A 1,153,433-nucleotide genomic window follows, 5' to 3' on the forward strand; every position below is an offset into this window, starting at 1 on the left:
AGCAACAGTTCAAAATGTCTCTTGGCTGGCAGTTGGAAGGTTTAATATGGCAGGCTGTGCTATGCACGGGGAGGGGGGAAGATTCAATTCAGTTCACATTTAAAAGCAAATCAAGAAGTTACTGGCCTCATTTAAAAACAACAGCCAATATGTACATTTCTTGAGCTTTTTTGATGGCTTTATAATCTGCTCTAGAATTTTCCCAGGGATTGATGTCAGGGTGACTGGTCTATAGTTCTCAGGTTCCTCCTTTTTGTATTTTATGAAGATAGGGACAACAATGTCCAGAGAGGCACTGATCACTTCCTGATTTTCCTGCACCCAGGCTTGGCCCTTGACATAATGCTTTCTTGAGGACCCCCTCCTATGTTGGTGAGACCTCCACATACGACCTGGCAGGCTTACCTGGAGGTAGAAATTGTGCTCCAGTGACTGCTAGGGTGGCTTGGAGCTGCCATGTTAATGCCCTGCATCCCCCCAACATAGCATGGCTCTATAACATTTGAATACCATCATTTTAATTTTCCACAAAGTCCTATAATGTTGGCCCAGTCATCAGTACCAATGTTATCTGAGGACTGGGCAGGTAGATGGTAGACAGAGTACCCATTTAGTAAAGGAGAGTGTTTGAACCAGGTCTCTTGTATGCTAATTATATCGTGTGAATTAAGGAAGGCTAGAAATTCTGGATCGCTTGATTTAGCATTCCATCCTGAAATATTCCAGGAAAGTAGACGTAATGCCTTGTTGTTGGAGGGATAGCTTTTTGGATGTACCGGAGCTGAAATCAGAGAGGTAGTCACGTTGCCATGATTATAGTTTACGTGAGTAGTATGATATCAGTTGGCTCACATGCTGAGGACTGCACTGTCCTCCAGCAGTTCTCCGTTTGTGGTGGAACTTTGCAAAAATTTGCTCTTCTGACTTGTATCGCTTAGTCGAGAGGGGGAACCTAGTTCTTCTGGATATAAGAATCTCACATTGTCCCATTTGTCTCCCACCAAAATAGGCTTAAGAAGTGTGCTAGTTTTGGACATGCTGGCGGAATATTGGAGAGCATCCAGTGCTAAAGGAGACATACACAAAGGCTCACCTCCAGCGGTTTTAGACGCTGTCACTTTTTTTTGTGAGTCCACCTCTGATGCTGTTGTTTTGCAGTGCTCAATCAGTCGATGGAACTTGCTGATAAGAATTGGCCGCTCAGTAGCGGGAAGCTGGGTATACAATTCTGTGAGTAAGGTCTCCTCAGGTTCAAGTTCATTCATACAACCCCACATCGATTTGGTCTCCTTGCCATTCCTTAAGTATTGTGATATTGTCTCTGAGGATGTGCGAATAGAATGGTGACAGGTGGTGTTAAAGTCAGAGTCTATTTGAGACTGTTTATCCCCATGATGCACAGGTTCATATAGAGCAACCAATGGTCCAGGTGGGGCCATATTAAGGTAGTATCTCTGAAGCGTGATGCCATTTCTCTTTAAGAGGGCATCTCTTGCACGGTAGATTAGATTGGCGAGATATTGCGAGTGAACAGTCACTATCAAACGCCACTTGTGGGAGTTGGTGGAGATATCCTTCATGGATTTGATGTAATTTGATCGGGTACCTAGTTGTAAAGCTTTTCCAATACTTCTGTCCAAGAAAGGAATACTTGGATAGTCTAAAATAGCCCCACGTTTGGACCGGTTGTAGGAGAATACCAATTTTGTAGGTTGAAGAACCAGGTTCCACGAGAAGGAATGAGTTTTGCAGTTATCTAAGGGTGAACTCGATCTAGTGTCTGCTGACAATGACGATGTTGTAGAATTATCAATAGCATCAACAGTGAGAAGATCGCTGGCATCTCCGGTACCAGTAACACAGTCTTTACTTTTGGTGTCAGGGCTTGTTTTGGAGTACATAGAAACAGGTTTCCTCTGGTTGTCTTTTCGATTATGTTTAGAGTTATTTGTTTTTGATTGCGAGTCAAGTAAGTTGAATAATGGTTTGAAGTTAAACTTCTTACATTTGGTGGGCTTGGGATTCTTGATGTTTTTAGATTTCTTAGTCAGCTTGGTGCCTGCATGAACCGAAGGGGTCCTCTTTGCCAGATTATCAATGCTTTTGCACCCAGCGTTAGGAGGGCCGTCAGGATTACGTGCTTCCTGCTGTTTAGTTAAGAAGGGGCCGATCGCCTGTACCAAAGTGGTAAGTAGTTTGTTAGTTTCTAGGATATAAGTCTTAACCTGTTTTACTTCCTCTAGTAATGCCAGATGTCTTTTTAAATGCAAATCTTCCACAGGCAAAATGGGCTGCTTTATATTTCCACCAGGGGGCGAATGTTGATCCTCCAATGTTTGATAGAAATCAATAGTTAACACTTCCGAAGGAGGGCCTTCACAAATTGAATATAATGAATTCATATTGGAGTGAAAGCCAGCATCTATTAATTCCTCAGCGAGGCATTTGGCAGCATTAACTACTGGGTTAGGTTTGATAAAAATCCCGTGATCAAGTGTCCATTCGTGGGTCGTTTCCGGTATTATAGGTGCTCTCTGAGCTGTCGGAGAATGAAACAGCATTTGATGGGGATTGCAATCACTCGAGAAAAAAATTGTTATTTTTGTTTGAACGCCAGCTGGAGGTATATGCCCCCAACATAGCATGGCTCTATAACATTTGAATACCATCATTTTAATTTTCCACAAAGTCCTATAATGTTGGCCCAGTCATCAGTACCAATGTTGAAAGCCTACTGCCAGTACAACACTTACCAACTGTTGCACCATTGTTGTGTGCCAGACCAGTGTGGTGTTACATTTTAGCTACCATTGATTCATCTTGTTCTCCTTATGTATTTGAACTGATCTCAGTGAAGTGGGTTAAGCATAAAGGGGAGAGAACATGGGGTCTCGCTGGGAAAAGGCCTTCTCTTCCCCCGCAGCTGCTTCCCAGCCATTTTTCACCCCAAAGGGGCTTCAGTACCATGATACAAACCTGGATCTGGTACCATGATACAAATCTGCTGGAAGCAAAGCAAAGGAAGACTAAGACTCCTCTTCCACCTGCAATTTGCAGCAAATTATCCTCTAATGCTGCTTCTTTGCGGTGGAAAAAGTAGCATACACAGGTTTGGGTCTTACTTCCCTCACATAGAGAGTGGATATAGTCCGGTGCTAGAGCACCTGGTCTGCATGCAAATTCTATCCATGGTATCTCCAGAAAGGGCTGGGGGAGACTCCTGTCCAAAACTCTGAAGAGCTGCTGCCAGTACTGAACTAGATGGACCAATGGTCTGACTCAATATAAGGCTGCCATATATGTTCATACATTGGTGGTGGAACAAAGCCTCAGTCCAGCTAGCGTGCAACATTCATGTAGTGTTCCAGTTTTGCTGGCAATTGCTTTGAACTAGACAATATGTTTTCTGACAATGCCTATGCATATTTTCCCTACACTGCAGCAGAGAATGCTAAGGATCCAATGCAAGACACCGTGTTTCTTAGCATTAACCACTTCTGAGATGTGCATAACTGAGACAGAGATGATGGATGTAAAGGAGAATTGTTTGTGTGGGAGCCACAGCTAGAAGCTGCTGTTATCTAGTTTTGTCTTCTGACCAATGACCCAGTCTGTTTCTGCAGAAGAAAAACAACGTAGCTTCTTGCAACCGAAGTTAAGCAGTACTGAAAATTTGTCATTGTATTGTCACAAAACCCATTTTAGGAAAGCAGTTGCCATTATGCTTTGTGTATTGGCTGACTTTATTTCCAGTAAAAGTCAGCCAATGGCCTGCAATTATGCTGAACAGTTTCCTGGAACCTTACTGCCATAAATGGTGCCATATTTTGAGTAATATATCATCAGCGTGCCTTGCTCAGATTATTACACTAATATATCATTAGAGCAACAGCTAACTGTAGTGATGGATTAGTCTAATACAACTTTAGAGCAACAGCTCCCTCTGATAAATCTAGGATGCTCACCATACTCTCATGCATAAAGTACAGTGCAACATTGTATTGTAAGAGACTGTTCTGAGGTGTCAGCCTTCACAAGGCACAAAAGCCCTAGATTTTGCAGTAGTACATTTAGGCAGACAAGAAACCACTGGCTAATACTGACTAAAAATGTATTTGTAGTCCATAATACATGAATGTAAGCAATAAAACCTGAAGTAGACAATAATGGGTGTGGCCTAGAATTTTTCCATACAATGGGGAGATGTGTCTCTGTTTCATTGTTTGGCATGTTCATACTCAGAAGTATGGAGCCTGGGCTTCGTCTCTTCCAGGTGTGATGTTGGATGAAATGTCTCTCTTTGGTTCAGAAACTTTATAGGTTCCAACCTGTATTCACCCTGGCAATACCATCGCAAGACATCAGCCACAATATTAGGGTCTCATTCCCCTGCTCATCTTCTAACATGATAAATGCTGCCACCTGCCAGAAGTGCTCCTCTGCTTTCTGTAAAGGCCAGACTCAATGCAAAAGAATAAATGGAAACAAATTTGATATCAAAAAGGGCAGTGTCTAAAAACCAGGTGGTGAACATTTCAGTCTCCCATAAGAACATTCTGCAGCTAAACTGAAATTTACAGTTCTCTGAGAAATTTCAAAAGGAGGCCTCAGGCCAGAATTAGAAATTACATAGTTTGATTCTGTTTATTTGGGTTGGAATTGAAACAATGTTTTTGTGTCCTACTGCTGGTATCAGTTTTCTTAGCAAAATGATTGTGTTATTATCACCAGCTGGTGCATTTATGAAAGTCACAATGTTTCTTTTGCATACATTTAAGCTCAAGTCCATGAAAACTTATGCAACAATAAATTTGTTAGTTTTCAAGGTGCCGCAAGACTCTTGGTTGTTTTTATACTTAAGAATCAGTTTTGAGTTTTTCAATGAAAACATAGCAGAAAGCCAATCTTATCAGCCCTACTCCATTCAGCTACCTTTTTGCACACACTAGATGGTTTTTGTGGATTTTGCTGTTATTAGTTCACTCACTTATAACATAGCATGACATCAAATTCTTATTCTGCTGTTTTCCCCATGGTTATTCCATCTCCAAACTTCAGAAAATCCTATGTTTTTTGGAATGAAACAGTAGTTGTCTCTGTAGGAATAGATTGCCTTTACGTCACTCTTCTGTCTTTGAAAAAGTGCTGTGTTGATGTTTTACATATTGCCACCAGAGCATCGAAGCTCAGAGTGATGGTTCAGAGTGACTTCTTGCAAGTAAATATTTTTCCTTCTTTGGTGAGAGAGGTCCACCAAGAAATGGATGTTAGGGTGGATCACTTTAGCTAAAGAAGTGCTTCCAAAGTCCATGCATATCATGACAATTTTGCTTATGATATCTCAGCCGTCATTGTAAGAATTAAGAGTGTTTTGTAAAAAACATAAATGTTGTATTTTGTAAATGTTTATTTTTACAATGCAACACCATTCAAAATAAAATTCTAAAAAGACTGGATTTGTAGCCAAGAATTTGCACCTGCTCCATTGTGTTATTCTAGTTTTTCTTTTCCCATTGTTTGTTTGTTGCTTTGAGTCCAATGTGCAGTAATCTTATAAAATGGGTGAGGAACCTGTGGCCCTCCAGATGTTGTTGGACTACACTCCCATCACACCTGACCTAGCTGGGGCTGATGTGTGTTAGAGTTCAATGACATCTGGAGGGTCACATGTTCCCTACCCTCGTGATAAAAAGATACTTTGATAGGTCTCCTGTAGTACAATCCTGTGTCTACTCACAGGTAAGACACATTGAGTTTACTGAGGCTTACTTTCAAATAGGTATAAGAATACATCCTTAACTATGAAGTGACACATTCTTTTTCATTTCCAAACACAAATGGATAGATTCACTCCACTGCAGCAGCAGCAGCCTTTATATTTGGCTCTGATACTACATGTGTGTGATTTGTAAAATAGCCCCAAGAAATTTTACTCTGTAGCCTGTCACTACAGCATAGAGCTAAGGTTCATCTCTCTCTCTCTCTTTCTCTCTCTCATGTGTGTGTGTGTGTGAGAGAGAGAGAGAGAGGGAGGAAGAGAGAGAGGGAGAGAGAGAATTCTGGCAGCCTGGTTTCAAAGGACATGTTGCATCCTGCTAAAACACTGACAACTTAAAAATCAGTAAAAATCGCTTGAGAGCTGAGTTTCTGCAGGCTATGAACTAATCATCTGGCTCCAAATCTAACTGCTGATATTTTGTCATGTGTAGCGCCTCTACAAATTACCTATGGACTAAATTGTCACCATCATCCTGAGTTTCCTAATGCTTCATTAAGGTTGCATTCAGACAGCAGTTTATTCCATTTTCCCAACATTTCCTTACCTGATAATTTCTGCATTTTATCTGATATTTCCCATGATATAAAAGCCACTCCTGAAATCTAGTGAAATCTAGTAGAAGTTTAGTGATAATTTGTGTATTGATTGCTTCCAGAAAAAAATCCATTTGCAACTCATTAATTCATTAATCATGGAGTAAAGTGACAAAATTTGGGGTGGTATACCACATATAGTTCTTTCCCACCATTTCATGTAGGAGTCATGGGGAAACAGAAGTGTGCATGTACAGCAAGGGAGGGGGAGAGGTGATATGTCCAATGACATTCATTGTTGTGTCACACCATGACCACTGATGTGAATGAAATTTAGCATGACATGGTAGTATATCAGTCAAAAAGCTACAGTTCCACAAGGCAACAGGTACTACTGTGTGAAAGGAATGTTAGAAATCAGGACAGAAGCACTACCATTATAATTAGTAAAACGAACACAATAAATTCTATCTCTGAATGCAGCCTAATACTGTCTCAACATCACATGCTTATATATTACATTGCTACCTCAAAGATAATATTTTGCAAGTTTAAATAACATCTTGGTCAAAAGGCACAAGACACATTTTGTGACTAAAAAGTCTACTGCTATGTAGCATCACTTTCTGCATCCGTTTGGGGTGAATTAAAACTTCAGAATCCCACCACAACATCATGAACACAACATCACATCTCCAATGTTGAACCCTGCTCTCTTAATGTTTAAAAGAAGAGGTATCTAGGAGTTGTATTCTAATAGAAAGTTCTTTCCCCTGATCTGGTTGTGGTTACTTTTAGAGGCCAGGGCTGCTTTATATGTTACACCATGAAAAGCTGATACATATGGAGAAGACAAGAACACTTCCTTCATGGGTGTAACAATATAAAGTGGAAATCTGCCTGCATTCATAACTATCCTTCTTGCCATGTTAGCAGTGATGGACAATCACTCTGTTCTCTATTAGCACTTCACATTTTTCAATTGTATATGAGCCCTGCCCTGCCCTTAATAACAAGTTTTGTGGTCACAGTTGGCCTGGTTTGAACTACCAAATGAAGCCTTGGATTCCCCTGGGGATGGAGGAGAAGTTCTATTCAGATTTTAATGTGTATCTTAGCTAATTCTCACTTCATGAAACAACATGTGAACCGAAGCACAGCTATCATTTGAAATTCACACCACTCTGAATTTTGTGATGCAGTTCTTCGGCCAAATAATGTGAACCAAAAATGTGTATATCAGGGGGAAGTGTGCATAATAATGCATTTATTCATGACAATAACTTATAATGCATCATATTTGGGAAAATTGCTTGCAAAAATGTATATATCAGGCAGAAGTGCATGAAAATGGTACATATTAAGAGAAATTTGCACTGAAATGCTGACGAATTTCCACAAGGACTTTAAAAAATAATAAATCACGAACGAATGCTGAAATGCAGAGAACTGAATTTAAGTTTGAAAATATAAGAAAACATGAGAAACTGAAATTGACCGATTCATCTGTCTGTAGATTCCATACAAATGAAAGTCATGCTCAGAGATCCTAACCATTATTTCTGTGATGCCCTTTTATTTTTCTGCCTCTTTGTTGCCTGCCATTCTTCAGTTACATTGGTGCTGCTTGCTAGTCCCTGAGTGGCTGTGATTTCATCAGCACAGCTTGCCTTCTGCTTGGTTAGCTGCGGTGCCTGAGGCTGCCACTTAAATTACATTCTCCTCTTATGCTGCAACTGATGCGAACACACCTCTTCTATTCCTGGGCTTGATTCTGTGGTTAAGTTTAAAATAACTTTAATCCCATATCTTCTTCCAGAAATTTTCTTCCACAGGCAACGATACAATGAGCTGTTACCGTTCGATGTCTGCCGGGGGGGGGGGGAAGAGGCCATACTACTCTGACCTAAAATGACCTTCTCCTGCCACCTTTTGGCTAGAGGGGATAGAAAAAGTGCTACACTCTTCTGCTAAGAATGGGAGGGGATACAAATGGGCATTTGGTGCATCTTTTAACCATGATCTGATTTTACAATAAGTTATTTTTCATGCTACATTTCCCCAAAGTGCCCCAAATCCTAATTTTATAGCACCCCTGTGCAGTAGGTTAGGTTGAGGGGTAGTGACTGGGCCAAGGTGCCCAATGAGCTTCATGGCTGAGTGGGGATCTGAACCAAGTCCTTGTCCTATATTCTGGCCTCTACACCTCACTGGCTCACATGGTACATCACAAATGTACTTTTATAGCTGTTAATATATTGACACAGAACCTCTGTGCACACTATGTTTTAGGCGCACACATATAATTTTCCAGAGCATACATCCAAAAATGTAACATGTGAATGAGATGCACACCAGCACATCTTTGAGAATGCATTTACCACACAGATGCACACATCAGAGAGCTGCAGTTGGCTGTCAAACCTCCAATCAGCTGTCAACACAGGTTTACAGCCAGGTAATGTATGAAATGGAACATGAAAAGGAAAGTGAATTGGAATGAGCTAGATTCTAGCAGAACATTTTGACTGCAGTAGAAAAGAATTAGAGGTCAATTAAAGAACAAGTGATAGTATTGAACCGCTCTATGCTATAATTAAAAAAGGAAATAAGATAAAATATCTATAAGATATGCATTTCAGCAGTCAGCAAACCCCTCTGTAGATTTCATGTAGGCCTGAACTTTATTCCCTGCAAGGCAGGGTTAGTATTGATTCGCACAACAGACTCTTCTTGAACAATTACACGATGCCCCCCTGCCCCCAAAAGATAAATAGATGTGAATTTAATACCTGTGTAAAAGTTGAGGGGTTGGATTCAACCTTAGCCATACTTAGAGTAGACCCACTGAAATCAATGGGGATTTAAATTAGTCATTACTAAGTCTGGATCCAATTCGATCCCAGAGGAATAACCAATAATCAAATAAGAAACTAATATTTCAAAATGCTGTTTGTTCTTTGAATGTACGTGGGAATGACTAAACCCAAACACAAGGCGTTTGTTTTTAGTTGTTTGTTGAAAATCAGCTGATTCTCACAAATTTGACTATAATTTTCAGGATACAATATTCATCCTTGAACAGCACAGTCCTATGCATGTTTACCCAGAAGCAAGTCTCCCTCTGTGTTTAGTGGGGCATACTCCCAGGTAATCATGCATAGGATTGGGTGCTACCATAATCGCACTTAGTTGGGAGTAGAGAAACGGAGGCCTGGAAAAAAAAACTGGAATATTTTGGGAGGAAAACATTTTTTTAATTTTTCAATTTTATTCCCTGGGCCTACAGATCTCTAGGTGGAAGTCAGCTCTCTTGAACACAGTTAAACTTACTTCTGAGTATACATACATACCATTGTGCTGTAAGTAAGTTGGGAGTCTTATAAAGAGCTCCACATTTCTCATATCTCTTAACAATGTGACCTTTGTCACAATGTGACCTGACGGCTTGCTACTTACTTAATTTACTTATTTGCTTTGGTGATGTGCTGTGGCAATTCAAATTCATTTTATGCCAATATAATTGAAGCTGAGCTAGATAATTTGTGTTAGATTTCATGAGGACTCCCTCCCCTTTCCTTATTCCATGCTCATAAATTATTTCTTAACAGTGATTAGAAGTTTGTATAGTGCTATTATTTTTGCATAATGATGCTTCATATGCAATACCTGATAGAAAAGAAATTGATTGCATATTTGGGTATTAAAAAGTAGGAAATTTATTAATGTTATGAATTATGAATCCAACTAATATAGAATGATACGTGTGTGATGTATTGTAGAAGTGTTTGAGTGATCACTACCCTGTTTTCTGTTTTTTAATATTCTGTAGTTATTAGGAAACATAGGGCTACATAAATCTTCTCTGGCCTTCTTCCACAACTTCACATTGCTTTAAAATAACTTGCAGAGAATCTTAATGCAACAACCAAAAATCCATCAGCAATTAGAAATTGCAATCAATAAAACAAACATTATACTGAGACAATAATCCTTCTCTTCTCACTGTGAAAGAACCTTCAGGCTAGGGGGAAGAAAATTCATCCAGAGCAATATAAATATCTACAAAGTCAATTTATTCCTGTTGAAAATTCTAAATGCCACTGCTTAGTGCTATGCAAGGGATTTCACATCCAAATGATTATTAATAACAATAAACTTACCTTTTTATAACACATTTTATGGGAAGGCTTGAAAGTACATTCAAGAGAACGCTTCATCATGTCAGAGAAAATAGATGTGAAGCAGCATCCCCCATTATGTGCCAGGGATGCTAGTGTGCCTCAAGAGAATGACTTATGCACCACAATAAATAAAGAGTGCCTGGCTATCAGTGGAAGTTGAAAACTTGTTATCCTGGTGATGTGTGCTAGTGAGGACAATGTGGTCCTTTTGTGACTTTCTGGTGGTGCATTTCATGTGTGGTAAGATATGGTGATATCATGGTGGTGTTCCATCATTGCTATATGTAGACTGGCTTCTTCTTTACATGGCTAATATAGGAGCATTGCTGGTGTGTAAGGCCATGATTGGTAGGCTGTGGTGGTGTTAAAATGGTACAGATGCTATGAGAGTATTTGTCAGCTTTGCTACATTATCTCTTGTTTCTAGTGGTATCATTTTGCTGTCAGTGTTTCTGCTAGGAGTGGACAGGATCACAATAGCTTTATGCTTGCGTAAGTGGTCATCTGGTATAGTAAAACCATTAGATTATGCTACCCAAGTGATATCCCCATTGATATCAACAAAAAAGCTACTGATTTTAATAGAAATTGATTCAACCATGTGTTGAAAGCTTGCTCTCAAATCACAATACAGTGATCTCACCCTTAAATCAAAGTAATAGACTTAATGTTTCATAAGGCACCATTTCTAAACATAATTCTAAAGAAGATTTGTTACATTTTAAATGCAAATATATGCTTTTCTTTACAAAAAATATTTGGAAGGAAAGTTGGCTATATACTGGATGAGAGAGATTCAGAAATGTTCATTTTATTCTGTTCTTCTAAATTAATGCTCAATAAAATATTTCAGGTCCCTAAAAAGTAGTATGAGCTAAGTACAATGGGATTTAAATAGCTAAATAGCTAATATTATTAACCTTTAAAATGGACAACTGTGCATGTAAACCAACTTCCTGAAATATCATCATCATCATCATCTGGTGCTATACAGCAATGTTTCAATCATACTCTCAAAATTCTAATTACTAGTCTCAAATGTTCTTTCTAAATCCATATCGGACAATATCAGCTGACACTCTCTTTCCATCCTGATTGTGGTGGGGTATGAGATATAAGCAATGCATTCAGGTTTTTTAAATATTCCAACTAAGCTGCCCTGTAGTTTGATTACTTCTCTGTGCTGGTGGCAATGTAGAATAGAACTCACAGCAGACCATGGTAACTGCTGGAATGGGGGAAGCAGAACTTATATCAAGATAGTCTCAGTGACCCAGAAGAATCTGATGAAGTGGGCAGTAGACCATTGAAGCTTATGCCATAATACATTTGCTACTCTTTAAGGTGCCACAAGACTCTGTTAATTTTGCTGCAACAAACAAACAGGGCTACTTTTCTCTAAAAGGAAGAATCTCTGTCACTGATAATTATGAACCAAGATAAAATGTCTCTTAAGTAGCCCACTATTTTAATGGTTGTTTTGTATTTCTGTCAAATGTTTTTATGTTGCTCTACACTGCCCTGATGTTTTGTGAGAGGGTAGCATATAAATACTTTTATAAATACCTAAATAAGAAAATCCTTGCACTGACCAATCGTTCACTCAGCACTACATTGGATTCCATCTATAGTCTTCATTGTGTGTGTCCCCCCCCCACAACCAGCTCCCACATTTCTTGGTTGTATGAGTCCCTCAGGAAAGAGTGCCAGGAATTAATTTAATTTCTCATGGATGTTTGTGTCTTTTTATAGTTTATTAAACAGGATTCTCTCATGAGCTGCTAACTACAGAAAGTCTTGAGTCCAACTTTCTGTGCATGGTGTGACTCAGGATTGTTGCGATCAGATCAAGGTATTTTGTTGTGTTTGTCAGCGTCTACATACCTTCCCAGAGGGATCCTAGAGAGCCTGCAGCAAGATTATGTGTAGTCATGATCTCTGTCTTCTAAAGTCAGCATTACTTTATGTTAGGGGCAATTCTTCACACCAACTGCTGAGTTTTTTTGTTTAATTTTTTCTTTGTTTTATTTAGGGATTCCTGTTTTTTTTCACCCGCTCCCCATTTTTTCTCCTCACCTTGACTTCAGGAAACTCAATAATACACTGTCTGATATCCTCTGAATTAATCTGTTCAAAGTTGAGGATCTCTCACAGCACAAATGAGGAATGACAGTCATACCTCTGAAAGCCCCCCCCCCCGGCTTTCAGTTATGAGCAATAAAAAAGAAAATGAAGAATCAATCCTTTTGTGGTTGTAGATGGAACAACATAAGCCTTGTGTGATGATCTAAGCACCACAATGAATTCAACATTCTGATTCAGGGTCTTTAGAAGTGTAATTCACAGATTGCTAAAATTCATTCTGAAAATGATGTATTCAGAAAAATTTCTTGTCAGCAGGCAGCTAACAGACAGTTCCAGACATGTGGAACAAAAGCTTTTAAGCACTAGTGTAATTATTTTTCTTCTACATAAGAAAACATCCTGTCTTTCATCATCTTCTTCACATGCTTTATTTGAATGCCAGGAGTTATGTAAGACACAAAAGGAGGGAAAACTTATGGAGAGTAGAAAAAACGGTTATTGAATGGGCACTGAGTATGGACTGTGGTTTGATGGACAATAGACCCCTGCTGTTTAACACTGAGTCTTTTTAAAAAATATTTTTATTTTGAGATTTTAAAAAACAATATTGAACCAACAAAAGGCTATTTAGGGTGGGTGTTTCTGTAAATGTATAACCCAAATGTAAAAACTCAGCACTGTGGTCAGGATTCTACAAACAAGAGGGGAGGTCTAGCTGATGACACATGCCAGTCCCAGTGACAAAGCAACAAGGTAGGAAATGCCTTAGGTGATATAAAACACCAGGATAAGGCACTGTAAAAAAAACCCCACCAAAACACCTCAGTGTTTTCAGGCAAGGGGTGTTCATTGCAAACAGGTCATGAGATATCACAAACAGATCATTGGCAACAAGTTTTTTTTAACTTGTTGGGTTTCCCATGGAAATCCAGATTAAATGGGGAAGGGGGAATACAGGCAGGCATTTTAATGGCAATGTCCTTGGGTGGATGCTACAAAAAGCTTACACTCACGAGGAGCACCAATCACACAATAAACATCCATCTGGAAGTACCCATGGAAAAGTTATACTTGTTGAGGAATGAATTCCAAATATGGGGACTTCATACATCTTAGCACCAGGGTAACACAAACTCTTCCCCTTTGCATAGTACCCAGACACATGAGAAGAGGTGGCACACTTGTACCTGTCTTTTACTGCTTCTCATAAGGTGAGTGACAGTGTTCAAGTCTTTTCTGATGAATCATTCATCTGTCATGCAGCTATTTAATATAAGAAGAGATCTCTACATTAAAAATATTTTGCTAACTATGGTGTATGACTGTTCCAATATGAGCATATTAAGCTGTCTGATGCTAAAGCGGAACATTGGTCCATCTATCTGTTTTTCCTACCAATGGTTGACGCCTCTGCCTCTGTCATGAAGAGATCCTTTCCAGCCTTCGTACATGGGATCTTTTAAAGGAAAAAGCCTGAAAATAAGACACGTGTAGAAAATAAATGAATAGGCAAGACCAAGGTGTGGGTTTAAACTAGGGTGACTTTATTAATTACAAATTTGAATTTATAATCTGCATAGAGGAAAGAACCCAACTGTAGGAAGCAATCCAAAATAACTATCAGCCTTCTAAGCCTGTCACAATTGGGCAAGTCTAACCTGCAGGGAGGACAAGTGGCCTTAATTCCACCTTTCTCTCCATACCACACACCTTCAGGTGAGGGTTGAGGACTTCCTGATGGAGTCCCCAACTCAGAGTGAGTGACACAAGTTAGTCACAAAGGTGATTCATAACTTGCCCCATGGATCCCGCAGCCTTGTATGCAAGTCTCCGGAATCTCCATTCACCTGAAAAGTGCCTCAGGGTACTCACCACTTGTGCCAGTCTATGCCCTTTCCCACACATACCAGTCAAGTGACCAAACCAATTAGACTATTTAATGAGCTTCCAATCCTAACTGCTCCTGCCCTGATCTACAGTATGGAGTAAGTGAAAAAAATCCCTTCTACAGGTCAATTGTATAAGAAGACAAGAAATTCCCACTCTTACCCTTCATAGTCCCATACAGGGAGAAAGTCCAGGTACTATCTGGAAGCAGAAGTGAGAAGACGGGCAGGGCCACACACAGAGAGAGACATGCACACATATATCCTGCCCCTCCCAAGAACTGGCATACACACTGGCGGTATGCCTGAAGTGGCTTTTTGCCCTTCTTCTAGTCCCACTACAAATAGGCCCCTGTCCAGACATCTTTAGTTATACATATATGTATAACTTGTAATTAATATTGGAAGCTATTTTGGTTCAGTCAAATTACACTTCTCTTTCCTGATACAATAGACAGATTATAATTCTGAGGTTCAGGTGGTGGTGGTGGTACAGAGAGAGAAGTGATTTTGTTTGTAATTTATTTGGTAAGTTTATCCTGGGGTCACCATAGCTCCCCTGCCCTTTTCTCTCCCCCTACCGCACAGGTCACCAGAGCTCCCTTGCTCTTTTCTCTTCCCACCCCAAACCACCCCAGGGTTGCCAGAGTTCCCCTGCCCTTTTCTGCCTACAAAAAAACCACCCCAGGAGTCACCAAGCTCCCCTGCACTTCTCTCCTCCCCACACCAGAACCACCATGGGGCTACCAGGGTTCCCCTGCCCTTTTATCTCCCTCCCAAAACCACCCCTTGGATCACCAGAGCTTCCCTCCCCATTTCTCTCCTCCCACCTAAGAGGTCACCAGAGCCCCTTTGCCCTTTTCTCTTCACCCCCAAACCACCCCAGGAGTCAACAGGGCTTCCCTGCCCTTTTCTCTCTCTCCACCAAAACCATCCCAGGGGTCACCAGAGCTCCCCTCCCCTTCTCCCACACCACCCCAGGATTCATCAAGGCCAGCTTCCCACCCACCTTGTGAGGCCCACCTAGGCCACAGCCACTGAGCTCTGGGCATTCTCTTGCATGTGGGCAGGCCTGACAAGCTCCAGGCCTTCTCACACGGCCCAGCAAGCCTACAAAGCTCAGGGCCTTCTTGCAGACATGTGGATGGGCAACCCCATCACTGCTGCTGTCCTCCAGGCCTGCTGCCACCACTACTGACACCCCCCTCCAGGACTGCTGCCACCACTATGTGACACCACCATCTGGGCCTCCTACTGCCACCGCCTTCCAAGCCTCCTACTGCTGCTGCCACCACCGCCACCACCACCTTCTGGTGCCACCACCACCATCACTGCTGCTGCCTTCCAGGCCTGCTGCTGTCACCACAACCTCCACCACCTTCCAGGCCTGCTACCACCACTGCACTCGGGCCCAATTTATTTGTTTTTTTGTAAGAAGCTTTGCCAAAGTGCATGCACGTCATGGGATGACAACATGACAGCGTTATGACTTACAAAAATAAGTTTAACAGGTTAAAATTGTTACAAAAACAACAGTTTCCTATGAGGAAAGTTAAAACATTTGGGGCTTTTTATCTTAGAGAAAAAGCAAGTAAGAGATGACATAAGTGTATAAAAATATGCATGGCATGGAGAGAGTGGATAGAGAGAAGTTTTTCTCCCTCTCTTACAACACTAGAACTCCTGGACATCCAAAAAAGCTGAATGCTGGAAAATTCAGGACAGACAAAAGAAAGTACTTCTTCACCAGCACATAGTTAAACTATGGAATTCACTCCCATAAGAGGCAGTGATGGGCACCAACCCAGATGGCTTTAACAAAGAATTAGACAAATACTGGGAAGATAAGGCTATCAATGGCTACTAGCCATGATGGCTATGCTCTGGCCCCATGATCGGAAGCTCTATGCTTCTGAATACCAGTTGCTGGAAACTGCTGGAGGGGAGAGTGCTCCTACTCTCAGGTCCTGCTTGCAGGCTTCCCATACTTGGCAACTGTGAGAACAGGATGTTGGACTAGATGTACCATTGGCCTGATCCAGAAGGCTTTTCTTATGTCCTTATGCTCTCCATAGTTCACATAATGATGCCCGTCCTGTAATTAAAATGTACAAGTGACCCTCAAATCTGAATGAATGCTCATTACATAGTCAACATTGTCTAATCTCTGTGCAAACAAATCATAATTACTCAATAAACCAGTTGTTCTGCCTCACCTGCAATTTCTTGATTTATGCTTTGTTTTTTAAACTGAAATGTAGCTTCATCAGGCTGAAAATCTGACAAGAAAATCAAGAAGGGCTTTCGTTCTGGATCAAAACAATTTGCTTGTATCTCTTCCCACCTTCACGGAAAAGCAGATGAGAGAAATTTTTGTTAGAATAAATAGTCCAAAGGGTTAAGCATGCACCCACACACAGGCTACTGCTCCAATAAGTTTCATAACCCCTTCCTAACTTGTCTGCATTTCAGCATTTAAAAAAAGCTGTTCTAAGGATGACCAGAAATCTGGCCTAGTTTGTCCCTCCCAGCAAAGCCAGACAAAAATTGTTCCAGACGCAGTCCAATGATGTCAACCATTTATATTAATAACTGTTCAGTTGTGCATAACACCTACTAATAAATTATGTTGTTTTAACAGTGAAAATATTTCATGTTCAGGCTAGGAATAAAATTAGGAAACTGTGTGTATATAAAATATGGAATGTGTGACCGTCGTACTGATTTTTGTTGGAATGGGAGACAACAATACTTGTAGTTAGTTACCTGAACCAGTGGAGGTGATAGACAGAAAAAGTAATCCTTGTGTTCCTCTCACTGACTCTGGTAACTTGTTCATTTGTTTTTAAGCGTCTCCCTTCTTAGACTGCCTCTCTGTTCTCCGTCCATGTGTCATCCTGAGCTCCCACTCAGAGATGACTTTGTATGCTAGAAGTAAGCAAAACATTAACTCTCACCTTTACCACTGGTCTTGTTGTGTTGCAACTATTGTGTAACTTTGCCTACTTCCAGTAGGTTATGGGCCCAGACAGCAAAAGACAACTTAAGAACATAAGAACATAAGAAGAGCCTGCTGAATCAGGCCAGTGGCCCATCTAGTCCAGCATCCTGTTCTCACAGTGGCCAACCAGGTGCCTGGGGGAAGTCCGCAAGCAGGACCCGAGTGCAAGAACACTCTCCCCTCCTGAGGCTTCTGGCAACTGGTTTTCAGAAGCATGCTGCCTCTGACTAGGGTGGCACAGCACAGCCATCACGGCTAGTAGCCATTGATAGCCCTGTCCTCCATGAATTTGTCTAATCTTCTTTTAAAGCCGTCCAAGCTGGCGGCCATTACTGCATCTTGTGGGAGCAAATTCCATAGTTTAACTATGCGCTGAGTAAAGAAGTACTTCCTTTTGTCTGTCCTGAATCTTCCAACATTCAGCTTCTTTGAATGTCCACGAGTTCTAGTATTATGAGAGAGGGAGAAGAACTTTTCTCTATCCACTTTCTCAATGCCATGCATAATTTTATACACTTCTATCATGTCTCCTCTGACCCGCCTTTTCTCTAAACTAAAAAGCCCCAAATGCTGCAACCTTTCCTCGTAAGGGAGTCGCTCCATCCCCTTGATCATTCTGGTTGCCCTCTTCTGAACCTTTTCCAACTCTAGAATATCCTTTTTGAGATGAAGCGACCAGAACTGTACACAGTATTCCAAATGCGGCCGCACCATAGATTTATACAACGGCATGATGATATTGGCTGTTTTATTTTCAATACCTTTCCTAATTATTGCTAGCATGGAATTTGCCTTTTTCACAGCTGCCACACACTGGGTCGACATTTTCATCGTGCTGTCCACTACAACCCCAAGGTCTCTCTCCTGGTCGGTCACTGCCAGTTCAGACCCCATGAGCGTATATGTGAAATTCAGATTTTTTGCTCCAATAAGCATAATTTTACACTTGTTTATATTGAATTGCATTTGCCATTTTTCCGCCCATTCACTCAGTTTGGAGAGATCTTTTTGGAGCTCTTCACAATCCCTTTTTGTTTTAACAACCCTGAGCAATTTAGTGTCGTCAGCAAACTTGGCCACTTCACTGCTCACTCCTAATTCTAGGTCATTAATGAACAAGTTGAAAAGTACAGGTCCCAATACCAATCCTTGAGGGACTCCACTTTCTACAGCCCTCCATTGGGAGAACTGTCCGTTTATTCCTACTCTCTGCTTTCTGCTTCTTTAAAAGGTACAGATATGTGTGTGTGTGTTTATGTGTATCTGTACTTCTAGAATGGCTTCACAAGCAGGTGGCATTAACATGCACAGCCTGGTGACTAGATAAGAGCCAGATAATTTCCACATGTGGCTGTACTGAAAAACTGCTGGAAGCAGTAAAACAACAACAGCTGGAGTAAAGAGCCACAGATATCACTAGATGGGAATCTAAGAACAAGAGAACAAGACCCTTTTAATTCATTGTTTGAATGACTCCAATATAGTACACAAGAGAAATGAAAAGACAGCAAACAGAATGCTAGAAGCCTTAAAGAATATGTACAGGAAACAGGGCATATAAGACCAAATTCAACCTTATAAACAACTGTTTACTGCCCATTTGAGACGAGGATATTCTCCTCTCTCTCATTTAACTAAATTGCTAGGTATAATGCAAAAAGCTTCTGAAATTGGAGGAGCTGTAAATGATCAGTGTAAAATTGCAATTCTGTTAGGCTCCCTATTAGATGAATATTCTGCTTTTATTTCTGGAATTAATACACAAAGGAATCCAGAATTTGACCAGGTAGGAAACAGAACAGTACTTGTACAGAGAAAAGCAAGCTACTGGAACAAATTACACTGCAGAGGAGAGACAAAGAGTTAGGAGATTTGCATACAGCAAATCAGAAAGGAGAACTCAGGGATTTGCATGTGACCAATCAGAAAAGGAAAGCCCAAGCTGAATGTTTCCAGTGTGGAAAGAGAGGACATTCCAGATAGAAGTTCCACTCCTTTGAAAAGGCAGCCTGACAAGCCCAAACCAGAAACACAGACAGTAAATTATTTTTAAAAGCACAACAAGCCCAGAGGAACCCCTGGGAAACATAGATACTTTGCAATAACACAGAATAACCCTCCATCTCCCTCTGCAAGCACCCTGTCCATGTGACTACTGGTCTGGAGTATTTGCACCTTATGTTGGGTCAGCAGGACAGACTGGGGATGCTGTTGGTGTACTGCCCACCCCGCTGCCCAATAGACTCCCTAGCTGAGCTGACGAAGGTGGTCTCGGGTATGCTGTTAAGATCCCCCAGACTGTTGGTTCTGGGGGATGTCAACATCCATGCCGAGGCCACCTTATCTGGGGCGGCTCAGGATTTCATGGTCTCCATGACAACCATGGGACTGTCCCAATATGCCAGACCTCCCCTCCATAGGACTCAATTTGTTGATTGTATGTACTGGAGGTTGGGCCCGAAGGGCAGTTTAGGGATCTTGCTGGTGTACCGCCCACCCCGCTGCACGGCAGATTCCCTGGCCGAGGTGCTGGAGGTGGTCTCGGCTGTACAGGCATTGTCCCCAGAGATGCTGGTTCTGGGTGACTTTAACGTGCATGCCGAGGCCGCTCTCATAGGAGCCCCTCGGGATTTCCTGGAAACCATGGCTTCCTGGGAACTGTACCTAAGTAATACTGGGCCCACCGATGTAGCCGGTCATGCTCTCGACCTAATATTTCTCCTGGGAGAGGAGAGAAGTGGTTTGAAGTTGGGAGTGATTCTTGCCACTCCTGTGTCATGGTCAGACCACTACCTGGTAAATATGGACTTCTCGTTGCCATGCCCCCTCCGCAGGGGTGAAGGACCTATTAAAATGGTCCGCCCCAGACGCCTGATGGATCCGGATGGATTCCTGACTGCGCTTGGGGAATTGGAACCTGCTGAAGGTCGCCCGGTCGAAACCCTGGTGAAGGAGTGGAACGTGGGGATCACCAGGGCATTAGACCGGGTGGCTCCGAAACGTCCTCTCCCCCTGAATAGAACTCAGCTAGCACCATGGTATACACCACGGTTGTGTAGTCTGAGACAGGAGGTGAGACGACTAGAGCACCGGTGGCGGAAATCCCGCTCCGAAGATGTCCGGACACAGGTTAGAGCAGCAGTAGCTGCCTACCAAGTGGCAATAAAGGTAGGAAAGAAGGCCTTCTTTGCTGCCTCTATTGCGTCTGCGGAGTGCTGTCCCAGGAGGCTGTTCCAGGTGGTCCGAAGCCTGGTCGGTCCAGTTGCTCAGGAACCCTTGGAACAGTCAAAGGCCTCCTGTGACTTATTAGCAAAACACTTCACCAATAAAATCGAACACTTACGGAGCTCGATCCCGTGCACCGTGGACACAGTGGATGAACCAGAGTTGGCCAGTTGCATGCCGGTAGATTGGGATCGGTTTCGGCTTCTCCCTTCTGAGGAAGTGGACAAGGTGCTTTCATCTGTGAAGCCAACCACTTGTCTTACTGATCCTTGCCCTTCGTGGCTCCTTGTGAGCTGCAGAGAGAAATTGGGCGAGGGGATCAAAGCGGTGGTAAACGCATCCTTGAAAGAGGGTGTGATGCCATCAGCCTTCAAGGAGGCAATTGTAAAGCCCATCTTAAAGAAGCCCTCCTTGGATCCCCAAGTATTCGATAACTTCCGCCCAATTTCGAATCTGCCATTTCTGGGCAAGATCATTGAGCGAGTGGTGGCCAACCAGTTGTCAGCACACTTGGATGAAACAGATTATTTGGATCCATACCAATCGGGTTTCAGGACTGGTCACGGAACTGAAACAGCCTTGGTCGCTCTGGTAGATGACATGAGGAGGGCATTAGATAGGGGAGAATCCACCTTTCTTGTCCTCCTCGATCTCTAAGCGGCTTTTGATACTGTCGACCACAGTATCCTTCTGCTTCGCCTGGAGGGATTGGGAATTGGAGGCACTGTATTACAGTGGTTCCATTCCTTTCTCTCCGATAGGTACCAACAGGTAGCGTTGGGGGAGGAGGTATCAGACCCTTGGCCTCTCAATTGTGGTGTGCCACAGGGCTCTATCCTCTCTCCCATGCTATTTAACATCTATATGAAGCCGCTGGGGGCAATCATCAGGAGATTTGGGCTGCAGTGTCATCAATATGCGGATGACACTCAGCTCTATCTCTCGTTTAAATCTTCACCAGAGTTGGCTGTGGAGACCTTGTCCAAGTGCCTGGAATCCATGAGTGGATGGATGGGAAGGAACAAGCTGAAGTTGAACCCTGATAAGACCGAGGTACTACTTGTGGGGGACAAGAGAAGGTTGGGCGACATTGACCTGAAGTTCAACGGGGTGAGTCTACCCTTAAAGGACCAGGTCCGCAGCCTTGGGGTTGTGCTTGATTCCAGGCTGTCCATGGAGGCTCAGATTTCGGCAGTGAGCCGGGCAGCCTGGTACCAACTACACCTCATACGAAGGCTGCAACCCTACCTTCCTGTTCATCAGCTCCCACTAGTGGTACACGCCCTGGTCACCTCTTGTTTGGACTACTGTAATGCGCTTACGTGGGGTTACCCTTGAAAACTGTCCGGAAATTACAACTGATACAAAATGTGGCGGCTCGACTACTTACGAATAGTCGCCGCCGAGATCACATCACACCAGTGTTGTTCGACCTACACTGGCTACCAGTTGTTTTCCGAGCCCAATTCAAGGTGTTGGTATTGACCTTTAAATCCCTACATGGTTCCGGCCCAGTTTATCTCACGGAGTGCCTTCAACGCCACCAATTATGCCACCCGACAAGATCAGCCACACAGGGCCTTCTCTCAATCCCGCCAACAAAAACAGCCAGATTGGCGGGTACAAGAGAGAGGGCATTCTCAGTGGCGGCCCCCACTCTTTGGAACTCCCTCCCACAAGATCTCCAGCACGCCTCTTCTTTAAATGTGTTTCGGAAAGCCTTAAAGACCTGGCTCTTTCAGCAGGCCTTCGGGGTATCCGGGGAGGGTTAATTGTTATAACTGAAATGCCTCCTGCCCAGTTTTAATATTGTTGCTGCAGATGTGTTGTTTTTATATTGTATTACTGTATTTTATCAAATGTATTTTAACAATTTTGTAAGTCGCCTAGAGTGGCCATTGGCCAGATAGGCGATGAAGAAATTAAATTTATTATTATTATTATTATTATTATTATTATTATTATTATTATTATTATTATTATTATTATGCCATTGGCCCAACACATGTAGCAGGACATACTCTAGATTTGGTTTTTGCATCTGGACATGGAGTTGGTGATCTGAATGTGGGGGGCCTTGCATCAGTCCCTCTGTATGGACAGATCACTGCTTGCTGAAGTTTAGACTTACAGCGGCTTTTCACCTCTGCAAGGGTGGGGGACCTATTAAGTTGGTCCACCCCCAGAGACTAATGGATCCGGATGGTTTCCAAAGGGCTCTGGGGAGTTTTCCGGCTGATAGGGCTGGCGCTCCTGTCAAAACCCTGGTTGAACTGTGGAATACAGAAATGACCCGCGCGGTTGACATGATTGCTCCTGAGCGCCCTCACCTGTGTAGAGCTCGTACGGCTCTATGGTATACCCCAGAGCTGAGAGCGATGGAACAATGTAGGAGACGGCTTGAGTGCAGATGGAGATGAACTCCTGGTGGATGCAATTATATACTGGTAAGTGCCTATGGTAAGCTGTATTTAGGGGCAGTGAGGGCAGCAAAAAACCCATATTTTGCTGCCACTATCAAATCATCAATTTGCCGCCCAGCGGAGCTCTTCAGAATTGTCCGGGGGCTATTACACTCTGGCCCCAGGGACATGGTAGAACCATCTGAGGCCCACTGTAATGAATTTGCTAGGCACTTCCAGGATAAAATCTTTAGCATCCGCCAGGACTTAGACTCCAGTGTTATAGCAGGTGAATCAAGCGAGGTATCCAGAGCACAGCCTTGTCCTGATTTCTTGGATGAGTTTCAGTTGGTACATCTTGAGGACGTTGATAAGGTGCTTGGACAGGTTCATGTAACCACTTCTGTGCTGGATCCTTGCCCTTCTTGGCTAATAAAAGCTAGCAGGGATGGAACAGCCGGCTGGCCCAGGGAAGTGATTAATGCCTCTCTGCGAGAGGGGGTGGTCCCTGGCTGCCTGAAAGAGGCAGTAGTGAGACCACTCTTGAAGAGACCCTCCCTGGACCCAGAAAATCTTAATAACTATAGGCCGGTAGCAAATGTTCCATTCCTGGGGAAGGTCCTTGAACAAGTGGTTGCAGGCCAGCTCCAGACACTCTTGGATGAGACCGATTATCTGGATCCATTTCAGTCGGGTTTCAGGCCTGGATTTGGCACGGAAACAGCCTTGGTCGCCCGTACGATGACCTTTGTCGGGAGAGAGACAGGGGGAGTGTGACTCTGTTGATTCTTCTTGATCTCTCAGTGGCTTTCAATACCATCGACCATGGTATCCTTCTGGGAAGACTGGCTGAGTTGGGAGTGGGAGGGATTGCATGGTGATGGTTCCGCTCTGACTTGGCAGGTCAGCTCCAGAAAGTGGTGCTTGGGGAACATTGCTCGGCACCCTGGATTCTCCAGTATGGGATTCCACAGGGGTCAGTTCTATCCCCCATGCTGTTCAACATCTACATGAAACTGTTGGGTTCAGTCATCCGGAGCTTTGGAGTGCATTGCCATCAGTATGCTGATGACACAAAGCTCTATTTCTCCTTTTCATTTTCTCAGGTGAGGCTGTCAATGTGCTGAACCAGTGCCTGGCTGCGAGAATGGACTGGATGAGGGCTAATAAACTGAGGCTCAATCCAGACAAGACTGAGATGCTGCTAGTGGGTGGTTCTTCTCACCAGATGGTGGATGTCCAACCTGTCCTGAATGGGGTTGCACTCCCCCTGAAGGAGCAGGTTCGTAGCTTGGGGGTTCTCCTAGAACCATCTCTGTCACTTGAGGCTCAGGTAGCCTCGGTGGCACGGAGTGCCTTCTACCAACTTTGGTTGGTGGCCCAGCTGCGCCCCTATCTGGACAGGGATAACCTGGCTTCAGTTGTCCATGCTCTGGTAACCTCCAAGTTAGATTACTGCAATGCACTCTATGTGGGGCTGCCTTTGAAGACGGTTCAGAAACTGCAGCTTGTGCAAAATGCAGCGGCCAGATTGGTAACAGGGACCAGACGGTCCGAACATATAAAACCAATTCTGGCCAGCTTGCATTGGCTGCCTGTATGTTTCTGAGCTCGATTCAAGGTGCTGGTTTTAACCTATAAAGCCTTACACAGATTGGGACCACAATACCTGATGGAACGCCTCTCCCGATACGAACCCACCTGTACACTATGCTCAACATCTAAGGCCCTCCTCCGGGTGCCTACTCTGAGGGAAGCTCGGAGGGTGGCAACAAGGGCCTTCTCAGTGGTGGCCCCCAAATTATGGAATGATGTCCCTGATGAGGTGCTCCTGGCACCATCACTGTTATCTTTTCCGTGCCAGGTCAAGACTTTCCTCTTCTCCCAGGCATTTTAGCATGTGTTTTTTAAAATTGTATTAAATTTTTAAACTGTGTTTTAAATTGTTTTTAAAAGATGTGTTTTAAATTTGTATGTTTGTTTTTGATGTTTTTAGTTGCTGTAAACTGCCCAGAGAGCTTCGGCTATGGGGCGGTATACAAATACAATAAATAAATAAATAACCACACAAAGAACAAATGGTTGTAGATGCAGGTGCTTCCTCACACATGAGTTGCAATGAATTTTTTTTTCAATCAACACAAATGAAAGAGCATGTTTTTGTAGCTGATGGATCCTCTGTCAAAATTTGAGGATCATGCAGTTAGTGTAACAAATGTGATGTATATCCCGTAACTGAATGAAAGTGCACTTAGTGCCTCAAAACTAAACAAATAAGGTTTTGATGATAAGACATTGTACAACCAAACTTTGTCTTGTTTTATGGCACCAACACCTCAGTCATTGCGATACAAATGCCACCCTTGATCTGGAAAGGAAGGACCTACCCAGAAACATTGCAATAAAGGTGTGCAACAGTTGCACAGGCAAGTGTGCAAGCTGTATAAAGGGGAAAGGTACACGGACTTCTATTCTAAAGCAAAGTGAAAGACACATCAAAAGACCATTAGAACTGGTACACTCAGATTCAAGTAGACCAATCCAGACATCAACTAAGGCTGGCAATTTTTTCACTTTAATCTTTGTAGATGATTTTTCACCTACTTGCTCAAGGAAAAAATCCAGACCCTGTGGCTGCTGAAGAAATGTGTTGCTATCATCAGCAACAAAACCCGAGGCTCTCCAGACAAACAATGGGAGTGAGTTCATGTTGCACCACATCCAGGCATGCCTGAGAGAGTAGGGCACAGCACACAAACCCACATTGCTATATACATTTGAACAGAATGGCATCACAGAGAGAAATAACAGAAGCCTGATGCAGGTGCTTGTTGCTGGACTCTAATCTTCTTCCAATAACTATTAGGAAGTTGTGATGACAGAACAGGCTGCCAATCAAAAAAACAGGCGGGACTCCTTTTGAATTGTAGCGCTCAAGAAAGCCAAGTATGGGGCATATCAGAGTATTTGGATCCAAGGCCTATGCCCATGTACCAAAGGAGAAGAAGGCATAATGGTCGGCTATGAACCAGGGAGCAGAGACTATAGGATAATGGACCCAACTATGTGGAAAGTAAGAGGGAGCAGTGTCATTTACTTTAATGAAATCCAGAGAACCAGCACAATCCAAGTTGCTGCTGAGCACCCAACACAAGAGTTAGAACTCACCTACCAACCAGCAGACAGAGAAGTCAAAGATGAAAAGCTAGAATGCTACACATGGGCAGAAGGGGATGCACAGCAAGCAGAGAAAAATCCACAGCGGGAAGTCACTACACCAGCAGACAGGGCTTCTGAACAAGACCCTAGATGTTCATTCCAACCCAACAGAGGCATACCACCCACATGACCATCCTACCTCACAAGAGCAGCAACAATACATGAGCCCTCAACATGGGAAGGAATTGAGAGAATGCTCACAGCAGATGCAAGTTAGTGGGGAAAGGCTAGATAAGAGGAAATAGACACGCCACACCAGAACCAAACTTGGACTCTCACAGAACTGCCAGCAAGCAAGAAGCCTTAGAGGATGCAAATGGGTCTTCAAAGCCAAGCTGGATGCAGAAGGGGAGACCCGGAGATACAAAGCAAGGCTAATTGCAAAAGGCTTCTCATAGAGACATGAGGAGGATTACGATGAAACATTTGCTCCTGTAGTAAATACACCACAATAAGGACATTCTTAAGTATTGCAGCATCATGCAAAATGCACGTTGAACATCTAGATGTAAAGACTGCTTTCCTACATGGAGAAATTGAGGAAATCTATATGGAACAGCCTCCTGGATGTAGAGAATCAGGAGACAAGGAACTTGTATGCAAACTTCAGAAAAGCCTGTATGATCTAAAGCAAGCTGCCAGAGCATGGAATGAAAGGCTGAACCAGTTACTTATCAGAGAAGGTTTCAAGGAAAGCAAACTTGATCCTGTCTCTACACACAATACAAAAATGGAAATTGTACTTATCTAGTAATTTATGTCGATGACCTACTCTTGGATTGTGAAAACAAGACTGACTATGAGAAAATTGTACACCACTTAAATCAAGAGATAGACTGGGAGAAGATGCCCACTATCTAGTTATTTTGCAGATAGAAAGAGAGGAAGATGGGAGCTATCTCCTCAACCAAAAACAAAAGATTCACGAGACTCTTGAATCCCTAGGGCTTACAGAAAGCCATCCAATGGGAACTCCCATGGACACAAACTACCCGAAAGTGGGACGAGACAATGAGTTCCTTCCATAGAATAATTACTACAGGAGAGCTGTAGGAAAGTTGTACCTGGCCACCACAACCCGAGCAGACATAGTCATACCAGTAGGAATATTCTACAGAAGCACCAATTTGCCTACAAAGAGAGCCTGGAGTGCTGTGAAGAGAGTGATCAGATATCTAAAGGGGACTGAAACTAAAGCTGCAGGCCACCAAAAATCCCACACTAGACATTTACACAGATGCAGACTGGGCTGGGAACACAATAAGTCACAAATCTACTAGTGGGAATCTGTTCTTCTATGGAAATTCAGTAATTGGCTGGATTAGCAAGAAGCAAACCAATACACTCCCAGCAGCAAAGTCATGTTTAGTTTGGCCCATTGAGGATCCAAATCTTGGATGAATGAATGAATGAATGAATTTATTGTTACAGTCAAAAGACCATTTTACACAAAAAATCATTTCACAGAATATACAAAATCATTAAATGAATGCTAAAAAATTTTTAAAATTTAAATTTAAATTTGACCCTGAAGGGATTAATTAAAATCATTTGAAACAGTAATACAAGTTATTTAGCAGAAGGATAATTCATCATTGTTTTCCTATAGTGGATGGCTGTCGCACTAAATTTAGCAACTGCGAATGTCACCTCCGGTGAATGATCACCTAATAGGTAATCCAGATAAAAGGATTGGGACCGACCAGGGAAGGGCAATAAAATAGGTAAGATTAATTGTGTTCTTAGATCACGATAATATATACATCGGAGGAGAACATGGTCATTTGATTCAATATCTCCCTCAGCACATGGACAGAGTCTCTCTGAATAGGGAATTTTGTTATATCTACCATAGAGAACCGCAGATGGCAGGATATTTAATCTCATTAACATGAAAGCTCTACGATAGTTAGGCAGCTCCAAAGTCGAAAGGTAAGACATTAGGGTACCAAATTTAGGGTTGTATCTTTGATTCCTAACCAGAAGTAAATGGTGCTGAAAATCAATATCTTTTAGTCGTTGTTTGACTAATTCACGAGCCGATTCAAAACCCAAGTGTAAGATATATGGTAAAGAGAGACCTAAACTTGATAACTTATCAAAGATTGATTTCTCCCAAGAGGGAGTAATGGTTATCTGAGAGAACATGGGGGACCAAACCTAGAGGATTAAATACAATTTCAGCCAGAAAAATATTCTCAGCTGCCATACACGGGACTCTATGGATTGGAGACCACACTCTAATCTCAAGATATGATTTGGAACACAGGTGGGAGTACCTAACATAGATCTTAGGAAAGAGTTTTGAATGGATTCTAGCTTTGTAAAATTCGTGTATGTAGTAATTTGAGCACCATATAAAAGTTGCAGAATGATTTTGGCAACAAAAACTTTCCTAGCCGCGGGAATAAGTTGGGCTCCTTTAGTATAAAAGAAGGATAGCAGAGTCTTTATTGTATGCCTGGCATTTAAAAGACAGGAGATAATGTGCTGCTGTTGGGAGCCAGATGATTGGAAGATAATACCAAGATATCTGAAGGTTTTAACCTCTTCTATTGGAAGTTTATCGATTCTCCAGACATGTTTTATCTTCTTTTTTGTGAACACTACTACTTTGGTTTTCTGGTGGTTAATTATTAGCTCTTCCTCTAGGCAGAAAGAGGTAGGGACGCCATCAATCTTTTAAGCCCAATAGGAGTCTGAGAAAGCAGAACTATATCGTCAGCATATAGTAGACAAAATCTCGGAGTATGAGACAACATCGGAGGATGGGATGAAATAGGTGCAAGAGTGGTCACTAGGGCGTTTATATATATATTGAATAGTAAGGGTGCAAGAATGCACCCTTGTTTGACACCCTTAAAAGTGGAGATTTGTTTCGTTAGGTGGCCTTTATTGTTGCAACGAATTTGCAAAGATGTGTTTTGATAGAGACCTTGAATCAAAGCTAATAGGCACCCATCTATTCCCAATTTTTTAAATTTCAACCAAAGTCTTGTTCTAGATATTGAATCAAAGGCCGCTTTTAGATCCACGAAGGCGGAAAATAAAGCGTTGCCCTTGGAATTGCTATATTTGGAAATTAAATGCTGTAAAACCAGGGCATGATCGCAGGGAGAACGTCCAGCACGAAAGCCTGCTTGTTCTGAAGCTAAAAGGTCCATTTGGTTAACCCAATCTAATAGTTTCCTATACAGATAGGTGGCATATAGCTTACTTATTATATTGAGCAAGCTTATAGGTCTGTAGTTTGCTGGGTCCAAATGGGAGCCTTTTTTAAAAATGGGAATTATTATTGCAGCCCCCCAACCTTCAGGAATAACCATGGAGGAGTTGATGTCAGTAAACAAGGCAGCTAAAAGGGGGGGGCACCAATTTGCGTTTGACTTGAAAATCTCCGAAGGTATATTGTCCGGCCCTGGTGCCTTATTTGATTTAAGGGAAGTTATAAGGTCAAGAGCTTCGGCGATGGAAACAGGTGGCCATGTGGGAAAATCCATAGAGGAATCTGATAGGACCTCGGCCTTGGGTATATTGCTTTGATACAGGTTGGTATAGTACCTTTCCCAGATGACTGGGGCAATGGCACATTCCAATTTAGAGTTAGATTTGGGCCACTGTTGGGCTATTATGTGCCCAAAAGTAGTAGAATTCCTCAGTTTAGAGGCCTCAATAAGCCTTTCCCATGTTTGTCTCAGGGCCAGATGCTTTTTTATTTTTATTAACTGCTTGAAATTTTTCCTAGCCTCTCTAAATTTTTCTAGATAATCCGAGGTCCCATGCAGTTTAAATGCTTGATGGATACATTTTACGTGTTTTTTAAGTTCAAGGCACTCATAGTCAAACCAGAGTTTCTATTAGTGGGTCTACGTGATGTATCAAGTGGAGCTCTCTTAAGCAGGCCTTGAATATTATATAAAAGTTGGTAAAAGTACTGATAGGAAGCGGTATCGCCAGAGGCTGATATGAGTTGGTTTTTAATAGTCTCAAATTCTAAAGAATTTAATCTATCTGCGATCTTCTTCTGAAGTTTAGGAGCCCATTTTATTCGAGATGGGTGAATTTCTACTTCATTTGCCTCAAAAGTAAATTGGTCTAAGAAAGGAGATTCATTGGTACCCTGAATTTGAAAGATCACTGGAAAGTGGTCACTTTCAGGTCCAGCTAGAACTCTACAAAAGTCAATTAAGGTGAAGAGTTCCTGGGCAACAAATATCAGATCTATGGTGGATGCTCCTCTGGACATTAAATAAGTTAGCTCACCCTCTAAATCACCCCTTGTACGACCATTCAACAGTAATAAATTTAACTTCAGTGAGAGATGCATTAAATACATTCCCGCATAATTTATGCCCTTGTCCTTAGATTTTCTCGTGGGGAAATTTATTGGGCCATCAAACACTAAAGGTTCTAAACAAAATTTAGTGTAAAGATCTTTATCTGAAGGGTCCATTCTGGCATTAAAATCTCCCACTAAAATTAATATAGCTTCTGGAAAGGAGTTAATCAAGTTGAAAATATAAGTTTCCAAATTTTTAAATTGTTTTTTGGTCAGGTTTTTATCTTTACTAGGAGGAACATAGACATTTACAATTAAGTAAGTGAAAGATGAAAATTTTAGGAGTATTGCGGTTGCTAAAGCACACAGAGGGCGCAGGGCAAGAGCATCAGCTTCTAGTCTGGTAGTGACTAAAATACTTACTCCACCTTTAGCTCTTCCTCCTCTAGTGCTAGGCAGAGCATCTAGCGAAAAGGCAGTAAATCCATCCAAATATATTTCACCTATTGACCAAGATTCCTGAATTAAAATGATATCATAGTTAGATAAAAAGTCCTTAACAGATGGCAGTTGTATCTTGCTATGCCAGCCGGCTATATTCCAGGAGACCATTTTCAAGTTCCAGTTTGAGACAGGTGTTCTGGGTCAATTTACCAAGGTAGAATGAGGACTAGAATTAGTTAAGTGCCTTGGCTGAGATTTGTCGTCCAAGGAATGTTTAGGGAGACGGATATTAGTGGATTTCCGAGTAGTAGACCTATCTTTGGTTTGACTAATAGGGTCCAAATTGATCTCCCGGTTTCTTAAATCACTGTCAGCTTTGTTTAGTGGTTGGGACTTTAAAGTCGATAATAATATTTCAAGTTTTGTAATTATCTCTATTTTGGCATCCACCGACAGGGAAGAGAATGAGTCAAGTAATAATCGCTCTTCTGGGATGAAATTCTCATTGTTTAAAGTATCTATATCTTGTGTTTTACACAAGGATGATAGAGTCAGAAGATTTTGATCAGACAGTTTTTGATTTAGCACCAGATTGTGCCTTTTGGCAGTCCGTAATTGCAGGGTTGTTCAGCAAGGCGTGGCAAGTTTTGGCCGAAGCAACTGATATCAATCGTTGAGGGGGGGCGCAGTTTGCGAAAACCCTGGAAATTAATAAGTTGTAATTTAAAAGGGTCTGTCTATTGCTATAGAGACGTTTCATTAAGTTCTCATCCTGGAGTGTTATCAAAGCTCTGGCAGATATATAATTATGAAAAAGATATTCTACCAAAGTGATCTGATGTATTTTTAGAATCCCGGGGATTATATTTCCCAGGGTGTCGCATAAATGTTGTTTCCGTGCAGATTGGTTTAGTAAACCCCCAGGTTTAGGGTAATTTGTTATTGCTATCATATTTCTTTTCCAAATCAAATTCCATCCATTTTGATTAATTTTAGGATCGTAACGTTGTTTCTCTTCAGAGCCAGAAGGGAGAGGTATCTTTGTGTTGACACTATCTGTATTGACCAGGGAGATAGGTTCTGATGAAGTTCTTTGCAATGTCATCTTAGTTTCCAGGGTTGTTTCATTAAATTTTTTAATATTCTTCTTCTTCTTCCTCTTTTGTTTTTTGGTCTTTGGCCTCGGTGGATCCAAAATTTTGTATAGTTTATTAAAGTTCAAAGTGTTATTGCGGTGCATTTTGGGAGTTTTTTTATTTTTAGATTTCTTGATATGTTGACAATTCTGGAACTTTTTTGATCTCTTGGAGTTCTTGTTTGGAGTCACTAGATGGCGACAAGGAGCTTCCGTGGTTTGCATTGATCTGGTAGCTGTAGTTAATGTAACGTTAGTATTTTTTGTTGTGGCAGCTTTGTTCCGTAACAAGTCTGTTAAGGTGGTAAGTAGTGAGTTTGATTCAGCCACAAAATCTGCATTCTGAATTAACATTTGTGTGGTTGTGTGGAACCAATTTTCATTTAAGGAGGAAGACTTCCCATAAGATTCCTGAAGGATCTCTTTCCCATGTTGGTATTTGGGTTCAGGTGAAAAACTTAGTTTGCCTGAGTCGTCATAGTGTGAGGATTCAAGAGAAGGCATTGATAGCGAAACATCACAGATAGAATCATCCTGCACATCCTGCACATTTCTTGAAATCAATGAAACATCCTGAGAGGCAAAGCCGACGGCTTGGGCTAGTTCTTGGGCTAAATTTAAGGGGCCCTCTTCCTCTTTCAGCAGCAGATACGGAGAATTAGAAATTGTCCAGTCATGTCCAGAAGGAGGAGCTATCAGCTCAGAGTTTGGAGTCGTAGCAGAATTTGAATCCACCTTGGGACGGCAGAAGTTTGTTATTTTCATCTGCCTTGTCGACCTCGTTGAAGTTGTAGTTAGATTTACGTCACTAACTGGTATAAGACCCAAGTCTCTGTAGCTCTTTCTGGTAAGGACCATATTTGTATAATATTTATAAGGTCTTTATAGAGTCTTTATAGGGTCTTATTCAGTCTTATTGGGATCTTTGCACAGGGTTCCAATGACTCTAGATAATAATGGACGTTGCTCAAAGGAAGTTTTCCAGAATGATATCTGGGAATAAGGTTTCCCTGGTTTTCATCTTATCTAGGGTTTAAAGACTCCAGTAAAAGTCCCCAACAGTCCCCAATTAGCAATAGTAGAGGTAGGAATATTATTTCCGTATAGACAGTTTTAATCCTTAGGTCTGCCCAATCTTGACATGCATTAGAGCATGCAAGAGACCAGTCATAGCTCCAGAATCTTATGAGAATGTCTATTTTTTTGTGACCGACTTTTATACATTTTTTAAATGACGGTGAGACTATATCTTTACAATTTTCCCCACCACCTCCTGCAAGCAAACCTCTCCCTTAGTGCAGTCATAAATACGTCTGAGTACATTTGTGCTGCAGTTCCTTGTTACAGCATGGCCCTTTTCTTATGCTAAGACAGGCCTACCGTGACTTCCCAATGAGTAATGCTAATTTGGCACACTGTGTCCTCCCATGGAAGTTCAAAAAAGTAATAAAAATGAATGTTATGCTGATCTCAGCAGTTGAATGCATTCATACTAGTTCTTATAAAGAATTGTCCAAATAGCATAGAATCAGCATGAGCATTTTTACTGAAAGGTTGCATTTTGGATATATGCCAGGGCAGTTGGAACGAATCCAAAATGCTAACGCACATCACAAGCAGTAGGATCCTCTGGTGAGGCTTCAGCTACTATGGCAACCTCTGACAGGCAAGGAGGTCAGAGCTGTGTCATTTTTACTGCTCCAAAGCTCTCTCCACCTCTCTTACTTTCCAGATTGTCAGTAGGGTCACTAACTGACCAAAAAGAAAAAAAAAATAGCCTGGCTGCCTTCCTTCTCAACTGCTAGACAACAAAGGGTTTTCCCACCCCAGCCAGCTGAGCTGTATTCATTGCTTGATGTATGTTTTTAAGTTTTCAAAAACCTTGTTTTACACTTACAGGGATCTCTCCCAGCCCTCCCTGAAAATGCTGGGTGTTGAACCCGGGATTTTCTGCATGCAAAGTATATGCTCTACCCAGTGGAGACTGGTCTATTAAGGCAACCAGGGCTCAGCCCTACCAAGTGAAACACCCAGCAATTTTTAAAAACAGTTTGCCCCAAAAATCTCAGAGACACACTCTTTCTTTCCCCACACATTCTTCCATAATCCATTTCAATGTAAAGAGAGTCTTGGATACTTTTCTGCCAATCTCCTGTTCTCTGGCCAAACAGCTCTCTGCACCACTTGGCCAATATCAATCCAAAAGGGTTGCTATACCCAGGAGGTCCCACCCATCTGTCTTCAGGCAGAAAAACTATGTGATAGGGTTTTTTTAATCTTACCAGTGATAGGTTTTTTAAAAAAAAATCTTACCAGTGCTACTTGTTTATTTGCCCCAGTTATGCAGTTTTTCCATCCCTCCTGTTGTCAGTAGCTAAGCTTAACTGGGCTACTTTTTGAGTTGACCTAAGAGTTGTTCTGAGCATGCTCAGAGTTGTTTCTTTCAAGGCCACACCTCTAAACAGCTCAAAGCAGGCTGTTTGTAGACAGGTAAAAGAAGGGAGTGGCTGTTAGTTTGAGCAGTTTGGAATTTGTTTTTTAAAAGTATTTGTTAACAGAGACAGAGCAACAGTGGACAGTGTGAGTCTCTTTATATAATAAACATTTGTCTGTTTTTATACCTTTAGAACTATTTGCATTTATTTTTATCAGGGCCAGTTCCAAAGGGCGGCCAGGTTGGGCACTGGCCCGAGGGCCCCACAGCTACAGGAGCCCCTGGGGTGGTCCCTGGGGTGGCCCCTGAGGGGCCCTCCACTGTTGGCATTAGGCCGTACTGCCTAAGGATGTTTTCATCAGGTCTGAATGAATTACAAGCATGTGTCTGGAGAAGCAGTCTTATCTGCTGTGCCTGGCCTGAGAGCAGACTTTCAAGGCCAGACAGGTTGTCATGGTAACGGGAGATAACAGCTGGGAAAGTTGTGACAGCATGCTGTTAGTTCTTCCTTCTTCTTCTGTGTGTGTCTTTGAAGCAAGCAGGTCAATCCTTGATGGGGGGGGAGAATTCTACTTGTATCTATCCTCTTAAGCCTTTGGCCGTAATGTCTTAGTAAAGACTCTTAAACCTTTCTCAAGCCTCTGTGAAGTTTCTTGCTCAACTTAACTCCAACGTAACGTATGCTGTTCACGCAACAACGCTCACACATCAACATCCGCTCCCCTTCTGAGATCTGTGGCACGAGCCGCGCCGCGGATAGCAAGACAAGAGCTTCCAAGCCACCCGCCGCCGCCACCCACCACCATCTCCCCACTTCACCTACTTTTCTCTGCTGTTCTTTGCGGCTGCGCGCACTGCACGTGCAGGGTTGCCATCAATCAAGATGGCAGCCGAGGTTTCCGTAAGGGACTGAAACCTCTGCCACCATCTTGGTTGATGGCAGCAGTGTAAAAATGGCTCATGCAATCCAATGAAAATCAATCAGCTGTCAGAGTATTCTAGAATTCACAGATATTTATTGTAAAATTAATGCTGATGCCTTGTTTGCTGCAGGCTTTGTACTGCAGTTGTTGCTGAGCACTCTGGAGCTGCCTTCATCTAACAGAAATCTTCTTGCTGGCATTCATGTTTGCTAATTCCTAAGCAATAACTTGGCTTACAGTTTTAAAACATTCTACTAGTATCTCAGCAAGTAGAGTGTGGCCCTGTGTGTAGTATCCTGTTATCCAGTTCTATAACTACTGACTTTCACTTCAGTCTTTCACAAATCTGCTAACAAAGCTATAAACATGCCAATTATATGTTTCACATAGCTAACCTTGACAAAGACTTCATAACACTGTGATGATGTATGTAAATATTTTTTTAAGAGACTGGTTCATCTTTTATTCCATTAATTCATTTCTCAAAGGGGAATGAGAAATGTAGGCTTATTTACATCAGCTCATAAAAAGGATCCCTGTTTATTACAGCCCTCCTTAGCAGAAATCTGCCAGATACATTACAGTTAGTAACAGTCATTCTGGAAAGTGTTAGTATGATGACTGTGTTGTCAAGGGAGAGGGACTTTAACCCGTTGCTACTGCCACCTGTTATTTATTTATTTATTTATTTATTATTTGATTTATATCCCACCCTTCTTCCCAGCAGGAGCCTGTTATTTACTTGCAATGGGAGAAAAGCAGATTTGTCCAAAGATGCTTTCAAACATTTAAAAGCATTTTTAGAAGGCATGAAAATAATCATATTTAAATAAGTCCTTTTGTGCAAGTTAGATAATGGATTTCTTCAAAAGATTGATTGGGGAAAATAATTTAAAATGCCTGCTCAAGTGAAGTGTACCTTTACCATTTACTAATCTAATTACTCGAGTCATACCCATCAGTGTGGTTTGTTTTTTCTTTTGAGCTGCTCATTATAGGAAAATATATTCATTAAGTTGTTCTATTCAATATGTAATTTAATATCTTATTCACTAATAGGCAAAAAACCTTGTGGTTTAAGAATGTACCCATAGCCAACAGGTATTTCTATCAAACTTTAATAAGCAGGGAAATTGGGCAGCTACAGTGAATGCACCAGGGGAGCAGGAGACCTGACATCCTCTCTGAGATATTGGACAGCCCTACACATTTGTCAAAATGCAAGCACAATTTGGGTTGGTCTTTCAGAGTCCAATCCACTTCCTGTGTAGCTTGGAAGAATTTGGTTATGTGCCTCTGAGCATATGGCGAGTGGTGGCAACGCCTGCCATCTCCAAAGATGGAGAATTACATTTTTGTATGTTTGTTGATCTTCTTACTTTGCTTCTTTTCTGTGTTACTACTGTTTCTACAGACAATCTAACCTAGAAAATTATATTTCTGTCATTATTCATCCTAGAAATCTGTGTCAAATTTATTTTTATTTATTTTTATTAATTTCAAAGCCTTTTTACTGGTCGATATCATATGAAGATAACCGTTTTTGTTGCAAACTGGAGGTTATGCTCTATTTCTATTTTGGGTGCATTAATAGTTGAATCTGAAACTGTAGTTTGATGTAGAATGTGATGGATTACAACATGTTGCTACTTAAGCAATGACTCTAGCTGTTGGAAAAAACAAATGTGACCTGCCCAAGATGCATATTTTCAGCCTGCTATGCTTAAACCACTCCACTTAAGAAAAGGTGGGCACAATCAATTAAAAACATAGAGCACACCTAGAATTTTGCTAGAATATATTTCACCTCTTACTGTTTTTTATATTGTGCAAACTGAGACACTCCCCATGTCTATTGGAAACTATTCTGCAGAACAGTCAGTGCCATTATTCCACAATTGTTTTTTAGTGTTGCAAAGTGTTGCTGTAGTTCACATATTCACAAACAGAAACAAAAGAGAATGATTTCCTATAGGAAACTTCACTAAAATGCAAAGTAAATCAAACATATTTATTCTGAACGATATCAACTGTTTTAATATAGTTACTTCCTCCCTGCTAAAACAAGATCATCATCGCATATGTCTTGTTTCTGTTCTTTGGGCTGATTGCAGTGTTGCCACCACTCACCATATCCTCAGAAGCACATGTTACCAAATTCTTCCAAGCTACAAAGGATTGGACTATGAAAGACCAACCCAAATTGAGTTTGCATTTTTACAAATTTGTAGGGCAGTACAATGTCTCAGAGAGGTCAGGTCTCCTGCTCCCCTGGTGTATTCACGATAGCTGCCCGATTTCCCTGTTTTTTAAATTTTGATAGAATTATCTGTTGGCTATAGTACATTCTTAAACACAAGGTTTTTTGCCTATTAGTGAATTTCCCTGCTTTTTAATCTGGGAGGTAAGAAATGGGATCCTGTGCAAGCTTGCTGAAAATGGATTGATCTTTTGCATGCTTAATGAGTTCAGTGGAATATACCCCCCTGCAATCATGCTTAGGATAGGTGAAACTGACCACGGGATGGGGAGGGCAGGAAGAGGAGGAGGGAGGGGAGGAAAGACAGAGGGGAGGACTGGGATGGGAGCAGGCAGGAGGGGGAGGAGGAGGGCAGGTTTGATCATTTGCATGTTTATTGATTTCAGTGGGATTTACTCCCGTGCAATCATGCTTAGGATAGATAAAACTGACCATGGGGAGGGAAGCTTGGAGTGGGCAGAGGAGGAGGAAGAAGAAAGGAAGAGGAAGGGAGAGGAGAGGGAAAGGAGGGTAAAGGCAAGTCTGATCATTTGCATGCCTATTGAGTTCAATGGGATTTACTCCTGTGTAGGGGGAGAGGGGAGCAGAAGGAGTGGGAGGGGAAAGGAGGGGATTGGAAGGGCAGGGGGAGGGGCAAAAGGGAGATGATGGGAGGGAGGAGGAGGGGAGGGCAGGTTTGATCATTTACATACTTATTGAATTCAATGGGATATACTCCCGTGTAATCATGCTTGAAAATGAAATGGACTGCCTTCAAGTCGATTTTGACTTATGGCGACTCTATGAATAGGGTTTTCCTGCTAAGTGGTATTCAGAGGTGGTTTACCATTGCCTCACTCTGATGCTGAGAGGCAGTGACTGGCCCAGTGTGCTTCATGGCTGTGTGGGGATTTGAACCCAGGTCTCCCAGGTCGTAGTCCTCGGATAGGTAAAACTGACCATGGGGGAGGAGAAGGGGAGGGTGGAAGGGAAGGGGAGAAGTAGGAGGGGAAAGGAGTGGATTGGAATGGGATGGGAAAGGGGAAGAGAGATTTGAAGAAAGGTTGAGGGAAGGGGCAAGAGGGACAAGATAGGAGAGAGGAGGAGGGGAGGGCAGGTTTGATCATTTGCATGCTTTTTGACTTCAGTGGGATTTACTCCTGTGCAATCATACCTAGGATAGGTGAAACTGGGGGAGGGCAGGGCAGGGAGGGGAGGGGAGGGGAGGGGAGAAGATTAGGTGGGTGGGTGGACACTGGGCAGTGGGGAAGACCCTTTACTTTCCAAAAGGAAAACATTGTGAACAGTACAACTTTTTCTCAGGGTTTCCCCTACCTTTTTATTCTACAGCAGGCACTTGTAGCCTCCCACCCAAATTTAAACCAAAGCTGTCCCTGGCCACATCCGCACCAGACTGTTATTTCACTTTAGGAAGTCATGGCTTCTCCCAAATAATCCTGGGAAGTGTAGTTAGTGAAGGGTGCTGAGAGTTGCTAGGAGATGCCCTGTTCCCCTCACAGAGCTTCAATCAGAGCAGCTGACTGTTAAACCACTCTGGTCACTGGCACTCTGTCATGGGAATAGGAGTCTCCTCTCAGCACCCTTCACAAACTACATTTCCCAGGATTCTTTATGGGAAGCCATGACTGTCTCTTGTGAAAGCAAAATCTGGTGTGGGTGTGGCCCCCTGAATGGGCAAGCCCAGCAGCTGGGAGTCTGGCTTTTACAACACTGACAGTTGGTTCTTACTGAGCATGCCTGACATTATCATTGAGTTCAAGCCAACATTTCTTAAATTAATTAAAAATCAGCCAGGCATTTTTAAAACTACAGAAGATGAAAGTCAGAGTATGGGGCAAGGTCAGTAATAGGATTACAGGTACTCCATGAACATGGCTGATTTTTAATTAATTTTAACAGACCCCAAAGGGGGTCTGTTTTTTCTCTCTCTCTTTTTACGCTTTGAACTCTCAATTCTTTTTGACTGTTTTGTGTATCACCATGAAAATTTAGAGGGTTGTTAAGCAAGTGTTTCTGAGTTCAGGACTATAAGGTTTTGTTTTGAAATGAGCTTATGGGAAGCATCAGAATGGCATGGGGGGTATTTTCAATTTAACATTGCGGAATGCGAAAAATCCACGCTGGCTATAGTATACAGCTACTCTCATGGCTGTATAATATAGTACATCACATTGTACATTGTGGTCAGTATTTTATATTTTTATATTATATTTTTGTTCTTCATTGTAAGCTGCTTTGAATATTTCTGTAACTGAAAAGCAGGATGCAATTTTAAATCTAAATCTACATGCCTGTGCCATGCCCACCACTAGTGTATATGGAACATAGCAGGATGTACGCAGCAAAAAGCATTCTCCTCCTTCCCGAAGTTTGGAAAGCCAATTGCAATTCTATTTGTAGTTTAGAAAAGAAAAGCAATGTTTTGCTAGCACTAAGCACCACCCATCTGAAAGCACTTTGAGATCGAAAACAAGCTGGGGTGGGGTGACCAATTATGCTTTGTTTAATCAACTTCTTATTGCTTATCAGCTTCTGAATTTCAAAAATCAGACTTTTGCAAAGATTTTGCACAAGTTATCTACACTGGCAAGTACGCTTTGTTAGATTGTTCATTTAAGTACCAAGCAATGTTTTTCCAGAATAGAAATGAGGTAATTAAAGCTCCTGTGCCTAGCACACTTGCTTGCATTAAAATCAGTATAGTAGGACTTGCTGCCAAGGACACACAAACACAGAGAGATCAGTTGGTAGTCCTAGAATCACACCATTGTCAGTTGCTTCTAGTATAATCAGAGTCAATTACTTTCAGGGATAGAATTACTTCCACATGTGAATCCATCCTAGGTTTCCTCTTACAAAATCAACAAAGAAAATATGTTACCAACTTACTTGGGAGACAACTACAACCTGTAACAAACTGCATGGTCTCAAGGTTTCATAAAAATGTAAAAAGCTTACACCAAAAGGGGGCAGCACCTTAATACTATAAGAACCATCTGTGTCTGTAATACAGAGTTCAATAGGATATTTATGTAGCGGCCTGGCTTAGCCATGCACTCAGAGATGTACAATATTATGTCTGCTAATGCACACATTTAACACTTCCCCCCCACTTTATCACTCAGTATTTGAAAAGACAAGAGCAGGGGGACATCAAACTCTTCAGAATCATGCCAGAGGGGATAATGCATACATTTTTCTGCCAGCCACACTTGTGAATATCAACACTTTGGGAAGGGATCAGCAGCTCACAGACCTAACTTTGGACCACATGTATGTATTATTCATTCTGACAAAACATTTGCATGTGCTGGTTCAGTCCTTTAAATTGCAATGCAAGAAGCAGCCCTTAAATCTGTGTTGTATCTGAAGTTTCAAACTAGTAGCTAAGGGATGGATGCTGGTTTCTGAAAGTTTCTGGTGAACACGTTTGGAAGATAGTCCCACTGATTTCAGGAGTTACTTGTAAGAAATGCTTAGCAGTTTCCTGGTCAATCCTTAGCGACTCTTCTGAGTATTTTCCAGGGGGGGGGTCCAATATATTCATTACTGAACAGGTACCAATATTTCTGAATGTAGCAATATCTCTTAGACATTCAATGACTATTAGCTCTGAACCTTCACCTTTGCTCGTTGATTTTGTGACTATGTATTTATACAGTTGCTTATTCTTTAATGGTTGGTTGACTGCAATGAAAATGTTGTTGCTGCTGCATTTCAGCCACCAAGGCTGCACTGAGATGTACTGCTGAGATTTCTTGGGTCTTAGTAAGTTCAAAATACATGTCATGCAAGAAATCCGCAACCAGCTTCCAATGTCTTTCTGAAGGCATAAAAGTAGTGGAAGAGGAGGTGTTTAACCCTTTCCTTCTGCACCATTTCCCAGGTCAAATTAAGCACTGTCCAAGCTGCTATAAACTGTGGGGTGGTGGTGAGGGAAGTACCTAACATTCAAATATTGTGCCATTTAATTTCCCCTAGTAAGGCTAATGGTAACCTTGGGAAGGAGATTTAGACTGGAGAAATGCTTTATCTTGGGAAAGGATTAAAGACCTCTTTTCTCTAGCAATGCTTCCTCAATCAAGTTAGGAGTTGTCACACCTACCCACCCTGTCAGTCATGTTCCAGTGCTAATACAGATCAAAGAAAATTTGGAAGATCTTATTACAGTTCTTCTCGCTCAGGTGTAGGATGGAAAATGAATAAATCAGGAAGGAAGTACTTACAATCAAGCAAGCGAACAGCCTGAATCATTGCATACCCAAAGTTTCAGCTTGGAGCGACAATTATACCACAGAGTTATACGTATGGATTTTAATATCAACACTGAACAGCAAAACCCTACTGCAACAGATAAGAACAAAAACATGCTAGGAGCCTGTAAGATCAATGAAAGAAATGGTTTTAATTTTCTCATTGTAAGCTCCTGTGTCCAACGTCGTTTTGTGAAAAATTAGTTTCCAAAAAGGTACCATGCTGGGCAAAGTGCTCTTTGGGGAAAAACAGTATTTTAGTGTTCCTTAATGAGCTGTGTGGCTATTAGGATTGTTAGGATTCCAGGTACAACAAGAGCAATTGATTTCATGTTCAATGATATACAGATTTCTGTAGTGCAATAGGAACAATTTTTCTACTGGCTACTGAAGCCCAAAGACTGATCCAGCAATCATGGCTTTGGGAGCCTTTGGGAGGGACTGAAGGTAGAGCCTGACACTGAGTTTATGCCTTCTATGTTAAATTTTACCTTTGTAGTCCCTTTAGTACCACCCCCTATATATATGTATATATGTGTGGAGATATATATATTGTATTTTATGTATTTTAATTGTATTTTAATTTATTTTAATGTTTTTGTGATTTTACTGTTTACAAATTTATTATATACGTGTTTGATTTTATTTTTGTAAGCTGCCCTGAGTGCCCTATTATAGGGTAGAAGGGCGGGATAGAAATATTTTAAATAAATAAATCCTTCATAATCCATGCACTGGTATGCACTCTACTGTATGTGGTGCTACCCTTGAGGTTGGTTCTGAAGCTGGTTCTAGTTTGTACATAGCCCTATACATCTTGGGACCAGGATACCTGATTGTCTTATCCCTTATATACCCAGTGGATCACTGTGCTCTGCAAGTGAGGGCCTCCTGCAGATACCATCTTATCAGGAGGTCCGTTCTGCACACATACCTTTAGTGCAGTGGCAGGTATCCTTTAGAATTCCCTCCCCTTAAATATTAGACAGTTGCCATCTCTGTTATCTTTCCGGTGCCTACTGAAGACCTTCCTCGTACAACAAGCCTTTTAAGTTGAGACCTGATCCCAGTCTGTGTCTGTGCTGGAATTGCTTTTAATATGTTTTGAAACCTTCTTTTTAAAAAAACATATGTTTTTAAACCTTTTTTAAAATATGTTTTTAAAGGTTTTTTTAAAAATAGTATTTTATTTTATTTATTTATTTATTTGTTAGATTTTTATACCGCCCGACTAGCATAGCTCTCTGGGCGGTGTACAACAAAGTGCAAAAATATACAATAAAATTCCATAGTAAAATACAACAACAATGTAAAAGAATAAGAAAACTAAAAGCAATTACAGCCCATGTTAAAACTAAATTAAGTTAGATTAAAATGCCTTAGTAAAGAGGAAGGTTTTGACTTGGTGCTGGAAAGACAGTAACGTCGGCGCCAAGCGCACCTCATCAGGGGAACTGTTCCAAAGTTTGGGGGCCACCACTGAGAAGGCCCTAGTTCTAGTTACCACCCTCCGAGCTTCTCTATGAGTCGGAACTCGGAGGAGGGCCTTCGATGTAGAACGTAGTGTACGGGCAGGTTCATATCGGGAGAGGTGTTCCAGCAGGTATTGTGGTCCCGCACCGTATAAGGCTTTATAGGTTAAAACCAGCACTTTGAATCTGGCCTGGAAGCATATTGGAAGCCAGTGCAAGCGGGCCAGAACAGGTGTTATGTGTTCGGACCGCTTGGTCCACGTTATCAGTCTGGCCGCCGCGTTTTGCACAAGCTGTAGCTTCCGAACTGTCTTCAGAGGCAGCCCTACGTAGAACACGTTGCAGTAATCCAATCGTAAGGTTACCAGAGCATGTACCACTGATGTGAGGTCCTCCCTGCTCAGGTAGGGACGTAGTTGGGCTACCAACCGAAGTTGGTAGAACGCATTCCGTGCCACCGAGGCTACTTGAGCCTCAAGTGACAGGGAAGGATCTAAAAAGACTCCCAGACTACGAACCCGCTCCTTTAGGGGGAGTGTAACCCCGTCCAGGACAGGGTGTATATCCACCACCTGATCAGAGAAACCACGCACCAACAGTATCTCAGTCTTGTCTGGATTGAGCCTCAGTTTGTTAGCTCTCATCCAGTCCATTATCGCGGCCAGGCAACGGTTCAGCACATTGACAGCCTCACCTGAAGAAGATGAAAAGGAGAAGTAGAGTTGTGTGTCATCAGCATACTGATGACAACGCACTCCAAAACTCCTGATGACCGCACCCAACGGCTTCATGTAGATGTTGAAAAGCATGGGAGACAGAACTGACCCCTGTGGGACTCCACATTGGAGAACCCACGGTGTCGAGCAGTGTTCCCCAAGCACTACCTTCTGGAGACGACCCACCAAGTAGGAGCGGAACCACTGCCAAGCAGTACCACCAACTCCCAACTCCGCGAGCCTCTCCAGAAGGATACCATGGTCGATGGTATCAAAAGCCGCTGAGAGATCAAGGAGAATCAATAGAGTTACACTCCCTCCGTCCCTCTCCCGACATAGGTCATCATACAGGGCAACCAAGGCTGTCTTGGTGCCAAAACCGGGCCTAAAACCCGATTGAAATGGGTCTAGATAATCGGTTTCATCCAACAGCGCCTGGAGCTGGCCAGCAACCACTCGTTCCAAGATCTTGCCCAGGAATGGAACATTCGCTACTGGTCTGTAGCTGTTGAAATTTTCTGGGTCCAAGGAAGGTTTTTTCAGAAGTGGTCTCACTGCCACCTCTTTTAGACAGCCAGGGACCACTCCCTCTTGTAAAGAGGCATTTATCACTTCCCTGGCTCAACCAGCTGTTCCATCCCTGCTAGTTTTTATAAGCCAAGAGGAGCAAGGATCTAGTACCGAAGTGGTTGCACGCACCTGTCCAAGCACATTGTCCACGTCCTCGAGCTGAACCAACTGAAACTCATCCAATAAAACATGACAAGACTGTGCTCCGGACACCTCATTAGGATCAACTGCTATAAACTGGGAGTCTAAGTCCCGGCGGATGCATAAGATCTTATTCTGGAAGTGTCCAGCAAACTCATCACAGCGGGTCACCGATGACTCTACTATGTCCTGAGGGCCAGAATGCAGTAGCCCTCGGACAACTCTAAAAAGCTCCGCTGGTCGGCAAAGAGATGACTTGATAGTGGCAGCAAAATGTTGTTTTTTTGCCACCCTCACCGCTCTTGAGTACAGCTTAGTGGAAGCACTTACCAGCTCATAACTGCATCCATCGGGAGTTCGTCTCCACTTCCGCTCAAGCCGCCTCCTATCTTGTTTCATCGCTCTCAGCTCCGGAGTATACCATGGAGCTGTATGAGCTCTACACAGGAGAGGGCGCGCAGGAGCAATCGTGTCAACAGCCCGGGTCATCTCTGCATTCCACAGTTCGACCAGGGCTTCGACAGGAGCACCAGTCTTATCAGCCGGAAAATCCCCCAGAGCCCTTTGAAAACCTTCAGGATCCATTAGTCTCCGGGGGCGGACCAATTTAGTAGGTCCCCCACCCTTGCAGAGTGGAAAAGCCATTGAAAGTCTAAACTTCAGCAAGCGGTGATCTGTCCATGACAAAGGGAGAGATGTAAAACTCCCCACATCCAGATCACCATCCCCATGTCCAGTAGCAAAAATAAGATCTAGAGTGTGCCCCGACATATGTGTTGGGCCACTAACATATTGGGACAGCCCCATGGTTGTCATGGAAGCCATGAAGTCCTGAGCCGCCCCAGATAAAGTAGCCTCGGCATGGATGTTGAGATCCCCCAGTACCAATAGTCTGGGGGATCTCAGCAATACCTCCGAGACCACTTCCGTCAGCTCAGTTAGGGAGGCTGTTGGGCAGCAAGGTGGGCAGTACACCAACAGGATTCCCAGTCTGTCCCTCTGACCCAAGACAAGGTGCAAACACTCCAGACCGGTAACTACATGGACATGGTGCTTGATGAGTGAGATGGAACTCCTATAGACCACAGCGACCCCATCTCCCCAACTTTTAAAATTGTTATAACATGACCTGGGACATCTGGGTGAAGCGTGGATAATCATCATCATCATCATCATCATCCATGGTTCACCCAGATGTCCCAGGTCACGTTACAACAATTTTAAAATACATCATTAAAACAACCTAAAATCTCAACATCACAAAAAATAAGGTGGGCCTTAAAAATATACATTTCAGGTGTCAAAGGCCAGGGTAAAGAGGTGCGTCTTCAGCATTCACCTAAAACAGTGCAGTGAAGTTGCCAGACCCACCTCAGTGGAAAGGGAGTTCCACAACTTAGGGACCACCACAGAGAATGCCCTCTCCTAGGCCACCCCCTCAGCTTCTGAGGGTGGCGTAACTACCAAAAGAGCCTCCACTGCTGATCTCAACACCTGAGAGTGTCTGTAGGAAAGGAGGTGGTCTTTCTGATAGTTTGGCCCTAAGTCATTTAGGGCTTTAAGCACTAGCGTGAGCACCTTCAATTACACCCAGAAACAAACTGACAACTAATGCAGCAGTTTTAAAACAGGGGTTATATGAGACCTAATGGGAACCTCAGCCAGTAATCTATCTGTTTGTTTTGGACCAGCTGAAATTTCCAAATTTTCTTCAAGGGCAACCCCTTGTAGTATGCATTGCAATAATTCATTCTGGAAGTTGCCAGAGCGTGGAGTACTGTGGCCAAGTCATCTCTGTCCAAAAGGGACCGAAGCTGGCAAAGCTGTCAGAGCTGGAAAAAGGCACCCCTAACCATTAAGGCCACCTGAGCTGCCAGTGAGAATGTTGGATCCAGGAGTAGCCCGAAGCTGCATACTTGCTCCATCCAGAGGAATGCAACCCCATCCAGAACAGGCCGTCTCTCCACCTCCTGGACATAGGAACTCTGGACACATAACACCCATCTTTTCAGGATTTAGCCTCAATTTATTGGCCCACATGCAGCTCATCACTGCTTCCAAGCACTGATCCAGCACCTCAACTGTCTCTTCTGATTCAGATGGAACAGAGAGATAGAGTTGGATGTCATCTGCATATTGATGACACCTCACTCCAAATGTCTTGATGACAGTGGCTTCATATAGATGTTAAATAGCATGGGGGATAAGATGGAACCCTGAGGAACACCACAGGACAGCTCTCACGGTGAACAGTAGCATCCCATAACTATTATTTGGAAATGACCCTGGAGGTATGAGCTAAACAACTGAAGTACAGTGCCCCAACCCCCACCTCCTTGAGACTATCCAAAAGGATACCGTGGTCAACAGTATCAAAAGCCACCGAGAGATGAAGTTGAATGAGCAGGATCACACTCCCTTTATGTCTCTCCTGACAGATATCATCAACCAGGGCGACCAAGGCAGTTTCAGTGCCATGACCAGGCCTGAAGCCAGAGTGGAATGGATCCAAGCAATCAGTTTCCTCCAACCATGCGTGAAACTGGACCACCACCACCTTCTTGAACACCTTGCCCCAAAAAGGAATATATGCCACTGGATGATATTTAACACTTCTAGGTCCAGGGATGTCATCTCAAGGAGAGGCATACCACCACCTCCATCAAGGCAGATGGTTTAGGGCAAATGCAAGAGTTAATTGGTCCTGCTGGGGTACTGATACCTTGGTAGCTACCCTAGGATGTCAGGTGCTGGCACTGGACCTGCTGGTCTAGGTAGACATGCAACAGGAGCAAGTGGGACTGAGGTGGTAAAGTTGTCTGGTGGTAGAAACAACTACACTACTACAGGCATGTGTGAACAATCACACTTTTTCAATGCTCTCCTATAACTCTCTTCATGGTTGCTCTACAACCTTTCTCCATCACATGTTAATTTTGAAGTATTCAGATGTTGTATATCCTTCCTGCAGCCTGAAGTTGGGCAGTCCACTCTACCATCTCAGCATTCTACAGTCTCATTCTACTGCATGTATAGACCAGATCTTGGAGTTCCAGAAGTGGCAGAGGCAGGGAGACTCAGATGCCATTATTAGGAGAGTGGTGAACCTCCAAAGTGGACCTCATAGAATTTCAGCATTGTGTTCTTGATCAGATGTAAGTAAAAGAGACAGCTTCATAGCCTTGCTTTCCACAGACATCTCGTCTTATCACTTCCACAGCACTTTCATTCTGAAAAGGAGCACTTCATTCATATCTCATTAATTCTTATAAAACATTCTATGATTATGGGTTACTGTAGCAGATTTGGAACAGTTATAGCATTCCTTGTCTGGGAGATGAGGGGGGGGGCTAACATTCGTTCTGTGTGTGCTACCACTCCAGCTTCTCTGAAGCAAGTAAATGTCGATTATACTTGTTTTCCCTATTATGTAAATTTAATGCAGCATTGCTGGATCACTTTATACATTGTGGAAGGAATCTCTCCAGTCAATTGTTTGTGCTCCAAAGGACAGAGTTTATTGGAAATACAAAGACCAATGATCATTGGGAGAGGAGCCATCAAGACCTTCTCTGCCCAAAACATGCCAAGCAGAGCTTCATAAATGGGTTATTTATTTATTTATTAGATTTATTAGTCGCCCATCTGGCTGGTTGTCCAGCCACTCTGGGCGACGTACAGAATAAAAACATACAAATACATTAAAACATTAAAATCTCAAACAGTAGTAATAAAACCTAACCCACCCCAAAAGCCTAACTGAAGGGCCAGGTCTTCAAGGCCCGGCGGACGTTCATCATACATATGTCATAGTCAAAAAGCACACCTTACAACCAAGCATAGCAATATCTTACACATTCTGGGTGGTCACTTTACACATTTTCGCCCTGCCCATCCATGTGCCAGTAAGGAGAGCACCGGTTCAAAAGCGGCTATCCACAGACAGCTGCCAACTTGTTTACCTAAACTGACTTTCCTGATGTGAAATCTTTCTGCTGACCGCAACTTCCCTGTTCCCGTCTTTCAAGGCATTTCCATATTACTTTCACTTTTAGGCAGAGCTGTGCTGCATCTTAATATTTCAGGCTTCTGATTTATAATAGAAGCACAAGCAGAGACTTTTGCTAGGCCTGATAGGCCTTATTGACCTGATGAGTTTATAAATCATTCCCCAACACCTTTGCCAAAATACACCTTAATATCAAATAAACTCTTTTCCTTTAACATTTTAAACTGCTCTCTCTTTCTCTTTCTCTCTCTCTCTCTCTCTCTCTCTCTCGTAATCTAATGTTATAAGCAGGAAAATACACTAAAAGCTAGAGGCAGCACCAAGTGGCCTTTTAAGCAATTTGAAAGATTAAAGGTACCTATGAGGAAAGAAAACTTCAGCATAACTAAAGTAAATGGAATCATGCCAGTTTGCATCAATTCAGGCTATCTCTTGAGCTTTGTCTATCACCAGAATTTATTAGCTAGCAGAACTAACTATACTTTCCCCACAACAAACAAAGAGGGGCAGGGGGTGTTTGAGAGCTCACAAGGAAGACAACAATTATGAGAAAATAGAATGTATGATTTAAAAGAATATCCCCCCACACCCCAATCCAAGCATTCTCTACTTTTGCTCATAATTGGCAGCTTCAGTCTGAATCAAGTTTGGGGGAGCTTGCTCATCTCTATCTGAAATTGCTCCAGATCATTTACGAACAATTTCAGTAACTCCCAAATGAGATCCTTATAGAATACTGCTACCTACCTACCTCCAGTGTGAAAACTATCCATTTATTCCTGATTCAACTTCCTGTTCTTTAACCAGCTACTAATCCATAAAAAAGTCTCTCCTCTGCTCCCATGACTGATAACTATGACCATGACTTAGAATTTTTTAGGAACTTTGTTGAAAGCTTTTTGGAAGTTGAAGCCTATCAAGTCTAGCAGAGATTGGCCCTGTCTTCTATAAGCTGCTTCTTTCTTAGCAAGGCTTGTTCTTCTATATGTGTAATAATTTCAGCTGTAATAATACTTTCCATTAGTTTAATGGAACAGATGCTTGATGGTCTGTGATATCTTTAATCCCCCCCAAAAAGCCCTTTAAATTTTTTCATATTGAGTACCTTCCAGTTCTCTAGTAGGGAGGCTGATTTTAGTGACAAGCCCCATATTTTTGTTAGAAGATCAACACTATCACATTTGTGTTCTTTATGCCTTCCTGAGCATCAAACAACATGTTGAATATTGCACAGTCTCTTTTTCAAATATGAAGCTGCTAAGTTCTTGTCACATTGCTATGTGTCAGTTGTCTTCCTGATTAATTAGCTCAATTACCTACACTAAGTGGCTTTGCCTCCTCAGGATCAGACAGAAATAATATACATATGGCCTCTGAGGTGGGATCAGGAACCTTAGCAGACATGGCCTTCAAATGTGTTTCAAAACTAATTTGTTGGGGTTTAAAACATGATTAATTAAACAGTACATACATTATAGTGCTATTATTTGGATAATTTCTGTCATTGTGTTAAATTCAACCAGTTTATATCACCATTCTCACAAACAGCTCTACAGGCATGAAATCCAACAATATCATGTGATCCATAGCTTTTCTTCAGGTTTCCAGGATACTTAAGCTGTAATCCTCACCCTCATACCTGGGAACTGAATTTAAATAGGACCTACTTCTGAACAAACATGGTTAGAATTGATCTGTAAAGCACCTCAACAGAAAATACCTGTATGTGATGAAGTGTGAAATATGCTTATTTTGTTGTTAATAACCATTGAATAGAATGGAACTTACTTCTGAGAAAATATGCATTGGGCAAGGCTGCAGGTCACTCAACTCTTGTGAGACAAATGGCGACATTTGAGTAATATTGAAGTGTCTTCCTATGAATTCTTTCCTATAGAACGGGGTGGCCACTCTGTAGCTCTCCAAATGCCACTGGACTACAGCTCCCATCATCCCTGACCATGAGCTGTGTTGGCTGAGACTGATGGGAGCTGTAGTTCAGCAGCATCTGGAGAGCCACAGAGTGGCCACCCCTGCTATAGAAGATCAACATCCCTTATACAGTAGTCACTCATGTGTGAGAAGTAACCTGTACATGGAAACACTTGTGGAAGAACGAAGCTTCTTCATTCTATCACTCATTTTCTGTCTGACTCATTCATGCTAGGAATTCCAATAGATCAGGTGTGGGGAACCTTTAACCCACCAGATGTTGCTAAATTACAACTCCCATGTTCCCTAGCTATTGGCCATACTTGCTGGGGCTGATGGGAATTGTAGTTCAGTAACATCTGAAGGGCCAAAGTTTCACCAACCCTGACATAGGTGATGTAATTCGTCCAGGGATCTATATGAACTTCAAAGTTCAGCCCTAGTAAGATCTAAACTCAGAAGCATTGATGTTTCTGTCAGTTTCCCACATCTTTTAGTCTTCCTGTTACAGTCATGAGTTGTCCTTGAACTTTTCAGCACAAAGTAAATTGATCCCAGACAAAGAACAACTTGTTTCTCTCCTCTAAACTCAAGCTAAGAGTGTAGTGCAAGGGTGGGAAACCTCTGGCCCATGGGTCAAAAATTTTAATTTGGCCCGTGAGGCCATTGTCCTTAAATCATGCCCACCTGACCTACACCTGACATCATATGAGACATCAGGTATGGGGCATGTAGATATGTGGCTGCCGATGCACAATCAAGAGTCTTGAAGTGTGCTCCCAGTTGTGCATCGGCAAGAGAAAACAGGCATTGGCTGTACCAATGGGCAGTAGAGCTGAAGCCTGCTGGATTGTCTGTACAAGCAAGTTCTATGTGCAGCCAATGCCTGCAGAAATTAGGCTTTGTCTCTATCACCCATCAGTTGATCAAGTATCTATCATGAATTGTTCTGGAAATCATTGTGAGCACAGACCATTTACCATTCAGCCATTTACCTGTCAGCTTGATGTTTGCACCATATTATACTAACCCCAGAGCCAGGCAAATATGTCCAGAACTGGCCTTGCTTTTGACTGCTTTGGAAGTTGTGTTGAGGTTTTTCCTTCCCCCAGTTTCCAACAAGGAGAGGGAAAGCTCCTCCAGTTAGGAAGTTTTAAGTTCCAGAGGCCTCATCACAAGGTTTTAAAAATGGATTTAACATAAAAAAACATGATTTTAAGTGACTATGTTACAGTCCTGATTCACTTTCCTTGGTAATTATTTAGACCCTCTGAGGTCGCTTGGCTGTTACAGAGGCCAGGTACTGTGGTGCAAAGGAGGTTGGAACCATTATCTGCATGCACTCCAACTGCCTACACTTGGTGGTATCACAAAGTGATTGTTAAAACTAAGTGCTTTCCCCTCTGCATGTTTTGGTTGAGAAAACCAATAAATGACAAATACAAATGTGTATTGCAATGTGCCGGTTACTCATGAAACAAATTCATATCCCCTAAGGAAAAAAAGATTTCTCACAGCCAAGCAGCCATTCATAAAATGTAACTTTGCTTCTGCTGAAACAAAGAGTCCTGTGGCACCTTGAACACTAACACATTTATTATCGGATAAGCTTTCATGTATCTGATGAAGTGGATTCTAATCCATGAAAGCTTATGCTGTAATAAATGTGTACATCTTTCACGTGCCCAAAGGCTCCTTGTTGTTTTTACTGTTAGTGACTAACACGGCTGCCTCTCTGGAATTTTGTTCCACTTATTTCCATGTGAACGTCCGGTCAAAACTGTTTAGTAACCAGCTGGTGGCAGTGTTTTCTTTAGGAAAAGATTGTTTAAAAATTGCTTTCATTTCCCTGTAACCGCTTTTGAACATTTTAAAGTGAGAGAATCTCAGCTGCTTGATTTCTCCTCACTGAAATTCCAGGCAAATTCTTATAAACAGCAAACACATTTGTTCATTTCTAAAACAGCTACTATTCTGAGGAGTTATATAACATGGAGAAAGAAAAGAGAAAAGAGGTGATTTCTTCCAAGTTGAGATGTCGTTGCTTTTGTGGTTTGTACTGACAGGATGCTGCTTGGTTGGAAGGATCCATGGTCTGCCTGTGTAGCTAGTTTAGATTTTGAACAGAGATGTTAAAAGCAAGATAAAAGCACGACAGATTTAATATTGTTTTCCATTCAGTACAATGCACTGGATTTTAAGGGAGAAAAAAACACTCTGGAACACTTACTTCTCATTCCCACACATTCACAAATAATGAAAAAAATATCAAAGGCAGAGGGAAAGATAGAGAGGGGGTGCTTTATTTATTGCATTGATTAAGGAAGACTGGCAGTTCTAGGCATCACAAATTATTAAAAGAGCCAACCCAAAATACATTAATAAAACTGACTCATAATGTACTATTTACTCATTTCCCCCTTACTGCATGACATCACACATCTCTCTCAACATGCTACAGAAGGACAAACATTTTGACCTCTTTATTGGAGATCATCCTACTCCTGTTATGAAGCAACAAACACTCCTGTCCTTAGCCTTAGCATCTGTATAATATCCATTTGGTAACAGGCTCCACTGCTTAGACATAGGATTCAGCATTAATTCCCATGATCTTGAAATATACCTGCCCCTACTCATCATCATAGAAATGTCACCACAGCTAAAGAGAACAAAGTGCTACAACTGAATTAGTCCAGTCCAGATTGAAAGCCTCAGTTGCCTAGATGGGTTCCTCTATGGTGTAACAAAACACCCTATAGCAGCCTTCTCCAGCCTGATGCCCTCCAGATGTTGCTGGACTATAGTTCCCATCATCCCTGACTATTGGCCCACGAGGCTGATGGAAGCTGGAATCCAAAACATCTGGAGACCACCAGTTTGGGAAAGGTTATCTTCTTTTCCCAGCAAAGACTAGATCTTCCTTAGTCTCTTTTCACCTTCAGCCAGTATGAGATAACATAACATAAAGGACCTGTGAATCTGAGAACAATTTCTGGACATTAATTGCCCTCATACAACCCATTGCATTTTCTAATCTTTCTACCTTCCCTTCTTGTATCTTGATACTTTGATTGTAAATCTTCAAGAAGGGTATTTTTATTGTTGTTGTTCTCCCTCAGATACTTGAAGTAAATTGACTGCTACATAAATGCATAATAATCTCTTTCATACAAACACTGATATTATGCAGACATTGGTGCTGCTCATAAGCATTCACCCTGTCTTTTAAAAAAGAGTCACAGGTTGGATTAAAAGAATCTTCAAATCAATGTAAGGCAAGAAACTCAGCCCTCCCTTTCAAATGTGGGGTCAGGACAGAGTCAGCTAAAGACATTTTGCTGCCTGAAGCCAAGGGCAAATGGCACCTTTCCATTTCATGCACAGAAACCAATCAGACTGGCAGCTGAATCTTATTTCAACACTGATGATGGGACAATGGACATGACACACACAGCTGCATCCTTCAACACCTTATCCACAGCCCCCTGCCTCCCAGCAACCATCTAATGGCAAGGCTAGCCCTCGGTCAGGACAATATTAACAACTATGTTTCCTGGTCATGAACATCACATCTGGTTTGTGCAAAACTCACCCACCTGTGGTACCTTGAGGAGGAATAGCTTTTGTTCTGAGGTATGTGACCTGGTTTCTCCCACTTCAGTGCTATATTAATGAAGTCTTTTCAAAGCCATTTGATTCTTGATGACCCTGATGAGAAACTGATCTGATTTCTGCCTTGCTGGGTTGAAGTACACAAGAGATGCCACACAAATTGAGGTATGGGCCACTGTCTTTGATGCCAGCAGCAACAACACATTCACAGAACATAAATCCATCAGCAGCTATTTCCCATAATAGATAGGCTCAGTTTCCATGTTCAGGGAACATAAGACCAGGTCAGACTATTGGTTCATCTAGCCCAGCACTGTCTGCTCTCACTGGCAGCAATTCTCCAGTGTCATAGGCAAAGGTCTCTCCCATCCCTTGTCACTGGAACCTTTGTAAAGTGGAAATACCAAGGACTGAACCTGGGATTAGTTTCATCTGCAACTGACTTTGGTCCCTTCCTTATGGAGCAGTGTATACCAGATGCTGGGGACAACATAGAGAAACGCTGTTGCCTTCATGCCGTGCTTCTAAGCCTTCCAGAAGGTTCCGACTGGTTACTGCTGAAAATTACACTGGATTTGATGGACATTAAGTCTGGTCTAGATCAGCAAAGGTCATCACATGTTCTTAAAAAGCCCATCTCAGTATCTGCTTTTCTAATGTATTTATTTATATATTATTACGTTTCTATCCCAGTTTTCCTCCAAAGAGATCAAGGAAGTATATATGGGTTTTGCTCCTTCCCACTTTATTTGCAAAACAACCCTTTGAGGTAGGTTAGGCGAAGAGACAATGACTGGCCCACCATCAACCAGTGAGTTTAGTGGCTGGGTGGGGATTTGAACCCTGGTCTCCCAGGTTATAGACCAACACCCTTAACAACTACACCACACTGGTTCTACTGAAGTATTTTTTCACACTCGCCCTTACTTTCCTAATACTTCTGTTCAGGTACTCCTGTTCTCTGTCCTGTCACTTCTTTGTAGAGAGTGACAGGCCTCCCTCTTGTTCACCTGTATTCCCACTCTTTGTCTGCTCTGTACATGTAAATTAGAAACTTTGTCTTTCACTGTTATGCAACTCCCACTACAAGTGATTGTTGATCTCTGTCAGAACCTGTAGATTATTAGACACCCTGAAGAAAATAAATACTCAGGAAATGTAAAGTCAGTGCATTTTCTTGGCATGTTTGGCAACAGTTTCTGAACATGATCATTATGCATTCAAAAACCCCATATCACTTGCTTTATGGACTCAGCATGTTTGGTTGCTGTTGATCTAGATACAATGCTGCCAACTTGTGCTGGACTTCTCTCTGATTCAGCCCAAGAAAAACCTATTTATTGAGGAGACACCATAATTATGAAGAGATTATTTCTTTCCCTTTAAGTCCCACTTATTAAAGAATATTTACTTGGAGGTCAGAAACAGGTTAATAATTCTGGCATCCTGCTAACCTCACTCTTCCTGTGAAAATTCATCCACTGGATTCAAGAGTGTTTCATCCAGCAATGACCTTGAAACAGCAGCACATGCAATTATCATGCCATGAAGCTTGATTACTGTAATTCCTCTTTAGCACTGCCTTTCCATCTAGTGCGGTAGCAGCAGCATCCAAAAAGTTTTGTATTCAGGCTTGAGCTGACATTATAATCTTGATCCTGCTCGTCAGGGTGCCCATATTATAAAAATCCAGGTCCTGTTGTGTTCCTACAGGACAGATTATTATCACTTTTCCTGTCACCACTTGCCTCAAATCCCCTCAGAGGAAAAAAAATCGCTCCCCAGTCCACTCCTTCAGAATGAGAAACAGGATTATCTATGGAAATTCCAAGCCAGTGTTGAATCTAATTAGAAACAATTTGGAGGACTAAAATCAGAAAAACTGAAGTGTGTGTGTGCATATAGCAGGTTACAGAATCATAAAGTTGAAAGGGACCTCTAACGTCATCTAGTCCAATGCAGGAAATCTGATGCTATCTCTGATAGGTAGCCATAGATTTGGTGAAAACCTTGCAGGATTCAGTATTACCAGTTATAATTTTACAGTTTTAAAATGTGTAAATTATGGAGCAAAATGTGTAAATTATGGAGCAAAATGTGTAAACTATGGAGCAAAAATGTTATGTAAGCTATGGTATCACTGATAACATTTATTTTAGAATGAATCATGTCAACATCTGATTCTTTGTTAATTTGCTATACATTTCTGTTAAGTTTGAATGGTGTATATGCATTTTTTCCCTAAACACCCTTGCATATTTGCACAGCTGGTATAATATTCAAAAAACTGATTTGCATCTGTAACAAGAGCAATATTTCCACCCTTGCTTGATGTAAAAAAAAAATCAAACTGACTTACAAATGCTGGGGGTGGGAAGGAATTAATCAATAAAAGATATATGCAACCTGAAAAAGCAAGAAAAGTTAAGAACATTAAATCTGTTCACAATCTTCACAACTTCAGAAAATAGTCTTCTGTGAAGCAAAGAAGAAACCATATTCTTGCTTTGTTAATTTCTTTAGTGCAAGTTGCTATAATTGTCATTCTTCAGGGTTCAAAGCCTTCCCCAGAGTCTCTAGAACAGCAAAATCCTATGCATGCCTACTCAAAAATATATACCACTGAATACAATTGAACTTACTCCCAAGTAAGTGTATACAGCAGGTGTAGCCAATGTGATGCCTCCAGATGTTGAGTGCCCCAACTCCCATAACCTCCAGCCAGTATGGCTAACAGTCAGGGATGATGGGAGCTGTAGTCCAACCAGGACTGGCCCAACAGTTAGGCAGTCATCACAGGCAGCAGTTGCCAGGGGCAGCAGCCCTCCAACTATTCTTCCTGAGCCCCCCAGGCTTTCCACTTCATTGGAGATCTCGGTCTGTCATACACCCTCATGCCATTCTGCTGCCTTTAGGTGCTCTAGAGGATGCTATCCCATTGCCAGTGTTGAAGTATGACTCAGCTGCCAGTCCAATATATGGAATGGGGTGGGGATGGGTGACCATCTTCTTCTTTGTCTCAGGCAACAAAATGTCTTGGGCTGGCCCTGAGTCTAACAACATCTGGAGGGCACGAGATTGGTTCTCATGGTTCTCATTCTATTCCTGGGCAAGGTCTTGGAACGAGTGGTTGCTGGCCAGCTCCAGGCGTTATTGGATGAAACCGATTATCTAGATCCATTTCAATCGGGTTTTCGGCCTGGTTTTGGCACTGAGACGGCCTTGGTCGCCCTGTTTGATGACCTATGTCGGGAGAGAGACAGAGGGAGTGTAACTCTGTTGATTCTCCTTGATCTCTCAGCGGCTTTTGATACCATCGACCATGGTATCCTTCTGGAGAGGCTCGCGGAGTTGGGAGTTGGAGGCATTGCTTGGCAGTGGTTCCGCTCCTACTTGGCGGGCCGTCTCCAGAAGGTAGTGCTTGGGGAACATTGCTCGACACCGTGGGTTCTCCAATGTGGGGTCCCACAGGGGTCGGTTTTGTCTCCCATGCTTTTTAACATCTATATGAAGCCGTTGGGTGCGGTCATCAGGAGTTTTGGAGTGCGTTGTCATCAGTACGCTGATGACACGCAGCTCTACTTCTCCTTTTCATCATACTCAGGTGAGGCTGTCGATGTGCTGAACCGTTGCCTGGCCGCGACAATGGACTGGATGAGAACTAACAAACTGAGGCTCAATCCTGACAAGACTGAGATGCTGCTGGTAGATGGTTTCTCTGATTGGATGGTGGATACATACCCTGTCCTGGATGGGGTTACACTCCCCCTAAAGGAGCAGGTCCGTAGTTTGGGAGTCCTCTTAGACTCTTCCCTCTCACTTGAGGCTCATGTAGCCTCGGTGGCACGGAATGCGTTCTACCAGCTTCGGTTGGTAGCCCAGCTACGTCCCTATTTGAGTAAGGAGGACCTCACATCAGTTGTACACGCTCTGGTAACCTCGCGTTTGGACTACTGCAACACGCTCTACGTAGAGCTACCTTTGAAGACAATTCGGAAGCTACAGCTAGTGCAAAATCCGGCGGCCAGATTGCTAACAAGGACCAAGCGGTCTGAGCATATAACACCTGTTCTGGCTCGCCTGCACTGGCTCCCAATATGCTTCCGGGCCAGATTCAAAGTATTGGTATTGACCTATAAAGCCTTATATGGCACGGGACCACGATATCTGTCGGAACGCCTCTCTCGATATGAACCGGCCCGTACACTACGGTCTACTACGAAGGCCCTCCTCCGGGTTCCGTCTCATAAGGAGGCCCGGAGGGCGGTGACAAGATCTAGGGCCTTCTCAGTGGTGGCCCCCGAATTGTGGAACAGTCTCCCCGAGGAGGTGCGCTTGGCGCCGACACTATTATCCTTTCGGCGCCAAGATAAAACCTTCCTCTTTTCCGAGGCATTTTAATTTAAGTTAACTTAATTTTAAATGTGTTGTAATTGATTTTAGATTATGTTGTTTTTATATGCTCTATTGTATTATATTGTGTGATTTTATTGTACTCTTGTGTTCACCGCCCAGAGAGCTATTGCTAGTCGGGCGGTATAAAAGTGTAATAAATAATAATAATAATAAATAATAATAATATATAGTACTGTAGCCTTTTTCTGAAATTCTAAACACACTTAAGTTACTAAGGAGTACTCTAAGGACACTTGCATAGGGTTGTGGTGTAAATGTGGGATAGCAGAGGTGGTGATGGATGCAGCCGGTCTGCAGTGCACATGCAGGGAAGGCTCCACGTTTGTGGGGGCCCTTGGGGAAAGGGTATCACTGGGCCCTTGTCCCCTCCCTTTCCTCAAACCACATTCCTCCTGCCCAGGTCCAGCGCCAGGCATGCCAGAGCCCTTGGGCACCAGCCTGCCCCAGGCCCCAGCACCCGCATGCACACCCCACCTACCTACCTTTCCCCTGAAGGGCCCCTCCATAGGGTGGGTGGGTAGTGCTCCCTTCTGCGATCTGCGGCAGTGTTGGCTCCTGACCCTGCAGCGGATCACAGAGAGGGAGCTCCCAGGCACCCCCTAATACCACGCAGGCCTACGATGCCTGCCTGCATGCCCCACCTACGTCTCCCTTGAAGTAAATACTGGCTGAGCTATGCGTGCATGCCTGCCATCAACCAAGATGGTGGCCGAGTCTTCCCTAAGGGGCTGATGCCTCTGCTGCCATCTTGGTTGATGGCATGAATGCATGCTATGCGTGCACATATCTGCCATCAACCAAGATGGCAGCAGAGGCATCAGCCCCTTAGGGAAACCTCAGCCATCATCTTGGTTGATGGCAGGCTTGCGCCTGCAGCATTCCCAGCATTTACGTCAAGGAAGAGGTAGGTGGGACATGCAGGCGGGCATTGCAGGCCTGCAAGCTTGTAGGGTGGTCTCTGGGATCTCCCTCTCTGTGATCCATGGCAGGGTTGGGAACTGATGCTGCCACAGATCCCAGAAGGGAGTGCTACCCACCCACCCTAAGGAGGGACCCTTCAGGGGCCACTTAGGCTCCAGGGGCCGTCAGCCATGGCCTGACCTGGCCGCCCTCTGGTACCGGCCCTGCTCTTGCCTTGTGGCCCCACTCCTTACAAAGAAAACAAATCTTCACCAGTATTGCAACCCCCTCTTATAAAATAAAAATACAAAATTTTGATTTATTTTAATTTGGGGGGGGGTAAATTTACTTATTGTTTTAGGTCTCAGTTCCTAAGAATTTGTTCTGGTTTACCATGTTAATGATAGGCAGATTATATGAATAGTGGGATCTTCCACAAAATGTACTGAGAAATAATTCTCATTTTCTGCTGGATCTGTTGGCTTCTCTACTTTAATGATTTCACAGACAAAAAAGTGGGGGGGGTTGAATCCATCCTTTCCTGTAATTTGCAGAGATCTTTGGCAAAAGCACTTCAAATAAACATGTCAATTCTCCATACTAGTTTCTACTCACATAGGAAGCTGCCTTATACTGAGTCAGATCATTGGTCCATCTAGCCCAGTACTGTCTACACTGACTGGCAGCAGCTTTCCAGGGTTTCAGGCAGGAGTCTCTCCCAGAAGATCTGTCAGGTTCTACCCCTAATGGCATCTCTCTTACCTGGAGAGACTGAACCTGTGGGTCCTTCTGCATGCAAGGCAGATGCTGCAATGGCCCTTTCCCTGCACTCACAACTTATTCAATTCTGCTGAGCTATTAGGAGGCATTCTAGAATTAATCTTAGAACTCCTTATTGACTTCCGGGAAGGGTTGCTTTGCCTGTGCTGCCTCTGAGCCGAGTTCTTGTCTCAGAAGAAGCTTTTTCAGCTTTAAAATCAGTCAGAACGTCTTTTTTGACTGGTAAAGATTTTCTCCCGGTCAGGGAGAAAAGTGAGATTAACCACAAAGCCTGTTTTGGTGGGGAGGACTGGATTTCATTTATTTATGAGAAAAGGTTCAAACTGCAATGTCGGATGGACTTTCATCAAGCTCTAGCTGATTATAGCGACACGTTTATCTTTTCTTCAAAGAAAAAACGGATTTTAACAGGCAAACAAGCATCCTTCTTTCTATTTTCTTTTTTCACTTGGTTTAAATTGGTGCAGTTAAAAAAGAGATTTGTCAATGAATCAGCTGTGAAGAATTCCTAGGTGAGTTATGGCTTTTCTCATTCACTTACGAAATTAAGGAGGAAAGAAATCGAAAAAGCTTATATTTGCTTTTATCGCAAAAAGCTGTCCTGGAGGTGCATTCTAAAGATACCAACGGAAGAGGGATTTCTATTTCGAGGAGGGGGAAAAAACTTTTTTTGGTCTATTTCATTTTGACGAATCTGCTTGTTCACAACGCCACTAATTGTCTTGATGTTGGGAACTAAGTTTGTTTTGTATTCCTGAACACATAGAGATAAGGCAGGCTGTACTGTCTACACTGATATCAGCAGCCTGGAATATTAACCCAATTGTGGCTGAAATAATTTTTGTTTCTGTGGTTTTAAGAATGGCAACCAGGAAAGTGATTGAGACCATGGAAGAAATTATGTTTCAGAAAATAATGGATGAGATTGAGATAACAAAACAAACCCTGAGACAGGGTAGACAGGAGATGAAAATTGAATTTAACAAAATGACACAGGAGCTTAAAGAAATAGGGGATTCTGTAAAAGAGGTGTTTGATGGGATTAGAGATGAAAAAAGAAAAATTAAAGGGAAGCCACAAGCCCTGGAGATTGGAACAAGTGTGAAATTGGAAAAAGATTTGGAGTTCATGGATCTTAGAAATAAAGTTTACTGTTTGGAATTCAAAGTTGTCTCTGAAGAAATTAATGAAGATTTTGGTGGTAAAGTTATCAAAGCCTTGGATAATTTTCTGGACTGGAATGATGTGATGGAGTTTGACATTGAAAAAATCTATGGAGTTGGCTACAGATATGTGACAGTGGAGAAACTCTTAAGAGATGAACCAGTGCATTTTGTAAAAAAGAAGAACAGAGATATGACTTTGCAGCAATATTTCAGTAACATATTCAGAATTCTTGACTGGAATGATGTGATGGGGCTTGTCATAGAAAAAATCTATGGAATTAACTACAAATATGTGACAGAGCAGAGATGTACCCAGAACAGAGATGTGGCTTTACAACAATATTTCAGTAACATATTCAGAATTGATGGCAAGGACATATTTGTGATGGGGGAAATTCCCATCAGACTCTTGCTATATGACTATGGCTATGACAGTAAGAACTGATAATGGATGAATGGATACTGAAACCACTGGATTTAACAGGACTATTGAAGATGGAAGATGGAATTAATATTGAAAATGGAAGAATGGTTATGGAAATTATTGGACTTAACAGATTTGACGAGATGGATTAATCGATATGTTTATTTGGACTATGGTTATGACAACAAGATTATTATGGGATACTGATAATGGAAGAATGGCTACTGAAATTACTGGACTTAACAGGATTATTGAAGATGGAAGATGGAATTAATATAGATAATGGAAGAATGGCTATTGAAATTATTGGGCCTAACAGATTTGAATCAGATGGATTAAGCGACATGTTTATTTGGAGAAAAATTGAAAGATATATCTCTCAAGGAATTGAAACCTCTCTTTGACTTTTTGTAGAAAGAATAAAATAATGTTTATGAGATTTGATGATTAATTAAGATAACTACTGGAGGAAAGTGATTCTATAATATAATTTTAGAGATAGGATTGTTATATATTGTAGACTTATAATTGATCTGTGACAAATCGGAAGTCAACATTTTATTTTGTTGTTTGATTGTTTTTGTTTTGTTTTGTTTTTTGTTTTTGAAAATTTGAATAAAAATTAATAAAAAAAAAGAACTCCTTATTGCCATGTGGCACTGTTATATCAGAGCACCAGAGCAAGCCAAGGACAGAACAGTAGATTAAAGGCTGCCCTTTTAAGCAAATACTATTTTTTAAAAGTTAAAATTCCTTTTAAAAAAAGGCATTCACAATAATTCAGCTACAATTAACCTATACATTAAGAAGTGTGTATAGTGGACAAAAATGACACTAAAGGAAACTTCCACATCACAGGGCTTACATGCAGAGAAACCTTCAGACACTGTAGACACATCAAGTTACTTTTTTGAACTACAACTCCCATCAGCCCCAGCCAGTGCCATGCTGGCTGGGGCTGATGGGAGTTGTAGTTCAAAAAAGTAACTTTTCCAAGCTCTTATGAACACAGAAACAACAGCATGCACAATACTCCAGCATGCCTCAGTCCATCAGAAACCCTCATAAAAATGTCTAATAAGAGGAATCACCTTTGATGTCTAGTGCAGAATAAACAAACCCAATTGGGGCTCAGCCATTGTGCATCGGTCCAGTGGCTGGGTAGATGTGGCATGCTGTGGGAACACCTCCTGCCAACGCTGTTTGATGCTTCATTGGTGCAGCACCCTCCACAGGTATACATTTATACATTTGGGCGGCAATGACCTGGGAATGCTGAAGGAGAAAGCCCTTGTCATTCAGGCTTGCCTGGACTTCGAGGCCATACACAGCAGGTGGCCCAGGACTGTGATTGTTTGGTCCGACATTCTCCCGAGGAGAATTTGGAGGGGTGGGACTGATCCCAGAGGCCTGAATAAGGCTAGCCATAAAGTAAATAGGGAAGCCCGGCTCACCCTTGCTTATCAGCAGGGCGAGGTAATACATCATCCAGAGGTGAGGTGTGAGCGGGCTGATCTTTACCGGCCAGATGGTGTACATATGTCTGACCTAGGTAACGATCTGTTTCTCTCTCATCTGCAGAGTGCCCTGCGTGTCATAATTTGGTGCAGGTGGGGGAAGAGGGACTAAGCAGAGGCTTGTCCTCTTCTGTGGCGGATTGTGGTGGAAGTTAATAAGGTATGGTTTGGTGACCACCCTTAGGCACCCTTTAAGGTGATTGGTGGGTTCTGAGGTCTGCCTTCCAGGTTGTGCGGCCGGTTGGCAGGATAAGTCTCACCTTTGAGGCTAACCTGTACCACCCACTCAGAGGTTGTGCAGCCCTGAGGGGGGTGGATAAGGAAGGCCTCCCTAACCACCCTGCGGGGATGGGGCCTGGAAGAAGGGCTTGGGCTTGGCTCACCCCCCCTTTTCCCATGGCAGGATGCCCTCGCCCAATGGGAAGAGATAAGTTCCGCAATGGCTCTGCAGATCATTCTATCATGCAATAAAGCATGTAATTGGCTTCATTCAATAAACGTGGCCCTTGATTTACCCACACCTCACCTTGTCTTGCCTCTTCATTTCCCGGCTATGTGCTGCAATTCCAGGTTTTCTGTTTGTTGAATAGCTATTGGTGCTGTTTATTTCATCGCATGTCTTGTCTTCCTTCACTAGTTTTGCAAAAGCTTCATTTGACTGCTTTCATATGATTACAAATTGTGACATGATAGAAGTATATAAAAGTATGCATAGTGTGGAGAAAGTGGATAGACACCTTCATAACAGTAGAACTTGTGGACATCCAATGAAGCTGAATGTTGGAAGAATCGGGACAGACAAAAGAATATGCTTCACACAGTGCATAGTTTATACTGTGGAATTCATTTCCACAGGAGGCAATGATGGTCACCAAATTGGATGGCCTTAAAAACTATTAGAAAAATTCATGAAGGATAAGGCTACTAACCCTGATGGCTGTGTTCTGCCTCCATAACCTGAGGCAGTATGCATCTGAATGCCCGTTGCTGGAATCTGCAGGAGGGGAGAGTACTCTTGCATTCAGGTCCTGCTTCTGGGCTTCCCATAGGCATCTGGTTAGTCACTGTGAGAATAGGGTGCTGGACTAGATAGAGCATTGGCCTGATCTGCAGGCTGTTATGCTCATTTATACAAAACTCTTTCCAGGAAATGTGAAACTCCCTTCCATTGCATTCCATTCTGCCCTGCCTTGCCATCTTAAATTTCTGCCTAGTTCTCATTGGCTTGTTCTGGGGTCCCCCATTTGGTTTTTTCCAAAACATTTTTTGTACTTCTGCAATTATTGGAGTGCCAAGCATTTTGATACCTGCTTTCTTGTGAGTGGATGGTGATGCTTTGGTCACCTAAAAATTCACACTCAGAGACTAAATCAGTATATAGGATTTGGAGTGCAGTCTTATTGTTGATGTAGTTTGTTGTAATGCAGATGTGATGTTACCTAAGACAGGTGGGACACACAGTACAAATAAATCTTTGTAATGTTATTTTAAAGATGTTATGCAGATATATATTCTACAAATGTTTCCTAGACCATTTTCCTCACAAAGCATATTGGATTATTTAATGTTTCCGATAAAATGCGGTGAATTAGTGCAATGTGGATTGTTTGTTCCATTGCAAAATATTAAGCTAGACGTGTCTCTAAAAGTGAGTAGCTTGTGTTTAGCTGTGTGATGAATAGCCCAAAAACTTACTTTCAAAAATGTTTTTGAATCTAGGAAGAGAGAGAAAGTGAATCCCAAAACAGAAATCTGTCTTCAAAAATGTACAAGTTAAAAAAAAGTGTTCCTGAGTCAGAGACTATCTCATAGCCATAAAAGACATAAACCATCTATAATCCCATTCCAACATTCAAAGGGGTAATATTCATATATCAAGGTGCTGAGATGCTTTTAGCATTCCACTTTTTAAAAAAGGATGGCATTCACCTTTATGACAAAAATAATTGTGGAATACTAAGCTGCAATGGCTTCAACCTTGTTCAAAAAAATGCACCAAAATTTAAAGAGTGATAGTCTTATTCTTGAACATCAAGGAAGTGTAAAAAAATGTATGCTATATTATATCCTGTGAGCTCTGCCTGTTAGCAACAGAAAATTGCACTACTGATAACCTTGTCTCATGCCTGAAGCTTTCACTCACCCTCTGTTGAACATTTTAATAAATACTGCCCAGCCTAAACCAGTTCCCCAAACTGTGCAAGACATTGTACAAACCCATAGTGATCAATAGGACTTAAGCAGTTCAGCTGTGTCTAGAGACTGTGGCTAGGTTGGGATAACAAAAGCCCAAAGAATGGGTCACCAACCCATGAAGCCACATTCATTTTAAGGAACCTGGGATTTTCAGTGAGATCCTGTTCTTCTGCACCAAGGTGTTGTTAAAAAAGAAACTCAATATGAGACAAATTAATAAGTTGAAGAATGAGCTTATATCCCAACATATATTTCAAGAAGCATCTGGAAAGACAGACTATTTGTTTTTTTTTTTTCAATAATTTTTATTCAGATTTTCATAAAACATACAAGACAAAATCATAAAACACTCAAAGACAAAAAACAAAATCAAAAATAGTTAAACAAAAAGAAAAAAAGAAAAAAAAAAAACAAAAATAAAAGATAAAGAGTAAAATATTGACTTCCCATTTGTCAAAGATCAAATCAGTTATAAGTCTATAATATATAACAATCCTGTCTCTTAAGTCATATTATAAAATCACTTTCCTCCAGTAGTTATCTTACTTAATCATCAAATCTCATAAACATTACTTTATTCTTTCCACAAAAAGTCAAAGAGAGGTTTCAATTCTTTAAGAAATATATCTATCAATTTTTTTTTCCAGATAAGCATATCGATTAATCCATCTCATTACTAATTATGATAATCTTATTGTCATAACCATAGTCAAAATAAACATTTCAATTAATCCATCACATCAGAATCTGTTAGGTTCAGTAACTTCAATAGCCATTGTTCTATTATCTCTATTAGTTCCATTTTCCATCTTCCATCTTCAGTAGTCTTGTTAAGTCCAGTAATTTCAATATCCAATCTTCCATTATCAATATTCCATAATAATCTTGCTGTCAAAGCCATAGTCATATAGTAAGAGTCTGATGGGAATTACCTCTATCCCAAATATTTTCTTGCCATCCATTCTGAATAGGTTGCTGAAATACTGCTGTAAAATCATATCTCTGTTCTTTTTTTCAAAATACACTGGGTCATCTCTTAAAAGTTTTTCCATTGTCACATGGCTGCAGTTAATTCCATAGATTTTCTCTATATTGGGCTCCATCACATCATTCCAGTCCAGAAGATTATCCATGCCATTGATAACTTTATCTCTAGAATCTTCATTGATTTCTTCAGAGATAACATTGAGTTCCAAACAATAGATTTTATTTCTAAAGTCCATAGACTCCAAATCTTGTTCCTGTTCCACGTTTGTTCCAATCTCCGGGATCTCCTCTCTCACAGGGACCCCTATTCCAGTCTCCAGGGTCTCCTCTCTCACAGGGACCCCTGTTCCAATCTCCGGGGTCTCCTCTCTCACAGGGACCCCTTCCAGGGTCACCTCTCTCACAGGGACCCTTATATCTTTAATCTCCTGCTTCATTTTACTCAATTCAATTTTCGTTATCTCAATCTCATCCATTATTTTCTGAAACATAGTTATTTCCAGATTCTCAGCCACTTTCTTAATTGCCATTTTAAAAGAAAAATATAGGAAAACCACTTCTTATTTCAGCAACAATTGGGTTAATACTCCAAACTTAGTGACATCACAGTATAAACAAAGCAGACAGCCTTATCTCTCCAATAGTTAAGTAAACAAAATGCAGTTCCCAGGATCGAAACAATTAATGGCAATCGTCAAGAAACAGATTCGTCAAAATAAAATAGACCAAAAAGAGAGTAGTCTCAAAACAGTATAATATTTTTCAAAATAAAAATCTGGAATAGAAATCCCTCTTCTGTGTATATCTTTAGAATGCAAATCCAGGACAGCTTTTTGCAACAAAAACAGAGATAAGCTATTAATTAGTGCGTAGCAGAGAGAAGTTATGGCTCCCCAGTGAGATGTCAAAAACCGATCAATCTGGCAAATCTCTTTTAAACAGCAACAATTTAAGTCAAGTAAAAGAAAAATATAGAAAGAAGGGTGCTTGCCTGTTAGTGCGTTCTCTCTTAGAAGATAAGATGAACGTTCGCTTTAACAGATAGAGCTTGCTGTTGAAAATCCGTCCCACCTTCGTCGGCTGGACCTCGTCCCATAAATTAATGAGATCTGGTCGTCCCAACAAAAATAGGCTTTGAGGTTAATCTCTTCGTTTCTCCCTACCCGGGAGAAGTTTAATCAGTCAAAAAAAAAAGAAAAAACTGACTGATATATCTGAATAAGCTTCTTTTGAGGCAGGAGCCCGTCTCAAAAGCAGGCACAGGCTAAGTCACCCTTCCCGGAAGTCCGGAAAGACAGACTATTTGGAAGATAATGCATCTACTGAACATTTGGACTGCCATACTTAGCCAAACTGTATAGTACCTTTAAAATATTCTCACTGATATCTGCAGGACAGATTTAATAGTGTTGCAGCAAATGCAGGGAATCTATAAATCAGCAGTCCAAGTAGTGTGGGGTTTTTTTTTAACATCTCTCTACATACTAAAGTTCATTCACTTCCTAGGTCAGTATATCAGTAAAATTCATAGTATCTGCAGTTATCATGTCTAGAGAGGCATCTCACCCCATCATAAAATTCAACACATGCTGCACTGTTTCCATAACTTTGAATTCAGAAGTGGGCTTTTCCTAAAATCATTTGAGCAAGAATGAAAACTGAGTAGAAAAAAATATTCAAGTAAGTAGGAGAGGGAACATTCTGTGTTCCTCCTTCCTTATGGAGTTTAATCTCATAAGACCATTGTCCATTGATTGGTTCTGTGCGCTGGAAAGCAATACAGTATTTGAAGACTGCTCCCTGAGGAAAAGAGATAGCAACCTGTACCGTGTTATATACTTGATTTCATTCTGACATCTTAGTGAAGATAAATGTAGTTTCCCAAGTAAAGTATATAAATAACGCCTTAATTACTGATCATATGAAGTGATTCGCAAGGGCTAGAATGCCCACATGTCTCATCTGTTACAAAACATTGCAAAGGAAGAGAAGGAAACAATTTTTTCTTTAGTGAAGTTGAGCCATCCTCAACCTGCAGTAAACCTCAGCTTTCCATGTATCTCTTTTCTTGGCTTTGAATAATACAGTGATCTGACAATAGTGCATCACTCAGCACTCTAATGCAAAAACAGCAATTTTGCAGCACTTGGGCTTGCTGGTGTTTTTCTAAAGGAATCTTGAAAAGAAATACATACAATTAAAGACACTGCAAAAAGAAATTGAACAATTCATTTTTAATTAAAAAAATTGCCGAGAATTAGGAATACATTATTATATCGACAGTCCAGAAAGGGGGGATGGGGAATTCCACATTTAAAACGTTATTGTGATGCTAATCAATTGTACCATCTTATTTTTATGATTTCACATAGTAAGGTAAAAAAGAAGGATCCAACTAGAAAACATCTCTCTGAATGTCGTTCCTTTTAAAGGGGCGTTTTTGCCTCCACCAGAAATGTAAGGGAAGGCTTGTGAATGATCTCGAAGCTTCTCTAGTGTGCCACATGAGATCAAAGGGGCCAATCAGGTTCGGGATTGAGCGGAGTATTTAAAGCCGCTCCGTCCCTCAGCGTTTGCCTTTTTTGCCTCGCGGCACCCGCCCTCCCACCCTCGTCAGTATGGGCTTTGCTAGTCGCCGTCTGGGGCTGAGTAGGAATTTTGGGGGGGGGATCCTGATTTCAGAATCCCTTTGGTTTTGCCTACTCCATACTGCTTGGGTTTAATTCAATTGGCTTGTTGGGATGGGTTGTGGTGTTTTAGCTTGGCCGGCATGGAATTCGGGCAGGTGAGGTATATTGGGTTATTTGGAGGCAGTTAAGGTATACAGGTAAGGGGCACTCCCCAGGGAACCATCAAAGCTTAATGCCTGGTGGCGAACTGAGGAGTGTCCTTGTGGGACCTGCTTGCGCATCATGGTGAACGCCCGTACGGCGGGGCCATGGTGCGGAGGTTGGAACCACAGCTGACTTCAGCAGCAAGGAGGGAGGTTTTCCCCCACGTCCTTGACTATGGAGTTAAGGTCTGAAGAGAATTATTTGCCTTTAGAAGGCGTGGGAATATTCCCACATATGTAGGAGGCCTCACCTGCCCGAAGCAATTTAATCTGATGAATTGGCTTATCTGCATTTGATGTAGAATGTTATATTTAATAAATATAACATTATTCCAACTTGTGTCACGAGTCTTCTTAGGTGTGGGGGCAAAGGTATCCCCCTTGGGCAATGTTCTTTAGGAGACTTTCAAAGCCTTTGATACAACAAATGGGAAGAAATCCCTTTACTGATACTCTTTTTCAAAGTTGGCAAAGATGGGGAAAACATCTTTTATCTAATTCATCACCTATGACACCACTCTTTTTCCACCCAGAATTCTATAATAGTAATAGACACTTACCATGGCAACAGTGGAGAGAGAAGGGGTTTTACTGCTTCTGTGACTTTTACGTAAATGGATCTCCAATAACACAACAGGCCTTCACAGAAGCGCTGGAGGGTCAACGAATCCAATGGTTACATTGGAGGCAGCTTTCACACTTTATCCACTTCTCCAAAATCAAAGAAGCAGGGACAGCAAACCTGTCATACTAGCAGCAAGAGATAGAGACAGAGGACTTGTTTCACGGCTCTTTCTAGACAAACAAGGGGGAAAGTTGCTGGGACTAAAACAAGTTTGGGAGGGAGATTGGAGAGCAGAAGTTGAGGAGGAGAACTGGGACAAGTATTGGAAAAAAACCCTTCCAACCAAATAAGAGAACCCATGTTAAAAATAGTGCATAAATGGTACCTAACACCAGTACATCTATCCCAAATAAACTGGGTGCATTCTCCCAGATGTTGCAAAGGATGTGCAATGGCCAGCATCTATCACCACATGTGGTGGGAATGCACCCAGGTACAAAAGGTCTGGGCCTCAATATTTAATGAAATTGAAGCAATAACCTCCAAAAGTATAGATAGAACACCACAATTGGCGGAATTTAATTTATTTGAAGGTACAACATAATATACAAAACATTAATAGGTCATCTATTAATGGCTGTCAGAATGACCATAGTGACATACTGGAAAACATTACAGGGAGCCAGTGGATTATTGGTATCGAAAATATGGTACCCTGCCTTTATAGAAAAATTAATGGTCAAATTGAGCGTATCCCAAGGCATCACTAAATAAGATAATTTTTATGAAACTTGGTACCCATTAATAATCCATGTGAATCAGAAGGAACACAGCAGGGAGCCTCCAACATATATTGCTCAAGTTTTGAATGCCTAAATTTTTGTATGTCTTGTTTTGAAGGTACAAATTGATTCTCAAAATATCAATTATCAGTTTATTATTATTATTTTTAAAATGCATGTCCAATATCTATGTTAAGAATTTTTTTATCAGTAAACATTTATTAATTACAATTTTCTGCGGCAAGAACAGGGGAGTTAGGTTTCATATTTTATTTTTATGTCATACAGTACTCATGTTGGAGACTGCAATTGATGTATATTTTTTGTTTGTTAAAATTAATAAAAAACAAATTTATAAAAAAAGAAAAGAAATACATACACACAAGATACAGTAAGAAATCATCTTCACTAAAAGGAATGAGCTCAATTCATGTCTATACTCAAGGACAGTAGCTGAACCATCTATTTCTAGGCATAGGTAAGCCCATCTGGGGATCATAGTGGGTATGAAGAAACCATACAATCAAAAGTAAAGCTTCTCTCTCTTTTTTAAAAAAAATCTCATCTCACACTAAGCCAAATAAATAGAGCCGCAGACCTCCTTCCTAATTACTTCAGTCTCAATGTAAAAAAAAAAACTCTTGCAAGGCACCCATCCCACCACCACCACTTTCATGTTCAGACCACATGTATTATTCTTCAGGAGCACCTATATTTATCATTCAATTAACAAACCAACAAACCAAACCTTTCAGTTTAACATGTGTTAAGGGCTTTCCATGTTCACTCAAGCTCCAAAGTGCCAGGATATTATAGCTGTTAAGGGCCATGCTCTTAACAGACATGATATTCAGGGCATGTGGATGGAGTATTGTATCCTATCCTGTGGTTAGTTTCAGCCTTACTACTGCCTTGGAACTGGATGGCTGTTAGTGTGGCAAAATGGTGGGCCTAAGCCCCAGATCAGCCTGTTCACTGAAATAGACTCATGGAGTCTGTGGAACTAAAGCTATCGTGCATCTGAAGCTACCATTCAATTATACTAATACCCAATTGACAACCAGTACCATCCACAAAGAACTACAGTGTTGGAAGGGACCAATAACGACAGGATGCAGTTCAGCCAAGTGATTCTTAACAGTGCCACAAATTATTATAAACTATAAAAGTTAAAGTCAACAAATATTCTTAAAATGCACTTGTACTTTGGGATGTAATGGAAAGATTAATCTTGAATAAAGTTTAGAACAGACTTTTGAACCTTGCTGTTAATGTTGCCACAATTAATTTAATTCATTTTTTTTGTCCTGGTGCCCAGTGCTGAAAGCTGAACTTCATACTATCTCCTTGTTTGCCCACTCCTTCCATATTCCTTACAAGCATACCTTGAGGTTGGTATGGTGTATTTGCTGTAGAGGTCAGACCAAGGTATTACACCAAAACAGTCCCCTGATCATCCTTGTTGCTCTCTTCTGAACCTGTTCCAGTTTGTCTGCATCCTTCTTCAAGTGCAGAGACCAGAACAGGACGCAGTATTCAAGATGAGGCCTAACCAGTGCTGAATAGAGGGGAACCAGAGCTTGGAAAAGTTACTTTTTTGAACTACAACTCCCATCAGCCCAATCCAGTGGTCATGCTAGCTGGGGCTGATGGGAGTTATAGTTCAAAAAAGTAACTTTTCCAAGCTCTGAGGGGAACTAATACTTCATGCAATTTGGAAACTATACTTCTGTTAATACAGCCTAATATAGTGCTTGCCTTTTTTGCAGCCATATCACACTGTTGACTCATATTCAGCTTGTGATCAACAACAATTCCAAGATCCTTCTCACATGTCGTATTGCTGAGCCAAGTATCCCCCATCTTATAACTGTGCATTTGGTTTCTTTTTCCTAAGTGTAGAACTTTGCATTCATCCCTGTTGAATTTCATTCTGTTGTTTTCAGCCCAATGCTCCAGCCTATCAAGGTCCCTTTGAATTTTGTTTCTGTCTTCCATGGTATTAGCTATGCCCCCCAATTTTGTGTCATCTGCAAATTTGATAATCATGCTCTGTACCTTCTCATCCAAGTCATTAATAAAAATGTTGAAGAGCACTGGGCCCAGGACCGAGCCCTGTGGTACCCCACTCATTACTTCCACCCAGTTTGAGAAGGAACCATTGATAAGCACTCTTTGAGTACGATTCTGGAGCCAGCTGTGGATCCACCTGATAGTTGTTCTATCTAGCCCACATTTAGCTACCTTGCTAATCGGAATATCATGGGGCACTTTGTCAAAAGCTTTGCTGAAGTCAAGATATATTATGTCCACAGCATTCCCACAGTCTACAAGGGAGATTACCCGATCAAAAAATGAGATAAGATTAGCTTGGCAGGATTTGTTCTTCATAAATCTGTGTTGGCTCCTAGTAATCCCTGCATTGTTTTCAAGGTGCTTACAGATTGAATGCTTTATAATCTGCTCCAGAGTTTTTCCAGGGATTGATGTTAGGCTGACTGGTCTGTAGTTCCCCGGTTCCTCCTTTTTGCCCTTTTTGAAGATAGGGACATTAGCTCTCCTCCAGTCATCTGGCACTTCACCAGTCCTCCACGATTTCACAAAGATAATAGACAGCGGTTCTGAGAGTTCTTCAGCCAGTTCCTTCAACACTCTAGGATGCAGCTTATCGGGCTCTGCCGACTTGAACTCATTCAAAGTGATTAGGTATTCCTTGACCGTTTGTCTGTCAAGCTCAAGCTCCAATCCTTCCCCTTCTACTTCATATTTCCCAGGAGGGTCATAGACCCTTTTTTGGGAGAAGACTGAGCCAAAGTAGGAATTGAGCACTTCTGCCTTTTCTTTGTCATCTGTTATCATTTTGCCTTCCTCACTGAGTAGCTGTACCACCATTTCTTTTCTCTGTCTTTTACTATGAATGTACCTGAAGAAAGCTTTTTTGTTGCTTTTAGCATCCCTCGCTAACCTCAGCTCATTCTCAGCTTTAGCCTTCCTGACACTATCCCTGCAATTCCGTGATACCTGCCTGTACTCTTCCTTTGTGGCCTGGCCTTCTTTCCACTGCCTGTATGTGTCTTTTTTTGTTTTCAGGTAATCTCTAAGCTTTTTGTGAAGCCACATTGGCTTCTTCTGCTGTTTCCCCCTTTTTTCCTTGTTGGAATTGCTTGCCATTGGGCTTTTAGAATTTCCTTTTTTAGAAACTCCCACCCATCTTGGACTCCTTTTCTCATTAGGGTCGCTTGCCATGGAACCATACTTACAATTGTTCTGAGTTTATTGAAATCAGCTTTCCTTAAATCCAGGGGGCGCATATGGCTACTCTCAGCTTTTGCTTCTGTTAAAATCATGAATTTAAATATGTTGTGGTCACTTTCCCACAGGCAATGGTCAAATTCACCTCACTGTGAACTCCTGTTTCTTGCAAAAAGGCCTGTGTGTGATTATCTTAATGAGCATATTGTCCAAAGCAAATGAGCATGTAATGTATGATTGATAGTTTAAACAGTTTGATCCTGGAACACTGATTTTTAGTGAAATAGATGACAATCACATATATTCTATTCTTGATTCTTGTGTAGAGCAATGATGCCAACTAGGGGATAAACTTTGTAACAAGTATCAAAATTAGGAATGAGATAAACCTTGAGTTTTAATATTGATTTCTAAAACAACCCGGTGTGTTTAATTTTAGTTTGATATATAGAATACAAACTCTGCAAGTGGAATCTAATGGTAAAAAGGTATTCTGAGACGGGTTGCCTTTTCCATTCCTCTGAGGCTGAGAGATAGTGGCTGGCTCAGAATCCACCCACCGTTTTCCCTAACTATGTGGTCTCCAGCTATAATCCAGTACCTATAGTTATGTAGTTTATAAGTTAGGAATGGGGTTTTAAGAAAATATAAGGAATAAGAACCCCTATAGCAACAAGTTAAGGCAAACCCCAACCTGGTAGCATAGTATTGCTTAAGGAACATGTTGTAATATCTCCAGGTGTACCTGGGTCAGCTTGGCTGATCAGGAACCATGAAAGTATGCATGAAGGCCCACTCACAATAGTAGAATGAAGTGTATGGTAGAAACTGCTTTCAACCGGCCCAAAAACCATTAGTAAAGTGAGACAGCAGAATAGTGGTAACATCGGTCAAGGAGACAAGGGGAATATTGAAAATATTAGTCAAGGGGACAGACTGACATTAGTCAAGAAGACAGTAGAACAATGGAATGGGAGGTGGTTTCCAATCATGAATATACATGTGTTCATTTTAATAAAGTTATCTGATTGGTTGGAAATATTGCAGAGAGGAGGAACGGTTGTGTTATGTGGGAAGGAACTTGTGGGATTGGTGAACTAATGTCACATGTGTATTTAGTACTGTATAAAAGAGCCTGCAAACAGTGTCTCATTGCAGTCCTCACCAGACACTCTGGAAGGCTGACCCTGCGTACGCTTGTAACAAACAAAGGCCTACCTTTTTGCTTCAAGCCTGTCTCCTCAAGTTTCTTCAAGGACCCCCAGTCCAAGATCCCAAAAGGAGAAAATTCTCCATCACTATAGACCACAGAAAACCCCCCTCCCTGACCCTCAGGTCTACCCTGATGCTGAACCAGGTACCCTGGCAGACATAGCTGGGAGAGACTGACTCCTCCCTGCTCATCCACCCAGGTCTCAGTTATACATGCCAGATCAGCTGCCTCATCCACAATTAAATAATGAATGAGGAAGATCTTATTATGCACTGATCTGGCATTTAGCAGCAGCATCCGGAGGCCTGAGAGCTGGCTGATAGGGCAACCAACCAACCTGGGGGTGTGGGGAGGATCAGAGCAAGGCACAGTCGTTAACTCCTGGGGCCATGTTCCCCTTACCTGGCAAGTCCTCCTCACAATGCCATATCTCCCTCTACCCATCACTATACTAATTGGGGGGCCCTCAAGTCTCCCCACTTGGCTCTGAGTCCTCTGTCCCAAGCACATGACTCAAGACCTGCAAAAAGCCAGGCAATATGCAAAGCAGGAGCCACCTCAGCCAGCCAGTTTATGTATCCCCTCCAGGGAAGGGGCAGGTGGATGATACCAACAACAGCTGGCTGAGTACCCTGGGGGCCTGATTCTGCAAGGTGTGACACCTGCAGAGAAGAAGTCCAACAGGGAGAGGGCGGTGGTGGTAGCCCAGCAGCAGCAGCAAGCAGGCAGGCAGGCAGGCGGCAGCAGCAAATGGCTCTCCTTCCCTGGGCGTTGGTGGTCCCCTTCCTCCTGCAGGCACTGAGTCTTTTGAGATTCATCAATGCAGTTAGGCCCAACTAGTGACATGCAGTGTGTTTTATGCTTGTTTACACACATATAGACTAGTATCCAGTATTACCCATACTCAGAGTACACCCATTGAAATTAACGGACTTGGCAAACAAGTCTTTTGTTTCAATGGGCATATTCTGATGGAGCAGGGACCCCACTACCAGGAAACGGAGGGTGCCACCAAGGCTACAGCCACACATTGTTACCTCTATCACTGTCACCACATCTGCTGTTGCCATCTTTTCTGTTATGCTGTACTGCAGGGGTGGGGAACTTTTTTCAGTCCAAGGGCTGCAATCTTCTGGGGTGGGGTACATGCCAGTGCCCAGCAAGGTCAGAGGCAAAAGTGGGCAGAGCAATCACAGTTAATTTTAATTGTTGTATAGTAGGCTAGTTTCTGTAAACAGTCATATACCCTTCTCCCTCCAGACAAGCAAGCAGCATTATCAGAGTTCAAAGACACATTCCAGCCAAGCAAAACCATTCAAGGAACATGAAAAGCAGGGCTGTTGAGAGTTTTTCTGTCATCTCGTGGCAACCAGGGGAAGGGTCTTTTATGCTGTGGCACCCAGCCTTTGGAATCACCTCCATTGTGAAGTACAACAGGCACTAATCTTAGTTGTGTTTTGACACTTATACTGTGAACACACTAGTCGCCTACAGCAAAGCGTTTACATTGGCCAACCTCAACAACAGGTTGATCTGCTGATCAGTTTCAAAATCTCTTTGAAGCTGATTTTTAAAAAAACCACTCAAGCTGCTCCTACCAGGTTTTACGTTAAAAAGGGGTGGGGTTTGACTTGTGTTGTGTGCCCCCATTTTCAGAAGAGAGAGATGGAGACGCAGTGGAACTGGCAGAACAGTAAGTGTGTCTCTACCCTTATTTATTCAGCTAAGCATTTGCTGATTTTTAATACCTATCATTATATGATTTTTTTTTAAAAAAATGATATGTTTTCTGCTGTGGATTGTTGTGTTTATTATTTGAATTATTGTTGTTTTAATGCATCTTGTAGGCCACCCTGGAATTGTATAATGAACGGTGGTGTATAAATATTTTAAATAAATATATGCTCTTCACACAGACCTTGATATTCTGCAGCAGAGATTCCTGCCACATATTCCACGAATAGAGCAGAAGACAGAGCATTAAATCTGGTGAGTGAAAAAGCCATAATCAAGTTTAGTACCTAAGGTCTGGTCACAAGAAAGATAAAAAATGAGAGCATGTATATAGAGGAGAACTTCTCTGTCCCTCTCCCCCCCCCAATATATATACACCCCTATCACATCAAGGAGAAGAATGGGCCAGATCCTTTGTCCCTGGCTTGCTATTTTTTTTTATTGCATGACGTTCCCACACCCTGCATGGGGAAGCAAGGGGGGAAAAGAGTAGTACAGCCCACTCTTATCACCCCTTCCTGCTGCATCTGTAGGCAAGGCCTCGTGCACAGATAAAACAGCTGTGCCTATAGGTCAGCCTCACTGACTTCTGTAATAGATTTATTTCTTGGATCATATCCATAGGATCAGGTTGCATGTGACTTGGAAACCAATTCTGGGGATTAAATAAAATTTACTTTTAGTAACTGTCCTTAGGACTGAAGTCCCAACAGTTTATCCATCATCTAATTCCCACATGATCCTTTACATTTTCCTTTAAGAAGTTTGTTCTGATGCTAATACTTTTAGGTCCTGGGATACACAGGGTATGGCAGTGTGGGGTGTGTGTGTGTGTGGGAGGGTAATTGCTTTGTAACACATGCGCCAGTTTCTCTCTGTTCAGTGAGTTTTGTTTCTATTTTATTATGCTAACTAATATACCCTTTTCACATCTGCTTGATTCTTTCCTGCAATCAAAATGATATTTAGATCTAAAAGTGCCAAGAGACTCTTTTCTATTATGCATACACTGATTTGTGGTACTAAATCACCCATATATATGCAAATAAAAGCAAATTAGCAAATAACATATTTCTAAAGATATGCATGGTAATAATCAAACTTGCTGTATGCCATTACAATAACTAAGTTTCAATCTTGTAAGTAAATAATGTGCTTTTATATCTAGTTATCTAATTGCCTTAATTTTTTTTGCCTAGAATCTGCAAACAGTAAAATGTTCCTTCTCCCCATTTCTCATGTTGATTTATTCCTTTCTATACTCTTTTTTTTAATACTTAGGCCTGGTTGTCTTTCTCACCCCCACACACATGTACACAAAGCAGTGTAGCTGCAGAGTGAAATACTATTGCATGTACAGCTACTTAGATCAAGGCATTGATGCAGGTAAGGTCATTCATTATTGGGCAATACTATGATTTGTATCATTATTGGTAAGAAAGTCGTTAGAGGAGTGGCTGACAAGAAGCCAACCTCCAAAGTCTGAACCGGAGGGAACTGCTAAGTGTAGGAGATCAATCACTTGCAGTAGCAATCTCATGCTCCAGAGGAAGATACCAGATCTCAGATTATCCCAGAGCGCAGGACACAGAATAATGGGCTCAAGTTAGAGGAAGCCAGATTTCAACGGAACATCAGGAAAAACTTCCTAACTGTTAGAGTGGTATGACAATTGAACCAATTACCTAGAAAGGTGGTGGGCTCTCCAACACTGGAGGCATTCAAGAGGCAGCTGGACAGCCACCTGTCAAGTATGCTTTAAGTTGGATTCCTGCATTGAGCAGGTGGTTGTAGTCAATGGCCTTATGGGCCCCTTCCAACTTTACTATTCTGTGATTCTGTGATTCTATGTATGATTATCCTCTCTTAGATTATTCACAAACCTTGACTGCATATTAGCTTCTCTATCCTATCCTATCATGCTTCCTATCACGGTGGTAAAACAGTAGTAAAAACAGGTGGGACATTTCCCCACCCTATCACTGTATGTTTATGGGTAAACTAGAATTTTTCTAATCTAGGTTAGGGCCAGTTCTTAAAATATAGAAGTAGGAGGATTGCTACTCCCACATGGATACGTCCTATGCTGATCCAAAACATTAGAATTGCAAATCGCATGGGAGCAGTCAACAATTTAGCCCCTACCCAACACACAATAGAGAAGGGCAACACTGGCATACTAAGCTATCCTGGTCATCTCCCATGCGATCTCACTGTTCTAAAATTACAGGAATGAATATGGGGAAGAAGGAATTAGCACCAGAGTTGAACACTGGCAGAACTGAACTGTAACAGGATCCCTGCTGAAGGAGCACACTACCCTGGATACTATCACACAGACTCTGGCTTTAAGAAAACAATAAACTGGCATTTATTGAAGAAAATACTTGTTTGAGGAAAAAACCCTGGTTCTAGCTAACTATGGTGAAGATGCAACAAAATATGCTTGTTCCTGCATCTCAGGAGAAGAGAGATCCAAATGCTCTCCTCCCTGAGAGAGGAGGGGAAGAGATACAGAGGGAAGTGAGGTCAGCAAGAGTATTAGACTAGCACTGGAAGGTAGATCAAAACATGTTAGAAGGGAAAGGACATTCTAGGAAGTATGGATGTTCCTCTGTCTATTTTTTCCCATGCAGACACATCATTCTTTAGTACAAGCTGAGTTGCACCCCAACATTTCCAACAGTAGGACTTATAGATGGTAAGAATTCATGATTGTGAGTACAGAACCATGGACTGTAATTATTCACTCATGCATCTAAATATTCATCTGGTCTCAATATAGATGGATGAAATGATGACAGCTCTTTCTGGCACAGTGGAATTTGGCCTGACCACAAATATATGTGTTAAATGAGCCACCTGAGTTGCTCACTATCAACTGCAATTTAGCCCTTAACAAGGGAGGAATATGAAAAGATTATTAAAGGTGGATGGCTCTTGGAATTATAGTAAACTATCTATAGTGTCAAAGTCTTCTTCAGCTGACATGAGGAAATAAAGGTAACCCAGCAATCTTCTAGGATTTCATTTGAAAAATTATCAACCACTCCTAACAGATATCTGTGTCTGATATTTGTGTAAGAAAGCCACTCTGAAGACAGATTTACAAACTGATGTGGGAATGGAGTCCATTGGCAACTATCTAGATGACAATGCTGTGATTAGTAGGAGCCAGCATGGGTTTGTCAAGAAAAAATCCTGTCAAACTAATCTCATCTCTTTTTTTGATCGGGTCACTAGCCTAGTAGATGGTGGAAATGCTGTAGATGTTATCTATCTAGATTTCAGCAAAGCGTTTGACAAAGTCCCCCACGACCTTTTGATTAGCAAACTCGTCAAATGCAGACTAGATGGAAATACTGTCAGGTGGATTCACAACTGGTTGGAAAACCGTACTCAAAGAGTGGTCGTCGGTGGCTCTGCTTCGGACTGGAAGGAGGTTTCGAGTGGAGTGCCACAGGGTTCTGTCCTGGGGCCGATACTCTTCAACATTTTTATCAATGACTTAGATGATGGGGTGGAGGGAAGCCTTAGGAAGTTTGCGGATGATACGAAACTGGGAGGCATAGCTAACACAATGGAAGACAGGAATAAAATCCAAAGGGACCTGGATAGAGTAGAAAATTGGGCTGAAATTAATAAAATGACATTCAATAAAGACAAATGCAGGATTCTGCATTTAGGCCACAAAAACAAAATGCATGGGTACAGGATGGGAAATACCTGGCTTAGCAGTAGTGCGTGTGAGAAGGACCTTGGAATTGTAGTGGATCGCAAGTTGAACATGACCCAGCAGTGTCATGCTGCGGCAAAAAAGGCAAACGCGGTTTTGGGCTGCATAAACAGAGCTATAGTTTCCAGGTCGAGGGAAGTAATAGTAATAATAATAATAAATTTAATTTTTGTGTCGCCTATCTGGCCGAAGCCACTCTAGGCGAGATACACGTTAAAATACAATAAAATACAATATAAATACAGTATAAAATACAATGCAGTCAACAATAACCATTTTAAATAGCAGCAGTATAAACAATGTAGGGCAATCAATAGACAATTTTAACAATTTTAGCCCATCCCGGAGATCCCAAAGGCCTGTCCAAAGAGCCAAGTTTTTAAGGCTCGGCGAAATATATCCAGGGAAGGGGCATGGCGAAGATTGAACGGGAGGGAGTTCCACAGAGTGGGAGCCGCCACTGAAAATGCCCTCTCTCTAGTCCCCACCAACCTAGCTGTTTTCGTTGGTGGGACTGAGAGAAGGCCCTGCGTGGCTGATCTAGTCAGGAGGCTTAATTGGTGGTACTGGAGGTGCTCCTTCAGATAAACTGGGCCGAGACCGTATAGGGATTTAAAGGTTAACACCAACACCTTGAATTGGGTCTGGAAAACAACTGGGAGCCAATGTAGATGAAATAATACTGGCGTAATATGATCACGGCGGCGGCTGTTTGTAAGTAGACGAGCCGCCGCATTCTGCACCAGTTGTAATTTCCAGACCGTTTTCAAGGGTAACCCCACGTAGAGCGCATTGCAGTAGTCTAATTGAGAGGTGACCAGAGCATGTACTACCAGTGGGAGCTGATGAATAGGAAGGTAGGGTTGCAGCCTCCGTATAAGGTGTAGCTGATACCAAGCTGCCCGGCTCACTGCCGAAATCTGAGCCTCCATGGACAGCTTGGAATCAAGAACAACCCCGAGGCTGCAGACCTGATCCTTCAGGGATAGACTCACCCCATTAAGCTTCAGGTCAACAACACCTAACCTTCCCCTGTCACCCACAAGCAGCACCTCGGTCTTATCAGGATTGAGCTTCAGCCTGTTCCTTCCCATCCACCCACTCATGGATTCCAGGCACTTGGACAAGGTTTCCACAGCCAACTCCAGTGAGGATTTAAAAGAGAGATAGAGCTGCGTGTCATCAGCATATTGGTGACACCGCAGCCCAAAACTTCTGATGATGGCTCCCAGCGGTTTTACATAGATGTTAAATAGCATGGGAGAGAGGATAGAGCCCTGTGGCACTCCACAAATGAGGGGCCAAGGGTCTGAAACCTCATCCCCCAATGCTACCTGTTGATGCCTGTCAGAGAGAAAGGATCGGAACCACTGTAAAACAGTGCCTCCTATTCCCAATCCCTCCAGGCGATCTAACAGGATACCGTGGTCAACGGTATCAAAAGCCGCTGAGAGATCCAGGAGGACAAGAAAGGTGAATTCTCCCCTATCTAATGCCCTCCTCATATCATCCACCAGAGCGACCAAGGCTGTTTCAGTACCATGTCCAGTCCTGAAACCCGATTGGTATGGATCCAAATAATCCATTTCATCCAAGTGTGCTGACAACTGGTTAGCCACCACTCTCTCAATGATCTTGCCCAAAAATGGCAAATTCGAAATCCCACTATATTCTGCATTAGTCAGGCCTCATCTGGAATACTGCATTCAGTTCTGGGCGCCTCATTTTAAGAAAGATATAGACAAGTTAGAGCGGGTTCAGAAGAGGGCGACGAGGATGATAGCCGGTATGGAGAACAAGTCTTATGAGGAAGGTTGAAGGAACTTGGCATGTTCAGTCGGGTGAAGAGAAGGCTGAGGGGCGACATGATTACACAAAGAGTACCTGAAGGGCTGTCACATAGAGGAGGGTACAGATTTGTTCACTGCTGTCCCAGAGGGTAGGACTAGGTCTAATGGTTTTAAGTTGCAGGAGCGTAGATTCAGATTGGACATTAGAAGGAACTTCTTGACAGTAAGGGCAGTTCGGCAATGGAACTGACTGCCTAGGGAGGTGGTGGTATCGCCTTCGCTGGAAGTCTTCAGAGGCTGGACAGCTATCTGTAGGAGATGCTCTAGCTGTGGATTTCCTGCTGTGAGCAGGGGGTTGGACTCGATGGCCTATAAGGCCCCTTCCAACTCTATGATTCTATGATTCTATGGTTGGGATTGGTTTCCTGAGTGCCTAGTTTCTAATGTAAAAAAATGAGTAGAAGTTCATAATCTTTCCTTTCTATATTATACAGCCACAAGACTGGCTGTATACTATAGCCAGCATGCTTTTTTCGCATTCCGTAACGTTAAATTGAAAATACCCCCATGACATTCTGATGCTTCCTATAAGCACATTTCAAAACAAAACCTTACAAAACATATAGACCTGAACTCAGAAATGCTTGCTTAACAACCCTCTAGATTTCATGGTGATACACACAACTGTCAGAGAGAATCGGGAGTTCAAATTGTAAAACAAGAGGAAAAAAATCCAGACCCGTTGGACTTTTTTCTGTCAGTGGTATCATAATTTGTTGAAATTAATTAAAACTCAGCCATGTTCACAGAGCACATGTAATCCTATTACTTACCTTGCCCCATCCTCTGACCTTCATTTGCTGTAGTTTAAAAGTTTTAAAAAGTGCATTGCTGATTTTTGATTAATTTAAGAAATTTAACATTGAAGTCGATTGTAACATTGGGTATGTTCAGGAAGAACCAACAGTCTCACAGCTGTTTGGCATGGCTAATTAGGTGGCCACACCCACACCAGAACTTTATTTCACTTTAGACAGTCATGGCTTCCCTCAAAGAATCCTCGGAAGTGTCGTTTGTGAAGGGTACTGAGAGTTGTTTAATAGTCTGCCCCTCTTCGGGGGATTGTAGCTCTGTGAGGGGAATAGGACCTCTCCTAGCAACTCACAGCACCCTTCACTAACTACACTTCCCAGGATTCCTTGGGAGAAGCCATGACTGTCTAAAGTGGAATATTATGTATCTGGTGTGGATGTGGCCAGTGACAGCTTTGGCATAAATACAGGTGGGAGACTGCAAGTGCCTGCTGTAGAATAAAAAGTTGGGGGGGACCCTGAAAAACCATGATACTGTTCACAATGTTTTCCTTTCTTTCCTCTGCCCAGGAATGTCCTTCCTTTCCTCTGCCCAGTGCCCACCCACCCAATCTCTTCCCCTCCCCCTCCCTGCCTCTTCCCTCTCCTCCCCCCCCTGCCTCTGCTTGTGGTCATTTTCACCTATGCTAAGCATGATTGTACAGGAGTAAATTCCACTGAACTCAAAAAGCATGCAAATGATCAAACCTGCCCTTCCCTGCTCCTCCCTTCTATTCCATCCCTTTTGCCCCTTCCCTCCCCCTTCCTTTGTCCCTCCCTCCCCCTCCCTTTCCAATCCTTCCCCTCCATTCTTCTTTCCCTCTCCTGTCCCCTCCCCCTACTCCTCCATGGTCAGTTTTACCTGTTCAGTTACATGATTGCATGGGAGTAAATCCCATTGAACTCAATAAGCAGGCAAATGATCAATCCATTCTTAGCAAACTTGCACAGGATCCCATTTCTTATCTCCCAGATTAAAAAGCAGAGAAATTCACTAAGCAGTCCAATTTCCCTGCTTTTCAAAGTTTTATAGAAATATCTGTTGGCTATAGGTACGTTCTTAAACTGCAAGTTTTTTTGCCTATTAGTAAATATTGCAAGGGTCCACACACCACTCTGGCCCACAAAGTTGCTTCATGCTTACATCACAACTGGCCCCAGGAGCTCCCCTGCAGAGACAACATCAGAGGTTGGCAACATTGGGTGCATGTCAAGGCCCATATCCAATTTCTGCATCCCACTCCAGGCCTTTCTGCTTGCCCTCACTCATACTGTCTGTTCACTTGCCTTCTCCAAGCAAGCAGCAAGAGAAGTGACCTCAGCACACCTTGTCTGTCTTGGGAGGTAGCGCTGATTGACACGAGAGGGAGAGGCAAATGGATGAGCAATAATAGCCGCAGTAAGAAGAGAAAGTGTGTGCACTGAGGAAAGGAGATCCACTGGGAGCATTTTTCCTAACCCTTCCCCCTCCCCAAAAAAGATTGAACTGGCACTGCAAAAACTCCCATATGGGGATTCTTAATGCTTGAAAACATTCATATTTACTTGTAAGCTACCAGTGGATTGTACATCCCAATCACTGGTTGTCCAAATACCTGGGAGTCAAAAAGAACAAGACACTGTGTATTTTGGCATGTTGTATATTTTTTTGAAGTTTCACTGACCCAGAGCAGATAATGCCAGCCAACATATACTAGAGGAAAGCTGAATTATACCAAAATTTCTGTCAAGCTGGCTCCAGATAATTCAGAAAACTCCAACTCTTATTGATAATTTCTGTCACACACAAAAATGTCCGCACCTTAACATGTACACAGTTTTTATTCACATGAAAACAATAGTTGATTATGCTGTTCCTTTTCTTGCACTTTAGACAACTTAAATTTATAATGTAGATTCCACATCTGCTTTTACTAATAAAATTACTTTTGTTGTAATGCTTAAATGAGACTTTTGAAACAACCCCATGCAATGGTTAATATTTTTGCTTTGTTTTCAAAATGCATCTGATTGAATGCTTTCATAACATCATTATGCCAGCATGCAGAATTTCTTACATCACTTCTCTGAGGAAATGGCCACAAGGTACAAGTCACACAAATAATGTAACTCAGCAGATGACCTTTTCTTGCTGACAATGTCTACAATGTTTTGAGACTGCACAACTAATCAGGTCTATTTTCGTACAGCAAAGAAATAAATGGAAAGACCTGAAGAGGAAAAGAGACTAGTTTCCATTGTAGGACACCAATTAAAAAAAGGCAAGCAAAGCTCATTAGATTAATATTTGGCTCATCTCAATATATGTTTCTGTATATAGAAGGTGATCTGTAAAATGTATTGATGCATTTTCCTTGATGTCAGTAGGACTGCAGACTTGACTTGTCCAAAACATACTTCAAAATACTTTCTTGTAGAACCTACACTGAGAAAAGCCTAGTTTCTTGACACCCCTGCAAACTGAATTTGGCTTTCTCTTCCATGGACCTCCCATTTACCCAAATACCCAGTTCTGTCTGTGAATGAGATTGTACAAAAAGTGTATCATGTAAATGAGAATTGTGTTAGCAGAACTGCAAACGGGGGGGGGGGGCTAGAGACAAGCACTTCCAGATTATTTAGTTGATTTCTTCACAACAGCTTCCAAATGGTTCAAAATAAAACACAGTTTTGTGTTTTTGTGTTATATTTGTGTTAACGTATCTGTTAATAGGTGGAATTAAACTGAAAACACTTTTTATATCAATGCAAAAATGTGTGCTGTTAAAATTCTGAAAGAAATTCTTGCTTTGAACAATAATATTTGCTTCACTTGGCTTGTACCATTTCAAATAAACATCTGTTTACATTATGAACATACTGATACATTGTCTCTATAAGTTTCCTACCTCGTCTAAATTGTACTACAAACAATTTTAAGCACATCCAGTTAAACTACAGATTCTGATGTGTGGGCATTTCCTTCGCCACTTGGTTATGACTTGGCTCTTCGAAAGGAAGTTTTTTTAATTCCCGAGCCAACCCCATTCCGAAATGACCTTTTAATAGAAGACTTCTCCAGAAAAGGCTTGAACAATGCCAATTCTTCGGACCCATCCAGCTTGGCTAGGCAACTATTCAGCAGGAGGAGACAGTAATCAGATTTCCCAGACAGCTGGCAATTCAAATAAAAAGGATTATTGCTCTGAAGATTGGGGGGGGGGGAATCACAGATAAGGAAAAGCCATGTTATGGATTTATACACTTACGACAGGTGCGTATACACAAAACCATTTAGACTTAAAAAAGCATGGATGAATTTGTCTTAGCTCTAGATTAGAGATATAGAATGTCAGGTTTCTATAAGGTCCATGGATATGAAAGCACACAGCTTACCTGGAAAGATTTTTGCTATTGTAGAAATTGTGCTCAAAAGCAAGCCGTTTTTTACTGTATCATTAACAGTGCTCTATTGTTCTGGCTTTCCTTTTAAGATAGCATTCCTTTTTCCATTTTCCGTTGCTGCTGTTTGTGTATGACGAATCATTTAACCATTCTTTCTGACAGGAAAACCTTTATATAGCTAAAGCTTCAGAGTATTCTACTGATGCTTTTTAATGAGGCTTGAGGTGTTATCTTTTCATATCTTGTCTTAAGAGCTTAGATAGACTCACAATATATATCCTTTTGACACCTCATTCTTACAACACCCTTTGAATTCAGGTAGGCTGGTATATAGCAACTTACCATAGCCTATAAAAGAGCTGGCTAGAGATTGGAATCTGGGTCTCCCAATTTATATATAAAAATACCTATGCCACACTGGCACAGGTAGGACCCCAAGGTGTGTTGAGAGTTGCTCACCGTCTTTATTGAGGCCAGGTGGATGATGAGCTAGTGCCAGACAGTGCCAGAATTTAGGAGTCCTTTGCCTCCCGATACCCAACCAAGGCAGTGCTGAACCCTGTTCTATGACAGCCATGGCCACCACATGCTTTTTCTGCCACTGCATTGAGGTGTGTGGTGCCATTCACCTTCATCCACCGGACATGTTACAGCACGGAGTGGGTGGAAGCACCTTTGAATGGGAGCTAAACTTCCATTCAACAGCAGCACAGCCACCCACTGCTGGCTTCACCATGAGCAATGAATGATAGCACAGCCAGATAAGGCTGATAAGTGGCCTTTCCAAGTCCTGGGGTCCTTGGACAGTGCCTGACCTAGCAGACTGCTGGTGCCAGGCCTGAACCATTGCCCTAGGACATAGCTCCAACAATGTGACCTCTCCTCAAACACAGTGTATGGCAAAGGAAACCATGACTCTCCTTGCGAGGAAGGAAGTAGAAGATTTGTGGCAATGCTGCTGCCAGCATCAGATTCTGAGGGGACTTCTTAATGCCAAATACGATGAACCCAAAAGTAGCACAATTCAGCAAAGGGTTGAGCTGTTCATAGGGGAGGAAATGAAAGTACTCTGACCAGCAAACTTTACAATTTTGTGTCTGATAGTAGGTCTTACCACCATTTAAATTTCCTGTAATGCCCCAGAGCAACACAATGTTGGGGGCCTTGTTGGAAATGGCAGTTACGAGAACTCTAGGGGAGAGTGACCACACCATACTTGAATTCTTGATTTTAACAGAAGCAAAGGCTGAGAGTAGCCATACGCACACCCCAGACCTCAGGAAAGCTGATTTTAATAAACTCGGAACAATTGTAAGTACGGTTCCATGGCAAGCCACCCGAATAAGAAAAGGAGTCCAAGATGGGTGGGAGTTTCTAAAAAAGGAAATTCTAAAAGCACAATGGCAAGCAATTCCATCAAGGAAAAAAGGGGGAAACAGCAGAAGAAGCCAATGTGGCTTCACAAAAAGCTTAGAGAGGACCTGAAAACAAAAAAGGACACATACAGGAAGTGGAAAGAAGGCAAGACCACAAAGGAAGAGTACAGGCAGGTATCACGGAATTGCAGGGATGGTCAGGAAGGCTAAAGCTGAGAATGAGCTGAGGTTAGCGAGAGATGCTAAAAGCAACAAAAAAGCTTTCTTCAGGTACATTCATAGTAAAAGACAGAGAAAAGAAATGGTGGCAAAGGTACTCAATGAGGATGGCAAAATGATAACAGATGACAAAGAAAAGGTAGAAGTGCCCAATTCCTACTTTGGCTCAGTCTTCTCCCAAAAAAGGGCCTATGACCTCCCGGGAAACATGAAGTAGAAGGGGCAGGATTACAGCTTGAGACTGATAGACAAACAGTCAAGGAATATCTAATCAGTTTGAATGAGTTCAAATCAGCAGGGCCTGATAAACTACATCCTAGAGTATTGAAGGAACTGGCTGAAGAACTCTCAGAATCGCTGTCTACTATCTTTGCGAAATCATGGGGGACTGGTGAAGTGCTGGATGACTGGAGGAGAGCTAATGTTGTCCCTATCTTCAAAAAGGGCAAGAAAGAGGAACTAGGGAACTACAGACCAGTCAGGTTAACACCAATCCCTGGAAAAAATCTGGAACAGATTATAAAGCAGTTAATCTATAAACACCTTGAAAACAATGCAGTGATTACTAGGATCTAACATGGATTTATGAAGAACAAATCCTGCCAAGCTAATCTTATCTTGTTTTTTGATCAGGTGACCTCCCTTGTAGACTGTGGGGATGCTGTGGACATAATATATCTCGACTTCAGCAAAGCTTTTGACAAAGTGCCCCATGATATTCTGATTAACAAACTAGCTAAATGTGGGCTGGCTGGAACAACTATCAGGTGGATCCACAGTTGGTTCCAGAATCATAATCAAAGAGTGCTTATCAATGGTTCTTTCTCAAACTGGGTGGAAGTAAAGAGTGGGGTACCACAGGGGTCGGTCCTGGGCCCAGTGCTCTTCAACATTTTTATTAATGACTTGGATGTGGAGGTACAGAGCATGCTTATCAAATTTGCAGATGATGTCCCAGCTAATACCGTGGAAGACAGAAACAAAATTCAAAGGGACCTTGATAGGCTGGAGCATTGGGCTGAAAACGACAGAATGAAATTTAACAGGAATAAATGCAAAGTTCTACACTTAGGAAAAAGAAACCAAATGCACAGTTATAAGATGGGGGGTACTTGGCTCAGCAATACGACATGTGAGAAGGATCTTGGAATTGTTGTTGATCACAAGCTGAATATGAGCCAACAATGTGATGTGGCTGCAAAAAAGGCAAACGCTATATTAGGCTGCATTAACAGAAGTATAGTTTCCAAATCGTGTGAAGTACTAGTATTAGTTCGCGCTTTTCAGCACTGATTAGTCCTCATCTTGAGTACTGTGTCCAGTTCAAGAAGGATGCAGACCAACTGGAACAGGTTCCGAGGAGGGCAACAAGGATAATCAGGGGACTGGAAACAAAGCCCTATGAGGAGAGATTGAAAGAACTGGGCATGTTTAGCCTGGAGTAGGGAAGACTGAGGGGACATATGATAGCACTCTTCAAGTACGTGAAAGGTTGTCACACGGGAGGGCCGGGATCTCTTCTCGATTGTCCCAGAGTGCAGGACACAGAATAATGGGCTCAAGTTGCAGGAAGCCAGATTTCAACTGCACATCAGGAAAAACTTCCTACCTGTTAGAGCCATACGACAATGGAACCAATTACCTAGAGAGGTAGTGGGCTCTCCAACACTGGAGGCATTCAAGAGGCAACTGGACAGCCATCTGTCAGGAATGCTTTGATTTGGATTCCTGCATTGAGCAGGGGGTTGACCTGATGGCCTTATAGGCCCCTTCCAACTCTACTATTCTATGATTCTATGAAATTCAAATGGTGGCTAGGTTCAGCCACCCAGTGCTGTCAGAGATTATGATGATGATGATGATTTATTAGTTGCTTGCTACTCAACTTTATTAAAAACAGAAGTAAATATACCATAAAACAAAATAATAATTCACTAATAGGCAAAAAACCTTGCAGTTTAAGAACGTACCTATAGCCAACAGATATTTCTATCAAATTTTAAAAAGCAGGGAAATTGAGCAGCTTTAGTGAATGCACCAGGGGAGCAGGAGACCTCCTCTCTGAACTGCCCTACAAATTTGTAAAATGCAAACACAATTTGGATTGGTCTTTCACAGTCCAATCCATTTCCTGTGTAGCTTGGAAGAATTTGGTAACATGTGCCTCTGAGCATATGGTGAGTGGTGGCAACACCTGCCATCTCCAAAGATGGAGAATTACATTTTTGTATGTTTGTTGGTGTTCTTACTTTGCTCTTTCCTGTGTTACTAATGTTTCTACAGAGAATCTAACCTAGAAAATTATATTTCTCTCATTATTCTTCCTAGAAATCTGTGTCAAATTCATTTTTATTAATTTCAAAGCCTTTTTATTGGTCAATGTCATATGATGGCGAAGAGAGCCTTTTGTGTTTCAAATTGGAGGTTATGTTCTATTTCTATTTTGGGTGCATAAACAGTTGAATTTGAAATTGCAGTTTGATGGAAAATCAGACTGATTACAATATGTTGCTACTTAAGCAATGACTCTAGCTGTTGGAAAAAACAAACGTGGCCTGCCCAAGACTCATGTGCTCAACCTGCTATGCTTAAACCACTCAATTTGGTCAATTAAAACATAGAGCATACCTAGAATTTTGCTAGAATATATTTCACATCCCACTGTTTTAACTTGTGCAGACTGAGACAATTCCCCATGTTGTTAGTTGCTAGGAGGCCCCTTTCTCCTCACAGAGCTTCAGTCAGAGCAGCTGACTATTAAACCATGCTGGCCATCGGTGCCCAGTCAGGCGAACAGGAGTTTCCTAACAACTCTCAGCACCCTTCACAAACTACACTTCCTAGGATTCTTTGGGGGAAGCCATGACTGTCTAAAGTGAAATAAAGATCTGGTGTAGGTGTGGCCTCCTGATCAGCCAAGCCAAGCAGCTGTGAATCTGGCTTTTAGAACACTAACAGTTGGTTCTTACTGAGCAAGCCCGCACTTAACATTGACTCCAATGCTAAATTTCTTAAATTAATTAAAAATCAGCCGGGCATTTTTTTTTAACTTTTCGATTGCAGAAGATGAAGGTCAGAGTATGGAGCAAGGTCAGTAATAGGATTACAGGTACTCTGTGAACATGGCTGCGTTTTAATTAATTTCAACAGATTATGAGAACACAGACAGATAAAAGTCCAACAGGAGTCTGTTTTTTCTCTCTCTCTCTTTTTACACTTTGAACTTTTGATTCTCTCTGACTGTTTTGCGTATCGCCATGAAAATTTAGATAGTTGTTAAGCAAGTGTTTCTGAGTTCAGGACTATAAGTTATGTAATGTTTTGTTCTGAAATGTGTTTATGGGAGCATCAGAATGACATGAAGGTTATTTTCAATTTAACATTGTGGAATGCGAAAAATCCATGCTGGCTATAGTATACAGCCACTCTTGTGGCTGTATAATAAAACAACAACCACACCCATACAGCCACAGAAAGCTTTGGCAGCACACTAACACAAACAACATATTAGACTGCAATCCGATACATGTCTACTTGGAAGTAAGCTCCATGGGGTTCAGTGGGACTTACTCCCAGGTAAGTGTGTACTGGATTGTAGCCTTAGTCTATCAAATGCCTGGGGAAGAAGATAAGTCTTTACCTGGTGATGAAAAGATGTAAATGAAAATGCCAGGTGGACCTCACTAGAGATCATATTCCATAGATGGGGAGCCACAACTGAAGAGACCCTCTCCCTTGTCACCACCCTCTGAGCCCCCTCAGAGGAAGGACCTGGAGAAGGGCCTCAGAAGAAGACTGAAGGGTCCAGGTAGGTTTTAAGGTCTGAGTACAGAGCCAGTAAACAATCTAAAGGGGGGCAGGGGAGGCATCATTGGTGAGCTGAGGAACTGGCAGTTGCCCAAGAATTCTGTGTGCCAAAGCCTGCTATCTCATTGCTCCTGAAAATCATGTGCTACCTGCACCATTTAGCTAAATAGTAGCTGCAGGAGCCCTGGAAGCAACTGCAGCATTGAGACTCTTCTTGCTTAGGGGTAAGGATGCACTGGCTGGGTAGATCACTTATAATCAATGATCCCAGAACTAAGTACCACCCTCTCCAGTATATCTGATCACAGAGCTAGAAACCTCACAGCATACTGGTCAAACTATCTGTGTGCCTCCACCTTACTTTCTTTCCAGTGATCCATAACACTTGCACCATGCTTAATGCAAACAATCCTAGATCTACAGAGGTGTAATAATAACCAAACAGGGTTTGTAAATATTTTATAACAGAACCTTTAAAAATGTATTTTAAAGGCAAATAGACAGTGAATTGGGGGGGGGCAGAGACAATGAATGCATTAAACGTTTCATATGTTTGCAGTGAGATCCATAAAAACAAATAGCTATTAAAAATAGATGACAACTAATCAATATCCTGGCCAAAAAAATAAAGTTCATAATTATTGCATACAAACAGAAGATGGTTGTTATTTAAATGAAAGTCAATACAAGGGGAAGACTAATAGGTTCCACTTATACAGACAATGCATTTTATTAATTAAAATGTCCTTGCATAATTGTGATGATGAAACATCTTCTACATTACAATCTTATAAATACCTACCTCAGAGTAACAGAGCAATCCTAACTTCCAATCCATGCTGCTGAGGGTGAATGGTTAGGATGTGCTGGAGGGGTTTGTCCACCTGTCTCTGCCAGGCTCCTCTGTAAGAGGCCCCTGCTGTGCCCTCTGACAGAGTGGGCTGTTATCAGGCTATCACCAGCAGTGTTCCTGCTGGCAGTAGTTGGTATAAGGCCCTAAAATGGGGCAGAAGAGGGGTGGGGAAGTGGTGGAGCTGGGCTGGCCCAGCAGCCAGAGAGAACCCCAATCTGGCCCACCTGCTGTCCAAGGCTCAAGCTGGCACAGCAAAATTTGTGAAAATACTCCCCCGATCTTCTGCCCTGGCAGGCAAGAGTAGCAGCCCTTTGAATGTACCTGTGTTCCACCACTCCATTCAGTACCACTGCCCACCCCCCACCCCCAGCTGGGGATTAGGATTGCTACCTAAATCCCCTTGAACTCGCTGGGTCTTATTTTTAAGTGGGCATGTAGAGGATTGCGCTCTTAGATCTGTTTTGATCTCAAAAATGACCCTGAGTTTTCCATAAGAGGAAGCGAATGAGATACTTTTCAAAAAACAGCAGGTTCTCTACCTTGGGAAGGGGGAGCATTTCATTTTATATTGTTTTAAATTTTTAATTTTTTTTAAATTGTTTTTTAAAAAGATGTATTTTAAACTGTATTTGTTTTTAGTTACTGTAAACCGCCCAGAGAGCTTCGGCTATGGGGCGGTATACAAGTATAATAAATAAATAAACCCCTTCTCTTTTCAAGTGTATAAGCATCCTACCAATCTGATAAATGCTCCGTTAACTGCCAATAGTAAAGAATATTTCTTTGTCGACATTCATTTCCTGCTCCAGATGCCTTTAAATTAATAACTAACCCTACCACTTGGAAGGGCCCACATCAAAGCTAACTCCCCCACTGGTGTGTCTTAAATTTGTAAGTGACCCTAAGCTCAGCCCCTGGGCCCTTATTGGCTGAGAGGCCAAAGGAAAATTCTGCTATCAGCCCCAAGTTTGATCCATTTGAAATGAGGCATTCTTTTACCCTAGCACTTAGCTGTTAGTCCTAGCTTTGTAAAACCAACATCAATGCAGAGCCAGATGATGATGATGTTGATCCAAGGTGCTCAAAGTGGTATACAAACATGGTTTGAAAATTCAGACATAGTTTTATTCATTTTATTTTCTATAAAGATTGTCTTAATTTGTTTTAGCAATAAAACTACCTTTTCTAGTTAAATGCTCTAGACTCAAGCTCTGTAATGCCCACGTGTATAAAAGCCCATATATTACTTGTCTGAAGAGGAGTAAGTCCATGCGACTTTGGAAAGAATATTCCAAGAGCAGAGGGAATCGTAAAATTGTCTTTAAAGTACTCTCAAAGTATATTCTCATAGGAACTGCCTTAGACTCAGCTTTTTAAACTTAAAAATAATGAGGGGTTTTTGGTTAAAAAAATGTGGTGCTTGCTAAAAGTGCTGTGGGTGCCAGCACAAAATGGTTGCCCTGGGCTAGAAATGGAAAGATCCGTCACTTTCGGTTCTCTCAGTTTCTCATTTTTCCAATCTTAAATTCAGTTCACATTTCTGCAGCAATCTGCATTTTTTACAAAAACAAAATCCTAATGAAAATTCTCTAGAATTTTAGAGCGATTTTCTCCTGATAGACCCATTTTTGTAGGCAGCTTTGATTAATGTACACATTTTTGCAAGCAATTTTTGTCATATAATGCATTTTGTATGTTATTTTCACTCATATATTCATTTTTATGCACATTTTCCTCCTAACATATCCACTTTTATAAACATTGGTAGGTTGGATAACTGCACTGCAAATTCAGATAAGTGCAAATTTCAAAGAATGGCTGCATTCCAGTTCTCATATTGTTTTGAAAAGTGTGAATTTGATAGATTCAGCTTGAAATACAAACTGAATAAAATTTCTTGCTAATCCTTATCCTGGGCAGCCAAACAAGAGGTGCCAGTACTCCGTACCAGTGAGTACCATCACAAAAAGCACTGCTAATACTGTATTTGGCCATTTGTACATCTTGCCCAGCATTGTCTACTGCATTGACTGGCAATGGGTTTCAGGGCCAAACTAGATATGAAGTTAAATGTGCCTTTGCATTGGAAGATAGCGGCTTCAAAGGATGGATTTTATTCAAGACTGAAGATGGGGAGGAAAGGGTTAAATTGCCTGTCCACACCTGTGGAGAGCCTGATAATTATCAGAGAGCACCCCCCCCTGCCAGGGCTATTTCCATTTTTAAAAACATGTTCATGTTAAATGCACAACATCATGTCTAGTTTAGCCCTCAGACAGGAGTCTTTCCCAGCTCTTACTGGAGATGGCAGCAATTCAACATGGGACCTTTTGCATGCAAAACATGTGCAGGACCACTGAGGTATGGTCCTTCCTCTCTCTTAAGCACTCTTCCAGGGGTATGCCCTATCTTGCAAGGAGAAACAGTCTATAGGATGCTGCCTGGAAGCACTACCATAATTTCATGGTAAATTCCAGAGGAGGAAGCTGCAATCAGATTACCTATGAACCTGTGTAAAAGGAGTGACCAAGCTCCATTCTGTGACTGCTTCATGACAATGTTATACATGGCTGGAAGAAGAAAAGTGAAGAATAAAGACTTCTACAAGATATTTTCTAGCAGTGGGAAATACAGAAACACAGGACTTAATTATTGCAATAAAACTACCTTCTAATTGAATATTACAAAGCATCGATGATTATCCTGGACGATATACCTGCTTTTTCAGTGCTAATTTCTTTTGATTCACAGAAAATTAATTTATTTCACTAGTCATTTGGCTTTGGTCCAAAGAAACTCCAGAGCAGCTGGATATTTCTGTAGACTGTGTGCTTGGAGATAACTGTGCCTAGTATGTGAAGGAACCTTACCATCTTAATGAATGCTCATACCATTATTCTACTGCTGGTTGTGATGCTATTTCCTCCTACTTGGTACTCCAAATCCACACTAGAAATCTGTTTCAATCCATGAATTCACTTTTGGATATTGATGATGATAACTACTGCAACAACCAAAGGAAGCCAACCTTTTGGTTGTGCCACATGCTGTAGACAGTCATCTTATGACCACTTGAAATGGGCTGTGGTGACACCAACCTTGTGGAACAGTCTCTGCCTAGAAATCTGTCAGGTACCAACAATGCCAATATTTTGTGGGCCATCAAAAGTGTATCTGCTTTAGGGTTAGGCAAGAATTTCGATTCGGTTCTCATTTGAAGCTGAATCTATCAAAGTCACACTTTCTGAAACAATATGAGAACCAAAACACACTCATTATATTATGAGAAATAGCTTGCAAAAATGTGTACATTAGTCAAAACCGCCTACAAAAATGTGTTTTATTAGGAGAAATTTGCACTAAAATGTGGAGAACTGAATTTAAGATTGGAAAAACGAGAAACTGAGAGAACAGAAATTGACAGATCTTTCTATCCCTAAACTGCTTACACAGGACTTCCTGGACATCTGATATTTTAACGCCAGTTTCTATTGATCCCAGATGGCAGATGAAAAACTTTATAGTGTATGGCGTTTAGGATATTTTAAAGAGAGTTATGTTGTACATTGTCTTAGTAATTTCTCATTTAAGTATGGCATATAAATGTTTTAATAAATAAATAAAACAATACTATTACTGATGATGATGATGATGATTTTAAAAGGAGTATGTAGAACGCCACTGAAATATTCCGACATATATTTCCTATTCCACCCCACTTCTAGTCATTCTTTAAAAAGACATGACAAGTTGCAGCTTTGGTCACATTCACACTGTACATTTAAATCACTCTTATACCACTTTAACTGTCATGGCTACCACAAAAGAATCCTGGGAACTGTAGTTTGTTAAGGGTGCTGAGAGAAGTTAGGAGAGTTGTTGGCTACAATTCCCAGCACCCTTAACAAACAACAATTCCCAGCATTCTTTGGGGGAATAAATCATGATTGCTATAGTGGTATAAGAGAGCTTTCGATGACTGGTGTGGATGTGACCACAGTATGGAAGCATATGCTCATGTGCATCCCATTTAAAAGCAATGTGGATAGAAGGCATCAATACCTTCACTTGAAAGTAAGTCTCATTAGTTTCATGGCCAAACTATGTGTGATATGGGAGGATCTGTGACTGAACCTACCAGTCTTTTTCTAAATGCACTTGTGTATGGGGCAATTTGGATAGGATAGGAGCAAAGAGCCAAATTCCTTCACCAGGCTAATTCCCTGATACAACTCACTTTCTAGAGCTGCTCTTAGCCCCGTAGGGAAAACATGCAGGCACAACAGAAATGTATGTATGTTTTCCTCTATGCAGCTGCTGGGTGGTGGTGATTTGTACCAGGAAATCAGCAGCAGCAAAAACGCCCTCAGTTGTAGGGAGATGGATGCAATGGGTTGCATCCAAACGTTATCTTCCTCCAATAGATGAATCATTCTCAGGGAAAATGAATTCTTCCATCTGTATTAAGTTCTCACTTCTGCAGAACGGAACATATAATGGATGCAATCCATTTTATCCCTCTATTTAGCATGGGAACCCCAGATTGAAATCCTTCCTCAGCCCCAGGAAAGTCTCTCTTTGTCCCTTCAGAGAGTTGTAAATATAAAATATAAATTGCAAAACACTGAGTGCAACATGAAGTACACTGTTTCCCCAAATTCATTAATAATCCCAGTGAAACTTTTGAGTGTTCATTCCTGGAATTAAGCAAGTGGTGAAATATAATCTTCCTATAGGAATGTTGTGATGTTGTCCATAGGGTAGCTTTAATGTGATAAAAATGGCCCAGATGGATAAATGAATTTCATACTGCAAATAACAGCTGTCTACATATTTGTAAGCTATGTTATTTCCCCACCCCAAGAACAGATTGTCTAATGCTAAGGTTGTGCTGCTAGCTTTCCATCCAATAAGACTGTGGTACAAAGCATAGTGTGATATAGAACAACTGTTTCAAGTTAATAAAGGCATATGTGGTGCGATCCTATACAGGTCCTACACATGCTTACCTGGGACCCACTGAATCTAGCAGAACTAATTTCAGTTCTAAGTAAAATACAAATAAGATTGCACTGCTAGATATATTGAAGAAGAGCGATGAAAAGAAGAAGAATCCATACTAAATCAAGTTTATAGCACTGAACATCTTAATTCTCAGTTTCATGCTTCGATCACTGGAACAGCATCCCTCGTATAAAGTGACTACAGTCTGGATTCATGGAAATCAATAAGTGGAAAGTGGTTATAATTTTTCTAGATGCACAAAATGCATAACAGAACGAATCTTATGTAAAGCTAAAGTTAAAACATCCATAAAGAGCATTTGATCAAATAAAATTGATCATACTGGTACTTAAAGGAGTGTTATATGATATTTTAAAAGTTAATCACATAGTATATCTCTTGCTAAGTAAGGTTTATTACTTACCATAGATGGGGCAAGAGGGTAACACCTCCACATCTGCATTGCCGAGAACCACAGAATTAATATAACATTTAGTCTGAAGAGACTGCAACAAAACAAAACCCACAGATTGATTCAATAGTCATTCGGAAGACAAAAAGTGATTCATGTACAATGCTATTATTTCCCAAAAAAAGTGTAGTTACCTGATCATTTTTTTGTTTTGTTTTATAAAATGTTCAGCTGCAAGTGGAAATTCACAGCTGTAATATGCACATCTCTTATCTTTCTCGCTAGTAATTTCCTAAACAACCATTTTATACTGAGAGTTCAGAAGCAAAAATGTCACCAAATCACATTTAAGTCTGACTAATTGGTCACTGGTTGGCCTTTATTCTTGCTAAATGGAGGTGGGGGGAAGGCAAGGTGCATCTTCATTTCCAGGATGAAGATACCAAGTGACCAGACTGACAACGTTGCCATTCAGAGGCCTTTAGAATCATTCACATCTAGCTTGTATCTGTGTGGGACAAATTGTCAAAAGTTACCATATTTTATACAGATACACACTGTATGCTAAATTGCCACTACCTACTTGGGGGGGGGGGGAGAAAATCCTTGGCCAATTTATTTTGTCTGAAGCAAGGATATTTTAAAGAGTTTTATTTCACTGTTGATAGGTATTTTTAGTTGATATTTGCACAGTACTTTGCCTACCTCCCTGGGACGCAATTATTAATATGAATGAAACTAAATCTGCTCAAATCCTAGATATTCAGTTTAGCAGGTCTGTCATGAAGCAACCTGAGCCAGCCCTAAAGTAGTGCCACTCCCACAGATCTGGGCAGGAACAGATCTGTCCCAACACCTTGGTGAAGGAGGCGTGTTGGGGATGGAGAAAGAGGCAAGTGGCCTTGTGCACATTGGAAACTGGGGAAATGTTGCATTGTGCCTTGGTAAGGTGGCCCCACTTGCACCATCCATGGCACTTCTAATCAGCCACAGTGTTCCAGTGCAGTAAAGAAAGAGGCAGTTGAGCATGTGTCCTTGGGCACAGAGTGACAATCCAACACAGGACTTGAACTGTATGTTTTTGTGTAAATTGCCTGTTCAGCCATCAGTCCTGAGCTACGTGTAAAGCTGCAGTCTCTTAAAAAGCATGTGATAGAATCCATTAAAAATGCAAAAGCCCTTCTGAATAGAAGAAGTGGAATTAATCCAAATTGACAGGAACAGTTTGGGATCAGCTTGAGTGACACAATGTGAACTCACATCTCCACCCCCACCCCAAGAGATGTGCACTATGATTCATAAAGTTCTTGGCATCTGTATGTAAATGGCCCACTTTCCCTTTTAGAAGGACTTCCATATTTTAGAAGTATTTGTTATTTTCTGGTTTTTGTTTGTAATATTTTATGATACTCATAAACCACTTTTGATATTTTTTTCATCCTAGAAATGTCAAGTGGTAGATAAATTATCTAAATAAATAAAAGCAAAACTCTTGTGGGAGGGGAGAAAAACAAAAGTTGAACACTGAAGTCACCAGTACAGGGCCAGCTGTTGTGCAGGCAGAAGTCTGTTGTGTGACTGGAATAGCACTGTTGGATACAACCTATGTAGCTATATGCAGTTCTGCTTCATTGACATTGTACTTTGCAACCAGAATCAGGAAATAAGAGGCAAGAACTAGGGTCACATTTATTTGTGACATCTGCAGGCAACTAAACTAATTCAATGCTTTGGGTGAGTGAAAAGGTGCACAAAGCAACAGGCATGACAGGGTCACAGCCCCTCTACTTGGACCGCACCATTAAGGTAAATAGGGAGGTCTTCCTGACCCCACCTCCACTCAGGGTTGGACCCTCCATATCTAGGCAAAGGGCACCACAGCTTCTAGCACCTGGGTTCCAAAGATATCCATAAACCTTAAAGGGTGCCTAGGGGTGCTTCCCAGTTCTCCTAATTCTCTCTTAATTCCCACACCTTCCTGACAAATGTGACCAATTAACCTATTTAAAATCACTGGCTTTCTAGGCCCTTAAATGCAGAATAGATGAGAAAACATAAGAGGCAAAGCCAATCTACAGACAGGCAAAAAATTCCTACTTGGTCCCAAAGCAACTGGAATACTGCTGTACTGCCATCAAGAGGTCTGGGTGGGTGCCAGAAAGTCCAAAAAGCCCAAGAAGGGCCTGGCTGGGGCTTAAATAGCCCCATATGGCCCTTCCCAGCATTGGTGTGTGTGTGTGTGTGTACATGAAACCTATATCTTTCCTCTCCCTGGCCTCCCACAACAGATGCTCACCAGCCACCATGTTACATGGGCCAAGGGAGTGTCATATTGGGCAGTATTGAACTAAATTATTGCACTAGCACAAGGAGATTTTCCACCTCTCCTCTCCCAGTGCACACCCCACGCCATGCCCAAATCTGCTCTGGAAGCTTGGGGGAAAACCCAGAATAGTTTTAGGGTATAGAGGGAGGAGAATGTTGCATTACTGAAGGAAAAATCCTTGCACGGACAGAACATTTGACTTAGCACTATGTTAAATACAATCATTTGATTATGAAATTTGGACTTTATTGGTACAGAGTGTACTGTTATTTTTTTGTTGCCACAGAATACACACACAGCCACATAAATAAGATATTGGTTCACAAAAATTTAAATGATTTGCCATGTTCCTACTATAAAACTCTGCAATCTCCTCTGCTAATACTGAGCATTTGGCAAGCTCTTGAGTGGAATGAAGCTTCTCTGTCTGTTTCTCAAATTGTCTTTCTCTGTTGTTTTTGTATCTTGCTAGGATTTCCATTATCACAAAGTCAAAATCAGAACTGCAACCTGTCAGTGATTGCTTATTTTCCATTTTGCACCCTGTGATGGTCCAAACCCAAACAATTGTCTCTTCCATTTTCTGAAAAGCAAATTCCAGAAAACTAGGAAGCAAATTTGTGTTTATGTCCTGTAAAACGCAATGCAATGTTTATATTGAGATACCCTGCAATTCCAATAATATAGTTCCGTGAGGCCCAAATTCATGATGAAGATGAAAGTCACTATGAGGTGACATGACCCACAGAATTTTGTTTGTCATTTTTTAAGGAACAAAGAGGAAATATCCATTTGCTAAATGTTTGGACACTAAATACATACAAACAGCCCTGCTAGATCAGACCAAAGGCCCATCTAGTCCAACATCCTGTTCTCACAGTGGCCAACCAGGTACCTATGGAAAGCCTGCAAGCAGGACCTGAGTGCAAAAGTACTCTCTCCATTTGTGAATCCCAGCAACTGGTATTCATACTGCCTTCCACAGTGGAAGGAGAACATAGCCACTGACAATAAAGATAGCTGCACAAGACATATGGTGCACATAGCTTGGGAGCTTACCTGTTCCACACCTGACACTGTATGTGATATCAGCTGTGGGGCAAATAAAGACATGGCTGGAAAGGAACCATCAGGAGTCTCCCAATTTTTCCTTGGCATGCAGGGGTTGCATTTGGCATCTTTTACATTTGGCACCAAATACAGCCCCTCTCAGGATCAGTTGCACTCTAGAATTCCCAAGTGGGAATTGCCCAAGTGCAGCCAATCCCTGTCAAAATCAGGAGTTGCAACCAGCCCTGTAAGCAAATCAGACTTGATTGCAACACCCACTGAGATTGACTGCATTGATTTTCCTTTGCAGCCTGGTTTGAGTTCAAGCCCATCTTCAAAGGGAAGGGCTTTCTTTGCCCATGAGGTTTGAAAATGTACAGTGTGGGCAAAGGAACCATTTTTCCTTGGCAACCTAGCAAAGGAGAATGCTTTTTTTGCCCATGAGTCTTGATTTTTTTTCTTTACAGACCTGCTTGAATTCAGTGTTGGTCTGCAAAGGGAAAGGCTTCACCTGAGGTCAGGTCACCTGTCAAAGTGGTCCATGGGGGAATGTTACGATCCAGCCCATTGACTGGATCCAGTTACCCATCCCTGCTTTACACATTTATGCCCTACACATACCATATTGAATGGGCTAATTACAAACTAACAGCTGGTATAGCACAGTGGGGAGGAAAGCCTGGCTGGGAGTCCAGAGTCTGTGAGTTCAAATCCCTGCTCGTGTCTCCTGGGTGTTAAGAGCCAGCTAAAGATCACCCCCACAGTGAGTGGCTCAGGGGTTACATGCCCTGCCACCTGTGCAGCCGTGGGCAAGCTGCATAGTCCCAAGGAGCCCAGTTGCCCCCCAGCTGACAATTGCGGACAAGGAAGGGGCTGGCTTGTGCAGCTGTGGCAAGCTGAGCAGGCCCTAGCCAGCAGGAGAGGACTAGCCTCAGAGGGAGGCAATGGTAAACTCCCTCTGAATACCGCTTACCATGAAATCCCTATTCATAGGGTAGCCATAAGTCGTGATCGATTTGAAGGCAGTCCATTTCCAATTTCAATTACAAACTGCTGGGCTCCTGCTGGGAGTAAGGGTGGGATATAAATAAATAAACCAGACCCTGGGTACTCCCCCCATCACTACGTTATAGGTACAAAGTTCAATAAAAACTGAAGTTGCTGGAAAGCAGATACCAAGAAAATATCATCCTTTGATACCAAAATAAATCTCACGGATAGTAATCCAGTGCTTTTTCCTGTTATACAAGTGGGACCTGCAACAAAATATTGTAGTTTGAAGTGCTCCTGTAAAGGTTTCCAACCAGCCATGCCCTCTTCCAATTTATTACACGAACACCCCAGTTTTCCTCCCTTGCAATAGTTGGTAATCTGTACCCACTGAGCATGCTCAGTCCTCATTGTATCTCTTCCCCACCACAATAAGGTTCCCCCCCGCCAAGAACTTTTGTACTTTTGCAAAACATGAAGTTATTCCAAGCCTGCTGATAAGGATAGGTAATTGGGGAATGAGTTTGCTGTTAGTATATGCAGGTGTGGGGAACCTGTGGCAATTCTGATGTTGTTAGACTAAGTTCTCATCATGCCTTACCATTGGCCATGTTGGCTGGGACACATGGGAGCTGGAGTGCAAGAATTTCTGGAGGATCACAGATTCCCCTCCCCCTGAATATAGAACAGACTGTTCCCAAACTGATGCCCTCCAACAGTTTTGGATTACAGCTCCCATCAGCCCCCACTGGAGGACACTAGGGTCACATCCACACCATATATTTAAAGCATATGGGAACTGTAGTTTACCTCACACAGCTACAGTTCCCAGCACCCTTGACAAGCTACAGTTCTCAGGATTCTTTGGGAGGAAACCATCTGCTTTAAATATGCTTCAAATGTATGGCGTGCATGTGATATACAGGTTAAGGAAGGCTGATACAGAACAACAACTGAAGAGAAGATTTTCTTGTTGTTTATTTCAGAGACAATGTGGGAGCAATAGAGGATTTCACAATGTGCAGTTAAGGTCACTCCCTGTTAATGCTTTCCTTTGCTCTTTAACTGCCTGTTAGATTCAGAATGCTAGCTAGGTGTTAATTTTGTGACCAGCAATTAAAAACAGATATCTTTAGGAGACAATTAGCTTAAACCACTTTAGTGGAAGTCTCCCAGCTTTTAGTAGCTGATGGGTTAGAAACTTCTCCTTGATAATGTTTCAAGCACCATCTGTTTATTTTCCATGAATAAGGCCTAATAAAAGAAGTAAAGCTTAAATGGGTACACAGTATGAAAGAAAGGCAATGACAGGTCTTTAAAAAGATGAGAGTAATTTGCTTTAGAGGAAAACGAAGAAATAAAAAAAACCATTGACAAATACATATACTAGCATGAATGTTAGAGCATTAGAAAATATAGATGCTGTGATAACAGTTTGTCCTTGAGATCTCACTGCTGATACATTTTTTTAAAAAGACTTTCCTTCCACTCGTAATTCCAGGGTTTGTCCTTGAGTGTCTTAGATCATTACATTTTGAGAGTTCTACACACACTTCATAGCCATGGACGTTTTGACAGTGTATGAATGAAACCAACCAGGATTTGGACTGATTTCATATTGGGAATCCTACTCTCGCTATATATAGACAGGCAGAAAATTATAAGTCAACAACAGGTTCTGGCCCTGTGAGAGAAGAACAATAAGAGATGATATGGAATCAGGAGACAATGGAAAAAAAGAATGTGATGGGTCTATTTAGGCATGCAGCAACCTAAGGCCGTTTTTAAACATGACACAGAGGCAAATCAGGGATTGCTACAGAGCGTACTCATAGCTGCCTGATAAGATATGATACATGTTTGATATATTCACACTTCGCATTTCTAGGTGTATACTTAAAACATTTCAGGGCCTGCCCCTGCTTTGTAGAAAATCACTGATGACCCATCATGTCTAATTTGTACAACAACAAGAACGTAGTATGTGAACTGGCCCAAAGTTTCATAGCACTGTCTCCAAGGGTGCATTCATATAAAGATGCTCATGCAAGGAGAATTTCCAACAGCTCCTCCCCACTGTGACTCCCTGCACCCCAAAATTCCTCTCCTGAAGGTCCGAGAATGCTCAGGAAAGGCTTGGAATGTGGGCTGGGTTCTACAAGGGAGAGAAGATTCAGTAAAAATAGATGGACAATGCTTGCTTCATAGGTCTCCAGTCCTAAGGAGTACTTTTTGGAGGATGCAGGGAGCCACAGTGGGGAGAAGGTGTGGGGAACTACCCTTGCATGTGCAACCTTGCACTTACACTGCATGGGATGCAATCAAGTTTGAGAAGCTACGCCCAGGTCTTGTAGGCAGAAGGATTCATCTCAAGAATAGGGATCAAGTCTGAAGGTTATTCTCATAACCGGTTAGAAACAGAGAGGCTGTGCCCATCTTGTCTCCCAGCTTCTTCAAATTGTGGCAAGCTGGCTGTGTCCTTTTTACATGGCAAGTTTTCAAAAAGCAATGGGTAGAATTCAATTTTAGTCCTACTCAGAGTAGACCCACTAACTTTGGTTCATTAATTTCTACTCTGCGTTGAATACAAAGCAATGTTTTCAACAATGTGCCAAAAGCCAAGTTTTGCACATGGTATTGCAGTAACCCTTCCCAATGTTTCTAGACCTGGAATCTCCCTACACCTTTTTAAATCTTTTAACCATATATGATCACCTTCCTCCTTCTCTTTTCTCTCGTACTTCAGCTCTATCCTCCACTTTCTCCTTCCTCCAGTTTTCTTCATCCAAAACAAACTAAAGAGAAAATGGTGGTCCTGCTAATGTGGCACACAAAGGTCAAGGTGATCCAGCTGTTGAAGAGCAGTGTAGTAGCAGGTGCACACAACAAGCATTGTGGGCCAAAGTGGACACTGCTGTGAAATCTAACACGATGATGGGTGATGCATACAGAAATAAGTGGCTGGGAGCCAATGCAAACAAGGCTTGAACAGAGCCCCTGGTAATATGCAAACTGCCCATATGTGCAGAAGTTAGGCCAGAGATGGGAACCCTTTTCCAGCGCTATGCCTGCATTCCTTTCTGGCCAACCTCCAAAAGGCCAAATGTTGGTGGTGAGTATGGCTACAGGCAAAAGTGGGTGGAAGAATGATCTTTGTATAGTAGGCTACACTCCTCTCTATCCTCCATCTAGGCAGGCAAGAGACATTATCAGAGTTCAAGAACAGTTCCAGCCTGGCAAAAACATTCATAGTGTGAAGCAGGGCCAGTGAAAAATGTGGCCTGGAGAGATAGAGGGCTCATCCAGACGACTGTAAAACATGTGACACGATCGCTTTGTGTTTTCATTATTTTTCGGTCATCCATATGACGCAGTGCGCTTTTGCGCATTTTCGCACGGTTAAATCCGCTCCTGCAATACCGCAAATCATGCGATTTGCTTTTTTAAACCAGGAATCATCCACTGTACCTTCAGGCACTCGGATGTAATACTGCGGACTTTACAGCTATGGGCGTTTGATGGGCTGTTCTTGGGCGGTTCCTCATATCCCTTCCCTCATTCTCAGCCAATCACGTATTTCCACTGTTGCGCATGTGCGCGAATGTCCGGGGAAAGCCCGGGAAAAAGGAAACTATCAGAGCAATGGTGTGGTGTTGGGGGGGGGCCTGCAACTTCTACTGCGCAGATGCAAAAAAGTGCATTTGCACAGAAGCAGCAACAGCGGTTAATTTTTAGCCAGCCTGCAAACTGGGCAGCCGCTCAGGGTGAGATCTGCAATTGAGGTTGTTTGTAAACTATTTTATATTATTTATTTATTAATTACATTTCTAAACCGCCCTATAGCAACAGCTCTCAGGGCGGTGTACAACAAGATAAAACCACATATTTAAAATACGAGCAGGTGTGGATTGCGCCATACAATAAAAAACATATTTAAAACAAACTAAAATAAAAATAAAATAAAAATTACAAATTACAATTAAATTTAAATTTAAATTAAAATAGCTTAAAATGCCTGGGCAAAGAGGTGAGTTTTTACCTGGCACCGAAAGGATGACAAAGGAGGCGCCAGGCGTATCTCATCTGGTAGGGCATTCCATAGTTCGGGGGCCATCACTGAAAAGGCCCTAGATCTAATTACTGTTCTCCGGGCCTCCCTATGAGTTGGGACCCGGAGAAGGGCCCTAGACGTCGAGCGGAGTGAACGGGTAGGTACATAGCGAGAGAGGCGTTCCATCAGATATTGCGGTCCAATGCCGTTAAGGGCTTTATAGGTAAGAACCAACACTTTGAATCTGGCCCGGAAACATATTGGAAGCCAGTGCAGTTGGGCCAGAATAGGTGTTATGTGGTCAAATTTCTTCGTCCCAGTAAGAACTCTGGCCGCAGCATTCTGCACTAGCTGAAGTTTCCGAATCGTCTTCAAAGGTAACCCTACATAGAGAGCATTACAGTAGTCCAATCTAGAGGTTACCAGAGCGTGAATAACTGAGGCGAGGTTCTCCCTGTCCAGATAGGGTCGTAGTTGGGCTACCAGCCGGAGCTGGTAGAACGCATTCCATGCCACCGAGGCTACCTGGGCCTCAAGTGACAGGACCAGATCTAATAAGACCCCAAACTACGGACCTGCTCCTTTAGGGGGAGTGTAACCCCATCTAGGGCAGGTCTGACATCAACCATCTGGGCAGAGGGCCCCTCTACCAACAGCATCTCAGTCTTGTCAGGATTGAGTTTCAGTTTGTTAGCTCTCATCCAGTCCATTATCGCGGCCAGGCAGCGGTTTAGTACATTAACAGCCTCACCTGAAGAAGATGAAAAGGAGAAATAGAGCTGCGTATCATCAGCATATTGCTGGAAACACACTCCAAAACTCCTGATGACCTCACCCAGCGGCTTCATATAGATATTAAAGAGCATGGGGGACAGAACTGAGCCCTGCGGGACCTCATATTGGAGCACCCAGGGACTCGAGTAATGCTCCCCAAGCATCACCTTCTGGAGACGATTCCCAAGATAGGAACGCAGCCACCGCCAAGCAGTGCCTCCAACTCCTAAATCCATGAGTCGCCCCAGAAGGATACCATGGTCGATGGTATCAAAAGCCGCTGAGAGATCAAGGAGAACCAACAGAGTTACACTCCCTCTGTCTTTCTCCCGACAGAGGTCATCATACAGGGCGACCAAGGCCGTTTCTGTACCAAACCCCGGCCGAAAGCCAGATTGAAATGGATCCAGATAATCAGTTTCATCCAAAAGGGCCTGGAGTTGGTGAGCGACCACGCGCTCTAGAACCTTGCCCAGAAATGGAACATTTGCTACCGGCCTATAGTTGTTAAAATTGTCAGGGTCCAAGGAGGGCTTTTTTAGGAGCGGTCTCACCACCGCCTGTTTCAGGCAGAGTGGGACCACTCCCTCTCGTAAGGAGGCATTAATCACCTCCTTGGCCCAGCCAGCTGTTCCATTTCTGCTAGCTTTTATTAGCCACGAGGGCCAAGGGTCCAGAGCAGAAGTGGTCGCCTGCACCTGTCCAAGCACCTTGTCCACATCCTCGAGCTGTACCAACTGAAACTCATCCAATAAAACAGGACAAGACTGTGCTCCGGACACCTCATTAGGTTCAACTGTTACAATATTGGAGTCAAGGTCCCGACGGATGTTCATGATCTTATCTTATTTTATCTTATCTTATTTCAAGGGAGAAAATATTTATCTTTGCCTAACCTCCACCTCCCACCCCTCACCCCCGCATCAAATGCCCTTCTTGTACGTATTGGTCTTTGCTTCCAGGCATCCAGAGTCGAGGGGGGGGGAGAAGAGAAATAGAGGCTTTCCTCTTGGATTACAGACACTCACACACCCTTAGTCAATTTCGCTTTCCTGCCTGCAAGGCTACTCTCTTCGAGTCTTGTCAATTTCAACCACAGCCTGCAGGTTCTGGAAGCCCAGCTGAGCTGAAAAACATACAGTCGCTTTTGCCAAATATTGCAAATACAAGCAAAAAACCCACAGGAATTATTGGCATATAAGTGGTTTGCTAGAGCGTCTCAGCCACCCGCAACCATAGAGACTGGTGGTCTACCTTCCTAGACATGACACATCGTTACTTGCTGTTCTGGAGAAATAAGTGGAATTGCAATCATGTGTATCTCCAGAAAAGTTAATATGCGTAAAGGTAGAAAAGCATACAGTTGGTTTTGCGAAATATCGCAAATACAAACAAACAAAAATACAGGAATTATAGGCATATAAGTGGTTTGCATGTTTCTTTTATCAGAGGGGACACCACAAAGCCTGTGCTGGTCACTTCAGCGCAGATTGACACAGAAGCACGCAGGGCTGTTTGCCCGCATTCCCTGCCCGAGCCAAGAATGGCCACCGGTGGGGGGGGCTGTTTGCTTCCCTCAGGGGCAGCATTCCTGCCACCAAGCCGCACGGTCTGGAGCTGAACCCTGCAGTGAATGAGCCCAACGGTTATGGGGGGATTCACCCGGTGATTACAAGAGCTGATCCCTTGCACTGCCCACAACCCCCCTGGATGGTCAGGGGCACCTGGAGACATCCCCTCGGCCGTCACTGCTCCAGAGTGGTGAGCGACAAGGAACTCCATTACAGCCACTACTACCAAACCATTAGGAAATTCAAACTTTCACGCTCGTACGTTCAAGCGCATGCGTCTTGTGCTTTGTTGCAAAGGGGGAGAGGAGCATACGTCATATTTTTGTGGACCAATTGGCTGATAGGGGGGAGTGTTATGGGCGGAGCTGGGAAAAAGTGAGAAGAAGTACGGGTCCTCTCGCTGCGTGTGTGGGCGCAAAAAAAGCGGGTTTTTTATTGGGAAAGAGCGAACAAACAGGCAAAGTGAGGACTGTCAGATGATGAACCGGATATGGAAAACGTGGATTATCCCACTCCATTTGGATGAGCCCGGAGTGTGGCTTGGGAAGAGTTCTGAGAGCCAGAGAGAAAGGCCTGGAGGACCATATTCAGTTTCCAGGCCTGTAGTTCCCCACTCCTGTGTTAACTTGTTAAGATAGAAAAGGGTGGCAAAGAAAAGCGTGGAGAGAAGGACAACAGGTCTCATGGCCACCTGCTTGTTCAGATCAGAGAACAGTTATTGGCCCAGGAAGGGATGTAGTGCAAGCTAGAGCCAATTGGATAAGGGTCTGAATTTGACCTATCAAGAACAGTTTCTGAATAGCTGCAGTGCCAGCAGAGTTTTGACAGCTGGCCAACACAGAGCTGTGTCAGGAGGATTGTGCTGTCTGTTTCATAAATTTACAGGTCCTTGCTCAGGACTTTTGGAGGACATGGATCATGAGATGCAAGGGATTCATAGATGAATCCTCTTACAGAAGAGAAAAAGGAATGACAGCAAAGTGCATGCAGCGAGCCTGTGCTGTTTGATCCCACAAGTCCTTGCTAGCTGAGGTGGGCTCCTTGCTTTCACCAAGGGGATATCAACCTTAATTTGCATGAAAATGGAGCTCAGTAAATGCAGATACAATTAAAATCAAGGCTAAACTTTATTAAAGAAGACTCAAACCTATACAACTTTTCACTGTACCAGAACCATCCAGTTAATCCGCTTATCTCTTACGGCTGAACATAGTCTACCTGTCCAGACTTCAAATGACAGGATTTTCTCTCTGAATAAGGCTTGATTTGCTGAATATGTAAACAGTCAAATATTCTCCTGACAGTTTGCATGACTGAAGTTACTTGTCAGTGCCTGTAAGAGGCAAGACATTAAAAATGTATATATTCAATTGCATTTATTTTTGATCTCAGGTACCATGCAAATGGATACAACTCTTGAGGCCCAATCCTATGCATGCTTCCTCAGAAATAACTCACTAGAATCATTGGGATGTGCTTCTGTGTAAAAGGGCACAGGATTGCAACCTCCACTTGCACAAGAACCACTTTAGACTAAGTCAGATACACATTTCAGGGGCAGGATTTCAAAATATCTGGAATTGCCCAAGGATAAGAGAAAATGCATTTCTGTCCTAACACTGGTGTTAGGTGTGGTGTAGTGGTTAAGGTGCTGGACTATGACCTAGGAGACCAGAGTTCGAATCCCCACACAGCCATGAAATGCACTGGGTGACCTTGGGCCAGTCACTGCCTCTCAGCCTCATAAAAACCCTATTCATACGGTCGCCATAAATCAGAATTGACTGGAAGGCAATACATGCAATACAATACTAATAGTAATCTCTAGCGAATTCCATATATCCCTTTTTAGACTGTCAATTATTTTTTATAAATATCAGCTTAAAATAAGTCTATTAGGATCGGCCTCCTACACATCAGAAAAGACCTGATTGGGTTTTCAACAGATGTTTAAAACATCCAAACGATGAAGCTCCCCAAACCTCTTTTAGAAGAGTATTTCAGATAGTTGGTGCTACAACTGGAAAGGCCCCCTTCTGTGAAGTCTCCAAATAACAACCCATTGGCTGTGGTATGGCCAGCAGAGTCTCTCCAAGGAACACAAAGATCAATGTGACCTATATAGTACAGGAGGTAGTCTGTATCCTAGTCCCAAGCTGTTTAGGGCTTTATATGTCAATAATAAAACCTTGAACTTGGCTTCTTAGCAAATAGGCAGCCAGTGCAGATCCCCCATGTGTAATATGTGCATAGCCAGACACATCACTCAGTACTCTGGCTGCAGCATTCTGCACTAGATGCAGCTTTCAAACCAAGTGCAAGGGCAGCTGCACACAGAGTGCATTACAGTATATCTAGACAGGAGGTTAGCCAATGCATGGACTACAGAAGAGAGACTGTATCCTTGGGCTATTTTCCCAAGCAGGGCAACAGGTATCTTAGGGAGCATGCATCAACTCCTCTAACACCAGGTATATTTGGAATTGTTCTTTTAACAAAGAAAATACATTTTTTACTTTTCAGTTTTAAAAATATATCAAACAGCACAACTGTATGTGCAAAGTTATAGTCAATATATTTCATGTTCTTAAAAGAAAGTATGTTTTAGGCTTCAAAGCAAAGTATTGCATGCTTATCAATTTTCCCACAAATTAAGAAAAACGGATGACCCACTTCCACCCTCACTTCAAAACTGCAAAAAAAATCCCTAGGTAGAAGATGCTGTGATGACATCTGCTTTTATAGGTGCAGATCAACCAATCTCTGAGTTACAGTCTGGCAACCCACACAGCAGGATGCTAGTCCTCTTGGCTTTTGAAATCCCTTCCAGCTCTCTGTTCCCCATCCACATCCAGTGCTACCTATAAATGCTATAATCTAGGCCAGATGTCCCTAAACTAGTGTCCTTCAGATGTTTTGGAATATAACTCCCATAATTTGGACATACACAGCCATGGTGGCTGGCGCTAATAGGAGCTGTAGTCCAAAACATCTGGAGGGCACTAGGTTGGAGAAGGCTAATCTCGACATTTTCTGTGGTGTTCAGCCTTGCCCTTTGGGTGTTTTATCATCTCTGGGGTATAAATATAATTGCCTGTAGTCAGATGTTGCATTGTCAACAATTAACAGCAAAACTAGAAATAATTCTTGCTCTTACAGTATAACCAGGCAAATTATATAGTTGGATTCCCCACCCATGACACACCTAGTCATGATCATTTTAACCAAAGTATCTGCTATAAGAATGAGAGAAATGGAAATTACCTGTGCAGTTACATTTTGTGGATCCTGCCTTAAGCAGATGCAAAAGTACTGTTTGCTGTGCCAGAGTCACAGTTCTCTATTTATAAAACTTAATTCCTAATATGTAATTATATTCTTCCTTCCTTCTACTTCCTCATCCCATTATAGTTTAAATATTCAGGAAGAGCGTGGGAAGACTATGTGTTAAGTTCCTTTGCATAATTCTGACAATACTTGTCAAGTCTGCCTCGCTCTGTCTCAGGGCAGAAACTGCCAATTATGTCGATTATGCTGAGTTTGGGGCCCAATCCATTGACATGATGAACAAAAACATCCACTGACATGTCTCTTGCAGCTTCCGTTCCTTCAGTTCCTCTTTTTGCAAAAGAGACAATTTCCACAGGGACTTCCATGGAAGCAACCAATTCCACATCCATATTGTCTGGCACATGGCAAAAATAATCTGTTTTCTAAAAATATCTAAACCACATCCAAGCATTTCAACCTCAAAATGCTATCAATAATTTCAACATTCCAACTGATAAGTAAAGTTTCTACCAGATTTGAACACTGCAGAACCTAACGACCATCAAGGGGTTTTGGTGGGTTTTCATTTTTCATTTTTTTTGTTTTTTTGTTTTTAGAACTCCAAAAATGCTGGTACACTGATACAATAAGGTATCATTTTAATATGAAGGACAACACAGGGAGCAAATTCCACATAACAAATTTGAGAGCCATAGAAAAAAGCCATGAAGAAGGACCAGTGATTAGTGATCAGCATATCGTCTTGTTCTTTTTTCTTCTTCTGTGTGTCAATATAAATTAGACTTGTTGGAGCCTCTCAAATGGATTGCTAAGAAGACTACCACCTTGGAAGGCGATAGTCTCTAGCTGCAGAGACCTGCCTATACTGAAACTTAATTTTGGATCAGACAGGAATAATGTCCCATTGGTCATCTGTGAAAGGAGGGCAAACAGTTCTGAATGGGACAGCAAAGATGATTCCCAGTACAATGAAGGAAAAATTTGGCATAGCACAACCATGAAAATCAATGTTTCAAGCATTGCAGAAAATGGCAGAAGGAAGGAAAATGAGATCCCAGTTCAGTAGCCAAATCTACAACCTAGTTAAGCCAAAATGCTAAGGCTGAAGCCAATACTGTTCCTACCAAAGGAATGGGTGTTAAATCAACTTAAATCCAAGTACTTCCACTAAACAGGGCTGGACTACAAAGAAAGCAATAAAAAGCATCTATAAAAACTGTACTGGGAGACAGCCTAAATAGCAACTTGGGTAAATATGTTCAAAGTAAAGCTTATTATCAACACGACCATGGCTACATGCTAGATTACTTGCTGTTCCCATCTGTTCCAAGGCAAATGCAAAGTAACTCCTTGCCTCTGGACAGATTGATACTGACAATGAAAGAGAAAAATTAAGTCTCAATCCAGTGGGAAATTAGTCTAGCATCAGTCCCATTAAAATGAAGGGGAGCTGCAAATCAGTATTATAGTATCAGGCCCTTCTTCCTAACCTCTATCCTAGGAAGAAAATAGAAGATCTAGGACAAAAAACCCGATTCTTCTGGCTGCCCAGCATAATGGAATCTTAGTCCCCCTTCTCACTCTGCCCACTGGAAGAGAAAGATCCATTCTGATTAGTCCCTATGGGACAGCAGCTCCGCCCCTGTCCTCCTCTTGTACCTGTTCATTTATTTGTAAAATGATCACAGAGCAGGTCACAATATATGAAGTTACATTAAAAACAGCCACAAAATATTAAAAACATATAAAATACAGAATCCAGTTGTGTATATAACATCCTTCTATCTGTTGCTCTTAATACAAGCCCAATACAGAGTTCAAAAGGCCCAGTGGTGTGGGGTGGACTGAATGAACAGCATACGTTGGCAAACCACGCTGCTGTTCTCAGTACACTATCTCTCAAGACATTGCGATCTGACCAGTGGAAAAACAGGATGTGGTTAACTTTATGGCTGTAAACGATACTGACATCTGTAGTGGTTAAATAACTGCCTGCATATTGCCACGTAGATAATGCTGTTGTACTATGTATGTACGTGATGTTATACAATAGTTAAAGGTCATAGGCTGTTTATGGAGAGAAAATAATCCACGCCTCCAGGCGGAGGTAAAAAAAAAAGCGGAGACCAGAATTACGAGGGGGGCTCCGAAATTGAACTCTGGTCTCACCGTGTCTCACTGTGTCGTGATATCTACATCTGGTGACCTCGACGTGATTCAGAACAAACACCCTCGTACCCACTGGCAGGATCAGCCAACGGTGCACCTCAGCGTACAGCTCCCATTCGTGAGTATGGGGGGGGAATTGTCAGCTCAGCAGAAGGTTCATGCACAAGAGCTACAAAAAATTTTAAAACAGGATACCTCAGCTTTTGTAAGTCGTTCTCACATTGAATCATTGTTAAAAACAATTCAATGTCAATGTCCATGGTATCCAGAGCAAGGATCACTACGTCAGTCAGATTGGATAAAGATAGGGAGAAAATTACATGAAGAACCAAGAGCACCTATTCACCATCTCTTATTATGGCAAAAGTGTGCTGAGGCCATTAGTCATTTAGGGATAAAAGAGACATCGCTGTTTGCCAATTCTGACCAGAAAACTCCTCTTTATCCCCAACTTTCTTTACCTACACCTGAAAAGGATATTGAGAAATTTGTAAATGCTCCTCCATATAGCCCTCCAGTCCAACAAGAACAGGTTACTGGGAAGGTTAAAGCAGCCATAGCTCAGGCTGCAGCCTCAGGATTATTATCTATGGAAGAAATGGGAGACTGGGAGGGTACAATTTCAGCTTTTCCCGTTACATATCAGCCAGATCCTAATAATGCTAATAATCGCATAGCAACTTGGACAGCTCTTCCGTTTTCTGTTATTAGAGAAATAAATAAGGCAGTAAGAGAATATGGGATTACGGCTAATTATGTACAAGGGATGTTGGAAGGAGTAGCTACTGGATATAACATGATCCCTCAAGATTGGAAGGATCTCTTTAGGATGATTTTGACTCCTTCGCAATATGTAGTTTGGGACCAAGAATTTAGACATGCTGCTATAGCAGCTGGGGATGCTAATATCATTCCCGAGCAAATTTATGGGTCAGGTAATTTTGCTACCATAGCACAACAAGGGGTATTGCCTGAAGCCGCATTTCATCGAACTGCTGAGTGTATACAGAAAGCATTTAAAAAGGTGCCTGCTGGGAAAGAACCCTTACGTTCTTTTACGAATGTACGGCAGCAAGCAACAGAGCCCTATTTTCAGTTTGTTGACCGTTTGAAAGAGGCTCTGACACGGCAGGTTGATAACCCTCAGGCACAAGGGGAATTATTGTTAAAATTAGCTTACGAGAATTCTAACACAGACTGTAAAAAGATTTTGAAAAACATTATTCATAGACCGCAATATGAATTGGGAGACATGATTCAAGCTTGTGCAGAGGTAGGTACACATGTTCATGCCATGACATTGTTAGCTGGGGCATTAAGACAGGGTAACAAACCTACAGGCAATTGTTTTAATTGTCAAAAGCCTGGTCATTTCAGAAGGGAATGTCGGGCTCCTGGCGGAGGAGCATTTAAAGGTGGGGGCACTGTTACAAACCGGCCAAAGAAGATCTGTCCGAAATGTAAAAAGGGTTATCATTGGGCTAATCAGTGTCGTTCAGCTCCCACTACCAATACCAATGTGTCTTCCCGTCCTATTGAGGGAAACTGAACTTGGGGCAGGCTTCCAGCCCCGAATCTCAAGGAAGTGTACCCACCCCTGCTACTCAAGGAAGCGCTGGAATTGATTTAATACATGCAGAGTCAAAAGATGTTCCTTTGCCTGGAGCAGTTCTTTTAATGCCTACCACACTCACTGGCCCTTTACCAGAAGGCACCGTAGGCCTTGTACTACCGCGATCCTCTGCTTCCAAGAATAATATAATGGTGGTACCTGGTGTTATTGATTCTGATTATCAGGGAATTATTTATATTCAGTATTGGAGTCACCTTCCCCTTCAGTTGAAGAAGGGAGATTCTTTTGCGCAACTATTGTTATTGCCATATCGTCTTTTCACATCGAACACTTCCTCCCAAAAACGTACTGGTGGATTCGGATCTACAAGGACGAAATCGCCGAGTGTGAGTATTTCAGGTAATCCTTTCCATCCACAGGTAGCTGCAGTACTGGCAGAAGTGACCAGGGAGAAACCGGTTCGTAAGTATTGTTTAAACAATGTTATTTTTGAAGGTATTATAGATTCTGGGGCAGATGTCACAGTAATTGCTGAACATAACTGGCCATCCTCTTGGCCAGTAGAAGTGGCCCCTTCTGTGTGGGGAGTGGGCGGAGCTCAGGATTCAAAACGGAGTAAGGATTGGATACAAGTTGTTGCTCTTGATGGTGATCGTATAGCCCACATTCGCCCTTGTATTTTGGACATTTCAGTAAATCTGTGGGGAAGGGATTTACTGGAGCAATTCCAGACCACCATTGTTATTAATGATTAGCCAACAAAAGGCAGCTCTTCCTTTACAATGGAAGACAGACATACCCATTTGGGTAGAACAATGGCCCTTACCCAAAGAAAAATTAGAAGCTCTGCACCAACTGGTAAAGGAGCAACTGGAAGCTGATCATATAGCAGAAAGTAATAGCCCTTATAACACCCCAGTGTTTGTGATTAAAAAGAAATCTGGAAAGTGGAGGCTCTTACATGATTTACGAGAAATAAATAAATTAATTGTGCCCATGGGTCCGCTACAATGTGGGACGCCTAATCCAAATTTAATTCCATATGACTATTCCTTAGCTATTATAGACCTGAAAGATTGCTTTTTCACAATACCGTTACAAGCGCAAGACGCACCGAAATTTGCGTTTACTGTTCCCGTATATAATAACTCTGGCCCTGCGCAACGATATCAATGGAAAGTGCTACCTCAGGGCATGTTAAATAGTCCAACCCTATGTCAACAGTTTGTAGACATGGCCCTGCGACCCTTTCGGGCTCAATACCCTACATTATTGGTCTACCATTATATGGATGACATCTTGGTGGCTGGGAGAACCCTCCCATCTATGTGGCAACAACACCTTACTGATCATTTGTCACAGTCAGGGTTGCAGATTGCCCCTGAAAAGGTACAACTCAAAGAACCATTTCTGTATTTAGGACATAAATTAATGCAATCCTACTCCACTCCTGTATTGCCCTGTCTTACTTTGTCAATGAAGCCAACTTATGTAGAACTACAACAATTCTTGGGTTCTATTAATTGGATTCGACCATATTGTAAACTTACCACTCAAGACATGGGGCCTTTATTTGAATGTTTAAAACAAGGACGTCAACCTGCAGATATTATTACTTTAACGGAACAGGCAAGGCAATCCCTAGAATTAGTTTCTACAACGTTAAAAGCTATTTGGGTGGATCGACAAATATTGAATAAACCACTGATTTTATTTGTTTTATTTGATGGAAGCCAACTTTTTGCTGCACTCACTCAGGAGTCAGGCTCCAATGCTACACATATAATAGAGTGGCTTTACTTAGCCCATACACCAAAGTCATCTATCACAACTTTGCCAATGCAAGCAGCAGAAATAATCCAAAAAGCACGATTACGATCAAGGCAATTATTAGGTATCGATCCGGTTGAAATTTCGTTGCCTCTTAAACTTTACACATGGGAAAATGCTGTTGCACTTTCTGATGACCTTCAATGGGCTTTAGTCTCTTATTTGGGCACAATTTCATGTCGTTCCTCATCAGATCCACGGCTTCAAATTACACAAAAAATTCCTATCCAGTTTCAATCTGTAATCAGTTTACAACCCTTACCTGCGGTCACGGTCTATACTGATGGCAGTCCAACTAGAGGGGTTGTTGCATGGCACGAGCAGGGGGTTTGGAAGACAATTTTCACCTTACCCCAAACTTCCGCTCAGAGATCTGAGTTGGCCGCTGTTAGTATGGCGCTGTTGACTTTTGCAGATCAGGAGGTTAACATTATTACCGATAGTCTTTATGTTAAGAATGTTGTACTTGCATTACCCGGTAGTTATGTCTCTCCCATGCTGGACACTAATCTACTTGCTCTTATGCTTACACTTCAAAAACTCATACATACTCGGTCTTGTCGATTTGCTATATTTCATATTCGCAGTCATCAACCTTTCCCAGGATTGTTAACAGAAGGTAATCAATATGCTGATCAGGCTCTTCGTGCCCTCCTTTGCACACCCATAGAAAGTCATGCCCTTCATCATCAAAATGCTAAAGCACTCCAGAAGCAATTCCATCTTACTGCCCAGGAAGCCTCTGCCATTATTCAACAATGTCCCCAATGCACACAGTTAACTCTATCCCCAGAACCAGGAGTGAACCCACGAGGTCTCATAGTTAACCAGTTGTGGCAAATGGATGTTACACATTTTCCTACTTTCTCCCCATGGAAGTATTTGCATGTTACAGTAGATACATATTCCGGATACATATGGGTAACTCCTCAGAAAGGGGAAAAAACTAAGAATGTTATTAATCATGTCATTCGTTCTATTGCCATCATGGGCCAACCTCAGACGATAAAAACTGATAATGGCCCTGCATATGTTTCACAGCAATTTGCACAGTTTTGCACTAAGTGGTCCATTACACATTTGTTTGGTATTCCTTATAATTCTACAGGTCAAGCTGTCGTCGAACGTACCAATCGTACCCTTAAAGAGCATTTGCTTAAACAAAAACAAAAAGGAGGAGTACCACTGGGATTGGCCACCAAAGAGGAGTGGCTGGCACAAGTGTTGTTTACCATTAATCATTTAAATTTGTCTCAATCTCCCAATACTCATTTTTCCTTTTCTACTCGAGCGCAGCGGCATTTTCAGCAGTCGGAGTCTCTACCTGCCCCGCGGGTGCAGTTTCGGCAACTACCAAATCCAGAGTGGAAAGGCCCAGTTCCGCTTATAACGTGGGGTCGAGGTTACGCGGCTGTGTCTACGCCTGACGGTCCTGTGTGGGTACCTGCTAGGTGTATCCGGCCCTGGAAAGACGATGTCCTGGCACGATAATCTTAAGAATCCCATCCCTAATTTTTCTCTGCAACTTCAGGATACTGGGATGTCTTCCAGGAAGCGTGGTCGGAATGTTCCGCAACCTCCCGTGACTTGGGGCCAAATAAAGAACTTAGCAACACAAGCAGAAAAAGCAATGGAACAAGCCGGGGTGGACAAGACAACTGAGAATACCATTCTTGCTTTAATTGCGTCTTTAAATACAAATTCTATTTTTGTACTTTGCATTTGTTGGATTTTAGGAAGCGCCGGGGCTGACAGGTTGGGGCAGGAGTTGGGGATGCGGTTTCAACACAATATCTGGGTTCAGTTAGCAAGAATGACAAATGTGAGTGACTTTTGCATGACTGAACATGTACAGGAAATGGGTATGTTGGGAACATGTTTAATACCCGTATGCAAAGCACCTGGGGATATTGGGAACATTACAGGACTTGGGCGGTTCATGAATACTTCAGAGATTAAATATCATACTGTTTCGAATTGGGGAACTCCAACCTTCCAGCTGCCTGTTAATGCTTTTCAATTATTTACATCACATGTTGCAAATTCCATTAATAATACGTGTGCTCGGATGGTTAATTGTAGTCGACATAAGGTGCAGAAGGGATGTCTAAAGGTTGGGAGACCCACATGGAATTGTACACAGCACATTAACATATCCAGTATGTACGGACACATTCCTTTACCAGGTGGATGGTTTTGGACATGTGGAGAAACCACTTTTAATTATGTTCCCGCTAATATTTCTGATACCATCTGTTGCCTGAGTCGACTGGTTCCCATTTTCCTTCATAAAAGGGAGTTGCTAGCTCAACGTAGGAAAAGAGAAGCTGTTGCCATACCGGCTGATTGTAATGACAAGGTGGAATTGCTTAATAAAGCAGAAAGTGTATCACTAGCCATCTCCCTTGTTGGACTTCCTGCATTGGCAGTAAGTAACAGCAATCAATTACATAAATTAGCCTGTAATTATGTTAAGATGATAAATGCCACCTCTCGAGCCATTGCTTTGTTAAATGAAGAGCAGGGTATATTAAGACAAGCTATCTTGGATAATCGTGCAGCTATAGATTACCTGCTATTACAACATCAGTTGGGGTGCGAAACTATAAAGAATATGTGCTGTTTTAATTTAACTGACAACAGTTTTGAAATCAGAACACAGGTAAAAAACTTGAAGGATCTAGCTAATAACATTTTGCAGGACGCCCCTACAACTTGGTGGCAGTGGCTTTGGAGTTGGCTGCCCACTGGATGGCTAAGTCAGATTCTTAGATATGCTATTCTTTTACTCATTTTAAGTATAGGCTTATGCTGTTTTTTACAATACCTTTTCCAGACGTGTACACCTGTTGCTCCGCGACCATTACGTAGTAATTACTTTTTGCTAAAAAATAAAAAAGGGGGAGATGTGGGGTGGACTGAATGAACAGCATACGTTGGCAAACCACGCTGCTGTTCTCAGTACACTATCTCTCAAGACATTGCGATCTGACCAGTGGAAAAACAGGATGTGGTTAACTTTATGGCTGTAAACGATACTGACATCTGTAGTGGTTAAATAACTGCCTGCATATTGCCACGTAGATAATGCTGTTGTACTATGTATGTACGTGATGTTATACAATAGTTAAAGGTCATAGGCTGTTTATGGAGAGAAAATAATCCACGCCTCCAGGCGGAGGTAAAAAAAAAAGCGGAGACCAGAATTACGAGGGGGGCTCCGAAATTGAACTCTGGTCTCACCGTGTCTCACTGTGTCGTGATATCTACACAGTGGAAGATGAATACTTTTACCTGACTGCTGCAGGGGTGAGACTGTGCTGAGACCATCAAGGGGCAAGCTTTCCCACCAAGCATTTTCCACCTGCCTTGCCCCACCCCTCTGCCTGGACCTTTATAAGGAGGAGCTGTTAGTGACATTTTTCTGCGGACTGTCCTTTACCAGGAAGATGAATGCTTTTGAGTTTTGGCTGTTGTTGCTTTTTAGAAATGCTAGGATTTTGTTGGCTTTAATTTTTGTAAATTGTGTTTTTATTTATGTTTTGTATTGGTGTTTTACTATTTGTGTGTAAGCTGCCTTGGGGGCCTTTTTGGCCAAAAGGCAGCCTAGAAATGAACCATAACATAACATAACATAACATAACATAACATAACATAACATAACATAACATAACATAACATAACATAACATAACATAACATAACATAACCATTGCTGGTGCTAGATAACCACAGGAAAAGAGTATTCACAAGTGAGGTGCCGCCACCAAGAAGATCCTATTTATCTCCTCACAGGAAAGAACAGGATGGGCAGAAGGAGAATGTTATCAAAAGTATCTAGTTGCTTTACATCCACAGTTGGGCAACCTTTATTGGGACCAATCAAAATGTCACAAAAGTGTGGCACGTTTCAAGTTCTCCAGAACTCTGCCATGAGGCAAGATGTTATACAAAGCAGGAGATGAGGGGGATGAGGAATTTTTTTAAAAAAAGTACAGATATTAGGCTGATCTGTAATGACAAGGCCAGCTTTTAGACTCAGTTTCAAGATGGAAATTGCAGACTGAATAAGTCCTTCTCAGGTGCTACAGATATCACCTTACACATTTAGGTGGGGCCTGGGATAAAAAGCAATGCCTGCTTCCCATTTTGGAAAAACTGAAGTATGGCTTTTGAATGTTTTTTTTCCCTTGGGGACCAACATGGTTATCTTTGCTTTTTAGCTACCCTTAATTTGCTGTGAGCCCCTGAATGAGGCTTGGAGATCATGAACAATGGCTGGGGAAACAAATTAAGAAATAAATAGTAGAATTCATTAGCACTTTTCATGGATGTGATCCATTTAAATATCATCCTATAGATGTTCTCACACTACTACCATTTGAACTATAGCCCAAATTATTTTTGTAGAAAACAATAGGTGAAACAGGTTTTTGATATCAGCCTTGATAAGTTTGACTGATTCTCCAAGGAAACATATACTATTTTGGGAGTCCAGAAATATTGGCATCTACCTAGACATGTGTTATCAACCACCATGGGTTCAAGGTAGGTGCCAGTAGGCCAAGCACCCATTCCTTGTTCCTTGTACCACAAGCATTAACCAGGGAGCCAAAGGACTGTGGTTTCCTATCACACTACAGATGTGAATTAACTCATCATTGCTAAGTCGATTGTGTCATCATCTTATTTCTGCTGTTGTGAAAGTTCACTGTGCTTATTTTGCATACATTCAACCACTAATCAAATTGCCACTGCCTGTATTTTTTGCATTTCATTTCCCTCTGACCTGACTGCTTACAATTCCCTCTCCTACACCTGTCCTCAATGTGTACCTATCCCACCACTGAGGATAACATTTTATGTGTGTGATAAAGTGGACTTTGGTCCACAAAAGTTGCCATAACACTTTTGATTATGTTTTGTATAACTGCCACAAGTGTTTCAAGACTTTATTATTTCAGCCAAAACAGGTGTGGGGACTTTTGGCCCTCCAGATGTTGCTGAACAGCAACTCCCATCACCCTCAGCAAGCATGGCCAATGGCTAGGGATGATGGGAATTGTACTTTAGCAACATCTGAGCTAAAAGAAGGAACTGCAAACATTTCGGCCTAGACAATATACATCACTAACCAGAAACTTCCTGAACCTGGGAGTCAGGTGATTGAGGAGATCCAAGTCCTCTCTGCTTCCTGCTAGAAACTTCATCGTTTCCCAACAGTATTCTTTTTTCTGCTTTACACCTGCACTGTTATCTAAATATTTATCATACTACAGGCTTCTTTGTTCCCTTGCCTCTCCAGCACAACTATACCCTGCCTTTCACTCAGTAGAATGACCTGCGTGAATGTAGATTTGGCTTCCATCTGGGCTGCAAACTCCACCTCTGCCCACTTCCTGAGTTTCAAGTCCTCTGTAGCTTTTCCATTCATAGGAAATGGCCATAGCCCTGCCCCTACAAGGGCTCAGGTGGTGATGAAACACTCTGGGGAAGGAGCATAGGAAGCTGCCTCATACTGAGTCAGACCACTGGTCTACGTGGTTCTGTATTGTCTACATGCAGTTAATGTGACTGCTTCTGTTTGAGGCAAAATGGAGAGTTCAACAGATTTCCTTATTTACAAAGTAGGATGACAAAGAAATGGAACAGCTTTGTTGAGCCTTGAAAACCTAGCTAGTGGCATCTCTTTAAACCGGCATGGATCCTGTCAGCCTCTCCCTTAACACAGCAGGCAAGCTGAGAGACAACTGTGTGGCTTAGAGACCACACACCCAAGTCAGTGGAAAACACCCAGAGCTGTTTTCCCCTCACAGAAATGGAAAGGGTGCAGAAGGCGTGAGGGGTTCAGAATGCTTCTGAGGAGTTTCAAGGGGCCACTTAACATAAAGGAAACTTTCATGGTGAGCAGAGGGAAGGCATTTTAAAATATATTTTTCTGCTGAAAAGATGAAAATCAGACCCTTCATTGGCCTTGTCACGCAGGTTTGAAGCTGGAGAGAGAACTCCGAAAAGCAGAGAGCTAGGAAGGAGAGGGTGAACACAGGTAACACAAAACCTACACATTGCCAGTTATCACTTATCAGATGATACCCATTGTTAAATTGATGAGTGACAGCCAGGAGCTTTACTACAGCTGAAAATGTCAGCACCAGATCATTATTTGATGACTATCAGTGCTAGCATAAAGGGTCCTGGTGTAGAATAAAGCTAATGTTGCTGTCGTACAATTCAGGGCCCAGCCTGACATGCCTTTTGTCTGAATGGAAGCTACAGAGCCTCCTCTAATGAAAAGGCTCAGCCAAGAATATCGCATTCCAACAGATGTAAGATTTTCTCATTTCTCCTTTACACTTGTCAAAGGTGATGGAATGCTATCTTGTTTGTACACATATTTCAGCAAATAACTAATGGGGGGGAAACTCAGTGGCAGAGCACAGAATTTGCTCGTGGAAGTTCCAAATTTCTGGCATCTCCAGGTAGGTTTAGGAAAGCCTTCTCTGCGGAACCCTGGAGGACCCCTGCTCATGTGTGTAAGCCAAGAATGGGCAGAAGGTAGACTGGGAACTACCCAAGATGCCCAGGTGATTGGCAGTGATCAGCAAAGGTTTCTTGCTTTTGTTTAACAATAGCAACAACAAAACTACTCTCCCCACCTAAATTAGGCTGCTGAAGTGAAGCGAGCTAATCAGGAAGAGTAGGCTTCATTGTGAAAAGATTGTTAGCTCAGTTCTGTTCTGGTGCTGAAAACAAATCTCTGGGTTCAGAATATGCTCTGTTCTTTATTTTTTTCCCCTGTTTTGCATGGAGATGTAGTTAGTAAATTTGAGGTCCTATTAAAAAACACAGTAAGATCTGAAAAGCCATCCCACCACTGAAAGGTCTGCCCAGCACTGATGTAGACATTACAAAGCTAGCTGGACCAACAGTCTGAGTTAATATCTTGGGGGAGGGGCTTTTTGTTCTCCTCCCCATTAATTGTCCTTGTTCTCTGTTAATTTTTTTATTCCTGTTAATGCTAATGTAAAGCTTAAGGATATTTTGATGATGCCTTGAAGATTTCCCCACGAGCACACACATGTTGTAATTCAAGGAGTTCTAAAGAACCATGGGGTGGCATTCATACATATGTGCTGGGACTTTTGGAGGCTGTCCTCTCACACTAGCCCCTTAGGGTAACATGAGAAGCTGCCGTCAAACACAAAAATAATTCAAGTCCTGTGCACGCGCTTCAGAAGCTCATCAGAATTCTATACATAAAACTCAAAGTGATAAGTCAAGCAAGATAATACATCTATGTATTGTAATGAGAATGCCTTGGGATGGTGCCCAGTGAAGAGAGAGAACTGTGACTAGGTTTGTGCAAAAGATATCTGACACTTGATTGGTTTTGATGGCTGGTGGCTCTTTGCTATGTCACTATGTCCAGTGCTATGGCACTGGAGAGAAAAGCTTGTTGGAATATAGCCAGCAAATAATTTTGAGTTTTGCTGGCTAGCATTCTCTGTCAGGGAGCTTGCTGGGTCCCTGCCCAATTTCCAACATTCAGATTTATGGACAGATGTTACAAAAAGTCACTAGTCTCCAGTACTCTCAAGGAAAGTGACTTTGTAAAGCAGGGATATGGAAACTGTGGCCCTCCAGAAGTTGCAGGACTACATCTTCATTTAGCCCTGACCATTGGCCATACTGGCTGAGACTGATGGGAGATGTAGTTCAACAACATTTGGAGGACCACAGGTTCTATGACCCTCTTATAAAATGGCCCTCTGAAACTTTCTACCACTTGGAAAAGTAGAGAGCCATGAAACAATATTTTAAAAAGCACTTTAAGGTTCAACGTTTCCAGCGTTTTGCTGGAGTAAGTTCATTTATTACACCCTGACAGAATTATGTGAGGATCAGGATTCCTGTCACAGTTTTAAAGGTAGTTTTATTGTAGAGATTAATCTACAAAGAAGAAATGCATTTTACCATTTATTTCAACTCACTTATGGATGTGTGTGTGTATGGAAGGAGGGGGAGGACTTATGTTTGAGAGCATCTGTTAATATAAGGAGAATTTTCAAAAGGAAATGATAACTGGAGAGTGACAACATAGTGCATAATGTAAATTTAGGTTGGTGCAATTAAAGTGGATTTAAGTACTCTGTCACCTTGGCACAACAAATCCAGTTTAAAAACAGAAACGGGATTTTGGCATTTGGAAAGTGACAGGGAAATGCATTGAAAAATGAGTGATGAATGAATAACTAACAGGAAGGTATATAAACACCACACAAGCAAATCAGGATGAATGAAGAATAAATGCTCATTGTTGTATAACTGCCCCACAAACAAACGCAGAACAAATGTTCAAAAAAGTCCTGACATAATCTAACCTCTCTGAAGCTTTCTGCAAACAAATCAGGATGAATGCTAAGCAGGCCGTCGGGAGCAGCCCCGAGTTTGTTATTAAGAGGGAGTGGTTATAACATTGTCTGGATCATGACATTTTTTTTTCCAGATATATGGATTACTAATACTCCACTTATACATATTTGGACTACCATATCTTTCTGCGAAACCAAAATATAAAATCACTGCAATCTCTGTATAATGTTAATATTTTGTGATGTTGCACTGGTGCAATGACTGAAATGCCACGTACTAACCACTTTGATGCTGGTGTAGCAAATCTTCAAACCAGGCTGCTATTCAGGAAAGGGAAACATCATTATATGGCTTATTTATGCAAGATAATATAAATGGGATACAGCCAATATAAAATGTCACATTCATTTCAGACACAAATATAGATAAGAACTCTGTAATTTGTTCAGAAGCATTTTGTCGACAAAGATAAAGGTATTATTTGACAAATCATTTGTTTGGTCTTAATTATTCCCATGCTCTACACTCATTTTTTTCTACAACTCTCTAGGATGAAATCACCTGTAAATCTTACATTTAACTTTGGAAGTACCAGAGTCACAACACATGGTTTCATAAATTAAAGCGAATTGAAATAAGGACAAAAACAAATGACCCTGATGTGTTGCTCATCCTGTTGTGAAGGGTCACAGCAGAACCAAGGTACATGTAAAACTACTTCTGAAACCCACATCTTATCAAGGTAATCATATTATGGTTGATAACAGTGGTTTGTTTGTTTTGACATTCAATCAGCATTAGTGCTGGTGGCACACCACTTCTTTAAGTTGAAGCAGATGGCAAATTTTGTAAGAAAGAATCTCCCGGCCAGGTAGCTAACTTTGAAAAGAATCATAGCTGGAAGACACAACCCCACCCCTTTAAAATACAGAACAAATATTTCTTTACATTCACAATTTTAAAAAGTGATTATAACGAGTGCTTGGCTGAATATCCCCCTCCCTGCTACCACAATACTGCGGGGATGTTCAGTGACAGTCAGAGGGAAAGATGAACTTAAAAAAATGAGGAGGGAGCTTACATTTACAGAGTAGGTATGCATCTGTATTTCAAGTGCAGAGAATGCTGTTACACTCAGGTCCTGCTTGTGGGATTCACATAAGCATCTGGTTGGCCACTGCAAGAAAAGGATGCTGGACTAGGTGGGCCTGTGGCCTGATCCAGCAGGGTTCCTCTTATGTTCTTAGTGTCTCCCTTTTAACCAAAACAAAAAGCTCTGTCAGTGCTTCACGTGGCAGTGTGGCTTCTGAGGCAGCCTCTTAATTTCAGTCAGAATGCACCAACAGGAACAACACTGTGCATTCTTCTCACAATTCAGTATCATATTTCAATTGCATTCAAAGGCACAGATGTGATACCCACCCATCCAAGAGCTACGTACCTCATGCTTCAATGAAGTACTGATGAAAGCCATCTATTCAAAAAACAACATCAGGGTAACATGTCTCCTATGTTATTTGAATTTAATGACTCTATTTCTAGGTGATATAATTAGCACAACAAATGGCTGTTTCTAACATTATATGCTTTATCAACCATACTCATGTAAAATAGTGACATATAGGTATTCTTAAGGATGCTTCATGTGCAATATTTTTAATACAACATAATGGGAGCACAAATGTATACACTATGGTTTGCCATGCAGCACAAATGTGTATTTTGCACCAAGCACATGGGGTCAGAAAGGCCTTGTACATGCTGGCCCATGTCATCATGCCAAATTAATTCACATGACACTTCAGATGTGATGGTGTGTGGTTATGGTGGTGATGGTGTGTGGTTATGACAGACGTCATGGAGGGAGAAAAGATTCCACATATGAAATGGAGTATGCAGTCAGTCCTATGCCTTATTACGCAGAAATAAGTCCTACTGAGTTCGGTAGAACTTACATGAGTGTGTAGGATTCAGCATCATTTTTAAAAGTGAAGTCTAGGTAGGAGCTATTTACCTGCATTGTAGGTCTGCCCACATCAGTAGTTACATATTTATTTATTTCAAGGAATTTGTATACCACTTAATTGTAAAAACCTCAGTGGTGCAATGCCTGGTTTGCTTTCTCTTTCCAGCCCCCTTAGCTCAGCGTTCTATTGCAACAAACCAAGATTTCCTTAGACATCAGCAGAGAAATGTCAGAGTGATGTGATCAGGCAACCTTCTCAATCACCAATAAGAGTAAGACATTGATCTCTATATCGTACCAGCAAGAAGGCAGCAGTCCCATAAATATGAAGATGCTTCTGTTGCCTGGGAAACTTCCCCCTTTTGTCTGCAGTATCACAACTGGCATGTTGTGATTATCACCTTGTCTTTATGTTGCATCTGCAGGAGGAACCCATCTAGAATGCTTACACTGCAATCTGCTCAGATATGTAGCATAATACATATAATAAAATAAAAATAAAGTTCTTAAACCAGCAATGTTCAAAAGTTGAGGCAAAGCAGTAGATATGCAATCAAAAGGACTGGCTAATTTGAAAGCAAACATTAATTCTACTTACTTACTTATTTAGACTGACCATAAGTTAAATGTTCACTGAATAGGCTTCACTAAAAGTGTTCTGTGGAGATTACAAGGACTAGAAAAAAAGACAGAAGCAGGAAAAGTGCACTGTGATGTCCACTCCCGTGCCTCTCTGGGATTCTACCTCCTGACACCCCATGCTTGCATCAGGAAATCCACCATGTTGTTGCAAAAATTCTTGCTAGTTCATTTACCTGGTGGGATGCCCAAATTCCCAACAAGACGAGAGGCGAGTCGGTCAGAAGTTCAAAAGCTTTATTATACTTTGCAAAGCAGAGGCACTGACCCACACGCAAAGAGCGCCGAGAGTGGGCTGCCTGCTTACGTCAGGACAGACTTACATTTTTATACCTTATCAGAGCTAAAGCATGTGATCAGTGGAAAAGTACAGAACTCTTGCAGTTTTGCCCCAAAGAAACAGCCAATGCCTTTTGGAAATATGCCAGCAACATCTGTCTCAAACCGGTAAAACAGGAAACCCCAGTCCCCTCCCCTGATCTGCACCATGCTTCTCTGAGGCCCAGGTCAGGGTTATAGATGTGCATAACAGCAAGCTTTGCAGCAAGATCCCTGGTCATTCCAATTCAACATAATATTTCTTAATTTTCATAACACTGTGACATGTGCCTCAGCCTGTGTCAGATATACCCTCTGAACCACAAGCTTCAGCCCATCGCCTTTCTCCTCAAAATGTGTCCACTGGTGTCCACTGAGAGTAGGATTGGTATAGGTATGGTATGGAATTGGACCCTGTTGTGGTAGCGTATGTGACCAAGCTGACATCCAGGATTTGAACAAACAAAATAAACTTTATTGATTACAAGATGTTAAATATTATAAATAAATAGTATTGTTACAGTCACTATCCACCCTACCTACTCTACCTCTCTAATTCTAATAAAATCCTTCCTCAACACCCTCCCAATCCTATCCCTCCAAAAAACACACCCAGACTTTAAGATCTAATCCCTGTCTTCCCAACTGACAAAACAAACCGCTTTTATATTCAAAACTCACTCAGCACACACACACACACCCCAACAGCCTTACATCATACCTCCTCACATTCTATTAACTATTTCATAACAGAACACATTTTAAAACAGGTTTAAACAGATGGTTTCATCACAACTTCCCCCCTTCAAATAAATCCGAGGGATGGAGCTTGATCCCGCCAAGATTGATCTTGAGGATGTGTGGAGAGTCCCATTTCTCAATGAGTTCAGTCTTGAGAAAAAGTCCTTGAGGCACGCTTATCTTCTTTACAAGAAAACCAAATCCACCCCAAACCAAAACAATACCTTAGTCCAAGTTACCAGTCCATAGTCCCATGTTGCTTGAAGCGTCCTACCTGAGTGCAGAACTCGGGATCTCTCTTCTCGACAACCCATCTGCAATGACATTCTCCTTTCCGGCCACATTCTGAATGTCTGCGTGGTATTCCTGCAACTTCCAAGACCATCATTGCAACATTACTTAAAGACTAATATTCAGAATGGTTCGCGCTTGGCATTTCTTGAGCGTATGGACAGGGAAGGAAGGCTCTTCTGACTACTTACTATAGTAGCTATGAGCAGGGTGTTCCAAAATATTATCCTCTTTGAGTGTTTGAGATTTTGAGGACAGCAACTTCCTCTGATTGGCCCCAAATGACATAATCCTGGGATATATAAAGCAAAAGGTGGCAAACCATATCCCCACTTTCCTCCCAATTACAGGGAAGAACATCATTTAACGTTGCTACACTTCCTGGCTAAATCAAAAAGTACACAAAAAATGAGGACTGGAAGGGGTAAGGAAGGATTTTGATTTTCCCACAGCAAACTATCTGGACTCTTTTAGGGAAGCCTGCCTTACACTTTGGGAACCATGCCACTAGGTGGATCAAGCATCATTATTAAAAGAGAAATAAATGGAGATGCTCCATTAAAGCACTTCTCATCCTTCCTGCATTTTATTCTGCACAACAATTATGTACTCTGTACAGCTTCTGTACTCTGATAAATGCTGTCACCAGCAAGTTAGCATTTTCTGAGCTGTAATGAGTGTCTTTTAAATAGTCTGGACATTGTGGATGCAGGCATGGAACAGCTTAGCTCCAGACACACATATTTTGACGACAAGGAATGAAAGAAAATGCAATAAAAGGTAGATAGAATTTTATTCAGCAACTGACGCCAGGTTCTGCCTTTGGCATTCATTGGCAGTTTCAGCTGGCTGCAGTGGGAATTGCGTATTCTCATCCTGAGAACAAAGATCAGATGTGCGTCTTATGCACTACACATAATGAGCATAAGGCTAGGGAAGCAGAAGCAGCTTGTGGAGGAAAAATATATTTTGCAAGTAAAGAAGGGAGATCATCTTGCTTCAACCAAAATACAACACAGGATTGTAAAATGTTTCAGTGTATCATTGGACTCCTTACAAATAAGATATATGTCTCTGTTTTCTCTCCAGCACAAAATTTAGGGAGAGGAAAAAAAGAATGAGATCAGACAAATCTCAACTTACGACATTATGTCTGCATCCCGGCCCACCTGGAATGTTGCATTGGTGTGGAGGTGTGCAACTGGACCAGCAGGGGAAACAGTGGTATTATAGGAAGCCAAAATCATGGTTTGACAGATGCAGGATAGAAGATTACTCACATGGCTTTTCAGCTACTCGAGCTGGTTAATTTTCTGAAATCCAACAAGTCTGCTGTACTTTACTAAGCTGCTTTAAGTGGGATGCAACAAACAGGCAGTGTAGCAGGATTGATTTCCCTTCATGCCACACACAAGGCCACGTTAATCGTCATTAAAGACTATTATATTGGATGTTGCTAGCATTGCCTTGGTTTGCTGTACAAAATTTGGTAACTCAAATGCTTAAACTTAAACTTAAATATGAGGTAAGCAACAGCATCACAAACTCAGAGGTCTTTCACCAGCTAAGATTTTAATCCAAATCAAAGGAGATCTCTGCTTGAGCATCCCAGAACGCAGGACATGGTATGTAGGCTCAAGTTATAGAAAGCCAGGTTTCAACTGTACCTCAGGGAAAACATCCTAACTGTTAGAGCAGGACGACAATGGAACCAATTAACTAGGGAGGTGGTGGACTCTCCAACACTGGAGACATTCAAGAGGCAGCTGGACAGCCACCAGCCTTTAAACTGGATTCCTGCACTCAGTAAGGAGTTGGACTCAATGGCTTATAGGCCCCATCCAACTCCACTAGTCTATGATTCTAAGAACTTAACTCTTTTTCTCCCCCCTCCCACCTGTTCACTTTGGCCAGAGCAGTAAGAAGGGAGATCTCTCTCTCCCCTCTGCCCCAATAATCTACTTTTGCTTAGAATAAGAGAATCTTAGGTCCCAGGATAGGGAATATAATTTTCCCAGGGCTACTGATGTTCATTGGATGTTCTGTGAACTTCAGCAGCTCTGGAGAAATTATACTTCTGAGAACAACTGGTGCCTGTGTTGTTGTCATAGATGTGTTACAGGTGCCCACGGGGAAAGGGTATAAGCGGTCTTCTCTCCCTTATGCCACTGTTGGAGCTGCAGCCAGATAAGCAGGTGGAAGATTGGGAAGGAAATTTGGAGGCTGACAACTGGATGGCAGAGAAGGATAAGGAAACTCTTAGGTGGGTTGCAAAAGCGGTCAGAACTGGGCACATTCCCAGTTATGTCAGCTGGGATGTGAAGGGATGTGATGTCACTAGCTATTTCCAACAGGCAGGGAAGAATAGTTATTTTCTGAGACCAATAAAATAAAATTGGGGAAGTAGTAACCATCACTAAGTAGAACACAAAAAAACCTAGACACAGACTATCTTTTCCTGCATTGTGTTTCCAACAGCAGCCAGGGCATAAAGGCCACAGATCTCCCCAGCTATTTATCCCTAGTAACTGATAATAAGAGATATACTATATCTGTACATGGAGGTTCCAATGATCCTTTTTAGCAGAGGGAGAATCTTTTCCAATCAGAGGGCCACATTCTGTTCTGGGCAACCTTTCAGGGAGCACCCAGCAGTGGTAGGCAGAGCCAGACACAAACGTGGGTGGAGCAATGAACTTAAATGTTCCCTTTGTATGGTACACACATTCTCTCATACCCTTCTCTCTCCTCCATCTAGGCAAGCAAGAGATTCTCAGAGTTCCAGGACACGTTCCAGCCGGGCAAACACTCGAAGAGGGTGTGATGCAAGACTGGTGAAGGCTTTGGCCTGGAAAGAGGCTGTGTGGCTGGAGAGGAGGTATGGCCTGGAAATACTTACCTGGCAGGGGAGATACCTCCATCATGAAAGAGGTCTTCCCAGGGTGAGGCTCATCCATTGGACTCCGGGTGTGCTGCCCCCTGCGATTTTCCCAAATGCGAGACACATGACTGCACAGGAAGGCTTCAGGGGCCTTATTCGGTTCCCAAGCATGAGGCTCCTCATACTTGATTTATAGCAACGTCTGTCCACAGGACCAGGATGCAGGCTACTGTCTGGCAATCTGCAAGCCTTACGCTTGTTTCCGTAACAGTGATCGTGTTGGAACACACTGAAGGTCACATCTTCCATCAGATTCCCATCAGAGCTACATATGCCTGGCCCAGCAGCATATCTATCTACTGTTACCAAAGTTCTTTGTATCTGGACCTTGCACCTGTCACAGCCAGCTATAATTACAAAGGGGGGGAGGAGAGATCTTAGGAATAAGACTATAAAACCAGGACCTCCTGTGCAATAGCTCTGTCATTAATTTGAAGGGTTTCTCTGCTAGCACAGGTCACTTAAAAATCTATTAGGCTTAGCACAGAAAACTTCACACCCTGTAGGCAGCTTAACTGCAGGATAAAGGAGTGCATATTCCTTCAGAGTTGATTGGCAGGAGTCATGAGTGCTCCTCTAGCCCATTCCCCCCCTTCCTGTTGCAAAGACGTCTCAACAGAACTGTTACAGGAATTATTGGGATCATGCCGCTAGCACTGCTGAAATATGGAGAATAAGGTGCTTAAAAGTGTAACACTGATAGGCAATTTGTTTGCCTGTTTGAGGTGCTTGTGATGCGTCCTTCCCTGGCTCTCCCTGTCAGGTTCCTACCTGCTCGTGGTTACTGCCTGTCTCTAGGCACCACCAGGGACTCCACCAGTCCGGACCGCACTCTCTTATGGTTTACCTATCTGCTCTAGCACAGATCTCAACAGATCCCCCTGCTAGGCAACCAGCAGTAACGTCCCAATACTAGTATTCCCAGAGACTCTGAATACTGGTATTGTTATTCTCTTCACCGCTGCCACCATTTGTTACAGTTCCCCTTCAGCCTTGGTCATTACCTTACCCTCCCTTCTGGTCTGTGAAACCCCAGCCAAGGATCAGGCCTTTGGTAAACCAAATTAAGTATTTATTAAAGATAACAAAGCTAACAAGATTAACAAGATTTCTTCTTAAGGCACATAAGCATATGGTTTTACTCAATACTAATCTGAACTCCACCTCCCTCTTGGTAAACAACTCTCTAAACCCCACCAAGCAATCCACTCTTTCTCTTCTCCCCCCCGATTCCACAATTCACCACCTCACATTCACCCAGATTTACCTGTCATCCTTTCATTTATACTGTCAGCCATTTTAAACATTCAGCCAATCATCAAGCATTCTATTGCCCATTCACTCCCCCTCCTCTTTCACTACTTACCATGTATACTCTAAACAACCAGCACTTACCATATATACACTAATATATAGGAACATCACAGTGCTCTTAGTCCATTTTGAGGGATTTGCACAAGCCCTTCAACCATCTGGCATGCTGTAAACCACAAGATATACTTGTAATGCAGGATATATACTTCGGTAAATATACTGCCTACCTACATGCTTCATCAGATAACAGTCACTTCTGCTTAAGATACGTCAATTTCTCTTGCTTATCCTTATATAATTACATGTGGCTAAGAAAGAACTGACAAAGGAGAGACAAGCAAAAGCATATGAAAATGTGTGCACAGTTTTGCTTAACCTGCTCCATCACTGTTACTGATCTTGACTATGGAAGGGCCAGCTGCCTTTGCTTCTTTTCTCCAGGAGCCCCCAGTTTGCACCTTTAGCTATGTTATGAGCCTTGGAGCTTGATTCCTGGGCCATGACCTTCTGACAAAATGATAGTTTCGCTGCTGCTGTAGGTGGGCTCAGAACACCAGGACAGGGACCCAGGACAATTCACAAGAGATCCTACAAGGCAGGTGTAATGGGGGAAGCTGGGGGATAGCTGGTGTGTTGGCATATCCAGACAATGGAGTCTGTATCTCAAGGAAGCTTAGTTATTAGCGCATCCCACTTGCCCTTTGCATGGTTGGGATCCTTTTGGGGCCAAAGGCATATAACTGGTTAATGCCTGCCTATAATATTTATTATTTTGTAAAATATTCTCTGACTAGTATATTTCAGGCAGCACATGGGAATGCTGACCATTTGACTCTTTCCCATATATAAACACCGGCTACCAAAATCACTAGTCAGTTATCTATCTTGGTGGCTTGCCACAAGTTACAGTGCAGTTGTGGCCTTGAGAAAAGTATAACATGGTCACAAGCAAGAAAAAATAGCTCAAATCGCAGGTGTAGTTCATTCTCATTTGAGGGTATATAATTTCCTGCAAAACTCTCCACTATGGAACTTCACCATAGGTCAGAAGATACTATGCGCCAGACCTCACAGGAGCTTGTCCATCATCATTCTGAGGGGTTCCCGGTGGTTGAAAGGACATCTCCTTGGAAAGGGGAAACTCAGAACTGATCACTGTGCTACGTGCTGGTCAGTTCCTACAGGAGTCCATCTACTGTCATCCTGAGGGTTCCCAGGCAACAGGAAGGATGGAAGATTGACTGCTTTGCTTTCTGTTTGTGCATGCTTTGCTTAGTAAATAATAAAGCCTGTAACGTTCACCCCATTTGTGTTGTTATTGTCTCCAGATCCATAGAGAACTTTGCCCTTTGACATGACAAATTGGCTTGGGCAATACAGCTGGCAAGTGGGGGAAATCTGTGCCACAGCTGCACAGCCAATCCAATCACAGAAGATAGAACCACCTTCCAGTCCTCTCAATGAGGAAGAGCCATATCATAGTGGTACAGCACATGTTTTACATGCAAAAGATTCCAGGTTCACTCTCCAGGACTAAGAAAGACTCCTGTCTGAAACCCTGGAGATCTGCTACCAGTCAGTGTAGGCAATGCTGGACTAGATGGACCAAAGCTGCTTCATGTTGGGATTTTTTTACCTCAGTTCATAGCCATAGAGTTTTATGCCCCACTGCCTGTACTCTGGTTCTTATAAGAAACCCCATAGCATCTTTCTTTCCAAGCCATCTTGCTCCTACTGGCCTGGTTATGACATGTTTTTGTTACATTTGCACACATCATTCTCATCTACATGGGTACTTCTTTATAACCAGAACTCTTTCCTCATGATTGTCGTGCCCGGGTTGGGACTCAAGAACAGAATCACTTGATGAAAGCAAATCAGTTTTTATTATCTCTACCCTTCTCTGCAGCCGAACGACCTTGGTCCTGCTCCTCCCTCTCTGTCTGTACCTGCAGCACATTTCTAGGGGGGGAGTGCGTGGGAAACGAGTCTGTTGTCTGTTCAAGATTTCCCCCCTCTATCTGAGAAGCTTCCCCCTCCCCTTCAGACGCCTCAGCCCAGCTGCCCCCCTCTCCTAGCTCATTCTCAGAAACATCAGAACTCCAACCATACATCCTGACATCATCCCCTTCTCCATGCTGTGCTCCCTCCCACCCTGTTGGTTTGGGGCGATGAGGGAATTTATCATGAAAGTCTCTCACTAAAATGGGGGCGTGAACGTCTTCTGCTTTTTCCCAGGATCTGTCGGCTGGCCCATAATTCTTCCAATGAATTAGATACTGCAGCTGGTTTCTCCTTCTCCTGGAGTCCAGGATCTGCTCCACTTCAAACTCTGTTTGTCCCCCCACCAACATCGGTGCCCCTGGAGATTCTATTGGCCTCAACTCACTGGGGGGGGGCGGCCTTCGTTAGCAAGGAACGATGGAATACTGGGTGCATTTTAAAAGTCTCTGGCAACTTTAAACGAAAAGCCACTGGGTTTATTTGAGCCTGGATCTCGAAGGGTCCCACTCTCCTATCCTGCAACTTTCTGCACTTACCCGGCATGTTAAGAAAGCGGGTCGACAGCCATACTTGATCGCCCACCTTGAGGGGGGCCCCCTCACACCGACGTTGATCAGCAACTCTTTTGTATTCCCTTTTGGCTTCATCTAATTGTTGTTTCAACACTTGCTGGGCTGCCTGTAATTCCTGGAGAAACTCCTCGGCCGCGGGTACCGGCCCACTGCCTGAGCGGCTGGGAAAAGCTTTGGGATGAAATCCATAATTAGCAAAGAAGGGTGTTTGCCCAGTGCTGGTGTGCACGGAATTATTGTAGGAGAATTCTGCAACATGTAAATAGGAAATCCAGTCAGTTTGCTGGTAAGATACGTAACAACGCAGGTATCTCTCCAAAACTGCGTTAAGTTTCTCAGTTTGCCCATCAGTCTGGGGGTGGTGAGAGGAGGAGAGCCTTAACTCAGTTTTCAACTGCTTCCAAACAGCCTTCCAAAACTTAGCTGTGAACTGGGTGCCTCGATCCAAGACGAGGCTGTCTGGCAACCCATGCAATCTGTAAATCTCTTTTATGAACACCTTTGCCGTCTCCTTGGCGTCCAAGGCCCCAGAGCAAGGGAGGAAGTGGGCCATTTTAGTCAATGAATCCACGATCACCAAAATAGCCGTCATTCCTTGTGACCTTGGTAGATCGGTTATAAAATCCATGGAGAGGTCCTGCGAGGGCCCCTTTGGAGTGGCTAGAGGTTCCAACAGCCCTGCAGGCCTTCCCGTGCTTGTCTTCGCCCTCAAACACACGGCGCAGGATTTTACATAGTTCTCAACATCTCTGCGCATTTGAGGCCACCAAAAATCCTTAGCTACATTTTGAATGGTTTTAAAAATGCTGAAGTGCCCAGCTGTGACATTGTCATGGCATTGACGCAATACTCTGAGTCTGAAGTCCCCTTTTGGCACATATCTGGCAGTTTTAAACCACAACAACCCATCCCTCCAGTGGAAACTTACTTCTGAGTCCGTGCTCTGCTCCATTTCCTGGATGTAATGTTGTATGTCTGGATCCCCCTGCTGGGTCCTCTTGAGCTCTTCTTCCCAAGACGGCTGACAGGCTCCTAACGTGAGTTTTTCCGGTGGGATGATGTGTTGGAGGGGGATGTCAGCCTTTTCGTCTTTGTATTGGGGTTGTCTGGATAGGGCATCCGCCCTCTGATTTTTTGTATGGGAGTGGTACTTTATTTTGAAGTTAAACCTGGCGAAAAACTGCGACCAGCATATCTGTCTCTGGTTCAATTTCCGAGCTGTCTGTAGGCTCTCAAGGTTCTTATGATCAGATCGTACTTCTATCTGATGTTGAGCCCCCTCTAAATATTGCCTCCAGTTTTTGAATGCGTCTTTGATAGCTAAAAGTTCCTTGTCCCACACAGTGTAGTTTTTCTCAGCATCCTTGAGCTTTCGAGAGTAGTATGCACACGGGTGCAGTTCCTTCCCACCCCTGTCAGGCTGCAAGAGAACCCCCCCCCGATCACCCGGTCCAAGGCGTCAGCTTCCATGACGAAAGGCCGGGTCGGGTCAGCAAAGCGTAGGATAGGTTCGGAGGCGAATTTCTCTTTCAGGTCTTCAAACGCTCTTGTTGCCTGATCTGTCCATTGAAACTTCCCTTTTCCCCTTAAACAGTCTGTGAGGGGGGCGGTTAGTTTGGAGAAGCCCGGGATGAATTTTCTGTAGAAGTTGGCGAAGCCCAAGAAACGTTGCACGTCTTTCTTGGTGGTTGGTTGTCCCCAATCCAACACACAGCTCACCTTTCCGGGATCCATCTCCACTCCCCCTGCTGAAATTCGGTATCCCAGGAAGTCCAGGGAAGACAGGTCAAAGCCACACTTTTCCAGCTTGGCATATAGGTGATTCTCTCTCAGCCTTCCCAGCACATTTCTCACGTGTTGGTCATGCTCTGACTGGCTCCTTGAAAATATCAGGATGTCATCCAGATAACAAACCACGTACTGGTCCAAGAGGTCCCTAAACACTTCGTTCATGAACTTCTGGAACGCTCCTGGACTGTTACTTAACCCGAACGGAATGACCAGGTACTCAAATTGACCATAAGAGGTGTTGAAACTCGTCTTCCATTCATGTCCCTTCTTCATTCTGACCAAATTATATGCCCCCCTCAGATCCAACTTTGTGAAAATTGTGGTAGAACGCAGTCGATCTAATAACTCTGGAATCAGGAGCAGGGGGTAGCTGTTCGGGATGGTAATTTGGTTGAGGGCACGATAATCATTGCAAGGTCGTGATTCACCCCCCTTCTTTTTCACAAAGAGTAGGGGGGTTCCTGCAGGCGACTGCAAGGGACGAATAAATCCTTGCTTCAAGTTTTTTTCCAAAAATTCTTTCAGAGCTACTCTCTCTTGTTCTGTGAGGGAGTAGATTTTGCCTGCAGGAATGCTCGCTCCTGGCACCAAATCGATAGCGCAGTCATACGGCCGATTGGGGGGTAAAGTCTCAGCTTCAGCTTCACTAAACACATCCTCAAAGTCCAGGTATTTTGAGGGGAGGGTCACCTCCTTGACCTCCTGCACAGCTCCTGCTAGGGCTTTTATTGCTTTCTCTGGCTGACAATTTTCGTGGCAATACTGGGACGTAAACCACACAACTGCTTCTCTCCAGGCTATTTTTGGGTCATGCTTTATCAACCATGGCATTCCCAGAATCACCTCAAAGTTAGACAGGTCTGATACACACAAGGAAATGAACTCTTTGTGCCCCGGGATTTCTAGCTTCAAATCCTCAGTGGCTCTAGTGACCCCCCCGGACTTTAGTGGTCTGCCATCTATCGTCTCCACTGATAAGGGGGCTTCTAGTTTCCAATATGGGATATGATGGCGTTTGACTAGGGCGGTATTGATGAAGTTTGTAGAGGCTCCACTGTCGATCAACGCTGTTGAGTTGAACTGCACTCCTGTGGAAGTTGTAATCCTAATGGGTAATACCAGAACTCCTTTTAGGGGGGGATGGGTTAACGGAGGCCCTTTGCACAGCGCTGCCCTCAGTCCTCTGGCCTGTACTAGGACTGGGTGCTTCCGTTTCCTGACGGCCCTGTTCGGTCTCCTTTCAGTTCACAGTCCCTGGCTAGATGGCCTGGCTTGGAACAAATAAAGCAGAGATGTTCTCTGCGACGTCTGTCTCTTTCCTCCTCCGACAGCTTCGTCTGCACCCCTCCCGAGCCGTCCCCCGCATTGCCTGACGTCCAGGGGGTCGAAGGGATTTTACTGCGGGATACTGAGGCTGAATATTTTTGCACCTCTTGTTTTCTCTCTAACCGTCTTCCTTCCAGTCGGTGATCAATTTGTAGGCACAGCTGGATTAGTCCAGACAAATCAGTTGGAGGTGCGACTCTGGCCAGCTCATCCAATATCTCAGCATTCAGTCCACTTCGGTACATAAACATCAGTGCTGAGTCATTGTATCCAGTCTCTTGGGATAAGATCTTAAAGGCATTGGTGTATTCCAGCACAGTTCCTTCTCCCTGCTTCAGGGCACTCAATTGCCTAGCCACCGTCTCGGCTCTTTGGGGATCCTGAAACATTTCGGTTAGGGCTTGTATAAATGCTCCATACCTGCCCAGGATGGCATCCTTTCTGATCAGATAGGGGGTGACCCACTTGGCAGCTTTCCCTTCCAATAGACTGATCACAAATGCCACTTTGGCAGCATCATTGGGGAATTCTGCATCCTTAATGTCCAGGTACATCTCACATTGGGCCACGAAAGTGGAGATCTGGTCGCTCTGGCCCGCATATTTGGGTGGTAATCCAATTGGGATCTTGGCCATGGCGGCTGCAGGGGCTGTCTGCATTCAATCTATTGTGGATTTCAGGCTCTGGTTGTCCAATTTCAAGGTTCTCACAGTTGCTAACAGGCTTTGAATGTCCGACTGTAGGTCTGCCACACTCGACCTCAGTAGCTTCACTTCTTCCGTCTCAGAAGTGGGGTTTACCCCCCCAGCAGCTCCCTTTTCCATCTTGTCACGTTCAAGTGGTGGGAGTAAGGTGGGTTGAGTAGTTGGTTCTATCAAACTGTCATGCCCGGGTTGGGACTCAAGAACAGAATCACTTGATGAAAGCAAATCAGTTTTTATTAGAGTAATTTCCAGACATAGGCTTCTCCGCCTCATGAACTCTTAACATGAACCAAAACCTGCGGCATGGAAGAGAGTTGATAGAACAGAGTTCCAAGCATTCCCCGTCTCTTATCAAGGGGGCTTTCGGGCCCGGATCCTCTCACTCCACCTCAAACTGCCCACATCTACGCCCCTTCCCTCCTCTTTTCTTTGGCGCCTTTTTAACTGTCTTCGGGTGCGGGGCGATGGGGGGGCGGCTGCCTCCTCCCCTTCTGATTCGGAAGGGATGGTAGGAAGTGGGGGGGGTTGGCCCAACACTTCAGGCGATTTCTCTCTACCCTTCTCTGCAGCCGAACGACCTTGGTCCTGCTCCTCCCTCTCTGTCTGTAACTGCAGCACATTCCTAGGGGGGGAGTGCGTGGGAAACGAGTCTGTTGTCTGTTCAAGATTTCCCCCCTCTATCTGAGAAGCTTTCCCCTCCCCTTCAGACGCCTCAGCCCAGCTGCCCCCCTCTCCTAGCTCATTCTCAGAACCATCAGAACTCCAACCATACATCCTGACAATGATTCACTGACTTTTCTGTAACAATGCCAAGACTGTATACCTGGAGACAAAATTTAATTCTGATTTTGATTTTGTCTAGAATTAAGTAAATGTAAAGCCCTTTAGGAAAAAACCCAATTATTATGGTATTCATGATAACAATAATAGGAGCAGCATGTTATTGTGAAGTTTCTGTGTAATGTTTGAATATTCTGGGGCAAATCTGCAAATATATACTATACATAAATATATATTTTTTCAAAAAAATACCCATACAATTCCAATAAGCACCCTAACATCAAATATGCACAAACATTTTTTTTAAACATAAAAGCATGTTGGCCCCAACAATTGTTTTCTGCCCTTTTTCATGATAGTCTCATTACCAGTATGGTGTAGTGGTTAGAATGCTGGACTAGGACCTGAGAAACATGGATCCAAATCCCCACTCAGCCACAATGGTGACCTTGAGCTAGTCTCCATCTCTTGGTCTGACTTTGCTACCTCACAAGGTTGTTGTGAAGATAATATGGAGAGGAGCAGACCAATGTACATCACCTTGAGCTCCATGAAGGAAAAGGTAGATATAATTGTAATAAATAAATAAACTTAAGAAAAATGTGGATTTGAATGGTAAGATGAGATCTGCTTGGAAGGTATTATCCAAGAGAGTAGTATGAGTTAATTGACTGGTTGAGCAGGCTGGGAGATGGGAAGCGCTCATGTTCAGAAGCGGCATGTTCTAGCTACAGTGATCATTTTTATTGTATTCAAAAATGTCAAAGAATTGCTTGGACAAAGACATGGATCAAATCTGGATACTAAACTGGGAAGAACTGCAAACATTATCAAGGATGTGATCAAAACTACCATGATATATTGTTTGTATATACATATACCTACATAAAATGAAGGGAAGCTAGCGAAGCTGCTGGTAATGCCATATTTATGGAGGATAATATGACAGGCTATAATGTGATTATATTATAAAGGGCTGAGGGCAAGATACACTTGCTGCAAATGGCAGGGTTTTAACACTGCATTTTGGGAAGGTTGTGTATGTGTGGGGAAACAACCAGGATCCACCCTTATGTCCTAGATGGTTAAATGCTGGTGCAGTTATTATTATGGTTTATTTCTATCCCGCCTTTTGGCCAAAAGGCCCTCAAGGCAGCTTACAAAAAATAAACACAAATATAGAAATACATATCAATAACAAGAGTACAATTTACAAAAATTAAATAACAAGGTAATAACATTATTGAAATGCAACAAGAACAACTTTCAGTTTGGCTTGTCTGTGTAGCAAGATTCTGTAGGGCAGAGATGGGGAACCTCAAGCCTGGGGGCAAGATGTCCAGCTCTCAGGTCTCTTCCCAAACCATGCCCCTCCCCAGACCATATCCCTCACTGGCCTTGCTCCATGCCCTTCTTCAGTGCTTACGCCTGGCTGGAATGAATCCTTGAACTGTGATAAGGTTTCTTGTTCAGTTGGATGATGTTTGTGTGTATATACTGTACGTATATGTGCATGCAAGAATCTCTGACTTTTACCTGACTGGAATGTAGGTAAGAGTCACTTCAGTTGCTGTGCTGCCTTTTGCCTCTAGTGCCACTCACCACTGGCATGCAGGCCCCAAAAGGTTGTCTATGAGGGAATGTGGCCCTTGGGCTAAAATAGGTTCTTCACCCCTAGCACAGGAAGAATTGAGGGCCAGCATGGCAAATTCAGGAACTGCCCAGTCCTGGTTTATTCAGGACTGGACTTTTTGAACAAATCATGCTCTCACTTTTTTAATTTCTGGGAGAGTTATAATTATAGGACCCTAAATATCTCTTCTCAGCTCTCAGAGGGAACTCTAAATGAAAATTAAGGTAACCAGTGTGAACTATTGGAACACATATATATCCTATGCCATAAAAGGACAAATTAGACACTGTGGTATGTGGGTTTTGCTATATTAAATTTAGTCCCACGTTAGTGATCATACAAACTTTATTCTCATTTAAATGAGATCTTTTAAGTGGAGCACTAAAGCTTTTTTTAAAAAAAGCATTTACCATGGTACATTGATTCTGGGTTTTCAATATTTCATCTATGGTTCTTTTTCTTCTTCTTTTTTGTCCTTCCTTGATTTAATTGGAATCCTAACACTGGATTGAGTGAAGTGCTCAGAATATAAAGGAGGCCTGAGAAATAAAAATATGATTATTTCAGATAACAAGCCAATGCTATATCAAGAGAGGGGATTTTGGAAAGAACAAGCTTTTTTATTATCCAAAGAAAGTTCTCATTTTAAAAACTAGAATGGAAGGCCAGACAAACAACATGTATGTGGCACTCAGTTGCTGCAGCTCAGTGTGGGACAGCACAGGTTTATATGGACAAGTTCCCAGGTTCCAGCCTTGACATGTCTGGACAGGGCTGGGAAAGATCCCTGCCAGAGGAGAGCTACTGCTATCAGTGCAGGGGCCTGACATGGTCTAAAGCAGATCCTATGCTTGTAAGTTGATGATTACTATAATGTTGCACTCTTGGATCCAGCTAATATTATTTGGATTCTCCAAATAAGTCTCTTCTTGAGTTCTACTTTGGAACAGTAGTAGCCTGTGCCATCCCCGAGTAGTTTTGTGGCCTGACACAAAGGACAAGATGGTATGTCCCTGCTCATTTCATGCACAAAAGCCAACTGGACTAGTAAATGACTCTTACTTCAGCACTAGCAATGGGACAAGGCCGGTTGCATGCACACACAATTCTATCTACTCCTCACTTTTCGGCGGTGGCTGCCTGAGGTGGCTGCCTCACTTTGCCTAATGGTAGGGCCACAGAAATCTACAGTTCCATTAAGAAAGGGCCCAGTAAAAATATGGAGTTGTATCCAATGCTGCCATTCCTCTTGTGTACCAGAACAGCCCTCCTCCTTTCCCGTGCAGCCCCCCGCCTCCTCTCGAAATCTGCTTCAGGGGTTGGGGGACCCTCTGGAGCAGATTTTGGGGGCATGCAGGGAGAGAAGAGGAAGGGGAAGTCCTATTGCACAAGTGGAAAGCGTCTTGGGCAGCACTGAAGAAAATCTGTGGTAACAGCTGAAATGGTCAAGCTGAGCAAACTACTTCAGTTTGCAGTTGTGAAGAATACAGCAAATGAATTTTTTGGAGAAATCATACTCTCACTTTCATTAATTTCTAGAAGAGTTATGATTACAGAACTCATCGTCTTAACTGCTTCACATTTTTGTTCACACTATATTGTAATTCACTAATAGGCAAAAAACCTTGCGGTTTAAGACCGTACCTATAGCCCACAGATATTTCTATCAAACTTTAAAAAGCAGGGAAACCGGGCAGCTATAGAGAATGCACCAGGGGAGCAGGAGACCTGACCTCCTCTCTGAGATATTGTACTAACCTACAAATTTCTCAAAATACAAACACAATTTGGATGGTCTTTCACAGTTCAAACCACTTCCTGTGTAGCTTGGAAGAATTTGGTAACATGTGCAGGAGGGGATTGGAGGGGGAGGGGAGGGAAGAGGCAAGAGGGAGGGGATAGAAGGGAGGAGAAGAGAGGGTGGATTTGATCAGTTGCATACTTTTTGAGTTCAATGGGATTTATTTCTGTGCAATCAGATTTAAAAATGGAAATGGACTGCCTTCAAGTCAATTCCGACTTAGGGCGACCCTATGAATAGGGTTTTCATGGTAAACAGTAATTTCAGAGGTGGTTTACCATTGCCTTCCTCTGAGGCTGAGAAGCAGTGACTGGCCCAAGGTCACCCACTGAGCTTCATGACTGTGTGGGGATTCAAACCCCGGTCTCCCAGGTCGTAGTCCAACACTGACCTGGGGGAGGGGGAGGGAGGGTAGGAGAAGGGGGAGGGGAAGAGATTGGGTGGGTGGGCACTGGTCAGAGGGGAAGCCCCTTTGCTTTCCAAAAGGAAAACATTGTGAACAGTATCATTGCTTTTCAGGGTTTCCCCCACCTTTTTATTCTACAGCAACCTCCCACCCAAATTCAAACCAAAGCTGTCCCTGGCCACACCCACACCAGATCTTTATTTCACTTTGGACAGTCATGGCTTCTCTCAAAGAGTCCTGGGAAGTGTAATTAGTGAAGGGTGCTGAGAGTGGCCAGGAGATGCCCTGTTCCCCTCACAGAGCTTCAGTCAGAGCAGCTGACTCTTAAACCAGTCTGGCCACTGGAGCTCTCTCAGGGGAATAAGAGTCTCCCCTCAGCACCCTTCACAAACTACACTTCCCAGGATTCTCTGAGGGAAGGCATGACTATCTCACATGAAATCAAAGTCTGGTGTGGGTGTGGCCCCCTGATTGGGCAAGCCAAGCAGCTGGGAGTCTGGCTTTTAGAACACTGACAGTTGGTTCTTACTGAGCATTCCTGACACTATCATTTAGTTCAACTAAGGAAGATGGTGGCGGAGTAGGAGGAAGTGGATTCGGAGCTCCTCCGCCGCTTATCATTTAACATCTTATAACATCTGTAAAACATTCTTAGACATTTTTTAAACCATCTTGAACCATCCCTGGACTCATGTAGAGGGGTGAGCTTTCCCCCTCTTTTGATACCATCCCGTGGAGGTCTCCCCGAGCCCTTACCTTTTCCAGCGGTGGGGTTGATGTGGCCGGCGTTCCTGCTTTGGGGCCGGGCGGCGTTTGTCATTGCGGCCGGTGCCGGCTCGTCGCCGTTGCGGCTGTGCTTTCTGCCTCTCATCTTGGCTGGCACTGGCTCTTCTGGCGTCGCAGCTGCTGCGGCCCGGGGCTGCCATCTCCTGCTGCTGTTGCTGCTCCTCGGGTCGCTTTGTCGTCGTTGCTGCGGTGGCTGGTGCTCTCTGGGTGGCCTCCTCCGCTGTCGCGGCTGTGTTGTTCTGCCACGTGCCGCTGCTGCTGTGCCTGATCCGGTCGGTCTGGGTGGCTGGTGTTTTCCACCGCCTTCGGGGCCAGCGCTTGGGGCCACGGTCTGGGCTGGCTTGCTGCCCGCCGCCGCTGCTGGTTGCCGGGGCGGGTGCGTTCTTGTCGCCACAGCTGCGGCCTGCGCCTGTTGCTGTGGCCCATTGGGGCATGTGTACTTCCGTTGCCGCTGTTGCGGCCTATGCCCGTTGCCGCCTCGTCGCCGCTGCCGCCATCGGCTGATTAGCTCTAAGGGCGGCTTTTTGGTGCTTGATGCTTGGGATGCCTGCACGGGCAAGAGAGGGGCTGGCACGGGCAAGAGAGTGGCTGGCAGCAGGTGTGGCATGACGGGGCATTCGAACTACGTGCTGTGTTCTCGGCGCTACGGGCACAGCTCTTCATTGAGATCGAGACCAAGGAGAATAACAGGGCATTTGATTCCTTTGCCCATGACAGGAGAGAAGAAGAGGAAGTGCCAGCGAGTGGAGTCGAGTTGATCCAACGTCATCGGGATCAAGGAAGACAGAGGCCATTTTTAGATTTTAATTTAATTTAATTTTAGGGGTGGGGGCCTGCCTGATCGGCAGACAGGGAGGGGGACATGTGTAAGTCGGAGGGGAATAGTGTGGGGAGCCACGGCATTATGAGGCTTGGCGGCAGATACTGGAAGGGCGCAGGTGGCAGGCCACGCCAGGTTAGGGGAACAAGGGATAGATGTATTGTACCCATCCCTTGTTCCGGGCCTGCCCAAAACCAGAAGATAACTGGGGGATGTAAGACTCCATCCAACCTTCGACTGCTGTTGTGTAACGCCAGGTCTGTAGTTCAGAAAACATCGCTCATCCACGATCTTATCCTGGATGAGAACGCAGACTTGGTGTGCATTACGGAGACCTGGCTGGATGAGGCCTCGGCTCCTATACTTGAGGCCATGTGTCCAGAGGGTTTCCAATATGCACAGCAGCTGAGGATTGGTAGGCGGGGAGTGGGAGTGGCAATTATCTATCGGGAGTCCTTGGTTTTTGCCAGACCTCCTCTCCACGAGACCAAGTTTGTTGATTGTATGTACTGGAGGTTGGGACCAAAGGGCAGTTTAGGAATTCTGCTTGTGTACCGCCCACCCCGCTGCACAACAGACTCCCTGACCGAGGTACTCGAGGTGGTCTCAGCTGTGCGGTTGTTTACCCCGAACTTATTGGTTTGGGGGGATTTCAACGTGCATGCTGAGGCCGCTCTCACTGGAGCCCCTCGGGATTTCATTGAAACCATGACTTCATGGGAACTGCCCCTAAGTAATATGGGTCCCACCCATGTAGCCGGCCATACCATTGACCTTGTGTTTGTCTTGGGAGAGGTGGGAAGTGATCTGAAAATGGGGACTGTTTCTTCTAGCCCTGTGTCATGGTCAGACCACTACCTGGTGAAACTGGATCTCTCATTGCCGCATACCCTCCGCAGGGGACAAGGACCTATTAGGATGGTCCGCCCCAGACACCTGATGGAGCCAAAAGGATTCCTGAATGCGCTGGGTGATTTGGAGCTAACTGAAGGATACCTGGTCGAAACCCTGGTGATGGAGTGGAACAGGGAGATCACTAGGGCAATAGACCGGGTGGCCCCGAAACATCCTCTCCCCCTGAATAGAACTCAGACTGCACCCTGGTATACACCATGGCTACGCAGTCTGAGACAGGAAGTGAGATGACTAGAGCGCCGATGGCGGAAGTCGTGCGCTGAAGGCGATCGAACACTGGTTAGAGCAGCAATAGCGGCCTACCAGCAGGCAACAAAGGCAGCAAAGAGGCAATTCTTTGCTGCCTCTATTGCGTCAGCGGAGTGTTGTCCCAGGAGGTTGTTCCAGGTGGTCCGAAGCCTGGTCAGTCCAGTTGCGCAGGAACCTATGGAACACTCAAAAGCCTCCTGTGACACATTTGTAAAACACTTTGCTGATAAAATCGAGTGCCTAAAGGGCAAGATTCCGTACGTCGTGGCTACAAGTAGTGGTCCAGAGGCGGCCAGTTGCAGGCCGGTTTGCTGGGATCAGTTTCAGCCTCTTCTTTCTGATGAAGTGGACAAGGTGTTCTCTACTGTGAAACCAACCACTTGTTTACTTGATCCTTGCCCTTCATGGCTCGTTATGAGCTGTCAAGAGAGACTGGGCAAAGGGATTAAGGCAATGGTAAATGCATCCTTGGAGGAGGGTGCAATGCCATTAGCCTTCAAGGAGGCAGTGATAAGACCTATTCTGAAAAATCCCTCCTTGGATCCCCAAGACTTAAACAACTTCCGCCCAGTCTCCAATTCACCATTCTTGGGCAAGGTGATTGAACGAGTGGTGGCTAAACAGCTACAGACACACTTGGAGGAAGCAGATTATTTAGATCCTTTCCAATTGGGCTTCAGGACTGGACATGGAACTGAAACAGCCTTGGTCGCTCTGGTGGATGATATGAGGAGGGCGTTGGATAGGGGAGAACATACTTTCCTCGTCCTCCTGGACCTCTCAGCGGCTTTCGATACCATCGACCACGGTATCTTGTTGAGTCGCCTGGAGGGATTGGGAATAGGAGGCACTGTTTTACGGTGGTTCCGTTCCTATCTCTCCAGTAGATATCAACGGGTAGCATTGGGGGATGATGTTTCAGACCCTTGGCCCCTCAACTGTGGTGTGCCACAGGGTTCTATCCTCTCCCCCATGCTATTCAACATTTATATGAAACCGCTGGGAGCTATCATCAGGAGTTTTGGGCTGCAGTGTCACCAATATGCGGATGACACGCAGCTCTATCTCTCATTTAAATCCTCACCAGAGTTGGCTGTGGATACCTTGTCCAATTGCCTGGAGTCCGTAAGTGGATGGATGGGAGAGAACAGGCTGAAGCTGAACCCCGACAAAACGGAGGTGTTGCTGGTGGGGGATAAGAGAAGGGGTGAGATTGCCCCTGAAGGACCAGGTCCGCAGTCTCGGGGTCATTTTGGACTCCCAGCTGTCTATGGAGGTGCAGATTTCTGCAGTGAGCCGGGCAGCCTGGTACCAACTTCATCTGGTACAGGGGCTGTGACCCTATCTTCCTATACATCTGCTCCCACGAGTAATACATGCCCTGGTCTCCTCTCGTTTAGACTACTGTAATGCGCTCTACGTGGCGTTACCCTTGAAGACGGTCCGGAAACTCCAGCTGGTACAAAATGCGGCGGCACGCTTAATAAAGCAGACCCGTCACCGGGACCATATCACCCCAGTGCTGATTGAGTTACACTGGTTGCCAGTTGTATACCGGGCCCAATTCAAGGTGTTGGTATTAACCTTTAAAACCCTATACGGTTCCGGCCCAGTTTATCTGAAGGAACGCCTCCAGTATCACCAAATATGCCGCCAAACGAGATCAGCCTCACAAGACCTTCTCTCGGTCCCACCGGTGAAAACAGCTAGGTTGGTGCAGACCAGGGAGAGGGCTTTTTCAATCGTGGCCCCCACCCTCTGGAACTTGCTTCCCTTTGACCTTCGGCATGCCCCCTCCCTGATGACCTTTCGCCGTGCCTTAAAAACCTGGCTTTTCAGGCAGGCCTATGGGATCTCTGGGGTGGGTTAGGTTTTATACTGTATCAGTGTAGGATGGTTTTTTAGATGATATGATATTAATACTGTGATTGTTATGAATATGTTGATATTGTATTTTATATTGTGTATGTCACCCAGAGTGTCCGTTAAGTCGGACAGATGGGCGACTAATAAATAAAATTTTATTATTATTATTATTAATGCAAAATTTATTAAATTAATTAAAAATCAGCCAGGCACTTTTAACTTTTAAACTGCAGAAGATGAAGGTCAGAGTATGGGGCAAGGTCAGTAATAGAATTCCAGGTACTCTGTGAACATGGCTGATTTTTAATGAATTGTGAGAACTCTGAGAGAAAAAAGTCCAACAGGGGTCTGGGGTTTTCCCCTCTCTCTTTAGATTTTGAACTCTCAATTCTTTCTGACTGTTTTGTGTATCGCCATGAAAATTGAGAGGGTTGTTAAGCAAGTGTCTCTGAGTTCAGGACTATACATTTTGTAAGGTTTTGTTTTGAAATGAGCTTATGGGAAGCATCAGAATGTCATGGGGGTATTTTCAATTTAACATTGCGGAATGTGAAAAATCCATGCTATAGTATATAGCTACTCTCATGGCTGTATAACTTTAAATATTCAAATTAATTAATATAATGTTTTAGATATACACAGGACGGATGGATTCATTAAGTCTATTGTGGCTACTAACTATGTTTAAAAACAGAGGTTAGCTTGGTTTATTCATTGCATTTTATACTCAAAACCCAAAATAGAGCATAATATCTGAACCACATTCCCATATATACCAAATTTGTGTATATATATATATATAAAAAACGAAACCAAATCTTGTTATTTTATATGCACTTTAAAACTAGCCTCTCTGGTCTGTCTGTTGCTATAGCTTGTGTCATGTATGATATTGTATGTGTATGTATTTTCCACTTAGGAATTTTTGCCTTAATATTGCCCTATGGTCTAACAGAATTCTGAACTGGATGGAATATTGGCCTGAACCGCAAGGCAGTCCTTATGTGCTTCCACTCCCTTTGTGAATATGTTCATGATTAAACAGTAAGTTCTAATTAAACATGATACTAGTCAGTACAGAATACTGAAGTTGCCCCTCACAGCCCTTTCTGTATGCCTCATTTGTGACTGAGAATGATGGCCTCTATGGGTTGGATAGTAAGTCAGACTCAGATTCTTTCTACCTGGAGAGACAGACATTGAATTTCTAATTAGTGCTGTCTTTTGTGGTATGTTACGACATGAATGCTGCTCCACAAGTCCAGCAAGTGACCTTGTATCACAAAACGTCTCCGTTTCATGTAGGCAGGATTCAAACTAGCAATCAAGAAGTGCCTGAATCAATATCCAATTACTAATTTCACAGTGTATCCAGCTTCTCTCAGCTAGCTTTGCTTTAGATAGGAGCTCAGTTTCATATGACAACCCCTGAGGCAAGGATAAACACACATCCTCAAAAGGGTTTTGCATTTTGTGAATAGGCTGCTTCAGTTCAGGTGTGCTTTATTTTTAATTTTAAGGATAGCCTGCTGCTTTGTTACAGGGGAAACCTCCGGCATAAAAACAATTGTTTTTAAAGTACAAATTTTCTGTGACAGTGACCAAAACTGCCACTTAGCGCTAAATATGCATTTCATTCAGTATGTTCTAGTGTCAAAAGTAAGAGAACACCCTTCATTTCTTCAACCTTCCTTTGAGATCTCTCTATCCTGTACTATGGTTACACAGAAAAAGTCTTCACCATTTCTCAGCACACATAGGGATGGATTTGAAATAGGGAGAGTTGAGGAACTAAACTTTTCCAATCCAGAAACACTTTCCCCAATGTGAGCTGAGCCCCACCCCTATTTAAGTCCAGGTCTGGTTCATATTGAATTGATCACCAGTCATCTCACCCTGCCAGTCTCTGGGCCTTTGTAAGTGCATTACCTATGCAAAGTGACAGAGGAAATAGTGACAAGGAGTGCTTGTTGCACACAGGTGAGATCTTCTCGGCTGGGATGTGCATGTTTAGGACCAGCATTATCTGCTAGGGTACATGGAAGTTGTAGTTTCCTATGCTTCCCAATTGGGCTGGGAATGAGAGGAAACTACAAATCACATGCACACTGCCAAGACATGACATTTCTTTTTCTTTTTTTTAAATACTTTTTATTGAAAATGTTTGCATACAATTTGCCACTGGTACAACATGCAGGTGGTGTGGCAAACAAAATATGATACATGTCTATTTTGTGAGCATGGGATAATATAATTGAATTCTTTCAACAAAAGCTTACGTTGTACTGAACTGTCTATCATAATCCTAGTAACAACCCCCTACCTAAACCCCCTTCACCTCTGCAGTGGTGTGCATCTCAGGTGATTAAAATGTTTTTTAAAGGATTTATTAGATATATCATTTCCTTCTAAAAGAGATTGTTATAGGTTAAGAGTTCCAGCTGGCAGCATAATGGGTCAGTGAGGCCCAGCCGTAATCTGCTTGACTAACATAGGTTATGAATGGGTACCAAGAGTCAACAAAATTTTATTTCTTTGTGACTCCTCTTGCTTGTCTAAGTTTGGAAGTTAGCTTCCATAAAAGCTATGTACCAGTCTTTCTGGGACCAGTAAGAGAGAAAGGCCCCCTGTAGATCTTGCCAATGTTTTGTGATTGTGACTCATGTTGCCATGAGCAGATGATCCAGAAGTGTTTTACATTGCATGTCCCTGTTGGAATCTATGAAGAAGTTTCGGATAGCCAGTTGTGGTGTTTGGTCAACACTCTGTTTGGTTATTCATCTAATTTCTTCAAAAAATAAGGTCCAAAAATGTACACTTGTGGTGGTACATGCTGATCGAATCATATCCTCTCTAGCACTTAGGTGAAAGGGTACAGTTCATTCATGAGAGGTGCATTCATTCACTGGCGATCACTCGTGGCCAAGCAAGATTGTCTTCCAAGATAAGGTCTTTAACAGTGGGTCCGTAAGTGACTGTGGAGGCCAATTCTGGATCCACACAGCCTCCCACAGATGGAAGATGGTCACAATGAGGATTTGTTTGACGTGCCTTCCGCTTAGCTTGTTTGTCCCATTCACCCTGTATTCATGCTTCTTCAAAGTCCACAGCACCTTTGATAATAGCCGACCTCCATTTGGGACGTTCATGGGCCAAGACTTCCCAGTTTTCGATGTTCATGTTACATTTTTTTAGAATCACTTTAAGAACATCTTTAAACCTCTTTTGCTGTCCATCGATGTTCCATTTTCCATCCTTAACTTGGGAGTAAAGTAGCTGCTTTGGAAGATGGTGATTAGGCATTCGAACAACATGGCCGGTCCAGCAAAGTTGATGTTGAAGGATCATTGTTTCAACACTGGTAGTCTTTGCTTCTTCCAAAATGCTAACTGGAGTGGCGAACCAACAATGGGTTATTTTTAACATGGTTTCCTGAACTTGATTAGGGGAAGTGGGTACCAATCATGCATTCCATAACTGCTTCCAGTCCCCATCATTAAGCTTCGTTGACCAGTCCCCTTCCCACTGGTGTTTGAATCCTGGTAGATGTTCTGACCTGATTTTCAAAAGGAAGATATATAATCTCAAGGTAATCCCTCTTTCTCTATCGTAGGCCGCTCTGATTATTTTTTCAAAAATAGATAAATTCAAGATTGCTTGAGTTTTGATTTTGGGATGGGAAAGAAAATCATGTATTTGATTCCAAAGGAGTCACTGAAAACCTGATTGGCCTACTGCTTGATGGAAATTTCTTTCCAGTGCTAAAGTTTTATTGGGGTAAAAATTGTGTAGACAGGAAAAATCCCTGTTCTCTCCAGTGTTGCCAGGGTTATTCCTATTCCTGTTATAAAAATCCTGGCAGAAGAGTAAGGGGGTTGGGGATGAGGGGTTGGGTAGGAGTTGTTGTGCCCATAACCTCCAAGTTTTAAGAAGAGCTGCAGTAAATGGGTTCTTTTCAGCTTGTGCTAATATTTGCTTCACTTTTGGCCTAAGAAGCCATGCTCCTAACAGGATTCCTTGAGTATCTATGTTTTCCAATTGGGTCCATCATTTAGATTTACTATCTGGGATCAGGTATATTACATGAAACAATTGATTGGTCTCAGAATAGGAAATGACATTCCTGAATGTCCTGAGGAATATCCAGGCCTTAATAAGGGGGTCTGGAGTAATCCTTCCCTGTCACCAGTAAATTTCCTGAGGCTTGAGGTCTCTAAGTTCTTTTGAAATAAAGCTCAGAAAGATCCAGCTTCCCCTGAGAATTCTTCAAGAAAGCTTGGAAAAACCAAAGCAATAACAAGGAAAGAGCTTAACTACTGCTAATAAATGGTGTATGTGCTATTTGAATGTACACACATCTAGAAAAACTGATTGAGCCAGATGTACATGTATGTTTAAAGATGCATGCATCCAGAAACGTACAACATCTAAACATTATGCATTTGCTGCAGGAAAAGCCAGTGCAACATAGCTGGGCCCCAGCAGCACTCATAATAAGCTGCCTTTATTTCAATAGAGCATTGAGCACTGAAATGTAATTTGCCTTAGAATCATAGAATAGTAGAGTTGGAAGGGGCCTATAAGGCCATCAAGTCCACCCCCCTGTGCAATGCAGGAATCCAAATCAAAGCATTCCCGACAGATGGCTGTCCAGCTGCCTCTTGAATGCCTCCAGTGTCGGAGGGCCCACTACCTCTCTAGGTAATTGGTTCCATTGTCGTATGGTTCTAACAGTTAGGAAGTTTTTCTTGATGTCCAGTCGAAATCTGGCTTCCTGCAACTTGAGCCCATTATTCCGTGTCCTGCACTCTGGGATGACAGAGAAGAGATCCTGGCCCTCCTCTATGTGACAACCTTTCATGTACTTGAAGAGTGCTATCATATGTCCCCTCAGTCTTCTCTTCTCCAGGCTAAACATGCCCAGTTCTTTCAGTCTCTCCTCATAGGGCTTGGTTTCCAGTCCCCTGATCATCCTTGTTGCCCTCCTCTGAACCTATTCCAGTTTGTCTGCATCCTTCTTGAAGTGCGGAGACCAGAACTGGATGCGGTATTCAAGATGAGGCCTAATCAGTGCTGAATCGAGGGGTTCTAATACTTCACGCGATTTGGAAACTATACTTCTGTTAATGCAGCCTAATATAGCATTTGCCTTTTTTGCAGCCACATCACACTGTTGACTCATATTCAGCTTGTGATCAATGACAATTCCAAGATCCTTCTCACATGTCGTATTGCTGAGCCAAGTATCCCCCATCTTATAACTGTGCATTTGGTTTCTTTTTCCTAAGTGTAGAACTTTGCATTTATCCCTGTTGAATTTCATTCTGTTGCTTTCAGCCCAATGCTCTTCTACAACAATGGACAAGCTCAACCCTCAAACTCACTTTGGACTACATTCCAAACCTGGGGATATATTTGGAATGCATTCCTGACTTCCTAGAATTCTCAGGGGGAAAATAAGGGTTTTGCAGGGTTTTCTGGAAAAGCTCTGCATAAGTAATCATGAGATAAATCACCTCTACAACCTGTAATGCGGCATGTGGTTCTATGGACTGGAAAGTTGATATCCTAAACTCTCCAGTTCTGAAGTTTGTCTTTTCAGTGGTGGCCCCCACTCTCTGGAACTCCCTCCCGTACGATCTTCGGCATGCCCCTTCCCTGAATGTATTCCGCAAAGCCTTGAAGACCTGGCTTTTCAGACAGGCCTTCGGGACTTCCGGGGAGGGTTAATTTTCAGGACTAATTGCCTATTACTCTGAACTGTTATCATTCCTATTTATAGTTTCCTTGTTATATTGTATTTTATGTGTATTTTATTGTGCTGCATTTACTGCAACTGATTTGTACGTCGCCTAGAGTGGCCGTTGGCCAGATAGGCGACACATAAATTAAATTATTATTATTATTATTATTATTATTATTATTATTATTCATTCCTGATCTTGGGGGGGGGAAGGTCCAGGACTGTTATGTATTAGCAGTATATACTTTTATGCTAGATTCAGAGCTTGGAAAAGTTACTTTTTTGAACTACAACTCCCATCAGCCCCAGCCAGCATGGCCACTGGATTGGGCTGATGGGAGTTGTAGTTCAAAAAAGTAACTTTTCCAAGCTCTGGCTAGATTATAGTTTAAAAGGATTAATTACATCCTTGCCACTAGACAACTCCTTATTGGGTAGTCCTGCTGTAGTAAAACCATTTATCTGGAAGAGATCCACTAAAGTCAGATAACTGAATTAAAGGAAATAAATTCAAATGAATTTCAAACAGATAGGAAGGAACCAAAGGGTCCAAGAGTCACTTCAGTTTATCAGGAAGCTTGCATAACCAGGGTTCTTATAATGGATTTCAAATGGATTTCAGATTGATAGCAAGGAGCCTAAGGAACCAAGAGTCAAGACAAATAGCTAGGAAACTTGCATAACCAAGTTTCTCATTATGGGGCTTTTGCAGTGTAGGCTCTTCTGCCCTTCCAAATGACATTTCTTTTTTTTCTATAGGTAGTGTGGACCTTTCCATGTGTAGCACCAAAGTGTGTCATCTAACTCATTTTCCTGTGAGCCGCTGCAGGGACTTTGATTTCATCAAGGTATGGCTTTGATCCAGAGATATGAATGGACAAAATTGTGCTACTATGTGCAATTTCTACTATGCTTATTACTTTGAATACAGGCATACATTCTCCCTTGTATTAAGATGTGGCTATATACTCTGGGGAGAGGAAATCAGATACCTGCACTGCCTCATTATTTTGCTCATATCTGTACACAGAAATGTCTCTGGAAATTGCCTTTGTCAATCCACATGGGTTTCGTTCATTACCCATGTATGACAGGATCTCATGTAGATTTCTGTACACCAGGGATGGGACAGCTGTGACCCTCCAGATGTTGATGGTCACCAGCTCCCATCAGCCCAAGACAGCATGGTCAATGGTGATAGATTTTAGGAGTTATAATCCAAAACACCTCCTGGGCCACGGGTTTCCTATCACTGCTGTACAGAGAAGAGAGAGCAGTGGATCTGATCTCATTATCCACGTGTGGAATCCCATTGGGACTGCATACATGAAATTCTTATATGAATGCAATATGCCTGCTACACATGTGAAAGAATATACTGGATTGGGAGCTTATATTTAAATATTTCTGCCCCCGCCCCGTTCTTGCTTCAGGCTACTGACCTGTAATGTGTTGGGTTACTTAGAGTGGAGTTCAGAGATCAGCAGCCTGAAAATGGATGATGTACAATGAGACTTTACATTCACCTGAGTCTTCAGAATTATCATTGAAAATGTTATGAACAGCAGTTTGTTCTGAGACACATCAGGAAAATAAAGAATATTTTGACCACGTGGAAACTCCATAATAAGATACACCTGCTGGACTGAGTAAGTGTGAGAAATCCCAAAATATTGGCAGGAAGTAGCACAAAGACCTTCTATAGCATCACCAGCAACCCCCAACTATGGAAGAAGAACATTCTTCCTGTCTCAAAGGTTCTTCATTTTCTTATAAGAGAGGAAACTAGTAAGAACTGGCAGGGTAATAAAACGGGGATTTTAACTTTGCATATCAACTTTTATAATATTAATTGGAAAGGTCTAGAGACGTATAGCATAATGATGGTGGAAATGACAGATGCAATTAATGATAGTGTTGCAGAGGCATCATTGGAAACAGTTAATGCTAAGATCTTGTTCCAGCTAATGACCAAGACAGTGCAAGGAAATTAGAAAGAGTTGAGATCCAGGGGTCATGAAACCACACTGTGATGAATATGATGCAGCACAACAACCATAAACAGAGAGTGCCAGAACTCAAAAAGCGTGACTTTGAAACAGACAGACCTGCAATGAATGGAACATTAGCGAATTGATGAAAAGCACCAGCAGATAAGGGGGGGGGATGTACTTCATTTGGAGGAGAGATGGCACTAAGCTCTGAACAGGCAATAGTTTCTATTTTGTGGCATTTTGGTTGGTCCAAATAAAGGTAATGTCCAACTGTGGATTTGTTCCTATGGACCAATGCAGCTGCCCTTGATTTTTATATGCCTCTGTATACAGTACACATTGACTTCCTATGCAGTTTTCTCAAGACTGCTTTTCTCAAGACTGCTCGTTAGAAAAACAAAAGCTTAAGATGCTGCAGGTTAAATGTATATCTGAAGGAGAATGTAAGTTGAATGGTTACTCTGCATAACAACCAGCCATTGGGCACATTCACCAGGCCTCATGGAGGATGTATACATGATCCTTCCACCAGAGGGAATTGTGCATATTTCCCAGTCAATACATAATCTCCAACAGGTTTTCACAAAAGTGAGGAAGAAATCAAGTAGGGGTAGGTTGTTGTTGTTTTGCCATTAATGCATTGCACACAAAGAAACAAACAACCTTGAAACAGATTAGCAGATAGGGATTGAATTATGGGGCAAATGTGGAGTACTGGGCAAAGGAAGAATACTGTAGGCTTCTTTCAAGTTTCCACTGTGGCTACTTACATTGCTGAAGAGGCAGGATCCTTTTCCATTTTAATAAACTGAAAATAGGCTTTCCTCTTCAACAGCGCAAGTGGTTGAAGTGGGACTTCTAAAGTGTTCCCAGCTGTGCTCACAATGCTTGCTGTGTTGCTTCTGCTGTCTCACATCACATTCTTCCACTTCCAACCCATAAGAGTTAGCTATGAATACTTTCAAAAGCCCATTATATTTGCCATTGGTTGTTACTGGATCTGTGTTCTTTTATCTTTTATTTAGAGCAATATGCAAGGAGCATAAAAGTAACTAGCAGAGCATCCCACAAAGCATGTAAACCAGCGTAAACACTTAAAAGTAAAGTCAATTTCATTGGGTTAAGTACACCTAATAAATAGTTTGTTGTTCGCACCCTACTGGTCCAAGCCTGGTTCCTTTTTAGCAGGGGCATAACAATTAATTGGGTTGCCTGCTGCCTAATGCAATTGAAGGGTTCTGATGACATCACCTAAAAGGATCTCAGCTGAAGCTCATTTTTTTTCCTTTTGGTATACTGTGTTTCTATTACCCATTCTCAGAAGCATCAGTAGTAAAACTTTTATAATAGAAGTGTATAGAATAAGAGAAGCCTGTCATATTATTTATTAGTTTTATACATTCATTTGGGACCACGAGTGAAGAAGGAACTGTACAGAAAGCAGAACTTTTTTTTTTTTTGCAGGGGTGGAGGGAGATAAATAAAAATGCAATGTAGGAAATCATGAACATCTTTAAGCAGAAGGAAAATATGAAGTCAGATTCTAGAGATCAGTGTGGAGACATCCGTGCTCACTTTATCCACTGAACAGATCTAACCAGAGAGTTTACGGTTGCAAAAATTGTCAGCACAGACCATTTGTTTAACTCCATATTAATTGCACCAAACCATTAGCAGGACTTGTGTGTTGTTTCCACAGGTAGCTTCCTAGATGTGTGGCTCTAGCCAGGACTTTGCACTCAGAAGATTATTTCCTTCTACATAGACCCCAGCTAGATTAGGGTCTATATGTTTAATTTTAAAAAAAAATCTTCTGAACTAATCTCATTAATTCTTTTCTTGTCTTTTTCTACTGTGGTATAAAGCAATACCAGAGCTTCACATTGCTCTGTTTCAACACCCTGCAAAACCTTTCCAAAACAAAATGCCACAAACTCCAACTTTGTCATGATGTGCTACAATTTCATTACAGCATTTTGGAGAGTTGGCTATTTTACTCAAAACAAAGGAGAAATTGTTACTTTGGCTCTTTCTTTGCTCAGGATATTATAGCAAAATCACATCATGGCCACCAGCCATGTCACAATGGCTATCATCTGATATCATCACAAGGCATGGTCTGAAGGCACATGATGCAGTCACCTTCCTGAAGCTAAGCAGATCTGGTTCTGCTCAGTCCCTGGAATCTGCCCATGATGGGAACTTTACATGACAGAAGAAAGGCAGGATATAAATGTACCAAATAAACAGATAATTAAATAATAGAACTCATCCCCAAGCACATATAAATCAGCAGATGCAAAGGAGCTGTGCTCCTCTCTTCTATAATAATGTTTCCATGGAAGCCCTTGATACAGCATAAGTTGCCCACCCCTAAAAAAATACATTCCTTTTTTTGTAATGTACATGAAAGGCAAGTAAGGATGGTGCACAACGCACAGGTTTGTAAGGCCCTATGATCCAGCTGTAGTTTATGCAATGATATTATAAAGTCCTTCAAAGGTTAATATTTTTGTGCTTGGCAAGACTGGGGCAAGGTATTTCTCCCCTTCAAATCAGCCAGAGAATCTTGATGGATTCCAGTACTGCAGCAGAATGATACTGCAGAAAACTATGCAGGTGGTGTTTTGTCAGTATATAAATGAGAGATTACAGATGCATATTTACTAACTGTGTGCAAAATTGTGTGCTAAATTATGCCAGAAATTTTTACAGGCCCCAACAGCTTGCTAGGCTCCGATATTAAAAACAATGCAAACACTATCAGGAAAGCAAAATGAGAATAGTTCATGTATACTAAAACTCCAGAAGGTTATGATCAGCATGGAGAAACTAGCTAATGGCCTTGAATTCCTTAAGAGGATTTAAGACAGTGATAATGACAGTGCATACATAATCGTCTATTTTGATTTGCAAAAAAAAATGATAGACTGTTCCTTCCGACAGGATCTTACTTAAAAAGAGAGTTTTTGGAATGACGCTCCGGAACACAGAAAACTGATAAAGCGCTGGGTCATATGATAAAGCAGATGTTATTTATCTGTGGCAAGCCCTAAACGAAAACTTTGTCATAGATGCACATCAGAGGAATTGCAAGCATAAAGTATGAATCAAGTGCTATTCAACAGGTTTCAGAGCTCATTAATAAATGGAACAAGTGGCACTAATAAATGTGAAGTGTGGCAGAGGCAGAGTATAAAACTAATCAAATGAAGCTCCAGTGGAGGGAAAGCACAGAAAAATCTTGGAGGATTGTTCTTGCAGTGGGAATAGAGAGGAAACGAACAGGACAACACACATAGCTGGGATGAAAGCAAGCATCAACCTTTAGTAGTTTGGTAGATGAAATGCAGTGACTTGAGCATGATGGTACCCAATATGGTATTGAACTGGGAGAAAAATCAAGTAAGGCAAATGCCAGATAGGTCCTTCCACAGCCCATAGCCAACTTCCTGGGCATGGCTACTTGCTGTTCATCACACATAAGACTCACTGAGATGTAGAAGCCACCCAGAGAGCAGTGCCCTAAGATGCCCAAAACACACTGTCCACTAACTATGGGGGATTTTCACACTAGAGCAGTCTTTCCCAGCTTTTGCAGCCCCAGATGTTGCTGGACTACAATTCCCATCATTCTGACCATTGGCCATGCTGGCTGGGGCTGATCGGCGTTGCAGTCCAACAACACCTGGGAACCCCAAAGTTGGGAAAGGCCGGATTAGAGGAAACAAGATATCAAGTTGAAGTGTACTGTCTGCATTCCTGTATTTGCATATAACCTTTTTGCAAGTTGATGGTATCTTTGTACCCCCTGGAGCACCCCAAAGCTTTGTGCTTGAAACAGGTATTGACCCTGATTTTGAAATATTAAGAGACAACAGTACTGCAGTTTCTTGTCATGTTCTTTTTAAACTTTCAGATGAAAACCACTAGGGCTTGGATATCTATTTCTCCTTAAACTATCAGTTTATTCTCGGCCCTCTTCTGAACTCAATAAGTGAAAATTCTGTAGATTTGACACTAAGGAGTAGTTCAGGCATTGGCATGGTTTTATACCCCCCCCACACACACACACAAATGGAAGATGAAGAATTATAAGTAGAACCACCATGGTGTTTTCAGTCTAGTGACTAGGGTATTCTTGTTCATGGGCAAACATTAATCTAAATGGATGGTTGGATTAATGGTGATAAGGTTTGCATAGGGCTAAATTTATGTATCTTTCAAGGGTCGCACACACTTGGTTCAAACAGGAAATCAGGATAGCTGAGGTATGGATAATGAGATTCTACAGTATAATCAGTAATCTGTACTACTGTAAACATATTAATTGAATTACTTATTTAGAGGCCATTACATGCATCAGGAAACATATCACGCCTTGACATGGCAAATTTGCCTTATAATAGTTTACAATGAAAATAATTGTTTTAATATTATACAGAAGGTTGCTGAGATAGTAAATTAAATTACCTTTCATTTCTGCCTTCACATGATAATTTGCATGGTCTTATACGATTTTTTTAAAAAAAAATAACATAGGATTTTCAAATACGTATGTAATACGTATTTGAAAAGTATTGAGAAACTCCATTAAAGCACAGCCTCCCAACAGGAATGAGAAATAGCAGAGAATGCTTCAGCAGCAGCTAGAATCAAACAGAATAATTTTTTTCTGAAGCAATATAATGTGAAGGCATGAGAATGTGTGAGACATAATTGTCTCTCTTGGATGATAAATTCAAAAACCTTGCAGGAATAACAAGGTCAAATGATTCAGGGTGTACAGCTCATTCATAATGATCTACCCAACAATGAGCAGCCATAGAGCATAATGACTTGAAAAAGCATAAACATTTAGAACAGTACTGTGGCAAAGTTATTTATTTTATTTTATTTATTATTTGATTTATATCCCGCCCTTCCTCCCAGCAGGAGCCCAGGGCGGCAAACAAAAGCACTAAAAACAGTTTAAAACATCATAAAAACAGACATTAAAATACATTAAAACAAAACAACTTTAACAATGTTTTTTTTAAAAAAGCTTTGAAGACTTTTTTAAAAAATATATTAAAAACATATTTTTTTTAAAGATATAAAAGGATCTTAAAAAGCAATTCCAACACAGAAGCAGACTAGGATAAGGTCTCAGCTTAAAAGGCTTGTTGAAAGAGGAAGGTCTTCAATAGGCACTGAAAACATAACAGAGATGGCGCCTGTCTAATATTTAAGGGTAGGGAGTTCCACAGGGTAGGTGCCTCCACACTAAAGGTCCATTTCCTATGTTGTGCAGAATGGACCTCCTGATAAGATGATATCTGCAGGAGGCCGTCATCTGCAGAGCGCAGTCATCGACTGGGTATATTAGAGGTAAGATGGTCTTCCAAGTATTCTGGTCCCAAGCTGTATAGGGCTTTGTACACCAAAACTTGAACCTTGAACTTGGCCTGGGAGCAAATGGGCAGCCATTTTATAGTCAAGTTAGTTGTCATCCAGATTGAGCTTAAGGCATTGACACACATGGCTTCTGTCAGAATCACCTAAGAATTGCAGAAGATCTCTAGCTTCACCCTACCTTCATTTAAAATTACCTTACAAAGATCCTGTTCCTAGCCACATTTGCTTAGAATCAAGCTCTATTCAAATATATGGGACTGGTATGACTTCCCACAAGTATGTTCATCATGTCTTAACTGCAGCACTGAGTGATGACTGCCATGTTTCAAACAACTACCCGAAACAAACCAGGCACAGCACTTTCTCACCACCCAGTGTTACTTCAGACATAATACTGGTTCCTTCCACCATTATCATCTGTCTCACCTACCATTGCTGAACGTTGCCATTTTTATTTAATGTGCATGTGTAACAATGGGCTGGTGGTCCTTCTTAAACATGTTTGCATACATTGTTAGAAACAACAGCAAGGGCCAGTGACCGTGTTCAGCTGCAGCAGCAGATGGAAGGATGAAGAAGGGGAGAGATAACCAAGTCTTTTCATGAGCTTTATGAAGCTTAGCAACTTTTGCAACCTCCAGGAAAAGAGAAATGCAGACCTACCAAGAATGACTCTGGAAGAAAGATCAGAGGCAATTTGTGGCAAATGTTTCCCCAGGCAAAATATGGGTATGTGAGAGATTTTGTCTATGATTAAGTCACATTCCTTGTGGTTAAAACAGAGAATCACAATTGGCAATGCCATGTATGAACAATAAAATAATAAATCTGAACAATAAAGTAATTAATCTGAACCCAATAAAAATGTAAATGTTGCATTATGCTTCTCCCTTGGCCTCACCTAAAATGTAGGTGAATTTCACCTCAAGCTAAGCATTAGGAACCTTGATTCATTTAGCCTGTAACTGGAAAAAGCCACTTCTAAGATTCAGCAGAGGGCAAAGCTGCCTCAATTACAAGCTGCTAAAAGTGAATGTCTCAGTGAACTGCAAACTGATTACTTTGTTCCCTTTGGGCATAGCGACTGTCACGGAATTACAAAAGGCACAAGGATCTAGTCCAGCTACATTGTTGCCACATTGTCCTTCCAGTGTTGCTGTCAAATAGATTCTAACATCCACTACGATCAGCTCACCTTGTACTGTCTATAATGGGTTACTTAACCCAACACAAAATCTTAGTTTTGGAATAGGAGGTACAAATGCTGAACAGGGTGGTTTAAAACAGATGCTATTGGTGGTTGCTGATTCATAGGTTTGCCATAAGTCAAAACCGACTTGAAGGCACATAACAACAACAAATCTTTGAATTAAAATTGTGGAGAAGAAGTCTCCATAGCTTGTATTCATTGTCTATGTGATGGCAGAACACACCAAACAATTTCCAAAAGGTATATTCAATATTTGTTCAACTATGACCTGGATACCTGATGAAGTGCCTGCTCAGTTAAGATGTAGTGGGGTGCCCTCTTGCCCTCTTGACAGTGCTGCCCTTGCCAGGGATTCGATATATGCTCAAGAGTGGGCATTCTTGATACAGGTGGCCTGATTGTGGAACTGTCTCCCCTCTCAGATGCCTCCCAACCAAAGACCTATTTATTCACCTAGACTTGGAGTTAAATTTGTGTCATTCCACTGTGTAAATCATTATTTAACTGTCTGTTTGTGCTTGCCTGTTTTATTGTTTTTTGATATATTGATTGTATGGCTTTAATTGTTTAACTAGTACAGTATCCTGCTTTGGGATTATCATATAATAAAAAGTTGGCAACAAATTTTACCAATAAATACATAAAATATTTAAGAAGTACAATTTGAATAATTCCATCATTGTACAAAAGAGAAGATATTTGCTGCAATCATTCAACTAATTTTGCTAATGAATAATAAGATGCCTTAACAATAAACGCAAGTCTCATAACCATGCCTGAATCTGTTCATTAGAAAGTGCTATACATTGCTAGATTCCCACTCCCCACGATAAAACTGCTATGCACAATGAACTTACAATGTCAGCAGAAATTCAGTTAATCCTATAGCAGAGAGAGGGCAGTTTCAAAAGGTAATTGATGTCTTTTTAACCTAGAAATGTCAGATTGAATTGAGAATAATGGGGCCTGACAACTCTAAAGTTAAAAGAGAAATTGCAAAATTGATCCACTTTCGGTTCTGAATTTTTAAACTAAGTTAGCATTGTAAGCCTGCCAACAGTGCTTTCTTGGGTAAAAAATGAGGTGCCGGTACTCATACCTTGGTAAAAGTGCTGTGGGCGCCAGCACCCAAGGGTTGCCATAGCCAGCCAAAAAAGAAGTGCCGGTACTCCATACTGGTGAGTACCATCACAAACAAAACCTTGCCTATTATTACAGGAATATTTCCCTCTAGGTGTTAAGGCTATCTCCAGAATGGCATGTGGCCTTTCTTTCTTGCCAAGCTCTGTAAGATTGGAAGATTGACTAAAGGCCCTGTTTTGAAGGGTAGAGCCACATGACTTGCTTTTCTGCCACCTTGATGGAGAATCTTATATTGAAATTCATGGAGAAATTGGCCTTTTAAAAATGTTTTAAAATATTTTCCGTTCTGGACTGCTATGGATTTGTCATGGTTCCAGACAAAACTCCTCAGAACAGAATCCTTCAGAAACTGCAGCTCTGAGGAAATGGTGGATCCACTCCTTGGTTTGTCCTGTGTAGTTCCATGGGCCCTGAAGCCCATCTCCCCTCCCTTGAGCCCCAAGGAGCCACCTCAACTGCCAGACTCTAATGACTGGTCCACACACTCCCCAGAGTATCAAGAGAGCTCTGAGGAGAGATCCCATAAGTGGAACCTCATTACCCTATCGAAGGTGGCAGTGGTTTTTAAGTGGCTGGTGCTTCCAATAAAAAATTATCCAGTCCTGCTACAGTACTCAGCCAGTTGCTCCAGGACCTTACTGAGACATTGTTGGATGTTTAGTCTAAGTGGCAGGATCACTAGCTATGGTCCTGAATCCCCACCGTGATCTGCTTCCAATGTGGTGACTTCAACTATCCTTGCTTTGCCTCACTGTCCTGCCTGCCTGGGGAACTGGGAACTACTGACGTCTCCTTGCTTAGGCTATCATCCCTCCATGGTGATGGGCATCCCCGCAGATCATGACAGGGATAGCAAATGTGCTTTTTTAAAAACTTGGCATTTGTGTAATGGCACAGGGGCTGACTATGTGTTATACCCCTTCACAAGTCTTGATACCATAAAATGTATCAAGACTTGGACTATTAACATCAGCATGTACCCTATAGGATTTTTAATGCTTGATCTTTGAACAGCAGACCCTATGTCATATCACAATGTGCTTTTGAAACTTAATTCACTCTTTTTTTTTTTTTTTTAATGGTTGACAACTGTTGGAGAAACCCAACCCCATTCCATTTGAGTGCATGGAATCAATTGCTCCATTATTTGCATACTAGACTTAGTATTTATGTAGGATTTTGCTTACAACCATTCTTATATGTAGGACTGAAATATCCGCATAATACAGTTACACTTCACACCTCAAATGCTGAGAATTATTTTGTGGTCCAGCATAAAAGGAGCTAATCCTCCTAGAAGATAATTTCTAGAATTTCTAGAATGTGGTATCACATACTTATCCTCTGTATCTTTCAGAGGACAGCACATGCAAACTGTATTCCCAGATGGTATTCCCTCTTGCCAGGGAATTCTGGAGATTGTACCTTTGTGAGGGCAATTGGGGTCTCCTAACAGCTCTCAGCACCCTTAACAAACTACAGTTCCCAGAATTCTTTGGGGGAAGCCATGACTGTTTAAAGTGGTAGAATACTGTTTTATATGCTTAGTGCAGATGGGGCCTAAGATGCTGTCTGAACCATTATCCACTAATATATGCAGTAATATAAATGTCAATTTCTCATCCTAAATTACAATCTTATAGTAGACACTATGACCATAGTACACCTTGAGTTAATAAATAAGTTAATTACGAACAAAATATATATTAAGGACATTCAATCAGATCTTGCTTTTGTTTTGGTGTAAATCTTCCACAGACGTATTTCCAACACTTAATGTAATATTCACTGAAAAGAGCATTTACACATCTATAGTTTCATACAATGCCATCAGCTTATATGCATGGTAAATATTCATTAAAAGGCAAAAAAAAAACCCTTGCAGTTTAAGAATGTACCTATAGCCAACAGATACTTCTATCAAACTTTAAAAACCAGGGAAATTGGGCAACTATAGTGAATGTACCAGGGGAGCAGGAGACCTGACCTCCTCTCTGAGATATTGTACTGCCCTACAAAGTTGTCAAAATGCAAACACCATTTGGGTTGGTCTTTCACAGTCCAGTCCACTTCCTGTGTAGCTTGGAAGAATTTAGTAACATGTGCCTCTGAGCATATGGTGAGTGGTGGCAACACCTGCCATCGCCAAAGATGGAGAATTACACTTTTGTATATTTGTTGGTGTTCTTCTTACTTTGCTTTTTTCCTGTGCTACTACAGTGAATCTGACCTAGAAAATTATATTTATTTCATTATTCACCCTAGAAATCTGTGTCAAATTTATTTTTATTAGTTTCAAAGTATTTTTATTGGTCAATGTCACATGATGGTGAAGACAGCCTTTTGTGTTTCAAACTGGAGGTTATGTCAAATATTTTGGATGCATTAACAGTTAAATCTATCTGAACTATATTAACTGTCTTAATAATGTTGCTTCCTCCTTGCTAAAACAAGATTAGCACAGCACATGTCTTGTTTCTGTTATTTGAGCTGATTTCAAATGTAACCACCACTCACCATATGCTCCAAGGCACATGGTACCAAATTCTTCCAATCTACAGGAAGTGGATTGGACTGTGAAAGATCAACCCAAATTGTGTTTGTATTTTTACAGATTTGTCGGGCAATACAATATCTCAGAGAGGAGGTCAGGTCTCCTGCTCCCTGGTGCATTCACTATAACTGGCCAATTTCCCTACTTTTTAAAGTTTGATAGAAATATCTTTTGACTATAGGTATGTTCTTAAACCACAAGAGGTCCCCCCCCATTAGTTCTATTATTCTCTGCTTTTTAATCCGGGAGGTAAGAAACAAGCATATAGATTTTAAGAGCTTTTATTAACCCTTGTCCATTCAGGACAAATTTGTTACTTATAAGTCATCTTTGCCTGCAGTGGCTGCCCATAAAATTAGAAGTGATTATTGACAATCAATTGCAGTGTCATGCTATGGAGATAATTTCCTATAATATTTAATGGTGTCTATACAGGATTTTGGTGTTCTGACTGAATGATTAAAAACAGCTGCTTGGGCCGTTGTATGTAAAGTTATTTTCAGAGGTATATAACTGTGACTTATTTTGCTCTGAAACCCATTTTGTATTTTTATTATTATTTATTAATTTTATCCCACCCTTCCTCCCAAAAGGAGACCAGGGTGGCAAACAACAAGTGATAAAACAATAAAAATATATTTAAAATATCTTAAGATGTTATTGCAAATTATCCATGGTCCCAGGGTATGGTCTGAAGGCACATGAGGCCAGTAAGCAGGGTCAGATCTGGTCAGTGCCTGGATGGGAGACTGCCTGGGGACCATATGTAAGCTGCCTTGGGTTTCTATCATGAAAAGAAAGGCAGGGAAATAAATAAATAAATAAATAAATAAATAAATAGTCCATATTGCAGAGCTTGAAAATGCCCCATCCAAATAAACTATTACATTTTTATAACCACCAAATTAACTATTAGGTGTTTTTATCACCATAATTTTTACATGTATGATTCTGTCCCTCTCTCTTCTCAATGAAAAGGGCGTGTTTGACAGTTTACTCATGTCAGTTATTTAGTTACTACTGAAGAACAAGTGGAAGAAGAACTGAGATTGTTTTTGTTTTTTGGCAGGAACTGCACTAAATTCTTACCAAAACTTCTGCTGTTGTCAGTTGGTTAGGAACAGCAGGAAACTCCAGCAGGGACAAAAAGGTAGCCACAGGGGATCAGGAAACTAATCTGTCGCCCTTCTCATCAAAGCTGAGCCATATGACACAAAACTAGTGAGGTTTGCAGTGATGCTGATAAACCACCATTTCTGTCATGTGGGAAAATATGCAGTAAAACTAATTAAAGCAGCCTACCTCTCAGTGGGAATTCAGCTCTACATCAAACATTTGCATAAGCCTTCCTAGATGGAGATGTTCTATAAATAATTATTTGTATGACTGAAGACAAACCCACATCCAGTGCACTTTTCAGTGGTGCTATATTAGCTGGCCATGTAGATAACATCTGCTGGTGAACGCAGAGGAAGAAACATAGGAAGAAAGTGAGCATATTGATTTATTTATTTGTATTCATTTATTATTTGATTTATATCCTGCCCTTCCTCCCAGTAGGAGCCCAGGGTGGCAATATGAAGATCTCATCCCAAATATATCAGCTATGTGCTATACATTATGATGGCGTCAGGTCCTTCCTTCCTTCCATACCCAACTCATATAATCTGACAAGGAAAGGAAAGCTGGATTTATAAGTCTCTATACGGAAGGCCCCCATTGAGAGCACTGCAGTGTGCTCTTCAGGTGCTTAAACCTCATGCAATGAGAAGAAAGAATGGTTTGGCTCCCTCCATCACTTTCTCACTTCCCATGTATTAGGAAGGCAAACTTCTTTAGCAGGGAGCTTTCTCTATTTATATCAGGCCAGGAAGATGGAGAAGGGTGTGTGTGTGTGTATGTAAAGTGTAGAAGCTTCTGACTTGTGCAGCTGGAATGGAGCCCACTGTACAAAGGAAAAACACCTGTAGTTCTACCCATTCTTACCTTTCTCTGCCCTTCCCCCCCAAACTGGCATACAGTCCCTGGAAGTCTGCCCATGAGGGAATGAGGCCCTTAGGCTGAAAAGATTTTCCATTCCCGAATTAGCTTTTTGTCCTAAAACAAAATTTATACAGCACTTCCCCAAGAAGAAATGAAACTCCTATAACAGCAAGTGCTCAGTGTGATGCACTATCCCTTTAAATCTTACCCTACTTTATCATTTTATTTCCTGTTTGGCTTTTATTTTACTAAAGATGAAGCTGAGCTTACCATGGCCATTGAGCTCATGTGAGTTGCTTTATGACAACAATTTATTTATTTATTTATTTTATTTTATTTTATTTTATTTATATACCGCCCTAAGCCCAAGGGCTCTCTGGGCGGTGTACATAAAATAAAGCAATCAGGAATATATAAATACAATAATACAATAGAATCAACCAACAAAGGTAAACAAAAATAATCAAACAGTAACAAAATACATATAAAAATACGCATTAAAATGCCTGGGAATATAAAAAGGTTTTCACCTGGCACCGAAAAGATAGCAGTGTCGGCGCCAGGTGCACCTCATCGGGGAGACCATTCCATAGTTCGGGAGCCACAACCGAAAAGGCCCTATTTCTAGTCACCACCCTCCGAGCTTCTCGATGGGATGGTACTCGGAGGAGGGCCTTAGATGTTGAGCGCAGTGTACGGGTAGTTTCATATTGGGAGAGGCGCTCCACCAGGTATTGCGGTCCCATGCCGTGTAAGGCTTTATAGGTCAAAACCAGCACTTTGAATTTAGCCCGGAAACAAATAGGAAGCCAGTGCAGACGAGCCAGAACGGGTGTAATATGAGCGGACCTTCTTGTCCGCGTCAACAATCTGGCCGCTGCATTCTGGACTAACTGTAGTTTCCGAACTGTCTTCAAGGGCAGCCCAACGTAGAGCGCATTGCAGTAGTCCAATCTAGAAGTTACCAGAGCATGAACGACTGAAGCGAGGTCGTCACTGTCCAGATAGGGACGTAGCTGGGCTACCAATCGGAGATGGTAGAAAGCACTCCTTGCCACTGAGGCTACCTTACATGCATAAGCCTTTTCTCTGGAATGATTTGCAAGCTAACTATATGGATCTGTACTGGAAGCACCACATGTGATTACTGCTTTATGTTTATTTGATTTGTAGCTTACTTTATTGAAAATAAAAATATTAAAGGGGGGAAAAGACACTAGCAAGAAGGCTAGGACTGGGAGGGCAGCTATGAGAGAACTAGAAAAGGTCCTCAAAGGCAAAGATGTATCACTGAACACTAAAGTCAGGATCATTCAGACCATGGTATTCCCGATCTCTATATATGGATGTGAAAAAAGTGGATAAGAGAAAAATCAACTCATTTGAAATGTGGTGTTGGAGGAGAGCTTTGCGCATACCATGGACTGCAAAAACGACAAATAATTAGGTGTTAGAACAAATTAAACCAGAACTGTCTCTAGAAGCTAAAATGATAAAACTGAGGTTATCATACTTTGGACACATCATGAGAAGACATGATTCACTAGAAAAGATAATAATGCTGGGGAAAACAGCAGGGAGTAGAAAAAGAGGAAGGCCAAACAAGAGATGGATTGATTCTCTAAAGGAAGCCACAGACCTGAACTTAAAAGATCTGGACAGGGTGGTTCATGACAGATGCTCTTGGAGGTCACTGATTCATAGGGTTGCCATAAGTCATAATCGACTTGAAGGCACATAACAATAACAACAAGCCATTCTAAGCTCAGCTTCACCTTTAATAAAATGAAAGTCAAACAGGAAATAAATGATTAAACTTCTAAAATTAAGGATTTTAGAAGTTTAATCATTGCAACACTTGTCTACCACCACACACAAAGCCATTGTAAAAGGGGTCAGATTTTTTTTTAGCCTTTTTGGCTTTCTTTTCCAATGAGCACCCAGGAAGAAATTTATTCAAAAATGCTCCAATAAAGAACCTCATAAACTAAGAGAGTAATTAGAGATCTGCCTCTCAACCTGAAAATAATTGAGATGGTCATCAAGGATGGCTGCATGACTGTGTGCTCTGGGGCAGTTATGCACCTTTATATGTTGCTCTTTTCGAAACATGACTGTCAAAGTCGTTTACTGCAAGCGGCAAGCTGCCTGCACATAATTTCCTCCAAATAACACTGCTATCATGTGTTTTATATTCTTCTCAGCCAGTTTTCTTCATCCCTGAAGATGCTTTCCTTCCTCCATAATTTCTTTTAAAATGAAAGGAAAACAGAAAGGGGTGTAATTCAACTAATAGGTAAATTATCATATTATAGGTAGGTGCCCACTCCTTCCTTCTCAATTGTCCTTATCATAGAAATGAAATACACACTGGACAATATTGAGTAATTACTTTTACAATGCAGACACTTGCTGAAGCCATAGCTTTAGCTATTAAAAACATTTTCTCCTGATGAACTCACCTTGCAATCAATTTAAATAGTGCAAAAATGTTTGAGACAGAAAGGCAGTGCTGGACTAGGACTTTTTCCCTATATAGTACATTACAGTTCTTTTTAGAGTTTTTTAAACAGCTTCTAAATAATATCCTTTTTCAGTTAGGAGAGATATGGCTCATGCAGCTCAGTATGTTCTTCTGTTGGCCTGTGACACAGATCAGAACCAAATTATATAGACAGAATTATAATCAAATACCGTTAGCAGTTTTGGGGGTTGTTATGTATGCAGTCTTCTATACACGGCTTAGAGATTTTTAAAATATCAAGCAGTTTATAAATGCTTTGAAATAAAAATAAATAAATAAAACAAGCATGACTATATGTTCATGAAAGCCAGACAGGATGTGGGCGGATTGGTGTCAGTCCCAACCTCAGCCTTGGAGGGAGAGGGATCAAACTGGAAGAGACATTAGAGGGGTCTCCTCATTCAAAATCCAACATCAAGAAAGTCTGTTATGCTACTGAAAGCCCCTTTAAAAAAAATCTTCTACCCCCATTGTCACAGCATATCTCTATAGATTCCCTACAGAGTTGTATTAATGACACCCCCAGCATCGTGACACTCACACCCCAGCAGCCATGTGACATGCTTGTAGAAAAGCACCCACATTTTGGTTTCCTTAAAGACACAATAAAGTAGTGAATTGATTCCCTCGTGGATGACTGCATACAGCAGCCTTCTCCTGACCTGGTACCCTCTGGATGTTTTGGATTACAGATCCCATCAGGTCCAGCAAGCACAGATATGCAGTCTCGGGGAGATGGGAGTTGGGTTTCAAAACAGCTCACTGAGGAAAGTGAGCATACGGAGACCCACAAGCTATTCTTTACATGTTTTATATGTTTTTGCTCATTGTTTTCTTACATTATATTTTATTATTTTGCAATTGTGATTAGTTGTCGTGGGTGCAAAACTGCAGAAAGGTGGGTTAAAACATTAAATAAATAAATAAACCTCATAGAAATTTCCAGATTTTGTTTCATAATTTAGAAACGTGGTGGCTTTGAAATACATTTCTGAGGGAATTAGGCCCATTGAACACAGTGAAACGTACTTCCTAGTAACTGTGTGTAGGATTGCACTGTTAAGTCCACCCTACCCCAATCTAATCTGGAAACAAATTCACGATAGCTGGACTGATATCCACTTTTTTCTGACATTTGAATCTGAACTCCAAATGTAATTAAGATGTGGCCTGTGAGTAGTTCTGGGTCTGTCCAGAGGCCTCTTGGTCTTGGCCGTGACATATGGGCTGCAAAGCCTGGATGCCTCAAACCATGTGACAACCTTTTCACCATCAATTAGAAATGGACTGCCTTCAAGTCAATCCTGACTTATGGCGACCCTATGAATAGGGTTTTCACACCCTTTGCAGGATTTACCCATGGCCTAGGGTGGGTGAATTAATGGTATACTGTAGTCTCCAGATCTTGGAAGAACAAGAAGATCAATCAACCTGAAAAAAAAATTTTTTTTAATGTTATAGAGAAGATGGTGACCACTACCAATGTATGTGTACCGCCAGAATAATTGCACTGGCCCCAAAGCTTCCAGGGAAGGTGAAGTAGTAGTAGTCCAGCAAAAGACTTGCATGCTGCCTTTGTCTGGATGATGGCCCACCTCAGCATTCCATCTCCTTTTGATATGTGATCTTGAACATACACCATTAAATAAAGATCTCATGCTCCAATGCCATATTTATAGGTAGCTGTGTGTTCCTATTGTACAGTAATGTCAGAGTTGTTATGAATGTAGCTGTTCCACAGTGGACAGTTGGAGGAGGTGGGAATTACAGAGACAGAGAGGGAAGCATCCTCCTTGCAAACATAATTTGAAAAAGAAAGAAACTCCCTCCCACACAGATTTGTGTGTGTGTGTGGTCACTGCTCACTTCCAATTATGTTGTACCATCGGCTAATGTGCCTGTTGTCAGCCAGAAACAAAGAGCACCAGAGGAGGGGGAAAAAAAAAAACAAGTTCTGGGCAGGGAAATTGTTCTTTCTGGTTCTACAATGGCCTACAGAAAAAGAAAACATTCTGGCTGAAGTTACATAATTATGTGTTAGATAACCCTGTCAGAATCCTAGGGGAGGCCCAGAAATGCTGCTTTATTCCCATTAAAGATCAGTGCTCACCTGTCAATTACCTGCCAACCTGAGGTCACCCTGCTCTGGGGGCATTCCTTTCCTGAACTAAAAGCAAGCCAATATGTGTACTGAAGCTCCTTCTAAATAACAGCCTATAGACAGTGGGAACAGAAGTAGTAAAATCCCCTTTACAAAATGCAGCTCAATATCCAGAGAGACAAGCAGGCCGGAGAATCTGTTGCTTGTGACCTACAAAGGCATCTTCCACTCAACACAACAAAACAGCATGCTATTATTGCCTGTAATTCCAAATATCATGCAAAAGGGAAGCATCAGAAATTGGTTTTAAAACAAATTTCCCAGGGTTCTAATCTGTCAGAATCCTGAAGAGTTCAAGGCATATTATGAAATTATAAATTAAATTGTTTTTCTGGCTGAAAGACACCTTCTGGCTGAAAGACATCTGGAGCAGAAAATAGGGGCTAGCAGTCTGAATGTCTAAGCTCTTGTAGTAATGCCTTTACTGAGTATATTGGTGCTCTAACTATCCTCTGGGTGGGTGGAAGGTCATGGATAAACCCAGAGTGAATCTAACAACCCCCAATCCAGCTCCCTCTATGCTTTGAATATATGAACACAACTATAATCTTACTGTTGTGGGTATTATACTCTGGCCACACAATAATTGGGCTTCACTGAAGTAATACCATTATATGCTGCTATCTGCTTTCCTTAAACAGTGCAGGCACAAGGTTTGCTGGAAAGACAGACTCAAACTGGCAACCATACAAGCATCAGAAGAGCCTGCTGTAAAAATTTCCAAATAAATTAATAATAATAATAATAATAACAACAACAATAATAATAATAATAATAAAAGAAGAGCTTGGTGGATTGGACCGTGGCCTATCCAGTCCAGCATCCTGTTCTCACAGTGGCCAACCAGATGCCCATGGGAAGCTCACAAGTAGGACCTGAGCACAGAAGCGCTCTCCCCTCCTGCAGCTTCTGGCAACTGGTATTCAGAAGCATACTGCCTCCAACCATGAAGACAGAGCATAGCTGTCATGGCTAGTAGCCTTTGATAGCCTTCTCCTCCCTTAATTTTTCTAATCCTCTTTTAAAGCCATCCAAGTGGTTGGCCATCATTGCCTCCTCCGGGAGTGAATTCCATAGTTGAACTATGCCCTGTGTGAAGGAGTACTTTTTAAAATCTGTCCTGAATCTTCCAGAATTCAGCTTCATTAGATGTCCATGAGTTCTAGTGCTATGAGAGAGGGAGACTATTTCTCTCTATCCACTTTCTCCATGCCATCCATAATTTTATAAACTTCTGTCATGTCACCACTTACTCGCCTTTTCTCTAAACTAAAAAAGCCTCAAATGCTGCAGCCTTTCCTCATAGGGGAATCACTCCATCCCCTTGATCATCTTGGTTGCTCTTTTTGGAACCTTTTCTAACTGTACAATATCCTTTTTGAGGTGAGATAACCAGAACTGTACGCAGTATTCCAAATGCCACCACACCATAGATTTGTACAACAGCGATAATTCATATGAAATCTATTGGTTCTCTGTTGGTGGTATTTTGTTTTTTATGAACCATCAAAATAGGTATAAACCCCATCCATAGTATGCTTTCTATATTTATTATAGATCGCCCAGGCTGATTTCATGCTGAAGTCAAGTCAGAACCCTGGACAGGAGCAAGGGTAAGAAGTTCAGGATCATGGCTAGCAATCCTGCCACCAACAGCAGAACTTTATCTCTGGCTTGCTGTAGTTGCCTGAGGTTTATGTTCTACTTTGAGGGCTAAAGGCTGAAGATCCACCTTCTGAGTGATATGCCAGTTACAGGGCTAGTGTCCTTTGGTGTAGCTGTTGACTCCTAAGTGGTGAGGTCTGGGGCCGTGGAAGCTCAGTCAGTAGTACATTCCTCAAAATCCATAGGTAAATGTGTGTTCTCAGAATTCTGAGGCTAGGTATGGAATCTGGTGCCAGCAGGTCTACTTTGGGATGGTCCATGGAGCAGGTCCATCTCCTCTTTGGAATTACTACTGCTAGGGACTCAGAGTTAGGGGCCACAATAGTATCTCTAGGTGGTTCACTTCTCAATATTCTTGGCACATTCAACAGCCACAAGATTTTGTGACATGATCAGAACAAAGCTATACCTTTTCACACATCCAGATATTCAGGCTAATCTTATGAAATGGCCTTTTCTGTAAAAGGAAAACCTGCAGCCTCAAAATTTCCATGATAGCCACGGGCAAAACAACCACAGGAATAAAAAAAGATACAGCCATTTCACCTGCATATTGAGTAGTAGTAAGTTTATTGTTCATAGCCATTGGCCGCCACAATACATATAAAATAATTACACTTGTCAAAAAGATAAAACATACATCGACAAAGAGTATGATATAGATATCTAAAATGAATTTAAAAAAATTAAAAAACAGATAATAATTAAGGTTGAACAATTCAAATGTTCATTCTAGAACCATTTACAGATTTGAAATAAGCAAGTTAAGGTGATTGGTTTTGGGATCTCGCTCTAATTTTAGCTGTTGCTAAGGCAAATTTGGCTACTTGTGTGGTTATATACAGATCCAAGCCAGTTAGAAGTATGCAGATTTGCTCCATAATAGATCTATCTGAGAGGGTTAAAAGAATAGGCTGGAGAAATTTAAGCCTTGGGGTGGCATACAGCAAGCAGGTTAATAAATAATGGCCAATATCCTCAACTTCCCCTGACTTGCATGGACATAGTCTTTGATGCATTGGAGTATTTGTGTATCTTCCTTCCAGAAAGGCCGTAGGCATTGTCTGAAAGCGAAGAGCTATGAACAATTTTCTTAAAGACCTAGTAGTTAAAAAAACAAAATAACGTTCCATCCCAAAACTTGTTTTGAACAGAGGATACCATAGGGAGAAGGCTGAATGAGTAACAGCATGCAAGTCCCATCTTTTAGAGTAAAGATATATTCTTTCCCTAAGAAGGGACTTCGCTCGCTGAGATGGAATAGTAGGTAATATGTCTATGCTTATCCCATACATCACGAGTATTATCTTGGTCCTTTTGAACCATGAAAGCGGAGATGGATTTTGCATTTGCTCAAGTAAGCATTTCTTGGGGAGGCGCGATTCGCTCATGCAAGCCAGCTTGAGCCAGTACAGGGCAAGGGCAAAGTGTGCCATTGATTGTAGCAAGTAAAGTCCGGTTTCGGTCCTCATTAGTGCTATTGGAGTGCCTTGGGGTACAGCCAAGATGGATCTTAGAAAGGAGTTCTGAATGAACTCCAAAGAAGAAAGATTTACATACCCCCAAATCTCTGCTCCATACAGGAGCTGGGGGACTATTTTTTTCTTATAGACTTCTAAAACCGGAGCAACCAGGCCCCCTCCTTTGATGTTATAAAAGCGAAGGAGCGAATGAGTGGAAAGGGAGGCCTTCAATTTAACTGCTGAAAAATGGGGTTTCCAAATGAGATTAGCAGAAAATCTCAAACCCAGGTATCTGATACTATACTGTTCTATCTTTTTGTCATTTAAATTCCAAATATGAGTTTTCCTCTTCCTGCCAAAAACTACCACCTTCGTTTTGTCATAATTAATCACTAGGTGTTCCTTAGCACAGAAGTTACCTAAACTTCTAATTAGCCTTCTCATCCCAATTTGTGTAGTTGAAATTAAAACTAGATCGTCTGCATATAACAGGACTGAAAGTTTGGTGTCTAAAATTGTGGGAGGGAAGTAATCAGGGCCATGCAGGTGTTGAACAATATTGTTAATATAAAAGTTAAAAAGAAAGGGAGCTAAGAGACAGCCCTGACGAACCCCTCTAGAAAAAGGGATGAGTTCGGATAACTGAACATTCGCTCCCAATCTAACCCTAAGTGAGGTATTAGAATATAGCAACTGAATTAAATAAAGTAATCTCCTATCAATATTGGTATTTAAGAGCTTTTGCCACAATCGCTCATGATCTATAAGGTCAAAAGCAGAGGAGGAGTCAACAAAAGTGGCAAATAGTTCTTTCCTGCCACTGAAGGCATATTTCTGTACTAAATGCAGGAGGGTGAAGCATTGATCTATCATGGATTTTCCTTTGCAAAATACTGCTTGTTCTTCAGCGAGGACAGAGTTTTCCCCGGCCCATTTTTCCAGTTTGCCCAAAAGATATTTAGCATACAGTTTGGCAGCCACATCTAAGAGACTGATTGGTCTAAAGTTGTAATGAAGTTGTGCTTTCAGAGATACACCTTCTTTATGATTTCAAGTATTTTCATGTTTCAGAGTGGAGATGTGTTAATGTTTTGCCATTCTTTCAAATGTTAATGCTAGCTTTTCTCTTCTATGGGTTTCGCTTTGGAACAGTTATTAAGTGTGAGAATCAGGGCTGGCTCTAAAGGGTAGCAAGGTTGGGCCCTGACCGAGGGCATCATGGGCCAGAGGGGCCCCTGAAGGGCCCCTCTTTAGGGTAGGGGAGTAGCGCTCCCCTTCTGCGATCCTCGGCAGAATTCCCACAGATAGTATCGCCACCCGTTCCCTCGATCCGCCTACCTTTCCTGTGTTTTGTGGCTGTGTGTGCAGCGCTGCCCTTAACCAAGATGGCGGTCGAGGTTTCCCTAAGAGCCTGAAGCGTCTGCCGCCATGTTGGTTGATGGCAGCCCTGCATGTGTGTAGCATGCATGCATGCCATCAACTAAAATGGCGGTGGAGGCTTCAACCCCTTAGGGAAACCTCAGCCGCCATCTTGGTTAAGGGCAGCACTGCACATGCAGACACAAAACACAGGACAGAAAGATAGGCAGAGTGAGGGAACAGGCGGGCAGTGTGATCCGTGGCAGTGTGTGCCAGGGCCCGGGGCAGGCTGGAGCCCAAGGGCACCGGCATGCCTGGAGCCAGCCCTGGTGAGAATGTGTGTCCTTTTGGATTATAGAGACCATCTTGGTTGTAAGACCCTCTCCCTGCTTGGTGGCCTGTTTCCACCTGGCCTGGAAGGGTGGGGCCTTGACTGACTGCAGCTGTAAAAGGGATCACTACCTGAAGATGCCAGAGACCACCTTAACTGTGGGGTGTTGTTTAGGGGCTTCTGTTTGGGTAAAAGTTTAATTTCTGATGCTTGGTTTTTTGTTTTGCTGTTATTGGGATTATGCTCCTGTATTTTATTGTTGGATTTTATTAGGAATTTTTATTTTATTGTTGAATTTTATAAGGATGTATCAATTTATTGTATGTTTTTATGATGTTTTTGTTAGTTTATTGACCATTTGAATTTATTTCGTACAGTGAGTTGTGTAACTTTTTTTCTGTTCATGTTGTGAGCTGCCTTGTGCATAAATTGTTATGGAAAGGCGGCATACAAATAAACACTGACGATGGTGGTGATGATATTCACTAATAGGCAAAAACACCTTGCAGTTTAAGGAAGTACCTATAGCCAACAGATATTTCTATCAAACTTTAAAAAGCAGGAAAATTGGCCAGCTATAGTGAAAGCACCAGGGGAGCAGGAGACCTGACCTCCTCTTTGAGATATTGGACTGCCCTACAAATTTATCAAAATGCAAACACCATTTGGGTTGGTCTTTCACAGTCCAATCCACTTCCTGTGTAGCTTGGAAGAATTTGGTAAGATGTGCCTCTGAGCATATGGTGAGTGGTGGCAAAAGTGGAGAGGGCAGGGATGAGTGGGAGGGGAAAAGAAAGGGGGAGGTGTAAGGGGTAAGAGGGAGGAGATAGGAGGGAGGAGCAGGGAAGGGTACATTTGATCATTTGCATGCTTTTTGAGTTCAGTGGGATTTACTCCTGTACAATCATGCTTAGGATAGGTGAAACTGACTTGAGGGAGGGGCAGAGAGGGGGAAGGGGAGATGGAGGGGGAGGGGAAGAGATTGGGCGGGTGGGCACTGGACAGAGGGAAAGCCCCTTTCCTTTCCAAAAGAAAAACATTGTGAACAGTGTCATTGCTTTTCAGGGTTTCCCCCACCGTTTTATTCTACAGCAAGCATATGTAGCCTCCCACCCAAATTTAAACCAAAGCTGTCCCTTGCCACATCCACACCAGACCTTTATTTCACTTTAGACATTCATGGCTTACCCCCAAGAATCCAGGGAAGTATAGTTTGTGAAGGGTGCTGAGAGTTGCTAGGAGATGCCCTATTTAGGACTATACATTTTGTAAGGTTTTGTTTTGAAATGAGCTTATGGGAAGCATCAGAATGGCATGGTGGCTATTTCCAATTTAACATTGCAGAATGTGAAAAATCCATGTTGGATATAGTACACAGTCACTCTCATGGGTGTATAATAAAACTACCTTTAGAACTCTGACAGGAATCCTGATCGTCGATTAATTCTGTCAGGTGTAATGAATGAACTTGCTCCAGTAAAACTCTGGAAACGTTGAACCTTAAAGTGCTTTTTAAAATATTGTTTCATGGCTCTCTACTTTTCCAAGTGGTAGAAAGTTTCAGAGGGCCATTTTATAAGAGGGTCATGGAACCTGTGGTCCTCCAAATGTTGTTGAACTCCAACTCCCATCAGTCTCAGACAGCATGGCCAATGGTCAGGGTTAATTAGAGATGTAGTCCTGCAACATCTGAACTGCCCCAGTTTCCATATCCCTGCTTTACAAAGTCAGACTGTAGTATACCTCACTATCAGGGCCAGCTCCAAAGGGCAGCCAGGTGAGGACTTGGCCGAGGGCCCTTGGGGCTACAGGGGCCCCTGAGGGGCCCCTCCACTCCCCTTCCACAATTCAAGGCAGGATTGCTGCCATGGATTGCACTCCAAGAGCTCCGGAGCCACCACCATTCCCTTGCTGCAACCTACCTTTCTCAGCTGTTCTGTGGTTGCACGTGCAGCAGTGCCCTTAACCAAGATGTTAGCTGAGGTTTCCCTAAGGGGCTGAAGTCTCTGCCACCATTTTGGCTCATGGCAGGGATGCACACGCATAGTACACATGTGTGCCATGAGCCAAGATGGTGGCAGAGGATTCAGCCCCTTAAGGAAACCTTGGCCACCATCTTGGTTAAGTGCAGCACTGTGTGCACAACCACACAACAGACGAGAAAGGTAGGTTACAGCAAGGGAATGGCGGGGACTCAATGCAATCTGCTGCAGCAATCCTGCCACGAATTGTGGAAGGGGGCTTGTGCCCAAGGGCCCCGGCATGTCTGGGGCTGGCCCTGCTAGCTATAGTATACAGCTACTCTCATGCCTGTATAATTTGTTGTTATCTAAGGTTCAAAACTGGTTCCTTTCTAACACCTATTTAAAGTTTTCCCAACATAATGCAGCCCCATGCCCTCGAATGAGCCAGACATATATTCTAGAAACACCAAATGTTAAAGGCCTTAAAATATCCCCTGCAAAGCTCTCTTTCATGTCTGGAAGGCCAATGAAGTTATTTATGAAAAAAAATGACCTTTGGATCTCCTATTTACATTTTCTGAGCATTCCCCTCTGGACACATATATCAATAGCAGACAAATGACAGCCCACAAATCACTGCTTAGTAATAAAATGTGTGACTAATTTAATAAACAACTGTTTTAAAACTTCAGTGGAAAGAAATAATCTCTGTAAGATCCACATAGGCTCAAAGACAGATCAGTGTAAGCTGTTTCTGAATGGCAGTTGCATTAGCAACACAATCTCCAAGCACTTGCTGCTATTTTTCGAAGATGTCCATTAATTTCACATAGCTAGTCACCTCCAAGCAAGCTGCATGCGTTACTGTTCTGGATAGGGCCCCATACATTCAAAAAGGGTCCTGAAACAAAATCTTGCATTCAGCTCCTGGGGGTTCATGGTATTCTAGGAGAGAGAGCATTCAGGATCTACTGGTAGATCACTGGATGATTTGCAATTAGAGATGGGGAAGAAATTACTTAAGCTGTATTTCCCCAAATGCAGCTGTCTTGTGAAATTTGAACTTCTCTGAATTTTGTGCTGTACTTCAACAACCAACATGTACAGAAATGTGTACATTATAGGAAATGTGTAGGAAAAGGCATATGTTAGTGAAAATAACATATAAGAATGCATAATATCATGATTTATTTTAAATAATTTTTTTCTGTCAGATACTTGACTTGCCCTGTTGACCTGCCCTCACATCTCATGATGCTGTTAATTAATGCTAGATCAGTCCACAATAAAACAACTCTCATCTATGCTGGATGAGGTGGCTGATCTGGTGTGTATTTCATAGAACTGGGTGGGTGAATTGGGGGATCCTGAACTTATTCATCTTTGCCTGCCTGGATATTCTGTTCAGCATCAATCAAGGTCAGAGGGATGGGTAAGGGGTGTGGCAATGATCCATAAAAATTCCATCATTCTCTCCAGGAGGCCTGTCCATTTGGGAGGTGTATGAAAAGGTGTGTACCTGGTTCTGGAAGAACCATCTTGTTGGTGTACCATCCACTCCTCTGCCCAACCACCTCCCTCAATGAGCTGGTGGAGGCAATCTCTGCTGTGGTGATGAAGACTCTCAGGACATTAGTTCTGGGGGACTTCAATATCCATGTTGATGCTGCCTTGACTGGGCCAGTTTAGGACTTTATGGCTGCCATGACAACCATGGGGTTCTCACAATACATCATGCACCCAACGCATACTGCAGGTCATACCTTAGATCTGGTTTACTATAGATGGAACTGAGAAGGATCCAGTGATTGCGGATGTGTGAATATTTACCTATTTTGTCATGGATGGATCATGCCCTGGTGAGGTTTGGATTGGCTGTGACTGACACCCCCCCCCCTTTGCTGGGATGGAGGACCAGTTAGATGAGTCCACACCCAGAGACTGTTGAAATCTGAGGAATTTCTGAATGCTTTGGGGGATTTTCCAGGCAGCATGGCTGGTGCTCCTGTGAAGACCCTTGTTTCACAGTGGAATGGTGAGATGGAAAGGGCCCGTGACACAATCACTCCTAAGTTCCCTCTACAGCCATGGGGAGACCAGGAGACTCTTTGATTTACTGAGAAGTTCCAGGTGATGAAGCCGTTGGGAAGAACCCAGGTGGCACAAGTCCCGGTGTGAATCTGACCAAATAAAGATAATAGTATATAGCCGCTCCTACCACATGACAGTGGTGGTAGTGAAAAGAGCATATCTCTCAGCTTCTATTGCAACCTCATGAATCACTCGGCAGAGCTGTTTACAGTGGTAAACTGGCTGGTTCAGACCAGTGTGACATCATTAACAACAAACCACTCAACAGCCAGTTGTGAGAGATTTGTGAGTCACTTTGAGAAGAAAAGTTTTCAGATTCATACTGAACTTGATACCGCAGTTGGTTCAGGCTAGATGGAGGTCCCTAGAGCACCATAAAATCACTGCTTGTGGGATCAGTTTCCATTGTTGCAGCTTGAAAATGTAGTCAGGACTCTTGAGGTCATCTACATGCCCTCTCAATCCCTGCCCATCATGGTTGGTAAAATCTAGTAGGAGGGGTTGACTGAATGCATCCAGGCAGTCGTTAATGCCTTGCTATCAGAGAGTTATGCCCACTTTCTTGAAAGACGTGGTGGTGTGGCCCCTCTTGAAGAGGTCCTCCTTGGATCCCGAGGTTTTAGAAGCTTACCATCAAGTTGCAAACATTCCCTTCCTGGGCATATGATTGAGAGGGCAGTGGCTGACCAGCTGCAGGTATGCCTGGAGGAAGATTATGTAGATCCATTCCAGTATGGTTTCCAGCCTGGTTTTGGCACTGAAACAGCCTTGGTGGCCCTGATTGATAACTATTGGGGAGAGATGGGGGCAATGCAACCCTGTTGGTTCTCGTTAATCTCTCAGCAGCTTTTGACACCACTGACCATTATGTCCTTCTGGAGCTACTGAAGGAGATGGGAGTTGGAGCTACTGTATTACAGTGGTTCTGCTCCTACCTGTAGGGCAGCTACCAGAATGTAATACTAGGCTCGGCTCCATGGCTTTTGGGCTGTGGGGTCCCACTAAGGGTCCATTCTGTCTCCTGTGCTATGTTATATCTATATGAAACCATTGGGAGCTGTCATCCATGGATTTGGAGTGGTATATCTCCATTCCATCTAAATCAGGAAAGGCTGTGAAGGTATTGGACTGGTGTCTGGAGGCAGTGATGGACTGGGTGGTTGACATGTCTGTGAATTAGGTGTACAACCTGTTCTGAGAGTGGTTGCATCCCACCTGAAGTAACAGTTTTGTAGTCTGGAAGTATGCCTGGATTCCAACTTGTCACTAGAATCCCGAGTGGCTTCTATGGCTAGAATGTCCAACTGATTCACCAGCTACAGCACTTTGTGAACTGGGGTAGCCTGGCCTCAGTTGCCAATGTTCTGATGTCTTCCTGTCTGGACTACTATAATGAACTTATAATGAACTTATGTGGGGCTGCCCTTGAAGATGGTCTGGAGATTGCAGCTAGTGCAGAATGTGACTGCTAGACTGGTAAGTGGAACAGTTCAAAGGAACTATGTGTCACCTGTCCTGAAAGCTAATACTGTGGAAGACAGAAAGAAAATTCAAAGGGACCTCGATAGGCTGGAGCATTGGGCTGAAAACAACAGAATGAAATTCAACAGGGATAAATGCAAAGTTCTACACTTAGGAAAAAGAAACCAAATGCACAGTTATAAGATGGGGGATACTTGGCTCAGCAGTATAACATGTGAGAAGGATCTTGGAATTGTCATTGATCACAAGCTGAATATGAGCCATATGAATATGAGACTATGGCTGCAAAAAAGGCAAATGCTATATTAGGCTGCATTAACAGAAGTATAGTTTCCAAATCGCATGAAGTATTAGCTCCCCTCTATTCAGCATTGGTTAGGCCTCATCTTGAATACTGAATCCAGTTCTGGTCTCCGCACTTCAAGAAGGATGCAGGCAAACTGGAACGGGTTCAGAGGAGGGCAACAAAGATGATCAGGGGACTGGAAGCAAAGCCCTATGAGGAGAGACTGAAAGAACTGGGCATGTTTAGCCTGGAGAAGAGAAGCCTGAGGGGAGATATGATAACACTCTTCAAGTACATGAAAGGTTGTCACATAGAGGAGGGCCGGGATCTCTTCTTGATTGTCTCAGAGTGCAGGACACGGAATAATGGGCTCAAGTTGCAGGAAGCCAGATTTTGACTGGACATCAGGAAAACCTTCCTAACTGTTAGAGCCACACACCAATGGAACCGATAACCTAGAGAGGTAGTGGGCTCTCCGACACTGGAGGCATTCAAGAGGCAGCTGGACAGCCATCTGTCAGGAATGCTTTAATTTGGATTCCTGCATTGAGCAGGGGGGTGCTTGATGGCCTTGTAGGCCCCTTCCAACTCTACTATTCTATGGTTCTAAGCACTGTACTGGCTGTCAGTGAGCTGCTAGGGCCAATTCAAGGTGTGCGTACTAGCATATAAAGCCCTACATGGCATGGGACTCAAGTGCAAACCATCTTGGGCCCTACAATCAGCAAGTGAGGCCTTGTTGGTGATGCCACCACTGGCGGCTACCCTGATGGCACTGACCCATGACAAGGCCTTTTCTGTGATGGCTCCCCATTTGTGGAATGCCCTTTCAGTGAGGTGCATCTGTCTCCAGAATTACTGACTTTTAGGAGGAATTTGAAAATATTCCTGTTTACCCAGGCATATTATGGATGAAGACTATTCCTGGCAACACAGATATCACTAAACAGAAGAATGTGTTTTATTTGCAATTTTTTTCAGAATGTTTTAACTGCAACTGTTTTTAGAAGGCTTTTAGTTGTTTTGGAATACGTTTTGGGGGCGGGGTTGGGCTCCTTTGAGAGGAAGGGCAGGATATACATATAAAAATGAATAAATAAAATATATGAGAATAAATATGCATTAAAATAATGAAGAATTTTCATGAGGAGTCATTTGAAAATTCACAAACTGATGTGGAAATATGGTGAACTGAAGACTGGGGGGGAGAGAAATGGGAGAAAAACCAAACTGATAGGTTCATCCATCCCTATTTGCAGTTGAGTAGCAAAGGCTTTTACAACTGCAACTCCCCCTCCCCAAATCAGACTGTTAGAATTAATGATCTGTGGTAATGCATATTGAAATGTAGATTTGTATTTGTAGATGCAAGTTAACCCAGTGTATGACTGATGGGAGGGGGGAGGAAATAATTGCATTTCTTTTTCATCTGGCTTCTTGGTGTTGTACTAAAATAAAAAAAAAGTAGATCCAAGAAGTCTGCCCCCTCCTAAATTCTAGCTGCCATAATCCACCATATCCTATTACTCTTTTAGTGTAAGTGAAGGATGGAGAAGAAGTGAAGAGGGAAAAGGCCTGCCAGTACTGTTAAGGTGGCAGGTAGGGTAGAGAAGAGGAAGTATGTTTGGAAGGTGAATGGGGAAAACCAGCTATTTCTTTGCCACAGATTTTGATCTGAGCAGGTAAGAAAGTTCAGGGCATGGGCATTTCACCTTACCTTTTGAGGTGGGTTTTTGGGGCACCAGAAATTCATTTTCTGAGCAGGGCCCACCAGAGTAGTGATCTCACAAGATATAGTGATGACCACCAACTTGGATGGCTTTAAAAGAAGATTAGACAAATTCATGGAGGATAAGGCTATTAATGGATACTAGCCATGAGGATCATGTTCTGTCTTTGCAATGTGCCTCTGAGTATACCAGTTGCTGAAAACCACAGGAGCGGAAAGTGCTTTTGTGCTCAGGTCCTGCCTGTGGGCTTCCCATAGACATCTGGTTGGCCGCTGTGAGAACAGGATGCTGGACTAGATGGTCCTTTGGTCTGATCTAGCAGGATTCTTCTTATGATCTTATAGAACATACTGTCTCTAGCATTTGAATCTGCCTGTAGATTCAAGCACATGCATGTACTCAGTAGAAGGTCAGACTGCTCTGGTGCCATGTCATCTTTCTGAAAGCTTACAGAGTACTTCAGCCTGAGGAAATTGAGGAATGAATTTCAATCTGATCAGCGGAGTAGCAGGAGAACTGGCGGTTACTGCTGTAGTATCACCAAATGCAGGTCACTATACAGAAAGCCACAGAGACCTGTATTAGGAAAGTATTCCTTAGTCCCCTATCATAAGCCAGGTTCCTCTTCTAGATTCAAAATCATACGGGAAAGATATGATAGAACAGAAGCATTACAGGAATAGCTGCCCCTGACTGTCAGAAAGGATGCACAGTGCCCTCTACTGGAGAAGCATGGCAACTGGAAGACCACTGAGCCTGCAAGGGATCCTGCCCTTCAGCCAATGCTCTGCACAGCCATGGACGAAGCATCTTTCAGATTCTTGAGAACTCAACCCTTCTACATGAGGAAAAGTCCTTTGGTGGACAACCACTTAAAGCACCCTCAGCTACAGTATTCTATCCACCCCACAGAAACCAAGACAGAGCAAAATTAAACTTCTGAGGCAATTTCAAGGCAGGGTGATAAGCTCCATGTTTCCTAATCTGTAGCAGGGTGTCTGTCAGAGTCATTAGAGGGAACAGGTGAAAAAGCAGACTACAAGAGAGGGGCCAAGTCACAAGGGCAGCAGAAGTGGAGTAGTTGTTTCTAGTGTCTCCTCCTCCTCTGTGGCGCAGAGTGGTAAGCGGCAGTAACACTGCCGAAAGCTCTGCTCACGGCAAGAGTTCGATTCCAATGGAAGGAGGAAGTCAAATCTCTGGTAAAAGGGGTCGAGGTTCACTCAGCCTTCCATCCATCCGCGGTTGGTAAAATGAGTACCCGGCATATGCTGGGGGGTAAAGAAAGGCCGGGGAAGGAACTGGCAATCCCACCCCATATACACGGTCTGCCTAGTAAACATCGCAAGACGTCACCCTAAGAGTTGGAAACGACTCGCACTTTAAGTGCGGGGACACCTTTACCTTTTTAGTGTCTCCAAACTAGATTCAGAGTCACCAGAAGGAAGGAAGCAGCAATTCAAAAGACATGAAGGCCCTATATACTCCCCTATGAAGACAGCTGCAACCTCTAGATGTAGAAATGCATCCTGGATTTGAGTATTGTGTATGTCAGAATTGTAATTCTCTAATTGCTGCCAAACCTTCCTGCAGCTGCATGGGGTGGTGGTATTGCTATTGTTTTGTTGTTGTTTATTGATATGTTTTTATAGTGTGTTTTATTTGTTTTTATTCTAACGTTGTGTAAGTCACTCGGGGACCTTCGGGTATCAAGAGACTAATAAATCTAACTACTACTACTTTGGTGGCATCACTATCTAGTAGAAAACAAAGGAGACCCTGTAAACTTGAAACATGCCTATGTCCGTTCTAGGGCTTCAAGTAATACCATCCAGTTAAGGACTGATAGTCATCTCAGCAGCATTATTTTAGGGAGGGATTAAATCTTCTTTCCTGTAGTCATCAGTGATGTCAAATGACAACAGTGCCAATCACAGCGTTTTATGGCTGGGTGGGAAGATCTTTGCAAGCTGTGTATAGAATGATCTGTGGACCAGAACCAAGATGATGCAGCGGTGTTCTTGGGATATACATCAAATTCTATCAACCCAATGCTATAAAATGTGACATCATGCCAGCACAGAGGAGAAGTGTGAGCATATGAATTTACAAGACTTGTGTGTTCAGCCTGATCCTAAGACCAATTGCTCCAGCAAATGGCCAAGAATGTCAGATCAAATTTATTGTCAAAGCCATATGTCACACCATAAGACTTGCAATGTCACAAAACAGGATGCAATGCAAGTGTCATCAATCTGTTTTCCTTTATCTTAGATTTCAGGTATGCTGCCAAAATATTTAGGATAGGGGATGCCAGGTTGTTTTTTATAATGATTTTACAAGTGAAAACTGATAAATTTCAATTCTCTTTTTGAAATTTAGTATACTGTTAAAATTCAGTTATATCTATCCATCCATCCCTATATCAACATATATACACAAACTCTCAGGAAAAAAATACTCAGTATTAGCTGCCCATAAACAATTCTGCAGTGGGTTTTTCCTAATACTTTTCATTTGAGGTGTTCATAATATCAAATTGTTTAGGAATACATTCTGAAGCATTCAAATAGAACTCAGAAATATCACAAAATGGTTATACTTTTTTATTTACAAGGTTTGATTTAATACAACAATGCATATAAAAATGCCTCAGCATGGTTTTGGATAGCTATAATTTCCAGTCACTGTTTTTCAGTCCCATGATTTGGCGTGTTTTTAAGTTTGAACAGATTTTGTTGTTCCATTTTGCTAAGTTCTACACCATTGCTAGTATGATCCGTCAGTGTTTGCCAAAATGACGGAAATGGAAAACTTAAATTAAATTGTGATTACAGTGCTCAGTACATAACTGAGAATAGTCATCAAGAAGAGGAATTGCTTTGAAATCAGAGTAATACCCAGGGTGGGAGCCCTGCTGACAGACCAAATATATTCATTAACAAAAAGATAGCTAACAGAGGGAGCCAGATAAGCTCAATTTTTTTTATAATAGGTGTGTGTCAGGAACCCCCCAGTGCTTTACAAGACCCTTTCTTGCCTGTAACAACCAGGCTTTGGTAATCACCACATATACACTGTAGAGTTTGGAGCTGTTCTAGTGGGGCACAGCTAGCTAACTCTTTTTATTAGCCAGAAGCTGGATTAGCAAAGGCAAATCATGAACCCAGAAGCCAGCAGAGGGGAGGATCTGGCCAAATGCCCCCCCCCGCTGTCCAAAATGTGCTTGGTTGCCAGCCAGCCATTGCTGAATCAACAATATCAACTCCTGCTCTGTCCTGTTTCTCAAGCCAAGCAGCTGTAAATTTAATCCAGTCCTGGCCCAGGTTGGCCAGCGATTCCTGGTTCTGCAGTTCCGTTAGATGTGGTTGCTATACTCTCATTCTTTAGTTTCTCCCCAAATTGGGAAGCATTGCAATCTGTACTCTGTCTAAATTGAAGTCGAGATGCAACAGCTGCCCTTCCAGTTCAGCAATGTTATCCTAGAAGTACCTGGGTGAAATCCACCTTCTAGAAACTGCATCTATAGATATTTGTGTATCCGCCAGGATAACTAGAACATGACACTGTGGCTAAAATGGTTCAGTCTTTTAAATTGCATACACAAATCTTTTGGAAGACAAATGGAAATATACATATAAGATCTGGTCCCAATTTGTGCTATTGGTTGGGAAGCAGGAGAGAATGAAGAGAAGCCTTCTCCCATGCACGTCGGGCAGCATGTCACCAAGCCACATCATAGATGATGCCCCAGTCTGAGAGCCAATCAAGTGTGCCAGCAGGCTCCTGAGGAGCAGGACCTGGGAGCAAATGTGAGGGGGAACCTTCTCTTCTGGCCTGCTCCTAAGGCATAAATTAGAGGCCCATGTGTGGCTTCAATCACCAGCTTCCTTGCCCACCCTCCTTATATCTTGAGTGTCTGCAATGACTGTTGGTTAGCCACTGATTGATGGAGGTTGGAAGAAATTTTACCTGATGTGGTGATTGTGCGTGTGCACATCTGCACATCCTTCATAGTAGTACTGTTGGTTAGTCACTGCTTGCATGAGCATATGATTTTATTTAGTGCTACTGTCACAATGTTTTCCTTGGCAGAGAAGGCGTTGAGCCAGATCCATATCAGAGGTTGGCACCTCACTTCCCAAAGGTTGATCCCTAAAGGGATTTTGGTGTGTTCTTGACCTCAGCCTAGCTCTGAGGCTAGCATGCCTACCACACTTCCGGGTCACAGGTTGGACCCATGGTATAGATCTGAGCCAATATGCCTGCCATTCCCATTACCCTGGCAAACAGACTGGGAGCTGCATTGGTCAGCAGGCAGGCTGCTCGATATCTGAACCCTGGTCCTATGCACTGTCAAACTCCACTCCACTCCACACTGCTGGCACAAACTCTTGAAACTACGCCCATTATAGGCAGGTATACTCCATCAAGTTTCTATAAAACCCTGTAATTTCTAGTGGGATTAGTCCAGCAGAATTCTAGATTCCTGGTGGATTTCAACCTCTGTATCATTTCAGCATGTAGACTCTCGTGTATAGAGCACAACAAACTTTTTTTTTCCAACAGCAAATGCTTAGTCCTTATCATACTCCAGTCTCTTCCCTTACAGAGTTGCTTCATGGCAGCCTCAAGACCTTAATTTCATGAAGACTATGCTAGCTTGGTTGATCATGGGTGAATTCTATCAGTGCAATACTAATCAGGCCTAGGCCACCTGAGTCCTGTTATGCAGCGGCCAGATTGGTAACAGGGACCAGACGGTTTGAACATATTAAATTGATTCTGGTCTGCTTGCATTGGCTGCTTGTATGTTTCCGAGCTCGATTCAAAGTTCTGGTTTTAACCTATAAAGCCTTACACGGCTTGGGACCACAATACCTGATGGAACTCCTCTCCCGACATGAACCCACCCGTACACTACGATCAACATCAAAGGCCCTCCTCCGGGTGCCTACTCCGAGGGAAGCTGGGAGTCTGGCAACAAGGGAGAGGGCCTTCTCAGTGGTGGCCCCCAAATTATGGAATGATCTTTGTGATGAGGTGCGCCTGGCGCCAACACTGTTATCTTTTCAGTGCCAGGTCGAGACTTTCCTCTTCTCCCAGGCATTTTAGCATGTGTTTTTAAATTGTTTTTTTTAAAATGTGTTTTTAAATTTGTATATTTGTTTTTAATGTTGTTAATTGTTGTAAACCGCCCAGAGAGCTTCGGCTGTGGGGCGGTATACAGATGCAAATAATAACAATAACAACAACAATAACAATAATCTGACGGTACATTAAACGCAAAGAAAGCCAGATGTGCGCTGTTCATATTTACTCAAGTATAAACTTCCAGAAGGCTGTTTATGGTGATGGGAATAGTTAATTCAGCCAGGCTGCATAGATTAAAAAAAAAAAAAGACTCTGAAAGAACAAATTTCACAATGACTAAAGTCTGTTCATGGGTGTAAAAAAGGCCTGGGGCCCTGCCTCTGAGGTCACATAGATCCTTGGGTATGATGCCTATGTATTGTGGAAATTGTACAGAAGCTGGAATACTGTAGAACTGAGGTTCCATGCGTGTGGAAGACTACATTCATAAGCTTTCCCCAGGATGTCCAAGGTGGCTTGAATCACAATTTTAAATGGTCACATGTAAGTGTATGATCCAGATGGCTTGGCTTCTTGAAAGTTCTATGCAGCAAGCCACCAATTGTCTCTTTATATAATTCACAATAGGTTATAGCCCTGGCCCTCTAGCTCTCTGCAGCAGCTTACCCCATGTGCTTCAGTGTAGATTTTCTTGTGCTACTTTAGAACTATACCGGGCATATTCCCATCAGCACCACCCCCATGCTCTCCTACCTATTCCATCTGTTCTATAACACCACCACCCTAGTTTATTCCTGTGCATTCAAGAGTACTCACTGATATTGCTACACTCCATTTGTCTGAAGAAAGTAGGACCAATGATATTGGGTACATCAGATTTTCAAAAAGCATCACAGCTGGAACTTCTCATATTCTTGTTTGCATTTGTAGGTGGAAGAACATTCACTTGGACTAGCATCATCATACAGCAGTGTTTCTCATGCTGATCAAAATACTATATAGGGCCAACTCAATTTTGCCCTTATTTGGCAGTGGTGGCTATTTTCCGAATGGTCACCTTCAACTGCATATTGCTTGCAAATTAACATCTACCCTCTAAGATGGTCATCCTCTAAGATGACCACTAGAAGTACATGCAATTAAACTAATGTAGGATAACTTCACACATAAAATCAACTGTGTTACACTTCCAAAAGTCAATTTGTGTGGGTATAGGAAAAAGTACTGTATGTGACTGTCTCATGCATGTTGAGAATGGAGGTTAGTTTGTAACCAGCAAAGGTTATAAAAGTTTGGCTGCAACGTAATTTTGCCTGCTGGCAACATATCGACAAAGTTCCCATTCTAATTTTGAACAGCTTTGGTAATAACATTTAGTGCATACTAATCATAGGTCAGAATGAACAGTCCATAACCTATGATTCAGAATGAAGTGCTTGGTTTTCAAGCATTTGTTTATTAATTCCATTAATTCTTTACAATGTCAGGTTTGCAATTAAATAAGTGGCTTTAATGAACAGGTAACATTATTCTCACATCAACTTGTCATCTATAACAAAGAAAATCAAGCTTGTTGATCACACAGTGGAGCAACCACGCAGGGATAATAGTATTCCAATTTTGTGTGGACAAAGTGCATGATTTGTCATTGTAAAAGAAAAACTTCCAGCAAGATATGAATAAGGTGATCCAACTGATGGTGCTTGTTATACATGTATTTCTCAACATGTGTTGGAGCTCTAAAGCTTGGTGCTTTGCTGTTTCCTGGTCCAGAAATTGAAGCATATTTAGCATCCCATTCAGCATTGTAAAATAAATCATGCAGAGATTTCATTGGCAATACTTACATGTCACAATACTGAGGAACAGTGTGGATTGCCAACATGATCAGCAAGCCTTGTTGATGCTATAACATCAGTAGGCTCCACTGCAAATGAACAAGTCCACCCTCAGTGTCTTTATTGTGATAGATGTGAAGAAGGTCAACTGACAAAAGCATCAGCATTCAACCTCAACACTTGAGCAATAAACGTTGTGAGAAAGTTCAGGGAAACAAAAGTTCTCACAAAACTGCCACCAGATAGCAATGTATTGGCAATCAATGCAGGTTATTCTCTCAATTGCCTTACAAAGTTCTACAGTTGTGCTGGCCCTAAGGTCAAAATTTCAGAAAAAGGAACATAGTAATAGCACATTATGTGGTATTCGTCTATTTGTATATAAAGCAATGGTTCCCAATCTTTACGGGACCCCTTTTGTAAGCTCAAAATATTTTGTGACCTTGCCCATGCTAATTGTAATTTTAGTTTCTGTTAATTGAAAAAAAATGCATGGCAAAATTACATCTCCAAATATCCCTTTCTAGATAGGGAGGTGTTGCTTTCTCTTCTTAATACAAGGTCCAAACAAAATTGGTATCCCCCTCCCACACACAGTCTGAAGATGTACAGTCCTGTCTCCCCACACCAGTGGGTTACAGTGTTGGACTAAGAACCAGGTTCAAATCCCCACCTAGCCATGAAACCCACTGGGTGACCTTGAGCCAGACATAGTCTCTCAGCCTGACCTATCTCACAGGGTTGGAGTAAGGATAAAATGGAAAGGGAGGGGGACCATGTGCACCACCTTGAGCAACTTGGAGGAAAGGTGGGATATAAATGCAATAATTAAACAAATACATTCATTTCTGCTGCAATATCAGGATCCCAGCCTCAGCCAACCAGCTGAGATTTAAAAAAAAATAATAATAAAGAAGCAGCAGCAATGTGGTGGTGATGGGGATGCTAGATTGTGCACTGCAACTACAGGGTGGATAGATTGAGGAGGGGGGTTAGTGCTTTTAGAACTTGGGATGATAATCAGAACTGATGACATGGATAGTGTGCACTTGGGGAATAAGAGTGGAGCAGAAGACAGATCAGCACACACACACACACATACAAACACCTGCCCCTCCTGCAAGCATCTGCAGGTGTGCATGAATTTGGGCACATGAGAGGCGGGAAGCCCTCAACTGCTGCAGAGAGACGGGGGAGTAGAGTGTAGGTGGAAGGAAGGAGGGACACTGACACACACACTTAGCCTCAGAAATGGGGGGGGGGCAAGCAAGTCTTGAGCTTCCTCATTCCTTCTTGGCTCTGTCTGACCTGAAGGTGAGATCTGGGCAGCCTTGCAAATAAGAATATTTTTTAAAAGGAGGTGGCAGTGAAGAAGGAGCCAAGAAAGGCAGGCAGGCTGGCTGCCAAGAAGGAAGGGGGAAAGCAGCTTTTCTTTGCAGCCTTGCTTCTTTTTGCTTCACGAAAAGCCCTCTCCGCTCGTTGTGAGCAAGGGCATCAGCAGCAGCGGCAGTACGAGGAGACAGGAGTCAGTGATAGTAATCCCCTTTTTTTTCCTGATAGCTCTGCCCTCAGCCTCCTTTGGTGCCTGCCTTGTATTTTATAGGCAGATGCCTGTCCTCAGTGCACCTGAAATATGCTCTGCCACTTCAGCAAAAGTCCTTCCCTCTTGTCTAGAGCAAGGGGGAGGTGTTGTCTGCAGCGGCAGTGGGGAACAGACAGCATCCAGGCAGTGAAGACTTTTTAAAAATAATAATAAATAATTCATTTCTTTACTGTTCACGCCCCCTTGGATTGCTTCACACCTCCCTTTGGGGGTCACAGACCCCAGGCTGAGAACCACTGATATAAATAAAATATGCAGGTAGGTCTGTTTTTAAGTTGGCCAAACTTGGTAAAATGTACATAACTTAGTTCAAAAAACTATGTGCCAACATGTTGAATCCTGGGACTGAAATACCTAGGATTCTCAAAAACCCTGAACATCCTGATGCATCCATTGTGGAGGACCTCAGTCACCATGAGGATAATGGACTCGGAACAGAATTTTCTCACTTGTCTGAAAATGATAATGACTTTATTTGAAGAGCTGGGTAACCCTTTTCTAGAAAACACTGAAGAGATAGATCTTCAGGATGGCAAATAGTAAAGTTATTTTACTGTGGATATGTTAAATGGGCACAATTCAGGAAGTTCTGGCAATCAAGACTTCTTCACTGAGTGAAATAAATTACCAATATACTCTCAAAAAAGTATTTTCTGCTATTTGGAAAATAAAAAAGAATGTTGCATCCAAACAGAAGGAAGAGTGTGCTGCTATGGCAAGTGACTCAAACTCAAGACTGTTCATCACTTGCTGGTCACTCTCAGACTGCAAATACTTTTTCAGACATGGAAACCACCCATAGCTGCCATCTATTTCAGCAGTTGGCGAACTGAGGTCTGAAATAAAGCACCAGTTTTTGCAAACACATATATAGTAATCATTCCAGGGTCAATGCATTGCTTATTGATGATTTGGCCTTGTGAGTATGCTCAACACTGGTATTTCACAGACATTTATTTATTTATTATTAAATTTATACCCCGCCTTATGGCCAAAAGGCCCTTAAGGTGGCTTACAAAAAACACGAACATAATAATACATCAATATAACATAATACATCAATAAATTAATACAATTCTCAAAATTAAATAGCAGTTCTCAAAATTAAATAACAAATAACATTATTAAAAGCAAATTATTGAGCAAGTGTTACTTTAAATACTTGTATATACATGTCCACAAGCCAAGAACAAGAATAACGCTGGCAACTGTTATCTTCGTTATCAGTCAAATTACTCGTCATTTTCACAGTCAGCTGGGTTCTTTCTTTTCAGACATTCAAATTCTTCGGTCCCCCAGGAATAAACGAGATAGGTTATGATGGAGGGTGGGGCCACCCAGAAGACCTGGGAATTAAACTGCCTCCAAACATTGAGAAACTCAATATCGATGGCGAACCGCTTGGCGTTCTCCAGGTTGCGGAAGATCTCGTCCGGTGGGAGGAGGATGTTCTTATCCAGGCTGCTGCCAACGACAACGCCGCCGCCACTGCTGGTGCTCCAACCACCACCTCGGCTGCCCCGCTCCACCATTTTTAGGTTTGGAAAGTGCAGAGTTCTACACCAATGCACGCATGCGAGCCCAGCAAGGAGGAGGAAGAGGCGTCAGCGCCGCACTCCACAGCGCCATGCCTCCCATCCAGGCAGGCAGGCAGCAGGCAGGCAAGCAGACAGGTTATCGATTCTGAAGAGGCTGTTGCTGAAGCCATCCCACACGCAGCCGGCGGCATCCCAAACCCAGCGGTTCCGGAGGCAGGAGAGGAAGGTGAAGCTAGTTTGTCCATAGCAAATGGGGGGAAGAGAGGTTGTTAAGCACAGCTTGCATTGTTCTCCCAAGGCTTCCTTGAACCACCTTTTAAAAAACCTTTCATTTCAGGAATCTGTTGAGTTGGTTTTCTTGCCAAGTACATAAAATCAGTCTCAACAAACCTAGTGCTGTACAGTGCATGTACAACAAACACAGGCTAAATATAATTGTGCGAGAGAAGAGAGGCACAGGTGTGAGTCACAGATCAACTGCTGCATATCAACCGACACCACTTCTAAAAACTGATGAAACTAAAGCGATCTATTCATGTTTGTTACAGAGATTATTTCAAAAGGAAGCTGCAGCAGCTTCTGATAATACATATGGAGAGCACATGGATATCTAGTTATCTCCAATGTAAAATCATTTTGACACTAGTAACGTTGCTCCTTGCAACCATAAACAAGCAGATTATAGAATTACACTCAGTTTGCTTGAGAACATTGATCAGTACTGTTAATTCTGATAGTATAGCCCTTGCCGTTTCATTTTTTCTGCATTTTCCTTTGGAACTGGGAATAACTTTACATAATTGCTTATGATACTTCCATACTTGGTGAGAAGACACCTTTCATATATTTATTGGTGAAATACTTTGTTGTTATTGCCAAAAAAGAAAATCACAGAATAGGATATCTGGACAGATTTCTGATGTAACAGGGAGCTCTAGTGCTTAGGCAACATGAAAAATGGAAATTTTACTTACCGTGAATTTCTATTTGTGGATAGGGCTGGAGGACATTCCTGATTAGGGATGGCTCCTCCTACTGGTCATGACAGGCAGGGTCTAGAAACTTCTTAGTCTCCTCTCCTGGGGGAGGAGTCATCCTGCTCTCCAGACCAAGCTGACAGAGCAAGAACTCCTCAACCCCATCAACGCCAACCATGCAGACGTTTATTAAACAGACATCTGTACAAAGTAGTAACTAGGAAAAGGTAATAACCAGAGACAAAACAGACAACTGGAGAAAAACTTCACACAAAATGAGATACCCGCAGTACTAGACATCGTGTGAAGATATAAGACGCTAGCAGAATGCTTCAAGCCCCCAACCCTCGCTCCAGAAGGCCGCAGCAGAGGAAGGAGAGGTGGGTGGAATGTCCTCCAGCCCTATCTACAAATAGAAATTCACTGTAAGTAAAATTTCCATTTTTGCTAGATAGGGCTGGAGGACATTCCTGATTAGGGATATAACATAGCAGTACCCACATCCCCAGGGTGGGCTTCCTCTGTGTGAAACTAGTGATTTAGCCCCTTCTGGAATGCCTTGTTACCAAACACGGCAGCAGCTGGGGAATAGAAATCTCTTTTATCATGTCTGATGAGGGTGTGTGGAGAGGCCCACTCATCCCCCAACAATGTCCATGATTGGGAAACCGCCCTTGCACAGTGCTGAGGCAGCCGCCCCTCTAACGGAATGTGCCCTCTAACAGAATGTGCTGCAGGGTCCTTACCCAATGCCTCATAGGCCTGAGCTATGGCTGCCCTGAACCAGTGAGAGATGGAAGAGGTAAAAGGAAGTTCTGAGCAAAGAGAAGAAAAGACCCAACCTTCACAGGCCGCAGGCAGGGCCAGTCTGGAGAACAGGATGACTCCTCCCCCTGGAGAGGAGACTAAGAAGTTTCTAGACCCTGCCTGTCATGACCAGTAGGAGGAGCTATCCCTAATCAGGAATGTCCTCCAGCCCTATCTAGCAAATATTACGCTGTGCTGATGTATAACTACAACAGTGAATGGATATCAGTTAATTAAGAGAAGGTAGTGTCATTTTCAAGGCATAGATCAAACACATTCCACACCTTGAGACAGCATATGATATAAATAATAATTTATATACCACTTAATGGAAAAAATAGGCTTCTAAGCAGTTTACAAAGTATAAAAACCAATTACACAAACATTAAAATATAAACATCCAAAATTAAAATACACAATAGAACAATCCCATTGAAATAACACAGCAATTAAGAGGAGACTTGCGTCAAGAGATCAGGGGTATGCAGGAGTGCATTCCGTAACACTGATGTTACCAATGAAAAAGCCTATCTCTGAGTAACCACAAACTGAGAATCAAGTTGTGGCAACACTAACTGGGTTCCATTTACAAGTTGTTCATGTGTGAGGAGAATCACTAGTGAAGGAACCAAAACATAAGATCAGCTCTGCAGGTTCAGACCAGAGGCTTATCCAGTCCAGCATCCTGTTTTTCACAGTGGCCACCTTGATGCCTAGAGGGCAATAGCCTTCTCCCACTTTTGTTTCCTAGCAACCAGTATTCAGAGACATAGTGCTTCTGTTCCTGGATGACTGGTAGCCTTATCCTTCAAGAAGGGTAGCCTTAGATTCCAACCCCATGATGGAGTATGAATACCATGGGATGGAGATAACTGTGGATTACTCTTCTACAGGTTCAGAATTCTTGCCATGAACTAATTCACTATAAAATAAGGAAGATAAGACAATTTTGGAAATTGTTTGTGTCAGAAAAATGAATTACAATGTACACATCTACGTTCATGTAATTATCATCATCCTCACCATCATCTTCAGATTTCTATTGTGTCCATGGCCACATGAGGTTTAATGAAAAAAATGGCTTATGCCAAGTCAGTCTAAACTTACATTATCTACCAATTTCATATGTTCAGTACTATAGGACATATAGAGTATACAAGAAAAAAGTCATGTTAGAATTAATACCAAGAGTTACTTCAGTTATGCATTATTTCTCTCCTTTGTGGGCAAACGTCATTAACCACAATTATTTGAGTCCACCTATTGAGGTTTTCATTCCATCAAGCTTTTTGCAAAACTGGGAAAAAGTGAAAAGCCACCATCAATGCTATCTCAAGTAGAATAGCTACTCTATCATTGTAGCTACCATTTATGAACAGGGTATTTATCCCTAAAGTCACACACTCAGGTATCACAAGAGAAATGACAATTGTAAGCCCAAACTTTAGTTTAAATCCACAAAAATATAAAATTGGAAAGAAAGGAAATTGAAATGTCAGGGCAACTGGACCTTGTAGATAAAATGCAGCGTATTAACACTGAAAGTTGAAGATGGGGGGGACACCTTTAGTGTGCTGCCTCTTTCTTCTATATCATGTAGCAAGTTCTCTCTCTTGTATATGCATCATAATTTACAGCCTGGTAGAATGCAACGAGAGAGCCAGTGTGGTGTAGTGGTTAAGGTGTTGAACTACGACCTGGGAGACCAGAGTTCAAATCCCCACACATCCATGAAGCTCACTGGGTGACCTTGGGCTAGTCACTGCCTCTTAGCCTTGGAGGGAGGCAATGGTAACCCCCCTCTGAATACCGCTTACCATGAAAACCCTATTCATAGGGTTGCCCTTAAGTCAGAATCGACTTGAAGGCAGTCCATTTTATTTTCTTCAGAATGCAACAGTGAGTGAAAAATGCTTTGCTTTTCAAATTATATAAACATGGGGTTGGATTGTACCTTGCTACTATCATGGACAGAAAAATAGCAAGAGTTGTCTAGTGTTAATTTTTCACCGTACAATACATGGGACAAGAAAAGAACTGGAAAATAATTTATTTAGAGTAGAAAGAAAAAGAAAAGAACCCAAGAATTGCCTTGCTGGAGCAGATCTACAAGTATACTTAAAAGAAATGTTGGAAAACACTCAGAAAAAAATCCTCTTCTCAAGGGTACTAAATTTGCTTGTGACTGTTCCATCAGTGATGGCTGCTCCTCCTCTGCAAACAGGAAAAGGGAAATCATTTTCCCTCTCTTCTTTTCTGATACTTGGAGCACTCCTAGCATAAAAATACCAGGGTCTATAGCGCCTGCCTCATATTGAAGGCAAGCATTACAAGTTGCTGAAGTTTCATATTGGACCAAGGAATTATGAACTTTGGTGAGTTTGCGTTCTGTTTCCAACAAGTACCTCTGTGAAGCTGGCAAATAGGACATAGATGATGGCCAGCCTTTATTGTGTGCTGTAGCATTGGCTATGCAGAAGTGTCATTTCTTAACATGGAGGTTCTGTTTACTCATCGTAATAACTATAGACAGATTATCTCTATGAATCTGTCCAACCCTTTTTGAAAAGAGAAGTAAATTCGCAAGTTGCTTTTATGTTGACTCCTCTCAGTGAAAGAGAGAGACAATGTCTCCTCTTGGAGATGCTGATCCTGCTGTTAATTTAATGGCTCTTCCTGCTGTTTTTAATTGGTTTCATCTGCTGCAGTTGTCTCATTTATTGTTATTTTGTAAGATGATATACTGTATTGTTGTTTAGTTTTTAAATTATGTAAGCTGCCCTGAGCATTGTATGAATTTCCAAAAATGAAGAAATGCTGCTTGTGTGTCTTGTAAAACTTTATTCCTGGAACTTCTAAAAATATAATAATGTGAACATATGGAAACTCAAAAAAAGAAAAAGTAGCCTGGGATATTTCAAGAAATGCTGCTGTTCAAAGGATAGAAAAATTCAAAAATCCCATTCACTATGCACAAGCACTTGGACTCATCTGAAGGAGATCTTTGGATCCCAGCCTTTGCCTTTAGGATGACAATGTTATTTAACTGAAGAAATCACTGTAATATATTAACTGATCTTTAGCTCTGCTTTTTCTATTTGCCTACTGTGAGATTTGACACTTGTCTAATTTTCCACTAAGATATATTTATGTATTTATTTCCTGCATTTATAGAGCTATCCAGTAACAAGAGTTCTCAGGGTGGCTCAATAAAACATTCTGGCTTGGATCCTGAAGGCCACTGCTGGAAGACCATTCCTTCCCTTCCCCCTGAAGCATCAGAATCCAGTGAAAAGCCTGGGAACTCCTGAATGGGCTGGGCTGTGGCAATGGGACTTGAGAAGGATGGAGGGGATTAACACAAAATCTGCTGCAGTCACCTTCCACAAGCAGAGCCAACTTCAAAGCCAGCCCCCTTTTTAGTGCTTCTTGGGATACAAGCCTTAACAGGTAGTGATTTTACAACTACAAAATCAGTATTGATGTGGTTGATGGGACCCCAAAATACTCCACAGCTGATGACCATAAGTGATGAAATGCATGTTAGTTTACACTAACAAGAACTCTTATTTTCTTAGCGAAAATATTTTAAAATAATTCTTTATTTTTGGAGACAGTGAAATATGAAAACTATTGTTAAGATTATGTTTGTTGATGGTAAAAAAAAAGGAAACGTACAGTGACAGTTTTAAAAAGTTAGTTTCTTTTCTGGTTTTCCTTATAATTGCCCAATAATTTCAGAGTTTGGTTACTGGGAATAACATACAAGTTAGCCCTTTATACATGTTCAGCAGTTATCAACATTTAAAATGCTGCAACGTATTTGAAGGTACATAATACCAACATTACTTTAAAAGCAGGCACAGTGAAATGAAACAACTTGTAAGTCCCATCATATATACAAAATGGCTGTACAGAATGGCACAACTGTAAATCAAGTACAAATGTTGGGTTTGAATTTTTGTTCCCAAAAGGTCTTCCACTTCCTATACTGTTAGGATGATCAAGATTTCTTCATTTGCACACATGATGTTATTCTCCATAAATTAACCCTTGCCCAGGTGCTTAAAACATATTCTACACTACAATACAGACAAGATCAGACTCAGCCAAAGGTTGGTTCTTATTCAGTTATAATGGAACTTTAAAATGTAATCAGCTTATGACAGACCAACATTAATGGCAGCTCAGAGTAATTATAAATACATGAATACTCTTGTTTTCCTAGTTCGTTGCCATCAAAGATTACAGACCTATGATACTAAGCTACACTGCTAACATTAGGCCAGTTCTTTTGAAAAGGCTTGTGTGTGCCAGTGCAATGACAGAGTGGAATGTTCCTCTTATTAGTCCCAATGCAACTTCTAACTACTTTTGGGATAAAGATTTCAGAAGCCAGTTGAAACAATTTTTACATTTAAAAAAATGGCTGGAATAATATATCATCTCTTAACAATACACTTCTGCTTTGGAATATGGTTTGGGTTCATAATCCTATGACTTTACCTGGAGATATCAATATTGGTCTGAAACCGAGAACTATTGCACTCAATGTTAGATGCTCTGGTGCTGGATGGTGTTAAAACACTGTGTACATCTTAAAGGAAAATAAATTTTACAGCTTAGTCTTTGGAAGTATCTTTTCTTGTTCATTGGACAATCCCAGAATCCACAGAGGTTTGCTTCCGAGTAGTCTTTGGAGGAGGCGGAGGAGGCGTTTTGCTTGGTAATGGAGGTGGCAATTGCTAGAAGACAAATTTGGAACAAAATATCTTACTGAGGAACCAATTTTACAGAAACTGGTCAATTTAGATGCAATTTCCTACACACAGCTCTGACATGCTGGATAAAGAGGTGTAGTCATTTAATTCTGCTCCATTTTTGGTCTTACGAACAGTGTTTTGCTGCTGGATGTTGAGTCTGGTGTTTAATACTGACACTAACTTCTCAAGATTGATTAACTAACCCTGTTTCTAAAAGATCTGTTAAATAAGCAGGTAACTTCTGACTTTATTGGTCTTTATTAACCATCTTAGCCCTAAGCATTATCGAGATGAGAGACTAATGCTAGAATACTTTCCCTTCTTTTCTTTTGTAACTAACTTCCAATACTCTTTTAGAAAGGTACAAAAAGAGTGAAATATCTTATAAACAGCCATCTATTTGCCACCATATAGAAATTAAAGCTTACTGCTACTCTTAATGTTAAAATATTTAGCTACTAAATGACATTAAGTTCTGAGTTCTAGGAAATGACAGGAGCCATCAGTTGGCTTAATCAAATTCATGACAGCAGCTCAGACTAGATATGTGATAAATTACTTACTCCCATAAAGACCAAGCTGTATGGCCAATGACAAAAATCCATATTGTAAGGATACTGTCAAGCTATCATATAATTGCTCACATGTTACTTTCAGGGTGATTTTTCAACAGCTTCATTGAGAATGCACACTGAAGTGATACTGCAGCATTGTACCCGACAGAGTTATCTTTCACGCAATCGTAGCCCATCAAGTGAACATAAACTCTTCCTTTCCATTTTGCTGCTCCACATCTTAATATCTCCTTTATTACTTCACTCCTCACCCCTATTTTTGATGTTTTCTTATTCACCCTTTCTGCATTTCACTTTTCATATGGTAAATCTATTCAATACATTTGTCAGATCGCTAGTAGACCTGCTTCTAAACAGAAGGTTATAAAGATGTTATCCATGCAACACAACCTCAGTGACTATAATGCGCACATACAGGGATGAATCCAGACTTAGTCATGTTTAGAGTAGACCTGCTGAAATCTACTCTTTTGTCCCACTGATTTCAGGGAGTCTGCTCTAAGCACGACTAGGTCTGGATATAATCCACAATGTTTGCCAAGTTTAGTCATTGATGTCATAAAAATGGCACAAAATGTTTGAGGTAGCTGGAAAATATTACTGTACTTATTTCTTTTGTCTTAGTCCTGATTTTGTCTTTTCAAGTCAGAATTCAAGTTTTTTAAATTCTGAATTCAATATACAAACATAGAACTATTTAGAAACAAAAAATCACTGGTTATGAACACCTTCACTCCCATGCAGTGGATGAGGGGGTGCGCCTGAGAGGAGGAAATATTAGAGCAGGAATGTGTTCACTGTTGGGGAATGTTCTGTATGTACATTATGCTGTATGTTCAGATCATTTCCCAGGGCTAAAGAGGATGAGGCAGATCCGACTTAAGGCAAATCACTGTGTATGTATTGGAGCCCTGTTGAAGACCATAGAAGACCATAGACCTTGACTTTAAATGCATAGTGCAGATGGGGCTTTGTACTCTAAGTCCAAATCTGAACTGGTTCTGGTTATTACTCAAGATATGTTATCAGTGTGATAAAAGGCCCCAACAAAAAAGCACCATGGACACCTCAAAAATCAATTCAAATAGTCACAGCTGTTGTTGCGTAATATTCTGGTGCATAGAACAATACACAAACTCAGAGATGAGAGTCTGCTTCAGCCTCACAGTTTGTTTTCTACAATAAGGTATGTGTCAGGTAGGGAATAAGATAGTATGAGGATTTAGGTCACGAAGGGAGCTCATGTGCATTGCTCCATGCTAACAAATTTGAACTGTAGTAAAACATGCTGCCTTCTAAAATGTCAATATGGTTGTTTTGAGCCAGAAAAGGTCAAATATACATATTTGAAAGGAGATCTTGTTTCCTAATAACAAACTGAAATCACTTCAGCATACTTGAGACCCCTAATAAGTAGCTCCACACCTACTATCTTGTTTGTTGGTACCCCTGGAACTGAAAGTGAAAAATGACACGTTGTGAGATTGAAGTGATGGGTGGTTAGCTATTTGCTACACTTGTTTTCATTTTTATTGCATTTTGCATTATGAACAATTCTCTGGTTTCTTTCCTTTTCTTTAAAATTAAATTGGCAAAAGGACTATTTGGAATCTCAAGAACAATATCACATACGCCCAAACATTTCCATTTACAACGCAGCTGAAATATAAAATCGAATTTTCCTTACCTTTACATTAATTAAATGTCTGGGTTTATGTTTCAGAAGTTTCTAGGGTGCTTTTTCGGGTTTTAAGAGATTGCTTTCTCTCTAAAATAATGATAGAGCTTGCCAGTTCAACTTAAACCCTGTTGTAGGCAGATTTCCCTCACTCACGTGTACCTCAGGGGAAATGGGAACCTTATGTAAAAGGCACATCTGCAACATACAAGCAATCTGTCCCTTCCATTTCAAATACCAAATTGCTCTCATTTGTTTGGTTCTCTTTTGTATTAAAAGAAGCAATTGTGCTTAAAAATGACTTGTTTGTCTTCACAGTCTTGATGGAATACAGCACAATGTACAGTCATGGCAAAATGTTACATATAAAAGCAATAAGGATTTCTCCTTCGGAATAATCCATGGATTAGAATAAAATCTAAATTGCACACTGAATCGTGGATATTTAAGAGAAGTTCATTTTGATTTTATTAGCCTACTGAAACGCTCTCTACAGGAACAAAAACTTATTCAGTGTTACTTGCTTTTCTATAGTCAGCTATAACATTTATTAGATCCTCAAAAGACACACATAGATATGCATCTCTTTATTCTTATCTACATTTATTTTACTTTATAATTTCCTTTTGAAGTTTGATGTAGAGCAGAGTTTCTACATTATAAAGTATCTTGAATGTATACTGCTTACCCTGAATAATGTCCTAACAGGGGTAGCCAATGTGGTACCCTTCAGATGTTGTTGGTCAACAAATTCCATCATTCCTGATCATTGGCCCTGTTGGCTGGGAGTTAAAAGTCCAACAACATCTGGAGGGCATGACATTGGCTACTACATAGTAGATTTTGATGACATTATATAATAATACTGTCAGTAATTGTCAAGGCAATACAGATCCTGTAAACATTTGGACTAATGCAGCTGGGTCCATAAAGCAATGCATAGCCTTCATTTGAATTCTACATTTCGTAATTCATACAAATGCCTTTAGTTTTATAAACTTTCCCCAGACTTTCACCTGCAGACTGGATTTGTTCACAAAATACTTTTCAAAACCTCTATACATAGTGAGATCAGGAGAGGCCTCCTACCTAACATCTTTCCCTTAACAAGGAAATAACTCCTATTCTCTCTGATGTAGTGCATAATTGACAATTGCTGTAGGGCTGAAGAGCAGCACATTTTGGCCTTTGCATTCACCAGGAAATCAAGGGCTACACAGAGACTTTCCCTGCCCCACCAAAAGAATATCATGGCAAGGGCGAGCCTAAACTGGCCCCATACATCAGCCAAAGAAGGAGCAGCTGCAGGGAGATTGAATCCATCCTTCTTTCCAGAAAGAACTTTGTAACTAAGGACTAAAGCGCAAGTTTGCTTTTTTCTTCTTCCATCCAAATCCTTTTTCCTTTGTCTTTTAGATTATAAGTTAGATTGTAAGTGACCAACTTATTACTGACTATTGCAAGCTGGGGTCCTTTTTTGGCTGATGAGCAGGGTAAAAATACCTTAAATAAATAAAATTGTGTACAGACTGTTACTAATCCGGTAATCCACTTGCAATGTTGTGTCCTCATAGTAGTAACACTGTATATGGAGATAATGGAAAGCAACAACAGGCACATTTTCATGCAATCTAGATCATAGAAATCTTTGAATTATATATCTGAATTAAAAAAAGAGTCTTCAAGGCTTTGTTATATGAAATCTGCCTGTTAGAAGGTCTCATAAAAGTAACTTACTGTTATTTCAATGAAATAATTATGCCACAGTTTCCCGTTCCGCGCCTGGGACCTACCGGGCAGAGGGACGAGCTTGCGGCCGCTGTCGATGTCCCGGCCGCCATCTTGGATGGGATGCGTGCACACACGGCGCGCTGGCGCGCCGTCGTGTGACGCGGCAGGGAGGCGGGGCGGCTGAAGGCTATTTAAGGCCGCCCCGCCTGCTTCCCGCCATCCAGTTTGAATTTCGGCGGCAATCGGGGCAGCCGCAGCAGCAGCAGCTTCGGCTCGGCGCGGCTTCCTTCAGCGGCTGCTTCGGCCGGGCTCCTTTGGCGGCAGCTTCGGCGGGGTTCCTTTGGCAGCGATCGCGGCAGCAGCAGCTTCGCAATTTCGGCAGCAGCAGCTTCAGCGGCGGCTTCTCTGCCGGCGCACGTGGGCCTCCGGAGGCTTCCTGTGGCCAGGGTGGCTGGGCGGCATCGAGCGCCCCCCCCCAACCTCATTGAGAGACAGGGAGGCAGTGGCGGCGGGCAACAAGGCCTAGGCGGCGAGGATCCTGGGGCAGTCACGACGAGGCGGCAGCGCAGGATCGGATCCAGCACGGCGAGGACCACAGGCTAGGCGGCCTTTGGCCGGCAACTTTTAAATTTAATTGTTAATTTTAGTTAACGCGGGGGAGGTGGGGCACGACCCCAACCATCAACCCTTGCCACGTGCAGGGCAATTAGGCTACCCTCCAGGATAATTGGGTGCCGGGTGGGGGTATTGAATAAGCAGGCGGGCTCCTTCACAACGCTTTGTAATCACGTCCTTTTTTTTTTTTTTTTTGCAAGCGGGGCCCCCTATCTCCCTCTAGTATGCCCAAGAAAGGACAAGGGGGGCCAAAAGGGAAGGGAAAGGCCCCCAGAGCAGGGGGGAGATGCCCACCCCCAGCGGCGGAGGGGGCAAGGAGTGGGGAGGGGCCACCATGGGCGGCCATATTAGCCAGGTTGGAAGCCCTAGAACATGGCTCAAGCCACCCTAATGCACCCCGGGACCAACCTGTGACAGGGAAGAAGAAGGACCCACCACCCAAACGGTCTCGGGGGAAAACACAGCGGCCAGTGAACAGTGCTGATGCAGGGGCTGTTGCTTCCATCTTAGCGCGACTGGATGTGCTGGAGGCCGGGCTCAGGGCTGAGGCGAGGACGCCCAGCATAGAGCCAGGCGCAAATCCCACCCTGCAAGCAGCCCCAACAATGCAGCCCGCACAAGGACCTTCGGCGGAAAGCACACAGGGTGAGTCCTCTATCATGCCACAACAACAAGGACAGCAGCAGTGGAGCTGGGCCCCCTGGGGGTACCCCTACTGGCCCTTTTCCCCACCAGCGGTAACCGAGGGATATGGGCAGGCAGGGACCTCCGCCTGCGGGGGGGAGGTTACGCCACAGCAGCAGCATCCCCTAAGGGAGGCCTGCGAGCAGGTCTGGCACCTCGCTGCTGGGACGGCGACGGAAGGAGGACAGCAGCCCGCCCTGTCTGCCAACCCCCCTGCAGAGATATCCGACCCCCTGGGATCAGTCAGAGAGGGGGCCATACCTTTTGGGGAAACGTCTGCCCCACTGGGTTTTCATCTTCTGCCTGCTACGAAGGACAGAATATGGAGGGGAGAGTATGTGGACCTATTCTCGCTCCTGTACAGGGAGCCGGTTGGGAAGGATAAGGATAAAGGAGAACATGCAGAGCCCGATAGGCCCAAGCGCCGACGGGTAGAGCGCTCTTGGGCTAACTGGCTGCCTGCATTCCTTACCTACATGGGGGTGGTAATACAGAGGCAGCCTCACAGGGCCTCGGTACTAATCAAATACCTCGATATCATATACCGGGGCTACTCGGAGTTTCAAGGGACGGCATGGCTAGACTACGACCAGGCGTTCCGTATGAGGGCGGCTTTTGATACATCCCTCCCCTGGGACAAGAAGGAGGCTGACCTGTGGCTGCAATTTATGGCGCATTCTAGACCCATGGCAGGCGATAGGGCGGACAGCGGCCATCTCTTGGCGCGCCAGGCATCAGCAACTGCTTCCCGCGGGCCTGCGGGGCAGGGGGTTCAACCCCGCCTGCTTTGCTGGGAGTTCAGCTCGCGTGGCCTTTGCGGTCGGAGCCCGTGCAGGTTCAGACATGAATGTGCCATATGTGGGGGCCCCCACGCCTGCACTAGCTGCCCCAGGGGCCGCCCCTTCAGGGGTGGAAACAGGGATTCGGCTGGCGCAAGGAGGACAGGGGCTGCAGGCGCAGCTCAGGGAAAGGGGCCCCAGCCCAATTAAAATTGCCGTGCTCCGACACTTACTCCACCTTTACCCCCTAGTCCTAGATGCCCAGTTTTTATTAGAAGGCTTCACAGTGGGTTTTCGGATCCCCTATTTAGGTCCCAGGCGACCTTTCATGTCCTGCAACCTTAAGTCAGTGGAAGGCATGGAATCAGTTCTGAGAGAAAAAATTAAGAAGGAAGTAGTAGCCGGCCGGGTTCTGGGCCCCTTTGCTGCACCACCCATCCCCTCACTCAGAGTTTCCCCGTTGGGCCTCGTTCCCAAGAGGGCACCAGGTGAATTTCGCCTGATACACCACCTGTCCTTTCCACAGGGTGAGTCAGTCAATGACTTTATCCCAGCGGAGCTGTGCTCAGTCCGCTACACATCATTCGACTGTGCTGTGCGAATGGTCAGGGACTGCGGGGTTGGGGCCCTTATGGGAAAGTGTGACATCAAGTCTGCTTTCCGCCTCCTCCCGGTCCACCCACAGGACTTCGAGCTGTTGGGCTTGGCTTTTGATGGGGAATATTACGTGGACAGGGCATTGCCTATGGGCTGCTCTATATCATGCTCTGTTTTCGAGCGCTTCAGCTCCTTCTTGGAGTGGGCGGTCAAGAGGCGCGCAGGCTTGCAATCAGTGGTACACTATTTAGATGACTACCTGTTTGCGGGCCCTGCGGACTCAGGCACCTGCAGGGCGTTCATGGCACATTTCGCGGGGCTGGCTGGGGAGCTGGGCGTCCCCCTCGCGGCCGAAAAAACTGAGGGCCCATCCACTGCTATCACGTTTCTGGGCATCGAGATAGATACGGTGGCCCAATGCTGCAGGCTTCCTCAGGACAAGTTGGGGGCCCTCAGGGAGAAGATCTCAGAGGTGGTCAGTTCTAACAAGGTGACATTAGCCACTCTCCAATGGCTGGCAGGCCAGCTGAACTTTGCCTGCAGGGTTGTAGCGCCCGGCCGCGCCTTCCTGCGGCGCGTATATGATGCCATGGCTGGCCTATCACGATCCTACCACCGCACACGGGTGACAGCCGCTCTTAGGGCTGACCTGACAGTGTGGTCCACCTTCCTGCGGGACTTTAATGGGGTCTCCCTATGGAGAAGGGATCGCCTGTTGGAGGCAGAACTACAGGTGCACTCCGATGCCTCGGGTGCCTTCGGTTTTGGGGTCATTCTGCATGACTCATGGTGCCACGGCAGCTGGCCACAGGGCTGGACACTGGCGGGCCTGACCAGAGACCTGACGTTCTTGGAGTTCTTCCCCATCGTCGTGGCCGTACACCTCTGGCCCGACAAGCTGTGTAATTCCGCAGTCCACTTTTGGTGCGACAACCTCCCCACAGTGCACGTTATTAACACCCTGTCCTCTAGAAACCCCAACGTTATGCTTCTGGTGCGAGCATTCGTGCTCCAATGTCTTCACTATAATATTCAGTTCCTGGCGCGCCACGTTCCGGGTATTGACAATAGTATTGCTGATGCTCTATCACGGAACCAGATGGAGAAGTTTCGCCAGCTGGCACCGTGGGCAAGGGCTCTGCCGGAGGTGTTCCCCCCAGCGCTATGGGAGATTGGAGGATTGAATCAGAAAGGGCCATAAGCCTTTCTGTGGCGCCCAGCACTTTGGCCAGCTACCAGGGGGCAGGTAGGGATCTATCTAACTTCAGAGAGTCCAGGGGTTACGTCCAGGAGTGGCCCATCCCGGTCGAGCAGCTTATGGAGTTCTGCGTGGAGGGGAAACGGAGAGGCCTTTCAGTCAGGACCATCAAAGGTAAGCTCTCAGGCCTCGCTTTCCTAGCGAAGGCACGGGGCTTTCAGGACTACACGGGTGACTTTAGGGTGCGCCGGATGCTGGAGGGTTGGTCCCGCGAGCGCCCTTGCCCCCCGGATGCCCGCCTCCCCTTTTCCCCAGAGCTATTGTTTGGCCTGCAGGGACAGTGGAAGCACTTGTGTTCTTCCCCTTTCGAGGCCCTGCTATATCATGCTGCGGCCCTCACTCTGTTTTTTGGGGCCTTCCGAATCGGGGAGGTGGTGGCAGCTTCCAAGAGGGATAACTCCCTCCGAGCCCTGCTAGTCTCCGACCTCAGCTGGAGGGCAGAGCGGGCCATCCTGCGGCTCAGGCGGTCTAAAACGGACCAGCATGGTAAGGGGCGCCTGGTGGTATTAGCCCCATGCCGGCAGCAAGAACTCTGCCCAGTAACAGCCCTGCGCGGTTTTGTGGCAGCGAGGGGGTCGCAGTCAGGGTACCTATTTATACATAGGAACTCCCAGCCCCTTACCAGATACCAGTTCTGGTCCGTGGCGAAGGCCGCACTGGGGAACTTAGGCGTGGACCCCAGTAAGTTCGGGACACACTCCTTCCGGATAGGCGCGGCCTCCACGGCGGCCCTATTGGGCTTTACTAAAGACAGGCTTCAGGCCGTGGGCGGGTGGTCCTCGGACGCGTACAAGGCCTACGTTAGACCACTTGCTGACACACACGGCGCCAGCGGCTAGATTTTGCCCCCCCCCAGGGCCCCCCCCCATTGTTACCCAATGTCGTTGTTGTTTCAACAGATCGCCGGACAAGATCGGAGCTGCCACGCATCCTCCTATGTGGCCACAGTATGATGTTCTGGGCAGGCCGCAGGGCGGCGAAGTCTCGCTTCGGCACGCAGCTGGGGCTCAGTCAATGGGCCGCAGTGCGGTGGCTGGGACGTCGGGGGATGCGTTGGGATGGGCTCCTGCCAGCCTTGTTTCAACCGGCTGTGGAAGTGGCAGCGCCCCAGGTGCTGGTGATCCACCTCGGGGGCAACGACTTGGGTCTGTTAAAGGGCAAGGCCCTAATTGAACAGGCATGCGGTGACCTCCGGGCCATTGCACGTCGCTGGCCGGGGGTGCACTTAGTGTGGTCAGACATCCTGCCGCGCAGGAGGTGGAATTGTGCTGGTGACCCACGAGGGATGGACAGGGCACGGAAAAAGGTGAACAGGCAAATTCAGAGGGCCCTTAGGGACTTAGGAGGTTCTGTCATCCACCACCCAGAGGTGGGCCACAACAAGCTTGAGCTGTTTCGGCCTGACGGCGTCCATTTGACGGACAAGGGCAACGACATCTTTCTAAGGGACCTGCAGAAGGGTTTACACCAGATTCTTATCGGGTGTGGGGTAAAGGGGGACTAAGCAGAGGCTTGTCCCCCTTCTGTGGCGAAGAAGTGCGGGGAAAGGTTAAAGGGAAAGGGCAGCTAGGTGACACCTTTAGGCACCTTTGGGGGTGACAGGCGGTCCGGAGGCCTGCAGCTCAGGGCTACACGGCCCGGGGACAGGGTACGGGCCGCCTTTGGGGCCAACGTGCCTCATCCGCTCAGAGTTTCAGGGCTCCGAGGGGCGGTGATGCGGGTTGGACCCCCTACACATCTTCAGGGTGTGGCTGGAGCTGGGGGGGCTGGCACAGGGCAGCCCCCAGGCTCAGGCAGGGCATGATCGCCCGATAGCTGCTAACAGGCTTTGCCTGGATCTCCAGAACGCCCCGCCCTTAATCTCCCTTCTGCAGGTTCATTATTCAATTGATTCTGTTTAAATAAAGTGGCCCATCATTTACCCAAGCAATGGTGTCTGTGTTTTATTTCGGCAATAGGCCGCAATCCCGTTCCGCGCCTGGGACCTACCGGGCAGAGGAACGAGCTTGCGGCCGCTGTCGATGTCCCGGCCGCCATCTTGGATGGGATGCGTGCACACACGGCGCGCTGGCGCGCCGTCGTGTGACGCGGCAGGGAGGCGGGGCGGCTGAAGGCTATTTAAGGCCGCCCCGCCTGCTTCCCGCCATCCAGTTTGAATTTCGGCGGCACCCGCCCGACCCTCCCTCTGCTGCAGTGTGATCCATTTGGTCGCTACGGGGCCGACTAGGAATTTTTGGCCTGCCTGCCTCGCTTTGCTGGCAGGTTTCTTTTGCCTACTCCACACTGTGGTTGGGGGGAGGGGTCAAGGGTTAGCACGGGTGCCCCTGGGGGTCAATAGGCTGATTGGGCTGTTTAGTTTGTATTGTTAACGGTCACTTTTGGATGCAAGCGAAGAAGTGCGGGGAAAGGTTAAAGGGAAAGGGCAGCTAGGTGACACCTTTAGGCACCTTTGGGGGTGACAGGCGGTCCGGAGGCCTGCAGCTCAGGGCTACACGGCCCGGGGACAGGGTACGGGCCGCCTTTGGGGCCAACGTGCCTCATCCGCTCAGAGTTTCAGGGCTCCGAGGGGCGGTGATGCGGGTTGGACCCCCTACACATCTTCAGGGTGTGGCTGGAGCTGGGGGGGCTGGCACAGGGCAGCCCCCAGGCTCAGGCAGGGCATGATCGCCCGATAGCTGCTAACAGGCTTTGCCTGGATCTCCAGAACGCCCCGCCCTTAATCTCCCTTCTGCAGGTTCATTATTCAATTGATTCTGTTTAAATAAAGTGGCCCATCATTTACCCAAGCAATGGTGTCTGTGTTTTATTTCGGCAATAGGCCGCAATCATTAAACTATTTTTTAAAGGGGACTCAGCTAGGGAAACTGATTACCTTCACCCTTCCATAAACATCAGATTTGCTCCCTCCGCATTATCCTTATCTCCCTACCAGAGGTCTACTCACAAACTCCTGGAGACCTATCCTTTGGGGATCATTCCCCCAAATCTAAATGTTTGCAGAGCTTTCTATTTTCTTGTACGAAAAAGAAAACCCTCGGTGTGCAGGAACAAAACCCTATTGTGCACACTACAGATCTCTCCAACAGAATAAACAGGTAGAGCCTATTCATACAGCTCTAGAATGAGATTATTTAATTATTTTACCCTCAATGAAGCAATTGGCATGAAATAGATTAGATACAGCCTTGAAATCAGCAGCATTTTGCTTGTACTGGAGGAAGGGGCCAAGGAGTTTATTTTTGTCAGTTCCTCCTTCCTCTTGTAGCCCTCTGTGTCCTCTGAAAAAACTGCTCCAGAGGGTTTACGGCAGCATGGGAGGCAGCGGAGGGAAAGAGAAATTGGTGAAAATCACCTCACCTCACCACTTCCTCTAGCAAGGAGTCTCCACTGCTACCCATGAACAGATGGAGCACTTCCATTCCTGAATAGGACATGATGGGCTGAGGTCCACAGTTGGCCCTCTGCTTCCATTGGAAGGAGGTGGAAAGGCTCTCTTTCTCAATTCATCATTCCCCCTGCTGCACCCAGTGCTCCCTGGAAAACTGCTCTGGAGAACTGGGAGACCCTCTGGATCAGCATGAAAGGTGGGGGCTGCAGGGGGAAGGAGGATTCACCAGAGACAGCTTCCTCCAATGAGGATCCTCCACTGGAGCTCATTGCCCTCCACAGAGTAATTAATCAAGTAGCACTGTAATGAAATTAGATACCTTGTATCCCTTTAATCTAGAGATGTAACAGTGTTCACAGAATACCAAAGGGATGGGCACTCAAGGGGTATGTGTGACAAACTTTTCCAACTTACTGTACACAGATGTATATGTTTATTCACCTATAATGTTTGCTATGAGCAGATTTCTCTGGCATAGAAAAAAGCATCAGAGAAAGCGATCACATGCTATTTTTGCCTGTATTAGTTCTCTTATTATGCATTGGGCATTGCTTCCTCTCTATGCCACATTCATCATCAAGCTTTGTATCTACTTTTGGATTGATGGGATTCAAGCCATTATTTGTGTGCTTAGTAAGCTTTAGAGCCAATGTTATAAATGTTAGTGTTCCATTGTCTATTTTTTTCTGTTCTTGATTTTGAATGCTAAGTATGCAGCTGATTTTATATGCAATGATGTGTGTAAGCCTCTGAAAGACAGAAAAAGTCTTCATGCAGAACATCTTTGCAAGAAACCAAATATGCTATTTTATGTTCAGATATATTTATTAAGAAAACCTTTCAAAAAAAGAAGTTATAATACCAAATTATATAAGGCTGCATGTGTGTGCATGTGCATGCATATGTGCATATCTCATAGTAAATGTTTCAAAATGACAATGGGTAAGACACAGTTTTAAAAAAATGTGTGAATAAATCATCATGATAAAATGATTTTTCTTCCAGTGCATTCAAAATTGGCTAAAATGATATTCTCATCCAATGGGCTGCAATTGCAATCCAAATACTTTGTGATATACAACTTGTTTGCTTAGGTCAAAAATTCCAGAAATGTTGAAAAGTTGAATGTATGTGAATAGCTTAATATGATGTTAGAAACAGAAATCTAAGAATTTCTTATCACCAGCAGCGACAATTTTTGCTCAAGTATTTCAGCAATCCATTACGTAGAGTAGCAAAATTGCCTTTAGGAAACTGGTGAGTGAATGCCAGTGAAGTAAAACTCATGTATTAAACTTGCCTGAAATATAGTTTATTTTCTCCTCTGAAATAAGATTGGAAAAACAAAATCTGTGTTGCTGCTGGGACTCTCCTCTGTCTTTTTAACAGCCTCCATCAGCCTGTCTTACAATACTTAGTTTTTATGCATAGGTTTCACTACCCAATTAATCTGTGTTCACATACAAATCATATAGAATGAGTTTCAGCATTCTTTTCTGCCCTAACAAAAACCTGTTCTATAGCAGTTCACTAGAGATCAGGAAGAGGAGACCCAAGGTCTAGAAGAACACCAGCTGGTTTCCTGTTTTACAACCCAGAAGCAAGTGGGGGGGCAGGGCTTTTTATTAATGGGGAGCCAGATCCAAAACAGGCAGGTGCAGGAAAAAAATGGGTAGTTTGGAAAGAACATTTGTGGGACAAGTTGTAGAACTTCTTCTCCACCAAAGTGCATCTGGCAACTTTATTGTACAGTTTTAGGTGAATGCTGAAGATACTCCTCTTTACCCTAGTCTTTGACACCTGAGATGTATACTTTTGGAACCTACCCTATTTGTGATTTTAGGTAGAATTAATTGTTTTTAATGCTGTATTTTAAAATTGTTGCAACCTGCCCTGGGACCTTTGGGTGAAGGGCAGGTAATAAAGGTTAACAACAACAACGTTTGGGAAAAATGCAAACGTTGTATTATGTTAGGTGACTTCTAACTATGTGAAAAGTAAATTAGATGGTCAAGGCTCTTGTAGGACCCCAAACCCTGACCAAGCATACCATTTTTCCTCCATGTGCCAAAGACAAAACCCGAAGGCTCCACTGCTACTCTCCATAAAATTCACCATTAATTCCAGAACATGGAGACCCCTTCCTGACAAGTCATGTGAAGTTGCCAGTGGAAGAGTGGTGGTGCCAGAAATATTCAATATGACATTCTTAGCAGGGACCTCCTGATTTTTATATCTCTGCTTGATCACTGAGGTCTTCAGGAGTCACTGTTAGTGGTCCTCCATGGCTCCAAGGTGTGGCTCGTATCCACCAGAAGATGTGTGTTTAGTATTGCGGCCCCAATTCTATGGACCTCCCTCCCAGGTGAGATCAGACAGGACCCTTTCCTCTTGAACATCTGGCACCTACTGAAGACTCTTTTTTTATTTCAGCAGGTATTTTTCTGATTTTAAAGTTGATTTTAACTGATTTTATTTGTACTGTATTTTTTTTAACCTTAGTGTACACAGCTTAGAAACTATGGTGCATAAAATAAAATAATCTCCATTATGTGGACTTCTCCATAAAAATACTTGTTGCCTATAGTAATACACGTTATGTAGACTTGCTTTGAAAGACGTCACTTCTAGTTACAAAACTTACTCTCTGAGGTACAGGTGGTGATGTGGCAGGGCTAATAGATTCATGACTCTCCGTGAGATTTCCATAATCTGCCATGCTGCCTTTCAGAGGCAAGGGAGGAGGAATGTCTGTCATTTCCAAACTATTCATGCCATTTAGTTCCAGATCTGAAAGCAAAACACGTATCTCACAATCACTACATCCAATCTTCAAATTTACAGTAATTGTTCAATACTAATTGTTTTAAAGTTGAAAATAGTTGGTGGCTCTTTCTGGGAAGAAAGGCAACTCAGTTTTTTAAAAAAAATTATCTACTCTTCCATGCAAAGCTTGCAGGAATTAAATGCACATATTAGCCACATATCTTTATTAAAATGTTAGGGAATTACTTTAATTACATGAAATGAGAAGTCATTCATTGTTTAAATAGTTCAAAAGAGTTACCAAGAGAAAAATGCAAAACAATATTTTTCTAAATTAACCACAAAATAAGTTGACACCTCAGTATCTTTCAAACGTTTAAGACTCTGTGCCCCACTGAAGGCAGAGGAACTACTAAGAGGGCCCCGTCTGCAGATCTTAATACCTAAGAGAGTCTCTAGGGAAGGAGGCTGTCTTTCAGATATTTGGGGCCTAAGTCTTTTAGGGGTTTAAGCACTAACATGATCACCTTGAATGGAACCTGGGAAGGAACTGGCAACCAAGGGAACTCTTTTAGAATGGGGGTTATCCAAGTTATAAATGGAACCCCAGCCAGTAATCTGACCACTGAGTTTGGACCAGTTGAAGTTTCTGAGTCGTCTTCAAAGGTGCCTTGCAATAATCCAGTCTGGAAGTTACCAGCAGAGCTTGGAAAAGTTACTTTTTTGAACTACAACTCCCATCAGCCCAACCCAGTGGCCATGCTGGCTGGAGCTGATGGGAGATGTAGTTTAAAAAAGTAACTTTTCCAAGCTCTGGTTACCAGAGTATGGAATACAGTGGCCAAGTAATTTCTGTCCCCAAGGGTCCATAACTGACAAACTAGCCAGAGCAGGAAAAAGGCACTCCTAGGTACTGAAGCCACCTGACAGTGTTGCATCTAGTACCATCCCCAAGCTAAGGATCTGCTTCTTCCAGGGGAGTAACACCTCCGCCTTTTCAGCTTCAGTTTATTGGCCCACATCCAGCCCATTACCACCTCCAAGCACCAGTCCAATCCTTCAACCATCTCTCCTGATTCAGATGGAACAGAGAGATAGGGCTGGGTGTCATCTGCATATTGGTGACACCTCACTCCAAATTTCCTGATGACAGCTCCCAGTGACTTCATATAGTGACAGCTTCTGTTTTTTTTTCTTTTTACACAGCTGTTGTATACTATTATGTGACTTTATTTCAGCTTTATGTTAAAAAAAGTCATTTGAAACTTCAAAGTAAATACAGTAATGGATTATACTTCCCAAATGGAAGCATCATTTTGCTTACCTCAGGTTCTTCAAGATGCCCTTATTTCAGATATAACTTTTACTAAGGTATGCCCCTTGTCAATCACAAAACAATTGGGAAGGATGTTTGCTGCCACAGTGCATATTAACAGGGAATTGTTCCAAGCTGTATGGAGTTTTTGTTTTTTACAGTGGAGTTTCTGATGGCAGTAGCGAGTAAAATATAACTTCATTTAGAGATGGCACATGCTAATCACTTTCTTCAAAACTTGTAAAAGACTTTATTCATTGTTCTGCAGTACAGACTTTGATTGTAGCCAGAGGCTTTTCCTACAGCCTTTGTAGTATAAAACATCACATCACTGGTGTAGTGAAATGAATCACTGAACGCTTATGCAAAACAGCAGCAATTCCATTTTCAAGAATTATGTGTAAAAGAATCAGCTTCAGTGTGAAACAATTGCAAATGTCCACTCATGAAGTCAAAACACACAGGCCCTGATGTGCAGCCGCAAGCTGAATGCATGCTGGTGTGTGTGATCACAGCCTGGTTCCTCAAACAAGGAAAGGATCCCCCAAGTGGAGGAGAGAGTGTGTGAGTCTTTAGCACATTCCTGGTCCACCATACTGGACTGGAGGGTTGGGAGTGATACCTTGGGCTGATCTTGTGTGCACAGCCTTGTGTGCTTTTTTAATATTTAATCTCTGTACAGTGTGATTTCCAAGGACACAGATTGGTCATGTTTGTGCACCACACTAAACTAAATGTGAGCAGACAGAAGCCACAGTAAGCCTCAGTCTTGCACCCTCCCCACTCCCCTCTTCTCCTCCATGGCTGAGAGGAGTAATTTCTGCTTCCACTTTTGCTTAAGTATGGTTTGTCATTTCATCTGGAATGACAAACAAGTTTGTTTGAGACAAGCAAACTTGAAACCATGGTTAGCATGAATTCCAGTTTGTTTGGATAAAAAAAAAATGAAAGTGAAAGCTTCTGAACTGTTCCCAGCTGTGCAGGTAAAGGAAAAGGTTTAGTTTGTTGGCTTGGACAAAACCACCATGTAGAAAAACTGAAGTAAAAGTTTCTGAACACCGTCTCTCAGCAGTGGGAGAGAAGAAGGGAAAGGTATGAGCGCGCAGCCTGAGGCTCACTTTGGCTTGTTCCAGCTTGTTCACATCACACTATGTTTTAGCATGATGTGTGAATGCTACTATTACATCTGAAAGGCAATTTGCATGTGGGAGCAAGCTGGTTCAGGTGTACATTTGTCCCAACGTTCAGATGTATGTTTGAATTAGAAAAGGAAATTGCAATACATCTAAAATGATAGCTTGACTGTTATTAAGAAAAACAAAACAATAAAATGATTGATGGACTATTTGACAAAAAATAATATTAACCATTTCCCTTTCCATATAAAAATTAATTTAAATATATCTATGGATTTCAAGACCTACATTCTATTACCAGAATACCAATGACAGATCACATTTAAAGCAAGGACTACACATGCAGTATACATACATTTTGCTAAAATCTTTTTCTTTTATGTATGTAACAGAATGGAATGAATGGTTAATTAAAGGCTATTGTTTTCATGCCTTTATTTTATGATGTGGCAAAATGTACTGAAGAATATTTTAGGTAAAAATGTTTAATAATATAGGAAGTTCATATAAGGCATGTTGTAATACATATAAAAATCACTGAAACCTCCTTCGGAACAGATCACCCAATTATTCTTCATTTAAGCCAGAAGTGGGAAACCTGTGGCTCTCCAGAGGATGCTATACTCCAGATACCATCATTGGCCATGCTGGCTAGAGATGATGGAAATAAAAGTATAGCAATATTTGGGAAAGCTACAGGTTTTGCAGTCATGACTTAAGCAACAATTGGAAAATGAAAGCAATCTTGATGGGCATAATTACTCCTTCATTAAGCTAATTAGTCAACATAAAGCATTGCAGAGATATCAAGTTCCTGCTATAACTTTGATGGTTAAAGTGTATCAGAAATAGTTCTGTACATTACTATTGATTTTGATGATGATGATGATGATGATTAAGAATTCTTATCCACCCTTCACCATAAGGTCCCAAGGTAGGTTAAGGCAGTGTAAAAATACATTATTAAAATTAGTTAAAACAATCACTTAAATAGACTTACTGGTCTGTAAACTGAATGAAAGCTTGGTCCTTGGTGTGATTGGTGGAGGTATGGTTTGAGAAGGTGGTGATGGGGAAACAGAAAAACGTTTTTCACTTCCCATGACATTAATAACTTGGCTCCTTGGTCTTTGTGGTCTCAGTGGACTGATCTACATTGGGTTGGGGAAAAAAAGCAAATTAGACTGATTTGAAGTTTAACTTCCACATATTTACTACAAAGTACAAGGATATATAATTTGTTCTTACAGCACAGCTGCTGGATACAAAGGAGGAAACATTTCTTAGTGAGCTGTTGACCTTGCGATAAATATATTCTTAATACAACATCACACGATAAGGGGGAAAATAGTTTTTGTTTCAATGCAATATTCTTCAAAAAGATAACCTTGTCTTGTCTTTTCTTAAATTCATTTTTGTGGCCTTGAAAGTAGTCAATTTTTAAAAATATTTTTTGAGGTATTTCCTAGTTGTCTTTCACAAAATGGCAGAAGGTTATTTCTATCATAGAAAGAAAAATGGAGAGATACATCACTATCTTTTTGTTTTATACACTCCAGATTGTTTTTATAAGAATTCTTGTTTTATCTGCTATAAACATATTACTGCATTTAGTGCTGAATTCTCTCAAACCACAGGGTCATTAGAGTACAGACTATACTTGATAGAAGCAAATGTCAGGTTACCATAATAAAACATCTTTATTTATTTTTTGTTCTTGAAATACTGACCAATATATTTTGTGTTTGATGGGATTTCTTTATTCTTATAGATACTGAAATAATTTCCTGTGCCAAGTGAACCATAAAACTCCTCAAAAGTAACAGCAGAGGGGTAATGATCCATACACAATCGAAATGTCCTTTGCAGACTCTCTTGGCTTTTATATCACTGCATATTGTTGCACAAGATCTTGTCTTCTGCCACTGAAAGCCAAGTCATTTTGAACAGGGAGAATAGACTTTTACTGTCTATAGCAGAGATTCTCACACTTTATATCCCCAAAGCCCACTTGAAACACTGAAGAGACAGCCCACTGAAAATTACTGAGGCCCACCAGTCACAGTATGGTGGCAGAGTTTGGCATAATTCACTGAGTACTACTGACATCACTTCCTAGTGATATCTAATCCAACTTTGGAAATTGCTAAATTCTTTGCCACAGCATTTTCCTTGTTCTATAACTTAGCTTTACTCAAGCTAAGTGCACATATTTGCTCTGGAGGGATTGATACTCAGCATACCTATTTTAGGAAGAATTTGCTGATCTAGAACTTGTCACAAGAGAAGTCTTTTTCTTTTAAGTTTTTCCTTTCCCACCCCCACAACTCTCAAAGTTGTTTTACCCATCTCCTGTAATCTCCCATTCTCCTTTCACACTCAACTTATTACCTACCCTCAAACTGCCAGTTTCTTTCATTTCTCTGTTACTCCATCACATTCCTGTCTTTCCTTCCTTCCATAACAGCATTCCTTTCTTATCCCCGTTCCTTTCTATTCCCAGTTAATCAATCAATTAATTAATTATTACATTTATTTCACTGTCTAATTTTCTCCAACACCTCTTGCCCTTTCCTCTCAGAACTTCCTTCCCTCCTCCCCACCTGAACCTCCCTGTCTTGCGGCCACCTTTACTTAGCGTGCAAGGAATTGGCAATGATCCATTCAAAATGCCATGGCATGGCTAGAGGTTGGGGTAGGCAATTGAGGAAGCACTGATCAGCCTCTGGCACTGAAGCCTACTGAAAGTAGCGCTAAACCCATTGGTGGGCCCTGGCCCACTGTTTGAGAAACAGTTCCCTACAGGAAATCATCTCTTCTCTTCTCTTGGCTAATAATTTCAGCAACTTTTCCTTTTCATATACTTAGGTCTCCAGGCTTGCCTACTCTGTCTGCTTTGTTTAAACAAAATGCAGGAAACTGCTGTTAACATATGAAATTGGGAATATGCCTTATACCGGGTCAAACCACTGGTCCATTTAGCAGAGCTTAAGTGCTAGTAGGAGTTGCATTGATCTTTTATCCATGATATTTTTAGTGCTGCCTCTCAAAGTCCATGACAGCCATGAAATTACATATTAAGAAAAAGCACAATGTCCTGCTATGTGGTGAAAGAATCCAGTTTTCCTAGCAACGATGGTCAGCTTGAAGACACTGCCCAACTATGATGTACTAGATGCCTGTCTTAGAATAGCAAATTGTTTTAGTGAGTCTTTGAGCTAAACTAATTCTTTAGACTCTTGGTTGACAGCTAATATGAATCAGTCATCAAGCAATCTTGCTCTGTTGCTATCTTACTACCCGTGTATTCCAACATAGGCAAAGCACCCATTAATCCACACTTCCCAGGGCAAACAAAAGTTTTGGGAAAGCAGATCCTTTAGACTCTTCAGTAACTTACTCTTATTTGCTTTAATTATGGTTCATGCAGAGTGAGTAGCTGAGGTTCACATTAAGTGGAGAACTCTGCAAAAACTTTTGTTGCTGTTTATACTAGAGAGGAGGGAAGGGTTAAATAGTCCTTTGCCTGTGTCTCAACTAGGAAGGAAGCAGCTTGGGATGTGTTGCTTGGGATAAGAAGCCATACTGAGAACATGTGAGCCCCTTGGATTCCCTGGCTTCTACTTGGTTAACTATCCAAAACCCCATGTGGTGTATACTATGTAAATAAATACCCAAGATCAGGTATTTACCAAAGACAAACAAAGCCCAAGAACAGTAAAATGTTGACCATTTGTCAGGCCCAGGATGTGACTCAGGAACCAGACCAACGATTGTAGTTAATTCGTGTTTTATTAGGGTAATGTCCAAACAAAGACTGCATTTTCTCATGAAGCAATACAGGGATACAGGTCCTGCGGCATTGGGAGAAAGTTGACAGAGCAAGGGACTTCTTCCCGCCTGTTCTTTAAGAAGGGGCCAAACGGGCGCGCAATCTTTCGCTCCTCCTTAACTGCCCCTCAGGTACTGCCCGCCTTCCCCCCCTTCTCTCCTGTCTTTTCAGCTGTCTGCGTGTGCGCGGTGAGGGGGGAAGCATCACCCCCTCCTCTTCTGAAGTTTCCGATTCCAGGATGGGGGATAGGGGAGGGGCTGATGGTAAACTGCCTCCCCGCTTTTCGGCTGTGAGCAGCCCTCCCTCTTCCCCCTCTTGCTCTGAGCCTGAAAGAGGGGGAGGCGTGAGAATGTCCAGGGAGGGCTCAGGCTCCCCGTTGCTAAGCGACCTTATCACTGGCAGTTCCTCTGTTTCTTCTTCGCTCCAAAGGGGGGAAGTTCCTCCCCCTTCCCTCTGCCATCCATCCGAATACTCTTCTCCCAACTCTCCGGGATCCAGCTCCCCGGGATTGGGACCCCAGCTCTGCCTTCCGACACCATTGAACCACACTGTCACTGAGTGTTTTTCCATCAAGTCTGAAAGTGTGGAAATTTGTAGCTAAGAGAAGTTATGTCTTTGCCCAGTCTGGGAACGGATAGCCAAGGCCGTTGTCATGGCAGCATCAAGACAGACTGGGAGAGTTCTAGCAGTTATCTGTGTTGAGCTGTGTCTTCTGTGTAATGTCTTTGAACTGAGAACTTCTCTCCTAGAGGGGGGGATCTTAAAGCCTTAAGCCATAATGTCTTAATAAAAGACTCTTAACCTGATCTAATGCATCTGAGAAGTTTCTTGAGCAACTTAACTCCAACGTAATGTATGCTGTTTCACGCAACAACGCACACACGTCAACATAAAATGAATCTTGCATTGTCCTCTAAGACTATACAGGGTAACCAAACACTCTGTCCCTTTAGTTAAAAAGTCCCAAGTTCCTTTGTACCTTACATTATCTTCCCTTTGCCACTTAGGGAAGGAGGTTATTCCAATTTAGATCCTTTCAGCACACCAGATTAATAAAAGAATTTATAAATTAATACAGCACACCATGACCATGCAACTACATTTTCCAAATGCAATCACTTCACGGCACAGATCCATATGGAACCTGTTCTTGTGATGGCTTCACCCCAACACTTCACTGTTTCACCAACACATGGCCAGTGAGGCTAAAAATTAACACTTGCAGAGCACAAGGTGATTACTGCAGAGTAGTAATCTAGTTTAGAGATTGCAGAACAGAAAAAGGAAAATGGAGAACAAGACTTAAGGGAGAAATATAGCCTAACAGCTTTTGGTGAGCATCTTGAAGGAAACGAGGGTTGGGGGAATGGGTACCATGAGGTGAAAAACTCCCCTCCCTCTTGCTATAGGGTAACATTTTTGGAGAGACGGGCACACATTTCCTTCTTCACTCTCCAGGGCTATATTAGGGGAAGGTCTCAAGGAGGGGAAGAAAGCTCTCTTATTTCCTCCCTGCCTCTGCCTCCTCCAACCCAGAGGCCTGAAGAGCATGGAACACTTTTGTGAAGGGCAGAATAAACAAAAAACAGGAGGTGTAGATACACTGTAACATTTTGTTAACATTTGTTACATTAGACACAATTGTTACACTGTGTGTCTAAAACAATGGCAAAGCATCTGACTCCAAACCTATAATATGCAAAAATATGTAACACAATATATTTCCTTTCAACATTAGTCTTCTTCTTCCAAGTAAAACAATTTAACGCAAGCTGAATTTTATCCCTATACCTCTTGGTATCATATTGCTTATGTCCCCAAAGACATTAGTGAATATCTGTAAAAGCAGATTAATTAACCTTTTTGGAACACTTTCTTTCTGCTACATGTCAGAATAAATCTGCTACCTTTTAACTCCAAAGCATTTAAAGTTAACCTGGACATTATGTAGTTTGCCAAACAGACTGCAAGTACTGGAAGGTGGAATTTGTTCTCTGAAACCAGATATCCCTTTCCTCACAGAGAGGAAATAATATGCCTGAAGGGCTTCATGGCCCTTTAACTTGATCAAAGAGTGGATGTTATAGGAAATAGAGGGAAAAGAGTTTGTTCTTCTACAGTTTCAAAGTATTCTTCAAGAATACTGGTACGTTTAAAGTTAAAAGGACCGGGCTTTTGCCAGATGTCTAACAGAAAACAGTGTGGATGCCAGACAAGCCCCCTTGGGAAGAACGTTCCATAGTTGGAGCACCACCGCCAAAAACTTCTCACCTTTTCATTGCAGCCCATGTGTTGCAGGAGAGCCATCCTCCTGACACTGGCATCACTGCACCTTACCTGGATGGGGTGAGGCAGGGCAGCAGTGAGGTTTGGGCTGGGTGGGTGCACCTGTAGATGTGTATCTACTAGCTTTTGCATGCAGCCCTGACCTCACCACCATCTTGCCCTGTCCAAGTAAGGTGCAGCAATTCTGGTGTTCGGGGGTAGTTCTGCCTCACCACACGGGCTGCTACTGCTCTTTCTCAATGCCACCCATTTCACAGCTGACAAGGTTGGCTCTCAGAGAAGGGTCTCAGCAGATGACCTAAGACCACAAAGAGGTTGATATGGGAGAAGACAGTCCTTAAGGTACCTGCGCTCCAAGGCCATTTACCACATGGGCTTTTGTTTCAGGGCCCAATTCCTCAATTTGATGCTTTTTACCCTTAATGGCTTTTTGAACTGTTCCAACTGGAATGACTGAGAAAAAAAACCCGATGCACATAAGGCGCTACAGGTCAAAATGACTGGAAAATGCTCTTTAAAGTTATTAGTTACCCATATGACTACAAATGCTTAGCCTGGAATTGTTCTGTCCATTTTATGCGGTAAAGGACTGTAGAGGGTGAAAACACAATACTCTTGTCTACTTTCACAATAGCCAATTCATTCACTTCCCTTAACATCACTACAAACAATCCTCAGGTGTCAAGAGTACCCCCACAGGTTTACAAAACACCTTCACAAACCTGAATTGTTTTAACAGTTTCCCCAGTTTTTCCAGTGAAGAACATAAATAAGTGAATCACCTTAAGGCAACATGAAGCCAATATGGCCCTATTAACAGCATGGGATTGGACGTAAGTTAGTCAGTTTGACAACATTATATCAATTGAATCTAATAACAGTATCCCTTTTATTATCTCAAATCCTCATTTTGGATACATGAGCAACTTGATCCTATGGATAGCTGAAATGGCAAATGTGGTACATAGGGGCCCGCTTCTCGGCATTCTGCTAATACGGCGCCAGCGGGCGATCAGCTGGAGGGGGGGCTGGAGCTCCCTGCACTCCAGCTGATCATGACGGAGGAGGGGAAGATCAGCTGTAGTGCAGTACAGCTGATCTTCTCCTCTTCTGGTGCGATCAGACTCCCCCGCTTGAGCCGATCGCGCCCAAGGAGGGGAAGATCAGCTTCTCCTCTTCTGGCGTGATCAGACTCCCACTCGAGCTGATTGCGCCTGAGGGGGGGAACATCTGATCTTCTCTTCCTCTGGTGCAATCAGTGGGTTATGTTCCAGACCCCCGCGCTACAGCTGATCTGCTTTTCGGCGGTTTTCGCTTTTCGGTGGGGGTTTGGAACCTAACCTGCCGTATGAGTGGGGCCCTACTGTACAATGTGCCTAGCTTTGCTCCATGGTAAGGTTACACCACCTCTGGACTTTGACCTCCACTTTAGGCTGCTACAGGGCAGGGCACATCTTCACTCTGGCAGGCTTGAGAGGCCCACAGGAAACTGAATAACTCACACCTGCTTCTAGCATATGTGTCTTTAGTGTAGCACCACTGTGGATGGATACAGGTGTCCATTTTACCAAACATAGGCATCTGAAGTAAGGTCAGCTCATCAGTTCATCCTTGCCACTTGGCAAGATGATACAGACAAATGGCTGATTAAGTGGTTACATGAACATTGTGAAAAGTTACCACTTGGTAAATGGCTGTCTGCAGTCATTCAACATCATATGGTGGGCAGACAGTGCTTATGTTCTTAAACCAGTTTTGGGTGATGCTTCAGCAATAGTGTGTCAAGCACACTACGGTTTCTTTCAGTGTTCATTGTTCTTAAATGTGCAAAAGCTATTATTTATCATTTTAACTATAGCTCAGGTATCATTACCGTTTCTGAAAGTATCACTGCTTCAGACTGTTGCAAAGAAATATCTGTTGACTTGAATTCTTTTTCAAATATCTCTTGGTGCTTGCTGTTCCTCTTTTCTTTCTTCTTATCCTTCTTTTCTTTATCTGGATCATCCTTATCCAACTTATCTTGTGATCTAGAATGCATCTTCTTTGGCAGAAGAGGCTCAAGCACAAACCTAAAGGGTATTAACATTTACCAAGGCCATTAATGTATCATTATCAATCACTACATCTCTATGTGAAACAACAGCATAACTTCAGTCCATCATCCCTCTATTAACCAAGCAAACTTAAAGGTATTATAACGGAGTGATGGAATAGCTAACAAGTCTTGGCTCTTACGTATCAACATTCACAGCAGACTCTGTTATGGAACAGCCCTAATTCATGTAGTAGATTAACAGCACAATCCTAGGAATGTCTACTCAGAAGTAGGTCTCATTGTGTTCTCTGAGACTTACTCCCAGGTAACTACAGGATAGCAGCTTTGTTGCTCCACTCGAGTTCAATACACTTTTTGAACGGAAAAATATCTGTTTGATTTATTTGATACAACAATAAGGGAAAAGTATATGTTACTTTATTCATGCTTTTTTAAAAAAAGCATGCTGAAACCGACATTTTTTTTGGGGGGGGAATGTAGTTGTATCATTTCAATCTGGAAAGTGATTGTGATCCAGATCAGGGATCCATGCTAATTCCCCATCAAAAATCATCCTCCTGCTGCTGTTTGCCACCTGTGATGCTGTTACTTTCAGGAACAAATGGCAGCTGGGTTTGGGGGAGGGGAGTGATTTCCAGCAGGAAATGGGCCTGAGGCCTCACGTTGGAAGCATGTTCCAAATCAGGGTCAGTTTAAACATAATTTTTCAAAGTTTGACTAATGTAATGTTAAGTTGGGCTGTTAGAAATGTAAGTCGATGAAACTCTGTATGTGTAAATGTTGAAATAAAGAACTTCTGGAAACATCATTGTATAGCTACTATATGTGTTTGCTTATGTATATATATATAATGTAATGTACCAATAGTAGCAGACATGTATATATATGATTGAGGCAGAGCTCAATTGTCCCCCAAACATGCAAGTTTCTCTGCATAACCAATTGTCCTTCCTCCCTGCACATGACTATTGGCTGTTGGGTGAACAAAATGAAAAAGGAGGGTCATGTGGAACATAATGGAGAAATGTTGGTACAGAATTATTTGGGCATCTGATCTACTTCTAAGTGCTGTCTCCAGTCATAAGATATATTAGCTCTTTGGAGCGTCCTCTCTCAATTTTGAAGACCAGCAACAAAGAATATGATACCTGACTTCACAGGTCAGAAACATCTGCATTCTGATGCGTTTTTAAAAAAATAACATTGTCATTATCACATGTCAAGAACTGCAAGAATTCAGTACAACTATCTGAATCTGTTTCAGAACAGAGCTGAAATTAATAAATTGGCCTCAGTGAAGCCTTCAAAAAGAGGAGAGAAATTATCAGAATTTTAATGCCAAAATCTAGACATGCCTGCAAATTTTAATATATTTATCAAAAAGCGCAAAGACCATGCAGAACAGGCATATTTATGTACCTTAGGAATATAACTTAATAATAGTCTCTCATAGCCTGGATTTGATTGTCATAAAAATCTAACAAGAGAGTAGAGAGAAGATGCTAGAGTATGTATGCATTAGACCACACCTACCCATCAGAGCCTGGTCTCGAAGGTGCACTATCAGATGAAATTGAGGAAACTGAAGCAATAGACAGTGGCCTCGAAGATGAAGGCATTGTGAATGATCTAACCATGGACCTTGGCCGACTACCTCGTCTATCATCCACAATTGAGGGCTACAAAAACAGCAAACATAATTCTTCTGTTACACGAGAACAACCAAATATGTGAATGTAATATATCATAGCTTTATGAGATGATAATTATATTAAAAAATTCAGGGTTATTTAGGTCTCATTCACCTGCGTAGGCAGAAGAATACTTTTCCAATAGGTTTTCCTTGAAGAAAGGCATTTTGAATTAAAGTTATGTTAATCAAGGCCACAACGATTACCATGCTCTCTCTCCCTCATACATGTATGTATGCTTTAAAATAGGCATGGCTAGTGTGCCTAACTTGTGGCCCTCTAGATGTTGCTGAACTACAGCTCCAATCAGCCCCAGCCAGTGTGGCCACAGGTCAGGGATGATGGGAGTTGTAGTTCAGCGGCAGAAGTTAATCATACCTGCTTACTCAAACACCAAATATAATTCAAATGAACAAAAATGTTACATTTATTTATTTAGTTAATTTATATACCACTTTATATTTCAGAAATCTCTAAGTGGTTTACATATTCTAACAAAAAGGAATCAGTATAAGAAATGCAATACAAATCCACATTCAGAACCAAACAATACTACTATTTCTACTACTACTATTAATTAATTAATTTTATTTATTACATTTATATACCACCCCATAGCCGAAGCTCTCTGGGCGGTTTACAGCTATTAAAAACAATAAAAACAAATATACAAATTTTAAAACACAAAAAACAATTTAAAAACACAAGCCCCCCAAAAATTAAAAAATAATTTAAAAACACATGGTAAAATGCCTGGGAGAAGATGAAAGTCTTGACCTGGCACTGAAAAGATAACAGTGTGGGCACCAGGCGCACCTCATCAGAGAGTTCATTCCATAATTTGGGGGCCACCACTGAGAAGGCCCTCTTCCTTGTTGCCATCCTCCCAGCTTCCCTTGGAGTAGGCACCGGGAGGAGGGCCTTAGATGTTGAGCGTAATGTACGGGTGGGTTCATGTCAGGAGACATGAATTAATATTAATAGAATATTAATATTAATAGAATATTAATATTAATAGAATATTAATTCTATATTTTAAGTAACATAATTAAGCATTAGATATCTCTAAATGTAAGTACATAAGTAAAATAACTCGGAACCACAAAAGCAAATCATATAAAAACCATCAAAATACATCAAGATACAACATCAACATGTAACACAATTACAGTATACTGTATATCATCAGGCAAAACTCATTACAAAAAGAAGCACACATCATAATAGAATCATCAAAATCATTCACATTCACATTACATAAAATTAATCTAAACATAAAACCCCGCCCCCCTTTCCATACACAATCACTCAACAGTCACACTGTCCTTATACCCAACAACATGACTTCATCCACTCAATTCTTTCTTCACTAAAACATTCAAATGTTCATCTAGCCAATGGTCGGGTACAGGGAAATAAATCTACGAAATAAAACAATCCAATAGCAGCGGGGGGGGGGGGGAAATGGAACAGCACTCATTTCCACCCCATCTCTTACCAGGGGCAATGCAGACACCCTCTCCCCACCTCTCATCTAGGGAGATTAAGCCCTTCCCCACCAACAGATTCTCACCCTATAGGGAGTATGGCGCAGCCACCAGCATGCCTGGCACTCACTACCTCACAGGGAGACAAAAATAAAGTATCCCTTATACAAACACACATTAGTACTGAGATACATAAATCTGGTTTCACAGAGAAAGATGGATGGAGCAAAAAAGAAGTTCCTTTTTTTAATGAAGGCAGAATTTACAGTTCTGAATATTTATTCAAGGTTTGTTAGCCATTAATAACTAATATATGCACAAAATAATTGAATTCTGACAACAAAAATAGGAATCTCATGCTGCTTGATCACAGGTAGATTTTCCACCCTGTCGAGTAGTAGTAGGCTGGTGCTGCATGAGACAGACAGAAATGATAAAACACCATGCATTCTGACAGTTATTAGCTGCAGATCTGAGGGAGGGTGAAAGGATAATATCTGTGTATAAGCATACCAGTCAGTTCCTGGAGTATGTTAATATGAAACAAGTGACATATAAGCAGAGTTTATGTCAATATCTCTCTTCTTATGGGAAGCACATTATTGTTTAGGGCAGGCATGGCTAACTGGTGATCCCTAATGTAATTTTATCTGCCCTCTCATGGCCTCATCAACAATGTTTTTGAGATGTAAGAAACAGAGACACTTTAATGTAGTATCCTTCTTTTGAATGTGGCATGTATCATAGAGAGTTTGAATTACAGGAGACAGAAATAACATGACTTTGTTTCCTTTTTTGACAATTCCCTTAGTTTATGGGGATCAATGATTTGGCTAAAATGGGGAGGGCAAGAGCAAGACTTGTAGAACCTTCCTACAAGCTTCACCTTTCTCCCATAATTTGAGCGCTAGTGATATCTCAACTTTATTATAACGCTGTCTATTCCTGTATCCAGACTAGTCTGGAGAACAGAGGCCCACAGAAAATACAGATTTGTCCATTACTGAGAGGTTCAGTGTATCAAATAGGCAAGGTAAGAACTGTATACGCAAAACAAGAGTACTGAATTGTACACTGTTCAGGTTGCTGGATGTAAAGATTTCTCTTTCTCTGTTGCTTGATACTAGTTTAAAAGCATGTAATCCTCTTGGCAAAAAAGAAATCAACATGGATTGTGGACGTCAAGTTCAGGGTTCACAATGATTTTCTTAAAAGAATGTTTGTGTTTTAGTCTTCTCAGATGCCAGTTTTTTGCTCCAAGCAGTTCTGAATTTTACCCTTTTGCTCTCTATAATGAAAGAGTTTGGGACAAGGGACACCTGACAAGTGTACTGTGTTTGCTCATTCCAATACACCATGCTTATCCAAAGTGAATTTTACACATGACAATAGGGTCCATGCACTCATATACATACACACCACCCTCAGAAGTATACATGGCTAACTTGCAGACTTCTAGAGAAGACACATGGTCATGGAAGCATCATTTTTGCGAACAGGCAACTCCATGAAAGTCAAACACATGTGCCTGTGAAGATTTCTATGATGGCAGAAGCCCTGCCATCATTGCAGAAACACTTCTCTAACATGGATGTGATTTACCACAACTGTACCTTGGTGATAAGCCCAGAGGGTGCTTTGGGCATCCCAGTGATGATCATGAGGAAACAGCTATAATATGCAAACCTCCCTCAGTCTTGTTGGAACAAATTAATGCTGGGGGTGACAGAACTCAATCAGCACTAACAAATGTTGTGTGGTGTTAACAGACAGGCTTTCCTCTTCCAATACATTCCAAGCAATTAGTAGGTTATACGAAGGAAAAATCGTTGACTGCTGTACTTATTATACAGCCACAAGATCGGCTGTATACTATAGCCAGCATGGATTTTTCGCATTCTGTAATGCTAAATTGAAAATACCCCACTACCATTCTGATGCTTCCCATAAGCTCATTTCAAAACAAAACCTTACAAAACTTATAGTCCTGAACTCAGAAACGCTTGCTTAACAACCTTCTCAATTTTCATGGCGATACACAAAACGGTCAGAGAGAACAGAGAGTTCAAAGTGTAACAAGAGAGACAGAAAAACTAGAGCCCTTTTGGACTTTTTTCTGTCAGAGTTCTCATAATTTGTTAAAATTAATTAAAAATCACCCATGTTCACAGAGTACCTGTAATCCAATTACTGATCTTGCCCCATACTCTGACCTTCATCTTCTGCAGTTTAAAAGTTAAAAAAAAATGCCTGGCTGATTTTTAATTAATTTGGACTACGACCTGGGAGACCAGGGTTCAAATCCCCACATAGCCATGAAGCTCACTGGGTGACCTTGGGCCAGTCACTGCCTCTCATCCTCAGAGGAAGGCAATGATTGCTGTAAACCGCCTAGATAGCTTTGGCTATTGGGAGGTATACAAGTGCAATAAATATATAAATAAATGGTATACCCCCTCTGAATACCGTTTACCATGAAAACCCTATTCATGGGGTCGTCATAAGTCAGGATCGACCTGAATGCAGTTCATTTCATTCTCAGCATTGGAGTGAATGATAAGGCGAGGCATGCTCAGTAAGAACCAACTGTCAGTGTTCTAAAAGCCAGACTCACAGCAGCTGGGTTTGGCTAATCAGGGGGCTACACCCGCACCAGACTTTATTCCACTTGAGACAGTAATGGCTTCCGAAAAAGAATCCTGTGAAGTGTAGTTTGTGAAGGATGCTGAGATGAGACTCCTATTCCCCTGACAGAACTCCAGAGTGGTTTAACAGTCAGCCACTCTGATTGAAGCTCTGTGAGGGGAACAGAGCATCTCCTAGCAACTCTCAGCACCCTTCACTAACTACACTTCCCAGGATTCTTTGGGAGAAGCCATGACTGTCTAAAGAGAAATAAAGGTCTGGTGTGGGATGTGGTCAGTGACAGCTTTGGTTTAAATATGGGTGGGAGTCTACATGTGCCTGCTGTAGAATAAAAAGGTGGGGGAAATGCTGAAAAGCGATACTGTTCACAATGTTTTCTTTTTGGAAAGGAAAGGGGCTTCCTCTCTGCCCAGTGCCCACCCATCCAATCTCTTCCCCTTCCCCTCCTCTTCTTCCCTTCCCCTTTCCCAGGTCAGGTTCACCTATCCTAAGCATGATTGTACAGGAGTAAATCCCATTAAAAAGCATGCAAATAATCAAACTTGCCCTCCCCTCCTGCTCCTTCCTATCCCCTCACTCTTGCCCCTCCCCTCCCCTCCTCCTCCTCCCTCTCCCTTCCCCCATGGTCAGTTTTACCTATCTTAAGCATGATTGCACGGGACTAAATCCCACTGAACTCAATAAGCATGCAAATGATCAAACCTGCCCTCCTTCTCCCTTCCATAATCTCCCTTTTGCCCCTCCCCTCCCTCTTCCTTCACCTCTCCCCCTACTTTTCCAATCCCGTACTTCAGCTTCCCCTCCCCTCCCTTTCTTCTTCCCTCTCCTGTCCCCTCCCCCTTCTCTTCCCCCTCCACCATGGTCAGTTTTACTTATCCTAAATATGACTGCATGGGAGTAAATCCCATTGAACTCAATAAGTACGCAAATGATCAGACTTGCTTTTTCCCTCCTTACCCTCTCCTCTCCCTTCTTCCTCCCCTCTCCTCTTCCTTCTTCCTCCTCCTCTGACGCCTCCCTCCCTCCCTCTTCTCACCCACATGCTCAGGTTTACCTATCCTAAGCATGGTTACATGGGAGTAAATCCCACTGAAATCACTAAATATGCAAATGATCAATCCATTATCAGCCAACTTGATCCCATTTCTTACCTCCCGGCAAAGAAAATTGCAGTTTAATAATGTACCTATAGCCAGCATTGAAATAACAAAAACAAGACATGTGCTGTGCTGATCTTGTTTTAGCAGGGAGGAAACAAAGATATTAAGATAGTTGATAGAGTTCAGATAGGTCCTTTAAATATGTTTGCAATTTTAGTGAAGATTCCTGTAGTAAATCATTTTATTTTGCTTCTGTTTCTGTGAATATGTGAAGTACAGCAACACTTTGCAACACTAAAAAAAAACTCCAAAACAATTGTGGAATAATGGCAATGACTATTCTGCAGAATAGTTTCCAATGGACATGAGGAGGGTCTTAGTTTGCACAAGATAAAACAGTGGGAGGTGAAATATATTCTAGCAAAATTATAGGTGTGCTCTATGTTTTTAATTGGCCTTGCCCACCTTGCCTTAAATGAAGTGGTTTAAGCACAGCAGGCTGAAAACATGCATCTTGGGCAGGCCATGTTTGTTTTTTCCAACAGCTAGAGTCATTGCTTAACTAGCAACATATTGTAATCTGTCTGATTTCACATCAAACTGCAGTTTCGCATTCAACTGTTAATGCACCCAAAATAGAAATAGAACATAACCTCCAATTTGAAACACAAAAGGCTGCCTTCACCATTATATGACACTGACCAATAAAAAGGCTTTGAAATTAATAAAAAGATTGACACAGATTTCTAGAATAAATAATGAGACAAATATAATTTTCTAGGTTAGATTCTCTGTAGAAACAGTAGTAACACAGGAAAGAAGCAAAGAAAGAAAAACACCAACAAACATATAAAAATGTAATTCTCCATCTTTGAAGATGGCAGGTGTGGCCACCACTCACCATATGGTCAGAGGCACATGTTACCAAATCCTTCCAAGCTACACAGGAAGTAGATTGGACTGTGAAAGACCAATCCAAATTGTGTTTGCATTTTTACAAATGTGTAGGGTAGTACAATATTTCAGAGAGGAGGTCAGGTCTCCTGCTACCCTGGTGCATTCGCTATAGCTACCCAATTTCCCTGCTATTTAAAGTTTGATAGAAATATCTGTGGGCTATAGGTACATTCTTAAATCACAAGTTTTTTTTGCCTATTAGTGAATTATGAATTACGCACAGTAAAGAAGTATGCTATGTATTTAAAGAAGTAGCCCATCCAATGTGGTTTTAAAACATCAGTATAAGGGATGCTATTTTTGATTGTATACTTGTGTTTATTTTATTTTCTGAAAATCAGAGATGTGTAGGAACACACATGTGTAGGATGATAGCTCTCCTGCTATCATGGAGAACGATGGTCTCGGGGAAGGAGAGCATCCAGCTGAGGAAGAGGGAAACGATCCCTTAGAAGGGACCCATTCCTTGGGGGATGAGCAGCTATCCTCTCGTGCCGAGGATATATCTCCAGGGGGTGGAGGGATCCTTGTAGTGGGTGATTCGATCATTAGGAACATAGACAGTGGGGTGTGTGATGGGCGTGTAGACCGCAAGGTGTTTTGCCTGCCTGGTGCGAAGGTTGCGGATATCGCCTGTCGTTTAGATAGTTTGGTAGACAGTGCTGGGAAGGAGTCAGTGGTCGTGGTGCATGTTGGCACCAACGACATGGGGAAATGCAGCCGTGAGGTCCTGCAAGCAAAATTTAGGTTGCTAGGTAGGATGCTGAAAGCCAGGACCTCCAAGGTGGCTTTCTCTGAAATGCTACCGGTTCCACGCGCAGGACCAGCCAGACAGGCCCAGCTTCGCAGTCTCAATGCGTGGATGAGACGATGGTGTCGGGTGGAAGGGTTCGGATTTGTTAGGCACTGGGGAACATTTTGGGACAAGCCGGGCCTGTACAAAAGGGACGGGCTCCACTTGAACCAGAATGGAACCAGACTGCTGGCACTTAAAATTAAAAAGGTAGCAGAGCAGCTTTTAAACTGACTGAGGGGGGAAACCCGACAGGAGCTGAGAAAGGTCCGGTTCGGAATAAACCTCCCCCCTGGGATAAAAACCAAAGAAATGATGAAATTTTAAAAGGGGTAGGCCTAGAAGTAGGCATTGTGAGAGCAGGGGCACAGGATATAAATTCAGAAGAGCAAAATTACCACAGGCCTAACCACAAGTGCCAAAGACACTTGAAGAGAGACACTGCTTACAAGTGCCTGTACGCTAATGCTAGGAGCCTCCGAACCAAGATGGGAGAACTGGAGTGCTTGGTCTTAGAGAAGAGCATTGATATAGTGAGCATAACAGAGACCTGGTGGAATGGAGAAAACCAGTGGGATACGGTTATCCCTGGATATAAACTATATCGGAAGGACAGGGAAGGACGTATTGGTGGCGGAGTCGCTCTATACGTGAAAGAAGGCATTGAATCCAGCAAGCTCGAAACCCCAAAAGAGGCAGACTCCTCCACAGAATCGTTGTGGGTGGTGATACCGTGCCCCAGGAGGGACTTAATACTGGGAACGATCTATCGTCCCCCTGATCAAAATGCTCAGGGAGACCTTGAGATGAGATATGAAATTGAGGAAGCATCCAAACTAGGAAAGGTGGTAGTAATGGGTGACTTCAACTACCCGGACATAGACTGGCTGCATATGTGTTCCAGTCATGACAAAGAAGCAAAGTTTCTAGATATTCTAAATGACTATTCCCTAGACCAGTTGGTCATGGAACCGACCAGAGGGACGGCAACCCTGGACTTAATCCTCAGTGGGGACCAGGACCTGGTGCGAGATGTAAGTGTTGTTGAACCGATTGGGAGCAGTGACCACAGTGCTATTAAATTAAACATACATGTAACTGGCCAATTGCCAAGAAAATCCAACACGGTCACATCTGACTTCAAAAGAGGAAACTTCACAAAAATGAGGGGATTGGTAAAAAGAAAACTGAAAAACAAAGTCCAGAGGGTCACATCACTCGAAAATGCTTGGAAGTTGAACTGGAGTGCATACCAAAGATCAGAAAAGGTACCGGCAGGGCCAAGAAGATGCCAGCATGGTTAACAAGCAAAGTCAAGGAAGCTCTTAGAGGTAAAAAGTCTTCCTTCAGAAAATGGAAGTCTTGTCCGAATGAAGAAAATAAAAAAGAACACAAACTCTGGCAAAAGAAATGCAAGAAGACAATAAGGGATGCTAAAAAAGAATTTGAGGAGCACATTGCTAAGAACATAAAAAACAACAACAAAAAAATCTATAAATACATTCAAAGCAGGAGACCATCTAGGGAGACAATTGGACCCTTGGATGATAAGGGAGTCAAAGGTGTACTAAAGAACGATAAGGAGATTGCAGAGAAGCTAAATGAATCCTTTGCATCTGTCTTCACAGTGGAAGATATAGGGCAGATCCCTGAACCTGAACTAACATTTGCAGGAAGGGATTCTGAGGAACTGAGACAAATAGTGGTAACGAGAGAGGAAGTTCTAAGCTTAATGGACAATATAAAAACTGACAAATCACCGGGCCCGGATGGCATCCACCCGAGAGTTCTCAAAGAACTCAAAGGTGAAATTGCTGATCTGCTAACTAAAATATGTAACTTGTCCCTCGGGTCCTCCTCTGTGCCTGAGGACTGGAAAGTGGCAAATGTAACACCAATCTTCAAAAAGGGATCCAGAGGGGATCCCGGAAATTACAGGCCAGTTAGCTTAACTTCTGTCCCTGGAAAACTGGTAGAAAGTATTATTAAAGCTAGATTAACCAAGCACATAGAAGAACAAGCCTTGCTGAAGCAGAGCCAGCATGGCTTCTGCAAGGGAAAGTCCTGTCTCAGTAACCTATTAGAATTCTTTGAGAGTGTCAACAAGCATATAGATAGAGGTGATCCAGTGGACATAGTGTACTTAGACTTTCAAAAAGCGTTTGACAAGGTACCTCACCAAAGGCTTCTGAGCAAGCTTAGCAGTCATGGAATAAGAGGAGAGGTCCTCTTGTGGATAAGGAATTGGTTAAGAAGCAGAAAGCAGAGAGTAGGAATAAACGGACAGTTCTCCCAATGGAGGGCTGTAGAAAGTGGAGTCCCTCAACGATCGGTATTGGGATCTGTACTTTTCAACTTGTTCATTAATGACCTAGAATTAGGAGTGAGCAGTGAAGTGGCCAAGTTTGCTGACGACACTAAATTGTTCAGGGTTGTTAAAACAAAAAGGGATTGCGAAGAGCTCCAAAAAGACCTCTCCAAACTGAGTGAATGGGCGGAAAAATGGCAAATGCAATTCAATATAAACAAGTGTAAAATTATGCATATTGGAGCAAAAAATCTGAATTTCACATATACGCTCATGGGGTCTGAACTGGCGGTGACCGACCAGGAGAGAGACCTCGGGGTTGTAGTGGACAGCACGATGAAAATGTCGACCCAGTGTGCGGCAGCTGTGAAAAAGGCAAATTCCATGCTAGCAATAATTAGGAAAGGTATTGAAAATGAAACAGCCGATATCATAATGCCGTTGTATAAATCTATGGTGCGGCCGCATTTGGAATACTGTGTACAGTTCTGGTTGCCTCATCTCAAAAAGGATATTATAGAGTTGGAAAAGGTTCAGAAGAGGGCAACCAGAATGATCAAGGGGATGGAGCGACTCCCTTACGAGGAAAGGTTGCAGCATTGGGGGCTTTTTAGTTTAGAGAAAAGGCAGGTCAGAGGAGACATGATAGAAGTGTATAAAATTATGCATGGCATTGAGAAAGTGGATAGAGAAAAGTTCTTCTCCCTCTCTCATAATACTAGAACTCGTGGACATTCAAAGAAGCTGAATGTTGGAAGATTCAGGACAGACAAAAGGAAGTACTTCTTTACTCAGCGCATAGTTAAACTATGGAATTTGCTCCCACAAGATGCAGTAATGGCCACCAGCTTGGATGGCTTTAAAAGAAGATTAGACAAATTCATGGAGGACAGGGCTATCAATGGCTACTAGCTGTGATGGCTGTGCTCTGCCACCCTAGTCAGAGGCAGCATGCTTCTGAAAACCAGTTGCCGGAAGCCTCAGGAGGGGAGAGTGTTCTTGCACTCGGGTCCTGCTTGCGGGCTTCCCCCAGGCACCTGGTTGGCCACTGTGAGAACAGGATGCTGGACTAGATGGGCCACCGGCCTGATCCAGCAGGCTCTTCTTATGTTCTTAGTGATCCTTAAGCAATTTCTAATTATTTATATGGACAATGTATTTAAAGAAGTAGCCCATCCAATGTGGTTTTAAAACATCAGTATAAGGGATGCTATTTTTGATTGTATACTTGTGTTTATTTTATTTTCTGAAAATCAGAGATGTGTAGGAACACATTAGTGATCCTTAAGCAATTTCTAATTATTTATATGGACAATTTTTTGTGTGAAGATAAGGTATCTCTGAAATGACAAGAGGGTCTCATTATTTTGCCTAGCTTCAGTGTTCATACATGATTTGTGTAGTTAATAAACCTTGAAAAATCTGCTCCTCTGTGTGGGGCCAAATACGCAACATATGTCACCATGACAAAAGCAGAGAGAGTAATATTGAGTTTGTGCACCCAAGATTTACAATTATATATTTTCTGAGAAATTTTGGAGTGTGTATATATTTGTTTCATCATAATCTGTGGAAGGATAAATAAATTACACATCGGTACTTCCATGCTTTTTTAATTCATTTTTTTTCTATTTCAAGTATGCAGTGATTCTAAAGAAAACATCCAAGACCAATACAAGGGGGCTTATTTGGTTTACTCTGTTAACACCCAAATCATAAAAGCAACAAAGCCATCCAAGTAGCCCTATTCAGATACAATGCTAGCTCCCTGTAAATGATAGTTTGCAAATTAGGAACTTGCCAGGGGCATGTGTTTCGTTTTCTTCCTCCCTCCCTGTAGCAATTTCTCCCTTCCTCCTCAGCAAATCATGGATGATGCAAATCAGGTTTCCTTGTAAGCATGGTTGGTTCCACACTTGTTAAAGTTCTTCTTTAACCAGAGACTTAATCAGGGATCAGGTTTATTCTGATTCAGGAATCAGCAGCAACTGATCATGGATCATCTGAAGTTGCATAATCTTGATTCCCCCCCCCCCGTAAAGGAATTAAAGCAAACTTAGAGCTTCAGGTTAACTTTGGAAGACATATCGCGTATTATTCCTTGACATCTACTCATGACTTTAAAGGATGGATGCTTCAAAAAAAGTAAAAATTGCATACTATCTTGATTTTAAAGGAAACAGGTCTTTCACAATGAACACAGTATACTTGAACATCTGATGTTCTTATCTTTTTTGGCTGCCTCTTAGGCACAGCTTGGAAAAGTTACTTTTTTGAACTACAACTCCCATCAGCCCAATCCAGTGGCCATGCTGGCTAGGGCTGATGGGAGTTGTAGTTCAAAAAAGTAACTTTTCCAAGCTCTGCTCTTAAGGTTATATTTTATTTTATTTAACAAAATTTATATACTACTTCATTGCAGAAAACCTCTATGCAATTTACAGACGTCACTGTAAAGTACAGAGCTGAAACACTTGAAAAACATATTGAAATGACCTTTAAGAGGCCTTTAAGTTTCTATGCAATCATTCCTGGTGACTTCAAACCAGAGCTTGGAAAAGTTACTTTTTTTAAACTACAACTCCCATCAGCCCCAGCCAGCATGGCCACTGGATCAGGCTGATGGGAGTTGTAGTTCAAAAAAGTAACTTTTCCAAGCTCTGCTTCAAACTAACTGTACTTCAACAAAGAGACTTCAGAGAGAGATTCCAATATGAAACTGCTTAACTAATATTTATTAAAATGTTTTTGGGCCCAGTTGAAATTTATATATTTTTAATAAAAACATTTGTGTACTGCTATTCACCAAACAAGAAATCAAAGTGGTTTCCAATAGTCTTTCTCTCTCTGTGTGTGTGTGTGTCTGTCTGACTCTCACACACTAAAACCACTGAAAATTCAAAATCAGAAATCATTGACTTAACAACCACAGATAGATATCAGGGTTATCTTTCTTACTACAGAACATAACCATCCATTTGTCAAAGTTAAATAAGCACAGTAAATAAGGCAGTACAAGCACTAGTGACTTCTGTAGTGAATGGGTCAGTCTGAACCAGAAGCCGCTTGCTGGGTGATGTGGAGCCACCATGCTAACTCGCCAGGAGATGGGGTGCTGTTGCTTACCAGAAGGGTGAGGGGTGAGGCAGCAGGGAGGATGGTCCAGTCCTGCTGCTGCATTTGCACTGCCTTGCCCCTCCTCCTTTCCCTCCCAGTGAGCAACAGCGACCCATCATCTGGAAAGCTAGAGTAGGGGCTCTGCCCCACCCACTGAGCTGCTTCTGCTCTGAACCTATCCAGGAACGGTGAGCCAGTGGCGCTTCAGATGTTGCTGGACTACAACTCCCATAGTCTCTGATTACTGGCCATGCTGCCTGGGTCCGATGGGAGTTGGAGCGCAACAAACTCTAGAGGGCACAGGTTGCCCACCTCATTGCACAGATTTGGCTCAGTAAATCTTTTGTGTTTCAAGGCCTTTTTGGCCCCACTGTTTATATTTTCTGTGTGTTTTTCTCTTTTGACCTATGTAAATATTGTGATGGTATTCACTGGTACTGTACAGAGTATTGGGACCTCTTTTTTTGCTGCCCATGACAGCTATTTTATGCTGGCACCTATAGCACTTTTATCAAGATATTAGTACTGGCACCTCATTTTTTACCAAATAAGCACTACACACACCTGCCAACTAAAGTTTAAGACTGAGAATGGGTGTTCTAGACCATGAAAATTTATGTTACAATAACCTTATTATAATCCCCTATTGATTTAGATGCGTTAAGCATGGCTATCCCTAATTTTTTGTTTAATTATGTTGTTTGAAACTCTCAAAATACTAGAACTTAGGTCATCCAATGAAGCTAAATGTTGGAAGATTCAGGACACACAAAAGAAAGTACTTCTTCACAAAATTAAATTGTGGAATTCGCTAACTAATAGGTTTAGGCTGCAATCCAATACATAGCTACTCAGAAGTAAGCCCCACTGGATTCAGTGGGACTTACTCCCAGGTGTGTGTATTTACTTGCAGCCTTGGACAAATTCATGGAGGCTATCAGTAGCAAATAGCCATAGTGGCCGTGTATTACCGCCAGTATCAGAGGCAGTGTGTGTAAATGAGAAGCGGGCGGTTACACTCATGCCCTATGTGCGGGCTCAGATCCGGCAGAGCTCTTGTTATGTTAAGAACATCCATGTGTGAGCTAGTTTACAATTTGTACCTTATTTTTATTGATGCTTTTATTCAGCATCAAACTTTGCTTGTCTGGCTTGTTTGCAACAGTGAATTTCTCCTATAAACTATAAATGAAATTGGAGTACAGAGGATACTCTGAGAGGACACTCACCCCTCTGTCCTATCCTCCCTCTGAGCCCCTATAATAATTCAGAATTTACTGTGAATCAAAAGGGTTAACATTATTTACATTTCCCATGCATTCTAAAATTGACACTTTGATTTATTGTGTTTTTTACACAGATGGCACATGAAGAGCACTACTTACAAGAGTTCTGATACCATATTGCTTTTCAACTTTTTCTTTCAGTTGCTTAAAGCAGGCTTCCATCCTCTCATGAAATGGCCTAAGTGCTTCTGTGACTTTATCTCCATGAATTCGGATACCTTCGGTCAGGAATGGAATCTGAAACAGGCAATTATATTTAATTTTCTGGTTTTCTGTCAGCAAGAATGAAAAAGAGTAAAATGGGAATTTCATTTTAACTGTACATGTGAGGCTTTCTGGAATAATAATTCAAGAAAATGCACAAACTCACTTTTGCTCTAAGTGACTCTTAGGGGAAAAATGAATTTGTGCAAATCCTAGTGCAGTTACTTATGTTGTTAGCCCACAAAACCTGATAATTACAGTTTGTGCGTGTTCATGTGTAGTTAGTCTTTTAAAATAAATGGAGTCATCATGTTCTAAGGTATATAGCTAAATTCATCAGGATGAATAAATATTTCACTTACATTATGCTCAAAAGAATACCAAGGCATACTTCACATTAAATTAGCATGCTGTTGGATGCGGATTCTCAAGCTACACTATTAATGTCAACCCCAACAGATTTCAAGAGAATAACAGTAAAGAAACAAAGCCTGCTACCAGTAACAAATGGTATTTATGACCCTTTGCACCACACTGAAAAAAATTACAAAATACTTTGTTGGATTTTGTGTACATCAGTATTTGTTAATAAAATGTAGAAAACTACATGTTAAATGCTAAATCCGTATTTCTAATCAGAAATTGGTTTTCAAAGATTTTAGAAGGGAGAGAGAGAGGGATGAGAGAAGGCAAAATTAATTCGCTTTTATAATTGAAAATAATCATTTATGTGCAGGGCTGCTGTCACAAAACATCCATGCCAAGTTAAGATTGCATAATTAGTTCATAGTGTGGAGATGTAGCTGACCTTTCAAATGTTTTAAGACAGATATTTCATTCCCAAAGATACCGACCTCCTATGAGTCTCCTTTCCCTCAACCTTAGGGAGATAGTGGTGAAATCGTTTCCCAAACTACATGATTTTGGAGTTTGATATGCTTCACAGCAATGAAACTAAGAGGCTTCTGCTTAATAATTCATAATTAAACCATAATGCTGATTAAAAACAGATTTTTTCTCCGTAACATCACTGAACATCCATCTAAATTAGCAGATTTACAAGTATTGAAGATAATACAACCGCATTTTAAACATATCCAAGGAACATTGGCAAGGTGTCCTGAGCAAAATGTGTTTTGTTGACATTTAGCAACATACAGCTGCTGCGCCTTCTCTTGGCATATTTGAAGGAAAAGAGCAAAACTAAAAACAAAAAACAATAACAACCCCCCACAATATTTCTACTGTAACCACAGATATTTATAGCCTGTATGGATTTGTCCTTGGCAACAGAAAAAATAAACATTAACATTGCCTCTTTTCTGCTGCTTTGATTAGAACTAATGAAAGACAATTTCCTTAATCACCAAAGAGCAACTTCTAGCTATCTTCCATATGGCAGTTAAATACAGGGAGCCACAGTTGTGTTATTTTTGACCAAGGAAGGATAAGCCACAAGGGAGGCGAGCTTTCCTAATTATACATTTGCTGCAGGTCATTCCTGATTTTTTAGCGGTTATAAGTAAATAAATAATGGAATAGAAGTGATGCATTCCACAGCAGAAAATTAACACGGAAAATATCTGCTGAAACAAGATGAAAAGTGGAATGAAGTGAACATTCATGAGAAATGTTGCGCCATTGTCATTTACATTGCAAAGTACATTGTTTAGGGACTTGTACTTTTGCTTATGTTACTGTGGAAAGTGCCAGGTACACTAATCAGGAAAAGGCAATTCCATTATCCAACGTATGTTTGTGATATGATCTCTGGTGCCTCTTCCTTTTCTAAATCCAGCTTGGATGTCTGGCATTTCTTGCTCCATATATGGTAAGAGCCTTTGCTGTAGAATCTTGAGCATTTCTTTACTTGCATGGCAATAGTTAAGGCAATATTAAGGCAATAGTTTGATCATTACTGCATTCCCTGGGATCCCCTTTCTTAGGAATTGGGATGTATATGGAATGCTTCCAGTCTGTGGGCCATTGTTTAGTTTTCCATATTTCTTGACAGATTTTTGTCAAAATTTGGACAGATTCAGTCTCAGTAGCTTGTAGCAACTCTATTGGTATGCCATCTATTCCTGGTGATTTGTTTCTTCCAAGTATTTTAAGAGCAGCTTTCACGTCACATTCTAAGATTTCTGCTTCTTCATCATATGGTTCCTCCGTGAATGAATCTGTCATCTCTTTTATAGAGTTCTTCCGTGTATTACTTCCATCTTCCTTTTATTTCATCTCGGTCAGTCAGTGTGTTCCCCTGTTGATTATTCAACATCCCTACTCGTGGTTTAAATTTCCGTTCTATTTCTCCAATCTTTTGGAATAGGGCTCTTGTTCTTGGATTAAAGGCCTTTCCATCCCCATAAATACTCTCCAAATAGGGGGAAATATATGCCAGCCCTGGAGCATGTATGTACCGTATTATTTTCCCTCCTATTGGAAAGAAAGGGAAGGAAAGCAGGGGGGAAGTAAAACATTTCCCCCCTCCAAATTCCCTCCCTTCTACTTCACTGCTGCATGCCTGGCAAGGTTCTGAATTTTGCAGCTTGCAAAAGTATTTTAAGTGCAGCTTTCACCCATTCTAAAATTTCTGGTTCTTCATCATACGGTTCCTCTGTGAATGAATCTGTCATCCTGGCATCTCTTTTATAGAGTTCTTCAGTGTATTGCTTCCATCTTCTTTTTATTTCATCTCAGTCAGTTAGTGTGTTCCCCTGTTGATTATTCAACATCCCTACTCTTGGTTTAAATTTCCTTTTCATTTCTCTAATCTTTTGGAATAGGGCTCTTGTTCTTCCCTTTTTGTTGTCCTCTTCTATTTCTATACAGTAACTATTGTAATAGTTCTCTTTGTCCCTACGTACTAGTCGCTGTATTGTTGCATTTAGGGTTCTGACTGTGTTTCTATCTCCTTTTTTGTTTGCTTTCCTTCTCTCTTTAACCATTTTAAGAGTTTCTTCAGCCATCCATTGAGGTCTTTCTCTCTTTTTAACTAGAGGTATTGTCTTTTTGCATTCTTCCCTGATAACATCTCTGACTTCATTCCATAATTCTTCTGGTTCTCTGTCAGCTAAGTTTAAAGCCTCAAACCTGTTCCTTATTTGATCTTTATATTCTTCTGGGATGTTCCTCATACTCAGTTGTGACACATAAATGGTTCGTCATGTGAACCACTCTCCATGCAGCTGGAGTTGGAAATGGTCATTATGACACTGCCTGGTTGATTACATTTCCTTTGTTTTCAGTTGAACCATGTGCATGGTAATGTTGGGAAGGAAAGTACTGTAGTCATATCTTTAGGGGGGGAAAGCCATAGCATTTCTTCATATTTTCATGAAGTCAATTAGCAAATTAAACTCATTAAATTACAATTTTTGCCTTCTAGAACACATGAAATAATTTTCAGAAAGGTTTAATTCTGGGCAAACTGACTTAGTATTTTAAAAAAGACATTGCTGTGTCTTCCCAAATGCAGCAGTTTCAGAAAAAAAATGTTTCTATTAATCTGGTTGGTTTATGTTTCTTAGCTTTACACAAGCAAACCTGGAAATACACAAGAGGCATGGAAATGATGTGCATCTGTATTAAAATGAATTTATATTGTTAAATATGCAGTGTTGCAATAATATATAAGTTTTGCTAGCATGCTAATTCTCTTTTGGGTTAATAGTGTGTCCATGAGCACCATTAAAATTCATTTCTAACATGGTTATTAGGGGCAATGACACAGTGCTGACATTAAGTTACTCTCCTGAGAACAAATTATTTTTCTCTGTAGGACTGAAAACTCCTAAAATCCAATCTGTTGTAAAAGCTTACAGGAAAGAAAAAAATCAATAGAATTTCAGGGGATCACACTAGTTTTTGTTCAGCAATACTTTTATGGTCCATGGGGGATTTCTGACTATTATACCCTAGCTTTCTTCAATATCTAAAATATAGAGGCCTCTGGAAATTTAAATTATTCCTCTTATAATAAGGACAGAATTGAATATAAAACAACAGGAATGTAGCAGCATTTTTTTAAAAAAGCAGTAAGTCACATCTGTGAAATGCATCATAAAATTATCCTGAGGCCAAACACACAATATTTGCATATAACTATACAACAGATGCTAGAGTGAGCTTTCCAGTTCTCCTCCCGAATACATTTGCCATTTGACAGAAATAAATTAGTGCCTAACAAAAAGACTACTGTACTCCAGCTTCATGATTTTTTTAACCCCCCCCACCGTAAAGATCCACTAAGGTAGCACTGCATAATTTTCTATAATTAATACAAATTTTCTCAGTAATTTTGCAAAATGAACAGTGAATGAGGAAAACATTTTAGAGAATCCCCTCCTTTCCACAATTAAGCTGATTCATACATGACTTTCAGAGCCACCTGTCTGCCACACCCTATTGTTATCACCATTACAAATGCTTCAGACTCATTTTTACTCACTATCTTGCAAATCCTAGGCTTAATCTAGGCAGGTAAGAAGCTATGCTTTTCCATTTCCTTTTTTGGTAGGGTCAGTTACGATTACTAATTCCACCACAGGAAGTGACACACATAGCTCCAAAGATACAGTGGTATGAAGCAAATATTGACTGATGGGGCATCCACGGTTCCAAACTCTGCTTCCTGGCACTGATTTGGGCTGAAAATACAATTGCTGTGCTTATCAGAATTACTATCAGGCAGCAGATTATGTTAATGGGGATGCACCTAATCAGAAGTTACTTCATCCACACATGGCTGCATCCTCAGGAATGCTTGGACTGCTTCTTATGGAGCAAACTAGCAAAAGTCTCATACAATCATTACTTTTCCTGCATCTATGCCAGCAATAACCAGCAACAAGAATATACAGATTTATGGAATTTATATTGGCCACCCAACTGTATAGTTCTCTGGGTAGCTCACAGATATAAAAATCCAAGGAAAAATTGTCAATCAATTGCATCTAGTTCTAGTACTGCTTTTGTCTCATTTTCCTCTGCCTATGAAGGAACACTGAGAGGAAATGTCCAAGATGTCACTTTTTGTAGCGCAATCAAATGCGAGTCTGACACATAGAGCCAGTAAAGCAAATTTAGGCTTCCACCACCAGCTTTTCACTCCAGGTCCCACTCTGCTCAATACATCAGAGGATCTCTTTAAAATCATAAGGACTTTCCCCACTATAGGTTCACTCTCTCCTCCAACTTTGGTCTCTTAGAACAATTTTTTTCTCTTCCGTTGCTTACAACTTCTACATATCTTTAAAAAGTTTGATTCAGTCCACTAAAGAACCTAATGAGGACCGAGCACTCTCAGTAGTCACATAAAGCTGAAAGGCAACTGGGAAAAAAACCAGGGTTGTGGGGCTGAAAACCTGATCCGCAGAACTCCTGTTAGGAGTTGCCCCTAGAGGTAAATCATTCTGGGGGTGGGTGGGAATGCCATACTGAACTAAAATATACTATGACAGTTTCTTAGCTGACAGTTCCAGTATTCCAGTGTTCTCAGAACTTTAAATTGTGAACTTAACAGCATGAGATAAAAGCATGGGCTAATAGTGCTAGTCACATTTGGGAGTATAAAATGACAAACTATGTCAGACAGAAAAATATGAACTTTAACTCCTGTTTCAAGGCATTTGAAATGCCATAGAAACATATACACTAGAGTAAATTCTTTGACGCCTGAATTTTGTCAAAAATGACAGCAGGCCTGCCTTTGAATGCCACTTGGCTCCTTGACAACATGATTTACCTGCCATGCAATTAGGTCCTTCAGTTTTTCAATTTTTTCATGATCTTCCGGATGATCATATATATATTTCTCAGTAAAAAAAGCCTAAGGAAAACAAAAAATGTAAGAGTTATTTACATTCCAAATAATAGCTGTTACAATGTAGAAGACACACTAGAAAATGAAAATATGTATTTAGCCATTTTTATTAGCATATAAGCTTTTTAAACTTAGAAATGAGAATGGTAAGATCTAGCTGGAACTTTAATTAAAAAAACCCCTAACATTGTTAACTGAGGCACATAGTTACTTCCAAAAAAGCTCCATAACAAGTACTTTACTTTCACAAATGTATTTTCCATGCTGGGTTATATTTACTGGCTGTCACTACTGAGTGGCAACCAGGGACAGCAGGAAGGCCTGGCTAAACTGATGCCACATGAAGTGATTCTGAGCAATAGAGAATTCTATAGTGGTACTGACATGCCAACAAAGGCACTGTTTTACACCTGTACAGGCTCCTGGAGGTTTCTGTGTAGGCCTGGTTCAGATATAACAGTCTTGATCTGATAGACTTTGTATTTTACTGAGTATTTCTCATTATAATTGCTTTAATTTTTTTATATTGTATAGATATTACACTAAGTATTGATATGTATTGTTTCTTCTGTTCTGTGTTGTAAACCACCCTGGGGTCTCTTGATGAAGGGTGGTATATAAATGGAATAAAATAAATAAATAAATAATGTTTAGCATTTATTGTATTTATTACATTTATTTCCCACTTTCCCTCCAAGCTGAGAATACAGTGATTCGCCAAGGATCACCCAGTGAGCTTCATGTCTGACTGGGGACTTGAAGTAGGTTTTCCTAGCTGTAGTATGGCATTCAAATTGTTACATCAAGGCGCAGTGGATAAGGGAGTAGGGAAGGGAATAATGACGGCACAGCACTTGATTGTTACATCTCAAATGCTCCATAGTGTCTGTCTTCCTACCATCACTTCAGCAGGTAAGTTCAGGTAACTGGCTTCATATCTTTATATTGTCCTAGAAAAACAAGATCTGTTTCATGAAATAAAGACCCAGCTGGCCATTTGTTGGCTGAACTTCTGGGTATCCTTGTTAGTATCAACTGATAGGCCTTCACTTATTTAACTCTTTACAGGAGCTATAAATGGTCACCTCCCTTGTTAATGAGCTCCATGAAGGTGCCTCTTGTTTTTCTTATCCATTTCTATGAATTTTGTATTTCGAACAAGAATTAGCTACTAAGGGTTAAAGGGTAACTAATCTCCCTATATGTAATACTGGTGAGACTAAACATATAGCACAGGCTCCTTCAATAATCTTATTTGTTCTGGATAATCATCCATTCCAGTCATTTATAGTTGGGATGTACAATTCTGAGATTTCCCTTTTTGAGAGTTCAGGTTGCATTGGCATGGATTTTATGAATGATGAAATGGCAGCCTTGTGTCATATTAAGCCTCCTAGAAGCAACTATCAAACCCTTTCAAAATATAAGGGATAGACAATGTGGTGCCCTCCAGATGTTGCTGTACCCCATCAGACCCAACCAGCATGCCCAATTGTCAGGATGATGGCTGTAGTCCAAAACATCCAAAGGGCATCACGTTGGCTACGTCTGGTATAAAGGTGGTTGCCTGATAGCATGCAATCTTATCCTTGGCTGAGGGGCAAACAGTTCAGGAAAAAGCATGCTCTAATGCAGCAAAAAAGAAATACCAGAAAGCTTAAAGAACAAAATCAAACCACAGATGGTGCCCCTTTGATCCATAACATTTATACTCAACTTGAGCAGTTGCCAGTCCCCAGTTTTAGTCATTGTGAGAGGGGTTGGTTGGTATTCTGCCCCTTGCCTCAAGAATATTGTTACAAGAGGGCTATTTTCAAACGTTTTTGCATTAATGAAGATTCAGAAAAGTTCCCCAAATGAACAAATATCCTGTGGATCATCAATTAATTTTATAATTAGATATACTAATAAGTTCTATGTTTTTGGAGAGCCAATATGGTTACTCACGAACATACTGACTGAATATACCTTTTCATAGTTGGTGAAGCCACCCATAACTGCAGGATCTACAATGCCATTTAGCAGCATAGACAGAGGATTAATTGGCAGGTTTGGATCATTCAAATGTTGCTGAACCATATTGTTGATTTTATCATTTGTTAACTGCATGGTTTCAATTGCATTTTCAAGAGGGCTGATTTCAACCTGAGACAAAAGCACAAAAATCATTTTTAAAACATCAACAAGCTAGCCATGTTGGCTTAAACTCAACTATCAAGTGAAAACAGTAAATTTCAAACTTGAAGAATGTTAGTATAGTTTCATTTTAGCAGAGTGAATCCACACTGATGCCCATATCAATTCGGGAAGATCTGTTCTTTACATGTATTCTTAAAATACACAAACACACACTTAAGACTTGATTCACATTTGCTTTTGTTTACACTTTTATTCACTCAAATCTAAAGAAACAGCAACCCCACTCAGTTATTAGGATTTATAGCCCAGCCCACCTAAGACTCATGACAGCTAATAACTGAAAGCACTACATCAATCTATTGAAATTTGAATCCCATTAAGACCTTGTTATCTTGTAGAGTCCCGTCCCCCTTCCATATAAGCCTCCCCCACCTAGTGGGCCCCCTCTCTTCCACCACTCTAGCTCTCCCCTAGAGGGCTATTACAGCCTAAGCCTATATTGTCCACTTGGTCTGACACAGTTGAATGTATTTATAATGTAATGTATATCTTATGACTTATGACTACATTCACCTGTTGGTATGTGACTCTTGTATTTAGAACGTTTGCCATCTCATTATAGTTTATGGAGTTTGGCAGCTACATGGACCTATTTAAGTTAAACCCAGGGTGGGTCCATCCCCTCCCACATCAGCACAGCAACAATTTGGTGGTGTTCTAGACAGCCACATAGCTGTATTCACATGGACATTAAGGAGGCTTTGCATGGTCATTTTCTATTGAAAACCATTGTGTCACATGCCAGGTCATCTTTGAAATGATAAACAGTTTCTAAAGTGATTTGCAATGCAGCGGGAAAGGTCAAAAGAATCAAATGGGCCTTTCTGCCCGTGCCACCAATGCTTTTTATTAAACAAATAGTATGGCAGAATTTAAAAGCTAAGGGGTTAATGGAATGTGTTAAAAATGAAGTCTGCATTTTATTAGTTATTTGCATAAACTTTACATAAGAACACTTCTGTCTAGCTATCAGTAGCTTAACACATTTCTGAAAGGCACTTATAATCAAATCTTTCTAATTGTCACTCCTACACCTGCTCTCTGATTACATGTAACTTGCCTTAATTATCATTTTTAAGAGTGTGTTTTGTGTATTATTTTGGAATGCAAAGTAATATGACAAGCAGCTCTTTTGTATTTGCCAATCATATCTCTGCTCTTCAGTATTGCATCTGATCCCTTTGAACTTTAAGTGTGGTCAGTAAGGGGGATAAATTGAGTTACAGAAGGAATAAAAACTTGCATAGGAACATTGCCTTTCTAAACATTGCCCAGTAGTGCAATCAAACAAAGCTACAAGTATTGATTTAATTTGTGTGCTGCAACTTCATGTATAAAAAAGAAATCTGTTATTATACAGATATATATGCTGTGGTTAAATATGTTGACTAGACACTATACATAAATACTGGCTGTTGTGCATATTCAGTTGGCTTTGTGGAGAGTGACCACTAATAAAGAGCAACATCATATTTCACATATTGCCTAGTCAATGTCCATTGTTTCTAATAATGTGCTCAATTAGAATCTGACATCTGTCCTACTAATTACCACCCAGAGCCTGATTGTCTCTCCTGTCATGCTGATTACAATGTCCAGTCTCACTAACTGTAAAATGTAAATGTACTGCCTTCAAGTTGATTCCGATGTATGGCGCCTCTATGATTAGGGTTTTCATGAGGCTGAGAGGCAGTGACTGGCCCAAGGTCACCCAGTGAGCTTCATGGCTATGTGGGGATTCGAACCCTGGTCTCCCAGGTCGTTGTCCAACACCTTAACCACTACACCACACTAACTGTACCTTCATGTAATTAAATAACCTAATATGGTCTCTTCATCAGGCTCTTAGGAAGACCTATACCGGCAAACCAAAGAGAAAGGAAGACACTAACAAAAAAGCTGTTCAAACAAAAGGTTTAATGAGTTCAATGAATGGGTGAGAGGTCAGCAAGATTAAGCTTGCTGGCCACAACCTCTATACTGCTGGCATCTTGCTGGCCACACTCCACAACAGTCATGAATTTGGCATTAATCTAAAAGGGGCCTACACATGTATAGATGTACAAAGGTCTCTTCCAGATGACCAGGAACCTAGATTGGCCAGACATCCAGTGAAGGAGCTGTGCATATACACGTGTAGCCCCTTTTCAATGTAATGTTGAACATGTGGCTGTGAGTGTGTCAGTAGGGACATGGCTAGTGCATGTGATCCTGCCCCTGCTTCATAAATTCACTGAACAAATGAGGTCTTTTATCTGGTGTTTCATAAAATTGATCCTTTTGTGGGCAAGGTCAGTATGCTGTTCCATGGTTCAACTTGGCCATGAGTGGAACAGCCACTAAGCATGTAACTCTCAGAGAGTTCAAGTGTATCCATCAACCTAAATGATTTACATCCTGATCATAACATAAGAAGAAAATAACCAGTGGTCTCAGAAGGTCATAGAGTGCTAATGTGCTTGTAGCTTCCCATAGACATTTGTTTGGCCAATAACAGTTTCCTGATGAGATGGGCCTTTGGAATAATCCCACAGGACACATTTTATATTCTTAAATCCCATAAATCCTGAGCCTGTGATCTTGTAAATGTAAATGTACTGCCTTCAAGTCGATTACAACTTATGGCGACCCTATGAATAGGGTTTTCATGAGGCTGAGAGGCAGTGACTGGCCCAAGGTCACCCAGTGAGCTTCATGGCTATGTGGGGATTCGAACCCCGGTCTCTCAGGTTGTAGTCCAACACCTTAACCACTACACCACACTGGCTCTCTAGTGATCTTATAGTTGGTGACTATCTCCATTAAATTTCCAAGACATCCTGGGTTTAGAAGATCTACTGAATATCCTCTTCTTATACTTACTATTAAGCTATAAACCTCTTGTGGAGCACCAGCTCAGTCTCTGCTTATTGGCTTCTGATGATTTCCTAATGTCTTTGAGGTCACCTTCCAGTTCTTCTTTATTGCTCTTGGTTCCCTCTCCTGTGATTTTCCTTGCTGTGATTCTGCTTGGTTTTTCCTGGCTATTTTTTTTTAATTTTCTTCTAGCACTCACTGAAATACTTGCCTTAACCACTCGCCTCCTAACGCCTGATTCTGTCAGCACTTCCTGCCCTCCTTCTCATGACTAAGAGTAATAGATACCTTCTGAAACAGGACAACCTTTTCCAGGCTAGTGAAAAATATTTAAAATGTCTAAACTCACATAGTTGCTGAATCACTGTGATAAATCACAATACCGTGAATAATAAAAAAAATGAATCTGATCCACCAATGTGCTCTAAACACTTTGTTATTTTAAAATCCACAGACTTTGTTTAACTGTAGTATCATAACATTAGAGGGATGCATTTGGCATTACCAACATAGATTTCTAGGAATTAAATGCTCTTATTTGATCCTTTAACACATATTATAACAGAACACACATTTTCAGCCAACTGAAGCTATACTGTCTTTTACTTCCTTCTTAAACAACACATTTCTGAAATAAGGGTTTGGTATCAGGGAGGGGTAAACACCCATCTCTAGACCAGACAGTGCGGTCCATGAAAAATCTGGCTACAGATTTAGAAGGACCGTGGGTTATTCCAAAGTAAGCAGAACGCTGTAAAGCACAATTGTAACTGGTCAACAGTAAAGACTTATCATGTCTATTATTTGATTTACTTCCTCCAAGCAGAGCAAAATAAAAGTTCCTTCTACTGTTTGCTTATATCTTGACCTATTACAATGCAAATCTGACTGTGCTTAAATTCAAAATCTTAAGCCAATATTTATTTGAACCCTTACCTGTCTTCTTTGCAACTTCAAAAATTAATCTGGACAGCATAAGGTGCATGTAGTCATATCAAATTCATATGCTAAAACTTTTTCCCCTTCACTGAGTCACAAAGAAACATAGACAGGAGGCTGGGATCAGGTTGGAATTAGCAGTTTAAAAAATATAACCTACTTATAATAATTGACTGTTCAAGATTCTTCCCCCCTCTACTGCCACCAACCTATTCCTTCCAACGTATATTTAAAAATAATTTCTTTCATCTTATTTTCAATTGTATTCTCAGTATTTGTTTCAAGAATTAAGCCATTTAGAATTACATAATTCAGGACTACCAAAATTTGCTACTAGCTTTTCATTTGATCATACAGTCTGTGAACAGCTAATCTGTCTTTTGGCACAGCTGTATCACACAAATGAGATCAAAGGCATCCTTGCTGTCTTCTTGCAGTATGATGTTGGGTGGAAGTGATGTGTTCCTTTCAGCTACGCAACCATTATAAAAGACTTACAAAAGGCTTATGCAAAGAGTACTATAGGAAAATTTATGCAGAGTTCTATAAGATGGGTAAGACTGCAACATTCCCATGTGGAAACTGCATGCCGAAAGGAGTTGGCTTTCTTAAGTAGCAAAATGAAAGAGCTTAAATCAGATAGGATGGGACTGGGAGAAAATGTAGTAAGGTAAGCACTATCAATAACATAAAGATGCTAAAAATTCAGCATAAGCTGAAAATTCAGCTTTTATTGTGATTAAAGCTGCAGTACTACACTCTCTCATAGGTGCCTGCAGGATTTTTTTGAGGTGCGGGGGCGGCAGTGGCAATGTAAGCACTCCAAACAAACATAACTGGCATCAGGTAACATTTCTGGGAAGACCTGGCCTCTGAAAAACCTGTATTCTGATTCTATCCCAGTCTGTTTCCCAATGGGTAGACCTGCTGTCCAACTATGACTGGACGTGGCATCCAGACAATGTCTTTTCCACCCACCAACAAAACCTTCAGCACTTTCCCAGGCTCCCTTCACCCCCAGTAACCCTTAATTAATTTCAGTGCTGCTGTAATCAACTTCAGAGCCCTCCCCTGAACTGCATTTCCCTAAAAAAGCTAACGCAGTAGGATAAAAACACTGGACTACATGTCAGGATTATCATACACTACTCCCCCAGCAAAATGGACACAATAGCACAGGGCTACCTTGCAGGCACAACTCACACTCTAAGTCAACCCTGCACCCTTCAAAATGAATATAATGATGAACTTTATCTGCGTTGGCTATATAGTTTTTAAAATGGTTACAAACTTGGGGTGTGTGTGTGGAATTTTTTTTTTTATGAAATAAGACCTGAGCTAGAAAGATCATGAACTTCTATATTTGTTGCTGCCTTTTGTTTTCATGGCTACCATAAAATCCTGGATACCTGATTTTCTTCACTGAGGCTGGCAGGAGTGAGACCCACTCAGCATATAACACCTCTGCCCAGAGATTTGCACTGGTTGCAGATTTGTTACCAGGCCAAGTTCAAGGTGTTACTATTGGTACATAAAGATCTTAACAGCTTGGGACCAGTTTACTTGTGGGACCATCTTATCCTACATGTGCCCACACAACCACTTCGATCTGCAGAACTTGCATTGTTTCAGGTGCCACATAATACTAGTTCTGCACTTGTAAAAAATCATTCTTCCAGTGTGGCAGCACCTGCGCTTTGGAAGTACCTGCCTATTAACATAAGGCAGGCGCTTTCGCTATATTCTTTTCACTGCTTGCTTAAAGAATGTTTGTTTAGGAAAGCCTATCCAGACACATAGATGATGATGTGTTCTAATCTCTTCTTTATTTATCGCTGTTTTAATTGCTTTTGAAATGTTTTCTATTACTTGTTAACTGTTTTTAGTGATCATTTTAATGTTTCTTGCAAACTGCAAGGTTTTCTACAATCAAGTGGCACATATATTTTGTTAAACAAATAAAATGTTTTCATATAAAAATTCTACAGAAAAGAAGGCACTAACAAGTCATGTTCTAACTATATAAAACTGTTGCCATTTAAACCAAATCAATAAAAAATTGATTTTTTATAAAGCCAGTTGATGCCACCGAAACAGGTGGAATTAAAATTAAACAGGCAAATGGATGACTTATTGCTGTAAAGGTAAGATGCTGGTGCTGAATTTTTAATACTGACCACGTAACACTAATTTAAGAACATAAGAACATAAGAAGAGCCTGCTGGATCAGGCCAGTGGCCCATCTAGTCCAGCATCCTGTTCTCACAGTGGCCAACCAGGTGCCTGGGGGAAGCCCGCAAGTAAGACCTGAGTGCAGGAACACTCTCCCTTCCTGAGGCTTCCGGCAACTGGTTTTCAGAAGCATGCTGCCTTTGACTAGGGTGGCAGAGCACAGCCATCATGGCTAGTAGCCATTGATAGCCCTGTCCTTCATGAATTTGTCTAATCTTCTTTTAAAGCCATCCAAGCTGGTGGCCATTACTGCATCTTGTGGGAGCAAATTCCATAGTTTAACTATGTGCTGAGTAAAGTACTTCCTTTTGTCTGTCCTGAATTTGCTTTTCTAATCAACAAATTTCCTAATTAAGGAGACTGTGTATTAATCACACATAATACAATAAAATATTTATGACTTATCTGAAGATCATTGTTGAACCCAGTACAATGAGATAGGATTTGCTATTAAAAGGAACTAAGAAATTAAACAGTCAACCATGTTATAATGAGCAGGAAGACCAAGATGCCAGAGGTTCCCACAACAGAAGGACAGGATCTTCAACATTAGAGACATTTCACTGAATGTGAGATCAGCAAACTGTACAGAATTTTTTTAAAAAATAGCAGCCATGTGATTAAGCAATCTCAGTAAAAATCTTCGGAATTGACCTTACCATAAAAACTGTTTTGACTTCAAACCATCTTAAAATCCCTGGTAATTTATATCCTGTCACGTAAATGGTTCTCTCAATCCACATATTCTGCAAATGTAAGAGAAAAGATTGGAAGCAGAATGTTAGCAGACTGATAGATAGGCTTTAGTCTAACCCATCATTTATATCTCCATTATCACAAAAACTCTAGCAGCAAGTGTACAGATACCATAAAGTTTTAAAAAATACACCAAAAGAAATTGTAGTGAATTGCCAGTAGGCGCCAGAGAAGTACTTTTGCATCTAGCTTACAGGATCAGCTTTATGGTTCTTTGCTGTGAGTCTCCTTATGCACACATGGGCTTGCATATATGTGCTAAAATTGTCTTTTTTACCTCACCTCAGGTACAATCGGTTGCAATCTGTTTTTGCAACTCCTATTATCCTGTTATTTTTTATTACTTTAGGTAAATAGCTGTGTAGTCTGATTTACAGTACACTAACCAAGATGGGACAGCACAGTATATTCTGCTTTCCTAATATGGATGCTGATAACTGCAGTAAGTTTACACAGCTCCTGTGTACTTCACAGAAGGTCGACTCCTTAAGTCTCCTTTGGACTCATTAAAGGCATAGTCCAAAATCAGGAGTGGGTAACCTGTGGCCCTCCAGAGGTTGCTAGACTACAACTCCCATTTTCCCTGACCATTAGCCAATGCTGGCTGAGAATGATGGAGTCCAGCAACATCTGGAGGATCAAGGGTCCCCATCCCTGTCCTAAACAAACGTAAAAGGCAGTAAGCTCCACTGAACACAGTGGTACTGACTTTTGAACAAACATACAAAGTAATGTGCTATATGTTCCCTTAAAAGAGCCTTTACCCTCTTCATGCACTTGGTAACAAATTTTCCTTATCTACTGCTTTTGCTACAGGAAGAGGACTATGGAGAAATTTTTTTATTTATTATTTTCTTACATTCATATCCATCAAGGAACTCAAGGCGGCATGCATGTGGTTTCCGGGTGGTCTCCCATCCAGGCACTGACCAGACCCAGACTTGCTTAGCTTCAGCAAGGTGGTGGCCCCATATGCTTTCAGACCATACCCTAGTTAAGCACTCTGGTGAGCATGAATGTTAAATGGGTCCTAGCATCGAATGTGTAGGTTTTTTAAAATGCAAATTACATCAGGTGAGGAGGGGTGATAATTAATTGGAGCAGAGCTGACATGAAAAGGGAATTTGACCCTCAAATTTCCTCCCATACTACAGTCATGAGAAAAATCCCTCCTCTGAAGGGAGAAAAATCCCACATTAATTCGAATGAGAATTTCTCCCATAATCAAATACAAGCTTCAGAAAATGGATTTTCCTCAGGACCAGCACAAGGTAGGAAAGGGTTAAATTCCCTTTCCATGACAGCACTGATCTTACTAATTTTCAGGAACCTCCCCCAATGCAATCTGCAGTTTTTTAAAAAAACAAAACCCTATATGTTAGATGCAAAGATGCATATAAGGTCACTTGTAATTTGGCCCTAAGAAAGCATGCCATCCTGGGTCTGCATGCAATGCATTTTAAGATCTGCATATAATAGGGAAGAGGCACAGTAGAGACACTTTCAATAGATCTGGCCTTTAGAAAAATGACATTTGAAAGTTTAGTGATAGTTTCATGGCATCATTTAGTGATAGTTTTTGTGCCAAAACAAATGAAAACATTGAAGATACTGATTTATACATTTCAGTGTAAAGACTGACTTTTACTGATTAGAAGATCAGACATACGGTTTTGTCAAAACATTATTGCTGCCTTAAAGGCAGAAGTTAAATCTGCATAGCTATAATCCTGACATTAATAGAATCAACTTTCACTAATCAAAAATAGCATTTTCTAAGCAGGCACATTCTATGTTTCTTACACTGAGGATTTAACAATTATTGACATCCTCCAGTATAATGAATAAAATTTTGGATGCTAATAAAAATCTGTGTAAATTTATTTCAAGATTAGTGAGAAGAATAAAAATAGCTATTATGGAACTCAGTAGAACATGCAAAAATTACCGCAAATTCGTTGTCTGGGTTTTTCTCTCCTTTTCGAACAGGTCGTGAATACTCAAATCGCTGAACCTCATTCACTCTATAGAAACTAAAAAAAAAAGAAGATACACAATTGCAAACATATTTTCTTATAACAAACAAAGCAAACAAATCACCAGCCACTGTATGAAAATTGCTCTCCACACAGTGACAGCTATAGAGTGATTTAAAGTGACCTCTATGCATACTTCATTCCTAACTGAATAAAAGGTTATTAAAGTAACTTTGATTAAAAGGTTGGCTACAAATGATAAAGACTCAGAATAGCCTTGCAAATAATATAAGAAAGGTTATAGGGCCCAAAATATTTACCAGCCTATCTGGTTCATACTTATTTGTCTTTTGGTACATTTTCTTATAATTCTGTTTACACACTTGGCTTACACTTATTTTACAAAGACAAGAGTGGCATGTATAGTTCCCATCTTCTAACCCACGCACCCCCACTACAAGCAATCTGTGAGGCAGATTATATAAAGTGGGTGTGGTTCACCCAAGGTCACTTAGCAAGCTTCATGGCCGAGTGGGAATGTGGAGCCTACTACACTGACTCTTTTAAATAGGTAATAAATAAATTAGTGAAATGCTGCTTTTAAAATAATTTGAGGAATGGGATGAAGTACAGTAGCTATGTCTGTCTCCTGGTCTCTCAACAGGAGCCATAACTATAACAATGATCTGCAACAGTTTTCTTCAGTTTGGACCCTGGTGGCATTTAATTAATTCTTTGGGAGGCTGTCCTTCACAACACTTGGGAAGCTTTTGGAACTTCAGACTGCAATGTCAATCCAGAGGGTAGATAAAAGGTTAAGAGATATCCCACATACACATGCACTCAGCTTGGGCCAGACATTACTTTTAAAAGGGAAAGGGGGAACACAGAGAGGGTGCCCTTGAGCCCAACACTCATTTCCTCTAGAACCAAGTTGAAAGATGTAATGTCTGTCTAAGTCCTTTGTGTATATTTCATCTTTCTTGTGGTGGATTGACTCAAAGTATGGGTGCAGTTCTTTAGGCTATTTATCAGGTGATCCATCTGACCAAGTCCACCTTACTAAAGCCATTAAGAGTAATTATTTTGCAGCAGATAACATGCAAATTTTGCATGTTATTATTTTGCAGCCAAAACAAGACTATCAAATCTTATTATGGCATAAGCTTTTATGGATTACAGTCTACTTCATAAGATGCGTGAAGTGCAATAAAGAGTAATTAACATTTTAGACATTTGTACCTTAAAATTTGCTCTGATACCGGCTTATGAAATTTTGGTGGTAAATCCAGTTTTGGCTTTACGGTGAAGCACTGAATATCTGAATTGTAGGGTTAAGAATTATAATGATAAACTGCTAAAATTGCATCTGTAAAACTTCATCTGAAGTGGACATACATACAGTACAAAAGAACTTAAGAAGAGCCTCCTGGATCAGGTCTGTGGCCCATCCAGTCCAGCATCTGGTTCTCACAGTGGCCAACCAGATGTCTATGGGAAGCAGGATGTGAGCATAAGAGCATTCTTCCCTCCTACTGTTTCCAGCAATTGGTATTAAGAAGCATACTGCCTCCGAACATGAAGACAGGCGGTAGGAATGGATCGTAGTTCAGTGGTAGAGCATCTGATTTGCATGTAGAAGGTCCTAGGGTCAATCCCTGACATCTCCAGGTAAGGCTGGGAATGTTCCCTGTCTGAAACCCTGGAGAGCAGCTCCCAGTCAGTGTAGACAATCTGAACTAAATTGACTACTGTATGACTCAGTATAAGGCAGTTTCCTATGTTCCTATGAAGAGCATAGCCATCGTGACTAGTAGCTATTGATAGCGTTGAAAAAATGGAAATGTACTGCCTTCAAGTTGATTCCAACTTATGGCGACTCTATGAATAGGGTTTTCATGGTAAGCAGTATTCAGAGGGGGTTTACCATTGCCTTTCTCTGAGGCTGAGAGGCAGTGACTGGCCCAAGGTCACCCAGTGAGCTTCATGGCTGTGTGGGGATTTGAGCCCTGGTCTCCCAGGTCATAGTCCAACACCTTAACCACTACACCACCCTGGCTCTGATTGATAGCCTTATCCTCCATGAATTTGTGTAGCCATCTTTTAGAGCCTTCCACTGCTACTGTGGATTCTTTGAAGGGTCCTGGCCACACAGATACAGCACTTCTGAAGGATACATTGCCCTGGAGAGTTTTTAATGTCTTCGCCTGGAGGAGAAGTTGTCTTCATTTTTTCAGCATTAGGAAACTGAGTTAATAACCTTGCTTCAAAATCTTCACGACGCTCATATTCTTTTCCTCGGTAAATAAAAACTTTGTTCTAACAATAAATATATAATGAAATTTGGGTTCACCATAGAATCCATTAAAAAAGCATACATGCATCCTGCTTAAGCATATCTGGTAATTTTTAAAGAAAAAGCTATTTCTACAAATGTTGCACCTGGAAAACAACTGAAAACAAAAATCAGTTTTATTTATTTATAAATGTATTAATCAATTTATTAAGAGATTAATAAAATAAAATCTGCACCAACAGCATATTCAAATTAGCATAATTAATTCTTTCTTAAGTTTTAGGTTTTTAAAGACTTTGTGTTTGGGAACATTGACTTTAATCCAACGCATATGTTACATTTGTGATGGAATAGTGAAAAAAGAGCCCTTGTGGGAGTAATTCCATGTGGGAAGCTATTTGTGAGAAGCAGTTCCCCATGTGATTGCAACCATTTCAACCAAGACAGTGAATTTCCTTGAAAAATGGGGAATGGTATCTGTGTAACACATGAATCATGACAGTAGGGTATATCAGGATTGGATGGTATAGAAGTACAAAATTGCACAGACACAGGAAATATTTAGCTATTGTGGATGAGGAGACAGGCAAGAATTGTCATGGCAACAAGAAAAAAATTGGGATACCACTGAAGGCCCACATCTGACTAGAGAAGCTTACTATGACCCTCTTTGGCTTCAGCTTTATAGTTCTTGCGACAGGATGGGCTGTGAATGCACTGTTTCAAAAAATTGCAAAACTAGAGCACTGTAAAGAAACCACCAGTGAAGAGTTCAGTTCCGTATCAACACCAATGATTAGAACTGTACTATCCCTTTGTCAACACAGATTATACAGAAAATGGAGTATGCCAATTCAGATTCATTTTATTAAAATATCCAGGATAGCTTTGTCACTTCTCTTGTGATTCCTAATGATTCTCCACTGAGTTGTAGTTAGCATATTTAAATCACTAGCATGCAACTCTGCCCATAGAGACAAATGTGTACTGTAATTATGTGCAGTTTAATTATTACATTTATATCCTAGCTTTTCTTCAAAGAGCTCAAGGTGGTGTACAAACATGGTTCTCTTTCTCTTGCTTTTATCTTCACAAGAACCCTGTGAGGTAGGTTAGGCTGAGAGACAGCAACTGGCCCAAGATCACCAATGAGCTTCATGGCTAAGTGGGGATTTGAACCCTGGTCTCCCAGGTTCCAGTCTGACACTTGAACCACTACACCACACGTGCTCTCAAAATGTGTCAAAATGCTCAATGTCGTAGGCTTACTTTTGTGAAGATGGCAAAGAAGTTGATTGATTTTCAGTGTCTTATTTTTAGTTCAAATGTGTGCCAAGCTTTTGGATGGAATCCAATGTAAACTTCCACTTGCAAGATGAGACTTCACCTTCCTCTCCTTCCCCCTGCAGCTTCCTGAACATACGTCACCCCCCAGCCAAATATGTTTTGAAAGGTCCCAAAGAGCGCAAAGAAAGGTGAAGTCCTGTTGCACGAACAGAAGCCCATTCCACACGTGCATGGACAGCATTGGATACAATCCTTACACAAAACCATGTTGCTTTCTTCTGGTGCTGGTGTAGCCTTGCTCAGGCCAGGAGATTTCCCTTTGCCTTTAGCAGGAAGTGGGGATGAGTTATTAAACTCTATCCCAAATAATATGGGAATGCTTTAATACTGAAAAAGCTATGTATTCTCACTACATGAATGAGCCTGCCCGAGACTCATGTTTCATGCTCTCCCTTCCTCTTGAGGAGCCATTATGAGGAGATTGGATGCTTTCACTTTAAACAAAACACAGTTCCCCACTGCATCCAAACTCAGAGAATTTTGGTTTGTTTACACCATGGTTTGTTAGAATAAGCCAGGATGAGAGGGGAAGTGTGCAAGCCTGGGGCCCAGGCAGATTTATTTGCATGCTTTCCATTTATGTCCTGGGGCTATCTTACTCAGTAGGATCCCATTATTCATTTTTTTGGCATAAAAAGTAGTGAATGATGATAATCTGACTTGATGGATAAATTCACTAAGGAAAAAATTAAGAGTAAATTAACCACTCAGTTGTTATATTTTGTTTACTATTATGTCTAATATGTCACAAATCAGATCTGGGAGCTTCAGTCTGTATGAACAACCTTCACTATGTATTTTTCATTGTTACTATTATTGTCACATCTTTAAAATCAGTAATTTAGATTTAAATTATTGGTTCCATAGGATCCTTTTCAATTATTTGAAAATTATATGATTGATAAGGATGGATCTAGAGTAAAACCAGTTTCTTCTAAATAAAATAACAGAGCTAAAAATAGATATAAAAATAATACATCATGGTGAGAAAAGGTTTTAAAATGTATTGGATATTTCATCAACGTACTGCACTGAAAATCATTTTGAGAATAAAGAGGATGACATTTTCAAGTATAACATCTATCAGTTACCCATCAAAAGTTGAAATAATTTACCCGTAGAAATGTTGGAAATCCTTGCCCATAGTATCCAACAGCAAAATAATCTGGTTTAGGTCTGATTACTTTCACAATATTTTCATAGAACTGTGCTTGCTTTTTCTGTGTAGAAAAAAATGTAATTTTAAAAATTTCTCTCAACAGGGGTTGATAGCATTTTCTTGTTAAAATTGCATTTTCCATTTCTTTATCATCCTAACATGCAGACGCTTCCCAGTTACATGCAAGTGAAAATACTGAAGTTTTTCAATCTGATTCGGCAAGGTGCTAGTGCATGTATGTTAACAGAGGTTTGAATGATAGTACACCCCTCCCCCTCAAGGTACTTAGTAAAAACACTTCAGTCTTGTGACTGGAAGTCTGTCCCTGGCTGATAGGTCAAAGGTCTCAAATTCCTTTCTGGAATCAATAATATAATAAAATATAATATTTATTATGTGTATGTCACTTCAACCCAAGTAGGGCACAGATAGCAATATCCAACTCAATCATACTCAGAGTAGACCCAATGAAATAGAATTAAACTTCTTAAGTCCATCGATTTCAATTTACACGTCTGAGTATTAACACTGCCCGATTGGGAAAAGCAGGAAGGACGCAGGTTAGATGTTATAAATACAAATATTGTTAAAAGCAAGAGGAATATATCAGAGAAATGCTTAGGAGGGAAAGGAGTAAGACCATGAGACTTTTAGAGGAAGAAAGCAAACAGTAGGAGAAAGAATGTGATGTACAGGGAGAAATGAAAGCAAAGAAAAATAAACAAGGATGAAAAGCAACTCCCCCTCAAAAACAGTTAAGCTTCCTTTGTCTATTGTCAGCTTTCAGAGCCCCTGTTTAGATGGAAAAGCAGCTTATAATTTTTGAATGTATCTATAAATAAATAAGTGGTGGAAAGCAGACTGTCAATTTTTGTCAAGTACCTGCACGACTCTCTAGCAAACTGACAAGGCAGCTTCAAACGGTACCAGGCAGTAAGACCTGCCTTTCGCCTCCTTCCCCATACAGTCCCATGTGTCCCCAAAATCAGCTCTGCAGAGTTGGGAGACCCTCTGAACTAGATTTGGGGGGGTGTTGCAGGGGACCTTGGGGGGAGGAGAGAAAGAGGAAGTCCACTCTCTGGATGTCAGCCATAAATTGTAGGTGCAATACGCTTTACGTATAACAGCCAAAGTGTTATTTCAATAATGCATTTCTTCGCTATTTGTCAGATTCAGTGAGGTGTAATTCACTGGTGAGAATGTACACAAGGACATGTGCTGTAATTTTTTTTATGACCCAGCTGTTCTACAAAAACAATTTACATATTTCTATGTGTTGCATATGCTACTCTTGAAACCAACATGACCCACCAATGTAACTGCAGAAGTCTTTAATACAAACACAAATTGTGTTCAGATTCATATTAGCCTCTGCAGTTTCTAAATATCTTGGCAAGTATTATAACACATGCTCTCAAGCTGCAGGGCATATACAACCTAGTTGCAAAGAAAATGATAAAAGAGAAGCTGAACCTGAATTCAGTCAATGGGAGCAATACTTGCTCGCTTGTCAGCAGAAGAACCATGCAAATATAGAAGGAAGTTATGACTAAAGGAAAAGCAGTTTAGAAATTCTCTGAATACCATTTCAACAAAGGCAGAATAGTTTCTGTTTTAAATGGGCAGTGCTAGGTTTCATTCAACCATTTCCTGTATTACAGGAGTGCATGACAAAAGCTGTTTTCTATTATATGAAAAGTGGAAATGTTGGAGTAATGCATGAGGTTTAGGGGAGACCAGTGACTTTGGTCTACCAGCCTTATTTTAGGGCACAGTCTCGTGGTATTATATCCTGGAATGTGTGTATATAGGACCACAGGGCAAGAGGCTAGACAGGATTCAGAAAAAAAAATAAGCAAAGCACAGCAGCTAAACATAAGCTGAAAAGGCACTACAGATACCAGCTGGAAACAGTGGGATTGTGGCATATTACATAGGCAAAGGGGTCAATAGATGAACGGAAAATAAACAAGACCTGGGTCTTCCTTCACTAAATAGTTGTAATTAGGCAACAAAGTCTTCCTTATTACAGAGTAGGATGTGCACATTTACCTGAGACTAAACTCCACTGAATATAGTGTGACATACTTTTGCACCACAGACAGAAATCCTGTGCCCCCCCACCAGATGTTGCTGTCGTACAATCTCCCCACTATCCCTGATCATCGGCCTTGCTGCTTGGGGCTGATAAGAACTGGAGTCTAGCAATATTAACAGAGCCACATGATTATACTTTGAAATACAAATTCCCTTTATAAAAGGTTTGGGGCTACAGTTTGCTCATGGTTTTTTTTGTTGAAGAATCATGATTACTTTTAATAGAAGCACATTTCTTTTTTAATTCATTGTGAAATCAAACCAGTTAAGTCAATCAGCAACTTTTCTAGGAGCCCCACACAATTTATTTGCTTACTGAAGTATTTAACACTTAAAAAGAGAAATTCCAGAAAAAAATATGATTAATTTACAATGAACTGAACAGAACCTACCAGCAGTTCACTGAGTTGTTCATAATCAAACATTTCATTTTCATACTGCTCTGCAAGTTCTTTGCCCAAGGCAATGGCTTCTTCCCACATCTGTTAAAAAAAAAAGATCACAACTGAGCCTCAGTTGAAGAGTTACATTTTAGTAAGACAACCCTTTTTAAAACAAACAAACAAAAAAAAAACCCAGTAACATTTGTTGCAATTCATTGGAAATATATTGCCCCCAAATATAGCAACAAACATTTTAATAACAAACAACAACTTTGTAACAGATAACTTTGATTACACTTTTCATATACCTATATTCCATGTGGCCTTCGTTTGTTAAATGGGTTTTGGAGATAGATAAGCCCCCCAAAAAAGGAAAATTATATTTGGTATTTTGCACATGAGGGTCAATACAGAAGAAAGGCTAATTGTTTGGCAATGGGCCTAAACATGTATGTGCATAATGGACTCTATCCTCCAAAACATGCATCACACACATACTTATGAAGAGATATGCATCACATGGTTAAAAATATCCACTAATTTTACTGGAAGCAGAGCTGATTTCCTTAGAAGTAATAACTAATTCAGTGCCATAAAATGCCTTTGAGGCTAGGAATTTAGCAAGTCTCTAACTACAGGCCTTTATAACTTTACAGGGCGAGTATGATATTGTGATTCGGCCCCAAGGATCTAAAATTAGGTTGTATGATTGCAGTATGGATTGCTGATCTAGACCTTTGACTTTCCTTTTCGGTAGCTCCATGTGGATACTTTTCATGCTGTTTGAGCAAGTAGGCATTCAGAGACAACTATGTTCAGAGGTGGTATCTTCTGAATAACAGGTGCTGAGGACAAACAACCAGGAAAGATCTGCTGCCTTCATGCCTTGCTTGTGGGCTTCTCAGAAGCTTCTGCTTGCCCAGTGTTGGAAGCAGGATTCCTGACTAGATGAGTCCTTGGTCTGATATCTATCAAGGCTCTTATATTTATGAACCTCCTAATGTATTATCATTAAGTAAACAGGAGTTATTTATTTATTTCAGCATATACAAACTGCCAATTCACAAAAAATATCATTGTGGTGTACACTAAAATCATTACAACATAAAATTATAATATAAAATAAAGAAAAATGACTGTGAATTAAATTAATTCTATAAAAACACATTTTCAGCAGGCAACACAGTATCAAAATTGTAGGTGCATGTCTTATAATGAACAAAGCCCCCAAATTCGGTATGCTATGCTTTCAATACAGTCAACCACAGTATCCTTCTAGGCCGTCTCTAGAGTGGTACTTAGAAGGATGGCATACACTCTGCAGGTGAGGGCCTCCTGCAGATACCATCTTATCAGGAGGTCCATTCCACACAACATAAGAAGAGGACCTTTAATATAGTGCCACCTATCTTTTGGAATTCCCTCCCCTTAAATATTAGACAGGCGCCATCTCTGTTATCTTTTTGGCGCCTACTGAAGACCTTCCTCTTTCAACAAGCCTTTTAACTAGAGACCTTATTCCAGTCTGTGTTGGAATTGCTTTTTAAGATGTTTTTAAAGCTTTTTTTAAAAAAATGTTTTGTTTTAAGATGTTTTTAAAGATGTTTTGTTTTAATGTATTTTAAAATCTGTTTTTATTTTTTTTAATTCTTTTTATTGATCTTTTATTGTTATACAAATATTTAACATAATTAATATAACAATATGAAAGTAACCCTAATTCCCTCCTCCCCTCCCCAGAGCCATTATTTATCACATTGATTTAGTGTATATGCATAGCTGTAGAAATAAGAAGGTAAGTATTAATATACAAGTGAGTGTTTTGAAGCTTGGATATTCAGTATAACATAATCATAATTAAGAGATATAAAATTATAAGGAACTAATTAATTGCTCAGGAAAACCAAATAGCTTTTGCTGATGGGGAAAGTTGTTTGTGTAGATCTTGTTGTGAAGTGAAGTCGATAAATCTCCATCATATTGCCATAAATGTTTCTGGTTTAGTAGCACCTCTCATAAATCGAAGGTGTAGTGTGATTTTGTTCAGTATTGCCATTGTCCAGATTTTGCTGTACCAGATCTGCAAGTTCAGTTCATCTAGATGCTTCCAATGTTGTAATATCGTTATTCTTGCTGTCAATAATAATTTGGAAATTAGATGTTTTGATTTTAGTGTATTATTTTCACCTTTGAATAAAGATAATAAGAATAATTCCGGTGTTAAATGTATTGTTTCTTTCATAATTTTGTTGAGTTCATCTTGAATAAGTCCACCATAGATGAAAGTATGTTCCTTTTTGGTTACAACCCCTCCAACATAGGGGGGATACTGAAGAAGAAATATGTGAGAGTTGAACTGGTGTGGAGTACCATCTATGCAGCGTTTTCAAAGTAGTCTCTTTGTGCATGGCTGAAACAGTTTTATTGTATTTAGATACAAATATTGAGGACCAATCAGATATCTCCAATTGATAACCCACATCTCTTTATTGATTTTTTTAATCCTGTAAGATTTCCCATGTCATTTTCCAGTAATATTTTATACATTTTAGATACCAATCCTTTTCCATTACTCCCATTTTCCAACAAAATTTTTTCAAATTGTGTAATATCTTTAGTAGCCTATGTTTTAATTTGAGGGTCTTTTAGTATAGAATTCAATTGGTGTGTATGTAGCCAGTCTAAATTCCATGAAGGAATATCTATTTTCAGTTGTTGGATAGTGATTGGTTTGCCTTGTGGAAAGAAATCTCTAAGTCTAAAGTATTTTTTCCTTCCCCCTATTTCCATATATTTTTTCAGAAAATCATCTCCTGTATTTGGATAGGTTTGCAGGGGAGTCAAAGGGGAATATATTGGGGATAATTTCATTTGCCAATGTTTCCATATAGTGAATGTAGATTTTGTGAACGGGTTATTAATATTTTTAAGCCAGGTATGACGAATTGGTAGGAAAGGTAAATTCCATAGCTTACTATTAGATAACATAGATTCCTCCAGTCTAATCCAAGTCTTTTTTGATCTCATTATCATGAAGCTAAATTGACGTATTTGAAATGCTATGTAATATAAATACAAATTTGGAAGTCCCCATCCCCCTGAATTTGTCTTAGTGTAAAAAGAGGTTAGTGCTAGTCTTGGTCTTTCGTTTTGAAATATGAAGTTATTTATTATATTCTGACATTTACGAATAGTGTTATGAGTAATAAGAAGGGGAAGAACCTGAAACAAATAAAGGAATCTGGGTATTATTTTCATTCGTACGGCTGCTATCCGACCTAATGTGGTAAAATTATTTTTTTCCCATTTATTTAAGTCTATCTTCATTTTCTTTATTAGAGGGTGATAATTAATATGAAATAATTTTGAGATATTTTTAGGGACTAAAATCCCCAAATATCTAAAAGCAGAATTACATATGTTAACTCCTAATGTTTTACGAATCATCAAATGGTCCTATGGACCAACATGCAAAAACATTATGGAAGATTTGTTAAAGTTAACCTTAAGTCTAGATATTTCTGAAAATGTTTCCAGCATTAGTTTAAGTAATGGGGTTGATTGTGATGGATTCCCAAGCATTAGTGTCATATCATCTGCATATAAATTTAGTAAATGTTCTTCCTCATTTATATTAGTTTGATAACCTTTTAATTGAACATGTGAGTGTAGTTTCATGGCTAGCGGATCTAAGGAAAGGGCAGATAATAGTGGGGATAAAGGACATCCTTGTTTTGTGCCCTTTTGTATTGGTATAGAGTTTGAATCCAAGTTATTAGTGTGTATCACTGCAGTAGTTGTGTCATATAGACGGTTTATCATATTTAATACTCTTTCTCCCAGATGATATTTATCTAGTACCGTTTTTAAATAATTCCAATTCAGACAATCGAAGGCCTTATCTAATGATAAAATACCTAGCGATTTTTTAATGATATTTAGCATGAAATATGATGTTGAGTAGTCTTCTGATGGGATCTGAGATGTATCTACCTGTAATGAATCCTGTTTGATCTATGTGAACCAAATCAGCTATCATCGAATTAAGTCTATTTGCAATTATGGATGTGAATAGTTTTTGATCCTGGTTGAGAAGATTTATTGGTCGATACGATTCTACTTTCAATTTGTCTTTATTTGGTTTGGGAATGACAATTATATGGGAAGTCTTCCAAGTGTCTGGAATGTTTCCTCCTATCCAGATGTAATTAAATAATTGGGTTAAATGTGGGATTAGTATTTCTTTAAAAGCTTTATAGAATGTGCTATTAAATCCATCTGGTCCGGATGCTGTATTGTGTTTGAGTCTTGTAATTGCAGCGGATACTTCCTCTATTGTTATGTCTTGATTTAAGGATTTTTCCTGAGCATTTGAGAGGGTGGGGGGAGAAAAATCAAAAAGATACTCTTGGATTTTTTTCTGTTTTGGTAGGTATATTATTATATAATTCCTTATAAAAATCCATAAAGCATTTATTGATTTCTTTAGTATCATATGTTGTTTTTTCTTGATGTGATATTGCCATGATTTTAGTAGCTGTATACCATGATTTTAGGGCATGAGCTAGTAATTTAGAATTTTTATTTCCCCATTCATAATATTTTTGTTTTGTGTACCAGATGGATTTAGCTATTTTTGCAGAATCTATAGCTTCTATTTCTTGTTTTTTCTTTTGCAATTCCTGTAGTGTGGTTTCAGAGTTATTTTGTTTGTGTTGAGATTCTAGTTTTTTCACTTCTAATACTAGCTGAGTTTTAATAGGTTCAATATTACATTTCTTTTTGGCCATTTCATTTATACAGTGACCCATAGTGTCCCATATAATGTTAGCCATAAGTTCAGGTGTATTATTTATATCAAAATATTCTTTCAAATTTTCCTATAATGTTAATCGATTGATCTGTAAGAAGAAATGAGTCAAATCTCCATATTGGAGTATATGGAGTATGTGAAAGAGTGATTAAAAATACTCCAACTACAGCATGATCTGAAACCAGTCTGGGATATATATCCACCCTAGTAATGTTTGTTATTAAAGTCTGAAAGACCAGAATGTAATCTAACCTGGAGAAAGTTTTGAATCTGGGTGAATATGTATAATCTTTGATTCCAGTGTTCATATGACGCCATGCATCTACTAACCCATGTTTCTGTAACAGATAATGCATGGGAGATTGTTGTTTTAAGGACGATGCTGGTATTCCTATATTTCTGTCTAACTTGGGGTCACAAGTCATATTTACGTCTCCACCAATAAGGAGTTCTCCTGATGCAAACTTCTCAAGTTTTTTTTAGTATTCTGGATAAAAAATTAAATTGATTAGTATTAGGAGAATAAATTGATGCAAGTGTAAAATTACGATTTTGTAATAGTCCTGAAATAAAGATGTATCTACCTTCTGAATCTATTTGTTGTTTTTGAACCTGGAAATTGATTTAGCAAAAATGATTCCCACTCCCCTTTAATGATTACTTGCTACCGCTAAAAATTGTTTACCGAAATAGTTATGTGGAAGAAGATGACAGTTGAGTTTTGGCTTGTATATTTCTTGTAAAAATATAATCGAAGGTTGCTGAGTCTTGATGTAATCCAAAACCCTTCGTCTTTTGATGACATCTCCCATGCCCCTCGCATTTAATGATAACACTTTAATTTCAGCCATATGTTATACTTAATTGATCTGTTTTGATCACCTGTATATTCCAATGCTCTCTATAATGACTCCAATCTCTCCCTATTATTTCTATATAAAACCATTTATATTGACAAAATTTTAAGATGCGGCTCTGTAAATCCCAGGTAACATGTAACTCCCCTACAACATTAACCCCCTGTACCTAACTAACTAAAGACAGAAAAAATTCCCTGCTTACAGGTATTGTCTGAGACAGCCCTGTTAGTTGGTCGAATTTCTGAGGCTTATTGCCTCTTGTGAATATATTGTAAACCCCAACAATAATAATTAGAATAACTTTTAACCAAATAAATCTATATGTGTCCGCTAACCCCAATATATTGCAGATGACACAGACATAGCCTTTTTGCGTGATATTATCTTGTTCCCTTGAAATTTTTTCCTTGTGCTGATTCATCTAATAACCAACCATTTGATCATTATTTTTTTCTTGTGGATGTTGATCTCATTGATCTCTGAGGGTTTATTAAGACCTGGGTGATATCTTTATTATCTGTCCATTCTTTAACCCCACACACTCTCAGGTTACATCGATGGCCCCGATTCTCCTGGTCATCCACACGATTTAATATCTCTCTCTGATTGAGTATAATATGTTTGATTACATCTGTGTGTTGAATGCCTATTTCTAGTGCTTCATTTGCAGTTTTAGCAGTATCCTCCATTTTGTTTGTTAAAGATGATATTTTTTCATCCAAGATTTTAAAACTGTCAACCCATTTTTGAAGCAGAGAGGTTTGAAGAGATGCAAATTGTGAAGATAGTTGTGCTGTGATTAAGTCTTGGTCTAATTCGGAAGTTAATATTTGTATTGACTCACTTTTTGACATTTTGGAAGTTTTCGCTGCCATTTTGAAAATGCCATTTCCCGGGTATTTCTTTTATTCACGATGTCCTCAGTAAAAGTATTTGTGTGGTGAGGGAGTATTTCCCCCCCGTTCTATCGCTGCAGGTAACGTTCCTCTATCTTGTAGATATTTTTAATGGAATTTTCTTCCGTTTTCGAGCCAAGGCTTTTTTAAAAATAGCATCAGGGTTAGAGGAATGTGCGGTTTACCCTGTTGCTCCGGCGATCGTGCACATCCGCCCCCCAAAAATCTGTTTTTATGATGTTTTAGAGTGCTTTTAGTGTTTTTATTTGCCGCCCTGGGCTCCTTCTGCGAGGAAGGGTGGGATATTAATTTAATAAATAAATAAATGAATAAAATGGTTTAATGGTGGCTCTAGTCCTTTCTAGAGGAATGAACTGACGACACACAGATCTCTCTCTCTCTCTTTTCCATGCATTAGTCCCAGGGAGGTTTTCTTTTAAATATTTTGATTAATTATTTGATTAATAATTTTAAAATGCACTAATCAACTTTTGAGGATTTTACCTAGAGGATGGGATAAAAATATACTGAGTTGTTCACTCCATTAGTAAATGTACAAGGGACATGTTTATATATAACTGCCAAAGTTGTCTCATATTCATGCAGAATTCTCTCATGCCCGGGCGTATGCTCCCCACCACTATCTTTAGAATAGCTGATTTCATCTGAGAAAATATTAATGATACAGTATTTTCCCTCTCATATGACAGGATTTGTTTAATAAATATAGCTGTGTCTGAAACTGTACTTTTATGTACTTTATTACAAAAGAAAACTACAGGAAGTGTTTACCTTCATTGTACATTTATAAGCATTATAGTTTAAAACCCTAGGGCAGCTTTTCCTAAACTGCTGACCTCCAGTGTTGCCATGCTGGCCAGGACTGATGACAGTTGTAGTCCTAAAGCATCTGCAGGGCATCTGGTTCAGGAAAACTGCTGGTAATGCTATTTCTATGTGACTTCAGAAGGACAGTATCACATTAAATCTAGTCACATTACCTGTTTAGCTTAAGGCATGTGTAAAATCAACACTTTCTTGGATGTTTCTCATGTATCTTGCAAAAACCATTTTGGAAATCAATTTTGCAGATATGATCTGATTGCTATCCTGCAGCTAATGACCTTTATCTGTATACTTCCTCGAAATCCATTTCTGGATGATGGGCAGTTTATAAATTATTAAAAACAAAGGCACCTATCTAATTTTTTTAAAAATAAGTCCTCATGAAAATTCATCAGCATTTTAGTGTGAATTCCTAATACACATGTTTGTATGCAGTTTTGCTTAATATACACATTTTTGCAAACAATGTCCCCTAATATAAAGCATTAATATGTTATTTTCATTTTTATGCACACCATGTTATTTGGCTGGAGAACTGCACTGCAAAATTTGGAGAAGTATGAGTTTCAAAGAATAACTGCATTTTGGCAGATTCTTTTGGAAAGCACGAATTAGACAGATTGGCCTTTACATGGAAACTGAATCAAATTTCTCCCCCATTCTTACTACAGATTGATCAGTTTGTTTAAGGTCTGTGTCAGTTTCATAAGCATTCAATCATAAGTCCAACCTAGCATTTTTTAAAATAAAAAAATTCATAGGAAAATTTGTGTTTATATATGCATTTAAATATGTGCTTTTATCACAAAATATGCATTTCTAAACATAATTTATTTCAAAGTGCACATTTTTCAAATGTATTTTATCCTAAAATATGTATTTTTATATGAATTTTGGTTGCTGTTTTTGAGATGTTAACTTTGTTGTTGTTATGTGCCTTCAAGTTGATCACGACTTAAGGCCACACTATGAATCAGTGACCTCCAAGAACATCTGTCGTAAACCACCCTGTTCAGATCTTGTAAGTTCAGGTCTGTGACTTCCTTTATGGAATCAACCCAACTTTTGTTTGGCCTTCCTCTTTTTCTACTCCCTGCTGTTTTTCCCAGCATTATTGTCTTTTCTAGTGAATCATGTCTTCTCATGATGTGTCCAAAGTATGATAACCTCATTTCATCATTTTAGATTCTAGTGATAGTTCTGGTTTAATTTGTTCTAACACCCAATTATTTGTCTTTTTTGCAGTCCATCGTATGCACAAAGCTCTCCTCCAACACCACATTTCAAATGAGTTGATTTTTCTCTAATCCACTTTTTTCACTGTCCAACTTTCACTTCCATACATAGAGATCGGGAATACCATGGTCTGAATGATCCTGACATTTTTGCATTTGAGGACCTTTTTTAGTTCTCTCATAGCTGCCCTCCCCAGTCCTAACCTTCTTCTGATTTCTTTACTATTATCTCCATTTTGCTTAATGACTGTGCTGCGGGTATTGATAATCCTTGAAAAGTACAATGTCCTCATTGTCAACTTTAAAGTTACATAACTCTTCTGTTGTCATGACTTTAGTCTTCTTGACGTTCAGCTGTAGTCCTGCTTTTGTGCTTTCTTTCCTCTTTAACTTTCATTAGCATTCATTTCAAATCATCACTGGTTTCTGCTAGTAGTATGGTATCATCTACATATCTTAAATTATTGATATTTCTCCCTCCAATTTTCACACCTCCTTCATCTTGGTCCAATCCTGCTTTTCGTATGATATGTTCTGCACATAGATTAAATAAATAGGGTGATAAAATATACCCGTCTCACACCCTTTCCAACTGGGTATGAATCAGTTTCTCCATATTCTGTCCTTACAGTAGCCTCTTGTCCAAAATATGGATTGCGCATCAGAACAATCAGATGCTGTGGCATTCCCATTTCTTTTAAAGCATTCCATAGTTTTTTATGATCTACACAATCAAAGGTTTGCTGTAATCTATAAAGCACAGGGTGATTTTCTTCTGAAATTCATTGGTCCATTCCATTATCCAATGTATGTTTGCGATATGATCTCTGGTACCTCTTCCCTTTCTGAATCTAGCTTGGACGTCTGGCATTTCTTGCTCCATATATGGTAAGAGCCTTTGTTGTAGAATCTTGAGCATTACTTTACTTGCATGGGATATTAAGGCAATAGTTCGAAAATTACAGCATTTCCTGGGATCTCTTTTCATTGGAATTGGGATGTATGTTGAACGCTTCCAGTCTGTGGGCCATTGTTTAATTTTCCATATTTGTTGACAACTTTTTGTCAAAATGTGGACAGATTCAGTCTCAGTAGCTTGTAGCAACTCTATTGGTATGCCATTTGTTCCTGGTTATTTGTTTCTTCCAAGTATTTTAAGAGCAGCTTCCACCTCACATTCTAAAATTTCTGGTTCTTCATCATACGGTTCTTCCGTGAATGAAGCTGTCATCCTTGCATCTCTTTTATAGAGTTCTTCATTGTTCTATCTTCCTTTTATTTCAACTCGCTCAGTCAGTGTGTTCCCCTGTTGATTATTCAACATCCCTACTTGTGGTTTAAATTTCCCTTTAATTTCTCTAATCTTTTGGAATAGGGCTCTTGTTCTACCCTTTTTGTTGTCCTTTTCTATTTCTATACAATAACCATTGTAATAGTTCTCACGGTTCCTACGTACTAGTCGCTGTATTGTTGCATTTAGGGTTCTAACCATGTTTCTATCTCCTTTTGGTTTTGCTTTCCTTCTCTCTTTAACCATTTTAAGAGTTTCTTCAGTCATCCATTCAGGTCTTTCTCTCTTTTTAACGAGAGGTATTGTCTTTTTGCATTGTTCCCTGATCATGTCACTGACTTCATTCCATAGTTCTTCTGGTTCTCTCTCAACTAAGTTTAAATCCTCAAATCTGTTCCTTATTTGATCTTTATATTCTTCTGGGATGTTATTTAAATTGTATTTTGGCATTATGATTGCTTTGTTGTTCTTCTTTAGCTTTACTCTGATTTTCAATATGACCAGTTCATGATCTGTACAGCAGTCTGCTCCTGATCTTATTTTCGCAGAAAGTATGGAACTTCTCCATCTTCTGCTATTATTTATTTATTTATTTATTCAATTTGTTAGATGCTCATCTGGCTGACTTCACAGCCACTCTGAGCGACGTACAATACAGCATATAACACATCAAAATATCAGAAACATCACAAAACTATAACAGTATAACAATAACAATAAACAATATAATTAGACAATGTCATAGAACCAAGTTCAGAATACAGTATCAAGGCGCCTCACTTGTGTCAATCCCGACGGTGCGCCTTCAGATAAAAAGTTCACAATGTGAGTCTTCCTTCACCAAGCATAAGAGCAACATAAGTGGTACTCCATTCATGAGGCCAAAAGTGGCACCCCCTCTTGGTCTTAGCATCCAGCATCCGACAGCTCCAGCGGGAGCAGGGGGGGCAGATGAACAGCCTCTTGAGGTTGTAGACCAACCGAGATGCTCTCCCCAAAAAAGCAGAAGCTGAAAGCAGAAGCCGAAACCGGAGGCGCTGGGGTGTGGGCGCAGCTGATACTGGGACGAAGCGAGTGCAAGTCGAGTGGCAAAGCAACAGCAGCGGCAGCTGCAAGGATGCTCCCCAGCCTTCAGAGGCATCCAACAGGTCGCCAAAGCAGAACAACGACGTCTCCACATCTGGGGCCCACGGGAATGCAGCCGGGACCCAGCGATCAACCCACAGGGGAAGGAGGCACCCCTCCACTCAACTCCAAGACAGGGCTGCAGCATCAGACCCACCAAGCGACCGCGGTCCCTCCTCGACTCCGGCCCCGGCACAACATCCTCCACCAACAAAAGAGGCCTGACGTGGGAGAGGTCTCTGGGTGGCATCTCCGAATCACGCCGATAGCTTACAACAGCGGTGTCCAGGTCGAGTATGAAAAGGGCAGCGCACGTCATAACAGGGGGGGACTCCCCCGTACCTCCATTCCGATGTAGCCTCTAACAGAGGGGGAATTTCCCAGGAAAACCCCCATAAAGGCCGTTGTTAATGGGACTGCATATAGAAAAAAGCTACCAATTATATAATCAATTTGATTCCTATATTGACCATTTGGTGATGTCCACATGTACAGTCGTCCTTTCGGTTGTTCAAAAAATGTGTTTGCGAGAAACAAATTATTGTCTTCACATAATTCAATAAGTTTTTCTCCTGCTTCATTTTTATCTCCTAAGCCCCATTTTCCCACAATTCCTAGTTCTTCTCTGTTCCCTACTTTTGCATTCCAGTCTCCCATGATTATCAGCACATCATGCTTAGGTGTGTGATCAATTTCCTCCTGTACTTCTGCGTAAAATCTCTCCAATTCCTCTTCTTCTGCATTTGCTGTTGGAACGTAGACTTGAATGATGGTTATGTTAATAGGTTTCCCATTAAATCTCATTGATATCACTTGCTCAGACCTTGCATTATACCTCTTCATTGTTTTTGCTACAACACTTCTCACTATTAAAGCAACCCCATTTCTTCTTAATTTCTCATTTCCTGCATAAAATATTTTGTAGCCTGATTGAAAATGTCCCATTGCTGTCCATTTTAATTTACTCACGCCAAGTATTGTAATGTTGATACGTTCCATTTCTTGCTTGACAATTTCTAACTTTCCCTGGTTCATGCTTCTCACATTCCATCTTCCTATTGTGTGCGTCGTACAACTCCGGACTCTCCTTTTGCATCTGTGTGCATCAACCTCTGGGCTTCCTTTTGGCTTTGACCCAGCTGCATCATTAGTCACAGTGCTACTCGTACTTGTCCTTTGTCCTTCCCCAATAGCTCGGTGAGTGCCTTCTGACCTGGGGATATCATCTTCCAGCACTATCTTGTGTTGCCTTGGGATAATCTATTCATAGGGGTTTCATGGTAAGAGGTATTCAGAGGTGGTTTACCATTGCCTTCCTCTGAGTTTGGATGCATCTTAGTCTGGTGTCTCAGCTTTGTCCATTCCGCCTTGGGTGCCCCTGCTAGGAGTCTAGCCTCTTGGTCTAGACTCCTGACGGCTTTGCTCTCAGCTTCTTCAACACTCTCAAACCCCCTCACCACATTAAGATGTGCATCCTAGAAGGGGAGATGTGAACTACATCAAAGAATTCAGAGAAGACAAAATTTGAAGGATAACCGATCCACATATTAACCTGGGAGGTACAGTTCAGTCCAGTTCATATCAGAAGCTACAAAAATTAATTCCTCAGACATCCCTACATGTTTTCCAACATATCCCCATGTTTTATTATTTATTATCATTATTTTTACCCTGCCCTTTTTCCAAAAATTGAACTCACTGCGGCTTCCAGATAAAAGAACACATATAATTAAAAACATACAAAGGTCTAGACTAAAATAGAATTAAATTATTTACAGTATTAAAACCATTCATACGTACAGTTAAAATAATTCAAACTCAGTTTAAAATAATACAATTAGACAATAGCAATTACTATGTTAAAAAACAATGGTCTAATTACAGATCTACTGCCATCTTATCCAATTGTGATCTGAGATATTGCAGTGCACAAAGCACATTACCAGAGGCTCCACAGCTCCCACATTAGAAACAGCTGAAAGTCAGCAATGTCCAGAACAATAAGCCACAGTAGCAAAGAACAAACACTGGCCATTCTCTTCCTCATTCAGAAGAAAGAAGAGTCTTTATAGTTTCTAGACCTTTGTTCTGCACAAAGGGCCAAAACCTGCTAGTTCTCTAAGTTATAGCACCAACTGAATAACAAATACAATTCTTGAGAGACATACTAAAACGGGGCCTACAGCATCTTTAAAGTAGCAATTTATCAGCAATATGAAGCATATTTCCTAATGCTGCATAGAATGCCATTATGTATCTTTTAGAGAGATTGCAGTCACTTTTCTGAAATATTCTGCTTTCCTGTTAAAGTTAATTGTGAAGTTTCCCTTTCTTGACCATGCCTGCAACAGAGTTTTCACAATAAAATAATGTACATACAAGGACATATTATTTTGTGTGCATGAAATGCACAAAGTCTGTGACCAGGAAAAAATGTTCTTCTTACTCTAAGGAAGGTGGTGTGTTGCTGGCACAAGAGAATGGTCTGTAGTCATGTGACACAGTATGTCTGAATCCATATGCTGTCCGGGAGATCACTGGGAACCATATGTAACTTCCTTACACACTTTACAGGATTGTATCTAATTGTGTCTGTTGACTAAGTGAATACTATTTGATCCAGTGAAGGCTTCTGTGAACAGAAATGGGCGGAGGCAAATTATCCCTTTCTGCTGTAGTCCCCTCTTCCACCCACCTCCCACGCTGTCCAAAGTGTCTCCCAATCTTCTGGAGCAGATTTTGTGGGGAGACGACAGGTAGTTGAAGAGGGAAGAGGGAATCCGCAAAAAATATGTCTTCCCAACCCCTCTTTCCACTCACAGAAACCTCCACTGGATCAAAGAGCCTTCTCTCAGCAGAGAGACATAACTGGACACAACACACAAATAAATACACTGCAGCCTTGAAAACAAATTTCCAACCAATTTTTAAATAGAAGAAGTTTGGTGGTATTCAATGCTAGTCCAACTCAGAGAAGATCCATTGAAGTTAACACATATCTAATTTAGGTTCACTAATTTTAGTGGATATACAGTAACGCCTTAGTTAACAAAGTAGATGTGTTCCTAGACGTTACTTCTTTAACAGGAACTTTGATGCCAGAGGTAAGAATAACATGGAAAGAATAGGAATAGGTTCCTACACCTGCTCATGGATGGTGGGGGCAGCTTCAACAGGGGCTTTAAAGGGTGACTACCCAGCACCCACCCATCTCCCTCCTTCCCCCTCCCCTCCTTTTCCTCTTCTGAATCATATTGGATCCTTCCCTCCCCAGCCCTGGGAGAAGGCAAGCAATCTCTTTAATGCAAAGCAATCACACAAGCTTGTCAGTTTCACCTTAGCAAAGGAAGGGCAGAGGCTTATCAGTTTGTTGATAGCAAAGCAACAGCACAGGCTAGTCAGTTTCACTTTAAAGCAAAGGCACAGGCCTGAAAGTTTATCTCTCTGACAGGCATCAACAGGTAGCATTGGGGGATGAGATTTCAGACCCTTGGCCTCTCACTTGTGGAGTGCCACAGGGTTCTATTCTCTCTCCCATGCTATTTAACATCTATTTAAAACCACTGGGTGGTATCATCAGGAGATTTGGGCTGCGGTGTCACCAATATGCTGATGACACGCAGCTCTATCTCTCGTTTAAATCTTCACCGGAGTTGGCTGTAGAGACCTTATCCAAGTGCCTGGAATCCGTGAGTGGATGGATGGGAAGAAACAGGCTGAAGCTCAATCCTGATAAAACCGAGGTACTGCTTGTGGGTGACAGGGGAAAGTTGGGTATTGTTGACCTGGAACTCAATGGGGTAAGGTTGCCCCTGAAGGATCAGGTCCGCAGCCTCGGGGTTATTCTGACTCCAAGCTGTCCATGGAGGCTCAGATTTCGGCAGTGAGCCGGGCAGCTTGGTATCAGTTACACCTGATACGGAGGCTGCAACCCTACCTCCCTGCTCATCAGCTCCCACTGGTAGTGCATGCACTGGTCACCTCTCGACTGGACTACTGCAATGCGCTCTACGTGGGGCTACCCTTGAAAACGACCCGGAAACTACAGCTGGTACAAAATGCGGCAGCCCGTTTACTTACAAATAGCCACCACCGTGATCTGTTTTATGCTGTAATTTAATCCTTTATTGTCGACTGTATTGTATTGCTATGTATTTTAAATCGTATTTTAAATTGTATTTTACTGGAATTTAATTGTGTACGTCGCCTAGAGTGGCCTTGGCCAGATAGGCGACACAAAAATTAAATTATTATTATTATTATTATAAGCTGCTCAGTTTCACCTTAAAAAAAAGCCCCTTCCTTAAAAGGAGCTTCCTTCCTGGAGGATTTGCTAACTGAGGTATTACTGTACTCTGAATAGGGTTTATTTGAATACAACCCAGTCTCTAACGTCCTGTGAAAACTCTGGAAAAGTTTCCCATGTTCAACATAGCAAATTTATTTGAGAGAGAGCAGTGTGATTGTCACAAGAGTCTCTGATAACTGAAATCTATAAATATTCTTGAAGGTCAATAATGTCCAATCTGCTGCTTCTCAGATTTCCTGCTTTGGAACTTTCCCCAGCTTTGCCTAGGACATGGCAAGTCATCTAGAGGAATGAGCTATAAGTGAGAAAAGAGAGTCAGTACATAGTGTTTTGCTTGTGGTATGTTTTTAATGCAAGAAAAATAACCCCACCCAAATAAAAACACAAGTGAATGACGTTGTGGCCCTTCTTCAGTGGAAAAATGTCTTGCTTTTGCTGAAAGGATGAGATGTAAGGACCATCTGGGGTATACAAGGTTTCAGCAACCCTCTTTCATGGGAATGGGTCTGATTCTATCACTTTATAAGCTCACATGAAACAGTCAAGAGTCCTAAAAATGAAATGTGGGGCCTTGTTTTAATGCTTAAAAAGAGTTCTCAGCAGCAGAAATGAAAGTTATTCTTCAGTGCTATTGCAACTGTTTCACTGATATTGAAATTCTACCCAACTTAATGCTAGGTTAAAATGTTGTTTTAGAAAAGGAATATTTGTTTAAAAAATGTACACTCCTAAGAGGACCAGAGTCTAAAATAAGATATTCTAGAAGACACATTAAAAGCTGCTTCAAACTATCCTGAGTTGTAGATGGGTGTGGAGATAACCCTAGGGTTTGTGAACCTTTGAATGCACAGAAATTCAGGCGTGATAAAAAGTTTATGGCTATGATTTGTACATGGCCTGTACATGTGAATGCCCTGTCCAGTTGCAGATAGCATGGTGGAGCTTTGCCACTCACTGGACCTCCCTCTGACTGAGTTGTAGCTGCATACTTGAATGGAGAAGGGGAGAGGCAAGGCAGTGGCAAGACTGGCAGGGTGAAAATGCGCCATCAAGAGTTCTGGATTGCTTCTGCACCAATCTCACTGCTGTCTTGCTCCTCCCCTTCTCTGTCCCAGTATGCAGCAGCAACACAGACCAGGGGGAAGGGAGAGACTGTCGGGTGAGCAGTGCAGCTCCATAATGCCGTCCGTTAGTGGCCCTGCCTATGCAATTTACGTCCTACATTTTTCTTGGATAAATTGTGCACGCATATATGTATGTACCTGTGGCACTCTATGCATAGCGATGGGGCACTTTTGAGTACATGCTGCTGTTAAATATAAACTAGTCCTAAATCTATGCATGACGCCCAATATTTTCATAGAGAATGTGGCTCTCATATTACAGTAGGGCCCTGTTTCTCGGTGCCCTGCTTTTTGGTGTTCCGCTAATACGGCGCCAGCAGGGCAATCAGCTGGAGTGGAGGCTGGAGCTCCCTGTGCTCCAGCTGATCTTGACGGAGGAGGGGAAGATCAGCTATAGCACGTTACAGCTGATCTTCTCTTCCAGAGCGATCAGACCCCGTGCTACAGCTGATCTCCTCCTCCGGTGTGATCAGCGGGTTAGGTTCCAGACCCCTGTGCTACAGCTGACCTTCTCCTCCTCCGGCGCGATCAGTGGGTTAGGTTCCAGACCCCTGTGCTACAGCTGACCTTCTCCTCCTCCGGCGCGATCAGTGGGTTAGGTTCCAGACCCCTGCGCTACAGCTGACCTTCTCCTCCTCCGGCGCGATCAGTGGGTTAGGTTCCAGACCCCTGCGCTACAGCTGACCTTCTCCTCCTCCGGCGCGATCAGTGGGTTAGGTTCCAGACCCCTGCGCTACAGCTGATCCACTTTTCGGTGGTTTTCGCTTTTCAGTGGGGGTCTGGAACCTAACCTGCTGTATGAGTAGGGCCCTCCTGTATTTGTTGAATTTAAAGTGGAATTTTATTGCAATGGAGGATCAAAATAGACATGATATTAAATGTGTTTTTATGTTAAATGTGCCCTTTTAAAAAAAATGAAATATTCACTGGGGAAAGACTGACAATTATCAAGATCACAGCAGGTAGGGAGTTTAACCCTTTCCTCCCCTGCTGTGGTCCTAAGGAGAATCCCTTTTCTCAAGCTAGTATTTGCATCAGAGGAAATTCTCCATTGGTGCCAATCACTCTAGGACACTAATGTTATTTCTCTTATTGTTTGTAACTTACAGCTACCTAGGAATATCAGACGATGGCTTATACTGAGTCAGATCATGGGTTCATCAAGTTCAGTACTGTCTACCTTGACAACAGCTCTTCAGGGTTTCAGACAAGATTCCGGGGGAAAAAAACTCTTTTCTTTATAGCTTCCTGTTGACTATGGCAGCCCAAATTCTCTTATTTTGTTCTCATTCTTTATCTAGTATTTGGAAACAATAACGTTAATATGGATAGATAAATTATCCTGCTACAGTTTACTTGTAGTTACTTGTTATCCCAGTAAGTACAAGATGTACTTCAGTAGATGATTAGATAATCTCTGTAGATTTATAATCAACAGGAGTGAACCATGGTATGAAGAGCACTCTCAGGAAGACAGTTTTTTAAACAGATGTAAATTTAATTTGCCTTTCTCATATTATCTATGCCTGGACAGAAGATGGCCAAATTGGTCTTCCCAGGAAAAAATTATATGTCTCACAAATCTAGTTAGATTTCCTGGACTACCTTTCCCAATGACAACCTTATAAATCAGAAATTGTAGTTCTATTTTCTTACCATTTTTGTGCTCTCTGGCCTAGCTTTTGATAAGTGACCTTTTCTTCCTTCTCGTTATAAAAACCTCCTAACATGCCACTCAAATCCTAATACATGTTTCCACTAACATTTCTTCTGTTTGAGGTCTATTAACCTTATCCTGTCAAACTACTTTGTTTAATATGCTCCTTTAAAAAAGCTGCTTTGTGACAGCATCAAAACTAGTGCTCTGAATCTGAATTTTGTTAAGAAACCACTACCAGCAAAATTATATCAAGCCATTTCCTGGCAAAGGCCTTTTATATTCAGGTTAATGTGCATTGCTCTAATAATCTGTTTTCCTACCATTCAACTCTTCACCTATTTTCTTCTTACATATCCCATTTACAGAGTAACTAAAGCCACATCCAGCATGTTAAGTAGGGATTACAAACTGAAGGTTAATTGCTTTGGAATCCTCTGGAGTACAGGTAGCTCACTGGGTTAAAGCCTGCTTATACTGTATGTAGTAGCCTAGCCTTCTAGTAGAGGACTATGATAGGTCTTTAGGAAGAAAGAACCACTTCAGGAATTAGTGCAGGCTGCAACTACATACCCCTTTTTGCTTTGCTGAGGGAACATGGGAAAGGATGAATCACTGGGTGAAGGGATGCTTAACCCTTCTCCCGCCCAGCACTCTTCGTGGACAATTCCTCATCCAAGCCATTTCTTCCCTAGCTGGATTCAAAGAATGAAAGCAAATCTAGCTGGTGGAAAATGGACTGTGTTGAAAAGGGGAGAGGGTTAAGCATTCCTTCTATTGTTGGAATAATTTCTTTGCAAATAACTACATTTACACTGAACATTCATATGTTCATAGTGTAGTTCCAACCAATGTGTAGTTTTAGAAAATGAAATAGCCGGAATAATATGCGATACTTCTATATTGCCTGGGGCTTCATTTTCAGTGTTAAGTTGGATAGACCAAAAAAGGAAAGAGCACTGTGTTTTGCATAGTCATGTCAAGCCCCCCTGAGTTTAACATTTAACATGATTTAACATTTAACATGATAATATGGGCAATAGGAAGGTTAGAAATTGGGGAAAGGAAGGGCTTGTCAATTGTAGAAAGGGCAGGTGAATGCGAAGGGGAAAACAATCTCTGACCTAGTAGTATATTCAGTGTTGTGTCACTGAGGAATACTTCACTACAGGTTACATTAGTACATGGAACTGAAAAAAAACAGTGGCAATTCAATAGGAACACATTGATTAAGATGTGAGATATTTAAGACACAAATTTAGGGCATTTTCAACAGAGAACAAGAACGCTAAGCAAACCCTGTCCCCTATGGTTAGCTTTGCAGCGTTAACTCAATTAATGGATAAGCTAGAGTCCTTTCCTTTGCCATTGCCAGGGGTGTGGTCGTCCAGAGTCTCAGGGTGTCTGAGACCCCTTACTTTTTAGGGAACCAGCTCCTATGAGCCAATCAGCATTGATGGTGAATGTGTTAGCCACTGAGAATAGTCTTTTAACCAGCTTCCTTGTTGTTTCCTGCTGATTGGAGCCAATAAGAATGAAAGGAGTTCCTATTAGTTCCAACTTCAAAAACCAAGTTGTGGAGAGTGAGAATTCTGTAACTGCAGAAGAGACAGTGAATCCTGATAACAGCATCCCATCTACATCATCAAGCAATTTGGGAGCAGTAGGAGATAAATGTGTAGACAAGATGCTTGGACTGGTGCGTGCAACCACGTCAGTACTCGACCCTTGCCCTTCTTGGCTAGTTAAAGCTAGCCGGGCTGGAACTGCCGGCTGGGCCAAGGAAGTGATCAATGCCTCCTTGAGTGAGGGAGTTGTCCCTCGTTGTCTCAAGGAGGCTGTAGTGAGACCTCTCTTGAAGAGATCGTCCTTGGACCCAGATAATTTGAACAACTATCGACCGGTAGCGAATGTTCCATTTCTGGGCAAGGTCTTGGAACGGGTGGTTGCCAGCCAGCTCCAGGCGCTCTTGGATGAAACCGATTATCTAGATCCGTTTCAATCCGGTTTTAGGCCCGGTTTTGGCACAGAAACAGCCTTGGTCGCCCTGTACGATGACCTTTGTCGGGAGAGGGACAGGGGGAGTGTAACTCTGTTGATTCTCCTTGATTTCTCAGCTGCTTTTGATACCATCGACCATGGTATCCTTCTGGAGAGACTCGCGGAGTTGGGAGTTGGGGGTACTGCTTGGCAGTGGCTCCGCTCCTACTTGGCAGATCGTCTCCAGAAGGTAGTGCTTGGGGAACATTGCTCGATACCCTGGACTCTCCATTGTGGAGTCCCTCAGGGATCGGTTCTGTCCCCCATGCTTTTCAACATCTACATGAAGCCTCTGGGTGCGGTCATCCGGAGTTTTGGAGTGCGTTGCCATCAGTATGCTGATGACACGCAACTCTATTACTCCTTTTCATCTGCTTCAGGTGAGGCTGTTGATGTGCTGAACCATTGCCTGGCCGCAATAATGGACTGGATGGGAGCTAATAAACTGAAACTCAATCCAGACAAGACTGAGACGCTGTTGGTGAGTGCCTTTTCCGCTCAGATGGAGGATGTTCATCCTGTTCTGGATGGGGTTACACTCCCCCTGAAGGAACAGGTTCGTAGTCTGGGGGTTCTTTTCGACCCTTCCTTGTCACTCGAGGCTCAGGTAGCCTCGGTGGCTCGGAATGCATTTTACCATCTTCGTTTGGTAGCCCAACTACGCCCCTATCTTGGCGGTGATGACCTCGCCTCAGTTGTTCATGATCTAGTGACCTCTAGATTGGATTACTGTAATGCACTCTACGTGGGGCTGCCCTTGAAGACGGTTCGGAAGCTGCAGCTAGTGCAAAACGCAGCAGCCAGACTACTGATGAGGACCAAGCGGTTCTCACATATTACACCTGTTCTGGCCCGTTTGCACTGGTTGCCGATTTGTTTCCGGGCCAGATTCAAGGTGCTGGTATTGACCTATAAAGCCTTACACGGTGTGGGCCCGCAATATCTGATGGAACGCCTCTCCCGCTATGAACCTACCCGTACACTTCGTTCGACATCTAAGGCCCTCCTCCGAGTACCGTCTCACCGAGAGGCTCGGAGGGTAATGACAAGATCTAGGGCCTTTTCGGTGGTGGCCCCCGAATTGTGGAACAGTCTCCCCGAGGAGGTACGCCTGGCGCCTACGCTGCTATCCTTTCGGCGCCAGGCTAAAACCTTCCTATTCTCCCAGGCATTTTAATATATTTCTATGTATTTTACTGTTTTAATGTTTTAGCTATGCTAATATCATTTAGTGTTATTATGAATTTGTATTCTTATCTGTGATTTTGTTCATTTATTGTATTATTGTATGTTGTACACCGCCCAGGGAGCCATTGGCTATGGGCGGTTTATAAATGAAAATAAATAAATAAATAAATAAATAAATAAATAGACAGTGAATTCAGTAATTCAAGCAATGACAGTGAGGAAGAACAGTCAAATGGTGACAGTAATAGAGAAGCAGAAATCAGTATTCAAGCCTGGCCACATTATTCTATAATCTTAGAAGGGGGAGAGGCTCTGACTACCATAAAGCAACCCCTTAACTTCTGAATTTACCATTATATTACTGGCGGTTGCCATTAAACTTCACATTAATTCTGCACTATAATGGTGCTTTTCTCATTATAAGTTCTCTCAGCCTCAAAAACATATAACCTAACATATCAAAGTCCTACAAATTAGAATAAACAACATATGAACATGAAAAATACATTTTTTCTTCTGGTACTGTAAGAAATTAGTTGGTTTCAATTCACCCAGAAAGCACATTATTTTTTACCGCTCCAGTTTAGTCAACTGATTCTTTCATTAATCTCTAAGACCACTGTTTCTATTTGATGAAATAGTCAATGTTTGTCAGTTGTTCAATTTATCTATCACTATAGATAAGCCTAGTTGCTGAAGCAAATTATGAAGCTGGTATATTTAATTGAAAAGAAATGCTTGCTGGTTCTTCATTACTTGGCTAGAAAGAGAGGCAGGAATTATAAAATTCACTTTATAAATTGTGTATCATTTTTGCACATAGGTGTTTCTTCTTCATCCCATATACTTTGGTTATTGCACAGTACACATTCACTGATGTCCTTGGATCAAGGAAAGCACAAAAGCAGGACTACATTTGAACATCAAGAAGACTAAAGATCTGCTAATTAAAATATGTAACTTGTCCCTCGGGTCCTCCTCCATGCCTGAGGACTGGAAAGTGGCAAATGTAACGCCAATCTTCAAAAAGGGATCCAGGGGGGATCCCGGAAATTACAGGCCAGTTAGCTTAACTTCTGTCCCTGCAAAACTGGTAGAAAGTATTATTAAAGCCAGATTAACTAAGCACATGAAGCAGAGCCAGCATGGCTTCTGTAAGGGAAAGTCCTGTCTCAGTAACCTATTAGAATTCTTTGAGAGTGTCAACAAGCATATAGATAGAGGTGATCCAGTGGACATAGTGTACTTAGACTTTCAAAAAGCATTTGACAAGGTACCTCACCAAAGACTTCTGAGGAAGCTTGGCAGTCATGGAATAAGAGGAGAGGTCCTCCTGTGGGTAAGGAATTGGTTAAGAAGCAGAAAGCAGAGAGTAGGAATAAATTTAGTTCTCCCAATGGAGGGCTGTAGAAAGTGGAGTCCCTCAAGAATCGGTATTGGGACCTGTACGTTTCAACTTGTTCATTAATGACCTAGAATTAGGAGTGAGCAGTGAAGTGGCCAAGTTTGCTGATGATACTAAATTGTTCAGGGTTGTTAAAACAAAAAGGGATTGCGAAGAGCTCCAAAAAGACCTCTCCAAACTGAGTGAATGGGCGGAAAAATGGCAAATGCAATTCAATATAAACAAGTGTAAAAATATTCATATTGGAGCAAAAAATCTGAATTTCACATATACGCTCATGGGGTCTGAACTGGCAGTGACCGACCAGAAGAGAGACCTCGGGGTTGTAGCGGACAGCACGATGAAAATGTCGACCCAGTGTGTGGTAGCTGTGAAAAAGGCAAATTCCATGCTAGGGATAATTAGGAAAGGTATTGAAAATAAAACAGCCGATATCATAATGCCGTTGTATAAATCGATGGCGCGGCCGCATTTGGAATACTGTGTACAGTTCTGGTTGCCTCATCTCAAAAAGGATATTATAGAGTTGGAAAAGGTTCAGAAGAGGGCAACCAGAATGATCAAGGGGATGGAGAGACTCCCTTACAAGGAAAGGTTGAGCATTTGGGGCTTTTTAGTTTAGAGAAAAGGCGGGTCAGAGGAGACATGATAGAAGTGTATAAAATTATGCATGGCACTGAGAAAGTGGATAGAGAAAAGTTTTTCTCCCTCTCTCATAATACTAGAACTCATGGACATTCAAAGAAGCTGAATGTTGGAAGATTCACGACAGACAAAAGGAAGTACTTCTTTACTCAGCGCATAGTTAAACTATGGAATTTGCTCCCACAAGATGCAGTAATGGCCACCAGCTTGGATGGCTTTAAAAGATTAGACAAATTAATGGAGGACAGGCCTATCAATGGATACTAGCCATGATGGCTGTGCTCTGCCACCCTAGTCAGAGGCAGCATGCTTCTGAAAACCAGTTGCCGGAACGTCAAAAAGACTAAAGTAATGACAATAGAAGAGTTATGTAACTTTACAGTTGACAATGAGGACATTGAACTTGTCAAGGATTATCAATATCTTGGCACATTCATTAACTAAAATGGAGACAATAGTCAAGAAATCAGAAGAAGGCTACGACTGGGGAGGGCAGCTATGAGAGAACTAGAAAAGTTCCTCAAATGCAAAGATGTATCACTGAACACTAAAGTCAGGATCATTCAGACCATGGTGTTCCCGATCTCTATGTATCGATGTGAAAGTTGGACAGTGAAAAGAAAAATCAACTCATCTGAAATGTGGTGTTGGAGGAGAGTTTTGCGCATACCATGGACTGAAAAAGACAAAATTATTGGGTGTTAGAACAAATTAAACCAAACTATCACTAGAAACTAAAATGATGAAACTGAGGTTATCATACTTTGGACACTGTGATGTCCCTGTATATATATGACTGTAAATATGGTAAGTGCAGGTTTATTAGAGTGTATATGGTAAGTGGACTGAGTGAGAGGGGGGAGTACATGGGCTGGAATGCTGGAGAATGTTGTATTATGATTGGCTGAGCGTTTGAGTGTCTCAAGGTATAAATGAGAGGATGACAGTTGGTTGAGGGTTCTGTTGGTGGGAGTTCTGAGGGAGGCTGTTGGTTTTAGGAAAGTTCGGTTGGTGGGAGTTCTGAGGGAGGCGGTTGGTTTTGTGGGTTGGATTGGATTAGGCTAGCAGTGAGGCAGGTTATTGATGACTAGTAACATAAACAGTAACACATCTGATGAAACCATACGTTTGTTAAACTATACCTTTAAGAAATCTTGTTATTCCTGTGTATATAAATAAATATTTCTTGGTTTACCTAACGCCTGATTCTTGGCTGGGTTTACACAGACTAGAAGGGTGGGCAGAGCATATACCAGGAGTGGCCACTCTGTGGCTCTCCAGATGCTGCTGAACTACAGCTCCCATCAGTCTCAGCCACCACAGCTCATGGTCAGAGATGATGGGAGCTGTAGTCCAGCAGCATCTGGAGAGCCACAGAGTGGCCACCCCTGGCATATACCAAGGTTGGGAAACAGTATCAATGGTGGCAGCGGTGAAGAGATAGTGTAACATCAGCAGGTATCCAGAGCAACCCAGGGCTGTATGCTTTATAGGCACAAAGATACAGGGGGGTTGTGGCCTGCAAGTACACCCAGACACAAAGTATCAATAGGCCTGGAGGAGACTAAGGCACAGTCTCAAGGCAATATTGAATTACTGGGAGTGACTGGTGGTGCTGCCTAGCAGTGGGATCTTGAGAGATTTTTGCTAGAGCCTGTGAGAGAACCATTTAAAAACCAGGACCCTGAGGTGGGACTGTGACAAGGCGGTAGCCACAGGGGGGATCCTAGCAGGTGGTGGCCTGAGGTGGGATCCTGACAGGAAGGGTGCTGACAGACACATAATGAGAAGACATGATTCACTAGAAAAGACAATAATGCTGGGAAAAACAGAAGGGAGTAGAAAACGAGGAAGGTCAAACAAGAGATGGATTGATTCCATCAAGGAAGCCACAGACCTGAACTTACAAGATCTGAACAGGGTGGTTCACGACAGGTTGATGATTCATAGGGTTGCCATAAGTCGTAATCGACTTGAAGGCAGATAACAACAAAGCATAAGTTCCTATCCAGAGTGTTGATGGTATCTAGATTTATCTCTGAGGTAATTTTCAAATTACAGACAACTTTTCATTCATTGGGAACGTTTACCCAGAAAGTGGTCATTACCTTTGACTCATGTATGTTAGCTAGCTTCACCTCTGGTTTTATTGGCATATGAGGACATGGAGAAGGATTCAGGGCAGCTATGATGTATACACTTATTTCCACACTGGGCTTTTTGTTAGTCCACTTGATTATGAGAGGTGATTATGGTGCTTGAGAAAAGATCTCTAGATGATTGATGTTGATTTTCAGACCACTATGGCACCCTTAGCTGGGTGCTGCTCCAATATGATATATGAAGGTTGGGCTGCCCTTCCTGGGAAGGTGCCTGCATAATTGTCTCTTATTTGCTCATATGAGTTGAGGTGGCTCCTGACTAAATGGAGAATGAATTCCTCACAACAGATGGAGGTGAAGGGACATTATGGGACTCAGTGTATTGCCCAACTGGATGGCTGAATCTGGTACACTTTTTAAATAGAATGCCCCTTGTACTCAAATATGGGGATCCGATATCTTGAGCCCTTAATTGCACGGATCAGTAACAATTCCTCTCTAAGTATAACTCTGTTCCTATTGGCCGGTATAGCTTACATGTCATATAGGACATCTAAATGTGTCAAATGGGCTCAAGGGAAGAGAAAGACATTTATTGTTTTAGATGATAATATATGTTAACACATGACATCGAGCCCCTGTAATGGACTATTTTACAATTAGATGTTATTATGGTCATGTATTCTGTATGTACTTAAGTTGGTGTTGTCTTACTGTTGTGTTATTATGTTTGTATGTGTACAGCCTGATTGGATGAAATTATACCTTTTAGTTAGAAAAAAGCGGGGAAAGATCACACAATTACAAAAAGACAATACAGAGGGAGGAAAAAACAAACAAAAATTACATGAAGACATACAACAGAAAAATAATGTGTAAAGTGGATTACTTGGAATCATTCTTCCCCATCCCTTTTCTTGGGACAATTTCATTATACTCCGATACTTCTCCTTTGCTCTCCAGACTTTGTCTGCTCTGCTATGCTCCTGTCTGCTGGCTTCTTAGATGCTCTATAAAGCCAGCAAAGTGCAGGATGAAGAAGAGATCATAGCCCATGTGTCTAGTGCCTTAGCTCTGGGAGTAATCCTCCAGCCAGACCCCAATTACCTGGGAAGGATGGCACAGACCAAGGTATGCAAAGGACTGGTAAAGAAGGTCCTCCTTCCTTTGTCTGGCATCATCAGGATTTTTCTTTTCTGGTCATCATCCTTGTGAGGGAAGTGTCCAGGGCAAAAACAGACCTAGCGGCTACTCTTTGAACTGTGACATCTAGTGGTTGCTTTTATACCTGTGTGCTTCTGCCAGCCTTAACAACAAACCATGTATAGGTTTTATCATTTTTAATAATTAAATTCTAGGCCACTTTAGGGACCATTTTTAGGGCTCAAAAGTAGTGTGCACGTGTGCACACTCAAACACACAAGCCCACAAATTCAGTATCTGGCACTTCCTAAGCAAAGGTGTCTCTGGGCCTTTAATTTTATTTTTGGCCCTTATTAAAATATAGTTGTTTCCAATTATTGCCAATTTTCCCAGAGATGAAAACAATCTATGTATATTTTTCCTGTTTGTTAAGGATCAGAGAAAGCAAGTTGGGTAACATTAATTTTCAGTCTGAAAATTCAAGAACCTCTGTAAACAATAGGGAGAGCTCCAGAATTTGTTACTTGAACACTGACAACATAGTTAAGAATAGTACAGATTTTGCTGATCTTTCCAAAAGGCAAGAAAGACAAAGCAAACCATCAGCAGTTCTTAAACAAGGAGACATTTACTTCCATTTCCCCATTTATGTTTAGAATAATATACACAACTGGTGCTAAAATCAAAACCAGATTGTTCTATAAAACCGTGTTTTTGCAAACAGTGAATCCCTCATTTTGTAGTGCCATGCACAGGCTGTAGCATTGTAAGCAGGTATTTTGCCTGCTCATAAACAGTCAATTAGTGCCATGGTGGCAGAACTGCAGAAGTCAGTATTTATAATAACATGGATATTGAAGCTGATTCAACAGTTGAAGATATGAAAAGCAGAGATGCTACAAATATTTTTTTATTCTGTTGGTTTCATTAGCCCTCCCAACTAAAAATAAATAAAATTATATTTCAGAGCTGTTTTTTCTCCCCTTTCACCCTGTCTCATATCAGGCTTCAAACGACACACTGGACACTTCTCCTGCCTCCCAAGTCTATCACTCCTTATTGTATCATGCCTTTTTCCTGCTTTTCCTCTAAAAGTCTAAAGAGCACAGGATAGCATACATTAGAAATATGCTCAGAATGCTCATTCCATTGAACAACCACAAGCACCAAGTATATCACTGTTCTTCAACACTGGGTCCCTAGATGATCTTGTACTACAACTTCCATCATCCCCAGCCAGCTCAGCCACTGGTCAAGGGATCATGGGAGTTGGAGTCCAATAACATCTGAGGACCCAAAGTTGGAGAATGCTGCAGTACTTTATATAGAGTGCACAAGGTTCTTTAGACTGGCTCAGAATCACGTTGTGGGCTTATTGACCGAGGTCTTTCCATTTCATGTCCACCATTCTATCCATGACATACTACCACTGGTTCTTCCCCAAGCATATTCACGAACTTGGCAAGGGGATTTGAGGACATGTACACTGCAGTTAGCTACATTCTCACTCTTGCAAACTAAATGCATATGTGTACGTGGGAGAGTGCAGGAACAGTTCTTCCTTTGCTTATATAAGCACAGTGTCTGTTCAGCATTTTTGCACTCTTGTCAGTGAGGCCACTTGAGTGTTCCAATGGAAGACTTGAAAAGCCCCCCTCCTCCTGACTTCCGGGAAGGGTGACTTAGCCTGTGCCTGCTTTTGAGACGGGCTCCTGCCTCAAAAGAAGCTTATTCAGATATATCAGTCAGTTTTTTCTTTTTTTTTTGACTGATTAAACTTCTCCCGGGTAGGGAGAAACGAAGAGATTAACCTCAAAGCCTATTTTTGTTGGGACGACCAGATCTCATTAATTTATGGGACGAGGTCCAGCCGACGAAGGTGGGACGGATTTTCAACAGCAAGCTCTATCTGTTAAAGCGAACGTTCATCTTATCTTCTAAGAGAGAACGCACTAACAGGCAAGCACCCTTCTTTCTATATTTTTCTTTTACTTGACTTAAATTGTTGCTGTTTAAAAGAGATTTGCCAGATTGATCGGTTTTTGACATCTCACTGGGGAGCCGTAACTTCTCTCTGCTACGCACTAATTAATAGCTTATCTCTGTTTTTGTTGCAAAAAGCTGTCCTGGATTTGCATTCTAAAGATATACACAGAAGAGGGATTTCTATTCCAGATTTTTATTTTGAAAAATATTATACTGTTTTGAGACTACTCTCTTTTTGGTCTATTTTATTTTGACGAATCTGTTTCTTGACGATTGCCATTAATTGTTTCGATCCTGGGAACTGCATTTTGTTTACTTAACTATTGGAGAGATAAGGCTGTCTGCTCTGTTTATACTGTGATGTCACCAAGTTTGGAGTATTAACCCAATTGTTGCTGAAATAAGAAGTGGTTTTCCTATATTTTTCTTTTAAAATGGCAATTAAGAAAGTGGCTGAGAATCTGGAAATAACTATGTTTCAGAAAATAATGGATGAGATTGAGATAACGAAAATTGAATTGAGTAAAATGAAGCAGGAGATTAAAGATATAAGGGTCCCTGTGAGAGAGGTGACCCTGGAAGGGGTCCCTGTGAGAGAGGAGACCCCGGAGATTGGAACAGGGGTCCCTGTGAGAGAGGAGACCCTGGAGACTGGAATAGGGGTCCCTGTGAGAGAGGAGATCCCGGAGATTGGAACAAACGTGGAACAGGAACAAGATTTGGAGTCTATGGACTTTAGAAATAAAATCTATTGTTTGGAACTCAATGTTATCTCTGAAGAAATTAATGAAGATTCTAGAGATAAAGTTATCAATGGCATGGATTATCTTCTGGACTGGAATGATGTGATGGAGCCCAATATAGAGAAAATCTATGGAATTAACTGCAGCCATGTGACAATGGAAAAACTTTTAAGAGATGACCCAGTGTATTTTGAAAAAAAGAACAGAGATATGATTTTACAGCAGTATTTCAGCAACCTATTCAGAATGGATGGCAAGAAAATATTTGGGATAGAGGTAATTCCCATCAGACTCTTACTATATGACTATGGCTTTGACAGCAAGATTATTATGGAATACTGATAATGGAAGATTGGATATTGAAATTACTGGACTTAACAAGACTACTGAAGATGGAAGATGGAAAATGGAACTAATAGAGATAATAGAACAATGGCTACTGAAATTACTGAACCTAACAGATTCTGATGTGATGGATTAATTGAAATGTTTATTTTGACTATGGTTATGACAATAAGATTATCATAATTAGTAATGAGATGGATTAATCGATATGCTTATCTGGAAAAAAAAATTGATAGATATATTTCTTAAAGAATTGAAACCTCTCTTTGACTTTTTGTGGAAAGAATAAAGTAATGTTTATGAGATTTGATGATTAAGTAAGATAACTACTGGAGGAAAGTGATTTTATAATATGACTTAAGAGACAGGATTGTTATATATTATAGACTTATAACTGATTTGATCTTTGACAAATGGGAAGTCAATATTTTACTCTTTATTTTTTATTTTTGTTTTTTTTTTTCTTTTTTTCTTTTTGTTTAACTATTTTTGATTTTGTTTTTTGTCTTTGAATGTTTTATGATTTTGTTTTGTATGTTTTATGAAAATCTGAATAAAAATTATTGAAAAAAAAAAAAAGAAAAGCCCCCCTCCTCCTCTTCTTTCACCATCTTCCTGTACCTCAAAACACATCTTGGGACAGGCAGAAGCACAGGTGGCTTATCACAGTCCTCACAGTCCCTGAAGGAGAGTCTTATGATTTTGGGGACTGGGACTACTAGTCCTGGAAACCCTAGCAGGAAACTGATACTCTGCCAGAGATTGGGTCACCCAACATGGCTGCCCCAAGGTAAGATTTGCGGCCTTGTGGCAGGTGGAACTGTAATCATGGAAGGGTTGAAGCAGGAATAGGGCAGGCAGAGCCAGTCTGTTGAAAGCTGTGCCCTCTTGATTTTGTGTGCCAAAAGTCTAATAGACATATTTGCCTACTTGTGTATCACTGTTTAAATTCTTGAGATGCAAGTATATATGCCCCAAATAGTTATTTTAAACATTTCTTACAATATCCTCACTAGCATGATATACTCACAATGGCAGCATGGATGCTGAAGAGTCTATGCCTGTGTCCAGGCAGCCAAAGGCCAAAAAAGGCGACAGCACATTTCTTCCCACAGATAAACTAGTTATTTCATTCCTAAGCATTGATTCTTGGCCTCTTTACCATGCAAAACTCCATTTTCTTAAATAGCATGTAAAGTGGGAAACATTGCGCTCTAGTATTGAGCTAAATACTTTCCCTTCTCAGTCATGGAGAGAAAGATCCTTAACCCATTTTCTGTTGAAAAGCACTCTCATCTCCCATCTGCCAGTTCTTCCTTAAAATATCCACATACATACACATACAATTTGTTCTAATCTTTTTCCCTAGTAAGAGTCTAATAGGGAAGTAATCCAGATTGAGGAAAGAATAACTGCAGAGAGAGTATTGGCTGAGAATTGGCAAGCATGGAGGATGCTGAATGCCAAGGTTCATCCCCATCTAAGTTTCTCATCTGTTATGTCAGCAAATGCCGGTTTGAGAATAGCATTTGTTCAGAAAACACTAGTTCAGCCCTCAGTGTCTATGTGCCCAGCTCTTCTGTGTAACAAGGATAAACAAAAGGCTCCATACTGCTCAATAGCATTAAGAAGGGATGGCATATCATTGCCCACTCTATGCAGTAACTGCTCTTAGTAAAGAAGCAGCAGTCACAAGGCTGGATGTTTAGTCAGTTCTAAGGAGTTGTTTTGAAGTCTGGAATCAGCTAGGGGCAGCAAAGAAGATGTAGTTCAGTAGTATACCTTATGGAAGCACAGGCTCTCCCTTTAGATTCAGGAAGCTTCTTACAACTATGTTTGCTAGGAAGCAATTTGATCCAGTGAATGCTTCCATCAGGAATGTGGAGGGAGATTATTTTTGCCAGTTTGCCCTCCCACTTCAGTCCCCCATGTGCCCAATCTGCCCCAGAGGATTGGGAGATCCTTTGGAAGGGCATGAGAGGGGGCTTGGAGAGAGCTGCAGGGGAGAAGATCGATTAGTGTAAATCACCTCCCTCCTCTCTGTCTGAAGCCTCTGTTAAATCAAAGAGCCTTACATCAGTGGAGTAGCACTAATCTGACAATTAGGTATCTAACTAGTCATGCCACCTTACGCTGTCCCGTTTCAAATACAGATTTTATTAGTATTACCTTATCATCAATAAATCCCCTTGGAATAAGATGACTTTCGTCCCTAGTAAACTGAACATTAATATACGCCCTTTCTATTTATTAAACATTTGATATATCTTCTGTCATCATAATGAGGCTCTAGCTTCCAGCCTCTTCATATAAACGTTTGCAAATCTCAACTTGAGAACTTGAGAATTTGTAGCTTGCAATTTTGCAGTAAAAGTAATGGAACATGCTTCCTTATTACCTTGCCCTTGTCAAAATAATGGATAATTTCTTGATAGAGCTGATCTTTTAGTTGTCCTTGCGTGGCTGCCTGGTATCCATCCCTCTGAGTAAGATGTGCTGCACATGGTTCTTCTGACCACTAAATTAAATGCAAACCATGGAGAAGATGAAGGGGATAAAAGGTAAATGATGTACCTATAACTTTGTTCTATTTTAAACAAGCCTATGGGGTAGATGAATGAGTTGCTGTTTTGTGGGTGGGCAATATGACATCAGAATATGACATCAGTGTTGACATCGCACCTTGGAGTTACTATTCATATTTGCAAACAAACAAAACATGCATACACCCAGTTTGATACTTAGTATATTAGGTTGCTTAATTGATCACTTCAGACTGGAAAAGAGGTCAACTGGAAAACAGTTCAACTATCAGAGCAGAGGCTAAATGAAAAGCTCTTTAAAATAAAATGACCCTGCATCATTGCTTGGTGTACTTAGGTTTCCACAGCAAAAGAGATTGCAGCACTGAGTGATGTCAATATGAGTACATAGAGCTGTAAGGCACAAAAGGAAAAGAGGAGGAAGTAATGTGGAGCTATATGCCCCTTCTATGATGAGTTTCCGCCGGGCCTTGAAGACCTGGCTCTTCAGGCAGGCTTTTGGGGTAGGCTAGATTTTATCTCATTGTTTTTAGATTTTCAATGTCTAGGTATTATATGCCTATGTTGTATGTCGCCCAGAGTGGCTGGTCAGCCAGCCAGATGGGCGACTAATAAATTCTATAAATAAATGAAAATAAAAATTAAATAGAAGAAGAAAAGCTTTATAGATGGAAATTACAGAAGGGACTCATCACTGAGCTTTCTTGTCCTCAGAACTTTGCAAATGTGACGGCCACCTCTTTCCAGCTTACCTGTGACGGCCATGTCAAGGTGAAAAGACTTTCAAAGGCTCAGCAAACAATATTATACAACCACAAGATTGGCTGTATACTATAGTCAGCGAGGATTTTTCACATTCTGCAATGTTAAATTGAAAATACCCCCATGCCATTCTTATGCTTCCCATAAGCTCATTTCAAAACAAAACCTTACAAAACTTATAGTCCTGAACTTAGAAATGCTTGCTTAACAACCCTCTAAATTTTCATGGCGATACAAAAACCGTCAGAGAGAATCGAGATTTCAAAATCTAAAAAAGAGAGAGAGAAAAAACCCCAGACCCCTGTTGGACCTTTTTCTGTCAGAGTTCTAGTAATCTGTTGAAATTCATTAAAAATCAGTCATGTTCACAGAGTACCTGGAATCCTATTACTGACCTTGCCCCATACTCTGACCTTCATCTTCTGCAGTTTAAAAGTTAAAAAAAATGCCTGGCTGATTTTTAATTAATTTGAGAAGTTTTCCATTGAACTGAATGATAGTGGGGCATGCTGAGTAAGAACCAACTGTTAGTGTTCTAAAAGCCAGACTCACAGCTGCTGGGCTTGCCTAATTGGGGGCCACACCCACACCAGACTTTGATTTCATGTGAGACAGTCATGGCTTCCCCCAAAGAATCCTGGGAAGTGTAGTTTGTGAAGGGTGCTGAGAGGAAACTCCTGTTCCACTGACAGAGCTCCAGTGGCCAGACTGGTTTAACAGTCTGCCACTCTGATTGAAGGTCTGTGAGGAGAACAGGGCGTCTCCAAGCAACTCTCAGCACCCTTCACTAACTTCACTAACTACACTTCCCAGGATTCTTTGAGAGAAGCCGTGACTGTCTAAAGTGAAATAAAGGCCTGGTGTGAATGTAGCCTGTGGATGTGGCCAGGGACAGTTTTGGTTTAAATTTGTGTGGGAGGCTACATGTGCCTGCTGTAGAATAAAAAGGTGGAGGAAACGCTGAAAAGCAATGATACTGTTCAATGTTTTTCTTTTGGAAAGGAAAGCGGCTTCCCCTCTGCCCAGTGCCCACCCACCCAATCTCCTCCCCTCCCCCTCTCCCTGCCACTCCGCCGGGTCAGTGTTGGACTATGACCTGGGAGACCACGGTTCAAATCCCCACACAGCCATGAAGCTCAATGGGTGACCTTGGGCCAGTCACTGCCTCTCAGCCTCAGAGGAAGGCAATGGTAAAACCACCTCTGAATATCGCTTACCATGAAAACCCTATTCATAGGGTCGCCGTAAGTCGGGATCGACTTGAAGGCAGTCCATTTCCATTTTCAAACATGATTGCACAGAAATAAATCTCATTGAACTCAAAAAGTATACAAATGATCAAACCCACCCTCCCTTCTCCTTCCTCCTATCCCCTCCTCTTCCCCTTTCCCTCTCCCTTCCTTTGCCCCTCCCCATGGTCAGTTTTACCTACAGCATTTAAGCATGATTGCACAGGAGTAAATAACATTGAACTCTATAAGCATGCAAATGATCAAACCTGCCCTCCCCTCCTCCTTCCTTTTCTCCCCTCCAATCTGCTCCTTCCCCTTCCCCCTCCTCCTCCATGGTCAGTTTTACCTATCCTAACCATGATTACATAGGAGTAAATCCCACTGAACTCAATAAGCATGCAAATGATGACCTGCCTTTCCCCTTCTTCCCCTCTCCTCTCCCATCCTCCTCCCCTCCCTGCTTCCTCCTTCCTCCTCCCCTGCCCACTCTAGCCATCCCTCCCTCCCCCCTGTCAGTTTTACCTATCCTAAGCATGACTGCATGGAAGTAAATCACACTGAACTAAATAAACATGAAAATGATCATACCTGTCCTTCTTATCCCCTCCCCCTCCTGCCTGCTCCCTTCCTCCTCCTCCTCCCTTCTGCCCTTCCTCCCCTCCCTCCTCCTCCCCCTTCCCCCTCCCCTGTCATAAGTTTCATCTATCCTAAGCATGATTGCAGGGGAGTAAATTCCACTGAACTCAATAAGCATGCAAATGATAAATCCATTCTCAGCAAACTTTCACAGGATTCCATTTCTTACCTCCCAGATTAAAAAGCAGAGAAATTCACTAATAGGCAAAAACTCTTGTGGTTTAAGAACATACATATAGCCCACAGATATTTCGATCAAACCTCAAAAAGCAGGGAAATTGGGCAGCTATAGTGAATGCACCAGGGGAGTCCAAGGCACATGTTACCAAATTCTTCCAAGCTACACAGGAAGTGGATTAGACTGTGAAAGACCAACCCAAATGATGTTTGCATTTTGACAAATTTGTAGGGCAGTCCAATATCTCAGAGAAGAGGTCAGACCTCCTGCTCCCCCGGTGTATTCACTATAGCTCAGAGCTTGGAAACGTTATTTTTTTGAACTACAACTCCCATCGGCCCAATCCAGTGGCCATGCTGGCTGGGGCTGATGGGAGTTGTAGTTCAAAAAAGGAACTTTTCCAAGCTCTGCTATAGCTGCCCAATTTCTCTGCTTTTTAAAGTTTTATAGAAATACCTGTGGGCTATAGGTACGTTTTTAAACCACAAAGTTTGTTTGCCTATTAGTGAATATACAACTCAGTTAACAGAAAGGACATCACTGACTGTGGTTAAAAGAATCAATCTACTAGAACCATAGATTTCAATTATGCTTTCTCTCTCTTTCTCTCTCTCTCATTCTCTCTCCCCTCCTCTCTCTCTCTCTCTCTCTCTCTGTGTGTGTGTGTGTGAGAGAGAGAGAGAGAGAGAGAAAGAGAGAGAGAGAGAGAGAGAGAGAGAGAGGGTTGATGCTTTTTATCCTACTTGAAAACAATGAATCATTGTTGTCATACATTATTATGGAATCAGTAATGAAATAAAACTATATATTTCAAATACAGCAAGCCTGTCTGATTTATAAGCTAGAACTAATGCTCTTTTTACTTTTTAATTAAGTCTTACATTCAGCAAGGACAAAGCTGTTATTTTTCCAGGTATCTGACTTCAAGTAATTAACAGCAGCAAATTAAGAAACTTATCATGATTTTGAAATTTTATAAAGGCAGTAGTAAAATCATTATAAAACTGAAATTCATTATGCTTCTATGCATGATACAAGTATTGAGCTGTGGGCTCAATTAAATACAACAATTTATATGGGAAGAGAGAATTCAAGAAGAGTATATGATTTGGCTTAACATCCTATGTATGAAATACATAGCTTTCTTTTAAAACTTGATTCCTCTGCTTATTCTGCTTAGAGTAACTGGGAAAATGATGTGCTTATTTGGTTTATAATTCAAATTTGTAACTAAATGCCACTGAAACAGAAAAAAGTGACTTTTATTCCATTTTTTCCTGTTCAACAATTGATGATCATATCACCCGATCATCAAAGCACTAAATTGGCTGCTTGTGAGCTATGGGCCCAATTCAAGTCCAATTGTACTTGTGTACTAATCCTTAAATGACTCCAAGTACTTGAAGAAATACCTTCTCCAGTACCTGCTGGCTTGGATGTTGCAATCAGGAGAAGAGGACTCTGTTTATGCTCTCTTCAGTTGGAGAGGCAAAAAGACGGTGACACAAGACAGAGCATTTTCAGTGGTGGTGCTCTGTTTATGCAACTCCCAGTCAAGTGAAACTAAGACAATCCTCCACTCTGGCCATTTTGAGGCAGACTCAAACATTTATTTGTTCAGGTCTTTGGGATATGATAGCTGTGAAACTGTTGCACTATGATTGTAACTGCTGATATTTTACATATGACTGGAGGTTACAGATTTAAAATGTTTTAAGATTTTTCTTTGTAATATTTTAGTTCCTTTAGGAGGAAAGGTAGGATATATATATATATTTGATTAAACAAACAAAATCTAAAACATTTAGCCCACCAGCCAGTTCAAAATAGAGGCAGCTTAGCTTTCACAACAATCCTCAAGATTTAGGAATATATGGAACACAATTCTGAGTAAAGATGCATGGGTTCACAGACTGTAATTTCATGCACGCTTACATGGGAGTAAGTTGCACTGAACTCAGGAAGGACTGAGTAAATATACATAGTTAGGCTGCATATCTCCATTTCTTTCCCTGCACACTGTACCTCTCATTAGCAAATTAAAAAATGCCACACACTTTTAATAAAAGCTCTTCAGTGACAGCTTTATCCTTTAAGTGTCACCTGAATATCATTGACATTTTCTTTTTTGTATAAAAGACTTACACATCAATTTCAGGAAATATGAATATATAAACTTGAAAATGTCTTTTCATAGGTCTTACAAATATGTTGTACACTTTTTCTACTGCTACGTTTAATAAAGAATGGCTGCCATTTATTCATCTTTTCAAAAGGCACCCTGTTTGCCCTGTACTTTTGGACCTTTTAATTTCTCCAGTTACATATTTTCTTCCAGAAGTGTCAAAATAAATGTGACTACCAGAGCTCATGCCAGCTACTTTTAAAATGAATTATACAAGGGCATGTTGCACATAACATTATCCCTATCAGAAAATCACTTTCACTACCAACTACAAATATTGATGAGTTAGATAGGGTGCTTCTACTTCATAATTCAATATTCTACAGCATATTCCAATGCTGCCAAACTGGTGGATCTGTTTTGTTAGCATGGCTAGTTAATTTCAAGACTACAGAGCATACTGAAGTTATGTTTCTACACCTTTAACTTTTTGTCTACAACTATTCTTTTGGAAAGCCTAGTAGTTGGAAGGCCTGACCTTGTGCCTCCTTGGATAATGCCCTATATCTATCCTTTTTTTGGGACGGAATGGCATGTTTCTACACCTTTAATCTTCTGTCTACAAGTATTCTTCTGGAAATCTATGTTATTCAGTTGTTCCAAACAACTAGAAATATGGGGCATGGTGTATAGAGGCAAAATATCAGCCACAGTAGCCTTCCAACTACTAGGCAATGCACTACTAGGCATTCAGTTTCTACTGACCTAGCACAGTTTCTTCTCCAGTTTTGCTAATAATGAATACTATATTTGTCTTTATTTCTGTTCTCTGCCTTCCAAGGGGCCCTGAGTTCTGCAAAGTGTCAGGGACAAACTAACCTCACCCCTGCTTAATTCCAAGGCAATTGCCATTACTGCATCATTCCAGGAGGTCTTTGTGTAACTGGCACCCTAGCATATTATACCATTTCTTGTGAAAGAGATCTAGAAAGATTCACATTCAAAGGACCAATCGGGCACAGGAACATGGGAAGCTTCCTTATACCTGCCAGACTAGCCAGGGTGCTCCAGGGTTTCAGATAGGGAACATTCCCGGCCTTGTGCAGAGATGTCAGGGACTGAACATGGGACAAGGCTCTACTATTGAGCTATGGTATTTGGGAATGTAAAAGAAAGCAGTATTCTTGATTCTGTTCTCTATCTATGTGGTTTTCTCCCTTTGTTTAATTCTCTGTGTCTTAGCCATTACCCCCACACCCACCAACCTGATCTGGTATTATACACTACCCTATGAAATACGAAACTGTATTCACATAGGTAATTTATAAGGCTGTCTTAGTTCTAGGTGCACATATGAAGTAGTACATTATCTATCTCTATATGTACACATGTACAAACATTTGAGCTGATGGACAACTAGAACCACAGAACTTTTAACATAAATGTGAGATATTTGGGTGGCAAATTACAAGCTCAAATACAGCAGACATCTTTATAAATAATCTCTTTTTAGAAAACACATAAGACTCCCCCCACCCCAGACACCAGTATTTACTAGTTTGGGATTTAGCGACTGATACAGAGAAGTCATGCCATTTTTCTCCTACCCGGAGGTGACATTTTCAGTCATTTTGTATCAGACAATAACAGGCACTCCAACTTGTGAACAAATGTTCAGTTTTTAGACCACTGAATGTTTGGAATTCTTCAAAAATCTAGATGTCTTAATATGGAGCAATGCTGCACAAAGGCACTTTGCTGTGGAAAAAAAATGTCTGAACAAATCCAGTCAAAGTATTATTTGGCTGTGGGAATAACATAATACCAACTGTGAATCAATTTTCTGCCTAAGCACATGCAATCAAAGCAATAGTCAGCGATAAATGCTTCTTTAAAGAATTCAAAATGTATTTGCTAGAGGAATGCCTTTATGGTGAAAAAAAATCTTTAAAGCAAGTTATGATGCTCAGTGCACTCCCTCTCCGCATTGTATTGTATTTTTTTTTAAAAAAAGAAAGTGAAAATAACTTACAGAATATACTGCTACAGGTGACGCATGTGTTTGCACCATGAACGTGCAATGCAAGCAGGGTTGAAAAAAGTAGCTATTTCATCTTACACAACAGTTCCAGCTTAACTAGAAACCTCCTCTGACTCAATTTGGCTCCACTAAGCTAATGGTAATATCCAGGGATTCGTTCCTGTTCAAGCAAGGAGCATCTCATCTGTCAGCAGAAGAGAGGAAGGAGGCAATTTTCAGTGATTCCTCCTCACCCCTCCTTTGACAGCCATCTATGCCCCCTCAGAACCTGATCTAGATGCTTGGGGGTCTGTTTAAGGCAGATTTTAGGGAGGCACAGGTGTCAGGAGGAATCTCTGAAAATAGTCTCCCTCCACCCCCGTCCACTGATGGATGCCTTTTGTCAGTGGAGGGAAGTGTTGGATATCATCCAATGGAAATGTTACTAAGCTTTCTGAATTAAGGAATAGATTAGAAAATGGGGGTTTTATATTTAATTTATGGTATGAGAAGATATGCAGAAAAGTATACTTAGCTATGCAGAGCTCTACTAGTTGCCACTTGCCACCTAGGCCAGGGGTATTTTGCTCTGCATTTTTAGTACTGTGAAACTGTTTATTTAATAGTTTTGTATATGGAGATATAATGAATAGTGATTTATTGTTGATGTATTCATATGGTTTTCGGTGGATTTTTTGGTCAGGATTTGTTGTAAACCACTTTGACCATAAAGCTTATGAACAAATGGTACACAACTAAGATGACTATGAGTATACTCACGGCTTCCTAACACAGACCACTTCTCAATTGTTTTCCATGGAGCAGGACAGGAAACTGTGCTCTTATCGAATTTCCAAATCCTCTTACTAGGGATCTGCAGGACCATATGCAAGTTGACACATTTCACTAGTTTCACAGCACAATCCCATGCATGTGTACTCAGAAGTCAGTTCCACTGTGTTTAATAGTCCTGCTCCAGGGTTTATTCTAAGCTTTTTTTCCCACTGTACAAGCAGCCAGGACACTGCCAGCCCCCAAACCAGTCAAGTAATTCATCCCATAATATACTGTTAGCAGGGCCTTTTTGTGACAGTACTCACCAGTATCTGCACCTGTTTTTTGCTGTCCACGGCAGCCATTTTGTACTGGCACCCACAGTACTTTTATCAAGATAGGAGTACTGGTGCCTTTTTTTTTTTTTAACAAAACTAGTAACTAGCAGTATGAGGTTATGAAGATTTGAAAAGAACCAGTATTTATCTTTGTTTTCTATTTCCTTTTATCTTTACTCATCTATTTTTTTAGAAACTACCTAGCTCCTTATTAAATCCCATATGCTCAACTGGACAAAAACTTATTTCACACTGCACAGTTTTTGTGACACTGCACAAAATGTGTCCAGCTGCATGTTAGAATAAGCCCTATCATTCTCCAATGTGAGCAAGTGTGCAACTTCAATAACTTTTTTTTTCACTTGAATTTTTTTGTTTCAATCACTCAGGAACCTCTAAATTAACCTTAGACTTTTGGCTTAGAAAAACAGTGACCGCTGTAACCTTGAATCTCATTAACACAGGGAACTATAATGGAAAGTTTATAATGGAAAGTTTGTCCACCAACCCAGACCCCTCAAAGGATACCCAGTGCTGGTGAGAGGCAGATGACAAAGTGCACCTAGATTAACAACCTACATTCCACGTTTTCTGTTTGGCCCACAGAAATGTTGCAATTCTAGATCCCAGCTTTCCATTTTTCTGACTAATTTAATGTATTTTACAAGTGGATGTTTTACACTAAGAGATTTTCTTGAAGCTTGCCAAAGAAATGCTTAAAGACAGTACATTTGAAGTATTATACCTTAAGAAGCTTTGCATGCAGCAGTAATGTGTAGGCTGCTTCGGTGTAGTTATCACATTCTTTGTGCAGGTCACAAAGCTTGTACAAATACCTACAGTAATAAAATAAAATGTCAGAAAACAACATTGGTTGAAAACCTTAGCAGTTAGATTCCTATGCTCGAATAGAATAACTGGAACACTTTAAAACTCGTATTTTATTCTACCCAGACAATATTTAGCACATAACATTCCAAGAAAGCCAGCAACAAACAATAATATACTAGTGCATTTTATAAGGTTGTAACATTAGTGTCTATACAATTGTAACTCTTTTTTGATAGCCTGGTATTTGGAGATGTGCAACAAAAAAGTTATGATTTTAGTATAAATGTGTGACTTCCTCAAACAGGCACTTTCAACCTCTAATGGTGACTTTGTTGCCCTCCCAAAGAAACAGCAGGGGCTACATAGCTAATGCAGCACCACAGCTAAGGCTGCAATCTTATACCCTCTTCCTTGGAAGTATGTCCCACTGAACTCAATGAAACGTACTTCTGAGCAGGCATGCATAGGACTATACTGTTTAAGGGAACTAAAATCTATAAAAATCACAGGTGAGAGGGTTCTTAACATACATGGCCAAAATGGAAACTGCAAATATATAAAAGACATTATGACAAAGATGCCCCACACCTTGCTGAAGATTTATTCAAATAAACATAGTCAGATGGCATAAAAAGCCTTTTGGTAATTAGTAGCCTATCCTGGGGATACAAGCTTTTGCTATCCACCAGAGAATGGCAGAATGCAGTTGGGATAATAAAGATTACAATAAAAATTAATGAGCAATTACTCCAAAAGAGGAAACAAGTAATTAAAGCTCCCCCCTTCCACCCCTAAGCAAGGAACAGAAATTAATTCAGTGAAGGGGGAAAAATCAAATTAAAGGGTCAGTAGTTGAGAAGCAGCAGTTGCTATAAAAGAAAAGGGGCAAAGAGGAAATAACTAATTAAAAGGTTGGTAGTTTACCCTGGACAGGCTGGCAGTGCAACTGCAGTTTAAGTTAACAAAAAAGCAGCCAAAAAACAAATCTGGGGCAACAAAATGAGAAGGTAAATGCAAAATACTGGGATGGAACCATTCACCTGCATTGCTTGGATTCCCTATAAAAAGAAAGGGCTAGGTCCAACTAAATTTCACATAGACATTAATGGAACTACTCTGAGTTGGAGACTAACATATGACTAAGTGAACAAATGATTCCATTCCAGTAAAAATAATTGGTATGGAAGCAAATTATTTATATTTATTTATTATTTGATTTATACCCCGCCCTTCCTCCCAGCAGGAGCCCAGGGTGGCATCATGAGATTAATGAGAAATCATGACACTAGACACCTGTACATTCTAAAATACACAATATCCTAAATATGTAAATCTTTATATTGTTCAAAAATCAACCTAGTTACAAAAACACCAGGGGCCATACTGACCCTAGCATTTCTCTTAATAGACACAGTCTCAATTTTGAAGATGATAGCAACGGTCAGAGATGAAAATTTTACACCAGGCATATGAGTTAAACAAATCAATTAATCTTACTGTCTCATGTGTGCTGAGAATATATCTGCTCCTTTTATTAGTGCAATTCCACACCCCACTTGCTCAATAAGAAACACAGTGCCTAATAAAGGTTACGTTTACAAACCTTATGTACATTTCTTCTCTTTCAATCTCTTTGTAGAAGTTCTGGAGCAAAAAGGAAAAAGAAAGGCATACATCCACTTTAGAGATTTGTCAGTGAGCCATGAATATATTAAGCACATTTGTTATATTAGAAACTCATAACCATGTAATATTAGTCCGAAACTGTGATGTGAAACTTGCTCCTGGCAGAAGAACTCATACATTCTTTTAACATAGAAAACTGCAAATAGTGCTTTACATCTCCATACAGAGTCAGCATCTTCAGGATAGGGCATTTTCAGTTCATACACCATTAGCTTTTCTCTGCTTTAAAAGGTACAAAACTTCATAATGTGCTAAAATATAATTAAATATTTCAATTAGTTTTAATAATAAATAATACATTCTTTAATATAATACTTTCTAATGTATTAGAATTCTTAAGTACTCGACAGAATTGTTGTGAGGATTAAAGAAAACAAAGCAGTTCACATGCTTAATTTGTTAAAGGAGTAATTCACAAATAGAAAAAATCCATGTTTCTCCTGCTGTTATATCTTCTTTCTCTTATTATAAGAAGAACTAAATGAATGCTTCCAACTTCAAGTCAGAATAAAACATAATTAAAAGTGAACTATACTTAATAGTACAGTAGCTCCATTAACAACAGACCCCCAAATCTAGTTTCCCCCAAAAAACTGTGCTAAAGTTTTCTGCCACCTACAAGTGTGCACTGACACATTAAATCAGCATTCATCATTAATGCCCCCCACAAAAGAGGAAATCAGCTTTGTCAGATTTCCTCCAAACTTGTATCGAGGTTTTGTGCTACTGTTGTGCCACAAACCCCAGGTTTTGTGCTGCCAACCACAAACACAGAACAAACATATCCTGTGGTAACTCCAAGTGAACACCAAATGAACGAATAAACATGTTGTATCTCCTCCAAAACTAATTTTGTGCTACAAACTGCACAAAATAAGCTCAAAATTATGGCATGTTTTTTTGTGGGATCCCAGATTTAGGGGGTTGTAATTAGTGGAGCTTAATACAGTGCGTTAGGAAAAACATAACTATGTCCATAACTAGACATGATGTTAAATGTACCTTTGCACCCAAGAGGACTTTTTTTTAATGCAAATTGCATCAGCTGGGGGGGGTAGGAATGATAGATATCAGGATTACAGCAGGAAAGGAAGACAAATATATTCCTTTCTTCTGCTGCTGTAGTCTTACGGAAAATTCTTCCCTTTGAAGATGGTATTTGCCTAGGAAGCAAAGCCCTATTGGCACCAATCATGAAATATCTCTTATTTGATACAAAGTCAACATTTGCCAACAGGCTGAGGTAGTAACCTCATGGCCAGCTGCTCTCTGTATCGTATACATACATTAATGTTTCTCCTTCATTGTTTATAAGCTTACAAAGATTCCCCTTCATGCATCTAACAAAGTAGCATGCAGTACTTGCACTCAGATCCTGCTTGTAGGCTTCCCACGGGCATCTGGTTGGCCACTGTGAGAACAGGATGCTGGACTAGGCTTTTCTTATGTTCTTAGCTTGAAAAGGCTCACACACTTTAAAGGTATTGCAGGACGCTTGTTGTTTATAAATAACCAGGCTATTTAACTGAAGTTAGATTTTTATCATTGGATTTTCTTTCCCCTGTATTTGTAGTGTACTTGGATGGATTACGACAACAAAACCTAGGCTGCAAATGGATTAATATACTTTAGAAATAAGGATCTGGTGAATTGAAAATAGAGGAAAACACAACAAACAGAAGTTATAGAAAAGAGCTAGAAAAATAAACCTCCTAAACTTTTCCAATTTGATAAATTGCTCTAATTTATAACTTTTGAAAAGCCATGGAAGCATTTGGTTTTTTTTAAGTACTCTTATCACGTTTCCAACAGGCAAAATCCTGTCAATCTAATTCTACTCGGAACAGCAGGCAGTCTCTTCTAAAAGCAATCTACAAGTCCAGGGCTGGTCCCGGAGGGTAGCCAGGTAGGGCCCTGGCCGAAGGCCCCTGGAGCCACAGAGGCCCCTGAGGGGCCTCTCAATAGGATGAGGGAGGAGGAGTGCTCCTTTTCCACAATCCATGACAGAGTAGCTGCCGTGGATCGCAGAGAGGGAGCTTCTTCTGCCTGCCTGTCTCTCCTATCTTTTGAGGCTATGCAGGCTGTGTGCGCAGGACTGCCATTAACCAAGATGGTGGCCGAGGTTTCCCTAAGGGGCTGAAGCCTCCAATGCCATCTTGATTGATGGCAGTGCTGCACGTGCATAGCAGCCCTCGCAGCCGCAAAAGACAGGAGAGATGGAGCCAGCCAGTGCGTGGGTGGAAGAAGCTCCCGCCTTGCGAGAGACAGGTAGGTGCATGTGTGTGTGTGAGTGTGCATGTGCGTGTAAGCACGCGCGTGCATGCCAGGGCAAGCTGTCTGGAGTCGGTCTTGTACAAGTCACTCTATAGATCACAATGAATAGCAACTTCTAAGAATTCTCACCTCTCCCAAAATTTAAGAAGTAGCAAAAAAAGTATAATCTGAAGCAAATAGTCTCTTAAATGATATCTCAGGCTACCAGTGTGGTGTAGTGGTTAAGGTGTTGGACTATGACCTGGGAGACCAGGGTTCGAATCCTTGGGCCAATCATTGCCTGTCAGCCTCATGAAAACCCTATTCATAGGGTCACCAGAAGTTGGAATCGACTTGAAGGCAGTGCATTACTGACATTACTTAAAATATGTTACATCACACTCATGAAATAAAAATACCAATCAGAAATGTTGTTTTAAATAAAATGTTGCATATTCTCCAAGTAGACCTAAACCAATTAAAGTTCCAAGTATATCCTGTCCTGTAAAAGTCCAGTTACCTAAACTTTGATTATTGAATTTTCCTGAATACCTAAATTCATATTGCACTTCCCTCCTGGCAACCTAAGGCTAGGTAATCTGTTTATCTGAATTTCTGAACATTCAGATTAACATGCTGCTACATATGTAGCATTTTAAGTATATGTATTAATAATCCATACTACAGGTGGGCCCCGCTTATACGGCAGGTTCTGTTCCGGACCCCCGCCGTAAAGCGGAAATCGCCATAAAGCGGAACCCCATTGAATATAATGGTGCCGTCACGTGAAAATGACCCAAAAATGTCGCAAAATCGGCTTTTAAAAAGTGAAATCAAAGCTGCCGCATCAGCGGAACGCAGGGAAGCAGAGCGCCAGGAAGCAGGGCCCTACTGTACTGACTTAGACTACACCTACAGAGTTTATGATAATTCAGCAAGCCAAAGCATTTTACCAGCTATGCATGGTACCTCCCAGGTTTTGCCTTTCCAATTATTTGGACAGACACTAAAAATAGTACTAAGTATTCAGTTGAAACTTTTTTGGGCATGTTGGGTGAATACTGCATCCCTTTGGGTTAATTGTGTGTGTGGGAGAGAGAAATTGCAGAACTGTCAAGTGGATGGGATAGCCCCCAAGGGAGCAATGCTATGTCATGACAGACAATCATTCCCAGGAGCTTGGGGGGGGCATGGAGATGGTTACTCAGAGTGCCCAACTATGCCTGCTGGGAGGAAGGGCAGGATACAAATTAAATAATAAATAAATAAACATCAAACACTGTAGGCAGATACTTAATTTTTTTTTTTAGATTCAAATTAAAAAAATATTTCAGGAGGCTCTCTCATATTTTATACTGCTATATGTTGAATTCTTTATTTAAAAGAGAGTAACATGCCAAACCAAAGGCAGTTGTCTTAAAGAAGTGGCAAAGAAACTGTAAAAAACACACCTATGACTTTAAACATTTTCATTCTTCCTATGAATGGGCTTCCACTCTTGCCTGGTCCAGGAAGGAAGGGGCTGAACTTACAAAAAGTGGGCACAATGCAATGGGAGCAACTATGGAATGGGCTCGACCCTCAAGAAGCCACAGGGTGTGGCTTCAGGAAAGGAGTCATTCTGCAAAATGGTGGAGTCAGAACAGGTGGGATATGAATGCAAGGTGGGGAGGAGAGATGGGACTGAGAGAAGGAAAGGGGAATGAGTAATTGTTGGCACATCAGGACTGGGAGGAACAAGAAGCGAAGACAGAGAGAACAGTCCATGTTCCAGGAGCAGAAACTGAAGCACAAGCTAGAAAAAGAAAGAGCAAGAAGAGATCCTGAAAGGAAGACCATTAAAGTAAACAAGGGAGTCCATCTGTGGGACATAATTGACCAAATGGGCAGGGGCTTGACAGCAAGGAAGAACTCTGAACTGTGACTCTTGAGATGAGAGCTAACATGGCTGGGTGGGTTCAGTTAACCCCAATCAGGCTTTCTATAACTGTAATCAATAAAGGTACTGCTATTGCAACATCTCTGCTTATCCCAACCTAGGAACAGAGCTGTTCTGATGTGGAGCTATCCCTAACAAGACCTGGGATGACACTTCCTCAGTCTCCTATCTTTCTCATGACAACATGACAACATGAATCAGGGATAGCTCAAAATCTCAACTCAACTAAATACACATTGTATAGCCTTTAGCACATTAGTCTTCACTGAATCATTGGGAAAATGGAAACTAAATTACATTTTTTAATTTCATTTATTTTAGATGTATTTATTTTCTTACATTTATATCCCATCTTTCTTTTTTTCATGGAATCCAAGGCAGTGTACACCTGATTCGCAGGAGATCATCCATTGGGGCACTGGCCACACCCAGACCTACTTAGCTTCAGCAAGATGGTGGCCTCCTGCACTTTCAGGCAATACCCTGGGACCTTCCCTATTTCATAGTGTTGTTAGCAAAATGAATGAAATGAGGATATTCTCTGGGGGAAAAACCTCATCATTATAGACATACTTAAATTAGTCCATATTACTTCTGTTGTTTACAGATTGTAAAAATGTGCAAAACCACTTTTTATATTTAAAAAATGAATAGTAATATATGAAAAGCTTCTGTCATAACAAGAAAAATATCTATATCCCCTTTTAATTTGATGCTGTATATCTAATTCCATGGATTTTCTCCTTAAAATTGGGTTAATGTTATTTCTAACAAACCAAAACCATAAAATCTGTGTTTTTCATCAAGACCCCACTGATAAATGCATAAATTCACTGGTAAATGTATACATTGAGAAGCCATTCTAAATTTAGCCAGTTTATTTCTTCTCACTCACCAACACGTTGACAGTACAGCTCATGCGGTTTTCCTTGTTTTCATCATGCATAATAGTTCTGTAATCCAAAAGTCTCTCCATCAGCCGAACCACAAGTTTGACAAAAGTTTCACCATTTTTGGCAAGGTACTTATGTTTTCTACAATGTTCGAGAAGACTGAAAATATAATTACAAAAATCTTGTTAATCACAGTTGGGAGGCACTTGAGTAAGGTGTCATTTTAAATATTTTAATTATTCCTAGGTTCATTATAATCTAATTGGTATCTCTCTCAACTATGTTCCAACACAAATCCTACTGCTAACCAACACTTACATTTTGTCAAATAACACTTTATATTGTTCGTCTCCTCTGCCTCCTTCTACTTCATGATCCAGCTTTGTGATGATCTCATTTTCAAACTGTAATTAAATAGAACAAGCATAAATAATCAGCACAGCAAATATTTCATTTTATTACTGCAGAAACCAATGGGTCATAGATTTGTTGAAACTCACAACAAGATATAAACCACTGTTTTTAAGCTTGATTGGCTTTTATCAGTTTGAGATCTCCCATAATGCATAAAGATGTGTTGCCCTAAGAGGATCTTTGAATTCAGAAAATACTTGGTCCTGTAGTTAAATGGAGTTTAGACAATTGCTTTAAGAAAATCTAAATAAGGTGGCTGATTAGAAGAATAGTGGGTGGGGAGTAACACAGAGAACAGGCGCAAAATGTGTTTTACAGTAATTATAATAGCAACCAATGCAAGCAGTTTGAAAGCACCATTACTGATGACATATAACACCTTAGACTGTACTGCAATTGCATCATTCACTTGGATGAGCATCCTAACATCTATTTGGACTAGAGAAGTTGGCTCACATCAGAACACATCTATTGGATAGCTTCAGAGATTTCATTGGGGGAATTTGTAAACTGAAGCAGAAAACTGCCAGTAATAAGGTTAAAGAGAAGGACATAATGCGATCATAGTGATGAAACATTTATTCTTGCAGAAGCATCCTAAATTGGATGGCAACATTATTATGACTAAAGCAACAGGTTATCAATAATATTTTCCCTCACATGTATTTTATGTTGTTATATTTGAATTTGTAAGAATTAAAAGTAGATGGATATGCTGCTGCTTCACTTCTAAGAGTTATTGCATAAACTGAGTTAGACATATTTATAGGTGAATGTGCATAGCAGTGACACAAATGAAGAGTGTTTGAGTTGCAGGACAAAGCTGATGTTGAGAAATTATGTACTTGCTCTGCATTGAAAATTTAGAGGAGAAAGACTGTGAATTTTAAAAATTCCATAGAATACTTAAAATGCCTTGTTATTATTAATTTTGTATGTATCTACCATTGATCTTATGTGAATAATATATGGAGCCTATTCTAATTATACTTTCTTGCCTAACTTTATATAAATGTGGTCACGTTACGCTCAAGCATTCATCTCTGCCTGTTCTTCTTCACTTTTCACAAGCTAATGCCAAACTAAGGAGACTCTCCAGACTCTGTTCTATATTGTTAGGCCAGGGTAAAAGATGTATTCAAATAAATGCATAAATCCATAATCTGGTCATGATCTCACTATAGTCTAGTTCACATGTACCCATGGTTTGTCCTGTGGTAAAGAGCTAGAATGAACCAAACTGAAGCACTGGGATTGAGTGCTGCTCCTTATCATGTGCGGTTAAAAAGACTTTGTGTTTACTTTCAATTTCAAAGTATCCTGGCTTGTCTGTCTAAATAAAAATGTATGCATCATGCTGCAGTTTGCAGTGCAGCAGACAGGTGGTGCTGTGAACTGTAGCATGAACACTTCCCCCCACCTGCACTGCCTGCTACCGCTCATCTTGGCAAACAGGTAAGGTGGCAGTGGCACCTCGCTGAGAGGTAAGCTGCCAACTGACATGCTGCACGGCGGCAGCATTTGTCCAGGGGAGGCACCGGTGCGGGGCAGCAGCAGCAGACTGGGTGAGTGGGCAGGAGGCCAGTCTGCAGCCTAGCTGTGCTGTGAGGTGGCACTGTTCATCCAGAGTGGTGGTGGCAGCAGTGGTGAAGGAACAGGTAAGGCAAGTGGGTTGGTGAGGGGAGTGGAGGTGCCTGAGGAGTAGGGGTTAGTGAGGGGAGTGGGTGGCTTAGAGGGTGGCAGAGGGAGTAGGGTTGGCAAGCAGAGCAAGCGGGAGGTTGGCGAACAGAGCAAGCAGGGGGACAGAGTCTCCCCTAATTATTACATAGGAACTAGAAATTGTGGTTTAAAATAAACTCTAGTCCAATGGTTCCCAAACTTTTCCCCTGCAGACCATTTGAAAATTGCTGAGGGTCCTGGCGGACCACTTAATGATTTCTTCTGACTGTTAACACACTGCGCTAGATGCTGTATGATTTTTAATTGCATTTTTATTTCTTATATTGTATTACAATTTGTATTCCATAGAATTCAAACTGAAATACAACATGAGAAATAAAAGAAGCAATAAAAATCAATAATAGTATTTAAAGTGGGTGTGCTGTGGACCACCAGAATGAAGCTCGTGGACCACACTTTGGGAACCCCTGCTCTAGAAAGTTTCCAAATAGGTCAACTTTAAACTAGAATTAGTTTTAAGCCACAATCTCAGGTTTGTATGTAAAACAAGTCAGGTTAATTTGAAAATAAAAAAATAGTTGCACAAAAGAAAAAAAGAGGGAAGGGAGGGGGAGTGTGTGAACCTGAGCCATTGTTTAGGTTTATATGCAAACCAGCCCTATGTGCAGAGGTGAGATTAAAGAAGCACTGTTGGAAACACCCCCCCCCCCCGATTATCCATATGTTGATAGAGATAAAAGCAGCTAGGCATGTTTCAGCTTTAACAGTATAATCCTATGGTATTTTGCTCAGAAGTTGATTTCTATGGAGCGTGCTCCCTACTAAACATAATTAGTATATTACTACTACTACTAACAATAACAACAGCATATTAAAGACAAGTCTTTTAGAATAGTGTCCTGTGGGGGTACAACATTAATGATCTCAATGAGTTTGAGACAAAGGAGAAAATCTGATTTTTTGTAACTTTGTAAAAAGTCCCATCAAGGCAACAAACACCACTCACTCCGGATCAGTGGCAGCTAAAAAGGCTTTTCCCTCCACTGACGTTAAACCTGTTATTGTCCCTTTTCCTTAAGCTTTTGATGATGCGTAGGATACAGAGTGGGCATTTCCTAGCAACTCAAAGCTGCCCCCTAAATAGGCTAAGAAACACTATGTTTTTGTTGAACGAATCATGGCACATTTGTGTCTTCCTGCTGTAGACCTGCCTGTTGTGCCCCTTGCTAGTTCTGCAAGTAATTCTCCACTGAAGGGGAGGGCCCCCCAAAAGGCCCATGCAATAAGAGAGTTGAGGGGGCCCTCTGTAGGAGTTTTGAGGTGGATGCTATTGCTTTCAGGGCTGCTGCTATCTCCTCTGTGTTTTCAAGGGCAGTTTTCATGTGGGGGGAAGAAATGGGGCAAGGGAGGATGTGCCTAAATTTGTTAAAGATGGTTTAAAAAAGATGGTGTATGCCTCAGCATTGTCAGCAGATGTGTCCATGGATGCATTTCAATTTGTGGCACGCTCCATGGTGGCTTCAACTGTGGTGCATCATAACATTTGGCTCAGGCAATGGGCAGTGGACGCTGGGTCTCAAACTTGTTTCATGGCCCTCCCCTTTTATGGGTGAAAGCTGTTTGGGTAACCCATGGAAACCCATCTGGTGGATACTAGAGATGAGAAGAAAGCACTTCCTGTGGCTAAGAAAGATGAACATAAGATCAGGCAGAATCAGCTTTTTTGTTCATCTAGGCAGTTTCCCAAGTACAGGGGTTTTTCTTCCTATAGGCCATGTTGGAACAGACAAAACAGAGGTGGTGGGCGCACTTCTTCAGCAAAGTCAAGTGGTGTGCCCTTCATCACTTCAGGGAAGGCTCCCTCAGCCTGAATTGCACCCCCCAGATTCCTCACCCAGGGTGAGAGCCAGGCTGCTGGGGTTTGCCCTCTGGTGGAAGGACATCATCTTGGACAAATGGGTGTTAGAGACAGTATATAGGGGATATGCTATAGAGTTTGTCCAGGCCCCACCCTACTTCTTCCTTCCCATGTCATGGTCCCGAAATCTAGAGAAACACCAAAACTACTTAGACGCCATTCACCACTTGCTGAGCATTCAGGTGATTGAGCTGGTTGCTCCCTTGGAGAGGAAATCAAGGGTCTACTCAATTTTTTTCTTAGTAGCCAAAAAGAATGGCAATACTAGGGCCAATCTAGACCTAAAATGGCTCAACAGGTGGGTGTCCAAGAAACATTTCAAGATGGAGACCCTCAGATCCATAATCGCGGCACTAAGGAAGGGAGATTGGTTGACCCCTGTGGACCTCTCCAAGGCCTATCTACATATCTCAATTTGTCAGCACCACAGGCAGTTTCTCTGGTTTTCATATGACAACATGCATTACCAGTACTGGCTATTGCCCTTTGGCCTCTTCTCAGCACCAAGGGTCTTCACCAATGTGCTGGTGGCCTTGGTGGCTTACCTCTGGACAATGGGGATCTGTGTACATCCCTACTTGGATGACATCCTGGTGAGGGTCCCATCACAGGGTCAGTCCCAGACAGACACAAAACTCACAGTGGCTTGGGTACAATGGTTGGGCTTCGTGGTGAACACAGAGAAGAGAGTTCTGACTCACTCTCAGTCGATTACACACCTCAGGGTACAGCTGGACATGCAACTTTTTCAAATGAATCTCATGGCGGAGAGTATTGAAGCTCACCCCACTGCTGCTTGAAGTGGCTTCAGCTTCCCAGATGAATCTGATGATTCTAGCCCACTTCCAAGGCCTCATGATGTCAGCGTACGACGTGGTCCTTTGGGACCAATTTCACTTGATGACACTCCAACAACTTCTCCTGCCTTTCCAAGATGAGATCCTGCTTCAGAGCAGACGTTTGGTGTCAGTTCCTCCTCTATTAAGGGCAGAGTTCAGCTGGTGGCTGAATCCCCACTGAGGAGGTCACTTTGGAGGATCCACCCCAGATAATCATGACGTTGGATGGGGGCTCACCTAGGTCAACACATGGCACAAGGTGCCTGGTCAAAACCGGAATCAGAGCTAAGCACAAATGTTTTGAAGCTATGGGCCATCAGGTTCGGCCTGAGGGCTTTCATGTCAGAGATCAGAGGATTGTATGTTCTAATACGCCCTGATAATACATCTGCGAAAAACAAGGGGGCACATGCTTGAAGGGTTTAATATCTGAAGCAGATCACCTGTTCAAGTGTGCAGAACAACACCTGGCCTCCTTAAAGGCTGGCGGGCACAAACAATTTTGTGGCCAGCTGGCTCAGTTGAACAGCAATCAAGGAGGCAGAGTGGCAGTTGAACCCAGCAGTATTTCATCAGTTGTCACAACTGTGGGGCAAACCAGTGGTGGACCTCTTTGCGACATTGGACAATGGACAGTTGAATAGGTTCATCTCCTTAACACCAGGCTCTGGGTACGAATGTTCTCAAAATGGATTGGCCGCAAGGTCTTCTGTATGCCTTTCCCCCATTTGGGCTGATGCAGTGCACAATTCAGCGAGTCTGGACTTTGAGAATGGAACTAATCTCATGGCTCTGTATTGGCTAAGATGGCCTTGGTTCCAGACCTGTTGGATCTGTCAGTCAGGGAACCGTGGTAGTTGCCAATTCAACCAGACCTTCTGATCCAGGGCCCAGTTTGCCACCCTTGACCGGAGCTCTTCCGCTTGACAGCCTAGAGGCTGAGTGGCTCTGGTTGAGGGACATGGGATTTATGGGGAAAGTGCTGGACATCTTGTTGCTTTCCTGCAAGCAATCCACAAATAAAGTCTATTCATCCAAGTGGAGTATCTTTTTGTCATGGTGCTCCCAAAATTCTGCTGATCCATTGTCCAGGAACATTCAGGTTCTCCTGGGTTTCCTCCAGTTGGGCCTGGCCAAGGGTTAAGTGAAGCTACCCTCAGGTGTCCAGTCTGGGGCTCCTTTGCTATCTTTCCAATCCCTTGTTCAAGCAATTCCTAAAGGGGGTTGTCCCTGTATCTCCACAGACGATTCACAGGTTCCCAACCTGGAACCTGAACTGGATCTTGTTGGCACTAACAGGTCTGCTCCTTGAACCTATGACCACCTACCCTCTGAACATTCTAACCTTTAAGACAGTCTTCCTGGTATTCATCACATCAGCACACAGGATTTCTGAGTTGAGGGCACTCTCTTCAGACCCTCAACTGTGTGTGTTCCATCAGGATAAGGTGGTCCTGCGACCTGATCCAGCCTTTCTACCTAAGGTTAATTTGGTTTTTTATAGGTCCCAGGAGGTGGTCTTGCTGTCTTTTTGTCCTGCCCCCTCCAGTTCTCAGGAGCATAGGTGGCACTGCTTGGATGTTAGGAGGGCACTTAGTTTTTATTTGGACAGTATGTTATTGTTCAGAAGGTCTGAAGACTTGTTTGTGTCTTTTTCTGGTAACTCAAAAGAGAATAAGGTGTCCACTTTTTCCATTTCTCATTGGTTAAGGGCTACTATAGCTCAGGCTTATGAAGCATTGGGTAAGCATCCTCCATCAGGTATTACAGAGCATTCTATTAGAGGAGTGGCTGCTTCTGCAGGGTATAAAGGTGATTTCCCGATTGTGGACATCTGTAGGGCATCCACTCGGGCCTCTCTGCACACCTTCATTGGACACTATAGGATAGATTCATTTTCCTCAGCTGATGCTGCATTTGGTAGGAAGGTGCACCAGAAGGCATTGCATCATTAGATTGGGACAGAGGAAGGCCATCCTGTGGATGTATATACTGTTATATCCCTAATCAGAAATGTCCTCCAGCCCTATCAAGCAAAAATGGAAATTTTCCTTACTGTGAATTTCTATTTGTAGATAGGGCTGGAGGACATCCCACCCACCTCTCCTTCCTCTGCTACGGCCTTCTGGAGCAAGGGGTTGGGGGTTAGTGCTTCTGCCATCGTCTTACATTTTCACACGTTTAGATTTGTGTGTTCTTTACCATGTGGTGTTTTTTCACCTGGTGTGTTCTGTCTCTGTTTTCTCTTCTCAGTTAATGCTTTATACAGGGTTCCGGTTAATGGACATGTGGAGGGCATGTGTAGGTGGGGTTGAGGAGTTGTCTCTGCTTTGTCAGTTCGGTCTGGAGGGTGGGACAACTCCTCCCCCTGGAGAGGAGACAAAAGGAGTTGAAGACCCTGCCTGTCATGACCAGTAGGAGGAGTCATCCCTAATCAGGAACATTTACATTCTGTGATCAACAAGGAAACAAACACCAGCACACAAAGAATTGCAAGGTTGCTGATCTAAGCTCTTGGAGTCAGATGAGTCATTGCTTTAACTCTGAATGTATGCTCTTCTTTAAATCACAGCCTACACCTTCCAAGACAAAGTGGCCACTTGCCCATGTTCATACTTACTATGTGGTTATGTGAAAGATGGAAGCCCCCCAAAGTCACCATCTACTGCATTAATGAAACTAAAGTGGTAATCCTCTGGGTCCCTCCCTGGGAGGGTGTTCCAGGGACTCTAGGATATTTTCCATTCCACTTCCGTGGGCCAAGAAAGAGGGCCAATGATGGAGGTTGAGATCCAATCCTTTACAGACCCTTTCAGCTGCTGCAGAAACGTGTGGCCCTTGTTGTTGTTATGTGCCTTCAAGTCGATTATGACTTATGGCGACTCTATGAATCAGTGACCTCCAAGAGCATCTGTCGTGAACCGCTCTGTTCAGATCTTGTAGGTTCAGGTCTGTGGCTTCCTTGATGGAATCAACCCATCTTTTGTTTGGCCTTCCTCTTTTTCTACTCCCTGCTGTTTTTCCCAGCATTATTGTCTTTTCTAGTGAATCATGTCTTCTCATGATGTGTCCAAAGTATGATAACCTCAGTTTCATCATTTTAGCTTCTAGTGATAGTTCTGGTTTAATTTGTTCTAACACCCAATTATTTGTCTTTTTCGCAGTCCATGGTATGCGCAAAGCTCTCCTCCACCACCACATTTCAAATGAGATGATTTTTCTCTTATCCACTTTTTTCACTGTCCAACTTTCACATCCATACATAGAGATCGGGAATACCATGGTCTGAATGACCCTGACTTTGGTGTTCAGTGATACATCTTTGCATTTGAGGACCTTTCCTAGTTCTCTCATAGCTGCCCTCCCCAGTCCTAGCCTTCTTCTGATTTCTGGACTATTGTCTCCAATTTGGTTAATGACTGTGCCAAGGTATTGATAATCCTTGACAAGTTCAATGTCCTCATTGTCATCTTTAAAGTTACATAAATCTTTTGTTGTCATTACTTTAGTCTTCTTGAAGTTCACAGCTGTAGTCCTGCTTTTGTGCTTTCCTCTTTAACTTTCATCAGCATTCATTTCAAATCATTACTGGTTTCTGCTAGTAGTACAGTATCGTCTGCATATCTTAAATTATTGATATTTCTCCCTCCAATTTTCACACCTCCTTCATCTTGGTCCAATCCTGCCTTCTGTATGGTATGTTCTGCGTACAGATTAAACAAATAGAGTGATAAAATACACCCATCTCACACCCTTTTCAATGGGGAACCAATCGGTTTCTCCATATTCTGTCCTTATAGTAGCCTCTTGTCCAGAGTACAGGTTGCACATCAGGACAATCAGATGCTGTGGCACCCCCATTTATTTTAAAGCATTCCATAGTTTTTCATGATCTACACAGTCAAAGGCATTTGTTGTAATCTATAAAGCACAGGGTGATTTTCTTCTGAAATTTCTTGGTTCATTCCATTATCCAACGTATGTTTGCAGTATGATCTCTGGTGCCTCTTCCCTTTCTAAATCCAGCTTGGACATCTGGCATTTCTCGCTCCATATATTGTAAGAGCCTTTGTTGTAGAATCTTGAGCATTACTTTACTTACACGAGATATTAAGGCAATAGTTCGATAATTACTGCATTCCCTGGGATCCCCTTTCTTTGGAATTGGGATGTATATGGAACGCTTCCAGTCTGTGGGCATTGTTTAGTTTTCCATATTTCTTGACAACTTTTTGTCAAAATTTGGACAGGTTCTGTCTCAGTAACTTGTAGCAACTCTATTGGTATGCCATCTGTTCCTAGTTATTTGTTTCTTCCAAGTATTTTAAGAGCAGCTTTCACGTCACATTCTAAGATTTCTGCTTCTTCATCATATGGTTCCTCCGTGAATGAATCTGTCATCTCTTTTATAGAGTTCTTCCGTGTATTACTTCCATCTTCCTTTTATTTCATCTCGGTCAGTCAGTGTGTTCCCCTGTTGATTATTCAACATCCCTACTCATGGTTTAAATTTCCGTTCTATTTCTCCAATCTTTTGGAATAGGGCTCTTGTTCTTGGATTAAAGGCCTTTCCATCCCCATAAATACTCTCCAAATAGGGGGAAATATATGCCAGCCCTGGAGCATGTATGTACCGTATTATTTTCCCTCCCATTGGAAAGAAAGGGAAGGAAAGCAGGGGGGAAGTAAAACATTTCCCCCCTCCAAATTCCCCCCCTTCTACTTCACTGCTGCATGCCTGGCAAGGTTCTGAATTTTGCAGCTTGCCCACCTTCTATTCTCCCTCCCCCAGTTTTGGAATGCTCTGTAAATATGGCTGGGGTCTTATTGATTAGTGCTAGATTATTATTCCTGAATAACTGTGATTTTATTGTTTTGTATGTTGAATTATTGTTCTATATTGCAGTAACCAACATGGTGACTTCCAGATGTTCTTAGACTATGGCTCCCATCATCCTTGACTATTGCCCATGCTGGCTGGGGCTAATGGAGTCCAACGTCATCTGTAGGGCACCACGTTGACTATCCCTATTTTATAGGATACCCTACGATCATTTGATATAGTACTAGTTAGAAACATTTTAATTAACAGATAAAAAACTAAAAATAAATGGTGTAAACACTGCACCCATATACATTTGGGAAGCATCTCTATAATTCAGTAACTGAATTACATATTAACAGACAAATGAATGTTAGTGACGATGACTGAAAGGCAGGTATGGTAATACAGAATCTGCCAATATGTGAGGTGAGTTAATTCATGGTCCAGATAATACAGGAGATCTTGATGTTTGTGTTTCTGCAGATAAGGTGGAAGAATTCTTTAGCCCGTAGCTTCTGATTCCATTCTGTGCCTTCCAAGCTTTCCCCAACTTTTCCTTTCTTTCTACTCCTGCTTCTGAGGAGAGAAAACCACCTTCAAATTCTAATAAAACCTGAAGTGTTCATATAATAAATTATGCAAATTGTGTCTAATGTGCATAATTCAGAATGATTACAGGTTTGGGCCTTACTTGTCACTGAGCTAGTATATATATATTAGAGGAATCAATCACTTAAAGTGATGCTGCCTAAAAGCAGTCTGGCAACGCAGAACGGACTCTACCTGGGCATACTACCAAATCTGAAAACACTTAAAATTCCTTGTACAGCACTGATGCAGTATAAAGGATGATAACACAATCAAGGGTTTAAAATGCAATGGTACAAAGACAGTTCAAGCAATGAAAGTATATGGTGAGCATATGAAGTCCTACTATCAGGAATATACTCCTACTCCTACTCCTAATAATGATATATTTAAGTAACTATACATCAGAGAACACTTACAAAAAGATTTAACTCCAGTATAAACTCTAGCTAAATCCTGTTTGTGAAATGAAGGCAATCCACTTTGGAGGAACATTCTTTTAAAATGCTGCATTTTGGGGGGGAAATGGAGTTACATTCCTAGATGTGAGTTAGATGTTTGGAGCTCAGCAACCATACCCCACCAAAACAGTTTGGAGTTGAAGGGAGGGGAACACAAGTAAAAAGATGTCAGTTACAGAATGTGAGTTAACTTGCAATCCTATAAACATTTACTTGGGAGTAAGTCTTACTGACCTCAATAGGACTTACTTCTGAGTAGATGTAAGATTGCTCTGATACTTAAATAAACTGAATGAAAACAACATGTACCTACCCAAAGCAAGCCATGTTTCTCTAGGTCCTTGAGATGGAGAGATTTACTCTCATTTATTTATTTATTTATTATTTTATTTATACCCACCCTTCCTTCCAGCAGGAGCCCAGGGCGGCAAACAGAAACATTAAAAACACTTTAAAACATCATAAAAAGACCTTAAAATACAATTAAAACAAAATAACAATAAAAACATTAAAAAAACCTTTAAAAACATCTTTAAATAAAGGGTTAAAGATATTAAAAGACATATTAAAAGCAATTCTAACACAGACGCAGACTGGGATAAGTCTCAACTTAAAAGGCATGTTGGAAGAGGAAAGTCTTCAAAAGGTGCCGGAAAGACAGCAGAGATGGCACCTGCCTAATATTTAAGGGTAGGGAATTCCGCAGGGTAGGTGCTGCCACACTAAAGGTCCGCTTCCTATATTGTGCAGAACAAACCTCCTGATAAGATGGTATCTGCAGGACGCCCTCACCTGCAGAGCACAGTGATCGACTGGATATATAAGAGGTAAGACCGTCTTTCAGGTATCCTGGTCCCAAGCTGTATAGGGCTTTGTACGCTAAAACTAGAACCTTGAACTTGGCTCGGTAGCAAATGGGCAGCCAGTGCAGTTCTTTCAGCAGCGGGGTGACATGTTGGCGAAACCCTGCCCCAGTGAGCAGTCTCACCGCTGCATTTTGCACTAGCTGCAGCTTCCGGACCAACCTCAAGGGCAGCCCCACATAGAGTGCATTACAGTAATCCAGCCTAGAGGTTACCACTGCGTGGACAACAGTGTTCAGGCTATCCCGGTCCAGGAACGGCCACAGCTGTCTTATCAGCCAAAGCTGGTAAAAGGCACTCCTAGCCCCTGAGGTCACCTGGGCCTCTAACGACAAAGATGGATCCAGGAGCACCCCAGACTACGGACCTGCTCTTTCAGAGGGAGTACAACCCCATCCAAAGCAGGCAACTGACAAATTATCCGAACTCGGGAACCACCAACCACAGGGCCTCCATCTTGCTAGGATTCAGACTCAGTTTATTGGCCCTTATCCAGCCAACCACCGATTCCAAGCACCGGTCCAGGACTTGCACAGCCTCTCCTGATTCAGATGTTATAGAGAAATAGAGCTGGGTGTCGTCAGCATATTGCTGACACCTTGCCCCAAATCTCCTGACTGCTCCCAAGGGCTTCTTATAGATGTTAAACAGCATGGGGGACAAGATGGTACCCTGCGGCACCCCACAGCACAACTGCCAAGGGGCCCAAAGATAATTACCCAATGCTATTCTCTGAGAGCGACCTTGGAGATAGGCTCAGAACCACTGTAAAACAGTTCCTCAAATACCCAGCTCACCAAGTTGGCCCAGAAGGATACCATGGTCAGTGGTATCAAAAGCCACTAAGAGATCAAGTAAGAATAACAGGGTCATACTTCCCCTGTCCTTCTCCCGATAAAGGTCATCCATCAGGGCAACCAAGGCAGATTTAGTCCCATAAGCAGGCCTGAACCCAGACTGGGATGGGTCAGGATAATCTGTTTTACTTGCAATTGCTGCACCACAACCCTCTCAATCACCTTCCCTAAAAAGGGGGTATTTGCAACCGGTCGGTAGTTGTCATAAACCAATGGGCTTTTTCAGGAGTGGCTGGATCACCGCCTCTTTCAAGGTGCCCGGAACCACTCCCTCCCGCAATGATGCGTTGACCACACTCTGGATTCACTTGGTCAAACCCCCTTGGCAAGCTTTAATAAGCGAAGGGCAAGGGTTGAGAGGACACATTGCTGGCCGCATCATCGCAAGCACCTTGTCCACGTCATCAGGCTGCATCAACTGAAACTGTTCCCAAGAAGTTGCAGCAGACTTTGCACTGGACACCTCATTGGGGACTACAGTAGATGTTTTAGGCCCGGTTTTAGGCCCGGTTTTGGCACCGAGACAGCCTTGGTCGCCCTGTATGATGACCTATGTCGGGAGAGAGACAGAGGGAGTGTAACTCTGTTGATTCTCCTTGATCTATCAGCGGCTTTTGATACCATCGATCATGGTATCCTTCTGGAGAGGCTCGGAGAGTTGGGAGTTGGAGGTACTGCTTGGCAGTGGTTCCACTCCTACTTGGCGGGCCGTCTCCAGAAGGTAGTGCTTGGGGAACATTGCTCGACACCGTGGGTTCTCCAATATGGAGTCCTGCAGGGGTCAGTTTTGTCCCCCTTGCTTTTTAATATCTACATGAAGCCGTTGGGTGAGGTCATCAGGAGCTTTGGAGTGCGTTGTCATCAGTATGCTGATGACACGCAGCTCTACTTCTCCTTTTCATCTTCTTCAGGTGAGGCTGTCGATGTGCTGAACCGTTGCCTGGCCGCGATAATGGACTGGATGAGAGTTAACAAACTGAAGCTCAATCCAGATAAGACTGAGATGCTGTTGGTGGAAGGGTTCTCTGATCGGATGGTGGATATATGCCCTGTCCTGGACAGGGTTACACTCCCCCTAAAGGAATGGGTTCGTAGTCTGGGAGTCTTTCTAGACTCTTCCCTTTCACTTGAGGCTCAAGTAGCCTCGGTGGCAAGGAATGCATTCTACCAACTTCGGTTGGTAGCCCAGCTACGTCCCTATTTGAGTAAAGAGGACCTTACATCAGTGGTACATGCTCTGGTAACCTCACGTTTGGATTACTGCAATGCGCTCTACGTAGGGCTACCTCTGAAGACAGTTCGGAAGCTACATCTAGTGCAAAACGCGGCAGCCAGACTGCTAACAAGAACAAAGCGGTCTGAACATATAACACCTGTTCTGGCCCGCTTGCACTGGCTGCCAATATGTTTCCAGGCTAGATTCAAAGTGTTGGTGTTAACCTATAAAGCCTTATACGGTGCAGGACCACGTTACCTTACGGAACGCCTCTTCCAATACGAACCTGCCCGTACACTACGCTCTACTACGAAGGCCCTCCTCCGGGTTTCAACTCATAGGGATGCCCGGAGGGTGATGACAAGATCTAGGGCCTTCTCAGTGGTGGCCCGCGAACTATGGAACAGTCTCCCCGAGGAAGTGCGCCTGGCGCCGACGCTGCTTTCCTTTCGGCGCCAGGTTAAAACCTTCTTATTCTCCGAAGCATTTTAATCTAAATTGATTTAAATTTAAAATGTCATTGCATTGATTTAGATTGTGTTTTTGTATTATATTGTGTTATTTATTGTATCTTTTATGCTTTGTATTTTTATGTTCACCGCCCAGAGAGCTATTGCTAGTCGGGCGGTATATAAATTTAATAAATAAATAATAAAATAATAGAGGGGGCATCAAGACTGCTATGGAGGCGAGCAACTTTACCCTTAAAGTGCCTAGCAAACAATTCACAGTGGGCCTCCGAAGGGTCTAACTCTATTTCCTGGAGCTGATGTCAAGAGACTCCTGACAATATGGAAAAGCTCCACTGGACGGCTACTTGAGGATGCGATGGAGGCAGAGAAGTGGGCCTTCCTCGCCACCCTCACCACCACACAGTAGGCATGGTTATGATGTTTTACTCGTGCCCGATCAGCCTCACAGCACGTCTTTTGCCACTTGCGCTCTAGTCATTGTCCAGCCTGTTTCATTGCCCTTAGCTCACTGGTGTACCAAGGTGCAGACCGGGCTCCACAATGCTGGAGAGGGCGCTCGGGGGCAACCGTGTCAAGAGCCTGACACGCCTCACTGTTCCACAGTGTGACAAGGGCTTCAACAGGGTCACCTGTTCTATCTACTGGGAACTCCCCCAGGGCATTCAGGAATCCAGTGGATTTCAGTAGGCTCTGGGGGCGGACCATCTTAATCTGTCCATCACCCCTGCAGGGAAGGATCGGAGCCATAAGTCTGAACTTCACCAGGAAGTGATCTGACCATGACAATGGGGTGACATCCACCCCCATCTCCAGACCACCCCTTCCTCCATCTGGAGCAAAAACCAAGTTGAGGGTATGTCCTGCCCTATGCGTCGGGCCAGTGAGAACTTGAGACAGCCCCATGGTTGTCATGGAGGCCATGAAGTCCCGAGCCAGAACATTAGAGGCAGTCTCAGCATGGACATTTAAGTCACCCAGCACTATCGTTCTGGGCTCCTCCAACACCACAACCGAGATGGCCTCCACCAGCTCAGTCAGAGAAGCTGCCGGGCAGCAGGGTGGACAGTACACTAGCAGCGACCCTAGTTTACTGTCTCCTGAGCCCAACACCAGGTGCAGGCCCTCACAGCCAGCTCCAAGACAGAGTAGTTGCCTGGTGACAGAGATGGAAGTGCTGTAGACCACAGCAACTCCTCTCCCCCCCCACCATCCCTGCAGCCTGTGCTGGTGTTGCACTGAGTATCCAGGTGGGCAAAGCTGGGTCAGATCAACTCCTCCAAGCTCACCCACCCAGGTCTCAGTAATGCACACCAAATCGGTACCTTCACCCACAATCAAATCATGGATGAGAGTGGTCTTATTGTGTACCAATGTGGCGTTAAACAACACACACAGGCCAGTGGGCACAGCAGATGAGCAACACGGAACCCATCTGTGAGAGGAGCGGCAGCAAGGAACAAGGCGCAGATAGCCTTGGTCTCGTCTTCTATGGTAATTCACCACATTCCCATGGCTATATTTCCTTCTACCCATGGTCACTGAAATTGGGGTGGCATCACCTATGTTGCTCCGTACTAAGACTCCTCCTAAACAGCTGATATGGACCTAACACAAGCCTACCAACAAAGCCTGCCGGAGCCAATTATCTCAGAAGGCCTCTGCGAGAATTGGGAACAGTCATACCCATTCAAACTTTTTCACACAGGGCCCATCTACCCCCCCTCCTGTCTCACACCCCAGGAGGGCCAGCCTTCTGTCAGTTACAGACTCTCACTCTGAAGGCATCTGGTGACTTTCTCCTACAATTCAGTTCAATGCACAGGCTCTCACCCCATGCAGGAACTACACATGCACCACACACCCTCCCCACCACCAATCTCCTCTAGATGGGTTTAACAGAAAATTAAAACAAACAAAAAAGGAAGGTAATAGAAGGGGGGTAGTGCTCAAGCCCTCGGGACTCCCTAAGGGGCTCCCCAAGGGCAACTGGGCTTTTATGCCTCCTGACCCAGCCAGCAGCTGATGCAAGAGGCTGCAAGATTAACTGCAGCCTCTCTCTGGAGCCAGGGTCAAGCAGGAGGTCCCAGTCCTTGCAGCACTTACCAGGGACTTCAGCTGTCTTGAGAGACAGCACCCCAAAGGAGCAAGCAGCAAGCACCCAGATGCTCAGATACTCACTCCCAGGGCAGATCTTCAATCCCCTAGTGCTGCAGCTGTTCGCTTGTGGTCAGCTGCACAGTAATTTCTCAAGGAATTTCCGATATCCATTCTTTAGGGATGAGACTGTGCTGGGACCACAAACAGGCAATTTTCCACCTGCCTTGCCCCCTCACCCCTGCACTTTCTGACATTTTTCTGGGGTCTACCCTTTGCCAGGAAGATGAATGCATTTGGCTTTTCGGTATGGGTGTTAGTTTGTTTTTGAAACGTTGTTTTCATTTTCTTAAATTTTTGTAATTCTTTTTTTTTTTTTACTTGTATTATGTGTTTGTGCATATTTTTATGAACCATCTTGGGGGCCTTTTTGGCCAAAAGGTGACATAGAAATAAACTACAATGTAACATAGTCATGACACTGTGTCTATAATATAGCTAGTATAAACTCCACAAATCGGCAGTTAAGTGTCATGGCGTTTTACACGGTTATACCTGCTAGATGCCAGCCGCTATGATAGGTGGGAAAAAGAGGCTGTCTGTATTATTATAATCATCCCAGAGTGCGACATGCACTCTACATAGTGACATATCTTGCACATACCCCATGGTGACCACTCTAATGAGGGTGGTATGACAAATTTCACAACAGCCAAGCCTCCTCCCATCTGCACTGCCCCAGTCCATAATCTATATCAGGTCTCTGGATGTTGTTGGACCCCAACTCCCTCCGTTGTTCTTAATTGGCCATGCGGCTGGGGCTGATGGGAGTTGGAGTCCAATAATTGGAGGACGCCACATTGGCTACCCCAGTCTACTTCATCTTACTGAAACTTCTGTTTCTTGGTAATATTATAATGGGGCAAAAACTGAATGCTGAAAATGTGTTATTTTACAGATAAAAGTGGAGACCTGCCAGATAAGGCTACAGCAGTGGTTTCCAACCTTTATGAGTACAGGACCCCCTTTTTAAGCTCAAAAAATTTCATGATACCCCCACGCTAATTGCAATTTTAGCCTCTGTTAATTGAAAAATTGGTGTGTGGCAAAATCACATCTCCAAATATCCCTTTCCATAAAAAGTTCCTGCAGACAGGGAGGTGTTGCTTTCTTTCTTAATGCAAAGGTTCATCAAATTGGTATCCCTCTCCCACACACAGTCTGAAGATGTACAGTCCTGTCTCCCCACACCAGTGGGTTACAGTGTTGGACTAAGAACCAGGTTCAAATCCCCACCTAGCCATGAAGCCCACTGGATGACCTTGGGACAGACACAGTCTCTCAGCCTGACCTATCACACAGGGTTGGTGTAAGGATAAAATGGAAAGGGGGGAACTATGTGCACCATCTTGAGTAACTTTGGGGAAAGGTGGGATATAAATGCAATAATAATTAAATAAATAAATTTCAGCTGCCGTACGTAGACCCCAGCCTCAGCCAACCTGACCTTTTTAAAAATAATAATAATAAAGAAGCAGCAATGTTATAGTGGTGGGGATGCCAGATTGTGAAGACAAAAGCATAGATAAGAGGAGGGGTTAGTGCTTTTAGGCCTTGAGATGATCATCAGAACTGATGACTTGGTTAGTGTGCAGATGGGGAATGAGAGTGGAGCAGAAGACAGATCGGTGCACATACACACACAAACACACCTGCCCCTCCTGCAAACATTTGCAGGCGTGGATGCATTTGGGCATGTGGGAGGGGGGAAGCCCTCAACTGCCACAGCAACTTGGAGAAAGAGATGGGGGGGCAGAATGTAGGTGGAAGAAAGGGGGACACTTGCACACACACTTAGCCTCAGAGAAGGGGGGCAAACAAGTCCTGAGCTTCCTCACTGCTCCTTGGCTTTGTCTAGGCTGAAGGCGAGATCTGGGCAGCCTCGCAAATAATTTTTTAAAGGAGATGGCAGTGAACCAGGAGCCAAGAAAGGCAGGCAGGCAGGCTGCCAGGAAGGGAGAAAAGCAGCTTTCCCTTGTAGAGTTGCTTCTTTTTGCTTCACAAAAAGCCCTCGCCTCTCGTTCTGAGTAGCTGCATCATCAGCAGTGGCAGTGTGAGGAGATGGGAGTCAGTGATAGTAATCCCCTCTTCTTCCTGGTAGCTCCACTCTCAGCCTCCTTGATGTCTGTGTGAAAGATGCGCTGGTGCTTAAGCAAAAGTCCTCCCCTCTCTTTTGGAGCAAGGGGGAGGTGTTGTCTGCAGCAGCAGGGAGCCGACAGTGTCCATGGAGTGAAGACTTTTTTAAAAAAATTAATAAATAATTCATTTCTTTAATGTCCGCGGCCCCCTCTTGATTACTTCACAGCCCCCAGGTTGGGAACCACTGGGTTACAGTGTTAGAATGCCCCTTCTTGGCTCCAGCAAGAATAGAACAGAAGCCTGGTAAAACTTTTTTGGTTCCCACCCTTCTGAAACATCCCCCAGCTATGCTATAAACTAATTAACTCAAGGCTGCCAGACCCAACCCTTTACTACTATATGAGGGCAGGGAGAAGGAGGGGAGGTTTGATGAGAGTGGGAAAGCGAAAATGTATCATTTTTATTTTCCTCTGTTCTGTGTAGAGAAGGGAGGCACACCAACCAGACCTCATCTGCCCCTCCAGGACATGGGGCTCAAGCAGGTCAATTCTCTCTCCCTCACAATCCCCCCCCCAATGCTCACCATTTTGTAGGTCTTGGAAACCCTCTGATCATAGACCACTTTATGGTTTGCTTTTAAAATGTATTTACTTTTAATTTAGCAACAATCACATGTCTGACATGAATATGCAGAAATTGCTAACTTGTTTTTGGGGTGTATGTGTGTGTTGCTTCACCAAAAATAGGCATAAGATTATCCAAGACTGATATCAGAGGGTGTGGAAGTAACAAAAGCTAGGCCTTAACTTTGGTTCAGCTTTGTGAGTGCAAAGAATGACGGGTAGAATGTTTCTGTCTGATGTACTAAGAGGGAATGCTAAAAAGATGTTCTGAGAAAAATGCTTATGCTGTAATACAAGTAGTGCAAACAAGAGAAGAGCAAACAGGTTAGGAAAGCATTTGCAAGACTTTAAACTGCTAAGTGTTTACCCTGATTAATGTTTAATTTTCTCTGCTCTATGTGAAAGACAGTAGATACATGTCAAGCTGACATGCTAAAAAGACATTAAAATGATGACATACTGTAATTTGGGTTACGAGTTCTTTAAGGAACCATATAAATGTATGCTGTAAAAATGAAGAAGCAGAGAGCGTTGGGCATTCATGGTGTTTCCATGTCAGTCTGATTTTCTCTCCAAACAGCTGTTTGAATATTGCTCCCAAAATAAAGGTGCCTCTAACGGGTCTGATCTAAAACCAATGTGAAGCTTTGTTTTCTTCCACAGAGGAATTAACTAACAGCTGTCAGCATTCTGCCCCAGATAATTCAAGCATCTTCTTCATGGGTTCCCAAACTCTGTACCCAAAATACATAAAAATAAAATTAAATGTGTGCATTTCAATTGCTTTGCATTATTTTGTATCTTTCTCAGGTTTCCAAGGAATTTCAAGAAAACAGAAGATGCTAAGTTGAAAGGGAAGAATATGAAAGTTACAAAATAGTTGCCATGGAAGGAGAGGTAGTTGTGCAAATCTTTGTGGTTCCACCTGTTGACAACACATTGTCATATCTTGGCTTTATGACTTTTCAGCCATGAACCTGTCTCCTGATGAAGTTTTTCTTTACAAACAGGAAAGCTGAGATTTACATAGTGTGAAATTGATTGCACAGTGACTGCACTGCCCTAGTTATGGGCCTCTATACACCCCACATAAGAAATGTATGCGTCTGGTTTTTACAAAGTTAAGCCTGGAAAGATATTACAAAACTGGGGGAGGGGGGAGAACATGAAAGAGGATTAAAATGCAACTGTAAGATAAATGGTTATTTGGCCTTCTGTGCCCTCAATGAGGCAATGCAATTCTTTAATTTAATAAATGTACTGGTTTGAGAAAGGAAATTAAAATGAGAGGTGGAGGAATAATCCACTTCACTCCTTGCAATGTGAGCTCAGAGGTGCATCCCTATAGTACAAGGGCATGCCAAGCAGTAGTTTAAAGCAATATAGTACAGAAGAAAAGTAACAAATCTTCATAGATTCTCTAATGAGGTACAAAAACAGAATTGCCTTTTTTGACATTTGCTGCAGAAATTATCCACTGGCTGATTATCTATTCTTATGAGATGGCTGGTATGCAGAGGGGAACTTTATTTGTTATAAAGAATCTCTGACATTTTGATGACACTAAAACCACTCAGTCATGGGAAACTAAATGCAAATTGCTTCAAGTTCTGCTTAGGATGCTATGGCCATACTTGACTATGGTTGCACTGTAATGTGCTTTTACTCTGTTTCTAACCTGTTTTTTGTATTGGTGGTGTTGTGATACAAAAATAAAAATTATTTTTTGAGAGAACAAGTTCCACACTAGTTTTTAACTTCTTAGTTATAGCATAAACTATTCTGTTTTACACTTTTTGATATCTCCTTGTTCACTGTATCCTTAACATCCTTTTTTCTTATGCAACAAAAAATATGCCAGTCATTTAATCTCTGGTGTTGACACTAAAATTTCTTTTAACTTGATCTTTACATAGCTCTTTATGTAGGTTAACACACCTTCTGCATGGAGGTGTGAGGGGAAAGGTCACTGCCTTTCCCTTCCCTGGGCCCTCACATCCTCTCCACCAGTGAGAGGGAGGATTACCTGGCACTATGCACCTCCCCCCACAATAAATGCCCACCAAAAATGTGGTTGTCTCACCTAACAAGGAAGGCTGGCTACAGGGCTGGAAGCAGCCCATTCTGAAGTGCCACAGTTCCAATTAAAATCGCTGCACCCTTCTCCATAATTGGAGAAGGTTTGTTGGCCCATTATGGAGGGAAAGGGATTGCTGTGAGCTTAAAATTAAAACTATTCAAGAAATAATGAGGCTCTGAAGGAATTTTAATTACTGCTTTGTAGTGATGATGCCACAATTTGGGGATGGATTTTAAAAGTGAACATCCTCAGTTCAGAAGCTCAGCCTAAGCATCTTAAAGTTTGTGCTTTGCTTTTAATGGTTCATCGTGGTGGCAGTATTCCCTCCTTATCCTTTTCTTTTTCTTGTTAAATTGTTTTGTTTATGTTTGCTGCCCTGAGCTCCTTTGGAAGGAAAGGCACTATGTAAATTCAATAAATGAATGAATGAATAAATAAGTATCTTCAAGGCCTGATTGATCCTGGATTCTTTTGAGTGTGCCCTGAGAAATTCAGGCACCCAGGTCTTAAGTATGCAGGAGGATTCAGCAACAAGAGTTGAGGATAAGCTCCCCAAGTCAGTAAAAAACACCTCATATCAATAATTCTCTGAGAAAGCAGTGGAAATTGAGTAAGTTACAAGATAAGCCTGAAGGAACTCACCCATCACAGCTATTATCCAATGTAAACAGTGAAGGGTTTTTAGTTTTGTGTACAGGACTACCTCAAGAAAAGCTTTAAGCAATACATTGTTTGACTGAGCAGCTTAATAACTGCATGTTCAGATAGCCACCATTTCATAAAGAATGGCTCTCACATTAAGGGTTCACATTTATTCTGGAAACAGAAGGATGAAAGGGGGATCTGCCTGTTCTGAGGACAATATCATACCTGCCACACCATAGCTGATGTAGGGATTCCTCAGGAGAAGCAGAGAAACCCAAGCAAGACTTTTGCTTACATCTTAGGTTATTTGAAGAACCCAGATGAGCAATTAGCTGTTTCATTCCATACACATATAATTCTGGGTTTATTATATTATCTACAACGCATCAGCCATGGACATGCCCTGTGCTTGTCAGCACTTATCAGCACCAGTCTCCAAAGAGGGTGTGGGTCAAAGAGAGCTAAATGCAGAATTTCTGGGGAGGCAAATTTCTTCCATTTTTCCTTTGTTATTTTCTTTCATCTATCTACTTTGTTCACTTTGCTCTGGCTGCTTCTCTCTCGTCTCCCAGCTTTGCCCTTCCCTATGGCTATGATTACACTTAGCACTTACTCTTATTAGACTTGTCCTAATATTGTCCTATTTTTTCCTTGTCATTATTTTCCACTTGCCCTTCTACATGCTTGGGATTTTCTCCATCCTCATAACCCTTGTGGTGTTCCTTTTCCATCCTATTAAAAGTCTCTTCCCTCATTTGGTGGAAATAAAATAAAATTGATTTATTGGGATATTTATAAACTGCTAAACATTAAAATAAAAATGCACACATATACATATGTAATCTCCATCAGTTCTGTAATATTATCACTTAATTACAACATAATTAGTCTAAATCAGTGAGTACCCCGAGCCTTTATGCAAGAGGAATGCCCCAACTCCATTTTATTATTTGCACAATACTCCTATCAGACTTCTTAAAAATATGCAAGCTATACTGTACTCAGTGCATAGATTATGAGGACAGGGGGAGATTGGATAGGCCTTCTGTGGTGCATCAAAGTTGTCTTTCTTTTTATTTCATGATAGATGTGTGTCACAGAAGAGGCAGAATGAACAGCCTCCAAAAAATGGAAAATTATTTAAAACTAAATAAAAGCCTCAGCCAAAGACAAGGCCATGGTTGATGGGATGGTTAGGTCAGATTTGCTGGCATTTGCCACTTCAAAAATAAGACAAAAGAAAGTTCCCATCCTGATCTTGTAGAGCGGGGGAGCACAAACCCATCAAAGAATGAAAGCAATTAAAAATGAGTTATATGCCATTGGAGGTGGAAGGTGTGCTACTCATTGCAAATTACATCATAAAAAAGTCCAATAGATTCCTGTGAAACTTGGTCACACTAGCAGCACCGCATTCACACCACATTTGCAGAGAATATACCCTCTGAGTGAAGTATTACACTGTATTGCACTTCAAATATGTATTTGCTCCATGTTTTAATTCTCCCATGAATACAGATTTAAAACATGGAGCAAACACATGAATATGTATAACAAATGTGCAATATTGCACAATAAGTGGAGCAGCAGGAAAAACTGTCAGTTTCCTATCTTCAGAAATACTACTTTACACTGAGATTTTTTCCCCATTGCTTGTATTTTATGAACAATTTCCCTTGGTAACGGGTTATTGCATGTTATTATTATTTTTGCAAAGATCTCCAAGTGATGTACAATGTATTAAAAAACTTAAACATATTAGGTTATAGCCAATGTTAGTCCTACTCAGAGTAGATCCACTGAAATTAATGGACCAAAGCTAGTCATGTTCATTACTTTCAAGGGGTCTACTTCTAAGTAGGACTGACAGTGGATATAATCCATTATAGTATATTAACACATTCAAAAAAAATGTGCACGTCATAAAAATATACGAAATAACCCCACCCACCCCATAGCAGCCACAGAAAACTATGGCAACACACACTAACACCAATAATAATAATAATAATCCCAGTCCATCAGAAGCCTGGGGGGAAAATGTAAATTTTTACCTGGCACCAAAAAAAATGCCAGTGAAGGGGCCAGGCAGACCTCACTGGGAAGAGTGTTCCACAGACAGGAAGTCACAATTGGAAAGGCCCTCTCCATTGCCATCATCCTCTGAGCCACCTCAAAAAAGGGACCCACAGAAGAGCTTCTGATGAGGATCTTAAGGGTCTGGTAGGTTTGTATCAGGAGAGATGTTCTAGAAGACACTGGCCATAAAGAGCTTTAAAGGTCAAAACCAGCCCTTTCAGTGGAAGGACGTATGGAGGCCATCACTGTTTCCACCACTGGAGATGGAATGGCTCTCTTCAAGAAATGTCGCCTCTCAATCTCCAGACATGAAGCGCCAACCATGGGTCTGGGTGGAGAAGCTATCCCTGTGACAACAGGTCTTCCCTGAGGGGAATTTCCCATCGAGGATCGGCCGATAGGTCAAGGAGTTCCAGAAACCAGGGTCTCCTTGGCCACCAAGGGGCTACCGGTAGGACTGTTGCCCTCTTGGCTCAGATCTTTTGGATTACCCTGGGGATAATTGGAAGTGGCAGGAAGGCATACAACTGACCTAGAGGCCACTGGGATGTCAGAGCATCTATTCCTTTGGCCTCTGGCACTGCGTACCTGGCAAAGAACCTTTTTACCTGGTGGTTGAGATGTGTAGCAAAGAGGTCCATTTTGATTCTGCTGAAGCATGTCACTATCTCCTGAAAGGCCATCAGGTGAAGCCTTCATTCTCCCTGATGGACTTTCTCCCGACTCAACCAGTCCACTTGTCTGTTGTCCTCCCCTCTGAGGTATTCTGCCAGGATTGAGTCCACATTTGTTTCTGCCCACTGAAAAAGGAGAGAGGTTTCCTTCTGGAGGTGGGGGGAGCATGTGCCTCCCTGATGGTTCAAATGAGCTTTGGCTGACATGTTGTCTGTTCTGACAAGCAATGCCCCCAACCACCTCAACTCCGCAAAGTGTTTCAGGGCTAGATGAATTGTGGGAAGTTCCAGGAGATTGATAGGGAGTGTGGATTCCAACCACAAGCTGTACTGGAGGGTGTGCGGCACCCTTTGGTCTGATGAGGGGTCTGTCCAGCGATGAGCAAATCGTTGGAGGCAGCCTCCCACAGGAGGGGTGCTGGTGTCAGAATTGATGTTTATTCCCTCACGACTGGGATCCGAACCCTGATCTGTTGGGGAAGTGCTGTTGGCCTTTAGTCTGGACACATTGTCCCAGAAGGGATGGCTGGAACAGGCGTCCTTTGCCCTTCCCGATGTCCTGGAGCCACAAAAGGACTGCGATGGTAGATATGGGTGGAATGATCTCCGATCTTCTGTCATCCCTTTTCCTGGTGGAAGGCAATGAGTTCTTCTCCTCCTTAGATTCCAAGACATATGCCAGGGCATCATAACCTAATAACTTGCCACCCACATAGGGTTCTGAAGCAAGATTAGAGAGCGGGCTGTAGGATCAGCCTTCCAATGGCACAACCACAGGGTCCTTCAAGTGAAAACACCAGCTGCTAATGACCTTGCTGAAAACTGCATGGCATCCATAGATGCATCTGCCATAAAATTCACTGCCCGATAATTTTTTAGTAGAGACTTGAAGGTTCGGGCCAGATCTTGCTGCGGACCGTCCAGCAGGTCTTCCAACCAGAGAAGGGAAGCTTTTGCAAACACTGAGGCTGATACTCTTGGACGGAGAGCCCACTAGCCTCATGGATCATCCTGAGGCCCTGAACCATTTTGTGTTCTGTCATGTCCTTGAAGTGGGCATCTGAGTCCTTTGGGTTCAAGGATGGATTCAGCAAATTCACTATGGGAGCATCTACCAGCAGGACTTTCAGCTGGTCCATGATGTGTTGCTCCAGCATACAGTATTTGTTAGCAGTTGGAACTGACTTCTTGAATTGCAATGGGATGTCAAACTTGGACTTGATCACTTTGGGTAGTAATGATGGACGTTTTAGCACCCTTGACTTAGGTTTTGGGTCTGGACACACCGCTGAAACTCTAGATGCTGATTGGGTGGAAGGATCTTCTGTGGGATTTAAACTGAGGGCTTCCATCACCTTGCACAGGAGGGGAAGAAAGTGAGCTTCCTGGAAAATTCTGTTGGTTGAAACCTCTTTGGATTCCGAGTCCCCACTCCATTCTTCTTCATCAAGGACGATTAGCTTATTGTCTGGGTCGGCAGTTGTATCATCTGGAGGGTGAGGATGTTTACCCTGGGTGGTGGCATAAGGGTCCAGTGATGTGTGGTTTGGTGGTGGCTGCGTGTTTGAAGATGAGTGGGCTATGGAGGAACCCTGCACCACTTGCATCCTTGATGGTGCCTGGGTGGGTGCTGATGCCACTGTGTCCTCTGGCAGATGCTGTGTGGAAGCTGAAGAGACTGATAGGTCTCTGGCTAAATCCATTAAAAGAGAATCCCTCAGCTGGTCCTTTAATTGTGAGCTAACAGTTACAACTGAAGAGGCTGAATGTGAGAACAACAGGGCTGGTGCAACCGCCCTTCAGCTAGTGAGCATGTGGAGAAGAGGGGGTGTTGGGGCATTCCCCTCTCCTGGCCTCTTGCAGAGCTTGGTGAGATGCAGGTGCCTCGAGAAAGCCTGTGAAAACCTCAGGAGAGGATCTTAGAGACAAAATGGAATCTAAGGAAGGGTGAGGCTGAGTGCATTCTTCCTCAGATAAGGATACTTGGTCTCTCTGCATCCTGCAGGTAGCACTCTGAGGGTCCTTTCCTGCAGCTTCCTTCTGGTTATCAGGGCCTTGCCAATGATGACTGACTTGCCTGTTGTCTTTAGGTGCCACGCCTTTTGGAGCCACCCTGCCTGCCGAAATATATGTGTCAGCCACCTCCTGCCTGCTGGTAGAGGGATGGGCTATGGCTGCCTCCGCCTCAACATCCACGGTAAATGAAGGCCCTGAGGCCTGCCTTGGTAATGGTCCTGTATCTGGCCTGGACAGAGGCAGGAGCAGTTTTAGCCTCTTCGCGGGATTCTCCAATTTGCGGGTTGCTTTTCTCATTGGGAACAACCATGCTGCCAGGCTTACAGGGGCCGCAATGGTGGCTATACATCAATGCTGGTGTTGCTGGGGGGGGAGGCAGAAGGCACTCCCTGTGAAGCTAGAGAGTCTTTGCAGTAGCTCTCTGTGGATGGGGGCAAGAAGATGTGGGTGGTGGTGGTGGGGAGGTCGGTCCTCCTAAGCGGCATGCTGTAGGCAACTCTGCTGCCCTTTGCAGGGAAAGCCGTTGAGGCCGCTACGGTGCTTTCCATTGAGGCCCCAATGAAGGCTGGTGAGAGCTGCAAAGATAGCAGGGACGGGTGCTAGCTAGCAAGCGGCGAGAGATGTGCCAGTCCTGAGGAAGGGGGATTGGGCGCCCTCTTTGCAGGTGGCTTCACACTGCGGTGAGGTCTCCAGGAGTGGGGGGGAAAATCTTTTTTTTTTAAACACAAGGAAGGGAAATAGTAAGAAGGAATGCAAACAGTAAGAAGGGAGAGCAGAACAGCTTAGGGAAATAACACAGACACAAACGATACAGGCCTGAGCCACTGGAGCAGAAAGAGAGAGAGATCAGCTGTTCTTAGTGAAGGCAGAAAGAGAACTGGGGCAAGGAAGTACGTGGAGCAGGAAGTCCCTGCAAAATTCAACAGTGCTCTTTCTGCCTTCAACTGCTAGGTGGAGCAACTACCCACCTGAGATCATCTTTTTCATGCACAGGAGAATTTTTCTCTCTCTATCTGCTTTCTCCATGCCATGAATAATTTTATACACTTCTTTCATGTCACCTCTGACTTGCCTTTTCTCTAAATTAAGAAGCCCCAAATGCTGCAACCTTTCCTCATAGGGGAGTTGCTCTATCCCCTTGATAATTCTGGTTGCCCTTTTCTGAACCTTTTCCAACTCTACAATTTCCTTTTAGAGGGGAGGCGACCAGAACCGTACACAGTATTCCAAATGCGACCGCACCAAAGATTTATACAACAATGTTATGATAGTGGCAGCTTTATTTTCAATACATTTCCTAAATGATCCGTAGCATGGAAACTGCATTTGCCATTTTACTGCCCATTCACCATTTGGAGAGATCCCTTTGGAGCTCTTTGCAATCCCTTTTTGTTTTAACAACCCTGAACATCAGCAAACTTGGCCACCTCACTGTTCACCCCTAACTCTAAGTCGTTTATGAATAAGTTAAAAAGCACAGGTCCCAATACCAGTCTTTGAGGGACTCCACTTTCTACAGCTCTTCATTGAGAGAACTGTCCATTTATTCTTATTCTTTGCTTCTTGCAACTTAACCAATTCCTGATCCACAAGAGGACCTCTCCTTTTATTCCAGTACTGCTAAGCTTGCTCAGGAGTCTTTGGTGAGGACCTTGTTGAAAGCTTTTTGAAAGTCCAAATATTCTATGTCATCTGGATCACCTCTATCTATATGCTTGTTGACACTCTCAAAGAAATCTAACAGATTAGTGAGACAGGACCTTCCCTTGCAGAAGTAATGCTGGCTCTGCTTCAGCAAGACTTGGTCTTCCATATGCTTGGTCAATTGATCTTTAATTATACTTTCTACCAGTTTTCCTGGGACAGACATTAAGCTAACTGGCCTGCAATCTCTGGGATCCCCCCTGCATTTCTTTTTAAAGATTGGTATTACATTGGCTACATTCCAGTCCTCATTTATGGACACGGATCTGACGGATAACATATTTTTTTTAGAAGTTCGCAATTTCTCATTTGAGTTCTTTGAGAACTCATGTGTGGAAGTAATCCAGACTCAGCAATTTGTCAGTTTTTATTTTGTCTATTAAGCCAAAAAAGTCATCTCTCGTCACCACTATTTGCCTCAGTTCTTCAGACTCCCTTCCTGCAAAAGTTAGTTCAGGTTTTACTGTGAAGACAGCGGGTAAGTATGTGATTATTGTCATACAATTTGTTTCTTTTCCTGCTTTTTATCACTAGAGGCAGATGTATAATTTCCATGCTCCATCATGGTTAGATGTTATTGCAGAGTGGCTTACAAAAATCATTATGCTCCATTATTTGATTCAACAAGGATGCATGAAAATCTTGATTTTCTGAAACTGTATCTAGTGGTGCTAATATTTTTCTCCTTGCCAATGATTTTCAATTTGTTTTGTAAATAAAACAATTCAGTCAGAAACTAGTCAAGAATACAAATGCTGTTGTTTGTCTACTAGTCAAGAATCACTGCTAAGACTGAGGGGAATATTTGTCACAGTCCTCATGGTAGACCTATACTTATCCTTCACAACAAAGCTAGAAGCATGATGCTAAGCTGAGAGCCTTATTAGAAATTCATGTTGACACTTCTTCAGTAAAAGGTAAAATGTTAGCATCTGTAATCCCATTTTAGTTGATCAGATTTAATAAAGCCCATGTGGTGCATTTAACTAAGGATAGCTGGATGTTGTGTGCATGCGTGTTATGTGCCTTCAAGTCGATTATGACTTATGGTGACCCTATGAATCAGCAACCTCCAATAGCATCTGTTGTAAACCACCCTGTTCAGATCTTGTAAGTTCAGGTCTGTGGCTTCCTTGATGGAATCAATCCATCTCTCGTTTGGCCTTCCTCTTTTTCTACTCCCTTCTGTTTTTTTTTTTAGCATTATTGTCTTTTCTAGTGAATCATGTCTTCTCATGATGTGTCCAAAGTATGATAACCTCAGTTTCATCATTTTAGCTTCTAGTGATAGTTCTGGCTTAATTTGTTCTAACACCCAATTATTTGCCTTTTTCGCATTCCGTGGTATCCACAAAACTCTCCTCCACCACCACATTTCAGATGAGTTGATTTTTCTCTTATCCACTTTTTTCACTGTCCAACTTTCACATCCATACATAGAGATCGGAAATACCATGGTCTGTATGATTCTGACTTTGGTGTTGACACATCTTTGCATTTGAGGATCTTTTCTAGTTCTCTCATAGCTGCCCTTCCCAGTCCTAGCCTTCTTCCGATTTCTTGACTATTGTCTCCATTTTGGTTAATGACTGCTCCAAAATACTGATAATCCTTGACAAGTTCAGTGTCCTCATTATCAACTTTGAAGTTATATAAATCTTCTGTTGTCATTACTTTAGCCTTGACGTTCAGCTGTAGTCTGCTTAAAAGATGGATTTGCATGGTCATTTTACTTAACCTGACCAGCAGCAACTGTATGAACTCCAGTATTACTGTTTTCCAGCACCTTTTGCATACCTTATTTACAAACCACCTCATATGTCTTGAAATTTAGGTTACAATCGTATGAACACTTACCAGAGAGTAAGTCCCATTGAACTCAACTGGATTTACAGTGTATAGGAATTAACTGTTAAGTACTTCACTGGGTTTTCTAAATATTTTATGTTGCCATAAAAAAGGCAATAATTAATTTTCAAGTCCTGGAAAAAAACAGAAGTGAAAATATCCACTGACAAGTAGGTAAAAAGACACTGCTACCTCATTGATATTACAATTTATTGTCAACCTCTAAGATTGAATAAAAAGACTCTGTGCTTCGTCTCGCTGACAGTCCCAACCATATTACCTGTTTTTCATAACAGTACTCTTGCCAAAGGTGCTTTATTTGCATCAGTAGTTTTGGGTTAGCATATCATGTGTATTATCCATTTGTTTATTTCATAGCCTTACATGATTTCTTTTTTATTTTGGGGTCTCTATTTGTTTTTTATGACACAATTGGATGTTGGATATTATTATTGCAGTCATTTTACTTGACTGCAAGTTCTTTAAGGATACTTTTCTTAGCTTACTACTAGGAAGTAAGATGGGCAGAGCAATCCAAATCACGGGAAGCTGGCAGGGGATAGGTGGGTGGTGGAAGAGGAGCCAGCAGAAAGCTCCGTGGCATCCACTCCCTGTTCAGAAGTTGCAGGGCCGGTTGGGCACCAGCTTCATCAGGAGCTGGACACGGGAACTGGATGGCAAGAGCCGGCTCGCATGAACATGCCTACCGAGGAGTAAGCCATCCCCAAAGACCATCACTGTAGTTTTCTTACTGCATCGGCCTACTAGCTGGCAGAATTCTCATTGGGAATGCCCCCCCCCGGCAGTTTGCTTTTGAAACCCCGTTTGCAGGGCTTCCAACCAGCTTTCCATCCACTGGGCTGGATGTCCCTGGCGTACCACGGCAGCACTGGCAGGGTCCAGACAGTGCCATGGCTGAGCCATGGCAGGGAGAGGTTTCTGCTGGTGGAGCCTAGTGGCTCCAGGAGCCTGCCAGCTCAGCCAGGGGTTCGCTGCATCCAATTCCCCCCAACCCGGCAGAAGTATGAGTTGGATTGTGACCTAAGACAGACAGAAAGAAAACGCTGTTACCACACACAACACAACACAATTATAATCACATGAAATCTATTTTAACACAATTTGGTGACTGCCTCTAACGTATGTTTCTGTTTTGTTTTACAGATTAGATGAACTGAGTATATTCGGCACGGTCATTAAATAGAATTCCAGTCTTGCTTAGGAGCATCCAAGGGCTACCTAGCTGACCACTGCTGGTAAAAGAATGCTGTACTAGATAGTCTGATATAACAGGAGAGTTCTTTTGCAGTTTACTATCAGGAGTCCATGAGGACTAGAATTGGGAACCCTTGTTTCCATCCATGTCTCCCCATGTGATGAGCCCCTAGAATTGCAATCTGGAGCATCTTATGCAATACAATATTCTCAGGCTATGTATTGGCCTTGTCCAACCAGGCTCTTCACTGGCTCCTCCTAAATAAGAAGACCTATAAAAAGCTTTCTACTCAGGCGATTCTGTGTTTCAGTTTGCTTTTTGGCTTTGGCTTTGATTTTGGCTTTGTTCCTCAGCTTTGGCTCCTGCTTTGACCTCCTAGACCTCTGGCACAACTTCTTGGCTCCACTGTAACAGCTGTCTATGATAGAGGAACTCAAGGTACACATTTGGATAAGAAATAGTGGGAAGATCTACTTGACTAAGGCCACATGCAGATGATCAACATGGGGATTGATACAAACACTATGTGGCTTGGGGATACTGAAGGTATACTGAATCAGTGCACTTGAGCCTGTAAAATCCTGCAGCTGTTTCTGCACTTAGATGTTGGTCTGCTTTGTGGTCTGCATACTGAAATTGGTACAGAGCATTAGAGCTGTCCTAGCCTCACAAAATGCCCCATGAAAGTAGGAAAAACATTTCATTTCATTAACACCTCAAATGTGCAAAGCTTTTAACCTTTACATACACTGTGAGAGTGCAGTTTTAATCCAAAGCTTCCTACAGAATACAGGAAATTAATCATCTGACACACGATTTTCCCTGTAAAACATTTTTTTTAGCAGAGCTTTACAGATAGTTCTAAGAAACAACTTACTTTCACCTATCTTTCTTTTCAAGTAACCAGATTCAAGCAACTGACCTCCTTTTAAAAACTTGTAAAGAATACAGCACTGATGGAAATATGAATACCTCACTTGCCTGTTTTTGTATGATAGAAATAACTAGAACAAGAAAGGGAAGCCAACTATACCTCACATTCTTATGTGGGCATCCCGCATGGCTGTCCTCAATGTGACCCAGGTTCAAATCTCCACTCAGCCATGTAACTTGCTGGGTGATGGGCTACTCACTATTTCTTAATCTAGCCTCTCTCATGGGTTGTTATGATGATATAAGTGTGTGCGTGCGTGCATGTGTGTGTGTGTGTGTGTGTGTGTGTGCATAACCATGTAGACAACCCTGAGCTGCTTGGATAAAGGGTAGAATAAAAATTTAATGAATAGAAGCAATAAATAGTGTTTGGAGTGTCAAATTAAGAGTGATGAAATATGGCATTGGCTCACAAAATGAATGCATTTTTAGGTTTGTTTTCAGAGGATAAGAGTATACACAGGAAGTACAAATAAGGAAATGGGGGGATGAAAGAATAAGATAAATGGTGGTACCTTCAGTTTATCTGACTGGCCTTTTCCCTTTTGCCCCTCCCCCATGAAAATGCTGTTCCTTACATTAGCAGGGGCAAGACCCAGTATGCTAGAGCAGCTACTGCTACTTGTGGCTGTTATTTTACCTGACAAAGTGGAGAGAAGCTGTAAAGATGAAGGAAACTCTCATCATAGAAAATCTTTACTCACAAAGTAATTACCCATACTGTTGCCAAGACTGAGTTCATGCAATCAATTTTCCAAGGAATTGTTCCAAGATTATTTGTTTGCGCAAACACTTCCCCTCTCCCCAGTTTGGTGAAGCTGATATTCACCCTTGTAAAATCCAGCCACTAAAAAGCAATAATGCATTTCATGTGGTTGTGCTGTGTATCAGATGCATTTTGTACAGGAAACCATGGGAGAATGATATGAAATCTTGTGGTAACGTTTACCCACAAAAACTAATCACATAAACTCACACTTAATGACAACAGAACAAGTTTAGCTCTGGGGATTTTTTATATAATATTCTAATAGCACACAGTTCTCTGAAGAAAAAAGCAAGAGATACTGAAATAGGAGTATATTTAATGCAATAGTTGTATGAGGATAATACAGAACTTCATGTTTTAGAATTAAAGTGTTGTGAAATATCCAAATTCCTCCCGCATACATTGTAGTTCTGCTGTAAAAGGGAGCAAATTTAAGCTTTGTTGATATGACTAATAAAGTTAGATAATTGTCTTTCTGGCAGATAATGTAAATAGTAGCCTACCGATTCTTGTCTGAGTGCCTTTTTGCAGAGAAAGGAGAACATTCTAGCCATATTTGTTTCAAGATTGCCAGGTGTAACTCAGTCGTAGCGCACATGCTTCACATGCAAAATGTCCTAGGTTCAATATCCAGATAGGACTAGAAAAGATCCCACTCTGAAACCCTGAAGAGCTATTGCCAGTGTGTACATTACTAATCTAGATGGACCAATGGTCTGATTCAGTATAAGGAACCTTTCCTTGACCCTATTAGGGATGTCAGGAGAAAATGAGTAGGGTTGCTTTAAAAGCAAACAGCCTGTGAGCAAAATCAGGGTAAGAAGTAAAGCCCAGAAGTTTTAATGTTTGAGACAGCTGCTCAAGGGTGGGGGTGGGGCATTCTTTCTTTCTTTCTTTTTTTAGTGTTGTAGCCTACCTCTCAGGATCACTAGCTCCTATATATTCTTTTAATGTCCCTCTCCTTCTTCATGGCCTAAATCACTCCTATCACTATGCATTTACAGCTTACACCATTTATTGTGAATACAAATATGAAAAACATGCTTTTTTAGACTATGTGGGGATGGCTAAACACAAATAGTTCTTGTTGACTGTTCAGAATCCCACTGTTCCAGGTTGCCTCTAGATGTTCATCAGAAGAGGCACACCATACGACACCATGACACCACAATCCCATATTTAGGTTTTTCTATTTGGCAACCTAGTCCAAGCAAACCATTTGCCAGAGAGGGGCTGCCCCCCACATGTTGCCATTTCTCACAGCAGAATGGGCCTACACAATGTGCAACCTGAAAAGCCTAATACAGCCCACAAAACCTTTTATTGTGGCCTACCAGGCACTTGACAACATCCAGGTTCTTGCAGTTCCATCTAGGCAATGAAACAGGGATAGGCATACAGACAGCAAATGGGTCTACATGTTGTGCAGCTCTACTTTATACAGATAAAATAAAGCTTGCTATCCTTGGTCAAGCAAAAACATATTTTGGTACTTTGTAAGCAAACTATTCTTACCATCTGAAAGCTTCTAGTAGAATGAAACTCGCACTGCATCATATCAAAGAATATTGGGATGGTAGCTTTTCTAAGTTCAGTTTCAGGGATCAGTGTCATTTCTAACATGGGCCCCACCATCTCTGGAATAAACTTGATTTTATGTTGGCCTGTAGGGACAAAAATGGACATCTGAATTTAGGAGAAAGGAGTTTAAGTAGAGCTAAGGCTCAGCAGATTTCAGAAATAGAATTTGTTTTGAGGATTCCTGGAAGAAAGTTAAGCAACGGTAAATAAGAGAACTCAGAACATGTACACAGTGCATTTGTCATACCACCAAACATCCACAACCTGCAAATCACCCAAGTTTTAGGAAGCAGGACCTAAAAATCAGAGAACTTGTCTCCTAGCCAGACTTTAACCCCTTCAGAGTGGACTCTTAGACAGGTCTTTTTGCAGAAATAAATTAAAACAAGAAATAATATTTACACAGGGCTAGATGATACTTGCACCAACATCTTTAGACTAAAAAAGGTTCCCCCAACTTAGTTCACTGCCATCCATCCTATTCTCCATCATGTTCACCGCCTACTGCGTCAGCATTCTTTAAATCTAAATTTAGTCAGAACTAGTTCAATTACTAAGTATCAGCACTTAATTCATATTCCTAAATTAACAACATTAAGCAAAAGTTTTCACAGTAGGTATTTCTGATTCTGGAATATATTTTGAAGTTCTAATTACAAAGTTATCCTTCTAATAGATAGAATTCCTATCTACCCCCAAACTTAATTCACTACTTCCCATGCTCAATGAATCTTAGAATGTGAGTAATCTTTGGTCATTTCCAGTGACCAAAATGTCTTTGCTACATACGACCCTAAACGGAAATGGACTGCCTTCAAGCTGATTCTGACTTATGGCAACCCTATGAATAGGGTTTTCATGGTAAGAGGTATTCAGAGGTGGTTTACCATTGCCTTCTTCTGAGGCTGAGAGGCAGTGACTGGCCCAAGGTCACCCAGTGAGCTTCATGGCTGTGTGGGGATTTGAACCCTGGTCTTCCAGGTCGTAGTCCAACACCTTAACCACTACACCACACTGCCTCTCCCATATGACCCTAAGACACCCCTTAATATTCTCAATACAGATCAATACAACCTGATGTCTTAGCTTAAGTTACTGGTGCTTAGAGGAAATCAATGGAATTTTTAGGTTGGACATATTAATAAATAGTTTTTCAACTATTTGCTAGCATTGTTAGTGTTAACAAAACATTATTTGCTGTACTTCTTAATCACAAGTCCATTATATCATTATCATCATGAATATCTCTAGATCTAAAGTTGCATGTACGCTAGGGCTACAGTAAGTAACATTTCAGATATTAGAATCTCAAATCTCAAACTCTAAAAATTAACTAGGTAATGTATGTACATCTCCAGAGGTTCTTTGTGTGAATTATTAAAATTTGCATCACACAATAAATCTTGTTTACAGCTGATTTCATGTAGTTTTTTCTTTTGTTGTGGAAATGGCACAAACTGGCTGGTACTATTATACCTAAAACAGCAGCAGAAGACTGGCAAGCATTGCTCAACCAATTGACCTCATTCATTACCAACTTCTGATGTGGAATTCAAGTAAAATTGCACTGCAGTGGTGCTCTTCTATAGTCTGAGGTATGAGATACAATGCAGTAGCCACAGCTATTTCCACTTTCCTCCTCCGGAATCAGTTCCGACTCAACATTCTGGCTAGTATGGCAACTGGCAACAGGGTGGGTAGATAGATAAAATGATCTATCCTCTGGCCTGCTGATCTTTACCAGCAGTAACAGTCAAAACAGTCCAACATCTTCTTTTCATTCAGAATATGAATAAGTCCAAGTCCATTAGTCCTCTGGATGCTTTCAGTAGTTATATCAGCTTCTCAGCCAAAGCAAGTGTTCAAATCAGTGCATGCCAGGTTTCTAGTGAGAATTGTCCCCAAACTCTCCATCACCTAGCAATTTCAAGTTTTGCCACCACCAGGAGAAACACCAGGAGGTCTTTATCTCGCAAGTTCTCATTTGGACCCTCAAAAACACCCAGTAAAGCCAGTAAAGCTAATAAAGATGAAACTGCTACTGCCTGCCTTATTATAGCTAACATCTTGAATACACTGCATTCCAGAAGTTTTGTACTGTAAGACACAAACATATATGAAAATATGAGCCCATTGCTGCACATCCCCTCTAATATTTCAGAGTGCTGTAACTCATAATGTAGGCAAGTCAAATGGGTGAGAGGCACCATTATTCTCCCTCACTAGGGCTGAGACATATTTCAACAACTTTTACTCCACAAACTGGACCATGTCTCTTTTAGTATAACAGTTTACAGATCATGTTTCCATACAAGCCCTCAAGGCGGTTTGCTGTGCATTTAGCAACAGATTGTCCAAGAGCAGTAAAATTCCTGATTGCTTGCTGTGTTGTCTATGGGACTAGAATGTGCTTATTGTCCTTAGGACTAACCAGCATCAGTGTTTTCCCTCTGTAAAGCAGATAAATGTTTTCTAGATTTTAATCCCCTGACCATGTAATGCATAGACACAGAGAATGTATTTGAAAAAGACCCCTCCCCCTATTGTCAGAGCTTGACAGTAACTCATTAGAAATAACGAGTTACTTGTAATTCACTACTTTTTTGCGTAACAAGAAAGTAACTTCGTTACATTTTGCTTGTAACAGAAAGAGTGGTAATTTAATTACTTTTCAGTTGTAACTGTAATGTTTCCAACATTCCATTTACCATTACTTGGGGGGGGGAAGGGGAAGTCTGCTCCTGTGATTGGTGGACAAAAGAATGTGCCTCACACTGCGCTTCTGCGCAGTGTTGCTCTTCCCTCTTGCTCTGTGTTAGGAAGCACGAGGGAGGAAGTGGAGAGCCAGACCACAGAAGCAGAATGGAGGTGAAGAACTGAGGTGAGTGGCAATGGTGTGTGTGTGTGCCTCCACTGCTTGTCCTGCTGCCCCCTTCCTGCCTGCCGCCTCCTCTCCTCTCATGCCTATCGCTGGCTGCCTCTCCCCTCCCTGCATGTCATTGCCTCTCCCCTCCCTGCATGTCGTTGCCTCTCCCCATGACTGCTGTTGCCTCTCCCCTCCCTGCGTGTCATTGCCTCTTCCCCCGTGCGTGTCGTTGCCTCTTCCTTCCCTGCATGTCGTTGCCTCTCCCCTCCCTGGGTGTCGTTGCCTCTCCCCTCCCTGGGTGTCGTTGCCTCTCCCCTCCCTGGGTGTCGTTGCCTCTCCCCTCCCTGGGTGTTGTTGCCTCTCCCCTCCCTGGGTGTTGTTGCCTCTCCCCTCCCTGGGTGTTGTTGCCTCTCCCCTCCCTGGGTGTCGTTGCCTCTCCCCTCCCTGGGTGTCGTTGCCTCTCCCCTCCCTGCGTGTCGTTGCCTCTCCCCTCCCTGCGTGTCGTTGCCTCTCCCCTCCCTGCGTGTCGTTGCCTCTTCCCCCATGCCTGTTGTTGCCTCTCCCCTCCTTGGGTGTCGTTGCCTCCCCCCCGTGTGTCGTTGCCTCTCCCCTCCCTGCGTGTCATTGCCTCCCCCCCGTGTGTGTCGTTGCCTCTCCCCTCCCTGCGTGTTGTTGCTTCTTCCCTCCCTGGGTGTCATTGCCTCTTCCCTCCCTGCATGTCGTTGCCTCTTCCCCTGTGCCTGTCATTGCCTCTCCCCTCCCTGCATGTTGTTGCCTCCCCCCATGCATGTCGTTGCCTCTCCCCCATGCATGTCGTTGTCACTCCCCTCCCTGAGTGTCATTGCATCTTCCCTCCCTGCATGTAGTTGCCTCTCCCCTCAGCACAGAGGAAAGGGTCCCCAAATTATGCAAGAACAGACAAAGTCAATAGTACAAGAGTGAGTCATTGTATTGGTAGAAATTATGATAGTACATAAGAAACAAAAAGTACACAAATATATATATGAAACAGAGCAGTATTAATAAAAGATATGCAAAAAAGACTCGGGGAACTTCCAGAAGATTTGTTTATTGAGCATTCAACCCGATTTGTTTGCAGGGAGATTTGATGACATTGCATCAAAACAAGCCTTGTCCCTTTCCAGTGCATTTTCCTGTTACTTTTCTCATTGCAAAAAAATCTGATCTTCAGTGGAAGGTTTGTGGTGCAAGACCCCCTCATCAACTACAATTGTATAACCTGAGTTTGCTGGTATGTGACTGAGTCCCACTCAAAACTAGCGGCGGTCTGAAAGTGCCTTCATGTAGTAGCCAAAAAATAGATTGGAAATGCAAATATTCTTTTCAAGCTGAAGCTAAGAAGAATGTATTACAGAGTTGTTGGACGGGATCTCCAGATTACATTCTGTTCCTTTGCTTCATGTAAACCAATTCAGAAACGAGTGTGTAAATGTAACTCACATATTATAAATGAGTTCTTCTACATATCTTAGAGCACTATCACTTCTGCAAATATATCTCGATGCCTACTATGCAGGAAGTGAGGGGAAGGCAGAAGTGAAGAAACCTAGGCCAGGGAGCTTGTGCCATCAGCTCCTGGGGTTGGCCTGGAAAATATTCTGTATTTGTTGCTTATTCAAAATATTTTAAATGCCTCCCCCCCGTCTGTATATTGATTTTTAAATAGTAGCAAAAGACAATTGGGTTGCATGATGAGGGTCAAAAGTTCACAACACTCTTCACCCCTCCATAACCCCAAGAAATTGGTCCTAAATTTAAACTGTAAAAAAGAACAAATATGACACATTGGCTGTACATATGCATGCATGCATGTCCTCACACAGAGTTAATTTTCATTTAGGCTGCCTATCTAATGCAGAAGCATCACACATTTTGACTGTTATGTCCTTGAATATAAGAATCAAAACTGGTTATAGAAACAGCTAGCAACCCTTGTTTGTGATCAGGGTGGTGGTGGGAAAAAGTCAGTGCAGTTATGAAGCCAAAATTCCACAGTGCAGTCCATAAAGGTGGCAACAACAGTGGGTCTAGACATCAAGCAACCTTCTTCTGATGACAAGTACAGATAGACAGAAACAAGAGCCGTCCAAGAATTATGATCTGCACTGGCTGAGCTACATTCCAGTATTACCATGTACAACTGAATGTTTACTCCTCTTGCAAACCATTGTTGTTATGTGCCTTCAAGTTGATTATGACTTATGGCGACCCTATGAATCAGAGGCCTCCAATAGCATCTTTCATGAACCACCCAGTTCAGATCTTGTAAGTTCAGGTCTGTGGCTTCCTTTATGGAATCAATCCATCTCTTGTTTGGCCTTCCTCTTTTTCTACTCCCTTCTGTTTTTCCCAGCATTATTGTCTTTTCTAGTGAATCATGTCATCTCTGTTGCGCTGTGTGTGTCTGTGTGCTTAATTTAGTTTAAAACACAGCAGCAGCAGCAGCAGAGTAACAGCAGATGTTGAAATGCGAGTGTGCCAGCGTGTGTGCATTTACCTAAGAAAGCAGGCTTCTACCCTGCATCAGCATCACTGAGACTTGAGACTTAGTAAAATAAGAAAAGCTAGTTTATTTATAGAAATACATAGTAGATAGAAAGGCATACCTAGTTCTAACTAGCTAAGTTGGAGGCGTAACGCCCAGGTGTGGGAGTTAGCACCATGCTAGGAGAGAGAGCAGAGACAGAGAAGGAAGGAAGTGGAAAGGGCAGAAGGAGGAGGGGCAGGTAAGCTTCCCTAAAGACTTAACAGTCTAGCGACAGAAGGAAATCAGTCAGAGCATCACAGGTAAAGGTAAACAAGCCTATCCATTTGGAGGACCCTAGCTCTATCTCCCTTCTGGAACACAAACAAAAGAACAAAACAGGAGTTGCTCTTGCCCCACTTCCAACATTCTCATGATGTGTCCAAAGTATGATAACCTCAGTTTCATCATTTTAGCTTCTAGTGACAGTTCTGGTTTAATTTGTTCTGATACCCAATTATGTCTTTTTCACAGTCCATGGTATGTGCAAAGTTCTCCTCCAACACCACATTTCAAATGAGATGATTTTTCTCTTATCCACTTTTTTCACTGTCCAACTTTTACATCCATACATAGAGATCGGGAATACCATGGTCTGAATGATCCTGACTTTAGTGTTCAGTGATACATCTTTGCATTTGAGGACCTTTTCTAGTTCTCTCATAGCTGCGCTCCCCAGTCCTAGCCTTCTTCTAATTTCTGGACTATTGTCTCCATTTGGTTAATGGCTGTGCCGAGGTATTGATAATCCTTGACAAGTTCAAAGTCCTCATTGTCAGCTTTAAAGTTACATAAATCTTTTGTTGTCATTATTTTAGTCTTCTTAACGTTCAGCTGTCCTGCTTTTATCAATGCATAGAGATTCTAATTTGCTCCATAGTCGAACACGGGAAATGGAGTCAAACGCACACTTCAGGTCTATGAAGGCTGTAAACAGTTTGCTACCTCGAGGTTTAGAGTATTTGTATGCTAAGTGAGCCAAAACCAGACAGTGGTCGAGAGTGGAGCACCCAGGTTTAAACCCTATCTGCTCCTCTCCCAAGATATTATTCGTACTTATCCACTGCTTCAGCTTTGAGCTTAGATAGCTAGCATACAGCTTTCCCACAGTCGACAACAGACTGACCGGGCGATAGTTACCCGGGTCACTCTTGAGGCCGCTCTTATAAATGGGAATGATGCTATAAGCCTTCAACCAAGTTACAGGGATTTTACCCGATTTGTTTATTAAGGTAAAATGAGAGGCCAACAAGGGAGCCCACCAGTGTATATTACATTTCATCAACTCCGAGGGGATACCGTCAGTTCCAGGAGTTTTGCCTGCTTTTAATTGGGATAATAGTTCCTCAATGATATTAATGTCTACAGGGGGCCACTCTGGAATGTCAGGAGACAAATAGGGAGGAGAACTTAATTTAGAAGAATTTGGATCATTGAACATTGCTCGAAAATGGTCCTCCCAGATATTAGCTGGGATGTGGCAGTCAGGGCTACTGTTGTGATTAGTCAAGGTCCAGGAAACAAGCTGCCAAAAGGACTTTGTGTTACGGGTAATAGAAGCTGCTATCAGGATTTGCCATAGATTTCTGGTAGCCTCATTTTTCTTCATGGACACAAGTTTTTTATATTCTTTCCTTAATTCATAATATGAATGAGGAAGTTGACGTTCATTATTGCTACGATACTGGTGATAAACAAAACAAATTCTCCTCGTTAGATCGATGCATTCTCTATCAAACCATACACTGGATCTTTCTATAGGGGCTCTAAGGATTTTCATGGAAGTGGTTTGGAGTGTGGAGCTCATGTCTTGTATCAGTTCATCAAAAGTAGTCATGCCTTTACTAGGCAAGCTATCTATTGTAATCGATGCTACTGTTCTTATTAAATTAAACATACATGTAACTGGCCAATTGCCAAGAAAATCCAACACAGTCACATTTGACTTCAAAAGAGGAAACTTCACAAAAATGAGGGGATTGGTAAAAAGAAAGCTGAAAAACAAAGTCCAGAGGGTCACATCACTCGAAGATGCTTGGAAGTTGTTTAAAAACACTATATTAGAAGCTCAACTGGAGTGCATACCGCAGATCAGAAAAGGTACTGCCAGGGCCAAGAAGATGCCAGCATGGTTAACGAGCAAAGTCAAGGAAGCTCTCAGAGGCAAAAAGTCTTCCTTCAGAAAATGGAAGTCTTGTCCGAATGAAGAAAATAAAAAAGAACACAAACTCTGGCAAAAGAAATGCAAGAAGACAATAAGGGATGCTAAAAAAGAATTTGAGGAGCACATTGCTAAGAACATAAAAACCAACAACAAAAAATTCTATAAATACATTCAAAGCAGGAGACCATCTAGGGAGGCGATTGGACCCTTGGATGATAAGGGAGTCAAAGGTGTACTAAAGAACGATAAGGAGATTGCAGAGAAGCTAAATGAATTCTTTGCATCTGTCTTCACAGTGGAAGATATAGGGCAGATCCCTGAACCTGAACTAACATTTGCAGGAAGGGATTCTGAGGAACTGAGACAAATAGTGGTAACGAGAGAGGAAGTTCTAGGCTTAATGGACAATATAAAAACTGACAAATCACCGGGCCCGGATGGTATCCACCCGAGAGTTCTCAAAGAACTCAAAGGTGAAATTGCTGATCTGCTAACTAAAATATGTAACTTGTCCCTCGGGTCCTCCTCCGTGCCTGAGGACTGGAAAGTGGCAAATGTAACGCCAATATACAAAAAGGGATCCAGAGGGGATCCCGGAAATTACAGGCCAGTTAGCTTAACTTCTGTCCCTGGAAAACTGGTAGAAAGTATTATTAAAGCTAGATTAACTAAGCACATAGAAGAACAAGCCTTGCTGACTTCCGGGAAGGGTTGCTTTGCCTGTGCTGCCTCTGAGCAAGCTCTCGTCTCAGAAGAAGCTTTTTCAGCTTTAAAATTAGTCAGAACGCTCTTTTTGACTGATAAAGATTTTCTCCCGGGCAGGGAGAAACGATCAACCCCAAAGCCTGTTTTTGTGGGGAGGACTGGATTTCATTTATTTATGAGAGAAAGTTCAAACTGCAATGCCGGACGGACTTTCATCAAGCTCTAGCTGATTACAGCGACACGTTTATCTTTTCTTTAAAGAAAAAACGGACTCTAACAGGCAGATAAGCATCCTTCTTTCTATCTTCTTTTTCCACTTGGCTTAAATTGGTGCAGCAAAAAAGAGATTTGTCAATGAATCAGCTGTGAAGAAATTCTAGGTGAGTGCTTTTCTCTTTCACTAACGAAATTAAGGAGGAAAGAAATCGAAAAAGCTTACCTTTGTTTTTATCGCAAAAAGCTGTCCTGGAGGTGCATTCTAAAGATATCAACGGAAGAGGGATTTCTATTTCGAGGAGGGGGGGAAAAATTTTTTTTGGTCTATTTCATTTTGACGAATCTGCTTGTTCACGACGCCACTAATTGTTTTGATGTTGGGAACTAAGTTTGTTTTGTATTCCTGAACACATAGAGATAAGGCAGGCTGTATTGTCTACACTGATACAAGCAAGCCTGAAATATTAACCCAATTGTGGCTGAAATAATTTTTGTCTCTGTGGTTTTAAGAATGACAACCAGGAAAGTGAATGAGACCATGGAAGAAATTATGTTTCAGAAAATAATGGGTGAGATTGAGATAACGAAACAAACCCTGAGACAGGGTAGACAGGAGATGAAAATTGAACTTAACAAAATGACGCAGGAGCTTAAAGAAATAGTGGATTCTGTGAGAGAGGAGTTTGATGGGATAGGGAAGCTACAAGACCTGGAGATTGGAACAAATGTGAAATTTGAAAAAGATTTGGATTTTATGGATGTTAGAAATAAAGTTGACTGGAATTCAACGTTGTCTCTGAAGAAATTAATGAAGATTTTGGTTGTAAAGTTATCAATGTCTTGGATAATTTTCTGGACTAGAATGATGTGATGGAGTTTGACATAGAAAAAATCTATGGAGTTGGCTACAGGTATGTGACAGTGGAGAAACTCTTAAGAGATGAGCCAGTGCATTTTGTAAAAAAGAAGAACAGAGATATGACTTTGCAGCAATACTTCAGCAACATATTCAGAATTCTTGACTGGAATGATGTGATGGGGCTTGACATGGAAAAAAATTATGAAATTAACTACAAATACGTGACAGAGCAGAGATGCACCCAGAGCAGAGATGTGACTTTACAACAATATTTCAACAATATATTCAGAATTGATGGCAAAGACATATTTGTGATGGGGGAAATTCCCATCAGACTCTTGTTATATGACTATGGCTATGACAGCAAGATCATCATGGGATACTGATAATGGACGAATGGATACTGAAACCACTGGATTTAACAGGACTATTGAAGATGGAAGATGGAATTAATATTGATAATGGAAGAATGGTTATGGAAATTATTGGACTTAACAGATTTGACGAGATGGATTAATTGATATGTTTACTTGGACTATGGCTATGACAATAAGATTATTATGGGATATTGATAACGGAAGAATGGCTACTGAAATTACTGGACTTAACAGGATTATTGAAGATGGAAGATGGAGTTAATATAGATAATGGAAGAATGGCTACTGAAATTATTGGGCCTAACAGATTTGAATTAGATGGATTAAGCGATATGTTTATTTGGAGAAAAATTGAAAGATATATCTTTCAAGGAATTGAAACCTCTCTTTGACTTTTTGTGGAAAGAATAAAATAATGTTTATGAGATTTGATGATTAATTAAGATAACTACTGGAGGAAAGTGATTTTATAATATAATTTTAGAGATAGGATTGTTATATATTCTAGACCTATAACTGATCTGCGACAAATCGGAAGTCGACATTTTATTTTATTGTTTAATTGTTTTTGTTTTGTTCTGTTTTTTGTCTTTGAAAATTTGAATAAAAATTAATGATAAAAAAAAAGAAGAACAAGCCTTGCTGAGGCAGAGCCAGCATGGCTTCTGCAGGGGAAAGTCCTGTCTCAGTAACCTATTAGAATTCTTTGAGAGTGTCAACAAGCATATAGATAGAGGTGATCCAGTGGACATAGTGTACTTAGACTTTCAAAAAGCGTTTGACAAGGTACCTCACCAAAGACTTCTGAGGAAGCTTAGCAGTCATGGAATAAGAGGAGAGGTCCTCTTGTGGATAAGGAATTGGTTAAGAAGCAGAAAGCAGAGAGTAGGAATCAATGGACAGTTCTCCCAATGGAGGGCTGTAGAAAGTGGAGTCCCTCAACGATCGGTATTGGGACCTGTACTTTTCAACTTGTTCATTAATGACCTAGAATTAGGAGTGAGCAGTGAAGTGGCCAAGTTTGCTGACGACACTAAATTGTTCAGGGTTGTTAAAACAAAAAGGGATTGCGAAGAGCTCCAAAAAGACCTCTCCAAACTGAGTGAATGGGCGGAAAAATGGCAAATGCAATTCAATATAAACAAGTGTAAAATTATGCATATTGGAGCAAAAAATCTTAATTTCACATATACGCTCATGGGGTCTGAACTGGCGGTGACCGACCAGGAGAGAGACCTCGGGGTTGTAGTGGACAGCACGATGAAAATGTCGACCCAGTGTGCGGCAGCTGTGAAAAAGGCAAATTCCATGCTAGTGATAATTAGGAAAGATATTGAAAATAAAACAGCCGATATCATAATGCCGTTGTATAAATCTATGGTGAGGCCACATTTGGAATACTGTGTACAGTTCTGGTCGCCTCATCTCAAAAAGGATATTATAGAGTTGGAAAAGGTTCAGAAGAGGGCAACCAGAATGATCAAGGGGATGGAGCGACTCCCTTATGAGGAAAGGTTGCAGCATTTGGGGCTTTTTAGTTTAGAGAAAAGGTGGGTCAGAGGAGGCATAATAGAAGTGAATAAAATTATGCATGGCATTGAGAAAGTGGATAGAGAAAAGTTCTTCTCCCTCTCTCATAATACTAGAACTCGTGGACATTCAAAGAAGCTGAATGTTGGAAGATTCAGGACAGACAAAAGGAAGTACTTCTTTACTCAGCGCATAGTTAAACTATGGAATTTGCTCCCACAAGATGCGGTAATGGCCACCAGCTTGGATGGCTTTAAAAGAAGATTAGACAATTTCATGGAGGACAGGGCTATCAATGGCTACTAGCCGTGATGGCTGTGCTCTGCCACCCTAGTCAGAGGCAGCATGCTTCTGAAAACCAGTTGCCGGAAGCCTCAGGAGGGGAGAGTGTTCTTGCACTCGGGTCCTGCTTGCAGGCTTCCCCCAGGCACCTGGTTGGCCACTGTGAGAACAGGATGCTGGACTAGATGGGCCACTGGCCTGATCCAGCAGGCTCTTCTTATGTTCTTATTACATGAGGAGAGGAAATATACCTATTGAAAGCCTGACCTGTTTTGGTGGACCACTTAATCTTGTTTACATTAACCTCTATAGGTAAGTTGAGGAGTGGGTGAGATGATTTTTTTCACTGAGACAAGCCAGGGATTAAAAGAGAAAATTCCAGTGGCAGATGATCACTATCGGAATTAACTGCAACTCTAAAAGCATAGCCCAACATTTTCACCTCCTTACGGGTAATAATATAATCGATCACACTCGAGCCCCAGGGAGAGATGTAAGTAAATTCCCCCCACTCATCATCTACACTAGAGCCATTCAAGATACATAAATCGTTTTTAGAAACAAACTGGAGCAGACAACTCCTGCACAGTTCAAATAGGTGTCTTTAGAATGTCATAAGTTGCCCCTTAGTTGACTCCTGTCAACATAGAGAGAGGTGTCACTCGGAGGGACACACACCAGGTAGGTTCCCGTCCTAGCGTTGAAATCTCCTGCAATTATGGGAAGTGCATCAGGAAATTTAGATGTCCAGTGATCGAATAGACAGTCACTCTTAAGCCAATTTAACATGGAATTGTCTTTACTTGCTGATGGAGGGAGGTGCATATTAAATAAGAGTAGGATTATGGGTATAGATCTCAAATCTAGAGTCAAGGCCATCAAATTAGAGTCATTATCCAAAAGCTCAGTTATCTTAACATCCAAGGACGATGAAATCAGGATACACAGACCCTGCTTGGCTCTACCCTTACCCTCAGTAGTGCTTGCAAGGATGGAGGAGGACACAAACCCATTTACAAAAATATGATCTCTACACCAAGTCTCTTGGAGCAGAATGATGTCAAACCTGTCCACATAGGCCAAATAAGTTACAATCGCTACTTTTGGATTTCCAACCAGCGATGTTCCAGGAGAAGAATTTTAAAGATGTAGAGCCGTTTACCAGTCGAAGTCAGCCTACCTCTTCTATTTTGTCCAAATTGCTACTGGTATCTGCCATAACACAGCAATTAATAGGTGGAACACGAGGGATAAAATTTTCAGCAGTAGATATGCGTAAGCTGTTATTGCAGTCTGTTAGGCCACGCTCATACGGTTCCAAAAATTGGAAAGACAACCAATCAGAAGTTTTAACTTTTGCACTTACATAGGTAAAGATGTTGTTTTGTGGCACTTTAAGGGATTGCAATACAACTAATTCAAGGCTTAGCACTGGATATCTCAACAGATTAGAATGCTGATATGTCTTGGACATTAAAGATGGACCCAGAGAAGTATGACAATCAGTCGGCCAACTGGCATCTTTGGCAGGACTCTGTGCGGCCTGCACTGGGCTATTTCTGGAGAAAATCTTGCCTGTTCTTTTTTTAACATCAGGAGCAGGCGAACAAAAATCAATCAAATTCAGCTCAGTATCACGACTTAATATATTGTTGTTGTAGTTATGTGCCTCCAAGTCGACTACGACTTATGGCGACCCTATGAATCAGTGACCTCCAAGAGCATCTGTCATGAACCACCCTGTTCAAATATTGTAAGTTCAGGTCTGTGGCTTCCTTTATGGAATCAATCCATCTCTTGTTTGGCCTTCCTCTTTTTCTACTTCCTGCTGTTTTTCCAAGCATTATTATCTTTTCTAATGAATCATGTCTTCTCATGATGTGTCCAAAGTATGATAACCTCAGTTTCATCATTTTAGCTTCTAGTGATAGTTCTGGTTTAATTTGTTCTAACACCCAATTATTTGTCTTTTTTGCAGTCCCTGGTATCTGCAAAGCTCTTCTCCAACACCACATTTCAAATGAGTTGATTTTTCTCTTATCCGCCTTTTTCATTGTCCAACTTTCACATCCATACATAGAGATCGGGAATACCATGGTCTGAATAATCCTGCCTTTAGTGTTCAGTGATACATCTTTGCATTTGAGGACCTTTTCTAGTTCTCTCATAGCTGCCCTCCCCAGTCCAAGCCTTCTTCTGATTTCTTGACTATTGTCTCCATTTTGGTTAATGACTGTGCCGAGGTATTGATAATCCTTGACAAGTTCAATGTCCTCATTGTCAACTATAAAGTTGCATAAATCTTCTGCGTCATTACTTTAGTCTTTTTGATGTTCAGCTGTAGTCCTGCTTTTGTGCTTTCCTCTTTAACTTTCATCAGCATTCCTTTCAAATCATTACTGGTTTCTGCTAGTAGTATGGTATCGTCTGCATATCTTAAATTATTGATGTTTCTTCCTCCAATTTTCACACCTCTTTCTTCTTGGTCCAATCCTGCTTTCCGTATGATATGATCTGCATATAGATTAAACAAATAGGGTGATAAAATACACCCGTCTCACACCCTTTCCGATGGGGAACCAATCGGTTTCTCCATATTCTGTCCTAACAGTAGCCTCTTGTGCAGAGTATAGGTTGCGCATCAGGACAATCAGATGCTGTGGCACCCCCATTTCTTTTAAAGCATTCCATATTTTTTCCATGATCTACACAGCCAAAGGCTTTGATGTAATCTATAAAGCACAGGGTGATTTTCTTCTGAAATTCCTTGGTCTGTTCCATTATCCAACGTATGTTTGCAGTATGATCTCTGGTGCCTCTTCCCTTTCTAAATCCAGCTTGGACATCTGGCATTTCTCGCTCCATATATGGCAAGAGCCTTTGTTGTAGAATCTTGAGCATTACTTTACTTGCACGGGATATTAAGGCAATAGTTTGATAATTACTGCATTCCCTGGGATCCCCTTTCTTTGGAATTGGGATGTATATGGAACGATTCCAGTCTGTGGGCCATTGTTTAGTTTTCCATATTTCTTGACAGATTTTTTTCAAAATGTGGACAGATTCAGTCTCAGTAGCTTGTAGCAACTCTATTGGTATGCCATCTATTTCTGGTGATTTATTTCTTCCAAGTATTTTAAGAGCAGCTTTCACCTTGCATTCGGGGGAGGAAAAATGGCCACGGAGTAGCAAGACTAGGGCATTCGGAGCTCCGTAGAATCTTTTCAAAATCTTGCATAACCAGAGTGGAATGAAGTAAGCTTATTTTAACTTTTAACACTTCAAGTCTGTCTACAAACTTTTTTATAAACCTTTTAATCAGAAGACTCTGAGAGCTACATTACAGCGCTCACTCTGGATAAGAGGGCTGACAACCCTCCCACGGACTGATAATTACTGACCTGAGTAAATACTGATTTGAGTCTTCTAATGTCTTTGAATTCTAAACCAAGAGATAAGAAATAATAACAGAACCAATGTGTCTTTTAACCTTTTATTTAATGACTGTTGTTTTAAATGCTTCTGAAGTCATATATTTTAACTGAAACGCTGACTGAGTTGGAAATAGCTAACTTGTTGAAGCCGAGTGAACTTAAAGAGACATTTACTAAGGTAATACGCTTCTGGAAATGGTTCTTACCAGGAAAAACTATAAGGATTTAGGACTCCAGCTGAATACTGGGTCCATACAACCCTCTACCAGAGTGACACAGGCTAAAATAACCAACTATTACCACTTAAATGAGAAAACTAACAAAATAGAGGATAACCAGGCTATGGTTGATATAATAAGTCATGATGAGACTAATAAGAACATAAATGACTGGACAATAAACAACCAGCCTCCATGGATGTTATACAGTATAGAGGGGGTCACGCCTAATTTGGCACAAGAAATGGCGAGTGCAATGGGTGAAGAAGCCCTGCTTGAGATGCTACATCCAGGGAAAGAGTTCGAAGTGCCATCATTAAGTGACCATAGTTCGATGCCACCTTTGGAGTCCTCATTTTGTTGTGAAGATGATACTAGCTATAGCCAGCCTAATGCAGTTGATACTGTGGGGTTGAAGGAATTGAACATCTCAAGTCCACAACTAACTACGGTAAGCGGAAAATGGTGTCAGGTGATGTCTCAATCCGTAAGCCAAATCTCCAAATTTGTGGCTGAATCTAACTCCTTGTTAACAACACTAACAAGCCTTATTATTAATATGGATCGACAATTAAATAATAAGGAGCTACTCACTACCAAAAAAGTTTTGCAAGAGGCTCAGACTATGACTTCGATAACTCACTCACCTGTTGTTAAAATGAAGAAAGACAACAAACTAATACCAAAATATAGCAAAAAGACCAAAAACATCAAATCTTTGAGAACCCATCATAAACGCCATATGAACTTTAACAAACTTTTTAAGCTATTAGACGCCCCAAAAATTGTACCATCTAAGAAGAAGAGGAAAAGAAAAAGAAAGAGAGTCAAGTCCAAAGCGGCCTCCTGCGATGTTTTAAAGCAATGCATTCCATCCATGACGGATTCGGATATTGCTCAAGTCCAATTAAATTCGGAATCTAAATTAGGAGATCTTAACTCTAGCCCTAAAAGCTCGCATAGTGCACAAAAAAAATCGCCTTTAATGGAAGGGGAAATGGATGATATAAAATATATACATCCTAATAGGAAGCCTACCTCATGGGAGCTGGTTCTAAATACAAAAAAGTTGGCTATAGAAAACTATCCCAAACCAAAAGGAATGCTCTCGCAAAAGGAAAGACGTTATCATCTAGTGAGGACTATAACTAAGATTGTACCCGGCTGTTTACTTAGTGCGGACATTGCCAATGTTGAATATCTGTTCTATAATTACAGCAATGCAAGAGCACTGATAACGTTCTATGATGAAGAGAAAGTAAAATTACTCTCCAAGCTAAAAGATCGTTTGTTGGTACAGGATCTTATTGTTACGAGGGTCTTTGAAAATGCAGCGGAACCGCTAAAATTAGTAGTACATCCAACTAGTGAGTCGACTTTCTCTCCCCCCTTAATAAGAAGGCATGATAAGAACTCCAAGCTATATGACCAGCAGCTAAGACCTCTCTCTGGAACTGTTCAGAACTTAACTCCTGGAATTCTTCACGATCAATCCAATATGCAAGAAGATAGTAAAAAGACATATGATGAAAACAAATTATTACCTGAGGAACATATGCTGCTTGATATGTTCTCTAGGTTATCAGTGGAAGCACAAGAAGAAATTACAGCCAAAATAGACAAGTTAGCGGCTGCTTTAAAAGAACTGAGACTCCTTAGAGAGAACTCTGATAAAAACGTGATTGATGTTGCTACTGAACTGGAGCTTGTCCCTCCCAGAATTTGTGAACCAACGTACATTATGAGCAATGAGGAAGGAAGGAGTAATGATGTCCCCTTGGAGACTGAATCAAGTAGTCTTATGCACCAAAGACTTTTGGAAAATATGAACCCATCTCAAGTGGAAACCCATTGCTTTAAATCTATACAACATTCACAAAAAACAAATAACTGACAAAGATACAACCTAGCCAATTCCACCCTGAAGTTACTTTCCTGGAATATTGCGGGATGGAGAAACAGAATTGCTGACCCTTCGTGCATCTTATTCTTAATATCATATCTTATTCCTCCAAGAAACCTGGATGACAAATGAGTTTAGTTTGGATGGGTTTTCGGCCCATCAAATTAAAGCGACCCCTAGTAACAAAGGTGGCCGGCCGAAGGGTGGTATTTCTCTGTTTATCTCTACTGCATTACAAGCTCAAATTATTCCTGTCGAGCCCTTGTCGGACTTGGCGGTAGCAGTAATCATAAGATTATCCTGTCACTCTTTACTTCTGATTAATGTCTATTTATCGCCTAGCAGAGATAAAAAGTCTAGCGCTAGTAAGATCATCAAGCTGGAAAAATATATTTTGAAACTTACAACTTTGCACCCTGAGGTAATGATTGTTTTGTTGGGTGATTTTAATGCCAGAATGGGCCCATCTGATGAGGCCTTATTTGCTAAATATAAACAGGTGGTCCCATTTATAGATGGACCACAAAATATCCCCATTAGGCAATCTGAAGACAAAGGCATAACCTATTCTGGCCTTTGTCTTGCACAAATGATCATAAAGTTAAATTTAATCTTACTGAATGGACGTACCAACGGTAACAGGGTTGGCGAATACACATTCTTCTCTAGTAGAGGTGCATCAGTAATCGACTTAGGAATTGTCTCTCAAGAACTATATCAATCGGTTAGTAACTTTAATTGCATTGAGAGACCAGAAAGTGATCACTCTCCCATTATGATAACTTTGCATTGTGGTGATTTTTTTCCTCACATCGATCCGCAGACCTTCCCTAAGGCAGCATATGAAGTCCACCCTAGGAGGGTCAAATGGATCCCTAAGCTTGAGAATGAGATAAAGGAGAGATTGTCATCTTCAGACATTCTTGCCTTAAAAGAAATAATACTCACATTCTCCCAGATCTCAATTTCTTATCAGTGTTTTTATCAAATCATGAGTATATTTAAAACATTAATGTTATCTAATCACAAATCTAAACCAAATAACGTGATATCTAGATCTAAACCATGGTTTGATAAGGACTGTGTGGAAAAGCAAAAACTACTAATATCCAAATTTAAGGTCTATAAAATGAATCCTAACCCGGAAACGCTGCAGGTATATTGTGAGGAGAGAAAACTGTTTAAACAACTGATTAGGAATAAAAAGAAGGCAGGACTTCAGGAAATTTGGCAACGTCTTTTATATGCCTCCCATCTAAAAAACTCCACTATGTTCTGGTCTATTGTTGCATGCAATTGGCCCAAACCATACCCCAATATGGGCTGTTATGTTCCACCTAAAGTATGGGAAAATTATTTTACTAAAATGTATAAGCAGGATGTCGCTCCTACTAGTCCTGAAGGTCCATCTCATGCTATTCCTGAATGACCTCCAGTGAGTTCTAATGAAATCATAGAACTCATAACCAAATTAAAAGCTAACAAAGCTCCGGGTTCTGACAGTATTCCAAAGGCCATCCAGAATGGTGGGCTCCATTGCTTGCTGCCCTATTTACGCAGATAGACCACTCGATGAAAATACCCAACGATTGGGGAATAGCCATAATTATACCAATTTATAAGAAAGGCTCGCTTTATGATCTGGCTAACTTTAGACCCATAAGTCTATTAAATATTGTTAGCAAACTTTATTCGGCCCATCTTTATGGCAAATTAATCTCATGGACAGAACAAAATGAAATATTGGCCCCAGAGCAAGCAGGTTTTCGATCAGGCCGCTCAAATATGGATCACGCCTTGGTGCTTCAACACCTTGTGAATAAACATAAGGGAGGAACAGGGAACGAGCTATTCACTGCATTTATCGACTTAAAAATGGCCTTCGACTCTATCTCGAGGGAAAGGCTTTGGACCAAACTGGGCAATTCAAATATTGACCCACGTTTGCTGTTATTAATTCGAGGCCTATATGATAATACATACCTTCATGTCCGGTGCAACAATATGGGGCAGTTAACAAACATCATTCCTACTTATAAAGGGGTCAAGCAAGGCTGTATTTTGGCCCCGTTATTATTTAATATTTATATAAACCCTGTAGTTCATAGGCTGACATCAATTATATCACACCCTCCAAAGCTAACTGATATTCCCAGACCTATTTTGATGTATGCAGATGATATTGTGCTAATTTCAAGAACTCCTATAGGCCTGAAGAGATTGTTGGCTGCGATAGCTATGTTCTGAAGAGTCATTAATGATAAATTACGAAAAAACCAAAGTAATGATTTTTACCAACAAAAGAACAAAACATATTTGGAGGCTAAATGGCCATGAAATTGAACAAGTTAAAGCATTCAAATACCTGGGACTAACTTTTCAAACTACAGGTAAATGGACCCTGCATACGAAATTGGCCATTATAAACGCAAAAAGAACTCTTAAAGCCTTATTATCCTTTTATTATAACAAAGGAGGCCAAATTCCCATCGCAGCCATCAAAGTCTTTAAAGCAAAAATAATTCCCCAACTCCTATACGGCTCACAAATAACTACTGGTGAGAATTTTGCGCCCTTAGAAGCAGTTCAAAATACTTTCCTAAGGTCTGTACTTATGGTCCCCACCTGTGTCCCTAGCTTTATCCTAAGAATGGAAACAGGACTACTCTCACTAGAAGCCCGAATTTGGTGCCTCAGAATCAACACCTGGCTTAAATTGATATTTAGCCCAATAGGACTGGCTTCCCATATACTCCAAGACAACTTTCATTCTTTATGGGAAAAGATGATTATTGATAAAATAACGAAACTGGGATTTTCAATTCCTGAAATTATGCTAATGGGGTTCTTAAAAGTCAAAGAGCTTATCTCTCAACAAGTTAAAGATGTGGATCTCCAGCAACACCTGATGCTAGTTAAAAAACATACTCACAATAGTAATCCCCAGTTTGCTATGTCTTATCTATCCACCATATCTCTACCGAAATTCCGCAAGGCGTTCACGCTGGCAAGATTAAATTGCTTACCATCTGCGGTCTTAGAAGGCAGATTTAATAAAATACCCTATGGTGATAGGAAATGTCCCTGTGGGGATGATGGGATAGAGTCAATAACTCATGTTTTACTCCATTGCTCATATTATCATGAGCTCAGATATCAGCTAATTAGTCCTTTACTCTTTCATCTTCCTGGAAGAAGTGATGCTTTCTATGTTGATTATCTTCTTGCAGACCAACAAGTACATGTAACTGAAGCTGTAGCCAAATTTTGTGCTACAGCTATTATTCACAGGAAATTTCTAACCTCAGTCAATTAAAATTCTAATAATTTTACAATGTGTTTCTTTATATTTGTATCTGTATTTATTTATTATATTTTGTTTTGGTCGATAACTGTAATAAATTTGACTTGACTTGACTTGACACCTTGCATTCTAAAATTTCTGGTTCTTCATCATATGGCTCCTCCGTGAATGAATCTGTCATCCTTATATCTCTTTTATAGAGTTCTTCAGTGTATTGCTTCCATCTTCCTTTTATTTCATCTTGGTCAGTCAGTGTGTTCCCCTGTTGATTATTCAACATCCCTACTCTTGGTTTAAATTTCCCTTTCATTTCTCTAATCTTTTGGAACAGGGCTCTTGTTCTACCCTTTTTGTTGTCCTCTTCTATTTCTATACAGTAACTATTGTAATAATTTTCTTTGTCCCTACGTACTAGTTGCTGTATTGTTGCATTTAGGGTTCTGACTGTGTTTCTATCTCCTCTTGCTTTTGCTTTCCTTCTCTCTTTAACCATTTTAAGAGTTTTGTCAGTCATCCATTGGAGTCTTTCTCTCTTTTTAACTAGAGGTATTGTCTTTTTGCATTTTTCTCTGATAACGTCTCTGACTTCATTCCATAGTTCTTCTGGTTCTCTGTCAACTACGTTTAAAGCCTCAAACCTGTTCCTTATTTGATCTTTATATGCTTCTGGGATGTTATTTAAATTGTATTTTGGCGTTATGATTGCTTTGTTGGTCTTCTTTAGCTTTACTCTGATTTTCAATACGACCATGATATGTACCGTAGTCTGTTCCTGGTCTTGTTTTTGCAGAAAGTATGGAACTTCTCCATCTTCTGCTACCAATTATATAATCAATTTGATTCCTATATTGACCATTTGGTGATGTCCACGTGTATAGTTGTCTTTTCAGTTGCTCAGAAAATGTGTTCGCAAGAAACAAATTATTGGCTTCACAGAATTCAATAAGTCTGTCTCCTGCTTCACTTCTGTCTCCTAGGCCCCATTTCCCCACAATTTCTAATTCTTCTCTATCCCTACTTCTCACTATTAAAACAACCCCATTTCTTCTTAATTTCTCATTTCCTGCATAAAATATTTTGTAGTTGCCTGATTGGAAATGTCCCATTCCTGTCCATTTTAGTTCGCTCACGCCAAGTATTGTAATGTTGATGTGTTCCATTTCTTGCTTGACAATTTCTAACTTTCCCTGGTTCATGCTTCTCACATTCCATCTTCCTATTGTGTGCATCGTACAACTCCGGACTCTCCTTTCACATGTATGCGCATCAGCCTCTGGGCTTCCTTTTGGCTTTGACCCAGCTGCGTCATTAGTCACAGCGCTACTCGTACTTGTCCTTTGTTCTTCCTCAGTAGCTCGGCGAGTGCCTTCTGATCTGGGGGGGGTCTCATCTTCCAGCACTATCTCGTGTTGCATTTTGGATACTCTGTTCATAGGGTTTTCGTGGTAAGAGATATTCAGAGGTGGTTTACCATTGCCTTCCTCTGAGTTTGGATGCATCTTAGTCTGGTGTTTCAGCTTTGTCCATTCCGCCTTGGGTGCCCCTGCTAGGAGTCTAGCCTCTTGGTCTAGACTCCTGACGGCATTGCTGTCAGCTTCTTCAACACACTCAAACCCCCTCACCACAACAAGGTGTGCATCCGAAGAGGAGGAACAATATATATGCTATTAGTGAACTCAGGTGTTGAGTTATGAGGCTGCTGAGAAAGAAGAGGCAGATACTAGCATGCTCAGGGGAATCTCAAGGTTTATAGAAGTAGAAAAAAATCTTTAGGAAAAAACAGAAAGGGTGTGAGGCAACCCCCCCCAACAATAGCCAAATGAGGACTGAGCATTCTCAGTGGCCACAGAATGCTAAATGTCTTTGAAAACGAGGGGGAGGGGGTTGAATAGAGTATCTTGGAGAAGGACATGGATGAATGGAACTCTGAACAGGAGCATTCAACAGTAACATTTCATTGCATGTCCCACTTGTATTTTTATATTTCTCGAGTGATAGCAAAGTTGAAGTGTAGCCAGCCCTATTAGGTCCAATCAACTCAGGAAATGTTCTTCAGTCTTCTATTTTGCCCTAAACATATTAATTAGCATATTAAAACACAGTAATTTCTCAATAAACATGTACTTGAGAAATATGTTATGAATGTAACTCTCTCTCAACTAACATAGGAGCCCAGAAACTAATCTAGCCCAGCATCCTGTTTCACACAGTGGCAGACGAGATACCTACTACCTAAGGGAAGTCCACAAGCAGGACATAAGGGTAATAGCTCTCTCCTGCTGCTATTTCACAGCAACTTGCATTCAGAGGCATCCTGTAGATAGCTATTATGGCTAGGAGTCATTGATAGCCTTACTCTCCTTACGTCTATCTAATACCCCTTTAAAGACTTCTTATCACCATACTTGTGATCTATGAAATATTTCACAGCCACAAAACATTCCATAGTTTAATTAGGTTCTGTGAGAAATTTATCTTGGAAACTGTATTAAATATATTCTCTAAATCAAGAGATGTGTGCTTTGCTTATAGCAACAGTACTTAGCAGACACCCTTTAAGAGAATAGGACTACAACAACAAAATAAAGTCCACTTTTAATTTGTAATAGCATAATGACTGATGAGTATACTCTAAAGCAGTCTTAGAATATTCAGTGATCAGCCATGAAGTAAACTAGGCAGTGTTTTCAAAAACATAAAACTACCATGAAGATTTATTTCTATTTCATTATTATTACCATTCAGTCTTCCAGGTGACAGTTCTTTTGTATTATACCTGAAATCTGTCAGAGCCAACAGATCAGAAAACAAATTATAGTGACAGTGTTATTTGTCAGGGAGACCATCAATGCCATGAAGTTCTTGGTCTGTCACAAGGTTCCAAGTTGAGGGATGGAATTTCAAGGGAGGAAGAAAAATGACTGGTTTTGAAGTAAATCTATGAAAGAAGCATGTTGCCGTAACAACACATTTTAAGCCTTTGATTACCCTTTTTATAGAGAATACCCTTGGTCAAAAGTAGCAGGGTTCTCTATTCAATTCACTCAAAAGGATACACACCCACACATATCTACCAAAGTGAATGGGAAAGGCTGTGTGTGCAAAGTGGAACTCCCATGACCACAAGAAGTTGCTATATCAGGGAGCAAGTGGGGTAAGTCTTTCTAATAAGAAAAGGAATATCAGAGCTTGATAATACAGAGTAACATCACAAATAATAAAAAAGCTTTATATCCAATTTTATAAAGCGTTGTGGTCAATGTGCCTTCACTGCTCTTTGTGCTTGCTCTAATCCACCTCAAAATTAGAATTTTATGGGCATCAGAAAACAGGGGAAATTGGCAGTGAAGTACTTCAGCCCTTTTTGCCATTTGCACAGTGCATCTTACTTAATCCTTCCTCACAGGTCTAATTGACAGAAATTTTAAATCACTGCAGGAAGAGATGGCTCTCTAGCAATGTAACACATGAAAAAAATGTGTACCACAAAAAAGCACATAGAAAAGATTAAAATGTATATGATCACACTGCAAATTTTCCTTCCTCTACTGCCTGAAGACCATTTAGCTTATCGGTTCAGCTGCAGTGTTTGAAGGCAGATTTCCCCAGAATTTACTTTGTTCTGCAGCACTGGATTGGAGGAAAAATGAAAAGCTTACCAAGAACTGCAGAGTCAGCAACCTCATAGTTTTAGATGATAAACATATAGTCCCAAAAATCAGCTATGCAGCATATTTGATATCTAACATACCCTTGCAGATTCTTAATCCTGTTAAAAATGGAATCAGTTGCTTCATCCTGTTTTCCACAATATTTGAAGTATAACACATTGTCCTCAGGGTAGGTAACCCTTTCTCAACCAAAATTAGCTCAAAGGGTCACCTCTCTTAGGGGTTCCTGTTGGAGAAGGCAGAAAACACAATCCAAAGCCATCCAATGGCGTTAAAGAGAATGAATCCAAGTCAGAGTACTGCCCCTTTAAGATCCTCACAACTTTTCTTGAGGTGTGGGGTTCTGGCAGTTGTCAATCCCTTCACTAGGATATAAGGACTTTATTAATTGTGGAGGACAGCCCTAATGACCATAAGAGCTATCTGAAACTATTCTATGCTGTCAGAGAACTGTTCTCTTCTATACGTTCCTGACAGCATCCATTGACTGCTCTAGAGTGTCCCCCAGACTAGTACTCTGAAGGATCTCAAGTTAACAGCATAATATAAATCAATGTCAGCAAACTGAAATACTCCTGGAAGACTACTGTACACTAATGTGTAATTGATACATGAGTATTATATGCTCACACTTAGTATTTTCAGAAGGCAGGTTGCCATTTTCTCCATAAATTGCAAACTTTGAACAGTGAATCAGGAGCTGTTCTATGTACATTCTGTTTTCAGCTATATATGAATGAAAGATGATGTCTAGAACTAACTTAAAATAACAGATCACAGTCTTTTTACTAAATGGAGGTGGATGAAAAGTAGTAGAGATGGATGACTAGCCTGCAGGTCATCCAGAAACATTTGAGGGACTTTTTTAGCATTCAGATTGCCTTCTCAAAGGGTCTGATTTCTTCTTCCACCTGTTATGTTGACCCCCTTCCCAAGGAAATACACTCATCTTGTGGAAGAAGTCAATGTAGCAGGCAATGGGGGAATCTCCTGAAGACAAGAGAGGCCTATCAGTCCTCTTCTTCCCTGCAGTCAGACATAAAGTTGTCTGCCCAGTATAGCAATAATGGAAATGCATTTTTCCTCTAGTAGAAGGTTGAAATGGGAAAGGGATCCAGTGTTTGTTTAATCTCCTGCTTTATTATTCAGATGTGCCTCTCTATTATGCCAGGACCTCTACCTAGCTCTCCCAAAGCAGCATTTCGTATATTTTTATTGCTAATTTACCATCAAAGCAGGATAGAATTGAATAGATAATCTCAAGGCCAATGTATTAGGCCATTTAGAATCTAAAATAATATTTTTTCTATTGCCACCCTGGGCTCCTATTGGGGGAAAGGGCAGGATATAAATCTAATAAATAAATAAATAAAATTGCACATGTATTTTGATGCCATAGCTAGAAACGTAAATGGCTCAATGGCCACACGTCTGTTCCAATGTGGAGTCTTAAATAGTATACGCATCATGTAAGTTCACTTTTATACACAAACTAAATCCTGCAATTACATGAAGAATAATTTGGATTCTCCTTATTTTTAATGGGAACTAAGTGCTCCTTTCTGATTGTGTGTAACCTGAATATTCTAGAAGCCAATGTGATTGACTCATAATCTAAGATGTTTGCTATATTTTCTTGGTGCTCACTTTATCAGTTTATAATTTACTTTTACTCTGCTGGAAAACAGATGCTGGTTAAATTCATATTATCTTTAGTATGCTGTGGTTTTCCTACATGAATAAAAGCATGGTAATTTAAATTCACGGGCTGCAATCCTGCAGTTAATTACCTGTGCAAATCAATTGGCTTTTGTGTGTATTAACTGCATACAGGATACCAGCTTTAATTTGCACATAAAAATTAAATCATTTTCTTTTAATGCTGACATATTTTCTCAACTCATACATTTGGAGTTTCTCAGATCCCTAGACCAGTACAGTGGTATTGTTTCTGGTGCATTTTGGACAGTGGGGTACAGTAATTAGAAGGTTAGACTAGGGACAAAGGTTTTTATCTATACTGACACTGACTTTGGGCTGGTCACCATGTCTCAGCCTAAGCTACTTCACAGGGTTATTGTTACAAAGCTAGAAATTATGTGGGGGGGAAACAATGTATGCTGCCTTGAGCTCCTTGGAGATAAAAGTGGGATATAAATGTAATAAAATAAAATAAAATAAATTTGAATAGCTTAGCACTGCTTGCTTTGATACTTTTTTTAAAAAAAACCTGGAAGGTACACTATCCCCCCCAAAATTAGTATTTCATGTTTTGTTTTGTTTTACTGTCTAGAAAAGAAACACTAATCCTTACACTTGTCATCATCCTAGCAATAACTCAAAATGATACATCTGAGGTACCTTGAATTTATTTATTTATTTACCTTGAACATGTACATATGATATTTATCACGATGCCACAATATAGCAAGTAAGCATCACCTTTTAATGAAATAGGCCTAATATCCAGGGCAAAACAATCAATCAACCCTCAACTGCACTCAGCTTTTCCAGCTGTCTGGCACTTAAGGCATAGCCCAATAAAACAACTGATCTCATATTCACATTCCTTCCACACATATTCAAAGTCTGTGGCATGCACGGCAGCAGATTCAGCAGTCAGTCTTCTGCAGCCCAGTAGTAATATGCAATTTGTAGGCTACTCTGAACTTTATGCTTCTTCCAGAATACCCAGTAACTTACTACTTGCAATATGTGATACTTATCTACATATTTATATGGCATATTCTATTGGTTTTTTTTGTAGGGTTAAACACATACTTTTGTTTTAGTTTGTTAAAGACTGTTACTGCCAGAGAATTGACTTGGAGCTTGGCCCTACAAGACTCTCACCCAAAATAAAAATTCCTTTGCATCTGCTCTGTTGCGACCTCTGGGAAATTTGGGAATGGAATGGCTGAGCGACAGCTGTGACATGGATCCAAGAGTGCAAGTAGGAATTGAGAAAAAGATGTAATATGGTCATAAAGGACCCACAGGTGATGCTACTAAGCATAATGAACCCATGGGAGATGTTATAAGGCCCTATGTGACCAGGTGCAAAAAAAGAGAGGAGAATCTTAAGGGTTTCCTGTAGCAGCCACTGATAGGAAGTCACTGAAAACATTATTGGAAAAATGGTTTTATATTTTTTAAAAAACCACAAAGCATTACAAGAATATAAGTATGTCTTTTATCAAGTAATGATGATGGGAATAAAGTGCCTTGTAAGAGTTGACAATGGTATTCATTATAGAGATTACATGAGAAAAATACCTGTCTAAAGGAAATGGAGGAAATTTACAGAGTTCGTGCTGTTCTGGCAAATGAATCTTTTCTAATCAAGAATGAGGAAAATGAAATGATTAGAGAGAAAAGACACCAACTGAGATATGACATATCCCAGCTGCAGGATCAACTAGCACAGTGTCAGCAGGAAGAGGGAGGGGATGACATTAAAAACCCTACAGCTTCTCCCCCTGCATCTGACTGAGCTCTGTGACAGAACTTGAATCCCAGTCATTTTAAATACAGAAGACAAGGCAATCAAAGTACCATTGTTCAAACTATTCCAGTGAAACTTGGCAACATTCAACCACTTTTGAGGGAATGGAGTCCCATGCCACAGGATAATAGTTATCTGGGGGATGATTTTGGAAGAGTTTTAAGGGATGTTGGTAGGTGGAGGTCTTGTCTCCAATCTACGATGAGTCCATCCCAGCACAGACATCAACATGCCACGTTATTATGGTGATTGAACTAAAGAAGCAGTGCCAATTATTAACACCCGATCATGTAGCAAGACAATTAGTGCACACATTATTTAACAAAGAAAATAATCCCCTGATTGAGACTGAGAATCTGTGGCTGCCATGACAGATTCCTGGAGATTTTTCAGAGATGCTTTTCCAGTAGTGTTATACTCTTGTCTATACTTACTGTACTTCAGATAAACAGGACTTAAATGGATTGTTTCCCACAAACAATCTAAATCTGATTGAAATTCATCTGTTATGAATTAGATATTACCATGGTAATATTATATTTCATGAGACTGATGTCTTATTTGGTATGGAATGGGAAATCCCAGTCTAAGATTGCATTTGCAAAACAGAAATAGCCAACTTATATTGGTCCAGTGTAAAAGAAGGTTGACAATTGTCCTAGCATGCAAATTTGTACATGAAGCATAAATTAAAGTGGTATTGGCAACGGGTAATTGTCAAAATATTTCAATGTTATGATCCAAACTCCAGTTATATTTAGGTAGAAAAGTTTACAACTGTTGTGGTCTTGGCAAGAAAAAAAGAACTAACAGGGAGAAACTGGAGTAAATATAACATTTTAAGGAAGGCTGTTGAAGGAGCTGGGTAAACAGCAGGTAGTAAGAATGTAATTAGTATTGAAGCACATTGTAACAAGCAGGAAAATATTGTTGAGGTGATATGTTAATCAACCAAGGCAATGTCAATTTTTTAGGTAATATAACTATGGTAGACTTAATTATGCCAGCACAGAGAACAAAGATAAAAAAATTAATGTGGAAGAAAGAACAGTTTTTACTTGATCATGGAGTTTTGCTTTTTAGCAATAACCTTGGCAATTCATAGATTCTTTGGATAACATTTGTTTTTACTGTAAATTATTTATTGGTACTTCCCTCTTGCCTTTTTGATGAATAAACAGTTTACTAATGTTTGTATATACCTAACTGTATCACTCTTTTCCAAAGATTTGTATGTTATTTAGATCAACCATCACCAACTTTTTCAGACTCAGTACCTAGTTTAAATCCCAGCCTGCAACATTTTTGACTTTTTTTTAACCACTGGTGTATTTTTTATACTTTTCTTGATCTTACTTCTACTCTTTCCTTGTTTTCTCCCCCCACCTAAAAAAATTCCTAAAGAAAGAAAATAAATGGCAGTGTCGGTGAAGGGATGGACCCATCTTAAGTTGAGGGCAAAGTTACACAATAAAAAAGAGTTTTATACTCATCAGCCTGGATATGTTCACCGCCCAGAGAGCTATTGCTAGTCGGGCGGTATATAAATTTAATAAATAAATAAATAAATAAATAGATATACTGGCTCAGGGTTTTTCAGCCACACAATATTTAAACATCTGCAGGATAGAAACCATGTCCTTGCTCTGTTGCTTGACTGAGGTGGTCAGCAGTGTCTATCACCTCCTCAGACATCACTTGATGGCAACTGGGAAGCTCCCGAAGTCACCAGGTTGATTCTTGTCGCAGTCTACATTGAACCTCTTCAGAAGTATGATAAACCAGATAATATGGCAACAAATGAGATGATGCTGGGATTAAACTATATCTCCATACTAAAATCAACTCAACTGACTTTTTAATTGGTTTTGCTCATGCCTAGGCTGAAGAGAACACGGGGGGGGGACTGAAGAAAAGAAGGGTCTCATGCTGGTGCTAGAAAGTCATAATGCCCAGTGCGCTAGGCTGAAACCCACTGGGCATTCTTGAGAAAAATTATGAAGTAAAAATTATTGCTTTACAGAGCTCTTCCGGGTAGTATGTGGCCTTTTACACTTCTAAAACCTGCTACCTTAACAAAGCTTTGTTCATCCTATGCACTAAAACAAGGATTCTTTCAGTAAAATTTATCTGAAGATGAATACAACGCATTCAAAGAACAGTTGAGGACCAATCCTTACACTGTGGCTGACACATGGAAAACTGCTGGGAGCTGCCTTCATGACACCAATCATTAAGGGATGTGCTAGAATTCCACCCAATTCGGATCTGATACCAAATTTTCTATTAATTCACTTATTTTCAATAGCTGAAGAATGGCTTTTAATGTAGCAAATTTCTGCAGCTAATTCTGAAAACGGACTTTAAAAAAAATTAATCGATTAATAACGATTTTAAGAATGATTTATCATTATTTCCTTTTAAAAGGAAATATTGGTATTTCTTTCCCAGTATTGATATTAATGTCAGTAATTTTTCCAAGCAAACCCCCCCATGAATTGGAAAAAGTTGTGGCTAGTGGGTAATGAATGAACTCTAATCAATGCCAGCCTGTTAGGCTGACAGAATGCTTTCGAACTGGCAATGGTCAACGGATCACATCCCAACCAGCCATAACATGGATCATGTGAAAATACTGCATGTTGGTGGCAGCCCCTTCCTCCATATAACAATTGTAATGCAAGAACTAGCCCTGAGTAGAAGCTGTAATAAAAAAAATACTTAAATGAATAACTTAGGTATGACAAAGTGTTTATATAACCAGAGGTTTGAACAAGCAGATATACCATATAAAGACAGCACTAATACTGCAAAAGTGCTATGAATTCCAATAATCAGGATGCTCAGATGTTAAAGGATCAGATAATGGGGTCCTTACTCACCCAAGTTATACCACATGTCACGAATCTCAAAGCCAATTTGTCTCCTCATATCACCATACCTAGAAAGAATGCAAATTTCTCAATAAAAATGCTCTTTGTAATTATTTCACTCTTTCAATATTTTAATCAAATCATGTCTGTATAAAACATTCCAGCCTGGCAATATGATTTGCTAGTTATTTAGGATTCTAATGTACCTTATATCTTTTATTTAATTCTCTTAAACATGCAGGCAATACAACCCTTGTTATGTATAAGGGAAAAGCATGCAAAACTTAAATTACATTTTCAAACTATACAGAAAGGAATGATAAAACAAAAAAAAACTTGCATGCTAGCTCCCAGTCTAACATCTGCATTCTCAGTTCTTGCTTGAAGAAAGAAAGAAGCTCTACTCTAGAGTCTATACTGCACTTTCTGTAAACATTTCACCTGTGGGAATTTCACTCTGCCTTATTGGCATATTACATAACTGTGCCTTGAGAATGTGGGGGTGGTTGTGCAGATTAATGAGAGTATTATCCATTTCTCAGCCTCTAATAGTTGGAGAAAACAAACTGTACAGCCTTAGGAATATTTTATTTTTATGCATATTTTTAGCATACACTGACTCCCCTAGAAAATGAACTAAGAAGAACTTCATCCACCAGGTACCAAAGAAGCAGTTATAAAGACTCCCCTTCCCCAAATATCATGACACTGATATACTGAAATACTACAAATGGACCCAAATGTAATATGTCCAGAAAGGTTGCAGAAAATAGTCAGAAGAGATCATCTATTTTGGATTTGGTAATGGAAAATACATATGGGATGGAGACGGCTTTGGTTGCCTTGGTGGATGACCTACGCAGAGAACTGGACCTACGCAGAGAACTGGGGGAGTGTGTCCCTGTTGGTTCTGCTGGACCTCTCAGCAGCTTTTGATACCATCGACCATGGTATTCTTCTGGGCCGCCTTGCTGGGATGGGACTTGGGGGCACTGTTTTGCAGTGGCTCCATTCCTTCTTGGAGGGACGAACCCAGAAAGTGGTGCTGGGGGATTCCTGTTCGACCCCTTGGCCGTTGGCCTGTGGGGTCCCTCAGGGCTCAGTTTTGTCCCCTATGCTATTTAACATCTACATGAAACCACTGGGAAAGGTTGTCTGGGGGTTTGGGGTTCGGTGCCATCAGTATGCTGATGACACCCAACTCTATTTTTCCTTTCCACCTAATTCCAAGGAAGCTGTCTCGGTTTTAAACCAGTGTCTGGCGTCAGTGGTGGACTGGATGAGGGTGAACAAACTGAAGCTTAATCCAGACAAGACAGAGGTGCTTCTGGTCAGTTGTAAGGAGAATCAGGGAATAGGGATACAGCTGGTGCTGGATGGGGTTACACTCCCCGAAGACACAGGTTCGCAGTTTGCGTGTGCTCCTGGACTCAGCGTTAAATTTGGAGTCCCAGGTTTCGGCAGTGGCCAGGAGTGCTTTTGCACAGTTAAGATTAGTGCGCCAACTGCACCCGTTCCTTGAGCCGTCTGATCTGGCCACGGTGACACATGCCTTAGTTACATCCCTTTTAGATTACTGTAACATGCTCTACATGGGGCTGCCTCTGAAGACTGTTCGGAAACTTCAGTTGGTACAACGTGCTGCAGCCAGAATGCTAACTGGGGCTGGTTACAGGGACCGTACTACCCCCCTGTTAAAAAAGCTCCACTGGTTGCCAGTCTGTTTCCGGACACAATTCAAAGTGCTGGTGCTGACCTATAAAGCCCTATATGGCTTAGGTCCAGGCCATTGATCAGACCGTATCTCCCTGTATGAGCCTGCCCGGGCCCTGAGATCCTCAGGAGAGGCCCTTCTCTCAATACCCACATCTTCTCAAGTACAACTAGTGGGGACGCGTGAGAGGGCCTTCTCGGTGGCTGCCCCTAGGCTTTGGAATTCCCTTCCTAGGGAGGTAAGAATGACCCCCTCCTTGCAGTCCTTCCACCGACAAGCAAAGACCTTCTTATTCCAACAAGCCTTTGGAAGTGAAGGCTAAGGATAGGGCATGAAGGGTGCTGCATTGCTAATTTATTTATTTTTATTTTATTTATTTAAGTGCATTTTTAAACTGCCCTATAGCAACAAGCTCTCAGGGCGGTGTACAACAAGATAAAACCACATATTAAAATACGAACAAGTGTGGATTACACTATACAATTATAAAACATATTTAAAAACAAAATTAGAATAAAAATGAAATAAAAATTACAATTACAGTTTAAATTTAAATTAATAATTAAAATTAAGCTTAAAATGCCTGGGCAAAGAGGTAGGTTTTTACCTGGCGCCGAAAAGATAACAAAGAAGGCGCCAGGTGTATCTCATCTGGAAGGGCATTCCATAATTCGGGGGCCACCACTGAGAAGGCCCTAGATCTAGTTACTGTTCTCCGGGCCTCCCTATGAGTTGGGACCCGGAGAAGAGCCTTGGACGTCGAGCGCAGTGAACGGGTAGGTACATAGCGAGAGAGGCGTTCCATCAGATACTGTGGTCCGATGCCGTTAAGGGCTTTATAGGTAAGAACCAACACTTTGAATCTGGCCCGGAAACATATTGGTAGCCAGTGCAGTTGGGCCAGAATAGGTGTTATGTAGTCAAATTTCTTCGTCCCAGTAAGAACTCTGGCCGCAGCATTCTGCACTAGCTGAAGTTTCCGAATCGTCTTCAAAGGTAACCCTACGTAGAGTGCATTACAGTAGTCCAATCTAGAGGTTACCAGAGCGTGAATAACTGAGGCGAGGTTCTCCCTGTCCAGATAGGGTCGTAGTTGGGCTACCAGCCGAAGCTGGTAGAACGCATTCCGTGCCACCGAGGCTACCTGAGCCTCAAGTGACAGGAGCGGATCTAATAAAACCCCCAAACTACGGACCTGCTCCTTTAGGGGGAGTGTAACCCCATCTACGGCAGGTCTGACATCAACCATCTGGGCAGAGGGCCCCCCCACCAACAGCATCTCAGTCTTGTCAGGATTGAGTTTCAGTTTGTTCGCTCTCATCCAGTCCATTATCGCGGCCAGGCAGCGGTTTAGTACATCAACAGCCTCACCTGAAGAAGATGAGAAGGAGAAATAGAGCTGCGTATCATCAGCATATTGCTGGAAACGCACTCCAAAACTCCTGATGACCTCACCCAGCTGCTTCATATAGATATTAAAGAGCATGGGGGACAGAACTGAACCCTGCGGGACCCCATATTGGAGCACCCAGGGACTTGAGTAATGTTCCCCAAGGATCACCTTCTGGAGACGATTCCCAAGATAGGAGCACAGCCACTGCCAAGCAGTGCCTCCAACTCCTAAATCCGAGAGTCGCTCCAAAAGAATACCATGGTTGATGGTATCAAAAGCCACTGAGAGATCAAGGAGAACTAACAGAGTTACACTCCCTCTGTCTTTCTCCCGACAGAGGTCATCATACAGGGCGACCAAGGCCGTTTCTGTACCAAACCCCGGCCGAAAGCCAGATTGAAATGGATCCAGATAATCAGTTTCATCCAGGAGAGCCTGGAGTTGGTGAGTGACCACGCGCTCTAGAACCTTGCGCAGAAATGTCTATTATATTATTTTTAAACTAGTTTGAACTCTTTTAGCTATATGTGTGTATGGTTTTAATATTGGAAATAGTTTAATCTTATTTTAATGTAGACTTTGCATGTTTTTAATTATATGTATTTTTTATCTGGAAGCCGCCATGATTTCCAGTTTTGGAAAAATGGCGGGGTATAAATAAAGACAACAATAATAATAATAATAATAAATGGATGAGTCCACACTCTTTGAGAAAACATGATTACCAACAAGTGACAGCATGAGTATTCAAATTATATCTCTTGACATTTATTTATTTAAAAAACCATTTTATACGGCAAGGACCCCCAGAATAGTTTACATAAGAGAACAAAACACCATCAAGTAAAAAAAAATAATTCAAATAAAATAAAACAAAAGGAGGAGGGCTAAATATCTTTGATCATCCCAGTTCCACATATTAGAAGAAGGTGCAGTACATGTAAATGTTACTGACATTTCCCTGGAAAATCAACTGCAAAACCGGGAAAGCACCACTAGCATAAAAAAAGAGAGGAAGAACCTCAGATCCTCATCCCCCCCCCAGCATTTCCCCAGGTATGCCTCTCTCCCACTATCCTAAAGTAAGACCTATGAGAAGATGTACAGTGAAGTGTGTTCAGAGAATGCACTTTTCTACCAGGTAAGAATGGGAAGAAACAAGGTAAGGGTCAATTTTCTTTTAAAGCAAATTTTGTGCTAATTTTGAATGTTGCTATTTGTATTCTGGGACATATTAGATAGCTGTTCAGTAATATTTTATTACATTCCCACATGTTTTTTCTTTGTTGAAAAAGCAAATGCCACAATGAAGAAGCAGAAATTACAAAGCGATTTGGGACACTGGAGAACAGCAGATTAACTAGTTACCTTCACTGAAGGATTAAGTCACTTAATTGGTAGGAGATTTACTATCAGATTCCTTCACTCAAAACAGGCAAGGAATCAAATTCAGCCTTGAACCTGTATTGCCCTCTGTAATTTGCAGATTGCTCCTCTGAGGTGTACTAGGCTTATTCACACATTACACTGACCACAGGTACAAGCTGTCTCTACACTTGTATGAGATTTTGTGTGAAGAGTGTACACTTTTTGATTTGTACAGCTCAACTATGGTGCACAGAGGTGCACAGACTACACTCGTAGAACATTACATGTGAATTACTGCATGAGGGTAAAGTGTGTGTACACAGGTACACTGATTGCATGCTCATTGAATGAAATGTGTGAACATCCCTACCGTGTGTCTGTTGAAATATATCTACTGAAGAAATATGGGAATTAGTTCTGAAACTCCTCCACACATCTGAATACTAGCCACTAGTCAGAAATGGCTACAAACCAGGATATGAAATCATCAATTGAAGTGTTTTTTTAATAGTAAATTTTATTGTAATTTCACAAAAGGCAAATTGTTTAACATAAGCTCCAAATTTACAAAAATCAATAGATTAGCAATACACAATGAATAAATATTCACAAAACAAACACAACACATTAAATCAAAATTTTAGCAAAAAAAATTGAAGTGTGTTTGATTAACTACAGCAAGGCCACATTAAGACAATTTCCCTGACTTGCCAGCCTATTTGTCGCACAATGACAAGTATTTCTTGCTGCTGTCTCCCAGAAAGCCCACTGAGCGCAGGACAAGTTACAACATAGTTTCACTATGGTATGGTCTGCACATAACAGAGGTTTAGTATTATGTCCACAAGGCTAAAGTTCTCTATTATTCTTCTCCTCTGGCAAGACCACAAGGAGACTAGAACATTTGCTTCCATTTTCAGCTAAGCTCAGTTTATTGCTATGTCTGAACAGGGTACTACAATAAAAAAAGAAAACAAATTGCAGTTAATGTTAACTATGGTATGTTGTAACAAGCCAGGGTAATTATCTATTGTTTAAAACAGGCTCATTTAAACAAGAATTATAGTTAAAATTGAACAGAGATTGTTTCAGTATGGAAACAAGCTATGATTATTTGAAAATGTTTCCAATCTCCTCCTTGCAACTGCTCCAGAATAGGAGAGGGGAGGAAAGCCTGCATGAACCCAAGGTTACTGCATGTAACACTAAGCTATGGTTTAGCACAGGGTAGACAACATTATGCCCTCCAAATGCTGTTGGACTTCAACTCCCAACATGCCTAACCACTGGCTACGCTGGCTGGGAGTTATGGGAATCAAAGTGCAACAACCTATGTAGGGTACAACGTTAGCATTACGTGCAAACATAGCATATCTTAACCAGCAGTACAGGAACAGGCCATGGTTAAGCAGTATATTTGCACTGGGCTAATGCAGACTAGAACAAATCAATCTCTTTTGGAGGAAAAAATGTAGAACTCACATTCATTTCAACTGGAGATGGTGCAGGGTTCCTCACATGAGCTCTTGGATATTTGTTTCATACAATGCTTTAAAAGTTTATTTGCTGACATGAACAACATCAGAAAGTCTTGTACTGGCAAGGGTTGTTGATATTAACATGAGCTGAACTATTTTTGTCCTTTAAAAAAATCTTATTGATATTTAATACGAAGAGGAAAGACTCAACACAACTTTTAAATCCCTAATTAAAACTCAAAAGAACTTTTGATATGGGATGAAGCGATCATTTGTATCCCAGTGGGATAGAAGAGATATTTCTTCCACAAGTAAATATAATCTTACACTTCACCCACAGGCCTTTATTGGTTTCCAAACAATTAATTTCTTCAGTTCATTGCCTACAGTATAACTGATTATGTGAAAAAATAATAATTTGTGAAATTTGTCGCAGATTACAATTAGCTCATTTTAATAAGCAATTATGCCCCAGAGTCTAGGCTGTTTATCTTAATTATCTGTGTATATACAGAATACAAGAAGTCTACAGATGTCTCCAATCCCTTCTCAGAAGCTTGGTTTTACATTTAGCACACAGTCTAAAAAAATTCCTCATATTGCAGACTGTCATCTTTATGCTACAGTTCTCAGTCAGTTTCTTTAGCTATTGAAGTACAATGCAAATATTTACATTCTCCAACATGAACTTGAATTCATCAAGCTCAGGTGAATCACACTGGTTGTTAGTCTGAGTCAGATACAAGCAGAACAGTTACTGTTGAACTGGAAGAGAACCAAAGAGTAATGATTTGAATATCCAAACTTAGCTATACTGGGTGCGACTGCACTTTCTGTGGTAACTCTTTTGAGTATAGCTATTGAGTATTTAAAGAACACATATCATATGGAATGGTGAGGAGGAACATTCAGACAACTGGGGGTGTGGTCTGGAGCGATAGGACTATGTCATACTATTCTCCTTTCTTTATGCAGCAATCATTAAAAAAAGTAACATTAGCAACCTCTTCCTATTTAACACACATATAAATAAAAAAGACTTTCCACAGGGCTTACACAGTGCCTATATTTGACTAAGTTTGCATATAGTTGCAATGATTTCAATACCTATGAAATCCAAGCTTGAATCCTTCTTGTGCTATAAATTCAAAAAGTACTTAAAATCAAGGCACTCTTTTTCTTCCTCTTTTAGCTCTTTTGATGATTATACACTATGAAGAAACATTAACCTCCCATGCAGGATTTTTGTTTCAAGATTACAAACTAAACAAAACCCTGCCTGGGAGATGTACAAGAGGAATATGGAACAATACTTACCTGTGGCTATTCTGCACTAGGCAGGGAGTCAGACTAGATGATCTAGATGACATTTGTACTTCATACCATTATCCTATTGTCCATTGATACGTTAACTAAGGGAATATGCTATTTAAGTACTATTGTCCCCTTGATCATAATTGCTCAAGGAGATCTTGAGATGAAGAATGAAACTGAGGAAGCATCCAAATGAGAAAATATTGTAATAATAGGTGACTTCAACTACCCTCACGTAGATTGGTTACATATGTGTTCCAGTCACGTCAAAGAAGTAAAATGTCTAGATACCCTAATTGACTGTGCCCTAGAACAGTCGGCTGTAGAACCAAACAGAGGGGTAGTGACTGCGGATTTAATCTTGTGGTGTCCAGGACCTTGTGTGAGATGTAAGTGCTGGCAAACCAATTGGGAGCATTGACCATACATGTAAATGGCCAATTGCCAAGAAAATCCAACAGAGTCACATTTGACTTCAGAAGAAGAAACTTCTCAAAAATGAGGGGACTGGTAAAAAGGAAGTTGAAAGGCAAAGGCCAGAAAGTAAAATCACTCCAAAATGCTTGGGAGTTGTGTAAAAATACATTATTAGATGCACAATTGGAGTATATACCACAGATCATGAAAGGAATCATCAGACCAAGAGGGTGCCAGCATGGTTAACAAGCAGAGTCAAAGACTCTTTAGAGGCAAGAAGGCTTAAAAAAACCACTGAATCCTTGTCCAAATGAGAAGAAAAAGGAACACAAATCTTGGCAAAAGAAATGCAAGCAGACAACAGGGAATGCTAAAAAAGAATTTGAGACCATTACTAAAAACATATAGACCAACAAAAAACCCCCCCTTTAAATACATTAATAGCAGAAGACCACCTAGGGCAGGGGTCACCAACCCATTGCCTGTGGGACCATGGTACCTGCAAAGACCTGCAGCGTTGCCCCTAGCAGGTAGCCCAGAATCTGAGCTTTTCTTAAAAAAAAAAAAGTAAGTCTCTAGCCCTCCTAGAAAGAAAGTTAAGAAGCAAAGTGCGCAGGTACCCTTCCAAGTGAAGTCTGTGAAATGAGCCAGCCTGGCTGCTCCTGTCTATCAGTATTATTAGCCAATGAGTGAATGAAGAGCTGTAGAAAGTGGAGTCCCCCAAGTATCAGGGGACCGGTGCTTTTTATCTTATTCATAAACAACTTAGAATTAGGAGTGAACAGTGAGGTGGCCAAGTTTGCTAATGTTCAAGGTCATTCAAACAAAAAGAGATTGTGAACAGCTCCAAAAGGACCTCTCCAGAATGATCAAGGGGATGGAGCAACTCCACTATGAGGAAAGACTGCAGCATTTGGGGCTTTTTAGTCTAGAGAAAAAGTGAGTAATAAGTGACATGACAGAAATGTATAAAATTATGCATAGCATGGAAAAAGTGGATAGATAAGTTTCCCCCCCCTCTCCCATAACAGTAGAATTTGTGGATATCCAATGAATCTGAATGTTGGAGGAAGAAAAAAGTATTTCTTCACACAGCGCTTAGTTAAACTGTGGAATCTGCTCCCGCAAGAGGCAGTGATGGCCACCAACTTGGATGGCTTTAAAAGAAGATTAGACAAATTCATGGAGGATAAGGCTATCAATGGTTACTAGCCATGATGACTATGCTCTCATTCCACTGTTGGAGGCAGTATGCTTCTGAATGCCAGTTGCTAGGAGGAATGGCAGTTGCTACAGGAGGGGAGAATGGTCTTGTGCTTAGATCCTGCTTGTGAGTGTCCCATAGACATCTGGGTGACCACTGTGACAACAAAATTCTGGACTAAATGGGCCACTGGCCTGATCCAGCAGGCTCTTCTTATGTTGATACAGCTAATCCTAATTCCGGTTGGTCCTAACTCTGGACAGCCATGAGCCATATTTGGGATGGTGTGGATGCAATGCTGCTAACTGCGTAACTATGGTTAATCAGGAGCATAGTACATGGGATCACTAGGCTTAATTGTTGTTAACCATTACATATTGGTAAAAACTGTATACAGAATGGAACGGCTGGGGCAGGGACTAGCATGCAATTTCCTTAGTATTATCACAATTTGAGTACTAGATTGTATTGTTTTTGTGTACTCCATGTAGGAGGCAAAACTTTTGTTTCATTCTGAAATGATATTCACATCAATTAAAAGAGGGCTGGGAAACTTTCGTCCCTCCAGATGTTACTGTGCTACAACTCCCATCATCCCTGACCATTGGCCATGCTGGCTGGAACTGATGGTAGTACAGCAAAGTCTGGAGGTCCAAAGGTTTTCCACAGCAAAAATATGCAACATTTTGTCTCTCTTAGTAGAGTGAAAAATTGGGTTCGATTCAAAGCTTATGCGAGCAGAGTTCCATTCACGGAAAAAACACATGTGGTGACTACTAACAGAAAGGAGGGAGATGATTTTTGCAGGTTCCAACTTTGCCATGTAGCCCCTTGGAAATCTATTCCAGAAGTTTGGAGAACACTCTGCAACAGTGTGGAAGATGGCACAGAGGAAGAATCAGCGCAAACTGTTTCCCCACCTTCAATAAAGGGAGGCCCTCCCCTGGATCAAAGGCCCTAATTTTCATGGAATGACTCCTTCTTTGGATCCAATCCATTGTACTCTAGTGCTCAGCCTTTCTCTCACAGAGAGAGAGAGAGAGAGAGAGAGAAAGAGAGAGAGAGGAGGGGGGAGAGTCCTAAGAAAATAATTAAAGCTTGTTTATAAGGAGATTTGGGATCATAGCCAAGATGATTAAAACAACTGAAAAATCAAGTGTCAAACCTTCATTCTTCTAAATGGCACAGCATGTTGCTTTTGACATGTTTTATTTGCTATGAAATTTAGAATAAAATGAATAAATTCCTTGTCCAAAGGTAAGAAAGGTAATCTGTTTTAACCAAGAGAATGTAAAAGTTTGTGGCAACAAAACATTATTTAGGGATATCACACTGAATTTCACAGCACTTATGAAGATTAATTACAAGACCTGTAGGAATTAGGGAATAAAGCACACTCATCAAATGAGATTAGAACAAGCAAAAAATTAAAGTGGTTTTAAAAACAGTTTTCTAATATGTTAATTCTGAAATGCCTTGACCTCATGAATAGGCTGTAAGATAAACATTTGTTTTATCCAGTAATTTTGGATCTTGACTTCAGTTTAAAGAATATGATAAATACTTGATTCATGGTTTCAAGACTAACCTTTCATCATACTATGATTGCTTCTCAATGCATCTTGAATTTCCTAAGCAGTTAAAGCAACATTATGTTAATAAACCCTTATGTTCCTGTTCATGATTTTGTACTTGGAATACAACTTACTTGTTAAGTATTTTGAATCTTTTAGCACTTGAAAAGTTCTCCAGCTGTAGTGACTCTTGGGTAAGAAAGGCAACAGCAAGATGGAAATAGTTGTTCCAAAGCTGGAGGTCACAAAGATCACAAGAATAATCAGTATTACATGAATCAAATATCTTAACATAGTATTAATAGTAAGAAGACATCAAGCCAAGTTTATTCTGGATAGAATCTTTGCATTTTGCCACATTGTGCACAGTTTTGATTAAACAAGCCTGTCCATCTGCACAAATATTGAATTTTACTGTGAATTTCTGTTTGCAGATGAGAATGGAGGACATTCTTGCATAACAAAGACTCCTCCTGCTGGACTTGACAGGCAGGGTCTTCAGAGCCTTTCACCGCCTCTTCAGGGGAAGAAGTTGTCCCACCCTCCAGACTGAGCTGACAGAGCAAAGACAACTTCTCGGTCCCTTAACCAGCACACCCTAGTGGCCCACTGCCAAAAAAACTGACTACTATGAACTACTGAGAATAGAAAAAGCAGGAACACACACAGCACAAGAAAAGCAAACGAAAGAACAAGGTATAGCACACAAAAACTCTAAGCATTGTGTGAGAATGTGAGGCACCAGCAGAAGCCCTAAAACCCCAGACCCCAACTCCAGACGGTACCTGCAGAAGAGAGATATCCTCTATCTCAGCCTGCAAACAGAAATTCATGGTAAGAAAATTTTCTGCTTTTTGCCAGGTAAGGATGGAGGACATTCCTGCATAGGGATATAGCAGAGCAGTATATACACTCCCTGAGTGGGCTTCCTCTGCAATACCCTAATGTGGCAACACCTGCTGAAGTACCTTCTTACCAAGCACTGCATCTGCTGATGAAAATGAATCTATTTTATATTTGATGTAAATGATGCCCAGGTGGCAGCCCTACAGATATCCAAAATACGGAAGCTACCCTTGCATGCCACTGAGGCTGCTGCCCCCCACATAGAGTGTGCCATGATACCCGAGGGAGGCTCCTTACCCAAAGCCCCATAGGCTTGGCCACTCTTAACCACAGAGAAATTGAACAAGTTGAAACCTTCTTTCCCTTTGGGGCCCTGAAAAACAAACAGCCTTCAAATGCCTAAACTCCAAACTCTGGTCAAGGTAAAAATGCAAGGCTCTCCTAACATCCAGTGAATGCCACCTATGCTCTTGAGCACACAAAGGAGCAGGATAAAAAAAGGGTAGGACCAGTTCAGTTTATTATTATATGGTCATAGTCCCAATAAAATGAGATAAAATACATAATCAGTAAAACACACACATGTAATACAAAAAAAACACACATAAAATTAGGATTGCATTTGGTAAGAAATAGTATCTTATGAATCCTTTGAGCAGAGAAGACGAACTTGGCCACTGTTGTCTGTCGTTAATTTATTTGTATCAGCCAAAAAATACTTCACATGCCATTCCAAAGTCCTACCAGGGTGATCAGAGTGTCTTCCTGATACTGCTGCTCCGATGGAGCCTGCACCAGAATGTCATCCAGATAGGGATAAATGCAAATCCCCCTTATGCACAAATGTGCCACTACAGTTACCAGCAGGTGTGATGTCATCCAGGGTCTTAGGGGATCTTAGATCCCTTACTTTTTTAGGAGCAGGTACCTATGTCTCCAGCATCCTACAAGCCAATCAGCATGAAAGGGGAGTGCATTAGTCATTGAGAAGAGTCATCTAACATGCTTCCTTGTCCTTTCCTCTGATTGGAGCCAATCAAGAGTGAAAGGAGATGACACAGCCACTGAGAAGACTTTTTCAGTAGCTAACACTTGCCCCTTTCATGCTTATTAGCTCCTAGGAATGTCTGCTGTTGTGGGAGAAGGTATTAACAAGGATCTCAAAAAAAGGGATGTGTTTGGCTATGACTATCATGAAGGGACTCTGCACTTCTGAATTTGCCATTACACTACTGGCTACCAGTACCTTGGTGATGACCCTTAGCACCAATGAGAATAGTGCATGTTGTAGTAATAGTATAAATAAAACTGGAGGAACCAAAGGTGAGCTGGCTGGCTGGGAAAATGAAGATACACCTTGGAGAGGTCTACTGAGGGTATCTAGTCTCCTTTTCTTATTGCCATGATAATGGACTTTCCCTTTCCAAAACCCGTGGTCACAAATAACAGATGAAAACAGAAAGGATAAAGCTTACATACAGATGGGATGGGGTGAGGGAGGGATAGATTGAAAAAAAAATTCACAGGGACCATGAAACAACACTAACAAGGGGAGAGGAGAACCAAAAGGTAGAACACAAAAAGCACAAACCAAAGAGAAAAGGCTAAGAAATACGAGGAAATGACCAGAAAGGAAAGACCTAACCGTCACAGACAGCAGGCCAGGGAAATCTGGAGGGTAGGATGACTGCTCTCTCTGGAGAGAAGGTGTAAGGTTCTGAAGACCCTACCTATCAAGTCCAGTAGGAGGAGTAATCCATATGTAGGAATATCCTCCATCCGTATCTGGCAAATTACTATGTCAGAAGTAGGCTGAGGGACAGAAATATGTGGAGAACTCTTCTTTATAGTTCTACCGATTATGAAAATGGTAAACAACAACAAAAACATTCAAAACTGAAGCCACAGAACTTAAGTTTTGGAGAAGTATGGCAATGCAATTTCTGAACATACTGTGTCAAATAAATTAATAAATTATTCTGCTTGATTAAAAAAAGACAGTTATAATCAAATTAATTAGATCCCTTCAAATCTCAGTAGGTTACCAACTACTGACCCTGTTTGCACACAAACCTAAACCATGTTTTGGTAATGTTGTTATGAGATTTTGGTGGTGTTTTATATAAAACTTAATTTTATTGTTTGACATGTGGCTTGTAAAGCTCTTGTGGAAGAATTGAAAAGTAGCATATAAAGGCATTAAATAAATCTTGACATACAAAGGCAGGAAGGAGCCTAAGCAAAGCTGTTGAAGATGACACAACAAAGGAGTTGCTGCCCTCCTTTACTGTACCATCTTCACTGGCTTCCGGGTTGTTTCAAAGTTCTATTCAAAGTGTTACTTATTATACAGCCACAAGAGTGGCTGTATACTATAAACATGCTTTTTTTTGCATTCTGCAATGTTAAATTGAAAATATCCCCCATGTCATTCTGATGCTTCCCATAAGCTCATTTCAAAACAAAACCTTACAAAACTTATAGTCGTGAACTCAGAACATGTGCTTAATAACCCTCTAAATTTTCATGGCGATACACAAAGCAGTCAGAGAGCATCGAGAGTTCAAAGTGTAAAAAGAGAGAGAGAAAAAAAAACAGACCCTTTTTGGACTTTTTTCCCTGAGAGTTCTCATAATCTGCTGAAATTAATTAAAAATCACCCGTGTTCATAGAGTACCTGTAATCCTATTACTGACCTTGCCCCATACTCTGAACTTCATCTTCTGCAGTTTAAAAGTTTAAAAAAATGCCTGGCTGATTTTTAATTAATTTAAGAAATTTAGTATTGAACTCAATGATAAGCCAGGCATGCTCAGTAAGAACCGACAGTGTTCTAAAAGCCAGACTCACAGGTGCTGAGCTTGCCTAATCAGGGGGCCACACCCATTATTTCACTTTAGATATTAATGGCTTCCCCCAAAGAATCTTGGGAAGTGTAGTTTGTGAAGGGTGCTGAGAGGAGACTCTTATTCCCCTGACAGAGCTCCAGTGCCCAGAGTGGTTTAACAGTCAGCTCTCTGATTGAAGCTCTGTGAGGGAAACAGGGTATCTCCTAGGAACTCTCGGCACCCTTCCCAGGATTCTTTGGGAGAAGCCATGACTGTCTAAAGTGAAATAAAGGCCTAATGTGGATGTGGCCAGGGACAGCTTTGGTTTAAATTTGGGTGGGAGGTTACAGGTGCCTGCTGTAGAACAAAAAGGTGGGAGGAACCCTGAAAAAGAATGATACTGTTCACAAAGTTTTCCTTTTGGAAAGGAAAGGGGCTGCCCAGTGCCCACCCATCCAATCTCCTCCCCTCCCCTCCCCTCCCCCTCCTCCCTCCCCCTCCCATTATGGCCCTCCACCTCCCCTCCCTGTCCCTCCCCCAGGTCAGTTTCACCTATTCTAAGCATGATTGCACAGGATTAAATCCCACTGAACTCAGAAAGCATGCAAATGATCAAACCTGCCCTCCCTTCCTCCTCCCTCCTATGCCTTCCCTTTTGCCCCTTCCATCCCCCTTCCTCCACCCTTTCTCCCTCCCCTTTCAATCCCTTCCTTCCCCCCTTCTCTTCCCCTCTCCCCCTTCCTCCTTCCCTCTACTGCCCCCTCCCCCTCCCCCATGGTCAATTTTATCTATCCTAGCCATGATTGCATGGGAGTAATAATAATAATAATACAATTTTATTTATCAGACGCCCATCTGTCCGACCGAATGGACACTCTGGGCAACGTACAATATAAAATACAATCTCAACATATACATAATCATCATAATATTAATATCATAACATCTCATCTAACAGACCATCCTACGCTAATAAAGTATAAAATCTAGCCCACCCCAGAGATCCCATAGGCCTGCCTGAAGAGCCAGGTCTTCAAGGCTCAGCGAAAAGTCAACAGGGAGGGGGCATGCCGAAGGTCAAAGGGAAGCAAGTTCCAGAGGGTGGGGGCCACGATCAAAAAAGCCCTCTCCCTGGTCCGCACCAACCTAGCTGTCTTCGTCGGTGGGACCGAGAGAAGGTCCTGTGAGGCTGATCTTGTTTGGCGGCATATTTGGTGATACTGGAGGCGTTCCTTCAGATAAACTGGGCCGGAACCGTATAGGGTTTTAAAGGTTAAAACCAACACCTTGAATTGGGCCCGGTATACAACCGGCAACCAGTGTAATTCAATCAACACTGGGGTGATATGATCGCGGCGGCGGATCTGCTTTATTAAGCGCGCCGCCGCATTTTGTACCAGCTGGAGTTTCCGGACCGTCTTCAAGGGTAACCCCACGTAGAGCGCATTACAGTAGTCTAATCGAGAGGAGATCAGGGCATGTATCACTCGCGGGAGCAGATGTATAGGAAGATAGGGTCGCAGTCTCTGTACCAGATGAAGGTGGTACCAGGCTGCCCGGCTCACTGCAGAAACCTGAGCCTCCATAGACAGCTGGGAGTCCAAGATGACCCCGAGACTGCGGACCTGGTCCTTCAGGGGCAAACTCACCCCATTAAGTATCAGGTCAAAATCACCCAACCTTCTCTTGTCCCCCACCAGTAACACCTCGGTCTTATCGGGGTTCAGCTTCAGCCTGTTCTCTCCCATCCATCCACTTACGGACTCCAGGCACTTGGACAAGGTATCCACAGCCAACTCTGGTGAGGATTTAAATGAGAGATAGAGCTGCGTGTCATCCGCATATTGATGGCACTGCAGCCCAAAACTCCTGATGATAGCTCCCAGCGGTTTCATATAAATGTTAAATAGCATGGGGGAGAGGATAGAACCCTGTGGCACACCACAGTTGAGGGGCCAAGGGTCTGAAACCTCATCCCCCAACACTACCCGTTGATATCTACCAGAGAGATAGGAACGGAACCACTGTAAAACAGTGCCTCCTATTCCCAATCCCTCCAGGCGATTCAACAAGATACCGTGGTCGACGGTATTGAAAGCCGCTGAGAGGTCCAGGAGGATGAGGAAGGTATGTTCTCCCCTATCCAACGCCCTCCTCATATCATCCACCAGAGCGACCAGGGCTGTTTCAGTTCCGTGTCCAGTCCTGAAGCCCGACTGGAAAGGATCTAAATAATCTGCTTCCTCCAAGTGTGTCTGTAGCTGCTTTACCACCACACGCTCAATCACCTTGCCCAAGAATGGTAAATTGGAGACTGGGCGAAAGTTGTTTAAATCTTGGGGATCCAAGGAGGGCTTTTTCAAAATAGGTTTTATCACAGCCTCCTTGAGGGCTAATGGCATTGTACCCTCCTCCAAGGATGCATTTACCACTGCCTGGATCCCTTTGCCCAGACTCTCTTTACAGCTCATGACGAGCCATGAAGGGCAAGGATCAAGCAAGCAAGTGGTTGGTTTCACAGTAGAGAGCACCTTGTCCACTTCATCAGAGAGAAGAGGCTGAAACCGATCCCAACAGACCGGATTGCAACAGGCCGCCTCTGGACCACTACTTGTAACCACGACGCACGGAATCCTGCCCTTTAGGCGCTCGATTTTATCGGCAAAGTGTTTAACAAATATGTCACAGGAGGCTTTTGATTGTTCCATAGGTTCCTGCGCAACTGGACTGACCAGGCTTCGGACCACCTGGAACAACCTCCTGGGACAACACTCTGCCGACGCAATAGAGGCAGCAAAGAATTGCCTCTTTGCTGCCTTTGTTGCCTGCTGGTAGGCCGCTATTGCTGCTCTAACCAGTGTCCGATCGCCTTCAGCGCAGGATTTCCGCCATCGGCATTCTAGTCGACTCACTTTCTGTCTCAGACTGCGTAACCGTGGTGTGTACCAGGGTGCAGTCTGAGTTCTATTCAGGAGGAGAGGACGTTTCGGTGCCACCCGGTCTATTGCCCTAGTGATCTCCCTATTCCACTTCATCACCAGGGTTTCGACCGGGTGGCCTTCAGTTAGCTCCAAATCACCCAGCGCATTCAGGAATCCAGTGGGCTCCATCATGCAAATTATCAGACCTGCCTTTCCCCTCACCTCTCCCTTCCTTCTCCCTTCTACCTACCCCCCTCCCCTCTTCCTTTTTCCTCCTCCCCTGCCCACTCCAGGCCTCCATCCCCATGGTCAGTTTTACCTATCCTAACCATGATTGCATGGAAGTAAATCCCACTGAACCCAATAAACATGCAAATGATCAAACCTGCCCTCTCCCCCCTTCTGCCTGCTTCCATCCCCCTCCTCCTCTCCCCATCCCCTGTGGTCAGTTTCACCTATCCTAAGCACGACTGCATGGGAGTAAATCCCACTGAACTCAATAAACATGCAAATGATTAAACGTGCCCTCCTCCTCCCTCTCCTGCCTGCTCCCATCCCCTGTGGTCAGTTTCACCTATCCTAAGCATGATTGCAGGGGAGTAAATCCCACTGAACTAAAGAAGCATGCAAATGGTCAATCCATTCTTAACAAACTTGCATAGGACCCCATTTCTTACCTCCTGGATTAAAAGGCAGAGAAATTCATTAATAGGAAAAAAAACGCCCTTGCAGTTTAAGAACATACCTATAGCCCACAGATATTTCTATCACACTTTATAAAGCAGGGACAGCTACAGTGAATGCACCAGATTGCTTCAGATTGCAATACCTAAAAGACTGCTTCCTACCACAGGAACCCACCTGCTCTCTGAGTTATCAGGAGAGACCCACTTGCTGGAATCCTATACCTCAGGAAAGGGCAATCCAGATGTTGCTGGACTCCAATTCACATCAGTCCCAACCAAGATGGGCAATCATTAGGAATGATAGGGGTTGTAGTTCAACAACTTCTGGAAGGCCACAAGTCCTCCATCCTTCTAATACCTAGCTTCTTAGGAGTACATCCCAGTGCACGTCACAGGATTTCTAAGCAGATATATGCAGGATTATTATTATTTCCATTTACAGACCGCTTACTATCTAAAAGATCTCAAAGCGGTTTACAATAGAATACACAAGGTACAATAAAAACATATCAAATTAATTTACAAAGCAAATTACATAAACAATATCCATATACATAAACATGAATGAAACCTTAATCTTTAAACAACTAGTTTAAATAGTCTCAGACCTTCAAGGAAAATACGGCTGTGTTACCAATACAAAGTGAGGACTAAAGGGAGTCACAAAAAGCTTGTGCTATGAATCCCATCTGGTGGAAATGCATGACAGAACCTCCTAAATTAGAGTCTGATAACATTGGAAGGATTTATATCCTGATTGGCAGAATATAAATAAATAAATAAAAAGTTGCAATTCCCAAACTTCGGCACAACCTGCACTGGCAGGATCTGTTTGGCTTTCCCCCAATGATGTTTTGTACCAAGCTGAATATCGTTCTGTACCAGCAAGCCTTTGGCTTAACTGATTTTTAATTATTTGTCTGGACCTCTCAGTTTTCTCACTCACAGCTAGTGTGCATGCATGCTTGACACTAGTTGTGTGTATGTATGTGTGTGTGTGTGTATAATTTTGACTTGTTTTGGATTTTAATTGTTTCTGAACTGCCTTGGGTTCCTCATGTTGAGGCACAAAGGCGGGATATAAATCATTTTAATAAATATAATAAAATGTTCTCCAACATTTCAGAAATACAGTGTTGACTAGCACAAAAGAATGAGCTACGAAGTGTTACAACTCAGAGTGAGAACTCAAATGACTTTTTTTATGATCATGACAAAATGTGTGGAAAAGACCTGACATACCCATCAATGTGGATGTCATGTCAAATATCTCTTTCTTAGAAGGGACAAGTAAAAAGATGTAAAAAGTCTTTTGACATTCATTTGGGAAAGACAAGCGGTCCACACTGTATTAAACCTAAAACTCTGGATTTGTCTGCTTAGCTCCTAGCCATATTCTTGACCAGTCCATCAGTAAAACAACATGGGCCATTAAAATTCAGAATATGCCATTTTTCCTACTATGGAGGGTCAGCTTGGTGCCATTTTTATTCCAGAGAGTTCACTTGGCACAATACTAAGTAGTTAAGAAGAACACAGAAATATAAATGTTACATATTTGGATTTGAAACACACACACACCATTATACATTTGTCTTACCTGTAGCTCAAAGTTGGTTTGATCAAGAAATTTTTTGTTTAGCATATCTGCATACTGATTAATTGCTCGCAGGAAGACTCTGAAATATCAAGAGAAAATTACATAATTACACACTTAAAACTCTGGCACCTTTGTAAGTTTAGCATTCCAATTAGATATAAATTTGAGACTGTCTGGAAAGTAGAATCTGCTGCACTCATTTGAAAAGCAGTGAAACCTCACCACTGTTAAATATGCCAAATTATATGCAGATGCTCTCAAAATTAATCAAGGAAATTAGCATATTTAGAATAAGAGAAACAGAAGCAACTCTTTGGAAAAATATTAGTTTCTCTTTAATAATACTATGAGATCATCAAAAGATCATTAACAATTTCATTTACTGATAAGCAAAAATTAATTGCTTTATAAAGCCACATGTACTAATATTATTGGTTTAGAATTGAACTATATACTTAAGTAGAAGCAACAGCTGGTGAACAATGGATTGAATTTGTACTTATGTATTAGTATATTAAAAAGGAGGGAAACACAGATTACACTGGGTATAAATAGAACAATTCCTGAACAGGTATTATATACAAAACTCTATATTCTTGGCAAGAGTAAGCCAAACTTCAATGCCCAGATCTTTGCTTTTCAGGCATGTGTTTCAGCTGCAAATTGTTTAATGGTGTTATTAGCATTTATTACCATATTATTATTACCATATTAGTTAGCCCTGGTAAACTAATATGTCCTTTGAATAGACTGTAGACACTGTAGGTTTATGTCATTATCCAAGAAAGCATTGTGATAATAAAGGGCAGAGTTTTTAAATGACCTCTCTCTTTTTGTACAATAGTAATCTGTAGAAAAAGGGACTCACTTTAGGACACAGATAATAAACTTAATCACCTCTAGTACATTTCAGTATCAAGCAATAAAAAGAATCTAGAAACAGAGGACATATAGCATTTTGACAGGTCCTTTAGAGAAGAGTCAAGGATCTTTAGGTCAGTTAAGGATAAACCGACAACACAATTTGAACTTCCCTATCTGCTCCTTTTTGCTCTGGATTCTTCCTTATTATGGACAAACATTTCTTCTCCTCAGCTACTTCAGTCACTTTACTACTCTAGACGGGACTCAGTATTCTATATTTACTCATATGCATATTTATTGCCCACATGTTACTGGTAAAACAAAAGATATGTAATTTTTTTTAAAAAAATCTCACTCCTCTAATCTATTTTTGAAAAGTGCATAATTGCACATATACCCAATCCTGTTTGACAATCAGAAAATTTATGAACAGAAAAACAACACAATTATGTCTTATATTTACTGAGTCAGAGTATTGACCCATCAAGTCCAGGTTTTTGTATTCTAATTAGCTATAAGAAAAACGGAGGTGACTTAGCCTGCAATTATTTTAGGAATAGCTTGTGAGGAAGAAGTACACTGTATTGGGGCCCCGATATTTCCACCAAAATATATTCACCTCCAGTGATACTTCACCTCCTGGCAATCTATTGCATTGACAAGAACTGCTGCATCTGTACATATATTCCCAATACCGACAGTTATTTTGAATCCACAGTATTGACTTAAGATGTGTTTATTTAACAGATGTTAACGAGCCTTGCAGAGTTCCTGACCTCACAAGGTATTTTACAAATTATAAATAGTTCAAAATCCATAATAACGTAACAGACAATTATTAAATAATATTTAAACATTAAAGTAGCATTAAAACATAGCCGGAGCTAAAAACATTTCAAAGTGAAAAGCATCATAATCATTAAATGACATTTACACATTAAAATAAGGTTAAAAGATCACAGCAGTTAAAAAACCTTTTCAAACAGATTTTAAACAGGGAAATAAACAGTGTTCTTTATTAATAAAAACAGCATTAAACAATGGCCATATCTTTCTGAAAAAGAGCAATATCAAGTGGCAGCACAGATCAAATGGCATCATAATGAGTACATTACTTAGAATATGTTTTTTCAGTACCATCTTCTTACTTTTTCATTCATAAAATTGTTTCAATTATCCTAAGCCCAGCCTACCTCACAAGGTTGTTAAAAAGACCCCACCCCTGCAGAAAATATAAAAAATCATACACTTCATATAATAGTTTATTGTCAAAACATTGTTCATTGCAGAACTTTTTTTAAAAAAATCAGTATTAGTTTCTTGACAATTAACAGCAATGACACCTAAGGAAGTCCTGCCTAATTGCTTAAAAAATAGGACTGTAGTGGAGAGAGATTAACAACACAATCCTATGTGTCTGCTCAAAGTTCCATTGATTTATAGCACAATCCTAATCATGTCTACTCAAAAGTAAGTCCCATTGAATTCAATGGGGTGATGACACTACAAATAAAAACTCACACAAAAAGCCAGGAAAGCAGACCTCCCCCCCCACACTCCATGCTTTGACTACTACATTACACTCCTGATTTTTTTACAACAATGCAAAGTGTTCAGTTTGCATTTGTTAGTTTCTTTTGTGAGGTTGTTTCTTTAACACCAACTCATATTGACTGTGTAGTAAAATCTGCAGAACATAACTATAGGGAGTACCTGATGATCAAAGGGAAATTACAGAGATAAACCAGAGGAGAAAACAGTAGCTTTTGATTAGCTGGTACCTAATTGTCAATCACAGGTCTGACTTCACTAATTGGCTAAAAATCTGAAGAGGCGGGGACTTTGAGCAGCAGGCTAGCTCATTTTGCAGAAATTGGGGGGGGGAGAATGGCGTATTTTGGTGTGTAGTTTTAGTTCTAGAGCAGGTAAAATGTTGCTTTTTGTAATGAAAACCGACCCCCTGCTGTTCCCAGGACTGCTAGAAACCTACCTTTTCTACCCGTCTATCAGCAGCCCTGAGGAATTCCGGTTATAGCTCCAACAATGGCAAGACTCAGTAAAGATAAGGAGCCAGATGAATTGAGTTCCTGTGCATGTTCAGCATCAAGGAGAAGACAATAGCAAATCCCTTTCCTACACCATTTAAATAATCTCTTGAAAACTGGTTGGCACCTGGATTGTTGGCTTTTAAATGGCAGGTTAAAACTTGGCTGTTTTCTCACAGCCTTAGAGAATAGTGCTGCTATTATATGAGATTGTTTTCAGTGATGTTTTCTATTGTACTTGGATCATTATTGCTGTGTTCTAAGAATGTTGTTACCCACCCAGAGATCTGTGAATGGGGGATGGGATATAAATAGCCTAAATAGATAAATTAATATGCTATTGCAAGCAACCTCAAGTCAAGATGGTGGAACTAGAGTGCTTCATTCTAAAAGGCAACACAGATATAAGTAAGCATGCCAGAAACCTAGAGCAATCCAAACTAGTTTCTTGCTTTGGAAGCTGGTGACATTTCCTCCTGTGTATTTCTTACCAAGTTCTACCTATCCCCATTTTAAGAGCCTAAAAAGCTTACACCACCTTTCCCAAGGAACAAGTTTTCCACAGCTAGATTCCCTCATAGTCTTCCCCCCGAGTCAGATTAGACAAGAAGGTGAAAGGATTGCTAGAAGTAGACAGAGAAATTGCAGAGATGCTGCAATTTACCTTTGAATTCACTGTAGAAGATGTTGGACATAACCCTTTCTTGAACTGCTTATTTGGGAAAAGGCATCTGAAGAACTAAAGTCAAATAGAGGTAACAAAATATCAAGTTCTAGGCCTAATTGACACATTAAACATTAGCAAGTCATTGGGTCCAGATGGCATACACCAGAGAGTTCTTTAGTACTCAAATTTGAAATTGTTAATACTTTGACAAATGTTTATAACTTGTAACCATAATTGGCTTCTTTACAAGAAGCCAATTTATAGAAAAGGATTTGTGATGGCAAAGAATAAACATTACAAATTTAGCCAACATTTGTTCAAGGCATATTGATAAAAAGTGTTATTACACAGCCACAAGAGTGGCTGTATACTATAGCCAGCGTGGATTTTTCACATTCCGCACTGTTAAATTGAAAATATCCCCATGCCATTCTGATGCTTCCCATAAGCTCATTTCAAAACAAAACCTTACAAAACGTATAGTCCTGAACTCAGAAACACTTGCTTAACAACCCTCTCAATTTTCATGGCAATACACAAAACAGTCAGAGAGAACAGAGAGTTCAAAGTCTAAAAAGAGTGGAAAAAACCAGAGCCCTTTTGGACTTTTCCCCCTGAGAGTTCTCATAATCTGTTGAAATTCATTAAAAATCACCCATGTTCACAGAGTACCTGTAATCCTAATGCTGACCTTGCCCCATACCCTGACCTTCATCTTCTGCAGTTTAGAAGTTAAAAAAATGTCTAGCTGATTTTTAATTAATTTAAGAAATGTTGACTGGAAGCCAATGATAAGGGCGGGCATGCTTAGTAAGGACCAACTGTCAGTGTTCTAAAAGCCTCACAGCTGCTGGGCTTGGCTAATCAGGGGGCCACACCCACACCAGATTTTGATTTCACATGAGACAGTCATGGCTTTCCTCAGAGAATAATGGGAAGTGTAGTTTGTGAAGGGTGCTGAGAGGAGACTGCCCTTCCACTGACAGAGCTCCAGTGGCCAGACTGGTTTAACAGTCAGCCACTCTGATTGAAGGTCTGTGAGGGGAACAGGGTGTCTCCTAGCAACTCTCAGCACCCTTCACTAACTACACTTCCCAGGATTCTTTGAGAGAAGACATGACTGTCCAAAGTGAAATAAAGGCCTGGTGTGGATGTGGCCAGGACAGCTTTGGTTTAAGTTTGGGTGGGAGGCTACATGTGCCTGCTGTAGAATAAAAAGGTGAGGGAAACACTGAAAAGCAATGATACTGTCCACAATGTTTTCCTTTTGGAAACGATTTTCCCCTTTGCCCAGTGCCCACCCACCCAATCTCCTCCCCTCCCACTTCCCCTCCCCCGGGTCAATGTTGGACTAGGACCTGGGAGACCAGGGTTAGAATCCCCACACAGTCATGAAGCTCACTGGGTGACCTTGGGCCAGTCACTGCCTCTCAGCCTCAGAGGAAGGCAATGGTAAAACCACCTCTGAATACCATTTACCATGAAAACCCTATTCAAAAGGTCACCATAAGTTCAGTCGACTTGAAGGCAATCCATTTCCATTTTCAAACATGATTGCACAGAAATAAATCCCATTGAACTCAATAAGTATGCAAATGATCAAACTAGGCTTGCCAGGCCCAGCCTCCAAGAGGTCTTCTATATCTTTAAAAGTTGTGCAGGGGGAAGGGAGAATTTCACCTTATGGTTTTCCCCATTACAGTGTTGCGAGAAAACCTGTACTTGGTGAAACTTTCTCTTCTCTTAAAGATACAGAATCATTCTCAGGCCCTGAGCCTGGCAACCCTAGATCAAACCCACCCTCCCTTCTCCCTCCTATACCCTCCCTCTTGCCCCTTCCTTCCCCCTTCCTTTGCCCCTCCCTCCCCATTCCCTTCTTCCCCTTCCTCCTCCTCCCCCTCCCCTTCCTCCTCCCCATGGTCAGTTTTACCTATCTTAAGCGTGATTGCACAGAAATAAATACCATTGAACTCTATAAGCATGCTTATCAAATCTGCAGATGATACAAAATTGGGGGGCATAGCTAATACCATGGAAGACAGAAAAAAATTCAAAGGGACCTTGATAGGCTGGAGCATTGGGCTGAAAACAACAGAATGAAATTCAACAGGGATAAATGCAAAGTTCTACACCTAGGAAAAAGAAACCAAATGCACAGTTATAAGATGGGGGATACTTGGCTCAGCAGTACGACATGTGAGAAGGATCTTGGAATTGTCATTGATCACAAGCTGAATATGAGCCAACAGTGTGATGTGGCTGCAAAAAGGCAAATGCTATATTAGGCTGCATTAACAGAAGTATAGTTTCCAAATCGCGTGAAGTACTAGTTCCCCTCTATTCAGATGGTTAGGCCTCATCTTGAATACTGCGTCCAGTTCTGGTCTCCACACTTCAAGAAGGATGCAGATAAATTGGAATGGGTTCAGAGGAGGGCAACAAAGATGATCAGGGGACTGGAACCAAAGCCCTATGAGGAGAGGCTGAAAGAACTGGGCATGTTTAGCCTGGAGAAGAGAAGACTGAGCAGAGGTATGATAGCACTCTTCAAGTACATGAAAGGTTGTCACATAGAGGAGGGCCGGGATCTCTTCTCAATCGTCCCAGAGTGCAGGACATGGAATAATGGGCTCAAGTTGCAGGAAGTCAGATTTCGACTTGACATCAGGAAAACCTTCCTAACAGAGCCATACGACAATGGAACCAATTACCTAGAGAGGTAGTGGGGTCTCCGACACTGGAGGCATTCAAGAGGCAGCTGGACAGCCATCTGTCAGGAATGCTTTGATTTGGATTCCTGCATTGAGCAGGGGGTTGGACTCGATGGCCTTGTAGGCCCCTTCCAACTCTACTATTCTATGATTCTATGAAAACCATAGTGTGGCAGTAGGAAGAGTGGAGGAAGGGTGAAATGGACAAAATTTCTAAAAGTTCCCTCATGCTTGCACGCTCTTGCTTAGCAATAGTTTGGCTTAGTGTTACATGAAAACTGAAAAGTAATGGTTACCACATCTCTTTCACCAAATAAAGCCAGGGTTATGCAGGATTATGTCTAAAAATAATGTTACTATAAGAAGTTCTATAGAGATTCTGCACAATACTGTGATTTTTTACAGTTTGGGTTTGCCTTTCAAACTGCAGTTTTATTATGATGTAAACCTAGTACTTACAAATAAGACTGACATGTTTATACATGGTCTGGCAGGCAAAATAGCAACAGAAGGAGATACATTAGGCTATAATTTATTATACTTAACTGGGTGACTCAATAATATGCTGTTCATCAGCAATTCTTTGATGTAAAACACCAAGAATCAGGATATTAAACATCTTGATAATATGTGGTCTGTTATGTGCAAGAGCATATAGGGTTGCTACTAGCACTACTGCAAAAAATACAATATATTTAAAATATTTATATCCCACTGTTACATTATTGGCTCCTTAGGTAGCTTAGAAGAGAATACCACATATGGTTGGTCCTGAACTCTAGGCCACTACATAACCTCATCAATTGGACAGATTGTGGCTGCAATGACCAGTGTGGGGAAAATGCTCTCGTGAATGTATTCACAGTCCATCATTCCTACCCTAACAAACCAGGCTTGTTATCGTGCATGAGACTTCACTCTGGTGCTGTGGGGGAATTTTATCAGGAGCTGCTGACAACTACCACTTGTGATGGTAGGGTAACTGCAGCTTCTCCAGGAAAAGCCTTCCAGATCTGGTCTGGTCCCACCCAGCCAAGGTGGCAACTGTTTTCTCCCAGGTGGGAAAAAGTGTAAAGGACTTGCTTTTCCATTCAAGCTATGCTTAAGCAACAATGTCTACTGGAGCTCTAGCATGTCTTGCATTTCTGAACTTACTCTTTGGTTCTGACTCCTGTCTGCCTTCTGTACTTAAAACTGGGTCCATACTTCTGTCCTGAGTTCTGCTTTGTCCTCTGATCCTAATTCTCTTTTGACTCCTGGCTTGTTCTCTGACCTTGGCACTTAGTTGTCCTTGAATCCTGATTGCTCTTTGATCCTCACTTCCAGTTCCCAGATCCTGTTCTCACTCCTGACCACTGCCTTCCCTTGACAAAAGGTCAGGTTTCCATTTCTTCATCCGTGATAAGGTAAAAAATTATTTGTGCCTCAGCAGCAACCCATTTTCCTTTAAAAATCTCTCTCTCTTGGACCAGTCACTGCCTCTCAGCCTCATGAAAACGCCAAGTCGGAATCGACTTGAAGGCAGTACATTACATTTACAATACTTTCCAATACTGAAAAGGTAACATTAATTACAATATCAGATAGGCAATTTCTCAGAAAAAATATTAGCCAAATAGATTTCAGTTTTTATCCTCTGATGCTATTGCTTTTGTTGTTCTTGATTAGGCACTAAAATTTAAACAAGAATCCATGCCCAGAACAGCAGATCTGTCATAATATATAAAACCCCAGGAGTAATGGTTAGAAATATAAAGTATAAAACAATGTTTTCTTGCCCTTTTCCAACAGCGTAATAGAAAACACTAATACAGCTGTAGAATCTGTTCTGCTTTGTTGGTCTGAGAGTACTTGTGCTGCTGACATTGCGGTAAATGGATTACTAATGTTAAGAAAGAGAAAAACCTTACTGGAGCTTTAGATATTCTTCCTTTTGAACCACACAATAGCTGTCACATTTTAAACAGAGATATAACATGTTTTCAGAGAGTGAAAAGGAGCCATTAAAGGGATCCTGGACAGTAATATACAGTAGTGCATTGGAAGCAGGTAGGAGGAAGAAACTCATAATTCATTACCACAAATATTTGCCTACAGTTTCTGTAACAAAACATAGTTGTGATAGTATATTGACTTATTGTACACAGCAAAGCAAAGGAGCCTGTTCCTTGCCACTGATATTTTGCTGAGATTTTATAGCTAAAAAAGACACAATCTGCTAAACTAAGCTGTTGTGCTAACTTATTTTATCAAGAGTTTTCTGCTCATGTTCCATTAAAATGGCTACAGAACCTCTTGGTGGGCTGTTCTAGTTAATTAACATCTCACATAATTTTACATTAAATTGCAACATGCACATTAATATGGGACCAAGCAGACCTTACAGATGTGTGCAATCCATACTAAATGGTCTTTCATCTTAAAAGTGGAAATAATCTAGCCTTTGTCTAAATTTGCAGATGCTTTTCAATTTTTTTGTGCAAAATCTATATAAAAGCACCACATTTTACTAGAATTGCAACTCATTAAGATGTATCTGTTGCCTTCTGTTGATTATCTGGGGTTGCATAGTGATTCCCCCTTCCTTCCCTTTTTTGCCATTATCCCTCAGTTAACTCTCAATTATACAGCCACAAGAGTGGCTGTATACTATAGTCAGCATGGATTTTTCACATTCTGCCATATTAAATTGAAAATACCACCCCCATGCCATTTTGCTGCTTCCCATAAGCTCATTTCAAAACAAAACCTTACAAATCTCTAAGTTTTCATGGCAATACACAAAACACTTAGAGAGAATTTGGAGTTCAAGGTGTAAAAAAGGAGAAAAAATCCAGATCTGCTGGACTTTTTTCTGTCAGTGGTCTCATAATTTGTTGAAGTTAATTAAAAAACAGCCATGTTCACAGGGTACCTGTTATCCCATTACCGACCTTGCCCCATACTCTGACCTGCACCTTCTACAGTTTAAAGTTTAAAAAACGCATGGCTGATTTTTAATTAATTTGAGAAATTTAACATTGGAGTCTATGATAGTGCAGGCATGTTCAGGCTGCTTTCACACTGCACTTTATTCTGTTATTCTGACAATGTGCAAGTTTACTGCTAATTCTCATGATCAATAATGCCAGAAATAATTTGTTTCCAAGCTTGGAAATCTGGAAAATTGGAGAAGTTTTTTGCTGGCTGCAGCCACTGACATGACAAGCATCCAAGCAGGCAGCGTGTTCCTGCCCTTTGAAAAATGGGCTGTCTTTAAGTCGATTCTGACTTATGGCGACCCTATGAATAGGGTTAAGTGCACACTTTTTTTTTTGCCTGATGAAAATTGTACCAGTATTCTGACATAGGCATGGGTAGCACCAGCTTTTCCCATATGCACCTCTGTGTCTATACAACTAAAAAAAAAATATCTCAGATGCCAGAGTGGTTTAACAGTCAGCCCCTCTTCTGGGGACTGTAGCTCTGTGAGGGGAATAGGATGTCTCCTAACAACTCCCACCACACTTCACAAACTTCATTTCCCAGGATTATTTGAGGGAAGCCATGACTGTTTAAGTGGTACAAATGTCTGGTGTGGATGTGGCCAGGGACAGCTTTGGTTTAAATTTGGGTGGGAGACTACATGTGCCTGCTGTAGGAAAAAAAGGCGGGGGAAACCGTGAAAAACAATGATACTGTTCACAATGGCTTCCTTTTGGAAAGAGGCTTTCCCTCTGCATAGTGCCCATACACCCAATTTCCTCCCCTGCCTCCCCCCACCTTCCTTCCTACCCCTATCCTTCCTCCCCTTCCCCCAGGTCAGTTTCACCTATCCTAAGCATGATTGTACAAGAGTAAATCCCACTGAACTCTACAAGCATGCAAATGATCAGACCTACATTTCCCCCCTCTCCCTTCCATATGCTCGAGGCACATGTTACCAAATTTTTCCAAGCTACACAGGAAGTGGATTGGACTGTGAAAGACCAACTCAAATTGTGTTTGCATTTTGACAAATTTGTGGGGCAGTACAATATCTCAGAGAGGAGGGCAGGTCTCCTGCTCCTCTGGTTCATTCATTACAGCTGCCCAATTTCCTTGCTTTTTAAAGTTTGATAGAAATATCTGTTGGCTATAGGTGCGTTCTTAAACCGCAAGGTTTTTGCCTATTAATGAATAGAATTTATTTAATTCATCTCATCATGTAGACGTTACATAATGTTACCATGTGTTCTCATCTACAAATGCACAGTAGTATATACATTCACCCAAACAACTTGTGTTGGTTGGGATCTTGAACCTAAGGTGCGCTATGGCAAAATCACACCTGCTTTCTGCTGAGGCCTAATTTAGGATATATGCATCCTTCAGATTCAGAATTGCTACCCGTTGATCTAATTGATATCAACAGAAACAGCATTTTATATAAAAACAGCTGCCTCTGTCATTACAGAAACTTTCAGCTGAGGATTCCAGGCCAACAGTGCTTACCCCCATCAGCTGCAGCTAGCTTGCCAGCTCAGGCTACTTGTGCAAAATCTTCTTCTGTCCATAACACACTTGCAGGGAAAATTGCTCACGGCAGCTTAGCTTTGAATAAGCCTGAGGGTCTCTGAGCTTTTCTTCCTCCTCTTTCAAGTCTAAGTTGTACGACTTCAGGGTTAGCAGGTGGCATCAAAGAGCAGCTTCTTCCAAGAGGCTTCAAGTATTGGTAGTGTAGCATTCAAGAGCATGAGGCACACAGCACCACCCTCACCCCTTTCTGCTTCTTGGATTTCTTGCTCCTTAAACCCCTTGAACTTATCAGCAGACATAGTTAGCACCTTCAATGCCATGGACAGCTCTTCTTTAGTCAAGACTCTCCCAGCCAATCACAAATGCCCCATCCTCGCCCACCGTCTCCATCTGGCAAAGGAAGTCACACTGCTCCAAGACCAGCTGACATTGTACTTCTGTCTTTGTAGCCTTTGCATAACATCAACATCTGGATGTCAGCAGCATCTTTTGTGTTGCCAGGATATGGTTCAGCAAAGCCATACATGTGGAGGAGCTGCCAGTTAGTCATCTGCCCATAAGTGTTGAAGTTCTCTTGGCCGTTACAGATGGACTGAGTTGCAACCATTTTCAAGACCTCCAGGAAATATTCCAAGTTGGCACTGCGGTTAGCCACATAATTCAAGATATCTGCTAGGGGCACCTGTGATGCCCCTGTAAATGTAATACTGTAAATATGGTAAGGGCAGGTTTATTAGAGTATATGTGGTAAGTAGACTGAGTGAGAGGGGGGAGTATATGGGTTGGAATGTTCATGATAACTGGCTGAGCGTCTGGGTGTCTGAAGGTATAAATGAGATGATGACAGTTGCGAGGGGGTTCGAGTGCCGAGGTGGGTTTTGGAGAGGGTGGTGGTTGGTTCTGGGTTTTGGAGGGGTAGATTGGATTTAGGTGGGTAGTGAGGTAGGTTACTTATGACTAAGAAATATAAAGAGTAACACATCTTATGAAACCACACACATGTTGACTGAACCTTTAAGTAATCTTGTTATTCCCTTTGTAAATAAATAGTTGTTTTACCAAAATGCCTGATTCTTGGCTGGGTTTCACAGACCAGAAGGGTGGGCAGGGCATATACCAAGGTTGGGAAACAGTATCAATGGTGGTAGCAGTGAAGAGATAGTGTAACATCAGCAGGTATCCAAAACAGCCCAGGGCTGTAATCTTTATAGGCACAAAGATACAGGGGGGTTGAGGCCTGTAAGTGCACCCAGACACAACGTAGCAATAGGCCAGGAGGAGACTAAGGCACAGTCTGAAGGCAATATTGTTTACAGAGAGTGTCAGGTGGTGGTGGCTAGCAGTGGGATCTTGAGAGATCTGTGCTAGGGCTGGTGAGAGAACCGTTTTGAGAGCAGGAGCCAGAGGTGGGACCGTGACAGGGTGGTGACCACGGGAGGGGTCCTGACAGCAGCATCACGGGAGGATTGGGCTCCTCCTCATCTTCCTCTTCCTCATCCAAAGACTCCTGGAAACTGTAGGTCATGACAAATGCAACCAGCTTCTTGTACAGCTCCAGAGTATGCACTTTAGGGTTGAAGATATCTGGATGGGCCTTCAAGAAGGGCAGGAGGATAGAGGAATACTTCATCTCGATACTGGCCAAGTCTAGTATCCCTGTTTCTTGCAGAAGCCTGATCTGTTCTTCATTACTCCAGAACATGGGGTGATCCATTCCACTGAAGTTGGGCCACAGGGACAAATAAGGGCCCCAATGGGAACTGCTGGCTGTGGATTCCTGAGGCAGATAAAGCAAGAGGGGAACCCAGCCAGACTGACTCACCAGGGAGGCTCTTTCCTTCTCCAGAAGGGAAGCAACGGAGCTTGTATGCTACAAAAGGAGTGCTGTTCTTGGGACAGTGAAAAGGACTTGCCCAGCCTCAATATCCTCTCTGGCTACCAGGCCATAATCAGCCACTGTGCCTTCTCTGCTCACACGGACCTTGGCACTCAGCTCCAGGCCCGTGTCGGTGCACCAGCCCAGGAAGGCCGAAAGGGGCGTCAAAGTCCCAACACTGCCCACCACCACCATCTGTTGTGCATGAGGAGAGGGGCAGAGAGGGACAGAGGGTGAGGCTTCACCCGGTGAGTTGGTCGTAGCACCCACAGCACTTCTTCCTTGAGCTTTAATTTCCTGCCAGGCAGATTTCTCTCTCTCTTCTGCCTCTGTTTCTCTGTCTGAATGCAAATCATGATTATGGCCAGAGTAGTAGCAGCAGCAGGAGGAGCAACAATGAACATATGGCCCCCCCTAATTTTTTGAGGTTACAGAGGGGGTTCTATACTTATAAAGGAAGCACTATTCTAATCCAATCTGTTGGTATGTATATTTATGTCTTGGCTAAGCCAAAAGATGAGATCCTAACCTTCTGTTTTATAGTCAGTGAACTACCAGTTATCATATTTCCCACTACATTTGTGTAAATCAATGTCAACACTATATTTTTGCTTTTTCCTGGACACTCCTCTCCCAAGACCAATGGAGGCTGGTCTGTGAAAGTGAATGAGGGACTGCCCCACCAACCTCAGTCTGCCCTAAGCCAGACTACCGGCCTGCCTTCTTACTTTCATTTATTTATTTGATTTATATCCCGCCCTTCCTCCCAGCAGGAGCCCAGGGTGGCAAACAGAAATGCTAAAAAGTTTCATCTAGTTCAAGAGATGGCACCGTCTAACAGCTTGCTCCTCCTTTGTCTAAGTGTTACCATTATAGCAGCAAATAGAATGAGGGCAGACTAGAATTAGTTAGCTCTGTCTGTCATTGGTTCTGGCTCCACCTACTGTAATGCCCTACCAGCCTCCATGGGTATCAGCCATCACTGCCTAAGACACAGAAGCACTGAATTTGCTTAGTTTTCACTTACTCTTCTCTCCTCCCCTCCCAGACCCCCTTCTTAGAGCCAAGCAATATACTGCATTTCCCAAGGATATATGGGATATTTCCTGCAAGAGATCGGTTTGTCTGATTATTTATGTAAAACGAATTAGTGTACGTATTCAAATTTAAATGACTTCCTAACATTCTAGATACAATCACCAGATCTGGCTGCTAAGAAAGCATGAAGATCACTAGCAGAAACAACTGTCTGGCTGTAAAACAAAAGCTACATTCAGCCTTCAGATAAACTTGTTTATGTTTAGTGTGACAAGGTTTGAAAATCAAGATGTTAACAAAATGTGTGTACATCAGCTTGATTTATGGTAAATTAACCTTGGCTACCTAACCTTGCCGAGTCTTGCCTCTTTGTCCTTCTAGCAATACCCATGTGCTGGTTATGTCTGACAAGATCTGAGTATGTACAGTATATGTGGACACAGAAGAAAATATGGTTTAAAAAAGTCTGAACTGTATTTGTTGTACTTGCTCTTTCCCCACCCCCAAAAATATATTATTCAGTAATTTTGTACATTTTCCAACATTAACTGATCTACTTTCTGTACAACAATAATTTATGAATTTTGCCCTTTGCATTTTAAATATAAATCATTGCTATGATAACCTCAAGACATTTGGAAGTTCTCATATCTAAGCAGTCATGTCAGTTTACAAAGAATGGAAAATACTAGGTACATATAGCTACTAATTTTAACAAAGAGCATATAGCGTTTCAAATAAAAAACAAAGACCAATTTATTGACAGAAACAGTTTCAAATATATCCCAGCCAAGGGCTGAGAACTAAAACAGTAGGGAGGGAAAACAATTCCTTTTCTCAAGATACATTAAGCCATATAATGTTTAAAACAAACAACTTCACAGCAATTTTTAGAAAATGAACTCTGTGGCCAGACAACTACATTTGCACTATGTTTTTAAATAAGTTGTCTTAGAGAAAGGGAACCTCTTTCTCTATTTGTATCTCTTAGAAATGGAACCTTAAGAGCAATTAAAACAAATATCTGTTTCTCAATGCCAGTGATATTTTGTTGCTATTTAATTATTACATATCAGCTATGGATAGCTGATTACTATGGATTACATATCAGCACCCATGAAGGAAGATACGTTATAGAAAGGACCGTGAAGGTTGCCAAAATTGGTGGGGTCACACTCTTAGTCCAGTTGTTGAATCTATCAGGGATTGGGTTAGCGTAGCTGAAATCAAAACCTAGTTAATTCTGGAAGTGTTGAAGAAAAAGTAAGGTATGACTTCCTAGGACAGTGGTTCCCAACCTGGGGGCCGCAAAGTAATCCAGAGGGGACCATGAACAGTAAAGAAATGAATTGTTTATTATTATTTTTTTAAAAAGTCTTCACTCCCTGGTCACTGCCTGCTCCCCACTGCCACTGCAGATGATACCTTCCCCTTGCTCCAAATGAGAGGGGAGGACTCTGCTGAAGCACCAGAGTGTCTTTCAGGCACACTGAGGGCAGGTGCCTGCCTATAAAACTTGGCAGATGCCAAAGGAGGCTGAAGTTGGAGCTACCAGGAAGAGGTATCGCCAAGTCCTGTCTTCTTGTACTGCTGATGCTAATGCCTTTGCTCAGAATGACAGGAGAGGGCTTGTCTTGAAGCAAAAAGAAGCAAGGCGGGAAGGAAAGGCTGCTTTCCCCCTTCCTTTCTGGCAGCCAACCTGCCTGCCTCTCTTGGCTCCTGCTTCGTTGTCACCCCCTTTTAAAAATTATTCTTATTTGCAAGGCCACCCAGATCTCACCTTTGACCCAGATGGAGCCAAGGAGCAGTGAGAAACCTCAGGACTTGCTCGCCCCACCCATTACTACCCTGAACACGCCCGATCTTGTCTGATCTCGGAAGCTAAGCAGGGTCAGGCCTGGTTAGTACTTGGATGGGAGACCACCTAGGAATACCGGGTGCCATAGGCTTAGAGGAAGGCAACGGTAAACCACCTCTGAATACCTCTTACCAAGAAAACCCTATGAATATATAAAATATATTAAAAAAAGATTCATAGGGTCGCCCTAAGTCATATTCGACTTAAAGGCATATAACAAGAACAACAAAGTTACAATTAGCATGGAAGGGTCACAAATTATTTTGAGCTTGCAAAGGGGGCCCCATACTCATAAAGGTTGGGAACCACTGCCTTAGGATGTACCTCTTTCCAAGTGTCAACCATGTTGTAGTTTTACAAAAGTGTACTGAAAGGTGAGGAAGTTTGTGGCTTCAATCATCTTGATTTGCCTGGCCTGTGCAGATTCAGGAGGTTTACAAGACTGAAGTCACTCCCAATTATCCACTGGTCTTCCACTCACATCCTTGAGAGTATCCACTAAAAATCTAACAGGAAACCTTGCAGCTCACCTCTCACTAACAGGAGGGGGGGGTCAATTTAAAATCAGGCAGGATAAAAGGAAAACTGTTATAGTATATACACTTGCAGGAACCTGCTTCTTAATACTGCCTGGCAAAGCAGATGCATTTCAAAATAGGATTGCTGCTCCTGTGTTTCTCTTAGAGCACAACTACTACTAGGTGTTATTTTAGCTATGTCTTAGTGATTTTGGAAACCTTAATTAGACTATCCAGGCCATTGCAGTTCATGAAAAAAAACCCTTAACCTCTATTTGTCGTGGTCCAACACAAAGCACTTGAATTAGAATTTCAAGACGGATAAACTAATTTCTATCCCTTGACCTGAGTTGACTCTCTGAATTCAAGGAAACTGGCATTGAGGAGTATCCTCTGGAGAAACAGTCCCCCTGATGCCCAGGCTTCTTCAAAGAAGGAACAACAGGATTGTAAAGGACTCTGGGTCTATCCTATACCCCATATCAAAAGGTTTTTTTTAAAAAAACTGAACATTTCAGAGAATCCGCTAAATAGACTTAGGATGACATTTAGACAATGTATATGGAGAATTAAAAAAGAGGCTACATGGTACCTTCTGGCATTAGAGTTAATCTAGTTGGTAAACTTGACAAAGGTATATTGCGACTGGAATAAGAGAAATGCCAGTGTTTATTACAGTTTCAGCTTTGTCAGTTAGTAAGAACCTCTTTACTTGTCTGCATCAAAGTCCAGATGTTTTGGAGTTTCAATACTGAGAGCAGCAAGCAGATCTTATCCTTCTTCTGCATCTTGAGCACCAAGAATAATCCCTTTGTGCAATACCATGAGATAAATGAAACCCCCACTTGTACCTTATCCTGGCAACCGTGAGTGCCTCTGTGATTTATCTAATGCTCTGGTACTGCTAATGTCCAGTGTTATGTATTGAAACATTGTTAAAGAGGTCTCAGCTTGATATAACTTCTTTCCCTCTTAATATTCCCTCTTAACATTTAAATTGTTTTTAAGTATCTTGAGTGTATGTTTTCATGTTGCAAATAGTTTAATTTTAGCTTAATGCAGATTTTTGTATGTTTTTATTATATGTATCCACTTTCATCTGTAAGCTGCCTTGAGTTCCAATTTTGGAAAAAGGGCGGGGTAAAAATAAAGATAACAATAATAACAATAACAACAACAACAATAATAATAATAATTTCCAGATCCTATTTTTGGCGTAATAGTGTAGGAATTGGTTTATAATATCCCTCAGCAAGAGATCAGAATCCTTGTTAGGTGGATCCACCCTGTTTGCTTATTAAACAAGGACACTATTCACTAATAGGCAAAAAAACAGTTTAAAAACACACTTATAGCCAACAGATATTTCTATCAAACTTTAAAAAGTAGGGAAATTGGGCAGCTATAGTGAATGCACTAGAACAGCCTTTCCCAACCAGTGTGCGTCCAGATGTTGTTGGACCACAACTCCCATCAGCCTCAGCCTGCATTGCCAATGGTCAGGAGAGATGGGAATTGTGGTCCAACAACATCTGGAGGCACACTGGTTGGGAAAACCTGCACTAGAAGCACGTTACAAATTCTTCCAAGCTACACAGGAAGTGGATTGGACTGTGAAAGACCAACCCAAATTGTGTTCACCTTTTGACAAATTTGTAGGGCAGTACAATATCTCAGAGGAGCTCAGGCTCTCCTGGTACATTCACTTGTTGTTGCTGTTATGTGCCTCCAAGTCGACTACGACTTATGGCGACCCTATGAATCAGTGACCTCCAAGAGCATCTGTCATGAACCACCCTGTTCAAATATTGTAAGTTCAGGTCTGTGGCTCCCTTTATGGAATCAATCCATCTCTTGTTTGGCCTTCCTCCTTTTCTACTTCCTTCTGTTGTTCCAAGCATTATTATCTTTTCTAATGAATCATGTCTTCTCATGATGTGTCCAAAGTATGATAACCTCAGTTTCATCATTTTAGCTTCTAGTGATAGTTCAGGTTTAATTTGTTCTAACACCCAATTATTTGTCTTTTTCGCAGTCCATGGTACGCACAAAGCTCTTCTCCAACACCACATTTCAAATGCGTTTTTTTCTCTTATCAGCTTTTTTCACTGTCCAACTTTCACATCCATACATAGGGATCGGAAATACCATGGTCTGAATGATCCTGACTTTAGTGTTCAGTGATACATCTTTGCATTTGAGGACCTTGTCTAGTTCTCTCACAGCTGCCCTCCCCAGTCCTAGCCTTCTTCTGATTTCTTGACTATTGTCTCCATTTTGGTTAATGATTGTGCCAAGATATTGATAATCCTTGACAAGTTCAATGTCCTCATTGTCAACTGTAAAGTTGCATAAATCTTCTGTTGTCATTACTTTAGTCTTTTTGACGTTCAGCTGTAGTCCTGCTTTTGTGCTTTCCTCTTTAACTTTCATCAGCATTCGTTTCAAATCATTACTGGTTTCTGCTAGTAGTATGGTATCATCTGCATATCTTAAATTATTGATGTTTCTCCCTCCGATTTTCACACCTCCTTTTTCTTGGTGCCATCCTGCTTTCCGTATGATATGTTCTGCGTATAGATTAAATAAATAGGGTGATAAAATACATCCCCGTCTCACACCCTTTCCGATGGGGAACCAATTGGTTTCTTCATATTCTGTCCTTACAGTAGCCTCTTGTGCAGAGTATAGGTTGCGCATCAGGACAATCAGATGCTGTGGCACCCCTATTTCTTTTAAAGCATTCCATAGTTTTTCATGATCTACACAGTCAAAGGCTTTGCTGTAATCTATAAAGCACAGGGTGATTTTCTTCTGAAATTCCTTGGTCCGTTCCATTATCCAACGTATGTTTGCGATATGATCTCTGGTGCCTCTTCCCTTTCTAAATCCAGCTTGGACGTCTGACATTTCTCACTCCATATATTGTAAGAGCCTTTGTTGTAGAATCTTGAGCATTACTTTACTTGCAGGTACATTCACTATAGCTGTCCAATTTCCCTGCTTTTTAATGTGTGATAGAAATATCTGTTGGCTATAGGTACTTCCTTAAACCGCAAGGGTTTTTTGGGTTTTTTTGCCTATTAGTGAATTTCTCTGCTTTTTAATCCAGGAGGTAAGAAATGGGATCCTGTGCACATTTGCTGAGAATGGATCTATCATTTGCATGCTTACTGAGTTCAGTGGGATTTACTCCTGTGCAATCATGCTTAGGATAGGTGAAACTGACCATGGGGGAGGAGGAGAAGAGGGGGGAGGGAGGCAGTGAGGGCTGAAGTAGGCATGGAAGGAGGAAAAAGGAAGAGGGGAGGAGAGGAAGAGGGGAGGAGGAAGGGAGGGGAAAGGCAGGTCAGATCATTCGCATGCTTATTGAGTTCAATAGGATTTACTCCCGTGCAATCATGCTTAGAATAGGTAAAACTGACCATGGAGGAGGAGGGGGGACAGGAGGGGGGAGGGGATTGGAAGGGGTGGGGAGGGGAAGTGAGGGGTGAAGGAAGGGGATAGGAGGGATGATGAGGGGAGGGCAGTTTTAATCATGTGCATGCTTTTTGAGATCAGTGGCATTTAGTCCTGTGCAACCATGCTTAGGAATGGTGAAACTGACCTGGGGGAGGAGAGGGGAGAGGAAGGAGGGAGGAGAGGAGGGAGAAGGAGGGGAAGGAGGGAGGAGAGGGGGAAGGAGGGAGGGGAGGGGGAAGGAGGGAGGAGAGGAGATTGGATGGGTGGACACTGGGCAGAGGGGAAGCCCCTTTCCTTTCCAAAAGGAAAACATTGTGAACAATATCATTGTTTTGCAGGATTTCCCCCACCTTTTCATTCTACAGCAGGCACATGTAGTCTCCTACCCAAATTTAAACGCAAGGTGCTCCTGGCCACATCCACACCAGACCTTTATTTTACTTTAGATAGTTTGTGAAGGGTGCTGACAGTTGCTAGGAGACATCCTATTCACCTCACAGAGCTACAATCCCCAGAAGAGGGACTGACTGTTAAACCACTCTGGCCACTGGAACTCCATCAGGGGTAAAGGAGTCTCCTAACAACTCTCAGCACCCTTCACAAACTACACTTCCCAGGATTCTTTGGGGGAAAGCCATGACTGTCTAAAGTGAAACAAAGGTCTGGCATGGGAGTGGCCACTTGATTAGCCAAGCCAAACAGCTGTGAGTCTGGCTTTTAGAACACTGACAGTTGGTTCTTTACTGAGCATGCCCAATGCTATAATAGACTTCAATGTTACATTTCTCAATTAAAGCTCAGCCAGGCATAATTTTAAACTTTAAACTGCAGAAGATGAAGGTCAGAGTATGGGGCAAGGTCAATAATAGGATTACAGTACTCTGTGAGCATGGCTGGCTTATAATTAATTTCAACAAATTATGAGACACTGACAGAAGAAAGCCCAACAGGGGTGTGAATTTTTTTCCTCGTTTAGACTCCGAACTCTCGATTCTCTCTGAGTGTTTTGTGTATTGCCATGAAAACTTTTAGCATGTGTTTTAAATTGTTTTTATATTGTTTTAAATTTTAAAATTGTGTTTTAAATTGTTATAAAAGTGCAATAAATAAATAAAAACTTACAGTAAGTGTTTCTGAGTTCAGGACTATAAGTTTTGTAAGGTTTTCTTTTGAAATGAGCTTATGGGAAGCAGCAGAATGGCATGGGGGTATTTTCAAATTAACATTGCAGAATGTGAAAAATCCATGCTGGCTATAGTATACACTCCTGTGGCTGTATAATCCCATGTTCAATATATTGTGCAAGCCAATTTGCAATGAAAGAGTAAGGGTTCATGCCCCTACAACTCAAGGATGCCATAAAAATATAAATATTTATACCTTGCCCAGTTTTCCAGAATTTTCACTTTTATGGTAATATCAAAGTCACATGAATTTGTCTTGCAAAGTGAAGACTAGGGCTAATGTGAATCATAGAGGCCATCAGCTTTCCTTAGCTTGACTCTGGGTTTGGTCTAACAAAACTTGCATCCTGGAGATTAGCTGTTCTTGATTTGTTTATTCCCAGCATCGTGTTTTGCAGATCTGATTTAGATACTCAGATCTGAGTCTGAGACATGACAGCCATTTTTGGAATAAAGGAAAAAGGGATCACCCCTGATTTAGAGCTTCCCTACCTTTCCCACTGCCCAATCTGCCCACAACAGTCTCCCAGTGAGTTGTGAAAGCAGAGTTAGTAGGAAATTACAGCATTCACTGATTTTATTTTTTCAAGTTTCATTCTGAAATCACAAAAATGAATTCCTAAATGAAAAATCTATATGATATTTAAAGAGAGCACAATAACTTGTCAACTGTCCTTTACATTAACAACTAGCCCTTTTGTAACACAATATTCATTACAGGCAAAGAAATAAGATACAGACTGACATTTATTGTGACCAAGTGAATGATGTTTTTATGTGCTGCAGATCCTAAATGCCTGCAGCAATCACATCATAGAATTCCATCTGCCTAGAACAGATAATTTTATATCATCTTTGTGTATCTGTCAAATTGCATAGTATATCCTTTAACAATAAATCTAATCATAAGTACAAAAAAGAAGCTTATATAGCCATCAGGGCTGGTTCCAAAGGGCGGCCAGGTTGGACACTGGCCCGAGGACCCCGCAACTACAGGAGCCCCTGGGGGGCCCCTGAGGAGCCCTCCGCTCCCCTTCCGCGATCCGTGGCACGAGCCGTGCCATGGATAGCAATGCGCGCACTGCATGCCATCAACCAAGATGGCGGCATAGGCTTCAGCCCCTTACAGAAACCTCGGCCGCCTTCTTGATTGATGGCAACCCTGTGAGTGCAGTGCGCGCAGCTGCAAAGAACAGCAGAGAAAGGTAGGTGAAGCAGGGGGATGGTGGTGGGGGATGGTGGCGGATGGCTCAGAAGCTCGTCTTATGATCCGCGGTGCAGCTCGTGCCACGGATCGCAGAAGGGGAGCGGAGGGGCCCAGGGCAGGCTCATGCCCAAGGGCCCCGGCATTCCTGGAGCCGGCCCTGATAGCCATGAAGAGTTAATTGGTCAGAAAAAAGGGGGAAATTAACTATATAATCTATATTTTAATTTGCTTCCATTTTCGGTATCTAACTGCATTTTCCCCTTTGAAATAAAGCCTAACAGGTGATAAATCAGCCACCTTGTTTGGGGCATTAGGAGACAGTAGCATTATGTTCTGCATGACTGTTTAAGATTATATCATTTTGTTTCACAAGTGGGGCATTACAGAGTCTTAAATCATAAAGTTGTCTCTCTTTATGCTCTGTGGCCACTCCTGTGGCTTTGAAAATCCAATATGAGGAATCATTCTTTATGGTAACTTCTGTAGCTGCAAGCAGAGCAATTTAGAAAACACTTTTATGGGAGCAGTTTCTACATAGTGCTTCAAACAAATCGTTTTGCAGTGACATCATTTACAAAATATGCAGTTTAATAATACAAATGGGTTACCAAATTACCATGATGTAAACAGATAGAAAAGTAGTTTCCTATCATCAGATCTGTAATAAACTAGGACAAAACAGGATTATTTACCCTCATCACTTCAGTCTTGCTAATCTGGCACAATGTTATTCCAACTCAGGCTTTAAATTCAATTTCCTCAAATCTTTTAGTGTGATTTACTAATGTAGAACATGTTGCCTATATTTTTAAGTTAGGAAGATGGAACAAATAACTTTGCTAAAATAAAGTGAGCACAAATTCTGCTTACGGAAGGATTGCTCTGGTGAACACCCCCCTTAACTCCTGACACCACAGTCATCCCCATTGAGAAAATGCCCTTGATTCTTGGAAGAGGCTTTCTGGGAGGAGGAAAGTCACCTTCTTCCCCTCCCTTCTTTGAAGTATGTATCTAAAACCAAGCCAGACATTATGCAACAACAACATAAATCCTCTGTTGGTTTTCTCTTTACAGAAATAATCTTATCCACTAGGAAATCTCATACTCACTTTTGGAGAGTGCAAGTACTTCTATAACAGTTTGCAATCAGTGGCAATCAGATTAGTGCATGGATATTTTCTTTAAAAAGAATTATCACAGGTACTTTGTAGAGGCATTTCTCAGGTGGAGGCCGTTTATCTAATGTGATTTATATAGCTTGTAATAAGTAAGTAAAAATTACCCAAATAAATAAGGTAAACAGGTTTTTAGAATTGTAAGAAGACAATAATTGAAGGCATTGTATCATAATGTCAAACGCAGGTTAAGTGGAGAATGGAAAGCAGGACTATTTCAACAGCTTGTCTCCATCTGGCTGCTTCCTGACCTGTCTCCATTCCAGCTAATCATTATCAGAACTACTATTTAATTTAGGATTGGTACCCAACTTTACTATCTTCTTCTTCCCTTCCCATCACCACTTCCTTTTGTGTTTATTATTTATTTATTTATTTATTAGATTTATATCCCGCCCTTCCTCCGAGTAGGAGCCCACGATGGGTTGTGTCTTTTAGACTGCAAGCCTAAAGTCAGGGATTGTCTTGTAAGTAAAGTGCTCCTTATAAGAGGAGTAAAAATGCTCTAAATAAATATAAATTTGTATTTGCTATATATATATTGTCTTGGGTTTTCGGGAGATGATGCACTACTTTCCAAATGGCTTGAAAGCTGTGTGGATAAATTCTGAAGCGATGGATGCTGGAAACAATATAGCAATGTAAACTAAAGAACAGCATGCTGTTTATAAGTCCTCTTTTTAAAAAAATGTTCAGAGATCAGATATCTAAACAAGGAAGCTGTGAAGCTTATATTTCAAAAAATACTCAATGCCTATCAGAGGCTTTAAAAAGGAAGCAGGGACCTTCTCTTTATCTCCTGGTGAATTGATTCTGCCACCAGAGAGCAGACACCTTAATTTTGGCCAGAACTATTTTTAATTTACTAGCAGTTTGGAAAACTCCTGAAAAGTAGAAGCAATCAGCTCTACCACTTGGTGTTAACAACCCAGATTAATCCTGTAGTTAACCACATGAAACATTTCTGCCAAGAGACTTGTGAATGGTAGTGTGAGAAGTGAATACATGGAGTTTTCTGTACATCTCTGGGAAGACCAAGAGCTGTGTACTGAAGATAGAAATCCAAAGAGAAGGGTTTAAAGCACTCCAACTTTTAAATGTTTTTCCATCAGATTATTTCTAATTTTCAAACACCAGATTGTCAGCTTGCCAAACAAAATGCAGAAGTTGCTATACCTTGCCAGCCAGTTCTTTGCCACTAAGTAAAACCATGCTTTATCAGATAACTGTTTATGGGGAAGGTTGTGTGTTAAAAAGCCAGATTACACCCATAAATCACAAGATTCAGCCCTCAAACTGACTGATGCTGCCCTTAACATGCCAGGATCTTCCCTGGCTCTTTCTGCCCTACACTAGCAGACAGTTATTTTTGAAACCAAAGATTGGCAGGCCTACTCAATGTTGCTATCCCCAAATTCTTGTGTGACATCTGTATAAATAAATAAAACATGTTTTTAGTCTGAACAGGAACCATTTCTTATTTAATGTGAAAGGGATGGTGTTCAGAGTTCTGAACAATTAAAAGTTTTATTAAAATACCCCACCTTGATTAGATAATTGGTAGCAGAAGATGGAGAAGTTGCATACTTTCTGCGAAAATAAGACCAGGAGCAGACTGCGGTACAGATCATGAACTGGTCGTATTGAAAATCAGAGTGAAGCTAAAGAACAACAACAAAGCACTCATAATGTCAAAATACAATTTAAATAACTTTCCAGAAGAATATAAAGATCAAATAAGGAACAGATTTGAGGCTTCAAATTTAGTTGACAGAGAACCAGAAGAACTATGGAGACATTATCGAGGAAGAATGCAAAAAGACAATACATCTAGTTAAAAAGAGAGAAAGACCTCAATGGATAACTAACAAAACTCTTAAAATGGTTACACAGAGAAGGAAAGCAAAAGCAAGAAGAGACAGAAACACAGTCAGAACCCTAAATGCAACAATACAGCGACTAGTACGTAGGGACAAAGAGAACTATTACAATAGTTATTGTGTAGAAATAGAAGAGGACAACAAAAAGGGTAGAACAAGAGCCCTATTCCAAAACCAGGGTAGGGATGTTGAATAATCAACAGGGGAACACACTGACTGATCGAGATGAAATAAAAGGAAGATGAAAGCAATAAACTGAAGAACTCTATAAAAGAGAAGCCAGGATGACAGATTCATTCACGGAGGAACTGTATGATGACGAACCAGAAATTTTAGAATGTGAGGTGAAAGCTGCTCTTAAAATACTTGGAAGAAACAAATCATCATTACTGAGACTGAATTTGTCCAAATTTTGACAAAAAATTGTCAACAAATATGGAAAACTAAACAATGGTCCACAGACTGGAAGTGTTCAATATACATCCCAATTCCAAAGAAAGGGGATCCCAGGGAATGCAGTAATTATAGAACTATTGCCTTAATATCTCTTGCGAGTAAAGTAATGCTCAAGATTCTACAACAAAGGCTCTTACCATATATGGAGTGAGAAATGCAGATGTCCAAGCTGGATTTAGAAAGGGAAGAGGCACCAGAGATCATATCGCAAACATATGTTGGATAATGGAAAGGACCAAGGAATTTCAGAAGAAAATCACCCTGTGCTTTATAGATTACAGCAAAGCCTTTGACTGTGTAGATCATGAAAAACTATGGAATGCTTTAAAAGAAATGGGGGTGCCACAGCATCTGATTGTCCTGATGCACAACTTATACTCTGCACAAGAGGCTACTGTAAGGACAGAATATGGAGAAACCGATTGGTTCCCCATCAGAAAGGGTGTGAGACAGGGGTGTATTTTATCACCCTATTTGTTTAATCTATATGCAGAACATATCATACAAAAAGTGGGATTGGACCAAGATGAAAGAGGTGTGAAAATCGGAGGGAGAAATATCAATAATTTAAGAAACGAATGCTGATGAAAGTTAAAGAGGAAAGCACAAAAGCAGGACTAGAGCTGAACATCAAAAAGACTAAAGTAATGACAACAGAAGATTTATGTAACTTTAAAGTTGACAGTGAGGACATTGAACTTGTCAAGGATTATTAATACTTCGGCACAGTCATTAACCAAAATGGAGACAATATTCAAGAAATCAGAAGAAGGCTAGGACTGGGGAGGGCAGCTATGACAGAACAAGAAAAGGTCCTCAAATGCAAAGATGTATCACTGAACACTAAAGGCAAGATCATTCAGACTATGGTATTCCTGGATCTCTATGTATGGATGTGAAAGTTGGACAGTGAAAAAAGCTGATAAGAGAAAAATCAACGCATTTGAAATGTGGTGTTGGAGGAGAGCTTTGCGCGTACCATGGACTGCAAAAAAGACAAATAATTGGGTGTTAGAACAAATTAAACCAGAACTGTCGCTAGAAGCTAAAATGATGAAACTGAGGTTATCATACTTTGGACACATCATGAGAAGTTATGCTTCACTAGAAAAGACCATAATGCTGGGAAAAACAGCAGGGAGTAGAAAAAGAGGAAGAACAAACCAGAGATGGATTGATTCTATAAAGGAAGTCACAGACCTGAACTTACAATATTTGAACAGGGTGGTTCATGACAGATGCTCTTGGAGGTTGCTGATTCATAGGGTTGCCGTAAGTCATAATCGACTTGAAGGCACATACCAATAACAAAAAGCTATGTGATCAAGGGTAGAGCAACTGCCAGACATATTAATGCAGGGGAAACCATTCCATTTAAACAAAACACCTCAAGTGAATTCTGTTTTCTTATGTCCTTTGTATTAGCTGTGAGTGATATTTCTGTTTCTGCAGTGTGTGATCTCCCCAAGAACTCACCAGCTAGGTACAGTGCCCTCCCAGGTGCTTGGTAAGCCCTTTATTTTTTTCAGTCCTATGGAAAATACTATTTTTTGGAAAATATAGAACCAAGCTATGATACAGTATACAACACAGGCGTTAACACTAGCCCAGTTCACACATCAGTTAAAAAAAGAACTCTGTTTGCATGTGAATGAGCACCATGCTGATGCATGCAACTGAAAATTTCTCATTCCTCTGCTCCACCACTCCTGTTGCTGACAGCAAACAAGACAGAGTCTGATTTGTGATGGCGTCGGAACCTGGCCTCATGGTTTCACCCAAACAAACCATAAGTAGCAAGCCAAGAAAAAACTGTGGCTACTACTCATGGTTTTTTGGAGAGAAACCAACCATGAGAGTGGGTTCAGATGTCACAATAAGCAGATTCTGGCTTGTTTCCAGATGGTGTGGCAGTCGTAGCCGAGGAGAGGGTGCAAGAAATTTTCATGTGCTGTGTTTGTCACAACGGAGGAAGAGAGATACATACATTTTTTCTTTGGAGAGAGGTTTGCCCTACCCACTTTTGTCTCGCCTAACTCCTGGAAGGTTGGATAAGTTCCAGTTGAGCCTTCAGCTTGAAATAGATTTTCACCCCTGTCTTAAAATACAAAGTTTTCATTACATAAACATTCTATTTCCTTGCTCTTTACTTCTGTCATTTCAAATCAGTCATCTAGATGCTAGGAAAAAGCTGCAAGTCTGCTTTATTTGTTCAACATGCATAAACTGTTCTCACCTCGTGATAAAGATAGTTCACTGACATAAAAAGCAGTACTTAATAGTCTCTGATAAAAACTGAACAGACAACAACACACTTCTTTTGTTTAGCCAGCACCAGTCAATAGTAGCATCTTAACATTTGGTTAGATGTTTCCACAATTTCTTCCTTTGCGAAACACTGTCATGTGCCCTTTTTATAGGCTACTATGAGTCTGTCATCACAAGGGCTTGTATGCCTGAATTCACCCTCAGTCAGTGTAGATTAATCATCTGACTCCATATATAGCAGCTTCCTATATTCCTATAATACTATGGTCATCATCCAGAATCTTCACCATAGATTAAATCTGGAGTTCAGGACAGATTCCAAGATCCAGATGAATTCAGAATTCAGTTCGGTAAAAAGCAGGGGCAGGGTGGAATGGAGGGAGAAGAGAGAACTCTACCTGGAGGGAGAATGTTAAGCATAAAAGGATTCTTTCTTAGTAAAGAACTGTAGGTACCTATATATCGATTTTATGCTGCAATACATGTACTTCTTTGATTATTATCTGTGGATCATATTTGTGGAACATACCCACAAATTTTAAGATAGTAGATTGAGAACAGATCCAGAACTAAACATATTCAGATTTGCTGGATCTTTATTTATATCTTTATTTAAGGTTTTTATTTAAGATTTATTTATTTTGCTGGATCTTTATTTAAGCAAACTGTATAAACTGTCAATATCTCAATTTTTTTAACAAGTTAGCATAATCGGTTTATTTTGAAAATTAAGCACATTGTAGGCATAGCTATTTTTTTTTTTAAAGTATACAGCTTGGAATAAAGGAGCATGACAAAAGAAGACAGCATAAATACAAACAAAAGTTATTTAAAAGGTGCTTTTTCACATTATAAATGACTAAAAACAGATATTTTTAACATGTCCACTGCAATCTTGCTTTGTGACCTATCCATTTGTATCACACACTGCAATGAACTGATTCCTCAACAGAGTTCTCATCAGCCTGCCCTGGGCGCTGGCACATGCACACACGCCCCACCCACCTACCTACCTGACAGGTGGAGGAGTGGGAGGTTGGGCTGGAGATCGAGCGAGAGAGCGAACAGGGGGAGGTTGGGCAGGAGGTCGAGCGAGAGAGCGAGCAGGGGGAGGTCGAGCGAGAGAGCGGGGGGGAGGTCGAGCGAGAGAGCGGGGCAGAGGTCGAGCGAGAGAGTGAGCGGGCAGGTGGGCTGGTGAGTGGGTGGGCAGCAGCAGCTCCCTCCCTGCGATCTGTGGCAGGGGACCTGCCACAGAAAGTGAGCGCTACTCCCCCACTGTAACGAGGGGCTCTCGGGCCGGTGGGCAAGTGAGCGGGCACGGGTGGGCCGGCAAGCGGGTTGGGATACCTCCCTGTGATCTGCAGCAGCTTGCCACAGAAGGGGAGTGCTACTCCCCCATCATAATGAGGGGCCCTTGGGATGGTGGGTGGGTGAGCAAGCAAGTGGGGGGGAGGGCAAGCAAGGCGGGGGGAGAGCGAGCGGGTGGGCGTGGATGGGCCGGCGAGATTGCATGCAGCTCCCTCCCTGCGATCCACGGCAGGCAGCCTGGCGCGGAAAGGGAGCACTACCCCCCACCATAAGAAGGGGCCCTTCAGGGGCCCCTATGGGCCATGGGGCCCTCCATCAGGGCCCCACCTGGCCGCCCTTTAGAGCCGGCCCTGGTTCGCATACTCATGCTAGAGTGTGAAACAGGAGTGAGGGGAATGCCATGGGCTGATTGTAAATTCTACAAAACATGTTTGAGAGGTGGTAGGCAGAAAAAGCAGATTAAATATTAGACAGGTGCCATCTCTTATCTTTTCAGCACCCATTGAAGACCTTCCTCTTTCAACAAGCCTCTTAAGTTGAGACCTTATCCCAGTCTGCGTCTGTGTTGGAATTGCTTTTTTAAATGTTTTTAAATCTTTTTTAAAAAAACAATGTTTTTAACCTTTTTTAAGGTGTCTTGAAAGCTTTTAAAATGTTTTTAAAGATGTTTTGTTTTAATGTATTTTAAAGTCTGTTTTTATGATGTTTTAAAGTGTTTTAGTGCTTTTGTTGGCCGCCCCGGGCTCTTCTGGGAGGAAGGGTGGGATATATAAATAAATAAAGCAAGCAAGCAAGCAAGCAGAGATGGTCTTCTCTTGCTTTGCACATTCCATCTTCCACACATTTTTATGTGATCCACATTTAATTCATCTCTGCAAAGAAGACATCTGATTGGCATTCACATCACTACGCAGAACACCATCTGGTGAACTCCATTCTCAGTGTTTTGGAAAACGTTTTAATTGCAACCAACAGTGATGCATGTTAATGTTCTGTATGTTAACAGGAAACTTGTCAATAGCTTGCCCATTAGCGTGTGAATAGTACTGTACAGAACTGAGACAAAATGGTGTGGCTCAGGAGTTTTTGTGAATGTTTTCTCACCTGCAAAGAGCTCCTCCTTTTCAGTGATAAGAACTTGAAAACATAAGCAGAATAGAAGGAGGGGCATGCCCTCCCCCCTTATCTTTCCAGTGCTTGGAATCACTCCAGAACAAGCTTTCTCACAGCTCCAATCAGCTGCTATTTCAGAACTAATTTCTGTTCTTAGGTAAATTTTGTTCTGATAAGACTAAGACCAGTGCTTGAACCTGTGTGATGATGCTTGAGGGTTAAACATTCCCGGATGACATGAGGTATTTAGAGCCATAGCAGTCTAGTTTTCAGCACAGTTTTGGGACTGAGGCTGACTTGGTCACTCTGGCAGATCACCCAATGTTTAGTTGTGGGCAGGAGCTGTAGCTTAGTGGTAGAGCACACAGTTCTCATGCAAATGATCCCAACTTCAATTCCTGGTGTATCCAGAGAGGGCTAGGAAAGATTCAGTCCTGAAACCCTGCCAAACTGCTGCTAGTCAGTGTTAACAATACTGAGCCAGATGGACCAAGAGGCTGATTTGGTACAAGACAGCTTCCTACATTCCTATAAGATAGAAAAGCAAGTGTAACCCTGTTGTTTCCCCTTGATCTCAGCTTTGGTGCCATCGACCATAGTATCCTCCTGGATCACCTCAGTGGGAAGGAAAAAGGGGGTAGGCTACTGTAGTGGATCCAATCCTTCCTGGAAGAAAATTCTCAAAAGATGGTGTGAAGATTCTGCTTCAACCTGTAGTTTTTGGCTTTATTATTCTTATTCTTAATAGACCACTTCACAGCATAAAGCTATCAAAATGGTGTACAAGATAAAAACAGAATAAAACACAGAAATACAAGCTCTAAAACAATAAAACCATCCACATGAACTCCAAAAACAAAACAATTTCATCAGATATAAAACTGATATTCCATAACTGACTGGAATATCATTTGCACCTCAGGAAAAGCCTTCCTAATCAAAAATGTCTTCTGTAGGCATCTAAACATCATCACATGAAGTATCTGTCTGATTTTGGCTGGCAACTGATTCCAGAGAGCTTGAGCTGCAGCACTAAAAGCCCTGTTTCTAGTACATGCTAAGTGCACCTCTGGGGTATATAGCACTCTCAGCAGTGCCCCATATGAGGAACACAGGGCAGGATGTATTGGGCAAGGTGGTCCATTAGATATCCTGGTCCCAAGCTGTTCAGGGCTTTAAATGCTAAAAGCAAAACCTGGAACTGTGCCTGGTAGCATATTGACAGCCAGTGCAGCTCCCTCAACAGAGATGTTATATGGTGTCAGTGGGTGTGCCCCAGTCAACAACCTAGCTGCTGCATTCTGCACCACCTGCAACTACTATATTAAGCCCAAGGGAAGCCCCACATAGAGCTCATTGCAGTAATCCAGCCTTGAAGTTACCAATGCCAAGATCACAGCGGCCAAACTATGTCAGTCCAGGAACAGCCATAGCTGTCTTACCAACCGAAGCTGGTTAAAAGGCACTCCTAAATACCAAGGCCACCCATGCTACCTTATGTGATACTACAAGGTTTCATAATTTCATGTACTGTATCTGACCACTGGGTAAGATCACTGCAGGATTTGGGTGCAGTACCTGTGATGTTCCATGCTTTATTGTTAATGTTTTCTGCTTAAATAATAGATAATATATGGTAAGTTGTTTATATTAGAGTGTATATAGTAGTAGTTTGTTTGTGAGGGGGGAATGAATGAGTTGAATGTTGGTGTGTGCTGTATGGTGATTGGCTGAGTGTATGAGGGTTGAATGATTATATTTGACTGCATGATAGTTATGACTCAGAGATGAGTTTTAGTTTGTAAGTTAGATAGGGCAAAGTTTATGATTGAGGCCTTGGTTTATGAGACAGGAGTGGTTTGTCTTTGGGTAGTGGAATAGGTTATTTGCACAGTAATTAAGGAACTTAAGTGTACTATATTTGAACTAAAGAACAACTAACTGTAATCACATGCTTAACAACTGAGTTCAGGTAATCTTATCTTTTTTTTTCTGTGCAATAAAATCTGTTTAATTTTACAACATGACTAGTTCTTGGTCAGCTATCAACAAGGACGTAAGTATTGGCTGAACATATACAAAGGTTCTGAAATAGTATCAGTGGTGGCAGCACAGTTTACCTCAGGGAAACAGTACCAGGTTAAGGAAGCAGCCCATATCAGTGATCTTTCAAAAAGGAACAAAGATACACAGGGGGGTGAAGCTTGCCTGTAAACCTGGTTGTTTATAGCAAGGCTGAGGGAATATAGCAGAGTCCCTAGAAGCAGCATTGCTATAAGAGTATGTTGGGTAAACAAAACATGTCCCCATCTGCTACAAACAGTGTGGTGGCAGATAAGGGTGCAACAGTACTATCTGAGCACTGATGACCCCTAGCTCTTGTTTCTCCTTTTCATTTGGTTCAGCTGTGGTGTTTGAGGTTCTAAAAAGATGTCTGGGATCATGATGAACTGAAAGAGGATGAATAAAGCAGGACAGGGGAGTGTGACCCTGTTATTCTTACTTGGCTTTTGATACTGTTGACCATGGTATCCTTCTGGGCTGACTTGGTGAGATGGGTATTGGAGGCACTGTTTCATAATGGTTCCGATTCAATCTCCAGGATCGTTTTCATAGAATAGCATTGGGTGATTGTATTTCGGCCCCCTGGCAGTTGTGCTGTGGGGTGGTACAAGGTATCATCTTGTCCCCGATGCTGTTTAACATCTATATGAAGCCCTTGGGAATGGTCATCCTGAGATACAGGGCAAGGTGTCAGCAGTACGCTGATGATACCCAGCTCTATTTCTTTGTAACATCTGAATTGAGAGAGGCTGTGCAAGCCCTGGACCACTGCCTGGACTTGGTGGTGGGCTGGATGAGGGACAATAAACTGAGACTGAATCCTAACAAGATGGAAGCACTGCGGGTTGATGGTTCCCGAGTTCAGATAATTGGTCAACGGCCTGCTTTGGAAGGGGATGTACTCCCTCTGAAAGAGCAGGTTTGTAGTCTAAGGGTGCTCCTTGATCTATCTTTGTCACTAGACGCTCAGGTGACCTCAGTGGCTAGGACTGCCTTTCACCAGCTTCAACTGGTAAGACAGCTGATGCCGTTTCTGGACCGGGATAGCCTGAACACTGTTGTCCATGCACAACCTCGAGGGTGGATTATAATAAAAAAATAATAATAAAAATTATAATTTTTTTTATAAAAATATGTAAAATTTTATTTGTGAGTCGCCTATCTGGCCGAATTAACGGCCACTCTAGGCGATGTACATTAACACAATAAAATAAAAATACAACATAAAACCAATACAACCACACTCAATAATTAAACTAATCACCCCTCTTACATTTAATCAACATCATTAAAAACTAACCCACCCCAGCGATCCCATAGGCCTGCCTGAACAGCCAGGTCTTCAAGGCTCGGCGGAAACCTATCAAGGAGGGGGTATGGCGAAGGTCGAAAGGAAGGGAATTCCAGAGGGTGGGGGCCACAATCGAAAATGCCCTCTCTCTGGTCTGCACCAGCCTAGCTGTTTTCGCTGGTGGGACCAAGAGAAGGTCTTGTGTGGCTGATCTTGTCCGGCGGCATAATTGGTGATGCTGGAGGCGCTCCTTCAGATAAACTGGGCCGAAATCGTATAGGGCTTTAAAGGTCAACACCAGCACCTGTAATGTGCTCTATGTCGGGCTGCCCTTGAGGTTGGTCCAGAAGCTGCAGTTGATGCAAAATGCAGCAGTGTGACTGTTCACTGAGGCAGGGTATCACCAACATGTCACCCCGCTGCTGAAAGAACTGCATTGGCTGCCCATTAGCTGCCAGGCCAAGTTCAAGGTTCTAGTTTTGATGTAGAAAGCCCTATACAGCTTGGGACCAGGATACCTGAAATACCATCTTGCCCTTTAGATACCCAGTCAATCACGATGCTCTGTACATGAGGGTCTCCTGCAGACACCATCTTATCAGGACATCCATTCCACACAACATAGGAAGCGGACCTTTAGTGTAGTGGCACCTAACCTTTGGAATTCTGTACCCTTAAATACAAGAGCAGGATATAAAATAAATAAATAAATAAATAAACTCAAACTTAATCCAGACAAGATGGAGATGTTTATTTATTTATTTATTTAATTTATAACCCGCCTTTCTTTTCATCATAAAAACCCAAGGCAGCTTACATATGGTTCCCAGGCGATCTCCCATCCAGAAGCTGCCCAGACCTGACCCTGCTTAGCTTCAGCAGGGTGCTGTTCTCATGTGCCTTCAGACCATAGCTTAGGATGGCTGCTGGTTCAGGTGTCCTTGGGATAGGTGTTCAATCTGTTCTGGATGGGGTTGCACTACCCCTGATGTGTCCAGGAGCAATTTTTTTCTGCTTAGGCAGATATGCCAGCTGTGTCCCCTCCTGGGCAGGAAATTTACTGTCATTCATGTGCTGGTAGTCTCCAGAATAGACACAATGCAATGTTCTCTACATGGGGCTGCCTTTGAAAGTATCGCAGGAACTTGATTGACTTCCAGTTGTTTTTCATCTCTAATTCTGAGTACCTGAGCTTGGCAGGAAAAAAAAGTCTCCACCCTAACCAAAACGACTGCAGAATATTGATTATAATGACCTCATATTAAGTTTTTCAATAGCAACTTAAGCAGCAAATTGGTTACTAGTTTACAATGAAAAGGCAAGTTTTAGGCAAAATGTAGCTGTAAACAAAAGATAATTTATTTTCACCGAAAGGTTTCCCTATTGTTGATTAAATATTTAAAGGAATAGGAAGGAGGTGGCACACAAATGGAGCTCCTATTGTAAATATGAACAGCAGGTACCTGGTTGAATACGCCTGCTTTGGAATATTTAAAATCTTCTCTTACTCACTCTCTCTTCCTTTGTATCTTACTCAAAAGAAAAGAGTTTCCTTCTTCCAAAATTCTCCCATAATCCCAAGATTGAAATCCTTAAAAAACAGAACAAGTTTGGGAGCTCTTTATGCATATAGATATAGCCAATTTATAGCACTTGCTAGTCTTACCTGGACTTGCTTCAAAACCTGAATTCTACTGCCTACATATTGCTATTTACTGGGATCAAAAGGCTTCTTAGTCTGTCATTATGTGATGTGGAATCTGGCACTTAGCTTCTGTGCCAGATAATCCACATCATATAATGAATGCCCAAGTAAGTGTTTCAGGCACACACCGACCCACTCAGATTTCTTAATTGTTTACCTTACCTTCCATGATGTCAAGCACAATAGCATCCTGCCAGTTTTAGTATTTAAAATGTGTATCAGCAGTCACTCTAGCAAAGCTTACAAGGTGATCCTCCCACAAGATTGTTCCATTTAAGTTTTCACATAGGAAATCATTTGAAAGTGAACCCTGTTTTTGCATGGTGTCCCACATTAAAATTTACTGCTACAGAGAGGAAACTTAAATATAAACTTAAATATAAAGTTATCACTGAACTGGTAAATTCTGGGAATTGTTTTGCACACATGAGGTGCTTTGATCAAACAGCTTTGCATGTGAAAACGGATGTCCAACACAGAATGAGCCCAAAGCAGATAGGGAAGGAGCATACAAAGAGCAAAACAAGTTCTCACATTCAGAGCATGTTAGGAGCTGACATGTTTGTGCAGTCTTGCTAAGCCAGGGGTGGGGAACCTTTTTGGCCCAGTGGACCAGATTGCTCTCTCGCCCCATCGCCATGGGCCAACTTTAACAAGTGGGTGGGACAGCCCACATCAGGTGGTTGACACTTGTCAAAAGCCCTTGCACAGTGCTTCCCAAATGCCTGACAACCACCTGGTAGTCGGGTGCTTTGCAAGCCCTATGCTCAATGCTTCCCAAGTGCTGAGCATTGGGCTGGCAAAGTGTTTTGCTCAGTGGTTCTTTAGTGCTGAAGGTTTGGCTTAGCATGCTATGTGAACCAGGCCAATAAAATGGACCAATGAACAATGCTAGCTGGAATGACCTAATATATGAAACTAAAGCCATATCGTCTATTGATTTAAAAGTACCATTGTTTTTATTCCTTCATCTGGGGATGCTATCCATAGTCATCTGATACACTGCATTGCTCACAGTAAAAGGGAAAAAAGTGGGGGACTTTAAAAAAATTAGATTAAAAAAAACACATACAACACTGACATATTGAGCAGAACATTTAGCGTATCTGATATAAGTACTACAAAAATAAAAACCAAAAACAGAAAATAAACTCCCGATTCCATTTAATATTGGCATCCCAAGCACCAACTCTTAGAAGCCTTTTACACATGCTTCTTAATCAGCCAATTTCTCTGCCAGATTCACTCAATAATGACACACTTCACTGTTTTTGACAGCAAAATCACTTCAGCTGAAAGAGAGATTTGTAATTAGCTGGCCAGTTCAAATGGCATAAGCACCAACTTAAAGTCAATACTTCTGGAGAATCACAAAGTTAACTCATTGTTCCAATTTTTGCCTGGTTTTAAGTCTTCTCAGTTGGCCCAGAAAGAACAGAGGAAGTAAAGAATCATCATGGGGTGGGAAAAAACTAACCCTTTTATTTCTGATTTATTAAGCAACAAACAATACAGATAACTCTCTAGTCAACAGAACGTGAATGCTTGCATAGAGATTTCCAGGCTGTCTTTTGAATCAGATGGGTCCTATAAACTTTGTTGATTCTTCTTAAAATGATTACCTGTCTTTCAGACTGAATTGCAACATAACTTGAATAAATAAAGGAGGCAATTAAGAAGCCAACTATCAAGAAGGAATCTGGTATTAACAGACCCATCACATTTCTTTGGCAGGCTGAACACTGCTACCTTCTCACAGTGCCTGGATGTTCTGGAATCCTTCCTACTCTTCAGGAGGGATATATAAGCTCAATTTTTAGAACAAATATGCAGTGGAACTACCGGAGAAGGAAAGGATATTAACCCAGAAACATCATTAGAAAGCTAAGAGCCTACTTTTAAAACAAGGATTCAGTGGACTGTATGCAGCTATATTACACTTTCATTAAATAAGCAACAACAACAACAGCTGCTGTTGCTGCTTTTGCAGCAGCATTTGGAAAATTTTAATGTTGAAATGTTAATAATATCCACATGTCATAGCTTTAATTGATTCCATTGATATGGACAAGCAATAGCTCAAAACTTTGAAGTTTCCATTGATAATGTTACTGTTTAGTTAAGTTTTCTGAATGCTACTTTTTACTGTAAAGAATATTTTGCTATCACATAATTTATCCTCACAGATCTTCACTGACATAGGTTAAGGTGAGACTTTTTTCCAAAACCACCTACTGAGCTTTATTTTATTTTATTTTATTTATATAAAATACATTTTTATGATCCCCATTAATATATGTTCTCTGGGTGGGTTACAGAAATTAAATGGATAAAAATACAATGTTAAATATGCAATTCAAAACAATAAAAGCAACATAAAATTGATTGCATATCTACCAGGAAAAACAAAAATGAATAATAAAATTGAGAAGTCCAGATTATAAAAACACATCTTGTTGAAACGGCTTCAATGAATAAAAAAAAGTCTTCACTTGGTGTCAAAGAGACAGTAAGGTAGTTTGGTCATTCCTGATCATTGGTCATTCTGGCTGAGACATGACAGGAGCTGGAGTCCAACAACATCTGGGAGGGCACTACATTGGCTAAAATAGGTTCTTGCTCATTACTCATTTCTGTACAGATTAGACAAAAATGAGCTGTTTGTAACATACCACAGATGTGGCCTAAAACAACATTAAAAATAAACGAACACATACAGAGGTAATAGAATAATTATTTTTATTCCTAAGATAGCAATGGTGGTCTCTCCACTGGTAAGGGTGGTGGGGAGGGAGGCTGAGGCCACTACTCAGATCTTTGCACGCCAAACCAAGTGCAACCCCCCCACTCAGCCAGCCAGCATAATCTCTCTCACTTAACCATCTCCCAGACCCTGCCCTGCCACCAACTCACTCAAGCAAACATTTTCCCCTGAGGTGCAAAAAAGTTAAAATACTGCAAATGCAGCACAGTAGCCAGAGTGGGTGGTGGAGGCCACTTTGTGTGACAAGTGCAAACACATCTCTCTCTCTCTCTCTCTCTCTCTCTCTCTCTCTCTCTCTCTCTCACACACACACACACACACACACACACACACACACACACACGTCATCTTTCACCTCCACAGTTATTTATCTCCATTCTGCTGCTGCCTCCTTCTCCTCCTTTATCCATTCTTGACCTCCGGATCCTTTTCCCCTCCACTTCATTCTTCACCACCATTATCCATTTTTTAAAATAATTGTTTTCTCCATTCCACCCCGTCTCACTCTCCGCCTCCTCCCTCGTCGCCTCCTGCCCATCCACAGAGCATGAGGAAAGAGCGACACTGCACAGAAGCCCAGTTTGAGGCACATGATTTTCATCCACAAATCAGGGGAGCAGAAGACTTTCCCTGCTCCCCCCCCAAGTAATGCCCATAAGTAATTCTGGAAACGTTATAATTACTCCACAAAAGTAGTAAAATTACTCCTAGTTCTATTACAATCAAAATGTAAAGGAATTACCCACTCGTTACTCAAAAAAGTAATGAATTACAAGTAATTCGTTACTTGTAACTAGTTACTTCCAAGCTCTGGGAATCTTTTACTACCCCCCTCCCCCAGTCCCTTTGCTTAATAAGAGAAGTCTCCTACCAATTTTGGAAATTTGGGTCTATATCTATTCACCCACACACATCAGTCAGAATTTGGGGTATTCTTGCAACATGGAACTCTTTCGGGTTTGGCCGAAAAAAAGAATCTTTCACAATAGTTCTGCAAATTCTCTTTTTTGTCCAAAATGCTTTAGACATAAAGCAGGTTTAAAGCCTTTTTCCTTTAGCACCATCATCAGAAAACTCATTTCCTTATATTCTCGAGCAATATTCTTGGTGCATACAAATGTGAAACACTAGCACCTTTGCATTTGATATTTCCCAGTCATTTTCACTCCTTGTGATCAGCAAAAAAGCAGTCAATATGGCAGTTAGCCAAAGTACTATAGCTCTGTAAGATTAAGACTGATTTGCCTTGAGAGGAGGCAATTTTGCAGTTCATTTTCTTTTGGATATAATTTTCCATCCACTTTCTTAATGGCCTCATAGATGTAAGTATTAAGGAATAAATTTACTTTCACATTTTAAAAACTAGCCATAGAAAATCTTGCTATGCATTTTATTGCAATGCTAATTTTAATTCCAAATAAAATAATAGAATGTCCTACATTTGCAAAAAAAAAAATGCAAATATTTACTATTATTTTTGTTGATAATTTTTTTTTAAAAGATGGAAAAATACTTCATTGTTAACATACTTGTTAAAATCACACAGCAGGTCAAATACCTATAATCAGGAGCAAATTGTGTTCAAAATATATTCTCAAGTAATATAGAATGCTTCCTTAAACCGGGGTGCTCAAATAAAGAAAAAAAAGGGAAAACAACACAAGGCTCATCATGATATCCTTACCTTACCTTATCCTTGTCTACAGAACTGTCCAATATTAAGATGAAAAATAAGGTACTTGCATAATTAATTAGATAATGGCTAGATTCACAGAATTGTAAGAGATCTTGATGGTCATCTAGTCCAGTCCATGTTCACAGCAGCATCTGCAATGCAGGATGGAACTACAGCATCCTGGACAGAAGGCCTTACAACCTCTGCTTAAATACCACCAACGAAGCAGAGCCTACCATCTCCCAAGGCAGCTTCTTCCATTGTTGAATAGCTCTTACTGTTAGAAAGTGCCTTCTAATTCTTAACCGAAATCTGCTTCCCTGCAATTTCCACACATTGGTTCTGTTTCTGCCCTCTGGAGCAACAAAGAACAAATCGTGTTCATCTTCTGTGTAATAGCCCTTCAGATATTTAAAACTGCTATCATGTCTACCCTTAACCTTTTCTTGTTGAGGCTAAACATACCAAATTCTTCCAACATTCCTCACAAGACTTGGTTTCCAGAACCCTCACCATCTGTTCATCTTCCTCTGCGCACATTCCAGTTGGTCAATTCTTCAAATGTGGTACCCAAAACTTACCAATGCAGAGCTGGTACTATTATTTCTTATGATCTGGACACTATGCTCCTGTAAATGCAGCCTAAGATATGTCTACGTTATATGCCTAGGTTTCAAGGTAATACAAACATCCTGACAAAAAATAGTTAAGGAGAATCAAGTCCCTTAAGAGACACAGAAGACAGACCAGCCACTGAGGGAATCACCTTGGGATCCACTGTAATTTTCTACTGTACCCATTTCTTACTTGCGTATGAACAACCTGTGGGCCTTAGGGAGGAATAGTATGGACAGGTAGCTTTGTGAACATGTAGTCTGTCCCCCCCCCATTCTAAGCAATGACTAGCATGCTGCAATCTATGTGAGGTGAAGAGAGGGAGGGATAAAAAAGGCTCCCCTATGCAAATCTCTTCAACTAATGCAGCTGCACCCACACTGATGTGGAGGGGGACTCTGCCCCATATTTCCTCATTATTTCCATCATCAGTGAACAATAACATATTATGAGGGAAGAATATGGCATTTGGCATGAAGATTGTGTGAATAAACTTTTATTATCTTTGTAATCCTGGTTTTGTGAACAAATCCTAATATTCTGACGATCTGTATGATAATACATTACTTACATTTCTTGTGCCACAATGTCAAATCATCAACAGTGAATTTCACAAGCACCTTTTTGAAGAAGCTGTAGAATTCCAGTACCTATATAGCTAAGATTGCCCTTGGAAAAACAAAAAAGTATTGCAGCCACTTTTGAGAAACCGCCGCTACATGATAATGACTTATGATAAACTTTCCGAAGCAGTCCTATTTTAATATAACACTTTTGCCTCTATTTAATTACTTAGTTCACACCATAGCTTTGCTAAGTAACAAACACATCAACACGTTACTGCTCCTGACACTTGCTATGACAGAGTGAAAAATAGCAACGCTTGAAATGTGACTAACACCAGCTCAGTGGCTTGCTTTACATAAATAACAAGCTCTTGCAAAGCTTCACTTAATTCAAACGAATTCAAGCTGATATTGCAGAAAGCATATTCAGAGGCCTGACCTACCTGATAGGCCTGGCTCTAGAGAAAGGAGAAGCAAGTGCATCCCCAAAAGCTCACCACTTACCTTCCATTAATGTATCCTTGTGGTGATCTGCAGCAAAGACATTTTTTGCATACTCAAAGTGCTTTTTTAAAAAATTACCATCTAGATCAGGAATGGGGAACTAATGGCCATCATAGTCATGTTAGTTGGGGCTGATTGGAGAGACACATGAAAAATTATTAGAGTATAAAAATATCAGAAGATGTGAATGGGCATGAGTGTTTTTTCTTACGGGGGGGAATTAAAGAGGGGCTGAGAAGGTATGTTATGCTACCAAAAATCAGTTGATGAGGAAAACTAACCAAAGAGGTTCCAACTGTGAAATGTAACAGGTAACCTCACTGGGTACAGAAAACAGGATTTTAACAGTGAAATGTGAGATAAGGCTTCTAAGCTGAGAACAGTCTGGAGGAGTCATTTGAAGCTCAAAGGCCTGAATCAGGGAAAACACCAGTATAAAAGTTGCAAATACCTGGTGTCTGGAGTAAAAACAGAACAAGGTTGAGGAAGTGCTGGCTTGCATTGACTTGCAGCTCAACCAAAGAAACCCAGATCCCCAACCACAAAGACTAAAAAGCTACAAAAAGGGTTGCCCCCCCTTGTGTGCGCATGAAATAAAAGAATTAGCATTATAAAACCTTCCTGTTGTTAAGATCTAAAATAAAAGATATGAACTTAGAACTATCTGGAGTGCTTCCTTCTTTACAAGATTCCTGTCCTCTGTTCAGTGGATTGATTACAAACTTACAGGAGCAGTTGTGCAATGGCAAATGCAGAAGTGCAGGGTCCCTTCATGACAGTCACAGCCACACACCCTCCCCTCCTTTTTTGCTGATGGGTTGGAAATGAGATCCTTGATAATGCCTTCTCCCACAACAACAGGCATCCCTAGGAGCCAATCAGAATGGAAGAGCAGTGTATTAGCTACTGAGAAGAGTTTTCTCAATGGCTGATTCACCTCCTTTCCCTCTAACTGGCTCCAATCAGCATGTTAGACGGCCCTTCTCAGTGGCTAATATACTCAACTTTTATGCTGATTGGCTTGTAGGATGCTGGAGATACAGGGACCCTGCTTCCAAGAAAGTAAGGGGTCTAAGACCCCCCAAGACCCTGAACGACTACACCCCTGGACTGGAGGTATTCTAAGAGATATTATTGTTAACAGGAGTATGAGTCCATTTGCCTGGAAAGGAGATTCCTGCATATCAAGAGGTAGCATGGGATAACTTCCTGTCTGAGACCCCATTGTAATGTCTTCATGAACATTTCTAGAGTAACAAAAGAATTTAGAAATGAACAAGTTTTGATTCTGTCTAACCCAGAGCTTGGAAAAGTTACTTTTTTGAACTATAACTCCCATGAGCCCTAGCCATCATGGCCACTGTATTGGGCTGATGGGAGTTATAGTTCAAAAAAGTAACTTTTCCCAGCTCAGGTCTAACCTAACAACTATCCAAATGTGAAGGAAACACCTAAGAAACTTTTGTTTTTTTTTTGTGCATTGTGACATTTACTTTGAAATGCCATACAAAGCCAGTTCAGCAGCAAACTTAGGCTACAGAGACCAAGATGCTCAGCCATGAACCTCACTGTGTGATCTTCCACTCATTATCTCAGTCTATTTTATGGGGTTGTTGTGATGACAAAATTGGAGGGGAATGTGATGTTCATGTATTAGTGTATAGTGTATTAGTGTATTAGTGTATAGTGTATGTATTAGACCTCGCGCTGGGAGTCGTCTTGCTGCAGGAGAGAGAAGGCACCAGACATCCAGTGGCGTATCTGAGTCGCAAGCTGACGCCGAGGGAGAAAAACTATTCGTCGGTCCAAAAGGAGTGCCTAGCGGTCGTGTGGGGACTGAATAAGTTGCGCCCATACGTGTGGGGACGAAGATTCACGGTAACAACGGATCATCGGGCCTTGTTATGGTTACAGACTATGAAAAACCATAATACTATGCTGCAGAGGTGGTCCTGGGCCCTACAAGACTATCAAGTGGACTTCCAGTTCATCAAAGGCAAGGACAATGTATTGGCCGATGGACTGTCAAGGCAGGTGGCTGGGACTGCAGTGACGTGACTAGACGGAGGAACAAAGAAAGACATTTTCCCCAGAGAGACTTGTTTTATTTGTTAACACGGCGTATGAATCCTGGAACAGGAATAATACTCTGCCGTTATTTTAAGGGGGGGGAATGTGATGTTCATGTATTAGTGTATATATGGTAAGTGCTGTTTGTATAGGAGATACATGGTAAGTGGAATGAAAGAGGAGGGGGGAGTGAATGGGCAGTAGAATGCTGGATGATTGGCTGAGTGTTTAGAATGGCTGAGGGTATAAATGGAAGGATGACAGTTAAATCTGGGTGGACGGTGAACGTGAGTGGGTTGTTTTGGTGGGTTTTTGAGAGGAGATTGGGTGGAGAGTTGGTGGATGTGAGGAGAGTGTGGAGTTCGGATTAATACTAAGACCAGTACCTCAGGAATAGATGAAACCATATGCTTAAGTGCCTTTATAAAGTAATCTTGTTATCTCTGTTATTTAATAAATATATTTGGTTTACCAAAGGCCTGATCCTTGGCTGGGGTTCCACAGACCAGAAGGGAGGGTAAGGTAAATACCAAGGCTGAAGGGTAACAAATGGTGGCAGCGGTGAAGAGAATAACACCACAAGTATTCAGAGCAAACCAGGATTATCTGCATTGATACAAAGGGATTGGGACATCTTAAGCACGCAGTCACAGAGGTAACCTGATAGAGAGACTCAGGCAGAGTCTCTGGGAATACGGGTTATAGGACGTGACTGGTGGTGCTGCCTAGCAGGGGGATCTGGTGAGGTCTATGCTAGAGCGGGGAGAGAAACCATAAAAAAGGACAGTCCGGACTGGTGGAGTCCCTGGTGGTGCCTAGTGACAGGCAGTAACCACGAGCAGGTAGGAACCTGACAGGGAGAGCCAGGGAAGGGCGTCACACGTGGTGGCAGTAGCGGTGGGATACGAACAAAGGAGACTACGTCACAGGTGTTGGCTGTAGGGGTGGTACGAATACTAGAGAATCCCTAACAGTGGTGTGGCAAACAGAAATAACAAAACAAGATTACTTGTGAGAGTGACTGGCAAAGAGTGTGTGGCAAAGAGTGAGTGAACTCAAACACCACGGCTGAATATATAAAAATGAAAAGAGAGGAGCTGGTGGAGAAGTGCATAACATTCAATTTACCTCACGAGGGTAAAGGGGTAGATGAATTGAGGGTAGCACTTATAGGATTTGCAACTGCCCAGCAAAAACAACCTGTCAGGGAAGAGACCCCAGAAGGATACTTAAGCAATCCCGCTTATATAGAGTATTTGAGAGAGAAGTTAAGACGGGAGGCTGAGGAAAAAGACAAACAGCGAGAGTTAGAAACTGAGAAGTTGAGGATGGAAACTGAGAGATTGAGGATGGAAGCTGATGGGAAAGATAAACAGCGAGAGTTAGAAATTGAGAGATTGAGGATGGAAACTGAGAGAATGAGAGTGGATGCTGAGATACAAGGGGAAAGATTAAAATTGGATAGAGAGAAATTTCACTCTGAGGAGATAAGACAGAGATGGAGCAAAAATAAAAATTACTCCAAAGGACTTTGCTGTGTATGAGCCTGGTCAAGGATCCTCAAATTTATCTCACAACCTTTGAAAAGGCAGCTCAGTTGTGGGGGCTACCTGAAGATAAATACATGCAGTATTTATCAAACCTGATCAAAGGGGAATTGGCAGAGGTATACCAATATTTCCCCTCAGACAGGCCCGTCACCTATGCTGAGTTTAAAGAGGCAGTCTACAAAAGATTCAGACTGGGACCTGACCATTTTAGAAAGTTATTCCGAAACTGTCAGATTCAAGCAGGGAGGTCTTTTGTTGAACTGGGAGCTAAGCTGATGGATATATTTGGAAAGTGGATGAGTAGTGCCAAAGCTCAGTCAGTGGAAGAGGTGAAAAGCCTCATGATACTGGATCAATTATTCCATCAGTTACCACCAGAAATAAGGCTCCTGGTCAAAGACCGTTCCCCTACATTGGTGCAGGAGGCCGCAGAGATGGCGGATCACTTTGCCTCCAATAGAACTGGCTGGGTGGGGAAAACATCAAGAGATTTTAAACCCAGATCATATAGTGGCAGCAGAAAGGATGTGGTACCACAGAGAGTGAGTCCTCCAGTAAAATCTGAAGGGCACAGGACACCCCAGAGTGGATCTGTGTACCCTAAAACAAATTATGCTATAAATGTGGTAGACCGGGGCACCTACATTTTCAATGTGAGGTTGCCAACCCCATTAGTAATCCTGCTCAGGCAAGGGCAGTAAAAATAGAACCAAAAGATCTAACCACGAAAAAGGTTCAGTTCTGCCAGGTAAACTGGACAGAAGTAACAGACCTTGATTCAAGTCTGAGAGAGGAAGTGACAGACCTTGATTCAAGTCTGAGAGAGGAAGTGAGTGTACAAGGGGCAAATTATTGGGCATTGCTTGATACTGGTGCCGTTCAGACGTTACTGAGGCCAGATTTAATAAAATCTGAGGAAATATTACCTCAGGAAACGGTGACTATTCAAGGAGTGAGGGGTAGACCAGAAAGCTTACCCATAGCCCTAGTGAAAATGAAATGGAGAAATAAAGAGGGAAAATATAAAGTCGGTATTAATGCCCAACAACAAGAACCAGTGATACTGGGAAGAGATGTTATGGGGGCACAAGGGAAAATATATGTGGTGACCAGACAGCAACTTGGCAGAGAAACAGAAGCCATGTTAACACAGGCTGAAGAAAACAGGGTGGAGCCTGTTTTCGAGCCTCAGGTCACCATAGCAACCACTAGCAGGCCTGCTGAAGGAGACAAACTGTATCAAGTGGTCTCTAATAATAAAGAGACAGAGCAGTTCAGGGAACAGCTGCATAAAGATATAAGTTTGAACCAAATAAAGGAACAAGCCCTGACACAAAATATTCCCTTTACTGACAAACTGAGGAATCAAGTTGTGTGTGAGAATGGGATTTTATATAGACTGTGGATGCCTGCTGAGAGAAAGGATGAATGTGAACCAGTGAAGCAATTGATAGTACTTAGCAAATACAGAACCAGATTGCTAGAGGTAGCCCACGATGTCCCATGTGCAGGACATCTGGGAATAAAAAAGACCAAGAGGAGATTGGCTGCACACTATTATTGGCCAAACATCTCCAAAGATGTAAAACAACATTGTTTATCTTGTGGTATATGCCAAAAGATGGGGAAAAGTGGAGTAAAAACTAAGGCACCCTTAAAGCCCCTTCCTATAATTGGACAACCCTTTTACAGAGTGGGAATAGATTTGGTGGGCCCTTTTTCCAAACCCACAAGGCATGGCAAGAAATATCTAGTGGTGGTGGTGGATTTTGCCACCAGGTACCAGACGCAGAAGCACTAAGATCTGTAGAAGCCCCTGTAGTGGCAGAGGCTTTATTAAAAATCTTTATGAGGCTGGGTTTCCCTCATGAAGTGCTGACGGATCAAGGCAGTGTATTCATGGGAGAAGTGATGCAATGTATGTGGAAATGTTGTGGTCTAAAACATCTAAAGACCACTACTTACCATCCCGCCACTAATGGGCTAACAGAGAGATTCAATGGCGTTTTGAAGGGCATGATAAGAAGCTATGTTCAAGATCACCCACAAGACTGGGATGAACGTTTGGGATGCTTCTTATTCGCGTACAGAGAAGTCCCTCAGGAGTCAACAGGCTTCTCACCCTTTGAACTCATGTTCACTAGAAAAGTGAGGGGACCTTTGGAACTGTTAAAAAATTCATGGGAAGGAACCCTGGGAGAGTACAAAACATCTGTAGTAGATTTTGTATTGGAATTCTGCAATAAATTAACATCAATGATGGAAGTAGTGAAAGAGAATTTGAGTCAAGCACAGGAGAAGCAAAGTTACTGGTATGACAGAACAGCCAGGGAACGTGTGTATGAGGTGGGAGATATGGTTATGGCATTCATACCCAGGAAACATGACAAATTACAGGCTAACTGGGAAGGACCATATACCATCAGAGAAAGGCTTGACACAGTGACGTATGTAATCACCACAGACCAATTAAACAAAAGCAAAGTGGTTCATGTAAATATGTTGAAGCCTTACCATACCAGGGATGCAAAGGTGTTGCAAGTTACCTTATTCCCTGAGGGAAGTGGGCCTGAACTTCCAGATTTGGTACAGGAAAGCAAAGACAAAGGAGGGGTAGATCAATTGGAATGGTCAGAGGAGGTGCAGGAGGAAGTAAGAGAAGAGATTCTGAGAGTGTTGAAAAACTATGGGGATCTCTTTAGCAACAAACCTGGCCGAACCAGTATAGCCAAACATTCCATTGATACTGGAGATCATGCCCCAATCAGATCTATGCCGTACCGTGTGAATGGGAAAGTTTTGAGTGAGATCAAAAAGGAGGTCGAAGATATGCTGGAACTAGGAGTGATCAGGGAATCTATCAGTCCCTGGGCCTCAAGTATTGTCCTGGTTCCGAAAAAAGATGGAACGACAAGATTTTGCATTGATTATCGGCTAATCAATAAAATTACGGTCCCAGATGCGTATCCTATGCCCAGGGTAGACGCAATGTTAGAGTTATTGGGGGCAGCAACCATTATCTCTACGTTAGACCTCTGTAAAGGATTTTGGCAAATGGAACTAGACCAGCAATCCAGAGCCAAAACTGCCTTCAGTACACCAGATGGGTTATATGAGTTTGTGACCTTACCCATGGGACTAAGGAACTCACCAAGTTCGTTTCAGAGGCTAATCAATACTGTGTTGCGAGGCATGTCAGATTTTGCAGTGGCCTATATCGATGACGTGGCCATTTTTAGCAAGTCGGTGCCTGAGCATGTCCAACACCTGACAACAGTATTAGAGGCATTAAGAAAAGCAGGCCTCACAATAAAAGCTAAGAAATGCCAGTTTGGGCTAAAGGAAGTAATCTATTTAGGACATAAGGTGGGGAGTGGGAAAATCACCCCCTTATGGAGCAAGGTGGAGGCAATACAAGCGTGGCCTATCCCCTTAACCAAAAAGCAAGTTAGGGCATTTCTAGGTGTGGCTGGTTTTTATAGGAAGTTTGTGAAAAATTTTGGGGAAATCGCAACCCCCTTGCATGAATTGACAAAGAAAAAGTGTTCTGAGCGTGTGGTATGGACGGATGAATGTCAGAAGGCTTTTGATCTGCTGAAGCAAGCCTTGTGCCAAGGACCTATATTAACAGCACCAGACTATGAGCAGCCATTCATAGTGGCTACAGATGCGTCAGACCTCGCGCTGGGAGTCGTCTTGCTGCAGGAGAGAGAAGGCACCAGACATCCAGTGGCGTATCTGAGTCGGAAGCTGACGCCGAGGGAGAAAAACTATTCGTCGGTCCAAAAGGAGTGCCTAGCGGTCGTGTGGGGACTGAATAAGTTGCGCCCATACGTGTGGGGACGAAGATTCACGGTAACAACGGATCATCGGGCCTTGTTATGGTTACAGACTATGAAAAACCATAATACTATGCTGCAGAGGTGGTCCTGGGCCCTACAAGATTATCAAGTGGACTTCCAGTTCATCAAAGGCAAGGACAATGTATTGGCCGATGGACTGTCAAGGCAGGTGGCTGGGACTGCAGTGACGTGACTAGACGGAGGAACAAAGAAAGACATTTTCCCCAGAGAGACTTGTTTTATTTGTTAACACGGCGTATGAATCCTGGAACAGGAATAATACTCTGCCGTTATTTTAAGGGGGGGGGAATGTGATGTTCATGTATTAGTGTATATATGGTAAGTGCTGTTTGTATAGGAGATACATGGTAAGTGGAATGAAAGAGGAGGGGGGAGTGAATGGGCAGTAGAATGCTGGATGATTGGCTGAGTGTTTAGAATGGCTGAGGGTATAAATGGAAGGATGACAGTTAAGTCTGGGTGGACGGTGAACGTGAGTGGGTTGTTTTGGTGGGTTTTTGAGAGGAGATTGGGTGGAGAGTTGGTGGATGTGAGGAGAGTGTGGAGTTCGGATTAATACTAAGACCAGTACCTCAGGAATAGATGAAACCATATGCTTAAGTGCCTTTATAAAGTAATCTTGTTATCTCTGTTATTTAATAAATATATTTGGTTTACCAAAGGCCTGATCCTTGGCTGGGGTTCCACAGACCAGAAGGGAGGGTAAGGTAAATACCAAGGCTGAAGGGTAACAAATGGTGGCAGCGGTGAAGAGAATAACACCACAAGTATTCAGAGCAAACCAGGATTATCTGCATTGATACAAAGGGATTGGGACATTTTAAGCACGCAGTCACAGAGGTAATCTGATAGAGAGACTCAGGCAGAGTCTCTGGGAATACGGGTTATAGGACGTGACTGGTGGTGCTGCCTAGCAGGGGGATCTGGCGAGGTCTATGCTAGAGCGGGGAGAGAAACCATAAAAAAGGACAGTCCGGACTGGTGGAGTCCCTGGTGGTGCCTAGTGACAGGCAGTAACCACGAGCAGGTAGGAACCTGACAGGGAGAGCCAGGGAAGGGCGTCACAGGGAACAATTCTGATTGAATCTGAATAAAGTGCTGGGTATATTACAGTGGTTGAGATTCCCAGTTAGTACATTTGTCAAGTTATTTTAGGATATTTCCTGAAAGTTTCAGTTATTGCCATATAATTTAGTTCATTGGCAACTCTTTCCCCTCTAGAAGAACTTCTGTGTTTTATCAATTCAGAGGCTTGGGGTAAAACAGTGACAGACATTCAAGAACAAGCTCACAACATATAGCAGTCTGAGCAGAGTATTTGACTTGGCATGAACACTTAGCAGGGAATAGTGAACACACTGCAACCAAAATAGAACATATGATTCACACATGGCAAGGTATTGCCACTCTTGTATGCTGTAGGAGAAGGCTCTCTAAAATGGGCCAGAATGAGCCTCTCTTTGTTAAATGGTGTTGCAACCTTCCTAACTTGAACATTAGGGAATGTTTAGGGAATGCAGATCAAATAAAGACATGCAAATAGGGCTTGGAGAGTCCAAAGATAATCCTTTGGGAATAAAAATGTTTAGAGATTTACACACACAAACATAAAAGGCCAGCAGATTGCTCCAAAAATACCACCTTGCTACAATCAACAAGTAGGGTTCACAGTCAGGTTAAATGGTTTATCTGAACTGACCATTTGATCGGAGGCATACAAAGGTTACTGGTTAATTGAATATGATCTTTGCTAATCCATACAATGGGGTTGGCTTCAAGCTGTAAGCATTTACCCACAAACACACATAGACTTGTCATTCTCTTCTATGATGAGAGCAAAACCTTGGCATCAGAGAGAGCATTCAGAGGAGTGCTGTTAATTGTTTTCTGTGTGACAGAGGCCTAAGTGGCCTCACCCAAAAGTCAGACATTTAGTGTTGCCGGTCCCATACTGTGGAACACTCATCCAGCAGAAATTCGGCAGGAATCCTCACTTTTGACTTTCAGGATTCTCTTTAAGACTTTTTTTATGCCAACAGCCTTATGCAGCTTAAAATTTTCTTGAATAGACACTCATTTTAATGATTGTTCTGTACTGTTTTCAAAGGGTTTTTTATGTTGCTGTACACTGGCCTGATGCCTTGTGAAAGGGCAGTATATATTATATAAATAATAAATGGGAAATGTCTTAGCATATGTGACGCACTCTCATATAAGTTCAACATTCATGAGTATTTTAATTCAAGCCAATGGCCCCAAACCCTTTCTTCTCCCCGTTCCTACTGAAAAATTCTTTTAGGGAGTCAGTAATGGGAAATGTTTTGTGACATCATCTTGGCAAAGAATAAAAATATTACGTTTTTGATAAAAGCATGACAATCTCTAATGGTTATAACTTTACTGATGATATGTTATACATTGGCAAAAACTCTTCTTGCATGTTATAGTCTTGTGTGAAATACGTTATATACTACTGTAAAGTATATATACTGTCTCAGATATACCAAGATCACATTTTTCTGAAAAGTCAACACAGTTTAAACAAGGCAGGACAAAGTGATTCTTCCCCCACCAAGATACACCCTGGGGTATTTAATAAATATTTTAGAATTCAAGGTGGCACTTAATGTGCTTATTATCATTTGGCAGAAGAAGCATTAACTTTGATCAACGAAAAGTACAAAAGAATGTGACCAAACAAAATCAACTGATAGTTGAGCCCTCCAGCTATACAGGCACAAAAGATCATATATAAAGAAAGAAGGCATAAGCATGGGAAGTTCACTGCACTAAAAAACACTTTTAATTTTACAAATCTCATTAACTTCATAAGTTATGCCAACATTCAAAAGATCTTGAAAGGATTATATCTTCCATCACTCTTTAAGGAGAACTCATTAACGAACACCGACATTTCCAGCTCCATTTCTGTGATCACCTCATTGGTTAATTCTTTGCAGAAGCACAAAAATATCAGATTGTGTAGGCTGCATGTTATTTAGAAGTCAGCTTACCTTTGCTTTTTCAAGTTCTAGAAATATTGCAAGTGCTATTTTTTCTGAAAAGTATAGTTTTTATTTTTTTTACCTATTCATCTATATATTTTAAGTTCTATCATTTGTTTCATCTTAATTTCCAGTTCAACCAGCAATCAATGCTATCTTGTTATAGTACGCTTTCAGTGGGTTTTCTGAGGAAACCTGATGTTTCTTAGAAGCTTAACAAAGATTCCTGTATCCAGAAGCAGCTTGTCTGATGAGGCAGAGCTGCTAGTTTCCTGGCAGGTGGGTTCCTATTGCTTCCCAGGGTGAGGGAGAGGCAGAAGAACCATCAATGCAGTGCAGATGCACCAGTGGAGCCAATCCACTGCTCCTGCCAGTGTGCTTGAACTGTGCCAACCTCCCCACTACCTCCTGCTCCTAGTAAGCAACAATGACCCGCCAACTGGGAAGCTAGCAGAGCAGCTCTGTCCCACCTAGCGGGCTGCTTCTGCCTGCATCTTAAAAGTCAGCAATAGTGGACACACTTCACAGAAGGTCAGCTTGTCCCCCATTACTTATTCTCTTCTGCAATATACAGCCACAGGAATGGGTGCATTCTAGGATGAGCTCTTATATTGCTGTTCTTCAACCTCGTGTCCCCAGATGTTGTTGGACTACAACTCCCATCATCCATGGCCACTGGCTAAGCTGGCTGGGGTTGATGGGAGTTGTAGACCGACAACATCTGAGGACCCAAGGTTGAAGAACAGTGTCTTAGATGATGCAGTGTAATGATGCCTGAGAATCTTAGCCAGCTCTCCAAGTGTACTGACTGCTCATTCTAGAACATGCACCATAACCTTCTACAACACACAAGGGATCCTTGGAAACCCTTTCCATTTGCTGTTCAGTGAAGATAAAAATTTGAAAAACGCTCCTGTAAAATAACAGGTTAACATCAAAATAAACAAAACGCACTGGGGTGGATCCAGTCTAAGCTGACTGCATTTAAGTCCCACTGAGGAACAGTCATCGCTAACATGCCCCAATTATTTCCATGGGTCTAACCACAGTCAAATCTTAATGAGTAAATTAGCAGTATAGTTAAAAAGTGTATTCCTCCAATAACAATGCTAGATATTCTCGGGGCCCAAATTAAGGCTCTTTTCTACCTTCCTTGTAAGCTGAGATCCTCAAAACAGACTTTCCACATACCCTTTAAAACTCTTTTTCCCTTCTGCTTTGTCCTCACCTAACCCCAGTGCAACTAATTGAAATGTAGGAGTCTCTAAAATGCCAGGCAGATTGAGAACACTGAGAAAACTATAAACTAATAGCTTCAGGATTCATCCTGGTCATCCTTAGACTTAGCAAAAAGGTTCAGCAACCAAAAAAAGTTGGTGCATTGCCTAAATGATACCAGGCTGAAGAATGCTAAATACTTACTAACTAAATACTGTTGGGGGAAGGGGGAATGAATGAGGGAGAGAAATGAAATGACCAGATGAGTCATTGCCTCATATGCTTTCTGTCTGATTATTTTTTTTAAAAAAATCAGCTTTCAAATTGTATTGGTTACATACTACCCTAATAAAACATGACCGATATTATGTATACAACATTTGCCATATGCCCATTCAATTATGCATTTAAAGTAATTAATTTGGAAACTAAGAAAGCCTATGAGGATTAATAAGGAAAGAAATGTGCTTAAATCTGTTTTAGAATCTCATCTCTGCAATGGTACCTCTGGCAAGTTCAATTTCATTGATGCAGAGTTATCACTTATAGGCTTGCTATGATAAATCAAAGTTCTAGGAAATAGATGGCTTAAAAAAAGATCCATTATAGTCCATGCGCTGCTAGAATACCAAGTCTCTAAGTGCACATGCTAATGTCAAACAGGAAACTACCTCAATCTTGACTGTCACAGATAAAATTATAGAATAGGAGCTTTTCGCCCTGGCTGTGTAACTCCATTCAATTGAACGGAGCATTCTGCCAAGGTTTTTTTCTTCTTGTTAGATGTACATAAGAAAAGCATCAGGAGAGATAAGAATCTAAAAAACATAATGTGTGTGTTCAATTTGAAATGTTAACATGACAGATACAACAGTAAGAAAAAAAAAGTTCTGCAAAAGGTCAAGGGATTGTACAGCTAGTTCCAAACCTAGGACTGTTTTTAAACACCACCACCACAAACACGATTCTTGCCTGCACACTAGGGATGGGCAGGAATTCAGAAGCAGCACTAGATTTTTCAATGGTTCACTTATTCTTCATCTTTGCGGAGTGATCTGTTTGCTCCAAACTGTAGTGCTTTCCCCCAAGACCAGATCCACCCCCTCAAATAGTCCCTTAAATATATTGTTCTTTTACTAATTTTACTCACAACATAGCACAACAGTAGAGGTTTCTCTCTCTCTCTCTGGCACCCCCCTCCACTTGAATAATCCAAACTCCAAGCAGAAGAAAGCCAGCCAAGTCTTGCCCACGTTAAGGACTCAGGGCTTGCCAAGGAGGAGGTGGGGGGCACTGAAAGCTGCTTTACTTCTTTCCTTTCTAAAAGGAGAACCACCAATCTCTGATTGCTAACGTGAAAAGTGACCAGCTTCAGTCACAGTGCAGGAGGAGGAGAAGGCAAAACCTCTTTCCTTTGTCAATATTTTCTTTCAAATTATTAATATTTTCTTTTAAAAATATTGACATTGTCTTTCATTTATCAATATCTCCTTTCAAAATATCAATATTTTGATATTAATATCAATATTTTTGGGAGGGAAAAATCAGGCCAGTAAAAGGAACAGATAGGGGACAAAGAATGAACCTGAATCAATACTGCCTATTAGGTCAATGAAATGCTTTCAAAGCACCACTGGTCAACGGATCTCATCCCTACTGCACACAGAAACCCCCCATTGAACACAGACAACCTTGTTTACTTCCCCATCTCCCTTCTTCCCCCAAGTATACATGTATGGCACAGCTATTCAGAAAATGGAAGATCAGTATGCACCACCCCTATACAGATCTAGTTCTCCTCTTCCACTCTGTCAAGTCAGATACAAAGCATGGCTGGGTGATGGCCCAAACAGACCACATGGCTCTGTTATATTTACACCAAAGGGAGAAGGACTGTATTAAGCTGTATGGGGTACAGGTACACAGAGAAGGATCATGCAGTTAAACATCTATAACATGCAAAGTACAGCTAAAATGTGGGCCAAATTTTCAAGTTTCATTGCACAACTGGTGATACCACAAGAGTTCATTTGCTACTATCCTTCTGAGTTAATTACTTCATTCACAGTTTTCATACATATCTTCCAGGATGTTTTGGCTGCACTTCCACACCCATTATATGAAGCATTTTGAGGTCGCTATAAGCTTGCAGTAAACTGAGAGTTCTGCCCAACTTCCCATACACAAGATATTAATAACTGTACTCTTTTCACCATCTGGAACTGAAGAGGATCTTGTAAGAAAGTAAAGACAGGTTAGCGGGATATGACATCTGACTAGACTACAATCTTGGACAATTGCCTTAAAATGGAACAAGTATAAGCAACAGACAGAAGGCAGAGGATCTGAGACAACCCTGGCTAGATAAGTGGGCTTTAGTGCATTTTTATCTCCTGGCTAATTAAGTGATAGAGAATCTAGTCCAGGAGGAGCAGTGGATTGAGCTTGGCATAAAGTTTGAAATATGACAACAGCAGAGTTCCTAATAGTTCAGGGAGTTCTCCCCTCACTTCCTACTTGCTTTGGTCTCCTTTTGTTCTCTCTCTTTGCATTTAAAGCGCACATTTTTTAAAACAAAATCAAATAGCATCAGGTACATGTTACCAAATTCTTCCAAGCTACACAGAAAGTGGATTGGACTGTGAAAGACCAACCCAAAGTGTTTTTTGCATTTTTACAAATTTGTAGGGTAGTACAATATCTCAGAGGAGGTCAGGTCTCCTGTCCCCCTGGTGCATTCACTATAGCTGCCCAATTTCCCTGCTTTTAAAAGTTTGATAGAAGTATCTGTTGGCAATAGGTACGTTCTTAAACCGCAAGGTTTTTTGACTATGAATATAATGCTTGTTGTATGAACTGCATTTATATGCTGTTGCTGCTGTCATTTTTGTATTTTGTAATGTTGGCATTTTTGTATTTGGTGTATTATGTTTTAATTATTTAAATATCTTCCAGGATATAGTACCCATGATACTTGGAATTTGTAACCTTCTTCCCAGATTGATTTACATTGCTCTGACAGCTGTCAGTCATGATGCCGCCAATCTTAGCCAACTCTCCCAACTTAATGAGAGAAGAAAGAAAAAGGACAGGGGGAACTGAGCTATAACTGACAAAGCAGGATTTTTATTTTTCATATCAACAGGAACTATCTTGAAAAAGGTAAATAACCAATTCTCAAAGGTTTCTTATTAGTTGATGAAAAATGGTATGTTATACATACTGTTTGGCAAACACTACTCTGCAAGTATTTCATCATGTTAAAAACCATTGTAATTTAGTTGTGACTCATTCATCAATGGAAACACCACACTAGGGGACAGAAATCAAAATGGGTATTGTATTAGAAACTATATGCTTTTTATTCAGCGTTACACAGGGTGTGACAATATTTCTACACAGAATAATTCCCTCCCCTTGAATATTAGTCAGGCACCATCTCTGCTATCTTTTCAGCACCTTTTGAAGACTTTCATCTTTCAACAACCCTTTTAAGCTGAGACCTATCCCAGTCTGTGTCTGGGCTAGATTTGCTTGTTAAAATGTTTTTTTTAAAAATATGTTTCTACCCCTTTTTAAAAAGATGTTTTGAAAGCTTTTAAAAAAAATGTTTTTAACATTGTTTTGTTTTCATGTATTTTAAGGTCTGTTTTTATGATGTTTTAAAGTGTTTTTAGCATTTCTGCTTGCCACCCTGGGCTCCTGCTGGGAGGAAGGGCAGGATATAAATCGAATAATAAATAAAAATAATAATGCTGTTGCACATGGTTGAAGCTGTTCTAAGACTGTATTGTTAGATGTTGATGTGAAAACAACTGATTGAATGGCTTGAATCCATTGCATGTGTGGAAAATACCTTCTTCTCATTTTTCTGTCCCTTCACACCTCCTGCACAGAGGGAGAAGAAGTTCCACTCCTCAAATGGAAGTTGTTTCACTCACACAATAACATAGTTGGATACAACCCTATATGTTTACTAACTGTTTCAAATAACCAAAATAACCAAAATAAAGCAATGTATACACAGCCCAAGGAACAGAAACAATTCACACACACCAAAAAAAACTACACCAAGAAGCATGTGTCACTATGGATGGTTAAATTCCATATAACAATAACACAAGCTATGAAGTAGTTTAAAATCTTTTTTAAAGTACTTGCTGTATAGATTGAATGTGGCAGGATTGTGATATATGGTTGTTTTAAACATAATTACGTGTGTGTGTGTGCACGCGTGTACACATGAGTGCACACAGCTTTTGAAGTGTATTTATCTTTGTTATTTTCAGTTTTTAGTTATGATTTTAGGATGTTTATATTAATATTTGACAGTTTTTATACTGGAGAATTTTGTAAATTCAGTGTTAATCATATGTTTTTAGACAGTAGCCAATTCTGGTAAAGAAAGGTTTATATAATTAAATGTGTATTATACTCTGAGGATTGTATCCAGTTGGTTTCCTTCTGCTAATGGAAGACAATTTGATCCATCTGAGCCTTCTATCCATGGAACAGGGATTGAGGCAATCTTTGGCAAGGAATTGAGGCAATCCTTCCCCTGCAGATCACCACGCGCACCCAAATCTACTCCAGAGTTTGGAGCCCCTTTGGAACAGTATGCGGGATGCTGCAGGGGGATGCTGCAGGGGGATGCAAGACAGAGGGGGAAATCACTGGAAATTGCCTTGATCCCTGTTCCATGGATGGAAGATTCCACTGGATCAAAGAGCCGTCCAGCAGCTGAGGAACACAGCATTTTTTCCCCATTTACAGGGCTTCAGTACTGATTTTGAACGGCTACATTTTTCAAGTCTTGCATCCTGCTACGATAAGAAATTAATAACAGATATCAACCATGAGAATACATTTTTTGTTGTTGGAAGAAATAAAAATAACAATAAAATAATATTCCGATTTGAACAATCCTTGACTGAATACAAAAACTATGAAGAAGAAGAACCGTTTATAAGGTGTGAGAACACAAATAGGAAACTTGGGAGTGCACAATGGCTCAAGACAAAATGTTCTGGACAATGATGTACAGGACTTCATCCAAGAATGTATTAGCAAAGGTTGTTCCTTTTAATCATGATGATAAATGTTTTGCTTTATTCGGTCAACCACCACCAAATAAACATTACTTGAGCATATTGGTAGCAATCAGCCAGGACAAAAATCTAGTGGAAATCAATTACATCCTTTAACATAAATCCTTGATGAATAATTTTTTAAGCCAGCTGATCTTAATTAGATTTTGCAAGGCCTGTGTGTAGGAAAGCCATGTGCAGACAAAAGCAGAGTCTTAGACTGCAGCCCTGTACACACAGCATGTCCAAATGAACTGAATAGGGCTTATGTAAGGAAAGATTACACTGACATGTTTTTGCTACAATAGATTAATACAGGTACCCCTTTGGAATATTTTTATAGTAATACTAAGCTATAGTTGCCTTAGGGAAATACTAGGAACAGTAAAACAGCACGATAAGATGTGCAATCAAAACTTAGGATATAAGTTTTAAGATGTTTTTAAAGCTTTTTTAAAAATGTGTTCTGTTTTAAAGATATTTTGTTTTAAAGTCTGTTTTAAGATGTTTTAGAGTATTTTTAGTGTTTTGTTTGTTGCCCTGGGCTCCTGGGAGGAATTATGATTATGATTATTATGATTATTATTATCTTTATTATCTTTATTTATACCCCGCCCTTTTTCCAAACTGGAACTCAAGGCGGCTTCCAGATAAAAACAAGTACACATCATTAAGAACCTATAAAAATATAAAACATATAAACATATAAAATCAGCATTAAATCAGCATTAAACGATTAAGATGTTAAAACCAATTACTACTAAAATACTGCAACCCAGTTTAGGAGCATACAGGCAAAACAATAACATACAGCATCCTCTTCAGTCACTACCCTTAAAACCTTCAGTTCCAAAGGCCTGCCGGAAGAAAAAAGTCTTTAGCTGTCGGCGGAAAGACTGCACAGAGGCGGCCATTCTTGCCTCCCTAGGGAGGGAGTTCCAGAGCCTAGGGGCAGCCACCGAAAAGGCCCCATCTTGTGTCCCCACCAGTCGCACTTCTGAAGGTGTTGGGATCGTGAGAAGGGTCTCTCCTGAAGATCTCAGGGCCCGGGCAGGTTCATATAGGGAGATACGGTCTGACAGATAGCCTGGACCTAAGCCGTATAGGGCTTTATAGGTCATAACCAGCACTTTGAATTGTGTCCGGAAACAGACTGGCAGCCAGTGGAGCTGTTGAAGCAGGGGAGTTGTATGGTCCCTGTAACCAGCCCCAGTTAACATTCTGGCTGCAGCTCGTTGCACCAGCTGAAGTTTCCGAACAGTCTTCAAAGGCAGCCCCACGTAGAGCGCGTTACAGTAGTCTAAGCGGGATGTAACTAAGGCATGTGTCACCATAGCCAGATCAGACGACTCCAGGAACGGGCACAGTTGGCGCACTAATCTTAACTATGCAAAAGCATTCCTGGCCACCGCAGAAACCTGGGCCTCCAGGTTTAAGGCTGAGTCCAGGAGCACACCCAAACTGCGAACCTGCGTCTTCAGGGGGAGTGTAACCCCATCCAGCACAGGCTGAACCCCTATTCCCTGATCCACCTTTCGACTGACTAGGAGCACCTCTGTCTTGTCTGGATTAAGCTTCAGCTTGTTCACCCTCATCCAGTCCACCACTGCTGTCAGACACTGGTTTAGAACCGAGACAGTTTCCTTGGAATTAGGTGGAAAGGAGAAGTAGAGTTGGGTGTCATCTGCATACTGGTGGCACCGAACCCCAAATCTCCAGACAACCTCTCCCAGCGGTTTCATGTAGATATTAAATAGCATGGGGGACAGAACTGAACCCCGAAGGACCCCACAAGCCAATGGCCAAGGAGTCGAACAGGAATCCCCCAGCACCACTTTCTGGGTTCGACCCTCCAGGAAGGAACGGAGCCATCGTAAAATGGTGCCCCCAAGTCCCATCCCGGTAAGGCGACCCAGAAGGATACCATGGTCGGTGGTATTGAAAGCCGCTGAGAGGTCCAACAGAACCAACAGGGACACACTCCCCCTGTCCAGTTCTCTGCGTAGGTCATCTACCAAGGCGACCAAAGCCATCTCCGTCCCATAACCAGGTCTGAAACCAGACTGAAATGGATCTAGATAATCTGTTTCATCCAGGAATCCCTGTAGTTGGGAGGCCACCACACGCTCTATTACCTTGCCCAAGAATGGGATATTAGACACTGGTCGATAATTATCCAGAATAGAGGGGTCCAGGGAGGGCTTTTTCAACAAAGGCCTTACAACTGCCTCCTTTAGGCACATTGGAACTCTGCCTTGTTGTAGGGAGGCATTGGCCACTTCCTTCACCCACTCGGCTAGGCCCCCTCTGGCACTTTTAATAAGCCAGGAAGGGCAAGGGTCTAACAGACATGCGGCGGGCCTCACCTCTCCAAGGATCCTGTCCACACTCTCGGGTTGTACAAGCTGAAAATAATCCATTATTATTGGACAAGCAGGAGCCAAAGTTGCATCCACTGAGCCTGTATCAACTATAGCATCCAAGTCGGAAAGAATCTGAACAATTTTGTCTGCGAAGTGCCGTGCAAATTCTTGACAGCGGGCTGATGAGTGGTCTATATTACCCTCTCGGGGGCCAGAATGTAGGAGACCCCTGACCACTCGAAACAGCTCTGCTGGTCGGCTTCCCGCAGACACAATGGTGGCTGAAAAGAATATTTTTTTTGCTGCCCGCACTGCCATGGAGTAGGCCTTCAGATAGGCTCTAGCCCGTGTTCGGTCAGACTCGCTCCGAGTCTTCCGCCAACGTCACTCTAGTCTCCGTCTCATTTGTTTCATCACCATCAGCTCCCTGGTAAACCAGGGAGCTGGTTTGGCTCCATTCCGTGAGAGGGGACGCTCAGGAGCGATCATGTCCACCGCCAGAGCGGTCTCAGCATGGATGTTGAAGTCCCCCAGTACAACGAACCTAGGTGATTCCAACACCAACCCCGAGACCACCCTGGCTAGCTCAGGAAGGGAGACTGTTGAGCAGTGGGGTGGGCGGTACACCAACAGAATCCCTATTCTGTCCCGGCTGCCCAACTTCAGATACACACACTCGAACCCTGAAGACTGTGGGATAGGGCACCTGGTCAGGGGAATGGTATTACGATAGACCACTGCAACTCCACCTCCCCGCCCCCTGCTGCTGTACAGAGAAACCTGGTGGGGAAAGCTGAGAGAGATTAACCCCCCCATCTTCATCCAACCAGGTCTCTGTAATACAAGCCAGGTCAGTGTGCTCATCCAGTATCAGATCCTGAATGGCTGTTGTTTTACCATTCACCGACCTGGCATTGATAAGCAGCATTTTCAACCCAGGGGGGTTATCACCCCGGCTATCCAGACTACTTGGGTGGGGAGACAGCTTGGGGGCAACCAGCACCCTGTTGCACACCCATCTCCCCTGATGACATAACTGTCTCCCCGCTCTGTATCTCCCTCTGCCCTTCACAACACTAATGGCAGCCCCCTGGATCCCTTCCTCAGCCCTCTTTAGTTGAAAACACATCCTTCCTTTATAAAAAGGCAAAAGCCTTGCTCTTAAAAGCAACACGCTATGCCGAAGGGTGGGATATAAGTGTAAAAAACAAAGAAATAAATAAGCAAAGAATAATAATGTTGGAAGAAGTGCACAAGCAAAGATATGCAAGCAGTTTTGAAATATATGCTTACTAACCTTGGTGATGGTGGGGGGAAGTACTCGGAGAATTTGAAAAGCACACTGATGCTTAGAATCTGTAGCTTTAAGTAATTAAGCAGCACTTCCTTTATACATTTCAAAGCTATACTGTATTCCATAAATACTTATTAAGCACCAATGTGTCAGGCACTGTGGACTTAAAACATGTTGCGTTCTATTTTAAAGACAGACATATGTCAGTGGAATTCTCATAAAGAAAAAGGGAAAGGAAATCTGATTTTTAAAAAAATGGATTAGAGCTCCATTTATTTTTGACATCATAAAACCCATTCAGTTCCAAGGCACATTTTGAAATAAATGGAAAGACTGACATTTCACAGTGGAACAAAAGGTTTCAGCTTTCAATGAATAATGTTTTTATATTGTTGTAACTTTATTAAGCAGATTATGGAAGGGACAAATAAAAATTGTTTGGTGGACAAACTGTTTGTTTAGACAATTCTACTAAAACATATATAAGTAGCACTTCCATTATACTGTGAAGATAAATCTTACTATGCTCTTTCTAGAATGAGTGGCCGGTATGATTAAAAGGAAGAGAGGCAACACTTTGTACACTGTGATACAGCATATGCAGTAAGTTGCCCAATGCCACTCTCTTAATTAAGGTCTCATCCAACAGACTTTTGCCTTGAGGACCATCTACCTGAACAAAGTTGTCATGTATCTTATAACTTTATGTGGTGGTATATTCATCAATATTCAGCACCAGCAGCCTGACAACCCACTAATTATGCACTCTGACTCGCAATTCATTTCCTCAATTCTCCCCGCCCTTCGTTTCCTGAATTAGTGTTGTTGAAATCCTTCATTATATGTTAATACATTAAAATATTTTGCTACAGTCTAAAAACAAGGTTCTAATTTTAATTAGTAAAAATGTTGCTAATCTTGTGAAATATGGATTAACAATTAAAAATATTTAATTTCTAAATTGCAACTTCCTGGCCACACTGTTTTCATACTAGCACTACAGAACACACACTAATATGAACAAAGTATGTGGTGCTGCCTTCTCAGAAAATTGGGACTTCATTTTAATTTCTTGCCAAGTAGATGGTAGCTACTGTGCCAAATATGACTTATTGTTAATGGCCTTTTAGGGAAAGAAAAATGGAAATTTACTGTGAATTTCTATTTGTGGATAGGGCTGGAGGACATTCCTGATTAGGGATGGCTCCTCCTACTGGTCGTGACAGGCAGAGTCTAGAAACTTCTTCGTCTCCTCTCCGGGGGGAGGAGTCATCCTGCTCTCCAGACCCAGCTGACAGAGCAAGAACTCCTCGACCCCATCAATGCCAACCATGCAGACGTTTATTAAACAGACACCTGTACAAAGTAGTAACTAGGAAAAGGTAATAACCAGAGACAAAACAGACAACTGGAGAAAAACTTCACACAAAATGAGATACCCGCAGTACTAGACATCGTGTGAGATATAAGACGCTAGCAGAATGCTTCAAGCCCCCAACCCTCGCTCCAGAAGGCCGCAGCAGAGGAAGGAGAGGTGGGTGGAATGTCCTCCAGCCCTATCTACAAATAGAAATTCACGGTAAGTAAAATTTCCAGTTTTGTTAGATAGGGCTGGAGGACATTCCTGATTAGGGATATAACATAGCAGTACCCACATCAACAGGGTGGGCTTCCTCTGTGTGAAACTAGTGAATTAGCACCTTCTGGAATGCCTTGCTACCAAACACGGCATCAGCTGGGGAATAGAAATCTCTTTTATCATGTCTGATGAGGGTGTGTGGAGAGGCCCACGTGTCCCTCAACAGATGTCCATGATTGGGAAACCACCCTTACATGGTGCTGAGGCAGCCGCCCCTCTAATGGAATGTGCCCTCTAACAGAATGTGCTGCAGGGTCCTTACCCAATGCCTCATAGGCCTGAGCTATGGCCGCCCTGAACCAGTGAGAGATGGAAGAGGTAAACACCTTCTTTCCCTTAGAGTTCCCCAGGAAAGACACAAATGATGATTCGGGATGTCTAAACTCCAGTGTGTAGCACCCCCAACGTCCAGAAAGCTTAGGCTATGGGGCAGTATACAAATGCAATAAATAAATAAATAAATAAATAATGTCCAACAGGTGCAACCTACATACCTGAGTACAGGAAGGAAATGGTCAGAAAAGACGGTAAGTCCATCTCCTGAGACCTATAAAGAACTGATGTGGTGGCCACCAAAATACTGTCGTATAAGTCAAGGTGTTCAGAAGGCAGGTGGCCATAGGGTCTAAGAGTGAGCCTGCTAGTGTCAACAACATCCAGTTTAGGTTCCAGGTTGAAAACCTGTGAACTGTCTGCAGAGAAATGAGAACCACCCCTTTAAGGAAACGCTTAGAGCAAGCGGTTTGAAGACAACAGGGAACCCTCAGACTAGAGGACATACTACTAAGGGAAGCTGCCTGGCACCTGAGGATGGCTGCACTGAACCCTTGGTCCAAACCTGAGTGTAAAAAACCCAGGAAGGCCTGAACGCTTCAGGACAATGGATCCACCGATATTTTTGAGCACCAGCTCAAAAATACCCTCCAGGTGGGAGGGAAACCCCTATTGGTTGACTGTTTACGTGAGGCCAATAATATATCCAGGACTTTCCCTGAAAAAACCTTGTCCCTCAACTCGATCCGCTCAGCCTCCAAGCTGTGCATCGTACACTCCATTAATTGGAGAGAAACAACTACCACTGAAGTTCCCTATAAGGTATGTCTGGAATGCACACCCTAATTCTCCCCTTTGCTGGAATGGGATCTTGGAATGGAAGCAGAAGCTACTGAAAGGGCTGGGGGATGAGCAGGGCCGGCTCTAGGCATGCAGGGGCCCTTGGGCATCAGCTTGCCCAGGCCCCCCGGTGGGTGGGTGTGCACACAAGCACATGTGCCCCCCACAGCCCCCTATCTGTCTAGTCTTTACTATTGCCCTTAATGAAGATGGCGGCCGCAGTTTCCCTAAGGGGAATGAAGCCTCTGCCGCCATCTTTGTTGATGGCACACGTGCATGCTACACACGCACATCTCTGCCATCAACTAAGATGGCAGCAGCGGCTTCAATACCTTAGGGAAGCTGCAGCCGCCATCTTCATTAAGGGCAATGTTAAAAAGCCGGCTGTCAGGTAAGTGGGGGATGTGGGGGGGCGTGGATCGTGGAAGGGGAGTGGAGGGCCCCTCAGGGGCTCCTGTAGCTCTGGGGCCCTCGGGCCAGTGCCCAACCTGACCGCCCTTTAGAACCAGCCCTGGGGATGAGCATCAACCATCAGATTATAGCCCGACACCCTCCTGCGATTAAGTCAGAAAGAGCATATCCAATGAACACTTGTAAAGGTTGTTATTTATATGTCAGAATGGTTTGACCTTATACCAAACTCTGAGGCAAAAGCTTCTGCAGCTAGATGCAGTTTCTCACACTTGTTTGTGCTGGCAGACAGTGGCAATGTCACATAGACCTGTGCAGCACCAACCATCCCCATAATCAAACTTTGATTAAAGGCACATAAAAGAGTAGAGGGATAGGGGCTGCTTTTCCTGTTGATTAGACAATACAGAAGCAAGCATTGTCTGCTCCCTGATTCTATTAAAGCAATCCTCAGACAGGGATTATCTGTGAAAGAGAGGAATAAAGAAATTTATGTTACATTTAACACAAATGTAAGTGGATTGCCTTCAAACCGATTCCAACTTATAGCGACCCCATGAAACCTTTGGTTGTGTTCATAGGGTTTCTGTGGTAAGCGCTACTCAGAGGTGGCTTGCCATTGTCTTCCTCTGAGGCTGAGAGGCAGTGACAGGCCCAAGGTCACCCCCATGATCCCCACGGCCGTGTGGGGATGTGAACCATGGGCTCCCATGTCCTAGCTGAACACTCCAGCCACTGTCCCATGCTGGCTATCATTGAAAACATACATTTTAATTAATACTGAACTGCCAAGGCTCATACAGAAAAAACAGAATAGTCTCTGAGGTTGAAGGGGCCATTACATGCAGGCCAAGTTACACCTATGGTATTGAAACTGAGCTCTTCTGAAGCTGTGTATACCATAAGCCAGTATACTGAAACCCTGACAACACAGAGGCAAGTGGAACTTTTTCAATGTCTAGGGATATAGACTCATGAAACTAGAAAAAGAGACAAGCCCATCTTTCAGTTTCATCCACCGGGACACTTAACCACCATCCTCTGGGGGGTGCGCTCAGGGTCCACAAGGGTTCCTAAGTAGGGTTGTCAGGTCGGAACCATTCAAAAACCTGAGAAAATGGGGGCGGGCCCTAGTGACATCATGGGGCGGGCCCTAGTGACGTCATGGGGCGGGCCCTAGTGACATCACGGGGCAGGCCCTAGTGACGTCATTAAACATGATACATTGTATCAACCACAGTTGCTTGGAGCATACCATTCAAAAATTTTTTTCTGGAGATTAAAATAGAAATCTTACCTAACATAGGGTGTTCCTAGGTCCATCTGAAGTGACAAGGTCATTCTTTCTCACAAGCTTAGGGTGATGCAAAATGGAAATGGACTGCCTTCAACTTGATCCCAGATAGGGTCTTCATGGTAAGCAGTATTCAGACAGAGGTGGTTTACTATTGCCTTCCTCTGAGTCTGAGAGGCAGTGACTGGCCCAAGGTCACCCAGTGAGCTTCATGGCTGTGTGGGGATTCAAACCCTGGTCTCCCAGGTCATAGTCCAACACCTTATCCACTATACCACACTGGGGAGAGTAGAGAAGACCAATGCACTTTAGCTGGTAAACCAGCCCACCAGTGTGTCCAGATGGCATGGATAGCTGCTGCCTCTTTTAAAAATGTTGTGGTGGGAAGGTGTGTACAATTACAAAGCACTATGTACAAAAGTGCTCCAGGGAAAAACAACCTATGTGCATTTCAAAGGCTGCATGTATACACGCCCTCAGAATAACTACAGTGCATGCTTTAGGCTAAATCTAAAGTCCCTGAATCTATAGAGCCTTTTTTTGAACCACCCTTCAAATAAGCTTTCAGTTATTCCAGAGCAGATAAATACTCACAACTGCTAAAGAGGGAGATGAGAGAATTATTCCGTAACATCCATTAGCTATCTTATTGTACACAGAACTGGGGTGGTTAAAGAGTTGAAAACAACGGTCAAATTTATTCCATCCTTTCAATTAATGCTTAAGGGTGAAGTAGGATTCTAAGCCACCATAGTGATTGTGAAGACATAACTGGAGGGGCTTAATTCTGGTTAATTAGCAAAGGATACATTAGCGTTACCTTGTTTATATGGCATCAGTGTGTCTCTCACAATCATACATTGGCAAATGCAAGGTTCAGTAGTGCATTAATGCAAATGGCACTGGGAGAATCAGCATTTGGGAGCAATTCATGAAATATGGTGGGAAGAATTCACATGGGCGGTTGCTAGGAGACGGGGCCCGCCCCCATTTTCTCAGGTTTTTGAATGGTTCTGACTTGGCAACCCTAGGCCCTGGACATCTACCCCCAAATCCTACTCTGACAGCATCACCAATCATATTAAAGAACAAACTAATCCTCCTTTTCTGAGCTTAAACATGCTGCAGCTTCAGACATTTCTGCCTCTCCTGTACCCCATGAGGCAGCTCCCTTAATTCCAACACACACTAACCACCACTAAAGGAAAAAAATGTGTACAGGAAGGGGGAAATGGATGCCAGGCTCCTATTTTCAGTTCATGGAAGTAACGCCTAACAGTCAGAACAACGGTTAGGATATCTCCAGAATCAGAGGCTCGGAGTCAGGATTTCTGAGCTCTGCTCAAAAGAAAAAAATTTGGCCTGTATTATGTTACAGGAACTAATACACAACAGCTATTGATAATCTAGTCTGGGGAGGGAGGTCTTGAACAGAAGCAAGTCTGTGGTTCTGTATCCACCTCTCGACCTGGGAAATGGATGTAAAGTGTGCTTAAGGGCGTTGTTTGTGTTGGGAGTCAACATTCTTGAGTGATAGGAAGAGGGCAGGAAATCAATTGCTAGCATCTCCAGGCAGGCCTAGGAGCATCGCCAGTCTGAAGCTCCACAGAGCCACTGCCGCTTGGTGTGTAGGCCAACCTGGGGCCCTCTAGGTGTTTTGCACTACAACTCCCATCTGCCCCAGCTACATGCAGCCATGCTGGCAGCACTGATGTAGTCCAACCCACCCGGAGGGCCCCCAAGTTGGCAAAGGCTGGATGGCCCAACGGTCTCACTCGGGATAAGGCTGCTTCCGCCTGCGTGTCAAGCGCAAACGTCTGAAAGGAGCCTTCGCGTGTCCAGGCTTGAAGCGCCTCCCCAATGCTTCAGGCTCCCTCGCAGCCCGGGTGGGTGGAGGCGGCAGAAGGGCGGACGGAGCCGCCTCGGTGCCCCGTACGTGCTGAGACTCCCGGGCAGAGGGAAAAGGGTGAGGCTCCTGCTCCCCCGGGAGGAGCTCGTGCTGGCTCAACACACCTTTGCTGCTGTTTGCAAGGCTTGCGTGGAGGCTCAGCCGGGAGAGCTGCATGGGCGCACATCAGTCAGGTAAGGGCAGGCAGGTGTGCGTGTGGGGGGGATCCGGCAGGAGGTTGTGGGAGGTGTGCAGGCCAGAGCCGGAGGGGCCCCCTGGGAAGAGCCACAGGAGGGAGGGCGTTGCCAAGGCGCCCTGCAGCCAGCAGGCTTAGGCTGGCAGGCATGCAGCCCCAGCTGCCATCCTGGGCGGCAGGTGGAGGATTCAGTCTACCCCCTCTCCCTCCCCTCCCAGCCTCGGTCTAACCATCAGAGCGGGCGGGGGGAGCCTGTGGTCCTTCCGATGTTGCCGAACTACAGCTCTGCCAACCCCCTCCCCCCGTTATTAGGTACTCTGCCTCCCTCTGTAACCGTCAGCTAGGAACGTTAGCCCCGGAGCCGGTTCCCCTGCTCCGGAAAGGGCGGCCGGCGTCTTCTTCACCCCTCCTACTGTGGGCGCCGCGGCTGGGCGGCGGCGGCTGCGATGGGGCTCAGCAGTCTCTGGCTGGGGGGGCCCATCGCGGCCGCCGCCGCCCAGCCGTGGCGCCTACAGCAGGAGGGGTGAACCGTGAAGAAGACGCCAGCCACCCTTTCCGGAGCAGGGGAACTGGCTCCAGGCGCCTAAGAAGCAGCTGGCCCAGCCTCGCTGCCACCACCTCTTCACGGCTCAGGGGCTGCCAGGCCGCTTGGACCTAGCAACCGCTCCCGCGGGGACTGCTGCTTGGGGGGGTCCCTGAAGGGGCGGCAGCTGGACGGAGCCCACGTCATGGCAGACGCGGGCCAGGAGGCTGCCCTCGCGCACCCAGGCGGCTGCGGGCTCCACGTCCAGCCAGCACCTCACCTGCAGTTGTGTGTGGGCGCTGGCTGCTGCTGTAGCTGCATGCTGCTCGCTAGCGGGCAGGGGCTGCTGCTGGGGGGGGAGTCCCTGCAGGGGCGGCAGCTAGACGTGCTCTATGATGGGCCTCAAGCACAGGACTGAAAAAGGGCGGGAAGGCGGCCAGCCACAGCCAACGTATGCGTGTGTCAATCATGCATGCGTGGCTGAGGGGGCCAATGAAAAGCCGGAGATCCACCTTTTTAAACAAAGTATTGCCGGAGGCCGGAGACAGCCCCCTTTTGCTGGAGACTCCGGCAGAAAACCGGAGACCTGGCAACCCTATTCCCAAGGTCAAAGGGGGTTGCCTTCAAGTCGATTCCGACCCATGAAGACCCCATGAGTAAGGCCTCATGGCAAGCAGCACTCAGAGGAGGCCCACCATTGCCTTCCTCTGAGGCTGGCAGGCAGTGAATGGCCCTACACCACACTGGCTCTTCATAAGGTAATTATCTGAATTTATTCCAAACTGTGGCTATAGAGATAAGCCAACTGTTCTTGCAGATACTACCACATGTAAGGGTTGTGGTCCTTCTCCTGGGAGGAGGGGGTGTAAGCTTTGAGGCTTTCCATTTATATGCTTTCTGACTGTGGCCCCCTAGAGGAGCTAACAGGCTCCTCTGTTGTTGCCCAGCAACGTTCCCTTGGCTTACCTTTTCAGGCCTTTAAGAGAGAGAATCAGCTCTCTAAATGTCTCAACCCAGATTACTCATGTCCCTGTCTGTTCTGAGGAGGAAAATCTAATGTTTCCACAGGAACAAACCTGAAATACATAAGACTTATTCCCAGATATTTCACCCCTTATGTTTCTGAGGGAGGAGGGAACAGACATAGTCAGCCTGAAGGCTGACTACGTTTAAGGGAGTCACTTTGTGTAACCCTTCCACATAAAGGGAACACACTAGGTCTTCGGATGACCACCATCTGACATGATTTATAACCTTTCTCCAGGGAGTACACTACACATATCCACTGCCCCATGCCTTGACCTAAGCACCTGGTGTCAGGGCTAGAACACAGGGAAGAGGGAATACCTTGTCACCTAAGCTTAGGCATCCCCAACCCCCCAAAAATCTTGATAAGCACCCTTTGTTCCAGCTGACAACCTCTGGGTAAAGGGGCCTCACATCAACCATCAAGGCAGAAACCAGGAAAGCTAGTCCAATTCAAAAACATCATGAAGAGAACCCACTCAGCCCTCCAGACAGTTCTGAAGGGGCGTGGGGAATTAAACCACCTCTGTGGGCTGTTTGGCAGGAGCAGAAGGGAACATCCTTATTCTATTTTATGCCCTGTGGCCAGGAACTGGGATGAGGGCTTGGGTGCCACAGGCTGTTCCTTAATTTACCGGAAAAACTGCCTGGCCAGAGCCAAGGGTAAAATATCAGGAGCGGATTCCAATTCATCCCCTGAAAACTTAGAACAGAAGCAGCCTCAGATTTCTGGTTCCACGAGAACTGGGTGCAAACTGCTGGAACAAACTGCTGGAGGAGCTCAAAGGGTGAGATCCCACAAAATGGCTGCGTATCCCTGGCTTGTATGTCCTCCTTCATGAAGGATATCTCCCCCAAGGGGGAGGCCCCTTAAAATCATGGGAATATATATAACATCAAACCAGGATAGAGACTAGGATCCTTGATGCAAACACGAAATGCTTCTTTGCCTATTTAGTAGGCAGTTTTGATTTACATGCGAACGCCCATTCTGCATCCCACACATCATCAAGGGCCTGAGGACAATAACCAGCTTTGCACCAGTCGATGGAAGCCTTTCTAGCTCCTGCTGAATTCGACTGGGCATGGGCATCGCCTCCCCCCTCAATATCTGAGAACTGCAGCACTCTGTGCGCCTTCAGAGGAAGGGGTTGAAAAACCTCTAGGGAAAGAGCCTAGGTTGCACTGGGCACCTCTAGATCCTTTCCTGATCCCTATCAGGTTCAGGGGAATCATCCAAATCAGACAATGCCCCCTGTTGGCCATAGACCTGCTCGGGCAACTGTCCTTGTACCTGCAACCCCTGGACCATAGTGGGTGCGGAGTATGCGTGTGTCTGGGTATCTGATCAGTCCTGTTGACTCATAGCACCCTTTACCAGTGAGATCCTTGTCTCCCAGCATGGGCGCTGTCTGAACCCCTGCCCTGCACAATATGACAGGGAATAGGAGTAGGACACCCAGGTTGATGTCGGGGTGTGCCACCCCAGCTGATGGCTAGAGTACAATGAGAGGGGGATCTGGTATAGCTGTATCGCTATGGCAAACTGCTATATCTCCTCTCCCTGTGTGAGTCGCTAGAGTGATATTTGCGCCTCCGCTTTCCTTTATGGGATCGCCTACTTGAGGGTCTGTCCCACTTACTTTTAAGGGCATGGTAAATGGGGCCCCTGATTTCAATGAAGATAAACTCCATGACCCCAGACAAGAACTTAAGAAACTGAGAATGGTGTGTGTGTGTAGCTTCCATACCTTCAGCAGGAATACTCGCCCCTCGCTGCCCCCACTTGGGGTTGGGTAGAGCGCAGGCTGATAGCTTGTTGAGCCTTGCGCTGGCAGCTCTTGAGAATCCATCACATCTCCCGTGTAACAGAAGTCTTGGCGGGGAAATGAGGAAGATGCATGCAAAGCCATAAAATGGTGGCCGCAGCTGTTCTGCACTTAGGAAAAAAGTGCGGGAAACTGCTGCAATGGCGAACCACTGTAGTGGGCGCTGCTCAGCCCCCTGCTGCTGTGCACGATCCGATTTTGGGGTAGATACATTTTAAAATGACCTTTGGGAGTCATACCCTTGTCTTAAGTGCCACAGAAATTATCTTCAAATAGTAAATATAACATACACAACTGTGCCAGGATGCATCTTCCAGAGTTTTACTCTATGTTTCTTCCTCTTGAAAGTACAATCATCTCTTTCAAGAGTAATGTGACAAGTGGTCCAAAGTCTCAAAACAGAGAAGAAATAATGGGCAGGAGATAGGCCAACATCCACGTAAACTGCGGTAGGATTACAAATGCAAATTCTGTGAAAGCTTTCTTAGCCATTTTTATTTATAATTGCAGTAAAACAGCCAAAGCAAACAGAGCCTCCACATTTAATTCTGAAAACTACAGTCCCATGCATGACAACATGCAAATATACTTCCATCAATTTTAATGAAACTGGAGGGCCACTTCACATGAAATAGCTACACTAAAGTACACTCAAGCACAAGCTTGTGGCCAAACCGCCATTTATCAATTGTATATACCTGTCAATAACAACTGAACATACAATTCAAGGATGTCTGCTTTCATTTTAATTAAGTTCTACGGCCACAATAAAATTAATTTGAGAGAAGCTTTTTTATCATCTCTGCCAAGACATAATAGTTTAAATATTTTGGCATAGGTGCAGCTGAACCTTATGGCAATAAAAACACATAAAGACATGGCAGTCTCAAGCTAGTTTTACTGAGACTTTTGTATTGCAGAAGTCATTCGAGGTCACCATCATAAATATATAAAAATATAAAATATAAACTCTTTACACCTACAGGTAATTAGGACTTCAAGGAAGGTCCTTCTATATATGTACAGGACAGCATGGCACATTTCCTATTCTCCAGAATGGTTAGGAACATGGAGAACTAGTATCAGAAAGGTATTTCAAGTTCAACAATCTTTACATCCAGGTTGGGGGGGGCACTTTAAAAGCTTAACTTTGATAAAAGCACCTATTGTGGGTTGGATACACCAGTCGGACAGTTTGGATTGAGAGTCTGTAGAAAATGTGGAAATGAGAGGAACAGAGTGCAAGGAGGGATAATTTTCCTACAACATGTGTGTAGTGATTAAAAGAACCACTCGAACAGGAGGCTTTTCTAAAAGGTTTTATATACTTCAGTTAGAATGATCGTAAATGTAAAAGACTGTTGTGCGCACCCCAATCTCCAACTAGTGAGAGAATTCAGGGGTTCCAACACTTACCCAGGGTTCAGTTTTCTTGGAATGAATGTCACTGTGGTGTCTTTAGAATATATGGTTTTATTTACACATATATACAACCTGAGCATAAGGAAGGGCTCACAGCATCAACACTCCAACAGATCCTGTTTCCCCATTAGGTTTCCAGGCAGGCTTCTGAAAGCCATAACTTTGGATTCAGCACAGAGAGCAAGTCAAGACTCTCTGTTTTCCCAGCTCCAGACCTGATTAGCCAAGGCTAGCTCCTGGACTATTGTTCTCTTCGACCTACAAAATGACCTCCAGCCAGGTGACGGGAATGGGCCATCCCCTCTTGAAACAGTATCACTAGCCAGTTGTTCCTATTTTCTCATGCAGTTAGTGAAAGTCTTGGCCAGAGCCATTACCTTAACAAAGAGACTACAGATCCCAACCTCACAGATACAGAATTTCAGGCTTCAAGGATACCCACGGGCATCATCCAAACCACCCCCAATCCTATAACAAGACATTTAGAAAAGTGTAAATATTTCAATAGCACTGGTTGAGATCTAATTACATCAAGCAGTGGTCAAGCAAAAGACATTTTTGCATCCTACAGAAGTGTATACGTTCATGTGGAATTTTAATTAGGAAAGAGGACTGAATTCAGTAGCCAGATCCTTTCAATAAATATGCCACATGGTTTAGTTTCTTTTCATCAAAACTTGTTGGGAGCTAGAACCTTAGAGCAGAAATGAGGGTGGACAATCATGACTTCTGAGTTCCATGAGAGGACAATTGGAGAGGATGGCTTGACATGACTGGATAAACATTAAGGTTCTGAAATAAATTATAGTGAGGAGTGACAAGAGAGAAGGGGGAAGACTTCTGTCATTCTAATCTATTCCCCTTTGCTGCCTCTCTGTTATTTCACTAAATAGTGGTTATTCCATTTCCTTTCCTGCTTCTAGTTTGGTCATTTCAACATAAATTAGAGACAGCACTGTTTTTGCCAGTCAAACCTTTTGACGTTTTGCCAGCCAAACTTTATGATGGTATATAAGTGCCACGACCCACAAACTTGCAGTGCACAATGGAGCACTCTGTTGAGGATGAGGTTCAGGTGGCTTCCTTGAGGGGAGAACCACAAATGTCTTATGCAGGACCCTCCCAGCCTCAAGAAAAAGGCCTGGCATCATCCTGTGACTCAGAGGATGAATCCCCTGTAGTTCCTCTGTCTCCCCAGCCTTGGAGACGTCAAGACTGCAAAAGAAGGTGACGGCCCTTTAACCACCCAGCTAGTTGCTCCAGAGTGATGGAGTCTATCTCACTCCAGGTCTTGTAAACCTACATCAGGCTTCGGTCAGTCCTAGCACCTGCAGGAATACCATATTCCAAGTTTGGCACTGTCCATGTCCTGTTCTTGTCTGCTTTGACCTACCTTCATCAGACATTGCCCACTTGCTCAGTTATTGGACAATAACTGAGAGAGCCATACTGTTATTGTTAATAGAAATGCAAAATGGGGCAGGGAACCTCAGCAAAAAGGTAAAGCCCAGCCTTTTCATTGCACCTTCCAAATGCTTCTTTCACAGGTTGCCCTAGCTTGAGTCTGCCCAACCTCTGCTAATGCCTCTTCCTACTGCCAGCCAGAGGGAGGAGGAGCCTGCCACTGATACTCTATTAAGTGCCAGCACGCTGGAGCTTGTTGGCTTCATCACTGCTTTAAAGGGTATGTTCAAAGCATAATGAAGTGCAGGGGGACTGGGCAAAAGCTGCATGCCTGAAGGAGAGTCAAGTGGAGCTAGGGTGATGTCTACTGTGAACTATAGTGGCAACTACCATTAAGGAATATACATGTGACATAAGTACCATCTGCTTCTAATTTCTTCTGGCACTAGCACTCCACACCCAGAAATATTCATTTATTTGTAATTAAAATATTTATATAGACCTCCTTTCATGTAAAACCGAAAGGTGGTTAACAGAATAAGTAAATACAAAACACAATAAAATACTAAAAAAAAAAAAATCCGTATGAATGGAATTCCAAACATACATTCCATACTAAATTTTATAGCAATAAAACTATCTCAGTTTTATAAGAAACAGTTTTTGTGGTTAAAACAGAAAATGCAAAACACCTATATTAGGGGTATCCAGTGTGGTACCCTCAAGATGCTATTGGACTCCAGTTCCCCTTAGGTCCCAACCAAGTATGGCCAATGACCAGGGATGATGGGAGCTGTAGTCCAATAACATCTGGAGAGCATGACCCATACAAGAGAGCTGCTCTCATGGCTTTGTAATAATATGATCGCCACTCCTATATCAATAATTTTAGGTCAAGGAAGATATAATCAACCAAACACCCCTCACCACTTTAAGAGTTTTTGCTCGTCACGTTGCCTAGTAACTCCTACTCGAGTCTCACAAAGAGCGGAAAATTCCGTCTTGAACAAACCAATACACATAAACTATTCAACGTTACTTTTTAATGCGAGATCAGTAAATAACAAGACGGCTTTCACCTATGATTTGATTAATGATGAATGCACTGATTTCGCATATATAACCGAAACTTGGCTTGAAGACTCAGGTGGAGTTAATCTAAATAGCCTCTGCCCCCCGGGATACTCTGCTCTTCACCAACTGAGACTTGACAATCGAGGAGGGGGTGTAGCCTTTATTCATCGTGAATCCTTTTTGTTATCCAGATTACCTTACAAAAATTATCCAGGTTTTGAACTCCTTGGTCTAAAGCTTGGTCATCAGGATCCTATTGTAATTTTATTAGTTTATCGTCCTCCTCACTCCCCAACTGATTCAATGTCGGAACTATTTGATTTGATCTCAGAATTGATGTTGGAGTCCCCCAAACTTTTAATATTAGGAGATTTCAACATTCACGTGGACTCCCCTTCTCTATGATCAGCACAAGATTTCTTGACTATGATGTCCACCCTGGGGTTACAACAATTAGTACAGGCCTCAACTCACATTGCAGGCCATACCCTTGATCTCATTTTTCAATCACACCTAGACATAAACGATTTTCGTATAGATAACATTATGATCTCTCCACTGCTATGGTCTGATCATCATCTGATTCGATTTAAATTATCAGAATCACTTCCTTCTCCCAAGACTACGCCCTCCATTAAACTATACCGCCCCAAAAGATTATTAGACTTAGATACGTTCATAGCCAAGCTTAAGAATTATACTAGCCCCTCTACGGGAGTGCAAATTGATACCTTGACCAACTCGTGGAACAATATGTTGACTGAGACAGTGGATTCAATGGCTCCTCTCCGTCCACTGAAAACAATCAGATCTAAATCCGCCCCTTGGTTTTCGAATGACCTTTTGAAAATAAAACATTCCTATCGATGTCTAGAAAGGTGTTGGCAAAAGACAAAAAGTCCATCTGATCGAATACATGCAAAGAAATTTGCCAAATTCTACGCCTCGGCTAGATTGATACCCCAAAGACGCTTTTATTCGACAGCAATTGCCTCAGCGGGAAACCAACCAAAAGAACTTTATTGCATAGTAAATGGTCTTCTGCATCCGCCCCAATCCATTTCTCATTCAGTTTATTCCCAGGTCCGCTGCCAAGAATTTGCCACATTCTTTGAGGCAAAGGTCGACCAGATCCGATCTACCTTAGATCATACTGAGGTGACAGACACAAATATCGTCATGTCAGAAACGGTTTGCCCTTCCGTCTATTCCACCTTTCAACCTGTTCTTCCAGATGACATCCCTCAGTTTCTTAGTAGAATGAATCCAACTACCTGTTTACTCGATCCATGCCCCTCCTGGCTTATAAAAACATCGAAAGCTGAACTGGCAAATTGGCTTAGTATAATTGTTAATTCTTCTTTGCAACAAGGCCGCTTACCTGAATGCCTAAAAGAAGCTATTGTTATACCATTATTAAAAAAAACCCTCTTGATCCCACAGTGCTTAATAATTTTCGCCTGGTGTCCAACCTGCCTTTCCTGAGTAAAGTCATCGAAAGAGTCGTAGCTACACAGTTACAAACGTTCATTGACACCATCAACTGCTACGACTCCTTACAATCAGGTTTCAGGCCAAATCATGGGACAGAAACAGCCTTAGTCGCATTAATTGACGACCTTCGGCTAGAATTAGATAAAGGTAATTTGTCACTACTAGTTCTATTAGATTTATCAGCCGCTTTCAACACTATCGATCATGACATCTTGTTAGATCGTCTCTCGGAAACTGGACTTAAAGGCATGGTACTACAGTGGCTCCGCTCCTTCTTAGAAGGCAGGCTTCAGAAAGTTGCCCTCGGGGATTATTGTTCAGAGCCCTGGCCTCTAAGATATGGCGTTCCGCAGGGCTCTGTCCTATCCCCGATGTTATTTAACATTTATATGAGGCCTCTAGGCAAGATCATTCAAACATTTGGAATTCATTACCATCAGTATGCGGACGATACGCAGCTTTATTGTTCTTTTCCATCAAATGACAAAGAGGCCATCCTTCCCCTTAATCAATGTCTATCGGCAGTTCAGAATTGGATGACCAGAAACAAATTGAAGTTAAATCCAGAAAAGACAGAGGTCATCCTTATTGGAAAAAGTTCTCCCCAAGAAGCTGAATTTTTACCATCACTGGATGGAATTTTACTCCCTCTGAAGACTCAAATCCGTAGCTTGGGCATAATTCTGGATTCAAATTTGACCTTAGAACCTCAAGTTGCGGCTGTCTCCAGAGCTGCATTTGCCAAATTAAAGCTGGTCCGTCAACTTCAACCGTTTTTAGGAATGGCTGATCTAAGAAAAGTAACCCAAGCCTTGGTAACCTCGCGGCTAGATTATTGTAATTCCTTGTATGTTGGACTCCTGACTAGATCACTTCGACCACTCAAGTTGGTTCAAAGAGCAGCGGCAAGGATGATCACAAGAACCAGCCCTCGGGTCCATACCACGCCTCTTCTATATCATCTACATTGGCTCCCCATAGAATTTCGACACCAGTTTAAGTTACTGGTTTTAACTTTCAAAGCTCTACATGGATTAGCACCGACATATTTGGCGAACCGTCTCTTTAAATTTAAATCCCATCGGCCCATGAGATCAATTGCTGAATACACCCTTAGGGTTCCATCAACTTTCACCATCCACCAAATGGCCACTAGAAAACAAGCTTTTTCTGTCGCAGCACCTACCTTTTGGAACAATCTACCACTTGAGATACGGCTCTCTCCCTCTCTTATGGACTTTCGTCGTCAGACCAAAACTTTTTTATTTTATCAAGCTTTTAATTTTTAAAGGGAAACGTTTTCCGACTTTTTAGCAGTAACTGTTATACTTGTATGATTATGTACTAGTGAATTATTTACCGCTCTGAATTTGGAATCTGTGAACTAGAGCGGGATATTAAATCTGCAAATAAATGTTATGTCCATTAAGCATACTAAAATTGTTCTGAACCTTTATAGAAGCATTTTTAATAGTAGGACATTCCTTTGATCTGTGATGCATCAGAAGACCAACATTTTATTGGGAAAGCATTAAAAAATAATAGGCATCTCTATGAGTTAATGCTTCAAATGACCATTTGCATCAGAGAAGGGGAAAGAAGCAAGCATAATGTAAATGATGACGTGTGCTACACAAACATGCACATCTCTAACTAAATAATTATTTCAGAGAAGGTTCAGTGCTTTTCTTTGGTACTTACTTATTCTGCATCATGTTCATTATAACCCAGTCAGAGGGATAGACATTTTTCCCAATGAGATTCTTGAACATGATGAATGTCTCCATCAGGAAGTCCTTAAAAAAAGGGGGAAAAATATATGAAGACTACTATTTTATTCTTTTTCTCTCTTTTTTAAAAAAAAGCAGCTGGGTGAAGAAAAACTCACTAAATTAATGATCTGATACAAAAAAGTGCAGGACAAATATGGCAAAACTAACCAGCTCTGCTATATCACGAGTGGACTATCATGCAGAAATTTATATCTATGCAGTTTGCTTTTAATAAAGCACTGGTTAGAGCTGATTAGTTTTGCTGAATTTGTCCAGCAAGAGACATCTTTTTAATCTGGTCATTAATTTAGTAAGTTGATTATACTGAAAGTATAGATGCATAATGGATGTGACTGATAAATAATATTTAGAGATTGGTGGATAATATGGAGAGATAATATGGAGGTGCAATTGAGGTTTGTTATACTGTAATGTATACATTTTAATTTGGCAAGATTTCTAATATTATGTTGCAAGGTATTGCTTTCTGAACCAAAGGGAGCTTGTCATACATATAAGAGACTAAAAGCTGGCAAAAAAACACAAAAAACACTTCAGCAGACAGAAAAAGAACACGCACGTGCACACACATTGATTTTCAGTCAAATTACTAAATTCAAAGAGTGACTACTGTGCAGTCAGCACTGGAATGACTCCATCTAAGGCATCGGTGAAACAGAATATTTTGACAAGAATAGAATGACCTTGCATTGCAGACTTAGAATTTGTGAGTGACAGTGGTTAACATGTGTTGTTCGCATTACATAAGGGAAATTGTTTATTCCAGGCACATACTTAACGAGCTCAGTAAATGTGTGCTAGCTTTAAGTGATCAAACTGCATACTTTTCTAGTAATTTTCCCAAAAACCTGGTGAAAGCTTAACGTTTCATTTTCCAGATCAATCTAAATATTTTGCTTACTGAATTATCATACAGTCTTGCTTTCATTTAGATTCATGTTTTCCTTTCGAATAAAATGGTTGGTTTCCTTGCTACTTTGCTTCATAACTTAATAACTGAGACTTCAGTAGGATTTATGCCTTTTTGAATGGGGGCAGATCTGGACCTATAGAATTAACTTTGAATATGTTATGATTGCCAATGCACACACCCTTAAAGTAGATTCCATTTCATACGTTATTAGTTGTACAGCATGCTTCTGCTGTTGGATTTTCATACAGAGTATGCTGCTGCAGTTTGGAAGATGAATTTTCATTTACTTTGCAGATTGACTCGAGTATTTTACTAATCATAAAGGTGGAGGAACAATTTTTGGTATTAATTTGCTGATTCAGCTACACTTGCTTAATCTGTTTACATTTAAGTAGTCTCAGATTATAATCAGAAAAACAAGTTTAATAGCATTTCCAGTCCATAACAGTCTGTATCGGAGGAAAAGATGGAAAACATCAGCTATGCTGAGAGATCACCTCCATTTGGTTCCTATTCTCCCTAAACAGTTTCCATTACAACTGTTAATTAGAAAAACTACAATATAACTTTTAAGAACTGGTGCCCGAGCTTGATATTTGTCTCTTCCTTCGTTACCCCCTTTTCCTTTCTTGTCATGTCTGTAACCATGCAAGCAGGGGCTGTCTTGTTTTTATTGATCTTATATAAGCCATTCTGGGGACCCTTTTGTCCAAAGAGCAGGGTAAAAATGCTTATATATTTATATAATGCATTTCCCCTTATTATTTTAGGAATAGACAACCTGGTGCCTGGCACACTACCACCTGCTCTGTGAAACTCAGTGTCTGTGGACAGTGGTCAGTCATCTCCCCCACCCCTTGTTCTTGAATTGACCAAAGGGATAGAAAAAAAATGAGAGTCCAGTGCTTAAATGAAGGAAGGATGGTTCTTTCCCTGGAATCACTACTGATTCCTGGTCTTTCATTTCCCACCCACTTCCTTCCAAGGGAAACCCAGGCCAGGCTGTGTCAGGGGGAAAAATGAATCTTTGTCTTCTAGTCTCTTCTCATTGGCCACATAGGAAGGACTATCCTGACTGGAGTGTGTAAGGATGAAAAGAAATTCTCCTTTCCTTACAGCATTCTGGCACATTTTTTTATTGAGGATTTCCAAAGCAGAAAGAGTGCTGAGGGTGGCAATGAGTAAAAAACCAAGGCAGAAATCATCCATAAAACCTTTAAACACACACACATACACAAAACACAAAACTAAAACCAGTGATAGTCACAGCAGATTCAAACAGCTAAAAGACAAGGGAGTAATTCCATTAAAATCTCTTTGTCTGTTAGATCAGCTGCCAGCCAGGCAGGAGGAACAAAGACTGTACAGCATATAATGCAGAGGACCTTTTGCAAGTTCCAGGGTGTCTTACTTTTTTATTATTTAAAAAGTTACACCTTGCCTTATCCACAGTGCTCAAGGGAGCTCCTGAAGGACTCCCCAAAAGCAGTATAACACTACTAACATACAGTAATAATGTTACAGCACAGTCAGTGCAGAATAAATGACATATGTTAGAAAGACTGTAAAGAAGACTGAAGTGAAAGCATATATTGTAAAGGCATTCAGGTATCCCTCTTTTTATTGTTTTGTTGATGCTCCATGCTGATGCTGTGGCTTTACAACTAAAAACACAGAAAAGCAGCATGGTTCATATTATAAACAATTACTTGTTCTATCCTATATCTTACTTATCCAATTAAAAATTTGTGCAAGAGGAAAGAATATAATTTGCACCCTCCTTTCATCAGGGTCTCAGATGTTTCATACAATATGAGCTTTTCTAGCTTACAGTGTTTTATTTTACTTATTTACATATTGTATTTATAGGCTGGCCTATAAGAAAAGCTATCAGGACATTATTGCAAGATGGAAAAAAAACTTAAAAACCCAATGATAGTAACATGAACAATATATTAAAATATGATGCAGCATAAACTCAAACTCAAAGAGTAAAAAAATAAAACAACGGCTAAAACAGATTTAAGAGGCTGCAGCAGTGTAAAAGGCCTGGCCAAATAAAAATGTCCTCACATTTAAGTAGATATGGTGGGAGGTCAAGCACAGGAAGGGTTCACATCCTCTGTGTGCTACGGCCAACCCAACCAGTTGTAAATGAAATCTGGTTAGAAGTGACTGGGTTTGGTGGTGGTTGGCTGACCAATGCTTCTCCACTCTCTCCACTATTGTATAAGGTACAGAGGTAGCCAAGGGAAAAGGAGGCAGAGGGTGCAGCAAAGAGGCAGGCCCCCAATGGTATGACATGGATGGTTTCAGCACCATCTAAAGCTGGAACAGAGACTGAAAACTTACAAAGCAATTAGAGGCAAAACATTCCAAAACAACAGCCAGTAGAGAGCCAGAAACTGAGAAGAGACAGGAGATTTACTATGGGTTGGATTGGGGTGGGGATATCAACAGTCCTTTACAGGCCAAGTTGTATAGTTCTAGATAGGTGGCGAAAGCTGTTATGTAACTAAGAGGTCAGGCAGATGCCTGTGACAAGTTGGCATTCCTGACTCGGTATAAAGGGCAAGAGGAACATGGGTTCTCTGTCCTCTACATTAAGCAAGGAAAGGACTGAGCTTTGAGGACTTAATGAAGAAGGTGAGGTAGTATTTCACAGTAGGTACCAGGTAGGCACTTCATAGCTGGGACACCAGTACAGAAAAGACCCTTTCACTAGTAGCCACCTGCCACACCTTACCTAGTGGGAACGCTCAGAGAAGAATCTCCAAAGATGATCTCAGGCTCCAGGTAGATATATGCGGGAAGAGGCAATTTCTTAGGCACAGTGGTTCCAAACCATAAAGGGCTTTCAAAGTTCAAAATCAGTACAGAAGATGGGAGCTAGTGAACAGACTGGGAGCTAGTAAATATGACAAAGTCCTAGTGTAATATGCGCCTTCTTGTTAGTTCCATCATCCTCAAAGTTCAAGGGATGGTGGCCCAGGAGAGGGCTTTCACTGTGCCAGCCCCTAAGTTGTGGAATTCCTGCCCTATAGAGTTGCATCTGGTACCTTTGCTATACAGTTTTCAGAGAATGCTAAAGACACATCTCTTTACTCTGAGATGTATGTTTTGGCTCCTGAAATGTATGTTTTCAGAACCCACCCTATTTTTGTGATTGAAATGTGTTTTGATTCTTTTTAATATTGTATTTTAGATTTTGTAACCCAACCTGCAACCTATTGCTGAAGGGAAGGTGGTAACAACAACAACAATAATATAACCCAGTTCCAGTTAGCAATCTTTTTGCCATAATTCTGGACTAACAGAATTTTCTGTACCTTTTTCATAGCTACTTAGTTGCAAGTAGCTTATTGTGTTACTCCAAATTATTATTATTATTATTAAATTTTATTTATACCCCGCCTTTCGGCCAAAGGTCCTCAAGGCAGCTTACAATGAAAAATAAGCACAGGTATAAGAATACAATAAAAATACAATAAAAAAAATACAATTGACAAAAATTAAATTAAATAACAAATAACATTATCATTATCAGCACCGCCAAGAAAGAGGAGGTAGCGGGGGCGGCAGCTCCCAAGAGGCAGAAGGGCGACAGGCATTTGTTACAGTGAAGCTGTTTGCTGTTTCAATATTGTCTTCCTCTCCATGTCTTCAGGCTCGCTCAGCTGCTGCTCCCCAGGCTTCTGCTGCTGGTGTTGATTTATGTTGGGCGGCAGCTGCAAGAGCTCAGGCTCGGGGACCTGGACCTTGCCTGGAGCAGGAGGAGGAGAAGGATGTGGCGGTGGCTGTTGTTGAGCAGGAGGCCCCGTGCTGGGAGGCCCCATGCAAGAGGCCCCGCACCAGGCTGTTGTTAGGCAGGAGGTGCTGGGCTGTTGTTGAGCAGGAGGCCCCCATGCTGGGAGGCCCCATGCAGGAGGCCCCGCGCTGGGCTGTTGTTGAGCAGGAGGCCCTGTGCTGAGAAGCAGCGGTGAGGACCTGGGCCTTGCCATGCTGTTTCTCTTTCTTCTCCAAATGGTGTTGGGCTGCAGATCCCGTCACTGCTGACCACTGGTGATGCTGCTGGGATGGATGGGAGTTGGGAGTTCAACAATATTGCCACCCTGGGCTCCATGAAAACCCTATTCATAGGGTCACCATAAGTCAGGATTAGATGTTACTTGGGCACAGTTCTGTAGCAACACAATCTCTAGTAGGATTGTGGCTGACAAAAGGCACTCCATGCCACACAGGCTATTTGTGCCTCTAATGACAAAGATGGATCAATGAGGAGCACTCAAGCCTTGAACCTGGTTATTTGGGGGGAATGCAATCCCATCCAGAACAGGTTGAACACCCCTCACCTAAGCAGACAAACTATCTTTTAAGACTACTTCTGTCTTGTCAGAACTGAGCTTCTCATGCCAATTGGATTTGATGAGAATATAGATTTTGATGCATCTGCTTACAGATGTCACAGTACTCTAAATCCCCAGACTGATTGATTAAATGTATGAGTTCGCCCTTCACTTACAGTGTCAGAACAGGTTACAGATACCATAAAAACAAATTAAACAATGTCAACAAAAACACCAAAGTATAATCCTATCAATAAAATAATATGAAACCTAAATTCAACCAACATAGTTCAATCATGACTAACCCAGCAGTCCTACAATATGATATGTAAGCAACATCTGGGTTTAGATCATTCCAGAGATGGGGTGCCACCATGGAGAAATTCCTCCATTGTACCACCCCCCTGTGCCTTCACCAGGGACAGGGCCATCAAGAGAGCTCCTCATAAAGATGTTAAGGCTTGACTGGACAGGTTGACGAACAACGAGGCACTTCTTCAAGTCATTTAGAGTTTTATAGGTTAGCATCATCACTTTGAACTGGACTCAGAAGCATATGAATAGTACCTGATTACTCCACTCAGCAGTTTTATGTACATGATAAACAATATCACAGATAAGAAAGAACTGCATGAGACCCCAAGACACAGATGTCACTAAGTGAAGCAAAATTTCTTCAGCACCACCTTCTGGCCATGAAGGTATGAGTGGAACAACTGAAGAGTAGTGTCACCCACATCAAATTTGGACAGCCTCTCCAGACATATCCCATGGTTGATGGTACTGAAAGCCATTGAGAGATCCAGGAGAATTAACAGCTCCTCTGTTCTACCAAAGTTATCCTACAGGGCAACCATGGTAGTTTCTGTATAAAAACCAGGCCAAAAACCAGACTGAAATTGATTTAATTAAATTTATTTATTTATTTATTTTGTATCCCGCCCTTCCTCCCAGCAGGAGCCCAGGGCAGCAAACAAAGCACTAAAACACTTTAAAACATATAAAAACAGATCTTAAAATACATTACAAAACAGCAGTAAAAACATTGAAAGCAATGCAGTGATTACTAGAAGCCAACATGGATTTATGAAGAACAAATCCTGCCAAACTAATCTCATCTCATTTTTTGATCAGGTAACCTCCCTTGTAGACTGTGGGAATGCTGTGGACATAATATATCTCGACTTCAGCAAAACGTTTGACAAAGTGCCCCATGATATTCTGATTAGCAAGCTAGCTAAATGTGGGCTGGATGGAACAACTATTAGATGGATACACAGTTGGCTCCAGAATCACACTCAAAGAGTGCTTATCAATGATTCCTTCTCAAACTGGGTGGAAGTAACGAGTGGGGTACCACAGGGCTCGGTCCTGGGCCTAGTGCTCTTTAACATTTTTATTAACGACTTGGATGAGGAGGTACAAAGCATGCTTATCAAATTTGCAGATGATACAAAATTGGGGGGCATAGCTAATACTGTGGAAGACAGAAAAAAATTCAAAGGGACCTTGATAGGCTGGAGCATTGGGCTGAAAACAACAGAATGAAATTCAACAGGGATAAATGCAAAGTTCTACACTTAGGAAAAAGAAACCAAATGCACAGTTATAAGATGGGGGATACTTGGCTCAGCAGTATGGCATGTGAGAAGATCTTGGAATTGTCGTTGATCACAAGCTGAATATGAGTCAACAGTGTGATGTGGCTGCAAAAAAGGCAAATGCTATATTAGGCTGCATTAATAGAAGTATAGTTTCCAAATCGTGTGAAGTACTAGTTCCCCTCTATAAAGCACTGGTTAGGCCTCATCTTGAATACTGCGTCCAGTTCTGGTCTCCACACTTCAAGAAGGATGCAGACAAACTGGAATGGGTTCAGAGGAGGGCAACAAAGGTGATCAGGGGACTGGAAACAAAGCCCTATGAGGAAAGACTGAAAGAACTGGGCATGTTTAGCCTGGAGAAGAGAAGACTGAGGGGAGATATGATAGCACTCTTCAAGTACATGAAAGTTTGTCACATAGAGGAGGGCCGGGATCTCTTCTCGATCGTTCCAGAGTGCAGGACATGGAATAATGGGCTCAAGTTGCAGGAAGCCAGATTTCAACTGAACATCAGGAAAAACTTCCTAACGGTTACAGCCATACGACAATGGAACCAATTACCTAGAGAGGTGGTGGGCTCTCTGACATTGGAGGCATTCAAGAGGCAGCTGGACAGCCATCTGTCAGGAATGCTTTGATTTGGATTCCTGCATTGAGGAGGGGGTTGGACTTGATGGCCTTGTAGGCCCCTTCCAACTCTACTATTCTATGATTATATGAAAAAAAACTTTAAAAATAGGGTTAAAACATTATTAAAAAACATATTAAACAATTCTGACACAGATGCAGACTGGGATAGGTCTCAACTTAAAAAGCTTGTTGAAAGAGGAAAGTCTTCAAAAGGCGCCGAAAAGATAACTGAGATGGCGCCTGCCTAATATTCGAAGGGAGGGAATTCCACAGGGTAGGTGCCGCCACACTAAAGGTCCGTTTCCTATATTGTGCAGAACGAACCTCCTGATAAGATGGTATCTGCAGGATGCCCTCACCTGCAGAGCGCAGTGATCAACTGGGCATATAAGGGGTAAGACTGTCTTTCATTTACAAAATCAGTTTCACCCACAAGAGCTTATAGTGGGCCCGACTTTCACTTACTGACGACCTTGCCCTAAGAGGGGATGTTAGCTATTTGCCAATAGCTGTTCAAATTTTTCAGGTCCAACGTAGAGGTTTTTTTCCAGGAATAGTTGTAAACCTGAGAAATAGCAAATGGATGTGCTAGGCTGTAGAAAGAAATTTATTCCATCTGTGCTACTAGTAGCAGATTTCAGGCTAAAATGAAGTATACCAAGTGAAAGAAAAGGCCAAATGAAGTCAAAAGATCAACTGCTTCATATCAGAAAGCAGCAATGAAAGTAATTTCCACATTTCCCAATAGTACTAGGGTCAGTGTATCAGACTTCCAAAGCAATACTTAAATGGACACAATGGACAATTAAACTCTCTGAAATGAAACTATAAGCTTGACCCTGACTGAATAGGATCTACATAGATAATTCTCTTCAAGCTCAAAAACAGCAGAATATGTTTCTGCAACAATTCATTAGAGTAACTATAGCTGCAAACCCTAATTATAGGACATAAATCCCACTGAACCTGAGAGGATTTAAGGTGAACTGGCCTATAAAAGTCTCATAGCTATTGCCTAAATCAGAGGTACCAGTCTGATGCCCTCCAAATGTTGTAGATAACAACCCCCATCATTCCTGACCATTCTCCATGCTAGCTAGGGCTGATGGCAGTCAGAGTCCAACAGCGTCTGAAAGGCAGCATGCTCACTACCCCTGGCCTAAAGTAAGGGAATGACAGGTGAAAAGGCATACAGTTCTGATTGCCTAGTGTCGAAAGGAATGTGTAGAGCTGAGAAAGGTGCAGAAAAGCAGCAACCAAAATTTTCAAGAAATCGGATCATATTGGTAATACTTAAATAAAAGAGTAAACTTTGTGAAATAATGATCAATAAATAAAATTATCATTATATTTTTAATGTGCCCAGGAGAAATGAAGAAGCCATGGCCATAAGCAGTACTAGAGCAGTAGGTGCACCACTATACAGTAGGGCCCAACTCATACGGCAGGTTCCGTTCCGGACCACCGCCGTAAAACGAAATCTGCTGTAAAGTGGAACGCATTGACTAACATTGTCTATAATGGCGCCCGATGCCCAAAAAATGCTGTAAAAGTGGAACAAGAGCTGTCGGAGCGGGGCCTTTCTGCGATTGACAACCACTGTATCGGTGGAATGCTGCAAAGCGGGGCCCTACTGTACCTGGAGTACTGCTTTGTAAGAACTTTGAAAAATACACCTTTTAGTGTATGGCATGACCATTTCCATTTGAAAGATGAGAGCTTGTTTTTAGTATAGGAATACATCTCTGTGTGTGTGTGTGTGTGTTTAAGAACACTGTAGTGGCTAGTATTTTAAAAAATGGCATTGCTGCTAAAATCCGTCTACATTCTTCCCCTACCCCTCTTTTCTCCTGGCTCAGGGTAGATTCCCTTCTACATAAATACATGTATACACACAGCCAAACAGCCCTCCTTCTTTCAACCAATAAATCTGGTGTAGACAGCAACGAGAGGCAGTAGCAGTTCATCCTCATCTTTTCCAGGAACAGAAAAATGTGCTGTTCTTGTTCTACCTACTTAATCAAAGGAAGGAAGAAGCCCCAACAACAAGAAGAGGGAGGCCATATATATGCCAAGCAGCAAAGTGCCATACCGACCTGTTTCACAGAAGGCTACAAGCAACCCAGATATGCAGCTATTGTCTGCAATTATACTGCAAATGTGCACACACAGCAGCACGTGACTTTTTCTGGGTTGTGAGGTAGAAAATATCTGCTTGGAAACCAGTCATTTCAGTGGGAAAGCTAAACAGGTGTTCAGCACCACTCTCCCATAAGAAACCTGAAGAAGCCTGACTATAATCATGTTAAAATGCCTTAATCAGGGAAAGTGGGTAAGATTTCCTTAAGGCTTGATTACTGAAACAAGCTTTATGTGGGGCTGCCCTTGCATTTATTCCAGAAGCTACAGCTAGTACATATTGCAGCAGCCAGACTACTCACAGGAGCATATTGGCAACATGTTATTACTCTACTAAGAGAACTGCACTAGTTGCCAATATGCTACCAGGCCGGGTTCAAGGTTCTTGTGTGAATTCACAAAGCCCTAAACAATTTGGGCCCAAAATACCGTAAGGACCGCTTGACTTCTTATACTCCAACTCAACCACTGAGATCCTCTGATGAGGCACTTCTGAGGGTTCCCCACACTGGAGGTTTGGGCTTCACTACTCACCAAACCTTTAGTGAGCAGGCCCTGCCCAGTGGAACTCCCTGCTAGTAGAGGTTGAGCAAGAATAATCCCTTCCTTCTTTTAGATGTCTCTTGAACACTGTGTGGTTCATACAGGCTTCTGAGATGTGGATTTCTTTTATCCACCAGTATTGGTAAATACTGACATTTTTATTGATTTTTTATTGATCTTATTGTGATGTTGTGTTCCTATGCATGTTGTGAGAGATTTGAGAATCACTTTGACAGCAAATCAGTCAGATCCGTGCTGAACTTGATGCCACAATTATTCAGGCTTATTGGAGGTCCCTGGAGCACTGTCAAATTGCAGCTTCTGGGATCAGTTTCAGTTGTTGGGGACTGAGGATGTGGACAGGATGCTTGTGGCGGTGAGGCTAACTATGTGCCCTCTTGATCCCTGTTCATTATGGCTGATAAAAACTAGAAGAAGGGGATTGACTGGATGGTCTAGGGAAGGGGTAGGGGACCTTTGCCCCCCCTGATGTTGAACTACAATGCCCACCAGTCCCTGGACACATGGGCAATGGCTAGGAAAGATGGGAGTTGTAGTAGTTCAGCAACATCTGTAGGGCCAAAGGTTCTCTTCCCCTGGTCTAGGGTGTCAGTTCCTCACTACAGAGACTTATGCTCACTGCCTTGAAAGAGGCAACAGCATAACTCCTCGCAGAGGTCCTCCCTGGATCCAGAGGTTTTAGAAAACTATCATGCTGTCTCCCTTCCTCGGCAAAGAGATCAAGAGAGTGGTGGCCAGCCAGCTGCAGGTATGTCTGGAAGAAACAGATTCTCAAGATCCATTACACTCTGGTTTCAGGTTCAGTTCTTGCACCAAAGTAGCCTTGGTCACTGTGACTGATGATCTATACCAGCAAAACAACAGGAGGAGTGTAACCCTGTAGATTCTCCTTGGTCTCTCAATGGTATTTGACATCATTGTCCGTTGTGTCCTTCTGGAGCAGCTCAAGAAGGTGGGAGTTGGAGGTGTGGTGGTACCACGCAAACTGCAGGGTCACTATCAGAAAGTAGTACTGAGAGGTTGTCACTTGGTTCCATGCCTTTGGGGCTGTGGGGTCCCACAAGTGCTCATTCTGTCTCCTATAATATTTAACATCTATGTGAAAGTGTTGGGAGCAGTCACCAAGGAATATTGAGCACAGCATTATCAGTATACTGACTACGCACAGCTCTATCTTTCCATTCCATCAGAATCAGGAAAGGCTATGAAGGTGTTGGACTGGTGTCTGAAAGCTGCGATGGACTGGATGTGGGCTGGGGCTGAATCCTGGTAAGATGGTAGTGAAAGTAATGTTTATTCCCCTGGGGGAAACAACATAAACAAATCTTTAACTCTCAGAATTGCAGTTTGGAGCCGTTGGATTATAGACAGTTTTTAAGACTTTTCATATGGGTTTGTTATATAGATAAATGTTTGTGTCTTTTTCTTCATAGGCTGAATATGAAGCTCTCTTTGTAGAATTAACCCTATTATTCATATGCCCTTACCAGTGACACATGCTTACAAAATATTATTAAAATGGCACTGAGAACAACTACAGACTGATTTGTTGTAGCTGAAATTGCTAGACCAAAAAGGCACCTCTACAGAAATTACAGGAAACTATATTTCATTAACATACACAGAAAACATCATGATTAAATTGATATGACTGCATGATTGTGTCAAGAAAATGGCTCTCTATTTTTTTTTATTATATATTCCCAAGCAAATGGCTACAGCTAGAGACCTGAATCACATTTGCAATAAACTGAGAAATCATATCTCTTTACTTTGCCTCTTCATTTTAGTCAGGAGATTCACTTCCATCTCTAACTCTTTAAAATGCTGTACCATAGAATCCAACTTCCCCTAGGTAACAGAATCTATATTCTAACACAGTTGATCAGACTTCAGGTCATTGGCTAATTAATGGATCTCAGCCAACAAGTTTGGTTGCAGCATGCATTTGCCATATGGCAATGATAGTTCCAGGTCATTAGAGAGGCTTCTATTTAGCTGTAAATTCCCTTCTATTATGCTATAATTAAGTTGTACTTTTCACTCAGAAAGAAAGATTATAAAGAACCTTGAAGAATTTCACTTATTATGGCAGCCTTTCCCAACCAGTGTGCCTCCAGATGTTGTTGGACCACAACTCCCATCTTTCCTGACCATTGGCAATGCTGGCTGAGGCTGATGGGAGTTGTGGTCCAACAACATCTGGAGGCACACTGGTTGGGAAAGGCTGCATTATGGGCATTAATCATCAAGCATATCTTTAAATTTAGTATGTGAAGTTGTTGTTGTTAAATTCATTAACAACCCTTCCCCACCAGGTCCCATGAAGGGTTACAACAGTTTAAAATTCAATATTAAAACAATTAAAACAAATTACAATCACAGGAATACGGTGTACTAATTAATTCATTGCTTAAAATGGGAGTTGTACAAATAAACAACAAAATTAATTGAACAAAGTTGGGAAATCTAACATATATAGCAATCTCGAAACAAGATTCAGTTATAGAATGTTGGAAGATTTTTTTTTTCCAGAACAGTACCTTGAGAGTAACTACTGAAACTTTGGGTTGGCTTAAGCTTAGGTATAGGAGTCAGATGAAGAAATCTTGTTCTCCCACCCCAACTGCAACACCTTGAGCCACGTTTTTAAATTTTGATTTTCCTTGCGGATCAGTTGTTTCAACATTTAAAATGAAGACAATGAAACAATCTTTGCTGTCGGCTCAGAAGGTAAACAATGCTCCATCAACTTTAAGGTCATGTGGCTCCCATAATAAAGGGTGGTTTTTTTCAGTTTTATATCTTTCTTTATCACATAGCAATTTAAAAAAAACAAGCACCAATGTAGCAAGAAGGCACACAAAAAAAGTTTCAGGCTGAACTTACAACCACGTCAGATCTCATCTTCCCAAAGGTCTTGATTAAATGAGCATAATGATAGTCTTCCATTTGCCTTAAAATAGCTGTCATGCTCGCAACAAAGTTTCCCTATAAACAAAGCAAAACAACCAGTTAAATAAACAAACAACAAAATACAGAGCTGCATTCCAACAAGTATGTTAGGCATGTTGCAAGATGTACAGAATTAGAATGTTTTAAAGAAATTCACAAATAGAACCCAAAATACATTCTCCCACGGTTACATATTTTAACAGCATGCACTCTGCACATATAAGTACTTCGGGTATGTGATTTTTAAATATTATTAAAGTTCTGGTACCTATCCAATCACATCACCAAAGTTTTTGGTGTGTTTCTCTCTTCTACAAACTTAGGGTCACATTATACAGTTTAACATCCATTTATAATTTTTTAAAAGGGAGAGGCTTGGATCTTATAAGCTGCAAATGGTGTTCAGTTCACAGAATGGGATTTTCCCCCTTTCTCCTTCCTGCTGCAGCTACTTGTCCCCCAAAAATGAATCCTGAAGATTGATTGATTTGCTTTATTACAGTCAAAGACCAGCAGAACCCAATATACAATATAAAAATTATAACCACAAATAACAGTACAATATACATACTTGTGCTACATAATCTCTGATTAAAACCAAATCTCACTGTTAAAATTAGTATGTTAATAAGGCTTTTCGATGTTTGATAGCTGCAGCACAGAAGCTCGCCGCTTTAGATGAGACTCGAGGATCTGTGTCTGCTAAAAGATATTTCATGTAAAATGCAGCATCCCTACCCGGGATTTTTTGTAAAATTGGGGTGATGAGCAAACATCTAAGATCATAATAAAAAGAACATCCTAATAAAACATGAGTTGCAGACTCAATGACACCAAGAACACAGGGGCAGAGACGAGCTGCAAATGGAGTTTTTTGATATCTGCCCTCAGAAGGCAAAAAGTTATGCTTGGCCAGCATAAACGCTTTCCTAAGCCTGGGAGTGTCAAGAGAAGCCAAGTATTGTGCAGGGGTAAAAGGCTTTATGTAGAGATTAAAACCAAGTTTGGAGCCTGCAAGGGACAAGTGGTTTTGAAATTCTACATCTAGTATTCTCTGTGCAATAGTCACCTTCGCTTGAGAAAAACCTGCTGACTAGAAGCGAGGAGGGGGAAAAGCCTAAACTTGAGAGTTTAATGGCTAAGGATTTCTTCCACTTTGAGTGGAAGACATCAGATAGAACAAGAGGGGCTAGGCCAACAGGAAGAAACAATAATTTTAGCCAGTACTTGAACTTGAGTATCCAAATACGAGCCTCAATCGAAGGGCTTCCAGACGTAGGATGGTATTAGGGACACAAACGGGAGTGCCCAGTATGTTCCTAAGGAACTTTGTTTGAATGGTTTCGAAAGAAGTAAGTCCTGAAGATCGTCCAGAACAGCATTTGATATGGGGGTACATGTGGGACAGAGTGCAAGAACATCTAAGACTTTCCCCCCTTGCACAAGTAGAAGTAGTGTCTGCTCATGCATGAGCTCCATTAGATTCAGACCAATGAGTCCAAAAGGATGCATATTTTGTTCCTTTACCTTACTTTAATTATGTTAAGTGGGGTATAACATAAAATTCAAAAATACCTCCTACCTCCAACTACAAAGCATTATTGGCAAGCTACCAAAGCAATAAGCTCTCATAATTTTAGACACAGGTAAGGGCAATAAAATGATTCTTATAATAAGAAATATCATTTGAAATTCATTTTACATAATCGTTTTACATAATCTATTTATACACAGGTTCATAGAAAAAATATTTTATAAAACTCACAACACCGTAACATCATGCATGGCAAACATATTGATCCACACATACAATATAAAACCAAAAGACACAAGCTTCTCCCTACACTCAGTGCCTCGTTCTCATGAAAACAACCAAGGGACTGATGCACCTACAGCATTTCTAAAACTGTACTCTTTTAGGGACAACCTCATCATAACAATGCAATTATGTGCTATTGACTATGAGTATAGTTGTGCTTTGCAAACTCATGGCCTTAATGACTAACTTATCTACATTTATTTCTGTTTCTAGTTAATAGCTTTGATCATATGCATATGCTAGCCTAATTCTGTTTGTTTAGCAATTTAAATTATGGTGAAAAGGGCAACAACCAAGAGATTGATATGGGGCCTGAGGGAAAAGATTATGCAAAGTTGCGAAGTTTCTATATGAATGGAAGCTTAAACTGTATGTAGCTCTTCAAGTGAATCAATACTAAAGAAAGATACTGAAACAGACTTATCTCATATGTATATTTGTGACACCTTTCCTCTTTAAATAGCTAATTATTTAAGATTAATGTGTGTAAACACAAACCATAATGCCAATACTTTCAGCATTTATCAAGAGATCCTAATCCTTTCTTTTGCAATTGCACAGTATTTCTCTATGGGAATTACTACAATTATGCTGATAAGCAAATAAAAAAGATGAACCATTGCAGAGAGAGACAATTACAAAAAAAACCCATTTTATTCATTAGTATGGTAAGAGTTAGGGAGATGAAGTGGTTAGTCCTGTTAGCTGTTATATATTTGTACAAAAGGATAGCACTTTTTAATTTTTTTTTAGAAAACCTGCCTTATATAAAATAGACTAAAAGAATAACATACAAATAAAATAAACTGAACTTAAAATGAGTTTATTACTGAACATCAAGCCTAAAGTGTTCATGCCCCTGCCACCATCTTGGTTGGTGGCAGTTGTGCATGCGCAGAGCGTGGGATGTGTGCACTGATGCTAGAGGTAGGTGGGGTGGTTAAGCCTATATAAGCCCTATGCTGCCTGTATTGGAACAGAGTGTTAGGTGAACAATGCTGCGGGCCTGGGCAGGCTGGTGCCCAGGGGCCCATTCATGCCTGTCGCCAGCCCTGATAACTTCACTAACTACTAAGAAGAGTGAACCATTAATGAATAAATAAATATTAACAATCATGCTTCATATCAGAAGTACTATCCACTACAGTCAGTATATGTTAACTAAGCAGTGGTTTTGAGATGATGGAAGGGATGATGATTCTGAAGATGCTCTCAGGTCTAATGTACAAGAATTAGGGATCTTGATTTTATGTCATAATAATTTACTTTCTCCTTCCTCACTGCTGTGGCCCTCAACTTCTCAGCCCTGTACAGTAATAATAATAGTACTATAGGTCACAAGTATACTTAAGTTACAGGACAATAATTTCATTCATTCACTCATTCCATTGCATTGCATGGGAGCTCCTGGTGAACTGCAATCTCCATACTATTCAGGTGATGTTTGTAGAATTTAAGTCCCATGCCAGTTCAACAGCAGGATGATGCTGGAACAGGACAAAAACATCATGACACTGGCCTTGTCTGACTGATAACTTCCTTCAGATACTATGAGAACCATATGGGGACATCTCTGCTGCTAACGGTGTATGAATTAGGGCAAATAAATGTTTTTCAATGCTAATAAGTGTATCTATAAAGTCCATACATCTGTAAAGTCTTTGTACTATAAAGTCCTTATACTGTATATCTGACTGGTTAAGGACAAAGAGGAGCCCTTGATTCTGATTTTCTATGAAAAAGCAAAGTATATAAACTTAAACCACAGAAATACTGCCTGGTTGGGTTTTCAAATTGGTTGTGTTACTGTGTTCCTTTTTAAAACAACATACAGACAGAACCTGCAGCTTATAAAGAATGATTTAATGGTGAACTCTTGCTGAAAACAAGCTGTGTGCCAAGAATACATAAATATAATTGTTGCTTCAATTGTTACTGTAATACAATAATTACAAGAAGCACTTGGAGTAAGTATTCTAATCCAGGAAGACCTTCATCCCTTGCATTTTACCTCCTATGGAACATCTTCTAATAAAGCTATCTTAATATTCTAGAATCACTATTTTTCCATTTTACTTTGCTTTATTTAGTGGGTAACTTGCTCATTAACTATGTTATTTAAGGTATAATGAAGCTAAAAGAAATGACATTTCTGTAGATGTCTGGGCAGCCTCATATTACATTGCAGCTGATCCTAACCTGTACATACATTTTGCACAGGTGGCAAACTACTATAGTTCCAAGTAACCTAAACTGCCAGAATTATTTCTAATGTATATTTCTTTTGAAACACTTTATATATGAAAATACTCCAAACATCTGCCTTTTATTTGTCTGTTTCTCCTATTGGATTTTTTTTTTTTGCTTTAATACAAATTTAAACATAAGAATGTAGTTTATGTGTGAACATTAGTTTGCAAAGCAAAATGTAATCTTTGTTGAACAGCAATGATTTATGAAGCTGACTTAATGTAATTGTTGCTATTTTCATTTCTTGCAAAGGAAGCAATATGAAGGGAGAGAGGTTTTGTAATTTATATATTTGAATTACATTCTACCCAAAAATCCATTTCAAATAAACTGTATAATCCAAGTTGTAATAGAATCCTTCATGGACAGAAGTCAACATTTTTTTTTAAATGGACTGAGATATTGATCCTTCTCCTACCACAGAGAACTTGTTAAGACTGAATTACTCTTGCTTCTATTAAGATCTGGTTGAAGGTACAGTACATCATGGAATACTATTTTGGTAATCTTGAGATTTCAGCTATCTCAGTTGGGAGAAAAAGTTATTTTGCTCCTATATCATTAAGGTTCAGGGTCACATTGTTAATTATAACAGGAATTACATACACTATGCATTAACAGTACCTTGCTACTATGGATCAACTACTCATACTCAGTTCACATGTGCCAGTTTACTTTATTGTATTTGTACTTTGTAAGTATAGAAATCTGTAAATTGCTCAAAGCTTTATATTGCTTGTTTAGATAAATAGGGAATAACTGCTTTGGGAAGCCAGAAGGCCCATATGTTGACCTTTGTTGTGGTTATATAAATATACCTTTGCAATTACTACTAGTATAAAATTGGAATTGATTTTTCAGAAAATTACATTTTTCTTTGTTCTGCCTGGAGTGACACGCTATATTCAGGGGGGAGAGGTAAAACAGTATACTTGTATACTATGGATCCAATTAACCATTAAAACCAACTCAAGATTTTTTTTAAATACAAAACATTACTTGTTATTGCTTTTGAGAGGACAGGTTGATGAAACATAATCCAAATTGTTACAGTTCTAAATTTGGTTGAGCATGTTTTAGACAAGGACACCAACAGGTGGAATCAGGGCTCAATCTCCATTTAGTCCATTTAGATAATGTTAGCCTCTGGACTTAAAAGCTTTATGGATATTCCCTCTTCACTTACTTCAAAATGTGTTAAGCCAGCTCTGCTACATTTGGGGGCCCTCCCACTCATGCGAAGTGAGATCCTGGATACCTGCTTTGAGGGCACCACTGCTTAAGCTGAGAACTCTGCAGGTCTCTCTCCCCAGATCTTTCAAAATAGAGAAAGGACATGTGAAAGTGCCCCTGAGCACATATACAGTAGAGTGCTTTAACTCATCAAGAATGAGACAAAAAGTGTTCCCAAGCCCACAGATGCAGCCTTCCAAGACTTGAGCCTGGCCACCTCTCATTTTAGAAATGAAGAAGAGTACCCAAACAAGGGAGAAAAAAAGAAGGGGTCAACCTAAGATCAGAACAATCTCAAGACAATGGAGGAGTCTTTAAAATCACAACAGTAAAAGGAAGGTAAAAATATCCACTAATAATGCACTCATTCTCCTTTAGGGATGTACTAGAGTTCCGCCCAATTCGGATTTGGTACTAAATGTTCCATTAATTTGCTTATTCTCAATCACTTAGGATTGGATTTTAACATAGCAAATTTCTGCAGCTTATTTTGAAAATTGACTTTTTTTAAAAAAAAATCCACCTCTAAAATATCAATTTTAAGAATGATAATATATCAATATTTCCTTCAAAAAAACAGTATTTTAAAAGGATATCAATATTTCTTTCAAAATATTAGTATTTCATTTAAAAATACCGATATTAATATCAATATTTTTTCCAAGCAAAAAACCCCACAGATCGGTAAGAGCAGTGGCTAGTGGATAAAGAATTACTTTGAATCAATGCAAGTATGTTAGGTTGACAGATTGTTTTCGAACCGGCACCAGTCAATGGATCCCATCCCTATTCTCTTTATGCCAATCCTTAAGTAGTCAGCCACATACAAAAGGGAGATATCGGCAGGCTTGTCAGAATCCCAAGCTTGTCAGAAATGCAAAGAACATTTAGGAGGACTTCCCCCCCCCACCGCAAGGGGGAATGACCCAAAACAGTCCCATGAGGACTAAACATACTCAATGGTCATATAATGCTGGTTGATGGTCGGGCGGAGTGGAGGTGGGAGAGAGAGATGGAAAACCAGGGGGGAAGGAATAGACTGGAGTATCTTGGAAGAGAAAACAGCTGAGCAAAACTACAGCAAAATCGGTCTGACTATTCACAATTCCCCACTGACATTTAAGAAAGCTTAATTCTGGTGTGATATGCAACAAGCTACTTTCCTCAAGCTAGTATAGTAGATCACCACTGTACCGTTGATCAGTTCCCAGTACTGTCTGTCTGTGCAAGGGATTTAGATGGCATGCTTCACAAACTGGTATACAAAAAAGTCAGACAAGGCCTGAGTATACATTTGAGATGGTATTTTATGCAGTTAATATTGCCAATAAAAATGCCTTTTTGGGGTCTTAAAACTATAAGACTCTTTGAAATTTAAACTTGGATCAGGTCTCACAGATTATCTTGTAAACCCCTGACATAAGATTCATAATTAAAAAAAACCCCATTCATTCCAATAAATAAAAGCCACCTCCTACTTCAAATGGCCTCTCACACACAACCCCTTTTCACATTTCCCTGAATCAAGACTACAGATTGCTGATACAGCTGCACAAGAAATCCAAACAATTGCTTGAGACAGCAATATTTTTAGGGGTACCAGTGGTGCACCACATGAGCTGAGAGATGTATTCCAAGTATCCTTATAATGTTGAAAATAATACTGAATGCAACTCTTGAACTATATGTGATGATGTACAATTAAAATAGCAACAGTTGCAAGGGATCCTGGGACACACCTATAGGACTGCACATCTCAGCAGCTTTTTTCAGTTGGAGGTATGGGGTAGATAGGACAAAAAGTCTTGCAAGCTCAGACTACCAATTTAAGAAAAGTAAAGTGGCATTATGTTCTATTTTTTAAATTGTATTGTTATTATTGCCTATTTTATATATGCTATAAACTGAAAGACAGCCTAAAATACTTACTCATTTAATTGAGTGACCTTTCTTTCTGGCATCATATACTGTGAGACCAATTTACATAGGGTGCCTTTAAAAGTTTGTCTATATATCACTGATTTGTTCTTATTCCCAAGATGATTATTCTTACGGAATTTCCAGAATCTTTTCTATAAACTGCAAGCACACATCATGCCCTACTTTCCAATTTAAGAAATGGAGAGTTTTGAACTGATAATTATATTTGGTGTCACTGGTGCCATCGATAAAAAGGCTTTTATTCAACTTTGTTTCTGCATTTTGTTATCAACTAAGAATAGTAGTTTGAGAAAACAGTGTTGTACACTCAGAAGTGTACCCGTTTGTTGCTTCAACTTGGTTGATTTCTCAACAGTTGTTAATCTGGGACCCTAGCAGAACATTGACATTCATTTATCTTCACCCTTATCTGAGCCTATGAACTTGAACACTGCATAACATGTCAAACACCTGAACATCAGAAATTAAAATGTAATCAAAAGAGAAAAGAAAAGGGCATGAGGGCAAAGGGAGGTAGGGGAAATGGGTGGGGGGAGAGTATAAGGGATCATACTGTTTTACTGTAAGAATGTGAAAGCCCTAATAAACTATACATAAAAAACTTGGTTGATTTCATTTGAACAAAGCTATGTATCTTTTATTGTCAAAAAGATGTCGGAACATCAAAATGTGACACTTCAAAATAACTTTGGAGAGTTCTAGGGTATTGCAGAGCTAGCTTTGTGAAAGATAAGGACATTACATTTACCTTTCAAGACTAGTGTATACTAAACTTTGATTCTTGATGGGGTTGAAAAATAAAACAGTCATTGCCACAACAGTCTGAGTGTGCAATAGCCAATTAGCTACTGACCTGTGACTTGTCCTCAGATTCTCTCAGTTAGCACTTTATAAAACAGATTGGTCACTCAGGCCAGGAGGAAGCAGACTGAATGGAAACTGCCTGTAAAAACACCATGGCCCTTCATACAGCCTCAAAATGAAATCTCTAAGCAGCTAACAGCCTCTCTTCACCATTAATTCCTCATAAACCTAACCTGAGGAAACCAACGTGAACAATATGAAGAAGACCTTAGACACTGCAGATGGGAAGTTTTCCCTTCCCACCGCCTACCATTCCCACCTGGAAAACAGAGCATAGAATAACCAGAGAAACTAGTGCTTTCAATTTGAGAAAGAAAGTATGCTCAGTAAAATCAAGCAAGGCTAGACAAATCCCTTTACTTCATCATCCATAGAGTTCCTGCACTCCTGGAGTGGCACCAGGGAAAATCTGAGAACGATAGGTGGGTACCCTATTGGCAGTTCTTCAGATTTACTTGGGTACCGCTCCACAAGATGGGCAGCATTAAAGCAGCTATTGTTGTTATATGCCTTCAAGTCAATTACAACTTATGGTGACCCTATTAATCTTTTGGATGTATTCATAGGGTTTTCATGGTGAGAGGTATTCAGAGGTGGTTTACCACTGCCTTCCTATAAGCCTACGGCACCTGGTATTCCCAAGCGGTCTCCCATCCAAGTACTAACCAGGCCTGATCCTGTTTAGCTTCTGAGATCAGACGAGATCAGGCATGTTCAGGGTAGTATGGCCGTAGATTAAAGCAGTACATCCCTACAAATGTGGCGCAAACTGCACTGGATAAAAAAAGTCTAAGTGCAATTCTATGCACGTCTATTATTCAGAAGCAAATCCTTTTGAGTTCAATGGTACTTATTTCCAAGTAAGCAGGAATAGTGTTGCATTCCAAATCAATGAAGGTTCCATGACGCCTTCCAAAACAGAACACATCAAAATTGTCTAGAACAACCCATATACAAATACAGCCTCTTCTGATGGTTTATATCCTGTAATACCTGAAGAATAGGAATGGCTGCTCTCCACAAAACCCTGTACTACAGGGTCCAAGAAGCCGCCTGTATAGAGATGTTAATGCCTGGGGGGGGAAAGGAAAATTTGGAGAAAAAACCCACCATCCTTTTCTCCGCCCCCCCCATTTTTTTCATTTTTTTCTGGAAAAATTGGGGGGGGGGAGGGAAGAGAAGCAAGTTTTTAAAAATATGAAGAAGTGACTTCATTTCCTATTTTGTAGCTTAAGAAACTCAAATCTGTTTGGTCCATGGGATGCTAAGCTGATTATCTGCCCTCCTTCTAGCTTGTATCTTATCAAGCACAATTTCTAGAATTAGCAAAAGAACAAAAATGCCCCATTTTGGCCACTCCCCAGATAAGAAAATTGCTGCCATAGTCAGTAGGCCTCTATGCTACCTAAACAATTTCTTGATATTTTTGTTCTGTCAGGAATCAAAGTTCTGTGATTGTCATAATGAAGTGATCGATCATGATCTCAAAAGTGTTACTGGAATGCCATTGGATTCTGATTTCCTATGGTGAACTCCACTTTTATAGACTAGCATGATAGCCAACACCATTCTGCTTGAGTCCATCAATGGGACTTTAATAATACTGCATACCTTCCTCACCTCCTCCACAATTATATAAGATTTGTCTTTCACTAGAGCTGCACTATGAAGCAAAGTCAGCTGCTGGTTGATGGCACTGGGATTGATTGATTTATTTACATATGCATGCCAGATCTCCTTGTTAGTTTGGTGGCCTGTCTTTTTTTACCTTCCACATAGCAGTTAGTAGATTTTCTGCTCTGTATATTATTTCACAACTAGTACTTTAACATTTTGGCTGGGACTTCAACTCAGAAGGGATCAGCTTGATTATTCCACAAAGCCCCTGAGACATTAGGAACTTTGGGCTCCAATCCAGTCCTGTGACTGATATGGATATATGTGCACACCTAGATACAACAGGCTGAAACCCGCATCATCCTCTTATTTGTGTCATTTGTTTTCATATGGTTTTACTGAGAAGGTAGGCTTGGCACGAAGAACGTAATAGCCTGCTGGATCAGGCCAATGGCCCATTCAGTCTAGCACCCTGTTCTCAGAGTGGCCAAACAGATGTCTATGGGAAGCCCACAAGCAAGACCTGAGTGCAACAGCATTCTCCCCACCTGTGGTTTCCAGTTACTGGTATTCAGAAGTATGCTGCCTCCGACCATGGAAGAAAAGCATAGCCACTGATAGCCTTATCCTCCATGTATTTGTCTAATCCTCTTCTAAAGCCATCCAAGTTGGTGGCCACCACTGCCTCCTGTGAGAATGAATTTCATAGTTTAACTATGCGTTGTGTGAAGTACTTTATTTTCTGTCCTGAATCTTCCAACACTCAAAAGTTCTACTGTTATGAGAGGAGGAAAACTTCTCTCTATCCACTTTCCCCCATGCTATGTACAATTTTATACACTTCTACCATGTCACCTTTTACTTGCCTTTTCTCTAAAGTAAAAAGCCCCAAATACCAAACTTTTCCTCATAGGGGAGGTGCTCCACCCCCTTGATCATTTTGGCTGCCCTTTTCTGAACCTCTTCCAAATCTACAATATATATTTTTTGAGGCGAGGTTACAAGGCTAGATGCTGGTTTTCTTAACACCATACTGTTGGAACTCAGTTATTCAAGTAATATGCTTTGTATTGGTGCCACTCCTTTTTCTCACTTATGGGCACACATATAACAAAGAGGTTATTTGCTGTGGCTGAAAATCTGTTGCCTCATTCACCAACTCCCTTGGGCTCACCATAGTCTAAACGAGAAACTTTTTACCTCTTAAGGAGAAACCAAATGATACATTTTCCCCCTTGCTCTTTGGAGAGAACTTGGACTCTCTGAATCATATTAAACTTGTACGAGCCTTGATCCTTTTAGGGATATTTAACTGTGTAACCTATTCCTTGGAACTTCTGAACTTAAAACCTAGCATATAGGTAAGGATATGCCAAACACAGAACTGCAGCTTTCATTCTACTTTTGAAAGCAACATTTCAGAAAGATAAAACTGAATTACTTGTACGTAAAACACTATTAACATTTTGCAAGGGTATTTTTTAATAAGTAATGAACTCTCGACAGTGAAATCTCTCATTGCCTTGATGGATAATTGCTTCAGGCTACAATCATATACACACTTACAGGGGAGTAAGCCCCACGTAAGTCAATAGGCCTTTCTTCTGAGTAGAGATATATAGAACTGCACTATTAGACACACATACAAAACAGCAATATAACTAGACCAATATTCCTAATAGTGATAGTTTGTACAGTATTTATAGTTCAGTTTGGACCCAGTTCCTTTAGCAAATGAATGTCTTTTTGATCATGTGTATTTCATTTTTTCCTCTTGACTATTTGGAAAGATAAATGGTTTACAACAAATTACAGTTTTAATTTGTAATTAACATATCTCTAATCCTCCATTACCAGAAACTATATCTAAAATTGCTTGCATATTTGATTCTTGGAAAACTCAACATCTTTAATGTCACAGCACAGCATCAGACAATTTAAGAGCACAGAATTGCGCAGCAAACAGAAGAAAGCAATAATAACATTGTAATGAAAATGTGTTTCACTGATGGCACCCATTAATTTAAAATAGTTTCTCTGCTAAATGAAATTGACAGAATAACACTTTCAGAGATGAAATGGGAGAAAACCTAGATAACACACATGTTGCTTAAAGTTATGTTGTTCATCAGAATACAGTTCTCTTACAGTCATTTTCCTAAATAGATGCCAAATAAACTTTCCTGATAAGCGTTATTTTAGCACAGCTGCTATAGTTCATTACTTTGGATTCAATTCTGATTGGATACAATTTCAAAAAGTTGGGTCATAACAAGTTACCTAGTTTCACTGTATAAATTGTCTGACTTTAAAACAAAAGCAAAATATCAAAGCTATAATTAAAATACCATTTATATGCAACAACTACTATATACACATGGATAAAACTCATGGGTGTGCATTCTCTTTTCTTATTTAAAGTAGGCACTTCACCTAGGCATATAGCACTAGTACACCACAGAGATGCCAATATTGTGCACACAGTAGCTGAAGGCCTGGTTTAAATGTGAAATTAGGCACGTGGAATGCCACATGGGTAAGTATTTTGTGCATGCTGGGGATAATGTTTAAAATCTGATCTCAGTGAATGAGTTTCAGTTAACGGTGCTCTAACACAGAACTTACATAAGACTGAAATCCTGTTTTCAGTCAACGAGGCAGGATATAACATTTCAAAATAAATTGCTGTCGTCACAGTTTGGGATAATGAAGAGGATGGAGATACGAAGGTTCTGTGGTCTACCACTAATCCTCAATTACCAGCCATCAATTACTACCATCAAGTCTAAGGTGAATTTTGGCAGCTGATAGGTAAATTTATTTGTCCATTTATCCATTCTGATTTATAAACCTTGGAAAACAAGCAGCAGAAAGATGTAACACAGAATAAATGGGTAGCTGATGCATAGCACTGCCATATTTTTGCCCCAGGTCAAGCACCTGTTCAGGTTGTTCAAAACTTCCTTGCTCTGTCTAGATCAGCCTTTCCCAACTAGTAGGCCACCAGATGTTGTTGGACCACATCTCCCATCAGCCTCAGCCAGCATTGCCAATGGTCAGGAAAGATGGGAATTGTGGTCCAACAACATCTGGTGGCCCACTGGTTGGGAAAGGCTGGTCTAGATCCTGCGTCTCTTCAGCACACCCTGCAATATCTGCGTTGCTCTTTTTCCTGCTTTTATTCAGTGTCCATGTTCCTAATTCTACACTTTGACCCACCTGTTGCTTAGCCTCATTAAGCTCCTCACTCATCCAGCTGTATTAGACCAAACCACAGGTGATTTTGTTTTCCTCTATTAGTCTCATGGTAATATTCATGGTTGTATTATCAGCTTGAATCATGCATTTAGAGTTAACAACTACGATGCTACTGTGCAACTATCACAACCAACCAGAACACACAGTAGCAAAATAGCATGTGTGTGTAAATAAACATACACACACTCACATATGTTCATAAAGGTCACTTCTCTTATACAAGATGCATTTACAAAAACTTTGGCCATTAGGAAAGGTACACAGAATAAAATAGGAAGCTTAGTCGCTGACATCAATGACAAATGATTGACAAATGGTTGACTGATAAATCAATGACAATTTTGTATAAGTAGGTGTCAATAGTAAGCTCCTATACGAGTAATGCCGCCCTGGGCTCCTACTGGGAGGAAGGGCGGGATATAAATCTAATTGTTCTTTGTGTAGCACAATATATAAATGCAATACAATAGCCACTTGCGAGTTCCCCTACTATAGTTAATGGCATCAATGTGCTTCTAGCATTGCTTCAGGGCTCTGTAGAATCAATGTCTTGACCATCTTATTAACAGAAGCAAAACCTCACAGAGACACACATGAACCCCACCACCTCCACCACAAACCACATAATGAGAAACCCCAAAATACTGATCTGAGTAAACAACATTAAGCTTAGAACTCCTACATTCTAAGCCTAAAAGAACAATTTCTCACAGAGCCCCAGGCAAGCTCTTCTGTTCCCTACCTTAAGCTTCCCACCAGAAATAATTAACATCACTACTTCAACTTACGTTATGAGTAAAAAATATATTACTACACCTCTCAGAACTGTTTTGAAGGCAAAAGGCACTATACATATTAGTGTTGACAGTCAATCCTAGAGGAATCCTAAAGAAAATATGTAGAAGGATATGATTCAGAATGTCAGTACTGCGAAGACTTTGCAATATGCAACATTTACAAACATACTGTGAAATCATCTAAATGGGACAAAGTATGTATGAGACATCACCACATACACAAACCAGCACAATAAAATGTTCCCTTTTGCATTACTTCCCACTGATACTTGTACTGGTTTTCAAAATGCTTGCTAAAGCATCACAGTTGTATGGATGACACATCATAGTCTTTGTGAATCAAAAAGCTTTGCAGGGATTGTTTTAAAACTCTTTCACATATGCTTCCGCAGAGACATCTGTGAGCTTCATATATACTATGAAAACAGCATATGAAATATGGCTGTAATTTGGTCTACTGCTTTACTTGCTTGTCTCTGCATATGCACTGATTGCATGTATTGTTAAAATAGTAAATGGAAGAAAAACAGAGCAACAAGTTGCCTTTTCAGGAAAAAAGAGTTATATTGTGATTTGGGACTTAAATTTATCAAGAGAAGGTGTGAGAGTGAGGTAGATTTGCATGTACCTATATACCCTCACTTGATATAGCTGTGCAGTTTTCCACAGATACAATGCCTGAGCAGGCTTACATGTGAGCATCCAAAAATGCCTTATTATTTCTTCTTATTTAATTATTAAATTTATATCCTGTTCTTCCTCCTGAAAGGAGCCCAGCACAGCAACCTATATATGACCTGTACCAATATCACTCCAACATGTTCAGTGGCATTTTATTTTGTAGGAATGATGCTTTTAAGAGTCATACATTAGCACTTAGTCGAGATGTGTTTGCTGTCCAAGTAGTTAATGAGATGGTGGTTTGGGCTCTTTGGGATATACTGCTTCTTTCTTGCTTTTCCCTCAGGGCACAGAGATCTTTGTAGTCCCTGGAAAGGTAGGAGTGGGACTCTCTTTGGAGGCTAATAGGAGCTCTTTGGCCTGGGCTTCTCTTTTCTTGATGTCCTCTAGAAGCACGCCACTCTTTCAGGTCATTGGGTCTTCTTGGGGAGGAGCTGTCTCACCAGGAAACTGTCTTGTATAGTGTTGGAGGCTCCTTACTTTCTCAAATGGTGAGAAACCATTCCTAGGGCAATGCTACCTGACTCTGGCTTCCTTTGCATGAGACAGCACTGGAGGCTTATGGTGTTTTATTGACAATATCTATTTTTAAAATATTTGCTTTATTGACTAAATTCATTTATTAGATTTACATCCCATCTTTCCTCCAATGAACTCAAGGCAGCATTTCCCCAACCCATTTTGTTTTCACATCAACACTGTGAGGTAGGCTGAGAGTGTGTGAGTGGCCCTAGGTCAGCCAGTGACTGTCAGGCCAAGTGGGGATTTGAACATGGATCGCCCCAGTCTTAGTCCAATACCAATCTATCAGCCCGTCCTTTTGACTCAGATGTAGGAAATCTTTGGCCCTTCAGATGTTGCTGAACTACAGTTCCCATCAGCCCCAGCAAACACACTCAATGGCCAGGAATGATTGGAGTAGTAGTTCAGTAACATCTGGCAAGCCAAAAGTTCCACACAAGTGCTTTAGCTAATATCACTTCCCCAAGCTTTGATGGGTATCTCAAACTCAAAGAGAGATTGCCAACCATCATCCAACAATTATGTTCCATCAGCAGTTTATTCTAGGTTATTAACCAGCAATCTGCACAACAAAAGAATGGTCAGGCAGGAGTCCCTAGCAACATAAGACAAGAACATGAGAATCTAGCCAAAAATGAATGATATTGTTATGAGCATGGGGGGGGGGTTGGAATGGATGATTTCCAGCCTCTGATTTGGAATCCTATGCCCTGGGGGCTGGCTCTGCTAGCCAGATGAATCTCTTTTGTTAACCAAATAGATTGGCCGGGTGATGGGTCGATCAGTTGCCTAGCAACAGAGAATGGGCTAGGAAGACCCCTTTTGTGATTGAAACTCTGTAGGAGAGCCTTCCCCCGACTCCTGGCAGCTAGCAGAAGGTGTGTGCTGGTAGTTTTAGTGGGTTCTAGAGAATGGCTGGGGCTGCAGGCACGCAGAGAGGCTATCCCTCCGCATCACGGCTATAGGATGCCCCTGCACCCAGATGGAAAAGCTGGATATTGGACTGCTGATGCATTGAACCCCTCCATTCTTGAGCCCAGGTTGGAATGTGTGTAAATAAATAAACCATATTTCATAAAGACACCGCACTCTCCGCTGACCTTCTTCCCAAAGGAAACCAAAGCCTGGATGGGCACAGAGACCCCCGAAATCTCACCGCTCGGAGATTGGGGGAGTCGTGCAACAATATGATCACCTCTTATAGCACTGTTCATGTTCTGAGTAATTGCAAGTTTGGATTTCAAATTTAAATAGTTTTTTTTTTTTTTTTTTTTTTTTACCAGCGCACCATTGCCTAGGTTTTGGGAAGAAACATCCTTTTGTTGCTTTCCCAGTTTACTTCCAGTTGGAAATTCATATTTTATGGAACATAGATGGCTGAATTCTAAGCACACACATTTCCTTAACAGCATAATTTTTAAAAAATTTAAAACTTTTCTTCAATTGGGAGAGAAGAAAAAGACTGCAGTTTCAAAATACCTGGTGGGAAGTAAAAGGAACTCAATGCTGAAGGCCATGGGATAAGAGGGTTGCGAGTGATAGACTGTTTTTTGCCACTCACCAGGCCTTTGGAGCAGCAGCCTCTTTCAATCTGCCTGCACATTTCAGTTACGCTACTACACTATTTAATTACTTCACCATTATATCATTTCACACATTTTTAAAAAATGGAAAAAATAAACCATTATTCCAGAAAAAATTGTTAACAGTTTTATTCCCACAAAAATTCTGAAAATACCCCTCCAGAATGGACCTCAGAAAAGATTCCCCCATATCAGAAATATAGAACTGCAAAATCTGAGGTGAAGTCTAGATGAGACAGATTCTGCAAAGATCCCTATCTGTCTGCCACTGTTGCACCTGGCTGTAGCAGAGAGAGATGGGACAGCAAGGACCACTCCACCATCTGGGCCAAGACACAGGGTGCTTCCAGAATATCACTCTATTGCTTACTGACACGTCCAGGTCATGCAGTTAAAGTAGAGCTGGCACTCTTGCACAACAAACCCATTTTCCCCAACAGACTTTTATGGCAAAGAACATTATGGGAAATCCACAAGGATTGTGGGATAACAATTTCTTTTTGTGACATTGTATGACCTCCCTGCAAACAAATCAGAATGAATGCTCAATAAGCAGCCAACATCATATAACCTGACTACAGACTTTGTGCAAACACATCAGGATGAATGCTCAACAAACAGATTGTCTGGAAACAATCACAACTGGATTTCCTTTGCAGTAAGAATACATTCTAAATTCTGGGTATAAGGTTTCTACAAGTTTCCAGACATGAATCTTGTTGGCATTCCTACTTTTCAACAAAGACGTTTTCAAATAAGAATCTTCAGATCAATAACTACAAAGGATTATGTGACTAATATCCTCCAATATGTTTTTAATATTTTTATCTGCCTCACATATTATTACATTAATGGCTTTGAAAATTGACCTTTCTCTTACTTTAATATTTCTCTATAGGAAGATAAGGAAATGTGTCAAAGGGATTAAATTTTAAAGTAGAAATGGAAAACTATGCCTATAATTTAGCTTGTCTAAAAGTATAAAACCATTTTTAAGAATGAAGTATTCACAGCACGAAAACCTTCTCCAGTAACTTCTAGAGTACATTGTTATCAAATTCCAGTAATTAACTACAGAGTTCTACAACGAGAATAAATCCAAGGATGGTTTTAATCAACTTGCATTACTTGCTTTAATGCAATCAACAGCTTATTAGCTAACATATGAAAAATGTTGCTTGCTCTTTTTTCATCTATCTGTTTCAAATGCAGCTTTGTGGGGAGGGAAAGTATCTAATAAAGAACTTCAGCTCATTTTGAGCTAATTTTTTGTTTCCTTTGGGAAATGTTGTTGAGCTTTTCCTCTAAACTTTTTTGTCAAATAAGAAACAAAAACTGCATTTTCCTTTTTGTTTTCATAATGCTCAAATAAAAGCCAAACTGTGCCATGGAGACTCATGCAAATTGAATCTGAAAAACAGATTCAGAAAATCCAATAAAAATTCGTATCACATTATGGAAAGCACTTTGTTCATTCACTTTTAGTTGCATAACTTGTTTTTAATTTTGAAATGTAATACTTTATGGTAGATTAGTAAAAGGAATTATCACCACAACAAAATGAATATGGAAAGATGAACGTATTTGAATATGCAATATACATAAGGCCTTTGCAATTCTGCTGTGCACTGAGGACTGACCAGGAAAGGTAGCATCATCCGGGGGTGGGCCAAGACATTTATTGCCTGAACTGAAGGACAAAATGGTACCCATCTCCCACCACATATAACTAACACATATCACTATGGGCTTAGGTGACAGAGGGCAAGTCCATTGGCACATACAACACCAGTGAGTTCCCTTCCTATGAACATCTGTTACCTGAAGCAGCTGCCTTACTCTTCCTAATGGTAGAATCTGACTTGGTGCTATCCTATATTAGAGGAGTTTGTTTAAAATAAAATGGTACTAAATAAATTCATTTTTATCCCCAGCGCTCACCAGTCTCCCTCCCCCCTCCCTCCAAAATACTTAACCTCATGACTAGGGTTACCAGGTATCCAGTTTTCAGCCAGATTTTCTGGCTTTTGGGGGTCCCCTCCAGGTCTCCAGGTAACTCACCTTAATCTCTGGACTCTCAGCTTCAATTAAAAAAAATTAAGTTTCTAGGTGGTCTGGTTCCTGAGATGTACACCAAAATGTCAGCCGCCCCTCGTGACAGTTAAATCTGTTTAAAGGATCTGTTATAGCAGCTCCTAGCTCTAACCCCGTCCTTTCAGGATTGTAGCCCATAAGTGAAGCCAGGGTTGTGATTTGTTGACCCAGACAGTGCCTAGACTTCATTGCAATGTCAGGAAATGGTGGCTTTGAGATCTTCAGTTTGAGTAAGTAAGAATATGGCTTAAAGTTTTTTTCTCTTGTGTGCAAGAGTCAGATCCTGGGCTGTTGGAGACGGCAGTGCTTTGAAAACCTTGGCAATATGAAAGTATTTAATCCAATACTTGCTTTTCTGGGAGTAAAGCAATGCTAATCCCATGTACCTGGAATAAACCCCATTGAATTTATTAGGACTTACTTTTGAGTAGACATGGTTAGGATTGTGCTGCAAATTAATGGGACTTTTGAGTAAATATAGCAAATAATTGTTTGTGTTGTAAATCTTTCCCTTCCCCTCCAATCCTATTTTAAAGCAATTAGGCAGGGTTTACCTAGATATCACATTTTTTATTATGTAGGAAACTAATACTGATTTTTTAAAAAATGTTCTGCAATAACCAACTGCTTTGACAATAAACTATTATATGGGGTGTATTTTACAAGTGTGTGTGTGTGTGTGTATGGAGTCTTTCCAACAACCCTGTAAGGTAGGGTTGGTGATTGGAAACCAAGGCAGCTCACAATAAGAAATAAATCCCTTTCAAAACCAATAACCACGAAACAAGTATAAACAGTTGCAAAACAGCTTAAGGTGGCATGATTCTGAATTTTGGGTTGGGTGAATGAAGTTTGTTTATTTACTTTTATTTATTATTTGATTTATATCCCGCCCTTCCTCTCTGTGGGACCCCAGGGCGGCAAACAAAAGCACTAAAAACACTTTAAAAATAATAAAAACAGACTTTAAAATATATTATAACATCTTTAAAAACTTTTTTAAAAGCTTTAAAAACATTTAAAAAAAAAAAAAAAGGTTTAAAAACATATTAAAAAGCAATTCCAACCCAGACACACAGGGCCGGCTGCAGATATGCCTTGGGCACAAGCCTGCTGCAGGCCCTAGCACTCTCCTTCCGTGATTCATAGCAGGATCACGGCCGTGGATCGCACACCCCATCATTCCCTTGCTTAACCTACCTTTCTCAGCTGTTCTGCGGTTGCACACACAGCGCTGCCCTTAACAAAGATGGCGGCTGAGGTTTCCCTAAGGGGCTGAAGCTTCTGCCACCATCTTGGCTCATGGCAGGGATGCGCATGCGCAGCACGCATGCATGCCATCAGCCAAGATGGTGGCAGAGGCTTCAGCCCCTTAGGGAAACCTTGACCACCATCTTTGTTAAGGGCAGCGCTGTGTGCGCAACCACAGAACAAGGTAGGTTAAGCAAGGGAATGGCAGAGCTCCAAAGGTCACGCCGTGCGATCCGTGGCAGCAATCCTGCTGCAAATTACGGAAGGGGAGCAGGGCCCCAGGGCCCCTCGGCCAGTGCCCCACCTGGCCGCCCTTTGGAACCAGCCCTGCAGACACAGATTGGGATAAGGTTTCAACTTAAAAGGCTTGTTAAAAGAACAAGTTCCTTATCACTTGAGGCTGCAGTTTTCCCTGGTTGAGTAAGCCCCATTGAGTACATTTGGACTTGCTTCTGAGTAAACAAACATAGGATTGCACTATAAATATCTTTACAGGTTGTGTAAATAATAAACATATTTGATAGTCATGCTTAGATAAATATTTCTTCATACTGTGTCCCAATAAGTATCTGATTTCACACTATGGTTGTACAATACTTCTTCTACATTTTAAGTATGCCCTTCTTTCTTGAGGTGGTCATGGTTCTCCATTGTTTTCATCCTGAGGGGCAGAGAGGCTGAGAGATGGTGTGTAGCCCATGGTCACCCACTACACTCTATAGCTCATTTGCATTTTGAAAAATTAATTAAAACAATTTACATGCAGGCAAAATTTATTAAGTAGATCCACACAATACATTTAAAGCACATCCAATTCACATGTAAAGCGCATGTCTTCCCCTAAAGAATCCTGGGAAGTGTCGTTTCCCCCTCACAACTACAGCTCTGATTCTGTGGTGGGATTCATGTGCTTCAAAAGGGTGTTGAATGTCCTTTAAATGGATGGTGTGGATCTGCCCTAGGTATGATGTGCATTCAAGAGTGAACTGAAAATAACTATTTTAAAAGATACTTCTTTAAACAGAGGAAGGGTGGTAGCTCATTGGTAGGACATATGCTTTGCATGGAAAGGTCCAGAATGCAATTTCTGGAAAAGACTATTGCCTGGAATCCTGGAGAGCCAATGCTAGTCCATGAGCTATACGGTACCAAATGGCCTGAATCAGTACAGTAGGGCCCCTCTTACCGGCGTTCCATTTTCCGGCGTTCCGCTGATGCGGCAGCTTTCAATGAGGGGAAATTCCCCGTTTTTGCGCTTTTGCAACATTTTGGCGTCATTTTCACGCAATGCGCCCCATTATTTTCAATGGGTTTCGCTTTATGGCGATTTCTGCTTTACGGCGGCAGTCCGGAACGGAACCTGCCGTATAAGCAGGGCCCACCAGTATAAGGCAGATTCCTTTTTTCCTAAAAATGGAAAGAGACTGAAAGGCCATAGTGAGTCTAACATTTATTTATGTATTTTATTTACAGCATTTATATACCGTTTTATCAGAGCTTGGAAAAGTTACTTTTTTGAACTACAACTCCCATCAGCCCCAGCCAGCATGGCCACTGGATTGGAGTGATGGGAGTTGTAGTTCAAAAAAGTAACTTTTCCAAGCTCTGCGTTTTATTATAAAAAAAACTCAAAGCAGTTTACAGAAGAAATTAAAAAAATAAAATTATTGGCAAAAACAGTTAAATACAGGTATTTAAAAATATTCAAAATAATAAAACAATGAGTTACAAACAGATAAAAACACAATAGCTTCTACATGCCTAAACAAAAATGATTTTAGCAGGTGCTGAAAAGAGGCATCTGCCTAATGTCAATAGGCAAGGAGTTCCAAAGCATAGGTGCTGCCACTTTGTTGTTGTTGTTATGTGCCTTCAAGTTGATTTCGACTTCTGGGGACCCTATGAATCAGTGTCCTCCAATAGCATCTGCCATGAACCACCCTGTTCAGATGTTGTAAGTTCAGGTCTGTGGCTTCCTTTATGGAATCAATCCATCTCTTGGTTGGTCTTCCTCTTTTTTTACTCCCTTCTGTTTTTCCCAGCATTACTGTCTTTTCTAATGAATCATGTCTTCTCATTATGTGTCCAAAGTCAGAAGGCAATGGTAAACCACCTCTGAATACCTCTTACCATGAAAACCCTATGAACAGAGTATCCAAAATGCTGCCACTTTACAGGACTGATTTCTTACAAGAGCAGAACAAGTACTATGTGGCACCCGTAACATGGAAAGCACAGCTTGAACTTGGCCTGGTAGCAAATCAGCAACCAATGCAGATTTCAGAGCAGAGGTATTATGTGCTGATAGGATCTCGCTCATGTTAGCAATCATGCCACAGCATTCTGCATTAACTGACTGGCTGCCAGGATTATTTTAGTTTTGGTTTTTGCTTATGAATCTTGACTGGTTGTGGGATGCTAAGTTGTCTGCCTTACTCATAGGAATCTTGTTGTTTGGTATGGTATTGCATTTAGGAAAACATCACTGTTTTGTTTTTGTTTTTCTGTTTGCATTTCATTTACCTTTAAACTCACTCTCTTACACCCATAGAAGCAACAGCAGTGGTTGCATGTGCTCAGTTAAACCCCCTAAAACCCATTGATGATGCACCTTGTTGGTTGCATGGCAGTTTGTTTCTTTCCCAAAAGTGGTAAAAGATAATTTACATATTTGAAAGTGTGGCTGCAGTTGTTGTTCCCAAGCTGTTGCCTGTGAAGGTAGACCAAACCATGTGTGTTTTCTCTTTGTCAATTATTACTCACTGGAATTAGGTTGACTGTCAAAGTGAGTTTATAGCAGCCCACAGGGTAGACAGAAAGGGTAGAGAATCTTCTTACTCATTTCTCAGACCTCTTTCTGAAGTGAAGGGTTAAATCTGTAAAGAAGTTTGGAGCAGCCACATTAAAAGGGCAGGGCATTCCATGCAAAGGGTTGCCAACCCTGCTTGGATATGGATGTCTTTGCAGAGGATCCCTAGTCAAGCTTTACCAACAGCACAATCCAAACTATATCTACTCAGAAGTAAGTCCTGTTGAGTTCTATGGGGCTTAGTCCCTTAGTAAGTGTGTTTAGAATTGCAGCCTTCAGGGCATCCATCTTTACTCCCGAATGCTCCCATCTAACATCTCCACAACACTAGGCTCCTTTCTTCCTACAATGGCCTTCTGGTGACTGCCCTTCCCTGAAGGCACTTAAACCCTTCTTGCCAAAAGCAAGTAGGCTAGATTAAATGTTCCCTACCCAGGCTCCATCTTTTAGCTAAAATGTCTAGCTTAATTTCCAATCAGATTTTTTTTTAATTGCATGCTCCAATCAACTATGATTGATGCTTAATGACATCACTCAGGCCCGCCCCCGTGACATCACTTGGGCTGACCTTGTGACACCACTTGGGCCAACCCCGTGACACCACTCGGGCCCGCCCCCGTGACACCACTCGGGCCCGCCCCTAAAATCTCAGGTTTTGGGATGCTTCTGACCTGGCAACCCTACTCATGACCCTTAGCATGAGACTGTTTACACTTTTTGGGAATCACTTATATGCTTTCATTTCCACATGCAAAACATCTCAAATGTATTTGAGATGGGGGGGATGTAAAACTAAGGGAATACAACATACTGAGCACCAAGTCCACCAGAGAGACTTCTGGAGCTTGGGGAACTAGCACTAAACAACTAAGACAATTTTCTTTTTGAATGAGAAATAAATTTTCCTGAAGGATTCCACTAGTTATAATTTTTTTTAAAAGTTGCTTTGCCCTGTAGCTTATGGCAAGGCTCACTTGCTTGAATCACTTGGGAATACTTTTACTAAACCTACTCCTTGCCCTAGGCTAACTATGTCTTCATGTCCAGCTTATATTGCTGCAATGTAGTAGAGGGAAGTATAGTGCCTACATTGCTCTGAAACCTTTGAAGGCTCTATGTGAGTGATCCCATAAATTTGTCATTTCAGAAAACAAGAATTTAGGCGCCAATCCACAATGCTACCACTTTTTCATCAACATTTCAGAGCACAGTCAAAGAGGTTTAACGGGGGAGGGCATTTCTTCTGTAGACACTATGGAACAGTGATGCTCTAAGATGGGCCCAAACTTATATTTCAACATGTTATTTAAAGGTCAGGTAGTCCTCTTCCCAAACACACCCCAGAGAGCTCACTAAAAAGTTGAGATCTGATATCTTCTTATATTGGTGTAACTTCCCAAAGTTCACTGAAATTACTCCTTATTTTTACAATTTGGGGTCTGTGGAAAAAATAAGGTACCTTGTTGATAGATACTTAGTTCGTGGGGAAGGGGGGAGAAAATGTTATGTATTTGCACCAAGATAATAACAACAACAGATTAGATGTTCTAGCCAGAGAAACAAACTGTGAATAAAGCACTCAGTTTTGTAAATGCTGAAATGGAAAGTTTTAAGAAATATCTCTGGGGCTTTAAATGTAAGAAAAGGTTTACTTGCAGCAAATAGTGCTTGAAAACAATGTTGGAAGCAAGAATTGAGTGGGTTCAGAGAAACTTAAAAGGGGGGAGCTTTGTCTGCAGTACATGTAAAATACCACATACACTGAGATACCGTAAGGTTCAGGGTACAACTCAGATTGAAATCAACATAGATACCATATTAGCAAATACATTATCATTGAAAATAACAAGAATTGCACAACTATTATCTAGTTATCCCAAGAGACTGCATAGCAACAATTTTTGGAGCGTATCAAAGGGTAAATTTCATTTTATTCTCCTTTCCACTGGCACCTGATAAATATGTCTGGAGAGAGTGAAAAGAACTTCAATCTTTGCTGTCTTCTCAGTGAAAAAAGGATGAGTTCATTTGGGGAATCTAAAGAAAGATTGCTATTAACATGAAAAATAAGTGGAATGTTGTATCACTACATCTATCCTGCATTATTTAAGCATGGGCATGTAGAGAAAGCTTGTTATACTGAAGTTCTGAAATGACAGCTGATAATGCCTTATTTTATATAGTTCGCAAAATACTGAGTTGTTTAAATAGCCTCGTATACATTGTTTATTTTAGGTGCTTGAAAAAAGCAAATCTGCTAGCCTTTGCTTTAAAAGGGGAAAAATTTTGAAGTTAATTTTTCCCCACTCAAATGCCACTGTATTCTAAACATCTATATTACACTAGATGTCCCTTGAAAAATACAACTTATGGCAATCAAAACTTTTCAACAATTATTGTTTTTTTGAACACATGGAAAGAGATTTGTAGTCACTTGTCCCTAAACATACAAAAGTAATAATACAAAATATAAAGGTATATTTGTGGGGACATACAGTTATTTCAAAATCCAATGTTATTGAATTTAAACTTGCCAGACATAACCTATTTGAGTCAAACTGAAATAAATTGAATATGATGTTTTAGAAATGTATTATTGGTTTTGCTCTGAGGAGGAAAAAAGGTGAGTAGAACAGCTAACCTAAAAGAATATTAGCTTAGAACCAAAGATGCTATAATAGTAGTGTAAAATACTTCTTTTCATGAAAAGGAGGACCCACATTTTCAAAGATTACCCCTTCCCACCACCCCCTATGCTATATCTAATGTTATTCTAGAGGGTCGTCCATCCTTCAGGATCAGCTTTTCAGAGACCATAGGGAATTCAGTGGGAAGGAGGAAGCTGTAAAACACTGCATATACATGTGAGCATTCCTTACAACTGAAATTGTCAAACATGGCAACAGAAATTAACATGGCTGGGCATCTTCTGTACCCATGTACTAGCCGCCCACCACTGACAGAATGGAGTGTATCCCCTATTGCAGCTAATAGGTTCAAAAACATGATACAGGAAGCACGAAGCTGGTGAGATGCTCATGTCTTACCCCCTTCTTCAACTCAGCTGGCAGCTGTGCCAAGGGTCCAATAGCACATAGGCAGCACAATTTTATTTTAAGGGAGCCTAGACAGCATAAAGTAGGTTTAACTGTGAAATAGAAGGGAAAGGGAAAGTCATTGGCAATAAGTTCCCTGGCAGTAGCAAAAGGAGAAACAGCAGCCACCCCTGAGGAACATAAATGGGAGAGTGCTACTGTGCTTCCCATAAGCATCTGTTTTGACTACTGTGGGAAACAGGATCCTGGACTAGATAGGCCTTTGGTCTGATCCACCAGGCTGCTATGTTCCTTATGTTCAGTTCTTGTTCCATTCCTTCCCTTTCTCACACTGAGAGAGACATCCACAGCACTCCTGTGTCTGTATAAAGAGTCTAATGGGGGTGGGGGGTGGAAAGAGGCCTACCTCTGGTATCTTGCTTCAGCCCACAAAAACCTGGATCTGGTCCTGGACAAGATGCATGCATAATTTATACTCTGCATGAAAGGTTGCCAAGAGCCCATTCACACACTACTTTATATCATAATCAATTTTGTATCACTCAGTAACTCACAACTGAACAACCTCCACTGAATGCATTGTGTTTGAGGGGTAATGTCCAGTGAAAGGGGGAAAAGTATGTATTCTCTGACAACTTGATCAGTAATAGTGGACAAAATATCTGAAATACAGATATTGTCACTCATTTCCCTTTGCAATGCTTTCAGCACTTTCCAGGGCACTTCGATTTGCAGCAATCATCTGCTAGACCAAACAGACCTGTCCCTATATGAAATGACAGTCAGCTCAAAAATATGTTTTAAAACCCTTTGCAACATACATTCATTCTGCAGAAGATGTTGGAATATGCGGTTCAACTCCAACTTGTGGGTTGAGGCTGCATGGGGTTAAAAAGTGTAGCTAGAGAGCAGACCTTCTGATTGCTAGGCTAATACCTATCCTTTGATCTCCTGCTGTCTCTCCCTTCCTGCTAGACTGATATGCATAGGATGCTGACCACATCCCCTTCCCTCCTTCCTTCTTCTTCTTTCTCTTGAGAGGGAGAGCAGACATCTTCTCTTTGTCTTTCCCTCTCCTCCAAGCATGTGAGGAAACACTAGGCTTAGTGTTTGTATCTCCAACTTAGCTAGTTAGCTAGATGTAGAACTCTTTCCTATGTACTTCCAGAATAAACTAGTTATTTCTTATTTTAAAGCTTAAAGTCTCTGTCTGACTAATTTGCGGGGAAGGTGTAATCTTTAGCAAATATTCAAACACATAAAGGCTCACTCAGTCTCTCCATTCCCAATTTCGCCACTCTGTGACAGAAGATAACCGAATGGGAAATGGATACCAGGAGTAGAAAAATATAATTCTACTGTTCTAGTGTTGTGCCCTTGCAAATCACAAAACAAATCTTCCAGCAAACTTCACATGATTTTAGCTCCTGTAGCAATCACCTCAACCACTTAAAACATTAACACAGACACACAATACACACACATATGGGGCTGCCCTTGAGATTGGTCCGGAAGCTGCGACTGATGGAAAATGCAGCGGCATGACTGCTCACTGGGGCAGGGTATTGCCAACATGTCATCCCACTACTGAAATAATTTTACTGGCTGCCCATTACCTACTGAGCTAAGTTCAAGGTTCTGGTTTTGGTGTAGAAAGCCCTATGCAGCTTGGGACCAGTATACCTGAAAGATCGTTTTACTCAGTCAATCTTTACACTCTGCAGATGAGGGCCTCCTGCAGAACATAGGAAGCTACCTTTAGTGTAGTGTCATCTACCCTTTGGAATTCCTTCAGTGCCTACTGAAGACCTTCCTTTCAACAAGCCTTTTAAGGAGAGACTTATCCCAATTTCCATCTGTGTTGGAACTGCTTTTCAATATGTTTTTAAAGCTTTTTTTAAAAAAAAGTTTAAAAAGAGGTTTTGTTTTAATATATTTTAATGTCTGATTTTATGATGTTTTAGAGGTTTTGTTTGCCACCCTGGGCTCCTACTGGGGGATGCGAGATAGGGCCTTCTTGGTGGCTGCTCCTAGGTTCTGGAACTCCCTTCCTAAGGAGGCACGAATGGCCCCCTCCTTGCCATCCTTCCGTCGGCAGGTAAAGACTTTTTTATTCCGACAGGCTTTTGGGATAGAAGGTGTTTAGGATTGGGCTTTACAAGGCTTGTTTTATTGTTTTATATTATTATTTGTATTATTTTAAATTGTTTTTAGATTTTTAAGTGCCTTTTAAGGTTTTAAGGTTGTGCATAGTTTAATTGTATTTTAATTGTATGTTTTTCTATGTTTTTAACTACATGTAGTTCTATTTGTAAACCGCCCTGAGTTCCAGTTTGGAAAAAGGGCGGGGTAAAAATAAAGTTCAATCAATCAATCAAAGCCATGATATAAATTTAATAAATAATAATTATAATTATATAAATGTGTCCCCTGGTATGTTATTATGTTGAAACTCTGACATTGCCTCTCTAATTGTGCCATCTTTTAATGTGACCTTCTTTGCAATCCATCAATACGCCATTATAGGACAAACAACAAAGAAGCATAAGAGCTCCACACCTATATTTCTCATGGTTGTTAAGCAGATGTTATATTGATCAGGATGAGACCAAGGATAAAACAGAGCTTCTTTATTTAATAATTCTCAAACAATAAAACATCTGACCTTGTTCTGTGCTAGGCCTCACCCAGCACACACAACACTGACTAACTCTAGTAACTAAATCAGTCCCCCTAGGGTGTGTAATACCCTCTAGAGAAAGTTAACTCTTTCTCTGCTGTGCATCTACCTTAAAGACACATTTCACTACATTTCCTTTTCTTTCAGTTCTAATTTATTTTGTGTGGGTTTTTCTCTTTCAGCAAACATTGTGTAGGATAACATTTAGTCTCTATAATGTTCTGGCTTTCAAATTACTCTTCCTCTGGATGTCACTTTCTTCGGACTCTCAAGAGATACGCTGTCTTTGGCAGGTGATGCTTTCTCACAAGAATTTGTCAGTTCTTTATTCTCAGTGTTTTGAGATTGTTCTGGCAATAAATTCTGCTCTTCTGGAATTTCTGCCTCTGAATTCTCATTTTGTTGTGAAATTGGTTGTGGTTTAGGAACCAACTGTAGATGTCTCCTGTTCCTTCAGAACGTTACATTGTTGGTAGTGACAATGTAAGATCTTAGGAGTTTGACTTTGGCTCTGGACTGTTGCTGGTTCAGACCATCCTTTCTGGTCGCCCAATTTCAGTCTTACTTGTGAACGAGTTGTAATTTTGGAAGTGTCTTCACTCCATAACTTCTGTCGTAGTAATATTTGCAGCTTCTTTTAGCCATGTTGTCTGTGACACAGACTTTTCCCAAATCAGGCCACTTAGGATACAAATTTGCTTCTGAGGTTGGAATTGGTGTTCTAAATTGTCTTCCTGTTATCAGTTGTGCAGGACTGCACTTTGTTGCATTGATAGGTGTTGCTCTGTAGCTTAGCAGTGCTATTATTGCCTTGAGGTCTTGCCCTATTTGTGGTCACCAAACAGCCATTCTTGCACGTTCTGTGCACTTAGGTGATTCCTTGATAACCTTCAACCTGTTTTTCCAACATTTCCTGTCACATTGTAGCAGGAATGACAATTCTATCACCAAACAGGACTTTCCAACTCTGTAAGGTTTCCCTTTTCTGCAAAGAAAGGTTTACGGTTAGTTGTCACTTCAGACATGTACAATGGCCAACCAGTTTTGACAAATTTCAGCACCGTTAAAAAGTCTGGGTCAGTGCTGGTAGCTGCTTGAATGCATGGAAGGAGCATGGTAGATATTGGTTTAGAAGCTTGTAGAAGACTTACATAGACTTTTCTCAACTAACTGGGTTGTTTCAGAGTCTGGAGTTTCCAGTGGATTTCTTGACAGTGTGTCTGCTACCACAAGTGTTTTTGCCTTGTCTGTATTCTGCTTGACGATTGTACCTCATCATGTGTAAAAGGAGTTGCTGACATCGTATTGGTACTCGATTCAGGTCTTTGCAATTTCTCAGCGGTACCAAGGATTTATGGCCTGTATAGAGTGTAAATGATTCTAGCCCATAGAGATATTTTAAGAATTTTTCACAAGCCGAAACAGCAGCTAGACATTCCTTTTCTATCTGAGCATATCAGGTCTCAGCTTCTGTTAGCGTTCTTGAGCAATAGGCCACTGGTTTCAACTCTCTATCATGATTTTGGAGTAGCACTCCTCCCAGGCCATAACTGCTGGCATCAGCACTCACTACGGTCTGCTGGTTAACTTCATAGTAAGCAAGAACTGGAGCCTCTGTTAAGAGGTGTTTCACTGTTGAGAAGGCCTTTGCTTAGCTTGGGCCCCAGCATCATGTGCTGTCTGCTTTCCAAACTTTCTTTAATGGGTGTGGTTTCTCTGCCAAATTTGGCAAGAAGTGTCCTAAATAATGCCCAAAAATCTTTTCAGTCCTGTGATGGAGTCTGGAGGTTTGATTGCGGAAATGGCTTCTACTTTCTTAGGATCTGGACTCACACCATGCTCATTTATGCAGTGTCCAAGATATACAAGGTCTTTCTGGCATTTGCTGTAGTTGAGTCTTAACTCTGCTGCCTTTACTGTTGTTAAGCTTTTGGCAATTTTTATCATGTTCTGCCATTGCACCATATACCAACACATCGTCCATGAACACTGAAACACCTTCCAGGTGTTGTAACAGCTCCGATATTTCTCTCTGAAACAGCTCAGGTATACTTGAAATTCCAAATGGCAATCTCTTGAAGAAGTGATGAATGTAGTCAATTTAGCAGTGTTGGCAGCTAGGCGGATCTGCCAAAATCCACTTGCAGGATCAAGCAATGAAAATATGTGGGCACCAGCTAACTGTGGCAGGATATCATCCATAGTAGGAAGAATGTACTTTTCCCACTTGACAGCTTTATTTAGTTGTTTTAGATCCACACATTTGCTTACTGTTCTGTCCTTTTTTGATACTGGAACCATTGGTGCACAACAATCAGTAGGTTCTGTGATAGATTCTATGACTCCACAGCGAACCATTCTAATCCAGTTCTGCCTTTATTTTGGGTAGCAATGGAACTTACATTGTTCTGGCAGTGTGAATAGCATAAGGAACAGCTCCTTCTTTAAGCCTTATCTGTACTGGTGGTGTCTTCAAAGTTCCAATAGTGTTAGGAATTTCTGTGGAAAGCTCATTTAAACACCAACCCCATGACAGTTGCAACATCTCGGCTTAGGAGGTTATTAGTCTTTGCACAGATCACATATACCTTAAAGTCATAGTCATTGTCTCTATAGAAGGTTCTTGGTATGAAGTATCCCATGCAATTTAGATTCTGTCCTCCAGGACCAGTTAAAACTGCTGTTGTTTGCTGGAGACTAGGCGGGTTAGAAAAAGACTTGTAAACAGACGCAGAAATTATGCTGACATCTGCACCAGTGTCTATTTTAAACTTTATTGAGAGCCCACTGGTTTGTAGTGATACTTCCCAAGAATCTGTGGAATTGTCCAGCCATGTGACTGGACCCAGAAAAATTGTTCTTAACTTTTCTGCTGCTCCACAGTTTCACTCACCATTCTAGCATGGCACACAGCGGCAAAATGACCTATCTTCTTACGTTTGTGGCATTCTGCAGCCTTTGCAGGACAGACTGCTCTTTGTGTATGCCCTTTCCCACATCTTGTGCATCTAGGGGCTTTTATTTGAGCATTAGATGTTTGGCTGTATATTTGTTTCCGGTATTTTGGAGTTTGGGGTTTCCATTTCTGCACAGGTTTCTTGGCTATTGTTGCAGCCTTTTTAAAGCACCCTGGCCTTGGACCTGGCCTTTTATAAGCTCTGTGTTTCTTATCATCTCCACATACCTCTCCAAAGTGAGATTGGATTCCATCTGCAGCTTCTGGGACAGGTCTTTATTCCAAATTCCCACTACCAATCAGTCTCTGAGCATTTCACTCCTGGTGTCCCCAAAAGCACATTCATCAGCTTTCTCATGCAGCCATCTTATGTAGGCCTCTGCAGATTCCCTTGGTTTCTGATGTCTCTGGTGAAAGCATGCCCTCTCATGAATGAGATTTTTCTTTGGCACAAAATATTCATCATATTTCCCCAGGACTAGGAGATAGTCATCCTGGTCCTCTGCAGCAGCAAACTCAAATGATTTAAATATCTGCTCTGCTTGCTGGCCCATGACATAAATCAAGGAGCATACCTGAATTTCTTCCTTCACTTCCTTCAGTTTTGTAGCAATGCGGTATCTGGAAAACCTCTGTTTTCAATCTGGCTATGCTGCAGGCCTTGTGAAATCAAAAGCCTCTGGTGGGGAAAACTTTGCCATTGCTTTCCTTTGTTTTGTTTTGTTTTTCTCAGTTGTCCCAGGAGCTCTGCTACTCTGGAGACACTATGAGAATTTCTTAACTTCTGACACCATGTTATATTGGTCAGGCTGAGACAGAGGATAAAATAGAGCTTCTTTATTTAATAACTCTCAAACAGTAAAACATGAACTTGTTCTGTGCTGACTAACTAACTTCACTAATTAAATCAGTCCAGCTCCCCCTAGGGTGTGTAATACCCTCTAGAGAAAATTAACTCTGTCTTTGCTGTGCAGCTACCTTAAAGACACATTTCACTCCAGATCTTTTCTCAGTTTAGTAGAGGCATAATTTTTTTCCCCATATCATGTCTCACCATAGTGTTAAAGGATGCCATGCTGGTCATTGAAGATGAGGAATTATGTGGCTTTTGCATTTCCTTGCTTTTCCCGCTCAACAATGGCATGTGTTCATTTCTTTGTGTTTTGTTGTCACTTATTCAACAGAATACCAAGCCTTATAAAAATTCCTTAGACTTGTGTGTATGCAGTAATAAAAAAACTCCTATCTGCTTATTATAAAAAAGAGACATAACAAGATGAAACACAGATTATCATCATCACATTACAAATTTAGAATAGTTGCTTTAAAAAAGTATATTGAACCACCTTAGCATTTTTATAATAAAGCTTGAATATTGAAATACAAAATTTAAATTATATGATGCCCTTACGGCTTTGGAACAAGCAGTAGAGTATAGTGGCCTGTGCACTATAGCATTCTAATTATACAAATCTCTAGAAAATCTACAGGGACAATTGTTGAGCCCCAGCTATCCCAAGCGCATCTGGGAGAGTGGGCAGAGGAGAATGAGACTTTTAAGAGCTTTGAGGGAGGGGGGAGCGCTAGCAGCCCTCCAGTTTCTCTGGACAATCCGACGGATGACCTAGACCCCACTCCACCTGAAGGTGCCTTGCCACCTGCAAGCGTTTCACCAGAGCTGTTGGGGAGCTATCTCTCTTACGTGCACCAACTCTACCCCCAGGACTGGACCTTCAAATGTTTCCCCACCAGCTTGCTCCCTGCCTCCTGAAGTCGAGTCAGCACCTAGCGAGTCTTTACTGTCCGATGAGCAGTCGGAGGCTCACCCTAAGCGGGACAACATGAGAAACGGGACAGAGGGTGGAACCACGCAGGAGTCAGAGATTACGGGCAAAAACCTTCCCTACTTAAGGCACCGCCCCCCAGTTGAAGTGCTGAGTCAACTTACACCACTCGCTGCAGAGAATGCTTAGTTAGCATAGTTAACATCAGTAGTGTCAGGCCCAGGATGTGACTCAGGAACCAGACCAACGGCTGTAGTTAATTCGTGTTTTATTAGGGTAATGTCCAAACAAAGACTGCGTTTTCTCATGAAGCAATACAGGGATACAGGTCCTGCGGCATTGGGAGAAAGTTGACAGAGCAAGGGACTTCTTCCCGCCTGTTCTTTAAGAAGGGGCCAAACGGGCACGCAATCTTTCGCTCCTCCTCAACTGGCCCTCAGGTACTGCCCGCCTTCCCCCCCTTCTCTCCTGTCTTTTCAGCTGTCTGCGTGTGCGCGGTGAGGGGGGAAGCATCACCCCCTCCTCTTCTGAAGTTTCCGATTCCAGGATGGGGGATAGGGGAGGGGCTGATGGTAAACTGCCTCCCCGCTTTTCGGCTGTGAGCAGCCCTCCCTCTTTCCCCTCTTGCTCTGAGCCTGAAAGAGGGGGAGGCGTGAGAATGTCCAGGGAGGGCTCAGGCTCCCCGTCGCTAAGCGACCTTATCACTGGCAGTTCCTCTGTTTCGTCTTCACTCCAAAGGGGGGAAGTTCCTCCCCCTTCCCTCTGCCATCCATCCGAATACTCTTCTCCCAACTCTCCGGGATCCAGCTCCCCGGGATTGGGACCCCAGCTCTGCCTTCCGACAACATCCCCCCTCCCAGGCTGTGCCCCCCTCCCCTTGTCTGGCTTGGGACGGTGGGGAAAACGTTGATGGAAAAGTTTTACCAATTCTGGAGCATGCACATCAGCTGCATCTTCCCATGATCTGTCAGCCACCCCATAGCCTTTCCAGTGAATCAAGTACTGCAGCTTGTGGCGTCTGATCCTGGAATCTAAGATCTCCTCAACTTCAAACTCAAGCTGCTCATTTACCAGGAGTGGAGCTCCGGGAGGTTCCTCCGGCCATAACTCACTGGGAGGGGCGGCTTTCGTTAAGAGGGATCGATGGAACACAGGATGTATTTTAAACGTGTCAGGCAGCTTCAGTCGGTACGCCACGGGATTGATTTGAGTTTCTATTTCGAAAGGGCCCACCCTCTTGTCTTGTAATTTTCTACATTTGCCCGGCATCTGGAGGAAGCGGGTGGACAGCCATACCTGGTCTCCCGGTTGAAGGGGGGGCCCTTCTTCCTGTGCAGGTCAGCAGCTCGCTTGTACTCCGTTTTGGCTTCGTTTAACTGCTGTTTCAGTGTCTGTTGCGCCGCTTGCAATTCCTTAAGGAAGTTCTCAGCTGCCGGTACCAGCATTCCTTCTGAGCTGCTTGGAAAGACTTTAGGATGGAATCCATAATTAGCGAAGAACGGGGTTTGTTGAGTGCTGGAGTGCAGAGAATTGTTGTAGGCGAACTCTGCAAAATGCAAATATGATACCCAGTCAGTCTGTTGATAGGACACATAACTTCGTAAATATCTTTCCAAAACGGCGTTCAAGCGTTCCGTCTGCCCATCTGTCTGGGGGTGATGGGCGGAGGAGAGTTTTAATTCCGTCTGCAACTGTTTCCACATTGCTCTCCAAAATTTGGCTGTGAACTGAGTTCCTCGGTCTGGGACTACACTGTTTGGCAATCCATGCAGCCTGTAGACTTCTTTTATGAATAACTTGGCCGTTTCTTTAGCCTCTAAGGCCCCTGCACAAGGAAGAAAGTGTGCCATTTTGGTAAGTAGATCCACCACTACTAAGATGGCTGTCATTCCTTGGGACTTGGGTAGATCAGTTATAAAATCCATGGAGAGGTCCTTCCAGGGTTCGTGTGGGACAGGCAACGGTTGTAACAGTCCTGCTGGTGTCCCTGTTTGTGTTTTTGTCCACAGACAGACAGAGCAGGACTTTACATAACTCTCAATATCCCGACGCATTTTAGGCCACCAGAAGTCCTTGGCCACGTTCTGAATGGTCTTGTAAATCCCAAAGTGTCCCGCTGTTATGGAATCATGACACTGGCGTAGGATTCTGAGCCTTAATCCCCCTTCTGGCACATATCTGGCGGTTTTGAACCATAACAGTCCATTTCTCCAGTGAAAGGTTACTTCTGAGTCTTGACCTTGTCCCGTCTCCTGCTGATATTTTAGCATGTCTGCATCTTCTTGTTGTGCCTTTTTGAGTTCCTCTTCCCATGAAGGCTGGCATACTCCCAACGTTAATTTCTCTGGCGGGATTACGTACTGAGGCTGGTCCTCGGATTCACTTTCTTTGTATTGTGGCTGTCTGGATAAGGCATCCGCTCTCTGGTTTTTGGCTTGGGCATGGTAAGTAATCTGGAAGTTAAACCTAGTGAAGAACTGGGACCATCTTATCTGTTTCTGGTTCAGCTTTCTGGCGGTTTGGAGGCTTTCAAGATTCTTGTGGTCGGAGCGCACTTCAATTCGATGAGAGGTCCCCTCTAGGTATTGTCTCCAGTTTTCAAAAGAGTCCTTGATGGCCAGCAGCTCCTTCTCCCAAACTGTGTAGTTCTTCTCTGCAGGCTTTAACTTCCGAGAGAAGAACGCACAGGGGTGCAGCTCCTTCCCTTCTCGGTCTAATTGTAGCAGGACCCCCCCGATGGCAAAATCTGAAGCATCTGCTTCCACTACGAAAGGGCGGTTCGGATCAGCAAAGCGCAGAATGGGCTCAGTAGCAAACCTTCTCTTCAGCTCCTCAAAGGCCTCGGTGGCGTTCTCTGTCCATTGAAACTTCTTCTTCCCCCTTAAACAGTCAGTCAGAGGAGCTGTTAATTTGGAAAACCCTGGAATGAACTTTCTGTAATAATTGGCAAACCCCAAAAACCGTTGTACATCCTTTTTGGTGACAGGTTGGCCCCCGTCCAATATGCAGCTTACTTTCCCTGGCTCCATCTCCACGCCTTCCGCTGAGATTCGATATCCAAGGAAGTCTAGAGACTTGAGGTCAAATCCACATTTCTCTAATTTAGCATACAGGTGATTTTCTCTCAGTCTCTTCAACACCGTCTTCACATGCTGGTCGTGGTCTTCCTGGTTCTTTGAGAACACCAGGATATCATCTAAGTAACAGATTACATACGTGTCCAACAAGTCTCTAAACACGTCGTTCATGAATTTTTGAAAAATTCCTGGACTTTCACAAAGCCCGAACGGCATGACCAGGTATTCATACTGTCCGTAAGCGGTCAAGAATCCTGTTTTCCATTCATCTCCCTCCTTCATTCTGATCAGATTGTACGCTCCTCTCAAATCCAACTTCGTGAAGATTTTTGCAGAGCGCAGTCGGTCCAGCAACTCTGAGATCAGAGGCAGCGGGTAGCTGTTGGGGATGGTGATCTGGTTCAATGCGCGATAGTCGTTACAGGGTCTGAGTTCCCCCCTTCTTTTTCACAAACAATAGTGGCGCTCCAGCAGGGGATTGTGAGGGGCGTATGAATCCTCGCCTCAGGTTTTTATCCAGGAATTCCTTCAGGGCCTCCCTCTCATTCTCTGTGAGAGAGTAGATTCTCCCTGATGGGATGCTGGCTCCTGGCACTAGGTCAATCGCACAGTCGTAAGGGCGGTTAAAGTCTCTGCCTCTTTTTCATCAAACACATCTTTGAATTCTTCATACTTTGGCGGCAGGGTCACTTGCTTGATCTGTTGCACTGCCCCCGCTAAGGTGTTCTTGATTCCTTCAGGTTGACAGTTCTCCTGGCAATACTGTGAGGTGAACCACACCACCGCCTCCTTCCAACTTATTTTGGGTTCATGCTTTGCTAGCCAGGGCATTCCCAGAATCACCTCAAAGTTCGAGAGATCTGACACGTATAGCGAAATGAACTCTTCGTGCCCAGGGATTTGAAGTTTCACTTCCTCTGTGGCTTGTGTCACCCCTCCTGACTTCAGGGGTCTCCCATCGATAGTCTCCACAGCTAGGGGAGCGTCCAGTTTCCACCAGGAAATTCCATGACGCTTGACTAACTTTGCATCAATAAAATTTGTGGAGGCTCCACTGTCAATTAAGGCAGTGGAATTAAACACCACTCCTCTGGAAGTTGTAATCCGAATAGGCAAGACCAACACCCCCTTTGAGGGAGGTTGGATCGTTGGGGGGCCTTTATACAACGCTGCCCCCAGTCCACTGGCCTGCACGTGGACTGGGTGTTCTAGTTTCCCGACGGCTCGGCTTTCCCCCCTTTCAGTCCACAGTCTCTGGCCACATGGCCCGGCTTTGAACAATAAAAGCATAAACGTTCCCGGCGTCGTCTTTCCTTTTCTTCTTCTGACAGTCTTGGCCTAGCCCCTCCCTGTCCCTCAGTTGCATTACCTGCCATCCCTGCAGTGGGAAGGGTCTTGGTGCGGGATGCCGAGGCTGAGTATCTCGGGACCTCCTGCTTCCTTTCCAGGCGCCTTCCTTCCATCCGGTGATCTATCTGTAGGCATAGCCGGATGAGCCCTGGTAGGTCAACGGGGGGGAGGTCCTGGCCAACTCATCCAGGATTTCAGCATTTAATCCACTCCGGTACATAAACATCAGGGCGGCATCATTGTAACCAGTTTCCTGGGACAGAATTTTAAAAGCGTTAGTGTACTCGGAAACAGTCCCTTTAGCTTGCTTCAGAGCGCCTAGTTGCCACGCTACTGTTTCAGCCCTTTGCGGGTCTTGAAACATCTCGGTCATCTCCTGTATAAATCCTCTGTACCTTCCTAAGACAGTATCCTTTCTCACGAGATACGGAGTCACCCATTTTGCAGCTTCTCCCTCCAGGAGGCTAATCACGAAAGCTACTTTAGCCCCATCGTCTGGAAATTCCATGTGCCTGACATCCAGATATAACTCACATTGAGCCACGAAGGTTGCCAACTGATCACTGTGTCCCACGTATTTTGGGGGCAATCCAATGGGAACCTTTACTACGGCAGCTGGAGGGGCTGTTCGCATCTGGTCTATCGTGGCCTTCAAGGTTTGATTATCCGTCTTCAGCGCCTTGACTGCTGCTAGCAGGGCTTGAACATCCGTCTGCAAATCAGCTACCTTAGTCCTCAAGAGTTCCACTTCTTCCGTCTCAGAAGTGGGGTTCGTCCCCCCCGCTGCTCCCTTTGACATCTTGTCCCAGTCAAGTGAAGAGAGCATTGAGGGTGATTTAGGTGGCTCTGTCAAGCTGTCAGGCCCAGGATGTGACTCAGGAACCAGACCAACGGCTGTAGTTAATTTGTGTTTTATTAGGGTAATGTCCAAACAAAGACTGCGTTTTCTCATGAAGCAATACAGGGATACAGGTCCTGCGGCATTGGGAGAAAGTTGACAGAGCAAGGGACTTCTTCCCGCCTGTTCTTTAAGAAGGGGCCGAACAGGCGCGCAATCTTTCGCTCTTCCTTAACTGCCCCTCAGGTACTGCCCGCCTTCCCCCCCTTCTCTCCTGTCTTTTCAGCTGTCTGCGTGTGCGCGGTGAGGGGGGAAGCATCACCCCCTCCTCTTCTGAAGTTTCCGATTCCAGGATGGGGGATAGGGGAGGGGCTGATGGTAAACTGCCTCCCCGCTTTTCGGCTGTGAGCAGCCCTCCCTCTTCCCCCTCTTGCTCTGAGCCTGAAAGAGGGGGAGGCGTGAGAATGTCCAGGGAGGGCTCAGGCTCCCCGTCGCTAAGCGACCTTATCACTGGCAGTTCCTCTGTTTCGTCTTCGCTCCAAAGGGGGGAAGTTCCTCCCCCTTCCCTCTGCCATCCATCCGAATACTCTTCTCCCAACTCTCCGGGATCCAGCTCCCCAGGATTGGAACCCCAGCTCTGCCTTCCGACAAGTAGTGAGCCAGCCTAGTTAGGTCTATGAAACACACTGCTTTTGATGTAACCATTACTCTAATAAAGCAAGAATTATTGCCAGTCTTGCGTCTGTCTCCTGTGTCGAGCTCTGGGCAGGACAGCTTGATTCAGCCACTATCCCTCTTCACCAATGCTCCCATGACTGACAGCATGGAGGCAAGCAGTGGTGTAGAAGGGGGACTCCCAGTAACCGTCGAGACCTTCTATGCAGAGCTCCAGAACCTTTGAGATAACCCAGAACCTGCAACTCGAGAACCAGAACCTCCGAGCTCTGATCACCCAGAGAGGAGCAGAGCCGCTGGTCGCAGTCAGGTCTCATGTGGGGGCGATCTTCCTGTTATAGTGGCCAGAGTGACCAGCTCGCCATGTTCCTTGCCCAGTGTGAACTATACATTCGCGCATGCCAAGCAGTTTCAAACCGATGACGCGAAGGTGGCGTTCATCATCAGTCTCTTGGAAGGGAAAGCGGCCAAATGGGCCACCCCATACCTGATCTAAAACGACCCTGTTTTGGGCCAGTACACTGCTTTCATTAGACTCATGTCCAACATGTTCTGCGATCCTCAACGGAAGGAGACGGTCGCCCACAAGTTGGGAACTTTGAAACAAGGAAAAGGATCCATGGGAGTCTACACCAACACATTCTGTGTTTTAGCTCAAGAGACTGACTACGACAACACGGCTTTGATGTACTTTTACTGGAATGGACTTAGTTCAAAGGTGCTGGATGAATTGGCGTGCACCTCCCCACCAGGCACCTTGAGAGAGTTGATCCAGTTGTGTTTGCAAATACAGTAGGCTCACAGGCCGTCGGTTGGAGCGTAGAGTGGAGACATCCCGTTCCCAGGCACCCTTACCTCTCCCCCGTGTTCGCTACCTGCTTAGCATTGGAACCTCGAGCTTGTCAGGGGAGGAGCCTATGCAAATCGGCGGGGCCAGACCATGCTTGTCAGAAGAGGAAAGGGAGAAACACAGGAGGGAGAGGCTACACCTATACTGCAAAAAAGGGGGAACCTGGCCCAAGGGTGCCCCGCCAAGGCAGGAAAAGTCCCGGTGCAGGAAAATTCCAAATCCCAGTTCTCATAGGGGCCAAAGAGTTGGGAGGCAATGTGACGACCCGGCCTCCTCAACAACCCCTCCAGTCGCAGGGCGCTCTGCTTCTGCCAGTCCAACTTTCAAGCCAAAGCCATGATTGACAGTGGGGCTTCATCAAGTTTCATGGACAGTGACTTTGCGCGGAAGATTGGCGTCCCAATCTGAGAACTGGAACAACCCTTGTCTGTCAAGACCATAGATGGACGGCCCTTAAAGTCGGGGACCGTGACCAGGGCAAAGTTAGGGATGGAGATTCCCGGCCATCGGGGGGAGCTGTCATTCTATGTGATGTCCATGCCCCATTTTCCTGTGGTATTGGGAATGCCTTGACTGGTCCAACACAATCCGACCATTTTCTAGGATGAGGCAATGGTGTTGTTCACTTCGAAGTATTGTCAGCAACACTGCCAGCCACTGAAGGAAGTCGGTCCGGAGATAGTGGCTGGCGTCTTTCCTCAGGAGGAAGATTTTACCCGTTAAGTATGAGGAGTATCAGGACGTGTTTGACAAAAAGGAAGCAGATCAACTGCCCCCTCATCGCCCCTACGACTGCGCCATCAACTTGATGCCAGGGGTGCATATTCCCTCCGGAAGGATCTACTCCTTGTTGGAACCGGAGTTGGAGGTGCTGAGGGAATTTCTGGACATGAACCTGAAGAGGGGTTTCATTTGACCTTCCCAGTCCACAGCTGGAGCACCTTTGCTGTTTGTTAAGAAAAAGAGTGGGGAGCTACGTCCATGTAATGACTACCAAGCACTGAATCAAATCACCATCCCCAACAGCTATCCCTTGCCACTCATCAAGGAGATGCTGGAGCAACTGCGATCGGCTAAGATCTATACCAAGCTAGACTTGAGGGGGGCTTAAAACCTGGTGCAGATGAAGGAGGGAGATAACTGAAAAACCGAATTCAAGATGTGCTATGGTCAGTTCGAGTATCTAGTTATGCCCTTCAGGTTGTCAAATGCTCTAGGGGTCTTCCAAACTTCATGAATGACATCTTCAGAGATTATGTGGATCATTTCATGATCGTGTATTTGGATGATATCCTGAACTTCCGGTGGGAAGATGGTGACCGCACACACAGCACGGTCAAACTCCCTTCTGTAAGAGGCTATTTTATTCCTTTTAAGCTGGTTTTTTATCTATTTTACCTATTTTCTGAAGTAGTAAATTCCTATTTTTACTTTTTATCTTGACGGACTGATAAGTTTATCTCCACTGCCTCCCCCTTCTGCGGATGCCTTTCACACAAATCTTCTCATTCAGTTGACACTAAAAAGCTGTGCCATTGAGAACTCCTGAGCTAGGAAGCAGCCTTTATATATCCCTTCTCAGCTACTAGAGGCAGCATGCTTCTGAAAACCAGTTGCCGGAAGCCTCAGGAGGGGAGAGTGTTCTTGCACTCGGGTCCTGCTTGCGGGCTTCCCCCAGGCACCTGGTTGGCCACTGTGAGAACAGGATGCTGGACTAGATGGGCCACTGGCCTGATCCAGCAGGCTCTTCTTATGTTCTTATGTTCTTACTATTTAACAATGGTATTGACTAGGAAGAGGTGCAAAGACCTGATGGATAGCCACATAACACAGCCCCTACTTCGGGACGCTGCTCAGTCAAAAATTACTTCCTTTTTCCAGCATGAGTCAGCATCTGTGTCTCTGAAGCAGGGACGTCCAACGATGGATTCTGCATCAGCACCTTTAATCATGGACTGGTCAGTAAATCACATTAATGATTTTATTCCTCCGAGAGAGGATTCTCATTCCACCCCGTTAAGTGTTGAGCTGGCCGAAGCTGACTCACAAGCCAGTAGGAAATCGCCCAGCTGGCATTTACCTCTATCTTCTATGCCCCCCCTTCTTCGCCTATTATAACCTCTTCTTCTGTTAAGAGCATGAATAATGAGGAAATTGCACATTCTCCAACTTCGATTAACTGTATGGGCCCTTTACTCATGGTTCTAGATGAACTGAACTCAATGAAGTCTTTCCTTACAGAGGGTAATCACCTTCTGAAAACTCTGGCATTATCAGCTAAAACGCTCTTAACAAATAACTCCTCTCCTTTAGTGCCTGACTGGAATAAACAAAAAGATGGAAAACAGTTAAAGCAGTGTGTCTCTGTTACACAACCGGCCTTCCAAAAGAAAAGCAAGCAACAGAAGAAAGAAGGGAAGCAACCTAAGAAACCTAAGAACATTAAGAATTTTAAGCATTCAGCCTATAAGAAATTAAATTTCAATCCTCTTTTCGCAATTCTGAAAGTATTAGACTCTGTAATATCTCACTCCTTAAGCAAGCCAACCCCCGCGGGGCTTACAACTACTAACGACAGATGAGTACAGGACTGTATGCAAGAATATGTTTCTCCTGCCATTATACAGAAGGGCTAAACCCCCATCCCAAGGGATGGCTTGCTAGTAAAAAACATCTGTACAGCTAGATCTGCCCAGAAATCTACTGCTCAAAAGGTTATAGAGAATGACTTCTCACTGTGCCACCTGAAGCTAGTCATTGAACAAAATAAAGTGGTTCTTCTCAATTATCCCAACTTTCCGAGGAAATGTGGACACTACCCAAATAAATTTCAGTTCTGCAAGTATTTAAGTTCATTTTCACCGATACAAGTTACAACTGCTGATATAATACGCATCTTGTTCCTTCATAGTAACCATCAATCGACCAGAGTAATAATATCTTTCAGAAGCCAGGAGATAACAAAGAAATTTTACTCTTTAAAGCCACATTTGGCTGCCCAAGGTCTGTTTATTGCTCACTGCTTTAAAAATGTGGCACCACCACTACCCTTGATCACGCGGCCACCCGCATCAAGAATATCTACAAACAATTCAAACATCCATCTGACTGAGCCAGATGTGCCTTTGCACCCTGTATCTTTAGACCACCAGTACTCTTCACAAAATTTGAATAATGAATCTCGTGAGTCGGAGGATATACAATTGATAGAAGTCTTCTCCGACCTTCCCTTAGAAGAGCAAAACAAAATAATAAATAGACTCGATCGCTTGAAAGCTGATCTCCAGCAACAACGACTGCGACCTTCTTCAACTACGGGTCCCACTTCAAAGCCCACCACTAAGAGGACCCCAGCGCAGCTAAATGATGCAGCTTCCAACATCCCCTCTTGGACAGAAAGGCGATATCTGGCCTCAGATGAGATCAATTCACCTACCCAGCCTACACATTTTTCCCCTCCTTGTTCCCTGATGGGGAAACTCCCTATCACAAATGTTAGTGTGATACGCCCAGAATTTGACCAAATTCATCTTTGTGATGACTCAAAGAATTAAAACTATACAGCTCAAAAGGATCCCACCCAAGTTCAGATACGTCAAATAAATTCCTTATTACCTCCCACCATACCTTCCCACTCCATAGTGTATTGGAATATTGCTGGCTGGAATAATAAGGCTTCAGATAAAGAATTTATGTCCTTTCTGCGACTTTTTGACATCTTATGCCTCCAAGAGACTTGGTTAACAGAAGAAAATATGCTTCTGATAGACGGATTTAAGTGTTGGACTAAACCTGCGAAACGTGCAGCCACGAGAGGCCGTGCTAGTGGAGGTTTGGCACTTCTAATATCTACTAAGATGGACGTCTCAGTCTCAGAGGTATCCTGTCTGGCTCCATCTACATGCCAAGCTCTAATCATAACACCTAAGCCCCCTCTTCATTCCTTCATATGTATTAATGTTTATTTTCCACCTTTTGCCCCTTGGTTAAGGGCCCAAGCCTGGCATGATTACGATGATTTTATTGATTTAATTTACCAAAAGTATCCCAATCACAGCCTAATTATAGGGGGAGACTTTAACGCTAGGATGGGTGCTAGTTTCCCATATTCCTTTGATTTCTCAGATTTTTTCACGTTGGATCTGATACCATTGTCTCGTATTTCCCGTGACAAATTAATTAACAAAAATGGACAGGCCTTATTTAGGAGCATGATTAACGCGCACCTTTTTTGTCTTAATGGCTCGAGATTTGACAACTCAAAAGGCTTTTACACCTTTATCACTAAAAGAGGGGCCAGTGTTGTGGATTACATACTGGTCTCTCCACAAATGATAAATTTTGTGAAAGAGTTCACTATCGGGGACAGACCTGATAGTGACCATTTACCACTGATTCTGAAACTGTCCATTCCCTTTATACAGCCGAACCAGTCTATGGTGATACCTGATTTAGATTCCTTCCAACGGCCAAGATGCCTAAGATGGTCTCCTTTGGTGCTGGAAGAGGTCAAACAAACTCTAATGTCCCCCAGGATGATTGAGATGCGTCAAAAAGCTACCCTACCGACAAATGACATTGGTTGGATATTTGAGCAGATTACTACTTGGCTCCAAACGTCTGTTACTATATCTAAACCCCTATCCCCTGTTATCGGCCAGGCTCTAAGCCCTGGTTTGATAAGTTCTGCCTTGCCAGAAAGAAGCAAATTTGCTTCCAAACACGTTTCACTAGATTGCATTTTTCTGAAACAGCTATTTCCAAACTGCAAATTCTCAAAAAAGAATACAATAATCTTTTGAAACAAAAAAAATCGTCATATATTACTATGACTTGGCAGCGACTTGGTCTGGCGGCTCTTCAAGGAAAGCATGGAGAGTTTTGGAATCTGATTCAGGGTAATTTATTCAATAGACCGCCCATTTCAATTCCGCCAATTTTACCAGAAAAGTGGGTCTCCCACTTTCATACCATCTTTGGGGACCTATCTCCTTTACCATGTTGCCCACCAACCCTTCCTAATGAATCCCCACTTTGGTCTCCTGTTTCCGGTGCGGAAATAGATAATTTAATCGCTTCTTTGCACCCTGGGAAAGCTCCTGGTCAAGATATGATCCCTCCAGATTTATACCAGGCTTTCTCCTTTTGGTGGCGTCCGATACTCGCAGCCTTATTTACTAAAATTAATGAAAGGGGATGTATTCCGACTGGTTGGAGAACAAGTATAGTGATCCCCATATTTAAAAAAGGAGATCCAACTATCCCCTCTAATTACAGACCTATCAGTCTTCTAGATGTAGCAGCAAAACTATATGGCCGGTACCTTTTAAATAAACTTTTAGATTGGGAAAAGGAACATGCCATTATAGCTGATGTCCAGGCTGGCTTTAGGGAGGGAGCTAGCACGATAGATCAGGTATTTATTTTACAACATCTAATCAAGAAAGTAAAAAAGGGCCCGCTTCCATCACTCTATTTAGCCTTTATCGACTTTGTGGCCGCATTTGATTCGGTCGATCGATCTCTTTTGTGGAAGAAATTGGATAAAGCCGGTATTGATAAAAGACTTCTGTGGCTTCTCCAAATACTCCACCATGACACCTTTATAAGAATTTGCCTTGGCTTAAATGGTTTCCTCTCCCAAAAGATCCCAGCGAGGAGAGGAGTTAAGCAGGGATGCATCCTGGCCCCTTTCTTATTTAATTTTTTTATCAATGATATTGTATCAGTGATGGCCTCCCCAGCTTTTTTCCCGCCGTCGATTAAGCAGAGGAAAATTCCGGTTCTCCTCTATGCAGATGATTTAGTTCTTCTGTCTCAGAACAGGATTGGTCTTAGGTGTATGCTCCTTGGTCTCCTGGAATATAGCGACTCGCAATTGCTGCACATTAATTATTCCAAATCCAAAATAATGGTTTGCGGGAAATACAGTAGATCTAAAACTTCCTGGCATTTAAATGGACACTGTATAGAACAGGTAAATACCTTCAAATATCTGGGTATTCACATTAATAACAATCTCGCTTGGTCCCATCACTTAGAATATATTAACTCCAAGCAATGAAGGCCCTAGGGCAACTGAAGAATTTTTTTTATACCAGAGGAGGACAACTTGTACGACCATTTTTTAAACTGTATGTAGCAAAATTCCTCCCGATAATCCTTTATGGATCTGAAATATGGGGTCCCTCTTTACGTTTAGCCCTTGAACCAATTCAAAATGCTTTATTTAAGCAAATCCTGGGCCTACCTAAAGGAACCCCTGCAGCCCATGTGAGAGCTGAACTAAATCTTCCTTCTTTAGTGGCTAGAATAAACCTGGCTTTTTTACGTTATTGGCAAAAGCTATCAGTAACAAATTCTAGGTCTTTGGTCAGGCTTTGTTGGGAGGAGCAGATGGAGATGGCACATTTTTGGCACATGGAGATGGCACATTTTTCTGTTTTAGCCCTTAATTACCATCTAACTGATAACCTGTTTAGAAATCTTAACTCTAAGGCACTACGTATCCACATTTTTGACCATGAGGCACAACAAGATAGGACAGTAATTGCCACATCACCTTTTTCTATTTGGTTTCCCCTCATTAAAACAATCAAGTGTGGCCCCCATATCTAGATATCCTAACGAAGGCTTCCCTTTGCAGAGCCTATTCGGAATTAAGACTCCAGGTTATGCCCTCGGCAAATTTACAAGGCAGATATCTTGGCATTCCTTATGCTGACCGCCTATGTGTATCAGGTTGTAAGGTCCCCGATGACTTGATTCACTACATGCTAGTTTGTCCTTTATTTAGTGTCCCAAGAGGAAAATTCCTACTCCCTCTGATTCAAAGGAATAAAGATTTGTGTGGGCCCCAGATAGTGGTTTTCTTATTATCATCCGATCAAACTCATATAATAATTTCTACTGCCAATTTTGCACTGGCGGCAAAGAAACTTAGAGCTAGCTATGTAAAAAATCTTTAAACTATAACTGTTTTAGATTTTTATTAATTTAGTGTGGTTTTGTATTTTTGTTCAATGTTCTATGTACATGTATTGCTGTGCTTTTGTAACAGCCAATGGCTATATACAGATTATTAATAAACTGAAAAACTGATATCCTGATTTATTCGGGCTCCTCAGAGGAACATGAAGAACATGTGCAAGCTGTGTTGCAGTGTCTGCGGGAGCACCGTCTCTATGCCAAGTTAGAGAAGTGTGGTTTTGAACTGACCACGCTGGACTTTTTGGGGTATTGCATTTCACCAGCTGGTGTGGGGATGGACCCAAGCAAAGTCCACCGTCCTCACATGGTAGCCCCCCAAAACCAAGAAGGATCTACAGCGTTTCCTGGGGTTTGCCAATTACTACCATAGATTCATCACCAATTACTCTGACCAGACGGAGTGTCTCACGGACTGTTTGAAGGGCCCGGGTTCCTTTCACTGGACTGAAGCCGTGCAACAAGCCTTTGATGAACTGAAGCAATGGTTTGCCTCGGAACCCATCTTGCAACAAGCCGATCCCATGCGTCCCTTTATGGTTGAGATGGATGCATCGGATGTGGCCATCGGAGCAGTACTTTTACAACCAACGCTGAGAGGGGGAGGTCTGAGACCCTGTGCCTAATTCTCATGGAAGTTGACCAGTTCAGAACAAAATTACACCGTGTGGGAAAAAGAATTACTGGCCACCCGGGATGCTTTCGAAACTTGGCAACATCATCTGGAAGGAGTGCAGCACGAGATTGAGGTTCGCACTGATCATCGGAATTTGGAAAGCCTCTACACTGCCCACAAGCTCTATCAAAGGCAGGTGCGCTGGGCTCAGTTCTTCACCTGCTTCCACGTCAAAATCCACTACATTCCCCAAGCACAGAACAAGAGGCAGATGTATTGTCCCGCAAGCCAGAGTATCTGGAAAATCCAACCCTGAGGTTGCCACAGTTCATTATACCCCCAGAGAAGATGGTGGCCGGAGTGTGCCAGGATTCCTGGTTGTCTGATCTGCGAACGGTGCAACAGCAGGATCCATTTGTCAAAGAGAAGCTCTCCGAATTAACAACGCAGTCTCTCGAGGGTCAAGAGGACTTTACGCTGAAGGGGGGGTATTGTATCACAGGGACATCATCTATGTGCCCCCCAGAGAGATGAGAGCCAAGGTACTGCATCAGTGCCATGATTCCCCCACCACTGGGCATTTCGAAGTCTTTATGACTTTACAAGCAATAACTAGGAAGTTTTGGTGACCCCGGATGAAAAGGGAAGTGGAGCACTATGTTCCGTCCTGCCACACTTACACCCAGGCCAAACACGCCATGGGGCAGCCGGCGGGGCTTCTAGAGCCACTCCCCACCCCTCAGAGTCCCTGACAGATGGTCACCATGGACTTTGTCACCGATCTTCCTGCTTTGCAAGGAAAGACAACTGTGTTAATGGTAGTGGATAATTTCATGAAGATGGCCCACTTCATTCCGTGCACAGGACTCCCAAATGTGCAAGAGACAGCCCACTTGTACGTGCAGCATGTATACCAGTTGCACGGTCTGCCGGACAGTTTGGTCTCAAGACCGAGGGACATAGTTTACGGCTCAGTTCTGGTATGTGATGTGGCAACTTTTACAGAGTGAACTGCAACTGTCGTCAGCTCATCACCTGCAGATGGATGGGCAAACGGAAAGAGTGAATGCCACGTTAGAGCAATACTTGTGCTGTTATGTCAACTTCCAGCAAGATAATTGGGTTTCCTTTTTGCCTCTGGTGAGTTCACCTATAACAATGCTGTGCATGCGACCATGCAACAAACCCCGTTATTTGCTAATCTAGGATACCACCCCGGGCGTTTGCCACCCCACGTGTCAATCCGGCCATCCCAGCAGCAGAGGACTTTGTGCAAGAACTTCAGGCTATGCAGCAGCTTTTGAAGGAGCAACTAGAGCAGGTGAAGGAGAACTACAAGAGGGTTACGGATCAACATTGTCAAGAGGGGGCTCCGATCCGAGTGGGGGACAGAATGTGGCTGTCTACGAGTTACTTGCCAACACAGGGATGTTGTCATAAATTAGAGGATTGCAGGGTGCGACCCTTTGAAGTGGAGGCACAAATCAATCCAGTAACCTTCCGTCTGAAACTGCCTTCCATCTTCAAGAATCACCCCATGTTTCATCACTCCTTGCTGATGCCAGAACACCCCCCAGATCCTCACAGAGTGCCAGAGGAGCCGTTACTTCCTCTCATCGTGCATGGCCAGGAGGAATACGAAGTGGAACAGATTTTGGACTCGTGGAAGCGCTGGGGAAAACACCAGTATCTAATTCAATGGAAGGGCTACGATCCATCGGAACGCTCTTGGGAAGCAGCGGATGGTGTTCATGCGCCAGACTTGGTGAGGGAATTCCATGATGCCTACCTGGAGAAGCCCAAACCCAGCGGGTGGAAGGGAATGGTGCATGGGGGGGGAATGATGTTGAGCCCCAACTATCCCAAGCGCATCTGGTAGAGTGGGCAGAGGAGGATGGGATTTCTGAGAGCTTTCAAGGAGGGGGGAGTGCTAGCAGCCCTCTAGCTTCCCTGGACAATCCCCCGGGTGACCTAGACCCCACTCCACCTGAAGGTGCCTTGCCACCTGCAAGCGCTCCACCAGAGCTGTTGGAGAGCGATCTTGTGCGCATGCACCAACTCCACTCCCCCAGGACTCCCTGCCTGGACCTTCAAAAGTTTCCCCGCCAACTTGCTCCCTGCCTCCTGAATTTGAGTCGGCACCTAGCGAGCCTTTACTCTCCGAAGAGCAGTCAGAGGCTTGCCCCACACGAGATGACGCAAGAGGCGGGACAGTCAGAAGGTGGAACCACACAGGAGTCAGAGATTATGGGCGAAGACCTTCCCTACTTAAGGCAGCGCCCCCCGGTTGAGGTGCCGAGTCAACTTACTCCACACGCCACAGAGAATGCTTAGTTAGCATAGTTAGCATCAGTAGTGAGCCAGCCTAGTTAGGTCTATGAAACGCGCTGCTGTTGTTGTAACTGTGACTCTAATAAGTAAGAATTAGTGCCAGTCTCACCTCCATCTCCTGTGTCGAGCTCTGGGCAGGACAAAAATATTCATGGAACTGGATATTCATGGATGGAATCTGGTTCTGTGACGAGTCATTCATTAGCAGAAAGCCATCTTAGGACTAGATGTGCAGCAAAATGAAGTGGCAGAGGGCTATTAACTAGTAGCCCTCCAGATGCTGTTGCACTTTGACCCAGCTCAGCCCCAGGCACTACAGCTAATGGTCTAGGATGATGAGAGCTGTAGTTCAACAACATCCGGACAGAGAGCACTATACCTGAACTTCAGGCTGCATTTTTTTTTAATGCTCACCTATGTACAAAATTTCCTGTATGTAAACACACACACACACAAGTAAGACTTTAACCCAGTGTGCAAAGTTTCTACTTACAAGGTGTTTTGATTTTTGATTACTATTTTTACACAGGAAAGCATATCTCCACTACCACACTGTCTGAAGTGCCACAGTCCATTTCACCACCTAATTTCTACTGCTTCTGCTGCATGCATAGACCAAGTCTTCATCTCCTTACACAGCTCTTTTCTGCAATGTCTTTTATGTGTGCTCTCAACTATACCACAACATGTAATCTTAACAGTCCCTACAACATAATATAATAAAAATATGTTTGCATTTGTTCTCATGGAGCAAATTAGGAAGGTTTATTACTGAAACGGTCAAAATATGCTGAAATGGAAAATGGGACTGTAAAAGTTACAGATCATCAGTAATGGTGACTAGCTAAATGGTTGCTCAAGTGGCCTGTGTGACCAGAGCTACAGGCTATGTTCCTGCATGGCTTAAAGGCTTTAAAAACTGTATAGTATGTTTTCATTTTTATAGCAACTAATTATTGTACACTCATGGCTAGGATTAGCATATTTAACAAAACATAGAAAATTTGACTAAAACCATGATTTGAACCAGACCTAACAGGTATAATGCCCAGCAACCAGACTTGTGCAGAAGCTTCCCCCCATACACCTGTAGGGTCACCTTATTATGTCATGAGTTATGATTTCAGACATATGCTGTCACCACCTATACAGCAGACTTTTTTTTAACCCCTACAGGAGATACATATGGAGAAAGTGGTTTCTGTTATGGAACAACAGACCTGGAATTATAGACCCAAGCAAAAGTATGATAGTGTTACCACTGAGTCAGAAACATGGAAATTTTAAAAATACATAGGGTTATATCCAACTCTGCACTTGAGGAATTCTACTTATGCAACAAGATTTCCCCTTCCTATTCAATCCCTGCACCCCTTCAAAGTTTGCTCCAGATGGCCCTCAAACCCTCTTGACCATATTTTGAAGGTGTGCAGGGGGCTGCAGGGAGCACTGTTGAATATGATGCAAAAATAATAAATATTATTAATGTTTACTGCTAAGTAAATCTTACTGTTTTACGGCTTAATCCCTAGTGTTAGCGTATTGAGGTTGCAGGCTGAAAATATTAAATACCCCAACTGCACAAAATAGTTTAGCATAAAAGGATACGAAATACTGCCCAATCTTTATTAATCTACTATAAACCACCAAGAGATCTACTGGAAATCCAGCTGTTACCTTCTGCCCAGAGCTTGGAAGTAACTAGTTACAAGTAACAAATTACTTGTAATTCATTACTTTTTTGAGTAACAAGTGGGTAATTCCTTTACATTTTGATTGTAATAGAACTAGGTGTAACTTTACTACTTTTGTGGAATAATTGTAACGTTTCCAGAATTACTTTTGGACATTACTTGGGGGGGAGCAGGGGAAGTCTTCTGCTCCTCTGATTTGTGGATGAAAATCATGTGCCTCAAACTAGGCTTCTGTGCAGTGTCACTCTTTCCTCATGCTCTGTGGATGGGCAGGAGGTGATGAGGGAGGAGGCGGAGAGTGAGACGGGTGGAATGGAGAAAACATTTTTTTAAAAAAACAGATAGTGGTGGTATGGAGGGGAGGGGAAAAGGATCCGGAGGTCAAGAACATGGGTAAATGTGCTGCATTTGCAGTATTGTAACTTTTTTGCATCTCAGGAGACAATGTTTGCTTGAGTGAGTGTTCCTTAGTTGGTGGCAGGGCAGGGTCTGGGAGGTGATTAAGTGAGAGAGATTATGCTTGCTGGCTGAGTAGGGGGGGGTTGCACTTGGTTTGGCGTGCAAAGATCTGAGTAGTGGCCTCAGCCTCCCTCCCCGCCACCCTTACCAGCAGAGAGACCACCACTGCTATCTTATGAATAAAAATAATTATTCTATTACCTCTGTATGTGTTTGTTTATTTTTAATGTTGTTTAAGGCTACTTAGATGTGCAGCAGCCAAGGCTAGCACCCTGTAGGTTTTTTTTAAAGTAACTGAAATGTAATTGTAGTGATTACTTTGGAGGAAAAGTAAAGTAATCAGTTACTTTCAGAGCAATTGTAATTGTAACGGTAATTACTACTTTTTTTGTGCCATGTAACTGTAACTGTAATTTATTACTTTTTAAAAGTAATCTTCCAAGCTCTGCTTCTGCCCACTGCTGATCTTAGCAATATGGAGCTGTACTTGTTATGGCATCTCTCAGCATTCATTTATTTATTAGATGAATTTAATTCTGATAAACTGAGTGGCTCTAAGCCAGCAAAAACCTCCTTCACTAAATCTTAGTATTTATGCCAGGTTCTGTTTATTACTAGTAGTATTTTGGCCAATGAGAGAATACATCCCCTGACACAGCACCATAGCTCCACACCAAAGAAGTCACTAATAGCTGCCTAATGACAGTGCCAGGAGCCTTAAATTAGGTTCTCTGAGCTATTCTGCCTGCACAGAGACTGACAGTATCAAGTAATTAGTGAAAAATCCTAATTTTGATTGCACATTTTACAAAGTAATTGACAACTGACCAACCAGTCTACCAATAATGTTAAAGAAAGGCAATATAATTAACCATTGATGAATCCAAACCGTAGTGATACTGTGTAATTCAGAAAGGTGTCCAAGATAACACCTGTGCCATCCCCCATTCCAACTGCAGACAGACTGAAAAATATTTGAGCCGGGAACTATGCCACAAAAGTACTGCAGAAAACAAGCCAACTGCTTATTTAACATCAGCAATTCAGCAATATGAAAATAATTGCTTTCAACAGAACATCTAATGATGTTGCTGGTCCCAGGTGATTACAGAAATGAACAGCCAAACACAGTTCATATTTGAAACAAAACTCTCTCTCTTCCCAATTTAAAGAAATGAAAGTTCTTAACATGAAATCAGGATGACCCTAGTGCAACTGGAGTAACCTAGATAATATTGTAATGCCTGTAATTACACCCACTTGGTCAGAATGGATCAAACTGTATTAGCTTGCAAGTATTAAGTGTTCAAAGTAAGACTAACAAGCACTAAATATCAATCATTTTGATAGAAATAAAATATACTGTCACCATTTGATATTGGTAGCTGGCTAATTTAGATTATCTGGAAAATTAGAAACGTCAATCACAAATGACGATACGTATATGACAACTTTACTACATCTGATATCTACAAGTGAAGTACTGACAAATCTAGTTGCCCCCAGCTGAGGTAACAAAAGGTTTCCTTCCCTTCATTTAGGGACAGAAAGGACTGTCACAACTAGATGGACATGATATTTGTTTAAAAAATCACTGGGGCACTCCATTTTGCTTCACATTTGACATTGTTCATATATTTGGAATTGGAAGAAATGTTTCCTTCATTTTAAATTGGCAAGTGTCACTGAACACTTACTGTGTTTTCCAGTTTGGCTAACTTGAGGTATATCGTAGGGAAAGCATTATAGACTGCAAGAGTTAATACATAGAGGGACTTTGTTTTTGTTTTTGTTAGAGGTTTCTGTCTTATTGGGAATGAGAGAGGGGGACAGAAAGGATTAGACCTTTCCAGTCTTATGATTCAGTGGAATTTCTATATATCCAACTCTCACTATTGTTTTGTGTGTATCCATGTGTGTGAGAGACCTGGTTTATATATAACACTAAGCCAAACCATATGAGAGCATGAATGAGCAAATGTGTGGGCTCCCGGAGAAAAGATTGTGGACACTTTGCTCCTTCTCCAGTCCTGCCTTTAGCTAAGCCATGGACTGACGTAGTATTACATCTGAACCCAGGCTCATGTTTTATCTTGCTCCAGACAAACCAAAACCTGTAGCCAAGGTTTGTTCAATAGTTTACAGCTAATGGTTTGTCTGGGGAGATTAACCAAGAGCCTGGGTTCAGGCATAATGCTAAGCCAAATCATGGCTTAGCGCACAGCAGCAAGAGGACAGGAAGAGAAGCAAAGCAGCCACATTAGTCTCTCCAGGAGTCTGCATGTTTGCTTGTTTGTGCAATGGTTTGATTTAATGTTATGAGCAAACTGTACCTGTGTGTGTAATAAACACACAAAAAACTCACACACTTGAAATAACACTCTGGTAGTCACCATAGGGTATTATATTGGAGCAGTGGGATAGAGTCTCAAGGAGTCCGTGAAATATTCCATGTTACACCTTTTCTGTTATAAAAGCAGTGCTCAATCAAGCTCTCCATGGATTTGGCATCCCACTCTAATCTTTCTGGCCTTATTTCCCATTGTAGGCCCTGTCTGTTACCATTACCCCATTTCTAGCACTACCACTTTCAGCTGTTTGAGATTCTCTTGCTCCCTTACAGAACTTCATCCCTCCTCCCTTGCTGGCCCTTGTTCCTGGAACTCCCCCCCCGAACACTGTGGTGGTGCCACTTTTCCTTCATGTCTCCCCCAAAATTGAACTTGCCTCTGAAGCCTGTGGATTAAAACGTATGCCTCCTACATGCACTGTAAGTGTGAAGGGCTCGACATGATAACTGGGGAGTGAATCTGTACTGCCGTCCCCATGTCTGAGAATCCATGGCTTCCCTTGGTCCTCGGCCCTTCCAAGCATTAGATATGGATGTATGCAAGGGAGAAGCCAATGTGTGTAGACTCTAGGCCAGTAGGCTTTCTCAAGAGCTGGAATCCTGTGCAGTCAAGGATTCATCTCCCAAGGAAGTCTAAAACACATATAGGTTTTCTCACTGTCGACACATGAATGTCAGGGAAAGCTCTGTGACATCAGGTGCTGCCTCACTCCCTACTAATGCTGTTAGGATGCTTTCATGAAGGGGATTTTAGTCTTGCCTCAAACTGTATTGCAGACATGCAAATAGGTTTGTATACATCCCATTACCCTTAAGCTTTCACTTTCTCCTCTCTCCTCCACTCAGAATTGTAGAATGTAAACAAATCTGGGAAGGAAACTAACATTTAATTTATAAACTAATCTTGGGAGAGACCTGTTTTTGTTTTTATTATTATTATTATTACTACTACTACTACCACCACCGCCACCAAGATACTCTGCAAAGTATCTGCAAAGTATACTGGTTAATAATAATAATAAAACAGCACCATTAACAGAAAAATCTCATCCATGTACACAAGTTTTTACAAAAGCTACTTCACCAAGAATTATTTAATATTTTCCCAAGAACACTTGGTAAATAACACTTTACCAAGAACTATTTAATAGTTACAATCCAATTGGTAAAAATAGTTTTTCCTAATACTTTTCCATTTTAATTAGTCTGATTTAGCACTAAACAACCTTCCTCTTTATCATAAAAAGTGAAAATGGCACAAATTTCTCCATTATTATTTTGCTCCTAATGTGAGTTAGAGAGAAACTGTATAATCTGAGTTATAATACTGCTCAAAATCTAGGAAGAACAAAGAACAAAACAAAGACAATGATGCAATACAATTACTATGTTCACTTACTACACATGTCCTTATTGACATATTAGTAGCATATCCCTAAAGCAGATTAAGATTAAACAGTATTAAAGGGGAAAACAAAAAAGTGATATTTCAGCTAGACAGTCCTAAGTATTGACCTGGTTTGCATAAGCCAAACTGTGGCTTATTGGGACTATGTGAACATGTGAGCTCCCAGGGCGAAGCTTGGTTAGTTACCAAGGTTTGTTCTTGGCTATAGCTTGTGGTTAGTAAGCAAACAGCTTAAACACAAGCCTGGGTTTGGATGGCACACTAAGTCAACCTTGGCTTAGCTCAGTGAGGCATGGGAGAAAAAAAGACTCCAGAGGAACAAAGCAGCTGCAAGGTCCTCCAGGAGTTCACCTGTTCATCCAGTCCTGGTAAGCCATAGTTTGGCTTATTGGGATGTGCAAGCCAAGTCAATATAATTTGGAGATATTGTTTGCCCCTTTTATATCTTCGATGTGCTTCTTCTGTTCTTGTTGCCAGGAAAAAGATACTATTTGGTCATAATACTCCATCACTTCTTTAGTCCTGTCCAAATCCAAGAGGTGGGTGTTTTTCTAACAACTTGAGAAAGGACATCGACGATGAAGAAATCTGCAGTAGAATTCAATTATATGCCTTTATACTTCAAAGAATTTAGCAGAATGGTTGACTCAGCCATATAATCAGAAGTTAGTTATCCCTGCCGGGGAGCCCAGAAGGCATGGTGACTATCCAGCTATGAGACATTTATATGAAACAAAAGCTAAAGACAGAGAGCCAGTGTGGCGTAGTGGTTAAGGTGTTGGACTACGACCTGGGAGACCAGGGTTCGAATCCCCATGAAGCTCACTGGGTGACCTTGGGTCAGTCACTGCCTCTCAGCCTCATGAAAACCCTATTCATAGGGTCGCCATAAGTCGGAATCGACTTGAAGGCAGTACATTTACATTTTTTAAAGCTAAAGACATTCATAGGAGGGAGGAATGACGAGCCTCTCAAGGTTGCCTTGACAGACAAGAAAATTAGAGACAGTGACCAGGGTCAGTAAGTGATGGCTAAATTGTGATTTGATAGCTTATTGCAGAGTGAGATAACTGTGATATTAGACCCTGAAACTATGATTAGGAATTATAATTAACCACATGATCATCACTTGATGGGGAAGACAGCATTCTACATCCACAGGGTGACTCTTAACTATTTGTGGAAGCGAACTTAACCGTCTGTCATCTGCAGGATCTAGCCACATGGTGAGCCAAGTGTGTTGACCTGCAGATCCAGCAGCCGCTTATTCTTATCTTGCCCATGGATGGGCAAGAGCATGTGCTTAGAGTTGTAGCAGAAAACAATTCAAGCAGTGATCATAAAAAAAGCCCTCCTTGACACTTAGTTGGAATCACCTTTTTTGGGCAATGTGCTCAAGAAGGTTGTAGCAATTTAACTGCAGGCACTCTTGAAGAAAACAGATCACAGTGACCCATTCCAGTCTGACTTCATGCCCAATTTGGGGACAGAATTGGACTTGGTTGCCCTAATGGATTACCTTTTTGGGCAGAGATACAGGAGGAATTGGAGGATTTGGGCACTGTCTTACTGTGGTTCCACTTTTACTCACAGTGCTGGGTGTGGGATGCCCCAGGGCACTATTTTGTCCCCAAAGCTATTTAATATCTCTATAGAGCCACTACAGCTGCCATTAGATTTGGGGTGTGGTGTCATCATTATGCAGCTCTATTTCTCTGTTACATCTGAATCAGGACAGGCCATGCATGTTCTGAACTGGTGCTTGGATGCAGTGGTGAGTTGAATGAAAGTCAGCTGAATCTGAATCTTGGTAAGATGGAGACTTTGTGGCTGAGTGATTCCAAGGTCTGGTAGTTGGGAAGTTTGCCTGTTCTGGATGGGGCTGCACTCCCTAAAAAAACCCCACAGGAATATAGTTTGGGGTGCTCTTAGATCCATCATGATCCTTGAAGGATCAAGTGTTACTACAATGCACTGTATGTAGGGGTTTCCTTAGAAATAGATCCAGAAGCTGCACCTGGTGCAAACGGCTGCATCTAGGGTGTTATATGGGATACCTGGACATGTTCATATTACACCTGTGCTGTGGGAACTGCTTGGCTGCCAATTAGCTACCAAGTCATGTTCAAGATCTTGTTATTAACATATAAAGCCCTGAACAATTTGGGATCTGGTTAACTGAAAGGCCACCTGCCCCTATATAGACCTGGTAGATTACCAAGATCATCTGAGGAACTCTTATTAGTGGCACACTGTGTTATAGACCCCTGTGGCGGTGGCTCATAAATATGCAACTTTCTGCTGTTGCCCGTTCTTTGGAATGCTTGTGTCCACCTATTGTACAGATAGCACCATCAGTTACCTGTTTTAGAAATCTTCTGAAAGACACACTTTTTCCCCAGGATTTCCCTGATCAGTAAGCTGTCCCTGTCTTTTTATATAAAACATTGCTTTATTGCATTTTTGTACTTTTACTACTGTGTTTTGTACTGATGATATTTCTATATATATATCTGTAATATTCTATTTTTAGCTGTTATACACTGCTTAGCTATTTTTTCCCTCCTCACTCTCTTGCATGTAATGGCCTTAAATAAATAAAAGTCAACCTGTGGCATGCAATAAACATTAGCTCAAGGCATGGCAGCTGCTACCTGATGTACCCACTCTAATCAGCAAATCTACCTCTGCCCCTCCTACAGGCTCTCTCTCTTAAATACCTTTACTGCTAACAGAGGCTAATTCCTGTGTTTAGCAGACATCCAACAAGTAAGATACTATGCAACAGAAGAATTGCCCTTATGCTGCCATCTTACTGCTAATATCACAGGACATAGCACTGCATCATATCATGGAGATCACAAGAAAATAATACCAGTGGCTACACTGAGCACGGGGACTGGAATTATTCTATGAGCTGTGCCTGTGTCAAGATCATTAAAGCCAATCCTAGCTTCTCTGTGGACAAGAATGCAGTAAATCAGGTGATCAGGCTTTAAATCTAGCCCATAAATCTTCCAGCTTTTTTGCTGACCTGTTTAATGGCTGCCACTGCACAGCAGAATTTATGGTAGCTTCTGCTCCAGTGCAAAGTTTGGGCAGTTCTTGGCACCAGAAGGGACAATATGTCCCTTTGCATTAAAAATGGCAACACAGCAATGACACTATTGTGTGCTGCTACATAGCAAACAGGTACATAAACTAATTTTTATCTAAGGATAGTCTTAAAAGAGTCAGGCCTGAAACAAATCTCTGTATCCTGCATATCCAAACCACAGCTGATGATCAAAGACAAGTACTGATCTTCATCTTTGACTGATCCCACTATCCAAGCACGTGTGGGGATACCAACCCACCTGCACTCACCTTCAGGAGAAGGAGCAACTACAGGAAGCTTGGCCCCCTTCCTGCATGAAAGAACACTATGCTCCAACTTAAAGTTACCTGGAACTGCAGACCAGAAGGGAGGATCACACTGCCACCTGCAAAGTGACCTAGAGCCACTGCAAGGCTGCATGTGTGTCTCTCGGGGAAACACCACAGCAAGGAGGAGACCATTCTGGCCCCACTGAAGGGGCAGCTGCTTCAACACTTGCTTTCCTCTTCCCTTCCCATTCATTTCCCCTTTTACATTGCATCTATTAGATTGTGGGTCTCTGGGCAGGGAGTGTGTTATCTTTTAATAGATGTACAGCACTTAGAAAGTTTCAGGCACTTTGGTTACCCTCACAAGTGTTCCAGACTCAGGTTTACTTTGAAAAGGTGGCTGTGGAACCACAGTGAGTGCTCTCGAGTTCTGGAGAATACATGCTTGCACAGCCTATTCAGTTGCTGGGCTACAATGCATGAGATGTGTACCTGAATTCTTCAGACTCTTTCTGTACACCTCAGATTACCCAAGACTATGTGGTCTTCAATATACCATTGAGTGTGTGTGGCACAGTAAGCCACAGAAGAAGAAATTAAAATGATGAAAATGATGGGATTTGCATTGTTTGACATGACAAAGGTTAATAATAATAATAATAATAAAATTTTATTTTTGAGTCGCCTATCTGTCTGAGTAAACGGACACTCTAGGCGAGGTTAAGAAAGTGGATGGCTCTATAAACGCCTACGCTATTAATTTATCACAGAAGAGGAAGTACAGACAATGCATGAAGAGAAAAGGTGGATTCAACCGGCCTCTGGATTTTATTGCCTAATATCTGTACTTGTTACACATGAAAAATGACTTTGCTCTAGTCCCTTAATTCTCTTAACAGCAAAACCTGTGGCTAAGAGGATCCCAACTTCTTCCCACACAAAATGTGCGTTCTCATTTGTGGACAGTCCACGAAAGGCAGTTTATAAAGTTAAAATAATAGTAACACATTTGAGAAAACTAAACTATGTATTGAGAACAAAACTGAATTTCTAGTTTAAAAAAACATACAGGCATATAAAAACTCCATGCCTCCCGAAGAACCCAAATTCTACAGGCAGAGTTAATACTTGCATTCGTTTAACTAATCTTCCCAATTTATTCAAAGTGCACAATGTACTACATGGAAACCTATACATATCAAGTTAGTAATATTAAGCTACAGTCATAAACACACTTATTACTAAGTCCCACTGAATTTGGTTAGATTTACACCTTAAGTAACCTTGCTGCCTATGTCAGCAAAGTCCTACTAGAAAATTAACAGACATCTGGGATGGTTTATTCAATTGTGCAATTTACCGACTTTTGAGATTTTTTTACAAATAAAAGAATTCCTGATTATTTTTTACACAAAATGTATATAATTGGTGGAGAAACACTGCCCCTACCCCAGTGTTTCTGTTGTATCCAAGACAGATAAAACTCAGTCCTTGAGCATAAAATAACCGTACTGAAAAATTTGTAGCAGCTACCCAACCTCCCAACCCCGCATCTGGTACTACGGAAGGCTCCTTCCAGGTCACATTACTTCAGCCAAGCAGGTTCAGCTCCAGCATTTTTAAAAAGAAAATACTACCAAAACAACCCCCCCAAATTAACTACTGGCTGTTTTGCTCTTTATAGCCCAACAACCTATACAGATTCAAGTTACAACCAAAAATGCTGATTGAGCTGTACTCCTCTTCCCGATTAATCCTCGAGATATATAGCAGTACGCTGGCCTGGAACCAGGAAATGCATTTAAACTGCACTGAGAGGGGAAAAAAATTGGGAGAGAGAGAGAACCAAGAGCCATCCTGTAAAGATTTCCCCTCTCCCCTCCTCTAATTTCCAAGATGATCAACCAGCCAATCTATGTTCCTTCCTCTTTCGACGAGAGCCTATTATTTGAAGCACAGCATGCTAAACTCAACAAGTTCCTGGTCGCAGCCAGCCTGCCTGCCTGCCCTGTCTGCCTGCGAGGGAACACGAGAACTCTCCCTAGCGGAGAGCCAGCGCCAGTTCCCGTCTCCGCTCCGGCGAGATACACACAGGCACGCACGCACTCACACGCACACACGCCACAAGCGCCAGCAAAACAGCATGCGCTCCCCTTTCTCTCGTGCGTTCCCAGAAAGTAGGAGGGAACTGAGCTTGCCCGAAGCCTCTGCCTGCAAGCCGGGAGGACTATAGAGAATGCTTCCAAGTGAACCGATCGGGAAGCCAGGTTTGAGTCGGGGGCTGCTGAAAGGATCCCCGCCATCCTTTTCTTCGCCTACCGTCCCATAGCAACCTCCTTCTCCCCACCCACCCCCCTTTTATCGTATCCGAGATCTCATTGAAGGCATTGAATTGCAGTAACTGAGGACATTTTCAGCACTGCGCGGCTTCTGCTGCTATTCTGACAATTGCTTCTCATAGTGACGGCTGAATTCATGTTTCGCTACGAAATCTAAGGAGGAAGAGGAGGCAGTGGTGGGGCGGGGGTGCTGGTGGTGGTTGACAGCGGTGACCAAATCTTCAGGAAGCATATTTTTTTTCTTTAAAGAAAATCCCTTTGGTGTTATCTTGCAGCAGATGCTCTTACAAGAGTGGATCGTTGCTCTGCAAGCTTGCAGAAGTGAGCTGGGAGAGATGCATCATCGCAAAGGAACTGCACAGACCTTTACTTATTTGTAAGGAAGCGTAAAAAGGTAAGCATCGCACAGCAAATCAGCTCAGATTTTGTGCGGAAACTACCCCTCCCCCCAAAAAAAAACTGCCTGTCCAGAGGGATCAGAATCCTCCGAAGCCTCAGCATCTCGCTGGAAAGAGGCTTCATGCAAAGAGTGAGTTACCATGGCTGCCTAATTAAAACTTCATTGGGAGAAGTGTGAGCAAATATGCAAAACGTATTTTTTTTTTTTAAAAGGAGGATGTGGGGGGAGAAAGTCGTGTTATGCAATAGTACGCGGCTGCTTGGTAACGCGATTGCATCTTATAAGTTTCACGACAGTAAGGCGGGAGGCAGGGTGGGAGAGAGACGGCTGGGAGAACATCACTTCACGTGTCCCAGAATTTAAGCGTTCTAGAAAAACAACGAAACCCTCGGCCGATGGTTGTTAGACGAAACTACTAAAGTGCTCAGGTTAAGGTGTTGCTGTTTCCCGTGGTGGTGGGGGTTATCAACCAACTACTCCAGGCAGTTGTCTCTAAAGAAGATAGTCCCCATCACAGTCACCCAACCATCCTTAGTGAAGAGACTAATTAGATTTGCTGCTGATCTGCAGGATAATGGAGGAATACTACAAGCAGATTTCCTTGCCAGTAACTTGCAGCGCAGCAGAGTACTCATAGCCACCCCCAAACCCAGTGATATTTTCTAGGTTTTGAAGCTTCTTGGCTTTTGGAAGGAAAATGTGCTGCTCTGAAAATAACTGATTTCACGCTGCACTTTCCCCACTTTCAACATGTCTAAATGGAAAGTCACTTTTAACACGTTAAACTGCACCAGAAATGCAAGACAAAGGGCAATAGCGCACATCAAGCTCCAAAGTCAAAGGGGCCGTCTCATTGGGACCTTGCGTCCTGCTGCCTCATGCGGGCGGGAGGGTGTGTGTGTTCCACCTTGCGTCTTTCGCACTCAAATAAAAATTCTCTCCTGTGACCTCAGCCTCTCTACTTAATAAAACGCTAGAGCGAGCTCCAATAATAATAGGGCAACAAAGATTGCAGCTAGCTAGCCTGGATTTGGCGGGGGGGGGGGGGCTGGAGAGTTGAAAGATAAGGCTCTGGCCATTCTCTGCGATCTGGAAAGCCCTGGAAGAAACTGCTATGCATGTATCTTATGGTTCTGTCCCAAAGGAGCAGCATTTCTCCCCCACTGTCTGTACTATAAAGCTAGACTAGGAGGTGAAACGGTTTAAATTCGACCTTGTCTGTCTAAACAGCTTTAATCCTACACAAGCACAGTGGAGAGTCTTTTAACTCCTTAGGAACTAGAAAGTTTGGACAGATCCATTACTCCTCCTACCCCAATCTCAGAAATTGCATTCCCTCCCACCACCAATATGCTGCTGAGACATAGTGCAAAGCAAATCAACACAGAAAGCATTGGTGTGCATATAGGATGCATTTCTTTATATTTTCGTATTCCAGTATGGATACCTTTCATATTTAGATTCTGTTTCTCCAATTCTGTGCATATTAAGGTTAACATCAAGAAACTGGATGAAAAACTACTAGCTAGAAATCACAAGATGTGGCCATTCCAGTGAATTTAAACTGCATTGATTTCCAAGTCGCAAATGTTTCAGCAGAAATACTAAGCATGAAACGAAAGAAAAGTCATGTGTATGCTAATGTTTATGAGCTTTGCTATTAAAAAGAACATAAATGAGAAAATAATGTTTGAAATGAACCTGCATTTCATTTTAGCATTTATTCTGCACTCCTGCATAAGCGGAACAAATAAATGCAAGACCATAATATTTGACTGTAGATTAATGGTTTGCTGCCTACACAGATGACATAAGTACACTGTAGGTTGTTTATGTATATTAGAATGGTATATAAGCAATACTTCCACTTGCTTAGTTTTTAAAAAAACAATCAGCATGTTGTGATATTATATTGACTTAACACATAAACTTGCACTATAAAGATTTCAGAGTGGAATGGATATCATTGGAACCTTAATTAAAAATTGTATGAAGGCATCCTCTCAATTTTTTAAAAAAAGTATGAACAAAATGAACAGCTTCTTGTTTCAAGAAATCAGTACATCTTAGTCATAAATATGCAAAAGGATAGCCATTTGAACAATAGGAATAATCAATAAAGAATCCATTAGTTACTGATCTGGAAGAAAAGCATTTAAACTGCTTAACATTCAGTACACAGGTTTGTACATTAAGCTAGCAATCAACCACTCTTACAGAACCATCTCTGCATTTTGGAAGTTAACTATTTCACAGATGGACTGATGTGAAAACGAGAAATCAGGAAAAACTAAACTGAATTCAACTACTGATTAAAAAGGGCCCAAACCACCAGTGGCAGAGCATGTGAGCAACAGCAATGATGAGTGGTTACCGCTGGAGATGTAAATTAGTGAGCTGAGGGAGCAAAGGGGGGGAAATATATGCTATGCTTTCTGACTAACTCTAAATGTACTTGAGCATGAAATATATGTCACATGAAATAACACAAAAATTGATTTTTTTGTAAAAGCATATATACATTCATTTATTAAAAGAATAATTACAAAGGCACTCGCATACTGGAGAGAGAACTGCAGTATATCTTGGTTTTTGCCAGTTTGGGGAAGAGTTGAAAGAAGAAACCATGAATGTAGTAGGAAACTAAAGGAAGGTTTTATCTTGCCTTAGAAACTATGAAGATCTCAGTGTTATCATGTACAAACAAACAGATGAAACTCACAATTTCTTAGAGAAAACCCTAAAAACAGTTTCATAATGCAATTTTGGAGTAGCATTAAATGTTGCTATTAAGATACACTTTATAACAATACTGAAGAATTCAGTGTTTTAATGATTATACACAGCAAGTGTAATATTAACTGTAACGCAAGAGTAACTAACCTGGAATCCAGAAAGATCTGGAAGGCCACAATTCCCACCATCCCTGACCATTGGCCATGCTGGCTGAGGATGATGGGAGTTGGAGTCCAACAACATCTGGAGGCTCATACATTCCCCATCCCTACTGTAGATAAATAAGGATGGGCTTTTTTTATTTGCATATAGCAATTTCCCAGTAATTAATGTTTCCTTGTAAACAACAGCACTTCTCAAAAATTTATTTCTCAGATTCAGAAACCCTTTTCATAATGTGTATTAAAAACACATGTAAATGGGGGCTGCAGGAATGAAAACAAAAGCTCTGTCCCCATTACTCCCCAGGAGTTAAAGGTTGACCTTCTGAAACAGGACTCCCACACATTTTAGAATCTGGAAAACAATGAGGAGAGGGAGCTAGCATACCTCTTTCCCTGCGGTGCCCTTTGCATATGAACACTTGAAGAGGGCAGCATAGCACCATAGATTCTTGTTAGCACAGCACCGGAAGTTCTTGTTCTGAACTTTGACTTCAAGCTTCAATTATTTCACATGCTATTGCCCCCTCTTGTTTTTTATTTTTAAAAAGTTTAATCAAATAAGCCTGTATAATACATTTCTCGATTACATGTTTATTACATTCATCTTTAATTATAAAAAGGAAAAACAGTATCTCCTTCACTACAAAGTCCACAAATGTGCATAGTCTGTGGAAGGTGCCCTTCCCATATCTCTTCTATTGGTAGTCAATAAAGTCCCACCAGATTCTGACAAAAGTATCTTATCTACCATGGCAACTTAATATTTTCATTTTGTTTGTACGTTTTTCCAGAAGTGCTACTTCCCCCCACACACACGTTTTTATGTATGTATTTTCAAACATTCACCAGTTTCTTCCATTTGATGCAGAAGATGGAAGAACTTGAGGCAAGAGAAAAGCAAAATGAGTCGGAGTCTGCTGTATCAAGGCCCTTCCACTATGCTAGAGGAACAATATGCTTGGCAGACTCCGAGGATGCACTCCCACATCAAATAACTGAAAATGCTGTATATTTGAAATCCCTTTTCCAACAACAATCTAAGAGTGCTGCTCTGCTTGTAAAGCATAGTAATGCAGTTAGTCAAACATAGTTGCAATCTTCTCATCGGTTACATTACTACTTGAATCTGGGATCTAAGAATTTAGCAACAGAGTGAACTGGCTGTATAATAGTATTTCACTCAATCCATAAGAGAAAGCAAGAGGGTTATTTTTTTTCTTCTTTCTCTCCCTTCCCACATTTCCATTTTCCCTCCATTTCAGGCCACAGACACAAACAATTATCTTGTTGCTTGGAAATTCAAAATCAAGAAATATTTGTATGTATAAAAAAAGTATACTAAAAATGAATTTTCTTCCAATTATCACAGAACACTACTAAACAAGAAAATAAGAACATTATACAGTTCTCCTTAGTTGCAACCAAGTTGATAGTGAAGTCACTGAAACCTAATCTTTCCACAAAAACTTGCACTCATGATGTAAACGTAGTTTCACAAAGCTATTGAACTATGAAATCTTAAAACGATTCCAATCAACTCCTAGTTCAAAAAAGGGCTAGTTAATTTAACAAAATCTATATACCAATTGATTATATAAAAATGACATCTTTAAGTGGTTTAGCATTAACTGTTAAGATAACTCAGACCAAGCTTCGTTATTAAGTGAGTAATGTTCTACATCATCACAGGTACCACTCTAATGAATTAACGTAGAAATTTCATACTAAGTATTAAAAATAGGTATGGGAGTAATAAATCTATATCCATTTCCAAAGAACAATGCAACTAATTCCACATGCGCAATGGGGCTTTGGACACGTACACCACATGACAAATTACTTTTGAAATTGGAGGTGAGGAGTGGTGCTGAAAATAAATTGCAAGTAAGAAATGGGCTTGGAATTTTTCTGGCCCTCTGCTGTAATTATTGCTTTAGAATAGCCAGTGTAGTCACTTGCTTATGTACTACGAAAGTAAGGTTTTTAAGGACTTTGGTACAATATTATCACCATGTAGACCTGTTGACAAAACTGGAGAAATGACATGAAGCTGCAAATAAGACATAGTGTTACATGATAGCATTTAAGGTTGCAAGTAGTCTGTATTAACATTTACATATTTTGAAGTCCTTGGATTCATTATTAATTATACAGAACATGATCAAATGTTTTGATGCAGCACTGTGAAACCTATTTACTGCACCATTTATCACTTTCAGAAAGAGTAAAATACTGAATGCGGGTAACAAGGCTAATCAGTTGCTTTAAAGAAAGAAAAATGACTGGTTTTAGATTTCACTGGCGAGTTTATTTTGTGTGGATACTTTTTGCATAATACCCTCCTGACATATACATTGCACTGAGTTTTAGAAATCATGTGTAGTTGCTCTGTTCCCCCTCCCCGCGTTAGTTTTACTGGTCAGCCCACCCACTTCAGTGCAGGTAAAGGCCACTAAATGGGACTACATCAGCAATAGACAAGGGCTGGAACACATTCAATTGGTTTGTTGGTCCATTTTCTAATAACTAGTGAAGCACTGACTGAATCATTAAGAGATACTTCTGAAAAGACTGATTCACACATGCACGTGCATCAGTTGACACTGTATTACTGGATGACTAAAAATTCCATGTCCTGCAGTAGATAGGTGCCTCCATTAAATGCACTGTGCTTGTAATGTGAATCAATATGAAGGCTATCTATGGTTACCATTTCACATAAGGCACAATTTTATTTGATGCTGCAAACAGGGTGATGTACATTCACACATGAACTCACCTCAAGAAATGTTTGTGGAAAAACTACAAACACCAGCAGAAACAAAAAAAAATCTACTGTTTACCATAAAAACACCTCTCCTACAGAATAGAATTCTCTGGAAATTGGCTTTGTAAACTAATCAGAGTTTATAATATAATTTCACAAGCCTTAGCATGAGAGTTTAATTTACTTTTAATATCTGCAGTCTTACTAAATAATTGGCAAAGTGTGTTGGTGTGTGCACACGCTGTGAAAACTACATAGTTAAGAGAAAGAGATGGAGCCTTATTTGATATTTGTAATCTAAAGTTAGACATGAGGAAGAGAAATCCTGTTAGATTGATTCAGGTTTATTCAGGAGCCTGTTTACCTTACATCTCATTGATTTCCTTGATAGTTCTTTGATGCAATAAGGGTCCATAACCTCAAAGGCCTTTTGCTTTATTTGTTATAATTATAATATTATTTTAGAAATTCAGCCCCATTCATCGTCTTAGATTTCTTTTCCTGCACTTTTCTTGAACCATGAAAGAACATATGATTAAGGGTACAATGGCCAGCAGCAGCAGCGTAATGGAGCAGTGCAGCTAGCATTACATCCACAGCACTGGCAATTGTGCCAGTTAATGCAGAAGGAGTGGCACAGGACAAATATGCCCTCACTGTGCCAGCTCTCAGGCTGGCACAGCACAGGGGCCCTGATCAGGCCTGTTGCAATCACATGACAGCAGCACAATCTGCAGAAGATCCAGTGGATCCTGTGCTGGCCCAGCCCTCCACATCCCCCAAATACCCAGCTTTAGGATTTTCTGCTATCTACTGTTGGGGAGGGTACCAATGTTTTGGCAGGTGCATTGGGGGGGGGTCCTCATAGGCAGAGCTTCCCCACTGATGGCAGAGCTCGTCTACCAGCAGAGGCTGCCCGAGTCAGACAGGGCTTGGCAGAGGGACTTCTACACTTCTTCCAAACTCCCTCTAGCATGGTTTGGATAGCTCTGTTAGTCTTAGTTGCTTTTTGTTGTACTCTTTTTAGTTAGTTTAATGAAAGTTAAATTATGCTCTTTTCCAAAAAGACAATTTAAGAAACTAAGCAAGCACTTATGAAGTATTAGGGAGAATGGGGTACCTGGGGGAAAAACTAGAGGAAAATCTTACTACAGATTTTTTTTTTAAGAGGGTCTGAAAGGTGTTTTAGAAAGTTATTTCAGCTGGTCACCATATATATGGGTATGGTATACCGCACAATGTTTTCTACCATCATGTAAAAATAGCTGCAACTTTCCTCTTCCAAGTTTTAAATCTTCCCCTGAACATGATCCAAGTTTAGAGCTATCTCTTCTCATCACAGCAAGACAAAAAGGGCCTTGCCTCTTGTCAAATATTTTGAACTCGAGAAGTTCCAAACCTGCAGTTTTCCCATCAAAAAAATCAGAAAGCACCTCCTGAATTCTGCCCTATTATGGAATATACTTTATTTCCTTCCTTTTTACACTGCCTTTCTTATAACATGGGGCCAAAGGCAGCATATGTATGGTTCCCAGAAGGTCATCCATCCAGGTTCTGACCAGATCCAGACCTGTTCAGCTTCAGCTAAGTGGTGGCATTATGAGTCTTCAGACTATATTCTGAGGGTAGAGTATTCTTAAGGGTGCAGAAGCCTTTTGAAATATGGCCATATTCTCCCTCTTCTACTTGCCTACCTCTTACAGAGCCAGTTAATATTAACTTCCAGGATAAACCACAAACATATAAAGACAGGAGTTGTAGCCCTCCGATCAGGATCACTGTAACTTGGATTAACAAATGGAAAGTGCAGGTCACCAGATAACTCTAGTAATACTGTTTGTGAGCAAAATTGGCTTTTGGGCTTACAGTAGTATCTCTTGACCTGTTTGGCCATGTAACAGCTATTAAAACAATAACTAGATGCATGATTATTGATTTTAAGCATCATATATTTGCTGAGAATGTGCTCCTAATTGTTCCACCTATATCCTAATATATGTAAACCAAAAAGATGTAGAAAAGCTACATGGGACTGAATCGGCCTTGGTCGCCCTGATGGATGACCTTTATCGGGAGAAGGACAGGGGGAGTGCGACCCTGTTATTTATTTATTTATTAATTAAATGTATACCCCGCCTTATGGCCAAAAGGCCCTCAAGGCGACTTACAAAAACACAAATATAGCAATACATACATCAATAAAATAATGCAATTCTCAAAATTAAATAAATAACATTATTAAAAAAAAATAAACATTTAAATGTGTCATGATCAGAGAACCTCATTCAGCCAGGTTTTTTATACTAGATATGCTCTGCTCCAGAGGTAAGACAGTCTCAATTTGAAAGGACACAAATTGGCTCTTCTTCAGCTTTTTCAGGACCTGATCTTCGTGACTCCCAAAAACGCCGTCCTCCATTTTGTAACTTAGAGACAAGAGACCTTTTGTTTTCCTCTTCACGCTTCTCTGTTCCTGTTTGTATGCAGCAGCCATGTTGGCGATAACAATCTCTTTCACGGCATTCTGCTGCTCCTGAACTGCAGCGGTAAAATGATGGGAGGACGCTGGTTTTGAAGGGACTAGTGCCCTGTTCTTTGGGGGAGTCCTTGATGTATTCAGCCTCTGCTGATGGAGCAATTCCGGCGGGCCCTGGAGGAGCCTTTTGCAATTGGGCACCAGAGACAAGGGAACGAGTGTAAGGGAAAGCCTTGCAGCTGCTGGGAAGCACAGTGGCTCCATCTCTCATCCGAGGCCATTTCCAGGAGTTGCCTCCCGCCCCAGGGCCGGGCACACTCTGGCCTCGCTAGCAACCAGCGGAGAGAACTTGCAGCATTCCCCACCCGCGCCACCAGAGAGGCCTGGATGGGGCCCAGCTGGCCCTGTCCTCCCTTGTGCCAAGCAGCCTCCCTCCCTCTCTCTGAGGCCATCGCCTGGTGTGACCCATTTTAAAGGGGGGCTAGGGACGGCAGAAGTGGGGGGGATGCCACGGAACAAGCGGCCCTCTCCCGCATGAGCCATGGGCTGAGCGCCCTTCAGGAGCTACTCTCTCTTCGCGGGGGAGTTCTGGACCTGGATCTTACTTGATCTCTCAGTGGCTTTTGATACCATTGACCATGGTATCCTTCTGGGCAGACTTGGTGAGCTGGGTATTAGAGGCACCGTTTTACAGTGGTTCCGATCCTATCTCCAGGGTCGCTCTCAGAGAATAGCATTGTGTGACTGTCTTTCGGCCCCCTAGCAGCTGTGCTGTGGGGTGCTGCAGGGTACCATCTTGTCTCCCATGCTGTTTAACATCTATATGAAGCCCTTGGGAGCAGTCATCAGGAGCTTTGGGGTGAGGTGTCAGCAGGATGCTGATGATACCCAGCTCTATTTCTCTGTAACATCTGAATCGGGAGAGCCCATGCAATCCCTGGACTGCTGCCTGGACTCGGTGGTGGGCTGGATGAGGGCCAATAAACTGAGTCTGAATCGTAGCAAGATGGAGGCGCTGTGGGTTGGTGGTTCCCAAGTTTGGATAATTGGTCAGTTGCCTGCTTTGGATGGGGTCATACTCCCTCTGAAAGAGCAGGTCCGTAGACTGGGGGTACTCCTGGATCCATCTTTGTCGCTAGAGGCCCAGGTGACCTCAGTGGCTGGGAGTGCCTTTTACCAGCTTCAGCTGGTGAGACAGCTGCAGCCGTTTCTTGACAGGGATAGCCTGACCGCTGTTGTCCATGCACTGGTAACCTCCAGGCTGGATTACTGTAATGCACTCTATGTGGGGCTGCCCTTGAGGTTCGTCCGGAAGCTGCAGTTGGTGCAAAATACAGTTGGGAGTTGGGGGTACTGCTTGGCAGTGGCTCCGCTCCTACTTGGTGGGTCGCCACCAGAAGGTAGTGCTTGGGGAACATTGCTCGATGCCCTGGACTCTCCATTGTGGAGTCCCGCAGGGATCGGTACTGTCCCCCATGCTTTTCAACATCTACATGAAGCCGCTGGGTGCGGTCATCAGGAGTTTTGGGGTGCGTTGCCATCAGTACACTGATGACACGCAGCTCTATTTCTCCTTTTCATCCTCTTCAGGTGAGGCTGTTAACGTGCTAAACCGCTCTCTGGCCGCGATAATGGACTGGATGGGAGCTAACAGACTGAAGCTCAATCCAGACAAGACCGAGACGCTGTTGGTGAGTGCCTTCTCTGCCCAGATGGAGGATGTTCATCCTGTTCTTGATGGGGTTACACTCCCCTTGAAGGAACAGGTGCGTAGCTTGGGGGTTCTTTTTGATCCTTCCTTGTCACTTGAGGCCCAGGTGGCCTTGGTGGCACGGAATGCTTTCTACCATCTTCGCCTGGTAGCCCAGCTACGTCCCTATCTGGACAGTGATGACCTCACCTCAGTTGTTCATGCTCTGGTAACTTCTAGACTGGACTACTGCAATGCGCTCTATGTTGGGCTGCCCTTGAAGACTGTTCGGAAACTACAACTAGTCCAGAATGCAGCGGCCAGATTGCTGACACGGACCAGAAGGTCCGCTCATATAACACCTGTTCTGGCCCGTCTGCACTGGCTTCCTGTTTGTTTCCGGGCTAGATTCAAAGTGCTGGTTTTGACCTATAAAGCCCTACACGGCATGGGACCGCAATACCTGGTGGACCGCCTCTCCCAATATGAACCTACCTGGACACTGCGCTCAACATCTAAGGCCCTCCTCCGAGTGCCATCCCATCGAGAAGCTTGGAGGGTGGTGACTAGAACCAGGGCCTTTTCTGTGGTGCCCCCGAACTGTGGAACAGCCTCCCCGATGAGGTGCGCCTGGCGCTGACGCTACTATCTTTTCGGTGCCAGGTGAAAACCTTTTTATACTCCCAGGCATTTTAAAGTGTGTTTTAATAGCATTTTCGTCATTATTTGTATTTTGGATGTTGTTTGGTTCTTTTATTGTTTGTTTGTTTTGTTTTCTTGATTTATTGTATTTATTGTATTTATACATTGCTTGTTTTTTTATCTTTTTGTACACCGCCCAGAGAGCCTTCGGGCTTAGGGCGGTATATAAATTAAATTAAATAAAATAAATTTAAATAAAATAAATAAAATACGGTGGCAAGACTGCTCACTGAGGCAGGGTTTCGCCAACAAGTCATCCCACTGCTGAAAGAATTGCACTGGCTGCCCATTTGCTACTGGGCCAAGTTCAAGGTTCTAGTTTTGGTGTACAAAGCCCTATACAGCTCAGGACCAGGATACCTGAAAGACCGTCTTACCCCTTATATACCCAGTCGATCACTGCGCTCTGCAGGTGAGGGCCTCCTGCAGATACCATCTTATCAGGAGGTTTGTTGTTCACAACATAGGAAACGGACCTTTAGTGTGGCAGCACCTACCCTGTGGAATTCCCTCCCTTTGAATATTAGGCAGGTGTCATCTCTGCTATCTTTTCGGTGCCTTTTGAAGACTTTCCTCTTTCAACAAGTCTTTTAGGTTGAAACCTATCTCAGTCTGCATCTGTGTTAGAATTGCCTAATATGTTTTTTAAATAATGTTCTTAACCCTTTTTCAAAGTTTTTTTAAAATGTTTTTAACACTGATTTATTTTAATGTATTTTAAGATCTGTTTTTATGGTGTTTTAAAGTGTTTTTAGCGCTTTGGTTGCCGCCCTGGGCTCCTGCTGGGAGGAAGGACGGGATACAAATTTATAAATAAATAAATAAATAAATAAATAAATAAAAGCTGTTCCGTCACTGCTCATTAGCCAGGAACCTGTCAAAACAGAGATTATCTTGGAAGCACTGTAAGAGCTCCCTAGTCTATAGGTGCTTTACATGGCACAGTAAGCCAAACAATGGCTTACTGGGACCACATGAACATGTGGGCTCCTAGGGAGGAGCTCATAGCTGCTTCATTGTGCCTGGCCTCTGCTCCTGTGCTGAGCTAAGCCAAAGTTTGGCTTAGTGTGCCACCCGAACCTAGCTTCATGGCTAAGTTCTCATTTCATTAAATACAAGCTCTAGGGCAGGAAGGAGCAAAGTGGCTACGAGTTCCTCTCTGTCCTGGTAAGCCGAAGTTTGGCCTACAGTGTTGTGCAAACCAAGCCTATGTGTTGATGGCTATGGTTAAACTATTAAGTGGAAATAATTTTTAGTATGCTTTCACTAGTAAACTTTAATTTCTGAGGTACTGTGTGTGTTTTTGCAACCTGTCATTAGCTCTTCATGCGGTGGGGCATATTAGAAGCCATAGGAGGTTTGCAGCAGGTCCCATGATGTTTCTTCTTGAATGTGCAGAATTTGTTTCAGAAGTTCACATTTGTAAAGTAACTCTCCAGAACCAATCTGTTATTGGAATTATGAGACTCAGAAAAAAGGAACATTAACATTTGCCCTACTTGGATCAGCCAAAAAGTTCATCTAGTCACCATTGTTTTCCACAGTAGCTTGCCAGGTGACTCTGGAAAACTCGCAAGCAGGGCACGAAGGGAGAAGCTCAGGAACAAGTTTATAAACCAGAGGATCAGACAATGGCTATAACAGTGGTTCCCAACCTTTATGAGCACAGGACCCCCTTTATAAGCTGAAAAAAAATTGTGACCCCCTCCCCCCAGGGAGGCAGGCTGGCTGCCAGGAAGGAAGGGGGAAAGCAGCCTTTCTTTGCAGGCTTGCTTCTTTTTGCTTCACAAAAAGCCCTCTCCTCTCATTCTAAGTAAGGGCGTTGCCAGTAGCGGCAGTGCAAGGAGACGGGAATCAGTGATATTAATCCCCTCTTCTTCCTGGTAGCTCCACCCTCAGCCTCCTTTGGCATCTGCCATGTATTTTATAGGCAGATGCCTGCCCTTAGTGCTCCTGAAAGACGCTCTGGCGCTTCAGCAAAAGGCCTCCCCTCTCCTTTGGAGCAAGGGGGAGGTGTCATCTGCAGTGGCAGCGGAAAGCAGACAGTGTAGAGGGAGTGAAGACTTTAAAAAAATAATAATAAATAATTCATTTCTTTACTGTTCACAGCCCCCTCTGGATTACTTCGCGGGCCCCCTGGGGGTCCCGGCCCCCAGGTTGGGAACCACTGGGCTATAAGAAGGAAATAATAGTACAGTGGCTGGAGTGTTGAATCTAGATTAAGGAGACTTAGGTTCAAATCCTAGTTAAGCCAGTTCCTACCTCTCATTATATCTACCTCATAATGTTGCGATTAAATGAGAATCCCATGAAAGCTACCAAAAGCTCCTTGGAGAAAGAGCAGGATACAAATAAATAATAAAATAGTTTTGCCAGGAACAATTTCACCTTCTGTAAATCCTTCCAGGCCTTTTCTCTTTTCTAAGCCCCCTCCCTGAACTGTCTGCCATACTTCTATGACTCCTGAGGGCTAGAAACCTTCAATTTCTCTCCCTTTTAACATGAGTGTGTAAAAACTTCCTGCAGGGTTTGATGACAGAGAGACTATTTTATGCTCCGCAGTTGAATGGCAATTTTAGAGATTCTTGGGACAGCTTGCGCATAACATAGATAGAAAGTTTTTTTAGAATCAGATATTTGACTACTCACCAATCTGCAAGAGCCACTTCTAATAGTAAGAAATTTGAAATGTTCAAACATGAAAGAAAGAACCACTACAGTGTTTTTTTTATTCAGCAACTCCTCTTTTATGTAATTATCATATAGACTGATAAGAGATATTAAAGAATACACGTACTGTGGTGGTGATCTTTAGACTCTCAACTTCCTGAATGCTGCTTATCCATAAGCTGCTCCTATGAGGCTGAGAGAAAGTTTATATGATCACAACCATGTGAGCTGGGCACAATTTCATAGGTTTTTCCCATGGAATCAGTACTGCTCAGGTAGGGAGGGAGCAGCTTCCATAGGAAAGTCTCCTTCAACAGATAAGAGTCTCCCATACTCTGCCTAAACAATATCCAAATAAGCAAATAATTTACTATAGATAAATCATTTTCAGTATCTACCAGTTACACTGTATCAAAATTAATGCCTATGAATTGCTAAAGAATGTGAAGCAAACTATGTAGCCTCATATACAGTACAGGCTTCTAGATAGCTAATCAAATACCCAAAGAACAGCTTTTCCCAGCATTCTTAAGCATTATTGAAAGTCTAAAGACATCAATGTCACAGCTTTAGTGACTCAGAATTTTAAAAATAAAGAATTTCTATTAACACAACCTGACAAATAATTACACTACTCTAACAGCCAGATATCCCTCTGCATTTTTAATCAAGATGCAAGTCCCATCATATCCAGTGGGACTTATATACAAAGGTATATGTGCATATAATTGCAGTCTAACTCTTTTAAAACAAGGAAAATATTAATTTCTGTGACAGGACGATGTTCGTGATAATGACATTTGCATAGAATGGACATGACATAATTCTGATGTTAAATATTTTTGACAGCACATCTTTAAATCAAAACAATGTGCATTTCAACTATGTAAAAAGCCTATACTGGAAAACTACTATAGATTTTACTAATTTTAAAAAGCAAAGCCTCTAACAATGTGCTCAAAGCAGAAACAGAAGTAGAAGCACACTTTTAATTAAAAGATTTACCACAGAGCCTTGGCATTTTATATAAAGTTCCTGCATCTAGCATCTAGTTCAATAATTATATGGAAGGAAGATCTCTTTCAAACTTAATTCAGGAGTGTAAAGTCCCATTCTAACTATCTGTTTTGCACAAAATCCTAAGGTTGCAACAGATTATTTCAATGGTATAATGATTTATGAATACCATCTGGCTCATTTAACATAATATCAAGGATTACACATCTAAAAATATTTCATACTAGTCCAAAGTTTGTAAAAAAACAAATATAACTATTGTCAGAGCAATGCCACAGGTGTCATAGCATTACCAAGTTTGCAGCCATGCTAAGTATTGATTTGTTAGGATGGTTGCTCAAAGCTATAAAATCGAAATGTATCCAAACTCCCTTAAAAAAAGCGAACCAATATTTTATCATCAGAATGACTGGCTTGAGTTGGTTCTCTCTATTTAGCCATTAAAAGCAAAATACTATGCTTTAGTGCACTCAGTAACCATACAGAACTTAAGGATTCCAAGGACTTGTTTTCATCCTCCATCATAAACTGTCATCAGATAGTGTAGGGGAAGGTGGAGAGGGAGCACTCCATCATCAAGGACTTCTTCATGGACTTTCATTTTTATGAACGCTGTACAAGCTCACACTTCGAAAAAAAAACATTTTATTAATTCATAGTAAAAAATGTACACATTTTCAAAGTACCTCTCAAGCCACACCTGTTTTTCCTCTCAGTATGATGCTGCTCATCCCCTGAAGATGTAGTTACAGGCTATTTGAATCCCTAACAAAGGGCAAAAGTAACAATCTGTGTATAATGTCTGGCCTTCTGGTTTCCATGGAGACAGGAAAAGGTTGAAAAATATGGAGCGGAGCTTTCCTCTTTGGAGGTACGTAACTAGGGGTAGTGGATATGGTGGAATACAGTATACAAGTTTGACCATGGCTGGTGTTTCATTGGATTGGGTTGCAGGTTTTTTTAAAAACAACAACAGATGACACTTTATATCTTATTAACCTTAAACTGCAGAGGCTAAATGCTTATGATAAATGTAAATGGATAAACTGAGCATGAATTTAGCCAGTCTCTCTGTGATAGTATGAATGTGTTACTTAAGGTATTTTTAAATAAAAAGTAGAGTAACATCAGTGGGAACTCAGGACTGATTCTTGATCCATTAAAATATCCCTGGTTTTATGAATAAGGCAAATGCACACAACAGGGCGTGCGAAATTTGCTCTGATGTGAATTATCTTTCTAGATCCACTTGTCAGAGAGCCCCCTTACTTGACTAAATGTGTAATTAGCAACTATAACCCTCCTCTGCTGCTGGATATGCCATTACACCAATACTTGAATAAAACAGTATGAAAGATTGCTAGCTCATCATTAATTAATCTTTAGTTTTCCATCCAAATCCTCAGTCCTGAGATATCCTTTTACTCTTTTGGTTCATAACCATATTTCCTTAGGCTTTGACTCACTATCACTTGCCCATGTTGGTTCAAATTTAATTTGAAAAGACTGCTTCACAGTCTGAATTTCTCTACCCATTATTATTTACTTCTACATTAAACTTTCCTGTTATTTTTTAAAGATGCTTCCCAAAATCAAGTTGTTTATTGTTTTAGTCTCCAGTAGGAGTCTTGTAGAGTGATAGGAAACTGAAATAATTTTTACTCCCCTTCCCTTTTTTCAATTTAACAAGCATTGTTTTTTGAATTTTGTGTTCAGTCTGGCAAAAGAGTGGGGGGGGAGCTAAGGGCAGAAGCAGCTCACTGCTATACTAACCTCCTGGCAGGTGGGTCGCTGTTATTTACCAAAAAGGGGAGGGGCAAGGTTGCAGGGAGGGCAACACAGTGCAAGCACTCTTACCAGTGCACTTCCACCGCACAACCTCCTCCCCCCTCCCTCCAAGTAAGCAAGAGTGACCCACCTGCTAAGAGCCTAGCATTGCAGCTCTGACCCACCTGGCAAGCCACTTCTGGTTCAGAGGAAACAGGAACTGCACAAGAGTCACACACTGAGATAACCTGCATATACAAATATAAATCTACATCTGTGTTACTGTAGATCAGGAATGCCTACACAAAAAACTAAAACTAAGCCAGCAGATCCACACAAAGACTTGTTCAAAGGCAACCTGTTAATACATTTTACAGGTGAGTGGGAACATGAAGGCATGTGTCAACATGGCCAGATCAATCTCCCAAAATGGGTGCAGTTAGTGCTCTAGTTTTAACTGTGCAAATGCTGTCCTGGCCACTGCTGAAACCTGAGCATCAAGGCTCAGGGCTGAGTCCAGGAGTATACCCAAACTGAGAACCTGTGTCTTCAGGGGGAGTGTAACCCCACCCAGCACAGGTTGAATCCCTATTCCCTGATCTGTCTTTTGACTGACCAAGAGCACCTCTTTCTTGTCTAGATTAAGCTTTGATTTGTTTTCCCTCATCCAATCCATTACTGACAACAGACACTGGTTTAGAACCAAAACAGCTTCCTTGGATTTAGGTAGAAAGAAGAAATAAAGCTGGGTGTCATCAGCATACTGATGGCACCAGACCCCCAAACTCCGGACAACCTCTCCCAGCAGTTTCATGTATATGTTAAATGGCATGGGGAACATGATGGAACTATGAGGGATTCCACAGGCCAATTACCAAGGAGGGACAGGACGAAACCCTGAGAGACTCCACAGGCCAATGGCCAAGGAGTCAAACAGGAATCCCCAGTATCACCTTCTGGGCTCACCCCTCCAGAAAGAAATGGAGCCACTGTAAAACAGTGCCTTCACATCCTATCCCAGTAAGGTGGCCCAGAAAGATACCCAGAAGGATACCATGTCAAAAGCCCTGAGAGGTCCAGCAGAACCAACAGGGACACACTCCCCCTTTCCGTTCTCAGTGTAGGTTGTCCATCAAGGTGACCAAAGCCATCTCTGCCCCATAACCAGGCCTAAAACCAATTGAAATGGATGTAGATAATCCATATCATCCAGAAACCACTGGAGCTGAGGCACCACCACACGCTCCAATACCTTGCCCAGAAATGGAATACTGGAGACTGGCCAATAATGATCCAACATGGTAGGATTCAAGGAAAGCTTTTTCAGTGAAGGTCTTACAACTGCCTCCTTTAGGCATGTTAGAACTCTGTCTTGCTATAAAGAGGCATTAACCACTCCTTTTACCCACTCAGTCAGTCCCCCGCCCAGCCATTTTAATGAGCCAGGAAGGGAATGAATCTGCCACACATGTGGTGGCCCTCACCTCTCCAAGGATCCTGTCCACATCCTCAGGCCGCACAAATTGAAAGTATCTGTTAACACTGGGCAAGCAAGGGACGTTACATTCAGCAGGCCTGTATCAACTATAAAGCCCAAGTCAGACTGGATCTGAGCAATTTTGTCTGCAAAGTGCTAGGCAAATTGTTCATAGTGGGCTGTTGAGTGGTTTGAATTCTTATCTTGTGGGGCAGGTTGTAAGAGATCCCTAACTCAAAATAGCTTTGCTAGAAGGTTCTTTGCAGATGCAATGGTAGCAGAGAAAAAAGGTATGTGTGTTGCCGGCATTGCCATGGAGTAGTAGAGGAAAAAGAGGGTTTACTGAAAAACCATAAATATGATACACCAAAAATTATGAAAGTTATTGTATTTTCTTTTTATTTATTTCTTCATAAAAAACTTTCTTCTTCATAAAACAGCCCAACGCGTTTCGGCTTTTGTTAATAGGCTTCGTCAGGGGACTTCACTTCTCCTATTCACGTGAATAGGCTATTAACAAAAGCCGAAACACGTTGGGCTGTTTTATGAAGAAGAAAGTTTTTTATGAAGAAATAAAAAGAAAATACAATAACGTTCATAATTTTTGGTGTATTATATTTATGGTTTTTCAGTAAACCCTCTTTTTCCTCTACTATCAACTGTTCTTTGACCACCAACTGTACTTTTTTATTGCCATGGAGTAGACCTTCCAATAGGCTCTGGACCATGTTCAGTTGGACTCCGATTTTTGCACCAACATTGCTCTAGTTGCCATCTCACTTGTTTCATCACTGCCTAGAAAACCATGGGGCTGGTTTTGCTCCACTCCATGAGAGGGGACACTCAGGAGCAATCGTATCTGTTGTCCTGGCCATTTCTCCATTCCAGAGATCAACCAGGGCTTCAACAGAATTGCCTCCTCAGGTGACAGGAAAATCTCCAAGAGCCCTCAGGAAACCAGCCAGATCCACCAGTCTTCTGGGACAGACAATCTTAATTGGTTCTCCATTCCTGCAGAGCTCTGAGTCTCAGAGAGTCTAAACCCCATCAGGTAGTGATCTGTCCATGACAACAGAACTATATAAATTTCCTCCGCTCCAAGATCCCATCCAGCACAGAAAATGAGTTCCAGAGTGTGTCCAGCAGTATTACTGAGGTCAGATACCACTTGGAACAGACCTATTCTTGTCATGGCAGAGATGAAGTCCTGAGCCATCCCAATAGGGCAGCCTCAGCACAGATGTTGAAGGCCCCCAGCACAACCAGCTGAGGGGACTCCATCAACACCCTGAGACCATCCCAGCTAGCTCAGGAAGGGAGACTGTTAAGCAGCAGCATGGGTACTACACTAACAGAATCCCTATTCTGTCCCAGTAAATAATCTTTGCTGATGCACTACAAATAGCCTGTTAGATCCCAATCTACCATCTGGCCACCCCTGCTCTAATGAAACGCTATCACATTTCAGATGAGAAGGTGTGCCCACTCCTTTAAGCACACCCAAAGACATGTATTCCAAGCAGAACTTTTGATTCCATACACCCCATCCCTCTTTTAAACTATAGCCCCCTATTCCACGCTGCTTTCCAAGCTGCTTTTGAGCTCTTCCAAGTTTCAAAGGCCCTTTTACTCAAGGAACAGGGTCTACCGAAGTCCAAAGCCTCACTGGGCACGCAGAAATCATTACACAGCGTCATGAAGTGTCAGATACTTCAAGGCTGGAACAGGTGACAGCTGGAACAGATGACCTTACTGTACTCAGGCCTCAATCTTATTTAAGCACAGAAAGTGATAGGGGTGCAACCATTTATCAAATGCCATCTGGAGTTTGTTGTTTGTTTGTATCACTCCCTTTCTCCCAGCAGGAGCCCAGGGTGGCAATGTTGTCTCAATGACATTTGGCCAGTTATAAATACTAAGGATCTTGGTCTTCTGACCTTGTCCTGTCAATAGAGCAGGACCATGTGCCTGTTTGAACTTCAAGCTCTAGGTCCAACCCTCTTCAGGTCCAGCTCTTCCCAGTTCCAGTCAAAACAAATGCCCAGCATCTGTAACTTTCCTCATGGCATGGAACAGCCATCCTCAGTCTTAAACTAGACCTGAATGAAACTTGAGGTGTTTTGTTTGCTTGCTTTTGCACACATGCAAGATTTTCCACAAAAATAGATGCCCTTCCATTTGATTTTCTGTAATAGTTTGGCTAGTAGGAGTGGAAGCGTCAGTAGGATAACTATGTGAAACCAAGCCAGTTTCATGAAGCACCTTGAACTGTACAGGAAATGTAAGCAAATCAGTCTGTTCTGAGTAAGCCAGCTGTTACATAGCAGGTTCCACTTGAAAGTCTATCAGTCCTTCAGTGGGTTGTCTGTCCTTTAACGTACTGCAAACAGGAGGATCCATAACATATAGAACATTGTCTGATAAAGTTATAAGGCCTTTTTCTTTGAACAAGAAGCTTCGAACAAAAAAACTACATGCAAATCTACGTGAGCATATGTTGATTACATCCTACTAATTCAAGCATAAGGTTCAATATAGTTCCTAATAAAAATGAGACAAGAGCTGTGAATCGAAAGTATGTTTTCAATAAATGTATGTTTAGGTATCTATGTGGGCCACCATTAGCTTGGCAGCTAATGTCTAATTTATTTTCATTTCTGAAAAGCAACATATATTCACTTCCTAGTTTATAAACTACAAATGGTAAATTGCAAAAAAGTATGACATGTCTGCAAATATAATTCAAAGCTATGATGAGCAGTTCCATCTTGCAAATGAGAAAAATCACATCCAGTTTTTTCAACCTTGAACAATACTAGTTACAACTCTAATGGCAATACATTATGTTTCATGTGGCTTTTTTAGGTTGTTCTAATTCATATGCTATTTCATTTCATATTCAACAGATCTTCAGAATAACTGTTGCAAGTCACTTGCAGACCTTCGAGTAACAAGAGACTAATAAATCTAATTATTAACAACAACAGTTGCTGCTAAGAATGACTTAGCTGCCATCTTGGATTTCTTCTAAAAGAAAATGCACAGGGCTCATTTAATAGATTTTGCATGCATCTGCAAATATCAGGTTATGTTGTACATACTTTTCAAAAATCTTTTAAAAAAAAAATGCATTTCTTATTAAAGTCCAGGCAATTCAAGGGAGAATTTCATTGAATGGGCACAAATATTGCAGTGTCAGAAGACATGGCACAACACTAACGTCACTTTTGCTCTCTTGAAGTGATGGGATCAGTGCTGTCACTCTGTACGTTGGTGATTTTTACCATAGGTAGATTGTAAAACAATATAATGAAGTTCCCTTGAGATAACATACAACCTACTGGTAATGTAATATGCCTGTATTTTAGGTGAGTGGAATGATGGCTAAAGGAGCAGATAATGAGACGTGGAACCTTTCATCTCCAGCCTCACAATCTCTCAATAACAACAGTAAGTAGGCAGCATGCCATTATTAAATTTTAAAAAGATGAAATAATCTTTTAAAATATTTATATGTTGATGATAAAGTCAGGGTAACAGGGTTCACCAGATCCTTATCAACAGTACGGACGATGATAGTTGCTGCACAGGCCATAATATGTAGTGCAGATTTACAAGTCACATACAGTTTGAGTGTAGACAAATAAAATGTCATAGTGCATCAAATAATGTAGAACAGGAGTTCTTATAACTGCATGTGAAAGCTATTGTTAAACGACATAGAAAGCTGCCATGTCACACTAATATGTCCATCTAGACCAATATGGTCTACTCTAACTGCTGGGGTTGTCCAGGGTCTCAGGCAGAGGGGTCTTTTATATCACCTTCTGCCTTCCTTTTAACTTCAAATGCCAAGGGTTGAACCTGGGATGTCCTGCAGACAAAGTATATGGTTCTTCAGCTGCATACTCTTGGAATCACACTGTGAAGCCTCCCTGTAATTTCAGATGTTTGGAGCTAATTATGATTGCCTCTGTCACATACTGAATCATCCGCACACTCAACATTTCTCTCCCATTTATTACTACTTCATAATTTCAGGGCTCAACTCAAGCTCTGAAAGGTTCTAAAGTTAAGATTTGGTGGGCTGTGGTTCACATTAAGCCATATCGCTATATAAATGCAATAAATAAATAAATATCCATGTTCAAACTACTTGAGTCCTTTGGCTAGTGTACATTTAGAACACCATAATTTTTAAATTTTGCATATACCCTCTTACTTAATCAAAAATAGAAAGGATTAAGAAATATATAAGTTGATTTTAGGATTTTCCTGTCATTTATCTTACAGATTTGTCAAAATACTCAAACTGAGAGGTCACTGCACATTTTTTCAGACACAATTTAACAAAAAGGAATGCAATGTAGTGGGTTTCATGGGTTTCTTGCATAATACAGATCACAAAGTTTGAACCACCCATCTCTCATCATAAAGGAATTGCTTGGTTAATATTTCTTATCAGCTTATATTACTGCTGTTATTCTTGACTTTACTACACATAACTAAGCAGAGCACATGCTTTTATTCATTGTTAAAAATAATTCATGCAAAAAAAATTGTGTGCAGAAGGACTGGACAAATTAATTCCCGAGTCTTTTGTGCAACTTGCATGTTCTTAATGGAATACTAAAATCAGGAGTAGCCAACATAGGGCCTTCAAGATGTTGTTGGACTACAGTTCCCATCTGTGTCAGCTGGCATGACCAAGGGTCAAAGATGATGGGAGCTGTTGTCCATCAACAACCGAAGGGTGACCACATTGGCTACCTCTGCCTAAATATATCATCATCTTTTATTGTGAACTGTGGCAAGAGGATCTCTTTTGCAGCCCCATTACAGGGTTTCTGTTAAGAAAAAAGTTGCAGTTATGTTGCAGCTCAGTCGGAACTATTGATACACTAGGTATAAAGGTCTGAGAAAATCAAGATTACATTTAGCAAAACAAAAAAACCCTCTTTTAAACATTTGGCAATATATGCTAAGGGTTTAAATCAAATCTAGTAATAACTCCAAAATCACGAGTTTCCATAGCTAATTAGAACTTTCTAAATATTTTCTACAAATGCATTTAACAATTCTACAGTAAGTGTTCTAAGCTTTATGTTATCACATAAACAGAAAATAGCATGAGAACATTAACAATTTATGACTCATGTTTGAGTTTGCTGTCACCCTCTGAAGTTGACCAAATTCACTTTTCTATTCATACGCTAGCATTTTCTGTAATTAGGAGTCACAATCTACAACAGAAGATGTACATAAAAATCATACTGGAAATGGTAGGATCTGTGCATACAGAATAAAATATTAACTTTCTACATGCAGTAATGGGGCAAAAAGAGACCCTTCCCAGGCCCTTACTTCATCACCCCAATTAACTGTCTGAACAGGACTATAGTCACTAGTGTTTCAGATATAGATATATCTGTCAATAGATCAATAGATATATGCACATACACACTATTGAACATGGTTAAAAAGCATTCTTTACATTAGTTAGAACATTCATGTTAATAGAACCAAGAAATATACCAATAATTTCTAAATTATCAATTTATTACCCATTAAAGGCACTCTATAAATAGTAAATGCAAATATTACTGTACTGTATCATTTACCTTGCCTTATGAAAGAGTAGCATGAAGCCTAACAGAATGTTAATATTGGGTTCTTGTATTAAACCAAATCAACACATTGATGATCCAATATCACTAGCTGGAGATACAAAGCTGTATGTGAAAAGATGCCATCTCTCACACCTTGTGTGTATAGTTGATTTGGTTTGCCTTGACTGCCCTTGTGCTTTTCATAAAATAGGAACAATATTTATAGGTTTCCGAGTGATGTTTTCCATAGTAAAGCATTCTGAGATCTTTGGAGAAAAATCACTATGTAGTAGGAAAACATTATTTAACATACGATTATCAGATCTGAATGTGTGCATCTTAGAAAGCTAAGATTACAGTGCTTGAAAGCCGGTACAGTTTTTAATGATTAGCTACAGCTGTATTTGCCAAGGCAAAAAGAGAAAAAGTATACAAATACTTTAAATGTGGGTGAAAATATGTACTTTGGGGTTTGATCCAGAATTCACTCATGCTAGTGAAGGAGGAAGGCAACTTTGCTGATTCATTCCTCTTCCAGCAGCTCCCAGTGCCAGTAGCATTGGGAACTGCAGAGGAAAGAAAGGGATCAGCAAAAGCCACCTCTGCCAATAGGATTCCTTCACTGCAAAAAAAAGTCTTCTGTCAGCAGGAGTCTTTCTGTCTCCAGAGGGTGAAGCTTGATCCAACCCTCCATCTCTAGAAGGCCTCTCAGACACCATGTTTCAGATTAACCAAATAAATATTTGTGAATCCTAAACCTTTCAAAGGTTAATTCTCTTGATCTGTTGGTTGAGATTCAATGTATCATCTTTGAATCGTGGGTTCATCTTTCAGAGACTATAAGCAAGCACTTAATAGTTTGCTTAGGAGGCAAAACCTTAAGATCAGCTTTCTCCCTTTCCTATCTAACTAGTAATTTATTCTATCCACCATTCTTGCTTCTTAGGAGGTGATCTTATTCTGTTCCTTCTGTGTAGGCCATGTTTATTTGCAACACCTTATTTTTTAGGGAAGCTAAACAACAGGCAACAACCCCCCCCCGTTGTTATTTATTAAATTTATATCCTGCCCTTCCTCCCAGACCAGAGTGGCAAACGAAAACACTAAAAACACTATAAAACATCATATAAAAGACATTAAAAGACATTAAAACAAAACATCTTTAAAAACATATGAAAACAAAACATCACTTAAAAAGCTTGTTGAAAGGAGGTCTTCAGTAGGCGCTGAAAAGATAACAGGGATGGCTCCCTTTAAGGGGAGGGAATTCCAAAGGGTAGGTGCCACCACACTAAAGGTCCGTTTCCTATATTGTGTGGAATGGACCTTCTAATAAGATGGTATCTGCAGGAGGCTCTCACCTTCAGAGTGATCAACTGGGTATATAAAGAATAAGACAATCTTTTCAGGTATCCTAGTCCCAAGCTGTACAGGGCTTTGTACACCAAACCAGAATCTTGAACTTAGCCTGGTAGCTAATGGGCAGCCAGTGCAATTCTTTCAGCAGCGGGATGACATGTTGGCGGTACCCTGCCCCAGTGAGCAGTGATGCCGCCGCATTTTGCACCAGCTACAGCTTCTGGACCAACCTCAAGGGCAGCCCCACATAGAGCATGTTACAGTACTCCAACCTGGAGGTCACCAGTGCATGGACAATGGTGGTCAGGCTATCCCAGTCCAGAAATGGCCAAAGCTGTTTTACGAGCCAAAGCTGGTAAAAAGCATTCCTAGCCACTGAGGTCATCTGGGCCTTTAGCGACAAAGATGGATCCAGCAGCACCCCCAGACTATGAACCTGCTCTTTCAGAGGGAGTACAATCCCATCCAAAGCAGGCAACTGACCAATTATCTGAACTTGGGAACCTCCAACCTACAGTGTTTCCATCTTGCTAGGATTCAGTTTATTGGCCCTCATCCAGCCCACCATCAAGTCCAGGCACCAATCCAGGGCTTGCACAGCCTCTCCCAATTCAGATGTTACAGAGAGATAGAGCTGGTATCATCAGCATACTGCTGACCCTGTATCTCCTGATGACCCTTCCCAAGGGCTTCATATAGATGTTAAACAGCACCAGGGACAAGATGATACCCTGTGGCACCCCACAGCACAACTGCTAGGGAGCCAAAAGACAATCACCCAATGCTATTCTCTGAAAACAATCTTGGAGGTAGGATCAGAACCACTGTAAAACAGTGCCTCCAATACCCAACTCACCAAGTTGGCCCAGAAGGATACCATGGTCAATAGTATCAAAAGCCGCCAAGAGATCAAGTATGAATAACAGGGTCTCACTCCCTCTGTCCTTCTCGCAATAAAGGTCATCCATCAGGGCGGCCAAGCCCGATTCAGTGCCATAACCAGGCCTGAACCCAGAATGGAATGGGTCAAGATAATCTGTTATTCCATTTGCATTGTGTATATTCTATTTTATTTTGAAGATGTACTCTGTAGTAAATAAGTAAGCATTACTTTTTATGATTTTTCAGCTATGCTTTACAACCCACTGCACAACCCACACAAACAATATAAAAAAATGATAAGAAATCAAACATGGCCAAATTCTCTCCTCATACAACCTGGCACAGTTCCTCTGAAATCAGCTTTATTTTCTTACTTCAGCAATCAAAATAAACTTCACCATGCGTATATAACAGCTGTGAGGCAGCATAATAAACTAAGGTGTGGCCCTCTGAGTATTCCCTGAACTGAATAGAGCAGCCACCTGCATCATCTTAGCTACCCTTAATAATTAAACACAATATTAATATTAAATATGCAGCACAAGGCTCCATATTTTGCTATTTATAATTAAGATTTCCTTATTTAAATGACTTCTTATATGAAAAATATGGCATTTGCTACAAAAATTACATAGCATGAAGACAATATTTTCCCTTTTGAACACTAATTCTTTGAGTATTTAAAATTAAATAAATTTGGATGGTTCTATTGCCATGGAACCAATTAATAAGATGCATACATTCAAAACCACTGGCTTTGCTTTCAGGGAAATAAAGCTTTTTTAAAAAATCTAGATGACTGCTCAAGCATAGCAATGTATCTCCTAAAATTATTCCTCCCTATCTGATGCATCACACAACAAAACCCCACTTAGCTCCATTCTAGTCACATATGCACATCTGCTCACACTAAAACACTTAGACTTTATAGAAAGGTGTTTATGTGGTTGGTATTCTTTCCAAATGTTAATGATGAAATTATCAAAAATTCAGTACAGCTAACTGAATTCTAAATCTAATAAATGAAAGACCGTTAAAGAGACAGAACATTGCCTAAAAGAAATACAGCATCATTCAATAAAAATCATTCTGCACAACAAAAATAGCCCCCTTTGAATGCTGGAACTTTAAAAAGCTCCAGGGGCACATAACATTCTTTATCAGTCTTGCAGTTCATATTCATAACTACCCCTCAAGAAGGAAAAACTGTTATTCCCATATTACAGGAGAACACATAGTTGACTGTATCCAGCAGCTGTAGTGATTTGCCCAGGTTCCACTACTCTCACTGACATATGTATAAGGAGAGACTACCCAATCCATTTAATCATTATGGAGAATGCCAGGCATTTACCCCTTTTTGCATACATAGCACTTTCATGGCGATGGTTGCTGATTCATTAGCATCCATATGACAGTAATTTGAGACAATTTGCTGGTGTAGTGGTAGCATTGTGAGCCAGTTTAAAAGTCTCCCCTGCTATGAACACACTAGGTGGTCTTACACAAACTACTATTTAACGGACAGCCTAACCTAGTTAGTTTTTAGTACATTTTTGTTGCACTGTACCTCCAAGAAGCTCAATGTAACATACACAGTTCTCTCTGGCCTCCTTCTCCCAATACACACACTTTGATCTCCCCAAGCTTGAGAAAGAGAACGACTCATCCAATATCATTTAGCAAACCTTTAGCAGGGATTTGAAATGTCCCAACTCCAACGCACTATCTCAGTCTTCCCCAACCTGTTTCTCTCAAGAGGTTTTGGACTTCAACTCCCATCATCCTTCATTACTGGCTGTGCTGGCTGGGGCTGATGAAAGACGTAGTCTCAATCATCTAGGGGACACTGGTTGGAAAAGGCTGTTCTATCTAATATACCACACTGGTGGTGTTCACTGTGATGGTAATAATACTGATATTACAGGAGTGTTGCAAGGGTTGCTAAGATCACATAAAGAGATTTGGACACTCTAAAGAGGTAAACAATTACCAAGTTTTTTCATCCTCATCAAGGCCACATTTTCCACACATACTACAGAACACACACATATATATGGGGAGTTTTCCCCCCAAACAGATAGAAGCACCTAACCTTATTTATTTCCTTCAAAGTTTCAGATATTTGTATTAAAACACCCACAAATGTACTGCAATAAAATTCTTCCTAAAAACTGTTTCTGAATACAGGACCCATGGAGAGTCAGGAAACCAGTAAGTGCTTGCTTACAGCCTCTGAAAGTGAAGTTGATCCAGCAACATCCCTTGCCTTAGAGATGAAATATGCACTGGATCCGAACCGGCAGATCAAGAAAAGAAACAAAGCCCTGCAGGTGAGATTCAAAGACATCTGTGAGGCCCAAAACGAGCAGAGGGACAAACAGCTCTCTACGTTACAGCAGAGTGACAAAAAGGAAGCAAAGCCCATCTCTTACAGAGCAGCTTACCGAAAATACATGACAGTGCCTGCCCGGAGATCAATCCCTAATGTTACTAAAAGTACAGGAGTTCAGACTTCGCCTGACCTTAAAAAGTGTTACCAGACTTTCCCTTTAGACCGAAAAAAGGGGAGTATCATCAAAAGCATAGCTTCTGTTGACACTTTTCCAAGTCAAAACAATGGATTCCTAATAGATGTTAAAGATAAAGACAGCAAAATCTCAGGGGAGGTTGCTCAATGTAGCAAGGAAGTTGCTGGATTTGTGACAGCTGAGTTTATTTCACATACTAATGAACGCATGAATGCAATACAGCAGCCTTCTAGTGACAACAGTTCAGAGACATGTAGAATCACTGATTTGCACAGCTGTACTAAAGAACCTCCTTCTCTTCAAAACTCAGCAGCTTCTGTTTTAGAAGAGCCTGATTACCAGCTGCATGACAAAGCAAAACACCACAGTGGGCCACTGGGGAATGAGGAGGCTAATCCATCCACCCATGGAAAAGTGTTCAAGACAGAAATAGCTTCTGTCTATTTGCCTGCATCCGGTTCACACATCTCACAGACTGACCTGCAAAATTCTGCAGCAGGGAATGACTGGTCTCTGTGTCCAACCGAGAAGGACAAAAAAAGAACAGTGCATCTTAATGGTCTGCAATCACATGCTGTAAGTGCAGCTCAGGCCTGTTCAATGCAGGCACAGTGCCAAACAACTGAATGTAATGAACAGACCCTTCAGATACATGTTTCACCTATGGAAGGAAAACAACCTTGTCAGACAGCAGTTGCTGTTAGCGAAGGATGCCAACAAATTGTGCCTCACACAGAAGTGGTAGACTTGAAAGCACAGCTACAGATGATGGAGAACTTGATCAGCTCAAGTCAGGAAACCATAAAGGTCTTGTTGGGTGTTATTCAGGAGCTGGAAAAAGGAGAAGCTCATAGGGAAGGGTAAGTTGATTTGGGAATCTTTCTTAATATGCATGATCACCTTACTTGCTTATATGAATTCTACTAAACAATTTAGAGTTTAATTTGTATGTTTATATGCCCTTGTATTCTTACTTCAGATGTGTTGGAACAGCTGTAAAAAGTACATTCAACTGCACATGCATCATCTGGCTGTATTAGTTTGGAGTATTTTTATTTATCTGCAATAGATAATTCAGTGTCCAGCTTGACACTAACATACTAATGCTGCAGATGACCTTCATTCTATTTCATTTTGTTTCTAATGCACATATAATAAATTAGCATTTGGAACAAATGTGCTCCTAAAATAAGCATGCTTTTGACAGCAACTCAAATGATTCTGAAGAATAATGAAATAAAAATATAATCTCACTTATTTAAATATCTCAAATTTATAGTAAAGTCAAGAAATCTTTGTCTGCTAGGCAAACAGGAAAGCATTCAATAGAAGGCTGAAACTGTCCAAAATATACGGCAGCATCATTTGACAGAAATGGAATGCAAAGAGTATTTTAAACATGGACGCATGTGGTCCTGCTTTTGTTGTACAATTTTCTATAAAAGTATTACTCAGATCTATTTGTACAAGCATAGCTATTTACTCAGACTCAACTAATTAAGTCTTTATCTGATAATTGCAACTTTTGTGTTTTTGGCATCTTGTATGCATTCCCTTCCTTCACCCCTTTAAAGATGTGTTGTCTTCATTTGCTAGTTAATTCAGTGGCTGCATTCTAAAGCACATACACTTTTCAAATTAATGATTGTATGTTTCAAACACTTCCATACTTTCTAACTGTTCTGTATAGCTCTTGTTTCTCCCACTCTAGTAAACATGCCCTTTGACTCTACACTGAAAGTATCAATATGTACAGTATCAATATGTACTTGCTTTGTTCATGGATTCTGATGCTGCTGTCACCCTAAGTAAGCAACTAAATAGTGTACGTTAAGTATATAATCATTTATGAAAATGGAAACAGGTTGTTCTCTGGAATAAAGTCATTAACATTTGAACCAAAAATTGCTTGGTGTATCAGCTTTACAGAATTTATTTAAATGTACACAGCCTACCGTATCCCCGGTGGTCAGGTTACATTACACAATTTTCAATACAGCAAGATTAATTTCCTGCTTTTAGCTGCTTCAATGTGAACTTTTTTTTGCTGCCTATCCTTTGTGAATATATACAATAATTCATGCCTATAATTGGTGGTGATGGATTTCTCAGCATAACTATTTTGCTGCTTTTCTACAAAGGAGAAATCATATCAAAGTTTTGTTGCTTATGAAAAAAGATACTTTCTTTTGGTATCTTTATGATCGGGAGAGAGTTTAAAAAGTACTTAAGCTGCAATCTTATATTCACTTATCCCCACTGAATAGGATTTACTTTTGGGTAGACATGTATAGGTGCTGTTAATCTCTAAAATTAGGCATGAAGACTATCTTATAAAATGCAGATGAACAATATAGAAGACAACTACCATTTTGGGGTTTTCAAACTATTTGTCATACAAGCCATTATCCATCTCCAAAATCTGTGACAGGTTGTTTCATTTAAAACCTCAGCTTTCAAATAATGAATGCATTTCTCTTAGATCAGTACATTTTCAACTTAGTCAGAAACTCATCTATTCAGTGATGTCCCCTCAGTTTAATTGATTATCAGTGGATGATTGATCAGTATGCAAGTTTTTAAGGGTCACAGAACATTTCTTCAGATAGATTGCTACCTCACCGTTCTCATTCTACTTGGCTGAAGTATTCTGTGAAAGCTTAAAGCTATCACCATGCATTTGCTAATATCACCAGACTTCGTTAGACAGTTTAGCTTGAATACTTTCCCTCATTATTGTTAAATATTTTAACCCTGCTCTTCTGCTCATAAAGCATCTTATATTAAAAGAAGTACAGTGCAACTAACTACAATACTCATAACAATTTCAAAATTTAAATTTAAGCACAATGGGTGTTATTCAGTGCTAGCCCTGCTCAGAGTGGACCCACTGAAGCTAATATACATGATTTGGTTCATTAATTTCAGTGGGTCTACTCTGACTAGGATTTAGCTAAATATAACCTAATATCAACTACTCTAAACACAATTAAATTAAAAGCCATTTTAAAATAGTTATATATTACTGGACTGTTAAAATTAAAATGTTTTCAGTTGCTATCTAAATGACAGAAAAATGAAAGCCTAATGAACTTCCATCAGGAGGGCATTCCTGAGATATGGCACCATTACTGATGAAGCCCTGTCTCACAGCCCAAGATGATGCTTTAACGAGTAGAGCCTCCCAGGCTGATCTTAAAGCCCACGCAAGTATATATGAGAGCGGACTGACCTTCATGTAACTAGCTCTAAGACCATTTACAGCTTACAAGACTAAAACCAACACTTTAATTTTCACCCACAAATATATACATAACCACTATAGTTTAAACAAGAATGGGGTATTCTCTTGATTTTTGGGTGCTACACCAAAGTCTAAGATCCTCCGTGGCGCAGAGTGGTAAGCGGCGCTAAGGCAGCCGAAAGCTCTGCTCATGGCCAGAGTTCGATTCCAATGGAAGGAGGAAGTCGAATCTCCAGTAAAAGGGGTTGAGGTCCACTCAGCCTTCCATCCATCCATGGTCGGTAAAATGAGTACCCGGCATATGCTGGGGGGTAAAGAAAGGCCGGGGAAGGAACTGGCAATCCCACCCCATATGCTGGGGGGGTAAAGAAAGGCCGGGGAAGGAACTGGCAATCCCACCCCATATGCTGGGGGGTAAAGAAAGGCCGGGGAAGGAACTGGCAATCCCACCCCATATGCTGGGGGATAAAGAAAGGCTGGGGAAGGAACTGGCAATCCCACCCCATATATACGGTCTGCCTAGTAAACGTCGCAAGACGTCACCCTACGAGTTGGAAACAACTCGCACTACAAGTGCAGGGACACCTTTACCTTTACACCAAAGTCCACCCAATGCATTTTCGATCAATATACTTTCCCAAGCTGTTTTTAAGGACATAGCAATGCAGTAGTCCAGCAGAAAATATCACAGCAGTCCAGTCTGAAAGTAACCAGATTGAACTCAATGGGACTTAATCCAAGGTAAGTATGTCTAGAAGTATAGCCTAAAGGATTGATAACTGAAGTTAGGCCACAACCTGTCACACACTTGTGATTAAAGCTCCTCCCCACAAGTGCAAAACCTTATTCCAGGGTGGAACACAATATACCAATTAACAATGCAGCCTCAATATAACCATAGCACACAATGACGACAGCAGCAGATAAGCTATACTTAAATTGCTGAGTGAATAAAAGTACCTAAAAGATAATGATGTTGGTACCAGGCAAGACTCTCCAAGCAGGGCATTCTATAACTAGGGCACCTCAGCAACAGAAAAGCATAACCAGCCATTGAATAAGCCATTTAAACCACATATTCCAGAGGTTTTGAAACTTTCCTTCAGGGAACCCTTTCCAAATGGCTTTTTTATGCAAAACCAGTGTTGGCAATTCTGACATGTTGCAGTGAGTTCTGGAGCCGGTGATCATGTCAAACTGTATTGTCATGTGTGAACAACACACGCCATAAAAACATGCTGAACACTTAACTGAAAGAGCACCCTGCAGTGGGGCAAGCTGTCTTTGAAAATAAGTTGTTTGCTATTACCAATCTTCTCCTTGAGGAAACCCTACTAAGCTTCCCCAAGAATTCCCAAAAAATGTCTGAGCACCACCGATTTAAGCTAATTTCCTTCAGTGAAGTAGAATTCTTCCCATGCAACAGAACATTCCACATTGTTCAGGTTTTACCAAGACTAGGGATTGGTTAGAAATTCAATTCAGTTCTCATTTCAAGCCAAATCTATCAAATTTGCACTTTCCAAAACAATATGAGAACTGAAACAGCCATCCTTTGATATTTGCATTTATTCAAATTTTGCAGTGCAGTTCACCAACCAACCAATGTTTACAAAAATGCATATATTAGGGTAAAGTGTGTATAAAAATGTATATATTCATGAAAATACATACAAATACATACAAATTTTACAATTTTACAAATTGTAAAATACATACAAAAATGCATTATATGACAAGAAATTGCTTACAAATATGTGTACATTAGTCAAAACTGTCTACAAAAATGTGTTTATTAGGAGAAATTCACCAAAAAATTGCAAATTGCTATAGAAATGTGGAGAATGGAATATAAGTTTCTCATAAATGAGAAACTGACAGACAACTGAAACTGACAGATCATTCCATCCCTAACCAAGACATAGGCAAAAAAGACAGTTCTGTCCCCAGGAGATATTGGCTAGCTGCTAAAAAATGAAAATTATATTCTAAAGTAAAATGTACACATTTGCCATGGAAAACTCTAAATACTATACTTTCTTTGGATGGAATTGAGGGGCAAAGCAATACTACTCTCCAGATCCACTAGCTAGAGGTGGTTAAGATGGAATAGACTGCCTCTCTGCCAGCAAATGTTTTGTCAGTAGAGAAGCACATATGTCAGAGGGCTGCACTGTATGTGTGGAATGCTAGAGGTCCTTTAGGCAATGTTAGGCCCCAAAACGGGTTTAGGAAAGGGTGGATGCAAGGCCCCTTCATTTATCAAAGAGGCCTAAAGGCACCACACACGCACCCGTTTCCCGCATTGGAACCCATGAGCCTTGAAGCGTACTTTTATAGGCTAGTGCTTACCTTTACAGCCCTCAACGGCTTGGAATCCAAATAAATGAAGAAGTGCCTCTTCCCATACCAGCATCTTAAGATCTTTTGGAGAGGCTCTGCTCTAAGTACCCTCTTTAGCAAAGGTATGCTTTGCTTCTACCAAGGACAGGGCCTTTTCTGTGGTGGCACCCCAACTTGATTGGAATTGTGTCCTATTGAATTATATCCAATTCAATTTTCAGCTTTTAGGGTTTTTGTTTTGTCTTCTATTTTTTATGCTTCTTTGTTATTTTTAAGTTTTGTGAATTTTATTCATACTTTTGTAAGCTGTCCTAGAATCTTTTGATGAAGAGTCACTAAGAAATATTTTAAATTATTTTTAAAAATCATTGTCTTTAAAAAAAAAACAGCACAAAACATTTGCACAAGGAAGAAGATGCTAAAGTCTGCCTCCTACAGTCCAACCCTGTTACTCTTACTCAGTCTCTCACTGGCTTTCAATACCATTGGCCATAGTATCCTCCAGAATTGCCCATTAAGAATGGGTGTTGGAGGCACTGTATCACAGTGGTTCCATTGCGTTCCTCCTACCTGTGGGGTCAAGTCCAGACAGTGGCATTTTATCCCCAGTGCTATTTAACATCTAAATGAAACTGGAGTTATCTTTAGGAGTTTTGGAACACAGTGGCATCAGTACGCTGATGACCCACAGGTCTACTTCTCCATAACATCTGAATCAGGAGTAGCTGTGCAAGCCCTGGGCCCGTACCTGAATGCAGTAGTGGACTGGATGAGGGCCAAAAAACTGAGTTTGAATTCTAGGAAAATTGATACTTTGTGGGTAGGTGGTTCCCATGTCTGGAAGATAGGCCAACTGCCTGTTCTGGGCAGGGTTGCTCTCCCTCTGAAGGCGCAGGTACATAATTTGGGGGTAATCCTGGATACATCTTTGTCATCAGAATCCCAAGCAATGGCGTCTAATGACAAAGAAGCCCTGTAGCTGTAAGTACTTGTACCAGCTTCATCTGGTATGCGAGCTACGGCCATATCATTTGCATTTTGGAAAGCCACTTTGAGCATATTTGTATGGAAAAGTGGCATATAAATTCAAGTAATAATTAATAAATAAATATCTGGATCAGGTTAGCCTGGATAATGTAGTCTACGGGTTCCCAAACAATCTTCATTCAGGTGGTCCATGGCATGTCCACACTGAATATTCATATTGATTTTTAATTGTATTTTATTGCTTCTTTTATTCCTTATGTTGTATTTTATATTAGAATTTGAAGTCTATAGAATGCAAACTGTAATATAATAGAAGAAAATACAACAGAAGCAATAAAAGAAGAAATAAAAATACAATAAAAAATCTTACACATCTAGCACATTGCATTTCAATTACTACAACAGGCAGAAAAATCATTAAGTGGTCCACCAAGACCCTTAGTAATTTTCAAGTGGTCTATGGGGAAAAAGATTTGCTGTAGCCCATGCATTCATAACATCAAGACTGGATTATTGTAATGTGCTCTATGTGGAACTGTCCTGCAGCGGCTAGATTGCTGATTAGGACACAAGCTGATAGCATGCAACAAAGGTTCTTATATAACATTCAAAGCCCTCTACAGCTTGGGTACAGGATATCTCAGGGACCACTTGTGCCCTTTTATCCCAGCTCAATCACCAAGCTCGTATAGAGGAGTGCTGTTAGTTATTAACAAAAGCCTAAAAACACATCTTTTCAGATAAAAGACAGATCTTACATATCATGTCCCACTTAATAAGGTCACAAATGCCTGAAATCTTTCAAATTAAGGGCAAAAAGTGCAAGAAAAGAGACAAGCCTTTGCCTGGCATCTAAAAATAGATATTGTGCCAGGCATGAATCCCTGGATAGATCATTCAACAAGCGGGGGGGGCATGGAAAAGTCCCATTCTCATGTTGCCACCCTCCAGGTCTCACATGAAGAAAGGCCTCAAATGATGATCATAGGGTCTCGGTTGATTCAAGTAGGGAGAGGCATATTGGGTTCCTGAGCTGATGGAAGCCTCTCCATGCAACCGAGGCCACTTGAACCTCAAGCAACAGTAATGGATCCAAAAGTACTTCCAAGCTATGTATCTGCTCCTTTAGAGGGAATGTAACCCCATCCAGAGTATGCCATATTCTATCGATCCGATCTAGGGAACCACCCACGAACAGTGCCTCAGTCTTGTCGGGATTAACCTTCAGGTTATTGACTCTCATCCAGTCCATTACCAAGGCAAGACATCGATCTACCGCATCCACTGCCACACCTGCAGAAATAAATGACTTGCAACCTCCATATTTCTGAAACTTGACTGGTGTGAACTAGAAGTTGGCCATTTGGTATTGCCAGTTCCATGCTATGGAATACTCTTCCAGCAGAAATTTGGCAGGCATCCTCGCTGCTAATTTTCATCTCTTGAAGACATTTTATGCAGGCAGGCCTATTAAGTTGTTTAAACCTTTTCAAGATAAGCCAGTCATTTTTATTATTATTTTGCATTGTTGTTGTATTGTTTTATGCTGTTTTTTTTGTAGTTGCCTATTTTGCTGTACACCAACTTGATATTTTATACAAGTGAGTGGTCTATAAATAATAATGTCAGACAACATACTACTGCTTCTTCTTGTAGGTTTAGCTACCAGGGCTGGGCAAAATGTGTAGACCCCTGGTGAAAGTTCTACACACATGTATCTATTACAGAAAAGATTAAGGTAGCCAATGCAAGATTTTTCAATGACATTAATATCAGAGGATTATTTTATTTATTTAATTACATTTGTATCGCACCTTTCTTCCAAGGAACTCAGCAGTTTACAGGATTCTCTCCTCTCTCCATTTTATCCTCACACAACCCTGTTGGGAAGGTTAGGCTGAATAACGGGCCCAAAGTCACTCAGGGAGATTCATCACTGAGCGGGGATTTGAACTCTGATATCCCAGGTCCTAGTCCAACACACCGACAACCACACAACACTACCTTTAGTAGAGTTGCCATATTCCAGTTCCACAAATCCGGGCAGCCCAATTTGCCTATTATGCAAATTATTTGCTAATTATGGAAATTAAGCATATTAATAGTTGCATTGTCCAGTTATTTTGTTTTTGTACCTAGCAATTACCAACAAAAACTGAAGGAAGATTTTTTTTAATGTACATTTTCAGCCTTAAATGCCTAGGCTCTAGTTTCCAACACTATGGAATATGGCAACCCTACTTAGGGTATTAATTAGCCACACACTTTGGATAAAATTCCATTAGGTAGTTTTCAATCTCCACATTTGTGCAGTCGGATTTTATGCACATTTACTTGGAGGTAAGTCCAACTGACTTAAATGGGTTTAGTCACAAACAAGTGATAGGCTTGCTGCCTTATTCAGGAGCCAGGAGAGGCTTATTTCCTAGTGAATGTGTTGAGAATTGCAAGCCAACAGTCAGAGCCCATTCAAGTTTACTCAGAAATAAGTCCCACTTTGTTCAATAGGACCTACTCCCTAGTAAGGAAGCAACCTTATTCACAGCTAAACCTCATTTAGCAATTTACCCTTCACAGAGCTTCAGTTCGCAGCACCCTGGGAACTACAATTCCCAGGATTCTTTGGGGAGAAAATGTGCTTTATGTGTAGGCAGCATTACTTACAAGTCAACGTGCACAGCCACACACTGCACACACGTTCCGAGGACTGAAGCCAGCCCCATGGTATGCATGTTTACTCAGAAGTAAATGTTAGTTCAGTAGGTGTACTCCCAAGTAACTGTGTAGAATTACATTATAATATACACGTTTACTATTCAGTAAGGTCTACTAGGCTCAATTTGGGTTACTCTCAAGCAAGAGAGCACAGGATTGGTGCCTGCTTGTCAGAACGAAGATTCTAACCAAGAGGTGGCCAATCTGTGGCTCTCCTGAACCTGCATGACTACAACACCTATCATCCCTTAACATTGGCCATTCTGGCTGGGGCCAAGGGAGTTGGAGTCCAAGAACATCTTAAGGCCCACAGGTTAGTCACCCCTTTTCTGAACCATGTGGTAATTTGTGACCATTTTACATAAAAAAGTATCTGGGGGATTATATTATGCACATGTTTTGAGTTTTCCCATCTCTAAACCGTATTTGAAAGCTGATACAAAACCTCTGAGGTACAGCAGTTAATGATTTACAAAGCATTCTTCTTCTTATCTCTCATAGTATGTATATTTGAACACCTACAGTTTATTTTGTTCTATACAGACAGTTACTCAGCTATGGTCCGAGTAGAGGATGTAAGATACTATTAAATCAGAGTAGACTATTTAATGGGAAAGTGATGTATTTTAATACCAATAGTTATTTTTGCATATAACTTTTTTTAAAAATAAGTTGTATGAAATGAAACCTAAGGCTGTAATGAAAAAAAGGGTCTTATGGTTACTTGAATTTCTAAGGTAGAATACTTTTCATATATTTTATTTATTTATTATTTGATTTATATCCCACCCTTCCTTCCAGCAGGAACCCAGGGTGGCAAACAAAAGCATTAAAACACTTTAAAACATAACGAAAACAGACTTCAAAATACATTGAAACAAAATATCTTTAAAAACATTTTTTTAAAAGCTTCCAAGACATCTTTTTTTAAAAAAGGTTAAAAACGTATTGTTTTTTTTAAAAAAGGTGTACAAACTTATTAAAAAGCAATTCCAACACAGACGCAGACTGGGATAAGGTCTCAACTTAAGAGGCTTGTTGAAGGAAGAAGGTATGAAAAGGAAAGGCTGGAAAGAGATTACACCGCAGGAGTAAGATTTTAAACAACTAAGCTATAGAATCCAGCAAAAGCAGCATGCTCCTATAAACACTAGCAATAACTTTAAGACTTATTCATGGAAAGTTTATTCTCCCAATGGGAGAATTCGTGATAATGGACATCTCCCTGAAAGACAGCTTGCCCACTACTGCTCATCTTCCCACGATTCACAAATGCAAAGATTTGTTCTCAAATCATACACAACAGAACTGAGGCCTAACATGGTTACTTAACACTCCATGTGAATCAACTGTGCAATCCATTCCCCAGAATCTCTTTCCACGTGCATGAATTCCACATCAAACATGTGTGCTTCACTTGCAGTCAAGTCCATGTGGAAAGGTTGAAGCATACAAAACAATGAACTACAGCCTATCCTGGCAAATAAAAAAAATCTATCATTAAACGAGACATGTATTAACCAAGTTGCCTGGTAGCTAGAGCAGGAATTCCATATAGGCAAGTGAACTGGCTGGCAGAGGAGGAACACCCCTTCTTTACCAGCCTTCTGGATTTCAGCGCTAGACACAGAGAAATAAAAGATCTTTCCTCTCCTACCAGCACAGAAACTCAGTGGGCTGGCAGAGGAGAGATGGAGTGATCTTTCCCTCCTCTGCAAGTTCACTTTGTAGAAGCCTTGGGGGGCAGGAAACTAGCTTGCTGAGGGGTTAAAAACCTGTATTTCATGGCTTTATCTTCTCCATGGCTAGCATGAAAACACAGATAGGCTAGCCTCTTAGTAGACTAGGGCGTGGTTTTTTTGTTTCATTTTGTTTGGGGGCAGGTCAGTAATTTATTTTGGGGGCTTCTATACAAGGCTGTATTAAACCTCAGGCTGGGATGAACAAAAGTAGGCTAAGTCAGTGGATGACTTTTGCACTACAGAAATACCAGGTTGGGAGGTGGGAAGATTTATGTGAATACAAGTGACAACAGTATATGGCTAAGAAAAGAACTTGGGCACAGAGTTCACCAAAACCATCTTATCAGGAGGTCCGTTCTGCACAATATAGGAAACAGACCTTTAGTGTGGTGGCACCTACCCTGTGGAATTCCCTCCCTTTGAATATTAGGCAGGCGCAATTTCTGCTATCTTTTCCGCGCCTTTTGAAGACTTTCCTCTTTCAACAAGCCTTTTATGTTGAGACCTATCCCAGTCTGCATCTGTGTCAGAATTGTTTAATATGTTTTTTAGTAATGTTTTTAACCCTTTCAAAGGTTTTTTTAAAAAATGTTTTTAATGCTGTTTTGTTTTAATGTATTTTAAGATCTGTTTTTATGATGTTTTAAAGTGTTTTAGTGCTTTGTTTGCCACCCTGGGCTCCTGCTGGGAGGAAGGGTGGGATACAAATTAAATAAATAAATAAATAAAACCTATTTCTGACAGTTACATGGCTTTAATAACACATTAAAGCTTAGTGCCTTATTATCTTGCACTGCAAGAGGTGGGGCAAACTGTCCAACTGTTAATTCCATTTTGTGGCTCTCTCCCACGCCTCTCCACAAAATCCTCTTCGCTGCCTATCTGAAGTAGTTGGATTCCAAAACACTATTCAATCCAAAAGAACCAGAATCAGTTTCAAAGAGCCATCTCGATATCATTAGCTAGATAGTCTCTCTTGCATTCAGATTGTAATGAATGATCAAAGTGGCAGTCTATGCCCATACCAGTGCTATCATCTTGGATACTGATATCTAGATTCAGTATGAGAAACTCCATGACAGCTGCTGCTTATGACCAAGGCAAACCAATAGAGCAACTATTATAAGTAGTGTTTCATATGGCAAAAGCCCTTTTTGGTAAACGAGGAAATAAGGAATTTGTTCCAACTGGGTAAAATACAACAAAAAACTTGGATTACTGATTAGCCTCTCCCTTACAAAATATAGTAAGATATACCATCAGCCTGCTGAATACATTATATAGCCATGCCACCATTTCCTGGCCACTATCAGACCAGCTGAGTATGCAATAATCCATGCTCGCATTATCTACCTCTGCAACCTCAAGGCCCATCATATCTGGTGCAAGCACCACCATGCTGTGATTACACAGAGGCCCCTCATGGCTGCCACTGCTACTACAACCTTTAGAAGACTGCACTAGCCAATGACATCAGCACAATAATAGTCAGTTATTTTTAAGTGGCATATGAACTGTGTTTTGTTCATACTTGCATGTTTTATGGATATCACACAGGAAAATATATTTAAGAAAAGCTGTCAAAATTAAGCATTTTGCATTTTACAAGCCTTGAATTTATACTTAGCATACAAACCAATTATTAGCAAATGGCTGTTAATTATTATTTTTAAAACAATCAAGCAGAACAAACAAAATAATTGATCCTTTCTCAGTTCCTGTATATAAATAATTTAATGAGAATGGGAGATTTTAGTGCTTAGCAGACTTCTTTTCACAAATCCACTGGAGGCCTTGTAGGATGCTGATTGTGTCAATACGTACAACAGCTATATCAGCATGCTACGGATACTGGAAATCATTCTCCAGATATCTTCGTTCACTTTCTGGAATGTTAGTTATATGCTCCCAGTTTGAGGACTGATAGTAACAACCTACTGTACTGAAAATTCACTGAAGAAGCAATGCAGGAGAGAGGAAGCAGTTGTTCACAGCAGCATGTTGAGGGCCTTTCTTTTTCTTTCCAGTTTGTATGCACAGACTGTGCAACTGGAATAGATTTTCCCCAACTCTCAAGCCTGGTATTACTCCGAACATATTCATATGTCTCTTTCACTTCAAGTCTATTTGAATCCCTATGTATTTTTCAAAGTAGATTGAAACTGGGATTTGTGGAAATATTTCTGATCATAGGGAATACAATAAGTTGCTTATGAATAGTATTTAACACAGTCTTGCTTAGGAAAAACAGGATGTTAACATAAAAAAGAGAAAGGAACTAGGACGCCTTTTGTTAATATAAGGTTTGTTGCAAAAATGTTGTCTGTATTTCCAGGCAACCTTAACAGATTCAAATATTACAATAAATTGATTGGCATGTAAAAATCAAATGATCTTTAATCACCATTTCCCCACCCAATGGAGAAAGCAGTAATTCCTTTTATACTACTCACAGTCAAAGAAAAAATGGGAGGGGGAAGTCAATTTCATTTTTTACTAACAGCAACTGTTTATGTAGTTCGCGTGAATTGTATATTCTTAAAATCAAGCAAACTCTCATGACTACTCCTTGTATGTGACTAATGCAGGAAGATACCATGACATTATTATTTAGCAGACCATTCTTTATGTCATCAAGCCTCTGAACTCAAATCAATCTCCAAGTTGTTAACTCAGAGGCTGGATGAAGTTTCAGTATTGAATATTTAGGAAGCCTTAACTAGAAACATTGGAAACTACCTTATATTGAGTCAGACCACTGATCCACCAAGCTCAGTATTGTCTACACTGACTGGTACTGGCCCTCCAGGTTTTCAGGCCAGAGTCTCTCCCAGGCCAACCTGGAGATGCCAGGGATTGAACCTTGGACCTTCTGCATGCAAGGCAGATGCTCTACCATTGAGCTACAGCCTGTCCTCCAGACCTAACCTCTCTTTCACCTTTGGATAAATGACCAAGTAAGTAATACCAGGTTTATTCTTTGCAGTGTGCATTGTTCCTGTTCAGTGCTCCAGCCAATCAGCCATGCCTTCTTCTAGAATGCACTCCCCTCCAGTTTTAGTTTCCCCCTTTGGAGGCAGACAGCATTCTGTAGCCCCTGAAGTTGTTCAGTCATCACTGAGCTGATGGAGACATTCATAAAATTAGTTCACTTTATCATTCATACATACATTACGATAGTATTCTCTTCCTGAATGAAAAAAGGGGCTAATTCAGATTAATTGTTACTAGAACCATCACCGGAGATAACATAGAAAACTGCCTTCCTATGAACAGTCACTGGGCCATCTAGCTCAGTATTGCCTACAATGATTGACAGCAGCTCTCCACGTTTCAAACAGGGGATATACTCAATGACAAAAATGCACCCTACTCTTGAGCTTTTTACTAATTATAAGCCTTATAAAAGCAAACCTCAGTGTGTTCTATATTTCAGAGAGAGTGTCTATGCCATTTGAAAATAGAAATATTTTAAAAAAAATTGGCGGGAGAGGGGGAGAACCCACGTTCATTTCCATGTAGGAAAATGAAAAAGACCTAGGATTTAACATTAAGAATGTTATTTAAAAAACAAAAGCAGTCCAGTAGCAAGAGATGCTATGGTTCAAGGACAGCCATGTGTGCCATCAAGGCTCAGCTTGCTGCAGCCCAGGCCACATCCAATGAAAAAGTGGCTTATTCATGGTAAAACTACAGAGAAAGCCTCGATCATGTGTGCATAGTAATATCATGCATATGAACAGTTCTATTTGAATTTTTGCATGGTTCAGTTTAAAATTGGCTAGTGATGATTGTAGATCTAATGCATAGCCAAGGTGGCATATTTTTGCAGAAGTCTAGAATTAAAGCCCCTTCGAAATGTGAAGCTAATCCCATAGGAAACAGAAGTAGTCAGCCCTCAAATTGGAACCAGTTCTAGGGTGAGGCCTGATCCCCTGACTATTACATCTGGGTTGCCTGCAGTGCTGAGGGCCAACATATTTTCACTGTACCTTGCCATTGAGAAGTGGGGCATAGTTTAAAATCATCAACCTCTATCCTGCAGATAAGCTTAGAGGGATGTTCTCTGAACTGCTCAGGCAGCATGCATAGACTTTCCTTATAACTTGCTGTGCACTTCTCTCTACAAACTTTACATTTCTTATAGGAACAGCTGATAACTGTTATAATTAAGCTATCAGCTGTTAGCACTTTTATCCAAGGTAGTGTTTCTGCTCTGCAGAAAAAAAAGGATATGTATAGTAAAATATCTGTGAAAAGCATAATGTGGGTTGGCAAAATTAGATTGCTGCTCACTCCTGTCCATTCCCCCCCCCTGCAAAATCCAAATGGATTTTGAATCCAATTCCCTACATAATTTTTTCACATGTATTCTTTCACAGATATTGTTCCATGGGGAAAAACCTTATGTCGAAATCGGACCTTGACTATGTAATGAAAGCTTCTTCTCATTTGTTGAGACATGACCCATTAAAGTAAGTCTTCTACTATTAGTGCGGCCGGACTGTTGTAAATCAATTATAAATGATCTCAGACTACTTCAGATATTAGGAACAATAAGGGGGGATGGGAAAGCTATGACTGTAGCTGATCCAGTCATGTAAGGATGACTTTAAACAAACAGAAAATAGAAAGGTGAATGCAATCATAGTAGAAATTTTTGAAAGCAAAGACACTGCTGAATTCTGCACAAAATTTAGCAACATATTTGGGAGTCACCTAGTCAGAATCCACTGGGAAATTCCACACAGGGTTCCCAAAGTCCACTATGGTTAGACCACACCTCTTTCCCTTCTCTCCTGACCATCCTCCCAGTAATATCATTATTAGGTCTGAACATGGCTTTTCACCCTCTGGCATTAAACATTATCATCATATGTTTGTGCAAAGCAGGTATAGAAGCCTATGCACAGGCTGTGACCTAAATGCTGTTGACTAGATCATCTGTGTTGCTATAAGGGAATCAACAAGAACAGAGAGATCCCAATTCAGACAAAGAATCAAAAGTGATGCTGTGCATGTGAACTATAATTTTGATGATGTAACATAGCCCTGGATGGGCACATTTAAGTGCACATGCACACAAAACCTCTTACAAATGCCTTTTTAGAAGAGGCAGGGAGGACCCAATTGCCACCTTGCAGATAATGTTATGTGCTTTAGTCACGCCTGGTATTATAAGAGACCAAATAAATTCATATAAGCTGAATCCATCAACACAGAGGATTTATTTTTAAATCCTTTCCCACAATTCCAGGGATTGCATTATTTAATTTGGATGGTAGTGGTGAATATAACAAATATTGGGTTAAGAAGTCCAAGAGCACAAATAAATTACTTTAATGCATGTTCATACAATCAAAATCAGAATTTTTATGACAGCTCCAAAAATTATGTAACCATTTATGAGTACTCTACCCCAGCAGTAAATGACTGTATGAATCTAGACTTATGTTATCTTTATCTTTGCACTGCATGACCTTCACATGCCTTTTTGTTTAGATCAACATAGCGACACACTCTAGCATACTGAAGTCTGTTTCATTAGTCCAAATTTGCCCAACCGTAATTCTGTGGATGCACTTTTTAATAGGTCTTTCCTGAATGCAGATGTACTAAAATGGCTCAGAGGCTGCAACAATTCACTGTTCTACAGCAAATACTGCAAATCTATTTCAACATCTCCCCCTTGTCAACACAAAAACAATGCTGTACAAGCTAGTGTTACACTGACTCTTGCCTGCAGTGGCCACTTCCTTGAATGTTCTTTCACTCGTCCTGCCCCTTTAGCTGTCATCACAAACTTTTGTCCTAGGGGTCAGAACATTTCTCATTTTCTGTGATATTGCCCATAGTAGTAGTAGCTGCAGCAGCAATTCTCTTTTAATTTTGCAGTTATTTGTAAAAAGAAAATACCTCCCTGTCACCAAAAGAAAAAGGACATTCCCATCACAAATCACATTCAGCCATGATTTTCTTTATTAACCTATTTTTTAAAAGAATGTTATCTCTGAGAGATAAATCCTAATTTGGTCATTTTAACAACTTATAAAGCAGTTGGCTTGAACCCGAGAACTAGTGTTCCTTTTATCCTCAAAGCAAAAACTAGAATTCAGCATCTAAGTGATGTAATGGATGTCTTTTAAGCGTCAAAGAATCATAGCTTGTTAAGGAATATTCACATGTATGCACAGATGAATGCACATGACCAAAACGCAGGGCCATGTATACACAGAGAATCACTAACAAGTTTAGCATGGGTAAAATTATTTCAGCAGATTAAGAAAGCATAGATAGTGAAGAAAATCCCACTCAATTTCTTTCTAAACAAAAGGGGGAATTTCCTTGTTCCATGCTTCCAATGAGTGAAACAGCACAACATACTGATCTGAATGATAACTGAAAGCCAGACAAAAATGAGGATGGCATCCTGGAATCATTTAGTAAAGATTCATTATTATACAGCCACGAGAGTGGCTGTATACTATAGCCAGCGTGGATTTTTCACATTCCGCAATGTTAAATTGAAAATAACCCCCCCATGCCATACTGCTGCTTCCCATAAGCTCATTTCAAAACAAAACCTTACAAAACTTGTAGTCCTGGACTCAGAAACGCTTGCTTAACAACCCTCTCAATTTTCATGGCGATACACAAAACAGTCAAAGAGAACAGAGAGTTCAAAGTCTAAAAAGAGGGAAAAAACCCAGAGCCCTTTTGGACTTTTTCCCCTGAGAGTTCTCATAATCTGCTGAAATTCATTAAAAATCAGCCATGTTCACATAGTACCTGTAATCCTAATATTGACCTTGCCCAATACTCTGACCTTCAGCTTCTGCAGTTTAAAAGTTTAAAAAACGCCTGGCTGATTTTTAATTAATTTAAGAAATTTTGTCTGGAACCCTATGATAACGCAGGGCATGCTCAGTGAGAACCAACTGTCAAGTGTTCTAAGAGCCTCACAGCTGCTGAGCTTGGCTAATCAGGGGGGCACACCCACACCAGACTTTGATTTCACATGAGACTGTCATGGCTTCCCTCAGAGAATCCTGGGAAGCGTAGTTTGTGGAGGGTGCTGAGAGGGGACTCTTATTCCACTGACAGAGCTCCAGTGGCCAGACTGCTTTAACAGTCAGCCACTCTGATTGAAGGTCTGTGAGGGGAACAGGGCGTCTCCTAGCAACTCTCAGCACCCTTCACTAACTACACTTCCCAGGATTCTTTGAGAGAAGGCATGACTGTCCAAAGTGAAATAAAGGCCTGGTGTGGATGTGGTCAGGACAGTTTCGGTTTACATTTTGGTGGGAGGCTACATGTGCCTGCTGTAGAATAAAAAGGTGAGGGAAACACTGAAAAGCAATGATACTGTTCACAATGTTTTCCTTTTGGAAAGGTTTTTCCCCTTTGACCAGTGCCCACCCACACAATATCCTCCCCTCCCGCTCCCCCTCCCCCGGGTCAGTGTTAGACTAGGACCTGGGAGACCAGAGTTCGAATTCCCACACAGTCATGAAGCTCACTGGGTGACCTTGGGCCAGTCACTGCCTCTCAGCCTCAGAGGAAGGCAATGGTAAAACCACCTCTGAATACCATTTACCATAAAAACCCTATTCAAAGGGTCGCCTAAGTTCGGTCAACTTGAAGGCAATCCATTTCCATTTTCAAACATGATTGCACAGAAATAAATCCCATTGAACTAAAAAAGTATGCAAATGATCAAACTAGGGTTGCCAAGGCCAGCCTCCAAGAGGTCTTCTATATCTTTAAAAGTTCTTTAAAAGGGAGAATTTCACCTTGTGGTTTTTCCCATTATAGTGTTGCAAGATAACCTGCATTTGGCTGAATTTCCTCTTCCCTTAAAGATACAGAATCATTCTCAGGCCCTAGGCCTGGCAACCCTAGATCAAACCCACCCTCCCTTCTCCCTCCTATCCCCTCCCTCTTGCCCCTTCCTTTGCCCCTCCCTTCCAATTCCCTCCTTCCTCTTCCAACCCCCCTCCCCATGGTCAGTTTTACCTATCTTAAGCATGATTGCACGGAAGTAAATACCACTGAACTCTATAAGCATGCAAACAATCAAACCTGCCCTCCCCTCCCCCTTCCTTTGTTCCCCTCCAATACGCTCCTTCCCCTTCCCCCGCCTCCTCCCCCATGGTCAGTTTTTTCCTATTCTAACCATGATTGCATAGGAGTAAATCCCATTGAACTCAATTAGCATGCAAATGATCAGACCTGCTTTTCCCCTCCTTCCCCTCTCCCTTCCTCCTCCCCACTCTTCCTTCTTCCTCCTCACCTGCCCACTCCAGCCCTCCCTGCCTCCCCCCGGTCAGTTTTACCTATCCTAAGCATGATTGCACAGGAGTAAATCGCACTGAACTCAATAAACATGCAAATGATCAAACCTGTCCTTCTCCTCCCGCCTCCTCCAATCCCAGTCTTCCCCTCTGTCTTTCCTCGCCTCCCTCCTCCTCTTCCTGCCCTCCCCATCCCGTGGTCAGTTTCACCTATCCTAAGCATGATTGCAGGGGAGTAGATCCCACTGAACTCAATAAGCATGCAAATGATTCATTTTCAGCAAGCTTGCACAGGATCCCATTTCCTACCTCCCAGATTAAAAAGCGGGGAAATTCACTAATAGGCAAAAAACCTTGCGGTTTAAGAATGTACCTATAGCCCGCAGATATTTCTATCCAACTTTAAAAAGCAGGGAAATTGGGCAGCTATAGTGAATGCACCAGGGGAGCAGGAGACCTGACCTCCTCTCTGAGATATTGTACTACCCTACAAATTTGTCAAAATGCAAACACCATTTGGGTTGGTCTTTCACAGTCCGATCCACTTCCTGTGTAGCTTGGAAGAATTTGGTAACATGAGGAACATGGGGAAGAGGAGATTCTTGGTGCCCCCCAAATGTCTGGCTGGCATCATAGGGTGTGTATGGGGCGGGAGAGATCTGGTTTCTTCATAGGCCAAACTGGGCCTTTTTATTGTCAGGATTGGGGGAAGAGGAGATCCTTGGTGGCAATCTGCTCCCCCCCAAAAAAAAAAGTATGTGTGTGGACTCATTTTTTTCATGGGCTAGACCTGAACTGGACCTTTTCATAGTCAGGGTGGGAGAGAGAGGAGAGAGAGGAGCTTCTTGGTGGCAAACTGCCCCAAGAATGGACTTGGCTGGACTGGCCCTTCTTAATTTATTTTTATTTATTTAAAGTACCTGAAAATTTAATGTAGGGTTTTGCAGGATGGGCAAGGTCCTTGAACGATTGGTGGCAGACTAGCTCCAGACACTCTTGGATGAGACTGATTATCTGGATCCATTTCAGTTGGGTTTCAGGCCTGGATCTGGCATGGAAACAGCCTTGGCCGCTCTGTATGTTGACCTCTGTCAGGAGAGAGACAGCGGAGTGTAACTCTGTTGATTCTCCTTGATCTCTCAAGCAGCTTTCGATACCATTGACCTTGGTATCCTTCTGGGAAGACTGGCTGAGTTGGGAGTGGGAGGTACTGCATGGTGATGGTTCCACTCCTACTTGGCGGGTCGGCTCCAGAAGGTGGTGCTTGGGGAACATTGCTCGGCACCCTGGACTCTCTAGTATGGGGTTCTGCAGGGGTCAGTTCTGTCCCCCATGCTGTTCAACATCTACATGAAATCGTTGGGTGCGGTCATCCGGAACTTTGGAGTGCGCTGCCATCAGTATGCTGATGACACGTGGCTCTATGTCTCCCTTTCATCTTCTTCAGGTGAGGCTGTCAATGTGCTGAACCGGTGCCTGGCTGTGACAATGGACTGGATGAGGGCTAATAAACTGAGGCTCAATCTAGACAAAACTTATTATCATCATCATCATCATCATCATCTTTATTTATACCCCACCCTTTTTCCAAACTGGAACTCAAGGCGGCTTCCAGATAAAAATAAGTACATATCATTAAGTACATATCATTAAGATGCGGCTAGTGGGTGGTTCTTCTGACCGGATGGTGGATGTCCAACCTGTCCTGGATTGGGTTGCATTCACCCTGAAAGAGCAGGTTCGTAGCTTGGGGGTTCTCCTAGAACCACTCTGTCACTTGAGGCTCAGGTAGCCTCGGTGGCACGGAGTGCCTTCTACCGATTTCGGTTGGTGGCCCAGCTATTCCCCTATCTGGACAGGGATAACCTGGCTTCAGTTGTCCATGCTCTGGTAACCTCCAAGTTAGATTACTGCAATGCGCTCTATGTGGGGCTGCCTTTGAAGACTGTTCAGAAGCTACAGCTTGTGCAAAATGCAGCGGCTAGATTGGAAACAGGAGGCAAATGGTTCGAACATATAAAACCAATTCTGGCCCGCTTGCATTGGCTGCCTGTATGTTTCCAAGCTCGATTCAAGGTGCTGGTTTTAACCTATAAAGCCTTACACGGCTTAGGACGACAATATCTGATAGAACGCCTCTCCCGACATGAACCCACCCGTACACTACGGTCAACATCCAAGGCCCTCCCCCGGGTGCCTAATCCGAGGGAAGCTGGGAGTCTCGCAACAAGGAAGAGGGCCTTCTCAGTGGTGGCCCCCAAATTATGAAATGACTTTGTTGACGAGGTGCGCCTGGCGCCAACACTGTTATCTTTTCTGTGCCAGGTCAAGACTTTCCTCTTCTCCCAGGCATTTTAGCATGTGTTTTTAAATTGTTTTTAAAAAAATTAATTGTGTTGTTAAATTGTTTTTTGTGTTTTAAAATTTGTATATTTGTTTTTAATGTTTTTAATTGCTGTAAACCGCCCAGAGAGCTTTGGCTATGGGGTGGTATATAAATGTAATAAATAAATAAACCTCCAGAGGGATAAGAACAAGAAATTTTTATAATTATTTGTAATTAAAACAAAAAGCTTAGGAGTACTTTGAAGAAGACCAGATGTTTATTTTCTTACTGAATCCAGGACTGTGCCTTTCAAGATGGGGGCTGGGAGAGAAGAGAGCAGGAGAGTAGGTGATAACACAGATATCCTGGCATTGGTAATCCAATTAGCTGGGCATGTGCGGGGTTGTTGCAGACTTGCAGCCCCAATTGCACTTTGAGCAGGGAGGTGCAATCTCTGCAAATGTGGCTGATCAAAAGGAGAAGGAAATTTGAGTTAAGCAAATCCCTGCTTTTATAAAAACAAAGAGACTTAAAGATACTTTATGTGAATGTCCCGAGTCCCCACACCAGTGGAATCCTGGAGGAACTTGTGGAACATCCTGCTCCAGTATTTAGATCATATGGTGTGAAAGACTCCTTTTTCTAACATTCTGGCTTGTTTTTCCCCAACTGCCACATCTTTTTCTCTGAGCGATAGAAACTTAACAGTTTATTTTTTAAAAAATCCTGTAAATCTGGAGATTTTTAGGCAATAACTGTTGTTGTTGTTGTTGTTGTTATTTATTACATTTATATACTGCCCCATAGCTGAAGCTCTCTGGGCGGTTTACAGCAATTAAAAACATTAAAAACAAATATATGTATTTTAAAACACAAAAACAATTTAAAAACACATGCTGTTATCCATGATACTGCTGTGACTGCAGCCGGAATCTCTTCTGAACCAAAGTAAGACACTTGACAGTTTAGTTAGGAGCTATGTGCAAAACTGAAAAGTATCCACAGTATGTTTGCAAGGAAGGAGGCTAGGGAGAAAACCAAAACTTGGCCGCTTGCCCCTAACCTCATTGGCCACACTGCCTTAGCAGCCTCACTAGGTCTAGTGGGCACTTGCCACCACTGCATAAAATGCAGTGTCTGAATTAGCCCTAACTTTTTCTACTGCTATCTGGATGCCACAGCGTGCCCATACTAGATGTTAAATCTGACAAATTGTGGTAGATTTGTGGACATGCCACATGCAGCAGCTATAGTTTCAAACTAGTTGTGAGACTGCAATAAAGTCCTGAACTCCTTGGTGAAAGGCAGGATACCAGGGTTACTTATAGGTTTTTTTTATGGGTGGCCTTCCACTAGTTAAACATGGACTCCCTTTTTGCTTTGATAGCCTTTAACAACCAATAGACATCTTTAAAAATTCTGACTACAGCTCAGAACATGAACTTGTGTCATGAAAGCTAGATAGAGAACAGCTGTGTGAAAATTAATGTGATGTAAGGGGACCATTAGTGAGAACCCTCACTGACCTACAAAGGCTGCATAGATCTGATTTTCAGAAGTCCTCATTATTGTTTTTTAGCGTTATAATTTTTAAGTGACCTATTCTGATGAATTCATATTAGTTATGGAAGAGATTTTACAAAATGGGTCAGTTTGGCCTTCAACCTTATACTAGTAAGAGGAGCTTTAATTATGAGACCTTTCAAAGAGAGTTATCACTTATGAGGTAAATGATCACTTTCTCATGTCGCAAACATTCTGAGCGGAAATTGTTAAGTATATTTATCTGCTTCTACCACCAACAACTTTGGGTATAAATTCTCAATGGAGCTTCACTTCATATGTTACTTAAACTTCCTCACATGGGCTTTTAGTTGGGAAGTGAACAGGAATGGGCTCCTTCCCCCGCTTTTGCTATGACAAGAACTGAATAACTGAACTGGGAGCAGGTTAATGTCATAGGCTCAGATGATATTCTACATTCAAAATTGCCAGCTTGCCCCTGAACTGTGAATCAGTAAGAGAAAGAGTCCCCTAGTTTGGTTGTTCATTTTTCCCCATGGGGAGTAGGGTGGGGTAAAGAAGAGTGAGTGTGAACCTGAGGCCCATTCATCAGGAACATAGAAAGCTGTCCTATACAGAGTCAGACCAGTGGCCACTCTAGCTATTTATTATTATTTTATTTCATTAAACTTATAGACCGCCCCATAGCCAAAGCTCTCTGGGCGGTTCACAAGAACAAGAAAACATCAAAAATACAATAAACATGTAACAATATAAAACACATTAAAAATTTAAATGTTAAAAAAGATTAAAACAATGTCAGCGCATACTAAACATATTAAAATGCCTGGGCAAAGAGGAAAGTTTTAACCTGGCGCCGAAAAGATAGTAACGTTGGAGCCAGGCGTATCTCCTCTGGGAGGTCGTTCCACAGTTCGGGGGGCACCACAGAAAAAGCCCTTTTCCGCGTTGCCACCCTCCGAGCTTCCCTATACGTAGGAACTCGGAGGAGGGTCTTTGATGATGAGCGTAGTGTACGGGCAGGTTCATATCGGGGAAGGCGTTCCAACAGGTATTGTGGTCCTGTGCCGTGTAGGGCTTTGTAGGTTAAAACCAGCACTTTGAACCGGGCCCGGAAACAAATAGGCAGCCAGTGCAGGCGGGCCAGAATTGGTGTTATATGCTCGGACCGTCTGGTCCCCGTTAATAGTCTGGCCGCTGCATTCTGCACAAGCTGCAGTTTCCGTACCGTCTTCAGGGGCAGCCCCACGTAGAGCGCATTGCAGTAATCTAATTTCGAGGTTACCAGCGCATGAACTACTGAAGCGAGGTTCTCTCTGTCCAGATAAGGGCGTAGCTGGGCCACCAGCCGAAGTTGGTAAAAAGCACCCCGAGCCACCGAGGCTATCTGAGCCTCAAGTGACAGGGATGGGTCTAAAAGGACTCCCAAGCTACGAACCTGTTCATTCAGGGGGAGTGTAACCCCATCCAGAACAGGTCGAACATCCACCATTCTGTCAGGAGAACCACCCACCAGCAGCATCTCAGTCTTGTCTGGATTAAGCCTCAGTTTGTTAGCTCTCATCCAGTCCATTGTCGCAGCTAGACATCGGTTCAGCATGTCGACACACTCACCTGAAAAAGATGAAAAGGAGAAATAGAGCTGTGTGTCATCAGCGTACTGATGGCAACGCACTCCAAAACTCCTGATGACTGCACCCAGCGGCTTCATATAGATATTAAAAAGCATGGGAGACAGAACTGACCCCTGCGGGACTCCATACTGGAGGTCCCAGGGTGTCGAGCAGTGCTCCCCAAGTACTACCCTCTGGAGACGACCCACCAAGTAGGAGCGGAACCACTGCCACACAGTACCGCCCACTCCAAGATCAGAGAGTCATCCCAGAAGGATACCATGGTCGATGGTATCAAAAGCCGCTGAGAGATCAAGGAGAATCAGCAGGGTCACACTCCCCCTGTCTGTCTCCCGACAAAGGTCATCATACAGGGCGACCAAGGCTGTCTCCGTGCCAAAACCCGGTCTAAAACCCAACTGAAATGGATCCAGATAATCGGTTTCATCCAAAAGTGTCTGGAGCTGGTCGGCAACCACTTGTTCCAGGACCTTGCCCAGGAACGGAACATTAGCTACCGGCCTATAGTTGTTAAGATTTTCTGGGTCCAGGGACGATTTCTTCAGAAGCGGTCTTACTATTGCCTCTTTCAGGAGGCTAGGGACCACTCCCTCCCGCAACGAAGCGTTAATCACTGCCCTGGCCCAGCCGGCTGTTCCATTCCTGCTAGCTTTTATTAGCCAAGAAGGGCAAGGATCCAACCTAGAAGTGGTCGCACGCACCAATCCAAGCACCTTGTCAACATCCTCAAGCTGTACCAACTGAAACTCATCCAAAAAATTAGGACAAGACTGTGTGCTGGACACCTCATTCGATTCAACTGCTACAACATTGGAGTCTAAGTCCTGGCGGATGCAAGAGATTTTATCCTGGAAGTGCCTAGCAAATTCATTACAGCGTGCCTGCGATGACTCCATCATGTCCATAGGGCCAGAATGTAATAGCCCTCGGACAATTTTAAAAAGCTCCGCTGGACGGCAGATCGATGATTTAATGGTGGCAGCAAAGTGTTGCTTCTTTGCTGCCTTCACTGCCCCCAAGTACAACTTAGTGTAGGCACTTACCAGTGCATAATTGCATCCATCAGGAGTTCGTCTCCATCTGCACTCAAGCCGTCTTCTTTGCTGTTTCATCGCTCTCAGCTCCAGAGTGTACCATGGAGCTGCATGAGCTCTACACCAAAGAGGGCGCACAGGGGCGATCGTGTCAACTGCCCGGGTCATTTCTGCATTCCACAGTTCCACCAGGGCTTCAACAGGAGCGCCAGCCTTTTCAACCGAAAAACTCCCCAGAGCCCTTTGAAAATCCTCAGAAATCATTAGTCTCTGGGGGCAGACCATCTTAATGGGTCCCCCACCCTTGCAGAGGAAAGAGGTCGCTGCAAGTCTAAACCTCAACAAGCGGTGATCTGTCCATGACAAAGGGACCAATGTAAAGTTTCCTACATTCAGATCACCATCTCCCTGTCCAGTGGCAAAAATTAAATCTAGAATGTGTCCTGCTGTATGTGTTGGGCCAACAGCATATTGAGACAGCCCCATGGTTGTCATGGAAGCCATGAAGTCCTGAGCCGCCCCAGACAAGGTGGCCTCGGGATGAATGTTGACATCCCCCAGCACCAAAAGTCTAGGGGATCTCAGCAGTACATCCAAGACCACCTCCATCAGCTCAGTTAGGGAGTCCGTTGGGCAGCTGGGTGGGCGGTACACCAACAGAATCCCCAATCTGTCACGTTGTCCCAACACAAGATGCAAGCACTCCAAACCAGTAGCCACATGGACAGGGTGCTTGGAGAGGGAGATGGAACTCCTATAGACCACAGCCACCCCCCCTCCCCGACCCTCCCCGACCCTACCCTGATGCTGAACCAGATACCTCGGTGGGCACAGCTGGGAGAGACTAACTTCTCCCTGCTCACCCACCCAGGTCTCTGTAATGCATGTCAGATCGGCTCCCTCATCCACTATTAAATCGTGGATGAGGGAGATCTTATTTTGTACCGATCTGGCATTTAAGAGCAGCATCCGAAGATCTGAGAGCTGGCTGATAGGACAACCAAAAAACCTGTGGGTGCGAGGAAGACAGGAACAAGGCACAGTCGTTAACTGCCTGGGCCGAGTTCCCCTCACCTGGCAAGACTTCCTCACAACGCCATATCTCCCTCTGCCTGTCACCACGCCAATTGGGGCCCCCTCAGATCTCCCCACTTGACCCTGAAACCTCTCACCCAGGCACATAGTATAAAACCTTAAGCACACACGCAATTCAGACACATATACTCTCAGCACGCGCCACACCACCACACTCCCACAAAAAACAAAGCTATAAACATATACTGACAGAACCCTGCCAATAGCTCTTCTCCCAAAAAGTAAGAATTGGGCGATGGTAACAGTCAGAGAACAACAGCAGCGACAACCAGCATCAATCACTGCTCTCCCTCCTCGGATAGTAATGTCACCCCTTCCCGACAAGCAGGTGAAAAAGATTAGTCACGACTGGCAGGCGGCCAGGGCTCAGTCCTGCAAGGCACCACACCAGCCAAACTATAACAGCCCGACCAGGGAAAATATTGATGGTAAAACAGTTCTGAAGAAGCAGCAGCACAGTCACAGTCACAGATAAATCGCACAGCTTTATCCTACAGCAGACAGCAGCAACAGCGGCAACGGCTCCTTCGTCCTAGGATCCCTCCACAGCGCGTTTTGAGTAAACCAGGGAAGCGGAGTAGGCAAGCGCGCGAGCAGCAGCCGCAAAAGACACAAAGAGGCAGTGAGGCACGCGCAGCCAGCCTCCCCTCGCAATCTGCAGCACCGAGAGAGACAACAACCGACGACAATGGCAGCCGGATGGCAAGCCAAGCAGGCGTCGGAATCCAAGAGGAAGAACGGCAGCCGCGGAGAGAACAAGGGGAGCGGAGGCGCAACACAGCCCGACGACCCAGCAGCAGGCCCCTTCACCTGCCCATTCCTGGTCCAGACCGGTCCAAAAGGTATACCCTCGTCCTCACCCTCGTCCACAGCTGGAATATCACTGCCGCAAAATTGTCCCCACACCGTCATTCAGGAGTAGATGAAGTAAGTAAATGAAATAAGCCAGGTATTCCCACTAATTGTTCAGCAGAGGGGAGGACAGAACAAACACTCCTCTCCCCCCGGCGGCCATCTCATAGCTAGGTATTGTCCACATAGACCAGCAGCAGCTCTCCAGGATTTTAGGCAGGGGTCACTGCAGCCCTAAATGGAGATGTTGGGGATTGAACCTAGGACCTTCTGCATGGAAAGCAGGTGCTGTACTACTGAGTTACAGTCTTTCTCCTTTTCTGTCTCAGTACAATCCAAGAAGATGGGGAATAATGTCTGAATAGCCCCTTGGTGGTTGTACTGGAAAGTTGTTGCTATAGGGTAAGACCAAATACTAATTGGTATTTAGATTTTGAGCTACTGTATTTTGACTTCTGTCGTGAAAAGTATCTGTTTTATATAACCCCGTATTAATCAGCAAAAAAAGATTGTAGCAAACTGGTTTTAATGTGTTGCCTCATGGAAAAGAAAGGAAAATATATGTTAGTGGTGGCAGAGTTGAGCAGACAAGGGAGACTATTTCTATTTCTTCAGGCTCATGGATGAAAGAGAAAAATTTGTGTTACCTATTCTTCTAAGATCCTCCGTGGCGCAGAGTGGTAAGCGGCGGTAACGCAGCCGAAAGCTCTGCTCACGGCCGGAGTTCGATTCCAACGGAAGGAGGAAGTTGAATCTCCAGTAAAAGGGGTCGAGGTCCACTCAGCCTTCCATCCATCCATGGTCGGTAAAATGAGTACCCAGCATATGCTGGGGGGTAAAGAAAGGCCGGGGAAGGAACTGGCAATCCCACCCCATATATACGGACTGCCTTGTAAACGTCACAAGACGTCACCCTAAGAGTCAGAAACGACTCTCACTACAAGTGCAGGGACACCTTTACCTTTTTTTATCTTCTAAGCAGTGTTGGGGAGGACCTGTCTTGACCACTTGGATAGTGCATTCTCTTGGCTGCAGGCAGATAGAAATTACAGGGTCTTCTCTAGGAAATCATGCTGACAGCTTTAATATACCTAGGAATCATGATCACTTTGGTGAGTGAAGTGTGACTAGCATTACCTCCAACTGCCGTTCCTGAATCTTCTGGATGACCCAGAGAATCCGCTTGAAATGATAAAAGGTGTAAAGCGTCTCGACTTCCGGGAAGGGTTGCTTTGCCTGTGCTGCCTCTGAGTCGTCTCTCGTCTCAGAAGAAGCTTTTTCAGCTCTAAAATCAGTGAAAACGTTCTTTTTGACTGGTAAAGATTTTCTTCCGGACAGGGAGAAATGTAGAGATTAACCATAAAGCCTGTTTTTGTGGGGAGGACTGGATTTCATTTATTTATGAGAGAAGGTTCAAACTGCAATGCCGGATGGACTTTCATCAAGCTCTAGCTGATTATAGCGACACGTTTATCTTTTCTTCAAAGAAAAACGAACTATAACAGGCAGATAAGCATCCATCTTTCTATTTTCTTTTTTTACTTGGTTTAAATTGTTGCAGCAAAAAAGAGATTTGTCAATGAATCAGCTGTGAAGAACTTCTGGTGAGTTAAGGCTTTTCTCTTTCACTCACGAAATTAAGGAGGAAAGAAATCGATAAAGCTTATATTTGTTTTTATTGCAAAAAGCTGTCCTGGAGGTGCATTCTAAAGATACCAACGGAAGAGGGATTTCTATTTCGAGGAGGGGGGGGAATTATTATTATTATTATTATTATTTTGAGTCTATTTCATTTTGACGAATCTGCTTGTTCATGACGCCACTAATTGTTTTGATGTTGGGAACTAAGTTTGTTTTGTATTCCTGAACACATAAAAGATAAGGCAGGCTGTATTGTCTACACTGATGTCAGCAAGCCTGTAATATTAACCCAATTGTGGCTGAAATAATTTTTGTTTCTGTGGTTTTAAGAATGACAACCAGGAAAGTGATTGAGACCATGGAAAAAATTATGTTTCAGAAAATAATGGGTGAGATTGAGATAACGAAACAAACCATGAGACAGGGTACACAGGAGATGAAAATTGAATTTAACAAAATGACGCAGGAGCTTAAAGAAATAGGAGATTCTGTGAGAGAGATATTTGATGAGATTAGAGATGAGAAAAGAAAAATGAAAGGGAAGCTACAAGCCCTGGAGATTGGAACAAATGTGAAATTGGAAAAAGATTTGGAGTTTATGGATGTTAGAAATAAAGTTTACTGTTTGGAATTCAAAGTTGTCTCTGAAGAAATTAATGAAGATTTTGGTGGTAAAGTTATCAATGTCTTGGATAATTTTCTGGATTGGAATGATGTGATGGAGCTTGACATAGAAAAAATCTATGGAGTTGGCTACAGATATGTGACAGTGGAGAAACTCTTAAGAGATGAGCCAGTGCATCTTGTAAAAAAGAAGAACAGAGATAATGACTTTGCAGCAATATTTTAGCAACATATTCAGAATTCTTGACTGGAATGATGTGATGGGGCTTGACATAGAAAAAATTTATGGAATTAACTACAAATATGTGACAATGGAAAAACTTTTAAGAGATGAGCCAGTGCATTTTGTAAAAAAGAAGAGCAGAGATGTGACTTTACAACAATATTTCAGCAACATATTCAGAATTGATGGCAAGGACATATTTGTGATGGGGAAATTCCCATCAGACTCTTGTTATATGACTATGGCTATGACAGCAAGATCATCATGGGATACTGATAATGGATGAATGGATACTGAAACCACTGGATTTAACAGGACTATTGAAGATGGAAGATGGAATTAATATTGATAATGGAAGAATGGTTATGGAAATTATTGGACCTAACAGATTTGACGAGATGGATTAATCAATATGTTTATTTGGACTATGGCTATGACAACAAGATTATTATGGGATACTGATAATGGAAGAATGGCTATTGAAATTACTGGACTTAACAGGATTATTGAAGATGGAAGATGGAATTAATACAGATAATGGAAGAATGGCTATTGTAATTATTGGGCCTAACAGATTTGAATTAGATGGATTAAGCAATATGTTTACTTGGAGAAAAATTGAAAGATATATCTCTCAAGGAATTGAAACCTCTCTTTGACTTTTTGTGGAAAGAATAAAGTAATGTTTATGAGATTTGATAATTAATTAAGATAACTACTGGAGGAAAGTGATTTTATAATATAATTTTAGAGACAGGATTGTTATATATTGTAGACCTATAACTGATCTGCGACAAATCGGAAGTCAACATTTTATTTTATTGTTTAATTGTTTTTGTTTTGTTTTGTTTTTTGTCTTTGAAAATTTGAATAAAAATTAATGATAAAAAAAAAAGATAAAAGGTGTAAAGCACACCAGTCAGTCTCTCAAAGATATCTGTCCCAATGGAGTCTTACATTTAAGGGGAAAAATACGGTTCTTTCTATGGACGGCAGGTAGCTTTTAAGTCCAGATATTTTGTAGGCACTCTTGCAAGGAGTCATGGAAGAATACATTGTGAAGAGTACTGGCCTATTGGTTATGCTCTATGTTATCACTGCTGTGAACCAACATGCCCTTGCTTCCAACATTTTCCTGAAATGGAGAGCAATAGAACAGACTGGCATTCATTTTCAGCCAGTTGATGCTTATTTCAGCTTCAAGACTAAGGCCAGGTTCATTGTGTCACCAGATTGTGAAGATGAATCCCCAAAACAAAGAACTGGCATTGTAATGAGAGTGTGACTTGCTTCTCTGAGGAGTATCATTAACCAGGATTTAGCTACCATTGTAGGGCTCCCAAGTCCTTGGATAAGAGAGTCATTAACATATGAAGTAATTGAACAATTTTATTCTGAAACAGTAGAAGTTGCTATTGCACAGATATAGCAAGATAGTTTTGAGAGGGTATTTGCCACCCATAACAAATTGTCACTGATGACCACCAGAATAAAACCAAGAAGTTTCCATATGGAAATGTTTCCTCTTTCTACAATGCAACCAGTACTGTAGGTGAAGGACTTCACACACAAAAAACTCCTGGGGATCCCAATCATCACCAGGGAATAGTCCAGGGACATCATGTACAGCACCTAGGTGTCAACAGCAGATGCTTGCCATGCTTCCATGCAGTAAAGCCCTCCAACACACTGGGGAATACAAGGTGCCTCAAGCATATTTGAGGGAGAGGACATAATAGGCAGCGGATCCCTACTTTCTCTTATTTTTCCACCAAAATGGCTCTTTTCACCTTTTATGAACTTCTTTAAAGTGGGAACTGTTTACCTAATTGATCAGTGCATCTCCCAGAAATCAACTGGTGCATCCCGACAAAAATATATGGAAATGGCAAGGAATTCCCAGTCAGCTCCCCTTTGCTGTTCTGACTGTGCTCCATGTGGAAGGGGCAGGATTGTGCTCCTTTCTAGGAGATTAAACCGCATGAGGTGTGGTGCCAGACCACGTTTCTCCTCAAAATGGCAGCCACAGACAAAACAGTGAAGAAGCCAAGTGATACAAAGGCCAGATCACATATCTAAACATACATTCCTTCCAGACCCTAAAAAGTAAGAGCAGCCAGTGAATTCAGGCCAGCCATTTCAGGCCATTCCTAGATATGAAGATGAAGCCTCTGTTTCAGCCACAGTGGGAGAAAGGAAGCAAAGTTCCAGCCTTGAAGGGGAAGAGAGCAACAGGCTGCTTATGAGTAATACCACACACACACACACATTCTCTCCACTAGTGAAAGATTCCTAGAGCCTTTGTCTGAGAGAGTAATGAGGGTCTGTTTTTTTAAAATAAATTTTACATGCTGTGACAGCTCTGGTAGATCTTCAGGGTTCTAAATTGCATGGGAAGCCTCCACGGGTAGAGAAGGGTCCCTGCTGCAGAAGGCACAACTGAACTTGTGATAAGTAATACAACACTGCAGTAACTACCAGCTATTCCTTTAAAAAGGATCTACGTTAGTACTAGTTGTATGGCATACTCTACGATTACATAACCTTTCTCCAAAGCCATCAAAGTAAAAGGAGGTTGTGGATCACCGTTGTTCTGTCTCAAGGGAGACATGATAACCAATTTACAAAGTAATATTCACAGTTGCTAAACCTATACATAGAAAAACTAAAGCCAGCATTTAAGGGTTATTTTTGGTGCCTTTCCCCTGTAGGTTTCCTCATTCTTCTTAGCACTGTATGTTTATTACTCCATATAGTTCATCTAGTTTCCTTTGCTTTGAATAATGAAGATCTGAAATAATAAATAAATAATAATAAATATTTTATTTCTAGGAAATGTATGTTCTTCATTCTGTTTACAGCAGGGATGGGAAACTTCAGGCCTAGGAGCTACATGCCGCCACCCAGCCCCTTCATGACTCTCCCTAGGCCATTCTCCCTCCTCAGCCATACCCCATCTCTCCAGGCCACACTCTACCACCCCTGCAGTGCACCTTCGTTGAGGGTTTTTGCCCAGCTGGAATGTGTCCTTGAACTCTAATCATGTTTCTTGCTTGCCTGTAGAGGATAGATGGGATGTGCAAGTGTGGGTAGAAACTAGCCTCCTGTACCAAAGTAAAATTCACATTTGTTGCTTTGCCCACTTTTGCTTCTGACTGACTGCCACCAGCATGTGGCCCCCGACATTTGCCCAGAAGGAAATGGCCCTCAGCTTGAAAAAAGTTTCCCCATCCCTGAATTATAATATTGGAGGATAATGTACATGCAACACACAAAAATAAGCACATTCTGATCTGACAAGTTGGCTTTTAGCTTTGTTTTTTCCTATATAAGATTCAAGCTCCAATTAATGAATGCTTTTGTAGTCAAATTCACTATGCCTACTCTAAACATACCCTATAATTCAAAAATCAATCTTTTAAAAGTACATGCAATCTAACTGTAGCATCCATTCAAACTAATCCAGTGAACCCTTTTAGGCACAGTAATTCCAATGCCTACAAGAATGAGAGTGTATATATGGACACAGGCATGCAGACCACAGCAAACACTTTAGCGGCAGAGGTTCTCTATATGGAAAGGAATGCAGAGACAGAAGTCACTGCTCCACTGAACAGAATGGAAAAACAGACACACTCGGGAGCTCCGCATTAGCAGAGCAGAACATATGGGGCTCTCAGTAAGAGTGATTCCGTCTCATGTTCCAAAACAGACACCATTTTCTATTGGAGCAGTATTCAGAATGGTGACAATCCCTTCAAGCCAGTAATTTTTCTGTGTAATTTTTAATCAAAATGCTGTGGTTTACATGCCCACTACAAACCAGATAAAAGAGGCAGCAGTTGTAATTGTACTTAATATTGCTATGTTCACTGTTAGCATACTGAAATGGAACTAAGCAAACCACAGCCCAAAGATATTAGAGTCGCTGACCCCTAAATGTACTCAGTTGTGAAATGCACCAGAATCCGATTGGATAAGGGAGCTTTCCTTTACGTAATAACTAGAATATTATTAATCCCTGCACTCAGTCTGGCTAAGGGCTATTAGCCACAGTCCATGAAGTAGAATAATCACTGAACAGTTGAGAGCTAATTCAGCTAGGGATTCTAACTGATAGGTACTTGGTGAGGGTATAAGCCAGTCAAAATAATTTGCATAACAGTTATGCCATTAAACTCATCAACTTGCCTGACCCTTGAAAACAAAGTAATTCATGCTTAAATGAATTTGGCACAGGGCAGTGGTTCAATGGAATGTACAAGGCAACAGTTTCTATTTGGCTTAGACTAATTATGAAAGGGTGTAATGGCACTGCTCAGTTACTGGCTAGTTAACTGGTAAAGTTCAAAAGAAAGTTACATACTTGATACTCACTCCAGAAATTGTTAGCCAGAGACTGACCTACTTTGAACTTCACTATATTGAATGCATTGTGATGCACGGCAGTGGCCCATATAGATTTACCAATATAACAACTTAAAGGTAAACAAGAAAAGTGCCTTTATTTTGAGAAACTGCAGTTGTGCTTTCATGGACTATTAAAATATATTATTTTAGTCACAATCAATTATGAGGTTTATAATCTATTCTTTGAGGTTAAATAATACGATACATAAATATGGCTAACTCTATAGGAACACATTCTCTAACAGTGACAGCATGAACGGACTTTGGGTAGAGGTGCTAGTAGCCCAAAACACAATAGTTACATCTGAAATGTGCAAACATTAGGCAGGTATTTTCCTCATATCCACCTGAATACTGGAAAAAAGAAAAAAACTTATAACTACCTCAAATTTGTTTTATATTGTAATTGACAGAAAAATACAGTCTGTATTTACAATAACTAACTGCTGAACAAACATGGAATAGAGATTTTACTTTATGGGCTATCATTATATAGCCACAAGAGTGGCTGTATACTATAGCCAGTGTGGATTTTTCACATTCCGTAATGTTAAATTGAAAATACCTCCCCATACCATTCTGATGCTTCCCATAAGCTCATTTCAAAACAAAACCTTACAAAACGTATAGTCCTGAACTCAGAAATGCTTGCTTAACAAGTCTCACAATTTCCATGGTGATACACAAAACAATCAGAGAGAATAGACAGTTCAAAGTCTAAAGAGAGAGAAAAAAACCCCAGAGCCCTTTTGGACTTTTTTCCCTGAGAGCTCTCATAATCTGTTGAAATTCATTAAAAATCACCCATGTTCACAGAGCAGGGCTATGGAGTCGGTACGCCAGACCTTCGACTCCGAGTCCTCTATTTTTCTACTGTCCAACTCCGACGTCGACTCCTTCATAAATGGCAAATGTATATTAACTAGTAATAACAGATTTACTGTAGTAAAATGGTAGCACAAAGCATTTCATCACTACCACGTGAATCCAGATCTTGGAAAAGTTAATTTTTTAAACTACAACTCCCATCAGCCCCAGGGATTGGGCTCGTGGGAGTTGTAGTTCATTACATGATTTCTGCATTTAATGTGAAGGTTTTTTTTAATGTAAATTGCATCAGCTGGGGAGGGCTGCTAATTGCCAGGGTCCCAGTACAAAGAGGGTGCTTCCACACTGCACTTTAGTCCGTTATTCTGATGATTTATTACCTGGTAATTTGCGCATTATATTTGAGCTTTCACACGACATACCGGGTAGCTCTGGAAATCTGGTGGAATGTAGTGCAAGTATAGCGCTAATTTCCGCAATAAATGATGCCTTAATAATCGATTAGCAAGGCTGGGAACCTGGAAGACCGCATGGGTTTTTCGCTAGCTGCTGCTGCTCATGTAAAAGGCATCCCAGCATGCAGTGCTTTCCCACCCTCTAGTCACGCAGGTTTTTGTTTTTGTTTTGCCTGATGAACGTTGTGCTGGTATTCTGGCATCGGCGCAGATAGCAGCAACATTTCCCACACACCCCCATCTTCATACAACTAAAACAATTTTAAAAGTCAGATCCTAAAGGGAGAGGGCTTGCATGGCAACAGGAAAAGATCTTAGACCTCCTACACAGAGGGGAACAGTGTGCATGGGTGAGGGACAAAAACAAGCTGTGTGAAAGACAGTTGTGCGAAATGCCACTATATCGGCTGAAAAAGTACTGTTCCTTATCGCAAGAGGTACTGCAGTGTGAAAGGGATTTTAGAAATCGGGACAGAAGCGCTACCTTTTTAATCCGTTAAACTAGCACTATTAGCCCCATGTGTGAAAGCAGCCAGAGATTAAATTCAATCCCTTCCTTCCCTGCTGCAGTCCTGAGGAAATTTCCTCTTCTAATGCCAGTATTTGCTTTGGGGCAAATCCCCCGTTGGATCTAATTGGGCCCTAAAAAATGCTGTCCTGTCCCCTAAGTGGTAACAGTGAATACAGTCAAGGTTCTAAGGAAGCAAATGTGCTATGAGGCCCATCTGGTTTCCTCCTGTAGCTAACCAAAGAAGAAACCCACTTGCAGGACATAAGGGCAATAGCTCCCTTCCTCATTTGTTTCCCCACGTGCACTCTTTCAAAACATTAGCCCATTGAGAACATTTGGGAAAATTTGTGAGGCAATAATTGATAAGTTGCTGCGGATATTGGGGCTGAGATCCAAAGAGCTGCTTCAGTTGATACAAGGAGCTTACACTAATTCAGTGGAGTGTTTGACAAAAAGCTGACCCTTATTCCATATCCCAAACTAATATCACTTATTCTGTTCACATACAAAAGCAGATGGTCTAGCAGAATGTAAATGAAACAACTTAATATTTACCCCACCTCCTCTTCTTTTATTCTGCCCACCTCCAAGTCTAAATTTTAGGCTGCAAGCTCCTTGGGGCAGAGACCTATCCTCTTGAATTCTGTGAAGTGCCATGGACGCTGATGATGTCATATAAAATAACAGATAAATGATAATGTTGCAGGGGTGTTTGAAAAAAAACATGTCTATAGATCCCTTTGGTTCACGGAACCACTTTCTACAGGGTTTTGGCTCCTGGACGGGATATGAAGTACACACCAGAAATACAAACAATTATTAAAAATGATAAGACTGAATATGCATCAAAAGATCTTGGCAACCAAGAATATTACATTTCCTTCTTTTCATTATGTTAGACTATAAATGTGACATGCAGAGCAATCCTCTGCCCCCTTTTTCCTTTTTGATATTATCTGAAATACTCCCAAAGGAGTTCAATGGGATCTACACTCAATTAAGTACGTAAAGACTGTAATCAGAATAGCCCTGAGGTTCCCAAGTTGTATGAACATGCTAGCAATAGCAATTTCATTTCATATCACTAGCATCCATTACAATCAGCACTTAATGGTTTTTTCAGAGTTCTATACAAAATACAGGTGGGGCAGGGTAAATAACAGAATTCAAACCGGATCACATTTGCACACCCACATTTAATACTATATGCATCCAAATACCGGCACTCTACTCCTCAACTCTAATACATTTTCAAGTGGTTTGCTTAACCTTCTACTTTCTTACAATCTGAAGACAACGCTGGCAGAATTTGGAATACAATCTTGCACCCAATTTAGACATTGAATGGTATTCAACTAACACATCCCATCAGTACAAGGATTTCTGCTTGCGCATTGGGACTTCCCCCCTCTTCCCCCTGCATTCTAGAACAGATTTAGGATGCACGCGGAAGGAGGAGAATGTTCCACTGCGCAAGCAAAAATCCTTGCACTGCCAGAACGTTCACATAGTGCTATACTGGATAAAACCCACAGTTTAACAACTTCCTTTGCAGTACACACACCTAACTGCACGCTGGCCTACAACCTTAAACTTTCTCGCATCTTCACTTGTATTACAGCTATACAACAATTAGTTACTATTAAATTAAAGTGGACAATATATGGCCCCCTAGGCCAAGTACAGCTTCTACAAGGCAGTCCCTTTGAATGTTCAGGTGCTAAATGTCATAATTCCAGAAAGAATGTTAGAAGCACAACGGCTATCGAATAGCCAGAAAGCAAGTTATTTGCCTTCATAACAAAGGACTGCTGCTGAATAATGACTTTGAATGTTTAGTGACGGTAATGCTATTTATTCCTGTTGGCTATCAGAGATGACTAGAATATTCACTTGGTGGGATGGACAATGTACATCACTCATTACAGAACTTTTCATCTGATATGTTTTTGCCAAGTATGATAATTTACTATGCAAATTTTATGTGAACATCCTGTTGATTTTACAAGTTTCAGCCATGGCCATCAATATTTAAGTTGTCTGCCCTTGGATATACAAGTTCATAAGTATCCTTATGTTCCAAAGCACAGGTGTAAAAGTATGGGCAACAAAGAATGAGAAAAAGAAATGAGACATTTAGTTACCCTAGATAACAAAAGAAAACCAAGAAAGAAGCAAACATGTTTAATTCTGTCATGTTCTTACCTTCTTCATAGGCTTTCATATCGGACTGGTCAAGACACATCTAACTGTGACACGTGCAGGAACAGTGCATGCATAATCTATAGGTAGGTTAATAATTCTCATAATCCTTTAAATTGCGTAAAACTATTTTATTCTGTAGTGGAAGATCAAAAGCAAGTCAATATTTTAAATTGCTATTTTAGCATGAATGCACAGAAGACCAGGAAATTAATGTTTATTGCACTATAAAATCCAATTTATAAAATATTTCAGATATAAAAAGAGAAATGAGATGGGTACACTTGTGTACATTCTGTGTTCACACCATGCACAAGCTGAAATCTGCTAAATCTGAGAACGCTGAGCTTTAGGGCTATGCTGATAAATGTGAAACCATGTGAGCAACACAAATATCAGGGATGATTTACACATTATCTTATAAACCTACAGTATGTACCTATTAAAAGTGTAATATCTGAAGTAGATACACTTATTTTCCTAAATTTATTTATTTATTTATTTATTTTCATTTCTAAACCGCCCGTAGCTAATAGCTCTCTGGGCGGTGTACAAAACAAGATTAAAATACAATATTAGAATAAAATCAGTAACAAAAAGCAACAAAATTAAACTAAAACATTAAACATAAAAACATTAAAATGCCTGGGAGTATAGCCAGGTCTTAACCTGGCGCCTAAAAGAAAGAACCATAGGCGCCAGGCGTATCTCCTCCGGTAAGCTGTTCCACAGTTCGGGGGCCACCACAGAAAAGGCCCTAGATCTAGTAACAATCCTCCGGGCATCCTGGTGAGTTGGTACCCGGAGGAGGGCCTTAGATACTGAACGAAGTGAACGGGTAGGTTCATAGTGGGAGAGGCGTTCCACGAGGTATTGCGGTCCCACACCGTATAAGGCTTTATAGGTCAAAACCAGCACCTTGAATCTGGGTCGGAAACAAATAGGTAGCCAGTGCAAGCGGGTCAGGACAGGTGTTATATGCGCGGACCGATTGGTCCTCGTCAACAACCTGGCTGCCGCATTTTGCACTAGCTGAAGTTTCCAAACAGTCTTCAAGGGCAGCCCAACGTAGAGCGCATTACAGTAATCCAGTCTAGAAGTTACCAGAGCGTGAACAACTGAGGCGAGATCATCACTGTCCAGATAGGGGCGTAGTTGGGCTACTAAGCGAAGATGGTAGAACGCATTCCGTGCCACCGAGGCCACTTGAGCCTCAAGCGACAAGGAAGGGTCAAAAAGGACCCCCAAACTACGAACCTGTTCCTTCAAGGGGAGTGTAACCCCATCGAGAACAGGAGAAACATCCACCATCTGGGCAGGGAAAGAGCTCACCAACAATGTCTCAGTCTTGTCTGGATTGAGTTTCAGTTTATTAGCTCTCATCCAGTCCATTATCGCGGTCAGGGAACGGTTCAGCACATCAACAGCCTCACCTGAAGAAGGTGAAAAGGAGAAGTAGAGCTGCGTGTCATCAGCGTACTGATGACAACGCACTCCAAAACTCCTGATGACCGCACCCAGAGGCTGCATGTAGATGTTAAAGAGCATAGGGGACAAAACCGACCCCTGAGGGACTCCACAATGGAGAGTCCAGGGTGTCGAGCAATGTTCCCCAAGCACTACCTTCTGGCGACGATCCGCTAAGTAGGAGCGGAGCCACTGCCAAGCAGTGCCCCCAACTCCCAACTCCGCGAGCCTCCCCAGAAGGATACCATGGTAAATGTTCACTTTATGGAAAGACAGCCAATCACAGACCTCTACAATGTATTTTCATGATGAATATATGGTAAAACACATGTCTCTACTTCAAATGTTACAGTTTTAGTGGCTACACAGCTATCAATTACTATGTATCCATTAAAAATGCTATGTGAAGTCAACTCCAGAAACTAGAGAAATAGAGCAGGGTAGATTCATAACTAATAGAATCAGGATACATTTACTAAAACAAAGTGACAGTTTAAAATTTAAAATGCTAAATTCAAAATTATGCAGAATTTTTATATCTTTAGCACCCTGACTACATAAGAGAAAAAGATCAAATGAGTTAAACATGTGCAACAGTACTTTGGAGCAATCACAGAGAGGACTAGGTCAGTGAGGGGAAATTGGTTGCACCAACAGAGTAGCTTAGGGATGGATGCGGTCAAGAATCATTGGAGCCCATTTCTGACTACATTTCATTTTTCAAATCTTATGGTGTCTGTTTACACAAACCATCAAGCATAAATTGGTGCATTATTCACTTAGATGCAGGAAGCCTAGTGCCATCTCATTCATTCTCCTGTGTAATTTATGCCATTAAAGAAATTAGGTGCTCTAACTTCAGAAGTTTTTAAGGGCTGAATGGCTTCAGGTGATTTTGTTCCTAATTTTTCAATTGTACATGATGTTTAGGTGAGAAATCAGCATATCAATTATGCCTTACTGCCTTAATCATCAGTAGTGTTTTTGTTAAAAGGCTATCTAGGGTGTTATATCTTATTTTTTATATTAAAGTAAACTAATATTGTTGCATCATAAGAAGCCTGAACACTAAATCCTACAGTTGATTTTGCATCTTCACACTGTAAAGTAGGAATAGGGAACCTGTGGTCCTCCAGATGTTGCTGGATTACAACTCCCATTATCCCTAACTATTGGCCATGCTGTCTATGGTTAATAAGAGTTGGAGACTAACAACATCTTGAGCACCACAAGTTACCCACCCCTCCTGTAAATAATGTCCCAAAATTCAGGAAGCCGTGTGCTTTTTCACGGAGTCTCCTCTTTTCCAGAAGCAGAAAATGGCTAGTTAATGTTAGACATGGTTGTGTTGTAATACGTAGCTTGGCTTTCTGTGGTTGGCAAAAGAAATAGGACCCATGGTGGCTTTTGAAAAACATGGTATATAATGACTCTAGTCACATACAGTCAGTAGTCTATAGCTTCTGGCCACAGTACGAGCCAAGCATTCCCACACTCCCACAACTGCATTGAAATCTGGGAATGTGGAAAGAGGAGCCAATAGCTGGTTTTTGACAGAATTGAAGCATGAAGACTACTGATTCTCCATTTGCGTAAATCTACCACATGAGGCATTTTCAAGTAGTCTGCATCTGATAGGGGCCATTGTTTTTTTAAAAATCTTAAAACTACAGAACATTTAAACGTGACCAACCAGGACTACTGAGTTTAAGAAAAAATATTTGAGCAATTTCAAGTAGAAAGATGAGGCCGCAACAGCTGCTTCCATTGTCAACTTTCCAGTATCAAAAGCTGCCAATAATTTTTCTAATTTTCACCTTTACAATTGCTACATTTCTATTTGACCTGAATATTCTAAGGCAGCTTTTTTCAACCAGTGTGCCTCCAGATGTTGTTGGACCACAATCCCCATCTTTCCTGACCATTGGCAATGCTGGCTGAGGCTGATGGGAGCTGTGGTCCAACAGCATCTGGAGGCACACTGGTTGGGAAAGGCTGTTCTAAGGTCTAGTTTACACAAACAACAGATAAGTTAGTAGAATTGTTCTGGGAATGTACCACTCTAGTCTGCAGGCTGGGGAAATGGCATGGTTGACTGAGTCTCCTTAAAGGTGGTGGTGGTGGAATCTGAACAGTAGCATATCAGAGCAATTAGGCTAGAACTCTTCTTCCTTAGCCATTTTTTAAGTAAAACTGAAATATACATTTTAAGTTGAAACAGTCAACTAACAGAACACATCCAATAATCAGTATGTTTTATAATACCATATCCTGAGTCATCTCTCTTATAAGAGACTAAAAGTTGTTTCCTCAACTGTAATATCCCTTAAAAATCTAACATCATAACCCTTCCAAAAACACTTTGAACATTTGACATTTTACACTGAAATAAATCAGTCTATTCTAGCTTTTGCATGTTTGTTCAATCTTGCATATTTTTCTCTATTACTGCTACAACAGTCTAATTAGAGAGAGTTCTTAACACCCAGGGGTTCCCAAACTGTGGTCCATGGACCACCAGTGGTCTGTGAGCTTCATTCAGGTGGTCCATTGAGTGTCTGTAAAAATGCAATTTAAAAATCATACAGCATCTAGCACAGTAAATTACAATGGCTACAACAGGCAGAAAAATTATTAAGTGGTCTGTCAAAACCTTCATCAATTTTCAAATGGTGCACACAATTTAGGAACCACTGGTCTATGCATGTTTGGGATGCAGCTAGTTAAGTATTGTATTCAATCCTGATCCTACTTCCTATTTCTTGAATGTTGCCTAAACCCACTATTACTGGAGAATTTGACAGTATTCTGTCTTCGACCAATTATACCTGTCACCTCTGCTAGGATTTCTTTCAAATGCATATGCATCCCCATTTTTTAGAAAAAGTAGATCTGTCCTTTTTCACAGAAGCCTTTCAGACATGCATCATTCCCCATTTTAGTTATTTTTTTCCCAACAGCTATGGAGTGTATAGTTTAGCAAGGACCTTATAATATGCCTCTTTCTATATATCCTGACAGTTTTCCCAATATGATAGTAAAATATTTTAATCCATTGATATTCCTAATTCATTTTCATGCTGTTTTATGCAAATAGATTATATGCAATAGATTATAGTACATTCAAAAGTCGTATCAGTTTTACAGCACAATCCTATGCATGTGTACTTGGAAGTAGGCCCCAGGCTACAGTCCTGTATGTATTTACCTGAGACTAAGTCTCACTGAACTCAATTGCTCTTATTTCCAAGTAGGCATATATAGGATTGCAATGTTAAAGATTCTTTCTTTTGGAGACACTATTTCAAATTTGTTATAAATTAAACCCTTTTTGTCCATTACTGCTAATTTATGTAGTTAGCCAAACAACATGTTATCTTAATAGAAAAGCATTGTACTGTTCTCCAGAGTCTACTGCTTCTCTCTTGTTCTTTGCCCCCCACACCACACACACAATTAAAGAAAGTATATTCATGCGGCATATCTCCAAGTGTATAAAAGAGGAGAATCAGACTCTGAAGGTGACGTGGCAGAGTCAAAGGAATGTCCATATAGCACTAGTACTTACAGGCAAGAAGCACTTTCCTGAATGTGTCCCATTAAAATGTATTTTGTTTTTAACCAAGGCAGCTAAGTAAGAGGCTCTAGTGATGTGCTTAAAAGGCTATGTATAAACTCAGGAACATAACAGTAGGGTAGAGGTAGCATGTGCTTAGAAAACCCATATAAATGAGACCCTTTTAAACTGGTCTTAAGTGAAGCAGAAAAAGCAGCCTTACAGCAATAAATCTATTGCCCTTCTGACTACCCAACTGCATTCTCTAATGTCAAGTACAGCATAACCGAGAAAGTAAAATGTAGAAATGATTAAATGTAATTAATTTTTTTCTCAAGATGATATTCTTGGAATGTTAATGTAGCATGGCACAATAGATGAAGTCTAATTAAAGACTATCATGGCATGAAAAATTAAGATTTCAAATGTTTTAAATCATTTTTTTCCTTTTAGTAGTCATCAAAATACCTGATTACTTTGGTAAACTTTATATGTATTTTAATATTTTAAATATAAACTTAAGCTCTTCTTCCCTCCTACTTTCTGGCCAGATTCCAAAATACTATGCAGTGGATTGCTTAGTTTTATGTAAGGAGAATTTGGTTTGTCATATATAAGAAGAATTTCTCAAATAGCATTTTTCACCCTCTGCCCTCTATGCCAGACCTTAAAAACTGAGGAGGAAAACTTGCTCAAAGAAGGGGAAAAAATCTCACTGGTAAAAAAAAACATTCTGGACTTGTTTGCTTAAAAACAAGTAGTAAGGATTGCCTTGAAAGAAAAATTGTGAGGAAAATAGTAAGTGGACACAAAAGTAGAGGTAACTAAAATTTAAAGGGTCCACCCCAAGGGATCATGGAATTGGGACCTGTGTTGTGCGTCCACCCAAGAGGATGCTCATCCCTCCTTTTCATGCCTGCCCTGTATTATAAGAATCTCTTGCATATCTGGTTCTCCTGCTTAATATAGGCCCCATCTGCACTATACATTTAAAGCAGTATCATGCCACTTAAAGTGGTATGATGATCCTTTAACTCTATAGTGCAGATGCGGCCATAGTCTTATACTCCCAGCTAAATTGCTGGAAAGGGGAAAAAGGGTAGCAAGGATAGCTAGCCTGTTCTTCTACGGAGAACATAGTCTAGGATCCCCAGAACTGCGGAACTATGTGTCACAGTGTTGTTATTGACTATGGATTTGAACCAGGAATCAGGTGTATAACCTGCTCTGGGAAGAGTTGAACGCCACCTGAAGGAACAGGTCCATAGTCTGGGATACTTCTAGATTCCAACCTGTTATTAGAGTCCCATGTAGGTTTTTTAGCTAAGAATACTTATGCCCATCTTAAACCAGTTTGCTAGCTATGTCTGTTCTTAGACTGGGATTACCTGGCCTCAGTAGTTGGTGCTTCAGTACCTCCCACCTGGACTACTGCAATGCACTATATGGAGGTACCCTTGAAGACTGTCTACCAAATGTGCTAGGTTTGTGAGTGGGGCAGCCCAATAGGACATGGTGTTACTGGTCCTGAAAACAATGCACTGACTACCAGTGAGCTACCGGGCCCAATTCAAGGTGCTAGTGCTAGCATACAAAGCCCTAATAGGCTTGGGACCCAAATACATAGTAGCACGTTGTCGTCTCTCCCCGTTTCAATCATCTCAGGCCTTATCATCAGCAAAGCTGGCCCTGTTGGTAGTACCACCACTGGGTACTGTCCAGTTGGCACTACCTGTGACAGGGCCTTTTTGGTAAGGATTGCCCATTTATGGAATACTTTTTCTGGTGAGGTGCGCATGTATTAACTTTCAGGTAGAATTTTAAAACATTCCTGTTCATCCAGGCATGAATGAAATATACTTTTGCAGGCAACCTTGAAATTATGTATCTGTGAGGATATCTGATTTAAAATGTGATTGAATGTTTTTGAAATGTTATATTGTTTTGCTCCTGCTGTTGTTTACTGCCCTGGGTTCTCTTGCAAGGAAGGGTGGGATATTAATTAAATAAATAAATAAAGCAAGGTCTCCCTGATCCAACTCCAACATCTTATGCACTTAACTCTGAGAAAAAAATCAAAATCTAGAAAAGTTTGATAACATATACATAATACCATGCAATTTAATATATAGATCATATAAGTAGAAACATTGACATATACATTTATTCCATTAGTTTCTAGCAGCAAAACACCGCATTATCTGCCTGTAATATGTCTTATGAGAAGATACTGGTACATGCACTGATTTGCATACTAGATGAGATGACCACAATCAAGCTTCAACTTTATAATTTAAGATAGTTCAAAGCCCATTAGTGACCAGCTGAATTCTTTTTTTAAAAAAAGCAGTATAAAGTTATTTCACTGCAGAGAGAAAAGATATGGCAGCATTAAAATCCAGAGTACCCTGGAGTGACAATCCTTTTTAATATATTGATAAAAAAATACATAAAGCCTCTAAATCTTTAATATAATGGATGTAATAAAATGATTCTTTTGTTTTGCTCTTTTATTTATTTATTTATTTATTTATTAAATTTTTATACCGCCCCACTAGCATAGCTCTCTGGGCGGTGAACAACAAGCAATACAAATATATACAATAAAATCCAATAATACCATACAGCAAAAGTACAGAGAATAAAAGATCTAAAAACAATTACAACACACTTTAAAACTGAATTAAGTTAGATTAAAAGCTCTGGAAAAGAGGAAGGTTTTAACCTGGCGCCGAAAAGACAGCAGCATCGGCGCCAAGCGCACCTCATCGGGGAGACTGTTCCACAGTTCGGGGGCCACCACTGAGAAGGCCCTAGTTCTTGTTACCACCCTCCAAGCTTCTCTGTGGGTCGGAGCTCGGAGGAGGGCCTTCGATGTAGAGTGCAGTGTACGGGCAGGTTCATATTGGGAGAGGTGTTCCAATAAGTATTGTGGTCCCGCGCCGTATAAAGCTTTATAGGTCAAAACCAGCACTTTGAATCTGGCTCGGAAGCAAATTGGAAGCCAGTGCAAGCGGGCCAGAAGAGGTGTTATGTGTTCGGACCGCTTGGTCCACGTTATCAATCTGGCAGCCGCGTTTTGCACAAGCTGTAGCTTCCGAACTGTCTTCAGAGGCAGCCCTACGTAGAGCGCATTGCAGTAATCCAAACGCAAGGTTACCAGAGCATGTACCACTGATGTGAGGTCCTCCCTGCTCAGATAGGGACGTAGCTGGGCTACCAACCGAAGATGGTAGAACGCATTCTGTGCCACTGAGGCTACTTGAGCCTCCAGTGACAGGGAAGGATCTAAAAGAACTCCCAGACTACGAACTCGCTCCTTTAGAGGGAGTGTAACCCCGTCCAGGACAAGGTATATATCCACCGTCTGATCAGAGAAACCACGTACCAACAGCATCTCAGTCTTGTCTGGATTGAGCCTCAGTTTGTTAGTTCTCATCCAGTCCATTATCGAGGCCAGGCAACGGTTCAGCACATTGACAGCCTCACCTGAAGAGGATGAAAAGGAGAAGTAGAGTTGCATGTCATCAGCATACTGATGACAACGCACTCCAAAACTCCTGACGACTGCACCCAACGGCTTCATGTAGATGTTGAAAAGCATGGGAGACAGAATCGACCCCTGCGGGACTCCACATTGGAGAGCCCACGGTGTCAAGCAATGTTCCCCAAGCACTACCTTCTGGAGACGACCCGCCAAGTAGGAGCGGAACCACTGCCAAGCAGTACCACCAACTCCCAACTCCGCGAGCCTCTCCAGAAGGATACCATGGTCGATGGTATCAAAAGCCGCTGAGAGATCAAGGAGAATCAACAGAGTTACACTCCCTCTGTCCCTCTCCCGACATAGGTCATCATACAGGGCGACCAAGGCTGTCTCGGTGCTGAAACCAGGCCTGAAACCCGATTGAAATGGGTCTAGATAATCGGTTTCATCCAACAGTGCCTGGAGCTGGCCAGCAACCACTCGCTCAAAGATCTTGCCCAGGAATGGAACACACGCTACTGGTCTGTAGCTGTTGAAATTATCTGGGTCCAAGGAAGGTTTTTTCAGAAGTGGTCTCACTGCCACCTCTTTCAGACGGCCAGGGCCCACTCCCTCTCATAAAGAGGCGTTTATCACCTCCCTGGCCCAACTAGCTGTTCCATCCCTGCTAGTTTTTATTAGCCAAGAGGGGCAAGGATCCAGTATTGAAGTGGTTGCATGTACCTGTCCAAGCACATTGTCCACGTCCTCGAGCTGAACGAACTGAAACTCATCCAATAAAACATGACAAGACTGTGCTCCGGACACCTCATTAGGATCAACTGCTATAAACTGGGAGTCTAAGTCCCGACGGATGCATAAGATCTTATTTTGAAAGTGTCCAGCAAACTCCTCACAGCGGGCCACCGATGACTCTATCATGTCCTGAGGGCCAGAATGAAGTAGCCCTCGGACAACTCTAAAAAGCTCCGCTGGGCGGCAAAGAGATGACTTAATAGTGGCAGCAAAATGTTGTTTTTTTGCCGCCCTCACCGCCTCTAAATACAGTTTGGTGGAAACACTTACCAGCTCATATTTCCATCCATCAGGAGTTCGCCTCCACTTCCGCTCGAGCCGTCTCCTATCTTGTTTCATTGCTCTCAGTTCCGGGGTATACCATGGAGCTGTATGAGCTCTACACAGGAGAGGGCGTGCAGGAGCAATCATGTCAACCGCCCTGGCCATCTCCGCGTTCCACAGTTCGACCAGGGCTTCGACAGGAGCGCCAGACTTATCAGCCGGAAAAACCCCCAGAGCCCTTTGAAAACCTTCAGGATCCATTAGTCTCCGGGGGCGGACCAATTTAATAGGTCCCCCACCCTTGCAGAGGGGAAAAGCCACTGAGAGTCTAAACTTCAGCAAGCGGTGATCTGTCCATGACAAAGGGAGAGATGTAAAACTCCCCACATCCAGATCACCATCCCCATGTCCGGTAGCAAAGATAAGATCTACAGTATGCCCTGATATATGTGTTGGGCCACTAACATATTGGGACAGCCCCATGGTTATCATGGAGTCCATGAAGTCCTGAGCCACCCCAGATAAAGTAGCCTCGGCATGGATGTTGACATCCCCCAGTACCAATAGTCTAGGGGATCTCAGCAATACCTCCGAGACCACTTCCGTCAGCTCAGTTAGGGAGGCCGTTGGGCAGCAAGGTGGGTGGTACACCAACAAGATTCCCAGTCTGTCCCTCTGACCCAACACAAGGTGCAAACACTCCAGACCGGTAACTACATGGACATGGTGCTTGATGAGTGAGATGGAACTCTTATAGACCACAGCGACCCCACCTCTCCAACCCTCGGATCTACCTTGATGCTGAACCGAGTACCCCGGTAGGCAAAGATGGGAAAGGCTGACTCCTCCCTGTTCACCCACCCAGGTCTCGGTTACACATGCCAGATCGGCTGCCTCATCCACAATTAAATCATGGATGAGGGAGGTTTTATTATGTACCGATCTGGCATTTAAAAGCAGCAACTGGAGATCTGAGGGCTGGCTGAAAGGACAACCAACAACCCTGCAGATGTGAGAAGGACCGGAACATGGCACAGCCACTACTTGTCTGGGCCGCATTCCCCTTACCTGGCACGTCCTTCTCACAATGCCATACCTCCCTCTGCCCGTCACTACACTAATTGGGGCCCCCTCAAGTCCCCCCGATTGATGATGGAGCCTCTTTCCCAGGCACATAATAAACTTAAATACAAACACAAATCCACATTCACATCAAACAGAATAACATATACTCCCCCAACATTCATTCCAAAATCGAATACACCAACACAATCCCCCACACTCTGTACTAGCAGGCATCAAATGTTCAGGCAGAGAAAATCTATCCCATTAGTATTAAGATCACAAAATAGGAGCTCAAGTATGTCCTTCATTCAGAATCAGCTATATTTTATAAAATGACAAAGCAGAAGCACCAGATTAATACAGCAAAAATGTTATACATTATTACCATCAACAGAGAGTCAAGAGCTCAAATATTTCTGCCTTATTACAACTTATTTTTGAGAAGTAATGGTGTTTGTAGAAATGGTGTTAATCCTATTCCTATCCTGCCAAAGCCACGTGAACAAAACGGAAAATTATATTGCTTCTATGATTTTTTCTTAGTAGAATTGCCATTTCTACTCATGGTTAAAACAGTTTGTTTCATATATTAATATTTTGTACACTGATCTTAAGACTTAACGTGAATTATCTTAATGAAATAACAGTCTAAAGCATTCATAATGACAGAAATTCATTTTTGTCGGGAAGTCAGAAGTACTCTTAAGTACTCATTCAAGACTATTTCAGGTTCAGAAAATATTTCTTATTTAAATCATACTTCTGATTTATTTCTTCAGTGAAAAACTGATTAAACTAGGCTATAGAAGTTCTTGAGAAATATTCATGAAAGCCAAGCTAACTACCATTTGGCTATTTTCTGTTCCTTTGATTTTTTTTAAAATGTATTTGTCTTACGCAGTAATTTAATTTTGCTCTATATATTATGGTTCTTCTAATGCTAAATTCTGACCTCGGCAGAAAACAGATTATTACAATTTGTGAAATGCAATCTTTCAGTCTAGAGCAGCAAATGAAAAAAGTTAAGACCATTTTAGTAGATTAAAGCTAATTAGATTATATAAAATTATGACTAAATTATGCCTCAATAGAGCATCTACTTGCTCAAGAGATTGGAGGATCAGTTTTCTCAAAGCAAGACACAGTGATTCTTGAAGCAAAGCCAGTTCAACTCAGTTAATGCAAACTCCAGAGAACAACCTTTAAAGACAATTAAAAAGATAAACATATACTATGCATAGTATCTAAGCAAACAATATAACTAAATTTAGCCAAGTTCCATCTTTCCCCCCACACAGAGTGTTTGTTTCTGTTGCTTATGTAGTCAACTTTGGCTTGGACTGCAATCTCCATAAGAAAAGTAACACTTCTAAAAATGTAGCACAAATAATTCTCAAGAGCGATTAGGGTATATCCATATAATCAGTTTAAAGTGTGTCCTTACTTTGTCACATTTCAAAGGCAATAGCATGATATTCAGCCCATGGGCAACATTACAGATAAGATAATGTATTGCTGGGGTGCCAGTGAGAGAAGCTCTGGTGCTGCCCCTTTTTATTTGAAAGACTGGCAAATGTGAAGATGAACACACAAGATGGTAAGCACTCAGCCTGCAAAGAGGAGACTTATGGGGGCCTCAGTATTACTGGTGTCAAGGCCAATCTTAAAAGGACAGAATCCAACAAGCTAACTTTTTTTTAAAAAGGTAATAAAAAATCTAAAAGTGATCATCCTTCACATACTCAGGTAAGTATAATCTTTTCAAAATTCTTACTTTGTGTAAATTTATTTATTTAAAATATATATAGGCCACCTGTCTGATAAAAAAATCAAAATACAACAGAAATTCAAATAATTTCTACGAATATTCAAGCATTAAAAACTAAATGGGCCAGGAATACTTTTTAAAAAAACCACACACAGCCCAGAACATAAAATCTAGTTTCCCAATTAATCTTTCCTCTTTCAACAAGCCTTTTAAGTTGAGACCTATCCCAGTCTGCGCCTGCATTGGAACTGATTTTTAATATGTTTTTCTTTTTTTAAACAAACAATATGTTTAAGATTTCTTTAAAGCTTTTTAGAAAAATGTTTTTATAGTTGTTTTGTTTTAATGTACTTTAAGGTCTGTTTTTATGATGTTTTAAAGTGTTTTTGGTGCTTTTGTTTGCCTCCCTGGGCTCCTGCTGGGAGGAAAGGAGGGATATAAATCAAATAATAAATAAATAAATAGAAATAATCCGTTGCATTAGCATTGCCAGGTCAGGAGAACCCCAAACCTTGAGATTTCAGGAGTGGGCCTTAGTGATGTCATGAGGGTGGGCCCGAGTGATATCATTAAGCATGATACATTAAGCATCAACCACAGTTGCTTGCCGCACACAATTTAAACGAAAACATTTATCTGATTGTAAATTAAGATAGAAATCTTAGCTAAAAGATGGAACCTGTGTAGGGAACATTTAATCCAGCCAACTTGCTTCTGGCAAAAAAGGTTTAAGTGCCCTCAGGCCAGGCCAGTCACCAGAAGGCCATTGTAGGAAAAATTGAGCCTAGTGTTGTGGAGATTTTAGATGGGAGCACTCAGGGGTAAAGATGGATGCGCCTGAAGGCTTCAATTCTAAACACACTTACTAAGGGACTAATCCCAATAGAACTCAATAGGACATAGTTCTTAGTAGATATGGCTTGGATTGTGTTGTTGGTGAAGCTTGACTAGGGATCCTCTGCAAAGATATCAATATCCAAGTAGGGTTGGCAACCCCTCCCTGGAATGCCCTGCCCCTACCTTTTAACATGGCTGTTCCAAATGTTTTTACAGATTTGACCCTTCACTTCAGAAAGAGGTTTGAGAAATGAGTAAGAGTAAGAAGATTCTCTACTCTTTTCTGTCTACCCTGTGAGCTGCTATAAACTCACTTTGACAGCCAACCCAATTCCAGTGAATGATAACTGACAGAGAGAAAGGTTTGGTCTACCTTCATAGGCAGCAGGTTGGGAACAACAACAATTGCAGCCACACTGCCCAGTATGTAAATTCTCTTTTACCACTATTGGACAAGAAACAAACTGTCATGCAACCAACAAGGTGCATCATCAGTGGGTTTAAGGGGGTTGAGCGGAGTGCTTGGAACCACTGTTGTTGCTTCTATGGATGTAAGGGAGTGAGGTTAAAGGTAAATGAAATGCAAATAGAAAAGGAAAAGACAGCAATGATTACCTAAATGCCATACCATACCAACCACAACAAGATTCCTATGACTAAGGCAGAACACTCAGTATCCTACAACCAGTCAGGATTCCTAACCAAAAACCAAAACTAAAAAAATCCTGGTGGCCAGTCAGCCAAGGGCACAGAAATCCCCATGCAGCACAACCTGACCTGGGGGCTGCAGTTAGTGCAGAATGCTGTGGCACAATTGCTGACATGAGTGAGACCCTATCAATACTTAATACCTCTGCTCTGGAATCTGCATTGGTTGCTGATTTGCTACCAGGCCAAGTTCAAGGTGTGCTTTCCATGTTACAGGTGCCACATAGTACTTGTTCTGCTCTTGTAAGGAATCAGTCCTTTAATGTGGCAGTATCTATGCTTTGGAACTCCCTGCCTATTGACATTAGGCAGACACCTGCTACAAAAACGTGTTTGTTTAGCCTACTCAGGCATGTAGAAGCTATTGTGTTTTTTATTGATTTTTAACTCATTGTTGGTTTTATTATTTTGAATGTTTTTAAATACCTGTCTTTAACTGTTTTTACCAATAATTTTATTGTTTTAATTCTTTCTGTAAACCGCTTTGAGATTTTTTACAGTAAAGCGGTATATAAATGTTGTAAATATACATCAATAAATTTTAGGTCACTGTGGCCCTTGGGTCTCTTTCCATTTTTAGGAACAAAGGAATCTGACTTATACCGACTCAGGCCATTTGGTGCCATCTAGCTGAGTACTGATGACATGGACTAGCATTGGCTCTCCAGGATTCCAGGCAACAGTCTTTCCAAAAATTGAATTTTGGATGTTTGCATGCAAAGCATATGCCCTACCACTGAGCTACAACTCTTTCCATTTAAAAAAATATATATTTTAAAATTGTTCTTTTCAATTCACTAATGAATGCGCAGCATACCTGGTGCAGATCCACACCATTCATTTAAAGCACATTCAACACACATTAGAATCACATGAATCCAACCACAGAAACATGGGAACTGTAGTTTTGTTAAGGGTGGTGGGAACTATCACTGTGAGAGGAAAAGTACACTTCCCAGGATTCTTTACAGGACGTCATGTGCTTTAAATGCAAGTTGGATGTGCTTTAAACATATTGTGTGGATCTACTTAATAAACTTTCCCTGCATGTATATCGTTTTAATTAATTTTTTTTTATGGAAATGAGCTATAAAGTTTACTGGGTGACCATGGGCTACCATAATCTCTCAGCCTAACTTGCCTCTCAAGATAAAAACAACAGAGAGGAACCATGACCACCCCAAGGAAGGGCACACTTAAAATGTAGAGAAAATAATGATGTACAACCATAACGTGCAATCACATACTTATTGGGACATAGTATGAAGAAATATTTATATAAGCATGACTGTCAAAGATGTTTATTATTTACACAACCTGAAAAGATATTTATAGTGCAATCCTGTGTTTGTTTACTTAGAAGCAAGTCCCAAGGTATTCAATGGGGCTTACTCAAACAGGGAAGCGTGCACAGAAGCGCAGCCTCAAGCGATAAGGAACTTCATTCACCCAACTCAAAATTCAGAATCATGCCACGTTAAGCTATTTTGCAACTGTTTATACTTGTTTTTGTGGTATTTTAAAGGGATTTATTTCTTATTGTAAGGTGCCTTGGTTTCCAGTCTGCAACCCTAGCTCTCAGGGTTGTTGGAAAGACTACACAGAGAGAGAGAGGGAGAGAGAGAGAGAGAGAGAGAGATGTAAAATACATAGACCTCATATAATAGTTTATTGTCAAAACCAGTTGGTTATTGCAGAACATTTTTTAAAAAATAAAATCAGTATTAGTATCCTACATAATAAAAGCAGTGATATCTAAATAAGCCCTGCCTAACTGCTTTAAAACAATAGGATTGGAGGGGCAGAGAAAGATTTACAACACAAACACAATTGTTTGCTGTGTTCACTCAAAAGTCCCATCAATTTACAGCACAATCCTAACCATGTCTACTCAAAAGTAAGTCCTATTGAATTCAATGGGGTTTACTCTGGGTATGTGGAATCAGCACTGCAGCTTTACTCTCAGAAAAGCAAGTACTGAATTAAAGCTTCATATTGAGAAGGTTTTCAAAACACTGCCATATTCAACAGCCCAAGAAAATTTAAACTTGTTTAACTCCTGCACACAAGAGAGAAAAAGACTGAAAGCTATATACTTACTCAGTTTATGAGATTTTCAGATAAGCAGGAAAAAAACAGATTTTCTGACTTGCAAAGGGGTCTAGCTATTGCCTTGTCAATCACAACCATGACTTCACTTATTGGCTACAAACCTGAAAGGGTGGGATTAGAGCAGCCAGCTATGAGCTCATTTAACTGAAGTTGTGGGGAGGGAGCTGATGCTTTGGTGCATATCTCGTTAACCATACCACTTAGAAACTTATTTTTTTTTAAAAAAATAAGTAAATGAAAGCTGAGTCTCCAGAGATTAAGGTGACTCACCCAGAGACCGGGACCCCAAAAATTCAGAGTCTCTGGGCAAAAGCCAGAGACTTGACAGGCCTACATTGCATAGAGCAATACAGCAAAAATATACATATATATAGGTCAAATGAAATGTTTTCAGGGCCTTTCTAAAAGACTGAAGGAATGTCGGCCCAAATTCACATCCTGGTGTGCAGATATGCAGAGTATTGCAACAGAAAACTGAAATCTGTGTACATTTAATGTTTCTCCAAAAATAGCATCGAGGTTCTTCTGGGAGAAATATCTGAACAAAGCTACTTCCCTCTAGTCCTGAAGGTATCTTTGTTGAGAGGCATCTCCATGAAGCCAGGAAGGGGCCCAAGGGAAAAATAGAGTAATGGGAACAAAGTAAATGGGAACCAAAAACAAGGAATGAAGGTAGAATACATGATGTATTTCTCTATAGACTGGACACTGCAATAAGCTCAGGTGGTATGGAGTCTTTTTTCCTTTTTGGCAAAGATTCTTTCCATGGATTCCAATTTGGCACTATCATCTCTGAAGGACAAATCCGCCTGGATAAGCTTCTACAGAAGACTACAAGGATGCACATTAACTGCTATCAACTGTTTAACTCCAACAGTTCAGCCACACAGGATCATTCTTGAGAGATGGTAGTGGCCAAGTTTGTGAAAAATTCATGGCACAGAGCAGCGAACAAAGCAACAGAAGCCAGATATTAAATTCCTCTGTTAAAATTGGTTGGGATTTCTCAGCATGTTAAATATTGTTACTGTGTGTCAAGTAAAAAGTGTATGTGCATGGCAATATAAAAGAAAATGATTAAAACTAAAATACTACTCTATGCTCATTTACTTCAGTGATATCTTAGATTATGGAGCCAGCAATTTTACTTGAGAGTGTAACCCAAGTTCTAACCCTAATCCCACAGCAGAACAGTTTACTGTGTTCCAATTCAAATCTCCCCTCCATCACCATCACTATTTGATCTCTGTTCAAGCTTTCAGGACACCAGTTACTTGGACTAAGAGATACGGAAAGAAAATCTATTGTATCAAGCAAAATAATTCCATCTTTATTCGTGAGCATGGAATAGTCACTCTTTGGTTTTGTTGTGGCCATGTCTCTAAAATATACACATGAAGTGTTTGCACAATGATAATAACTCCAGTGATTGGGTTGTTTTAGAGCAGAGCTGTAATAGTCTGTGGGACTGATTAGGCACTGTTGGGGTGTCACACTCAACACAAAATTATTGAACCAGGCAACACCTTAGAAGGACAAAGGGAATGACTAAGGAAGCCAAGAAGGAACATTGTGTGTAGAGTGGATAGCAGCATGTTGTGTAGATAGGCTTGAATTATAGAGATGTTTAAATTGGCAGGATTGGGGGAGGGGGGAATAATCTGGTATGCAAGAGAATTTTGGAGGGTAAGCGGTATCACATGAGAAAGGAGTTTAGACAGATGTTGGAGTTGGGGGTTGCTTAGATTAGAGCAAGTGGGAACACCAGTGGTATTTGTGAAAAAGAATTAGAAGGTGAGATGTGGAAGGAACTTTGGGATAGGATGGCTAAGGGTAGTTTCAGAAGCTAACTATGGCTCCTATCTACCATTGCCCTACCCATATTCATTTTTCACTGGATATTTTGGAACATGACCCCTGAACAGCTGATGAATGTGGGTATAAGCCTACCCCTCCAATCTGTTTGACTTTGATATCCCTGTTCCACATGATTCAAGCCTTGCAATGTACTCATTTTCTTTCCATGGGATCCTAAAAAAAAGACCACTTAGAAATATTAATGGTTAAGCTGTATATAAATACCTTAAACAAACACACACAGAGAAAAGAACCATGTGCTCAGCTGGAACTTTGGTACATGATTTTCCCACAGCTCAAGAGACAAGTCACTGCAGAATTCTAGAAGCAGCTTGTCTGTTCAATATTTGGAACTGCTGCGAGTGAAATCAAGAACCAACATCAGCCCAAGTTCCTAGCTGTCTACATCTCTCATTTACACATATGTATAAAACTGATTAGGAATATAGAGTAGTCAGAACCCAACAGAGACACAATAACCTGGCCTTAGCTGCTCAGTAGCTCATGCCATTGAAGAGTAAAACTTTGGAAGAACACTTGACCAATCTTGCTGCCCTGGGCTCCTTCTGGAGGGAGGGAGGGAGGGATATAAATTTAATAAATAAATAAACTCTACTTTTCACATGTTTTGTAGAAAAAGCAGCTCTTTAACCCTATGGACCATATTCAGCTCTCTACTGATATCAAACATACTCTTTAAATAAACTTGATGATCATTTCTAAGTCTTGAATATTATCGTTAAATAACTTAAGTTTGATCCCATTCCAATCTGTTGATCAGAGACTTTATACTTCACACATTTATAGCGACATGTATTTTAGTACTAAACATTTAACAAAAAGCACACTTGCTCAAGAAATCTGGAGGTCAAACACAATCAATGTGCCATTGCTCCACTGTGCTTTGGATCCACTCTGTCCAATAACTGAATAGAAAGTGTGTGTGTGGGAGGGGGAGAGAGAAACAGAACCCAGTTTATTTAACAGTTCAAGCTCCAATTTGACACCACCTGTGTGTACTATTTTCATATCAGGTTTATTGTGAAGAGGGGAAAAAATAGGCCTGGATCCTGAGGTAAATTAAGAGAGTTCACAGGAAAGTTTCCCATCCCATACTTGCCCCTGTAGCCATCTGCACTACACCTCCATCATAAAAAAGCCTCTCTAGAGAATCAGCAGACCCTCCTGAATAATATGAGGTGAGACATGCTGTGGGGAGAAAGCAACAGGGAATTTCCCATAAACTTTATTTCCTTGTTAAAGCATATGAGGATTCAGTTCCAACTTTAAGCAATCTCCCTCCCTTTTGCAGTAACCCTCCAGACAGGCCTATAGCCTGGGGGAGGGATGGGGGTGCCACCCCCCTGCACTGTGCTTCACCCCCCCCCAGGATTTTTTGGCAAGACTGTATTCTTTTTAATTTGTTACATGACAGATGATGACAACCTCCATTTAAGGAATGACAGCTTGTTTTAAGAACAGGAGCAATTTAAGAATAGGACCTTATGAAAAATTCAGTGAATTAGGCAGGGCAAGTGCACAAGAGCCTCATCTGGAACAGCCCCCAAAGTCTGCTCACTCAAGATTTTCCCCAACTGAGAGTGGAATGATCACAGTTGAAAAAAACACATCTTGTATAGTGACATGACCCTTAAAGAGTTAAATATTAGAGCTTTGTATTATGGCCTGTGATTAGATTCCACCCCTTGGACTTTTCGTTGCTCTGCTTTTCAGTTTCAGTCATGTTCTCTACCCAGCCAGCTGTAAATAAGCATGTTTGTTTGCCTGCAATAAGAAGTATGAGTTTGTTTATTCTGCAGTTATTACAATGAGTAGAGCAGGATTGCTTATTGCTAAAGGGTGAAATAGAGAGATAACTTTAAGGGATCTGAAAAAAATGGCTACCCAGTACTCTTTTTAAAGCACTCGCTGTACTCACAATCATAGACGCTTTCCCCCCTTCTTTTTCCCGAGTACTTGATAGCAAAGGATGAAAACAACCCTAGATAAATAGAAATATTGCTGTGTACATTATAGTCAGCTAGCTGGCTGGCCACCTAGGTTGTAACTCAGGCCTAATTTTTGATTTTCCCAATATGCGTAACTCAGCATGAGGCTTTTTCAGAGTTTGCGGACAGAAAAATCAACCTAGCAACCACTAAAAAAACAAAAAACAAAATCTAATTGCTTTCCATAATTAGTTTCCAATTGCTTAGTTAGTTCTTTATATAGCAGCCACTTAAAAAGCTTTCCCTCAATTTCCAACAGGAAAGAAAATCCAAAGGTCAGGAACAAGTCTAGAAGGCAGAACTTTCAAGGATTTAACAAACACACTTTGAAGTATTTATTTTCTCTCTGCCCTTCCTTAAACTTGCAGTATGGACAAGTTCGTTTTCCAGGTGGAATCTAAATCTGAGATACAGTACTTAATGCATAATCAAAGCCAAACTCAGAAGCTCACTGTCATTACCAAAATAGTTTAGTTCATGAAGAATCAGAACACAGGAACAGACCACAGGTGAAAGAGAACTGTAGCTATAGGCTAGGCAAGCTTTTGAGTCTAGTATTCCTAGGGATCTCAAAAAAAGTTGAGACAGTTCAACCAATTGAAATTCATTAATGTAAATTAACACACACTCTGGATGGAGAAGTGATCTGGAAGATCATTGCTTTTTTCCTTTCCCTGGTCCAGCTCTCACATTCTCTCCATCAGTGTGTGTTGGGGGGGAGGGATTGGCTGGGGTTATGATCCTCTTCCCCTCCAATGCCCCACCTAGAAATGTGGCTGCCCCATCTAATAAGGAAGGCTGGCCACAGGGCTGCCTCCAGGTGCCATCCCATATTATGCAGGAGGGTCAGCCAACCCTCTAGAGATGCTTTGGTAGAGAGAGAAATAAGAGGCAAGGAAACTTTATGTCATGAACTTCCTTAGGATGATCTTAGGATCCAAGCCATAATATGTGAGCAAAGTTCCCCTTCATATCTTAGATAATTGAAGGACTCTAATGTTAAATATTAATGTAGAATATAATAATACAATAGACAATAATTCTAAATACCTCCTGTATTTTTAGAAACTCTAAAATGTATCCTGTGAATAGGACTACTGGTAGATTGAATTTCCACATTCAGTGTTCTTATAATGGGGTGAGAAATCTCAATGGTTACTTCTTGTGCCTCATTTTCTGTCATCTAAGAATCTTCAGTCCCATTTATTCACTTGCATATACATTTATAAGAACTAATAAATATATTAGATTTAGAGGGATTTGTCACCTTGTACAATATTTTCCAGTTTGAGGGGGCAGGGAGTGTTTAAAACCACATTAAATTTTCCCTTGGCCTTGAGCCATACTTGAGTCTACGATTACTTTGCCTTTCCATCCTTATTTTTGCTTTCTTGGATCCACACACAGGTGAGAAAACTTGCTGTATAACTAACGTACTTCACATTACACAATAAACTTCATTCTAAAATAATTTGTGTGTGTGTTTAAGATTATCCCCTTCCCCAGATGGCTGTGCATTATCATTACTAATTGCCCTTTTGCTCCAGTTTGAAATCATGCCTGTTTGTTTTTATAACTTAAATCTGAAATGTATTTTACTAATGTATGTTGATCTCTTAGCTATAATTTCTTCTGAATCCTTTTTCCTTAACTGCAGGGGCAGCCAGCAGGGCTTTCCACTCCACATACTGCTTACTACTTAGGATGCATATTTTATGAGCTTAATTTTATTATGTGGCAATTTTAAGCCTTCAAATGAGTAACAGATTTGAATTTGTTTCTTCCTTACAATCTTTATATTTCAAAGCTCTGTATGATGATCTGTAGCAATCTGACAAACTTTATCTTTATAATTGGCTGAGCATCAAGTTTGAGTTACATTATGCACAGCAAGGATTTTGCCTCTTAAAGGCAAAGCAAAAGCAAAGAGGTCATTATTTCAATACATTTGTGTAAAGTTCAGAAGATATTTTTCAAATACACAGAAAATCAAATTGTGATGGTCACTGATTCAAATGATGCAATCAGAACCCTACAGTACCAATCCTATTCATGTCTATAAAGTTGGTAGCTTCAGTTAGGAAAGGGCCTTCACCTAGTTAGAGGGAGTTCCCAACAGGCAATTGAGAACCAGCCAAGAGCTAGCTTCAGTATACCTTATGGATAACATCAGGACAGACTGCAACTACTTCAGGGTTGAACTTATTTAAACTTATTTATCCTGGTTCAAATTTCAGAAACACAATGTGCTAGCGCAAGCATTAGTACTAACACAGTGGGACCTCCCACACCATCTCCAAATCTGCTCCGGAGGGTTCGGGGAACCTCCAGAACAGATTTAGAGGGTGCATGAGTTTTCATTTCACAGTAAAACTCCTAAGGAAGAAAAGGCATTGATTTCTAAATCTTAATAATATCACACACACACACACACACGTATCATACTATTCAGATGCATGGATTTACCCCATTTATACAAAAGATCACAGAAGGGATGCCCAGTGCAAGAGCATCTTATAACTCAATATTGAGGTATGTGTGCAGAGGAGGAATGATGTGAGAAGAGGCATAGCTCAAAAGTAAAAAAGGGAAGTTTTAATGCAAAAGGTCCCATGTTTAATCTCTGGCATCTTAAAATAGGGCTGGGAGAAAATCTGGCCTGAAGCACAAGAGAACCTTTACCAGGAACTGTAGATGATGCTTAGTGAATGTGGTGCTCCTCAGATGTTATGAATTCCAACTGCCATCAGTCCCAGCCAGCAAGGCCAGTGGTTAGGTATGATGGGAGATGTAGACAGTACTGACCTCAATGAACCAATGGTCTGACTTGGTATGATCCTTTGGGGTACCTTAAGCCTTGCATCATTCTATAGTTGACATGTTTAAAGATTGTTCTACATTTCATTATTCTTTAAAATATTACTTGTCAATATGTTCTGTTGAAGGAATGCAGACATGTGGGTTTTTTTCAGTGTTGACTTACTGAAAATCCTTAGCTTGGCAACTGATTATGGTTTTCTCTTTTCCTTCCACTATTTAGTGTGGAATTAGATTTTAAGCAGCAAGAAGACAAACTACAGCCAGTTCTGAGAAAACTTCATCCTATTGAGGAAACTCAGGTTGCACCTTTGCCTTATTCCCAGGAGAGTTACTCCTCAACTCCCAAGCAAAAATCCAAAACTGAATCAAAAAAGCACGGAAGATGGAAACTCTGGTTTCTTTAACTAAGTCCGTAATATATGGAATTTTAAGGCCTTCTTCAAAAAACACATCCACACATGAAGTTGTGGAATTTTTTAAAAAAGGGATCTTGGTAATTTGAGCAGGTGACTGTCAGCAAGTGTTATTCTGACAATATTAAAGAAGCATTCTGTTCTCACCATATGTACCAAAAAGGCCTTTGTACCTATGAACTAACTTTCAGGAGCAAGGCATCAAAATCACACCTTGCCAACTTTTTATTCAGATTTCACCAGTGTGGGATGTAATAGAATGTAAACAATCAGGATAGTCATTTATGTTAGCAAGTTAAACTACTCTCACCCCAAGTCCCTTAAACTCACAATCATTTTTCTACATGTTAATGTAAGACACATCTGAGTATATCAATCCAAGTAAGTTTTTTTTAATGGGGGGGGTGAAGGAAAAGAGCAAGCTTTTTGTTTCCAAAGGCCTTCACTGTACATTTAATTTTCCAAATATGCTAGGCTTTGGTAGTGCCATTTTCAGCACATGATATACTGAGGAAAGCACAATATTTTAAAATGGTCAGAGACCATTAATAATCTTTACGATGTGACTATGTGTATACTTGCCTTTATGTGCTGTAGCATTAAGCCAAGTGACTTCATCTCAGTGAAATGCTGGCACCTTTAATTTAGTGTAATTTTCATTGCCACACCTACTGCTCACTTTATATAGCAAGCAGCAAAAAGCCACCCAAAGTGAGGACATGCCTTTAATCATTGAAAAGTTGACAGGGTCAAAGCTAGGGGCACTAAGCTGTCTTAGATATCATTTTTAATCTGTTGGTACCCAACAGCAAAAATTATATATTCTTGGCACCATATCTGGGGAAGGGGGAAAGAAGACATGGTTAACATTAAAGGAACAGATTGTTAGCAGCTGCCACAATTTAATACTCTTTTGTAATTTAGTCTTGAAAACACTATACACTATTGACACACTGTGCCAGAAATTTTATAATGTGTTGTGCTTTTTAAAATTTCACAACAGTCTAACAATTTTATTTAGTTGTTCATTCAAGAAAGATATCCATCCATCCTAATCCCCATTAAGTATTGACAGAGCAGAACAATGAAGGAACATGATGTACCAACATACAACTTTAAGAGCATTGTTTTTAAGAGTATCATTTAAAATTTGCCCTCAATTTTTAACTTTGGGCATAAGCCATCCACTGATAAGCATGGGTTGTTAAGAAGTGGGAGTTAAAGGCTTGCTTAAATCTCCCTCTGAAAACAATAGGGACCAGGAAGTGCTTGATTTTAGTTGTGCTGTACACTGAATTTTTTCCCTTGATTAAAATAGGGTCTATTGAGGAAACAATATTCTATAATGACCTTCTTTGTAACCTTTAGCATTAAATAAGAATTATCTAATTCTTTATACTTTAATTTTCAATAGGGTATATAGATAGTATGAGGTCTCAAATTTCATATCTTGAACAGGCATTTTTCAGTATTTTTCATTTTTTCCCCAGAAAGGGAAAAGAAAAGATTTTATTGGTAGAATCTCCACCAAAAAGAAATGCAAATGTGTGACATGCTAAATTCTGCTTACTTCAATCTCAATATCATTTTTAATACAGTATTGCCAATTTTATATGGACTAAAAAACAAGCAATTTGGCCATTTTCTGGGGGACAGGAAAATGTTTTCGTTAATGACTTCTGAAAATATGATATGCGATTGTCAGCTTCAAACACTACTTCCTATTTATGCTTTAATGAAAAACTCACACCTGTTTAGTAAAATTCCAAGAGGGCTACACATCATTGTACATAAGCAAACAGTATTCTAAAATATTTTTTGGTGAAAGGTTAAGGATGAGAAAGGCATTTCTATGCCATGAAGGAAAGTGTAATTGTTTTATGTTGGTGGGGGTGAGGAAGAGAATGAAGCTTAATGTATTTTATAATGTTTTTAATTAAAGCTCAAAACCCGTTTACAAAAGTTCCCACCATAAATATTTTAGAATTCAAAATATCTCAGAGCATTAAATATATTATTTTTATGAAAACAAATCCTGAAATATAAGCATATGTAGATTAAACTAAGGTATTTATTATGATACTGCAAACAACATCTTCCATTACGTAACAGCTCAGTTCCTATGGCCATTTATGCCTGGTCTGAGCGAGGATCATGACCACTACCCTTGATCCAAAAACGTACAAGTGGGAAGTCTGCATATGTAGGGACTTTACTTTTGCTGACACTATGCCCCATTCTATACCGCAAGCTGCATTTTAAAATTCCCCCAGGATGAAAAGGTAGATTCCAATCCAAAGCAGGTAGTTACTGTTCGGTGGCTGTAACTAAAGCCCAGCTATATATGTTCACTCTCTCACAGAACAATACCTTGGGTCAACAGTCCAAGGTGTACAGTCACTATCTTACAAGTTATAAATGTGCTTGCTGAAAACTGCACATGCATATGTAGATTTTTTCCCCAGTTTTGCTCCAGCAGCCTTGCAAACTGCCCCTTCACCTCACCCAACCCCACAAACACAAAACTGAACTATGACTTAAATTCATTCAAAGGTTGTTAGTTTGATGATGGTTAGTTGCAGGATAATGCACAACAAAAAGGTGTGCACATATCTGATATGTCTGTTAAAGATCTGCTGGTTTACAGCCCTTAACAAGTTTAATTGTTTTTGTATCTGGGCCAAAATAAATATTGTATAGATCAACTATACATATTTTAAACATACAGCTTTCGATATTCTTAGCATATGATCTGTGTGTTTCAGAAATAGCCCATATTTGGGCTTCCATTTACATACAAATCTACAAAAACATATTTTGCTTGTAGCCAAGTAACACACAAGCTACATTGTACAGGCATCAAGTTTGAAAAAGAGATGCTGGAGCTGAAAAACGAAACTAAGTGTTCTATACATGAACAGAGTACTTTCCTAAAACGCTTGCAAATTTTAATTTTTACATTTCCTCTTTCAAAAGGTAAAATACATATTCTTGCTCAAAATTACATATTGTGTTATCGTACCATACTATGTAACTTGTAATAAAATGTTCTTTGCAAGTGTGTAAAACGTATCATATTGTATTACATTTAGGATCACTCAGGCACAATTTTGACGTTTATAAAGGCAAGATTTAATTCTTTGAAATTTGTAGCCGAGTGCAATATGTGATTAAGATGTGAAATGATGATAGTTCCACTTTATTGAGATCTCTTACAAAAACTTGGTAGGACACACAAAAGTAAGTGTATCTTCATTCTCCAATCTGGCATACTTCATAAGTTGCTACAGTATTCATTAGCAATATCATGTGGTCACAACCATGTTTACTTAAAAACACACTTCCATATCACGCTCTGACTCCATTTCAAACCAATAAATGCTGCAGTAATTTTATATTACTTGCTATTTTCATACTACAGAGACAATATTTTCTAAGTTTGCACAATTCCCATAAAGCAACATAAATCTTTGTTTTGGAATTATTGGGAAACAATACATGTAAATATCACTTGTTTTCTTAAAAAAAATACACCATTGTAAGATACTTTATAGAGTCAGGATAAAATGAAAAAATTAAAATTAAAAACACTAAATATATGAATTGTTTGCTTTTATTTTAATTATTTTTTGCTTCTGAAAACTCTTCTGTACAACAAATTACTGGCTGTGCTGTCTCTATTTTCCCCTCAACATATTATTGCTGTAAAGTTTCCAAAACCCAACAGATTAATTTTTCATGAGCATTTTAAAATTGTACTAGTAGTTAAGATAATGCTAATCCAATTGCATCTGTGCAACACCAAGCTCATACTATCTCTAAACTTCATAATTATCATTGCCACTAGCAGCATCGTAAAGGTACAGTATTCACTGTGCTACAATGAAGTGGACTTCCAACATTTTTCAGCATTATTTCCATATCAACAAAGTATGAGCATAAGCTATTTAAATTAATGTGGACTGCTTCGAAATATACTCCAATTCATTTAGCTGAATGCAGTCTGTTAAATTTGGATTTTATTTTTATTTATTTTTTTAAAAAAATACAGTTTATTCCATTTCTGCTAGGTACCTTTGGGATATTCACATTCTACTATATATAGTTTCATAGAGGGGAAATCAAGAGTAATAATTGTCATGAAATAGGACCTGATTGCAATAATAGTATATAACAAGGAAATGTTAAGTCTCCTCGTGTATGAAAGAAATCCAGACAAGTACTATATTGCTTGTGTAGTTTAATATAACTGAACTGAACCAGAAAGTCCACAGTTCAAAATTTGCTTCTGCTATGCAATTCAGTAGGCAGCCTTGGGGAAGTCATTATTTTCTCAGTTCCAGACCCACCACCAAAGATTAACAAAAACAAAAGTGTATGAAACACTTTGGCTACCTTACAAATAGAAAAGGGTATACATTATCATTCATACTCAGAGACAGGTCTCAGAAAAGTTGTAAGGGTATGCAAGGCATGGAGGGAGAGATCCATGTTCCGCAGAAGTCATGGCTATTGAGGAGGAAACAATGAGCCACAGATAACTATTCTCTAGTCACCTCCAAATGAGAGGGTCTCTTTGCAACATCCTGCTATGTTCCAGCAGTTTAGGCAGAATTGTCATCCATCTGGATGACTTATTGAGGGGTTAAGATAGCTGAACTGAAAGGTAGCTCTGGCCAACTTGGTTCAAGCAGAGACCCACAGCAGAGACGTATCTCTTAAAGGAAGAGGTGAAACCTAACTGATATGGAAAAGCAGGATAAATGATAGAATCTGACTTGTTGAGGGAATTTGTTCCTCAAAAGGAAAGACAAGTAGCAGTTCTCTGTTCCTCTTCTAGAAGCTCTACTTTCATCACCTGCCTCTGGATTGCTTGTTCTTTCTGCAGACTTTTGGAGCCACAGACTCAAAATTCCTTTTCTCACAGAATCAACTGAGATGGAAGCAAATTCCCTGAAGCCTTAACTGAGTTTTGCCAGAGTTGGCAGTTGAAGGGAACCCCAGAAGGCCCAGATCAAGCTTGGCCTCCTCTCCTCACTGTTGAGATCTGAATATGTAAGTTGGGCAGCCTGAAGGCTCACACAGTCCCTTTCCAAGGAGGCAGCTATGGCCTTCCTCTCCCCAAAGGCATTCACTGCCTGCCAAGAGAAAAAAAATCAGAGTTAGCATGGGTTCCGCCTACTCAGTGGAAGATCTGCACAGCCAGGTACCATCTGGTAAACCAAGGGTTGGCCATCCAGATTAGCTATCAAAGGAGAGAGCCCCTACTTTAAGGCACTGATGATCTGTCAATGCTTATGTTTCTATGGCAGAGTATGCCTGTTCCCAGACAGCAACTCTAAACTTAGATTAAGAACAGGGCTCAACTGTTCTTAAAACCCATGCATCCAAACAGGCCCTGTTCCAGTCACTGATTATGAAAGGCTGGCTGAAGTCAGGATTCCATAAAACAGAGCTGTAATGAAGTCTCCTTTTCTATGTCCAGCAAGTCAGGCTACAAACCAGGGTTTCTATCTCAGAAGAGTGGTTCTTTTTGGTGAGCTCAGTAAAAGGGACAGCTAATTTGATGAAGTAGAGTAGATATGGGAAACCTTTGGCCCTCCAGATGTTGATGAATTACAACTCCCAACAGCCCCAGCAACCATGGTCAATGGCCAGGTCAATGTAGTTCAATGTCCTGGCTCCCAACCAGAGAAGCAGACTCAGGACTAGAAGAATGGATTTTCCATGAAACTCTATTCCAGAAGTCAGTACAGGAACACAGGCATGATTCAAGATACAGAACAGGAACATACTAGGTATATATCAGGATACAAACTAGGCATGTGGAGGCAGCAGCAGACTTTGTCCCAAATACCTTATCATGTCCAGGCAATCTAAATATGAGAGGCGGGTGGGCACTCTACTGATAGTAGTTACAATGGCATTTTTAAGCTTGTGATACAAGACGGGAGCTCCTTCTAGGAGCAGAAAGAAATCTGTCTAATTCTAAACATTTTTTCTCCAGCCAGCATGTCCTTGGCGAGATTATTAGCTCTTCCTCTGAACTTGCCTTATCACTCTGGCCTGGTTGTATTTGCTCATCGACCAGGAATGGGCTACATGCCAAAGAATATTTCTCCTCAGGTATCAGAGACGGTGGGGGGGGGCTGGCAGCATTAACCTCACTAGAGACAGAGCTGCCAGAGGGTTCTAGAAGTGTCTCATCCAGGATTTTTCCAGCCCCTTCCCCAACATCTGCAAACCACTCTTCATCCTCCCAATCTTGCCAAAGGTTCTCCTTTGGGCCCATGACATTCAGCAACATCTGGAGGGCCAAAGATTCTTCACACCTGAAATATATAATAAAGTTGAGATAGTACCTAGCCCAGTCCTTGTAAGATGGCCACCAAGGCCTTCTCTTTGTCTCTTTCAGTCTGAATGAATGAATGAATTTATTCAATTCGGTCGTAGACCAGGAATAAGTTAGATACTCCCAATAATACATACTGTACAAAGAACAAAGGCAGCAACACTTTTACACTGCATCACTGGACAATAATACTCAGCATAATAAAATCATAAAATAACAATTAAAATAGTCATGCACTACATAATAACTTCCTCCTGCAGACAATAGCAGCTGCACAGAAACTAGCTACCTTAGTGGTGACCAATGGGTTCTGACCCGCCAACAGAAGGTGTACATAACAGGCATCAGAACCCCGGGGCAGCCTTTGTAGGATCGGGGTAATAAAAATATGACGAAGATCACGATAAAAAGGGCAATACAGTAAGACATGACCTACTGTCTCCACCTCCCCTTCCTCACAAAGGCAAACCTGTTCACGGTAGGGGACTCTCTCGAATCTGCCATCCAGCAGCACAGAGGGTAACACATTAAATCTGGCCAGCATAAATGCTTTTCTATATTTAACATTATTTGAATTTACTAAATAATTCGCGTGGGGGGGGGAACTCTCCCATTCAACCCAAAATTGGGATATGTTGCGGCCAAACTTAAGTTGTTTTGCAGTTCGATGTCCCTGATTCGTTGGAGGATAGCTGCTTTAGCCTTGGAATACCCTAGGTCTACGACAGCTGCCATCGAAAAGCCGATGCATGGATTTTATTGCTCAGGGCTCGTTTCCATTCAGACTGGAAGGGATCTGTTAGTGTCAAAGGGGCCAGTCCTAGGGGGGCAAATAACATCTTCAACCAGAAGTTAATCCTATACATCCAGGTGCGAGACTCTATAAGGAGTAACTCAACCTCTAGACATAGGACTACGTTGGGGACACAGCTAGGAACACAAAGTATACTTCTAAGGAATTTGGTTTGTATGGCTTCCAAAGAGGCAAAATTACCATAAGCACAAAGCTGTGATCCATATAGCATTTGGGCTATCACCTTGGCAATAAAAACCTGCGTGGCCGAGGGGATATATTGACCTCCTTTGGTACAGAAAAAAGAAAGTAGTGCCTTAACACTCCTCTGGGCATTCGCAATGGCATTACTAATTTGTGCTTTCCACGTGCCGGAGGAGTGAAAAATTATTCCCAAGTACCTATAAGCTGTGACCTGTTGAATCAGGTGATCATTTATTTGCCAGTGGTGATTGATCCTTTTCCGAGTAAAGACTAAAATCTTGGATCTGTCATAATTAATTTCCAACAATTCCTCTTTACAATAAGAAGCTAGCGCTCTTAAAAGGTGACGGAGACCAACACTTGTTAGAGACAAAAGTACAGCATTACTTTACTGGCAGCATTAACCTCACTAGAGACAAAGCTGCCAGAGGGTTCTAGAAGTGTCTCATCCAGGATTTTCCCAGCCCCTTCCCCAACATCTGCAAACCACTCTTCATCCTCCCAATCTTGCCAAAGGTTTTCCTTTGGGCCCATGACATTCAGCAACATCTGGAGGGCCAAAGATTCTTCACACCTGAAATATATAATAAAGTTGAGATAGAACCTATCCTTATAAGATCACCACCAAGGCCTTCTCTTTGTCTCTTTCAGTATGTACTTTCCCATTACTCATGCTAAAATCTAGATAATAGGCACAGTAGCAGCCAATTTGACCGCATCTGCTAACAGTTACTACCTCTACTGATTATCACCATGTGGGAGTATTCTATTTGGGAACAGGCAGTCACTCCCCAACAAGTGAAGAAAGAAGTGAACTATGAAGCTACTGCCTCAGAACAGCTCACTGCATAGTCGATAATGAAGAACATGGGTATAGTCTCCCATTGTGCTTCAAGGAATCCACATTGTTGATTCCTACATGGGAATACATACCTTAGATATGGAGATCAAGGTGGTAGTTTTGCTTTTATTACTAGGTATTTGTGGCATGATGCACAGATAAAGGTCTTAGCTAGAAGAGCGGCTGAGCAGTATCAACTAAAAGCTGAGTGGCTGTAAAATCCATCAAGTAAGGAGATTGTAAGTAAAAATTAGATGGGACTCAATCCACCAATGCTTTCAGTAGAGGCCAGACTTTATGAGATGGGGGGTTGACTAGATGACCTATCTTAAGACTTCCAACATGAATTAGGATTTATTCTCCCAGAAAAAGATACACAATAAATAAAAAGCATGACTATCTTTCAAAGCAGTACACATGTATGAGCCTTCAGTCATGAACAATAATGTTACGCTGACAAAAGGTGCTTTCCTTCAAAATCACTGTAATGCATGCAAAACTCTTGTGAGCCTTGCTATTTTGCAAAATTATCTGTCAGTATATTCCTACCATCTTATAATCACTGACCTGGAACGAACCCTGCAAGTCATCCAGTCCAGCCCCTGCTCAGTGCAGGATCTGCAATGCAACTACAGCATCCCTGACAGACTCTGCTTTAAATACCTCCAGCAAAGGAGAGGGCACCATCTCCTGGGGCAGTCTGTTGCATTGTTATGTAGCTCTTCCCATTAGGAAGTTTCTCCTCAATTTAGCCTAAATCTGCTTCCCTGCAATTTCTACCCATTGTTTCTGGTCCTGTCCTATGAAGCAACAAGGAGCAAGCATGCTTCATCTGTACAACAGCCCTTCAGATATGTGAAGACTACTATAATATCCCCACTTCTATTCTTCTGGCTAAGCATACCCAATTCTCACAGCCCTACCTCCTAAAACTTGGTTTCTGGATTCCTTGCCATCTTGATTACCTTCTCCTGGACATGCTCCAGTTTTAGAACTGGACCCAGTGTTCCTCAGGTGGGCTGATCAGTGCAGAACTGTTACTTCTCATGATCTGGACAATATGCTCCTGTTAATGCAACCTACTATTTTGGGAAAGGGGCATAGGTCAGTGGTATAGCATCTACTTTGCATGAAGAAGGTCCCAAGTTCAATTCTGGCATCTCCAAGTAGCTGAAACCCTGCTGAGCTGCTGACAGTTCATAGAAGCCAATACCGAGCTAGATGGATCAATGACCTGATTCAGTATAAGGCAGATTCCTATGTTCTATGGTTCACATTCACCTTATGATAAAATAAAATACCAAAATCCTTTTCACATGTACCCCTGCCAAGCCAGTCCCCACCCCAAATCTTATATTAATGCCTTTGATTCTTGGTATTTAAATGCAGGAGTGTACATTTGTCTCTGCTGAATTTAATCTTGTTGGTTTCATCTTAGTATCCCAACCAGTCAAATTTTTTTTCAATCTTAATTGTGTCTTTTATGATGTTAGGTACCCCTCCCAGCCTTTGTCATCTACACATTTGATAAGCAACCCTTCCACTCTTTCATCTAAGCCATTGATAAAAACAACAAGCAGAACAAGGTCTAAAATAGAGTTCTGTGGCACTCCACTCAAGATCGCCCTTCAAGATGACAGAGAGCCATTGAACACTCTTTGAGTGTTGTTTAATCACCTGTGGATCCATTTCACAACAATGTCATGCAACCCACATTTTAATGAGTTTATCAACAAGGAAACTGTCAAATGGTCTTCTGAAATAAAAGACATACTATGTCTACTGCATTCCCATGATCTAGTAACTAAAAATTTTTTAAAAGGAGGTAAGGTTGATTCAACATGACTTTTTCTTGATGAAGTCATGCTGACTCCTGGCAATCAACAAACACATTATTTTCCAGACGTGTTTTGCAGCCAAGAATGATACAATGTACACATACTTTGCACATATGCAGCAATTAGATAAAGATGCTACCAAGAAAATATTATAATAGGCGTAATATTTGGCCCGTAAATTAAATAAAGCATTTAGGACTGTAGACTTTGAATTTGTGCTCATTCTTACGGCTATAACTTCACAAGCCTCAATTTAAAAACGGATTAAATAAATAGGCTTTTACATCCCAACTAATAGAGATCCATAATATTTATTTTTCTCCACATGAAGCAGCATGATAGATTTTCATAAATTATGACATCTAGAATAAAAAGTACGATACCAGGAAATGTGATTTGGTCATGAATAAATCCATTGTCATGTATGGAATAAAGAGACCAACTAAGACTTTGGTTCAAATTCCTGCTAAGCCGTGAAGCTCACTCTCTCAGTCTAACCTTCCTCGCTGGAATTTTGTGAGGGTAAGAGGGACAAAACCATGTACAGGATAAAAGGAACCAGATTTCTGCTCATGCTGGAGGGAGGATTTTTGCTTACTCTTTTATCCTTGCCACTCGAAAAGCTGTTCTGGCGAGTTACGGATCCTCAGATAGCACCGGAGACTGTATGGGAAAGAAGGTGAAAATCACCATTCCACCCCCTAGATCCAGCCTCACTGGATTCCAGTTCCGTCTGTGAATGCAAGGACTCCTTCCATGCACAGAGGAGCAAAACTGGGTCCAGCCCATAATACACAACACCCACAGAATGTCTATCCAAACCTAAAGAATAACATTTAATGTCAGGTTCCAAGCAAGATTTTTTTTTGTCTTCTATAATTTACATTTTAACATAAAATAAATTTGAGCAGATACAAGGGGATCTACAGCTGGTTTATACTGGACAAGTAAGATAAATTACTATTTCACATGATAGTTTAACATGTGATAAGCTAATTTGCGTTCCATTGTCAGTTCCTTCATTCATAGAACTGAGATGCACTGGTTTAAACAACTGTACAAGTATCATCATCAGTTTATCACAAAATAGCTGCAATTTTCTTGTGAAAAAGAAGTCAGAAATCACCCTTGCAAAATGACAAAACACGTTTCTGTGGCAATTTTGCAACAGAATCTGTCAAATATTGCATGTGCACAAGTGCTTTCCTCTGCATCTTACTTTACTCTTTGGGTTATCCTTAGAACCTTACAAAGTCAAATTTCTACTTTTGGTAGCTTTCTAGCACTTAAGGTTTCCAAGGAGAATGTAAATGCCTCTGAGTTTTGAGAGTTGGATATGTTGCCCATTCTTCTGTAACTTCTTTTTTCCCCCTCTTAACATCAGCCCTCAATTTGCACAACAGTAAGGTTAAAAGGTACAACAGTTAATAATTAAATATTTTTAACTTGTGTTCTGAATTATGCATTCCTTTTTGAACCAATAAATGCTACATGCTGCACTTTCCTATAATCAAGTTTTCTGAATCTGGAGGAGCGAGAAAGACCACTGAAATCTAAATTCTGTTCTAAGAAAAGTGTGTTTTAATTCCTAACTCAGGACAGCCTCAGATTTTAGAAGTAGCAACAAAAAGTACAAGTCTCTTGCCTTTCTCGTTTTTGTTCTTCCACTGAAATGTTAAAGATCAGTTCCTATCCTCAAGTGGAGACCCTCTGTGCCTGATGGTGTCCTTGCCTGACATTACATTTTGTGGTTGGTCTGGGGGCAGCACATTGTTTTGGGGGGGGTAGAATTTCCTATAGTTGACATGAAGCAGGTAGAACTGTCTGATTATAACAAAGATTGTCCAAAGTTCTAAAAGTCCTGTTTTTTTAGATTAAATAATCAACTATGAAAAAGCAGTCTCACAGGATGTTTTGTTTCTTATTTAAGTTGCTTACATCATCAGAAACAGCAATCATCTAACATGTGCTGATACTCCAATTCAGCACAAGCTTGCAAGAGATTGGCTGGACTCATCTATATCTATGAGCTTGCCCACTCCTAGTGACTGAATCTTATTTATGACTCAAATACAGTAACTCTGCTTATTAAAGCTTTTGTTACTTTTAGCGTATAAGATGACACAAGATTCTTTTGTTCTTTATTTCTGAAGGTTACCTTGAAGTAGAAGGAATCCGCAGCCTTGTCCATTAACTCCTTTTTGTTATCAAGAGTGTTCACAGGACAGAGAGCTAGCCCTAACATGAAAGAAGGACGCCATTCTCTGTAGCATTAAATTTCTCATTGTTTCAAAATATATCTTTTTTTTTTACCAAGTTGTCACAGGACTGGAGTTGAGAGCAAATGATGAGGGCTTTCCTGGAGAAAGGAAATCCCAGACATTGGGAGTGGTAATAATAATGTAAGTTGTGATTTTACAATAAGGCAATTATTATTCTGAACATTCACCTCACCAGAATCACTCTAAAGTACTTAAAAGTTATTATAAATAAAATGTACGGTTAGTTTTCCTTCTAAGAGCCAGTGTGGTGTAGTGGTTAAGGTGTTGGACTATGACCTGGGAGACCAGGGTTCAAATCCCCACATAGCCATGAAGCTCACTGGGTGACCCTGGGCCAGTCACTGCCTCTCAGCCTCATGAAAACCTATTCATAGGGTTGCCATAAGTCGGAATTGACTTGAAGGCAGTACATTTACATTTTAGTTTTCCTTCCACAGATGCATGAGCATTGCAATCCTATACATAAATACTCAGAAGTAAATCTACTCAGTGGGGCTTATTCCCAGGTACAGAATTGCAACCTCACACTCCCATTCATGCAAGGTCTTTTTCCATATGAGGCCGGCCATCACTGCGGGATTTGGTTCTACCTATCGTGCGAAGGCAAGAATGTTTTTGAAGTCAAGACTAGGGGCGTCAAACCCCTCCCACTCTCCAGTTCATTCTTGTCTTCATACGAACAAGATTGATATCTCTTATAGCGTCGCATATAGCTAAGTTATTTGTGTTAGTTTGTGTATTTGTCTGACAGGGTGTGAAGGTTTTGTCGTTTCTGTGTTCCCAAGTGCTTTCCTGCCCTCTGTCTAGTGTCTATCTCTGTTTGTTTGTAATTCCTGGGGAATTCCCTTGGGGGGAGTTCGCCCTTTCCCGGAACATTTTCCTGGCCTTTTATTTTTTAGCTTGGATCTCAGAGAAACCGCGGCTGCGGCTATCTCCATTTTTACGCGGGAGCTTGCGGCTGCAGCTCCCAGCTTTGCCCCCCGGTTGTTTCGTGCCTTCATGACTCACGTTTTTCCCTAGGAGGCCATTCTGCTTTCACTGCCTTCCTGAGCTGCCGCGGCGTTTTACTCGCGAGCGTACTTAAAAATTCCATCCGGGAGCCTGCGGCTGCGGCTGTCGCTTGGGTGATTTTTTCCCGAAATTGACTTGTTTCCAAGCTCCGGCTGTCCCACCCGGACTTGTGGCTGCAGTTTTTCGCCGCGAAAGCCTCTGTAATTGGCGGCGGCGGCTGCTTTAGCGGCTATGGTACTCCCTTTGTACGAGCCGCGATTGCACCCTTTCAGACCCGGCTGTCGCACGCCCTTGAGACTGTGCTAGACAGTCCTTGGGTCAGTTCGCTGTCGCTCCTCAGCGTCCGCCATTACAGTCTTCCTCCGCCATTTTGAGTGCCCTTTCTTCTCGCTCTTTGTACGGACGCCATTTTGTTTGTCCCGATTTTTCTTCCCGCCCTTTTTGTTTAGTCTTTCCTGCACTAACTAAAAGGGGTTTTTTACCTTGAGAGGGTTTCCTTGTATGTGAATTTCAGTTAGGACTAGTTAGCTCTACAAGGGTTCATCTCTCACCTGACCTCTACTGCTGCCTATTGTCAACACTTTGCCCCCTGCAGCTATTGAACGTACCTCCACTGTTCCATCAAGGCTGTGCCTGTACAATCTATTTGTATGGACTAGGCGGCTGATACTGCGCAAGCTGTCTGATCTCCCCACTCCAGTTGCTTCTGTACAAAAGAACAACTTATTTGAACTGTACATTCTGCCCCCTCTGTGGCCGTGTACCAGGGCGCTCTGTACAAAAGAACAACTTACTTGAACTGTACATTCTGCCTCCTCTGTGGCCGTGTACCAAACCTGAAGTCTAGTCTGCATTATATTGACGCTGTTACCATCGTACATTCTGCCCCTTCTGTGGCCGTGTACTTAGCCATCTGCCAGTGCATTCTACCCCATCTGTGGTCGTGTACTGCGCCTGTTCGGGTCTCTACATTCTGCCCCCGCTGTGGCCGTGTACTGCACCCATAGTAAATATAAGATGGCGGAACAGCCAGACATGTCTCAGACAGCCAAGCAGCAACCATCTAAGGCAACTAAGACTAAGCATGCCAAAGCACTGGCTAAGACTAAACATCTTTCCAGCCACAGCAAACCCAAGCGTCCATGCTATGCCTCTGTTCCGAACCCCACCACAACAGCCCGGGAACAGCTAACAGATATATTTCATTCCCCCGCTGCTTCTTCCGACGAGGAGGACTTTGCTGGCTTTCCTACTCAGCCAACACTTAGCCAGCCTCCTCCCGTGTTGCCGCCCAGGGCTTATCCTCCGGCTCAACGCACTGCGCCACCTACTCCAGCACAACCATCTGCCTCAACGGGGCTGCAGCTGTCTCAGGATTTCCTTTCACAACTTCAGGGCATGCTGTCATTTTTCACTCAAATGCAGTCACCACCACAAGTTCCCGCCATACCTCAACGCACTATGGACCAACACGTATGCCATGAGGCACACCCTTCCTGCTCCCCAAACCCTTTTGACGTAGCTAGAGGCAGATGTATTGATGACGTTTCATATGGGGAGGAGTCAACCTTTGCTGACCATGCTGACGGAGACGAATGGAGTGACTATTCGGAACATGAGGAGGATACATCGTATTGCTTGTTTAATACCTCAGATCTTCAACCTCTAGCACACAGGGTAGTTAATACCCTTGGTCTCCAAGCTGTGCCCTCAACAGCTACCGCTCCAGGTATTAAAGGGGCCAGGGTTCTCAAATCCCCTGCACCAACTGAGCATTACATCCCGGTGCCGGATCCCATCGCTAAACTGACCACTGAAGAATGGTCTCATCCATTCCATACTCGCCGCTTCAAGAACCTGGCTGACAAACTTTACTCCCTCGCTCCTGACTTTACCACCAAGCTGGCCGTCCCCGGCATAGACGAGCCGATCGCTAGTCTAGTGTCGCGATCTCTTTTGCCTCGGGCAGGAGAATCCCAATTAAAGGATGCTACTGAGCGAAGATTAGACTTTGCTCTCCGCAAAAATCATGAGGCCACTGCTTTCTCCATGCGAGCCTCCGCATCAGCTTCAATCTTCTCCAGGGCAGCAATGATGTGGCTGGATGAGCTTCTAGAGGACCCTAACCCTGATCCTGTCTCTCTCAGAAGGTCTCTCATGAAGTTGTGCAAGACAGCGGCGTTTGTAGCTGATGCCACTTTGGATGCCACTCAACTGGGGGCACGAGCCATGATGGATCAGATAGTCGCTCGACAGACACTCTGGCTTCGCCACTGGCAAGCTGACACTACGGCCAGAGTGAATCTTTCTAGGGCTCCTTACTCCGGATCTTTGCTTTTCGGCGAGGAAGCTCTAAAGGCAGTGCTGGTTGATCCTAAAGACGCTCACAAACCGGTTTTGGCCACTGTCAAGAACATCGATCATAGACCTTTCAGGCGATTTCCCTCCTTTCACACTAACCAGCCCTTTCGAGGTACGCGGCCAGGAGGACGAGGCCGCGATTTCCGATCCTATGACTCCAACTCCTTCAGGGGAACCTGGAACCGACGTATCCAGGGCAGAGGTCAGTACCAAGGGCGCAGAGGTACTTCATCATCTTCATATAGGGGAGGGTTTTGCCAATGCAAACAGTAATAATGCACTTCCTGTTGGTGGCAGACTACTTATGTTTGGAGACCAGTGGCTGCGTCTGACTAAGGTCGCCTGGATCAGGGACCTTTTTTGTTCTGGCTATGCAATAGAGTTTTGGGCAACCCCACCAGACAAATTCCTTCCATCCCCTTGTCCCAGGGCGCCGGCCAGGCACAGCATCATGCAGACAGCTATACATCACCTCTTGGACATAGCGGCGATAGAGCCAGACCCTACAACAGAGAGGTAGGAAGGGTTGTACTCCCTCCTATTTGCTGTGCCCAAACGAGATTTGTCATGGAGGGTGGTATTGGACCTCAAGTTCGTCAACCGTTTTGTAACATACCGCAGGTTCAAAATGGAATCCCTCCACTCCATTACTGAAAGCCTGGAAGAAGGAGACTTCCTGGTTTCTATCGACCTAAAGGAAGCGTATCTCCATGTCCCCATTTGCATAGCCCACAGAAAGTTCCTTCGGTTTGCTTTTGGCCACCAGCACTTTCAATATAGAGCGATGCCATTAGGCCTCTCCTCTGCTCCACGAGTGTTTACCAAAGTACTTCTCACCTTAGTGGCTTACCTCCGGATTCAAGGGGTCCATCTCTACCCATATCTGGACGATATTTTAATACGGGTGAGCTCTGAGGAACTGGCTCACCGTCATTTAACGCTCACCCTCAATGTTTTGCAGGCCCACGGCTGGCTTGTCAACTTCGACAAAAGCCATCTTCAACCGACCCAATGCCTACTACATCTAGGGGCGATGTTGGACACCCTGCAGGCGATGGTGTTTCTGTCTCCAGATCACATAACAGCCATCACAAACATCGCGGGCTCCTTGATGCAACAAACAACTGCAGACGTCATGCTTCTAGCCAGGGCGCTCGGAATGTTCATCTCTACCATCCATATTGTGCCATGGGCTCGAGCCCACTCTCGCCACCTTCAGTGGGCTTTGTTGCCTTTTCAACGGGACATTGCCAACTCCAGTCATCACACAGTTCCTCTGAGCCCCGCACTACGCCTTTCATTCCGCTGGTGGACGAGGGTCCAACATCTTTCCAGGGGCACTGGAACCACAGAGAACCACGCAGGACTGTTGTCACCATGGATGCCAGTCCCATGGGCTGGGGAGCACACTGCAACTCCCAGTACGTTCAGGGGGTCTGGTCCATAGCAGAGCAGGCTCAGAGCATCAATTGGCTGGAGCTCAAGGCGGTCCACTTAACTCTACTTCATTTTCAGTCTCTGTTCCCTTTGAACCATGTCCTCATTCGAACGGACAACACGTGTGTAAAATCACATTTGAACAGACAGGGGGGCACCAGGTCCCGTCCTCTGCAGGACCTAGCTTCCACCATCTTCGTCTGGGCAGAACAACATCTACAATCCCTAAAAGCAGAGCATCTCAGAGGGATTTGGAATGTGACAGCAGACTGGCTCAGCAGACAACAGGTCTTTCCAGGTGAATGGAAACTTCATCCGACCATTTTCCATCGTCTCCAGCGTCAGTTCGGCATCTTTTCAATCGACCTGTTTGCCTCCAGTCGCAATTACCAGCTTCCCAGGTACTTTGCTCGATACCTGGACACAACAGCGGAAGCAGTGGATGCGCTGTCAATACCGTGGCCAAAGGGTCTTTTGTACGCCTTTCCTCCAATACCAATGTTAGCCAAAACCTTGCGGAAGGCGCGGAGCGAGAGGGCACAGTTGGTTCTGATAGCACCATATTGGCCACGCCGACCGTGGTTCTCAGATCTTCTTGCAATGTCGGTGATGGATCCTTGGACTCTTCCAGTCAGGCCAGATCTTCTATCCCAGGGTCCGGTATGGCATCAGGACCCCACTTGGCTCAATCTAACAGCATGGCGTTTGAACGGGGACATTTGAGGTCGGCTGGCCTCTCTGACGCTGTTATTGATATTATCTTAGCATCTAGACAACCATCTACCACCCATATTTATCAACATACTTGGGTGGCTTTCTCCAAGTGGTGCCAGTCTCACCACTGCAATCCATCCCAGGCCACTATGCATCAGGTGCTGCAATATCTCCATAGCGGTTTTCTGATGGGACTCTGACCCAACACTCTACGTCGACATGCGTCCACTCTGTCATCCATTCTCTCAATGTCCTCCACTGGTGCCCCTATTTCCTCACATCCGTTCATTAAACGCTTCCTCAGAGGCACAGCTTTACGTTCACCGGCCGTAGTTCACTGTTTTCCCTCATGGAGTCTGTCCAAGGCCCTCCAAGCTTTACAACGCCCTCCGTTTGAACCCCTGAGGACTGTGCCTTTACGTCTACTGTCCTTTAAGGTCTTGTTCCTGGTCACCATCACTTCTGCCAGACGCGTTTCGGAACTGGGCGCATTATCTTCTGCCCGTCATCTCTGTGTCTTTCACAAGGACTCTGTTGTGCTGAAAACTGATCCTTCCTTCCATCCCAAGGTCAATTCAGTTTTCCATTGCAATCAGGACATTGTACTCCCTTCGTTTTGCCCGAACCCCATTCATCCTCTACAGAAGGCTTGGCATTCGTTGGATGTTTGGAGGGCTCTCAAGACCTACCTGTATAGGACCCAGGAGATTCGACGAATGGAGTCTCTGTTTGTATCCTTTCATCCAAGGTCTATGGGGCATAAAGTATCCAATTCTACCTTATCCCGTTGGTTAAGGGCATGTATTACCTTAGCATATGAGCCCCTTAAGTTGCCAGTTCCAGCTAGTATAACAGCTCATTCTACTAGGTCAGCTGCCACTTCAGCTGCTTTTGCTACTAATGCTCCTGTTGCTGATATTTGCAGGGCTGCTGTCTGGTCTACCCCACACTCGTTTATAAGGCATTATAAAATAGATCGTTATGCCTCTGCTGATGCCTCTTATGGCAGACGAGTGTTGCAACAGGTTCTTAATGATGATTAGCATGTGGGTGGTCCCTCCCTATTATGGGCTGCTTTGGTACATCCTGCAGTGATGGCCGGCCTCATATGGAAAATGTACCATTGGTCTCACCTGAAGGGTGATTTTCATATGAGGACGACCATCACGACCCTCCCAGTTGGAGGATGTATAGCTATTTTACTAAGATGTTATATTTTACTGTTACGCTATTCTATTTAAAGTTACTAGTGAAGTCAAGACTGCTAGTTCTGTTATATCGCTATGTTAGAGTCATGTTATTATGCATGTTATTTTCCTGCTGGCAGGCCTGTTGGCCCTGTTCTTGTATTTTAGATTTTTCTCTATAGACTCGCTGCGAATGAACTGGAGAGTGGGAGGGGCTTGACGCCCCTAGTCTTGACTTCAAAAACGTTCTTGCCTTCGCACGATAGGTGGAACCAAATCCCGCAGTGATGGTCGTCCTCATATGAAAATCACCCTTCAGGTGAGACCAATGGTCCAATTCATAACTAATACAAGGTCAAAGTTTCATATAGCATCCTATGGCTGTAATCCAGTGCACACTTTTCTGGGAGTAAACCCTACTGTGTCATGAACCGCTCCTGGTTCAGTCCCAGGACTCAGTTCTCAAATGCAGGGCAACTGATCCTGGCAAGACACAAACCCATGCCTCCCTTACCAGGGTTGAGTAAACCAACACAAATCCTGCAAGGTAGGTAGACTGCCAACACCCCTTAATCCGGGTCACCCACTCTGGGCCAAGGGGAAACCCAAAGTGCCAGAAAAAGACCTGCCAAAGATTCCAAAGACAAGACCCAAAGGTGCACTCCTTGTCCTGGAACCTTTAGGCAAAATAACCAAACATACAATAGTCCATGGTTAAATGGCCAAGGTGCTGGATTTAGAGCCAAATCTCCCTTGCAATGAACACACACTGGTAAACAAGAAGTAGCTTTATTAAATAAAATATAAGTGCACAAATATAGCAGCAAAATAGTTCCTTAAAACCCACACCCTTGAGAGCCAGGTAAAATACAGAGTTACAGCCACGGACAAAAATAACAAAACTGTCTAGCCTAATCTATACTTACAACAGAGGTAAACAGCAAACCACCTCATGGTTCCACATCTCCCCAGAGATGGATAGCAGATAGAACACCGCCTAGGTAATATCAGCAACCATAGGAGAACATTGGGGAACAAAGGCGAAGTTCTGAATCCTTTTCTTGTGGGAAAATGCAGAGCAACAGCCAGGAATTAATTAGCCAATCAGGGTGCTTTCTGATTATTAAATCTTCTGGAGCTTTCACGCCCAACGGTCACGCACTCACTAACCTTCCCAGGCCTGTGGCCTTGAAGGTGTTGTTGCTTACAGCCTAATTAACTAGCTTCAGCTGTGAGAAATGCAAACTTGTGGCCTTCACAGAGGCCTCATTTCAGATGTTTCCCCCACAATTTCTTGCCTCAGAACCATTTTAGAAACCAGGCATTCTTGACATACTGAATTAGAGAATTATCCCCAATTGGTATTGTCCTATAAACCAAGCTTGCTGCTCCTCAACCATGTTAATAACTGTCACAAATCTTCCTAAGAAGAATGTAAATAAAGAGATCAGATGCAAAATTTGATTTTTTTATTCATTTTTCTGTATTTGAATTTTCATGAGACTATGTACAGGGTGAATCAAATGTGTGCAGGGGTACAATTCAAGCTATTGTGAATTAAGATGTTCAGTTTCATAACTATTTTATTTTCATCTTGGGCTGCACCAGTTTAATGTCAAATCCAAATTCCTTGTTATAGCACCTCCAAAAGGAATAAAAGGGAAAAAACACTAAAAAAAAAAAATTGATACATAAATTTCAATCTGACATTGAAGGTAAGGTGATTCAAGTTTCCTTGCAGTGTACAGTCTTGCTACTATATTGACACTATAAAAGGGAATCATCTTCAGTTGACTGGAGTGAGTTTTTTCAGAAACGCAGTGCATCTTAAATGGTAAGTGTGCCTTTAAAAATTCTTGGTACTGTCAGTGTTCATTAAATAATCATATTATGCATAAAGGTAATGCTTTTATAAGGCTGTGTTCATGTTCACAGTGTGCATTTTTAATACAATGTACTTGCTTGGCCATCATTCAAATATAAATTTACTGGACTTCAGACAACAGAAGAAAAAGCCTATGTGAAAACTATAAAGTCTCCAAAATAGAGTGTTGGACTACAACCTGGGAGACCAGGATTTGAATCCCCACACAGCCATGAAGCTCACTGGGGGACCTTGGACCAGTCACTGCCTCTCAGCCTCAGCAGAAGGCAATGGTAAACCATCTCTGAATACCTCTTACCATGAAAACCCTATTCACAGGGTCTCCATAAGTCGGAATCAACTTGAAGGCAGTCCATTTTATTTTCACAGAGCAGACAAGGTATTGTCTTCACAGAGCAAACAACCCCTAGCAGTTTAAGAATGTACCTATAGCCAATAGATATTTCTATCAAACTAACAGGGAAATTAGGCAGCTATAGTAAATGCACCAGAGGATCAGGAGACCTGACCTCCTCTCTGAGATATTGGACTGCCCTACAAATTTGTCAAAATGCAAACACAATTTGGGTTGGTCTTTCACAGTCCAATCCACTTCCTGTGTAGGTTGGAAGAATTTGGTAACATGTGCCGCCTCTGACCATATGGTGAGAGGTGGCAACACCTGCAAATCAGCCCAAACAACAGAAACATGTGCTGTCCTGATCTTCTTAAAGCAGAGAGGAAGCAACAATATTAAAACAGTTGACATAGTTCAGATATTCACTTTAAATATGTTTGATTTACTTTGCAATTTTAGTGAAGTTTCCTACAGTAAATCATTTTGTTTTGCTTCTGTTTCTGTGGATATGTGAAGTACAGCAACACCTTGCAACACTAAAAAAAAAGCTCCCAAAACAATTGTGGAGTAACGGCACTGACTATTCTGAAGAATAGTCTCCAGTGGACCTGAGAAGTGTCTCACCTTCCACAAGATAAAACAATGGGAGACGAAATATATTCTAGCAAATTTCTAGGTGTGTTCTATGTTTAACTGACCATGCCCACCCTTTCTTAAGTGGAATGCTTTAAGCACAGCAAGCTGAACACATGCGTCTTGGGCAGGCTAAGTTTGTTTGCTTTTTCCCAACAGCTACATTCATTGTTTAAGTAGCAACATATTGTAATCAGTCTGGTTTTACATCCAAGCTCGAGTTTAAGGTTCAATTGTTACTGCACACAAACTAGAAATAGAATATAACCTGCAGTTCGAAACACAAAAGGCTGTTTTCACCATCATATGACACTGACCAATAAAAAAGGCTTTGAACATAATTATATAGCCACAAGAGTGGCTGTATAATATAGCCAGCATGGATTTTTCACATTCCGCAATATTAAATTAAAAATACCCCCATGTCATTCTGATGCTTCCCATAAGCTCAATTCAAAACAAAACCTTACAAAACGTATACTCCTGAACTCAGAAACGCCTGCTTAACAAGTCTCTTAAATTTCATGGCGATACACGAAACAGTCAGAGAGAATAGAGAGTTCAAATTCTAAAAAGAGTGGGGGGAAACCCAGAGCCCGGTTGGACTTTTTTCTGTCAGAGTTCTCATAATCTGTTGAAATTCATTAAAAATCAGCCATGTTCACAGAGTACCTGCAATCCTAATACTGACCTTCATCTTCTGCAGTTTAAAAGTTTAAAAAATGCCTGGCTGATTTTTAATTAATTAAAAATTTATACATGGAACTCAATGATAACATCCGGCATGCTCAATAAGAACCAACTGTCAGATTTCTAAAAGCCAGACTCACAGCTGCTGGGCTTGCCTAATCAGGGGACCACACCCACACCAGACTTTGATTTCATGTGAGACAGTCCTGGCTTCCCTCAGAGAATCCTGGGAAGTGTAGTTTGTGAAGGGTGCTGAGAGGAGACTCCTCTTCCACTGACAAAGCTCCAGTGGCCAGACTGGTTTAACAGTCAGCCACTCCAATTGAAGGTCTGTGAGGGGAACAGGACATCTCCTAGCAACTCTCAGCACCCTTCACTAACTACACTCCCCAGGATTCTTTGAGAGAAGGCATGACTGTCCAAAGTGAATAAAGGCCCAGTGTGGATGTGGCCAGGGACAGCTTTTGTTTAAATTTGGGTTGGAGGCTACATGTGCCTGCTGTAGAATAAAAAAGGTAGGGAAAATGCTGAAAAGTAATGATTATCTGTTCACAATGTTTTCCTTTTGGAAAGGAAAGGGGCTTCCCTTCTGCCCAGTGCCAACCAACCAATCTCCTCCCCTCCCTGCCCCTCCCCCAGGTCAGTGTTGGACTACTACCTGGGAGACCAGGGTTCAAATCCCCACACAGGCATGAAGTTCACTGGGTGACCTTGGGCCAGTCACTGCCTCTCAGCCTGAGAGGAAGGCAATGGTAAAACCACCTCTGAATACCGTTTACCATGAAAACCCTATTCATAGGCTCAACATAAGTCAGGATCGACTTGAAGGCAGTCCATTTCCATTTTCAAACATGATTGCACAGAAATAAATCCCAATGAACTCAAAAAGTATGCAAATGATCAAACTCTCCCTGTCATGAACCTGTAATGTTCATGAGTTATTAAAAAGCTAATAGCAAAACTTTGGCTCTAGTAAGGGATTCTGGGAGACGGTTACAGTTAGAAAAGACAAGCCTTTGCCAATTTACAATGTTGAGTTTCACTTCCCAGCTGAAGATGGTTAGAGAAGCCTTAACAAGCTGCACCTGTTTATCTTTGCTGATTAGCAAGTGCCTGGTACCCAAGGTCATCCTTGGCCTGTACAGTTGGAAAACACAGTTGGGAGGGGGACTTGCAAGGCGCGAAAATGTGAGAAACATCGAGAAGCAAGTTACATCAGCCAACTCCTGATTGGTCAATTAATCTTGGACCGTTAGGATCTTTTTCCTTTAAGTATAGGGCTAGAGACCCATAGCCTTTGTTCTCTGCCTATGCTGACTTGGCACCAGAGTTCCAAACCTTCTGCCTTATGGTTCCAGGGGTTGCTTATGGGAAGGTAACCTATGTCTGGTTCCATTGCTTTATGTTGAACATCCATCTCTCTTAGGAGGGGTGCCACACAACCAACTACCTCGTGTGTAAGTAGTTAGGTGAGTTTAGTTTGTTATTTTCTTGTTGTGTATATGAATTCTCTTGTAAGAACCTAAACCCCTGTTTGGGTGTATGGTCTTAAAGGATTACTTGCTGCTATATTTTATGTGCACTTATATATCTTAATAAAGCTACTTCTATTTAACCTGGTGTGTTCATTGAGAGAAGGGGTGGTTCTGGATTCAGTACCTTGACCAATCTCAGTCACTAACTACCAAAGAGGGTTAAGAAGTTAAAGGCTTGGATTTTTAAGTGTTAAACCAGAGGTGCCAGGCAAGGAGTGTAACTGTGACTCTTACCTTTTAGGACCTTGGTTTTATATATTTTCTGGGCTCAGAGATCCCCTGGCTCTGAGTGGACCAGTATACAGGGGTGGTGGCAGCCTACCTTCTACCTTGCAGGGTTGTTGTGAGCATACACAGCCTTGGCAAGGGTGAAGTAATAGTCTTTTGGTTCCAGTCTCATTTCCCTAAGGGTGGGGGTCTGAGTCTGACGCATGATCCCTGTGCCTTGACGGTAGGGTTTCATGACACTCCCTCCCTTCTCCTCCCTCCTATCCCCTCCCTCTTGCCCCTTCCCCTTTCCTTTGACATTCCCTCCATCCCCTTCCAATCCCCTCCTTCCTCTTCCCCTTCCTCCTCCCCATGGTCAGTTTTACCTAGCTTAACCATGATTGCATGGAAGTAAATACAATTGAACTCTATAAGCATGCAAATGATCAAACCCGCCCTCCCCTCCCCCTTCCTTTGCCCCGCTCCAATGTGCCCTTCTTCCCCTTCCCCCTCACCCTCTTCCTCCCTCATACTCAGTTTTTCCTATCCTAACCATGATTGCATAGGAATAAATCCCATTGAACTTAATAAGCATGCAAATGATCAGACCTGCTTTTCCCCTCCTTCCCCTCTTCTCTCCCTTCCTCCTCCCTTCCCCTCTTCCTTCTTCCTCCTCCCCTGCCCACTCCAGACCTCCCTCCCTCCCCCCACAGTCAGTTTTACCTATCCTAAGCATGATTGCACGGAAGTAAATCACACTGAATTCAATAAACATGCAAATGATCAAACCGGTGCTCCTCCCCCTCCTGCCTGCTCCCAACCCAGTCCTCCCCTCTGTGTTTCCTCCCCCCCTCCTCCTCCCCTCCTCCCCATCCCCTGTGGTCAGTTTCACCTATCCTAACCTTGATTGCAGGGGAGTAAATCCCACTGAACTGAATAAGCATGCAAATGATCAATCTATTCTCAGCAAACTTGGACAGGATCCCATTTCTTACCTCCCAGATTAAAAAGCAGAGAAATTCACTAATAGGCAAAAAGCCTTGCGGTTTAAGAATGTACCTATAGGCCACAGATATTTCTATTAAACTTTAAAAAACAGGGAAATTGGGCAGCTATAGTGAATGCACCAGGGGAGCAGGAGACCTGACCACCTCCCTGAGATATTGCACTGCCCTACAAATTTGTCAATATGCAAACACAATTTGGGTTGGTCTTTCACAGTCCAATCCACCTCCTGTGGAGCTTGGAAGAATTTGGTAACGTGCCTCTGAGCATATGGTGAGTGGTGGCAACACCTGCAATCATCCCAAATAATAGAAACAGGACATGTGCTGTGCTGATCTTGTTTTAGCAGGGAGGAAGCAATGTTATTAAGACAGTTGATATAGTTCAGATGGTCACTTTCAATATGTTTGATTTACTTTGCAATTTGAGTGAAGTTTCCTATAGGAAATCATTTTCTTTTGTTTCTATTTCTGTGAATATGTGAAGTACAGCAACACTTTGCAAAATTTACACTAAAAAAATTCCAAACATAATTGTGGAATAATGGCACTGACTTCTGCAGAATAGTCTCCAGTGGACATCAGGAATGTCTCAAATTGCACAAGATAAAACAGTGGGAGGTGAAATATATTCTAGCAAGGTTCTAGGTGTACTCTGTGTTTTTAATTGACTGTGGCCACCTTGCCTTAAATAAAGTGGTTTAAACATAGCAGGCTGAAAACATGCATCCTTTTTTTTTCAAACAGCTAGTCATTGCTGAAGTAGCAACATATTGTAATCAGTCTGATTTTACATCAAACTGCAGTTTCAGATTCAGCTGTCAATGCACCCAAAACAGAACCTCCAATTTGAAACACAAAAGGCTGTCTTCACCATCATATGACATTGACCAATAAAAAGGCTTTGAAATTAATAAAAATAGATTTGACACAGATTTGTAGGATGAATAATGACGGAAATAAAAAAAATAGTTTAGAATCTCTGTAGAAATATTAGTAACAGAGGAAAGCAAAGTATGATGAACACCAACAAACATACAAACATACAAAACTATAATTTTCTGTCTTTGGAGATCACTCACCATATGCTCAGAGGCACATGTTACCAAATTCTTCCAAGCTGCACACCAAGTAGATTAGACTGTGAAAGACCAACCCCAATTGTCTTTGCATTTTGACAAGTTTGTAGGGCAGTCCAATATCTCAGAGAGGAGGTCAGGTCTCCTGCTCCCCTGGTGCATTCACTATAGCTGCCCAATTTCCCTGCTTTTTAAAATTTGATATATATATCTGTGGCCTATAGGTACGTTCTTAAACCGCAATGTTTTTTGCCTATTAGTGAGTAAAAATGCATTTGACATGTTTTCTGCAGCAACACTAGTAACACAGGAAAGAAACAAAGTAAGAAGAATACCAACCAACCAACAAAAAATATAATTCTCCATTTTTAGAGATGCAGTCCTGATTGCAGGAAGAAAAGATGAGAGGGGAGGATGGGGAAAGGAGTAAGGGAGGGAAGATGGAGGACAGGTAATGGAGGGGGAGGGAAGGGGTGGGGGAGGGCATGTTTGATTATTTGCATGCTTATTCAGTTCAATGGGATTAACTCCTGTGCAATCATGCTTAGAATAAATGAAAGTAACCTGTGGGAGGGGCAGGAAGGGGAGGAAGGTGGATGGTAGAGAGGGATGGGGAATGGGGAAGGAGATTGGGTGGGTGGGCACTGGGCAGAGGGGAAGCCCTTTTCCTTTCCAAAAGGAAAACATTGTGAACAGTATCATTGTTTTTTGGGTTTTTTATTCTACAGCAGGCATATGTACTCTCCTACCCAAAGTTAAACCAAAGCTGTCACTGGCCACATCCACACCAGACATTTATTCGACCATAAACATTCATGGTTTTCCCCAAAGAATCCTGGAAAGTATAGTTTGTGAAGGGTGCTGAGAGTTGCTAGGAGACACCCTATTCCCCTCAGAGAGCTATAATCACCTGAAGAGGGGCTGATTGTTAAATGACTCTGGCCACCAGAACTCTGTCAGGCTAATAGGAGTCACCTAACAACTCTGAGCACTCTTCACAAACTACACTTCTCATGATTCTTTGGAGGAAGCCATGACTGTTTAAAGTGGAGATGTCTGGTGTGGATATAGCCAAGCCAAACAGTTGCTAGTCTTGCTTTTAGAACACTGACAGTTGGTTCTTACTGAGTATGCCTGCGCTATCACAGACTCCAATGTTAATTTTATTCTGCCATGCGTTTTTTTAACTTTTAAACTCCAGAAGATGAAAGCCAGAGTATGGGGCAAAGTCAGTAATAGGGCTAAAGGTACTCTATGAGCAGGGCTGATTTTTAATTCATTTCAACAAGTTATGAGATTGCTGACAGAAAAAAGTCCAACCGGGGTCTGCATTTAACTTTTTTCCTGTTAGAAATGTGCTTACTCAGTTTAGATTTCTAACAAATAAATTCAAGTTTACAACCAACAAATGAACATCTTTGTGTATGCAGATCAAGCCAGAGTGAAGACACTGACGCTATATCTTGTATTGCCCTTTATACAGCTTACCTAGAGATAGATTCAGTCCTCTATTCATTTCTGAACTTTCTACAAGTTCAATTATATAATTTCAAACTAGATGGGTGCTGGCTGGTTGTTGCTAGCAAGTTTGTTATCTAGAGGTTTATGAGCCAGTAGTGAGAAAACTAATTTTTTTTATTCAAAGCATTGTTGATTGCTAAGAGCTTTTTAAAAATTTAAATGACTTGGGAAACTTTTCAATGTTAAACATAGAACAGTAGAGTTAGAAGGGGCCTAAAGGCCATCGAGTCCAACCCCCTGCTCAATGCAGGAATCCAAATCAAAGCATTCCCGACAGATGGCTGTCCAGCTGCCTCTTGAATGCCTCCAGTGTCGGAGAGCCCACTACCTCTCTAGGTAAGAGGTTCCAGTGTCGTATGGCTCTAACAGTTAGGAATTTTTTCCTGATGTTCAGTTGAAATCTGGCTTCCTGTAACTTGAGCCCATTTTTCCATGTCCTGCACTCTGGGACGATTGAGAAGAGATCCCAGCCCTCCTCTGTGTGACAACCTTTCATGTACTTGAAGAGTGTTATCATATCTCCCCTCAGTCTTCTCTTCTCCAGGCTAAACATGCCCAGTTCTTTCAGCCTCTCCTCATAGGGCTTTGTTTCCAGTCCCCTGATCATCCTTTTTGCCCTCCTCTGAACCTGTTCCAGTCTGTCTGCATCCTTCTTGAAATGCGGAGACCAGAACTAGATGCAGTACTCAAGATGAGGCGTAACCAGTGCTGAATAGAGGGGAGAATGGAGGGGAGTATGGAATACAGGCTGAATGTTATATAACATTGTAATAGCTGGCATTTCTGAAAATCTTTGCAAGTTACAACGTAAGCATTGGCAACAAACAATAAAAATCTGACTGACCATATACAGCAACCATTAGATTCCCTACCTGTCTTTTTCTGTCTCTGTCATAGGAACAAGTTAAGCTGTAATCCAAGCAATGTGAATTAGATAGGTACATCTTGTAGGGTCTACAGAACAGGGGACCTGTGCTGACCTCCTCTGGGACATCATTCCAAAGATTCAGAAGATTGCAGTAAAATCCCAACTGACCCCAGCTATTGATGACTTTTCCTGATACAGTAATACCTCCATTAATGAATCCTCCAGGAACGAAGCTCCTTTTTTAAAGGCTTTTTTAAAGGTGAAACTGAGCAATTTTGCTTTGCTATGGATAAAGTTTGTACCGCTCCTTTAAGGAAAAACTGACTAGCATGTGCTTTGCTTTGTTATCAATAAACTGATAAGCCTGTCCCTTTGCTAGGATGAAACTGACAACCCTGTGTGTCTGTTTTGCATTGAAAAATCTCTTGCTTTCTCCCAGGGCTGGGAAAAGAAGGATCCAATACGATTCAGAGGAGGAGAAGGAGTTAGGCACCCTTTAAAGCCCCTACTGAAGCTGCCCCTACCATCTATGAGCGGGTGTAGGAACCTATCCCTATTGTTTCCATGCTATTCTTACCTCTGGTACTAAAGTTTCTGTTAAAGAAGTAATCTCCAGGAATGTATTTACTTTGTTAACTAAGGTATTGCTGTGTAGTGCAAAAGGATATAGAGGAAAGCCTGATTGGAGTATCTTAACAGGCATGGAAGTGTGACTGCTGCAAAAGTGTGAGGAAGCATGCTGTCCCTGTATTTCCCAGCTGTGACTTCTGACCTTCAAAATGGTCTAAATAAGAAAATGTCACAATCTACATTGTCAAAAGCCATTGAGATGTCCAACAGAATCTAAAGGAGATATTTCCCTGCCATCCTCCAGATGGAGCACCAACTCAGTCCTGATTGAAGCAGTTAAGGAAGAATGTTTCATCTCAAAAAGATAAAAGTTGCTATCACATTCTTTTTTCTTCCTTTTTTAGAAAAGGTGGTGGGAAGGTTGAAAATGGAAATGGACTGCTTTTCAAGTCGATCCCGACTTATGGCTACCCTATGAATAGGGTTTTCATGGTAAGCGGTATTCAGAAGGGGTTTACCATTGCCTCCCTCTGAGGCTAGTCCTCCCCAGCTGGCTAGGGCCTGCTCAGCTCGCCACAGCTGCACAAGCCAGCCCCTTCCTTGTCCACAATTGCCAGCTGGAGAGAAACTGGGCTCCTTGGGAGACTATGCAGCTTGCCCATGGCTGCACAGGTGGCAGGGCACGTAACCCCTGAGCCACTCACTGTGGGGGTGATCTTTAGCTGGCCCTTTATACCCAGGAGACACAAGCAGGGATTTGAACTCACAGACTCTGGACTCCCAGCCAGGCTCTCCTCCTCACTGTGCTATACCAGCTGTTGGTGAGAAGGTTAGAAACTGATATAAAGTCAGCATGATTATATTTGCGCAATGATGGTGTTTTAAGGACTAGGTGGCTCACAACCATCTTTAATAGGCATCCAATTCTTCTCCAAAGCTTCATTAACAACCCTAGCCAACAGCCTACAAAGCTTAGCCCTACAACCCCGTTCCGCACCCACTTACCGGGCGAAGGGGCGTGTTTGCGGCCACCGCCGAAGCCGGGCCGCCACCGAAGCCGGGCCGCCATCTTGGGGGGTGTGCGTGCACGCAGCGCGCAGGCGCGCTGGCGTAGCACGCAGCGAGGGGGCGGGGCGGCAGATGGCCATTTAAGGCCGTGCCGCCAGCCGCCCTCCCTCACTGCAAGCTTGGCGGCAAATTCAAACGGCGGCAGGCTCCGGCATCAGCGGCGCGACTCAGATCGATTCGCTCGCTGACGCACGCGGCTCCTCAAGGCTCCTACAGGCCAGGCCTTGGTGCTGGGTGGCCGGCGGCGAGAAGCGGTCGGCGTGCATTGATCGCGGCGCAGCGAGGACGGCGGAGAGGCCCTGGCGCCCTGGAGGGGCAGTTGGGACTAGGCCTCTGGAGGCCCTCCAGCGGGAGGTGCGGCGGCAGCAGCCGTTGAGCTCCTCGCCAGGGAAGCCTGCAGGAGGCATCTGCAGACCCGGCAGAGCAGTGGAGGGAGTCCTAGGCCTCAGGAGGCCCTGCGGCGGCAGAGGTGCGGTGGCAGCGGCCGTGTGGCTCCTCTCCAGGGAAGCCTGCAAGAGGCAGCTGCAGACCCGGCGGTGCAGCAGAGAGAGCCCTAGGCCTCAGGAGGCCCTCCAGAGCAGTGAAGCGCAGCGGCAGCACGGCCTAACGGCAGCGGCGGATCTCAGGCAAGGCGGCCTTGTGGCTGCGTTCTTTTTCTTTGAATGCTACCCAGGGGCCCCCTGTGGGAAGGTTCTCTGCCCCTCATCCACCCCATAGCAAGGGAAGTGGGTCCCAGCCCCATCTTGCATGCCCTCCATTTCTCACTTGGCGGCCCAGGTTGCCAGGATTGTGGGGCGAGATAAAGGGGCCCATCAGCAGGGGAGGGGAATGAGCAGGGGACACAGTCCAGCTGGGCTGTGAGGGTGCTGCCCCCCCTTATAGGTATCCCCACGTTGACCACCTCTCACTTTGCCAGGAGGCACTTCCACAACGGGCATAGGCCTTGGGGGTCATTTCTGCTGGATAGACCCGGCTACACTCTGGCTCAGGATGCCACCTAAAAAAGGTCAAGGTGGGCCAAAAGGGAAGGGAAGGGCCCCCAGGGCAGAGGGTAGGCACCCACCCCCAGCGGCGGAGGATGGGGGACAAGGGGAAGGCATGCCATGGACTGCTATACTGGCCAGGTTAGAAGCCCTGGAGAGGGGCTCGGCTCAGCCCAGCCGGCACCTGGGAGAACAAAGGAACCACCCCCCAAGCGGCCCCGGGATAAAGCGCTGCGTCCAGTCGGTGGGGCTAACGCTGCAGCTATTACTTCTATCTTAGCATGACTGGATGCGCTGGAGGCAGGGCCTAATGGGGCTGCAGCAAGAGCGCCCAGAGCAGAAGCAGGACCAGCGTTGTCTTCACATGCAGCCCCGGGACCACAGCCCATGCATGGCCCCTCAGCAGACAACATAGTAGGTGAGTCTCCCTGGGCAGCACAACAACAGGGGCAGCCCCAGTGGGGCTGGCCCTCGTGGGGGTTCCCATACTGGCCTTTTTCCCCACCAGCTGAAACTGAGCGGTATGGGCAAGCTGTGATCCCCATGGGTGTGGGGCACGGCATGCCACAACAACAGCCTCCCCTAGGGTTGGCCTGTGAGCAGGTCTGGCAGTCCACTGCCGGGACAGGGATGGGAGTGGGGGTGCAGCCCTCCTGGTTGGTACCCCCTCCTGCAGAGGACACTGACCCTCTGGGTTCAGTGAGGGACGGGGCTATAACTTTTGGGGAGACATCAGCCCCACTGGGCTTTCACCTGCTGCCCGCTACAAAGGAAAAAAAATGGAAGGGGGAGTATGTCGACTTATTCTCACTTCTATACAGGGAGCCAGTTAGGAGGGAGAAGGATAAGGGCGAAGAGGCAGAACCAGACAAGCCCAAGAGGCGGCGCATAGAGCGCACTTGGGCCAATTGGTTGCCTGCATTTCTGACATACATGGGGGTGGTGATGCAGAAACAGCCACAGAAGGGCCCTATCCTGATTAAATACCTCGATATCGTATATCGGGGCTACTCTGAGTTCCAGGGGGCAGCATGGCTTGCCTATGACGAATCGTTTCGTATGAGGGCGGCCTTTGATACCTCCCTCCCCTGGGACAAAAAGGAAGCAGATCTGTGGCTACAGTTTATGTCTCACTCCAAGCCCATAGCCGGGGATAGAACAGACAGCGGCCACCTCTTGGCCCGCCAGGCGGCAGCAGCTCCTTCCCACGGGCCCGCGGGGCAGGGTGTTCAACCCCACCTGCTCTGCTGGGAGTTCAGCTCCCGAGGCCACTGTGGTCGTACCCCCTGCAGGTTCCGACACGAGTGCGCAATCTGCGGGGGTCCGCACTCCTGTGCTGCCTGCCCCAGGGGCCGCCCTTTCAGAGGTGGGAACAGGGACTCAGCCGGTGCAAGGAGACCGGGAGCTGCTAGCGCAGCTCAAGGAAAGGGGCCCCAGTCCAGTTAAACTCCCTGAACTCCAGTACTTGGCTCTGCCTTTACCCCCGAGTCCAAGACGCCCAGTTTTTGCTCCAGGGCTTTCCAGAGGGTTTTCGGATCCCCTATTCGGGCCCCAGGCACCACTTCATGTCCCGCAACCTCAAATCAGTGGCAGGCATGGAATCAGTCGTGGGAGAGAAAATTGGAAAGGAGGTCATGGCAGGCCGCGTTCTGGGCCCCTTTACGGCACCACCCATCCCTTCACTCAGAGTTTCCCCGCTGGGCCTCGTGCCCAAGAAGGCACCAGGCGAATTTCGCCTTATACACCACCTGTCTTTTCCCCAGGGTGGGTCAGTAATGACTTCATCCCATCAGACCTCTGCTCTGTCCGCTACACGTCATTTGACTGCACAGTTCGTATGGTTAGGGACTGCGGGATTGGCGCCCTCATGGGAAAGTGTGACATCAAATCTGCCTTCCGTCTCCTCCCTGTGCACCCACGGGACTTTGAGCTGTTAGGCTTTGCCTTCATGGGCAAATATTATGTGGATAGGGCATTGCCTATGGGCTGCTCCATCTCATGCTCAGTTTTTGAGCGCTTCAGTTCTTTCTTGGAGTGGGCAGTCAGGAGACGGGCAGGCCAGCCATCAGTGGTGCACTATTTGAACGACTTCCTGTTTGCGGGCCCTGCAGACTCAGGTGCCTGTCAGGCTCTTATGGAGCAGTTCGCAGGGATGGCCGGGGAACTGGGCGTTCCCCTTGCGGCTGAGAAAACTGAGGGCCCATCCACCACCCTCACTTTTCTGGGCATAGCGTTCGATACAGTGGCCCAATGTTGTAGGCTCCCACAGGATAAGCTGGTGGCCCTTAAAGGGAAAATCTCGGAGGTGGTTGGGGCAAAGAAGGTGACATTGGCCACACTACAACAGCTGGCAGGCCATATGAACTTTGCATGCAGGGTGGTAGCACCCGGGCGCGCATTCCTGCGGCGCGTGTACGATGCCATGGAGGGCCTATCACGCCCCCACCACCACACGCGTGTTACTGCCGCTCTCCGGGAGGACCTGGCAGTTTGGTCCACCTTCCTGCAGGAATTCAATGGGGTCTCCTTATGGAGAAGGGATCGCCTGTTGGAAGCGGAGCCACAGGTGAGCTCCGACGCCTCAGGTTCCTGCAGTTTTGGGGTCATTTTCCATGACTCATGGTGTCATGGCAGCTGGCCACAGAACTGGGCGCAGGCTGGCCTGACCAGAGACCTGACCTTTTTGGAGTTCTTCCCCATTGTCGTGGCCATACACCTTTGGCCCGACAAGCTGGGCAATTCCTCAGTCCACTTTTGGTGCGACAACCTCCCTACGGTGCATGTCATCAACACCCTGTCCTCTAGAAACCCCAACGTTATGCGGCTGGTTCGTGTGTTCGTGCTCCAATGTCTTCGCTATAATATACAGTTCCTTGCACGCCATGTCCCGGGTATTGATAATAGTATTGCTGATGCTCTGTCACGGAACCAGATGGAGAGATTTCACCAGCTGGCGCCATGGGCAAGGGCTCAGCCGGACATGGTACCCCCAGCGCTATGGGAGATTGGAGGCCCAAATCAGAACGGGCCATAAGCCTGTCTGTGGCACCCAGCACTTTGGCCAGCTACCAGGGGGCAGGTAGGGACCTGGCAAGCTTCAGGGAGTCCAGAGGCTACACCCAGGAGTGGCCCATCCCCGTGGAGCATCTTATGGAGTTCTGCGTGGAAGGGAAGCGGAGGGGACTTTCAGTCAGGACCATCAGAGGTAAGCTCTCCGGTCTATCCTTCCTAGGGAAAGCATGGGGCTTCCAGGACTACTCCGGTGACTTTAGGGTCCGCCGGATGCTGGAGGGGTGGTCCCGTGAGCGCCCACACACACTTGATGCCCGCGCCCCCTTTTCCCCAGAGCTACTGTTGGGTCTGCAGGGACAGTGGAGGGTTCTATGTTCTTCCCATTTTGAGGCACTGCTATACCATGCTGCGGCCCTCACCTTGTTCTTTGGGGCCTTCCGAATAGGGGAGGTAGTGGCAGGTTCTAAGACAGATGGCTCCCTCCGGGCCCTTCTGGTTTCTGATCTCAGCTGGGAGCCAGAGGGGGTCCGCCTGCGACTCAGGCAGTCAAAGACGGACCAACACCACAAGGGTCGTCTGATTGTGTTATCCCCATGCCAACAGGAGGAACTCTGCCCGGTGAGGGCCCTGCGCATCTTTCTGGCAGCCCGGGGGCTGCAGCCAGGGTACCTATTCAGGCATAGGGACCTCCAGCCCCTTACCAAGTATCAGTTTTGGTTGGTGACAAAGGCAGCACTCCATAGGCTAGGTGTGGATGCCCGCAAGTTCGGGACACACTCCTTCCAGATAGGAGCAGCCTCCACGGCCGCCCACCTGGGTTTTTCCAAGGGGCAGCTACAGGCAGTGGGCAGGTGGTCCTCGGATGCATATAAGACTTATGTTAGACCACTAACAGAGATGCAGGAGGCCAGCAGCTAATGGCAATTGTTGTCGTTTTTGGCAGGCTGCTGGGAAAGATCGGAGCAAGCTGGCATCCTCCTCTGCGGTCACAGCATGATTTTCTGGGCAGGCCGCAGGGCGGCGAAGTCCCGCATTGGAACGCAGCTGGGGCTCAGTCAGTGGGCCTCAGTGCGGTGGCTTGGGCGCCGGGGATGCGTTGGGACGGTCTCCTGCCTACCTTGTTCCAGTCGGCTGTGGACCGGGCGGTGCCCCAGGTGCTGGTCATCCACCTGGGAGGTAATGACTTGGGCCTGTTGAAGGGCAAGGCCCTGATCGAACAGGCATGTAGTGACCTCCAGGCCATTGCGCTGCGCTGGCCGGGGGTGCACTTGGTATGGTCTGACATCCTGCCGCGCAGGACGTGGAATTGTGCTGGTGACCCAAGGGGAATGGGCAGGGCTCGGAAGAAGGTTAATAGACAGATTCAGAGGGCCATCAAGGGCCTGGGGGGTTCTGTCATACACCACCCAGAGATCAAGCACGATAGGCTGGAGTTGTTCAGGCCAGATGGCGTGCACTTGACTGACGGGGGCAATGACATCTTCCTGATGGACCTGCAGAGGGGTGTGCACCAGATTCTTATCGGGTGTGGGGTAAAGGGAGACTAAGCAGAGGCTTGTCCCCCTTTTGTGGCAAGGAAGTGTGGGGGAAAGGTTAAAAGAGAAAGGGCAGCTAGGTGACACCTGTTGGCAAAGAAAGAGTGCCTGAATGTATTTTTCCACAGCAGAGTTACAAGGCCAAGAAGCACAGAGTCCGTGCAGATCTCAAGGACAAGTATCCAAGGCAACCAGCTGGCCTTATCTATAAGACTTAGCAGATCTGGCCAGTCGGTGTGGGGGTCGAGGAGTTTGTACAGAGAGAGAGCTTGTGATATATTCTATTGTCAGTAAAGTGACTCTTAAAACTTATTACTTGTCTGGCTCATTGCTTCAACTGGCATCTAGCCTGTCACTATACTGTTCTGCATCCTGGGCATCTGCTTGCGCCAGATACAACATCCAACAAGTAGTAGCAGAGGATGGTTACCTGGTGCTGATGGTTACCTGGTGCTGAGGATTGCAGAAAAGCGGCAGAGAAAAGCCAGAACTGCAGACCAGCGAGTAAAACAGCAGAGAGACGGAGAAACCGAAAGCTGAGCTGAAAGCTGTGAGAGAGCCGTGGGACTGAAGGACAGAGGTGAGAAGCTCTAATTACAAAGGCGGTGAACTGTGAAAAGTGAAAGTATGTCTATTACGTTATCGGCCGGGATTCCCTTGGAAAGGCTGACAGGGAAAAATTGTGGCACTTGGAAACAGAGAATGCAGGCTTTTCTAGTGAAAGAAGACCTGTGGAAAGCTATCGCAGAAGACCCACCCACCGGGGTGCCTATTCCAGCAGATTGGAGAAGGCTGGATGAGAGGGCAAAGGCGTTAATTGTTCTTGCTATTGATGATTCTCAATTACTGCACGTGCGTGATGCAACAACAGCTAAGGAAACCTGGGAAACTTTAAGAAATATTCATGTGAAAAAGACTGCCAGTTCTAAAATATATCTTGCCAGAAGATTGTATCAGATGCGCTTATCTGGAGATACAACCATGTCAGAGCATTTGTTGGAAATAAACAGACTGTTTACTGAGTTGTCATAACGTGAAATTGAACATTCTCAAACGCAAAAAGTGTATATCACATTATCTTCACTAGATTCATGTTATGATAGTCTGGTGAGCTCTTTGGAAGCAATGGACGATGCAAATCTCAATATAGATTATATAGAAGGCAAACTTTTACAAGAATTTCAAAGGAGGCAGGAAATGGCAAAGCAAGAAAGGACTGAGTCTAAACACGTGGAAAAACAGAACAACAAAGCTGCACAAGAGAGACTGTATGGACAAAAAGCATGTTATTTTTGTGGTTCCAAGCAACATCTTCAAAGGAATTGTGAAGCAAGAAGAAGAGAAAGAGGAAGAAAACCATGTGTACAGGTGATCTATGCTAGTAAGAATAAGCAATGTATTAACAATGAGCAGGGAAATAACTGTAAAGATTTATGGGCAATTGACAGTGGGGCAACAAATAGTATAATCAAAGATAAATCCATGTTTCATACATTTTGTGACGTAGAGGATCATGTAATAATGGCTGATGGATCTAAGAAACTTATCAAAAGTAGAGGAACAGTGAAATTAGCAGGTTTCAATACCATAATGACAGATGTGCTGTTTATTCCTGACATTGAAAGCAACATTATGGCTGTGTCGAAACTCAATGAAATGGGGTTCATTGTAATGTTCAAAAGGGGTTCAGTGCATGTAATGAGAGGAGGAAAAATATTCATGAAAGGAATAGTGAGGAACTCATTGTTCTTCTTACACGTGAAACAAACAAATCATGTACTCATGTGTGCTAATAAGAAACCCCATAATAATTGTGTTCATTTATGGCACAGAAAACTAGGCCATATAGGATATGAAAATGTGGTGAAAACAACAGAGAACAGTAATGATGTGACATTGAGAAACTGTGAAAAATATGTAGACTGCCACGTGTGTAAACAAACTAGGGCAGTTGTGGCTGCAAAGAACAAAGAAGCCATGCCCAGTACAAATGCACCTTATCAATTAATACACGTGGACTTAGTGGGGCCATTTCAACCTACTCAGGGGGGTGCAAGATATTTCCTGACAATAGTTGATGATTTTTCAAAATTCTGCACTGTTTATTTACTAAAAGCTAAAAGTGAAGCTGCAGAGAAACTGAAAAGATTTATTACAAAAATTGAAGTGCAGTTTGGTGTCAAAATACAGAGAATAAGATCAGATCAAGGAGGAGAGTTCTTAGGACACTCTTTTACTGAATACTTGGATAAAAGAGGAATAAAACAGGAGTTAACAGCCCCTTATAGTCCTCATCAGAACGGGTTAGCTGAACACTGGAACAGGTTGCTTCAGGACTCAATAAGATCAATGCTATGTGACTCCTCTTTAACACAAGGTTTCTGGGGAGAGTGTGTTCTGTATTCAGCTTACATTCAAAACAGAATATTCCATAAGGCCACTGGAATGTCTCCTTATCAGAAATTGTATGACAGAAAACCCAGATTAAAACATTTGATTAGGTTTGGAGCAGAATGCTGGGCACATGTTCCCAAAAATAAAAGGACAGGGAAGCTGCAAAGGAGAGCAGACAAAGGGTACATGCTGGGATTTGAAAACACGTATTACAGAATTTGGATGCCAAAACAAAGGTCTGTGGTGTTAAGCAGAAGCGTGCAAGCAATAGAGCAGGATTGGGAAGAGAAAACATATGTGGAGTTGGGAAACACTGAAGTTAGTAATGAACAAGAACAGGCAGATACAGTACCAATAAAACAAGAAGAAACAGGCAGCAGTAGTGAATCAAGTTCTAGCTCTGAGAGAGAAACTGAGGAATCGCCTGACACAGACACAGACACTAAGGCAGAAATACAACCACGCAGATCAGAGAGAACAACCAAAGGTATTCCACCTGTTAGATTTAAAATAAATTCCATTAAGCATATAGACTTCAGTAACTGGAAAAAGTGGGATGATGGGAATCATGAAAAATAATTGCTGAAAGAAATATAATGAAAATGATGCTGAGATTGCAATGGAGTAACTGTATTACAAATGATGCTGATGTAAACTGAAGAAAAGAAATGTATCATGTGGAGAAATGTAATTTAAGTGACTGCAAGAAATGTAACTGTAATTGTGATAACAAAAGTTAGAAGAAACATGAAAGATGTAATGTAAATGATAAAGGTTTATGCTATGGAAAAATAGGTGGGGGGTGTTGGCAAAGAAAGAGTGCCTGAATGTATTTTTCCACAGCAGAGTTACAAGGCCAAGAAGCACAGAGTCCGTGCAGATCTCAAGGACAAGTATCCAAGGCAACCAGCTGGCCTTATCTATAAGACTTAGCAGATCTGGCCAGTCGGTGTGGGGGTCGAGGAGTTTGTACAGAGAGAGAGCTTGTGATATATTCTATTGTCAGTAAAGTGACTCTTAAAACTTATTACTTGTCTGGCTCATTGCTTCAACTGGCATCTAGCCTGTCACTATACTGTTCTGCATCCTGGGCATCTGCTTGCGCCAGATACAACATCCAACAACACCTTTAGGCACCTTTGGGGAAGATTGGCAGTCCGGGAGCCTGCACCTCAGGGCTATACGGCCCGGGAGCAGAACACGGGCCGCTTTTGGGGCCAACGTGCCTCATCCGCTCGGAGTTTCAGGGCTCCGGGGGGCGGTGATGCGGGTTGGACCCCCTACACATCTTCAGGGTGTGGCCAGAGCTGGGGCCTGGCACAGGGCAGCCCCAGGCTCAGGCAAGGTTTGGTTGCCCTATAGCTGCAAGCAGGCTTCGCCTGGATCAGCAGAATTCCCCCTCACTTGATTGTCCCTCTGCAGGTTCATTGGTTATCATTGACTCTGTTTTAATAAAGTGGCCCATGATTTAACCCAATGAATGGTGTCTGTGTTTATTTCGGCAATAGGCCGCAAATCAATAACAATGGATAAGGATCTAACATGTGTGATACCCTTCACAAGCCCAAGCACTATCAACAACATTGAGGGAAACAGAACTTAATCAATCACAATATGTGCAAGGAGTGTTTGTTTCTGACAGCTCCAAGTCAAATTCGATCTGAGTGATTTCAGTAAAAGAGAACCATAAAAAATTGTAAGGGTGGACTGTTGTTATGTGCCTTCAAGTCGACTATGACTTATGGCGACCCTATGAATCAGTGACCTCCAAGAGCAGTTTTGGATACTCTGTTCATAGGGTTGTCGTGATAAGAGGTATTCAGAGGTGGTTTCCCATTGCCTTTGGATGCATCTTAGTCTGGTGTCTTAGCTTTGACCATTCTGCCTTGGGTGCCCCTGCTAGGAGTCTAGCCTCTTGGTCTAGACTCCTGACGGCATTGCTCTCAGCTTCTTCAACACTCTCAAACACCCTCACCACGTTAAGGTGTGCATCCTAAAGGGGTGGGATGAAGACCCTTTATCTTCTGTTCATTCTTCCTTAGGGCTGAATAGCACATGAACAGCTAAGGTTAGCTGACAGAGTCAGACTACATCAATTATGGTACAGAAACACAGGTTAAGGATACAAAGTACTCTGTACTGGAAATGAATAAATAAGAGAAACAAGAGTCATGTCACATGGCCATGTAGGAAAATGTTGCTAGAAACAGAATGGGCAAAACCCAGACCTTAACCAAAATCATGAAAATACATCCTATTTGGAACTAATGTTGTAAACAGGAAGGTGCTATATAAACAATAAATCTAGAGCAGCGAGAGACCATAGGAAAGAATAAAGAAGCTAGAGGCAGAACTGGTTGAAAAATGATACAAAGCTTTGTTTTAACTCAAAATGTCAAAAAATAGGAAAATCAATGTGAAGAAGGAACACCAGATTATTTCCTCTAAAGACACCAATGAAGTTAGCATGCTGGAGGCTTTAAAAAAAAAGCTTTTTTCGCCCAGTGTTGTGAAACTCTGTCAACAAAAGTCAAAATTGCTAATACAGAAAGAGAACTGCAACAAGAGTGATTCAAATAGACAAAAAACAAGGTGACTGTTACAAATCAATCAAGTTTATTCTGAATGTATTTCAGCTCTTGCACCAGAATGCGGAGTAACATACATGTGTGTCCAGGCAATCTCCCATCTACCTGCTTACCTTCAGATATAGAACTGCATTGTATGCAGATACATTCAGACCACACTCTCTATGTCTCTTCAGCTGCCAGATTTCCACAAAATATGGAAAACATCTGGATTAAACAATAAAAATATCAGCTTCAATTTGGACATGGGCCAAAAAAAATCTTTCCAATGATGGATGAACACCCCATGGTTGGAAATAAGTGGGCAAGTTACTCCAAAAGAACAACAAATAGTGTTGCTTATTTCTAAGACAATTCAGATTAATGAACTGATGTTTCCATTTAGTTCAATAGGGAGATTTTAAAAGGTTGCATGGCAAAAAAAAGGCGGTAGGTACCAACAAGCAATCCACTGCATAAGATATTATTCCCTTGATGGTCTTCACCGATGGGTTGCTGTCCCGCTCCTCCTGGGCTGACCCAAGACATTTTGCTGCATGAGTCAAAGGACGAGATTGTGACACACACCCCCTCTGTTCAGTACATAACTGCAGTTGAATCTTACTTTAACACTGACAACAACCTGCACTATACCCAAAGGCAGCAGGGTACCTTAGGGGATGGGGGGGTTGTGGTGGTGAGAATGGAGGGAGAACCTGCATAATGGTAGGACTGGTCAAACTCAAGCTGCATAATGGTAGGACTGTTCCTATTGCCTCCATTACCCATTGAAAGGAAGAGGCTAAACCAGGAAAAGTTCTTCAGATGAGATTTTAGAATGTGGGGGCTTCTAACGACTGCTTGTCCTTTGAGATGAGAATTACCAATTCCCTGAAGCTTATTTCTGGGCCTAAGGCCCACAAACTTTGCTGGTCCATCTACTGAAACCTTTGTTTTAATGATGTAAAACTACAACAGATCATTCCCCCACACTTCCGGTTCACTAGTTTTAACAAGTTAATTTCTATGCTGCTACTGTTTCTTTACATGTGACTCCAAAGATGAATTTCATAAACCACTGCATATTATCACTGATATATTCCATGGGATGATTGCACTGCAAAATAATCCCGACGAGCTTTAAGAAAGTTATGTCTGTGGATCGAAAATTTCTGTAAACAGTTTATATCATTTATCCATACCAAGCTGGAAGGATCGAAGCAAGTAATGTGCATTCATCAGAGTCTCTTCAATATGTTCCACAAAGGACATTAACAATAAGTATAGACCATCCAGTAAAACCAAAATCTTGTCTACCGGAAATCATTAAGCAATTTAGTGTATATCCAAGTACCTGAAAGGAGCTTAAGGGTAGATTTCATTATTTAATGAGAAATGCTGCTAAGGTGAGAGGTGACAACTTCTGCTGATTTAGTGGCAGGCGACTGAATAACATGGAAACTTAACATTTTTATCCTTTTGAATACTATATGGCTATTATTAGTTTAAATAAACTTTTTAAATGATATTATTTCTGAAATGCTTGTGAACTATTTTTTCCTAGTACAGTTGTTTTAAGTTACAGAGCTGCCTATAAGTTCAGGTATGTTTGCTGAAAAGGAGTGCTTGTAGGCCTTCTCTGTGGAACCGTATTACTTTGTACAAGCTTGCCTGCCAGAAGAGATCACAATGGAAACTGTCGGTCATGAAGTCTTTATGCAGCCGGAACAAGTGTATTGTAACAGAATGTCTTACAAAGAATAGCAGTCTCTCTTTGTCTCTTTTACACTACAGGTGGAAAAATATTTTACAGCATAAACACAAAGACATTTTAAAACTTTTTGCACTGCCAAAGACTTCAATTCTATAAGTGAGAGCATACAATAGGAACTGCTCCAGGAAACGCTCCAATGAAATTAACAGGGCTTGCTCATGATCACAACAAGGAACACAAATATTGTTACTGTACCCCACAGGAGAGAAGTCTAATGGATTATGCACTCTTATGAACAGTAATTACAACACTATTTTTAGATGTTTGCCAATAGGCACTTACTATGAGTTCTGAGTCACGACCCATTGATATGACTGTTCTATTTACTGTCCTCAGTAGTTTCTCCATAATAATCTGCACATGTCGCTGTGTTGGTCCCTAAAAACAAAGCATGAAATTAACAGAAATCATAAAAAATTAAGGCAACTCAATAAGCAAGTTTGTTATAAAATCTGTCTACTCCTATAGCAAGCAATTGTGAATACCTTGTGCATGCATACCAGTACCTTCTGCTTGTAACAAATGGAACAGGAGAGACTAACATAACTTGCCCCCTTTTGATGTTTAACTTTGCATTGACAGACATGTTATGTCTAGATTGATATGACTCAAGTGACTATGTGAAGGTGATATTTTCAGACTGAAGTTAAAACTTCCAAGAAGCCCCTTTCCTATATAGTCAAACAGATTGACTCTTCTGTAATGTGCAATGCCTCTTTCTGAAAAACACATTTTTAACAGTTTGCTCACAAATGATAATTACATTTCCGACAGAGGAAACATAAGATAAGGGTCACCCCTTCACATGTTCTTCTTTCCCTATTTAAGAAGGGAGGAAATTGGTTTCCCTGACTGTAATCGCAGCTACTTTCATACTGTGCCTTTCCTCCCTCCCACTGATAACTAAACCTCCAGCCAACAAAAAATCCTTTAAGTGGACTTCTATCAGCATTTGGAATGAGTTGTCTCAATTCAGTCAACTCGTCTCTTCCTTGCTCTGCCTTCTAACCAGGCATCCCCGACAACTTCCAAAGCAGGAGGACCTCAACTTTGCTTATCTCAGCAGGTAAACAAACTGCAAGATAATTGCAGGTGCCCCAAGATATACCTCAACCAACGCTACTTTTTTGGGGTGGGTAGATCCCACCTGCTGGTAGATTGTCCTGCTGGTAGACTGTGTTCATCAAGGCCATATTTAGCCCAGAATGCTAGAATATAATCAGATTAAACAGTACCACAAACAATTTATACATCATGAATACTGCAAAGTAGACTTAAGACCATTTAATAATCCTTAACAGCTAATGAGCCACCAAAGTACATATAAAACTTTAAGCTGAATGAGCACAAAAGCCTTAGCCTTAGCCAGCAGATAAATTTGCATACTGGAAATTTGGGGAGAATGGAAATAGAATGCAATAATAAACCCACCAACAGCTACACATGTGGAGCTGCATATATAACTTTTTTTATATAGAAAAAACCCTGTAATCTATACATCATATCCTACTGACTCAGTGAGTAAAGAAAATTTCATGTTACTGTTATGTTTAATTCAAGAGGGAAAGTATCCTCAGAGTACAGTAATCAAAGAACACCACTGCTTCCATTCTTTTTACTTATGTGTCTGAATAGGCATCTATACTACTAAAGAAGTTTTGCTGTGCATTGTAAGTTCCTGATAAATAATTAACCCTACTCATCTAGCATTCTGGATTTACCTATATGTAAAATAATGCTTGCGGTTAAGGACTTTTGTTTTGCAATGGCTACCCTGGTTTTGCAGGTGAAGCTAAACTATGGATAGATTCCTAAAATAACCACACACAGTTTAAACAAATCTGTTTTCCGATTAAACAAAAATAACAGCCATCTTCAGAAGACTGCATGCATAAAACACTAAAGGCAGTGCATCTTGCAGTGCAGCATGGATATAGCACAGCAGTCTATAATGTAAAGTTACTCATTCCTATACTGACAGAAACTGGGAATGTTGTCAAGCAGCAAGCTCAACTCCAGGGCATTGGTTATTACATGAGGTTCTTATTGAGTTTTCTTTCTATGCCACTGAGGAATGCAAATGTTTCAGGGATGACAATATGAAAGCAATCAAGTACCTATCCAGCACTTAAACTGAGCTGGGAAGCAAGGAAGCTTGCAGTCAGGCCACTGAGCGAAGAAGTGGGTACAAGTTGTCAGAGCCATCTGCATCTGAGTGATGAACTGCTCAAACTGAGAAGCAGATCAAAGTCAAAAACTTTACAGGGCCAGATGGAACTACTTTTGGTGTGACCTGACCTCTGTTAAGAAGGTAGTTTTACTATTGCTCGTTAGCCATACTCAAGATTTGTGTTCAAATTCAGCAAAGCAAAGCTACCACAGCAGCAGAGATAATTAAGGTGCCTGCACCTCACTTCCAGATTCATCAGCTCCAGATCTCCTGGCTTCCTAGAAACCATGTGATAGATAGAATATTGTATTCTGTTTTAATTGTTACATGTACGTCGCCTAGAGTGGCCAACGGCCAGATAGGCGACACATAAATTAAATTTTATTATTATTATTAATAATAATTAAAGTATTTCCTATTAGATGCCTGTCACATTACCAACTTTTCCTTTCTTTTTCTTTTCCTTTCTAAAATGGAAGCCTAAGCAAGCGGCATTAAAAGAAAAAGCTCTACCTCATGTAGCCTGATGTCCATTCATGGCAGTTCCAGATACTTTCAAAATTTTAGTATTAAATATACTCAATTACTAACCACATCTTTTCTGTAAAGGACTTCCAGGATATTGCTGAGCAATTGGCAACAGGCTTCCAGGTCTTCCTGCTCTTCCAAATGATACTTCAGCTGATCTGTCATCATTGGCAGCAAAATCTCTCTACAGTCTGCATATTGAATGGGAAAAAGTAATCAAGAACTGATCACTGAAACTGCAAAACTTATAAAAGGACAATTTCCAAACTGAAAGCAAGCCTTTCAAAGTCCACCACGAAAGCAAACATGTTACAGAAAGTTGCATGTTCAAGCTTTTTAAAAATAGTTTTATTAAAGTATCATATTCAGTGTTCTTCATCTTCAGAAAAACCCATGTATCCATTTATGTTTAGTGTTTATAAATTATTTTCTTCAATATTAACCAAAAGTACAATATGCATCTCCTTATGAATGTGATAACTAAAGACTGTTATATTGTCCTTTCTGAGACCTGCTGAACTTGGCCATGAACGACACCAAACACACATAAACATTTTTGAGATAAATATGAGAACATATTTCATACCTCTCTAAACCCAGCTTAAAAATCTGCTTCGTAGAGGCAGATTCATAAAACTTACCATATACTCTTTGTATTAGTCTCAGTTTTATTTATATGCCTTTTTTAGACAAATATATTGTGCTCAAAGTGCTTCACAGAAAGTGCCCAATACAAGAGCATAGTAGCCATACATAATAAAAGTTGTAAGATACAAAAACACTGACAGTTTGACAACTGCACATTTAAAGCATAGTAAAAGTTTAGGCATAAAACATATTGATAAGTCAACAGTGTCTAATACCAACACTATCAACGTTATAGCCACCTTAAGCAATCCATTCAGCAATCCATACTAACCATAAAGTACCTATCCTTAAACAAACTAGAAGCAAAAGGTACAACAACACTTAACTACTGTTTAGCAGTAATCTATTCTCCAGTGACCTTGAGAATGAATTACTGCAATGTGTTTTACGGGGGCTGCCTTTGAAGATTGTTCATATACTGTGGCTAGTACAGACTGTGGCAGTTAGAATGCTAACAGCCTCAAGATGATCATATAACACCAACATTGGCACAGCTGCACTGGTTGCCTGGATGTTTCCAAGCCCAAATCACAGGGCCAGTTTTGACCTATAAAGCCCTGTGTCGCTCAGGACCCCAATATCTCTCAGACCATCCTTCACAATATGAACCTACCCAGATCCTTTGGTCTTCATCTCAAGCCCTCTTTCACGTGCCCCCTCTGAGGGAGATTCAGTTGGCAAGAGAGAGCAAGTTAAATTAAAATGTTAATATTTAATTAAAGAGGGCTGTTTGAGTTGTGGCTCTTCACTTGTGAAATGTTTTTCCCTGTAATGTCTATCTGATGCCATCATTGGCATCCTTTTGGAGCCAGGTAAAATCCTCCAAGGCATTTGACGAATCTAGATAAGTGTTCTGTTGTTTTTTTGCAAACCTTTCTGCTGCTAAAGCTTTGCTAGGTTTCTTTATGGGCCATATTAATGGTTTTATTGTAATGCATTCTTTGGTGTTATGCTGTATCTTTGGCTCTTAAAGTCTGTAAATCATTAAGTCAAATAAATCATCATTCCAGTAATAGTAATAAAATAATACACATAACAACCACTACCTGCAACCAACTCAGGCTAACCATATAATATCCTTATACACAATGTAATGTAATGGACTGTCTTCAAGTTGATCCCGACTTATGGCTACCTTATGAATAGGATTTTCATGGTAAGCGGTATTCAGAGGGGGTTTACCATTGCCTCTTTCTGAGGCTAGTCCTCCCCAGCTGGCTAGGGCCTGCTCAGCTCGCCACAGCTGCACAAGCCAGCCCCTTCCTTGTCCACAATTGCCAGCTGGAGAGAAACTGGGCTCCTTGGGAGACTATGCAGCTTGCCCATGGCTGCACAGGTGGCAGGGCACGTAACCCCTGAGCCACTCACTGTGGGGGTGATCTTTAGCTGGCCCTTTATACCCAGGAGACACGAGCGGGAATTTGAACTCACAGACTCTGGACTCCCAGCCAGGCTCTCCTCCCCACTGTGCTATCCAAAATTGCCAATTAAAACCACACTTCTGTCCCAGATGAGACTTCCTCTCACTGTAGTCTCAAATGTAACCTGAAAAATAAAGGCATAGGGTGATATCCAACATTAATCATATTCAGAAAAGACTCTGCAATTAACAAATCTACTACTAGTTTGAACTAGTTGGATATCACTCAGTCCTGCCTTGTTATGTAAGTATACATGTATTTTTAGGTTCTTATTCTGATTGTCTTTTTCACACTTGGTTTGAACGTTTATACTGCTTTCGTAAGTTGCTTTGGGTCCTATCATGAAAAAGCGACTAACACATGTAATAAATAACAATAATTGTAATACCCACAAGGCACTTCAAGGACCACATCCTCAGCAACAAAAAGATACCCTGCTCTCACCCAAGTCCCATGTCCTGAGCCAAAATATTAGAACCACTTACCTTATTGCAATGTAACCTGTTACTAAGAAGCTAGGTTCAACTACAACTTTTGTGTTGTGTGTGTATTTTGGCTTTATTCTGAACAAGGAGTGCAAGTCATTGTGGTCACTTGCTTACATTGAATTGTACTTGGCATTTTACTGCCCATTCACCCTTTTGGAGCTTCTCACAATCCCTTTTTGTTTTAACCACCCTGAACAATTTGGCATCATCAGCAAACTTGGCTACCTCACTGCTCACCCCTTACTCTTAATCCTTTATGAACAACTTAACAAGCACAGGCCATAATGACTGGTGGAGTCCACTTTCTACATCTTTCCACTGGGACAACTGTTCATTTATTCCCTTCTTAACCAGTTACTGATCCACAATAGGACCTCTTCTTTTATTCTGCAACTGCTAAGCTTACTGAGCAATCTTTGGTGAGGTACTTGTGACCTAAGCCTGGTCCAGGCATTAATGAGCTCACTTTGCAAATTTAGGTTAATGCTACTGATAAGCCCCCTCCCTATAAGCTAGACCCTTTCTGCCTTTCCAAGTTATTTAGATTTTTAGGGCACATCCAGAAGGCTGTTCCACGCTTCCTTTTTTCAACACTCTGAGCCCGTTAATTGCAGCAAGAGCGTTCTTTTCTTTTTCACTAGCTTTAACTAGCATCCCCAATCCCTCCCTGTGCTCCATGTTTGTGACTTTGTTTGGGACTAATTAGGTCACCATGTGGAAAACATTCCCCCAAAGGGGAAGTGTTTCTGGTTTTCAGGTGTATTAGGAGGGTTCCAATAAGCCCAAGTTTAGTCTCAGTTTGGTTATGGTGACAGCCCACAACCTTTAGTCTATTTTGTTCCTTCTGCTCCCACCTTTCTCAAGACACGTAACTCTTACATGTTACCCCTCTTACTACTTTCTGTCTTTCCTATTTCAGTGGTCTTGGTTATCTACAGCTGTCATGAGACCAGAGTACCAGCATGCCAGCTGTTCCCCTTCCATGTTTATTTAGTCTTTGTTCTGCTAAGTTTAATGTCCATCCCAGAATTCTATATGGTATAATTTGCCCTATCTCTATTTTATATAACCATTAGGTACTCTCTAAAGTGTATGGTCCAGGCAATGTGATGTAGAGCAACTTTATTTTATTATTTCATAGTTTTGTACTGGGGTGTCAAACTGCAAAGCCATTTTTACTTTGTCAGCTATTTTGTGTAAATAAATATCCCAATCATACTAAATTGTGTGGTCATTGCTAATTCTCTTAAACTGACAAGATTATATGAGCATTTATCAACATTTGACTAAATGTACTGCTTTTAAGTCGATTCTGACTTATGGCGACCCTATGAATAGGGTTTTCATGAGGCTGACAGGCAGTGTCTGGCCCAAGGTCACCCAGTGAGCTTCATGGCTATGTGGGGATTCGAATCCTGGTCTCCCAGGTCATAGTGCAACATGTACTAATTTCGCCCAATTAGGCAAGATTAAATTGGTGTTCAAAAATCACCTTGCCCAGTGCAATAATGCCTATGGTGCATCATCATCTCCAGTAAAAATTTCCACACTTGTAGTTCAGTGAACATATGTGTAAGATATCAACTGATATGCCTGTTTGTATAGACACATGACTAGATCTGGTAACAAAACCCAATGTGCAAAAGCCAAATGCACCATAATAATTATCAGTCATGTGAGAAACCTAAAGCTGTGGTTACAGAACATACAGAATAGTTTACGAAATGATGTTATTCAACGCTGTTAGATGCCATAGTTAAATATTTTAATCTCTCTCTCTCTCTCTCTCTCTCTTTTCCATCTGGCAGTTTTCAGGCCAAAACTATTGCTTTTCCCTGCAGTATAATTCAGAAGCGGAATCACAAGCAGCTATTCAGAAATGGAAGAAGTTTTGTTCTTTGAGTGCACACACTTTTTTCCTGCATGTTTTCTTTCTTCCCTTTGTTATCAATACATGAAAACTACTGTCATGTGCACTTTTCAACATTGATTAATGAGTGACCTTGAAAGAAATCTATTGCCTATAGGATTATGCTCTTGTTCACAACCTAAAGGCTGAAGATAGCTCATAAATATGAGACAATAACCATAAGCAACAATTCAGCATCTGTTCATCCTCTGCTGTCCAGATCTAACCCACAATGATTAATGTCAGGTGAATGTGTTCAAGAATAAAGTATTAATCTTTTTTAAACAGAAGCTCAGCAGGGCATCATTAACTAAGCAAAACTGTTCAGCGTAACACAGATTCTAACATTCAAAGCAAAATGTAAGCACTCTGATGAAATTGTAAATTTAAAACACTTTATGAACATCATCTTCTGAGGGGGGTCTAGTATTTTGCTGACAATGTTCAATGTGTGACCCACTGAATGATGCTGAACCGGGCCAAGTTGAAGGTTTTAGTTTTGGTGTACAAAGCCCTATACAGCTCAGGACCAGGATACCTGAAAGACCGTCTTATCCCTTACATACCCAGTCGATCACTGCGCTCTCCAGGTGTGGGCCACCTGCAGATACCATCTTAGCAGGAGGTTCCTTCTGCACAATATAGGGAATGGACCTTTAGTGTGGCTGCACCTACCCTGTGGAATTCCCTCCCCTTGAATATTAGGCAGGTGCCATCTCTGCTATCTCTTTGGTGCCTTTTGAAGATTTTCCTCTTTCAACAAGCCTTTTAAGTTGAGACCTATCCCAGTCTGCGTCTGTGTTAGAATTGCTTGTTAATATGGTGTTTTTAATAATGTTTTTAACCCTTTTTTAAAAATGTTTTTAACGTTGGTTTGTTTTAATGTATTTTAGGGTCTGTTTTTATGATGTTTTAAAGTGTTTTTAGCGCTTCTGTTTGCCGCCCTGGGCTCCTGCTGGGAGGAAGGGCAAGATATAAATTTAAAAAAAATAAATAAATAAACATTCTCTCTGCCATCAGAGAGTGCTAAAATAGATTAACACTTTTAATGAGAATTAAAACAGTGTCAGCTTGTATAAACAGTGTCCATTCTCTAACCTTTTATGGAAAATCAATTTTCTAATTCTTGGACTTTCAGTAATCTGAAAATACCACTCCTGTGTATCTGCTTAGTTCTGATTATTTGAAATCTAAAGAGATGTTAATTGCTATGCCACAACCCTCTCAATCACCTTCCCTAAGGAGGAGGTATTTGTCACCAGTCTGTAGTTCTCGCAAGCCAATGGGTCCAGGGTGGGCTTTTTCCGAAGTGATCAGGTCACTGCCTCTTTCAGGGTGGCTGGAACCACTCCCTTCCTCAGTAATGCATTGACCACACCCGGGATCCACTCGGTCAAACTCCCTTGGCAAGCTTTAATAAGCCAAGAAGGGCAAACATCGAGAGGACACGTTGCTGGCTGCATCATCGCAAGCATCTTGTCCACATCATCAGGCCGCATCAACTGAAGCCGTTCCCAAGAGGTTGCAGCAGATGTTGCACTAGACACCTCACTAGGGACTACAGTAGATGTGGATGGAGCATCAAGATTGCCCTCAGGGCATTCAGGAATCCAGTGGATTCCATTAGTCTTCGGGGGTGGACCATCTTAATCTTTCCACCACCCCTGCAGGGGAGGATTGGAGTTACAAGTCTAAACTTCACTAGGAAGTGGTCTGACCATGACAATGGGGTGACATCGACCCCCCCATCTCCAGCAAAAACCAAGTTGAGGGTGTGCCCTGTCCTATGTGTTGGGCCGGTGATAACTTGAGACAGCTCCACGGTCGTCATGGAGGCCATGAAATCCTGAGCCAGAATACTACTGGCAGCCTCAGCATGGACATTGAAATCACACAGGGCTATCATTCTGGGCTCCTCCAACACCACAGCTGAGATGGCCTCTACCAACTCAGTCAGAGGTGTTGCCGGGCAGCAGGGTGGACAGTACACCAGCAATAACCCTAGTTTACTGTCTCCTTGGCCTGACACCAGGTGCAGGCCCTCACAGCCAGCTCCAAGAAAGAGTGGTTTCCTGTTGACAGAGATGGAAATTCTGTAGACCACAGCAACTCCTCCCCACTATCCCTGCAACCTATGCTGGTGTTGCACCGAGCATCCAGATGAGCAAAGCTGAGTGAGATCAACTCCTCCCAGCTCATCCACTCAGGTCTCAGTAATGCACACCAAATTGGCACCGTCATCCACAATCAAATACGCTTACCCTGGGAACTTCCCACAATAAATTCCCATGCCTCTCAGTCTTATTACATATACAGACTGTGTGTGTGTTGCTGGCAGAAGCTGTTACCAATATGCTTACATTAGTGCATTGGTGGTCTGTTGGCTGACAGGCCTCGACTTAGAATCGAAGAAAAAAATAATGAAGTCCTTTGGTTAAATTGAAGAAAAAAGTTAGAAATGAGGTCTTTTGAAATTCAAAGCCTCTTGAAGCCCCTATACATTACACTGGGAGGACTCTGGGGGGAAATCAAACCATCCAAATGGGCTAAGAGCCTACAACAATATGACTCTGAAATATTCACTTCATAATGATGTAATGTAATTGACAGGTGGATTGCCCTGCCCATCTGTCAAAGTTGACCCGCGGAGGCAAATATGTTCCCCACTTATCTTATGGATCAGGACATGGTTAAGACAAAGGAAGCAGAGAGTAGGAATAAATGGACAGTTCTTCCAGTGGGGGGATGTAGGAAATGCCTGAGTCCTTCACTGATGGGTATTGGGACCTGTGCTTTTTAACTTTTTTGTTCGTTTGTTTGTTTATTATATTTATATACTGCCCCATAGCCGAAGCTCTCTGGGCGGTTTACAGCAATTAAAAACATTAAAAACAAATATACAAATTTAAAAATACATTTTTTAAAAAACAATTTAAAAACACAATTTAAAAAATTTAAAAACAATTTAAAAACACATGCTATAATGCCTGGGAGAAGAGGAAAGTCTTGACCTGGCACAGAAAAGATAACAGTGATGGTGCCAGGCGCACCTCGTCAATAAGATCATTCCATAATTTGGGGGCCACCACTGAGAAGGCCCTCTCCCTTGTTGACAGACTCCCAGCTTCCCTCAGTAGGCACCCGGAGCAGAGTCTTGGATGTTGGACGTAGTGTACGGGTGGCTTCATGTCAGGAGAGGCGTTCCATCAGGTATTGTGGTCCCAAGCAGTGTAAGGCTTTATAGGTTAGAATGAGCACCATGAATCGAGCTCGGAAATATACAGGCAGCCAATGCAAGTATATGTTCGAACCGTCTGGTCCCTGTTACCAATCTGGCCGCTACATTTTGCACAAGCTGCAGTTTCCGAACTGTCTTCAAAGGCAGCCCCACATAGAGTGCATTGTAGTAATCTAACTTGGAGGTTACCAGTAGATGGACAACTGAAGGCAGGTTATCCCTGTCCAGATAGGGGCGGAGCTGGGCCATCAACCGAAGCTGGTATACGGCACTCCATGGCACTGAGGCTACCTGAGCCTTAAGTGACAGAGATGGTTCTAGGAGAACCCCCAAGCTACGAATCTGCTCCTTCAGGGGGAGTGCAACCCCATCCAGGACAGGTTGGACATCCACCATCCAGTCAGAAGAACCACCCACTAGCAGCATCTCAGTCTTGTCTAGATTGAGCCTCAGTTTATTAGCCCTCATCCAGTCCACTGTCGCAGCCAGGCACCGGTTCAGCACATTGACAGCCTCACCTGAAGAAGATGAAAAGAAGAAATAGAGCCACGTGTCATCAGCATACTGATGGCAACGCACTCCAAAACTCCAGATGACTGCACCCAATGGTTTCATGTAGATGTTGAACAGCATGGGGGACAGAACTGACCCCTGCGGAACCCCATACTGGAGAGCCCAGGGTGCTGCAATGTTCCCCAAGCACCACTTTCTGGAGCCGACCCGCCAAGTAGGAGGGGAATAACCGCCATGCAGTCCCTCCAACTCTCAACTCAGCCAGTCGTCCCAGAAGGATACAATGGTATCGAAAGCCGCTGAGAGATCAAGGAGAATCAACAGAGTCACACTCCTCCTGTCTGTCTCCCGACAGAGATCATCATACAGGGTGACCAAGGCTGTTTCCATGCCAAAACCAGGCCTGAAACCCAACTGAAATGGATCCAGATAATCAGTCTGATCCAAGAGTGTCTGATGCTAGCCTGCAACCACTCATTCAAGGACCTTGCCCAGGGATGGGACATTATCCACCGGCCTATAGTTATTAAAATTTTCTGGGTCCAGAGAGGGTCTCTTCAGGAGTGGTCTCACTACCACCTCTTTCAGGCAGCCAGGGACCACCCCCTCTCACAGAGAGGCATTAATCACTTCCCTGGCCCAGCCGGCTGTTCCATCCCTGCTAGCTTTTATTAGCCAAGAAGGGCAAGGATCCCTTATAGAGGATTTAGAGTTAGGGGTGATGATAACTGCAAATATCATAATGCCTTTATACAAACCTACAGCAAGACCATATTTGGAATATTATTTAAAGTTCTGCTTGCCACACCTCAAAAAGGACATTGTAGAACTGGAAAAGATTCAGAAAAGGGCAACCAAAATGATCAAGGGGTTGGAGCAACTCCCCTATGAGGAAAGGTTACAACACTTGGGCTTCTGAGTTTAGAAAAATGGCAAGTAAGGGAGAATATGACAGACGTGTATAAAACTATGCATGTTGTAGAGAAAGTGGTTATAGAGAATGTTTTCTCCCTCTCTCATAATCTAGAACTAGGGCCATCCTTTTAAGCTGAATGTTGGAAGATTCAGAACAGACAAAAGAGGCACACCATGTATAATTAAACTGGATGTAGTGATAATCACCAACTTGGATGGCTTCAAGATAGGGTTAGAATTCATGGAATAAGGCTATCAATGGCTACTAACCCTGAACATAATATAGCTATGTTCTATCTCAGCTATCAGAGGCAGTATGGTTCTGAATACCAGTTGCTAGAAACCACAGGAGGGGAGAGTGCTCTTGTGCTCAGGTAGTAGTTGTGAGCTTCCCATAGGCATCTGGCTAGCCTGTGTGAAAAAAGGATACTAGACTGAATGGGACTTTGACCTGATCCAGCACAGCTCCTATGTTCTTATGACATTTCATGATTTTGAGGACCTGCACAAATGAATGGATTTGTACAAGTTAAGGCAGTGGGAGACCAATGTGATGCTCTCCAAATGTTTTGGACACCAACTCCCATCAGCCCTAGCCAGCATGACCAATGGCCAGGAATTATGCAAGTTGTAGTCCAGAACATATGGAGGGCACCCCTGAGTTAAGCATGTTTCTATGATTTCCACATACCCTCTGAACAAGACATTTCATAAGGAGAAGGAAAAACAGTATTCTCCTTGTGTCTCCTCATCACAGAACATTATTCAGCTGCTGTTCTTTGCCAAGTTCACATCTATTCATATATAATCAATTCAAACTAGGATCCATTGATGAGTGAGCACTCTACTTAGGATACTTACGCATAGATTCAGTAGCAGACACAAAGATTAAAGTTTAATCAAGGTGCTTGTGCATGTTGAATTAACGCAGGAAAGCTCTGGGTCGTAGCTTCAGGAAAATTTTCTGATCAGCTCTTAAGATGTTTTTCTTTAGAGACCATTAATAGATAAATTCACACTGGGTGCATATTTAGGAATTAGGTTTCCAACATACAGTACTTTTCATTTCAATACTGTATAGGTAAGACAATTTATCATTTTACCAATCTAGGTCTGAATCGCCATAATAGTGTCATGACCAAACAACCAGGAAACATTGCAGTGTGTGGCTGAGTACTTAAATAAGGACAACGTATGGGCTACTTCCTCAGGGGAAGAACAATCAGTACCTTTATTCAGGTCCCTCCTAGCCCATAGACAACTCTTAACACTATTCTCTGGTTCAAAAGATGAGTCCCTTGCAGTACATCTGTATCCCCAGCCTCACAGAAGCCAAAGGCTACAAAATAAGGTGAGAGCCCTTTAACAAGAGAGCCAGCCCCTCCAAGGAAGGGGAACCTACCACACTTCTGAAGCCTTATGTAGGCTGACCAGGCCTGATGGCTCTAGTTCCCTACCTATTCTCTTGTAGCTGACTTAGCAGGGTTCCTTGGAACTGTCCAAGGTCCTGCCTGCTCTCTGCAAACTTTATACCCTGAGAACTAACCAAGAATACAATAAGCAATCCAGGAAATTTAAAACACAGGAAACAATATCATAATGCTATCATAACAATGCATTCTGTATAAAAATAATTCCAAAGATCTAATGGTTCATTGTGAAATATAAATCATGCTGTGCCCTCCCACTATGAATATTTTAAATAGAACTTTGCTTTTTGGAGGCTAAGGGGTGTTTTTACTGAGCCATTTCCCCAAACATCTGAGCATAATTCTTTTAGCATGTTTCATCCAAGCAGAATACAAAGTTGACATTCATAGGGGCATTTGTGGCTTGCATTTCTTTCAACATCCAGGAAACCTATTTATCATGGTCCTAACCTATGTTCTGGTCACCAGCTTCACTTGATTCATTTTTCAAATATGCTGACTTCACCTCTACATAAAGTCTATAGTAAAGACAGTATTTTACAAAACTTTCAGGCCGTTGGTTCTCTTTAGACCTTTTCCACAATCAGCCAAATAAGAGTCAAAGGGTATAGGAATAATCTATAATTCACCATATGTAATCCATATTAAGGCCTCTGCACATATAATCACCATAGACCAAGAGCTCTCACTGAGCACTCAGTTACCCAGATATAGTCATAAGTGATTTAGGGCTGTCAACACAAATCAAGAAGCTTTGCTTACATTATCACAGTTTTAAAAAAATGCATTCACTGTGGCAGGTCACTCTGAATGCTGAACTTCAGCTACCTGCCACCATGTGGTTTAAGCTACTATAACCAGGAATTTTTTATAAGAAAGAATTGCACAATAATGGAAAAAGAAGGGAACTTTCTACTATATTATCTTTATTTATGTCACAGACTGATGATTTATTCCTATATGTAGTTAGCTACCAGGGCACGTTTTGCAACAAAAGGAAAATGCTGAAATGCAAAATGAAGTAAACTGTAAAACTATAGGAATTCAGTAAACTATAAAAATGGTCTTTGATTGGTTCTCAAAATCACTAACAGCCTGAAAACATGGATGACTAAATATACCGTAAATTCAATGAAATGTACTCAAGAACTTTGAATGAGTCACCAAAAACAACATTTGTACTAATCATACCCCACAGGTAAAGGAAGTGTATTGTGTGCGGTATTACATCCCTTCAGGAACACTGATGAGGAATCACACACACTCTCTATAAAAGCAAACGCAGGTGGCCAAGTACCTAAGAGTTTGGAAGCAAAACCACTACCAAATAAAGGTAGTGGTTCCTACACATGCAAGGGGGTTTATGTTCATTAAAAAAAATTAACACACACACAAAAACCAAAAAATGGCTGGACAAGGACATGAGAGCTTCTAGGACTTACAGACTGTCAAGACTGTCAGAAAGGAAGGGAAGGAGAAGAGGAAGATGAGAGATGGAATTATTCTGCTTGAGCAGAATAATTAAACCAAGGACTTAATTAAGACTGAAGGTCAGCATGCCATGAAATGAACATAAAAGCCTTCCCTATGCTATGCAAGGTGTCAGTAGAGAAGAAAGGGAACTTTCTTCTCTTTTATTTTCTCTTGTATGTCTATAACCTGAACCTTTCAGCACTGTACAGCATGATGAGAGCTGGTTTCAGAAGGGAGAAAGGGTACACCCAGACACCACTAGAAGGATTCCATTCCAAGCCAGCTGGAGCCCTGAACAGAAACACAGCTGCTAGGGACTGGGGACACATTGCAAGATTTTGTTGTAGGTCCCCACTGTACAGATTAAAAGAAACCAGTAGAGTGGGATGTCATCAATACATGATTTCAAATCTCTGGGTGACCTCACTCAGAAGTTTCATGGATTCTTTAAAAAGCTTGGAGAACAAGACAGGATCTTCCAACAGTCTGTACAGCATGAAAGCCACTGAGCTGGGAAGTAGTCCTACTTATTGGAAATCAGTTGTCAAAGTTGAAATGGAACCACTGAAAGGAGATATTTGGTCTTACCATGAAACAGTCTTCTCTGTGTATGTCAAAGATGACCTCAGGCAGGTAGCTAGCTCCACCTAGCGGTTGAAGGCAGAAAGAGTGCTGTTTAATTTTGCAGGGACTTCCTGCTCTCTGTAGCTCCTTGCCACAGTTCTTTGATGACAAGCCAACTAGGCGAGTGAAGACGGAAAGGTGACAAGACACATCTAAAGACAAACAAACAGTACTCATACACTCTCTGCTAAAAATAGGCATACTGAAACACTTATGGCAGCCCAGCCCTCCTAGGGAGTGGACCTGAGGTCATCTCTGACATGCACAGAGAAGACCATTTCATGGTAAGACCAAATATCTCCTTTCAGTGGTTCCATTTCAACTTTGACAACTGATTTCCAATAAGTAGGACTACTTCCCAGCTCAGTAGCTTTCATGCTGTACAGACTGTTGGAAGATCCTGTCTTGTTCTCCAAGCTTTTTAAAGAATCCATGAAACTTCTGAGTGAGGTCACCCAGAGATTTGTCTCTTCTTCTGTGCATGGAAAGATGACCTCAGGTGGGACATACCAAAGTTGACCCATGTAGGGAGGGAATATAGCTGTGCTGTAAAAATCTTATTAGTCTGAGAGAACATGCTGTAACATTCTTCTCCCAAAGGCCGCCTCAGCAGATGTGTATTTATTTTATAATGCTTGATAAATGTTTAAGAGTAGCCCATGTAGCCGCTCTGCAGATCTCCTGGAGGAGAGCATGTGGGAAAGGCTGATGATGTAGCTGCCGCCCTAGTGGAGTGGGCCACTATTCTGGCTGGCCGGACCAGCCTTAGGGAAGCATATGCCAACGTAATACATGCCTATATCCACCTATCTAGTGTTGAAATAGAACCTTTTCCCCCTTCAAAGTTGGGTGAAAAGACACAAACAAAATATCTGTTTGTCACAAAGGTTTCATTTTGGCAATATATACTTTTAGGGCTCTTCTCACATCTAGTGAGTACCATACATTCTCTGTAGGGTGGACTGGGCTAGGGCAGAAAGAAGGGAAGACAAACTCTTGTTGACAGTGGAAGTTAGACAGCACTTTAGGACAGAAAGAAGGGAAAGTGTGGAGAATGACCCTATCCTTATGAAACACACAGTAACACTTGTCAACCAACAGGGCATTCAGCGCAGACACTCTCCAGGCCAAGGTAATGGCCACAAGGAATTTATTTATTTATTTATTTTATTTAATTTCATTTATATACCGCCCTAAGCCCGAAGGAATAACACCTTCAAGGGCAGAAGATGAAGGGAGGCTTTACTGAGTGGTTCAAAATGAGGTTTCTGAAGGGCTGTTAGCACTTTGTGCAGGTTCCATGTCGGGTAGCGATGCTCTGTAGATGGTGCAGACATTGTTGCTGCACGAAGAAAGCGCTTCAGAAAGGGATGAGATCCCAGTGGATTCTATGGAGGTGTGGACAGAATTTATTTTATTTATTTATTGCACTTGTATACTGGCCCATAACCGAAGCTCTCTGGGCGGTTTACAGCAACCAAAAACATTAAAACAAATATACAAATTTAAAACACGTATTTTAAAAACAATTTAAAACACAATTTAAAAATTTAAAACAATTTAAAACACATGCTATAATGCCTGGGAGAAAAGTCTTGACCTGGCACAGAAAAGATAACAGCGTTGGTGCCAGGCGCACCTCGACATAAAGATCATTCCATAATTTGGGGGCCACCACTGAGAAGGCCCTCTCCCTTGTTGTCACCATCCGAGCTTCCCTTAGAGTAAGCACCTGGAGGAGGGCCTTTGATCTTGAACGTAGTGTATGGGTGGGTTCGTATCGGGAGAGGTGTTCCATCAGGTATTGTGGTCCCAAGCCGTGTAAGGCTTTATAGGTCAAAACCAGCACCTTGAATTGAGCTCGGAGACATACAGGCAGCCAATGCAAGCGGGCCAGAATCGGAGCTCAGAAACATACAGGCAGCCAATGTAAGCAGGCCAGAATCGGTTTTATATGTTCGGACTGTCTGGTCCCTGTTACCAATCTGGCAGCTGCATTTTGCACAAGCTGCATTTTCCGAACTGTCTTCAAAGGCAGCCCCACATAGAGTGCATTGCAGTAATCTAATTTGGAGGTTACAGAGCATGGACAACTGAAGCCAGGTTATCCCTGTCCAGATAGGGATGTAGTTGGGCCACCAACCGAAGTTGGTAAAAGGCACTCCGTGCCACCAAGGCTACCTGAGCCTCAAGTGACAAGAGTTGGTTCTAGGAGAACCCGCAAGCTACGAATCTGCTCCTTCAGGCGGAGTGCAACCCCATCCAGGACAGGTTGGACATCCACCATTCGGTCAGAAGAACCACTCACTAGCAGCATCTCAGTCTTGTCTGGATTGAGCCTCAGTTTATTAGCCCTCATCCAGTCCATTGTCGCAGAATTGCTGACAGAGCTGAAGCCTGACGCTTCAAGCTGTTGGGCCTGAGTCCTAACAGCAAGCCATCTTGTAGGAAAGAGAGGACCTCATTAATGCCAGCTTTCCTAGGCTGTATTTTTTGCTTCTGTGCCCAAGCTGAGAAAGCCCCATACCTTCGTAAATCCGGATCGTGGATGGACATTGAGATGCCATCATCATCTCCACTACCCGAGGCAGAAAGCCCTTTCATAGCAGGCGTCTCCTCTCAACTTCCAGACATGGAGCACCAACCATCCTGGGTCTGGATGGAGAAGATGTCCTTGAGATAGCAGGTCGTCCCTGAGGGGGATCTGTCATGGAGGGGCGACCACCAGGTCGAGTAGATCTGGGAACCAGGCCCTCCTTGACCAATATGGGGCAACCAGTAAAACTGTTGTCTTCTCAGACTGGATCATTTGGATCACCCTTGGAATGACCGGAAGTGGTGGGAAGGCGTACAATAGACCTGTGGGCCAGTGGGATTGCAACGGGATCTCAAATTCAGACTTGATTACCTTTGGTAGCAAGGCTGGGAATTTAAGAACCCTTGATCTGGGCTTGGGGTCTGGACACATGACAGAAACCCTAGATGCAGCCTGTCCTGGAGCATCTTCTGTGGAATTCAGGCCTAATGCTTCCATTGCCTTACACAGGAGGAGGAGGAGAAAGTGCGCTTCTTGGAAGATACTGTTGGTAGAGACCTCTTCGGATTCTGAATCTCCTCTCCACTCTTCTTCGTCCAAAACGATCAGCTCATTGTCTGTGTCTGTGTCCTGACCTTCCCCGTAGTGATGGTGTCTCCCCAGAGCATTTGCTTGGGGGTCCAGCGATGCACAGTTGGGTGGTGGTGGTCTTAAGACAGCTGATGCGTGCATCGGGTTGGAAGGCTGTGACAAATGTGCCCTCTTCGGGGTCTGGGTGGAGGGTCTAGCTGCCCTGCTGTCTTCCCCAGTAAGGTGTGCAGGGGCTGCCAAAGCCGAAAGGTCTCTGGCTAAATCTACTAGGAGGGATTCCGTCAGTTGTTCCTTCAATTGTTGCAGCATCAAGGGTGAAAACTGCAGTTGCAGTGTTTGTGCATGGCCACCCAGAGGTTGAGCATCCCCCCTTTCAGACTCCTGCAGAGGTGGGTGCTGTTTGGGGCCTCCTGAAATCCTGAGAAGACCTCTGGAGAAGATGTGGTGGAGAAAATGTAGTTTAAAGATGGAGGAGGCTGCCCCCCCTTCCTAGTCAGAGAAAGTTTCCTGGTCTCTTTGCAATCTGCGATCAGAGCTGTGGGTGTCTTGCGCAGCCACTCCACATCTATTGCCAGCCTCCTCCCAAGCCTCACATTCCAGTCTGTTAGTCTCTGAATATGAATCCTCTGGAGCCACCCTGCCTGCTTGAACACATGCCTCAGCAACCTCCTGCTTGCTGGTGGAGGAGTGGGCTACTGCTGACTCTGCAGCTATATCTGATGTGTGGCAGTCTGGGAGAGTAGGAGCGGTATGGCCTTTTTGGCGGGAACTGCAGATTGTGCAGTTGCTTTCCCCATGGGAGCAAACTGCAGAGCGGGGCTTATGAGGGCAGTAATAAGATGGTAGCCTGTAGCCGATGCTGCAGGTCTGTGTGGAGGCTGGTGGCCAAATGGTGGGAGGTGGCCGTAGACGACTGCCTTGGGCCTGCCTCTACCTGCTCTGATGGCACTATATGGGCGAGGGCGATAGCAGCAGGTTAGTAATGGCGGCTGTGAAGGGTACGTTGGGCCTGCTGCGGCTTGATCTGTGGATGGGGGGGAAGTGGTGAGATAGTGGCTGATTGTCACAAACAGCTCCACTGGGCCCATAGTGGCCTAAGGCAAGGAGCAGCAACATGGGGGTGGGCGGCCAGATGGCTGCTGGCAGCCGGAAACGCTCCTTAGGCTTGGTGTGCCTCAGGTGAGACATGGAGGAAGAGTTATTTTGCCACTGATGACACCCCGCCACCGCTAGCTGAGGGGGAGCCGATGCCTTGCATCTGGAGCCTCCTGCACTTGAAGCATGGAAGCCCATACTCAGCGCCCAATGGCACGCAAAACTTTGGGTTGGGTGGGCCTCCCTCGTGGCTGAAATGCCTCAGCTCTCTCTTCTTTTTAAAAACTTTTTTTAAAAAAACACAACACCTGGGAATGGGGGGGAGAATTACAACCCAGAACAAGAGGAAAGAAATAACACCAAACAAATACACGCCTGAACCAATAGAGCAGAGAGCGAAGATAACTGTCTTTGGTGAAGGCAGAAAGACAATGGTGGCAAGGAGCTACAGAGAGCTGGAAGTCCCTGCAAAATTGAACAATGCTCTTTCGGCCTTTAACCATTAGGTGGAGCTAGCTACCCACCTGAGGTCATCTTTCCATGCACGGAAGAAATGGTGTCCATCACTCCCAACTGAGGAGGTTACCATGGCTGATGGTACTGAAGCTCACTGAGAGGATTAGCATGATTGTGCTTGCTTGATTTTTTTCCAGGATAAATCATCCCTCAGGACAATAAAAGCAGTTTTAGTACCAAATCCTAGGCCTAAATCAAGACTGAAAAGGAACTAGAAAATAATCCAAGAGATCCTGGAGTTCCTTGAGCGCCTTGCTCAGAAAGATAATATTAGCAAGTAGCCAACAGTTATCACAATCTTCCAGATCCGCAGAATTTTCAGAAGCAGTCTCATTAGTGCTGAAAATAGCCTTGGAAGTAGCCATTTTCCATCATTATCCCCCCACCCTGACCTTTGAGGTTTTATTACTGTCAAGGCATATATATTTTTTGTTAATTAAATAAAAAAGTCATAATTGCCTTTTATGTGTTATTTTTTCACTAATTGTCAGCTTCCTATTGTAAGGAATAAAGGTGGAATGTAGGTATCTTTAAAACTACTAACTTCTTCAAGGATTCCTGGGACCATTCACATAGAAAATTGCCACTTCCAGAACGTAGCTAAACAATTCCTGTCTGCTCCATGTTATAAAGGGGCAAACGGAAAGCATACAGGTGGTAGGCCATATTTATTCAAGAACTTAGTTCATATCTGCATGCTTCAACAACTCAAATTCATCCAACAACATAGGGCTAGGTTCTAGACACATCTGCAGACCGACCTATTATCCAGGCTAGAGCAGCTTTCATCCTTGAAATGCTTAGCAAGAATGGCACATAATACCTCAGAGGATTCTTTTTAGTAGTCACACCTGAACCAAGACAACTATGGTATGCCACCAACAAAGATTAGAAACCACATTCAAATAAATGTTTCACTTCTGATTTGAAGGGAAACTAGAGTTTGCTCAGTTTGGATACAACAGGTCTGAACAAAAAAATTGGTAGGAAACAGGAAGGAGAACATTAACCCAAGGACAGTTAAAATATGCTTTGCCATTACTATGTGGACCAACCTGTATTTTCATTACCTTTACTCTGTAAATATATACCCATTTGTACTGGCAATGTAGTTTTTTTATTGGCTACAACCTCAACTGCTATCTGCAGTAAGGCGTAGCTGGCACAGACAAAGATTAGCAAATAACAAACAATGTGACAACTGAATGACTTTTTTTAAAGATTCTGTGATTTTTCCTTACCATGCTGTGTGAAAAGGTCACTGTGAACTATTTCAATCAAACAGTACAGCTTCTGAATTGTGAGACGGCCTATTGGAACATTCAGTATAAAATCTGTGAACAGCTTGCTAGACAAAAACAGAAGAAATAAAGGAATAATTTTTTGGGGTATGCAACAAAGTAGTTAATTTCCATTAAAAGTTTTTGGAATGTGAATTTAAGAACTCAAGAATTTCTGAAAAACATTTCTAAATAAAAATACTACATATTCCCAATATAAATTAAATATTTCATCATTACTCCTTTATTATTTGTGTATTTCCAAACTCCTCATAAATTTGCAAGACTAAACTCAAACCACAAAGCACATTTCTTGCTCTCATATTGTTCATTAGCCTGGAAACTGAACACCTCACAAATCTCAAAGATTCTACGATAGTTTATCCTGGTAACACAGCTACCAGCTAACAAGCTAATTCTTGGATGACACGGATTACCTAAATCTGTTCCAGTCTGGATTCAGGTCTGACCATGGGACTGAGTCAGCCTTGGATGCCTGACAGATGACCTCTATAGTGAGCAGGATAAAGGGAGTGTCACCTTGCTTCTTCTTAATCTCTCTGTGGCCTTGGATACCATCGACCATGGTATCCTCCTCGACCGGCTCCATGGAATAGGAATTGGGGGCAGCATATTGCAGTAGTTCCAGTTCCAGACCAAGTCTAGAGAGTAACATTGGTTTTTCAGACCCTCTAGTGGTTGTGCTATGGGGTGCAGCAGGGTACCATCTTATCTCCAATTCTATTTAACATCTATACCCCAATGCTATTTAATATCTATATGAAGCCGCTGGAAGTGGTCATTAGAAGTTTCAGAGCAAGGTGTCATCAGCATGCTAATGACAGTCAGCTCTACTTCTCCATAACATCCAAATCAGGAATGGTTATGTAGGCCCTGGACCGGTGCTTGGACACAATGGTGGAATGGATGAAGGAAAATAAGCTGAGCTTGAATCTTGGCAAGACAGAGTCACGGTGGGTGAGTTGTTTCTGTGTTCAAGAAGGACCAGGTATGCAGTCTGAGGGTGTTTCTGGATCCAGTTCTGTCACTGGAGGCACAGGTAGTCTCAGCGGCTAAAAGTGCCTTTTATCAGCTGCACCTGGTGAGACAGCTATGACCATTCCTGGACTCGAAGAGCTTAACTACAGTAATTCAGGCATTGTAACTTCAAGACTGGATTACTTCAGTGCTGCGAGATTGCTGATGGGAGTGAAATCCTGTCAGTGTATAACACTTCTGTTATGAGTTCTGCACTGGCTGCCAATTTGTTACCGGGGCAAGTTCAAAGTGTTACTATTGGTATACTTAGCCATTAACAGCTTGGGACCAGTTTAGTTGCATGACTGCCTTACCCCAGATGTGCCCACTCAAGCATTTCACTCTGTGGAATAGACACTGTTACAGGAGCCACATAATACTCGTTCTGCACTTGTAATAGATCAGTCCTTTAGCGTGGCAGCACCTACTCTTTAGTACTCCCTGCCTACTGACATCAGGCAGGTACCTTTGCTATATTGCTTTTGGCACCTGCTTAACATTTTTTTGTTTAGGCAACCTTATCCAGACATAGAATCATAGAATAGTAGATTTGGAAGGGGCCTATAAGGCCATCAAGTCCAACCCCCTGCTCAATGCAGGAATCCAAATCAAAGCATTCTCAACAGGTGGCTGTCCAGCTGCCTCTTGAATGCCTCCAGTGTCGGAGAGCCCACTACTTCTCTAGGTAATTGTTTCCATTGTCGTATGCCTCTAACAGTTAGGAAGTTTTTCCTGATGTCCAGTCGAAATCTGGCTTCCTGCAACTTGAGCCCATTATTCTGTGTCCTGCACTGAGGGATGATCGAGAAGAGATCCCAGCCCTCCTCTGTGTGACAACCTTTCATGTACTGGAAGACTGCTATCATATCTCCCCTCAGGCTTCTCTTCTCCAGGCTAAACATGCCCAGTTCTTTCAGTCTCGCCTCATAGGGCTTTGTTTCTAGTCTCCTGATCATCCTTGTTGCCCTCCTCTGAACCTGTTCCAGTTTGTCTGCATCCTTCTTGAAGTGCGGAGACCAGAACTGGACGCAGTATTCAAGATGAGGCCTAACCAGTGCTGCAGGGCAACTAATACTTCACGCGATTTGGAAACTATACTTCTGTTAATGCAGCCTAATATAGCATTTGCCTTTTTTGCAGCCACATCACACTGTTGACTCATATTCAGCTTGTGATCAACGACAATTCCAAGATCCTTCTCACATGTCGTATTGCTGAGCCAAGTATCCCCCATCTTATAACTGTGCATTTGGTTTCTTTTTCCTAAGTGTAGAACTTTGCATTTATCCCTGTTGAATTTCATTCTGTTGTTTTCAGCCCAGTGCTCCAGCCTATCAAGGTCCCTTTGAATTTTGTTTCTGTCTTCCGTGGTATTAGCTATGCCCCCCAATTTTGTATCATCTGCAAATATGATAAGCATGCTCTGTACCTCCTCATCCAAGTCATTAATAAAAATGTTGAAGAGCATTGGGCCCAGGACCGAGCCCTGTGGTACCCCACTCGTTACTTCCACCCAGTTTGAGAAGGAACCATTGATGAGCACTCTTTGAGCACAATTCTGGAGCCAGCTGTGGATCTACTTGATAGTTGTTCCATCCAGCCCACATTTAGCTAGCTTGCTAATCATCATATAGATGTTGACTTGTTTTATTCTTTTTACGAGCTGTTTTAATTTGTTTCAATATGTTTTTAAAATTCTTGTTTTTAACTGTTTCATTGATAATTTTAATGTTTTGTAAACTGCTTAGAGGTAACTTGTATCAAGTGGTATATACATTTTGTTAAATAAAAATAAAGAACAAACTCCTTAACTTGCTGCAGAATCAACCTGTTTTACATGGCTGAAAGGTCATAAATTATTATTATTTATTATCATCATCATTATCTTGATTACCCACCCTTTGCCTTAAGATCCCAGAGTTAACATCAGAGTTAACTAGAAAGAATGTGTGAACAAACATATCCTGGTTATTCACCTTGATTGCAATATCAAGATACACCCAGGTAAAAATGTTAAGATATACATAAGCATTAACCCTTCTTGCTTGTTGGGATTCTAGAGTAGTTACCATAGAATTGAAGGCAACAATAGCATCATCCCTTAAAAAAAACTGAAAGCAAGATTGGTAATGTATAACAATCTTAAACTAGGTTCTAACACAACCCTTCAGACCATTACTTGTGTAAACAAGAATTCAGTGACTATGGACTTTTCTACACTGTGGAGCTTGACCTGGGACCTCCTCACATACAAACCACACCACCTTCCTATGCAGTTATGTAGCAAAGCAACTTAAGAACAAGAGCCTGGTTATATCACTTCATCTCCTTTCTAGCCTGATTTGAGTCTTGTGCCCAGAAAAACTGAAACTTGCTTTCTGACCCAACACAGTTCTTGTACAAGACATCCTGTCTTTTGTATCTCTTATCCAACCCTATCCCATGATTACTTCAAAAGCCAGTGCAAATAAAGTAGGTCAGCTGATTGATTCATGTAAGGATCTCAGCTCCCACTAAGTAATCCAATATGCTTGTCTACTCAGAAGACAGACCTATTCATTTCACTGGGCCTTTTCCCAGTGTATAGGATTGTAGTGTGTATCACTCAATTGTAAGGGAACAAACCTACCTAGAAGGATCAGTAAAATTAATGGGAGTAGACAAGAATAGGATTTCACTACCCAATGGTTAATTTAGATGAATCTCACCTTGATAAAAAAAAGACCTGATTTTACCCACTGTTTTGGGATCACTTGGGAAAGTCTAGTGGGGGCTTTCCTAATTCTACCCATCTATGGCTATATTAACCAAACCAAAAAAATAAAAAAACAGTATTTCTAGAAGTTGTTCAGGACTGCATACTAAAATAATCACAAAACCTACAAAATACTGCTCCTTTGGCTTCAGAAGATTCACATAGATTGTGTAATGCGGTAATCCTTACAACAAACACGACAGTTTTCCTGGCGCTCTTTGATTTCAAAGATATACATGTGTCTTCTGATAATTGTATAAACATATCCATAATTAATGTGGAAAAGGGATTATTCTCCAGTGGCAGATCTGTCTTGATCAGATATCTGTTCAGGTAGCAAGTAAAAAACTTTTTTTATTGGGGGGTGGCGATGCATTCATTAATTGTTTTTTACATTATTCTTTGATATGTTATTTTCATGCTGGTCATTGACCGTAACAATAAAGAGGGAGGGATGGAGGGAGGGATGGAGGGATGGATGATTTTCACTTCTACTTTTGTAACCTGCTTTGAGGTATCCTCAATAAACAGAAAGTAAAATATAAAATGATTAGAATAAACAAACATCAGAATATTTATAGTGAAAACTGTATGCGTAGGAGTGTAATCTTATGTACATTTATTCAGAAGCCCTACTCAGTTTAACAGGGTTTAACTCCCAAATTAAGTGTCTGTAAGATTTCAGCCTAAAATGTGTTATACCACAAAAAATAATGAATGTCTTATAAGATTCAGATGCCTCAATTTTTTTTTAATTTTTGGCACCTCCTTGCATAATCTATGACCTATGAAAGTTGACTACATTTATCTGAAAAAAATGTATCCAAAAAGTGAAATATGGATTTGCTCCTTATACCTTCAGGAACTATAATATATAACAAGTGATTATAGTTAATCATCTTCAGTGCCAGATTTCGAATGCAGCAATAAAATACCAAACATATACACTCTTTTTACACATACAAAAACAAGTTGAAGTTTAAACATCAAGGAGTAAAAGCTAAAAACATAGCAAACTTTTTGGCTCTTACCTAAGTTCTTTTGGATCAAAAACATGTTTCACATCATTCACAATCGTTGGCAAATATTTAAGTGCAGCACCCTAAAATTGAAAAGAAATATACTGTTTAACAGTAAACAGTAAACAGCCTGTTAGCTAAGTAATACAAGATTTGATATGATATTTAATGGTAGACTGAAATCATGAACAACTGAATTCAAATCTTTAATCAAATAAAAATAAAACCCAATAATACCTCTAATGCAAGAAACCTTAACATTTCTACATTTCTGTAGCACTTGAATACTACAAACTGCTTCACAATATCTCAGTAACTTTTACAGTTGTGAGGCAGATGGGAATAAAGGTGAACTTATGCTTAACATGAACAACACTTTCCAATAGGCACAAACAGAGCCAGCAAATAGTGACTACTGATCCATCTGACACCCATCAGTTGTTCTGACTAGAATTCAAATTAGGCCAGCATGTCTGTGCTGGCTGGGACTGATGGGACCATAGTCCAAAACATATGGAGGGAATCAGGCTGACAAAAGCTGATCTAACCCAATACTATGTTGGCTTCCAGAATTATCATAAACTAGGGTTTAGGGGCAAAAAGGAAGCTCCTAGCCCTACTACACAATATTTTTATAGAAAACCTAGGGATTCACCCTAGCATTTCACTATACTATGGTCTCTCTAAAACCCTTCTTTTCGGCATTGCTTTCCCCTTCAGTTCATTTGCCAGGATCACTTTCTCTGTTACCTCCTCTGTTGGTCTCTGGACTAATATTAAGCAAGCAATTCTTATATGAAAGATTCCCACTGGTCTCTTTTCTCTCCTCTTCTCTTACTGCCTCTTTCCACTTTGCTTAAGCTCTTCTGCTAGTGTCCCATTTTTCATTGTGTGTCTTCTGCCATCCCAGGCCTTGTACTTCAAAAATGTCTCCTCCTCTCTATTTTCCAAGGCCAAACCTTTACTTCCTTCAGCCGAGGCTTTCCTGAACAACCATAGCCTTGTCTGCCTCTTTTTCCATAATTGATCATTTCTTATCCTTAAATATTCATGCCAATCCCCATCTTCCTTGTGTATACTGTAGCATCAATAGTCTCTAAACAGTCAGAAAAAATATTGCACAACGCCTGTGATTAGTACAATATCTAGCACACAAGCGTGACACAAAATAAATGTTAAGCAAAAGATCATATGGTGTGTGTGGTGTTTTGCTACAGTGATCTCATACTGCAATCATGTAACAAAGTGTGGCCTTTTCTTCACAACCATCAGACAAACCATACTGATCTCCTGTGCAAGAGTACCATGTTTCAACATATCTATTACTTCATGATACCAAATATTTGGCATTTATAGTATTACTAGCCAAGTGAAGAAGGATCCCCCCCTCTCTCACACACACACTGACTTTTGCTCTGTTCTGCTCAAGATGAAACTCTACCCTGTTGGATTTACTTTTCAGCTTCCTTTTGTGGCTTCCTGTGTAAGCAAGCTTTCCACATGGCAATTTCCTTCCTTCTCATAGATTGTATGTGGTTTCTTGATCCTTCACCTATACCACTTTGTACTATTCTATATTGCCCACTGTGTGATAGGTATAGGGGTAACTTTACCAATAAAGGACTGTGCACATAACAATTGTCTTCTCTGTCACTTTGCTCTGTATTTCACTAGCATTATCATATTAATGTCTTGCTTAGATTAAGTAAAGTTAAGTTCTCATACGTCCAAGACAGCTCAAGTCTCATTGTGTCTAATATATCCAGGGATGGATACATATGGATATATACCCATGGTAGGAAACAGTGCCTTACCAGAGCCAAAGCAGCCATATCTACTAGCTCTAGAGTAACATAATCATGTCCTAAGTTTTGCTATCCATTAGCCATCAAATTTATAATTGTCTTTGAGACTAAAAATCTAACTGTGAATGGTGATTAATATGAACCACTTTAGGGCAAAGTTCAGGATACATTATTCAGTATAATTATTTCAATTAAATCCATTAGCATATCTTTATATAAAAAAGAGCTATCAATGATACAAAATAAGCTTTCATTGAATAATGTATGAGATAACTATTAATTTACATATTTCTCAAGCTGAAACTGATTTTAGTTAGCAAAGAATGAAGAAATTCATACAATCCATAAATGTAGCTGATCTCTCTCCACAAAGAGAGTAGGAGAAGCATTATGCCTTTTTAGCACAACTAAACATGCCTAGTTCCACCACCTCTATGTCTCCTCTAGATGACTTTTTTACACTATGAAGAAATTGCATCATATAATGACACACATGGCATCCAATTACAAATATATCTAATAGAGATGTATAAGTAATTGCTCAGCCTGCTCTATGACAACCTAGGCCAACCAAAGCTCATTTTAAACTCAATGATGACGAAAGAGACTCACTATTAAACTGCATTTTAGAATTGGGGTGCCCATTGCTCTTAATTACTTCATCTTCTAAGAGCCGCTTCAGCCATTAGTTTAAATCCCACAGATCTATCTTAAGACTTTTAAGAGGTGCCCATATCATTTTTTCTAAATTATCATTACATGCACCCCAGTTTCCAAGTGGTGAGATGTTTCAGTGGTTCTAAGGTGTCCCTTGGGTTTGGGTTCCTTGGAATGAAGGTCATTGAAGACTTGCAGAGTCTCTGTGATATGTTTGTCTGCATGTGTGTGTCTGTGAGAGATACATTCCACCTTAGCATAGGATGAAAGGCATTAACATCTGAATAGATCTTGCTGCTCTGTTAGATTGAGGGAGGAGGGCACCAAAGTCATTGCTCTGGATTCTTACAGAGAGCAAGTCAGGCCCATTTCTCTTTCCCATCTTGAGTTTCAAGACTGTCTGATTATTGTTCACTGTCTCACATACATGCCACTTGATGACATCTCCTCCAATCAGGGAAGGGAGCAATAAACACATGTCCCGGCCCTTCTATTTAACTTCCAGAAAGGGTGTCTATGGCAGCAAATATTCTGCACTCCCAACTCTTTACAATTAACTAAAAGCATGTTCGCTCAACAAAAGGGAATGTGCCAGGCTATCTACTTAACAAAAGAAACTGGTTTGACCTCTTTCTTGCAATCCTCCTCTTCTGCAGACTCAAGAATTAGTTATAACATCACAGGGCTAGAAGGTTCCCCAAGAGAACATCTAGTCCAACCCCAATACTATAACAATATGCCGTTTAGGTCACCAAAGATACAGAATTTAAGCATTTAAGGTTTTTATGAACATCTGAATCTGACAAATGAAAGTATAGCTTGTTTTTACAATGAATGATATACAAGAATGATATATGAGAATCATTACAGCAGGGATGTTTTTGGACTCCAACTCCCATCAACCACAGTCAACAGGTATGTTGGCAGCTGCAGTCCAGCAACATCTGGTCACAGATTCCCCTTCCTGGCATGACAGGTGAGCATGGCCCTAGGTGAGCATGGGGGTCATGCACTCCCTTTTCCCTCTTTGCTCTGGCATGGTCACTAGGCAAGATTGGAGCTTTTGCTTCCATTTTCAGCTATGGCTGAACCTTAAACTGTTCAGCTACATAATCCAAGGTTTGAAGTTGGATCGTTTTAATAAATCATAGTTATGACCAATTGTAGTTTGGTCAGACAAAATGACAAGCAGCAGTTAGTCAGAAACAGACGTGAAAACTTCTAGTCATAGCTTATCATTATGTCTGAACAAGGTCTGTGCATTCAGGGTGGTTTTCCTATCAATATTTACACCTGTGCAATGCATTTCTGATGACTGGCCAGGACAAGGTAGCTCAGTTCAAACAATATCTTATATTTCCACATGATGTAATTGGGTTTTATTTTGGCATAACCAACACCAGTTGAAAGTTTTGAGGTCAAACTGTGGTTGTTTCCAGAGTAAACTGAAAGTAAAGTCTATTTAAAAAATACTCCATTGGTGGTAATAAAAGTAAAGCTTTTTAATTGGGTAAAAACTATCATGTCAAAGTCATACTAGCTGCTTGGGGAAAATCCCACATATTTTATTCGTTTTGTATTTACTTATTTGGATCTGCAGTACATTTTATTGTGGTGGTGGTTTTTTTGGAAGAGGGGGAACTACACAATATAAGATGCTATAAAAAGCCACATATTAATTTTGTAGGAAATTATAAACAAACACATTAAATCCAGCATTTTCAGTTAAGGAATGGAGTAAGTTCTAGGACAAGAGCAACTTCCCAAGCGGATACCCGGATTCTGAGAAACTATGCTTTAGCATCAAGGGGTAAAATGTCAGCAAAAGATTACTTGACTGCTCAATAAACAATCTGAAAATCAGAAGAGTTTTTAATATGGCACTGAGAGGGAGACTTGTAGTTCAGAGAAAACATAAAAAATCCATTGCATATCCCACAAGTCTTTGGGCATACTTAAAGTATGTATTTGGGTCACAGCCATAGTATTCTGCAAGAAAGGCACAATATAAAACAAACTCATCCCTAGCATAAACCATTTAAGTATTTTGTTTATTCTATAATATTAACATCAAATCTTTGTATACATTGATTAAAAGAAACAAAATAGCACTGCTGGACTTTTTTTGGTATTTCCTATTTATCCATTGTTTCAGTGAATCTGAAATAAAGCAAAAATTGGTATTCAGTTTTGCAAAACAGGCTAATGACAGGAATACAGACAGCCTTACACCTAACATCTCAAATCTTATTAAAATCATAATGTAGTTAGAAATAATGAAAAAGAAAAGAAAGTGACTCTAAATTTGTTTAATCAGAAAACCCGCTAATATTATGCAAGGTCAGTAATAATTCTTATGAAAGCTAAGCAGAAAATGCAATCTTTACTCAGTTTGCAAGTTGTAGCTGAAATGAAACCTTTCGTGATTAGTGGCATCAATTCTATCTTGGCTATTCCCAGATGCTGATATATATGAGGACAGGAATATTAATTTCAGCCAACAATCATCAGGTATCAGCGAAACATCAGGAACAATTGCTGACAATTAAGTAGTTTATTAACTTCTTAAATTTACATGTTAAATTTGAATTACTAACATACTTGAGCAGCACAGAGCCAAAGTTCATTGACTGGGTTTAATCAGCCTAAAGATGACACACATTTCCATAATCACCTAGCCAAAAAAAAAAATGAAAACCTGGTCCTCCATCATTTTTAGGTACCATCCTTTAAAAATATGAAATTCCTGTTCTGCTTTATTGGAAATTAAAAGGCTCTGGTTTGCCCTTCTTAGGTGCTACTCCCTAAAGGAATGAGGGATCCCAGGAGTCAGAGTACAAAACTTAGGAATGCAATATGGCTAAGAAGCAACAAATTGACTTAGAACTTTGAGGAGGGAAGTGAAGGTAAGGATGCATGTTTAAACTTAGTATTCAATTACCATCCCCGCTCTAGGTATGCCAAAGAGACACTTTTTTCTTTTTTAGGTGATGGCAACCATAGTTTGATTTTATCTTGATGGAGAGAAACACAGGATAAAGTTTATGAGCCTAAGAGCTCCATAAATGTAAGCAAAGTCCAGGAATAAGTTTAATTATTCCAAAAAGACACTTTTCCAGGAGCATAGCTAGACAGATAGTAAACCAATTTCCTGTTCCTGCTTTTCAACTCAAAGCAACTAACTCCTCAAACATACACACCTACCCCAAAGGTGGCTCTCAGGGAAACATGTTGATTAACCTTCGCTGCTTGATTTTTAGACTAGCTTTTACCTTTACTGCAGCTATGCAGTACTGTGTGTCTTTTTGGCACACATAAAAAGGAGAGAGTGCATGCAATTGTCTAGCAAGACAGAGTTGCCAAAATGATATAGCTTACAAAATCAGTTTCGCAGATTAATCTACTAAAGTTCCTAGCCCACACAAACATTTAATAACTTGCTTCCCCCCACATACCTATGGTAATCATAACATCATTGGCCTAAAAGGAAGAAAAACAACTTTTGTAAACCATCTCTGCCTGGTTGCATAGAAGTAACCAGGCTATTTATAAATCTGTGCTAAAGACTGTAACACATTTTGTCCAATGAAAGTAGTGTGGAAATGTACAAGCCTGATGACCTAAACAGTGACTTCTGACCGCCTAGCCACTACATTGCTAAGGCCTACATGAGCCACCAGAGTTTTTTTATTCTACCAGTTCTTCCTCTTCATTCAGAAATATGGTTCGGGTGTTTTCATATCCCACCAGTTGCCCCCCACTTTTAATCTCAATGATTTAATAACTGCTTCATCTATCATTTTTTATTTCCGCTCTCACCATTTTATTTCAAATATTTTTATTTACCCCTTACCCTTTTACAAATAAGGTAATGGCTATAGGCAGACCAGAGACACTTACTTAGAACAGTAAAACCAATATATTAAAATTGTAAAGGTTATTATTAATATAATGTAATATTTTTTGCAGGTAAGCTATAAAATGGTTTGTTACTAGATACTTGATGTTATACTAATTGTGTTACTGTTGTTTAATAAAGACAACTAGTTACTTGTTCTAGCTCCTTTTTCTATACAATAACCTGAGATAACTCACAGGTTTGTCAAGACAGCTTTACTTAGAAGCTGACCTGAGTGAAGATTTCATCTGCTGTCACTGGCCTCAGCTCTCTAAAGAGCTGCTGCTAGTTTCCTACTCTTTTCTCGCAGACCTTCTTAGCCCGTCTCAAGTGATTTCAGCTTCCAAGTGGGCTTCTCAATTTTCATCTGCCAGCCTCTGCTGCTACTGCTAAAGTTTCTCTCTCCTCCTCTTCCCTCTCTCTCTCTAGGCTTTCTTCAACCTTCTCCTTCTAGATTCCCTCCCTGAAACTCTTCACAGTCCATTAGCGACAGACCGACTGACATCCAAATAGTTCTGAACCTGATCTTACATCCCCTTCATCCAGAAATATTGAACCAATCAATTTGTTTCTGATTTGAGTTCCAAACCTTCACTGGCCTTTAATTATGGACCAATAGATTTGAATGGAAGGTCCACCAAATGTCTGATAAAAAACTGGTCACTCTGGGATGCTACTTTGCCTTTATATAAAAGCCAAAACCTTGCTTACACACTGCCACCTTCTTAAAAACAGGGAGCAATTGTGACAGTTTAACTTTTCTTCTTCTTGCAGTTAACTATTTACATTCTGAACAGTGTTTAAATCAGTAAAATATTCTGACAATAAAATATTATCTCACAACAATATGGTTTCTCCACAGGAAAAATAAAAAAATTATCAGGAAAACTAAACATTATCTTGATCATCATCATCCATGCAACCTCTTATCCTGTTGCTTTTTTCAGCTATGAGAAGAAGAAAAAACCTCTCTAAAAAGAAAAACAAGCTGTATCTTCATTGTCAACTAGCAGACCAGCATTCAGGCATTTGGGATACATTGGTTCCCTGAAGAACATTTTCCTTTTTCAGAATCTACATTGGATTAGACCTTTTGTTAACACTACCTATCATGTGATAACATTGATAATCACCTCTGTTAATACTTAATATTATTTATTTCAATTATTTACATTCCATTTTAATCCAAAATGGCCAACAAAGCAGTAAAACAAAACAAAATAAATCATCTAACCATCAATCATAGACAAAATATAACAGCAGCCAAAATTAATAACATATACAACAATGAGAAGGGAGGAAATAATTTGTTGACTCCAATGGTTTGTATTCAAACCATTGTACACATTACTCTATGCATGCACTGTTTCCGAGGCTCATTCTTCCTACAGCATCATTCCTAATGATCCAGGGACCCTACAGAATTTCATGCACATGCAAATAACTGTGAAACCATGCTCATGCACAGGCCACTTTCGATCAAAGCCATTGTCTTTTTGGTGCTAATAGTTGCTTACATTTAGCCATTAAATGTAGGAAATTTCAGTTAAAGTGAGAATTATTTGTCATGACACAGAGTTATTAATTCAATAAGAATGCAATGGTGAAGGCTATTTAGTCATTTAAATAGTTCTCAAATCCTCTTTCACCTTCTGTTAAGTGAAGACAATATATTCACAATGGAATATTTTCTGTATCTTTCAAGTCATCCCATGTGGCAGGAGGCACAACTACCGTAAAGTTAATTATTATTTAATGGGAGTGACATAGTTCGTAGGCAGAGTTGTTAGAGGAAACAAATTTCTTTTTTATTTAAATGACTACTCTGTAAAAGAATATGAAATGACTATTTTCTAGGCTGATCTAAATTAACAGAACTGTAATTTCAGAAATCGTTGCTGGCTCCCAGATCACCACAACTGGGACCCAAGGTAAGGGAGGAGACACTGCAACATGGAGGGGGAAAAAAGAGTACACACAATGGTTATTTTCTCCCCTTAAAAAATGAAAATCTCAGAAGAACTAGGCAGTTTACAGGGATTTCAGATACACTAACCATTCTCCTATCTTGAGTTCTGCAACGTCTACATTAACATATTATTAATTTGTTCATATTTACTCATGCCACAAACTTCCATCTAAACTTTTTTCAAGATGAGTTCAGACAGATATACCAAGTCAATAAAACAAATACACAAGGTCCTACATTGTTAGATACACAGAGACACAGGAAATTGCCTTATACTCAGTCACACAATTGGTCCATCTACCTCAGTATTGTCTACCCTAGCTATTGGAACTGGCTTTCCATGATTTCAGATAGGGGGTATTCCCAGCCAAATCCATAGATACCAGGAATTAAAACCTGGAAATTCAGCATACAAAGGAGATGCTTTACCACTGTACTAAGGGATCTCTCTACTTCAAACTGGCCTGAAGATTGGTGCAGCAGCAGACTTTAAACCAAGTACCTCATGTCTAGAGAATACACTTAAAAGCAATCAGGGTTCAGTCACAAGATTCAATGCAAAAAAAAGTTGCACGCTGCTATCATCATGTGCATTAATGGAAATTCTATCCTGTACAGAGGTATTCATGTCTTGCAACAATCCACTTTCCACTCTGCCCCAATGTGTAAACTGGTTTCACAATTATTTTACCTGCATCGCTTTTCAAGAAATGAAGCTACAACACATCCCGCAATGTTAAATTGAAAATACCCCACATGCCATTCTGATTCTTCCCATAAACTCATTTCAAATCAAAACCTTACAGAACTCATAGTCCTGAACTCAGAAATGCATGCTTAACAACCATTGAAATTTTCATGGCGATACATAAAACAGTCAGAGAGAATAGATAGTTCAAAGTCTAACAAGAGAGGAAAAAAAACCCAGAGCCCTTTTGGACTTTTTTCTCTCAGAGTTCTCATAATTTGTTGAATTTTGTTAAAAATCAGCCATGTTCACAGAGTACCTGTAATCCTATTACTTAACCTTGCCCCATACTGTGACCTTCATCTTCTGCAGTTTAAAAGTTATAAAAATGCCTGACTGATTTTTAATTAATTTAAGAAATTTTTCATTGAGCTGAATGATAGTATTGGGCATGCTCAGTAAAAACCAACTCTCAGTGTTCTAAAAGCCAGACTCGCAGCTGCTCGGCTTGCCTAATCGGGGGCCACACACACACCCGACTTTGATTTCATGTAAGCTAGTCATGGCTTCCCTCAGAGAATCCTGGGAAGTGTAGTTTGTGAAGGGTGCTGAGAGAAGATTCCTATTCCCCTGACAGAGCTGATAAAAATCAGCCATGTTCACAGAGTACCTGTAATCCTAATACTGACCTTGCCCCATTCTCTGACCTTCATCTTCTGCAGTTTAAAAGTTTAAAAAATGCCTGGCTGATTTTTAATTAATTAAAAAAATTATACATGGAACTCAATGATAACATCCGGCATGCTCAATAAGAACCAACTGTCAGATTTCTAAAAGCCAGACTCACAGCTGCTGGGCTTGCCTAATCAGGGGACCACACCCACACCAGACTTTGATTTCATGTGAGACAGTCCTGGCTTCCCTCAGAGAATCCTGGGAAGTGTAGTTTGTGAAGGGTGCTGAGAGGAGACTCCTCTTCCACTGACAAAGCTCCAGTGGCCAGACTGGTTTAACAGTCAGCACTCTGATTGAAGGTCTGTGAGGGGAACAGGGCGTCTCCAAGCAACTCTCAGCACCCTTCACTAACTACACTTCCCACGATTCTTTGAGAGAAGCCATGACTGTCCAAAGTGAAATAAAGGCCTGGTGTGGATGTGGCCAGGGACAGATATGCTTTAAATTTGGGTGGGAGGCTACATGTGCCTCCTGTAGAATAAAAAGGTGGGGGAAACACTGAAAAGCAATGATACTGTTAACAATGATTTCCTTTTGGAAAGGAAAGGGGCTTCCCCTCTGCCCAATGCCCACCCACCCAATCTCCTCCCTTCTCCCTCCCCCTCCCCTCCCTGTCCCTCCCCCAAGTCAGTGTTGGACTACGACGTGGAAGACCAGGGTTCGAATCCCCACACAGCCATGAAGCTCACTAGGTGACCTTGGGCCAATCACTGCCTCTCAGCCTCACAGGAAGGCAGTGGTAAAACTACCTCTGAAAACCCTATTCATAGGGTCACCATAAGTTGGAATCGACTTGAAGGCAGTCCATTTCCATTTTCAACCATGACTGCACAGAAATAAATCCCACTGAACTCAAAAAGTATGCAAATGAAAAAACCCACCCTCCCTTCTCCTCCCTCCTATCCCCTCCCTCTTGCCCCTTTCCTCCCCTTTCCTTTCCTCCTCCCTCCCATCACCATCTCTTTCCAATCCCCTCCTTCCCCTTCCCCTTCCCCCTCCCCCTCCCCACCCTTCCTCCTCCCCATGGTCAGTTTACCTATCTTAAGCATGATTATTTATTTATTTATTTATTTATTATATTTCTATACCGCCCAATAGCCGTAGCTCTCTGGGCGGTGCACAACATAAAAATATCCAATATACAAGTAAAAAACATATATCAACAACTTAAAAACAATATACCAAAAGTAGTAGAACATAATTAAACATATAAACAACTACAACACAAGCCTAAAAGTATTAAAAACGTATTAAGTCAGTTAAAAGTATTAAGATGTTAAGGTGTTAAGTAATTAAGATTACTAAAATATTAAGAGCGTCAGTGCAAATGTAGGTGTTACAATAGATGTTAAAAATGTTGTTAAAAAGCCTGGGAGAACAAAAAGGGTTTTACCTGGCGCCAGAAGGACAGCAATGTTGGCGCCAGGCGTATCTCATAAGGGAGAGAGTTCCATAGTTTGGGGGCCACCACAGAGAAAGCCTGTTTTCTTGTTGTCACCTTCCGGGCTTCTCTCTGGGTGGGCCCCCAAAGGAGGCCCTTCGATGTTGAACGTAGAGTACAGGTAGGTTCATATCGGGAGAGGCGTTCCACCAGGTATTGTGGTCCCAAGCTGTGTAAGGCTTTATAAGTCAAAACCAGCACTTTGAATCAAGCCCGGAAGCATATAGGCAGTAAATCCCATTGAATTCTATAAGCATGCAAATGATCAAACCTGCCCTCCCCCTTCCTTTGCTCCCCTCCAATCTACTCCTTCCCCTTCTCCTACCCCTGCTTCTCCCCCATGGTCAGTTTTACCTATCCTAAGCATGATTGCATAGGAGTAAATCCCACTGAACTCAATAAGCATGCAAATGATCAGACCTTCCTTTCCCCTCATTCCCCTCTCCTTAACTCTTCCTTCCTCCTCCCCTCCCCTCTTCCTCCTTCCTCCTCCCCTGCCCATTACAGCCCTCCCTCTCTCCCCCCCCGGTCAGTTTTACCTATCCTAAACATGATTGCACAGGAGTAAATCCCACTGAACTCAATAAACATGCAAATGATGAAACCTGTCCTTCTCCTCCCCTCCTTCTCCTGCCTGCTCGCATGCCCCTTCTCTCCTCTGCCCTTCTTCCCCTCCCTCCTCCTCCTCCTCCTCTCCCCATCCCCCGTGGGCAGTTTCACCTATCCTAAGCATGACTGTACAGGAGTAAATTCCACAGAACTCAAAAAGTATGCAAATGATCAATCCATTCTCAGCAAACTTGCACAAGATCCTATTTCTTCCCTCGCAGATTAAAAAGCAGAAATATTCACCTTACCAAATTCTTCCAAACCACACAGGAAGTGGATTGGACTGTGAAAGACCAACCCAAACTGTGTTTGCATTTTGACAAATTTGTAGGGCAGTCCAGTATCTCAGAGAGGAGGACAGGTCTCCTGCTCCCCTGGTGCATTCACTATAGCTGCCCAATTTCCCTGCTTTGTAAAGCTTGATAGAAATTTCTGTGGGCTATAGGTATGTTCTTAAACCACAAGGTTTTTTCCTATTAGTGAATTATCATGTGCATTTATTATCTTGTAACTGGATATCACCCAGATCAGCACACAAGTTGTAAACATGATAGTGGCTGTATGCTCAATGAACAACAATTCCACTTTTTACAAACAGAGTGGATCCTGTTTGTCAGGAAAGAAAAAAAAGAGACCAATTCCGAGAATCAGCAACAGATACAATGAACTTTATGTTATTTAATACCCATTTTTTTTCCATTCTGGAGACACTTTACTACTATTTTAACGATGACACCACTCAAGATACTAGTATAATTATTACTACCAATATGTAGATAAATATGCCACTACGATTGCTGCAACTGACACCACAGACAGTACTCCTCCTCACACAACTACTACAACAATGATGCAACACTGAAGGGATTACTAGGACTACTATTGGCATTACTACAACTATACGGTGTTAATTATTAAGGTGTTAATTCTGACACATGGAGAAGGATGAAGATACTACGACTACATCATCTGCCTCAGGGACAGACGTTGAGTGATTATTTTGTATGCATTGGTTTTGATGTTGTTGGAATTTGTTTAGTTGTTTTATAGGTCATTGAGTCTGTGTGTGTAACATTATAATTATTGTTGTTATGTGCCTTCAAGTCGATATTGACTTATGGTGACCCTATGAATCAGTGACCTCGAATAGCATGTCATGAACCACCCTATTCTTAAGTTCAGGTCTGTGGCTTCCTTTATGGACTCAATCCATCTCTTGTTTGGCCTTCCTCTTTTTCTACTTCCTTCTCTTTTGCCCAGCATGATTGTATTTTCTAGTGAATCATGTCTTCTCATGATGTCTCCAAAGTATGATAACCTCAGTTTCATCATTTTAGCTTCTAGTGACAGTTCTGTATTAATTTATTCTAACATCCAATTATTTGTCTTTTTCACAGTCCATGGTATGCGCAAAGCTCTCCTCCAACACATTTCAAATGAGTTGATTCTTTTATCTGATTTTTTCACTGTCCAACTTTCACATCCATACATAGAGATCAGGAATACCATGGTCTGAATGATCCTGCCTTTAGTGTTCAGTGATACATCTTTGCATTTGAGGACCGTTTCTAGTTCTCTCACAGCTGCCCTCCCCAGTCCTAGCCTTCTTCTGATTTCTTGACTATTGTCTCCATTTTGGTTAATGGCTGAGGTAGTGATAATCCTTGACAAGTTCAATGTCCTTGTTGTCAACTTTAAAGTTACATAAATCTTCTGTTGTCATTACTTTAGTTTCCTTGATGTTCAGCCTTAGTCCTGCTTCTGTGCTTTACTCTTTAATTTTCATCAGCATTTGTTTCAAATCATTACTGGTTTCTGCTGAGAGTATGGTATCATCTGCATATCTTAAATTATTGATATTTCTCCCTCCAATTTTCACACCTCCTTCATTTTGGTCCAATCCTGCTTTCCGTATGATATGTTCTGCATATAAACAAATAGGGTGATAAAATACACCCATGTCTCACACTCTTCCCTATTGGAAACCAATCGGTTTTTCCATATTCTGTCCTTACAGTAGCCTCTTGTGCAGAGCATAGGTGTGCATCAGAACAATCAGATGCTGTGGCACCCCCATTTCTTTTAAAGTATTCCATAGTTTTTCATGATCTACACAGTCAAAGGCTTTGCTGTAATCTATAAGGCACAGGGGGATTTCCTTCTGAAATTCCTTGGTCCGTTCCATTATCCAACATATGTTTGAGATATGATCTCTGGTGCCTCTTCCCTTTCTAAATCCATCTTGGATGTCTGGCATTTCTCGCTCCATATTTGGTAAGAGCCTTTGTTGTAGAATCTTGAGCATTACTTTACTTGCATGGGATATTAAGCCAATAGTTTGATAATTACTGCATTCGCTGGGATCCCCTTTCTTTGGAATTGGGTTGTATATTGAAAAGCTTCGTCTATGGGCCATTTTTTAGTTTTCCATATTTGTTGACAAATTTTTGTTAAAATATGGACAGATTCAGTCTCAGTTGCTGTAGCAACTCTATTGGTATGCCATATATTCCTGGTGATTTGTTTCTTCCAAGAATTTTAAGAACAGTTTTCACCTCACATTCTAAAATTTCTGGTCCCTCATTATGCAGTTTCTCCGTGAATGAATCTGTCATCCTGGCATCTCTTTTATAGAGTTCTTCAGTGTATTGCTTCCATATTCGTTTTATTTCATCTCAGTCAGTCAGTGGGTTCCCGTGTTGATTATTCAACATCCCTACTCTTGGTATAAATTTCCCTTTCATTTCTCTAATGTTTTGGAATACAGCTCTTGCCCTACCATGTTTGGTGTCCTCTTCTATTTCTATACAATAACAATTGTAATAATTCTCTTTGTGCCTACGTACTAGTTGCTGTATTATAACATTTAGGGTTTTAACTGTTTCTATTTCCTTTTACTTTTGCTTTCCTTCTCTCTTTAACCATTTTAAGAGTTCTTCAGTCATCCATTGAGGTCTTTCTTTCTTTTTAACTAGAGGTATTGTCTTTTTGCATTCTTCCCTGATCATGTCTCTGACTTCAATCCATAGTTGTTCTGGTTCTCTGTCAACTAAGTTTAAAGCCTCAAATCTGTTCCTTATATTATTCTGGGATGTTATTTAAATTGTATTTTGGCATTGTTTTAAATTTTTTAAAGTGTGTTTTGAATTGTTTTTAAAAAATGTGTTTTAAATTTGTATATATTTTTTTAATGTTTTAATCACTGTAAACCGCCCAGAGAGCTTCAGCAATGGGGTGGTATACAAATACAATCAATCAATCAATCATGATTGCTTTTTTGTTCCTCTTTAGCTTTACTCTGATTTTTGATACGACCAGTTCAAGATCTATACCGCAGTCTGCTCCTGGTCTTGTTTTCGCAGAAAGTATGGAACTTCTCCATCTTCTGCTACCAATTATATAATCAATTTGATTCCTATATCGACCATTTTGTGATGATGCACATGTACCGTTATCTTTTCGGTTGCTCAAAAAATGTGTTTGCAAGAAACAAATTATTGGCTTCACAGAATTCAATAAGTCTCTCTCCTGCTTCATTTCTATCTCCTAAGCCCCATTTCCCCATAATTCCTAGTTCTTTCTCTGTTCCCTACTTTTGCATTCCAGTCCCCCATGCTTATCAAAACATCTTGCTTTCTTCCTGTACTTCTGCATAAAATCTCTCCAATTCCTCTTCTTGTGTGCTTGCCGTTGCAGCATAGACATAGATGATGGTTAGGTTAATAGGTTTCCCGCTAAATCTCAGTGATATAACTTGTTCAGACCTTGCATTATAGCTCTTAATTGCTTCTGCTACTTCACTTCTCACTATTAAAGCAACTCCGTTTCTTCTTAATTTCTCATTTCCTGCATAAAATATTTTGTAGTTGCCTGATGGAAAATGTCCCATTCCCATCCATTTTAATTCACTCACTCCAAGTATTGCAATGTTGATACCTTCCATTTCTTGCTTGACCATTTCTAACTTTCCCCGGTTCATGCTTCACACATTCCATGTTCCTATTGTGTGCATTATACAACTCTGGACTCTCCTTTCACATCTGTGCACATCAGCCTCTGGGCTTTCTTTTGGGTTTGATCCAGCTGCGTCATTAGTCACAGCGCTACTTGTCCTTGTCCTCTGTTCTTCCCCAGTAGCTCATTGAGTGCCTTCTGACCTGGGGGTCTCATCTTCCAGCACTATCTCATGTTGAATTTTGATACTCTGTTCATAGGGTTTCAATGTTATAATACAATGCCATTTTTATTTAATGGAAAGCTTTAAATGATTAATAAAACCTCCTCTTGTGCCTTTGAGCATGTTATCAAATTCTTCCAAGCTACACCAGAAGTAGATTGGACTGTGAAAGTCCAACTCAAATTGTATTTGAATTTTTACAAACCTGTAAGGTTTTACAAATCTGTGTTTGCATTTTTACAAATCTCAGAGAGGAGGTCAGGTTTCCTGCTCCCCTGGTGCATTCACTATAGGTGCCCAATATTCCTGCTTTTTAATCCAGGAGGCAAGAAATTATTATTATAAATTAATTTATATGCCACCTTTCGGCCAAAGGCTCTCAAGCCAGCATACAAACAAAAATAAACACAAGTATAAAAATACATCAATGAAAACAATACAATTCACAAAAATCAAACTAAATAAAGAAAAAAAATGTCCAAGAAAGAAACTCAGAAGCCAGTTCAATGGGATCCTGTGGGATTCAGTGCAAGTTTGCTGAGAATGGATTGATCATTTGCACGCTTATTGAATTCAGTGGGATTTACTTCACTGCAATCATGCTTATAATAGGTGAAACTGACCATGGGGGATGAGGAGAGGAGGAGGAGGAAGGGCAGGGATGGGGCGGAGGAGGAGAGGAGGATGGGCAGAGGAGAGGAAGAGGGCAGGCTTGATCATTTGCATGCTGATTGAACTTCAGTGGGATTTATTCCCGTGCAATCATGCTTAGGATAGGTGAAACTGACCATGAGGGGAGGAGAAGAGGGAGGGAAGGAGGGCTGAAGTGAGCAAGGGAGGAGAAAGAAGAGAGGAGAGGAGGAGGAGAAGGAAGGGAGAGGAGGGGAGAGGAGGGGGGAAGGCAGGTCTGATCATTTGCATGCTTATTGAGTTCAATGGGATTTACACCTGTGCAGACATGGTTAGAACACGTAAAACTGACCATGGAGGAGGAGGAGGAAGAGGGGGCAAGAGAGGGGAAGGAAGAAGAGAGGGGAAGGAGGGGTGGGGATTGGAAGGGAAGCAGGAGAGGGAGGGAAGGGGCAAAAGGGAGGGGATAGGAGGGAGGAGGGCATGTTTGATTATTTGCATGCTTTTTGAGTTCAGTGGGATTTACTCCAGTTCAATCATGCTTAGGATAGGTGAAACTGACCAGGGGAGGGGCAGAGAGGGGGAAGGAGGGGGAAGGGAGGAGTAGGAAGGAAGGGAAAGGGAGGAGTAGGAAGGAAGGGGAAGGGAGGAGTAGGAAGGAAGGGGAAGGGAGGAGTAGGAAGGAAGGGGAAGGGAGGAGTAGGAAGGAAGCGGAAGGGAGGAGTAGGAAGGAAGCGGAAGGGAGGAGTAGGAAGGAAGCGGAAGGGAGGAGTAGGAAGGGGAAGGGAGGAGATTGGGTGGGTGGGCAGGCACAGGGCAGAGGGAAAGACTCCTTTCAAAAAGGAAAACACTGCGAACAGTATCATTGTTTTTCAGGGTTTCCCCCACCTTTTTTTTCCCTACAGCAGGCACATGTAGTCTCCCACCCAAATTTAAACCAAAGCTGTCACTGGTCACATCCACACCAGACCTTTATTTTATGTTAGACCCTCATGGTTTTCCCCAAAGAATCCTGGGAAGTGTAGTTTGTGAAGGGTGCTGAGAGTTGCTAGGAGATGCCCTGTTCCCCTCACAGAGCTACAATCTGCAGAAGGGGGCTGACTGTTAAACCAAACTGGGCACTGGAGCTCTGTGAGGGGAATAGAAGTCTCCTAACAACTCTCAGCACCTTCAAAAATTACACTTCCCAGGATTCTTTGGGGGGAAGCCATGACTGTCTAAAGTGGAATAAATGTCTGGTGTGGGTGTGGCCACTTGATTAGCCAAGCCAAATAGCTCTGAGTCTGGCTTTTAGAACACTGCCGGTTCTTTACTGAGTGTGCCCGACACTATAATAGACTTCAATGTTAGATTTCTTAAATTAATTAAAAATCAGCCAGGCATTTTTTAAACTTTTAAACTGCAGAGGATAAAGGTCAGAGTATGTGGCAAGGTCTGTAATAGGATTACAGGTACTCTGTGAACATGGGTGATTTTTAATTAATTTCAACAGATTATGAAACCACTAACAGCAAAAGGTCCAACAGGGGTACGGATTTTTTCCCCTCTCTTTTTACACTTTGAATTCTTGATTCTCTGTTTTGTGTATCACCATGAAAACTTAGAGGGTTGTTAAGCAAGCATTTCTGAGTTCAGGACTGTACATTTGTAAGGTTTTGTTTTGAAATGAGTTTATGGGAAGCAGCAGAATGGCATGGGAGGTATTTTCAATTTAACATTGCGGAATGCGAAAAATCCATGCTGGCTATAGTATACAGCCATTCTTGTGGCTGTATAACTCATTGGCCATGTTTGCACATCACATTAAATTATGGTTTATTCCAGCTTGGGCACATTGTGATAAGTCTGGAACTTCAAACTATGGTTGAGAAAGGTGACTTGTTTAAATTAACCATGATTAGTGGTAAAACACAATTTTGGATTCAGATGCAACAAGCAGCTAACTAAAAAGAAACTGTTAGCCAAATATCACATTGTGATAAATATGTAGCACATGGCTAATCCTTTCCCAACCCTAGCTGCGATCCTGACAACGTCCACTTATGTGGTTAAGAAGCTTAGGAAGAAGAAACTCCCATTCACATGATATGAAAACATGGTCAATATCTTAAGCCCCTGAAAAAGATCTTAATGCTAATTATTATTTGTCTATTAAAATCAACATAATGAACCTCAAATCTTAAATTGTACTTAGTACCCAATACAAAAGCATGTCATTGCTGATTGTGACACAGATATTAAACAACTTTCCCTTCAAATCATACCTTTACTATAACTGTTTGCTCAGAGGCACTGCTCATCATTTCATTGATAGACTTGAACAGCTGAAGCAAAGATTCCCTAAAGTCAGCTTCTCCTTTGTTTTCATAAAGTCTGAAAAACAAAGAATACAAACACCTTTAAAAACATAAAAGGAGAGTTTCTTGTAAGGGTTTGCTCTCAAAAATACACTTTTAATCATTTTATGTTATTATTAGTAACATATTTAAAAAATGCATTTGACTTCTGCAAGTATTTAGAGTACAAACAGCACAAAAAATGATAGGATGCTCTTCACATGACCAGATCTGTGCCTCAATTATTCTAACACAGATGCAAGTTTGTGCTGCTAGGGCTCAAAGTACCTTTCACTTGTTGCTTACCAAGAAGAAATCTAACCTGGTTCAAGTCTCAGGCTCTCCCACACCCATACTACAGAAATTTGCTGTAGTAAATAAACCAGGTGAGGGTTTACTCTGAAAGGTGAGGTAAAAATACATGAAACAAAATAATGGTTTACATTTCGTGCTATTTTTTTTAATGCTACAAATCTATTAGATAATATGTAGTCTGTTCAACATTTGCATTACTGGAATGATCACACTGCTTGGATTGTGACAAAAAGGTATGCCATTTCCTGCTTCAGTATAAGTTGCCTTTTGAACAAAATCAGCATCAAAACCACCCTGTTCTATAACAGTGCCACTCACTCATAAAAACAGAAAGCCACAATGCAGAACCCAATGGCAAATCCTCAAAAGATTTCAGTTTTGCCTGCCTTACAACGAGAGTAGCATTATTTCCCATGACTTGCACAAACAACTAGCATAGTTATCAGATCAGTATAATATAGAGCAGAAATATGCCACCTTAGTTTTTAGGCAAATAGTTTAACATCAATCTAGTCCATTGAACTGAATACAGTATTTAGGCAGGCCTATGTTCAAGTACCTACACTGTAGTAAAGTAGGGCCCCACTTATACGGCGGGTTTCATTCCAGACCCCCGCCAAAAAGCGGAACTCCATCAATAAAATGGTGCCCAACGCCCGAAAAACACCATAAAAGCGGAACAAGCACCATATGTGGGGCCTTACTCTAATTTTAGCAGCCGTATTAGCGAAACGCCAAAAAGCGGACTGCTGAAAAGCAGGGCCCTATTGTATGCTGAATGGCCTTGAAGAAGTCATAGTATTTTTAGTATCGACTATAAAGCACTGTTCACCTTGTTCATGTTATAGAAGTGATTATTACTCTCAACTCAATATCTAGACACTGACTTTGAATATCTATAAATATGTATACCAGGCAGGCTACCATGGTGCCTCCAGATGTTGCTGGACTAACACACCCAAAATCCCTGACCATTGTCCATTCTGACCAGGGCTAATGGAAATTGTAATCCAATAAATTCTGGCGGGTATACAAACAGTACAGTGCTACATACAAGATATAAAAATTGACCTTGTCCTAACCTAACTGTGACTAAGAATTTCTCTTATAAATGAGACATGATCTGAACTCTATGTCAATTAGAACATTTCCTAGGCATCAGTAACACCAAATAGGATGATAATGAAATGTTACTGTATCATTAAAATTTGGAGACTTTGTCTACTTATTCATACAGATTGCATATTACCTTGCCAGAATTAACTGTACCATACACTGAATTAATTATGAGACAGCAGAGAGGGAAATCTGAACACAGAGTAGTGGTAAACAGCTTGGTATTCATTTAATCAGAGACAGGGCAACATTTTCAGTATACCCAGAACAGTAACATTGATTTACCTTATCTAATATTTAGTTATTAATATAAGAATGAATTAATTTGAAAAATATATTATGAAGAAAAAGTATGATGCATACTGGTTGAACAAAATTCTTGACCGCACAATGAATTTGAAGATGTATTCCAAGGATTTCATAGCTTTGAATAGTTGATCAGTGACACCAGCATTATCCACATAGGTTCTTAAAACCTTTGTCAGTTTTCTACAGAAGAAGATAAAAAGAAGTATGTTCTGAAAAATGAATATAAAATATTGACATGCAACAGTCACAATCAAGCATACCATGGCTGTGGTTCAAAGAATTAGAAAACTAGCTCTGCAAAGGAGGATCTTCTAAAATCGTAAGAACTCATAAGCATCCATGCCTCAGATTCATGTTTCTGTACTATCACAGTACTGAAAACACCAGTCCGTAACACAGCACTGATCTATAATTGTTATAGTCCAGTCAAACCAGAAAAGCATGATCTAATTGTATTATTTGCCATTGTATTCTTTATGTAGCCTTGTGTCTTCATAATCTGCGTTATGTATGAGTGGTTGGTTGATATGCTTGAAGTATGAATGATGGTAGTGGCTGCATGGACTAGATGGTGAACAGTTGTATTGTGCTATGTTGGTTGTTATTTATATTATACTACTTGTAATGCCTAGAGAGGTAGTGGGCTCTCCAGCACTGGAGGCATTCAAGAGGCAGCTGGACAGCCATCTGTTGGGAATGCTTTGATTTGGATTCCTGCATTGAGCAGGAGGTTGGACTTGATCGCCTTATAGGCCCCTTCCAACTCTACTATTCTACGATTCTATGATAATACTCTGACTTTTATATTGTGTTTATGTACATATATAATGTTCATGTATTTTGCTTTGTAAATTAATTTGATGTGGTTTTACTGTACCTTGTGTATTCTATTGTAAACCGCTTTGAGATCTTTTAGATAGTGAGCGGTCTATAATGGAAATATCATCATTATCATCTAATGGTGGTTGGATTTGCAAAAATTATGCAATTTCAAGAGGATCTGATTTACTGAATCTGACCTCTCTCACACATCACTGAGGCACCCCATTTTCTCCCGCAACCCCTCCTTCTCTCTTCATTTTCATCTTCTCTGTCTCTGAGACATCTCCCCTTTTTTTTCCTACCCTCCCTGCTTTCCTTCCTCCTTTTTCAAATACTCCAAGCCTTGAAAAACACAGAGAGCTGAAAGAGGAAATGGCACTTCCAACATCCTCCATCTCTGTATCTCTATATAAGAAAGAAAAAAGGTAACTACTCTCACCACCAAATGAAAGGGCAGTGAGGGTGGGAAGGCACAGAGGCTTTGTGGGCACCAGTTGAAATCCTCAAAGGCACAACTGAACCCACGAGCACTGTGCCTATGACCCCTTAGCATGACATGTGAATGCAGCCATACAAGATTGCCTGGCATGAGTTCTTTATTGGGGCCTGCAACTGAGAGAGCCCTTTTCACTGCTTTTCCTTTACAGTTCTTTGGTAAGTTAATATGTGTAAAATGTTGCTGGTCTCTAAATAAATTAATTTACAATCACATTAGCAATGATTCAGATTAATTTGGAACACTGTTCTGCTAGCAGATTCCATGGTATGTAGAATTAATAAGACACATTAATATTGACAAAATGTTCAAAATATAAACTTTGCAATGATTCCTAACAGATTTAAACATTTTGTCATAAAATTAAAAAAATTAAAAGCAGCTCTGTTTGTTATGGGGCAAATATATCAGTGTTTGCAGCAGCAGCAGCATGGAGAACGTTTCTATGCATACAGGATGGAATATTTCTATGCATACAGGATAAATGCATAGGTGCCTAAAAGTACAAAAAAAATTGTCTGCAATGTTGTTTCTTACCTTTCATCATCTTAACATATTTTGGAATATAACATGGATCCCACATAATAAAAACTCTAGATTGCGATTACTGTATTTCCATACACAGTTTTAGTTCCGGAGCCATGGTACAGTAAGGCCACATTCACACCATACATTTATTCCACTATTATTCCATTTTAAACAGTCATGGCTTTCCCACACAAATCCTTGGAAGTGCAGTTTATGAAAGGTGCTGGGAGTTTTTAGGAGACCCTTATTCATCTCACAGAGCTACATTTCCCAGAGTTCTCTGGGAAAAGTGACGGACAGTTTAAACCACTCTGAAACTGTGAGTGGAACAGAAGCCTGCTAACAACTCTCAGCACCTTCATGAACTACATTTCCCAGGATTCTTTGGAGAAAGCCATGCTTTCTTGAAGTAGAATAATAGTGGAATAAATGTATGGTGTGAATGTGGCCTAATTTGTTTTGGTTTCATTTATTGACAAGCAAAGGAGTTCCAAATGTACATACAAGTTCCTGGGAGGCCCTCATTGGACTCAATGAAGATAGCACATCCGCATGAATATTCCTGAGAGTGTAAAACTACCCCCTCATTGAAATGAATACAACTTTTTTAACATTCAAGGGCATACATCAAAGCACGTATGGAGCTATAGATGAGGATATTAGAATACAATTCTGTTACTAAGTGGTTTGTGTATGTGTGTGCATTAAACTGACAACTGATAACCCATTCCTGTCACAAAAAACTCATGACAGTTAACACACTTATAATTAATTATTTATGTTAATTCAAAAATACAGCTCAGGTTTTAATGAATACCCAGGAAAAGGAAACTGGGAGAAGTGTTTAAAGATGTCAGTTGGCTGCCCCTAGGCTTTGGAATTCCCTTCCTAGGGAGATAAGAATGACCCCCTCCTTGCAGTCCTTCCGCCAACAAGCAAAGACCTTCTTATTCCAACAAGCCTTTGGAATTGAAGGCTAAGGGTAGGGCGTGAAGGGTGCTGCATTGCTAATGTCTATTATATTATTTTTAAACTAGTTTGAACTCTTTTAGCTATATGTGTGCATGGTTTTAATATTGGAAATAGTTTAATCTTATTTTAATGTAGACTTTGTATGCTTTTAATTATATGTATTTTTTTATCTGGAAGCCGCCATGAGTTCCAGTTTTGGAAAAATGGCAGGGTATAAAGACAACAACAACAACAACAACAACAACAACAATAATAATAATAATAATAATTGTTAACACTGGCACAATTATAATTTCATCTTACTTCCATTTATAAAGGTGACCTGCATTTTAACACCTCTGTAAGAGAGCACTTGGATAACACCAAGTCAATTCAATCTTTGCACTGAGAAAGTAGCCTTAACAATAGTCCTGGAATGCCTCTTAAGCTATGTAACCAAGAGCAGAACAGCCTAACTACGCCACCAAGCTAACAGTCCTATGTTTAGAAGGCTTATTTCTGGGCCATAATACATTTAATTAACAACTTACGTGTAGGCCAAAGTAGCGCTGAAATGTTTCTTAATGTAGGTTTCCAAAACAGGATTAAAATGCTGGAACTTCCGGTCAGCAATTAGTCCAATGATAAATACCTGTTAAGTTTGAAAGGACACTCTATTATCATGAAAATATAGTATTTTGAATGTTTATATATTTAGTGGAAGCAGACAATTAGAGGGATTTCCAAGCAGCAAGAGATGTTTGTGAGGAGGATTTTCTCTTCATACATTCTATTTAAGGAGAAGAGAGCAATTTTGGACAGCCACTTAAATTATCAGCTGAACCAAAGCAAGGGTTTCAGAGGGTGAACTGTTTGAGGAATCAACCGCTTCGCTCCTAATGAGACTAAATAATAGTCTGTTTCAGGAGCATTTTCTGTAGAATTTACAGCATATTGTTTCCATTTGCTCGATTTATCACTTTCAATTCTTCCTTTTCAATTCTTTATCTCTAGCTTACCTCTTTAAATGACTATATTCTAACTTACAAAGGTTAAAGTCACTCTGGCACAGTGATACAAACTCTTCTACAATTAGGGATATAGAAGTTGTACATATTCTGTCCCTGGTACAAAGAGGGCAGTTTCTGATTTTTACAACACCATACAAAGGTCATTAAAGTCCCCTATATTGGCATGACTCACTAGGACAGCAATATCACCTGGGGAATAACAGAAAATAATAAAAATCCCTTAAAAAATTCCATAACATATTCAAATAGATCTCTTTTGTACGAAAACCAAATGCCAACTTGCTTAAAACAATCTTGCTTCCATATAAAAAACTGATTTTTCCAACTGATCAAATCCAAACCATCTGCTCCCACTAGTGGTACATGACCTGGTCTCCTCTTGCCTAGACTACTGTAATGCGCTCTACATGGGGTTACCCTTGAAAACGGTCCGGAAGCTGCAACTGGTACAGAATGCGGCGGCACGCCTGATTAAAGGCAGCTGCTGGCGAGATTACATTACTCCAGTTTTAAAGAAGTTACACTGGTTACCAGTTATTTTCCGGGCCCAATTCAAGATGTTGGTTTTGACCTTTAAAACCCTATATGGTTTCGGCCCAGTCTATCTGAAAGAGCGCCTCCAGCATCATCAGCGATGCCGCTCAACAAGATCAGCCTCAAAAGACCTTCTCTCCATCCCACCAGTTAAAACAGCTAGACTGGTGAGGACTAGGGAGAGGGCTTATTCCATTGTGGCCCCCACTCTATGGAATTCCCTCCCAAACGATCTCTGCCATGCCCTCTCGGTGATGAGCTTCCGCAAGGCCTTGAAGACCTGGCTCTTCGGACAGGCTTTTGAGGTGGGTTAGGTTTTATTATTGTTGTTGAGATTTTTAATGTTCTAATATAATTATATGTTTTTATTCTGTATGTCGTCCAGAGTGGCTGGACAACCAGCCAGATGGGCGACTAATAAATCTAATAAATAAATAAACAAACCATTTTTGAAAAATTATTAATTAGACTGAAAGAAGTCCAGAACCAGTCAGAGCCTCTTGCAGTTAATGGCTATATAATACTCATTTGCAGGACCACCCCAGGCATGCCGGGGCCCTTGGGCATCAGCTTCCCCCAGGCCCTGGTGTGTGTGCGTGTGTGTGCGTGCGGGCCCCCACGCCCCCCACCTGCCTGTTGCCTGTCTTTTAGCATTGCCATTAACCAAGATGGCAGACACGGTTTCCCTAAGGGGATGAAGCCTCCGCCGCCATCTTGGTTGATGGCACACGTGCGTGCTACGTGCGCACATCTCTGCCATCAACCAAGATGGCAGCAGGGGCTTCAGCACCTTAGGGAAACCTCGGCCACCATCTTCATTAAGGGCAATGCTAAAAGGCTAAACGGTAGGTAGGGCAAGGGAATGTACCATTGGTCTCACCTGAAAGGTGATTTTCATAGGAGGTATCCCATCACTGCGGGGTTGTAGCTCCACCTATCGTGCGAAGGCAAGAATGTTTTTGAAGTCAAGACTAGGGGCGTCAGGCCCCTCCCGCTCTCCAGTTCATTCTTGCCTTCGTACGAACAAGATTGAGATTTCTATAGCGTAGCTTTTAGCTAAGTCTTTCATGTTTGTTTGTGTGTGTGTTTGACAGAGTGCGGAGGTATTGTTACTTGTGTGTCTCCCAAGTGTTTTCCTCCCCTCTGTCTTGTGTTTAACTGATTATTTGATTTCTGGGGATTTTTCTTGGGGGGGGGGTTTCCCTTGCCCGGGCAGTTTATTTTCCCTGTTGATTGCTTGACGGCTCTTAGAGAGACCGCGGCTGCGGTTCCCCTCGTCCTTTGGCCTTTTAACGTTTTTTCTTCCCGGGTTTTGCCGCATCCCTCGGGAGCTTGCGGCTGCAATTATACTCTAGCGGCTTTTCCTTGCTGGGCTGCCTCAAGCCGCGCTCTGTGGCGCTCTCGGAGAGACCACGGCTGCGGTTCTCTCTGCTCTCAGCGGGAGCTTGCGGCTGCGACTCCCGGCGTTACCCCGTTGCCTGTTTTTAGCCTGCCTGGGTTCTGCCGTGCCCCACGGGAGCCTGCGGCTGCGGCTCTCGCAATAGCGGCTTTTTCCCCTTGAACTCAGCCTCGCTCCGTGGATTTAAATTTCCCACCGCAAAGAGCTCTGCAGTCGGCGGCGGCGGCTGCTTGCTCCTGCTGCCTTACCCGTCACAGTATTCTCCTCCCCGCGGCTGCGGCGGCGAGACTGTGCTGGGCAGCCCCTCCCCCAGTTCTCTAGCATTTGTCCGCCATTGCTCCTTCTTCATCTCCGCCATTTTTTGACTATTTTTTCCCACTCTTTTTATGGGCGCCATTTTGTTTGCTCCTTTTCCCCCGCCCTTTTTGTTACCCCCTCCCTCCTTACACACAAATCTACAACTACTTCAACCTATACTACTGTGGCTGCATCATCATGGCTGTGGCTCTAACCTCAGTTACTGAACTGTACAGCATTATATTGACGCCGATACCATGGTGCATCCTGCCCCCTCTGTGGCCATGTACTAAGCCTGAACTATATACTGTACATTCTGCCCCCTCTGTGGCCGTGTACCAAGCCTGAAATCCAGCCTACATTATACTAACACCTATACCATATATTGACGCCAATAACATAGTGCATCCTGCCCCCTCTGTGGCCGTGTACTAAGCCTGAACCATATACTGTACATCCCAGCCTACATTATACTAACGCTGACACCATAGTGCATCCTGCCCCCTCTGTGGCCGTGTACTAAGCCTGAACCATATACTGTACATCCCAGCCTACATTATACTAACGCTGATACCATAGTGCATCCTGCCCCCTCTGTGGCCGTGCACTTAGCCATCTGCCAGTGTATCCTACCCCCTCTGTGGTCGTACACTGTGCCTATTCGGGTCCCTACATCCTGCCCCCCCTGTGGCCGTGTACTGCACCCAAAGTGAATATAAGATGGCAGAACAGCCAGGCATGTCTCAAACAGCCAAGCCGCAACCTTCCAAGGCAACTAAGACTAAGCATGCTAAAGCACTGGCTAAGACCAAACATCCTTCCAGCCATAGCAAACCAAAGCATCCACGCTATGCTTCTGTGCCGACCCCCACCACAGCAGCTCAGGAACACATACGAGATATATTCCATTCACCTGCTGCTTCCTCTGACGAGGAGGACTTTGCTGGCTTTCCTACTCAGCCTTCGCTTAACCACCATCCCTCCATGTTGCCGCCCAGGGCTTATCCTTCAGCTCAACCCACGGAGCCAGCTACTAAGGCACAAACATCTGCTCCAACGGGGACGCAGCTGTCCCATGATTTCCTTTCTCAACTTCAAGGCATGCTGTCATTTTTCACCCAAATGCAGTCACCACCACAAGTCCCTGCCATACCTCAATGAACTAGGGACCAACGTGCGTGTCATGAAGCACACCCTTCCTGTTCTCCAAATCCCCTTGATGTAGCCAGAGGCAGATGTATTGACGAAGCTTCGTATGGGGAGGAGTCAACCTTCATTGACCACGTTGAAGGAGATGACTGGAGCGACTATTCGGAACATGAGGAGGATACATCGTATCGCCTGTTTAATGCCTCAGATTATCAGCCCCTGGCGCGCAGGGTAGTTAACACCCTTGGTCTCCAAGCTGCGCCTTCAACATCTACCACTCCAGCTATCAAAGGGGCCAAGGTCCTCAAATCTCCTGCACCTACTGAGCACTACATCCCGGTGCCGGATCCCATCGCCAAACTGGCCTCTGAAGAATGGTCTCATCCATTCCAAACTCGCCGCTTCAAGAACCTGGCTGACAAGCTTTACGCCCTAGCTCCGGACTTTGCCACCAAGCTAGCCATCCCTGGCATACACGAACCAATCGCTAGCCTAGTTTCACGATCTCTTTTGCCCAGGGAAGGAGAATCCCAACTAAGGGACGCTACTGAGCGACGACTAGACTTCGCCCTCCGCAAGAATCATGAGGCCACTGCTTTCTCCATACGTGCCTCCGCATCAGCCTCCATCTTTTCTAGAGCAGCTATGATGTGGCTGGATGATTTTCTAGAGGACACTAACCCTGATCCTGTCTCTCTCAGAAGGTCACTGATAAAGTTGCGTAAGACAATGACGTTTGTGGCTGATGCCACTTTGGATGCCACTCAACTGGGGGCACGAGCCATGACGGCTCAGATAGTTGCTTGACGGACCCTCTGGCTTCGCCACTGGCAAGCTGACTCTGCGGCCAGAATGAATTCGTCTAGGGCTCCCTACTCCGGATCTCTACTCTTCGGCGAGGAAGCTCTAAAGGCAGTGCTGGTTGACCCCAAAGACGCCCACAAACCGGTTTTGGCCACTGTTAAGAACATCGACCACTGGCCTTTCAGGCGATTTCCTCCCTTCCGTACTAACCAGCCCTTTCGAGGAACGCGGCCAGGAGGACGAGGACGCGACTTCAGATCATATGACCCCAAATCATTCAGGGGATCCCGGAACCAGCGTTTCCAGGGTAGAGGTCGGTACCAAGGGCGCAGGGGTACCTCATCATCCTCATATAGGGGAGGGCCTCGCCAACGCAAACAGTATTAACGCACCTCCCGTTGGTGGCAGATTACTTAATTTTGGAGACCAGCGGCTGCACCTCACTACGGTCTCCTGGATCAGGGAGCTTTTCTGTTATGCATAGCATCATGCAGACAGCTATACACCACCTCTTGGACATAGCGGCAATAGAGCCAGTCCCCACAACTGAGAGGTCGGAAGGGGTGTACTCCCTCCTATTTGCTGTGCCTAAACGAGATTTATCATGGAGGGCGGTATTGGACCTCAAGTTCGTCAACCGTTTTGTAACATATCGCAGGTTCAAAATGGAATCACTCCACTCCATTACAGAGAGTCTGCATGAAGGAGACTTCCTGGCTTCTATCGACCTTAAAGAAGCGTATCTCCAGGTCCCCATTTGCATAGCCCACAGAAAGTTTCTTCGGTTTGCCTTTGGCCACCAGCACTTTCAATATAGAGCGATGCCATTCGGCCTCTCCTCTGCCCCAAGAGTATTTACTAAAGTGCTACTCATTCTAGTGGCTTATCTCCGGATTCAAGGGGTTCATCTCTACCCATACCTGGATGATCTGTTAATACGGGCAAAGTCTGAAGAGCTGGCTCATCATCATTTAACGATCACCCTCAATGTCTTGCAGGCCTACGGCTGGCTTGTCAACTTCAACAAAAGCCATCTTCAACCAACCCAATGCCTACTACATCTAGGGGCGATGTTGGACACCCTGCAGGCAATGGTATTTCTGGCTCCAGATCGCATTACTGCCATCACAAGCATCACAAGGTCCCTGATGCAACAAACATCCGCAGACGTCATGCTTCTAGCCAGGGTGCTCGGAATGTTCATCTCTACCATCCATATTGTGCCATGGGCTCGAGTCCACACTCGTCACCTTCAGTGGACTTTGTTGCCCTTTCAACAGGACATCGCCAGCTCCAACCATCGCAAAGTTCACTTGAGCCCCGCACTGTGCCTCTCCTTCCGCTGGTGGACGAGGGTCCAACACCTTTCCAAGGGCACGCCGTTCAGAGAACCCCGCAGAACTGTTGTAACCACAGATGCCAGCCTCATCGGCTGGGGAGCCCACTGCAACTCCCAGTACGTTCAGGGGGTTTGGTCCACCGCAGAGCAGACTCAAAGCATCAACTGGCTGGAGCTAAAGGCTGTACACTTAGCTCTACTTCATTTTCAGTCTCTGTTCCCTTTGGACCATGTTCTCATTCGAACAGACAACACGTGTGTAAAATCACATTTGAACAGACAGGGGGGCACCAGGTCTTGTCCTCTGCAGGACCTAGCCTCCCTCATCTTTGTCTGGGCAGAACAACATCTACAATCCCTGAAAGCAGAACATCTCAGAGGGATTTGGAATGTGACAGCAGACTGGCTCAGCAGACAACAAGTTTTTCCGGGAGAATGGAAACTTCATCCAGCCATTTTCCATCGCCTTCAGTGTCGGTTCGGCGCATTCTCAATCAACCTGTTTGCCTCTAGTCGTAATTGCCAGCTTCCCAGGTACTTTGCCTGATACCTGGACACAACAGCGGAAGCAGTGGATGCGCTATCAACACCGTGGCCACAAGGTCTTTTGTACGCCTTCCCTCCAATACCAATGTTAGCCAAAATCTTGAGGAAGGCACGAAGCGAGAGAGCACTGCTGGTCCTGATAGCACCATTTTGGCCACGCCGACCGTGGTTCTCGGACCTTCTTGCAATGTCAGTAATGGATCCTTGGACAATCCCAGTCAGGCCAGATCTTCTATCACAGGGTCCAGTATGGCACCAGGACCCCACTTGGCTCAACTTAACAGCGTGGCGTTTGAGCGGGGACATTTGAGGTCGGCTGGCCTGTCTGACGCTGTTATTGATATTATCTTGGCCTCGAGAAGACCATCTACCACTCGGATTTATCAACATACTTGGGTGGTTTTCTCCAAGTGGTGCCAGTCCCACCACCACGATCCATCCCAGGCCACCGTGCAACAGGTGCTACAATATCTACATAACGGCTTCATGATGGGACTTAGACCCAACACCTTACGTCGACATGCCTCTACCTTGTCGTCTATTCTATCAGTTTCTTCTCCTGGTGCGACTATCGCCTCACATCCGTTCATCAAACGCTTTTTGAGGGGAGTCGCCCTACGATCTTCAGCTGTTGTCCATTGGTTTCCCTCATGGAGTTTGCCGAAGGTTCTGCAGGCTTTGCAACGCATCAGAACTGTGCCTCTACGTATGCTGTCCTTCAAGGTCTTGTTCCTGATCGCAATCACATCTGCCAGACGAGTTTCGGAGTTGGGCGCATTGTCTTCTGCTCGCCATCTCTGCGTCTTCCATAAGGACTCTGTTGTACTGAAGACTGATCCTTCCTTCCGTCCCAAGGTTGATTCAGTCTTCCATTGCAACCAGGACATTGTTTTGCCTTCCTTTTGCCCGAATCCTACCCATCCTTTCGAGAAGGCTTGGCATTCGTTGGATGTCCGGAGGGCTCTCAAGACCTACCTGTCTAGGACCCAGGAGATACGACGAACTGAGTCTCTGTTTGTATCCTTTAACCCATGTTCTATGGGGCATAAAGTAGCTAATTCCACTTTATCCCACTGGCTGCGGGCCTGTATTGCTTTAGCTTATGAATTCCCTAGGCTTCCAGTACCAGCTAGCATAACAGCTCATTCAACTAGGTCAGCGGCCACTACGGCTGCTTTTGCTACCAACGCTCCTGTTGCTGATATTTGCAGGGCTGCAGTCTGGTCTACCCCTCACTCGTTTATAAGACATTATAAAATTGATTGTTATGCCTCTGCTGATGCCTCTTTTGGCAGACGAGTGTTGCAACAGGTTCTTAATGAGGATTAGCATGTGGGTGGTCCCTCCCTGTATGGGCTGCTTTGGTACATCCCGCAGTGATGGTATACCTCCTATGGAAAATGTACCATTGGTCTCACCTGAAAGGTGATTTTCATAGGAGGTATCCCATCACGACCCTCCCAGTTGGAGGATGACTAGATATTTCTCATGTGTTATATATTCCTGTTACGCTATTATATTTAAATTTTATAGTGAAGTCAAGACTGCTAGTTCTGTTATTTCGCTACGTTGGAGTCACGTTATTATGAATGTTACTATTGTGTTATTTTCCTGCTGGCAGGCCTGTTGGCCTTGTTATTGTATTTTTAGATATTTCTCTTTAGACTCACTGTGAATGACCTGGAGAGTGCTAAAAGGCTAAACGGTAGGTAGGGCAAGGGAATGGCAGGCAGGCAGAAACTCCTGCCCTGCGATCCACGGCTGCTGCAGTAGATCACAGAAGGTGAACAGAGGGGCCCCTGTAGCGCCAGGGGCCCTCGGGCAAGTGCCCCACCTGGCCGTCCTTCAGAACCGGCCCTGCTCATTTGTTAAACTGCCATGGGTTAGTTTGTTTTTTGTTATCTTCAGGAAATGGCATTTTGGGAGAACAGCTTCCTTTTGTCCCAGTTTACATACAGCTAGAAACCAGTATTATTCCCTGCCAGGTCACAACAAACAATTAAACGGGATTGTTTACTAGGTATGCTGTTCCAAAGGGTGTGACTTTTCTGCGTTGATAACACTAGGAATTCCAGCATATAAAAAGGAAAATATTCACAGTAAATATTATTGCTGCTTTTTCCCCCTTTTCTTTTGCCTGCTCTTTTCTCTCTCTTTCGGTTGGGGTCTTGCAATATAACTTTCAATGTATCCAACAGCTTGGATGTTGCTGAATCATGCACTCTTGTTCTGAAGTGAAATCTGAAACGACTACCCTAGTCCCTTTCTTTCTACTTGCAAGGTTTCCTTGTTTGGGGAAAACTTCAGCTACCTCCACAAAAGTACCCACCACACTTTTGCCTCCACAATGAGAGGATGCTCACATATAGTATTTTTGTACATGAACAATTTATCTTCATATTAATTTACACTGTACATCCTCAAAATTCTTTCACCTTCTGCTCTACACTATTACAAAGTCCTACAACCACATCAGAATGAACAGCAACACTAACATTCTACAAGATAACATGAGCTCACACATCAATGTGCCTCTTATACAACAGCAGAATACATTATACTTGTTCTCAAACCAAAAGGTCCAACTGAGGGCCAAACTAGCCAAGATGATGAAGATCTGTCACTGGATCACCTGTCTCTTTAAATGTTGCCAATAGTAAATGCAGAGATGGGAAGAATCCTGATCAGGAAAATGATGTGTGAAAAGTTAAAACTCCTTCTCTCCCCCAGTACCACAGTCCTGATGAACCCAATCCCATGGGAACTGATATTTACCCCTTTAAGAGAAACAATGTATTTAAGCTATTTATATACTGCTTAATTACAAGTACAGGCTGTATATTTTTTCCGCTAAATAGGGCAAATTGCAAATTGGGGAAGAGGATTAACCCTACTGATGCTATTTGCCAATATTTGAAGATATTGTTTTTTCATCATCCCTTCTAGTTTAGTTCCAAGAGATTAAGATTTCTAACTCCTACAAATATTCCAATACACATTTAGACACTTCAAGGAAACAGCAGCATATACACCCAAAGCTATTATTTTAACCAGCCAATAACACCATCATTAACCTGAAGGCTAAGGGTCTGTAAATATGATTAGTGCCTGAATGGAACCCATGTGAAGCCCCATATAAGCTTTCCAAGAGATATATGTACAGTAGGGCCCCACTCTTATGGCAGGTTATGTTCCAGGTCCCCACCGAAAAGAGAAAACTGCTGGAAAGTGGGGCCCTACTGTATTCCAGCTGCCACTCTACAGCTGACAATGATCAGCTGTAGCGCATGAGCTCCCTGCACTGCAGCTGATCGCGCACTACAGCTGATCAGCTGTAGTGCGCGATCAGCTGTAGCACAGGGAGCTTGCACGCTACAGCTGATCGCTGTCAGCTTGAGCACAGCAGCTGGGGCTCCCCATGCTACAGCTGATCGCCCCACTGGCACCACTGTATTAGCGGAACACCGAAAAGAGGAGAGCCAAAAAGCAGGGCCCTACTGTATAACATAAATAAATTAAATCAAAATTTATAAATTACCAAAGCATCAAACACCAAAGTGTCAAATGTCTCGCTCTCCGAATTCTCCATCATGATGTTAAAGAGCGCATCCAGTGTGTCTTGGAGAAACTGCAAACAAATATAAAAACCGCATATCATAACAAAATCCAGGTTTCCTAATACACATAATGTGTGTAACAGGGGTAGGCAAGGTGGTGCCTTCCAGATGTTGTGGGACTACAATTTCTGGCATCCTTGATGAAAGCTGGAAGCCACAACAACATCCAGAGGGTTCCAAATTGTCTATCCTGGTATAAACAATACGAGGGAGGGGGAAAGAGAGAGAGTAAGAAGCTTTTGTGTAAGGGATATAATGAGAAAACAGATCAGACACAGTTTTAGCACCTTTTTCTTATTTAAATAAAACAGACTTTTTATTCTATGCATATAAAATGTTAAAATCAAAGTTCATGCGAAACTAATACATGGAAATAAAGTTCTGATTGCTACAATTAAAAATATTAATTATTTAATCATCACATTTTTCTGTGGGAAAAAATCAGAATAAAAATAGACGCAAACCAAATGCTTAAAAAAGTAACCACATGATACTGTATTTAAGACTGAGAATATTTTCAGTGACACCACTGCAAAAAATCTCAGGCTCCTAATTACCAATTAACTGAACACACAAGTCATATGAAATGCACAACCTTCTAATCCACATTGCCCTAACAAAACAAAAACCCACCCTAAAACATACTTCCAAGTAGAAAACCTGAGTGGCAAACTAACTTTTGTTTATGAAGGGGTAAAAAGCATAAAAACTGTAACTTTAAAATGTATGTAACCCAATACTTGAATTTAAGCAAGGACATCACAAATTGTAAGTCCTCCATCTAAAAGTAGAAGGGATTAAAATGTGTTTCAAAAACCAGGTATGGGTATACTGAGTTTTATGTAAAGCCAGGATTGGCCAATGTGATGTCCTTCAGGTGTCGTGGATTACAACACTCAGCATTCCTCAGCATCGGCCATGCTGACTGAAGCTGATGGGAGCTGTAGTCCAAAACATCTGGAGGGCACCACATTGCCTAATCTTGGGTTAAGCATTAAACACATCTCTCCCAGATGTCAACTAAACTCTTCTACTTCAAAAGAAAAATGCAGCACATACAAAAATAATCAGTTAAAAAATAGAACCATAAAATCATTTCTGAAAATTGTACCTAGCCAAGGAAACACTGAAACACTGTATGAAGAGTCAGTATAGTTTAGCGGATAGAGTGATGTGGGAGCTGTGTTCATGGGGTGTACGGAAAGTGAGTTACTTGAGTGGGGGAAGACAAGAGGAGTGTACTAAGTTAGGCCACAACAGTGTAGTAGGAGGATTCATGACAGGGTGTGTAGGAAGTAGGGTGTACCAGAAGGAGAGGAGAAATAGAAAAGTGGGATGTACCAAGGACACAACATTGGGAGGGGGACTAATGGGCATATATCAAAGGGACAATAGGGAGAGAAGTGTCCCTAATAGGAAAATAGTGGGAAGGAGTTTAGCAATGGGGGAATCACGGGGAACGTGAGAGAAAGAGAGAAGGAAAATGGGAGTGTACTGTGGAGATAGTCACAGGGTGGTGGAAAAAAACTGTGGAGGACGGAGCCTCTTGCACACAGGGAGCCTTGCAAGGTGTCTTGGGCAGGGGATTGACAGAAAAGGAGGGAAGAGAAAGAGGCATGCAAGCGAAGATGAAAATGTAGGTACAAAGGGCCTGCAGAATAGGAGGGGTTCAAAATTGGGGAGAAGGTGAAAAGAGGGCTTAGGAGTTGCAATGTGTGGGAGATCCAGGAGGTTACTATGGGGGTAGGCTGTGTGCAAGGAAGGAGAGGTTGCAGAAAAGAGAGAAGGTATGGGGGAGGTGAAAAGCAGGTGCAAACTGGGAATGCACAGTAGAAGGAAGAAGCAGGTTCAGAAATGGGGTTGGGTAAGGTGAAATGAGAGGGCTTAGTAGTTGAAGAGGGTGAGAAGGCGAAGGTTTGGGGGGACTGGTGGGGAGTTGGGGAGTGAAGCAAGTAGCCCCCTTAGTATTAAAATAAAGGTAGGAGGAACATATAGTTGGATACCATATGTGATGGCCTGAGCTACCGGACAGAAAGGCAGGGAGGAAATTATTTACTTAAGTTAACTTGCCTTTTGAACACTTCAAAAATTGAGAAAATTCCTATTTTTACTGGAAAATCCATTTTGCAAGGATATGGATAAAAAAGGGACAAAGAACTGAATAGCCATGCCAATAACACAACAGCAGCACCACTCAAAATATTACCATGACAGCTGTTGTATTAGGTCATGCATATTACAAAAGTATTTTATGTTCCAGTTGTAGCTATCCATACCACACAGAAGCTTGCTCCTCCACTATTGGGAATGGATTGTTTGGCACCACACAGGACTATAGCCCTATGCATAGTAGCATGAAGGGCATATTCAAGTACAGACCACAGTGGGCTTGAACTTTAGTGCCACTCCTGAGACCAGGTTTAACAGCAACAACAACACATTGAGTGTGATTGTATAGGAAGGCTATTGCACAAGCTCATCCACAGGTGGAGTTGCTCTGAGCAAGGATCTTGCAAAGCCTCTACATGTTAAAAAGATACTTGTGCTATTGATTGATTGATTGATTGATTGTATTTGTATACTGCCCCATATCCAAAGCTCTCTGGGCTCTCTGTGTTGGCCTTCTTATAAAGAGAACCACATTTGTTAAAGAAGATTGCTAGTCGGGCGGTATATAAATTTAATAAATAAATAAAAATAAATAAGATCAGACATCATCAGCAGGGCTACAACATTGGTCCCACTCCACTCTGCACTCAAACATACCCTACATGCAAGTTAGACATGCGTGAGGTATTGTATTTGAAAGTATGCCTCAATCTCCAGTTCATATAAAACAGTTCACCATGTAATGGTTTGCATCCAGACCCCAATATTTATATATGGCTTTAACTAAAGTGCTTTGGTAAAATTTCATGTTAATTACTTTATACAGTATTCCTTAATTACTGAAAGATGTCCACTCGAACAGGTTTTTTAAATTTGATACTTATTTTAATCTGCTCAACATAAAGACCTTTCAAAGTTCACTCACTCTCAAACTATTATACCACTAGGCATATGATTGGATTGAGTTTCATATAAATGCATTTAATCCAAGTTTATCAACAATCCTGCCTAGGAAGTGGTCTTTCTTGTTATTTCACTATGGGTAAGTTACCAATTATTTGGCTGAAGCCTAGCAATAATCCTATGCATCACTACATGCAATTAAGTTTTATGTGAGTTGGTGTGTGCAAAAATCGATCATACAATTGCTGTTTTAACTACCAGCATGAGCCAATCTTAAACTTCAACAACGTTCTCTGAAATGCATTTGCTCTTCATATTAAGTGGAGATAAAAATCCATTTTATCAATAAATAATGAGCAGGTTGTTTTCACTTAGTAAAAACCATAAAGCACTTTTACAGGATCATCCCTGTTTATCATACATGTCAAAAATTGTGTACATTTACAAGTAGTATTACACTACATTAGATATATTAGATGTAGAAATAAAACTTAAATATGCTTTCAAGTGAATATATCAGCAAAACATCTGCTAGAAAATGAATTTGTTACCTTAACAACTTCGCCCCCATCAACTTTCATTAATTGCCTCAAATTCTGTTGCAGTAGATTTGTATTAGATCGCCACTTCAAGAGCCCCAGCAAGTCCACTAAGTGCAAACAACGAACAGCAAAACAGAAAAGGGCAAATTTGTTAGCTCTACTGTCAATAAATTACAATGCAGACTAAAGATGGAAACAACACGCTTAGGCTGCCATCCTATACACACTTGTATTGGAGTAAGTATTGTTGAACTCACAGGACTTCTAAGTCACTACACATAGGATTATGCTGTGAAATCTTTCATATCAGCAAATTTGCACATCATAATTTGGACAGGCATACAGCAAATTATCATATTGATATGAAAGCTATCTACATGTACAGAAAAAGCACATGGGGCAGTGTTTTCCAGAGTAGAAAGCATCATTAAGTCATGTTATTCCCCTCCTGTATTCCAAAATAGTTCAACACCACACTGGTAAAATTTGAAAGGTGACTGGGTATTTATTTATTTATTTATTTTATTTTATTTCTATAAGTAAACAAGTTTCCTTATAGAATGGACCATTGGTCTCACCTGAAAGGTGGTTTTCCCAGGTAGCATGCCATCACGTGGGTTATACTGCCATCTAACATACGAAGGCAAGAATGCACAGGAGTCAATACCTGGGCTGCTCCTTCCAGCCCCACTCCAGTTCATTTGTGATGAGGCCGAAGTGAGACATCTGAACAACAGTCATAAACAGAACAGGCAAAACAGCAACGAAAAGGGCAACTGCCCAAACAAAGCTGCAGCAACAGCCAGAACACATACACAAAGGTTTTGATTCATTAACACATTATAAACTTGTTGAAATTGAAGAGACCTTATCACTAAAAATCATGCATGAAAAGATGGTACAGTATAATACACCTAGGCAGCTTCCATCAGGGAGGGCTGTGATGGCATGATACCTGGGAAAACCACCTTTCAGATTAGACCAACGATCTGTTTTCCCCAGGCAGCATGCCATCACATGGGAGATAGCAAAGCAGCCCTAGTAAGGAGGGACTCCCCACTGCCTAAACATGAGAAACAACCTGTTGCAGAACACACCTCCCCAAAGAAGCATCAGCAGAGGCATAGTGGTCTATCTGATAGCACCTGATCTGAAGCAGACTATACTGCTGCCCTGCAAATATCTGCAAGAGGTGCATTTATTGTGAACACGGCTGTGGTAGCTGCAGACCTGGTAGAATGCACCGTGACATTGCGAGGCACCAGAAGCTTGAGTGACTCGTAGACCAGGGCAATGTAGGGGCGCAACCAACAAGATAAGATAGATTTTGCCACTTTCTTCCCCAGAGTTCTAAGATGAAAAGATACAAATAAGGAATCGGTTAGTGGTATGTCTTGGGTACAGCACAGGTAGACCTTGAGGACTGCAGACATCTAGAGAATGCCAGGCTGTCTCGAGCGTGTGAACAGGATTAAGACAAAAAGATGGGAGTACAATGTCCTGGTTACAGTGAAATGCAGCACTTATTTTGGGCCGGAAAGATGGGTCCAGATGTAAACTACTGAGTCCTTAGGAAAAGTACAGAGATGGCAGGCCAATGAAAGAGCTCTCAACTCTGACACCCATCTAGCCGAAGACACAGCCACTAGAGAGATTTTGAAAGACAGCACCCGCAAGGACATGGTCCTGAGGGGCTTAAGTGGAGGGTGCTGCCATGCTTGCAACACTTTCCGTAAATTCCAGGGTGGAAACAATGACATACTGCCAGAGAGACCGAAGCAGCTCCCTTCAAAAACGTTTAGCCAGAGGGTGGGAGCCCATGGGGATACTTGATGAATTATCAGTCAAGATCAAAGAGATAATAGAAGCCTGATGATGCAAGGTGTTGAGCTTCAATCCCATCTTCAAACCTTTATGAAGGAACAGTAAAACCTATTAGACTCTATAAGTTGGCTTTAGAAGGTTGTAGGCCACAGGAGACACACCAGCTGGAGAATGCCAACCACATACTCTGGTAAGTTCAATAGTCAATGGCCATCTAGAAGCCAGGATGGTATCAATTACTTCTTGCGATAGGCTGGTGCGAATCAACTGTGTCTGCTCAAATGCCAAGCTGTCAGACTCAGCCAGTCGGGATCCAGATGCTAGATCGGTCCCTGCAAGAAAAGATCCGGCTTCACTGGCAGCCTCCAAGGGTCTGCAACTGATAAGGACAGGAGATCAGAGAAACAGCCGGCGTGGCCAGTACTGAGCTAGTAGAACCGATTGAACCCATTTGTGTCAAAGCTTCCTCAGTGTTCTGTCTAGCAGGAGAACGGGAGGAGACGCCAATAGGAGGCAGTCTGGCCAAGGAGTCTGGAGAGCATCTACGGATGCAGCCTTTGTATCTAGATACCTCTAGAAAAACCAGAGAAGCTGAATGTTGTGGCTCAAGAGAAACAGATCTACATGCAGAGTACCGAAACGGTGTTGGAGAAAGAGAAAAACTACTGAGCGTAGCCTCCACTCCCCTGGAATCACTTGCTGCCCGCTGAGCCAATCTGCAGTGACCTTCAAAACCCCACTGAAGTGGTCTGCCCTCAAGGATAGCAGGTGTCTCTCGGCCCAATAGAATATTAGTGTGGCCTCCACCAGAAGGGAAAGAGTTCTCGTGCCCCCTTGCTGGTTCAAATGCGGTTTAACACAGGTATCGTCTTGGCTGGAAGAGGCAAAGGGCCAGATGGACTGCTTTCAACTCCAATTACACAAATTGAACAGTGAAGTATGCCTTACCAAAGTCTAAATGTTTTGATAAATGTAATATGGAATTTTAAACTGTTATAAGTTGCCCAGGGAACTGCCGATGAAGGTCAGGACTTGACTGAACAATCACCACCTTCCAGGAGAACTGCACCTCAGCACATATATGACTATGTGAGCAACCTTCAGTCTAGTTACACAAATTGAAACAGCAAAATGAGCCTTACTAAGGCTACATGGAATTTGGAATTGTCTTAAGTCGCCCAAGGACCTGCTGGTGAAGACTTAACCGAGCAACCAGAATTTAAGTTATCTTGTTAAGCAACATTTACCCAGAAAGATTGCCACGAGACCCTTATGGCCTTCAAGGAAGTCCCTGGATAAATCCAAAAATTTACTCAGACAGTTATGAAGGGTTGCAACTGTTCAGAGTAGAAAACTGGAGCTTTGCATTGATGCCCTAGAAACAGATAGGGCAGAAACCTCATGTAATAGACAAAACTGTATTGCTTATTTACTCTTTTCCCACCGGGATGAATGTTTATTTTCTCAAACTTCTATATGGTCATGTTCCTCCATACGTAATTCCTGTTATGGGTAGTGCAGAGTGTGTTCTTCCTCCCATGAGTAACTGTGCTGGAGACCAGCCATTGTCCAATGGTGTACTGCGGTAAGACAATAATACCTTATATAAAGCTCCTCTACTGCCTTTTTCATCAGGTTTTTAACTGTCTGGATGGACCTTTCCACAAGGCCACTGAATTGGGGGTAACAGGGACTGGATGTACTGTGACATAAGTCCCAATCTTTTGCAAACTGCTTAAACTCTGAACAGGAAAACTGAGGTGCATTGTCACTAAAAAGTTCACATGGGATTCCATGCCTTGCAAACACTGCCTTCAGGCTGGCTATTACTGATGCACTGCTTGTACCATTCAGATTGTAGATCTCTGGATACAAGGAGAAATAATCAGTAACTATCAAGTATGTTCATGAATTCCAAGCAAAAAGCTCAGTGCCAACCTTCTCATATTCTCTCTGTGGAACAAGGTGCAGAGGCAGAGGTTCCACCTGCTGGGATGGCTGGAACTTTAAACAAGTGAAACAGTTTGCTACTCTGTTAACAATATCCTGGTTGGCCTGTGGCCAATCCATTACCTCCCGTTCCTTCTTTTTACATTTTTCAGTTCCAAGATGACCTTCATGGATCTTTCTGAGCATTTCATGCCAGAGGGTATAGAATCACTCCCTTGCTGTCTTTGAAAATCAGCCCATTCATCACTGAAAGGTCATGCCTGCAATCCCAGTACTTCCATAGGCTTGGATCACAGCTGCTGCAGTCCTGCGGCCAACTGTCAAGTATACATTTTTTCAGAAGGCACATGGCATCATCGTTCTGTTTCTACTAGAATTTGCTGTAATTTTCTATCAGCCATTGGAAGTGACTGTAGTATCAGGTCTACATATGGCTGGCCCTCAATATCCGAAATATACTCTGGGTACAATGAAGGCTGTGTGGCCCTGGACAGTGTATCCGCTGTAAACATCAATTTGCTTGGTGTGTAGGACACGATCAAGTCATATTTTTGTAATTTGAGCATCATCCTTTGGATTCTCAAAGTACAATCATTTAATGACTTTTCAAACAATGCTATCAGAGGTTTATGATCAGTTTCTACTTGTACTTTCTATCCATAAATAAACTGGTGGAACCTCTGGTAAGTACACAGGATACCTAGCAGCTCTTTTTCAATCTGTGCATACCTGGTTTCTGCCTCAGTCAATACCTTAGATGCATATGCCACTGGTTGCCAGTTACTGTCATGGTTCTGCATAATCACTGCACCCAGCCCAAATTGTGAGGCATCCGAAGAAATCTTAAGTGACTTACCAGAATCATAGAACTCTGCTAAGTTCCTTTTTGAAGATGGTCCATGCTTCCTCCTATGGTGCATCCCAGCACCACTCATGTTTGTGTCCAAGAAGTGCCCCGAGGGGTGTTGCTTTACATGCCAATTTGGTATAAATTTCCAAAGGTAATTAACCATCCCTAGGAATCACTGCACATCTTTCTTGGATTGGGGCCATGGCATCATTTAAATAGCCTCAACCTTTCTCTTGTCAGGTTTTGATCCCTCTGTAGAGATCACATCTCCCAAAAATGTCAGTTCAGTGATTCCAAATACACATTTTTCTTTATTTAATTTCAGATTTGCTGCTCTTGTTGCATCTAAGACCTTCTGAAGCCGCAGATCATGTTCAGCTTCGACAGACCTCCACGCAATGATATTATCCATTGAGGTGTCAACTCCATCAATGTGCTCATATATCTTGTATGTGGTTCTAGTAAGTAAGTAAACTTTATTGCCTGGCCATAGGCCTTTGCAAGTCATACAATCAATATAAAATCATACAGTCTATATACATAAAACTCATTAAAAGAAGCACTTTCATTAAAATGTCGGGGGTATATCCTTAAGTCCAGTATAGAATTTCAGTTCAACATATCTACCACAAACCTGCTAACTACCAGTATCCTAACAGGAGGCTGGCTATCCTACGGCTGGTCTGCTTGAAATTTTGCCAGGAGCTTCTGCGCTGCCAGAGCGAAAAGAGCGACATGGTAAGTGACCGCTGGGTCAGTATCAGACAGGAGAAGAGCGATGGTGGGAGCTATCTGTTCAGAGTCCACATGGGGCAAAAGGCCATTCAAAAATTTGGCACGTGGGTGGATATAAAGTGGGCACTTTAGCAAATAGTGGGGCAGATATTCCACCATCAAACCCCCACAAATACATAGCCGCTGGGACCAGGGGGTCTGATTATATCAGCCTTCGAGGACTGCACTTGACATTGTCTGGAACCTAAGGGCTGTAAATGCCTGCAAATGCCTGCCTGAGGTTTATCGTTAGGAATTGGTCCAGATATCTTGCTCTAAAATGATCACATTTAAAAACTCCAAACCATTTGGAGAATTTAGAGATAATTATTGCCAGCCTGTTGAGCCAGACACTATGCTGAAAGATAGCCTCTCTAAGCCTGGACTTGTTGATGGAAGTTGAGAGGACATGCAGGGGTATGTAGTAAGAATGGCAAATCTTCACAAATTGGGAACACCAGAATTTACCCTTTAGAACTCTTTCATCACAGGTTTTTAAAATTAGCCTAGCTGGGGCGAGTGGAGTAGTTCTCCAATAGTTTAGCAGAGCAATATGGATCCGTGCTCTAATAGAGGGGAGACCCACCTCCGCACGCAGTAAGGCCGCTGGTGTACTGATAGGCAGTAACAGGAGTTTTTTCAAGAAATTGTTTTGGACTGTCTCAAGAATGTGTATATGAGAATCCTCCCAGCCCCAGAGGGGAGCTCTATACAATATCTGAGCTAATACCTTGCTCTGGAAGATTTTCAGTGCAGGTGTAACTAAATTACCCCCTGCTGAGCGAGAAAAATTAAGAATAGCTCTGCAGGTTCTTAAAGCTGTAATTTTGGTAAATTCAATACTCTGGTTTCTCTCCAGATCGTATGTGGTTCTATGGTACACTTCCGACACGGAAGCCACACCAAATGGGAGCTACAGAAAACAATAACTCCCAAATGGGTATTGAACGTACAGAGCTTAGAACTGTCCTCTGTGAGTTTTAACTGCCAAAAGCCAGAGGAGGCATCAAGACTGCTGAAAAAGCAGGCATTTGCAAATGATTTCCTCCCTAGTGGGAAGTTCGAAATGCTCCTTCTTTATAGCCTTGTTAAGGCTCCTGGGATCAAGGCAAACCTGTAACGTTGCTAGGTTTCTCTACAATGACTTAAGAGAGCTCACCCATTCTGTGGGTTCTTCAATATTCTCAATGACCTGTAAAACCTCCATCCTTGATAGCTCCTCTCTGAGCTTGTCACAAAGTGCAACAGGCACTTTTCTATATGGATGGATCACTGGGGAAACTGATTTATTTATTTGGAGTGTATTTTCACCTGGTAAATAGCCAAGTATTTCAAATATATCGTGATAACTCAAAATCAGCGTCTCATTTTCTTGTTCTCCATTGGCTTGCATGGCCAGTACCCATTTAATCAGATGAAGCTTCTCACATGCTGCCAAACCCAGAATTAGAGTCACCTGTTAAGGAACTATAATAAATGCCAGGTTGTACACATGATCTTTGTATCTGATGCAGGCAATACAGTGTCCCTTTACTGGAATCTTCACTCCAGAATACCCAGTTAATTTAATACTTATTGGATGTATTTTTGGCCTGACCTGGAGTCTTTCATACTCCTCTTCAGGCAACACGTTAACCTGAGCACTTGTATTGAGCATAAAGGACACCATTGTTCCTTGTACTTCCACTGGCATTTTCCAGTTCTTCCCATTCTCTCTATCTGATTCCACTACATCCACAAAACCTGCTCCTCCTGCATCTGCTCAACAGCATACACTTGGGATTTCAGTACTTCTGGCCTGCAACATTTTGCAAAGTGGTTGTGCTTGCCACTGTTGTAACAGACCTTCCCACATGCAGCACACTGTTTCTGACAGTGCTGCCTGCCACAGTTTCTACACGTTTGGCTCAAGCCTCTGTCTCCTTTCCCTGAAAGAACCTATATCTTAGGAGATAGATCCTAGGAGAAGGAAGCGTATAGAAAGCTAGTTTTCAACACCACCCTAGCAGGAAAGCTTCAGGGAACACTGTAAACAAGGCTAAATTCCAGTCGGAGAGAAGGGGGAAAAGGCAACTCCACCGACACATACAGGGAGAGAGTCAGCTCAGTCTTTGCTAAAAAGGGCAGCTTCAGCCTTCCTGAAACACAACCACAAGCTCTGTTTCCCTAGGTTAAAGAAAGGTCAGGCTGTTCTAGGTGGGAAAACAACAAACACAAAAGACTTGCCTGGAAGGCGCAGCCCCTTGATTAGATTAAAAGCAGCCAAAAGCTTAAACAGCCCCGCCCCTCGCTCAGGAAGGAAGGAAGCCTGAGAGAATACTAAAGTGTTAAGCCCCAGCTGATAGCCATCAGCCTCAAGTAACACATCATTGGCTGGCAGCAGTAGCTGGGAGGAACCAGCCACACATATAAAGTCAGAGCACCCTAGCGAGGGAGCCTGCTCCACGAGCTAGAGGGAGCCCCAGCTGACAAAGCGTCAAGGCGAGTTAAGCAGCAGAGCGAGTTCGGCAGCAGAGCGAGTTCGGCAGCAGGGCGAGGAGGTCAGGGCCCCCCATTCTGCCCGTTTGTTCCCTGACCTCAACTAAACCGCAGTCTCCAACCCATTGACGTAATAAACCTTAAACAAAACTATGCAGGTAAGAAGCCAGCAGGGGTGTGGGGGCTTTCCAGTGTTTTGCACCGCCTGCAGCATGTACGACTATCTGCCTGTTGGACAGAAGTCGTGGGTGTGCTCTCGGTGCAATGAGCTCCTGGCTCTCCGGGAACGACTTCATTTCCTTGAGGCCAAGGGAGCAGACCTGGAAAAGCGGAGAGAGGCAGAGAGGTGTGTGGAGGAGGCCTTCAGGGACGTTATAGCTGTGTCCCACTCCAACGATGATAGCTCTCCTGCTATCATGGACAACGATGGTCTCGGGGAAGGAGAGCATCCAGCTGAGGAAGAGGGAAACGATCCCTTAGAAGGGACCCATTCCTTGGGGGATGAGCAGCTATCCTCTCGTGCCGAGGATATATCTCCAGGGGGTGGAGGAATCCTTGTAGTGGGCAATTTGATCATTAGGAACATAGACAGTGGGGTGTGTGATGGGCGTGTAGACCGCAAGGTGTTTTGCCTGCCTGGTGCGAAGGTTGCGGATATTGCCCGTCGTTTAGATAGTTTGGTAGACAGTGCTGGGAAGGAGTCAGTGGTCGTGGTGCACGTTGGCACCAACAACATGGGGAAATGCAGCCGTGAGGTCCTGGAAGCAAAATTTAGGTTGCTAGGTAGGATGCTGAAAGCCAGGACCTCCAAGGTGGCTTTCTCTGAAATGCTACCGGTTCCACGCGCAGGACCAGCCAGACAGGCCCAGCTTTGCAGTCTCAATGCGTGGATGAGACGATGGTGTCGGGTGGAAGGGTTTGGATTTGTTAGGCACTGGGGAACATTTTGGGACAAGCCGGGCCTGTACAAAAGGGATGGGCTCCACTTGAACCAGAATGGAACCAGACTGCTGGCACTTAAAATTAAAAAGGTGGCAGAGCAGCTTTTAAACTGACTGAAGGGGGAAACCCGACAGGAGCTGAGAAAGGTCCGGTTCGGAATAAACCTCCCCCCTGGGATAAAAACCAAAGAAATGATGAAATTTTAAAAGGGTTAGGCCTAGAAGTAGGCATTGTGAGAGCAGTGGCACAGGATATAAATTCAGAAGAGCAAAATTACCACATGCCTAACCACAAGTGCCAAAGACACTTGAAGAGAGACACTACTTACAAGTGCCTGTACGCTAATGCTAGGAGCCTGCGAACCAAGATGGGAGAACTGGAGTGCTTGGTCTTAGAGGAGAGCATTGATATAGTGAGCATAACAGAGACCTGGTGGAATGGAGAAAACCAGTGGGATACGGTTATCCCTGGATATAAACTATATCGGAAGGACAGGGAAGGACGTATTGGTGGCGGAGTCGCTCTATACGTGAAAGAAGGCATTGAATCCAGCAAGCTCGAAACCCCAAGAGGCAGACTCCTCCACAGAATCGTTGTGGGTGGTGATACCGTGCCCCAGGAGGGACTTAATACTGGGAACGATCTATCGTCCCCCTGATCAAAATGGTCAGGGAGACCTTGAGATGAGATATGAAATTGAGGAAGCATCCAAACTAGGAAATGTGGTAGTAATGGGTGACTTCAACTACCCGGACATAGACTGGCTGCATATGTGTTCCAGTCATGACAAAGAAGCAAAGTTTCTAGATATTCTAAATGACTATTCCCTAGACCAGTTGGTCATGGAACCGACCAGAGGGACAGCAACCCTGGACTTAATCCTCAGTGGGGACCGGGACCTGGTGCGAGATGTAAGTGTTGTTGAACCGATTGGGAGCAGTGACCACAGTGCTATTAAATTAAACATACATGTAACTGGCCAATTGCCAAGAACACGGTCCAACATGTGTCCAACACGGTCACATTTGACTTCAAAAGAGGAAACTTCACAAAAATGAGGGGATTGGTAAAAAGAAAGCTGAAAAACAAAGTCCAGAGGGTCACATCACTCGAAAATGCTTGGAAGTTGTTTAAAAACACTATATTAGAAGCTCAACTGGAGTGCATACCGCAGATCAGAAAAGGTACCGCCAGGGCCAAGAAGATGCCAGCATGGTTAACGAGCAAAGTCAAGGAAGCTCTTAGAGGCAAAAAGTCTTCCTTCAGAAAATGGAAGTCTTGTCCGAATGAAGAAAATAAAAAAGAACACAAACTCTGGCAAAAGAAATGCAAGAAGACAATAAGGGATGCTAAAAAAGAATTTGAGGAGCACATTGCTAAGAACATAAAAACCAACAACAAAAAATTCTATCAATACATTCAAAGCAGGAGGCCATCTAGGGAGACGATTGGACCCTTGGATGATAAGGGAGTCAAAGGTGTACTAAAGAACGATAAGGAGATTGCAGAGAAGCTAAATGAATTCTTTGCATCTGTCTTCACAGTGGAAGATATAGGGCAGATCCCTAAACCTGAACTAACATTTGCAGGAAGGGATTCTGAGGAACTGAGACAAATAGTGGTAACGAGAGAGGAAGTTCTAAGCTTAATGGACAATATAAAAACTGACAAATCACCGGGCCCGGATGGCATCCACCCGAGAGTTCTCAAAGAACTCAAAGGTGAAATTGCTGATCTGCTAACTAAAATATGTAACTTGTCCCTTGGGTCCTCCTCCGTGCCTGAGGACTGGAAAGTGGCAAATGTAACGCCAATCTTCAAAAAGGGATCCAGAGGGGATCCCGGAAATTACAGGCCAGTTAGCTTAACTTCTGTCCCTGGAAAACTGGTAGAAAGTATTATTAAAGCTAGATTAACTAAGCACATAGAACAAGCCTTGCTGAAGCAGAGCCAGCATGGCTTCTGCAAGGGAAAGTCCTGTCTCAGTAACCTATTAGAATTCTTTGAGAGTGTCAACAAGCATATAGATAGAGGTGATCCAGTGGACATAGTGTACTTAGACTTTCAAAAAGCGTTTGACAAGGTACCTCACCAAAGGCTTCTGAGGAAGCTTAGCAGTCATGGAATAAGAGGAGAGGTCCTCTTGTGGATAAGGAATTGGTTAAGAAGCAGAAAGCAGAGAGTAGGAATCAACGGACAGTTCTCCCAATGGAGGGCTGTAGAAAGTGGAGTCCCTCAAGGATCGGTATTGGGACCTGTACTTTTCAACTTGTTCATTAATGACCTAGAATTAGGAGTGAGCAGTGAAGTGGCCAAGTTTGCTGATGACACTAAATTGTTCAGGGTTGTTAAAACAAAAAGGGATTGCGAAGAGCTCCAAAAAGACCTCTCCAAACTGAGTGAATGGGCGGAAAAATGGCAAATGCAATTCAATAGAAACAAGTGTAAAATTATGCATATTGGAGCAAAAAATCTGAATTTCACATATACGCTCATGGGGTCTGAACTGGCGGTGACCGACCAGGAGAGAGACCTCGGGGTTGTAGTGGACAGCACGATGAAAATGTCGACCCAGTGTGCGGCAGCTGTGAAAAAGGCAAATTCCATGCTAGCGATAATTAGGAAAGGTATTGAAAATAAAACAGCCGATATCATAATGCCGTTGTATAAATCTATGGTGCGGCCGCATTTGGAATACTGTGTACAGTTCTGGTCGCCTCATCTCAAAAAGGATATTATAGAGTTGGAAAAGGTTCAGAAGAGGGCAACCAGAATGATCAAGGGGATGGAGCGACTCCCTTACGAGGAAAGGTTGCAGCATTTGGGGCTTTTTAGTTTAGAGAAAAGGCGGGTCAGAGGAGACATGATAGAAGTGTATAAAATTATGCATGGCATTGAGAAAGTGGATAGAGAAAAGTTCTTCTCCCTCTCTCATAATACTAGAACTCGTGGACATTCAAAGAAGCTGAATGTTGGAAGATTCAGGACAGACAAAAGGAAGTACTTCTTTACTCAGCGCATAGTTAAACTATGGAATTTGCTCCCACAGTAATGCAGTAATGGCCACCAGCTTGGATGGCTTTAAAAGAAGATTAGACAAATTCATGGAGGACAGGGCTATCAATGGCTACTAGCCATGATGGCTGTGCTCTGCCACCCTAGTCAGAGGCAGCATGCTTCTGAAAACCAGTTGCTGGAAGCCTCAGGAGGGGAGAGTGTTCTTGCACTCGGGTCCTGCTTGCGGGCTTCCCCCAGGCACCTGGTTGGCCACTGTGAGAACAGGATGCTGGACTAGATGGGCCACTGGCCTGATCCAGCAGGCTCTTCTTATGTTCTTATGTTCTTAGGAACTTTGTTAAGTGACTGCTGCACTCTCTGATTTGGCTTCTGCTGTCCCTGTTGCTGCTTGCTTAGTGCACAGACAGTTTCTTCAGCTGGCCTAAGTTCTTTTGCTTGGGCTCTTACTACTTCTGCTCCTTTACATATTTGGAGAGGTTTTTTTCTAGTGTGAAGTCTTCTTCATGCAACAGCCTTTCCCGTATTGCATTCTCCCTAATGCCACGAACAATCCTGTCTCTGATCAGTGAGTCCATTAGGGTCCCCAAAAGCACAAGTCTTACTAAGGGTTTTTAGCGCTGTAGCATATTGCTCTATACTTTCATCCATTTTCTACATGCATGTAAAGAATCTATGCCTTTCAAAGGTTTCATTCTTTCTGGGTATGCAGTACTCCTCCAATTTTGCCATTACTGCACTGAACTCATGTTTTCTCCTTTTTCAAACTGGAGGTTATTGTAAATCTCCAATGCTTCCTCCCCCACCACATGTAACAGTGTTGATGATTTTACTATATCAGGTTTCCCTTCAGCCCCTGTGGCTACCAGATAGAGTTCAAATCTTTGCTTGATTCCCCCCCCCCGTTTTCTGCAATATTCCCAGACATTTTCAGGCTTGATGGAGGTTGTAAAAGTCCCATAAATATTTCTGTGCTGAGGAAGCTAGTGGTTCTTCTGCTGTTAAATTGGGACCAGGCTCCAGGTGTCTGAGTAGGGTCCTTCTTTCCCACAGTATTTAGCTGCCCCAAGACAGAAGAAAGCTACACACTGCTTCAGAAGCCTTGTAGCCTCTACTTCTGACACCATGTAATATGTTTGGGTTCAATATATGGAGCCAACAGTTAACAAGGTAGTTTTATCAAGTAGCAGTTACAACTACACGTTTCTCCTGGAGCTCCTTCAGCCAGCCAGGCTCCACCCCCTCACCCCATTCTTCAGGGATCATCTCTAAACTCCCATTCCAATAATTCTCAGAAGAAAATGCCTCTAAATTGCTACAATCAGTATAGTTAGTACATTCCTTAATGACATGAAAAGATTTTATTAGTCTTTTTTGTTGTTCTGCCAGGATAAAGACAGCATGGGGGTTATAAATAAAATCCTACAGAGGCATTCAACTAGGTACCATATGACTGACAAATTGTTAACAGACTACGATGCCCTGAAACATTTGACTTCTAAACTTAATTAGGAAGAGAAAAATAATGGAGGGGGGGACTCGTTAGGAAGAGAAAGACCACTGCCATATAAGAACAGAAATTGAGCTTGTTGTGCCTCCTGGGATCCTACTACAATTAGATGAATATTGAAAAGTGTCCATAAAACATGCACTTAAGAATCAGGACATATACAGTGTCAAATCTAATACAAACATACACCCAAATTAACTGACATATGGGAAGCATAAAAACTCGATTTCAAAGATGCTAAAAATAACCATAAAACCATCTTTAACATGCTGCATAAAACTGACCAAAAAAAAAAAAGAATACAGTAGAACCTAAAAAATGAAGAAGTCAGTATTTATTTTGTCTACCGATAGATCATGGGTGGGGAACCTTTTTACTCCACAGGCCAGATCCTTATCAGGATCTGCTTTGCAGGCCAGTTTGACACGTAGGTGTGGCCATCTACCTGTCAATCACATGGCATCGTTCTGACATCCCATGATTGGTGGGAAGGTGAGGGCACCCACCTGTCAAAATTCCTCATGCTTCCCTGAAGTCTCTATTATTGTAATCTAAATCTCTCCCCTTTAGGTCCACGAGCAAACAGGAGTGTAGGAGCTGTCTTACAGCCTTTTTAAAAGCCTATTTGATGCAGTGCAGACACACATGCAAGCTGCTTCAAAGGATGTTGTTGTACAGGGCTTTAAGCCGACTCCACTGATGAGCGGGAATTAAATCCTGCTACCTTGGCTGCATGATCTTGTTCCCTCTTGGGAACAGGATAATTCAGCAAGGTACGACTGAACCCTGTCTTCCTGCCCACCTACCCTTCCTACCTACTGGTGATGTCAGCAGACGTGCGGGTGGGCATAGCTTGAAGAAAATGGCCTCCCTGAAGAGCCATGATTAGCCCAACGGCTAGAGCAGCCTTTCCCAACCAGTGTGCCTCCAGAAGTTGTTGGACTACAACTCCCATCTTTCCTGACCTTTGGCAATGCTGGCTGAGGCTGATGGGAGTTGTGGTCCAACAACATCTGGAGGCACACTGATTGGGAAAGGCTGGGCTAGAGGTTCCCTCACCCCTGAAATAAAGGCAGCATCACTACAAACATATTGTCAGCTTTAGAACATTAATGTGAAATTACAAATCTAAGCATTAGTTTAAATATTGAAAATGCCTCGGCTGTGCATGAAAATAATTGTGCAGCTCAACACTGCAAAATAACAAAATAAGCTTTCCATCACATGTCACATATGTCAAACAGATGCACACACAAAAACGAGGCTGTTGCCAAAAATGGCAGCCGAGTGTCAAACTCATATCTCACTCTGCATAACGTCTGGTTCAATTTATCCAGTGTCTAGATATAATTACATGAGCAGTTCTCAACAGTAACACAAACTACAATCGTTCCTTCATTTTCTAATGCAATTTATAACAGAATCAACATTTATCTAAAAGCTGCTCATCAACAGGTTTTACTCGCTTCTTTGAGCAGCAGTTCCCTATCCACTCCAATCCTTGTACTACAAGGTACTTGAGAACACTTTTTTATTCTGTTTCCTTGATTCATTATCCTACCCTGAAGCCAGAGTATTTCCCTTGAGGCTTATCTCTCACAAAGGTACCAGTGAACAGCAAAAAAAAAAAAAAAGGGGGGGGGGAAACAAAATAATTAAGGTGATAAAAAACATCATGGGGGAAATTATCTTAGAAAGGCACACCATCCATAAACAGAACAATACATGGGACTCAGAGAAGTCCCTGGGCCTTTGCTGAAAAGATCCATAACATGTACCTTCCTATCCTCATTCAGCTCTCCTTCTTGTTGGGGTAGGTATTATTTCCACAGGGTATGTGTGTGCAAAGTATGAGTCAGAAAAAGAGGCCTCTACTGAACCCTACTAAACCAATCCTTTTCCTTGAGAGAGCTGATGATAAAGTACAAATAGGAAGGAACAGATTAAACAGAGGACCATTTTATCTTTGTTGTTTTAATCCAAGTTGTCTGATGTGGATTTGCATTTTTAAGGTTTTTGTGAACCATGTTGTGTGAATTTGTGGCCAGAAAGCAAACAAACATAAGGCACCAATGTTGAATTGCAACAAGACAGAGGTGCTGTTGGCGGTTCTCATGTCCAAGGAACTGGAAAGACAACCTGGATGGTGTCCCATCCCCCCTGAAGGAACACGTATATAGCTGTGGGGGAACCTCTGAATCCTGCTTTGTTACTGAAGGCCCAAGTGGCTTCAGTGGCTAAGAATACCTACTTCCAGCTGTAGCTACTTCACCAGCTATGGCCCTTCCTGGGCTGGTATATCTTGACCACATCGGCCTATGCCCTTGTTAGACTACCATAATGTGCTGTATTTCGGACTATCCTTGAAGATGGCCCAAAAGCTGCATCCACAAGAGTTTTTCAGCAGCACAACAAAGAAGTGTCATAGAACACCAATTTCTCAGGAGATGCACTAAGCAGCCAACTTGCTACTGGGCACAATTTAAGGTGCTGACTTTACCATACAAAACCCTGAACAACTTATGAACCTCAGACCCAAGGAGCATCTCTTTCCACAGCTGCCAACATGGGCCTTATGAACTTCAGGTGTGGTTTCTGTCATTACCCTTTCAACAGGTATGGACTGTTGTGCAGTGACTCAGATTGGACCATTGGTCTCACCTGAAGGGTGATTTTCATATGAGTAAGGTCCTCACTGCGGGTTGTAGCTCCACCTATCGTGCGAAGGCAAGAATGTTTTTTGAAGTCAAGACTAGGGGCGTCAGGCCCCTCCCACTCTCCAGTTCATTCGCAGCGAGTCTAAGGAGAAATATCTAAAAATACAGTAACAAGGCCAACAGGCCTGCCAGCAGGAAAATAACACAATAGTAACATGGATAATAACATGACTCGAACATAGCGATATAACAGAACTAGAAATCTTGACTTCACTCTTAAAATTAAATATAATAGCGTAACAGGAAATTATAACAGCTTAGTAAAATATCTATACATCCTCCAACTGGGAGGGTCGTGAGGACCGTACTCATATGAAAATCACCCTTCAGGTGAGACCAATGGTCCATTTTCCATATGAGTCCGGTCCTCACTGCGGGATGTACCAAAGCAGCCCATAACAGGGAGGGACCACCCACATCCTAATCATCATTAAGAACCTGTTGCAACACTCGTCTACCAAAAGAGGCGTCAGCAGAGGCATAACGGTCTATTTTATAATGCCTTATAAACGAGTGTGGGGTAGACCAGACTGCAGCTCTGCAGATATCAGCAACAGGAGCGTTGGTAGCAAACGCAGCCGTAGTAGCCGCTGACCTAGTTGAATGAGACGTTATACTAGCTGGAACTGGAAGCTTAAGGGATTCGTAGGCTAAAGCAATACAGGCTCGCAACCAGCGGGATAAAGTGGAATTAGCTACTTTTTGCCCCATAGACCTTGGATTAAAGGATACAAACAAAGACTCGGTCCTTCTGATATCCTGAGTCCTGGACAGGTAGGTCTTGAGAGCCCTCCGGACATCCAACGAATGCCAAGCCTTCTCGAAAGGATGGGTAGGATTCGGGCAAAAGGAAGGCAAAACAATGTCCTGGTTGCAATGGAAGACTGAATCAACCTTGGGACGGAAGGAAGGATCAGTCTTCAGTACAACAGAGTCCTTATGGAAGACGCAGAGATGGCGAGCAGAAGACAATGCGCCCAACTCCGAAACTCGTCTGGCAGATGTGATTGCGATCAGGAACAAGACCTTGAAGGACAGCATACGTAGAGGCACAGTTCTGATGCGTTGCAAAGCCTGCAGAACCTTCGGCAAACTCCATGAGGGAAACCGATGGACAACAGCCGGAGATTGTAGGGCGACTCCCCTCAAAACGCGTTTGATAAACGGATGTGAGGCAATAGTCGCACCAGAAGAGGAAACTGATAGAATAGACGACAAAGTTGAGGCATGTCGACGTAAGGTGTTGGGTCTAAGTCCCATCATGAAGCCGTTATGGAGATATTGTAGCACCTGTTGCACGGTGGCCTGGGATGGATCGTGGTGGTGGGACTGGCACCACTTGGAGAAAGCCACCCAAGTATGTTGGTAAATCTGAGTGGTAGATGGTCTTCTCGAGGCCAAGATAATATCAATAACAGCGTCAGACAGGCCAGCCGACCTCAAATGTCCCCGTTCAAACGCCACGCTGTTAAGTTGAGCCAAGTGGGGTCCTGGTGCCATACTGGACCCTGTGATAGAAGGTCTGGCCTGACTGGGATTGTCCAAGGATCCATTACTGACATTGCAAGAAGGTCCGAGAACCACGGTCGGCGTGGCCAAAATGGTGCTATCAGGACCAGCTGTGCCCTCTCGCTTCGCGCCTTCCTCAAGGTTTTGGCTAACATTGGTATTGGAGGGAAGGCGTACAACAGACCTTGTGGCCACGGTGTTGATAGCGCATCCACTGCTTCCGCTGTTGTGTCCAGGTATCAGGCAAAGTACCTGGGAAGCTGGCAATTGCGACTGGAGGCAAACAGGTTCATTGAGAATGCGCCGAACCGACACTGAAGGCGATGGAAAATGGCTGGATGAAGTTTCCATTCTCCCGGAAAAACTTGTTGTCTGCTGAGCCAGTCTGCTGTCACATTCCAAATCCCTCTGAGATGTTCTGCTTTCAGGGATTGTAGATGTTGTTCTGCCCAGACAAAGATGAGGGAGGCTAGGTCCTGCAGAGGACAAGACCTGGTGCCCCTCTGTCTGTTCAAATGTGATTTTACACACGTGTTGTCTGTTCGAATGAGAACATGGTCCAAAGGGAACAGAGACTGAAAATGAAGTAGAGCTAAGTGTACAGCCTTTAGCTCCAGCCAGTTGATGCTTTGAGTCTGTTCTGCGGTGGACCAAACCCCCTGAACGTACTGGGAGTTGCAGTGGGCTCCCCAGCCGACGAGGCTGGCATCTGTGGTTACAACAGTTCTGCGGGGTTCTCTGAACGGCGTGCCCTTGGAAAGGTGTTGGGCCCTCGTCCACCAGTGGAAGGAGAGGCGCAGTGCGGGGCTCAAGTGAACTTTGCGATGGTTGGAGCTGGCGATGTCCTGTTGAAAGGGCAACAAAGTCCACTGAAGGTGACGAGTGTGGGCTCGAGCCCATGGCACAATATGGATGGTAGAGATGAACATTCCGAGCACCCTGGCTAGAAGCATGACGTCTGCGGATGTTTGTTGCATCAGGGACCTTGTGATGCTTCTGATGGCCGTGATGCGATCTGCAGCCAGAAATACCATTGCCTGCAGGGTGTCCAGCATCGCCCCTAGATGTAGTAGGCATTGGGTTGGTTGAAGATGGCTTTTGTTGAAGTTGACAAGCCAGCCGTAGGCCTGCAAGACATTGAGGGTGATCGTTAAATGATGATGAGCCAGCTCTTCAGATTTTGCCCGTATTAACAGATCATGCAGATATGGGTAGAGATGAACCCCTTGAATCCGGAGATAAGCCACTAGAATGAGTAGCACTTTGGTAAATACTCTTGGAGCAGAGGAGAGGCCGAACGGCATCGCTCTATATTGAAAGTGCTGGTGGCCAAAGGCAAACCGAAGAAACTTTCTGTGGGCTATGCAAATGGGGACCTGGAGATACGCTTCCTTAAGGTCGATAGAAGCCAGGAAGTCTCCTTCATGCAGACTCTCTGTAATGGAGTGGAGTGATTCCATTTTGAACCTGCGATATGTTACAAAACGGTTGACGAACTTGAGGTCCAATACCGACCTCCATGATAAATCTCGTTTAGGCACAGCAAATAGGAGGGAGTACACCCCTTCCGACCTCTCAGTTGTGGGGACTGGCTCTATTGCCGCTATGTCCAAGAGATGGTGTATAGCTGTCTGCATGATGCTGTGCCTGGCTGGTGCCCTTGGACAAGGGGACGGGTGGAATCTGTCTGGTGGGGTCGCCCAAAACTCTATTGCATAGCCATAACAGAAAAGCTCCCTGATCCAGGAGACCGTAGTGAGGCGCAGCCACTGGTCTCCAAAATTAAGTAATCTGCCACCAACGGTGTGTTAATACTGTTTGCGTTGGCGAGGCCCTCCCCTGTATGAGGACGATGAGGTGCCCCTGCGCCCTTGGTACTGACCTCTACCCTGGAAACACCGGTTCCAGGATCCCCTGAAGGAATTGGGGTCATATGATCTGAAGTCGCGTCCTCATCCTCCTGGCCGCGTTCCTCGAAAGGGCTGGTTAGTACGGAAGGGAGGAAGTCGCCTGAAAGGCCTGTGGTCGATGTTCTTAACAGTGGCCAAAACCGGTTTGTGGGCGTCTTTGGGGTCAACCAGCACTGCCTTTAGAGCTTCCTCGCCGAAGAATAGAGATCCGGAGTAGGGAGCCCTAGACGAATTCATTCTGGCCGCAGAGTCAGCTTGCCAGTGGCGAAGCCAGAGGGTCCGTCAAGCAACTATCTGAGCCGTCATGGCTCGTGCCCCCAGTTGAGTGGCATCCAAAGTGGCATCAGCCACAAACGCCACTGTCTTACGCAATTTTATCAGTGACCTTCTGAGGGAGACAGGATCTGGGTTAGTGTCCTCTAGAAGATCATCCAGCCACATCATAGCTGCTCTGGAGAAGACGGAGGCTGATGCGGAGGCACGTATTAAGAAAGCAGTGGCCTCATGATTTTTGCGGAGGGCGAAGTCTAGTCGTCGCTCAGTAGCGTCCTTTAGTTGGGATTCTCCTTCCCTGGGCAAAAGAGATTGTGAAACTAGGCTAGCGATTGGTTCGTCTACGCCAGGGACGGCTAGCTTGGTGGCAAAGTCCGGAGCTAGGGCGTAAAGCTTATCAGCCAGGTTCTTGAAGCGGCGAGTTTGGAATGGATGAGACCATTCTTCAGAGGCCAGTTTGGCAATGGGGTCCGGCACCGGGATGTAGTGCTCAGTAGGTGCAGGAGATTTGAGGACCTTGGCCCCTTTGATAGCTGGAGTGGTAGACGTTGAAGGCGCAGCTTGGAGACCAAGGGTGTTAACTACCCTGCGCGCCAGGGGCTGGTAGTCTGAGGCATTAAACAGGCGATACGATGTATCCTCCTCATGTTCCGAATAGTCGCTCCAGTCATCTCCTTCAACGTGGTCAGTGAAGGTTGACTCCTCCCCATACAAAGCTTCGTCAATACATCTGCCTCTGGCTACATCAAAGGGATTTGGGGAGCAGGAAGGGTGTGCTTCATGACACGCACGTTGGTCCCTAGTGCATTGAGGTATGGCAGGGACTTGTGGTGGTGACTGCATTTGGGTGAAAAATGACAGCATGCCTTGAAGTTGGGAAAGGAAATCATGGGTCAGCTGCAACCCCATTGGAGCAGATGTTTGTGCCTGAGTAGTTGTTGGAGCAGATGTTTGTGCCTGGGTAACTGGCTCCGTGGGTTGAGCCAGAGGATAAGTCCTGGGCGGCAACCTGGAGGGAGGCTGGTTAAGCGAAGGCTGAGTAGGAAAGCCAGCAAAATCCTCCTCGTCAGAAGAAGCAGCAGGTGAATGGAATATATCTCTTATGTGTTCCTGCGCTGCTGTGGAGGGGGTCGGCACAGAAGCATAGCGTGGATGCTTTGGTTTGCTATGACTGGAAAGATGTTTTGTCTTAGCCAGTGCTTTAGCATGCTTAGTCTTAGTTGCCTTAGAAGGTTGCTGCTTGGCTGTTTGAGACATGCCTGGCTGATCTGCCATCTTGTATTCACTTTGGGTGCAGTACACGGCCACAGGGGGGGCAGGATGTAGGGACCCGAATAGGCACAGTGTACGACCACAGAGGGGGTAGGATACACTGGCAGATGGCTAAGTACACGGCCACAGAGGGGGCAGGATGCACTATGGTATCAGCGTTAGTATAATGTAGGCTGGATTTCAGGCTTGGTACACAGCCACAGAGGGGGCAGAATGTACAGTCTATATTTCAGGCTTAGTACACAGCCACAGAGGGGGCAGGATGCACTATGTTGGCGTTAATATAATGCTGTAGGCTGGATTTCAGGCTTGGTACACTGCCACAGAGGGGGCAGGATGTACAAGTAACAAAAAGGGCAGGAAAAAAGGAGCAAATAAAATGGCGCCCGTAAAAAGAGCGGGAAAAACTAGTCAAAAAATGGCGAAGAAGGAGTAATGGCCGCCGTATGCTAGCGAACTGGGGGAGGGGCTGTCCAGCACAGTCTCGCCGCAGCAGCCGCGGGGCCGACAGCCGCACTAGTGGCTCTGAAAAAACCCTAGGAGGGAACGGCCAGGAGAACACTGTGACAAGCGAGGCAGCAGGGGCAAGCAGCAGGGGCAAGCAGCCGCCGCCACCTCCGCCGCCGACTGCAGAGCTCTCCGCGGAGGGATCTGAAGCCACGGAGTGAGGCTGAGCTCAAGGATAAGACCTCGCCAAGAGAGAGTCGCAGCCGCAGGCTCCCGTGGGGCACGGTAGTACCCAGGCAGGCTAAAGTCGGTTGGCGGGGGAAGGCAGGGAGCCGCAGCCGCAAGCTCCCGCCTGAAAGAGAACCGCAGCCGCGGTCTCTCCGAGGACGCCACGGAATGCGGCTCGAGGGGCACAGAAAAGCCGGTACTGCAGAGTCACAGCCGCGAGCTCCCGATGGATGCGAGAGCCCGGGGAGAAAAAGTCGGAAACGGCCAAAGATGTGGAGAACCGCAGCCACGGTCGCTGTAGGGGCCGTCAGGCAATCAACGGGGAAAACAAAGTGCCCGGATACAGGGAATGAACTCAATCAAGCAGTCAAACACAAGACAGGGGAAGGAAAGGGCTTGGGAGACACACAAGTAACACCACCTCTGCACCCTGTCAAACAAATACACAAACAAATACGAAAGACTTAGCTAAGTGCTACGCTATGGATATCTCAATCTTGTTCGTATGAAGGCAAGAATGAACTGGAGAGTGGGAGGGGCCTGACGCCCCTAGTCTTGACTTCAAAAAACATTCTTGCCTTCGCACGATAGGTGGAGCTACAACCCGCAGTGAGGACCGGACTCATATGGAAAATAGGGTCTTCTCTGTGGTGGCTTCCCATTTATGGAACTCCTTCCCATTGGAGATTTTTATATTGCTTTAATTTGTACCATTTTTATATTGTTTAACATTTGTCATCTGGTTGAAGGGAAGTCTAAAACTAAAATAAATTAATAGCAATTGCTACAAATTAAAATAAATTTAAAACAAACATGTCTTCATAAAAATATCAAATTGTGGAAGCATTTCATAGCAACAGCATAGATTTATACCTTTCCTCTCCACACTCTTCTTCTTTAGGCCTGGAGATAAACTCAGAAGTCTTTTTTTAAAAAAAAAAAATCAAACATTGACCCTTATTAGTAGAAGTTCTATTTTCTGGAAAAACCGAAAATTACTCAAGTACCTCCGATGATATTTCCTTTTCGTTTGCCATTGTCACTGATTATTTCCAAATGACTATGCAGATCATTTAGAACAATACAATGCCACTTATAAGGTCAGCCACCCCAACATTTTGCAACACCTTCAGATTTTTAAAAATGAGGTCTATGACCAAAAGATGTTTCCCAACCCAGAGATATGAGAGAGAACAGCAGTCAATGTTACTATTCTTTACAAATGCAAGTTAGGTTTTTTCCTCACCATTTTGAGTTAGCTTTGTTGAACAAACTAGAGTCGAAATCTGGAAGGAATCTTTACTGATAGTGCAGCTTCCAAGATTTTGCATGCCCTTGCCAACCGTGGAATGACCTTTTTCCTCCAATTCTATTTTGGTAGATGGCAAGCTTAAATATGTTGAAAAATCTTCCAACTTCTTTGCTTCTGCCTGCAAAATTATTACCAAATAAAATACAAATATTTAGCATAACTATTTTTGTATCTTACTGCATTTAAATGCAGATACACTTAAACAGCTTATTTCATTTTCAGCAAGACCACAACCTGAAGACATTTTCCTCCTCAGTGCCTTCAATAACTAGATCAAAAACATGTCACACAGCAAAAGTAATACAATACAATAAATTTATTACGGTCATAGACCAGCAAGTAATAAAACATTTGTACAGGCAGAGATTATCGTTAAAAGCTGGCTTTAAAGTAAAGCCTAAAATTTCTTTAAAATACTGCATACACAATATTTCTGGTAAAAAATTTAAGATCGGCACTGGCGTTATTTATTTGACAGCATAAGATATTTTAATGTATTTTTGAGATTGGTTTTAAAACAGAATTCTTCAGCAACTTAAGGGAACTATATCCTGAGTCTAAATAAGACTTATATAGGTTGGGAAGCCATTAGCAACTTTCGAGAGTGGATGGCGGCAGCACAAAAATAGGCTACCTTAGTTGATACATAGGCATTAAAATCTGACAGTAAATAGTCTATCTGTAGGGTTTCATCTTTACCGGAGCATCCTGGAAGAATAGGAGTAATTAGAACTGCCCGAGAGTCTCGGTAAAATGGGCATCGTAGTAGGACATGGTCAACCAACTCCACTGTGCTGTTGTCGCAAGGGCATACCCGTTTAGCTAGTGGGAGTTTCTTAAATCTACCCTCTAAAAGTGCCGAGGGTAGTATATTAAATTTTGCAAGAGTGAATGCTAATCTAAATTTAGGGATTGAGTAGACAGATATCGGGCAGAAGTGAACGGTTGAGTATTATATCTAACAGAGCAGGAACATACTGCAGCTTGAGCTAAGTGTGTTTGCAGTTCAATATCATAAATTCTTTGAGCAATAAAAGTTGTGGCTTTGGAATAGTCTAACAACAGGATCATAGATGGAGAGGAGCCTAATGAGCAAAAGTAATGGTTTTTCGACACCTGTTAAAATCCACCAATATTCCAACTAACCTACCTAGAAGGGAAATGTTTCACATGAACTATTAGAAAAGCTCCAAACTTTCTTAACTAAGAGAGATCAGAGGGCTCAACAGACTATTTTGAATAAGCTGTACAAAAGTGTCATTTCACTCTTCTTGCCTAACCCTAACACTGTTTTTTTGTGCTTCATGTTGCTAAGGGAATGAAATTTTTGAATATATGCTTAAGTTCATCACATTGAACAAAATATCCATTCCTTAAACATTTTGATTCACAGTACAGCAGCATATTTAGAGCAATACCTTGTACACAATAAGATCATGTTCCCCATCCCGTAGTGTTGTTCCATCATATCTCATCAATTTAACAAAAGCCAGGGCAAATATTTTCTCAGATTTATCTTTGGCTGTTTAAAATAAAAGTACATACACATATTGTAAATCAGTTGATAATGACTACATATGAAGACATTCAAGAATGCAGATATAGACTGTTCTAATACCCCACATGAAGGTTAGTAAACTTTTTATATTAAATAAGGTTGTCCATATTCAGGAGACACTGGAAATTTAGAAATATAAGGCACAATACACCTGCCTGTTGATACACACAGAATGCAATTTAAATAAAACGTCTTCTATGGAAAGTGGCTCCAAGTCTACACTCACCACCAATACTAAGATCCATATGCAAGCAAAACCTACACCACAGTCACACAGATGCACCATTCCATATAAGACTGAGACAACTTATGAAAACGTCTCCACATTTGCCAGCAAGAAGTCTAGCTTCAAGCACCAACAAGACCAGCCACACAAGCTTCTCACCAGATCTCAGACAAGGTTGGGCCAGAACAATCTGTGAGAAAGTGCCCAAAGCTCTTACAAGTTTGAAAGTCTTGGATAGACAGAAAAAAAGGAGTCAGGTAGAACCGTGAGCCCATGGTCCTTTATTTCTCCTTCCAAACCTCCAAGGTTCTAAAATATGAATTGGTAGAGGCCTTGGGTCCTCCACACGCCCTTCAATAAGATGATACAATAGCACAGTGGTAGCCAACATGTGTCCTCCAGATGCTGTAGTCTGTAACTTCCATCAACATGACTAATAATTGGGGATAATGGAAACTGTACTTCACAATATCTAGAAGATACCACATTGGCTACTCATGCATGGGCACTAGACATAAGGGCTAGAGCAGTCTTCCCCAACCTGGTGGTCTCCCGTTATCTTGGACTACCACTCCTATCAGCTCCAGACAGCATATCCAATAGTCAAGGATTATGGGAGCTGTAACCCAAAACATTCAAAGGGCACCACTTTGAGGACACTTGAGCTACAGTGTGCTTTTCATCTTCAGGGAGCTTCATATGCTCAAGGGAAAGTTTTTTCAAGAATGTACACATGAACACCACCCAGGGAGCTATTAGCTATGGGCGGTCTAGAAATGAAAATAAATAAAAATAAAATAATAAAACAAAAAGTGCTGAGAAATAATATTTCTTGTAAGCTGGTTAGAAACATTTACATAACTACTTTCAAAAATAATGGTCCCTAATAGCATTAAACAAGCTACATACAAATAGTATTCTTTGTTACCAGACTACCTCAACATCATATGAGAAATGGAAATCAAGTACTACCCCCCACTTGTTCTGAAAACCCATCTTCTTCCATTTCTTAAGAAAGGACCATTCTGATTTTATAAAATGCACAGAAGCAGGAGTTCCCACACACATGCACCCCCAAAAAACCTTTTCTTGTAACACTGTATGGAAAGCCTGAAATATAATCCACACTGCAGTAGAAAGTTCATGCTTCCTTTTGGGTCAACAGCTGAACCCAATAACCCTATAATCAGCTACTTCCATTTTCTCTCATTATTAATAATAAAAGAACCTGCTGGTGTGAGTTCAAAGAAGCAAAACAGGGCAAGCAGAAATGAAAAATAGAAACTGAAGGGCAACAATCATCAACCCAATGGCAGTCCCAAAAACTTTATGAAAAAGCATGTAGCAGTCCTGAGCCTTAACCCATAATGAATGGAATATTCTAAAGCTCAATAGGTCTGACCACCCATGAACTGCTGCAACATAATGTGACTGCTTTCTACTGAAACAATTTGTGGTTCACAGTCATAAATATGACAGTAATTTGCTGCACATTGTTTTCATATTGAAACTGTTAAATATTCTATTAAAGTATTATTTTCATTCATACAATTAATTTTTACATCAAAATAGCAGCTTTTAATTACACAAGCACTACCCATTATGGAGTAAGTATCAAATATTACAAGCTCTTAAATACATCCAAGTGAAAGTTACATGATTAAAGCTTTGATTCTTCTGCTGATGATATAATGAAAATTCAGACTGCAGGTTGTTAGAAGATCCAGGAACATTAGTTAAGACAACTCCTTTAACACAAGCATCCATATCATGCTTTTTCTACTTATAAATTGCAAGAATAATAAGGTACATACAAGCAGGATACTGGGAATGTCAAGAATAAGTCAGATTTTAATCAGAAACATTATCAAGCAGGGTCAGTACTTGGCTAATAAATAAGGCTGCAATCCAATAATACACTTCCTTGGAAGTAAGTCCCATTGAACCTGAAGGAGCTTACTTCTGAGTAAACATTTACTGAATTGCAACCTAAGTCAATAACAAGCTTTCTCCACAATTGAAGTCCATGACCAATGAAGATCACACAAATGCAATCCAGCTACTCTATTTCCTTCTTAAATATATCTCTACTTGCCAGTCCATAACCAATACTTTACTTGTGGAAATGCAAAGGGCAGGAAAGTACATCAAAAGGCAGCAAAAGTAAGACCAGAGGGGAAAGGTTCCAAGTTCAGAAAGAAAAAGATTCCAAAACATTAATAAAATGAAAACATTGACTTCTTAAATCAGATTCAGGCACTATGAAGTAACAGAAGCAGGGGGAAATTTTAATTACTCACAATCCTGTGATGACCTGTGCCGAAACGTAAACCTTAAGTGACTGCGGTTTACATCTTCAATGGGAATCGCAACCTTCACAAAACAAAGTTTATATACACGTTATTTTATTTAGTTTTATATATAATAATATCAGAGCTTGGAAAAGTTACTTTTTTGAACTACAACTCCCATCAGCCCAATCCAGTGGCCATGCTGGCTGGGGCTGATGGGAGTTGTAGTTCAAAAAAGTAACTTTTCCAAGCTCTGAATAATATTTATATACCACCAACTCATATAAAATATCAAGGTGGTGTACAACAATATATACCAAAAAATTAAAAACAATACAAAATAATGGTTAAAATGGACTGGCTAATCAAGAAAGAAGCCTGCAGCTGACAAGGCAACAGTGTTTTTATAATTTGGAAGAGCATTCATCTCTTCCAAGTATAAAAACTTCCCTTCCACCTTGACTCCAGGTATTCTCTACTTGCCACAAATGTGATGCAATAAAGTAGGCATGCAAATAGGTATGCAGTACCACAATTTCAAAAGATTCTTCAAGCATAATACTTATTGAGGTATTATTAGATGCTATATTAGTAACCAGAAAAACAGCAGCAATTTTATTCATGGCAGAATAACTTTTCAGAACTTTAAAGAAGCAAGCTACCCCAGATACGACGACTTCTTTTACTGAAAGTAGGAAAACTGGGAAACATTACAGAACAATGCACCTGATTATTTCTCTGCTGGTTTTTCAACCAAGATTGACATCTGGAATCAAGATGTCTATGTAAAACCAGTCATCTCATCAATTCAGCATGCCCTAGCCCAGCCTTGTATTCAAGCACCCACCTGGGAGCCCATCCTAGACCATCCACTAACTTTTTACAGAGGTAGCATTTTGGTTTTGGACTCATCCTGCTCGACATCTCCCCATACAGTCTTTAGGCATAAGGTAAAAAAATCATGTTTGCCCCAGCAGGTTTTGTGCTTTAATATTTAGTTGCTTAGATTCCAAATGATATGCTGGATACTTTTACTGGTTCTTGTTTTGTTTTATTGAGGTTGGAATTTCCTGTTACTGATTTTTAATTATTCTCAGTTTAATGTTGTTTTTAAAAATTGCAGTATATAAGCTGCCTTGAGTATATTTTTTATGGAAATAGAGGATTTACAAAAACATAACTTTGTGCCACAAGCTAATGTAGATTCAGATCTGCAAAAAGCAAAACATGAATGGTCTTAAATATGTCCTAACTTAGTGTGAGATTGTGGCCATGGACTTCATCAATTTATCCAGTCATAGATTTGGATGCATGTGAGCCACCCAGGTAACAGCATGTACCTACAAAGCACAGCAACACTGAAAAACAAGCTGTGAAATTGTTTTGCATGCCCACCTTGAAAAATATCTTCCAACTTTAGTCATACTGACAAGGACCTGAAATTCCCTATTTTATGCATGTGTTGCCTCCAATGCAGAATTTGCAGATGTTAAGTATTCCTTTTAAAATGTGGAAAACAACTGGGGGGAGGGCCGCTGTATATGAGGTACAGTTAAGACAGCTGCTGTGTATGAACACACAGCTAATATAGATGGTACCTGGGCATTACCAAAGACTGATTAATTAGTATTAGTCCATCTTTAACACCAGCAAATTCATTTTCCTGCTATGAAGGGCCACATCTACCTCCCCATGTCTTCACTCTTACTGATAAAGCTTGGAAGAGACTATAGGTTGGTGGCAGAGCACATGCTTTACATACAGAAGGTTCCAGATTCAATCTCTGGCATTTCAGGCAGCAGGTGGTGTGAGACTCTTGCCCTGTGATCCTGAAGAATGGTTGCCCAACAAGGCTGAGCTAGGTGGACAAACAGTCTGACATGATATAAGACAGCTTTCTATTACAAGCCTGTTGCCTTGACTACCTACATTCTGCCTTTCCAGTGCTATACATACACTTTATCACTTATATTCAAAACCTAGCTGCCTATATTCTAACTCTGCCTGACCGTTTTGATTACTCTTTCCTTCACTCCCTCCACTGCACTAAACACAAATCTTGTTATAAAAGGTTCCCAGGGGAACCTACTACTGTCAAGCCCCTGGACCTTCTTCCATAATCAACTTCAGATAGTCTCCTATTTGAAGTCTCCTACATGATAGTCTCATATCTAGAACCCATGTGTTTTCTGCTTGCTCACATTTTCTTATCCATCAAATGGCTCTCCATATACTAAATCTCTCCCAACCCATGAGCCACCTAGGAGGTTGCCCTCCAACTCTTAGTCAAATGTGCATACAAATACTCAAGTACACTCAAGTAACTGCATTCAGATGGGATGCTAAACCATAGTTAAGTGCTACAAGTACAAGCCTCACTGAGCTTAGGATTTGTGCACTCCCCGCCACCACTGCACAAGAGGAGACCAGAAACTCTGACTTCCATTTTATATTAACTGCAGTTGAACATGTCATCTGAACCCTAAACAATGGTTGATCTTAACTTTGGTTAGTGGAAACATGCCAGCTTCATAAACTGTTATTTGACCTTGGCTTGTTTCCACTAATCATAGTAATTAGGGCTGCACACAGATTCCCCCAATCCTCCTCATGGCTCCAATCTGGGGAGGGGGCATGAGGCCAACCCCCCCTGGATCAACCCGGGGACTACTTGCCCCGGCTCAAAGCCATTCCTGAATAAATTCAGAGGGTGTGCCTAATGTTTAAAAAAAACCCTAATGAAACATATATCTGGGGGGGCAAGGGAAGGAGATGTTGCAACTCCTCCCCCCCAGACCAAGAGCAGGGGTCAGTTCTGTAGAGGATCTCTACCTCCACTCAACTACTGGAGGAGAAAATATGTGTGGTCCCAGGGTTCTTGTAATCTAAACTATAATTCAGCGCTTCCAAACTGAATCAATATTATCACCCCTTGCTTCCTCTATTCCAAATCCTTATTGTCTTTTTCCTTTGCCAATTTTAAAGCAGTTCTCTTTTCGGTTTACAGCACCATTAAACATACACTATATTTTACAATAATTAGCATTTGCTTTGGTAAACTGCTTCTGAGTTCTAGTTTCATTAACAATGCATGAGAAATACCAATAACATCACAGTGCATTTGTGCAGTTTATGGCAATATATTTTTATCACACATTACAATCACTTGCTTTACTGTTCAGATTTCTAATTCAAAAGAGATATGAGACAGATGTTGGAATAATTCTGTCAAAGCTGTCTTGACCAGAAGACAAATATATTCAGTCAATGTCTTCATCTATGTTGTTCCTTAGCAACCTTCACACTATTCTCTGGCACAGATAATTCTTTAGTCTGACAGCAATACATCAAGTCTATCAATTGGATTCTCTCTCACTTTTTTTCTTTACGGAATCTTAACACTGGACATACCTTTACAGTTTCAAACCAACGAGGTTGTTTTACTTGGTAATATATCACAGACTTATATTCTGAAAGGGCTTCATCTCCAGCACCAGGGAAAATTACATTCTTTTTTAAAAAAGAAAGAAATGACACACATTTTATATGTTGCATGTATAAACAAATGTTGTTACCCTTAAAGGAAACCCAAGTAAAAAAGAAGTTTCAAATTCAATCTCACCAGCTTCAACAATAGGACAATAAGCAGAAAATACCTTTGTCATACATGAAACTGAGATCTTCTATTTGAAAAGATTCAGTTCAGATATTAACTTTTACAACTGTTTCCTACACATTCAAAATATACAGTAAAAGTAGTACTGGCATATGGGTCAACCCAGTGCTGGTTCTAAAGGGCAGCCAGGTTGGGCACTGGCCCGAGGGCCCCTGGAGCTACAAAGGACCCTCCACTCTCCTTCCGCAATCTGTGGAAGGACAGGAACTGTGGATTGCAGGACAAGAGCTTCCGAACCGCCCGCCATCCCCCTGCTTCACTTACCTTTTTCTCCGCTTTTTTTGCGGTTTGCCATCAATCAAGATGGCGGCCGAGGTTTCCCTAAGGGGCTGAAGCCTCTGCCGCCATCTTGGTTGATGGCACGCATACCTACTACGCGCGCACATTGCTGTTATCAACCAAGATGGCAGCAGAGGCTTCAGCCCCTTAGGGAAACCTCAGCCGCCATCTTGATTGATGGCAAACCTGCGTGCGCAGTGTGCAAAGCCGCAAAAAAAGGGGAAAGGTAGGTGAAGCGGGGGGATGGGATGGGACGGGATGGCGGGTGCCTCAGAAGTCCTGTCCTGCGATCCCTCCCGTGGCTGTTTCCGTGGATCGCGGAAGGGGAGCAGAGGGGCCCAAGGCACCCTGGTGCCCAAGGGCCCCGTCATGCCTGAAGCCGGCCCTGGGTCAACCGACCAGACAAATATTGTCAACTCAGTGCCCACTATTTGAAAGCAGTTAAAAACTGTCAAATATTCCATGAAACCAATAATACCACTGTGCAGGTGGTAGCTTATCATTTTCATTTCATTATGGTGTTAGTTAACAATGGCAGAGTGGGGACTAATTGCCCCCTAAAACTGGAGCAGCCAGAGTATAGTAAAGTTTCTCCGACCATCCACAAAGGACACAGGCAGTCATCAGTGACTATTCTCTGAATAAGACTACCCATGATCCCATTTGGTTTGCTGCAAAAACCAGGAAGTACTCCCACCATGATTTCTACCTGTCTGTTCTATAAAGCTTCTGTGAGGGTCTGGATTCAGGTCCATAAAAAAACTGTACCTCTTGAGAGAACTGGAGGTATTAGCTGAAATAAAACACATGAAATGCTGCTGCAAATGAGACAGTGGGATGGTTTGCATGACATAGGAAGCCAAACTATGGTTTTGTAGGGACCACATGAACATGCAGGCTCCTAGAAAGCAGCTTGCAATCATGATTAAGCTCTCTTACTAACCATGAGCTGTAGCCAAGAACCTCAGCTACACCTTGTGGTTAGCAAGGAGACAGCATAACCAGTCCCAATTCGGATGAAATGCTAAGCCAAACCTTGATTTAGCTGAGTACAGTATAGCAGTAAAATAGACCTTGGAAAAACAAAGCAACTGCCAGCTCCTATTCACGAGTACACACATTCACATGTCTTGCTAAGCCATAATTTGAATTACTGTGCCGTGCAAACCAGGTCATTAAATAATGGAGTCAGGAAATGTCAAAATATTTTCTGATGGTCTTCATTAATACTTTACAAATTCTTAATTTGACAGTATTTGACCAGTCAAAAGACCAACACTAAAGAAAACTTTGGAATTAGTATAGGAAATAAACTGTTCCCCATAAAATACCTCCAATTTTTTGCCATCTTCATCATAAACAGATACTGTAACCTCTACATTCTTTGCTGTGGTTTTACTGCCTTTGTCAAAATCTCCTTGAATTAACGTTACATAGATATCGTTACGGACATCACCTAATATGCACAGAAAAAGAAACGAGAAGAGAAATCCCATTAATAAAGTATTTTATTGTCTATCAATAAATAAATAGAAAGCAAATTTAAAAATTTACATGGCTTATAACTTTTTAATTTAACCTACTTTTTGTGTTAGGATTCCTTGTTTTCTATGAGAATTTCAAGAGTATATTTGTGAAGGAGTAGAATTTTTGTTTACTCAAAAGTGTTTTTACTAGACAAATGGTAAATTTTATAAATCAAGACTAAACTTTGAATACATATGCATGCCAGTTTAAAGAATGACAGTTATTCTTTAGATTTCTTTTTTTTTACAATGGATACTCAAAATAACACAAGTTTGGATAAGCTTCAGAAACCCTCATAATCAAGGTCAACACAACATTTTGGTCCTGACAAATCAGCTTTAATCCACATACACAGGTTTTCCCATTCTACTAAATAGATGAATGCCCGCGATACATAACAAACAAAAATCGTTAATGATGCAGCACATTCACAAATAAGAGTTATACCCAAAAGAAAGAACTTAGAATTGGTTCAGAAACTATCTTGATCATAACAAAAGAGGATTGATAGAACTCCTTGCTACACACTGTGTGTTAAGCTTTAACATTCTTGAGAACCGGTAGTCGTTGAATCATGAGTTTTGCCCTTCCTACTTGCCTCGTTCTTGGGCTTGGAAGAAAACTTGTTGAATGTCCTGTTCTCTTCTCTACATTCTACAGGGTTTCCTCAGCATCACTTTCTGCTTACCAATTCCTAATAAACCTGGTCCTATAAAAATCTCCAGATCATCTTCCATCTATTTTTCTGAACAGGTTAAATGTACATTTGTGTCTTGCTTTTTCTATGTCCTATCTCTGCCACTACCTTTACATTTCTGGTTCATTTGGAAGGGCACCTGATTCTGCTGTCACTTGCTGTGTTCATTCCAAGGCCCAGTACTGTAAAAGACACTCAAATGCATACAACTGCTGGGTCCAGCTGGTTGTCTTTCCTAGGATACCTCATGATCAGGATTTATGGCAATAACATTAGTAAAATGTAATGGAAAAGTTGTAATGTTACTTAAATAGTTGATTCTGCCATATATTTTTCTTATAGTTCTGCATTAAAACAGAAAACCAAGCATTACTCAAATAATATTGAGTAAATATTAGCATTTTCTGCAGCAATGTTCACACATCTGTATGCAGTAATGGACAATCTAAGTGTTTGAAAGCCCTTTTGGACATACAAGCAACAGAGCCACTTTTGAAGTCTGCCTTTATTGCTTCATAGATTCATATATAACATACGTTAAAAGCCCATGTAGTAAAAACACACCAGGAATCCAAGTTTTGAAACTAAATGAGCTAGACATTCTACCATCTGTGCAGTTAGTCCACAGTGTTTACAAAAGTGCTACTACATTATTAATATAAATCTGAAAGTAGATTGAAAATACATATTTTTAAGCCAAATCTCCCATAAAGACTATTTTTTAAAATTCAATTCATACTTCCCCTGGAACTACTTCTTATTCACTTTAAAAGGAAAGAACACTAACAACATTTCCAATTTTGTGAATGTATCAGATCAATAATTTATTGAACCTTACCAGGCATAATAATCTCAGGAAACCCCATTTTCCGAGCCACAGCTGTGGTCCTATCAACTAAGTGAGGGAATTCTTTTCTTATCTGATGAATATCTCCTGGAAGAAGTTTCAGTGTCACCCACAAACCTGTAACATTAAGTACAAAGTATTAGTTAGAAAATCTACTCTACTGAATTATTATTTTTTAAGTCCCAGACATTTTCTTAATTTTCAATAGTAATAAGCTGACAAAATATCTAACAATGTAATACTTTGTCTGATTCAGCAGGGCTTAACTTGTAAAGCATCCTGTTTATCATAGTGGCCATCCAGATGTCTCTGGGAAGTCCATAAGCAGGACATGAGCGCAAAGCACTTTCCCACTTATGACTACCAGCAACTGGTGCTCAAGAGGCAAACCACCTCAGACTATGGAAGAAATGTAGAACTTGCAGCCACTGACAGTTTTATCCCCCATGTATTTGCTAAAGCCATCTAAATTGGTGGCCATCACCATATACTGTTGTGGAAGTAAAAAAGCTAGGCCTTAACTTTGGTTCAGATTTGTGAGTGCAAAGAATGACGGGTCAGTCTGACGTTCTCTCCAAACAGCTGTTTGAACTTTGCTCCCAAAATAAAGGTGCTTCTAAAGAGTCTGATCTAAAAACAATGTGAAACTTTGTTTTCTTCCACATTGTGGAAGCAAATTCCAAAGTTTATACACTATGTGAAAACAAACTTCCTTTTCTCTCCCTCTCCTGAATCTCCCATCAGATGACCCCATGTTCTCATATTATGAAAGAGACAGGAAAGTTGGCACTCTTGAAACAAATATCACCATTTGTTTACAGCAGGGGTTGGGTTACTGTTTTCAGCCTATAGGCCATACTCATTCACAAGCAAACTTCCAGAGGCCACATGCCGGTGGTGGGTGGGGTAAGAGACAAAAAAGGGAAGAGCAACAGATGTGATTATTATCTTTATACATCAGGCTATGTTCAAGCTACGCAAGTAGGGTCTTACACACAAGCACATACCTCTACCTTCCTCTTCATCCTCCATCCAGGCAAGAAAGAGGCATTATAATTCCAGCCAGGGAAATCCACACCAGGAGGATGCAGAGCAGGGCCAATGAGGGGGGCAGCCTGGGAAGGTCCTGAGGGGTCATGGCCCACAGTTCCCCACCACTGGTTCTTAGGCTTAAAAACTAAATACCATGTAATTGCTAAGAACAGGAGTAGACAACTGAAGAGCAAACAAGAACAAAGAGTACTGCAGCATCTCAAAAAGGTTAAGTAGTAAGGCACTGCAAGACTTGCTGCTTTTGATTCAACAGACTTAATACAGCAACTGGATGTTTTCAATATATAATAGTAATATAATATAATTATATAATACAATATAAAATATTGTATTATAATATAGTAGTATACATGGTGATATAGTATAGTTATATAATAGTTGTTTGGTAATATAATATAATAATATAATTGATTGAACACAACTCAATGAATAACCTCCAGAACAATTTTAAAGGCATTAGACAAAAGGAAGCAATTACATCATTACTAAAGTTAACAACGTAAAGTGTAAAGTGAAGCAAAGTACCTACCCTGACCCTTGTGGTTAACTTCTTTAGCAGCAATCACTTTGTTTATTACAGTCTGAAGAAAATCATTCTCCCCCGCCACCCTGGGTGAAAAACGGGATGATATGTTCAACTGCTTGTGTTGAATGGCGTTATCCAATGCTAGCCTGGAGGATGCACATGACGACCAACACCAAAAGGTAACAATGGTTGGGGGACAGAGAACCAGAAGGCACAGTAACATGGAAACAGAAGTATCATATAGTTGACAAAGAGTGTTCATTAGTCAACACAAGACAAAGGATAGGAAAGGGAACAACAGAGACATAAGAAGAAAATAAGGAAAATGTAGATCTAATTAAGAGAAGTAAAGCAACTTATTCCAGAAACACACACCACATCCCAGTTCTATTTTTAGAAGCGTGTAGAATAGACAAGAAATGTCTGAGAAGTTACATATAAAATTTAAAAACACAAAAATGTAAAACATACTATCCCACACAATGCTCAAGACTGGCTTTGAAAGTGACATGAATTAAGTGGCACCTCAATGAGAGTTAACAGAAGGGAAAAGTTACTCTGCACAGACATAGCATAGAGCAGGGGGGAAATAGAGAGAACTCATGAAACATGCTTCCTATGGCTGAACAATATGAAAATACTGAAGTTATAAATGAAATTCAGTATTTAGAAAAATCACATCTACTACATCATAGCACCATGTGACAGCCATTGTGTTTGTATTCATTTCACTGGCAACCAATAACCAGGATATGAAAAGAAAAATGCCAAGTGGCACAAGAAAAGCACAGCACGAAATGAGAAAGAAAAAAACTGCCTCACATACTCAGCTCTTAAGTCAACATTGGGAATGACAATGCTATTCATCAAAAGTGTGCATGTTACTCATCCTGATGCAGTTTTTCTGAAGAATATTTTAATTTACTATAGGAGAGGAGAGGGAAAAAAGAAGAGAACCTTGGCTCATGTTATTGTGCATCCTTTCAACATTCTGATTTACAAATACTACTATAAATCAGATTTAATGGAGCAAGAAACTTGTAAGCATTTCATTAATATCTTTTTTCACCCATAAATATGAATTTTCAGTGTTTATCTCCCAAACTAAACACTTGCCACAGCATAATTTGTAACAATCACAAAACATTAATGGAAAGTACTCTTCTTCAAAAGCTTCCAGACTCCTTGAACTACCTAGCTTCATTTTAACCTGCAAGCTTTACCTTATTATTAATCACAATTACTATAAAAACACAAATTTGTAAGACACAGACCATAAGGCATATAAATATAGTTACCATTTATTAATCCAGCCACTGAAAAGTATTTCTAACATTCTCTCTGCACTTTTGGCCAGGTTTCCCTGCAAGCTTCATTTTTCTTACATTTACTGCCTTTATCTTTTTATTTAAGCAGCATGTACTACTAGAAATACATCTGATTTACAACCTGCTTAAGCAAACACTGCCCACACAATTCATAATAACTGCCCACATTGGGCATTTTTTGGGACTTAGTAAAATGCCAAACAGCATTCAACTGTAAACTTATGGAAAGTCCCAAAACAGAAACACCATTTCTCACACTGTGCTACCAAGATTCTGGATCATTGCCCTTAATTAGTTCCAGAAAATAGAATATATTTCAGTACCCATGGCTGATCAGTGCTCTCACATTTCCACCACACAATCTGGGAAAGTCATGTTCATTAGCATATCTTCCGTTTAAATCTCTTATTCAGGCCTTTACTCCAATCCAGACATTTCTGTGCACGAATCTCTTGCGTATTTAAGGGTTCCCATTTTTTTCAGTGGAGTTGACTAATCCACATTCACAGCCCCTTTCTTTCATCCTCTGAAATGGAGAGGAAGCTCTACAGCTAATCAGAGCTCCCATTTCCAGAACAGAGATGAGGACAGACTTTGAGTGCCTGCTATTCAAAGTTAAAAGTTCCATTAGCTGCACATAAACTCTTAAAATAACTATCTGAATTTTATCCAGGGATAGCAGCAACAATTGCTTACATATGGACTGTACAGGTCAGGTATTCATCCAATATGCCCTCATAGCACAGTGCATATGCTGCATGTGATAGCAAAATGTTATACAGAAGTTCAAAGTTGACTCTTGTATTTTAATCAGATTAATTTCTTTAACAAAATAGGCAAAAAATAAGTGATTGATTGCTAATTTGGGGTAATACCCAAATATCATAGTTGCTATACACAGTGTTATTCTTTCTGTTTCTAATCTGGAGAGTCATGTTGCACAATATATTGCTAAAAATCACCTCTGACATTACTACTTCATCACTTTCTACTTACGACTGAAATGGAATGAAGTGTTGCTTGTCCTCATCATCTACTTTCCCATTAATTATGTCAGTTACATCCATTACTGAAATCAAAAAGAAACAGGTGTCATTAAAGTGAGATCAACATCTAAAAGAAATAAGACATAAAGATATCTTTGTGCTTCATTACAGACAGTTTGGAACTGTTTGACAGCAAAACATATTCTTATGTACAAAGATAGCCTTGCTATATTCACATCAGTGAAAAAAGCAGAATCTTCTGAAGCTAATAATGGGTATGTATTTGTGTGTCACACATTGAAAAATGGAAATTTTACTCACCGTGAATTTCTATTTGTAGATAGTGCTGGAGGACATTCCTCAGTAGATAGTGCTGGAGGACATTCCTCAGTAGGGATGACTCCTCCTACTGGTCGTGACAGGCAGGGTCTCTAAGCTTCTTTGTAGCCACTCCTGGGGGAGGAGTCGTCCCTCTCTCCAGACTGAACTGACAGAGCCAGGAACACCCCTCAGGCCCCAAATCCACAGCCTTGTAGACGTCCCCCAAGTGGAGGCCTAAACCAGGAGATAGCTGAAGAAAGATGGCAGACCAGCATGGAACCGATGTGCCGGAGTACAGAACACACATGAAGGGAGACACACCATACTAAACAACGTGTGCGAATGTAAGGCACTGGCAGAAGCCCTAACTCCCCCACTCCCCCTCCCGCTCCAGAAGGTTGGCGCAGAGGAATGAGAGGTGGGTGGAATGTCCTCCAGCACTATCTACAAATAGAAATTCACGGTGAGTAAAATTTCCATTTTTGCTAGATAGTGCTGGAGGACATTCCTCAGTAGGGATATGACACAGCAGTTTACTAGGACTCTAGTCCTCTAGTCCTCTAGATTCCTCTAGCTGGGAGGCAACACCTTCTGGAGCACCTTCCTGCCAAAGGCAGCATCGGCTGATGAAAATGAGTCTATTTTATAGTGCCTGATGAAAGTGTGTGGAGAAGCCCATGTAGCCACCCTACAGATATCCATTATGGGGAACCCCCCTTTAAACGCTGCTGAAGCCGCCACCCCCCTAATTGAGTGTGCCGTGGTACCCAATGGAGGTTCCTTACCCAGAGTTTCATATGCGTGAGCTATAGCCGCTCTGAGCCAGCGCAAGATAGAGTTGGTTGTCACCTTACACCCCTTTGATTTCCCAAAGAAAGCCACGAAGAGGGCCTCAGACCTCCTGAACTCCAAGGTACGATCCAGGTAGAAATGAAGGGCCCTCCTCACATCTAGTGAATGCCACCTATGTTCCTGGGGACAGGAAGGAGCGGGGCAGAATGAAGGGAGGACCACTTCCTACGACCTATGGAAAACAAAATTGATTTTAGGTAGGAATGCTGGGTCTGGTCGGAGTACCACCTTGTCCTGGTGGAAAATGCACAGCTGAGGATCCGAAGATAATGCCCCCAACTCAGAAACTCTGCGTGCCGATGTAATGGAAACCAGAAAAACTGTTTTGAATGATAAGAGGTTCAGGGGGCAAGTAGCCATTGGTTCAAATGGTGGACCCGTCAACACCGTCAGCACCCAGGTAAGGTTCCAGTTTGGAAACCTGTGAACCATTGGTGGGGAGACCAGCGTCACCCCTCTTAGAAAACGTTTAAGGAATGGGTTGGAGGAAAGCGGGGGGGCCCCCAGGCAGAACAGAATGCTACTAAGAGTCGCAGTTTGTCTCTTGAGGGTGGCTGCGCTCAGACCCTTATCGAGACCCGACTGTAGGAACCCTAGGGGACCTCCGACGTCTCGAGACCAAGGTTCCACTGTATTGGCAGAGCACCAGGAGAGGAACACCTTCCATGTGGACGAGTAAACCCGGTTCGTGGACTGTCTACGCGATGCCAGTAGCGTATCTAGCACTTTCCCCTTAAAGCCCTTAGCACTCAACCACAACCGCTCAGTCTCCAAACTGTCAGCTGGAACAACTCTGGACGGGGGTGGCAGATTGGTCCCTGAATCAGAAGATCCGTTCGAGAGGGAACCCGCCAAGGTGTCTCGACTGACATGTTCAGTAAGTCCAGAAACCAGGGACGTCGAGGCCAATAGGGCGTCACTATAATGATTTCCGCCTGCAAAGTCCGAACCCGCTGGATCGTGCGTTGTATCAGCCCAAACGGAGGGAAAGCGTATAGGAGGCCTTTTGGCCATGGCGTGACTAGTGCGTTTGTGCCCTGAGCCTGATGACATGGATGTCTTGTTAAGAACTGGCGTAACTGTGTGTTTGCGGGCGTTGCAAAGAGATCCACTACTGGTTCTCCCCACCTGCGCACCACCTGTTGGAAAACGTCTGGGTTGAGTTGCCATTCTTTTTTTTTTTTTTTTTTTTCAATAATTTTTATTCAGATTTTCATAAAACATACAAGACAAAATCATAAAACATTCAAAGACAAAAAACAAAATCAAAAATAGTTAAACAAAAAGAAAAAAAGAAAAGAAGAAAAAAAAAAAAAAAAATAAAAAATAAAGAGTAAAATATTGACTTCCCATTTGTCAAAGATCAAATCAGTTATAAGTCTATAATATATAGCAATCCTGTCTCTTAAGTCATATTATAAAATCACTTTCCTCCAGTAGTTATCTTACTTAATCATCAAATCTCATAAACATTACTTTATTCTTTCCACAAAAAGTCAAAGAGAGGTTTCAATTCTTTAAGAAATATATCTATCAATTTTTTTTTTCCAGATAAGCATATCGATTAATCCATCTCATTACTAATTATGATAATCTTATTGTCATAACCATAGTCAAAATAAACATTTCAATTAATCCATCACATCAGAATCTGTTAGGTTCAGTAATTTCAGTAGCCATTGTTCTATTATCTCTATTAGTTCCATTTTCCATCTTCCATCTTCAGTAGTCTTGTTAAGTCCAGTAATTTCAATATCCAATCTTCCATTATCAGTATTCCATAATAATCTTGCTGTCAAAGCCATAGTCATATAATAAGAGTCTGATGGGAATTACCTCTATCCCAAATATTTTCTTGCCATCCATTCTGAATAAGTTGCTGAAATACTGCTGTAAAATCATATCTCTGTTCTTTTTTTCAAAATACACTGGGTCATCTCTTAAAAGTTTTTCCATTGTCACATGGCTGCAGTTAATTCCATAGATTTTCTCTATATTGGGCTCCATCACATCATTCCAGTCCAGAAGATAATCCATGCCATTGATAACTTTATCTCTAGAATCTTCATTAATTTCTTCAGAGATAACATTGAGTTCCAAACAATAGATTTTATTTCTAAAGTCCATAGACTCCAAATCTTGTTCCTGTTCCACATTTGTTCCAATCTCCGGGATCTCCTCTCTCACAGGGACCCCTATTCCAGTCTCCAGGGTCTCCTCTCTCACAGGGACCCCTATTCCAATCTCCGGGGTCTCCTCTCTCACAGGGACCCCTTCCAGGGTCACCTCTCTCACAGGGACCCTTATATCTTTAATCTCCTGCTTCATTTTACTCAATTCAATTTTCGTTATCTCAATCTCATTCATTATTCTCTGAAACATAGTTATTTCCAGATTCTCAGCCACTTTCTTAATTGCCATTTTAAAAGAAAAATATAGGAAAACCACTTCTTATTTCAGCAACAATTGGGTTAATACTCCAAACTTGGTGACATCACAGTATAAACAGAGCAGACAGCCTTATCTCTCCAATGGTTAAGTAAACAAAATGCAGTTCCCAGGATCGAAGCAATTAATGGCAATCGTCAAGAAACAGATTCGTCAAAATAAAATAGACCAAAAAGAGAGTAGTCTCAAAACAGTATAATATTTTTCAAAATAAAAATCTGGAATAGAAATCCCTCTTCTGTGTGTATCTTTAGAATGCAAATCCAGGACAGCTTTTTGCAACAAAAACAGAGATAAGCTATTAATTAGTGCGTAGCAGAGAGAAGTTACGGCTCCCCAGTGAGATGTCAAAAACCGATCAATCTGGCAAATCTCTTTTAAACAGCAACAATTTAAGTCAAGTAAAAGAAAAATATAGAAAGAAGGGTGCTTGCCTGTTAGTGCGTTCTCTCTTAGAAGATAAGATGAACGTTCGCTTTAACAGATAGAGCTTGCTGTTGAAAATCCGTCCCACCTTCGTCGGCTGGACCTCGTCCCATAAATTAATGAGATCTGGTCGTCCCAACAAAAATAGGCTTTGAGGTTAATCTCTTCGTTTCTCCCTACCCGGGAGAAGTTTAATCAGTCAAAAAAAAAAGAAAAAACTGACTGATATATCTGAATAAGCTTCTTTTGAGGCAGGAGCCCGTCTCAAAAGCAGGCACAGGCTAAGTCACCCTTCCCGGAAGTCGGTTGAGTTGCCATTCTGTCTCCTTGATAGATGTCCTGCTGAGCCAGTCGGCCACAGAATTGTCGTGCCCGCCTGGTGTTCGGCCTTCATAGAGGCGAGATGCCCCTCCGCCCACTTGAACAGGCACTCTGCCTCGAGTATCAAGCCCTTCGATCTCGTGCCCCCTTGTCTGTTGACATAAGATTTCGCCGACGAGTTGTCGATGCGTATGAGGAGGTGCTTCCCCTTGATCTCCTGGGCGAAGGCCTGAAGGCCCAGTCTGATGACCCGTAACTCCAGTATATTTATATTGAGCTCCGCCTCCGTTGCAGACCATGTCCCCTGAGCTACCTTGAGGCCCAGGTGAGCCCCCCATCCGTACAAACTCGCATCTGAGGTCATGATCATGCGTGGAGGATCTTCCAGGCTGACTCCATGGGTCAACCTCTGAGGTTCCAGCCACCACCGGAGCTCTGCCCATACTGCCGGAGGCACTGAGATCAAGCGTCTGTGACGTAGGACAATTTCTTCCTGGTAGGGCAGAAGGATCTGTTGTAGAGATCTTGAGTGGAACTGAGCCCACTGAACTAGGTCGTATGCCGAGACCAAGGACCCGAGAAGCTGAGCCAGCCTCATCAGGTCCAACGCTGGAACAGTAACTGCTTCCCGAAGCAGTAGCTGAAGCTTCAGTGCCCTCTCTTCGGTGAGTTTCATGCGGAAACATTGCATGTCCAGGATCACCCCCAAAAGTGGAATAGTTAGTGATGGGGTTAGCATGCTCTTTTCCAGGTTCACTATGAAGCCCAGCCTTTGGAGCCACAATATGGTGAGATGGGTATCTGTGTGTACCTGGACCCGGGATGGCGCTCTCACCAGAATGTCATCCAGATAGCGGTGCAGGCATATCCCCATTGTTCTGAGATGTGCCACCAGAACCACCAGTACCTTGGTAAAGACCCTAGGTGCTGAGGAAAGGCCGAACGGCAGGGCCCTGTACTGGAAGTGTCTGTTGTCGTACGAAAACCGAAGAAAGCGCATGTGCTGCCTGCGGATTGGAATGTGTAGATATGCCTCTGAGAGGTCCACAGAGGTCAGCCAATCCCCTTTTCTTAGAGCTGCCGTTATGCAGCGAAGGATTTCCATCTTGAAATGCTTCTTGGCCACCCACCTGTTGATCCATTTGAGATCCAAAATAGCCCTTGTGTCGCCGTTCTTTTTGTCGACTAAGAAAAAAATTGAATATACCCCTGATTTCCTCTCCGAGGGAACTACTGGCTCTATTGCCCGGATGTCCAGCAGGTGTTGAATGGCTTCCAGGTAGCGCAAGTGCTTCTCCGGCCTTCGAGACCTTGGTGTGGGGCAGAAACGGTCATGTGGAATGTGACGTAACTCTATGGCATATCCCATGGAAACCGTGTCCAGTACCCATTTGTCTGAGGTGATGCCTCTCCAGCGGTGGGCAAACCCTAGAAGCCGTGCTCCCACTCCGCGAGAGACCTCTGGTGGCCGCCAGTCAGGAGGAAGATCCCTTTGGGGCTCCCCTCTGGTTCCTCCGTGAGGAGAATGGTACACCTCCCGTTTTAATAGAGGAAGCGTGTCCACCCCCTTTGTCTTGTCTGCCCCAGCGAGGCCTGTTGGAGGGCCAGAATCTAAAGGGCTGTTTTGAGGGACGAAAAAACTGGTTCTGCCTGCCCTTCCGTTCCTCTCTTTTGGCCATAGGGAGTGTTTTCTTCTTGTCCCTAGTTTCCACCAGGCGGGCCTCTAGAGGCTCCCCCAAATAGCTTGGAATCTGAAAAAGGTAGAGCAGTGAGGTGGGTCTGTGACCCTGAGTCCACAGCCCATTGTCTAAGCCAAATGTTACGTCGAGCCACAGTGGAGGCAGCCATAGAGCGCGCTGCGAACTGTAGGGCATCCATGGATGCATTGGCTGCCAGGGCCGAGGCGTACGCCATTTTCTTTAACCCGTCCTTTACAAATTTTGGAACATCGTCCCGTGCCCCAAATTCTTCAGCCCACATAAAAACCGCTCTGGAGAAAACTGAGGAAGTGGCTGCAGCTCTGAAGCCGACAGCGTCTGCCTCGAAGCTCCTACGAAGGGCCCCTTCGACTCGTTTGTCGCAATGGTCCTTAGGCCCCCCCTCCCCTTCTGTTGGGATCACTGCCAAGCTAGTAAGAGCAGCAATAGGCGGGTCCACGGTGGGAAAATGCAGTCTTGCCATGATCCTGTCCGCAAAAATGTAATGTTTCTTTGCCCACTTGGCAGGTGGCTTTGGTTTGCATGGTGATGACCATTCAGCATCCCACACAACATCAAACGCCTGAGGAAAGGGAACTGAAACCTGTTTATTGTCCATGGAGGGGAAGGCCTTTTTTGCGCCTGCCGAGACTGACTGAGTGGGTGCGTCGTCCCCCACCTCTGCCTCTGGCAGTTGTAGTACTCTGCGGGCCTTGGAAAGGAGCGGCTGAAAAACCTCTGGGGCGAAGAGTCTGGGTTGTGTCTGGGTGACTTCTATTTCCTCACCCGAAAGTTCCCCCTCTTCCCTGTCCTGCTCTAGAAGTTCCTCAGAATCTGACAGAGCACCCTGTAGAGGAGGGACCTGCGTGGGCGACCGTGCCCACACCTGCCGACCCCGGCCCATAGAGGATGAGGGACCTGCATGAGTCTGTGGGTATGATCGCCTTGCAACCCCCCCAACGTGCTGTGACCGGGAGGCTCCTTATCAGCCCTTGGCGTATCCTGCATAAACTCATTGTGTGAAATGCAGGGGGGAGGGGACGAGCCCCCCCACCTCATGGCTTGATATGAGAGGGAAGATGACCTGGAATGGTTGTCTCTTGGAGGTGAGCTGCCATGCCCGTCCTCCCTACTGGACCCTGTAGAGGAGGACAAGCACCTCCGCTTTCCCCTGTGGGAGCGCTTCCTCGAGTGTTTGCGCTTCTTACTTTTACACACGTGTGAAAGAGAGCCACTGACTTCAGAAGCGATGAGCTCTTTAACCCAGGTCATAAATTTGGGAAACTGAGAGTGGGGGGGGGAAACATCCATACCTTCATCTAGGAGATTCATACCCCTGCTGTCTGCGCTCAGGGACAGAGAAAAGATTGGTTGTTGTGAGTCCTCTAGGTCCCTTGCCTCTCCCGCGAAGCAGGGCTCTTGGCGGGAAGGCGGAGAGGCAGCGGGCGAGGCCATAATATGGCTGCCTTGATTCCCTGACGCTGAGGAAAATGCGCAGGAAGTCAATATTCAGGGCAGCCGCGTGAGCGGGCGCCGCTCAACCCCCTGCTGAGGTGTCCTCCCTCAATGCGGTGAGCCCTTGGTGAAGGGTAGGAGGGGGAGGGGGGGCCAGGAGCCGCGAGCCTGCTGAACACGAGGGTTGCAGAAACGCAGCTCCGCGGAGCGGGGCGAGAGACTCCCGTGCGTGTGGCTGCTGCTTTGTTGTTATTATGCAGCTAACCGCGCTCCGCCCTTCTTCGGCCTCCTTCATCGACGCCTGCGAACCCAGCCGGGTTCGGCCTACTCTCACTAGCCCCGGACCCACGGAATGAGGGGAGGGGAGGGGAAAAGGACAGGCAGAATAAATGAAATGAACATAAGGAAAAGATTTGCACAATAAAAGACACTAAGAGAATAGAAACCAAAAACTAAAGAAAGCTCTAGCTAGAGAGGAGAGATTAACTCCAGAACTTCACTGACTGCAGGCAGGGCCTGTCTGGAGAGAGGGACGACTCCTCCCCCAGGAGTGGCTACAAAGAAGCTTAGAGACCCTGCCTGTCACGACCAGTAGGAGGAGTCATCCCTACTGAGGAATGTCCTCCAGCACTATCTAGCAAATATGTTACAGTTAATAGCCTACTTCACTGCTGTATAAATTCACACTTCTATGGCAGATGCTGTAAGACTAAAGAGAGTAATGGATCTCAGAAAGAAACTTACTTTATTTTTGTTTTTATCTCATTTAGGTATGTTCTGCTGTGGACACATTTCAGAATGTCCATGTGGCACATTTCAGAATGTACTTCAAGAACTAATTTGGCACTTGAAATAGCCACTGCCAAGCCTTCTAGCTTGTTTATTTAAAATACTTACATGCTGCACGTCTGTTAAAAAATTTCACAGCAACTTACAGAAACACAAAATAAACATTAAAATTGACAAAAAAAAATAGAAGCCAGCAGAACCAATACAACCATTTGTTAAGACCAGGCTCAGTGACATGCTGAGAAGATGGGGGGTGAATTTAGTTCAACAAGGCAATTTGCACCAAGAATGAAACAGATATCCAAGCCCTACGAAAAGGAAAAAGATGCTTCTTAGTGGGATATGTTGGGGCACATCACATGGCAGCTTGCCATGGATTGGTACCATAGCACCAAGAGCAAAAGTCTCTGGAAAGTTTTCCTAACAGACATCATTATAATCAAGCTAGAAACAACAATACACCACATATGCCTGTCCAGCAATGCCCATCAGCTGCATGGACCTGGGTGGTATATCCTGCTTAAGCATACAGCAGAGATCCAATGCACTAAAACAGTTATCCATGCCTTGAAATCAGAGCCATAATTTTGAGTATCAACATATTCTCCCCAAGCAAAGTGCTTAACTTCATAATCCATCTTTTTTCAACTACTCCAGACTGGAACCGCAATAATAGAAACAAATTCAGTCTAGTTCTTCAACTTGGTGCCTAAAGAACTAGGATCAAGTCTAGCTTTTTGGATAACAGTAGTAAAGTAAAATTGGATCTACACATTCCAAGGTGATTCATTTTACAGAAAGAAGGAAGACGTGTGTTAAAAGCTAAATGAATTCACATTATTTTTCTGGCATTAAAAATGACACTATGGAACTAAGTAATGGAGCCATGCAGCCCAAGGAAGACTTTAAAAGCTTCCTAGTACAGTAGTAAGCAGTTAAACAAATATTGAATCTACTGCCAAGACAAGATTCCACATGTAACCCTGCAGTGGGAAAATAAATCCATCCTAAGAAAGTTAACAAAAGAGCATGGTATTTCTTCAATCTAATCCAGGGATAGCCAAACTACTGCCCTTCAGATGTTGTTGAACTACAGTCCCCATCATTCCTGATCGTGAGCCATCCTGACTGGGGCTGATGGGAATTAGTCCAGCAATATCCACCATGTTGGGTATCCCAGGTCTAGTTAATATCACACGATGATTCAGCTCTACATCCCTGTTAATGCTACACGTCGTTCTTGAGAATCCTTACCTAGGTTCATAGCACATCATTTCTCCACCCTTCCCCTTCCATTCTGGGAAATTAGCACTTTAGATTTATTCAGCAAGTATGTTTGGTATAGCCACCTATTACACCAGTGCTCTTCTGCAGCAAATGTGTAAAATGTGGACACATACACAGTCCTTAGCAAAATACACATTACCTAGGCATAAAATTCAATAAAAACAGCAAAGAGACTAAATAATTATTCTGAGAACTTCAATATGCCAAGTCAGCAGTCTTTCAATACCAAACAGCTACTCTTACTTGCAGCACATTCTGGGAGTGTACCTAGAATGAATGGATTACCTGCTACACCAAAAGGTCGCCGGAGCCCAGAGGTTAGCTTTCTTGTGTTGTTGTCTCTTAGTTCCATTCTGCCTACTCGAACGATCTGACAGACAAAACTGACTTTTTCTCTTTTCAGGTCTTTGCTGCCAAGGTCCTAGAAATATCAAGTTTTCATACATTTACAAACTGCATTCACATTTCTACCACAGAGCACACAAGAAAGAAAGAAGATGATTTGCTATTTAGCCTTTTCAGATGCCATCCCTTCAACCTTAAATGTTATCTGTATGACAAAAAAGTTTCATAATGATCAAGGGATACATTTACATGGAAATTTTAAAAATACAGAATCCTGAACAATTTTTACTAGTTTAAAAATATATTTCCTACACAACTATCAAGAGGATTCAAAATTGGTTAATATGATTTTTTTAAGTACAGAAGCACCAATTATTATATTACCCTAAACAGTGAAAGAAGTTTGTACAGCATGTGTCAGAATTGAGCTAAAGCCGCAGGAAAGTCCATGTGGATTCAAAGAGCATGAGCCAAAAGCATATGAATTAGTGCCTATGGCACATATTGGGTCAATTAAAGCCCTGTTCATGTATTTCTCAAGTGTAGGGCATTAAGCGTGTACAGCAAAGGACGGAAACCTTTGTTTTAGTCCAGATGCCCCATTTCCTCAAGAGCAACATTCTCAGCCCTACATACCAGTGGTGGGCAGGGCCAGAGGGAAAAGTGGACAGGGCAAAGGAGACTTACCTTTGTACTGCAGGCTACACTCACACCCCTCTATCTTCCATTAAGGCAAGTATTATCACAATTCAAGGACACATTCCAGCTAAGCAAAAGCACTTGATGAGGGCACAGAGCAGGGCCAATGGGGTATGTGGCCTGGGGAGAGTCCAGAGGGCCAGATGGAGCAGCCTGAAAGGCCACATTTGGCTTCTGGGCCTGGGGTTCCCTATCCATGGTGTAGAATAAGAAGTGGGGCCACACTTTTAGCTCCAAGGTTGCATTTTCCCCCTGTGCTGTGTGTGGTTGTGTGAGCAGAAAGCTCCTGCTGACCTGATTATCCATGTGTCCCATGTTGGGCTCTTTACTTATATAATTACGCATAACACATGGTTACTGGGGGAGAGGGGGAAAGCCATGTCACAGCAGGGCTAAAAGCACAGCTTTGCTCCTTTTCTACATGCTTATGCTCTACACACAGATAATGCATGAATAGGGGTTCTGTCTTCTCCCAACCCAGCTCCATTCCTTGAAGGTACTTGGAAGGAAATCCACACAGATTTCTGCACTGACCTGAGGCTGGTGTGCAGGGTAGGGGCAGGGAGACCTTGGCAGGAACATAGAAAGCTGTGCTATACCAAGTCAGACTGTCGGCAGATCTGGCTCAATAGTGCCCACACTGGTGGGCAACAGATCTCAAGTGTGTCATGCGAGAGTCTTTCCCAGCACTAAGGATGCACAGGATTGACCCTGAGCCCTTTTGTAGGCAAAACATGTACCCTGTCACTGAGCTATGGCCTTCCCCCCAGTGGTCCCATGTTGCCTTGCAAAATATTGAAGCAACAGGATTCCTCAAATGTTGTGGATATAAAAAGAAAATTTACCGTGAAGACTGCTCGAAGATTATGTAATCTATCTATGTCTTTTGGAAGACCAGAACTTGACCACCTCACCAGATAATTCTCACTATGAAAACAAACGTAGTATTTTATCAATTGCATCTCAATTTCAATTTTGCAAGCAAAACCTAAAAATGTCACACTACAACATATTAAAATCTATATTTAAACAAGTACACAGAAATTCTATCCAATGAACGATATTAAAATGGATTTTCCTTAGACAACAATAGTTTGTATGCATATACATATCAAATCAAAGCAGTAATAGAAAATAGAAAAACACAGATTTGCTTTCTTTTAGCTTCCATTTAGGCTGCAGAAGAAATGCGCTCTGGGAGAGTAAGGAGAATCCTGATGGATTTTTCCCCTGAGGCATCACCAAAAAGGGCATGTTATGTGAAAGCTGAAAGAATTTAAATAGGCTTCTGAAGTTCAAGGTTTATATTCACAGTGCCACTTTTCCAGATGCTACTTGTCAAAATGAAAGCACTGGGCCCATTTATACTTGTAAATGTGCCATGCACTTTACAGCCTTCTTTGCAATCCTCGAAATATATATGTGAAGTTCGTCACTGTAATTCCCACTTCAAAAGATAGGGGAGATTAAAAAATGTGAAAAATTCACAAAAGGAGTGCTTTTTGGGATTGAGAGGAGAGCAGAGCAGTGAATATGTATCTTTGGTACCCAAACGCTTTAATATCACATTTTTTACATCTTAAGTTTAAAAAACTGTAAACTTCAAGAAGATATGTTTCTCTGTAATGTACAAATCAGTCTATTTTTAAACAATGGAAAGAACCTATATTTGCATGGCCAGCCCTATGCATTTGGAATCAGGCAGTCTCCAAAATTAAATCTAAACATTAACAAAAACACACAAACCAGTCCCATAAAACACTGACCTGATAAACTTGTATTCTAAAGGATCATACAAAGACATAAGGACTTCAGCATCTTCTCCAATTTTGCAGACAACATTTTTCAGGTTTACAAATAAGGCAAATGAAGGCGTTGCAGCAAACTTGGCTTGCCTACTAATGTCAAGATTCTGCTTTTGAGACTAAAACAAGGGAGAATTTTTTTTAAGTTTATGGAATACTGTGACTAATGCAGAACAAACTGACAACAGTGATACAAACAGTTACATAAATCTGACCTTGACAATATCTGTGTATTTGGTTCCCACTCTGTAGCTCACTAATCTGCTCCCTATCCACCCTCACTCCATCCATCCCTTCTGTATCATAGGAAACACACACTAGGTAGAAAAGTGATGGGAGGGAGGAGGAAAGAGAATGAAAAGGAAGGGGTGTGTAGTACAGACATAGAGGTGGCAGAGCTGCCTTTCTTGATCATTTTCAACCAGGACATCTTTGGAAGCAAGCTGCATATGCTGTGGCTGCTACATACCCTCTCTCTTTTGGTTACAAACAGTAGTCTCCCAGATCTAAAAGGGTTCAGAGAAATAGCCAGGGTAGCGCAGCAAGGCTGACAGAGTGACAAATGAAGGATCAATTCAGCAATTTGACTTGCTCCAGGCATGCAGACCAGTGGCAAGTGTGCAACCTCTAAATAAAACCTTGGAAGATACAAATTTATTATTTATGAGTTGTAGTTAACTATCCTACTCAGAGTAGACCCACTGAAATAAATGAACCAAGTCAGCCATGTCTATTAACTTTAATGGGTGTAACCTGAGTAGGACCAGAGATGTGAAGGCCCAGAAAAAAAACAGAAAATTTGGGGAGGAAACATGTTTTCCCCCAAACCTTCACATCTCTAAGTTGGGCTAGCAATGAATACCACCCTATGACTGAGACTTAAAAGCTGCAGTGCAAACTAAAAAGCTCCTTATATTATTTCAAGACTGTAGAGAGGGCCGTAACACCACTGTTAGAAAAAACAAGTGATGTATTTCGGAAAATCTAATCTTGAAAATAATTCACAGACTAAATGTTACGCAAGTCCTTAACATTATTTATACTTTTCATAATATAAACAATGGAAAAGTATACATTTTGTATCTTACTTTTTCTTCCAGCAGTCTTTCCTCCACTTGCTTGGAAGCTATTTCATGAGCTCTGAAAAGGCTGATGGTGCTGGTTTGTTCTGGATCCAATATATTACCATCTTCATCCCTTACGACTAGGTCTAAATCAAGAATTCTGCATGAAAAGGAATATAACAGCACCCCATGGTCAATATAACATCTCCTCACTCTTCAAGCAAGATCACTTTGCCAGGCTTTTGTGTATGCGTGTGCACACAATAAACCAGTTTGGTGCCTTAAAATTCTCTGGTTCTACAGACAAAGCCACAAAGGCATTCTGAAACTGTACAGTTTAATCCGAGATCAGAATCTAACCATTTAGAAAAGCAGAGGGTGAATTCAAAGCACTTTTCCATATCTATAAAATCTGTCTAGAATAAAGACTAGTGGAGTTAGCTGCCTCTGAAGCACTGGAAGTACAGAGTAGGAAAAAGGAAAAAAGGAAAGCATATTAAAATTCATCTTCATACATTTCCTGTCTTCGAGAACTTCCAAAAGGAAGAGGAAACATTCTCCTTCCACTGAGTATTGCTATGTGACAGGAAGAGGTTTTCAGGCCTGGCCAGAGAAAAGCACAAACTCCTAACTGGACTCTGGTTACTAAGAAATCAATATGAAAAACTTTCAGCTCTGCACCTACTTAATAGCTTCCCAAATTCCCACAAAAGAAGGGCAACTAAGCAGAGAAAAACTTCTAAAATGATAAGACCGTAAGATGGAAAGTCATAGAAAAAATCCTAAATTCTTCATTAAATTATCACTTCATATAACTGATGAGCAAAAAGATTTATCAAATGCTTCTAAATTGTTTGAAGTGTTCTTAATAATAATTGTAGAATCTTTCCAATAGCCAGTGAACACTACTTCTTTTAAAACCTCAAGCCCAACACCAATTATATCTTTCATAAATATTTCGCATTGGTTTCAGAAAATAAATAAATAAAAGCTATTTTTACAATATTTCAGAGGGGAAACAAGTTGTTCTGTGAAGTCATGGGGCATTTACTGAAAAGACGTCAAAGAAATGTTTATATCTGGAGTTATCTGATCTGAAATAGTTGTTTTTGTTTCATTAAAGGAAAAGCAAAATTGCATTCTTTTATAGCATGTATTTTATTCAGCAATCTAAACTCAGTTCTCTTCCAACTACAGACAGAAAATTGCAATCATTTAATAAGTCCATCAAAACAACAATGAATAAATATGCAATACAAGAAGTCCTATAATGTCTGAGCATTTAGCATTTCAACAATGGATTATAAATGTTCTATGACATGGTGTGAATGGGTTTTTTTAATAGCCATTTATGTCAATTAGGATGTAAATGCAACAACAATTTCAGCAGTATATAAAGCTGATTTCCCAGAAGGCGATCATGCCATTAATCCCAACAATACTTAAAAAACCTGAAAGGAAAAAAAACTCAGTTGCCACTCTACCTTTAACAAAATATTTGTACAACTACAGCTTTTCAAATATTCAAGAATCCCACAGTACAATGTTTCCAAAACTTCTGCATTGAGAAAACCCTTTCTCCATCAGCTTGTCTACAAATGAACCTTTCCACATCTTTTAGAGAACCCAGCCAGAGGATTCTGTGGCATGTTCTAAAACTTTCAGTTCACATGATGTACTGGCCAGGCCTGTTAGAACCACTGCTTCCTGCCATGATTTGAGAATGTTCCTAGAATGCATCCCACAGTCTCCCGCTCATGCATATTGCTAAAACAGACCTAAAGTTGAGACAAGTTGTATATGAAGAAAGCATGTCTACTGACAATCGCATTGTAGATGCCTGACAAACTTCAAATTTACTGGAACACAGTTTCCACTACATTTCAAAGTTTCTAATTTTGGATATTAAGAAACGGAATTTAATTTTCTACTAAATTGCCAGAAGTTAAGTGTAGCCGGACTTCAAATGTCTAAAGGAATCTATTTAGAGCCACCTTATCCAAGGTGGCATTTCCTAGTTAATTACTGCAATTGGGATTTAAACCAATTACTTGGTGAGAAGAATAATCTTTAGCACAAATGTTACAAAATTAAATCAGCAATACTTCAACTTCAAATACTGCAAACATCCTTCACAATTAACAACTTCAACACACAAAAGATTCTCAACTAATTTCCTTAGACATTACTTTTTCAGAGTTTAGCTAGAGAACGAGTGCATACTAAAAAAGGGAATAGTGGAATTTCCTTTTGCTTCATCATCAGGAGGAAGATTATTTCCCCAAAAGCATTCATACATTATAGTATACATATTTTTTCTTAATTTATATTAGTCACATTCAAAAAGAGAAAATGAAGGAGCCGTCAAACATAACATGTTTCACACAAATAACTGATGTTGAAATTAACTAATAACTTTGGGAAAGCGCTTATAATGCATATAGTTATACAAGATTAATTTCTGTTAAAAGCTTTTTTGCTTGTAATTCCCATTTGCTTCAAAACAAATTCCCTGAGAAGTTAGTTTGTGTTGTCTTAGAACAACTATTTCATATTTGCTGCTAAATCTGTGTGTGTATACACATACATACATACACACACACACATATATACGCATGCGCATACACACAAATATATACATATACACATACACATATACATAAACACATAAACAATCTCAAGGCTGTTGTGCTCCTTCATAAACAGAGGCGAGATTACATTCCAGCAGTTTTTTTAGGATAGTATGTAAACTGAAGGTGAGATATACATCTCCAATACTGAGGACGAAGCTTTCTTCCAAAAAAGTTAAGGGTGAGAACAGGCACAAAATGTTAAGCACAGTGGAAATATTTTGAACACAGATTTGCTCTATTCCAAGGCATTTTTTTTCAGAACAGCAAGTGTTCAAACCAATTCCATCATATCAAAAATATTATGTCTATCTTCACCTTAACATTCAGATTCTCTCAGTTCTAAGGTTATAAGAACTTCAAAGGGTGAAAACCAATATAACATTTATATCATAGTAGGGCTGCGTTGGAAGTGCCCTCGTTATGTTTAATATCAACACACATTTCCTCTCAAACTCTGAAAATATCAGCTCTACATATTTGCAAGAGAAGCCAGAAGGATAGGGTACTTCAAGTCTTTTTTTCATATTATATCTGCCTTTGCCTTCAGTATCTTACACTCCTTGAGCAAAGGAAGAATAAATAATGGGCAATTAGTAATACAGTCCTAATGTACATACGGTGCCTTGTAAAAGTAATCAGGCCCCTGACCAATGCTCTCATATTACTGAATGACAAATGGTACATTGTAATTTCATTCTGTATGATATTTTAGTTTGAAAAGCTGAAACTCAAAATCAATTATTGTAAGGTGACATCGGTTTTATGTTGGGAAAAGTTTGTAAGAAACATAAAAAACTGAAACATGTTGCTGGCTTAAGTATTCAACCCCCACACATTAATATTTGGTGGAGCCACCTTTCGCTGCAATAACAGCTTTAAGTCTTTTGGGGTAGGTATGTACCAGCCTTGCACACAAGTGTCGGAGGGATTTTGGCTGAGCCGTCTTGGCAGATTTGCTCCAGGACGTTCAGGTTGGTTGGACATCGCTTGTGGACTGCAATTTTCAAAAAGGGCCACAGATTCTCAATGGGATTCAGTTCAGGACTTTGACTGGGCTACTGTAGGACATTCACTTTTTTGTTCTTGAGCCACTCCAATGTTGCTTTGGCCTTGTGCTTGGGATTATTGTCCTGCTGAAAAGTGAATTTCCTTCCAAGCTTCAGTTTTTTGGTGGACTGAAACAGGTTCTCTTGCAGTATTTCCCTGGATTTTCCTCCATCCATTCTTCCTTCGATTTTAACAAGATGCCCAGTCCCTGCTGATGAGAAGCATCCCCACAGCATGATGCTATCACCACCATACTTCACTGCAGGGATACTGTGTCTCGAGGCATGGGCAGTGTTAGGTTTGTGCCACACATAGCACTTAAATTTTTGGCCAAAAAGCTCTCTCTTGGTCTCATCTGATCACAAAAACTTTCCCACGTCGCTTTCAGATGGTACTTTTTGAGTAACAACTTCTTTCTTGCCACTCTTCCATATAGGCCCGTGTTATGCAGAGCTCTTGATATGGTTGACTGGTGCACCATTACTCCACACCCAGCCACTGAAATCTGCAGCTCCTTCAAAGTGACTGTTGGCATCTCTGTGGCTTCTCTCACAAGTCTACTTCTTGTTTGAATGCTGAGTTTTAAGAGAAGGCCTTTTCTTGGCAGTGCCTGGGTGGTGCGATGCAGCTTCCACTTCCTGATTATTGATCCAACTGTGCTCACTGGGATATCCAAACACTTGGATATTATTTTGTACCCTTTTCCTAATCTATGCATTTGTATTAAATTATCTCTCACTTCTGTAGAATGCTCTTTGGTCTTCATTTTCCTTCAGATCCACAGCCTGACCAATGATCTTTCAACAATGGGGTTTTTATCCTGACAATGTGACAGCAACTTAAATGGTTCACAGGTGGAAGCCAATGGTAAGGTAGCTGTGTCCTTGACAGGGCAATTTCTTTCATCTGTATACACTGGGAGCTTCCACAGCACAGGGGTTGAATACTTATGCATGCAACATGTTTCAGTTTTTTATGTTTCTTACAAGCATTTCCCAACATAAAACCAATGTCACCTTACTATAATTGATTTTGAGTTGCAGTGCTTCAAAATAAAATATAATACAGAATGAAATTACATTGGTCAGGGGTCTGATTACTCTTGCAAGGCACTGTATAATCATATATGCCAACAGCAAACTTAGTTACTGAGTTATAACGGCTACATGACCAAAATGGGGCTACAGAAAAACAAGAAGCAAGACTGGGGGAAACCAAAGGTTTACAGAAGTAGAAATGAATATTTAAAAGGAAAACTAAGGGGGGGGAACCCAAAAAAATCCCAGTAAAGACTGAACATGATCAGTAATCACAGAACATTGTGTCTATCTGTTGGGAAAGGGAGGGTTTGTGGGCACCCCAAAGTAAGGAGGAATGGAAGGGAGTATCCTGAAAAAGGTATGGCCAGGGTGGATTGATTTAAATCAAGGCAATTTACATCACTGATTTAAATCATGATTTAAATCACCAAGAGAAACTCTTGTCACTTATAGTTCTTCACATATTTCTTAAACAATGGGGCAAAACTGATTATCAAAACATGTTAATTTACAACTCAATATAGTATTTTAAAAGGAGGATACACTTTGTGTAATTGTTTAGATAACTCAATTTTTATTAATTTAGGTAATAGTACATAATATTGCCTGTGTCACAGAGCAATCCAAGTCATGGGAAGCCAGCGGGGGGGGGAGGGCTGGTGGAGGAGGAGCCAGTGGGAAGCTCCATGGCATCCACTTGCCTTTCGAGAGCCACCAGGCCAGCTGAAAGGCAGCTCAATCGGGAGCTGCGCATGGCGACTGGGAGGTAAAAGCTGGCTCCGATGAATACTCCTACTGGGGAGTAAACACTCCCCATTGACCGCCATTATAATTATTTACCTATTCCGATCTTTTTGCCCGCTGAACTTTTGGCTGGATCGGGACCTGCAGGAGCTATGTATGTTTGTAATAAGACTAAATTTACTTTTTAATTAATGATGTTTAAAAAATAAAAAAACAATTTAAATTTAAAAATCTGATTTCTTTATTTTTTTAAATCACTGATTTTTATCCACCTTGGGCATGGCTGGCTGACTGGAAGACTGAATGGGAGTACTCCACACTGCAACATTTTGTTGCAGGTCCCACTTATAAATGCTACATACAAAAAAGAAAAAATGCTGCACATTTCAAGGTAGACATCACAAACCTGTTTCCATAGTCAATCTTGGCAGTGACTTTCTTTTTCAGTTCCTTGAGCTCATCCTGGGGTAGGGTTCCAGAAAGTATTTGGGATCTCCATTCAATAAGATCATATATCATGTGCCTTACACTATGGAACATTTCTCTGTTATCTTGCTATAAGAGAGGAAAACAATATGCATTAGTTCTGTTACTAGTCTTCCTTATAGTGGAGCTTCCAGTCAACCAAAGTGATAAAACAATAAGAGAGTTGGAGCTGGATTTAAAAAGAAACAGATTTAAATCCTCCACAGCTATGAAGTTCACTATGTGGCCTTGAAAATCACCACCTCCAGTCTAACCCATTTTGCATGTTATGAGGTTAAAATTTTGTTCTAAGCTCCTTGGAGAAACTGGGCACAGGGTAACAAATAACAATGGTAGGGCTGAGCAGACTGGAGAAAGAGCATGAGGCTGGTGAAGAATGTCTCTGCCCATGTGCTGCCATGATTCTATAGCAGCGTGAAAGCAGCATGCAGGCATAGCTAAAATTTGGGCAGGGGTTGCACCTGGAGGTGGAGGGCTTGTATTAATTTTATGCACTTCCACATACCACAGTTTCCCCCAATATGCCTGAATCTTCCTTTTGTGCATGAGTGGCTCAGTTTCAAATACAAAGTTGCCAGCGCTCAACTCTTGAATTCAGCATTAGTAGGAGCAAGCGTGGTCAGATGTTGGAATTTAGAACTATTATAGGATTACTTGGGGTGTGTTTTTCCAGAATATTCAACAGGTGTTTGCAAGACACAATAAGAAGAAACAGCTGGAATTTGTTCTTCAAATTTTAGACCAACACAAAAATGCAATGTCTCAATTCTTTATAGGGCATCTAGTTTTTCATTTGCAGAGCAAGCACAACAAAATACTTAGACACAATACATTAAAAAGCAAGAGGTTATAAATAATACTTAACCATCATCCAGTAAAACCATTATTCAATAATATTTCTTCAGTGGTATTTTATGATTCTGAATAGCTTCACTTAGTGATGTTTGCTACAAAAAGCTAAATCCAGTGAAACTACAATCAGTATTATATATCTTACCCCTGATCTGGACATGCATGTAGGTGTGTACAATTAACTGCATGTGTAAACCAAGCAGATTATCAACACTTTGAAACCGCTGGGAGAGGTTATCCGGAGTTTTGGGGTTCGGTGTCACCAATATGCGGATGACACCCAACTCTATTCCTCCTTTCCACCTAATGAAACCAAGGAAGCCATCCAGGTCCTAAACCGCTGCCTGGTATCAGTGATGGACTGGATGGGGACGAACAAGTTGAAACTAAATCCTGACAAGACAGAGGTGCTCCTTGTCAGTCGGAGGGCGGATCAGGGAATAGGGATTCAACTTGTGCTGGACGGGGTTACACTCGCCCTGAAATCTCAAGTTCGCAGCTTGGGAGTACTCCTGGACTCGACTTTGAGCTTGGAGGCGCAGGTCTCTGTTGTCGCCGGGAGTGCCTTCGCTCAATTAAGATTAGTGCGCCAGCTGCGCCCGTTCCTTGACCTGTCAGACTTGACTACGGTAACACATGCCTTAGTTACATCCCGATTAGACTACTGTAACGCGCTCTACGTAGGGCTGCCCTTGAAGACTGCTCGGAAACTTAAATTGGTACAAAGAGCGGCAGCCAGAATGTTAACTGGAGCTGGGTTCAAAGAACATACTACTCCTTTGCTATACCAGCTCCACTGGCTGCCAATCTGTTTCCGGGCACAATTCAAAGTGCTGGTTTTGACCTATAAAGCCTTATACGGCTTAGGTCCAGTCTATCTGTTAGACCGTGTCTCCCTCTATGAACCTGTCCGGATTTTAAGATCATCCGGTGAGGCCCTCCTTACTATTCCATCTTTCTCGCAAGTTCTTCTTGCTGAGACACAGAATAGGGCCTTTTCGATGGCTGCGCCTAGATTGTGGAATTCCCTCCCTAGCGAGGTTCGGTTGGCTTACTCGCTATCATCCTTTCACGCCCAGGTGAAGACTGTTTTATTTAGGCGGGCTTTTAACTGAAAATGTTATAGTTTTAATCTATTTTGATTTAATCTATTTTTAATTGTTTTTAACATGTATATTGGTTGTTCTGATTGTTTATTGTTTTAATTGTGAGCCGCCCTGAGTTCCTCGGAAGAAGGGCGGGGTATAAGTATTTTAAATAATGATAATAATAATATGAACTTGGACAGCACTAATCACCAGGAGGGAGGAGGAAAAAAGAGAATGGCTCTGGATTTAATCCCTCCATTTTAAATGGGGTAGGTGAGAACAGCTTGTAATTTATCATGAGCTTAAAACACATTTTTATACCGAGTCAAACCACTAGAGTCCATATGCCCTAGTACGGGTGACTGACTAGCAGTAGTTCTCCAAGGTCTTAGGCAGAGATCTTTCAGTCCTGCTGCTCAACTTTCCTTTTTAACATGCAAAATCCATATATAACAGGAGTGGCAAACTTGATCTGTCCAGCAAGCCTAATTTGGCCCATGGGCCAGAGGTTTCCAACCACTGGTGTATACCATTCAGCTATGACCCCATAGCCACTGGAATTTCTTAACCGATATCTTTAGCTTGGCTGATTTTGTGAACTAAGTTATGTATGCTTGCAAGGACCAAAGGCACAGGGCTCTCAAAAACAAACACTCATAGGAAACCCACTGTACTTACAATATAGAGCTGCCGCCATATTGTGGACCATTCTCGTAGTGTGGTGGTAACCTCCTGAATGAGTGGTAGCTCACTGGGTGTAACAGTTTCATGCTGTCTAAGAATTTGGGATGTAGTTCATATGGAGGAAGAAAAAATAAAATAGAAAAGACAAGCGTTTTTATTAATCTAATTGCATCAATCATTAGATACTACATTGAATTATGCTGTTCTAAACATTTTTTTATTTAACAACTCATAATCATATCATCCATAAAATGTATTTCATCAGTTACAAAACAGTAATATTGTTTATTGATTTAATTAATTTATATCCCACCCTTCCTCCCAGAAGGAACTCAGGGCTGCAAACAAAAACACTAAAAACACTCTAAAACATGTTAAAAACAAAAGACTTTAAAACATATTAAAACAAAACATCTTTAAACAAACAGCTTTCAAAACATCTTAAAAAGCAATTCTAACACAGATGCAGACTGGGATAATTATTTGGTAGTGATAATAACAATAACAATAATAATAACAATAACAATAATAATAAACCAACTACACATCACGTGTGATTACAAGGGATTCTGTTCAATCCTAAACGTTGCTAGTTTCCAAGACAAGACAAGCTATGTGTTTGTGCCTCTAAATTACTAGATTTAAATAATGCATCACCTGAGTACTGTATTGTACAACTACCACACTACTCAGTATGTCTGAAGTACAGTGCTAACTGAAGGAGCTATGCAATCAATCAGGAAGGTGGCATTATGCAGTAATCAAATGAACAGCACTTTCATAATTTACATTTTTAAAAGGGCATAAAAATAAACCCATCATAGAAGAATAGTTATTTTACACTCAGGCCTGTTTTGGGCAAAGTTTTTGTACATTTTACACTTGCTTGCTTGTTTCTTTTAACCCTTGCAAGTTAATAAGATTACTGTGGACCCCAAGAGCTGTTTGAAATATTTGCAATACTTATTTTAGCAAACCTGAACCACTTCATATTCCATATAACTCTCAACAATTGTGGGGTCTTGCAGTATGTCATCTGCCCCTCCTGCTTTTATTTTTAATTACATTTAACTCATCTAGGCAGGCATATCCAATGAGGTGCCCTCCAGATACTGTTGGATTCCCAACTCCCATCAGCCCAAGCCAGCATGGCCAATGATTGGAAGTCCAGCAACACCTGGAGGACAGCATGTTGGCTCCCCCTATATAAGGTATCAGGGGTCTGATGGACTCCTATCAAAATTAATGGGAAAGTGAAACTTTCAAGCACCTAAACTAACTGAGGCCAAGCAATTTCTCAAAATCAGGTAAGAAAAGTAACTGGATTTATCAGACAGGCAAATGCTATTTTTGTGGTTATACTAGTTCAGTAGCATTGGAAGGAAAGAGAATATTCTGCACATTCTATTAGTGAAAGGATTCCCATTTGCACAATAGAATTTCTCATCCCTCTCCCCACATGGACCTCTGTATGCAACAGGGCCAATCCTTCTATACAAGGGTGGGGAGCCTGCAGCTCTACAGATGTTGCTGAAGTACAACTCCCATCAAACCTGGCCAATGGTCCAATAACATTTGGAAGACCACATGTTCCCCATCCCTCTTCTATAGTCCTTTGTTACTTTAAGGAAAAGCTGGATCAGAGCATAAAAATTTAACTCAGACACATGTACTAGATGCCATCACATGCAGAATTAAATGTCAACTGTTTTGATTGACGTGTATCTAGAATGTTGAACTGCAATGCAAGCAACAGCTTTTTGACTCCTCTGGAATCCATATGGTTGATCTTCAATCTACTTTTTCCTGTTTCATGCCCAGCTGTTCTTATTCATTTTCTCTTTTTCTCAGTCATCATGCCAATACTTTCTGTGTCTATCAGAACAAGGTCCGTGTGTTTGGATGGTCATTTTAGTCAACTACTTCATAGGACGTCTACTATGTCTTCTACAAGCCCTTGGAAGCCTACTATTTCAAACTAAAGTGGCAGGGAAAAATTCACAAGCAGATGAGGGCTGAATCTGGAAAAATAATATTGTTTTGAAAACCCTCTTCTCACATCTTTCCCTGCAAACATAAAACTGAAACAAAACCTCTCAAAACACAGAAAATTGATGATAATACGATTTCAGAGAATTTTACCAGGTAGAGTGGACATTTTTTTGCCACTTGTTCCGTTGCCCTACGCTGATCTTTCAAAGCAGAAAATAAATTTTAGATGTCACTTCTTATGCACAGTCATATATTTATCTATTTTAATGTGCAAATAAGCCATCACATAAATATTTTCATTTGTTAACTCTTTAAGGCCAAAAACTTACCCTTTTCCTTCAACTATTGCTTCCTTAAGCTGTATATAGGTGGCAGGAAATATGCCCTTAAACAAGAACAAGAACATTATTATTACTGGGGGAGAGTTCTGCATTCCCAAAAAAGTTCACAATTAGATTTGTTTTCTATAAATGTTACATGGTTATACACCGCAAGTTTTGAAAGCTGGTTTATCATTACAAGAAGTCTAGGCAAGCTTCGGGTTCATGTACTGCCATGTTGGAGGCAGTATGCTTCTGAATACCAATTGTTGAAAACCACAGGAGAGAGGTGCTCTTGCATTCACGTCTTGCTTTGTGGCTTCCCATAGGCATCTGGTTGGCCACTGTGAGAACAGGATGCTGGACTAGATGGGCCACTGGCCTGATCCTGCAGGGTCTTATGTTCTTATTGTCCTCCAGCACAGTCAGAAAGAAATTCAAAAGTATTTTCTTCCACTTCAAACTAACCAGAGCTTAGCATTATGTGTGGTTAATCTCAATTACAGTTACATGAAACAAACCAACTTTAAACCGTGGGTTATGAAGCTGGCTTGTTTCCTTTAACCACAGTTTAGGGTTAGGACAGAATGCTAAACTGTGATTAACTGAAATCTGAAGCAAAAACTTCCAAAAACCCTCCTCACAACCATACTATAGGCCCAGTGGGAAGGGGAGTGTGCAAATTCAAGGTTTGTACATATAGTGATAAACCATAGTTTATTGTTACATCTGAACATGGTTAGTGTAAACAAGCAGCCAATGTGCCTGATTTTAAACAAAGTTACATGGCTGAATTATGAGGGAGCTCTGGACAGGGCAGATCCACATAACCATTCAAAGCAGTTTCACACACGTTTCTTAAACAATATCCCCCTATGCTACATAGCAAATATTTTTTTAAAACAGAGTAATGACGTAGTTCTTTGGATCCACGTCCTAGGGACTGAACACAGGTTACAATGAATTGCTTTCAATACAACCCTATAAGTAAATCTATCCTGCTGAATCCTTATGAAAGGAATACCTATGAAAAATGCAAGTGGCAGTTGATTTTTAGGCTACAATCCAATGTATGTTATGTTATGGTTTATTTCTAGGCCACCTTTTGGCCAAAAACACCCCCAAGGCGGCTTACACACAAATAGAAAAATAATTACAAAATACAAATAAAAACAATACAATTTACAAAAATTCAAGCCAATACAATCCTAGCATTTCTAAAAAGCAACAACAGCTAAAAACCAAAAGCATTCATCTTCCTGGTAAAGGACAGTCCCCAGAAAAATGTCACTAAGTGCAGGGGTGAGGGGGCAAAACAGGTGGAAAAGCTTGGCCCTCGATGGTCCGTGCAGTCTCATCCCTGCAGCAAATCTATGTTCTCGTTCTCTCTCTCTCTCTCTCTCTCTCTGTGTTTGTGCATGTGTGTGTATATGTATATTTAAATATATTTATGACACAAGTAAATAATTAAAATCAAAGTGTGCTGATTGTGACCTTAAGAATCTGCAAGAATATGAAAAAGGGTAGAGGAATCCATATACTCTAGAGTTCATTTAAGAAAATATCTGACCACAAATGAGTTCTGTGTGTCAGCGATCAGATTTTTTTAAACCAAATATACAGAGATTAATGTCTATATCAGCCAACAGAGTTCTGCTGAATAGTTGCCTGCATACATTTTTATACCTATGGACTTTCTTGAGAGAAACTATTGAACAAATTTTTAATATTTATTAAAAGTAGCATTCACAATCGCCAAGTTTTTATTCCTGTCAACCTATTTCTATAAAAAAAATGAAGTATGTGTGAGGACTAATCAGCAATTTTTATAAAGGACAGTAAATCTTTCAAAGGCACCTGATGCTTCTCAAGAAGCAAGTTCTTTTTATGAGTAATCCATTATTTTAGCAAAAGTATGGAGCCTGCATCAACAGCGTTAGGCACAAAGGCATTTCTAATCTACCTTTCAATTAAAAAAAGTTTCAAAAGGAAGCAGAATCTCTTAAGTAGTTACTGTGAAATACTTAAACCATCAGATAAAAAATTGCATTTATTACTATGGGAACAAAATACTTACTTTTTTGGATTTTTTCCTTAAAGTATAACCTCTGTACCAACCTAGAAAAGAAGATTTCTTAATAAGCTTTTGTAAACTAACTGGAAGACATCTCCCTACAGATCTTCAGTGTAAAGCACATCAATGCCACATAACCTGCCCTTCAAAATGTTATACACAGCAAAGCAACAGATAGTAACTATCCATGATGCAGTTAGCATGCCGCTTTTTCAATCCACAAATGGTGTGTTTGTCTTTCATAATAGTGAATTTGTTTTGAATGTTTGATTTAAGATTTTTATGTATAGGTAGGTTTGTATTTTGTCATGTGATTGACATGAGAAAATATAAAAATGTCAGAGAAGTTTCTAAGACATCACATTTATTATTAATTTATTAATTAATTAATTTTATATCCTTCCCTTCCTCCCAAAGGCAGCCCAGGGCAGCAAGCAAGAGGTAAGTCTTTCGCACATATTTTCAAAAGGCAATCTGGGATTCCTAAAATCAAACAGCAATCTTCAAGTCTCTTAATTTTGGGACAGGCCAAATGACTGCACCAGAGTTAATTCCAGGAAGTTGATTTAGAATTGCCCTCTATGTAAACTGCAAATAGATTCCTCCAGCACAAGTCCCTAATATAAATACACTCAAACCACAGTAAATTTTAGCTTCCAATATTTAATTTAATTTGCTGAAATTCCAAGAAAATAATATCTAACTTAAAAATAGTCACATTAACAGGTTTTTTTTTAAAAAAAACACAGACTTCTAGGCCAGCTTTCAAAATATAAACCTTTTCCTCACTCACAACCAAAAAATACAACAACAAAATTAAAAACTTCTAATTAAAAACAAACTAAACTAAAAACATCCTCAGGGCCACCTAAAAGATAACAGGGAAGAAGCTGATCATACCTCTTGGTAAATATGGGCTGCCACTTAAAAATTCCTGTCTTTCTTACCTTCCAACTTACTTGCCGCTATCATCCCACAGGGTCTTTGAAGTTTATCTGAACGCTCAAGCAGGTTCATATGGGTGTATATGGTCCTAAATACTTTACGGCTTTAAATGTTAGCACTAGCACTCTGAACCTGGCTCAGAAGTGAATAAACAGCCAGTCCAGTTGATGCAGATCTGATCCAAAGGCTTTTTTTTGCCCAATTAGCATTCTGCACTAGCTGAAACTTCCAAAACAGTCTTCAAAGGCAGCCCCATGTAACGCACAATACAAATAGTCTAACCATGTGGTGACCAGAATATCTTGTACAGTCCTATATATGTCCTTATCATATACAGCGGAATTACAATACCTGACATCTTCCCAAAATGGAATAGAATGCTTTTCACCAGAACTTACTTGGTTTCTTAGAATGCTGTTTGTATGATCAGATGTGATTAATAATGCCAGAGCAGTGACTTGATATAAAAGGGGTCCTTGCTCTTATGATTAAAAACTGTGCTCACCAGCAGGGCTAGCTTTCAAGGCAATGATAGTCTGGGCAAAATATATTTTTTCCCCAATCCATCTCCATGCTTCATATACTGAAGCCTGCAGCTTACTAAAATTAGCAGCTTCTCCTTTTACATTCAATGCCCAAGTATTGTTTCTCCGGACCTGATATAAAAATGTATAACACCATCCCCTTTCCTGCAATGAAATGCCTTGCCTGGTTTGAAAATCTAAAAAGCAAATTGCTGTCCTTTACTTTCTTAGTTCCCTTTCTTTAATCTCTTTATGTTTGAGTATTTAAAGGCAGTCACCAGTGAAGCACTGCCCAACCTAAAGCTCCAAACCGATAGCCCAGTCCCTTCTCTGTTCCTTACACTTACATTCAATACATTACCTATAGCTCAGGGTCCTGTCTCTGCTCCTTACATTTATTATACAGCCACAAGAGTGGCTGTATACTATAGCCAGCATGGATGTTTCACATTCCGCAATGTTAAATTGAAAATACCCCCATGCCATTCTGATGCTTCCCATAAGCTCATTTCAAAACGAAACCTTACAAAACTTACAGTCCTGAACTCAGAAACGCTTGCTTAACAACCCCCTCAATTTTCATGATGATACACAAAACAGTCTGAGAGAATAGAGAGTTCAAAATCTAAAAAGAGAGAGAAAAACCCCAGAACCCTTTTGGACTTTTTTCTCTAAAAGTTCTCATAATCTGTTGAAATTCATTAAAAATCATCCATGTTCACAGAGTACCTGTAATCCTAATACTGACCTTGCCCCATACTCTGACCTTCATCTTCCGCAGTTTAAAAGTTAAAAAAATGCCTGGCTGATTTTTAATTAATTTAAGAAATTTGGGCTTGAAGCCAATGATAACGTGGGGCATGCTCAGTAAGAACCAACTGTCAGTGTTCTAAAAGCCTCACAGCTGCTGGGCTTGGCTAATCAGAGGGCCACAGCCACACCAGACTTTGATTTCACTTGAGACAGTCATGGCTTCCCCCAAAGAATCCTGGGAAGTGTAGTTTGTGAAGGGTGCTGAGAGGAGACTTCTATTCCTCTGAGAGAATGGTTTAACAGTCAGCCACTCTGATTGAAGGAACAGGGCGTCTCCTAGCAACTCTCAGCACCCTTCACTAACTACACTTCCCAGGATTCTTTGAGAAAAGCCATGACTGCCTAAAATGAAATAACAGTCTGGTGTGGATGTGGCCAGGGACAGCTTTGTTTTACATTTGGGTGGGAGGCTACATGTGCCTGCTGTAGAATAAAAATATCTGTAGAATAAAAATATCTCCTCTCTGAGATATTGGACTGCCCTACAAATTTGCTCAGAGGCACGTTACCAAATTCTTCCAACCTACACAGCAAGTGGATTGGACTGTGAAAGACCAACCCAAATGGTGTTTGCATTTTGACAAATTTGTAGGGAAGTCCAATATCTCAGAGAGATCAGGTGTCCTGCTCCCCTAGTGCATTCACTATAGCTGCCCATTTTCCCTGCTTTTTAAAGTTTGATAGAAATATCTGTGGGCTATAGGTACATTCTTAAACTGCAAGGTTTTTTGCCTATTAGTGAATGTTCAGTACAGTACCTCACATTTAGAGACACTCGGGAGTTGTTTCTGTCCACCTGTTCTGGTCTATCACCTTTGGATAGCACAGCCAATCACAATCATTGCTATGATCCCGCCCTTATCTCCAGGGGTGGTGATGGTGGTGGTGATTGATTAATAATAATAATAATAATAATAATAATAATAATAATGAGGAGGGGGGGCTTAGGGAGGGCAGAGATCCCTCCGCATCTCCATTTTGATTTTATTTCCCATAGAATAACTAACCAAATCAGGAGTCTCTCAGAAATGCACTGAAAGTTCCATAGCATTAGGGCAGGGCTATGAATAGCCTCCCCAGTGCTCAGGCATGCATTTCAATCTGAGCCAATCAGATACAAGCATTTGCAAGCTGCTTGCTGCTCTTCTGTGAGGCCCTTTCCCCTCATTTTGCAAGCACCACCTTAAAACAGCAACTTTTTTTTTCTTTTCTGTGATTAGCCAGCCTTCCAGTCTTTGAAACCAGCGATATATCACTGAGAGTTCATTGTTCAATGCACACACACGAACACACTCTTGTGAGAGAAGGAGGAGTATACGATCCCAAAAGTATGTTTAGCTGGCATGACAGTGTGGGTGTAATCTGGTTTCTTCATAGGCTGGACTGGGCCCTACTTTTTGTAGAGAAGAGAGGTGAGAAAGGAGATTCTTAGTGGCAAATAGCCCCTAAAATGTTTGGCTGGCACCATAATGGGGGGGGGGGAGAGAGAATCTGGTTTCTTCATGGGCCAGACTGAACCTTTTTTATTGTCAGGAGAGAGGGAAGGGGAGATTATTTGTGGAAATCTATCCCCCAAGATGTTTGGCTAGAATCACAAGGTGTTTGTGTGGAACCGGGCGGAGCTATTTAAGGTGGTACGAGGCCTGTTACATTCTGGCCCTCCTGATACTAAGGAAATATCGGAAGCCCGCTGTAACGAATTTGCGGAGCACTTCCAAGATAAGATTGACTGCATCCGTCGGGACTTGGACTCTGACATTATGACAGTTGAATCCATTGAAGTGTCCAGAGCACGGCCTTGTCCTTTATTATTGGATGAGTTTCAGTTGGTGCAGCTTGAGGAAGTGGACAAGGTACTTGGAATGGTGTGGGCGACCATGTCTGCTCTGGACCCTTGCCCATCTTGGCTGGTGAAGGCTGGCAGGGCTGTAACCACCAGCTGGGCCAAAGAGGTGATAAATGCCCCCTTGAGAGAGGGAGTAGTCCCTGGTAGTCTTAAGGTGGCAGTAGTGAGACCTCTTTTAAAGAAACCTTCTTTGGACCCAGATATTTTGAATAACTATAGACCGGTGGCGAATGTCCCTTTTTTGGGCAAGGTTTTGGAGCGGGTCGTCGCCACCCAACTCCAGGCGCTTTTGGATGAAACTGATTATCTGGATCCGTTTCAATCCGGTTTTAGGTCCGGTTTTGGCACTGAAACAGCCTTGGTCGCCCTTTATGATGACCTCTGACAGGAGAGGGACAGGGGGAGTGTGACCCTGTTGATTCTCCTTGATCTCTCAGCGGCGTTTGATACCATCGACCATGGTATCCTTCTGGGGAGGCTTGCGGAGTTGGGAGTTGGGAGCACTACTTGGCAGTGGCTCTGCTCCTACTTAGCGGATCGTCACCAGAAGGTAGTGCTTGGGGAACATTGCTCGATACCCTGGACTCTCCATTGTGGAGTCCCTCAGGGATCAGTTTTGTCCCCTATGCTTTTTAACATCTACATGCAGCCTCTGGGTGCGGTCATCAGGAGTTTTGGAGTGCGTTGCCATCAGTACGCTGATGACACGCAGCTCTACTTCTCCTTTTCACCTTCTTCAGGTGAGGCTGTCGATGTGCTAAACCGTTGCCTGACCGCGATAATGGACTGGATGAGAGCTAATAAACTGAAACTCAATCCAGACAAGACCGAGACACTGTTGGTGAACTCTTTTTCTGCCCAGATGGTGGATGTTCGACCTGTTCTAGATGGGGTTACACTCCCCTTGAAGGAACAGGTTCGTAGTTAGGGCATCCTTTTTGACCCTTCCTTGTCGCTTGAGGCTCAAGTGGCCTCAGTGGCACGGAATGCGTTTTACCATCTTCGCTTAGTCGCCCAACTACGCCCCTATCTGGACAGTGACGATCTTGCCTCAGTTGTTCATGCTCTGGTAACCTCTAGATTGGATTACTGTAATGCGCTCTACGTAGGGCTGCCCTTGAAGACAGTTCGGAAACTACAGCTAGTGCAAAACGCGGCAGCCAGGCTGTTGACGAGGACCAATCGGTCCGCACATATAACACCTGTCCTGGCCCGTTTGCACTGGCTACCTGTTTGTTTCCGAGCCAGATTCAAGGTGTTGGTTTTGACCTATAAAGCCTTACACGGTGTGGAACCGCAGTACCTTGTGGAACGCCTCTCCTGCTATGAACCTACCCGTCAACTTCGTTCAGTATCTAAGGCCCTCCTCCGGGTACCAACTCATCAAGATGCCTGGAGGATTACTACTAGATCTAGGGCCTTTTCTGTGGTGGCCCCCGAATTGTGGAACAGCTTACCAGAGGAGATACGCCTGGCGCCTTCGGTATTTTCTTTTAGGCGCCAGATTAAGACATGGCTATACTCCCAGGCATTTTAATGTTTAATGTTAATGTTTATGTGAATGTTTTAAATTCTCCTGTTATTTGGAATGGATTTTATTGTAACATTGTATTTTAATCTCTGTTTTGTACACCGCCCAGAGAGCTACTAGCTATGGGCGGTTTAAAAATGAAATAAATAAAATAAATAAATAAATAAACTGGACCCTATTTATTGTAGGGGAGAGGGATGGGAAATGAGATTCTTGATGGCAAACTCTCTTAAAACTCTTTGGCTGGCATCGTAAGTGTGGGAAGGGGACAGAAACTGCTTTCTTCATTGGCTGGACCTGGACTGGACCTTTTTTATTGTCAGGGTGGGAAGGAGGGGAGATTATGGTGGCAAACTGTCCCAAGAATGGACTGGGCGGGACTGAACCTTTAAAATTTAGTTTTATTTATTTAAAGTTTCTGAGTATTTGCTATGGGCTTATGCAAGATAATTAACTCCCATTAGCAATACAAGCAAGAAATTATTATAATTATTTTAATTAAAACAAAAAACCTTAGCAGTAATTTCAAGAGTACCAGATGTTTATTTTCTCTCTGAGCCCAGGCCTGCCTTTAATAATGGGGTGTGGGGGCGTGGAAGAGAGCAGGAGAGTATTTGAAAACAGACATCCTGGCAATCCAGTTAGCAAAGCATGTGTGAGGTTGTTGCATACTTCCAGCCCCAATTTCACTTTGTGTTAGGAGGTGGAATCTGTGTAGATGTGGTTGATCAAAAGGAGAAGGAATTCTGAGTTGAGCAAATCCCTGCTTTTATAAAGAAAACCAAGAAATTTAGAGATACTTTGCATGAATGTCAGTTGGTTAGTTGCCTGCTTGGGATGGGGTCGTACTTTCTCTGAAAGAGGAGGTCTGTAGTCTGGGGGTGCTCCTGGATCCATCTTTGTCACTAGAGGCCCAGGTGACCTCCGTGGCTAGGAGTGCCTTTTACCAGCTTCGGCTGATGAGACAGCTGCAGCCGTTTCTGGGCCGGGATAACCTGACCACTGTTGTCCACGCACTGGTAACCTCCAGGCTGGATTACTGTAATGCGCTCTCTGTGGGGCTACCTTGAGGTTAGTCTGGAAGCTGCAGCTGGTGCAAAATGCGGCGGCGAGACTGTTCACTGGGGCAGGGTATCGCCAACATGTCACCCCGCTGTTGAAAGAATTGCACTGGCTGCCCATTTGCTACCAGGCCAAGTTCAAGGTTCTAGTTTTGGTGTACAAAGCCCTATACAGCTCGGAACCAAGATACCTGAAAGACCATCTTACCCCTTATATACCCAGTCAACCTCCTGCAGATACCATCTTTTCAGGAGATTCGTTGTGCCCAATATAGGAAATGGACCTTTAGTGTGGAGGCACCTACCCTGTGGAGTTCCCTCCCCTTAAATATTAGGCAGGCGCCATCTCTGCTATCTTTTCGGCACCTTTTGAAGACTTTCCTCTTTCAACAAGCCTTTTAAGTTGAGACCTATCCCAGTCTGCATCTGTGTTAGAATTGCTTTTAATGTTTTCTTTAATAATATGCTTTAACCCTTTTTTTTTAAAGAGGTTTATAAAGCTTTTTTTAAAATGTTTTTAACATTGTTTTGTTTTAATGTATTTTAAGGTCTTTTATTATGTTTTAAAGTGTTTTTAGCATTTCTGTTTGCTGCCCTGGGCTCCTGCTGGGAGTAAAGGGGGGATATGAATCAAGTAATAAATAAATAAATAAATGTCTGAGTCCCCACACCAGTGGAAACCTGGAGGAACTTACAGAACTTCCTGCTACAGTATTCAGAACTGATCATATGGTGTGAAAGACTCCTTTTTCTAATACTTGGCTTCTTGTTTTTCCCACATGCCATATCTTTTTCTCTGAGGAATAGGAGGTTACAGGATTGGTTTTATTTTTTAAACAAAGAAACTCTGAAAATCTTTAGCTAGTGATTATTATCCATCATAGTTGAAAACACTGTTCCAAATCAGGGAGTTTCTCTCTGCATACCAGAGAAAAGGCAGGCATAGCTTAAATATAATATTTGTGTGACACCTAGTCTCACATATATAATGGTTAACTATACCAAGAAGATATGATTTAGCTGTGATTACCAACATACTCCTATTCATTTTACTTAGAAGTAAGCTCCACTGTGTTCATTTAAGTGGGTGTAGAACTGAACCCTGGTCTTCCAGGTCCTAGCCCAACACTCCTACCTTTATATTTATAAATTACAGATGCTCATTTTAAATATTTATGATTTAAAAATGTATTATCAAGTTGCCCAAATGTGTATTTTCTGTTCTTTTTACTCTTCACTTGAGTTCTTTGCATGGTTTAGGATTGGCACTGGAGGCAGCAGCACTCTTGTGCCTTGTGTGTGGCAAGCAGAAATTATTGTGAATTAAAAGTGGATTTGGATGAACTTGAACTGTTTTGTTCCTTTTTAAAATGAACTTTCCATGCGCTGCTGGTTACTAACACAATCCTCTTCATCTTATTCAGAAGCAACAGTAGGGCCACGCTTGTCGGTGCCCTGCTTTTCGGCGTTCCGCTGTCAGCTTGAGCACGGCGGGTGAAGCTCCCCGCGCTACAGCTGATCACACTCTGTCAGCTGGATCACAGTGTGTGGAGCTCCCCGTGCTACAGCTAATCACATGCTCCAGCTGATCAGCTGTAGGGCAGGGAGCTCCTGCCCTACAGCTGAGTAGGGCCCTACTTTCCGGCGGTTTTCACTTTTTGGCGGGGGCCTGGAACGGAACCTGCCGTATGAGTGGGGCCCTACTGTAAATGTGAATTTCCAGCAACTCACTGTGTGTGTGCATGTTTTTATTATTAATTAATTAATTAATTAATTAGATTTTTATACCGCCACATAGCCGAAGCTCTCTGGGCGGTTCACAACATGTAAACATCCAAACAATTAAAACATTATTAAACAACTAAAAATGCAGAAAGATTATACCAAAAACCCAAACATAATTAAACACATAGACGAGTACAAAACTCAATACTAAAATATTAACTGTTAAAAAAGTATTAAACTGGTTAAGATGTTAAGATGTTAAATATTAAAATAATTATATATTAAATGTTAAAATGTTAAATGGTAAAATGCTTAAAATGCCTGGGAGAAGAGGAAGGTTTTTACCTGACGCCGAAAAGATAGTAACGTTGGCGCCAGGCGTACCTCATCAGGGAGAGAATTCCATAGTTTTTCAACATGATTGGGAGAGCATTACTGAATGAGCAGAGATCTAGGTTTCTGTTCATTACTGAGGAGATACGACTTGACTGTGTGCACACTCATGAGGGAGAGCACAGGACTAAAGTTCTGTTAGGTGCTCAGTATTATTAAAACTGCCATTTTTAAGTGTCCACTGTTTCTTTGCAAAGAACAAGGATAAGGAAAGAATCAGAACTACAGAAGCAGTGGTGGCCACACTGTTTTTCTCCCATCACTTTACAGTTTAGTTAGGTGCTATTTGTAAAACCACAATCCTCAAATGTCCACAGTATGTTTGCAAGGGAGGAGAACGGGAAGAAAACAGCAAGTTGGCTGTGACATCATTGGCTTCACCTCCATAGCCCACCAGCCACTACTGGCAGACACACAACACAGCATGGCATGTTATCTATATTAATTATATACATGAGTGGCAAATGCTACTTAGGCACCATTATTAGAATATCTAGTATCAGTCCTTCTTCACTCTTTAGACCAGAAGGCTGAATTCTTTTACTCACATAGACTCTAGGGTCCATTAATCCATTCAACAGTGCTGGTTCCCACTGTTTTGGGGATCTCAATGACCCCAATTACTATGGTGTTAGTCTCTTGCTCCTGCTGCCAACCAGATGACACATCCTATTGGCTCCTACTACCTGTCCACAGGAAATGCCAGCAGCAACTGAGGAACCTTGTGACTTTTAGTTCTTGAGAATATGAAACTCATGTCTCCAACTCTCAAAACAGAATTTCTAGAGTTCCCTGTACAAGTGTTCTATTCGTTTTGAAGGGAGGACTGAATGAACATCGGTAGGACATGCTTTCCTTTTAAAAATGTTGTTTGTTTTGTTTTAGCAATGCTGTTGATTGTCTCTAGCAAACTTAAAAGAGCTGGACACCCCACACCCACAACGTGGTGCCCTCCAGATGTTGCTGATATAACTCCTATCTGCCCAAGCCAGTATGGTTAACAGTCAGGGATTATGGGGAGCTGTTATTCAAACCATCTGCAGGGCACCACTTTGGCTTCTGCCCTACACAGATACACCAAATGAAGTTTTATGAAATTTACCCTAAATATTGTTCCTGATGACAACCAGCTAGCAGTCCAGGTCAGCTCTCTAGGCCTGGATAGAAGCCTTCCCCCAATTTTACCCTACCTTGGGTCCAACAGAGTCTCCTTCACTAAACACAACCTCTTTGAGGGCTCATGGCCTGTCTTCTTAGTAACCCTCAGACCAGAGCATTTCTGGTTCTAACACCAGGCAGCACTTTTTATAGGCAAGTCTTGGATATGATGCACCTAATAAGATGGACAGAGCAGATAATCCTGTTTGTCTGGTTAGTATCACATAAGCAACAGAACTATTTTATTTGCTGATGGGTGGGTATTTAAATAAACACATTTTAGCAAGATTTTTGTATTGCCTGTAGCAGTACAAGTGTTCCTTCTCCAAAGCACTCATTGTGAAGGTGCCAGAAGCGTTTCTCCCCTTTTCAGCTACCTATACAGATCTTTTCCATTGGCAATCCTATTGTAATATTATTTTTTTCAGCCCATCGAAACATTTCTCACATTTGTGGAGGCAGGATGCCATTGCAGGGAAACAAAGAGGTAATTTCTCATTCACTATATTCCCCCCTCTGTCCAATCCACAACACATCTGCAAGAGATCAGTGTTTCATGCTGTTATTGCTACCAAGCCCATTCTGGCTTAGTATGACTGTTTAATTAAAAAAGAAATCTCACACACAATAGTCATTCACACAGAGTGATGGTGCTGTGCCAGGCAAATTGTGAGGGATCTTTCATACAAACTGTACCCAATTCAGCACAAAACTGGCAAGCAAACCTGCATTGTAAACTCTTCTGTATGTCAGTAAATATTGGTCCTTTTTCTCTTGATCCTCTAGAGAGGCCATGGACAAATTTTACAACAAAGATGGTAAAAAGACTACTCTGTATCTACATAGCTAATTTCTTCCCATTAAAACCTTGCTTTTGTACAAGCTATGTTGAGGGACTGACTGCCTCATCTAAGAAAGATTATCCACATATACTCCAGGAACGATACAGAATCTCTTACCTGCCCACCAAACTGTTTTACAGTCAAATGGATTGCAGATAAAAAGCTTCATAAATAAAAACGGAAGAGCACTTTCTTGTACAGCCTAGTTGTCAGAAAATCATGAAAAGTTTTTCCAAAAAGATTTTTTGGAGGGGGGGAGGGGACACAACACAAGACAGTTACCATTTCTACCAAATGATTTAGGAAGATATCCTTAACCTCTAAGAAGCTTGCATTTTCTGAAGTACTAAGCAATAGGGTCATAACAGCTTCCAGTAATGATAAGGTCCAAGAGTTTATTATCAAGCATCATTCACAGTGCCCCTGACATAGTTGTACGTAACAACTGGTAGCCCCTATGGGGATATATAGGGCAAAATTGCATGCAAGCTTAAAAACATGGTTTAACCGCACATAGTATCACCTGCTGGGGTGGGCAATCAAGATCACAGCAAGTAGGTGTGGGTTTAACCCTTTCCTCCCATGCCATAGTCCTAACCCAAATTCACTCCTCCTGATACTGCTATTTGGCACTGAAGTGAAGCATCCATTGGCACCAATGAAAGCTTACTTCTCAGGTCTCACCAGTTAGATTTTTTTGAAATATTAAGCAGTATATAAAATACCATTAAGTAAATAATAGCCCTCTCCATGCTCCTGATCAGCCCCCCCAGCAGCTACAATCTACAGTAAAAAATGCATACAATGTTAAATCACATGTTAAAATCACATGTAGTTTGACCCATAGTGTCCTGTGTATCTACACACATCTAGCCAGTTCAAAGGGGGAATGTACATCTGCTTTGCACAAAAGGCTGACTATAAACAATGGCGTCACTTGTAGGACTAGAGCAACTAACTATACAGAATATCTAAATTATACTTAGTTTTGCTAACTACAAACCAATATAATTTCAGTTTTGCACTTTAAAGAAGAGGGTATATGACTTGCTCACAGCCTTGCAATGTGTTTGTTCCTAAGATCAGATGTGAATTCAGTTACCCAAGCAATTAAGACCAATGTTATTTCCATTAGACTAGACTGGGTCCAAATGGCACATTTTTCCACACTTCTTCAATGAAAATTATTGACCCTATAATGTTAAGGTAACAGGCAGAGGCAAAGGTAGTTTTGACAATCCAGTGAAGTAGTTCTTGTTGGATTACAGACCATCAACTAAGGCTGCAATCCAATGCACATTTACCTGGGAGTAAGTCCCATTGAACCCAATGAAGCTTACTTCTGAGTAGGCATGTACTGGATTGCAGCCTAAGATGGCTTTTGTTGTTGTTATCAATGAAAGATGGTTAGCAGTTCATACAAAACTGTCCAATTCATTATTCCACTAAAAAATCTTAATTAAACATATTCCTCAATGTTCTGAACTTTGAGACACATATTTACACTGATAGCATTAAAATGCGATTCTCAATTGCCTAGTTCTTCAATAGTGCAATTAAGCAATTTTAATGGCAATTTTGTGTTCATGCCCTAAGCTATATAATTTTTCTAAGTGTTTAGCTGCCTGATTTTAATCAGGTGTGGAACCAGCAAAATACTATTGAGGCTTTAGAGGATTCCAAAGAGAGCCTCATAAATGGACATATCTATACACTTGTCAGTGTTTATACAGTAGGGCCCCACTCATAAGGCAGGTTAGGTTCCAAAGCCCCGCCGAAAAGCGAAAACTGCCAAAAAGCGGATCAGCTGTAGCACGGGGTGTGGAACCTAACCCGCTGATCACGCTGGAGGAGAAGATCAGCTGTAGAGGGCTACAGCTGATCTTCCCCTCCTCCGGCGCAATCAGATCGAGCATGGGAGTCTGATCGTGCCAGAAGAGGAGATCAGCTGTAGCGCTCTACAGCTGATTTTCCCCTCCTCCGGTGCGATCAGAGCGGGAGTTTGATCGCACCAGAAGAGATCAGCTGTAGCGCTCTACAGCTGATCTTCCCCTCCTCCAGCAAAATCAGCTGGAGAGTGGGGAGCTCCAGCCCCCCCTCCAGCTGATCACCCCACTGGTGCCGTATTAGCGGGGTGCCAAAAAGTGGGGCGTTGAGAAGCAGGGACCTACTGTATAGTAAAACAACTGTGGTTAAAAAAACAGCATGCACTTCTGTGGCTAGATAAATAGTACTATCTGAGTTAAGTTTATCCATTCAAAACAGCATTGTAACACTGACCTACAGACATTCTTTTGGCATCTTAATGTAACATGTTATTAACTAGTCAATGAAGAAGATAATTAAGAATGAGGTGATTAAACTTATTAATTTTCAAATGGAAATTACCAAACATTACCAAGATTTTCAAAGCTGACCAACAAAACATTTCTAGCAAGCCGCCTCAATGTACTCCAGCAGAAATCAAAACCTAAAAGTCCTAACAGAGAATTTGCTCATATTAAATACCGAGGACTGAGAATATTGGCTGAACTGCAGGCAACTACTATGTTTACACATAGGCCACACATAAGTTCTCAAAGCTTTACCTGGAAAAAAGGTTTTCAAAGCCAAGGAAATGTATCCTGAAATCTCCCTTCATGTCGTTTTTAAAAAATGGTGGCTGGTGGAATGATTTCTTTTGAATGCTTAAATGCAGCATTCCCATAAATACTCTATTTTTATTATTCTAATTTTGTATTTGACTTGTCTTTGATGCCGCTTTGACTTGGCATGTTTATACTTTAAGCAGTGCGTTATCTATGGATGCACGTGCAGCTTTGCACATGGAGCTATGAGAATACACCCAAGACCTGGCCCCAGAAATTCTATATGTATTCAAATTGACTCAGAACTTTAGGATGTCTATTTGTCTAAGATGTCTAGCATGCACAGCAGCTCCAAAGAAAGGAATTAAAATGTTCCATTGCTATACTTCCCTAAGAAAGAGTAACAAAATATAACTGAACACTTAGTGCAAACGAATTAGTATAGCAAAATTCTGGACAGGTCATAATTTTACCTTTGAGGGGTCCCTTATTTTTCAGGTCTGGATTGATTTGAAATATTTACCGATTATTAAAACTACAATGCAGCATATAAGGAATCCATGCTATATGTACTGCAATTGGATGTCAATCATCAGTAGAATTGGTACGACAGACAAAAAACATTTTAAAAAGCATAAGTACTAAAGGCAGGCCATCTCCAGCTGTTTTGCCTTTCTTTTAACAATACTGGGTCTACCAAGGATTCATTTGCAAGACAAACACAGGGTTACACACTACATACTGTCGATTAAATAAGGACATATCAACTATGTAGAGTGAGTAACCTATGTTTGTTTAAATAACATATCAAATTATGGTTGAAATTCTAAGGGCAATCTATGTTTTAAGCATAATTTCCCACATTCAGGTGCAACAGCCTTACACGGCACGGGCCCACAATACCTGGTGGAACGTCTCTCCCAATATGAACCTACCCGTGCACTACGCTCAACATCGAAGGCCCTCCTCCGGGTGCCTACTCAGAAAGACGCCCAGAAGGCAACCACAAGAAAGAGGGCCTTCTCGGTAGTGGCCCCCGAACTATGGAACACCCTTCCTGACGAGGTACGCCTGGCGCCTACTTTACTATCCTTTCGGCACCAGGTGAAAACCTTCCTCTTTGCCCAGGCATTTTAATATTTTTAATATTTTTAACATTTTAGTATTTCAGTATTTGTATTTAATGTTGTATTTGTTAGTTATATGTTTTATTTGTTTGTTTAATTGTTGATTTGAGAATTAGATGGTTTTTAATATTGAAATGTAAAGATATATTTTTATTTGTTGTACACCGCCCTGAGAGCTTTGCTATGGGCGATATAAAAATTGAACTAACTAAATAAATAAATAAACAGCAAATTGTGGTCAGTTGAGAAAAGCCTTGGCATAGCTCTTCTCAATTCCACTTGTGCACTTGCCAAATCACAGATGGATATTACATCTGAATAAAGCCTACATGTCTATAACTGAATTTATGCTGCTTCTCTGTTTGCATATGTCATTGTCATGAGGCAGCATGCAACAACTAAACTTGAATTTAAAAATCACATAAAACAAATGAAAGAGGGAGAGCATGCCTTTTGCTAGCACATGTGATAGAGACCCCTTACTGTGCATTTTATGCAAGCAGCCTTTCTAGGGTTGTAAAGCATCACTTGGAACAGCACAACTGCATCTTTCAATTGTATCTGAAAAGGTCAGAGGAAAAAAGCTAGAGGAAGAGCAAGTAAACATACATATTGATGAGAAAGAAAATAAGGTCCCAGTCCTGAAAGGAGATTGGCGGCAGGGGGAGAAATCAATAAAACCTATGCCCCGGCAGATGTGAAAGAGCTGCAGCTTTTATACTATTTATGTCTAGATGCACACAAATGGGATTGAAAACAGATCACATATAAAATCAGACAAGTAATGCTAAAGGTAAATAGAAATAAACACTAAAAGTTCTTATTCTGGTGGTAGGAATGTCAGATAAGGACTAGGAAGATCGGGGTTCAGTTCTTCACTCAGCTGCGAACTTCACTGGGTGGGCTTGGACAAGTCACTCTCAACCTAGCCTACCTCACAGGGTTGTTGAGAAGATAAAATGGCAATAATCCTATAAACTGCCCTGAGCATCTTGGAGGAAAGGTGTAATATAAACATAATAAATAAAGACAATCTTCAAATATAAGGCGGGAATTAAACACATGACACAGAATATAAAAATACTGCTTTTCTTCATTATGATGCAAATAAAATACTTTTTAATACAGAACAAGCAGCAGATACTTAGATTTTAGAAGATATCTTTCATACTTTCAACATGGAAAATTAATACCTTTTAAAAGAAGGACACACTATATTATTTGAGATACAAGGGTTTCTTAGGGATATCTATCACCATTCTAACCCACTCAATGGATGCTACCAGAGATCCATACAAATTAAACTGCACAAACATCATTCATTTTTGCAAAAAAAAAAGTTGCATCTTAGAAAGGTTATTCATCAGTTATCACATGCCTGCTCATTTAATGTGTGATGACTGTTAATTTTGTACCATTTAAAAACTTAAAAATTTCATTTGGTCTCAAAATAGAACTCATCTGCTAAAATGGGTAGACATGTAAAACCCAAATGCTCACAGTCATGACTGAGAGAATAATGGTTATGAAAGAAACATTTGTTCCACTTGCCTTCATGTGTCTCCAATATGTGGACAGTATCTCCTATTTGTAAAGACAGCTCATCTGGTCCCCTGGCATCATAGTTGTAGAATGCTAGAGGGAGGGAAAAGTCATGCTTTAGCATAAAAAACACTGCCAAAAGAAAACCACCAAGTAATTAGAAGATTTAAAATAAAATAACAGTTCAGCATTATCTTGTTGGCATAGGTGAAGATACTCTCTCTGTATAGTAAGCCCTCTTTGACTGCATACATGAATTGGGCCTATGACACTGAAAGTACAGTTTTTGCCACAAAATTCATTGAATATATGAAAAATATGCACTGAAGTCAGGCTTATAAAAATTATTTTATTTATAATACTACTTTTTACAAAATAATACCAATAATCACAAAACAGTTATGGATTGAATCATGGATGTCTGAAGCAGCAACTCCTCCCACATGTTCCTCAAAGAGAGGCTCATTCAAGGACTATGAATGGTCCCACAATCTGAAGCTTGATAACTGATCAGCAGACTTCTCAGCGGTCAAGATTCCCTTCCCCCAAAGAGCATCTCAGGCTAACCCCTTCGTAGTTTGGGGGCAGTTGCCTCTGTTAGAATAGCATTTTCTAAACCAGGAGAATTTCTAGATAAGGCCTGTGAAACTTTTTCTCCCTTGGAAACTACATTCCCTCAGGGGCTACACTTTTGTGCTGGTGGGTGGAGCCAAAACATTATCCATCCTGCTGCAGTTGTGCATGGAGAAAGACATCTCCCCGCTCTTTACCACCAATCAGCTGAGCAGCATGGGGAGAGGCAACCTACTCCAGCCCATGTGTGCTTTATGCAAGCATGAAATCATGTTCAGTGCTTTTCAGTTATGAAAACAGCACAAATCAGAAATAAGACATATTTATGCAAGCAATAAGGTACTGTGATAGCAATAAAATCTATTTAGGCAAATTAATTCAAAACGTAACATTTTATTATACCTAGCATTAAAAAAACAAATTTTCTAGAATAAGTTATTTCCCTGAAAAAAAATCAAGGTTCATTACTTTCAATAAAACTCAAATACACATACACCCCCCCAAAGAATCTGTTTCAAATGAAAAATTGATAATGATCAAAGATATTTAGAGGTTTCTTATGCCACAATCCTTTCTTACTAGAGTTATTCTGATTAATGTCTTTTTTAATTGTTTTTTAAGTGTTTTTAAATTTGTATATTTGTTTGTAATGCTTTTAATTGTTGTAAACCGCCCAGAGAGCTTCAGCTATGGGGCAGTATACAAATGTAAATAATAATAATAATAATAATAATAATAATAATAATAATAATAATAATAATAATAATAATAATAATAATGTTAGGTTTGGAAATAATAAGTGTTTGATATAAATTAAATATCGGTTTATTTCCTGGTGACCTACTTTCAACCTTCCAGTGGCTCTGTGAATAAAAGCCTATTCAAGCTGGATTGTGCCTTCCTGATCATATATCTTTATGCATAGTATTTGAATGGCCTCTATAAGTAGCCATCATGTAGTACAAAGACATTCCTTGGTTTAATTTGTGTGCTTATAGGCCTTGACACGTATCTCCTTGTAAATGTAAAATGGATACGTTCCTAGTTTAATGATCTTGCCTGAAACTGTTCTTCTTCCCACACTATCTGTCTTTTGTTTTGCTAAAGTCTGGAGCGCTTATCTCAAGGTCGCATATTTATTTATTTATTATTTCAATTTATATACCGCCCTTAGCAGAATAGCTCTCAGGGCGGTGAACAAACAAGATAAAATACAATATATCATAGTAAAAAATCACAAAAACATGTACAAACAAACAACAGAAAGGACAACAAAAACGAAATACAACACAAATTAAGAAGGATACATGTTAAAAGTAGAAAGATTAAGAAAATTAAAAGATTAAAATGCCTGGGAGCATAAAAAGGTCTTTACCTGGCGCCGGAAAGATAGAAGTGTAGGCGCCAGGCGTACCTCTTCAGGGAGGCTGTTCCACAACTCAGGGGCCACCACAGAAAAGGCCCTGGATCTAGTAACCACCCTCCGGGCTTCCCGATGAGCTGGTACCCGGAGGAGGGCCTTAGATTCTGAACGAAGTGAACGGGTAGGTTCATAGCGAGAGAGGTGTTCCACAAGGTATTGAGGTCCCACGCCGTGTAAGGCTTTATAGGTCAAAACCAGCACCTTGAATCTCGCCCGGAAGCAAATAGGGAGCCAGTGCAGACGCGCCAAAATAGGTGTTATATGCGAAGACCGACTGGTCCTCGTCAATAGTCTGGCAGCCGCGTTCTGCACCAGCTGAAGCTTCCGAACTGTCTTCAAGGGCAGCCCTACGTAGAGCACATTACAGTAATCCAATCTTGAAGTTACCAGAGCATGGAGGCGAGGTCGTCCCTGTCCAGATAGGGGCGTAGTTGGGCTACCAGACGAAGATGGTAAAATGCATTCCATGCCACCGAGGCCACTTGGGCCTCGAGAGACAAGGAAGAATCGAAAAGAACCCCAAACTACGTACCTGTTCTTTCAGGGGGAGTGTAACCCCATCCAGAACAGGGTGAACATCCACCATCTGAGCAGGGAAGGCGTTCACCAGCAGTGTCTCGGTCTTGTCTGGATTGAGTCTCAGTTTATTAGCTCTCATCCAGTCCATTATTGCGGTCAGGCAACGGTTCAGCACATCAACAGACTCACCTGAAGAAGATGAAAAGGAGAAATAGAGCTGCGTGTCATCAGCATATTGATGGCAACGCACTCCAAAACTCCGGATGACCGCACCCAGCGGCTGCATGTAGATGTTGAAAAGCATGGGGGACAAGACCGACCCCTGAGGAACTCCACAATGGAGAGTCCATGGTGTCGAGTGATGTTCCCCAAGCACTACCTTCTGGTGACAGTCCGCTAAGTAGGAGCGGAACCACTGCCAAGCAGTGCCCCCGACACCCAACTCCGCGAGTCTCCCCAGAAGGATACCATGGTCGATGGTATCAAACGCCGCTGAGAGATCAAGGAGAATCAACAGAGTCACACTCCCCCTGTCCCTCTCCTGACAAAGGTCATCATACAGGGCGACCAAGGCTGTTTCGGTGCCAAAACCGGGCCTAAAACCGGATTGAAACGGATCTAGATAATCGGTTTCATCCAAGAGCGCCTGGAGCTGGCCGGCAACCACCCGTTCCAAAACCTTGCCCAGAAAAGGGACATTCGCCACCGGTCTATAGTTGTTCAAGTTATCTGGGTCCAAGGAGGGTTTCTTTAAAAGAGGTCTCACTACTGCCTCCTTGAGGCTACCAGGGACTACTCCCTCCCTCAAGGAGGCATTAACCACTTCCTTGGCCCAACCGGTGGTCCCAGCCCTGCTAGCTTTCACTAGCCAAGATGGGCAAGGATCCAGAACAGACGTGGTTGCCCAAACCATTCCAAGCACCTTGTCCACTTCCTCGAGCTGCACCAACTGAAACTCATCCAATAATGAAGGACAAGGCCGTGCTCCGGACACTTCAATGGATTCATCTGTCGCAACATCGGAGTCAAGATCCCTGCGGATACATGCGATCTTATCTTGAAAGTGTCCAGCAATTTCGTTGCAGCGGGCTTCCGATGTTTCCGTAGTATCATGGGGGCCAGAGTGTAAGAGCCCACGCACGACTTTAAAAAGCTCCGCTGGGCGGCATAAGGATGATCTAATAGAGGCAGCAAAATAAAGCTTCTTTGCTGTCCTTACCGCTTTTGTATACAACTTATCGGTGGCACTTACCAAGGCATGATTGTATCCACTGGGAGTTTTCCTCCATCTGCACTCCAGCCTTCTCCTCTCATGTTTCATCGCTCTCAGCTCCGGGGTATACCACGGAGCTGTATGAGCTCTACAGCGGAGAGGACGCGCGGGTGCGATCGTGTCAATAGCCCGGGTCATTTCCGTATTCCACAGTGTGGCCAGGGCCTCGACAGGAGCACCAGTCCTATCAGCCGGAAAATCTCCCAGAGCCCTCTGAAAACCTGCGGGATCCATCCGGCTCCGGGAGCGGATCAACTTAATAGATCCTCCACCTTTGCAGAGGGAAAGAGCCGCTGTAAGTCTAAATCTCAGCAAGCGGTGATCTGTCCATGACAATGGGGTAGATGAAAAACACCCCACCGCCAGATCACCATCTCCATGTCCAGTGGCGAAGATCAAATCAAGAGTATGTCCCGACACATGCGTTGGGCCGGTAGAAAATTGAGACAGCCCCATTGTTGTCATGGAGGCAATGAAGTCCTGAGCTGCCCCAGATAAGACAGCCTCGGCATGGACGTTGAAATCCCCCAGTACCAAAAGTCTAGGGGATCTCAAGAGCACCTCCGAGACTATCTCTGTCAGCTCAGCTAAGGAAGCTGTTGGGCAGCAAGGTGGACGGTACACCAACAGTATTCCTAGTCTGTCTCCCTGGCCCAATACAAGGTGGAGACATTCCAGACCAGTCGCCATCTGGACAGGGTGCTTGGCGAGAGGGAAAGAACTCCTATAGACCACAGCGACCCCCCCTCCCCGGCCCTCAGATCTACCACAGTGCTGAACCAAATACCCGGGTGGACAAAGCTGGGAAAGAGCAACTCCTCCCTGATCAGCCACCCAGGTTTCGGTTATACATGCCAGGTCGGCACCCTCCTCCAGAATTAAATCATGGACAAGTGAGGTTTTATTATGTACCGACCTGGCATTCAAAAGCAGCACTTGGAGATCCGAGAGCTGGCTGATAGGACAACCAACAAACCTGTGGGTATGAGGAGAACCGGAACAAGGCACAGACACAATTTGTCTGGGACGAGTTCCCCTTACCTGGCCTGTTCTCCTCCTAATGCCATACCTCCCATTACCCGTCACTACGTTAATTGGGGCCCCCGAAAGCCCCCCCACGAAGGATGGAATCTTTTCTCCCAGGCACATGTTAAAAATACACAAACTCACACAGACAAGCAATCATACAATCATTCACCCAACAGTAACGCACACACACACCGAACAAACAACGTTAAAATTAATTAGTCCTCTTCAAACAACAATGGCAGTCTCGGGCCCCCCAGCCAAGAACGAGCCGCCAGCGATGGCACCAGGACAGCAACACAGCCCCAAGCAGCGACAACAGCGCCCACACACGAGCAGAGAAGCGGTGAAGGCAGTGGAGCCGCAGTGGTAATATCCTGGGCAGCGGCACGGTCCTCGGCGACGATGAAAACGCCCGCAACCGGCGGCGGCGATGGCCGCAACACGAGCCGCAGCGACGAAGTCCCCGGCAGCAACACGGTCCCAGCAGCGGCGAAAACGCCCCGCGCGCAAGCGGGCAAGCAGCGACAACGGCGGCGCGGGCCGCGGCGCAGAGTCCCCCGCAGCAGCACGCCCCATGGCAGCAGTGACAACGCCCGCATGCAAGCGGGCCGACAGCAGCAACGGTGGCGGCGCGGGCCGCGGCAACAGAATCCCCGACAGCGGCACGCCCCCCGGCAGCAGCGACAACGTCCGTATGCAATAGATGGTATCTCTCCTCATAGATGTTCTTGTAGGCATATCTGTGTGAGCCCCTCTTCTCAGGAACTAAGATGTGCCTTACTTTGTTATTCTAAAGTACCCCTCTTTCCATATCTATAGTGTTACTGTGTCTAGTAAAAGATTGAATGTTCCTGTTCATTCTTATCTCGAGCACCCCAATTCTATTCCTTAGATGTTACTATGACTGGCAATATTTTATGCTATTTGTGACGTATGATCCCCTGCTTTTATTATCTGAGAGAAACTATATAATCTTTGTCTTTTCAATAAATGGGGTTCCCACTTCTGAAAGGCAACTTGCTTGAAGGTATTGGGTCCCCTTTGCAAAGATAAATATTGTGTTGTGTTTATTCCTGGCCTCTGGTAGTGGGTAATTGCACTCAACTCCGCACCTTCCCGGGTGTACGTGAGCTGAGGAGACAGTGACGGCTTGCGTGTTGGGTTAGGACCTAACAATAATAATAATAATACTTTAGATATTGAAGTTAAAAAAGGCCATTTTGACAGGCTAGAAATCTCTTCCTCCACCACCTTCCAACAGATTATATTTATGATAACCTTTTCCCAATCCTGTTTCTCTGCAATCTTTTCCCATTTGCTGCCCCTTCCTCCTTTTGAGATTAGTCACATGGATATCCCTCTCCTAAAAAATCAAGAATTATTCAGCCACAAGAGTGGCTGTATACTATAGCCAGCATGGATTTTTCACATTCCACAAAGTTAGATTGAAAATACCCCCGTGACATTCTACTGCTTCCCATAAGCTCATTTTAGAACAAAGTATTACAAAATATATAGTCCTGAACTCAGAAACACTTGGTTACTGACTCTAAGTTGAGAATCTAAAGTTCAAGGTGTAAAAAAAAGAGAAAAAAATCCAGATCCCGGTTGGACTTTTTTCTGTCAGTAGTCTCATAATTTATTAAAATTAATTTAAAATCAGCCATGTTCACAGAGTACTGTAATCCTATTACTGATCTTGCCCCATGCTCTGACCTTCATCTTCTGCAGTTTAAAAGTTAAAAAAAAGGCATGGCTGTTTTTCAATTAATTTAATAAAATTAACATTGGTCAACTCTTAATGGACCACGCATTATAATTGTAATATTCTGTTCTATAATTGTAAAGTTCTATTGTAATGCTTATTGCTGTTATTCACTAACAGACAAAAAAAACCTTGCGGTTAAGAACGTACCTATGGCCAACAGATATTTCTATCAAACTTTTAAAAGCAGGGAAATTGGGCAGCTGTAGTGAATGCACCAGGGGAGCAGAGTTCTCAAGGGTTCTTTGAAGGTAATGGTTAATATTTGTATAGTGCTTGGATAATGTAAAGTGCAAACTATGGTTCAGAGCAATAATTTATATTTTCATCTTGTGCCTACACTCCTCTGGTTTGTCATTATCTGGGCTGTAATCACTAATGTCCTTTGAGAAGGGTATTACATTTTGGACACACTCCCTTCAATCAGTTTTGGTTTTATGAAAAACATCTATCTATTCACTAACAGGCAAATAAAAACAACCTCTGATTTAAGAACATACCTATAGCCAACAGATATTTTTATCAAACTTTTAAAAGCAGGGAAGTTGGGAACCTATAGTGAAAGCACCACGGGAGCATAGACTTCACCTCCTCTCTGAGATATTGTACGGCCCTACAAATGTATAAAAATGCAAATACAATTTGGGTTGGTCTTTCACAGTCCAATCCACTTCCTGTGTAGCTTGGAAGAATTTGGTAACATGTGCCTCTGAGCATATGCAACAAATGCAACATGAGATAGTGCTGGAATATGAAACCCCCAGGTCAGATGGCACTCAGGGAGCTACCAGGGAAGAACAACAAACAAGTACGAGTATGGCTGTGACTAATGATGCCACTGGGACAAAGCTGAATGGCAGCCTAGAGGCTGTTGTGCACAGATGTGAAAGGAGAGTCTGGAATTCTACAATGTAACAATAGGAACATGGAATGTGAGAAGCGTAAACCAGGGAAAGTTAGAAATTGTCAAGCAAGAAATGGAACACACCAAATTACAATAATTGGTGTGAGTGAAATAAAATGGACAGGAATGGGACATTTTCAATCAGGCAACTGGAAAATATTTTATGCCATAAATGATAAATTAAGAAGAAACGGAGTTGCTTTAACAGTGAGAAGTGATGTAGCAAAAGCAATTGGGAGCTATAACGCAAAGTCTGAGCGACTGATATCCATGAGATTTAACAGGAAACCTATTAACCATCATCCAAGTCTATGCTACAACGACAAACATAGAAGAAGTGGAATTGGAGACATTTTAAGTACAGGAAGAAACAAGATATTCTGATATTCATGGGGGACTGGAATGCAAAAATAGGGAACAGAGAAGAACTAGACATTGTGGGAAAATGGGGCTTAGGAAATAGAAATGAGGCAGGAGAAAGGTTTATCAAATTCTGTGAAGCCAATAATTTGTTTCTTGCAAACACATTTTTTGAGCAACCGAAAAGACTGTACACGTGGACATCACCAAATGGTCAATACATGAATCAAATTGATTATATAATTGGTAGCAGAAGATGTACACTTTCTGTGAAAACAAGACCAGGATCATGAACTGGTAATATCTAAAATCAGAGTAAAGCTAAAGAAGAACAAAGCAATCATAATGCCAAAATACAATTTAAATAACTTCACAGAAGAATATAAAGATCAAATAAGGAACACATTTGAGGCTTTAAACTTAGTTGACAGAGAACCAGAACTATGGAGTGAAGTCAGAGACAGAATGCAAAAAGACAATACCTCTCGTTAAAAAGAGAGAAAGACCTCAATGGATGACTGAAGAAACTCTTAAAATTGTTAAAGAGAGAAGGAAAGCAAAAGCAAAAGGAGATACAAACACGGTTAGAACCCTAAATGCAATAATATAGCAACTAGTAAGTAGGGACAACGAAAACTATTACAATGGTTATTGTATAGAAATAGAAGAGGACAACAAAAAGGGTAGAACAAGAGCCCTATTCCAAAAGAGTAGAGAAATTAAAGGGAAATTTAAACCAAGAGCAGGGATGTTGAATAATGAACAGGGGAACACACTGACTGACTGAAATAAAAGGAAGATGGAAGCAATACACTGAAGAACCCCCCAAAAAGAGATGCAGGGTTGCCAGATTCATTCACAGAGGAACCGTATGATGAAGAATCAGAAATTTTAGAATGTGAGGTGAAAGCTGCTCTTAAAATACTAGGATGAAATAAATCACCAGGAACAGATGGCATACCAACATCATTGCTTCAAGCTACTGAGACTGAATCTATCCAAGTTTTGACAAAAATTTGTCAGCAAATATGGAAAACTAAACTATGGCCCACAGATTGGAAGCGTTCAACATACATTCCAATTCCAAAGAAAGGGGATCCCAGGGAATGCAGTAATTATCAAACTATTGCCTTAATATCTCATGTAAGTGAAGTAATGCTCAAGGTTCTGCAACAAAGGTTCTCACCATATATGGAGTGAGAAATGCCAGACATCCAAGCTGAATTTAGAAAGGGAAGAGGTACCAGAGATTATATTGCAAACATACACTGGTTAATGGCACAGACCAAGAAAATCTGCCTGTGCTTTATAGATTACAGCAAAAACTTTGACTTTGTAGATCATGAAAAACTATGGAATGCTTTAAAAGAAATGGGGGTGCCACAGCATCTGATTGTTCTGATGCGCAACCTATACTCTGGACAAGAGGCTACTGTAAGGACAGAATATGGAGAAACCAATTGGTTCCCCATTGGAAAGGGTGTGAGACAGGAGTGTATTTTATCACCCTATTTGTTTAATCTATATGCAGATCATATGGAAAGCAGGACTGGAGCAAGATGAAGGAGGTGTGAAAACTGGAGAGAGAAATATCAATAATTTAAGATATGCAGACGATACCATACTACTAGCAGAAACCAGTAATGATTTGAAACGAATGCTGATGAAAATTAAAGAGGAAAGCACAAAAGCAGGACTATAGCTGAACGTCAAAAAGACTAAAGTAATTAATGACAACAGAAGATTTATGGAACTTTACAGTTGACAATGAGGACATTGAACTTGTCAAGGATTATCAATACCTCGGCACAGTCATTAACCAAAATGGAGATAATAGTCAAGAAATCAGAAGAAGGCTAGGACTGGGGAGGGCACCTTTGAGAGAACTAGAAAAGGTCCTCAAATGCAAAGATGTATCACTGAACACTAAAGGCAGGATCATTCAGACCATAGTATTCCCGATCTCTATGTATGGATGTGAAAGTTGTACAGTGAAAAAAGCTGATAAGAGAAAAATTAACTCATTTGAAATGTGGTGTTGGAGGAGAGCTTTGCGCATACCATGGACTACAAAAAAGACAAGTAATTTGATGTTAGAACAAATTCATTCATTCGTTGGCGATCACTCGTAGCTGAGTAAGATTGTCTTCCAAGATAAGGTCTTTAACAGTGGGTCTGTAAGTGACTGTGGAGGCCAATTCTGGATCCACACAGCCTCCCACAGTGAGGACATAGGTTTCATGCTTCACTGGAAACGACAATAATGCTAGGCAAAACAGAAGGAAGTAGAAAAGGAGGAAGACCAAACAAGAGATGGATTGATTCCATCAAGGAAGCCACAGACCTGAACTTACAAGATATGAACAGGGTGGTTCATAACAGATGCTACTGGAAGTCATTGGTTCATAGGGGCGCCATAAATCAAAATCAACTTGAAGGCACGTAACAGCAACAACCACAGTTACCTACTGACTGCCCAGGAATAGAACTGAATCCAGGAGTACAATGAAGCTCAAAACCTAATTCTTCAGAAGGAAATTCAATCCTGTCCAAACACAATTCATTCTAATCTAAGGACCAACAGCTCTAGTGTCTTGTCTCAGTTCGGTAGCTTACACCCAGTCCACTACTGATTAAATCTCAGTTTGGTACTCTACATCCAGTCCACTACTGATACATCAGTTCATTTTGGCTTGCTAAGTGAAACACAATCAATAAAACAGTTGTTCCACAGATTAGAAACAGATTTGGCTTTCTTTATTAATCAGAATATTCAAATGAAAATTAAACAACAAACAAGGCACACAAATTTGGTTGCGGAGAAGACATTCCCAAGGCACATACTGGGAAGACCAAAATACCCCCAAAAAACCATCATAGTTTTTGACAATATTCATCTTCATATCCTTAACAGTTTTTAAAAAGCTACATCAGCATTTTCTCCAGTTACTTTCTTCAATTCTTTTCTCTGATCATCTCAGGCAATTTCATGAGAAGCATGCCCTTGCCAACATAGCAGTAAATTAACATTTGAAACGGTACTTTCTTTCAAAAAAGAAAAAAAAAACACCCACTCTTCTTGGGACATGTATAGAACACACACGAAATTGCTACAGATGCATTTTCAGCTGACTCACTTCCTTATTACACATACTTCTCTGCAAATTTCAGAAGAAAAAAGTTTGCAAGAAATGGCCTAAATGTTTGCATATTGAGGAGAGAAAGGGGGAAACAGGAGACATGAGAGTTAGAGCACATGGGAAACTGTACATGGTAGGAGATTAAAATGTTGCAACTGAAAAGTCGCAAAAATAAAACTGATTTAATGTGCAATTCTATAAATGCCTAGTAAGCCCCAATGAGTTTATGGGTACTTAGGCCAATACCATGTACAGGCTGCATCCTCAGTTTACCATATACTTCAGCAATCCATCATGCAAACCATGAGAATCAGACCTATGACCCTCCAGATGCTGTTTGATACCGACTCCCATCAGCCCCAGCCAGCATAGCCAATGGTCCAGATGATGAGAATTGTAGTCCAGCATCATCTAGAGAGCCACAGGTTAGAAACCCTGATACAAGCCATAGATACTTCAGGTATGTTGCCATTTTGCTGGCACTAACATCATTAGAAGTAAGTATTCTCAATTTTAAATGCAATCTCTTTTCCCCATACAAATAAAAACCTAATATTAAAACATAGCATTTTAAAAATGGGTATTCAGCAAATAAAATGTTAATACACTGGAACAAATGAACAGTAGCACTGGGGACAAAATGCTTAGACAAAATTCTATGCTAAGAGGAACAATACTGCCCAACCCTAAGCCAAATTTATTTGACAAGCCACTTGTAAGCAAGCATCTAGGAGAGATTAACACATGCCTTCTCTGCCAACTGCTTATTTTATTTATATTTAAAAAATTAAACGCTGCTTATCCACCACAGAGAATTTTTAAATGAAACAATAGGTCAACTTTGTTTTAAAAATTCATTACCATACCCAGACTGCTGTATAAAGGGGGCTTACAGTGCAATCCTTAACACAGCTACTAAGAAGTAACTTTCACTTTCATTGGGAATTACTCCCAGGTAAATGTGAATAAAATGAAATAAAAGGAAGATGGAAGCAATACACTGAAGAACTCTATAAAAGAGAAGCCAGGATAACAGATTCATTCACAGAGGAACCATATGATGAAGAACCAGAAATTTTAGAATGTGAGGTGAAAGCTGCTCTTAAAATACTTGGAAGAAACAAATCACCAGGAATAGATGGCATACCAATAGAGTTGCTACAAGCTACTGAGACTGAATCTGTCCACATTTTGACAAAAAATTGTCAACAAATATGGAAAACTAAACAATGGCCCACAGACTGCAAGCGTTCAATATATATCCCAATTCCAAAGAAAGGGGATCCCAGAGAATGCAGGAATTATCGAACTATTGCCTTAATATCCCATGCAAATAAAGTAATGCTCAAGATTCTACAACAAAGGCTCTTACCATATATGGAGCGAGAAATGCCAGACGTCCAAGCTGGATTTAGAAAGGGAAGAGGCACCAGAGATCATATTGCAAGCCTACATTGGATAATGCAACGGAGCAAGGAATTTCAGAAGAAAATCACCTTGTGCTTTATAGACTACAGCAAAACCTTTGACTGCGTAGATCATGAAAAACTATGGAATGCTTTAAAAGAAATGGGGGTGCCACAGCATCTGATTGTCCTGATGCGCAACCTATACTCTGGACAAGAGGCTACTGTAAGGACAGACTATGGAGAAACCGATTGGTTCCCCATCGGAAAGGGTGTGAGACAAACGTGGTGTTGGAGGAGAGCTTTGCGCATACCATGGACTGCGAAAAAGACAAATAATTGGGTGTTAGAACAAATTAAACCAGAACTGCCACTAGAAGCTAAAATGATGAAACTGAGGTTATCATACTTTGGACACATCATGAGAAGACATGATTCACTAGAAAAGACAATAATGCTGGGAAAAACAGCAGGAAGTTGAAAAAGAGGAAGGCCAAACAAGAGATGGATTGATTCCATAAAGGAAGCCACAGACCTGAACTTACAAGATCTGAACAGGGTGGTTCATGACAGATGCTCTTGGAGGTTGCTGATTCATAGGGTCGCCATAAATCGTAATCGACTTGAAGGCACATAACAAAAAATGTGTACAGGATTGCAGATGTGGTTCATTTTACTCTGAGCCACTGAAAAACAATTAAGGACCAATGAAGTGGGAATTCAGCTCAATTTACAGCATACGTAAATTTGAGTGTCTTTAGAAACTTTGCTCTGGAGTCCACAAATACCACCTACTTATCCATAAATTAACTCACGTGATATGCTTCTCTAAATAAATTGAGGCATCCGTAAGCCTTTCATCTCCAAATCACAACCCACATTTAGTGACACTAATGTTTAGTAACTGTACAGAGCAGTGCAACTTGTTTCTGCACTGCTGCAACACTATATTGCCATTCCCAAGCCCACATACAACTATGCCCAATTCTGATTCAACACTCAATCTACAAGACTATGAGAAAGCATGCTACTAAGTTCATGGCAGTATGATGCTGACGCTCATTACAGCAGACTGCCTATGCGACCGATAACTCCTTAAATACAATAAACAAAACAGTATTCTGATAGGAGCTGTCAGCCACTTCCTGTGCTGACCTTTGATGAATTGGGAACATTGATCTAGAGCACTCTGCAATGGGATTTTAATTAAAAATCTTTTTTTAAGCCAACTCGTGAGAGATATGGCTTGAAGCATACAGCTCAGCAAAGCTGTTTTGTTTTTTTCACGAAACAGTCCCAAAACAGAAGGCAGAATATCCAATTCTCCTTGGGAAGGGATATGGCAATTGCCACACCAGCCTCAGTTGTTAGAAGATACTTCATGCCACAGACGCCATGTGGTTATCCCAGGATAAGGCCAGATCCAACAACACTGTCCCCTCCTTCAAGTCTTGCAATCTCATCTAAGACAGGCTGAACACCATCTCCCTGGATAAATGAATGACCAAAAAAACCATCATTCTTGTCTGGATTAAATTTAAACTCAATCCAGACAAGACAAAGGTACTCTTGATAGTGACTTTATAGAGTGGTATGACAACGGAACCAATTACCTAGGGAGGTGGTGGGCTCTCCAACACTGGAGGCATTGGAGAGGCAGCTGGACAGCCACCTGTTGGGTATGCTTTAAGTTGGATTCCTGCATTGAGCGAGGGGTTGGGCTCAATGGTCTTATAGGCCCCTTTCAATTCTACGATTCTATGGCTCATATCTGATTCACAGGGTTGAATCGTAATCAACTTGAAGGTACATAACAAATGGCTCAAATGCCTGGGGATTATTGTCATGTATACAGAGGTCTTTTTTTACAATGGGGATTAGTGGGGGGGGGGAGGGAAGTGAGGATACTGATATAAGTTTAATTTCCTAACCAAATCAGAACTGAGAAAGTGAGAATGATACCAATATGTGTTGGTAGTATGGTTTTATGATTAAACGTGGGATATATTTGCTCTATATAAAATAATGTGGTATGCAAAGTAAACAAAACTCCAGTACAATCTTCAACCTCATTCAGGAAACACAGATAACAGTGCCTGTCATCATACACTAGCCTCTACGCCAGAGACGGAATACTAGGAAGTTGCCCATGAGAGACACAACTAAGGACAGCATGCCTGAGCAAGTCTACACAGGACCCAAACAGGTTGGTTTTAAAATTGTCAAGAGAGGGAACTCTAAGCAGAATCATTCTTAAGGCAGTTGCACAAGCATTTTATGGTAGAAAATCTACTTCACATTTCTGTAACTCGTTTATGAAAAAAGACATGTGACAGTGAAAGGTTTTACTGGAATCTAGGTATATCACAGCTACTGCTACAAGGTCTGCCTTGCCTCTCTCTTCCCCCCCTTTTTTTTTAAAAAAAAGAGGAGTTATTTTCTTTCATAATAAAGCAATCATAATGCCAAAATTCAATTTAAATCACATTGCAGAAGAATATAAAGATCAAATCAGGAACAAATTTGAGGCTTTAAACTTAGTTGACAAGAGAACCAGAAGAACTATGGAGTGAAGGCAGAGACAGTAATTATTGAACTATTGCCTTAATATCCCATGCAAGTAAAGTAATGCTCAACATTCTACAACAAAGGCTCTTACCATATATGGAGCGAGAAATGCCAAACGTCCAAGCAAACATATGTTGGATAATGGAACGGAGCAAGGAATTTCAGTAGAAAATCACCCTGTGCTTTATAGATTACAGCAAAGCCTTTTGATTGTGTGGACCAGCGTTTCCCAACTAGTGGGCCACCAGATGTTGTTGGACCACAATTTCCATCTTTCCTGACCATTGGCAATGCTGGCTGAGGCTGATGGGAGCTGTGGTCCAACAACATCTGGTGGCCCACTAGTTCAAAGGCTCGTGTAGACCATGAAAAACTATGGAATGCTTTAAAAGAAATGGGGTTGCCACCAGGGCTGTGGAGTCGGTACGCCAGACCTTTGACTCCGAATCCTCTATTTTTCTACTGTCTGACTCCGACTCCTTCATAAATGGCAAATGTATATTAACTAGTAATAACAAATTTACTGTAGTAAAATGGTAGCACAACGCATTTCATCACCACCACATGAATCCAGAGCTTGGAAAAGTTACTTTTTTAAACTACAACTCCCATCAGCCTCAGCTCATGGGAGTTGTAGTTCAAAAAAGTAACTTTTCCAAGCTCTGGATTCATGTGGTGGTGATGAAATGCCTTGTGCTACCATTTTACTACAGTAAATTTGTTATTATTAGTTAATATACATTTGCCATTTATGAAGGAGTCGGAGTCGGAATCGGAGTCAGAACATTTCTACCAACTCCGACTCTGACTCCACCCAAAATTGCTCTCGACTGCAACTCCGACTCCACGACTCCGACTCCACAGCCCTGGTTGCCACAGCATCTAATTATCCTGATGTGCAACCTATATTCTGGACAAAAGGCTAATGTAAGGACAGAATATGGAGAAACCAATTGGTTCCCAATCAGAAAGGATGTGAGACAGGAGTGCATTTTATCAGCCTATTTTTTTAATCTATATGCAGAACATGTCATACAGAAAGCGGGATTGGACCAAGATGAAGGAGGTGTGAAAATTGGAGGGAGAAACATCAATAATTTAAGATATGCATATGATACCATACACTTAGCAGAAACCTGTGTGATTTGGAATGAATGCTGATGAAAGTTAAAGAGGAAAGCACAAAAGCAGGACTACAGCTGAACATCAAGAAGACTAAAGTAATGACAACAGAAGATTTATGGAACTTTACAGTTGACAATGAGGACACTGAACTTGTCATGGATTACCACTACCTTGGCACAGTCATTAACCAAAATGGAGATAATAGTCAAGAAATGAGAGGAAGGCTAGGACTGGGAGGGCAGCTATGAGAGAACTAGAAGAGGTCCTCAAATGCAAAGATGTATCACTGAACACTAAAGGCAGGATCATTCAGACCATGGTATTCCCAATCTCTATGTATGGATGTGAAAGTTGGACAGTGAAAAAAGCAGATAAAAGAAAAATCAATCAATTTCCATTTGAAATGTGGTGTTGGAGGAGAGATCTGCGGACACCATGGACTGCGAAGAAGACAAATAATTGGGTGTTAGAACAAATTAAACCAGAACTATCACTAGAAGCTAAAATGATGAAACTGAGGTTATCATACTTTGGACACATCATGAGAAGACATGATTCACTAGAAAAGACAATCATGCTGGAAAAACAGAAGGGAGTAGAAAAAGAGGAAGGCCAAACAAGAGATGGATTGATTCATTAAAACAAGCCACAGACCTGAACTTACAAGATCTGAACAGGGTGGTTCATGACAGATGCTATTGGAGGTCACTGATTCAAACGTCTCCATAAATCATAATTGACTTTTGCTAAAGTATTTTACGTACAGGGCATTTTCACATGCAAAGTTTAAATTTGTACATAATGTAAATTGCTAGAATGTATATCTTGAGGTTTTTTTTCTGCAGTCTACTGCAAATATCACTCTTCATTCATAGCTCAAATAGTAAGAAATGAACTCAGAGCAGTACTCAAGATCCTGACCAAATAAAAAGCCTTCTGCAAACAATAGCAGCAATATTTCTACTACTAATAATAACCCACAGATATATTCTAAAACCGCAGTGGGACAACAGACCACAAGCTATAGCTTTTTGCAGGAATTATCAAACAACATTTTATGTTCAATCCAATCCTCACCATTTTTAGAAATCTTTTCACCTGTCTGGGTGTCATTCCGTGCTGCAGGAGTTAAAGGAACTGACTATCCATCACATCAATCCTAGTTATGTTTCCTCCAGCTCATTATACTTTCTTTGTGGTCCTGCCTATTTTAACAATCTAGCAGAGGTAAGCCATGGGGCTTACAAATGAAATGGAAGAAAAGAATGCTCCACACACAAAGTGGCATCTCCTAATACATAGAAATTCAGCTTAATTTGGTCCCTGATTAAAAATATGTGATGTCATTGCAAACCTATGAAGCAATTTACTGTTTGCCATGTAACATAATGTCTTAAAGCAAATAGAGATTAAATCATAATAATTTATTTAAAAGTTGAAAGATGGATTATAAATCCTTTAAATAAAATGAACAAAAAAACCCAGCATCATCCTTCTGAATTTTCAGAAGTTGAACTGATACAAGTCCTTGTTTGTGGAGCTGTAAATACTATACAGAATTAACTTTACAAAGGAAAAGGACTCATTATTTCACAATAATCACTTAACGCCTATAGTCATAACCACAGAACAGAAACCATAACAAGCAGCATATCTCTAGTACAGCATATAACAAAATTCTGTTCCACACAATTTAATATTGATAGCAAAAAGCATGGCTGCAAGCCTGAATGAGTTTATAAAAAGGGCCAACAACTTCCTTTCTGGGAGGATTCCACAGATCCAGGACTGGTGATGGACTGCCCAAAGAATGATAGCCTAAAACAACACACAGTAGTAGCAAGCAACCTAGCTCTTTTAGACACAAACTTTTAAAATGCCACACTGAATGGTGTTGACAACCCAGCAGGTGCAAGACACAGGTGACAAGATCAGAACAAGAAATCAATACACCTTGCTAAAGGCTTATCTCAGCCACTCACTGCCAAATTGACACTTTAAATGGGTTTGCAGTTGTGTGACCACTAGAATTGGATTCAACAGTAGTCAATGATGCCTGAAATAAGTGATAGTGGATAGGTCAATGTCAAGCTAAATATGCTACGAGTCAGTCACCACAATAAAAGCACAAATGTAAAAAATGAAATAGAATTATTTGTAATTTTTCATTATACAGAATATCTAGTATGTTAGATAATTTGTATAATCTTGCATTTGATGAACTAATAGAATTTCTCTTTTAGTGCCCACTGAATTCTGTTTTGAAGAAGTTACTTGTACTATAACAAATGTGTATAACAAATGTTAAGAAATGGTTTTACTGAAAGGAAAAGGGGGCCATTACCAATTATTTTAAAAGCAGCCTTGCTCACAGGCAAGTAGTAATAAAAAGACAAATAAAGTAAAAATACTGATGAAGACTAAGAGTGAGAGTAAATTACAGCTATCTTCAAATACCTAAAGGTGTCACATAGAAGATGCAGCAAATTGCTGCTCCAGAGGGCAGGGCCAGAATTAATGGGTGGAAATTGCAAGGATGAAGATTTTTAGCTAAAAGCTAAGAGAAATTTGCTAATGGATTGATTGGACAGCCAAATTGACTGTAATGTAAGATGCTGGGGCTCTCCTTCCTTGGAGGCATTTAATTATTTATTTATTTGTTCAATTTGTTAGATGCTCATCTGGCTGGTTACCCAGCCACTCTGAGCAACATACAATACAGCATATAAATAAATACAATAATAAATAGCCGCAGGCTACTCACTCCCTCAACCACTTGAGGTTGAGGTCAGTCACTTTTACTGTCCTCGCTGTCAGAATTAAAGGTTGGATGGCCTCCTGTCAGGGTTGCTGTAACTGCAAGATCCCTGCACTGAGCAAGGGAATGGACTAGATGAACTCCAACATCCTTTCAAGCTCTAAAGTTCTATGATTCTATATGGTATGCAAACTGCAAATGGTATTTTGCAAACTGTTCTACATAAGGATCAAAGCAACTTTATTATTAGATTTATATCTCACTATCCTGTGGTCTCAGAGCAGCTTACAGAAATTTTCTCAAACCTTTCAGTCTCCAAGTGCCTCAGTCTAATAATAAATAATGAAAGGGTTTGGGGATTAAAGGAAGTCAGATGAATTTAAAATTACCTTTTGTAGCTATAGAAATTGAAATAGGGGAGACCCCCGACTCAAGGTAGAATTGCTAAATCTTGCGTACAACTAAATGCTCCTAGGATCTAAACAAATAAATGTTTCCTGTCTAGAAGAAGAGTATACTGCTTCACTAGAATCAGTTGCGGTTAAGTATAGCAACTGTGCTAGGTCCCAACTAGTTCATACTTCAAAAACAAAGAGTGTCCAATAGAACAAGCCTCCCACTGTTACAAGCATTTCTTCACCCCAACTACTGGAAAAGACAGGATTTTGTAATGAGTTCATCTTTAGGCAAGCATAACTACAGTACTGTGGTGAACTCAATTAGCTAAGCTATATTATTGACCATTCCAATCAACAGTACCACAGATTACCACTTACGTAAAGTCAGGCTGCAGGCACATTAGGCGTTTCAAAAGCAGCCAGACCATTTTCTCTGGTTTCCATTTAAAACGTGTTTAAAACATGCTTGCCCATGGCTGGACATATCCTCCTTCCCCGCTGCTAATATCAAACCTTTTAGGACCACCCACAGCAAAGTGTTCGGGCAATCACTGTCTCTGCCCAACCTACAGCAAAGCGGTTTCATTGGACACACCATGGAGTGGCAACAAGTTGATCTACTGAACAGTTTTGATTTCAGGTAAAGCTGATTTCACGGAGAAATGCACTGGAGCTGCATTTCTCCAGGTTTTGGAGTAAAAAGAGACAGCGTTTTGACTAGCACAGTGTCTCTCTGACGTCAGAAAACAGAGCTGGAGACACACTGAAGCCAGCACAACTGCAAATATGTCTTCTACCCTCAGTCTCAGCAAAACAAATAGAACTTAAGCAACAAAGCAAAATGCAAGTCAACTGAAAAGTCAAAAAATGTGAACGTCTTTTCTACAACCCAACCCTTGGTTTTGCAGAAATGAATGAGAAAAGGAGGGTAGTTTAACTTTTATCTCTCCTTAAAGTTGACCAAGATCTGGAGACTTGTAACAACCACTGCAGAGCAAAAGTCTGCTCCAACAATTCCCCCAGGCTCTCCCTTTCATTTAAGCCAATTGTCAGAGGGACATTTTCTGCAAACAGCTGCAGTTTGTGCCAGCAACATTTCCTCAGCCAGCTGCAGAATAAGGAATTATATTGCTTGCTTGCCAGAGAGCATTTAACCCCTTGAAATGCAAGTAGATGTTTGAACAAGACATATTGTCAGTAAAGAATTAAAGAAGGAAAAACCAGGGGTCTGTGCAAAAGCAAAAAAAGGTGGGAAATTGTTTACTCAAAGTCAGGAAGAAGTCACATGACTTTGCCTGCTTTCTCAACAGCAAAAGAATTGGCTTGGAAACCAGCTCTAACAAAGAGCTACTGTATGCCTTTATCAGGGCTGCGGAGCACACTTGCTCTATAGCAACCAGTTCTTTTTATGTACAGTGTATTATCCATTTAAAGGTCTCCCTTTTGCCATACATACAATTCCCATTTGGGGGAAACTGACAAGGATGACATGACTGATGGTTGACCACTCACTGAATACATTTTTCATGAGCTTCCTCTCCACAAATTAAGCACACACCCAGCCAAAGTTCTGCACTTTTCAGTCCTATTCGTCTCAAATGTGGAAATTTGAGCTTAATTTCATAGGATCATAATCACAGAGGCTAAGATTTATAATGCACATCCTGATTCGCAGTGCAACAGAGTTAAGTAAAGCAAAACCTCTTCAACTAAATCTCCCGCAACCCCATTTTCCAACATGAGATTACTCTTAAATCTTAACGCTTTGGTCTTCAACTGTAGAGTCAAGAGGTGAAACAGTCAAACCCTGACCTAAGGTGGGTCACATCAGCAGCATCACCACCATACAAATATATGATAAAAAATTAAGATGCAAGTCAACAAATGTACATTTGGGTTAAAGGTGGCCATGGGCCTGAAAAAGTTAAGTACTACTGTTGGGGCCAGGATATTGTATAGGCTACTTATTTTATCACGTTTATATTCTGCCTTTCTTCAGTCATGAAGCCCAGTGCAGCATACATGTGGTTCCCAGGCAGTTACCTATCCAGACACTGAACATACCCAGACATGTTTAGCTTCAGCAAGGTGGGTGCATTAAGTGCATTCAGTCCATATTCTAGTATGCTCTACATAGTATTTTTTATATATGTTGAAGCTGCATTTGAGTGCTTTGCACTACTATCAAGCAGATAGAAAATGAATGTTATTTCACTGGCTTTTCTTTCTCTTCAGTAGTATATTTTTTTTAAAAAAAGTAATAATGTATTCTCACTAGAACAAACTATTCAAATTATCAGTCTCTGCCTTCTCTTTTTTGTTTTCCTCCTACAAACATTTTTCCATCAGCTATAAAAGGACTACACAAGAGTATTTCTATTTCACCTGTACTGTAGACTGATCACCCAAAAATAATACACAGCACTGTGGCCTAAGCATTGGTTCCCTTTACTAAGAGCATTTCCCAAGACCACTACATTTTGTGGTATCTGCAACTCCACTGTGTAGTAATGTTTTGTAAGTTTTACAAACACAGCAGCAACCTTATGCTATAAGTACAAGTTTCTAAAACTGCACAATACTTAATCTTCACAAAATCAAGCAAAAACAATAAAAAACAAGAGTTCAAAAGGTACATAAACAAGCTGGGATGTCAAATACATAGGCTTGCATGGCTTTTTTAAAATTAACATGTCCCTTATAATAATAATAATAATAATAATAATAAATAATAAATAATAAATTTAATTTCTGTGTCGCCTATCTGGCCAATGGCCACTCTAGGCGACGTACAAAATCATTAAAATACAATTAATAAAATACAGTGATACAATATAAAACAGTGTAAAATCAATAAATCTGCAACAACAGTATTAAAAGAGGGCAGGAGGCATTACAGTTACAGCAGTTAACCCTCCCCAGAAACCCCGAAGGACTGTTGAAAGAGCCAGGTCTTTAAGGCTTTCCGAAATACATTTAGGGAAGAGGCGTGCCAGAGATCTTGTGGGAGGGAGTTCCAAAGAGTGGGGGCCGCCACTGAGAATGCCCTCTCTCTAGTACCCGCCAATCTGGCTGTTTTTGTTGGCGGGATTGAGAGAAGGCCCTGTGTGGCCGATCTTGTCGGGCGGCATAATTGGTGGCGTTGAAGGCGCTCCGTGAGATAAACTGGGCCGAAACCGTGTAGGGATTTAAAGGTCAATACCAACACCTTGAATTGGGCTCGGAAAACAACTGGAAGCCAGTGTAGATCGAACAACACTGGTGTGATGTGATCCCGGCAGCGACTATTCGTAAGTAATCGAGCCGCCACATTTTGTATAAGTTGTAATTTCCGAACCGTTTTCAAGGGTAACCCCACGTAGAGCGCATTACAGTAGTCCAAACGAGAGGTGACCAGGGCGTGTACCACTAGTGGGAGCTGGTGATCAGGAAGGTAGGGTTGCAGCCTTCGTATGAGGTGTAGTTGATACCAGGCTGCCCGGCTCACTGCCGAAATCTGAGCCTCCATGGACAGCCTGGAATCAAGCACAACCCCAAGGCTGCGGACCTGGTCCTTCAGGGGTAGACTCACCCCATTGAACTTCAGGTCAATATCGCCCAACCCTCCTTTGTCCCCCACAAGTAGTACCTCGGTCTTATCAGGATTCAGCTTCAGCTTGTTCCTTCCCATCCATCCACTCACCGATTCCAGGCACTTGGACAAGGTCTCCACAGCCGACTCTGGTGAAGATTTAAACGAGAGATAGAGCTGAGTGTCATCCGCATATTGATGACACTGCAGCCCAAATCTCCTGATGATTGTCCCCAGCGGTTTCATATATATGTTAAATAGCATGGGAGAGAGAATAGAGCCCTGTGGCACACCACAATTGAGAGGCCAAGGGTCTGAAACCTCTTCTCCCAACGCTACCTGTTGGTACCTGCTGGAGAGAAAGGAATGGAACCACTGTAATACAGTGCCTCCAATTCCCAATCCCTCCAGGCGAAGTAAAAGGATACTGTGGTCGACAGTATCAAAAGCCGCTGAGAGATCGAGGAGGACAAGAAAGGTGAATTCTCCCCTGTCTAATGCCCTCCTCAAATCATCTACCAGAGCGACCAAGGCTGTTTCAGTTCCGTGACCAGTCCTGAAACCCGATTGGTATGGATCCAAGTAATCCGTTTCATCCAAGTGTGCTGACAACTGGTTGGCCACCACTCGCTCAATGACCTTGCCCAAAAATGGCAGGTTCGAAATTGGGCGGAAGTTATTGAACATTTGGGGATCCAAGGAGGGCTTCTTTAAGATGGGCTTTACAATTGCCTCCTTGAAGACTGATGGCATCACACCCTCTTTCAAGGATGCGTTTACCACCGCTTTGATCCCCTCGCCCAATTTCTCTCTGCAGCTCATAAGGAGCCACGAAGGGCAAGGATCAGTAAGACAAGTGGTTGGCTTCACAGATTAAAGCACCTTGTCCACTTCCTCAGAAGGGAGAAGCCGAAACCGACTCCAATTTACCGGCATGCAACTGGCCAACTCTGGTTCATCCACTGTGTCCACGGCGCACGGGATCGAGCTCCGTAAGTGTTCGATTTTATCAGCGAAGTGCTTTGCTAATAAGTCACAGGAGGCCTTTGACTGTTCCATGGGTTCCTGAGCAACTGGACCGACCAGGCTTCGGACCACGTGGAACAGCCTCCTGGGACAGCATTCCGCAGACGCAATAGAGGCAGCAAAGAAAGCCTTCTTTCCTGCCTTTATTGCCACTTGGTAGGCAGCTACTGCTGCTCTAACCTGTGTCCGGACATCTTCGGAGCGAGATTTCCGCCACCGGCGCTCTAGTCGTCTCACCTCCTGTCTCAGACTACGCAACCGCGGTGTATACCATGGTGCTAGCTGAGTTCTATTCAGGGGGAGAGGACGTTTCGGAGCCACCCGGTCTAATGCCCTGGTGATCCCCACGTTCCACTCCTTCACCAGGGTTTCGACCGGGCGACCTTCGGCAGGTTCCAATTCCCCAAGCGCAGTCAGGCATCCATCCGGATCCATCAGGTGCCTGGGGCGGACCATTTTAATAGGTCCTTCGCCCCTGCGGAGGGGGCATGGCAACGAGAAGTCCATGTTTACCAGGTAGTGGTCTGACCATGACACAGGAGTGACCATGACTTATGGATTGGTGGGGAGAAAGATGAACAGTATTAATATGAGAATATGAAAGAGATTATGAAAGAAACTAGACACATAAAAGTCCAACAATTTGCATGCTAATAAACAGGGTTTTTTACACCTGTATTTTTCTCTGTTACTTTTAAAAAATAACTATTCTGACATCTATGAAATATATAAAGCAACCACATAAATGAATGTAGATCTGACCTGGAGTACCTACACAGAATTGAAATCCCTTGGGAAATAGTGCATTTGCACTAGGAACCTCTGGTGGCACAGCACAGGTTGCACATCTTGTGTGCAAGGCTTAAGTCATAGGTTATTGCCCTCCTGCCAATTTTGCCATCAGGATCACCGTGAATGTGTTGAGCGACCCAACTCTTGGTTTTTCATCTTTACTGCTTGAAATCCACCAATAGTGTACACAGTGGGTCAGCAGGCCCACTATGTGAATAGTATACAACATATAATGCAAACATAGAGTGCTTCCAGGCATCGCCAATTAGCAACACACAATTTTTGCTCTTCTGCTTTAACTGAAAATGGAATAGCATGTATGGTTCCAGACTTCTGGAATCAAAATAATATTCTATGGCAAAGTGATCAATTCCCTTTTCCCCAGGCCCAATATTGTGGAGGGCCAATTTTCATTGGGACCAAATGTATAGGAGAAAGTGAAGTACTTCTTCCCACCTCATTGAACTCCCATTCATTATTGGACCCTGGGCGCGATTTTTGGGGAGGAAAGCAAAAGAAACAGATATAAAGGCAAAGCTATTTGTAAGGAACAGGGTTAAAGTGATAGTGTTGATTCCATCTAGAGAGGAGTGACTGACCACAGAGAAGAAAATGGTTAAAGCAAAATCTATACAAGCCTGTTCTTGTACAGGCTGGAAGAATTGCACAAAGGGGCTTCTATGGGGACATCATGTGTACAGAATTTAAGGATTTCATTGATCTCATTTAGAGCATTGGCAAAACAACCCAAAAGCAAATCATTCTTGAAGGACCTACAATAAAGCTGCAATAACAGCTTTGAACAGAGCTGTAATCAAGCCTGTGCTGTAGCCACAATCTACACCAGCTGCAAAGAGAGCATGAACATGTGTAGCTGAAAATCACTTAAATAGGTAACCCTGATGTGGAACATGATGTGTGCTTTCTATAAAAAAAATTTAAAACTGAACAAATTGATCTCGCTAGCATTGCTGGCCAATCTGTTTATAGGACATACAAAAGAACTTAACAGCTTGATAATAAGGCAACCCATGCAGTTACTATATAGAATTTCTACATATCGAGGGCAAATAATTCCTTCTGCACAAGTAGACTTTTTAAATCCACAACTCAAGTCACTTTCCAACACAGACACACATGCAAACAATGCATAAAGCTTTCTTACTTGGCTTTAAAAACAGACAATCTTTCCTTGCTTCTTGATTTCTCTCGACCATAGCCTTAGCAGTACAACTGGAATTTCTATCATAAGACTAGTAGGGTCGTACTGGATCAGGCCAAAGGCTCATCTAGTCAAACATTCTGTTCTCCCAGGGGCTAGTCCATTACCTACTTGAAGCCTTTAAGCAGGACATGAGTGCAATAGGCCCATTCTTGATCCCCAGCTGCAAGTATTCAGTGTATTAAGGTATAACAACTCCAATACTGAAAGTAGAAAATAACCATTATGATTAGTAGTCATTGATCTTTCCTCCAAAAAGCTCACAGCAAGCTTCTTGGAGGAAAAATGAGGTATAAATATAATAAATACTAAAATAAAATATGTCTCTGCAACCTGTCACCAAAGACAGAGTGCAAAAAAGGTCATTATAACACATGGGCAAGACTCACCCTGTCCATGCTAATTTGAGACTCATGGGGAAGTTGCCCTTAGTTCCACTTCATATGATTAAGAAAAGTGGTTCAATACAACCTCAAAGCAGCTTCATCATGGAGAAGAGTCATCAGGCAAGCTTAAGCAAGGTAACACAAAGAAATGATCCCCAGGTATATCAGGTGTGGTGAACCTTTGGTCCTCCAGATGTTGCTGATCTGCAAGTCCCATCATCCCTGGCCATGGTTGCTAAAGTTGATGGCAGTTGTAGTTCAGCAACATTTGGAGGGCCAAAGGTTCCCTACACCTGATGTGCAGGCTAAGATAGGTGTCCCAGAATTCCTTGTAATGTTCTGAAGTGCAACTCTGCTTGAGTGCTGCTTCTGGAACTGATAGTCCTTTTCTGGATTCTTCTACTAGAGCATGCTTACTGAACTAGTCTCCAGGAAAAAAATCCCCACCACTTATGTAACCCATCCATTCATACCCCAAGTCCACTTAGTAAGCCATACAAGAAGGGAAGAGAGAAAGGTCAATCCCCTCTCTGGTGAGTTGCACAGTAACATATCTGGCCATAAAGCCAAAGTATCTCAGAGAAATGTAATTTTCCCAGAGGTTACTGATATTGTAGCAGACCTTGCAGAAAACTACATTTCCAATGAGTACTTCATCACTGTCTGGTTACTTTGTTATCAAACTCGTTTTACAAGGCTACACTATTCGGAATTGGCAGTTGCCAAACTTTTAAAATTAAAAAAAGAATACAATAATTTATTGAAAAATAAAAGATCATCATATTTTATTAAATTTTGGCATCGCCTTGACCTAGCAGCCCGCCAAGGAAGTCAGCAGGAAGTTTGGAGCCTGATTCACATCTCCCTTTATGATAAATCTATAAATTCAATCCCTCCGATTCTTCCAGATACTTGGGTCACACATTTTCAAACTATATTTGGTGATTTAATACCATCAACCCAAAGTTTGCCATCTCTTCCTCCAGACTCTCCAGTTTGGTCCCCAGTGTCTGCCGAGGAAATTGACAAATTAATCAAGTCTCTATGTCTAGGCAAGGCCCCTGGCCAGGACAAGATTCCTCCCGACCTATACCAAGCCTACTCCCTATGGTGGTGCCCCATCCTGGCGGCTCTATTTACTAAAATAAATAATGCTGGATGTATTCCCCAGGGGTGGAGAACGAGCATAGTGATTCTGATATTTAAGAAGGGTGATCCCACCTTACCTTCAAATTATAGACCTATCAGCCTTCTTGATGTTGCAGCAAAGCTCTATGGGCGATATTTATTAAATAAACTCCGCGATTGGGATAGGAAACATTCTATTATATCTGAAGTACAGGCAGGTTTCAGAGAGGAAGCCAGCACGCTGGACCAATTGTTTATATTGCATCATCTCATTGGAAAAGTTAAAAAGGGCCCATTGCATTCTCTTTACTTAGCGTTTATTGATTTTGCCGCGGCCTTTGACTCTGTCGACCGCACTTTACTATGGCAGAAACTAGATAAGGCTGGCATAGATAAAAGGCTTTTATGGCTTCTTCAAATCCTTCATTATGATACAGTCATAAGAATACGCCTGGGATTTAATGGTACACTTTCCCAAAAAATCCCAATGATGAAAGGAGTCAAACAGGGATGCATACTGGCGCCATTTTTATTCAACTTTTTCATCAATGATATTGTCCCAGTAATGGCCTCACCAGAGTTTTTTCCTCCAGCGGTCAGGAACAGGAAGGTGCCTGTTCTACTTTACGCTGATGACTTACTTTTATTATCACAGAACAAGATTGGCCTTAAACGTATGCTTTTGGCACTACAGGAATATAGCGATTCCCAATCTTTAAAAATTAACTATTCAAAGTCAAAAATAATGGTGTGTGGGAGATACAGCAGATCCAGAATCATCTGGAGACTAAATGGCCACACTCTAGAGCAAGTATCCTCCTTTAAATACCTGGGAATGCATATAAACAACCAATTACACTGGTCCCACCAGTTAGCGTATATCAAACTACAAGCTCTCAGAACATTGGGCCTATTTAAAAAAAATTATTACTCAAAGGGTGGCCAACTAGTAAGACCTATGCTCAATCTCTATAAAGCTAAGCTTCTTCCCACAATTTTGTATGGAAATGAGATCTGGGGCCACTCACTAAGGATGACCCTCGAGTCAATCCAAAATACTTTTTTTAAACAAATCTTGGGCCTCCCAAAAAGTACCCCAGCTGCTCATGTGAGACTGGAATTAAATGCCCCTTCCTTAATGGTCAGACTTGATTTATCATTTTTACGCTATTGGAAAAAACTTTCGCTCCTCGACTCATCCTCCCTGGTAAAACTATGCTGGGAGGACCAAATGGAAAATGGGGGCTGGGCCTCTAACTTTTTTGCCCTTGGTTTCCAATATCTTTTGACGCCCACCCTTCTCACAAATTTTAACCCAGACACGCTACGTAATTTCATGTTTGAACATGGCCTACAAGTGGATAGAGCAGCGATCGCCACCTCATCCTTTTCCCATTGGTTTCCACATATTATGCCAAATGGTACAGCCCTTAATTATTTTGATATACTAACGTTGGCCCCCCTGCGCAAAGCATACACTGAGCTGAGATTCCAGGTAATGCCTTCAGCATATTTACAGGGCAGATACCTTGGAATTCCTATTGGTGACCGTCTATGCATAGCTGGATGCAAGGTACCTGAGGATTTGGTACACTATATGCTTGTATGCCCAATCCATTTTAAATCCATTGATTGCCACGGGGAAAGACCTCAATAGTTCCCAGAAAGTGATCCTTTTATTATCTTCTGTACAACCCCACATTGTGTTATCTACAGCCAAGTTTGCCTTGGCAGCAAAGAAACTTAGAGTCAAATGTGCTAATAGCTTTAATTGAATTTATTAGCAAATTATTGCTTGTTTTATTTTAGTCTTGTGTATAGTTATGTTCTATGTTTTGCTTTTGTAACAGCCTTTGGCTATATACATTTAATAAACAAACGAAACACTGTCTGGTGCACTGCTATGCAACATGTTGGAGGGAGGAATCAAGAAAGAGACCTCCCTACCCTCCCTCTCTTTGCAGCTTGTCAGCACCAAGGAAGCAGACTGCCAGTAGAGCCCAGTAAGTGGAGTGGGAGAGACGGGACATGGGTTTGGGGCATCAAAAAGGGTGCTCAGAAATATTTTCCTGACCCAGCCTGACACAAGCTGGGGAGGGAGGATAATTGCTAGTAGTTATAAAATGGTCCTCACAATAGTTTGGAGATGTCCCCTCCTGCTAAAGAAACTAGAGATCAGAGTCTATCTTGCAGTATTTCTCTTTCTCCACTCCATTGAACAAACCTGGAGAACTGCCTACGTCACCTTGAGATATCTGCACAGCAGGCACTTTGCTTCCGTTCTTTCATAAGGCTTACTGTGGTTTGGATTCTAAGTGGATGTGATGGTATTGGCAGAAAATATAGATTACCTACTTGTCTCCTTGCAGCCCCCTGGTTTCCTGGACTCTACACCTGCTCTAACAGAATAGAGCTTTCTTTCTCCAAGCTGGAAAAAATACATTGCAGGGATAGCAGAGGTGTGCCCTAGGCATTTAACAGCAAAAGATGCTGCCAGATGAGATCTTTCTAGCTTAGGGAAGAACACAGAGATGCTCTCAAAGCAGGAAAGCACTGTTGTTCGCAAAGGAGAGCTACAAAAGAGGCATGGCTATAAGGGGCCATGGGTGTGTGTGTGTCTTTTTACAATGCTCCAGTATTGTCTCAGTTGTTTGGTAAGGGGCAGATGAACATCCATAGAAGTACTGGGTAAAATCAGTGCACTTAAAACATCTTCCTTCCACTGCCTTTTCCTACAATAAAAGCAGTTTTTGGTAATAACATCCATTTTGTAAAATTGCCTTTATTTGTTATGTGTGAATACTGTTAAGCACAAGTAGCCTGTCTTCCTCCCCAAACCTCCATGCCGGGGGGGGGGGGGAGGGCATCAAATATGCTTGAAGAGGAATGCAGGCAGTTCCAATAGAAATGTGAAATAATTGCCCAAGTAGTAGGGGGGGGGGTTACCATGAGTATATATAATCTTACGGACTACACCTGCTTGACATAATCCAGGCACCTAATTTGTAAAGAGCCACTGAATTCATTCTTCATCTTCAGTTAGCAGTCTTCCAAGACTATTAATGAAGCCAGAGGTGATGGTAAAACAGACATTACACTGTTGATAATGCAAGCTTCAATATTCTAAAATGCACTTACTTTTCAGTGCATATATCAGCATGTTTGTTTGTTACACCAACTAATGTTAAATCATTATTTAACATGAAAGCCCCTCACCTTTCTTCTAGTTCTCAATTGCCTCTGGATTTCTACAAGTATTCAAGGTTCAGAAAAATAACAGTCTGAAGAAAGAAAATGTTGTGGCTATTCAGCAACCATGGAGGTTCAAGGCTAGTTTCTCTAATAACATGTACGATAAGGTGAATTAAATAATGTAATGTGTAAAAACTTAGAAATATTTTAAAATGTGTTTGCAATATAGGTACAGCACAGCCCAAGAGGTTGGGATCACTGTTCTTCTGTCTCCAGGCAAGTTGGCAAACAGCAATGGGAGAGGACTACTGCCTTCATGCTTATGGGCTTCCAAGAAGCATCTGGTTGCTCACTAAATGGACCTTCGTTCCAATTCAGGAAGGCTCCTCTTATGTAAGTGGTCATCATTCTACAAATATGGGCAGCTTACTTGATCCAAGGGCTACACTAAACTGCAAGCAAATCCATACACAGGAAGCCCTATACCTAACATACATTTGCAAAGCTCATATTCCCCTACTCCCAAAGAAGCAAAAAGCTTAGGAACAACTCCAGGGTGGAAATTACTGCTTCTAATTAGAAGAAGGGAAATACTTTCCTCTTTTGTTCTTCGTCCTTGTGGTACCTGTGACATAAGACCTCTTTAAACTAAGCTTTGCCTATCTCCCTTGAAAAACACACTGAAGCTTAAGTGGGCTCCAGAGAGAAGTTTGGGCCATATAGTAAGCAAAGTGGGGCAACATCATTGGAGATATTTGTGAGCTTCAAGGGGTCAAATGCTGAGGTTAATGCAGTCTGACCTGGCCTACCAACCTGAAGATCCCGAGACCGATTTATAGATTCTCAATAGTAAGAAACTGAACACTCCTAGCTCAAGTATCAAAACGTAACTACAGCAGGGTCCCACTTTTTGGCATACCGCTAATACAGTGTGCGAGAAGGGCGTTGGGTGCCATTTTTGATTCAATTCGGAGCTCGTAGTGGTGGCGGTTTCTCTCCCTCTCGCCCCTGGGGGGGGGGGAAGGGGGCGAGGTCAAGACTCCTTAACAAGCTCTGAGCCTGTGTTCCCGGGGAAATCTGTGGGAAAGCTGCAGCCTGCTGCAGTCCTTTCTCTCTTTTCCTGCTGAAATAGAGCAGTACCTTCCCATCTCTGAAAAAGAGCAGCGATGGCAGGACAAAACCCTCCCCCCACAGGCCTGGGTATGGGTGGGCTGTGGCCAGCGCAGCAAGGCTGTCCCCACTGGGTGTCAGCAGCCCAGACTCGCACACACACCGCAACAGAAAAAGAAGCTTCCCCGGGAGTGGGGTGGGGGTGCGGCTAATAAGGCAGGAAAACAACACACACACACCCCATGAGGGGCCAAGGACAGTTGCGGGCACCTCACTGGGCACTCAGCGCCTGAGGCAACCTGTTCAATTAATTCCCTCCTACCACTGCTACGAGGCGACCGGTGGGGTCTAGGACAGTTCCCAGCTACCCCCCTTCCACCTTCGAAGACCAGGAGCTGTGGTGATAAAGGGGATGGCTGGCGCAATGGCGCTGTGAAGCCTCGTGTCTTCTTCGAAGAGCCGCGTGTTGCCGCCGCCAGCTGAGAGGTCAGCACCATGGCTAGGCAACAGAGGGGCCTGGGACACCTCCCGGCTACCTCCCGCCTGATAGCCGTTCTTACCTTCTCCACTGAGGAACTGTCATCCACCGCCACTGGCGAGCAAAGGAGGGGCCAGGGATGACTCCCGGCTACCTCCTGAGGTAAAGGCAATCTCCGAATAGCAAGGGAGAGGCCTGTCAGTAAGCAACGGCTATGTTCCACTTTACGGCGATTTTCACTTTTCGGCGGGGGTCTGGAACCTAACCTGCCATATGAGTGGGGCCCTACTGTATATATTTTGGACATACAGATATACATACAGATACTGCAGGTCAACGACTGGTTACGCAGATGATGTCGACGGGAGAGGTTTGGATTCTGGGACCATGGTCTAAGCTTCTTGGAGGGGGGACTGTTGGCAAGAGATGGGCTGCACCTCACGAGGACTGGGAAGAATCTCTTTGGCAGAAGTATGGCAAAACTCATCAAGAGGGCTTTAAACGCAACGATTTGAAGGGTACAGCAGACACTGGGAGAGAGAAAGGGATGCACAGCAAACCTCACGGTATATTAACGGAGGAATCCAATCAGGACAAAAGAGACTTCTGGTGTCTATATACCAACGCGCGGAGCTTGGGAAACAAGCAAGGGGAGCTTGAAGTCTTAGTGCATCAAGGCAAATATGACATCATAGGGATAACAGAGACTTGGTGGGATGACTCCCATGATTGGAATATAGCCATTCAGGGACTTCCGGGAAGGGTGACTTAGCCTGTGCCTGCTTTTGGGACGGGCTCCCGCCGCAAAAGAAGCTTATTCAGATATAAATCAGTCAAAACATTTTTTTTTTGACTGATGAAACTTCTCCCGGGCAGGGAGAAACGAAGAGATTAACCTCAAAGCCTATTTTTGTTGGGAGGACTAGATTTCATTGATTTATGAGACGAGGTCCAGCCAACAAGGAAGGACGGATTTTCAACAAGCTCTATCTGATAAAGCGACACGTTCATCTTTTCTTTAGAGAGAGAACGGACTAACAGGCAAGCACCCTTCTTTCTATATTTTTTTACTTGACTTAAACTGTTGCAGTAAAAGGAGATTTGCCAGATGGATCGGTTTTGGACATCTTTTCGGTGAGCTATAACTCTTCTCTGCTATGCACTAATTAACAGCTTATCTCTGTTTTTGTTGCAAAAAGCTGTCCTGGATTTGCATTCTAAAGATATACACAGAAGAGAGATTTCTATTCCTGATTTCTATTCTGAAGAATATTATATTGTCTGAGATTACTCTCTTTTTGGTTTATTTTATTTTGACGAATCTGTTTCCTGACGACGCCATTAATTGTTTCGATCCTGGGAACTACATTTTGTTTTCCTAAGCATAGTGAGATAAGGCTGGCTGTTCTGTTTATACTGTGATGTCATCAAGTTTAGAGTATTAACCCAATTGTTGCTGAAATAAGAAGTGGTTCTCTTATATTTTTCTTTTAAAATGGCAATCAAGAAAGTGGCTGAGAATCTGGAAGTAACTAGGTTTCAGAAAATAATGGATGAGATTGAGATAACGAAACGAACCCTGCGACAGGGTTGTAAGGAGCTGAAAATTGAATTGTGCAAAATGATCCAGGAGTTTAAAGAAATAGGGGTCCCTGTGAGAGAGGAGACCCTGGAGCCTGGAACAAACGTGGAACAGGAAAAAGATTTGGAATTTATGGATTTTAGAAATAAAATCTACTGTTTGGAATTCAATGTTATCTCTGAAGAAATTAATGAAGATATTGGAGATAAGGTTGTCAATGGCATGGATAATCTTCTGGACTGGAATGATGTGATGGAGCCTAATATGGAGAAGACCTATGGAATTAACTGCAGCCATGTGACAAGGGAAAAACTTTCAAGAGATGAGCCAGTACATTTTGTAAAAAAGAACAGAGATATGTTTTTACTGCAGTATTCCAGCAACCTATTCAGAATGGATGGCAAGAAAATATTTGGGATAGAGGAAATTCCCATTAGACTCTTACTATATGACTATGGTTATGACAGCAAGATTATTACGGAATACTGATAATGGAAGATTGGACACTGAAATTACTGGAGTTAACAAGACTATTGAAGATGGAAGATGGAAGATGGAACTAATAGGGATAATAGAATAATGGCTATTGAAATTATTGAACCTAATAGACTCTGATGAGATGGATTAATCGAAATGTTTATTTTGACTATGGTTATGACAATAAGATTATTATAATTATTAATGAGATGGATTAATCGACATGCTTATCTGGAGAAAAATTGATAGATATATTTCTTAAAGAATTGAAACCTCTCTTTGACTTTTTGTGGAAAGAATAAAGTAATGTTTATGAGATTTGATGATTAAGTAAGATAACTACTGGAGGAAAGTGATTTTATAATATGATTTAAGAGACAGGATTGTTATACATTGTAGACCTATAACTGATTTGATCTGTGACAAATGGGAAGTTAATATTTCTATGGTTATGACAGCAAGATTATTACGGAATACTGATAATGGAAGATTGGACACTGAAATTACTGGACTTAACAAGACTATTGAAGATGGAAGATGGAAGATGGAACTAATAGGGATAATAGAATAATGGCTATTGAAATTATTGAACCTAACAGATTCTGATGAGATGGATTAATCGAAATGTTTATTTTGACTATGGTTATGACAATAAGATTATTATAATTATTAATGAGATGGATTAATCGACATGCTTTTCTGGAGAAAAATTGATAGATATATTTCTTAAAGAATTGAAACCTCTCTTTGACTTTTTGTGGAAAGAATAAAGTAATGTTTATGAGATTTGATGATTAAGTAAGATAACTACTGGAGGAAAGTGATTTTATAATATGATTTAAGAGACAGGATTGTTATATATTGTAGACCTATAACTGATTTGATCTGTGACAAATGGGAAGTCAATATTTTACTTTTTATTTTTTTTTTTGTCTAACTATTTTTGATTTTGTTTTTTGTCTTTGAATGTTTTATGGTTTTGTTTTGTATGTTTTATGAAAATCTGAATAAAAATTATTGCAAATCGGAATATAGCCATTCAAGGATATAAACTCTACAGAAAGAATATAAGCAACAGAAAAGGAGAGAGAGTAGCGTTATACGTCAAAGACAAATACACCTCTATGGAAATCCAAGAGAGCGAACAAAGGGGTCCGGTAGAGACCATTTGGGTAAAAATAAATGGAGAAACAAATAAAACCGACATGGTAGTAGGTGTCTACTACAGACCCCCTGGCCAAGAAGAGGTGGTAGATGAGGCCTTTCTCAAACAAATCTCTGAAATCTCAAGGAGGCAAGAAGTAGTAGTGGTGGAGGACTTCAACTACCCGGATATCTGCTGGGAGACAAACTCTGCGAAGCACAAAGCCTCCAACAAATTCCTGATGGGCCTTGCTGATAATTTCCTCTTTCAAAAAGTAGAAGAAGGAACAAGGGGATCTGCAATCCTGGACCTGATCTTAACTAACACGGACTAATTGGTCACGGGAATTAAAGCGGTCGGTACCTTGGGGGAAAGTGACCACGTAATGCTGGAATTCGGGATTCTGGGGAAAGCCAAAGAAGAATATAGTCAAATATGGACCTTCGATTTCAGGAAAGCCGATTTTAGCAAGCTCAGGGAAATGATGGGTAGGATCCCGTGGCTAGATAGACTAAAGAAAAAAGGAGCCCAAGAAGTGTGGGAGTTCATGAAGAAGGTATTACAAAAGCGCAATCGCAAACAATTCCAAAGAAGAAGAAAAATGGAAGACACCGGAAAAAGCCAATGTGGCTACACAGAAGACTGGTGGAGGAGGTAAAAGTAAAAAAGAGAATGTATAAAGAATGGAAGGAAGGACGCATCACCAAGGAAGAGTACCAACAAGCGGCTGGTCTTGCAGGAATAGCGTAAGGAAAGCTAAAACCCAGAACGAGCTGAGGCTGGCGAGGGAAGCGAGGAACAACAAAAAGGGGTTTTTCAGATATGTTCGAAGCAAGAGAAAGACCAAGGAAACAGTGGGACTGCTGCTCAATGAGGATGGCAAAATGTTGACAGATAACGAGGAAAAAGCAGAACTGCTCAACGCCTATTTTGCCTCCGTTTTCTCCCAAAAAGGGAACAGTGTGCAACCTTGCATCAGTAGCAATCTCAGTAAGGGGTCAGGATTGCAGCTCAAGATTGATAAGGAGATAGTCAGGAAATACCTAGTTAACCTAAATGAGTTCAAATCTCCAGGGCCTGATGAACTGCATCCCAAAGTATTGAAGGAACTTGCGGATGTACTCTCAGAACCTCTTGCCATCATCTTTGAGAAATCCTGGAGAACGGGAGAGGTGCCGGAGGATTGGAGACGGGCAAACGTCGTCCCGCTCTTTAAAAAGGGTAAAAAAGAAGATTCGGGGAATTACAGGCCGGTCAGTCTGACTTCAATACCGGGAAAGATATTAGAACGGATAATAAAAGAGTCCATTGGCAACTATCTAGATGACAATGCTGTGATTAGAAGGAGCCAGCATAGGTTTGTCAAGAAAAAATCCTGTCAAACTAATCTCATCTCTTTTTTTGATCGGGTCACTAGCTTAGTAGATGGTGGAAATGCTGTAGATGTCATCTATCTAGCTTTCAGCAAGGCGTTTGACAAAGTCCCCCACGACCTTTTGATTAGCAAACTAGTCAAATGCGGACTACATGGAAATACTGTCAGGTGGATTCACAACTGGTTGGAAAACCGTACTCAAAGAGTGGTTGTCGGTGGCTCTACTTCGGACTGGAAGGAGGTCTCAAGTGGAGTGCCACAGGGTTCTGTCCTGGGGCCGATACTCTTCAACATTTTTATCAATGACTTAGATGATGGAGTGGAGGGAAGCCTTATGAAGTTTGCGGATGATACGAAACTGGGAGGGATAGCTAACACAATGGAAGACAGGAATAAAATCCAAAGGGACCTGGATAGACTAGAAAATTGGGCTGAAATAAAATGACATTCAATAAAGACAAATGCAGGATTCTCCATTTAGGCCACAAAAACAAAATGCACGGGTACAGGATGGGAAATACCCGGCTTAGCAGTAGTGCGTGTGAGAAGGACCTTGGAATTGTAGTGGATCGCAAGTTGAACATGACCCAGCAGTGTGATGCTGCGGCAAAAAAAGGGAAACGCAGTTTTGGGCTGCATAAACAGAGCTATAGTTTCCAGGTCGAGGGAAGTAATAGTCCCACTAATATTCTGCATTAGTCAGGCCTCATCTGGAATACTGCGTTCAGTTCTGGGCGCCTCATTTTAAGAAAGATTTAGACAAGTTAGAGCGGGTTCAGAAGAGGGCGACGAGGATGATAGCCGGTATGGAGAACAAGTCTTATGAGGAAAGGTTGAAGGAACTTGGCATGTTCAGTCTGGTGAAGAGAAGGCTGAGGGGTGACATGATTACACTCTTTAAGTACCTGAAGGGCTGTCACATAGAGGAGGGTACAGATTTGTTCTCTGCTGCCCCAGAGGGCAGGACTAAGTCTAATGGTTTTAAGTTGCAGGAGCGTAGATTCAGATTGGACATTAGAAGGAACTTCTTGACAGTAAGGGCAGTTCGGCAATGGAACCGACTGCCTAGGGAGGTGGTGGGATCCCCTTCGCTGGATGTCTTCAAGCAGAGGCTGGACAGCTATCTGCAGGAGATGCTCTAACTGTGGATTTCCTGCTGTGAGCTGGGGGTTGGACTCGATGGCCTACAAGGCCCCTTCCAACTCTATGATTCTATAATTCAAAATCCAGTTAAACTGAAGTGCTTAGATTTAAAATAGTGTTAAATTAGCTGAAAATCTAAGCACTCTAGCTTCCCTGTTGAAGGACATGCTCACTTTATGCAAACATTACACACTCAGCATCTGCATCATTGATGTCAATATCTTCAACTGAAGTCAATGGAGTTAAATTGGCCTCATTCCAACTTAATTGGGTTGTAGATTGAATGTCTCAATAACTCTGGCATAATAATTTTTCATTATCTGCATTACAGTTGTACTTAGAAATTTGTGTGTAAACAAATGACAGGTTTTCTCCTCCTCACAAAGAGGTGTAGTACACAAAATGACATCAAAACAAGTACTTCAGACATCAGTGGTGCTTTAATTAGTGCAAATGCATTGAGTAATGGCCTGTTAGCTTAAAAGATATTTTACAACTTCAAACTGAAAAACTAAATCACCATCAAAATGAAAGAAATGAATGGTCTACAGACATGTCAAAGCTGAAAATTCTTGATGGCTTTTTTTTCCAGACTAGTTCTCCATTGACCACCCCCTTCGACGAGTGCTACTCAAAGAAAAGAGAATTACATCTAATAAAGTATAACCTTTTTTTTCTTCCTCTTCTCTCCTTCAATTCCTGTATGCATTTGGCACAGCAAAAAATTGGTCATTTTTTCTGAAGAACTGGAAAATATTTTTAGTGGCCACCTGATCCACAATTCTCTTTCAACCTTTTTTTAAAAGAATTATGATTAAGATAATATTTGGTTGGCCCTTGTGATATATTCAGAAAATCCTTATCTGTCTCCTTTATCTGGCATCCTAGGAGATCATTAGGGTAGATTTTGGGTTGCCTCAGCTTTATAACTGGAACTGAACCTAACCCAAAAACATTCAAACAAATTAACAGCTGTCACCACATACTGAATTAGCAAAGCAATAGGACTCAAGTGTCTTGAGAAGAGGGATTTGACTGGGGCACCAAGTCACTACTCTGCCAGTTCCCAATTTCTGCCCATCCAACTCCTCTAAAATGTTAACATGCACCTGTTCTGCAACTTGGCTGAAAATCCCTAGACAACAACAAGAGGTGAAATATAATGGTTATTTCTAATCCCCAAGACTTACAAATTTGTAAACGTATAAACATGCTCTGGAAGGCATAATGGGAAGTTTCTCTCTCTCTCAGAAGTCTATATCTTCCTGGGAGAGGAACAGCATGGACCTGGAAGTTTGACTAGCTAGCTTACTCCAACTGAAGTATGGAGAATGGAAAAAGGAATTAATACCTAGGTTGAACTTCAAGATATTATACAGGGTGAAACAAACATCAGTATTAACTGTCGCCCTCAAGACAAGGAAGAACACTGGTAAAATTTACCCAAGCATTTCCTACTATTTAACCCCAACTTCCCAACACTCTTTGATAGCCGTGTCTTCAAGTTAATGGGGGAGGGGGAGCTGCAACAAAATAAAGAACAAGGACTATGAAGCATTAGAGCAACAGGAGTATAAAGTGGTCTGAAAATGTCCGATTTGTGTTCATCTCTAAATGGTAGCAAGCACGGATAGGACACTATCAGCTACTTCATTTTTCTTAAAGAGAAGGTAGAATGTGGAAAGGCAAATGTGATTTTGAAAGGTAATGTATAAGATATGCTGCTATTTCTGATTTTTAAGGAATAAACGTTTGCTTGATTTGAATAAGAAATAGCCAGCCATATAGTTTAACCTTATAAAGCATTGTGAAACAAAAATGGATACAGGAAAAAAATTCATGAATGATCAAACCATGAACACGGGACTATTACAATTTTTGCCATCTGTTCCACAAGTTCCTTTACTTGTACATTCCTATATTCCATTAAAAGCCAGGAAAACTAAAAAGCTTTGCAAAATTCCCCATTGTTCTGCTGATGGAATTCGTAAGAGTTCCACCACACTAAAAGGACTCAAGCTGGTACCTGTGTGCTGGAGCCAGGAATTAATTATCTCAGTGCTGCTGCATCACCAGCCATTACTCCTGACACAGCTTGCCTGTCCTCTAGCCAATGACAGTTGCATGACACTGGTAGAGACAGGAAGGCTGTGCATGCAGGCAGACATGTGGCCATGCATTACTCCACTGTACATGATGTCCCAAACTCCCCTATAAATTCAAGAAAAACAGGTAATTGCATATGACTCTTCTGGAATAGGAGGATTCTGTTCCACTGGCAGTCTATCATTGCATGTATTAATTAGTGTGCCAGATCAAAGCTACCTAAGGTGATGTGGGCTTTAAAGGAGTTTTGTGAAGAACTATACAAATAAATGGACTGATCATATACATGCTTACTTTTGTAACCAGAGCTAGTTGTCACCCAGCTGATGGACTGTTTGGCTGGAAACCTTGGAAATCATGTACTCACTGAGTGGCCTTGGGCTTTTTGTTATCTCATTTCCCCATCTGTCAAAATAGAACTGTAATGAATCCACAGGGTTATTTTGACAATGGAGTGAAATAAAGCATTGAAAAGCATTTAGCATAGCTGTATCAACCTTCATGCAGTTGTGTACAAAAAATGGAGATGTTGCTGTCATCCTAAACAGAAAAAAAGACTGAACTTTTTCCTAAATGTCATGTAATTGATCACCTGTAATTTACAAGCACTTAAATGCAGTATGTGAAGCACATCTGTAACCACTAGGACACAAGTAAAAACTTATCGGGAGGTTCGTTCTGCACAATATAGGAAACGGACCTTTAGTGTGGCAGCACCTACCCTGTGCAATTCCCTTCCCTTGAATATTAGGCAGGCACCATCTCTGCTATCTTTTTGGCGCCTTTTGAAGACTTTCCTCTTTCAACAAGCCTTTTAAATTGAGACCTATCCCAGTCTGCGTCTGTGTTAGAACTGCTTGTTAATAAGTTTTTTTAATAATGATTTTAACCCTTTTAAAAGATGTTTTTAAAGCTTTTAAAAATGTTTTTAACATTGTTTTGTTTTAATGCATTTTAAGGTCTGTTTTTATGATGTTTTAAAGTGTTTTTAGCGCTTCTGTTTGCAGTCCTGGGCTCCTGCTGGGAGGGAGGGAAATACATACATACATACATACATACATACATACATACATACACACACACACACACACACTGCCAATCCTTTTTACTAGTTATTTAAAAAATGTCTTGTAAATCGCTTTTGGATTCCTTTTGGGTGTGAAGTGACATGTACATTTAATAAACTGAATTAAATTCAACATTTTCCAAACTGAGTTGCTTTATAAAACAAACTACATCATTAATTCCCCATGGCCCCACTTAAATCCAGGCTGGATTATTTAAAATCAAAGCAAATTTAAAATCAATTATTAAATCATGAGGGGATTTAGATCAAGCTCCCCATTTTGTAATCCACATATTTCCTGAATAAAAATCTAGTCTAATCTGTTGCCTTGACAATTAGAGAGTATGAGCTTGTAACTAAATAAAGCATTTATAGTACGTAGGAGCATAATCCAAAATCTTCTGATGTGCTTCTTCACTAGACAATTCAGACAACCACCACCACCTACACATTCAGGGCATGTGTGAGGGATCAAGGGATTATGCAGATTACCATATCCCTTTCTAACACACCCAGTAACCACATCCCTTGCCATCCATACATTTGGTGCACATGAGAAGAGATTCTATGCACATACTAACAGATATACATAAAGATTCTACAAATAAGAGGGAATCCTGGCCCAATCAGGGGATGTGGCTGCAGAACACAGTGGTGCTGCACCTAGTCTACACAGTACCATAATCCTCTTCACATGTCCCCACAGAGGGGAGGGGGGTCATCTAAGGAGAGGGTGTAAATTCACAGATTTGTGTTCCACTCTCTGTACTTATCTGCAGACATGGGTGACTTTTCAGTACAGTACAATACCCATTGCAGAGGAAGGTATGCAGAACTGTGGACCAGGAATTACATGCCAAATTCTTTTCCATGAAATGTAAAGGAAATTGGAGAAGAGCCATAATTCAGTGATAGAACATCTGCTGTGCATGCAGAAGGTTCCAGGTCCAATCGGCAGCATCCCCAGGTACACCTAGGAATATCCCCATTTGAACCAATGGAGATCCAGTGCCAGAATACTCAGCTCAATGGACTAATGATATGACTCAGTATAAGGCAGCTGTCTATATTCCTACACATCCATGCTGTTTGATTTATACAAGTCAGAAATATTCAACATTTGCACAACAGTAAGCTCAATACATGATCTATTGTATCACATATAAATGTTTTATTTCAAGTTAAACATCCCTTTTACTTTTTACACAGACAAGCCATAAACTGAATTTTAAGAGCTAAATTCTTAACATGTTTGTATCAATTCAATTCAGATTTCATTTCACACCAAGCTTTAGCAACACTTAAACAAATTTTAAAAAGTAAAGATCTGATTAAAATCCATGGGATTTTTAAATCATCAGATTCTATTCACCTCCTCAGTCCTATGTGAGAGAAGCAATGCTGTTATTGGCCTCAGAAGATAAATGAAACCAGTACTAATTAACATTAAATTTTTATGCCCTAGTTTATATGAATATAAAAACATGTTATTCTTCTTGTATCTCCTGTTCAAGTGGCATAAACTTCATGGAGGAAAGTATGTCCAGGCTATAATAATCAGATTTCACAGAGCAATTGAGCAGCATATGAGTTCCAGTTTTGGAAAAATGGCGGGGTATAAATAAAGATAATAATAATAATAATAATATAAAAATATAAGCAACATAAAGGTAGCTGTAGACAACTTGAAAGAGTGGAATGAATGATGTATTATTAGTTAGTTTTATTTTCTTACTAATGATTATTGTATTATATTTTTATAGCAGAAACAGGAGAGGTGCAGTAGTCAGAACACCTGTAGAGCAAACTTCTTGCCGCTGTCTACCGCTCTGCATTTTGCTACTGCCCTCTCTGAAAGGAGAAGAGAGCCATCAGCCCTGGAGAAAGACTCACTCCCCACTGATCTGCAGCAGCTGGCTTTGAGGCCAAGACTCCTGGGTGGAAAATTCCCTGGGGCATGTGTGTTTATCTTAGGTTTTATTTTTATTTTTTATCTGCTGGAGAGTGGGTGAGGGATTGGTTTGGGTTTGGGGTTTTTGCTTTAGCAGCCAAGATTAGTGTGCTGCCAAAGCTTTGTGTGTTTGTTTATATTTATTGTATTTTTAAAATATTTGTATACTGCTATTTCGTTAAAAACATCAAAGTGGTTTACAACATGTTAAAAAAACCCACAGAATTAAAAAAACCCATAGAAATATAATAAAAACAAAGATCAACTATTGTGAAAAAAGCATCTTCTTAATTGCCTGCACAAGACTGGCAGAACAGAAAGGTTTTCAGCAGGCCCTTAGTTGCCCGCTGAATCTCTGTTTGGGAGCGGTTGTTTTTTTATGTATGATATATTATTTTGGCTTTTAATTATGTTGTAAGTCACTTGGAGACCTTCAGATAGTGAGTGAGTAATAAATCGAATGACTAATAAATCTAAGCGAGTGACTAATATTTATATAAAATAATTACCACTCCCCACATTTTGGAAAATAAATGATGTTGAGTTTCAACACTATGCCCAGTTGCCAATTCTCCCCCCCCTCGTTGTTTTACTTAATATCTAGGCTAAATAAGAGTTCTAGATAAAAGCTTCTCATGAGCCCCACAGATCCATCAGGGATTGGGGCAGCAGTCTCAAACAGATTAGGAAGAGGAAAGGACAGAGATGAGTCATAGCAATCCAAGATGAATGGTGGAGGTTCTGCCCCTTTGACTCCAGCTGTTAGGAAAGGAGAAGCAGACTTGCCAGCTCCTCTTCTGCCCCTCCTGCAGAGCCTCATTGGGAAGAAATTCAATCAGCTAGGGGGTGGCTGTGCAAGAGGCACAGCCTGGAGGCAGGGCAGCATCATGTTGCAGAGAACACATTGCTGCCTACATTGATGAGAACAGACACACCGGCCAGAAAAGCATGCATCCAGCATCACAACATTCCCATAAGGGAGACAGAGTCTCGCAAGTAACTGTACTCCACATCGCCTTTAAAAGCTTGGGTGGGGGAAGGGTGTGACAGCTGGTCAGGACATTTTTGTTGCTTCTGTCTAATCCTGAACTTCTGATCCCGTTCTTGAACTCCTGTACTGAGTTCCCTAGATCCTGTGCCTGCTGATGAACCTGTACTATTGCTCATTTGAATAAAGCTTTCTCTCTTACTTACACAAGCAGAGCTTTTTTTGTGAACTCACTGGTACAGAGTACCGCTACCTCTTTTCTTTTTCTTTTCTTTTTTTTTGCTGCCCACTGCTAACATATTGTGCTGGGACTCACAGCACTTTTATCAAGGTATGAGCACCAGCACCTCATTTTTTTTACCAAAACAAGCACTGCTTACAAGTAAGAGCTTCTGTCGTATCTTGAGACAGGAGCAAAAACACATCCAATAGTTAATTGGTTGTTAATCCATCTAGTTCTTTCTCCATACCTATGTAAACATATTACATGTTTGTGCAGCATCCAGTATACACTGGTATTTCATCAGTGTTTGGTGTGGCTAGTGTGCAGTGTTTGTTAGTCTTCAAGACCCAGCCGTAAGGTCAATGAAGACATTGCAAATAAGCAAACTACATAATTAATACACCACTGATGCATACTGCCAGTGTTGCCCTCCAACTAATAGTCATAATTTAATAACAGCCTAGCACAGTTTATTTATTATACAGCCACGAGAGTGGCTGTATACTATAGCCAGCATGGATTTTTCACATTCCGCAATGTTAAATTGAAAATAACCCCCATGCCATACTGATGCTTCCCATAAGCTCATTTCAAAACAAAACCTTACAAAACTTATAGTCCTGAACTCATAAATACTTACTTAACAACCCTCTCAATTTTCATGGCAATATACAAAACAGTCAGAGAGAATTGAGAGTTCAAAGTCTAAAAAGAGAGGGGGAAAACCCAGAGCCCTTTTGGACTTTTTCTCTCAGAGTTCTCATAATCTGTTGAAATTCATTAAAAATCAGCCATGTTCACAGACTACCTGTTATAATAGGTAATACTGACCTTGCCCCATACTCTGACCTTCATCTTCTGCAGTTTAAAAGTTAAAAAAAAAATGTCTGGCTGTGATTTAATTAATTTAAGAAATTTTGGCTTGAAGCCAGTAACAAGGGGCATGCTCAGTAAGAACCAACTGTCAGTGTTCTAAAAGCCTCCCAGCTGCTGGGCTTTGCTAATCAGGGGGCCACAGCCACACCAGACTTTGATTTCACTTGAGACAGTCATGGCTTCCCCAAAACAATCCTGGGAAGTGTAGTTTGTGAAGGGTGCCGAGAGGAGACTCCTATTCCCCTGAGAGAATGGTTTAACAGTCAGCCACTCTGATTGAAGGTCTGTGAGGGGAACAGGGTGTCTCCCAGCAACTCCTAGCACCCTTCACTAACTACACTTCCCAGGATTCTTTGAGAGAAGCCATGACTGCCTAAAGTGAAATAACAGTCTGGTGTGGATGTGGCCAGGGACAGCTTTGTTTTAAATTTGGGTGAGAGGCTACATGTGCCTGCTGTAGAATAAAAAGGTGGGAGAAACCCTGAAAAGCAATTATACTGTTTACAATGTTTTCCTTTTGGAAAGGAAAGGGGCTTCCCCTCTGCCCAATGCTCACCCACCCAATCTCCTCCCCCTCCCCGCCCCTCCCCCAGGTCGATGTTGGATTACAACCTGGGAGACCACGGTTCGAATCCCCACACAGCCATGAAGCTCACTGGGTGACCTTGGGCCAGTCACTGCCTCTCAGCCTCAGAGAAAGGCAATGGTAAAACCACCTCTGAATACTATTTACCATGAAAACCCTATTCAAAGGGTCGCCATAAATCCAGTAGACTTGAAGGTAGTCCATTTCCATTTTCAAACATGATTGCACAAACAAATCCCGTTGAACTCAAAAAGTATGCAAATGACCAAATCCACCCTCCCTTCTCCTCCCTATCCCCTCCCTCTTGCCCCTTCCCTCCACCTTCCTTTGCCCCTCCCTCCCCATCCTCATCCCCTTCCACTCCCCTCCTTCCCCTCCCCCCTCCACTTCCTCCTCCCCATGGTCAGGTTTACCTATCTTAAGCATGATTGCACGGAAGTAAATACCATTGAACTCTATAAGCATGCAAATGATCAAACCTGCCCTCCCCTTCCCCTTCCTTTGTCCCCCTCCAATACACTCCTTCCCTTTCCCCCTCCCCCTCCTCCATGGTCAGTTTTTCCTATCCTAACCATGACTGCATAGGAGTAAATCCTATTGAACTCAATAAGCATGCAAATGATCAGACCTGCTTTTCTACTCCTTCCCCTCTCCTCTCCCTTCCTCCCCCCCTCCCCTCTTCCTTCTTTCTCTTCCCCTACCCACTCCAGCCCTCCCTCCCCCCCCGTGGTCACCTTTACCTATCCTAAGCATGATTGCATGGGAGTAAATCGCACTGAATTCAATAAACATGCAAATGATCAAACCTGTCCTTCTCCTCCCCTCCCCCTCCCACCTGCTCCCATCCCAGTCCTCCCCTCTGCATTTCCTCCCCTCCCCATCCCCTATGATCAGTTTCACCTATCCTAAGCATGATTGCAGGGGAGTAAATCCCACTGAACTCAACAAGCATGCAAATGATCAATCCATTCTCAGCAAACTTGCACAGGATCCCTTTTCTTACCTCCCAGATTAAAAAGCAGGGAAATTCACTAATAGGAAAAAAACCTTGCGGTTTAAGAACGTACCTATAGCCCACAGGTATTTCTATCCAAGCAGGGAAACTGGGCAGCTCTAATTAAGGGTAGCAGAGAAGAGGCAATTGCTCCATCTTCCCTCCACAAGCCTCTTGGTTTCTCCAGTAACTGCAAAGGAAAAGTATCCCCTCCTCTGTGACCAGGACAGAAATGCAGTGAGCTGGCAGAAGTGGAATTAATCATTCTGTTCCTCCTCCGCCATTCCACTTTAAAACCACCATTAAAAAAAAATACCCTACTAAGAGACTAGTAGCCTATGTTTCCATGCTGGCTACAAAAGGGAGTGCTTTCCCTTCCCCACAACCAACACAGAAATGAAGTGGTAGAGCAGTTGCTTTGCATGCAGAAGGTCCCACATTCAATCCATAGCATCGCCAGGTAGGGCTGAGAATGTCCCATATCTGAAACCCCAAAGAGCCATCACCAGTCACTGTAGACAATACTGAGCTAGATGGACCAGTGGTCCAACTCAGAATAAGGCAGCTTCCTATCTTCCTATGTAGCAGGGGTGATAAAAATCAATTTTTTTTTAAAAAAAGGGGTTTTTTAAATTAGCAAAAAAATTAGTAAGAAAGAGCCTAGATCAAAGATATAATCATGAATACTAATTATACAACTTTTAATTACTGTATATTCTATGCATATGCTAATAGCAATTTATGGAGCTGGGAGGTAACCTGATCAGTCCTATTCTGCAAGTGGTGTACACGAAATGCACACTCTTGCTCTCAAGACCTTGCCTTTCCCTAAGTGCAAAGCTAGAGAAGGTCAATTAATAGAGAATTTGGAGAGATGGAGTAGATCTGAACAAGCAGGAGACCACTAAAATGGTAATCCAGATCTTAACAGCAGTAGCCTCTTTGGTAGGTGTACAGAGAATTTTTTCTTCCTTTAGACTAATTCATTCTAAACTGAGAGATAAATTGGTAATTCAAAAAGCAGGAAAGCTTGTATTTCTTTTCCAGACAATCACCAAGGAAGACAAAGGTGAAGAAGACTGGGTTAACCGTACCACCCAATATTTTAAGATTCTCATGTTCACTTGGCTGAAATTGCCTAAATTTTAATTTTTAAGGATTTTACATTTATCTAAAAAAAATCCATGTCCAGTTTTGTTAATGTTGTTGTTTATTGAAGAAGAAACTAACCAGAAAAATAAACAATCTTATTAGTACAATGTAAAAGCTTGGTGGTGTCGGTGATTCTGGCACATCATGACAAAATTATCATGATTAATTGAACAGTTGGAGATAGTACATCTCTTGAATGACTTCACATTCTGCTTTTGAACTAAAATTACCAAATTATCACTCCATTGTTTGATAAAAATTCATTTGAAAACATTTCAGAATTGCTTAGTGTGTACCTACCTTCTAATGAAACTTACATCTCTGAATATGTATTAAGGTTACATTAAACAATAATGTTCTTCTACCAAAAAATGATGATTAAATAGAATCTTCCTCACTAGTGATTTAAATCATTAAAATTGAGTCCTTCAGAGAAGTGATTTAAATCAAATCAACCCTGAGTAGCCTCGTAGCAGATGAATTAAAAAGGTTTTACAGACTACTAACTCTTTAGGGCTGATGTTGGCTATGTATACTTCCTGGAGGATAATCACTACTGTACCATGCATATTCAGTTTTGATGTAAGCACTGATTTCTTGTGACTTTTTGGCAAAACAATAAATTGAATTTAAAGTTCATCGTGAAGCTCTATTTGAATACTAAACACAAAACAGAATGGTCCATAAATTTTTCAGCAAGAATATTTAGGAAATCTAGGAACTTCAGCCAGAAATAAATTCTGAAATGTTCACTAGTCATTGTGTTAATTGCTATCTACTGTGTTTTCATGCTTTCTCAGATTCTATCACTTCAAAATGCTTCTAAAGCTAAAACTAATAATGAAAGGGATACTATAAAAACATGCAGAATTATATGAAGAATTAAAAGCTTATAGACATGAATACATTTGAAACTAATAGGCAAAAACCCACTTATGCAAAATTTTAGTATTCATTATACATGCTGCGTTATTTACATTTCATGACAAACTCAAGGAAATGCACTACATGAAAAATAAAACAGCCCCGTTTGGATTGAAAGTAAATAGATTGTGAAATTATAGTGGAGTTGCTGCTGGCATAGCTCCAATAGCAACTGAAGTTATTATCCACATGCTCATAATTGATGGTGATGGAAGAGACTCTTCCTCCAACACATACCAATAGGAAAAGTGTCTAAGAGCAAAAGGAAAGTAGCACTGTGCTGCTGCTTCCAAAACATTTGGCATAAAATGTCCAGTCACTCTTTGTTACCATATCCTTATCAGAAAAGCAGCTTCTTTGGACTTTAAGTCAACAACTGTTACCACCCACAAAAATATTGACCACACATGCCAGTGTTAATAATTTGTGGCATATCATTAGCTTAAGAGAAAAGAAACCAATTTTCATCCAAGAATGCTTGATTTCCTAGAGAAAATTCTTGCCACAGGTGAACAGGCAAGGGCCTATGTTCAAGTCTGCAGTAGGACAAAAGTGAAGGGACCTTCTCCAGAATATACTACCGAGAAGTCCAGATTTATCAGCTTAGGTTATTAGTCAAGCTTCTGTCCTCGTTACCCGTTCCTCTCCCTTCCACCCAAGTCCTGTAGTACGTACAGTGGGTTTCCAGAAGAGGCAACAGTTTCTTGAATTTGACCTGGTATGGATAATAAAAAACAGAGATTTTTTACATTCCATTATGGGCATAGGACTTTACTTCTTTACAAGCTCTCTGGCAAGCACAGAGGGGTTGGGAGAGAAGTTAAACTTTGTCTCACTTGCACAGATATGATGACAGATAAGAAACCAACCTCGTTTCAAATGAGATAAAATCTCCACTTCCCTTTCTAAGCCCTATGTGATCGCTAGAAGGTTAGGGAAGAGGTGGAGCCTTGCCTCAATTGCGCAGGCATTAGATAAAAACAGAAATAGAGGGAGAAACACTTACTGCTTCTTTCCCTCTTCAAAGCTCCAAGGGCAGTTTACATAAAATAGCCAAGGAGCAAGGGGCCTTGACCTGGCAACCAGAATTGTTGATGCCTAGTCCTACCAATATATTTCTCTGTATTTTTCTGCTTGCAATTGCAGAAATATTATTTACAAGTTGCTAACTGCTTACGACAAGACCTCTGAACATTACAATCCCATTCTGAATCAGAAAGTTCTGCAGCTGAGAGCAAGAAATCTAATGCCAAAGCCATGGAAGCTATTCTCAGTGTTAATTTGGTCAATGTGAGCTATCATGACAAGGGATGTGCTAGAATTCCACCCAATTCCGATCTGGTAACAGGTTTCCCACTAATTTTTTTATTCTCTGTCATTGTTGATAGGATTTTTTGTAGTGATTTACCATGGCTATTTTCAAAAATGATTTTTAAAAATATTGATATTAAGAACAATAATTGTACTAAGATTTACTTGCATTTATTGATATTTCCTTTCAAGATAGCAATATTCCCCTTGAAATTATTGATAATGCCTTCAAAATTATTGATATTAATATCAATTTTTGCAAGAAAAAAAACTGTAAAAGCAGTGGCTGGCTGACAAAGGTTGACAGAATGCATTCAAACCAGCACTGGCCAACAGATCCCATCCCTAATCATAACTATGCAGTAGAAAGTAACTGGGACTGAGACTGACAGTTCAAAAAAAACCCACCCAAATCTTTGTGTAGCAAAGCCAAATACATAGAATGCCTTCCCTAAAGCATCTGAAGTAGTTTAGCTGACAAAAAAGATGGCAAAGGGAAAGAAAATGGTACAGACAGGTCCTTTTTCAGGAGAGGCACTCACATATAGAGGGGCCCAAACCACCATTGGCATTGCTACACTGTTGCCAACTCTCCCCCCATAATCCCATTAACCAGCTCCTTTGACCTAATGGGAAAAAATTACAAACTCACTTCACAATGGGTGGTTTTATGCTTTTGTCATTAAGGCGTAAGTAAGTGATGGTTGGAGCCACAGACAGTTCTAATAGCAGCAGCTCAGCCCACCCTACCCTCTAGGTCTAGGATCTTTAGTCCCCTCAGTGCCAGATTCTGATTGGCCAGAAGACTCAGAAAAGCGGAATGGAAAGAACAGTTCTAATTAGACACTACCAGCAGAGCAAAAAGAGAGACCAATCTCTTGGGGGGGGGGGTCCCTTAGTACTAAAACATAAAGCTACACAAAGCCCATGGCTCCTGCTGGGAAGGACAGGATATAAATCAAATAATAAATAAACAATGAAATTGAAGGGCTGTTGATACAGGAAACGGAAAAGGGAGTACTTGTTCACCCAATATATAATTAACTTGCAGAATTCACTGCAACAAAATGAGGTAAAGATCTCTAGTTTAGATGTTCATTAAGACAAGTCTATCAACAGGTTATGTCCAGTCTATTAGGTTATGACTGCTAAATAGAGGATGCATACCACTGAATATCAGTTGGCGAGTTCAAATAAGAGGGAAGTATTGCTCTTATGATGTGCCACCATTGCTTTAATGGTAAATTAACCAAAACATTAACCAGTCCATCAATTCTATGTTCAAGTAAAGTTTACAGATCAGAATACAGGGTTTACTTCCATAAAACAAAAACCAATACAGAATATCCTGTGCAATGAAGGTATAGTTGGCATCCATGACTAGAGAGCACTTCGTCATTGTTTTACATGACCACAATATAAGCAATTATCTCAGTGAGGAACAAGAGTAGCAAAAATCCTACCACACAACGAAAACCATTCTTACTCCCCCAGAATGCACTAAAATGTTACTGTTTGCTTCTAGGTACCTGTCCATCAGCTGAATACCAGACATTCTTTAACTGAATGCTATCTTAAAAGTTTCAAGCACATATGAACATGATCAATTCAGTTAAGAAGAAATAATGTGAAGGTTAATGTAAATGAACACAGATTTTAAAACATTGCTTAATCCTGTCTGAAAACTATAGCTTTAATCTTTTCCAAGATTCTTCAATAAGTTACATAACATGCAGAGTGTATGGCCTGAATGAAGAGGACATGCATAATTAACAACTTTAGCAGTGGTGAATCACCCTTAAGATATTGTTGTGCGCTTCCCCAATCTCCAAGCGGTGAGATTTCAGGGCTCCCTGTGCTCCTCCAGGGTTTGGCTTCCTTGGGGAAGAAGATCAGCGGAGACTGCAGTGTCTTTATGAAATATGGTTTGTTTGTTTATTTACACACATTCCAACCTGAGCTTAGGATGGAGGGATTCAAGGAATCAGCAGTCCAATATACAGCTTCCCATCAGTGTTACAGGAGGCACCCCAAATGCCACGGTGCAGAGAGCCAGTCTCTCTGCCTGCCTCCAGTCCCAGCAATTCTCTACACAACTAAAAACACAAGCCTCTCCTAGGCTCCAGGAAGGGGGGGGGAGGCTTCTCCTGAAGAGTTTCAATAACAAAAGGATCTTCCTGGCCCATCCACCAGTTGCTGGGCAACTGATAGACCCATTATCCTACCTGGCCACTCTATTAGCTGAACAAAAGACTCATCTGACCAGCAGAGCGAGTTCCTCATTCCAAGGCACAGGATTCCAAATCAGAGGTTGGAAGGGGACCCACAGGGATCATCCATTCCAACCCCAAACTCATAACACTACCCCCTTCCCTGAAAAAGGTCTGTCCCAGACCTGCAAACAAACAATAGAAAGCAGCTTCTCCTACAAATAACAGGTATAGATTAGTAAGACATTGAAATATACATCATTAAAAGCATAGTCTTAGAAATAGTTGCATTCCCACACAAGTACAAAAACAGTCCATTCCCTTACAGCACGTTTTCAATTGATTACTCTCTCTTTAGGCTTCCTCTTCATTCTTGGAGCCCCCAGTCACAGTTCTGCATCTAAACAGCTTACCCAGTCCTCATAACTTGGCAGTGGCAAAGATACTGAGTTCCCGACATGTTTAAGCAATATTACAGCCTCGGTACTGGAGCTCCTTTGTCCTGCCTTGTGGCACTGCAGCACAGTAGCCCTCAAACAGCCCTCATACACCCACAATCCAACAGTCACAGAATAGTAAATCTTAACATTAAAACTTTATTGCAAAAACCTATCAGCATAATTAAAACAGTTTACATCCCCACAAGCCTGCAAACAGCACAAATCAACAGCATTTCAAAAGGCAATACTAAAACCCTCAGAAGAATTCCTACAGCAAATCAGTACACAGTCCCATATGCATAACCCCCACCCCCAAACCATGTGGTTGCCCACATGGCCCTTTGTCTTGGGGCTTCATGGAGTTCCCAGTCCAAGCTGATTCCTGCTGCTGCCTGCAGGGTCTTGGGACTCCTCTCCAGGAACAAATTTGTTTCCTCATCAGCACATGGCAGGCTGTAGCCATTTTCTTCCCGCTCTCTGCTCTGGGAAAAATCTTTAAGCCAGTCCACTTCATCTCCTGTCCCAAACGCCAAATCAAAGTCCTGCCACAAGTCTTTATATGGGGCCATCTTCTTCAGGACTCCTTGGCATAGCCCACCCAGGTTGGCAGAAAGAAATCTTCTCCGTTCTCCCTCACTATCTCCAGTGTGAAACATGGGTCCAAACAGAGGCAGGTAACCCTCCAGAGTCTCTTGCCCTCCATACTCACAGGGTGCTGGGTGCCTCTCACTGCTGCAATTTGCCCAGGGACTGCACCCATCATAGCAGCTGCATCCCACCCTATAAGACCATTATGGGGCACCCAAGGGGCAAAGTCAATTGGGGATTTTATCTCACCCATCTCTCCAGGCGCTGGCAGTTCCTCTTGGGCTTGCGCTCCACCTCAGGCTTTTCCTCCTGCACTTTTTCTTGCACAGCCATTTCTCCAGGCTCTGGCAGCAACTCTTGCACACCGGCCTCCAACTTTTCCTCCTGCACTTTCTCTTCCACAGCTGATACACACGGGGCAAAGAAATCTATCAACAGCTGCTCTTCTCCAGGCTCTAGTTCACCTTTCTCCAAGGCTTTTTCTTCTTCCTGCACTACTTCTTTAACAGCAGGCACACAGGGAGCAGAGAAATCTATCAGCAGCATCTCTTCTCCAGCCTCTACTCCACTTTCTTCTGAGGCCTCTTCCTCTTCATTTTCCAGCCTGTCCTTCAACTCTTGGGGCTTCACTTCTGGCTTTCTGCTGTCTTCCCCCCTGGCAGGCTCCTGGACAATCACAACTTCTTCCTTCTACGCTACTGACTGCAACTCCTCACAGTCCAATCCTTCCACCTACCCATCCACTTTCTGGATCTCTTTAGCCACCCCAGTCTGGGTGCTCTGCAGCTGGACTCCTGGGTCACTCTTGACCCCTTGTAGCAGCTGATCAGGCAGGGCTCTCACCTCCTCACATGGGGTCTCCTTTTCCTCTCCCAAGAAGCTTCCAATCATCTCCCCCATTCGTCGCCAGTGCTCCTGCTCCTCTTGGTGCTCTCGTTGCCTTTGCTTCCATTCCTCCTGGCGCTCTCTTTGTCTTTGCTGCTGGTCCTCCTGCCTCTGCTGGAAAAGCAATTTCATCTGTTCCAGGAGGGTTGCTGTTATCTCCTCCATCTTGACTCAGGCACACCTTGCTCCCAATGCTTCTCCCAGGAAACTCAATTCCACTTCTAACACCAGTGTTGCACGCCTCCCCAATCTCCGAGCGGTGAGATTTCAGGGCTCCCTGAGCTCATCCAGGGTTTGGTTTCCTTTGGGAAGAAGATAAGCGGAGACTGCAGTGTTTTTATGAAATATGGTTTATATATTTACACACATTCCAACCTGAGCTTAGGATGGAGGGGTTCAAGGAATCAGCAGTCCAATATACAGCTTCCCATCAGTGTTACAGGAGGCACCCCAAATGCCATGGTGCAGAGAGCCAGTCTCTCTGCCTGCCTCCAGTCCCAGCAATTCTCTACACAACTAAAAACACAAGCCTCTCCTAGGCTCGGGGGGGGGGGGAGGCTTCTCCTGAAGAGTTTCAATAACAAAAGGATCTTCCTGGCCCATCCAACAGTTGCTGGGCAACCCCCATACTCATAACAATATATTCAAAATGTATCACTGTATTACAACAGGAACGTCCCACTCCTATCATTAAGAAAATAAAGAATGCATTCTTCATTTATTTATCTTTTCATTTGTTATGAAACAAAGCCATTAAGTATATATTTTCATTTCATCTTACAGGCTAAGCAAGGAAGGTTGGTGATTATTCACAACAGACCAATCTTTTGTAATATGGAATTAAAAGAACTGGAATGACCATAAGGATTCTAAGCCAAGAATTGCAAATAACTGAAGCAAATTAGCTGAGCCAAATATTTGAGGCAAACACCCAAAGGGTGTCAAAACACAGGAATAATCACCTACATGAAACTCAAATATATGAAAAGAATGCTTAGGCATTATTGAAAATATAAAATTACACTTAAATATCATCATTGAGAAATTAAGCAGATCTAAGATTAAATTGTCATTTCAAATCCTGGCTAATCATAACAACCAGTTCACTTTGCTGCTGATATAGTTAATGGAAATTTAGTGAAAGCACAAACATGAGGGAGAGAAGAGGGTAAATTTACTCCCAAGGAAAAGAGAGAGTGAAGGGGGATACAGCATTTGGTCCCATAGCATGTTTCCACTGTCACTATCATTTGAAGAAACAGCCCCCAATATGTGAAAGAAAACAAATGATGTAGCGCTACCATCCCAGTTTGCTACTCTGTGGAACTCTGAGCTTATTTTTGTGGTAGTAACATTAAGAATAGTGAGATCTGATGTCTTTCTACTGTACTTTGTAGACAATAATCCTGGGGTGATTTTTGCTATACCTATTAGTCTCTGGAAGTAAGTTTTATTTTAATTATGTTCAGAATTTTACTTAGGTTTTAAGTTACGTTCTTCGTATGTCTCTGTGGATGAAATCAATAAAAATATGTATTTTAAAAAAATAGTTCACCTCCCCACCCCGTCCTTATAGTCGCATTTAAAATAGGGACTTTTATCAGCAAAGGATGATCAGATACATTTTACAGAATACAGTAGGGCCCCACTCATACGGCAGGTTACGTTCCAGGCCCCCGCCTAAAAGCAAAACCCGCCTGAAGGCAGAACTCCGTCAATAAAATGGCTCCCGATGCCAAGCACCGTATGAGTGGGGCCTTACTCTAATTGAAAACCGCCATATTAGTGGAACGCTGAAAAGCAGGCCGCTGAAAAAAGAGGCCCTACTGTACTTTTGGTGACTACTGAAGATGCATTTGTTTCCCTTGGCTTTTTAAATGAGATGCAAGTTTGAAGCCACTATTTCATTAACTGGTTTCAAAAATGAGAATGTCTACGTTTCATACATCTTACAGTATTTTTATTATGAACCAATTTAAACATTTTTAGGTGGTGAAATTGTATAAAAATGTAAAATAATTACAATACAATAGTGAGACCTGGGGGTGTAAAGGTAAAGGTGTCCCCGCACTTATAGTGCGAGTCGTTTCCGACTCTTAGGGTGACATCTTGCGATGTTTACAAGGCAGACCGTATATATGAGGTGGGATTGCCAGTTCCATCCCCGGCCTTTCTTTTCCCTCCAGCATATGCCGGGTACTCATTTTACCGACCACGGATGGATGGAAGGCTGAGTGGACCTCGACCCCTTTTACCAGAGATTCGACTTCTTCCATTGGAATCGAACTCTGGCCGTGAGCAAAATTTCGACTGCGTTACCGCCGCTTACCATTCTGCACCACAGAGGATCTCTACCTGGGGGTGTAACCCCCCGAAAATACTTAATGTGCGCCTTCTGTCTAAAAGGGCAAACTGAGCTTTAGTATCTGGATAGATTTCAACGACCTCATCCAGGGGTTCCCAGACTGTGGTTCATGGACCACATTAAGGTAGTCCATAGCATGACTGTAAAAATGAGTAAAAATCACATGGCATCTAGCGTAGCCCATTACAATCGCTACAACAGGCAGAAAAATCATTATGTGGTCCATCAAGACCCTCAACAATTTTCAAGTGGTCCATGGAGAAAAATAGTTTGGGAACCACTGACCTAGTACTCTACAAAGTGTATCATGACTGCTGCTACACATAACCCATTTCGCAAAGTCCATTCTTAAGAAAAGAGATAAAAATACTGTTTTCCCCTTTTCTTCTCCCCTCTCCCCATGACTCTCTCAAAAGTCTCAGTATCACAATGCCTAAAATAATATGTAGCTTTTGCAGTTGGTATGCCGATCCAAACTTCATCTACAGATACTCACCCAAAAATGTCAGTAGTCAATTATTATACACAGGAGATTTTTTTTTAAAAAGCAGTAATTGAAGCTGGCAAAGAACCCAATGCATTAGCGTTCTGTAGTGAACTGTCAGCTTTCATAGATCTAAGCTGGGATTTCTTCAAATTCAGTCCCCCAAGTTCTTAACGGCTTTGAGGTTTTTTGTTGTTGATAATGCATTTAGACTTCTGCATTCAGAGATTTTGATTTATTAAACAAGGGTGATTAAATATGCAACCCCCGCCTGAGCAACTGAGCCAGTTCCACAGGGGAGGGACCAATAGTCTTATTCTCTGTGCATACTACTGATGCTGTATAAATAACAAACAATAACATAATAATCTGTGGAAATCTACTTCAGCTTAATGGCTATTACATGATTTGTCTATCAGCTTGTCAGCAAAGTTACCTCAGGAAGCCTTCTTTGGTAGATTCAGATAGTCATACAGCCCTTCATGGTGACTGAATGGCAAAGCATGTACGGGGGGGGGGGAGACAGACAGAGATAATAGCTGCATGTTCAGATTTGCCTCGTCACCAGATGCTACATGATTAACATTCCATGTGGTTGCATGCCTTCTTAGTAAATTTACAAGTAACGGCTATGTATTCTACCATGCATTCATTCTCTGACCTGCTGTTGGAGGGCAGCACTTTCTAGCCACAGTGCTCTGCCTTTCTTATATATAATAATAATAATAATAATAAATTTTATTTGTTAGTCGCCCATCTGTCCGACTTCACGGACACTCTGGGCGACTTACAGCAAAAATACAATATAAAACAATATACAATGAGCAATCAAACATAAACATCAATCCATCTACAATTAATATAATATAAAACCTAGCCCACCCCAAGAATCCCATAGGCCTGCCTGAATAACCAGGTCTTTAGGGTTCGGCAAAAGACTGTCAGGGAGGAGGCATGACGGAGGTCAAAAGGGAGCGAATTCCAGAGGGTGGGGGCCATGATCGAAAAAGCCCTCTCTCTGGTCCACACCAGCCTAGCTGTTTTCACCGGTGGGACCGAGAGAAGGCCTTGTGAGGCTGATCTTGTTTGGCGGCATGCCTGGTGATACTGGAGGCGTTCCTTCAGGTAAACTGGGCCAAAACCGTATAGGGTTTTAAAGGTTAATACCAACACCTTAAATTGGGCCCGGTACACAATTGGTAACCAGTGCAGATCCACCAACACTGGGGTAATATGATCCCGGCGGCGGCTCTGCTTTCTGTAGTTTCCGGACCGTCTTCAAGGGTAACCCCACGTAGAGCGCATTACAGTAGTCTAAGCGAGAGGAGACCAGGGCATGTATCACTCGTCGGAGAAGATGTACAGGGAGGTAGGGACGCAGTCTCTGTACCAGATGTAATTGGTACCAAGCTGCCCGGCTCACTGATGAAACTTGAGCTTCCATGGACAGCTGGGAGTCAAGGATGACCCCTAGGCTGCACACCTGGTCCTTTATGGGTAATCTCATCCCATTAAGGACCAAGTCAAAATTTCCCAATCTTCTCTTATCCCCCACTAGCAACACCTCGGTCTTGTCGGGATTTAGCTTCAGTCTGTTCTCTCCCATCCATCCACTTACGGACTCCAGGCAATTGGACAAGGTATTCACAGCCAACTCTGGTGAGGACTTAAATGAGAGATAGAGCTGAGTGTCATCTGCATATTGGTGACACTGCAGCCCAAAACTCCTGGTGATAGCTCCCAGCGGTTTCATATAGATGTTGAATAGCATGGGAGAGAGGATAGAACCCTGTGGCACTCCACAGTTGAGAGGCCAAGGGTCTGAAACCTTATCTCCCAATGCTACCCATTGATATCTGCCGGAGAGATAGGAACGGAACCACTGTAAAACAGTGCCCCCTATTCCCAGTCCCTCCAAGCGGTTTAAAAGGATACCGTGGTCAACAGTATCGAAAGCCGCTGAGAGATCCAGGAGGACGAGGAAAGTATACTCTCCCCTATCCAACGCTCTCCTCATATCATCCACCAAAGCGACCAAGGCTGTTTCAGTTCCGTGTCCAGTCCTGAAGCCCGACTGGAAAGGATCTAAATAATCTGCTTCCTCCAAGTGTGTCTGTAATTGTTTAGCCACCACTCGTTCTATCACCTTGCCCAAAAATGGTAAATTGGAGACTGGGCGAAAGTTGTTCAACTCTTGGGGATCCAAGGAGGACTTTTTCAAAATAGGTTTTATCACTGCCTCCTTGAGAGCTAAAGGCATTGCACCCTCTGCCAAGGATGCATTTACCACTGCTTTGATCCCCTTGCCCAGCCTTTCCTTACAGCTCATAACAAGCCATGAAGGGCAAGGGTCAAGCTGCTGCCCAACAAATTCCCTAACTGAGCTGACAGAGGTAGTCTCGGAGGTATTGTTGCGGTCCCCTAGACTATTGGTACTGGGGGACTTCAACATCCATGCCGAGACTGCTTTATCTGGGGCGGCTCAGGACTTCATGGCCTCCATGACAACCATGGGGCTGTCTCAGGTTGTTACTGGCCCAACGCATGTGTCGGGACATACTCTTGATTTGATCTTCGCCACTGGACATGGAGATGGTGATCTGGTGGTTGGGGGGTTTTCATCTATCCCATTGTCATGGACAGATCACCGCTTGCTGAAGTTTAGGCTCACAGCGACCCTTTCCCTCTGCAAGGGTGGGGGACCTATTAAATTGGTCCGCCCCCGGAGACTAATGGATCCTGAGGGTTTCCAAAGGGTTCTGGGGGATTTTCCGACTGAGAAGACTGGCGCTCCTGTCGAAGCCCTGGTTGGATTGTGGAATACGGAGATGACCAGGGCGGTTGACACGATCGCTCCCATGCGCCCTCTCCTATGTAGAGCTCATATAGCTCCATGGTATACCGTGGAGCTGAGAGTGATGAAGCAAGAGAGGAGGAGGCTTGAGTGCAGATGGAGGCGAACTCCTGACGAATGCAATTATGCCTTGGTGAGTGCCTCTTCTAAGCGGTATATAGTAGCGGTGAGGGCAGCAAAAAAGAGATATTTTGCTGCCACAATTAAGGCATCTCTCTCCCGCCCGGCGGAGCTTTTTAAAATCGTACGAGGGCTTTTACATTCTGGCCCTCGGGACATTATAGATTCATCTGTAGCCCGCTGTGATGAGTTCGCGAGGCACTTCCAGGATAAGATCGCATGCATTCGCCGGGACTTAGACTCCAATATTATGGCAGTGGGATCTAATGAAGCATCCAGAACACGGTCTTGTCCTTGTTTATTGGATGAGTTTCAGTCTGTACAGCTTGAGGATGTTGACAAGATCCTTGGACTGGTGCGGGCGACCACATCTGTGCTGGACCCTTGCCCCTCTTGGCTGGTGAAAGCTGGCAGGACCGGAACTGCTGGCTGGGCCAAGGAGATAATAAACGCCTCTTTGAGAGAGGGAGTGGTCCCTGACTGCCTAAAAGAGGCGGTTGTGAGACCGCTCCAGAAGAAACCCTCTTTGGACCCAGATAACCTGAACAATTATAGACCTGTGGCGAATGTTCCGTTCCTGGGCAAGGTGCTGGAACGGGTGGTTGCCGGCCAGCTCCAGGGGCTCTTGGATGACACTGATTATCTTGATCCATTTCAATCCGGTTTTAGGCCCGGTTTTGGCACCGAAACAGCCTTGGTTGCCCTGTATGATGACCTTTGTCGGGAGAGGGACAGGGGGAGTGTGACTCTGTTGATTCTCCTTGATCTCTCAGCTGCTTTTGATACCATCGACCATGGTATCCTTCTGGGAAGACTCACGGAGTTGGGAGTTGGGGGTACTGCTTGGCAGTGGCTCCGCTCCTACTTGGTGGGTCGCCACCAGAAGGTAGTGCTTTGCTCGATGCCCTGGACTCTCCATTGTGGAGTCCGGCAGGGATCGGTACTGTCCCCCATGCTTTTCAACATCTACATGAAGCCGCTGGGTGCGGTCATCAGGAGTTTTGGGGTGCGTTGTCATCAGTACGCTGATGGCACGCAGCTCTATTTCTCCTTTTCATCCTCTTCAGGTGAGGCTGTTAACGTGCTAAACCGTTGCCTGGCCGCGATAATGGACTGGATGGGAGCTAACAGACTGAAGCTCAATCCTGACAAGACCGAGACGCTGTTGGTGAGTGCCTTCTCTGCCCAGATGGAGGATGTTCATCCTGTTCTTGATGGGGTTACACTCCCCTTGAAGGAACAGGTGCGTAGCTTGGGAGTTCTTTTTGATCCTTCCTTGTCACTTGAGGCCCAGGTGGCCTCGGTGGCACGGAATGCTTTTTACCATCTTCGCTTGGTAGCCCAGCTACGTCCCTATCTGGACAGTGATGACCTCGCCTCAGTTGTTCATGCTCTGGTAACTTCTAGACTGGACTACTGTAATGCGCTCTACGTTGGGCTGCCCTTGAAGACTGTTCGGAAACTACAGCTAGTCCAGAATGCAGCGGCCAGACTGCTGACGCGGACCAGAAGGTCCGCTCGTATAACACCTGTTCTGGCCCGTCTGCACTGGCTTCCTATTTGTTTCCGGGCTAGATTCAAAGTGCTGGTTTTGACCTATAAAGCCCTACACGGCATGGGACTGCAATACCTGGTGGAACGCCTCTCCCAATATGAACCTACCCGGACACTGCGCTCAACATCTAAGGCCCTCCTCCGGGTGCCATCCCATCGAGAAGCTCGGAGGGTGGTGACTAGAACCAGGGCCTTTTCTGAGGTGGCCCCCGAACTGTGGAACAGCCTCCCCGATGAGGTGCGCCTGGCGCCGACGCTACTATCTTTTCGGCGCCAGGTGAAAACCTTTTTATACTCCCAGGCATTTTAAAGTGTGTTTTAATAGCATTTTCGTCATTATTTGTATTTTGGATGTTGTTTGGTTCTTTTATTGTTTGTTTGTTTTGTTTTTTTATTTATTGTATTTATTGTATTTATACATTGCTTGTTTTTATCTTTTTGTACACTGCCCAGACAGCCTTCGGGCTCAGGGCGGTATATAAATTAAATTAAATAAATAAATTAAATAAATAAGTGGTTGGCTTCACAGTAGAGAACACCTTGTCCACTTCATCAGAGAGAATAGGCTGAAACTGATCCCAGCAGACCGAAATGCAACTGGCCGCCACTGGACCACTATCTGTAACCACGGCGCACGGAATCATGTCCTTCAGGCGATCGATTTTATCAGCAAAATGTTTCGCAAATGTGTCACAGGAGGCTTTTGAATGTTCCATCGGTTCCTGAGCAACTGGACCGACCAGGCTTCGGACCACTTGGAACAACCTCCTGGGACAACACACTGCTGACACAATAGAGGCAGCAAAGAATTGCCTCTTTGCTGCCTTTGTTGCCCGCTGGTAGGCCGCTATTGCTGCTCTGACCAGCGTCCGATCGTCTTCAGCATGAGATTTCCGCCACCGGCGTTCTAGTCGTCTCACCTCCTGTCTCAGACCACATAACCACGGTGTATACCAGGGTGCGGTCTGAGTTCTATTCAGGGGGAGAGGATGTTTCGGGGCCACCCGGTCTATAGCCCTAGTGATCTCCCTATTCCACTCCATCACCAGGGTGTCGACCGGGTGACCTTCTGACAGCTCCAAATCTCCCAGAGCATTCAGGAATCCCTTAGGCTCCATCAGGCGTCTGGGACGGACCATCCTAATAGGTCCTTGTCCCCTACAGAGGGTGTGTGGCATTGAGAGCTCCATATTCACCAGATAATGATCAGACCATGACACGGGAGTAGAAAAAACAGTTCCCATTTTCAGAGCACTTCCCTCCTCTCCTGAGACAAACACAAGGTCAATAGTATGACCAGCTACGTGGGTGGGACCCATATTACTTAGGTGTAGTTCCCATGAAGTCATGGTTTCAATGAAATCCCGAGGGGCTCCGATGAGAGTGGACTCGGCATGCACGTTGAAATCTCCCAAAACCAACAAGTTTGGGGAGTACAACCGTACAGCCGAGACCACCTCAAGCACCTTGGTCAGGGAGTCTGCCGTGCAGCGGGGTGGGCGGTACACGAGCAGAATCCCTAAACTACCCTTTGGCCCCAACCTCCAGTACATACAATCAACAAACTTGGTCTCGTGGAGAGGAGGTCTGGCGAAAACCAAGGACTCCCGATAGATGACTGCCACTCCCCCTCCCCGCCTACCAATCCTCGGCTGCTGTGCATATCAGAAACCCGCTGGACACATGGCCTCAAGTACAGGAGCTGAGGCCTCATCCAGCCAGGTCTCCGTAATACACACCAGGTCTGCGTTCTTATCCACGATAAGATCATGGATAAGTGATGTTTTCTGAACTACAGACCTGGCGTTACACATCAGCAGTCGAAGATTGGATGGAGTCTTACATCCCCCAGTTATCTTCTGGTTTTGGGCAGGCCCGGAACAGGGGATGGATATAATGCATCTATCCCTTGTTCCCCTCAACTGGCGTGGTCTGCCACTAACATTCCTCCAGGATCTGCCGCCTAGCCTTGTAATACCTTGGCCCTCCAGCCCTTCCACAACACCCCCTTCTGGCCTACACATGTCCCCCTCCCCGTCTGCCGATCAGGCAGGCCCCCCACCCCTGATAAAAGTAGAATTTAAAAATTTGCCCACGTCTTCCTTGGTCTAAATAACGTTGGGTCGGCTCGCAGTCACCGGGTCTCCTCTTCTCTTCTCCTGTCGCGGCCAGAACATCTGATTGTCCTCCTTGATCTTAGGTCCTATTTCGCTGTCGAGGCCAATAAAGGACACGCCAAACCAGTCGTTATTACCACAGCCCCTCTCCTCTCTCTGCTATGTCCATAGCGGATACATCCAACACGTCACATCCGTCGCCAGCCACTCTCTTGCCGAACAAGCACCTAAAACTGCCAAAAAATGCCGACCTCAAAACAATCAGGCGGCAACAGCGGAGAAGAGTGCAACCCGCAACAGCGGGGATGAAGATGTAGCAACCACAGCAACAGCACAGGCAGTAACGGTGGCGGTGGGCAACCCAAGCCAGCCCACAATGGGGGGCCACTATTCTTTTTCACAAAATGACTCTTATAATAGAATCAGCTTGCAATCTCTAAATCCTTCCAGCTGCTGCATAAACAGCTTTCTTTTATAAAATTGATAGATGTTCAAAATATAGACATAAATTCACTAACAGGCAAAAAACCTTGCGGTTTAAGAACATACCTATAACCCACAGATATTTCTATCAAACTTTAAAAAGCAGGGAAATTGGGCAGCTATAGTGAATACACCAGGGGAACAGGAGACCTTACCTCCTCTCTGAGATATTGGATTGCCCTACAAATTTGGCAAAACGCAAACCCAATTTGGGTTGGTCTTTCACAGTCCAATCCACTTCCGGAGTAGCTTGGAAGAATTTGGTAACATGTGCCTCTGAGCATATGGTGAGTGGTGGCAACACCTGCCATCTCCAAAGGTGGAGAATTGTATTTTTGTATGTTTGTTGTTCTTCTTTTTACTTTGCTTCTTTCCTGTGTTACTAATGTTTCTACAGAGAATCTAATCTAGAAGATTTTATTTCTCTCATTTTTCATCCTAGAAAGGGGAGGGGGAAGGGGGAGGGGATTGGAAGGGGATGGAGATGGGTAGGGAGGGGATAGGAGGAGAAGTGAGGGTGGGTTTGATCATATGCATACTTTTTGAGTTCAATTGAATTTATTTCTGTGCAATCATGGTTGAAAATGGAAATGGACTGCCTTCAAGTCGATCCCGACTTATGGCGACCCTATGAATAGGGTTTTCATGGTAAACGGTATTCAGAGGTGGCTTTACCATTACCTTCCTCTGAGGCTGAGAGGCCGTGACTGGCCCAAGGTCACCTAGTGAGCTTTATGGCTGTGTGGGGATTCGAACCCTAGTCTCCCAAGTCATAGTCCAACACTGACCCGGGGGAGGGGCAGAGAGGGGAGGATTAGGGGAGGGGAGGAGATTGGGTGGGTGGGCACTGGGCAGAGGGGAAGCCCCTTACCTTTCCAAAAGGAAAACATTGTGAACAGTATCATTGCTTTTCAGCGTTTCCCCCACCTTTTTATTCTACAGCAGGCACATGTAGCCTCCCACACAAAGCTGTCACCGGCCACATCCACACCAGGCCTTTATTTCACTTTGGACAATCATGGCTTCTCTCAAAGAATCCTGGGAAGTGTAGTTAGTGAAAGGTTCTGAGAGTTGCTAGGAGTCGCCCTGTTCCCCTCACAGACCTTCGATCAGAGTGGCTGACTGTTAAACCAGTCTGGCCACTGGAGCTTTGTCAGTGGAATAGGAGTCTCCTCTCAGCACCCTTCACAAACTACACTTCCCAGGATTCTCTGGAGGAAGCCATGACTGTCTCAAGTGAAATCAAAGTGTGGTGTGGGGGTGGCCCCCTGATTAGGCAAGCCCAGCAGCTATGAGTCTGGCTTTCAGAACATTAACGGTTCTCACTGAGCATGCCCGACATTATAATTGGGTTCAAGCCCAAATTTATTAGATTAATTAAAAATCACCCAGTCATTTTTTTAACTTTTAAACTGCAGAAGATGAAAGTCATAGTATGGACAAGGTCAGTAATAGGATTACAGGTATTCTGTGAACATGGCTGGTTTTTAATGAATTTCAACAGATTATGAGAACTCAGAGAAAAAAGTCCAAAAGGGCTCTCAGGCTTTTTTTCTCTCTTTCTTTGAACTCCCTGTTGTCTGACAGTTTTGTGTATTGCCATGAAAATTTACAGGGTTGTTAAGCAAGCATTTCTGAGTTCAGGACTATAAGTTCTGTAAAGTTTTGTTTTGAAATGAGCTTATGGGAAGCATCAGAATGGCATGGGGGTTATTTTCAATTTAACATTGCGGAATGTGAAAAATCCATGCTTTATATAAAATATGAAACTTAACTTATCTATCCAAGGCTAGTCCAAAAGCTGCTGATGTATCAGCAATCCCAGTTCTAGACTACTCTAGAAAAGAGCTGGGTATACCATAAAATCCAAGTGTGTGAGAACCAAACTCCCATGTTTTAAAGCACAGGGCTTCCTTCAATTTAATCTTCATGTTACGTAACTTGAAGAAATAATGTTGGAGATAAGAGTTGGAGGTGTCCTAGATGACACCCTTCGCAGCCATTGCATTTCTGTAGTACTCCCATACACTGCTAAGAGAAAATGTGCTTTTCAAGGAAATCAAAAAGTGCCTCACAACCCAAAGCATGACATAGTTTCAAGAGGTTTAACAAGTCTTAATAAGGATATCATCAACATGCGTGTTTCTTATATAATCTACTGATGACATTCATCCTGTTAAGAAACAATGCATTTCCCCCATAACTACCATTTCTGGCCCTTCTTTATTCCAGCATGAAGCACTTCAGGATATGAAGCTGAGTCACCCTTACAACTGCATTCAGTGATAATATTTATAAACTGCATTACAATGCCTTTTGTTCCAAGGCAGTAATTTTTTCTTCAGTATATGCAATGGATATTCTGGATGGTTTATACATCGCACACCACAAGATTAGTTTAGCAGAGGGGAAACAGCTTTTCAGGGACATTTATACTCCACTACAGTAACACACTGACAGCCCAACCTTTCAGTACAGATACAGGGAATAAGTTATTGAGATGTATATCACAACCAGGAAGTCTCTGGAACATGAGAGATTAAAAAAACCAGTCACGCACAGGAGTGTGTAGCTCAAAAGGAAAGACTATTCTCTGCTGCACTCCCAAGACTGCAGTAGAAATTACAAAACCAATGAATAAATTCAAAGAGTTCTGTAGTTCTGTCACTAACCGATGGCCCTGCTTAAAGGTAGCATATGCATTAAAGAGAAGGAGGTTACAACTGGGTTTACTTTAAGCCATGGCTTTCAATGGATTTAAAATAAGCACAGCCTGTAATGCTGGTGCAAATCATAACCAGTGCTGATATGGCAAGCTGAGCCAGGTTATCAAACCAGCATCAATGCATGAATTTATTCTGCTACAGCAGCAACAGGGACCTCTGGCACGTGTGGCATAAAGGCTGTAATATTTAGCAACAGATTTCGTTTTAGTAACATCAGCTGGAAGAAGTGCTGCTGTGATCACAGAAATGACTGCTATGTCCGTATATCTGCAAACTAGTCCTCACTAACTGTTCACTGTATGGTTGACATACCTGAATACATGATCACATCACCGAGTTTGACAATGTAAACAGTCCAAAAAAAAATAAAACATGGCAGACATGTCTCACTTGCCAAGCAGAGATATGTCACTGTAGTTGTGTCAATATATTACTTTAGCTACGTGACAAATAACTTGCTTGCTTAAGAGGATTTGTGTATCATTATTGGATGGATGAAAACCATATCAGATGAATCACAGCTATCATACATCATACAACCATAGGTACGCTCTTAGAACACACAAAATAAATATAGTTTCTTCCCATGTAAGAAATGAAGCAGTTAAGGCAGCAAACTCCCAGATACCTAGCAGCTATGGGAGGGAAGTGAAAAGACAGCCAAGTTCCATGTACTTGCCTGTGGTCTACCAATTATTATGATCCTTTTTCTATCCCAGTAAGCAAGAACAGCAAGTTCAAATTGGCCTGTAGGGCTATAGCCAAAGGAAACCATCAAAAGGCTGCTCTAGGGTGGGAGGGCAAGAGAGAGCGACCCAAAACTAGCTAGTCTGAACATCAAATTATTCTGGTTTCACACAGTTTAATTTTTCAGCTCTCAAAAACATGGGGTTGTATCCAATGCTGTACCAGCCAGATTCTGTCAGTCCAAGAGGGCTTCCATTTCCTCTCCTTCCTCTGTGTGCCCCAACAATCTGCTATAAAGGGTCCCCCCAACCCCCAAGAGCTGATTTTAAGGGTCCATGGGGGATTGGAGAGGAGAGGAAGAGGAAATTCCATTGCATCTACCAGGCTGGCACAGTGAAAAGGCCTGGATTGGGCATGCTGTAGTCACATAACAGTAGAACTTCCCCACCAGTGGAGAGTGGAAGGCAAGCAGGGTAGAGGGACAACTCCATTTCAGCTAAAACCCCACCACGTTAGAGGAATCAGGGTTTTTTCCATCTGTCCACAATTTCTCATATTAGGAACTTGGTATGAAGTTCTAGACAATAATTCAGACTCAACACTCATCCCCAAAATTAGGCTGTATATTTCAAATGTTTAGAGCAATCACTTAAAAGCTTCATTTATCTACAATTCTCTCTGGAGCTCAGCAAAAGACGTGTAGGTAACAAGTACCAAATATTCCTACTTCTACTCTCAAGCAAGTGTTCTAATGAACTGATCAATTTTAGGGATTTAATCTGAATTTTTTTTCTCGTTACCGAAAAATGTATATTCTACATCACATTAAAAAAACAGGCCTTCAGAAAGCACATCGAAGCAACAGCACAAAGTAGCCTTTTCAGCAATATTTTATATTGTCTTACACATATTTGATGTAAAAGGAGACTTATAAAGGTAGGCAGGGCCCTCTTCCCCCCTCAGTTTTTATACTTCAGCATGAAACATACCAAACAAATTGTATTTCCAATCACTAGAAGAAAGCAAGATAAAATTCTAGGAAACAACATCATAACACAATTCAAGGTACAAATCCTCTCTCCCCTATACAGTTGTTGTTTGTTGTTATGTGCCTTCAAGTTGACTACAACTTACGGCGACCCTATGAATCAGCAACCTCCAAGAGCATCTGTCATGAACCACCCTGTTCAGATCTTGTAAGTTCAGGTCTGTGGCTTCCTTTATGGAATCAATCCATCTCTTGTTTGGCCTTCCTCTTTTTCTACTCCCTTCTGTTTTGCCCAGTATTATTATCTTTTCTAATGAATCATGTCTTCTCATGATGTGTCCAAAGTATGATAACCTTAGTGTCATCATTTTATCTTCTAGTGATAGTTCTCGTTTAATTTGTTCTAACATCCAATTATTTGTGCTTTTCGCAGTCCATGGTATCCGCAAAGCTCTCCTCCAACACCACATTTCAAATGAGTTTTTTTTCTTATCCGCTTTTTTCACTGTCCAGCTTTCACATCCATACATAAAGATCAGAAATACCATGGTTTGAATGATCCTGACTTTAGTGTTCAGTGATACATCTTTGCATTTGAGGACCTTTTCTAGTTCTCTCATAGCTGCCCTCCATAGTCCTAGCCTTCTTCTGATTTCTTGACTATTGTCTCCATTTTGGTTAATGACTGTGCCAAGGTATTGATAATCCTTGACCAGTTCAATGTCCTCATTGTCAACTTTAAAGTTACATAAATCTTCTGTTGTCATCACTTTATTCTTTTTGACGTTCAGCTGTAGTCCTGCTTTTGTGCTTTCCTCTTTAACTTTCATCAGCATTCGTTTCAAAACATTACTGGTTTCTGCTACTATAATGGTATCGTCTGCATATCTTAAATTACGGTATTGATGTTTCTCCCTCCAATTTTCACACCTCCTTCATCTTGGTCCAATCCCGCTTTTTGTATATGTTCTGCGTATACATTAAATAAATAGAGTGATAAAATACACCTGTTTCACACCCTTTCCTATTGGGAACCAATCGGTTTTTCCATAGTCTGTCCTTAAGGTAGCCTCTTGTGCAGAGTATAGGTTGCGCATCAGGACAATCAAATGCTGTGGTACCCCCATTTCTTTTAAAGCATTCCATAGTTTTTCATGATCCACACAGTCAAAGGCTTTGCTGTAATCTATAAAGCACAGGGTGATTTTCTTCTGAAATTCCTTGGTCCATTCCATTATCCAACGTATGTTTGCGATATGATCTCTGGTGCCTCTTCCCTGTCTAAATCCAGCTTGGACATCTGGCATTTCTCGCTCCATATATAGTAAGAGTCTTTGTTGTAGAATCTTGAGCATTACTTTACTTGCATGGGATATTAAGACAATAGTTCGATAATTACTGCATTCCCTGGGATCCCCTTTCTTTGAGACTGGAATGTATATGGAACGCTTGTAGTCTGTGGGCCATTGTTTAGTTTTCCATATTTCTTGACAGATTTTTCTCAAAATTTGGATAGATTCAGTCTCAGTAGCTTGTAGCAACTCTACTGATATGCCATCTATTCCTGGTGATTTGTTTCTTCCAAGAATTTTAAGAGCAGCTTTCAACTCACATTCTAAAACTTCTGGTTCTTCATCATACGGTTCCTCCATAAATGAATCTGTCATCCTGGCATCTCTTTTATAGAGTGCTGCTTCCATCTTCCTTTTATTTCATCTTGGTCAGTCAGTGTGTTCCCCTGTTGATTATTCAACATCCCTACTCGTGGTTTAAATTTCCCTTTCATTTCTCTAATCTTTTGGAACAGGGCACTTGTTCTACCCTTTTTGTTGTCCTCTTCTATTTCTATACAGTCACTATTGTAAGAAGAAGAATATAAAGATCAACTAAGGAACAGATCTGAGGCTTTAAACTTAGTTGACAGGGAACCAGAAAAACTATGGAGTGAAGGCAGAGACATTATCATGGAAGAATGAAAAAAGACAATACCTCAATGGATGACTGAAGTTACTCTTAAAATGGTTAAAGAGAGAATGAAAGCAAAAGGACACAGAAACAGTTAGAACCCTAAATGCAACTATACAGCAACTAGAACACAGAGACAAAGGAACAAAGAGTTATTGTCTAGAAATAGAAGATGGAACCAAACATGGTAGAACAAGAGCCCTATTCCAAAAGATTAGAAAAGTTTAAGGGAAATTTAAACCAAGAGTAGAGTGACCAATATAAAATAAAAGGAAGATGGAAGCAATACACTGAAGAACTCTATAAAAGAGATGCAAGGATGACAGATTCATTCATGGAGGAACCGTATGATGAAGAACCAGAAATTTTAGAATGTGAGGTGAAAGCTGCTCTTAATATTCTTGGAAGAAACAAATCACCAGGAACAGATGGCATACCAATAGAGTTGCTACAAGCTACTGAGACTGAATCTGTCCAAGGGGATCCCACAGAATGCAGTAATTATTGAACTATTGCATTTATATCCCATGCAAGCAAAGTAATGCTCAAAATTCTACAACAAAGGCTCTTACCATATATGGAGTGAGAAATGCCAGATGTCCAAGCCGGATTTAGAAAGGAAAGAGGCACCAAAGATCGTATCACAAACGTACGTTGGATAATGAAATTTCAGAAGAAAATCACCCTGTGCTTTATAATTACAATAAAGCCTTTGACTGTGTAGATCATGAAAAATTATGGATTGCTTTAAAAGAAATGGGGGTGCCACAGCATATGATTGTCCAGATGCCCAACCTATACTCTGGACAAGAAGCTACTGTAAGGACAGAATATGGAGAACCCGATTGGTTCCCAATCAGAAAGGGTGTGAGACAGGAGTCACCCTATTTGTTTAATCTACATGCAGAACATATCATACGGAAAGCAGGATTGCACCAAGATGAAGGAGGTGTGAAAACTGGAGGGAGAAATATCAATAATTTAAGATATGCAGACGATACCATACTATTAGCAAAAACCAGTAATGATTTTAAACAAATGCTGATGAAAGTTAAAGAGGAAGTAAATTCAATCCTGTCCAAACACAATTCATTCTAATCTAAGGATCAATAGCTCTACTGTCTTGTCTAGATTAAGTCTCAGTTTGGTAGTCTACATCCAGTCCACTACTGATACATCAGTTCATATTGGCTTGCTAAGTGAAACACAATCAATAAAACAGTTGTTCCACAGATTAGAAACAGATTCAGCTTTCTTTATTAATCACAATATTCAAATGAAAATTAAAGAACAAACAAGGCACACAAATTTGGTAGTGGATTCACAGGGTCGCCATAAGTCGCAATTGACTTGAAGGCATATAACAATGACAGTTGACTGAAGCAGTGACCAGATTAAATCAGGCAGCATTTTTAAATAAGTGTGGGTGGGTGTGTAAGGAAGTGAAGTGAAGTTAGAGCAGGAGAAAGAAAAGGAAATCCCCTAGTGTACATGGAAGCAGTATAGTCTCACACGAAAGGGAATGCCTCTTCCAGGATGCTTCCAATATATATGCATCATTTAAAAATAATGGGGGAGTTGCCCTTCACTGCTTTGTTTCAATCAAATGCAAAGTTATGCAAACTTGATTAAAACTCACAAGGTAAGTAAATCACCTAAGGTTTCAATACACTAGTAAGATTTAATTCCCATCAATTCATCCACTGCAGGACGATTCAGGGGAGGATGAAGCGCTGCCTCTACATTCAGCAAGAAGTTTTACTGGAGCCGGCATCCAGCCCCCAGCTGGGCTTAGAGACAACCACCTAGCAGTGGCATACAAGCATCCTCCTGAGCTTGTACAGTACGCAAGAGAAGTCTGCTTACTGGACATAACGTTTCCACTCTCTTTTTTTCAGGCACACAAAGAATCTTGCAAGTAGTCAAACAGGAAGCTAGGACAACGGAGTGCAATTTATAGGAAAGAAAAGACACTCAAATCTAACACTTGGAAAAGGACACGGAGGATCCACTGGATCGCGATTCCCGCACAAAATCGCTTTACAGAGCACCAGCCTCATGGGGTGGGGAAAAACAGAAAGGGGCGGAATTGCCTACCACTGGACCAAGAGATCCAGGTAGTTTTGCACAAAGATCGGATATCCATGAAGTGGGGGTAGGGAGGAAGTCACCCGGAGGCAGCCAAGGGGCACAGAAACACAAGCCGCTCCTTCGGGAGAAAACGCGCTTTCCAAAGTGAATCAGAGCCAAACAACAGCCCCTCCACACCCCTTCCTTCACCGCGCGGCCTTTCCTAAAAGGAACAAGCTACTTTCGCTCTCTCCCTCTCCGTCCTCCTGCTTGTTCGCCTCATAAAACGACCACAACTGCAGAGTCTCTGGCAAACGCTCCTCAAGACAAGAATGCTAGACTCTCGGGGGCAGCCCACGGAGACAATGAAGCCGAGGCAAGGGAAACAAGGCGAGGCAGTCTCCTAAGGGGGAGCCGGGTAAAGAAGAGCACAGAAGCGAGACGGCGCTTTTCCCCTTTTTTGGGGGGGGGCGCTCCTGAAGGCAAAGGGAAGCCTCTCAACAGTTTCGCACCAACCACACTAGCAAACCTGGCAGGAAGTTTGCACGACCAGCAAGGAAAAGCGCAACAAGCGGGACGAGTCCAGGGAAGCCGGAGGGCGGAGAAAGAGAAGACGCTCACCCACGCCGTATTTCTCCTCCCGCTTAGTGGGCACCCAACGCGTCATGGCGCAGGGGAGCCCAAGACTGCCAGCCGTCGGGGAAAGCCGGGGCAAGAATACACACAGCGGCGAGTCTAGCGGGCCGCCATTTCCCAGCCTGGGTAGCGGCCGGAACGGGACAAGGAGGAGGAAAAAGTTTGCAGGCAACGGAGGAGTCATGTGGTACAGGCGGAGTCAGGGGTTTGGAGGCCTCCCAGTCCCTGCCTGATGGGAAACCCAGGCACTTGCCGCTGGGCTTCGAGTACGCTCATTTAGGCGCCGCTTCCACGCAGCCCTTCCTGGTTGGGCCCCTTGCCTCTTATTTTGCTTCACTGCACTTCCTTAGACACACGCGAGAGCATGCAGCGAGCGCCTCTCCCGAAAGCGACCCTGAAAACACCGCCCCATGTTATCCTTCCTGCAGTCCAATTCCATGCATGTTTATTCGGAAATAAATCCCATTAAGTTTAGGATGCTTGTAGGATTATCAATACCTCGGCACAGTCATTAACCAAAATGGAGGCAATAGTCAAGAAATCAGAAGAAGGCTAGGACTGGGGAGGGCAGCTATGAGAGAACTAGGAAAGGTCCTCAAATGCAAACATGGGGTGTTGGAGGAAAGCTTTTTTTTTTTTTTCAATTAATTTTTATTCTAATTTTCAAAACCAAAATAATACAAAAAGAAAACAACACAAATCAATAACTAATACAATACAAAAAAATACATATATCTAAAAATATTGACTTCCGATTTGTCATAGTTCAGCTATAAATCTATAATATATAACAAACCTATCTCTTAATAGATTATAAAATCACCTTCCTCCAGCGGTTATCTTAGTTGGTTTCAAATCTCATTAACATATCATTTTAATATTCCACAAAAAGTCAAAGAGAAGTTTCCAATCCTTGAGATATATATCAATCAATTTTTTTTCTAAATAAACATGCCAATTAATCCAGCTCATCAAATCTACTAAATCCAGTAATTTCAAAACACTATAATTCAACTATAAATCTATAATATGTAACAGACCTATCTCTTAATAGATTATAAAATCACCTTCCTCCAACAGTTATCTTAGTTGGTTTCAAATCTCATTAACATCATATCATTTTAATCTTCCACAAAAAGTCAAAGAGAAGTTTCCAATCCTTGAGATATATGTCAATCGGTTTTTTTTTTCTAAATAAACATGCCAATTAATCCAACTCATCAAATCTACTAAGTCCAGTGATTTTAAATCGCTCTTCTGTCATTATCCATATTGGGTCCATCTTCCATCTTTACGCACCCAAAAATCTTGCTGTCATAGTCATATAATAAAAGTCTGATAGGAATTTCCTCCATCACAGATATTTTCTTACCATCAAATCCAAACGTATCACTGAAGTATTGTTGCAAAGCCGCATCTCTGTTCCTCTTTTCCACGTGATACACTAGTACATCTCTTGAAGGTTTTTCCATTGACACAAAACAGGGATTAATTCTGTTAACTTTCTCCATTTCAAGTTCCATCAGATCCTTCCAGTCCAAGAATTTTTTTGAACCGATAATATCTTTATCTCCAATCTCTTCAATTCCTTCAGGGACAGCGCTGAATTCCAAACTGTAATATTTGTCTCCAGGATCCATCACAGCCAGGAAATCCAAATCTTTTTTCATGTCTATAATTAAGCCAATCTCCATAGTTTGAACCTTGCCTTTAATTTCTCTTTCATCTTTTTTTTGTTTTCCAGATCTATCTTTATTCTCCTTTCTCATAGAATCCTGAGTTTCTTTCAGCTCCTGTCTCATTTCGTAAAATTCAATTCTCCACGCTTGTCTATTATTTCTCAGTTCTTGTTTTATTGAGTTAATCCCATTCATTATTTTCTGAAACATGTCTAGAGATAAAGTCCCTTCTTGTACATCCATGGTCTTCTTAATTGTCATTCTTAAAGCCAAAGGAACAAAACTCCTTCAATTTTCAATGTCCCAAACAAAGAGCAGCTTATTTCTTTAACCAGTTACAAAGGAGTTAATTTTTCCAACAAACTAACGTCACACGCTAGACAGCCCTTATCTCTTATCTGCCTGAAAGTGTAAGAACAGCTTTAGTTCACAGCGTCGAAATAGCTAGTAGCAGAGAGAATGAGCAGATTCGTCAAAAAAAAAAGTAGATCAAAAAGTAGTCCCAGCCATAGATCAAAAAGATTTCTTATCTCCTCCAATCAGAAATCTCTCGCCCGTTGTTATCTTTAGAATGCCATTTTCCATGTCAGCTTTTTGCAATAAAAAAAAAAGATAAGCTATTTATATTTTCTTCCCCCCTAGCTCCGCGAACAAAAAAAGGAAAGTCTTACCTCACCTAGGTTATCTCAATTGCTGTTACTTTGACAAATCTCTTTAGCTGTATAGATAAGAAAATGATGAATGTAGACAGGAGGATGTTTGCCTGTTAATCCGTATAAAAAAAAAAGGGTCACTTATCCAGCTGAGCTAGCATAAAAATCCTCGCTCTGTCTGAGCTGCTGGAAGACAGACAATTCTGACGAATTCCAGACTCCAACAATCAAAACAAAGCTATGTGGGGAATCTCACGTTTCTTCTTTAACCGGAAGAAATTATTCCCAGTCAGAAAAGAGCCTTCTGACTGAATTTAAACTGGATGAGTTTCATCCAAGACGGGAGCCCGTCTCAGAGGCTGCACAGGCGTAGGGATCCTCCTGGGAAGTCCAGCTTTGGCATGTGTTCGGGTGTTGGAGGAAAGCTTTGAGCATACCATGGACTGCGAAAGAGGCACATAATTGGGTGTCAGAACAAATTAAACCAGAACTGTCACTAAAAGCTAAAAAGATAAAACTGAGGTTATCATACATTGGACACATCATGAGAAGGCATGATTCACTAGAAAAGACAATAATGCTGGGAAAAACAGAAGGGAGTAGAAAAACAGTAAGGCCAAACAAGAGATGGAGTCATTCCATAAAGGAAGCCACGGACCTGAACGTACAAGATCTGAACACAGTGGTTCATGACAGATGCTACTGGAGGTCACTGATTCATGGGGTCACCATAAGTCGTAATTGACTTGAAGGCACATAACAACAACAAAGCTTAGGAAGGGAACTTGACTGATGCAAGCAAACGTGGCTCACATTATAGAGAGGGAGTGGTGCTGGTTCCAGTAAGAACCCACCAGTAAAGTACCAGCAGAGGCACGAACACCTTCTAAGTCACTGTCTTTACAACTGAGTCTGTCTAGAGAGGTGGCTAGTCAATGGTATTAAATCCTATACAGCATTGCCGCTTTTCACTCCTGGTCCCCTAATCTTGTCTGAAACATAATTCGGACAAAGTAGAGTTTTACTTCTGAGTAATACTGTTTGAGATTGAAGCTTTATTATCAGATTTACAAGTGCACTCAGAGGTCAGCACCGTAGGGCAGCAGCCAAAGCTCTAGCACCCAGGGAGGGACCATGGGCAGGTGTCTACAGGTTGGTCTGGCCTTGCAGGCGAAACCAAAAGCTTTGGTTGCCTTCACCATCACCTATCAATACACCTACGCCTACACACATTTGCTGAAGGAAAAACGGGGGGGTGGGAGCATGCAATGTTAGGCACTGCTGCCAAAACACACTTGTGACATCAAATGTTGCCTCAACCCAATCTTTACCCAAGGCTGGGAGGAGTAGATCTACACTATTGGACACTGCTTCCCTAAAGCACCTAAAGCACGTTTAGGCAGTGGCATCCAACACTCTCATTCACCCAGTCTTTCCTGAGGGGATTTCTGAGCAGGAGCCTACATTGTTGGCCATCACTGCCTGAAGGAACAAGGAGAGCTTTTGGAGATCAGCATCCAGCTCTTCCTTCCCCACACCTTTCCTGCTTCAAAGCAGGAAAAACCAGAGAGGAGAAGGAATTGCCAGTTTGGCCTTGTGTGGCTAAAGGTCTTCAGACACACAGCTGCCAAACTATCCTCAACCCTTTCTCCCAGCTTTGAAGCTGGGCAGAGATCATTGTGCAATTGGTTAGGTTTACTGGATTTGTGTATGGCTTCCCACAGCAAAAGTCCTGAAGCAATTCTCAAGAATAAAATACAATAAAAAAAATATTTTTTAAAAAAGAGTAAAAAATCCAAGCACTAGTGCTGCCCAAATTCCCAGGAAAACAAAAATATCATTGCCTAGTGCTGAAACAACATCACAGCTGGTGCTAGGCAGGCTTCCCTGGAGACAGCATTCCATAAACGGGGCTACTACAGAAAAGGCCTGTTCTCTTGTCATCATCCTATGGATCTCCCTTGCAGATGGCACTTAGAGAAGGGCCTCAGATGACAATCTCAGGCTTGAGGTAGGTTCATATAGGGAAAAGTGTTCTTTTAGATATAAGGCGGTGGAGGCTGGTGACATTTTCTGTTCACTGAAAAGCCATCAGGTTCTCCCTACACATCTTTGGACAAGGGAAGAGCTTCTATGTACGAGAGTCCAAGTATGATTTTCAGACAAGATTGTCTCCATACTACTTATTTGGAAATTAAGCCATACTGTATGACATAGGTTTTTGAATTTATATATTGTTTACCCCTACACATCCATTGCCAATAAGGCTAAACAAACACGTAAATGTGTTTAAAATGTGAGGAGCACTTGTGGCTAGTTGTATGTATGCAAATCCCCTCCCCCACCAAAATGCCTCCCTCATTTAACTTTTCAATATCCAAAGCATTTCTTTCTCTAAATTTAAAACAACAACAACAAAGTATTGGAAGCAAATCTCTACATATGCAGACACACATCTTTTCTGGAAATACTCTGGAATTGCCTGTAGCTCAGATCAACCTGCCGTGCTCCACCCAGCAGCTGCTGCAGCATTTAATGAGTAAATGCCTGGAAATGGTTAACATTTTATTTATTTGTTTCTTTTTTGGTTATTTGTATACTGCTATTTCATTTAAAAACATCAAAGCAGTTTACCATAAGTAAAAAAACTGTACAGTAGAAACCATTAAGAATACAATAAAAAAACAAAGGTCAAAGGCAAGACGACATCTTCTTAATTGTCTGCATAAGCCTGGTGGAACATAAAGGTTTCCAGCAGGGGTTTAAAAGTTGACACAGAAGGCGCCTGCTAAATCTCTGTTGGCAGAGCATTCCAGAGAACTGGGCCAATGAGACACTGAAGTCTCAGCTTCAAATCAATGTTAAATGAGCCTCGCCAACTCGGGGGACGACCAGAGCCACTTCTGAAGATGATTCAGTGATCAAGGTGGGACATAAGGGTTCAGGTGGTCCCTAAGATATCCAGGACCTAAGTTGTTCAGGGCTTTGTAAATTAATACAAGGACCATGAACCTGGCTCAATAGTGGATGGGCAGCCAGTGCAAATGCTTTAAGAGTGGTTTCACATGTTGGCCATGTGCACCCATCAGCAGTCTGGCTGTCGCATTTTGCACCAGCTGAACCTTCCAAAAGACGCCCAAGCGCAGCCCCACATACAGCACATTGCAGTAATCAAGCCTTGAGGTTACCAATGCATGGACTACAGTGGCCAGAGTATCCCTGTCCAGAAACAGCTGCAGCTGACGAACCAGACAAAGCTACACAGCTACACAGGATGCTTGGGCCTCTAGTGACGAAGATGAATCCAGGGTTACCCCTAAATTACAGACCTGTTCCTTCAGAGGGCGCATGAGGCTATCCAGGAGAGGTAACTTGTCTATCTCCAGGACATGGGAGCCATCTACCCAAAGAGCCTCCATCTTCCCAGGATTCAAGTACAGTTTGATAGCTCTCATCCAATCTACTATAGCATTCAAACATCAACAAATCCAGGGCATTCACAGCCTCTCTTGATTCAGACATTATGGCAAAATAGAGCTGAGTATCATCAGCGTACTGCTGACACCTTGCTCCAAAACTAATGACCACTCCCAATGGCTTCATATAGACGTTAAATAACACTGGGGAAGGGGGCGGGGCTTGAATACCTGAAAAAGGTGGCATAGAGTGGGAGTTCCTTGGCCTCTTTAAAGATGTATGCCCAAGAAAGAGAGAAAAAGGAACGAGTCAACCCTTCCTCTGCCAAGCCTAAGGAGGGAATGATATCTGGAACTCAAAAAAACAAAGAATTGGGTCTTGAACTTTATTTCAAAGCAACAGGACAGAAAGTAGCTTTGAGGCCTACAGCAGAGAGAATGCCCTTGAAGGAAACAAATATGGTGCTTGTGTCGAACATGATCTTTGCAAGCACGCAAATGGAGGGAGAGACAGAGACCACAAACGCAATAACTGAAATAGTTAAGAGGAGAAATTGCTAGTCAGTTCTGCTTCTTTAAACAGGAATTAATGACTAGATGGATGGAAATAATAGAAAACAAGCTGGAAGAGATGCGAACCAGCTTAGATACGGTAGAAAACAAAACAATGGCAATTGAAAAGAAAATGGCACAGCACGGAGGACAACGCTGAGACACTTTAAAAAGCACAACTAGAAGCAAGACTCAAGCTGGAAGACATGGAAAACAGAAATAGATGCCCCAACCTGAGTTGTCTTTATCTGGAGAAAGAGGTGGAACAAGGACACATCAAGAGGTTCTTAGTAAAATGGCTGATTTCCCTGCTCCCAGACTTCCAACTGAAGTAAGAAGATTTAGGAAGAGCACATACAGCATTGGGTCCTAGAAGGAAAGAAGGATCAAGAGACATAATAGTTTGTTTTTCTAAATACTCCAAAAAAGAAAAGCTACTCCATCCTCTGAAAGATCTAGGTGAACTAAAGTTTAAAGATACAGTGATATTAGCACTACAGGATTTAGCACCAGAACTCTGCAGAGACAGAGGAAATTAAGGCCATATACACTGGTGCTGCAAAAACCTGGTTTAAAGTACTATTGGGATTTCCTCTTTAAGCTGATTGTCTCATATAAGGGGACTACATATACAGCTACAACGGCAACAGAAGTCACCAAGCTTCTAAAAATCCTACACCTGGACCCGCCAGAAGGACCAGGAACAGGGGAAGAAGAACTTAATGATAGAGTAGAGAGAGCTGGTGAAGAAGACGAATGGGAAATGGTGAGAAGGAAACCATACAGAGAACGGCAGGACAGACAACGGGGAGAAGCTCATTTCTGCAACAATAACTCCACTCTGCAACACAACCTCAGAGATCTGCCTAACAGGCAGCATTAAGAAAGAACTAGCATCACAGAATTTCATATCGCCAAGCACGTAATTAGTAAACTATGAAACTATGATGTTCTGAGTATTAATAGGAAAGCACAAAAAAGGGAGGCAGTAAAAGAGGAAGGGAAGGGTCTCCTGTTTTGCGCGGCTGATCTATAGATTAACAGATCAGATCACCCGTTTTTAGATTTAATTCTTCTTCACTTTAAGGTTTGGGAAAATTTAGTTATAAGTTAATAAGTAGTGCCCTGGAGTAAATAATATTTTATTTCCATGTTAAAGAATTAACTAGGCGGTTCAACATAGTTATGTAACCACAAATGTAGCCAGACCTCCGGTTAGACATACGGCCAAATTTCAGGTAATAGGTATACTCTGTGTTGGGTTTGTACATAGGAGAATTGGGAAAAGAAATTGGGGAGGGAAAGGGGGAGGAGTGGGGAGGGGGAAAGAGAAGAATGGTAAGGAGTATAGAGTTTGAAAGCTATAATAGAACAGTAGGAGGAATGGAACAAACAATCTGTTGAGGGTGACATAACTGAGAGTGACATCACTGACATGCACAGCACTATAAAATACCTGCAATTAGAGCATATCAAGTCCAGACCCTTCAATTAGGATCCACAAAAGATCTGCAATCAAGAAGGTAATATAGGTGGAGGAGGACCCGCCAGGTCACAGAAAGCAAAACTAAAACCAAGGCAGGAGCAGAAAGTTTTCTAACAGCATCACTTAGAGCTATTCACTGCACAAGAGGGTATCAAATCTCCTTGTACAAAACTGCATCCCAAGTAGCACTACATCACTCTTCACACAACTCCTTTATTATATTACTTCTTGGAACTCACAATATCCCACCAGGAGATTGAACAACAAAAGATAGAAGATGCTCATATTGTCAAGCATGAACAAAAACTTATAGTTCACAAGCCAAGAAGCTGTGGCCTCTAAACACTACCAGAGGTGCACAGCAGAGCCTATGCAGCTGGGTTCTATTTAAATTATTCAGCTGCATGGGTAGCAGCAAATCTATGTCTCCGAACCATGAAAGTGGTGGGCCCCTTCCTGGCAGACGTTGATTCTGTGATCAGGAGGCCATGCACACAGCCCCCATCCATGTAGATTGGTCATTTAAATCTAATAAATAAACAAATAAAATTTAAATATGATTCCAGCTGCAGAAGAGTCATTCATAGAAAAGCAGTAGGCATACATGGAATTCCTGAACAAGTTATTAACTGACATCACAGGGCAGTATTTGAAATGAAAGGAGACAGAAGGCAGTTAAGCACCAATAAATTCCCAGCCTTGTGTTTCCATCCACTAAGTACTCTGTATTGTTTTCAACATATTAATTCTTAGCATTAACTTTGCACTTTGGGAATGTTCAAGTACTTCATGTGCCCTACATCAGATGACCTTTCAACAACTGTGTAAGGGGCAAAATAGGCATTACATGGATGATGTACAGTCTCCCATGTTGGTTTCAAAAATATCTGAACAGCTCTTTCTGAGGGCATGATCAGGAAGGAAGAGGTGGGCTGCTTAACCTCCTTTCCTGACACGTTTCCACTCAAAATCCTAAGCCCCATACTGGGTCTATGACTGTATAACAACATTTATTGTTGTTGCTTTCCAAATCCATTCCTCCCCAACCCAACTGCTTTTCCACCAACAGGAGAAAAATACAGGGTCCATACCGTTTTTTTTCCAGTTCAGGGGGAAAAAAGCAAGTTAAGGAAGGTGAGAACAGAAAAAGCGGTTATTAAGAAATTTCTCCTCTGCTGCTTGCTCGTCTTCCACTCAAACTAGCGGTCTCCAGCAACTGCTTTGAATTTTTTTAAAGCATCAGGAGCTAATAGTGGTTTGCCTAAAGTCACTCTGTGCATTCTTGACTAAGATGAGTTTTGAACTGGGGGGAGGGGCTTTCTGTCACACACTCAGCCATTATAACTCCACCTGTTCACAAATACAAACATTAGAAAAACCCTTGTCATGATACATTTTACAGTGTTCTTACATTTAAAATGAAAGTTCTTACATTTAAAAATCCAAACTTTCTCCTGCCAGAAGTCCCACGCTATCATAAAATATCTATGAAAGGAACAAACACGTTTCCTGCCTAAGACTGGCTCCATCCCAGGACAGTACAACACAATATAAACATGCCTTCATATTCCATTTTCACTGAATGGTGCTGAAGGCTAATCCTACTTTTGGATTGATATTTTAGCTACCCATATTTCCAAGAACCTGGAATGCCCTGGATAGCCCCTTTGTCCTGCTCACGACCTTTCTTTCCCCTTAACTACACAATTTCCTTCATTTGATAGGGCATCCCACACCTAGCTTGTCAAATTAAAATGATACCCGATTCTGCTACAAAGCTACAGACATACTAATGTTTGGAAAATTCATTTCCCCAACCACGAAAGGAAAAAAAGAGTACTTTTTAAACCATTTTTGCAACCATTGTCTAACTCTAAGCAGGGCTGTAAGTGTAAACAAAGAAGATCATTCAATTTAGGATATTTCAGATGACTGAAGCAGTGACCAAATTAAATCAGGCAGCATTTTTTTAAAAAACTGTGTGAGAGAGTGTGGGTGGGTGGGTAAGGAAGTGAAGTTAGGGCCTGCGAAAGAAAAGGAAATCCCCCCCTAGTGAGCATGGTAGTACATTCTCACACAAAAGGGAATGCCTTCTTCAGGATCGTACCAGTATCTCTGCATCACTTAAAAATAGGGGGAGGGGTTTGCCCTTCACTGCTTTGTTTCAATCAAATGCAAAGTTATGCAAACTTGATTAAAACTCACAAGATAAGTAAATCACCTAAGGTTTCAATACACTAGTAAGATTTAATTCCCATCAATTCATCCACTGCAGAACGATTCAGGGGAGGATGAAGCGCTGCCTCTACATTCAGCAAGAAGTTTTACTGGAGCGGGCATCCAGCCCCCAGCTGGGCTTAGAGACAACCACCTAGCAGTGGCATACAAGCATTCTCCTGAGCTTGTACAGCACCCAAGAGAAGTCTGCTTACTGGACATAACGTTTCCACTCTCTCTTTTTTTCAGGCGCACAAAGAATCTTGCAAGTAGTCAAACAGGAAGCTAGGACAACGGAGTGCAATTTATAGGAAAGAAAAGAGACTCAAATCTAAAACTTGGAAAAGGACACGGAGGATCCACTGGATCGCGATTCCCGCACAAAATCGCTTTACAGAGCACCAGCCTCAGGGGGTGGAGAAAAACAGAAAGGGGCGGTATTGCCTACTACTGGACCAAGAGATCCAGGTAGTTTTGCACGAAGATCGGATATCCATGAAGTGGGGGTAGGGAGGAAGTCACCCGGAGGCAGCCAAGGGGCACAGAAACACAAGCCGCTCCTTCGGGAGAAAACGCGCTTTCCAAAGTGAATCAGAGCCAAACAACAGCCCCTCCACACCCCTTCCTTCACCGCGCGGCCTTTCCTAAAAGGAACAAGCTACTTTCGCTCTCTCCCTCTCCGTCCTCCTGCTTGTTCGCCTCATAAAACGACCACAACTGCAGAGTCTCTGGCAAACGCTCCTCAAGACAAGAATGCTAGACTCTCGGGGGCAGCCCACGGAGACAATGAAGCCGAGGCAAGGGAAACAAGGCGAGGCAGTCTCCTAAGGGGGAGCCGGGTAAAGAAGAGCACAGAAGCGAGACGGCGCTTTTCCCCTTTTTTGGGGGGGGGCGCTCCTGAAGGCAAAGGGAAGCCTCTCAACAGTTTCGCACCAACCACACTAGCAAACCTGGCAGGAAGTTTGCACGACCAGCAAGGAAAAGCGCAACAAGCGGGACGAGTCCAGGGAAGCCGGAGGGCGGAGAAAGAGAAGACGCTCACCCACGCCGTATTTCTCCTCCCGCTTAGTGGGCACCCAACGCGTCATGGCGCAGGGGAGCCCAAGACTGCCAGCCGTCGGGGAAAGCCGGGGCAAGAATACACACAGCGGCGAGTCTAGCGGGCCGCCATTTCCCAGCCTGGGTAGCGGCCGGAACGGGACAAGGAGGAGGAAAAAGTTTGCAGGCAACGGAGGAGTCATGTGGTACAGGCGGAGTCAGGGGTTTGGAGGCCTCCCAGTCCCTGCCTGATGGGAAACCCAGGCACTTGCCGCTGGGCTTCGAGTACGCTCATTTAGGCGCCGCTTCCACGCAGCCCTTCCTGGTTGGGCCCCTTGCCTCTTATTTTGCTTCACTGCACTTCCTTAGACACACGCGAGAGCATGCAGCGAGCGCCTCTCCCGAAAGCGACCCTGAAAACACCGCCCCATGTTATCCTTCCTGCAGTCCAATTCCATGCATGTTTATTCGGAAATAAATCCCATTAAGTTTAGGATGCTTGTAGGATTATCAATACCTCGGCACAGTCATTAACCAAAATGGAGACAATAGTCAAGAAATCAGAAGAAGGCTAGGACTGGGGAGGGCCACTATGAGAGAACTAGGAAAGGTCCTCAAATGCAAACATGGGGTGTTGGAGGAAAGCTTTGAGCATACCATGGACTGCGAAAGAGGCACATAATTGGGTGTCAGAACAAATTAAACCAGAACTGTCACTAAAAGCTAAAAAGATGAAACTGAGGTTATCTTACTTTGGACACATCATGAGGCGACATGATTCACTAGAAAAGACGTAATGCTGTGAAAAACAGAAGGGAGCAAAAAAAAAAAGAGCAAGGGAAAAACGGGGGGGAGCATGCACTGTTAGGCACTGCTGCCAAAACACACTTGTGACATCAAATGCTGCCTCAACCCAATCTTTACCCAAGACCAGGAGGAATAGAATCTACACTGTTGGACACTGCTTCCCTAAAGCACATTTAGGCAGTGGCATCCAACACTCTCACTCACCCAGTCTTTCCTGAGGGGATTTCTGAGCAGGAGCCTACATTGTTGGCCATCACTGCCTGAAGGCACAAGGAGAGCTTTTGGAGATCAGCATCCAGCTCTTCCTTCCCCACACCTTTCCTGCTTCAAAGCAGGAAAAACCAGAGAGGAGAAGGAATTGCCAGTTTGGCCTTGTGTGGCTAAAGGTCTTCAGACAAACAGCTGCCAAACTATCCTCAACCCTTTCTCCCAGCTTTGAAGCTGGGCAGAGATCACTGTGCAATTGGTTAGGTTTACTGGATTTGTGTATGGCTTCCCACAGCAAAAGTCCTGAAGCAATTCTCAAGAATAAAATAGAATAATGAAAATATTTTTAAAAAATAGTAAAAACATCGAAGCACTGGTGCTGCCCAAATGCCCAGGAAAACAAAAATATCATTGCCTAGTGCTGAAACAATGGCACAGCTGGTGCTAGGCAGACCTCCCTGGAGACAGCATTCCATAAACTACAGAAAAGGCCTGTTCTCTTGTCATCATCCTATGGACCTCCCTTGCAGATAGCACATACAGAATGGATTCAGATGATGGACCTCCCTTGCAGATGGCACATACAGAATGGATTCAGATGACAATCTCAGGCTCCAGGTAGGTTCATATTCTCCCCCCCCCAAAAAAAGACACCCCACAATTTAACTTTTCAGTATCCAAAGCATTTCTTTCTCTAAATTAAAAACAACAACGAAGTATTGGAAGCAAATCTCTACATATGCAGACACACATCTTTTCTGGAAATACTCTGGAATTGCCTGTAGCTCAGATCAACCTGCTCTGCTCCACCCAGTGTTTAATGAGTGAATGCCTGGAAATGGTTAACATTTTATTTATTTGTTTCTTTTTTGGTTATTTGTATACTGCTATTTCATTTAAAAACATCAAAGCAGTTTACCATAAGTAAAAAACTGTACAGTAGAAACCATTAAGAATACAATAAAAAACAAAGGTCAAACGCAAAACGACATCTTCTTAATTGTCTACATAAGCCTGGTGGAACAGAAAGGTTTCCAGCAGGGGTTTAAAAGTTGAAACAGAAGGCGCCTGCTAAATCTCTGTTGGCAGAGCATTCCAGAGAACTGGGCCAATGACACTGAAGTCTCAGCTTCAAATCAGTGTTAAATGAGCCTCACCAACTCGGGGGACAACCAGAGCCACTTCTGAAGATGATTCAGTGATCAAGGTGGGACATAAGGGTTCAGGTGGTCCCTAAGATATCCAGGACCTAAGTTGTTCAGGGCTTTGTAAATTAATACAAGGACCATGAACCTGGCTCAGTAGTGGATGAGTAGCCCGTGCAAATGCTTTAAGAGTGGTTTCACATGTTGGCCATGTGCACCCATCAGCAGTCTGGCTGTCGCATATTGCACCAGCTGAACCTTCCAAAAGAGGCCCAAGCGCAGCCCCACATACAGCACATTGCAGTAATCAAGCCTTGAGGTTACCAATGCATGGACTACAGTGGCCAGAGTATCCCTGTCCAGAAACAGCTGCAGCTGACGAACCAGACAAAGCTGGTAAAAGACACTCCTAGCTACACAGGATGCTTGGGCCTCTAGTGACAAAGATGAATCCAGGGTTACCCCTAAATTACAGACCTGTTCCTTCAGAGGGAGCACGAGGCTGTCCAGGAGAGGTAACTTGTCTATCTCCCGGACATGAGAACCATCTATCCAAAGCCTCCATCTTCCCAGTTTTCAAGTACAGTTTGATAGCTTTCATCCAATCTACTATAGCATTCAGACATCAACAAATCCAGGGCATTCGCAGCCTCTCTTAATTCAGACATTATGGCAAAATAAAGCTGAGTATCATCAGCGTACTGCTGACACCTTGCTCCAAACCCCCTAATGACCACTCCCTATGGCTTCATATAGATGTTAAACAGCACTGGGGAAAGAATATCACCCTCTTTATTAATACAATACACAAACTATCCACCAATCCTCCTAATCTTCCTTTTTTGCAAAATTAAATATAGAATGATTAAATAAAAAGGGTATATATTATAGAAAGACTCACTATTACTTCCTTACTCATTCACTCACTCCTTCTAGTACTAACAAAACAAAAAAGCAGGAAACACTCCCTAATAATTCTCCTGGTGGTGATCTGTGGCCTTCAAGGAAACAGCTCTGAGCATGTGTCCAAATCAGCTATGATTCAGATAGGTCTACCCTGAGACAAACCTACAAATGTTGCACTAGGACTGTATGTGTATGCTATGGCTATATACTAATTCCTATGTCCTGATTGGCTAGATTGCCCTGAAATTGCTAGGGCTAAGATGCTTTTTTATTATTTGGATATTCTGCCTCAAGACATATAGGAGGGACCTCCTGGCCATTACAGTAGTTTGGGATTGGGTTTGGCTGAGCAGTGCAGGGAGCTGATTGGCCAGAGAATGCGAAACTGACAAAATGTCTCTCTAAATCCAAATGAAAAGATAATGAGTGTATGGAAGGCTGCACAGATTGTGGTTTTGAGATGTTTTATGAAATTGGTGAAAACCTTTACATTTATTTATTTATTTATTTATTTATTGCAATTCTGCTTGGTAGGGATGCCCTGGTTTGCCCTAATGGACCATCCTCCACTGGAGTCCCAAGCTGAATAAGGGTTTAAAGTCAGAACCAGAATTGGATGCCAAAACAATCAGCAGCTAGTGCAGCTGGGCCAGAACCAGGGTTATATAGTCACATCTTCTTGTCCAGTTAACAATACTAGCTGTAGTATCTGACGTGTCTTCTCAGGCCATCTGAAGTACAAAGCATTGCAGTAGTCTAACCTGGAAGTTACCAGAGTTACCAAGGCATAGACAGAGCTTCTGAAGTCAGCACAACTCCCAAGACTAGAATACCACCAGGCTGTGTACCTGCTCCTTCACGGAGAGTGTAACTGATCCTGAACAGACATGCATTCCACTTAGAAGAACCATCACTTATCAGTGACTCTGTCTTATCTGGATTTAGCTTTAGTTTGTTGGCTCTCATACAGTCCTTTACTTAAGCAAGGCACTGATGCAGGATGATCCTGCTCAACTCTGCAGCTTCAACACTGGGAAGAAGTGTGATCACTTCTAATGCTTACCAGAGGGCAGCAGCATACTCGCTATGGCAGGTGTATTTGTAGAAACCTGTAAGAAGGTGTTGACCTGTGACTGAGTAACAGCAGTGACTCCCACCAGTGGGAGAACTTCAGTGAGCAACCACTCACGCACTCACTTTGGGTGGTGCAGTAGGCCCACTCCCAGCTGTCACCCCACTCCAGAAAGAGCAGCAACAACAATTGCTCCTTACAGTTCCCTCTGATGTTTGATCTTCTGCTTAGCAGAGTGTGAGCAAGCAAAGAGGGTGAGTCCAGCACTGCTACCCAGAAAGAGATGACTAGCAAGCAGAAATAACTGGTTGTGAGGTGGGAGAGTAAGCAAGTGAAGGTGGCAATGAAAACCACCCCCACCTGTTTGCCAATCTTCCTCTAGGTAGCTTAGCAGGGATGATTTGCTACACTGCCCAGGAGAGACATTGGCAGCTGTTCCTTACTCCTCTGTTGCTTCATTACCTGCTTTAGTAAATGAGTGGCAGAGGTGGCTGCAAAAAGAAGCAGCTGCTTCTACTATCTCCCTCTGGAGAAATGAAGTGGAAGAAGGCAAGGAAGAATTGAATGGGGGCAAGGGGCAAGATGCCCATCAAGGGCCTCTTGCTGAGTCTGGAACTGGACCATTACCTGCTGAAACAAGTTCAATACAAATTGTACTTTTGTATTGTCTCTTTAAAATACATTGGAAAAGGCTGCAGATATGATGGAGTCTGACTGATACAGCATAGCAGCAGGTAGGGAGCAATTCTGTAACACAAACATACTGAGCGAAATTCAGCTGCCCAGCCAAAGCACCACAAATATATTTTTTGCAACAACTTTGTTAAGAAATGACAGCATCCTCCACTTTTCTGAATTAAATTTTATTAGTTACACAATTTCTACCTTCAGTTTAGAATGAGGCATTTGTGGTAACTATGGATTTTTAAAAGCCACTAAAATCTTACGTTCACAACAGCTTCCGCTGTTGCCTTTCCAATATAGCTATATAGTAGTCTTCAACATTTTCAGGACCCACATTAAAACGCAATCTACAACATGGTAGATATAGAGAAAATATGTGGAGGAAAGAAATAAACACAATAGACCTGAAAATGCCAGTCATGTGAGGGCAATTGTTTCCACTAGCTTCTAGACAACTATCCTCCTTTGATTTGGCTTTTTGAGGCGTATATTGATCCTCACTTTACTGGATTCTTATTACTACTCCTTTACTTCTCACTCCTGGTCACTTCTGAGGTCTGTTCCTTTCACAATCAGATTTCTGTAACGTGATAAACAGGTCCAACATCCAAGTTCTTCCACTCATCTTTCATGCCCGCACATAAGAGTAATAAAGGCAATTGTGCAGGCTTTCCCTCCCTATACTTGGAGTTTGTTCTGGCTTTGTGGACAAAATTAATCTGTCCACTTTTTTTGACTCTACACTATGGATAACAATCCTGACTCCTTAAAAGCACTATTGCACAATGTCCTCTGTCATTAGTAACAATTGAATTAAACTGATTACCCTTATAAAACTCACCTGTGCAGAAATGTGAAAATTGATTATATTTTGGCAAACGTTCTGTTTTCTTTGTTATTGCCTTTATTCTTCTGGATAAATCAAAAGTGACATGAAAATTCTGGCTCACTTCTTTCTGTGGCTCAGAGATCTTAGGTGTTCTCATGGCACCAATCAGCTTGGGGAAAACTGAAATATATAGATAACTAGAATTTGGGAAAATGGAAGTGCTGGAGCTAAATGGTGAACAATGTGCACCAGAAGTAGAGCGGCATTTAAATTATGATTGAAAATATATATTGTCATAATCAAATTTCAATGCAACACTTTCTGCCATTCATGGGAACTGAATAAAGAGCATCTGCGGGGGAGGGGGCTCTGCAGTTTGACATTCCTTTGAAATTGAAAAAGTAAAGCTTTCTTAAATTCCATCAGTCAAGAAAGACCTTGGAAAACCAAGAATATATAATTCCCTCCCTTCAAACTGTGAAATATATTAGTAGATTTTATACAATGCATTTCTACAAGTTTGCATTATTCTGTTTCACTGCTGAGTAACAACCAAAACAAGATTATTTGTTCTGAGTAACAACCAGAACAAGATTATTTATTCTTTTATTCTGATCATAAAAACTTCAAAAAAGAACTGAAAAGCACTGTTTATAGTATTTGCATATTGCATCTCTACCTCATTTGTTTGGAATTACAAGCCATTTCTTAATGTGGATCATGAAATTAAGGGTCATCTCTCTAGAGCTACATAACATCATTTTAAAAATTAAGTTATATCCACCCTCACTACTTGCCACCATCAATATTTCAAATGCCTGGTCATGCAATTGGAAATATATTTGTAATGGGGTGAATTGAAACATAGCTGTCACTGAATGAAAAATCTTTGCAATAAACACATGAGATGTCATATAAATGTTGGAAAATAATCAAGTTGTTTTGTTGAAATAATCAGAACTATACAAAACACAGACTTTAAGCCTCTCTTTCATCTCTCCTATGTCTAATTATTTCTTTTCCATTTATTCTCAGCTTGGATTTGATGCAGCATGTGGGTTGTAAAACCATAGACTTGCTGCTGGAGAACATAAGAGCCCTGCTGGATGAGACCAAAGACCATCTGTCAGGCCCCCACCTGTCAGGATCCCACCTCAGGCGCCACCTGCTAGGATCCCGCCTGTGGTCACCGCCTTGTCATGGTCCCACCTCAGGGTCCTGGTCTCAAAACGGTTCTCTCACCGGCTCTAGCAAAGATCTCTCAAGATCCCACTGCTAGGCAGCACCACCAGACACTCCCTGTAAACAATATTGCCTTGAGACTGTGCCTTAGTCTCCTTCTGGCTTATTGCTACTTTGTGTCTGCGTGCACTTGCAGGCCACAACCCCCCTGTATCTTTGTGCCTATAAAGAATACAGCCCTGGGTTGCTCTGGATACCTGATGATGTTACACTATCTCTTCACCACTGCCACCATTGATACTGTTTCCCAACCTTAGTATATGCCCTGCCCACCCTTCTGGTCTGTGTAAACCCAGCCAAGGATCAGGCGTTCTGGTAAACCAAGAAATATTTATTTATATACACAGGGAATAACAAGATTATTTAAAGGTATAGTCAAAAAGCGTGTGGTTTCATAAGATGTGTTACTCTTTATGTTTCTAGTCGTCAATAACCTGCCTCGCTACCCGCCTAATCCAATCCACTCAACAAAAGCCTCCCAAAACCAACCAACTAACAGAACCCCCTCTCAGCTGTCATCCTCTCATTTATACCTTCAGACACTCAAGTGCTCAGCCAATCATAATACAACACTCATCAACATTCCAACCCATGTACTCCCCCCTTTCACTCAGTCTACTTGTATCAGGACGCATGTATCAGGACATACTCTTGATTTGATCTTCGCCGCTGGTCATGGAGATGGTGATCTGAGGGTGGGGTATTTTTCATCTACTCCATTGTCATGGACAGATCACCGCTTGCTGAGCTTTAGACTCACGGCAACCCTTTCCCTCTGCAGAGGTGGGGGACCTATTAAGTTGGTCCGCTCCCGGAGGCTTATGGATCCTGTTGCTTTCCAGAGCGCTCTGGGAGTTTTTCTGGCTGATAGCACTGGCGCTCCTGTCGAGGCCATGGTCGATCTGTGGAATGCGGAGATGACCCGGGCCATTGACATGATCGCTCCCGCGCGCCCCCTTCGGTGCAGAACTCAAACAGCACCGTGGTATACCCCGGAGCTGAGAGTGATGAAGCAAGAGAGAAGGAGGCTAGAGTGCAGGTGGAGGCGAACTCCTGACGGATGTAGTCATTCTTTGGTGAGTGCTTCCACTAAGTTGTATGTAAAAGCGGTTAGGGCGGCAAAAAAGTCATATTTTGCTGCCACCATTAGATCATCTCTTTGCCGCCCAGCGGAGCTTTTTAGGGTGGTACGAGGGCTTTTACATTCTGGCCCTCCTGATACTAAGGAAACATCGGAAGCTCGCTGCAACGAATTTGCGGAGCACTTCCAGGATAAGATTGCTTGCATCCGTCGGGACTTAGACTCTGATGTTATGACAGATGACTCCATTGAAGTGTCCAGAGCGCGGTCTTGTCCTTCATTGTTGGATGAGTTTCAGTTGGTGCAGCTCGAGGAAGTGGACAAGGTGCTTGGAATGGTGCGGGCAACCACGTCTGCCCTTGATCCTTGCCCATCTTGGCTGGTGAAGGCCAGCAGGGCTGTAACCACTGGCTGGGCCAAAGAGGTGATAAACGCCTCCTTGAGAGAGGGAGTAGTCCCTGGTAGTCTCAAGGAGGCAATAGTGAGACCTCTTCTAAAGAAACCTTCTTTGGACCCAGATATTTTGAACAACTATAGACCGGTGGCGAATGTCTCTTTTTTGGGCAAGGTCCTGGAGCGGGTGGTCGCCGGCCAGCTCCAGGCGCTCTTGGATGAAACCGATTATCTGGATCCGTTTCAATCCGGTTTTAGGCCCGGTTTTGGCACTGAAACAGCCTTGGTCGCCCTGTATGATGACCTTTGTCAGGAGAGGGACAGGGGGAGTGTGACCCTGTTGATTCTCCTTGATCTCTCAGTGGCGTTTGATACCATCGACCATGGTATCCTTCTGGGGAGGCTCGCGGAGTTGGGAGTTGGGGGCACTGCTTGGCAGTGGCTCTGCTCCTACTTAGCGGATCATCGCCAGAAGGTAGTGCTTGGGGAACATTGCTCGACACCCTGGACTCTCCATTGTGGAGTCCCTCAGGGGTCGGTCTTGTCCCCCATGCTCTTTAACATCTACATGCAGCCTCTGGGTGCGGTCATCAGGAGTTTTGGAGTGCGTTGCCATCAGTACGCTGATGACACGCAACTCTACTTCTCCTTTTCACCTTCTTCAGGTGAGGCTGTTGATGTGCTGAACCGTTGCCTGACCGCGATAATGCACTGGATGAGAGCTAATAAACTGAAACTTAATCCAGACAAGACTGAGACACTGTTGGTGAGCTCTTTACCTGCCCAGATGGTGGATGTTCATCCTGTTCTAGATGGGGTTACACTCCCCTTGAAGGAACAGGTTCGTAGCTTGGGGGTCCTTTTTGACCCTTCCTTGTCGCTTGAGGCTCAAGTGGCCTCGGTGGCACGGAATGCGTTTTACCATCTTCGCTTAGTAGCCCAACTACGCCCCTATCTGGACAGTGACGATCTCACCTCAGTTGTTCACGCTCTGGTAACCTCTAGACTGGACTACTGTAATGCGCTCTACGTAGGGCTGCCCTTGAAGACCGTTCGGAAACTTCAGCTAGTGCAAAATGCGGCAGCCAGGTTGTTAACGAGGACCCGCTGGTCTGCGCATATAACACCTGTCCTGGCCCGCCTGCACTGGCTGCCTATTTGTTTCCGAGCCAGATTCAAGGTGCTGGTTTTGACCTATAAAGCCTTACACGGTGTGGGACCACAATACCTTGTGGAACGCCTCTCCCGCTATGAACCTACCCGTTCACTTCGTTCAATATCCAAGGCCCTCCTCCGGGTACCAACTCATCAGGATGCCCGGAGGATTGTTATTAGATCTAGGGCCTTTTCTGTGGTGGCCCCCGAACTGTGGAACAGCCTACCTGTGGAGATACGCCTGGCGCCTTCGGTATTTTCTTTTAGGCGCCAGGTTAAGACCTGGCTATACTCCCAGGCATTTTAATGTTCAATGTGTTTCATTTAATTTTTTTTTCGTTTAACTTGTTGCTGATTTTATTGTAATTTTATTGTAATATTGTATTTTAATCTTGTTTTGTTCACCGCCCAGAGAGCTATTCGCTATGGGCGGTTTAAAAATGAAATAAATAAATAAATAAAATACTTACGACATATACTCTAATAAACCCTCACTTACCATATTTACAGTATTATATATATATAGGGACATCACACCATCCTATTCTTACTGCTGCCAACCAGATGCCTATGGGGAGCCTGAAGACAGACGGGAGCACAACAGTACTTTCCCCACTTCTGATTCCCAGCAAATGGTATTCAGGCATACTGCCTTCAGCACTGGAGGCAATACATAACCATTTTAGCTAATAGCCATTGATCCACCATGATTTTGTCTAATCCACATTTAAAAGTATCAGAGTTGATGGCTATCTATCCTGTGGGAGTGGATTCCATAGTTTAACTATGTGCTGTGTTAAGGAGTGCCTCCTTTTGTACATTCTGAATCTTTCAACATTCAGTTTCATTGGGTGGCTCCTGGTTCTAGTGTTAGAAGAGAGAGAGAAAAAGTTCTATTTATCCACTTTATCCATTCAGTCTCATTGACGTCAACAAGAAATTTATACATATTTTTCTCAGCATCACTCTCCCTAATGCTTGACTACGGTTGCATTGTAATGTGGTCTTACTGTGTTTCTAAACGGTGGTGGTGGTGTAATACAAGATTAAAACTGAATGTTTGAGAAAACAAGCTCCACACTATTGTTTAACTTCTGAGTTATAGCACAAACAATTTTGCTTCTTTTACACCTTTTGATATCCCCTTGTTCACTGTATCCTTAACGTCCTTTTTTCTTATGAAACAAAAAAAATATGCCAACTATTACATTCCTGGTGTACTAAATTTTCTGCTAACTTGACCTTTGCATAGCCCATCATGTAAGTTAACACAGTCTCTGCATGGAGGAGGGGTGAGGGGGAAGGTTGCTGCCTTTCCCTTCCCCTGGCCCTCACATCCTGTCCACCAGAAGGAAGGATTATTGTACAGTAGGGCCCCGCTTTGCAGTGCTCCGCTTTGCAGCTTTCCACCAATACAGCTGTTGTCAATTGCAGAAAGGCCCTGCTCCTACGGCGCTTGTTCCACTTTTATGGCATTTTTCGGGCATCGGGCGCCATTTTAGACAATTTTATTTATTTATGTATTTATTTGTTATACTTATATACCAGCCCATAGCCGAAGCTCTGGGCGGTTTACAGAAACTAAAAAAATTAAACCAAATATACAAATCTTTTAAACACAATTTAAAACACAATTTAAAAATTTAAAACAATTTAAAACACATGCTAAAATGCCTGGGAGAAGAGGAAAGTCTTGACCTGGTGCCAAAAAGATAACAGTGTTGGCGCAAGGTGCACCTCGTCAGAGAAATCATTCCATAATTTGGGGGCCACCACTGAGAAGGCCCTCTCCCTTGTTGCCATCCTCCAAACAATGTTAGTCAATGCGTTCCACTTTACGGCGGATTTCACTTGGCGGCGGCGGTCTGGAACGGAACCTGCTGTATGAGCGGGGCCCTGCTGTATGTATAAGGTTTTATGACAGAGCAGTATAAGATTTCCCACCCCATGCAAAATATCAAAAGGTTTACCAAGGTTTAGAAACACAGTAAGAGCACATTACAATGCAACCATAGTCAAGCATTAGGGAGAGTGGTGCTGAGAAAAATATGCATAAATTTCTCGTTGAAATCAATGAGACTGAGTTCTTAACTTTGTAAAATATTACTGAATAATAGACTTCCTTTCGTAAACTTATAAAAATGCTTGATAAATATGCAAGAAAGCTTTCTGAATGGTAAGTTCACAATGTACCTTTTCAGAGAGAGAGAAAATTCATAGCACCTAAAAACAATACTTTAGAACAGTTGCAGCTTTTGATTTTTCCTATAATTAATGTAATATTAAAATCAAAATTAAGGCTGCCATTTCTTTTTCAAATGCAAAAAAACCCAAACAGTTTTGCTAAATGCTTGTGAATCACTGAACCCTGAAAATGCCTCATGTTGAGCTGCACACATTTGGAACATCAGAAATTAGGCCTGCATTACAGCCTAGGTGGCCGGCCAGCCAGCTAACTGTGGTGTGCACAGCAGTTTTGTTTCCTCTAGAGCTGTTCTCATCCTTTGCCAAGTACTCAAGAAAAAGAAGAAAAATGGCCACTATGATTGTGAGTATAGTGAGTGTTGTAAGTTAGGACTTTATTTCTCCTTTAAGCACCCAGTCCTGCTCTACAACACATCATAGTAACTGCAGAATAAACTCTTGCTTCTTACTGCAGACAAACAAACATGTTTCTTTATTGCTGGCTGGGTAAAGAACACAACTGAAACTGAAAAGCAGAGCAAAGGAAGTCTAAGGGGTGGAGTCTAACTCTAGTCCTTAATACAAAGTTCTAATACTTAACTCTTCAATATTTAACTATACTGCTTTTTTCAGGATCATCTAAGCCAGCGTTTCCCAACTAGTGGGCCACCAGATGTTGTTGGACCACAATTCCCATCTTTCCTGACCATTGGCAATGCTGGCTGAGGCTGATGGGAGTTGTGGTCCAACAACATCTGGTGGCCCACTAGTTAGGAAAGACTGATCTAAGCAATTATAGGGTGATTGTGACCATGAAAAATCCACCCTCAGTCAGGGGAAGTGATGAGTTAGCAGACATTTTGAGACTCTTCTAGATGAGGCTTTAGTTGTGTACTCGCCCTGCCTTATTCACTGAATTGTTCAAAGGATCCTATTCTTAAATTACTCCACCTCTTAAAACAAGCTGCTATTCTTTAAATGGAGGCTGTCTATCATGACATAAATTAAAAAGACAATTTCCCCAAAATTCACAAACAGGGTAGGACACCATTAGGCTATAGGGCTGTGTGAGAGTCTTTAATGCAGAATGGATGAAACAGCATAATATTGTTATCAAGAATATCATCCTATTTTTCTGTCTACTTATAAAGGCTCTAAGATCAAAACCATTCATTGAATACTATGTATGAAAAAATAGATGAGTATTTGATTACGCAGCAGTTACCAAAAATTACAAATTACCAGAGACAAACTATTAATGGACCTATAATGGTAAGAGAGATGTCCGAAGTTATTAAAAAGGTTAAATTAGGAAAAGCACCAGGGCCAGATGGTTTATCAGCATGTTATTATAAATGTTTGGAGGAGTAACTTTTGTTACCTTTACAACAAACAATGAATTCTATTCTGCAGAATGGAAAGGTACCTGACAGCTGGAAAGAAGCTAGTATTGCTTTAATTCCTAAAGAGAATCAAGATCTGACTTTAACAAAAAAATATCGGCCAATATCTTTATTAAATAATGATTACAAGTTAGTTACAACGATCTTAGCGGAAAGATTGAAATTAATTTTGCAGAAAGTTATTCATGAGGACCAAAGTGGCTTTTTACCTAAAAGACACTTGCGAGACAATGTTAGAAGTGTGTTGGACATATTGGAATATCTGGAACAACATAGAGACAAACAAGTAGCATTGGTTTTTTTAGATACAGAGAAGGCTTTTGATAATTTGAATTGGAACTTTATGTTTAAAGTCTTGGAAAAAATGAATTTTGGAGGCAATTTTATCAAATGGATTAGATCGCTTTATACACTACAGAAGGCACAAATAATTGTGAATGGTGAACTAACAAAGGCCTGTGAAATACAAAAGGGAACGAGACAAGGATGTCCACTGTCTCCACTTTTGTTTATATTGGTCCTTGGGTGTTGCTCAGAGACATAAGACAAGAGGAGAGAATTAGGGGTGTAAAGATTAAAAAAGAAACACACAAATTGAGAGCTTTCGCTGATGATTTGGTGATAATTTTGGAAAAATCTCTGGAAGGATTAGAGGTGTTAATGGAAAAATTAAAGGATTTTGGGGTATTGGCAGGCTTTAAAATTAATAACTTAAAAACGAAGATGTTAACAAAAAATATGGGTACACAAGACCAAATTGCAGTAATGGAAAAAACTGGTTTTACAGTGGAAAAAAAGGTGAGATACCTGGGTGTTACTATTACAAATACGAACCATATGTTACTCCAAAATAACTATGTTAAGATATGGACAGAAATTAAGAAAGATATGATGAGATAGGATAAATTACAGTTGTCATTATTGGGAAGAACCTCTGTGATAAAAATGAATGTATTGCCTAGAATGATGTTTCTATTTCAAACAATACCTATGATAGCAAATGATTTACCTTTCAAACAATGGCAAAAAGATATTTCTAAGTTTGTATGTCAAGGGAAAAAACCAAGAATTAAATTAAAATTACTACAGGATGTAAAAGAAAGAGAGGGATTGGGATTGCCAAATTTGAAATTGTATTTTGCTGCCTGTTGTTTAGTATGGGCGAAGGAATGGATCTTGTTGAGAAATAGAAGGTTATTGGAGTTAGAAGGGCATGACCTGAGGTTTGGATGGCATGGTTATTTGTGGTATGATAAAGTTAAAGTTAATGTAGATTTTAAAAATCACTTCATAAGATGTGCTTTGTTGAGAATATGGCATAAATATAAACCAAGGCTACGCACTAAAATGCCACTATGGATTTCAGTGCAGGAAGCTTTTTATAGAAACGAAATTTTAGGAAAAGAAAGATGGCTAACTTATCAAGATCTTTTGAAAAAGGAACAAGGCGAATACAAAATGAAATCGAGGGAACAGCTGGCAGCAGAGGGTTATAGTTTTTATTGGTTTTCTTAGTTACAGTTGATGGAAAGATTTAAAATTGATAAAAGAATCTTTGATTTTGAATAAGGTAAATCTGAGTTTGAAATGAGTTTGTGTACAAATGATGAACATGTAATTGCCAAAACGTATAAACTTTTGCTAAAAATTGAAATGGAAAAAGAAAAAGTAAAAGACTGTATGGTAAAATGGGCTAAGAACTTTGAATATAACATACAAATGGACCAATGGGAAAATATGTGGGCGGAAGGGCTGAAATTTACATTGTGCCATAATCTTAAAGAAAACGTTTATAAAATGATGTATCGTTGGTATATGACACCAGAAAAACTGTCAAGAATATATGATACTGTTCATAATGAGTGTTTGAAATGTAAGCGACAGGAAGGGACTTTTTATCATATGTGGTGGGCATGTAAACAAGCAAAAACGTTTTGGAGTCAAATACATAAATTAATGCAGAGAATTTTAAAGATTAATATTCAATTTAAACCAGAACTCTTTTTGTTGGGCTTGATGGACGTACAATTGGAAAGGAATCATGGAAGAGTGATTCAATATATGGTTACTGCAGCGAGATTACTATACGCACAAAGATGGAAGGATACAACACTACCAACAATTGAAGAATGGCTACTAAAACTAATAGACTTGGCAGAAATGGATAAGCTGACGTGTCTATTGAGAGAAAAAACAACAGTCACATTTCTCAAGGATTGGGATCCCTTTCTGAGTTTTTTAGTGATCTGGATGTGGGGAGTTTTACATCTATCCCTTTGTCATGGACAGATCACTGCTTGTTGAAGTTCAGACTTTCAGTAGCCTCTTCCCTCTGCAAGGGTGGGGGACCTATTAAATTGGTCCGCCCACAGAGACTACTAGATCCTGAAGGTTTTCAAAGGTCTCTGGGGGGTTTTCCGGCTGATAGGACTGGCGCTCCTGTTGAAGCCCTGGTTGATCTGTGGAATGCGGAGATGACCCGGGCCGTTGACACGATCGCTCCTGCGCGCCCTCTCCTGTGTAGAGCTCATACAGCTCCTTGGTATACTCCAGAGTTGAGAGCGATGAAGCAAGATAGGAGGCGGCTTGAGCGGAAATGGAGGCGAACTCCTGACGGATGCAATTATGCGCTGGTTAGTGCTTCGACCAAGCTCTATGTAGGGGCAGTGAGGGCAGCGAAAAAACAACATTTCGCTGCCACTATTAAGTCATCCCTCTGCCGACCAGCGGAACTCTTTAGGGTTGTCCGGGGGCTTCTTCAGTCTGGCCCTCAGAACACGATAGACTCATTGGTGGTCCGCTGTAATGAGTTTGCCGATCACTTCCAGAATAAGATCTCATGCATCCGTCGGGACATAGACTCCCAAGTTATAGCAGTTGATTCTAGTGAGGTGTCTGGAGCACAGTCTTGTCATGTTTTATTGGATGAGTTTCAGCCGGTTCAGCTCGAGGACGTGGACAAGGTGCTTGGACTGGTACGTGCAACCACTTCGGTACTGGATCCTTGCCCCTCTTGGCTAATAAAATCTAGCAGGAATGGAACAGCTGGTTGGGCCAAGGAAGTGATAAATGCCTCCTTACGAGAGGGAGTGGTCCCTAGCTGTCTAAAAGAGGCAGTGGTGAGACCACTTCTGAAAAAGCCTTCCTTGGACCCAGAAAATTTTAACAGCTATAGGCCAGTGGCGAATGTCCCATTCCTGGGCAAGATCCTGGAACGAGTGGTTGCTGACCAGCTCCAGGCGTTATTGGATGAAACCGATTATCTAGATCCATTTCAGTCGGGTTTCAGGCCCGGTTTTGGTACTGAGACAGCCTTGGTCGCCCTGTATGATGACCTATGTCGGGAGAGAGACAGAGGGAGTGTGACTCTGTTGATTCTCCTTGATCTCTCAGCGGCTTTTGATACCATCGACCATGGTATCCTTCTGGGGAGGCTCGCGGAGTTGGGAGTCGGAGGTACTGCTTGGCAGTGGTTTCGCTCCTACTTGGCGGACCGCCTCCAGAGGGTAGTGCTTGGGGAACATTGCTCGACACCGTGGGTCCTCCAATATGGAGTCCCGCAGGGATCAGTCTTGTCCCCCATGCTTTTTAATATCTACATGAAGCCGTTGGGTGAGGTCATCAGGAGTTTTGGAGTGCGTTGTCATCAGTATGCTGATGACACGCAGCTCTACTTCTCCTTTTCATCTTCTTCAGGTGAGGCTGTCGATGCCCTGAACCGATGCCTGGCCGCGACAATGGACTGGATGAGGGTTAACAAGCTGAAGCTCAATCCAGACAAGACTGAGATGTTGTTGGTGGATGGTTTCTCCAAAGGAGCGGGTTCGTAGTCTGGGAGTCCTTTTTGACTCTTCCCTCTCACTTGAGGCTCAAGTAGCCTCGGTGGCAAGGAATGCGTTCTACCAACTTCGGTTGGTAGCCCAGCTACACCCCTATTTGAGTAAAGAGGACCTTACATCAGTGGTACATGCGCTAGTAACCTCACGTTTAGACTACTGCAATGCGCTCTACGTAGGGCTACCTTTGAAGACTGTTCAGAAGCTACAGCTAGTGCAAAATGCGGCAGCCAGACTGCTAACAAGTACCAAGCGGTCCGAGCACATAACACCTGTTCTGGCTCGCTTGCACTGGCTGCCAATAAGCTTCCGGGCTAGATTCAAAGTGTTGGTATTAACCTATAAAGCCTTATACGGCGCAGGGCCACAATACCTGTTGGAACGCCTCTCCTGATATGAACCGGCCCGTACACTACGTTCCACAACGAAGGCCCTCCTCCGGGCCCCGACTCATAGGGAGGCCCGGAGGGTGGTGACAAGATCTAGGGCCTTCTCGGTGGTGGCCCCCGAATTGTGGAACAGTCTCCCCGTGGAAGTGCGCTTGGCACTGACGCTGTTTTCTTTTCGGCGCCAAGTGAAAACCTTTCTTTTCACCAAAGCATTTTAATTTAGTTTAACTTAAATTTATACAAATTGTTGTAATTGATTTTTGATTGTTTTTATGTCCTGTGGTATTGTATTGTGATTTTACTGTACTTTGTTCACCGCCCAGAGAGCTATTGCTAGTCGGGCGGTTTATAAGCTTAATTAATAATAATTAATAATAATAATTTTGCGAGACATAGAAAATTAATTGGTGATATTGGGATTTGATGATTAACTAGATTATTTAATTGAGAAAAAATGAGATTATGTAATTTATGAGTGAACAAGGTATCTTTATAAGTATCTGTTATAGCTGATCGAAGATAAACCGGAAGTCATCTGTTTTTACATTTTTTTACTCTTTATCTTTCTTTTGTATTTTATTTGTATTTTATTTTTTAAAATAATAAATAAATAAATAATTTAAAACCATTCATTGAATTAATTGAAAAAAGTGTTATGGCACATACAAATCCACTCATGCACCAGAATGCATGGAAACTGTAAGTTACACACACACATACATTAGATACAGTGCCTTACAAACGTTTCTTAGAATCATTTCCCTGTTGGCATGTGTGCGTTGTTGTGTGAAACAGCATACATTACATTGGAGTTAAGTTGAGCAAGAAACTTCTTCAGAGCATGTTAAGAGTCTTTATTGAAAGACATTAAGGCCAGAGGCTTAAGAGTAAATACATGTAGAGGTTCTTCAGTCACCCCCCTTCTGGTACATCTCTCTCCATAGATAAAACACAAAAGACAGCCTCTCAGCTCAGAGGCATAATTCAGAAGAAAGAACAACACATGGACTCTGTTACAACTTTCCCAGCTGTTATCTCCCGTTACCATGACAACCTGTCTGACCTTCAAGTCTGCTCTCTCAGGCCAGACATGGCAGATAAGACTGCTTCTCAAAACACATGCTTGTAACTTTCCAGACCTGATGAAAATATCCTTAGGCAGTACGGCCTAATGCCAACAGCCCCCCTTTTTCATCATGTCTGTAAATCCATTACAACAATAACACATTTCTACAATACATCTTGCAATACATTTCAGTACATTGCATCAGCAGTTCAGTGCAGTTCAAACTTTATTCACTCAAACTTTGGTTCAACACATGTCAAATAAAGTGTCTCAGGATCCATGTCTACAACTTTATTCATTCCAGGACTTGTTATTAATCCCACAGTAAATCTGTCAGACGGTTTGCCTAAATTCGCTCTCGTGGAGCGTCTTAAAGGAACCAGAGCCTCGGCTCTCTCTGCCCCCCCCATTTGTGCTTGTGCTTGGCACAACCTGCGCAGGAGCTTCCATTTCCTCAGCTTTTCATTTCTTTGATCTGCGTTTTCCAGAAATGAGCTCATTCAAAGCATCTCTGAGAGGTATTTGTGTACCTTCCACTTTAACGTCAACATCTGGCTGAAATTTCTGTGATTGTGTTTGTGTTTGTGTTTGTGTGTCATTTGTTCCTGTAAGAAGGACTGTCTCCCTTTGATCCCAAGGCTTTTCTGAGACTTTAATGCTTCTGCTCAGAATTAACTGCTGTGTTTCTGGACACCAAACTCTGTAATATGCATTCTGAAATCCCAAAACAAAACCTTGCTGTGCTCTGGGCGCAAGCTTACCCCTCCTTTTTCCCTATGGAATGTGGATCCAGCACCTTGCCCCGAATTTTTGAATGTGTTGTATTCTAGGCTTTCTGCCTTTAAGTTTCTCATAAGGAGACATTCCAATAGCACTGTGTAACACCCTGTTGTGAATGTAATTCGCATAAAGAATTGCTTCTGCCCAGAAAGAATTCCCTAAACTGCAATCCAGTAGCATGGCTCTCATTGCTTCCCCAAGCACCCTATTTTTTCTCTCAGCAGTTCCATTGGAAAACGGGCTGTGTGGAGCAGTGAAATTCTGGTTTATTCCCTTACTCTCCAGAAAGTCACTCAATGCTTTACTCGTAAATTCTCCACCTTGGTCTGAGCGTATAGCCCCCACCGTGACCAAGTGTTGGGTTTTGATTCTCTTAATGAACAGTTTCAGCTTCTGCTCAGCTTCACTTTTATACTTTAACAGAAAAACATGACAAAATCTTGAAAAATCATCTACCAGTACCATGTAGAATTTTGCACCTCCTCGTGAAGCATTTATTGGCCCTGCTAAATCAACATGTACTAGCTGGTAGGGAGCTGTTGTGGTTCTCTCAGCCTCCCGGTTTATTGGTGCAATAGTAATTTTAGCTTGATTACAAGAATCGCAATCCATTAACTGCCCACAAGCTTTTAAACGCATGTCTTCACTGTGCAAAGGGGTTTTCCTTATTGTATCAAGGTTTGCATGCCCCAGCCTTTGATGCCATTCATGGACGCAGCCCTGATGTACCTGTGCCTCAGCGTTTAACACAGCACACCCTGCTTGACTGCTCTTTATTACAAACTGTGAATCATTAAGGCTTCCCTGCATGCACACTGCATCTCCCCTCATTATAAAACATTGGTCTTTGTGGAACAAAACTGAATAATTACAACTCACCAGTTTGCTAACTGATAAAATATTATGAGCCAATTCCGGAACAAACAAACAGTCTGTTATTAGTCCAAGTTTGTCAAATTTAACCAGACCTTTCACTTTTACGGATTTCCGTGATCCATCAGCAAGTAAAACAAAGTCTTTCACTTCTTCTGAAACGTAAAACAAACGTCTGTCTTTAATTAATATATGGCTTGCTCCGCTGTCGACAATAAAGTTAATTTGTTCCAAGTATTTAGAATTCTGTTTACAAACAAGGTTCACACTTCCCTGCTTCAAGCCTCCGTCCCTGGAGTTTCGCTTGATTGCACAATCTTTACGGAGATGCCCACGCCCCCACAGGCAAAACAAGACTTCAGCCGCTGCTGCTCCCACTTGTTTTCCTGTCTGCTTTCGGCAGCCTGCTCTGGTTCGGCACATTTCTCTTCCTTGCTTCTGACAGCCTCCACCGGCTGGGCTCTCTGCACCTCCTGCCTCCGCTGCCATTCCTGGGACAAATCCTGCAACGCGTCCCAGATCTGTTTAGCCGACTGCTCATCTCTCACACACATCAGTTGAGAATCCGATAGAGCCAAGATTATAAACGCCTGCGCCCTCTGGTCTCGACGCTTCCAGGCGCGGTCGGTACCGCTGGGGTTTTTTCCTCAATCACGTCCCATAAATCCTCTGTTATCAGCAAAGCCCTCATCCTCGACTTCCAGCTGCCATAATTCTTTTCATTAAGTCGTTCCATCGGCAAGCCTTCCCCAGACAGGTTTACAGCCATGTTGCTCACCTCCGTCTGGTTCAATCAATCAAGCTGCCCTCTCTGGAACTCCGTCTGCCGTTCAGACCAGCAACTTACTCCCGTGTAATGTGCTGTGGAGCGTAACCATCCTCTGCTACCACTGTTGGCATGTGTGCGTTGTTGTGTGAAACAGCATACATTACGTTGGAGTTAAGTTGAGCAAGAAACTTCTTCAGAGCATGTTAAGAGTCTTTATTGAAAGACATTAAGGCCAGAGGCTTAAGAGTAAATACATGTAGAGGTTCTTCAGTCACCCCCCTTCTGGTACATCTCTCTCCATAGATAAAACACAAAAGACAGCCTCTCAGCTCAGAGGCATAATTCAGAAGAAAGAACAACACATGGACTCTGTTACAACTTTCCCAGCTGTTATCTCCCATTACCATGACAATCTGTCTGACCTTCAAGTCTGCTCTCTCAGGCCAGACATGGCAGATAAGACTGCTTCTCAAAACACATGCTTGTAACTTTCCAGACCTGATGAAAATATCCTTAGGCAGTACGGCCTAATGCCAACATTCCCAACATAAAACCAATGTCATCTTACAATAATTGATTTTGAGTTTCAAGTGTTTCAAAATAAAATATACAGAACAAAATTACAATGTACCATTTGTAATTCAGTAATATGAGAGCATTGGTCAGGGGTCTGAGTACTTTTGCAAGGCACTGTAGATAGATAGATAGATAGATAGATAGATAGATAGATAGATAGATAGATAGATAGATAGATAGATAGATAGATAGATAGATAGATAGATTATACAGCCACAAGAGTGGCTATATACTATAGCCAACATGGATTTTTCGCATTCTGCAATGTTAAATTGAAAATACCCCCATGCCATTCTGATGCTTTCCATAAGCACATTTCAAAACAAAACCTTACAAAATTTATAATCCTGAACTCAGAAACACTTGCTTAACACCTGCTAAGGGGTTCTAAATCATGGTGATACACAAAACACTCAGAGAGAATATTGAGTTCAAAGTGTAAAACAAGAGGGGGGAAATCCAGACCCCCGCTGGACTTTTTTCTGTCAGTAGTTTCATAATTTGTTGAAATTCATTAAAAATCAGACATGCTCGCAGAGTACCTATAATCCTATTACTGACCTTGCCCCATACTCTGACCTTCATCCTCTGCAGTTTAAAAGTTAAAAAAAATGCCTGCCTGATTTTTAATTAATTTAAGAAATTTAACATTGAAGTCTAATATAATGTTGGGCATGCTCAATAAAAACCAACTGTTAGTGGGGAATTTTTATATTCATAAAGTAGGCAAAGTATATTCTTTTAGAAATTATACAGATTATAAATTTATAAAGAAGCAACAGACCAGATAAATGATGCTCTCCTTGGTACTGACATCTCTGCTTGTAACGCAAATGTATCCATGGTAACTCGTACAGCATGGCTCAAGAAGATAAGGGGAACAGAACACTAGTACTGAAAGTCTGTCCTTCCCACATCATGAGAGGAATTAGTACTAGAACGTATTAGCTCATAGTAGAAATGTGCTGGTATGAGAATTGTTTAACATTACTTAACCGGATAGAAAATAATGTAGACAGTGTAACCTCTATGTAATGCTTATGTGTAACTCCCAGACTTGGAAATTCTAATGTCTTTCTCCTGGAATGTATAAAACACTCAGGCGAATAGTGCCATTTTGCAGTGCTCCACCACACTCAAGGGAGACTGACCGTGCGGACGTAACCACTAAAGGCCTACCTTTGCTGAAAGCCTGTATCTTCGTTTTCCTTTAGGAACCCTGGTCCAACAGACCTCAAAATTCTCCGTCATTGTCAGTGTTCTAAAAGCCAAACTCACAGGTGTTTGGCTTGGCTAATCAGGGACCACACCCATGCCAGACATTTATTTCACTTTAGACAGTCATGGCTTCCTCCAAAGAATCCCGGAAAGTGTAGTTTGTGAAGGATGCTGAGAGTTGCTAATAGAGACCCTATTCCCCTCACAGAGCTCCAGTGGCCAGACTGGTTGAACAGTCAGCCCCTCTTCTGGGGACTGTAGCCATGACTATTTAAAGAGGACTAAATATCTGGTGTGGATGTGACCAGGGATAGCTTTGGTTTAAATTTGGGAGGGAGATTACATGTGCCTGCTGTAGAATAAAAAGGTGGGGAAAACCCTGAAAAACAATTATACTGTTCAAAATGTTTTTCTTTTGGAAGGAACGTGGCTTTCCCTCTGCCCAGTGCCCACTCATCCAGTCTGCTCCCCTCCCCCACCCTCTCCCCTTCCCCTTCCTCCCTCCTCCCTGCCGTCCCCAAAATCAGTTTCAGGTATCCTAAGCATGATTGTACAGGAGTAAATCCCATTGAACTCAAAGAGCATGCAAATGATCAAACCTTTCCTCCTCCCTCCTATCCCCTCCCTTTTGCCTCTTCCCTCCCCCTTTCTGTGCCCCTCCTTTCCCCTCCCCTTCAAATCCCCCCCCACCTTCCCCTTCTCCCTCCTTCCTTTTACTGTCCCCTCCTCCATGGTCAGTTTTACCTTTTCTAAGCATGATTGCAGAGGAATAAATCCCATTGAACTCAATAACCATGCAAATGATCAAACCTGCCCTTCCCTCCTCCTCCCTCTGATCACCTCCCTTTTGCCACTCCCCTCCCCCTTCCTTTGCCCCTCCCCTTCCAACCTCCTCCTTCTCCTCCTCCTGCTCCCCTCTCCCCTCCCTTCCTCTTTCCCTCTCCTCTCCCTTCTTCCTCTCTTCCCCTTTTCCTTTTTCCTCCTCCCCTGCCCACTCCAGGCCTCCCTCCCCATGGTCAGTTTTACCTATCCTAAGCATGATTGCATGGAAGTAAATCCCACTGAACTCAATAAATGCAAATGATTAATCCATTCTCAGCTTGCACAGGATCCTATTTCTTTAAAAAGCAGGGGAATTGGGCAGCTATAGTGAATGTAACAGAGGAGCAGGAGACCTGAATTCCTCTCTGAGATATTGGACTGTCCTACAAATTTGTACAAATGCAAACACAATTTGGGTTGGTCTTTCACAGTCCAATCCACTTACTGTGTAGCTTGGAAGAATTTGGTAACATGTGCCTCTGAGCATATGGTGAGTGGTGGCAACACCTGCAGACAGCCCAAATAACAGAAACAAGACATGTGTGGTGCTGATCTTGTTTTAGCAGGGAGGAAGCAACATTATTAAGACAGTTGATATAGTTCAGATAGTCACTTTAAATATGTTTGATATACTTTGCAATTTTAGTGAAGTTTCCTATAGTAAGTTATTTTCTTTTGCTTCTGTTTCTGTGAATATGTGAAGTACAGCAACAATTGGCATAATTTACACTAAAAAAAGCTCCAAAAACAATTGTGGAATAATGGCACTGACTATTCTGCGGAATAATCCCCAATGGACATGAGGATTGTCTCCATCGGCACAAAATAAAGCAGTGGGAGGTGAAATATATTTTAGCAAATTTCTAGGTGTGCCCTATGTATGCTCTGTACTGTGCCCACCTTTCCTTAAGTGGTTTAAGTATAGCAGGCTGAAAACATGTATCTTGGGCAGGCCAAATTTGTTTTTTCCAATAGCTAGAGTCATTGCTTAAAGAGCAACATATTGTAATCAGATTTTACATCAAACTACAGTTTCAGATTCAACTGTTAATGCACCCAAAATAGAAATAGAACATAACCTCCAGTTTGAAACACAAGAGGCTATCTGCACCATCATATGACATTGACCAATAAAAAGGCTTTGAAATTAATAAAAATAAATTTGACACAGATTTCTAGGATGAATAATGAGAGAATAATAATTTTCTAGGTTAGATTCTCTGTACAAACAGTAGTAACACGGGAAAGAAGCAAAGTAAGAAGAACACCAACAAACATACAAAAATGTAATTCTCCATTTTTGGAGATGGCAGGTGTTGCCACCACTCACTATATACTCAGAGGCACATGTTACCAAATTCTTCCAAGCTACACAGGAAGTGGATTGGACTGTGAAAGACCAACCCAAACTGTGTTTGCATTTTGACAAATCTGTAAGGTAGTCCAATATTTCAGAGAGGAGGTCAGGTCTCCTGCTTCCCTGGTGCATTCACTGTAGCTGCCCAATTTCCCTACTTTTTAAAGTTTGATAGAAATATCTGTGGGCTATAGGTACTTTCTTAAACGGCAAGGGTTTTTTTGCCTATTAGTGAATTTCTCTGCTTTTTAATCTGTGAGGTAAGAAATGGGATCCTGTGTAGGTTTGCCGAGAATGGATTGATCGTTTCCATGCTTATTGAGTTCAGTGGCATGCTTAGGTTAGGTAAAACTTACCATGAGGAGAGAGGCCTGGAGTGGCAAGGGAAGAGGAAGAAGGAAGATGGGAGGAGAGGAAGAAGGGAGAGAGAGGGAAAGGAGGGGAAAGGCAGGTCAGATAATTTGTATGCTTACTGAGTTCAGTGGGATTTACTCTCGTGCAATCAAGGCTAGGATAGGTAAAACTGACCATGGGGGAGGAGGAGGGAAGAGTAGAGTGAAAGAGGAAGGGGGAAAGGGGAGCAGAATGAGGTGGAGAGGGAAGGAGGGGATTGGAAGGGGAGGGGAAGAGATGAAGGAAGGGGGAGGGAAGGGGAAAAGGTAGGTGATGGGAGGGAGGAGGAGGGGAGGGCAGATTTGATCATTTGTATGCTTATTGAGTTCAGTGGGATTTACTCCCCTGGAGTCATGTTTGAAAATGAAGTGGACTGCTTTCAATTTGATTCTGACATGGCGACCCTATGAATAGGGTTTTCATGGTAAGCGGTATTCAGAGTTGATTTATCATTCCCTTTCTCTGAGGCTGACTGGCCCAAGCTTCATGGCTGTGCTGGGATTTGAACCCTGGTCTCCCAGTTCATAGTCCTAGGATAGGTAAAACTTACCGGGAGGGAGGAGGAGGGGAGAGGGAGGAGGAGGAAGGGAAGAAGGGGATTGGAAGGGAATGGGGGAGGGGAAGGGAGGGGAAGGGAAGAGGCAAGAGGGAGGGGATAGAAAGGGGGAGGGCAGGTTTGATCATTTGCATGTTTTTGAGTTCAGTGGGATTTACCCCTGTGCAGTCACGCTTAGGATAGGTAAAACTGACCTCGGGGGACAGGGAGGGGAGGGGAGGGGGAGGGGGAGGGAGGAAGGGGAGGGGAGGGGAGGGGAGGGGGAGGGGAGGGGAGGGGGAGGGGAGGAAATTGGATGGGTGGGCACTGGGCAGAAGGGAAGCCCCTTTCCTTTCCAAAGGGAAAACTGAACAATATCATTCTTTTTCAGGGTTCCCCCCACCTTTTTATTCTACAGCAGGCACATTTAGCTTCCCACCCAAATTTAAACCAAAGCTGTTCCTGGCCACATCCACACCATACATCCACTTGAGACAGTCATGACTTCTCCCAAAGAATCCTGGGAAGTGTAGTTAGTGAAGGCTGCTGAGCAGAACCGGCTCCAGGCATGCGGGGGCCCTTGGGCATCAGCTTGCCCTGGCCCCCCAGTGTGTGTGTGTGTGTGCACGTGTGGCCCCCCATGTGCCCCCCATGGCCCCCTACCTGTCTAGTCTTTACCATTGCCCTTAATGAAGATGGTGGCCACGGTTTCCCTAAGGGGAATGAAGCCTCTGCCGCCATCTTTGTTGATGGCACACGTGCATGCTACACACGCACATCTCTGCCATCAACTAAGATGGCGGCAGTGGCTTCAGTACCTTAGGGAAGCTGCGGCCACCATCTTCATTAAGGACAATGCTAAAAAGCCGGCTGACAGGTAAATGGGAGGCGTTGGTGGCACGGATTGCGGAAGGGGAGTGGAGGGCCCCTCAGGGGTTCCTGTAGCTCCAGGGCCCTCGGGCCAGTGCCCAACCTGGGCACCCTTTAGAACCGGCCCTGCTGCTGAGAGTTGCTACGAGACGCCCTGCTCCCCTCACAGAGCTTCAGTCAGAGTGGCTGACTGTTAAACCACTCTGGCCACTGGAGATCTGTCAGGGGAATAGGAGTCTCCTCTCAGCACCCTTCACAAACTACACTTCCCAGGATTCGTTGGGGGAAGCCATGACTGTCTCACATGAAATCAAAGACTGGTGTGGCCCCCTGACTAGGCAAGCACAGCAGCTGTGAGTCTGGCTTTTAGAACACTGACAGTTGGTTCTTATATGAGCATGCCCGGCCTTATCATTGAGTTCAATGCAAAATTTCTTAAATTAATTAAAAATCAGCCAGGCATTTTTTAAACTTTTGAACTGCAGAAGATTAAGGTCAGAGTATGGGGCAAGGTCAGTAATAGGAGTACAGGTGCTCTGTGAACATGGCTGATTTTTAATTAATTTCAACAGATTATGAGAATTGTGACAGAAAAAAATCCAAAAGGCTCTGGGTCCAACAGAGGTCTGGATTTTTTTCTCTCTTTCTACACTTTGAACTCTCGATTCTCTCTGACTGTTTTGTGTGTTGCCATGAAAAGTTTGAGGATTGTTAATCAAGCGTTTCTGAGTTCAGCAGTATATGTTTTGTAAGGTTTTGTTTTGAAATGAGCTTATGGGAAGCATCAGAATGGCATGGGGGTATTTTCAATTTAACATTGTGGAATGTGAAAAATCCATGCTGGCTATAGTATACAAAAGGCCATTACTGATTACAGCCGAAGTAATGACAAACCAGAGTGTAGGCACAAGATGAAAATATAAATTATTTCTCTGAACCATAGTTGGCACTTTACATTATCAAAACACTGTACAAATATTAACTATTACATTCAAAGAACCCTTGAGATATAAATAGTACATGTATCTGTGTTTGTGACTATAATATAGTAAAGTTTAAAAACTCACTGTTCCTGAAATAGAATGAACCTAAATTCTGAAGAGCCCATATACACAGGATCCCTCTCTAGTTAAAGTCTTTGTTCAGAGTGGTTTAAAAAGTTTTTTAAAAGCCGACTCCTTTGATATATGTAGGGAGGTTCTGTCCTTATTTGTCCTTATTAGTCACAGATCCTAGATTCCGGGAGTGTAGTTGTCCAGGGTCTCAGGGAATCTTAGACCCCTTATTTTGTTGGGATCAGGATCCCAATGTCTCCAGCATCCTACAAGCCAATCAGCATGAAAGGGGAATGTGTTAGCAACTGAGAAAAGTCTTCTAACATGCATCCTTGTTCTTTCCTGCTTATTGGAGCCAATGAGAGTGAAAGGAGATGAGTCAGCCACTGAGAAGACTCTTCTCAGTAGCTAACACTCTCCTCTTTCATGGTTATTGGTTCCTAGGGATGTCTGCTGTTGTAGGAGAAAGCATTAACAAAGATCTCATTCTCAACCCAGCAGCAAAAAAGGGGGGGAGGGGATGTGACTAATATGAAGGACCCTGCATTTCTGAATTTGCTACTATACTACTGATACTGGCTCATGATCAGACAATGGGACAAGTCTTTCCCATGTTATCATTTTAGGCATGGAAGTGAATAAAAATGGTATAGCACATCTGATAACAAACAATTATAAAATGTATAAATATGTGGCATAAATATGTGAATGTTGCTGGTGGTGTTCTTGTTTTTCGCTGCTGTTTCATTTTGATAATTGTGTTGCAATGGTTGGATCACAGTGTTTTTTGGCTTTTATATTTGCAAGCCACTTTGAGCAACGCCTTGCAGAGGGGAAAAAGGAAGGTACAATTTTATTAAATTCATAAATATGAGTGTATCGCCATCAAAATATGGCTCAGCTTGCTATATGTTTCTGATTCTGACTTTTGCAATTTCCCTGATGACTTTTGAAGGATTAAATGAGATTGCAGCCACTGTTTTGTACTCTGGAAACTGTTTAGAGACATGACTCTTACTGTAACTCTAAGGCAAGAATGATGCTGCTGCTGAACATGTCCTCAGCAATAATTTATTGCATACATATAAGCATTTTAATTTGTTCTGTATCAGTGGTCCCCAAACCTTTTCCCCCCCACAGACCTCTTGAAAATTGCTGAGGGTCTTGGTAGACCACTTAATAGTTTCTCTGCCTGTTGAAGAGCATGTAATGTGCTATGCTAGGTACTGTATGATTTTTAATTGCATTTTTACAGACATACCACAGACCACCTATATGAAGCTCACAGTCCACTCGTGGTCATGGACAGTTTGGGAGCCCCTTCTCTGTCAGTTTTTCTTCTATTTGTAGGAACATGATGAGAGCTCTGCTGGATCACACCAAAGGGTCACTTACTCCCCATCCTTCTTGCTACAGTGGCCAACCAGATGCTTCCAGGAAGCCCACAAGCAATAACCCTTGCTGTGCTCTCCTGCGTCTGCTATTCGGTAGCAAACTCCCCTAAACATGGAAAGTCCACATAAACATAATTAAGACATAATTTAAAACAGCTATTGATCAATATATCCTCTTTGCCCAGGCATTTTAATATTTTTAATATCTTAGCATTTTAGTATTTGTATTTAATGTTGTTTATGTTAGTTATATGTCCTGTCTGTTTGTCTAACTGTTGTTTCGAGGATTTGGTGTTTTTTAAAATTGAAATGTAATTATATATCTTCATTGGTTGTACACCGCCCAGAGAGCTTTGCTATGGGCGGTATAAAAATGGAAAAATAAATAAATAAATAAATAAAAATATGAATTTATCTAAACTCCTTTAAAACCATATAAACTAGTGGCAATCACCACACCATACAGTGGAAAATTCCATAAATTAATTCTGTGTATGTGTATGTATACTATTCTTCACTCGGGGATCTTCAGCCTGAAGATCACCACAAGTTAAGCATATGAAGACTTGGCAGCAGCCTATATATGTGTATGTAATTATATGTAAATAAATACTTTGTTTTATCTTTTCTGCTAACAAGTTTCATTGGATCGCCCTGAGTCCTACTATGATAAAAAAGGGGGGACATTTCCTTGTCCATTTTGTCCATACCATGCATAATTGTATACAGGCAGGCCCCGCTTTACGGCGCTTCGCTTTTTGGCATTCCGCTAATGCGGCGTTGCGCAAATGCGCAAAGTCCCCGCTTTAAGGCGCTTGTTCCGCTTTTACAGCAGTTTTTCTCTTTGCGTGCCATTTTTGCACGACACGCACCATTATTGTCTATGGGTTCCACTTTTTGGCGGTTTCCGCTCTTCGGCGGCAGTCCGGAACGGAACCTGCCATATAAGCGGGGCCCACCTGTAAACTTCTATAATGTCCCTAATACCTGTCATTCCTATTCACCTTACTCTTCTTTTTTCCCTTTTTTTTCTGAACTGAAAACACTTGAGCATTTCTTCACAGAAAAGGTGTTGCAACTCTATTCCCATACCAGGCTGCCCATGTCTTAACTTCTTTTTCCTACTCCAAGTTCCCTTTTTAACAGACATACATTATGCTTCCACAAAAGAGAAGGTCTTTTTGGTGAAGTGCCCTGACTTTGGGATGCCCCCCGCAAGGAGTAATACCTGTTATCAACATTACAAGTTTCCCCTATTTGCCCAGGCATTTTAGATTCTAGAGTTTTTTGGAATTACGTTTTATTCTAACTTTTGAGGTTTTTATTTTGTTACATGTTGCTGTGTTTATTTGTGCTTTTAACCTGTATTTGTACACTGTATGTATTAATTTTATTCACACTTTTGTACACTATTCTAAAAACCTTTCATGAAGAGCAGTTAAGAAATATTTGAAATAAATCAATACATTTTCCTCGTCCCTTTCTGCAACTTTCCCTAGATCAACAATATCCTTTTTGAGATGAGGCAACCATAATTGTATTCAATTCAATCAAACTGTTTTCTTTAATTGTTGTATTTTAATGGGTTGTTTTTGTGAGAAATGTATTGTTGTGAACTACCCTGGTATTACCTATGAAGAGGTGGAACAGAAATATTTCAAATAAATAAATAAATTTTCCAGATGTTTCCACAGCATAGTTTGTATGAAGGCATAAGAATATTGTCTTTAAGAACATTCAGTTGGACACCATTCAAAACGAGTGACTTCTTAATTTTTACATTGTTAATAAGCCCTAGAACTTCATTTGGTGATGCCTCTATTTTATTTAGTTCCTCAGACTCTCCACCTGAAAAAAATGTTTCAGGTGCCCTATTTCTTCCACAATGAAGACAAACACAATAATTCATTTGACTTCTCTGCAATTTCGCATTTCTCTTTTAGCTCTGCTTTGACATCTAATGGTCCAACTGCTTCCCTGGCTGGTTTCCTGTTTCTGACATATTGAAAGATGTGTGTTTATAGTCTTGATGCTTTTAGCACTATAGACTTCAAATTCTTTCTTTCTGTTGCTTGTCTTATTCATTTATGTTTGGTTATTGCCAGACTTTTTGCTCCTTGTTCTTTTTTGTATTTAGACAAGTCTTCCATTTCCCAAAGGAAATAATGTCTACCTTTTATAACTTCTTTGACTTAGTTCCTTATTTATGCTGGCATCCTCTCAGATTTATGCTACCTGTGAGGAGAGCGGTGGCAGACAGGTGATCACAGCTGATCACTGCAGTGCCACCTGCTTAAAGAGGTTAGCAGCTGAAAGGAGATTGCAGCCAGGACCACTTGCTGCTGTGTCTTTCTTGCAGCCTATCCAGAAAAGGAATGCAGCAATGGGGACCGATCTAGGGGGATGCTGGCCAATGCATCAAGACCACATAAAGGGTGCACATTGGGAGCCAGGGAGCCGGTTGGCTTAGACTGCTACAATGCTTGGGTGAACCAGAGGAGACTAACAAAACCAGAACACTTATTGGGTGAATGGGAAGGGGAAAAACACAGACAGAACAGTGGACAAGGACAGGAATGATGTTGAGCTCCAGTTACTCCAAAAGCCTCAGAGCTTCTAGAGCCACTCCCCACCCCTCAGGGCCCCTGGCAGATGGTCATCATGGACTTTGTCACCGATCTCCCTACTTCGCAAGGAAAGACGACCGTGTTGGTATTGGTGGATGCCTTTACAAAGATGGCTCACTTCATTCCATGTTTGTACGTGCAGGTTGTACCGGTTGCACGGTCTGCTGGACAGTCTGGTCTCAGACCAATGGACACAGTTTACAGTGCAGTTCTGGCGTGAGATGTGGCAACTGCTACAGAGTGAACTGCGACTGTCGTCGGCTCATTACCCACAGACTAGTGGGCAAACAGAAAGAGTGAATGCTACTTTAGAGCATTACTTGCACTGCTATGTCAACTATCAACAAGATAATTGGGTCTCCTTTTTGCCCCTGGCGGAGTTTGCCTAAAACAATGCTATGCACGCGACCACGCAACAAACCCCATTTTTAGGATACTATCCTTGGGTGTTTGCCACCCCACAGGTCAATCCGGCCACCCCATGGGTCAATCCTAACTTAGGATACCATCTTCAGGTGTTTGCCACCCTACGGGTCAATCCGGCCATCCCAGCAGCGGAGGACTTTGTGCAAGAACTTCAGGCTATGTGGCAGCTTTTGAAAGAGCAACTAGAGCAAACAAAGGTGGACTGCAACAGAGTTACGGATCAGCATCGTCAGGAGGGGGCTCCGATCCAAGTGGGGGACAGGGTGTGGCTGTCCACGCGTTACTTGCCAACACAGGGATGTTGTCATAAGTTAGCTGATTGCAGGGTGGGACCCTTCGAAGTGGAGGCACAGATCAACCCAGTGGCCTTCTGTCTGAAACTGCCTCCCATCTTCAAGATACACCCTGTGTTTCATCGCTCCTTACTAACGCCAGAATACCCCCCAGATCTTCACAGAGCGCCAGAGAAGCCGCTACCTCCTCTCATTGTGGATGGTCAGGAAGAATACGAAGTGGAACAGATTTTGGACTCACAAAGGCGCTGGGGACAACTCCAGTATTTGATTCACTGGAAGGGCTACGATCCATCAGAACACTCTGGGGAAGCGAAGACCTTTCCTACTTAAGGCAATCAATCCTTTGATTGGGGTGCTGAGTCAACTTACTCCATACGCTGCAGAGGATGCTTAGCTAGCATAATTAGCATCAGTAGTGAGCTAGTCTAGCCAGGCCTTTGATGTAACGGTGACTCTAATAAAGCAAGAATGATTGCCAGACTCGCTGGGCAGGACAAACAGTGATGAAGGTAAGAGTGGGGATCTATCTACTGGAAAGTAGGAAGGACCAAAGGGGGAAGCGGAGACAATTTGAGAAGCCAATACTCTGTAAAATAATCCTGCTGTGGAGACCTATAATGAGAAGGACCTTTAGTACTTTATTGCTATACAAGACTAGAAATCCAACCAGGTGAAACCAAGGAATAGAGAATGCTCAGCAGCTCTGAGGTCTGCCTTAAGTAAATTCATGACAGTACTTCCCTATCTATGATATACATTCTAGCTGAGCATATATCTTGGAGATATATGACTCTTCCAACTTTATTTTAACTAATCCCCTCATTTTGGAGAAATTTCATGTTTTGAAATGAAATGTGACCTTGACAATTTACCACTTACATACAGTGCCTTGCAAAAGTACTCAGACCCCTGACCAATACTCTCATATTACTGAATTACAAATGGTACATTGTAATTTCATTCTGTATGATGTTTTATTTCAAAACACTGAAATTCAAAATTAATTATGGTAAGGTGACATTGGTTATGTTGGGAAATGTTTGTAAGAAACATAAAAAACTGAAATATGTTGGTTGCATAAGTATTCAACCCTTGCGCTGTGGAAGCTCCCATTTACACAGATGAAAGAAATTGCCCTGTCGAGGACACACTTAGCTTACCATTGGCCTCCACCTGTGAACCATTAAAGTTGCTGTCACATTGTCAGGATAAAAATCCCACTGTTGAAGTATCATTGGTCAGGCTGTGGATCTGAAGGAAAATTCATTAATAGGCAAAAAAACCTTGCAGTTTAAGAACGTACCTATAGCCCACAGATATTCCTATCAAACCTTAAAAAGCAGGAAAATCGGGCAGCTATAGTGAATGCACCAGGGGAGCAGGAGACCTGACCTCCTCTGAGATATTGGACTGCCCTACAAATTTGTCAAAATGCAAACCCAATTTGGGTTGGTCTTTCACAGTCCAATTCACTTGCTGTGTAGCTTGGAAGAATTTGGAAGGGGGGAGGGGAGGGCAGGTTTCATCATTTGCATGCTTAAGAGTTCAATGGTATTTACTTCCGTGCAATCATGCTTAACATAGGTAAAACTGACCATGGGGAGGAAGGGGAGGGGATTGGAAGGGGATGTGGAGGGAGGGGTAAAGGAAGGGGCAGGAAGGGGCAAGAGGGAGGTGATAGGAGGGAGGAGAAGGGAGGATAGGTTTGATCATTTGTATACTTTTTGAGTTCAATTGGATTTATTTCTGTGCAATCATGGTTGAAAATGGAAATGGACTGCCTTCAAGTCAACTGGACCTATGGCAACCCTTTGAATAGGTTTTCATGGTAAATGGTATTCAGAGGTGGTTTTACCATTGCCTTTCTCTCAGGCTGAGAGGCAGTGACTGGCCCAAGGCCACCCAGTGAGCTTCATGGCTGTGTGGGGATTCGAACCCTAGTCTCCCAGGTCATAGTCCAATACTGACCTGGGGGAGGGGAGGGGGGAGGAGATTGGGTGGGCACTGGGCAGAAGGGAAGCCCCTTTCCTTTCCAAAAGGAAAACATTGTGAACAGTATCACTGCTTTTCAGTATTTCCCCCACTTCTTTATTCTACAGCAGGCACATGTAGCCTCCCATCAAAATTTAAACCGAAACTGTCCTGACCACATCCACACCAGGCCTTTATTTTACTTTGGACAGTCATGCCTTCTCTCAAAGAATCCTGGGAAGTGTATTTAGTGAAGGGTGCTGAGAGTTGCTAAGAGACCGCGCTGTTCCCCTCACAGAGTTTCAATCAGAGTGGCTGACTGTTAAACCAGTCTGGCCACTGGAGCTCTGTCAGTGGAATAGGAGTCTCCTCTCAGCACCATTCACAAACTACACTTCCCAGGATTCTTTGAGGGAAGCCATGACTGTCTCACTGAAAACAAAGTCTGGTGTGGGTGTGGCCCCCTGATTAGGCAAGCCCAGCAGCTATGAGTCTGGCTTTTAGAACACTGACAGTTGGTTCTTACTCAGCATGCCCGACGCTATCATAGGGTTCCAGCCAAAATTTCTTAAATTAATTAAAAATCAGCCAGGCATTTTTTTAAACTTTTAAACTGCAGAAGATGAAGGTCAGAGTATGGGGCAAGGTCAGTAATAGGAGTACAGGTACTCTGTGAACATGGCTGATTTTAATGAATTTCAACAGATTATGAGAACTGTGAGAGAAAAAAGTCCAAAAGGGCTCTGGGTTTCCTCCCACTCTTTTTAGAGTTTGAACTCTCTATTCTCTCTGACTGTTTTGTGCATCGCCATGAAAATTGAAAGTGTTGTTAAGCAAGTGTTTCTGAGTTCAGGAGTATAAGTTTTGTAAGGTTTTGTTTTGAAATTCTTATGGGAAGCATCAGAATGGCATGGGGGTATTTTCAATTTAACATTGCGGAATGTGAAAAATCCATGCTGGCTAAAGTATACAGTCACTCTCGTGGCTGTATAATAAAGACCAAACAGCATTCTATAGAAATGAGAGATAATATAATGCAAATGCATAGATTAGGAAAAGTGTACAAGATATTATCCAAGTGTTTGGATATCCCAGTGAGCACAGTTGGATCAATAGGAAGTGGAAGCTGCATCATACCACCTAGGCACTGCCAGGAAAAGGATGTCCCTCAAAATGCAGTGCTCGAACAAGGAGACTTGTGAGAGAAACCATAGAGAGGCCAACAATCACTTTGAAGGGGCTACAGAGTTCAGTGCCTGGGTGTGGAGTAATGGTGCACCAGTCAACCATATCAAGAGCTCTGCATAACACTGGCCTGTATAGGAGGGTGGCAACAAAGAAGCCGTTAGTCAAAAAATACCATCTGAAAGCACGTCTGGAGTTTGCCAGAAAACATGAGAGGGCCCCAGCTGCAATGTGGGGAAAGGTTTTGTGGCCAGATGAGACCAAGAGAGAGCTTTTTGGCCAAAACTCAAAGCCCTATGTGTAGCGCAAACCTAACACTGCCCATGCCTCAAGACACACCATCCCTACAATGAAATATGGTGGTGGCAGCATCATGCTGTGGAGATGCTTCTCATTTGCAGGGACTGGGCATCTTGTTAAAATTGATGGAATAATGGATGGAGCAAAATACAAGGAAATACTGCAAGAGAACCTGCTTCAGTCCACTAAAAACTGACACTTGAGAGGAAATTCACTTTTCAGCAAGATAATGATCCCAAGCACAAAGCCAAAGCAACAGTGGCCCAGTCAAAGTCCTGATCTCAATACGATTGAGAATCTGTGGCCCTCTTTGAAAATTGCAGTCCACAAGTGACATCCAACCAACCTAAATGACCTGAAGCAAATCTGCCAAGAAGACTCAGCCAAAATCCCTCCAACACTGTGTGCAAAGCAGACTTAAAGCTGTTATTGCAGCAAAAGGTGGCTCTACCAAATATTAACGTGTGGGGATTGAATACCTAAGTAAGCAACATGTTTCATCTTTTTATGATTCTTATAAACATTTCCCAACATAAAACCAATGTCACCTTACAATAATTGATTTTGAGTTTCAGTGTTTCAAAATAAAATATCATACAGAACGAATTACAACGTACTATTTGTAATTCAGTAATATGAGAGCATTGGTCAGGGCTCCGAGTACTTTTGCAAGGCACTGTATATGGTGAATCTGATGGCACTTGTGGTCACTGTGGCAACCAGTTCCAACAAGGTTTACATCTCATACCAAGTGATGGGCACCACTCAAGATTAAGTTCCTCTGGTCGGTTTTATGATCACTAGTTCCAAGACACAGGAATTTAGGTTATCTAGATGTGCTATCTTTTTATCACAACTTGAACATCCATTTATGCAGTTAATGTGAGAGTAATTCAAGTCACCCATTATCACAACGCTACCACAATTTCATCTTAAGATATCCAGCAGTGTTTTGTTCAGGATATTTTGTACTTAATTAAGAAAGCCTTTACCATGAAAACCCTATTCATAGGGTTGCCATAAGTTGGAATTGACTTGAAAGCAGTCCATTAAAATTAAAGTGATTCTTGTCTGAGACTAGAGGACAGTTGCTGACTACCATCAGGGAGGGACAGATTCTGACACAGCCCTTTGACACTGCGAATTGGTCCTGATGGCATGGAAGTAGAAGACACTTAATGCAAGGAATGGCCAACATGTGTATTCTCAACAGCTACTTTGTTCTCCCATCAATGGTCCAGAGTCCAGAAATATGGTAGTAATGGGTGACTTCAACTACCCGGACATAGACTGGCCGCATATGTGTTCCAGTCATAACAAAGAAGCAAAATTTCTAGATATTCTAAATGACTATGCCCTAGACCAGTTGGTCATGGAACCGACCAGAGGGACGGCAATCCTGGACTTAATCCTCAGTGGGGACCAGGACCTGGTGCGAGATGTAAGTGTTGTCGAACCGATTGGGAGCAGTGACAATAGTGCTATTAAATTAAACATACATGTAAATGGCCAATTGCCAAGAAAATCCAACATGGTCACATTTGACTTCAAGAGAGGAAACTTCACAAAAATGAGGGGATTGGTAAAAAGAAAGGTGAAAAACAAAGTCCAGAGGGTCACATCACTCAAAAATGCTTGGAAGTTGTTTAAAAACACTATATTAGAAGCTCAACTGGAGTGCATACCGCAAATCAGAAAAGGTACTTCCAAGGCCAAGAAGATGCCAGCATGGTTAACGAGCAAAGTCAAGGAAGCTGTCAGAAGCAAAAAGTCTTCCTTCAGAAAATGGAAGTCTTGTCCGAATGAAGAAAATAGAAAGGAACACAAACTCTGGCAAAAGAAATGCAAGAAGACAATAAGGGATGCTAAAAAAGAATTTGAGGAGCACATTGCTAAGAACATAAAAACCAACAACAAAAAATTCTATCAATACATTCAAAGCAGGAGACCATCTAGGGAGGCGATTGGACCCTTTGAATGATAAGGGAGTCAAAGGTGTACTAAAGAACGATAAGGAGATTGCAGAGAAGCTAAATGAATTTTTTGCATCTGTCTTCACAGTGGAAGATAAAGGGCAGATCCCTGAACCTGAACTAACATTTGCAGGAAGGGATTCTGAGGAACTGAGACAAATAGTGGTAACGAGAGAGGAAGTTCTAGGCTTAATAGACAAGATAAAAACTGACAAATCACCGGGCCTGGATGGCATCCACCCAAGAGTTCTCAAAGAACTCAAAGGTGAAATTGCTGATCTGCTAACTAAAATATGTAACTTGTCCCTCGGGTCCTCCTCTGTGCCTGAGGACTGGAAAGTGGCAAATGTAACGCCAATCTTCAAAAAGGGATCCAGGGGGGATCCCGGAAATTACAGGCCAGTTAGCTTAACTTCTGTCCCTGGAAAACTGGTAGAAAGTATTATTAAAGCTAGATTAACTAAGCACATAGAAGAACAAGCCTTGCTGAAGCAGAGCCAGCATGGCTTCTGCAAGGGAAAGTCCTGTCTCAGTAACCTATTAGAATTCTTTGAGAGTGTCAACAAGCATATAGACAGAGGTTATCCAGTGGACATAGTGTACTTAGACTTTCAAAAAGCTTTTGACAAGGTACCTCACCAAAGACTTCTGAGAAAGCTTAGCAGTCCTGGAATAAGAGGAGAGGTCCTCTTGTGGATAAGGAATTGGTTAAGAAGCAGAAAACAGAGAGTAGGAATAAACAGACAGTTCTCCTAATGGAGGGCTGTAGAAAGTGGAGTCCCTCAAGGATTGGTATTGGGACTTGTACTTTTCAACTTGTTCATTAATGACCTAGAATTAGGAGTGAGCAGTGAAGTGGCCAAGTTTGCTGATGATACTAAATTGTTCAGGGTTGTTAAAACAAAAAGGGATTGCGAAGAGCTCCAAAAAGACCTCTCCAAACTGAGTGAATGGGTGGAAAAATGGCAAATGCAATTCAATATAAACAAGTGTAAAATTATGCATATTGGAGCAAAAAATCTTAATTTCACATATTCGCTCATGGGGTCTGAACTGGCGGTGACCGAGCAGGAGAGAGACCTGGGGTTGTAGTGGACAGCAAAATGAAAATGTCGACCCAGTGTTCACCAGCTGTGAAAAAGGCAAATTCCATGCTAGGGATAATTAGGAAAGGAATTGAAAATAAAACAGCCGATATCATAATGCCAGAATGATCAAGGGGATGGAGCGACTCCCTTATGAGGAAAGGTTGCAGCATTTGGGGCTTTTTAGTTTAGAGAAAAGGTGAGTAAGAGGAGACATGATAGAAGTGTATAAAATTATGCATGGTATTGAGAAAGTGGATAGAGAAAAGTTTTTCTCCCTCTCTCATAATACTAGAACTCATGGACATTCAAAGAAGCTGAATGTTGGAAGATTCAGGACAGACAAAAGGAAGTACTTCTGTACTCAGCGCATAGTTAAACCTAACCACAAGGCCTAACCACAAGTGCCAAAGACACTTGAAGAGAGACACTGCTTACAAGTGCCTGTACGCTAATGCTAGGAGCCTCCGAACCAAGATGGGAGAACTGGAGTGCTTGGTCTTAGAGAAGAGCATTGATATAGTGAGCATAACCGAGACCTGGTAGAATGGAGAAAACCAGTGGGATACGGTTATCCCTGGATATAAACTATATCGGAAGGACAGGGAAGGACGTATTGGTGGCGGAGTCGCTCTATACGTGAAAGAAGGCATTGAATCCAGCAAGCTCGAAACCCCAAAAGAGGCAGACTCCTCCACAGAATCGTTGTGTGTGGTGATACCGTGCCCCAGGAGGGACTTAATACTGGGAACGATCTATCGTCCCCCTGATCAAAATGCTCAGGGAGACCTTGAGATGAGATATGAAATTGAGGAAGCATCCAAACTAGGAAATGTGGTAGTAATGGGTGACTTCAACTACCCGGACATAGACTGGCTGCATATGTGTTCCAGTCATAACAAAGAAGCAAAGTTTCTAGATATTCTAAATGACTATTCCCTAGATCAGTTGGTCATGGAACCGACCAGAGGGACGGCAACCCTGGACTTAATCCTCAGTGGGGACCGGGACCTGGTGCGAGATGTAAGTGTTGTTGAACCGATTGGGAGCAGTGACCACAGTGCTATTAAATTAAACATACATGTAACTGGCCAATTGCCAAGAAAATCCAACACGGTCACATTTGACTTCAAAAGAGGAAACTTCACAAAAATGAGGGGATTGGTAAAAAGAAAGCTGAAAAACAAAGTCCAGAGGGTCACATCACTCGAAAATGCTTGGAAGTTGTTTAAAAACACTATATTAGAAGCTCAACTGGAGTGCATACCGCAGATCAGAAAAGGTACCGCCAGGGCCAAGAAGATGCCAGCATGGTTAACGAGCAAAGTCAAGGAAGCTCTTAGAGGCAAAAAGTCTTCCTTCAGAAAATGGAAGTCTTGTCCGAATGAAGAAAATAAAAAAGAACACAAACTCTGGCAAAAGAAATGCAAGAAGACAATAAGGGATGCTAAAAAAGAATTTGAGGAGCACATTGCTAAGAACATAAAAACCAACAACAAAAAATTCTATCAATACATTCAAAGCAGGAGACCATCTAGGGAGACGATTGGACCCTTGGATGATAAGGGAGTCAAAGGTGTACTAAAGAACGATAAGGAGATTGCAGAGAAGCTAAATGAATTCTTTGCATCTGTCTTCACAGTGGAAGATATAGGGCAGATCCCTGAACCTGAACTAACATTTGCAGGAAGGGATTCTGAGGAACTAAGACAAATAGTGGTAACGAGAGAGGAAGTTCTAAGCTTAATGGACAATATAAAAACTGACAAATCACCGGGCCCGGATGGCATCCACCCGAGAGTTCTCAAAGAACTCAAAGGTGAAATTGCTGATCTGCTAACTAAAATATGTAACTTGTCCCTTGGGTCCTCCTCCGTGCCTGAGGACTGGAAAGCGGCAAATGTAACGCCAATCTTCAAAAAGGGATCCAGAGGGGATCCCGGAAATTACAGGCCAGTTAGCTTAACTTCTGTCCCTGGAAAACTGGTAGAAAGTATTATTAAAGCTAGATTAACTAAGCACATAGAAGAACAAGCCTTGCTGAAGCAGAGCCAGCATGGCTTCTGCAAGGGAAAGTCCTGTCTCAGTAACCTATTAGAATTCTTTGAGAGTGTCAACAGGCATATAGATAGAGGTGATCCAGTGGACATAGTGTACTTAGACTTTCAAAAAGCGTTTGACAAGGTACCTCACCAAAGGCTTCTGAGGAAGCTTAGCAGTCATGGAATAAGAGGAGAGGTCCTCTTGTGGATAAGGAATTGGTTAAGAAGCAGAAAGCAGAGAGTAGGAATCAACGGACAGTTCTCCCAATGGAGGGCTGTAGAAAGTGGAGTCCCTCAAGGATTGGTATTGGGACCTGTACTTTTCAACTTGTTCATTAATGACCTAGAATTAGGAGTGAGCAGTGAAGTGGCCAAGTTTGCTGATGATACTAAATTGTTCAGGGTTGTTAAAACAAAAAGGGATTGCGAAGAGCTCCAAAAAGACCTCTCCAAACTGAGTGAATGGGCGGAAAAATGGCAAATGCAATTCAATATAAAAAAGTGTAAAATTATGCATATTGGAGCAAAAAATCTTAATTTCACATATACGCTCATGGGGTCTGAACTGGCGGTGACCGACCAGGAGAGAGACCTCGGGGTTGTAGTGGACAGCACGATGAAAATGTCGACCCAGTGTGCGGCAGCTGTGAAAAAGGCAAATTCCATGCTAGCAATAATTAGGAAAGGTATTGAAAATAAAACAGCCGATATCATAATGCCGTTGTATAAATCTATGGTGCGACCGCATTTGGAATACTGTGTACAGTTCTGGTCGCCTCATCTCAAAAAGGATATTATAGAGTTGGAAAAGGTTCAGAAGAGGGCAACCAGAATGATCAAGGGGATGGAGCGACTCCCTTACGAGGAAAGGTTGCAGCATTTGGGGCTTTTTAGTTTAGAGAAAAGGCGGGTCAGAGGAGATATGATAGAAGTGTATAAAATTATGCATGGCATTGAGAAAGTGGATAGAGAAAAGTTCTTCTCCCTCTCTCATAATACTAGAACTCGTGGACATTCAAAGAAGCTGAATGTTGGAAGATTCAGGACAGACAAAAGGAAGTACTTCTTTACTCAGCGCACAGTTAAACTATGGAATTTGCTCCCACAAGATGCAGTAATGGCTGTCATGAACCTGTAATGGTCATGAGTTATTAAAAATCTAATAACAATACTTTGGCTCCAGTAAGGGACTCTGGGAGATGGTTACAGTTAGAAAAGACAAGCCTTTGCCAATTTGTAAATTTAAGTTTCACTTCCCAGCTGAAGATGGTTAGAGAAGCCTTAACAAGCTGCACCTGTTTATCTTTGCTGATTAGGAAGTGCCTGGTACCCAAGGTCATCCTTGGCCTGTATAGTTGGAAAAACACAGTTGGGAGGGGGGCCCGAAGGCGCGAAAATGTGAGAAACATCGAGAAGAAGGTTACATCAGCCAATTCCTGATTGGTCAATTAATCTTGGACCGTTAGGATCTTTTTCCTTTAAGTATAGGGCTAGAGACCCATAGCCTTTGTTCTCTGTTCTCTGCCTATGCTGACTGGCACCAGAGTTCCAAACCTTTCTGCCTTATGGTTCCAGGGGTTGCTTATGGGAAGGCAACCTATGTCTGGTTCCATTGCTTTATGTTGAACATCCATCTCTCTTAGGAGAGGTGCCACGCAACCAACTACCTCATGAGTAAGTAGTTAGGTGAGTTAGTTTGTTATTTTCTTGTTGTGTGTATGAATTCTCTTGTAAGAACCTAAATCCCTGTTGGGTGAATGGTCTTAAAGGATTACTTGCTGCTATATGATATGTGCACTTATATTTCTTAATAAAGCTACTTCTATTTAACCTGGTGTGTTCATTTGAGAGGAGGGGTGGTTCTGAATTCAGTACTTTGACCCATCTCAGTCACTCACTACCAAAGAGGGTTAAGAAGTTGAAGGCTTGGATTTTAAGTGTTAAACCAGAGGTGCCTGGCAAGGAGTGTAACTGTGACTCTTGCCTTTTAGGATCTTGGTTTTATATATCTTCTGGGCTCAGAGATCCCCTGGCTCTGAGTGGACCAGTATACAGGGGTGGTGGCAGCCTACCTTCTACCTTGCAGGGTTGTTGTGAGTGTACACAGCCTTGGCAGGGGTGAAGTAATAGCTTTTTGGTTCCAGTCTCATTTCCCTAAGGGTGGGGGTCTGAGCCTGATGCATGAACCCAGTACCTTGAGGGTCTGGGGGGCATGACATGGCTGGCAGTGGTGAGGATCGAAGCCATTCCTGCTCTTAAGTGAACACGCTGTGTGAGATAAGTGCATTGCAGCAAGTTGTAAATTTGAAAGAGACTTCTGACACAACCGTTTGTTACTTTGGGTAGTAAGGTCAGTGCAGAATGTCGCAAAAGATAAAAACCAGATCTCAAAAGAATGGAGCCGAGGATGTGCACCTGGCAGACACTGCGTTGCCTAGTCAGCTTGTTCAGCTGGAGGAAGGCGCTGCTGCTCTGTCGTTTCTACCTCAGCCTTCTGCGGATGATAAGGAGATCGTGTTTAAGCAAACTGAGGAAAGTGAGGAGGATAGCGAAGATGAGGAGGAACAAGATTCGGATGAGGAAGAGCTGCCTAGGAGTACGCAGCGCTACCTAGCTAAGCAAATGAAGTTGTTGTCTCTACAGTTCAAGGCTATGAAGGAGGATCGCCGGAGTAGGGAAAGTTTTGCTCGTGAGTTGCAACAACCACGAGGAGGAAGACCAGACCTCCATAAAAAATCTTTTCCGACCTTTCGTGAGACAGATGACATCTTTACCTTTTTTCAAGTTTTTGCTCACTCTTGTAGAGACCAAGGTGTGCTTAAAAAGTACTGGATGAGTGCTTTACGCATTAACGCTGAAGGCAAGTTGAGAGAACTGTTGAACTCTTTGCCAGTGGAGTATGCAGATAATTTTGATTACTTTTATGCTCTGGCCAGGTCCCACTTTGCTTTAACAGCAGAGGATTGTTTTCGACGTTTAGAGGCAGATCAAAAGAAGCCTCAGGAAAGCTTCTCAGCTTTTTCTGCACGGATGGGCAGGAATGTGGAGCGCTGGGCAGACACGGCTGAAGCTGCAACTCGAGGGGAGGTTTTAGATCTGTTTGCTAAAGAACTGTTTTACAGACGCCTCCCTCGAGATCTGATGGCTCTGGTTAGAGACCAGCAGCCCCGTTCGCTGGCTGAAGCAGGCGTGCTAGCAGATCGTATGTTTAAAAACAGAGCTGGAGAAAAGTTTACTTTGTTTCGGAAACCGGAGAACGTTCCTGTGAAACCGCCGGGGCGAGAGACTTCAGGTATGCAGAAACCATGGCAACCGCCGAGGGAAGTGAAGGGAGGGCCTGCCGGCTACTTCAAAGTACCTTCCGCCCGGACAGAGGCTGCATTGCAAGAGAAGCCCCGTGTAGAAATAACTTGCTTTAAATGTGGGAAAATCGGACATGAGGCTAATTCCTGTTCTGAAACCTTGCCTAAGCCCAATTCTGCTGGGAGGAAGAATCCAAGGGTTGCTCCAGTTGCGCGTGTAAGAGACTTAGCGTTCCCTGGAGCGGAACTCCCTGAACTTTCTTCTTGGTCGTCAGCAGAGGAGAATGAAGGAGCGGAATCGGACTTTGTATTTTCTGCCCCAAATTCACAAGACCGTCCTGAGACTCCTCGTGGATCTGCAGTCAGAGCCCTGCCGGTGAGTGTTGTACAAACTGTGTCAGGGGACAGAGAGGGAGGAGTAAAGAACAGTTTGTTTCCAGAGAAAGACTCCCCAGGACCCCTTTCATCGGAATGTAAAGAATGGGTCCAAACGCAGTTTTCCGAACCCATATATGTTAACTGTATTAAGGTCAAGGGGAGAATAGATTCAGGCTCGGAAATTACCAGTATTGTGGAGCGGCTGGTCAAGCCGGAGCAATATGTTCCAGAGTTACAAGTGGCTGTCACAGCGTATGGACAGCAGACAGTGCAAGTGCCCATAGCCGATGTGGTGCTTTCATACCGAGGCTGGACTGGACGCCATAGAGTTCTAGTTCATTCAACCAACAGTTTATGGGACGTTTTGATAGGAGCAGACCTGCTTTTCCTGCACCATAAAGAGACTGAACGTAGGGCGGAGAGGGATGCTCTTGCTAGGTCTCAAGTTTTGTTAGACACCTTGAAATGTAGTGGGAGAGAAGTCAAGGCTTCGAAGGAGTGGGCCGTGCGCTTGCCTGAGCCACAGGAAAAAAGTTCGCCTTTGCAGCCCAGAGGAGGGGGGCTGATGGAATGCAAAGTGCCGCCTGTTGGCTCTCAAGGAATTAAGACAGCTCTAATAAAGAAGGGAAGCCTCCAAAGTTGTAAAAGCAAAACGGAAGCCAACTCGGCTGTTTTGTTACAAGCTGAGAAATCTGATTCTCTTAATGGACATTTAATTATGGCTTGCGCTAAGGTGTGTGAATTTACAGAGGGGAGAGCTGGGAGCCTGCCCGAACAACAGGGAAAAAACTCCTTGCAACCCAGTGTGGGGGAGACAGAGGAATGTAAATTACCGGCAGCCAGCTCTCAAGCCTTTAAGGCAGCTTTATGGAAGGATGAGAGTTTGCAAAACTGCAGGGAAGAGGCCGGGAGAAGCCCTCCTGCCTTATCAGAGACTGTGAAAGTGAGATTTTATTGGGACAAAGGCTTGCTTTATCGAGAACATGTTCCTGGGGGGAATTTCACGGACTGGCAGCCAGTCAGGCAACTAGTCGTGCCAAAACCTTTTCGCCTGGATGTATTGCGGCTGGTCCATGATGTTGTGACTGCGGGGCACCTAGGTGTGAAACGGACTTTGTTTTCTGTTACCCAACATTTTTATTGGCCCTCAGTGGCTAAGACTGTTAAAGAATATGTAAAATCCTGTGATATTTGTCAACAGCTTGGGTATGCGCGTGATCACCCCAAGGCACCCTTACAAGTGTCCCCGATTTCTAGGAAATACCTGGTTTTGACTTGCACTCCTGTTTTGGAGGTTGCTGAAGACGCTTTATCTCGTTTACCTGTTCCAGTTGACTGACATTTGATTCATGCCTATTCCACGGACTGATTTCCCGGCTCTGATGACCTCTGGACTGTTTTAGACTTCGTTTTACTCTTTTACGCTTTTAACATGTTTTATAGACTTTTATAGGATTTTATGGCTTATGACCTTTTTTGAACCTGGACCAGCTCTTGGATTACCCCATTTTCTATTCTATTTCTTTATTTTTTTATATATATAATAAAGTCTTCTTTTCTTGGGTGTTTCAGGGGTCCCTTAATTTTTTTTTTGCTGTTATTTTGTAACTTTGTTGAATTTTATGAATATATCTAGAAGGCATAAGTCAAGAAGTAGCTCACTTGCTTAAAATGTATTAACTTGTTTTTTTTTCTTTTTTTATTTTTTATGCTGTATATAGTGCAATGTTGATGGAATTTTTTGATTGTTCCCTTATCCCAGGTTGCTGTGGCGATGACGCAGAACTATCCAGAGTTCTGACATCATCTTCCCGAAAAGGGGCGTGTCATGAACCTGTAATGGTCATGAGTTATTAAAAATCTAATAACAATACTTTGGCTCCAGTAAGGGACTCTGGGAGATGGTTACAGTTAGAAAAGACAAGCCTTTGCCAATTTGTAAATTTAAGTTTCACTTCCCAGCTGAAGATGGTTAGAGAAGCCTTAACAAGCTGCACCTGTTTATCTTTGCTGATTAGCAAGTGCCTGGTACCCAAGGTCATCCTTGGCCTGTATAGTTGGAAAAACACAGTTGGGAGGGGGGCCCGAAGGCGCGAAAATGTGAGAAACATCGAGAAGAAGGTTACATCAGCCAATTCCTGATTGGTCAATTAATCTTGGACCGTTAGGATCTTTTTCCTTTAAGTATAGGGCTAGAGACCCATAGCCTTTGTTCTCTGTTCTCTGCCTATGCTGACTGGCACCAGAGTTCCAAACCTTTCTGCCTTATGGTTCCAGGGGTTGCTTATGGGAAGGCAACCTATGTCTGGTTCCATTGCTTTATGTTGAACATCCATCTCTCTTAGGAGAGGTGCCACGCAACCAACTACCTCATGAGTAAGTAGTTAGGTGAGTTAGTTTGTTATTTTCTTGTTGTGTGTATGAATTCTCTTGTAAGAACCTAAACCCCTGTTGGGTGAATGGTCTTAAAGGATTACTTGCTGCTATATGATATGTGCACTTATATTTCTTAATAAAGCTACTTCTATTTAACCTGGTGTGTTCATTTGAGAGGAGGGGTGGTTCTGAATTCAGTACTTTGACCCATCTCAGTCACTCACTACCAAAGAGGGTTAAGAAGTTGAAGGCTTGGATTTTAAGTGTTAAACCAGAGGTGCCTGGCAAGGAGTGTAACTGTGACTCTTGCCTTTTAGGACCTTGGTTTTATATATCTTCTGGGCTCAGAGATCCCCTGGCTCTGAGTGGACCAGTATACAGGGGTGGTGGCAGCCTACCTTCTACCTTGCAGGGTTGTTGTGAGTGTACACAGCCTTGGCAGGGGTGAAGTAATAGCTTTTTGGTTCCAGTCTCATTTCCCTAAGGGTGGGGGTCTGAGCCTGATGCATGAACCCAGTACCTTGAGGGTCTGGGGGGCATGACAATGGCCACCAGCTTGGATGGCTTTAAAAGAAGATTAGACAAATTCATGGAGGACAGGGCTATCAATGGCTACTAGCCATGATGGCTGTGCTCTGCCACCCTAGTCAGAGGCAGCGTGCTTCTGAAAACCAGTTGCCGGAAGCCTCAGGAGGGGAGAGTGTTCTTGCACTCGGGTCCTGCTTGTGGGCTTCCCCCAGGCACCTGGTTGGCCACTGTGAGAACAGGATGCTGGACTAGATGGGCCACTGGCCTGATCCAGCAGGCTCTTCTTATGTTCTTATGTTCTTATGGAATTTGCTCCCACAAGACGCAGTAATGGCCACCAGCTTGGATGGCTTTAAAAGAAGATTAGACAAATTCATGGAGGACAGGGCTATCAATGGCTGCTAACCGTGATGGCTGTGCTCTGCCACCCTAGTCAGAGGCAGTATGCTTCTGAAAACGAGTTGCTGGAAGCCTGGCTGGCCACTGTGAGAACAGGATGCTGGACTAGATGGGCCACTGGCCTGATCCAGCAGGCTCTTCTTATGTTCTTAAGTGCATTTTTCTACTCAACACAATCTCTTTAATCTCTTATTGCCACTCTGGGCTCCTACTGGGAGGCAGGGTGGCATATAAATCAAATCAAATGAAATAAATAAATAAATAAAAATATACATTATTAGACTCTATAATGATTGGAGTGCATTAACAGTAAGAATATTGCAGTTATAGAACATGTTTGTTTATGCATAGATAGGTTGTAACAACAGAGAGATGAAACACCTGAGTATCTCTTCATCAGTTCATACATTTAGGCGAAGTCAATACTTAAAAAGTATGGTAGTTGAGTAGTGCAGGCCCCTACATTCCACCACACAGATGGTATGAACCAAGCCACATGAGACTCTAATTACAAAGGTTTGCATTATTTCTCCCTATCACAAATGAAGGGTTGTGGGAGAATTGTGGGCATTTGCACATTTGGGAACTCATGTGTAAGGTCAGGTTCTTACTGAAGGTGTTTTACACAGTGTTAGGGAAATGATCACATCACTTCTTCAGCACAATATTTTTAAACATATGAATCAGAGCTTAGTTTCACAGGTAAACTGTGGTTTTGTTGACTAGTTTGGGCCATCAGTCAACCAGTTGCCCACCTCTGCTGTACAACAGTTCATCATGTGCAGCTTTTATCATATCATCCTTTTATCTGGGACGGTGGATCAGATTTTGTTTTAGTTCTGTGATTTGCAACCAAGGATTTGTCTATACGCTTTCCCAGATGATATTTCAAACTATGCAAGGATCAGGATTTGATTGGTGCCCTATGGATGCTAACACTCTTACATGCTTTATGAGAAAGTGACAACCAATCATCCCTGTTCGCTTGAAAAAATGAAACTGAAGATGTTGTGTTCATTTTGTTTTGCTTTTTAAGTATTTTTTACAAGTTTCTGTGAGTGTGTATATATTTCCAAGTTGCTGGATTGCGACATACCTAAGAGGACTTGTGTTGTTATATTTTATTGTGAACCAAATTGATATACTGTCTACATATCTATAAAGGCAGGCTGCAGTCCTAAACACACCAGGGAATAAACCCATTGCATCTAGTAGAATTTACTTCTGAGTACACATGCTTAGGGTTGTGCTTCAAATATTTTTACAGCCCAATCTTTTGCAGCAGAAGCATGCACAAGATTCACAATGAGGTTTGTCTCCTGCCACCCTAAGAGTGTTTCACCATATGGCACAAACCTCACTGTTTGGGCAGGCTTTTGTTTTATCAGACGGATACCTTTTTTTGTTCAGTGCCTCTATTTTATCTGCTGCATCTGTCTTTGCTTTTATTATATCATATTTTTTACATTTGATTGCATTACTGTATTTTATAGCTGGTTTTAATTGTTAGCTGTCCTGAGTTAGCTGCCCCGCATAAGCACTAGAAGGGTAGGATATCACTCTTTGTATAAAATAAATAAATGTTAAATACCCAACTAGCATGATTCTTTGGCCACACATTCCGTATTTACTGACTCTCCTCTGACCCTTCACTTTATTCCAAAGGAGAGCTCCTATGGACATTATTACATCAAACTTTATACAAGCATTAAATTATAATTCAAAATCCCATTAAGAAAAGATCTGTCTAAAAGCTGTTTGTGTGCCCATCTGTTTATATATATCACAAGCCAACACAAGGCCTGCTTTGTGAAATTGTAGTTTCTCTTTAATAAGCCATTCACTGACAGGAAATTATACACAAAGGTTGCTCAGTGCTGATTTTTTCTTCATGCTGTGCCTTCCTGTCCCTTGACATTGTGGGAATGTGCTGTTGTGAATTATAATTATAAGTAAATATGATCTAGTATGTGAAATAATGTGCCAGAACTTATGATCTTCCTCTATATTGATTCTGTCCACTGAATTATAAAGATAAAGCAAAGTAAAAGTGTGTCTGAAAGGAAATGAATTTGACATGCAACTAGAGCTCTTATAAGCAGAGCTTGGAAAAGTTACTTTTTTGAATTACAGCTCCCATCAGCCCAATCCAGTGGCCATGCTGGCTGGGGCTGATGGGAGTTGTAGTTCAAAAAAGTAACTTTTCCAAACTCTGCTTATAAGACTGCTGCATTGACTAAGCAATCACTGACCAAGCCCAGTGAAGTCAATGCTGACAAGGTTTTTGTATCATACAGGTTCAAGATTTTACATCAAACACAAAAGTCAGTAAAAGAACGGCATTGCCAAGATGAAGAAGGCCATATGCTTCTCTATGTCCCTTTCACAATGATCTGTAACCATGAATACTAAACACAGGGAGGGGGAGCAAGATCATCCATGTTGTCTCCATGGATTCATCATATCTGTGAATATGGAGGAGGTATTCACACGTTACTCTGTATCCAGGTAGAAGCCCTCCGTACCCAGGTTCAGCTGCTCTTGAGAAAGCATCTACAGGTGGTGATCTGAAAAATCTCCTGCAAAAAAAGGAGGATCCCTTGTCACTCAGAGAGAGTGAAATAACTTGTTTATTCTGTGGCAGGAAGTAGTAACAAACCCTGAATGAGTATAGATTCCTCACAAGTCCTGCTCTTCACTCACCACACCTCCTCTCCTCCACTCCACTTTCCCCCCTTTGTAGTCACAGTGTGTGTTCCAGCCTCTGAAAGCATAAGAGTTACACCAGCATTAGAATCTCACCAGCACTATAACAGCATAAGCTTTTTCTGCCAGTGCACAGACGTTTATGAGCAGCAATCCTGTCCCACCCAGCAACGGTCTGTAACTCATGGATAGGATAATCTACTTTCTGTCTCTTACTCCAGAGTCTTGCATTGTCCCTTAAGCAAAATTCATTATGAAGCAGCTCAAGTTCATTTCCGTATGAGCCACAATTCACCACAGAATTAAGCATATTTAAGCTTATTGAAATTAATTCTGTGTTGAAATGTGGCTATCATTAAGCCAGTGGAGAAGCTCTGAGAGATATATAGCTTCATATATTGTGGCGCATCAACTAATGACCAAGGCTGACAGTTTTAATTTAATTTGAATATTCTGGTTTCTTAGCTCTCCTTTTGGGTATAATTTTTAATATGAGGCCCATTTGACCAAGAGACGTTTCACATCATATGCCCAGAGTATTGCTCATGAGAATACTACATTATAAAAGGATACAATATTAATATAGGTTACTGTTTATAGATGCATTATGTATTTTTAATAGTTGCATTGGACATATTATGTGTTTTTAAACCAGGCTTATTAAACCATATTGTAGTACAAAAGAATTTATCTCATATACTACAGAAAAATGTATTACAGTTTCTGAAAGAGGGGTTAGTATTCTCACATCAGTTCCATATGCATGGGTTCCCACTATGAATGATAATGCCAATCATCTGTTTATGTTGGAGGGGAAGCAGGGAGTTGGGTTCAGTCTGTTAACTCTCCAAGTTCCTCAAACAGATGATCATTGTGATTTCTGATCATCTGAATGGAGCTGTGTGTTTGCAGTCCTGCATGCTGGCCGGGGAAGCATGCACACTGCAGCCTACTGCTGTTCTTCTGTGCAAATGGATTGGGTCCAGAGTGCAACTAGGCAATGCTGGTGCTGCTGCTGCCATCTTCTGGGCTTCAGTGAAATAAATTGCAATGCACTGTAGCTGCACTTGTGGAGTTACTCTGAATACAGGTAAAGTAATGTTTTGCATTTCATCAAATCTTTTCAGGAAAAACAGTATAGAATGAAAAGGTGTTCTGGCAAGTGGATACTAAATAATTATTTTTGGCCAACTGAGTTTAAAAAAATGTAATCTCCCATATTACAAATACCTGCACAATTAAAGTGCCTATAGTGGCACTATTCCATGACACTACCAAAGTCTGCAGCCTTACTGGGATATTATCATGCGTTGCTCTTGACATGGCTAAGTTGAAAAGACACAGTTATGCTAGGTTTTTTTAAATCAAAGCTAGTGGTATGGAAGCGAGCAAGGATGGATAGTCCACAGGCAGTTCAGTCTGTGCCTATATAACAGGTTGTTTGAACTGAAGTCAGGCCAAAATCATCAACTTTATCTGGCCACATAGAAACCTATTTGCCCTGTGGGATGTCTGATCCTTGTTGGATTAGTAGCTGCAGTAACATCATCTCAGAGCTTGGAAAAGTTACTTTTTTGAACTACAACTCCCATCAGCCCCAGCCAGCATGGCCACTGGATTGGGCTGATGGGAGTTGTAGTTCAAAAAAGTAACTTTTCCAAGCTCTGCGATCATCTGGCCATCGCAAGTGATGCTGCTGCTGCAGTGTAACAGAGAGCAAGTGAGTAACTCCCTTCTCCACCAAGTTCCATAATGGTACAAGGCAAGGTTCCTACAAAACTCATTGATTTGAGATGTGGCATCTTAAAGTTTCATGACACAAATCTATTGTTTGCATGTACTCTTACCTGGTGGGGCACATATTTAAAATGCCTAAGAAGTGAACCTCAGTTTGTCGTGGTTTAATCTAGTTCTCACCACAGGAAGGTGTAATCAAGCAACATATTCACTATGTGAAAATGACATGGTAACATATGAATCCGATCTGATATATAATTATTTAATGTATATATCTAGCACATTGACATGCTTATTTCCATATTTGGGCATGCAAGAATATGTTTATACTTTAAAGCTGTGCAAAAACCAGCAAAACCACAGACATGATAAATTAACAGAGGAATTAGATTGCTTTTACGACTAGTGCCAGCTTGCCTCCATAGTTTTTAAAAAACAAACTGCATGGCAGAGAAACACAAAGAAAGCATAACAGTACAAATATCACATTGGCCGTACATATGAAATGAACTATAGTTGCAGGAGGAAAACTGTACTCCATATTATCTAAAATGCCATGGTGTCTCTGAGTAAACATCATTATATAAGGTCATATAAGGGACAGCAATGGCAAACAGTGGTACATTTCAAAATTGATATTTAATTTGAAAACTAATGTGTTTCTACATGGGTTTATAAAGAAGAAATCAAGCCAGACAAAATTGATTGCTTTTTTAATTGAATTAGAAAATTAGCAGATGAAGTAAATCATCTGCATGTAAAATATCTAGGCTTCAATAAAGCTTTTGACACAGTGTCTCATGGAGCCCTGCTTGAAAAATGAATTAAAATAAGACTGGAAAGAATATTAGTATGAGGATTAGAGGTGTGATGCTCTAAACCAGGGGTGGGGGAACTGCGGCCTTCCACATGTTGTTGGTATACAACTCCCATCATCCCTGACCACTGCCAATGCTGCCTGTGGCTGATGGGAGTTGGAGTCCAACGATATCTTGAACGGGGTGATTTAAATCAAGGTGATTTAGATCACTGATTTAACTCACCAAGAGAAACCTTGATTTAAATCAAGTTTGTCACTTACAGTTCTTCACATATTTCTTAAACAGTGGTGCAAATCTGATTACTAAAATATGTCAATTTACAACTCAGTATAGCATTTTACAGGGAAGGTACAATTTGTGTAATTGTTTAGATAACTTGATTTTTATTAATTTGGAAAATAGTACATCATATTGTCTGTGTCAAGCTGCAGATGCAGCAGCTGTACATTAGGAATGGTAAGAACTAAATCACAAACACAATTATGTTTCATTGCAGCACTCCTGCTAAAAGTACCAACAGATGATGACTCTGAAATTGTTGCAGATAGTCTCTTGTACTTAAATAGGACCCTGCTGTCCTGGGCTCCTACTGGGAGGAAGGGCAGGATATAAATCAAATAATAAAGCATTCACATTTTTTCAGCAAGAAGGCAGAACGGATTCCAAATTATCAAAAAAAAAAGTTGACTTTTGCAGTAAGTCCCATTGAACTCATTGGCACTTTTTTTTTTGAGAAAACAAGTATAGAATGGAATTCCCTAGGGAAGCTGAGTTATGCTTAAGAAAAACAGGGAATAGGCTTATGGTATCATCATTATGGTCTGCCATGATGTTCCGAAATAAGGGGCATGTTATGTAATATAAGAAAATGACACCCAGGGGCAACTCTTAACTGCATCTTTCTGTACTGTAAATTTGGATTATAGATTTTAAATTTAGTTAACTAATTAAACAAGCCATAAGGAGCTAATCTTTCATTTCTATTAACATCCAATATAGCAAACAGCTTGAGAATTTATTTGTTGAAAAACACTAAGACTAAAATGCTTAGAGTCTTGACGAATGCTTGATTCAGATAATGCATTGCAAAGTGAATTATTCAATTTACTAACCAGTTAATCCACATTGTTCTTCAGACTTACCCACATCTTCATCCACATCATTTCCTCCCAGCAAGCAGGTTTCATTATGATGTTTCCTCAGTATTGCAACTAGGCCCTGCACCACCTTCTTGTACTGTTTACACTTTGCATGTTTTCCTTTTTTTGCCCAGGGAAGGAATTTCTTCAAAATATTCCCAGATACGATTTCTCTTACGGCCAAAAGCCATGACAGTTCTTCTGTGCCAAAACTGTGGGGGAATATAGGAACTAGAAGCAGTGTCTGTCCTATAATGCCTTCCTTTTTGTCTTTCCAGTCCTCTCCACTATTCCCTTCTACTCTGTCTCCAACTGTCCTTTTCTGTATTGTCTCTGTCCTAATTCCTTTGACTTGTGGGGCCCAGCTCAGAACAACAACACCATTCCCATCCAGCCTGTGTCTTTGCATATGTAACTTAAGTCAGAGAAATGGAAACTAGAACGAGCAACTATTGTTTCTAAGGAGCAATAGTTTGTAGTTAGGTTGGGCAGAGCCATTTTCATGAGATGAAAAACTGAAATGTATGCTCATGTTTGGCTGGTGGGTAACTCAACATGTGTGAGCCTGACAGATCCACTAATTCATTTTAATGAGACTGTAAGACTGATTACAGTCCGTGGCACAGAGTGGTAAGCGGCGGTAATGCAGCCAAAGCTCTGCTCACAGCCGGAGTTTGATTCCAACGGAAGGAGGAAGTCGAATCTCCGGTAAAAGGGGTCGAGGTCCGCTCAGCCTTCCATCCATCCATGGTCGGTAAAATGAGTACCCGGCATATACTGGGGGGTAAAGAAAGGTCGGGGAAGGAACTGGCAATCCCACCCCATATATATGGTCTGCCTTGTAAACGTCGCAAGATGTAACCCTAAGAGTCAGAAACAACTCGCACTGCAAGTGCAGGGACACCTTTACCTTTTTAAGACTGATTAGCAACTTTTTCTCCCTTGAAAAGTACATAGAGGTGAAAGGGATAGTTGGAAGAACGATACTTTCCCTCACTTCCTCTTTCAACTCTGTGTTGTTCAAGGCTCAGATTATTTCTATAGGATCCAACCAGAGCTTGGAAAAGTTACTTTTTTGAACTACAGCTCCCATTAGCCCAATCCAGTGGCCATGCTGGCTGGGGCTGTTGGGAGTTGTAGTTCAAAAAAGTAACTTTTCCTTGCTCTGGATCCAACTTTTCCAAGGATTCCAAGGCTCTAACAGTTAGGAAGTTTTTCCTGATGTCCAGTCGAAATCTGGCTTCCTGCAACTCGAGCCCATTATTCCGTGTCCTGCACTCTGGGACGATCTAGAAGAGATCCCGGCTCTCCTCTATGTGACAACCTTTCATGTACTTGAGAAGTGCTATCATATCTCCCCTCAGTCTTCTCTTCTCCAGGCTAAACATGCCCAGTTCTTTCAGTCTGTCCTCATAGGGCTTGGTTTCCAGGCCTCTGATCATCTTTGTTGCCTTCCTCTGAACCCGTTCCAGTTTGTCTGCATCCTTCTTGAAGTGCGGAGAACAGAACTGGACACAGTATTCAAGATGAGGCCTAACCAGTGCTGAATAGAGGGGAACTAATACTTCACGCGATTTGGAAACTATACTTCTGTTAATGCAGCCTAATATAGCATTTGCCTTTTTTGCAGCCACATCACACTGTTGACTCATATTCAGCTTGTGATCAACGACAATTCCAAGATCCTTCTCACATGTCGTATTGCTGAGCCAAATATCCCCCATCTTATAACTCTGCATTTGGTTTCTTTTTCCTAAGTGTAGAACTTTGCATTTATCCCTGTTGAATTTCATTCTGTTGTGTTCAGCCCAATGCTCCAGCCTATCAAGGCTCCTTTGAATTTTGTTTCTGTCTTCCATGGTATTAGCTATGCCCCCCAATTTTGTATCATCTGCAAATTTGATAAGCATGCTTTGTACCTCCTCATCCAAGTCGTTAATAAAAATGTTAAAGAGCACTGGGCCCAGGACCAACCCCTGTGGTACCCCACTCATTACTTCCACCCAGTTTGAGAAGGAACCATTGATAAGCACTCTTTGAGTACAATTCTGGAGCCAACTGTGGATCCATCTGATAGTTGTTCCATCCTGTCCACATTTAGCTAGCTTGCTAATCAGAATATCATGGGGCACTTTGTCAAAAGCTTTGCTGAAGTCGAGATATATGTCCACAGCATTCCCACTGTCTACAGAGGAGGTTACCCAATCGAAAAACGAGATAAGATTAGTTTGGCAGGATTTGTTCTTCATAAATCCATGTTGGCTCCTAGTAATCACTGCATTGTTTTCAAGATGCTTATAGATTGACTGCTTTATAATCTGCTCCAGAATTTTTCCAGGGATTGATGTTAGGCTGACTGGTCTATAGTTCCCCGGTTCCTCCTTTTTGCCCTTTTTGAAGATAGGGACAACATTAGCTCTCCTCCAGTCATCTGGCACTTCACTGGTCCTCCATGATTTTGCAAAGATAACAGAGAGCCGTTCTGAGAGTTCTTCAGGCAGTTCCTTCAACACTCTAGGATGCAGTTTATCGGGCCCTGCCTATTTGAACTCGTTCAAAGTGATTAGGTATTCCTTGACCATTTGTCTATCAATCTCAAGGTCCAATCTTGACCCTTCTACTTCATGTTTCCCAGGAGGGTCATAGACCCTTTTTTGGGAGAAGACTGAGCCAAAGTAGGAATTGAGCACTTCTGCCTTTTCTTTGTCATCTGTTATCATTTTGCCATCCTCATTGAGTAGCTGTGCCACCATTTCTTTTCTCTGTCTTTTACTATGGACATACCTGAAGAAAGCTTTTTTGTTGCTTTTAGCATCCCTCACTAGCCTCAGCTCATTCTCAGCTTAGCGTTCCTGACGCCATCCTGGCAATTCCGTGATACCTGCCTGTACTCTTCCTTTGTGGCCTGACCTTCTTTCCACTTCCTGTATGTATCCTTTTTTGTTTTCAGGTCATCTCTAAGCTTTATGTGAAGCCACATTGGCTTCTTCTGCTGTTTCCCTTCTTTTTTCCTTGTTGGAATTGCTTGCCATTGTGCTTTTAGAATTTCCTTTTTTAGAAACTCCCACCCATCTTGGACTCCTTTTCTCATTAGGGTCGCTTGCCATGGAACTATATTTACAATTGTTCTGAGTTTATTAACATCAGCTTTCCTGAAGTCCAGGGTGCACGTATGGCTACTCTCAGCTTTTGCTTCTGTTAAAATCAAGAATTCAAGTATGGTGTGGTCACTTTCCCCCAGAGTTCCCATAACTGCCACTTCATCCACCAAATCATCTCTATTGGTTAGAATCAAGTCCAGGATAGCTGATCCTCTAGTTGCTTCCTCCACTTTTTGCAGGAGAATGTTATCAGCAACACAAGTCAGGAATTTCTTAAAATGTAAATGTACTGCCCTCAAGTTGATTCAGACTTATGACGATCCTATGAATAGGGTTTTCATGAGTCTGAGAGGCCGTAACTGGCCCAAGGTCACCCAGTGAGCTTCATGGCTATGTGGGGATTCGCAACACAAGTCAGAAATTTCTTGGAGGGGCCGTGTTTGGCAGAATTTGTCTCCCAACAGATATCGGGATAATTGAAATCCCCCATTACTAGTACATCATGCCTCCTCGAAACATTGGCAATTTGCTTTTCAAAAGTTACATTCTCATCTTCTCCTTGATTGGGTGGTCGTTAGTAGACTCCAAGCACCACATTCCTTTTGTTACTTGCCCCATTAATATTAATCCAGATACTCTCGGTGCAGCTACCAAGCTCATCTTCCTGTATTTCTGTGCAGGGATATATATTTTTAACATATAGCGCAACTCCATCTCCCTTTTTATTCCATCTGTTGTATTCTTCAATTGCTGTATTCCAGTCATGGGAGTCATCCCACCAAGTTTCAGTTATACCTATCAAGTCGTAATTGCCCTCCTGTATTAAGAGTTCAAGTTCGTCCTGCTTGTTTCCCATGCTCTGCGCATTAGTATACAGACATCGAAGACCATGTGATTTATGGCTTGGCTTCCTTACTACATTTTTCTGAGGGCTGTTACTGGGCCCTATTAGAGCCATTCTCTTTGGTCCCACTACTGTGCATAAGCCTTCATCAGTCGTTACCACCAAGTTTACGTTTCCCTTCCCAGTCCTTGTGAGATGCAACCCATCACTTGCCAGCAGTCCATTTTCCAGGAACCATAGCCCATGGTCCCAGAATCCAAATCTCTCACGTCTGCACCATCTTCGTAGCCATTCATTGACACAGGGTATTTTTCTTTCCGTTTCTTCTCCTCTTCTAAGTACTGGAAGGATGGATGAAAAATCTATCTGGACCCCAAAGTCCTTGAGTTTCCTTCCCAGAGCTTCAAAGTCTGATGTGATTTCTTCATAGCTCCATTTGGCAGTGTCATTTGTTCCCACATAGATGAGGAGAAAGGGATACCTGTTAGTGGGCTTGATGAGTGATGGCAACCTTTCTGTCACATCTCTAATCCGTCCTCCTGATAGACAGCATACCTGGTGAGTCCATGGATCTTCTTGGCATACTTGGGTTTCGATCCCACGCAGTAGGGAGTCTCCCACTACCAGTACTCTTCTTGTTGTGGAGTGTGGTTTCATTGCCCCTGCTTGATTAAGCTTGAGCCTCTTGCTCGTTGTCGCACAAGGTCTCCTGTAATTCTTCCTCCACAGGCTGTCCTCCAGTCTCCTCCTCGAGTGGTTGAAAGCAGTTCCATAGCTCCACTGGTGAAGGGTGTCTCCTAGCTCTTCTGCTCCTAACTGTCACCCTTTCCCATGGAGCTTCCTCCTCTTTGTTATTCCTCTCCAAAGCAGTCTCCTCTTCTGCTACCACATGCTGTTGCTCCTCCACCTCCACATCTCTTTGCTGCTGTTGTTCCAGCATTCTAAGAACTCTTCATCTTCTCTTATACTCCTCAGTGTGGCCACCCGCTGTTCCAGGCCTCTCACTTTTTCTTCCAACAGTGCCGCGAGCTTGCACTTGTTGCAGGTGTACGCCATGTTGTTCTCAGGCAAGAAAACAAACATGGCACACACCTTGCAGGTCACAACCACTGGAGAATCCTTCCCGTTCATACTCTCTTCTACCTTTTGTTTCTTTCTAACTACTTGTTTTGGAGTGGCCTGTGCTTTGTCCTGCTCTACTTCAGGGTAAACTTGAGAATCCCACTAGTATGCAGTGTGCTGTACAAGGAGAATTAGTCATTTGTTTGGGGTTTTTTTATGGACCTCCCCCTTGACCTCCCCTGTTGAACTCCTTTGTCAAACTCCTGTTTGCTCTGCCTGTTCGCTCTCACTCTGAAAGCTGGCTTGCTTATATGGTCTCACCTGTAGATCAACTGAGACAGCTCCCTCTGCTCTGCTCTGTTAGAAGTCAGGAAGCAGAATGAGAGTCCCGGCACACACAGCTGCTGCTTGTTGCTCTCAGCAGTTCTCAGGCCATGCCCTTAAGCCAATAGCTATCAGTCCACACCCCTTCCAATCAAGCTGCTATGGAGCCCTTCAGAGCACATGGCTTAGAGCACATGGCTTAGAGCACACGGCTTCAGAGCCCTCTTGCCTTTTTCCTTTCCTCGCTACAGCTCCTTTGTCAAACTCCTGTTTGCCCTCCCAGTTCACTCATTCTGTTCGCTTGCTCTCTGAAAGCTGGCTTGCTTATATGTCCTCACCTGTAGATCAACTGAGACAGCTCTCTCTGCTCTGCTTTGTTAGGAGTCAGGAAGCAGAATCTTCCTGATATTATAGCTAGTTGATGTTGTAGCGGTGATTTCAAGCATATGCCCAGTGACCGGTTGTACCCGGTTGTAGCTAGCAGCAGTGTACCCAAGATAGATAGACGCAGACAGTTATAGGTTGAGAGTCTTTACTGACTTTAAGTTACAGACATAAACGCATTCCTGGCTTCTCCTAACTTCTAACAACATCCCCCACACTTTGTGCTTTCGCTTTCAAGGATATATAGCTTTCACTGCCCTTCGCCAGCCGCATCTGCTGTGAGCTGACCTTGGCAGTCCTGAACACAGATTAACCCCTTTATAGTCAGTTCTGTACTGTACTGTCTTTCTGGAAAACTCTACACACATACTTCACAGCAGCCTACAGTTGAAAGCCCTGTAACACCACAGTGTCTTTTACAAAAAAGATGTCTGAAATAAATATATATTTAATACTCAGATGCCTGCAAAGGAGGAGTGATTTGCATTGCACTTGGGTGAGACTTCCATATTGCTGGAGCCACCACCAAAAAGACCCTCCCATGCCTACCAATCTAACTGATCACACTGGTAGACATGCAAGGAGGGCTTCCAAGACTGAAAAAATATAGGCATGATGACAGTAGTAAAGACAAGTTATTGTCTCTTTTTGCTGCTGGTCCCCATGTGAATTACCAATCTCATATTGTTCCACACATGCTTTTAACTGGCTGTTCATACTAGTCCAATATGCACAATCCACTGTTCTCTGCAGATTGCTCTCTTTTGTTTCAATATATAATGAGTATATCCTTTTCATTATGTCCGAACACAATACTTCAGAGATGACATCTCTGTTTCCTTTAAAGAGAATCTCTAGAACCTGCGTTTTTAAAAAAGCAAAATGTTTGTTTAAAATAAACTGGTAAAATAAAATGTACCTCACTATTAATCTATGAGCTGTTGTCAAGGTTATAGGAGATAGCTTACCCAGAGAAATAACTCCTGATGAGAGTAAATGTCAGAGGAGGGGGCTTGCATGAGATTATGATCAGAAAAACTGTATATAATTATATTTCTTTATACCATGAGCTTGTTTTCTATTGTACTTTTCTCATTGCACTTGCACTTTTCTCATTCATCATAGTTTTCCAACATTTATTTTGTTTAATATATTTTTATTTAACAGAATTTGTATACTGTCTAATCATAAAAACCTCTAAGCGATTTACATTATCAGGGCCGGCTCCAGGAATGCCGGGGCCCTTGGGCATCAGCTTGCCCTGAGCCCCAGCGTGTGTGCGCATGCACATTCATATTCGCATGTGCGCGCATCCCACCCCACCCCCACCTACCTGTCTCCTGTCTTTTACTATTGCCATTAACCAAGATGGCGGCCGCAGTTTCCCTAAGGGGATGAAGCCTCCGCCACCATCTTTGTTGATGGCACACATGCATGCTACGTGCGCGCGTCTCTGCCATCAACTAAGATGGCGGCAGGGGCTTCAGTACCTTAGGGAAACCACGGCCGCCATCTTTGTTAAAGGCAACAGTAAAAGACAGCAGACAGGTAAGTGGGGAGATGTGGGGGGATGTGGGGCCCCGCAGATCATGGAAGGGGAGCAGAGGGGTGGCTGAGGGGCCCCCTGTTGCTCCAGGGGCCATTGGGCCAGTGGCCAACCTGGCCACCCTTTAGAACCGTCCCTGATCATTATTATTTCACACTAGAATGGAGGGTCAAACTATATGTTACTTTAGCTGTGTAGTTAGCAACTATGTCAGGGGATTTAAAAATATTAATCCTAGGGATAGGGAGTGATTTCCATTGGGACAGCTGCTCGTTGCAAAGGGAGTTAACCCCTCCCCAGCCACAATCCCAATTAAAATCCCTCCACACGGTAATAAGCCTTGGGGGGAGGGACGCCCATTGGCACCACTGATGAAAATGTGGAAGGGGTGAAATCCCCTAACATGGCTGCTAACTATGTAATTAACAAAATGGAAATGGACTGCCTTCAAGTCGATTCTGACTTATGGCGACCCTATGAATAGGGTTTTCTTGGTAAGCAGTATTCAGAGGGGGTTTACCGTTGCCTTCCTGTGAGGCTGAGAGGCAGTGACTGGTCCAAGGTCACCCTGTGAGCTTCATGGCTGTGTGGGAATTCGAATCCTGGTCTCCTAGGTCGTAGGCCAACATCTTAACCACTACACCACACTGGCTGTAATGCAATTAAAACAACTTCTAATTTAACCCATAGGCCCAGTGTGTGTGTGTGTGTGTGTGTGTGTGTGTGTGTGTCTATACACTAGGAACACAGGAGACTTTTTGTTTTGTTTGTTTTAAATGTATAAAATTTATGCATTTTACAAAAACTTACAAGTCTTTAGAAATACACAAAGAATACAGTATATAACAGATAAGTCTCTTGGGAGATGCAAAATTATGAATTTCAAAATGTGCAGAATAAATATAAGGTAGAAAATAGAACTAACACTTGACAAATTGATTGACATGGTTGTTACTGGTTGTTACCACATGATTCTACTAATGCATAAAACTTTCACCCATCATGAATTGGGTAGATTGTGTGATTCCTTATCATGCCCATTATACCAGTTGGCTCCATTCCTGAATCAATGTGAAGGATTCATGGGATGGAGGTAACATTTACATGAGTCACAAGGTAATTATTTCATCAGCCACCTAATGTGCCCCAATGTAGACAAGAGCTTTACCCTAGATTTCCCAAGTCTAAGGCTAATATTCTACCAATTCAAAATTTTCCACACCTAACAAAGAACATTTAAATACTGAATTACTAGGAAATATTACAATGAAGAGTCTTGTAGTGCATTCAAGACTAACAAATTTATTGTGGCACAAGCTTTTGCCATACAGTTCACTCCATTGCATGCATGAAGTGTTATCCTGAGTTGCAGGTACACATATACATGCTTGGGTGTGTGGGGGTTAAATTGCAAATAGCAAGGTTAGAAGGACATGAAATACAGAAAAGTACAGACAGTGAGAACTACATTATTAACAGTGGCCATTCACACAAAACATTTGTGTTACTAGTACAGACTTATTTATTTTTATTTTATTTATAAAAAAAATTGTTTGGGGCTATTTTGTTAAAAACATCAAAGTGGTTTACAAAGTGTTAAAAAAAACGACCATAGAATGAAAATATAAAAATACAATAAAAACAAAGGTCTTCCTGTCATCGGAAAATCCATTGTGCCAATTCAATCCACAAGTGAAAGCACTTAACTTCTTGATCAATTATAATCCAGTGGTGTCACGTTGCTGTCTTTCTTTGAAGTTTCTTTGTTCCAGTATTGCTCCTTTAGGCCAGTTGCAGAGTGTCCAGAGGCTGAAAGGTTTCTCTGCTGTTTTTCAGTATTGCCATTTCTGATGTCAGGTTTGTGCTCATTTATTTGTTTGCATAGATACTGGCCTATTTATCCTATGCAGCATGCAGAAGGGTATTGTTGGCAGATGATAGCATATATCACATTGGAAGCTGACCAGGTGAATGAACCCCTGTTGGTTTGGAAGACATTATTAGGTTTCATAGCAATGTTGCCAGAACATAAATGGACATGTGTGTTTATTTCCTTCTGGCATCATTGTTTACAATAGATAGATAGATAGATAGATAGATAGATAGATAGATAGATAGATAGATAGATAGATAGATAGATAGATAGATAGATAGATAGATAGATAGATAGATAGATAGCATTTCATGCTGATGGGAGTGGACTTTTAAGTTGGCACAAGACTCTATTATTTTTGCCACACAACACTAACATGGCTACCCCTCTAGAAATTGTAGGGGTTATAACCTAATATTACCCTATTAATATATACTGTAGTTATACTAAAGGTGTATTCTAGTACTTGTTTCATAAACCAATATATCTCTTAACATTATTGTGCACCTGGTTCTAATTCAAGAATTTTGAAAATGATACTCTTCATTAGACTATCTGCTGATCAAGAAACCTGTGTAAACAACATACTTTAGGAATTCAGCAAAATCAATTACACATTATTGCTTTCTTTATGATCAGCCTCAGAAAATATTGTAATAAAAAAGTAACATTCCATAAATCATACAGACATAAGTTCCCAATGGAATACTGTAGGCTGTTAGTGGTGGGAGAACCTATTATATCATACAGCCTCAGCGAGCATCATTACTCATAAAGACATATTCAAACTTTTTCAGTGAAAATGTATTAATAGTGGTCTCCATCAATCTTTTGCTCCACTGCAGCTTTTGCTTAGGACTAGTGCTGGAAGGGCTATGAACCTGAGAAATGGATGCCCTATTGAGAAACTTGCCCCCTTCCTCTGAATTGTGTTCACACCAGGAATTGGGAGCCTTTGGGCTACCAGATTTCGTTGGACTTTAGCTACTATCAGCCCAGCTAGCATGACCAATGGTCAGAGATGATGGGAGTAGGAGTCCAGCAATATCTGAAAGATCACAAGTTCCAGAAACTAAAGAGGTTTCAGGCCAGTTTTCTGGTGATTACTTTTTTAAATGAAATGGACTGCCTTCAAGTCAGTTCCAACTTATGGTGACCCTATGAATAGGGTTTGCATGGTAAGTGGTATTCAGAGATGGTTTACCATTGCCTTCCTCTGAGGCTGAGAGGGAGTGACTGGCCCAAGGTCACCCAGTGAGCTTCATGGCTGTGTGGGGATTCGAACCCTGGTCTCCCAGGTCGTAGTCCAACACTATAACCACTATGCCAGTCACCCACCTGAACTTACAATATCTGAACAGGGTGGTTCATGACAGATGCTATTGGAGGTCGCTGATTCATAGGGTCGCCATAAGTCATAATCGAGTTGAAGGCATATAACAAACTTAAAAAAAAAGTTATGTGAAATTATTTATTTGGAGAGCTCCCAGCCTCCTCCGACAACTCCGTGCTAAGACATAGCGATTAACCAGCTTAGCACAGGGTATTGGAAACCACATAACTGGGCTAAATCTGATTTAGATAATAGGACCAGATCAGAAATGGGCTGCTATTTTTAATGAGAAAGGTTATGAAATTACAGATGATTGGACTGGGATTCTCTATGCACACACATCATTACCGTTGGGTGCGGTCATCCGGAGCTTTGGAGTGCGTTGCCATCAGTATGCTGATGACACACAGCTCTATTTCTCCTTTTCATCTTCTACAGGTGAGGCTGTCAATGTGCTGAACCAGTTCCTGGCTGCGACAATGGACTGGATGAGGGCTAATAAACCGAGGCTCAATCCAGACAAGACTGAGATGCTGCTAGTGGGTGGTTCTTCTGATCAGATGGTGGATGTCCAACCTGTCCTGGATGGGGTTGAACTCCCCCTGAAAGAGCAGGTTCGTAGCTTGGGGGTTCTCCTAGAACCATCTCTGTCACTTGAGGCTCAGGTAGCCTCGGTGGCACGGAGTGCCTTCTACCAACTTCGGTTGGTGGCCCAACTACATCCCTATCTGGACAGGGATAACACGGCTTCAGTTGTCCATGCTCTGGTAGCCTCCAAATTAGATTACTGCAATGCACTCTATGTGGGGCTGCCTTTGAAGACGGTTCGGAAACTGCAGCTTGTGCAAATGCAGCGGCCAGATTGGTAACAGGGACCAGATGGTCTGAACATATAAAACCGATTCTGGCCCGCTTGCACTGGCTGCCTGTATGTTTCTGAGCTCAATTCAAGGTGCTGGTTTTGACCTATAAAGCCTTACACAGCTTGGGACCACAATACCTGATGGAACGTCTCTCCCAATACAAACACACCCGTACACTACATTCAAGATCAAAGGCCCTCCTACGGGTGCCTACTCCAAGGGAAGCTCAGAGGATGGCAACAAGGGAGAGGGCCTTCTCAGTGGTGGCCCCCAAATTATGGAATGATCTTCCTGACAAGGCGCGCCTGGTGCCAACACTGTTATCTTTTCGGTGCCAGGTCAAGACTTTCCTCTTCTCTCTGGCATTTTATCATGTGTTTTATACTGTTTAAATTTTTTAATTGTGTTTTAAATTGTTTTTATAAGATCTGTTTTAAATTGTATTTGTTTTAATGTTTTTAGTTACTGTAAACTGCCCAGAGAGCTTCGGCTATGGGGTGGTATACAAGTATAATAAAATAAATAAATAATAAATCATTACACATATAGAACCCATTATCCCTGTGACCAAACACATGGCTAGTGGAGGACATGGTCAGTGACTCTGTCAGCAAGGAGGGGAACCTTTAGACCATGATTTTCAATAAGTGGGTCAGGACCCACTATTGGGTCACAGCCTGATCCAAAGTGGGTCACAGCAGCAGCACTACCACTGTTCAAAATATATGGTAAAAACTAAAGGAACAGGTCCCAAATGCATGTTTGGTTAAATATGGGTCCTGGGTCTGAAAAAGTTGAAGACTACTGTGTAAGAACCACCTTACACATTGGGTGAACAAATGAACGGGGATCATGAGTGCTCTCTTAATGTGATTTTGTACAAATAGAAACATTGAATTTGAATTAGGAACATTATTTTGACCTTTGTTTTGAATACCTACTGGTAGAATCCTGCTAATTAACTCAAACCTGCTTTATTCCTTTGCCGTTTATGCATCTCCTCCTATTGATTTGCATCTTGTATCTTCTGTAGGTGTCACTTGTCTTTAACCTTTCTGGTACATTAAACTGTGTACTGGGAGACTTGCAGGTCTTGTATGTTTGCTTCTATACATTATCAAGACAACAACACAGCCTATTAAAAATGCAGCCAATGTTAGATATGCACCACTTTGCACTAGTATAATAAGAGCATGCAAGAATAAACTACACAACCTATTTAGAATGTTAAGTAAGCATTTATATGCTGATTTCTTGCCTAAAATGCAGATATATATTCATATTTAATGTTTGAATTTATTCAGATAAGGTACTTTATGCTTACTGATGTTCATAAGGTCATGACAAATCTGCATGTGTATTATATGTTTGTTTGCACATCAATACTTAAGAATCAGCCCATTTTGTTCAGGTAAGCCAACTTGTAGCTTGGCCTGTCAAATACATTGACAGGCCAAGCTACAAGTTATGTAGGAGACCTATAATTGGATCTTCCAATCTTTGAATCTCCCACTTCTTTTTTAAAACTGAAGCGCATCTGCAGAAAGTTGTGAACATGCTCACAGCAGTGACAATGGAAGAGGTGCTCATCCTTTCCCCCCCACACACAATTTTCCTGATCAAAATATTTCTTTATGTGCTGCTACTTGCTTTGTTAAAATTAAATACAGGTCTCTAGCTGCCTGCCATGACCCTAGTATCCAGCAGTGATCTGGACACAGAGCTGGAGGCTGCAGGGGCACCAGATGGGGAGGTGGGTCAGGATCAGGGCTTAGAGCTGACTGTTGAAGATAGGGAGACCATTGCACCTGAGACTGTTGGACAGAAACTCCCAGAGGTACCTCCCAGACCACCAGGGCCTATAGGGCAAAAGCCTGGACCCTCATGGGTACCTTCCCTTGAGCCTGAAGAACTAGATGCCTCCCACTTCACATCACCAGTCCGGTATCACAGGTAGCACACCAGGAAGAAGGCTATGGAGGAGGACTGCCCATTTTCAGGCCGCAGGGTTGGCCATTTAGGGCTCTGGAGTTCTCTCAAGGGGGTGGAGCTGGGGGGATTTGGAAACAGAAGCATGAAAGGCCTCAGTCTGGTCCCAGGCTTTGTGGGAGCAAGTTGCTCATTTAGAGCTGTCCATGGTCCAGCAATCAGCCCTGCCACTTTTTCCGTGGGATCTGGTACTGGAGCAGAACATGACATCAACAAACCCACCCCTTCGTTTATATTGCACCTTTCTTTGCTAGAGCTCAAGGAAGCACACATATGGTTTCCCAGTAGTCTTGCATCCAAGCACAACAGAGCCATGCCTTTGTATCTTTAGCAAGGTTGCCTCCTCATGTGCCTTTGAGGCCATAATTCACTATCCCCAAACAGCTTAAAGTCCTGTTCTCACCCCCACCTGTTATATTTATTTCTGTGTAAGCTGCCTGGAGCCCATTAGTATTTTCCTGCCCTTGTCCTTTACTTGTGTCAAATGTCTTTAGTGCTTTCCTTGTTTTCTTGCCACTTCCATCATTTTCTGAATGGGAAGGAAATGTGAAAAGATCTCCCAGGTGGGTTTGCCTCTTAAGGCCAAGTTAGGCAATATGTTAAGTGCCTAGTTCCCTCTCCCTTTTAAATGATAAGTGTCTGGGTGCAGAATTATGATCAGGACTGGAGTGCACCAAGAGAGGGATTATTATTATGATTATTTTCTTCATACCCAAAGGTCCCCAAGCGGCTTACACAATGCTAAGACAAAAACAAATAAAACACACTGTAAAACATAACAATAAAAAACAACAAAACAATAGTATTGGAGGAGCCTTCATTTTAAGACTATTAATTTGCTGCCTAAATTTAAGATATTTTGCCACTGGTGGTTAACCCTTTCTCCCCTGCAGCAGGTCATTCTCACCCCAAACTGTTGTGTGAAGAAGGCACTGTTTTCATGAGTTGACATTTTAATTAAATCATTTTTTAGTACATGATGGCATTTTTGGCATACATTCATGAATATGTATGAGAGTAATAGATGTAAGCAGTTTCATGGCCCATCGTTCACCTCAAAAAGCCATAAGGTGCCTACTAGCAAAGTACTGTTATTTATTTATTTATTTATTATTTGATTTATATCCCGCCCTTCCTCCCAGCAGGAGCTGTTCATGTCAAAATTAGAACCTTGTTTTTACCTTGATCCTTGCTTCAAAATAGCAAGGTAGTTTACATGTTGGGTAAACCTTCATAATAGCGCCCTAAAATTGTGCACAATTCTTTTGTTACTCCATCTCTGTGATCGCTGAAGGAGTCTCTCAGTTTCTTCATGCTTCCATTACATCTCCATATCCCTTGAGAACTGGCAAGTACAACAACAACAAAATGCCTAGTAAAGAGACTTTTAGTAAAATAGCTGTTGCATAATAATAATAAAAAAAGCCTGAAATACTATTTTGGAAACTCAGGGCTTTTACCACTGAACACGAAAGGAATCTCTGGGGACTGAAACTTTAAGTTCTTTTTCTTTTTAGTTTATGGTGGTGTAGTGGTCAGAGTGCTGAACCTGGGAGACCAGGGTTCAAATCCCCACTCCACCATGAAGCTTGCCGGGTGACCTTGGGCCAGTCATAGCCTCTCAGCCTAACCTTGCCCAGAAACTTTGCTGTCCTGGCTCTGTCAAATAGACAGTGGTGCATCTGTAAATGTAATGGGTTACAGAGATTATCTCAATATTATGCAAGATGGAGAGGCAAAGCCATCACCAAGCAAAGCTAAGCTGAGACTATATGATGGCACAATTCTCACACCACTAGGTCATTGTGTGCTGCAGGCAGAATATCAAGGAAAAAGATATCAGCTAGAATTCCAGATTGTGAATTCCAGGCAAAAGCCCCTCCTATCAGTAAACACTAGTGAACATATAAAACTGGTAACATTAAATACTACACAAGACATCCATACCCTCAGACTTGAAGCCAACAGTACCTTGGCTATGGGACAAGTACAAGGGGGCATAGCAAAGGCACAAATTCTTAAAAATTACCATGATGTCTTTGAGGGACTTGGCTGTCTTCCAGGCACCTTGCATTTTAAAGTGGATGACACTGTGCAACCAGTGCAACATATGCCATGTAGAGTCCCTGTCACATTAAAATAAAAACGCATAACTGCAATAAGACAAATGGAAAAAGATGGAATAATTGCCAAAGTACCAGAACCTACCAAGTGGATAAGCAGCATGGTAGCCCTAGAGAAACCTGGTAAACTTCGCATCTGTATAGATCCAAGTAATTTAAACAAGGCATTATTACGAGCTCACTACCAGATGCCCACCATAGAAGAAATCTTACCAGAGCTTGCCAAGGCAAAATTATTCTCTGTCTTAGATGCAAAGGATGGGTATTGGCAAATCTTATTAGATGAAGAAAGCAGCCACCTTACTACATTTTGGACCCCAGAAGGATATTATAGGTAGCTGAGAATGCCCTTTGGAATAAAACCAGCAGGATAAGAGAATCAGCGCTGCCAACAAGATGCACTGCCGGGTCTGAAAGGAATCAGTGTAATTGCAGATGACATTTTGATATATAGCTGTGGAGATTCAATGGAGAATGCCATAGCTGACCATGATCGCAACCTCATCTCTCTCCTGGAAAGGGTGAGAAAAGTCAATCTGAAAATAAAAATAAAATGAGGCTACGACTGACAGCAGTACCCTGTATGGGACACCTCCTAACATCGCAAGGCTTGCAGCCAGATCCAGAAAAGGTGAGAGCTATCCAGCAGATGCCTAAACCATCCAAAACCAAATCTCTTCAGCAGTTAATGGGATTTGTTAATTATCTGACTAAATTTCTTCCTTACCTTTCTGATGTTTGTGAGCCTGTCAGACGACTATTGGACACGGGTGCAACTTGGGTGTGGCTACCTCAACATGATGCAGCCCTCCAACAGATCAAAGCCTTGGTTACTAGACATCCCGTGTTGAAGTATTATGACATGAATGAAGATGTCACCATCCAACGTGACACCAGTGAAACCGGCCTGGGTGCTGTACTTTTGCAAAAAGGGCAGCCTGTTGTTTTTGCATCAAGGTCTTTATCACAGGTTGAATGGCATTATGCCCAAATTGAAAAAGAATGCTTAGCAACATTATTTGCTTGTGAAAAATTTGACCAATATATACGAGGTCAGAAATGCATTAAGGTTGACAGCGATCATAAGCCTCTAGAAGTTATTTTTAAGAAGTCATTGCTATCAGCTCCAAAACACCTCCAACGCATGCTTCTTAGGCTACAATACTATCCCTTCAAGGTACAATATAAAAAAGGAGCTGAGATGTACGTAGCGGATCTCCTATCTTGAGCACCCTTGCCACATGACAGGCACACTGACAAGCAAGACTATGAGATACTCAATTCCCTTGAAGCGCAAGCCAGACAAAAGGAACTAGAAAGCATTAATCAAGCTGCTTGTATGCCCATCTCACATCAAGGACTTCAAAGAGACAAGGAACATACTTTACAGGACAAAGAGCTGCCAGTATTGATCTCTGTTGTCTTAGCAGGTTGGCCAGACACCCGGGACAAAGCTCCAGTGTCTACTCAAGAATACTGGAACTATCATGATGAATTAAGTGTCCAAGATGGCATCATATTCAAAGGACACCAAATACTCATTCCAAAGGCCATGAGAAAAGACATATTATCAAGAATACATCGCAGTCATTCTGGAATAGAAGCATGTTTGCAGAAAGCTAGAGATGTGGTATACTGGCCAAACATTACTAATGACATCAGAGACCTTGTACGCAACTGTGATGTGTGTGCTGAGTTCCAAGCCAGTCAGCAAAAAGAACCATTGGTGATACACGGCATTCCTAACAGACCATGGAGTAAGGTAGGGATGGACCTTTTCACAGAAAATGGCAGCAATAATCTCATTCTGGTAGACTACTATTCAGACTTCTGGGAAATGGATAAACTGCCAGATACAACATCAGCAACTGTAATAGAAAGAATCATGAACCACTTCAGCAGACTTGGCATATCTGACTCTGTGATTTCAGATGGTGGACCACAGTTCACTTCCAAAGAATTTGCCACATTTTCAAAAGACTGGGAATTTCACCACATAACGTCATCTCCCTACAACAGTCAAATGGCAAAGCTGAATTAGCCGTCAAAATTGCAAAAAAACTATTAAAGAAAACAGTAAGAAATAAAGAAAACATGTGGCAAGCTATCCTGGAGTGGAGAAATACTCCAACTGCGAGCACCCTAGCGAGGGAGCCTGCTCCACGAGCTAGAGGGAGCCCCCAGCTGACAAAGCGCCAAGGCAAGTTAAGCAGCAGACTGAGTTCGGCAGCAGGGCAAGGAGGCCAGGGCCCCCCACTCTGCCCGTCTGTTCCCTGACCTCAACTAAACCACAGTTTCCAACCCATTAACTTACTAAACCTTAAACAAAACTATGCAGGTAAGAAGCCAGCAGGGGTGTGGGGGCTTTCCAGTGTTTTGCACTGCCTGCAGCATGTACGACTATCTGCCTGTTGGACAGAAGTCGTGGGTGTGCTCTCGGTGCAATGAGCTCCTGGCTCTTCGGGAACGACTTCATTTCCTTGAGGCCAAGGTGGCTGACCTGGAAAAGCTGAGAGAGGCAGAGAGTTGTGTGGATGAGGCCTTCAGGGACATTATAGCTGTGTCCCACTCCAAGGATGATAGCTCTCCTGCTATCATGGAGAACGATGGTCTCGGGGAAGGAGAGCATCCAGCCGAGGACAAGGGAAATGATCCCTTAGAAGGCACCCATTCCTTGGGGGATGAGCAGCTATCCTCTCATGCCGAGGATATATCTCCGGGGAGTGGAGGGATCTTTATAGTGGGCAATTGGATCATTAGGAACGTAGACAGTGGAGTGTGTGATGGGCATGCAGACCGCAAGGTGATTTGCCTGCCTGGTGCGAAGGTTGTGGATATTGCCCGTCATTTAGAAAGTTTGGTAGACAGTGCTGGGGAGGAGTCAGTGGTCGTGGTGCATGTTGACACCAATGACATGGGGAAATGTAGCCGTGAGGTCCTGGAAGCCAAATTCAGGTTTCTAGGTAGGATGCTGAAAGCCAGGACCTCCAAGGTGGCTTTCTCTGAAATGCTACTGGTTCCACGCGCAGGACCAGCCAGACAGGCACAGCTTTGTAGTCTCAATGTGTGGATGAGACAATAGTGTAGGGAGGAGGGGTTTGGGTTTGTTAAGCACTGGGGAACATTTTGGGACAAGCCGGGCCTGTACAGAAGGGACAGGCTCCACTTGAACCAGAATGGAACCAGACTGCTGGCACTTAAAATTAAAAAGGTGGCAGAGCAGCTTTTAAACTGACTGAGGGGGAAAACCTGACAGGAGCTGAGGAAGGTCCGGTTCAGAATAAACCTCCCCCTAGGATAAAGACCAAAGAAATGATGAAATTTTAAAAGAGGTAGGCCTAGAAGTAGGCATTGTGAGAGCAGGGGCACAGGATATAAATTCAGAAGGGCAAAATTACCACAGGCCAAACCACAAGAGCCAAAGACACGTGAAGAGAGACACTGCTTACAAGTGTCTGTATGCAAATGCTAGGAGCCTCTGAACCAAGATGGGAGAACTGGAGTGCTTGGTCTTAGAGGAGAGCATTGATATAGTGAGCATAACAGAGAACTGGTGGAATGGAGAAAACCAGTGGGATATGGTTATCCCTGGATATAAACTGTATCGGAAGAACAGAAGGACATATTGGTGGTGGTGTCGCTCTATACGTGAAAGAAGGCATTGAATCCAGCAAGCCTGAAACCCCAAAAGAGGCGGACTCCTCCACAGAATCATTGTGGGTGGTGATACCACGCCCCAGGAGGGATTTAATACTGGGAACGATCTCTCGTCCCCCTGATCAAAATGCTCAGGGAGACCTTGAGATGAGATATGAAATTGAGGAAGCATCCAAACTAGGAAATGTGGTAGTAATGGGTGACTTCAACTACCCGGACATAGACTGGCCGCATATGTGTTCCAGTCATAACAAAGAAGCAAAATTTCTAGATATCCTAAATGACTATGCCCTAGACCAGTTGGTCATGGATCCAACCAGAGGGACGGCAACCCTGGACTTAATCCTCAGTGGGGACCGGGACCTGGTGCGAGATATAAATGTTGTTGAACCGATTGGGAGCAGTGACCATAGTGCTATTAAATTAAACATACATGTAAATGGCCAATTGCCAAGAAAATCCAACACGGTCACATTTGACTTCAAAATAGGAAACTTGACAAAAATGAGGGGATTGGTAAAAAGAAAGCTGAGGGTCCAGAGGGTCACATCACTCAAAAAAGCTTGGAAGTTGTTTAAAAACACTATATTAGAAGCTCAACTGGAGTGCATACCGCAAATCAGAAAAGGTACCGCCAGGGCCAAGAAGATGCCAGCATGGTTAACGAGCAAAGTCAAGGAAGCTCTTAGAGGCAAAAAGTCTTCCTTCAGAAAATGGAAGTCTTGTCCGAATGAAGAAAATAAAAAAGAACACAAACTCTGGCAAAAGAAATGCAAGAAGACAATAAGGGACGCTAAAAAAAGAATTTGAGGAGCACATTGCTAAGAACATAAAAACCAACAACAAAAAATTCTATAAATATATTCAAAGCAGGAGACCATCTAGGGAGGCGATTGGACCCTTTGGATGATAAGGGAGTCAAAGGTGTACTAAAGAACGATAAGGAGATTGCAGAGAAACTCAATGAATTTTTTGCATCTGTCTTCACAGTGGAAGATAAAGGGCAGATCCCTGAACCTGAACTAACATTTGCAGGAAAGGATTCTGAGGAACTGAGACAAATAGTGGTAACGAGAGAGGAAGTTCTAGGCTTAATAGACAATATAAAAACTGACAAATCACCAGGCCCGGATGGCATCCACCCGAGAGGGAGACCTCGGGGTTGTAGTGGACAGCACGATGAAAATGTCGACCCAGTGTGCGGCAGCTGTGAAAAAGGCAAATTCCATGCTAGCGATAATTAGGAAAGGTATTGAAAATAAAACAGCCGATATCATAATGCTGTTGTATAAATCTATGGTGCGGCCGCATTTGGAATACTGTGTACAGTTCTGGTCGCCTCATCTCAAAAAGGATATTATAGAGTTGGAAAAGGTTCAGAAGAGGGCAACCAGAATGATCAAGGGGATGGAGCAACTCCCTTACGAGGAAAGGTTGCAGCATTTGGGGCTTTTTAGTTTAGAGAAAAGGCGGGTCAGAGGAGACATGATAGAAGTGTATAAAATTATGCATGGCATTGAGAAAGTGGATAGAGAAAAGTTCTTCTCCCTCTCTCATAATACTAGAACTCGTGGACATTCAAAGAAGCTGAATGTTGGAAGATTCAGGACAGACAAAAGGAAGTACTTCTTTACTCAGCGCATAGTTAAACTATGGAATTTGCTTCCACAAGATGCAGTAATGGCCACCAGCTTGGATGGCTTTAAAAGAAGATTAGACAAATTCATGGAGGACAGGGCTATCAATGGCTACTAGCCATGATGGCTGTGCTCTGCCACCCTAGTCAGAGGCAGCATGCTTCTGAAAACCAGTTGCCGGAAGCCACAGGAGGGGAGAGTGTTCTTGCACTCGGGTCCTGCTTGCGGGCTTCCCCCAGGCACCTGGTTGGCCACTGTGAGAACAGGATGCTGGACTAGATGGGCCACTGGCCTGATCCAGCAGGCTCTTCTTATGTTCTTATGAGAGTTCTCAAAGAACTCAAATGTGAAATTGCTGATCTGCTAACTAAAATATGTAACTTGTCCCTTGGGTCCTCCTCCGTGCCTGAGGACTGGAAAGTGGCAAATGTAACACCAATCTTCAAAAAGGGATCCAGGGGGGATCCCGGAAATTACAGGCCAGTTAGCTTAACTTCTGTCCCTGGAAAACTGGTAGAAAGTATTATTAAAGCTAGATTAACTAAGCACATAGAAGAACAAGCCTTGCTGAAGCAGAGCCAGCATGGCTTCTGCAAGGGAAAGTCCTGTCTCAGTAACCTATTAGAATTCTTTGAGAGTGTCAACAAGCATACAGATAGAGGTGATCCAGTGGACATAGTGTACTTAGACTTTCAAAAAGCTTTTGACAAGGTACCTCACCAAAGACTTCTGAGGAAGCTTAGCAGTCATGGAATAAGAGGAGAGGTCCTCTTGTGGATAAGGAATTGGTTAGGAAGCAGGAAGCAGAGAGTGGGAATAAATGGACAGTTCTCCCAATGGAGGGCTGTAGAAAGTGGAGTCCCTCAAGGATTGGTATTGGGACCTGTACTTTTCAACTTGTTCATTAATGACCTAGAGTTGGGAGTGAGCAGTGAGGTGGCCAAGTTTGCTGATGATGCTAAGTTGTTCAGGGTTGTTAAAACAAAAAGGGATTGCGAAGAGCTCCAAAAAGACCTCTCCAAACTGAGTGAATGGGCGGAAAAATGGCAAATGCAATTCAATAGAAACAAGTGTAAAATTATGCATATTGGAGCAAAAAATCTTAATTTCACATATACGCTCATGGGGTCTGAACTGGCGGTGACCGACCAGGAGAGAGACCTCGAGGTTGTAGTGGACAGCATGATGAAAATGTCGACCCAGTGTGCGGCAGCTGTGAAAAAGGCAAATTCCATGCTAGCGATAATTAGGAAAGGTATTGAAAATAAAACAGCCAATATCATAATGCCGTTGTATAAATCTATGGTGCGTCTGCATTTGGAATACTGTGTACAGTTCTGGTCGCCTCATCTCAAAAAGGATATTATAGAGTTGGAAAAGGTTCAGAAGAGGGCAACCAGAATGATCAAGGGGATGGAGCGACTCCCTTATGAGGAAAGGTTACGGTATTTGGGGCTTTTTAGTTTAGAGAAAAGGCGGGTCAGAGGAGACATGATAGAAGTGTATAAAATTATGCATGGCATTGAGAAAGTGGATAGAGAAAAGTTTTTCTCCCTCTCTCATAATACTAGAACTCGTGGGCATTCAAAGAAGCTGAATGTTGGAATGTTAGAGGCAGTCCGCTTCTGAAAACCAGTTGCTGGAAGCCTCAGGAGGGGAGGGTGTTCTTGCACTCAGGTCCTGCTTGCGGGCTTCCCCCAGTCACCTGGTTGGCCACTGTGAGAACAGGATGCTGGACTAGATGGGCCACTGGCCTGATCCAGCAGGCTCTTCTTATGTTCTTATGAATTGCAGCCAGTGCAAAGACTTATGTCCAGACACACACAATCCTTTCTACCTACAGCTCTTCCATTATTGAAACCCAAAATTGCAATGAAAGTTACAGATGAGCTGCAACACAAATGCAGTGAAACTAAAAGCTATTATGACAGGGATTCAAAAGAGCTATCACCTCTGTACGCTGGAGATTCTGTATGTGTCTAATTATTTCCTCAAGACAAGACATGTCCTTGGACAGAACATGCATGGGACAAATAAATCCCCGGACTTATATTGTTGAAGTCAATGGACGCTCATATTGACGGAATTGTAAGTTCATTTGCCTAATAGTCCTCAGGGACTTAGAAACACCTCAGATGTGGTGGATGATGATATACAGGATAATTCCATCATTCCATGCACTCATGCACACCATACTCCAGGCCCTGAACCACAAAATAGAGACACATGTAACTTTATCACCAACACCGAACAGTGACCTTGTCAAGAGCACACATACCCGCAATCATATCAAACCACCTAAACGATATACAGATTTCGTATTAGATGACTGAGAGGCAGTTTAATTATCAGTCATTCAGAACCAGCGCACTTTCAAGTTAATTGTTTAGTTCGAAAAGTTATACTTATGTTGTTTGTATGTTCTAATAACAATATGAGATTGGAGATGTTATAATAGGTAGCAGGTAGAATCCAATGGAGATCTAGAGACTGAGCTCTAGAGTAAAGGTCAGGTGGAAGGAACCTGAGCAAGCATGGCAGATCTTGTAAGCATTCTCTTAATAAAGCTTTAGTTTTAGCAAGCAGGTTCCTGTCTTCTCTCACCAAAGAAAGGAATATTAAAACAGTCACTACAAGAAAACAGCACTAAGGGATTGTTGCACACCCCCATGGGTGTTGGACTGTTGGGTCCCTCAGGGTTCTGTTGACTCCTATGCTATTCAACATCTATATTAAACCATTAGAAGCTGTCATCTGGCAATTTGGAGCACAGTGTCATCAGTATGCTGATGTCATGCATCCCTATCTGTCCATTCCATCTGAACCAGAAGAGGCAGTGGAAGTGTCCAAACAATGCCTGGCAGCAGTGATAGCCTGATGGGGGCCAATAAACTGAAACTGAATCCTAACAAAAGAAAAGTGCAGTGGGTGGTTCTTGTGCCTGCGAATTAAGTAGATGAACTGCTCTGGGAGGGCTGCACCCCCTAGCTGGGCCTCTTATTGTCTTGCTTGGCTGTGATGGCGGACCCACACTGGCTCTTCAATGATACGAGTTCCAGTGCCGGGGACTCCCCCAGGGGAACACCCGCCCCCACTGAGTGGGCCTGCACCTTCTTCCTCTCTGAGCCCATAGTCTCCACCTTTGTGGTGGCCTACAGAAGCAGCCTGGCCAGTCAGGGCAAGGAGATTGTGGGCTGGAACATCAATTGCTTCATCCCCATGGCCAAGCTGAAGTACTATTTTGCTGTGGACACCACCTATGTTGGCAAAAAGCTGGGGTTGCTCCTGTTCCCTTTCCTGCACCAGGGCTGGCAGGTGCAGTACCAGCAGGACACCCCAGTGGCACCACGCTTTGATGTCAACGCATTGATGTTAGAACTAGTAGACATTGTCAAAACATTAGGAAACTGCTGATTGTTATTGTAATGTTATTGAAATATGTTGATTTTGCTTTTTAAACAATTTAATATTTTGTTCTTTTCTGATGTATATTTTGTAATTGTGTTTATTTTTTGTGAGCTGTTAAGAATGGACTTTGGACTTCCTCATGAGCATAGCTCACTAGAAATGCAACTTCCCCTATTGAAAGTGCAGCACACGTCACCCCCAAAGCTTGTATAAATCTACCCTTAACCCAGTGACACAAACACAGAAAGTAAAATAAAGAGTGGTTTTATTAAGAGAAGAAACAAGGAAAAATATTGCAGTGTACAGTTACAATTTAACAATGAGCAGTTTTCTAACTATTATTCATTCATTCAGGAACACTAGATAGACTAAAGCAAAGAGACTAAACTTATGCACTCTCTCACATCAAACTCACCCATACAGAAAGAAAAGGAAAGAAAGAAACCCAGAAGTTGTGTATACCTTTCCTGGAGAGTTGCTCGGAGTCTATGACTGAGAGAGAGGCTTTTGTATCTTGCCCAATGAGTCAAAGCTCTGCCCTTGTGTAACCAGTGCTAGATTTGAAAGATCTCACCCAAATCCTTAGCTTTGAAGTTCTGCAGTTGTCCCAAAGATGCTAGGGAGCGTTGATAAGAAAAGCAGCTGTTGGAGCCTGTGACGCCCTTCCCTGGCTCTCCCTGTCAGGTTCCTACCTGCTCGTGGCTACTGCCTTTCACTAGGCACCACCAGGGACTCCACCAGTCCGGACTGTCCTTTTTTATGGTTTCTCTCTCCGCTCTAGCACAGATCTCAATAGATCCCCCTGCTAGGCAGCACCACCAGTCACATTCTACAACCAATGTTCCCAGAGACCTTGCCTGAGTCTCTCTATTCGGTTACATTCGTGACTGCGTGCCTATGCTGTTCCCAACCCCCTTGTATCAATGCAGATATCTCATAACTCGGAGTTGCTCTGGATACTTATAATGTTATCTTCTCCTCTTCACCGCTGCCACCATTTGTTACTGTTTCCCTTCAGCCTTGGTTATTACCTTACCCTCCCTTCTTGTCTGTGAAACCCCAGCCAAGGATCAGGCCTTCGGTAAACCAAAATAGTATTTATTAAATAACATTAATAACAAGATAACTTTGATAATGATCTACAAGCTTATGGTTTCATCTATTACTGTGATATTTATTTTTTTATTTATTTATTTATTTATTTAATTACATTTCTAGACCGCCCTATAGCAAAAAAGCTCTCAGGGCTTTTTTACTACTATTTTACTATTATTACTAATCCGAACTCCACCTCCCTCTTTCTCCACACTCTCCTGACATACACCAACTCACACCCACCTCCAAACTCCACCAAAACAACCCACTCACGTCCACCCAGATTCAACTGTCATCCTTCCATTTATACTCTCAGCCATCCAAACACCCAGCCAATCATCCAGCATTCTACTGCTCATTTACTCCCCCCTCCTCTTTCATTCCACTTACCACATATCTTCTATACAAACAGCACTTACCATATATACATTAATACAGGAACATCACAGAGCCCTCCAGAAGAGGAACTGCTGACCCCTCCAAACCTCTCATGTTTTATACCTTTTCTAACTGAACTAACCTCAATGTAATCATGACCAGGAAGCTGTGGATGTAATAAATAAGAACAATAAAAGAATTTAGGATCATCAGTCAAGGAATTGGTTTCTTCCAGAAACCATTTCGTGATAAGTTCCCGGATAATAGGTGTGATCTCCCTGCTGTAAATTTCTGATGTTTCAGATAATCCTTATCCTGTCTTCTCCTAAAGGTTAAGATTATCATAAACTTTATACAAACTGTCACTCTTTGTTTGAAAGGAGCACCTGATTCTTACTGGGTGACATTCCCCAAATTTCCATAGGAGTCAGGAAGTCTATACCCTCAGGCTTTCAAGATATGTAGCTACTCAGAGATCACGGACAGGCTGTTTCCCAGGAATCTTTGCTATTGCAGGTTTTCCAAACTCTGGTTCACTGAGGTGAATCAAAGATTAAAAATCCTCAATATGTTATACCTCATTACAGAGCCGCCGTGAGGGCCTTTTGGCCATAAGGCAGCATAGAAATAAATTGTAACATGACATGACATAACTCCCCCTGAAGGAACAGGTTCATAGTCTGGGAGTACCCAAGTGACCTCTGCAGCTAGGAGTGCTTATGCCCAACATAAGCTGGTTCACCAGCTACAGCCATTCCTGGACTGGGACTCAGTAGTCCATTCTGAAATGGTCTGGACTACTGCAGTGCACTCTATTTAGAGGGCTGCCTTTAAAGATTGTCTGGAAGCCTCAGCTAGTGCAGAATGTGGCTGCCAGGTTGGTGAATGGGATAGCCCAATGTGATTATGTGTAAATAGTCCTGAAAGCATTGGGCTACCGGTGTCAATTCAAGGTGTTAATATTAGCATACAAAGCCCTAAGCAGTACTTAAAGGATCATATCCCCCGATCATATCCTTTCAATCGGCATGGGAGGTCCTCTTGGTAGCACTGCAGCTGGATACTGCCCAGCTGGCCCTGACCTTGGTAGTGGCTTCCCACTTTGGAATGTCCTCCCTTATTAAGTATGTCTGTCTCCCTTATTACTGAAATTTAGGTGGAATTTTAAAAACATTCCTGTTCATCCAATAGAAAAGGGAAGATGATTTTCTTTCTTATTATACTAGGTTTCTTCTTGTGCAAAATAACTGTTTGCAAGAATCATGGCAAGTAAACAGCAATGTTTTCATCTTTAAGATAGTACAGGACATAAGATGTAGAGGACAGAATGTTGGAAGTAAACCAGGAAGACCCAAATGGAAAATCCCCACACAGCCATGAAGCTGTTGGGGGACCTTGAGCCATTCATTTCCTCTAAACCTAACCAGCTTCACTGGGTTTTTGTGAGGATAAACTTAGGTAAGGGGAGCCATGTATGCTGTACTGAGTTCCTTAAAGAAAGGGTAGGATAACAATGAAATGAACTTAACATTCATGCTTTCCTTAGCAAAACTAGTACTAAACAGATTTTTTAAAAATCCTGCAAAATGTAGCTTCTGTATTGCTGAGGGACTATGTTTTCTTCTGATTATATGAATAAATTAAGCATTTATTAAAGCCAATATGTGGTGATTTTTATTATTATTATTGTTGTTGTTGTTGTTAAACAATGTTTCTATCCATCCTTCCTCCCAGAAGGAGACCAGGGTGGCAAACAAGGGACAAAACACTATCAACATTATGAAACATCTTAAAAACATCTTTTTAAAAAATATTTTAAAACAGGGATAAGGTCTCTACTTAAAAGGCATGTTGAAAGAGGAAAGTCTTCAGTAGGTGCCGAAAAGATAACAACAATGCTTTCTGTCTAATATTTAAGGGGAGGGAATTCCAATGGGTAGGTACCACTACACTAAAGGTACATAGGAGAAATATCCTCCGCTATTGCATGTATAAGCTTGTACATGAGCTATAACTTGTGGTCATAATTGCCTATGTGAATACAGCCTGTTTGGGCAAGTCATCCATCCTTTTTGCAATGATTACGGCTAGAGCCCCTCACATTACGCATGTGAAAGGGCACAGCACAATCAGGAGCCCTGCGCTTTTGGCGCTCCTGATTGTATGGAGCAGCCTCCTTGAATACAGTTAGCTCCCCCTTCAGATTTGAGCCAATGCATGGAGAACAGGGGTGGGGCCAGGACAATGTGCCATGACATCAGATGGGGCCAGTGGGAGGACCTTGCTCCCCTTTAGTCATGGAAGTAATACACAAAAGAGGTGTTGGGCTATTCTGTATGAGCCCAAAATCACAATGGGGCAATTGCATGAGCCTGAAGCTCACTCTTGTGCCCTGCTGCATGTATAGTCTACACAAGCTATCTTGACTGGTATTATCTCTTGGTTTGCTGCTCCTTTTCATTATCCGGTTTTTGTTTGTTTGTTTGTTTACGTTATCAAATTTTATGGGTGATATCCAACATTAGTCATACACAGAGCAGATCAATTGAAGAGCTAAGTCCATTAATTTCAGTTGATCTACTCTGGCTATGATTTCATTGGATATCACCCTGTAGCTCTTGTTTGTAAGCTGAGCAGCCTTGAAGTTTTATAAGGAAAGGTGGGATATAAATATTTTAAATAAATAAATATGGCTTAGATCTTGTCTGAACTGACTCTATAAGGAATATATGAATGGAAGGCCTTCTGGACTACATGATGGCATTTGAGGATCTCTCTTCATACTTGCATAATATTCAGAGCTTGGAAAAGTTACTTTTTTGAACTACAGCTCCCATCAGCCCAATCCAGTGGCCATGCTGGCTGGGGCTGACGGGAGTTGTAGTTTAAAAAAAGTAACTGTTCCAAGCTCTGATGACATTCCAGAGGGTCTTGGATTTTTTCCCCTAACTGATATGACTGGCTTTCCTGTCAAAGCCCTGGTCAATCTGTGGAATGCAGAGTTGACCGGGCCATTAATATGATTACCCCCAAGTGCAGACTTCCTCTTATTAGAGCTCATGAAGCTCTGTGGTATACCCCAGAGATGAGAGCAATGAAGCAGATAGGAAGACTGCTGGAGCACAAGTGGAGGAAATTTCCCAGCAAATGCAACCAAACACTGGTACATGCTCATCTTCAAGCTTATGCAGTTTGGTCCACCCCCATAGCTTCCTCAATATGCTATTCAGTGGAGTTTATTTGGGGGTGGGGTGAAGCCTGTTACATGTTGGCCCAAGGGAGGTGGTTGAGCCATCCTGTGTATGTTATGAATTTTGCTAGTAATCTTGAGGATAAAATTACTTGCATCTGCTGGGACTTCAATTGTGTCATTTTATCTGATGAATCAAATGAGGTGTCCAGAGTGCTGCCTTGCACAGTATTGTTGGATGGGTATCAGTTGGTACAACTTGAGAATGTGGGCAAGGTGCTTGGCCAGGTTTGTGCAACCACCTCTGTGTTGGGTCCATGTCCTTTTTGGCTCTTAAAAGCTGGCAGGGAGGGGAACTGCCAGTTAGGCCAGGGTGGCAACACTTCTTTATTAGATGGGGAGGCCACAGGATGCATGAAAGAGGAAGTGGTAATGCCACTCCTGTGTTAGGTGACTAAAAAAATTATTAAAGAAAAAATAATAATTGGCAAAGTGCCGTGCAGCACAACTGCACCAGTCAATATATGGCCTGATGAACCCAGACTATCTCCATCCAGAGACTTTGATAATCTGTGATACTTTTCTCAGTCCTTTGCAAATAAAAATTCTTATGTCTGGTTGTCTTGTGGGCAGGGACTCCAGTTTTAAAATCATATGATTTGTAGTAGGAAAGTATTTATCGTGCCCTCTGCATTTTGCATTCTTTACAACTGTTCTTACCCACCTTTGAATAAGAGGTCATAAAGGAGTAGATATACAATGATCTCAAGTTACTCCTGTGCCCATCCTGGGAGAGGAAAGTCTACTGGAAAAATTAAGACCTTTCGTAGCAGTGGTTAAGAGGGATGGATGACGTATATCTTCAAATCTGTGGTCAGTGCACCCTTTCTAAAAAGTATTCATTTTGTCAAACATTTCTGATTCCATGCATCCAACCACATTTTTGAGTTCATTGCTACACACTTTTAAGAGCATCTGCATGGTCAGGGCTAGGGATGAAAATATCTGTCTTTGTTAGTTCTCTCAGTTTCTCATTTTTCCAATCTTAAATTCAGTTCTCCACATTTCTGCAGCATTGTGTGATTTTTAAAAAAAATCCTCATGAAAATTCTTCAGCAATTTAGTATGAATTTCTCTTAATAAAGAGATTTTTGTATGCAGTTTTGACTGATGTACAATTTTTGCGAGAAATTTCTCCCTAACATAGTTGTTTTTATCAACACTTTCCTCTAATACATGTGTTTTTGTAAATATTGTTTGGTTAGAGAACAGCATCTCAGAATGTGGCTAAGTGAAGATTTCAGAGGACAGCTGCATTACCATTCCACTATTATTTCAGGAAGTAAAAATGTGATAGATTTGGCTTAAGCTTTAAATATGAACTGAATTATAATAATAATAATAATAATATTTAATTTGTTTGTCGCCTATCTGGCAATTAGCCACTTTAGGCGATGTACATTAAAAGAGATAAAATACAATAACAGATGTAATCACATTAATAACAATAGGTAAAATACTGGACAGTCACCAATACATATAAAAGCAATTATAATAACAACATACGATAAATGACAGAATCATGGTGATTTACCCAATGACCTCAAAGGCTTGCTGGAATAGCCACGTCTTCAGGGCCTTGCGGAATACATCTAGGGAAGGGGCATGTCGAAGATCATATGGGAGGGAGTTCCAGAGAGTGGGGGCCACCACAGAAAAGGCCTTCTCCCTAGTACCCACCAACCTAGCTGTTTTGGTTGGAGGGATTGAGAGAAGGCCTTGTGTGGCTGATCTAGTTGGGCGGCATAATTGGTGGCGGTGGAGGCGCTCTTTCAGGTAAGCTGGGCCGAAACCGTACAGGGTTTTAAAGGTTAAAACCAACACCTTGAATCGGGCCCGGAAAACAACCGGCAGCCAGTGTAGGTCAAACAACACTGGCGTGATGTGATCCCGTCGGCGGCTGTTGGTAAGTATGAGCGCCGCTGCATTCTGTATAAGCTGTAATTTCCGGGTCGTTTTCAAGGGTAACCCCACGTAGAGCGCATTACAGTAGTCCAATCGAGAGGTGACCAGGGCATGCACCACGAGCGGGAGCTGTTGAACAGGGAGGTAGGATTGCAGCCTACGTATAAGGTGTAATTGATACCAAGCTGCCCAGCTCACAGGCGAAATCTGAGCCTCCATGGACAGCTTGGAATCAAGAACAACCCCGAGGCTGCGGACCTGGTCCTGTAGGGGCAACTTCACCCCACCAAACACCAGGTCAACATCTCCTAACCCTCCCTTGTCTCCCACAAGTAGTACCTCGGTCTTATCAGGGTTCAACTTCAACCTGTTCCTGCCCATCCATCCACTCACGGATTCCAGGCACTTGGACATGGTCTCCACAGCCCTCTCTGGTGAAGATTTAAATGAGAGATAGAGCTGAGTGTCATCCGCATATTGGTGACACTGCAGCCCAAATCTCCTGATGATCTCTCCCAGCAGCTTTACATAGATGTTAAATAGCATGGGAGAGAGGATAGAACCCTGTGGCACACCACAATTGAGAGGCCAAGGGTCTGAAACCTCGTCACCCAATGCTACCTGTTGGCGCCTATCAGAGAGAAAGGACTGGAACCACCGTAAAACCGTGCCTCCCAATCCCAAACTCTCCAGGCGATCTAAAAGGATACCGTGGTCGACGGTATCAAAAGCCGCTGAGAGATCCAGGAGGACAAGGAAGGTGAATTCTCCCCTATCCAGTGCCCTCCTCATATCATCTACCAGAGCGACCAAGGCTGTTTCAGTTCCATGTCCAGTCCTGAAACCCGATTGGTATGGATCTAGATAATCCGTTTCATCCAAGTGTGTCTGCAACTGATTTGCCACCACTCTCTCTTTTTTTTTACAATAATTTTTATTCAAATTTTCATAAAACATACAAAACAAAATGATAAAACATTCAAAGACAAAAAACAAAACAAAACAAAAATAATTAAACAAAAAAAATAAAATATTGACTTCCCATTTGTCACAGATCAAATCAGTTATAGGTCTACAATATATAACAATCCTGTCTCTTAAATCATATTATAAAATCACTTTCCTCCAGTAGTTATCTTAATTAATCATCAAATCTCATAAACATTACTTTATTCTTTCCACAAAAAGTCAAAGAGAGGTTTCAATTCTTTAAGAAATATATCTATCAATTTTTCTCCAAATAAACATGTCGATTAATCCATCTCGTTAATAATAATAATAATCTTATTGTCATAACCATAGTCCAAATAGACATTTCGATTAATCCATCTCATCAAAATCTGTTAGGTTCAATAATTTCAATAGCCATTATTCCATTATCCCTATTAGTTCCATCTTCCATCTTCAATAGTCCTGTTAAGTCCAGTAATTTCAGTGTCCAATCTTCCATTATCAGTATTCCATAATAATCTTGCTGTCGTAGCCGTAGTCATATAATAAGAGTCTGATGGGAATTTCCTCTATCCCAAATATTTTCTTGCCATCCATTCTGAATAAGTTGCTGAAATACTGTTGTAAAGTCATATCTCTGTTCTTCTTTTTTACAAAATGCACTGGCTCATCTCTTGAGAGTTTTTCCATTGTCACATGGCTGCAGTTAATTCCATAGATTTTCTCTATATCAAACTCCATCACGTCATTCCAGTCCAAAAGATTATCCAAGCCATTGATAACTTTATCTCTAATATCTTCATTAATTTCTTCAGAGATAACGTTAAATTCCAAACAGTAGATTTTATTTCTAAAATCCATAAACTCCAGATCTTTTTCCAATTCCACATTTGTTCCAATCTCCAGGGCTTGTATCTTCCCTTTATTTTTTCTTTTCTCATCTCTGATCTCATTCTCCTCTCTCACAGGATCCCCTATTTCTTTAAGCTCCTGCGTCATTTTGCTCAGTTCAATTTTCAGCTCCTTACTGCCCTGTCGCAGGGTTTGTTTCGTTATCTCAATCTCATCCATTATTTTCTGAAACATAGTTACTTCCAGATTCTCAGCCACTTTCTTGATTGCCATTTTTAAAACCACGAAAACAAAGCAAAACAAAAATAAAGAAGAACCACTTCTTATTTCAGCAACAATTGGGTTAATATTCCAGGCTTGATGACATCACAGTATAAACAGAGCAGCCTGTCTTATCTCTCTATGTTCAAGAATGCAAAACAAATTTAGTTCCCAGCATCAAAACAGTTAGTGGCATCGTGAAGAAGCAGATTCGTCAAAATAAAATAGACCAAAAAGAGAATAGTCCCAGACAATATAATATTCCTCGGAATAGAGATCAGGAATAGAAATCCCTCTTCTGTTTATATCTTTAGAATGCACTTCCAGGACAGCTTTTTGCGACAGAAACAGAGATAAGCTGTTAATTTCGTGAATAACAGAGAAGAGTTATAGCTCACCCAGAAGTTGTCCAAAGCCGATCAATCTGACAAATCTCCTTTTGCTGCAACAATTTAAACCAAGTAAAAAAAATAATAGAAAGAAGGGTGCTTGCCTGTTAGTCCGTTCTCTCTTTAAAGAAAAGATAAACGTATCGCTTAAACAGATAGAGCTTGTTCGGAAGTCCGTCCGGCATTGTTGGCTGGACCTTATCTCATAAATTAATGAAATCCAGTCCTCCCAACAAAAACAGGCTTTTGAGGTTGATCTCTACGTTTCTCCCTGCCCGGGAAAAATTTCATCAGTCAAAAAAAAAAATGTTCTGACTGATTTATATCTGAATAAGCTTCTTTTGAGGCGGGAGCCCGTCCCAAAAGCAGGCACAAGCGAAGTCACCCTTCCCGGAAGTCGATTTGCCACCACTCTCTCAATGACCTTGTCCAAGAATGGTAAGTTTGAAATTGGGCGGAAGTTGTTTAAAATCTGGGAATCCAAGGAGGACTTCTTTAAGATGGGTTTAATAGTAGCCTCCTTGAGGGCTAGTGGCATAACACCCTCTTGCAAGGATGCATTAACCATTGCCTTGATCCCCTCACCCAATCTCTCTTTGCAGCTCATAAGGAGCCACGATGGGCAAGGGTCATTTAGACAAGTGGTAGGCTTTACAGATGAGAGCACCTTGTCCACATCCTCAGCAGGAAGAGGCCGGAATCGATCCCATTTGACCGGTTTGCAACTGGTTAACTCTAGCTCACTCACTGTATCCACGGCGCACGGAATCGAGCTCCTCAGGTGTTCGATTTTATCAGCAAAGTGCTTTGCCAATTTGTCACAGGAGGCCTTAGACTGTTCCAAGGGTTCCTGAGCAACTGGACCGACCAGGCTTTGGACCACCTGGAACAACCTCCTGGGACAGCACTCAGCTGATGCAATAGAGGCAGCAAAGAATTCCCTCTTTGCTGCCCTTACCGCCACTTGGTAGGCAGCTATTGCTGCTCTAACCTGTGTCCGAGCATCTTCGGAGCGCGACTTCCGCCACCGGCGCTCTAGTCGTTTCACCTCCTGTCTCAAAGTACGCAACCGTGGTGTGTACCATGGTGCTACTTGAGTTCTATTCAGGGGGAGAGGACGTTTCGGAGCCACTCGGTCTAACGCCCCGGCGATCCTCTCATTCCACTCCATCACCAGGGCATTGACCGGGCGACCTTCAGCAGGTTCCAATTCCCCAAGCGCTGTCAGGAAACCATCTGGATCCATCAGGCGCCTGGGGTGGACCATTCTAATAGGACCTTTACCCCTGTGGAGGGCATGCGGCATCGAGAAATCCATCTTTACCAGATAGTGGTCTGACCATGACACAGGGGTAAAAGAATTAGCCCCTAACTTCAGCACACTACCCTCCCCTTCCCGGACAAATACAAGGTCAAGAGTATGACCGGCTACATGGGTGGGCTCAGTATTACTAAGGTGCAGTTCCCAGGAAGCCATGGTTTCCAGGAAATCCCGAGGAGCTCCAATGAGAGTGGTCTCAGCGTGACTTCCGGGAAGGGTGACTTCACTTGTGCCTGCTTTTGAGACGGGCTCCCGCCTCAAAAGAAGCTTATTCAGATATAAATCAGTCAGAACATTTTTTTTTGACTGATGAAATTTCTCCCGGGCAGGGAGAAACGTAGAGATCAACCTCAAAAGCCTGTTTTTGTTGGGAGGACTGGATTTCATTAATTTATGAGAAAAGGTCCAGCCAGCAATGCCGGACGGACTTCCGAACAAGCTCTATCTGATTAATGCGATACGTTTATCTTTTCTTCAAAGAGAAAATGGACTAACAGGCAAGCACCCTTCTTTCTATTATTTTTTTTACTTGGTTTAAATTGTTGCAGCAAAAAGAGATTTGTCAAATGAATCAGCTTTAAAGAACTTCTGGGTGAGCTATAACTCTTCTCTGTTATTCACGAAATTAACAGCTTATCTCTGTTTCTATTGCAAAAAGCTGTCCTGGAAGTGCATTCTAAAGATATAAACAGAAGAGGGATTTCTATTCCGAGGAACATTATGTTGTCTGGGACTATTCTCTTTTTGGTCTATTTTATTTTGACGAATCTGCTTTTCACGACGCCACTAACTGTTTTGATGCTGGGAACTAAATTTGTTTTGTATTCTTGAACATAGAGAGATAAGGCAGGCTGCTCTGTTTATACTGTGATGTCATCAAGCCTGGAATATTAACCCAATTGTTGCTGAAATAAGAAGTGGTTCTTCTTTATTTTTGTTTTGTTTTGTTTTCGTGGTTTTAAAAATGGCAATCAAGAAAGTGGCTGAGAATCTGGAAGTAATTATGTTTCAGAAAATAATGGATGAGATTGAGATAACGAAACAAACCCTGCGACAGGGCAGTAAGGAGCTGAAAATTGAACTGAGCAAAATGACGCAGGAGCTTAAAGAAATAGGGGATCCTGTGAGAGAGGAGAATGAGATCAGAGATGAGAAAAGAAAAAATAAAGGGAAGATACAAGCCCTGGAGATTGGAACAAATGTGGAATTGGAAAAAGATCTGGAGTTTATGGATTTTAGAAATAAAATCTACTGTTTGGAATTTAACGTTATCTCTGAAGAAATTAATGAAGATATTAGAGATAAAGTTATCAATGGCTTGGATAATCTTCTGGACTGGAATGACGTGATGGAGCTTGATATAGAGAAAATCTATGGAATTAACTGCAGCCATGTGACAATGGAAAAACTCTCAAGAGATGAGCCAGTGCATTTTGTAAAAAAGAAGAACAAAGATATGACTTTACAACAATATTTCAGCAACTTATTCAGAATTGATGGCAATAAAATATTTGGGATAGAGGAAATTCCCATCAGACTCTTATTATATGACTATGGCTATGACAGCAAGATTATTATGGAATACTGATAATGGAAGATTGGACACTGAAATTACTGGACATAACAGGACTATTGAAGATGGAAGATGGAATTAATATGGATAATGGAATAATGGCTATTGAAATTATTGGACCTAACAGATTTTGATGAGATGGATTAATCGATATGTTTATTTGGACTATGGTTATGACAATAAGATTATTATTATTATTAACGAGATGGATTAATCAACATGTTTATTTGGAGAAAAATTGATAGATATATTTCTTAAAGAATTGAAACCTCTCTTTGACTTTTTGTGGAAAGAATAAAGTAATGTTTATGAGATTTGATGATTAATTAAGATAACTACTGGAGGAAAGTGATTTTATAATATAATTTAAGAGACAGGATTGTTATATATTGTAGACCTACAACTGATTTGATCTGCGACAAATGGGACGTCAACATTTTATTTTTTTGTTTAATCATTTTTGTTTTGTTTTGTTTTTTGTCTTTGAATGTTTTATGATTTTGTTTTGTATGTTTTATGAAAATTTGAATAAAAATTATTGTAAAAAAAAAAAGAGAGAGTGGTCTCAGCGTGTATGTTAAAGTCACCCAGAACTAACAGCTCCGGGGACAACATTTGCACGTCTGAGATCACCTCGAGCACCTCGGCCAGGGAGTCTGCCGTGCAGCGGGGTGGGCGGTACACGAGTAGGATCCCTAAACTGCCCTTCGAGCCCAACCTCCAGTACATACAATCAACAAAGCTAGTCCCACGAAGGGGAGGTCTGGCAAAGAACAACGACTCTCGATAAATAACTGCCACTCCCCCTCCCCGCCTTCCGACCCTCGGCTGCTGTGCGTAACGGAAGCCTGGTGGGCACACAGCCTCAAGAATAGAAGCTGAGGCTTCGTCCAACCAGGTCTCCGTAATACATGCCAGGTCTGCACATTCATCCAAGATCAAATCATGAATGATAGATGTTTTTTGTGCTACAGACCTGGCATTATACATCAGCAGTCGAAGGTCAGTAGGAATCCTGCGTCCCCCAGCTTCCTTCTGGTTCTGGACAGACCTGGAACAAGGGATGGATATTATGTATCTATCCTTGTTCCTCTCCGTTGACATGGTCTGCCCCCAGCACCATTCCAGTGCCTGCCACCCAATCTTGTTATACTTTGGCCCCCAACCCCTCCCTCCTCTTCCCTCCCTGGTTTACACATGCCCCTATCTCCTCCGCAATCAATCAACAAGCCCAGTTGAAAAGGTCAAAGATGTTGTAAAAAATATTAAGGGATGGGTAATCAGGTCCAGTAGGGTTAGTCAGTCCTTCCAATCATGCGACTACATATACATAAACAATCATTCAATACCTTCATACCACAAAACAACCAATCATACAACATTCACACCACACTAATCCATGCACACATGTACACAACACAACCAACATTAAAATTAGTCCTCTTCCAACATACAACAGCATAACAACACTTCAGTAGCAGCAGCAGACGGCACCACGCCCACACGAGCAGCACCGTGCCCGGGTACTCCACTGGCGGCAGGACCGGCATGCAAGCAGGTAACGACCACAGCGTCTGCAGGAGGTGCTGTCCTTCACAACGTTCTCCTGCCGCTGCCGTCGCCGCCAGCCGGGCCGTAATGACAGCCTGGTCTCCTCCAGCGATGCTCTCACCACCGCCAGGCCAGGATGCCTCCTCCAGTGGTGCTCTCACCACCGCCAGGCCAGGATGCCTCCTCCAGCGGTGCTCTCACCACCGCCAGGCCAGGATGCCTCCTCCAGCGGTGTTCTCACCACCGCCAGGCCAGGAAGTCTCCTCCAGCGATGCTCTCACCACCGCCAGGCCAGGATGTCTCCGGCAGGACTCCACACTCAGCCGCTCCGTGTGGCACTCTCTCGCCGCCGCCACTCCACGCCAGCTGCCCCGAGCCGCGCCCAGAGCCTAACCAGCCTATCAGCTCTCCTGTTGGGCTATATTCAATCAGCGTCCTCCTCCACTCAAGACTGCTGAATCATAGATAACAAAGCATGGCCTACAGAGGCCTCTCACAACCATTCATCAGCAGTATTCACCCAACAGGGTGGAACCAGCTCAACAGTCAAAGTAGATGATAAACTTAAAATATCTTTTTGTCTTTTTCTTCTTAGTTCCACAGTGATTTAGTTATAGTGTGGGTTAACTCCTATGATGTTCCTTTCTGAGTTGTTTTCGGTTGCTCTCAATAGCAACCCCGGCTCTGAGCTGCTCTAAGCTGCTGTAGACGACCAACAGATAGTACGCCACTCCCCGGCTGCAATCTTATCTTCAAGGCCGCTCAGTGGCGTTTTATAATCTCATCCAAGACAGAGTGTAATTAAATAAAAACTCTTAACTTACACTCTCCTCGGGCAATGTTCCTTTATAGGCCCCTTCCCAGCTTCAAGCAAGTGCTGTTTTGGAGTTGGAAGACAATGTTTTGGTCTTTGTCACAGGAGAAAGGAGAAAGCGTGCCTCTCTTCGGCTCTTGATGGAGTGAGAATTGAATTTCTTCCCAATCCCTAGTCAGGGCTTGTAGCATTTATGCCATTCAACCCAAGCACTGGGGGAGAGTTCGACAAATGAAATATCACGGCCCAAAAGCCCCTGTCTCAGATGGACTATGGTCTCATTTTGCAGACCAACCAAGTTGCTAAAAGGCCTTACCTAGAAAAATATATACCAAAGTGTTACTTATTAATGATTATTTGCAAGCAGCCACCCACAGAGATGTAGGGCTGGGGTAAGTTGTGCTGGAGCAAGAGAAGCCGGAGTAAAGTTCCGCCATATCCAATTGCCATTCAGGAGCCTCTGGGTTGGCTGAACACCAGCTCAACAGGGAGCTGTGCGCAGGGACCAGAAAGTAAAAGCCTGCTCTCCCATATACCCTTACCGTAGAGTAAGCACCTAATGCACAGATTTGCTGATTATAATTTGACCTCAACATTCATTCAATTAAAGGTGCAAATCTAAACATATGTCAGAGAATATGTCCTATCAAAGTCTGTAAATAGCCTTAAATGGTAATATTGTAAAGGTTGAAGCCCTAGTTTTGAATCAAGGGTGGATAAGAATAGCTCATGGCATCAACAGTAACTCACGAGGTTCAACCCTACCTTTACTGTGCTTGATTTTATAAACATCTAGCATACTTTTGACATCCTTGATAAAATTCTTCAGATCTACAGAGGGTGATTTCTTCAATGTTCAAAATTAAATTAGCAGCCATTAGCACATCTTAACTTCACAAACATAAAGATTAGTGAGGAAGGGCAGAGAAGAATCCTGATAAGTGGGAAGTTACAGTTTTAAGATAAAAATATGTTCTTAGCTATCAGTTTCTTTCGTGTCAGTTGGTATTTGCTTTGAAAGATCTATTGAACTATCTTTGTTTAACCCCGCAGGGTGTAAATTCAAGCATAATTTAGAGATGATTGCTCTGAGGAAATCAAACTCTTATTGGCAGAAAACCAGTTCCTTTCTTTTTTTAATATCCTATTATGGTTAAATATCTCTGTTAATGTTCCATCCAGAGCACCATCTTCAGATATTTATTTATTTCAATCAGATATTTATGTATTTCAATCAGAGCTTGGAAGTAATTTGTTACAAGTAATTTATTACTTTTTTGAGGAACGAGTGGGCAATTCCGTTACATTTTGATTGTAATAGAACTAAGAGTAATTTTATTACTTTTGTGGAGTAATTGTAATGTTTCCAGCATTACTTTTGGGTATTACTTGGGGGGGGAAGCTTTCTGCTCCTCTGATTTGTGGATGAAAATCATGTGCCTCAAACTGGGCTTCTGAACAGCGTCGCTCTTCCCTCATGCTCTGTGGGTGGGTAGGAGGCGACAAGGGAGGAGGTGGAGAGTGAGACGTGGTGGAGTGGAGAAAACAATTGTTTAAAAAAATGGATGGTGGTGGTGAAGAATGGAGTGGAGGGAAAAAAGGATCCCAAGGGCAAGAACATGGATAAAGGAGGAGAAGGAGGCAGCAGCAGAATGGAGATAAAGAACTGTGGAGGTGAAAGATGACAACACGTGTGTTTGTGTGTGTGTGTGTGTGAATACTGTGTTTGCACTTGGCACACAAAGTGGCCTCCACCTCTGGCTGCTGTGCTGCATTTGCAGTATTTTAACTTTTTTGCATCTCAGGGGAAAATGTTTGCTTGGGTGAGTGTTCCTTAGTTGGTGGCAGGGCAGGGTCTGGGAGGTGGTTAAGTGAGAGAGATTATGCTGGCTGGCTGAGTGGGAGGGGGGTTGCACTTGGTTTGACATGCAAAGATCTGAGTAGTGGCCTCTGCCTGCCTCCCTGCCTCCCTTACCAGCAGAGAGACCACCACTGCTATCTTATGGATAAAAAGAATTATTCTACTACCTCTGTATGTGTGTGTTTATTTTTAATGTTGTTTTAGGCTACTTAGATGTGCAGCAGCCAAGGCCACCACTTTGTCGGCGTTTTTTTTAAAGTAACTGAAATGTAATTGTAGTGTTTACTTTTGAGAAAAACTAAAGTAACCAATTACTTTCGGAGCAATTGCAACTGTAACGGTAATTACTACTTTTGGGGGGCATGTAATTGTAATTTATTACTTTTTTTAAGTAATCTTCCAAGCTCTGATTTCAATACTATATATGGTAGCTTCATAAAAGTTACCCTTAAGCTCCATCATATGAAAGTTTATTTGGGATACATGGTTTTTGTGTTATAAATAGCGAAAAACATAAAGCAAGCATGCAACTAATGGAAAATACATATTTTAATAAATAGTTTATAGTGTATTTATCTTATCATAAGAGCAGCTTAGCCTAATTACCATATAAGAAGTTAATTCACTTGTACTTTTCAAACACAATAGAGAATGAGGTACACAGAAGGCATACTAAATATACATCTTTATTGACAAATCTCTTCACCACAGCAACCAGAGATTCATATAGAATAAGAAACAAACAAACATTCAGACTAATAAATGGGTTTCAATATTTCTGATGAATTTTTTAAACAACAGAAACAATCTAAATAATAGATTCCTGTTCATAATTCTGGCTGGATAAATATAGGCAATTCACTGTCTTCTTTAGGCATCTGTAGCACACAGGTAGCTAAGGCTTCAGTCACAGTTTACTGCCCACTCAAAGGCTCATTTTTTAATATTAGAAACAATGGAACAAATGCACTTGAGGCATTCAAACAGAAAACTTTATAAAAGAAAACAAACTTCAGTGGAGCCATTAAGCCAGAGTAAAGATGTGCACAATCAGACTCAAGGACATTTTCAGATATTTTATGGCTTTATTCACCCAGAACCTTAAGTACCTCCTCATCTCCTGAAAAGTAAACAGTTTTATTTTATTTTCATGTGAGCACTCTGACCAAAGTCTCTAACTAACAAAGTGACTTCTTGAACTACTCCTAGCTCTACCTCAGTCTCCACGAGTAATGTAATAGGCCCTAAGACCCCTGAGAAATATTTCAGACTAGCAAAATCCGCAAATGCTTGCCTCTTTATATAGAGAGGTTACCATTAGGGTGTTTACCTCTGTAGGCTCATATTCTTGTGATCCTTCAGTTTTCAGGTCTAAGCACAGTAATCTTTGCTAATTGCTTACTAGGCATTCAAATAGGTCTGACATGTAGGTAGTAATTGCTGCAATGTCTGCCAAAATCACAAAATCATTTGTATTCTCTCTCATACAGCAATATACCCATGACGTTATTCAGGGGAACAAGCATTTTGCAGGTATCAAAAAGAGACTATTGTCCTCCATCTCACCTGCATCTCACTATGCCAACAAAGTGATTTAGGAGAAGATGAACAGGTAGACTAATGGGGTGTGTGTGTCAGACACTATTGCAGAATATTCATTTACTCATTTCCAATCCTACAGAAATACTTAGGATTCATTCGTTCTACAGAGCCAAGTCTCTCCAGGTCAATGAGTTCATCTCTAGAAACGCAATATTACTGACTATGTGGAAGCATTACCCAAGAGTTGCCTTGGGACTCTGTGGTTTTTAGCAGAATCAGAGGTCTGGAATCTTTGGAAGATTAGGCCTGAAGGTCTTTAGCAGATTATGGAAATCAGTCGACCAAGTTAGGGTTTTTTTAAATCAGTGAAGGAGGGCCAAATCATGGAAGAAATCAATATCCAAGGGCAGATAGATGAAAGAATGCAAGATGGTAGGCACTGATTGTAGAAAGCAAGGAAGGATTATTCTTGATTAGGCTTTCCTAAGGGTAGACCTGGGGGCCAAAAGTCCCAATGATTTACTTTTGGGAGATCTGGAGAATCAAAAAACATCCTTAAAGGGGGTAGGGAGGGGGGGAGATCTAGGCTCCTCATGTCCCCATGCTTTCCAATGGGTAGACCTAGCCACCAAACAGCCTCAATATGTTCCAATGGGTAAACTTGGCTTCTGTGATTCTGGACACCAGGTCTACCTGCCAGCTTTGCCAATGGGTAGACCTGGAGTCACTATTTTAAAAGCCCAAACATCCCACCCATGCGGTTCACAGGCAGAGCTGGCAGCTGAAAGTCCCATTAAATTCTTTCTACCGCCTCCCCAGGTATGCAAAGATTTCTGAAGGGTAAACCTGGTGGCTGAATCCCCCCCAAATCCAGCCACCAATTCATTTCAATGGGTAGGCCTGGGTACCATGTTCTCAGATGCCAGGTCTACCAGCCAGCTTTGACCTGGTGTCCAAAATTTTTTACAAGTTTTTCCCATGCTGTGGTTTGCTGCCCTGCCCACCACCACTCCCAGGCACCAGCTTCACCGGGATTAAGGCTGCTTTCACACTACACTTTATTCTGTTATTCTGACGATTTCTTACCTGGGAATTTGTGCATTATATTTGGTCTTTCACAAGACGCACAAGCTAGCTCCAGAATTCTAGTGGAATGTAGTGGAAGTTTAATGCAAATTTACGTGATAAATGATACCAGAAATAATGCTTTAGCAAGGCTGTGGACCTGGAAGATCACAGGAGTTTTTCGCTAGCTGCAGCTGGTCATGTGACAGGCATCCCAGCATGCAGTGCGTTCCCTTCCTTTAGTCACGCGGGATGTTTTTCTTGCCTGACGAACGTTGTACCGGTATTCTGGCATTGGTGCAGATAGCAGCAGCATTTCTCACACACACACCCTGTCTTGATACAAATAAAACTATTTAAAAAGTCAGATCCTAAAGGGAGAGGGCTTGAATGGTGATGGGACAAGACCTTAGACCTCCTACACAGTGGGTAATAGTGCGCATGGGTGAGGGACGAAAACAAGCCATGTGAAAGACAGTTGCGTGAAATGCCGGTAGATTGGCTGAAAGGTACTGCAGTGTGAAAGGGATTTTAGAAATTGGGACAGAAGTGCTAACTTTTTAATCCATTAAACTAATGCAATCAGCCCCATGTCTGAAAGCAGCCAAGCCTCCGCTTCTGCCCCCTCCCCTGGCAGTAACCCAGCCGCTCCCACCCACCCACTCTCCACCCATTCCCCATTCCCTTCCTCCCTTCCCACACCCCAGCGCCTCCCTGGGATTAACCCTCCCCCTTTCTTTCAGGGAACTTCCTCCCCACAAACAAATGCCTACACACACACCCCTTCAATGCCAGAGAAGAAAGAGCCTGCTGTATCAACCCATTGTCCCATCTGCTCCAGCGTCCTCTTCTCACACTGGTCCATGACAACCCCTCAACCAGCACCTGACTGCAAGTCCACCCTCCCCTCCTGCCCTTTCCACTAGCTGCCATTGCCAGCCATGCCACCTCCCACCATGGAGGCAGACCACAGCGTAGCATGCCAGCATGGCTAGGAGCAGTTGCTACCTAGTCTGAGCCTCCTGCAATCTCTATCATCCTCTTTTAAAGCCATCTATGTCCTTGACCATCACTGCCTCTCGTGGCAGACAATGACACACTTTTTCACCATGCACCACATACTCTGTCCAGAAGGACTCCCTTTGCCCTCTACTCAATCTTCCCACATCTTTTTAAAAAAAATTTAGTACTGTCTCTCAGACATTCAGCATAAGAACGTAAGCTGGGCCTCAGTAGTGTAGTGGCAAATTCAGAAATGCAGGGTCTCTTTGTGAAAGTCACATCACAACCACACCCCCAGGATTTGCCTTCCCTCCATAATTGCAGAACCATAGAACCAGAATAAAACTGCGGCATGTGTGCACAGCTTCCCCCTTTCCCTTCCCCTCCAAATCTCTCTCTCTCTCTCTCTGGGCTAAATGCTGCCAGAAACCATTCAATTTTAAGAATTCCAGAACGAAGGCGAGGGTGGGGCCAGATCTCCCAGATTTGGTAGACAGAGGTGCTTTGACATGAAGCTCGCTCACTTCTCACTTACCCTAGGAGCCGATCAGCACAGAAGGGGAGATTACCTTGTTAGCTACTGAGAAGTGTCTTCTCTAACTCACCTCCTTTCACTCCGATTGGCTCAAGTCAGCAAGTAAAGTCCAGGAAGCACATCATTAGCCATCTCCATGGCCCTTTGATGCCGACCACCTTGTATATCGGGACCCTGAGAGGACCCTGCTCCCAAAAAATAAGGGGGCAGGCAGGCAGGCTGGCCTTTGAGACACTCACTCCCTGACCTCACAAAGCTTTCCCTGCTGACATCAGTGAGGGAGGGAGCAGCAAGCAGGGAGGCCTTAGAGAAACACAATAGCTGACCTTATAAAGCCTTCCCCTCTGACATCAGCGAGGGGAGCAGCAGGCAGGCCTTAGAGACACTCACTCGCTGAGCTCATAAAACTTTTCTCACCAACATCAGTGAGGGAGGGAACAGCAGCAACAGCAGCCTGGCCTCAGAGACACCCAACCTGTGAGCTCATAAAACCTGTTCCCACGACCAGAAGACTGCCTGGATATACCAGAGCTAGGTCAGGGAGGGAGGGGGTGGGGGAAGGGGGGCAGTCAGCCAGCTTCCCAGACACTCCATCCCTCCCTCACCAAGCTCAGGGTGCCTTGCCTTGCCTTGCCCTGCCCACTGACATTCCAGGACAAAGCCTCCATGACCTGACCTCTGGGTATGAGGAAAGAAAGGCTACGTGCAGTTTTGGGGACTTTTTGGTTTAGTGAAAAGCTAGGGTGGGGTGAGAGAGGGGAAGAGTTGACATGGCCACTTGGGACTTTAACTGGGACTGGACTCAACAGCCTTATAGGATCCTTCCAACTCTACTGTTCTCTATGAAAAGATGGTAACTGTCACACAACACCCCTCGCCAAATAGGCAAGAATTTGGAATTCATGAACATCTGCTCTGACTCTCTTATCACTTGCAGTCTTGGGAAGATGATGCTCTGCTGTTTCTGAGTCCTCATGGCCATACATGGGTTCCTCTGGTGCGTATAATTTGATGGTTTCTGTTCATTATGGTGCTTGCGCTTCCTCTCCTTTATGTCAGCCTTTCCTTAATTTTAAGAGGGACCTGGAAGCATTATCTTTTTTTATTTTATTAAAGAACAAGTTTAACAAGATTAACAAAACAAAAATTAGACCTTACAGTATAATATAATATCCCAATATAATATGATATAACCCCCTAAAAAAAAAACATTATCCCCCCACCCCCTGGGAAATTACAGAACTGGCAACATTGTTATTCAAATATATAAAAGGAAAGACCATTTAACTGAACCACATGTGTTTTGCCACAGCTGACAATTGTCCCTGTAAATCGTGCTCTGAAGCATAAGTAATAAATTTCCACCATGTGGCACTAAAGTTTTCTGCCTTCTCCAGTCATCGGGAGAAATGGAGTGAATGAGTAATTTTCTCCAGTAAAGCAATGTTCCATACATCTCAAGTAGAGATGTTAAAGTCTTTTAGTTCTTTCCATGTATGAACCAACATCTGTTGTGCCGCCAGGAGCAAGAAAGATACCAAGTCCTTAAACTTAATGTTCAAATTCTGACCTTCATATACAGATAATAAAAATAATTCAGCAGTACACTTAATATTATCCCCTGTAATCTGGAGAAGTTCTCTGTAGACCTCTCCCCAAAAGATCTGAATTCAGGGACAGGTCCACCAGAGATGAAAATATGTGCCTTGTTCTTGGCATCCTCTCCAACAGGTAGGATTTGTTGCGGATGTAATTTGTGCTAATTGGACTAGGGTTCGATACCATCTATGATATATTTTTAGGCTTATTTCTTTCAAGCTGGTGGAGACTGACTTGAATGGTTTAGTCACCCAGAGCACATGCCATTTATTATCCTCTATTTTTATTTTTATGTCATCCTCACATATTTGTTTGGAGAAGAGAGAGGAGCCTGTTTGAATTTCTAGTAATACCTTATAAAATTGCTTTACAATTCCTTTATCATTTAATCCCTGGTCTAAGACAATATGTTCAAATTGTGTAAGTGTCCTTATGGCATGTAGTTTAAAATTAATGTCCCTAAGAAGATATGCCCCCTTTTTTTTCTATAGCCAATTTAGGTTCCAATCCAGAATATCTGTTTTCAATTGTTGTAGTGTTACTGGGATTCCTTGTATGAAAAAATCCCTTAGTCACTCTAAAGAATCCACTTGTTTCCCATTGTTTAATTCTGCTACAAAGGGTACAGTCAGCCAAACCTGGATAGGAGCTTAATGGGGTCATAGGTGAGAACATAGGGGATAGCTTAGAATGCCATTTCTGCCACACAAGAAATGTTGATAGAGTAAAAGGTGTAGCGTACTGCGTGTGTAGGTGAGACGTGGTATGGATCCAAGAGCCGTTTAGAACAGGAATAAAACAGGCCAGGCAAGTTTCATGTAAGAGTCTTTACTAGGCAAAGACATTAGAGACATCTTCCTCCATTGACAATTCTTCCCCCACACTCGAGTTCCTGCCAGTTCCCAGCTTATCACACTCTCAGCTAGCCACACTGACCTTGATTGTCTGGAACTCTGTTCTCACAGTTTAACCCTTCTGCTTCAGGTTTCTCTCTCTCTGCTAAAAAACCTTATCTGTAAGTCTCACAACCTGCGTCACTGACCAACAGCCCCCACCTGAGACTTGCAGACTTCAAAACATCAAGTTACAATTATTACATTTCTACAACATTAACTTTTCATTACAAATACATTTCAGTACATGGTTTCTTACAGTTTCTATTTACAGTTTCAGTTCAGTTCAGTTTCTCTTTATTCTTTATTTACACAAGTTTCACAGATTCATGTTTGCTTTTATTTGATGATACATTTACATCTCATTCCTCAACACAATACTTCCACATTAGATCCATTGTTTCTTTATCTATAGGCCCCTCTTTTTCCCATTCCTCTGGAATTTCATCTGTTTCATTATTCTGTTGTGTAACATTAAATGCAAATCTCTGAGGAGGTTGACCTTTCGTTTTTCTCTCTGATCTCCTGACATTATCTATTTCCATTTCTTCCTCACTTTCAACTTTAGTTGGACCAGCACTCGTACTTGGCATTTCTGTATCATGTGTTGTCATGTCTTCACCTCTCAGCCTTTTAACAGTACGCTTGCCACCATATATTAAATCTGTTACTGCAGCTTTTAATGGAATTTGCTGCCCGAAAGGAACATCTGCAGCTTCCTGTCTGTTTTCACTCTCTAAGATCACTGTTTGGCTGTGTCTCCAAGGTTTATCTATCACCTTTATGTTTCTGCTTAACACTACTTGTTGTTTCTCAGGTAACCAAACTCTGTAATATGAATTCTGAAATCCCAAAATGCGTCCTGCTTGAGCTCTTGAGCCTAATTTGCCATGTCTTCTTTGTTTTACTACATGTACCCAGCATTTTGCCCCAAAACGTTCTATGTGTTTCACCCTGGGTTTTCTTCCAGTCAGTTTCTCATAAGGAGACATGCCTATTGTTCTGTGCATTAGGCGGTTCTGAATATAAACAGTGTACAGAATACATTCACCCCAATAAGATTGATTCATGTCTGCATCTGCTAGCATTGCTCTCAATGAATCCTGCAATGACCGGTTCCTCCTCTCTGCTGTGCCGTTGGAGGATGGGCTGAAGGGAGCGGTGAGACTATGAATTATTCCCTTCTTTTCCAAATATGTTTGAAATGAATTACTGGTAAATTCTCCTCCTCTATCTGATCTGATATTTTTGATAACAGCCCCATGTTGTGTCTCTGTTTTCTGTATGAATGCCTTTAATTTCTCTTCTGCGTCACTTTTCTTTTTCAATAAGAACACATGTGTAAATCTGGAAAAATCATCCACAATCACTAAATAAAACCTTGCTCCACCTTTTGAGCACTGAAAAGGACCAGCTAAATCCACATGTATAAGCTGATAGGGTTCTGAATTCGTGCTTTCACAGCTCTTATTTACTGGATTCACAGTTATTTTTATTTTATAACATACCTCACACTCATCCACATGCTCACAGTGTGTTAACTTCAAATCTTGACTATATTTTGGGGTGTTTTGTATCTTTTGGAAATGTCCGTGTGCTAATTTTCTGTGCCATTCATGGACACAATTCTCATGTTTCTCTTTATTTACTGCTATCCAAGCACACATGTCTTTATCAATCTTGCATTCAACTATAAACATTTTGTTCTGTAATTTCCCTTGCATGCTTATTTCACCATCTTTTCTCACAAAACATCTATCCCCTTCAAATGTAACTTTACAACCTATTTGAGCCAATTTTCTCACTGATAGAATGTTATATTTTAAACCAGAAATCAATAATACATCTGTTAAAATTCCCAAATTACCCATCTTCAGCGTTCCTCTTGCTGTCGCGTCCTGAGTTGATCCGTCAGCCAGATAAAGCTTCTCCTGCGTCGGCTTTGAAGTGTAAAATAAACTAGAGTCTGTGATTAGGCAATTAGACGCTCCACTGTCAAGAAGCCACTTAGAGTTAATCAGTTTATTGCTCCCCTTAGAAACAAAGTTCACGCTTGCCCTCTGACTTTCAAAGTCTCTGTAATTCCTCTTCTTTAAACAATGTCTCTGTATATGCCCACGTGACCCGCAAAAATAGCATGTTTTAGTCTCTTCCCTGCTTCTTTGATTCCGTTGGAAAGACACATTCTCAGCCTCTTTTAAGTCCATTTTCTTGTTTTCTTGTCTCCTACACCACTCTTGTTGAAGTTTCTGTTCCACAAAGTCCAAAGATAGAGTCCCGTCTGGTTGACTTTCAAGACCAGCAACCAGCACGTCCCATTTTTGATCAAATGAAGATAACAGGAGATAAACCATCTGCAAGTCATTATGATGTACGCCTCGATCTTGCAGCTCTGCATTTAATCTACGAAATTCAGCCAAATGCTCTTCCATAGTCACATCATCAGTAAAACGCATCTGATAAAGCTTCCGTGCTAAACACAGCCTGCTTCCCGCAGTTTGTTGCACATGTGCAGCTCTTAACTTTTCCCACATCTGATTAGCAGTCGGCTCATTACTCACCAGCAACAGTTGTGAATCTGATAGCCCCAGAGTAATAAAAGCCTTCGCTGTCTCGTCTTTCTTCAGCCACGCTGCTGAAGGAGCTGCCGGAGGGGTTTTTTCCACGACATCATTTAAATCCTCTTTAATCAGAACTGCTCTCATTCTCCACTTCCAACTGGAGTAATTTACAGCATTCAGTCTCTCCATCGGCATCCCGGAAGACAGATTTACAGCCATGTTGCTCACTCTTACTTGCCTCTCACTTGCGCTTTGTTTCTCTCTGCAACAACGCCACTTCACCAGTTCTCGAACCCGCTACAACGCCTCATAATCTGGGTCCATAACCCCTGTAGCGTATTGCGTGTGTAGGTGAGACGTGGTATGGATCCAAGAGCCGTTTAGAACAGGAATAAGACAGGCCAGGCAAGTTTCATGTAAGAGTCTTTACTAGGCAAAGACATTAGAGACATCTTCCTCCATTGACAATTCTTCCCCCACACTCGAGTTCCTGCCAGTTCCCAGCTTATCACACTCTCAGCTAGCCACACTGACCTTGATTGTCTGGAACTCTGTTCTCACAGTTTAACCCTTCTGCTTCAGGTTTCTCTCTCTCTGCTAAAAAACCTTATCTGTAAGTCTCACAACCTGCGTCACTGACCAACAAAAGGGTGGGCAATCCAGGATATGATTGGTTTCCCATGGGGCAGAAATAGATATCCTAATGGTTGTCCAGTAGCCAACATCTTTTCTTCATGCGAAATCCAGCTTTTATTAGATTTAGAAATCATAAAGGCTAATTGTCAAAGTTAAAAAGCCTCATAATGTGTTTGCAAATGTGGTAATTCCCATCCTCCTCCATCAGGTTTCCTATAATATATTTTCATTACAAATCGAGGTTTTTTCTTTTGGAAAACAAATGAATTCAAAAGTCCTTGCCATTTCTGGATAACATCCTGATGGAGGGTGATGGGGAGAGTATGAAATAGAAATAAAAACCTAGGGATAATTTTCATTTGGAGTGCTGCTATTCTGCCTAAAATTGATAGATTATTTATTCCATTTAACAATGTCTCTTTTCAGGTTCTTGACTAATGGATAATAATTCAGATGAAATAGCTTAGAAAGCCTCCTGGGAATCTGAATCCCCAGATATCTAAATGATGTTCTACACATACGCAACTTGAGAAAGTTGCAAACTTTCAATTGAGTCTTAGGTGGACAGTTATGGAACATAACAGTGGATTTATCAAAGGCCTGACAATTGTGCAAAGGTGTTCATTTCCATTTTGACTGCTTCCATGGAGTCTTGTGGTGCGCCTATCATCAGTATCATATCATCAGCGTACATATTTGTGAGATGTTCTTCATCCTCTCCCTGGTATCTAATAATATTTGGATTCATACGTAACCTTGCTGCAAGCGGTTCCAGTGAGAAGCAAAGAGCGGCTGTGATAAGCAGCATCCTGTTTTGTTCCTCTTTCTATACAAATCGGAGGAGCATTTAAGTTATTCGTATGGACAGTTGCCATATTTTTCAAATATAGTGTAGTAACTATAAAAATTAAGCCATTCTAAACAATCGAACACCTTAAAGATGTCTGATAAAGATTCTAATGATAATAAGGCAAGGGGTCTGCCATAATATATGGAATGATGAACTACATTTAGGTAGTTACTAATGGGGTCTGAAATGTGCCTTCAAGGCATGAATCCTGTTTGATCTGGGTGCACTATATCTGTAACTATCTTATTCAACCTGGAAGCCAGAATTGAAGTGAACAGTTTAAATCATATTAAACAGTTGAGCCAATCTGGGGACTAAAATATATTTGAAATTTTTTATAAAATGCACTCTCGAACCCATCAGGCCCTGGTGCTGTATTATTTTTGTTTTATCGCCATTTTGATTTCTTCTTCAGAAATGGGGGAGTTCAAAAGAGTCACTTGAGTGGGGTTTTAGGAATGAAACCTGATAAGTAATCCTTAATACAAGATTTTGATTTGTTTGTGGAACTATATAATTTATTATAAAATTTGGCAAATTCTAAATTTATATCTTCCCAATCATGTATAATTCTCCCAGACTCATCTTTTAGGGCATATATTTTATAAAGGCTTTGTTTCTTTTTTAATGCATAGGATAGTAATTTAGAATGTTTATTCCCTGCCTCATAATAACACTGTTGAGCATAAAGTAATGACGTGGCAATTTTGTTAGTATCTAGGGCTTCTAATTCCTTACGTTTGGTCTCTATTATATGCAAAATCCACTTGGATCCCCCTTGTTTATAACAATGTTCTAGGTTTGAAATATCTTTTAGTAACTGAGTCCTAATGGGGTGCTTGTTTTTTTTTCTTACCGTGCTATGCATATTCCTCTAATTGTTGCCTTCATGGCATCCCAAATCATGCCATGCCCGGGGCTGTATTAAATTCAAAGTATTCCTTCAAGGCAGATGTTATATTTTGGGCTGAGGATTGGGCGGCGATTAAAGTTGGGTTTAACCTCCAGATTGGATGAGTGGGGATGGAATGCAGCTGTCAGAGTAACACTTCAACTGCTAAGTGATCTGACACTATCCTTAGCATTATATCTGCTGTCAACAAGTTTGAAACCGGGGGAGGGGGCAGAGATTAAAATATGATCCATCTGGGAAAATGACTTAAACCATAAAGAAAAAGAAAAATAATCTCTGACCCCCAGGTTAGCCCATCTCCAAGCATCAATTAGGTTAAACCATAATAATAATTGGGTTAGGTGTTTTTGCCCTTGAGATGTTGCTCTCTGACCTCTAGTGGACTGATCCATATTTATATCACAGACTGTATTCAGATCTCACCCTATGATAAGAACATTTTCTTTTGCAAAATGGACTAATTTTTTCAAAGTTATACATAAAAAGTGAATTGGGTTTACAATTGGTGAATGAACTGATGCAAGTGTGATTATTTTACCTTCCAATTGTACTTTAACAAAAATATACCTGCCTTCTGCATATAGCATATAGTTGGAAATCCACTGAACGTGCCAATACTATGCCCACCCCACAAGAGTGGAAAGACCCCATCACAACAAACTGCTGACCAAAATATGGATGGGGAAGCACCCTGGCATTAAAGCCTGCTTTATTTGTTTCCTGTAAAAATCACAGAGGGTCTCCAAGCACATATGTGGTCGGAGACTCTACATCCCTTGATAACATCCCCCAATCCTCTGGCATTAACTGTTATACACCAAAACTCAGTAATTTAAAAATATTATGTTGATCCTAAATCTAAGTATCATACACATTAAAGAACGGGGGGGGGAGGAAACAGCACTCATTTACACTATATCCAATAGTCCAGCAATTGCTTACAACTTTAAATTGTGGTTTTCCATCCAGTTTAGAAGTCCAGTTCCTACTTCCCAAAATTCCCTCCCTTCTCATCCCCTTATCCAACTGTCCCCATTGCCCAACTATAGGCTCCCAAGTACATCTCAGGAGACTGCAGTTTAAACCAACCATATTCCCACCAACTTTGGGCCTGATTACCTTGGGGGTAAGAAAACATGTCACTGCTTATTGGAAAAATAACCACAACATCTGCCACCAAGGCAGAGCAAAGGACCCCCCATCCCACACTATTCCTATTATTTAATAATTTCCCTAGGCAAGCCTTTACATCCTCAAATGATATTTTATATTTCTTACTCAAACATTAACCATAAATAAAATTATATGCCCTTCCCATATAAGCTATAGTATATAAACAATCCGAGAGTGTGATCACCTTATAACTGTGCACTTAAACATTTCCTGATATCTTCTTAGCAGCAGTTGACCTAGTTCCTTTGCAGGAGAGGAACAGGAGGAGCAAAAGGAATAGATGCTACTTTAGGTTGGCATCTACATTTCGCCACTTGGGGAAATTTCTTCTAGTCCTCCCCCACACGGACCATATTTATCAGGTCATCTGCCTCCAAATCGTCCTTGCTCTATGGTGAGGGAATATTCAGGAGGGCTAGTAAGTGGGACATCTCTTGTTTATTTGTTCCCCATTGTAGTGTTCCATCTATCTCAGTTAGCAGGGCAAATGGAAATCCCCATCTATATCTCACTCCCTCTTCCTGAAGTAGGTCAGTGGCTGGCTTGAATGTTTTCTGGCGGTGGAGGGTTCCCGAACTGAGATCCTGTAAAAGCATAATTTGTTGATCTTCCAAAGCCTCTCATGTACGAAGAGCTTTTACCAGAGCTTCTTTCTTTCAAAATTATAGAATGATGCTATCACATTCTTTGGTGGAGCATTCTCTTGAGGTTTAGGACCTAGGCTCCGGTGGGTCCTTTCAGTGTTGTCATGGGCTATATTGAAATTGGGGAGAATGTCCTTCTACCAATTTATTAAAAATTGTGTCATATCCTCTGGAGATATATTCTTTCAGGCCATAAATCTTCAGGTTCCTCCCCCCCCCCGCCTGACCATCTAGACAATTTTGGAGGTCTCTCTCTTTATTAGGTGTTTAATGGCGTCTCTGTGTTGTATCTCAATATCTAAGGTCTCTCCTTCCATCTTGGCTACCTCATCGACATGTGTCGGGATGCAGGATTGGGGCCCTGATGTTTCAGAAGATGAAGAGAGGGAGGGGGTCATTTGGCCAGAGCTGTGTGAAGAAGACGCAGAGGAGGGGGAGGGAATCTCAGAGATAGAACTGTCTGGCAGCAAAGACCTTGAATGTCCAACAGACACATATCCTTCCCGGGAGTTTCCCACACCCCCTCCCCCTTCGAGCTTAGAGCAGTTGGAGAAGGAGGGAGGGCAATGGGGAATCCAGCCTCCTCCTGATCCAGGGAAAAGCAAAGAGAAGCAGCCAGATGGTTTAGGCCTTGCCCCCACGCTTTCCCCCATACGTGAATCAGAGTCCTCAGAAGGGGAGGGGGCAGTAGCACCTCCTTCACCACGTACAAGGAGACAGCAAAAGAGACAACAAAAGAAGGGGGAGAGGAGGGGAGTGGATGAGAGCACTTTCAGGCGGAGTGAGAGAATTCGCGCTCGATTGCCCCCTTCTTAAGGGACAGGGGGAATAGTGGTTCCTTGTTCTGTCAACTCTCTTCCTAGTCGCAGGTTATGTTTTGTAGTGAAACTTCATGAGACGGCATAGTCTTTGTCTGGATATTACTTTAATAAAAACTGATTTGCTTTCACCAACTGGTCTGGTTCCTGAGTCCCAACCTGGATACGACAACATGACTGCTTAAGGTAGTGATCTTACCTTCCAAGAATTTGAATCCTGTATCCCATCTATTTAGAAGATCTGTCCGAAGGGAGGCAATTTGTGAGGCAAACGAGCCCTCTTCCATCTCCACTACTGCACCTTGGTCTTCTTTAGCAATTTTGGAACCCTTTGACAGCATATTGGGAGTGATCACTATACTATCTTTTCGGTTGCTTATTTCAGCTAGTGCTTTAAAGAAGGTAGTAATTACATTCTCTTTAGCTCCCAAGGCACCAGACAACATATCACACTGTCCTTGTGCAAATAATGGAGTGAGCACATTCAAAAAGGGGGTGCTAAAGGTATAAAATGCAGGATGGGGAGAGGAGCCTCAACGTCGACCTTCTGCTGTTCTAAGCACATGCATGCACCCCAACCAGGAAGCATTATCAATATGGGATTAGAATACAGGAGCCACACAAATGGACAAGGATAGAAACTGGAAGATATAAGGGAACGGATGCTTTTGGGCCAAAGTCTAAGGAAGTCCTAGAGATATAATTATGGCACGAGTGGGGAACTTCAGGTCTGGGGCCAAAATGCAGCCTGCCATCCAGCTCTCATGACTCTCCCCAGGCCGTATACCTTCTCCCTAGGCCACACCTCTCATCAGCCCTGCTTCATGCCCTCCTTGAATGTTCTGCATAGCTGGAATGTGTTCTTGAACACTGATAATGCTTCTTGCTTGCTTGCCTGAATAGAGGATAAAGAGGCTTGTGTATGTACAGAAACCTCTATTGTGTGGCTAGAATGTACAAAGGTTACATCCATTTCTCTGCCCACTTTTTCCCTGGCCCAGCCTACTTTTTCTCTCTGACCACATCCTCTTCTACCTCCAGCCCTGCTCATCACTGGCATGTGGCCCCTGGAAGGTTGACAATGACAAAATGTGGCCCTTGGGCTAAAAAAGTTTTCCCATTCCTGACGTGTTGTTTTCTCTGCACTGCTAAAAAGGCAATGAGAAGCAGAAAGCCATTTAACACTTTAAATTTAACACAATTGTTCCTAACATTTTGAGGTTGTGCAGTGGGTATATTCACTAAGGCCAATATTTCTTGGGTTTTATTCTAGTGGAGAATCCTAACATTTTCCATAAAGGACAATAATGCATTCTTAAAATTGTTAGAATGGGTTGATATTAATGTTTGCCTAGATCATTATTATTTTAAATCTTGTCACACAATATATTTTCTCAATTGCCATAGCATACACCGAGGAGAGAACCTGATAGCTGGAATGGGCATGGAATCATGAATAATATAAGAATAATATAATTTATCTAGTGAATTTCCTTGCCATTTCCAATGATAAACACATCTTGTTTCAGAACCTAGTTCTCACCAGGCTTTGCAAATTATGCTATATCTTCTCTTTTAAAACCACAAATATTATTTTCTGCACTAACTGGTTCTTGTAATGGTCAAACATGCTTAATTACATAGTAAAACACCATTATTTGTTGAGCATAATTATACCATTTACTGCTATCTTCCTGACTTTAAGGAGTATACACCTCCCTGTCAAAAGGATTTGAAAAAAATTCTACTATGCAAAGTCATCAAATTATAGGGCTAAAGGAAGCCAGTGGATAATTTAGCCCAGTAACAGCCCAAATCATCCTATTCTCAAAGCATCCCTGATATACATCTAGCCAGCTTTTGGACAATCCACCAAGAAGTTATCTTAAGTAAGACTCATTGAAATGATGGCTGTTGCTTAGAATTCAGAAGGAAAAACTAATTGCCAGAAATTGTTTTCTCTAAAGATCAAATAGTCCTCTCTCCAGCCTTCACTCTCACTGTTCCTTTGAGAATGCTACCCTCAAGTTCTCACTTGCCACTCATCCTTCAATACCCATAGCACTTCATTTTATAATCAGCCTTTATAAAAGATGGCCATATTCAGAAGCTCTAATGCAAAGCAAAATCCATCAGATCCATTTCCTCTGCACTGTCTGGGACAGTAGAAATGGTGGGAATATATTCACCCGTTGTTTAAAGAACAGTGCTAATAGCCACTTTCCTATTAGAATGAAATTTTAGCATTCTCACAGTCGTACCATATATATATATATATATATATATATATATACAATATTATCTCCCTGTGTCATATAGTTATAATTTATATTAAAGGTTGATATTAGCATTCTGACCTAAAGCCAAAAGTTTCTAGTCTTGCCTGCTGAAAAGATGCTGGAGGCTTCTGTCAAATTCACAAGGTCTCTTGACTGTTATAATCAAAGTTTACATAAATTGGAAGTTGTACCAAGTAGACAAGATCTTACTGGATGCTGAAGGGAGATCCTAGCTGTTCTTGAAAAAGAGGTTGTCCTATATACAGATGGAGGTTGAGAAACTGTACCATTTCCTTAAAAAATATTCAGGGGTTTCCACTGAGACAATTAATTTGGACACTTACCAAAGATGCTTCTCTCAACTTTTGAACTGTCATTTCATTCCAAGATGGACTGGTCTCCATGGAATGTGGGCTTTTCTTGCCTAAGAGTATGCTAACCAATAAGGAATATTTACTAATCATTTTTCTCTATGATTTTTTGCAACTTAATCTATATACCTACTTACATGGGAGTAAGCACCACTGAACTCAATGAGACTTACTTCTGAGTTGGCACATATAGCAGGGATGGTGACAATTCCTCAGCTTTCCCCCCTTTTGTCTTTTCCCCCCTTTTGATACAATTTATACCAATAGTTCTTATTATTTTTGTAAAATAAAATAAAAACAATGGAGCCATCATGGCAGATGGAAACTTATTATTCATTCAAGTGAAATGCCTGAAAAATACAAATCACATTCTAAACTCAGGATGCAGTCTACTTACCCGGTAGTAAGCACCTTTCAACTCATACTTCTAAATTGATATCCTTTTAATCCTGTTCATTCCCCTATCAATAAAAATACTGGAATAAGTTCTCCTTAGTGGCATGGATGGTGGGAAGGCTATTTTACAGGTACATGCTACTCTACAAAAGTAATAATTTGCTTGTATCCCTCAACCCTAGTTTGGGTGACCAGGCTTGTAGCCAGCCTAAATGTTCAGGGAGGGGAGAAATTTTTTTTCTGAAATAAATGTTATAATATATTTTTGGGGGGGAAATTGGGCGGAGAGAGAAAAAAATTAGGAGGGCTGCCTCCCTAGTTCCCCCCTGCTGGATGTCTGCAGGTGATTCAGCCTCTTCCCTTTCAGCATCTTAACTCATTATACAACCATGAGAGTGGCTGTATCAGCATGGATTTTTTGCATTCTACAATGTTAAATTGAAAATACCCCCATGCCATTTTGATGCTTCCCATAAGCTCATTTCAAAACAAAACCTTACAAAACATATAGTCTGGAACTCAGAAATGCTTGCTGAACAACCCTCTAAATTCTCATGGTGATTCACAAAAAAGTCAGAGAGAATCCAAAGTATAAAAAGAGGGAGAAAAAACCCAGACTCCTTTTGGACTTTTTTCTGTCAGAGTTCTCATAATTTGTTGAAATTAATTAAAAATCAGCCATGTTCACAGAGTACCTGTAATTGTATTACAGACCTTGTCCCATACTCTGACCTTCATCCTCTGCAGTTTAAAAGTTAAAAAAATGATTGACTGATTTTTAATTAAGAAATTTAACATTGAAGGCAATGATAAGCGTGGGCATGCTCACTAAGAAACAACTGTCAGTGTTCTAAAAAGTGTTCTAAAAGCCAGACTCACAGCTACTTGGCTTGGCTAATCAGGGGGCCACACCCATACCAGACTTTTATTTCACTTGAGACAGTCATGGCTTCCCCCAAAGAATCCTGGGAAGTGTAGTTTGTGAAGGGTGTTGAAAGGAGACTCCTATTCCACTGACAGAGCTCCAGTTCCCAGAGTAGTTTAACAGTCAGCCGCTCTGATTGAAGCTTTGTGAGAGGAACAGGGTATTTCCAAGCAACTCTCAGTACCCTTCATTAACCACATTTCCCAGGATTGTTTGGGAGAAGCCATTACTGTCTAAAGTGAAATAAAGTTCTGGTGTGGATATGGCCAAGGACAGCTTTGGTTTAAATTTGTGTGGGAGACTACATGTGCCTGCTATAGAATAAAAAGGTGGGAGAAACGCTGAAAAACAATGATACTGATCACAATGTTTTCCTTTTGGAAAGGAAGGGGCTTCCCCTCTGCCTTGTGCCCACCCACTCAATCTTCTCCCCTTCCTGCCCCTCCAGATCACTTTCACCTATCCTAAGCATGATTGCACAGGAGTAAATCCCATTGAACTCAAAAAGCCTGCAAATGATCAAACCTGCTCTCCCCTCCTCCTCCCTCCTATCCCCTCCCTTTGCCCCTTCCTCCCCTTCCTTCACCCCTCCCCTATCCCCTTCCAATCCCCTCCTTCCACCTCCTCCTCCTTCCTCTCCCCCTCCTTTTCTCCCATTGTCAGTTTTACCTATCCTAAGCATGATTGCACAGGAGTAAATTCCATTCAACTCAATGAGCATGTACATGATCAAACCTGCCCTCCCCTCCTCATCCCTCCCTTTTGCCTCTTCCCTCCCCCTTCATTTGCCCCTCCCCCTCCCCTTCCAATCCCCTCCTTCCCCCTCCCCCTCCTTCTTTTGCCCTCCTTTCTTCCTTCCCTCTCCTCTCCCATGGTCAGTTTTACCTATCCTAACCATGATTGCACAGGAATAAATCACATTGAACTTAGTAAACCCCTCCTTCCCCTCTCCTCTCCCTTCCACCTCCCTTCTTCTTCCCCTCCCCTCTTCCTTCTTCCTCCTCCCCTGCCCACTCCAGCCCTCCCTCCCTCCTCACCCCCATGGCCAGTTTTACCTATCCAAAGCATGATTGCATGGGAGTAAATCCCACTGAACTCAATAAACATGCAAATGATCAAACCCACACTCTTCCTCCCCTCCCACTCCTCCCCACTCCCCTCCCCCTCCTCCCCACTCCCCTCCCCCTCCTCCCCTCTGCCCTTCCTCCACTCCCCATCTCCTGTGGTCAGTTTCACCTATCCTAAGCATGATTGCAGGGGAATAAATCCCACTGAACTCAATAAGCATGCAAATGATCAATCCATTCTCAGCAAACTTGCACAGGATCCAATTTCTTACCTCCCAGATTAAAAAGCAGAGAAATTCACTAATAGGCAAAAAACCTTGCGGGTTAAGAACGTACCTATAGCCCACAGATATTTCTATCAAACTTTAAAAAGCAGGGAAATTGGGCAGCTCTACTGAATGCACCAGGGGAGCAGGAGACCTGACCTCCTCTCTGAGATATTGGACTGCCCCACACATTTGTCAAAATGCAAACATCATTTGGGTTGGTCTTTCACAGTCCAATCCACTTGCTGTGTAGCTTGGAAGAATCTGGTAACATGTGCCTCTGAGCATATGGTGTGTGGTGGCAACACCTGCAATCAGCAGAAATAGTAGAAACAAGGCATGTGCTGTGCTGATCTTGTTTTAGCAGGGACGAAGCAACTATATTAAAACAGTTGATATAATTCAGATAGTAACTTTAAATATGTTTAATTTACTTTGGAATTTTAGTGAAGTTTCCTATAGGAAATTATTTTCTTTTGCTTCTGTTTCTGTTAATATATGAAGTACAGCAACACTTTACAACACTAAAAAAAGCTCCAAAAACAATTCTGGAATAATGGCACTGACTATTCTGCAGAATAGTTTCCAGCGGACATGAGGAGTGTTAAAACAGTAGGAGGTGAAATATATTCTAGCAAAATTCTAGGTGTGCTCTATGTTTTTAATTGACCATGCCCACCTTTCCTTAAGTTGAGTGGTTTAAGCATGTTGCTGTTATGTGCCTTCAAGTCGATCACGACTGATGACCACCCTATGAATCAGTGACCTCCAAGAGCATCTGTCATGAACCACCCTGTTCAGATCTTCCCAGCATTATTGTCTTTTCTAGTGACTCATCCCTTCTCATTATGTGTCCAAAGTATGATAACCTCAGTTTCATCATTTTAGCTTCTAGTGGCAGTTCTGGTTTAATTTGTTCTAATACCCAATTATTTGTCTTTTTTGCAGTCCATGGTATCAGAATGAATCTGTCATCCTAGCATCTCTTTTATAGAGTTCTTCAGTGTATTGCTTCCATCTTCCTTTTATTTCATCTCAGTCAGTCAGTGTGCTCCCCTGTTGATTATTCAACATCCCTACTCTTGGTTTAAATTTCCCTTTCATTTCTCTAATCTTTTGGAATAGGGCTCTTGTTCTTCCCTTTTTGTTGTCCTCTTCTATTTCTATACAATAACTATTGCAATAGATCTCTTTGTCCCTACATACTATTTATTTATTTTAAATATATCTTTCCCACCCTTCTACCCTATAATAGGGCACTCAGGGCGGCTTACAATAAAACCCAACACGTACATAATAAAATTGTACACAATAAAAATCACAAAAATATTAAAATAAATTAAAATACATAATATGCAATTAAAATACATAAAATAATATATATACATACACACACACACACACACACACATGCATATATAGGGAGTGGTACTGAAGGGACTACTGAGGTAAAAATTAACATAGAAGGCATAAAATCAGTGTCAGGCTCTACCTTCAGTCCCTCCCAAAGGCTGTCCGGAACAAGATTGTTTTCAGAAGTCTCTGGAAAACCATCAGGGAGGGAGCAGAGCAGGCTACTTGGGTTAGGGCATTCCAAAGATTGGGGGCCACAGCTGAAAAAGCTCTCTCCTGCATGCCTGCCAGTCTAACATCATTCACTCCAGGCACGCAGAGGAGACCGGAGGCAGATGACCTTAAATCCCAGGCAGGTACATATGGACGTAAGCGGTCCCTCAGGTACATTGGTCCAAGGCCATTTAGGGCTTTAAAGGTAAGAACCAGCACTTTGAATTGGGCCTGGAAACAAAGTGGGAGCCAGTGGAGTCAATAAAGCACAGGGGTGATATGCTCCCTGCACCGTGCTCCAGTTAACATTCTGGTTGCTGCATTTTGAACCAACTGTAATTTCTGAACTGTTTTCAAAGACAGCCCCACATAGAGTGTGTTACAGTAATCAAGCTTCGATGTCACCAATGCATGTGTCACTGTGGCCAAGTCAACTAGTCACTATATGGTGGCATTTAGGGTTATGACTGTGTTTCTGTCTCCTTTTGCTTTTGCTTTCCTTCTCCCTTTAACCATTTTAAGAGTTTCTTCAGTTATCCATTGCAGTCTTTCTCTCTTTTTAACTAGAGGTATTATCTTTTTGCATTCTTCCCTGATAATGTCTCTGACTTCAATCCATAGTTCTTCTGATTCTCTGTCAACTAAATTTAAAGCCTCAAATCTATTCCTTATTTGATCTTTATATTCTTCTGGGATGTTATTTAAATTGTATTTTGTCATTATGATTGCTTTGTTCTTCTTCTTTAGCTTTACTCTGATTTTCGATATGACCAGTTCATGATCTGTACCGTAGTATGCTCCTAGTCTTGTTTTCACAGAAAGTATGGAACTTCTCTGTCTTCTGCTACCAATTATATAATCAATTTGATTCCTATATTGACCATTTGGTGATGTCCACGTGTACAGTCATCTGTCTGGTTGCTCAAAAAATGTCTTCGCAAGAAACAAATTATTGCCTTCACAGAATTCAATATGTCTTTCTCCTGCTTCATTTCTGTCTCCTAAGCCCAATTTCCCCACATTTCCTAGTTCTGCTCTGTTCCCTACTTTTGCATTCCAATCCCCCATGATTATCAGCACATCTTGTTTTGGTGTGTTATCAATTTCTTCCTGTAAAATCTCTCCAATTCCTCTTCTTCTGTGTTTGCTGTTGGAGCTTAGACTTGGATGATGGTTATGTTGATAGGTTTCCCATTTAATCTCATTGATATCACTCGCTCAGACCTTGCATTGTAGCTCCTAATTGCTTTTGCTACATCACTTCTCACTATTAAAGCAACCCAGTTTCTTCTTGATTTCTCATTTCCTGCATAAAATATTTTGTAGTTGCCTGATTGAAAACATCCCATTCCCGTCCATTTTAATTCACTCACGCCAAGTATTGTAATGTTGATACGTTCCATTTCTTGCTTAACAATTTCTAACTTTCCCTGGTTCATGCTTCTCACACTCCATGTTTCTATTGTGTACGTCGTACAACTCTGGACTCTCCTTTCGCATCTGTGTTCATCAGCCTCTGGGCTTCCTTTCAGCTTTGACCCAGCTGCATCATTAGTCACAGTGCTACTCATACTTGTCCTTTGTTCTTCCCCAGTAGCTCGGTGAGTGCCTTCTGACTTGGGGGTCTCCTCTTCCAGCACTATGTTGTGTTGCATTTTGGATACTCTGTTCATAGGGTTTTTGTGGTAAGAGGTATTCAGAGGTGGTTTACCATTGCCTTCTTCTGAGTTTGGATGCATCTTTGTCTGGTGTCTCAGCTTTGACCATTCTGCCTTGGGTGCCCCTGCTAGGAGTCTAGCCTCTTGGTCTAGACTCCTGATGACATTGCTCTCAGCTTCTTCAACACTCTCAAACCCCCTCACCACATTAAGGTGTGCATCCTAAATGGGGGTTTAAGTATAGAAGGCTGAAAACATGGATCTTGGACAGGCCAAGTTTGTTTTTTCCAACAGAGTCATTGCTTAAGTAGCAACATATTGTAATCAGTCTTTTACATCAAACTGCAGTTTCTGATTCAACTGTTAATACACCCAAAATAGAAATAGAGCATAACCTCCAGTTTGAATCACAAAAGGCTGTCTTCACCATCATATGACATTGACCAATACAAAGGCTTTGGAATTAATAAAAATAAATTTGACACAGATTTCTAGGATGAGAGAAATATAATTTTCTAGGTTAGATCTCTGTACAAACAATAGTAACACAGGAAAGAAGCAAAGTAAGAAGAACACCAACAAACATCCAAAAATATAATGCTCCATCTTTGGAGATGACAGGTGTTGCCACCACTCACTATATGCTCAGAGGCACGTTACCAAATTCTTCCAAGCCACACAGGAAGTGGATTGGACTGTGAAAGACCAACCCAAATGGTGTTTGCATTTTGACAAATTTGTAGGGCAGTCCAATATCTGTCCTGCCCAGAGTGCAATTCACGAGATGGAGACGAGGATGAAATTGTTTTATTAGAGTAATTGAGACATCAAAGGCAGCATGCTTCATAGACCTTGCTACGCTAACTCACTACTGTCCCTAACTAAGCTACCTAAGCATACTCTGCAGCATGTGAAGAAAGTTGACTCAGCACCCAGGTCAGGGGGGCGCTGGCTTAAGTATGGAAGGTCTTTGCCCGTAATCTCTGACTCTTTCGAGGAACCTCCCTCTGGACGAGGCGCTTCCCGCGACGCCTCGCATGGGGCAAAAGGGGGCGTGTCTCTGCCGGCTCATCTGACAATACAGTCTCAATAGGTGCCGGCTCGGCTTCAGGAGGCAGGGATGCGTTTGAAGTTTCAGGAGGGGAGGTCAGGGGGGGTTGAGTTGGCACGCGCGCCAGGACAACCTCCAATGGCTCTGTTGAGGTGGCTGGAGGTGGTGTGAAGACTTCTTTGGTGGGAGAACTGTCCGTGGGAACTGGCACAGAGTCAACCACCCCCACCCCCATGATCCTCAAAAGTGTCTGCACCCTCTGATTCTTCCCCTTGCTCTAACTGAGGGATCTGCAACTCATCCAGCCCCCTTCCTTGGTTCCCATGAGGGAGCTGGGGCTCGACAATATCTCAGAAAGGAGGTCAGGTCTCCTGCTCTCCTGGTGCATTCACTATAGCTGCCCAATTTCCCTGCTTTTTAAAGTTGGATAGAAATATCTGTTGGCTATAGATACATTCTTAAACCGCAAGGTTTTTTGCCTGTTACTGAATGTACAGCCTGGTCATAGAATGGAAATATTATTAATAAATCAACCAGTATTAGTAATAAACCAGCCCAATGTGTGTTTTCTATTCTCACAAGACATTCACCTCTGTACCACTCTCAGCCACTGAAGAGACGTTAAGGATGCCTGTCTTCGGAGGCTGAATTCACTCCAATGTATACATAATCAAGGGGTGAGTCAGAGGTTGAAATGAGTAGAAACAGACCAGGGCAGCTTTTTAATTGGAGAACCTCATGAATTATTTAACACATTCAATTGTAAATCAGTATTTAAATATGCTGGCTTGTAAATCAGGAGCCAGTTATTGGTCCCTGTTCTGCAATAACTGGAAGCTTGCTAGTAACCACTCAAATGACTATTGACCTAATTTGGATCTTCCCACATACGTAATATTGTTCTTCGAAGTCTCTAGGATTGCACTTTAGAGAATCATCATTCTGCAAGCACACATTCCTTTGCTTTTCTTGCTAATGCACCAAGATAGTTATTTACCCATATTATTTGTCCAAGAAGATATGTCCTAATTTCCAATTATGCTACTAGTAAAAAACAATATTTGTCCAAGAAGTTGATATGTAGTAAGTTCCTTTTATACTAATAGTAAACCACAATAGTTCTGTGTAATTCAAGAACTGACTTAAAGTCAGGTGTAGACTTAATATCTTCCTCATGAAGTCCCTCCACTCAGTGCATAGTGACAAACCATAGCTGTTTTCAGATGACAACAGCGGTAAACTGAATGATGGGGCTGGGAGGCAGAAAGCACATTAATTAGAAAGTACATTCATCACAGTGTGTGTAGAGAGTATCACAAATACAACTGAACATGCAGTGGCTCTCTACACATGTTCTAATGAAAGCATGTAGGCTGGAGGAGAAGCCCCAATGCCACAAAGGGATTGCATCTGTCATTATTATAAACATTCATATTACTGTAGTCAACATTAAAAATTGACTACTACTAAACTCCAGCCAAGGGGAAAATGAATGTGCAGACATTCAGCTTTTAAATGCTTGCCATTAAAAAAAAATTCTGGGATGATTCTATCAATGATTTTATTAAGAACTGGGCTATTCATTTAGCAAAATCTTGTAGCAGATTTACACTTCAGACTGCAGTGTGAAGAATAAATATTTGGGTGTTTGGCCATCTGATCACTGTGAACGGGTCTATATGGTTTTGCCTGGCATGTCTCTTGATGAAAGTCAGGGGATTTGACAAAAGGATTTACTACTTATTTACTGACTGTAGATGTTTCTTCAGTGGGCAACAGTAGTGCAGGGGCAAATTTAGAAGTGCAGGGTCCCTTAATGAGTCATCCCATGCCCCCCTACAGCCATGCTCCCCTTCTGCCCACTCCTCCCACTTCTCTACTGAATTTGTAATAAAAAAAATTATCATTTATATATATTTGAGGTACCCTTTTGAAACAACAACAACAATAATAATGAACAAGATGTTCAATTGTCATGAACAAAATCATAATAAATATAATCATGGTTTTCAGTTGTCTTTTCCCCTTTTAGTTATTTTACTTTATTTTCTTATGTAATGTTGTTGACTTTAAATGAATGAAATAAAATAAAAACCCTCAATGAAAAGCTATAATTTTTTAAAATATTAAATGAATTTATGATTAGTACACACGCACCAACTTTATATTCCCCTTTTGGTTGCTTTTTATGCTCACACACTGTATAGGCCGGTGGGCAAATATAAAGTTATTATGAGGGCAAATATAAAGCTGCTTTAGGCATGGAAGCTTGTGTATGATTTTCTCTCTCCTTTGAGCCTTGGTATCTGTCAGCACTTGCAATGATTTAGCATCTTCTTGGCAGCTTGGTAGATGGTCAACGTATGGTCAATGTGTACAGTTAGCTGAGCTCACAGCTCACCTGGTCCTTATCTGAGGGGCTAACGAGCTTACCTTGCCAGGGAGTGGACTGTCTGATGTGCTGCCAAGAAGAGCAGCTCCAAGCTTCATCTAAAGGGGCTAATGAGCTAATGCTGCCAGGGAGTGGTCTGATGTGCTGCCAGGAGAATAGCTGTAAGAGGTCAAGATGATCTGCTTGCTAGTAGTCCTAATTAGTGCACTGTCTTCTCACTCTGAATTTACAAATATAAGATAATCAATCAAAGGCTACGATGCTTCAGATCAAATGCTGTGATGCTTCAAAGATAGTAGCCATGAATTGTTATCATTCCAGGTATTTGCAAATAGGTTTATCCATACAATCGATTTTGATGCCTAGCTTGATATAGGATAATTAATAATGTATTATGCTGAGAAGCAACATAAGAACATAACATAAGAACATAAGAAGAGCCTGCTGGATCAGGCCAGTGGCCCATCTAGTCCAGCATCCTGTTCTCACAGTGGCCAACCAGGTGCCTGGGGGAAGCCCGCAAGCAGGACCCGAGTGCAAGAACACTCTCCCCTCCTTCCGGCAACTGGTTTTCAGAAGCATGCTACCTCTGACTAGGGTGGCACAGCACAGCCATCATGGCTAGTAGCCATTGATAGTCCTGTCCTCCATGAATTTGTCTAATCTTCTTTTAAAGCCATCCAAGCTGGTGGCCATTACTGCGTCTTGTGGGAGCAAATTCCATAGTTTAACTATGCGCTGAGTAAAGAAGTACTTCCTTTTGTCTGTCCTGAATCTTCCAACATTCAGCTTCTTTGAATGCCCACGAGTTCTAGTATTATGAGAGAGGGAGAAAAACTTTTCTCTATCCACTTTCTCAATGCCATGCATAATTTTATACACTTCTATCATGTCTCCTCTGACCCACCTTTTCTCTAACTAAAAAGCCCCAAATGCTGCAACTTTTCCTCATAAGGGAGTCGCTCCATCCCCTTGATCATTCTGGTTGCCCTCTTCTGAACCTTTTCCAACTCTATAATATCCTTTTTGAGATGAGGTAACTAGAACTGTACACAGTATTCCAAATGCGGCCGCACCATAGATTTATACAACGGCATTATGATATTGGCTGTTTTATTTTCAATACCTTTCCTAATTATCACTAGCATGGAATTTGCCTTTTTCACAGCTGCCGCACACTGGGTCGACATTTTCATCGTGCTGTCCACTACAACCCCGAGATCTCTCTCCTGGTCGGTCACCGCCAGTTCAGACCCCATGAGCGAATATGTGAAATTAAGGTTTTTTGTTCCAATATGCATAATTTTACACTTGTTTATATTGAATTGCATTTGCCATTTTTCTGCCCATTCACTCAGTTTGGAGAGGTCTTTTTGGAGCTCTTCGCAATCCCTTTTTGTTTTAACAACCCTGAACAACTTAGCATCATCAGCAAACTTGGCCACCTCACTGCTCACTCCCAACTCTAGGTCATTAATGAACAAGTTGAAAAGTACAGGTCCCAATACCGATCCTTGAGGGACTCCACTTTCTACAGCCCTCCATTGGGAGAACTGTCCATTTATTCCTACTCTCTGCTTTCTGCTTCCTAACCAATTCCTTATCCACAAGAGGACCTCTCCTCTTGTTCCATGACTGCTAAGCTTCCTCAGAAGTCTTTGGTGAGGTACCTTGTCAAAAGCTTTTTGAAAGACTAAGTACACTTTGTCCACTGGATCACCTCTATCTATATGCTTGTTGACACTCTCAAAGAATTCTAATAGGTTACTGAGACAGGACTTTCCCTTGCAGAAGCCATGCTGGCTCTGCTTCAGCAAGGCTTGTTCTTCTATGTGCTTAGTTAATCTAGCTTTAATAATACTTTCTACCAGTTTTCCAGGGATAGAAGTTAAGCTAACTGACCTGTAATTTCCGGGATCCCCCCGGATCCCTTTTTGAAGATTGGCGTTACATTTGCCACTTTCCAGTCCTCAGGCACGGAGGAGGACCCGAGGGACAAGTTACATATTTTAGTTAGCAGATCAGCAATTTCACATTTGAGTTCTTTGAGAACTCTCGGGTGGATGCCATCCGGGCCCGGTGATTTGTCAGTTTTTATATTATGAAGCCTAGAACTTCCTCTCTCGTTACCACTGTTTGTCTCAGTTCCTCATAATCCCTTCCTGCAAATGTTAGTTCAGGTTCAGGGATCTGCCCTATATCTTCCACTGTGAAGACAGATGCAAAAAAATTCATTGAGTTTCTCTGCAATCTCCTTATCGTTCTTTAGTACACCTTTGACTCCCTTATCATGCAAGGGTCCAATCGCCTCCCTAGATGGTCTCCTGCTTTGAATGTATTGATAGAATTTTTTGTTGTTGGTTTTTATGTTCTTAGCAATGTGCTCCTCAAATTCTTTTTTAGCATCCCTTATTGTCTTCTTGCATTTCTTTTGCCAGAGTTTGTGTTCCTTTTTATTTTCCTCATTCGGACAAGACTTCCATTTTCTGAAGGAAGACTTTTTGCCTCTAAGAGCTTCCTTGACTTTGCTCGTTAACCATGCTGGCATCTTCTTGGCCCTGGTGGTACCTTTTCTGATCTGCGGTATGCACTCCAGTTGCGCTTCTAATAGTGTTTTTAAACAACTTCCAAGCGATTTGATGTAAGATAGCAACTAATCATTTATCCATCACCATTGTGCCTTGCCAAAGATTTTGCTATATGAGCCACTCTTGATCCCCAGTGAGGAGTTCAGACTGGTCAACGTTCTGTGCAAGACCTTGCAGTCTGTTCCACTTATTGGGTACTCGTGTACGCTGAAAGTTACTGAATAAATCTCCTTGTAAGCAAACCTAGAATCTGTCTTATCATTTCCTTGGTATCTCTCAAACCTGAAAGCCTGAGGCCAGGGCAATACACACACATACTGAATTAAGGATGTTCACTAAGGATATAGCTTTTTACAGATCACACACATATATTAAATTAATGGTGCTTATCATGACACTTACCACCTAGTTCCTGGAGGCACACAGGGTTGGCAAGAATCAGGGCCAGAAGAAGGGACTTCTGCTGGGACATTCATTATGGTCTCATTTCCCTCTCTCACATACCTACATCCCCTCCTCCTTACCCTCCCCCCCTCTCACATGCTGTCACACACATGCCGACTGACATATAGTGTTTTATTCTCTCATACATATGACTCTGTCTTGATCTTCAGAGACGGGGAAGAAGGAAATACTGTCTCTTGATCATCAACGTTTCTCACTCCACCGCCCTCCCATCTCCACAGTGAGAGGAGGGGAAATGCCCCTGAAGATAAGTTTCTCTCCCCCCACCCCACCCCATGTGAAAGATAAAAATGCTATCTCCTGATCTTCAGCAAGGATCTAGAGGCCATGTTTCTCTTCCATTCCTCCCATCTCCATGTCAGCTGTGCATTCCTGATGAGATGCTATTAGACGCTTTTTTGGCACACACCCCTGCCAGGTCCCTCTGTTTCCAGCACTGCAGCCAATCAGGAATCAGAAAGAATCCCCTGTCATTCTGATTGGCTCCCACCATCTGTTGCTTGTGGGAGGAGAGAGCCGTGAGAAGTCAACAGTGTGTATGAGAGAGAAGTTAATAGAGAGATGAGGGTTGAAAGAATGGGTTTTAATTTTTCCCCCCACTGTGGCTTTACTGGCATTTTCCAGGTACCCCTAACTTAATTTTCCTGTATTCTGAGTAGTGTCTGGAGAATGGTTCCACCAAAATTTGTTTGGTTTCAATTCCTAGTACTTCTTCCTTATTAACCGCACTTCCTGTTGCAGTAGTTGGCTTCTTCCACTGCTGCCTACAATTATCTCTGCTGCTACTGCTGCAGCCACTGCTGCCGCCACCACTTTCTGCTGGTAAGATCTTGCATGAGGATTTTGGTGGCCAAAGGCTGGCTGAGCTAGCAGCAACAGAAGCAGCATCAGAGCTGAGACCATATCCAACCCAGTGCGAGTAGTGAGTGGCCAATTTTTAAAAGTAAAACCCTTTTCAAGTATCCCAGGCATTAAAAACAGCAGTTTAAGAGCTCATCCAGACAACTGTATAAAGTGTGACATGATCGCTTTGTGTGTTCATTATTTTTCGGTCGTCCATATGACGCTGGGTGCTTTTGTGCATTTCCACGCGGTTAAATCCACTTCGGCATTACTGCACAAAACGTGATTTCCTTTTTTAAATCGGGAATTATCCGCTGTACCTTCAGGCGCTCAGATGTAATACCGCGGACTTTACAGCTGTGGACGTTTGATGGGCGGTTCTTGGGCGGTTCCCCATACCCCTTCCTCATTCTCAGCCAACCATGTATTTCCACTGTTGCGCATGTGTGTAAATGTCAGGGGAAAGCCCGGGAAAACGGAACCAATCAGAGCAATGGTGTGGTGTTGGGGGGGGCTCTGTAACTTCTACTGTGCAGATGCAAAAATCTGCATTTGCGCAGAAGCAGCAAGAGCAGTTTTTTTAACCAACTCCCAGAAGATGGCTAGGACTGCTCCCACAGTTGCTCCGGGCTGTGAGGCTTTTTAATATAATGTAATTTTTTAAAAAAACACCCAAGTGCCAGGGACTTGAGGGGGATGGTGTATGTGCGTGGCTCGCTCGCTGCCTGCCAGGCTGGTTGAGTTTGCAGTGTGTTCTTCATGCTGAATGTCACTTGAGTGCAGTCTAGAAGAGCCACTCCCCCCCTCACACACACATACACCCTGCCCACTACTTTCCCTCCCTGACCCTTCTGCTGCCACACACGCTGTTGCACACACACACAGCGTGCACAGGGCCACCGAATACCAACCAGGCTCCTGGGCAATGCCAGGCAAAAGGCTATCACACGGCTGCAGCCGCCGCCTCAGCTCGCCTCCCCTCCCCAAATCTCATCAATTGTCCCGAAGGGAGCAGCGGGCAGCCCACCCCTCGCTCGCGCCCCTAGGTGGGCTTGCCTTCACTCGGGGAAAGCTGGCAGGCACAGCTGGTCTCAAGCTGCAAACAGTGGAGGGAATTCGTTTTACCTTGGCGTGATATACTTTATTCGTTTGGTGCCATGGCTTAACCTGCTTCAGTGGCTTTAGCCTCCCCCCTCCCCGCCCCCCTCCCCATCACTCCTGCAAAGACCTGCTTGCTCTCTCGCTCTCTCTGTGTTTAAAAACAATAAACTCCCGCATGTGTTTAAGGAAATGGGAGAGGAGTGGCTGCTTTTGCGTAAAAGTAGAAAAGCATACAGTCGCTTTTGCAAAATATCGCAAAACAAGCCAACCAAAATGCAGTAATTATTCACATATAGGCACCTGGAGACACACACACACACACCAGCCGGGCCTGCTCCAGAGTGTTGAGCGGCAAGGGACTCCATTACAGCCACAGGAAATTTAAACTTACGCACTCGTACGTTCAACCACTTGCGCCTTGTTGTGCTTTTTTGCAAAGGGGGAGAGGAGCGGACCAATTGGCTGATAGGGGGGAGTGTTATGGGTGGAGCTGGAAAAAAGCGAGAAGAAGTACAGGTCCTCCTGCTGTGTGCGTGTGTGCAAAAAAAGCATTTTTTTTATTGGGAAAGAGCGAACAAACAGGCAAAGTGAGGACTGTCAGATGATCAACCGGATATGGAAAACGTGGATTATCCCGCTCCGTTTGGATGAGCCCTAAGTTGATTAAACTTGATGATTAAAGTCCTAAATGAACTCAGGAGTGTAGGGAGAGAGCTTTAAATGTGCTAAAGAATGGAAAGCAAGAGAGAAACAGTGGTGGAAACAGAGGAAGTATACATTGATTGTTGGAGCCGAAATTGCAGATCACTTGAGGAAAGGGGGATTTTCAGCAGTGAGGTAGTGGCAAATTTTGAAATGCAGGAGCTAATCATAGCTTTGCTCCAAGGAGAGTCCAAACCTGCAGGCAGGTGGGTTGAAATAGATATAGATAAACACAGAAATACATACATGCACACACAAAAAGAGCAGCTGTACATAGTATAGTACCAAATGCATTAGGTTCAGTATCACTGCAATCCTAAACATAGTTTTCTGGGAGTATCCTCCACTGAACTGATGGGTTGAACTTTAATAAATGAGCTTTAACAAATTGTCTTCATCTAGCTGAAATGCAACCATTAGTTTTTAATTAGCAATGCAAACCATCTCACACAGAAGTGTCACCATTTAACCTGCTAACTGAAGTAAGAACCCCATCAAAGAAAAGGAAAGTGGTGTCCAGCCTCTGCTTGGTTATTTTCATCTGTCCTCTAATTTCCTCAGGACAAATTTGATCTCTTAATACAGGAGAGTAAATACAACTTGATTGGTATAACTGAAACTTGATGGGATGACTTCCATGACTGGAATACAGCAACTGAAGGATATAACTTGTTCAAAAAGAACAGAAGGAATAGAAAGGGAAGTGGAGTTGAGCGATATATGTTAAAAATATATATCCCTGCACAGAAATGCAGGAGGATGAGTTTGGTAGCTCCACCGAGAATATCTAGATAAAATACATGGGGCAAGGAATAAAAGTAACATGGTGATTGGAGTCTACTACCGACCATCCAGTCATGGAGAAGACGAGGATGAAATTTTTGAAAAGCAAACTGCCAATGTTTTGAGGATACATGATGTAGTAGTAATGGGGGAATTCAATTACCCCGATACCTGTTGGGAGACCAGTATGGTGTAGCGGTTAAGGTGTTGGACTACGACCTGGGAGACCGGGGTTCGAATCTCCACATAGCCATGAAGCTCACTGGGTGACCTTGGGCCAGTCACGGCCTCTCAGCCTCATTAAAACCCTATTCATAGGATCGTCATAAGTCTGAATCGACTTGAGGGCAGTACATTTACATTTTAAGAAATTCCTGACTTGTGTTGCTGATAACATTCTCCTGCAAAAAGTGGAGGAAGCAACTAGAGGATCAGCTATCCTGGACTTCATTCTAACCAACAGAGATGACTTGGTGGATGAAGTGCCAGTTATGGGAACTCTGGGGAAAAGTGACCATGCTGTGAGTTCTTGATTTTAAACGAACCAAAAGCCGAGAGTAGCCATACGTGTATTCTGGTCTTCAGGAAAGCCGATTTTAATAAACTCAGAACAATTGTAAGGTTCCATGGCAAGCCACTCTAATGAGAAAATGAGTCCAAGATGGGTGGGAGTTTCTAAAGGAGGAAATTTTTAAAGGCACAATTCCGTCAAGGAAAAAAGGGGGGAGACAGCAGAAGAAGTCAGTGTGGCTTCACAGAAAACTTAGAGATAAGCTGAAAACAAAAAAGGACACATACAGGAAGTGGAAGATAGGCCAGACTACAAAGGAAGAGTACAGACAAGTAGCACAGAATTGCAGGGATGGCTAAAGCTGAGGTTAGGGAGAGATGCCAAAAGCAACAAAAAAGCTTTCTTTAGGTACATCCATAGTGAAAGACAGAGAAAAGAAATTGTGGTACAGCTACTCAGTGAGGATGGCAAAATTATAACAGATGACAAAGAAAAAGCAGAAGTGCTCAATTACTATTTTGGCTAAGTCTTCTCCCCTAAGAGGGTCTATGGCCACCCTGGGAAACATTAAGTTGAAGAGAGAGGATTGCAGCTTGAAACTGATAGACATAAGAACATAAGAAGAGACTGATGGATCAGACCAGTGGCCCATCTAGTCCAGCATCCTGTTCTCACAGTGGCCAACCAGGTGCCTGGGGGAAGCCCGCAAGCAGGACCCAAGTGCAAGAACACTCTCCCCTCCTGAGGCTTCCGGCAACTGTTTTTCAGAAGCATGCTGCCTCTGACTAGGGTGGCAGAGCACAGCCATCACGGCTAGTAGCCATTGACAGCCCTGTCCTCCATGAATTTGTCTAATCTTCTTTTAAAGCCATCCAAGCTATCCAAGACAAAGAGTCAAGGGATACCTAATCACTTTGAATAAGTTCAAATCTGCAGGGCCTGATAAACTGCATCCTAGAGTATTGAAGGAACTGGCTGAAGAACTCTCGGAAAAACTGTCTATTATCTTTGTGAAATCATACAGGATGGGTGAAGTGCTGGATGACTGGAGGAGGGCTAATGTTGTCCCTGTCTTCAAAAAGTGCAAAATGGAGGAACCTGGGAACTACAGACCAGTCAGCCTGACATTAATCCCTAGGAAAATTCTGGAGCAGATTATAAAGTGGGCAGTCTATAAGCACCTTGAAAACAATGCAGTGATTACTAGAAGCCAACATGGATTTATCAAGAACAAATCCTGCCAGACTAATCTCATTTTTTGATCGGGTAACCTCCCTCGTAGATTGTGGGCAGTCTGTACTGTAGACAGAATATATTTTGACAAAGTGCCCCATGACATTCTGATTAGCAAGCTAGCTAAATGTGGGCTGGATGGAACAACTATAATGTGAATCCACAGTTGGCCAAAGAATTGTACTCACAGAGAGCTTATCAGTGGTTCCTTCTCAAACTGGGGGGAGATAACAAGCGGAGTACTGCAGGGTGTGGGCCTGGGCCTAGTGCACTGCTGTTCAACATCTTTATTAACGACTTGGATGAGGAGGTACAGAGCATGCTTATCAAATTTGCGGATGATACTAAATTGGGAGGGATAGTTAATACCCTCGAAGACAGAAACAAAATTCAAAGGGCTCTTGATAGGCTGGAGCATTGGGCTGAAAACAACCAAATGAAATTGAACAGGGATAAGTGCAAAGTTCTGCATCTAGGAAAAAGAAACCAAATGCACAGTTTTAGGATGGGGGATACTTGGCTCAGCAAAACTACATGCAAGAAGGATCTTGGGATTGTTGTTGATCACAAGCTGAATATGAGCCAACAGTGTGATGTGGCTGCAAAAAAGGCAAATGCTATTTTGGGCTGCATTAGCAGAAATATAATTTCCAAAGCGCGTGAAGTATTGGTTCCCCTCTTTTCGGCACTGGTTAGGCCTCATCTTGAGTACTGCATCCAGTTCTGGACCCTGCACTTTAAGAAGGATGCAGACAAATGAACAGGTTCAATGGAGAGCAACAAGGATGATCAGGGGACTGGAAACCAAGCCCTATGAGGAGAGACTGAAAGTACTGGAATGTTTAGCCTTGAGAAGAGATGGCTGAGGGGAGATATCATAGCACTCTTCAAGTACTTGAAAGGTTGCCACACAGTGGAGGGCCAGAATCTCTTCTCAATTGTCTCAGAGTGCAGGAAACAGAATAATGGGCTCAAGTTACAGGAAGCCAGATTTCGATGAACATCAGGAAAAAATTCCTGCTAGGGTAGTATGACAATGGAACCAATTACTTAGGGAGGTGGTGGGCTCTCCAACACTGGAGGCATTCAAGAGGCAGCTGGATCTGTTGGGTACGCTTTAATTTGGATCCCTGCAGGGGGTTGGACTTGATGGCCTTACAGGCCCCTTTCATGTCCATGATTCTATGAGTCTATAATCCATGATAATATGTCACAAACAAAAGCCTCATTATCACTTCATTAACTTGCCAGACCAATAAGAGGCTGTCAATTTTTTTGGTGCTCCAGAAGTTGGTATCATCACTCCTGCTCTGAGCAATGGCCCTGGAGCTATGTTCCTCCTCCACTGCAACCAGTGTATATGAGCACACAGGGATCATTTGCATATTATAAGGAGAGCTAAAAAGGAAAAGGCCAATGAGTAGTACTTCCTTTCTAGTCATGTGGAGTCGTGCATCTCTCCCTGGGGGAAAATGTGTGCTCTAAATGCAGGGCAACTCATGCATCTGAGAACTCATGCATCATGGGAAAGACAAAAAGCAGAAGTCTGACTTATGTGTGCTTCCAGCCATACTTGGCACGATGGCTATGCTATGCCTCCACAGTCAGAGACAGTATGGTTCTGAATGCCAGTTGTGGAAACTGCAAGAGGGGAGGGTGCTCTTGTGATTAGGTCCTGCTTGTGGGATTCCCATAGGCATCTGGTTGGCCACTGTGAGAACAGGATGCTGGACTAGAGGCTCTTTTTATGTTCTTAAGTTTTTCTGGAAACAGCTCAGGGAAAACCCATCTTAACTGCAGATAACATGAAGGCTAGCAGGAGAGATGAAATATAAAGTATATGCAACTATACTCATGCTAAAGGCCATTGGGTAGACCTTTCCCTTTGGAGCCAATATTACTTTGCTCTTTAGCAAATAATAATTAGCCATTTTCATCCACTATTCATAGCTGGTCACAGAAAGCATATTTAGTAGACCATCTGTATGTTCAATACCAAGATAAAATATTGCTTAAACTGGAAATTAAATTTACAAAAACTTCTCAAGACTAATATTTAGATAAGTGTGTTGCCTCTAGTAGAGTAGGCATAATATATTTAAAATGGAATTATGTCTTTATTATCCCTGCACAGTGAGATGTGAAAATATTCAAGTTTAATATTGCCCCAATCCTCCTCCCTCCTCCTCCTCTTCCTGCTTTGTAATGATAGATTTCTCTTATGCCTGCTTCACTGGTGGCAAAATATTGTCAATTATCTTAAGGTGTTTTTTTTTTAAGATGGATGCTAGTGCATACAAAACTCATTACAACATCACTTAAGCCACCTTCAGAAGTTATCCTCTGCGGACAGGAACGGAACCACCTAGAAATTGACTGACAGGGAGAAAATAAGGAAGTTCCAAGTATGTACTTAGTAAAGCAGTGACAGAAAATCTCTGAGATGCGATAATTCTTTGTTTAATAAGTACTGTTTTTGTCATTATTAGATGATACGTTCCCTTCATGCATCCATTGCTGTGGCAAAGAATCTATTAACTTAACATGATTCAATTATCCTGGAAGAGGCTTGGAAGAAATAACAGCTATCATTAAAACATGCTAACCATCACTCAGCTGATTTAAACCATACAAAAGGACCTCAAAATCCATTTCTGCACTCGATCACAATGTTTACCTGCCCCTCCCTATCTACAAGGGAGTGAAAAATCATTTAGAATCTCACTGTGGGAGGTTGGTGGATTTCATACTCTTCGCACTCCGTTATTTTCACAGAAATTAAAATATTTGCCAGTAACTGATGAGATGGGAAAGAGAAAGTTTTAGACCCAAATGAAATGGAGTATTGATCACTGGGGAATTAGCCTTGAAGATGAATTTTGTTAATATTCATTTCAGTTAACTCTTTGGAACTGTATTGTTAATGTAAAAAGCTAGATAACAATCTATAGGTCAAATCTTGAATTCATTGGAGGGAAATTGTATGAAATAATGGCTTGTATAGTGTTGGAATGGAATTTTCTTCTATGTTTATTTATTTATTTATTAGATTTATATCCCGCCCTTCCTCCAAGTAGGAGCCCAATAAGTTGAAACTATTGCTTGTCCACAGACTTCCCTACTTTGTTGTTGTTGTTGTTATGTGTCTTCAAGTCAATTACTATTTATGGCGATCCTATGAATCAGTGACCTCCAATAGCATCTGTTATAAACCACCCTGTTCAGATCTTGTAAGTTCAGGTCTGTGGCTTCCTTTATGGAATCAATCCATCTCTTGTTTGGTCTTCCTGTTTTTCTACTCCCTTCTGTTTTTCCCAGCATTATTGTCTTTTCTAGTGAATCATGTCTTCTTATGATATGTCCAAAGTATGATAACATATACGCTCATGGGGTCTGAACTGGCGGTGACTGACCAGGAGAGAGACCTCGGGGTTGTAGTGGACAGCACGATGAAAATGTCGACCCAGTGTGCGGCAGCTGTGAAAAGGGCAAATTCCATGCTAGGAACAATTAGGGAAAGTATTGAAAATAAAACAGCCGATATCATAATGCCGTTGTATAAATCTATGGTGCGGCCGCATTTGGAATACTGTGTACAGTTCTGGTTGCCTCATCTCAAAAAGGATATTATAGAGTTGGAAAAGGTTCAGAAGAGGGCAACCAGAATGATCAAGGGGATGGAGCGACTCCCTTATGAGGAAAGGTTGCAGCATTTGGGGCTTTTCAGTTTAGAGAAAAGGCGGGTCAGAGGAGACATGATAGAAGTGTATAAAATTATGCTGGCATTGAGAAAGTGGATAGAGAAAAGTTCTTCTCCCTCTCTCATAATACTAGAACTCGTGGACATTCAAAGAAGCTGAATGTTGGAAGATTCAGGACAGACAAAAGGAAGTACTTCTTTACTCAGCGCATAGTTAAACTATGGAATTTGCTCCCACAAGATGCAGTAATGGCCACCAGCTTGGATGGCTTTAAAAGAAGATTAAACAAATTCATGGAGGACAGGGCTATCAATGGCTACTAGCCATGATGGCTGTGCTCTGCCACCCTAGTCAGAGGCAGCATGCTTCTGAAATCCAGTTGCCAGAAGCCTCAGGAGTGGAGAGTGTTCTTGCACTTGGGTCCTGCTTGCGGGCTTCCCCCAGGCACCTGGTTGGCCACTGTGAGAACAGGATGCTGGACTAGATTGGCCACTGGCCTGATCCAGAAGGCTCTTCTTATGTTCTTATGTTCTAACCTGTTTGTTCTATGACCCAATTATTTGTCTTTTTCACAGTCCATGGTATCTGCAAAGCTCTCCTCCAACACCACATTTCAAATGAGTTGATTTTTCTCTTATCCACTTATTTCACTGTCCAGCTTTCACATCCATACATAGAGATCGGAAATACCATGGTCTGAATGATCCTGCCTTTAGTGTTCAGTGATACATCTTTGCATTTGAGGACCTTTTCTAGTTCTCTCATAGCTGCCCTCCCCAGTCCTAGCCTTCTTCTGATTTCTTGACTATTGTCTCCATTTTGGTTAATGACTGTGCCGAGGTATTGATAATCCTTGACAAGTTCAATGATCTCGTTGTCATCTTTAAAGTTACATTAATCTTCTGTTGTCATCGTATGTTTGCAATATGATCTCTGGTGCCTCTTAGCTGTAATAAGGATGGAGAGTGTCATTCACTGCCAGGTCAAGACTAATGATATACTGCTACCCTCACCACAATATGATGCAGAGTCTTGCATCTCTGGCAATGGCAGCTTAGGTTAACGATTCTGCCATGGGAAGGAACTCCCCCCACCCATCCATATCCCACAGTTCTACCGCCTCTCAGCCTAACCTACCTCTCAGGTTTGTTGTGAGAGTAAAATGATATGGAGGAGCCATATATGTCACCTTGAGCTATTTGGAGGATTGTGGTGGTGTACCATTCATGCCAGTGTTATAGTGGTTATAGTGTTAGACTGGAACCTGGGAGACCAGGGCTCAAATTCCTGCTCACCTATGAAGCTCACTGGGCAACTTTGGACCTATCACTGTCTCTCAACCTAACCTGCTTCACAGGGTTGTTGTAAGCTCCTTGGAGGAAATGTTATATTTTAGAATTGTTGTAACCTGCGCTGGACCTTTGCGTAAAGGGTGGGTAATAAACATTAATAAATATAAATATAAACATAAATAAATAAATGAATAAATGTTTTGCCTGGGAAGGTTTCCCTCTATTTTGTGGGATCTTGATTATGAAAATGCTGAGATGCAGTTAAAAAAATACTGACCTAGGGCTGAATGTAAATGAAACATGCACTCCATTGTACAAAGCTCTAATCACTGCTGATATCCCATCATCAATGACTTGTAAATTACATGTTGAATAAGTGCACAAAACAGTGAGTGATGCTCAGACTGGCAGAACCTTTGACAACAAATGACTGACTTAGCTCAGATAAATAGTGTGGTGCTGTTATAAATTAACTGCAAAACAATTTTACCAAGAAGTGAGATGCCTTCTGTTGAAGTGGTATGTGTTACACCTGATTGTTCTAGTCACTACAGATAACAAATTTACATCTTCAAATTGCTTTTCAAGGTCATTCCTCATCTTTTTCTCAAGAAGCACATGGATGTCTTACAGCATAGATAGGTCAAAGTGTAACATTATTTGTTATTTATTTATTTACTGCACTTATATCCTGCCTCTCTTCCAAGGAGACCAAGATGCCATACATGGTTTCCCCTGTCCTCCATTTTATCCTCACAAAACCCCTGTGACGTAGGTTAGACTGAGAAATGACGATGATTCAATTTATTACCCACCCTTTAGCAGTAGATCCCATGGCAGGTCACAACAATAGGAAACACACCATTAAAAACAGTGTAAAACAAAATACAATTACAACTAGCGAGGGTACTTAAAAATACATCTCAAGTGTCAAAATTCAGGGTGAAGAGGTGCGTCTTCAGCATACCCCAAAAGCTACACAGAGAAGATGCGAGATGCTCCTTTGTGGGGAGGGAATTCCACAACTTCCCCACCCTGGGCTCCTACGGGAAGGAAGAGCAGGATATAAATCTAAGAAACAAACAAACACTTAGGGGCTATCACAGAGAATGCCCTCTCCTGGGCCACCACCACCCCTGAACCTATGAGGGCAGTGGAACTACCAAGAAGGCCCCTTCCGCCAATATGTAATTATATTACATATCACAAACTCTGTGTAATAACTGCTCTAACAAATAATTTTCTCAGAGTTTCCTTGGCTACACACCTCTGCATGGAGCACAGGCAGTTAACTGTGTGAGTCCACATATGCCCACAGAGGAACCTGAAAATTCTCAGGCTGTAAACACACTAATCACCAGATCAAAGCATTTCCATTAGCCACACCTGGAGGAGGAACAGGTTGATCTACCTATCAGTTGTGAAATCTCTTTAAAGCTGTTTTTTTAAAATGCACTCAATCTGCTCCCACCAGGTTTTACAGTAAAAGGGGGCATGTTTGACTAGCATCAAGTGCCCCCATTTCCAGAAGTGAGAGGTTAAACTACACTAGAACTGGAAGAACAGTGAGTGTGTTTCTACCCTTAGTCTCAAAGGAGAAAGAGCTCAGGCAAAAAAGGCCTTAATTTCCCTCTTTTATAGACTCCCAGAACCCTACCCTTGCCACTGTAATAGGAGGACTCTGTGTGGAAAGAAGGCCTTTCAGTATATTGAAAACCTTTGCTAAAATATGTTTGAATGGAAGGTTTGTGTCAATCTCCCTTTCCCTTAATTGATTCTTTTAACCTCTATCTAACCTGTTGTTATGGCCCTGGCCTTGAGTTCAAAGACAAAGGAGTATGAGCTGGTGGAGTCCAAAGCTGCTGTATCACTGATGATGTTCCCTGAGGCATTGTAGCACTGCCCGCACATGTTTCTCATGTTCCACTAGGGAGTCCAAATATATGAGGATATCATCCAGATACATAATCATAAACAGGTCCAAATAGTCCCTAAATATGTCATTCATGAAGCTCTGGAAGACTCCTGGAGACTGGGATAGTCCAAAAGGTATGACCAAGTACTCAAACTATGCATAATGTGTCGTGAACGCTGTCTTCCACTCATCCCCCTCCTTGATTCGTACCAGATTGTAAGCTCCCCTCAAATCCAGTTTGGTATAAATCTTGGCCAACCGCAGTCACTCCAGCTTCTCCATGATGAGCTGCAGGGGGTAGCTGTTGGGAATGGTGATCTTATTCAACTCTCGGTAGTCATTACACGGGCATAGCCTTCCATTCTTCTTCTTAACAAACAGCAAAGGGCCCCCAGCCGGAGACTGGGAGGGTCGAATGAAGCCCCTCTTTAGGTTAGTTTCCAGAAATTCCCTTAGCACCACCAGCTCCAGTTCCAACAAAGAGTAAATCCGCCCTGCAGGGATGCGCGCCCCCGGTATCAGATTTATGGCGCAGTCGTATGGTCGGTGGGGAGGCAACTGATTGGCTTCCTTTTCGTCAAACACATCCCGGTACTCCTCATACTTCTCTGGCAGGATGACTCCCTCCTGCAGTACAACTCCAGCCACGACATCGGGGGGGGGACTTCTCCCATGGTTGGCAGTGTTGATGGCAATATCCTGAAGTAAACACCACCACTGCTTCACCCCAGAAAATTGTGGGGTTGTGCTGAACCAACCAGGGCATTCCCAGCACCACTGGGAAGGGAGGCAGGGAAGCTGCGTAGAATGACAGTCTCTCCACATGTCCCGGGATTTCCATTTCTAGCATCTCCATTGCCCTGGTAAAAGTTCCTGACTTTAAGGGCCGCCCATCAATGGTCTCGACAGACAAGGCTGCTCAAGCATTTGGGTGGGCATGTCAGGACCCTTCATGTCAGGATCCTACCTCAGGTGCCACCTGCTAGGATCCCACCTGTGGTCACCGCCTTGTCACAGTCCCACTTCAGGGTCCTGACAGGTGGTGGGAGCGGTGGGATCCTGTCAGGATCCCTCCTCAGGCACCACCTGCTAGGATCCCACCTGTGGTCACCGCCTTGTCACAGTCCCACCTCAGGGTCCTGGTCTTTAAACAGTTCTGTCACTGGCTCTAGCAAAGATCTCTCAAGATCCCACTGCTAGGCAGCACCACCAGACACTCCCTATAAAACAATATTGCCTTGAGACTGTGCCTTAGTCTCCTCCTGGCTTATTGCTACTTTTTGTCTGGGTGCACATGCAGGCCACAACCCCCCTGTATCTTTGTGCCTATAAAGAATACAGCCCTGGGTTGCTCTGGATACCTGTAGATGTTACACTATCTCTTCACCACTGCCACCATTGATACTGTTTCCCAACCTTGGTGTATGCCCTGCCCACCCTTCTGGTCTGTGTAAACCCAGCCAAGGATCAGGCATTTAGGTAAACCAAGAAATATTTATTTATATACACAGGGAATAACAAGATTACTTAAAGGTATAGTCAACAAACATTTCATAAGATGCATTACTCTTTATGTTTCTAGTCGTCAATAACCTGTCTCACTACCCGCCTAATTTAATCCACCCTCCAAAACCCAGAACCAACCAACGAACTCCTAAACCCACCAACTAAAACCAACCAAACCACTCTTTCTCAACTGTCATCCTCTCATTTATACCTTCAGACCCTCAAGCGCTCAGCCAATCATAATACAACATGCATCAACATTCCAACCCATGTACTCCCCCCTCTCACTCAGTCCACTTACCTCATTTACTCTAATAAACCCACACTTACCATATTTACAGTATTATAAATACAGGGGCATCACAGGGCATGCCATGCTCCTGAGCGACATTCCAGTCCATAAAACTTGACGAAGCCCCACTGTCAATCATGGCGCTAACCTGGAGACTTTGCCCCAAAGGAAGTGTCAGTCAAACTGGCAGGTGAAGGGCAGGCTGCAATGGGAGGGGTTGCTGGTGAGGCCATGGTGCCTGCTTCGCTCCCAACTGTTTGGCCTCTACGCAAGCTGGGATTTGAAGTTTTCGTGCACTGGAGCTCTTTCTCCTTTGGAGGGGCATCCTCGGGCCAGGTGCCTCCCTTTCCCACAGTACAGACATAACCCCTCCCTCCTGTGCTTCTCCTTTACCTCCTCCGACGGACGTGGTCTGGCCTTTCTGATTTGCATGGGCTCCACCCCTGACGAAGTTGAGGTTCCCACGTTAGGTGGGAAGCGGACGCGGGGTAGAAGTGTGGGAGCCTGAGAACGCGGAAATTCCTCCCTGCACTCCAAATGACAACCTTCAATCTGTCTATCTGCAAACATAACTGGATCAGCTCCGCCAGGCTGCCAGGTAGGGAGGTGCATGCCAATTCCTCCAGCTAAGCCCATTCTGGTAGAAGTACATCAAAGCCGGGTCATTATATTCCACCTCCTGGGCTAAGACGCGGAATGTGTTAGTGTAGGTCACCAAGGAGCCCTTCTCCTGCTTCAAAGTTCCTAGCTGGTGGACGACCCTCTCCTTACACTGAGGGCCATGAAACATCTCGGGCATGACTGTGATGAAGGTGGTATATTGTCCCAGGACAGGGTCGTTTCTTACAAGATATGGGGTAGCCCACTTGGCTGCTTCTGCTTCCAAGAGGCTGATGATAAACTCCACCTTCACATCATCATTCAGAAACTCGGCTTGACGTACACATATGTATAGTTCACACTGGGCAAGCAATGTGGCGAACTGGTCACTCTGGCCACCATAGTGAGGAGGGAGTCCTACTGGCGCCTTGACTCGGATGGGTGGCTTGGCCGCTGGTGCCACTCCTCCTTGGGCAATCAGTGCTCGAAGGTTTTGATTCTTGAGTTAGAGATTCTGGGTTACTGTCTGGAGATTCTGGTGTACAAGGCTTGGACGGTTCCTTGAAGTCCCCCTTCGGTGTTGCCACTAATATCCATGGTGTCAGTCATAGGAGTGTCAGTGAAGGGAGGTGATGGCTGATTCAAGCTGTCCTGCCCAGAGCCCGAGACACAAGATGAAGACAAGGCTTGGTTTAATTCTTGTTTTATTAGAGTGACGCTTATGTCCAAAGCAGGGCACTTCATAAACCTGCCTACTCTAGCTCACTACTTTCCCTAGCTAAGATACCTAAATAGTCTCTGTAGCATGTGAGGAGAGCTGAATCAGCACTGGAGCCTGGGTGGGCACCTGCTTACGTAGGGAAGGTCTTCACCCGTAAATGATGGCTCCTCTGAAGTTCCACCCTCTCAAGGACCCTTTTCTCGTGCTGCCTCGCACAGGGTGAGGGGGGGGTGAGCCTCCGATGGCCCACCTGACAGCAGGACTTTGGTAGGCAATGGCTCAACTTCAGGGAGTGGGAAGCTGGAGTGGGAAGCTGAGAGGTAACGAGTGGGGAACCACAAGGCTCAGTCCTGGGCCTCGTGCTGTTCAACATTTTTATTAATAACTTGGAGGAGGAGGTGCAATGCTTTTCAGATTTGCAGATGATACAAAATTGGAAGGGATAGCTAATATCCTGGAAGACAGAAACAAAATTCAAAGGGATCTTGATAGGCTGGTGCACTGGGCTGAAAACAACAGAATGAAATTTAACAGGGATAAGTGTAAAGTTCCACAGCTACCAAAAAGAAACTAAATGCACAGTTATAAGATGGGGGATACTCATCTCACCAATACTACATGCAAGAAAGATCTTGGAATTGTTGATCACAAGCTGAATATGAGCGAACAGTGTGATGTGGATGCAAGAAAGACAAATGTTATTTTAGGCTGCATTAACAGAAGTATATTCTATTTCATGAAGTATTGGTTCCCCTCTTTTCAGCACTGGTTAGGCCTCATCTTGAGTACTGCATCCAGTTCTGGACACTACATACCCTAAGAAGGATGCAGACAAACTGCAACAGGTTCAGAGTAGGGCAACAAGCATGGTCAGGGGACTGGAAACAAAGCCCTATGAGGACAGACTGAAAGAACTGGGCATGTTTAGCCTGGAGAAGAGAAGTCTGAGGGGAGATATGATAGCACTCTTCAGGTACTTGAAAGGTTGTCACACCAAGGAGGGCCAGGATCTCAGCCATCCCAGAGTGCAGGACACAGAATAATGGGCTCAAGTTACAAGAAGCCAGATTTCAACTGAACAGCAGGGAAAACTTCCTAACAGAGCAGTAAGAGAATGGAACCAATCACCTAGAGAGGCTCTCCAACACTGGAGGCATTTAAGAGCTGGACAGCCACCTGTCGGGTATGCTTTAAGTTGGATTCCTGCACTGAGCAGGGTGATTTGATGGCTTTATAGGCCCCTTCCAGCTCTACTATTCTATGATTCTATGAATTACGCTCAGAAGTGAATTGGCAACCAGTGCAGATTGGTGTTTAGAATTGGTGTTTTATGTGTCTGGTCAGCATTGCCCTTCAACACACTGGCTGCTGTGTTCCGCACCAGTTGCAGTCTCCAGATTATTTTCAAGGACAGCCCTACTTAGAGAACACTGCAGTAGTCCAATCTGGAGTGTGTGAGTTACTGTGCCCAGACTTTCTCTATTCAGGAAAGGCCATAGCTAGTAAACCAGCCGGAGGTGAAAGCAGATGCTCCTAGCTACCAAAGCCACCTGGGTTTCAAGTGACAAGGCTGGATCCAGGAGCACCTCCAGGCTATGCACCTGGTTGACTTCAATGGGAGCAAAGGAATCTCATCATAATAACTTTGACATGTTGATATTACCATTCTAATACAAGGGATGAATCCTAACTGTTGCAGTCAGGTCCTGCTTACAGGCTTTCCATAGGCAACTGGTTGGCCACAGTGAAAACAGGATGCTGGACTAGATTGGCATTTGACCTGATCCAGTAGGACTCTTCTTATGTTATTAACTTCTTAGGACTTTTCTGCCACCTCTTTCCAGCTCTCCATGCATTTTCCTGAACAGTCCGGGCTTTCCTGAACAGCCACTCCTGAAGCCCAGAGGAACCTGTTCCAAAAGGCAGGAGATATGGCCTGCAGGCCTGCAATGGAAATGGAGAGCCTGATATTTTACAAGGCATTGTCCACATTTTTAAAAGCTTATCTATATCTATGCCAGCATAAACACCAGAAACATATGAGATGCTCAAGGTACTTAATTATCTGTCCTAGGCAAAATCCCTTGCTTGCACATTGTGATTACATGATTGCAGCAACCACACAGCTCTGGCTATACCCATTGTTATGGCCTCACTCAGGATGAATACACTGAAGTCTCCGTCCTTCATATTTAACTTATGAATAAGGCCCCACAGACTAGTAGGTTTATTGATTCTCTTGGAGGTTTATTAATTCTCCAGTTATCTCACTGGACTCTTTGCTATGTGACATGTAAGTCCAATCAGTCAAGGCAGGAAGCTCTTCAATCAGTCAAGGCAGGGTGCTGGGGTGAAGCAGGTGCGTGACTATACTTTCCGAGAGCTATCCCTCATGGCATCAGGCAGAGCTCTTTGTGGTTCCTGCTCATGTTTCTCCCATCAGCCTTGGATCCCCAAGGGTTCTCATAGATTTCCTTTGCCTGTAGACCAATGATGCCATGGAGAGAGATGATGAGACATGGGGGATTTGAGTCTCAGCTGTCCAAGCTACTGGTCACCAAGAGGAGCACTTCATTAGGCTCAAGAACCCAGCACAGCCCCCAAGCTCTTCTCATCATCTCTCTCCATGACATCAAGAACATAAGAATTGTCCTGCTGGATCAGGCCAAAGGCCCATCTATCTAGCCCAGCATCCTATTCTCACAGTGGCCAACCAGATGCCTGTGGGAAGCCGGAAAGCAGGACCTGAGTGCAACAGTTAGGATTCATCCCTTGTATTAGAACGGTAATATCAACATGTCAAAGTTATTGTGATGAGATTCCTTTGCTCCCATTGAAGACCTGAATGCAACAGCTCTCTCCAGACTTATTATTCCCAGCAACTGGTACTATACACTGCCAGAATTTTAAACAGAAGTATGGGGAAATATTGCTGGCCCAGAGACTCAGAAAAACAAAAATGGCAAAATTATTTTTTTTGTTACTGGACCAACTTCTATCAATATATGTAAAATACATGCATGCATGTATTTAATGTAACTCATTTTTCCATTAAAAATAACAACTTTGCCCTCTAATCAGAATTGCAACCATGGGTGGAGAGTTAACCCTTTCTCCTGGTGCTGTCGTTCCAGTGAAAACTACTCTGTCCCCTCCTCCTGGAGTGGTCATAGGTGACAATGTCAGAGGAAACAGCTGCTTAGTAGAGTGGACTGATTTTCACCAGGACCACAACATAGGAGGAAAGGGATAAACCTCTTCCCCACCCCATATCACGGTCCCAATTCCCATTTTCCACCTCCACATTTCTTATTTTCAAAGTAAAAGCAAGACACCTTATATTGCATACACCCATTTAACATATCACCCTGAGGAGAGTGTCATTCCCTTAATTTGGTCAATCCTGAAAGGACTCAACTGAATAATTATTTACCACCAGAGGTCAACGTAATCTTATGATGACCAGGCATGGGTGGACAATTAAGGCTGAATTACATGTTTTATTCTCTAGTCTTTCATATGTATACCCAAACTATCAAAAGCCAGCACTGAATTATCTCCAAAGAGTTACCATGACAAGCCAGCAACCAAGTCTGAACTGCAGAGATGGGACTATGTGTAATGTGGACAATGCAGAGATCCAAGGCAGATGTTCAGTACAGAGTTTTTCTGTGAGACAGTAATTGGATTTATGCAGAAGTAGACCAACAGGATTGCTACTCATTCATAAAGCATCATTGTAATTGTAGAGGAGATGGTTTTATCTTCTTTGTGGGGGCAAAAAAGAGTCTCTGGATGAGAGCAGTGGTAGGCTATGTTGTCCTGAAATCTTGCCACTGCTTTTGCAGTAGTAGCAGTTCAGCTGGCCTTAGTCAAAGAATAGGTAATTGAGTTATGAATATTATATGTATGTAGGTGGCCTGTCATATTCTGAAAGGAGCAGAGGGGATACTACCCCTGGTTTCATGTGGCTTCCCCAGCCCCATCCTGAATGTCCATGAATTAGGTGTGGATGTCTGACCTGGGGAAGCTAGCTAGAATCATGCATGATTGGAGGTCTAGAGTCTGTGAAACTCTGCATGCATAGAGATCAACATGCATAAGCTTCCCTGGCTATGCTTAACATGGATGCTGTGTGACCTTGGGGACAAAACCAACAATGGGATCTCTTTGCATGTGTCCATGCATAGACCATTTTATGCATATAAAATGTAAAGGAGCTATACTGAGCAATGTATGTGCATGAGTGAATTGGCTCTAAGGGAGTCTGTAGAAGGGACCAAAATTATTATAGAAGGAGCATATTATGTAGTGACTGAGGCAGAAATATTGCACTGTGGAATGAGGTCCAACAGTTATAACATATGATGAAAACCACACCGACCTTAATTTGAGTCTGAACTTTTCATTGAAACTTCTTTTAAAGGTAAATGTCAGCTTTAGAATATTTGTTGTTGTTATTGTTATTCTTATTAAAATTTACATCCTGACCTTTCTCCCAGAAGGAGCTCAGAACGGCAAACAAAAATAACAAAAGCATTCTAAAACATCTTAAAAACAAAACTTTAAAACATATTAAAACAAAACATCTTTAAAAACATATATATGTTTAATAGTATATTATATATCGCTTAATGCTAAGTATTTCTAAACAGTGCATATAAAAATAAACCATACAGAGAATAAAACAATAGAAAGTCATTATAAAACCAAACATGGGACGTTGTAGTAATCAAAAGTATCTATGAGCTTATGCAGAGGGTCCTTCCCTCGCTATGGAGCAATCAAAGCCTCCCTGAAACATCTGGGATTGCAGGCAGGGCTTCTGGATCAGAGAATCTGCTTCTAGGATCTTCTGTAGTTCTTTAAAAAAAATAAAAAAGCTTATGGCTGTTGTGGGGGACCTCAAACCAGAGTGGGACTACAGCATTCAGGAAGGTGGGGATTAACCTTTCCCCTGTGCCATTTTCTTGATTAAATATGCCTCCAAAGCTACGATTTGCCCAGATGGGAAAAGCATACTGTTAGCATGGTGGCCTATTCACATGGTAATCTATTACACTTGTATAGCTTGCTTTGAGGACAGATGAAATTTCAAGAGACCTTCATGGGCCAGCCTTGTTGGGTGCAGTGGACCTTGTTTACTAAAAGCCCCTTCTCTTGTTTTGCATGTGAATTTACTATTCCAATTGGGGGGGGGAGTGTTAAGGCCACAGCCCAGTTTTGGTGCAGCTCTCGTTCATTTATGGTTAAGAGTTTTTCACATACTCTGCATATGCGGAATAGCGAACCAAGGGAGGATATAAACTGTGTACTGTGGGGATAAAATAAGAGTAGGACAGCTGCACTGGATTTCACAGATGGCATGAAAAAAGACCACGGCACTCCAGAGGGAAAGTGAGGAGCCTGAGTGACAGTACAGATCATCTGGCATCGTGGAAACTTTCTTTGCTGCTTCACAGAAGATCATACATCATATTTATGCAGGCTGGATGTGTCGTCACTATGGCTCTCCCACGTCTGAGGAAAGGAAATTGAATTCTTCCGCAGATGTGTGTCTGCAGTACATGAGCATGAGGTTCAATGAACACGCAATTATGTGTGAGATTAAATTAGGGCCTTTTGAAGGCATCTCTGTTTTATTTTGAAAAGTGTTTGTATGATTCCTGCATGATATGCACATTACACCTCTCCACCTCACACAAAGAAAATAGCAACAGGAAGAAAAGGTTAAAAAAAACCCAGATCTCTGATATGTTACTTTTCATGATCTTTTAGAAATGTACCTTCTGGATATAAGGTTTAGAATAGAAGGAAGGCATAAAGAGATCCTTCCTGTCCACACTTCTCTTCAAGTCTTCATGAAGAATTCATCCTTGTCCAATTCATTCCTATGGTATATGCATTCTAGAGTGAATGCATCCACATTCTATCAGGTTTTATCAAGCATGACATGTTAAAATCACAGCTATCTGCATTCTGATATTTATTTATTTATTATTTGATTTATATCTTGCCCTTTCTCCCAGTAGGAACCCAGGACACATGTGCCACAATTTTGCTATGTGTCCTGTCCATCAGACATTACAACTATTATGTGAACACGAGAGCCATAAATACCATGAAATAACCACATAGGTATATAAGCTTAATTAAATAAATAAAATAAATTAAATAAAACATAGAAGGTACAGTAGATTTTATTCTACATTGAACAATGGGTCATAGACTGTAATGTTACTTGCAGGGTTTTAGAGGTGTGGCAGTTTTTTGAGCTGTGGCAATGCATCATTTTATGACTAGAGTCCTTGTCAGCCTGAGTATCTTTGAGATTCACTGTAATCATCCTTTTCCTCACTGACTCTTCAGTTCTGGCTGCAATCTCTATATTTTTTAAAGAAAAATATTGCTGCTTGCAAAATCTACTCTTGTGCTTACTGAATGTGGAAGGGGGAATTGGAACGGTGTCTGCTAGCCATGCCCCAATGTCAGCGCATCCCTCTAGCACAATGAATGTACACATGATTAATAATAAATAATATTAATGATGATAGGCATGCTGAATCAGGGATATAGCTAGCCAATGTGGTCCCCCTTCTGCCTCACACATTCACTGAACACATGAGGAGGTTCTGTGAAGAGGGCTATTGTTGTGGCTAAATCTGGGCTAGTATCATGTAGTAGGTAAGGCACTGAGCTGTGATTTAGGAAATCACCAGTTCTCATCTCACCTCTGCCAGGAACTCACTTCCTTTTCTTAGTCACAGGCTCTGACACTCCTGTCTGCAATATGGGACTTACAAATGACAGTAGCATACTTTTCATGGGTGTACAGATTTCTAAGATATTGTGCATAAAGTGTTTTAAATGCACTATATTATATGCGGGAGAGATGTTTAGTAGTATTATGGCTTACAGAAGTTGGACAGAAAAGCCTTTTTGTCACTCAGTTTTTGATGTTGATATAAGTCTTCTATACAACAAAACTGCCTCCATGATGACAGACTGAAACAAGCCAGCATAGTAGTTGTTAGAGCATCAGACTAGTGCCTGGAAGACCAGGGTTCAAATCCCCACTCAGTCATGAAGATCACTGGGAGATTTTTGGTCAATCTTAACCTAACCTATCTAACAGGGTTGTTGTGAGGATAAAATGGGGAGGGGGGAGAGGAATGTATGCTACCTTGAGCTCCATGGAGGAAAGGTGAGATATGAATGTAATAATAAAAATATAGGCAATATAGTAAGCCCTGGGAAATGTGCATCTCCCATTAATGACCCAAATGTCCCTTTTGTATGGAAACTACAAAGTGGGGTACCAGTCAATTAATTGCAAAGTGACCATCCTTGGCAAAAGCATTTACCCTTCCTGTGTATCTTAACAACATCTCTCCTTCTCTCAGAAGTAATAAACTTTGCTAGTCTAGACTATAATTGGGGATTGGTTTAGGCTGTTTGGAAAGACAATTATTTATTTGTTTGTTTGTTAATTAAATTTATATCCTGCCCTTCCTCCCAAAGGCATCCAGGGCAGCAAACACATTAGCAACAAAACACGTTAACAACAAAACGCATTCTAAAAACAATTAAAAACTTTCTAAAAATAGTTACAGTTAAACTTTCTAAAAACAGTCGCAGATTTAAAAAATTCTTCCATCTAGTGATCTCCAAAGGAAACGTTTCCATGTCATCTGACCATGGGACCTTTGTGAGTATTGGCTAGACCTGACATCAGCCTCTTAAATTGGTCCAGCCCTTAGACAATGATTGGGCAAGCACCCTGAGGCTAATTCTGTACCCACCCACCACATTTCAGAATTCCCTTTGAGAAAATGAGGCTTATGCCTTTAGTCAGAATTTATATTTTGTCTGGCATCAGATACCTGCCCTTGTCTTGGGTAGGGAGTTCTGTCCATCTGAAGATGTGATTATGTTTGCACAGTAAACAATTAAAATTGCAGAACCAGCATCTATTTAACTACCATCTATTTAAGCCTAATACAGAAGTTAGCTTGATTGTATCTTTCTACAATAGTCTGTATTCTCTGATGTTCTGCCACCTCTCTGTGTGTAAGCAATAAAAATTCTTCTTTGTATTCAAGTTTTCCTCCATGCTGTGAATCTGCAAGTTCCCAAATACCCACCCAAGCAACCTCAGCAAAATAAGTAAAAGAGAAGACTGGAAGTTCCAAGTGCCCAGAAAAATACAGGAGACCTAAATTGCTCCAGGTATCTACTCATCTCAGACATGCCTGCAAGGCACCTTCTCCTGTGAGGGGAATCAGAATGCATCTGTAGAAGACTAGTGACAATATAAGAAACAAAGCTCCGCTCGCCGCGCAGCTGACAAGCGGGGCATGATTGCAGGTGGGGGTGAAGACGCTGTCCCCATCTGTTAATGGGGCAACGTTGCGCGTCGCGCCCGTGACGTCGGCGTGATGTGCAGCGTAAGGGGCGGGGTCTATAGGACTATTTGAGTCCAGCCGCCCCTTCCACCTTCCGGCGATGGACTGCTAATCCATTGTGCTCTGCATGCGTGGGTTCGTATCCCACCTTCGTCGGCATTAATTTTACTGGGGTTGGAAGGCGACTTTTGGACAGAAGAGCTCATGGTCTGGGGTCGGGTCTCATAAGTCTCTTATAATTAGGAACACTAGAATTCATGGCCCTTGCCTGTCCCGTTGTTCTGGGAGAAGTTTATGCAGGGAGTCAGAGAAGGCCATAAGCCTATCTATTGCCCTAGCATGATCACCAGCTATCAGAATGCAGAATAGGGCAGCAGGGGCAGTGTGAACGGGGGCTAATCCCGTGAGCTGCGCGCTGGAATTCCCTTGGATTCAATGGGTTACATTGCCCCCAGCATGCTCGCCAGCTTCCAGAAACAGGTATTCAGGAATTCTGGGCCGGCAAGGGCTATATGCCAGAGTGGCCTTTCCGGTGACTCACCTGCTGATATTCCTGATAGACGGCACGGCAGGAGAAGGGGCATGGCAGTGGGAACACTTAGAGGTAAGCTTTCTTAGCCAGGCTGGTGGTTTTTTCCCTATCCCCATCGACCCTTCTTGCTGGACATTTTATGGGTGTAGTGGACCAGTGGGAAACGGTCTGTTCCTTCAGTGAAGACCCAAGCTATTCCAGGCAGTGGCTCATACACTGTTTTGAGGCTTCCAGGAGAAAAGAGGTGGCGGCTGGCTCTACGTGAGACCTCTCTCGACATGCCCTCCAGTTTTGATGTTTCCAGGGAGGGGGGGTTATGCTTGCTCAACGTGGAAGGTCTAGAACGGACCAGAGGTGTACCTCTGCCGAAGGATATTTATTCACCCAGGCTAATCTGGACCCCCTAGCTATAGGCCATATATGCCTGTCTGGGTCAACAATACCAGTTTTGGCGTTAACAAAACAAGCATTGCAGGGGCTGGGGTATGACCCCTTCCAGTCTGGAACCTATGCAATTAAAATGGGAGCTGCTTCTATGGCAGCAGGTTTTTGGTTTCCTCCCGGCACTGGTACAGGACGTGGGACTTTGGGCCTCTGATGCATATAATGGCTATATTCCCCCCTTTTAGAGGGCAGGGGGATGCGGCAGCCTCACAAACGAGCATTGTAGGGGCTGGGGTACGACACCTTACAGTTGGAACCTATTCATCTCGAATTGGGGCTGCTTTTACGGCAGCAGGTTTTAGTTTCCCACAGGCACTGGTACAGGGTGTGGGACTTTGGTCCTCTGATGCGTACAAGGGCTATATTCCCCACTTTTAGAGGGCAAGGGAATGTAGCGGCCTCACAATCTTCATTGTTTTGACAGGTTGCTGGACAGGGATGGAGCAGATGCACATCATAATATGCGGCCACAGCATGGTCTTCCGGGCACCCTGGAGGGCAGCGAATTCGAGCATGGGCTCACAGTTGGGCCTCAGTAGAGGGGCTGTTGTGCAGTGGCTGGACCGGCAAGGAATGCATGGGGAGTGGCTCCTACCCGCTCTGTTCCAGCAAGGTGTGGTGCAGATATTTCTGCAGGCAATGGTCATCCACCTCGGTGGTAATGACCGCGGCGTGAAGCAGGGCAAGGCCCTCAGCATACAGGCATGTAAGGACATGCAAATGATAAGGCAGCGTTGGCCTTTGGTGCGTCTGATGTGGTCAGACATGGCGCGGCCTATGGGATCCAGCTGGAATTGATCATGCATGGAAGAAGGTCAACCGGCAAATTCGGTGGGCTCTTCTTGGGCAGGGGGGGTTGGCCATTCCGCATCCCCGCATTCAGCACTGGAAGGGTGAACTGTACAGGGCCAATGGCGTTCACCTGTCTCATGCAGGTAACGACTTATTTGGGGCGACCTGCAGGGGTGTCTGCGAGAGATGTTTCTCGGCAGTGGGGTAAAGGGGGACTAAATAGAGATTTGTCCCCCTTTTGTGGCGGGAAGATGCGGGAAGGGAAATAGGTAAGGACAGCTAGGTGGCCCCCTTAGGCAACTTTGGAGGTGATTGGCGGTTCCAGAGGCCTGTCTCTCAGGGCTTTACGGCTTGAGGGCAGGATATGAGCTGCTTCTGGGGCCAACTTATCCTCATCTACCCAGGGGTTATACGGCCCTGGGTGGGGATGATGTGGGAAGGCCCCCCTACTCACCTGCAGGGTGTGGCTGGGGTAAAGGGTAAGCAGATGGGCTTGCCCTTGCCCCAGCAGGGGCTGGTCGCCCGAGAGCTGTATGGCAAGCTACTTGCTTATAGACAGTTCCCGCACCTAGGTTTCCCTCTGCAGGTCACTTTAAATTGGGTTTTGTTCTATAATTTAAATAAAGTGGCCCTTGTTCAACCCAAGCTGACGTCTGTGTTTTATTTCACCCCTCAACTGCAAATGCTGGAATGGAGTGGCTTATGCTGCAATGGAGTGAGCAGCTCAGAGTTGTGATGGGATATGTGAGGTCTTGGCTAAAAGGGCAAGCTCCAAACTCCCTCCCCCAAAAGTGAAAGCACGCAATAAAGCAGCCATGATTAATCAAGATGGAAAACACTTTTTGTCATCATGTCTGTGTCATTTCTGCAAGCTGCTTGGATTTCTGGAAGCATTGGCACTGCTGCCAGCCAGAAGAATGTGCATCTCTGGCAACCTTATAAGGAGCTGCCATGCAGCCGTGTGAAGACAGGACAAAAGTGAAAGCATAACATCTTTGTTTGCCAGAACAGTGTTGAATTGGGTCAAACATGCTTGCATAGAAAATCAGTGATTCAGGGTGTCTCAGTTACTCCTCTTTGTTCCCCTCCTAGACGGATTGTGATAATTCATAGTCTACTGTTATGGGAATCCACTCACACTGAATGAACTTAATTTATTGGACAATCCCTACCTCCTGATCAAGTTTGCTGATTGGTATAAAAGATGTATTCAAATTTTGGGTTACTTGGATCTTTGTGGGGTGGGGAAGTCGTTGTGGATTACTTTTTCTTCTTTCTAGCTGCCATCTGCTCTGCTCTGCTTTCACGTGCTTTGTTCAGTTGAAGGCTTCAGGCCTATCCACTCATAGATAGCTATGACTTTCTTTCATCTAATATTCCAGGAAATACAGAACCAATAGACAAGTAGTGGTGCTGGAGGAAGTTAGGTGGAAAATATAATCATGTATCTAGAATGTTTGCTTTGTTAATGCTATCTATAATTGTCTTTTCAATGGTACTAGTTCATATTTTTATTATTTTGTTAGTCCATTTCATCATTAACCATTAATATATATATAAGTTACTTCAAATTGCTTTAATTTCAAGTATTATCTTTGTTTTATTTTCTATCAGTTCTATAATACCATTAAGGTTTGTACGTCAATAAACCAATGTATTCGTTTCAGTTACAGTTTTGAGTCTATGGTATTTCTGTAGTTTATGCTTTGCTCCCTGTTCTACTGGGTTGCTGCTGGGCAAACTGAACCAGGATTGAAATTAGCATTGAAAGAATCCAGTGAAGGTTGATGCATGCCAGAATTTAATATGGTATGCATGAGCCTTGATTAGAGTCACTGATTAACCTAGGGCACCACTTTCTGCACTGCAACCGATCTAGGCAACAAGGGCAAGTCCTACAGGCAGGGAAAACATTGGGTCCCATGAGGCAGGCACCAGCAGGCACTTCCGCTGCAGCCTCTCTAGCTTGGCATCAGCTGGCACTCAGCCCAACCCCTCTTATGGCTAACATGGTGTTACGACTCACAATCCTGGGACCATGTGCAGTACAATGAAGGACTCAGAGAAGGAGGAATCTTCAGCTCTGGTGGTGAGGGAAGAACCTTCTTCAGAACCCTTCCTGAGAGAGAACACAGTGCTGCTACCCTCTTCTGATTCAGAGGAAGTATCTGCCATCAAAGTTAGCAAAACAAAGATGAGAGCCTTTTAAGGACCAGCCAGCCCCTCTGAGGAGGTGGGACTTGCAACATTTCCATTTGAGTTGACATATATAAGGCTTAAGTTGGTAGGCACTAGATGCTTGCAGAGACAACAGCTTAAATAGTTTCCTCAACAGGACTCTGGGAGAGTTTTAAGGTCCTGCCGGTGCTCTGGGTAGCTTGGACTCTTGCCCTGAATTCCTGACTCAGAGATGATCAACTTAGCCTCTTGATGGTATGCTGCCAGGCTTTGTTGCTGAACCTTGAGCTCACACACAGCTGGGCACGCTCATAGATATTCCGTATGCTTCCTTCTCCTAAGAGACTTGTGGGTTGTTGTTATTTTAATTCTTGGGCTAGTCCAGTTCCTCCTCCACATCTGGCTTGCCCAGCCCTGCCCTTCCACGTGGGCTTCATCAAGACAGTTTCACTGAGAGCAAGGAGTTTGATGAATCTCCTGCAAAGACCCTAAAGGTGATAAATCTACCCTGGGCTTTTCTACTGAGTCCTAGGTGTCAGTAAGGAATGGATTGATTCCAGCAACTTCTGGTGGCTCCTTGTACTAGGCACAGAGCAAGATCGTCATCTTATCTAACAGACATGGTTACTGGTCACTGGAAACCCACTCATAGCTCCTTATACAGCATATACTATGAATCTGCCCACCTACATGTCTCACTTCTCCACTAATATTTTTTAGATTTATATCCCGCCCTTTCTCCCACTAGGATCCCAAGGCGGCAAACAAAAGCACTAAAAGCACTTTAACACATCATAAAAACAGACTTTAAAATATATTGAAAGAAAACAACCATAAAAATATATGAAAACAAGAAATCTTTGAAAACATTTTTAAAAAGCTTTAAGAACATCTATTTTTTTTTAAAAAAAGAGAAGGTTTAAAAACACATTAGAAAGCAATTCCAACACAGATGCAGACTGGGATAAGGGCTCTATTAAAAGGCTTGTTGAAAGACGAAGGTTTCAGTAGGTGCCAAAAAGATAACAGAGATGGTGCCTGTCTAATATTTCAGGGGAGGGAATTCCAAAGAGTAGGTGCTGCTACCCTAAAGGTCTGTTTCCTATGTTGTGCAGAATGAACCTCCTGATAAGATGGTATCGGCAGGAGGCCCTCACCTGCAGAGTGCAGTGATCGACTGGGCATATAAGGGATAAGACAGTCTTTCAGATATCCTGGTCCCAAGCTGTACACCAAAACTAGAACCTTGAACTTAGCCTGGTAGCTAATAGGTAGCCAGTGCAATTCTTTCAGCAGTGGGGTGAAATGTTGGTGATACCCTGCCCCAGTGAGCAGTCTCACCACCACATTTTGCACCAGCTGCAGCTTCCAGACCAAACTCAAGGGTAGCCCTGTCATGCCCCCCAGACCCTCAAGGTACTGGGTTCATGCATCAGACTCAGACCCCCACCCTTAGGGAAATGAGACTGGAACCAAAAAGCTATTACTTCACCCTTGCCAAGGCTGTGTACGCTCACAACAACCCTGCAAGGTAGAAGGTAGGCTGCCACCACCCCTGTATACTGGTCCACTCAGAGCCAGGGGATCTGTGAGCCCAGAAGATATATAAAACCAAGGTTCTAAAAGGCAAGAGTCACAGTTACACTCCTTGCCAGGCACCTCTGGTTAACACTTAAGATCCAAGCCTTTAACTTCTTAACCCTCTTTGGTAGTGAGTGACTGAGATGGGTCAAAGTACTGAATTCAGAACCACCCCTTCTCTCAAATGAACACACCAGGTTAAATAGAAGTAGCTTTATTAAAAAATATAAGTGCACATATCATATAGCAGCAAGTAATTCTTTAAGACCATTCACCCAACAGGGGTTTAGGTTCTTACAAGAGAATTCATACACACAACAAGAAAATAACAAACTAACTCACCTAACTACTTACTCACGAGGTAGTTGGTTGCATGGCACCTCTCCTAAGAGAGATGGATGTTCAACATAAAGCAATGGAACCAGACATAGGTTGCCTTCCCATAAGCAACCCCTGGAACCATAAGGCAGAAAGGTTTGGAACTCTGGTGCCAATCAGCATAGGCAGAGAACAGAGAACAAAGGCTATGGGTCTCTAGCCCTATACTTAAGGGAAAAGGATCCTAACGGTCCAAGATTAATTGACCAATCAGGAATTAGCTGATGTAACTTTCTTCTCGATGTTTCTCACATTTTCGCGCCTTCGGGCCCCCCTCCCAACTGTGTTTTTCCAACTGTACAGGCCAAGGATGACCTTGGGTACCAGGCACTTGCTAATCAGCAAAGATAAACAGGTGCAGCTTGTTAAGGCTTCTCTAACCATCTTCAGCTGGGAAGTGAAACTTAAATTTACAAATTGGCAAAGGCTTGTCTTTTCTAACTGTAACCATCTCCCAGAGTCCCTTACTGGAGCCAAAGTATTGTTATTAGATTTTTAATAACTCATGACCATTACAGGTTCATGACACGCCCCTTTTGGGGAAGATGATGTCAGAACTCTGGATAGTTCTGTGTCATCGCCACAGCAACCTGGGATAAGGGAACAATCAAAAATTCCATCAACATTGCACTATATACAGCATAAAAAATAAAAAAAGAAAAAAGAACAAATTAATACATTTTAAGCAAGTGAGCTACTTCTTGACTTATGCCTTCTAGATATATTCATAAAATTCAACAAAATTACAAAATAACAGCAAAAAAAAATTTTTTTTAAGGGACCCCTGAAACACCCAAGAAAAGAAGACTTTATTATATATAAAAAAAATAAAGAAATAGAATAAAAAATGGGGTAATCCAAGAGCTGGTCCAGGTTCAAAAAGGTCATAAGCCATAAAATCCTATAAAAGTCCATAAAACATGTTAAAAGCATAAGAGAGTAAAACGAAGTCTAAAACGGTCCAGAGGTCATCAGAGCCGGGAAATCAGTCAGTGGAATAGGCATGAATCAAATGTCAGTCAACTGGAACAGGTAAACGAGATAAAGCATCTTCAGCAACCTCCAAAGCAGGAGTGCAAGTCAAAACCAGGTGTTTCCTAGAAAAATATTGCTTCATCATATTCACATGGTATACTTTAGGTTTCTTATGGGATTTAGGGTCAGTTAGCAAATAATTGGTGTCGCTCAACTGGGCCTTGACAATCAAAGGGCCTTCCCAGGCCACCGATAACTTATTGTCTACTTGGGCCTTTAGTACCAAAACTTCAGACCCCTCAACAAAGTGTCTTTCTTTAGCTTGAGCATCATAATGGGCCTTCTGCTGTTGTTGAGCCTCCCCCAAATTCTCATGAGCGACAGCCAAAACATCTCTTAGAATATTCTGTAACTTATGGAGGTAAGTTACTACCGACACAGGCATAGCTTCCAATCTTCCTTCCCACTCATTCTTGAGCAATGACAAAGGCCACAACAGATCCCTTCCAAAAACTAGCTGGTTGGGGCTATAGCCCAAGCTGGCAGAGGGAGTAGCCCTATAGGCGAACATCAGGAAAGGTAAAGCTACATCCCACTCTCTAGGATGTTCTAACACATACGCCCTTAACATTTTATTAATAGTGGCGTTCATTTTCTCACATAACCCATTCGAGGAATGGTGACCAGCAGTCGTAATGTGATGTTCCATGCTAGCAAGTTCCCAAAGTTTTTTAGTTAACTTGGCCACAAAACTCGGCCCTCGGTCTGACAAAATAGTCTTGGGAAACCCCCAACGCGAAAATAACTCTAACAAGGTTTTAGCAATGACTGGGGCAGTGATGGAACTCAAAGGAATAGCTTCAGCAAATCTCGTGGCAAAGTCAATTACGGTCAAAATAAATCTTCTCCCAGTCTTAGTCGGATTGAAAGGGCCAATCACGTCCACAGCCACTTGAGCAAAAGGTTCTGCCACAATCTGGGACACTTGTAAGGGTGCCTTGGGGTGATCACGCACATACCCAAGTTGTTGACAAATATCATGGGATTTTACATATTCTTTAACAGTCTTAGCCACTGAGGGCCAATAAAAATGTTGGGTAACAGAAAACAAAGTCCGTTTCACACCTAGGTGCCCCGCAGTCACAACATCATGGGCCAGCCGCAATACATCCAGGCGAAAAGGTTTTGGCACGACTAGTTGCCTGACTGGCTGCCAGTCCGTGAAATTCCCCCCAGGAACATGTTCTTGATAAAGCAAGCCTTTGTCCCAATAAAATCTCACTTTCACAGTCTCTGATAAGGCAGGAGGGCTTCTCCCGGCCTCTTCCCTGCAGTTTTGCAAACTCTCATCCTTCCATAAAGCTGCCTTAAAGGCTTGAGAGCTGGCTGCCGGTAATTTACATTCCTCTGTCTCCCCCACACTGGGTTGCAAGGAGTTTTTTCCCTGTTGTTCGGGCAGGCTCCCAGCTCTCCCCTCTGCAGCCCTCTCTTCCTCGCCATCCAGAGGCTATTTCTCCACACAGTCTTCTATAGGTTGTAACGAAGTTTGAGACCTGGTAAGAACGTTTATCTCAGCTCCACGTACAGTCTCTTGATGACTTAGGAACAACAGATCAACTTCTATTAAAACATCCCATAAATGGTCATCCGAATGAACTATAACTCTATGGCGTCCAGTCCAGCCTCGGTATGAAAGCACCACATCAGCTACGGGCACTTGCACTGTCTGCTGTCCATACGCTGTGACAGCCACTTGTAACTCTGGAACATATTGCTCCGGCTTGACCAGCCGCTCCGCAATACTGGTAATTTCCGAGCCTGAATCTATTCTCCCCTTGACCTTAATACAGTTAACATATATGGGTTCGGAAAACTGCATTTGGACCCATTCTTTACATTCCGATGAAAGGGGTCCTGGGGAGTCTTTCTCTGGAAACAAGCTGTTCCTTACTCCTCCCTCTCTGTCCCCTGACACAGTTTGTACAACACTCACCGGCAGGGCTCTGACTGCAGATCCACGAGGAGTCTCAGGATGGTCTTGTGAATTTGGGGCAGAAAATACAAAGTCCAATTCCGCTCCTTCATTCTCCTCTGCTGACGACCAAGAAGAAAGTTCAGGGGGTTCCGCTCCAGGGGACGCTAAGTCTCTTACACGCGCAACTGGAGCAACCCTTGGATTCTTCCTCCCATCAGGATTGGGCTTAAGCAAGGTTTCAGAACAGGAATTAGCCTCATGTCCGATTTTCCCACATTTAAAGCAAGTTATTTCTACACGAGGCTTCTCTTGCAATGCAGCCTCTGTCCGGGCGGAAGGTACTTTGAAGTAGCCGGCAGGCCCTCCCTTCACTTCCCTTGGCGGTTGCCATGGTTTCTGCATACCTGAAGTCTCTCGCCCCGGCGGTTTCACAGGAACGTTCTCCGGTTTCCGAAACAAAGTAAACTTTTCTCCAGCTCTGTTTTTAAACATACGATCTGCTAGCACGCCTGCTTCAGCCAGCGAACGGGGCTGCTGGTCTCTAACCAGAGCCATCAGATCTCGAGGGAGGCATCTGTAAAACAGTTCTTTAGCAAACAGATCTAAAACCTCCCCTCGAGTTGCAGCTTCAGCCGTGTCTGCCCAGCGCTCCATATTCCTGCCCATCCGCGCAGAAAAAGCTGAGAAGCTTTCCCGAGGCTTCTTTTGATCTGCCTCTAAACGTTGGAAACAGTCCTCTGCTGTTAAAGCAAAGTGAGACCTGGCCAGAGCATAAAAATAATCAAAATTATCTGCATACTCCACTGGCAAAGAGTTCAACAGTTCTCTCAACTCGCCTTCAGCGTTAATGCGTAAAGCACTCATCCAGTACTTTTTAAGCACACCTTGGTCTCTACAAGAGTGAGCAAAAACTTGAAAAAAGGTAAAGATGTCATCTGTCTCACGAAAGGTCGGAAAAGATTTTTTATGGAGGTCTGGTCTTCCTCCTCGCGGTTGTTGCAACTCACGAGCAAAACTTTCCCTACTCCGGCGATCCTCCTTCATAGCCTTGAACTGTAGAGACAACAACTTCATTTGCTTAGCTAGGTAGCGCTGCGTACTCCTAGGCAGCTCTTCCTCATCCGAATCTTGTTCCTCCTCATCTTCGCTATCCTCCTCACTTTCCTCAGTTTGCTTAAACACGATCTCCTTATCATCCGCAGAAGGCTGAGGTAGAAACGACAGAGCAGCAGCGCCTTCCTCCAGCTGAACAAGCTGACTAGGCAACGCAGTGTCTGCCAGGTGCACATCCTCGGCTCCATTCTTTTGAGATCTGGTTTTTATCTTTTGCGACATTCTGCACTGACCTTACTACCCAAAGTAACAAACGGTTGTGTCAGAAGTCTCTTTCAAATTTACAACTTGCTGCAATGCACTTATCTCACACAGCGTGTTCACTTAAGAGCAGGAATGGCTTCGATCCTCACCACTGCCAGCCATGTCATGCCCCCCAGACCCTCAAAGTACTGGGTTCATGCATCAGACTCAGACCCCCACCCTTAGGGAAATGAGACTGGAACCAAAAAGCTATTACTTCACCCTTGCCAAGGCTGTGTACGCTCACAACAACCCTGCAAGGTAGAAGGTAGGCTGCCACCACCCCTGTATACTGGTCCACTCAGAGCCAGGGGATCTGTGAGCCCAGAAGATATATAAAACCAAGGTCCTAAAAGGCAAGAGTCACAGTTACACTCCTTGCCAGGCACCTCTGGTTAACACTTAAGATCCAAGCCTTTAACTTCTTAACCCTCTTTGGTAGTGAGTGAGATGGGTCAAAGTACTGAATTCAGAACCACCCCTTCTCTCAAATGAACACACCAGGTTAAATAGAAGTAGCTTTATTAAAAAATATAAGTGCACATATCATATAGCAGCAAGTAATCCTTTAAGACCATTCACCCAACAGGGGTTTAGGTTCTTACAAGAGAATTCATACACACAACAAGAAAATAACAAACTAACTCACCTAACTACTTACTCACAAGGTAGTTGGTTGCGTGGCACCTCTCCTAAGAGAGATGGATGTTCAACATAAAGCAATGGAACCAGACATAGGTTGCCTTCCCATAAGCAACCCCTGAAACCATAAGGCAGAAAGGTTTGGAACTCTGGTGCCAATCAGCATAGGCAGAGAACAGAGAACAAAGGCTATGGGTCTCTAGCCCTATACTTAAGGGAAAAGGATCCTAACGGTCCAAGATTAATTGACCAATCAGGAATTAGCTGATGTAACTTTCTTCTCGATGTTTCTCACATTTTCACGCCTTCAGGCCCCCCTCCCAACTGTGTTTTTCCAACTGTACAGGCCAAGGATGACCTTGGGTACCAGGCACTTGCTAATCAGCAAAGATAAACAGGTGCAGCTTGTTAAGGCTTCTCTAACCATCTTCAGCTGGGAAGTGAAACTTAAATTTACAAATTGGCAAAGGCTTGTCTTTTCTAACTGTAACCATCTCCCAGAGTCCCTTACTGGAGCCAAAGTATTGTTATTAGATTTTTAATAACTCATGACCATTACAGGTTCATGACAAGCCCTACATAGAGTGCATTACAGTAATCCAGCCTAAGGTTACCAATGCATGGACAACGGTGGTCAGGCTATCCTGGTCCAGAAATGGCTGCAGCTGTCTTACCAGCCGAAGCTGGTAAAAGGCAGTCTTAGCCACTGAGGTCACCTGAGCCTCTAGAGACAAAGATGGATCCAGGAGCACCGCTAGACTATGGACCTGCTCTTTCAGGGGGAGTATGACCCCATCCAAAGCAAGCAACTAACCAATTATCCAAACTCAAGAACCACCAACCCACAGTGTCTCCATCTTCCTAGAATTCAGACTCAGTTTATCGGCCCTCATCCAGCCCACCATCAAGTCCAGGCAGCAGTCCAGGGCTTGCATGTCCTCTCCTGATTCAGATGTTACAGAGAAATAGAGCTGGGTATTATCAGCGTACTGCTGACACCTCGCCCCAAATCTCCTGATGACCACTTCCAAGGGCTTCATATAGATGTTAAACAGCATGGGGGACAAAATGGTACCTTGTGGTACCCCACAGCACAACTGCCAGGTACCCAATGCTGTTCTCTGAAAACGACCCTGGAGATAGGATCAGAACCACTGTAAAACAGTGCCTCCAATACTCATCTCACCAAGTCAGCCCAGAAGGATACCATGGTCAATGGTATCAAAACCCGCTGAGAGTAGGGTTGCCAGGTCAGAACCATCCAAAAACCTGAGAAAATGGGGGCGGGCCCTAGTGACATCAGGGGGCGGGCCCTAGTGATGTCAGGGGGTGGGCCCTAGTGACATCACAGGGCGGGCCCTAGTGATATCATTAAACATGATACATTGTATCAACCACAGTTGCTTGGAGCATACCATTCAAAAAAAATTCTCTGGAGATTAAAATAGAAATCTTACCTAAAATAGGGTGTTCCTAGGTCCATCTGAAGTGACAAGGTCATTCTTTCTCACAAGCTTAGGGTGATGCAAAATGGAAATGGACTGCCTTCAAGTTGATCCCAGATAGGGTCTTCATGGTAAGCAGTACTCAGACAGAGGTGGTTTACTATTGCCTTCCTCTGAGTCTGAGAGGCAGTGACTGGCCCAAGGTCACCCAGGGAGCTTCATGGCTGTGTGGGGATTCAAACCCTGGTCTGCCAGGTCACAGTTCAACGCCTTTAGGGAACATTTAATCTAGCTTACTTGCTTCTGGGAAGAAGGGTTTACGTGCCCTCAGGCCAGCCCATTATTGGAAGAAAGGAGCTTAGTGTTGCAGAGACGTTAGATGGGAGCACAGATAGATGCCCCTGAAGGCAGCAGCTGTAAGCATGCTTATTAAGGAACTAAGCCCCATAGAACTCAATAGGACTTACTTCTGAGTAGATATGGTTGCAGCCATGTTAAGGACAAGGGAGGGCATTCTAGGCAAAACAGACAAATAATTGGGTGTCAGAACAAATTAAACCAGAACTATCACTAGAAGCTAAAATGATGAAACTGAGGTTATCATACTTTGGACACATCATGAGAAGACATGATTCACTAGAAAAAACAATAATGCTGAGAAAAACAGAAGGGAATAGAAAAAGAGGAAGGCCAAACAAGAGATGGATTGATTCCATCCAGGAAGCCACACACCTGAACTTACAAGATGTGAACAGGGTGGTTCATGACAGATGCTCTTGGAGGTCACTGATTCATAGGGTCGCTATAAGTTATAATCGACTTGAAGGCACATAACATCAACAACAAACCTCCCTGATAGACTGTGGGAATGCTGTGGACACAATATATTTCAACTTTAGCAAAGCTTTTGACAAAATGCCACATGATATTCTGATTAGCAAGCTAGCTGAATGTGGACTGGATGGAACAGCTATTGGGTGGATCCACAGTTGGCTACACAATCATATTCAGAGTGCTAATCAATGGTTTCTTCTCAACCTGGGGGGGGTAACTAGCGGGCTACTATAGGGCTTTGTCTTGGACCCAGTGCTCTTCAACATTTTTATTAATGACTTGGATGAGGAGGGGCAGGGAATGCTTATCAAACTTGTAGATGATGCAAAATTTGGAGGAATACCTAATTCCCTGGAAGACAGAAACAAAATTCAAAGGGATCTTAATAGGCTGGAGCATTGGGCTAAAAACAGCAGAATGAAATTTAACAGGGATAAGTGTAAAGTTCTACACCTAGGAAAAAGAAACCAAATGCAGTTATTAAGATGGGAGATACTTGGCTCAGCAATACTACATGCAAGAAGGATCTTGGGATTGTTGTTGATCACAAACTGAATATGAGCCAACAGTGTGATGTGGCTGCAAAAAAGGCAAATGCTATTTGAAGCTGCATTAACATTTGGAGGCAATATGCCTCTGAAGGCCAGTTGCGCTTATTTATTTCATTTATCTATTAAACTGATATCCCGCCCTTCCTCCCTGAAGGGTCCTGCTTGCAGGCTTCCTATTACGGTTGGGGTGAGGAACTAGATGTTTTTATGTCCTTAAGGGAACCTGAAAACTACTGAAAGGTACCAGGAGAACAGATGGGCCCAACTCCTGCTGTGCAGCTCCCAGCACGGGCGGATGAAGCAGGGTGGCCAAGGCAAACTAAGACTCCGAGCCCTGGCCTGAGGCAGGACTGGACCAGATGCGAAGATCCGCTTCATTTACCCAGGAATGTTGGATGCAGACCCATGGGTGCTCTCTAGCCCAGTGCTGTCTGCACTGGCAGCGGCTCTCAGGGCTTCAGGCAGGGGTGTCTCTCAGCCCTACCTGGAGATGCCACTGAGGACTGAACCTGGGCCCTTCTGCATGTGCAACAGTTTCCCTAAAAATAAAGTAAGATTCTAGTCCTTATGGTTCTGAATGAAGGGTGATTTAAACAGGGAGCTGCTTTATACTGAGTTAGGCCATTGGTCCATCTGGTTCAGCATCAGCACTGTCTACAGCGACTGGCAGCGACTGTCCATGTTCTCTACCACTGAGTTACGGCCATCTTCCCTTGATTTAAAAGGGGGGGACGGGCTCTGGCCTGCAGGTCCCCCAATATCACCTGCTCCACAGGCTCTTCTCAGGCGGGAGGGTGTTCAGCACTGGGCAGTCTCTGCTTGAGGAGAATTTTGAAAGTGCACATTGGGCAAGCTGGCAGCTGACCCAAGGCATCTCCTCAGGCCACTGACCCACAGACAAAGCCAGCTGGGGCCTCAGGTTGATTTGGCTGCTGGTGGTCAATGGCTCTTGACAGACAAAAAGAGGCTTCCTACTCTGCTGCGGGGGGCTTTGCACGCACACTGAGAGGTTTAACTTCCAGAGTCTTGAGTGGAGGCAACTCAATGCTGAAAAAAGACTAGAAACTTGTTAGCAGAGTTAGGTTTGGGATCAAGAGCAGACCCAGCGCTGATGTGTGTGTGTGTGTGTGTGTGTGTGTATGTGTGTGTGTGTGTGAGAGAGAGAGAGAGAGAGTGAGAGAGAGAGACTTTCCCTGTGAAGTAGCAGACTTTTACGCTGCAGCAATAACTGAGGATTCAGACTTAGTAAAATAAGGAACACCTTGCTTCATTGAAGGAAATACACAATAGATAGGAGTGAGAGAGACAAAGCAAAGACATCTCTTCTCTTCAAGAGACAGCGAAGAAGCAGGAAGGAGAGAGTTGGAAGGTGTGGTCAGCATTCCTAAGAGGTATCAGTTTTCAGGAAGGAAGATGAGCATATGACCAAAGGAAAGGCACAGCCTAGCAACCTGGAGGTCTCCTCTCTGACTCCCTCCAGACATGGAAACACCCAAATCGAGTTGCATTTCCACAATTCCAACACAAGTGATGCTTAAAATGGAAACTGTGATTTATCAGGGACAGGGATTAGGAAACAGGCATTGTTCCTGGGGAACCTGGCCTGGTTTTCCCTGCCTTCCATCTGCAAGATTCTTTATTTATTTTAAGACCCACTCTGCACCCACCTGTTCCCGGGGCTGCCAGCTTTCTTTGGGTGGCAGCCAGAAATTCAAGACGTAGAACTTTCATTGTCACAGAGATGAGGGGACGGGCCTGTTCACCTGCTGAAGTTCCATACACACACAAACCCAGCTGGAAAAATCACATGGCAACCTCATCCTGCTATACATTTTGCTTATTTAAACATTTGGTTTTCAACAATCCAAGGAGCAGTGGCAGACATGGAACCACCAGCTTTCCACAATCAGAAAAGGAAGGGGGGGCAGGGTGTGAGAGTGTGTGTGTGTGTGTGATGGAATTTCCTCCCCCAAGGTGTGGTGATGGCCAGAGACTGCTGAGCCCCATCTCTCAGGCCTCTCTCTCTCTCTCTCTCTCAGGCCTCTCTCTCTCTCTGGCCTCTCAGGCCTCTCTCTCTCTCTCTCTCTCTCTGGCCTCTCAGGCCTCTCTCTCTCTCTCTTTCTCTGGCCTCTCAGGCCTCTCTCTCTCTGGCCTCTCTGGCCTCTCTCTCTCTCTCTCTCTCTGGCCTCTCTCTCTCTCTCTCTGGCCTCTCTCTCTGGCCTCTCAGGCCTCTCTCTCTCTCTCAGGCCTCTCTTCTCTCAGGCCTCTCTCTCTCTCTCTCTCTCAGCCCCCCCTCTCTCTCAGGCCTCTCTCTCTCTCTCTCTCTCTCAGGCCTCTCTCTCTCTCAGGCCTCTCAGGCCTCTCTCTCTCTCTCTCTCTCAGGCCTCTCTCTCTCTCTCTGCAATCAGCCGCAGTCCAACCTGCTCCAGCTCCTGCCACCCAGCAGCCTTCTGCTTCCAAACGAGATTCCAAACTGCTCTATCGGCCGCGATGCAAACCGCAGCCAGAAACGCCCATCGCGGCCGCTCCTCCCACCCAGCAGCCCTGCGTGTCAATCACGCATGCGTGCCTGAGGGGGACGTCCAAAAGCCGGAGATCAGCCTCTTCACACCAAATATGGCTGGAGGCCGGAGACGGCCCACTTTTGCTGGAGACTCCGGCAGAAAAACGGAGACCTGGCAACCCTAGCTGAGAGATCAAGAAAGAACAAAGGTCATCCATCAGGGTGACCAATGCCAATTCAGACCTATAACCAGGTCTGAACCCAGACTGGAATGGCTCAAGGTAATCTGTTTCATCCAAGAGTACTTGCAATTGCTGCACCACAATCCTCTCTATCACTTTCCCTAAAAAGGGGGTATTTTGCGACTGGGCGGTAGTTGTCACAAACCAATGGATCTAGAGTGGGCTTTTCCAGTAGTGGTTGGATCACTGCCTCTTTCAGGATGGTTAGAACCACTCCTTCCACACCCTGGATCCACTTGGTTAACCTCCCTCAGCAAGCTTTAATAAGCCAAGAAGGGCAAGAGTCGAGAGGACATGTTGCTGGCAGCATCATCAGAAGCACCTTGTCCATGTCATCAGGCCGAATCAGCTGAAACCGTTCCCAAAAAGTTGCAACAGACTTTGCACTGGATACCTCACTGGTAGATGTGGATGAGGCATCAAGATTGCTATGGAGGCAAGCAACTTTACTCTCAAAGTGCCTTGCAAACAATTTACAGTGGGCCTCCACAGAGTCTAAAACTCCATTTCCTGGAGTTGATGTCAATAGGCCTCTGATACTACAGAAAAGCTCCACTGGATGGCTACTTGAGGATGTGATGGTGGGAGAGAAGTGGGCCTTCTTCACTGGCCTCACTGCAACACATTAGGCACGGTTATGATGTTTTACTTGTGCCTGATCAGTGTTAGAGTAAACAAATATTGCATGATCACTTTAAGGGATATTTGGGAAATATCCCATGTACCTGTTTACCATGATGTAACTTCCTAATGGGTGGGGTTTAGTTACCTGACTTCCTTCTCCTTTGTCCTGGGGGATTTTTGAGTAATCTCCATTCTTGCTGATCTTCTACCTTTGAGAGAGGCCGCATGGCAAGATGCTCTGTCTCTGAGAGCATCCATTACCAAACACCAAGATGGACTGAGACGCCTATATTTTCTTTCTTCTAAGCTAAAGCCTGTTCTTCTAAGCATATGAGGTCGTGAGTAAACATTCTTTTTCTTTTACCTAAAGGATTGTGTCTGTTGTTATTTATATAGAGAAAGGTGGGCTGGTTTACATTCTCATTCCGCTGCTTGTATTTTTACAACTCTGCTAAGAAATAGGACCAACCAAATTAGTTCCTATTTTCTGTGTGTGTATTTTTATAATACTGAGCAATCAGCCTCACAGCATGTCTTTTGACACTTACTCTCTAGCCATTGTCCAGTCTGTTTCATTGCCCTTAGTTCACTGGTGTACCAAGGTGCATACTGGACTCCACAATGCCAGAGAGGGTGCTTGGGGACAACTGTGTCAAGAGCCCAATGCATCTCGCTGTTCCACAGAGTGACAAGGGCTTCAACAGGGTCACGTGCTCTATCTACTGGGAACTCACCCAGGGCATTCAGGAATCGTATGGATTCCATTAGTCTCCGGGGTTGGACCATCTTAATCTGTCCACCACCCTTGCAGGGAAGGATCGTAGCCATAAGTCTAAACTTCACCAGGAAGTGGTCTGACCATGACAATGAGGTGACATCCACACCCCCATCTCCAGACCACCCCTCCTCCATCTAGAGAAAAAACCAAGTCAAGGGTGTGCCCTGCTCTATGCGTTGGGCTGGTGACAACTAGAGACAGATCAACAGTCGTCATGGAGTCCATGAAGTCCTGAGCCAGAACTCTAGAGGCAGCCTCAGCATGGACATTGAAATCACCCAGGACTATCATTCTGGGCTCCTCCAATACCACAGCCGAGACAGCCTTTTCCAGCTCAGTCAGAGAAGCTGCTGGGCAGGGTGGATGGTACATCAGCAGTAACCCTAGTTTACTGTCTCCTTGGACCAACACCAGGTGCTGGCCCTCCCAGCCATCTCCACGACAGAGTGGTTTCCTGGTGACAGAGATGGAAGTTCTGTAGACCACAGCAACTCCTCCCCCTGCCTTGCAGTTTGTGCTGGTGTTGCAGCAAGTATCTAGGTGGGCAAACCTGGGTCAGATCAACCCCTCCCAGCTCACCCATCCAGGTCTCGGTAATGCACACCAGATCAGCACTTTTATCAAATCATGGATGAGTGTGATCTTACTGTGTACTGATCTGGCATTAAACAACAACACACACAGGCCAATGGGCACAGCAGATGAGCAACAAGGAATCCATCCATGAGAGGAGTGGGAGCAAGGAACAAGGCATAGATAGCCTTGCCTTCATATTCTATGGTAGTTCACCACCTCCCCATGGCTATATCTCCCTCTACCTATGATCACTGAAATTGGGGTGGCATCACCCATGTTACTCCTTACTAATATTCCTCCTGAACACCTGAGTACCCTGGGAAACAGTAGCTTGACTATGGGAGTGATTTAATCTAAGGGGTCAAGCAGGGTGCTTCAGACATGTTGGCCTCTTGCAAGCCAGTGAGCTATTAGAGGACAATCTAGATCAGTGTGTGTTCCATGATTGCTTTCTGGATTTGGGATGTTCTGGCAGAAGAGATTGCTTTCTTATATTTCCAGTGGAAGGAGAAATGGGTCAGTGACTACCAATACAATGGGATATAGCACAGGCTTGTGACTAGCAAGCTAAACATAGTCTGATACTATGTATTGTGGCTTATTTATTTATTTATGTTATTTGTATACCGCTTCATACTTGAAAAAAAGCCTCTAAGCGGGTTACAGTATTGAAAAAAATTCAAACAAAATTACACATTTAAAACAATACAAAACATTTAAAAGAAACCATCTTATACATTAACATCTTAACATTAACAATAAACATCATAAAAACCAAATTACACATTTAAGACAATACAAAACATATTTTTTTAAAAAAATTGAACATTAATATAACCTAAAATAACTAACATAAATCATAATCACTACTTACAGATTAAAACATAAATATACCAGGAACACAAACAACCTCACCCACCAAACACGAGTGTGTGTGTACAAGTAGCAGCATCACTCCCACTTCTGCTGCTACCACCCAAACCTATGCTCTCACCAAAGGTAGGGCAACACTATATACTCCCCACTCCTGGAGCTTGCCAGATGCTTGACAATTTCCCTGTTTTTTGGAGTCCCAGATGGGCAGCAAGCATGTGAGACATTTTAGGCTCTAGCAGGCCATTAAAAATGGCTGGTGGGTGGCATTCATCTTGACGGATCAAAAGCTGTGCAGACCTGATTTAACCCCATATATTATATTAAATGAAACAGATTCTGGCATTTGAAAAGAACAATCTAACCTAATGTGGGAGTATGAAGAATAGTACCTTCATTTTCCTTTTGCAGGATGTTAAACGTAGGGCTCTAATGAGAACGCAGTGCATCATTTTCATGCTGCTCTCTATCTTTATTTCTGCCTGAACATTGATAATATGATATGGGGATTTTTAGTGCTCTTTAAACACTGATCTTCTTTTTAATTGCCCATTGATCCTCATGTGTAACTCTCTTCCTTGCCTTACTGAGGTATAAATTACTGGGTATTGGTAAATCTATACACCATATTTTTATGATCTGTTATCCCAAAGGGGATTTATGAACACCATTATACATTAACTTGTTTAGTCTGATTAATAGGTTTAAGCTAACTCTACTCGTTTATAAATGAAAGTGGCAACCTCACATTTTACTTTATCTTATCTATGTCTGTATTATTATTATTATTATTATTATAAAAAGCTTAATGTTCAGATGACATTCTTCATTTTGAATGTAGGAAACCCGGTGAAGGAGTGGGAATGAAACAAAAAGAGCAAAAGTGGTTTGCATTTTAAAATGTAATTGAAAAATTGTGTGTTGAAGGGAGGGATACATAATCATCAAAAAGATAAATAAGAATTTCTTTCCTAATGTCCTTCAGACAGTATGATTATGTAAGATCAGTCAATTTCAGTAGAATCAATTTACCACGTAGGATTAAATTTATTTCTCACCTCCATGTTAATCTGGTGACATTTCGTGGTTGGGAACTTGAGTTATGAGTAACACCCCCCCCCCCGCCAGCTCAAATCTTTGATTAGAATGGCCAAAAACAAGCTGTCCTTTTCTCCTAGATAAAGTTTGCCTAAGGATCTAAATTGTGGTTCTTAACTCTTTTGGGGGTTACAGACCCCTTTGAAAATCTGATGAAAGCTATGGACCCCCATAAATAAATAAATACTATTTATTTTATTGAATTGGAAATGGCCATCCTATGCTTAATATACAGATCAGTCTTAACTCACAAGCTATTCATAAGGATTATTAACATTCAGGATTGCCATATTCCAACTTGGCATTGTACTATATTTTTAACATTTGCAGTGTTGCCTTCCCTTCTGCTGTGCTTGCTGTGCAGCACATCTGTTTCCATGTGCATCACAGCATGTGGAGTAGGCAGGCAGGAAAAGCAGACCTACCTCATCTCCTGCTGTATTGTGAAATGTAAACGTACATCACAGATCTCTGGGTTGCAACCCCAGAAACCAGGGGTGTAGTCATCTGGGTTCTCGGCGGGGGGAGTCTTAGACACCTTACATTTTTGGGAGCAGAGTCCTTATATCTCCAGCATCCTATGAGCAAATCAGCATGAAAGGTGAGTGTGTTGGCCACTGAGAAGAGTCTTCTAACATGCTTCTTTGTTCTTTAGTGCTGATTGGAGCCAATCAGAGGGAAAGGAGGTGCATCAGCCACTGAGAAGACTCTTCTCAGTAACACCCCTTTCATGCTAATTAGCTCCTAGGAATGTTTGTTGTTGTGGGAGATGACATTAACAAGGATCTGATTCTCAACCCAGCAGCAAAAAAATAAAAAATGGGGAGGGGCGTGGCTGTGACTAACATTAAGGGACCCTGCACTTCTGAATTTGCCACTACACTCCTGCCAGAAACATTGCATTTAATCAGGGCTGGCGCCAGAGGGCAACCAGGTCAGGCCCTGGCCAACGGCCTCTAGATCCCAGGGGGGTCCCTGAAGAGCCTCTCCTAAGGGTGGGTGGGTAGTGTTCCTGTTCTACAATCCCCAGCAGCATTGGCTCCCGATCCTGCCGCAAATTGCAGAGAAGCAGCTCCCAGGCACCCCCCTACACCTGTGCAGGCCTGTGAAGCCTGCCTGCATGCCTCACCTACCTCTCCCATTGGGTCTGGTCTTGCTAGTCTCGCTGTGCGCATGCCTGCCATGAACCAAGATGGCGGCTGAGGCTTGGTTGATGACAGGCATGTGGTGTGTGTGTACATGCACGTACAGCGCAGCCAGCATTTACGATAGTGGGAAAGGTAGGTGCAGGTGGGTGCCATGGGCCTGGGGCAGGCTGGTGCCCAAGGACCCAGTCATGCCTGGCGCCAGCCCTGCATTTAGTGTGCAGGTTTTAAAAAATGTAAATAGCATCTGTGGGTACTGAGGTACTGATAATTATTAGGATCTCAGCAGGCATGGAGAACAAATTTAACCCTTTCCATATCTGCTGTAATACTGAGGCAAATCCCTCTGCTGAAGTTGGTGTTTCTTTTGCAGGGAATTCTCCCATTGCTGCCAATGGGAGATTTCCTCCAAATGAAAACAGCAGCTTTCAAGGATATATTTTCCTCAGGATTATAACAGAGATGGAAAGGGTTAAATTTACCATGCCAGCTGTGATCCCTATAAGTCTCAACCTCCCTCAGCTGATGCCATTACATTGTTTAAAATGGAAATGGACTGCCTTCAAGTCGATCCCAATTTATGGCGACCCTATGAATAGGGTTTTCATGGTAAGTGGTATTCAGAGGTGGTTTACCATTGCCTCCCTCTGAGGCTGAGAGGCAGTGACTGGCCCAAGGTCACCCAATTAAATGTGAAGTTGCATTTAAAGTCTTATCTAATTTAGTCCTGAGATACTGTATGTGAAGCACTTTGAGCAGAAAAAGCATACCAAACTCTAATTATTCATTACATTAAACTGCAACTTTAAGAAGCAGGAAGTGAATTAAGTTAATGTTATGATGATGTTCTAGTAGGTTTATTGATGATGGCTATACCCACCATTGTCAAGTTGCAAGATCTTATCAAGTTAGTTGCTGCTATCCTTCATAGACCTCAGGGTTTTACCACTGCCTTGGAGCACTGGTGTGGACCTTGTAAAGGTGGATGAAAGTGATAATCTAGGGTTTATGGGCAGTTTCCTTGTAGGAGAGGGATGGGAAACCTGTGCCCCTCCAGATGTTACTGGACTGCAGTTTACATAATCTCTGATCATTGACTGTAGCCACAGAGTCTTCAACCGTGTGGTAAAATCATTCATGATGCTTCAAACTAGCTTTGTTCCTTCACTTCTGGCAAAGGCTGTGTACACACCATTCATTTAAAGCACATTATTTCCCCCAAAGAATTCTAGGAACTGTAGTTTACCCCTCAGAGAGCTACAATTTCCAGCACCCTTAACAAACTATCGTTCCCAAGATTCTTTGGGGGAAATAATGTGCTTTAAATGAATGGTGTGTATGCAGCCAAAGATTCCAGCTCCCTGGATGTGAAGAGTCCTTGGTGGCTTTAGTGCAAGCATTTTTAGGCAACAAGCTTGTGCATACTAGTGAAGGATTCCATGTGTGCATCATGGTGGAGAATGATTAGTGCCCTCAGAAAGATTTGCTAGCCAGTCACTATTTTATTGGTTTGATTTGTAAACCACATTCTGGCAGGTAATCAGTATTTGGTTCTGAAACACAAGTAAATCTCCAAGACTGCCCAACTAAAGATTTCTTTCTATCAGTTCTCCTTCAGGTTTTCCACCTGTTATACCAGGCATTCTGCCACAGTACTTGGAAGTTGTTCATTCCTGGGCTCACTCGACTATATTAAGAATCACCTTCATATATACTTGTTTTCCTATTGCCAAATGTTGGAGTGGTATTTGGCTATATATATTTCCCATAGAGTCAGTTCCTATGATGACATTTTCAGTGCCTGAGAAATGGGGTGAGGGAAAGCTGGAGTGGCAAAAAGCCATTCCAGGAGACAATTTGGCTTGGTGGGGTCAAGTTCATTTTCCTAGTTTCATGATTGGATCTCCAGTTATTTCAAGAGACACTTAACTGTTGTAAAGACTGTTGTAAAAGCTGTATTTAGGGGCAGTGAGGGCAGCAAAAAAAACAATATTTTGCTGCCACTATGAAATCATCACTGTGCCGCCCAGTGGAGCTCTTCAGAATTGTCCGGGGGCTATTACTCGCTGGCCCCAAGGACATGGTAGAACCATCTGAGGCCCACTGTAATGAATTTGCTAGGCACTTCCAGGATAAAATCTTTAGCATCCGCCAGGACTTAGACTCCAGTGTTATAGCAGGTGAATCAAGCGAGGTATCCAGAGCACAGCCTTGTCCCGATTTCTTGGATGAGTTTCAGCTGGTGCAGCTTGAGGACATTGACAAGGTGCTTGGACAGGTTCGTGCAACCACTTCTGTGCTGGATCCTTGCCCTTCTTGGCTAATAAAAGCTAGCAGGGACGGAACAGCCGGCTGGGCCAGGGAAGTGATTAATGCCTCTCTGCGAGAGGGGGTGGTCCCTGGCTGCCTGAAAGAGGTGGTAGTGAGACCACTCCTGAAGAGACTCTCCTTGGACCCAGAAAATCTTAATAACTATAGGCCAGTAGCAAATGTTCCATTCCTGGGGAAGGTCCTTGAACAAGTGGTTGCGGGCCAGCTCCAGACACTCTTGGATGAGACCGATTATCTGGATCCATTTCAGTCGGGTTTCAGGCCTGGTTTTGGCATGGAAACAGCTTTGGTCGCCCTGTATGATGACCTTTGTTGGGAGAGAGACAGGGGGAGTGTGACTCTGTTGATTCTTCTTGATCTCTCAGCAGCTTTCGATACCATCGACCATGGTATCCTTCTGGGAAGACTGGCTGAGTTGGGAGTGGGAGGGATTGCATGGTGATGGTTCCGCTCCGACTTGGCAGGTCGGCTCCAGAAAGTGGTGCTTGGGGAACATTGCTCAGCACCCTGGATTCTCCAGTATGGGGTTCCACAGGGGTCAGTTCTGTCCCCCATGCTGTTCAACATCTACATGAAACCAATGGGTGCGGCCATCCGGAGCTTTGGACTGCATTGCCATCAGGCTGTCAGTGTTCTGAACCGGTGCCTGGCTGTGACAATGGACTGGATGAGGGCTAATAAACTGAGGCTCAATCAAGACAAGGCTGAGATGCTGCTAGTGGGTGGTTCTTCTGACCAGATGGTGGATGTCCAACCTGTCCTGGATGGGATTGCACCTGAAGGAGCAGGTTCGTAGCTTGGGGGTTCTCCTAGAACCATCTCTATCACTTGAGGCTCAGGTAGCCTCGGTGGCACGGAGTGCCTTCTACCTACTTCGGTTGGTGGCCCAGCTATGCTCCTATCTGGACAGAGATAACCTGGCTTCAGTTGTCCATGCTCTGGTAACCTCCAGGTTAGATTACTGCAATGCGCTCTACGTGGGGCTGCCTTTGAAGACAGTTCGGAATCTGCAGCTTGTGTAAAATGTAGTGGCCAGATTGGTAACAGGGACCAGACGGTCCGAACATATAAAACCAATTCTGGCCCGCTTGCATTGGCTGCCTGTATGGTTCCAAGCTCGATTCAAGGTGCTGGTTTTAACCTATAAAGCCTTACACAGCTTGAGACCACAATACCTGATGGAATGCCTCTCCTGATATGAACCCACCCGTACAGTACACTCAACATCTAAGGCCCTCCTCCGGGTGCCGACTTGGAGGGAAGCTCGGAGGGTGGCAACAACGGAGAGGACCTTCTCAGTGGTGGCCCCCAAATTATGGAATGATCTTTCTGATGAGGTACGCCTGGTGCCATCACTGTTATATTTTCGGCGCCGGGTCAAGACTTTCCTCTTCTCCCAGGCATTTTAGCATGTGTTTTTTAAATTTAAATTGTGTTTTAAATTGTTTTTAAAAGATGTGTCTTAATTTTGTATATTTGCTTTTAATGTTTTTAGTTACTGTAAACCGCCCAGAGAGCTTTGGCTATGGGGCGGCATACAAATACAATAAATAAATAAATAAATAAATAATAAAGACTGTCATCACAGCCCCCTTTTCCTGGGATGCCTGCCCATGTTGCAAATGTGTGTTTCTGACAAGGTACATTGTTGCCTGCTGTTCTGCAAATGACACAATTCATAGCTGAGTCAAAATATTTTGTGCCCACCACCTGGGAAACATAGCTCTTGCAATATGTTCTGAAGGACTGAAATGTGCTGCTTGGCCTGCATTTTTCCTCACGTTGCTGTGTTTACAAAAACTGATGGCCAAAATTCCCAAATTGCTATTGTTCCCATCTTGTCTTGTCAGTATTTCTTTCTGCAGTCTCTTCATTGATGCTTTATAATCCACAATTCTTATTTCTAGATTCCTGTCTAATTTGCTCCTGTTCTGAGGCTTTATTTTACTATGGGGCCCACTGTGCCTCATGTTGTTTAATCTGATTAATAGGTTTAAGTTCCACATTTGTATTGTCTTGTCTAACTCCCACTTTTGTTCTATCCATCAAGTCACTTGAAATAAAGCAGCCTAACATACAGTAGGTTATCCCTCTCCACTTTATTTCCTTCTGTCATTTGTCATTTCTCCTCCTTGTTACACCTTATTTTTGTTCAACAATTATGTGACTATCCATGTGTGTTAAGCACTGTTGAAAGAAGATGTGAGATGCATATATAGATATATACTAGGGGTTTCTGCCCCTGCGAGCTTTACACATCAACCTTAGCACTTAACCCCAGAAACACCAACCCCCCCACCTCTTAGATCTGGCCAAGCCCCCTTCCCCCCTCTACCGGTCGCCAAGCCTCCTTCCTCCCCTTTAGACCTTCTCCCATGAGGAGGAGGGAAGCAGAGGAGGGTAGTGGCCAGCCAAAGTGAGCTGCACAGGAACAGCTACCCTGAACTGTCCTGACTGTTTCTCCATGCCTTGCCCAGCCACCTACAACTCAATTCCTCACCTGCCACACCGGCCGTGTGCCATGGCCCTGCAGCATCACTGCCAATGCCTTGCTCATCCATCACTGCTGCTATCGCTGCCCCACTTGCCCCTCACTCGACTGCCCCCCCCACTGCCCTGCTTGACCCCTGCTGCACCTAGCCCGCCTACTGCCATGGATGGCTGTATATATATGGGGTTGGGGACACTGTGTTTCAGTGGTTCCGCTCATGTCTCCAGAGCTGCTTCCAAAAAGTAGTTATGGGAGGCTACTGTTAAGCACCATGGGGATTATCCTGCAGTGTTCCACAGGTCCATCTTGTCTCCCATGCTATTTAACTTCTATATGAAGCTACTAGGAGCTGTCATCAGGAGATCTGGAGTGATGACAGCTAGCTCTATCACTCTATTCCATCTGAATCAGGAGAGGCAGTTGAGGCATTGAACAGGTGCTTGGAGGCAGTGATGGACTGGATGTGGGTCAATAAACTGAGGATGAATCCTGGAAAGACAGAGGTGCTATGTGTCCAGAGTTCTCATATGGAAGATGGCCTGTTCTGGATGGGGTTGCTCTTTCCTTGAAGGAGCAGGCCCGCAGCCTAGGGGTACTCCTTGATCCAACACTGTCACTGGAGGTTCAGGTGGCTTCAGTGGTTAGGAGTGCCTTTTTCCAGCTCCAGCTAGTTTACCAGCTATAGCCCCTTTTGAACAGAGAGGACTTGGCCACAGCGCTCCATCCTCTGGTGACCTCCAGACTGAATTATTGCAATGTGCTCTACGTGGGGCTGCCCTTGAAGACTGTCAAGAACTCACAAGTTCCCACCGGGCGGTCAACTCCCAAGCCCAGGGCAATTGATCCCAGTCAGGTACAACTTGTGCCTCCCTTACCAGGGCTGAGTTAAACTAACACCAACCCTGCCAGGTAGGTAGACTGCCACCACCCCTTAAACCTGGTCACCCACTCTGGGCTAAGGGGAAACCCAAAGTGCCACAAATAGACCTGCCAATGATTCCAAAAGGCAAGAGCCAAGAATGTACTCCTTGTCTTGGAGTCTTAAGGCAAAATACCCAATTATATGGTAATTGTGGCTAACTGGCCAAGGTGCTGGATTCAGAGCCAATTTCCCCCTGAAATAAACACACACTGGTAAAGAAGAGATAGCATTATTAAAATAAAATATGTGCAAAAATAGAGCACCAAAATAATTCCTTAAACCAAACACCCCTAGGGTTAGGTACAATACAAAAGGCAAAGAGTTCCAGTAACAGGAAAAAAATAACAAAGCTGTCTAACCTAATCTATACTCACATAATATAGGTAAACCAGCAGAGTAACGTAATGGTTCCACATCTCAGAGCTGTGTAGCCAGGATAGCAGATGGAAGATGGCACATTCCCCCTGCACTACACCACTGGTAGGAAGGTAACACAAAGTTGAGGTTGATTAAATCCTTTTAGATGACCAGTAAAATTGAACTAAAGTGTTGCATAGTTGAGGGGCAGCCCTTTCATATCCAATTCATTTGGCAGTGTGACAATAGTTGTCCTGCATCTATAAAGCTGACATTTAACTCAGCAGTATAAATGCATCCGCCCCAATTTACACTGCTTACAGTTGCTTGCAATGTCAGTTACTTGCAGCTGGAAGGACACCTTATCTCTTGTTTCCTTTCTTCTTCTGCTCAAATCATTGTATTTACTATACAAACAAAAAACAAAAACCCCAAAACACCGTTCCTGGTATTCTGTTATTAAGCTAGTGAAGCTAGCAGAGCAGCACAAAGGTGAGTATAAATAACAAATATATGAATGTAAGAAGGCTGCAGTATACCAGATATGAATCACATCAAACTCAAAGTTAAAATAACTGGTGTAAAATTTAAAAAATTAAAAGTTACGTTTAAAAAGAAGTAAAAAAACCATACATACATGCTCTCCTAATCAACTTTTATCAACAAATGAAATAAAATGTGGAAGTTTATAGAGCTCCGAGCAAACACTCCCGCTCAGGCTCCATTTTCCAGCACTCTCCTAACGTCTATATTAACTCCTTGATCAAATCCTTAGCAAAGGTAAATTCACATCCTTCCGAGCTGGCAAACAGCCCCATCAATCCTTCTCTATGCAGATGATGCAGTACTTCTATCTTTGTCAAGCAATGGTCTGAGACATCTTTTAAGTGCTTTAGTCTCATAATGTAAAGAAGAACAGCTGACAATTAACTATGATAAATCTAAGGTCCTAATTTTTAATAGAAGGAGGACTAAGCATCGATAACAGATCAATGACAATCAAATTGAGCAGGTTATTATCTATAGATATCTAGGGGTAACCTTTCATTCAACAGGCTCATGGAAAGTTAAAACAAAAAATGCCATTGTGAATGCTCAGAGAAGCGCAAAGGCACTCCTATCTTTTTTTTTTTTACACCAAAGGTGGTCAATATATTCTTGCAGCCATCCAAGTTTTTGTTGCCAAGGTTATAGCCCAGATGTTGTATGGCTCCCAACTATGTGCTTTTGATGATTTGCCCCCTTTGAGGTCATACAAACTAAATTTATAAGGGCAATATTAGGAACCCCAACATGTGTCCCTAATACAATTTTGCAGTTGGAGGTGGGCCAAATCTCTGTAGAGGCATGCACACAGATATATAAGATAAACCTAGCTAAAGCTGATGTTTTTTCCAGGGGGATTAGCTCCTTTGACTCTGACTGATCCTTTTCAATCTAGATGGAAAAGGACATTGTCTGCGAAATTGCTGAATTTGGGTTTTTCTACAGCCACTATTATGGCATTAGGTTATACTAAAGCTAAAACTGCTATCTCCCAGTAGATCATGGACACTGACCTACAAAATCATTTGAGCCTGGCTGCACTTCACTCTAACTATGGAGATTATGCAAGAATGTTCACATCAACAAATTATATGACAAATTTATCAATCCCCAAGTATAGAAAAGCTTTCATGCTCGCTAGGCTCAATGTTTTACCTTCCATGCTTTTAGAAGGCAGATTTAACAAGGTTCCAGTTCAAGAGCGCTTATGCCCCCGTGACACGGGAGATGTGGAAACTGTTGCTCATGTGCTGCTGTATTGTCCTTATTGGGACTCCTGACTTATCACCCCAATTATTCAAAAAATTCCAGGGAGGTCTGATTCATTTTATTTAGAATATTTACTTTCAGATTGGAACCCTCAGGTCACATATAGTGTGGAAGATTTTGTGTATCAGCTGTTACCTGACGGCGAGTGATGATGGAAATATAATAATAATAATAATAGCTAACCTTTTGGGGGCTTTTTGCTCATTCGGGTATTTATTCAACACCATTAGAGTCATATTATCTTATGTTGCAGCTGTTTGTTTCTTGCTGTGTATAATGTTGATATGTTTTCATAGTTTTAATATTTTATAGTGCTGGTCTTTGACAGTAATAAATGATTGATTGATTGATTGACATTTAACTAAAAGGAAATTTTATCCCTACTGGTCACGTGCAGGTTTAAGTAAGACACCCATTTTCATCATATATTTATTCCATTATTATTCCACATTAAACAGTCATGGCTTCCCCCAAAGAATCCTGGGGCATGTAGTTTGTGAAGGGTGCTGAGAGTTGTTAGGAAACCCCTACTCCTCTCATTTGCAGAGTTCTGTGGGAAGAGGGACTGACTGTTAAATCACTCTGGGAATTGTAGCTCTATGAAGGGAATACAGGTCTCCTAACTCTTACCACCCTTCACAAACTACATTTCCCAGGATTCTTTGGGGGAAGCCACTACTGTTTAAAGTGGAATAATAGTGGAATAAATGTATGGTGTGAATGTGGCTCATCAAAGGTGGGATTTGATCCCAAAAGCATTTTTGTCTGCCCCCTGTCAGCACTATAACATTTTAATCAAGGTGTGGCAAAATATTTGCCCAGTTTTACTCAAAAGGAAAAAATGTTTTCCAAGCTATAAGAAAAAGAGGCGTTACACACTTCAATGTTACATAATCTCTTTGAGTTTTGTAATGCCAACCTGTCAATAGTGGTTGATAGAGCAGTGCTGCAGTGGTGGTGCATACTGGAGTTGTTGCAGGTGCTGGTGTTACTGTGGTTGTTGCCCATGGCAACAACCACTACTGGTACCTGATGTTGATGTGTGTGCGTTGTTGCGTGAAACAGCATACATTACGTTGGAGTTAAGTTGCTCAAGAAACTTCTCAGATGCATTAGATCAGGTTAAGAGTCTTTTATTAAGACATTATGGCTTAAGGCTTTAAGATCCCCCCCTCTAGGAGAGAAGTTCTTAGTTCAAAGACATTACACAGAAGACTCAGCTCAACACAGATAACTGCTAGAACTCTCCCAGTCTATCTTGATGCTGCCATGACAACGGCCTTGGCTATCCGTTCCCAGACTGGGCAAAGACATAACTTCTCTTAGCTACAGAATTCCACACTTTCAGACTTGATGGAAAAACACTCAGTGACAGTATGGTTCAATGGTCAACAATCCCCCCCTTTTCCCATCATGTCTGTAATTCATTACAACAATAACAACAATACATCTCTCCAATACATCTTGCAATACAGCTTACATTTCAGTACAGTTCAGAACATCTCTGTACATTTAGCTAAAACTTTATTCAATCAAACTTTGGCTGTACACATGTCAAATACAAAGTGTCAGGATCCATGTCCACCAGTTTATGCATTCCAGGACTGGTAATTACCCCCACAGTATATCTTTCTGGCAGTTTCCCTATGTTTACTCTTGTAGAACGTCTTAATGGCACTAGGGCTTCTGCTCTTTCTGCCCCCCCATCTGTGCTTGTGCTTGGCACAGCCTGCGCAGGAGATTCCATTTCCTCAGCCTTACGTTTCTTTGATCTTCGTTTCCCACAAATGAGCTCATTTAACGCATCCCTGAGAGGAATATGTGTGCCCTCCACCTTTATGTCTGGATTTGGCTTAAATGTTTGTGATTGTGTGTCATCTGACCCTGTAAGAATGACTGTTTCCCTTTGATCCCAACGTTTTTCTGAGACTTTAATGCTTCTGCTCAGAATTAACTGCTGTGTTTCTGGACACCAAACAAATTCTTGTTGTTCTCTAGGTGCAAGCTTGCCTCTTCTTTTTCTCTGTGGAATGTGTACCCAGCTGCTTTGCACTCTCTTAGGCATTAACCTGATTGCATTACATGAAGATTCCATGTGAGCAGTAAATACTGACTGTGTGCCTTTTACAGCTGTCTTTTTACAGCTCTGGCGGTCATTCCCTTTCCGACCCATTAAACTTAAAGTATCAGCACACTTCACACCCATGGTCATTCTAAACTGCCCCTGTGTCATGAATCCCTGGCAGACAACTTTGCCTCTTCTCTGCACAAAACATTTCCCTCTGTCAAACAAGACTGAAAATTGACAACTCACCAGTTTTCTCACAGACAACATGTTATGATTCAGTTCTGGTACAAACAAACAATCTGACAGTATTCCCAACTTGTCAAATCTCACCAGACCTCGGGCTTCCACAATCTTTTGCGATCCATCAGCTAGTTGCACAAAATCCCGCACATTTTCTGAAGTGTAAAACAAACTTCTGTCTTTGATTAATATATGGCTTGCCCCGCTGTCAACAATCCAGTCAACAGGTGCTAAATCTTGAGACTTCTGTTTACAAACAAAGTTCACACTTCCCTGCTTCAAGCCTCCGTCCCTGGAGTTTCGCTTGACTGCACAGTCTTTCTGGAGATGCCCATGAGCCCCACAGGCATAACAAGCCTTCAGCCGTTGCTGTTCTTGCTTGTTTTCCTGTCTGCTGCTGCTTTCTTCTTTCAGCTTGGCTCTTTGCTTTTCCTCAGCACTTTTCGCCTCTTGTCTCCACTGCCATTCCTGGGTCAGCTTTTCCTCAATAAACGCAACGTTCAGACCTCCGTCAGGCATGGCTTCGAAAGCCATGACCATATTATTCCAAGTCCCATCGAGTGAAGCCAGGATCAGATAGGTCTTCTGAAGTTCAGAGTGTTCGACGCCTCGGTCCGTCAGCTCAGCAAACAAACGTCTGAATTCCGTGAGATGCTCACTCATTTCGCACTCACCCGTGAAGCGCATCTGGTAAAGCTTCCATGCCAAACACAATCTAGATCCCGCAGTCTGTTGCACATGAATGCCTTCCAACACGTCCCACATCTGTTTGGCGTTTGTAACATCTCTCACATGTAGAAGTTGAGAGTCTGATAGAGCCAGAAGTATAAAAGCTTGCGCCTTCTGATCTCTATGCGTCCAGGCCGCAGTCAGTACCGCCGGAGTGGGTCCATCTATAATGTCCCATAAATCCTCTTTTATCAGCAAAGCCCGCATCCTCAGCTTCCAGCTGCCATAATTCTTTTCCGTCAATCTTTCCATTGGCAAGCCTCCCCCAGACAGGTTTACAGCCATGTTGCTCACCTCTGTCTGGTACAATCAATCAAGCTGCCCTCTGGAACTCCGTCTGCCGCTCAGACCAGCAACTTACTCCTGTGTAATGCGCTGTGGATCTGGGCCCATAACCCTGTTGACGTGTTTGCGTTGTTGCGTGAAACAGCATACATTACGTTGGAGTTAAGTTGCTCAAGAAACTTCTCAGATGCATTAGATCAGGTTAAGAGTCTTTTATTAAGACATTATGGCTTAAGGCTTTAAGATCCCCCCCTCTAGGAGAGAAGTTCTTAGTTCAAAGACATTACACAGAAGACTCAGCTCAACACAGATAACTGCTAGAACTCTCCCAGTCTATCTTGATGCTGCCATGACAACGGCCTTGGCTATCCGTTCCCAGACTGGGCAAAGACATAACTTCTCTTAGCTACAGATTTCCACACTTTCAGACTTGATGGAAAAACACTCAGTGACAGTGTGGTTCAATGGTCAACACCTGAGTGTGCATGTTTCATATTTGCAAAATCCTTATTCTAGATCAAGCTTGGGGAATTTACTTAGTTCTCTTTCTAGAACCTCAAAATCTGCCAACTGGAGGCAGGTGCAGAAGACACACACTTAGAATTAAAGAATTTTGACCCCAGGAATTAGTTTTGAGTATCAGATCTGAACAGGGCTCACATTCCTTTAAAAAAATATATTGTGGTTCCTCAAGATTCCTTACTTCAGCAGTATAATTTAGCCTGGGGAAAGTCATCTGCTTGTTGCTATTATAAAGCAACTAGGCATCAGAAATGCTTGCTGATTTCCTGAAGATCACTCTGAGATCTACTAGTAGATCTAATATACTTTCAAGCTCACCCCTGTTACAGATGGCACCAGTTTTATTTTTGAGTCTGACAGCTCATGACGGAAATCAATTTGTGTGGCAACATATACCTCTGACCTTAGCATCACAGTCTGGAGAACAGAGAGACTCCTGAGAATAAACACATTGGCCAAAATAGCATTTTCTGCTTATGAGGAAGTCAATCATTTTTTAATTATACTGTTATCAACAATTGTACACTTTGATATCTACTGTTGGCTTTTGGCAAAATATGTGTGAATATCCTCTTTGCACAGAGATGTGCAGGAAGAAAGTCATTTTTATGACAAACAATAAAAAACTAATATGAAGAATGAAAGGGGGTAGTTTCTGCATTTTGTAGCTGGCTTCTGTTCTTTCAGCTAGTGTAATGTGTTCTGCTGTTTACTGCATCAAGTTTTACTACAGACAATAAAGAGTTTCTAAATGTTCATGTCAGTATTGCTTTAGGATATCAGTGGCATATACTGGGAACTAACTCGAGTCATACAGTAAAGAGAGGAAAGAAATGTTTGTTTTACCCACATTAGATGTGCAAGAGTTTGACCCATTTAATCTCCCAAGAACTTGCCTGTCCAAAGAGCTCTGTGCATGCTCAGAAGCACCCTTTGTCATCAGTTTGTATATTCCTGAGCCCCGCTGTTCTAGATCTAACCTGTGGAGCCCTGGCTGAAATTAAACCCTTTATGCTTCATAAGGTTAGAAAACTTTGTTCTTATTGCTACTTCACAAGTTCTGGAGCTTAGTTCAGGCTTTGAAATGAAAACAGGTTCCTTTCAGTGCCTTGTTCAAATTAAGTTCTGGACCCTTTCTCCGCTATTCATTCATGTTTAGGTGTAAAGCTGAAGGCAAGTAATGGCTATGATCTATACGTTTTTTTCTGTCAGGGCCAACAGTCCATTAATTGTGGTAGTGATGCATGAGTATTGTTTGGAATGTGATGGGGAAGGAAAGGGTAAAATCCCTCCATATTTCTGATGCTGACTGGGGCCCTCTACCCCTGCCATTTACTTTTAAAAATGCAAGTTCCAGTGGCACATTTAGTACCTTGTGTAGTTTGGCATCGATCTGTAAATTCTCATTTGTTTACTTAATATGTGACTACATAGGAGCCCAACTGGCCATAAATAAGATGCATGCAACTTGGATCCAACATGTTTTACTTGCTAAGTAACTGGTTTTACAGGTCTGAAAAAGCTGCACACCTGATACTGCGTAGCAAAACTCCAAGCATTGCCATCTCAAACATCAATTGTCCCCAAATAGTAACTGTTGGCAAGGAAGCAACCCCCCCCCGTTAATACTTTTGGGCCTGTCCATATGCCTATATAATCTGCAATGTTATTGCTTTGTGTTAATTCACTGTCGTCCATATGACATTGCTAGCTAGTATGGATTTTCGCCTTAACAAATCCTCATTAGAAATACTCCGAAAAAACTGATAAGCTTTCCTAAACAGATAATCAATCGCATCAATATCCACGGGCTTGGACTCAATGCCACAGACTTTCCTGCAATAGGTGGTCCATGGGCTTTCCTCCATCGTATGCCAAGCCCCTTTCCACCCAATAGCACATCCACAAACCTGCGCATGCATGGAATTTTAAAAAAAAGATACATTCCAGCACTCTTCTGAAAAAGCTTGTGGAAAGCAAACAACGGTTATGGACCAGGCACTGAAAAAGGGTGGACTTAGGGGAGTGGCCATGGACTTTTCTGCAATAGCCGGTCCATGGACATTCCTTTGGGCTCATCCAGACGACTGCAAAATGTGTGACATGCCCGCTATGTGAGTTCATTATTTTTCGGTCGTCCTGATGATGCCGAGTGCAAAAGCGTGTTTTCGTGCGGTTAAATCCGCTTTCGCACAACCGCGGAAAATGCGATACACTTTTTTAAAGCGTGAATCATCCGCGGTTCCTTCGGCCGCTCGGACGCAATACCGCGGATTTAAGAGATGACGCTGTTGCATGGGCGGTCCTGGGGCGGTTCCCCAGTCCCCCTCCTCTTTTCCAGCCAATCCCGTCCTTCGCACATTTGCGCTTGTGTGGAAACGTCGCCTGGGAAAACGTGGCCAATCAGTGCTGTTGGATATACTGCGCAGGTGCGGAAATACAGGTTTGCGCAGAAGCAGGAAGTCGTATTGGAAAAGCGTTTGCCCGCCATCGCGCATTTGTTCACTTTCGAAGGTGCCGCTCTGGCCATCGATCATCCTGGTGCCGCCTGCTTTGTGGATGGTGTTGTGTTGTGCTATTGCATGCCCCTCCTTCGCGCTGAACCGCCACCGCTCTTTCCTGGGTCAATGGCTGGCCCGCCCGCTGCATCCCTCCATTGTTGGTGGCTGCTGTTCATTGCTGTTGATTTGCCCCTGTACCCTTGTAAAGTTAGCTCACTGCACAGTAAATAGCTGCAAACCCATCCCGCTTAGAGGTAGACATGCGGTCTCGCCAGCAGCTTTTCCCCTCTCCGCTCATCCGCTGTGAAGCGGGTGTGCGTGACTCTTTTAGGCGGAAGGTTTGAATGCCCTGCCGTGGCTTCCTTGTGCTGCCTGCCACCCGCTCATCAGCTGTGCAGCACGTTTACAGGCAGCGCTTGCTGGCTTATTCTGGGCGGGAGGATTGAAAGCGATCCTGAGTTATGGCTGACTTTAACCAGAGGGAGTGTTTGGCAAGCCGAAAAGGGAAATATCCAAGAAGCCGCTTGCTAAATGGAGTAACTTTTCTGCTTTACCACGAATGCGCAGTTCTGCAAGACTTGCCAAGCAGACATGGTGTTGTAAAGTGGGGGACACCGTAACCATAGGTGTTGTTTGTGTCCGATGAGAAGCTGGGTGGGCTGTGGTGTGTTTTTCTCCTTTGTAGCCGTGCAGCCTCGTAAGCCGCTTCCCGCTCTTGGGGCATCCCCCATCCCCAGAAGAGTGGCTGGACAGCTTCCCCCCTCTCTGCTCATCAGCTGTGAATCGGGTTTGTGTGAGGTATTTTGGATGGAGGTTTGAATCCCCTGAGTGAATACCTTGTGCTGCCCGATTCCGGCTCATCAGCTGTGAAGCAGGCATGCTCACGGCTTTTAGGGGGGAGGTGCGAATCCCCTGCCTGACTGGGTTCTTTGTGCTGCCCGCCACCCTTTCATCAGCCACCTATGATTTTGCCCAGGGCCTCACAGGCTACGGGAGGACTCGTGGCCCCCTCCTCCAAATTCGGTTTGGGCCATGACCGCCAGCTTATGCAAACGGGAGCCCCCTCACCTCCGCTAACTCCATTGCGCCCACAGGAAATTCAAACTTTCGCGCTTCCGCGTTCAAGCACGCATGCGCAGAACTGATAGCAGTGGAAGGGGAGGGGGGAGCAGACGTCATATTTTCCCAACGAATCGGATGTGTCGTGGGCATGGATAGGAAAAAAGCGAGAAGATGCCGCATGTCCGGGGCTGCGTGTGCGGCCGGTAAAAAAGCGTGTTTTTCATATCAGCAAAAAGCAGGAAAGGAGCGGGAAAAGGGGCAAGTGAGGACTCTCAGCTGACAGAGCGGGTATGGAAAACCTGGATTATCCCGCTCCATCTGGATGCGCCCTTTGTCATATGTCAAGCCCTGTCTCCTTCCCCCCAATAGCCAGTTGCACTTCCTTTACTGAAGTTGGATCTACCCTCTGTCCACACCTCCTCCTTCTTGCTTACAGTTCATTCCTGCTTCTTTTACTGAACTGGGGTACTCCTGGCTTCTGAAACTGTATCACATTGTTGTTGTTTTTTAAAAAAACTATTTTGCGATCAAATGTAAAATCAAATGTTTAATGAATAATATTTCCACTTAAACACTATTTTGCAATATTATCCAAACAATACATTGGAAACATGGAGGTTAAAGGAGGAGGTTTTTAACTGAGCTTCCTTGGGCTGATAGGGGGAAAGGGGTGAGGAGATGAGCAAGCTTTAGTACTTTAATGTGGTATTGATCTTGCAGCCAATCAAGCAGCAGGGAAAGCCTCTCTTTTCCTGCCCAACAGCTGATGGGGATGGGCGGGGAAGCCAAACTGGCACCAATGAGTTGCCAGGTTGGGCCCTGGCTGAGGGCCCCTGGGCACAAAGGGGCCCCTGAAGGGCTCCTCCATAGTGTGGGTGGGTAGCGCTCCCATTCCACAATCCATGGCAGTGTTGGCTCCCGACCCTGCTGTGGATCGCAGAGAGGGAGCTCCCAGGCACCACCCACACAACCATGCAGGCCCATGACACCCGCCTGCATGCCCCACTTATCTCTCCTGTTGGGGTGAATGCTGGCCACACTGTGCACATGCTTGCCACCAACCAAGATAGCAGCCGAGGCTTCCATAAAGGGGTGATGCCTCTGCTGCCACCTTGGTCGATGGCAGGCATGTGCAACCAAGATGGCGGCAGAAGCATCAGCCCCTTAGGGAAGCAATCTTGGTTGATGGTAGGCATGCACATGCAGCGTGGCCAGCATTTACCGCAGCAGGAGAGGTAGGTGCAAGCAGGCACTATGGGACTGAGACAGGCTGGTGCCCAAGGGTACAGTTATGCCTGGCCCTGGCCCTGGAGACAAACACACCAAAGAGCCAAAAATCGGGAACGAGAGGAAGGGGAGATCAGCTTCTCTTCCTCCAGGCAGCCAGATCTCTCTCTCTCTCTCTCTCTCTCTCTCTCTCTCTCTCTCTCTCTCTCTCTGTGTGTGTGTGTGTGTGTGTAAGCACATGCATTGTAAATTGTGTTCTTTTCCTCAAGCCTGAGACTGACTAATCTGGGTCCTCTCTTTGCTAACTTGAAACTGAATGACAATCTTCTATGGTGAGCTAATGACTATTATGGACCAATCACTGAAAAGAGATGGGCTTAGGGGAGTGGGCAGTGGCCAATATTAAAGCAGGGGAAAAAAGCCCACAAGTTTGGACGCTTGATAATTGGGTTTTCACAATAGTCTGACCATGAACAGGGCATATATGGATCTCAATGTCACCAACTGAATTTGGAAAATGTAGGTTTTGCAGTTAGTTATTGATGGGCCCTTAGTTTCTCCTAGTCATAGCTTATATTCTGTTAATCATGGGGGGTATCTAGCCTTTCTGTTTCAGTATTTTTCTTTGCTACTTGCACTTTAAAAAAAACACCCACTCACCAAAAGTTCAGAAATAAGTAAACTAAATTAAAAATCATTATAGAAGTTTTTGAGAAGACATTCTCAAAATAGCAAAATAGTAGCATTGCCTGCATAAAGTACTACTCAGCAGCTAGATTTTCAGTTGGGAACAAACTTCACTGTTTAATCAACTCCCACAACACTTACATTCTTTCCTTTTATTTAATTTTTTACAAGTGAAATCTTTCCATCACAACCAGTCAGTCATAAACACATACACATCACAGAGTTTCAAAATAATAATAATAAAAACATGCCCACACACATACACATACACCATGTGAAGGTGGGCTTCTCAATTTTCTGTAAGTACTGAACAAGAAAGGTGGTAAAGTCTTTTGTTTTTGAGGCTGTAATATTTTAACATTGGCAAGTGCTTGCCTCTGTTCTCTACCACTCTCAGTAACTCAGGGATTGAATGTAATTTTGGGGTTATAATGCATAGGGATGCGAACTGATCTGAGGCACTGAAGCTGGCATATCCAATGTGGTGGACTCCAACTCCCATCAGCCCCATTTAGTCTAGCCAATTGTCAGGGATGATTTGCACTGTAGTCCAGCAACTTCTGGAGGGCACTGTGGTGGTTGCCCCTGCACTGAAGTCTCATACTTTGAGAGAAGGAAAGGTTTAGGCACTGTGAAGGGAAGTGCTGCTGACTGCTGTTCTAGGAAACCTAAGTGGTGAAGCAGCAGTGTATCTGGTAAGAAGGGCTTCAGGCCCATACAGACAAGAAATAGTATATCTGTCATAGGATGTCCTGATGTTTTCTTTTCTACCTAAAAGCAGCCATGCGGAGCTTTAAATTAGAATGGAGACACACTGCTGGGAAGCAGGATTATCCCTCTTCTTCTGTGCTGTTTCCCTGATCTGTATGCTCCCCTGAAGCTGCTGTTAGCCCCATAATGGGAAACATATGCTACCTGTATGTTTTGCTTACTGCCAGAGAGTTAATAGCAACTTCCAGTGTGGGAGCCAATTTACATCAGGTAAATGGTACAGGGAGAAAGGATTAACCCTTTCACACAGCATCACTGCTCCAATCAGATTTGGACCTCTCCTCCTCACAGCTGCTCTTACATAAAAATGAAAATGTCTGGTGATCCAACCACAGATTTCCTATAATCCATCTGTTTTGGTCCTGAAGGATCGGTACTCTTCAGGCATGCAAAATGCCAGCCAATACCTCCCTCCTTTAATTCAGATCTGCCCTTTACAGGAAAAATCCAATAACTAAAATAAAACATTTTTTCAATGACCCATCTGTGACATCTCAGTGTCTCGTTTGATAACAACAGCAGCAACAACAATAATAATAATTCTGTCCCACCCTTCCTCCCAGAAGGAGCCCAGGGTGACAAATTGTGTCCCCATCTGTAAACACCCTTACAGTAGTATCTGCTATATTGATCACGATGAGACCAAGGATAAAATAGAGCTTCTTTATTTAACAATTCCTAAAATAGTAAAACATCTGAGCTTGTTCTCCGCTAGGCCTCACCCAGTACAGTAGGGCCCTGCTTTACAGCGTTCTGCATTACAGCGTTCCCCTGATGCGGCTGCTTTCAAGCAGGGGAAATTCCCCGTTTTAAAGCCGATTTTGCCGTTTTGTGACGTTTTGCGACATTTTCGTGTCATTTTTTCATGATGCAGCCCATTATAGTCTATGGGGCCCCACTTTACGGCGATGTCCACTTTACGGCGGGGACCTGGTCTCCAACCCGCTGTATTAGCGGGGCCCTACTGTACACACAACACTAACTAACTAAATGAGTCTAGCTCCCCCTAGGGTATGTAATACCAGAGAAAGTTAACTCTTTCTTTATGTGAATCTAGCTTAAAGACACATTTCACTACAGTATCTATATCTTCTCAACAATGAAAAAACTCTTAGAGGCTCCAGTACTCGCTTACTATGAAAGTTAACACTTTCTTTGCTATGCATCTAACTTAAAGACACATTTTACTACAGTATCTACCAGGGCCAGCACCAGGCATGACTGGGCCCATGGGCACCAGCCTGCCCTGGGCCTACAGCACTGTAGCCCAACACTGATACAGACAGCACAGGGCTAATAAGCTCACCTGCCTCTTGTGTCGTGTGAATGAAGTGCATGCATAGTGCACATGCCTGCCATCACCCAAGATGGCGATGGGGGCGTCAGCCCTGATTGCCATCTTGGGTGATGGTAGGTGTGCATGCACAGCACGCATGGCATTCACAATGATGGAAGATGTAGGTGACCGTGTGCACAGGCTTATTGAAGTTGCCACTGTTTATATTGGGGGGCTGTACCTGGGAGCTCCCTCTCCACAATCCACAGTAGGGTTGGGTTGCAGGACCTGAAGTTGCTGCTGACCAAAGAATGGAAGCCACACCCTCTCACCCTAAGGAAGGGCCCTCGGCCAGAGCCCAACCTGGCTGCCCTCTGGCACCAGCCCTGGTATGTACTGTGTCTTTTGGAAAGCTGTTTATTCACTATGCATTTGAATACCTCTTACAATACTGTAACCAAATTTTGTATGATAGTTCTTTAGATCAAGGAGCAGTTTTTTCTGTCTGTGATACAACTGGGTGCCATTTTGAATCAAGCTGATGGACTGAAACTTTCAAACCTTCCCCGATTTTAACCACTGATTTCAAAACTGCACTGACTTGTTTTTGGTTTCTTAGAATTCCTGAGTGACACCAGGTAGGAGATTGCTAGTGAAATATAGAAGTATAAAAGTCATTGCAGAGCTTGGCAAAGTTACTTTTTTGAACTACAACTCCCATCAGCCCAATCCAGTGGCCATGCTGGCTGGGGCTGATGGGAGTTGTAGTTCAAAAAAGTAACTTTGCCAAGTTCTGAGTCATTGAGAGCAATATCCAGAGAACATAAGCATTAGGACCACACAGTTGAGTAGTATGGAGGGTATTTTGGGCCAGTTTGTGCATAGTGTTAAGCCAAACTATGGCTTAACATGAGCAAGCAAACCTGCGGGTTCCCACAGCAAAGATTGCAGCTGCAGCATGCCTCCCCTGCTATTATCATGCTTCCCATGTCTAAGCCATGATTTGGCTTATATCCAAAAGCAGGCTCATTGTTTAGCTCATTCCAAACAAACTACAGGCTATAGACAAGGTTTGTTCTATGGCTTACCACTCATAGTTTGCCTGGGGGAGATATACTTTGAACATACATAATATTATTAATCCAAACCATGGCTTAGCTCACAGCAGTGCAGCAAGGCAGGAGGAGGAGCAAAGTGGCTGCAATATTCCCTTCAAGAACTTGCACATTTCTTCATTCATGCTAAGCCAATGTTTGACTTATTGTTATGTGTGTGTGAGCCATGTCTTTGCATCTTACTGCAATTTACAAGAGGCCAAAAGGGATCAGATAGATCGGAGAGAAAGTGACAGGTGTGCTAGAGAAGATATTAGTTTTGCTTTTGCTTGAGATGTTTTCACTAGGAGCCAAATATTATTTAAAATACCTGGATTGTACTGCTGCTTACTGTTTAACCAGCTGAATCCTGCCTTTTCTGTTGCAATGACCTTTTAAAGTATGAGGGAGATCGCTCACTGCGCTCAGTTGCTGTAACCAGAAGAAATGTGAGCAGAACTCTGGGAATGTTTCCAGAGCTTTAGGGCTGTTTTCTTGCAAATGAAAGTAGTGACATAAACAACGCCGTACCGTATATGTCTCAAACCTTGTATGCTCCCATTAAAGTAAGTGGGACTACTTTGGAATAAATAGCTTGGAGGTCTGCAGTCATATCTTATTCAATCACTTATGACCTTGAAACATTTGTCTGTAGCCATTATTTGTCTTATGCAAAGTAAATTACGTTTCTTGAGGCCAAGTAATTGCCATCATGTTAAATCATTATGGTAATTTATGCCCTTGATAGCAAAAAGGTCTGAGCAGGATAAAGAGATGTGTGGCCTGCTACTGTGTACATTTACTTGGAAGTGAGTCCCAGTGAGTCTGTTAAAACTCCTCCCTTCCAAGTTCGTATCATAGGATTGTAACTATAGGTGTTTTGTTGTTGTTCCTGATCCAGCCAGGAGACATACATGCCCACAAGAAGACTTCCACACATTGATGCGTTCCTAGATACTGAACATCTAAACAGGAAATAGCTGTTGTATGCACACAAAGCATTCTCCCATTCACCTGTCAGGGCTGCAGTTAAGTAGTCTGCCTTTTAGGACCAAACTACATTACACAGGAGATTCGTGATTGGATTTCCTGATGTTTTACTTACAGTGTAGGAAGCTCTGAACTAGACCAGAGTAGTGGTGCTATGGGAGAAGTTTAACTCTTTCCTACCATGTCATTTGCTAAATCTAAATCTCCTTTCTTCCCAAAACTGAAATCAGCTCTGCATTGATAAAAAATATAAGTCCATTCATTCATTCATCCATCCATCTATTAAGAGGCTCCTAGCAGCATTAGGGGAGGGTGATTTATATTGGCGAATGGCACATGAGAGCAAGTTAAAGCCTCTCCCCTAGCAATATTGCTATAATTCAAATAGCCCCATCCCTACACCAGGGAGTTGTCTTAAGCCCTGACCATGGATTTCTCATGGCCCATAGCTAGTGACTAAATACTGCTGATCAGCCATTGGAGAAGATTGTGGTCATAGGGATGGGGGAAGAATTTAATTCAGTTTGCATTTGAAGGTAAACCTACATAATTTGCACTTTCTGAAACAATGCACAAACCAAAATACAACCCTCCTTTGAAATCCACACTTTTTGCAGTACAATTCTCCAGCCAAGTAACATGTACAAAAATGCATTACATTAAAGAAAATAGCTTTTCAAAAATGTATATATTAGAGAAAATTGCATACAACTATTACTACTACTACTACTACCACCAACTGCCCATCACCCTGAGGTCCCATGGCAGGTTCCAACTAGGGTTGCCAGGTTCAGGGCCTGAGACTGATCCTGTATATTTAGGAGAAGAGAAAGTCAGCCAAGTGCAGGTGTTCTTGCACCACTGTAATGGGAAAAACCACAAGGTGGAATTCTCCCTTCCCCCTGCACAACTTTTAAAGATACAGAAGACCTCTTAGTTGCCAGGCCCAGCCTCCAAGAGGTCTTCTGTATCTTTAAAAGTTGTTTAGGGGGAAGGGAAAATTCCACCTTGTGGTTTTTTCCATTACACTGGTGCAAGAACACCTGCACTTGGCTGACTTTCTCTTCTCCTAAAGATACAGGATCAGTCCCAGGCCCTGAGCCTGGCAACCCTAGTTCCAACAGTTTAAAATACATCTTCAAAACAATGTAAAACAACTTATAATCACTAACATCACAGAAATAGGGTGAGTCCTAAAGTATATTAGTATGCGTATATTAGGATAAATTTGCACTAAAATGTTGATGAATTTTCATGAGAACTTTTAAAAAAATGCAAACTGCTGTGAACTGAATTTATGATTGGAAAATGAGAAACTGGCAGAAACCGAATTGACAGATCTACCCACTCCTAGTTGTGGGTTTATTTCCTCTTCTTTTCTCCCCACTGAGCAGCTTATTGGTCATATGCACAGTACTATTCATAGTCCCACAACCATTAAGCCACCTCCTGTAACAGTTAAGGCAGCCTTTCCCAACCAGTGTGCCTCCAGATGTTGTTGGAGCAATGTTGTTGGCAATGCTGGCTGAGGCTGATGGGAGTTGTGGTCCAACAACATCTGGAGGCACACTGGTTGGGAAAAGCTGAGTTAAGGTAATAAGCTTAGCTGAACCACTTATTGTTTCTATAGTTTTTAAAATATGTGTTATGGCTGCTCTAAAGTTGCAAGGAGCTGTGAATCCCATAATCCCATTTTGACCCAGCAACAGGAAACTGCTTTGCCCAAGGGAATTCTACCCTGTGGGTTCTGTTTCTGCTTGAAGAAGGCTTTTTGAGTCACCCTTTTCTTTGAAGATATCAGCCTGGAACAGGAACCTTCACACCTGCAATAGTATATGCAATGGCATAAAGCAAAATGCCCAGATGAAAAAGAAAATAACTATCATCAGTCTCTCAGAGGAAACCAAATTACCAGTTCATGAATTTACCATAATCTGTTTTATTGCTGCTGAATGCTTTATTGGATCTGTGCAACCCCCTGCAGATAAGCTCAGAAACACGGCATAACCTACAGTATAACAGCTATCATGGCTGTAAATGTTAATCTCATTATAAAGGAGATTAAGAATTCACAGGCATGAAATTCTGACATCATATGCCCATGGTTTTTTTTCTTTCTAAAGAGTTTATTCTTTAAATACCTAAATGCACATCATCTCCTGCATATCTAAATATGCCACCCACAAGGAAAATCAATTAATTCCTTAAGCATTAAATGAGAGGGATTGGAGCTCATTTATGTTGATTAGCTACCAAACAGCTGCAATTGCTAACAATACAATTATTTTGGGATAACATTATAATCCAGTTCCTCAGAAATTTAGGACTTGGCCAGGCAGAAGCAGTAATGTCCTCTTTCTGCTTTCTCACTTCTCCCAGTATATTTATCCTGGAATAGAGCCATCCCTAGGTTGGTTGGCCATTGACAATTAGCACAAAGGCTTTGCTTACATTCCTAATAATGCTAATGTCACAAAAGCCAAAGGTTTCAGGTGGGAGTCGTAGGCATACTTACTTGGAAGTAAATCTCTTTGAAGTCACTGGAACTTATTCCTGTATCAATGTGTTTAGGATCTACTGTTTGATCGTATTAATTTCCATATATCTCTACAATTCACATTGATCAGAGACGGCTGAAGTCAGAGAGAGTTAGACGGATGGAGAGAGCAAATGGTATACAGCAGTGGTGGGGAACCTCTGTTTGCAGGTCTGATTAGGCCCATCAGGCCTAATTTGGTCCATGAAGCCATTTTGGGCTAGCTTTGCCTGCTTGCCACTTATCATATGACATCAGGTGCAGGACAGGTAAAGCCACAGGTGAAAAGGAACAATCAGGGGCCTTTGAGCAGCTTGAGCCAGGCAGTGTCAACTGCTGTGCTTCCAGGGAACTCCTGCAACACAGACAGAACTATATAACTGCATCTTAAGAATGTGTGCTTGAGCTTGCTTTTCCCCTCCTCCCTGCCATTCCTTTTTCCTTGCGTGTCATGTCGTTTTAGACTAAACCTGATGGCAGTGATTGTCTTACTACTAATTTTTGTAAGCCACTCTGGAAGCCTTTTTGGCTAAAGGACAAGGTATAAATGCCTTAAATAAATTAAATAAATAAAAATCAGAGAGAGAGAGAGAGAGAGAGAGAGAGAGAGAGAGAGAGAGAGAGAGAGAGAGGTTTATCTTTGTTCACATCTTGACAAGAACCAACATCCTGGATTGAGCTTGGAAATGTACAGGAAGTTTGTACACAACTAAAGTATTATGCTTAAGCCAGCTCAGCCTGGCAGGGGCACTTTGGACCAATTGAAATTTCCAGATGCTTTTTGAGGGCTGCCTCCAAAGTGAGGATATCATGCATGAATGTGACCTGATTGTTGTCCAGAGAAGGGCAGGGACAGGCTCAATATTCATTTGACTAGTCCCAAAGGTACACATACAAATCTAATAAAGTTTGCGGCAACAGTGTCTCCTAACAGCAATATTATTAGATCTCTTGCTGAAACATATTGTTAGCTCAAGACAAAGGTTTCATCTTTATATAATCATAGAATCTTTGTGTCATGCTTTCATGCTGTGCAGGATGGCTGCTCTAGCAAATCTGCTTACTAATAATGAAATGATTAAATCTTATGAAACCATTTTGCCTTTCTTATGTTGTAACAGTAGTTATTTGAAAAAATATCATAGTATAAAAGTTGTGCAAACGCAGTCCAGGATTTGACACCATAGTTTCATTATAGACTATTATAATTATAACCATCATCATCATCATCTAAGATCCCAGAGCAGGTTACAACAATTTAAAATACATCCTTAAAAACAATTTAAAAACAACTAATCATCACAAAAATAGGATGGGTCCTAAAAATATACTTCACAGGTATCAAAGGCCAGGGTACAGAGATGCATCCTTAGAATTCACTGAAAACTATATAGTGAAGTTGCCAGATGCACCTCTGTGGGGAGGGAGTTCCACAACTTAGGAGCTGCCACAGAGAATGCCCTCTCCTGGGTCACCCTCACAAGCTTCTGAGGGTGGTGGAGCTTCCAAGAGGGCCCCCTCTGCTAATCTTCACACCCACTGTGTGTGCCAATCAATTTCATAGAGAAAGTGGGTATCAAGTAGCCACTCTTTCAGAGGACCAACTCTTTCCTCTTTTCATATCTAAAGTCCACCTTGGGATGTGGGAAAGTGGTAGAACTGTGGGATATGGATGGGTGGGGGGAGTTCCTTCCCATGGCAGAATCGTTAACCTAAGCTGCCATTGCCAGAGATGCAAGACTCTGCATCATATTGTGGTGAGGGTAGCAGTATATCATTAGTCTTGACCTGGCAGTGAATGACACTCTCCATCCTTATTACAGCTGAGAGGCACCAGAGATCATATTGCAAACATACGATGACAACAGAAGATTAATGTAACTTTAAAGATGACAACGAGATCATTGAACTTGTCAAGGATTATCAATACCTCGGCACAGTCATTAACCAAAATGGAGACAATAGTCAAGAAATCAGAAGAAGGCTAGGACTGGGGAGGGCAGCTATGAGAGAACTAGAAAAGGTCCTCAAATGCAAAGATGTATCACTGAACACTAAAGGCAGGATCATTCAGACCATGGTATTCCTGATCTCTGTGTATGGATGTGAAAGTTGGACAGTGAAAAAAGCAGGTAAGAGAAAAATTAACTCATTTGAAATGTCGTGTTGGAGGAGAGCTTTGCAGATACCATGGACCATGAAAAAGACAAATAATAGGGTGTTAGAACAAATTAAACCAGAACTATCATTAGAAGCTAAAATGATGAAACTGAGGTTATCATACTTTGGACACATAATGAGAAGACATGATTCCCTAGGAAAGACAATACTCCCTTCTGTCTCTGGGAAAAACAGAAGGGAGTAGAAAAAGAGGAAGGCCAAACAAGAGATGGATTGATTCCATAAAGGAAGCTACAGACCTGAACGTACAAGATCTGAACAGGGTGGTTCATGACAGATGCTATTGGAGGTAGCTAATTCACAGGGTCGCCATAAGTCATAATTGACTTGAAGGCACATAACAACAACTGATGTGCAAAAGTGAATGGAGAGAGCGGGGACAGGCCTGCTAAGCTCTGCTCCCCATCACCCTCCATGAATTTGAGGGTGAACTTCTCAAGTCCTCATGAAGGCTCTTTGTGTGATTCTTCCTTGTGTGGGAAGATCAGGATTTCAAACTATACAGAGAGCCTCAATGAGTAGACGAGGCTTGCTTGTCCTTCAGCTTGTGAAGGGCAAGACGATTAGTGACAGGTGGAGGTGAATCTTATTGTGCTTCCCCTCACTCTCCCTGCCTGCATGTTGCTTTTAAATGCAAGTAGAAAACTGAAGAAGGCTTGTGCCGCCTCCTTATCTGAGTTCCATGCAGTGGTATGGATGGCAGGGCTTACCCTAGACTTTATGCTTAGAGAGAATGAAGATCTGTTTTATCCCTTGCCGTTGTGGGATCATAGATGTCATCACTGCATCATGGATATCACTGCAGTGCAGTATTACTTGAAGAATTACATTGGCTTGCCAGTCTGCAGAGGAATATTGTCCCATTTCCAGCCATGGTTTGCATCCATACCGTTGCTGCAATTGGACAAAGTGGGGCTCACGGCTGATTGACACTGAAAGCATGCCTTCAAAGGGGCAAGCTTTCAGTGAGTTCCTTTGAAGTTGTCAGCTGACTTTATAATGATGTCTGGTGACTGAGAGTTGGATGACCTGACCCACATGTCAAAATGGCTGGCAGGAAATGGGAGTGGTTGGGATCTGGCCTGCCAGCCGGAAAAGATTCCTTACCCTGCTTTAATGCTCTAAGTGGCTTGGAATACTGAAGCAGGCCTCCTCCCACACAGCTGGCCCATGCATTCAGTTCTTCAGACAAGGACCTTCTCTAAGTATTTTCAATTGATGAAGTGGGTTAACCATGAAAAAGAAGAAAGCCTTTTCTTTGATAGTTCCGCACCTTTGGAACACCAAAGTTATTTGACTGACCCTGACATTATAATAATTTCTGTGCCAGGTTAAGGCATCCTTACTTGCTCAGGTATTTTAAATTGGTTTCATTGCCTCTGCTTGTATGATGGTTTTCTAGTTTTGTTGCCTTTCAGTTTTATTGTGTTACGAAGGATGTATGATGTGATGTTATATTATACTGTATTTAAAAATTGTTGTACACCAGTCTGGAATCCACCAGGATGTAGGGTGGTTTAGACATTTTTGAAATAAAGGAATTAACATCTTTATTTTATTCAACACAAAATATTGTTAATGATCTGTAATCTTGTATGACTACTCACTCATAACTTATTTTGGATTTTTTAAAAAACATTTTTGTACATTATAAGTTCTGAGGATTGTTAAAATTATTTGGACTCAAGAAGTTGGGACTGAAAAAATGCAGCATCAGCTTAGGACACCTCATTTTAGCAACATGTTGCTTTTATGTGGAATGAAAGAACTACTTTGAAACCAGAGGTTCATTTAAAGTTACTTGATAGTTACTGCACAATGTGGCCAGTCTGCAAGCAAGCTGATAAAACAGAGAATATCTCAGGATCTGAAGGGGCTTCCTAGAACAGCACAATAAGGCTGCAACCCAGGCCTTTTATATTACATATTCACTTTCATGATTTGGGATTCAACAGAACATCACAGTTTGGTAATGTTTTGAGCAGTGGTGGCTTTTTAAGCAGCCTTTCAGCACCCAAAGAGAGAACAAAGAAACGTCCGTTCAAGCGGTAGAGCTCTCTAACAGCAAGATTCACAGTAGCATGTACTGTCCAGGAAACAGTGCCTGTGACAAGAAATAACTCTCACGAAATGTGGTCAAGAGGTGTCAAATAAAAATCTTCTGTGTTGGAGTGAAAGAGCATGTGATGATCAAGGATGTGGTGGGGAGTCACTGGCTTCCCAAGCAAAGCAGAGCCCAGCAATGCTTCATTTGTACCTGAAGGAGGTAGAAGGAAAGGACAGAAATAGAACGCATGAGGTAATTAGTACTATGCAGATGCTGCTGCTATGGTTACAGAACATGATTCAATCAGGTTTCAGGCTTTGGAAATGAAACCACACTGGTGAACAATCTGTCAGTTGGGGTAGCCAATGTCGTACTCTCTAGATGTTGCTGGACTACAGCTCCCATCATCCATGACCATTGAACAAGGGGAGCATGACCACACTTGGTCTCCTAGATCAGGGGTGGGGAGCCTGTGCCCTCTAGATGTTGTTGCTGGACGCCAGCTCCCATCAGCCCAGCCTGCATGGCCAATGGTCAGAGGTTATGGCAGGTGTAGACCAGTAACATCTGGAAGGCTACATGCTCCCCACTCCTATCCTAGGCCTATGTATCTGATAGCATTTGCCCATCAGATCCTGCTTATCTGTGGGGATTATGAATTCATGACAATACTTTGCAGTTGTTCCATTCCAATTACAGAGCTATAACCTTTGGCCATTTCATTTCACAGCATCCTCAGAAGGTAGGTTTAAGCAACTGCTACTCCTCTCTGGAGTTTATCCTGTGGATTGCCACATGCTTTAATATTTAAAGGAAACTGCTAGATTTTAAGTTCAGTGTCCTCAATATGCTAATGACATCCAACTTTTTCTTCCTTTTCCACCAATCCAGGAGCAGCTGTTGGGTCTCCTAACCAATGTTTGGAGTTTATTGGCTGGATAAGAGCTAACAGACTGATAGGATGGAGATAACGATCCCTAGGTATCCATTTGACCTTGGGAAGATGTGTTTGCTTGTTCTATATGGGATTGTACTGTTTTTGAAGGATTGGGCTACAAGTTCTGGATTTGGATCTACTTCTGGATGACCAGGTTGTGTTTAGAACCAGAAATTCTTTTTCATTTATATCTTTGATGGCTACACCCTTCTCTGAAATATAAGGACCTTGTTTCCATCTTCCAATTAATGATAATCTGTCAAAGGGCGCAAAGGCCTTGAAAACTATAGGAGAGTATAAACTGGTGCATATTCAGTGGCATGCCTTTTGACAAGTATTGGATACAGGAAACAAATTTCATCAACCATCTACACTGGTTATCTGTTTGCTTCCAGGCATAATTCAAGTTCTTTTAGAACCATCCCTGTCACTTGAGACTCAGGCAGCCACGGTGGCACGGAATGCTTTTAACAAATTCAGTTGGTGGCCCAGCTACGCCCTTATCTGGATAGAGAGAATCTCGCTTCAGTTGTCCATGCTCTGGTAACCTCGAAGCTGGATTACTGCAATGCGCTCTACGTGGGGCTGCCTTTGAAGATGGTCCGGAAACTGCAGCTTGTACAAAATGCAGCGGCCAGACTGATAACAGGGACTAGGCGTTCCGATCATATAACACCGATCCTTGCATTGGCTGCCTATATGTTTCTGGGCCAGGTTCAAAGTGCTGGTTTTAACCTATAAAGCCTTATATGGTGCAGGACCACAATACCTGGTGGAACGCCTCCCCCGATATGAACCCACCCGTACACTACGCTCTACATCAAAGACCCTCCTCCGGGTACCTACTCATAGGGAAGCTCGGAGGGTGACAACAAGAAAAAGGGTCTTCTCAGTGGTGGCCCCCAAATTATGGAACAATCTCCCTGAGGAGGTACGCCTGGCGCCAACATTACTATCATTTCGGCGCCAGGTTAAAACTTTCCTCTTTTCCCAGGCATTTTAGCATTTTAGTATGTGTTGAAAACTGTTTTGATTCTTCTGGATATTTTATAATTTTAAAGTTTTTTAAAAAGTTTTAAATTTGTTTATATGTAACCTATTGTATTTTTATGTTTGAATGTTGTGCACCGCCCAGAGAGCTTTGGCTATGGGGTGGTATAGAAATTTAATAAATAAATAAAATAAATAAATAAGTTGCTGATTGACCTATAAAGCCCTAAATAATCTGGGCTTCTCAACCTTTCTGTTCCTTAAGTTCTTCTTTTTCAGGAAGTCTCTGAGAATGTGGTGGAGAGCATGTTCATTTATTGCTTTCAAAGAATGGAATGATCTTCCAAGGGCAAACATGATCCTTGTATTGTTTAGGAAGGTAATATAGCCCTTATCAGTCTGCCAGACATTTGATATTTAGACTGACTAAATAACTAATATGCAGCTCATTTCTGCTTTTTTAATTGTTGGCATTTCTACCAGAGCTTGGAAAAGTCACTTTTTTGAACTACAACTCCCATCAGCTCAATCCAGTGGCCATGCTGGCTGGGGCTGATGGGAGTTGTAGTTCAAAAAAGTAACTTTTCCAAGCTCTGATTTCTACTCATAGAATTTCATAAAAATATGTTTTAAGTGTGACACCATTGCTCCATCTAGCTCAATATTGTCTACACTGACTAGAAGCAGCTGTTTAGAGTTTCAAGAGTTAGGAGTCTTTCCCAGCTCTCCGTAAACATGCCAGGGACTGAGTCTGAGATATCTGACATGCAAAGTAGGTGCTCTACCATTCAGCTGCAGCCCACAAAACTCCCATCTGGTAGATGTAGCAGAGGAAAACAAGAGGAAACTTTTTTATTTTTTTGGGGGGGGGAGTGGAGTTAGAAAGCCAGAATATTTTATTGGAGAAGAAAAAATATATTTTTATCTCTGTAAAATATGATTGCTAGAACAAGGCTTTGTACAAAATGATCACACCCTGCTTGAGTAAGTTGTACCTAAAGTGCTAATTTTAAGGAAATTTAAGGGAAGCTCTGTTAGAGGATACAACCTTCAAGTCACTTTCTCTGGAATAACCTCTTTGAAATAAGTGTGACAAAGGGTGGAGTTATACATTGCTTGAAGCACCATTATTCTTTCCCCTGAAGGTGATCTTCCCTCAGGTAAAGCAGCTTTGGGTGGCTCTAGAATGAAAAAAAGGGGGGGAGGGGGAAGCAGCTGTTACAACCTTTCCCTCATTGCGGGTTGAGTGCTCAAAATCACCCCACCTGTTTTTCTCTTGAAGAGATAAAAGATACAGGGAAAGGGGCATAAATGTACTGTTTCATCCCATTGCTCACTCAGTGGCAAACATGTCTCTGAACTATACCACTTGTATGCTTCTCCATAGAGAAAATATACTTGTTTGTAGGAATGTGTAGATGTCAGTGAGAAAGTGAGGCTGCAACTCTCCCTTCTGACTGACATCCAGTGTTCTATGTGAGGAGATTTAGTATTCGTATTCATATGGAAGAGCATCAAATCATGAAATCCTCTAACTTCAGTCGGAAGTGGAACAGCTCAGATGCAGGTTTAGGCCACAATCCTATGCACACTTATGTGGTGGGGTGAAGTTAGTCCCACTGATATAAATTGGGCTTACTTTTCTGAGTAGATCTGCACAAAGTTGCTCTGTCAGCATCTCAATGAAAGCTAGGTGTGATGTGGAAGATCCATGAAAAGGATCTCCAATAAATAAAGCTGCACTGGCTGAGGGTGGGGGGAATGATTAGGAGTGTGGTATGTGGGAAGGTTTTTTAAACCCACCCTTCTACACACATTGTTTGACCAATTTAAAGTGCTCCCAAAGCTGCTGTTTGCTCTATTGGGGGATATATGCAGGTACCCATTGCAATTAGGAAAGTGCATGAGAAAATGGTTAAAAAGCCCTCTTCTTGTCCCTACTCTGCACCATGGCCTTGATCACAGTCAGGTTTTCCTACATTTGCTTTTAAATTTTAATAAGATCACAGGGGATTCTCTTCATAGATCTCTAACATCTCATCTCATCTAGGCTACAGACAAATCCTTATTTCTGTCCATTCTTTTCAGGTTTTCTTGCGGAGCTTTCAGACCATGTTTGAGAGCTTCCCGCAAAGTAAAGTTTTTGCTAGTTTCTCAGTTTCTCAGTGTCTCCCAGAAAAAAATCCACTGTTCATAGTACAATAAAAGTACAATTTCAGTGCATATCTTCAAGAACAAATTTCCTGCAGTTCCACTCATTGCTTACCACCTGATCAGTTGCATTTGCGGTGGGTGTGGTTCATGTACAGGAAGGCACTTCTCACAGAGACAATGCACACATGCAGGATGGGTAGTGGGGATCATGGGAGATGTGGCCAAGGAGGGGAAGAGCAAACAGTGCTCTGATCTGTCACCATCAGGCCATGCCCATTTAATGTGACTGCATAGAAACAGGACATTCCAACAAAAACCCACATCATTGAAAACCGCTAACAAGAAAATGTGCAAAATTAGCTCAAAACAGCGTGTGTCTGAATATACCGCTAGTTTGGTCCTGAGTCAAAATAAGCAAACAGGCCCAAATAGCAACCATTTCCATTTCTTTTAAAGGCTCTGTAGGCTCTTTTAATAGCATTAGGAGTTATGTGGAAGTTTTAAGCATATGGAAACAGTGAAGTATCTTTATATATACAGTATTCTCAAGCAACACAATTTGTCTCATGTTTGAATGAGGTTATCTTATAAATCCAATGTGCTTTATAGAAAGCAACGCAAATTAGTAGATTTTAAAGATTAAAATATCAAAGAGATAAACACATTACTCTGAACCATATCTGCACTCTACAGTTTGTTTGAATAGGGAGGTAGTTGTCTTCCAGAAAGTAAATACAAGAAATTTGATCACCTCTCCATTGCACATGGAGTAAATTATGCAAGACACTGTAATAGGATAAACTCCTATGTGGTTCTTTACCCACCTTCTCTGATCAATGTAATATGAAGAATTTTGGTCTTTTGCAAGACTAAGTTGCATATTGATTCCTCTTCTGTGAAATTCAGGAGGCAATCAAGGGCTGTCCTTTATATTTTTGCAAGAAATCTTTTATCAGAACCAGGAAGGAATTTAGTCAACATTGAATTAGAGAATTCTTTTACATTTCAGTTGTAAATCTTCACCTTAACATGAATTATACAGCCACAAGAGTGGCTGTATACTATACTAAGCATGGCTTTTTCACATTCCGTAATGTTAAATTGAAAATACCCCCATGTCATTCTGTTGCTTCCCATAAACTCATTTCAAAACAAACCTTACAAAACGTATAGTCCTGAACTCAGAAACACTTGCTTAACAACCCTCTAAATTTTCATGGTGATACACAAAACAGTCAGAGAGAATAGAGAGTTCAAAGTGTAAAGAGAGAGAGAGAAAACAGTCTCCTTTTGGACTTTTTTCTGTCAGAGTTCTCATAGTTTGTTGAAATTAATTAAACATCAGCCATGATCACAGAGTACCTGTAATCACATTACTGACCTTGCCCCATGTTCTAACCTTCATCTTCTGCAGTTTAAAAGTTAAAAAAAATGCCTGGCTGATTTTGATTAATTTAAGACATTTTACATGGAACTCAGTAATAACACTGGGCATGCTCAGTAAGAACCAACTGTCAGTGTTCTAAAAGCCAATCTCACAGCTGCTGGGCTTGCCTAATCAGGGCCACACCGCACCAGACTTTGATTTCACTTCAGACAGTCATGGCTTCCCCCAAAGAATCCTGGGAAGTGTAGTTTGTAAAGGGTGCTGAGAGGAGACTTCTATTCCACTGACAGAGCTCCAGTGGCCAGACTGGTTTAACAGTCAGTCACTCCAATTGAAGGTCTGTGAGGGGAACAGGGCATCTCCTAGCAACTCTAGGCACCCTTCACTAACTACACTTCTCAGGATTCTTTGAGAGAAGCCATGACTGTCCAAAGTGAAATAAAGGCCTGGTGTGGATGTGGCCAGGGACAGCTTTGGTCTAAATTTGTGTGGGAGGCTACATGTGCCTGCTGTAGAATAAAAAGGTGGGGGAAATGCTGAAAAGCAATGATACTGTTCACAATGTTTTCATTTTGGAAAGAAAAGGGGTTTCCGCTCTGCCCAGTGCCCACCCACTCAATCTCCTTCCCTCCCCCCTCCTCTTCCCCTCCCCCAGGTCAGTATTGGACTATGACCTGTGAGACCAAGGTTCAAATCCGCACACAGCCATGAAGCTCACTGGGTGTCCTTGGGCCAGTCACTGCCTCTCAGCCTCAGAGGAAGGCAATGGTAATACCACTTCTGAATACTGTTTACCATGAAAAATCTATTTATAGGGTTACCATAAGTCGGGATTGACTTGAAGGCAATCCATTTCCATTTTCAAACATGATTGCACAGAAATAAATCCCACTGAACTCAAAAAGTATGCAAAAGTTCAAACCCACCCTCCATTCTCCTCCCTCCTACCCACTCCCTCTTGCCCCATCCCTCCCCTTCCTTTGCCCCTCCCTTCCCATCGCCATCCCCTTCCAGTCCCCTCCTTCCCCTTCCTCCTCCCCATGGTCAGTTTTACCCATCTTAAGCATGATTGCACAGGAGTAAACACTATTGAACTCAATAAGCATGCAAATGATCAGACCTGCCTTTCTCCTCCTTCCCCTCTCCTCTCCCTTCCTCCTCCCCTTCCCTCTTCAGCCCTCACTCACTCCCCCCCAGTCAGTTTTACCTATCCTAAGCATGATTGCACAGGAGTAAATTCCACTGAACTCAATAAACATGCAAATGATCAAACCCACCCTCTTCCTCCCCTTGCCCTCCTGCCTGCTCCCCTCCTGCTCCTCCCCTCTGCCCTTCCCCTCCTCCTCCTCTTCTCCCCTCCCTCCCCATCCCCTGTGGTCACTTTAACCTATCCTAAGCATGATTGCAGGGGAGTAAATCCCACTGAACTCAATAAGCATGAAAATGATCAATCCATTCTCAGCAAACTTCCACAGGATCCCATTTCTTACCTCCCGAATTAAAAAGCAGAGAAATTCACTAATAGGCAAAAAACCTTGCGGTTTAAGAACGTACCTATAGCCAACAGATATTTCTGTCAAACTTTAAAAAGCAGGGAAATTGGGCAGCTATATTGAATGCACCAGGGGAGCAGGAGACCTGATCTCCCCTCTGAGATACTGTACTGCCCTACAAATTTGTCAAAATCTAACACCATTTGGGTTGGACTTTCACAGTCCAATCCACTTCCTGTGTAGCTTGGAAGAATTTGGTAACGTGCCCTTGGAATGGGCAGGGGAGAAAGAAAAAGGAAGAGGGGAGGGAATGGGAGGAACAATGAGGAGGAAGGGAGAGGAGAGGGGAAGGAGGGGAAAGGCAGGTCTGATCATTTGCATGCTTACTGAGTTCAGCGGATTTACTCCTGTGCAATCATGGCTAGGATAGGTAAAACTGACCATGGGGAAGGAGGAGGGGGTGGGGAGAGTATAGGGAAGGAAGAAGGGAGAGAGGGGGGCAGAAGGAGGGGGAGGGGGAAGGAGGGGATTGGAGGGGGAGGGGCAAAGAAAGGGGAAGGGAAGGGGCAAAAGGGAGGTGATGGGAGGAAGGAGGTGAGGGCAAATTTGATCATTTGCATGCTTATTGAGTTCAATGAGATTTATTTCCATGCAATCATGCTTGAAAATGGAAATGGACTGCCTTCAAGTTGATTCTGACTTATGGCGACCCTATGAATAGGGTTTTCATGGTAAACAGTATTCAGAGGTGGTTTACCATTGCCTTCCTCTGAAGGTCAGTAATAGGATTACAGGTACTCTGTGAACATGGCAGATTTTTAATGAATTTCAACAAATTATGCGAACTCTGGCAGAAAATAGTCTAACAGGGGTCTGAGGGTTTTTTTCCTCTTTTTACACTTTGAACTCTCTATTTGCTTTGACTGTTTTGTGTATCGCCGTGAAAATCGAGAGGGTTGTTAAGTAAGTGTTTCTGAGTTCAGTACTATATGTTTTGTAAGGTTTTGTTTTGAAATGAGCTTATGGGAAGCATCAGAATGGCATGGAGGGTATTTTCAATTTAACATTGCGGAATGTGAAATATCCACACTGGCTATAGCATACAGCCACTCTTGTGGCTGTATAATCACTGAACATATCAGGGGTGTTTCAAGGGACATTGGTAGTTTTCACTTTAAAGTTGCCTCAGCTTTGGGTCAGTCCATTGATTTGATTTGAGAACAAGTCTTAAGTGAAGGGGAATGAAGGAATTGTTACTTCACAATAATTATGTTTTCGTAAGAAGATAAATTCCCATTCCAAAGATGTGTTCCAGAAAATAAATATGGCTTAAGTGAAGTCACAAAACAGGAAACTTGGCAGGTAGAAGTTTCACAAATTCTTCAGGGTTATGAGTCCAATCTGAATTTACAGGAACACATTACTTCCTCCAGTGCAGCTGTCAAGTAAAGGTCTATCAAAATATCCTGGTGGAGACCATGGCTCTGTCCAGGGCTGGCGCCAGACATGCTGGGCCCTTGGGCACCAGCTTGCCCTGGCCCCTGGCACACATGTGTGCACACACACATACACGCGTGCACATGCCCAGGGCCAGCCACAGACATGGTGGAGCCCTTGGGCAAAAGTCTGCCCCAGGCCCCAGCACTCCCCTTCTGCGATTCATGCACGGTGAGAGCTTCGGGACTCTGCCATTCCCTCGCTTAACGTACCTTGTTCTGCGGTTGCGCACGCAGCGGTGCCCTTAAGAAAGATGGTGGCTGAGGTTTCCGTAAGGAGCTGAAGCCTCTGCTGCCATCTTGGTTCATGGCAGGGATGAGGTAAGTTAAGCAAGGGAATGGCGGAGCCCCAAAGCTCTCGCCATGCGATCCGTGGCAGCGATGCTGCCACAAATTGTGGAAGGGGAGCAGAGGGGCCCCACAGGGGCTCCTGTAGCCTCAGGGGCCCTCGGGCCAGTGCTCCACCTGGCCGCCCCTTGGAACCGGCCCTGGTTCTGTCATGAGGACATTTCTTGCAAAGAAAAGTATGACTAGAGAAGTCTTGTTCAGCTGCCTTCTACCACAAGTCTCAATCATTTTAAATACATTTATATAGAAAAGGTGGTCCCTAACTCTTTATAACAGTTTTTAAAAATGGTTAGAGGATCATAGCAGTTTTTGTTGTCATTTCTTTTTTCTTTTGCAAATAAAAAAGGAAATTGCCCTTAATTTAGCAGTTTCATATGGTTGCACAAGCATAGGGCTCCACTGTCTTCATAAGCTGCCCTATTAATTTCAAAAGAGGTTGCATCTCTGCAGCAGGGGCAACTCTCTGAACATGGAGTCCTGTTGCCTTCATTGAAATGAACGGGGAAGCCTTCCTGTGCCACAATTTCAAGCGGACATGAGCACAGGGAACTCCAGATTGGAGGATCTATATTTTTACTTGGGGCATCTTTAAATGCTGTTTAATGGTTACTGATAAATAGGAGGAGGCATTACTAGATCCCATTTTACACTTCATTTTACACAGATAAAAGTGAGTTCATCTGAGAGAGAGGGTGTTAATGATACCTTACTTGCAGATGTAATGCTGGTGTGAAATGAATGTGATAGACCTCCACATTATCTCAGTTTGTAACTGTTGGTCGTGGCCTTGCTCGTTATTTAACAGAAGCAAAAAGTGTTGGGTCCATATGCATACACATTTGTCTCTAGACAAAGCCATTTTTAACAAATGGAACTGCTCACATACTTCTGAGTTAACATGTGTAGGATTTCATTGTATTTAGTGAATTAAGTGCAATATTTAAGTACTACTATACCTCTTGGCCTATTGCCATCCAAGGGATGCAATCCTGCAAAAGAATTGCCCTAGTCTGTTACATGTACATTAGGTGAATGTCAGTTTCAGGTCTCAGAGCAAGATCTTTGCATGAACAAAGTCCATTTAAATAATTTAAAATGGTGTAAGACATCCCAGCTCTTCAGGAAAGTACATTATCTTCTGCAAAGCCTTCATTTCACCTCTTAGGAAAGCTTATTTTGTGTCAAATTGAGGTGAATAGCTATTGAGGTCTGTGTAAAACTCGTGGAAAATACAGATTACATAACACAATTCATCACAGTCTGGCAGCAACATTTTTCAAAGTACCCACTTCCAGCACATCACAACAGGTTGGAAATGTCTCCTTAAATGTGAAAGATTGCTTGAATTGTGGTCATAATTTACATTATGCTTTGCTGACTTTAAAAACAAAAACAGAGCCACAGACTTCCTATAAAGAGCTACAAAATAAAAATAAGGCTTGCTACAAGGATGAAAGAGGCACAGTTTGTTTATTAACATCCAAACAAGGGAAGAATTCTACCATTCAATTTCAGGCAAGGGATATTGTCTCTGAGATAAAAACCATTTGAAAATGAAAAATCTAATGCTTTTTCCATGCTGATTTATTTTTGGCAAAGTTAAACAAGATGTAAGCATGACTAGATGGAGCTCAGAAGAATTGCTGTGAAGTGAGGGAGCTCTGCTTCCTTGGGAGTTTGATTATCTCAAATTCCCTTGAAATTATGATGGCATGCTGCTGATTACATAAGGCATAGTTTACTGTCTATTCCACTAATGTCCGATCTTGTGTTAATTTACTCATCGTACAACAGACTTGAGAACAACTTAGACAGTATATGCATTCACATCTACAAACATTATTATGAGGGAAAGTAAAATAATGTGAGGTAATGTGCCTAACTTTTTACATTTTAAACAATCTTGTTTCCTCAAGAAAAAGAAAGTTATCTAGGATGATGATAACTGGCAAGAAAGACGTCCTTGAAATGGAAATGGAGGAGATGATCTATAATTAAAAGAGAACAGATGAAATGAATCCTAGAATGAGAAATCATGCATCTGTTATAATGTAATATATAAAGATAACCCATTTTTACTTTTGAAAAAGCTTTTGAGAACTTCAGTGTGCATATGAGCCAGTTCACACATGTAAACCAGCTTTCTCTACACCGTGAATAGGGAACCTGTAGCGCTTCAGGTGTTGTTGGACTCCAACTCGCATTGGACCCAGCCAGTATGGCCAATGGTCAGGAATGATGGGACTTATAGTCCAACAACATCTGAATGGCCACTGATATCCCACCTCTGTTCTTGACCTATGTGTGTCATGGGAACCATATTGTGTGCAATGAACAACTGTTGACTATAGGGTTCAATTTACCTGTCTTAGGACTCCGATTTGCAACTTACGACTTCTGCTTCCTAAAGGTTAGCCCCAGGAAAGAGGTAGAATTGGCAAATTTGGAGGTTTTCAGCCATTCTGCATGTTTATTCCACAAATTCCATGGGATCAACCCAGTTAGCATGAATCAGAAAAAACTTGGGAAGATTACAAAAATAATGATCTTCCTCAATCTCCATTTGGTTATGCCTTTGATTATGCATATTAACATAAGATGGGTCTGAGTGCTGTTGATGGGAGAGAAAGGAGCTGGCAGTTGTACTGAATTGCTGGTCAGCTGTAAGGCTGCATATGTGAATACTGTACAAGTATGAAAGTGATAGTGGGTATAAATTGTATGGGCTAACTCATTCTATCAGTGCAAGGATTTCTGTTTCCACAACAGCTGCAGAACTTCCCTCTCCTTTCCTCTCCCTGCATGTGCCCCACGCCCTCCCCACCTCTGCTCCAAGGCTTGGGGGAACACCCAGAACAGATTTAGGAGATGCGTGGGGGGAGGGGAGGAAAATTCTATTGCACAGGTGGAAATCTTTGCGCTGATTAAACAAGTTAGTTGCATACCACGCTATATATATGTCAGTATTGCAGTGGTGAGTGGGTTTGTGTGTTCCAATGAACTCTATGAGTGATGCCGTTGGGCGTGATGTACTACCAGCAGGGTCACCCATAGCGGTAAGGTCAAGGGAGACGAACCAGACAAAGAACGATCCAAGAATGTCCTCAATGGCAGAACAGGCGGAAGATAACAATATGTATGTTACAACAGCTGTGAAGGCGGATGAAGGCTACAGCAGATAAAAGACTTCCAATCATCGTGGTATCCATGTCATTGGATCAAAGCCTTTTCCTGTCAAGATTGTGTGTTGATCATCATGCGCCGATCTCCCCACATAAAACAAATTCACGCACAGGAGTCTTTCAAGCAAACCAAACCAGAAGTCCCATGGAGATCAGCTAATGGCGACGGGGGCAGGACTGTGAAATCCGGAAGCCCCTAGTCATGGACCAGCACATGGGCGGTGGATACAAACAGTCATCCTGGCTCAAGGACCAAGGCAGTTGAGTAGTTCAGCAGCTATATCCACAACTGAGCTGTCCTATTCAGGATCCACTCTGCTCACCTCATATGGGGAGGGGGCTAGAAAAGGTGCCCTAAACATAGTCTGCCTCATCTCTCTCCCTGACTGGATTACCGCATCCAGTGGGGTCACCACTTAGCGGTCGCAAAAGACAATTGAATTTTGGAACATGGAGTATACAGACATTGCTGGACAATACAGATATTGAATGTCCTGAACGCAGGACTGCCATCATCGTGAGGGAGTTGAGACGTTTTAATATTGACATAGCAGCACTCCAAGAAACTCGAAGAGCAGGAGAAGGACAACTGAAGGAAGAAAAAGGAGGTTATACCTTCTTCTGGAAAGGACTGCCTGAACAAGAATGACAAATACATGGAGTAGGCTTTGCTATTAAAAATAATCTTGTGAAGCTCTTGTCAGAAGTTCCTATTGGCATTAATGAACGACTCTCTACTCTCTGGTTAAAACTGCCAAAAACCAGCAGGCAACTATTCTAAGTACTTATGCACCAACATTAGATGCTGATGAAGACATCAAGGAAAATTTTTATAACCATCTGGACACCATCTTATCAGAGATACCTAAGGAGGACAAAATTATCCTCTTGGGCGATTTCAATGCAAGAGTTGGGCGTGATTTCGATTTATGGCCAGAAACCATTGGGAAAGAAAGAGTTGGCAATAGCAACCTGAATGGCATTCTACTTCTGATTAAAAGTGCAGAGCATAATCTTGTTATTACAAACACACTCTTTCATCAGAAAAATAAATTTAAAACATCATGGAAGCACCCTCGGTCAAAACACTGGCATCTTCTGGATTCTGTAATTGTCCGTGCCAGAGATCGTCATGATGTTCTCCTCACTAGGGCCATGACAAGTGCTGATGACTGCTGGACAGATCACCAATTAATTCAATCCACTATGGCCATTAATATTGTTCCTCAATGTAGGCTGTAAGGAAGAAAGCCAAGGTGTAAAATGAACATCCATGCCCTTCAAGATCCTATTAAGCGAACCTGCTTTCACTCAAGAAACATCTGCTGACAAAACTCTCTGAAAATGTCGAGGACCACTGGATTAAACTGAAGACATCCATTATTGCAGAATGTGAATAAACTATTGAATACCAAAGTAAGAAACATCAGGATTGGTTTTATGAGAATGATAGTGAGATTGAACATATCATCAACAAGAAAAGGAAAGCCTTCCAGATATGGAGAAAGACATTAACTGTGCTGCTAAGAAAAAAAATCTATACCAGTGCAAAAGCTGAGGTCCAAAGAAGAACTAGAGAACTTAAGAACACCTGGTGGATAAAGAAAGCTCAAGAAATCCACCACTTTACAGATACTCACAATGCACGGAGCTTCTTTAATGCCACAAAGGCCAACAAATTACATTACAAACATTCAATGGATGGTACCAAACTTCTTAAGGATAAAGAATCTGTTGCACTGCGCTGGAAAGAGCATTACCATGACCTCCATAATTGTGACTCTATTGTGGCTGGTGAGGTCTTCTTGCAAATTCCACAACAACAACCTAGAGACAAGCTTGCAGTATCCCCTAATTTGGACAAAGTCAGTAAAGCTATCAATCAAATGAAGAACAACAAAGCTAGTGAGTGGACCTGATGGGATTCCTGCTGAAGTCTTTGAAGAAGGTGGGCCTGAACTTACACAACAACTTCATAAGCTCATCGAAAAAATCTGGATGAGGGAGGAGATCCCAGAAGACTTTAGGGACACCAGAATTATTACCCTTTTTAAGAAGGGTGATAGAACAGATTGTGGGAACTATCCTTGCAAGGATCCTCGCAAATCACCTCCTACTGATCTCAGAGAATCTCAAAATGGTTTCCGCCCTTCCAGGGGGACAGTGGACATGATCTTCACTGCACGACAGCTTCAAGAAAAATGCCGGGAGCAGAATCAATCTTTATATATGATGTTTATTGATCTGACTAAGGCCTTTGATACTGTGAATCAAACCGCTCTCTGGACCATCCTTTTGAAAACTGGATGCCCTGATATATTTGTTAATATTTTGCAACTCCTTCATGACAACACGACAGCAACAATTTTTGGATAACAATGGCTTTCAGAGCGATCCATTCAGAGTCGGATCGGGCGTAAAACAGGGATGTGTCATTGCTCCTACCTTATTTGCTATCTTCATTGCTATGATTCTACACCTTATTGAGGGGAAACTTCCTACTGGTGTAGTAATCATATATCGAACAGATGGAAAGCTTTTTAATCTCAATAGGCTGAAAGCAAAAAGTAAGGTAATGTCAACCTCTGCTGTAGAACTTCAATATGCCGATGATAATGTAGTCTCTGCACATTCAGAGAAAGATCTTCAAACTATTCTAAATGTCTTTGCGGAAGCATATGGAAAGCTTGGCTCTCACTTAATATTAAAAAAACCCAAAGTGCTTCATCAACAGGTGTGAACTAGTCTCTCTGTAGCACCATTAATCCAGCTTAATGGTGTGATGCTGGAGAACGTTGATCACTTTCCCTATCTTGGCAGCCATCTCTCTGTAAAAGCTGACATCGATGCTGAAATACAACATTGTCTGAGCTCTGCAAGTGCCACATTCTATACAGCTCGGGACCAGGATACCTGAAAGACCGTCTTACCCCTTATATACCCAGTCAATCACTGCACTCTGCAGATGAGGGCCTCCTGCAGATACCATCTTATCAGGAGGTTTGTTCTGCACAATACAGGAAACAGACCTTTAGTGTGGCGGCACCTACCCTGTGGAATTCCCTCCCTTCGAATATTAGGCAGGCGCCATCTCTGCTATCTTTTTGGCACCTTTTGAAGACTTTCCTCTTTCAACAAGCCTTTTAGGATGAGACCAATCCCAGTCTGCGCCTGTGTTAGAATTGTTTTTAAATAATGTTTTTAACTGTTTTGTTTTAATGTATTTTAAGATCTGTTTTTATTATGTTTTTAGCGCTTTGCCGCCCTGGGCTCCTGCTGGGAGAAAGGGCGGGATACAAATAAATAAATAAATAAATAAATAAATTCTCTCAAATGAAGCATAGAGTGTTTGAGAATTGGGATATTCGCAGGGAGACCAAAATGCTTATTTACAAAGCCATTGTACTACTGAACTTACTGTATGCCTGTGAAACATGTACCATTTATAAACGCCACTCCCAACTTCTTGAAAGTTTCCACCAACGCTGCCTCTGGAAAATTCTGCAAATTACTTGGGAAGACAGATGGACTAATATTAGCGTTTTGGAAGAAGCAAAGACTACCAGTGTTGAAACAATGATCCTTCAACATCAACTTTGCTGGACTGGCCATGTTATTCAAATGCCTGATCACCGTCTTCCAAAGCAGCTACTTTACTCCCAACTTAAGGATGGAAAACAGAACATTGGTGGACAGCAAAAGAGGTTTAAAGATGTTCTTAAAGCGAATCTAAAAAAAATGTAACATGAGCATCGAGAACTGGGAAGTCTTTACCCAAATGGAGGTCGGCTATTATCAAAGGTGCTATGGACTTTGAAGAAGCACGAATAATGGGCGAACAGGACAAATGAGCTAAGTGGAAGGCACGTCAAACAAATCCTCATCGCGACCATCTTCCATCTGAAAACCTATGTCCTCACTGTGGGAGGCTGTGTGGATCCAGAATTGGCCTCCACAGTCACTTACGGACCCACTGTTAAAGACTTATCTTGGAAGACAATCTTACTCAGCCATGAGTGATCGCCAATGAATGAATGAATGAATAGTATGTGAGTAGGAGAGTTTACGAGGCAATGAAGGGGGAACACAGACACATCAGTGTTATGTTAGTGGTCATGCTGATTGTGAAAATGTATGTTCTCATGTTCCATTCAGCAAACAGTGTGTGTGTGAGTGATTGTTACCAGATGCATGTTGGGATTTTGGGATCTTAGACTGGGGGTCCTTGAAGAAATTTGAAGACACAGGCTTGAAGCAAAAAGGTGGGCCTTTATTCTTTACAACCGTATGCAGGGTCAGCCTCTCCAGAGTGCCTGGTGAGGACTGCAAAGAGGCACTGTCTGCATGGTTGTTTTATACAGTACTAAGTGCAGCATGTGACATTAGTTTACCAATCCCAAAAGTTCCTTCCCACATAACATAACAGTTCCTCCTCTATGCAGTATTTCCAAACCAATCAGAAAACATTAGGTAATTCTACTCCCTAGTTAAATGAACACGTGTACAGGTAATTTGACATAGTTTTAATATATTTCTTATTCCAATATTCTGTCTGTCTTACTAATAGCATCATTGTTCTGCTGCCCCCTTAACTAATGCTTTTCCAGGCCAGTTGAAACCAGTTTCTACCATACACTACATTCTAGTATTGTGAGTGGGCTTTCATGCATACCCAGTATTTTCTATATTCCATTGTTCCTGATCGGCTAGGCTGACCCAGGTACACCTGGAGATATTACAACATGTTCCTCGAGCAATATAACAATACCAGGTTGGGTTTGGCTCAACTTAGGGTGACTGGAAGTTCATGAGCACCACAGTTCTATTAATTTGCTATAGGGGTTCTTATTTCTTATATTTTCTTAGAAATCCCATTCCTAACTTAATGAAAATGCATAGCTATAGAGAAAGGGTTATGATTAAAGTGTTGGACTATGACTGGAGACCACTGTGATGTTCCTGTATTAGTGTATATATGGTAAGTGCTGTTTGAATAGAAGATACATGGTAAGTGGAGTGAAAGAGGAGGGGGAGTGAATGGGCAGTAGAATGCTGGATGATTGGCTGAGGGTGGAGAATGGCGGAGAGTATAAATGGAAGGATGACAGTTAAATCTGGGTGGACGGTGGACGTTGTGGGTTGTTTTGGTGGGTTTTTGAGAGGAGATTGTGTGGAGAGTTGGTGGATGTGAGGAGAGTGTGGAGTTCGGATTAATACTAAGACCAGTACCTCAGGGATAGATGAAACCATATGCTTAAGTGCCTTTATAAAGAAATCTTGTTATCTTTGTTATTTAATAAATATATTTGGTTTACCAAAGGCCTGATCCTTGGCTGGGGTTTCACAGACCAGAAGGGAGGGTAAGGTAAATACCAAGGCTGAAGGGAAACTGTAACAAATGGTGGCAGTGGTGAAGGGGATAATATAACACAAGTATTCAGAGCAAACCAGAATTATCTGCATTGATACAAAGGGATTGGGGACAGCTTAAGCACTCAGTCACAGAGGTAACCTGATAGAGAGACTCAGGCAGAGTCTCTGGGAATACTGGTTATAGGACGTGACTGGTGGTGCTGCCTAGCAGGGGGATCTGTTGAGATCTGTGCTAGAGCGGGGAGAGAAACCATACAAAAGGACAGTCCGGACTGGTGGAGTCCCTGGTGGTGCCTAGTGACGGGCAGTAACCACGAGCAGGTAGGAACCTGACAGGGAGAGCCAGGGAAGGGCGTCACAACCACACAGTTAAGGAAGACACTGGGTGACTCTAAGCCAGGCACTATCTCTCAGCCTCAGAGGAATGGAAAAGGCAAACTACTTCAGAATACCTTTTTACCATGAAAATCCACTTACAAAGTTTGTATTCTGCTTATCAAGACTGAAATTAAACACACCGGGACATCTAAGAAATGAGTGCTAAAACTCACAGTTTCTCTCATTCTTACTTTGATAATGTTACAAAGTTTTCCACTAGTTAGAGCCATTGCTCTACAGAATACTAGAACAAGAATAATTGCCAACTATTTCCTTCACTTAATAATTAGTTTCCCAGGATCAAATGGTTTGAAATATCAGTCATGGGTTACATGCTTATTTGCTTCTAAACAATATACTCATTAATTAAAGTTAATCACATACAGGCCTGTTTTGGCAAAAGCAGGAGTTCAAAGTGAGATGAATTGACCATTGCCTGCTATCAAGGCCTCACTCACAGGCCTGATTTTAATGCTAGGGTTTTAGGGTTCTCACAGGCCTATGAGAATGAGAATGAGAGAGGCGGGTCTGTCCCAGGCCTGTGGCATGAGATCCTTTTAAACTTTAATTTAAATTTGTCATACTTGTGATCCAAAGTGAACTAGATGCATGGTTAAAATAGCAGCTTCTGCTCTGATAATTATATCCAGTAAAAAATGGCAATCAGCTGTTACCCTATTCTGATGCTGGTTCGTCATAGTATTAGATGATGGATACTGATTTCATTCTAATTTGCAGGAAAATGCCCAGTACTCAGTATATTTTCTGCCTTAACTGTTATCAAATATTTTCTGTTTGGGAGCATTTAAATGTATCAGTTGGTTGCAATTTATTTTTTTGTCTTCATCATTCCTTTGAAGGCATCAGTATCCCAATTTCATTTTTTGGCAGAATTAGCTCACAGGGAAAAGAAGAAATAAACCTTACATTTTCTTCTCCACTAATATGATTACTCTGGGCCTGATCCTGTCATCCTTAATGTAAATGCCAAAATGTAGTTGAGAGAAGGGCTGTATAGGGTTTTGGTAGAAGTGCTCTAGGACAGTATTACCCTTAATACATGAAGCATCCAAATGCTAAAAAGATCTAGGATGGTGTTATTTGATTTTTGAGAAAGAACATCCTATCTCAAAGGATATCAAGCCAGCAAGTCAATAGAAAGCATCATTTTTGTTCCAGCAGATCTGCTACAGATTTTTGTTGTCGTCAAAAGAACATTCTCTGTAGAAAAGAAAAGAAATCCTTTCTTATTCAGGTAAAGATAATTGTTTTCTGACTGTGGGGATTTTGTTGCTGCTGGAACTTTTATTTACCTCTCCTTTTATTAACCATTAATAAGGAGACACCCTCTTGAAGTATAGGCTACCCCCTAATGCTGTGCCTATTATAATGGCAAGGTGGGAATCAGATTAGAATTTCACTGCCAAGACAAAAGCTCTCCAAAGGGAAGGGAAGGAAAAGGTTGGGAGGAGGGAATATCAAAAGAAATCTTGGCCATGTCATACTTGTTTGAACAGCATATCTGAACATTTGTCCAAAAGACTATGGAGATATCATCACAATAATTTATTATCATATTCAAGTTATTCAAATGGTGTACTGCTCACACACAGCATGGACAAACATAAACACGCTAGTTACAGCTGTTAAAGACAGAGTGTACACAATAGTAAAACCTGAAGACTATTTCCTGAGAGAGACAGAGTTCCCCAATGCTGCAGTGTTTAGTTTGTTAATATGTTGCAGATTAATCAATTGACTTTCCTTTGATTGACTAAAAAGATGCTCCCAATGAGATATCAGGGGGCTCCCCCCCCAAATAATGCTCAGATTTTGTTCTAACTTAAAGTACAGTCTTATGGTCCCTCAGAGGACATCCGAGGGGCTATAGGATGTTGTAGATCTCTTTCATCCAGATCTCCATCCATCAAACAAATCTCTGAAATCTCAAGGAGGCAAGAAGTAGTAGTGATGGGGGACTTCAACTACCCGGATATCTGCTGGGAGACAAACTCTGCGAAGCACAAAACCTCCAACAAATTCCTGATGGGCCTTGCTGATAATTTCCTCTTTCAAAAAGTAGAAGAAGGAACAAGGGGATCGGCAATCCTGGACCTGATCTTAACTAACAGGGACGAATTGGTCACGGGAATTAAAGCGGTCGGTACCTTGGGGGAAAGTGACCATGTAATGCTGGAATTTGTGATTCTGGGGAAAGCCAAAGAAGAATATAGTCAAATATGGACCTTGGATTTCAGGAAAGCTGATTTTAGCAAGCTCAGGGAAATGATGGGTAGGATCCCGTGGCTAGATAGACTAAAGGAAAAAGGAGCCCAAGAAGCGTGGGAGTTCATGAAGAAGGTATTACAAAAAGCGCAATCGCAAACAATTCTAAAGAGGAAGAAAAACGGAAGACATCGGAAAAAGCCAATGTGGCTACACGGAAGACTGGTGGAGGAGGTAAAAATAAAAAAGAGCATGTATAAAGAATGGAAGGAAGGACGCATCACCAAGGAAGAGTACCGATGAGCGGCTTGGGCTTGCAGGAATAGTGTAAGGAAAGCTAAAACCCAGAATGAGCTGAGGCTGGCGAGGGAAGCGAGGAACAACAAAAAGGGGTTTTTCAGATATGTTCAAAGCAAGAGAAAGACCAAGGAAACGGTAGGACTGCTGCTCAGTGAGGATGGCAAAATGTTGACAGATAACAAGGAAAAGGCAGAACTGCTCAACGCCTATTTTGCCTCTGTTTTCTCCCAAAAAGGGAACAGTGTGCAACCTTGCATCGGTAGCAATCTCAGTAAGGGGTCGGGATTGCAGTTCAAGATTGATAAGGAGATAGTCAGGAAATACCTAGTTAACCTAACTGAGTTCAAATCTCCAGGGCCTGATGAACTGCATCCCAGAGTATTGAAGGAACTTGCAGATGTACTCTCGGAACCTCTTGCCATCATCTTTGAGAAATCCTGGAGAACGGGAGAGGTGCCGGAGGATTGGAGACGGGCAAACGTCATCCCGCTCTTTAAAAAGGGTAAAAAAGAAGATCCGGGGAATTACAGGCCGGTCAGTCTGACTTCAATACCGGGAAAGATATTAGAACAGATAATAAAAGAGTCCATTGGCAACTATCTAGATGACAATGCTGCCTGGGCCAGTCTAACCTACTATCTCACAGGGTTGTTGTGAGAACAAAATGAGACTAGGGTTCAAATCCCCACATAGCCATGAAGCTCACTGGGTGACCTTGGGCCAGTCACTGCCTCTCAGCCTCATGAAAACACTATTCATAGGGTCACCATAAGTTGGAATCAACTTGAAGACGGTACATATATTTTTTATTTTGAATATGATGATTATGATAATAAATATGCAGCATTTCAAATTAAATCTGTATGAGAAGCATTCCATGCCAAGCTTGGAAAACCAAGGATGAGGTATAAAATGTAGACAAAAATACTTTTGACAAAATGCCATTTATATTTTATATATATGAGCCTGGGTAGGGAACATTTAATCTAGCCTACTTGCTTTCAGCAAGAAGGGTTAAGTGCCTTCAGGCTAGGGCAGTCACCAGAAGGCCACAGCAGAGAAAAAGGAGCCTAGTGTTGTGGAGATGTTAGATGGGAGCTTTGGGGAGTAAAGATGGAGGCTCCTGAAGGCTGCAATTCTAAACACACTTACTAAGGGATTAAGCCCCATAGAACTCAACAGGACTGACTTCTAAGTAGATATAGTTTGGACTGTGCTGTTGGTAAACCTTGACTAGGGTTCTTCTGCAAAGACATCCATATCCAAGCAGGGTTGGCAACCCCCTGCCTGGAATACCCTGCCCTTATCTTTTAATGTGGCTGCTCCAAATGTTTTTACAGATTTGACCCTTTACTTCAGAAAGGGGTCTGAAAAATGAGTAAGAGTAAGAAGTATCTTTTAAAATTGTTCTTTTCAATTCACTCTTGAATGAACATCATACCTAGGGCAGATCCACACCATTCCTTTAAAGCACATTCAACACCCATTTGAAGCACATGAATCCCACCACAGAATCATGGGAACTGCAGTTTGTTAAGAGTGGTGAGAACTATAACTGTGAGGGGGAAATGACACTTCCCAGAATTCTTTAGGGGAAGTCATGCGCTTTAAATGCGAGTTGGATGTGCTTTACACATATTGTGTGAATCCGCTTAATAAATTTTGCCTGCATGTAAATTGTTTTAATTAATTTTTCAAAATGAAAATAAGCTATAAAGTGTAGTGAGTGACCATGGGCTACTCACCATTTCTCAGCCTATCTGCCCCTCAGGATGAAAACAATGGAGAACCATGACTACCCCAAGGCATACTTAAAATGTAAAGGAAGTATTGTACAACCATAGTATGCAATTGGATACTTATAGGGACACAGCATGACAAAACTGGGTGGAAGTAAAAGTTCTACACTTAGGAAAAAGAAACCAAATGCACAGTTATAAGATGGGGGATACTTGGCTCAGCAGTACGACATGCAAGAAGGATCTTGGAATTGTTGTTGATCACAAGCTGAATATGAGCCAACAGTGTGATGTGGCTGCAAAAAAGGCAAATGCTATATCAGGCTGCATTAACAGAAGTATAGTTTCCAAATCATGTGAAGTATTAGTTCCCCTCTATTCAGCACTGGTTAGGCCTCATCTTGAGTGCTGTGTCCAGTTCTGGTCTCTGCACTTCAAGAAGGATGCAGACAAACTGGAACAGGTTCAAAAGAGGGCAACAAGGATGATCAGGGGACTGGAAACAAAGCCCTATGAGGAGAGACTGAAGGAACTGGGCATATTTAACCTGGAGAAGAGAAGACTGAGGGGAGATATGATAGCACTCTTCAAGTATTTGAAAGGTTGCCACACAGAGGAGGGCCCGGATCTCTTCTCAATGATCCCAGAGTGCAGGACACAGAATAATGGGCTCAAGTTGCAAGAAGCCAGATTTCGACTGGACATCAGGAAAAGCTTCCTAACTGTTAGAGCCATACAACAATGGAACTAATTACTAGAGAGGTAGTGGGCTCTCCGACACTGGAGGCATTCAAGAGGCAACTGGACAGCCATCTGTCGGGAATGCTTTGATTTGGATTCCTGCATTGAGCAGGGGGTTGGACTTGATGGCCTTATAGGCCCCTTCCAACTCTACTATTCTATGATTCTATGAAAATATTTATATAAGCATGACTATCAAATATGTTTATTTATATAACCTGTAAAGATATTTATAGTGCAATCCTATGTTTGTTTACTCAGAAGCAAGTCCCAATGTATTCAATGGGGCTTACTCAACCAGGGAAAACTGCAGCCTCAAGTGATAAGGAACTTGTTCTTTTAACAAGTCCTTTAAGTTGAGAGCTTATCCCAGTCTGCGTCTGTGTTGAAATTGCTTTTTAGTATGTTTTTAAATTTTTTCTTAAAAAAATGTTTTTAAAGCTTTTAAAAATGTTTTTAAAGATGTTTTGTTTTAATATATTTTAAAGTCTGTTTTTATGATTTTTAAAGTGTTTTTAGTGCTTTTGTTTGCTGCCCTGGGCTCCTACTGGGAGGAAGGGTGGGATATAAATAAAATAATAAAAATAAATAAATAAACTTCATTCATTTTTTAAAAAAATGAGTATTAGTTTCCTACATAATAAAAACTGTGATAAACCCTGCCTAATTTCTTTAAAAATAGGGTTGGAGGGAGAGAGATTTACAACACAAACACAAGTCTGCACTTTACTCACAATCATGAAAGGGCGGGGTTGCAGCCAGAGCTTTGAAAAGTTACTTTAAACTACAACTCCCATCAGCCCCAGCCAGCATGGCCACTGGATTGGGCTGATGGGAGTTGTAGCTAGAGCATGATCTGTTTAAAAAAAAGTTGTGCAGGGGGGGTTTACGTTTTGGTATATATCTCGGGAATTAGACCACCTAGAAACTTTTTTTTAAATTGAAGTGGAGAGTCCAGAGAGTAAGGGGTGGTAGCCAGAGAGCCGGAGCCCCCCCCAAAACCAGAGACTCCAGCCGAAAACACACACACCGGGGCACACACACACACAAATCATCGTCACTCACCTCCACAGCTCTTCGCCATTCTGCCTTCCTTGCCCTGGCTTTTTCCTCCGGCGTCCATTTTTTCCTCTCAGAGTCAGATGCTAGCAGGCTCCCCCTGCCTATTCATCTCTTCTATCGTGCCTCCTAACACAGATCACAAGGGAAGAGCCAGTCTGCGCAGAGGTCCAATCAGTGTGAGGCACATGTCTTGTGTTAACCAATCACAGCCAGGAGCTGACTTCCCCTTGTTCCCGCCCCCAAGTAACGTCCAACCTAACGTGGAAACGTTAAAGTTGAAGCTGAAAAGTAGGGAAATTACTATTCGTTCTGTTACTTGCCAAATGTAATGGAATTACCCACTCGTTATTTAAAATTGTAACGAATTAAAAGTAACTCGATAAAAATAACGAGTTACTTCCAAGCTCTGGTCTGTGTGCCCCACTGGCTTCTACCTATGATCGGGTATGATTGCTCTGTTTCATTCTTTTTTATCCTGACATTCTAGATAATGAAAAATCTTAGTAAATTACTGTTAGAAACATGCTTCTGCTCTGCATAATGCAGCATGTTGTTGTAGATCCTACATGTAATATGACACACCAATTAAATATTAGGTTGAATAGCCAATACTTTCTTTAAAATCAGATATTATTGATATAATAAATCAGCAGATGGCCAATTGTTGAGCTCTAGTCTGCACAGGCAAGGCAGAATTAGCTTGCTGCACAGGACACAGAGGTTTACAGCCAACACAGTTCCAGTAAGGCGGCAAACAGGAATGAAGAACTCCGACACAGTCCAGCTTCGTGCCAGTAACAGAAATCTTTATCAACATGCAGTTAACAAATACAAATACATTCACCAACATTACATGCTCCTACTATCCCCCCACACAGCCTGGCTCTCTCGGCTTCCAGTTTATAGCCAGCCCCTTAGATCAATTGCAGCTGTGTGTCCTTGACTTAATTGAGCTTTTAACCCATTCCCAACATGGGGAATGACTCAGCTTAATCATGAGCCAACAGCCCCCACCTCATTTCACATGTTGGGTGATGCTGTTGCTCTGCTGTTCCAGTTTTACATTTAACAATCCAATTTACATTTTACATTTTACATTTTGCATTATACATGTATTCTTGTTCCACATACTTAATACAGTTTTATATACATTCACTCTCAGTCCCATTTGAGATACATTTGCATATACATTTACAATAAACATTGTCGTCAGTTTCTTACATGTCTTGGTCTGCATTTCTAAACAATGTTATGTAACTTATCTCGCCAATCTCTACCCCCATCCAGCATTGCATACCATTCTTGAAAATCCTGCTCGGTCCAGTTATCTTCCCCATTCTGACACTTTGCTGGTGTTTTGTGTTCCTGTTTTACTTTTACAGTCGTCACTTTAAATCTTTCTGGAGGATGCCCCAGATTAGCTCTTTTTGATCTCCTTGGTATGGGTGTAGGTTCAACTATTGGTACTTCTGGACTCTCTGTCTGTGCAATGTTTTGTTCTATCTCTGGTATGGGTGTAGGTTCTACTATTGATACTTCTGGACTTTCTGTGCAATGTTTTGTTCTATCTCTTTAACATTATGACATTCCACTGTTCTTTCCTCTGCCTCTTGTTTAACTTCAGTTTCTGCAGTGTCTACAATTCCCCCTCCCCTTTCTTCCTGGGGATCAGGTTTAATGTTTATTTCCTGTTGCTCATTTTGTGTGCTATCTATGTTTATTTCTACATGTTGTGTATTGTCTTCCCAGTCTTGCTCCTGTGTTTAAACACTTCTACACACATGTAAACGGTTTTCTTTCATTAACCAGACTCTGTGATATGCACCCTCAAAGCCGAGATAGTAACCCTTTAATGCTCTCGGACCTTGTTTGCCTTTACGTTGAGGTTTGGGAATATGTGCCCAACATATTGCTCCAAATTTCCTTACATGATTTAGATAAGGCTTTCTGTTAAACATCTTTTCATAAGGTGTACAATCCACAATACTTTTATATACCCTGTTCAACAGAAAATTAGCATATATTGCACATTCACCCCAGAAATTCCTGGTCAGTTTAGAGTCTGCTAACATTGCTCTCACAGTGTCCTGTAAAAATCTATGATATCTCTCTGCAACTCCGTCCTGATATGGCGCCAAAGGAGCTGTTAATTCGTGTTTTATTCCTTTTCTGTACAGATATTTTTGCAGAGTTGAGGAGAGAAATTCCCCTCCTCTATCCGACCTGAGTGTGGCTATCCTGGTTTTGAATCTTGCCTCTACCCATTCCACAAAATGCTGTAACTTCCCAGCGGCTTGTGCTTTGTTATTCAATAGGTAAACAAAAGCGTATCTTGAATAGTCTTCGACCAACACAAAATAAAATTTTGCATTTCCTTTTGACTGTTTAAAGGGACCGGCCAGATCCATGTGGATTAACTGAAATGGCCTTTGAGTGCTAATTAGCCTTTCTTTGTGTATGGGAGCTGCAGTTGATTTCCATTCACTGCAAACATCACAGTCCTCATACTGCTTACAAGGTTTAAACTGTAAGTCTGCACTATGATTCCTTGTTTTTAGTAGAGTAGCATAACTTACATGTCCCAATCTTCTATGATACAAATGTATACATTTTTCATGCTTTTGTTTGTTTCTTACTGTGTTTACACATTGTGGGGCTTCATCATTTACTATGAACAAGGCTTCTTTGAACTTTCCCATCACACAAATCTTATTCCCTTTAGCTATTGTGCATTTCCCTTTGTCAAAGTTAACAACATAATTCATAGCATTTAACTTGGCTACTGACATAATATTTCTGTCCATACTGGGAACATAAAGCACATTTGTAACTAGCGTTTTTAAACATTTTAAAACACAGGCAAGGCAGAATTAGCTTGCTGCACAGGACACAGAGGTTTACAGCCAACACAGTTCCAGTAAGGCGGCAAACAGGAATGAAGTCCGACACAGTCCAGCTTCGTGCCAGTAACAGAAATCTTTATCAACGTGCAGTTAACAAATACAAATACATTCACCAACATTACATGCTCCTACTATCCCCCCACACAGCCTGGCTCTCCCAGCTTCCAATTTATAGCCAGCCCCTTAGATCAATTGCAGCTGTGTGTCCTTGACTTAATTGAGCTTTTAACCCATTCCCAACATGGGGAATGACTCAGCTTAATCATGAGCCAACACCAATAGCATTTGACATCTTTGCTAAAGCATCTGCACTGGCTGCCCACATTCTACCGGGCCAGGTTCAATGTTCTTGTGTTGATATACAAAGCCCTGAACAACCTTCATCCGGGATACCTTAAGGCCTGCCTGAGCCCTTATATCCCATCCTGATCATTGAGATCATCTGGAGAAGCGCTGCTAATTGTCTCCCATGTTGCAGAGGCCAGAATGGCCTCAACCAGAAGTTGGGAATTTAGTGTCACTGGCCCTATGCTGTGGAAGACTCTTCCACAACAGATTCAGCAGGCATCCTCGCTTTTAACTTTCAGACATCTCTTTTTAGTGATTGTTTTGTATTGCCTTTAAAATTTTTCATGTTGCTGTACACTGCCCTGATGTTTTGTGAGAGGCCAGTATACTCTCATTAATCAATAAAATAAAAAAAATATTGACCTGGTTCAATATATTATAAAGGTATAATTTATGAATTTGTTTTTATAATTTTCTCCACTGTTAACAAAAATAATACTGCCCTATCTCTTGGGGTTATTGTCAATGACATAGTAAAACACACTTTCAACCATTAGAAAGTGGCATACAAATGCTATTATTATAAATAGGTCTAGGATTAGAGGAGTAGAAAGGGAAAGAAAAATGCTCTGTGTGAATGAGTGGCTATGAAGATGGTGCAGACATGAGAGATTTGGATTCTGGGACCATGGGCTATGGTTCCTGGAAAATGGACTGCTGGCAAGTGATGGGTTGCATCTCACAAGGACTGGGAAGAATGTGTTTGGCCACAGCATGAAGTTCATCAGGAGGGCTTTAAACTGAATCCTAAAGGGGAGGGAGACGTAAACTTGGTGGTAACGACTGATGAAGGCTTATGCACAGTAGCGGGACCAAAGAGATCGGCTCTAATAGGGCCCAGTAACAGCCCTCAGAAAAATGTAGTAAGGAAGCCAAGCCATACATCACATGGTCTTCGACATCTGTATACTAATGCGCAGAGCATGGGAAACAAGCAGTACAAACTTGAACTCTTAATACAGGAGGGCAATTACGACTTAATAGGTATAACTGAAACTTGGTGGGATGACTCCCATGACTGGAATACAGCAATTAAAGGATACAACTTGTTCAAGAAGAACAGATGGAATAAAAAGGGAGGTGGAGTTGCGCAATATGTTAAAAATATATATCCCTGCACAGAAATACAGGAAGATGAGCTTGGTAGCTCCACCGAGAGTATCTGGATTAATATTAATGGGGCAAGTAATAAAAGGCATGGGGCAAGTAATAAAAAAGTGGTGCTTGGAGTGCTTGGAGTCTACTATCCAATCAAGGAGAAGACGAGAATGTAACTTTTGAAAAGCAAATTGCCAATGTTTCGAGGAGGCTTCTTCAACAACAGCCCGGTGCAGGGCTTCCTGCACGGGGTCTCCCTGCATGGGGGTCTCCTGCTCAACAACAACTTGGTGCCTCCTACCCAACAACAGACTGGTGTGGGGCCTCTTGTGCGGGGCCTCCCAGCACAGGGCCTCCTGCTTGACAACAGCCTCCTCCTCCACGTCCTTCTCCCCCTCCTGCTCCAGGCACGGCTCAGATTCCCGAGCTTGAGCTCCCGCAGCTGCCCTCCGACATAAACTGCCAGCAGCAGCTGAGCGAGCCTGAAGACATGGAGAGGAAGACAATATTGAACCAGCAAACAGCTTCACTGTAATAAATGCCTGTCACCCTTCTGCCTCTCGGGAGCTGCCGCCCCTGCTAACACCACCTTTTCTTTCTGGTGGTGCAGATAATGATAATGTTGTTTCCATTTAATTTAATTTTTATATTGTATTGTTTATATTGTATATTGTCATATTTTTATACCTGTGTTTATTTTTCTTGTAAGCTGCTTTGAGGGCCTTTGGCCAAAAGATGGGGTATAAATAAACTTTAATAATAATAATAATAATAATAATAATAATAATAATAATAATAATAATAATGGGGGCTTCAATCATCCTGACATCTGTTGGGAGACAAATTCTGCCAAACACGGCCCCTCCAAGAAATTTCTGACTTGTGTTCTGACTTTCTCCTACAGGAAGTGGGAGGGAGCAACCAGAGGATCAGCTATCCTGGACTTGATTCTAACCAATAGAGATTATTTGGTGGATGAAGTGGCAGTTACGGAAACTCTGGGGGAAAGTGACCACACCATATTTGAATTTGTGATTTTAACAGAAGCAAAAGCTGAGGGCAGCCATACGCTCACCCTGGATTTCAGGAAGGTAAAGGTAAAGGTGTAAAGGTGTCCCCACACTTATACAGACTCTTAGGGTGACGTCTTGTGACGTTTGCTAGGCAGACCATATATATGGGGTGGGATTGCCAGTTCCTTCCCCGGCCTTTCTTTACACCCCCCCAGCATATGCCGGGTACTCATTTTACTGACTATGGATGGATGGAAGGCTGAGTGGACCTTGACCCCTTTTACCAGAGATTTGACTTCCTCCTTCCGTTGGAATCGAACTCCGGCCGTGAGCAGAGCTTCAGCTGTGTTACCGTCACTTACCACTCTGCGCCACAGAGGATCCTGGATTTCAGGAAAGCTGATTTTAATAAACTCAGAACAATTGTAAGTACGGTTCCATGGCAAGCCACCCTAATAAGAAAAGGAGTCCAAGATGGGTGGGAGTTTCTAAAAAAGGAAATTCTAAAAGCACAGTGGCAAGCAATTCCAACAAGGAAAAAAGGGGGAAAACAGCAGAAGAAGCCAATGTGGCTTCATAAAAAGCTTAGAGCTGATCTGAAAACAAAAAAGGACACATACAGGAAGTGGAAATGTCCCGTTCAGAGCAGGAACCATGAGACTAAGACGCAGATGTAAACAATTCTTGTTTTATTAAAGTAATGGATACATCAAAGGCAGCGCGCTTCATAGGATCCCCTATGCCAGCTCACTACAATCCCCCAACTAAACTCTACACATGCTCTGCAACATATGAAGGAAGTGTCCTAATCAGGGAGCTGCAGTCTTAAATAGGAAAAGTCTTGGATCATAATCTCTGACTCCTGCGCACACTCTCCCTCTGCCCTGTCCGTTTCTCACGGCATCGAGAGCGAGGTGAAGGGGCACACACTTCCAATGGCTCATCCAAAACAACCAGTACCTTAGCGACAGGCTTGAGGTCACTGGGCAGAGAAGCATTTGACACATCCCAAAAGCCACTTGGTAAAGGGGAGGTTACCGCATGCTCCAAAGCATCACCCAACGGCTCTACTGGCATGTCCGGGGGCTGCGCGTTGTCCTCTTCAAAGGCAGCATCATTTGTGCGAACTGGCACGACATCAAACTCACTCCCTTCCTCAAGGTCTTGAGAAGACTCAACAACTACTGGCTCCTCCATGCCTTCTAACTGCTGGGGAACCTGAAACTCATGCCTTCCCCCTCCCTGGGCCTCGTGAAAGAGCTGGGGCTCAACAGGAAAGAAGGCCAAGTCACAAAGGAAGAGTACAGGCAGGTATCACGGAATTGCAGGGATGGCGTCAGGAAGGCCAGAGCTGAGAATAAGCTGAGGTTAGTGAGAGATGCCAAAAGCAACAAAAAAAGCTTTCTTCAGGTACATCCATAGTAAAAGAGAGAGAAAAGAAATGGTGGCACAGCTACTCAATGAGGATGGCAAAATGATAACAGATGACAAAGAAAAAGCAGAAGTGCTCAATTCCTACTTTGGCTCAGTCTTCTTCCAAAAAAGGGTCTATGACCCTCCCGGGAAACATGAAGTAGAAGGGGCAGGATTGGAGCTTGAGATTGATAAACAAATGGTCAAGGAATACCTAATCACTTTGAACGAGTTCAAATAGGCAGGGCAGGGGCCGATAAATTGCATCCTAGAGTATTGAAGGAACTGGCTGAAGAACTCTCAGAACCACTGTCTATTATCTTTGCAAAATCATGGAGGACTGGTGAAGTGCCGGATGACTGGAGGGAGAGCTAATATTGTCCCTATCTTCAAAAAGGGCAAAAAGGAGGAACCGGGGAACTACAGACCAGTCAGCCTAACATCAATCCCTGGGAAAATTCTGGAGCAGATTATAAAGCAGTCAATCTGTAAGCACCTTGAAAACAATGCAGTGATTACTAGGAGCCAACATGGATTTATGAAGAACAAATCCTGCCAAACTAATCTTATCTTGTTTTTTGATTGGGTAACCTTCCTGGTAGACTGTGGGAATGCTGTGGACGTAATATATCTCAACTTCAGCAAAGCTTTTGACAAAGTGCCCCATGATATTCTGATTAGCAAGCTAGCTAAATGTGGGCTGGATGGAACAACTATCAGGTGGATCCACAGTTGGCTCCAGAATCGAACTCAAAGAGTGCTTATCAATGGTTCCTTCTCAAACTGGACGGAAGTAATGAGTGGGGTACCACAGGGCTCGGTCCTGGGCCCAGTGCTCTTCAACATTTTTATTAACGACTTGGATGAGGAGGTACAGAGCATGCTTATCAGATTTGCAGATGAAACACAATTTTTTGGGGGGGCACAGCTAATACAGTGGAAGATAAAAACAAAATTTGTCCAGTTTGTCCAGGCCAGAGTGCAAGGCACCACTTAAAACTACAGGGGAAATTGCACTGATAAAAGTGGTTGTTGTCAGCAAATAAAATAAAAATAAAGTAAAAGTTAGTTAACCCTTCTTAGTACCACTAGTCAAAGTCCTTAAACAGCCCCCCTTCACTAAGGAAGGAAGCCTGCCTTCCTGCCTTCAAAGGAAGGAAGCCTGAGATAATCCTAAGGAGTTAAGCCCCAGCTGATAGTTGAGCCATCAGCCTCAATTAACACATCATTGGCTGGCAGCAGTAGCTGGGAGGGACCAGCCACACACATAAATTCAGAGCACCCTAGCGAGGGAGCCTGCTCCACGAGTTAGAGGGAGCCCCAGCTGACAAAGCGTCAAGGCGAGTTAAGCAGCAGAGCGAGTTCGGCAGCAGGGCAAGGAGGCCAGGACCCCCCACTCTGCCCATCTGTTCCCTGACCTCAACTAAACCGCAGTTTCCAACCCATTAACGTAATAAACCTTAAACAAAACTATGCAGGTAAGAAGCCAGCAGGGGTGTGGGGGCTTTCCAGTGTTTTGCACTGCCTGCAGCATGTACGACTATCTGCCTGTTGGACAGAAGTTGTGGGTGTGCTCTCGGTGCAATGAGGTCCTGGCTCTCTGGGAAAGACTTCATTTCCTTGAGGCCAAGGTGGCTGACCTGGAAAAGCTGAGAGAGCCAGAGAGTTGTGTGGAGGAGGCCTTCAGGGACATTATAGCTGTGTCCCACTCCAAGGATGATAGCTCTTCTGCTATCATGGAGAACGATGGTCTCAGGGAAGGAGAGCATCCAGCTGAGGGAGAGGGAAACGATCCCTTAGAAGGGACCCATTCCTTGGGGGATGAGCAGCTATCCTCTCGTGCCGAGGATATATCTCCGGGGGATGGAGGGATCCTTGTAGTGGGCAATTCGATCATTAGGAACATAGACAGTGGGGTGTGTGATGAGCGTGCAGACCGCAAGGTGATTTGCCTGCCTGGTGCGATGGTTGCGGATATTGCCCATCGTTTAGATAGTTTGGTAGACAGTGCTGGTGAGGAGTCAGTGGTCGTGGTGCACGTTGGCACCAATGACATGGGGAAATGCAGCCGTGAGGTCCTGGAAGCCAAATTTAGGTTGCTAGGTAGGATGCTGAAAGTCAGAACCTCCAAGGTGGCTTTCTCTGAAATGCTACTGGTTCCACGCGCAGGACCAACCAGACAGGCACAGCTTTGCAGTCTCAGATGAGACGATGGTGTCGGGTGGAAGGGTTTGGATTTATTAGGCACTGGGGAACATTTTGGGACAAGCCGGGCCTGTACAGAAGGGACAGGCTCCACTTGAACGAGAATGGAACCAGACTGCTGGCACTTAAAATTAAAAAGGTGGCAGAGCAGCTTTTAAACTGACTGAGGGGGAAAACCCGACAGGAGCTGAGGAAGGTCCGGTTTGGAATAAACCTCCCCTCTGGGATAAAGACCAAAGAAATGATGAAATTTTAAAAGAGGTAGGCCTAGAAGTAGGCATTGTGAGAGCAGGGGCACAGGATATAAATTCAGAAGGGCAAAATTACCACAGGCCAAACCACAAGTGCCAAAGACACGTGAAGAGAGACACTGCTTACAAGTGCCTGTACGCTAATGCTAGGAGCCTCCGAACCAAGATGGGAGAACTGGAGTGCTTGGTCTTAGAGAAGTGCATTGATATAGTGAGCATAACGGAGACCTGGTGGAATGGAGAAAACCAGTGGGATACGGTTACCCCTGGATATAAACTGTATCGGAAGGACAAGGAAGGATGTATTGGTGGTGGTGTCGCTCTATACGTGAAAGAAGGCATTGAATCCAGCAAGCTCGAAACCCCCAATGAGGTGGACTCCTCCACAGAATCGTTGTGGGTGGTGATACCATGCCCCAGGAGGGATTTAATACTGGGAACGATCTATCGTCCCCCTGATCAAAATGCTCAGGGAGACCTTGAGATGAGATATGAAATTGAGGAAGCATCCAAACTAGGAAATGTGGTAGTAATGGGTGACTTCAACTACCCGGACATAGACTGGCAGCATATGTGTTCCAGTCATGACAAAGAAGCAAAATTTCTTGATATCCTAAATGACTATTCCCTAGACCAGTTGGTCATGGAACCGACCAGAGGGACAGCAACCCTGGACTTAATCCTCAGTGGGGACCGGGACCTGGTGCGAGATATAAGTGTTGTCGAACCGATTGGGAGCAGTAACCATAGTGCTATTAAATTAAACATACATGTAACTGGCCAATTGCCAAGAAAATCCAACACGGTCACATTTGACTTCACAAGAGGAAACTTGACAAAAATGAGGGGATTGGTAAAAAGAAAGCTGAGGGTCCAGAGGGTCACATCACTCAAAAAAGCTTGGAAGTTGTTTAAAAACACTATATTAGAAACTCAACTGGAGTGCATACCGCAGATCAGAAAAGGTACCGCCAGGGCCAAGAAGATGCCAGCATGGTTAACAAGCAAAGTCAAGGAAGCTCTCAGAGGCAAAAAGTCTTCCTTCAGAAAATGGAAGTCTTGTCCGAATGAAGAAAATAAAAAAGAACACAAACTCTGGCAAAAGAAATGCAAGAAGACAATAAGGAATGCTAAAAAAGAATTTGAGGAGCACATTGCTAAGAACATAAAAACCAACAAAAAAAATTCTATAAATATATTCAAAGCAGGAGACCATCTAGGGAGGCGATTGGACCCTTGGATGATAAGGGAGTCAAAGGACAATAAGGAGATTGCAGAGAAGCTAAATGAATTCTTTGCATCTGTCTTCACAGTGGAAGATATAGGGCAGATCCCTGAACCTGAACTAACATTTGCAGGAAGGGGTTCTGAGGAACTGAGACAAATAGTGGTAACGAGAGAGGAAGTTCTAGGCTTAATAGACAATATAAAAACTGACAAATCACCAGGCCCGGATGGCATCCACCCGAGAGTTCTCAAAGAACTCAAATGTGAAATTGCTGATCTGCTAACTAAAATATGTAACTTGTCCCTTGGGTCCTCCTCCATGCCTGAGGACTGGAAAGTGGCAAATGTAACGCCAATCTTCAAAAAGGGATCCAGGGGGATCCCGGAAATTACAGGCCAGTTAGCTTAACTTCTGTCCCTGGAAAACTGGTAGGAAGTATTATGAAAGCTAGATTAACTAAGCACATAGAAGAACAAGCCTTGTTGAAGCAGAGCCAGCATGGCTTCAGCAAGGGAAAGTCCTGTCTCAGTAACCTATTAGAATTCTTTGAAAGTGTCAACAAGCATACAGATAGAGGTGATCCAGTGGACATAGTGTACTTAGACTTTCAAAAAGCTTTTGACAAGGTACCTCACCAAAGACTTCTGAGGAAGCTTAGCAGTCATGGAATAAGAGGAGAGGTCCTCTTGCGGATAAGGAATTGGTGAAGAAGCAGAAAGCAGAGAGTAGGAATAAACGGACATTTCTCCCAATGGAGGGCTGTGGAAAGTAGAGTCCCTCAAGGATCAGTATTGGGACCTGTACTTTTCAACTTGTTCATTAATGACCTAGAATTAGGAGTGAGCAGTGAAGTGGCCAAGTTTGCTGATGATACTAAATTGTTCAGGGTTGTTAAAACAAAAAGGGATTGCGAAGAGCTCCAAAAAGACCTCTCCAAACTGAGTGAATGGGTGGGAAAATGGCAAATGCAATTCAATATAAACAAGTGTAAAATTATGCATATTGGAGCAAAAAATCTGAATTTCACATATACGCTCATGGGGTCTGAACTGGCAGCGACCGACCAGGAGAGAGACCTCGAGGTTGTAGTGGACAGCATGATGAAAATGTCGACCCAGTGTGCGGCAGCTGTGAAAAAGGCAAATTCCATGCTAGGGATAATTAGGAAAGGTATTGAAAATAAAACAGCCGATATAATGCCGTTGTATAAATCTATGGTGCGTCTGCATTTGGAATACTGTGTACAGTTCTGGTCACCTCACTCCCTTATGAGGAAAGGTTGCAGCATTTGGGGCTTTTTATTTTAGAGAAAAGGCGGGTCAGAGGAGACATGATAGAAGTGTATAAAATTATGCATGGCATTGAGAAAGTGGATAGAGAAAAGTTTTTCTCCCTCTTTCATAATACTAGAACTCGTGGGCATTCAAAGAAGCTGAATGTTGGAAGATTCAGGACAGACAAAAGGAAGTACTTCTTTACTCAGCACATAGTTAAACTATGGAATTTGCTCCCACAAGATACAGTAATGGCCACCAGCTTGGATGGCTTTAAAAGAAGATTAGACAAATTCATGGAGGACAGGGCTATCAATGGCTACTAGCCATGATGGCTGTGCTCTGCCACCCTAGTCAGAGGCAGCATGCTTCTGAAAACCAGTTGCCAGAAGCCTCAAGAGGGGAGATCCCCTTCACTGGATGTCTTCAAGCAGAGGCTGGACAGCTATCTGCGGGAGATGCTCTAGCTGTGGATTTCCTGCTGTGAGCAGGGGTTTGGACTCGATGGCCTACAAGGCCTCTTCCAACTCTATGATTCTATGATTCTATGAGAGTGTTCTTGCACTCGGGTCCTGCTTGCGGGCTTCCCCCAGGCACCTGGTTGGCCACTGTAAAAACAGGATACTGGACTAGATGGGCCACTGGCCTGATCCAGCAGGCTCTTCTTATGTTCTTAAAATTCAAAGGGACCTTGATAGGCTGGAGCATTGGGCTAAAAACAACAGAATGAAATTCAACAGGGATAAATGCAAAGTTCTACACTTAGGAAAAAGAAACCAAATGCACAGTTATAAGATGGGGGATACTTGGCTCAGCAATACGACATGTGAGAAGGATCTTGGAATTGTCGTTGATCACAAGCTGAATATGAGTCAACAGTGTGATGTGGCTACAAAAAAGGCAAATGCTATATTAGACTGCATTAACAGAAGTATACTTTCCAAATCGCATGAAGTATTAGTTCCCCTCTCTCTATTCAGCACTGGTTAGGCCTCATCTTGAGTACTGTGTCCAGTTCTGGTCTCCGCACTTCAAGAAGGATGCAGACAAACTAGAACAGATTCAGAGGAGGGCAACAAGGATGATCAGGGGACTGGAAACCAAGCCCTATGAGGAGAAACTGAAAGAACTGGACATGTTTAGCCTGGAGAAGAGAAGACTGAGGGGAGATATGATAGCACTCTTCAAATACATGAAAGGTTGTCACACAGAGGAGGGCCAGGATCTCTTCTCGATTGTCTCAGAGTGCAGGACACGGAATAATGGACTCAAATTGCAGGAAGCCAGATTTTGACTGAACATCAGGAAAAACCTCCTGTTAGAGCCATATGACAATGGAATCAATTACCTAGAGAGGTAGTGGGCTCTCCGACACTGGAGGCATTCAAGAGGCAGCTGGACAGCCATCTGTCAGGAATGCATTGATTTGGATTCCTGCATTGAGCAGGGGGTTGGACTTGATGGCCTTGTAGGCCCCTTCCAACTCTACTATTCTATGATTAAGATTAGAATGGTTTTTTAAATTAACTACTTTGCTTTTCATTCTATAAAATTAAAAATGAAATCTACTGGAGTATGGAGATATTCTCTTGTAAATTCACTTTGAATTTACACACAAACTGCTTAAAATCCACGTCACCACCTAACTTTGCAGAGTTGGTTTGGATTGGAGCCACCAAAGTCTTCTTACCTTATATATCATCTTTAGTGAAAAAAACCCATTACTTTAGTTTAGCACCTTAAATTGGAGCTCTGCAGGTAGACTGATACAATTAATAATTTCCAGCGATGCTGTCAGTATAAATTGTTTGCCAATCAAGATTGCACCTTTAATGAAATTTGTGCTAAAGGTGGGTGTGACAAACTGTCTTATGTGTAACCATGTGTTGCTATTAGGTTAATGAAATCTCTCAGTTCAGAAGTTCACGTAAGAAGAAATGTGGGATAACACAGCAGTTGATTTGCAGAAGCTGCCTCAGTTCCATCTTCTGCCTCTTAAAGTTAAGAGAACATGGTCTGCTCTGGAGAACTCTCTTTTCCCTTCTGTGTACAAGGCACAGTCATTTTCAGATACCAAAATTCAGTAAGGGATCATATTTTGTCTTTTTAAAAAGAGGCACCTACAGAAGGAACAGAAGGAGCTGAATAATGCAGAAAGGGATTGGTGAATATGTCCTTTTCAATTTCTCTCAGTTTCTTATTTTTCCAATCTTAAATTCAGTTCTACAAATTTCCACATCAGTTTTTTTTAAGAAGTCTTCATGCGACTTCACCAGCATTTTATTATGCATATCTCCTAATACATTTTTGTGTGCAATGTTGCCTAATATACACATTATTGCAACCAATGTCCCTTAATATAATACATTTCTGTATCTTAATATATATATTTATTTAAATATTTATATAACTGCCTCTCGCAAAACTGGGCGGTTTACAGCAACATAACATATACATTTTACCAATGCATTTTAATTAATATATGCATTTTTATGCATGTTTCCCCCTAATATACACTAGGGTTATACCCGAACCCTCTGATCCGATTTGTGGATCTGATTGGCAAATACAGGTCAGGCCAAATCTGATCCAGACAGATTCAGACCTGATCTGGATCTAAATCCAGATCACAATCCGGATGTTATAAATCTCCAGAAATCCCCTTGACTTATATTGCAAAACTAAAATGTCCATAACTTTGTTTTTTGACCTAGGGACATGGAATTTGAATACATGATAGCTGCTACATAAGGTATTAAACCAGCCATGTTGTACGTGGATAGTTCCAGGAATTTTCATGCTAGCCACCTTTGAAGTTTAAAATGTTTTAAAGTTAAAATGGACATAATGGTTTTGTTTTTTCACAAAGGAACATGAAATTTGGTGACATGGTATCCTCTGTAGAGGAAATTAACACTGTCAAATTTCAGGTGGGTATCCACCTTTGATGTTTGATATTTTTACAAGAAATTTTTTTTTTAAAAAGCCTATGAGTGCTTAGTCATGTCAGTTCTCATGTGCCTGTGTTTCCCTTGTTTCTTTCTTCAAAAAAGATTTTGAAAAGCATTGTCATGCCAGCTTGCCAGCCTTACCCTGGCCTGCAGTTAAAATGGCTAACTCCCAAAGCCTTATGGGGAATTCTTCCCCTTGACATCTTCCTTGTTAGCTTGCTAGCAAGCAGTTAAATCTTTGATGTTCTTTCATCACTGTAACTTGGTAATTTTTATAACACAGCTGTACCAGCTTACAGTAATTTTGCACCTTTTTATCAGTGGAAGGGGCCTGGTTCCGTCAAGGCCGTAAAACTCCTTGCTTTGTTATGGGAAACCAAGAGGAGGCACCAGGTGCTGTGGGATCATCGTTTTTTCATTCCTTTGATGAAAAGATTAATTGGTTAATTGTCTCCGGCTGGGAGGGAATTTTCCTCCATAAGAGGAGGCTCAGAACTCTGGGTTTGTGTCCCACTTCGGAGCACCACCTTGCCTATGGTGATGTTCTGTTGTGGCTCCATTTACAACTCCCTGAGGGGAAGAAGGCTATCCCTTGAAAGATCCTATGCTCTTGTAAGTATAGCTAAGGCAGATAGCTTTGTTATTTTGATTTGTGCCAAGAAACTTTCCTTTACCTTTGTTACTAAACACCTTACCCGTTTGGGTGTATGGTTTTAGGATTCAATTTGCTGCTACAAATTATTTGTGTGTACCTTTATGCTTTTTCTAACCTTTTTTATGCTTTTCTTATTTTCTTTTTAATAAACTTTAATTATTTTAAACCAACGTGTGTTTATTCCAGAGAAAAGGGTCAGTTCCTAAATTCAGTCCTTGCCATTTGACCACAACTACCGTGTAATAGAGAAACGTTTTTACCTAAGATTTCAGAAGGGGCCAGGAGTGTACCTAGACTCTGGTCCTGAGAGGCTCAGGTGTTTAAGTGGGCTCTGGGGTTCCCTTTGCCCCAGAGTAGCTAACCAGTTGAAGGGTGGTGGCAGTACTACCTTGCAGGGTTGGTGTTGACGTACACAACTTTGGCAAACCAGGATTTGCTGGTATCAATTGCCCAAGGTTGGGGGTTGACTCTTAGGACAGTGAGACCAGATGGGGAAGAGCTCCCCGCTTTCACTACATGTTGGCAGCGTTTGGGACCAAAAAGGACTGAACCTATCTCTGGGTAAACATACTCTTAAAAAGGTACATTTTGGAAAAATTGGAAATTGTTTAGTTAAAGGTTTCTGGCACAAAGGTTTATTATTTTTGTAAAGTCAGGATGTCTACGAGATCTAAGCAAAAGAAGGCATTAGATCAGATTACTGCTGAAAATAGCAAGGAGGAACAAACAGATTTGTTACCTCAAGGCGATTTCAAAGCAGCAGGAGGCAGCACTGAGGTGCTGCCGTTACAAACAGTTACTCCGGAGGGAGAACTGGTGTCGTTGCCCGTACGGAGTCGACGAAGTATGGAGAGTCAAGCCAGCCAGAGCGGGGGTGTGCCACCCATGGATATGTGGGCTGAAATGCATAACTTCTTCTCAAAACAAATGGCGCTTATGGCTACTCTTGTGCAACAACAGCAGGCGTACACCCCACCGAGCCAAGAACTGAGGTCTGGAAGAGTGTGCTTGGGTGGAGCTGATCCAGCAGACTTTCCGTTTTACCAAGCGGGAGAGGATATTTCAGAATTCTTTTTAATCTTTGAGCAAGCGTGTTTGGACCAGTCATTAGA

At 42.1% G+C, this 1,153,433-nt stretch overlaps 5 protein-coding genes, 1 non-coding gene and 3 pseudogenes across 14 annotated transcripts; 4 read left to right on the forward strand and 5 right to left on the reverse strand.

Moving 5' to 3' along the window:
• Positions 1–86,444: 86,444 nt before the first annotated feature.
• NPS (neuropeptide S) lies at positions 86,445–102,170 on the reverse strand. The gene is made up of 3 exons (XM_061634364.1): positions 102,080–102,170; positions 98,707–98,788; positions 86,445–86,793 (listed from the first exon to the last, which is right to left on the reverse strand). Exons 2-3 carry the CDS (start codon positions 98,743–98,745, stop codon positions 86,614–86,616), a joined length of 219 nt encoding a protein of 72 aa, XP_061490348.1. The 5' UTR covers positions 98,746–98,788; positions 102,080–102,170; the 3' UTR covers positions 86,445–86,613.
• Positions 102,171–133,537: 31,367 nt separating this feature from the next.
• LOC133389862 (U1 spliceosomal RNA) lies at positions 133,538–133,682 on the forward strand (annotated as a pseudogene).
• A 69,390-nt stretch (positions 133,683–203,072) lies between these two features.
• DOCK1 (dedicator of cytokinesis 1) lies at positions 203,073–905,264 on the reverse strand. Of its 2 annotated transcripts, none has more exons than XM_061635676.1 (52): positions 904,930–905,264; positions 831,738–831,821; positions 815,637–815,677; positions 813,569–813,624; positions 811,242–811,338; positions 808,544–808,692; positions 802,698–802,833; positions 801,571–801,728; positions 800,650–800,731; positions 799,046–799,181; positions 789,175–789,247; positions 786,854–786,996; positions 785,263–785,388; positions 783,532–783,656; positions 781,657–781,755; positions 778,255–778,327; positions 775,589–775,692; positions 774,105–774,288; positions 751,169–751,266; positions 747,527–747,616; positions 737,441–737,541; positions 734,147–734,272; positions 732,281–732,389; positions 713,420–713,490; positions 708,557–708,663; positions 689,982–690,109; positions 687,503–687,598; positions 492,849–492,950; positions 479,672–479,766; positions 400,897–400,975; positions 392,150–392,250; positions 381,563–381,621; positions 351,036–351,184; positions 316,885–316,970; positions 316,569–316,725; positions 311,399–311,439; positions 309,710–309,800; positions 300,755–300,874; positions 268,613–268,702; positions 266,080–266,184; positions 263,499–263,640; positions 262,564–262,642; positions 261,294–261,378; positions 259,249–259,335; positions 252,332–252,508; positions 250,286–250,369; positions 244,435–244,572; positions 230,484–230,629; positions 228,765–228,963; positions 221,774–221,924; positions 218,201–218,346; positions 203,073–204,233 (listed from the first exon to the last, which is right to left on the reverse strand). In XM_061635676.1, the coding sequence occupies exons 1-52, from the start codon at positions 905,126–905,128 to the stop codon at positions 204,138–204,140; spliced, it is 5,796 nt and encodes a 1,931-aa protein (XP_061491660.1). In that variant the 5' UTR covers positions 905,129–905,264; the 3' UTR covers positions 203,073–204,137. The 2 variants fall into 2 exon arrangements, with proteins under 2 accessions (XP_061491660.1, XP_061491661.1); XM_061635677.1 differs by having other exon boundaries at positions 786,854–786,933; positions 904,930–905,263.
• On the forward strand, positions 208,642–214,075 carry LOC133388975 (uncharacterized). The gene is made up of 2 exons (XM_061635675.1): positions 208,642–209,495; positions 213,068–214,075. Exons 1-2 carry the CDS (start codon positions 209,075–209,077, stop codon positions 213,670–213,672), a joined length of 1,026 nt encoding a protein of 341 aa, XP_061491659.1. The 5' UTR covers positions 208,642–209,074; the 3' UTR covers positions 213,673–214,075.
• LOC133389608 (uncharacterized) lies at positions 365,352–371,844 on the reverse strand (the record flags this gene model as incomplete). The annotated part of the gene is made up of 2 exons (XM_061637579.1): positions 365,352–365,798; positions 371,626–371,844. Coding segments are annotated over 2 exons (666 nt in total), but the record flags the coding sequence as incomplete, so codon positions are not given.
• On the reverse strand, positions 411,690–413,751 carry LOC133388600 (N-lysine methyltransferase SETD6-like; annotated as a pseudogene).
• Positions 416,430–416,543, forward strand: LOC133389822 (5S ribosomal RNA; annotated as a pseudogene).
• On the reverse strand, positions 501,639–501,757 carry LOC133389903 (5S ribosomal RNA). The gene has a single exon (XR_009764210.1). It is a non-coding gene; the product is annotated as a 5S ribosomal RNA (ribosomal RNA).
• INSYN2A (inhibitory synaptic factor 2A) lies at positions 554,104–647,957 on the forward strand. 8 transcript variants are annotated; one of them, XM_061635680.1, is made up of 7 exons: positions 554,104–554,377; positions 554,699–554,843; positions 575,684–575,765; positions 582,356–583,556; positions 598,110–598,202; positions 621,395–621,466; positions 644,346–647,957. In XM_061635680.1, exons 3-7 carry the CDS (start codon positions 575,693–575,695, stop codon positions 644,527–644,529), a joined length of 1,623 nt encoding a protein of 540 aa, XP_061491664.1. In that variant the 5' UTR covers positions 554,104–554,377; positions 554,699–554,843; positions 575,684–575,692; the 3' UTR covers positions 644,530–647,957. The 8 variants fall into 8 exon arrangements, 7 of the variants coding, with proteins under 7 accessions (XP_061491664.1, XP_061491663.1, XP_061491665.1 ...); XM_061635679.1 differs by having other exon boundaries at positions 554,725–554,843; XM_061635681.1 differs by having other exon boundaries at positions 554,728–554,843.
• Positions 905,265–1,153,433: the final 248,169 nt, after the last annotated feature.

This window comes from Rhineura floridana, chromosome 7 (genome assembly GCF_030035675.1).
Source record: "Rhineura floridana isolate rRhiFlo1 chromosome 7, rRhiFlo1.hap2, whole genome shotgun sequence".
Taxonomy (NCBI): Eukaryota; Metazoa; Chordata; class Lepidosauria; order Squamata; family Rhineuridae; genus Rhineura; species Rhineura floridana.

Coding starts and splice junctions, on each gene's coding strand:
- NPS (XM_061634364.1), bottom strand. CDS start 98,745: ATGCAGATGTGGAGGTGTTACCCTCTTGCCCCATCTATG. Junction 86,794..98,706: donor ACCCTCTTGCCCCATCTATG/GTAAGTAATAAA, acceptor TTGAATTGCCAG/CTGTCTGGGAAATCTGATTA.
- LOC133388975 (XM_061635675.1), top strand. CDS start 209,075: ATGCCCAAGAAAGGACAAGGGGGGCCAAAAGGGAAGGGAAAGGCCCCC. Junction 209,496..213,067: donor TTCGGCGGAAAGCACACAGG/GTGAGTCCTCTA, acceptor TTGTTTCAACAG/ATCGCCGGACAAGATCGGAG.
- INSYN2A (XM_061635678.1), top strand. Junction 575,766..582,355: donor ACAATCTCTCAATAACAACA/GTAAGTAGGCAG, acceptor TTCTGAATACAG/GACCCATGGAGAGTCAGGAA. Junction 598,203..621,394: donor TTGAGACATGACCCATTAAA/GTAAGTCTTCTA, acceptor CCTTCTTCATAG/GCTTTCATATCGGACTGGTC.
- DOCK1 (XM_061635676.1), bottom strand. CDS start 905,128: ATGACTCCTCCGTTGCCTGCAAACTTTTTCCTCCTCCTTGTCCCGTTC. Junction 300,875..309,709: donor TGCATGCAAAGCTTCTTAAG/GTATAATACTTC, acceptor CATTTAATTTAG/TGGTCAGAAGAACCATGTGC. Junction 262,643..263,498: donor TAAAAACTCTCCAGGGCAAT/GTATCCTTCAGA, acceptor CCTACAATTCAG/ATATTCAGTGCTTCACCGTA.